This window comes from Parasteatoda tepidariorum, chromosome 1 (genome assembly GCF_982258835.1).
Source record: "Parasteatoda tepidariorum strain Cologne lab strain chromosome 1, Ptep-v5.0, whole genome shotgun sequence".
Taxonomy (NCBI): Eukaryota; Metazoa; Arthropoda; class Arachnida; order Araneae; family Theridiidae; genus Parasteatoda; species Parasteatoda tepidariorum.
The window spans coordinates 16,664,534-17,703,729 of NC_141755.1; the positions used below are offsets into that span (position 1 = coordinate 16,664,534).

Below are 1,039,196 nucleotides of genomic sequence, written 5' to 3' on the forward strand. Positions count from 1 at the left end.
TATAATACAATCCAGAGCAGGAATCATTAATTTAGGATGCATGTATACAATATTTCACAAAATAAAATTAGTTTGTCAATCAAACATGCCCGCTGTACAGACAAAAATATTAATACGATTTTCAACAAAACCAAAGCTAGCTGAAGTTAAATAATATAAAATGATTTTATACAATTGACAGATTTCTGTAAATCTAACTAAAACATACATGAATTTTATAACAGTTTATATGAGTAGTTTGCCACATCAATCTGACCTGAAGATTGAAATTACTTAAGGAAATAAACCACCGCAATCAATATTTTTTTTAATCAATCAGCAAAGATAATTGAAACTTAATTGGTATTAAATAGGCTATAACCTGTTTGTCAATTAAATCTGGCAAGGAGAGCTCATATTTCACCAGTATTCTTCATCCAAACAAATTGCCATCTTAGTCACTATGTTGTCACTATCTTGAAATTGCACAATAAAATTCGCGATTAAACTTCCAATAAATGTCCAAAAGCATTCTTTATACGCTTAAAACACTCCCTAGTTGAATTCCATGCCAACTGAAACCAGTAGTAGAATTCCAAGAGTAACAGAGGGGAAATCACACAGGTATTTTATACTAAAAAATGTATTAAATATGTGCGAAAACAAAAAAAAATGTGCAATAATATGCTACTTTAAGGTGCAATGTTTAATTAAATGGCATGATATTTCCCTGTAACTATTTGTCAAATTTGCAAAATGTCCCCTCTGTTACATTGCATTTTTTGAAGTTAATAAAAATGTGTAAGCAATTTAAAAAGTCTTATAATAATTTACTTTACCTTGAAATGTGATAATTAAAGAAAAATTACAAATAATGTTTAGGATGTTCCAAATCACAGAATATGGCGGAAATAACAGTGCGTGTCAAAAATGTGGGATTTTTTTTTGTCCCCTCTGTTACTGACGCTTTTAATTACCTGGCAATTAAATTATGAGCCTTTTTTATTATTTTATGCAATTAAATTAAAAATTGCACCTTAAAGTAGCATATTATTGCACAATTTTTTGTTTTCACATATATTTAATACATTTTTTAGGATAAATACCTGTGTGATTTCCCCTCTGTTACACTTAGAATTCTACTCTACCATCATTTCACACAAGAGTTTAGTTAAAATTTTTTTAAATATGCACTAGTTATTCTCAAACCTTTCGGAGCTCCGAAAACCACCACCTTCTTCAGTACTGAACTGCAAATTGGTGTAAGCTTTATTATTAGTGCTATTACTTAACTACACCCTTTGAAGTGTGTAATTTTAAAAAAAGGAATCATTCACACAATTTTGAGAGTTTTTCAGCACCAAATTCAGATAAGTTTTTACAATTTGATATTTTAGATCAACGAATTATTGAAGCATTTTAGAAGAAAAATGAAGTGGGAGCTGAACTTTAAACAGCAGCCTCTCAATGAGGGAGATTTATCACAAATGTTACAAAAAAAAAATTAAAAATACTGTCATTTGAGATAGCTTTATCCATTTTGCTCTCCAGAGAAAAAAATTCTTGTAAAATTACCGTACTGTATGATAATGACATTTCTGGTAAGAAAATGACAACATAATTCAGGTTAATAAAACCAAAATATTCATTATTTATATTATACATTTGGTAATTTATCTATTCATATAATAACGACAAAGTGGAAATTCTGGTCTTAAAATTATAGTTCTTATTACCACACTTTTAGTAAAACAATACAAAACGAATACAAAACGTATGTATTGTTTTCGTTTCGCTGTAACGTTGTTGTATAAATGGTTTTCATACTTGTTCTAAGGTATCATGATAAAATTACCAAATTTTATCCCATATTATAAAACTATGATAAAATTGCCAAATTTTACTAAGTTTTATGACTTGTCAGAAAACCCATTTTATCATTAAAATACCGAACTTTTTGGTGCTTCCCTAGAGTCAGAAACACTAGAAGTTTTAACATAGTCTGATAATTTTGACTATACTTTTTTCTCAGAGACTTGTTAAAAGGGAAAAAAATTGTTAGGGAATCCTTAAAAGGGAATTGTTAAAATTATTTTTGTGTATGTGTTTTACCAGTTTTAATTAGAACAGCTTTCAGCCACATAATGATTAGATACGATTTTAAACCATTCGAATACTTGAAGGTCTCCAAGATAATTTTAAAAAATTCTGTTAAAAAAATACTGTGTATTCAAATGTGTTTGTGTATTGATTTTAAACAGGCAATGGTTACAAATGTTCCAGCAAAAAAATTACTATGAATTACTATGTATACATCACGAAATGTATAGATATTTCTCATTATCATTCATAAAAATAATCACTATTATAAGAAAAAGATGAAACACAACAAGAAAATATATGTAATGCATAAACATACATTTAAAAACATTTAAAAAGAAGCATGAAAAACCCGAGAAAAAAAGATACAACAAAGATAAAAAACTACGCAAAAACGTTTTTACCGAAAAACTAAATTGACTGCCAAGTTTAAACTGGCGATTCTGTGAATGAGAGATACATGGGTTTTTCCATTGCGTCTCTGTGTATCACGATAGATGAAACCATGTTAACCATGCTCTCTAAGCCATGTTATTTTATTTTATAACCGGCGTTGAAGAGCAGGCTCATTTTCTGGTTTCGGCTATCAATGCTTAACTCCTTAGTCCTGTAGTTTTGATCTCAACCCAGAAGAGAAGGAAACTCCTGGTTCAAGCATTAAGATAAACTGACCTTAACGGAGAACTTTTTGAAGGAGTTGACTCACATTTGAGTAATGTGTACTGGAAAAGCTAGTCTCATGGTTAACCCGACGACGCGTGGTCCATTTACTAACGGATCAAGCGTTCACTTACTACTTTTTTGTACATTTTATTATTATTATTAAGGGTCCGGGCATATACTTGCCCGGTACTTACTACACTGAAATTTATCCTAATTTACCCTGCGTGATAAAGTACTACTACTTTCTCATCAACTACTACTTTTAGCGGCATCTGAACTAAGTTAAGCTTAGTTTCAATTTCTTACTTAAAAATTTATTTACAGCTTTCTGCTGTCATAGATTTTTTACTGTTTCCATCGTATATCAGTTATAAGCCCCAGCAGCAAAGAAGCAAACTGACTTGACATACACTGAAGAATAATGTTTAGTTAAATCGATATACTTTGAGAAGATATACACTGTGAATATTGTTGTGTAATACGTATCTGAATTTGGTGATGGAAAGCTCCGAAAACTGGGAAAATGATTACTTTATTTCAAGTTAATATCGAATACAGTGTTTATACCCACTTTAAAGGGTGAAGTTAAACCTAAATGACAATTATAGAATAGCTTACATCTAGCTCAGATCATCAGACTCCATTCATAAATTGTTTTTGATAATTTTAGCGCATGTTTGGAAACCTTCAGACTACAACGCCACATTGTTTGCAAATTGAGCACGAGAAGATGAAATTTTTTCTCGCATTCCACAGAAACAGAAGTAAGCTATTATAAGAGGTATTTATGTTTTAGTTACATAATAAAGATAATCACGTTCTCTTAAGAAGATTAGTATGGATTCGTCACTTGTATTAATAATTTTTAATGTTTAATTTCTATCCTTTTCGGTTTTGTTTCAGTTTCAATTCACATTGTTTTTCTCTTTGCGCTGTCGGTATGTTTGATTAATAAAGCAATTTTATTTAGAAAACTTTTGCAAATATGCAGCCTAAATTAATGAATCTTACTTCAATAACTTCATTGACTCATATGCGTATCAATAAATAACAAAAATGGTGGCGGCTACCTAACACCAAATAATGTAAAGGAATATTATTGGTGTTTTACTACATTACTTTTGTGTAAAGTAGTTCTCACAATTTTTGGTGTTGAGATAAGCTTACATTTTTTACATTGTTTAAATCTAAATAATATTTTACAAATATTCAGGTGTTTTAGCTTTTTCAGTCTTAAAAGAGAATTACTATTATTATTATTTTTTAAACTGATTTCAATTAGGATAAAATAATGCATAAACTTAGTATGATCATTAAAGGTTAAATAATTTAAATGTGCGGACACCATTCTTGCTAATTTTGTTAAAAAATGCCTCTTGATGTTCTTGTTGTTAAAAAAATATAATTATATTCGAAAAATTGAATAGAAAAATAGAATGCTTTCTGAAATGTATGCAATAAATCAAGCAGTTTTGAAATAGCATTCTAATTTTCAGTTTATAGGATTTATTCTTGAATTAAATAATACAATAAAAATATACTGTTTAGCATACAAATTATCTATAGCTTATAATTTGGAAAGGGAGGTCTGGAAACTGATTTTCAGAATAAATAGATTGCTTTTTTATAAAATTCAAGTTTATCAAACTGATACAATTATAATAAAAAAGAATAATAATTAATGATACATATTTTGGCAGTGGCATTGTTTCAAACAATTCATTATTGTGCATTGTTGCATTCTGAAAAGTTAGCTTAAACAAAAAGACTGACTGAGCTGTCATAAAATTATTTGATGATATTCTCCAAGAAACCAACGAACTCTAAAATGTTACAGAAAACACCCATTCCGTGTAATAATCGACAAGCATTGTCTGATTTGTCTTCCCTCATTTGTTAAAACTCTGATTCTAATTAACTCGAACCGTACTCGTTGGTTTCATTTAAATTATCCTCTCGTCTGCGAGTGACGTCATATCTTACCTATTCCATCACTTCGTCATTAAAGTACCACCTAACAGGCGGTTTTGATCTCTGCGCAAACGCGAGATGGGGGATCAGCAGCTTTTTCCCCTGAGGCTCCGAGTCAAAGAATCGTACTTGTGCTGCCCCCTGCTGGAGATCGAACGCGATGATCCCGGCTTTTATAAACGAAGTGGTGTTCGTTGTCGCTTGACGCACGTTCGTTACTACAAAGACTGTTGGGGTGATATTTAAACGGGGGTGTATAAAACAAACAAGCCCTCAGGGTTTGACGGCGTCTCAATCTTTAGTGTGCTCATTAGGAATTTAGTAGAGCGTGGATTATATAATTTTGATAACGGTAAGATTTTTTTTACATTCTTATTTGTTATATCTTGGAGGTTATTTGATGAGACTGAAAATTAGTCGATAATTTTTCCTTCAGGCATAGTGGTCTTCGTTTTAAACTCATCTTTCAGTGCAGTTATATTTAAAAAATGCTTAAAAAAGGCATAAAAATTAAGTTTGATTAAAGAAACATTTTCTATTAAAATGGTAAGAATATAGAATAAATATTTAAGTCGTTTCTCAACGTTTAAAATTCTTTGTTATCATAAGATAAAAGATATGTAAATTTTCAATTTTACTTTTTTTTACGACTTGAGAATTTAATTTTTCACAAAGGTATTATTTTCAGATATTTTTCAAAGAGAATTTCATTCGAATGTTGTTTGTTTTCATTATAATTGTTTGTTTTTGTATAAAAAAATGGTAAGTTATTAATTAAATTTTAATGCTTGCCTTAGGTTGCAGGAAATAATCATGTTTATCAGTTTTAGAAAAAAAATATTGCCTTCCGTTTTCAGTTTCAAATAGAAGAAATCGTTGCAAAAAGTTTTGTTAATAATTCAAACGATTTGTTTTTCAACTCAAACGATTACTTTTTCTTATCCATGTAAACGATTTTTTTTTTGGTTTTTAAGAACTAAAATGAATTTAAATTAATTTACTGAAATTGATCCGAAACTTGTTACGACGTTTCAATAAATAAACAAATATTTTTTTCATTCTTATTCTTATATGTTTTGTTATTTTATATCTTCAAAAAGCAATGTTTTCTTAAAGTTCATTATCGATCACAGAAACAGTGAAATAAGGTTTCTCCTCTTTTGTTCCTCTTTCATTGCATTTGTATTTAAAATGTTTCCTTTTCCGTTCTATTCGAATTGTTGCTGGAAAAAAACTAGTTATAAACACTTTTTTAACAACAAATTTTAAAAAAATGTGGTGTACTAATTTTCAAGTTAATTTTTATGGAAGTTTTTTGCGTGCTATATTTGTTATGATAAAAAGTAAAGTTAATGGCTTTTCATATAAAATTTTATGAAGCTTCTTTCTTTCCGTTCACTTTGATTTGTAAATGTTTCTTTTCTGCCATATTCGGAGTAGTGCTGGAAAGAAAAGTTTTGCACATGACGTGGCGTAACAGTGTAAATATACTCAAAATGTAGGAAATATACGTATATTTAAATTAATTTTTGATCGCACTAATATGGGAGAGCTTTATATAAATTTGTTAATCAACATATGTATGTTTCATTGTAAAGGCTTTATTGCTTTGCTCATTGCAACTCATTGCTTTTTATAGTAATAAATGATATAAACAATGAAATAGGATTCGTTTTTTTCCTACTCCTTTCAATTGCATTTAAACTGTAAATGTTTATTCTCCTTTATTGTACTTAAAATAACTGAAATGTGATTATATCTAGCTGTAAGATTGTAAACATACATTAACTTGTAATTTTGAGGCATTTTTGAACTTGTTTTGTACAGATATATTTATATTATTTTCCTATCGAAAAGGACGTTTGTTATGTACATATTTAAATATGTTTATAATTTTTTGTTCTTTGATTCTGCTTCACGTGCTTCACAAATAAGATTAATGAGACTTTAATAGTTTTTTATCACACTTTGCTATCATTCTTATTTTTGTATAAAAACTAATTTGTTTCGTTTATAAGTTTTTATCCTTTTATTTTTTACAAAGTAGATGTAGAAAACTTAAATGTATAGAAATAGAACTTATAAGATTTTGTCTTAAGCGTTATTAATAAACGTTTCTTCACCTTTACGTTATTAATTTTGTTGAATGAAGTTAATAAATAGTACGTTTGATTTCAATATAGATTTCAAACAAATTTTTAATGTATTCATAATCAACAAAAAATTCCTTATTTACGATTGTTAAAAGTAGGAAATTAAAAACAAAAATTAAAGAAAGGACTTAAAAGCGGTGATAAATGATAAAATATTCGTAATATATTAATAATAATTTAAATAGTTGTTAGAATAAATTTTTTAAGTTCTTAAAAAATGTACGTAGTTTCGCGCTACACTGTAAAAAATTCCTGGAATAAATTACGGTAAAAAGTACTGGCACCCTGAGTGCAGCAACCGTAAAATCCATTTTGACGCAGAATTTTATTCCTTAATTTTTACAGTAATATTTTTTTATTTAAATGATTTAGTAACTTTACAGCAAAAATTACTGTAAAAATTAAGATATCTCAAATTTTTTTGCGTAATATTTTACAGTAAAAAGTAATAGCACTCAGAGTGCCAGTTTTTTTTACCTTAATTTTACCCGAAATTTTTTACAGTGTGTAAAGTACAATATTCGTTCAATTAATTTAGATGAATATGAGATCAATTGAGAGGATGATTTTACTAACATTATTTATGAAATTCCATTTACTGATGATTTAATTGCTCAAAATTATGTACAATTATATGTATTTGTGGTATATAGTTTAATACTTATTTCGAATAGTTATTATTTTTACTTACTTAATATTCTATACTATATATGTGTTTACTTTTACTAGATTTTTGTTGTTCTATTTGTGTCATATAATTAATTCAGCATAGTCTTTAAATTTCTGCATATGCATACCTTTATATTTTTAGAGTGTTATGATTTATTATTTGTTTTAAATAATTAGTACTTATGATTCTCTAGAATTGTGTATTATGTATTCTTTTGTGTATGTATTCTTCCTAGAATATGTATGTGCTTAGTTTTAGTATAGTTTTGTACTTGTTTAGCCCAATCAGTTTATTTATTTGCATAATTATTTTTTGTAGTCTGTATTAAATTTTCAAAAATCAATTCAGTAGTAAAGTTTTGAAAGTGACAAAAGTCAGTGAAAAAAGTAGCGACTTATTGCAAAAACAACCACTGTAAATGTTCGATCACTAAATATAGAGCTGTACTAGTATCGTAAAATATTTTTCTAAGGAGTGTTTTTTTAAACATACATGGAAGATGTATGCAGGTTGCCATCAATGGGACACTTAAACAAAATGATACCGAATTCGGTGTTTTGTTTTATTTGGCATGTTCACGTAAGTATTAATTTTCATACTACGCACGTCTTTTCATTCTACGCATGCGATATGTTATGTAGATAAGTATTGTGCCACTTTAGTACAATAAAGAAAACCAATCGCGTTCCTTGATGCACGGACTTCGTATGGATGAGCTTGCGATTGTTTTACTTTACTTTTTAACAGTATCGTATTTTTCAATAGTACCTTAAAAAGTAGTTATCGGGATATGGCGAAATACGCATAAAGTAAAATTACAGTAAAATTAAAATTACGATCTGTGGATGAACGAATGGATGTATGAATGGGGTCGCCCTATAAACGGGTGCACGTATGGTGTGGCAGAAGTTGAATTCTTGGACATAGATGGCGCCACTGAAAAACGAAAAGCGCACAGTCTGCCTTAAATTTGCTCGGTTTTCACCAAGGAGGCTTGCCCGTGTGGCAAGTCGCATTAGAAACAACAACAAAATTAAGGGACCTAAACTTTCAAACGCTCTCCTATCCGAACAATTGGGACCATGTTTCTCAGATTGCCATAAGGATAAGAAATCCAAATCTGTTAAAATAAAGTCGTATTCAGAGAAAGTACGTGTTTGTGCTGGATTGGGTTACTTAAAATGTCGTCTCTACTAATTAATCAGTATATTGAATGTTAGGGACCGTAACCATTGAGATTGAATCTTAGTGCGTGAAAATCCGATCATTACATCAAAAGTTATTCGAAGTGTTCACTTTTTCTCCTTCACAGTATATACTTTGTTAAAATTCTCCGATCTTCTGTACAAATTTGTTCTGTCAAAGTCAAGTTGTTTAACTTACATGCATTTTTTTTTTTTTTTTTTTTTTTTTTAGAGAGACTTAGCGAGGAAAAACGTGTGTGTTACCGTTAAGCAAAACATAATTTTAAAAAATTAAAGGTTTAAAAGAGCGCTTAAAGGTTACGTTTTAAAAAGACCTTTGTAAAATTTTTACGATAATTGTTTAAACATTACACAAATGGGGTGCTAATGAAGTGAAACATATACTTAAAGGCAAAAGTAAAACCACGTTTCAATAGTACGCATCTGAAAAAATGTATAACTTTTTGAATTAGGTTTTTTATTTGTAAGACTTCCGAAGTTTTTACTAAAAAAATCTGCTAAAATTTCACAAGATAAAAAATTTCTTGTAGATTTTGTCGAATGATAATTTTTTTTTTTTGACATGGACACTTGCTATGAGCAGTAGTTTACTAAACCGAATGTACTGGATGTACTAAAAATGTACAACAATTAGAAAACTCAAGAGGGAGATAGAAATGCATGTTTTGCTGCTTTTTGAATAGGAAACCAGTTTTTTTTTCTAATTTGTTTTGATCAAATTTTAGAGTTAGTTATAAAGTTTTCACCAGGAAATATTTGAGTAGGTATCTATTAATTTTATCCTCGTTTCCCCTCATTGTTTCTGCAGATGGTGGTTTTGCTAAAAGCATTATTTTTTTGTAGTTTTTTCAGCTTGCTGCGTCATCTATTATACTACGAACTTCGGATTCAATTTTAAAACTTGGGGTGAAAAAAATCCTTTTGCTCCCGACGCAAAACCGCAGCAAGCCGTTATTTTCTATATTCGATCATTCTTCTTTAATTGCTTCTTCAAACTTTTCAGAGCCGGCGGATATAGAAAGCACTTTCCCTGGTCCAAGCGTTCCGAGAGTAAACGTACTAAAAAGTACGCATATGTACTCAAAATACGTACACAAACTAATATGAGATGAGGATACTAAATACCTAGGTTCTGCACTAATTAATTAGTATTATTTGAGATCACCCTGTTAAACCATTAAAATTGAGTCCTAGTGTGTGAAAATCCGATCATTAGATCAAAAGTTATTCAAGGTGATTTGTTTTTCTTTGTGCACTGTAAACACAAACTAAGTAAATTCTGGTTATTATAATCGTTTTTGTTATGATAGATACGTTTCTAATATTTAAAATGAAATTGAAAATTAAGTTGTTATGAACATTAATCTAATTTTTATTTTATTTTACCACAGAGCGTTTTGAGAAGAAAAACTAAGGATAGAAGAAAAAAGTTATAATAAATTGTTAAATCTACTTAATTGAATATTTAAATAATGAAAAAGTATTTAATGGCCATTAGTTGCTGATAGTTTAAAAGAATAACTTTTAATGCGTGATAACCTTTGAAAAGATTATTTGTAATAGAAATCTCTTATCTCCTTTTTCAAATATATCTCGCAACCCCAGATGAAGATAATTAAAAAAATATTCCTGAACGATTTCTTTAAACGTGACCATTTTTCTTGAAAGTATTAAAAGCATAAATTCCTTCTTTTCAATTTCATCATTTTTTTTTTATAAGTAATTAGTAAAATTTAGCATTTTTTGCAAGATGAAGATATTAGTTTTAGAAATGTTTTACTTACTTATCAAGAATTACGTTTTCATTGCAGAAATATAATTAATTGAGAGTTGAATTTCAATATTTCGAGAAAAAAAAAACATCAAAAAGGTCAAAGTTGTAAATCCGGGGAGTTTTTTATATGTATATGTATTCACTTATTCTTTTCTATTTGCATTGGAAAAAAGAATTTTAATCATATTCTGCATTTTGCTTACATAGCAAATATGAATGGAAAAGTTCCGAGCTGAACTTTTGACATTAGGGACGATGCTGTCTCATAATGTTAGAGTTTAATAAAATTCTCCTTTCTATGAGAAATGTGATAAAAAGAACTTAAAAGAGTCGGAAAAAATTCTTTACACTTGTAAATGTATTGACCTTTAAGAATTTTATGTTGGTTAAGACAATCTTAATAACTTGTAGTTGTATTGATTTTATCTAATGTTTTTTTTTTTGGCAAAAAGAAATCTTTACTCTTTATAGTAGTTCTCCTGACCTGATAAGTTATTGGTTTACCTTTAAGAAAGTATTTCAACTTATAATTATAGTTTTATTGACAAAAGTTATTCGTCAGTAAAAAAAAATTTTTTTTTACACTTTATACTTGTAGTTTTAATGACCTTGACAAATTTGTTTAATCGTTGAAAAAATCTTTTCACTTTATAACTGTTCTTTTAGACTTGATAATTGCAGTTTTCTTGACTCAATTGCATCACAGGTAAACAAAAGTATATTCACATTATAATTATAATTTTATTGACAAGAGTTATTAGTCAATTAAAAAAAAAACACACACACACACACGCATTTACACTTTATACCTGTAGGTTTACTAACCTTGTTTTTTCTCTGGTATTTTTGTTCAAATTATATTTGTAGTTTTTTTTGATCTGACAAATAATTACTGATAAAAAATCTTTTCATTTAATATTTAGAGTTTTATTGACAAGAATTATTTGACAGTAAGAAAAAATTTTACTTAATTTGTTGATTATTATTAAAATTATTAATTAGATTTTAATTAAATTATTAATTAAACATTAATTGAAATAAATTATTAATTAAATATTAATTAAAATAAATTATTAATTAAATATTAATTAAAATAAATTATTTATTATATTAATTATTATACTTTTTTTAAATTTTGTGTCTAATATTTAAGCCGGAAATTGGTCGAAATTTTTATTTATGATAATCCCTTTATGGATAATGTAGCCATTCCATTTGTATCCCATTTGTATCCTATGAATTCTATTTGTATTGATCAGAAAAAAATTATTCAAACCATTCCGGTATTTTCATACCGGCAAAGACTTTTAATTAAAATTCAAACATTCTGCGTAGTCTGATCGTAATCAAAGGTATTATTCGCGTTAAATTCTCGTTTGTGATTATGCCACGAGAAGTTTCATTTGTGTAGGCTAGTACTAGCACAGAGCTATTGTTAAAATTTGTGTGCTAGTCTTAAAGTGTATGAAATTCTGAATAACTACAAATTCGAACAAGCGATACATCTACGATAAATTCTGTTTGTGTCGGTCAGGAAACGTTTGAAGCATTCATTGTTAACTGTAACTTTGGAAATCCAATATTTAAGGGCTCCAAATTATGATTGCAAGACTCCGTTGATACAAACACAAAAGCGAATTGAAAATGATAAGATAAGGAAATTGTATTTTTTCTTTGCATCTAATCTAGGTTAAAAGAGGGATTCGAGATAAATGTGAGGTGTCTTAACAAAATTTTGTATTTATATTTTTATTTTTGTAACCGTCGTTGAACAGCTGACCCAATTTTGAGTTCGCTAATTATGTTCAACTCTGTAGTTTTGTAATTTTGAACCATGTCCAGAAGAAAAGAAAATTCTTGGATGAAGTATCGGGATAGGTTTGTCCCCGTGGAGGACCTTTTGATGGAACTAACCCGCTTTTACGATACCTGGAGGGAAAAACAACGAAAAACCTCCCATGGTTAGCCTGACGGCAAGAAAACTCTAACCCATGTTCTGTCTATCACTAAGGATATTTTACGTCAGCACTGTGATCGGTGCAGACCAGATGCGGAATTCGTACCGACCATCCATCGCTGTGATTAGAATCCGGGTCGCCCTATTGGGAGGTGAGCGCTCTATTTCCTGCTTCATTTGATACGTTTTTGTTTTCTTTCTGAGTCACCACGGTTTATAGCTCTATTTTATTTTGTTATATTAAATTATAACTTTTTTCGCCTTATGTTTGGTACAGATTAACCGTATTCGGCTCTTGTACCATTGAACTCTACATTCCCTATTAATTTCGTAATTCTTAGGAAATGTAAAATATAAAAATAACTTAAAAAGTCCACTTCACTCAATGTTTAATTAAGAATTTCGAAAACTTACAGTTTCGAAAAAGAATTTATTATGACAAGTAAAAAAATAAATGAAGAGAAATGAAAATTTATTCACGTACACTGAAGAGAAATCTTTGTGATCACGAAAAGAAGGTAATACTAATCAGTACAGATGGAAAAAAAAAAAGAAGGGAAAGGAATAGAAAATCTTACTTAGCGCCAGGAAATAAATAAAACATACAAAATTCTTTTCACCTAAGTGTCCAATCGATTTGCAGAGAGGCTGGTAAAACGAGAACAGAAGGAAACACGCAATTCGATTTGCCATATAACAGTTTCAACTTGATCAAAAGCGTCGTTCTCTTTTACGGCAATAAGAAAATACTCGACAACTACACCAGAAAGGTGTTTTCTTTGAACTCCTTTAATTCCTACATCTAAAGGTATGGAAAATGAGATGACTATTTCTTTTTTTTTTTTTTTACTACTGGAATGGTTAGACTTTTTTTTTCGGACCTTAGTATTGGCAATCTTTTGGTATCTTGCACATTAATTGGATTATTTTTTGTACATTATTAATAAAAAAATGTTTAAGAAATACGTTTTACAAATGTGAGGAAAATGACAAAATATTTATATTTTTGTCAAACGTATAACGAAAAAAAGTTGAGCGCATGACTTCCGAAAAACGCTAGAACGCTAGACTGGCACTTGTTTGGTATTTTGCTTAGTCACTAAATTATTTTTTTTTGTGTTCTGGTAAAAGATCTTTTTTTTTTTTTTTTTTTTTTTTAAAAAAACAAGTATTATCACTGGAATGAAAGAAAAAAAAATTATATTTTTGTCAAACGTATAACGAAAAAAAGTTGAGCTTATGACTTCCGAAAAACGCTAGGACTTTTGGACTGGCACTTGTTTGGTATTTTGCTCAGTCACTAAATTATTTTTTTCGTGTTCTGGTAAAAGGTCTTTTTTTTTAAAAAAAAAAAAACAAGTACTATAACTGGAATGAAAATAAATTTTTTTTTAATTCTTTTCAAGCATATAACGAAGAAAAGTTGAGCGTATGATTTCCGAAAAACGCTAGAACCTTTGAACTGGCACTTGTTTGGTATTTTGCTTAGTCACTAAATTATTTTTTTCGTGTTCTGGTAAAAGATCTTTTTTTTTAAAAAGAAAAACAAGTATTATAACTGGAATGAAAGAAAAAAAAATTTCATTTTTGTCAAACGTATAACGAAAAAAAGTAGAGTGTATGACTTCCGAAAAACGTTAGAACCTTTGAACTGGCACTTGTTTGGCATTTTGCTTAGTCACTAAATTATTATTTTTTTTTTGGTGTTCTAGTAAAAGGTCTTTTTTTAAAAAAAAAACAGAACAAATATTATAATTGGAATGAAAAGAAAAAAAAATTATACTTTTGTCAAACGTATAACGAAAAAAAGTTGAGCATATGACTTCCGAAAAACGCTAGAACCTTTGGACTGGCACTTGTTTGGTATTTTGCTTAGTCACTACATTATTATTTTTTTGTGTTCTAATAAAAAGTCTTTTTTTAAAAAAAAAAAAAACAAGACAAATATTATAACTGGCATGAAAAGAAAAAAAAATTATATTTTTGTCAAATGTATTACGAAAAAAAGTTGAGCGTATGACTTCCGAAAAACGCTAGAACTGGCATTTGTTTGGTATTTTGCTTAGTCACTAAATTATTATTTTTTGTGTTCTAATAAAAGGTCTTTTTTTTTTTAAAAAGAAAAAACAAGTATTATAACTGAAATGAAAAGAAGAAAAAAAATTATATTTTTTTCAAATGTATAACGAAAAAAAGTTGAGCGTATGACTTCCGAAAAACACTAGAACCTTTAGATTGGCAATTGTTTAGCATTTTACTTAGTCATTGAATTATTTGTTTTTGTGTTCTAGTAAAAGATTTTTTTTAAAAAGAAGTATTATAACTGGAATGAATAGAAAAAAGTATTTACATTTTTGTCAAATCTATAAGGAAAAAAGGTTATGCGACTACACTAGAACCATTGGATAGCACCTGTTTGGTATCTTGCTTAGTCAATGAACTTTTTTTGTGTCCTAGTAGAAGGTTTTGTCTTTAAAACAAGTATTATTAATGGAATGAATAAAAAAAAATTTCTTCATATTTTTGTCAAACGTATAACGGAAAAAGTTGAGCGTATCCCTTCCGAAAAACACAAGAACCAATTGATTGGCACTTGTTCGGTATCTTGCTTAGCCATTGAATTATTTTATTTTGTGTCCTAGTTTTTTTTTTAAAAAAAGAACAAGTATTATAACTGGAATAAATAGGAAAAAAAATTAAATTTTTGTCCAACGTATAACGAAAAAAAGTTGATCGTATCACACCCAAAACACTTTAGAACCTTTGGATTGGCTCTCTTTTGGTATCTTGTCAAGTCATAGGATTAGTTTTTTTTTTTTTGTCTTAGTTTTATTTTTAAGAAAAAAAGTATTTAATTTGGAATGAAAAAATAAGATATTTATATCTTTGTCACACCTATAACGAGAAAACTGAAGTGACCACTTCAAGAAAACGTAAAGGGTTACTTAAGGGGATGACAAACTATCTTATTACATCAAACTCTAAATTGAATATTTTTAAAAAATCGATAAAATTTCTTTTTTGTATTGGAAACAGAGAACTTAAATATTAAATGAGAAGTCATGAAGATGAAGGCAAAAATACACATGTTTGCAAATTTTTAAATGAAAATTCTTACCACGCATGGGCAATGAAGTACTTAAAGAATCTTAGCTGCAAGCTTTCAGAAATGGAAGCTTAGTGAACAGTTCATTTTAACAGCTAGAAATAGTTTAAAATGCTCATAAATCAAATCACAATGTACACTGTAAAAAAATTTGAATAAAGTTACGGTATTAAGTATTAACTCTTTGGGTGCATCATCCGTAAAATCCATTTTACTGTAATATCCGTTTTACTGCTAAATTTTTTTTAGTGTAAAATATTATACCGTAATATTTATAGTAATATATATTTAATTAGAATGATTCAGTGATTACGTTGAAATTGTTTTCAGTGGTTACGATAATTATTACCGTAAAAATTACGGTACATCAAATTTTTTACTATGTAACATTCCGGTAAATATGGAGTTTACGGTAAACAGTAGCAGCACCCTGAGTGGCATTACTTTTTACCGCAATTTGATCAGAATTTTTTTTAAATCTATAAAACTGAATAAAATATGCATAAATCAAAACTTTTACGAGATTTGTTCTCTATTCTTCTATTTAATATATGTTCTCTATTTAGTATATGTTCTCATATTTAGTATATGTTCTCTATTCTAATAACTTCATTTTAAAAAGAGAGCTCAACGATTAGAAAGAGTTAAAAAGGTCTCACGTAATATAGTATATGTTCTCTATTCGCAGGACTTCATTTTAAAAATATTTCAACTGTCCATTTTAAGCTTGAATAAAATAGATAAGTATCCAATGAGTGACCGAGGCGAGCAAGCTAAAATTGCTAAGCAATCCGAAAAGAACAGCAAGATTAGTTTGGGGGACTGGCGAGCGTATCTAGCAGGGTGTGGAGCCCTTTAGTGTAATATAAATCACTTATGCGTACATTGTTACAAACCTGATTAAATTCTTTTTTCCCCTTAGAGAAGAAAAACTGAAAGAGTTATGATATGGGCTTAAATAGAAGACAATTGCACACTTCTTATAAATAAACAAACCATTCCATTTTTTTTTTGGAATATGCTAATTAATTGTCGAGGGTATCGTAACTATATCTGAGTTTAGTTTAATTTTTTTCTATCATCAAATCACTTGTATGTGAAAATTTACCTCAACGCGCAGTGTTTTAGCGAGTACATCAGCGGCAATCGTTTTGTGAAGCTGAAAGAAACATTTTCAAAACAAAAACATCTTTACTTTCATTTATTTTGTCTTTCCTTTTTGAAAATTTTATGGTATATATTTGCTATAAATTTTCCATTAGTCTCCGTGACGATCAGAAATAACTTGTACCTAGTGGGCTGCGCCCCCTGCTCTCTAACGCTCGCCAACCCCCGAAAATTGCTACGCAATCTTATATGGTTTGCTTCACAAACCAAGCTCGCTTCGCTCGCTACTAACTTAGGTACATTGCAAATGCACAAAATTCTAAGAATTCAAAACAATCATTCAAATCCATATAACAACTTTTTTTTTTAAAAAAAATTACATCTTTTTAGTAAATACTAAGTCATTAAAATAAATTTGAATTCAAATAAATGACATGTAATTCGTTGAACCTATTAGAAATGTGCTATAGTGTAAAATCTTAAGATAAAATTTCTGAAACTGATATCTCTTTAAAAAGGTTAAAATTTTGGCTATAATTAAGTCTATTAAAAATTGAAATAAGTGAATTGCAATGGAGAAACCTGCATAAACAAATAAATTCTAGTAAAACAAATAAATTTGTGATATAAATCAAAAATCGTCAAATAAATTCGTAATATATAAATTCGTGAAAAAAAGCGCTTTCGACAAAATACTAAAATAGAGATCTACAAAGACTACTCATTTCTGCCTAGCTTATTCTCTCTCTGGTTATTTCAGTTTCCGTTTTTAAAAGCGCTATATGTTGAGCCATCTCAGTTAGATTTGGCATGTGACATTTTCAGCGGCAATCATTGGTCGATTTTCTAGCGTTGCCATTCGGGGAGTTGTAATGAGGCTTTTTTTTGTCGCCGTGTAAGAGAAATATATATATAGATTTTTCTGAGAAGATTTATTTCCAACAATTGGATATATTACTTAACCTAAATGTATTGGGAAATATCTTTTTAAACTTTAAAGCACATCTTCCAACGGATATTTTCAGCTGCAGCTGACATAAAATTCATATTTATAATTATTTTTTTACAGTATAATGAATATTTCATTGTTAATAAATACATCACGATTATCAAAAATGAGAAGTATCGAATATGACAATATCGCTAGGTTTATTGATAACGATAACTATCGATGATGATAACACTAGGGGACGAATATTTTGCTGCATTTATGAAAATACTTGATATTGCTTAATTTGGGTGTGAGGATTTCAAATCTAATTTTGCTCCTAAAGCTACAGATTTTTTAAATAACATTTTTAGTTTATTTTTTGTCGAATTGCATAAGTTTAAAAATTTTATATATATAATTTTATTAACAAGAAGTTGCGACTAACTTCTGTATATCATCAGGATTAAAATTGCATCGTAACCTACACCCGCAAATGTTGTCTGACATGGCTAGGAACGTTTTCCTTTTTTCCTGTTATCACTTGCTCAGAAACACATGAAGAAACAGTTCATAATAGGTGAGCTCTCCTAACGGCGTATGAAGACATTTCCGGGCATGAGTTCCTATGCAATTTTAATCCTGATGATGTACCCTAACTTGCCTACACTTTTGCGGCAGCATTTATGAGATTCTAAGTTATAACGTTTTTAAACTTGTCAATTCAATAAAATATAGATCAAAATTATTAAATATTTTTTTATAATTATTAAATATTTTTTTATGATTATTAAATATTTTCTTATAATTAATAAATATTTTTTTATAATTATTAAATATTTTTTTATAATTATTAAATATTTTTTTATATAAATTTTTTTTGTCATTAAAAAAAAAAAAAAACTGCTGCGTGGAGAGAGAAGCCGATTGCTGGTTTTAAATCAGCGAAACAAAAGTATAAGAAATCTTATGCGACAGGAAAAAAAATGTTCCCCGGTGTAATTATCGAACAAAATAATTATCGGGATTACTGGTAAATTTGATTCGGATAACAAAAATATTGATAAATTAAAAATAATATAAATCGCGAAAATCGATATTCCTTTACGATATATCATGATATCGAAATTCCGATACCAGCCAGCAATTCCATTTACGCATTGCGTCTCTGTGGTAACCCCTACACGCAAGATTTAAAATTTGACCTCGTCAAAATTGCCAGGCGAAACTCTCATACCAAAAAAATACCTTTTCTGAGCGATCAATGGCTGAAACACCTGCCTCGCATAAATCGCGAGAAACCTTATTTATATTTAATCTAAAAACTAATACAACTTACACGCGATAATGTTTATAAGCAAATTAACTCCAACTTTCTGATATTTTTTTTACCGCTTAAGATTTATATCATCATTAGAGAATTTACATTTTTAATTAAGTGCGCTATATACTTTAAAATGTATGGAGATGAGCGTGACTCGTGTTATAAAGTAATTGATCAGTCAGTATTTTTTTTTCCTATCAAGTCATTCATGCAACGCAGGTGGTACACAGGTCGCTTAGGCGGTCGACCTCACCAAGGCCATCGCAATTGGACCACACGCAAAGCTACTATGTCTCTCATAAATAAGTGATTCAATAGTAAGTTTATCTCTTACTAGAAACAAAGATGCTTTTTTATACTGTGTATAGTCATTTATTTAGAAGGGAATTCAAAAGGTTATAGACATAACAATTACCGAATTAGGGCGTTCAATGTAAACGCATTGTCATTGTTATTGAAAAATAATTTTTTTGAACGCTTATTGTAGTAAGAATGGTTAATAATTTTCGCTCAGAATGTTGTTTTGAATTTTGACTTTTGTAATGTAATTAAATTTTTTTAAATGTAAATAAGTTTTCATTAATATAAGTGATGTTATATTCAGTTAGTGTAATTAAAACGTAAAGTAACACACTAGTTTGAACATTTATTCTAAATAAATAAGGTGATTATGGAGGAAAAAAATGGAATCCCTTTGAAATAGGGTTAAGCACAATTTAATTTTTCTTTTTCATTTATTTCTGGGAAATTTTAAAAAAAATGATCGCTGAAAATTTCTGAAATGTACTTCACATAATTAATCTCACTTATTCACTGAGCAATCGAAATTATTATAAAAAAACATTTCGAAGAAAAAATGGAAATTATTTTTATCAAAATATTATTGGGAAATAAATATTTTACTTGAGGTCCTCCTCTGGCTCGATATCGCTCGCCTACCAACAGAGAATTGCTTTCACAATACTTTCTGATAGTTTCTATTATCATTAAAAATTACCCCCAACGTCTTTCAAAAGTGATACTTCTTAAATTTTTTTTTACTTAAGAAATATTTTTAAAAAAAATATTTTTTTGAAGTTTAAAGTGACACCTATGTAATTAAATTACATAGGTGTCACTTCAATCCTTTAAATCCTTAGAATCCTTTAAATTCTAAATTTAAAGGATTCTGCACTAAATTTTTATTGTTATCAAAAAAAAAAGTAAAAAAACATTTTTGCTAGTAAAAGAGTGAACTAAAAAGAAAAATACTTATGCCCAGAGCCCCAAATCGGAACCCCGTGTCAATTATCCCTCTTGAATACGGCCCTAACTATATCACACGTAAATTGCTCGCATAATTTTCTTAAATTGTCATATAGAATAGAAATGTCTGCTACGTTTTCACTGAAACTAAATTTCCCGTAGAGTTAACATGTGTACTCAGTTCTATCCCACTAGTGGGCTAAAACCTGTTAGTTTGACTTTTTCTAGAAAAAAATTATTTATAGGAAAAGTAGCACATCTATGACTTTTTGAGAATGACATATTGTGTACAACTAGAGAATGAACATTTTTGTTAAATCAATTTTTAGGTCGAACTATCTAGCTAAGCTCCAAGTGGCCTTCAAATCTTAGCTACCCGATATTACTTACTCTACCGTTCCCTATTTGTTATAAATGGGTATCTCAAGGTAGGAGAGAGGTATTTCTCGAAGCACTTATTATATTTTTCCCTTAAGAGGATTCCTGTTATGACAACAATGGCAGCAGATGGGTTTCTCACATAAGAGAGATTGACTGTTGAATGCCTCATAAAAACGCTTAATAACTGTAATGCTTAATATGTGTAACCGCTAAATACCGGATTCCAAAATAACTGCAACTGCTAAATACCGGATGTTAAAATAACGGTGACCGCTTAATATCGGGGCGCTTAAATTGTGAGTTGATAACGCACAGCTAGAAAATATTTAACTTGGATCATTCGATTAATTTATTTTCAGACGAATTTTGGAAAACTTAATGTACAAAAAAGTAAATCTTACTGTTTTATTTACGATTTAAAATATATTTCGGTTTCTGTTGTTTGTTGTTCAAATGTTTTTCTTTTTAAATAAATTATTTTTTTGTCAAGAGTACAGTAACATAGTGAATAGTACTATCAAAAATCAATAGTCAATAGTACTGTCAAAATAGTCAATAGTACTGTAAAATTTAAAAATCAAAAACAAGCTCAATTGGTATATTTTTTCAAAATTTTTTTAAAACTTTTCTTAGATATTTTCAAGTGTTGTATTTTACACTTCTTTAGGAATCATTAAAAAATACTCCATTGCAAGTTAAGAAAAGACCATTACGGTATAGGATTTACTGCATATAGTTCCGTTTTATTTCGATATAAAATTATACAAATATGCTTTTAAAACAATATAAAAGCTTTTAAAAGTAAACTCGTCGGACAGAAATTAATTCCTACTTGTTTTTGCTAACATAACAAGCTGTCTAACATAACAAGCTAAAAATGTAACGTAATTGAAGATTAATGTTTAATGCAATTATTTTCGTGAGAAAAAAATCTTTTTTTTAAATATTTGTAAAACAAGTTTAACTTGTTAAAAAAATTCATGAAAAGTTTCAATAGTTATGAATACAGGCAATTTTAGGATTATATGGTATAGGTAAGGCCCCAAATTACACCAGCAGGCCTCATCATACCTTAATCCTCCTACCCTAATCACTTTCCCGTTGGCTAAATGTGCCCCTTTCCAATTTGTGAACAAGTTTCTGATAATGTGGATACGTAAAAATTATTGAAGAATTAAAAAATACTTCATAAATAATTATTTGATTTCATTTTTCATCCAGGTCACTCTCAATTATCCGACATTACACTTTAAAAAACTTTTACGTATCTTAACACCAAAAGTGGTCGTACAAGAAAGTTTTATTACACTACTTTGTATAAAGTATCCATCACCAGTTTTTCTCTTCTAGTAACACTAAAATTTATAATTATAATAAAATATGATACACATAAGAGTAAGTAAATGTATTATTATGATACATTATAAAGTAAGAATCATTAATTAAAAACATATATAGGTCATTTTCAAAATAAAATTGACTTGTAAATCAAACATACGAGTAGAACAGAGCAAGCATAAAGACACACTCAAAGAAGGCTTAACAGAAAGAAAACTGTTAAAAACTATGCATGTTAAAATTCAATACAATCATGCATTCAATACAGTTCAAAAATGGTTAAAAAGTATTATATCATCATCTTTAATACTCAATTAAAAACATACATATCTACTTTTAACTACTTTTAACGAATAATTCAATCAAATCGCAACAAATCACTAACAACAAAGTTCCGTAGTCTAATAGTCGATTAAAAAGAAGAAAAAAAAGTGCCGACAGATTGGTGTATTTTGAAGGGAAAATAATTCTCGTTTTGGGTAAATGAGTTAAAATTTGGTGTTAGCTAATTCTTAAATAAGTGCTTAAATTTAAATTGAACTCTTTAAACTGTACCCGGTGATTTAGTGTCAACCCGGCTCGATTTGGTGTTAAGCCAGAATAAAGTGTTCCTTCATTCAATTCTTTGGATTGTTCAACATCATGTTCGGCGAGATATTACACCACAGTTTTTGCATTGTAGAATTTCCGATATATTGAGTTATGCGTCAACCTCCCAAACGGCGGAAATTTACAACTGGGAAGAATATATTTGGTTGACATTGATAGTAATCTGAAAGGTGGCAGACTACTATTCAATTCGGGAAAGTACGATTGAATTAAAATTTTAAATTTTTGAATTTACCCTGCAAATATGGATTTCTATTTTTATTTTCATCGCAAAATATTTGAAATTTGCTGAGATTGTTCTAAGCATGAGTAACAATGGAAAAAAACCAAACTAGTCTTAGTTTGTCTAGTCTTAGAAGACTAGTTCTTAGATATTTAATTAAAAATATACTTTTAGGACGAACAAGCATTACAATATAATTTAATAATTGGTGTTACATACATCAATTATGAATAAAGTAATATTACGAGTGACAAATACAGTTTTGCTTAAAATAAAGATATGAACGTTACAAAGATATTTTACTGTGCAATTTTAATCGATTGCGTAGTGTACTAGTTTAAAGATTTTCAGTCTAGAAAATTTTCAGAATTGGTCTTGTCCTCAATGCTTTCAGGTTTCCAACTCTATTTTTATTTTGATAATAATTTAAATAGTGTAGGTTTTATATTTTTTGTTTTGGCGGATACTTGACAAAAATTTGTAATTATCAAAAGTCTTGTCTCAAAATATAATATTGCTAATGGTGTGTTAATGACAATCATTGAGTATTTTTTGGTTAGGATAAAGTTCCGTGTATATTTGACAATACATCGTCAACATGTAATCTTTAAGAGTCAGCAAATAATCTTATATTTTAAGGGCAAAAAATAAAACGCTAGAAGATCGAACGCTATGACGCGAATAATAAATATAAGTTAATAATTAGGGATTTATTACTTTCCACTATTGGAAGCATACACTCAAGATATAAAGGCAATGCATGGTTTATATCACATTAAAAGAGCATAAAATCAAGATCTAATAAGCTAATTTATTCAATTTCATCAAATTGTCTGTTCGAGCTTTCATTGAATCAATTTGTTCCTCAATTTTTTTTTTGCTGTTCAAGATTTGTCTTCTTTTAAAAAAAATAAAATTATGACAGTTTTTTCCGAGAAACAAATAGAAACGTGAATGGTACTCTGCGAAAAGAAAATAGAGACAAAACTACCAAAATATAGTAAATTTTACCGTGTAGCACCATTAGAAACACCACTGTTACCATAAGTCATAAAAATTATCAAAAGAATGGTCTAAATATCGTGTGTTTTAGCTTTTGAATTATTATTATTATTATTATTTGAAACCAGATATGTCGTTTCCGTACAGTAAGGTATACTACATTTTGTCCCTTCCTGTAGAATAGGTTTTAGCTAATAATTAAGCTATTAGTTTTCTTTCTTATGAAATTTTTTATCGTAAACTAAATGTAACATTCCTTGGAAACTATGAAAGTTATGATTCTATATAATGCAACAACTATATTTTATGAAAAAATATTCAACAGTTGAACCAGCTGCATGCAAGAAAATTTTATTCCCACTAAAAATATAAAGAGAAAATTAATACTATATATATTTACTAAAATCATATGCCATTTGAAAATTGCTTCTATTCATGTAGTTTGAATCAATACTTATTAGAATACAGCCAGTATAATGATGAAGATTTTGTATCAGCATAGTCTCATAAATCATTATTTTCTGATCTATGCTTAACGAAAATTGGATATTAATGGTGAAATTTTGAACAACTTACGTTAAAATATAAAATAATATTATTTAGAACTATAAAAGATTATGTGTAGGGCGGTAGCAAGGATATGGAATATAGTGTTTCGAGCAATTCATTTTTGAGCTTGATTATTTGTTAGATCAATTGTTTTCAGTAAAAATGATATTAATAAAATTAATACAGAAAATTTTCCGTGCAAAAGTTTTTAAAAATATTTTTGAATTAATTTGCAGAATATTATATTTTATAAATTAAGTAGGCACACTAAAAATATTATGGATCTAATTATGATATAAAGTACTGGCACATTACCTGCATCATTCGTAAACACCATTTCGACCGTAAAATATTATACCATATTTCTTACTGTAATATTTACTTAATTAGAATGATTCAGTGATTTTACGGTAAATATTATTGCAAAAACTACTGTGTATCAGATTTCTTGTTAAGTAACACGTTCCAGTAAAAATTGATGTTACGACAAAGAGTATTGACGCCCAGAGTGCCGGTAATTTTTATCGTATTTTGATCTGGAAATTTTAACATTGAACGCTCATTACTCCAAATTTTCGACATTTCCAGAGTTATATTACTGTGATTATACTTAATAATTGATTCCTCAGGTTTCAATGATAATCAATCCAAGTTATTTTATTAAATATTTATAACTACGACAAAATTATGCACATTAAATATTAGAAAAAAAAATAGGAAGTTTCCTCTTGTAAAAAACGTGAACAAACAAAATTTTGGCAGAAGATGAAAATACAAATTGAACTGATCATGTAGGAGAAGAGATCGCGTCTGCGAAATGATCAGTCGGCGAAATGACCAGTCGGCGAAATGACCTGTCAGCGATATGAACTATTGGTGAAGTGATCGTGTTTGTGAACTGGTGTCTACTATATGAACAAAACCTAAAAAATTGAATAAACTCTCCATGTTTTATAAGCTTTTTTAAATGCAATCTAATAACTTAACCCTTATAAAAATTATTAAATCCTTTAATTGCATTTTTTAGACGAATTACTATTATAATTTGCTTTTCATATAATTAATAACTAATGCTACTCATAAAATTAAGTTACTAGCATTTCTCTGAATAAAATTCGTAGAGATCTGTCTAGATATTAAATACTTTTTATGTAAAATTATTAGTTTATATCTCAATATTTGCGTTACATGATGCTTAAAGTAAAATACCATTCTATTCTTTAAATTATCATTTATGTTTATTTCACATTTAAAATGAAATACTGCTTCGTTAATTTTGGCATTCAAAGTTTAAACAACATTTTACGGTTAAATGTCAAATGTTAGAAATGCCGATGTTTTATTTTAAAGGTTAAACAGTAAATAAAGTTGTATTTTAACCAAAAGGTCATAAGTAACACACGTTTATTTTAAATTAGTTCTCAAAAATCATTTTAAAAAATTTCCTTCGAAATTTTTGTTACGTTAAAAAAAAAAGGTAAATTTATTTTGAAGAAGGAAATTGAGATCGGGATAATTATTGTAGAGTAATTTTCAGAAAAAAATTTGGAATTTCGGTAACTTAATATTTAGAATAAGACTAATGAATAGAAATAGGTTATAAACCTTAATAAAAACTTGTAGAATAAGCTGTAATTGTCATATTGTACTGGTTGATAATTCTTTGGAAATGTGTTTAAAGACTCTCCAAGGAAGTTATAACTAAAAATTTAATGAATATAAATCGAGTTAATTTTATGTAGTACATTTGGTACTAAGATACCAAGAAGCTCGGTAGCTGAGAGGTAGTGCTTAGCGCTCTCATGCCACAGGTCCAGTGTTCCCTCCTTGGACCGGGCAAGGCTAACTCAGCTTTTCATCCCTTTTAGTGCGTCAATAACTGCCAAACATACTTGGGGACTGAATACTGAGGCTTCGCGTTCCACCCAGCCGGAACATCTGCTCCTGCACCCCAGAGCCCAAAAGCCGAGAAAACTGCGATGGACGCAGGAGGCCTTGGCCTTCCATGGGCTGTCGCGCCGTTGAGTTTTGTTTACCAAAACACCAAATGCAATAATTAATTCCATGCGGGACAAAAAAAAACTCTGTACAATAAACAAAAAAACTGCATTATAAATTTCAATTGCTCTCAAGCTTAAATTAAAAGCCTCAACCCTGAGTTAAAGATCATGTCTGTTGACAGTAGTTTAAGTACCAATACGTTCTTCCAAATAGCAGCAAGTAATAAGTTTAATAATTAAGTCTTTTATTATATTTACTTTTCAGCTGTAGGAGATTTTTTGTTGTGCGTAGAGATCAAGAAAAGTTGTGAATGAAAATGCAAGATTTCTTTCTTTCTTGACCTATATAAAGTAAATTTTAACTCAATGTTAGAGACAAATCGAATTTATCGTTAATTTAATTTTCGACCTTTTTCAGATTTTCTAGAGTAATGAGAGACACTAGAACAGTGATTCTCAACCATTGTGCCGCGGCACTTTTGTGTGCCGCCGAATTCTTAAAGTGTGCCGCCAAATTTCAGAAATGTATATAGTAAAATTCATAATGCTTTTTTTATTATCAGTAGAGTTCCAAAAGATTTTAATAAAATTATTCATAAAATTGTTAATGACCATTTGACAACAAAAGAGGAGAGAATTATTAATTGTTTTACAAATTTAGATATAAAAAAATTTGATTGGGTTCGTAATCCATTTGTAATAACGAATACTTCTGTATTTGAATTAACTTTGAATGTAGAGGAAGAAATTTCGCTTTCTAACAATCGAGATTTAATTTTAAAATATTCGGTAGAATCAATTAATTCATTTTGGATTAACATTGGATGCGATTATTCCATGATAGCCAAAAAAGCTTTAAAACTATTATTACAATTTTCTACATCTTATTTGCATGAATTTGGATATTCAGTATTAATTATTAACCAACATAAAAACGAAGAAAAAGATAGACTGTTGAATGTAGAAGACGATATGAGAGTTGCGTTATCATTTTTACGACCAAATATAAATGAAATTATGAAAAAACATCAAGCTCAAATTTCTCATTAAAAGTGTTCTTATTATTCATTTGTAATTAATCCCTTAATAAACGTTGTTTTTGTAGTACATATTATATTATTTTACATTCAAAATTATTATCATAAACTATTTTACACAGTGGTAGTACAATAGGTGAGTAAACAACTTTTAAACTTCTCTTTTTCTTTGTGTGCTGCCGAATTTTGAAATCGTTAAAAGTGTGCCGCGAGAAAAAAAAGGTTGAGAATCACTGCACTAGAACCTCAAATGAAACTCTGTTAATGGAGATAACGAATTTCAATTGTCTCCCGACCCGTTCGAGCAGAATTTATTTCTATATAGAATTAATTATCAATCACTTGTGAACAGTTTCTGAGTTTCTATGGGATTTAAATTTCTACTACAGTTTTTTTTCCTAGTTACAATACGAAATACAGTTTTTTTCTAAACGTTTGCAAAATTTAGCTTTGCTTTATCACCAATCGAAACTAACAAATACAATTTTTTTTTTAAAAAGAAAACATTAGATAAATTTAAAGTTTAAAACAAATCGTTTTTCAAGTGGCCTAAAAATTGGAAAATAACTATATTTTCTTCATTTTAGTCACACCTGAAAACAAAGCGCATAAATTTTGTTATAGATTTTTATCACCACCAAACATTTTCATATCGTTTTACAATAGTGATGGGTTTTACGTTTTTTATTATTATTTTAGGTGTAATTAAAATAGATTTATTTTCAGTTTTTCTGTTGAATAACGTAGATTTTAAAATTATTATTTTCTTTTATTATTCTTTACTTTTTTTTCTAAAAATTCCACTGTAATTTTCTCTAAGGATTATTTGGACGACAAGCAATAATTTTTTTTTCGATCACGCATCTGGAAAACTCTATGTTTCCTGCCGACGAACATCATTGATTTAATATTTAGAAACTAAAAGGGTTTGTATTTAGAATCTAAACTACTTTAACAGTTCCATTACTTAGGTTCAAATTTCCTTTTGTAAATAAGTAATAACTGAATTGACGAATTTTTTTAAAAAAAGAAAAAAAATATTCGTTGCGAAATTCCTGTTTTTCTGAGAATTATACGAAAATAACTAACTTTTATAAAACAATAATTTAATACTTTCATAATACAATCAAGGAATACTTTTATAGTTAAGACTTTTATAATACAATAAAGAAAAAGTAAAACATAATAACCTTTATTAATGTCATGCTGATGTCAGCTGAATGTATCTTGAAAGTCTTTGCTTGTTGAGGATCCTGTCATGTGACCTGCTTTCTCGTTAAAGTTACTAAGTATTCTAATTCATTTTGGTCTCAAATTGGTTTCAAAAAGACTGAAATAATCAGATTTAATGACAAAACACAATGGGTTAATTAAAAGATTATTTTTTATTAAAACTATTAAAAATTTAAAATAGATAAAATATTTTATAATTTGTTTGTGTTAAAATTAGTAAATTTTTTCTTTCATTTTAGAGCATCTAAACTGTTGCATAGAAACATTTTTTCTATTTAATTAGTAAATCTTTTAAATTTATTGCTATTAATTTTTAGTTTGCATTCCTAAATGCATATTCATAAATTTACTCGTAGACTTAATGTACCAAAACGTTTCTTTCTTTTTTCCCTTATTGTTTTAATGCGTTAGAATGATCTATTCCGTCAAATAAATTATCTATAATTAAAAAAACTTGGTTTTAATTGTTAACGTTGTTGCATTTAGAAAGCTCGAGTTTAAAAATAACAAATAATTTTAACGTTAAAAATCTTTTGAGTTTGATTTAGGTAAATAATCTCACAACTGATTTTTAAACGCATCACTTATCTTTGCTCTTGTTTCATGATGTTAGAAAAGCTTTATTAAAGCTTCAAGAAGCATTTAACGATGAAAGAAATGAGTGAATGATGTGTCAAATATAATTTCAAACAAAACTGGTTTCAAAGAATTATTATCTCAAATATCCACTAAAAGAGATTTTTACTGAAGATACAAAAGCCTTGAATCATATGAATTGGTTATAAGCTTTATTGGACTTCTTTATGAGGCCACAGAAAAATACTTTTGCTTTAATAACTAGAAATTCATTTTGAATTCATTAAAAATGCTTTAATTGGAAAGCAGATTTGTTACTCTTAAGTATATATTTTTCTTGAAGTTCTCTTTTCTGAAGTTTCTATTCTGCTTGCTAAGAATTCGTTCGTAATTAAAGCATATGCATACTTGCAATTAAATGTTTAGTGATTTTAAAGTTGGTTTCATTCAACAAGGTCTTGATGCACTTGTCTTGTAGCTATTAACGTTTTAGTAACTGTTGAAGTTTTTTCGCTAAGCAAAATTAAAAACGTCAGTTTGAATAGCTTGAAACTGAAGTAAAGCTTTTAACTGAATGTACTATTTTGCTGAAATAATGTCTGTGGTTTCAGGTATCCGATTGGTTACCTTACGACATACTTTTTTTAAAAAAAAAAACGATTCAATTAAAACTTAAATATTAGTAGGCGTCCTAAAATTATAAATTTGAATTAAGGTCTGAAATTATAAAATATTTTTCATAATAATAAGGAAAAAAATTGAGCTTGAAAACTACAAATTTTTCCTTTCACGCCAACAGCTCTATAACAAATTATAATACTTAAATTTCAAGATAATTTCTTATATGGATCAATAATGTAATTACATGTGTTTTAAATTTAAATCTTAGTACAATTTCTAAAAAGACAACAACACTGAAAGCAGCTAAATACATTGTTTAATATCGATTTCTTAAATAAAAAATCGAAACATTCTTATTTAAAGCATGATAAAAATAACAAATTAGCAGTTAGATTTAAGCTTTTAATTCAAAACATCATTAACATTGTACAAAATTTCAAAAAAATCTATAATAAACACATTTTATGTAATATATATATGAGCGTGACGAAATTTTCTCAAAACCAAAGGTCTTTTGAAAATGCATTTAGAAAATTCTGAAATATGTGAACATTTTGACGACGAAAAAATTAATGATTTGAAAATTAATTTCTGAAAATGCATTTTATTTGTTTAAAAAATATAATTTATTAAAAGAGATATAATTTATTTAAATATTAAAATACTGAAAGGAAAACCAAAATCTTTTAATTTTGTTTTCCTTTGTTTTAATTCAAAGAGATAAAATTTATTTAAATGTTAAAATACTCAAAGGAAAACCGAAATCTTTTAATTTTGTTTTCCTTTGTTTTAATTCTGAAAGATATAATTTATTTAAATGTTAAAATACTCAAAGGAAAACCAAAATCTTTTAATTTTGTTTTCTTTTTGTTTTAATTCTAAAAGATATAATTTATTTAAATATTAAAATACTCAAAGGAAAACCGAAATCTTTTAATTTTGTCTTCCTTTGTTTTTATTCAAAAAGATATAATTTATTTAAATATTAAAATACTCAAAGGAAAACCAAAATCTTTTAATTTCGTTTTCCTTTGTTTTAATTCTAAAAGATATAATTTATTTAAATATTAAAATACTCAAAGGAAAACCGAAATCTTTTAATTTTGTCTTCCTTTGTTTTTATTCAAAAAGATATAATTTATTTAAATATTAAAATACTCAAAGGAAAACCAAAATCTTTTAATTTCGTTTTCCTTTGTTTTAATTCTAAAAGATATAATTTATTTAAATATTAAAATACTCAAAGGAAAACCGAAATCTTTTAATTTTGTCTTCCTTTGTTTTTATTCAAAAAGATATAATTTATTTAAATATTAAAATACTCAAAGGAAAACCAAAATCTTTTAATTTCGTTTTCCTTTGTTTTAATTCTAAAAGATATAATTTATTTAAATATTAAAATACTCAAAGGAAAACCAAAATCTTGTAATTTTGTTTTCCTTTGTTTTTATTCAAAAAGATATAATTTATTTAAATATTAAAATACTCAAAGGAAAACCAAAATCTTTTAATTTTCTTTTCCTTTGTTTTTATTCTAAAAGATATAATTTATTTAAATATTAAAATACTCAAAGGAAAACCAAAATCTTTTAATTTTGTTTTCCTTTGTTTTAATTCTAAAAGATATAATTTATTTAAATATTAAAATACTCAAAGGAAAACCAAAATCTTTTAATTTCGTTTCCGGGAGTAATTCTCGGTTTCGGTTTTGTCTTCACAACATACGAAAAAACTGTAACTTAATTTCTAAAAATCGGAGACCAAAATTTTAAAGGCTTTTGAGAAGTTAATGAACTAAAGTTTAAAAATGACAAAATGAAAAAAAAATAAAAATAAAAAATGAGATTTTCGTCGAAAAAAGTCGGATATGTAATTAAAAACATTACTAAACTTTAAAAAAAAAATCGCAAATTTGGGGCGATTTTTTTTTTCTATCCAGATTAAGGCACATAAAAATCAATCTCGAAAATTTTGAATTTTTCGAGGAATTTAATCCTTTTAGAGGTGATGGTATAAAAATTGCTCAACTTATTTTTGAGAATAACATTGTAAGTTTCTAAAATTGTAAAATAACATTCTAAAATTGTAAGAATTTTTATCCCTTAAACTACACGTTTTTTTTTTATACATCACTTGAGTAACGTGATGATAAAGAAATTGCTTAATTACGGAAGTAAATACAATGACAACAGTTCTTACGACTTTTCTTAACTAAATTTTTTGTTTAAAATGTTCTGGTTCGCAGAGGGTTAATGAGCTCAGATTTTAAAATTATTAATTAAAATTATTAATATTAACTAATTTCGTGATTTAGCCGTTATCGTCGTAACCAGATTTAAAAGTTCTCTTTTGCCTCCCGTAAATATTTTGAAAATGATCGATATGTTTTGTGAACATAATATTGTGAATTATGTGTTAAAAAAACAAAAGATTGATGAATCTTTTTCTGTTAAACATCACCTGATTTATACAAATATAAATAAACATAAACGCAATAAGAATTGCATACGAAAGTGTTTTTTCAGTCCCAAATTATACAAACGTATAGAAATTATTATTTCAATTTCAATTTAATTAGCATTCATTAATTGGCATTAATTAATTAAATTAAATTATTTATTTAATTCAATTAATTTTAATTCAATTAATTAATTTTAATTCAAATAATTAGCATTTAATTAATTAGCATTGAATTTAATTAGCTTTATTAGCTAGTTTACTGATTGTGCCGATATCATGGTAACTTAAATGGGTATCATGGTAACTTTATATTGAAATGAATTCGAGAATTCAGAGGATAACTAATTAGAAACAATCAACCGGTAAATTGATGTAAAATTTCTGAGTTCAAAATTTCTGCAAAGAGCTTTTTGAAATAAGCTTCATCTTATCATTATACTTTTTGAAACATCGGGTTGAATTGTAATCATCATAATTATTATTTACGCAAGAAATATATTTTAAAATAAAAAATACTTTTTAAAAAGATCGCGTATTGCTGCTATGTAACTAGTATTTTCGTTTCCTTTTGTGTAGCTTAAGGTAAATTTTTTTTTCATGTAAATAAGTTTTATTTCACATCGCTAAATCAATTAAGTGTATAGATTTTTAATTTTGTTGTTTTCGCTAGAGCAATTTCGTTTTCTTTTGTGTGGTTTTAAATTGTAAAAATTTTGTATAGAGAAATATTTTTTTCAATGTTATAATTCAGTATATTGTTCGGTTTTTCAATTTTGCTTTTTTGCTAAGTATTTTGCTTTTATTCTATTTTTAAAAATATAGTGTTTAGATTGTGTTTGTTAATTTTAAGACATCGTGTTTGCTTATTTTTTTTAAAAAAAATAATGTTTGATTAGTATTTAGTATTTTTATTCCTTCTTGTGTAGATTTTGGTTGTAATTTTTTACAGAACAGTGTTATTTTAATACTCGTGTTTGCTTATTTTTTTTTAAAAAAATAATGTTTGATTAGTATTTAGTATTTTTATTCCTTCTTGTGTAGATTTTGGTTGTAATTTTTTACAGAACAGTGTTATTTTAATACTTTAATTTGCTTAGTGTTTGATTTTTCAATTCTGTAATTGTTGCTTAGCATCCTTTTCTAATTTTTTTAAATAGTTTTTATTTGTATTTTAAAAAGAATCTGAAAAATTGTTTTGCAACTAGAATTTTTGTTTACTTTAGTATGGTTTTAAGTTATAAGTTTTTTTTCTTCTAGGAAATAAATATTCCATTGTTGCAATTGGCTTTAGTGTTCGGTTTCTCTATTCTTTAATTAATTGCTTCTCAATTTGGCCTGCTTTTATTTAAAAATTGCTATATTCTCCACTGAACACATGTTGTAATCGATATTTTTGTTACTCATTATCTTGTACATCACCTTATCATTATTTTTTTTTCTATTTCAGGGACTAAATCGAATTTAGAATGAACATACAAATGAATCAAATATATATTCTGTGTTTACTAATATGCTTAATACTAGGAACATGCAAGGTAAGTTATTTTGATACTTCATTTCTTTTTTTGAAAAATAACATTTTTCTTCTATTGTTCCGAAATTCTGAATCAAAAAGCATTATCGGAAAACTAAATCGCCGATGTATTTTGAGTATGCAAATCGCGAATTAATTATTGCGCTGAATAATGCATTATTCTTACGAGTGGGTGTTGCTAAGATATGAATAGATATTTTGTAAACAATGCATGACTTATAATTACACATAGATCAATATAATTATTATCTTATTAGATATCGAATTTGAACATCAGAATTCAACATAGTAAAATTCTGCACTATTGCACAATTCCTGCAAAATAATTTGGAATGATGTTGAAATAACGTGAACAATCTAAAAATGTTATTTGATGTCTTTTTTTAAATAAATATTTTGGGCAATTTTTTTATATTATATTTTTTATCTTTGTTCGCCCAATAATTATAATCAAAAATCATGACTTCAAACAAACAAATGAGTGTCTTTTATAACATTACATCGACGCAATTAATTTTCAATGCACACGGCGAAAAACTCTTTTGTTAAAATTACCGCATTGCACGGTAATGGCATTGCGGGGGCGAAAAAACCCATAATTCTGGTTAATAAAACCGAAAAATACCGTATTTAAACTACTCATTAGGTAATTTTTCTGTTCATATGACAACGGTTTAACGGAAATAATCGGATAAATAGTTTTATGCCATGCTCTAAAGTATCATAATAAAATTACCAAATTTCACCACAGTTACCAAATTCTATCTCATATTTTAAAACCATAATTTATTGTTAATTTACTAAAATCATTACTAAAGAGTTTCGGGGAAAAATACCGAGTTTTTTGATGTTCTCATAGAGCCTGAAACGCAATAAATTTTAATACATTCTTTTAGTTTTGATCCTATTTTTTTCTCGGTGTATTTTTAAACAATAATTTAATAGAGCAGAAAATAAAATTGTGTTTCTAATCACTAAATTATTAAATAAGACACAAAATACTTTTATTAATGGCATAGGCGATTGTATCAGAAAAAAAACATTCTCTTTTTAAAAAAAAGAACTTTTTAATGACCATGTTGAAACAAGTTTTTCGTAAGAGTTTCTAAAGAAGAAGGTACAAAGTGAAGTAGGGGGAAGGAAGGGTAAAAAAAAAAAACTCTTTATTGCTTGGCGAAATAACTGACTTGTGACTCACCTGCAAACTCGCTCTCCCCTTAAACTCACATAAAGCAGTTTCGTTTTCTAACCCAATTAAAGCGGGAACAAAGTCAAAAATCCTCCTTCTACGATGGGATAAAAGAATATACAGAAAAATGCTGAAGACGACAGATAGAAAAAAATCATCGCCCAAAAAGTCAACAAAATTTCAACGAAACTGCAGACGTGGAATGACTTTTGCAGTTGGGGGTGTAGCAGTCAGGGGAAAAAAATGCACTTTGCAGCAAGTACTATTAGCCGCAAAATATAATGACTTTTCTTTTACCCCGCAAATGTCTAATTGTCTTTCCTATCTTTGTTCTCGGCTGCACTTAAGGAAAACTTGGATGAAAGAATTTTTTTTCTTCAAAACTCAACAAAAGAATATCCCCGGCTTGATGAAACGATGACAAGTTGGGAAGTACCTGCTTTTAATAGACTGTCTGACGTCTTGCTGTTAATATAGAAAGCGGTGGAAGTATGGTGTTGTGGAGAAGTTTTGCAGCTAACTTTTGTTTTTGTGTGTGTGCCCTTTATGATGGATAAAACCATATTGGGGAATAAAGCTTTAACTGCGCCATTTGCTTTCCACACTTGTGCGAAGTTGTGTAATGAGGTCTGTAAAACTGATAAGACATTGAATTTTATTAGACGCTATATTGAAAGAATCGTTTTCATAGTTTTCTGCGAAAACGATAAAACTTTGATAAATAAAAAAGAATGGCACTAACTTTTTTCTACGCACTAATAAATTTATTATCGGTTTTCTTAACTTTATTTTTTTAATTAGGTCATTAATTTGTACTCCATTTCTGCAATATAAACTAAAAGCACTATAAAAATAATTACGACATTTGTTGGACTTACAGCGATATAGTGATAAGGCATTAGGTCTTTTTTTTTAACATCAAATCAAAACTATCCTTAGTATAGTTTCCCTGTAGGTAATTTGCAAGTTTCTTAAAGTTCCACTTTATAACAGCACAGCACACCGAAATATCTTAATGTCTATCGTAAAATTGTGGCGTTTTTCACCAAAAATATTCACTTGAACTATTTGAAATTGATCCTTATCATTATATTGTTCCATACCCTTCAATTTATTATGTTTTGTTATAAAGATTATTGTTATAAATTTTTTAAAAAAAATTGAAGATCTCGTTCACTTTAGTCTAACCAACTAAGAGTGGGTTCTGGTATATAAAACGATTCGATGAATAAATTTCGATTGAAATTGATGGATTCTTGGATATAACTGTTTTACTTACTTGAGGCAAGATTTTTTTTAAACATCTACGCTTTAATATATATTTGTACCATAATTTTCATTTCTACGAATTGCGACATAGTCTTTCAAGAAAATATTATAGAATTGGAACAATTAAGATACATAAAAATATAAAAGAAGCATATTTTTATAATAAATTAAGTAGTTTTTAACATTTTTGTTTCTTACTAACATTAAATTATAACAATGATTTATTAATATTGAAAAAACATTTTATATTTTTACTGCGTGAAATAGTCTATTTTTTATAAACTATTAATATGAACTAATACTATGTATTGTTATTTTATTTATAAGGCTTCAAGTCAAATATATAACTATTTATTTGTAATTTTATAAGCATAAGTAAAGGAGAATGCTTTTTGAACCCACAAAAAATACTATTTCAAAGTCTTTAAACATAAAATTCGTGACAAAGACTTTTCCAAACTTTGATTTCCTTTACGTTCGATCGATTTGTTGTGGGCAAAAATTCTTATGGGCAATATTTTTTCCATCAAAAATATGAATGGACTTCCTCTTCCTTCCCATCTTAAATCTTAGACTTGATAATATGAAATATGAAAAATAGGTTGAAGGGAGCGCAATTTTTCATCCCGTTTATTTAAAAATACAATTCAAAAACAGAAAACTCTTTTTTTCTCGTTCTGTAGTAGCTGCTGAAATTGTACATCATAAGATACAATGCATCTCGAAACAAGTTTTTTTTTGCCAAAACTTGTTGATAGGGACCGTTCCTTATTTTAAGAATAATAACGTTCTATTTTTATTCAATTTGGCAGTGGTTTAACAATTCTTTATACACTCTAAAGAGTTTACCCAAAATTCGGAGATCTGATACTCTGAGAAAAAAAATATGACCAAAGCTACCAGAATATGGTAACATTTACCGTGTTTCTGGTCCTATGGAAATACCGAATAGCATGGTAATTTTTACCGCAGTGCTTTGGTAATGAATTTGTTAAAATTAACAGTAAAATTGAGTTTTATTACCATGATGTTTGGTAGCAAATGTGGTAAAATTTGGTATTTTAATAATAATACATTAAAGTATGGCATAAAAACCATTTATTTGGCTAATTTTTTTTTCCAGTTTTGCATTTTAACAAAACGTGTGCTCATAAGAACTATAATTTTTAAAACCAGAACTACCATTTCCGGTAAACCGTTACCCTAAGAGCAGAAAAATGACTGAATGAATGATTTAAATACCCCATATTTTGGTTTTATTTTAAGAATTATGTTTTATTTTCACCATAAATGTCATTACCACAAGTACGGTAATTATACCAGGATTTCTTTCTTCGTGTACGGCCAGTTTTCTTCTTGGGCAAAATCGTCTTCATACTATAACGAACTTCAGAAAAACTAATAGAATTAACTATTTTTTTTATACAGTCAGCTCTTTTCTTTGAGGAAAAAAAACCTTGTAAAGTAAAGCTTCCTATCTCGGTTGAACTCCATTTCCCATAATGATTACAGCGCATGGTTACAAAATCCTAGGTTCGATTCACGCCGGGGCTAAAGAACGCCACTCTCGCACTCCCTCCACAATATTATGACCATGTGAAACGAACTCACAATTCTCTCACTCCTCGACAGATGGCAGCTCCAAACTATTACGACTCGTCCGAGGGTTCGAAGTGATTCGACAAACAAATAGTTTGAGTCTTAAAGAATGCGAAAGCTCAAAATGAAGACTTACGAGTATAATGGCAATTTACGGTCCACAGCCATAAATTAAAAAAAAAAATTAACGGATGGATCTGTATTTTTGTGATCAGGTTAGCTTTATGGGTAGCCAATTTACTTTCGGCTGTAGCTGGTTGTAACTAGAATGCAAAGAATAATTTCGTTAAAATTTTCACCTGAACTAAAAAAAAAATAATTCAAAAAGCATGTCTCTCTTTATTTAAAAAAGTTTCGAACAAGAGAGTGGACCGTTAAAAGTCACTGGATCGGAAAATCGCATAGAGGTATAATTTGATTTTTACAGTCATTGACTGGAACACTTTTTGCAGGTTACTGACCGTAAGCTAGCTGTTTTCGAAAAACTTTTAGACCAATTCTTTCAATAAGAAATATTAGTTTTGAGTTGCATCAAAGTATTAAATGATATTACTTGCTTCGTTAAGAATTTCATGTGTGATGATCGAACTGTGTATTGGTTTGGGAGCTTACTTCACATCAGAGAGGTTCTGGGTTCGAATCCCGGATCAGGCATGGATATTTTTTAATTCTCTGTACTATCTGTCCTTACTGTGGGAGCAACGTTGGCTCACCTAATAGGGTGCCCTTGAAGGAATGGCTAACAAATCTGCCCTTCAGATGACTGTATGACGAGTGTCAACCGGGTGAGCATTGGGAAAGGAAAAAAAGGAGTTAATTCAAAGATGTTATTCTGACGTCACATATTAAAATTGTAAATCTCATTAGGTTAGAGAATTAACTTTGCAGTCTTTCCAAAAGATTTTTATTCATTGGTTTTATGCAAATCTGGAAAAAGTTCATCTGAAAAGAAGATTAAAAAATAATGAAGTCTATATGAGAAAATTTAAAAAAATGACTTAATATGCAAAATAAGGTACAAAAAAAAAATAATGAAGGTCTTCCGGCAGAAAAGCAAAACATGTTTTTATATATTTTAATTTTTTATAACTAACGTTCATATATAATTTATAGGCGAAACAACGCTCGTTAATTTTCTTCGTGTGTAATTTTTAGCATAAATAATAAATCTTTAATTCGGAGTAAAATTTGAATTTTTAAAACGGAGAGATATTTTTTTCTTTTTTGTAATATGCGAACTATGATATAAAATACTCCCCCCCCCCCCAAAAAAAAAGAAGAAAAAAAAACTTTTCTCCAAACTCTTGATTTCCCAAATGTCCGATCGATTTACTGGTATAATATTCCTATGTGCAATATTTTTTCCATCAAAAATATAAACGGAACTCCTTTTCTTGGTCGTTTAGAATCTCGGACTTAAAAAAAAAAAGAAGAATTCTGAAAAATGTGTCGGAAAAAGATATCGTTGAAAGTTCTTTTTTTGAAAATAAATAATTTAGATGTTAAATATTTTGTGACATTCAAATTATAAGAAAGGTTTATTTCAGCCTATGAGAAAAATTATAAAACTATGTGAACAGTGTATTTTTAAGTCATGTAAAAAAGTCATATTACCGTTTCAATTACTTTAAAAACAAGAATAAAAAACCTTTTTGACCAGCAGCAATCTGTCTATCCAATTAACAGTAAAGATTACTGTTAGGAAAATTTTTACCTTTACGGTTTTGAAACAGTTTACATCGTATATGGTTTAAAAACTATAAATACAAAACAATACAGTTTTGTAACCATTTACTATTAACAAGGTTTCAAAACAGTAAAAAAGAAATTTTACTGAACATTGGAGTTAGGTTATGTTAGGCTTTTTCGTTAGGTATTGGACATTACGGTTGAGCTGTGTTTTGTCAAATGAACTGTGTAGAGTGGTATAATTATAATATATCTAGTAGTTCCATCTATCGTGAGAGAGGAGAAATACTAGATGTTTATGAGTTAGGCAGCTCTGTGGTGCTGTCATCTATGTGTGAATGAGAGTTCTGTTTTCTATTTAGAGAAATGGAGTAAATATTGTGAGGCCAACGCGGGATTCGAATCACGATTTGGTTAGCCGTGACACTAAAGTACACTCTAGACCAGGGGTGGCCAAGCTCTTTGATAGTCGAGCCATTTTTCAAAATTTGAAATATTTCGCGAGCCGTCATTAAATACGTATTTAAAAGGTATGCAAAAAAGGTATTAATTTTTTTTTTACAAAAATTACATTTATTGAATGTATATAAATAAAAGTATATAAATAAAAGTACAAAATGTGTGCATTGAATTTAAATATTAAAAATTAAACACATTTATTTTACTTCTCTTGACAATTCTTTAAAATTTGGTGAATGATTGGTGACAGCACTTCTCAGTAATTCTTTGAGATGCTGGTTAGTGTTTAGATTTCACGAATCTTAAAGTGGAATAAAATGATTCACATAAGTACGTTGTTCCGAATATTGAAATAATTAGACAAACAGCCTTTTTTAATTCATGATACTTCTATTCTTGTACAAATTTCCAAAATTCAGTAATCGACCTCGACTTATATTTTAATTGTAGAGCTTGATCGTCTTGCATCTCTATTAATTCTAACTCTTCAGATGCTTTTTGGGTCATAATTATATTGGAAATGGAAAACTCACCTTGAATTATGTTAATTTCAAATGGGTTCAGAAAAATATTAAAATATAATAGCACAAAAATGAAAAGGGAACTCGGGTACATTTATCGAGAGCCACAAATAATCCTTCAAAGAGCCGCAGGTTGGCCACCCCTGCTCTAGACTAAAGTATGTATGTATGTATGTACTTAGAAGTCTTCACAAGGTGTTATGAATTAGTGGATAAAATTCTAGTTGTTTAATCGTATTAAGTGAAAACAGTCAATAAACGAATTTTCTCGCTTGTTAACATATTGAATAACTTCTTTTTTTATGGCTATTTAACTGTTTTGGTTGAATAACATAAAATAGCAATTAAAAAAAATTATAAATTAAAAATTTTTTCCTCAAAATTTCTAATAGTGCATGGATAATTGAATTTAATATTTATATAATATATATTATTATTCAGTTCACATTCTATAAGCATAAATTTAAAATTTTTTTTTATATACACTATCATTTAGGGCACCAAATACCGAATTTACATGCATGTTTATACAAAGTAGTAAGTTAATGTCATTTCCTTAAATGGAATACGAAGGAATGTGCACATCACTTTGTTTTATTAAGTTAATACTGATACCAATAAATCTAAAAAGATTTACAATTTTTCAATCTCTTAGAACTTTTTTCAAAGTTAAGATGTTGCATCAAAGTTTATTCAATTTAAAAATCAGTTTTGAAAAGCAGTTGTAATTTAATTTTCACTCTTTCCTTAAAATATTTTTCACGATCTATTTTCTTTACTGAAATTGTCTTTAAAGTGTTCATTTACATTGTTAAAGGTAACGTATAATGCAAACTTTAAATGTATTGATTAAAGGCATATGGTGAAGTAAACGTTTTAGAAGTTTAAAACGATGCAAAATTACGGTATGTGAAATGAATAAATTTTCTACCAACTCCTTTCTTAAGTTAAATTCTTTCTTGAGGTGAAAATGCTGCAGCAAATATTTTGTTAAAAAATATATCCCCTTTTTCTTAACATTTTAAATTTAAAAATTGCATCCAAGTTAAATTTGTGCACATTAATTTGAAAAATACAAACATACAATAGTTTTCTATATAAAACAACCTTTGATTACTAATTATGTTTAAAATAAAATATTCTGCCATATTGCTTTTATGATATTATTAGTAATTTATACAGTTATATAACGGTAATAAAAAATTTTAAATTTTATTAAGTGTAATTAGCATAATAATTTTTTACAAAAAAAAGCTTTGCTTTAAAAATGGAATTTGAATCCAAAGATGAATTAGCGTGTTAATAGCAGACATATAATTTTTTTACTATATCCATCTTTTATTGGAAAGGTCTCCAAATAAGGTCTCTTTGTTCTGAGTAATGTTATTAATAGTTCCCGCAGTAGAAATTCAAATCTCACTAAGAAGAAAAATATAGCCGAAATCGCCCGAATATGGTGAAATTTACCGTGTTTCTGGCTCCTTGGGAAAACCAAAAATCTTGGTAATTTTTACTGAAGCATTTTGGAAGTAATTTTGGTTGAATTAACGATAAAATATAATCTATGTTATATGAGATAAAATTTGGTAAATGTGGTAAAATTTGATAATTTTATCATGATACCTTAGAGTTTGGTATAATATTCGGTTAAATAACATAATGTTTTACTAGATGTATGGTAATAAGAATTATAATTTGAACCCTAAAATTTCCGGTAAATCGTTACCATATGAAGGGAAAAATTACTAAACGAATGGTTTAAATATTTTACTTTTTAAAACCAGAATTATGTTTTTTAAGCAGCAATGCCGTTACTAGTACGGTAATTTTACCAAAATACTTTCTCTGTATATTTTACGATGGACTGTCTGTGAGAAAGAATATATTTTTTAAATTAACAAACTTTATCTTTTCTCGTGTAGTATAAAACATGACTTCCATCTAATTAAGATTATTGCTTTTATTCTTAACAGAATTCATATTAAATTTCGAATCCAAGAAATAAAGGGAATCCCATCATTTCTGCGAACGTTCAAGCTTCCAAATATTTTTCGATTATTAAGCATAATCAAACATTATCTGTTATAATTTATAAGCATGTTTGCTTATGTTCTTTTGCAAAGACAATTATTTTTGTTAGAAATGCTTATCATAAATTTTTAAAGTTCGTTTGTTGTTTTTAATGCCACTTGCAAATACCAGCAAACCGGCTTGGTGAAATCAAGCGAATTTCAGGCAGATTCTTGTTTTTCAGTGGCGCCATCTATGGCCAAGAATACGATTTCAGCCACACACACGTTAAGCCCAATTTAGAGGGTGGACCCATTCATACTTCCATTTATTTATCCGTTAATTTTAACCATCTTCCATTAATTTTAACCTGAAACAGAGAATGATAAATCTCCAATTCAGTACCTCCAGAGTTATTGATCTGTTACGGGATTTGAAGGACTTTGTGACCCAGCAGATTTAATGTGCACCAGTCACAATTTACTGGTGGTGACTTTACAATTGGTGACTAATTGGTGGTTAATTGGTGACTTCATTCATAAACTTGTTTTTTAAAGAAACATTGGACATTCAGAATGAGAAGGGTTTTATTTCTTGGTTTACAGATGATTACGACAAAAATCGAATAAAACTACCATCTATTTAAACAATTTAAAAATGGCTTAGATTAGCTAGCGGCATTTAATTTTTTATTAGTTTTTAACTGCACACTTAAACTTGAATGTATTGTTTGCAGAAAATATTAATAACTGAGGAATCAGGAAAAAACCTTTATTGTGCTGATTCTTTGTTTTTCAGAATGTTTTTTAGGTCTTCTTTTCTTTTTGTACAAATATGTTCTGTATAGAATTTACTCAAATTTCTTTCCTGAAAAGAATAATTCTTTACCAGAATTACTCGTTTCTATTCAAACAACTTATTTAAAAAAAAAGCATTACAAAACATTAAAAAAATATAATCCAAAAAGAAAATAATTTAAATTTTTTTATTCCCCATTTTCTTCTCTGTAATCACCATCGTTTTTTTTCTCTCACTATTTTATTGAGTCTCTATGTAATTGGGAAGCCATGCTTTGCTATATTCTTTTTTTACGTTTTTCCTGCTATGTATGGATCCTAAAAACGAAAAAAAAAAAAAATCTCGCGTACACGACATTTCTCGCGGAAGGACGAGACAGTTAATTTACGACTGAAACCTTTTCCGTTTGGTAATTAGAAGGAAAGCAAAGGAAACTGCATCAGATCCTAGCTTTTCATTTAGTTGCAAACGTAGAATTCCAGTCGCAATTTATTAATTCCATTCTTTCATTTTTCGCTTATTCTTCAGCTACGCGTGACTAATATTAAACTTATGGATTACTTTCAAATGATTTAATCAAAACTTAATATTAAATCTTAAAAGAGAATTATGCTGGAAAGTTTCGGTAAAATTTATTTCATTTTATTTTAATTTAATTTTTTGCATTTTTGAGTTGATATTTGTTATAATTTTTAAAAAAAAACTTTTCAAATTTTGACAGTAATGCACCTTTTAATAAAGTATGCGCACTGACCTTAAAATTTAAGCTATATTATATTAGACTAATATATATTTCTGGCATCTTTGTCAAAAAAATGAAGGTAAAACACACACATAAAATACTTCAAATATTATTATTTAGGAGAGGTAAAAGAATAAGCTTTTTTATCTGAATCTAACGAATCATTAACGAGTAAGACGAGATTTAAAAAATACAAACAGGTTGTCCGTTGAATTAACCTGAGAGGATGTAAAACGTGATTATATGATGTGACATCTTCACGTTTCGTTAGACAACCAAACTGGTTTTCCTGTTTTTGATGACATCTTTGTTAAAAGTGATTCGTCAGGTTTTGATAGAGTTTTTTTTTCTCACTTAAATATTAATATGCTATCCCAAACTCTCATTTTTAAAATCAAATCACTTCAATCTCACTTCATAATTAGGATTCTAAAAATGTCCATTAAGGGTGTTGATGTTGATAATAGCTATATATATATATATATATATATATATATATATATATATATATATATATATATATATATATATATATATATATATATATATAAACTCATGTTTGTGAAAATTGCAACACCATAAAGGAATCGTCATAATTAAATGAAATTTAATACACAGCTGTGTAGTAGAAGTACAAATAAATGATTAAATTTCAAAAGCAAACAAACAATAACAAGAGATCAAAATCAGTATTTTGTGTAACCACCCCGCGCCGCAATAAGTGGCATGGAGTCAAACAAATTTTGAATGTCTGCCTGAGGAAGAGCATTCCATATTGCTTGTATGCGTACCCAAAGTTCGTCTGTAGAAGCAACAGGACACATGTTCAATCCCACACATGTTCAATCGGCGACATATCTGGGGAATACGCAGGCCAAGAAAGAAGCTGTACCTGCCCCGATGCAAGGAAGGATTAAACAGTCCTAGCAATATGAGGGTGGGCATTGTCCTGTTGAAATACAGCGCCTGGCAAGGCTTGGAGGAAGGGAACAGCTTGGAGCTGTAGAACTTCACTGATGTACCGGTTGCTGTTCAGATTACCCACAATTCGTAGCAATTGAGATCGTCCATGATATGCTATGGCACCCCAGACCATAACTCCGGCTGTTCGTCCACTGTGGCTTTCGATAACGCACTCCGGAAGGTGGCGTTCACCGGCATAGCGTCTGACACGAATGCGGCCATCATGGTACCACAAATTAAAGCGGACTTCGTCAGAAAACACGACACGCTGCCAATCAGCTCCCCAGTCCCTATGCTGGTTGGCCCATTGCAGCCACAGGCGGTGATGGTTTAGCGTGAGGGGGATCCTGTATAAAGGAGTCCCTTGCGCACAGTCCACGCTGCAGTAGACGTCTATGAATTGATGAAGCACACAATGAAACACCTGTAGCTATTGGCCACTGTGCTGCCAGTTGTCTACAGGGAGCTGTACGGTCAGTCATCACCATGCGGACCAGGTGTCTATCGTTGCGAGCTGACGTGACGTTTCGGGGTCCACTCCTGGATTTCCGAGTTGTCTGACACTCGTTCGTCCACTGCGTCCAAACACGCATAACTGTGCTGCTGTTACGCTGCACACGAGCGGCATCTGCACGATAAGATAATCCAGCTTCCCGAAGGCCGATGATTCTCCCCCGTTCAAACTCCGTAAGTTGTTGAAAACTCTCTCTCTTTCGTCGAAGAGACATAAGTAACGACTAAGCTAACCTTACCACAAGCAGATTACCACCGATAACCATACACGCCTCGCTACAGCCGTCTATTTATTCGGATCCACCCGCCGTTCAGAGGGCGCTACTCAGCATGCGCATGCCCTACGGGTCTCAAATTCAAATCATTTGCTTATCATGCTCTACTTTGCTTTTCCTGAAAATTTCAGCTCACTCGCATAAGTCTTTCATGGTGTTGCAATTTTCACAAACATGAGTTAATATATATATATATATATATATATATATATATATATATATATATATATATATATATATATATATATATATATATATATATATATATATATATATATATATATATATATATATATATATATATATATATATATATATATATGTTACCGTTAAAGTATGAAATCCGTTATTTTATAGAATACCTAGTTATTCCATGAAATAACTGATCGTGTCCTTTAAAGTGTAAAACTCTCTTGTATTTCATGGTTTAACTAGTTATTTCATAGAATAACGATCTGCAGCCCGTTAAAGTGTAAAATAATCTATATGCTAGAGCTCAAAGTTTAGGTACTGGTCAGGGATTTAAATAATGTTTGTGTAAAACCCAGTTTGTCAACAAAAAATGTTTTTGTTTTAGAAATAATGTTCTTTGTAATTCCAAGTTTCATTTTAGTAATCCTTGTTGTAACAAATGATTTTATGGTATGTTTCCATAAATACTTTTTATACGCTGCATAAATTAGATAAATTGCTTCGTTTTCATTTTAATTGTCTATCATTAGTTTATTTATAGAATGCCTAGCTATTTCGTTTCAGATAAATTGCTTATTTTACACTTTAACTGTCACTCATTAGTTAATTTATAGAATACCTAGTTATTTCATGGAATAACTAGTTAAAGTGTCAAATTAATAGCATATTACACACTTTAACGGACACGATCAGTTATTTCATGGAATAATTAGGTATTCTATGAAATAACTGCATTATATACTTTGACGGTAACATATATATATATATATATATATATATATATATATATATATATATAGTTAAAAATATCGAGAAAACTTGCAAAATAATATAATAAAGATTAATGAAAAGAGAAGAAGAAAAATTATTAAAATAAAGTATTTTTAAAAATACTTTATTCTAATAATTTCTTCTTCTATTTTCATTAATCTTTATTATATTATTTTCCATGTTTTCTCCATAGTTTTAACTATTTTATCAGTACTATATACTTTCAGCTTGTGCGCAGTAAATAAAACTTATTAATTTTCTTCATTTTCTACATTTTCTCTCTTTTTTTAATACTTTTTGTCTTTACTGTGCTATACAGTATATGTTTTATAACTAATACAGCCCATGTAGATCACAGATTGCGCTGAACTGAATTATTCAGTGTTTGAAGGTGAATTGGGAAAATATGTTTCAGGCACCATATTTAGAAGTTAAGGTTAATGTTAAAATTTGAAAAAGTTATGTTGTAAAATAGGGAAAATATAATAAAAATTGTAAATTACAATTTAAAAGTATTTCAAAACAATGTTTTTAATGATAGGGATGGTTTAATATGAATAATAAGCATTGAAAAAAATTATGTATCTAGGTAGATTGTGCAAATTTAACATGGGGAATCAGACTAATTAAAAGCTAACTGGATCATGCGCTCTTTAAAAATCAATTCCGAATTTAGTATAGAGTAGTTACAGATCTATAACTGATTTTAGATATTAGTTATTGAACCTGCTTCTTACCTTACTTCTTAATATTAGTGCCATTATTTCATTTAAGAACAAGATTTTGAAATTCTTTAAGTATAGAAAATTAATATTAAATTTAATAAGCATTTTATAATAATAATCAAAGACCTTACTTTAAATTGTATATTTAATATTTTGCAAATAAAGTTAATCAAATGGCGAATTCAGATAAACAGATGAATTTTGTTTGGGACTTTTTAATTTCCTACAGAGAAGTATTATTATCATTATTAAATTTATCAATCTTTTATTAGCTAATTATCAAAATTTATTTATTACAAGTTGTTGTTTTTTTAAATTTGTGTAAATAAGATGTGGCAAATAAGGTCGATTGTTTGTCACATATTTTTTTTTTTTAAAGAACGCAGCATGTTTTGTTTTTTATTGGTCGCAAAAGACATATGGACGAGTTGAAAAGAAAGACTTTCCTAATATTGCAAATGTGTATTATAATCCAGATATTTTGTTTTGAAGTAAATTCTTTGTACTTATTTTCATAAAAAAGTATACACAGTTCACGACAGTGTTAAATTAATGCGCCGTGAATTGTGTGAAAAAATGCTTGCCGATAATAAAAAGATGAAATTAATTTAATATTTAATTCATTATTATTTTTCTACTTCGTTGAACTTAAATTAGGGAAGTTTACTTTAAAAAAGAAGTTTTATTTTTTTTAATTTGCAGGAAAGGCTTTGCCTGCATAGGGAGTACTTGTTGGAAAAATCAAAAGCAGTTAATTTAAGACTAAAAAACTTTTGACCTAGGTAATTAGAAAGGAAACAATGCAAGGGAAGATTTCACTTTTTTTTCTAATTTTCTAAAAGAAAAACTTCTTTTTTTTCTCTTTTAAGATTCGAAGTTTTATTCATTAGTATTTATTTGAATGATAATGAAAGTGCTTTAAGTAAGTCTATCGAAACAAGTTAAGTCTGCTTTCATCTGAAAGCACAGTTGAATTGTTTTATTACTGGGTTTTTTTTTATAGTCTAAATCATTAGCCTTATTTTAATTTGCTTAAATCAAAGCATAAAAACATTCACTTTTTGTACTCGCTTGGAAATGGAAGAATTTTGTTTCATTTTTCACTCATTATGATACTAAATATCAAAGGTGGTTTGGTCTTGATTATAAATACTAGATTTGGTATAAAAGTATTCTTCTATCTATAAACTCAATTTGGCACTAAATAATACTTTTAGTGCAAAGCTATTAATGCAGATTTCTGTAGTAAATGAATATGGTACAAGACATAGAGGTAGTTTGATTTTGGTACTAAATACTAAATTTGGTGCAAAACTATTCTTGCATCGATAAAGTCAACATAGTTCTAAATAATACTTGTAACGCATAGCTATTTTTGTAGCTTTGAGTTATGAATACTAATGGTACAAAATACAACGGTAGTTTGGTTTTGGCATTAAATACTTTACTAGATTTGGTATAAAGCTATTCTTATACTTTATGGTACTGAATATCAAAGATGCAAGGATACTTGGTTTTGGTAGTAAATATAATTTTTTCCCACTTTTTTTTTCTGTATTAAATTTATTGATACGAATAAAGCTATTTTGGTTTTGGTACTAAATACTACTTTTGGTACAAAAATATTTTTGTCCTTTTTTTGTATTCTTGTACTTTTCGTATCCTCAATTCTTGTTACATTTCAGTATCAAGAATAGTGTATATCTTTGTTTTGAATTCTGAAACTGCAAAAAAAAAACTTCATTGATTTACGTGCCGTATACTTATTCAAAAATTTGGAACTTTATAAATGTCACCTGCCCTTTGTAATATGCCATTTTAAAGCTCTAATCTACCAGATATTGTCTAGACTTATAACAATCGGCCTATACGCTTAAGATGATTAGGAAAAGTGCAAGAATGATTCAACCAAGCTTAACTTGCTTAGGCTTACTTCAATAAACCATTAATAAGGCAATTTACAATAAACTCAGACACCACTGGTATTATTTCATGAATTTAAAATTCAATATATTTATAACTAAATATTAACTGGCTCAAAAGCTTTCATCGCTTTAAAAAATGCAAAAAATGGGAACCAGAGTAATTAAATTACATTAAGTGAATCTCCTTATTTTAAAATTTGTGAAAAGCACTTCTTTTTCTGGAAAGAAGATATGTAAATGCACAACAATAAAATTTCATATTTCATCTTGCTGAAAAAACATTAATACGCATTATATTATTAAGATTATTGCATGGTGCAAAGAATTACTTAAGAGGATGAGGAATTTAATTTTTCTTAAAATTAAAATTAATATGAAATTTTAAAATTAAAATAAAACAAAAAATATTAAAGTAAATTGTAAGATTCAGAGTGGAATTAAAATTGGAAGTGGCAAAATACAAGTTAGTTGTAAGTGTAAAAAGTTACATATATTAGTGCAATAGTTAATAGGAAAGGAGAAACAGATGCAAATACAAGAGTAAGAAGTTTAAAAGCACAATATTGCTTCAAAAAGTTACCGAAAAACCCGACCATTTAAACCCGGTAGTGATCTGTAAGAAGTACTCAATCTAATTTTGACTTAACCTAATAAATATTTATTTTAAATAAAAAAAATTTCAAAATAATTTTTACAATTTATTTTTTATAAAAATAAAATTGCTCTGATCTTATTTATTTAAAACATTTAGGTTTATAACTTAAAGTGTTTTCTTACACGATAGTGATCTACAAGAAGCACTGAAAATAATTTTTGATTCCACCTAATAAATTATTTTCTTTTTTTAAAAAAAAAACATTGAGGAAATTGTTATTTAATTTAATTTTGTAAAATTACTATTGGTAATAGCTACATTTAATCTCATGAAAATAATTCCTTTCATTATTCTTAAAAAGTTACTGCTGATAGTAGCAACGAAAAAACTGCCTATTGCCATCTACAATTAAATTTAAACTCCTTTAAAAAATATAAAAGAAAGAAAATAAGATATAATACGAAATTATACAGTAGAAGTGTGCTCTTTTTCAGTTTCAAAATAGTACCATATATCGTGAACTTTAATTTTCAAATTCGAGAATCGAACGATTACTAAAGACAGAAATACGGTCTCCTAAACTACCGTCAAGATCTTATTATACACCAAACGTTTTTCTCTAGATACCATAAATCGTATAAAATTGGACGTGAATTAGATATCAGGTCCTTGAAAAAGTTCCAGAGACGTTATTATCAGTTTTGTTGAGCATATAAAAATTTATTTAGTGCTGAAAGTAATTTGAAAAGCATCAACAAAAGAAGTAAAAAAAAATTTAAATGCATGCATGAAAAAAAATGTTCGCTTTCATTTTTAACGATGTATAATAAGAGGGACACCATAATAAACAACGCGGCTCTCGGATTGAAAGAAAAACTGGTAAGGGAAATTCTTAAGGAAATTTAGAAAATGTCACATGTTTTCCCTTTTTTTCCTCTATCTTTCCTTCTTCTTTGTTTTTTGTTTTATGATTCGACGCGTGTGAATATGCAATTGTTGTATTACGAAAACATTGAAAGATTCTAACTTAAAACCTATGAGTTTATTTAACCTTTCAGCTGGAGCTCGTGTAAGTGAAATACATTTTGTGTTTTTACTCCGGCTGGTGCTGAGAAAATTTGTCGCTGGTCTTTGGCTATTCCTCCGCCTCCTTTTGATCTACTTTCAGTTAAGTCTGTAGTTCACTTTAAGCAATATTGTCTGATGTACTTTATACTCATTTTGCACTCTAAAAATTGCGCTTTTTGCATCTTTGTAAAAAAAATAATGAAACTAATTTCTTCCTTGCTTCACATAATTTTTAATTATATATTTTTTTACACTCATGTCAATAAATCAAGGATAAGGGCAGCTCCGGCAAATAAAGGTTCGGAAACAATACAAGCAGGACTTATTCATAAATCTCATTTATTAAACAAAAGATTAAGAAGAAAAAAGATGGTGTAATGTATGATACCATTCATAAAAACTACGATGTTTGCTACTTTTAGCAATTATAAAGAGTATCTCCTTTACAAAAACTTAATATTACATGGTTGTTATAATGTTTAAGACTTTGTACGTCTCCCATGTGATGAAATATAGTGCGTAGAGTGCCTAGGTATGCTGAGTAACATATTATTGATCTAATCTAGGGTTGGATTACTCCACTCGGCAAGCAATGCTCCCTGAAGCTCTGGTATATATGTAGCAGGTGGTTGACGGGTTTAAACTCATCGACCAAGCATGTCCCACACATGCTATATCCCATTCAAGTCAGTTGAGAAGGTTGGCCATTCCATATGGGTGATATCCTCTGACTGAAGGCATTCGTTAACAATGTATATATTGTTCCAGAATGATGTCCCGATAAAATTGACCAGTCATGGTTCCATTTTGAACATGCAGATCTGTTCTGGAACCCAGTAAAATTCCACCCCAGTACTGCATCACCGTAACGGTGCCATTCAATGATGTTGTCTTGGTGATAATGGGTGCCTGGCGTTCTTCATATGAAATGAAAGTCCAAACTGAATCAGACTGCAATCTAAACCAAGACTCGTTGGAAAACATCAGACATGTCGTGTCATGTTCATGTCACTGTAACGATTTCCTTGTTGCATATTCTCTCTACTCCAGCCTAATACAGGCGACAGTAAGCTTTTAGAGTTCATATTCTGTGTGAATCTGAATTATCCTGAACTTAAAGACATGAGTGTACTTTTATCCTTTATTGAATTTTTAAATTAAATGTGTCTTCATATGGTAAAAGGAAGCTTATAGGTTTCATATGGAAAATTATAGCTGTTGGGCAAGAAACGTGGAAGCAAATATGGATGTTTTTTTACGCCTGAAAGGCGCATGAGTCCGTGATATCTGCCCTTCATTCTCTCCTGTCCAGTGCGATCTCTCTGTCAGCATTCCAACTATTCCAATTGAATTAATTTCTCTCATTAGTCACCATATTTCATCATGTTGTTCACAATCTACTTCTCCTTCACTTTCCAGCTGGTGGCCAAGTCAATGCGATTCTCTAGTTCTCTTTGTCATGTTTTCTTAATATGTGACCAATCAAATTCCATATACCTTTCATGTTTATTTTTAATTGCTTGGTACTGGTTTTACAGTATAAATCCACGCTGTTCATTTTGTTCAGCCAGTAGATTCTCAAAATTTTTCGTAAGCATTTTGTTTGAATGACATCGATTTCGTTTTTTGTTGCTTCGTTAATTTCCGAGTTTCTCTGCAATATGGCAGAACAGAATTTACTGTTGCATTGAATATTTGTATCCTTAATTTCATATTCAAACATTGTGATTTTGTAAAGAATTCCAAGTGTGTTCAGTACCCAATCGTGCTCTTAATGTCCTCGTCAGTACCATCATGATAACTAACAATTGCTCTATGGTGCGGAAAAATATTTGCCTTCTCAATTTCCTTTGAATTAATCAATAATTTGCCATTCGTTTTACTGTTAAATTTCATCACTATTTACCTTTTTTCTCATTTATTTTTAGGCTGATTTTCTTAGTTGTTTGAAGGTCTGTAGTTTTCATTGAATTTCCTCAAATCTTGACGACATTACAACGATGTTTTGAGATAACTCCAAGCGCTCAAGGTCACTATTGAAGTCCCATATTATCCCTCTGTTTCCGGCTTTCATTGTGTTCCTCGAAACTCAGAAAGCAAACATTATGAGTAAAATTTATTGAAACTAAGAAAATTAACAACTCAACTCTTCTCTTCGTTTCAACTCTCTCTTATATTTTCTACATTGCGTAATATAGATATGCTTAAGATATGCCTAATATATGCTTATTGCGTAATATGCTTAAATCATTCAAATCAGTGAGACAAAAAGCATTATGGAATAATGCAAAACTCATAATGGATAAGTCATTAATAGATGATTGTTTAAATTTTTTTATTAATATTGGTGATTTTAAGATACAGTGTTACCTAACTAAAAGCCTACCTCCAAAGTCCAGTTAAATTTCTTTTTTACTGTTTTAAATCATTTAGTTTTGTATACATGATTTTTTACCCTTACAAGTCGTAAAGGGTTTCGGTAAAAAAGGTTTTTTTTCTCCATAAACTTTACTTTAAATCAGATGGACAGACTGCTGTCGGTTATTTTACCGTGATATTGGTAGAGAATTTATTATTTTTGCGCATTCCGTCATCAAACAAACATTTTAAAACCAGTGTGTATGCCATTCACACGGGAAATATTATACCTCTAGTCCAACTCTAAACCTGGAAAAAAATTGCATATTCTCGTTTATCCATTTGTTCTCTTTGAAATATAAGGAAAAAAAAAGCATCTAATTGCAACTTAAAATCCTGAACTACCTCAATGATTATAAAACAGATGCCAAATGGGCAGGATTACTTAGACAGTACAGTTTGCCAAATAAAAAACAGACTATCCTGAATAACTTGTGATTGGATCCTCACGTTCTAGGACTTAATCTTAATGGTTCTAGGACTTAAATCTAATGGGTGACCTCAAATGTGCAATTTAATTAGTACAGACAATAAATTGAGCTACGAAATCAGACACAAAAACGTACTTTCTCTGAATTGAAATCGAATGAGCATGAAATACGAATAAAAAATCGAATTTCAAAAATGTCGTACTTTAAAAATTTTGATTTTTCAGGTACTGTTTGACCGATTTCACTCAATTTTTGAAATGTATGTAAAATCCCATTCTGTAAAACTATCTAAAAACTGTATGCCTTACAGTTCAAATTGTTTTTTAAGAATATAAAATATAATAATCAAAATTGTTAAATATTTATTAAAAGTTGTTTTTTGGCATTGAATTATTTTTAGATAAATAAATTTTATGATTGTGTGTAAAATGTTTTTAATTCGCTTAAAAATTTCTCGAGATATGGCGATATACGAAAAAAGTAAAATCAGCAATAAGGAGTCCAAACTTTGGACAGCTCTCCTGACCAAACTATTGGGACCATATTTTCCAGAGTACAGCCATCGCCCTATATTTTGGGGGTCAGAAATCCAAATCCATCGAAAAAAGGTATGTTTATTTACGTTTTTGTATCTGATTTCGTATTTTAAAATATCGTATGCACTAATTATTTAGCAAATTTGAGAATGAGTGCTGAAAAGTGATGATCTGATAATTGGATCAAAAGTTGTAAAGGGTGATCCATTTTTTTTATGCACTGTACACCAAGAAAAAAAATAAATAAACTGCTGTAAGTTTACTTGTTAAGTCAAAGAAATCTTCAAGAAATAGAATTGATCAATTTTATACCTATTAGATGTTACTTCTCACAAAAGTAGGAAAGATAGTGTTAAGCCATCCTATATTAGTTATTTACCCGTTGCCGATACAAATAAAAGTTCGGATAATCTTAAAACGATGAAAGTTATATCATCTAAACATATTACGAGTAAATTCATATATGTAGAGCCTGAAATTCAGATAGTTTTTGAGAATAAGAACAGCTTCGCAAAATTTCAAGAGCAAATAATTTAATTGTTAAGGAAAGATAATCAGAAACTTTTATATATTTCTCAATGCACAAAACAATTTTGTAAAATAATTCTGTAATTGATTGGAAACAAATTTCGTGATGAATATTAGATATTCAATGAAAAATTAATTCTTTACTGTCTGCTGGAACAAATGTTTTATGTTTATCATTTATCATTCTTAGCGAAGGTTATATCATCTAAACATATTACGAGTAGATTCATATATGTAGAGCCTGAAATTTAGATAGTTATTGAGAATAAGAACAGCTTCACAAAACTTCAAAGTAAATAATTTAGTTGTAAGTGTAAGATAATCAAAACATTTTATATATCTCTCAATACACAATACAAATTTGTAAAGTATTTCTGTAATTGGATGGAAACAAAATTCGCGAAAAGTATCAGATTTATATTAGAGCAAATCTTTGTTCTTAACCCCCTGCTGAAACAAATGTTCTAAGTATACCTTTTGGCATTCATTGATGAAAGCTATATCGTCCAAACAAATTACAAGAATATTCATATTTTTAGATCCTCAAATTTTAGATAGTTTTTTAAAAATAAGAACAGTTTCGCAAGACTTCAAGAGCAAATAATTTAATTGTAAAGGAAAGATAATCAAAATCTCTTATATCTCTCTCAATACATAAAACAATATTTAAATTATTTCCGTAATTGACTGGAAACAAATTTCGCGAATTAGATTTATATTCAACGAAGTATTTGCTTTTTATCATCTGCTGGAATAAATGCTTAAGTTTACCTTTTGGCATTCAAATTTATAGATTATTTTTCAAACATGTAAAACTCTCTTAACTCAATAAAAGAGAAATGTTTTTTTCCAATTTTAACCAGTTACATATTTTTCGTAACATGCAGCCACATTGTTTCTAAGTTAAAATAAACGGAAAAGAGCGTCGTAGATTTTATTTTTCTGACTCAAGATTTTTCGGGAGGATGTCCTAGGGCTGTTGTTGGTCATCGGGTGAAACAAAAATCCAGACTCTTAACTCGATTGGATAGGGTAGGAAATTCAATCAGCGATTTCTGCTTCCGTGAACGCCTTTTTCTTTCGGAAGCAGACGATAAGAAAAAAAAAGGTGCAAGATTCGAATTCGAACTTCGCAAGCTGTGCGATGAGATTTATTTCTGCGCTTTTGTTACGTGACAATGGAGGCTAGTTTTCTTCTTTTTTTATATATACACTATGGGGTTTGTTGTTTCCTCTTCTCATTCCATTTTTGTTTCTTTTCCGTTTATATTCTTTCCATCCGACAACGGAATGAAAGTAATATCAAAAGCTGTTACAAGAAAGTAGTATGCGCCAATTTTTCCCTATCCGAGTGCCTTGGAGGGACATTTATACTGGGAATTTATTTCATTTTCGAACTGGAGATTACATGGGCATGAAGCCTCCTTTTTATCGAGGAGGTAGTTAGAGTTGATACTTTTCCACTCAGCCGGTCATAATTCTTCGTTCAGAGTCTAAATTTTACAAAGAGACGTCTTTTTTGCTTGGCTGCATTGTGTTGTTCAATATCGAAACTATCAGTGTTGCGTACTTTATTGAATGCTTTTTCTCCCCCTGCAATCATAGAATATTAGGATTTTTTTTGTTGATGTTTTCAAAATTTTTTTCTAAAGACTTCTTTTACAGTTTTTCAATTTAATAAATAAAAAAAAAATTTTTAAATCTTCATTTTTTTTAAAAATTTATTTTACATCATAGATAATCTACAAACCACGATTTTATTTATCTGTTTTCGTCTATGAGTAAGTGAAATTTTGCCATTGAAACACCGATCATTTTCTGACAAACTAGTGCAATCGAAAATCTCTACTATTGATCAGGGCCAATATACTATTGATTGCCAATGATGTCATCAGATCGTTAATGATTTCCTGGAACTTTTAAAAATTTCCTGGCCACTACTAATAGAAATTTTGATCAGGTTGACGCTTAATCGAAATTTATCGTTAATTAAAATTTCCGACCAACAGGAGAGCTCAAAAATTCAAATGTAGTTCTGTGATGGATACAAGTTTCATTCATAATGTATGTATAATGTATCAATCACAGAACTGCAATGTATTCATAATGTATCTATACCACTAAAAATTAAAAATGCAATTGAAAATGAGTTTGAGACGAAAGAAAAAAAAACAGAAAACAAACTTACCGATATGGAGTAAAAATTAAAAATGCCTTAAAAAAATAGATATATTAATCTAATTGTCAACAAAAATTTGACGAGAAGAAATTTTTTTTTTTAAATATTTAATTAGTCGTTGCAGAAATATATTTTAAGAATATTTTTCATATCATAAAATTAAAGTAGAAATTTGAATCCATGAAATACTAAGCAACAATATATGTAAAAACATTTTGATCCTGAATCCGACTTAGCAAGCTAAAAAATAAGAAGTAGTTCAATAAATTAAATTAATTTAATAACATATTTCTGATTACAAAAGCACCTGATAATTTTTATTTGTTATTCAGACAAGACTATTCAGTTATTCTTTTCTAACTATTAAATGCCCAACTTAAAAATGAAAATGCTTTTCACTTATTTCTATTGACACATTTTTCTGCAACCCAACAATCTCGTCCTCTTTATAAAAACATGTCGAAAAACATTTAAGCGACAGAACTATTTCTTATCGAACCCTAGAGTCCTCGAATATCCTAAATATTATCCCCTCCAACCGGACATAGCTTAGAATCTAAACGAAGTATCCCTAAATCGGCCAAATGGACCGATATTTTCCCAAAAAGCTGTGAGAAATATTTTATATTATGTGCCTTGCCAAACATCAAGCCTAAATTCCCCTTTTCCTCTTGAGGCATCATCTCTCATCCATATTTATAGGCCAGGTTCCCACACACGAGATTTTCTCTACATTGCCCCACCCCCCTTCAATCTTTTTTTCCCTGCACACCATCCCTCTATAAATGCACGTTGTCGGTCGGGTGATCTTACTGAATGGAGTAACCGAATCCTTTTGGGTTCGCGCTTCTGCCCAAAATTGAATCAGCGCTCGAACAGCCCTCCTCTCTTCTGGGGTGCTCTGATATTCCTCTGCTCCCCCCCTCCCTTTTTTTTCTTCCTTCGCTGACGTAAGGGGGTGCTGCAGTGAGGAAAGTGCTGAGTTGGCAGACACAAAAGCTCCCAACAATTTCTGTTATTATATTTGTGGATATGGATTGTTTTGTAGGGGCCCGCCCTCTTCCATCCTACGTGGGATATGAAAAGTGGCTTATGTGGATTGCAATGTTTCCTCTTCGTAAAATGAAATTGTTGAAATTGTTTGATAAGCGATTTAATTTACGCACTGTAATGCCTCCATTTTGTAAACAGCGCCAGCAACCTGAATAACTTTTGATCCATTGATCGGATTCTACTTTTTAAGACTCAAGCTTAATGGTTCGAGGGCTCAACTTAATTCATTAGCACAGACGATAATTTAATTTGCGAAATCAGACAGAATAATGTTTTTTTCCTCTCAATAAATATACCTTCTTTCGATGAATGAATTGTGATCCTTAAAATAGGAGAGTTAGCCATAATCTGGAAAATTTGGTTAATTTAGACAGGTTTAAACAGGAGAGATGTCTAATGTTTAGACTCTTAAATATTAATTTTACTTTAGGCGTATTTCGCTATGTCGCAAGAATTTTTGAAGCGAATCGAAAATTTTTTTCACACAAATATAAAATTCGTTTATCGAAAGGTATTTTACACGTAGAAATAATTTTTAATCACTTTTTATTACTTTATTTATGAATGGTCAAAAACATTTCACGTTTTTAGGTGTAGAAATTTTTGCATAGTTTTAAAGTACATTATATGGAATTTTAAATAACAAAGTGTGGGCAATTTTAAATAACAAAGCTCAAAATTTTAACGAAATCGGTCGAATAATTCTAAAGAACTAGTGGGCTGCGCCCCCTGATGCTCTCTGATTATTTCAGTTTCCGTTTTTAAAAGCGCTATATGTTGAGCCACCTCAGCTAGATTTGGCATGTGACTTTTTAGCTGCAATCATTGGTCGATTTTCTAGCGTTGCCATTCGAGGAGTTCTAATGAGGCTTTTTTTTGTCGCCGTGTAAGAGAAATAGTAACGTAAACAAAACAAAGCAAACGTTGCCATCGCCGGAAAAGCCAAAATTTGGGAGCCACGTAAGAGAATTATCTATATTAGATTCTAAATTGAAAATATACGATCTAAGAAATCAAAATTTAAATTTGGATAACTCAGAAACTGTTCGATTGATTTGTTTAAGTTTTGCATTTTATTAATTCAAAATTACATACTTTAAAATTAAGTGAAAATCGCTTGATCAAAAGTTATTCAGATTGTTCTTTTTTGCGTATTGGCATTTTTTTTCTCTCCATAAACTGACAAGAGAATATTTCGGAAATCATTTTTTCTCTTCATATGTTAACTAACAATGCTTAGGAGAAAAAAACGAATATAACAACGTTTGACTTGAGGTGTGCATTATTAAGAGTATTTAATAAATCTGTCAATTTCTGATAAAGAATTACATAATTGCAAATTACAAGAATCGATTAATATTACATACATTCATTTCAATACTTTTATATGGAATATCAGTCCTATTTCTATTTCTTATAAAATAAATTTCATCATTTATTCGCCAAACATTCGTTTATTATAGTTATCTTCTTTAATCACAAATTTAGCAGAATTTTGCTTTACCGAATTTAAGCATAAATTTAGCTTGATTCAATGGATCAAAACAATTATGCATTGATCATCTGTTAGCAAACTCTATATCTAACAGTAGAAAATAATTATCCTAAAAACCTGGTTTGTCTTATATATATATAAGCACATACGTACTTTTAACATCAATCTGAACGCAACCATAATATTAAAAACAAAAGCATAAAATATTACTTTTAATTTATGACATTTGCTTATTTTTAAAATCTGAAATTAGCCATGAAATTAAAAAAAATCAGGCCAGAAAAGAAAAAAAAACGCATTTCGTTTTATGAAAATATATTAAAGATTAATTATTGTCTTTTTCACTGTTTCAGAGTTTTTTCGAACCCCGACTTCGAATTCTTTTCGGTTTCTCCTACCTTGAAACTAAATCTTTTGAGCTTGTGGTTTCTTGATATTATTTATGCATTTATCTACTTCGATATTTCTTTTCAACTAAGGCAAAATTAAAGAAACGGACAAATTCTTTTCTTTATTCTTTTTTAATAAAGTGATGAAAATATGTTTCAACATTTATACTATTATAATATAATAAAATTTTATATATATAATAGTAAAGTGTCAAAAATATATTTCAACATTTATACTCAATACAAATTGGCCTACACATTTATAAAATTTCAGCTTTTATATATTTTCGTAAAAAAGGATTGAGGCAATGTTCTCCTCAAAGCTAATATGTTTACCATCAATTTCAAGAAAAGTTCAAATAAATTTGTTCGACAAGACCTTTTTCCATCCATTCTTATGATTTGTTTTGTTGTCCGACTCTTCCAATGTATGTTAGAAAATAATAAATTCGTTTCGAATGATCTCCGCCAAAGGCAATTTAATGAGCCATACCGTCACTTGGCACATAATTTATAGAATTTGATATCACCCGTTGTGCCTATGCATTGCTTTTCTAGAAATTGGATTCCACTCCCCCCCCCCTCTACTGTTCCCTTATCAGACACTTACGTCACTTATGTCTGCGTAGTTCTCAATTGGATAACTAGGGTCCTGGGTGGAAGGGGGGGGGGTTGCATGAAAGTTTTTTTCTGTCATTTTTTTTCGCTTCCATTATAACGTCACATCATATAAATGACAGGGGCTCCCGAAATATAATTGCGCTGGTCACGTGATTGAGCGTGTTTTGTCCCGTAATTGGTAAGGCCTCCTGAAAGAGCTGAATCAGCCTATTGTGGTTTTTTTTTTCTTTGTATTTATTTTTATACTTTTGCTCTCTTTTGATATTTTTTTATTAACCGCCAAATACATATACTTAAAGCTAAAGAATATAATCATGGATGTTTGTTTTACTATTAATTTTTGGATTCAAAGTGACGTGGAATAATTCGCCTAAAAAAATAAAAAAATTAAAAAAACAATAAAAAAAAACTTGAACTGAAGCGTTTTGTACTTCTTGAACAACCAGTCTCATAACTAAAGAAAGGGTTCATAAAGTTTGGTTCAGAATGTTTTTTTCTAAACTTAATTTAATCAATAGCTTTTTAAAGTTTAAAGTTATTTATGAACCCTGTACACTCTAAATTCCTGAACCCTGTATGTAAATCACGTCAGTTTTGAGAAACTAATTTGATTCCATATAGTTTATATAAATATGTATGGATAAAGAATAATTAAAAATGAAAGAAAAGAGAAAATTTCAAAGAAAAATATAGAAAATTTATTCAGTTTTCCGTGCATAAGCTGCAAATACATAAAACGCATACTATGAGATAAAAATAAAAGAAAACGTGGAAAGAAATGTAAGAGGAAAAGAAATTATTTAAAAAGGAAAAGGATATCTGAGAAAAGTAAAAAAAATATTATATATATTATATATATATATATATATATTATATATATATATATATATATATTATATATATATATATATATTATATATATATTATATATAATATTATATATATATATATATATATATATATATATATATATATATATATATATATATATATATATATATATATATATATATATATATACACTCTGTAACAAAAAAATTGATGCACCAAGAAGGAAATGTCCGATTGAAACGAAAATTGGTGGATAGGAAGACAATGTACAGAATAGTAAATGATTAAAATTTCAGAACAATTGAATAATTTATTGCAGAGTTACAGTAACAAGTTCAATAAGGTGTTGACCCACCTCTAGCCTGGATACAAGCTGCCACACGGCGTGGCATAGAACGATAAAGCTCCCGGATGGTCTCTTGCGGTATTTCCTGCCAAATTCGATCCAATTGTCGAACGATGTCATCAACATTCCGCGCCAGATGCAATCGCCTTCCCATCATATCCCAGACATGCTCGATGGGAGAGAGATCTGGTGATCTGGCAGGCCAAGGAAGAGTTTGACAAGCTTGCAGACAGTTCATAGCAACACGTGCCGTATGTGGTCTGGCATTGACCTGCTGAAAAACCAGCCCAGGGCGCTGCAAAAGGAACGGTAGCAAAACAGGTCTTAGGATGTCGTCGACGTACCGCTGTGCAGTAAGTGTACCTCTAATGACGACCAAAGGGGTCCGGTTGTCGAAGGAAGTGGCACCCCAGACCATAATGCCTTGTTGAGGGCCGGTGTGGCGCGCAATAGTGAAGGCAGGATCCCCCCTCTGCCCTGTGCGTCTCCAAACACGTCTTCGATGATCGTCAGGACACAGTTGGAAGCGGGATTCGTCGCTTAAGACTAAACGTTCCCAGTCGGCATCATTCCAGCCTGATCTGTTCAAAATATTCATGCATACGAAATTTCAAAGCAATCGGATGATTGCTTTCATGGTGCGTCGATTTTTTTGTTACAGAGTATATATATATATATATATATCATATAATCCGAGGATTATGTATTTATATTAGAAAAATAAAAACGAAAAGATGTTATTTCGATAGGAGCTCACACAATTACGTCCGCAAAAGTAGTGCTTTCTAATACTGCATTTATATAGCAGCCAAAGCGAAATATACCAATACAATAGTTTGAGGAGTACCAAAGGAAAAAAAGTAAATGGAAGAAACTATAGTATTGATTTATTTTGCTATTTTGCCTATATGAATGCAATATTAGAAAGCACTACTTTTTCGGATATAATCGTGAGAGCTGATGACGAGATTATATAATTATTCTGTTATTATTCTAATTTAACTTATATATATATATATATATATATATATATATATATATATATATATATATATATATATATATATATATATATATATATATATATATATATATATATATATATATATATATATATCTATATCTATCTATATATCTATATCTATCTATCTATCTATCTATCTATCTATATATATATATATATATATATATATAGATAGATAGATAAGATATACATTTTTTAATAATAAAGGTTTTTTTCCCCCAAAAGAAATAAAATTTAACCAATACATTTACGAATCGACGATTCAACAGCCTGAAATTGTTTCTGATATAGACGAAACTTATAAAAATAAATAACACCAACCATCCAACATTTTTAAAGGTGTTTCGCGAAGCGATTTATTCCAATTAAGGACTTAAGATAGTATGTCAATATTTATTTTACTTCGTTTAAGAGTCGAAAATTAATTGCTTTGATTTATTGAAGTTCACTCAAAGGTATTATTGCTGAAAGACGAAATCTTTTATTAGATTCAAGATGAGAACTTAAATGTATTGCATGGCAAATAACTTCATTCATCAAACCTTTTTTTAAAACGTTATAATGAGTAAATTTTGATTTGAAGCTGAAAGTTAAGTAATTAGTTCAATCCCTTTAATCTTTGCTACAAAATAAATAATATTGTATATGGATAAAATCTAATGAAAAGCTTAATGCCTTTTTCAAATCATGAAAGAAATACTATAGAATAGAAATGTGTTCTTAGAATTAAGGGAAGAACAAATACGTTATTATTTTTATGTAAATTTATAGTAGTGACTATTGTCTTACAATCAGTGCATAGGTCCAAGTCCCGCATTGCTTCACCGAGAGACTTGAACCTAAGTACTGATTATAAGATACAATTTCCAGTAAAACACCGAAGTCAAGCATCACTGACTGCGGTTAGTGTGCGGGTGGGTAATCACTTTGATCAGGCAACGAAGGAACCGAGGATGTGTGGTATCGGTCCTCATTAAACTGTCCTCATTAAAGGTTCATTTAAACTGTTCTAACGCGTCTTCGGATCATCCTCAGGTGTGTTTTCCAGACAGTCGCCAATAGCCCATTGTGCAAAATAAACAACTACAACTACAAGTCTGGTGACACAATCGGTTAGAGCATTAATCGGTTAGAGCGTTGGGAAGCTGGGCTATTAGTTCGATCATAACAACTGACAAACAACATGTAAAAGTTGTAAGATGCATGTTGTATCTGATGTTGCTGAAAGTCTTCTCTCTAGTTGTAGTTTGGGGACTCCATCTCAGGCGCTATCCATGTCATCTTCCGAGATCAAAATTAAGTAGTATTCCTAATATGTCTGTTAAAAAAAAAAGACTAGAAAAACGGAATTAGATGCTTGACCATTGTTAGGTAATGTGATTATTGCACGATATGTTGATATCTGAAATCTATATTTTATGCATAAACCATGGTTTATGTAGCGTGATCTAAATAGAAAAAACTCTATTATTATTTACCTTTTTATTAGGCTTTTAATATCTTGCTTTATTGTTGATAATGATGGAATCTGGCAATAACAATTTCGGTTTCTTTCCGACTAACTTAAGCGCTCAAATCTGCTAGAGCTTTTTGCCTAATATAACACGGCTGGTTTATACAAGTAAAATTTATTGTGGCATTACCGTTATAGGTAAATTATCTTCTACCAAACGTTTGACTACATACAAACTAGATAACACATGATGGAAGTGGAGCTTTTGTGCTGGATGTCAATATAGGTTTCAATCGTTTCCTGACCGCTATGTTACAAGCAAAATATATTGATACTTTATTCGCATATAGATATAGATATAGTATCGTTAATCCAACTTTTACCACATTCGGACAAATTAGAAAACTCAAAATTGAAGTGAAGATTTGTTCTTGGTGACAATTAACGTTTCAATTATTTCCTGACAGTTACAAGTAAAATTTATTGACATTTCATGGCAAATATTCAATTAATATTTTGATCACTTCACAAGTAGCGTAAGTGCTCAAAAGAAATAAATAATAATAGAATTTTGTGTTTGTCAATATAGGTAATAATTGTTTCCTGATCACTGAAATCTAACTTTATTATCATTCTATTGCCAGATAGCATATCAATCGAAATTTCGACCAAATTCCGATTAGCTAGAGTGATCATATTTCAATTAGAGTTCTGTGCCTGCTGGCTACAAAATTCTCATCCGCTTCCTTACCTATAAAAGCAGACTTAATGTTTAAATAGAATTTATTTTCAATCAAAATTTCGACCAGTTTCTGGCAAGTTATAGTACTCACGTTTCAACTTGAGCTCTGTTTAAGAAAATTTAATTTAAAATTCTTTTCTAAATATTGAAAGGAAAATTTAACTTAATTTTATCGCCAACCTAAATTAAGGCCACTTTCCAATATAAACAAACTAATAGATGCAAAACTAGAAAGAAAAAGATTAAATAAAAGTTAAAAAAGCTAAAAGGTAGTAATTCTGTTTTTATATAAAAATAGTTTTTAATCAGCTTAGGTTGTCCAAAAATATTGTAGGTTTCATGCCCTTAATATCACCTAAACATACTTTAGGTTACATACACAACACTTTCTTAACAAATTCCTATTCTCACCGAAACACTCTCGACTTTCGAAACTGTTGCACCCCCACTTTTCTCGTTTTAGATCTTTATATTTTAATAAATAAAAAATAAAAAGTTATCAAACAGCAGCGGTCACCATAGCAACGCATGTAATGACGACGCATGCGCACGGTTTACTATTAGTCTTGTACACAGATAAAAAGTGTGATAACGTCCAAAAAAGGTGCTCACTCCATCAAACCCAAAACAGCACCCATTTTGCAAATGGGTGATAGTGTTTTAAATTTTTTTTTTCAAAAACATATTGTTTCTTCCATTTTAATTTACTTGAAAAACACAGATTTTAATATTTTTACTTCATCTGAAAAACGCAGTTTTTGAAATTTTAATTTTATTTTATTGTTCCGTATTTTTTTTCTTCATTAAACTGTTTCTTTCACACGATCAGATATATTTTTAGGAAATCATTTGCACATATTATCTAGAAACATCACAATACTTACGACAAAATCGCCAGAATATTTCATCCTTTGCATAAATATTCAATCATACAGCACTCAGAGATTCCATGGAGGAACCTTGGGGATACAAATCTCTCTTCTAACTCTCTCTCTTCTGAATTTTGCATGCAAATAAGCTTCAATGTGTCCTATATTATGCCTGCTTGTCGCTACGTTACTAATACTGTCATCGCCAAATAGATTAACTTATTAGTTTATTGTATGCTACTTTGAACTTGGCGTGTTTGAAGAGTATGATTGAGAATGGCTATTTTATGGAATATTTAATAAGCCGGTAAAACTTGAAAGTAAATTGTAAACAATATAAATCTTTGTCTATTATTTAGAGTTCTGTCAATGATAATTGACGAATATATATTATGGCATCAAATATAATTATTCAGGCTTATGTTCGTTGAGATATTATCTCTGATGTTTGTAAAATATTTAAAATGGCTAATGAAAGATAACATTTGCCATTCATAAAACTAGGATATAGAATATTAAAAATGGCTAATGAAAGATAACATTTACTATTCATAAAACTAGGATACAGAATATTAAAAATGGCTAATGATAGATAACATTTACCATTCATAAAACTAGGATACAGGATATTAAAAAAGGTAATTTTTAGAAAATGACCATTAAGTTTTTTTTTCTTTGAAAATGATGTAGAGCTGTATTATTTGGGAATTTTTCTTTTCTGAATAATAATGAAATGTGCAAATAGACATTGGGCATAGCTATATTCTTGGCTATTTATTTACTTTTATTATTAGTTAATTGATTGTTTTTTTGTGATTTGGCTTTTAAGATTATTTCCAGAAAAGAGTGAATTTAACGAAACGAATTTTAATCCCTTCTCATTTGAAGCAAGTAATATAAATTAAAAAACAAGAACTTACAAAATTATGTCCAACATAGTTTCTCTTGTCTGGGCTAAAATGCTGTAGTTAATTTTTTTTAATGTTTTTCGCATTCTAACTTGTCAAATTCTAAATAATAAAAAAAAAGAGAAATATATCGTTAGTAAACAAATTGAAGTAAGTTAATCATTCGTAGCAAAGAAACGATTATTTCATCTTTGTTAAAAATAATAATTAATTAAACTAGTTAATATTAAAAATATAAAGACAAGCTGTTTTAGCTCAAGGTAAATGCTTACTGGAACATAAAATGTATTTAAAATCGCAACACAAAAAAAAAAAAAAAAAAAAAATGCATTTTGCAACACAAATTTTTACTTTTCGCATTTTTAAATCATTAAATTCCAGTTAATAAACAGTGAATTAAATGAACAAATTCTATAAAATTCTGACTTACTAAATGTTTTATCTTTCTACCATTTAAAAAAATATTTTCTTAATACACTGTTGCTCAGTGTTAATAGAATTTTCAGAAGTGGACGATTTTCTTAAAACTTACGTGTTCGATTTTAATGAATTTTGTATGAACATTTGGATGGTATAATGCAACTTAAATAACCCTTAAACAGTTATAATACACGCGCATAGTCACACGTAGCACATATTGGCGTCGAAAGGTAGGAATGAGTAGTCACGGAAATGCTGATAGGATCAGGAAATGTCTGGACAGACTACTGTTTTTGTGATTTGCCACAAAATCCCCAAAAGAGGGTCATGTTTTTACGAATTCATAAGACAATGAGCATATTTACCGAAATTGCATATTTACCGAAAACGAGCCCAATTAATGAAAACAAGAGTCTGGAACACGCGTTTCTATCTATTTAATGCAATCAAGAACAATTGCATCCGTAAAAAGAGCAAACGCATGGATCAAAAACTACATGCTCACACCTCTTTTCAGGCACAGTGCCCATTTCAAAATCATGGAGTGGTTTGTACCAATCCAACATAATGTTTGCCTATATTATAAAAATAGTCATAACAGTCAATTTCTCAGGCAATGCAGTGGATCTTTGGTAAATATGGTTAATACTTTCAGATGGAGTTAAACATGAACCAGAAACTTACGTGTGAAACTTAATATGCAATTCAATGTCGAAGAAACTGACAATTATGACAACGGAGATTTAATGGTTCGGGAAGACATCAAGTTGAGTTTTTGTTCCGGATAAATGTCAGTTTCTCAGTAAATCCCTGTTAAATGACTGTATTTCGATTGGATTTGTCGACAGGAGCCTGCATTAGTAGAGGATAGCCTTCTGGGGTAACTTAATGGTTAGTATTTAACTATGGTAGTGCTAGCATTGAACGTCAGGGACAGTTCCTGGTGCTTGTTTGCGCCTCTAATCGTGTTAATAGATCTTTATTATTTCCTTAAATTTCAATTATTTAAAAAAATTCTACTTGAGTAAATTGTCTAAATTTCACTTCCCAAACTTGTGACTATCTTCAGAGTTGATTTTATAACTACACTTATTTACTTTTCAAATTTGCAACTAATGGCTGCGTTCTGAGAGATAATGGGTTTTCTTTCAGTTGAGTACGTTCAGTTTTCCTTCAAATGCGTTCCTTTTGTTAACTTTTTTAACGGTGTTAACAGAGCTTACATTATTTACCTTCTGATTTGGCATTTAAGCTGACATCTAAATTGCTTCTCTAATTTTTAATTAATTTTTCATTTATGGTATTGGGGCAGTAGGGAATTTATGATAGATCTTCGCAAATATGCTTTCCAAAAAACAGAAATAGTTTCGATTGCATGGCATGGCTCCCCGTAATAGCTGTCACTGCGTTCGGATTAATTTTTCATTTATGCTTTTGGGGCAGTAGGGAATTTATGATGGATCTTTACAAAGATGCTTTCCAAATGACAGAAATAGCCACGATTGCATGGCATAATCCCCTGTAATTGCTGTCACTGCATTCTGTGTCTTATTATTTTGTGTTTCCTTTGTCCTCAGTGGACCTTTATTATAATGTTTACCAGGATGATTGGCAAATTGGAACTAAATTACCAATTTTAAATTTGTTGGATGTTCTCTTAAGCCACTTGTTTCTAAATATTAACACCTAATTTTATTTAATCTTTGAATTAAATAAATCTTGCTTGCATCGCACTGTTAAATATTTTTTTCTCCCTTTTGCCTATTATGCTATCACTTATTCTCTGCTCTCTCTCTATCTAAGCAGGTTCCTTTTTTTATCTTCTTAAAGATACCTGCATAGCATTGAACACATATTTTGTGAATCTTCCTAAACTAAAAATAAAGAACGTGTTTTTTATTTTCGAAACTACTCTCTAAAAGCAGATTTCAGTGAAATACAGCTTTTAATTTAGGTGTGCCTCCAAACGTATGTTAGTCGAACATTTTTTTCTTCTCTTTTAGTAAAGAATTCCTCCTTTCCTTATATACCTTTTCTTTTGTTTTATGGGCTTCTCAGTTCAGAGACCTTAAGATAAATTTCGTGCCCTCTTTCCAAAGCATTCACCGTCTTGGCCAAACTCAGACCGTTATGAGCATATAACGGGTACCCTTATTTCACCGTGAATTATGGAGACCCGTTATGTCTGACAACTCACCTATATGACGATGTTACGGAACACATCATAGGCTTAAGCGAAGGGGATGGCACTTTATTTCAAAGTTTTAGTGTTTTTTACTTTTTTTTCTTCTTCCCGCAATGAGGATATATCACCACGATATTTGTGCTGTAAAAAGTGTTAGTGTCGGAGTCAGAAAACTTTAGTTTTCTGTTTATTGAAAGCTCGGAGTTAATTTTCCGAATTATTTTTCCTTAAAAGAATTCTTCTTTGCTTACATCTTCTTTTTCAAAACTTTGACTAGATTTTTTTTTGTATTACTAAAGCGTTTTTGGATATAAAAAAATATTCAATTGTTAAAAATTAAGCGAATATCTGTTGGATGTTGCTTAATTGAAGTAGGTTGCGACGTTCTGTGACCAATCAAAGTATCAATTTTAACCGAAATAAAAACGAAATTTTTATTTTTCTCAAATCAATAACTTCACCTAGAAAGTAAAGTAAATTTCCAATTTCACATAAATAATAAAATACATTCATAAAAATAAACGTATCCTAATTAAATGCGACGCTTAAGAAGAATACCAGGTGTATCAAAAGGAATTTTCGATTTTAAAAATCAATTAAAATATATACAAAAACGCACGATTTGTAACGTACTGCTTTAGGCACCAGATTTCTTTTCGCACAAGTTTTCAAAATTAGCTAGAAATTTTGTCAACAGATGGTGCTATCAATTAGTAAAAGTTAAATTATTTTAAGAACCGCCATTTGCAGCTCAAGATGACTCATTCTGAAGACAAAATTTACATACGCTATATTTTCAGTTGGCATGGCTTGTCATGTAGTAGAAAACATTGTTTTGCAGTTTTTGATAGTCAGCAACGCCATCTAATGAAAAACTTTTTAACGAGTTTTGAAACGTGTGGAATTGAAATTCTTTTATTATGCAGAATGTAGTAAAACATTTATGCTCTCTTTCTTAAACATAATTTTTCAAATCAATGGTTATTTTTGGTAAATTCCGTATAATAAGACACACAAGAATATTCCCAAACAAAAGTATACGCTTTTTTACAATTAGTGAAATTTAATATGTTAAGAATCCAGCAACATATTTAAAAATATAATTTATAAAATGTTGCTGGATAATTAATGGATATAATTAATCTCAAGTAGTTCGAGTAATTTTTATTTTGTGAAAGTTGATGTAAATCGGGAACGATTACAGCAAGTAATATTTAAATGTAATTTTTTTTTCTATTCAGTTTGTTTCAACTCTATTCCCGAATTCTGAAATTTCTGCACAATTCTAGATTGAATTTGACTTTTTATAGTAGTTTCAAACTACTGAAATATTTTGCAATTCCTAATACCCGCTTTTAGGAAAACTCGAGCCCTTAAATTGAAAATTCCGCGGATTTGCAGCGAAAAAAACCTTTTTTGCGTCTTCGAAAAAAGATGCGTGTTTTTATGTAAAATATCACTATACGAAGTTGAATATTTTTTATTTTTTCGGTTCAGAATTTTGATCCTTTTAAAGTATCCTTTTGGTCCTGGTTTTGAGTCTAGAAATGCCGACACGTACGAAGCGCAATAAATTTTTTTGCATGAAGGGTACTTATTTTAAGAAAAGAGAAACTTGGTCGGATTTTATCTAGGTTTCAAGGAGAATAACACTTTTTTATGCTATTTTATGGCATGCGATGTATATCAGTTGAATCTGACAGATTTCATTTTCTGACAGCTTTTCGTTTTAAATTGTCATGTAAAAATGTACCATTTGAAGTTACAAATGCATGCTTTTAGGTATTTTCAAAACAAATTCAGTGAATGGAATATAAGGAGAACAATTCCCCTGCGAGTATAGCGATTATTTTACTCTTCGCGCATTTTTTCTTCTTAACGTGTTCGATATCCAGGGTTGGAACCACACTCACCGTGTGTTTTATACCGCCTTGGAAAAAACCTGTATTTTTCCCCATAAGTGTCTTACTGTTTCGGAACAAAACATGTTTTCCTCATGATTCCTTTTTCCTGAAAGGTTCGAATATCGAATCACGGTCAGAACATAGGGTGCGTAACGTTTTTAAAAAGTGCTTATTTTCGATGTTCGTTTTTTAAAAGCCCTTAAATGTGCTTTTTTCATTGTGTGTTTTTAAAAAGTGCTTAATTTACCTTTTTCGAAATGAGATTTTTCCTTTACTATGCTGATTTTCCCTTCGAATTATGCAAAAAGACGCAATTCACATTGTTCTATTCAACGTTTTCACAATTAATTCAACCCCAATCTATTTCGGCGCATTGTCAGAACGTAGCGTATGAAAACGCCATTCATTTTACATGATTCAAAATTTCATGATTTTTGACATTTCTCAAAAACAGTGCCAAAAGCTTTTTTTTGACATGACGGTTAAAACAAGATAAAACTGCCAATTGTCAAAAACTTTCCAGCCCTGCCTAATTATGATATTTTTCTAAAGTGCTTAAAAATATTTTTTGAGTGCTTAAAAGGTGCTTATTTTTTGTTGAATAATTTGGCTACGCACCCTGGAACATCTAAAAAGATTATTTTTGTTTTGTTATTCTGCGTAGTTAAATTTGACAATAATTAACCCAGACTTATGCAATTTTTTTATTTTTAGATTCGCTTTCGTATATGGGGATTTTGAGATTTTTTGTATCATTTTGTGTCATTTTTTGAAAAAAATTTGAGCATTTATTTATTTAATTTATTCATTTTAGTTTCACTGCATTTTAAGACATTTTTCGAACATTAACGAATAATTTTAAGAAGTATGGTGAGTGACAGTTACGAATTCGAAATAGATGGAATATAACACATTCTTTACTAAAAGGCACTTTATTTGGTGTAAGTAGCGAATTCGTATTTAATTCAAAGTATCTCTGAATCGTTGGCTTGGTTAGTTTTGCCTCAAAATTATTCGTTGTTTCAAATCGTTCTTTTTTTAAATTTATTTTTATGACTAATTATGAGCAAAAAATAACATTTATGAATTATTTTCCTTAAAAAGATAAATGCAATTTTACACCTTTTAACATTTTATCCTTTTAATCTTAAATTTCAATGAAATAATTTTTTCTTACTTTCTTTTATTTTCGTAAAAACAAAACCTTAAATATTACACTTACAGTATTTTAATTTGCCCCAACATTATAAAACTCCCATTAGTTTTTGCATATTACATCAGAAATTCGCATTCACAGCAAAATTCTAGATAAACATTGTAGATTTTCGGTTTAACGTCATTTCCATGACTGCTGTTTTTAAAAATGCATAAGTTATTCTATTATTTGAAAAAGTTTTCTTTGAATAATTAAAACAGAAAACAATTTTCAAATTCACCTATTGCACAAAGATAATTAATCGGATAAAAATCACATCATCTTTATTAAAAACCTATTTAATTTATTCAATCTCTTAATTACAAAAGTAGATTACCAACCAGGAAAAAAAATTAGCAGTGCCCAAAAAATAGTACTTTGGGTGTAGCTATGAGAGCAGAAAATTACTTCTACGCTTATTTATATATCTCGTCGTAATTTTTGGAATTAGTTCGGGTAATGTGGCATTACGACCTGTGTTAACAAGATTTCTCGGATCTATTCGATTCTTTGTGGAAGGTATTCAAGAAAGGGATTAATAGAATTACTGGTAGTTAATCTTGATTTGTGAGCACACTTGTCTGGTTTGCGAACTCATTCGAAAGAGATCGAATTTTTATAGCATATTAAAGTAAAGATATTGGTTTAAATAGTTAGAACGAAAACAACTAATTTCAAGATAGTTCTTCGATTTTAGTTTTGATAATTTTATTCAGGCTAGTGTTATTCTTTAATTTCTTGCAGTCTGTGTTTATTTTTTATGATTCACATTGCGGTAATTTTTTGCTGTTTATTGAAAAACGGTAAAAACTTAACATTTGGTCTAGGTTTTTCAGAAACTAAAAATTCATTTTTCTTTAAACTTTGAACCCAGTTAGTTAAACTGCAAAAAAGTTAAAAATCATTGCTAAACCAAACCAAAAATACGGAGGCATTTTTCGCATGGTAAAGTGTTACAATGTCAGACTTCATCAATAATCAATTTTAACTTTAAAGTAGATTTTTAACCATACCTTTCTAATAATAGAAGCGATTACAGCATGAACTATATTACTTAACTGGGGGGCTAAGCCCCCTGTTAACTGCCGCTCACCTATCCCGATGATTGCTTCTCAATAATTTTTTTTTGTCGTATGCCTGTTTAGGCAGTGGGGGTGCAATTGTTCCTGTTTTTCAGTGGCGCCATCTATGGCCAGGAATTCGACTTCTGCCACGCCATTCACACAACCACAACCCGTTTATAGGGCGGGTCACATTCACACACAAAGGAGAAAGGACATAGAACACACACAGAGAGAAAGAAACATCCATGCCTTGCCCGGGATTCGAACCCAGGACCTTTCTGATGCAAGAACAGTTCCCTGCCTCATACACAGGCCGGTCGGCAATAATTGTTGTTTCTTGGTAGAAAACAGTTTTTCTACTACAGATGAAATTATTCACTTAACATATATGTACTAAAAAGAATTCTGTTTGCTTATGCTTGCACCTCCACTTTCCACCTCAAAATATTATAATCTTATTAGTATAATAAATATTTAGATCTATTGGTGAGAAGTAATATTTCTAAGTAATCATTTTTTTAAATAACTTTTATATTCTTATAATATTATATAACATATTGCTCCAACAAATTCAATGAGTTCATATCATAATTTAACATTTTCTCTTACCAGATGGGCGGATATATTAAATTCAATTTTTATTTGTATCTCATCATACAAGAAAATGATCGTTAAGTTCTGAATCCTTTAACAGATCTCTTTAACTGTAATTTAAAACAGTATATTAAAGTTATTTGCACGAAAATAAGAATTGCAAAATGGTTGCAGCGTCCTTTTACGGTAATAAGCTAAATTACTCGTTTTGACGGCGAATTTATCTTTATTTTAATATCTTAAATTGTAAATTAACTGTTACTAAAAGTTATTAAATTTCTTAGATTTTTATTACTTTCAAATGCCTAATTTTGCCGTGATAGTCTGGTTGGTAGGGCACTGGGCTCATGTCCAAGAGTTCGTGGGTTCGATCCCTGCCGGCCGAAGACTCCCCGCGTAGTAAATGGTGACTGATGCGCGGTAAATCTGTCGAGTCGCAAAGTCCTCCATGTTCCCATAACAAATCAATACCTCTGGGGGTATTGATCCAGGAGTTCCCTTGTCTTCTGGATTGGGTTCAAAATTGCAAGGCTACGGAGTTGAACATTAGTAGTCGTAAACCCAAAATTAGGTCGGCTGTTCATTTTATAATAATTATTTATTTTTCAAGACGCATTTCTTAATTGCTAGATATTAGATAGCATTTCTGTAAACAAGAAGAAAAACAACTTAAGTTCAAGGGTTTTGTGGCATATAGAAATTTTATCGGAGGTATGCCAATCGATGAGATCTTTGATCGATGTCCTCGGTGCACTGAAATTTCAAAAAGCAATAAAACTGACTTAGACTTTAGCAACTTCGACTCCATAGAACTTCACTAGTCTTTGCGAACTAAATACCTTCCCCAAGAACAAAGAGATCTGTGGAATTAATAAAACGCCAAAACTCTCGAAGAGCTTTGCTTTTCTAATGGGATACGGGGATGCCTTCCTTCACAATTCCTTGCTAAGGAACAAAACGAAAAATCTAATAAACGAGATATTTGATAATTTTTTTTTTCTTTTTGTCCTATCTTCATTTTAATTCCCCCTCAAGAACAAGAAAAGAACTCCGGATTGCATATCTCTGAGAACAAATTAAAACAGGAAGAAAAAAAAAACGAACTGAAAAGCTTTTGTGTAAAGATCCAGCCAAAATGTTTTCCAACTATTTTTCCGCGGGAAATTCATATCCTTGTCTCTTGTGGAATTCTCTTTGAATTTTATTTCTTATTGATTTATTTGTTACGTCTTGCATAAACATTAGTTTTTATCACAAAGTTGTTAGAAAATTTTCAGAAACATAGTGGAAGAATCATTCTTTATTCTCTGAAATAATTTCGAAAATTATTTTAGTGAAATGGCAGTAAATAATTTTAGTATGTTAATAATCCATCAATGTTATAGCAACATGAATGATCATTAAGTTAAAAAAATTCTTTTGTTTTATCAAGATTGAATTGGATTGTTACCTTTTGTATGCAGGATTGGTCATTAATTAAATTTAATATGACGGAGCATTTCAATTCTGTTACCCTGAGGACCGTACTAACCTAACCGAAAATCTAACTAATCGCCTACGTTGCATAACATATTAAATTTAGATATTAAGAAACGTGTTCTAGTTGCCTTTACAAGAAAAGAATAATAGAAATAATATTTAGGAACTTAACTTAATTGATATTTTAATGTTGCACAGAGTGTTGTTTTAACTATATGTTTAGGAAGTTTTCATGTGGAAAAAAAGATTATTGAGGAAAGACTATTGCTAAATAAAGACTATTGCTAAGTAATCCTTTAGGCGAAAAATATTTAACGAGTTTTCCTTTTATTACAACCAAAAACAAAATATGATCTTAAAAAGTTAATTTATGAATGAAGTTGCAGTGATAACTGAGAAAAATGGCTTGTTTTAAACTTTTTCCTAATATTGTTTAAAATTAAATTTATAATACCAAATCTACGCGAATTTAATAAAATCTTTTAGAATACTTTAAATGAGTATTTTTTAATTTTGATGCAGCTGTCAGTTTGCAGTCGATAAACAAAATATTCGAGTAGAAATCGGGGGTAGGGGTTGGTGAGTGAAGCGAGTAGGGGTGGAGTCCCCTAGAGGGCCAGGTGAATATGATATTTTAAACAATAAATATTCCAAATTAAAATTTATAAGGCATTAAAAGTAATTTCTGCCGAATAATATAAACAATTTTGACAAAGACTGAGACCAGCTTTTCGACGTCCAAACAAAAGTCATCAACTCCGTTCAATGGGATGGGAAAATAAAGATATAGTCTGCTGTCCACCAGTAACATTCGTTACCTGGCAAAATATTGCTCATCACCTTCTTCTGCCCATCAGCGTTGACCTCATCCTGGCAATTACCATTCTGATAGACAGAACCACTCGACTGAACTACATCACCATATATCACGAGAGGGTGAATGGGATGAGAGGGGGGGGGAGACCTCTCCGGACCTTAATGAGAGCGAGAATCAAATCCGTAGCATTAGAACAGCAGAGTGTCGGCAATTAATTTCCCCACCTGCAGCAGCCGTTCTGCTCCTCAACTCTGCTGTACACTGTTCTTGGATCGTCTGCCATTTGTTGGAAGCTCAGTCAAGATAAACAGACGATGCAAGGGGTATGCAGCTAATTAGGCGGTTATTATCGTACCAGATGGAGTAAACACTCCTTAGGGAAGCATCAAAACGCTCAACAAAAGGGTATTTTGTTACCCATTTTCACGGGATAATTCTCTGATACCAAAACCGTCAGAATCAACCACTAGGAATCAGTTTCCATTCTATCAAACGAGAAAAGGTAAACCGGATAATACAGGAAGAGAAATATTCGTGGATTTAGTGTGAAATAATTTTCTGTTTTCTGCATTGATTTTTTAAACAAAACTCCAAAAATGATTTCAGTACATCTTAAAATAGCTTATAATTTAATAATTTCGATATTAATTCAAGAAAAATTCACAAATAAATGAACATTAAATATTTACTTAAAAGTTATACATTTTATAACTTAAATTGTTATTTTGGAGATTTATTCAGCTGGTGACAGTTTTGCATTTATTGCTAAAACGTATTATAATAAATTGCAGTGTACACTTTTTATAGTTGCATTTCACGATAAGATATCCCATGTTAAATTCCATGCTATAGCTGGTCGATATAAATTCCGCACCCGACTCGCACCGAGCACTGTGCTGACGTAAAATATCCCCACTGGTTGATAGATCATGGGGTAGAGTCCTCTTGAGGTAGGGCTAACCGTTGGAGGTTTGATGAATTTGCTCATCATGTAACGCAAATGAAGGTTAGTTTCATCAAAAAGTTCACAATGAAAGCTAATTTCTCCCACTACGTGATCCAGGGGTTTCCTCGTCTTTTGAGTTGGGTTTAAAATTACACGGCTACGGAGTGGAATATACAGAGTTGAATTGATAGTCGTAAACTCAGAACTGTGTTACTGTTCATCGTCGATTAAAAAATAAAATTAAATTTGAATTTAATGAAATGAATTGAATAAAGTTAAAATGGAATTGCAATGTTTCTTTTCATGACTGAGTTAATATCCAACTATTACTAGGGATGAAAATAACTTACAGTTCTCTAACAACAAGAGATTCGAAAACAAAATTTAATTTATTACCAAAAGTTTACACTGTGAGAGTATAGTGATCTTTACCAGCAACTAAGAACAAAACAAACAACCTACGTCAAAGAATAAGAATGTACCAGTCACATAGCATTGACTATATAATGTTATAGGAAAGGAAAATCAACATTTAGGTGCACAGCAACTGAGAATGAGAGATCTTGAACACACTATCAACAATAGTTCACATCAATAACATAGACCGTTACGGTAGAACATAAGCACAAAAGAAGCACTCCCACTGTCCCAAAACAACTTACTAAGTAACTATGACTTTCTACAGATGAATAGCCACAGCCCCATGTAGCGCATGCACAAAATCTGAATTTATTGTTGCTTTTCCTATAAGCTGTTTTTCTGGCATGGCATCCAGGTCTTCAGTATTTTGCAGGAAAGCCTGACTTTTATCATGAGTATTTTTCTCTGAGTCACTTGAATGAATGTGAGAGAAATATTCTTGAACAAGTCAATGAGCACTTACCATGATTTTACAATAACACACATAAATGATTTATATTTCATTATACAAGCTGATCGAAAAGAATGAATAAAGTCAAATATCTTGAGAAATATACATCGGGCCGTAAAAATGAAAATAGAAGCATTCATTATTTTTTTTTAAAAGCTATTCAAAGATATCAAACTCGATCTTTAACTCCTACTACCCTAAATTCAGGGAGGAGGGCAACTTTGAAATCTTATAAACGGATTCCTATTTCTTATTGCTGATTTGGATTCGCCTAAAGAAGAGCAACAGAATTCGATTTATAGCAGGGTGCGTAGTGTTTTTAAAAAGTGCCTAAAGTGCTTATTTTCGATTTTCGTTTTTTAAAAGCTCTTAAAGGCGCTTTTTTCATTGGGTGTTTTTAAAAAGTGCTTACATTTTTCTTTTTCAATATGAGATTTTCCCTTTACCTTGTTGATTTTTGCTTCGAATTATTCAAAAAGACACAGTTCACATTGTTCCACTCAACGTTTTCACATTTAATTCAACCCTAATCTATTTCGGCATATTGTCAGTCCGAAGCGTATGAAAGCGCTATTCGTTTTATATGATTCAAAATTTCAAAACAATGCCAAATCAAAACAATGCGAAATTTTTTTTTTTTTTTTGACATGACGGTTAAAACAAGATAAAATCGTCAATTGTCAAAAACTTTCTAACCCAGCCTAATTATGATATTTTTTTAAAGTGCTTGAAAATATTTTTTGAGTGCTTGAAAAGTGCTTAAAAGGTGCTTATTTTTTGTTGAATAATTTGACTACGCACCCTGTATAGGTTTATGAGTTTTGTCTCACCGATTGGCGGTAGCCAGCAAAAATTAATATGGGGTACAAACTATGTAAAATGGCGATATCTTGAGATCCATTAGATTCAGAACATACAAACAAACATGTGTCAAGTTTCTTTTATTGTTGTTTCTCGAAAAAATGCTGAAGCATTTTTTCAAATTATTTTTTTCTCAATCCGTGGGATCTCAACTTATTGTCCTTTTACACAACTTGTAGCCCGTTTTAATTTTTGTTGGTTGGAAACATCGCAGAAGCGAAATTCCAGAAATCTACTAGTTGAATTGGGTTGCTTTTTCCTGGGCAACGTACATTAAAAAGTAAAAGTTCATATTTAAGATTTTAAAGTTGCTCCTACCGCCAAGGTCTGAGGGTGGTAGTATATCATTGAGTCATTGATATTGGTATCATTGAATAGCTTTTAGATATAATAATACCTATTTTTATATTTCGTTCCGATGTATATCTCTCAAGATATTTGACCGTGTCCATTTTTTACACACTGTATTATGAAATTTAACAGTTGCACCATTTTGCTGAAAGAAATCCTTTTTTTAATGAGAGGCATTGTTTACCAAGTAAACTCGGATATTAAAAAAAAAAAAACTATTATATAAACGTTTATGTTAACATCCATACTTTAGTACGAAACCTGGAAGATAGGAAAAAGTGTTTATCTCTATCTTAAACTAAACTAATGACTAACGTGAATTAATTCTCTAACTTATGTAACTCAATTCTATAATATCGTAGTTGTACAGTGCACGAAAAAAAAAGAACCGCTCTGCATAATTATTGGATCTGATGATCGAATTTTCATAAACTATGACCGAAACTCGATGGTTCGACGGGGTGACCTTAAATATGTTAATTAGTTAATGCAGATGATATTTTAAGATGGGAATTCAGATACAAAAACGCGCTGTCTCTGAATAAACATACCTCTTTTTCGACGGATTTGGATTTTTGACCTTTAAAATATAGAGCTTAACCTCAATCTGAAAAATATGGACCCAATAGCAGAGCGATCGAAAGTTTCCACCTCTTAAAATCACTTTTTACGTATTTTACCATATCTCGGGAATTTTTTTAAAGCAAATCGAAAAAGCTTAGCACACAATAATTCGTTTATACAAGGATAATTCCATCTAAAATATTTTTTTAATAATTGTTCATTATTTTATATAATTAAAGTAAAAAAATTAAGGTATAAAAATTTTTACATCATTTCAAAGAACATAATTCTATAAGACAAACTGCAAAATTTAAATGAAATTAGTCGAATAGCTGCTGAGGAATCAATTTTTTTACTAAACACAACTTCGTTTAAATTCAATTTCTCTTCTTAGGTCATTGTACCAAATTGTATTATTATTTTTTAATTAACTTTTTTGCGTATTGTACGTTTGACGTAGTATTATCGATTCTATTTCTTGTATATAGTTTCTGTATATAGAGAATATAGTTACCTGTATATAGGGAAATATAGTATCTTCTTAATTCTTCATTTATTCGATATTAATTCTTCAGAAAAGAATATCAAAAAGGCTGTAGAAATAAAAATAAATCATAATTGAGGAAAGCGAGAATGAGAACATCATATCCTATTTCAATACCAGACGAAACGTGAAAGTTTTTCTAAGAAGCAATTTTCAATTCTCTCCTGTTTCTTTAACCAAAGAGATTTTCAAGCTTTCAGTCTCAACTTCGTAACATGATTAGCTTATTTTTGGTAGCATTTTCTTTTTTTTTCTATTAAATATAAATTTGCGTCCCCTAATAAGAATACATTTTTAGTTTTAGTTTTGACAAGGATGCTAAAAATATACATTAAAGGTGTTGTTACCGAACACTTTCTGTATTTTAGTGAATTTATTGTATTACTGCAGTCTAAGAAGTACTCACATTTTTATCCAATATACAAATCAAAATATTTGAATTGAACTTTCCTACTGATTGAAATATTTTTCGAAAGGCAATGATATATAAGAAAGGAAATGATAAATAATTAAAAATGTTTGATTAAAAATATTAGAACAGAATGCTTAAATTTAGTATCTCATGTAATTACATTACACGATTGTTTTAAGTTTACGGTTTTTTGCAAATTCTCTTGGTTTTGGTGTAGTTTATAAACCTCGTATACAAACTTTATAATCGTTATTTAAACTTTCTCAAAGACAGCTTTTATCATGTCAAAAACATTTCAAACAAAAGACTTCTATAAAAGGAAATAAACATCTAAAAGAATAAGATAGAAAAAAAAACATTATTTGCGTTCCAAACTTTGAGAAAAGGTAAAGCCCAAACGTTTACTTCTGTTCTAATTAAATTTAAGATGCGGGTAGTAAAAAGAGAGATTGAACGCGAAGAGCTCTGTGCAAAATTATATTCCGCTGAAAAATTTCCTGGCACATTCCTTTATGTTTTCTATTTTTCCCCGGAAAAGAATCGTATAAAGGGATTCCGACGCAAAATAAAGTAATTTCAGAAGAAACTTTTTCGGTTGATTCGGAAAAAGGTTTTGCGCAAGAATCTTCCAGACTTATTAGAATAATTTGAAGTTAAGAAAAAATGCGTTTAATGCTTTTATGAAGTCAAAAGGTAGTTTCCTATTTTCATATACTAAAATAATTAGAATGGATTTCTCTTGTTAATTATATTTTGAGTTTATATATTATTCTGGGTTATTTTTTTTATGTTGGGATCTACTTTATATTTTATGGGCTTTGTATTCTGAATAGTATTCTCAATTTGCATAATTTTATTCTTAGAGCTCCGTGCTAGAATTCAAACAAAATAGTTTTTATGAAAGGTAGTAGTAAATATCAAATACGTCGGTAAGAATTTATAATCCTAAAATGAACTACAGCACAAAAATAATCTCTGTGCACAGATTTTATCCATTTTTAAAAATAGTTAAATAATTAAAATATAAGGGGAATTGTTATTTTCGGCAAAATTTATTTTTTCACATATAGCTATATTTTTTCTCACGATTTCACTTTTCAGCTGTATTTTATTTAAATATTTTCACATTTATTTAGCTGATAAACACTATTGTAGCATGATATCAAAAATTAAATTTTGTTTTCTGAGTATCGGCTAATTTTAAACCCCTAGAAAAATATTTTTTTGACTCTTGCGATTTTTTTAATTTGTGCAATCGGTTAATATAAGTACAAAAAATATTATACAATACAGGAAATGTTAAATGCAGAAAACAAATACAATAATGTTAAATATTTCGTATCCTTAGATACAAAATATTTTTGAAAATTAGCGGGCTCCGCCCCCTGTTCGCTAAAGCTCCTTAACCTCCAAAGATTACAATGCAATATTTTATGGTTTGCTTTGCAAGAAATGAATAAAATACACAACAACAATGAATATAATTATTATTGCATCTGCATAAGAATAATTAAATCATTCTATAAAACATTTTGTTCATATGAATTATTCGCTTTTAAATGTTCAATTCTTCCCTGCTTATAGCTCAGTTTGTTTTATTTCTTCGCAGTTCACGCGAGGCAAGAGTTTTCTTTCAGAATTTCACCCCTTCATGCTTATGACAGATCGCACGCTTGATATTTCAATTTTGTGTTGCTAGAGTGAAAAATGAATGAGAACTTTCTTTATAGGAAATATAAATAAATAAATATATATAAATAAATATATATATATATATATGAAGATTTTAACGAAATAAAGTAAATTTAAAATCTTTTTTTTTTAAAGAAAAAAAAACATCTATCCTATGACTCAGCAGGAAAACGTACTAAACAAAATATTGCATGTAACTTATAAGGATTGAGTTGGTAATGCTTCAGTTAATTTTTCAGAGTTAATTAAAGTTTATCTTAATGTGTTGCAATAATTTCTTATAAATTTTTTTAAATTCTTGGTCTTTTTGTAGTAGTATCGTTACTCAAAAATCACCTTCTTGTTATCTGCTTTCTTTAAAAAGTTTAACTAGAAATTCTTGCAATCAACTTAATCACAGTCGTGGCGGCGCAAGGGATAGAGCTTGCGCTTTCCAATGAGGTGAACTGGGTTCGAAACCCAGCTAGGGCCGGTTGATACGAATGCCCCTCCCGGCACGCACCAACCACAGTGCTGACATAAAACATCCTCAGTGCTAGGTGGATCACGGGTTAGAGTCCCCTTGCCGTCGGGCTGACCGTGGTAGCTATTCGTGGTTTTTATCTCTATGTAACGCAAGTGCGGGTTAGTTCCGTCAAAAATTCCTCCACGAAAGCAAATTTCTGCCAATTTTTAATCCAGGAGTTAACTTGTCTTCTGGATTGGGTTCAAAATTACAAGGTTACGGAGTTAAACATTAGTAGTTCGTAAATTTAAAATTGTGTTGGCTGTTTAATTTTGGTTATAAAATTAACTTAGTCATCTCGATTCTTTTAAGTTTCACACAATATTTTGTGTCTTACGTTTTCGTGAAGAACTATAGAAAATTTATTGCTTTTAAAATTTTTAAAATTTATTTTATCTTTTCTTAGGACTCGTTAAATCTTTATTTCTTAGTCTCTCACCTTTGTAAATTTGGTACTGATACTAAACCTCGACTTAAGTTCAAATGCATTTGTTTTGTGTTTAACTAGAAAGAAAAAGTCTTATAAATTTAATCATCTACCCTATTATTAATAAAGTAGATAGAGCAGATAATTAAATATAGAGGTGTTTTTAGTGTTAAAAGAAATTAAATTATGTATTAAATTAAAACATTAATTAAGTAATGTCACCAAAAATGAGGATAAAAGATGATATCGTAGCAATTAATACTTTTTTGGGATTCATTTGAAATTTTAGTTTAGGATAAGTCAGAGTCAAAATTGGTGTCAAGCGCTCAGGAAGGTCTGTGGAGTAATCACAGAAATGTCAACTGCCGACTCCAACATTCTGATCAACGTTATGAAATCATGCACAAAACTGAAAGACATAAACTGACAAAATTAACAAAGCAGAAATATTTTAATGTTTTTTTATTTATTGCCCATCCTGATGACTTGACGTTATTAGATTAAACAAAACTTTTTTTTTGAAGTTCAACACATAAAGTTTTCCACAATCAAACAATTTTATTGGTCACTCATTCTTGACGGTGCTCAATCAAGAAAAAATTACCAGCTGCGATACAGTAGCCCCTATATTTCTATATTTGGTGTCTATTAAAACAACACACCAATTACCGTAATACCAATAGTATATGTGTTAGGGTTAAAGTAATAAATCCGGTTATTATTAATACTAACCGGTCAATATCAATAACGACCTCTTCTTTTAGTCAAAGTGAGAAAGAAATATCGCAAATTATTCACTTTAGCCTGTTATTATTAATAATAACCAATGAAGATTAATGATGTGATTAAACAGTTTGTATAGCATTGGGACATGGGTGTAACTCTTTGTATATGTATTACGGTTAAAGTAATAAATCCAGTTATTATTAATATTAACTGGTCAATATTAATAATAACTACTTCTTTCGGTCTAACAAGGGAGCCTAGGGAAGTGTGGCTCGCCAATTTTGAAATAAACTAGTGGGATGTATGCCTTATGAGGAATGATTTTAGGGGGCAGCATTCGTTTCGGCCCATAGAAGGTCCTATGAGAGATAAAAAATAATTCAATATATAGAAAAATCGGTATTTATTACTTCAATGCAGACTATTAGTTATTGTAATTGTCTCATACTCCAATTAATTTTGTGGTACTTTCACGTACTATATGATGCATGTTTATTGTCAAAATTGATTTCGAAAATTTTATATATCTGTAGTTTTTCAGAAAATCCTGTTAGGTTAATTTAAAAAAAAAATTGACATCAAATTTTTCAAATTTTTTTTTTCAAGAAATTTTCCAAATTAGTTGGAGTATGTAATTGCAAATTAATAAATTAATTAACACTTAATTAATAATTAATTAATTTGCTAATTAATTAATTAGCAAATTAATTAATTAACCAATTACTTGCAAATTAATTGGAGAATGAGATAATTACAATAACTGATAGTCTGCATTAAAGTAATAAAATACCGATTTTTCTATATATTAAATTATTTTTTGTCTCTCATAGGACCTTCTATGGGCTGAAACTAATGTTGCCCCCTAAAATTATTCGTCATAAGGCATACATCCCACTAGTTTATTTCAAAATTGGTGAGTGACACTTCCCTAGTCTCCCTTGTAAGCAAGAAATAAAAAGGAGAGATTTCCTCATCGCGATCTGTGACAAAATAATCGCCAGGCCTTGACAACTTCTGGGCAGCGGTCCGCGAGAAACTAAAAAAAAAAAAAACATTACAGAAACATTACAGAACTCAAAGGGTATAGCTCGTAGCACCCCCCCCCCCCACCATGAGAAAATATCTAAATTTTCTTTAAAGTTTTCCAGTTTAAAATCAATTTGACGCCTTGGTGATCGTAGTTGGTATGGCAGATCACGTAACCATGCTATACGTTGATAATTGAGCTTGTAAAAATATTGAAACATTCAAAAACGTGAAATAAACTCCTAAACAGAATCGTCTACCATTTAATTTATAAAAATGGCCATCTCTAAATCAATACGAAAAATTCATTGTTTAAAATCTCTCTCAATTAATTAAAATTTTTAAGCGATTTTTAGAATCGAGTGAAGTTGCTCCTTGCAGTCGATGTCCAGATTTCATGACCCTACCTCAAATGATTCAGGAATTATAAGAGATTCAAGACAGCGTTCCGATACAAATATTGACAAAAATACTGAATAGACACAAAATAAAAGTTGAAAAAAAAGCGAAAAACAAAACTGTCTTCAGACAGTTCAGTTTACTGATACAGTCTAAGTTCATTAATCAGTTTCGGAGTTTATGAAAATTAGGAGATTTACGTGACGTTCGCGTATCTGTTTGCCTCTGTTTTTGAATTTAAAATTTATTTGCGTTAGAAACCTAAAAGAAAATAAAAAGGACAATTCTAGCCAAAAATTTAAAGAATTGCTTAAAACTTTTCTTCTATCTGTTCGCTAGGGATTTGTGAAAAAAGAATTTTTTTTCCTAATATATGCAATACTCTTTTTCACAATTTAAATTACAGGCATGTCTTTTTTTAAAAATTTATTTAAAAGATAATAACCTATATTTGCTATTTTAAAGCATTATTTAATTGAAAACGAGTTTAAATAGGTATTTATTGTTCGTTTTATAATAGTTGTTTACCTAAAATTTTCTCTGTTAAAACCAAGAGCAGGAAAAACCAGATTGGATAACATTATGTTGGCAACGTCACAGAATGAGTATTTTGAAAACTACCGGAAATCACGTGTTTATCGCGCTTAAAGCTCCGCTTATGAAGTTTTTTTCAATCAACCTAAATTATGTTTGGTCAGGGGGAATTATTTAAATAAAAAAAGTAAGATTGAAATCGCACCAATTCATTTCTTATTTTATTGTTGCACACACATATGTGAGCTTGTGTGTTGTGTGCTCATTAAATAGAGTGGTTTACTAGCGTTATTGAGTTGATTGCAAAAGTTATGCACAAGCACTGATTGCACAAGTTATGGAACATCGCAGAAATACACTCAGAGTTATGGCGGGGAATCGAATATGACACCTTTGCTCTATAGAGCATTGGGAGGAAGGGCAGAGCCGCTCGGCCTGGAAGCAATTCATCAAGACTATTGCTTGATTAAGGTAAAACTGGACTGGCACAAATTGATTATGTCTAAAAACTTGGCCGCGCTCAACCTCTTCAATTTCTGTGTCAAATACGCTAAAATTTTGTGTTAATTTCTTAAAATAGTTTGGACATAGTTAATCTTTGCTTTGATAAGATGAACTTTTTTTTTACAAATTGTTTTGATTTTCAATGTAAAAGCAAAGAATTATAAAAAAAGGTAATTTTTTAAATTGCTTAAGTAATTTCCTTTGTAAAAAATATGAAAACAGAGATGCGTAAAGTCTTATGAAATATAACATGAGTAATTTATTAATTTTCATGCAGTCATAATAAGTAAAAAAATGTAAGAAATACTATCATTAATTTTAACAACACGAAAAAGTTATTTTTTGTACACGTTATTTATTAGCAACTGTCACATTAAGAAAAATTTATTTGAATTTTTTTAAGCTTATATGAAAATGTTTTCGTTGACTTTAAAATTTGGTTTTAAATGCTTCATTAAAATACATAATATTTATATTTAAAACCTACAAATTCAACGAACAATATTCTAACAAGAATAAGCAAAGATTTAGAACGCGCAACAGGTGATATGAGTGTTTTTAAGTTATTTATCTTTCTTTGAGGAAAAAAAATAAAAATAGAATTAAAATTCTTCACTAGTCTTTCCGTTTGTTCAAATATTCAGTTTATTTTCGAGAATGTTAAGTTAAAATATGATAAAGAAAAAAAAAAGAGACATTCGTTTCAATCGTCAGAAAGAATCAAATGTGAAAAAGAAAGAGAGAAAAAAAATTTCCCTTTTTAAAAAAAAATTCTATGGTGCATAACCGAGATTCTATTTTAGGAGAAACCTCATCTGGAGTATTGATCGCATCGGACGTGCTTGAATAGTAAGAAGAAAAAAAATGAAAGGGGAATAGGATTTTTGGAGGCGAAACAATGCGAATATTATGCAACAGCTGCCGCGTCGTGATCGAATTTTCGCCCCAACAACTCCACTCCGCTCGACCGTCCCGCCAGCAGAACTTCAACTCGACTCAGCTCGTCAAAATGGCGTCGCACACTGCGAATAAAAAGCAGAGAAAAAAAATAGAAGAAAATAAAACGAAAGGAGATGGAAATTTTGGGGATTTTCTAGATTGACACAATGAAATTTCGATTCGTAGATATCTCTAGGGGCGATTTCGGCGCCAAATGTCAGTGCCTTACTTATCAGATGTATCTATTTCCTATAAATTGGTAGCGATTGCACGAAAAAGGTAGGGAAAAAAAATCTGAATCTCATAAAAATGTGCCGAGAACAATCAGTTTGAAAGGATTTTCGAAGAATTTTCTTTTGTGTTTGCACTTTACTACGCACTTGGGATTGTGAAAAAAAATCCCTAGAACAGTACCATCGGAATTGGTATTATCAGAACCAATAAAATGATAGCAGATTCAATCTTCTTTCAAAATATGCTTCGAACAGTTAAACGTGTCTCGGGGATTCTGTTTCAGGTGGAATTGAAATGAATTTGAGAACAGAAAACGAGATAAAATGAAATCAGGTTGAAAAATATGAAAATCTCATCATCAAAAAATAAAAAAAAATTATTTTTAATATTGACTTGGAGAAAACAAAAAAAGGGTATAAAATATTCTCTAGATACTGTTCTTCTCTAATACATTTTAACTGGATTTTGTTGGGTATAATGCATTAGTATTTTCGCTTTAGAGAATTATTCTAAATTCAAAATGTATGCTACTTCTTTTTTCCTACATTTTCATCATTGGTTTGCATTTTTATTATATATTATATATGCAATTGTACTTTCCTATAATTTGATTCAAATTTATTTTTTTTAGTTGGGTTAAATTATAATTTATTCTATCATTTTTTTGTTCGTCTGTTTTAAGTGACTTTAACTGAGTCATTTTCTATGCATGCACGAGTTCATTTCTATGTATGAGTTTCTATGAGTCATTTTCTGTGTATGCATGAGCATGATTCTATGTGTGATTGATAAGAACATCAGTGAGCTGCCATCTGTTTGCAATGTCTTAAGTTCTTACTTACACTTTTCTATTTGGTACCTATAGAATCAATCAGTAACATTTTAACACACTAACACACTGGAGTTCTGATAAACAATGTAATTTTTAATATAGTCAATAGAACGATATTTAATAGTCAATATGCATATTCAATAGGACATTATCTATAGGATTTTTTATGGCTTGGAATTTAAACAATATATTACCGGAACTTCGTATCGTTCGTTTTTTCGTTAATGTTCTAGTTTTCGTTAATGTTCTAGTTCAGTTTCTCAAACTGGCAAGTCAGTTTACAAAACATTTGCCTTTAATCCTGTTCAGCTTGCGTGTGAAAATTATTTCAAAGTAAATCAATAATATTATAGTCTATGAGTAATAACATGAAATGTCCTATTTGATTCCTGTGCAATAACATTTAATATTCCCAACAATCAATTAGTATTATTGTTGTTGTTGACGTATGCCTGTTTAAGCAGAGGGAGTGCGATTGTTTGTGTTTTCCAGTGGCGCCATCTATGGCCAAGAATTAGTATTATTATAGTGCATGAGTTATATCAAGCAATGTCCTATTTGATCCCCATGCTATGGCATTTAGTCATCTCAATAATCAATCAGTAATATTTTTAGATCATATGGATTATAGCATATGGTGCTCATTTGATTCACTCGCGAAGAAGATTAAGATTCACGTTTGTGATATTTGACGTTGAAGTGAAAAGACACGAGAGAGATTTAACAATGCAGTTTCACATACCCTCATGTTCACGTACGGATGTTCTGAAATAAATAAACGGGTTTCACACAGATTTTTAAAACTGAACTTTCTTAATTACTTCAGAACATATGTTCGTGAACGTAAGAGGTTGTAAGACAAGAGAGGTTTTGCCCTTTCAAGTAACAGAATACACGTTTGCGTATGTGAACTTTGCGCAAGTTCCTTAGAGTACGAAATTGTTCTCCAAAAATTGCGTAGAATATACATGTGAGAACTTAAGTGAAGCTACGAGAAAATGCAATCCCCTTTAATATGCAGCTGCTTATACACTACTCGCAATTTCTCAGACAAAATGGTTAAATAACTATTAAGTTGATTGTTTTTTAAAGCAGTCAAACGAAACAGTCAAATCACCATAAGTATGATGCTATTCAAACTAATAACTGGGTGAAAAGTCGTTTATTAACTGCTTTAACTTAGTACGGTTAAGCAATCTCATCAACTAGGCCCACCTAATAAAGCCGCTTAGATCCTTGCAACTAGGTATATATTATATCCGAGAGAGCTAATCTGTCAATCTCGTGATCGGCGGAACGGGGGTTCGAGTCTCAGTGTTGACACCACAGTATTTCCTCCAGTCCCTTCATAGGAAGAGTTTCCAGTGCCTTGCACTCCCCAATTTGTGAGCCTGGACTATTTAAATACGATATTTTCATTCAGACATTGATGACAGCACCATAATCCTGCGTAACGCAAAAAAGTATTCTAATTACCCTCTCTTACGATAGGTTATGCAACCAGATAAACTAATTAAAGCACATTCCTAGGTTAATTTGATGAAACCTATTTCAATCACAACCTGACTCCAATACCCATACCGTAACTAAAAGCTTAGCCCTATTGGCCAGGTGAAACTTCTTTACTGTTTAAGAACCGTGCAAGTAGTAAATGGTTAAAAAACTGTATTGTAAAAAAATTGTTTTCTATTCACGGTTTTTTAACCGCACTAATTGTAAACGGTTTTAAAACCGTAAAGAGGAAAAAAGTGTTTATTAGACTAAACTTTGCGGTTAATTGGATACACAGACTGTTGCCGGTTTTTTGACCGTAATTTTAGAATGAAAATTCTAACAGTGTACATATTTAGGATGCACCGAAAAAATGGACGATAATGGGAAATTTTGACCCAAAATGAAAAGCATAAAAGAGAAAGATATAAATCTATTTATGATGTCGATTTGCTGCATTTCATGAATAAAAATCTTTTATGTCCGATAATGAAAATTTAGTTTATTTATGCATCCAACTACAGATAAAGAGAAATTTATTTCAGCATCTTCCATAAAATTTTAAATTAAACTGAGATAAATAAATTGATTATGAAATGTGTTTTAAAGCTTGTTAAGAAGAAGTAATTCATATTTTCGATTAATGCACATTATAAACCATCGCTTGATAATGACTTATGACAAGTTCTGTTCTAGATAAAATTCCCCAGAAAGCAGCGCGTTTCTTTTAGCGCTCTCTTTTAATTAACAAGCATCTGCAGGGAAATTAGGGAAAAAAGTACTTTGTCGCCATAAAAACAAATATTGTAAAGGAAAATTTCATTAACGTACTTGTTTGGCAGCTAAAACTTCAGTCGAATATCTATAATTTAATTCGAAAATTTAAAATTTATAATTATTTATAAAGACGCCTTAAAAATATTTTTGTTATTTGCAAATTCATAGATAGTAATTAAAATATTTCCAAAGCTCAGTAACAACCATTTTTTAATTGACTATTATGCTTCTAATTAATTCTAGCTATAAAATACTCATTAAAATGTAATTGTTTTAACAAATCATTCATTTTGGAATATAATTTGAGTTTTGAATGGATATATTAATTAGTTTCAATTTAAGTATTCTTCAACTACAAAGTTAGTTAAAATAGCAAAGAATTTTTTTTTCCTTCATTTTCCTTAAAATTGGAGGAATATTATTTGATTCATTTTTTTTTCTGTTTCATTAAACTCTGATTTCGTAACTTTTGGTTTAAAACTACTGTCTTTTATTAAATGATGCGTTATATCTTCTTCTATAATTAATTTAATTTAAAAAATGATTACATACGTACTAATACTTGAGTCCTTCACTGATAGAATTTCCCTTCAAAATTACTGTAAAGTAACCAGCAGCAGTCTCTCCATACAATTATTCGCAAAATTTACAGCAAAGAACATTTTTTACCATTACGGTTTTGAAACCGTTTATAACTAGTATGGTTAAGAAACTATAAAGACAAAACTAACGATTTTGTAATCATTTATAATTAGCATGGTTTTTTTTTAAAATCGTAAAAAGAAATTTTACTCGACATCAGAGCTAGGCTGTGGTTGAGTTGTGTGGTGAGTTGTTTTATTAATATAACCGTGGAATGTGATTTAAATAGTTTATCTGGTTCTTTCACCCATTGTAAGAGTAGGGAAGTACTAGAATGTTTTATGTTAAGCAGCCTTATGGTGCTGCCATCTCTGCTGGAAGGAGAGTATCGTATTCTGATAACCCAGGGTCACACATTTAGGAGTTCAGAAAGCTGGAAACTGTTAATGTATTGATAGGAAAGGAGAAAATATTGTGGTGTCAATGCTAGGATTTGAACCCCAGTACTTTCGGTCCTGAGATTGACAGATTAGCTCTCTCGGTTGCAATACCCAGTACCTAGCTCGAAGTGACTTCATTAGGTGGATTTAATTCGGTGCAATTAAATTTTGGCTGCTTAACTGTGATAGATGAAAACAATTAATAAAGTTTTTTTCTCTTCACAGTTAACAGTTTGAAAACCATTTTATTTATGGTTACTTGACTGTTTTGTTTGAATATGGTAAAATAATCATTAAATAAATTGTTATTTAACCATTTTCCCCCCAGAAATTTCTAACTGTGATGATTAATTTTCGCACCTACTACTTTTCAAGATTTAGTACGAGAGCCGATTAAAATTCTTAGTTACTGGCACAGTGAAACCCGTATAAATTGACCACTTTCGGTGTCTTATACCATATTATCTTTATATTTAATGTAGCAAATACATCATATATTTTAAAAAAGTAGATTTTTTTAGGGAACGAATGTACAATTTTTTGCATAAATTTATTATGAAATTGATTAGTTAAAAATATATGTTGATAAAAATATATAAATAAATGTTTCTCTGATAACTATTCTTAACGTTTATAAGAGTTTTTTTCGAAAATCATAATACTGCTTGTTTTATTCTTTTTCAACTTATGTATGCACCAAAAACGTATTCAGAACTAGATTAGGTACCACACCAGGGCTGCAAATTCAAATCTCTGATATAGAACCTATTATTTTACGAGTTTTATTGATAAAATGATTATAGAAAAAAAATTTCAGTCTTCATATTTTATAACAGCCGTCCCAATTTTTTTTGGATTTGCGACTACCAATGTTCAACTGTAGCCTTGTAATTTTGAACCCAATCCAGAAAACAAGGGAACTCCTGGATCAAGTATAGGCAGAAATTTGCCTAAGACTTTTTGATGGAATTAACCCGCATTTGCGTTACATGGAGAAGAACACCTCCCATGGGTAGCCTGACGACAACCCATGATCTGTCTACCACTGAAAATATTTTACGTCAGTACTGTAGTTGGAGCGAGGCGGGTGAGAAATTCGTATAGTCCAGCCATAGCTGGGATTCGAACCCGGTTCACCCAATTGAAAGCGAACGCTTTATCCCCTGAGCTCTTATTCTTTACATTATTATCAAAATAATTGGTAGTCTTTCCTTGGTTAAGGTTCTTACGGCTGCTAATGAATTTTATTTATGTGCTCCTCCTAAAGATGCTAAATCATTAAGGGTTCCGTAGCTGTAAATAATTGAGATCCGCTGCACTGGAGCGCATGGAATTAGAAAACTTAACAGTATGTTTATTTCGCCTTTTTAAATTCAATTTCGTTATACTTAATCAGTGGCGTAAATAACACCCCCGCAACCCCGTGCGGTCTGAGGGAGCATGATCCTGAAATAACACATTACATGTAAGAGTGCACAACTCGCAGCTCGCCCATGTGCGGATGGCTGCAGCATCTGATCATAGTAATAATAAATAAAATAAAAATATTAGAATTTTTTTTTTGAAAAAAAATCAAAACTTTTAAATTACGTTTTGGAAGCGCCAAATCAAAACCAATGTAGTTTTTCGATCCTTTTTTTTCGGTGGTTATCACTGCGTATTTCCATAATTTTTTTAAATTCCAATATTTTTAAAACGACAAAATTATGATGCGTGAATCACTTTTGAAGCTTTTTATTAGTGTCCATTTAATAGTTAGTCCAAGTGACTTTTCGATCGTGTTTTATTAGTGGCAATTTTTTCGTAAATTCGAGATATTCTTCTTCAATATTTTTAATAAGACAATATCATGATGCGTGAATCACTTTTGAAGCTCTTTATATGTGTCCATTTCATAGTTAATCCAAGTGACTTTTCGATCGTGTTTTATTGGTGTCAATTTTATCGTAAATTCGCGATATTTTCCTTCAATATTTTTAAAAAGACAATATTATGATGCGTGAATCACTTTTGAGGCTCTTTATTTGTGTCCATTTCATACTTAGTCCAAGTGACTTTTCGATCGTTTTTTATTTGTGTCAATTTTATCGTAAATTCGAGATATTTTTCTTCAATATTTTTAATGAGACAAAATTATGATGCGTGAATTACTTTTGAAGCTTTTTATTAGTGTCCATTTCATACTTAGTCCAAGTGATTTTTCGATCGTGTTTTATTGGTGGCAATTTTATCGTAAATTCGAGATATTTTTCTTCAATATTTTCAATGAGACAAAATTATGATGCGTGAATCACTTTTGAAGCTCTTTATTTGTGTCCATTTCATACTTAGTCCAAGTGACTTTTCGATCATGTTTTATTGGTGGCAATTTTATCGTAAATCCAAGCTATTTTTCTTCAATATTTTCAATAAGACAAAATTATGATGCGTGAATCACTTTTGAAGCTGTTTATTTGTGTCCATTTCATACTTAGTCCAAGTGACTTTTCGATCGTGTTTTATTGGTGGCAATTTTATCGTAAATTCAAGATATTTTGCAATAGCTTTTTTCGGCAAAACGTATTTCCACATGGTTTTAAAAATCACGATATTTTTGATAAGTGTGTACAACATTCCAATTGAATATTTCAATGTGTGTTTTATTTGCGCTGATTTCATCACAAATTAAGAGATTTATCACAAAATATAAGATTTTCTTTTTCTCTTGATTATTTTTATTCGGTGCTGTAGTGACTTGCGAGCAGGCATTTTAATTATCACCTTTGTACCGATTTCATCCTCAATCATGTAATTTTTCAATCTGCGTTAAATACTTAGCATATTTGAGGCCCTCGAGCCATTAAGATTGAGTCCTTGAGCGAGAAGATTTGATCATTAGATCAAAAGTTATTCAGGAGAGTTCGCTTATTTTTTGCGCACTGTACATGGGGTTTTCAAATTCGACTACGTTTTGAAGCCATTTTAACAAATTTTTGCTTAATTTTGAGAAACTCTTTCTTTACAATGTAACAGTTACAAAACTTTACAGATATAAAACCTGGTACCAAGAACAAAAAGTAAAAAATAAAAATATGAAATAAAAATTCTGACAGATAAATTTTTGAAAAATATTCGAAAAAGAAAATTATCATTTTCAGTCTTAAAGCGAAAAACGCATTGCACTTTACTTTTGTGATCTACTATTGCTATCAAAATTTTTTAGAGAGCCCAAGTTTTTTACTTTAGATTTGACAAAATTTGAATTATCTTTTCCTTTTTCATCAACTTAAAAAAGTATTTTTATTATAATATATATAAATATATATATAATTTTATCTGATAAGTTAAGTAATTGCATAAAATTTTAGAAACGCACCAATAATTTTGAACTCCATAAATTACTACTCAAACTTTGATAATAATCTTCATTAAAAAAATAGCATTATTTATAGAGATTTCAAAAAACGTAGCCATTCATCAAAATATTTAGTGTATAAACTTTAAGAATGAAAAGAAATATAAAAACTTAGTTTATTTTGTTATTCGATGCTATAAGTCAACAGATATACTTTCAGGATGACAAATTTCATCTTCAGTTTGAACTCGAACTGAATTATGTCCATTGGAATAATGTTCATATATATGTGCCATCGTCTTTCCTAAAATATCCCATTGTAAGTTATATTTTCAAATCGTTGCTTTGGTAGATGTAGTTTTTGGATGATATTCAATGGTCCAGAAATTGTGGTCTCCCATGGCAACCAGACGTCTCGTCTGAAACAATGTCGCCAATACATATTTGAATTTTATTCCTTTTATGCTACGATAAAAACGGAAAAAAACAACAAAAAATTGAGTATATTTTAAGAGCGTTATTCAACGACAAAAGAGAATCCAGAGGGAAAAAAAAGCATTTTCGAACATTTTTTTTCTCTATCGCTCTTTTCCTTTGCAATTGAATGGCTTTACAAATGGTAGCTTTTGGCTGTCAATTAAGATTCCGTTGGCGGCTGAAAATCGGTTATGAAGAGATTCAACTGAATTAATATAGCGGAACGAATGTTTTGGGGTTTTGAAAGGGATTTTCATTCAACAGTTTTGGCAGTCCTGCGACAGTGTTGTGAAATAAAATTTACTACGCTTAAATTTTTTCATCTATTTTTCAAAATAAAATTGTCTATATCACTTTATAAGAGACTTTGTTCAAACCTTAGTATGAAAATGTCTATTTCGAAAGAAAGAATTCTGTTTAGTATTCCCTTAGTATTAGGTAGATTCTAAAAAGAAATTAAAATTTTTATTTTGAAATATAAATTATGCTTTAAACTGCATTGTTCAGTTTCAAAAATGGAAATCTCTTCAAATTTCAGAGATGCATTTTTTAAAAAAGTTATAAATAATTCAGCTACAGGGAACATTAATTTTTCCATCAACAGAAGAAAGGCAAGGCAAGAAAACACGACAAGTGCGATAAGCACCTCCTAGAAAAGAGAAGGCCTCCGCACGAGTGACCATAAACGAGAAATCCGATTCGAGGGTAGTGACATATTTCTCATTCCCCCCACTGCACAGTTTGTGATTGTTACGTTCGAATACTAAATTTATTCGTGTAGAGGCCTTCCTTCTTCTAAGAGGTGTTGGTTCGATCCAATCCTTTCTTTTTATACACGTTAAAATTTTTTGTTTTGCTGCAAAACTGGTCAAATCCTAACTCCATAACCCCCTAGCTTACAACGTGCTGTTTTGGTAATGTTTTACTTACTTTCTACATCTTACAACCGTCCTGTCAGAAAGAATATTTAGAAAAAATTTAATTTTTCGAAAATTATTTAATTATATAATCTTCCTAAACGTAACAAAGAAAGATTTTGTATTACATGTTTGTAATTATTTGTGCTGTTTGGAAAATTATATGAGAAGCATATTACCATATTTGACAAAATAATACTACCATTATGTTAGATAGATGGTTACGGTTTTGTGATAAGGTAAACCATAGAGTGTTAAATCATTGCTTACGTAAATCATTGAAACATATTCTATAAAGTATTTCTAATGTCTTGTGTTGATGGAAATTCTCAATAATAAAAATTGCTTTTATTTTAGGTAAGTGCTCCTACATCATGTGATTTCAAGTTTTATTTGTATGGTAGCTAAATGAGATGAAACAAAAACCATATTTTCTACTAAGTAAGTGATATGAAAAAACTTTTTTTTTTGTTGAAAAAAGCTCTGTTTTATAAATATTTTGCTTGCAAGCATAAATTTATTACTTATGTTGATAAATATTAATTTGACTTTTTCAATAATATTGGACTCAATCTTTTCAATTTATTCAAATTTATAATCATAAATTTATTTTTTATGTTGATAATCAATCATAAATTTATTTGTTATGTTGATAAATATTATTTTCACTTTTTCAATAATAAAGGATTTTATACAGCACACTCTGGTAAAAAAAAAATAATTTCACATTTCATCGAAAATGAAGCTCTCTTATATTTTGGGAGGGTTTCATCGATATAATCTCAGTTTTGCTCAGAATTAGCTTTTGCACGTTAGGACGAATTCAGAATTACTAGAAGCATGCAACAAAATTATTTATGAAAAAAAAAATTTCATAAATTTCGGTCGACCATTTTCGCCGAAACCAAGAAACGGAAACATCTTTTCAAATATAAAAAGATTTTGCAAATATATTGTGCCACAAAATTTTTATACTATACTCTAAAAATTTATTTCACCAATCTATTTTTAAAAAAAATAACTTTTTCTAAAATTCCCATTAGATATGCACTGGCTACAATATGAAAAAATTTAGGGTCAGTTTTACTAAACTAGCTGGCCAATTTTGCTAAAGTGGCTGGTCAATTTAGCGCAACATCTTCACTGGCCGGTGAGATTTTACATAAGTACTCAAAATAATCAAGAATTTTTTCAACATCAGTAGAATATTTTAAACTAACAAATCATTAGTTTTAACGCCAGCTGAAAATTTTTAACAAAGCAATTAATAACAACATTTCATACAAAGTATGAATAAACAAATTAAAAAAAATCCCTTTTATACTTTCATCTAAAGACTATTTTTAAAATTCTTTTGTGAGATTTTTTATTTTGTTCTTACTGCCCACAAAAATAGGACTTACAAGACCGAAAGGTACTAAAGAATGATGACTATTTCCTGAGATATCTTTTTCTGAGGGTAACTCGGAATGCAAGAAGGATCGATCGGGGAAAAAAAAAAAGAGGGGGCTATTTTCCAAGGAAGACTTATGGGTCCCCTAAAGCTGTCAGGGCAGTCGTCGATAAAGAACTCTTCTGGAGTTATCGGACGTTCTGAGATAAAAGGGAAAAATAAGAGATTAAATGGAACTAACTTTTTCCCTTTTTGTCGCTCTCAGATAGGAAAAACTTTCGATAACGTTCTGTTATAACTTCCATTCATTGGCATTGTTTAGATCTAGAAAAAGGCAAGACAAAACTAGTATTGTACTAAAAAATTAATATTTGATTAATTTTTAAAAAAAAATTATATCAGTTATTTTATTCCCCGATATGTATCATTTTAACGATGATCTGTAATTAATCATAGTGTGGTCAAAGTCACATGTGCGATTCTTTTAACAGATAGCGATCGTTTATTTTTAGAAATTTTGTAACAGATAGCGAGTGTTTAGCTTTTGAAATTTTGTAACAGATAGCGAGTGTTTAGTTTTAGAAATTTTGTAACAAATAACGAGTGTTTATTTTTAGAAATTTTGTAACAGATAGATAGTGTTTAATTTTAAAAATTTTGTAACAGATAGCGAGTGTTTATTTTTAGAAATTTTGTAACAGATAGCGAGTGCTTATTTTTGGAAATTTTGCAAGCGATATCATTTAGTTTTAAAAATTGCGTAACGGATAGAGATTTATTTGTTATTTTTGTCTTTAATTCGCCTTTATGTTATCGCTATGTTATTTAAGAGTTGATACTTAAAATAAGTCATTCCTTATCGGAAATGTTTACTTTTCACTTAACAATAAAAAGGTGTATTATTACGTGGATACTTAAAACCACATACAATTCGCACCCGTTTAAACTGTTAGAGCTTGAATGGGACGAATTACCACACCAACCATATTCATTTGACGTTGTTCCATTATGTTTCTCTACTTCTTGTACGATAATACGGTCAACTAAAATGAGGCTTAAAATCAGCATCTTTAGTCTTTCACCGATAAAATGTTGCTCTTAAGAGTGGGAAATTTCGCTATCCCTGAATATGACAATATATCATCGGTTGATCTTCCCTCTCAGAAATTTTTAGTTAATTTTGGGAATCATTTCGTCACGAAATCACGTGATTTGTGACGAAACGGCAACTCTCAAATGCATAGCGAAAATGTTTCCTCAACTCGAGCTTGTAACTACTTACCGTATCTACCCTGGTTCCAACTATTTTTTTATGACGCCTTTTTTTGTTGTTTGTTTTGTTTTTCTGTTTTTCGATTGACTGTCTGATTTTTTTTTCGTAATTACTTCGTACTGCTGTGCGTACGTAATCCCCTTTGCTACAATAAATGTTTTAAGTTAAAATTTCAAATAGAATAGCGAAATTTCATGGAAAAAAATCTTATATGTCGGAATTTTTACAGTAATATTTACTAAAAAATCACTGAACCACTATAATTAAATAAATATTACTTTAAAAAATTTACGATAAAAATTGATTTTACAGTAAAATAGATTTTACTGACGTTGCATCCAGAATACTTTTTAACGTAGTGATTATTTCGTTATCCGGAATTTTTTTACAGCGTATTTAAAGTGCAAGTTTTAAAAAATCCTTTTGTAATGTTTTTTCTCCATCAACGAAAATTACAATTTTAACGAAATAAAAAAGTATATAATATAATGTATATATTATTTTAAAGCAAAAGGTGTGTTCAAATAATTTGAAAGAAGGCTTTAATAATTTCCTTCTGATTAAAAGAAACTTTTTTAGATAATAAATATTTCTACTGTAAAGTAATTGCATTTTTATTGCTAGAAACTCTTGATTTTGTGTTAGTTATTAATTAAAATCTAAAAGAAATTTTTCAATAACCTTACTTTTTTTTAAAACGATTTGAATACAGAATTATTTTCATATTCCCGCTTGTTAAAGAGATTTAAAAGACATTATTAGTTATTTCTTACCTATACCCATTATATAGTAATTCAACGATCTCAAACAATATTTTTTTTCCATTTATTCAAGGTATTTTAACATAAATATAGAAAGTATTTTTTAGTTTCCTTTATTTCAAATGATGCTTTTATTCAAATCTCAAAAGAAATAAAAAGAAAAATTTCCGTACAAAATAAAATTTCTGAGAAAACTGCAAAGATTAAAGTTTACTAAGTCTTGAGATTTTTTTTTCTCGTAGTTTTTATAAACGACCATTTTCTTCACTTCAAGTGCATAACGATTCTTTCTTTATTCTTTCATTTTCTTCCAGAATTTATTCTACAGAGTATTATTTTACTTTTTTGTTATTGCTTTTAGGCGCCAGTTTTAGTCTTTTTGTACAGGGCTTTTTTGTTTATTCAGAATTTAGGACCATTTATTTGATTCTTGCTTTTCTTTTTTCTTCTTCATGTCACCAAAGCGAGATTGATATTCCCTGAAGACAAGAAATGTACCCAATGGAAATGTACTGTTTTCTTTGTGTACACTTTTGTGCTTTACTCACTGAAAAAAAGAATACCATTAGTTCTTTCTCTTTTTTTAAAGCATAAACAGAACAAGAATAGTTGAATAATTTATAAACTTCCAGTATCAAATGTCGCTCAAAAAGAAAGGGCATAAGCTTAAATATCTAACATATACTTTCGTCGTTCGTTGAGTATTTGTTTTAAAGCAAAAATTTAGACTTTACAATGCATTCCGATTGCTGTATCAGAAATATTTTTGTGAATAAAATATGTCTAGCAAGTTTTTATTTCAAATCTAGAGAGCTTGTTTGGTATGTTTTATGCATAGTTAGAAAGCAGTCATTTTAAAATTCGAATTGATAAAAGAAAATTTGACGTTAAGCTTTAAAAAATAGTTTGGATTTTTAATAATTCTAACTTTATTTAGTAGTTTACTATACATTTTTAACTAATCGATTTAATGATTTTTATTAGTATTCCAATGTTCAATTCTTTTATAAATGTTCTTTTCTGTTTCTCTTTATATTTCATTGCAGTAATTCTTAATAGTTTTTCCTTAGTCAAAATCTAGAACAAAAATTCCATTTTAAAATTTGCAGTAAGAACAAAATGTGTATCATTTTTAAATAAACAAATTGAGGATTATCGTGGAGGGATTATTTCAAATTATTCGAAATCTGCTGAAAAAAATTACAATGTAAAATTAGGTAGTAAATAAAACGATTTCAAACTTAATATTTTTATACTTTAGATACTTCTAAACATATGTATTTAACCAAATAACTTGAAATATATTTATATACAATATATTTAAAATATATTTCGATACTTTAAATTATATTAACATTTCACGAATTTGTAATTATAACTAATTTTATTTTATCTTATAGATCAGCACAAAAATAATTTCAATAAAAGAACAATTTATGAAGCTTTGTAAAGCCTAGACTGTGATAACTGCCGTGCATTTAAGGATATGCATAATAAACAAAAACATTTAGAAAATTTTAATTTTTTTATTTCGACATATTTTACCAGGTTCAAAAGCATATTTTCCATTTAAATAGATCTACTATTCTCAGGTGAATTTTAATATTTTTCAGAACCGTTGTAGATATAATAGGTTAATATGAAATTCATAAATCATTTATTTATGATAATGTCTAGGGACTGTTCATAGTTCGTATTATCATTACCGATACTTTGAGATTTCACAGTTAGATTGAGTAAACTGTTTGCCTTAACTTTTAAAACTTAACAGAAACATTTTAAAAATATTTTCTGTATATTTTAACCACTTTTTTAATCATGTACTACAGCAAGACTATTTTGTGAAGTAAAAATTATACTCATATAAATATTTCATAGTTCCTTAATACTTTTTTTTTTCAAATTATGTATCCGTATTTGCTGTACATTTTAGAATGGTAATTTCCCTACATGATAAAAAACATAATTGTAAATAAACTGTTTTCCATTGTTGTTGGCCATAAAATAACATGGTATTCCAATTTTCTCATGTAAGAATACAGATTTCTGCGATTGTTTTCAGTACAAGATTAATTCAAATTTTAAAAGGTACACATTGTTTACTTACAAAATATTTCTTTCACTATATTTTGAAGGTATTTTCCTGTAATATTAAATCGTTTAACAATTATTAAACAGCAAATAAGTCTTATTTATTTTTATTATGCACTTAATGCAAAACTGTATCCAGTCAATATATGTAATTGGGATTGAAATTTCCATAAACTGCGAGACACTTTTTTTTATATCTGAGATAAAATAATTTTCAAAACGTCTAATGAGCACTTACTCATTAAATCCAAGGTATGCTCATGACAACAAAATATGCGTAAACTTTTTAACAATAAATCAACTTTTTAGTAATACTTTCTCGTTAAACACTGGATTTCGGTAAATTAGGCTTTCAATAAATGAGTTATACCGAAAAAGCTTCCACTTTTTATTTATTTCTTAATCAACTTTGTGAGCAATAAACGAATATTGGGTTTCGTTTCAATTTATTGGTTCAAATTTACATATTCAGGTTTAGTTTCAATTATTTATTTAAGAATTTTTTTTTTTTTACTCTAGCATAACGAATAATATCAATAGCGTTGTAAATACGATTTAGAAATAGCTTCAATTTAAGTTCATTTTATTTTACTCGATGTGCAACAATTAATATTAGCAATTTATATTAATTTCTTAAAGAATGTATTTGTTTTTCAATCAGCTCGATGCGATATTGGATCGTCTTATTTTCCGCTATCTTGCAACAAAATACGTTTCCTCAGAGAAAGGGCAATTTACTAGAATATCAAGGATTATGATTTGTCTTCCACATCAAGCTCGAGGAAAAAAAAACATCGCGACTCTCTCATTACCTGAGACATATCAAAGGAAGATTTGTGGTGAAGCCTTATCCCCTTGTTAGAATTAGTTGCCGTCTTATCTTTCACAGGCAGGAATAGATATCGAAGAGGCTCTTAGTTCGAAATTAATTGGACTGATCGACTTATGCCCGATGCCACGGTTGATATCAGCCCACTACTTCATACGTAGAATCGCACCAAATTGATCGCCAAAGAACTCGATGTCTCTTCTGTGTTCTATCAGCTTGAGTACATGGATGAACTAATGCAGTCTTCCCTCCCCAAAACTCTCTTAAATTCGCCTTTCTGGATTCAGTTCAATCGATTTCCGATGACTTGTCATTAGAGTTTCGTTAGACTGGAAAAGAGAAGCTTCCCAGATACGCAAAAGCCCCTGAAGCAACAAATTTTCCCGTTGCCTCGCTTAAAAATTAATTTGTTTTTTTTCTTCTTCTTCTTTTCCCTCTTCTCTTTGCTGATTTAATTCTCTGAAGTGAAAAGTAACATCCTTATTGCTGCTGCACTAAATGTATCCTGATCGATTTCAATGTGTTGTTTTTTACCCTTCCTTCATATAGTTTTCAGTGACGGGTGAATGAACACCCAATGGATTGTCAAATGTGTTGGTATTAGTTTGGGTCACTAACTCTTTTAAGAAAAATATAAATGAAAAAAAAAGTGCTTATGTTTTAGATCATTTAATGGTCCTAACAGTATTTACATTTATAGAACTTTTTTTAAGAGATTAGAGGCTTTTTGTCTGATAATACTTGTAAGAAGTAAAGCTTTTGGCGATTAAAAACTTGTACTAAATTTAGAACAAGATATAAAATAATTAAGAATATGATAAGTATTATTTTGAACTTCATTTTTAGAACAAGATAAGTGTTAATTTGAACTCAACAAGAAGAATACTATTTTAAGCTTATGTTCGCCAGAATTCAATGTTCTTATAGTGAGAGTCGAATATTCATATTGCATATTCATATTTTGAGAACATATTTTCTAGAATTTGAGCAAATTTGTTTTATAATTTTTACAGTTAGGTGAAATATTCTTTTACTTTTAGTTTGCATTGGTGTTATTAGTTTCTTTTTGCGATATTTAGAACAAGATTTAAGATAATTAAGAATAAAATAAGTATTATTTTGAACTTCATTTTTAGAACAAGATAAGTGTTAATTTGATCTCAACAAGAAGAATACCATTTTAAGCTTATGTTCTCCAGGATTCAATGTTCTTATAGTGAGAGTCGAATATTCATATTGCATATTCATATTTTGAGAACATATTTTCTTGATTTTGAGCAAATTTGTTTTATAATTTTTACATTTAGGTGAAATATTCTTTTACTTTTAGTTTGCATTGGTGTTATTAGTTTTTTTTGTTGCGATATTTAGAACAAGATTTAAGATAATTAAGAATAAAATAAGTATTATTTTGAACTTCATTTTTAGAACAAGATAAGTGTTAATTTGATCTCAACAAGAAGAATACCATTTTAAGCTTATGTTCTCCAGGATTCAATGTTCTTATAGTGACAGTAGAATATCCATATTCCCGATTCCTATTTTGAGAACATATTTTCTTGATTTTGAGCAAATTTGTTTTATAATTTTTACATTTAAGTGAAATATTCTTTTGCTTTTAGTTTACATTGGTGTTATTAGCTTTTTTGTGCGATATTTTATGCTGAATGAAAATTATTTTTAGTTTTTTTTTTATCAATTTGAATAAATTTTTTTCAGAACATATTTCTCATTAGTACACGTAAGACAAAGATAGATAAAAAAGTTAAACAAACCATTTTGAAAATAAATATTTTTACTAGATTTAATCAGTTTGACTTAACTTCTTACAGATTTCATAATTTCATTTGTATTTATTTATTTAAAAAAATTCAAATCTTTGAAAAAAAAAACAGCAAAATTATTCAGTTTTAAACTATTGATAAATTTGGAAAAGAATAGAAAACATGGCCTTATTGCCAGTAAACTTGCTGAAATCTTGAATGTTTCAACGTTTTTCATGCAATTTAATACATCCTATATCTATCTAATGAAACTAATGTATAAGTAGGCATCAATTGTTAAGAAGCACTCTATTGAAGAATTTTCCTTATACACACGATGCATTCTTAACTCGATCTGCAAACAAAGAATGCGTGACAAGACTACGGCTTTATGCATAAAAATGTAGAACTAGTTGCTTTACATTGGCATCACGAAAAGTAATACTTCTGGTCATTTGAACCTTCTGGTCATCTGTTTAATGAAAGGAACTCTACTAATGTCAGAAAATGAAAAATTAGATTAGTCTCTTGTGTAAACTTAGTTTGATAGGAATGTTGTGTTTTGGACAAAACATAACATTCATTCAAAATCAAGTTCTAGAAATAGTAGTAGTTATAAAAAAAACAATTAATTTAAAAAAAAAATATTTTTATGTTAAATTTTACGTATTTTGTATTATTTAAAACAAATGCTTATGAATAAAACCTGCTAAATTGATTGCTAAGTTATTGTTTATTTTTCTAAAATTATGAGGTTTTATTTATTTATTTTTTTTTTTTGGAAAATGGAAAGTCACCGAATCACTCTAATTAAATACATATTAATGTACTATGGCATAATATTTTACGATAAAAATAAATTTTACGGTAAAATGGATTTTACGGATGATGCACTAATAAGTGCCGGTGGTTTAAATCGTAATTTGATCCGTAATTTTTCGTAGTTTATTTATTCTTATTTTTAAATTGCTGTATTTATTCTATTATTTTTTTCTTAGAAAAACTGAAAAAAATGATAGGATAAATGTAATAATTTAAAAAAAAATAGTTTTGCAATTATAGAATCAAGCTTCCGAACTTTCTCTAATACAATGACATACAAATTCGTTGACTTAACAGTATAACCGCAAAGACTGGAAAGTTTTCTTGCCAAATATTTGTTGGAAAGAATGCTTAATTGTTTCAAGTGTTTTTGACACGCTTTACAAAAGCTGAAGAAGACGGCATAGAATACTTTGGAATCCTCTCAACTCCTTTTTGAAACTTTCAATCGAAATAGTTATAAGACGAAGTTATGAAAACAAGTCTTGTCACTTTATTGGAGAAACGCTCCAACAAAATGACTTGAAATAATGTTTTCCATTTTAAAATTCTGTCACAAGCCTTTGGTGGTTAAGACTTGTCACGGAAGTAAAATATCGTCTATGCAAAATATTTTCTTTATTTATTTTGAAAACATCTATTAACTTCATAGTGATTTAAAATAAACCTTAATGGATTTATCAATTTATTCCTTAACAATTATAGATAGAAATACTAAAACTCGATTTGCATTCTGAAGTGGAAATAAGAAAATTACTTAAAAATAGTTTGGTCAAAGCTACCAGAATATGGTAAAATTTGGCCGTATTTATGGCTCTACAGGAACATAAAAAAGATCGGTAAATTTTACCGAAGTGCTTTGGTAATGATTTTGGTAAAATTTACAATAAATATGGTTCTATAAAATTTGGTAAATGTGGTGAAATTCATGAATTTTCCGTTCATATGGTTCACAGCTTACTAGAACGGTTCATATGGAATAGACCATGTAACTTCCGTTCATATGGTCTGGTTTTCAAAAATATTGTTCTTATTGCCTGACATTAAGTAAAATTTACGAAACTGAAAAGTAAATTTTACCGAATAAATGAGTTTTATGCCATGCTCTGAGGTAGCGTAGTAAAAATACCGAATTTTATCACATATTATTGTAAGAACATATTTTATTGTCAGTTATACCAAAATCTTTGACAAAGCGCTTAGGTAAAATAGCTGAGTAACTAATTATGCAAAACTGAGAAACTAAGTAAATTTTACCATATTCTGGTAGTTTTGACTTTTTTTCTCAGTGTAACTTACTCATAATTACACTTTCCTCGGATTTAAGGAAAAAATCTGGCTTTAGTCGAATCATTTCAACCACCGACTTAAGAGCTCTGTTTATGATACTGATTTCTTTACCTTCAGTATGTAACATTGTACGCAATATTGTATATGGAGTATTCTATTATTGTTATGTCAGAGCAATGGATGGTTGGCCATGTGAAGCTAAGCACAGTTGTCGATAGAAGTTAAAATTCCTCGCAAGACTTTCGGGTTACTATTTCCGACGGATTTTTAAGCCTGAGCTTGAAAAAAAGCGTAATCCAATATTGTTATACTTGTAGTGTTTTCAATATAACTCTTTCTTTCAATCTAACTTCGAACGAAACAAACAACAAATAAATTCAAGAGACTTCGCAAGCTTACACTGATGCTACCGAAAAATAACAAACGGCGCTTATTTTACACAAATATAACAAAATTATAACTCAATTATAAATCTGTCGAGTCGCAAAAATCCTCCATGTTCCCATTACAAATCAATACCTCTGAGGGTACTGGATTGGAGATCGATCGTTCTCTGATTCAGGTCAAAATTACGATCTGTGGATGAATGAATGGATGTGTGAATGGGTCCGCCCCATAAAACGGGCTGTGACGTGTGTGGATGAAGAGGAATTCTTGGCTATAGGATGGCGCCACTGAAAAAGCAAGAAACGCACACTCTCCTTAAATTTGTTCAGTTTCATCAAGCAGGCTTGCCCGTTTGGCAAGTGGCATTAGAAACAACAGCAGCAACAACATGTTTTTTGAGTTTTTCGTCAAATCGAAATGACAAGATTTTTTTTTCACTTAATAATTTTCGAATCTTAAAATTTGTAATTTTTTAAATTTCATTCTTGAATAGAATTTTAAAATGTATATTGAAGAGCTGATTACGGATTAGCCTCTATATTTCGAGTGTAGCTATTGTATTGTTCGAAATTTTGGAACGTATCGAACTATAACATCGTTCAAATTTCTGCAATTTTAATATTGTGCTAAATTGTTTCATAATATTTTTAAATTTCATCTCATGATACCGATATACAACTTCAATGGAAGCATAATTCAATTTAACACTTAATTATTGTTTCACTTTTCAAGATATAGATATTATGGCTCAACGTTAAACCTATTCTTTTTAGTCTACCATAAACGTTAAACGTTTTTAAATATATTTCGGGCTAAATTATATTTCTAAAACTTTTTGGATGAAAAGAAATGTATTATATTTCATTAAAAATTCTAATATTTTATTAAAGCCAGAATTAAGAAAGTCCTGAAAATATATACATATATTGTGTAATACGTTATTTATAAGAGTACTCATATCATAAAATTTTAGATGATGGGTATGTCAAAAAACGAGGAATTCCTAGTAAATAATCTTTAAGGAAAAATAGTGTGGCAAACAATCTGGTAGCTCAATCAATTTCTGCAGCCATGATGTTTCAGACCTTGATGGATTACATGCCTTTCCCATTTTGTGATGCTAACACAGGGAGTTTAATGTAACCTTCTCTTCCACGAATAAACGAAAAAATATTGACTATATTTAAATTTGATGTTTAAAAGCTTCTTTTGGCGAACCTAAGTTCGCCAAAAGAATAAAAATAATTGTGTCTCTCTCTTTAGTAACTTTTATTTATTTCAAAATTAGGTTTTATTAGTCACCAATCGTATCACTAAATTGTCCTAAAGCAGCAGTAGCTAATGTTTGAATACCATGAGTTCATTTTTCGATAATATAGTTCTAAAGCGCCAATCACTCAATTATAGAGCAAAATTAACGGTCGCCACCCACCTCAAAGAGATTTAACAAATGGCGATTAATAATTGTCTACCAGTAGCCATTTAACTCGTTAAAAGTATGCATTTTATTATTACAGAAATATAATAAAACTCATGGTAATAAATGTATGCAATAAATATAGAATTATTATAAATATTTTATGATAATTATCTGAAAATTATTTTATTCCACGCTTGTTTCTCAAAAGTTTTCTTTTTTTTTTAGAAATGAACCTTGTAATGTGTAGTATATTTTAAGAAGTGCTTCAATAGATATGACCTACATTATTAATGTTAACAGTTCTTTGAATAGTTTAAAATGTTCTATTATAAAAACAGCGATTTGTTTTAAAAGGTAGCCAATTTTAAAACTGGTACAATTAGCCATTGGAGGACAAAAAAGTTCTAATTTACTTCACTATACTAGATTACTTACTATTAAAAATTAATTATAAAAATTAACTAAATCCAAAATTTTAATTTATGCGTTTTTTGTTTGTAACTCTTTACGCAAATTACATTTTCACTCTGTGACTTTCTATAATATCAGAACTGGCTGAAGCGCTAATTGTAATTATCTAAAATTCGTTGTGGTGTGGTTACTCGTATGTTCTAGTTTTTCTAAAAAAAATATGAGAAATTAATTTAAAAAAGTGTTTTAAAATGAAAAGAAATAAATTAAATCAATTTGCTTTTAAGAAAATAATTACAACTTTTATTTTGGAACTAAATTATGATTTCTCCTTTAGGTTTTTTTCTTCTTTTGGTCAATAAAAGTCAGTTTCGATGGAATTTAAACACTTCATTTACTTTTCGATATTAATTTCTTTTTGAATTTCAAAAAAAAAGAAAGAATCAAAAACAAATGATAACTTATAGGAATTTACAGGTAAAAAATTACGACTTATTGGAATTAATCTTTTTACGATTAAGCTTTTTTCTTTATACTATGTCATCTATTAAAATCTTTAACTGATTATTCTGTTGAATTGATGTTCTGTAATTCCGGAAATAAGTTATATAATCGGCGGTAAGTAAGTCAAATATGTATTTACCATCATTATACAAACATTAAGGCTGAAGTGACTATGATTGAATTTATCACCCGATGGAGCGTGTTGGTTCAATGGCTGATTCTAAATTATTCACTATCCGTTAACATGGCTTACACTATAGAAATGCTCATCATGCATATAGCAGGGATACTGCGATTAGATCTTTGTAATAATGGCTGTAATGAAATTAAAACAAATGAGTCAGTCTGATGCTTAGATACTTTGTCGCTATTTGCAAACAATTTAGAGATGCTGGTTCACCATAGCCTGTTATGTTTCACACACTATATTGTTATTAACAAAAACAAAATTTAGTTTAAACTATACTTTTTCTTTTTACATAGCAATAAATAATTGTAGTTGCAAAGTTAGCAGTCACTCGTAAATATTTTAGAAATGATTGTGTTTTTGATTGACAGAATAGCTTGAGTTTACTGTGTCTTTAATTATACCACAATTTTAGGTACTATTCTGTTTCGGGGGGTGGCGTAAAAACTCGGTGAACTATTATTGGCGATGGTGATTCTTAATTGTGCTAATCGATAGCATCTATGCATTGGAAATATGAATTTTATGCCCCTAAAGAGTTTAAAGTCTAATTTGCTAACCTAAGGCTTTAAACTCAAAAACTTTGAACTTTGAAAACAATGATACTTAAAATAAAATGGTTTCTTGTAACTAAGAAGATATTTCAAGTATTTTCTATTAAGTTTTTTTTAAAATTTTTTATGTTGATTTCTATTCATTACTAATAATATGCTAAAGTGAACTGGCTGTTGTGAGTTTAAGATATTTGCATTTTGCTTCGTTTCGGTCAGTGATAAGTTTGTACCCTGTTGCATATCTAATCCTTATAAAGCTCTTCACAGAATAAATACGATATAGTACCATAACTCCGCACTCCTATACTAACCTTTTCTCAATCTTTATAAGCTTGAGTTCGTTATTTTTGACGATCCACATAATTTATTGCACCGTTTGTTTTTGTTACTACGAGTATACGTAACATCGCATGTTTTTACTTCGAGATTACTTTAGCCGCATCCAGTTCTTGTAATATTAAACTATATATTTATTCAAGTATGACGATAGATTTACTAAATGAAAACAAAATATTTTGCAATATAAAGCAACCACAAGCTTATTTACCAGGATTGTGCATCATTGATCACAATGGAATACCTGCAAGTGGCGTAGTGTGGGTATCTCGATCCTGATTGGTTACTGCAACGCGGCATTTTTTTACGTTAGTAACTGTTCTTCCCATTCAACTTCGAGTAAGTCAAGCCCACAAGTATCAATTCTCAGTGACATAATATATATACTTTCACAAATATTTCAATTCTTTCACCATATATTTAACACAAAGACAGGCACAAAGCCATGCAGAACATAAACTAATTATGCATCGCAGCACACAAAACAAAATTATATCACGGTTACAATAAAAAACAGAAATAATAAATCCAAGTTAAGTTAAAGAAGCAGAGGAGAAAAAATTATATTTCAATACATTTGATGTGCGATACTGCACTGTATTTAATTAATTTCACATTAATTAATATTCTAACTTATGTAGAGAGATTTAGCTTAACTTTAACACGCCATTTTTCTTATGACTATCCACTGGCGCTGACGTCATAGGTCACGTGTGTGGGTATGCGAGATCTTCTTCTTCTTGAAGTGCAAGTGCTTAATTGCAGGATCTGAAGACAAGATTACTACTTTCAGTGCTTCCATAAATATTTCGAAAATCTTGAATTTTACAGTTTTCATATCTAAACATGCATTTTAAATGCTAATTAATTTCCCTTAAATCACTGTTTTGATATAATAATATATATAGTTACGTTCTTATAAATTAAGTACTTTAATTACTTAGTACGTTTAAAATATACTATTTTTCAAAATATGAAGGTTTTATATATATGTAATTTAGTTATTAAAAATAAAACATTTGAACGTATTACTGCTGGTTTATTAACTTAAAATTAAAAATTCTGAAATGAGAAACATGTATAAGCGCGTGTAATCACAGAATTGGATATCTGCAAGTGATATCCATCGTAGGTAAATCGTAGCATTTGTCGATTCAGAAGCTTATCAGGTTTGGCACGCAAGCGTGACGTCACTTACAGGTATCCAATTAAATCTGATTTAGAAACCATGGTTAGGCCTAATCACTTATTTTCTTCTCCACTTGCAAGCACGCAAATGCTTAAAAAAAAGAGGGATTACGGTTTTTTTTTGTAAGTTTCTTTTAACCTTTTTTTTTGTAAAAAGAGAACCTATTTATTTAATTCTCCGAATCTACCGCAATATTTTTTTCTTCTTATTGATCCTATTTAGAACAAAGACTAAAGAGCCGTTTTGAGTAGAATTCCAGCCCAAACCATGAAGCATCCACCATTTCTTCTAAGTCATCTCTTTTTCGTTTGATACGGAAGTTTTCAAAAGATCTCTGCCCAATATAAAACTCCGCCCCAGCTAAAAAATGTAATAATGGGTATAAAATAAAATTGAGAAATACTTCATCTCGTTAGAGGAGGAAGAGAAGTGAAAAGAAGAGAAAGAAAGACTTTTAATAACAGGCGATGACAAAATATCTGAAGTCTGACGCTCGCCTTTACCCATTCTTCTCTTTAAATTTCATTCAACCAACGGGAAATAATTTTTGCCCAAGATCTTTCAATAAATCTTTCTGGTGAAGTTTTTGTCGACATGCCACTACCGTTTCTCGAACCTTTCCTTCTACTAAGCGTTATTTTCCAGTTATTTTTCCTGATTTTTTTTCTTCTTCTTCATTGTGGCAGTGAAGGAGGGTATAAAGCTGGCGCTCTGCTTTTGACTAGTTTTTCCAGTTTTCTGAGTTTTTCTCCTATTCCCACGCGTTTCTCCCACTGGGAATTTTCAAGTTTTTAGACTGAAACAAAGAAATATATTTTATTGAAAAGTGTAACTGCTGCAGATATTGATCGAAGTGAAGATAATTTTTCTGTTTATAGATATTGTTTGTTTTTCTTTGTATGATATAAAAGCAACTTTAGAAGGGGTGCTCGAAACTTTTTTGAAAGCATATATATATATATATATATATATATATATATATATATATATATATATATATATATATATATATATATATATATATATATATATATATATATATATATATATATATATATATATATATATATATATATATATATATATATATATATATATATATATACTATATATACTATATATATATATATAGGTTCAAATACTTATCTGGAAACTCTAAACAAAATTTACAAAATGATTTTCTTGATAAGCATTCAAACAACAATTAAACTAATCTCAAAGACGTGACAGCCCAAGGTGGGCCACTGCCCACTCTGAGCATCCCAGCTGTCCTGACTTTGGGTTCTACGATGTAAGAGCAGATGTTTCAGTAAGGGGTCAGGTAAACGCGGAACCCTAAGTGTTTAATCCCCAAACATCCTTGGTGCTCATTTTGTCGACCCATTGAAGAGAAAAACGAAATATGAGTCAACCTTACTTGGGTCCGAGAATAGAACGTTGAAGCTTTTGCACGGGAGTGCTAAGCGGACCAATAAGTCACCGCGCGTCTTCAACAACTGTTAAGAATGCTAAATAGAACGGTTCAATATTTAGTTTTTTCTTGTTACTCTGAGAAAAAGCATATTTTTGGGATTTAAACTTCAAATCCCAGCAATGGCTGGTCGATACGGATTCTGCATCCAGCTTGCACCGACCACAGTGCTGACGTTAAATGTCCTCAGTGGTAGACGGATCATGGGTAAGAGTCCCCTTGCCGTCAGGTTAAACGTGGTAGGGTTTTTTCTCTCTCGATGTGACGCAAATGCGGGTTAGTTCCATCAAAAAAGTTCTCCACGAAGGCAAATTTCGCTCAATACTTTATACAGGAGTTTCCTTGTTTTCTGGATAACTAGCAACTTAAGTTAACTTAAATTCGAAAAGATTTTCCATTTTTGAAAAATTATCTGTTCCTATAAAGGCTTACGGTTCGTAAAATTTACAGTCCTAAGAGTTAGGAAATCAAGATTTCTTTTATAAGGAAAATCGTTTAAAAACCGAAAGAAAGGGATGAAAACATATAAAAATATATTTCTGATAAAAAAAAGTTTTAAATACTTTTCCGTTAAAGAAATCCCAACTTTTGTGGGAATTCTGCGAAATTTATCAAAATAACGAATTTTTTTATTCCGAACAGTACAAAAAACTCTAAAAGTTATTTTTAAATAAAGATTCATGGCTTGAAAAAGTAGCATGAAGTTTTTTTTCCTGAAATTTAAATGTGTTTTTGTAGTTCTAAATGAACGAATTGTTAAGTATTTAAAGCTTTCTGTCTGTAGTTTATATCATACATATTCTATTTTACACACTGGTTTCACAATCAATTCAGGTTTTTTTAAAACTAAAGTCGCTTAACAATCATTTCAATTAACTTGAAAGTAAAACGAATCAAGTTAATTTTTTTAACAAACAAAATTAATAATAATTATTCATATGTATGCTTATAAACATAATAAAATACCTGATTTCAAATGATTTAATAGTATTTTTTCTCTCCTAAAATATTTTTTCCTTATCCTAAAGCTTATTTTCCTAGATAAAACAAAATTGTTATAGCTCTGAGGCAAAGGCTTTGCCCAAAAGTTCAAGAATTTATTAAGTTAGAACTTCCAATGCTATTCATATTATTTGGTCAATTCCTCTCCCTGTTCACTACCGAAGGTGATCTCATTTCTTTTTCGATATTTCACTGTAGAAGTCGCTTATTTTGGGGGTGGCATTCGATATCAGACGACTCCTTATGCAAATGGAAAACGGTAGAGTATCAGGCATGCCTACAGGGCTCCCGAGAGGTATATAATCGAAAGAAAGGACAGTTTTTGACAAAGATTGATCTTTACTTCTGTTTCCCTTCCCCTGTCTATTTGAATTTTGAGAACATTCAATATAGATTCACTATCTGTCGTTTAGTGTATTCTTTATTGTACTGCTACTAGAGTGATCTAGAAACTGTTTTAAGTTTTGTTCTGTTCTGTAGCTTTCTTGTTTTACTAGATTTTGTTATCTATAAAATGTTTTTTTTTAAACTATAAGGGGAAAAAATGAAGGTTGAATAACATTTTTTAAAAATTGTTAGTGCCTTTGCTGGATAAATTCAGGGGTCTGTTTAGAAGAAATTTTGGTCCATTAACGGACCCTTCACAAAATATCTTTTCATAAAAACGGACCACCCTTGTTGCTCACGAAATGCTTATATGTAATTTTATAAAAGAAACAACCGTTGTAATGTACTAGCGAAAAATAGAGATTGGTTAAAAGTGCTTTAAAAATATTATTTCTTATTGCTTGTATGCTGTCTGGAAAAAAAAGTCATTTAACCCTCTGAGAGTTAGTCCCTAATTTTTTCTCAACTTTTAGCTTCTTCACCACAACAAAAAACCAGTTTTCCTAACGTAATTCAATGGAAGATTGGTGCGTAGCAAGAATTTTACTACGCAATTTCACTCTGGGCTCAACACTTAGAGGGTTAATATATCTCAAACCGTGGTGTATGCAGGAAGCATGCATTGTTTCATGATTGCAAGTCGCGCTTCAATAAGTTTTGATATCACGGGGTTCCACTGTCTCTCTATAATTTTTATTAACAAAGCTTAAAAGCTTAAATAGGTAAAGTTATAGTAATTGACTAGAAGAACCAAGTTATTCTAGTTAGTCTAGTTATTCTATTATTCTAGGAGTTTATTCTAATTAAAGATGAACGCATGACCCCAATAGATAAAGTTAAAGTAATTAACTAGAAAGAACTACAGCTATTCCAGTTAATTTGTATAACTTTTTCTACTGAGGTCACGCGTTCATTTTTTACCAAAATAAACTCTTACTCGAATGAGTGGTTGACCTTCCACAACCGTTCAAGTTTTGTATTTGTTCCTGGATTTTGAATTCCAAAAAGTACCTGACTCCAGGAACATTAAAGACATCATTAACTTTATGTTGTTTTGTGTGATTTTATGCAGTACAGTGTGAAAAAAAGGGATCACCCTGAATAACTTTTGATCTAATGATCGGATTTCCACGTTCTAGGACTCAATTTTAATCGCTCAAGGGAATGACCTCAAATATGCTAATTAATAAGTGCAGACGATATTTTAAGTGACGAAATCAGGCACAAAAATGTACTTTCTCTAAATAAACATGCAGTGTTTTTCAACGGATTCGGAAATATTTTTCCTATTTTTTGGCCTGGAGAGCGATCCAAAGTTTGATCCCCTTAATGTTAATTTTACTTTTTGCGTATTTCACTATATCTCGGAAACGTTTTAAGCGAATTTAAAATTTTTTGCTCACAATTATAAAATTTGTTTATCCAAATTTAATTCTATGCAAAAAATAACTTTTAGTAATTATTTATTATTTTTTGTTATTTTATTTAAGAATGGTCGAAAAAATTTTGAATTATAAGGCATATAATTTTTTGCATCATTTTCAAAAATGTAAATTTACATGGCAAAAATTTACATTTTAAAAGATTATGTCCTTGCCTATATTTACATACCACGAATCTAAACATATGACGGTGTCAAAAATGCTAAAAACTTAAGAGAAAGTATGACTGAAATAAATAAAATTTCTAAATGTAATTGAAATTACTTACTCTCTTCGAAACTTATAAAGAGTGCAAAATTTCATAAGCGTTTGCACAATTTTATTTCTATTCATATTTATTAGTTATAGTTTAATCGTATTACTATTAATTTCATAGAGCTCATGCACAAATTCTTATTTAACTTTTTACAAGTTTTTATTTGGCACTAATTCAGTTTGCTGCCATATTTTTCAATGTTACATAAACATTAAATCCAAAATACTCAAGATAATTAGTTTTGAGATCTCTACGAATTTTAAAAACAATGTTTAACTAATTTTCTTTTTATTCTAGAAGAATATTAGAATATATTAAAGTGTTGAATTATAGGAGATATTTATATTTTAAAGCATGAGATGCATGACATTTTAGTTGTCATGTCAGTGTACAGTGCAGCAGTTTTTTTAATATTTTGTTTTTAATAAAATTTTTTGAGAATCTGATCGTCGAAAAATTGTTTGTAAATCTACCGTACTGTGTGGTAATGATGATTCCTGAAGGAAACTATAGTTCTGGTTATTAAAAGCAAAATGTATGATATTTAAAACATTTACGCGGTAATTTTCCCGTTCATATTAGGAACGGCTTACCGGGAAATCTGATTTTGAAATTGTAGTTCTTATTAGCGCATATTTAAAAAATGATCTTTAAATGACAAAACTGTAAGCTAAATTTTATCAAATAAATGGTTTTAATGCCATGCTCTAAGATATCATGATAAAATAACCATATTTTACTTCATTTTCCAAAATTTATAACTTATTATAAAACCATACATTTTTGTTATTTTACCGAAATCATTACCAAAGCGCTTCGGAAAAAATTATCGATCTTTAAGTTCTTTATCGATAAAATTATCGTTAAGACCAGAAACACGGTAAATTTTACCGTATTGTGGCCGTTTTAAGTATATTTTTTTTCCCAGTGTGTTTTGTAACAATTCTATTGAACTGTAAACTTCGATCTCTAGTTTGTTTACACTTTAATATTAGAGTACACGAATTTAAAAAATAAACAAAAATCTAATTCGATAAAAAAAAAGTCTAGTTGATTTTTGAAATTGGAAAAAAACAAACCACGTCAAACCATCGTAAAAATTCCTAAGCACAAAAAAATGCTTCCATGGACGATAACAGCACTAAAATGATGGTAGGGAACGCGGCAATTGTGGCGTAGTGTTCGCAATACTTTACCCCAGGGAAAAACCACGACCGATTGTAAACATTCACACACGGAGAAACCAACAACTCTCATAAATTCTAGTTAAAGGCAAATCCACAGTAACCCTTCTTCAGAATTCTTTGCTTCTTTTGGCGAAGCAAAAGAAAAAAAAGCACCAGAGAGGCCAAAAAAAATTTTTTTTTTGTGAAAAGTTTGTAGGACAATTTTTCCCACTTCAACTATCAAACGACGAAATAAATAAAAGAAGGAAATACATATATATATATAAAAGATTCGAATCGTCCTTCGAAATGGAAGTAAATTGGGATAAAATAGGGCCACATTGAAGAATTTTTCGCTTGCTTCGAAAGAATATTTTCAGTTTTTTGGTTTTCCCATAGTGTGTTTCTTTGTTTCTTTGCAATTCTAATCGAACGAGAAATATCCATGCTTGCAAAGAATGCAGTGCTTTGGTTAAAAACGAAGCATACTTTTTTTATACGAATCAAACGGTTTTACGGTATAAAATATTTTCGAATACTGAATTTTAGTTCAAAATTAGAGCATAAATGCAATTAAAATATATAACGCAAGCATATGCTATGAAGGAGAAAAATCTATTGTTGTCTGTTTATTGAAAGAGGTCGTAAAACTATTTGTATCAGAAATTGAATTCAAATTATAAATGGAATAATTATAAATAGAAGCAAATTTACTTTATGAAATTACATTGGAAGTAACAAAATAATTAAAAGTGTAGTTAAATAGTCGTTGAAATGTTTTTAGGTATTATTTATTCAAAAAAATTTATTTGTGTAATCTGATTCTGAAAAATTTACAAAATTATTTAAAAATTAATCAATGTTTTTACTCAAACTCATTTTCATATTTCATTCCCGTTAATCATGACTGGAAATAAATTTATTTGCGAAGTCTTGTATGAAAAATTTACAAACTAAATTAGAAATGAATGTTTGTTTTCAAAAAAAAAAGTTATTTATTTATGCCCATAATATTAATTTATACCCATAAATCATAATTAGTAATAAATTTATTTGTGAAATATGATAGTGAAAAATTTACAAACTTTTTTTTAAAATCACTGTTTATATTAAAAAAAACTCGTGTTCTTTTTTTATGCTCAATAATCATGACTGGAAATATATTTATTTGTGAAATCTGATACTAAAAAAATTACAAGCTTCTTTATGAATCAATGTTATTATTAAAAGGAGCTCTTGTTAATATTTATTGATGCCCATTAAAAGACTGGAAATAAATTTATTTGTGAAATCCGATACTGAAAAATTTACAAACTTGTTTCGAAATCAATGTTTTTACTAAAAGGAGCTCATGTTAATATTTCATTCCCATTAATCATAACTGGAAATAAATTTGCGAAATCTGATACTGAAAAATTTACAAACTTACATAGAATATTTTTATTAAAAGGAAATCATATATATTTTATGTCCATTAATCATGACTGGAAAAAAAAATTATTTGTGAAATCTGATACAGAAAAATTTACAAACGTTTGCAGAAATCAGTGTTTTTATTTAAAGCAGCTCGTGTAAATATTCCATGTCCATTAATCATGATTATAAATAAATTTATTAATAAATTAATCAAATATCATGGTCTTGATTGATAGCGTTCGCAAACTACCTTCTATCAATTTTAATCAATAAGTGTATGATGTGAAAAAACTTTTAATATTTTTTTACACTCAGTTTCATCAAAAATACATCTGATCATGAAATTAAAATATAACACACCACAGATTTTATGACGAATTTATTTGATCACGATTGAGAATGACTTGAGATTTATGAAGAAGGTAGAAACGGATAAATTTAATTGAGTATGGCGGAAAATGAAATCCATAAAAATATTTAATTTCCACTCTATGCTTCACACTTTAACAAACTGTAAATGGATTATTTGATGCAAAAATTTAAAAACAATATTATTGGAGTCATCTTGACTCTCTGTAATTTAAATTGAATCCAATTGGTTTTGATATATTTCTATCACCTTTATATGAAATATCTAATGACGTGTATTTTAGTTAAATTTTTTCATTGGTTATTCTAAGGGCTCTTGAGTTAATGTTTTTTTCTCTTTGAAAAAGGAAGAAAAAAAAAGAAAATTAAAAATATACTATTGTAAAGAACTGACGTATGAGCGAAACACACGAAGGATTGACAGAAAAATCTGAGTCATAATGTAAAATAGTTTATTACGTGTACTTGCAATATTATAAATTCAAAAGTTAAATGTTTTGAACGATTATGTCATTAAAATATTATGTGAACTTTTAACTAGCGCTTGAACTAAAAGGTATAAAAACAAATATTTATTTTTAACTAATAATAAAACATTTTTTATTCATCTTTATATAAGTATTGTAAATCTGAACAGTATTAAAGGATTATGGGATATAAAAAATTTGCTCGCAAAAAACATATGCTTATCAAGAAGTCCATAATTTTTAACGCATTGCAGAAGATCGGGAAAGAAGTAATTATTGAAAAGAAATAATCGTAAAAAAATAAAAACTACATTCAACTGAAACAATTCCTGCTGGTAAGGAAATCTCTATAACAATTATAAACTTATTATTTTTTTTTTTTATAAAAATCTTAGTTTTTAAAGCATGTGCGTTATTATGTTATAGTCTATGCGGCATTCTGTTTCTTCAAGTAGATGAAGTGTTTAATTTTTAGGAAAAAAAATAATTTTGGTGATACTTTTTTTCCCCATTATATCAAAAATTCGAAATTTCTTACCAACCAAATTTTATTTCTTATTTTTATTTTCACGCCAACTACAATTCAAACATTTTAAATTATTAATTCTTTTAATTAATTATTTTTTTAAAAGTATGATATAGAAATAATCGCCGAAGTCTTATCTCCATAGCTTCATGATAAAAGTTTTCTTACTCCATGTATTTACTTTTCAACGAAATATTTTTCTGAATAAAGCAAGCATTTTTGTATTTTTTTTTACAAAAACATTTTCTTTGCCTCTTTACTTGACTTACTAAAAAGAAGACATTTTGGATTCCAATTTTTAGCAAAGCGTTTCAGTGTTAGCGATTCCTTACCATTCGTGTTAGGGAATATCTAAAATAGGGATTCGGGGGATAGGGATAAAAAGGGACGAAGGGGAATAAAGTAAAATAAATCCTTCCTTAAAGAAGGCAAAGGCGTGCATTGTAGACTCAAGAATTGCTCTCTAAGTAAACAGAAGATTTTTTTTAGAGAGCCAGATGTCGCTGCAAAAATTCTTTTGTATATCGTTTGGGTTCACATAAGCCTGAAACTGTCGCTGCAGGGGCAGCTTTCTAAAACTGTTATTTTTCCCCGTTCTTTTTTTTATTTTTTTTATCTTATTCCTCCTTGGCTTTATAAAATTTTCAATTCTGTCTAGATAGACGAATGTCAGCGAAATAGAAGCGTGGCCTTCCATATATTCTGGCTTTCATCCAGTTCTGTGCTGACCGTAACTTTACATAAAAAGGATTATTTTCTTAAGGAATGCTGGCAACAAGCCGGACATTTTTAGCAAAGAAATCCTCACTTAATACCAAAAGATTTTTGAAAAACTTACATGTTATATAATTTTTCTTTTACCGCTTTTAGTAATTTTGATTTAGGTCTACGGCTGGGGTTGAATCAAAAATAAGCAACTAGATAATTAATGACTATGTCAAGATAGCAAAAAGAAAAGAAAAAAAAACCTTTCTGCAAAATAAGTGATTATGGATTTAAGAACTCAAAACATTCTAAACCAGCTGTTCCCAAATGGTGCTTCGTAGAACACTATTTTTCCGAAAAAGGATCACAAGGACGATTTTTGAAATCTGTCATTAAATTTATTTTTATCTATTTATCCATTATTTATTTTATATTTCCGTTATTTGTACGAAAATATTTAATTAAAATATTTGGGAAGAAGGAAAATTAAAATTAAAAAATGTATTTTCCATAAAAGTGTATTGAATGAATAATAGAAAGGATTTGCGATTATGAAAAATTGCATCAGTATTTCATATCAAATAAAAATAACAAAAAGGTATGCTTATCTGATTATAATTCACTGTATTTATTTTTGTCATTTTTCGTTTTTATTTCAACGAAAACCATATCTTAACTCATTTATTTTCACTTTTTTCAAGGTCTAAAATTAAATTACGAACTAGATGAGATGCCGCTTCAGACCTATGAATTCAACTTTTAGACATAAAAGCCAACTTAAATACTATATGATAAAAAAAATTCATGCTTAACACATTCAATAAATATTTTCAAATTAATAAAATTTAAATCATTAAATACTTTTAAAGTAATTAGTAGTCCTATTTTGATTAACATATTCACAATTGCTAAGAAAATTTATTAAGTCTCGGGTTTCAGGATTTCATAGCCGAGAAAAATTGGGAACCGCTGTTCTAAATTGCATTTTTGTTTGCAGTTGTGAATATGTAAAGATTAAAAAGCTACGCCACATAGAGTTGATAATTGAGTAGGTGTTTTACTGTGTTTTATTATTATGTGCTTGCTTGACAATTTTGAATTGAGTCGTGCTTGTATACTTTGTTGCACAAAACTTGGAATCATGCAAGAATATCCAAGTTCGGATTTATGCGCAAAGTCAAATACATATTTTCTATTTATGTAATGGAATGAATGAATACTTGAACCTATCTAACATAAAGCTTATTTTGGGTCTGAAAAACTTTGATTTTTCACTCATATTTAGAAAAGAAACTACTGCTATTATGATTTATTTTAATTATCCCAGTAACAACTTAAGGCCTGGTTTCTTAGGACAGGACGCCGTCAGCTGGCAATCAGCGCTAACCTCTGATTGGTCCGTTTGTGAGTTTGATAGTATACGTCATCGAACGCTCATCTTGAAATACAATTGCCGTCCAAGTCAACTGCAGTTGAATTACAACGTGACGTTAACCACAGAAGCAATGGCGGACAACATCCAACAGCACATTGAAATCAGCCAAGATTTTGATTTTGACATTAAAACATAGCTTCTTCATTAAACATAGCACTCTTCATTTAGCTGAGCTATAATGTGTTTCTTCTTGGACAAAGTCATTATTTGTTCTCCAAAACACTGGTCGACAATAACAAAATCAATACAAATTCAAAATAAATATTTGTTTACGTTATTAACGCATGCGCAATGAGAGATAATGTCTGCGTTGGACCGACTGCTCACGCTGAGCTAACAAAAAAGTATTTTTTTGGCGTCAGATCTACGTCAACTTTCCGCTGACGCCCAGATAAGGCGCTTGTCCTAAGAAACCAGACCTTTACCCAACTCCATGAAATAATTCATTTCCCTTTTTATGCATATAGATAATTTTACCCTTCCTCTATGAAAGCATAGAATGGCAAGAGGGAGAAAAATTATTTTTTTAAACCAAAACATGGATAATAATTCAATTTGTTTTCGAAACTTGCACAAACATGGCTATTTTCCTACGTAATTGTCATGAAGATCCGGGTATGCAGTCGGAAGATCTTCATTATCGATGTTGGTCTTCATTGCAATGAAGATTCAAGGTACTTAGCATGTAGTTAAGGAATCTTCTTCTACTTACGTTGCTGTTGATATGAAATGATTACGAACGAACCGGATCGATTAATAAAATGCTTCCTACATTATCACGAAGCTTCGACATAAAGAAATGCAGAACAATGTTTAGATTCACCCATTATTACAATGGACACTGTGCTGTTGCCAATTCTCTACGGTCTACGCCATCTAGAGATCTAATCCGTGAGTCTTTAAGCCCCGACGGAATCAAGCCACTAGCTGAACCTTCTTGTCCTTGTTGCTGGTTGGGAAGACTTTTCTGCTAGATTATGAAGCCTTATATTACTGTGAAAGTTAAATCATTAAAACGTGTTAAAATGTACCGACCATTATTCAAATCATATTACATCATCAAGTTGCTAGCTATTTTGAGAGCTCGTACCTAGGGGGGGGGGAGCACGCCCAGTGCTAAACGTAGCACTGAGTGAAATTTTCCATTAAAAGATGTGACTTGAATGCCACTCTTAACGACATTGAAGTACCATTATGATACCCTCCTTACTCTTGAATTATCATTATTCATTTTAAAAATTAACTCCTTACTGTGGACTTATCATTGTTCATTTTAAAAATTGGGTATAATATAGCCTACGTCACAGGTTGTGTTGTTCCTACTAAATTTAACCCATGAACGGCATTTTCTGCGAGCCTAACTTCAAGCCACAAATGAACAAACGAAGTGTTCGATCGTTTAAATAGCTGCTCGCCAGATTTTATTGCATTATAAAGAAAAGTTATTGAAACTAAATACAACTAAATAAAAAACAACAACTAAAACAAATAGCAACAACTACTAATAACAATAACTAAATAAACAACAACTAAATTCCATTCGTTTAGCATTGCGTCATATGTTGTTCCTACTAAATCGAAGTAGTTGTGTTTTTTTCATATTATACCCAATTAACTCCTTACTGTGGAATTACCGTTGTTCATTTTAAAAATTATCTCCTTACTGTGGAATTATCATTGTTCATTTTAAAAATTAACTCCTTACTGTGGAATTATCATTGTTCATTTTATAATTTTTTACAGCAAATGCAATCTTCAGAAAGGAAGTATTTTTTATGATGGAATATATACTGTTTTTTTTGTTGCTAGTATCTAGAAATCACAGAGAAATGATTGAATAAAATGGCGAAAATGAAAGTGGCTGTTTCAGTAACATAAAACTCTTTATCATGAATAAAAAGCTTTATCTTGAATCCTATGATCACTCAAATCATCTAGAAAAGAAAGCAAAAGGGGGGTAATATAATTCAGCGAAAATCACTTCGCAGGCAATGTATCTCAATTTAAATTAACAGAAGCACATATATATATATTTTTTTTTTCCAATCTTAAAAGTAGTGTTAGTGTTCAATAAATAATGTAATTACTTTTAATTATTTTTTACAGTAATTAAAGTTTCAAAATAAATATCTTTTAAAATAGTTTATTTGAAGAAAGGAAATATAATTTGTCATCACAAAACTTAATCAATTTGAATTCGTCATATATCTAACTGTATACTTTGAAATAGTTTCACTTTATATCAATAAATAATACCGGTGTAATATTTAATTCCTGTTTAGGAGATACAGCTCAGATTTAGGCAAATGAAATCGTTTTGAACATCATATTATATTTGAAGCAAATAAAATTTATAGAAAATGACGTAAATCTACAAGTAAACAAAAAACTCTCTTTGGGTGGAACGTTTTATAAGAGCACCACCTTTTCTCCACAGGGGCGCTGTTAAGTCACAGAGCCTGTGTTGCCAAAGCAATCAATCAAATTTTGCACTACGCTCACCGATGGAGGAATAGCAATAAATCAACCACATGCGACAGCAGATGCATTCTTTGTTTATGTGTTTGTTTTTCTTTTTCACCTAATTCTTTTTTCTAACATTTTCTTTCCCTCGCAGCTTTGTGTAAAAATAATTTTTTTCAGCGAATGTGCATTAAATTTTCTGGTGTAGGCTAGTTTTTTGAGAGAAAAAAATAACTTTTGTATTTCTTAATGTTAAATAATGAAGGATAATAATTTTCCATTTGATTTGTTACGATTGAACAATGCTGTATATTTTCAAATGATGTCCCGCAGTGGACTGATCGTTAAGACACGGTTTCCAGCAGACTGGCTACGGTCAGTGTGCAGGTGGGTGACCACTTGGATCAGTGTGCGTAGGGACCGAGGGTGTGCGGTATTGGTCCTCGTTAAACTGTACTACCGTAAAGTGCTCGACTTCGCGCGCAGGTCGTCGGACTACCGAAACGGGGGTGCCATCCCCTCCGCAGAGGATCAAAATTGTGATGGCATGTCTTCGGATCATACTCCGGGATGTTTCCCAGACCGTCGCCAATAGCCCATTGTGCAGCTCTAGTGCGACGTAAATTAGCAACAACATTTTCAAATGATAATTTTTTCCCCTAACTTCTGTAATATATTTTGTAATATACCTTATTTATCGGTGTATAAGTCACTTTTTTCGGCGTATAAGTTAATTATTTACCTTATTAACGTGGCTCCAGCTATTGGTTGTCTCTTCCTAGTGACTTTAGTTGAGTGCGCACACCATTTGGTGTCTACTTAATCGTTAAATTTTCTCCTCAGTTAGTTAACTGATCTCTTTAAAATGCGTTAGCATGTCTTTATACTTAGGTGCCTTGTGTTAGCTTTTAGCTTTTTATTTATTCAACTTCTCTTATATATTTTCACTTGATTTGGTCACGTAAAGGCACTAATAAAAAAGGTCATGATAAAAGGGCGCCAGTGAGTTTACAAAGCGAGCAATTTTTTACTGTAAAGAATGTGGATGCAAATTAAGAAAGTGAATTTTAAAAAATATTTTTGTCTCTTAGTCAACTGAAATAAAATAATAGCAACGAAAAAATATGTTACAAAGCTTAAAATCTTCTTTTTTTTATGCTAATGTTGAAAAGTTAAAGAAATCGTTGAATTATTTTTATTAATTGAAAATTTAAGCTTGCTTAATTTTATTAAAACTACTTTTTTTTCAACTTTTCTTCTGTGTTCACTCAGTGTTTTGTCCGTCTTTATCACGGAACGCTATTTTGGTTCGCTTATAACTTCAGGAAAAATGACTCTAGGATTCTGAAATTTGTATATCAACTACGACAAGCAATTGTGGCCCTTGATCCGAAAACAATGTTTTAAACTTTTAATTATTCAGTTAGGGAGAAATGCTTATTATTATTATTTTTTTTTTGCATTAGTTCAACAATAGCCGTTTTTACAAATAAAATTTTAAACGATTCCGCTTAAAACTTCTTTGAACGTTTTTTTACTATTTAATTATGTTTTACAGGATCATTCATCAACATGAATGGTATATGGATTGGTGCTACGTCACCGAATGAGCATTTCTATTTCTAAAAATATCTGAAACCACGTGTTTATTTTATTCATAGTTGTGCTTTTAAAACGCGTTTCTGTGATAAAGTTAGGTGAATTTTTTTTAAAAGGCTTCACGAATCCTAAGGCAAAAAGTATTAAATAAAATATATTAAAAATTTAAAAAAAAAACAACAACAATTTTTCAAAAGGTCTGCTTGAAAAATTAACAAATAAATTGCACGTAACTTATAAAAGTAAAGTTTCTCAGCTAATTTTCCAGGCGTTATATTCATTCCATATAAAACTTAATTTAAAATGTGTTGCAAGAATTTCTTATAAAATTTTTTAAAGAAAGCAGATAAAAAAGTTAGTGGCTTTCGAAAAACAATAATAAAATATTTCATTCGTCATATTTCGACTTTTTGCAAAAGAAAAATGAAGTGTTGTCATATTTTTAAAAAAAAGATCCTAGTTTATGCATGTGCTTAGGACTTAAAATGTTTCATTGGAAATTTGAAACTAAAACTTTAATCAAAAGTGTGAAGTTGTAAATAGTATCAATTTTTAAGCCTCTTTGACTCTCTTCATCACTAAACCATCACCACCTACAGTCATCATTCAACCGCTAAATCTTAATTAGCTTAGATATGAAGAGTGAATAATCTATCCTAAAATTTACTAGATGTCATACCCAAAATCACATTTGCATAATCTTTAATTATCGAACACTATCACACGCCGCACCAATGAGTGGGATGTTGAATAATTCATTAAAATACTTTATTAAAGGTTGCATTAAAAGACCTGTAGCGCATAAAATTACTTTATAGAATTTATTTCACCGCTGGATGAATGGTATATTAAAAAAATGCATTAGTTAAAAAAATAGACATTATACATGCATATCCTGATAAATAATTAAAATACTATTCCTTATCTATAAATTCATATCGGCCAGAAAATGTTTTCGAATATTTTTAGCGTTAATCAGTCAAATGTAAACTTTCATACCATGGAATGTAAGAGGCACCTTTGTGATATTCTTCGAATGTTTTTTGTGTTAATCTGTCAAATTTAATTTTATTTTACAACCGTCGTTGAACAACCGACCCAATTTAGGGTTTACGGCTACTGATGTTCAACTCCGTAACCTTGTAATTTTGAACCCGATCCAGATGACAAGGAAACTTCTGGATCAAGTATTGGGAGAAATTTGCCATCGTGGAGGACTTTTTGATGGAACTAATCTGCATTTGCGTTACATAGAGAGGAAGACCACTAGAACCTCCCACGGTTAGCCTGACGGCAAGGGGACTCTAACCCATGATTCGTCTACCACTGAGGATATTTCACGTCAGTATTGCAATGGGTGCAAGCCGGATGCGGTGTTCGTATCGACCAGCCATCGCCGGAATCGAACCCGGTTCACCTCATTGAAAGGCGAACGCTCTATCCCCTGAGCCTTCGCGGCTCGTCAAATTTAATTTTGATTCCATTTACCTCTTCGAGACGGGCGAGTCATACATGCAATCTCAGGTTGGCGACAATCTAGATAAAGAAGATAAAACTGGTAGCCAAACTATTTTTATAGCAGTTTATTTGTGGGCAGGGTTATAATAGTTTTCTTTTTTTTATATCACTAAGACTTAGTTAAAATTAAAAATTATATGGTTGCACTTTTAACAAACATAGATTGGATGTATTAGATTTAAAGTGAAAACAAACACAAGGTTGTCAAATTAGCCATGCCCAAACTTTTTTCCCATTCTGTTTCTGATTCCATATGAATATATTTATGATAGCTCACCCTTCCCGAAAAGGTTTAAAAAAAATTAGATGCGACTTTGATTTCAGGTTGCTCAGTTTTTTATTTTTATTTTTTGATATTTTTTTTATTGATAATCTGTCAAATTTAACCTTTATCCCATGGAACATGAAATGAATCTCTGCTATTTTTTCCCTATTGTTTTCAACATTAATTTTTCAGGTGTAAATCTTCATCTCATTGGAATGTAAGAAGCATCTTAGTTAATTTTTCTGATGTTTTCAAAGTTAATTTGTGAAATATAACTTTCATCTCATGAAACATAAGATGCAACACAGTTTTTTTCTAATGTTTTTATCGTTAAGCGTAACCATCATCCCGTGGAATGTGAGATTAATCACATTTATCTTTTTCTAATATTTTCAGTGTTTATCCTCTGAGCTTTTTCCGAAGTTTTAGTTCAAGCTTCTCTGCATCAAAAACCGTTCCCCACCCCTGTTACTCAATCAGAGAGAGCGTACAATTTTACCCAATGACTCAAAGCTTGGATGGTCTGTCAAATGCACACAGCACAAAATGTAACAACAAAACATAGCACAAAATTCTTAATCCAATCATGCACTGTCAGAATTTTTTTCTCCAAAAATTACTGTCAATTAACCGATAACTGTCCATCCAATTAAAAGTGAAGTTAATGGTTAGGTATATTTCAATAGTTTTACAGGTTTAAAATTGTTTACAACTGGTATGGTTAAAAAACCATGAATACAAAACTTAACGGTTTTGTAACCATTTACAATTAGCATGGTTTTGAAACCATAAAAATGAAATTTAACGAAACATTAGATTTTAAAAAAAATGTTGCATTAATTCGTGTTTTTTAACATATTTTATTGTAGTCTGCATCAATCTATAGTATATCTTTATGTATATTATTTCATACAGTTCTTTTATTTCTAATGTAACGAATATCTTTCAATGAATTAAAAAATCAATTAAACTCGTTATTTCGTATAGCTTTTTTTTAAAAATTTAATGTGTTTTGAAAGCATATAATTTGTCTTATACGAGGAAAGCAATGTATTTTAAATAATTTGAGAACTTTCATTTATAAAAACTTTTTAATTATTTGTTTGCAAAAATTTGTTAGGTGAAAAAAAAAGTACAAATCTAATTCAAATACAAAAAAATACGATACAACTTAAAAAAGACAATCTTTTCAATAATATAAGTATTTTTCCTGGTGATGAGAAATCTCAGTTTTCATAAGGATACATTCAAATAAGATAAATAATTGCATTTTTTAAATCTATTTACCCATATCAATCTCGGTGGGAAATATGCTTTTCACCAACTTATGGATTTTTAAACGTTACTTTGTAGCCTTCTCACTTATGTTTTTTGCGTCCATCTGCTGATAATTTCTCACAAAAAACTATGAAAGGCTTTATACATACATGTGGGTAGAAGTAAAGATTAGTATAAGGTCAAGATGATAGGCCAACATTGGGGAGTTATTTTCTCTTGTGCGTTATGTGTTAGTTCGTTTGATCATCTCTTATCAAGGAGTTTATTTCTAGATGTAAACGCAGAACTTATGAATTTGGTTATTTATTAACACAGAAGTTCAATTTTATGGCCAAATCTTTATAAAAAAGGGTGAAATTTTGAAAATCTTACTTGCTTTTGCATGAAACGAAAATAGTATTTAAAATTAAATAAATTATATGTTATAAGCTAAATGAATTTTTTCTAAATAAATCAATCTCAAAAAATATTTTAGGAAAATATTACTTGAATAAAATAACATTTACCTCCAGACAATTATTGTAGAAATATTAAATTTCGGATTAAAGATAACTTCATTTAAATACCTTTAAGAGCATTTTTGATAGACAATTTAAAAAAAAATAATCTGAAAAGGAGCGCCAAAGTTTTGAGCTGCCGTGACGGGAAACTTTTCTGTCTTAACTCTTTTCCCCGGATCAGGAAACTTGCCATAACTACCCCAAAATTCATTACATTCCTTTCTCAAAATACCCGCTTCTCTCTTCTTGAGCGTTACGCCCGTCTTTTGTGTAGGTACATATATATATAGCTATTTTTTTCCTACCCATAAACCCCTCATCTTGCTTAGATCAAAGAGAAAACTTCTCGAACCTTGAAAACAAAGGGGTCTCCCCCCCATCCTTAATCCCCCCTTTACTTCACAAGGCTCTACTTTGATCAAAAAGCCAAGTCACCATCGATTCCAGCCAAAGAGAGAAAAGACTGCGTCATCAGTCTACAATCGATAGGTGTACTCCCCCCCCATACCCTTCCTCACTTTTAGGGTCCATCGATTCATTTCGTCCCTTGTCTGTCGTGTGCGTGCGTGAATTTGTGCGTGCGTGCGTACCGCTGTGCACGAGTTCTTGGTTTCATCACCGGGTGAGCGAGGGACCGCCTGAGGAATCCTTCACATCAGGGATCCTGGATTGGATGTTTGTGGTGCTTGTTAATGCTGGGATTTTGGTACTAGTAGGATCTTTTTATCTGTTTCAGCTGGATGTGAATTATGAGGGATGTACCAGGGCGCTTTACAAGTTTGGGAAACTTTTGAAAGAAGTGCTGTGTTAGGATGAGACTTAAGCTTATAGAGGTGGCCTCCATATCTTTCTTTCACCAGTTATTTCCGTTAAGTCAGTGACGTGAAGGTTTTCGATGATGAGATGTATCTTTGCGAACGTTTGGTTAACAGATTTTTTTGTTTGTTTACGTTCTAAAATATTAAAAGAAAAGTTAGCATATTTGATTATATAAATGAGTCTAAAGTGCCAAAAAATAGAACAACAACTTAATAACTTTTCATCAAATGAACAGATTTTTCCTGTTAATGGTTCATGGGGGCTAATTTTAAATACAAAAATTAATTTGTTTCAACGATATTTGAGATTATGAAACCTCAAAAAGTTACTTTCTCTGAATAAACATTCCTCTTTTTACGAACGGATTTGGATTATTGGCTCTCTATATAAAGGAGTAGGTGGAGAATCTGGGAAATATATTCACAAGAGTTTAGTCCGGATTGCAGTGCAAAGTTTGGGCGACATAATGTTAATTTCATTATTTAGATATTCCCTGCTGTCTCTGATACTAAGTAAGTAAATCCGAAAAAAAATGCAACTTACATCGACATCGTTATCAATAATACTTGTTTATCAAAAACTAAGTCCATGCTAAAATGAAATCTTTACAATTTTTAATTATCAGTTTTAATAATGGTCGAAAAACTGTTTAATTGTATAGTATATTAATTTCATGCATGTGCCACATGATTCTTTATTTCCTCTCAGAACTCCCTCTTTTACCTTATACTGAACGTCCTCACTTACTTGAGATACAGATCCGTGATCTAGAGCCTTATTTTATATTGTCTCCAGTTCCTTTTTAGAAATGACATTGTGTCATCATTCCGCATTGAACTAGTCGAGCAATACTTTGAAGACGAAAGTGCTCAGAAGATGAAGTGGCCAGTCCATTCTGTAGACCAGAATCTCATAGGAGAAATGTGTGATACTATTGGTACAACAACTGCAGTCTGTTCCAATGAAAACCTTTAGGACTAAGAACTGCCTTAACGGAAGAATAGCATTTATCATTTCTGGTATTGCCCATTGCTGGGGTTCGAACCCGGTTCACCTTGTTGGAAAGCGAATGCTCTATCCCCTGAGCCATCGTGGCTCTCTTGAAAGCATTTTTCAATCATGCAAGCAGCTGGACAGTTCGTTTTGAGAGATGCATTGCCTTCAGAGAGTGTACATTGCCTCTATAAACCCTTCACAAGTGCCGATTTGCTAGTTTTTTGTGTAACTATCTTGTCGTTGTGATACCAATTAATTTAGAGTCTTGAGTGTGTTCCATTGCATTTTTGTTATTAGGGTTTTTTTTATGCTTTGTAATTTCATATAAAATTACCCTTAATCTGATTCGACATTTATTCAGTAGTATATGTTTTGGTTTATATATTTGTTCCTTAACATTACATGAGTGTATCTTACACTATTTTATTTATCATACTTTAATATTTTATTCCATATTGTCCAAAATGGCTTGTGTTCTTTAAATAAACATAAATTCCACAACCTCCAAGGATTTAGAAAATTATTTGATGAGTTGAATTAGAATTCGTAATTTTATTTATAATATCGACTCCTGCGTCATTGATATTTACATTTCACTTTCCAACTAAATTTTAAATATTTAAAACAAGAATAATGAACTGAAAAAAAAATTATACTATACTCCTTTGCAAGTTAAGAAGAAAAGACCATTGCGGTATTGGATTTAAGTAATCGTCCGCAACTGCCTATTGTTCCGTTTTATTTCGTTATCAAATTTAACAAATATGTTTTCAAAACAATCTAAAACTTTTAGAAGTCAAACATGTCAGACAGAAATTCAATTCCTGCTATCTTATACGATATATATCATAGAATTATAAAAAAAATGATTTATAGTTTCTTCTGGACTCCTAGACTTGGTGACATTCTTCGATGAATAAAGAGAACATTCGTTCTTGAAAAAGAAACAACTATATGACGTTGCAAAAGCATAGGATTTGATTGGAGCACTAAAAATGGCACGTCTTATTCTAACATTCGCTTAACAAATCAAATGCACGATAAAGAATTTTTACTCTTGTTTCGCTGGAGAAGAAAATAGTCTGCGAGAAGCAATATTTATTGCTCTTTTATCAGTTTCTTTAAATGCGAACAGAAAGGCTTACATTTGTTACGATTTTCAGATTCATTTTTATTAATTTTTGTTACTTGTTAATTAGCTATTCTCGCTAATAAGTAAGCAAGCAAAAAGATGACCGTGCTACGTTGATTCAAGGGTTGGCGATGTTGATATACGTTCGCACTGGGAGCTTGGCATTCATTTGGCGTGAACTTAGATGCAAGCAGGTTCTCTCCGTAGAGATAATGGTTTTTCTTAACTTGCAACAAAGTATAAACCTAATTAAAAACTAAGACAAACATATTATAAAGGAAACGCTTTCTGTTTGAATTAAATTCGACTATTAAATTTATTTATTAAATTTTTTTCCCGATGAAAGAATGGCAATAATAATATTTAAGTTATATTAATTAATAAATATCGCTAGTTGTAATATTTTTTGCTCTGTGCGCATTTGTATAGTATTTTACTACTAACAGTAGACTTATAACAGACCTATACCGAGTTCGAAACTAAGATTATAATATAATTTTTGTTCAAGAAAGATTGGTTTTCAACTCTATTTCAACTCTATTCTTCTCTCTTCACGAGTTTTAAAATATAGAATAAAAATTATTGGTATAAAAATGCTTAAGCTTTTGTAAAATAATAAAGAATATTTTTCAAAAACCAATAATAGTTTATAGAATAACATTTTTTTCCTACACATTTCAAACTTTTCGAATATTTTTTTAAACTTACAATTCAAACATATATTTTCAGAGATATATTTTCACAGACGTATTTTTAGAACATCTATTTTCCATTTATAATGCATCATGAAGTGTTTTTATAAGATTTTCCGAATAAGTAATTTATTTTAAAAACTTAAAAAAAACTAAGTGAACAGTAGTTAATTTTTTTATTTCAAAAAGTTTAAAAAGTTTTAGTATTTTAAAACACAATGAATGTAAAATGTTAAAATCAGTACTATTAACCGCTTTAGTTTAAACATCTCAAAAAACTACTTTTAAATAAACGTTTGTTACTCACTGCATCGTCATAATTTAAAAACAAATCAATAATTAAAATTGTTTTTATCTAAAAATTTGTTCGCAGCAGATTCAAAACCTATCCTGAAAAACATAAAATGTTAGAAACAGTTGCGTTTCAGCTTCCTTCAGATTAAAATTCTATAAAAAAGTTTAATATAAGTTTTTTTAAAAAAAACTATGACTGAAAAATGTTTTAAAAACTAATTAGCCATGTTTTACTGATGAAAATTAATTGTACTCCAAGTTATTTAAAATCGAATTAAAAGGGATTGTAATTTTGTTATTTGTATTCGAACTATTTCTGAAACAATGTTTAAAATGAAACAAATGCTTTTTTATTTTTTAATTTTGCATTACTATAGTATAAATCAACATGGAATTTTTGGTAAACATCCTGAGTTTTTAATAATAAAAGATTTTAGAGCTTGTACAACAAAAGTTTTATCTGATATATGTTTCGTGTAAAGCGTAGAAAGCTTTACTGCTTTCATAAAAACCTAGGAAGCTTTTCTGCAAGTAGTGTGACGTTGCCGAGAAACCAGTTTTACGTGGTTCATTTTCTTCATTCCGTTGAGCATACATGTCTGCAGGCATGTAATTTTACTCCATTGGAGAGTTAAAATCATCCGAAGTTGATTCACATTTTAAACCCATTGTGTATTAATTATCACATAGTAGCAAAATAATTAACTAGATACTTCTAAAAGTTTCTCCGAATTGTCAAACTATACGTAAGATTAGATTTTATTCTTTTACAAAGTTGTCTCTTATCCAAATAATTATATCACAAGTATTACTCCCATTCGGGAGGCCGTAAAAACACTTATTTTATTTTATACTTTATAACCAGCGTTGAGCAGTTAAAACAATTCTGAGTTTACGACTATCAATGTTCAATGTTGTAATTTTGAACACAACACAGAAGACCAGGGAACTCTTGTGTCTTGCCTTAGGACAAAACAAGTACTTTTGGATGGAACTAACTTGCATTTGCGTTACATGGAGAGAGAAACCACGAAAACCTTCCTCGGTTAGTCCGACGTCAAGGAGACTGTTTGTTTGTTAAACGAAAAAACCTGCAATGGAAATTTTGATCTCTTTTCGAGTTAAAAAAATAGCTGACAAGAAATTATTATGAAGGAAATAATAGAGCAAGGAAGAGATTTTAAAAACTATGTTTTTCAAGTAGATTAAAATAAGAAATATTTTTATCAGACACCTCCACTTAAGGAAACGCAATAAATATCTATCTTCATTTAAGATTTCTAAACTTTTTTTGTAAAATTAGAGACTTTACGAATATTAGTTTGAGCTGCGATGGCTCAGTAGTTAAGGTATTGAATTGTCATTGTGAAGAACTAGGGTTCGTTCCCAAGTGGCGGTTTGAAGAACACCCTGCTTCATTACGATGGGTACCCACTTTCATGGGAATAAAAAGGGCGTGTGCACAATACTGACCACACTTCCACAATAATATTGTTAGTCTCGAAATTGTACGTACAATTGTACAAACCTTAACATACAAGATTGCCCTGGCCTATAACAAACTGTTGCAAGATTTTAAAATTTTTTTTCAAGTATTAGTTTAGATGCAATTTTTCTTCTTCTCTTTTTAGAAAAATGTGACTTCTAAAATCTTTCTGCATTTTATTATTCATTCATTTAAGAACATAAGTAGGCGTTAATTAATTGGTGTAACTATAAATTTATTGAACTCAATATTACTGCATCTCTTTAGAGTCTTTAACAATACGTATTTTGAAATTAAACTATCATATTTGAGAATTATAAGTAAGCTAAAACAACATTTTTAAATATTCCGTACATGCTTATGTTGCGTGATTGAAATGATTCGTTTACATCCTTTGAAATAAAACGAAAATTACTTCAATGTAACACTAATGGACCGGTTGCACTTCTTGTTGAAAATTCAATCCACGGAGTTTTCTTTGTTCCAAATTCTTAGTGGAACAGAACAGCCATTAAAATTTAATTTACTTTCTAGAATGTATGTCAAACAAGACGTTTTAGAAATAAAGCAATTAAATATTAAAAAACTTTCTTCGAAAACATGAATGAAAAAGAAAAGAAAAACATATAAAAAACAGTACCAGCTGAACGTAAGTGGCCTGTAAAAAGGTACTTAGACCTCCCACAATACCCGGTAAATTAGATTTTATTAAAGGCCTGTGCCTAGGGATAATAAAAGATCCAAAACTCTTTTCACGGTGCTCTTGGCTTCATTAAAGTCATACCAACAAAAGGAGTTAATGCTAATAACTGAGAGCTTTAATGTCATTAGAGTCTCTTTCCTTATGAAGTATAACGACACTCACCAACGAGCCAATTACAATGAATGTCCCCGCCCCTCTTTGTTATTGTCTGGCGAGTGTATTGGTGCAAAATTGAGTTTGGAGCTTGAATTTGTCGCCAAAAGTACTGATCGTCTAAAGTCGTTAGAATTTTGCGGAGTGTTTTCATGGAGTTCGCTTAATCATGATTAATGTCACGAAATGGATAAATTCTGCAACGAGAAATACTGGATGATACGTTGCCTATGAAAACTGTTTCGATACGTTTAATATACACTTAACTCGGAGGGAGCAATTTCATTTGTGTTATTGAATTTTGAGAAAAATCCAAACTTATAACTAAATACTGGTCACGTATCACTACGATTTTTCATTATTAAAAAGATGTCGGTTAATTTAGACAAGCTATTTAATTTTTTCTTGACTTTTGAATAAGGTGAATTTAAATAAATGATTAATGTCTAATTATTCAGGAAATGGATAAATTTTTTGCATCTGCGACTTTTAATGGAATAATGGAACTCTTTAAGGAAATATTCGATTAAAAGAATGTTTATTCATTTTTAGTAAGGGAACATTTGTATATCTGTACCTGCATATATATATATATATATATATATATATATATATATATATATATATATATATATATATATATATATATATATATATATATATATATATATATATATATATATATATATATATATATATATATATATATATAATAGCAGGGCTACATCCTTGTTATAATTGTTGTATTCAGCTTTAATAATGCAGTCATAAGCCATAATACGTTCCAGAAAGGTTTATTTAAAGGTAGGCTGGTGGTTATAACAGTTCACATCCCCACTCCACAAGGAAGGGGGTGTGGACAAAACTCCGGATGGTTCCGGAGTTAACGTATCCGGTTTTATGGAACACGTTAATCAGCAAGAGACATGCTAAAACCATCGGTCCCGCATTAAATACTAACAGAGAATGATGTAAACCGGTTCCTGTCGTACGTACCTTATAACTCTTCGCATTATGGAAAATCATTTAATGCTTCCTAATATGGAAGTGAAAGAGGAACAAGATTCTAAAAATAACTCCTCCTTTGAAATATAAATCTAATTATTTTTCAATGGTATGTTTTCAGCCTTGATTTCCCAAAATAGAATTTCTACACCTATTCTTTACCAAAGACTGCTGCATTGTGGCATATCCTTAGACCACGATTGAGCAGCCAATCAGGTTCGACCCTCATGCATGATGTAACTTGCAGATGCCCAACTAAATCCGATCCGAAAATTAATTCAGCGTGATAATAAACTAAACCTTATCATGTGGTCACCTCGTGGATCCCACAGGAAACTTAGCGATTATTTTGACGTAGATACAGATTCGAAGGTACCTTCCCTTTCATTATTTTTTCAATTAGTAGGAAACTCAACCTCCTGTTCGTTTCTCTCACCAACACCTGGGGTTACTTCTCATTCCTCATTGAAGATCAAATGGGAAGAATGGCTTATGTCAATTTTTTTTAAATAAAAATTAAGTTTGGATTGCCATTTGTTGCATTTTGAGGATTACTGAAGTTTTTGCAAATCAATCACACCGAAAATCGGTATCGGTTCAAAAGTTATAACTCAATAAAGATGAGACGTGCTGTAAAAAAACAGTTCCTGTCCGTATGAATTATTTTTTCTTTCTCCTTTTCAGAATCAGCTTTAATGAACATAAACCTTTTTCAATCTTAATTTTCTTAAAAGTCGAGAAAAAATATAAATTTGTTCAGAAAATATATAATTATCGTCATATTATGTAAGCTCATTATATAAATGTCCTAATCATAAACGATATTAAAGGATAACAGGATTTAAAAAAAAATCAAATGCACTTAAAAAATAAAATGTAGAAACACAGAAAATGAGACGCAATAACCAGTAATAAAGGAAAAATATTTTCACTTGTTTACAATATATAACGTTATGTCATATAACAGTTCGATCTTTAAACGGTTTTTAGATTTTAATAAAATTTCAATATAAATGTTAAGATTTATAACTGCCTACATTTAACCTCTCTCTTATTATTTATTTATTCATTTCTTTTTTTGTTACTTCTGGCATCAAGTCAAGCGCGAGTTCAAAAAATAAAAATGGAATACATGCAAGTGACGTAGTGTGGGGTAGTATCTCGATCCTGATTGGTTGTTGAAACGCACATTTGTTTACGCTATAAGCTGTTATTTTTATTCTATTTCGAGTAAGTCAAGCCTGTCAAGTATCCGATTATCTTAAATGACACATTCTATATTCTTTCGCAAAGATTCTTTCACAAAGATTGCAATTCTTTCACTATATATTTCTTACTTAACCCAAAGACAGGCACAAAGCCACGTAGCACATAAATAAAGTAATTATGCATCGAAGTTGCCAGATACACAAAACAAAAATATATCATGGTTGTAATAAAATACATAAATAAATAATGAATCTAAGTTAAGACTTAGACGAGAAAGAATTATATTTCAATGAATTCGATGTGCGATACGGCGCTGCATTTAATTAACTTCACGTTAAATAACATTCTAATTTATGTGGAGAAACTTTGCTTAGCTTTAACACTGCATTTTGTTCATAAACTATCAGCTGGCGCTGACGTCATATGTCACATGTGTTGATATCCGTGATCTTCTTCTTCTTGATGTGTAAGTACCCAAATGCGAGAGAGGAAAATCTTTCTACAACAATGGATGAATAATCATTATTTAAAGAAAAAAAGGCAAAGAAATAGTAATAAATTGCAATAATATTCGAAGAAATAGGTTATAGATGAAAATAGTACTATCAGCACGATACATTTAAACTCTACAATTACATTTCAGCAGACAGTAGATCAACCAATGTTTTTGACTACAAATTTAACAGATATTATGAAATAATAATAATTTCGACTTTAGCTGAATTTATTTCCTTGTATTTTTAAAACAATTAAAATAATTTTTGCCATTTTTTATTAAACAATTTAAAAAGATGTTTTCACAAAATTAATTTTTAAATCTCTTACAGCAAGAAAAATAAACAGAATCTGTATCAAATTTTTGACCAGTAAATATGTATAACTCTATAAGAAAAAAAATTAAATTATCTAAAAAACTATATTTTTTTTAGTTATATATATATATATATATATATATATATATATATATATATATATCAAACAATGAAATTTTGCCAGGATTTAAAGATTTATTACATTTAATAAATATTTATAGAATGAAGTCGATGTTGCATACTCTAATGGTTATGAAAATAAACTACTTTTATTGTAAAAAACAATCATTATATAAAATAGATAGTCAAATCCAAAGCCTTGTACTTGAATCTTACAGATTCTTCATCTCCTGAATGTATCCTATAATATAAAATTTTTATTCCCTTTAAACTAATGAAAGCATTTTTAGGATTTAAAGCTCTTTTTGCGATTTAAAAATTACTATAAAACTATTCATTCCACTCTTGAAAGTTACAAGGAAAAACATTTTTATTCTTTTATTACTTCTAAAGCTCTAAGTGCTTTCGTAAAACATCTCCCTTGTTGTAACATTGGAGGTTTATGGCATGGAAACACTACGGAGAAAAGCCCTACTTTAGAGGTTAGCCTTAACCCGGGAAAAAGGGACAAATGGCATCTATCCTTACCCACCCCCAATGTGATCCCTCTTGGAGCATAGATCACGCAAGGGTTCCCTTTAATTAGGCGGACGACTTTTCTGGTCCTGTTACCATGGTGACGAGAATAAAAAAAAAAATTCAGCATTCGTATATTATCTCCCTACTTTTCCCTTGTCTGAGTAAACTTGAAAATCCTTTGTTAGTGGATGGAAAACCTTGCCCTTAAAGGTTTTGGGCTGATTTAAAGATTTAGGGAATTTGTTGTTTGGAATGTAACCTTGTTCTATTAGGTTTCAGTGTTTTATTATTATTATTTTTTTAATATTAAGTTCTTAAAAAAAACATTTTAATGACTTTTGTATATTTAGTTGATTTATTGTTCGCGAGAATGAAGAGAATTTGTTTTTAATACAGAGTTGTTTTTATAAGCATAATTTTTTTTTTACTTAGAGTTTAATAGCAGTGAGTATGAAATGTATTAATAACTACAAAGTATATTTATAGATTACTTAGGACTGCTTTAAATTGTATAAAACTGCTTTAAAGTATCATTTATTTTTAAATCCTATGCATCAATTTCAATTAATAAATGTCGATACATTTTGGCTATATTTATGCTGTTATTAAGAGACATTTTGATTGGAGAATCATCTTCATATCTGCTGTCAGCTTTAAAGTTTTTTTGTTCGTAGATTTATTATCAAAACATATGTTTAATAGATTTTTTTTTCGTTTTAGAAAAGTTACGAATAGATCAAAATATGAGTTAAATAAATGTGAATGTTATATAAAATTATGCAAATGAATAAAATGATAAAGATACGTTATTTTACTGAAAAACTTAGAAAAACTTATAGCATCCAGTGAATTTTAGAACTCAAACTTGAAACCTTTAATTCTGTTAAATAAAATAGCATTTTCTTCACACTACACACTATTGTAATTCTATATAGAGAGTCTATTAATACTCTCTACATTGATAGGGTGTGACCAATCATATAAATACATTTAATGGACTAGTGGGCAACGATATAATTGGTAATTTATAAAATTAAGCAAAAAATATTTTAAATTATAAATTTTTGATTAAGAGTAAAAAAAAGAAGCAAAAACGACGTGAATGCAGCACAATAAATGCACGTATATAATATAGCACTTATAGCAATAAATGCACGAAAATAAAATTATTGCGGTATCCGAAATGTTTACCGATTCTTAAAGTTTAAAATCGTGGTATTTACAGCCGTCTTCCATGCGTATTAAACGGAGTTTTTAGCTGATCAACAGTTCAACTGTTGTCGAATTCATATCATATAAGTTTATTAATATTTTCTTAAAAAAGTTCTATTTTTATTTCGAAATGATGGTCTAAAAAACCAGAAGAAAGCGAGTTTCAGACATAATCAATATTTACAGACGACTTAAAAACGATTACATTCAACAATCTCAGAGACTCGATTTAATATGCCTGCCTCATACACAGCTCTTAACCACTAGATTTGTAAATATTGTTTAAGTATACATTTTCAACCGAGTCAATAACAGCTGCAGTTTAACGAATTTCGACTAATGCTTATTAAAACCTTAATCGCATTGTTTCTTTAAAAAGACTATTTTTTAAGACTTTCGATATTTTATTTGACATGATATATTTTTAAAAGATATGAAACTTATTCAATGTTTCTTTTCTTTTTCAGGTGAGTGTTTATATCCACAATTATTTTCTGATTATTACTTTTTTGCCAAATTGAACACGTAAGTAAAGTAATAAATACCATTCAATCAAATTGATTGATAAGAAAACACAACTGTTACAATTTTCATTTTAAAATTACGGTTAAATAACCGTTAGCAGTCTTGTCATCCGATTAATCATAAAGTTTATGGTAAAAACCTATCTTTACGAGTTTGAAACAAACCGCTTACAACTAGTATGGTTAAAATACCATGAATACGAAACTGTGAGGTTTTTTAATCATTTGCAACTAGCATGGTTTTAAAACCGTAAGAAAGAAATTTAACTGGAGATTGGTGTTGGGCATTGAAGTTACGTAGTCATTGAGTTGTGTTTTATCAAATGAAAAGTGCAATGTTGCTTAATTAGTTTATCTGATTATTTCACCTATCTTAAGAGATTGGAAATACTAAACTTTCTTTATATTAGTCAGGTTTATGGTGTTTTAATTTATGGTTAAATGAGAATATTATATTATAATAGTCCAGAGTCACAATTTGTGGACTGCAGGACACTCTTCATGTGTTGAAGTAATGGAGGAAATATTTTAGTGTCAGCGCTGGGACTCGAACTTCAGTTCTGTCGGTCATGTAATCGACAGAGTAGCCCTCACTGCTTTAATACAACTGCAATAAACTAAGCGGTTTCATTAGGTGAGCCTAATTGGTTCTGGTTTTTTAACCGTATTAGGCGATAGCAGTTAATAAACGGTTTTTCTCACAGTTAACAGTTTAAATACCATTTTATTTGTGGTTATTTGACTGTTTTATTCGAATTTTGTAAAATGAGAATTAAATAAATTGTTATTAAACCTTTTTTTCCGAAAAATTTCTAACAGTGTATAAAAGGAATATCTACAATAAATATACTACGTAAAATAAGCCTAAAACTTGTTTCATACTTTTATGACTAGCTGATTAATAATTTTTTCCAGCCTAGCCTTTTAAATTTGTTTATGTAAAATTTATTTATTTATATATTTTTTTTGGTCTTTTTTCTGTAGTATACCTTGCCATCAATGTTTAAAATGCATATTCGTTGTATTGAATATTTATCGTTTTGGGGCAAAGTATGAGATATTATAGAATTATTTTACAATAGTTATGGAATTATAGAAATTATAGAATTATTTTATACTTTGTCTATCGCCAGTGTAATAAATGCTTGTAGATATATTATTAGCCATTTGTAATAGGTAATGTTTGAAATATGAATCATTTCATACGTTGCTGGGCAGCTTCTAGTATTCCAATTTTACGAAATGCGGTATTTAATTCATTTATAACAGCACGTATAATGCTTTATACACAATAACAAAGCATCATAAAACAGATGAAAATTGTCATTTCTGTCACCAAGAATTAAATTTATTTACTTGTGCATATTTTTGACAAAAACACTTCCTGTATAACTTTATTGATTAAAAGCGAATTCAAATTTTTAAAGAAAACTGTAAATAATGTCATGCCTATCCCAAGTTTGCCTTGTCTTTTACAAGATAGGGTGACGCACTTGGCCAGCAACAAACATAACATTTTTAGAACAAAAATTCAAGAAGCTTAATAATTCTAAAAAAATTAATCATGTATAAATTTTAAATGATTTGACGAAAACACTAAATTTTCCAGTTGAATAAAGAAATAAAAACTTTTCTAAGCAACTAGTTATGTTAACAGACATGAAACATTGTAAATTACAGCTAAAAGGTTTTGAATCGTTAACGAAACATTTATAACATTCCTAATCGCAGCTTCTATTAAATTTTAAACAGTGTTCTCTGGTAAACAAGTTTTGCTATTCATGAATTCCAAATTTGGTGTTTAAAAATTGGAAATGTTTGGTAACAGAGCTAATATCGGTTTTTGGACCGAGATGTTTAGTTGTTCAAAAACTTATATTTTAATTAACTACTTTTATAACCTTTTGAAAGTGCAGTGAAGAATTTTTAAAGCAATTATGAAATAGGAAAAAGTAAAGTTCTTTGTTTCTGAAAATTAATTCTGAGAAAAACATTTCGTTTTATTTTTGACAGCTATATTTAAATTTTTCTTTCAACTAATTTTTTCAAAATATTTTATTTTTCAATACTAAGTTAAAATTTTATTTTATTTTATAACCGTCGTTGAACAGCCGACCCAATTTCGGGTTTACGACTACTAATGTTCAACTCCGTAGCCTTGTAATTTTGAACCCAATTCAGAAGACAAGGGAACTCCTGGATCAAGTAATAGGAGAAATATGCCTTCGTGGAGGACTTTTCGATGGAACTAACCCGCATTTGCGTTACATGGAGAGGAAGACCACGAGAACCTCCCACAGTTAGCCTCACGGCAAGGGGATTCTAACCCATAATCCATCTACCACTGAGGATATTCCACGTCTCTATCCCTGAGCCATCGCGGCTCAAGTTAAAAGTTTGGTATTATCCAAATATGTGATCGACATGTATAATAGATATATATTTTTTAAGTTTTGCTCTTTTAGTGCGCCTGCCCGGTGTACTTTGTACCGATGTCGTTTTAAGGTTAAATGCCACTGCCTGGTATATATTTGCCCAGTATACACTACTCTGATGCTTATTAAGGTTAAGTGCCACTACCTGGTACTTCATACACTGATTTTTCTAAGGTTAAGTTTCACTGCCCGGTATATAATTGGCCGGTATACCCTACACTGATATTTTTTAAGGCTGAGTGCCGTTGCCCGGCATGCTATACTATTAGAACCAAACATGAATCTCGAACGTAATTTCACAGGTTGATTGCATAATGAGAAATCCTCTTTGACTTGGAAATTATCTATTAAAGATAATAAATATCATCAAATTATGAAAATGACCCATATTTATTCATGAAACTTACAAGACAAGAAAACTGAATTAAAAGTATAATTTATGGGGGAAAAGGTTTAAAAGATCGAAAGAGAAGCATCCTTCATTTATCTGAGAAAAAAAAAGAAAGAAAAAAGGGTGAACTCTGAAATCCCGCCCTCTAATTCATCATCCCTGCATCCAGCTAGAAAACTTACGACTCTTCTAGCATCTTCGCGTTTTTGATTTATTGGAAGATTTTTCTAACCTGTGTGGAGATTAAGGTAAACTTAGAACAAAGCAATTTATTATTTCACAAAATAGCCATTATAAAGCAGTTGTAAATTTACACGGTGACGCAAGAAAAATGAACGTAAATTTTAAAGAAAAGTCTCTAAAAAAGCAAAATTGGGATTTGGAACACTAATGAAGTTATTTATGATAAATTTTTAAGAATTTTTTTAAGAAGGAAATTTGATAAAAATGGTGGTTTGCCTCATACGGAAAAATAAGAATCATGTCATGAAATGGAAAAAAGCACCATAGAAAGGATCTGCAATTATGTTTTTTCTTTTTTTGAAACACGCAAAATACAAGGTGAGCGCTGAATCAGAATTAGAGATGTATAGCAGGTAATTTTGAAATTTTTTGTTGTAAAATTAGGCTAAAACAAGTTGGCAATTAGAAACATACCTTCGTTTTCTTTTAGTTAAAAAAAAAAAAAAACACTTTATTTTACGTAATTTTCATTAAAAAACTTTTACAGCTTTATCCGAAACAAATTTTGATTGCTTAAACAATGTCTAAAAGTCTGAGGCTAACTAACAGTATTGAATAATTTACTTAATTTTTTTTTACATATATTTACCAAAAGTTATCAAGCGCTATTTTCTTCTATCGAACAAAGCGATGCCTTATAGTGTGTTTTTGTTATTTCTTCATCTGAATATTATTTTATAATTGCAAATGGATTACATTTTTTTATTTTCCTTCCCGAAAAAGATTCTAAAAATATACATTAATGATATTCATTATTGTATGAAAAAGGAAATAAAACGGTAAAGTCTTCGTCCACTCCACTCGGGAGAGCCAGGGGTTGCGAGTTCGATACTGGAAGCTAACTAAACAACCACTGTGTATACGCAGAAAGGTGAACGTTAAGTCTGTCTAGCTGAAAATTTTCTCTTCTGTTGTGATATGGAAGTTTGGAACGAGGGGTACCAGCTCAGGAGCTGTCCACATCGCTGAACTAGATGCTGAATGGTGAACTAGATGCTGAAAAGCTGAACTAGATCCTAGGACATCGTTAGATGATGTGTGTGGTAAAGGAAATCTGTAGGCTGTAAGCGTGCTAAAAGTTAACAATATACATGCTAAAAGTTAACGATAACTTGATGCAAATTACAAACTTGTTTAAAGCTGTAAATAACTTATAATGCAATACACAACAATTTAATATCTATTAAAATATGTATTATATAAAATGTAGAATTCGTAGGCCTTAAATAAAATTTTTTTAAAGAATTATGCATTAATAAAGCTTTACTTTTAAGAAAATAATTAACCCAGTTTTAAAAATACATATCTGGTTAACTATATACATATTTTTATCACGTTTCTCCATGGCAAAAGGAATAAAAATCAGAGAAATGTTAATGCAGTTTTCATTCGCACACGAAGTTTTTAAATTAAATGAAACATTGTATTCTAGAAACGCCATCTAAATCAATTCCGAAAACTCTCTCCGATAGAAACGCACGATTTGCTAATTTTAGTACTTTCTAATACTAATTTAAGCAAAATATTAAATAAGTTCCGATGCAATTGTCTAAATTATTCCTCGATTTCATTTTTAAATTACCTCTCACTGTAACCGAAATCATTGCTGGCGCACAGCACCGCCTATATTATCTTTGCACAGGTGAATAAATTTCCCTAAATCGTCACATTAGCATCATTGACGGATTATAAATTATTCATGGTTATGAACATCCGCCGGTAGATGGCGCGTCCGTTTGCGTGACAAAGAGAGGACGACGCACATGCGCCTACAACGCTTCAGGGAGAATCGAACTGTGGCGAAATACGTCTCTCGCTAACGATCCCTTGCACGCTATGTAATTAAGAAACTAGAGCCATACCGAACTTCACGACTTCGAAAAATATTTGCTCGAATTTACAATGTCATAAAAGAGACAACCCAGTAGCTTAACGTGCTTAGGATACTGAACTGTTTCAGATGATAAAATGTTCTTTCTCCTAAACTTTTCGTTCCAAGTAGAAGTCGTATATCAAAAGCTTCAACATCACGTTATATAGATTTAACTACCCCTTATACTAAGCTAACGATGTTTGTAGTGTACAAAAGTTTAAAGGAATTATGGGACATTCTTTGCCGTAAGGAAATGAGGCGTTTTACATCCAATAAAACATAAACGGAATGGCTGGTTTTTCCACCAAAGTTAAATACTACACAGCGATAAAAAATATTCCTAGTTCGATAATTGCAAATATTAATTACAATTTTTATTTTTTAATACGAAGCGTGTATTTTAGAAGTTTAAAGTATTTTATGATCATAGTTTAACAGTTTAACGAAAGAATTCTTTGGAGACCTAAATGGTATGGAGTAACTAAATGGTATTAATAATTAAAATTCTACGCAATAATATAATTTAATTGTATTACATATTGCAACGACATTTTGGTCTTAATAAATAAAATGCTAGTTTTCCTTACTATAAATAAAAAGGAAAGCAAATTTAACAGAACAAATTTAATAGAACAAATTAAATTCCGGATAGAAATTTGTTTTTATTAATTATGTTGAAATTAACGTGCTTTTTCTTTATAAATATTTTACTCATTGCTTTTAATCTATTTGTACCGTCTATAACTTAAACAGTTTTAGCTGATGGAAAAATATATTTGGCTTAGTTCAAACATTGGATATTAAATATTATAATTCACTTAACAGAAAATAAATTATGTTTGAAAAATATGAAGTTAATACATACTACAACAGTTATAATTCAATGAACATATTTTTTAGTTTCGTTATTTTTTTTTCTTGCAGTGGAGGGGATTTTTCACTTTTTCTAAACGGGGCATTTATGTATCCAAATGTTGGTTAGCAATATCTCTAGATTTCTGTTAGATCACACATACAACCATACCAATAGCTCAAAACACAAGAAAAGAAAACTTATTGCGTATTTAGTAATCATATAATCTTCCCAAGAACCGCTCTCATGTAGTATTAGCATGTAGTACTGCTAATACCCTTCTTTTATAAGCCGAAATTGTAATGAAATAAAATTATTGGATACTACAGTTATTTTTTAATTCTCATCACTTCATGCTCGAACAACAGAAATCTTCGAAGTATTTTTAAATAACTCCGTAGTTTTGTTTATAACTCCGTACTTTAACCACAGAGAAAAAAGTATGGTGAAAACTACTGGAATATGGTTAAATCTACCGCGTTTCTAGCTCCATGTGAACAATAAAAAACTTGGTTATTTTTATCGAAGCTATTTTATAATGATTTTGGTAAACTATACAATAAAATAAGAAGTTTGTAATATGAGATAAAATTTGGTAATTTTATCGTACTACCTTAAAACATGGCATAAAAATCATTTATTCGGTAAAATGTACTGTTCAGTTTTGCATTTTTTCTAAATGAGTTCTAATAAAATCTAAAATTTTGAAAATCAAAATTTCTAGTAAACCGTTACCATATGAAGGAAAAAATTACCAAATAAATGGTTCAAATACCGCATATTTTGATTTTATTAAACAGGTTGTCGAGATTGATTTACCGGAAATGTCATTAATATACAGTATGGTAATTTTAGCAGATTTTTTTTTCCGTGAATACGTCCCGGTATCAAGCATTAGTAGCATTAGGATAAAGAAAAGTAAGTCTATGGAATTATGGCATTGTTATAACTCTGGTGTTAGCCTTCGCATAAATTCATTAGACGGGTGAATCGTTGTATAGGCCAACTCTTCCAATTGAGTGTAAAAGATATTTTTTCTACACTTTTAGAAAGAAAATTATATAAGAAATTAGGCGATTTGTGTATAAGAGTATTTAAACTGCTTGAAAACATAACAGATAAAAAAAATTAAATTTCTTATGTCTAGAATCGAAAAAAATACTCACTTTTTACGGTAGTAGGGAAAAAGGTAGACCTCATAGTTAAAAAATGGGAAAGAGAACTAATATAATTCACAATAAATACTTAATTGTTTTAAAAAACTGTAGTCACTTTTTGATTTTGTTTAAATATTGATTAAACCGTAAGCTATTCAGAATTTCATTAACATATCCAGCTAAAAGCCGCTTTAATCAATTTTCTTACATTCAGACAAGAGATTATTTTCGAATTCTAGATTGAAGAGTAAATACAATTTTTCTTTAAATTTTCTTAGATAAAATCAATTTAAAGTCGTTTCTTCATCTATTTTTTAGTTTAAGTAGGGAGCTTGCATTAAGCCTTTATCCATTATTTTTATCTAAACATTCCTCCGTTCAATTTTATTTAAAAAAAAATGCAAATTAATTCAAATATACTTAATTATTAATTGAACTACATAAAATATCTCTATATAATAGAGAAATATAATGGTCTTACACAGTCTTTCATTGTTGTCGTTGCGTTTGTATTGGCCGGAAAATTATATGGTAAGATCCAGTTTTCCGACATTGATACCCTTAATGTTTTGGTTACCATCAGCATAAAATTAATGAACTCATGAAGATACAATGAAAGACTGTGTTTTCTTATAAATAGTTTTGTAACTCTAATTTAAATGAACCTGTACTGCTATTATCGCCTTTTTGATTTTGATTACTTCCTAAATTAAGAGTTTAAAACTTAGAGAATTATTGTTCTTTTATTATTATTATAACGTATTTTTACATTACATTTTAAGATTAAATTATTTAAATAGATGTCTGATCTTATTAACTATTTTGCACGCATTATTTTTTGTGCTAATTACATTAACGTACTATAATAAATTCCACTTAAAGAGATTTGTTAAATGATTTAGAATTTAAAGATCAGCTTCATGCACAATGTGATGCATTCAAAAATTGTATCAAATATATCCGTTTGTTTGGTAAGTTATTAAATTGTCGTTATTAATTTAAATTATGGTTATTAAATTATGATTGTGAACTCACCAAATTTCTAATAGCAATATCATTTAATTTTAAATATGATTTTCAAAACTAATTACTTAACTTTACTTAACTAATTACTTTTAAAAACTAATTGGTAATTTTATTAGTTGATCACAATTTAATTAATCATCAAAATTTTGTTTAACAAAATCTAAACGACAAGTTTAATAACTACAGAATTGTATTCGGTGCCTTAAATTGCGAAGCAAAATAAATTTCAATATGTCGTTTATCGTTTTCATTCTTTTTTACAGTATGAATCAATAAATTTTGACAAAAATGAAAAACCCAATTCTCGCAACAGCAAAATAAACGAAAAGGATCTTCACAAAATACGCCACGGGGGAGAAAAAGGTAGAGTGAAAAATAATTCATTGTCTGAAACTATGAAAATCGATTATAAAAACCTCATTCCATCTCAAAGAAATTGCATTTTTCCATCATAGTTTTAATACTCTTTACATATATTCAGACATAAAAAAAATCATCTCATTTCTCTAAAAACAATATTTTTTCCCTCCTTCCTTCGACCAGCGCATTTTCGAAATTCACCATTCTAATCCCATCAAAGGAAGGCCTCAAGAAGCTAAAATCTCTAGACCACCACACCCTCTCCAGAAACCTAAGTAGCCATCAACAAACAATACCGCGTCTTTTTCAATCCAGTAACTAGAATTGGAAGAGATACAACAAAAACATGATTAATTCATCACCTCGCTGGGGTTTCAATAACAAGGAGGACCCTAAGAAAAGAGAAATAATAAAAGGGGAACTCATACGCGGGGGGAGGGGATAAGGAACCGCCCCTTCATCTTTGTTGACTCTCATTGAAGATTTCGAGGTACAAAAGTAGCTTATGTGATGCACGTCGAATCTAAGTGATGAGAATAGGGGATTGGGGAGGAGTTAAGGAGGCTTGGATTCAAAAATGGAATTTTTTTTTCTTTTTATCTCTCTCAATTTTTGGCTGGAATAAAATGATCAAAAACGTTTTTCTTCATAGTTGTGTTATTTTAATTCGTATCTGTAGGACATTATTTTTCTGAGTAAAAATATAAATATTTAAACTTTATTTGAGTTTAATCAGTAATGAAGCACCTTATTGTAAATGAATTTCATACAGTTATGAGACCAATTACTTATAAAAGATTTTATTAATCAAAACTTAAGCAGTTAATGAGTTTAATCTCTTATGAAATATCTTTACATTAATAAATAATTATTAATTGCCCAGATAGCATTGCAAAGTTGATTTTGATGAGGCAGCAACCTTTATCACAAAACTCCAACAAGGTTTATAAATGATTAGCAACTAGTTTCTAGTTTCTTTACTAGCTTTCATGTAGTCTAAAAAAACAAACTGAAATGTCGATTATTCATAAATGCTATTACGAATGATAATAACTTTTTTTTCTGGAATATCAGGACATAAGGTTATCTTCAATAAGTTTATGGAGAAAACTACTGTTACCTACATTTCATACGTAAAAAAATAATTTTTTACTGACATACATGCATCCAAACACTAAATTGTACTTTCTAAACCTCGTTCACACAGTAATTTTGTGTATCTATTACTGCCAGTTGTTAAATACAGGGTGTTTATAAAGTCCCTGATCCATTTTGATGATTAATAACTCATAAAATAATAAAGATAGATTAAAATTGATAACATAAATAGTTAGATAGACTCAAAAAGTTTCATGACCCTTGTCAATGAACTTCCACGTGTGCCCCTTCATCGCACGAAGAATATCAAGTCGATAGTCAATTTCACGCTAGGTAGCGGCTAGCATGTCGGCATCCACAGAGGTTATTGCGGTTGTAATTCTGGCTTTTAGGTCATCAATGTTCGACACGATCCTCTTGTAAACATTGTCCTTTATAAATCCCAAAAGAAAAAAGTCCAGCCGCGTTATATCAGGTGATCTGGGTGGTCAAGGAATTGGACCTCCTCGCCCAATCCATCTTCCTGGAAAATGATCATTCAAAGAACTACGAACGATGATACCCCAATGAGGTGGTGCACCATCTTGTTGCAAAAAGACATGTGGCTGAAGCTCTTCTAGTTGTGGAAATACGAAGTATTCGAACATGTCTAAGTATACGACTGATGAGACCGTCTTTTCTGCAAAAAAGAAAGGCCCAATGACTCGGCCGTGCATTAGTCCACACCACACATTAACCTTTGGGGAATCCCATTGTGTCTCACGGTTATTCATAGGGGTTTTCAGATCCCCATATGCGCTCATTATGGTGATTAACAATGCCAGAAACATGAACGGATGCTTCGTCGTAGAACATTATGCGCTTCAGAAAATCAGCATCATCTTCTATCCTTCTTACCATATCTGTTGTAAACCTCTAAAAAAGAAGGGGACACACGTGGAAGTTCATTGACAAGGGTCATGAAACTTTTTGAGTCTATCTAACCTTTTATGTTACTAATTTTAATCTATCTTTATTATTTTATGAGTTATTAATCATCAAAATGGGTCCGGGACTTTATAAACACCTTGTATATTATGAGGTTACCTTTCTGTTTAAACTTTATATTCTTATTTTTTTCTAAACATCTAGACACTATTCAAAAAGAGTTCTTATTTTGTCACGTTTGTTACATTGTGAATGTCCAGAATATGTATTTTTGGTTAAAAAAGCATTTTTTCGGTGTTAATCGAAATTTGTTTCCAATAAATTATGCTAATTCTTGTTATCTTAGACAAAATTATATATCTACTCTAAAATTTTTACTGTTAATTAAATATAAACTAATTGTTGTTATAGCTTTACATTTAAATCTGCGTTAAGCTCATACCTTTTGAGAACTACCATAAAAGGAAGTTAAGAAAGACTTTTTTTGGGTAATTTCTCGAGAATTTACTAAAAAATATTTTGTTCTCATATTTTTATCATCCTATTTCATTCCGTTCATTTTTTTCCATTCAAATTTTTCCATTCAATTCATTCAAAATAAAATTCATAATATTTTATAAAATAAAAACATGGACACAGCTCCTAAATTCATTAATATTTGAAGTTTTAACTACAAAGGGAGAGGAAGTCTTTTGAGTATCATAAACCTCCATTAAATTAAGAGACCAATAAATTTTAGAATAATTAAATCTTTTTAAAACATTGGGTACTTAATTGAATTGCCCAAAGTAATTTTCGAAAATTCTCACGCTTCATCGGCCTCTTTTTTTGTAGGTCGTAAAAGTCACCATATTTCATAACTCTGATCATTAAAAACGAACAGCAGTTTGCTTTTCGTTTTCCCTCTGATGACGTCACATTTTTCAGCCCAATGAAGTCCGAGAGTCCTACATTGAGTATTCTCTACTTCACTCTTCTTTTTTTTTTTCATCCACTCTGAAATCACGGAAATGGATCGGAATCTCGCGGGAGACCTATGACGTAATATCATACTTAAATTTTATGATCGTCAGCCAATGCGGTGCCGCCGCCTGAGTTTTACTTAACGACTTGTAGCGACAGGAATAAATATCGTCTGCTTTGTTAGAATTGCTCATAAAAGGGTATCCCTCAAATTAGTGATCTAACCTTAATTTGTATGCATTGGAAATCTTGTGTTGCTATATTCTGGCCATTTACGATTAAACCACATGCGATTTCACGCCGAAAAAAAAAAACGAAATTAAATACCGGTGCTAAAATCGTCGATTTCTTCAGAACTTTTTTAATGATTTAGGTTGGGTTAACTGTGTGAGATGTAATTTACTTGCAAATCAAAACATAAAACCTGAATATGCATTAATGAAAGTATCGATTCGATTAAAAATGTGAATAGTTCCATCATAAAAGCTAATTGATCGAATTATTTTTTTTTCTCGTTTTATTTTACTATTGCAGTTGATGAGTCATCTGGGGTGGTGCGCTTAGTGTTTTAACAGATAGTGACTTATAAAAGGTCTCTAAAAACCGAAATACTTCATATCGTTACTTTTATTTTCATTTATTGCAATAAAGAGATCATTTATGTAAGCTAAGTTCCAAATTTAATTTTTATCACCTGAAATGTCCCAGGCTTAAATTCTTTAAAAAATATATACTAAGATAGAGTTTGATATTGATTTTACAAACTAGAATGGATTTTGAAAATTGTTATGACAGTTTCAGTATTAGTAAAATAAAGTTATGTATTAATGAAACTATGTGATTGTTTTATTATGACTGTGCACTTACCATTTAAGAGTTAATTACTATTTTTAATTTCGGAGAGGAAATGTAAATAATGTTCTTCTTAAATGAGTTTCTTAGTGGGCATATTTTAATGGAATTTTTGTAGTTTAATTTTATTTTCATTATGCATAAATTAGTGAAACAATGGAATATCATTAAATGCTAATATTAAATAGTGTTATTACTTACTGTTAAATACTTTATTGTGCTAAATCAAAAAATATTACATATCTTCGAATAGCAAAATGGAGGATGTCAGTAATTCCAAGTACTTCTATAAATTCAAATAGTATTACCACTTAATATTAAAAAAAAATTGCTTTAGTTGCAAATAATTCTATTCTAAGAGTTGTCCCATTCATCTCCCATTTATTTTTATACCTTTTTCCGTAAACATTATTAATGAAATTATTTTAATTTTTGGTTTTAAAAATAGTACAAACGTTTCTACTAATTGAAAATAAATATTGAACTATAAATTTTTTATAATTCTGTGATTTTTATTTTAGCAATAAAAAGTAACAATTCAAATTGGACTTAAGGAAAGAAAACAAGAAGTAATAATAATAGCAATAGCACTATTTAGTAAAGTTAACTGAAATAACGAATATTTTTTTTTAGTATAGTTATAATAATAATAAAATCTTTTCGGTTAGTCTGGCGAAAGCAAAAAGTCTCCAAAAGATAGATTAGAGCTCTGACAAAATAGAATTAATATATTAAGAATTTAGGATTTATTAAGTTTTATTAACAGCGCGTAAGCACGCAGATATATTAAGTTGAACATATTGGAATGTTTCGTGCATAAATAACAGAATTTATAGATTTATGGTATTAGAATCTATTCAAGAATATTTAGCATTATGAATAATTATTACCGTCATTAAAATAACTTTAGCGTCATGTTTAATTCAGAGAAACATCCATTGAATAAAATTAAATTTATTTAGAATGTTATGAAAATTAATTCAATTAAGTTGAATATTTGACTGTTTTAACAATCAGCAAAAAAAAAAAAAAAAAAAAAAAAAACGCTAACACGTCTTTGAGCATGAAATTAGTATATGCCAAAATATTTCTTCACGCCTAATTAATAATATGCCTTAAACTCTGTGATTTATATATTCATGGATGATGGGTCTCATTTTCCGCCAAGGCGTCCATTATATTTGGCGTCGAAAGTCTCTCATACTAGTCAAGATATTATAAGGAAATGTTCTTATCTCATCCGAGAGACAGTGTGAAAATGAGCATACTTAGCTTTTCTTTCAGATATATTATTCTAAAGAGTCATTACGATGAATGGAAAATTATTATTGAGTTTTTAAAGCTCTTTTGAAAATGGAGGCTCTTTATTTTGCATAGAGCTCTCACTGAATACACGATTAAGCTGTCATCATGTAATGTTTCATAACTTTTTATTTTATTTGTAGTTATAGTAGTTATGAAAAATGATTGAAAATGTGTAATAAGATTAGTTTCTACGCAAATTTGTTTTTTTTTAAAACATAAATTATAGTGTTCTGAAGAATAATACTTTTAATGCAATAATATTTGCATTTAAGATTTTTCAAAAAAGTTTCTTGTTGTGGTTATAATTAATTAATACGATTAAGCTGTCATCGTATAATGTTTTATAACTTTTTTTTAATTTGTAGTTATAGTAGTTATGAAAAATGATTAAAAATGTGTAATAAGATTAGTTTCCATGATTTTTTTTAAACATAAATTATAGTTTTTTGAAGAATAATGCTTTTAATGCAATAATATTTACATTTAAGATTTTTCAAAAGAGTATCTTGCTGTAGTTATAATCGCCAATTAACTTCGTCTAAACTTTTCTTAATTTAATGAGTTAAACACATTTTCTTTAATTTAGAATAATTTCAGTAGAACGTAATTGACTAATGGAAAGTTTGGCATAAATAATACGAAATTCGAGTTCATGTTAAAGAATTTCATTTGCAAAACAGGATGAATATTGTTTGATTTTAAAATATGACTACATATTTCATACTATTTATTAAATTTATATCTCGTATTAAGAAGAAAAAATATTTTTCTTTGAAGGCAGAAAGAATTTTAATGTGCAATACAAATATAGAAATAACAAAACGTGATTGTTGAGTAATTTTGAAATACTAGTTGTTGATGGGCTTTGCTCGCATAGAATTGCTCAATTTCAATATTACTATTTACAAGATATGTTCATGATATTGTTAAACTTACCTATGTATTGAATTTCAGTAATGAAATTTAAAATCTGTTCAGCAGTCATTCAATCACACAAGCCTCTATAAGTATGAAGTTCGAACATTTCAGAACATTAGACAAAAGAAAAATTTAAATTATTTCCATCTTTGTCGTAAAATAAAACTTAAAACATTATTCTAATTCTCCATTTCGTACTTTACAATTTTTCCACACCTCTCGAACAAAAACTTGAGTACCATATAATATGTGTAGACTATTTCTCGAAAAAGGAAAGTCAATTATTTGTGTTTAAAACTTTTGCGCAGTTATAGAAAGGATAAAAAAAATAAACTTTGTAACTAAGATTTTTTCTATAACAATATAAAGTTTTTATAAATAAATGCTTAACCTATAACTAATTATTTAACACTACCTTAAATTATTAACACTACCTTAAGACTACCAAACAAAATAAATAAAATCATATATTTAACTTATGTTTATGAATACTTGAATCATTACTTAAGACAACCTAAAAATGAATCTAAATAAATGCCTAACGCATAACTACCTAAATTATTATAAACAATCTAACAAAATAAAATATTATAGATGATTAAAGTGTTGCCAATTTATTTAGATAGAGAAATACCCGTATTTTCGGTGACACGTAAGATAAATAAATGCATAGATATGTGGATAAATTCACGAAAAAATGAAAGAATTATGCTATAGGGACCCCAAACACAACTAAACTTGACTAATCAGCCTTGGAAGTTTTCTAATCAAAGTGCCCTAACTAATAGAAAAATCTATTTTTTTATTATCAGTTTTTGTGCTCGTTTATTTTAATTTTTGTATTCACTTCTTTTTCTTTTCGTTTTTTGTTGCTATTTGCTATTTTGTCTCCGTTTTTCTTTCTACCTAGTCTTTCAACTATAACCATTATCTGATAAACACCTCTTTAGAAGCATAGGCGCGGGGTTAAACGCTTTTGTGTGTGGATGTGAACTAATATTAGGCGAGTTGCTTGAAATTCCATCTCAAATTTTCTATCTATGTCATGTTTTTTTTATTAATTCAAGCAAATAAATCACCTCTTATGTATAAAAGATTACAATTACTCTTCATTAACTTCTTTATTAGCGCAAAACAGGATAAAAATTTATTTAAATTAAATAAAAATTATATTTTTTCTTTTTAAAAATTTACACTTAGCAACTTGTATAGAAAATATAATAATGTAACTTCATAGGTCACTTCTTTTTAAGAAAATACTTCAAATATTTTTTTTAATAACAAAACTTATGAAATGTAAATAAAGGGCTATTGTTAGGTGAAGTGAGTGGCAAATATTAAACCTTATCTTTATTGGCTTATCTTTAACTTCATTTAAAAGTAATATTACTGGACCACAGGGATTACAAAAGTAATAATGCTGGACTGTAGTCGTTACGACCACAAGGAAAGACAACAACTTATGTACACAGAATATCTAGCTTAAGTCGAAATACCAATTAAAAGTTCATTTTAATCATTCGAAGAAAATAATTAACAATCTCAGAAGTCTGAACATGGATTTCTTAAGGGAAAAAAAAAAGTTAAATGTAGGTATTATTGCTCTTTGACAGAAAGTGTAGGCTTAAGCTTGTAGGCGAAATGGATCTGTAAATCTGTTTCACTGCAGTAAGAGTGAGTTGGCAGAAAAACTGAGTTTATTCGTATATGTTGAAATACAATTATTAGTATGTGATTGTAAACACAGCTATCGTAGAAATATTCTTATTTGTTGTGAATAGTAACTTGCTATCTGAGTGATTAAGTTCAAACCTTATTAAAAGAATACATATTTAATAAGGCGTTATTAAAAAGGAACATTCGTTTTCTTTAATTAAAATAAATAGTACTATCAAAAAGTCTATTCAATGCAAATTTTTGAGGGATTAATTATCTAGAATGTATTTTGAGAATGTCGATGAAAAAGTTTTTCAATACACACTTAATTCGAAGTATAAAGTGGACTTTTTGATATTTAAACGAAATGTGTTGTTGAAAATATTTTTGGCAAAATAGATCTGTAAATGTGTTTTTCTGCAATAGGAGTCCCTCTGCGGAGAAACTGAGTTTATTTTTATTTGTTCGAGTGTACTACTAGTATATTTAAGCTGTAAGCTGCGAGGTATTTAATTCTTTATTCAAATATTAACTTAATATGATTTTATTTTCATTTAATGTATGGTTTATTTTAATTTTATTTTAGGTTTTTAACTGAAAGAAAGCAAATTTTTATCAAAACCTTATTTAAAGTGTATAAAATATTTTGTTACTCGTTTAAGTATACCTCTAAACTTGAAGAAATCAAACTGCAATACTTAAAATTTCGTTTATAAAGATTATTCTTATAATTATATTTGTAAAGAAATTTTTAAAATTTATAATCTTAAAATAATAGAAAAAATATTTTCACAATTTTATTAATATTTTTTAATTCTTATTATTTTATGAAATATATATTTCTTAAATTGATTCTGAAACTTTAAATAAATTTTTTTTAAAATAAGGAATAAGAAAAATAATAATTTTTTCCAGACTAAAATTATAAACTTAGCGCATATTTCTTAAAATTCGTATACAAATATGCAATAGTATGGCTTGAATTTTTTGAAGTATTTTAGGGGGTGATTACTATTAATAAAATTGATAGTTTTTATATTCTTGACAATAGATAAATTGAAAGATAACTATTTAACTGCGCCAATTACCAAGAAATTCGGAATTCTCGATAAATTTTTTAAAAGTTGATTGCCTAAAGAATACAAGGCATGCTGATTAATAATTGTTTTTAAACCCCCAAATAATAAAACATAAAGTCTTGAATCCCAAGAAAAAGATTTTATGAGTTATCACTAAATGTGTAGTAAAACATTTTTATGTCTTTATTGCAATTCGATTATTTATTTCTCCTTAATTCAAAGAACTAATTGATATTTAAGTTAAGGCTTGAAACTTTAAAAGCTTAAATAAGCAATAATAAATTAGTTTTTTCCCTCTTATTTTTTTATTCTTATTTATCTTTACGAAAGATAAAATTAGAATCAAAGGAAATATTTAATTGATTAAAGTTTGAGATGGGATAAACTTTTTTACCGTATAATTTTATTAATTAGAAAATAAATTTATTTTTCTCTTTACTTTGAAGAATAACTCCGTCTCTCGTAAATACAATCTTAAACCAAAGGTAATTTTAAATTAAAACTAAATAAAATTTCAATATTCAAAAATATGAATTCATTACATTTTTTTTCTCTTTTAAACTTTTATTTTAATATCTATTTAAAAGCAAAATAGCTTGTTAGAATAATTTATGAAAATAATTCATTAATGAAAATTAAAAACTCGACTCTTTATGTATCAGAAAATTAAATACGCTCTATCAAAACACTAAAAAGATAAAACCGGTATTTAGAAAATATTTATTAATTAAGCCAACAAAAACACGAATTTAAACAATATTCATTCAAATTTTTCTAATAGATTCATTTTTATTTTTAATTTTTAAAATTATGATTATTCTAAAACTAAAGTAATATGCAAACATTTTCCCTTGTGTTTTAAAAACAAGCGGAAATTTCATTTAAGAGGTAAACACACTGAAATTTAATTTATAATTTAATAAAGCTTTCATTCTTTTTAATTAGCAAATAAAAGCTATTCTTATCTACGTTATTTGTGTTATAAATACACAAAAATGTGCACTGTTGGCGCATCTTTAGGGCAACTATTAAATGAAGGAGATTTAGTTTTTTTATTTAATTGTGCGACATAGTCTCCTGGTATATGGTATCTTAGTTTGTTTAAGCCTAGGGGGATAAGCAACAACAACAACAAAGTTGCTTTATTTTAATAAATATTTTAAATGCTTGGAAATCAAATAAAACTTACAAACCCCCTTGACCACTTCCAACTAAATTTAAATCTGTGTCTTGGACGAGAAGAAACATGGATACTTCTACTGCTGTTTTTACTGAAGTTAGCTATAGAAACAATGGGCACCCTTTGCCCTGAACCTCACTGAGAGTTTTTACCGATGGATTCTGTTTCCCTGACCAGCTTGATGTCGGTGCTGGGGTGTTTTGCAATCTTTTCACCTTTTATATCCCTGTGAGAACTTACTGAAAGAACAGCCTACGGCGGCGAAGTTATTGCGATCAGTGTTGCCGTGGAGCAACTGGTATGCTTTCTTGACAAAAGCTTCACAAATGTTATCAATCTTCCAAACTCGTGTTAGCGACCCTTTAGACAGTAAAGTCTGTGGGCAGACCCAGTTCTGGTCATAAATAAAAATGTCAAATTACGTTTAATAAATTGCAACAATTTAGGGAAATCTTTCGCTCTGCAATGAATCCCTTCTCACTGCGGAGTTAAGAGCAATGGAATGGTTGATGATTTGGCCAAAAGAGGCAGCTCCATACAAAAGGTAACCCGACCTCTTCTTCAACCTTTAAGTCCTAACCCAAAAGAAAAATCTTCATTAATTTCCACAAGAAAGTATTGGAAAGAAATTCTATTACAAAGTGGAAGGATCTCGAGCTTAATAGCATTCCCGACTGGCTACCCCACGAGACCGTGGTTCAGTCCCGGCTTTTTATAGGGTATGACTGTCTTGCCGCTTACTTATACAGAGTTAAGCTGGCTTCTGATCCATATTGCTCTATATGTCGAGGCTAATTTGTAATGGTTGGCCACCATTTTCTCCTCTGCAGTGCTTTCCGCAGCGCTGACTGATACTGGGAAGCAAGGGTGTCGAATGAGGAAATGACGGTTTTTAATTTTTATATCCTTATTCTCTTGAGTTGTGTTGTTTTTATCCTGTGTCAGTCCCCTCTGCCATTAGAAATAAAAAGAAATTGAATGCACTTTCTGTAGGAAAAAATATTAATGTACTAATTTATAGAATAAATTAAATTGTAAAGCACGTTTTTAAACACTTTAATTGGGCAATGAACTAATTTTATTAATTTATTTCGTGCATGATCATCAATAATTATACTCAACATTACATAAACTAATTAAATCTCCAAGTGTTTCTCGAACATTTATAGTGTTCAAGAAGTAAATATTTATACGCGTTAAAAAAATTATTGTTGTTTAAAAATTTATCCCTTTTTTTAATCAAATTATTTAAATTCGTTCAAATATATTATCAAAATCGGTTCTCTGAGAATTTGATCTAGAACATATCTTGCAATGAGACATTTCCCTATTAAATGTAAACTTTTACTATACGAAATACTTTTCTTATATTCAGTAACTTTGTAGATAATCGAAAATTATATAATCCTGTAGAAAATTAGAAAATTATTGTATATATTTCCAAAAAGAAATTTTGTCTTTATAAATTTAAATGATTTTTGTACCATTTACTACTCTGTTACTGTTTTTAGAGCCTGTTATAAAACTTAATGTGTGCAGAAAACTTTAGATATTCTTTAAAAATATATTCCCATAGTAAATTGATAGTTTGTCTATTTTACATAACTTTCTTATATGTGTCTTTTAATTTTTGAACACTGCCTAATTTTTTAATTGAATGTTACGATCATCTTTAAATTCACAAAAGTTTCAACTTTAACTAACCAAAGAATATAAATCGATTTTTATTTACTTCTAATGCACATTACATGAATCATAAGAATTTGCCAACTGACTAATGCTATATAAGAATTACACATATTGAGCGAAATCCTATCGATTCTAGTCTTATGACTCATTGGAAAAGAGAGCCATCAAGTAAAAATGGTTCTCAAGGATTGAGTATGGTGTCTAAATTCGTAGTCATAATCAGATGTCCTTTGAGAAGAGGTTAAACAATGTACCTTTCTCTCATTTCATTATGAAAGGAATTTTGCCCCAAATTTATTTTTAGAGTAATAGCTACAGTAAAATCACTTTAATTAAAATGTGGTAAAATGAATTTTACGGATGTCTGTACTTTATACCAAATACTTTATACTTTGTATCAAAGTGTCTGTACTTTATACCGTAATTTTATCCAGAATTTTTTTACATAGTAAAATTACATATGCATATTACAATACATATTGGCATAGCAAAATTTGAGTCGATGTTTTAACACATAGATAAAATGTTATAAATAAATAATAAAAATTTTCAGTAAATAATAAAATACTAAAAAAATTTATTTTAGTTTCAATGATTTAATTTCTTCCATTAGATATTAATTGATATAGTATGGAGTTGGTTAAAGTAACACATAGTTCTGTATAGGTACCATTTATATAAATCTTACATTGTATTCATTTTTGGTTGTAAATGAAAACACGGAAGCAGTGATGTAATTTTATACCATTCTACAATATTGTGCGGATTATTAGATAATCGTGTTTATAATACATATTTAAATGTATAATAGAGTAGCATGATTGAACTTCCCTTTTTTCTCCAGCAATGAAATAAATGAAACTTAATATTCAATAGTGTATCAATAAAGTACAAAAATCGATTCAATACTTGACTAGCTTTATAACTAATCAAACTTTACCTAAGTTACATGGTTTTTATTTGCTACCTTACAGTCAATAAATACATCAATAGTGTATCAATACATACTTATGAATTACATATTAAATTGGTAATGATATTCCCTACTTCTCGGTACTTGAAAATACAAAACATCATCTTCAATCGTAAGAGCAGTTTAAAGTTGAGTAGTTTTATATTTTGACTAATTTGAATAAAATGATTTGATTACAAGTATATTGATCTAGTATTAGTTCAGCAGCTTTGAATAAAAACAGATATTTATAACATTCGTTATTATTTGGCTATAATCACTAAGTAGACTTTCAAAAATCAATAGAATGAATTTAAGTTAAAAAAATGTAGCCAATAGCTGGTTTGATGGTTGAAATCTCTAATTGTTTTAATTAGTTGAAAATTTGCTGAAATATCCTATTAAAAGAATCCGTTTATATGTACAATTCGTGAAATTTTTTTGTGAAAATCGTTATCACAATTGGTTGTAAAACATATTTGTTTCATTTAAGATCCATCAAAAATGGATCTCTAATGAAAAAAATAAAATTTTTCAACCAAATAAGATACAACTAGTTTCAATTAGTTGATAAATTGATTGAACCATGTTGATAAATTGAAAAAACTATTTTTGAAATTCATTATTAATTAATATTGAATCATTAAACAAAAAATAAAATTTTTAATGTTTTTTGTTTAAATAGTTTTATCTACCGTAAAAAAGTCTCATAATAAAGTACAATAAACATTTGATTAGGAGAAACCTTCATCAAGTAATCAAGATCAAGCTGTCTAGGAGACAACCAAATCAAAACTTTTCAGCTCCACAAAATTTTGCATTTAAAAAAAGAAATTCCATAGTTACTGTTGCCAAAGAGAAAAAAGCAACTTTTTATTTTTCAGCAAAAATGGCAAGTCAAGAGCAGCGGTACATTTAACACTGCCAACATTAATTTTGCTTCTTGGTGACTTTGGCTGGAACTTTCAACTGTCAGATTTTCCTGACGCTAAGTGGATTTTCAGAATACTCTTCTAAGGAACGCCGATATTAGGAGTAGGGGTGGACAGGGTGATGGGTATGACGTCATAGTTGATGGGTGCTTGGATATTAAAAGTATTCCCTTACAAAAGTAACTAGTATTATTGCCGAAAGTTATTCTTTAATTGCGTTAAGGAAAGGGGAATTCATCTCATATTTCTGATTTTTTTTTCTACTTTTTTTCCTTTTCCCATCTTTTCCTAAATTATCTTTGGCGCTTAAAAAAAGTTATTTTTGATGCACTTTTTTATTGGAACAAAGTAATGTGGTATCTTTTTTTATTTTATTTTAAAGTTCTTTGTTGACAGCGAGAAGAAAAGTATGTGTTTTTTCTCCCTTTTTGACTTAATTAAATGAAGTTCTCAAATAATTTCACACATTTTAGGTCTTATGTGTGTAATATGTTTAAAGTGTATTTGTCTTAAAAGTCGTATAAAAGTTTTTGACGTGCTTTATTATTTAATTTAGTGCTTGATAGTTTTATTTGTTATGCTTTCTAAAATAAATAACATAGTTTTTTTTTAAAAAAAGAGAAAAAAAAACTAAACATTACCGGGCTTTAAAATTAAAATAAATCTTTATACTGTTAAGTGTTATTATTCTCGTCTGATCACAGAGTTTTTGCTTTAACTTATAGAATAAAATGTTAGAATGTTAGAGCATTATTAATTTCATTGTTTTATTTAGTGAATGCATATGTAAAGTTTTTGAAATGTTTTGTACAAGATTAACATTTTCAAAGTATGTTTAAAGTAATGGGGAACATTTTTTTTTTAAAATTTTCATCCATGTTTCAAGCATAGGATTTTTTTGCACTATTTTATAATCAAGCATTTATACAATATAAAGAAAACTAGTAATTATTAATGATAAAGTAAGTTTATTTTTGCAAAATATTTTGAACGTGGAATTTTTATGAATAAAATTTTTAAAAAAGTATTTAGTCAAATGACTTTGGACAAGCTGTTAAGTTTTTATTTTCATATCATATTTTAACTTTCAATAGTCAAACACATTTTAGCTTCTCCTATTATTTTCTAACAGTTATTGCTTATCGTCTTAAATAAATCGAAGAAAATCGTATTTAATGCCACTTTTATGTTATGTATCCAATTATTATAACTAGTAAATGTAAATTATTATTTGTGATCAGGTCATTTTACAAGTGCCATAAGTAATATGCATAATACCATTCACCGGTCACTCTTAATTATTGCTAATATAATTTGATAATTATTAGTGAACATCTTTTGAAAAAGTGAATAAATAATGTACAGTGCGCAAAATGAAATATGGACCATCCAGAATGACTTTTGACCTGATTATCGGATCTTCACTTTCTAGAACTCAATCTTAAAGACTTGATGAGGTGACCTCAAATATGCAAATTAATTAGTACATACAATATTTTAAGTTACGAAATCAGACACAGAAACGTACTTTTTCTGATTCCTGACCCCCAAAATATAGGGGGCAGTTCACAATCTGGATCTGGCCAGGTTAGGTCAGGAAAACAATAGTTTCGTCAAGGAATTGGTTCAAATATTGGATCCCTTAGTGCTAATTTAATTTTACGCGTATTTCACCATGTTTCGTGAACTTTTTAGTTGAATTGAAAAATTTTAGCACACAATTATACAATTTTTGCTTATAATTCCATGCAACAGATAAATTTTAGTAAATATTTATTATTATTTTATTTAATAGTAGTTAAAAAAAAATTGAAATTTAATAATATAACTTTTTGCATCATTTTTAAAGAATGTGGCAAAGAAATTTGTAAAGTATCAATGAAAAAGTTTTTAAGAAATTTTTAAAGAAAATTGCATGGTAAAATTCAAACATTGAGCGAAATCGGTCGAACAGTCCCTGAGAAATCAAATTTTCAAATTTTAGTCCTAGATCGTGGAGATCCGATCATTAGAACAAAAGTTATGTATGGTGGTCTTTTTTGCTCACTGTGCATTAATCACATTTATTAGTTATCGTTATTAAATATTATTGTAATTTGCCAATTATTAAAGATAACTACGCTTTTCAATATACTGGATAATTAATGCTAGTAAACATGTTAACCCTTTTAACAAGCCATTTTAAATAGATAATAGTATTCTCAATCTAATTTGATAGTAATTAACATTTAACGATAATTAACAACATCCTCAGATAAATAGAAAACATCATGCACATTAATTTCATAAACCTATCACTTTTAATAATCATGAATATAGTTTGAAAATCATTATTTAGAATACAATAAATTTTTGCTGTACTGTTGTCTTTTCGTTTATACATAAATATTTTCGTCAGCAAAAACTTTTAATTATTGATAAAAATTAATTATTAGTCGAATTTTAGAAATCTTATTCTAAATACTGATATGAAATTATATCCAACTCCAGACGTATAATAAAAATTAAATATTTATCTTGTCTCCAAAAGTTTTCTTCTTTCAGTAGCAATCGCTGTTGCCAGTTTTTTATTCTTCATCAACGTTGCTTGAATTTACGATAAAAATTCAACAAAGCACGTATAAAAACACCCCACCCTGCTCACAAAACATTCCCAAATATATGATTTCTCCTCCCCTAATGATATCCCCCGAACAAACAGCGGATTAAAAATTCTCGCCGCATTTTTTATTCGTTTTTACGAAAATGGAATTTTTGTGATGAGGCATCCAATCCTCATTTTCACAAAATCGATGGAACACTGCGCGGTTAACCCATAAATAGTTGTACTGCGCATGTTTAGGGATTTTTTTTCCCTAATTTTCATCCTTTATTCCCCTTTCTCCCTCAGAAGCAATTTCTGTTTCTCTAATTAAATTTATGACCAATTTAAAGACCCATTCCTCTACGTATTAGTCCTTAATTTTTCTGGAGACCTAATGTTATTAGTGCCTCTCCTTATTTCTTATAACTTCTTCTGGTCTTGATTAAGCGATTCGGTTAGATATTGTTTAAGGAACGAAATTATTTCTCTCTCTCTCTAATCTCGCTTTCAACAAGTATTTCGGGGTCCGTTAGGGCGCTTAGTTAATGATTTAATTAATCGGTATTTAATTGTTCCTTCCCCTACTTTTGGATTTGACATTTTATTGACATTTTTCTTCCACAACTAGATTTGCTGCCATGTTTCTGTTATCTTACCTCTCAAATTTTTTCTCCTGATTTTCCTCTTTTTTTTCTCTGAAGTTTGCAAATTGCTCTTGCTCTGAATTTATCTGATTAAGTTTAAATGACAGTGACGGCGGACATACTTCACTAAAATGCTTGCTAATTTCTTTCCCTAGAGGAAGAGAAGTAAAAAGCAAATTTGTGTTTCGTTAGTATGTCGGAAATATTTAACGCTAGCGAACATTTTGTTGAATTAAATCATTTTGAATTCGCGTTTAAATAAAGATATATTCAGAGCTCGTGTCCCTTAAGGTAACTAATAGATGTTTGTAAGTTTACAGAAATCTTACTTTAAACTTAATATCCCCCGACTGTGCGCTAAGTTTTCTTTTTCGTAAGTGTTGCAATGAATAAATTAGTGAGCCCCCCCCCCCCAATAAAAACAGCGTCGAAAGTAGACAAGAACAAAACTTAATGAACTGAGACACTACGAATAAACTGAGACTGACAATGCAAGGCAATTAATTTTTGACCATATTAATTAATTCAATTATATTATTCTTTATCTTGAAGTATTGCGAAAATATCAGAGATTAATTTTTTTCTATCCTTGTTTTGTGCAGGGTCCCTCTAATATTTACCCTCAACTTATATCTTTAGAAAGCTAATGGGTGTCTGGGTGTCAAGTACACCCAGGAAAAAGTATGGTTAAAGTTACCATAATATGGTAATATTTACCGTATTTTTGGCTCTATCGGTACATAAAAAAACTCGGTAATTTTTTCCGAAGCTCTTTGGTAGTCATTTCGGTGAATGATAGAATATGGTTTTGATAAAATATAGTTTTATGAAATGAAATAAAACTTGGTAATTGTGATAAAATTTGCTAATTTTGGTGAATGATGGAATATGGTTTTGATAAAATATTGTTCTATGAAATAAAACTTGGTAAATGTGGTAAAGTTAGCTAATTTTATTAGTATTCCTTAAACAATGGCATAAAACCATTTATGTGGTTAAATTTACTTTTCAGTTTCGTAATTTTTAGTTTTGTAACTTTTCAGTTTTCTAATTTTGTGGTAATACTTTTTACTAGTACTTTTATTTAGAACCTTTTACTAATTTTGTTACTCTTATTGTTAATTTGACGAATAATTTTTGAAGAATAATTTTTTGATTTGCCTTTTTAAAGGAATCCTTAAATTATATAGAAAGGGTGGTGAATGTGAAATATCTTGCGTATTAACAAAAATATTTTTGAGTTAGTAGTCAATGGAATTTTTAAAATTTATGAAAGTTTTTAAAATTAAATTCGATGTACTTTATAAAATTTCCTTGAAGAATGAATTTTTATGCATTAAATGATAAAAAGAAATGATGAGTTTTAATAATATTTGTAGCAAATAATTTTTGATGTTATGTCCTGCAATTTTATTAACTGGCGTAAAAAAAGAAGTATTGGGGTAAACATTACATTTAATGAAAATTAATTTATGTTAAATTATGTAAGTTGGTTTTGAGCAAAACAAAGCAAATGCTAAAAAAAATTGACTTAGATTATATGAATGAGTTGCTTTAATTACTCTGGATTATGAAATTTATTATTTCAATCACACTTCCCCTGAATAATCCTTTCATTTTTAAATAACGCTTGAGTGAGCGTAAAATGAAGGCTACATCAGCTGAAACGAAATTTCAAGTGTTTCAAATAACGTAAAGACACCGTTGCCATAGGTAACCATTAATTTCGAAAAAGACAATAATGCCAACCAGGAAGCAGCATTATGGTAATAATTTTGATAAACCCTAATGCGGTTTTTTTTTCTATTTTTACCTTCTTTGTTATGGCTTATAAGTTGATATTTTTTCTGAGATAAGATTTTGTCTCTTCGCCGTTTCCTCCTTTTTGTAGCTGTTGTTTTTATGATGTCAATATTTCTAAGCCTTTCCCAACAAGCAAGAAAGTAAAGGTTTTATCTTATCCCAGCAGCTTGTAAAAGGGAACTTGGGAGAAAATAAATATGCCAAAAGCACTAGTTTGCTGACGTGGCTTTTTCTTCGCCACAATAAGCCAAGAGCTCTCGAAACAAGAAGGATTATAATCCAGGATACCAGCAAGCCACGTGCCAAAGGAAGACGCGTCAATTTCCTTTCGTTACTTTGGATGAAAGTTGTTGTTTTGGCAATTTTCTTCCGGTTTTGAATTTTATATTTATAACCGTTGGATACAGATTAAGTCGAGTATTTTCCTAGGAAAGCTTTTTCATTTAAATTTTTTTGCATGTCACGTAAAAATATTTTTAGTTTTAATCTCATCTTTCTGCGTTATTTCTATAAGCTCAGAAGCTACTTTGTAGTTAATTAAGTATTGTGCTGCTACATGAAGAGAAGTATGTTTGTTAGTAAAAGAATGCATGGTTTACAATGAAGTTTAAAATGGAAGGGCCAGTGTTATGATGTTGAAGTACGCCTTATTTATAGGCAAAAATATCTCTGGAAATAATCCGTGTTGTAATTCCGTACTTGTCTAAGCAAAAATAGCTTTTTTAAAACTGAAAATGCAATTCATTATTCAAATATCTTAGATAAAGTATTTAGAATGTCGTGTGATGAGACAAGTAATTTAAGATGACAGAATTTTAAGTAAAATGAAGGACAACTCATAAATGTAAATTACATGTTTTGGTTTTGCAAATTTATTTAATTTTTAATGCAAAAATCTAATGTATATTTCTTTTACACGGCGACAAAAAAAAGCCTCATTACAACTCCCCGTATGGCAGCGCTAGAAAATCGACCAATGATTCTCGCTAAAAATGTCACATGCCAAATCTAGCTGAGGTGGCTCAACACATAGCACTTTTAAAAACGGAAACTGAAATAACCAGAGAGAGCACTCTTCCGAAATTCACTCTATCAGCTGCGGCAATCTCATACTATTAAGCTAGGCAGAAGTGAGTAGTCTTTGTCCATAGATCTCTATTTTAGAATTTTGTCGAGTGTTTAGTTTCTGCAAGTATTTCTTTTGTATGTCAAAGTTCTAAGACTTATGCTTATGTTTTTAACAAAGTTATGAATCGTTCATGGTTATTATTTTTTAAAAACATAATGTTTTGTTATGCATTACTTATTTTAATTTTTAATAGACTAAATTATAGCCAAAATTGTAATCTTTTTAATAAGATATCGGTTTTAGAATAATCAGTTTTTGAAATTTTATCTTAAGATTTATTAATTTTATCTTATACTATAGCACATTTCTAACAGGTTTAACGAATTACTTGTCATTTATTTGAATTCAAATTTACTTTAATGATTTAGTATTTACTAAAAAGATGTAATTTAAAAAAAAAAAAAAAAAAAGTTGTTACATGGATTTGAATGATTGTTTTGAATTCTTAGAATTTTGTACATTTGCAATGTACCTAAGTTAATAGCATGCAAAGCGAGCTTGGTTTGCGAAGCAAACCATATAAGATTGCTTAGCAATTTTCGGGGGTTGGCGAGCGTTAGCGAGCAGGGGACGCAGCCCACTAGTATGATCTATTATGTTATCGTACAGAAACTATTAGATTGACGTATGTTGTTGAAAATAATTAAAATTGAAATTAAAATTGAATTTTAAATAAAATGAGTGACAACTCATAAATAAGTATTGTACTTTAAGATTTTGTAAATTTATTAAATTTTTAATTCAAAAATACAATGTATTATTTAAATATGTTAGAGAAATTATTACAATGATGCGTGAGAGAAAAATAACTGACAATTAATACTGAGCTTTAAATATTATGGGAGCCACTCAGAAATGTAAATTACAATTTACGATTTTGAAACTTTATTTAGTATTTGATATGAATATACAATTTATTATTTAAATATCTCAGAGAGAAGGTATTAGAAGGTCGTGTATTGATGAAAATAATTGACAATGATCTAATTTTAAATAAAATAAGGGACAATTCTACAAATGTAAGTTATAATTTATAATTTGGATACTTTATTTATTTGTAATGCACTGAATACAATACATTATTTAAATATCTCAGTGGAAATATTAGAATGTAGTGTGATGATGAATATTAATGATAATGGCTGAATTTAAAACAAACTGAGGGACAATACATAAATGTAAATTAAAATTTATGATTTTGTAACTTTGTTTAATTTTTAATGCGAATCTGCAATTTATTATTTAAATAGTTTAGCGGAAATATTAAAAGGACGTGTGATGATTCAACCAATTGCAGAATTTTAAATAAAATGAATGTAATGTGTGTCCTGGATACAAATTACGATTTATCATTTTGTTTTGAATGTAAAGATACATTTGAAAAATAAGGTTTCTTACAATTTAATAATCGTTGAACTGTGAGGTTACTCTGATTGAAAATGATGATTCTAAATAATTCTATTCCGGTATTGAAATACGGTTTGTTCTCTCTTCTATCATTCATGAGCGTACTAAAAATTCTTCTCTGGTATTTTCCCTTTTTTTATCTCCTCCATTCTTCACCCACGAAAGAGCCACTTTAAGTGAAGAAAAAAATACTATTTGAAACCTGGATATGCAAGAACCCCTACTTCGAAATGCACTCGCATCGCATCATTTATCTGCGTAACAGGTCCGAATTTTTGAACGAATCTCTAAAGAGGAATCCAGACATCTGGAGTCGAAGGTTCATCTCTGGTGATGATCCATTTTTCTGCACTCCCTCCCCCTCCGATGTCTTTTGCATAGAAGTTTATGCCACCAAATGTGGAAAGGCTTTCCAATTAGAAGTGTAGGCTCGTCTTGGAACCTGGTTGCTTGGCAACTGGCAGTTTGTGTCGAGATAGAGTACTCGACCACAACGCAGACTATTAAGTAGAGCTTGCTGGGAAATCGATGGTTTCGTGCTTTCGTGTCTTGCAGAGAGGAATACTCTTGATGCACGTGTGTAAGACTGGGATTTTGAGGCTGATGAAGTCGGATTGGCTTGTCGATTGGGTCCTAAATGGTTGTCTCGATCGTGCCCCTGCTGGAAACCGGAATGGTAGTTTAAACTACCAGATGTCTTTAGTGATTTCTAATCTACGCGATACACATTTCAGTCTGCAGGAAGGAGTTAGGGTTAATGTTGATTAAATTCAGCATAGAAAGTGACTTTTCTTTCCCTGCACGAAATTCTAGGTTGTGAATACGCTGATTCCGGATCGATAATTTATTTTTCAGAAATAATCGTGAAAATTTGTCCACTTAAGAAAGGTTTGAGTTTTTAAAACAATGTTTCTGGTGAATCGTGACCCCAAGAATCCGAAATGATAAAGGAAATCTATCTACTTAAGAAAAGTTTGATTTTGTAAAACAATGTTTCTGGTGAGTCAAGACCCCAAGAATCCGAAATAATAAAGAAATTCTATCCTTTTAAGAAAAGTTTGATTTTTTAAAACAATGCTTCTGGTGAGTCAAGACCCAAGGAATCCGAATTAATGAAAAAAATCTATCCATTTAAGAATGGTTTGATTTTTTAAAACATTGTTTCTGATGAGTCGTGACCAGAAGAATCCCAAATAATAAAGAAAATTTATCCATTACAAAAGGTTTCATTTTTTAAAACAATGTGAGTCGTGACCCCAAAAATCTAAAATAATAAAGAAAATCGATCCATTTACGAAAGGTTTGATTTTTTAAAACAATGTTTCTGGTGAGTCAAGACCCCAAGAATACGAAATAATAAAGAAATTCTATCCATTTAAGAAAAGTTTGATTTTTTAAAAGAATGTTTCTGGTGAATCGTGACTCCAAGAATCCGAATTAATAAAGATAATCTATCCATTTAGGAATGGTTTGATTTTTTTAAAACATTGCTTCTGATGAGTCGCGACCAGAAGAATCCCAAATAATAAAGAAAATTTATCCATTTACGAAAGGTTTGATTTTTTAAAACAATGTTTCTGGTGAGTCAAGACCCCAAGAATCCGAAATAATAAAGAAATTCTATCCATTTAAGAAAAGTTTGATTTTTTAAAATATTGTTTCTGGCTAATCGTAATTCCAGGAATCCTTAGTAATCTTAAAAATTTGTCCATTTCAGAAAGATTTCAGTTTTTAAGACAAAGTTTCTGGGCAAAATTTTACTAAATAACCTATATTATGATTCCCGATAACTTATTATTATAACATATCTTTATATTCTCTATCTTAATGCTTATGTCAGTGGCTTAAGATGCCAATCAGCTTGATACCACGTAAAACTATTTTGTATAAACGGATCCCAGATTGGGAAAAAAAATTGCGTTGCAAGTCTTTAATTTTTTATTTGAAACTTGCACAATATTTGAGTGCAGAAAGGTATGCTATGCAATCTGTCAGACTATGAATTTCAATGAACAAGGTTCGAGTAACAGTCAGAGATCACGAGTTCGGAAAACCTCTGAAAGAGGGAGTTCGAACATTTAAAAATAATTTAACGACAGAATTCGCATAGTATTAATTTTGAGTGTTTAAGTACCCTCATTATGCAACTGTTATTTTGTATATATATAACAAATCAAGATTGGATTCGGAGTTTTGTTTCTTTTGATTTTCGTGACTGTATGTATTGAATTCGCTACCTCATGTTATGGAGAAGATTGTTTTTCTTTTATGATGTTTAAGTTCAGTTATGATTTTTCCTGCTTAATAAAAGTTCTGATTAGTTCAAAGATGACTTTTTCATTATGCTTGCTAAGCATTTTCCACAACGCAATGAACTCTGCCAGCACAATCGTACACACAATTGTATATTGCACAATCTTATTTTATAGATGTGTACCCAATTAATGTTTTAAATGCAATATGTTAAAATCGATAACCTAAAAAGTATTGTCATACTAGCTAACTTTTCGAGAGAAAAAATTTATAGAAAATTAAGAAAAATACTAGTTGCAAGAAAAAAATAAAGATATTTTGAAGAAAGAAAAAATTTTCTAACTCTATTATTTTCATTAAAGAGATTAGAGGTATGGTAAGTAGCGTAGTATGTTTATATTAAATATATTTTACAAGCGCTGTAAAATGTACTTAAGCCTGCTGCAGACATTACTATTTTTTTTCTCTTGTAAAAAATAATTTCATATATTTAATTTTTAATTGCTTGAATCAAATAGGGAAGAAATTAATACTGATGATTAAAGTATACGTTTTATATGATCGACTCTTACGATAAAAGGAAGCATACTTTGAATGCTGTCATACATTAAAATATGTAGTTTGACATTATTTTTCAAAAATTAATATGATGATACTAAGACAAATATAATCCATTTTTTAAATTGAACACGAAGAACAAGACCTATTTACCTTAATAAATAAAGTAAGCAAGTTTTTTTAAGAATTGTTTCTATAATAATAATAAGGAGCATATTATTATTATAAGTAGTATAATATAAGATTGATTAGTAACCGACTATGGTAATATTCGAAACCAATTTCTAAACATTTTTATGAAATCATAAGTAGCCTTAATCAGTTAAAGAGCACCAAGGCTCGAAAAAACTTTATAATACCTCAAATTTGAACTACTTTTTAATTAAAACTGTTCGAAAAAAATTTCTTATATTTCATCCATAACCTAATATGTAACTCAATTTATTACAGTCGGACCTCTATTTAACAAAGCCGCTTAATGCCGATAATAAGTTTGTTATATGGAAAGTTCGTTAAAAAGAAAATCACATTTTAAAATACTTAAACAACACAAAACAGGTTTTAAATTCTTAAGCACTAGACATAATTAAAATAACAATCGATACACCTTTCTCTTGTAAACTAGTATCTACTATTTATTTTATAAACCCTTACCATAGAAAGCAAGAATAGAGCTAAACATTATCCAGTGTTGCACTACCTTGCTACATACAGTTTCATTTAAAAAATGCTAAATTCATGCATAAAATTATAGATAAAGTAATTTTAAACATACATTACAACATGCGTTCTTAAGTTTAATTGCTTCTGATAAATTCCGTTAATTTTGTCGGAGTTTTTCGTTTGAAATGCAAACAAAAAGGGAAAAGGATTTTACTGCTTGCTCTAAAACTTAAGTGGATTCGAAAATCAATTCGAGATCATTTCCCCCATAAAATGCGTTAAATTTGAAATGTTCTAAAATATTTTGGGAAATGGGGAAAGCGGATCTCAAAGAAAATTTCGTTAAGTAGAAAATTCACTTCGCTATTTGGAAGTTATTTTACGAAGACATTTCCAAATTGTTCTTGGTTCCTCGAAAAAATTTGCAAGATAGAGAAGTTCGCAAAATAGAAGTTCGCTAAATAAAAGTTCGACTACATACCTTTCGATTGATATGAAGAAGTTCAGAAAATTTATTTTATATTTATGTTTTGCATTATACTCTATCATTCCCAGATTTTTTTTATCCTTGCATTAATTAATACTTATTTTTAATTTTTTCACATATTTGTAAGTATTAATAAATTTTTAAATATACAATCTGCATAGTTTTAATATAATTAATCAAATAAAAATCAAGTTTTATTTATTTGCAATGTCAATTTGAGTAAGTTACTTTTCGATCAGCTGAGCGCAAGCGAAAAGTCAGCAAACAATGTAGACCTCCACCAACTTTTTTTTTGAAAATTCATTTTATTTTTTTAAACACATCAATATTAAATAAAATTTTAAAAAAACTTAAAAAATAAGAAGTGAAAACATTAAATTTCCTTGCGTCTGGCTAACCAAAAAATACCGAATAATTGCTCCTTTGAATGAAATATTATAATCAAGTTACCATTTTCCTGATATGATTGAAAAAAAAATTTATAATTAAAACCATTTTCTGACAACAGCTTAAATAAAATAAAACAGATGATAATTACCAAAGTTAACATTTATGCATATCATGGAGACAAATGCTACACTGTTCCAATTTTTAATATTTTTAAATTGTTCTTAGTTGAAGAGTAAGAGCAGTTTAATCAACATTATTTTAAGAAAGTTTCAAAATTCGCATCTTAAATCATGCGCTCCAGTTTTCTTGAATGAAAAGTAATAAAACACTCTCGAAGAAGGGAGGGTATAATTAAATGCGAAACGGAAGTCGCCAAACGGGGAAATGGAAGTAACAGGTTGTGATGAAAACGAATTCAACTGTTCGTGGAATATGAAGAATACGAGACATTTGTCTTGCTCTTAAATGCCCTCTGATGTCGCCTTTTAGTCAACAAACATAATTCTTTTAACTGAGAGGAGAATAATGAATAATTCAGTAACTCCTGAATTTGAATGACATTTCTTACTTTGATAAATGTTTATTAACTAGTAGGAGACAGCTTCATAAATTTTAACTTAATTAGATTACGGATTTGTTTATTTTTGAGTATTTTTTTTTGTTCAACATTATTTTGAGTACCTGATGAAATATTTTTTAAATTGGTTAAGGTAATTATGTTTCGGGTTACATTTAACCATTTGCGTCTAGGATTTAATAAGTTTAACGTTAAAATTATTACCAAGATGTTTTTATAGCAAGTGTTTAAGATGATTACACAATAATTAAATTCGCTAAATAGGTGAATAAATAGCTTGGAGGCTATATTATGCATAAATATTGAACTAGATTTTATTTTTTAAAATTGTTTGTTTTTATGTCACTTTTAATTATTTGCGTTTTGAATTTAATAAAATTAACGTTAAAATTTTTACCACGATGTTTTCATAGCACGTTAATACTGCTTAAGAATATTACACAGTAATTAAATTTTCTGAATGGGTGAATGAATAGCTTAGAAACTATATTATGCGTGAATATAACTAAAGTTTCTTTTTTAAATTTATTTATTTTCAGGTTACTTTTAACCATTTGCGTATAGGCTCTAATGAACTTAACGTTAAAATTATTACCAAGATGCTTTCATAGCACGTTAATAATGTTTAAGAACATTGCACAATAATTAAATTTTCTAAATGGGTCAGCTTGGAGACTATATTCTGCACAAATATTGAATTGGATTTTATTTTTTAAGTTAATTTATTTTTGGGTAACTTTTAACCATTTATGTCTAGACTTTAATGAGCTTAATGTTAAAATTATTAAAGATATTTTCATAGCACGTTATTATTGTTTAAAAAGATGACACAATAATTTAAACTAAATTTGCCAATTGCACTTGGGGACTATATTCAGTATCAATATTAAACTAGATTTTATTTTTTAAGTTTTACTTTTAAATATTATTTTAAAAAATTCCCTTTTATTTATTTCTTTTTTTTCATTTTTATAATTCTTATTTAGTTTTCGATTTTTTTTTTCAGATATCATTTTCTTAAAAAGGCTTAACATTAAAAATATTATTATCAAAGCGTCCTAAACGAACGATGATGTTCGTTTTAAAGAATTTTAAATAGAATGTCACCTAAAAGCAAATTGTCGCCAAGTATACCCCAATTATTATTCCGTATCAATTATCTTAAAAAAACAAAAAAGGAGAAAAATTACAAATTTAATTACCTAAACTAAATGCGAAATTAATAACCTAATAAATTAGCGATTGCTTCTGTTAATTTTTTATAATAACAGACATTATTACTTGCATTAACATGGAAAAAAGTCAGAATTTGAAACAAAAAAATATATTTAAATTAATATCACTTATTTGAATACGACTCAAAGATATTTAATAATGCTTTTGTTATTGTTTAAGCCAGTGTTAATTTTTAAACAGTAAAAAACATTAGATTTAAAATGCGTTAAAAAGTAGATATTTTTTTAAAAAAAATTATTAAAGTTAATACAAAAATTTTGCTTTGCGTTAGTGCAGTACAAAATAATAGAAGCAATAATTGATACGAAAATATTCACTTCAATTACCTAGGCATATCATATTATTCAAAAACTGAAGTTTTAAAAGTAAGAAGTAAAAAAAAACGATTTTGGAAATCCATGATTGGTTAACCGCCATTTCTTCAAACCATATTCATATTTTTCGAACTTAGAAATATTAGTTTTATTTAAATAAGGCACATCAAAACACCTTTTTAAATAAAAATATTATTTTGTAAGAATGTTCTGCAAAATTCAAAAGCTAACTTTATATATTTCAATGTATAAATTGCAAAATTGTATCTAGACAATACAGAAATTGTATAAACAAGACAACCGCCATCTTGATTTGGTATTTTCTTCAATTCTTCCATTTTTTATTCCCCTCAAATGCAAGGCTATACTCAAAAGTACGGTAGCAATTTTATTTTCATTTTTGTTTTTATTTATTTGCTTTCATTTTTTTTGCGATTGTATAGGGGGGATTGCCTTTTGGAAAGTGTCGGATAAAGCAATCTCGACGGTCGAGAAAAAAGCTTTCCTTATCTTTTTCTTTTTGCAATTTTTACTTTATTTTATTTTATTATTTTCTTTTTTTTAAAAAAAAAAGTTTTCATTCATCTCTTTATTTTTATTTTATTTCGGTGAAATTGATTGCATTCATTCGGACTTTTAAAATGGTGATCGTTGTTATGGAATACAACAGGTGTATCGCAGATACGTTTCTTTCTTTAGTATGGACAATCATTTGAAATTTTCATTTTTATTCTTTTCATTACAATTAAGGATATTTTTGTGTTGGCTTGCAGTTGGCTTCAAAGCCAACTTGCATTCTTTTTTTTGTTTTCTAGATATAGCTAGATTAAATATCTTGATGAAAATAGAAAAACAACAGTAACATCATAAAACCGAATTTTTTTTTCAATAATATGATTAAAATTGCACAATTGATTACGAAATTAATTAAGGTATGTTAAAATATTTAATGTATAATTAATTCTCAAAGTTAATTATTTATAATTAAAAGTATACTTAAACGCTTTTTTGAGATCATTTAGTTAAAGTTCAAGAATGCTTTGTATTAGTTTTTTTAAAATTCTTTTTGAGAGAGTAGTTTTCAAATTAATGAAATTGATTTAGATACTTATTTATGTGAGGCTTTTAATAACGAATTTTTTTTTTAAATTTGTAATTTTGTTTTATAACTAAAAATATAAGTATTTAATATCAAGAGCAAAATTTGAAGTAATATTTATTTTATTAGTTATCTGTAATAAGCTATTATTTAAAAAACTAATTTATTCTGTTGTACTTTAAAATAAGATCTTTTTTTAAATAGTTTGTTTTTTTATTATGTTTTTGAACAAGTTTTTAAGGATACAGGTTTTCGAAAATCCATTTAAAGCGTTGATTAGCGTGCTCTAATATTGTTTTCTTCAACTGTAAACTATCATTTTGTATAATTTTGAAAATATCTGTTTTAAATAAATGCTTACATATATTTAATGATAAATAAAGTGTTTGAATTAAAATTATGTCTTAAGAATTTTAGCCCCAGGAATGCCTTTTGAATTTGGCACTTAAGTTTTTTTTTAAAAAAAAAAAGCGTATAACGATATATTTGAAAATAAATAATGTGGAAGATTTTAATAGTAATTAAAATGGAATTTCCTAGCTATGGTGCGTTAGATAAAATTTTTCTATTCTAAAATTATTCTAACATTTCTGTACTATTTTTAAGTCTTTTTTTTGTGTTTACATGTCCTTAAATATCCGTAGATCACTAAGTTTAATATCTTACCATTTCTTCTCTATAAAGTTAAACTAAAATTCTTTAGTTGAAATTTAACATTACGTTATATAATAGAAAATCGTATCCAATAAATAGTAGCATTTTTATACGAACTAGTTCACCAAGTTGATTATCAATTTCGTAATTTGCTTATTTAGCCAAGTTAAATCACGATGAAACATCCACATTTGATCTTATTTAAATGGAATTTCTGGGAACAATCTTTAGGAAACATAAAAATAAGGTAGTTTAGATAAATAAAATTATCGACACTAGTACGCACGGACAGCCAGTCTATAACATTAAAACATCCCTCGCAACGCATTTCCGATCATGACTCGCTATACCATTTTCATTCCTTATTGTGTGCCCTATCTGCCATCCAAGATTTGAAAATTAATTTTGTTACACCCAATATGGCCAGGAATGAGTTTTTGAAATTTAATAGATAATATAGTGATATAAGGCAGTTAAGATGAAATATAAATATATTTGTCATTTAGCATAAATATTGAGGGAGAAAAATTATTTCTGTTCGAAAATATGCATCAAAAGAACTTTTCATGCATGACATAATTTTCTAAATGTAGATTAAGACTTATCAGAATTTGACAACATTCATTTCCAGCGAATCATTTGGCTCAAAATATGTTCTGTATCTCACATTCCATGTTTGATGTTTGAAACTCCCTTTCTTGACTTACCTCCCATAAATCAAGCTAATTCATTCCCGGGAACCACAATTCCTGGAATCAGGAGAATACAGCATCGTACCCGTACACTTCCTTCCCGCAGGGCTGTTCCTTCTGCGATTTAAGAGAACAGCTCATTAGTCCGCTTTAATGAGAGAAGCCGAAATACTCTGCTTAATTAACCTATGCCCTCTCTCATTGTCTTTACGAATTCTTCCTTTAAATCATCCCCTGAACGGATTTCTTGATCTCTGACCATGACTTGATTTGTTCAAGAAGAGAATGTTGTTCATAGAATTGAGATTTCAATAGTTCTAACTAGTTTTATAAGCGTCAAAGCGCCCCCCTCTTGTTTATCAACTATTTATCGCTAAATAGTTCAAAGGGATCTACACAGACTGGAATATCAATTTGAATGTTACAATATGTTTCAGCGTTTTGCTGTATTTGTTGGTGCTTAAAATGGAATGCAATGATTTAATAAACAAGGTAATAAATAGTCTTTAAAGGTGAAAGCTGTAAATAATATTTTTTTAAAAATTGAGTTTTATAAATAGGCAAAAATATGTAATGCTGACTAGATTCAGTATGTCCGTGCAGCAATACGTTCTGCTACTGTGCAAAAGGTGATCCCCCAGCCTGGAAAGGTGTGATTGCTTTACGAAGCAAAATGAAGTTAGAATATGCTTTGAATGAATGAAGCAAACTACGAATGAATGAAGCAAAAGAAGCTTAAATAAAACACAAATGAAAGCACAAAAATGGGCATACTACAGCTTCGGATTTATGAATAAGATCATTCTTGAGCGTCGAAACACAAAAGTGATTGGAGAAAGTAATGATGCAAAAGCGTAACAAAGTGGTTTAACTTAGAGACATGATCAAAGTAGTAAAGATAATAGTTAAGAAACAGGTGTAAAAGGGGTAGGAAAGAACACTAGGATGCAAGAAGTAAGAATAGAAAAAAATTGATAAATTAAATTGAGTAAAATAATAAATAAGATGAAGTAAAATTAGAATAGATTTCCAAACATAAGGATGGGATATCAGGAAGATCGTTAGTTAAATTATTAAAATTTTCTTAAATGTGGAATGATTTCCAGAAGCCAAAATCGGTAGATGAAGAGAAGTGCTGAAAAATATTTTCTTCTGAAAAAATAGCAAACCTATGATGAGAATTCCAACTATGAAGGCGATGAGGGGACATATCTTTCATGTTCTATTAGTAAGTTTACGTGTTCATTCAGTTTTCCAGAGCAGTACACAAGACCACCAAGTGCAGTACACAAGACCACCTTGACAAGAAGTTTAAAATAACCCAGCTATTAATATCAGCTAAAGGGTTTTTAAGTTTGGTGGCATTCAGTTTTTTCAATGGGAAAAAAAAAGACTTGAATATTTATTGCTTTTTAAACTCATTACAACTCGTAACATTTACCTTCAAAAAAGCTATATAAGTAAAAAAAAGGCAGAAAAATATTTAAAAAATTGTTTTAAGCATATTTTGTTGCAGAAGTCTAAGTTACTTATAATATTTCTGCACCAATTTGTGCCTTACGTGTTAAAAAGTATTATCTTCAAAATTACAAACTATTACCAATTGTTCATTACAAACTATTTGTTTATATTTAGTATTTTAAGTTGTCTTTATTCTCTATAGAATCTAATAGTTTCTCTTAAAAAATCTTGTATAATCCTTTAAATTCTTGTATTTAAAACTAAAATATGTTTTTAATTATGCTTTACTTTTTTTCAGGTATGTAACCATGTTCATATATTTATTGAAATGTGATTTGCCCTTCGGACGTGAGTTTATTTTGTCGTAGTTATTGTTGTTATTGTTATTTTGTTTATTTTGTTATGCTATATACTATTGACTATTTTAAATTTATTTATTTCTCTTTTTTACTCGTAATTTTTTACCATTATTTACCATGTAACGAATTTATAAATGTAGGATATTCTCTGTATTTATTACACCCTCCGGATTTCAATATTTACTAACAGAAATAGATCAAATGTGCACCGTAAAAGCACGATAGATTTTAAAGATTAAAGAAGGTGTTTTATATTTGTCAGATATGCGCGCATTTTAATTTTTTTTATGGTGCATAAATCTGACCTTGAGAATTCTAGTATCTTTATGAAAAAAATATTTAATTAGATTCATTAAATTTTATGAATCAAGGCATAATTATAAAATTTAGGTTTGAAGATTTGCAACAAAGGAATTATTTTGTTTTAAGGCATTATATTAATAAGAATTATTTTGTTTCTAAAGCCGTTTTTAGGATCATATCTACAAAGACTAAAATGTCGATAAGTTCATCCTCTCTATCAGATAATGTTTAAAAATAAATCTGTTTTTATCTCTAAATATATTTTTAGCATCGCATGAAAAAAAACTAAGATTGTCTGTAAGTGCATGATCTCTGTCAGAAAATGTTTGAAAATTGCTTCCTCTCTATATTTCATGTAAGACAATCTGAATATAATAATTTAATGTTCGGATTTAGTTTTAGGGTTTAGGGGTTCCATTTTTCAAATTGTTCAGAGAGACTTAGGTCATACTCATTGCTTACAGTTTCCATGTTTGCAATAAAAGATTCTTGTGTACTTGTGCTTCCATATAGTAAAGTCCCTCAGTGGATTGACCGTTAAGAAATTGTTCCCAGCAGATTACCGAAGTCAAGCATCACTGGCTGACCACTTGGATCAGTCTGCGTAGGGTCCGAGGGTGTGCGGTATGGGTCCTCATTAAACTGTGCAACCGTAAAGTGCTCGATTAACGCGTGCAGGTCGTCGGGCTACCGAAGCGGGGGTGCCATCCCTTCTACTGAGGATCAAAATTGTGATGGCATGTCTTCGGATCATCCTCAGGGATGTTTCCCAGACCTTCGCCAATAGCCCATTGTGCATCTCTAGTGTGACGTAAAAGAACTATAACTACAACAAATTCGTGGCGTAAAAATTTAAACAAATTTTAAACTTTTATCGTGAGATAATACAAAGGAACAACTTGATGTAAAAACATCACCTTTAGAAAAAAGAGGTTTATCACAACATTTACATACCATTCAGTTAGAGAGTTAGATTTTTTTTTATCTCATGTCTCTGTATAGAGGTAAAAAGCACTATATCATTCACTTGTTTTTAAAAATTAAGATTTTGTTGCAAATTAAAGAATTATTCGACTGGTTAATCAGATGTCTATTTTCGAGCAAAGAAGCGGAAAAGAAATCAGTTCTTGGAAAAGTCTAGTGGTGGTTTAAAAAAAATCCCTTATTTTTAATAAATACAAAAATATTTTTGCAAACAAAAATGGTCGAAAGTTGGACAAAACTATAAACGTTAATAAAAAGTATACTCCTTTAATCTAGAATTTTTCCCATTTAGCATTAACGAAAAATTATTAAATACATAACACCCACCACCCCAGAAGCACAATCTATGGAATCAATCTGCTACACAATCTTCATATATTCAAACTAATCTGCAACCCAAGACAGTCATACAGAGACTATTATTGTAAACATGTTTTCAGAAAAATTAGTACATATGAAAAGTATACATCGAAAAGAGTTGTTAAAAATTTATTGTTTTAAATAAAATTAACGAAAATGAATTGATACATGAGTCCCATCACCCAAGTAGCTGATTTTATAGAGTTTATCTGCAACTTTTGAAAAAAATTTACGATGAAAAATGACCTGCAGCTGCTTTGAAAATCTGCAACGCCCGCTGCTGTGCTAGATGATTTCTGCAACCGGAACCCCCCCTCCAACATCTATTGAAATAAGCTGTCCCGAGAAAGTTGAGAATTTTAAGAATTCATCAATTTTTTTGTTATAAAAAATTTAAACATCTTAAAAAAACAAATGAACCGAAACAAAAAAAATATATTTTAATCCATCTCAAAAAGACGAAGGACAATTTAAAATTCGTTGCTGTTATTTGATATTTTTGTTATTAAAAATGGGTAAAACGCAAATTATTTTGGGTTTTAATTTATTAATTGTTCTTAAATGAAACAAGATTTTCCAAAAATGATTTTTGAAATTCAGAATTAAATATTATTATTTTTTTTAAATGGTGCGGGGTGACACCTGGATATTCATACCGCATTACTCAGATTATGCTTGTGATAATCGCAAAACAAAGTTATTTAAAAAAGAAAATTTGTAGCTATCAGATAATAGTTCGGTTGGTTCAGGTTATGGTGCACTAGCTTCCCTATGAGGCAATCCATATTCAAATCCCATAGATGACTGCTTCATTTGTTTACAAATCCTAGCCTGCATTGACCACTGTGATGAGGAAAAATTTCCCCATTGATAGATGCATTATGGGTTGAGTCCACTATTCATCAAACTAATCATCTGCTGTTCATAAAGAAAACATCGAAACATGACCCTATTGTTCAAATAAGAGTTAGTTTCCCCCTAAAACGATGGTGAATTCGATTAAATGCATGAGTCAGAAATTCCCTTGTTTGCTGGGTTGGATCCAAAACTACAAAGCTACAGGGTTTAAAAATGATATATCCAGAATTCTCATATGAATCGGCTGCCCAACACTTTTAATGAAATATTAAAATGATATTATCATAACACAGTATTTTATTTGCTTTTTTTCTGAAAAGAATACCTTATTTATGCGGAAATAACCTCAAAAAAAATATTTAAACTCTACAAAAATATGGCTATTTCGTACTTTTGCTAACATTGTTAAGTTTCTTTATTTTATTCGCCCTTTCTAATTCTTTTGGAGTTTTCTTTAGTTGAGAATCTTTTTTCTTTCATCACTTATTCTATTATCTCCTGTATGAGCCAAAAGAACAAAATTGGAATTATACCAGGAGTTTCTAAAGTTTTAATCCGGGTTACCAACAAATTTCCAATCGGAAACATTCCCAACTTGTGTTCGAAAATGGGCTGGGTCAAATCAGCTGTTTATTTCCCACAGCTTTGTTCTTTGTCCCTATCTCGATTTCTTTTCTCCTTTTTCTAGTGGCTTCCGGACAGGACGAAATTAGTTTCTTGGAGAATGGCAACAGCGCATGTCTCCCTTTATTTGTTTTATATTTCTTTCTTTCATCTCTAGTACTCTCTACTTTGTCTTTTTATTTGGATGTATCGATTCTTTGCGGTGTATTGGGCAGTCCCGCAAAGGGACCCGTGTCCCAATTTGGGAGCCTCGATGACGTCATGGGACCTCGTGACAAAGGAAGTTTTTCTTTCTTTACCGATTGGAATCCAGAGGGGTTCGAGTGATTGAAAGACAATCAAATAAAAAAAATCATCATTGCTCAATGATTCTTTTTCGATTACTCAAACTGAAAAAAAAATACAGAACTTTTTTATAGCCAAATTCAGTATTAAAATCGAAAATAACTTAAGCTTGATTCGAAAGTCAATGGAGCCTTAGAACTTGCTCCAGAAGCAAATTTCTAATGTCTCGATTGGCAACAGTTTCGTTCTAAGTGCTAGTGATGCCACTGTTAGAAAAGAAATAAAAGAAAAAGTGGGAAGTAAAAGTTCTTTTTGTTTCTATCTCTCCTCTCTTCAAGTTAAGTGCCATTTCGTGTACTGTTTGCATTCCCTGTTGGCAAATGTCACGTGACCAGACCCATCAAGGCGGAAGTCTAAGAATTATGCAAAAATCATGCAAATCCATTGTCTTCGCTTCGTTGGCTTCCAGGGGGAGTTGGAGAAAAATGAACAAACAGAAAAATTCTTTATCTTCCTTTTCGTCGGTGGAAAAGAATTTTTAACACGCTGGATTGAACTTGTGATTGGTTACCGGAGTGTTCTCTCTCGAACGTTGTTAAGAATGCTTGCCACTCTACCAAAAAATTTCAAATTATGAATTTTTCAGAATTTCAAAATGGCATGCGTAATCAACCCGCTTGATATTTTTAAAGGCCATCCGGGCATTTTCTCGAAAAAAACTCTTAATCTTTGTCGTTTACCTTAGGTTAACTGGTGGCAACTTTGAAATACTCTTAGTCGGATTAAACTGTAATTCTCTTAACATTTTTCAAAATGTTAATAACTTTAAATTGTAAATTAGTTTTTTTTGTCTGACTCCATTTATGCGTATATATATATATATATATATATATATATATATATATATATATATATATATATATATATATATATATATATATATATATATATATATATATATATATATATATATATATATATATATATATATATATTATAATTATATATATATATATATATATATATATATATATATATATATATATATATATATATATATATATATATATATATATATATATATATATATATATATATATATAAAAGAAGAAAAAAAACTGCAAACGATTTCAAAAATTTAAAAAATAATAATAATTAGAAGAATTTAACAGTAAAACGATATAATCTCGTCATCAGCTCGCATGATTATATCAGCAAAAATAATACTTTCTAATATTGTATGCAATTACAATCGTCATAATACTTTAGTTAGCAACACAACAGTTATTTTATTATAGTATTATATATATTCTTTAACTTTTTAAAAAATAATTTAAATCTCAAATAATATTTTTCTTTTTCATTAGTTAAAATCTTTTTTTTTTGTTGCTGTTGTTTCTTTCTTGTTTTCATCTCAATTTATGGGTCTTATGTTTTTTCGGCTTAAGCGCAGTTAGTAAAATTTAATTAATTATAAATTCTTAAATTTCTTTTGAAATTATCTCTTCCCTCCGTTTTAGATAAAAATCATTTACTGAATCATTTAAAAAAGAAAGTATTTAAAAAAGCGTTAAAGTATTTCATAATACATTCGTACATAAATAGATAGATTATTAGTTTGTTAAAAAATATTTAAAACTTTTATTAAATTGTGTAAATCGAATCACAGTAAATGGAAATTAATAACGGTTTTTCGAACAAATGCTTAAAAGTCGAAAGTAATTTATTCTTGTACGGTCCCTCTTAAATCAAACCACACCTTTCGTGTGGATAACAACTTTGAAATATGGGTTTGGTAATTATAGTTATGAAAGTATGAATTTATGATGAAATTATCAAGCAAATGCAAAAGCTTATAACTTACACTTAAAACACAAAAACCTTATTTACATATAGCATACAAAACTGCCTTAAAACATGCTTGAAAGTTAACAATCAAACTCAAAACAGAATTACTAAAACCAGTTTTCCAACAACAAAATGATTTCATTAATGGAATAAAAATTCCGAATGACGGTACAAAACTTTTTTGCAATAAATTCACAATTTCCCTCTAATTGCAATAAAAAAAACTATTATTATGTGATATAAATATATTGTGTGTGGTTGAAATGTTAATTTTTTTATTAGTGGCAAAAATGACGAGATATGATATTTCTGAAATAAAATTTTTTTCCATTATTAATTGCAACAGAAGAAAAGAAAACAATACTGTGTGATATTTATGCTAGAAATTTCCGTTTTCCGATTAGTTGCAAAAAAAAAAACTTTGTTTACACTATGTAAGTAAATATTACTTGTATTGGAAATTTTAATTTTCTATTAGTGAAAAAAAAATTTGTTTACGCTATGTAAATAAATATTACTTTTGTTGGAAATTTTCATTTTTCTATTAGTTGCAAAAATATACTTTGTTTACACTATGTAAGTAAATATTACTTGTATTGGAAATTTTCCTTTTTCCATTAATTAAAAAACTAATACTCATGCTCCAAAAAAAGTCATTCTTCCATCAGTTGCCGGAAATAATATTCTGCAAAATTTCAGCTATAAGTTTTCATTTTTTTCATTAATTTTTTTCATTAATTGAAAAATAATAAAAAAATAAAATATAATAATTAAATAAAATTAAATAAAAAATAATGTGCTAGAAAGTCTTATCATTTAAAACTTTAGTAAAGCAGAAAAAAGTATTCCCCCAAAAATGTATTTATGAAATTTAAAAAAAAAATGCTTTTTCTACGTTAGAGAGAGAGAGAGCAAAGAGTTTCCAATCATATTATAATTACTCATTTTCTTATCTTATTGAAAGGATTGAGACATTAATCTCAACGACGTGGTCACGTTTTCAAATTTAAACCATCGTATTCCGTTCAAGTTTTTCAGAGACTAATTACCCCGTCACTCAAACTGACGGTATAAAAATTCCGATCAATAGTTTTATAATTCGTTCATCGGAAAATTTTACCGCATCACGAAAAAGAAAAGCTGAGAAGATTATGAGAAAAAAAAGGTGAAGACAAAAAGAAAAATGTACAAATCTCTGAAAAGAAAAAAAAAAAGAAGAAAAGTCTTGATAATCCTCTAAAATAAATTCTCTCATTGTCTATACTGCACTGTGCTATAACGTAGTAACAGCCTTTTTTCCACGATCTACACCTCCAATGTTACATTCAAAGTTATTTTTCAACTTTTTTTTTTCTTTCCTCCTCATTTCTTTCTGTCATTTCGGGCCGCGATGATCGATGGAAAATATCGATAAAATGTAAGTTTGATATCGATTCGTTTTAAAATTCTTCACGGTCGCAGTCGGTTATGGACTTGGGAATCTTTTATTGCTTTTTCATCATCAATTTTTAGATGATTCCTAATTTTTTTTCCTGCTACACTTTCATGTCTCGTAATTTCTTTCTTTCTTTTCTTTTTTTTATTTCCGAGAATGAGATATTATCTTTTCTTTAATATGAAATTTTCCTCGTTCGGAAAGTTGAAATAAAATCACGTACAACTGCTGTAAAATCGAATAAAGCACGTCGTTTGAAATAATCTTCATGAATGAATTGCCTTATTATATCTGCATTTATTTTAAAAGCGGAACAAAAAAAGAAAAAATCGTTTGAAATTTGAATATGAAACGAAAACGATTTGGTGTTTTAAACGAAGTTATGCATACTTAGCATGCTAATTTTGTTGGCGAAATTTTATTTTTCTGTTGGATTATTTAAATCTAAAACGTGTATTTTATTATAATTTTGCTAATTATTAACATTTTGCAAGCGTTAGTGAGCAGGGAGCGCAGCCCACTAGTAATGTTTAAAGCCTTTAGTTATCTGCTCATTTTTCTGGCTTTTATACTAAAAATTCATAAACTTTCTAACTTTGTTGTTCTCAGAATTATTAAAATAATATTTTTTTAATTAGGGTTTAGAGTATAACTAATGCATTTTGTTGCGGAACAACCGTCTTCATGGTTGATTTAAGCAAACAAATAAAAACAAACAAAATATACTATATTCCGTTTCAAGTTAAGAAATCACCATTGTGGTGTATGATTTAAGTAATCATCTGCGACTGCACATAGTTCTATTTTATTTCGCTATCAAATTATACAAATATGCCTTCAAAGCAATCTAAAAGCTTTTAAAAGTTAAACACGTCAGACAGAAATTTAATTCATTTCTATCATTCACGATATATATCATAGTATTATTAAAAAAAGATTACAGTTACACAGTCTTAGGGTAATCCTAAACTTGTCAGCATATTCCTATAACTAAGGAGAACATTCGTTCTTGAAAAAGAAACAACTGTAAGACGTTGCAAGAACATCGGATTTGATTGGTCCAATAGGTATTGCGCGTCCCATTCTGACATGCTCTTAACAAATCAAATGCGAGATAAAGAATTTTAACTTTTATTTCGCTGTAGAAGAAAATCGTTTTTAGGAACAATATTTATTATTCTTTCATCAGTTTCTTTAAATGCGAACAGAAAGACGTATATTTTTTTACAATTTTCAGATATAATTTTTATTAATTCTTAATACTTGTTAATTGATTATTGTGGTTAATAAGAGAGCTAGTAAAAAAGTGTTTGTGTAACGTTGTTTCAAGAGTTGACGATGTTAATATATGTTCGTGCTTGGGAGCTTGGCATACACTTAAATGCAAATAAGCTCTCTCCCTAGGGATAATGGTTTTTTCTTAACTTGCAACAGAGTATAATTCGATAAAATTACAAAATATACTTTTGCAGTAAATTTTAAAAAAATAATTTTAGCATGCATTCTAAACGCAAAAAATAAATAAATTGATAAATATGAATATTTAGCAGGTATCATATTAAGCCACTGTTAATATTCTAAGAATTTATTGGAGTCAAACAAAATTTTATTAGGAGCATATAATTAATGCTAAGTACTCCAAGAGTTTTAAATTGGAATTATAGATTATTTGCATGCAAAAGCCCGGTAACAATAGTTTCCGAAACAATCTACAGCACCATTTTTATAAATCAAAATTTATCTGCGATCTAAATGCTACGAATTGGATTTATTCTAAACTTATAGCAAAATTTACCAATAGTAGATAAATAATTCAAGACAAAAAATGTATACTTAGATTTGCTTTGAAACTAATATAACAAAGCGTAAAAGAAAAGTGGGATAAAAATTAGATCAAACTTGTAAATAACGAAGGAGAAAAAAAATTGACATCAAGTTCAAGATTTATAAAATAATTGTCTCTAAGATTCATCACTCATGATCGATGCAGCAATCTTTGAGCTACATTTCGTTAATTCTGAAAATTATTTCGTCACGAAATCGCGTGATTTGTGACAAAATGGAAACTCACAAATATATGAAGAAAATGTTTTCTGAACTCGCCACCTCATCGTTGTGCATGATGGGAGATTTTTAACTCAAATGACGTAATTAGGAGGAAATTAAATTATCAAAAATAAAGACACGAAGTAAGCCGAAGTAAGGTTTGTAATGTAGTCAAAGAGTTGGCCTCATGCCAGGAAGATGATGGGTTCGAACCCCGCTTCCGGCATAGGTATAAATTATCTCTCTCTACTATTTGTCTTTCTTGTGTAATTCAGGTGACAATGATAAAGATTAGACAAATTTGATACTCTAGTACCAACGAGTTTTTTCTATTTTATTTTTTCTTTGGAAAAAAATAGAATATTGAAATATTTCTTTACTTATTGATGAAATTTGTCTCCTCGAAGAAATAACGATAGTTTTTCCGTCACTTTGGTAAACTGTCCTCTCGGAGTATATACCAGGAAACGATTTCGTCAAAATCGAAAAAAAAAATGTGAAATTTGAATATCCATTTTTTTTGTCTGTGTCAGGTTTCAAAAAGGGGAAGAATTGATTCCTTATCGCTCATCATTGATGAACGAACCCTCATTGAGGGTAGAAAAGACGTCTTTTTTTTCTTCTTTTTTCTTTTTTTCTTATTTAGCAATTTAATTTACGTAAAGAAACAGACTTTGTTTCGCTAGTTGTTAATTATTATTATTATTTTTAAATTTGAGACAAAAAATAATCTGCTGTGTCAGATACCGTTCTGGTGGGATTATGCTACCGGGTGCATAAGCATATTTATAAGACGTGAGTGTCCCAAGAGTTTTTTATTAGAATTACAGATGCTCAGTAAGAAAAAGCATGTAGATAACTCGGAGTATTCCAAAAGTTAAATATTGAAAATATGGATCTTTTATAATCAGAATCAAAACTATAACACTGAGAACTTCCAGAGTTAGTTATTACAATTATAGAACTTTCGTATGCAGAGGCATTAATTCAATGATGAATACTGTCACAGATAATTATGGGAATAACATCATTAGTATGTAAAAGTATAAACTTAATACTGAATGCTTCAATTGTTAAATATTGGAATTATAGATCTGTTACATCCTGAATCGAAAAGATAACACGGAGTACTTTCAGAGACAGTTATTGGAGTTATAAACAGACCAGTTGTGTGTAAAGGCATTAAGATAAGACTGTATACTACAATAGTTAATATTTGGAATTATATCTTAAATATGCAGAAATATAAATTTAATACTGAATGCTCTGTTGTTAAATATTGGAATTATTGATCTCTTATAAGTTTATCTTTTTTTTTCTAGCAGAATCACTATGATAAATGCATTTATCATAATTTAGAAACTCGAACTCGATTTTCTGTATCCAATAAGCAGCGTTGAAGTTTCGAAATAAAAATTCTTTCGTCTGCTCTAACGTCTGTTGAATTGTAAATGGTTCTAAGCATATTTCTCCCGAGATCTCTTTTTTAATCCAAGAATGCCCAGTCGTGTAATTTGTAGCCAAGTTTTTCGAGCGAAAAGTTTTTTTCCCCTCTTTTAATCTTCTGCCACTTTTTCGGAAGAAAAATTAATTTTCCGAAAAACGTGACAAAACACATTATTTATCTACTTTCAACACTCGGCTTTTTTTTTCCCTTTCGGTAAAATCTTTTGGCTATCACCCAATGGGGTGGGATGTTATATCAGCTTGGCAACATTAAATGTCTAAAAGCTTTTATATTTCCTTAAAAAGGTTGCTTTTTTTGTTTATATTGAATAAAGATACATCATATGAGCCGTTAGAAATTTCTCAGGAATAATGATTGAATAACAATCTATTCAATTGTTAATTTACCATATTCAACTAAAACAACGAAATAACCATAAAAAGATGTCATTCAACCTGTTAACTGAGAGAAAATTTAATTATTGTGTGTTTTCACCTAATACGATTAAACACCGAGAGTTTTGTCCTCTTCAACTAGGTTCAAAGCCTATATTAATCGAGCTCCAATTCTTTGAAAGCTGGAAGCTAATACTTGCGATAAGGATTACGGATTTATATTCCTATTTTTAATTATCGCATACTTAACACAACAACGGATGCTACTAATAGTTTAGTAATCAGTGCGTAATAAACACCTTATTAAACCACTTAGATTCTGGCAGCTGGGAACATGCTTTAGCAGAGAGGGTTAATCTGTCATTCTCATCAGCGGGTGAACGGGGATTCGAATCCCAGCGCTGACTTTACAATATTTTCTCTATTCCTTCATTACATGAAAAATCCTCAACTGGGGATCACTCCTCAATTGGTGATCCTGGACTATTGGAATACGAGACACTCATTCACATATTGAAGGCAGCAACACAGATCTCCATTTAACACCAACAAATCTGATATTTTGCATCTCGCACATTCGATTGTAGCACTAGATAAAATAATTAAGCCACATTCCACGGTTCATTTGACCAAACACAATTTAACCACAATTTAAATCTAATGTCCATAACCTTGCGAAAACTTTACCTACAGTGTCTAATTATATTTGCATTTTTTACGGTTTTGAAAGCATGCTAATTACAAATGGTTACTAAACCGTATAGTTTTATATTCACGGTTTTTTAACCTAAGCTGTCGTAAAACTGTTTCAAATGTTCCTAACCATAAACTTTACTGTCAATTGACTGCATAGACTACTGCCGATACTTTTAGGGAAAATTCTTTCATCGTATTATTTTAAAATATGCAAAAAGTTCTTTCAATTTACATTGTTGAAATGGGTTCAATAAACTGAAAAAATTAAATGTTCTTCACACGTCAAAAAATGCGTCTTTAACATTACACGAAATCTTATTTATTGTTCATGATAATATTAGATCTATTTGCAAATAATTTGAAAAGTAACGAATGCTTATATAAATAAAAATTATTTTGTAAGAAATGAAAAGTTTGTATCGGCATCTGTTTTATTTTCTTACAAACCAATATTTTCATCATTTATTTTCAAACAATTTTTCGCAATGAATCATATTATATGTTTTGGAAAATCCTGGTGGTCTAAACAGCACAAAAAAGTATTATACAAATCGTCAATTTTCTTAAATTATCATACAAACACATTCCCTTTTTATTTTCTACACAATAGATGAAAAATTATTATTCAACGCAATACAATTGTCATAATCGTAAATTGTTGAGAGATATCAATTCTCTCACTTCTATTTCTTCAGCCTCTAACCATTATCTTCTATTGAATGTAAAATATTGGTTCACAATAACGCATTTCATTTGGCGCAATTTCCCAATATTCCATCAACTTTGGAATAACACATTCTATTTCAGTCGGAGCTTTTAATACTCCACTTTCGATGTAGGATTTCGGGTTGTATTCCAATCCATTTCTAAGAGTATGCAACGTTTATTCAGTTCTTGTGCATAAAAGATTAATATTCGTCTTTAAAACAAACACGCGCGGTAGTTGTAAATTACCGAAAGATGTGCTTGGTAAATAAAGTATTTTGGAGAATATTTGTTCCAAACCAAATGAAATCGATTTAGATTTTCAGATTTCAATATTTCACTTTTCCAATCCCCGAGGACAATTCATTTCTTAAGTGATTTTATAGCATTTGATAAAACATTTTATGTCTTTTAAAATTAATCTATACTTCATTTTTGAAGTTAGAGTAAGTAAAATTACGTCTAGGAACTTTTTTTAATATTTATCTGGAATGGTTAAAATTGTTTATTATAGGAGAAAGTTATTGATGATATATTAAAATCTTGAAATCTTTTTTAATAAATTTAGAAGTTCAGATAACTATTTACTCTTCCCCCCCCCAAAAAAAAAACTACGTTTAAATTTAAAATATTACGTCATGTTCATCATATCTAGAGTTCCTATGCCTAAACGTTATTTAAAACAGTGGTTCTCAAATGATGCTTCTCTGAACCCTAGGGGTTCGTAGAAGTGTGAAAGAGGTTCCAAGAGTTAAGACTTTTGTTTTTTTTACGGCAAAGACATTTTTAACTGAAACTCTTAATTCTATTTAAATCTAATCAATCAATTAATCTCAATTCGTTAAATTATTTGGAAGCCATTATGAAATTATTAAAACTGAAATCACGATTAAAAAAAAGAAATAAAACTTTTTTTTAAAAAAAGAAATAAAATTTTTTTTATAGCAATTGATTAAATAAATTATGAAAAAGTATATACTCGTATTTCCCGCAGAATTTTTCAAACCAAACTAAATTTGCTAGAAATGAAATATGTTTCCCTAATATCCATTTACAACGTTTTATGTTTCCCTAATATCCATTTGCAATGTTTCCCTAATATCCATTTGCAACTTCTTTTTAATTAATCTTGGAATGAAATACTATATTATTGTTGAATACTTTCAGAATTATCTTTATATACTTTTTCTTAGAAAGTTGGGGTTATTATTGTTGAATACGTTCAGAATTATCTTTATATGCTTTTTCTTATAAAGTTTGGGTTATTATTGTTGTATACGTTCAGAATTATCTTTATATACTTTTTCTTGTAGAGTTGGGGTTATTATTGTTGAATACGTTCGGAATTATCTTTATATACTTTTTTCTTATAAAGTTGGCTTTATTATTGTTGAATACGTTCAGAATTATATTTACATACCTTTTCTTATAAAGTTGGGGTTATGCCGAAAGAATTTTGATCATTTAGGGTTCCACTGCCGAAAAACAAATTGAAACCGATTGGTCGAATGTCTTTGATTGCCTGAGATCCTAAATTTATGAAAATGAATAACTTATTTTCTATTATTATTATATTAATATGCAGTGCATAAACGACATATCTTTTAACACCTCAATTTAAAATTCATAAGAATGATTTTTTTTAATCTAAAATTCATCATAAATATTCAAACTATTTATCAAGTGCAAAATTTAAGGTAACTATTTAGAAATATTCTAAAATAGTTGGTTAATAAAAACATTAAATTACTGTACTTGGCTAGTGAATTATATTATTTAATATCAAATAAGCAGTTAATTTCTTACACAAATTAGTTAGATATTAAATTATGCTTAAAGGTCTTAATCAGTTAATTAATAATTTACGCATTTTTGAATCAGTTAAGGTAAACTATCTATTTATTATTTGACTTCTTTATAAAAATGTTAATATGTATAAATAATTTTTCAAGAGTTAGGTATTAATATTTACATTGAAATAAAATCGATATTTATAGAAATCATTATTATAATCATTTATTATCATTCATAATTAGACCGCTTATTCATAATTAGATCTCCTTTATGAAACCGGTGAAAAAGAGTTCACTTTTTTTTTCTTTTACTGCGTCAAACAAATATTTTTGTGTGTGGGGAAATTTTGCCACTATTTTTTTGCAATGAAGCATTATCTTGAAATCATGCACCAAACCTTTCAAATATGTATTTCTTCATTTAGATATTATAGATTACTTTATATTTGTCGCACATTGTAAATGGTTATTAATTAGTTATTAATTGAGATTAAATACTCAAGTGTATAGTACTCCGAATGATTCCTAAATATTCCCTTTTGTATCTTTTTTTATCTTACATCTTTCAATTGCTCAGAGGTTTATTATCTTTTGATCTTAGATCTTTCGATTACTTAGTTTATTTTTTTCCATGTTATAACTTACAATTGTTTAGAGGTTTATATTTTTTTAATTGTTAAGAAGTTTAGTTTTTTTTCATGGTATTTCTTTTGATTGTTTACAGGTTATCTTTTTGCCAGAAATCTTTCCATCGTTTCGATGCTTATATTTTTTATCTTTTATCGTTCAATTATTTATAGGTTTATATCTTTTCGTCACATGTATAATTAATTTTATGTATATTATTAATTTTATGCGTATTATTAATTTTGTATGTGTTTCTAATTTTATATATAATAAGTTTTTAATTCCCTTAAGTTTTAGATACTTTTAATTTATGAATGTTTAGATATTTATATTTTTTTATGTATCTATATTTCGAGAGTTTTCCTGCTTCTGGCTTTAAAATTTTGTTTATACCCTCGAACTTAGATCCACTCTCCCCACATTTTCCGTTTTTCGTATATCAATACATGGAGAGAAACGTTTTGTTTTATCGGTGCCATTCACATATGCTATGTTAATAAATTTAATGTTAATAAAACCCGTTTAGATTGTTTTTAAAACTAGAAAATTCCCGCTTCTGCCGTTCAAAATGTTGAAATTTTTCGTTCCTAAAAAAGAAATAGTAATTCCTAATGATAATGATGAATAAAATATGAATATTTGTTACAGTTTTGAGAAAATGTTGAAACTCGTGGTGTTGTCGTTTTCAAGAAAAGGTTCCAAAAGCTCAAAAAATTTATAATCAGTGATACCCATGAAGAAGTTGGAACAGAACCACAACGACTGCCAACATTTACAGAAGGAACAAATAGCAACATTATGTATTAATGCGAAAGTGTGCATTACAAATTCAAAAAATTTTATTTTTGTGTTGAGAAAAATAGATCGTATTCGCACCAAAATGTTTACAAATATGTTTATTCTTTTGCATCGTAAGTAATTCTGTTTTATAGTTTTATTTACATACTATTGTAAACTTATTAATTTTCAAGTCCATTACTTCTTTATTAATATTCATACATTTTCAAGTCATTATTAAATATTTTATGCTGACCCCCATTCATTATTTTTCGGTATATATCGTTTGCAGTGTATGGTCCCATGAGAAACGATCGATTGAGGTTCTACTGCGAAACATCAGTTCGGAATATTATTTGCGTGGTAGATCTTCCTTGTATGTTGTGCTTAGAAATTATTATTAATATAAGTCATTCTTATAGCATGAAAAATCTGCATATATGTATATTTTGGGGATGTTTTTCAGCGATGCAAATAAAATAAATGAAATTTTATAAATAAAAAAAATTAAATAAAATTTCAAAAAAAGGGTTCATTATTACTCAACAAAATTTCCAAAACGATTCGAAACAAAATAGCGGGTCTTAGTTTTATTCAGTTAAGTTTAGTTTTATTTAGTTATTAGAATTATAAATGGCTGCCAACATTACGGCATTTACCAGTAGACTACTGGATTTCACAAGTTTCTCCCAGTCTATCTAAAGTATACAAAAATCAGGAGAGCATTTATTAAACCATTAATCTTTAAAATTGAGTAAGTTTCCTAAAGAATCCTTATTGAAAAAGAATTTTTACCCAATTCAATGCTTGCTTGAATATTTAACTAAATATTACTAACACATAATGAAGAGAGCCTTAATTATAGTAAGCAGTTAAAAGCTTTTCTTTTCTTTTTTTTTTCTTGTTTTGAAATTTTCAGTTATTTTTTATTCAGAACTAAAATAAATTTCCAATGAATTTTCTTGCCTATTAATATTCAAAATTATGAGTTGATACAATAAAAAAGATTTCAAGTTCATATATTGGCAATCGAAAATGGAAAATATTACAGATCATTATTGTTGTTAGTGTAATAAAGCTTTTGTATTTTGATAACAATAAAAACTCCTAAAATTCCCTATATGTAAAATATTTAGTATTATATGCAACAGGTATGAAATTTATGTTTAGAAATAAATTCGAAGATAGCTACAAAAGTACGTAAGATCGCTCTATTTTACGAATTTTTGAAAGAAAATCAAAATTGTTTCTCTAAAAGTTCAAAACTGCAAAAGATTTGCTTAAAATTTGTTGACAACAAGAAACAGTTTGAAAAAAATGAAACAATCTTCTTATTTCCACACGTTATATTACTGAGAATAATAGTATGGTCGAAATTACCAGAATATGTTAAAAATTTTCATTCTCCTTGCTCTGCAGAAATATCAAAAAACTCAGTAATTTTTACCAAAGTGCTTAGGCAATGATTTTGGTAACATTAAACATAAAATTTGGTTTCATAATGTATAATAAAATTTGGGGAATGTGGTGAAATTTGATAATTTTGTCATAATATTTTAGAGAATGGCATAAAAAATATATATTTGGTTATACTTACTTTTCAATTTCAATTTTTTTACTAAATATGTGGTAATAAGAACTATGATTTTAAAAACCAGTATTTCCAATAAACCATTACCATATGAATGGAAGCAATTCTAAAATTAATACCATAGTTGAATTAGCAAGAGCTGAATCAACTATGGAAAGGCTAAATCTTCGGTTAGCAGCAAGTTCTATAGTTGATTCAGTTCTTGCTAAGCTTACTAGACCCAAACGCCCCTCTTCTTCGAATCCTTACAGAGAACGTTTTTTCTTTCTCTTGTTATAAAATTGCTAATATCCTCTAGCATTTTGGCTTTAAAGTCACTTTCAGGCTTATTAACAAAATTAAATTTAAGTCTCTTAAGTATTACATTAGTTTTGATGATCGCTGGGGCATTTACCCCATTTCTTGTCAATGCGACTTTGGCTATATCGGGCAAACTAAACGAGCTTTATAATTCAAACTTAAGGAACAGGATAGATATGTCTGTTAACAAGAATACAAATGACCATCAATGGCTGCACAGTGTAGAAATCATTGGCATAAATTCAATTTCGACTATGCCAAAACTACCACCCAAGTCACATCAGCTCATCTCGATGAACTGGAATCTTGTTTCATTCATATAAATGCAGATTCTGTTGTTAACAGCATTAGTTACATCACTACCTCTCCATAGCGAGTGGGTATGCATTTTCCCTGATTCACCTTTCTCGGAAACTGTGGTCTTTTTTAGTTCTTTTTTTATCGGCTACTGTAGCTCTTCTAGTCTTGACAATGTTACGAACTTTTTCTTTTTAAATTTCAAATTGCTTTAGTTTTTTTTTCATTCACGCCTGGCTAGTCTGCAAAATGAGCACTTCAAATATGCCAAGTGTATTTTCCAGTTTGTATATTTTGTAATGTATGAAGTTTCTAATCAATTAATATTTCAAATCTTCAGTTTCTTGGTAATTATTTAGGTATACTAAATTTAATATCAACATACCTTTTTTTATAGAAGACTAATCTAAAGCATGATATAAAAAAACAATTAAAAAAGTGATGTTTATGAATTAGAATAAAGTTTTTATTTTGAAGCAAAAGATCATTAAAAATGAAAAAATTTTATTTTGTAAATTTAACATCGCTAAATTTGTGTAAATAAAAATTACAAACATATGGAGAAAAATTACCACACTGTATGGTAATGACATTTCTGGTAAAAAAAATATAATTATGGTTAAGAAAATCAAAATATGCAGTATTTAAACCATTTATTTGATAATTTATAGTTCATATGGCAACGTTCTACCAGAAATTCTGGTTCTAATAGTTCTAATTATACCATATTTTTAATTACACTATAATTTTTATTATCCCACATTTTGTAAAAAAAAGATAAAACTGAAAATTAACTTTAAGCAAATAGATGAATTTTACGCCATGCTTTATGGTATCGTGATAAAATTACTAAAATTTTACCATATTTACCAAATTTAAATTCATATTATAAAACAATAACTTATTATCAATTTTACTGAAATAATTACCTAAAGGCTTTGGCAAAAATAACAAAGCTTTTTTTTCTGTTCACAGAGAGCCAGAAGTAGGGCAAATTTTATTATATTCTGTTACTTTTGATCTAACTTTTTTTTCTTAGTCCATAAATAAAAACAATCATGATGATCAATTTACAAATGCATTCAAATTTAAGCAATTACTTTTTTACGTAAACTGAAGTTGGGTATTGTCATTTAGTTTTCTAATTTATTGCAGAAATGGGCATTTATTGTCTTAGCTTTTATGTTTAACTTATCACGATTTACATAATTTGGTAGTTTTCCAGAAATTTAGAACATAAAATAAATTGGTGTTCAAACTGAAAACTGCTCCAATTGTGTGGAGTACCTTTAAATAATACTTTTTATGCAAGATTTTTGTTGTTGTCATTACCGTTATTTCATCTATGGCATCTAGTGTGTTTACATATAACAAATTGTTTCAAATATTGGAACAGATTCACTAAACAAGCAAATCTTGCCATGTTTGAAAATGAGGATATTAGGCAATGTAAATACAATAGCTTTTTTAGAGTAAAATATATTCTGAAAGATAGTATAAAATAAAGATCAGTTACATGTAGTTTCTGTCATGTATTAGGCTGGAATGTCACGAGCTAATAATTCGAAAGTTTTAAGCTTTTCTTTTTTCTTAACTTCCATTCTAAATTCTAATTCTTTGACTTTACGAGAAAGGCATTTTTGGAAATAAAAACCTTTTGTAATGTTTATGGGGTGTTTATGTCAGTGATAATTTAAAAGATAACCAGTTTTATCAGCCTTTAACTTCATCATAAAAATTTAAAAAACTATTATATTTTCACTAAATTTAAAATATTATTTAAAAAAATTATTGATAATACGAAACACTTAGGCTCAAATGAAAAAACCTACAATTACAGATTTTAATTGCGAATTTCTGGAGTGAAGTTTCCTAATCAGCTATGGTTCTCCTTATTTTTTTCGACTATTTTAATGTACTTTTTTTTCTTTATAAAATGTTGAGAATAGGAGGTAACATTAATTTTTTAAAAATGAAATAAGCTTTGAGTAAACGAATTTTGCAGATCACTGGAAAGTATTTTTTATAGAATCTGCTCGAATGCTCGAAAACAAAATAAAAATAATGTTAGTTTCAGCGCAATAATGTTAATGTCAGTGCTTCTTTGAATATTGTGTAGCATTTTGGTTCTTTTATACATAGAGCCATAAACACGGCAAAGTTTCCCTTATTCTGATAGTTATATTACGTAATAGGAGATTATTATTATATGACTTAATAGAAACACAGATTTCAATTATTTTCCCATCATTTTTGGTTATGCCATTTGAGAATTTTTTAGGAAGATCCGCTTCATTGAAACTATGAAATGTCTCATCTATTTCTAACTTGGCGATACCGAAAACAAAACAAAAACATAAGAGCATAAGAAATCACGACACATTCCAACTAAGTTTAAAAAAATTTCGATAATTTTAATATAATTTATTTCTAAAAACAAAAATACAGATAAATTTTATTTTTTATTTAATACTTTTCACTGAAAGATCAAATAACAGTATAATTTGTGAAAGTGAAGATAAGGTAAATTTTGTACTACGTATGAAATAAGCAAAACATCTATGTTTCGCTTTATTCATACGCAGCACAAAATTTACCTTATATTTATTTTAATACTTCGCCCTGAAACATCAAATACACAGCTCATTTTGTAAAAATGAAGATAAGGCAAATTGTGTGATAGGTGTGAATAGAGCAAAACATCTATGTTTTGCGTTATTCATGCATAGCACAGAAGTTACCTTGCATATATTTTATGACTTTATATTGAAATTTCAAATAAACATCACATTTTGTAAAAATGAAGATAAGCTGAATTTTCTACTACTTCTGAAAAAGTCAAAACATCTACGTTTTGCTTTATTCATAAATAGCACAAAGTTACCTTATTTTAATGTTATGCCATGAAAGTTCAAATAAACAGTAAAAAAGATGTTGAGGTAAATTGTGAGCTATATGTGAAGAAATCAAAACATCTGTGTTTTGCATTATTCATACATCATTCATCATCATGCGCATTATTCATGTCAAAATTTATCTTAAATTTATTTTAATATTTACAAGTTTAAATAAACAGCACATTTTGTAAGAATAAAGGTAATGCAAATTTTCTGCAACGTGTGAATAAACAAAAACATCTATGATTTGCTTTATTCATACATAGCACAAAATTTACGCTATATTTATTTGAAACCATGCTAGTTGTAAATGGTTAGAAACCGCATAGTTTTGTATTGATGTTTTTTTTAAACTATACTAGTTGTAAACGGTTTCAAAACCGTAAAGGTTTAAAAATGCTCTTTATCGTAAACTTTACGACCGATGAACTAACTGATGCTAACTATTTCACAATAATTTTAGAATGAAAATTCTAACAGAGGAAACGAGTGGAAAAATTACCAAATGAATGATTTAAATATTGTATATTTTGTTTTCATTAACCAGGAATACGCTTTTTTATTACCAGAAATGTCTTTACCGTAAAGTGTGTTTTTCTTACCAAAATGTTTCTCTCCGTGTACGTTGTTTTCAAGCAATAAAAACATTTAACTAACGTATCTGAACATCATTTATTTAAATTATATCTCTTTTAAATACAATTCCAAAAAAATGCTGAGTTGTTACTATTTAGCTATTTTTGCCAACCAAAATAATAGAAGTATTTAAAAGTAAATATTTAAAATCTTTTACCTAATTGCAGCTATAAGTGTTCAAAAATGCAATGTAAACTTCGCATTATGAAATTAAGAATTAATGAATTGTAAATAATTCATTTAAGCCTGCTTTTACACGAAAAAATTGAACTGAAATTATTGCATATTTAAAAGCATCTTTTTATGCTTTATTGATAACACGAAGGAAATTTAGTGAGTTTATTTCGATCGTCGTTACACGTTCGTAAAAGGCTTGTCTTAATCACACATGCATAAGATACTAAATTTTTTTTCTTCCCTCCCTCATTAAGAAAGGAAAACTCTCACGGGGAACAAGAAATTTTCCCGAAAGTCATTATTATTGTTATGACCAAGAATATTTTCCGGGAGAATAACTGGAATAATGATGGTAAAAAAAAATTTGCTGAGAAAATTAAGAAGAAAAAAAAGAAGAATATTTTTGTTAAGAGTGAAGTACCTAAAGATTTGGATTTTGCATTTTCTTCGCAATGAAACAATTAGTGAATAGGAAACTTCTTGAAAATGATGTTCCAATCGATGGAGCCAAATTTTTGAAAGTATTACTGTATTTTTATTATTTTGCTTCTTAATAATGTTGCAGATTGTGTTTTCAATTACGGGATTTCAGATTCTTTTATATCTGATGTAAGTAAAGTATGACAGGAATGTACAGTACTTATTAAAAGTTATCAAATAAAAAAAAAAATGTTTGATAAGCAGTGAAAATGTATAGGTTTTGTAAGCCTTCTTTCAATTTTATCAGAGAAAGAAAAAGAGTTTAATTATTTTAGTAAATTTTGAATCATCGTTAAGGATATTTGGTGAAAGAAAAAAAGAATAAAGAATTACATTTTAAATGTAAATTAAAAACCTGGAGCTTAGACCACAATTTATGAACCATATGAAAGGGGAAAATTATCAAATTAGTGAATTAAATGCCACATATTTTGGTTTTATTAATCGAAAATATTGTTTTTTTTTTTTTTTTACCAAAAATGCCGTTACTACAAAGTACGATAATTTTACCAAAACTTCTTTTTTTATCTGAATAAATAAAAAAAATTCAAACGAATGAATAGATTTTAATAAATAAAAAATGAATAGATGAAATACAGTAGGAAAAATAAAAAAAAACAACAAACGAACATTTATTATAATTCCGGCGTTTGTAATATGAAAAAGATATGAATGTATATTTTTCCTTATACTGTGTTGGGGTCAGGGGGGGCTACTGTAACATATTTAATATAATTTTTAATTCAGAAAGTTTTTTAACAATAATTTGAATAATTACCTGCATTCTAGTTTATATCTGGAATTAAATAATATTATAATATTTTTTTAAAAAAAAGTTCAATATCAATATTTTTTTTTAAAAAAAAAGGCTGTTTTTGGTGCACACTAGCCCTTTATCACGAGGGGGAGGGGAGGTTGTAGATGTGGACACGCTATTGGTCTATTGTGGACAAACTTGGTACTTAAGTAGCAATTTATTTTCAACTCAGAAAAGTACATCAAAAGCAAAAAGGAAATCAATTTGAATCTAGGCTATATTGGAGAATAAAGATTGACGTATATTAAATAAAATACAAATTAGTAATAGAGCATTTCACAATACTCAGAAAAAATTCTGAACTTATATCATTAGACTTATACATTATTATTCAATTTGATTTATTTGATAGCTTAGTTCCAATTTTAAGTTGAATTAATTTAGTAACTATAGTTTTAACAAGAGAATGAAATTATTCGAATGGATAACACACGTAGAGCGTGATATTTACTTCACAGTAGCAATGGAAATTACTCGCAAAAGAGAAGACGGTACCGTTAGCCGACATTAGGTTTTAGTTCCAATGCATGGCAAAAATTTATTTATCTATTTTAAATTCACTGGAGTAATGGAAGCGACTCGCAAAAAAGAAGACGGTACCGTTCGCTGACATTCGGTTTTAGTTCAATGTATGGAAAAAATAATTTATGTATTTTGAATCATATTCTTTTAACAATCTTTATTAAATATCTATATTATATTTTCTTTAAAACTTAAAAAGGGTGAATGAATATGAAGGTTTTTTTGAAATATTTTAATATATATATATATATATATATATATATATATATATATATATGAATATATATATATATATATATATATATATATATATATATATATATATATATATATATATATATATATGAATATATATATATATATATATATATATATATATATATATATATATATATATATATATATATATATATATATATATATATATATATATATATATATATATATATAATGTTCAACTCCGTAGTCTTGCAATTTTGAACCAATCCAGAAGACTAGGAAACTTCTGGATCAGTACCCCCAAACGTATTAATTTGTTATGGGAACATGAAGGACTTTACGACTCGACAGATTTAACGTGCATCAGTCACCATTTACAACACGGAGAGTCTTCGGCCGGCAGAGATCGAACCCACGACCTCGTGGACATGGGCCCAGTGCCCTACCAACCAGGTTCTCCCGGCCCAATGTATTATATTTGTAGCAAATTCATATTTCTTAAGTTGGAAGTTGAATAGGGTCAATGTAAATACGTTCACACTAGTCGCACTAAGTGTTTGCTATGCTGGTGAATTAAAAGCATGCAAAGCAAAAATTAATATCAAAATAGGTAAAAAAAAATTTATAATTTATAACATATTATTACCTTTTGTTCAAATTCTGAATAAATAATATGTTAATAGAAGAATAAGGCAAAAATTTGAAAGCTACTTTTGCTCCTTAAAAATCTTCTTTTACGAATTTCTACTTAATTATTCACAGTCTGAATTTGCAAACGCACATGGAAGTAGTGTACATACATGGTGCCAATCTTCTATATTTTCTCGATGAAAATTTGACCAGTAAATAAAAAAGTTTTCCAAGATGTCCCCTCTAGCCCTACAAGGAAAAGTGAAGTCGCAGTGATGAATTAATCCCTCTCCATCCAGCTAACGAGGTTGAAGAGAGAGGCTGCCTTCTCCTCTTAGTCAACGAGACAGAATGATTTGGCAATACTAAATCAACAAAGATGCCCGTCCAAAATCCAAATAGCAGCTCCAGTAAAAGGGTGAGGCAGGGGCGCAATAGAGGACCGTAAATCACGGGGCGTCGGACGCTGCAGGTGTCCATGATAGGGTCTTGGATAACGCCCTGCTGAAATTCTGGCGCCCCACGGTATTGATCGCACGAGCAGAGGTCAGTCCGCAATCTTTATCAGGAGCGAACACACGCCCTTCCTGATAGATATCACCAGTCTTTGTGGACAATTTTTGTTTCTTTCTGAGTAAATAAACTTGTGGTCAGATAGTGTCATAAAGGAGCGAGACCGCCAATAAATCATGCAATAATTATGTACTTATTCATCATTACTGCACGGAGAAAAAACATTCTGGTGAAATTATCTTACTGCATCGTAGTGACATTTCTGAAATAAAAATCTGGTTATTAAAACTAAAAACATACGGTTTTTTTAGACCATTTATTTGGTAATTTTTCCGTTTATATAGTAAAGGTTTTATGAAAGTTCTAGTTTTCAAAATTATTGTTCGTATTTTACCATACATTTATTACTAAATACAAAACTGAAAAATACATTTAATCGAATAAATGGTTTTTTTGTGCCATTCTCTGAAGTTTAATGATAAAATTACCAAATGTTAGCTTGAATTTCACCACATATTATAAGACTATAGCTCATTATTAAGTTTACCGAAATCATTAAAAATGCTCTCTGGTAATAATTACCGATCTTTTGGATGTCCCCATAGACCCAGAAACACTGTAAATTTAACCTTGTACTTGTACTTTAAACCATACTTTTTTTTTCAGTGTATGAAACTTTATAACGCGTAAAAAATATCCCAAATAAGTCAAAACACGAAACATATATGAAACCATTTTATTAGAAATTTATGCGCAATGGTATTTATCGTTATTATAAGGAAATATGAATTTGTGTAGCATATTAAAGCAGAAAAGTTGTAAAATTTAAAAACAGACATTTCTTGAAAACAGATTTTAAATAAACAAGTATAACCCTTTGACAGAGGCTTTGTATTAAACATATGTTCCATACTTTTTTCATTATTTTGTTTTAATTTAGGTCAAGATAAGTGAAAAATATTATATTTAGCATTTTAATAATGTATGTTTCTGAAATACAACATGAAACACTGGTGTCTTTTTCTACGTTAAAGGTAAAATCTTCCCAACACGGCTCACTTCGAAAGAGAAATTTTTCAAATTTGCATTTATTTGCAGATTCTTAGGCCTATGTGAAGCAGTTATTCAACACTGAATTTTTGTATGTTTAAAATCAGTTATTGATAAATTTTTGAATAATGGACTTGAATTTAAACTCTTTTTCATAGTCTGCTCTTTTTAGTACAATAATTCCGATAATAAAACGGATTTCCATAGTAACTATGACATTGTTTTTTATAACTAAACAGTACCAAAATATATTTAGTTGTGATTCGAGAATTAGAAAAAAATATATAAAAGTGACATCGGTGACCTATCTGCGTCAAAGGAGTAGTTTAAAATAAATCCAGGTTTAAAAATTATTCAAATAAAGTGCTATAATTTAAATAAACATGTGTAGCTTAATAATATAGTTTAAGGAAAGTTTTTAACTTTTATGTAAGTAAAAAGTGTATAAAGCATTTATTACTTGAAACAAGAAAAGCTAAAAAAAGATTTAAATAAAAGCTGTATTTTAAAAGCAATTTAAATAAACATATATAATATGTTAACATGGTATAAAAGTGATTCATATAAACATATATATCATAAAAAATCTATAACTTAAAAGTGACGTCACAGAACCAGGCTGCCTGACAAAGTTTCTTTATTTAAAACAAACCACTCATTAAATAACCGAGCTCAAATATATGGAAAATCAAAGACAACGAGAAAATGGAATAATGCTATGTTATGAATTTTGTCACAGCACAGTAACTACGATATAGAATGCATTAATTATAATGCAGTTATAATAACTACATTAAATATAATTTTTAATGCGTTTTTTTAAAGTTTACAATGTAAGTATAAATTATCTGTACAAAAAATTATAATAGGTAAAAACTGTTAAAAAATAAAACTCCCATTTACAAACTATAATTAAATTCTCCTTTACTTATTTTTAAAACAAAAATTACAGTTGAACATTTTCATTTTAAATTTATTTTGAAATCTAAAAATTAGTAAAAAAAAAACAATGGTTAAATAAACGTATACAGCTTTGCTTTAAACAAGAAAAAAAGAGTTTTACAACAACATACAAATTAGAATTAAAAAAAATTTTTTTTCATTTTTTTAAATATTCGAACCAGTTTAATTAAGTTGTTAATCCTCGAAAGAAATAAAATTATTTTTTTTTAAAACTAAATGCATAAATTAAATTACAACCATTTCATTACAAAAAATGCTCCATCCAACAGACGAAAAAAAATCTATTAATTTTTAATCAAATAATAGAACATATTTGTTTAAAAATGTTCAACTTTCTTAAAAAAGCAATTATAAGTATTTCAAATTTTTTTCTACATTCATCTTTTCCTTATGGCACGTCAAGTTGCAAGAAATCATTTTTTTTTTTTGAAATGGGAGCTTTTTAATGTCAAAATGGGAAAGATAATTATGATTTATTTTTGATATCAAAATTAAACTTAATCAAATGAGTTTTCATTTCACATAAGAGAAATATTCAAATTACTTTGAATTTAATTTTTTTTTTTTAAAATTGAGGAATTTAAATTTTTATATAAATTATTGCTCTAAATAGCTGTGAATTCTTAATTCAAAAGAGTTATTAATTAATTTGCTCTAAAGTTTCTTTACTAAACATCATTTATAAACATTAAAATTAAAACTTTAATAAAACTATTCGATTTTTTGAGTATTTTGAAAATATTTCTTCGGTTAAGTTCTGTAACAAAATATTGTGGAAAATCTAAAATTTCCAATTTTTGACCTAAGAAATGAATTAATTTTGTTTAAAATTACACTAATATGTCAGAGTTTTTTTTAAACTTTTAAAGAGAAATTTGAGGTTTAAGTTTCCGCTTTTGTCATTTCAAGTTTGATAAAACAAAATAAAATTTAAGAAAAATTCAAAGAAACAAAAAAGTAATATACTTCCGCAACAGATTATTTGTCGGCCAGTGGGAATTCTAGTGCTTAAGGCTCCACAGTTTCAACTGCAACGAAAATCAACGCCATGATGTCAGCATGGACCTCATTGCACGCAGGCTGCCGTAACCAAAACAAATTTGTACTTATTGATTTGAGTTTCGTTCCGATAAAATATGGTCTTTCCCAATAATAGTTTAGTTTCATAAAGATTTAGCTACACTGTAAAAAAATCTGGCTCAATTTACAGTAAAAAAGGCTCTTACCCAGGGGGCATCATTCGTACAGTAAAATCCATTTTTACTGCAAAACTTCCATAATTTTTACAGTAATATTTGTTTAATAACAGTTACTCAAAGATTGTTTTGTAAATAATACTGTAAAAATTACAGTATATCAGATTCTTTGTTAGATAACATTTTACCTTAATTTGATCCAGAATTTCTTTTAGAGTATATTCCATTATATTTTTTAAAGCTTTTCAACTTCGACTTTTTCCTTTCAATATCATCATCCCAAAATTGTTATTTTTCTTAGTAAAATTAAAGCCTGAGTTAATCAACAAAGCTAAATTCTGGGTAAAACTTCCAGAAGTTTGAAATAGCATGCACTTCAATTAAGAAGGATTCTGGTGCAATAAAATCAGTACGCATTGCAGTATCTCCCTACAAGAATCTCTCTTCATCTTTTTAAATACTGATTAAGTTCAATGGAAGCAAAGAGTTCAATTTTTCAAATATTTTTTGAGTTCAGTAGAAGCATTTATGTTCAATGGAAGTAAGGAGTTCAACTTTCAAAATGGTGTTGAATGAAAGTAAAGAGTTCAACTTTCAAAATAGTGTTCAATGGAAGTAAAGAGTTCAACTTTCAAAATACTGATTGCGTTCAATAGAAGCAAAGAGTTCAACTTTTCAGATACTTATTGAGTTCAGTAGAAGCACTTGAGTTTAATCGAAGCAAAAGAGGTTTCACCTTTCATAGGGACACTTTACTAGTAATGTTACATTAAAATAATTTTTGGATTGTAATTGATTTATAAAAAGAAATTTATTTAGTTTATTATCTTTGAAGACCATTTCTAGGATGGTGGGTGTGATAATAAAATGTTTATCTACTGTAAAGAGTGGGCTATAAACTTGAGCTTTTGTGTTTTAAATGAATTTATAAAATCTGGGTTTATAACTGTAAATAAACTCCATGATGAAGAAGAATCAAATGAACAAAGCACAAGAGAAAATGTTTCCCAGTGTTATCCTCACTTCTTAACCTCAAGCTAACCTACAACTGTTACACACATTTATGTAAACAAAACCATTCACTTTTTTTTCAGCAGTTGGACGCATAGATCATTACTCGGAGAATAGCTTCCCATCGGCATTTATGAATTATTGAAATTGGCCAGAAGTATACCTCACAATGGGTTAAAATTATCTAGAATATACTTTTCTGAGGATGAAGCTTTTAACAGTTCAGAACAGAATTTTTATTAAATGTATTTTTTCATGCTTTTTTCACTTTTTTATATTAATTTGGGTCAAAATAAGTGAAAAATATTACATTTAGCATTTAGTTTATGGTTAAGAAGTACAGCATGAAACACCGTTATCTTATTCTACGTTAAAGGTAAAAACTTTCCAACACTTCCAAACCATAATTTTCCGATTGTGCACTTATTTGCAGTTACCTAGATCTAAGAGAAGCAGTTATCCATCATTGAAATTTCTTTAGTTTACAAAATCAATCATTGATAAGTTTTTACGAATTAAAAAAAAAACATTTTTCAAACTATTTTTTTGTGTATTACTCTTTAGTACAAATTTAATTCCTATAAATTTGTAGTAACTATTAGACAGTTTTTCAAAGTTAAAAAATACCACAATCTATATTTGCTTGTAATTAGAGTGTCAGGAAAAAATATATATATTGAGGGACACTGGTGTCTCTTCTGCGTCAAAGGAATAAACAGTTCCTGGTGAAAGGTGAAGACACTCAAGTCTTGCTCGACAAAAAAACTTACGCAGAGTGACAAGAAATAATATAAACATAGTTTAAAACAAAAAAAATACCGCAAACAGGAACCTTCCTCAGTGTCTAAACACCAAATAACAATAAAAAAATAACGAGTAGTAAGTTAGCAATATAGAAAGTTAGAAACACAATTCAAGATAAAAAAAATAAATTCGAAAGATATGTTTGTTAGCAAAAACAGCACTTCATCAGGGGACACACTGTCTGCTAACACACAGGAGCCTTTCTGTGGTTAGTGGTAATACCAAAAACTGACTGTGCCCGAGTAAGTTAGTTATTTCGTTACGCTTCTGTTGTAGTTTCGGTTCTCTAAACAATAACTTTCCTCAGTGTCTAAACATTAAATGACAATGGAAAAATAACTAGTATGTAGTTATTGAGTTACTTTTTTTTTATTGTAATTTCATCTCTAGAAGCAAGAACCTACCCCCCTTACTGTCGAAACACCAAATGATAGTAGAAAATTAACTCGAAGAAAGTTAGTTTCTTCTCTACTGTAATTTCGGCTCTGTAAGCAAGAAAACTTCCTCAGTGTCTCAGCTCCAAATGACAGTTAAAAAATAACTAGTTGTAAATTAGTTATTTAGTTACTTTTCTGCTGGAGTTTCGTTTCCGAAAACAAGAGCATTCCTCTATATCTAAAAATCAAGTAACAGAAGAAAAATATCTAGTTGAAAGTTGGTTACTTTTCTACTGTCATTGGTGCTTTAAGCACCAAAGAAGTTTCTTGTTTATAGAAACGAAACTACAGTATATCCATTTCTGTACCTGTATTTGTGCTTTATTCACACTGTTTTGTTTTATTGTAAGTAACATTTAGTGTGCCCTTTCCTCTTGTGGATATAATTAAAGAGCCGAAATAATTTAATCTCCAAATTGGCTTGGGAAAATACATGTTTCTAAATTATTTTTCCAATTGCAATAGATAATTTACCAGAAAACACCACACAAGTCAGGAAAATTGGAAAGTTGAAAATATCTCGGAAAATTGGTTTTGGAATTTAATTGCAAAATCCACTCTAAATAATACTTTTATTAAGATAGCTTATTTAATATTAACATTTGTTATCATTACGTGTAATGATAAACAAAAAAATTTCAAACAATAATGCACGCATCGTTTAAATTGAGCTGTTAAAACCGTTACACTAAACAGCCATATCACTCAGAGTCCCTTCGACTTATGTACGTAATGTTTAACAATAATTGATAGCATATTTATTAAAATTATATGCAAAGTAGCATACCTCGTTTTCTGATAACTAGTGATTATATATAATGCATTTCTGTGAAAGATTCCACTTTCAATTTATAATAAATGCACGCATTTGTTCACGAAGATGAATAAATATTATTCTAAGGATGTTTTCCTTTTTTTTTTCATCTTTTCTGCTTCTTTTTCGTTTATTAGATTTTGATTCCTTTCTGGAGGAAAAATATTTTCTTTTTTAGTTTTGATTGTTATTATTATCCTGAGCCATGCTGGCGTAGGAAAAAGTGTTCGAGAACGATTTTGTGGATGCAAAGCATGACTGAAAAGAATAAAGAACGACTAAAGAATAAATTCTATTCGCCTTTTTCACGATTTCTATGAACATTTATTAAAATACCTTTTTTACGTTTGATTCTTGTACTTTTTTTCAGACAAAAGAATTGCTCTTAAACCACGTTACAAGTTGCCGTAACTTTTTTTGGTTAACATATTCTATTTATTCGAGTTTGTCTGGTAGAAGTTATTAAACCCTTTTTTTTTTTAGTAGTTTCATTCTTTATCTGTTCTGAACGTTGGAACAAAATATATATATATTTTCGTAAATATTTTAAATTGAATAGCATTTTTTAGCTGCATAAAAGGGTTTTATGCTTTAAAAATTTATAAATAACAATATGAAAACGTATTTTTTACGAATAGTTATATCAAAATAGTAAACTATAATCGCGAAAAATAGCTAGTTTATTATTATCCCCATTATTCTTTTCGTTATCCTATTTTTTTAATTAAATTATTTTTTCATTATAGCTTGTATATTCTCCCAACAGTTTATACTTTAAATTTTTTCGGGTGTTAAGAATTCCAAAATAGAAGAAATTAGCTTTAGCATTTTTTTTTATAAAGTTAAAGTTTTATGTTTCATTAGTCAAAAATATTTGTCTGATACCTATTTGATTTAGTTTTTGCTTTTTGCAAATTAATTTTATATTTTATAGGCGCATGAAAAATATAAGTTGGAGTGAAAAAAAGAGATTTGGGATTTGTAAAAAAATACAAAAAGTTAATACGAACTATGAAAATAAAAAGTGGTAGAGAACTTTAAGGCTAAAAAGAAATGAGGAATTTTGAAAAAAAAAATTTCATTTTTTCTGTACTACCGAGTACTATTTCTGTACTACTCTTTATGTACTTTCTGTAATTTGATACCTGTAATTCGATGTGCTTTTGAAATTTGATGTGCTAAAAGGGCAGTTTTTGTTTAAGAATTTACTGGAAAAAAAATTTTTTCTTCAATTTTCTCGAAAGTTACTGTATTTTTAAGCATTCTTTACATTTTTCTCTTAGTTTTTGGTTTAAATAATAATATATATTTATCTATTATTGACGAAAAATTTCATTATCATTCTCGAGATTTTTATTTTATAAGCTCGTGCTTAAGTTGATGTGTTGAAAGTAACAAAATAGTGTGAGAGAAGGGGAGAAATGAGATGTTGCCAGATATACAATTTAACATTTATGTTGAAAATTCTAAAAATGAAAAGAAAAAAAATTAACACAAGATAGATAAAAGCATTTTCCAAAAAGTAATTATTACTTTATAACTATAGAGTGTGTCTTTCGCAGGTTAAATTATTTTCTTAATCGAAGTTGATTATTTTTCAAATCCAGGTTATCACTCTTTTTGTTTAGATTATCAAAATTTTTTACGATTAAAAAACTTACTTACAAAACAATGCATTTCGATAATTGTAGTTGTATATTAACTAAATGCTTTTTATCGATTTTTAAGGAGAAGAAATAATAATTAATGAGAAACACTGGAACAAGCTAGCAAGCTTTTGTTGAGCAAGCTAGCGAAGAGTGAAGCTCCAAGTTTAGAAAAAAAAATCTTTATTCGAGAAATATTATCAATACTATTCAATCAAACCACGGTGGCTCAAGGAATAAGGAGTTTGCCTCCCATTGAGGTAACCCAAGTTCGAATCCCAGCGATGACAGATTGATAGAAATTCTGCTCCCGACTCGTTCCGATTACAGTGTTGACATAAAATATCCTCAGCGGTAGACGGGTAAGGATTAGAATTCTTTGCAATCGGGAAAAACGTGGGTGATTTTCGCATTTTTCACTTCCTTGGAAAGCAAATGCGGGTTAGTTTCATCAAAAAGTCCTCCAAGAAGGCTAGTTTGTTACAAGGCTTGAACCAAGAGTTTCTTTGTCTTCTGTATTTGGTTCTAAAATTATGACGCTACGATGTTGTACGTTGAAAATCGCATGTTCGATACCTGTCCCAAAATAAATAAAAATAATTTTCAATTGGCTAGTTCAGTATTGCGAGAGTTCATGATTTAACTTTATCCTACACTTTTACCATTCATTCTTGCAAACTTAAAGGCACCTGCAGCTATTTATTTTACAAAAAAATATGTTTCTAAAAAAATTATCTAAAGGTAATCAAAAAGGAAAAGGAAACATATTTTTCCCCGTTTTCAGATTTCTCAACAAAGAAAAACATTTCTTTGGCAATTTTTTTTCTTTTTTTGTTTTTATTTTCCCAAATTAAACTTGTTTTTAGGCTCTGTGGAAGAAAAAAAATTAAAAAAAAATGTATGGTGAAATTATGATTAGAAAAAAATAAAACAGATTTCATTTGGGATAAAAATTCGAGATTTTTTGTCTCATGACTGCTTTTATTCAAATTAAATTTCTTACACTTTCTTAGCGCAATGAAGCTGCGTATCTAGATTAAAAAAAAGAGTATGTAAATGTGGTTACGTTTAAATAAAAAGAGTTTCAAAATGTAGAAAAATTAAGTTTGAAAAAAGAGAAGAGTTGTTCCTCATTTGTCGATTGCTATCTCTGTAAAACGTTCATAGTTTTAGTACAATTATAAAAAAGTTTTTTTTTTATTTTTAATTCTTTAACTTAATTATTAAAGAGTTATATGTTAAATGACGTATAAAATAAATATTTTTTTAAATTAATGCGCTTCAACACTTCTTTTTACGTGAAACAAAAAATTCCAAAAAGGGGAAAATACCATTCTTTTGCATCATAATTAATACAGAAGAATGAACGATATCTTTAGAGCACCCCAAACACAATGCTCTTGGTCAGGAAGACGGGTGAAAAAAAGAAGGAAAGCGGTCAGTTGTTGCCTATAAAAACGGAAGGGGGGAATTATTGTTGGATTAAAGAGAAAACGTCGTAGCAGATGCTACGGTAATGATAAAAATCAATAATTACAACAAGCATAATAATGTTAGTAATAATTCTTCAGAGATTTAAACTTAGTTTAATTGCAATATTGAACAATTTACTTCAAAGTATAAAAATACGAAAATAATCGATAAAGAATTATTTTATGTTATTTAAAAAAGTAGATCTCGTAATTAAATCTTATGTTATTTAATTGTCCAAGAAAGAAAAATCGCATTGATTTTCATATTAGTTCTAAACATTTGAATTTATGTAAAAAGGGCAATTTTCTACCAAAACCAAGGTAACGAATTATCTTTTCTCAAACTATAACAAAGTGCTTTATTTTGTTTTACCTATCAGAGTTTATCTAACCCGATTCTGATTTTCGTTCTATCAGTGTTCAGTTCTATAGCTTTAAAATTTAAAACCCGATTCAAAAGACAAGGGAATTTCTGGATCGATCATTGGGACAAACTGACTTTCGTGGAGGACTTTTTGATGAAACTGACCCTCATTTGGGTTCTAGGGAAATGAAAGTCACGAAAACCTTCAATGGTTAGCTCGACGGCAAGAGAATTCTAAACCATGATCCGTCTACCACTGAAGATATGTTTTGTCAGCACAGTGGTTGATGAGAGCTAGAAGCAGAATTCGTATCGACCAGCCAACAATGGGATTCGAACCTTGGTTACCTCATTGTTAGGCGAGCGCTCTATTCTCTGAGCCACCGTGGCTCGTAACAAAGTGTTTGAGAGATTTTCTCCGAGTTTCAAAAGTGACGGACTAAGATGAAATCTTTTATCTTTCTACTTCAACTATTTATCTTTTTCATTTTACTTTTGATCAGGAGTCAGAACAAAACACAGTAATGGTAAAAAAAATAGGCACATCTGCAAGTTAATTTTAAAAATACTGTATCATTATTCGAATTATATCCTTAAACTAATTTGTAGTCTTATTCTTGCAAAAACTAAATAAAAAGTAGATTTCAAACAAAACAAAATTATTCTGTTTTTTTTTTTTCCAGTAAATTTTAATTTCTGAAAATTGCTCAAATATTGTAATTAGCCACTAAAAGTATTGTTAAAATTTAAGTATTATTCATTAGCTATTTCAGAAACATAAAGCATTGGAAGTTTCAGAGGCATACCACTGTAAAAAATGGTTACTCAAATTTCACGAAACTTTCTTCGTTTTTGACATAACCTTTTCCTCTGAGCGAACGTATCATCATTTCTTCGAGGAAACTAATTTCGTTACTAGTAAACAAATATTTCGTCTTTCTATTTTTTTTCAAAAAGAAAAAAAAACTTGTAGTGCCTAAGTATCTAACTTACCTAATAATCACTATATCGTGGTTACCATGTAGTTGTGCCGACGTTATCTAAATAACAGATGAAAGACAAATTGAAGAAAGAGATAAATTATTTATTTCCGATCATGGCAATTTTCATCCTAATTTCGTCATTCTAGTTAACAATCTCCCACAATGCACTTCGATGAGGAAACAGTTTCGTCATATATTTGAGAGTTCCCGTTTTCTGACAAATTGCGTGATTTCGTGACGAAATGATTCCCAAAATTAACGAAATATAGCTCTCAAGGAATGCTTAATCGAGTGAGTTTTATTTCTGAGAGTGTACTCTGAGAGAATTGGGGGAAAGAATTTAAGTACGCTTACTACAGTTCAGTAACAGTACAACACATCATTACTTCACAACGCAGTGGCTACTGAGATGAGCAAACTGATTGTTTCTAATGTAAAAGGAGAAATTCCTTGAGTTTCTACAAAATAACAGTCATATAAAACGTTTTAAAATTAAATGACTGCACACAAGCTCCTGGTTAATGGGGTGCACACCAACGGTTTTATCTGAAAGCAGACTTGTATGAATAAAAGGCCTTGCAATCACTACTCGACCAAAATGGGTGAGATTGCGTTTCTACTATTGAGAAAAGGCGTTTTGCTTAATATAAAGTATACATAGATTTGTATAAGATCAAGACGTTTTGTTATATGTATAAGAGATGAAAGTGTTCAGCTTATTTAAAAAAGAGAATGACAAAAATATGGCAGCTATTTATGAATAATCAGTCCATTTCATCAGAAATTACTTTATTCTTTTCAGGCTCTTTAATTTTTTTATAATCAAAATTCTTTCATTCTTCTTACAATTCTACAATTTTTTTTTCTGAATCTTTAAGCAATATATTGAAATATTCACTCTATTTAATATTTTTTCTCAAGGTACTTATTACAATGTAAATATCTCTAGCAATTTATTTGCAGTTATTAAATATAACCACATATGTTCACGTGCACAGTCACATTAACCTTGTAAGGAAAAAGATTGATTTTATAACAGCTATTGCATTAAATTAAAACAACAAAATAACTAACAAAATAGCGAAGAAAGGGTTTTAAAATCAAATGTAATTTTTATTATTCGTGGATAGTGTATCATGAAACAAGTATTTAGATTTGTCTAACTGTGCGGTGCTAAAAAAATGTCCATTTAGTTTTTATACATTGAAATATTTTACTCGTATATAATATATTATCATGCATATTATCTTATAGTGATTATACCTTTTTTCATTCTGTTTCAGGTAAGTTGCCGACTGTGTGAATAATTTGTATGCACTTCTAATCATATATAAAAGATTACTTAAAGTACAATTAAAAATGACTGCGCATAATATGTAAGTAAATCATGTATTTTTAGTATGGAGCTACAGGTATGTACTACAATTCAATCATTTATGAAGATAGTAGGTAAATACTGAGACTATATATACTACGAAAAATTAATCCGAACTATTTGTTATCGTTCCCTATGAAAAAATGCTAAGCAAATCTTTTAAAAAAAGAATATTAAGGATAATTTATTGTACCCTACAGTTCAACTCACAGTAAAGTATAGAGAAATCAGAAACAAGTATAAAAACCCGAATGAAATGTCTTTTTTTTCAGCATTGTTTACACAATCTGGTTAATGGTACTTACCATAAATACGTGTTCACGACCCAATAGGTACGATATAACAGGTTCTGGTACGGTTACACGGGGCAATAGCATTTTGATACATAATATTTGAAATATTGGAAAATTCCATACATGAATTGCTCATGGATGTATGACACTGAAATTGTAGCTGAAATTCTATATTAAGCTATGGTACTACTACCTTGTCAATAAATGTTTCGTATTCTTCAACAAATCGGCATGCAATGAGGTGTAACTTAACCGTGGCGCATTAGATTATTGCTTTTGGCACTTCAGTCAGTTCTGGTAGCTAAAACGTTGCTTTATTTTTTACAAACTCTATTTTATCACTTCTTAACCATAATTTTACGTATCACAGACGTATGGCAAAAATGCAGTTTGTTTAAAAAAGGTTGCCCATCCATGCAAATGCCTAATTTTATTTTCTCATAAGTCACGTGACTGGCGCTACCAAAACATGACACTACATTCATAACAAAATGTGTTATTTAACTTTACATGAATTCTCTCATAATTCCACACCGTGTGCCTATGAGGCCGTCCTTGTATTACAGCATGAAATGGAATTATATGACGAACACTGAGTTATGTTTCACATTATTCACGCACATGAAAGCAACACACAAAGATATGCACAGTTTCTTGTGTGCGTGTGTGATTTACTTTATTTTATATTATTTTATGAGTTGAGTTTACTTTCAATTGTTTAACTTCTTAGTTTCCATATCTCTTTTTTGGTTTATCCCTTTAAAATTTCAACTGTTAATGTGTCTGAAATATAACTTTGTACTGTGTACAAGAAGTATAACTTTTCATTTCTTTGAAGTGTCTTTGAATTCAAAAGTTGCTTACATATTCAATCTGACTCTATTGTAAAGGGAAAGCTCCAAAAATGATCTATGTATGATTGACCGATATATATATATTTAAACTGTAAATGTGCTCTACCGTACTCAACCAAGCCTGAAACTTTTCTTTCACAGCCAGTAGCTGAGGTAAGCGGGGTTCCAGTTTTTGCTATCTTATAAAATGGTGTGTTGAATCGTCACATGATTTTATATTGGTTTTTCGGTCTATTTTCTTACAGCGTCCATTTGCTGAAATATTGAATAATAAATATATTTATGATTGTGTTCCACAAACTGTGCATATATTTAGCAAAAAAAAAAGATTTTAGCAAGGCTGGGATAGCGTGGTAACGTTGGTGAGAGAGGGAGATCCAGCCGCTCGAAGACTCCCCGTGAAGTAAATGGTGAATGACGCGCTTTAAATCTGTAGGGTCACAAAGTTCTCCATGTTCCCATAGCAAATTGTACCTCGGGGTACTGAATTGGAGATTGATTGAAATAACAATCTGTGTATGAATTGGTCTGCCCTATAAACGGATGTGATGTATGGGTGTGCCAGAAGTCGAATTCTTTGCCATAGATGGAGCCACTGGAAAACAAGAATAATCACACTCCTTGCCTTAATGAGAACAACAACAATAGAGTTTAGCTTATATACCAGCACTTCACTTCACCCAACCATGGTCTAACTTTTAATCTAGTTTTCCACGGCTTTATCAATTAAATAGTTATGAGTTATTAAAGAATACTTCGTAATTCTGACCCTAGGCAGATGACGTTGACGGCACCTGAGATTGTACCCATCTCCCCATAACTACCCCACCACAACCAACGAAAGGACTTTCAGCCACAACCTATTTAACGTCCACCTTGCTGCACACATATACCAGTTCTTTTGTCGGTTGCCCGGATGGAACAAACGAGCCATGGTTCACCAGTATTTTGACCCATGTCTTAAAAAACTGCTCCATCAGAGCTCTTTTATATCAGCATAAACGTATTGATTTTGGAAATCAGTTTTAGTTTAAACGCCCAAAAAATAAATTGTAAGTCGGTTTTGATCTTTGGTTTTGATGTTTTGATTTTTGCTTGGCTCCTCTAATAATAAACTCTTGGATGCACAAATTATTTCTGCTAAAATTCTTTGAATTTATTTCGCAATAAATTTCTCAATTTCAATTTAACTTACTGAAGTACATTAACACTGTTTATGTATTTGTTTGCATAATAATCTCTTTGTTGAGAAAAAAAGTATGGTCAAAACTTCCAGAGCATGGTAAATTTATCGTGTTTTTGGCTCTATGGGAACACCAAAAATCTCGGTATTTTTATTGAAATGCTTTGGTAAGTTTTTTTGGTAAAATTGATAATAAAATATGGTTTTATAATGTGTGATAAAATTCAATGAATGAGGTAAAATTTGGTAATTTGGTCATGATACCTCACAGCAAGGCATAAAAACTATTTGACTAAATTTACGTTATGGTTTTGTATTTTATTAAATACGTGATAATAAGAACTATAATTTTGTAAAAAAAAATTTCCGGTTTACCGTTGCAATATGAATAGAAAAATTACCAAATGAATGGTTTAAATATTGTACATTTTGGTTTTTATTACCAGATAGATATTTTTTTCCCACCAGAAATATCTTTACCACACATAACGGTAATTTCACCAGAATTCTTTTTCTCATTGTCTAAATTAATTTCCTTATAATGAAACCTTTTTTTTCGAACAAAAAAAAATTCTTTGTAAAATTGTTCAACCATTGGATGCAGAAATGTATAAAGAAAAATGAAACGTAAAGAACCTGATGTCTATTCCGAACAAAACCATCGAAACAAAAGCTACCTACTTTCTTTTCCCTTTTCCTCTCAGAGGTTCTAAGCCGGGCGAGACAGAACTCCGATCCATTCCTGTCTTCCTTAATCCCTGCATCCTTCTGGAGCATGGTAGGGAAGTGGTCATGAGAGGGGGATAGGGGGAGAGAATGACCTTTCCCCGACCGGGAGATTCAAAAAGATGGGGCGAAAGAGATCATCCTCTTCCAAACCGTCATCATCACTTCCACAAGACTGAAGTGTCTTATTCTCTGAAAGTTGATTGGAAAGCAGGCGAAAGAATTTTCGATTTGTTCGAAAATAGCTTTCCTGTTGGGTGGAACAAATAGTTCTGAGAAGTTCACTTGTTACAATGTCGGTAGAGGCTTACCTAAATCCCAATCAGAATCTATTCCAAAACATGCCTCTGTGGCATTTTAGCACTTTTGATAAAGTTAATTATGCTTTATTACCGCAGTCAATTTTATGTATTACAACATGGAACTATATCTCCCCTTAATATCGACCCATAATATTCCAATTGGACCACGCATTATATTACCGGGTAATAGTGTACCCCACCAGAGAAAATAAAAAAAAAGGTTTATTAGGGGATACACAATGTGGCCCTATATGTTACAGTGTAAGTATATACATTCTATAACAAAAAAATCGACGTACCAAAGAAGAGTTGTCCGATTGAAACGAAAATTGGTGGATAGGAAGACAATGTACAGAATAGTAAATGATTAAAATTTCAGAACAATTGAATAATTTATTGCAGAGTTACAGTGACAAGTTCAATAAGGTGTTGACCCGCCTCTAGCCTGGATACAAGCTGCCACACGGCGTGGCATAGACCGATAAAGCTCCCGGTTGGTCTCTTGCGGTATTTCCTGTCAAATTCGATCCAATTGTCGAACGAGGTCATCAACATTCCTTGCTAGATGCAATCGCCTTCCCATCATATCCCAGACATGCTCGATGGGAGCGAGATCTGGTGATCTGGCAGGCCAAGGAAGAGTTTGACAAGCTTGCAGACAGTTCATAGCAACACGTGCCGTATGTGGTCTGGCATTGTCCTGCTGAAAAACCAGCCCAGGGAGCTGCAAAAGGAACGGTAGCAAAACAGGTCTTAGGATGTCGTCGACGTACCGCTGTGCAGTAAGTGTACTTCTAATGATGACCAAAGGGGTCCGACTGTCATGGGAAATGGCACCCCAGACCATAATGCCTCGTTAAGGGCCGGTATGGCGTGCAATAGTGAAGTCCCCTCTGCCCTGTGCGTCTCCAAACACATCTTCGATGATCGTCAGGATACAGTTGGAAGCGGGATTCGTCGCTAAAGACTATACGTCCCCAGTCGGCATCATTCCAGCCATATCTGTTCAAAACATTCATGCATGCGAAATTTCAAAGCAATCGGATGATTGCTTCTTGGTGCGTCGATTTTTTTGTTATAAAGTGTATATATAATAGTGTGTTGAATAGCGTTAAAATGAGGAAATTCGAAGTCAATATTCTGTATTACAATATGTTCCTATATCTCCCCTTAATATTGACCCATAATATTCAAATTGCACCACGTATTATATTACCGGGTAATAGTGTACTCCACCAGAGAAAATAAAGATAGGTTTATTAGGGGTACACAATGTGGTCCTATAGTAAGTATATATATAATAGTGTGTTGAATAGCGTTAAAATGAGGAAATTCGAAGTCAGTATTCTGTATTACAATATGTTCCTATATCTCCCCTTAATATTGACCCATAATATTCAAATTGCACCACGTATTATATTACCGGGTAATAGTGTACTCCACCAGAGGAAATAAAAATAGGTTTATTAGGGGTACACAATGTGGTCCTATAGTAAGTATATATATAATAGTGTGTTGAATAGCGTTAAAATGAGGAAATTCGAAGTTAATATTCTGTATTACAATATGTTCCTATATCTTCCCTTAATATTGACCCATAATATCCAAATTGGACCACGTATTATATTACCAGGTACTAGTGTACCCCACCAAAGGAAATAATTATAGGCTTATAAGGGGGTACATAATGTGGTCCTATATTTGAAATATTTGCCATCCTGTAAAATAACGTTTTAGCAAATAATATGCTATTGTCATAACTATTGTGTGAAAGTTAGCCATGACTGTTAAGTCTTGTCTATCTTTGCGTCCTCTATGCAAATTATTAAAAACGCTCTAAATGTCACTGGGAAGAAAAGCAACAGCTTTCTGAAAATAAAAATTGCTTTTAATATAATTTGTTTAAAAATATTTGATAGGTAATTTCTAACACTGCTTTGTTTAGGCTTGTAATTTCCAGAAATTGTAAATTTTTAGCGTATTTTAATAAATTATCTAGGAGTTAGATAATTGTTGATAATTGGAACTAGGAGTTGAGGCGTGATAAGTAGAAAATTCTCGCCAACTTGCGATTAAAAGTGAAATTTTTTTAATGCTTTATCTATTTGTCCCTTTTAAATCACAGGCAACTCTTTCCGCAATATGTCATGTTTGTAGTTTAAAATTACTGCTTTGCTTCAAGTAGGAGGCACTTTAACTGCCTTTTGTTTATTTTCCGTCGTGAAAAAGCTTCGAAAAATACCCTTATGTTAAATAAAACTATTTAAAGTGTAGTTTTATAGATATGAGTTGTTTATTATGATTTTAGTTTTATTACGTTGTTAGAACAAAACAAGTAATTCCTGCACTCAACATATTAAATTTCTGCAGCACATTACAGTGGTTTAAAAAGTCAGAATAACACAAGGCGTGCTTTTATAATTTCTTAATCTTTTCACTATGTTAATTAAGTTTAATTCCATTCGCTAACTATTTAAATTGCCTTTTTATTTTTTAGAGTACTTTAGTTGTGTTATTAGTTTTATTTCATTATGTTAGTAGTTTTACGTATTTAGATAACAAAAAATTCCTTTTCTGTGTAAATCATTTATAAAAATAATGGTTCACCATATAATGACCGAAATTATCTGAAACATATTACTAAAGTCTTCAGCTATTTAATTATATTAATTTAGTCTTATGTTAAATAAAGTTATTTAATTTCTATTCCTCAGCAATTTTATTTTTTTAAATCAATTTATTTATAGTTATTCTGTAAGAAATTTATCCCATTGGAAATTTTCCTATAGGATTCAGTTGCTCTTAAATATATTAATATAAATTCGATAAATTTAATAAAGATTAATATTAAAGTAATTAGAAAAAACTAAGTGAAAATTTTTAAAATTGTTAGTATTCAACAAAATCAATAAATTTACGAAGTATTTGAATTTTGAAATATTCATTTATTATAATTCAACAGTAACAAAGTTTTGTTAAATTTCAAAAAAATTTCTTATTTATATATTTCTTTTAAAAAAAGAGCTTCATTTTAATTTTATATGAAATCAGCAATAAATTTAATGGATAACTATTTATGTCTGTATGCATACATTAGATTTCATAAACAAATTCCGTCATAAAATTTATTAAAAAATGCAAAAAAAAATTACATGTATTTTTATTACTCTACTTTTATTTCATGAAACTTTAAGCCGTTTCCTGAAAATGCATATGAGTCCTAGACATTCAGAAAATAAATAAATAAAATTTAAAATTTTTCTCATTAGTATCTTCTTAAACAAAAATATTGAACTTATAAAATTTAAAAAAATAGGACGCTATTCCTAATTCTGCAGAAATGTTTTGTTAAGATATTTTATAGAAATAGAAATATTTTCTTATGAATATATTTATTGAATAATTTATTCCAATGTTATATGAAGCAAGCAATAAAATTAATGGGGGTGGATACTTTTTAGATCTGTAAACATACGGGTTTTAAAACTAATTTCTGACAGAAAAGTAATAAAAAAATATTTATGCCCATAAATTATGTAAACTTATTCCATAATGTGTACCGAACCAAATTAGAAAACTAGAATCACCATGATTTCCAATTCTTTTCTAATAATGGCTTTCTCTATGCGCTACATTTCCATAAACCCCATATATTACGCTAGATTTCTTTTTACAACAATGTTTACAAGGATCCTATGCTTGACTTTTCTTTTTTTTCTTTTTTATTTCCATCTGTTTTACCTTGTGCAGCAATATTTCTTTTTATTTCCCTTCTCGTCCATTTTTCCATTTCCTTCATTATTCTTTTGTTCCATATGACGTTCGCATTTTGTATGCGCCATTTTGTTCTCGTTTTGCTCGTTTTTTCCGTTTTTATTTCCCTTTCGCCTAGATAAATGCTTTTTTTGTTTTTATGAAACCACATTTTGAATCTAAAGAAATGGAAATGGCTTCTATATCAGTTGAACAGTTTCCTTTCAAGAATAAATTTTGGTTTTTAATATGCGTTCGTAATGTTTTCTTCCGTAATGTTTGTAAGTATTTTACAGTTGGAAACATCGAGAAAATCAATTCATAATCCCAACAAATACTTTACGTGAAATAAGGCATAATTTTTTCAAAACATGAAACTGTATTATTGCTTTTTAGAGTGAAATTCGCTTATAAAATTTGTTTTGTTCTGAAATGAAATGATAAAATTAATTTATATTGTTACTATGTGATTAATAAATAATTTTAAAGTAATAACATGAACAAGAACAACATAAACACTTACAAACTTGTTGAGTTTATTTAATATCCTGTACTAAAAACTCACATGGAGCTTAAGTTTATCAAAATTTTATTAATTGCGAACAAAATATTAATAATTTTAATCGACATCTATTCTTGAAATATTGAATTCAAAACATATTTTACAAATGTATTTCCATTGAAAATATTATGAAGAAACATTTTTCAAAGAAATCCAGCTAATATCTCTGTGATGAATTTGTTATAAAATATTCATTTCAGTATTTTTAAAGTTTTAATTAGAACATTTTTCTTCAACAAACTTGCTACTCAGGTAAGTAATTGCATCTTTTTTTTGCCGTTTTTTAATCTTGTTAGATTGAATAATGTTTGTGTTTGACGCGGTGCAGCCGTTTCTGGCTCTTGTAACATTGACTTCAATTATATCCCGTAAACATTTTGAGTGTTTTTCTACAACAATAATAATGGCAACTACTTTACGTCAAAAATAATGTTGTGAAGTGCCAGAGATAGTTCTTGGTAAACAGGAACAGTTGGCTTGGTTCAAGAACAGTTCTTGGCGCAGTAAAACTCTAAAAATGTTCTTTCACACTACAATTAGTTTTTAGTTCACAGTACATTTGAAATAGTTGTCATTATTTTTGGCTCTCAGTAAAATTAAAATTTATAACAAACAATAAGATATGATATATATAAGAACCAATAAAGTTAATTTTGCTGTAAAATTTAAAGTAAGAACAGTTAGTTTAGGACAGGGGTTGCCAAACTTTTTTGATCGTCGACCCCTACATAATTTTTCGAAATCTCCATCGACCCCCATAAAAGTAATTTTCTGTTAATTAAAATAAAACTCTATTAGATACTGTGTTTGTACATTTATTTTATGATTTTGAACATTTATTAAAATAATAGTACATAGTGTAACAAAAGCCTTATGAAAAATATATTAATGTTGAAATTTAATACCTTAATATTTATAAAAAAATAAGTAATTAGAAGTAAGTAGAAATAATAAGTAAAGTAACTATGGATTTATTGCTTCTTAATCAATGATGACGTGGGTGTGTCTGGTGTTTTTTTTTTTTTTTTTTTTTTTTTTTTGCAAGGTTCGTTATATGGGGTTCAAAATTGGTCAATTTTAATCTTAAATCCCCTCGAAACTCCACATTTAATTTATTTCTGTTCTTAGTTAGGATTGAATTTACGTGACTGAAACCGGCTTCAACCATATAAGAACTTGGAAATGCTATCATAAATGGCTGAGCTATTTCGTAAAGTTGTACATATTTTTGCATTATATTTATATTTGTCCAAAATTTGCTCATTGTTAAATTTTTAAATAGCGTCCTTGCTTCAAATCCCCAAAATAATTCAGCAAGCTCATCTTGCAGGTTGATGCCCACGTTTCAATTGAGCAGAAAATGGCACAATAATCCAATCAGGGATGTCAATGTTTTCCAAATCAACAAAACGCAGTTTAAAATCGTCGCCCAATTTTTGAAGATTACCTGTATATATATATTTCCAAGTCTTCTTCTTTTATTTCTAATTGTCACATATCTGAAAAATACTGATAATCCTTCGACCAATCGACCCTTCCGGTTTGGATCGACCCCCATTAGACCCCCTGGCTCAGATCGACCCCCGCTTATGTTAAATAGACCCCTGGGGGTCTATATAGACCACTTTGGCGACCTCTGGTTTAGGATTAATACTTAAAATGAAATTTATGTTTTAAAATATTTCCGTACCACTCCGCAAAATTTTTAGTTTTATTCTTAAGTTGCAAAGCAATAAAACTGTTTTGCAAGAAGATTTTATGCGAAAAAAGGATATTTTTATTATTATAAGGTCGTGTTTAAAATATTAGAGAATTCCGTTCCTGAAGAATGTGTCAAATAATTTTTAATGATTGATTACAAACTAAACAAAATTTAAGTTTATCATTCTCTAATTAAGCCATTTTCAGTTATAAATCCATAAATTTATCTCAAAACTAATAAGTTTCTAATTCCGTTTTCATAAAAATGTAGGCAACTAACAATCTATCATTCTGACGCTTAGGTGACTTTTATTATTTTCGAAAACAGTTCTGTTCTGATTTATTTTATGATAAGTTTATTTATTTTCAAAGAATGTAACTTATTTTTTAAAACTTCGTTTTTGTTTATCACTCAAGAGCTCAAAGCGAATTCTTTTTTCGTTCCTCTAGAATTTATTTTGTATTCTAAAATGAATTATAATGAAAATTACAATTTAAATGTTTTAGAGTCATTAGCAGTTTTATATAATAAGAAGTCTCTCTAGGATTAAAAAAGGGCAAAGTGCTTTCGTACAGAAAAGGGCACTTTGAATTTTTAAAGGGAGCTCACTTAACACCGCAAAATTTTATCAAATTGTGCAATATGATGTTGGTCCGTTATTTATGTTATTAAGTGAACTAGATCCTCAACAATTTTAAATTACCATCTTATAGTATTTTATTTATATATTTCAAAAAGTAATTCTCACACATTATCAAAACAAAAGAAAAATTTGTAGTTTATAAAAAATTAATTAAAGGCATGCAGGCTAAAAGACAATCTCTGAGTATAAATTTTTTTCAAGAAAAAGTAAACTAAAAAAATGATTAATTGATAAATAATTTGAAAGCTTTTTTCTATAATTTCCTTTAAAAATTATAACAAAATGAAAATTTCAAGGTGTATTTTTTTAATTAAAAATAGTTTTGAAATTTAAATCGACTTAAAAATTAATTAATAGACCTCCACCTCTGAAAAAAGGAAAAACTAATGAAAATTTAAACAGTTCCTAATAATTCTAACAAAGTAAATATTTGTAACAATATACAGAATTAAACCTATAAACACAGATATTTTTTCCTGAATGTAATTATTATTCAAACAGTGAGCTATTTTTTTTAATGTAATGTGAGTACTTGTAAAAAGGCTGTGTTTTTAAGAGATGACGACTTATTTTTACAAAAAGGGCGCATTTATAGGGATTAAAGGGCTGATAGGGCGGCTGCCCTTTTAAAAACGCTTAGGGATAACCACGTTACATTACCACATTACATTGCATTGTATTGCATCGTATTAGTCGCCTTTTGTTACCGGCTTGGTCACCCCTGTAAAATAACCTCTACTTTCAATTGGGAAAAAAAACTGTTTCATGCTTATTCGAATCTATTTAATATTTTAGAACTGACCTTTAATAATTTTAACAAAACTAAATCTATTTTCGGAAATCTGACATTGCTTTGGTGTTGTTAATACTTTTATAATTTAGAGACACCACCATTTTTTTAAATTTTTTGCAGATTTGACTTACGGAATGTTTATGGCAAGAGGTAGGCTAACAATAAATTAAATAGTAGAAAAAAACATGTTATGTACAGTAGTAAACTCGATTAATAAAAATCGGAAGTATTTTGAATATAACTAAAGGCTCCTCCCCCTGTTCGCCATTTATATCATTGTTTCTCTTTCTTAAGCAATGTTATTTTCTACAAAAACAAAGAATATTTTGCTTTTGAAATATTTAAGTATTGTAGCTTTATTTAAAAACATTTTGTTAACGTGTTAATCATAACGAAATAGGCCATTACTTGGATTTGAAAGAAATAATCATATGAACTTGAAAAAATTTTTAGGCTGAAGATTAAGAAAATGTAGCTCAATACGAAGAAGTAATGGGAAGTAATTCTTAACTCTTTGACGAAACTTGTTGTAGTTGTTTCTAATGGCACTTGCCACACTAGCAAGCTTGCTTGGTGAAACCGAGCAAATTTAAGGCCGAGGGTGCGCTTCTTGCTTTTCAGTGGCGCCATCTACGACCAAGAATTCGTCTTCAGCCACACACACGTCACACCCGTTTATAGGGCGGACCCATTCTTACAGCCATTCATTCATCCACTGATCGTAATTTTTGATCTGGATCAGAGAGCGATCGATCTCTAATCCAGTACCCAAAGAGGTATTGATTTGTTACAGGAACATGGAGGACTTTGTGACTGCTACAGGTTATGTTACATGTTACATGTTTTATTTTTCATGTAACCCTTACTGTTTTATGTTTCATGATTTATTTTTTGTTAAAGAAACCAAAAACTGACACTTGATGTTTTAACGAAATAACATGATGTTAACTGTATTTTTTATCAATCCCTTTTTCTAATGTTTTGCAACTTTTAACTTTTACTATTCTTCGTTTTTTAGAAACTAAAAACCTGATGATTTTTGAAATAGTAATAGCAATAGTAATAGCAATAATTTTAGCTGCAATTTTAATCTATTTTTTTCAATGTTTTGCTACTTTTACACGATTTCCGAAATATCAATGATTTTAACCGTATTTTTTATCCATCCCTTTTTTCCAATGTTTTGTTACTTTAAACTTTTACTATTCTTCTTTTCTCCCGATCGCTATTTTATTAAGAAGAAGTAAATATTATGGTAGAGAATATATATTCGACTCTTTTTGACAAAAAGCGAGAGAGAGCTTTCATGGACGTATCTGGGGTGTTTGTCATAAGAAATTCAATATTACTGCAACTTCTCAAACCAAGAGAAGACAAGCGTTAAAGTAAACTACAATAGACTTTTAGAAACACGGAGTAGAGAAAAATATAAATATAAATAAAACAGCTTTAGATATGAAGAAAAAAAAATCCCGCCATCGCAACGAAATTTGACGTTTCCGTCAGTAAACAAACAGTAAACACACTTGGAGAAAATGTAACGCCAAATGTAAAGAAAAAAAAAATTGAATATCGCCAAAAAGAGAAGCTTTCCAAGTAATATTTTTTTTGAGAAAAAAAGAGAGATCTATTTTGTTATTCGAAAAAAAGAAGGGTCTATCTTAGGGTCTGTCCAGGAAGTCGTATTTGCTTTCCAAATGAGGTACGGAAGCTAATCTGGAATATCAGACGATTGGCCACTTCCGCCCAGTGGGTATCTCCTACGTTTCTTTTTTTCTTGTCTTGCTTACGCTTCCGGATACGTTGGGAGGAATATCGTTCTGGAAAAGATAAACTTCTCCCGATCCTGGGCTCGATGAAGTTCCATAAATTACCGGATCAGTTGCTTTCACGACAGCTATTTTATTTTTATGAATTTTGTTTTGGCAACGACTATACTCCACCCTTCCGATTCTGTTTTTGTCGTTACATACGTTTTCTATGGTTATCCTATTATTTTTGCAAGAACAGAGGAAAGAATTTCGGCTTTTGAAAGCGAAGTGAACGGAAACAGTTCTGGATATGTGATTGTCAGTATTACATACGCACAAAGGAACGCGGTTTTCTATTTTTTTTTTTTTTTTTTTTTTTTTTTTTGTAGATTGAATTGTATAAGGATTTTCCTTTATGTTATGTTAAACACCGAAATTTACTAAAAACATTTTTAATTAAAACATGGACGCCGATGGGGCACCTGTGTGTGTTCTTTTTATACATATTTTTCCTAGCGCTATAATTGCGTTCAAAAATATATGTTGATATTTTTTAATTGTAAAAAACAGTCTAATAGTTAAAAAAATTTTTTTACATTATCGGTATTATAGTTGTACCAAAATATAAAATCAAAAAAATGTAGTTTTGAAAAAATAATTGTTTTTCTCATTTATATTGAAAACCTTATGAATAATTGACTTTGCAAATTAAAGAAATTTCAATGAATAATTGAATCTTTTTTTCTCTTACACCTAAATACCTGAAAATTTGAAAAATTATTATTCGGAAGGGAGCCTTGTTTGGAAGATTTCACCTTTAACACAGTAAAAAAAATCGGTGCTTCATGCTATATTTCAAAACCATAAATTATTAAAATGCTAAATACAATAATTTTCAATTATTTTGACCTTAGTTAGTACAAAATAATGAAGATAGTGCAAAAAATATGCTTAATAAAAAATTTGCGTCGAAGAGTTGACTGGGGAGTCAAAGTTAGAAGAGGTCAGAGGAGTCACAAAGCTGAGAAATGGCAGGAAATTTAAGTAAAACACCCAAAAGTCAATAAAAAAAGACTTAATTTGAATTTGAGGAACCAAGAAGTCAAAAATTTTTTTCCAAAACGAAACTGGTCTTGTATTTATTTCTATCAAAGAAATGTTTTTATTTTCAATTATAATACTAAGTGTAAGAGCTTTGTATTATTTTATTTTACATAAGAATAAGTCATAACTGAAAAACATTTTAAAATTCATACTATCGGTAACAAAAATCAGGGAAATTTTACTTAATTTCATAACTGATGTTGAACAGCCAACCCAATTCTAAGTTTACGACTATCAATGCGCAACTCCGTAGTCTTGTAATTTTGAACTCAACCCGGAAGACCAGGGAACTCCAGGATTAATCAATGGGGCAAACTAACGTTCGTGGAGGACTAAACTAAAAAGCATTCGATTTACATAGGGAGGAAAACAACGGTTCCCACGGTTAGCCTGGCGGCAAAAGGATTCTGACCCATGATCTGTCTACTACTGAGGATATTTTAAGGCAACACTGTAGTTGGTGAGAGCCGGGTGCAGAATTCATATCAACCAATAATAGCTCATTAGAAGGCGAACCCTTTATCCATGGAGCCATCGCGAATCAATCAGGGAAATTCGATAAAATGAATCTTTAAAAATAAGGGAAAAGGGAAGGAATTTTATAAATTTTTTTCTTCGTATGTTTGCATTCATCCTATTTCAGTTCCTTGCCACCATACCACCATTTTGGCGTGACATATATGATAACTGACATAACAATTTACCAAGTTTAATTTTTCAATAAAGTAAAAGCTTTAAAATGGCCAAATAAAAAGGGAGTGTTGATATTTTAAGAAGTAGATTACAATAACTATTTTTTGCCCTTTTACTCCATGTCGTATCATAATTGAGAGAAAAAATCATAGAGCGTTTGCGCACTTTATTAAGTAAGTTAAGTTCTAACATTGGCGAATAGTAAAAGGAGGAAATGGCACATCAATATCACCTGGATGTTCAATGCTCGAAAAGAACAGAACCCTTTAATAACTTTCGATTTTATGATCGGATTATCCTTTTCCTAAGTTGCCATCGTTATAATAAGAGAACCTATCCTTAAATAGTTAGCGCAGAAAATATTATAAATTATGAAATCAGATAAAAAAATGTACTTTCTTTGAATAAACATGGTTTTTTCTGTGATAGATTAGGAGCTTTGTGCCTCAAAATATAAGGGGATCCTTAATATGTAAAATGTGGTCACAATTTAGCAATGGTCGAAAGCTATTGGTGTATTTCAGTTCGTGTACTATCCCTTAAACGAACTGATTCGAAATAGCCTGATGATTCATGTTCATTGTACCTTTAATCGTGAATTGAACTTTTACCTGTGCACTAACTTTTTTTTGTAGTGCCACTTGCTGATTTTGTCACACAAACAATACATTATCCAAGATCAAAATTGGAATTACTTAAACAAGCTGATTCGAACCACCTTGATTATTTGTTTTACTAAACTCTACTTAAAAGGATCACCTGCTAAGTATATTTTTATAGCATGATCTTACAGATTTTATTAAAAAAAAACATTAAGTTAATAAAGAACAAAACTTAATCAGGATTGAAGCTGTAATTACTAAAATGAGCTGATTCAAATCACCCAGATAATTCATTTTTCAAAACTCTACTGCAAAATATTATTTGTGAAGTAAATTTTATCGCACCAACTTGCAGATTTTATGACGAAAACAATAATTTAAAAGCAAAACTTAATCAAGAAAGAACGTGAAATTGCTAAAACAAACCGATTCGAGTCACTTTGATGATCCGTTTTACCGAACTGTACTCTGAATCATCATTTGTGAAGTAAGCCTTTATCGCACTATCTTACAGATTTTATCTTAAAAACTTATTCAAGATCAAAGATGGAATCACTTAAATGAACTAATTCAAATCACCTTGATTTTTTTTTTTTACCAAACTCTACTCTAAACCATTACCTCCAAAGTAAACTTATATAACACAACCTTACTGTTTGTACCATACAAACAATAACTAATAACTTATTCAAGACCAAAGGTGGAAACGATTCAAAAGAATAATCTTTCAGCAACAAAAAAACAATAAATAAAAATAGTGGATGGCTTTTTCGCAGAAAATATTTAGGAAAAGCTCACTTTGCTTAGCAGCCGTCATCTAATGACAAACTACTTCAATCATCTCCCGCCGCAGATCTCGTGTTCTATAACATCAAAAGAAGAAAAGAATGGGAAGATAGAAAAAGTGAGATAAAACAGAAGAAAAAAAAAAGGATCTGCCATAATGGATGGATGGGGGTTGCCATCGAACCTACATCGAGGGCTAGAAGGGGAAAAGCCCTTGGCCATCAGTCAAGCCCGGATGATGGACGACATGCTTAGCTGACACCTCATCGTTGGAAACCGGACGTGACGCAGTTCTGTCCGGCCATGTCGTTGGTGGCCGGATGTTCTGGACAGAGGGTCCACAGCGAACTGGAGATCTCCCTCGAAATCATTATTTATGTCACCCCTGACGAAGTTTGGTTTCGTCGTAGTGATTACGACATTATCTTTTCGACGACGAAATAAACAGTATTGGGATTTGAGATCGAAAAGTTGTCAAAACAATGTTGAGGAGGAAGAACTGGCTGATATGATAGATTGGTGGTTGCTGCAACCTTGAATTATGTTTTCAGCTGCAGACATTTGAGCTTATAGCTTTCTCTGAGGATGAAAAATGGCTATTGGCAGAATAATGAAAATGTTCTTGAAAGTTATACACTGAAGAGTATTTTATAGTCTGCTTGATTCAGTCAAACATTTTAAGATATAGTTATTCCGCTATCAAACAGTTTTTATCATCGTGTAGTTTTTTTTTATATATGTTCCAACTTGGACTGAAATTTTATAGCTGTAGATCTCATAATATGATTGTTGTTTTTCAATTGAAAACAATTATTAACAGAAACAGTTATGTCTGTTTTTAGAAATTTAGTCATAGGAGAGAAAATAACAAGCTTTACGCCAATTTTTGAAGCATGTTGTAAACTAAATACAATAGTGGCCAGAATTAGAGAAATATTTAAGTGCAGCTTTGGGTTTTGACGGTTCATGAAAGCATTATGTTTTAGAGTAATGTCATAGAACTATAAATCATTGGAAAAAAGCTTAGTAAGATATATAATGCAATAAATTTCAAACAACAATCACTGTTTCATCAAATTTTTGTGGAAAATTTGAAAATTCCGATATTTTATTACTATAGTTAAAGCAAAGAGTGGACAATATCAATGCTTAACGACAGCAAAAAAAAAAAAGAAAAAAAGGTCAGTAGAACGGGGAAGCTTGCCTGTAAGTGGGGAGAGCGAGGGTAGGTTTTACAGTAAGAGCAGACATTTTGGAAATGGACATATATGGGCAATAACGAGAAATAGAGTGAGTAATTTCTGTTTTCGTAAGACGCTGTGAATAGTGAATCTTGAATTCACTTCCTTCTTAATGGACAGATATAAATCATCGAAAAGCAATTAACCTCTTTCAGCAGTAACTTTAAGTCGTGACATCCAATCGTGACGTCACCTGCTGACCAAATCTCTCAAAAAATGATTCAATGTGAGCAATCTAATTCAAGTGCTAACAGTCAACTAAAACTTATGCTTAGCCAGTATATCAGGTATTATCTGAATCTAGTGAACAAACGATCAGCTCACAGTGCAATTTAGCCATGCAAACATGGTTTTGAAGCTAATATAAAACTACTTATCTGCTATTTTTTGTTTATTAAGACGTAAATAAATGGCACGAAGAGTAAGTTGGTATTCTAAAAGACATTGTTAAGTATTATTATTTGGAATATATATGGTGTGTATATATAGTATTATGGTGTGTAGGTACAAACCTTATATGTAATATAATATTTAATAGAAAGTGTATTTAGCTTGTAATATGAGCCGATTAATGTAAATTATTGAATTTCTCTGCGTGAGATGACAAATATAGTTCCCATTTGAACGGTTGTTCTCCTCTACCAGTAGTTGTACCAAAGCTTCTCTCTGCCTGAAAACACTCTTCGCGAACATTAGTTTAAATCATGCTTCACAGTTTAACTAATTCGCATAGGAAAACAACTATGTATTAAATCACATGTTGTCATGTCCCTGCATTAGGTGTGATTAATTTGGTCCAGCAAATTCGCTTATACTAATATTTTTGACTAATATTCAAATACATAACAGAATGCTATGAAAAACTTCATTAAATACTTTATGAGACAATTTATGAAAGCTGTAGAATAACATTAAATAACTAAACGCTTGATTAACTTGACCGGTTTTACAGTTATAACATTTGTTTAGGAATTAGTTAGCGAACAATTTTCCCTTAGACATAAGTTAAAATCTGATGAGTTAATTGTCAGTTCCTGGATTCAGTTGTCTCAATAATGTTGCGTAACGTCAACGAAGGAAAATAATGCCAATAGAAAATATTCATGGAAAATAAGAGATATTAAATAGAAATAATATCATTCAAGAACAAAAAAAAAATCTTCTTCGCAAGCATTTGGCAGTTCAACTTCTAATTTTTCACTTTTAAAATTTTTCGTTTAGAAACTTGATGTAAAATAAAAGAAATTTAAAAGTTCTAGAATTAAAAAGCACGCTGAAAAAAGTTGAAATAAAATGTTCCAGAAAACGTTGTGATACATTAACTGAGAGAACTGACGTGAAAACACAAATAGTCGAGCATTAAAATTCTAAGAGTAAACAGACCAATAAAACTTTCCTTTGAAATTAAAAAAGGAAATAAAAAAGGGACTTTCAAAAAAGTTATACCGTGGTAGTTAACTTTGCAAATTATACATAATTAAACTATTTAACATACATTCAAACTAAAGTACTTTCGCAAGAAAATTGAGACTATTTCTAAATTGATGTGCTGTTATTATAGAATAATTTTTAAAGAAACCTACTGCCGCGATAAATTGTTTTAAAAAAAAAAAAGAGTGGAAAATCTCAGAACAGTATCTAAAATGGCAGAAAATAAATTGCACATAAAGAAAATTATTCATCAATAAGTAGAACTGATCCTTCTAGAACAATTTCAGTTCTGTTCGCAAGCATCTCGTAAAGAAACTTCCAACACCCTCGCCATTTTTCTTGACAGTCACTTAAGAGAAAGTTCTTAGAGGAACGCATTAAATCGAATGAAAAATTTTAACTCGTCTTTCTCTGCCTTTTTAAAAATCAAAGTTTAAACTCTTTCTCTCTTTGGAGTTGTTGGAAAGTAAATGAAAAACTACCAAAATGGAAATGACCTATGTAACTTCACATTTGGCTTCCACTGAAATCCCTGGAAGAAGACGAAGGACTTTTAAGTTGGCTCTTTAGTGGAAAAAGCCAATTTGCATGGCATAAAAAAAAGAAAGGAAAACCCTTTGGCTCCGGGCTATGGAAATGTTCTTCGATGGTAAGTAAGTCCTTATTTACATAAGTTCTGTTTCTTACCATTATTATCTAGAAAGAGACTTTAGGGAAGTAGATGCCATTGTCCCTCATGTCATTTCGGTAAAATGTATTTTTGAGGTTTGCGTTTTCCCGCCCTTGTCAATTTTATGGAAGAGGTTTTTGCCAAATATGAAGAAAGAGTGAAATATAAAGTTCTTGTATCTGAAATTGCAAGAAAGATAATAATTTGCACTTGCCATTTTCAACTTCTTTTGTGCCCCGCAACGGTTCGTGAAAAGCAAATTTTTTTTTGTTTGAACAACTTTTTTTATATCTCGTATCAACTAGTTGCTTCAGGGAGTTACATTTTTACAAGAAAGTTTTATTTCTTCCCAATTCTTTTTAAATTTTATCACAGCTGAAACGAAGTAAAAGAAGTAAATGGAAGTCCTTTTCTATAAATTTTGACTTTTCTTGTTCGTCACACAGATAAGTAGTGCAAAAATTAAATAATAAAAGACCATAGAACTATGCAAACTTATTTTTAAAAAAACTGATAAGTATTTGACGAGACTCAGGAATACAATAACAAGTCTACTTTGAAAACAACAATTAGAATATATCACTAAAAACTAGTATATATATATATATATATATATATATATATATATATATATATATATATATATAATATAAGAAGAGAGTGAAATATAACACATAGCCAATCACAAAACACTTGCGGTTAGTAACGCACAATACAGCTAATTAAAATTGAGAACGCATGTGTGTTAAAAAGTAATGCTTTTTAATAATGCTGCTCGCTAAAATGTTACAACTAAACTTTCCATCTAAAGCAGAGAAGCGATTTTTTGTATCCTTTTAGTTTAAAGTTATTTTCCAGTACTGCTGTTATTAGCGATAATTTTAAATTATGGTTGTAAGCTCATCAAATTTGTTTGAACAATGTAATGTTATAAGAATATAAATGTTATTTTGAAAAGTGATTACTTCGAAAAATCACTTCTGTTCACCAAGAGATCTAAATGTTTATAATATTAATAGATAGTAATATTTGGACGTGGGAAGTAGAGACGCAAGCGTAAGCAAACAGAATTCCTTTTAGAACATATATTAAGCGAATAATTTTAACTTAAGTAGAAAAACTGCTTTCTGCCAAGAAAAAGCAATTATTGCGAAGCAATCATCGGGGTTGGTGAGCGGTAGCGAACAGTGGGCTTAGCTCCCTAGCATATATATATATATATATATAAATATAAAAATAAATTTTCTTTTGAATATTTTTTAAAACCTAAACAACATGATTTGCTGTCTGACTGCAATCCTTTGACAGTTGCTGCTTAAAATGAATGCCTTTAAAAAAATAAAGCCAAGCCGAATGAAAACGAAAAATAATTAATTAAAATTATAGCTTAAATAGTATGATATAAAAGACGCTGTAATGAAACTCTCATGAGGAAACATTAATTTAAAAGAAAATGAAAGCGATATATATGAAATGAGCAACTGCAAAGACGACGCGCTCTTTTTAATTTATTATAATAAGTTATTATGATATTTAATTTTAATAATTGGACTTTTTACGAAGAAAATACCTCTTTGCCAGACTAACATCAATCGTTTTGTTTGATCATGCAGATTTTCAGCATGGACAAGGGCTTATTATGTAACAATAACAAACCTTATGAAAAAAAGCGTTTGTGTCTTAAAGATTAGAAGGGAAAAAAAATATTTCATGCATATTGTGGAAAGCTTCCATAATTTGCAACGCCATTTTTAAAATTAAGATTCAAACATAACAATTATTATGATATCAATTAATATTAAATTTAATTTGCATGCGATCGGTATAAAATATTCGGGATCGAACAAGCTTGCAAAACTTAAAAAACATCACAAAACTGTCTAAAAAGTTAAAAATGTTAGCAAACCTGCAAAATCTAGAAAAGATGTCCTTATATGAAACAATAACAAGTTAGCCCTAAAACTTACGTGAGGCCTGGTTTTTTTAAAATTGGACCCTGATTATTTATTGACTATTTTGCGAGAAAAAAGATTATATAAAATATAATGAATTATTTACTCGCTCGTAACTAAAATTATACAATTTAATGGAGATTTAAAAAAAGATTGGTTTTTCAAGCACTATCCATCGCATCGCAGCCAATAGAAGGTTCCTGTTTTCTCACGTGTGTTCTTTGTGACTATCATCTCCGGTTATAGAGTTTTCGCATATCAGAACTATCACATATTAGCTGTATTATTACCCAGAAAAAAAATATGATCAAAACTACCAGAATATGATAAAATTTACCTTGTTTGTGGCTCTATGATAACACCAAAAAGCTTAGATAATTTTTACCGAATCTCTTTGGTCATGATTTTGATAACATTAGCAATAACATATGGTTTTATAATAAGTAGTTAAATTCGAAAAAGTGTGCTAAAATTTGGAAACTTTATTATGATACCCAAGAAAACTGCACAAAAACCAGAGTTATGAATTGTAAATTGAACTTTATTTAGTTAAATTTGCTATTCAGTTATTTATTTTTTACTAAATGTGTGATAATAAGAACTATAATTTTGAAAACCTGAATTTCCGGTAAACCGTTACCATATAAGAAGAAAAATTACCAAATAATCGGTTTAAATACCGCATATTTTGGTTTTATTTAATAGAATTATATTTTTTTTACCAGAAAGGTCGTTGCCATACAGTATGGTAATTTTGCCAGAATATTCTTTCCTTTAGGTAGCTTAAAAATTTAAATTTGTTTACTTTATTAATGTTTTGGTATATTTAGTTAGCAAAAATAAAAATATATCTTTAATAAAAAATATATTTGAAAAAAACGAAACTTTAAGAACATCGAATATTTTTATTTGTTAATTTTTTTAAATGTGGTGCTCGTTGCATTTTTGCATTCAAATAAATAACCAAAATTGAGAATCTCTAATTTATCGTGTGGAGGAGATAAACAGTTTTACTTATCTTGGAAATATAAGTAACAGCAAAGGAGGAACTGATGAATACTTAACAAATTCAACAAAAATTAGAATTTTCAATACTAATGTTAAATCTGTCCTTTTATATAGATCTGAAACATGGCACAGCAATAAAAATAACATGAAAAAAAGCTTCAAGTATTAAATATCTGCTTAAGAAGAATCTTGCGTATCAAGTGCTTCCAGAAAAATTTGTATTTCAGAAATCCTTAGAAAAGCAAAACAGAAACCGATTGATCTGGAGATTGATAAAAACGTAAATGGAAATGGATTAGTCATGTTCTACGTATACCTGAAAAATTTAAAGTAAAACAAGCTTTTGCTTAGAACCTTCAGAGTAATAGAAACAGAGGAAGACCTAAAAATATTTGGCGCCGGACTATTGTACATGAATTAAAAACAGTAGGATGAACATGAAGAGAGGCACAATATTTGGCCACAAATAAAGTAAGATGAAAGCTGTGATAGAAGCCCTATACTCCAAATCGGAATAAAGAGAAATATGCAGTATGCGTATGTGTAATTTATCATCTTTTCTTACCTTCTTGTATACAAAGCACAAAACATCAAGAACTATCGAAAAATGATCACGATATTGCGTCGTCCTTTCAAACAGCTCATAAGTATTTAGAAGATTAAGGTATTTATGTTCAGATTAAAAAAAAAAAGGGCTTGACAACAGTGACATTTTTTATATTATTAACTATCTCAAATGCCAAACATTTACAAAAAGCATTAAAATTGGCACCCAGTATACTCTTATACTTAACAAAGAAGTGAAATATCGTGTCAGCATTTGGAAGCAAAAACGAATTAAAAATATAAAAAAACAGTTGCCCCCCCCCCCTTACACTACGCTAAAAAGGCCCGGGTGGGAAAAAAGCAATTATTTGTTCTTGCCTTAATCTTTTAATTCAACTCAGCCGAGCGTCTGTGTTATCTTAAACTGTTTGGTCAGGTCACACACTAGAAGCTTCCCGAAACAAAAACAAACGTAAATTAAATTTGCCTTCTTTTTTTTCCTTCTCCCTCCTTTTTTGCCAGTTTGCCTATCTTTTTGTCTAGGCCTCATATCGCTTTAGTTTTGTTTTGCCAGTAGAAGGAAATGGAGAAAAAGGAAAGAAAAAAAGATGAAATTACTCACACTCGAGAAAAATATAACTTCGCTCCTATTTCCCTTTTTCCCACTTTTTCGTCTGGGGATTTTGGCTTATGGAGGGAATCAATTTCCGGGCTTGCACCATTTTTACTGGACATGTGACTTTATTTGACTCACTTGTCCAACAATGAAATAGGAAAATTGAAGTATGATTTATGTGGGAAAAAAACATGAGTAACGATGCCTTTTTTTTATTTTTAAGATTGCAATGTTAAACTATGAGTAAACTGCTGCCCGAAATATCATATTCATTGTATGATTCCTGGAAAGGATGATTAATCAATATATTACGCATGATTTCATCCAAGGTTGAAGTCATTACAGATCACTTTACTTTTAATTGTTCAATTTCATTTACAACGTTTTAAAAATAATTGAATGTAATTATGTGAAAAGTTGCCAGCATGCATTGGATGAAATTGAAAATTGGTTTATTAGTATTTATTTGTTGAAATAATCCAGATTAATTAGATTAGCTACTGAGAAGACGAGTACCCGAAGTGTCAGCAGCAAATCACGTTAAATTTGCAGTTAGTTTTTCGGTTATGAAATAATATATATAAAATGTTTTGTATGTTTGGCATTGGTTGCAGAAGTATTAAATATTAAAAATGTAAGTTTTGGTAAAGAAAAATTCAAAGTACGACAGAAATTTCGCTAATAGCGAAACAGTTGAAAATTCGTGTTGAAGATACTCATAAAAAATTAACTGCAAACAATTTCTCGCTAGAGTTCTAATTTAGCTAGTAAATTGTTATTTTAAAAGATTCTCTTAAAATGCAGAATTGGACAGGAGCTTCGAAATATATACTAATATTTTTATACAATATATACTAATATATAACAAAACACTAAGATTTTTTTTCTAACATTTTAATTTAATATTTTAAAACGCAAATATTAAAGTTTCCATTTAAGGAGAAAAGTCTTAAAGCAACTTTTACAGCCTACAATGCTTAGGCTTATTAATTAGTACAAAGAATTAGTATTGCAGTTTTACTTAAGAAATACAGTATAACATAATGAAAACAAAGGGATAAAAATAATTAATAACATTATAAATCGAAAATATGGTAAGAAGGTTTGTTGACAAAGGATAGTGTCATTATAAAATTATATCAGTACATGAGTCAAAAGTCCCTTTCAAAAGTGTCTCGATCGTGTTTTAAAAAATTCGTCTCAATAATTAGTCATAAAAAGACAAAACTCTCAAATTAATTATGCTCATTTGAAATTAAAATAAATTAGAATTAGGGTAACAATTAAATGTTGTAAAACATTAACTGCAATATATCAATAGAATAAAAATTCTAACAAAACGCTTAAATTACTATAACTTATTCATATAATTTTATTTCGTGTTGTCTCATTAGTATTCCATAAATATGTTAAACTTTAAACCCTAAATTCTGTCTTGCGTTAAAATTATAAGCACTAAATTCTTTTAATGAATAATATTTATTAAAAGAACAAAAATATTATTCATTAATGACATAAAAGTCGTTACGCTACTGCGAGATGAAGTTAAAATTTATAATCATTGTCTTTATAATCATTATTTTTTCTCCTTATTTTTAAAAATTCTCTGTATGTATTAATGTTTGACTACGTTCATAAACGAGTTAAAATAATAATTTAATAAAAATAAATATTTGAAATGGAACAGCCATTTTAAAATGCATAATATTTTTCATTAAATTCATTTGTTTTTAGAGCAGTTTTAATCAAAAAAACATCTCGTAAGGAAACAGATGAATGGAACAATTGTTTCTCCCAAATATTCCACCAGTCCAGAAAACGCCTATCCCAGCAACGCGCAATTAATTAATTAATGTGAAGGGCTTGGATGATATATCAAACATATGAGGCAAGCTTAAGCTGATCGGGATAATGTATCATAATTAATTAAGGATATTGGCAGTTTAATAACAAAAATCTATCACTTCGCACATTTTATTATAACTTTGGTACCTTTCTGAATAGAATGGAATATCTTTTATTGATTGGCTACATTGAAAATAGAATAAACTACAAGGATATGAAAGGTAGAGAGAAGAAGCATTTCGATTCAGTTGGCTCTCTTTTTACTTATTCAGATGTATCGGAAGAATTTTGTATCTGGCAACAGAAGTTATTGGATTCGAGGTAAAACAAGAAGAAAACAGCATCGATTTTTGTTGCCATTTTCTACTTTTTATTTCCATCTTTACTGTCCAACAATTGTAATCCGATGTTTTCTAGAATCGCTGAATAATTTTATGAAATAAATGAATTGGTTGATATTATTGGATATAAAATAGTAAATAGGGACGAAAAATCTGAATCGCACTTGCAAAATGAAATTGAATTATTTGTCGAAGAAGGAATGTATTATTTTCTATCAATCTCTATGTTATAATACAATAGTTTTATTCAAATTGCATATGCTCTGATTGAATTTCTCTTGTTTATTCGCTCCGAAGTTGCAATTGCAAAAAAAAGCAAGATATCGGCATTTTCTCGGAAATATTATTATTGATAATGCTATAAATAAATTGCTGAATTTAAAAAAGTGAACTGAAAAAGTTTTTAACAATATTCTACTTTTATTTTTATACAATATCGTGGAGTTCTAAAATATCATGTTAAGCAATTTTAAACAAATCGTATTACACGAATTAACTTAAAATTAGATTTTGTTTCCAAATTCAATTAGTTTTAAAGCAATATTTTTTGGTTCAAATATTTTGTTTGATGAATGAAATCGTGGGGGTTCGGTTAATATTTTATTTTTTACGATGAAGAATATTGCATTAACTTGAGACGATAATAGATTAGCATATCTTTAAGTTTCAGTTTATAAATATATATTTTTAAATATTTATTTTTACGTTGAAGTTGGTTTGGTTTTTATACTACAATATTGTAGTTGTTTAAAGCTTTAAGTAAACTTATTATATGAATTAAAATAAAATTATCTAACAGAGTGCCTTCCAGACAAATAAAATCAGATCCGTCTTGAGAACGTTTTGTTTTATAATGCAGCTCATTTTATTAAACGGAGCATCTACATTCAGAAAAAAAATGCTTCAAAGTAAAATTTCACAAATACAATAAAAATTAAATCAATTGCTACATTTATATTCCATTCTTACTGAATCTAAAAATGTTTGCAATTTTCAATATTCCCTTTTCCTTTCTTTTAAGTTAATTATTAAATATCAAGCACTTTCCTGACGTATATGGAAGGCATATTTATTTAATTAAATGACATTTAATGATGATTGGCATTCCACAACGTTTTTTAATTCATAAATTTTTTTTTTTTTTATACTACCTGTTACATAATTTATTTCAACTCGCATTCTTAAATTTCCGCATGAAATGTAATCCCCACCTGTAATTCTGTTCTTTTTAGTAGCGGAGAGGAGTGTGAAAGGAAATTTGTTGTTCATGTGTTTTCAGAACTTGAGAAAAAAATTTTTTAACTATTCGCGAAAGAAAAAGTAGAGTTTTAAATTTTTTTGACAAAAATTTAACTTTAAGAAACGATAATAATGATTTTATAAAATAATGATTTTAGCATGTTTTGATTCTGTTCTTGCAGTTGGGGATTTTAACCTTCTGTACAATGTCAATTTATGACGAATACCAACGATGATCAAATACTAATCATGACGAACAACGAAAAGGTTATGAACAAATAACAGCTTATATAATAAATAATAGAAAACAAAACATATTATATCCTGAGTGGATGTGTCAACAATCACATGGTTCCGATGAATGTAAACTTCACCATAGAAGTATATTTTTACCAAAAGATGAAATTAATGGTAATCAAATATTATATTAGAATGATTCACGATAGGATCCAACCACGAACTTAAATGAGTGGGTGAAAGGGTTGGCGTTAATAGCGTTACTTATACTCCCCAAGGCTCCAACACTGTCATCAGAAATTTAAATAAAATATTATCTATCCGACTAGTTTCAAAAAAGTTAAACGAATTTCCAAACTTTCTTGGTTTATGTATTTCCTGCTCTTCTTTTTGATCAGTCGATGAAGATAGAAAAAAACGATAAGAAGTCAACACCATATAAAATAGAAAACTTTGCCCTAAAGATACTCGGTCCATAGATATAAGTTATGTTTCCTTCCACCATTAAGTAAAAACCGACAAGACCGGAAATACGTGACAACATAACGCCGTAATGGAAAGTTCCTATCTCCCACTTCCTCCACGTGACAGCTGGACCTTCAGGACACAAAGACCATAGCCCATCCAATATCATCCAACGAGAAAAGAAAAAAAAAAGAAGAGAAAAAAAATGGCTAGAGACAAACAAACAGGGCCAGAAGAGCTTCGACCACTATATCACCACCAAATCCCCCCTTTCGGAAATCATCTCCAGCTCACGTGACAGCGTTAAGGTCCAATAAACATTTCTTCTCTCAGGGAGGTGGTCTGGTCGCTACTGGCTGACCACTCGGACATCGCCCCTAGGGATTCCACACCTAATACCCGTTGGAGATGGTAAGGATGAAGTTGCTTGTGTGTGTTCCCGCACTTGATTGCAATCAATGAGATGTTTTCTGCAAGGTTATATTCTTCTTCCCCCGAATCGTTCCAGAATAGGAAGATTATGCAACAGCTCTTCTTTTCTCACTATTGGGATCAACTGGAATGCAATTTACGGAAGGATATATATCTATGAAGAGGAGCTGCTCTTAAATGCTTAGATTATCTTATTTGTCCAGCAATGCTTTGCTCTATTAAAGAGTGACTTAATATCATTTTAGCCAATGGAATTACATAAAGAATTAGACTTATACTTTTTTCTATATAAGAATTTTAATGTTCAAAATATTTTTTATCTGGTTAGGGCTTTGAGAATAAAATTGTCGATGCAAAATAAGCTAGCTAAGGTACAAAACTATCGAGATTAATCTCATTAAATTTTATTAGAGTATTTAGAGAGTTTTTACAATATCTAAATTGGACATTTCGAATGTGTCAACAAAATAAGATAGCTTATATACCATGATGTCCGTCAGTTCTTATTTAATGTTTTTGAAAATTGAGCAATTTCTTTATGTCTTGTAAAAATGTTGATAGTTAGAACACGTTATAAATACCATAGCTGAAGTATAAGGGGGTCAGTTTTTGATTTTTATTTTGTATATAAATAATTTGATATTGATGTTCCAAAGCTCAATTAATATCTATATCGTACTGCTGTTTAAAATAGATTTTATAAGAGCTGGTAAAACTAAAAACATCTCTTTCTGCCTGTAATTTGAATAAATTGTCAAGTATATCGTTTATCTATTCATTTTGTTCCTAACAAAATCTTAGAAGAAATGCTCAGACAAATAAATTTAATCTTACTGTACCGGCTTAGATAAAATAATTCATCCACTTTCAAAGATTTGTTTATTTATAAGTATATTATGTATGAAGAAAAGTGGCATATGGAAAGATTCATACACTCACCAAGATTTTGGCACGTACTACAAAGGTTCAATGTTGATCAGCCAGCACACATTCCAATGGTCTCAAAAGCCCATTGTTCAGTAGCATGCTTTTTCAATGTACGCCACAGCAGCTTAGTAGTGGTGCGTTCCAGACATGTTGATTGCATTGAAATTATATAAGCTTTGTACTTCAAGTTGGCACTAGGTGTATATTATGTTAGGGGTACTTATAGATGAAAATTTTTTCTGCAAAAAATTCTCATTGAGAATTGGGAGATGCGATTGAGAACCTGATTGGGAAGATATATTTAACTGCGAAAAACTAGACAATTTGGATTCTCATTCGCATTTGCGATCTTTTCATTTGTCGCGAAAATGGCCCTATAAATTTATGTACTCAACAATGCCGTCTACACTGCAGAAACTCATTATGGCAGCGATTCTCAACCTGTGGGGCGCGCCCCCTAGGGGGGCGTGAACACACTTGAGGGGTGGCGCGAGAGTACCCCAGAGAAAATATCTTTAAAAAAATTTATTAACTGTATAGAAGGAAACCGCATATGCGCAAAGAAAACAAAATACATTTTGCCATATTTAATAACTTATTAAAGTAAAGCAACTTATTAAATCAAAACTTAAGGAGGCGAGCCAAAGGTGGCTTTGCTTTGAGGATTTTTCCTTATTTTCTGCTTAAGTCTGTGTGACTGAAATTTTTCTGTATCATCTGACACCTATCTCTAATATATACCACTCATACTTTTAATTGCAAAATAAAATTTCATTTATTTTATAGTACAATATCAAAATTGTATCTCCTGCGCTTCCCCCTGGTTCCAAAGGTGAGCCCTAAATTGAAATCACTTACTCAAATTATCCTTAGAAAGACACTTGAACTGGCAAAAGTCAAAAAGTTACCTTAAGTGTCTTGCTGGTACAATACAATACAAGTTTGCGAGTTCAATACAAGTTTTCCGGATTTTAAAAAAAGGTATTTGATTTTAGAGTGTATAATTTGTTTATAAATATTTTACAGTGATATAGTTCTTGTGTGAAGTCCCTAGTGATTATTTTGATCAAGAATTACTGATTTCATTCTGTCAAAAGGGTTAACAAACCATAACTAATATGTAAGAGTTAAATAACCATACTAGAGTTAACTAACCTAACCCATAACTAGTATAAAAGATACCCAAATTTACAAGAAAATACCAGAGTCTACCACAAAAACACACATAACTACCACAAAAATACTTTAAATATCACTTTAAAATGCAAACAAAACAAAAAACTTGAAGCAAAATATCGCAAACTCTACTAAAGTGCAGAACGTCAAAATATTATGAAAATTTAAAAAATACCGAAGTTCCACATTTGCTTAAAATTAACTAATCAATTGGTATTTAATTAAATCATTCCTTTTTGATAAACAATATGCTACGTTATGATTTGTAATTAACTCTTTTATAGATTTCACGTTTGTTTCCGAAAGTGGACCACGCGTCCCCAAGGCGGCACCGTTGTCAGGCCACCTTGGGAACATGCATATGGTCACCATTTGTACAACTTAAAACTATTAATCTGATAGATTAATTTGAATTAAAGTAATGTGGTTAAATAAAAAGAAATAAACTTTCAAAAAACATATTATAATTCAAAGTTCTAAGAATTTAAACACATATAAATTACAATATCTTCTCAGATACCCGAAAATTAGAACGACAACTGCAAAAAATAAAATCACTTCATACAATGGAGGCCATTCAAGGAAATATCTTCCAATTCAGCCATGTGCACGTCAGATACATGATTTGCAATGCAGCAAGGCCATCTTGTAATTCAAAATAAATTTAATTTTTCTTTTGGGGGGTGGGCTACGATAGAAGCACTAACCATTTTTGGTTCACCCACCTTACTTAATAAAAACATACTAAATTAAAAACAAATTTGATAATTATTAGTGACTTCGTTGGGCCTGCCTTGCAAAGCAAAGTTTTTCGAGGTAAGACTTCATATTAGAAATAGTCACTCTCAGTTCTGTTTCTATATTTAGCCGAGATCTATATTTTGTCTTCAAAGAAGCCACAGTAGAAAATCCTATTTCACAAAGGTAGGATGTTAAAACTGGTAATAGAATGCGAAATGCCCTTGTTTTTAGTGCAGAAAATCATACTCTACTCTTGCCCAAAATTCAAATAGTGATTAATTACTAAAATTGTATTTTGGTTTCGCCACTTGTAGTGAAGTCTGGGAAATTTTTCTTCTTCATTAATTGAGAGTCCTTCGGAAGACTTATGAAATGGATCCCTAACCCACTCGTAACTTGCTATCAGTTTGTTGTCAGCGAGAAAATAATTTTTCAAATTCTTTGCCAGCATGGCTAAATGATTTTCAATGGTTACAAAAACAACATTTTTATGTTCTTCAGCTTTATAAGTTTTAGTACAATTATCCACATTTGAAAACATTGTTAGATTTTTTGCGTTAAATTTCTGTCACACAATTCCAATTTTCTACAAAAAGCATTAACTTTATCACTCGTATCCAACATATGTGTATTTGCTTTTTGGAGTTGAAGATTCAAGTTATTTAATTTCTTGAATAAGACAACCAAGTAGCTCAATTTCATCACAAATAAACAATCACGAAAATTCTCGGCTTCCGGTCTGCTATCTTCTAGGAAAATGGTGATTTCTTCTCTTAATTCATAAACACGCTGCAAAAATTTCTCACGTGATAAACATCTTTCCTCGCAATTAAATAGTAACGCTGAATGTACTGAGCCCATGCCTTTACGAAGCGAATTCTCGATCTCATGGGTCTCATTCTTATATAATTTACTATGGTTACAACCGTAGTTAACACAATATTCAAACCAAGACTCATTTCTTTCGAAGCCAAAGCTTCTCTGTGGATCATGCAATGTGTCCAGACGCATTGAGGCGATTTTTGTTTCACAAGTGCTTGTATACTTTTGAATCTTCCGGACATTGTACGAGCACCATCGGTGCATGTTCCGACGCAATTTTTGATTTCTATGTTTTTCTCATTCATAAAATCATTTAAAATAGCAAATAATGCGAGCGCTGTTGTCTTGAGTTCGATTGATTTGCAGAAAAGTAGTTCTACTACTGACATATTATCACAAAATCGACTGAATCGAATTGAATCTCGGCAATTAAAAGAGCATCTATATTAATATCTGTTGCATAATTAAGCTGTATTGAAAACAATTTGACACGCAATTTTGAGAAAAGCTGTCATTTTACATCTTCAGCTAGATCACCAATTCGACATGCAACAGTATCATTTGAAAGAGATGTGGACTGTAATTGTTTAGAAAAATTATCTCCGAACATAGTTTTTACAATCTCAATTGCTGCTGGCTTTTACTTTACTTTTGTTTTGGCAGTTAAAAATAATTTAAAGACAGAATTCAAAATACTCAATATACATTATTGTTGTATACATTTTACTGTAAGTGGGGGGCGCGATGAAAATTCTGATTAGAAACTGGCCGCGAATACTGAAAGGTTGAGAAACGCTGCATTATGGTATAATCAATAGATGCTCCATCCCCTAATATAGGGTATATAAATGTCTAAGCTGAAGTCATTTCACTTACCTATCTACTGGCAATCCGTCAATATACAAATCGTTGAACGGGAATAGCGCTAACAACTAGTTACCATGTTTATATTAATCGCAAAGCTCTGAACCTCGTTAACTTGCCTTGAAAGGTGCTGAAAGTATTACTCACCAGGTCACCAGGTGGGCACCTGTGAACTGAGGAAAGCAACAGTACCCACTCCACACGGTCTAAGATACCCGTTCATAGGTTGGGTCACATTAACACATCACAACAGAGGACAACACAGAGAGAAACATGCCCAGAACGGGATTCGAACCGCAACCATTGGCTTCGCAGTTGCGCATGCTAACCACTCGGCTACTTGGCCAACACATTCACAAATATATGATGGTTGATTTATTCCACTCAATGATCAAGTTCAGCCTTTTACTTGCACACTATACAGGTTAGAGTATTAAATCAAAAGAATATATAAAACAAAACATCAGGATAGCAACGGTGATACATAAATACAGGTTTAAAGATCATACCGAAAATTAAATGTTAAAAATCACGATGTGGCATTAAAATTAAGTAAAGTTCAATTAAACAATCTCAATTGCCTTTCTCACTGCATGTAAAAGAAGTCGTGGTCATGAATTCAGCAGTGTGAACGAGAACCTGACTGGCGAGTTTTTCGCAGATAAATTTATTTCATCAATCAAGCTCACGCTCGCATCTCCGAATTAGCAATTGCGAATTTTTCGCAGTAAAAATGGTTTCTTTGTACGATTGATAGTTGATTGGAGAATCTTCAGCACAACCCCATCGCCATGTCAAAATAAACTATTGCAAGTCAAACGTCTTTTTACGGTAAACGGCGACATTTATTTTGAGATGCTTATTTCTAAGGTTACTACAAGCATTAAATGTAATTGTAAATTTCGTTTCCACTTAAAGATATATACTAATTATATTGTTTGAAGTAAGCTTGGTTTTTAATGTCTATATGCTTTTAAAATTCATTACTACTTTGGATATAAACTGTGTATACTTTTCATTTATTATATTATCTAATTATTTAATTATCACGACACTTAAAAGCTTAAATAACAAACTGATGACCCAGACTTGATACTATAGATTATTCTCTTTTGATGGTTGTCTCTTCCTATACAGAAGATTGGATTTCCTTTGTGATATACTAATTAGAAACTATGCTAAGTTAGGAAGCTTCTGTAGGAATTTGTACGAGTTAAGCATTATTTAAAAATAAAAAGAATCCTGTGGATTATAAGATATTGAGTCAATATCACAATTTGAAGCAGGTTCGTTTTTTATAAAGTACTAATTTATAAAACAGAAGAAAAAAAATTTCTTTGAAAATTGTATAAATCTAAATTAAATTACTAATTAATGATTATTTTTTTATTTGTCAATTAAATCAAACTTCGTAGCGATTTTCAAACAACTGAAGCGTGTGACTTTCGATCTTAATGCGAAGTAAAACAACATGCTTCAAAAATTCCCTTTTTTCTTCCCTCGCTTTTATTCTTGGTGACCCAATCACAAAATCCTCCAACCGGAAAACAGCTCTTGGAGCTCATTTCTGTGAATGGAGAAGATTATTCATTTTAAACTATGTGAGAGGGTCGCAGGGAGTCGCCAAGTCCTGTTACTTTTTAAGAAGAAAAATTCCTTCATAGAAAGAAGGGAAAAATGGGGAAAAAGAAAGCCAACAACTAGTCTTTTATGCTTCATTGATCTACCTGAGGAGAAAAGGGCAGGTAATTTAATGGTGACTGTTCTTCTTCTAAGAAAAGGAGACATAGATTTTGCTATAGATCGTATTCCTCATCGCGCCAGCCTATTCATAATCTTTTCTTTTCCTATTCTTTTCCTCTTTAAATTTGGGTCTTATTTTTTTCTTCTTCTCATTCCTCTTTTTATATTTCATTTTTAGTGAAAGTTCGAAAAGTCCGTATCTTTCAAAGAAGTGATTTGGCACAGAAGTGGTGTAAGTTACTTCTCTGAAAGAAGATTATCTTTCCTAATAGTATCATATTTGAAAATATAAATTAGAGGAAATTTAATAAACCAGGTAATTTTTAGGTAATTAAGCACTAGTTTGTCGTCATTAGTACTTGAGTAAATGGAACATTTATTACAATAATTCTTGTTACCGATCCGATGAAGGGAACTTCCAAGTTCTATAATTGCTTCTAAAGCTTCGAAGTTTAAATATGAACTTATAACAGCAACAAAATTAAAAATTGCACTTTCTTCATGGGTTTAATCTTTTTTTTAGTTGAGTGGCACTCTAGTTATCGCTTATCATTTTTATTATGTTTCTTTTCTTTTTTTTCATTCTTGTTCTTTCCGTCATATATAGTTTACAACCCCGTTTTATTTTAGAAATTTGAGCGCGTAATATTCTTTAAGTTTGGCGCAGCTGTTTCCGGTGTGTGAAAGGTTTGAGAAATCGGACGTTAAGTTCAATTTCTCATCATCATAATCAGTGGCAGGACATCCCAGGCACGGATGGCCTATCTGTCCATGTCGTTCTTTTCGTTGCCAGGCCTCGCAAGTTCACTACCCTGATTGTTTTAGATTCCTTATTAATGGACTCCGACCATTGAAGTCTTAGAGTGGCATCTGATTACTTATCACATTTATACTATGACAGCGCTTAATATAATATTTAAAATATGCTTCAGTATTACTATACTTTTATGTAATAAATAGTTTTATTTCCTGTAAAAAATGTTTATATAATTGCAAACCAGTTTCAATGCTTCGCAAGGCGATAAAACCTGCTGGTTTCGAATTTTTATTGGAAGGAAAATGAACACCAATAATCGTTTTTTAGAAGCAAATGAACCTTGTCTGAGAATTATTTTTACCTTTCTGACGTACAAAAAAAAAGAGCACTGATGTACCTAATCCAAATATATAGATTTTTCGTGTCACAGAAGCAGGCGAAGTTTAATATTTACATGAAACTAACATCAGACTGCTATCAAGTAACAAAAGTTAAAAACAAAATAAATGAAAAATAAGAGGGAAGAATGGTTTAACATCTAACTAAGCTGATTATAAGAAAAAACGCATTTAAAGGTTGACAGGGATGGATATTTACCAGCGAGGACCCTCTTCATTGTGCAATAAGTCTCGACGACTCAAAGAAACGACTTTTTACTTTATTGAATTCGCAAAACTTAGTAATCCTCAAAATGCAACAGATGGCAGTCCAGTCGTCAGTTTTATTACAAATGAACATGAACCCTCGAGATCTTCAATTATAACTGCATAACTTAATTGCAAGGTTTGTTTTTTTCCTGATTTCATTTATAAAATAATCCTTATTTAGCTCATGAGTGTCATCTGATATATTGGGAGTTTTCTGAATAAAATTATTTATTTCTGCCGCATTGGATATTGTTTAAGCAAAAACACAGGGGTTGGACAAACATGCGGAAACGCTCCTCCATATGCGAACAATTTTTTTAGCGGCAAATAGTTGCGTAGATTTTACATGACACAACTAGAAAGATAAAGCTTTTAGAAAGGAGGTCCTTTTTACACATTTAAAGCTTCCTTTGCTAATAATAAGAGCATGAAAATAAAAATTTTCAATACCACTAGAATTTTAAAAGCATTCTAATGTTAATATTGCAACCCTAAAGAATTGATTCAAAATTGCTGGCATTAAAGCTATAAAAAAGTAATTATTTCTTCAGCTCTTTTTGGTCGATCTAAATTTTGCATGGGTGAAAATGGTCTAATTTCTAATAGTTTCAATCGTGATCTTTCAAAATGCTCCAATAGTTTTGCAATATGAAATCTTCCAAAGCATTTGCAACGATAAGAAAGCTTGTTTACATAGAGTTAGTATAAGTTTTTATACTATTGTCTAAATCTCGTACTATAATGTCAAGTTTATCCAATTCACTAAAAAAGTCTTAATTAAAAATTAATATCTATATTAATGTATATAAATATTTAATACTCATCTCAATATTAATTAGTTAATAACGGCATATATGGGATTCATAAATATATTAATTATATACTCATATCACCGTGATATTGACATCATTTTCTTAATTAATACAGAGTTTATCGTAACGAATAAATTATGTGGGTAGATGAGATTTCTAATACGTTTTTGGTGATTAAATTAACTAAGGCAAACATGCGTTTCTATGGCAAGTTTTAATGTTTATGAATGAAAGTAAATCTAAATTTTCTAAAGGAAAATTTTTTGCGTTTCTATTTAACATAGCATTAAAGTTCAAAACTTAAGATAAATTATATCTGTGTGCTATTAAAATATTGCAAAGCTATTTCATTTAAGAAAAAATAGAGAATTTTTTTTTAAAAATAGAGAAAGATATATTATATAAATGATACAAATGTTACGCCATTTTTCTTCTCGCCGTCATTCTTTTTTCTGCTGATGCCACTTCTCGAGGCTCCTAACGTTCGATTTCTCGCATGTGCCTTATTGGTTAAAGAGAAGGAAAATAAAGGGTTTTCCATTTCCCCAGCCCTTTATTTCATCCTCTTCTTTTCTAGCTTCAAGCTCCCTTATCCCGAAGAACTATACTTCATGGCGGAGATAAACGTGCAGTTTGGATTCTCTTTTCTAAATCGCATCTAAGGGGTTGAACTTGGAGGAAGAGAAAAAAATAAACGAAATGCTAGAGAACGTTCAGTTAAAAACAAAAGAAATAAAAAAAAAAAGGCAAAATACGGCTTAGGCTGGTCAGTGATGTATAGCAAACCGACTTAAGTTGATACTGACATCGCATATATCCTGCATGATAAACCGCTCGGCTTAGCTCCAGGAAAATTCCCTATGGAAATATTTCCAAATGGGAAAGCGAATCTTCTCAAAAACGAGTAGGGAAAAACATGAAAGTAAAGAGGAAAATGTGGTAGCGGCGTTATTATGATCTGCTACAACATAAATTGAATTGAAAAAGGATACTGAAAATGTATGTTTTCCAGAAAAAAAACATTCCAGTAACCTGGCTACTTTGCATTGGAAAATGTATCGTAAAATATACCGCGCCAATCCGAGTAAGTTAGGCGGGTTTTTTTCCCATATTTTTGGCTACTTTTATAGCTTAGTATTGAACTACAGAAGAGCATGCTTTTCATTATTTACATATAGTTTATTTTTTTCGCTTCATTCATATTTTGAAAAGTCGAAGAAAATTGGAAAGCTACTTCTCTAAATTTTTAAACATGGTTTGATATAACGTCTCACTGAATATTTTGAATACAAACTCTTATAAAAAGAAAAGTAAAACGTATTTGGATGGGCAGTTCAAACGTAATAATAGCAATATTATCTTGTATTTACTTAAGATTTTTTTTTCTTTTTCTATTTTATGAAATGGATGATCTGAGACCATGTGCTTTTTTTCAGTTTCATTAAGATTTTTCATCTTTAAAAGAATCAAAAAGAAAATTAATAACATTATTTGTTTTTAAATAAACCTAAATGAATTGTATTTTCAGTAATCGTAAAATTGGGAAGATATTTTTATTTTATTTTTCGTAAGTATTTCTTCATTTTAAAGTTGTTTTAAAATTTATGCATACATTTTTAAATGTGGTGTAATATTGCTGAATATTTTGAACATAAAATTCAATTAAAAAATAAGTGTAATGTTTAGAAGAATATTTATAATATTCAAAGATTTAAATTCTGAGTTTAAAGTTTCGATTTGGAGGTGAGGCACTCGGGGCAGGACAGAGAGGTACAGTGCGCAAGAATAACTTTTGATCTAATAGTCGAATTTATGCGAACTAGCTCTCAATCTTAATTGCTCAAAGGGATGACCTGAAAAATGTTAATTAGTTAGTGCAGACAATAATTTAAGACCCGAAATCACACACAGAAACGTTATTTCGCTAAATGAAATTTTTTTCGTTCAATTTGGATTTCTGATCAACCCTCAAAATATGAGGGTAGCTGCAAACTTGGAAATATGGTCTCATTTAGTGTTTGCACACAATTATAAAAATCATTCATCGCAAGATAACTTCATGAAAAAAATAATAATTTCTCAAAAATTGCACATTATTTTTAATTATTTCATTTGATAACTGTCAAAGAATTTTTGAAATTAAGGTATACAATTCTTTACATAACTTCAAAGAGTTAAATTTTATAAAGCAAAAATACAAAACTGGAGGAATAGTGAGGAATCGAATTTTAAATATGCGACTTCCTTAAAGTTTGATTTCTCAGAAACTATTCGTCCGCTGTCCTGACCAAACTATTGGGACCGTATTTTCCAGATTACGACTATCTCCCCAGCCGCGATGGCTCATGGGATAGAGCGTTCACCTTCCAATGAGGCGAACCGAATCCATACGAATTCCGCATCCGGCTTGCACCGACCACAGTGCTGACGTGAAATATCCTCAGTGGTAGACGGATCATGGGTTAGAGTTCCCTTGCCGTCAGGCTAACCGTGGGAGGTTCTAGTGGTCTTCCTCTCTATGTAACGCAAATGCGGGTTAACTCCATCAAAAAAGTCCTCCACGAAAAACAAATTTCACCCAATACTTGATCCAGGAGTTTCCTTGTCTTCTGGATTGGGTTCAAAATGACAAGGCTACGGGGTTGAACATTAGTAGTCGTAAAGCCATAAAATTGGGTCGGCTGTTCAACGACGGTTATATATCCCCCCCTTAAAATATCGCCTGTACAAATTAATTAGCATATTTGCGGTCACCCTAGTGAACCATTAAGTTTGAATCCTACTACTTAAAAATCCGATCTTTAAATTAAAAGTTAAATAGGGTGATTTTTTTTTTGTTGTGAAAATCTCGAATAACAATATGTGGGACGTTAATGTGAGTGATAATATGTGCCTATGTTATGAACAGCATACAAGGTGGCCGCAGAAGTCTTTATTCACCCTATTAACTATCGAACAAATTACGGCTATACTCATATAAGAAATGTCTAGGAATAGTAAAAAAATTTGGCGTTGCAAGATAAGACTGCTTAAAGCGACACCTGGTGCAAAATTTTATAGTTATTGCACTCCCATCTTGAAAACTGTTCAAAGGGGAAAACAAGGTGAATTTTTAAGCTGTTTTACGTTATCTGTTTTGTAAGAATAGTTATCGTTTAAGAATTGACGAACTAATTTATTTTATTTATCTATTTATTTTTATTATTGTTGGTTTTGATTTCTGTTTCAAACCTTGACTTCAGAAGGTAGGCACCCTGCATTCTCGTAATGCATGCATAAAAAATGTTAAATTATAGAGACAGATATGTAGAACACTGGCCTGCTTCAAAGTTCATACAAGGTGACTTACCGCCATAAAAACCGAAGTTTGTTTTTTTACTTTGTATTGTAGAAAATCGCGAGCAAACAAATGAGCGTTTTAAGCATATCCCCGGAAGCATTAAAATTAACAAGATGCCTATTCAATAAGCTGAACACTTTTACAGTACACCTCCTCCCCCCACACACTTGTTTCGTACTGTTTTGAAATGAAGACGATAAATTCACAGTTTTCCGTTAGGTAGCGCTACAATCGGTTGCACCTAGCAACATATAGCCACTTCATTATACCTTACTAAACGCCGATTTTAGAACTAAACAGCCGTTCAATTTTTAAGAAGATCGAAACAGACTTGGATGAGTATCTTATAAATATAATTTAATTTTAAGAATGTTATTTATTTAATAACAATCGAAAATGTGTGTGCTTGTAATATCAGGCTAATATTAACTTGTTTTGATGCAAATTTGAACTGTAAAAAAACTGCCATAACAATTTTTAGAGACTGAAAAGCTCTTTTTGAATTTTAACTTATTGAAATAAATTATAACGATTTTTTCCTTAAGGAAATTCGGCGTTAAAAAATCATTGTACATTAGCAATAACGAATAGTTTTGATTCTCAGTTATATAAAACATTTTTCTTTTCCTTAATTTTTAAAATTACGATTTCCGGTAGCACATCAGCCGAACGTGATTAATTCAACCCTGAAATCTCATTTTGGTTGTTCCGGTGAAAAGGATGGCATGTTAACCGGAGTTAAATTACGAACCAAGAAGGCCGAGTTTAATTTAGAAATGAGTAATACACCTGTCACTCCAACCACGTTGCAAGCATCACTCAACTCCTCCGCTTAAGTTACTCGCATTATGTAGCAAAAGGAGCACTTTCTGAGGGTTGAACTTAAGATGATAACTAAGCAATGAATACTAACGTCAAAACATAAGACAGAATTGTGGATTTTTTGAACCAGGAAATTCGAATGAATTACGTTTGTATGTTTTGCATGGGAATTTTATTTTTCTTCTTCGACATTAGTTTAATCAATCATGCGTATTCCTTATTAACATAAAACATAAGGCCAAAAACACTCCTTTTGAAATAATCTGTTGGTTGTAAGTTTTAACAAAAATTATCTATCACGTGATAATTTTCTAAAATTGTCTATCGAATGTAAATTTTAAAAGTTATCTACCGAATGAATTCAGATAGTTTCTTTTGCGTAAGTACTTTCTGTCCTCATCTTATGGTCCAAATTTATACGCATTTTTAAAAATCCATGAAATGAATTGAAATGAATTCAATTTTGAAATAAATTCAATCTGTTCCTATTGCATAAATATTTTTTTCTATATTTTCGTCAAAAATAATATTATGGACCATATATCACTTTTACTATTTTCTTGAAATATACAGCTGAAAATTTAACAGAGCCCAAGCCCACATCGGGCTCGGGCTAAACCCATCTAATCTCTAATGCGTTAAATTTAAATTTTATGAATATTTTGTATTTAAATATTCAGTACTTTGTGCTTCAAAAATCAGTTTCCCATCTTTAACCATGACGGCAATAGTGGTTAAAAGAACTCAGCCACCATTGGTAAAGGCCTAGAGTTGAATTCTCTTTGGTGGTTTGATGTCCACCCAGATTCAAATCGATGGTTTCTAGCATATCTGAGAAATAAAGGCGCAATAAATTGACACAGTCATACAGTTGATCACGAAATGGTTCAGCCTTAAACCACATGACCCCCTGGCCTACTACGGGCTGTTTAGGGAACGTTTTAGTAACTAAATAAATTGAATGATTTTTCAACCTGAAAATATGTATTTCTTCTCACCAAATTTAAAAATTAATTACTGAGTTTGTCATCAAGTGACTCTGCTGACTGAAAAATTCGTGATAACAAAGTTTCCTGCGGCATGTCAAACTATTTGAATTAATTGCACTGCAGTCTTTTAATTTGACTTCGGACTACATCACATTGTTTTTACGAATGGTGAATCTATTGGTTGTTTCATTTAGCTGAGCCATCTGTTGCCAAACGCAGCAAATTATTTTGAAGCTTGTGAAATGAGATATCTATAATATACTTAGCGGAACATAGCAATTATCACGTTTTCTTCCGCATTTCTCCACTATTTACACTGTTTTCAAAATTTATAATTATTTTTTCTTTGTAATTCTTATTCCAAATATTGAAAGTTCCGATAACATTTTTATTTATCTTGCTCTTTTTCTTCCTACATTACTTGTTATACGGAAACAAAGACACGAAAGGAAAGTTCATTTTTCTATTGAGCATGAATGTGTTTATAAAAGATGCACAATTATTTTTAAGCTAAATTTACGCTTAAATTTATAAGCTAATTAATATAATGCATGCGTACTAATTGATATTTATAATAAATAAAATTCACAATAATTAAAGTATATAATAATTAAAATATATAACAATTGAATTACATAATACCAAATAAATATAAAAGAAATGTAAATTTTAATTGTAATTCTATAAAAAAATATCCATCAAATCACTACGGGACATCCTTGCGTTGTTAATTATTAATTAAACAACTTATTTATATTTACACAGTAAATAAAAAATGGATACTCAAATTTCACGAAATATTTTTTTCGTTTTTGGCGAAACCGTTTCCTTGCCTCAAAAGTATAGAAATATTTCATAATTCTAGTTTCTATCATCTGTTCTTAATTCTAGTTTCGTCATTCTAGTTAACTATCTTCCACAATGCACTGTGATGTAGTCCCGAGTTTAGGAAACATTTTCGTCATATATCTTTGAGTTCCGTTTGGTCACAAATCACGTGATTTTGGACGAAATGATTCTCAAAGCTAACGAAAGACGGGTCAAGGATTGCTGAATCTTCAAAAAAAAAAAATGATTTTAATTTCTGAGAGTGTAAAAAAGCAGTTTAAAGAGAAGTCCAATAATAAGCATGAGTTTTACTTAAAATAATGGCTCTTACTTGCGAAATTTAATAAAAAAAATGTCAAAATAGTTGCATTTTAATCGGCATTTATCGCAGTTTTTTACACATGTTCATTTGTAAAAATAGAATCTTTTATTCTTTCCCGGTTAATATGACACAAAATAAACGAACGGGATAAATCCGGTAGAAATCTCTTCTCATCAATTTGTCCGTCCAAGGAAATAACTTCGACTTAACTCTCTTTTTTTTTCTTCGTTTCTTTCTTTTTTGCTTAATTCCTCATGCCACGGGACAGCTTTGTTCAGAAGTGTTCCATACATTTTTCTTTTCTTCCTCTTTCTGTTCCATTGAGTGGTTACATTACTTTTTATACAGAGACTAAGATGGAAACATAGAGGAAATATTTTTTTCCTGTTAAGCACCATAGTGCTTATAAAATGAGCATAGTCAGTTTTTAATTTTCAGAATGAAACTAATAAACAGCAACTTTTAAAGTAGTTGTCAAAATACTGTATAAGAGTAAAGCTAGTTTGACATAAAAAAAAAACTTCAATTCTACTTAATGAAAAGAATGAAAATAAAAAACTAGAAGTTATTACAATAATTTTTTTTTATTTTTCATAAGTATCCATTTGTAATTTATAAGAAAATATAAGTATGGAAATGTATCTTAGAAATGTGCAAGGCATAGTAAAATAAACACTATTTAGCATTTATTAGTATAAGAAAAAATTTAGTTTTTATCAGAGCTGTGGTACTTAAAATGTTTAACTAGAACTGCGGACTTTTTAGAGAGCTGGAATCCGACTTATTAATGCTTAAAAATGTATTTCACAATTTAAGAAGAAAAAAAAATTGTGTAAAAATTTAACTGTTTCAAAACTACTACAACAAAAAACTGCATGGAGAAAAATGTATGGTCAAAGCTACCAGAGTATGGTTAATTTTACCGTCTTTCTGGCTCAACGGGAAAGAGTTGTAATTTATTACCTAACCGTTTTTGTAAAGAGTTTAGCAAAATTAGCAATTTACAAATGGATTTTTAATATCCGATAAAATTTGGTAAATGTGGTGAAGTTTGGTAATTTTATCATGATGCCTTAGAGCATTTTATAAAAACCATTCATTCGTTAAAATTTATTTTCCTGTCACTTAGTTATAGATATTTGTCGAAGGAACTTTCTTAGGAACCTCTTTTCTTCTTTTAATCTAAAAACCTCAAATTTTTAACCGGACTCATAGTTGAATAAATATTTTCGACACCGACACTTTTACTCCAATTCCATAGTTTTTTACTTGATTTAGTCATTGTAAAGAGTAATAAATATTTCACACAATAACATTCGAGTAATATTTTTCGTTCACATAATTATATACAGATATTTGAGGAAGTAATTTTCTTAAAGTAGATTCTAGTGCATATTATATTATAAAAACATGTGTATACAACTTGATGTAAGTTTCAATTTGCAATATTTTTTTTTCCTTCTCAGAACAATTGATTTGTTATATTTTAGATATAATGCGTCACAAATCAACAATCTTTTTCTAACGTGTTAAGATTCTTCTTTTCCCTCCAAATTTTATGTAAAGAAAATATAATATGAAGGCGGAAACGGGTACAGATTCTAGAAAATACCCCCTCTAGGGAATGTCTTCGTAAAATGTAGTTATCATATATGAAACGTAAGCATAGTTCCAATTTGCCATTTTAATATTCTTTTTCCTTCAAAAACCCATTGACCAGTTAAATTTTAAACAGCCCATATTCCACTTTGCAATCGACAAACTTTTTTTCTAACTTGTTTTTAAGAATCTTCGTTTCCTTCCCAATTTTATGAATAAGAACATAAGATGAAAGAGAAAATGCAACTGATTCTAGAAAACACCAACCTTCGACAATTTTTTCGTAAAAACACAGTTTGAAAACCTTTTGCCTGTATAATATGTGCAGTGTGACATAATTCTAAATGGCCATTTTTAGCATGTATTTTTCCTTCAAAAAATCATTGATCTGCAAAATTTTAGCCACTCCATATATATCGCATCGCAATCGAACTTTTTTTCTTACATGATGTTTAGAATCTTCCTTTTTCCTCCTATTCTAAACAAAGCAGACATAAGATGGAGTGAAAAAAATAAAGTAAAAGAAATACGTCTGCAAGAATCTCTGTTTCCGAATGCCCCAGAGATTCTTGTAGAATTATCAGGCCTTACAACAGCATTCACTGATCACCTGCAAATTTGTAAAGAGAATCGCCTTTTTGCTCGACCGACTGACGCACCAAGATAACGGGTGAAGAAGGGCCAATCATTGCTATTTGGCGTTTCCTTTTCTCCTTAATGACCAATCTGGAGCTTTTTTTTTCTACTACTTCTTCTTGCCATCCTTTTCTTCTACACTCTATCGCACACAAACAAAAAGCCAAAACTTCCATCATAGCCTTTGCCCATTGTCAATCCTATTACCGTCTGTAAGTAGTAATGGCAGCTGGCTATTTGTTCGCCAACGCTTTCCTTTTGAAGAACTTTAAGAACTGCGCTTATGGGGAAGAAGAGTGTGCTATAAAGTAAAGAAAAGAAGCAACAAAAAAAATAATGAGGGATATAAAGAAAAAGCAGGCAGAAAAACTTGGAAAAGGATTTTCGGGCCAAAAGAACACTTAATCGTCAGATAAAGCTTCCAACGATCGGCGAGGTACAAAGAGAGATTAAATTTAGAGCCTGGTAGTATCCTTCTGTAGTATCTTTGAGTTGCAGGCGTACTGCTGCAAGGTGAAGACAAAAGGGAGATAGATCCTTTCTCTCTATTTTTTTTTCTTTATTTTACTCATCTTTTTTTCTCGCTTAATCATTGGGAAACAGAGCTAAGAGAGGAAAGTAACAGAGGAAAGAAGGTGAGATACCTTCTTTTTTTTTCGTTTTGCTTCTTCTGAAACTTTTGAAATTGGAGCGCGGACCTGATCGAAATTGGTTTAATTTATAATTCTAAAAGAGCACTATCACGATCGCTAGGGAAACTAGCTTTCTCCTGAAAAACTCTTCTGAAAACCTGGTTAAATTAAATCGGGAAATTTGTTGGACAAGGAAGGAAGTTTCACTTTTCAGGAAAACAAGTAATGAGCTTAAAGTTTAAAATAGAAAGCTTTTTTTTTTTTGCGGATATTTTTTAAGTGTGTAACCAATGGCATTTAACTGAAATAATAAATAATGAATGTTACATTTACTGGTTACAAAATTTTTTAATAAAAGTTTAATGTTCAATAAAATAATAACTTTGATTTTTATTTACAAAGCAATGTTTGTAAGAAATTTATTTCATTTAAATCAAACGATTTATTAAAAATTACTATGTATCCACTTGACTGTTTGGGTTTTTTTGTGGGCATCGTCAGTGGTTAGAGCCATATTAATGTTGTATACCTGAATGTTATATACCAGAAATATACCTGATTGAAATTGGTTAAATTTATAATTCTAAAAGAGCACTATCGCGATTGCTAGGGAAACTAGTTTTCTCCTAAAAACTCCTTTTAAAACCTGGTTAAATTAAATAGGGAAATTTGTTGGACAAAGGAGGAAGTCTAACTTTTCAAGAAAACAAGTAACGAGCTTTAGATTTAAAATAAAAAGCTTTTTTTCACGGATATTTTTTTTAACTCTGTATGCAATGAAATTTAACTAAAATTATAAATAATGTATCTTACTTCTTGATTAATAATTGAAAATATATTCTTAAGATATAATATAATAGCTTCATTATAGTGTAAGATAATATTTCTATTGCATTCTTAAATGCAGTTGTAGTTTCGAGCAACTTCTTCATGTTTTTACTTACATATTCGTTAATAAAAATTTAATAAATAGATAATACACAGTGGATAATAAAAAATAGTAGTGAACTTGACCATTTAATCAGACGAAACTTGAACTTGACCATTTAATCACTTTTTAATGTTTTTACTTACATATTCGTTCATAAAAATGTGATAAATAAAATATAAGGTAATAAATAAATAAATAACACACAGTGGATAATAAGAAACAATAGTGAACTTGACCATTTAAGTAGACGAAAAAACACGATTCGATTTATTAAATCAAGATGTTTGGCATATCTGGGGCACATTGAAAGATTAAATAGCAATAGAAAACGTTTAAATTGAAAACCTTTGAACTCGATACTCAGAGGAAGACCAAAAAAGAGATGGTTGAGCGATACCACTAAAGATGAATCCATATTAAAGATGAAAAACTGGAAGTCGAAAGCCAAAAATAGGAAAGTCTTGAATGATGTTATTCGGCAAGCAAAGACTCACAGCGTACTGTAGTGATAAGTAAAGTATTCATTTAACGGCTCAGAAATTTTTCGGAACATTAATGAAAAACGTCCTAGAATAGTGTCCTTTTTCAAAATTTTCAGCAAAGCCTACTTCTCACACATTAGTATCAGGCTACTTAAGGTAATATTTTGACTCTAATTTTTATCACATTTGGATTCCTCCGCAATAAAAAAAAATTTGAAGTAATTTATTCTGCTAAAAAAAAGGTTTACAGAAAATTCAGTGTTGCCAATGGCAATTTTTTTTAAATTATACAAAACAATTAAAATACCCTTATGTTTTCTTTTGTTTGTACTGTACAAAAATTAAAAGCTTTTATTTTGTCTTGAACCATAATAACCAGGCAAAGACTGAAGATAAAATAACAGAAAATTGACAGTAAGTGCACTCGAGCATCTAAGAAAGAAACCACTAAATCTAATCATACAAAAGACAAACAACATTAACAAATCATACAGAATTTATTTAATTAAAAATTATTTGCTAAAACTTCCGAAATGTTCAACTTTTCATGGAGGATATCACCTCGTTATTTTTTTTTCCTTTTTAGCTAAGTCCTTGCTCAAAATAAGATGAAATCTATCGCCGTTTGTGAATAAAAAAAATTCGCGTAATATATGTGAAAAAGATATGTGATATGTGATTTAAAATAATTTATTTTAGAATCTACATTTTCAACTCTAACGCAGGGCTTGACTCCTCCACAAACTAAAAATTTAGTGTCACGAAAAAAATTAATAATAAACAATTAATTACATATTTTAAAATCATGGACATTGTTAATAAAATTTAGCGTCACGGAAAAACAAATAATAAACAATTAATTATATGTTTTAAAATCATAGTCATTGCTAATAAAATTTAATGTCACGAAAAAATAAATAATAAACAATTAATTATATGCTTTAAAATCATAGACATTGCTAATAAAATTCAGTGTCACGAAAAAATAAATAATAAACAATTAATTATATGCTTTAAAATCATAGACATTGCTAATAAAATTCAGTGTCACGAAAAAATAAATAATAAACAATTAATTATATGCTTTAAAATCATAGACATTGCTAATAAAATTCAGTGTCACGAAAAAATAAATAATAAACAATTAATTATATGCTTTAAAATCATAGACATTGCTAATAAAATTCAGTGTCACGAAAAAATAAATAATAAACAATTAATTATATGCTTTAAAATCATAGACATTGCTAATAAAATTCAGTGTCACGAAAAAATAAATAATAAACAATTAATTATATGCTTTAAAATCATAGACATTGCTAATAAAATTCAGTGTCACGAAAAAATAAATAATAAACAATTAATTATATGCTTTAAAATCATAGACATTGCTAATAAAATTCAGTGTCACGAAAAAATAAATAATAAACAATTAATTATATGCTTTAAAATCATAGACATTGCTAATAAAATTCAGTGTCACGAAAAAATAAATAATAAACAATTAATTATATGCTTTAAAATCATAGACATTGCTAATAAAATTCAGTGTCACGAAAAAATAAATAATAAACAATTAATTATATGCTTTAAAATCATAGACATTGCTAATAAAATTCAGTGTCACGAAAAAATAAATAATAAACAATTAATTATATGCTTTAAAATCATAGACATTGCTAATAAAATTCAGTGTCACGAAAAAATAAATAATAAACAATTAATTATATGCTTTAAAATCATAGACATTGCTAATAAAATTCAGTGTCACGAAAAAATAAATAATAAACAATTAATTATATGCTTTAAAATCATAGACATTGCTAATAAAATTCAGTGTCACGAAAAAATAAATAATAAACAATTAATTATATGCTTTAAAATCATAGACATTGCTAATAAAATTCAGTGTCACGAAAAAATAAATAATAAACAATTAATTATATGCTTTAAAATCATAGACATTGCTAATAAAATTCAGTGTCACGAAAAAATAAATAATAAACAATTAATTATATGCTTTAAAATCATAGACATTGCTAATAAAATTCAGTGTCACGAAAAAATAAATAATAAACAATTAATTATATGCTTTAAAATCATAGACATTGCTAATAAAATTCAGTGTCACGAAAAAATAAATAATAAACAATTAATTATATGCTTTAAAATCATAGACATTGCTAATAAAATTCAGTGTCACGAAAAAATAAATAATAAACAATTAATTATATGCTTTAAAATCATAGACATTGCTAATAAAATTCAGTGTCACGAAAAAATAAATAATAAACAATTAATTATATGCTTTAAAATCATAGACATTGCTAATAAAATTCAGTGTCACGAAAAAATAAATAATAAACAATTAATTATATGCTTTAAAATCATAGACATTGCTAATAAAATTCAGTGTCACGAAAAAATAAATAATAAACAATTAATTATATGCTTTAAAATCATAGACATTGCTAATAAAATTCAGTGTCACGAAAAAATAAATAATAAACAATTAATTATATGCTTTAAAATCATAGACATTGCTAATAAAATTCAGTGTCACGAAAAAATAAATAATAAACAATTAATTATATGCTTTAAAATCATAGACATTGCTAATAAAATTCAGTGTCACGAAAAAATAAATAATAAACAATTAATTATATGCTTTAAAATCATAGACATTGCTAATAAAATTCAGTGTCACGAAAAAATAAATAATAAACAATTAATTATATGCTTTAAAATCATAGACATTGCTAATAAAATTCAGTGTCACGAAAAAATAAATAATAAACAATTAATTATATGCTTTAAAATCATAGACATTGCTAATAAAATTCAGTGTCACGAAAAAATAAATAATAAACAATTAATTATATGCTTTAAAATCATAGACATTGCTAATAAAATTTAGTGTCACGAAGAAATAAATAATAAACAATTAATTATACGTTTGTCGTTTGATTAAAATCATAGACATTGCTAATAAAATTCAGTGTCACGAAAAAATAAATAATAAACAATTAATTATATGCTTTAAAATCATAGACATTGCTAATAAAATTTAGTGTCACGAAGAAATAAATAATAAACAATTAATTATACGTTTGTCGTTTGATTAAAATCATAGACATTGCTAATAAAATTCAGTGTCACGAAAAAACAAATAATAAACAATTAATTATATGCTTTAAAATCATAGACATTGCTAATAATAAAGGTAATATAGAAGCTCAAATTATCATCAAACACTCAATACCAGAAAACAGAATGCATACATTTTACAAGAGAATGTGAATAGTGTTTGTTGGCAAGAAATTTTCTCTAAAGGGTTGAAGGGGGGATCCCACCCCCCACAAAAAGTGATTAAGATATCCCCTTATTGGGAGATAAAAGGGCATTAAAAGCCATACCCTTCATCTGACTCGCTTTCTGTTAAAAGGAATAGTAGTGGTTCGGTCTCCCCTCTCCCATCACTCCTTTGTTGTCTTTTGTTTGTGGGATGAGTTATTTATCCTCCCTCCCCTCACTCGAATGGGTGTGTGCTTAAACTATAGCCCTAATGGTTTTCCTATTGTAAAAGCGTAATTAAAAAGAGCGTAATTTGTATTTTTGTTTCTTTGCCTTTAAATCTTCAATCTCTGTTTTAAAAAAAAGGACCTGAAGAAAAAGCTCTGTTTTTTTTTTTTTTTTAGTCATAATTGTCGTTAATTTCTTTCTTTTTTTTTAAATCTTTATTTACTCAACAGATGTGTTTGCGGGAAAAGAATTATGTTAATTAGAACTTTAGTTTACAGCAGGAACTGCTATTGTTGGTTAAAGAAATTCAAATGCAAGGAGGGTGCTTTGTTTTGAACTTTGTGATGGGTATTAAATTTTTGATACATCTTTAAAATGTTTCTCTGGTAAATAAAAAAAGAGGCGCAGCTGAGTTTGTTTTCATTTGAGAACATAAAGTTTCCACCCATCATTTTATCAATATATAATACATACCTGAACAATTTTATTTTATTTTATAGCCGTCGTTAAACAGTCGACACAATTATTTGGATTTATACTACTAATGTTCAACTCCGTAGCCTTGTAATTTTGAACCCAATCCAGAAGACAATGGAACTCCTGGATCAAGTATTGGAGAAATTTTCCTTCGCGGAGGACTTTTTGAAGGAAATACGGTACATGGAGAGGAAAACAACGATGACCTCTCACGGTTAGCCTAACGCCAAGGGGACTCTAACCCATGATCCGACTACCACTAAGGATATTTTTACGTCAGCACTGTGGTCGGTGAGAGCCGGGTGCGGAATTCGTATCGACCAGTCATCGCTGGGATTCGAACCCGGTTCACCTCATTGGAAGGAGAACGCTCTATCACCTGAGGCACCACGGCTCGCCTGAATAATTGATCTTTTATTTGTGTCGTTTTAAACAAAATATGTTCATTTCTAAGTTAAGTAAGAATAATAAGGCAAATATTTATTTACTAGTCGCCTTTGACGATCAACTTGGTCACCTTTCATGATTATCTTATACAACATATCAACTTTAATGGTGAGCGAGACAAATGCAGCACAACTGTACTTAAATATTCTAATTCTTCAACCTCTCCTCTCTAATCTTAACACCTTAATTAGTTTCGAACAATATACTAATCAATTTTTTTTCACTGTCTAGCTGATAACCACGACTTTGCGCAGGCGGAAGTAATTTTTCAATTTTAGCAATTCTCAAGTGATACCCGCGATAATGTTAAAGTTTTCTGATGGGGGTAACTTTATCAAAGTTCTTTATCGCGAAATTTTGTAATAATTTAAAATCTGCCCGACAATCATTAAATCTCACAAACCGCCGTAAGTCTTATCTTGTTTGAGGCTATTCAGCATAGTAGAAAGCAGAAATATGAAAAATTTTTCCAATTATAAGATACCCATTCTAATTATAAGATTATAACACGTCCCACTGCTCTATATTACGCACTGTTCTACTTTCTCACGCACCTGTCAACTTGAGTATCGTATAAAAAGTATATCTGCAATTGCTCAAGGAAAGGCAAGCTGTATCACCAATAATTGGTATCACAGTATACGGCACCATATAACCGTTTATGTTTAAAATTTGTACAGACATTTTAGAGAGGATCAAAGATAAAGCTAAACAATTACTTAGAAACTAAGTTTTTTTCTATGCACTCTAAAAGTAGTTGCTCTATCACCTTTTTATCTGAAAATGTATCATTTTCTTTACTGCAAAGTATAAAATCAATTTATACACTAAGAAATCGCCGTAAACTTTGTATAGTTGACCTAATGTATAGTTCTTTGAAAAAAAATGCCCTCTGCTCGTAAAGTTGAAAATTTTCAGCAAAACTAGTTAATTTAAACTACCAGTTCTCCTTAAGAAGACCCCGTTCCCTTAAATGCTAGGAACTTCAATAAAACTAGTACAGTTGATCTTTAATTTAATCTCTCTCCTTTGAAAAAGAAGAACCCTTCAAAATAAAGCTTCTTAACTTGCCTTGGTCAGCTTGTTTACCATTTTATGATAATTATAGCATCCGCCTGCAGAGACGAAAGTCTCAATTTGATCCCGGCTAATGCCAAAGAACGTCGCTTTCGCAAATCATCCATAGACAACAAACACTTAAATCTCTGACTTCTTGACAAGTTGCAACATTGTACTACTTTGCATAGTTCCACAAAACCTCTGGAATTTGCAACAAAAAAATTTGTTTTTTTTTTTTGAGTCCCAAACAACGTCCAGACGTGAATTAAAGATAGCATTTATGATGCTAATTTATGGTCAGTGGCAGTACATTTTACGAGAAGACCTGTATTTTTGCTTATTTCTACATTTATTGACTGAAAACTCTGTTTACCAGCGATTAACCGTAGCAAAGCAGTGAATTTTACTTAGTGTGAGGAGCAAGCATATATTTTCTATCAAGAAGACATTGTGGATAATTTTTTTAAATCATTGTTATATTAAGCTGGAAAAAACAAACTTCTTGCTAGTCATTCATAATCATGAGTAATTGAACTCTATTTTTTATTTCATTTATAAGTGTTGAGGGGTATATATATATATATATATATATATATATATATATATATATATATATATATATAATTCACCGAAGAGTAAGGTTTTCATGGGGCACATTAGGACCCATAATCCTTATAGAACAATCCCTGTCGTCTGTAAGCTACTGGAACATAGTTGCAGACCAGGTTCACCCATTCAGGGCAACAGTTTTTCCTGCGGGGGTTGGTGTTTACCAACAGGTGTTATGGTGTTATGACAGGATAATGCTCCATGTCATAAGGGTCGAATCGTCATGGATCGGTTCGAGTAACATTCCAGTGACTTTCAGGTCATGCCTGGGTTCCCAAATTCACCTGACCTTAATCCAATAGAGCATTTGTGGTCCTACTTGGAAAACCAAATTCATGCTGCCACGCTACCCCCTCGCAATGTCAGGGAATTGCAGGACCAGTTGGTGAGCGCTTGGTACCAGATGCCTCAGACTACCTATCAGCACCTTGTGGAATCAATGTCACGGTGGGTGCTAGCAGTTTTGAGGTCTAAAGGTGGTCCTGTCGTAATGTAATGGCTCTTCGGTGCATATATATAATCGTTAAATTATTTAATATGGAGTAAAACTTTATACTTTACAGAGACCTTTTTTTTGTTTCTTTCCTAGCAAAATTCAAGGGCTTGGAGGATTATAGTGATAAGCCAATTTTTTTTTTTTCAAAGACCATATATTTACAAGCACGTTGTTTCTAAACAGTGTTTCCTTATAGGTACTTTACAAGTTTTCAGAATTTCCAATAGATGACAGCTCAATACGCAGAAACACCTTATTAGCTATCCTGATGTTTTCACCAAATATTGTGACTTATCATTATATTGCATCTAAATGCTGTCATCGTATTAACGTCATTAAATCTAAATGCAATGATTTTCACAACTCAATTTCATTTCAAAGTAAATAGCCGTTAGAAAATGCCTGAATTAGAAAAAATTTCAAATGACGATAAAAATTAACGTAAAACGTATCTGAAGGTTAAAATTAAGTTTAAATATTGAGAAATCATGGAAAATAAATGAAAAGAGAAGAAGAAAAATTATTTAAATAATATTATTTTTTAAAAAAAACATTTAAACATTTATTTTACATGTTTTCTTAATATTTAAACTTATTTTATGAGTTCTATATACTTGCAGCTTATGCACAGTTTATGAAACTTATTAATATTCTTCGTTATTCTCTCATTTTTTTCCTCTTCTTTTTTTTTATCCTTTCTGTATTTACTGAGCTATATATATATATATATATATATATATATATATATATATATATATATATATATATATATATATATATATATATATATATATATATATATATATATATATATATATGGGTCATTCTCACGAAAACTGTGATTTTTCAGTTCATAAAATCCCAAAAAAGTATAAGCAACAAAGCAACATATAATTATCCACTTTCTCGATGAAGTTGTATTTTATTTTACTCCAAAAAATGACATGAGGGAATGACGCGAAACACTGGGGACAAAGTTTAAAATAGTGCTATGTTAATATTTTTATCAGAAATTAAATTTAAAATTGATTTTCTGAATTCTATATTTCAGTATTCTGAAATAAAAAACAGGAATTTGTAAAAAAAAAAATTTTTTTCAGAAACAATTTTTTTTCTTTTTTTAAATCAGCAGTGGGGACTAGTGAGGGAATGGCATATTGGTATATTTTAATTACCTAAAATAAATAAAAAATAAAAATTGATAATTTTATTTTTATTCTTTTGTTAGCTTGCATTCTGAAGGACACTTTCCCTGAATTTTTTTCTTTCGTAAGCTGTAAAACAAACATAAAATATACTGGGGACATGAAAATGACTGTTTTTGTGAGAATGACCCATATATATATATATATATATATATATATATATATATATATATATATATATATATATATATATATATATATATATATATATATATATATATATATATATATATATAACATCAAATATTCTGGATTTATATCGCTGCTTTATTTTCAAAGATCTTTTCGTTTGGAATTAAATTTGCTCAAATATGACAGTCAACAGTAATAAATTCGGTGTTATTAATCGACTCCATATAACCGAAGAATGAGCTTCCAACAAAAAGTTATTTTCAAGAAAGAATGAGATTGAAAACATTAATAAGAAAAATCTTTTTTTTTCTCCTAAAGATAAAATCCGACGTAGCAAGAAAATAATATAATTTATCCAACCGTATTTTTCTGTAATATGTATCGATTTGTCATTTTCAATTACATGAAAGTTAATAGTTTACTTGAAAAATATATTTCCATTATATGAGATAAAATAAATAAATGAAAAAAAATTTTTGAAATATTACTTGAAATTAAATTTTAATTATTTTTTTTCTTCATCTTTCAAAAAAATATTCTTGCTAACAAATTTGTTTTACTTTTCAAAAATAAATGAGCTTTAGTAATCTGATAAAGGATATATTTTTAAGGGAATATAATTGAATATTTTATCTTGTTAGAAAATTCTCCAACATAATAAAGAAAATTTATTTTTAATGTATATTTCGTTTTTAAACATTTATTAAAGAAAAAAAATGTTTAAAAAAAACCTATTGCTATTAGTTAGATTTTGTTGTTGTTAGAATTGAGCAAACAACAAAACTCATTATTTTTCAAGTTCCTATCTAGAAATACAAAAATTTATTAAATTTAATTTCGTGTTAACTGGCTCATAGTTTACAGCAAAACGGAAAATGTAATATGTTTTGAAACCACAATTAGGATCACACCGTTTAATTTTGGAGTCGCAAGAATCCTAAATTGCTTGTTTATCAATGAGGTGACTCAGCTTCAAATCCTAGCTATTCTTACTATAAATCCTAGCTATAATTTACCAGGATCAACTCTAGGATTGCTGATCGATGCAGTGTTTGCTCCAGGCTCATCCCGACCACAGTGCTTAGGCAAAATATCCTCGCGTGATTATGAGTTGGAACCAGCTTGCCGTCTGGCAAATCGTGGCAAGGTTTCGTGGTTTTCCTCTCCATGTAAAGCAAATGGGGGTTAGTTGCATCAAAAGCTAGTATATGTCAATGCTTGATCCAGGAGTTTTCTTGTCTACTGGGTTGAGTTCAAATTACAAGGTTACGGAGTTGAGCATTGATAGTCGTAAACTCAGAATTCGGTCCGCCTTTCAACGCTGGTTATAAACGAAAATAAAATAAAATCGCACGTAATATCACATAATTTACATATTTATAATAGTAGAAATCAAGACATTATTTCTAAACATCAAATGTGTTAAATATTGTTTTTAAAAATCTAGTATTTACTATCCAATACTTTATCGAAAAAAAAATGTACTTGTATTCCCTAAATGTCACTAAACCATATCATTATCTTTACCAGTCTGTACTAGATTTACTAAGTAAACAAAAGAATCTCTGAGCCAGATTAAGGTATGGAACTAAGTCCCCATAGGGAGCATTAGAATCGAGAAAACAAAACTAATTAAAACCGAGAAATGGTGAAAAGTTTATGTACTCAAGAGTTTAAAAAGGATCGTAGTTGTTAGTTTTAGAAAACGAAGCTCTTTTCTGTTTGCATACGAAGGCACGATACAGTTTTAGTGAAAAACAAGAGAGAACTAGATCTCTTAGCTGTGTTTGTTAAGGGCTCAGAATGGATGGAGTTTTATAACTGTGGTTACATTTGGAAAATTCGAATGAGTTGGTGCACTTCAACAATGGGATTTGGAAGTAATTACATAAAGTAAAGAATAGGCGAGGGGTTCTTTAATATTTTAATTGCAGAAAGTAATGATGGTGTTTTAACCTCTCGAAATGACAGCTGTCGTTGGAATTTTAAGTAATTTACTCGTGAATAAGTAAACTACACCATTTAGTATTTATTCCAACCTATATTACTGTAAAACTCTTGAGATTTTTCTGACAGTAACCGATTTTTCCTCTATTGTTTTTTAGTGATAGAAATATGCAATAAATAAAAGCATTAGAAATGTTTTCATTTATTAATTATTTTAATTGAATTCGTGAACGGAAATTTATAAAACTTAATTTATAAACGTATACTTTTTATTTCTTCAAAGTTGTGTTGAACGCTTGTTTTGACATGATTTTTAGATCTTTTTGGATTTTTCTTCTTTAGATAAAATGCATTACAAGACCTAAAACACAACAGAAATGTTTGGCTAACCTTTAACCGCAATTTTGATGCTTTTTGCAAGAAAGTTAAGGAAATTCTCTGTAAAACGGTTTTTTTTTTTGTATTAAAGTATGCACTTTATTTTTAAAAACAATGAATAAAATAATTCTTACTACCGACCAAACCAAATTAATGATCATAAAATTATTAAAAAGTGATACATATAGGGAGCGCGTGAAATTGTGAGCACTATGCAAAAACAAGGAGTTCTATTTGAATTTAAGAAGTTATTTTACATAGTATTCATCAAAAATAGTGCAAAGCTTGGATTTTTTAGAGCAGTGTTAGCAGTAAATATACATGTTTTAAGAAAAAAGTTAAAAAAAAATTATAAAATAATTTTAAGAAATCTAAAAACTACACATCAGTATTTTTGAAGGAATTTCACCACTTAATATATGCAGCATTTTTTGTCATTACTTTTAAATTAAGTGTTCAGAAAAATCGAAATAGTAACTAAAAATCCTCCTTGTTTCTTTTGCCCATTTTCGAACTCAGTGAAAAAAAATATGGTCAAAATTATCAGCATGTGGTAAAATTTACCTTGTTCTGGATCTATGGGAACACCAAAAACTCGGAGCACCAACGCTCTTGCGGTTTTGCGAAAATTAAGAATAAGATATGGTTTAATAATCTCTGATAAATCTTCTTAATTTTATCATGATACCTTAGAGTATGGCATAAAAACCATTTATTAGGTTAAATTTACTTTTCAGCTCTATAATTTTTACTAAATGCGTGGTAATAAGAACTTTAATTTTGAATACCAGAATTTCTGGTAAATTGCTTCTATATAAACGGAAAAAAATAGTAAATTAATGGTTTAAATACCATATATTTTAGTTTTATTAACCACAATTATGGTTTTTATTTTACCAAAAATGTCGTTACCATACAGTTCGGTAATTTTACCAGACTTTCTGTTCTCAGGACTGGATGGTTCGGACTAAGAAGACAGTCATTATTGCAAAATATTGTCTCAAATTTACTCAAAATTTTCCTCAGAATTAACTACAAATGGCTCCTTTCTTTAAAGAAAAAAATCCATTTTTTTCATCATGCAATAAAAGAATATTAATATTCCAGCAGCCCAATTATTTATTAGACTTTTATTACTTCTCATTTATTTCTAATTTAAAACTTTATATTGCTAGTCACCATCATCCCTTAAGACTTTAAGTAATAATATGAAATTCAAATACCACTCAAAAAGATAAAAATAAAAAGAAACACTGTTAATGAAACTTAATTTAGAACTTCAGAAGAAAATAATCACCCTCGAACCCGGGCTTAATTTTCTCATTTCTCAAAAATAAAAGCGAGGACATTTTTCCAATGAGTAGAAAAGTTTTCTTTATTTGTTCGATTTTTAGGAATTTAACCACTAAAACGGGGAGAGACGAAAAACAGAAATTGTTCTGGAAAGTAAGTAAGAAAAAAGGTTAATTAGGGCGTAATTAATGACGAAGCTAATGAAGCTTTATTAAGCGACCCTCTCTACGTACAGTCTTAAATTAGATACCGTTTCACTCCCTACCCCCACTCAAATTATTTTTAAAAAAAATTCAAGAATCTAAATTTATATTCTAAACCCTGAACGTATACTTATACCTATTGTTCTCTGTCATTATAAGTATTTAAAAGAGCTTTTATGAGTAAAATACTTGAAAATGAGAAAAAATTGTTAGGTATAGTGCTAAAATTTTAATGAGAGTTTAAATGCTTTAATGTAGAGCTCTTTTATGGTATTTATGAAATGTAGTTAAGTTTTCATGCAAGAGTTTAAAACACATTTACATATTTATTAAATTCATACAAGTTTCGAAGTTCCTTTACTTAATAATTAATTAACATGTTTCTAACACGCTTTTGCAATAATTATCATTATATTAATCAATTTATAATTTATGTAATTGACTATTAATTACTTAAACCTTATGTTTTCAACAGAATAATAATGTGATTAAAATTTGTATCTTAAAGTGTTTTATAATTAAAGTGTGTATCTTCGCCAAGTAAAGGTTTTAATCAACAATAAAATAAAAACATGTTTCTGCATCAATATATTTTAAATAATTTTTATTGGATATTTTTCTTTTCTTTTGCTATTTCCTTTTTTATATTCTAATTTTTTCTCTCGTTTATTATGAAATTAACATAAACTCAACATTGATTAGTATTTTGCAAAAGTACTTATTAACATTTTATAATGATGAAAATTAATGGTAATAAAACAAACATATGTTGTTACGTCAGAAATTTTTTGCTATTTTTTTTCCTTCCATTTCTTATGAAATTGTCTTACTAAATTTTTTACTCAATCTTAACTTAACCTACTAGCATTTTGTAAAAGTAGGGATTAGTGTGCTGTTGTAACTATGTCTTAATTCTTCTTGTCACTCTAATTTTTATGGTACAATCTAAATTTTTTTCTAACCCTTATTATGAAAGTAACCTAACTTAACATTGTTTAGCATTTTGAAAATCTAAGTTCCTATATTTCTCAATTTTCTGTTATTTTTAAGCGTATTAAGTTGTTCTAAATTAAAGAAATTTCAAGAAAATGCAGTTTTAATTTTTTTACATCGGAAATTCGATACAAGGCAAAAGTGTAAACACTTTTTAAAGTGTCTGAGTAAACAATTTATATATACCTTTAAAGGTATTGTCATAATATTTGTATATAGATATATATAATATAATATAATATAGTATAGTATAGTATAATATAATATAATATAATATAATATAATATAATATAATATAATATAATTTAATATAATATAATATAATATAGTATAGTATAGTATAGTATAGTATAGTATAGTATAATATAATATAATATAATATAATATAATATAATATAATATAATATAATATAATATAATATAATATAATATAATATAATATAATATAATATAATATAATATAATATAATATAATATAATATAATATAATACAATATAATATAATATAACATAATAAAATATAATATAAAGAATTGAGTGGTTAAAAGCAAACAATTCATTCAACAAACAAAGTATTCTATATTATGTTTTAATTATACTCATACAGATTCAATAAAATTAATTTTAATTCTTAAGATTTTAAGCTAGAACACATTTCAAATGGGTTTTTTTAGTAGCGAGTGATGCGAGCATGATTTGCTAAGAAACCATATGAAATAACATTGCAATCTCCAGAGGCAATCTAAAAATCTCCGCCATCTAACTGGAGATTGTGTCAACTAATTGTTAAATAAATTGCATAAAAATAGTACCCATTTTTGATACACGAATTGTATTTAAATAAAATTTATAAAAAATTCTAATCGTAAATTTTTTTTTAAAATTTTTACTTTCTATCTTTGGAAAAGTAACTTAACTCATCATTCATTTCTATGGCATTATTATTTTGTAAAACATAATCACAAAATTTTTTAAATCATTTTTTGTGTTTTTTTTCTTCAAGAATTTTAAGTTTTTTTTTTTAAAAAAGAAGAACCGCAAGCAGATGCGATTAAAATGTTACTATAACAGAAACTTGCTAGTAGACAAAAATACAGTTACTGTTAAAAAAAAAGCATAGTCAGCAAATGCAAGAAAGAATATAAGTAACTATAAGGCTTCGCCACCTGTTCTCTGGCGCTTATGCTTTAAAAAATAGCGTGACTAATGATAATTTTTCAATAATAACGATAAATAAAATTACCGTTATTGAACTTGCATAAGTATAATTAAAACATAATATAGAACGCTTCCGTTTGCTGATATGAACTATTCGCTCTTCTCAACTATTAGCTCAGTTTGTTTCAGATTTTTTACGGTTTTGAATAATGTTTTCATTCGGAAATTTTTAAACATGCACATATACGTTTTTTTGCTTGTGACAGCTCACACGCTTGATACTTCAATTTTATGGAATGAGTACTTTCTTTGTCACTGCCTAAGATAAATTTATCTATAAATTTTGAAAGTGTGTATTTTCTCAATTCCGAAACAACATTTCTACAGATGTTGGGAAAGTTTTAGATACAGCAGAACCGTTTACCAATCGCTTTAATAAGTTGCATAAAATACAGCATACCTCTTCAGAGAGATATCTCATATAGAAATATAATACAAGATCTGCAATTATCCAATTTGTTTTGTTTGCTTTCGATTTAGTAGCTGTTAGGAAAGGCTTTCCAGTTTATTAGATTACTTTCCTAAGATAATAGTTGGAATAATATTTAAATAGAAATAAGAATGATATTTTGTCAACTGCTTTCACTTCTAATTATCGTCGTTAAATATTCATGAGATAATATTCTACTTCACCAAACAATAAGTAAGAAGTCGATTTTACGTAAACCAGGGCAAACTGTTTCTTTCTGTAGTAAATAATTTATTACGTTTACCTAACAAAAGAGAAGACATTTAATTACGCATTCGTAATCAGTTGAGTTTCAGAAACTTCCATTCTCGCGAAATTTCTCATTGTTTAACTTATCACACGGTCGACCGACTTTCTAGTATGAAAACTAGGAAAGAATGGACTAAAGTCTCATTTAAATGGAATCTTCATTCCGTTTTCCGAAAAAAAAGGGAAAAAAAAAGAGGAGTGACAGACGGAATGAAGTTTCAACCCATCTGCTGTTTGAATCCTCGAAATCAGCGCAATTTTCACTCCAGATCCGTTTTCTTACCCCTTCTACTCCCCGACTGCTGGGGCTTGTGCCCCCACCGATAGCAGTGTATCGCCGATAATTAAATCGGTCATGGCTCGCTCCAGCGGTTATCATTCCAAAGTTTGGTGGACCTCCCTCTCTCCTGGTATCTCTTTTCCTTTTCCTACTTACCATTCTCTCTCTGGATTTGGGAAAAGCGATGGCGGAATTCTCTCTTTTCAGTGATTGCGCAAATGAATGCGAATTTATTAAAGTGGAAGAGGGGATTCGTGGATTAAATCCAATTGAACGGCACTCTCGTCGAAGCTCTTAGCAAATTATTCTACCTCTCCCTTCGATTGGCGACTTCGGCCGAATTCCAAATGCATTTTGGCGAGGCATTGCTTTCTTTCTTTTTTTTCCTCCCCCCCCCCACTTTTGTGAAAATTTTTGAGGAAATGAAGCATGTTTGGGCGTGAAAGAATATGCTGATAGACGCCGTTCGCAATGTACTCCCAGGGCTTTATTGATGGAAAGTTTTCGATCCTTTTATCTGTACAAGAGGGAAGAAATACTTCAGAAGTTATTTTGGGGTACAGAAAAGTATCTCTCTTACGAGTGGGATTCCCCAGGCGATAACTTCTCTTCTCCGTCTTGTGGTGTATGATGGATTGAAGGCTGGACTATCATATAGATTCGTTCTAATCAAGAATTCCTGACATAGTCTTCTATATTTTAAGACTAGTTGGTTGAGTTCGTCAGAAAGCTACTTCTTTCTTTGGATGTGCTGGTAGCCTTAAAACTAAATAACTTCGTTGAAAATATCTTTGCTTGTGTCTCGTATTTGTTAAACTTGTATGTTTAATTTTAATTGAGTATTTATCCCCAAACTGAATTTAGTAAATTGCGTTCTTCCTACGGAACGAATCATGATATTAAATTTTAAGAAATTTTGGAAATGTTGGTTATTAATCGCTATAAGGAAAACGTAAGATTGAAAGTACTTTTTCTGGTTTATTAATATTATTTTTTTAATTTAAGGAAAATTGAAGTGGAAATTTGAAAATAGAATTGGGTAATTTATGAAAAAATAAAATAGAATAGAATTAAAAAAAAATCGAAAAAAATATAGATATTTTTTTACTTTTATTTTTCCTGCCCAAACAAAACAAAGAAACTGAAAAAGCATTTTTTCATTCAAATTTGTCTAGGAAAGTGTTAAGCTTATGAATTTACCGAAATAACTTGGCTCGGACGAAGGCCAGGTGGCATAATTTATTGTTTCAAATGTGTGCGCAAAAATCTTAGTTATTTCATTCAAGTAGGCTCAAGTAGCTCCTCTCGGGAATTAATAAATCTCAAGAAGCCGGGTTTTTTCCTAATAATTAAAGTACTCTAAAGCCACAAAATTACCCCGAAAGTCAAAGTAAATGTTTAATGCAGTTTAAAGTTTATTAATATCGTTGTGTTTAAAAAGCCGAACTGAAATGTAAAAATACCATTTAAGTGATGTTAGTGTAAGACATTAAAAAAAAATTTCTTTTAAAAAGCGCAAAGAGTGAAATTTACATTATGCGGTTCATGGTTGGGCTGCTACCATCATATTTTGAGGGTCTACAACCCAAATCCGTCGACAAAATATATGCCTTTTCAAGTACGTTTTTAAGCTTATGTTTGATATTCAATATATTGCCTGCACTAATTAACTAACATAGTTAAGGTTAGAACCCTGAGAACCATTAAGATTGATTAAATTCCAGTACGTGATCTGATCATTAGATTAAAAGTTATTCAGGGTGTTTGCTCCTTTTTTGTACACTATAATACAACAATCGATTTAAATGCATAATTTAGATTAACAAAACTAAATTTGTAATTTCTATTGCTTTAAACTTAGTGAATATATTTTAGGCTCAGAAATCGCTTTACTTATATTTTTCAGCATTTCTCAATATAGTTGATAACTACAAAATACTCTATGCAATATAATAAAAAACCATCTACAAAACTCCATATAAACTTTAACACATTCTAAAATCTTAATTATTGCTTCGTTTATATTTTATTTAGTAGCGCTTTCAACCCAAAAGTCTTGGGTTCTATTCTCTGATAGGACAAGGTTGACTCAGCCTTTCATCCCTTCAGTGCGTCGATAAAATGAGTACTATAAGTATGCTTGAGGACTAAACGATGGGGGTTCTGTATTCAATTGACCAACCAACCGGAACACCAGACCGGCTCCTGCACTCCAGAACCCAAGATAAAAAAAAACTGGGATGGGCACAGTAGGCCTTTTCCTTTCATGGGCTATAGCACTACTTAATTTAGTTTTTATATTTTATTTAATTAGACTTAAAAAGCCTCTCGTTAACTCATAAAAAATGCTTTTTACGTATGGGCTAGTTAGTAGTTAAAATTAATGTGCATTATTCGATTATATTTACAGGACATAATACTATTTATTCACGTTTTGCGCAAGTTTCGTCAAATAAAATTTTATTTATTGTTAGAACTTTTATTTTTCCTTTCACAATGCTCTTCAAAGAATTTCGTCTCTTTAATCAGTTTTCAGCAAACGGCTTAGATTTTTCAGTTTATGAGTGCAAAGTTTTCATTAAAAGCAATTAATCATGTTTATGTCAGATTCTCGGAGAATTAGATAGGTTTATTTGGTAGAATTCTTTAAAACATTGTGAATGTAAGAAAATTAGAACAAAGGATTCTTATGATGTTCCAAATATGTAATTAATATCTGTCAAAACCAAGGTATTTAGTGCATTTGTTTTACTTCGCGTTATTTCGAGAAGTTTGTATTCTTTTAAACGCATTTAAGGTGTTTAAAACTTCCTGCCTTGTCTCGAAGCGAAGAAAATTAATGGCATGTTTAGAAATTTATTTGAGTTTTAATTCTCGAACTTTTCACATTTAATGATTTTTCCAAGAAGATAGTGTTAGACAGAATTTTTATTGTTTTCGGAAACATTTCAAACAGTTTTAATAGGCGCCTTTTCATTTCAAATATTTCGTGAAGCTTGTTAAATTTCATTCGCCGGTATTATTTACGATATTATTTATCTCCATCTTGTATTTGAGAAACTTTAGTTCTATTTAAAGAATACGTTATTTTAGTATAAAACTGCGTAAAAATCATGTTATTGTCGAAAACTTTTATGGTCCTTTATGCTATTTTTTAAAGTAATTGAAACAGCTTTTTTTATACTGCAATGTGTTGTTTTTCATGACACTTGGACAAGCCATATACGCCAGCTATTGGCATTTACGAATTAAGCAGGCAGGTGCACCTTTCTTTTGACACGAGAGCACCGCAAGGGTGAAAGTGCATCTTAGCTCAGAACCTTCTATATAGATGGCATCACTACTCATATTTGAGGTCACTTCCAAACTTTTGACATAGATTTGAACTGAAAGGAAATTCTCTACAGATTCTGTACCTATGGTTCAGCTTCACCCTGCCACCAAATTTTTGATTCCACAGATTTTACGAACACGTATATCGCATGTTCTCCGTGGATCCTTACGGAGTAGAGAATCGAACTCCTGCCCTTCCGGACGTGTGCCCAATTCGTTAACAACTATGGCCCGAATATAATGTATACCAAGTTTCATTCACCAGTTGAGCTGAAACTTTTTAAATAGACTAGAACAAAGATGGCAAACATATAGCAGTTGCATCACTTGTTGGACATGAAATGTATTTTGCTGGCACACAAGTGGTACATATTGAATTACTTTTCAATTAAATTCACTCATATTTTCCATGATTTAAAGGAACCTAGTGCCCCCTCCATTGCGGAAGTCCATATTGTACAGGAAATTGATTTTTCCTTGGATAGTACGCTACTGTGATGAGTTTTGAAAAATGAAGGCTGAACGAAGTAACAAATTACGAAAAAAATTACAATAATAGTTTTGCATAATGTTATGAGCAGATTATGACACCAATAAATTCCATATTCTAGATTCATATTTTAGATTTATCTAGATATTATTTATCTAGAATTATATGTTCTAAATTATTTCATATTCTAGATTACATGGCGGCACAGGGGATAGAGCGTTCGAATCCAAAAGAGGTGAATCGGGTTCAAATCCCAGCCATGGCTGGTCGATAGGAATTCCACACCCAGCTTGCACCAATCACGGTACTGACGTAAAATATCCTCAGTGGTAGATTGATCATGAGTTAGAGTCCCCTTTCTGTCAAGCTAATCGCGGAAGGCTTTCGTGGTTTTCTTCTCGATGTAACACAAATGCGAGTTAGTTCCATCAAAAAGTCCTCCACGCAGTCAAATTTTTCCAAATAAGCGACTCCCCGTGTAGTAAATGGTGACTGATGCACGTTAAATCTGTCGAGTTGCAAAGTCCTCCATGTTCCCTTAACAAATCAATACCTCTGGGGGTACTGATCCAGGAGTTTCCTTGTCTTCTGGATTGGTTCAAAATTACAAGGCTACGGAGTTGAACAGTAGTAGTCGTAAAACCAAAATTGGTTCAGCTGTTCAACGAAGGATATGAAATATGAAATAAAATAAAATAAGCGATCAAGGAGTTCTCGTCTTCTGGATTACGTTCAAAATTACAAGGCTACGGATTTGAACATTGGATCTCGTAAACTTAAAATCGGATCGGTTGTTCAACGACGGTTATGAAATAAAATAACTGATTGCAAGAAAGCGTTTTGTTTCTGATTTATTGCAAACTAATACCTAAACAGAAAATATACAATGTAGAAACTTTTCGTGTATCTTAACTCCAAAAGTAGTGACCTCTAATTTACTCCCAAAGTAGTGCTCCACTAAATATTCCACTACACATATAGAGTTCTTTTACGCTCCTTGGTGTACCACTACTATTCTTTTTTTTTGTATCGGAAGCACTATAATTTATTATAACAATAAGACACGATGCACGTAGGCGTCAATAAAATTATTTTTGCGATTCAATATAAAGTCAGAATCATTAATTTAGAATTCATACGTACACTAATACTTAAAATAAAATTATTTTGCAAATTAATCAAATACATTGCACAAAGAGAATAAAGACGCATTCGAAATATGCTTAGCAGAACGAAAGCAGATAGAAATTATACATGACAAAATCACTTAGTATATTTCATAGAGATTTAAAAATAAAATATAATCATCCTTATTACACAACTAAAAGCATGCATATCATTCTATGTTTTAATTGGTGCATAGCAGCGTAGAAGATTTCTGCTAATTCAAGCTAGATTGTATTCGAATGAAAACCATCTCCAGACGATGCTATCGGTTGTTGTTGTTGATTTACGTCGCACTAGAGCTGCACAATGGGCTATTGGCGACGGTCTGGGAAACATCCCTGAGGATGATCCGAAGACATGCCATCACAATTTTGATCCTCTGCAGAGGGGATGGCACCCCCGCTTCGGTAGCCCAACGACCTGCGCGCGAAGTCGAGCACTTTACGGTAGCACAGTTTAGCGAGGACCAATACCGCACACCCTCGGTCCCTACGCAGACTGATCCAAGTGGGTCACCCACCCGCACACTGACCGTAACCAGTGATGCTTGACTTCGGTGATCTGATGAGAACCGTGTCTTAACGATCAGTCCACTGCGGGACCGATGCTATCGGAAATGAAAATAATTCTAGTTTCGTGTGAATAGGCGTGAGTTTGGTGTAAGCTCATTCCATTATAAGTGTTTGTATGTAAATATAAACCTTTAAATTGTATATGAAAAACTGATTTCGTGTTAACCTGAAACAAAATGTTTCTTCACATAATTTTCAATATGGCCATCATAGTTATATTTAGAGAGATATTACACCACAGTTTTTACAGTGTAGTTACGTAATTTTATTTTATGGTTATATGGTTGTTTTTTAAATTATGGTTTAAAATCAAACCGATTACAGACTGTAAGAAATTTTTCGTAAAAGTGGTTAAATAACAATTAATTTAATTGTTTGTTTACCATGTTCAAATGAAACAGTCAAATAACCATAAATTCGATGGTGTTCAAACCTGTGAACTTTGATGAAAACCTTTTATTAATTCCTTTCATCTAATACGGTTACACAATCAGTTTATCGCATCAACTGGGCCCACCTAAGGAAGTCACATAGTTCCTTTGCAGCTTGGTTTATATTATAGCCGAGAGGGCTAATCTATTAATGTCATGACAGACAGAACTGAAGTTCGAATCTCAGCGGGGACGCCACAAAATTTCTTCCGAATGAATTAGGAAGAAATGAATTCCGATGAAGAAATGAAATCAAAATGAATTCCGAGTCAACATTCCCCAATTTGTGGCCTTGGACTATTAGAATATTATACTCTCATTTACGCATGACAGCACTATAAAGCTGCTAAACTATGTTCAGGTAAATTTATTTGTAACGCTTTTGAAACCATTCCAGCTGTAAATGGCTAAAAAAAACATATAGTTTTGCATTCATTATTTTTGTTTTACCAAACTAATTGTGAACGGTTTCAAAACCGTCAAGGTAAAAATTTTTCTTTACCGTGAACCTTACGGATGATTGGACAGACAGACTTCTGCCAGCTACTTTACCATAATTTTAAAATGAAAATTCTTACAGTGTATTTTAAACCTGCAAATGATAAACCGTAATTTAACTGGCACGCTGATAGAAAAAGATTCGTTAACCTTGGACTAGGAATATTTATGAGCATTTTCTCTTTTGTCTTTTATGAACAAGTTATATAGTCATAAGTTGATTAAAATCTCAATTTCCTCCTGAATAAAACGGCAATTTTTAATCGCAAACGAAGAACAATATTTTCAGTGAATGATATCTTTCATTTAAGTATTTTCATTTATGTCACGATATTTAGAAATATGTTTGAAAATCTTGCACAACTAAATTTTTTTAAAAATTATTTACAAAAAGTTTTTACCACAAAATGCTCATAAAATACTGTTAAAATCAAAACGAATAAATAATTGCTCAGACTTCGAAGCAAGAAAACTAAACATTTTTAACAAACACTATTCGGGCGCATTTTCGTAATGATTTTTAAACACTATGATGGAATTTTAAAAAAATGGTTTTGAATAAACTATTAGCAATAGTGTTTAATAAACAAATTTTATTCAGGGTATTATTTACTTGAAAATTTTCCATTCTGATTTTTAAAAAAAATATCTATGATAGTCTCTTGTTTCATCTGTTAAAAAAATAATTTTCCAGTTTTTATTACGAGTTTTTGAAATTAGTAAAAATTATTTCTATTTGTAATGTTTTGCGTTACAAAATACCCTGATTATAATTTAGTATGATTATATTTTATGAGCGTGATTATAATTTAGCAATTTTTAGATCTTTTTTATAGTTTTTATCTATTTCATATATATTAATTTTCTATGTAGTTCTAGTTTAGAATTTAGAAACGTAACAAAAATTTCGTATTTGTAATAAATATTTGTCTATTACTTCTTTAAAGAAATTATGCTAAAAGTTTTCAATGGACTTTTATTGCTCGTTCAATGAAGACTCAATTCAAACTTTTTTGTAAAATTTTATATTTCTGAAATTTATACTTCCTTAAACAAAGAGAAATAGATAAGATTTTTTGTCAAATAAAATTATTTTAATGATTTTTAAATTTTTTTATTTTATTTAATAGTTATCTCAAAATTGTAAATTGTTGGGTATAACAATTTTTCCATAATGTAAACCTACCGAGAAGTTCTAATAAATTGATAGTTTCAAATAATTTCTAATAATTTTAGTTTTCTAATAATTTTAATAATTAAATTTTTTTTACGTGAAAGTTTTAAATCTGAAATCCTAAGCGTGAACTATATCATTTAAACAGCTATTAAAAAGAAAGCTATTTTCAATTTTTCATTCCTCAAAAACTATTTTGTTGGTCTCATTCAAATTTCTTAGGGGAGCATTTCTACTTAATTAATTTCGTACAAGGTAAAAATTATTAAAGGTCCCGATTCAAATCCTTTTTGCTAAATAATAAATAAAAAGATAATAGATAAGTATTGATAATTTTTATCTTTGTGAAAAGTGCGTAAAAGTTCACAAAAATTTTGTCCAGAGATATAATTAGAAAATTTAAAAAAAAATAGTAAAAAATTTTATAATTTTAGGCTGTTTTTCTCTCTATTGGAACCAGATCTCATAACTTACGACTACTTCCCCATATTTTAATGTCCAAAAATCGAAATTCTGGTATAATTGCTCATAAAAAAGTGTGGTGTTGAATCTAATTTAATAACTTCAATGACACTAATTAATTAGCGTATTCATGTTGTGCTAATTCAACCTCGAAGATTGTATCTGAACAGGTGATGGTCCAGTGTATAGTAATACGAATACAACAATTCAATATTTAGTAATCCGAATTTGATAATCCGAAATGTGATAATCCAAATGCAATAATCTAATATATAATCAACCAAACTCCATAATCTTATGCATAAAATGATACAAATGCGTGGTACGTAATAATCCAAATGACAACTATAAACACAATGGATAAACAATGTTGTGGTTATAATTTTTTATTCCTTTTTTTAAAAATATTATACACAGTAATTTCAATATTTATACTAGAGCCACGGTTGCTCAGGGGATAGAGCACTGGCATTGAGGTGACTCGGATTCACATCGCAAAGGTGGCTGGTCGATACGAATCCCGGCTTGTCCCGATCACAGTGCGTACGTGAAATATCCTCAGTGGTAGACGGATCATGGGTCAAAGTCAGGCTAACCATGGGATGTTTCCGTGGTTTTCTCTCCATGTAACACAAATGCATGATAATTCCATCTAAAAATTCATTCCATCAAATGTGTCCTAATACTTAATTCAGGAGTTCCCTTGTCTTCCGGATTGGATTCAACAAGGTTACGGAGTTGAACATTGGTAGAAGTAAACTCAAAATAGGGTCAGCTGTTATAAAATAAAAATAAAATATTTATGCTAGCTAACATTTTTTTTCCGGTCTATACACATCTTCTGTTCCAGTTCATTTATTTTCTCATCTCTAAATTTTCGGTCACAGGGTTAACTTTTAGAATCTATCTATCTATATTATATAAAACGCTAATACGTACGTATGTATGTATGTATCAATAAAACCGATGATATTTCTTTTCTCGCGCTGGCAAAAGTTTTCATTTTTAATTGATTGGATTCGGTGCGCAAGAGCACGTAGTGAGCAAAATTAAGGTTTAGAATTGCTTCGGAGAAATTTGAATTGTTAACAATGACTTAAACAAAAAGTTTTATTTTAACTGATAAATACTATATTATAATTTTAACTTTTTCTATGACTATACTCATTTTCTTACTCTTTGTTTTTTATACATTTTATATTTTTGTGATAAAATAAAGAACTTATAGTTGTTCTGCTTCTGAACACTGATGAAAACGCAAAATGATGGGCTTCATCAACAATCAAAAATATATACATTTATTTTACAAATTCCATATTAGGGTGGCGCCATTCAGAGAATTAAAAATACAAAATTATCTTTAGCGAAGCCGATGCTTTACATCCGGCGTTCAGTGGCAGACTACTATTTTATTTTGTTTTACAACACATGGCTTTAGCCCTCTGGTGGGAAAGACTTTAAAACAAAACTTACAACAGTTACTTTTCTCAACAACTGAAATTTAGAATAGTGTGATTAAGAAAAATATGTGAACTGTTTGTAATTTCAAATTAATATTGAAATGTACAGGTTTAGAATTTCCTACAGTGAAAAGTTTTCGGAACTTCAGTGTTCAAAAAAGTATACAAAAGCTAGACGTTAAGAACGTATCCAATGAGCGAGTAAAGCGAGCATCGGATTGCGAAGCAATCCGAAATGAACTGCGAAAGCAGTTCCGGGGGTTGGCGAGCACTAGCGAGCAGGGGGCGAAGCCTCCTAGTTTATATGTATTTGCCCTATGAAGATTTATTTTATAATTAAACTTTGAATTAAAAATAATAATTTTCAGCTTTATTACGCTATAACTTTAATGAATTCATTATCTTTTATTTTGTAGGGCCGTCGGATAGAAGATGAAAGTCGTTTTGTAGAAGATGATGAAGATCATTTCTTAGATGTTGATAGTGATGATGGACACGATGATGAAGAACCATTGCCACCTCTGGCACTGCCACTTCAAAACGGTACTGTTTCTTTGCACGCTTAAAATTATTAAATTCTATGCTATAAGTGAATAATACTCTTCCGAAAATGTTTTAAAATAAAATAATTTAAGGAGACAAAGGACTTTCAAATTTTTTTAAAAAAATTATCAAGGGATTTGTCTGAAATTCTCAGTATACATTTATATTGCCAAAAACAACTTATATACAATATTTAAAAAAGAATAGTTTAAAATTTAAGAGCTTAAAAAAATTGAAATTTCGAATTTTTATTGTTTTTTTATATTATTCCTCACCTCTGAAACTTTGTTAAAATGACAAAATTCTTTTAAAATATTATATATAAGATAACATAAAAAAATTGTTGGGGGAGTTTTTTTTTAGTTTTTTATTATTGAAAGAAATAAAAGTAAAACAGCAGTAAAAAACCAGCATTTCTGGAAAAAAATCATCATACCGCTATAAAATATGATGTATAAAAATTATACTATTTACTTAATTCAAGAAACTTTCCCAACAAAATGTTAATAATATTCATGAATATATAGCATCAAATTTTCAGGACAATAGAATGAAAGTTCATTTCTCTGAAACAATTTGTAAATTTGTCAAAAAGAATTTGTAAATTTGTCATTTTGAGAAAGATGACTTTTACAACTTTTTCATTGCAGGGCGTCAAAGGGGCGTGGTCAAAACAGAAATGGCCATAACTTCGTCAATTTGCTCTAATTCAAGATTTTTTTTTTTAATGTTCACTTTAATGCTTAGATTTCAAAAATATAAAAAGTTTAAAAATAATCAAAAATCGATTTATTAATCGATTTTTTTTGACAAATTTTTTGCCTATTTGATAGTCCCTTGTCACCTTAAGCAAAAAATATAATAGCATAACAAAATTTTTAAAACAAATTATAAAACTCCTATCATTCTCACATGACTCAGTTCCGAATTAAAAATAGAAACTGACTTCTTACTAAACTAAATGAATATTTTAAATTACAACCGTTGTTAAACAGTCTACCAGCATAACGGACGCGAGACATTATACTATACTTCTATATTAATTTTCGGAAAATTATGATATCTATAGAATTTACATAGAGTTGTTGGAACAAGCATTAGTGTGCTTACGATAGGATACTTGCAAGCGACCTCATGCGGGATTCTGCTAATCAGGTTTGAAACGTGACGTCACTTTAAGGCACCCAATTACATCAGATCCGAAAGCTCATTCAGCTTAATAATAAATACAAGCTTTTAAGTTAAAACTTCAAAGCGCCACGCGCAACCACGTGATTAGAAGCAACCATGTGGTTAATTGCGAGTACATAGCATTTCTATCAACATCTTGTGGCAGTTCTTGGTTTTGTGTAACAACTAAAATTAAATTTCTAAAATAAAATTATTATGTTAGGACCCTATTTCAGACAATTACTTGCAATATTTCCATTGTAATAAAATGTTTTCAATATGAAATTTTTAAAAAAAAAGACATTTTTTGGAGAAGAGATGAGGAGACTTTAGAAGATGACAATTCAGGAAAAATACACTTGACAAAACAAGATTTCAATGACAAAAGCTGTGAATAAGCTTTTAGTGAATTTAATCATAACCATTTAAGGTATGTATTCCAATTATTAAACCAATAAACAAAACAAAGCGAAAGAATAATAAATATTTTGAGGATCATTAAAAGTCTTCCATAAGCTTCTGAATTCAAAAAACTTTATAATATTTTTTATAAACTAACAACAAAATATAAGCTGCTCGGGCTTTGTTTCATCCATTTTGTATATCTTCCTCAGTTCCTCCTTCGTTGTTAGTTATACTGTACTGTCTATGGCTATATACCAAGTTTATAGTCAAAACATAAAGATACTACTGTTATAGATGAAACTAAAACTTTTAAATATCGGAGTCTCCCAAATGTAATTAATTGCAATTAATGCTTAGATGTAGTACCAGAAGGGGAAAAGGGGACACTCTGATTAACTTTTCTTCAAATAAACGGATTTTTATACACTAGGACTCAATCTTAGTGAATCCATTGCTATTAGTTAGTGCAAACGAAGTTTTAAGTTACGAAATAGCACACAAAAACGCACTTCCTTTGAATAATTATTTATTGTTTTCCCCGGGTTTGGATTCCTGCCCCTTAAAATATTGTGCGTAGCTGAAATCTGGAAATTATGGTAAAAGTTCGTCTTCACTAATTAATTAGCATATTTAAGCATAGGCCTTTAGGCCATTAAGATTCAGCTCTAGGAAATGAAATTTGAAAATTAAATCAAAAGTTAGTTAAGGTGTTTGCTTTTTTATATATTACGTGCTGTACATACGGTGAATTAAAAACATTGGAACCTTAACAAAAATGAACTCTTATAAGATAAACAATTACCATTTTTAACTTCTGCTCTTTCTGAAGTGTTTGTATTATATGAGAAATTCACTTTAAAATTTCAAAAATAAAAACATTTAAGTACAAATTTAAGAAGGAAACAATTCATCATTTTATGCTTCCTAGATAAGAAAATAAAAAAAGAAATACATCTTTGTTGGAAGAAAGCTTCTTAGTAAAATAAGTAGAAAAATTATCCAGTCGTTCAGATCCTACCTCATTTATTAAGATTTAATAACCGCCATTTTTATTCACTCCGAAAAAATTTTTTATAATTCATTTAAAGAAATCAAACATTAATCAAAATCCAAATGTAATAGCTTTGTAATCTAAATTAATTTAAAAGACAAGATTAAAGGAAATAGCAGGAAAAAAAAACTTGCTCAGACATTCATACACTATAAAAATAAATACAAATCCTTTCTTCTCGAACGAAAAAAAAAAGAAAAAAATGAAAATTTAAAACGTAAACTTTTCTACCGGTATTATTTCCGGCGAATGAACAAAGGGTTCTAGTGCTAATTAATATTCATAAGACTGTGTTTTGGAAAAATACTTCAAAAGTGATTTTTTTTTCTTGCTAAAACCATTTATAAAAATTTCGATTGGCACTATACTCTTTACATGCTCATTAGCAAAACCTCTTCAGAATCTTGAAAAGGGGTCGAAAAAATATTCTTTTCTTAAGAATCTTAAAACAAAAGGCTGGCTCATTAGCGCTATGTAGTTAATAGATCGTTTAAAATCAAATAATATAGCTGTATATTCGGGACACGTTTAAGGATACCACTTCTTTTAATGGACGCACTTACACTGGATGGGTTTGAGAGAGTATACTTTCTTCTTTTTTTTAATTCGAAGATTTTTTTTTTCATTCTACACCATCAACACATCACTTTGTTTTGAAATAATCATTTGATTTAGAACTTTAAAAAAAAAAGAGAGATTAAAAGACCTAAGAGAATGCTATCACCAAAATGTCTAAAGATTAGATGTTCTTTTTGTTGCTCCATTTTTTTTATGAATAAAGAATCTTTTGCTATGCGGAATTAAATGTTGCAAACTGTCTCACGGGATATTGTTTTTAATGTGTTTTTTAAGGAGTTATTCTAATCATTAAAAAGTAAGTACATTTAATTTGCTTTTTATATAAAAATTAAAATGACGTTTTTTTTTTATAAAAAGAAACGGCTTCGTGTATTCTGCCAAACGAAAAAAAAATAAGCAGTAAAAAATTAACCCGTGGGCTTAAAAAGAAACTTCAGCATTTTCAAAAAAAAAAAAATGTATCGTCGAATTAAAAACGCACTTAAAATAAATAGCTCTAAGGCATAATCTGTTATGGTTATCTTAAATTCTGATGACTTAGTAGAAATGATAATAAGTTCAAGTTAACAACCAATAAATTTCTTCCGAAAAATACTTTGAAGAAAAATATTACTTTAATTGAAAGGCATTAAGAAAAAAGTAAGTTTTGTTTTTTATTTATTATCTTCTACAGGCAGTTTTTAAGTTGATAGTTTTTACGCTTGCATGTAGAATGTATTCAGTGTGCTAGGTAAAAAATAAGCTTATTTTAAAGATTTTTTTTCAATGCTTTAAGGAATACATTAGCAGGATGGAGTATTTTTACTCGCTGTGTTACAACATTTCGGTAAATGTTGGGTGACGATTAAAGCTTTTTATAGAGATTGCATACAGAATTAATGCTGGACGACAAAAAAGAACTTGTAAGTTTACAATATCAGTTTTAATGGTTTAAAATACGAAATAAAGTGCTAAACTTTCAAATAATTATATTAACATTACCGAATTGTAAGCTTATAATGAAATTTTCTGTTGTGGGTCGTGAAAGAGTCATAAAACAACAGGCTAGCATAAGTAATAATATTATTTTTATAAGAATAATTCGCGATCGCAACGCTCGAGTACGCCGTCTAGCGGGAGCCTGTAAATATCGGACATTAATTTATCACGTTTTCATTTAGTTCCATCAAAGTCATTGACTGAATCAGACGCCATTTTTTAGCAGCAAATAAGAAACAAAATTTCCCTAAGGAAAAGGCCGAAGAACTTGAAAAAAATCTCCAGAATATTAGTAAATCTTTCAGGAACAGAACACGCCAAACATTTGAAGAAAAATTCCTCAGTAATTTTTAATTTCTATTATCAACAAACTTGCAACTGATGACTTCCGATTTCGGATACTGTTACAGATGTGTGTATTAAGGTAAAATGCATTTCTTCTGTCTTCAATTCATTACGAATTAAAGTGAAGTCAACATTGCTTTCGTCATTCCAGTGAATAAATATGAATTCAGAACATACAGAATTGTAATAGTTATAGCATATTCTTCTTCGTTATAGAATAGTATATATTTCTGTATCCATATAATTCGGAAAACAACAATAAAAAATTATCCAAGTTACTTGAAATAGTGCCATTTGTGCTGATTCTTAATTAATTTAAATCGTTTTCTTGGTAAGTTTTTTTTAATTTTGAAAGAATAAGTTCAACTAGAATTCAGCTATTCTGTTTTTAGCTACATATTCAAATTCATATCAATTATAAAATTTTGCTGTGTAGTATGTTATCTAAAAGTAATGAAGGTATAAACTATGTATCTATTATTTGAGAATAAAGTTTTCAAACAAGGAACTTATCATTTTGGAATTCTCCGGGAATCATAAATCAGGTAAGTGCAATGATTTTTACAATAAAAAATTTGCTTGTAAATATTTTTTTTTTCATTTGATGATGGTTCTCTACAGAATAGTTTTTTACGTCTGATTAAGAACTATAAGAATAATAAAAAAAGAAACAATATGAAAGTTTTTATGTCAATGTTAAGAATTCTTAAAATGGTTTTTTTTATCCTAAGAATTCTTTATTTTCCGTTTTTTAGTTTATAATTTTTTGATAAAAATTGTTCTCAAAATACTTTTGAAAAATTAAATGGTATAACATTATGTGTTTATGTATACTTCTTGTATATTCCAATGTTTGAAATAATATGATTCAGAAAAGTATGGAATAAAAATTCGGTACTCACGTATTAACATCACCGCCGCTACAGATTTGGCGGTTTTTAAGTGCCGCCAATCTACACTTAAAATTTTTGCGACAATTCATAAAATAAAACACTTTATTTAAAATCAAAATAGTTAATCGGATTTCGGTGGAAAATGAGCCGATATAGAGTTTAGCATAGATTCAAAACAATCATATCGCCATATGAACTCTGATGAATAAGATTCCAAATGAAATAACATTTCCAAAACGTACGTTTACCAAGATAAAGTTTTATGTTGTGGGAATTGGTACATTTTCGTTTTTTCGGTAAAATATTTCCCTCCTGAAAAAATAAAATTGCATCTTGTTTTGTTTTTGGCTAATCCCAAAGACGAATTTTCGTAGCACTAAAAATGGCGACAAAAAAGAATTGTTTTTTTTTTTGTTTTTGTTTCGTCAGCATTCTTTATTTTACGTTTCTTAGTTTCTAAATAATGATTTTTATTGAAACTTGAAATTTTTTGATAAAAATTGTTGTCAAAAAACTTCGTTTACAAATATAAATTTCATAAAATTCTGAGGCTTATGTATACTTTTTGTTCATTTTAATTTTTGAAGTAATATGATTCTTAAAACTATAGAATGTAAAGTTTAAATGGGCCTTTCATGTTATATCATTAAATTTAGTAATACTATTTCTCGGGCATTAGGTTTTAACTCTTATAAGAATATACATATTTTTTTCTGTTAATGTACAAATATTTTTCCGATGTGTTTTGGATGTTCCTTCTCTAATAAAAAGAGATACCATTTTGTTTTCGGTTGTACAAGAAAGAAGATCAAGCATTTTTCTTTTTTAAATTTAATAAGCCACATTAAAGAAGGAACGTTGCAATGCTACACGCTACATTAACGACGTCTCCAGAGTAACTGAATGACGGTTCATATAGAAATCGCAGGTATGCGTCTCATACAACAACGCCCCCTATAGTTCGTTGCGATCGCGAATAGTAGAAGTAATAATAAAATTGCAGTTCAGAGAGATCGTAATGGAATACCTGTAAGAGGCATCTCGATCCTGATTGTATCTCGATACTGATTGGTTGTTGAAATGTGGCATTTGTTTACATTAGCAACTGTTCTTTTCATTCTATTTCGAGTAAGCCAAGCCCGTCAAGTATCAATTCTCTTCAGTGACGCATTCTATGAAGATTCTTTTACAAGCATTTCAATTCTTTCACTATATATTTCTTACTTAACACAGAGACAGACATAAAGCCATGCGGAACATAAACAAACTAGTTAGGTATCGAAGTTGCCAGGTGCACAAAACAAAAAATATATCACGGTTACAATAAAATAGATAAACAAATAATAAATATTAATTACGATTAAGATGTAGACGAGAAATAATTATATTTCAACAAATTAGATGTGCGATACGGCGCTGCATGTAATTATCTTCACGTTAATTAACATACTAGCTTACGGAGAAACTTAGCTCAACTTTGATACGCCATTTTGCTTATAAGCGATCAGCTGGAGCTGACGTCACAGGTCACATGAGTGGGTATCTGTGATCTTCTTCTTTTTGAAGTGCTGTTGTTGTAGTTCATTTACGTCGCACTAGAGCTGCCCAATGGGCTATTGGCGACGGTCTGGGAAACCTCCCTGAGGATGATCCGAAGACATGCCATCACAATTTTGATCCTCTGCAGAGGGGATGGCACCCCCGCTTCGGTAGCCCAACGACCTGCACGCGAAGTCGAGCGCTTTACGGTAGCACAGTTTAACGAGGACCAATACCTCACACCCTCGGTCCCTACGCAGACTGATCCAAGTGGGTCACCCACCCGCACACTGACCGCAGCCAATGAGGCTTGACTTCGGTGATCTGCTGGGAACCGTGTCGTAACGATCAGTCCACTGCGGGACCTTTTTGAAGAGCAAGTACCCTATTAAAAAAACCAGACGACATTATTAGTACTGTTTGGATTGATTCAGAGCGTTCGCGTGAACAGAATGTGCTTTAAACTCGGAACCTAAAAATTTAAAACATAATTTTTGTTATAGGATTATCCTTGGATTATCCCTTAAAAAAGCTGAACCATTATTGTGATTTTATTTGAATTTATTTAGTAATTTTAAACTTATGTAAGCCTTATTTTATAATGTGGAATCTGAACAATGCGCATGAGCAAATTTTTCTTTCGACCAATCAGTGACATTCAAGAACTTGGACAGTGTCGACGATTCATCCAATTTCTCGGACAGAGAAATCCCTCCAATTTCTCATATTCAAGAACTTGAACCATGTAAACAGGCCTTTACTGTAGTGATGAATTTGTTTTGTTACACTGTTTTTCTATTGAAATATTGAAGTTTTCATCAAATCACCATAACATTTAACTACATACTAACCATAACATTAACTGTAGTAAACAACTTGTTGTTATATATTATAGGAATATAAGTTTATGATGTTATATATTCCAAAGGAATTCAGAGCATATCTTGTTAGGCCTCGCACAGAATCTGCTGAAGTTACAGCAAAAAGATTACATTATATTACTAATAACTTTCAAAATATAAAAGTAATATATTGAAAAATGATTTCATGTGATTATTAGTTAATAAAAGAGTGGCGATGCTTATTAATCTGTCATTATTATTATTATTCTGATAAGTCGGTTTTTGGATTATTTTTCCCATTATTTATTTGTAAAAAAAATACGAAGAAAAGTTTTTCAATTTTTTTTTCATTATTTACAAATTTATCTGTATATTTTTGCACAAAATAGCTTTAGCTTCGATGCTTGTAAGAACATATTAACTTTGGTCCTAGGGTTCAGCTTTAGTGCCCAGAAACTAAATGGTATCTCAACCATGGTAAACTTTCCTCTACTTTTTTCAATATGTAAATGAAACTAATGCCTTAGTTGGAGATAAAAACAAATCGCAATAGCATAGTAAAATAATCTCCGTTTTTTAAAAATATTAAAATAATTCCATTTGTTTTTTCAAATGCTGGAATAATTTCAATGTTTTTTTTCCTAAACGTCTCTGAGAACCATCCTTCACCACGCTCGTCAACCATGAACTCTGAAACAGCTATAAAATAATCAGAAATACTCTTTTCTTGCTCCCTGACTTTTTCATTGATCATAAAGCGTTGGAAAAAAATTGAAATATTATCAATGCTAAACGATCATATTCAAATTACTTTTTCGTTGGCGAACTTTAAGTATCGTTAGCAGCAATGAAATTACTCGCCAAGAACATATAGGGAGTGGTTCGTCTAGGGCACAATCTTACAAAAATTTTATGGCAGTGAAGGCCCGTTTAAGGCTAAGAGGTCTTCTGCCATCAATTATGCATGTTAACTCAACTCCGGAGACTTCTTCCATTAATTAGGAAGGAAAGGGGTTGCGTGGTATTTGAGGGGAGGGAGAGAGCTTAAAGGAGGGAAAGAAATTATTTCTGGCGTCATGGCCGCATTAACGAGAATTGATGAGGGTGCCGGAAATTGAAAAGTGGAACTTCTTTTACCTCAAGGGAAGGAAAAGAACTGGGAGATTTATGCTTTCTATTTCTGGTGGAAAATCTTCGCATAGAATGCTGGAGGGTGGAGGAATGTGTGAATGGAACTTTAGAATCTGTCGCAAAAATGTTGACTTTTTTTTTCTATATAAGTTGCGTTGCCTACGGATAAGTGCTCATATAAATGAAAATTATTGGTGATTATGGAGGAATGTATGAATAATTTAAACTGCCATCTTTTTTATTTTATAATTTTAATTTTTATCGGTCTAAAATATCCTCTGCAGTCTTTTGTAATTTTGCTGCGACTTTAAAGAATAGATTTAACATGATATAAAAGCAGAAGCTTTTTGAAGAAAAAATAAAATGCTCTTGAATTCGATTTTATTTTATTGCTGGTGCAAGAGTTATAGAATGGCTATAAAAGGTTAAAATATAGGTTATTGTACAGTGCGCAAAATAAAAAAAATGGACCACCCTGAATAACTTTTGATATAATGATCGGATCTTCACACCTAGCACAAAATCTTAATGGTTCGAGGGTGACCTCAAATAAGATTTTTTTTTCTTCAAAATTTAATTTCTCAATAATTATTTGATAAATTTCACTCTAATTTTGTATTTTGCAATTTAAATTATAACATTCATTCATCATTACATTCTTTAAAATGACGCAGGGCTCGAAAAAACTCAAAACTTTTACCCGTCCCCGAGGACGGCTTGTCCAACAATGTACCCGTCCTCCTTTGGAACTAACCCGTCGCTTCTAAATAAATAAAAATATAATTTTCTCTTATTTCTTACAAACATTTATATAAATTGCACAATGAATTAGTAGTTACTAGGATTACAAATACTAGGATTGCATTATACAGTAATTAAAGGAATACTAGGTTACTAATAGGAAACCAGTATTTCTTTTAAAAAATAATTTATTTCTTTTATGAAATATTTTATTTCTTTTATGAAATTATTTAAATGTCAAATGTCAAGTTATCTGGAATGTCAATTTATCCGAGGGTACTGCGCTTTTTAAATGAATCAAATATGACGTTTGCCAGTTCCACAATCAAGCTAATAATTTACAGAGGTTTCTGCACAGAAATCTGAAATGGGTTTTCCATTTAGGTAGATGTTCATAATTGCGTTTAACGCTTCTTGTTTAAGACCAGTACGTAATGTTTTTTTTTTTTTTTTTTTTTTTTTTTTTTTTTTTTTTTTTTGTAAGTTCATTGTTGGAAAGTCCCTTTCAACCGCTGCAGTACGAGAGAGAGAAAACATCAATTCCACCAATCGCAGTCTGTTGCTGTGTTTCTAGATTAGAGGGTCATTTTAGAAGTGAGGCGCTAGACTCTTGTAAGATAATAAAAATTGAAAATGTATCACCAACATTAAAGGGAAAATGGCCGTCCGCGCGGACGTCGGATTCGAGAAATTCGTTGTCCGCGGCGAATTTTTGACGGCCGAGGACGGGCGGTTTTTCGAGCCCTGAAATGACGTAAAAAATTACATACCTTACAATTACAAAATTTTTTAACTATTTTTTAATAAAATAATAAAAAATAATAAATATTTAGTAAAGTTATTTTTTGCGTTTAATTATCTTTGTATAAACAAAGTTTATAATTGCGTGAAAAAAATTTTTCAACTCACTTAAAAAGTTCTCGAGGTATGGTGAACTACGCAAAAAAGTAAAATTAACATTAAGGGTTCTATACTTTGGATCGTTCTCCTGACCAAAATATTGGAACCATATTTCATAAATCGCTTCTATTCCCCATAGTTTGGGGGTCAAAAATCCGAATCCACCGGGAAAAAAGGCGTTTTTACTCAAAGAAAGTGCATTTTTGTGTCTGATTTCGTTTCTTAAAATATCGTCAGCACTAAGTAATAAGCATATTTGCGGTCGCCCCCTTGAACCATTAAGGGATCAAAAGTAATTCAGGGTGGTCTGTTCATTTTAGGTCAGTAATATTTAAGATGTTATCTCGGAAATTTAAATTTACTCTTTAATTTAAATTAACTTATAGTAGTGACAAACTAAGTTGAGCATTCATACTTTCGTGGTTTTGCCAGATTTTCATAGCTACTCTCTGTGTTTAAAAATCTCGTTTTCGAGCTATTATCAGCCAGCAGTTTGGAAAGAATACCCTATTTAAAATTCCGCACGTTTCTTATAATTACTTTAAGTGCAAACTCTATAGCAGAGAGCTACCGTAGCAAAGCAGAAGGTGCCATAGATTTATTTTGATCTTGCTGAAAAAATATACCGAATTTCTCTTTTATGCAAGTGTTTTCAAAGTTAAACTAAAAAGAAAACAGTCTCTTGTGTACTATCCCCGTTTTTTTCCATCTCGCAATGTTCGCGTTAACGGCAATAGCGAAATTTCGTAAGAAAACTTGCAAAAGTGAAACGCTTCTTATAAAGCTTAAGCCTTCAAAGCTTCTTTGTTTAAAGTTTGTTAAACTATTCATATTTTTGAGTTAGTTTGTTTTAGCCTTTCGATATTGCACTAAGAAAAAAGTATGGTCAACGCTACCATTATATGGCAAAATTTACCGTGTTTCTGGCTGCATGGAAACAAAGGGTTCGATGATTTCTACTGAAGCGCTATGGTAAATGTAGTAAAATTTAGTAATTTTATCATACTTAGGAGAATGGTATAAAAATCCTTTATTCGGTTAAATTTTACTTTTCAGTTTTGTATTTTATACAAAATGTGTGATAAGATGGACTATAATTTTAAAAACCAGAAATTCCGGTAAGCCTTTACCATATGAACGGGAAAAAATACCAAATAAATTATTTAAATACTTATATTTTGGTTTTATTAACCAGAATTATGTTGTTTTTTTTACCGCAAATATCACAACCATACAGTACGGTAATTTTATCAGAGAATTTTTGTCCACAGTTTATATATATACAATATATATTATCTATATATATAATATATATTACAATATCACAGTTTTTCCATTAATAATATCGCTTCTAATTATTAATGAAAGCAAATCATTAGATGGAAATTATAATTTTTATTAATTAAATTTTGAAACTATGTAATCATGATTATTAAAAGGCACTATTCGTATATAAGTGATTTAAGAATGTTGTAATAATTATACAGAAATTTTTTAAAAAAATGAATAAAATGCATGTCAAATCTCTTAATAAAAACTGTAAACTAACAAACCAAAAAATATTAACAAACCCCCCAAATAATCCTGAAGGCAACCATGGCCAACCATGGTAGCTCGACCAATAAACCATGAAACCAGCCAATAAACCAGCACAAAAACTCTGAAATATTATTATACACCTCTGAAACATCCCTGTAGATGCTCTGTAAGAAACCGTAAACTACCAAACCTAAAAGCATTTACAAACACCCAAATAGAAGTCTAAATAAACCATAAAAAACAGTGCTATTTCACTGAACCATTGAATATTATTCTAAACCACTGAAACACCGCTACGGATACTCGATAAAAAAAACACACCTTACTTAATTAAAATAAAAATAAAAACTTGAAAATTTTTGAAAAAGCAAGTAGGTTGGGTTTTTTATAATAGGGGAAAAGAACCATTTTTAAAACTTAGTGTAGAGGTTTTCATGTCTACACTCTATTCTTAAACAATGATCCATTACTTAGAATGATACGATCCTGTTTCGCTAAACACGAATCCTGCATTTGCTTGATTAGGAAAAATCTCCCATCGGTTAGAAAGGCCGAAAATGTTGCTATAGGAAAAAAAAGAAATTTATTCTGCTATTGTCCTACAGATATTCTATCGTAAAAGGAATGCTTGGGCAATTGAAAGTGATTGCCTGTATTGTCAGAATACTAATAAAACTCATCATCTGTATAGTTATTCTATTTTTTTGCAACAAAAGAGGTTTTTTCGCCATTGCCTCATAAGTTAAATCTTTTGCGGTGATTAATACTAAGATTATTGGTTGCCAACTAAATTTTTTGTAGCGGATTGTTGTTATTAAAGTAATCGATTCTTGGATATGGATACCATTTTTCCGAAAAAAAAGTTCTGGATTTTGTTCTGAAAGATTTGAGTTTTAAGCTCAAACTGCAGAAATGGCATGTTTCTTTTCTTTGATTTATAAACAATTGTTTGTTGTTGAAGGTGTTTCTTCTGTTTATAAGCAATGTTTTGTTGTTGAGGCTGTTTTTCTTTGGTTTATAAACAATGTTTTGTTGATGATGCTGTTTTTCTTTTAATGATAAAAAATTTATGTGTGTGGTGCTGTTTTTCTTTACTCATAAACAATGTTTTGTTTTTGCTTTTTTCTTTGATTTATAAACTATGTTTTGTTGTTGATGCTGTTTTTCTTTGGTTTATAAACAATGTTTTGTTGATGATGCTGTTTTTCTTTTATTGATAAAAAATCTATGTTTTTGATGCTGTTTTTTTATTTATAAACATTGTTTTATTTTTGCTTTTTTTCTTTGATTTATGAACTATGTTTTGTTGTTGATGCTGTTTTTCGTTGATTTATAAACAATTTAAATGCATTGTTTTGAAATTATATCTTGTGTTTTTTAGAAGCGTCGTAGAATAGCGATTCGGTTCATATAAATAAAAATTGTAAGATAATCGTAAAAGAAATCTAGTTTGGTGAGACTCGTTGCACAGGCGTATTAGATTTGTTGCTAATAATTTTCTAATAACAAATTTAAATTCACTTCGACTTTGAGAAAAAAAAGTATGGTCCAAGTTACTAGAAAATGGTAAAATGGTTAACTGTGCTTCTGGCTCTATGGGAACACAGAAAAATTCGGAAAATTTTACCGAAGTGCTTTGGTAATGATTGTGGTAAAATTAACTATAAAGTATAGTTTTATAATGAGTGATAAAATTTGGTAAATATGGTAAAATTTGATAATTTTATCATATTATACCTTAGAGAATAGCATAAAACCATCTTTTCGGTTAAAATTAGTTTTTAGTTTTGTATATTGTTTGCTAAATGTGCAGTAATAAGACCTATATTTTTGAAAAGCATCAGAATTATAATTTTGAATTAATATATTTGAAATTTGATTATCATTAGTCAAGTGTTTTTTTAGAAATGACGATTTTAAACTTTAAAATCTTAAATTATATAAAACAATATTATAACTAAAATACAAGGGAGATTTTACAATGAATGTACTATACTATGCGCAATTAACATGCTTACGAAGTCCTACAATTATTTCAAGATGTTAAATATTTTAAGTATTCAATTAGTATTCAAGAAATTTAAATCTTTGGAGTAATTCAAAGAGTTAATCAGTAATAGTTTTCTTAATTTAGTATTTTACTGTAATTCTTATTCACCTGTTCATACAAAATTAGCCTTAAAATGTATATGTAAAAAAAGCTTGAAAGGCTATTTAATTGTTTTAAAAACATTAAAATTGTGCATTTTTAAAACTGTTCCTGTTTGACTAGTTATTTTTCTAACTTTTTAGCTTGATTTTTCGACGTCTATTTTTTTAAAGTCATAAAAGTTATTTTTTATTAAGGGATTTTCGCTATTGTTGCTTATTACAAAATTATTTAGTAGAGTTAATAATATTATTTCGCAAACAAATATGACTAAAAATAAAAGTCTGTTAAACATGTCATTATTATTGCCTGCTGTTATTTCTAATGTATTCATTTTATTTCAATTAAAAAACTTCGAAATAGAATTTTTTTTGAGTTTTAAAAAGATATTTAAAATAAACAAGAAATTTGAAGTTTGTGTTTTCTTTTATTATAATTATAAAAATTTTATATTTATATATAAAAATATTACAAAATATAAAATTGAACAAAATATTATCATCACATTAACTATAATGTTATAAGTACTGAAATATTATAAATATAAAAATATCATAGCATAAAAATATCATAAACTTACATTTTTCTTATAAGACATTTAGTTTCTGTCTAAATTTTCTTTCATTTACTGTATGTAAAATTAAAATTTTCATAGCATAATAATATTATAGCCTTACATTTTTCTTATAAGACATTTAGTTTCAGTCTAAATTTCTTTCATTTACTGTATGTAAAATTAAAATTTTCATAGCATAATAATATTATAGCCTTACATTTTTCTTATAAGACATTTAGTTTCTGTCTAAAGTTTCGTTCATTTACTCTATGTAAAATTAAAATTTTCATAGCATAATAATATTATAGCCTTACATTTTTCTTCTAAGACATTTAGTTTCTGTCTAAATTTTCTTTCATTTACTGTACGTAAAATTAAAATTCTCATAGCATAAAAATATTATAAACTTACGTTTTTCTTCTAAGACATTTAGTTTCTGTCTAAATTATCTTTCATTTACTGTATGTAAAATTAAAATTTTCATTGCGGCAATGACACGCTTTAGACCCATCCTCTACACTTGCCCCGCAGCACAAAAAATTGGGAAGAAAATGCTAATTTCTTTCAGTCTTGTTTATTTTACTTTAAAAAATACTAATCAATTGCAATCAATAACCATATTCACTAATACAACAATAGAGCACATTGAATATTCCTGGAAGACGAGTTATCTTGTCCGATGAAAGAATTAAGCAAAAACTCACGAAAAGAATTATATTTACTTTATCACATTTTTAATTAAAATACTTTGATATTACTTTTCCTTTTATTGATGATATGCAACATTTCCGTGTACTGAAGAAAAATAAAGTGTATTTTTCTGCAACATACTAATATGCATATTACTCCATTTAAAGTATTCAGACACATTAAGGTGTTCAGAGCATTCATAATTCTTTGATTGAGTCCCAAAGCATAACCTAAAGTAGGTTTTTCCGCAGTGTATTTATCCTTCGAGAAAATGTGTTATTTTATCCTACATAAATGGATTTTGCGGACTCATTTTTCAGCGGAAATTCGTCGACATAATGAGAATAAATTTCACTCCTCATGCTCATAATACGACATTAAATTTAATTAGACTCCACCGAGAAATATCTTTAAAACCGTTTCATATGATAATTATGCAGATTATGAAAGTAAGAAAAGAAAGTAGATCAGAATTCAATTTTTCTATTCTTCCATAAATTTCAATTTTCTTGTTTGAAAAGAATAAATTAAGTTTATTTTCCACTTGAAGTAATATTGTATTTTTTTTTAAAGTTATAATGAATAATAAATAAGCCATCGTGTCTGAATTCTTCATCAATCCTGTTCCGTAAAAATAAATTTCGAACTATAACTTTTATGAAAGTTTTCAATTAAATATCCCTATAGGCACTATCGTGAAATTTGACTTAGTTTAGCATTTTATGCATATTACAGTGAACAGTCCCGCAGTGGACTGATCGTTAAGACACGGTTCCCAGCAGATCACCGAAGTCAAGCATCATTGGCTGCGGTCAGTGTGCGGGTGGGTGACCACTTGGATCAGTCTGCGTAGGGACCGAGGGTGTGCGGTATTGGTCCTCGTTAAACTGTGCTACCGTAAAGTGCTCTACTTCGCGCGAAGGTCGTCGGGCTACCGAAGCGGAGGTGCCATCCCCTCCGCAGAGGATCAAAATTGTGATGGCATGTCTTCGGATCATCCTCCGGGATGTTTCCCAGACCGTCGCCAATAGCCCATTGTGCAGCTCTAGTGCGACGTAAATTAACAACAACAACAACAATTACAGTGAACAACCGAAATGGGTGACTGTTGACTATCACATAGTCGCTTGGTAAATGTCCAAAATGTATACAAGGTCTAGTTAAGGGTCAGTGGCCGGTATATATTTGCCCGGTGTCAGGGTCACGTGATGTAATAACACGCATTTTCTGATGTTGCGAGCTAAAAGCTTGATATTATAGATATGATTTTTTTTTTTTTGTTTTGGTTTTTTTGAACAATGGATGAAAAAGAATAATAAAATGGTGAATTAGTTTTTGTAGAATTTTGCGTTATTTCTTTTGTAAAAGGTTACGACTGACAAATGTGCGGGGAAACCCCAATGGATTTCGAAATAAAAGATTGGTAGTTGTTTGTTCTATGAATTTCAAGTTGTTTGATGGAAGATAGTGAGTTATTTAGATTGTCTTGAAATTGGTTTAGGAAGTGGCATTTTTTTTTGTAAGAAGGTGCAGTTTAGAAAGTAGTAGGTGAAAAATGGCATTTTTAGGAAGAGCTTTAAAAGTAGATTTGAAGTGTTTGGCGGAAGAGTTAGGAGAAACGGCAACGGAAGACATGAGAGTTACCGAATTAAAGAAGATTATATTGGCAAGTACGGAGTACGAAGAGGAGTTTGTGAAGGAATTATTAAAAAGAATAGTTAGTGGAAGAGAAGAAATAAAGCGCCAACAAAAAGAAGATGAAATTAGGCGACAAGAATATGAAATTAAGCAACATGAAAGGGAAGACGAATTAAAGCGGCGAGAACAGGAAAGGGAAGATGAATTAAAGAGGCGAGAACAGGAAAGGGAAGGTGAATTAAAGCGGCGAGAACAGGAAAGGGAAGATGAATTAAAGCGGCAAGAAAAGGAATATGAATTGGAGAGGTTGAAGATAGAAGCTTCATTGGTACATACTGGTACTATAGGAGAGACGAGCAGCTCTCGAAATGAAGAAACAAGAGAACATGTACCTGGTGGATTGCAAAAATTAATGCGTACTTTTGATCCAAAAGAAGGTGATATAAGTTTTTATCTAATATTGTTTGAAAGACAAGCACGAAGAGTCCATATAAAAGAAGAAGATTGGGTAACGCATCTTGTTGGATTATTGCCTCTAGAAATGGCGAATTTAATTGCAAGGGAGCCTGAAGAAAAAGCAAATGATTATAAACATGTAAAATGTATGTTATTGAAAAGGTTTAAATTGAGCCCAGAAGCATTTAAAATAAAGTTTAAGAGACATTGTAAAGCGGCTGAGAGCACTTGGCGAGATTTTGGATTTGAATTGGCGAACTATTTTAACGAATGGGTTTCGGGACTAAAAATTAATGATTTCGACAGCCTGAAACAACTTGTCATTGTCGAACAGATAAAAGAACGAGTACCTGGAGACATACAAAATCATTTTATTGATGAGTGGAGTAGAATTTGCTCAGTTGACACACTTGCTGAGAAGTTAGATGAGTACGAGAATGCAAGGAAATATAACCAAACTACTAAATTCATTGCTTCTCAACCATATAGGAACTTATACCGGGAAAAACCAAACATGGTTAGTAGAAGATATCATACATTGGGAGAAGGATATAAACATGAGCATAACAACCATGGCAGAATTGATAAGCGGAGTTCTTCCCAAAATCCAGTCACATGTTTTAATTGTGGACGAGTAGGACACTTGGCACGATTTTGTCGAGATAATAAAGAGAGGAGAAGAAACATTGAAGGCAAAGTGGCCGAGGTTCAAGTATCGGAAGGGCAAGTATCCGAAGTTAAGGTACTCAGAAATGGAAATATCGAAAGCAAAGTAGTCACTGCAAGATTTAACGGTGAAGTCATGATAGGAAACAAAAAATGTAAAGGCGTTCAACCAAAAATAGCTGCCCTTAAGAAAGTTAGAATTTCATATAATGGAAATGAATACGAAGCTGTAGTAGATTCTGGTGCACAAATAAGTGTATTTAAAAACGATATAGTGGGTAAGGAAGTGGATTACAAAGGACATATAATACTACAACCTGCGTTTGGCGAAAGTCTAAAAGCTGAATTAAAAGAAGTGGAAATCGCTTTGGTAACGGAAGGATATATTACGCCTATAATTAAAACGATGATAGCAGCCGTCAATGGGTTAAATGCTGACATTTTGTTGGATGCTGAAACTTATGAGGCATTATTAGAACAAAAAAGAGTATACAATCCCAGTTTTACTGCTGCTATGAAGCTAAGATCAGATTCCCGAAAGGAGCAGTTATATATGAGTGCAAGTGACGGAGAAGAGCAGCAGGAGCCAACAGTAGGTGAATGCGGTGATAAAAAGAATGGAAATGAAACCGAACGATTCAAGATACAACAACAAAGTTGCGATACTCTCCAAGAAGCATGGAAATTGGGGAAGCAAAATAAAGGAGGGTATGTGATACAAAATAATATACTATGCCATGAAGAGCTGTTGGACGGGAATAGAATACAACAATTAGTAATTCCCGAAATTAGAAAAGGTAAAATACTAGAAATTGCCCACGAGTCAGTATTCGGAGCACATCTAGGAGCTCGTAAAACAATTCAAAGAATTAAATTTTCCTTTTATTGGCCAGGGATGGTCAAGGAAATTAAAGCTTATTGTAGCTCATGTCATGGGTGCCAAGGTAGAAGAGTTGTTCGTTCAGTAGACAAAATTCCGATAACACCAGTGTCACGTCCTGAACTTCCATTCCAAGTGGTGAACGTAGATCTAATTGGTCCTCTAGATCCAGTATCAGCACAAGGACATAAATATATCCTTTGTTTGATGGACCAACATTCAAGATGGCCTGAAGCAGTCCCGCTCAAATCGTTAACGGCAAGGAATACATGTGAAGCACTGCTCGAAATATTCTGTAGGACAGGAATTCCAGAAGTAATCGTGGTGGATAATGCGACAAATTTTACGGCAAGTTTAACGCAAGAGTTTTTGAAGGTTTTAGGAGCTTGTCCGCGATTTTCAACGCCATACCATCCGGAAGGGAACGGAGTGATTGAAAGATGGAACCAAACTTTCAAAAATATGCTACATCACATTATTAGAGAAGTAGGAAGAAATTGGCATCGACATATACCATTTGTACTATGGGCTTATCGAGAAGTTCCAAATGCAACTACAGGAGTACCACCTTTTCTGCTAATGTACGGGAGAGAACCGAAAGGCCCGTTATCTATCTTGAAGTCAATTTGGGCCGGAGATATGTTTTTACCTTTGAATATGAAAGGATCAGCGGAGGAATATTTAAAAGAGTTAAAAGGAAAATTAGAAATAGCAACCGAAAAGGCAAGGTTAACAAGTGATGTGCAACAAAGTAATTATGCCAAATATTACAATAGAAGGAAAAAATACCGGGAATTTGCGCCAGGAGATCAAGTACTTGTGCTAATGCATGATTCATCCAATTCATTATATGCCAGATGGATAGGTCCAGTAAAGGTAATTAGAAGAGTGAAACCGAATTCGTATTATTTGCAAATGCCTGAAGGAAATTTAAGATTATTGCATGTTAACAAAATGAGAGAATACAAAGCGAGAATTCAAACAGTTGGAGTTGTCTATGATATTGATGATGAATTTGGTGAAATATACGAAACACCAACTCTTCCTACAGATGTGGAAAGCTATGAAGCATTGAAAGGATTAAATTTGGATTACTTACCCAAAATGCAACAAAATCAATTGAAAGATCTTTTACATAGACGCAAAACGTTGTTTTCGGGGAAGATAAGGATAGCTAAAGTTGGGAAACATGCGATAAAGCTGAAAGCTGAGGAGGATACGATGAAACCAAAAACGTATAAGATACCAGAAAACTTAAAGGGGAAAGTGGATGCACAGATCAATGAATTGCTAGCGTTAGGACTGATTGAACCGGTGGTAAGTGAGATAGCACACCCGGTAGTATGTGTTCAAAAGAAAGACGGAACAATCAGGTTATGCATTGATTTCAGAAGTTTGAATGCTCTTACCGTTCCGGATGCATATCCAATGCAAAATATGATGGAGTTGAATTTCTTAGTAGGAAAGAAGAAATTCATTACTGTGCTAGATATGTTGAAGGGATATTGGGCTATACCGATGGAGAACGGCAGCAAACACCTCACAGCATTCCGAACTCACCGAGGCCAGTACCAATGGAATGTATTACCCTTTGGATTAAGAAATGCTGCTGCAACCTACCAAAGAGCTATGTCTAAAGTGGTTCAGTCCATGTCTGATTTCACTTGTGCTTATATCGATGATTTAGCAGTATTTTCTGATACGTGGGAGGAACATTTGATTCATCTTGAAGAAGTTTTTAAGAGATTGGAATATTTTAATTTCTCCGTGAACTTGAGAAAGTGCGAATTTGCTAGACAAAAGGTTAAATACTTAGGACATATTATTGGTTCAGGTAAACATGCTCCTGACAAAGAACGAATAAGAGTAATACAGAAATTAGAGGCACCCAAAACCAAAAAACAACTGAGAAGTGCTTTGGGATTATGCAACTTTTACAGGCAGTATATTCCAAACTTCGCAAAGATTGCTCTTCCACTAACAGAGCTTACTAAAAAGAAAGTTCCTAATGAGATTCCTTGGAGCGAAGAAGCTGAGAAGGCATTCAAGGAATTGAAGACGTCGCTATGTAAGATCGCAGAGTTACAAGTCCCAGACATAGAGAAACCATACTACTTGCATACGGATGCATCTCAAAATGCGGTCGGATGTTGTTTAGGTCAGTTAGATGAAGAAGGAAATATTCGTCCCATAGCTTTCGGTAGCCAGAAGCTGAATTCAACTCAACAGAAATGGTCTACAATTGAAAGGGAAGCTTATGCTATTATTTGGGCTTTGCAGAGATTTGAAACCTTACTCTGTGGTGCTAAGATTATTTTATTAACTGATCATAATCCCCTAGTATTTCTGACGAGTGCGACACCCCAAAGCCCGAGGTTGCAGAGATGGGCGTTAGCCATTCAACGCCATGATATTGAGGCAAGTCACATCAAAGGATCGAAACTTAGTAATGCAGATGCATTGTCCAGACTGTAAATATAAACTAAAATAAGACTCTGAACATTTTTTCCTATTATTATTATTAGGTGATTAAAGTAAATACCTAGTGTTAAGTTAAACCTAAGATTCAGTGAATATTTGGGTGAATGTGAAACATAGTTTGTTTATGTGTAAAGTGTGACCCTTAAATTATTTGCCATATTCGATCTTTGGATCTAATATGACTCTGGGGGGAAGGTGTCAGGGTCACGTGATGTAATAACACGCATTTTCTGATGTTGCGAGCTAAAAGCTTGATATTATAGATATGATTTTTTTTTTTTTGTTTTGGTTTTTTTGAACAATGGATGAAAAAGAATAATAAAATGGTGAATTAGTTTTTGTAGAATTTTGCGTTATTTCTTTTGTAAAAGGTTACGACTGACACCCGGTATGCCCTACTTCATTGTTTGTTTAAGATTCAGTGCCACTGCCCGGTATACATTTGTCCGGTATGCCGTATATCAATTTTTTTTAAGGTCAAGTGCCACTGCGCAGTATGTTTTTACCCAGTACTCCGAACACTAATGTTTCTCCTCATTAATCCTCAGCGGAAATATAATAATATTATCGAATAAACTAATGTCGAATCGGATGTAACAAATATTTCGGGCATTAACGAAAGTGGCTATGTGATTGTTGACATTCACTTTTGAAAGTCGACATTCTCTTGATTTCTGTCTTTCACCGTAACATATACCTGATTTTAGTAAACATAATTTGTAGACTAAAAATTTTTTTTATCTTTCAAGAAACTTCATTCGCTTCAAAAATATATAAATAGCAAATAACAGTCGACAGGTTTTAAGCGCTTTAAAAATTTACTCCCGTTTTCAAAACTTTTCAGACGTGAATGAGAATAAACAAAAATGTTTTGAAATAAAAAAATACGTAAAGTTGCCAGCGAAAAATGGAAAAATAAAGGTGACTTAAAAAACTAGAAAAACTACAGTAACCGAAAGAGAGAAAAAAGATGTAAAACAGAAAAAGAGAAACCACAGTGGCCAAGGGTGGCAATTCAGGTTAAACTGATATGCCCTCATTCACATCTGGTATGTCTTGAAAATGGGCGCCTATTTTTGAAGTGCTTGAAGCATGTCAACAGTTAACTGCTATTTATATATTTTTGTAGCGAATGAATTTTTTAAACGGTAATATCTTACGGCTTCAATTTTTTTTAAATTTAAAAAATTTATTGCTGAAATCTAACGTATTGGTTTACAATATTTTTTTTTTCTTTTGTGATATTTTCTAATTGGATTGCATTTTAAGATGTTTAAAAATATTTCATTTAATTTTGATTTAGCTTCATAAATTTTTAATATACTGTTCAAGCAATTCCAGACCAATTTTTTTGTTAGATCCAATTTATTAGCTTTTTCGGCCATTTTCTAAGCAGTTGGATTTGGAGATAAAGCGGGAGTGGTGTTAAAATTTGCGGTTCAAGTTCAATATGCATGTCTGAAATCTTAAGACATTGACTGCGAGGTTGAAAAAAAAAGACTAATATTGCTACCTAGTCATGAAACTTGGGATTTCTTATGATTTGAATACACACTTAAATGAAGTCAACATAACGCTGATCAAGGTCAAGTTGACAAAGATAATAGTTTAATTTAACAAACGGGTTTTTTGTATGAAACGTATAACTTTTAACTAGTATATTTTTGAATTAATTCCTGAGTTGCTCTATTGACTTTTGATATTCACTATTTTTAAATTCTACATTTAGCAACATTCACTGTAAAAAAGTGTACTGGCTCTCTGAGCATCCGCAAAATCCATTTTTACCGTGAAGTGTTATGCAGTATTTGCTTTTAGTAATATTTATTTAATTACAGTGAAAATTATTGTGCTGTATAGTAATGACATTTCTGATCAACAAAACCTATAATTTTGGTAATAAAACCTAAAATATACGGTATTTAAACCGTTCATTTGTTAGTTTTTCTATTCATATGGTAACGACTTACCGGAAATTCTGGTTTTTAAAATTCTAGTTCTTATCAGTACAAAAGTGAAAAGTAAATTTAACCGATTAAATAGTGTATATACCATGCTCTAAGGTACCATGATATCGTTACCAAATTTTACCACACTTTACCAAATTTTACCACTTATTGTAAAACCATATTTTATTGTTATTTTTAAGTAAATGATTACCAAAGCGCTTCGGTAAAAGTTACCGAGCTCTTTGGTACCATAGAGCCATATTTACCATAATTAGATAATGATCATACCTCTTTTCTCAGTGTGTTTGAAAACTGCAAGCATATCTTTACACAATAAGGCGTGACATATGATATGGATAGTTGTGGCTATGGTAAAGTGTAACACTTTGGACAAAAGAGAGGAGGGGGTCGAAAAAAAATTTCAAACAAATCTAATTTCATTTAGGGATGTAACCTTAATTTCCAGATAAACTCATAACAAGAAATATTAATAAGCAAAATATTTTTTTGAAAAACAATTGCTTGGACATTTATTTGTTAAATATATGCATGTTGTGTAAAAAGGTTTATATCATGAGTAAATGAATTACAATATGGTGTTTCACATCTTCTAAAGGGAATAAACAATTCTAAGCCTTTTGTGTTAAACAAAATTAATACTTATCTCATTTTATCTTTACATTATTATTTATGATACTGGGAAATTTTATCACCTTCTACAATCTAGAATATCCGTTAAGTAATTTAGCCGCCAACATAATTTCGTAACTAAGTAAATAACGACAAAGAATAACCAATTATTCATGACCAGAATCCCTAACAATTCTATTTGTTTTCTCCCCGGCAATATCGTTTCATAAAAAAAAAAACGCCACAGAGAAAAACAAAATTCTCGCCAATCTTCCTAATTATCAGCTGTCAGGAGTTGGAAAAGTATCTTTATTACTTCGTGGCCTGTCTTCTGGCTGCTGTTTTACAGCTTTTTCACGACAAAATCGGCGAGTCGGCACATTTTGTAGAATCTTCTGCCTTGAAAAATGTGAGGATGGTGCGAATTTTTTCGTCACTTTCTTTACTCTTTGTTTACAAGCAATTTGTTTCCATTAGTTATGAAAGAAAATTCAAAGAAATTAACTAATATTCTTGATATCTATTTTACTGATAAATAAATAAGAGATCCTGAAATTATATTCTTGTATATTTTTGCTTTCTTAACATTGAAAACTCTATCCATTTTAATTTCCGATTTTTTTTCTTCAAATACCATACCTTGTTTAGATGCAATTCAAACCATGTATTGATTTCAAACCAAATTTTATCCATATCTTATTTTATTGCGAATTTTTCTAAATGACACAACTTCTTAAATGTGATTCAAACAATTTATTGATTTCAAACCTAATTCTATCCATATTTAATTTGATTACGATTTTTCTAAATTTCATTCATTTCTTGCAATTTTATTTAAACCATTTTTTGATTTCAAATCAAACTCTATCCGTTTTTATTTAAATATGATTTTACAAATGCCATCTCTTATTTTCAATGTGATTCAAGTAATTTATTGATTTCAAACGAAACTCTATCTAGTGTTATCTTTAAAATATTTGATTTAAAAAAAACACTCATGTGCAATTTAATTTTAATCAATGGCGAGTTCTCTACCAAAAAGAAAATTCAAATTCATTTTACGTTTACCCCGCTCGAACAACCCGTTGTAGAATGTTGTAATGGAGACAGTAACCTTCACCGTGATGTGAGCCCAAATTCTATTGTTCTCGATCAGATGGTTTAGAAGTCTGTAAAGGACAGGTTAACAGACAGACAAATGCATTTTTATAAACCGATAGATATATTTTATTGCAACCTGGACATAGCCCCAGAAAACCGATTTAGCACAATAGGAACATACATGGAAATACAAATTATTTTAATGATATCAATAGATTAAAATCATTAATCACTCAAAGAATAATCTTACTATTCTTTGGTAGAACTAATATACAGTGCGCAGTAAAAATAAACAGACAACCCTAAATAACTTTTTATTTAATAATCGGATCTTCATGTTCTAGGACTCAATTTTAATGGTTCAAGAGGGTGACCTCGAATAAGCTAAGTAATTTGGACAGAGAATATTAGATATAAAGATATAGACGATATAAGTTACGAAATAAGACAAAAGCGTACTTTCTATGAAAATAACTTTTTTTCGACAGATTCAGATTTCTGACCCCCAAAATATAGGGGGTAGTCCTGATTTGGCAAATAGGGTCCCAATAATTTCGTCAAGAGAACGTTTCAAAGCCTGGACCCTTTGTCAATTTTACTTTTTGCGTGTATTTCGCCATATCTGCAAAACCTCTCAAGCAAATTGAAAAACTTTTGCTCATAATTATAAAATTCGTTAATCCAAAGATAATTCCATGAAGAAAAAAAATTACTTTTAGTAAATATTTATTATTTATTATTTTTTATTTTATTTAATAATAGGAAAATGTTTTAAGCTGTATGGTATACAATTTTTTATATTAATTTCAAAAATGTAGTTTTACTTGGAAAAATACTGAGTTTAAGTGAAAACGGCAAAATATTTCCTGAGAAATTGAATTTAAAAAAAGGCATTTTTTTACATCGATTTTTCAGAAACTCTTTGACCGATGTCGCTCAAACTTTGTATTTTTCTTTATAAAATTAATTTCTTTAAAATTATGAAAAAAATTGTAAACCATAGAATTCAAAAAAAAAATTTCGAGTAACATTAAATAAAATAATACAAAAAATAAATATGTACAAAAAGTTTTTTTTTTTTTGTGTAGAATTATCTTTAGATAAAAGAATTTCCTGATTGTGCGAAAATTTTTTTCAATTCTCTTGAGAAGTTCTCAAGATATGGTGAACTACGTAAAAATTAAAATTAACACTAGATTGCCCAAGGAAGTAATTTTGACTGCTTTTTTAATTCAATTAGAAAAACAATGATGTAACTAATGACAGAATTTCTTAGAATTTTATGACTTTCATAATTATTTTTATTGTTGATATTTACTAATAACTTGTTATATAACTGAAAATAATATCAAAAATATTAAAAATTAATTTTAAATAAATTTTTTTATACATTAGTTATTCATTCACAATGCAGTCATTTTGACTGCTTTTGGGTAATATAGGTATTTCAGTCTTTCTTGTGTTAAAAATAAGGGATCCAAACTTTGGACCTCTCTCCTGAACCCTCTGAAACCGTTAAGATTGAGTCCAACGTGAAGATCCGATCATTAGATCAAAAGTTATTCAGGTGATCCGTTTATTTTTTGTGCACTGTACATTCATTTCTTGAACTTGAAATCATAAGAACAACTTTGCATCCCTTGTTACTTCATTTTAGCATTACTTTTAATGACAACAACGTAAACAATGGAAAAAACTCATTTTAATAAGTGTTATAAATTATTAGCCATAAAAAGGAAAATATCCCCCAATTACTTGAATGATAATGTCTAGTTACTATAAGATAAATTTGATGCACGTAATTGTTTGATCTGATAATACTTCAAAAATAAATTAAATTGTATTCATTTTAAAAACCAGATTTAAAACGTAACTGCTAAAATAAACATGGAGTAGCAGTAAAAAGAGCCTGCTAATAACAATGTTTGATTGACATTATACACGGGAATCGATCGTTTGCGGCGAAGGCGGCGTCACCTGGGGGCTGAACAGGTGCACAGAGCCATCAATTATTTATTGCATCGAACGAAGAAGACGAATGATGCAGACGATTTCTTATTTCGGACTGATTTTCTGATTGGATTGCTCTGGAATACATTGGTCAACTCTTTTTTTCCTTTTTCCCGTTTCTGAAGAAAGATTTTCTCCGAAGGAAATGGTACATTGATTTGTTGTTCGAACCATCTATTGAAGCTCTAAGCTCGTTCTCTTTTTTGTCAAAGGAATTTATATAAATTTTTTTTTATTTCTGTTAGATTGAATATTTTATATACTTTTACTAAGACTTTCGCTAAGATTATTCTATTTCTTTGAACTAACCAATACATTTATTTATTTATTTTTTAAGTGTTAGAAAACATACACAAGCTTGCATCATGTGTTCGCTTACATGAAACGGATAAATGATTCCAAAATGGAGTAAGAACATTTTATAGAATATCTCTCGTAAGATGATTTAAAAAAATGCTAAAGATCTAGAATTTTGAGCTCTAGTTTTAAAAATGAATTGTTAACATGCTTGGCGTGCATGTTGAACACTGTAATAATATGCATAGCGCAGCTTACATTATATTTATGAGCTCGCCTTCTTATGAAGCGATCCAGGTTCCAGTTCTGGAAATAGCTGATGGTCAATTCATAAACTGGTTCGAAAATAGCGCTGACGAAAAATATATGAGGATGATTATGGGTTAGAATCAACTTGCCTTGAGGTTAAACGCAAGAAGGTTTCTTAGTCCCATATAAATTTTTCTTCAAAGAATTTCATTCTTCCCAGCAATAAAAACCGGCATGTATACTAAACAAAGTTAGGAGAAGAGGTACCAGCTCAAGTCTTGTTCACGTCGTCTCACCGAAGTCAAAATTACGTGACTTTCCAACCATAGCATTTCAAAGATAGAATCCTAAAAATATGGCTGGATGCTTGCCCAAGGTTATGTGATGTATTTCAAACATTACGAGCAGAAATTTACTATAGTAAAAAAAATGAAGAACATATTAATTCTGTCTTGTTTTAGATTGCCTCGTAACTTTTAACAATTTGCGATCTATATAGTTTTCATTTTCACACATATTTCATAATTATGATTCTTTATTTTAATTTTTTTTAATATGACTGTAAAAATTTTCATTAAAAGAAACATTGCACAGGCGGAGATTTACCTTCATTAAGTGGTTAACTGTATTAAAATATACCGCACTCCTCATAAGAAGTGATTTATTTCGTTTCCAAAACATTTTTTGGCGCCCACTCTACAATTCTTTGCAACTATGCATCATTTTGATTATAGCTCCACAAAACTCACTCAAGCATTAAAATCTCATCAAGAACCAAATATATCGCCTGCGTATCCTACTCTGCATTTATTTGATACGTCTTCTCTTCCCTTCTTCTCTTTTAATGCTAAGCATTTTTGAAAACCTACTATCAGGGCTCGTCCGGTAGCACAGCAGTTCTCATTTCTTATTCAAGATGGCGCAGCCTGAAGGTAAAGGTCGTTAGGTTAGCAACACGCGATCCAGCTCTTTGCATGTCATCAAGAGTTTTCTGTTTACGCATACTCGAAACTCGCTGACTTAATTAGAGAGGAATCTTTAGCGCAGAGCGAGGAATTTCCCTTTTAGTTATAAATTTTTAGGCGTCCTAAAGGAACGAAAATTGTAAGGACAAAAGAATTCACTGCTCCAAGATCGTAAATTCCTGCTTTAAGATCGGAATATAATTAACTCATTGATTTGAAAAGCTTTGTGAGCTGTTTCTGATATTAAAATCTATTAAATTACTTATAAAGGAATTTGCCATCACATAAATAGTTTTAATCTTGCTTTATTGTTAGGTTCGAATTAATAAAATATTTTCAACTGTACAAATTTATCCTTTATTTAGATCTTAAAACATTTTGCATGTATCTAAAGATATTGTTTAATGAAAACGTTGCTTCATAAGTTATAATTTCATATTTAAAAACGAGATTTGATTTTACCGCTGGCTTTGAGCTACAGATGCATATTCATATTGAATTGGTGGTTAACAATGTACTATACTGCCTTTTAGTTTTGAATCCAACCCAGAAGGCAAAAGAATTTCTGGAAGCACTTTTCCTTAGCACGGTGGTCAGTGCGAGATAAAGGCATTATATGAATTGACCAAACATCGCCGAAATACAAACCTAGATCACCTCAATCTTGAAGCTCTATCTTCTTTGAAACTTCATAACAATAGAATTAGACATCTAAAAATTCACCTTCAAATTATTAATTCGATTAATTATTGAACCTATATAATAATTGCAACGTTGAATTTTACTCAATTCTTTTGAATCAAAATCATTTCCAACGGTGACTCAATCAACTTTTTGTTTTCTAAGATTTCTAGAATCATCTTAACCTAGTGATCCATATTTTTTACATCTTTACTGGAATTTTTTAATGTTCTAATAGTCTTTTCATTTTATTTTTAAATAACCTTTTTGCTCAGTTTTGTGTTCTAATTCAAAACTAAATATGTTCAGCTACATATCAATCAAAATATAGTATTTTCTAATTTTGTTTTTATCTTTTTCTTATATTTTTTACCTACAGTCGGTAAAGTAAAAATTCGTATAAAATTATTTAAAATCATTCATTTCAAAATAGCGAAATCTAATTTTTTACTATATCATTTTTGACAGATTGAATACTTGTGATGCTTGAAAACGTCTTTTGATCTGCTGTTTTTTTCTAAACCTATTTAAGCATTTTGAAACCTATTGAACCTACCAAAAGTGTTGCAACAAGGACAAATTTTTATTTATTTGCTAAAATGAAAGGCTTTCAATCAGTTTATTCAAATACTATAATACGTGGACAAACACTTAACATGCATTTGAAAAGAGAAATATTCCCTCCTTCTAGTGCTTCACTCAATTCTAAAGAACATGCTTAACTTAATGTGCAGTTTGTATTAACAACTATGTGTGGGATAAATGATGAATTGCATGTTTAGAAAATAGAATATCAAAGCATTAGTATAACACATTTTGCACTTCTTAAAAACCATATATGTAAGAAAGGTGTTTCTAGAAAAAAATTGTTGAAAAGCTTATTATTTTGCTTTTAGAAAAACATCTTATAAAATCCGTCTAGGTAATAAAACATCTAATTTGTTTGATGTGTAATATAATATGGCTGACACTGCTGTTCATGTATGGCTAAAAGTATTATTAGAATTTGAGATACAATAACGATGACTATTTTCAATTTAAAATTTATTTTAATATATTTTTATACAAAAGTATAAAATAATCGAAACTAATAAACTTATTGTTTCATAAAATATCGTATTTGTCTAAAAATTTATATTTTTTTTTACAAAAATTACAAAAAATCAAGTATGTATTAATTTGATACTTGAAATTCATTTTTAATAAATCAGTTTAACCTTTCAGAATGCCTTGATTTTTGACGTATAACCTGATAGACGTGTTAGCTTTTAAAAATGCATGCATTTCTGAAACTATTTTCCTTATTGTGTTACAACTCAACTCAACTCGACTCTTTTGAGCTGCAGGCGTTGCACAGCCCCCCCTTCCCGTTTCAAATTACGGAAGAAAAAAAAATTGTACTCCGTTAACAGCTAAGTATCAAGGCTAAATTACGTTAGAAACTCCAACCTAGCAAAGTATATATATTTATATATGAAGTGAAAAACGTGACGGCAGTTAAAGATTGTAAGCAGAAAAAATCGAGAGGTCTCAACTTTACCCCGGGGAGTCATTTTTTAATCGACTTATAGTGTTCCCGCCTAGATGGCGCTCGAGTAACGAGGAAATATGAGTTCAAGAAGAAAAGCCTTCATAGTTCTTTTTGAAGCTACAAGGTATGTCCATTAAACGTCCTTTGAACAGCCTTGTCACTTTGATGGAACAGCCAAATAGCACTTTTTTCTCCTTTTTCCTTCACAGCGTTACAGATTTTTCTTTCTTTTTATATATCTATTCTTCTATTATTGACCTTCTTTTTAAAGTAAAAGAGATTTTTTTAAAAAATGTGCTTTTATGTAAATATATTCCTCTGCAGTGAAATGAGCAGAAAGTTAAGGCAAGAATAATGTATAAATTTTAAAGGAAAAGAAAACTTAAACTATTTGAGAAAAAGAAAGTGGAATTTTTATAGAGTTTATTTTCTCACTTTAGAAGATGAATAATAACTAGCAAAGTTTTGAGAAAGTTGGGGAAAGAATATGTTTTTCTCATTGTCTCATAATAAAGCTTTCTTGTACCTGCCACTATTTCTTGTACCTGCCACTATAGTAATGTTAGATAATTCATTATCAAAATTCATTGCAAAAATGTTTTGCTATAAACTTAATGAGTAATAACCATTTTACATAATTTCTCAACTAAAGTTTTTAACCGTAATAGTAATATTTTTGTTTTTCTTGGGTCATTTTTACGAACTGTCGCCATTTTTTTTCTTTTGTCAAAATAAATATTTAGAATCATTCTAAAACGTATCATTGAACAGGACAATAAAGCTCTTTTAGCTATTTTCTTTTTTCGATATTTTATTTTTTATTTTACCATCTTATTATTAAAATTTATTTTTAATGCAATTTTTTTTGTTCATGTTTCAACCATTTAATATGAAAAACATTTCATTGATTTTTGTAGACAATCAATAGCTACTTAGGTCCCAAGCGTAAGATTTAGAATACGGTGAGCCAGGCTAGCACTGCCCATACGCCATAAGTTAAATGCTTTGTCGCACAAAGCAGTCCCATCCAGCGCGAGCATCAAACAAAACGAACTCTCAGGTACAAGGCCCCGAGTACAGCTCGATATAGTGAGCACCACAATCACACTGACAGGCAGAGGAAACCTGTGAGCCGTCAAGCCTCAAATCCAGATTCAGAGGGCGGCAGTACCAAACCGACTGCAGATGAAAAATCCAAAAAACCGTCAATATAAATAATTTAATTATTCACTAATTAATTCAAAGTTATAGCACAATCTAACGTCTTGCTCATTTTCATACGATTACGAACGATTACTCAGGATAACCTAGTCGGTAGGGCGCTGGGCCCATGTCTGATAGTTCGTGGGTTCGAACCCCGCCGGCCAAAGACTCCCCGTGTAGTAAAGTGACTGATGCACGTTAAATCTGTCAGGGTCGCAAAAGTCCTCTATGTTTCCATAACAAATCAACACCTCTGGGGATACTGGATTGAAGATCGATCGTTCTCTGATTCAGGTCAAAATTACAATCTGTGGATAAATGAATGGGTCCGCCCTATAAACGGGTGCGACGTATGGTGTGGCAGAAGTCGAATTCTTGGCCATAGATGGCGCAACTGAAAAACAAGAAACGCACACTCTGCCTTAAATTTGCTCGGTTTCTCCAAGCAGACTTGCCCGTGTGGCAAGTGACATTAGAAACAAGAACAACTCAGCTGAAGAAAATATAGTTCACTTGCTAATAGTTTTCACTAGACTGTATTACGCGGAAAAAAAAGCTTCCAACTACACATAAAATAACTCAAAAACCTATGACCGAATCAATAACTTTTTATAGTTGAATGTTCTTCAAACTTTTCTCTAGAAGTGTGCAAATTTCTTTTTAATTTACTATAATAGTTATTTTTTAAATTGAATAATGAAAGTGAGTGAAACTTTCCAGAAATAGAGACTGAACTTTTCATTATATAGAGAAATTGAGTTTTGAAACGAACAATCGCACCCCCTCTGCCTTAATGGCCGACGCCAACAATAACAACATTGAGTTTTGCAATGTGAAATAGAAATCTCCTGCATTTATCATTTCGCTAATCAGAAAAGAATTGTAGATTTCATTACAAAATAAAATTTAGTAGACTTAAGTACAAATTAAATTTTCACTTAAAAAAAATTTGCGTTAAACAATAAATTGATTTAATTATTTTTCGTTTCTTAAAATTTATTTTTTTTACTTTTGGTAAGCTGATCTGAAATAATTATAAATAAGAAGTAATACTTTTAAATTTTTAATGAAATTAAATTTGCACTAAAGAAGTATTAAGAAAAGAAATACAATTATATACAATCAAAATAAAATTTTCCACTGTTTGACACAAATAAGTATTATCAATGATAATACCTCGAATCATTCTCAAAAATTATAATAAAACAACGTTTCAAATTTGTATTTAAATTAAAATTTCATTGAATAAATAGTGGGTGAATAACTCATTACATTTATTCAAAATTAAATTTCCTGCAATTTAACAAATTTAATATAAATGTATTCATCTGAACTAATTCTGCAACACTATACAAAATAAGCTAATTTATTTTTTTCTGTCAATTTTCAATTTTATTTCGAATTATTTCAAAAAATGTAGTATTTACTATATTACATATTAATTTTAGAAGATCCTTAGATTGAAGATGTTTATTTATAATTATAAATGTATATTGCTAATTTATATTTTGAAGGTTTAAAGTCTTGAGTTTAGTAAAAATTTGAATATTTAGTTTAATTTTTTTTTTCATTTCATTTTCTTCTTTTTATGCCCTATGGACAAGAGTTGTCTTTACTTTTATACTAAGCTTTCAACAATATTAAATTTTTAATGTATAAACATAATTGAAATACTCATTTTCTATTCGAAAATTTTATATTTTATCAATAACCTAGCCACCTCCCCTTCCTAAAAATAAAAATAAAAAACTTAAGTTTACTGAGAGCTTTATCTCAAATATTTATTTCCATTATCGCAAATTGAAAATAAAATCACTTCTTTAAAAATGCGATGATGAAACAGCTTAAAAACATTCTAAATGAGAAATCTGATACTATATTTTTCATTTCTCTGGGGGATTCCATACGGCATTTATTTCAAATTACTTATATCTTCACTTTTGCAATTCTTTTTCGATAACAAAAAAAAAAAACTTTTTTTTTCAAAGATTTGTTCATTTCTAACCAATTTTTTAAAATATTTCAGTTTCGAATATTTATCTTCCTCGTCAAATTGATATTCACATTTGTTTCATTAAAAATTTAAAAAAAAAAGATTATTTTCCTTTTAAATATCCTAATGTTAAGCCTAATGGTTAAAATCCTTATGTCACAGTTAACTATGAAACGAATATCAAAATACTTTGTAAATATAAGTTAGAATTTTTAAATAGTCGAGAAAAAAGAAATAATATTTGTAGAAGTATCTTCATTATTTGAGCATGTCGAGTAGTATTAAAATCAGGAAAACGTTTTTTCTACAAATAATTTGTTTTGTGTCATATTTACAATTTATATCATGTTCATAATTTAATTTTCATCCTTAATACCATAATTTAGCACACTTATATCACAACTACTGTTGATTACGCTGTAAAACAATTTTTCGTTACATTTATGCGAATTCTTGATCTTGCCTAATTCGAGCATGAAGATTTCTAATTTGAAAGTAGTTTTGCTCCCAAAGCTTCAGATTTCTTTTTAAAAGGACATTTTTCGTCTATTTTTTATGAAATGCACAATAACAGGGGATCATATAAATGTTGCAACAAACTTCTAAGGGGGTTAAGCTGCATCATCGGGATTAAAATTGCATAGATGCCTGGAAATATCAGCGCACGCGGCTAGAAAAACTTCAGCAATATGATCTGCTTAAAAGCACATGAGGAAGCAGTTCGTAAGAAGAAAGCGCCCTAAGTGGCGTATGGTGACATTTCCGGACATGAATCCCTATGCAATTTTAATCCCGGTGATATGCCCTAACTCCCCTAGAAGTTTATTGCAATATTTATGCGACCCCCTGTTATTGTACAGGGGCTCAAAGAAAAACGTACCTCTCTGAATAACTTTTCATCTAATGATCGGATCTTCGCGTTCAAGGACTCAATCTTAATAGCTCGAGGGGGTGACTTCCAATATGCTAACTAATTAGCAGACAATATTTTAAATTATGAAATCAGACACAAAAAATACTCTATGAATAAACAACCGTTATTTTGACGATTTCGGATTTTTGACCCCAAAATAGGGGGGTGGGGTAACCTTAATCTGGGATATATGATCCCAATATTTTGGTCAGAAGAGTTCTTCAAAATTTTGACCCTTTAAGGTTAATTTTACTTTTTGTGTGTTTCGCTATATCTCGAGAATTTTTTTAGCGAATTGAAAGATTTTTGCGCATAATAATAAAATTTGTTTACCCAAAGATAATTCCGTGCAAAAAAAATATTTGTTATTTTATTTAATAATTGTCGAAAAATAATAATAAGGGTCCGTTTGCAGATTTGAAATCAGCGATGCGAAAGTATCTAAGATCTTCTTAAAGCTCATGCAGCAGAGGGAAAAAAAACAATAGTTTATATTTAGAGTGGTGATTACGAAACATCCTATACAATGAAAAAAGGTCTGGTTTTTTATAGGAAAATGTAATATTATTTATAAAGAAATTCAAAGCCAAATACTTTACAGATAGCTTGAATAAAATCGATATTATGAAGAATAATTTTGAAAAAAATAATAAAAGGGAATTCTGGCGCGAGTAAAAGAAAACCTATTATTGCAAAGACGTTTGCACTAATCGGATTGTAGAGCCAAGGATTAGATCCGCCAAAAGCAGGGAAGGAGTTCTCAACAAAAACAGATTTCATTCCCAGTTTGTCTACAACTTTTAAAATTTTTGGTTTTTGTTAGCTTTTAAGATTGGAGAAAGGGAGCTGGAAGCAGGAGTTCCTCATGATGGACAAGTTGATCTCTTTTTCTAAGCTGAAAAGTAATGTTAAGATGAAGTCTTAGAAAAAGAAACCTCTACCTGAAGCTTTCTTTTTTGTGAAAGGAAAAAGAAAGTCTCCTCAGTCCAGGTTATTAGCTACAAAGATAATTATAAAAGAGAAGAAAATAATTGTAAATAAAAAAAGTGGGCTAGATATTGAGAAAATTTGAAAATAAATGAGAAGTATATTTAAAGAGGGAAATTTTTAAGATTTAAGTTCTTTTTTTTGTGTGGATAACATTAAAAAATAATTCACAAAATTCGATTGCATTTGTGATAAAATGTTTGAAATATCTCTATAAAATTTAAAAACAAAATGGTCTAACACCTGCTTTTTTTTATAACCCTGAAAATCCAAATCCTGAAAGAAAAAAAAAATTCTGCTTATAATATTTGACCAGTACATTCTTAAATTCAATCTGATGATGACGTCTTTTAATAGATCTTCAGTTAAAGGTTTTGAACTCAAAAAGATCTCTTCAGGATTAGAACTTGTCCTAAATACTTAAATACATGTTTGAAGAACACACAGACATAAAATCTGCTTTTAGCTTGTATAATTCTAAGTGAATTGTAGTTATATGCAGCACTTCCAAACACTTTATTTAATTTTACTAAGTTTTAGCCTCATAATGACAGTTCTCTCTAGATAATTTCATTAAAGCCAAACGCCATTACGTTACTTTTCACGCCATAGAATGCTGGCTCTTAAAAATTTATTCCAGCTCCTAGAAACTTTAAGACCCCGTAGGCTCTGCACGGAGAAAAAAATTCTGGTAAAATTGCCATACTGTATAGCAAGGACACTTCTGGTTTAAAAAAATAATTCTGGTCATAAAGCCAAAATAAATTATATGTGTTATTATGATTTAAATCAGACAAGTCAATACAATAAAATTTATAAAACTGCAAACGCATGCATTCGCAAAATGCCCACAACATCGAGAAAAAAAATTCTAGTAAAATTACCTTACTGTAAAGACATTTCTGATATAAAAAAAAAACATAATTCTGATGTTAAAAACCAATATATATGGTACATAAACCATTCATTTGGCCATTTATGTCTTGCCTTCTTAATAAAAATATCAAATTCGCGACATTTACCATATTTTATAACATATTGCAACACTATGTTTTAATTTTATCAAATCATTACCGAAGCGCTTCGATAAAAACCATACTGAGCTCTCTGGTGTTCCCATACATACAGAAACGTGGTAAATTTTACCATAATCTGGTAGTATTGACCATACTTTTTTCTCAGTATTTATTTAAACATTTTTAAACAAAACGAAATGAAACGAAAATAAGTTATTTAGTAACATGGAAAAAAAAAACAATAATTAAGTCCCACAATTAGGCTGTACTTTTTCCTCGGCCAAAAATAATCTATTTCTCACAGAACAAGAGTCATAGTAGAACCAAAACCGAAACAGCTTTTCAATAAAAGCTCATTTGTACCGGTCTAATTTTCGTATCTATTTTTTTTCCTCCTGTCTAGTCCATTTCTACTAATTTCCATTGCGGAATGGGGACCGAAACAATAAAACCCATTTCCTGATCTTTGCTATCTCATTTTCTTGACTTTTAATAGTTCTTCGGACCTTCATTAAGATCCGGGATCCCAGTCACAAGGAAAAGAATTTCCCTCTCAATTAGGATCTCCCTGGAACTGCTGCTCTGTCCAGCTTCCAGCTTGATGATCGTTTTTCTTCCTCGTCCCTTCCCTTAATATAACGTTTAATAGAGTGTCCCCACTGCTAATAGAATACACTTTTGCCCAGACGTTGGGTGCTTTCATTGAAATAGTTGGGTAGACGACTTTGTTTTGATTTCGTTGTCTTCGTGTATCATGTTTGTTTAGAAAGTTAGTTTAGGAAGTCCTTTTCTTTTTGTCTTTACTTCGGATATTTGTTTGGTAAAGACAGCGAACAAAATAAACCAAATGAGTAGAGTAATTTGCAAGTTGGATGGGTTAGATTAAATAATTGTTCTTCCAACGGAAATATTAATGAAATACTTAATGTAAAAAAAGTAGATATTGGCTGTAAAACAATTATTGGCATCGCATATTTCCTGGATTTTTAATTTAGCTCATTTCTTAAATCCATATTTAATTATTAGTTTCTTTCTCAATAAATATAATAACTTATTTTTACTTCCTGCATCAAATATCAGATATCAAGTCCTATTTTTCGATATATTTGTTGAAATTGCTTACATATTGGTTTAATCCGTTAATCAATTTTCTTGGATTCATATTCATTTTTAATTATTAATTCTCTTCTCAATGAGAATAACAGCTAATTTTTGTCCAAAGATGGAACCGGTGTCCATTCTACATACCTTTTGAATCTCCAAATACAAGAAAAATATATTTTGGTATTTTTTAATTATAAAAAACCTTGTATGAGTTACTAAAAATAGAGATTAGATTATCGGAATTATATTTGTTCTAAAAAGTAAAATCAAAGTACTTTTGGAATCTATTTCATCATTCATGTTAAAAAACTTATCAATAATTGATTTTGTTAATTAAAGAAATTTTAATGACGTATAACTGCGTCTTTTAAATCTAAATAACTGCATTTATATTTACAAAATTATCGCTTGGAAGTTAGCGGAGTTGGAAAGATTTTACTTTTAACGCAGAAAAAGACACCGGTGTATCATGCTATGTTTCTTAACCATAAATTATTAAAATGCTGAATATAATATTCTTCACTTATTTTTACCTAAATTAATACAAAATAAAGAAAAAGACATGAAGAATATGTTTAATGAAGGATTACAGTTGTAATATCTACTAAGTCCTACTTTTTGATTCATTTTCTTAAACATACATGTAGGCTTAATCCGTTGCATATTTACTATAATTTTTTAATATATAATGGGGTTTTCTTCTTTCTCCGAATTAATTTAGAATTATCGACAGGTAAAGTTTGTTGGCTCATTTGGCTTGACTTTTGGCTAAGCTCTCTTTAGCTTAATCATCAATAATTAATCTCTTCCTGTATTCTTAAGCATTTATTAATTTTAAACTTTTGATTTGATTTTTTGATTTTTCAGCTAGGAATTGGGGACTGAGATTCTTTCCTTACTTTCAGTTTCTCGAGTTGAAATACTAAGTTACTGGAATCTTAAAATTTGTTTGTAGATTATAACAGCAATCCATGCATAAGGTATCCATAAAATTATGTAAAGAAAGGTAATCCGTGCACGAAATCAAAAACTAATGAAATTTGCATTTTCTGGTTCTTACTTCTTCTTTAAAACTAATGTTTGCTTTTATTATAATAACTAGCCGCCAAAGGCGCCCAGCTGTCCGCCCAGCTAAAGGTTTTCACAAATAAAATTTTTTAAAACATAGCCGGAAATCTGAAGATTAGTGGACAATTAAAGTGTTCCTGTCCAGCAATTTTGTCTTCATATCCAGTTCTGCTGCAGATGTGTTATAGCTCTTGAAGATGTTTGAAATTATATAGCTACAACGCTTAAGAAAAAAAAAACTAAAATGCTAAATACATGAAAAGAACACGAAAACGAATAAATTTTTTATGGTATCAATTTCTATTTCTATATAATTTTTTATGGTATCAAATTCTATTTCTATATCTGTTACGTCAAGCACTCAGGTATTATAATTTGATCTAGTTGTGTTTGTATAATTTTGATTTAGTTGCGCTTTCTACGTCATTTTGTTAACATCGTTTGGTTTGTTATTTAACATCGTTTGATTTGTTTTTTCTAAGTTAACTTTCAAAAAATTGGCTGGCATCAGCATTTTTATTCTTTAAGTTGTTTATTTTTTCTTTTGGAATTCGTTCCTTTTTAGCGAAATGTTTTTCAACCTAATCGAATTCTTTGCCGACTGTTCTCTGTATATATAAAGAAAATAAAGTAAATATTTTTAAAGTGTTGTGAAAAGAATTTTTAGTTGTACAAAGTACTACAATATCGCTATAAAAATTATCGTCTTCGCTTAAGAAAAAAAAAATAGAGCGTGAAAAGAAGAAGAAAAACTTATTATAACAATTATGAACAGCGACAAATATATCAAAGCGAAGCGTTCTATTTACGTATCGAATATGTTGCCACATTTTTAATACAGAAGTTAAACTTTTCTCCACTTTAAATGTAAACTAATGCGAACTTTACAATTAAATTATTAATTCCTTCGTATATTATTGGTTTAAGTTGTCGAAAATTAATATTTCAATTGTGAGGTTCGCATTAGCATACATTTATAAGAGTGGGGAAAAGTATATGCATTTTTTAATAGTTTTTTGAATATGGCTCTTTGAAGACGAAAAAGCAGACGAAAAGCATAGGCTTACAAAATGACTGATAACTAAATAACTAATCAAAATTTTTGAAAAAGAAAAAAAATACTTCTTCATTATGTCAAAACACAATTATGGGCCGAGTTTCGTGCCTTGGCGAGGCTTCTGGGGCGATATATTGTGATTACAGACAGACAGACACACACACAGCCGCTTTTATTATTATGTATAGATGTATAGATGTATAGATGTATAGATTACGGGGAACTACACATATTTTATAGCAACTGCGCAATATAATTTTTAGTTATGCATTTCACAGCATAATGTTTCTCATTTTTTTTCCAAAATGAGAAAAAAATAATAAGATTTTGGGGAAAAGATAATATTTATGACGTCTATAATTATGCATTATTCAAGCCATTAAATATGGTTGCCAATCACGAATATATTCTGCTCCTATTCACAGCCGCTCCAGCAACTCGATGATTACTTCACAATTCCTGTTGCTTCTTTGCATAAAACTGTGTTTTTTGTTTGTTTTTTTCTTACTAAAGTTGAAATTATTCACATAAAATACAGGTATTATGTACAATGAATTCCGTTTGCCTACGCTTGTGCCACAATTCCCACGTCCAACATTCATTTCGTTAATTTAAACTCTTATTTTGAGTTAAATTTGATTGGTAAATAATGTATGAAAGATCTCGTATGATTCTATTAAGATCTATTAGAGAGCATAAATAACTTCGCTTAGTAATCATTTCTTTTTAAATATAACACTTAAAGTTAAAGATATATTATTATATGAAATTCAGTTTTGAGAATTTTAAAACTTAATTAAAAAACAATAAGTAAAAATATTGAAGAAATTGTTTTCTACTTGCAGTTTTCTAAATTTAGTTTTCTCTAAATTAAAAACGAAGAAAACAAGTCAACTTAGAATAAGTTATTAAATACTCAATAATATAAATAAGTAGAAAGATTAGATGTAGAAGTGAAATTTTTTCCATTATTCAAACTACGTCAATCTTTGCATATTGAATATATATTAGATTTACATTCAAAATAACACAGGAAAACTAAGAATTCGTTAGTTTGTGATTTTATGCTTTGTCAAATTAAAATATCGTGTGCTAAATCATTAGGTAATTTAATGCTCGTATTCATTTTTCATTTTCAGAATGTAATCTAACAGGTAATTATAGTTATTTAATTTCCATTCTCAATTTGCTTTCTGCGAAATTTATTCTATTTTTGTATTTTCCGTTTTTGGAAGGTAGCTCATTTCCGTTTTTAAAAGTTCTGACTGAGCTTCCACAAAACATTCGTTTTAATAACCGTGATGCTCCATTCTAAGTTTTTAATTGCTCTTTCCGAAGCAGTATAAATGCTTTTATCGCGGAATGCTTCGCTGATGTTTATAAAACTTTCGACCAAAACTTTTTCCGTGGAATGAAGCTTAGTCCTTTATCGCTGTCCATCGAGTTGGAAATTTTTCTTTCCAATGGTATGTTCTTAATCTCCGAAGAAAGCTAAGACCGTCATTAATTGCGAAACCAAGGAATCTCATTTATTTCTACAGATTAGCAACGATTAGGAGTCCGATAATCGCTCCGAATCGTTTTTTTATCCCCCCGCCCCTGCCCTCAAGTAAGAAACCCCGTGCACTGTCTCATCAAGGAAAGAGATGGGGTGAATTTTACCTCTTTACTTAGCCGCTATTATGCAAAACACTCGATTTGGCGACGTCGTTAGTTGATTACTGAATATATATTCGTCCATCAAAAGCAATAATGATCGCGGATACATTAATGGGAAAAGTTTTTTACCCCGATTTTATTTTCTATTCTTATTTGATTCCTTCACTCAAAGGAGTTTAGTTTCAAAACTTCCCATTGGCGAGAAAGGTCTTTAAGACCGCCGGTGTTGCCAAATTTGTAAATGGAATTTAATGAGTTCATTGTAAATAGGGCTGTTTGCAAGGTGATTATACTAAACTGTTCTTGTAACTTGGCGCTGATTTAAAGAGGTTCCGTTGAATTTACACGAATTGAAAGGAGTTACGTGAATATTTGGAGATTAGCGAGCAAAGCCTCTTTTCGCGTTTCTAGAAACATTTTACAAGAATTTGCGTCGCACAATTACTTGACTTAAAATGCTGCATCTTCGTTATAAGTAGCATTACTATCCATTGTTGCAATTTGTTTAGCTAAAAATGTATTATCATGAAAATTATAGCATGAATCGATAAATATTTCTCCATAAATAATTATATTCCAAATCAGTTTAGTTCTACAACTACTTACAAAAGTATGTCCTATTTGAAACATTTAGACATAGACTTAATAATTTAAATATAATTATAATTTAATTTAAATCAATGAAATAAAGGATAGCTTGTACTTTAACTTTATTGCATATTGTTAGTAAACAGGCAATTGTTTAGTCAAGGGATAACAATTAATATTACAAATGGCATTGCATAAAAAGTAGATTTGTTTTATTGCCAAGAACTGTGTACAAGCAAACATATAAGTTTCTGGCAAATTTAAAAATCCGACATTGTATAAAATGCCAATAATTAACTGTCAAAATACTAAATGTCAAAACATTTCTAACAGTGCCAAATAGCATACTAGCAAATACAGAAATATGATTATTAATTAGATACTCATTGAAGCAAATGTTTTTATTAATGACTATTACTAACTTTCTTGGCCGGGAAAATAACAACATAGAGATGTTTAACCAATTGCCTGGTATTCCCTACGCTGATGTCCTTTTCATTGGCTGACGGCCGTTTTTAGTACGTCCATTATTGTCTAAACGGATTTTTTTTGAAGGAAGGACACTTATCCGATATGCAGCTGCTCGAAATACAGTTGTCCAGCATTCTATAAAAGAATAGTTTTTTTTTAAACATCTATCCGGTATGTACTTGCCCGATATTCCCTACACTGATATTTTTTATGTTGCCAGCCATTACTTATGTTTATTAATAACCAAATAAGCCAATTAAATTAAATATTGTTTTCCTCAAGGAAAGTAAACCATTGAAAAAGAAATGTTATTTTTAATCGGTCATGTATTATATATATATATATATATTGAAAAAAAAGTGAGGCAAAATAAAGTGCTTATCTTTTTCCATGATTCTTTTATTTTTATGGCATTCGCCTATAGAGCATTTGTAATTGTATGCAACGACGAGTTATTTACTATACATGCATGTATATACGATAAATATGAAATAGTTATAGCGAAATTTAAGGCAATGATTAAAACAAAACGAAACAGATTAAAAATGAATTCAGTTTTTATAGTAAAAATAAAGTGATTGAAGTTGCATTGGAAACCGAGCAAAATGATTAGGTTTAAATATTATCCCAATTGGTTCAATTCTGTATCAATTCAATCAGATGATTTCTGGGCTTGATTAATTGATGAGTTTTCAGTATTCAGCATTAAAGTTGTTGCCCAAGGCCAAACTCATGATAGTCAAAATTTATTTTTCACTGTCTAACAATTTTCTCCTGCACTTATTCTTTTTGAGGGACCATAGGAACCTATTATGGTACCTATTGCACACATGTATCTGTATTACTTTATGTCTAATGATGCCTAACATTCAGTTTTGGTCTAACAATCTGTTTATGTCTAACATTCAGTTTTGGTCTAACAATCCGTTCATGCCTAACATTCAGTTTTGGTCTAACAATCTGTTTATGCCTAACATTCAGTTTTGGTCTAACAATCTGTGTATGCCTAACATTCAGTTTTGGTCTAACAATCTGTTTATGCCTAACATTCAGTTTTGGTCTAACAATCTGTTTATGCCTAACATTCAGTTTTGGTCTAACAATCTGTTTATGCATAACATTCAGTTTTGGTCTAACAATCTGTTTATGCCTAACATTCAGTTTTGGTCTAACAATCTGTTTATTGTCAAGAAACAAAACTGATTGTGAAGCAACCATGGTGAGTGAAGCGAGCAGGGGGCAGAGCACACTTCGGCAGTTACATAAAATATAAACATTTATCTTAACTACCCGATATTTCCATTCTCAATTCTACATTTCATGTGTTTCACTCTCATTTCTATTATCTTTCCATATTGATAATTACAATTTTATTAGACCCATTTTTTAAAGTGAGGAGGAATCGCGAAAAATGATCGTTACAATCCCTAGTTTTTATGAATAATTTACATATTTTATCACAACCCTCCTTTCTGAAATTTATCAACCATATCCCAAATGAATTCGAATAACCCCCTCTCCCGTTCTATAATCGATACTGCAACGCGCTAGACAACCATAAAATTTGAAAAGCTTATCGCTATCGAACATTCTGTGAAGAGGATTTCATTTGAAGGCAGAATTTTGCCTTTAAATTAATAATTGCAAAAAAAAAAAAAAAAGAGATGAAGATAAAGAACTGAGCATGCTGAAGGTTTTGAATGGCTGTTTATTCGCTAGAGCAGGTAGCTCATTAGCCGTGGCTTTATGAAGATTCATTATCGACAAGCGAAATTTTTAATTAATTATTCTTTCAGATAGATTATAAGACGCCTTCCACCCCTACCTCAATCCCCCATTCTTTTGCCATTTTTCATGTCTTCCAGCTATAAAAGACGAGCGATTGAAAGCTGACCCTTTATCTTTAAAATGGAATAAGTCGTCTTTTCGGTTATCAGTTCGAAATAACTCATTACCCAAATAGCTCATTCTTTCTGGAAATAAGAGAACGAAATTAATTATTACAGTTTTTTTAAAGTTTGAACAGATTTGAGAGATAAAACTAAACGAGACTTTAAATACGAGAAAATATCGAGCTTAAAACTTTATCGAAGAAAACAATAGAAATAATTTCCCGATTAATTCATTAATGCTAAGTTAAAATAATTTTTCTCAAATAGCATATTAAAAAAATAAAAGTTTGATATAATATGATATAGTTAATAATTAAGTTAAAAATGTGAAAGTTCAAGAAAATATGAGCTTGTATTTTGTAAAAAAAAAAATTTTTTTTAATGTCCAATAATTTAATCTTTTGTCAAACATTGGTATTGGTTGTTTTTACTTTTACATTAGTCTTTAGAATTGGTCTACCAATAAAAGTATGTAATTAAAGTATGACTTGGGATTGAAATAACTAAGGTGATAAGAAGGTGACTGAAAAAGTGATATTTTTCTTCTTGAAGATTCTTGGTGATATTTTCTTTTTCTTAAGAAGGTCATGCAACATACATTCTTCGTTTTTGGTCTGGAAAAAGTGCATTTTTTTCTTCTCTGTTTTAGTCTACTTGCAAAAGATTCTTGGTGATATTTTCTTTTTCTTAAGAAGGTCTTGCAACGTACATTCTTCGTTTTTGGTCCGGAAAAAGTGCATTTTTTTCTTCTCTGTTTTAGTCTACTTGCAAAAGATTCTTGGTGATATTTTCTTTTTCTTAAGAAGGTCATGCAACGTACATTCTTTGTTTTTGGTCCGGAAAAAGTGCATTTTTTTCTTCTCTGTTTTAGTCTACTTGCAAAAGATTCTTGGTGATATTTTCTTTTTCTTAAGAAGGTCATGCAACGTACATTCTTCGTTTTTGGTCCGGAAAAAAGTGCATTTTTTTCTTCTCTGTTTTAGTCTACTTGCAAAAGATTCTTGGTGATATTTTCTTTTTCTTAAGAAGGTCATGCAACGTACATTCTTCGTTTTTGGTCCGGAAAAGTGCATTTTTTTCTTCTCTGTTTTAGTCTACTTGCAAACGTAAATTAAAAAGTTTACTTTACTTCTGTTATTATTATCCTCGTTTCATCTTGGGTCTTTAAATCTGTTTATGTTGAAGAATAATCATAATTTTTATTGGTAATGAAAGGGATTTGCTTACAACATTTAAGTAACAATATTTGCAACAAGCATTGCTTAGACACAGAGCTCTAGTTGAAATTTAAACTTTCACACTTGTGGGAAAGTGGTTGCAGTTTTAGTTAACGATTAATTCCCGTTGTCTATAATATAGCTTTATATTTTGCATCCAGTAACCGGTAGAACGATTAAAACTTCACCGGACACAAAGCTCTAGAAGAATTTTGAACATATTAGTTAGTCGGAATGGAGTAGAAATTTCAATAGTTAAGTTTCAATCTCAGGGAGACGAAAGCTAGTTAAATAAAATCGTAGAGAAATTATTAGTCTTGGTAAAATTCAAAATACAGCTTGGGACGAACTCCTATCAGTTCAAAATACTAGTATTGTGTCAAACATTTTATTTTGGAGATTTTTAGTGAACCAGCATAAAATGTACTGATTTCACTTTCACTCTAAAAACTGTGTTCTGAGTCTCTATATTCTTCATGGATACCAATCTTTTGTACCAAACTTATAACTAATAGCTTACAAAAAGAAACAACAATAAAACCTTTTTTTGAGAAAAACCTAGCCCTCCCCAAGCGATTTTATTGTCTTAATACATCCCACGGTATTTTTTAAAGTAATCTTCTCCAATCGATGATGGCCAACCAAAGGCCAACACTTAATTAGTCGTTTACAGCCAAACTATCTTCTGCGACGAAAACTTTTGGATCTGTCGCTATCGATTATTTTAAGTCCTGCGCATTATATCGATTCTCTTTTAATGTGGCCAGTGGATGAATGATCTTTGTGGGAAGATAAATATTCGAGCCAGGAACGAATTTCAGTCAAGGTTTGTTGGAGTGCCGTCCATTGATTTATTCCACCCGGTCCGGCAACAATCCTTGGCAAAGTGTACAACAGATATCTCGCGAAGTTGACGTCCCCAGTCTGTCGCCAATAGATAATCAATAAATAGCATTTGTTTCCGATTTTAAGATTTGACCTCATAGTTATTCAATATTTCAAAGTTATTTCCGATTTTTAATAGAGTCAGCTTGGATAAATTAATTAAGTTTCAGATTGAACTATGAATCGGAGACAATAAAGCTTATGGAGGAGCATCTACAAGAAAGTCATCTTGCAGGATTTATAAAATGCTGATGGCGTACATTATAATGTGCGCGATTTTATATTTTGTCAGTTTATTTAACTAACTATTGAATTTACAAAAAGAAACAAAAAACGATTAACTCATCAAAAATGCTACCAAATAAACTTCTTTAACGCTGTTTTGCGAAGCTCTGTCGCCAAGGTACATCAAAAGCCATATTTTAAGTTCCTTACACTTGAAGCAACGTGATGATTTTAAACTATATATATAATCTAGCCGTGAAGAATCATCTGGGCTTTAGAACAAACAAAAAGCTTAAATATTTTCAGTTGCCAATCATCTAAAAATCGCCAATTTGGCGACATTTTTTCCACCTAGATGAAAATTACTAAAACCACTGCTCAATTTTTTCCGAAATTTTATGAGACTAGGTAATGCAGCATTGGTGTAAGTTTTTAAATATTAAAAAATTAGGCCACAAACCGTTTTTAGTTTCACAAAGTGGCTTTTCTCCACATTGACGTTTTGCGCCATTTTCAAAATAAGCGTAGACAGCACTGGCTTTGGATAGGCTGAACTTGACCTAACAAGCATGACTAACAGTTGCAAACTCACAGCAGTTATAAAAAAAGCATATTATTCTCAAAAAAGCAGCATTTCATATTTCGATGGAGCGATCGATAAAAACAGCCTTTCATATTATTTTAAATATTTCAAAATTAAAAAAAAATCCTGTTTAACCCTTTGATGCAAATGGACCCCGGTGTTCCTTTCTTTATATTTTCTTCTGTTGCTTTAATTACAAGTAAAAATATATTTCGGTATTTCTTAATTATTAAAAAAACGGTTAAACAGTTAAAAAAAATCTGTTAGATTATCGGAATCATATTTGTACTGAAATATAAAATCCAAAAAAGTTGTTTGAAAGCTTTTCTTCTCATTCATATTCATAAATTCATCAATAATTATTTCTGCAAATTAAAGAAATTCCATTGATGAATAAATGTTTCTCTTAGATTTTCGTTTGGAAGTGAGCTGTGTTTGGAAGATTTTATCTTTAACGCAGAAAAAGAGACCGGTGTTTCATGCTGTTTTTCATAACCATACGTTATTAAAATGCTAAATATAATATTTTTCACATTTTTTGACCTAAATTAAAGCAAAATTTAAAAAAAAAAGTATGAAAAATATGATGAATAAAAATTCTACGTCAAAGGGTAAAGCAATTCATTTATAGATCTTTTGGGAGAATTAGAAGCAATTTTTCATTCTACCTGCCATTTTACTCTTAAAAAATAGTGGGAAAAATACCATTGTAATAAAATAAAAAAACCAAAAGAGGAAATTCAGATACAAAGGATGAGAAGGTGTAAATAATCTTGCCGATACATAGTCAATGTCATGAAAGAGATAAATAAATAAAAAAAACTGTTACAACATTAAGGGTATTTTTTCCGTTACTTTTACTTTTTAGTGCATACGTGATTTTTTGCGCTTCATTTAACTTTTAATTATTTTTTTTTTTTTTAGTTTTATGAAAATACGTATTAAAAGTTCAATTATAAACAAAATAAACAGGTAGTTTCTGATTATTTTAGAAATACTAATTCAGTGGCGTAACTCTCATATACTAATTAAGTTGATCGTTAATACGCTTACCTGATATAACCAAGAAAACATTTTAAATGTTAAAGAACGTGCCTAGTTTGATGAAGAATTCCTATTTCGATTTGATAGCAAACATAAATAATGTTAACTTATAAATATTTGCAAATACAGAATCTCCTAAAGCTTCATAACAATTTGTAACAAATCCTAATACCAAACCTATGAGAAAAATTTATTTTTCTTAAGTTCCTAACGAACGAACTAATTCAAATTTTGAGCAAATTTTAGCATCGGGAACTAAAATTGTCCCTTTCACCCACTGTTCAAATTTCCGGAGGCTAGCACAAACTGTTCTAAAATTATAAGAGAGGCCCACAGTCAGGCAAACACTTCATTTTATTATTATAAATACATATTTATGGGCATATTAATAAAAGTGCTGCACTTGGAAAATTTCCGGATCAAATTTCGACAATAAGTACCAGCACTCTGAGTACTGATATTTGTTACGTAAGATCCCATTTTTACCAGAACATGCTACGGATCAAAAATAATTATTTTCTGTAACTTTTACATTGATCATTAATCATTTACATTTTTATCATTTATCCATTTTTACCATTATTAACCATTTACATTATTAATCATTTACATTATTAACCATTTTCACTGTTAAATCATTGAATCACTCTAATTGAATAAATATTACTATAAAAATTACGATATAATATTTTACAGTAAAAATGGATTTCACGGTATAATGGATTTTACGTACCTTATAAGGAACCGATACTTTATACCGCGATTTGATCCGGAAATTTTTACAGTGCGCCGACTATAAGCCTTAGTTTAAAGTAACTTTATGCGTGATAAGATTATCGTATATTTTCTCATCAAGTTATGCATAGGAATATATTGCTCTAAAGATACAACAAATCTCCAAACATTAATTGAAAATGCTATAAAATTAGCATTCCAACTCTTGGAAATGACAATACTTTAATATGCAGTAATTGAATATCTCTCCAGAGAGCTTTCACATTCCAAATATTCAACAGTCCAACCTTTAAAGATCATTAACTATTAACATTATTAACTAATAATGTGAATGTAAGATTTACTAATTATGCGAATACGAACAAACTATCTAAATTATGACTAAGGGCCTGATTTAATCCACGTATATGACCAAACTCTTTTATGTTTAATAACTTTCTTGAAAGTAATTTACATAAATTCTTGAATCGATTTCGGTTATGAGCAGATTCGGCGTTTAAGTTTGCAAATTATTCACAACTTTAAACGAGCCTCTAACTCATTTCCTCGCTTTATTGGCTGTCCTTTAAATCTTAATGATTTCTGTTAACCGTCATTTATTACTTCACTATAAGTAGGTTTTCATTTTATGTATAAAAGAATTATATATTTTCTTCTTCAATTAAATGTCTTTTTTTTTTCTTTCATTGCACGTAGGCATTGATTTTATGTGCGACCGATTAATATATTTTGTTCAAAATTTAAATGGCATTTTTTTAATGCATGTAGGAGTTTTTATGTGACAGATTAATATATTTTGTTCAAAAATTAAATGTCGCCTTTTTTTTCCTTTTAATCTATGATGGATTTAAATTTATGTGTGACAGATCAATAAATACATAGCTTGGAAATTAAATGTTTTTTTTTCCTTTTACAATTCATATTAATCAATTTTATGCGTGACACGTTAATATATTTTGTTCAGAAATCAATTGTTTATTTTCTTTTATTGTTTACTTAGGATTTGATTTCATATGTGACAAATTATTATATCTTGTTCAGAACTTAAATGTATTTTGTTTTCTTTCACTGTAGGTGGGATTTGATTTTATGAGTGACGGTTTAATATATATTGTTCAGAAATTAAATGCTTTTTTTTTCTTTTAGTGTATGTAGGCTTTGATTTTATGTGCGACAGATTTATATATTTTGTTTCGAAATTAAATTCTTTTTTTTTAGTAGGTTGCTTTGGTAGGTTTATTTTTTATAATCCGAAGTACACTGGAAAATTACACATTAATCCAATTGCACAGATTTATACAAATATTTAGTCTTGTTTCATTTGGATGTAAAGATTTCAAATCTGAAATTAGTTTTGCTCTTGAAGCAATGGTTTTTTTAGATGATATTTTTAGTTGACAGTTGCTTGAAAGACCTTAGAATAAATCTATCAAGAAAAAGAAATAATTTTATTTTTTTTAAAAATAGCTCATATTAATAAAAGTATATTGTGAATAATATACTTTTATTAATAAGAAAACACTCTAATAAGATCCGCAATACTAAGAATACTAAAATAAGTATATTAGAAAGCTCAAATAGAATCTGGATAAGATCGCCTCTTAGAATATTAATGAGCATGCACCAATATAAATACTCTAAGAGCGCAATAGAGTGCATCGATATAAATAGCCTAAGAATATATTGGAAAGCATCAATAAAATATTAAGAAAACACGAATTTATAAGCATGCACCAATGTAAATACTCTAAGAGCACAATAGAAAGCATCGATATAAATAGTCTAAGAATATATTAGAAACCATCAATAAAAGATTAAGAACGCACTAGTAAAGTATTAATAAGAATATATTTATGAAAATTATTTAGAGAGCACATATAAAATATTAATCAACAAGCAACAATAAAAATACTTTAAAAGAGACTATAGAATGCTGGAATAATTTAAATAAAAGAATAAAAGTTTTCAGAACACACTTATGAAATTTGAATCAGAACGCGCTAATAAAAATGCATTAAGAATATAATTCTGCTAAAACAAGACAATAAAAATAAGTAGAATACATTTTATTTATTTATTTATTTATTGTGGGAAAACTTAACATATTTATACTATAAAAAATAGAAATAAAAAGAACAAATCCCATTAAAACAGAAGCTTTAGTACACACGTCTCTTACGAATTACCCATTTCAATCCCAACTCTCTCTCGAATGAAATTTTAACTCTGAAATATTATGTCTATGCGTATGTGATGGTAAGAAATTTATTTTTTTAAAAAAATATATTATTTTCATAAATAAACCAATAACAGGCATTAAAAGTGAGTTTTGGAAGTCGTAACAGCTTTCTATGCAGGCAAAATTATCAATAGGAAGTATTTTTAAAAGTTATAGTAATTTCTAACTTTTAGCCTTTTAAAATGATGCATATTTTAAATCACCGGTACGCACATGAGGAAACTAAGAGCAATCTTTTTCCATCCCAGCTACTATAAGGTGAAATCTCACCATTTCAACACGCTTCGAATTATAAATATTCTCGAAACTTCATTAAGAAGAAATTTCACATTTAAACAGTCGTTTGGAAGCAGAAACCATTACGCCCTTAGAAGTAAACTGCCCGCTCGGGAAATGGGACTAGTTTCCTTGCGAAAGGGGGGGGGGTCCTATAAGAGATTAAACGATGGTGCGAAAATCCAGGATAGAGCGAAAAGAGAAATGGCTTTTAACTCGAAAGAGTGAAAGAAGAGAGCCGATCATCTATAAAAGTCCAGGCGAAAACACTGAAGGGACTTAGAAGGAAATTAACGGACCAAAAATGATCGAGTACAGGGAGGTGTTGGGCGATAATGCCTCAGCCATGATAAAAATAATACCTTCCCCCTTTTTTTTCGAGGATTTTTTTTTCAATATTTTTTTTTTCTTTCTTTATATTTTTCTTCTAATGAAAGGCGATTAGGACGATGTCCTTAAACCTAAGGGTTTCCTTAAAGCTCTTTCTTATGCTTCCTATGTTTTTCTTAATGTTCTTCAGTTAAAATGTGTAGTATGTGATTATGAAAAAGAAAGAAAAAAATTGGATGCTAAGTTCCGCAACGTTTACATAATGTGTTTTAATCATGTAAAAGTGTTTTTTGGGTTGAGAAATCTGGTAAGGACATTTTTGAGTTGATATGATAATGTTCGCTTTATTGAAATATTAGTGATAAATATGATTTTGTATTTAAACTTGGAAGCTTGTGCATGATGCTTTTTTTTATTATTTAAGTTGACCATTTTGACTAAGTCTGGAAACTTGATGTTTTTGAAAAATAAGAAATTGAAGTCTTCGTTAGTAACACTTAGTTCAAAAATATACCATTCTGTTGTAATTTTGAATGAAATGTTTTACTCTTTCTTGTATGATGAGAATTTTTAGAGAAATGAATAAAAGATATTTGAATCAGGTCTTTGAAACTCTAGAATCTATTTTCTAAAATGATTCAAACTATTTACAAACCTATAATGATAATATATTCTAGTGGTATTTAATTCCAAGATAAACAACAAGATGGTTTAAACATATTTCTACTTAATATTTTTTTAAGTGTACTGTATAACAGGTAACTATATTTTAGGTAAGTTGTTTTATTTAATCGCTAGCCAAACTTATTTCAGATTCGATTACTTGAAAAAAGACTAATAAAAAAGTACAAGTAGCTTCTTATCAAGACAGTGACTGTGATTCAAATCAAATTAATTCAATAATTTTATAAAGGATCTCGTAAAATATTTTATAATGTTAACATTGATAGCAATTTATTTCAAAAGTAACGAAACACGTAGTCTGACTATTAAGGAATGCAACTCATCTTTAATATTCGTTCAAAAATAACTTAATGTGAATGTAGCATTCTTTCTATGAATATTTTATAGTTGAAAGCAGTGAAGGAAGTGATCAAGTGATACCTTATTTATAAACTTGATCACTCCATGCCAGTATCAAGTGATAATAATGGATATCCCAGCGTTCTCAATAGGAATCTTCAATGATTGAAAACAGAGAAGTCATCAAGTGATACCCTATACAATCAATTTCACAACTTCTTTCCTTCATAGATATAGGGATAATGGTGTATACCTCAGCGTTCTTCATAGGAATCTTCGGTTGTTTGGCAGCGAAGGATGTCATCAAGTGATATCCTATATATAAACTTCGTCACTGTCTGCTTTCATGAATCAAGGGATAATACCGGGTACCCCAGCGTTTTTGATATTAATCTACTACTGCTTCCTTCATGAATCAAGTGATAATGGCAAGTACTCTAGCATTTTTCATAGGAATCTTCTGTTGTTGATAATAGGAAGGATTAAAGAAGTCGTCAAGTGATACCTTATTTATAAACTTCACCGTTCCTTTCCTTCATAGATTAAATGATAGCTGCGGGTAACTGATGGTACCTAGTATTTACCATAGAAATCTTCTATTGTTGGAAGTAGTGAACAAAAGCATCAAGTGATGCCCTATTTATAAACTTCGTCACTCCTTCCCTTCATGCATCAAGTGATAATGGCAAATACGTAAGTGTTCTCAATGTGATGCAACTGTAATCAGTGAAGGAAGTCATCAAGTGATATCCTACTTGTAAATTTTGTCACTCTCTTCTTTCATGAATCAAGTGATAATAGAGGGTACTTCTGCATCCTCAATAGGAGCTTTCTGTTGTTGAAAGCATAGAAGGACGTCATAAAGTGATATTTATGAACTTCGCCACTTCTTGCTTTCATGGATCATTTTTCGAATACTTAAACATAGTATTGCTGATTTAAACTAGCAAAAACATGACCGACAAAGCTTGAAACTTCAAAAGTATTATCATGATGAAATATCCTAATTTATTGAAATCCTTGAATATTTTTTGTAGGATCCATGAATTGTCTTATTGGAAGTCTTAATTCAATGATTTGTTCATCGGGATTCCGTAAATTTATTTTGTTCCATTAGTTGGCTCTAATGTATATTGGGATTCCCATGATTGTTTAATTCCATGAGTTGATATTTTCCATGGATATATTGATGAACCCACCTGGATTCCATTAATTAAAATCTTTTTTTTTTCGTGAGGGGAGAGCAGAGCTTTACAAATGGGGCATTTAAGAAAAAGTTTTTTCCCTATATGCAGTTGCGCTAATACATAGTAAACGACATAAGCGAAAAAAATAAGATCAAACCACCGCGACTTTCTACTGAAGTTAACGTCAAAGGGTTATATTAAACAAATTTCACTTAATATTATTTATAACTTAATGAGGCATGTGCGATAAAATTCACATCTCCTCTTCAGGATTTGCATTAGTACCGAAAAACTGGTTTCTTCACATTCGTTGTGCTTAAATAATTTTAAGAGGACGAATCTTTTAGTATAGAAGTATCGCTCACAAAATGAAAATAATGTTTCTTTTAATCACTTGACATATCAACAAGAAACTATCGATTAACAATATTGCAAAAATGTGTAGCATATGCTAGCCCATTGTTGAAATTTAGGCAATCTAACTCTACCTCCGATAATCCATTGATTCGTAAAATCTTCCAGGAGTGCTGCAAACGTTGTTTTTACAATGTCTAAATGATACACACTGAATATTTTAACAAAAGCTCTTTGTCGAAAAACAGAAAAAAATGTTTTCTCAAATGTAATTTAGTTTTTGCTACCCAGGGCTAAATTTTGGCATTAGAGAGTAGAGTTGTCCCCACATTCGAAGAACTCTTCTTGAGTGCTTTACCACACACAACGATGTGTTAAAAAAATGGGTAAGCAATTTTCCTCAGTGGAGAGTATTTTTAAAATACCCCTTCCAAACCTTTTGTATTCCACCACCCCAACCACTTTCCCATCACCCCCCCCAACCCTTTTGTGTTCGCTTCGAACTCAATTTTTCCATCCCTGTTGAGTTTGCCACCGGTGCCCCTTGCGGCAGATGCTGAGAAGCAATCTCACGGTTCACGGGTAATAGGGGTTTCAACCAGAGAGATTGTTCCCCTACTTTGTACCCAGGGGGCGCTAATACCGTTTTCTTTTTTAACAAAACACTTTTTAAGGTTGATACTACATTTTTTTAATGGTATAATCAATACTGTGTCAAAAGAGAATGAAAAAAAGCTAATTAATGGCAGTTAGATAGTGGTGAGTAAGTTGGCGATTAAAAAAAAAAGCTATTGATTAGAAATTTTTAACTTTTCTACCACGATTTACTGTTGGATTAATGTGAATTATCGAAAGGATTTTGCCCAACCTAAATGAGAAAATTTCCGCACCAGAGAACACGGATGAGAGTTTTAAAGTAAATTGCTATCAGTTTTTAAAATTCAGAGCCAAGCGAAAAGTGGGAAGATTCTTTTTCGATCTTAAATGAGTTTCTTAAAAGCTTTTTTCATTCATCAAATTTGATTAATTGTCCAATCTTTTCTTACGCTTTCAGAAAGCAAATAATTTGATTTCTTTTAAACGAAAGTATGTACACTCATTTTTGAATATGAGCAAATATTGATGTTGAAATAAGCAAATACACGATATTCTTTTAAATTTTCTTCCAGTTTTTTTACACAGATATTTTTTTTATTCCCTTTCATATTGAACAATAAATTTCATTTATCAATGGAAAAAAAAACCATTGTAATTTAGCTTAGAAAACCGAATTCTTTTTTTTACATACGAAGTTTTGTGTTTTTCTGTTTATGGTATGTAAATATAATCAGCAAACATACCAAATATAGCAATAGCTCAATTTTGTAAAAATTGTTTGTTAAATCATTTTATTTCTTCAAATGAGCCACAGAAACGTGTATCTGAATAAAAGTATAAAATACCTAAAACGTTTGTTAAAATTTAAAATTCTGAAATCTTATTTGAAAAAAGCATGGTGGCGATGTATGTGAATGTAAACAAAACATTCAGCTCCTAGAACAATACAAGGACAGTGTAATTTTAAGTTCTCAGAACTTAGTTTATGAACAATCTAAATTTGTATGTATTGACATGTATAAATTAATGACTATCAAACATAATTGTCATTATCTACATCATTTGCAGCACAAAATAATTGTAACGGAATACATGAAAAAAACTATTGCATTATCTTGAAATTATATATATTCTTACTATGTTGGTCTATAGCCCAGTAACCATGAATTTTTTAATTTCAATTGTTTATATATATATTGGGTTGTTTGGAAAGTAATCTCGTTTTTTCGGAACAGAGGACTTACATTTTTCACAGCCAACTTCACGCTTAAGACACATAATCATTATATATTTCGACAGCTGATATAGCAAAGGCATGCTTGTGAAAAATTTAGATTGATTCTATGCAGTAATTTTAAGAAAAAATGTCGAAAAGGTAAAAATTCTGTTTAAGTAAGAAAAATATTTTTCGATGCGTACGGAGAAGACGTAATGGCAGTACGCCAGTGCTAAAACTAGTTTGCAAAATTTTGAGAACTAGTTTTAATTAATTGATTGAAATTACATTTTGAAATTTTGATTAAGATGCATGACGATGCATAACGCCAGTTTAAGCTAATAAAGACGCAATAAAGGGATTATATTATGCAAGCCGGCAAATAAACTACTCATAAGATCTATGAAATTTGTCGAATTCGACTGTTCATGATCAGTTGAAAAGCTTATGTTTACTTTAAATTCGACGCGTGGTTTCTTCCTGTTCCTCATGTAAGCACGGAAAGAAGTTTGTGTTTTCACGTTGACGTTTGAAAACTGCATCTCCAGTATCAAGAAAATTATTATCAATATCAAGCCATATTTGAAAATCATCATCACTGGCGACGATCTATCTACAACAATGTTTCAGACTCTATAAATTTAAGCCGGTATAACCTTTACTTCCAATAAAGAGGTCGAAAATCACCTGGTTAAATTTTTTGCCAGCAAAGAACTAAAATTTCGTGAGCGAGGAATCACGCTATTTCTCAGAAATGATGAAAGTTATTGGAGCAGAATAGACAATATATGATTCAATAAAATATTCATCCACTATAAGAAAATCGCCTTTTAAATTCATAAAAATAAAAAACCACACAACCGAATAGTTTTTAATAGTTATCGATTGTTCGTTGTTACAATCAATAAAGATGGACCTTCCCCGGTCAGTGAATCACTATTGTCGAAACAAGAACTAAATTAAACAAGGATAAATTTCGCAAAGAAAACCTTTAACGGAAATTAGTTAAACAGATTCTGAAGGGAATTTAAAACACGCAAACTGTGTTGAAAGATATCAGATGAAAATATTGGATAAGGTAACGGATAAGATAATGATCTTATTTCCTTTTCCTACATTTAAATGATGCTCAAAATATGTATGTATTACACTTACATAATGCTTGATATTTGTATATATTACACTTACATAATGCTTAATAGGTATACAGTAAGCTTATTTAGTGCTCAATTCTATCAAGAATATTACTCTCCTGTTAAAACCTTTTTTTTTTAGTCTTAGACATTAAATATTAGATAATAAGGTACAAAAACGTCATATCCGATCAAAAGTTGTAAACTGTACATCTTCTACCCAACAAAAAAAATTCTCTCTCTCTTCTCTTATTAAAGTTATATGTTTGTCAAATATTCTGCAATACAATGCATAATATAGACACAACTTTAAAAGTTAGATACAACATTTTTTATTAATTTATGAAATAAAAATTCACCCATTCGACTCTCAGGTATCAGTTAGGCAGTTTTGTTGGCCACTCTAGATGAACCAACATTTCTCCCACAGTAAGCACAGATAGTTCAAAGAATGAAAGAACACCCATGCCTTGTCCGGGATACACACCCAGGGCCTTGCTGATGCAAGGTCAGCTCCCTAACCATTACACAGTCCGGTCGGCACTCTAACTGAAAATACAATTCAAGTTCCCACAACAAATCAGTACTTCTAAGGGTATTGAAATGAAGATTGATCGTTCTCTGGTTCAGGTCAAAATTGCGATTTGTGGATAAATGAATGGGTTTGCCCGGTAAAAAGGGCTGTGACGTGTGTGTATAGCTGAAATCGTATTCTTGGCCATAGATGACACCGCTTAAAAACAAGAAATGCACCCTCTGCCTTAAATTTGCTTGGTTTTCAAGCAGGCTTGTTGGCATTGGCAAGTGGCACTAGAAATGAACAGCCAACAAACTTTACTCTACGAAGGCATAACAGTTTGATTTGCCTAACATTTGAACAATTTTTGAACTCCTACATATTATGAGTTAGGCGTGATGTTAGTCAAAACTAGAGTTCCTGTAACTAACTACAGAGAGTTTCGACATACTGGTAACAGTTTACAATTGGCTGAGAGCCAAAATCGACTGAAAATAAACGAAATAAATATTTTCTCATATCGGTAACCTGGACAACGCATACCTTGCTTCGACAGAATTATGATTATGTATTTTTCTTGGTTTTAAAGTTAATATTCACTATTCAAAGTACCTAGTATGTGCTAAACTAGTGCTATATAAACATTTAGTTGGATAAAATAATTAACTTTAAAAAATCCATTTCTAAATTTTTATAAACCTATATTTGTGCATTTAATCAAGTTATTTATGTTATTATGTGCCAAAAATAACTGTTATTTTTTTTATAAAACCTTGCTTTTCTTTCAAAGAAGTAAATTCTTGTAGAAAATTTTGCAAAAAAAAAGAGAAACGAAGAAAAAAAAGTTGAGATTTGAGGGAAACCTCGCCAAATGTGGTAAATGATTCCACTGTCATTTTCTTTCCCAACCCGAATCTGATTAATTTTGAAACATCTTGTCTTAACTCTTTTCAGATACGTCATAAATTGACAGAAAACGCCGGCTGAGTACTTCTATTTAACTTGTCTTGGCTTACTAATTGAAAAACTCTGAAATTGTACAGTTTCATATCTATAAATTTATTAAATTATTTTTCCGGAATAATAAATTTTAACATAAATGACATTTCGGGTAATAATAAAGTAGTACAAATAAAATGTAGACTATTTCTCTCACTTCTACAATCATATTCAAATGTTTTCAAATGGATCAAAAGAATTTTAAACATATTTCAAGCATAGAAAATTTTTTTCATTCTTATAATTTTCCGAATCTGAACAGTGGTACAAAAATGGAGTATTTTATTGTTAGAAGTGTCGTCTTTCTCCAAAACTTTTATCCTAGGAACAAAATAAAATCCTGCCAGTCCCAAACGTGTACCAACTATATTGACAAAAACAAATCCCTTTGGACATAAAAGAATATATTAGCACCCCAATAAAAATGTAATATTCGGAACTTAAAGCTATGTGTTTTCAACTATGTGAACGGAATAGCATATTCCTTTTCATTTCGATCCCAACGACTCTATCTGTCATTTATTTCGAAGGTACGAAGAGATTCGACTATTTTTACTGCGATTTCGATTCATTTAGAGAGCCTTTTCGATATTCTGACGTCGTTTTTTTTTCCCGCCACTATGTGATATTATCGTCTGCGATTTTTACGAGTCGATCAAAGATGGCCATAAAAATTCGGATTCAATCTCTTTTTTTTTTCTTCTTTCTCATTTCTGGTGAAGAAAATAAAAGTAAAAAGGGAAAAAAGATTTCATGTTATATTTATGATTGACCTTTTATATCTCTAATACCGTTTTTTTTTTCTGAACTTACAAAGGTGTAAGAAAGGCTACTCGAGCTGAATTCGATGGCTCGGCGGATAGTTCTAAACGTTATAAAACTCTGTGTTATGCATTTTGCGCAAGGAATAGAAAATGAATATTTTTTCGCAAAAGATTTTCTTGAGTGCTTGTCAGAAAGAAAAATAAAACGAATAAAAGTTTTCCTTTAACTTCGAAAATGACGTCGGATTGTTATCGCAAAAGACGCGAACTTTCTCCTGTTAGTTTATCATAATGATGAAAATACTTAGACTGTGAGCTTCACTGTTGGCTTCACCTAAATATATTCTATGAAATTTTATGCGGCTTATGCAGCTTGAATATTTTTGAATACTTGAATAAATTTTTTGGAAATTCGTCGCAACTGTGGAATATTTGTGTTGTTTTTTCTTTTGGGTAAAGCTAATTCATGATCTACAATGTCCTCGTAATAGAAGTAATATTAGATATTAAGGACTAAGAAATAAATATAAAGGCATAAAATTGCATTTAACAAAGTTTATATTAAGCAAATAATTTTATATGTTTATACATTATAACGCATAGTAAAAACTGAATCACTTCAAATTTTATTTCACATTTATTTCAAGAATATATTTAAAAATCTTGAAAATTCTGATTTTATTTAATTTGAAAATTATCCTAAATAAGGATATTAATGCTGTTTTTCAAAGGCTTCGTCTTCTTATGAAATTATGCTTTTTTGCCAATAATATACTATTTTCATAACTGCTGTGAGTGTGCAACATTTACTCATCTTATGTCTAGTGTAGCCAGCGCTGAAAATGGTGCAAAACGTTAATATTCGCAGACGTCAATAACGCAGTTCTGTGTAAATAGAAAAACGTTTGTTGTCTAATTTTTTAATATTTAATATCTTACTCCAATGCTGCAATATCTGGGTCATAAAAATTTGCAGAAATTGAAAGCAAGGCAGTGATTTTGATAGTTTTCATCTAGGTGAAAAGATTTCGCCAATTAGACGATTTTTATAAAGTTTAATAACTTTTAAAATATTGAAATTATTCATTTGTTCTAAAGCCCAGCTAATTCTTCACGGCAAGATGGTAGATATAGTTTAAAATTATAGCTTTTCTTAAAGTGTAAGGCCATATTAAACCGTAGTTTTTTTTTCAGGTCAAACGAGTTTCAAAAAATCATATTAAACAAATACTCAAACCAAGCTAAATTTCAGTTGTTACTTAAATAATGTCAGAAATAATTTTGAAACTTGTTTTTGAAGTTAGTTGATGATTGTTTGAGTTATTGACCATCTCGTTTTGAAAAAAAAAAAGTTATTTTAAAAATAAACGTGAACAAAATTTAAATTGCAATGCTTCTTTAAATTAAATTCCATCATTTTTTTTAATTGAATCTTATGCTTTTTTAATACAATACAAAACCTACTTTAAATATATGCAATGTTTAATTTCCTGCAATATACTTTTTAATTTAATTTGACCCACCCGTCTCTAAACTTCATCCTTAGTGGAGCTGAAGCCGGAGCAGCATCGAAAATTTTTCCGCTCCGAGTCTCTGTTTTACACAATATATTTCTGAAGACTATGTAAGTGGTGTAAAAATTTTGATTTAATAGTTTTTGATAATTATTGAACCTTTTTTGTAGTTCTATCTGCAGGAAAATATTTAATTACTTAATTTCTGTCTTAAAGATTTATCAGAAACTGAGGAAGGTATCAAGCAAGCAAAAGTTATAGTTATCTGACGCTCAAAAATAATTTTTTAATAAAAACATCCGAATCTGTCCTTTACTTTTATGTTAAACATTTGTTTAAATAGAACAAGGTTGCATAAAAAAGTTTATTGGAAAAAGTTTAAATAAAGATCTTACTTTTTATACTTTATTGAAAAACTTTAAAAAAAAATTCCTAACTTAATAGGGAAAAAAATGTTTTTAATTTCAAAATATATTTGTTATTATTTCTCAGATATTTGTAGATAATTAAAATATTTCTGCAAAATAAAGATTAATGAAGTTCAACCGCTTTGTGCCGGAAAAAAAGCGAAATGATTTAAGAAAAATATTGTTAATAAGCTGCTTAAGTTAACCGGAGTGAAGAAAACAGGATTATCTATAGAAACAACAGACGATAAAAAAAAAAATGTTTTTTTTACAGTTTTAAAATCTGGCAACATTTGATCGATGCCAGATGCTACATACCACGCTTTTGTAATAAGAATACGTAATGGCAACTAAAAAGAGTAAGGAAAAAAAATAAAGTGTGCAACTGTCGGTGAAGTACAAGTTTAAAATTTCAGATTTTAGATGGCAACTGAAGCCAAAAATCGTTAGCAAACAGCTGCCTGAGACAAGAAGCCCGCTTAAAGCACCGCAATAGCTCTAATAGCAACTTTTTGTCCTGTTCTAAATTCTCCTTTCATGCGGCCATTTAGAATTTTTTCCCGTTTACCTTTCTCTTTTATTTATGTTTGAAACTTTTAAAATGTATATATCGCATTGATTTAGAGATTTTGAAGAAAAAATCTTGATGCTTGGTGTTTTTTTTTTTTTAATATTCTTTTTGTCTGATCCATATTCTGAGTTTTGATTTCAGTTCTTTTTATAATTGGAGATTTTAAAGATGAGGAGCTTGTTATGCTAGTTTTAGAAAATCGGATTAAATTACCTTTTTTTCCAGAATGTTTGTTACATTATTGTATAGTAATTCTTAATAAATATGTATAACGTTCATGGTTTATTTAGTTACAATTTTCTTCGTGGTCTTCTAGACTTTTTTATTGCCCGAATGCTACTTTTCCATAAAGTTTTTTCAACCACCGTTAGTTGAGTTTCTACATAAGAGATTGATATATATATATATAGATAGAATTTATTCATATTGTTCTATAAATTGCATTCTAATAAGTACATTGCTAGAACCTACTAAGCGATAGTATCCTTAAAGTTTTCGGAAATTTTAATATGGTGCTAAGTTTAAACCGCACAATCATATTTCCTTATGTTAATTACATGATATTATGGCTCACCATGATCCGTAACACGGTTTGAATGATCACCTCATTAAGTTCGCAGCAAATTTGTACCATATTAAGATTCAACATTGATCTCCTTTTTCTGAAAGTGCAGATGATTTATTATGGGAGAATTAATCAATTCAAATATTTAATAAGTTAAAACTTAATGGCAGGACGCGATTTCGTGGCCTAGCAAGAAGCAAATTGCTAGTTAAAAAACAAAAACAAGTGCTATGTACAAAAAAACGCAGTGGAAAAAATTGCTATCTAATAGTCTGGATTTTCAATTATTTTTTACTATATTTTTCATGATATTTTTAATACCATGTTATATACGACACGCGAATTTCGAATCAGAGTTATCAGTTCTTGACGCTCTCGATTAACAACGATTCTATCGTTAAACCTCGTCTTTTTCCGAAAGTTTTTTTTATTGTTATTTATCAGTTTTTCGGCGATCTCCATGTGATTTTTCAATTTTAGTATTTTTTTAATATGATAATAATGTGACCCCCGAAGTTAAAATTTGAGTGATCACTTTTTGATGCGCGTGATTCACGACTATTTCGTTGCGATTCACGGTTAAGTCACGTCGTTCTCTGATCCTTTTCTCGACTGTTATTTTAGTTGTTTCTGCTTCTTAAAGCATGTTTACATAAACATCAAATTCCAATATTATATATATATATATATATATATATATATATATATATATATATATATATATATATATATATATATATATATATATATATATATATATATATATATATATATATATAGCCATCGTTGAGCAGCCGACCCACTTTTCTTGGGTTTACGACAGCTAATTTTCAACTCCGTAGCCTTGTAATTTTGAACCCAATCCAGAAAAGGGAGCTTCTGGATCAAGTATTGAGAGAAATTTGCCTTCATGGAGGACTTGGAACTAACCCGCAGAGGAATACCACGAGAACCTCCCACGCTCAGCCTGACGGCAAAGGGACTCTAACCATTGATCCGTCAGCCAGTGAGGATATTTCATGTGGATGGTGCAAGTCAGATGCTGATTCGTATTAGCCCGCCCTCGCTGGGATTCGGATCCGGTTCTCCTCAATGGAAGGCGAACGCTCCATCTCCTGACGCATCACAGGTCATTTTGACTAACGTCTGACTTGTTCACCAAGTCCTCTGGTTTAAGAATTGTACCATTGGACTTAATTTAAAAAATTACATGAGCCGCAATGGAGATAAATTTGCAAGATTGCAGATCGTGGATGCAAAATAATCACAAATCCGTTGTTAATACTAGTTTTTGCTGATCATAATTACGCAGCTCTAAAGAAATCTTAAACTTTGATGTAAAATAATTTGTAAACTAATAACTGCATCAATAACATTTTAACACTGCTATATTATTTGCACATTTCTGTGAAAACGGAAAAATTTCATAATTTTAAAATCCAATTCTTTTGGCGATATGAAGACAAGAAACGCATGCGGAAGATACTTTCTGAAATAGGAGTGGCGCTGACGACAGCAGTAACTTTTCTTTTTCATACAGAGAGTTCTTTTTAATGATTTTAATGATTACTTTTATGCTTAAAATGTGAGTATCATTAAAATATTAACATATGCAAAACACTTCATTAAAAGCTAATCTATTCTTAAGAAACTTAAACAGTTTTTTCCATCATCCCATACTTCCGACTTTAAAAACGCAAACAGCTTCAACGAAAGTAATTAACGTGCCATAATAGAAAATGTGTAATTTATTCCACTTGTTAAGTGTAATTCTCGTAGAAAGCTATCTTAACAATAAGTAAGCAAATATTTGCCAAATCTCTCTTCTTACAATGTTTTGAGACGCTACGAGCTGTTGAAGACTGTTTCCTTTGTTTTCCAATAACAAACCTCTCTCTCGACTTCGTACAGAGAACAAAAGAGAAAAATAAGCCCCTTTTAAGACCCTTTTTCGTTACTTTTCTCTAATTGAAAGATTCAGAGACAGATGGTAAGAAAAGCGGGACGCCTCCATAACTCCATTAGGATAAGTGTACCAAGAAGCATTTCTTCATAAATATTACTACACCTTCGCAGCATTTTCTTTGATTTACTATAATTAGGACGCTCCCAGCAAAATCGCTGGTTGCGTCAACGGAATTTCTAAACTAATAAATTCTTAATAGCTGGTTAAGAAAATGTTGCCGAAGCTTAAATTAATTATAGTCCTCAAAATCTTAAACACTTGTGAGCGATAAGGTGGAAGAGTTTTATGACCTGGTGTTAAGAAAGAAAAGAATAGAAATATCAAAATTATTTTTGCTTTCTATGAATATTCAATTGCTGTCTAATCTTTAAAAATAACGTGAAATTGTTTAAGATATTAATTAGGGTATATAACTAATAGGAGTTAAATAGTTTACAATGATGTTTGCAAATGATTTTTAAATTGATATTTACACACTTTTAGTGGAAAAATTTTTTTTGCTTCTGTAGAAGAATTCAGGTTTTAGGTAAATACTAAGTGGGCTTCTCTAACCAACACCCACTATTGCTACGCAATCATTATTTTTTATCACTTAACGATAAATTGATAAAATTTAAGGGAAAAACAATTCAATTAAAAGACCCCCAAATTTGTTTTCTTGAAACAGCACAGGACTTGGTTTCGAAGATTAATCCTATTATTTTAGTGAGATAAAATTTAATCCTACAAGGAGAAAAAAATTCTAGCTTTCGACGAATTACTGGTTTTTGGACCATGCTCTAAAGTATCATGATAAAATTACCAAACTTTATCACATTTACCAAATTTTATCACATGTTATTAAACCATATTTTATAGTTAATTTTACCAAAATTATTACCAAAGATCATCATAAAAAATTATCGAGCTTTTTGGTGTTCTCATAGAGCCAGAAACACGGTAACTTATAACACATTCTTGGTTGTTTTGACCATACTTTTTTAGCTGTGTAACAAATTTGTTCAGTTATCATTGCAACTAAGTCTCCCTTTTTTTAATTTTTTATCAATTTTTAGTAATAATAAAAAATTCTTAATTTGTTTTTTCTTTTGTTTTTTTTCCCTAGGAGATTATTTAGAGAAAATATCAATTTTTGTTCAATTTTCAATTCAAATATCAATTTTTGTATTCATTATTTCTATGTAAGAACTAAAAGAATTTTTAAAGTTAGAAATAACTCAACTAATGACTAGAGTTACAAATTTAATGCTATATTTTGTTGAATAGACTGTTGAAAAACACTATTTTCCGTTTGAAATTTATTGTCAGTCCCTCAAACCTTTAAACTTCATTGATATGTATGAGAAATCGCATGATCTAAACACTTCTGAAGTTAAAAAATGATTCTTTAAGTATTTCTCGAGAAATATGAAAAAATGTATTAGTATAGAAGTGTTTCCATTATTAAAGTAATGATGATGGAAACCAAAGAAATCTGGAACTTTTTTATTAATTATCCTATCACATGATTTCTCTGTTCAATAAAAATACACTGAGAAAAGTTTCAAAACATCATTTTTTTATGTTATAATATGAAAAAAGTTAACGTTTGTGTTTAGAGCTAGTGCAGCCGTATCCAGCTCTTCTGAGCTATTCCAGCTTTGCATTCAACTAGCCAATGTTCTTCGCTATCATTTTTTAATTCGATTTAAATCTATAAAACTCATTTGGTTTATTTATTTATTATTTACATGTTTTTTTATTACAGGTAGTGTAAAACATAATGTACTTTGTAAAAGAACATGCTAGATTTAAAAGAAATATCATATTTCTAATATTTATCGGTATATTTAGCTCTTCAATGGGGAAAGAAATGTTTTTTTTTGTACTTATAAAAACATTTTTTTTTTAAAAATTTTACTAAAATATACTTGTTTTATTCTTCCTAAAGTTTTACAATTATTTTCATTTTTAAAAGTCTTATTTGCTATCGTTATAATACCACATTATTTGAAATTATAATATTACATTAATTATTTAAATTATATTTTTGTACACGATACCAACCAATGTTTAACATTTATGTCAAAATTCTGACATATTTATTTTAAGAAATTCTAACGACTTGAAAGCCGAATGAGTGGTAATTCTGAAGAAAAAAAATTAAAGATTAAAAGCTTAGAAAGTTTGCAAAAATAATTTTCCTTTGAAATTGTACTTCTTTAATTTTTTTTTTTTCATTTCATCATTACCGTTCTAATATTGCAAAAATAAAAGGTTAAGTTAATTCATTTTTAAGAAAATTTAATTTTTTCCCCTTCTATTCTAATCCTAATGCTTAATACGAGTATATTGGAAAAAATCGAAACTGATTATTTCTTTTATTTCTTGTAGTATCAAATTAAAATCTCCAACTGTATTTTTTTTTATTTAAAATAAAAAAACGGAGATTTAATTTCTTAATTATATATAAAGAACATTAAATTTTGAAAACTTTTTAGCTATAAAAATATTTATAATAAAGTTAGTACATTTTTTGGTCTAATCCATCTTTATTTGCATTTGAAATTGCTTTATTTTTATCATAATATAACTAAAAACAAAGTATTTTTAATCCTGATTTATACTTTAATACTCTCTGAACAAACTTATTATTCTTCGAAATGTTTGTTGAAATTCTTTTGTAACATGCAAAATATATTTTTGATAATTAATGTCAAAGAGTACTACAAAATTTAGTACTATTGCTAGATATATTCAAAAACGTTATTATTGAGTTAATTTTTTAATTTTTTTTCATAGGAAATAAATTTTTATTTCCACAATTTTTTTAAATCGTTCAAAGCAAACATTACAATAAAAAAAATTTCAAAGTTTTTTTAAGTATTTTATAGTATTTATTTTGTAAAGGAAAAAAAAGAAAATTTACTTATTCGGTGAGAAATTTTTATGCATATGATTGCGATTAATTTTTTATTCTAACTAAAAGAATTGTTCTCATATATGATATCATTTTACATTGAATATTAAGTAAATTTCCAACTTAAATCAAATTATAATTCAGCTTATCAAACTAAATAAACATTTTCGTTGAGGCAGAAAATTAGTTTTTTTTGTTAGAATTATAAAGTTTATTATTTTTGGTAAAGGAAAGATTTTATCGAATTATTTTTGGTCGTAGTTGACTCTTTTTAATACTTCAATAAGTGGACAAAAATGAAACAATTTGCTTCAGACAAAACTAGAAAAAAAATCCGTACAAATAAAGCAGTATGCTCATATGTACGTATGTATATACCTTATATAAATCCACAAATCAGAACCTATCAGCACAAATTAGGTGTTTGAAGACTCGACAAACTCAACGGTTTATATTAAAACTCTCTCCAACGCTGGTTCACGTACTACAGACTATAGAAAGGGTTTTCCATAGGATTTGATAAATAATTTATAATATGAGTGATTTGCAAACTTTCAACTATAATCAATCAAAAATAAATTTTATTGCATGTTTCGATGAATCATTTATCTTTGGCCACCTATGTTAGGGTATCAATAATAAATTAAAATTCATAATTTCGCAATGTATTTTGATAGCGTCACCGGATTTGTATATTTAAAAGGTACGTGAAGCCATGCGTATCTTATGCATGTCGAAATTTGAGAACTAAGGGAATACATTTTTTACTTATTCATGGTAAACGTGTGATCAATTCTGAATATCTTATATTAAATTAAATTATTAATATAGTAAATTATTATTTTGGTGTGTCGAACTTTAAACTCAGACTATTGTAAATCTAATAATATGAATCTGCACCTCAATATACAGCATACAAAATAAAATAAATAAAGGTTAGATATTAGGTGCCATGAATATGCATTATGGTGATATTAGGGTACTTAACTGTTTCGAAGGGTGGTAAAAAATCTATGACCACAATACCTATATTATGCACATATGTGGGGACAGTAGGTTCTCATTACCAGAGTATTTGTAACGGCAATACCAGTGATATTTAATGACAGATTCAATTGGGCATCGCTGATAACTTCAATAATAGTTTGGCGATTTCTCACGGCTTTCGAAATAAGCACCGATATTAGTTCGTTCGCCAAAAATGATCATCAAAATCTTAGTGTTGTTACTAATTATTTTCGAGAATTACAATTAATTAATTTTGGTAATAGGAATAAATTGACATAAGAAATAGTTAACATTAAAGATCTAAATTGATAGAGTAAATGTACTTATTCGTATATGAGAACCGTAAGAATTGTGATTAATGGCGACGATACGTAATTAAATTTGGAAATGGTATAAATTGAAATAGAAAATAAATTTTACTCTTTAAAGCTAAATTAATGGATAAAAGGTACTTATTCATTTAGAAAAACTATAAAAAATTTCTTTATTATTATTGACTCCAATGATAGGGGAGAGTGGGGTCAATTGTAACATTTTTTACTTAACTATTTTTAACTAACAAAAAATCCAATATATTATTAGTATTAATTGACAGACGAATAAAGTAGACCATCCTCTACTAGAAAATAAATATATACCTTATTTTAAATGTTATTATATTAGTTATTAACAATTTTTGACAGTCGTGCAGTTGTTACAATTGTCCCCACTTTCGGGGTCAATTGTAACAGTTCATAAATTCAACTAAAACATAGTCAATTATACATATTATCATAGTTGTGATATATTTTTTTATTGATCAAAATAGTAGTGATATTTTAGGAGGAAAAATAGTAAAAATAATTATGAGCAGAGACCTAAAGGGTTAAACTTTTAACTTTAAGGGATTAAAAATTTTAATTTATGCTGTGAAAGGGAACAAATAAAATAATGCACATGCAACATAATATGAATGATATAGGAAACTATTGGTGGTTCTTAAAGAGTTAAGTAATGGTTTGTAAACATAAGATTATTTATTTTCAGCTGTTACAATCGCCCCTTTACTTAATGTTACAAACGTCCCCATGACGCCATTTCAGCTTCATTTGTTAAAAACAATGCTAGTTAATTAACAAAACTAAATTTTTTTATTGAAATGTTAATTAAGGTGTTCACTTACATATTCGGGTAATAATTTTCATTTGTTTAAATAAAATTACTTTGTTACGATATAATATTCTAATACCAAAAAAAGTACTTACGTAGCGTGAAAATATCTTTTGTGATGTAACTCTTTCAAAAGTACATAAAAATGGTTGCCAGCAGGTGTGTACATGTAGATTTATTAAATACACCTTGTGCGCCACCTAGGAATCAAATCTAGAACCCGACACTCGAAATTTTTGCTCTGTTACAATCGTACCCTGTTACAATTGACCCCACTCTCCCATACTGAATGTGATACCTGCAAGTGACATAGTGTGATTTTCTCGATCTTAAATGGTTGTTGAAACGTTTGTTTAAGTTAGTGACTGTTCTTTCTATTCTATTTCGAATAAGCCTAGCCCGTCAAGTATCAATTCTCCTAATTGGCGCATTCTGTTATCTTTCACAAAGATTCATCAGCAGAGATTTCAATTTTTTCACTAAATATTTCTTACAAAATACGAAGCCAGGTACGAAGCCATGTAGAACATAAACAAACTAATTATGCATCGAAGTTGCAAGGCACACGAAACAAAAATATATGCCGGTTACAATAAAATAGATAAACAAATAATAAATCTAGGTTAAGTAAAAGACGCAGACGAGAAAGAATTACATTTTAACTAATTTGATGTGAGATAAAGTGCTGCATTTAATTAACTCCAAGTTAATTAACATTCTAACTTATGTGGAGAGACTTAGCTCAACTTTAACACGCCATTTTGCGTATAAACGATCAGCTGGCACGGCACTGACGTCATAGGCACTGACGTCTTCTTCTTATAGTGCAAGTAACTAAATGGCCCAGTAAATATAGTACAACTCGACAAATTATTAAGTTTGTTGTAAATTTGCTTGATATTTTAATTCAACTTGCACCAAAGTTTCCAACAAATTAGCGATCAAATAAGTAAATTTATTTAAACTGAAATAATGTTTTTTTACGTTACTTTTACAAATGATTTTGGTTCATTTATTTTTTGTGAGTTTAAAGTAGCCGGAGCCACCATGTTTGTTCTTCTGTAACACTAAAATTTGTAATTACAAAATGATATGATACACATAAGACGCTAAATTCAAATATTTAAAAGTTTGTGGGTCGTCAAAAAATGTTTAGTTTCGTGACGAAATGTTTGACAAAAATAACGAGATGTAGCTCAAAGATTGTTGAACCATCGGAATTGATCAGAATAAAGATTTGTCTCACGTGTGTTAAAAAAATGAAAATCTCAATCATAAAACATGTAAAATTAAAAACTGAAACATTTCTGCTTTAAGAAAATATCATGGTCAACTGCAATCATCGAGCATAACTTTATAATAAACTCATGTTCTTTGTCACTGGCATTATAAAAAAGTCCATCAGGGGAGGGGGGGTAATTACATGATTTGGCGTAAAATAATGTAGCGAATGCCACCAAATAATGGTTTCACGAAACCTAGCTACGCTAATGAAACAGCTTACTTCTTCAAACGTCTTTTTTATGAAATAAAAAAAAAAACTAGAATCTCTTCAATGTGCATCCTCAACCTGTCATATCTTCTTTCCTTCGAAGACATTAAGCAAATACCTCGTCCAATATATTAGTTCTCAATTACAGAATTTCTCACCTGCTGCCCTGAATTAAGCTCTTAACAGCTCAATCGGTAACAGAAGATAAACTCACGAAACAAGCTAGATAATTGCTTCTTCTTTTTGTCTGTGAAAAAAACTCCTTCTCGTGTCTTAAGAAGTAAAACTACAGAATGTATATGTATTTTTCATGTATTCTTTTTGAAACGGGGGAGGGGGTCTAATTGCAGTCGGCAGGGATCGTTTTATACTGCTGTCCTTAATGGAGTTTTAAATGGAACGGAGAGCCGCATAAAAAACTCATTCGAGCCCACCTCATGCATTCATGGTTTATGGATGAGGTTACATGAATGCTTTTGCTTCCCTGGAAAAGAAATTTGGGCGCCAATATTTCGCCAAAATTAAAGCACGTTAAATTTGAATTAAAGCATTGGTGAGAATTTTGATATTAGTTAGAATAAGATACCATTGATAATAGTGAGTCGAATACATTTTTTATAGTTTTTATCAGATTTTGTTTTGTGGGATGTATACCTGCATAGTACCAAGACACATAGGAGGGGCACATTTTTTTGTTTTTAGGAAACTGTTCGTTTATTTTAAGTTTTATGAATATGTGCGCATTAATTTTTTCTTTGTATGTCTATTTATATATAAATTAGGAGGCTCCGCCCCCTGCTCGCTAACGCTCGCCAACCCCCGAGAATTGCTACGCAATCCTATGTGATTCACGCCGTGAACCATGGCTCGCTGCGCTCGCTCGCCAATGAACACAATGTTCTAGCACAAAGACATAATATATTATCATCAAAGACATAGTATTTTATCATCAAAGACATAGTATTGTACTTATGTAGAAGAATTCTACCAATGTTCTTATTGGCTTTTAAAAAAGTATATTAGCTATTTAGATTGTACATGGTGAAAAAATCAAAACATTAGCTAAATAAGAAACATATTAGCAAAATAAATTATCAAATATTGCTTCACTAATATTCTGCATTTTAAAGCGTGAAAATTCAATGCATAAATAAACGCGAAATATTAAAAAATTCAATGCATTCAATACAAACACTTAAACGTTTTTCAGACGTTTTGGTAGCTCCCAGTTGAAAAATATCAATTCAGCAGCGGCCTTTTAAAGCATTCTCACTTCAATTAATGAATTAATTCCTAATTGAGTTTAAATTAAATATTGTCATGTTTTTAGTGCATGAATCTGAATTGAACAACCTGATAATGCTCACTCTGGTTATTGTTATCTGGTTGCTCACTACGTGCTCTTGCGCGCCGAATCCAGTCAATTAAAAATTAAAACTGTTGCCAGCGCGAGGAAAGAAATATCATCGGTTTTATTGATACATACATTCATACGTACGTATTAGCGTTTTATATAATATAGAAGATGTGTGTATAAAACTTAAAAAAACCGAAAAGTTTTCTAAAAACAAAAAGTGTGCCCTCCTCAGGTCATGCCTATGCAAACCTACTTTCGAGATTAGAAAAGACCTACACGGTTAGTTATTTTTGACCCTGTTGAACCAGAATACTCTCAAATTTGTTGTAATCTAAATATGGTTTCAAAGTTGAACCATTTCATTTTACTTCTTAAATTGTGGTTAAACTTGAACAGAAATATTGTTCGATGAAACACCTTTAAATGCTACAGTTAATTTGTAAAAAATTACGATTCAAAGCATCAATATTATGGTATAAAGTGTATTATTTTTAGTGTTTTGAGCGGGTGTCTTGAAACTTTTTAGGATGAGTATTTTCCACTTAGTCCAGAAGTCTAACATTTAATCAGCAAATACGTTATTTCGGGATTGTACATGGAGAAAAAAATTCTGATGAAATTACCCTTCTGTATAGTAATAACATTTTTAACTACAAACAAAAGACCTAAATGATAAAAAACATAATTTTAGTTAATAAAACTAAAATAATCAGTATTTAAACCAATCATTTGGTAATTTTTTCGTTCATACGTTAACGATTTACAGGAAATTCTGGCTCTCAAAATTATAGTTCTAACTACTACACATTAAGTAAAAAATACAAAACTGAGAAGTAAATTTAACCGAATAAATTAGTTTTATGCTATGCTCCAAAGTATCATGATAGAATTATCAAATTTTACCAAATTTACCAAATTTTATCCCTCATTAAAAAGCCATATTTTATCATTAATTTACCATAACCATTACCAAAGCTTTTCGGTAAAAATTACCGAGCTTTTGGGTGTTCCCATAGAGCCAGAAAATATTGTAAATTTTACCACATTCTTGTAGTTTCAACCATACTTTTTTCTCAGTATATAATTTCATATGCATCAATTATTGCCTTTCTTCTGATTATTATCTTATAAGATTTAATTTTGTAAATTTCATAACATAGTCGAAACAAACTGATGTTAGGTAGATACCTGGCATGTATATTCTGCTTCCCCGAAATGTAAACATGAAAATTAATATGGATAATTGATATTTGAGATGAATTGAAATGGTTACGCAAGCAGACTATAGCAGAGGGGGCCAACTTGCGGCTCGAGAGCCACATGTGGATCTTTGAAGGATTATTTGTGGCTTCAATATTAAACAAGAAAAACTCAACAGACTATAGCATATTGACTTATAAAAATACTTATAGATGTATTTCAATTTTAAATATTAAGATTTGCAAATAATTCCTTAAATTATACCAAGAAACTGAGAAATTTTTTTCTTTTTTACTTTTTAAAGCATTTAAGATATATTTATACACTTATAATGTGCTTCTCATGCATTAAACACAATAAAAAAGTTCAAAACTTTCTTTTGTATTAATAATGTTAAACTGAAAGTTTAATCCAAACATTAAAAAACTGCAAATACGCCTTTTTTAAGATAATTCTTTTTTAATTCAATAAATTCCCTAATTCCAAATAAAAATATTCAATCAATGGAAGAATGTGAGAATATTTTAAACACATAAAGCGATATCACGCCAGATCAAGTAGCCAAATGTCTACTTTTCGCTTACCATCTGTCACACTTCGCTCTAGGGCTAACGACGCCATTTTTCTGTCGCCGTTCCTGATTTTATCCTCCAAAAAGAAACCTTTACGCAGAGTACCAAAATTTTAAAAATAAGATTAGAAAAAAATGTTCAGTTTTCCTCACCGTCACACAGAATGGACGTGACATATTTAATTTATGAGGAAGAGCTCCTCTTTTTTTCCTTTTTGTTTCATAAATTTGGGATTTTCCCCGGAAGGTTGTAAAAAAAGAATTCACCAGGTGTCTGTTGATAGTTCCGAAATTAGAACTCACTGTGTTTCGCACTGTTTATTCGTAATTTCATTAGAAAAAGTTTTAAATTGCTTTGCATCCCTCAACACTATTAATGTTAAACAGTTTCTCTTTAAAATTACTTTTTATGTAAATTGTTTCAACTGATACTATATTTTTTTCATTTGTAATCATAAGCGCTATTTATCTTTTTAAAAAGTTAGTTTATGTTTTAGTTTTGAAAAAAAATGTTTAAAATATATTAATAAATGCTGATGTAAATTAAATTGTAGTTGTTTTTGGCATGATCCTAACGGCACTCACTAAAAAAAGTTTTTTAATTAAGTAAATTTCGAGTTAAATGATTCATAAAGTAAGTTAATTAAAATAAATTTTCTAAGTGAAATTTCTGAAAATATATTTTGTTGTTACAAAGCATATTTGCTTGCTAAAAAAACTTCTTTTATACATATTATTATTATTACCTGTTAATAATAAAATTTAGGTGACTAAAGGAAAAAAAAAAGTCATAATTATAAACATTATCAAAAAACTTTCCTGTTAAAATAGACCATATAAAGATAAAATACCATTACAAAAAATTACATTTTGAGATATTTGTTCATTTAGAAGAAATAACATTAATTCATATCAGCTATGAGTTATTTAAAAATAATATATTTCTCTTTATTGGGTTTTCCCTATTTGTTTTTTAAATATTTTTTGCGTTTTCAAATAATATAATTGCTATTAAATATTTATGTTCATTACTTTAAAGAGTATCAAAATAATGCAGTTATTTTTACTGGGCATTGATGTTGTACAGTAAAAAATTCCAGATTAAGTTACGGTATTAAGTATCGTCACTTTGGATGCGTATTCCATGAAATCCATTTTTACCGTAAAATATTATATCGTAATTTTTATAATAATATTTATTTAATTAGAGTGATTCAATGATTTTACGGTAATTATTATTGTGAAAATTACAATATGTCAGGTTTTTTTTCCCCTAACATGTTCCAGTAAAAATGAATTTTATCGTATTTAAGTACCGGCAACTGTAATTTTTTACGGTGTATCATTATAACTTGGGTAATTAATTATTCATGCTAACTGTTTTGAAAAAAAAATTCTAATTTATGTATAAATACATATTTTATGAAAATCTGTTGAGTAGCATTAAATTGTAAGACAAATTAATGTGTGTTCATGACAATTAAATTATCTGTAGCATGTTATGCTTAGACAATATGTTTGAGAGAGGTGAGGTTTTAATATCCTTGGACAAATTCCTTAAAAATTGTAAATAATCTTTTCCACCCAGTAAAAGGATGAAATACTCTCATATTTTAACTAGATATGCATTTAGATGAGGTTTTAATGTCCTTGGGCAAATTCCTTAAAAATTGTAAATAATCTTTTCCACCCAGTAAAAGGATGAAATACGCTCATATTTTAACTAGATATGCATTTAGATGAGGTTTTAATATCCTTGGGCAAATTCCTCAAAAATTGTAAATAATCTTTTCCACCCAGTAAAAGGATGAAATACGCTCATATTTTAACTAGATATGCATTTAGATGAGGTTTTAATATCCTTGGGCAAATTCCTCAAAAATTGTAAATAATCTTTTCCACCCAGTAAAAGGATGAAATACGCTCATATTTTAACTAGATATGCATTTAGATGAGGTTTTAATATCCTTGGGCAAATTCCTCAAAAATTGTAAATAATCTTTTCCACCCAGTAAAGGGATGAAATACGCTCATATTTTAACTAGCATTTAGACGAGGTTTTAATATCCTTGGGCAAATTCCTTAAAAATTGTAAATAATCTTTTCCACCCAGTAAAAGGATGAAATACGCTCATATTTTAACGAGATATGCATTTAATTTTTGAAATCTATTATAAACATGCTTAGTTTGTATTTTTCACGTACGCCGTAAAAAAATCCAAATTAAATTACCGTTAAAAGTACCGCCACATTTTACCGTCAAATTCATTTTTACCATGTTATGGAACAAAAAAAAACTTATATACCGTAATTTTTACAGTAACAATTACCCTAAAATCTATGTATTTTTCTAATTAATATTACTATAAAAATTAAATATTACTATAAAAATTTTGGTGTAATATATTACGGTAGAAATCTGATTTTGCGGTAAAATTGATTATACAGATGATGCACATAAAGTGATGATACTTTATACCGTAATTCGATCCGGAATTTTTTACAGAGTACAGATTTCAAACAAATGCATTATCTTAAAAAAATAACCATAATTTCAAAGTTTTTATTTATTTCCCTCAATTAAATGAACATAAATTTTTCTTTAAATAAACTAACGTTTAACGGTAGTAACAATAACGATTTTACGAATTGATAAATAAGAATAAGATTTAATTTTAATTAGTTAATTATTTTGTGTAGCTTCAACTAACTCGAAAACATTTGTTTCTGCGTTATTCTCTATACGTATATTAATTTCAATCTTTATATCATAACTTATTTTTCGTAAATTAATTTAATTAAATGGAATTTTCTTGCTTTGTGTGCATTGAATGTTTTTTTTTTCTTCTTACCCGTATAAATAAAGCCATTAATCCACTGCAGAAACAAGTGTGCACTAAACTAAAAAAAATAATATATTTCATTCTTTAGTTTTGGCTCATTATTCGTACAAAATATTTTGGTCAGGGATAATTTTTTACAGTAATCAAGTAATTAATAGGGATGTGTTTTACTATAACTAAATCGCAAAATAAAAGAATTTAGAACAATCTTATGTAACTTAATCATTCAAGTACAGAATCGTGCAATGTTGCTTCTCTGCAAAGATTGCTTTAAGGCGGGAAAACATATTTCACTTAAAATGGCAAACGATTCTCTTCTCAAAATTTATTTCTTTTTTGGCAACACGCCAGATGATTGATTTTTTTATGAATAATTATCTTCTCTTGAATATTTTCCTATCTAATTTAAGCTGTCTTCCTTTTGTACTTGAAGATTAAATAATGCAAAAACATATCTTGTTAGTAGATTAGTTTTCGATGAAGGGGAAAAAAACTTTTGCTTTACAAAATCATTAATAAATTGCTCTATTTCAGCCTTTGGCTTCTTTAAACTAGATTTTTTTTTCCTATAACTTTTTTGGCGTTATTTGTTGTGTGCTAAGAAAATTTAATCAGTTTTTCGTTTTATTTATTTTCTTTTTAAAATGCAAATTGAATTGAATATTAGTACTTTGGTTTTTATAAGTAAACGAAGATTGTTTTTTTAATCAATTGATGATAATATGAGTGGTTTGTTTTTAAAAAGTTTTTTGTAGAGTTGTTGACAGTTCTCATTAACATTGTTTGACATTAAGTTTTTTAAAAAATATGCTTAACACTTATATAATTTTATTAAATGTATTATTCTAACTTTAGATTTGTATATTCTAGTGTAAAAGGGGTTACTGTTAATTTTAACACTTTTAATATTTTTTTTAATTCAAGTGATTATGCATGATTGCATGTGAACCTTTACTCCTGTCATCTTTTAAGCCGAGTGCGTGTAAGTGCATTACATCAGATGAGGGATATATTTGGAAATACATTAAATAGAAAAACAATACTCATTTCTCAAATTATGTTTAAACGTTTCATTGTTGCAAAGACGTTCTTTTTCCTCTCTCGTTGCATGCAAGATTGTAACTGGATTTTTTTTCTTCTTTTTTTGCAGTGTGTGTTTTGTCTTTCAAATTAAACAAAATAAAATTTCATAAAAATAATATTTTCAGGAGTATTTGATGAAAAATATTTTATTTAATGTTGATTTCAGTTCCAATTTAGAAATGAAAAAAGGATAACGATTGATAAAACCTACTCCGATATTTTTAATTTATATAATTATATATATATATATATATATATATGCGGGATTCTGTTTTACTTTGAAAAAGTGTGCCAAAGAATATCTGCTATTTTCAATTTTCATAAAAGTATCTGCTCAGAAGGTTGGGTACCATTTTAGAATTCAAGTCATAAAAAAATATTCTGAGGTATTTTTAGAGTTATAGACTAATCTGTGGAAATTAGGATACTTTTCTCCATTTTAAAATGTAAATTTACTTTTAAAAAAAAGAAAGGTATACCGCAATACTTATTGAGTTAGAAACCAATCTAATGAAAATTGAATGCTTGTCTAGGTTTTAGAATGTAATTTTTTTATTTAAGAAAAAAGTATTTCGATCTGCTTATAGAGTTGGAGATTAATTGCATAAAATTGGGCACTTTTTCTCAATTTTAGAATCTAAGTTTTTGAAAAAAAGCTACTCCGAAGTACTTCCGAAATTTTAAAATTAGAAACTAATTTACGGTGATATTTTTAACAATTGCGGATAGTAGCATTAATTTGCCATATAGCCCATTGACAACTTTTTAAAGCATTTCAAACACCTTTGCTATTTCTCTTATTTTTGGAGCATGTAAAGAATGGGGCAATATAATAATAATGAGTCACATTTTCAAAATCATTCAAGAAACTCTTTTGGAGGGAAAAACTGTTTATATGAAATATAAAAGCGTAATTTTCCTAACACAAGATCCTGACAAGTTGCACTTTTCGAGGTATATTAACGCATTATCTGATAAATCCCCTGTTTGGACACTTATTTTAAGACATCGCATAAGATGTATATGAAAGTTTTGAGGCAATACAATTACAATCCACATTTTCAATTCGTTCAGAGAAGTGTTTTTGAAAAAATACGATAATAATAAGACGTTTATACATATTGAGCTGTTATCTTCTGGAAATTCCGAAAATTCTTAACGTACATATGTGGCTGCAATGCTGAACAATAGTTTGATACAAGATGTCCCCTGAAGAAAAAATTTGTCTCATCACTAGGTTGCTCTAAACTCTTAATATGTTTTAATTGCTGAAATAAAAAACTGTATTTATAACTGCAGGCGACCTCATGGTAGGTATATCGTGGCATTTGTCGATTCAGCAACCAACAGGGTCGACGCACACACGTGACGTCACTCACAAGTATCCAATTAAACCAAATTTAATTCACATGGTTAGGCTTAAACTCTTGACTTCTTCGCTAGTTGCAAGTACACCATTATTTTAAAAAAAATAATAATATAAATATTCATATTCATCATATATTCGACAATTTTTCTATATTAATTATTAAGCTGTTCAAAAAGTTTATTCAATAGGGTGTAGATATTATTGCATCGGTTTCAGCATTAAATATAAGTTTACATTAAGATAAATTTCGTCATATTTAAATACCCATTATAATTTTCTCAATATTTAGTTTCTGGTAAAAAAATCATTTAAAGTCTAAAAAACTTTAGATTGCAGTAACCAATCTAAAAATATTTAAAGGCATTAATTACATACACTCATCGCAATTTAAACTAAAATTAATAACCATTTCATTGGTTTTTATCTTTGTATTGTATTTCCTTTTGGCTAGTTTCCCAAACTGTTATCACGCTTGTCTTATACATATATTCGTTGGTTGGGTGCCAAGAACAAACAGATAACATAACGTTTCTCTGCGCCAAATTTGGCGCAATTAGAAATGGGAATGATGTTTCCCCTAACTGCCAAATGATGATAACTCTTCCTTCTTAATAATCACAAATGAAGATTGAGATACAGCGCAGCAACTAAACTGGGCAATCACCCATTCACAAAATATAACCTTTTGTTATTCACCGTGTCACCTTTTCAGATTTTTTTCCCTTCTTTTCTGGAATTGGCATCGATTTTGTGATTAAAAGAACATTAGGCGGAATTTGAATTTGGAATTCTTTTGTTCTTACTGAAGTGCTTTAATTTCCTTTTCCTTGCGACTTCATTTTCATCTCGCTGTGAGAAAGATATTTTGTATGAGATATTTGGCCATTCCAAGTCGTTGTGGGGGAATCTTTGTAACTATTTTGGGTGCTGTATTTAATGATTTTGGTAACACAAGCTCCGCGCATTATTTAATTCGGGTGATAAATCTCTTGCTGATTAACTTCACTTCATTATCGCCATTTCGGTGAATCAACTTTATGTAAAGCACCGGTGATTTCTGCCAGAAAATGGTTATTTGATGTTTGAATAAATTAATTCCTTTGGGTTCTTTATTTGTCGTTATTTTTGTAATAGTCATTAATTTTTCATCAGGAACTAAAGTTTTGACACTCAACTGATGATTTAAATGATTAAATATATTCATTGATTTGTATCATTCAAATTGCTCATTGATTAGAATTATTAAAACTATTTATTATGAACTGAAGTTTTGGCACACAGTTGAGGATTCAAATACTCATAATTACTTTTTGTTTCAAATCAATCAAATTGTTCACTGTTTCAAATCAATCAAATTGTTCACTTTTTCAAATCAATAAAATTCTACATTGATTTCAATTATAATTATCAATTATTTATTGATTCAAATCATTAAAATTATTAGTTGTTACGAAAAAATAAAAGTACTTGTTAGTTTAAATCATTGAAGTTATTAAATGATTTAAATCATTGAAATTATTAATTGATTTTAAACATTCATTTATTTTAAGCATTCATCGACTTTAATCATATTCATTATCATTATTAATTGATTCGAATCATTAAATTATTTAGTATGGATTAGACTGACACTCAATGGATGCAAATCATTAAATTATTCGATGATTCAAAACATTAAAACGATTCATTGAGCCGAATCATAAATAATTCTTTTCGTCGAATCAAGGAAACTATTCACTGATTAAAATAAAGGGTCGTTAAAAATTTTAGCTTAAGGACGAAATTTAGCTTGAGTAAGTTAAAGATTGGGATTCGGGTTGAGATTTTTTGCACATTCCACTCAAAGGCACCAATTGAAATTTGTAAACTATTTTTTAAATCGGAAGCTAAAATGACTTTTTGTATCCGCTGTCTCTTTGCTTTCTATATGCGAGAGCACAAACGGTACTGGAGTTATTAAAGAGACACACAAATGCACAGATACAAAAACTTTTCCATTTAATATTAAAGATTTATATAATCGATATTAAAGGTATTTAAGATTTATTTGTAAAAAATGTTAGTGCAATTTCAAATTATTCGAATTATTATTTTTAGTTTTCTACAATTATAGTAAATATTGCTATTTATTTCTGTTAAAAAAATTTCTTTTACGTCTCTGAAAATGTTTTTTTTGCTATTTATTAATTTTTATACACTGAGAAAAAATGTATGGTCAAAACTACCAAAATATGGCAAAATTTACTGTTTCTGGCTCTATGGCAGGGCTCGAAGAAAGTCAAAAATTTTACCCGTCCCCGAGGACGGCTTGTCCAACAATGTACCCGTCCTCCTTTGAAACTAGCCCGTAACTTCTAAATAAATAAAAATATAATTTTCTCTTACTTATTACAAACATTTATATAGATTGCACAATGAATTAGTAGTTACTAGGATTGCAAATAATAGTAAAACCTAGTATTTCTTTTATGAAATAATTAATTTCTTTTATGAAATAATTTAAATGACAAAGGTCAAGTTATCTGGAATGTCAATTTATCCGAGGGTGCTTCGTTTTTTAAATGAAACAAATATGACGTTAGACAGTTCCACAATCAAGTCAATGATTTACAGAGGTTTCTGCACAGAAATATGAAAGGGGTTTTCCATTTAGGTGGATGTTCATAATTGCGTTTAACGCTTCTTGTTTAAGACCAGAACGTAATGTGTTTTTTTGTAAGCTCATTGCTGAAAAGCCTCTTTCAATCACTGCAGTACTCCAAGACAGAGTAAACATCAATTCCAAAGAGCGCAGTATGTTGCTGTATTTCTAGATTAGAGGGTCATTTTAGAAGTGAGGCGCTAGACTCTTGTAAGATTACAAAAATTGAAAATGTATCACGAATATTAACGGGAAAATGGCCGTCCGCGCGGACGTCGGATTCGAGAAATTTGCTGTCCGCAAGGAATTTTTGACGGCCGAGGACGGGTGGTTTTTCGAGCCCTGCTCTATGGCTATATCAAAATGCTCGGTAATTTTTACCAAAGCGTGTTGATAATAATGATTTTAGTAAAATTCTCAACTAAATATGGTTTTATATTATGTGTTGCAATTTGGTAAAATTGGGAAATTCATTATGATACCTTAAACCATGGCATAAAAACCATTTATTAGGTTAAATTTACTATTTAATTTACATTTTTTATAAATGTTTGATAATAAAAATTTTAATAGCCAGAATTTACCATAAACCGTTACAACATGAACGGAACGAATAGTTTAAATACCGTATATTTCGCTTTTAATAATTAGAATTATGGTTTTATTAATTAAAACAATTGTTTTATCAAAAACGTCATTATTATAAGGTACGGTAGTTTTACCAGAATTTTTCTTTTCTCCATGTATTTCTTTTCAAAATTTTATTTTCGAAATTCTAATAATTGTCAACTTTCTATCGCAGATGTTTTGTCTAAAGAGGACAAGTGCAGCCGGTCAACGTGTGGACGCTGGCGGGAGTGTGAAGTTAACAGCGAGGGAGATGCCATTTGCACCTGCCACAAATATTGTAAAAAGAGAAAGAAGCCCGTTTGCGGAACAGATGGACGATATTACGTAAACCACTGTGAGCTACATAGAGAAGCCTGTCTCACGGATAGTCCAATTGCCATTGACCACAAGAGGTTGTGCCTGAAAAAGAAAGGTAAAAACACTTTCACGATGGAAAAATATCACTATGAAAACAAAATCTCAAAACAAAACAGAAAAATTTAATTATAAATGTAAGACTTTAGAAACACTGAATTTTTTATTTGATTAGCGCTTTTGTAATTTATCATTTATTTATTTTTTGCTCACACTACGAGAAGCTTCGTAATCTCTCGGAGTATTTGGTACTCTCTTAGAAAAATCTGTTCAACATTGAAACATGATATCAGTACATAAAACCTTAATATCGAGAGAATTCGATGCAACATTAATTTGGCTTTAAAACGTTTGTAATTAATTTGGTGTCATTAATTTGGTGTTTGGCGTAAAATTCACGTTTCCATAAGAATTAAACCGTAATATCGTGTAATTGAATCTATTAAGTACGATGATCTGTCCAAGTTCCACCTTGGAGTTGCAGCATATTGAATATTATATAATGTTTTAGCACGCAACAAAATTTAAAACTCTTTAGCCTATGAATGCCCAGGACACAATTTCTATTAGTTTTTAATACATTAAAATTAGATGCGTATCGACTAGAACAGTTTTAAAAGATAATCTTGTCTGAAATTTCTTAAACTGTATTTGTAAAAAGGTCGAAATATTTTAAACACAATGCAAAATGACAAGAATTGGTCATATTTAAAGAATAATTTCGACAATCAATCGTCATCAATCATCATCATCAAGCACCAATCGTCGAATACAAATGAATTAATTATTAATTCAATAAACTAACTGGTACCACTATAGCACTATTATTCGATTCAAACACCACAACACCCCTTATCGTTCTATTTAAACGTTAAATTAATTCTAAAATTATTCTTTAAAGTAGACACTCAAAAGCAGGTTTCTTGTAAAAGGTTGTCTTAAAAAAAATTTCAAATCGCCACTGGAGATCGAACCCTAGACCTTCAGAATGATAGCTATCAGAGGCAATAACCACTGAGGAGTCGTGATTCAAATAGAGCATTAGACTTTAACTTCATAGAAGCTTATCATGTAAAATATATTTAGTATATATTATAAATGTTGATATATAATCTATACTAAATATATAGTATATATAATATACATTGTATATAATATAAGTGCATAATTATAATAAAAGCTTGAAATAATTTAAGGCTGTTTTTTTAACTAAAATGTTGCACCGATGATCTGTTGGCATATTGCAAGATATTGGTTATTGCTAATTGGTTATTGGCTAATTGGTTATTGCAAGTTGGTATATTTGCTAATTTGGAATGCTTTTGTCACTCCAGTTTCTTAAAGAAAATATAAATTTTCAAATAATTGTTTAATTAATCCCAATTTTTAGAGATTAAAAAAATTTGCTTTTGGAACGGAAAAGTCTTCACAATTACTTCCTCCTTCATTGCTAAAGCTTAACAACATACATAAACGATGGTATTTTAATAGTAATTGAGTGATTCTCACGAAACATGACAGTTCGGACCAAAAAATTTCTTCAAATTTAAAGTCTTCAAAACAATCTAAATTTTTTTGTATACTTTTTAGCTACACTTATTAATATCTTATAGACAGCAGTGTAGTTTATTGGCATTTGCTCGAGAAAAAAAATAAAATAGAAATTCACCAAATCTTGAATGCCAGGAAAATGATATATTACCATAGAAGTTTTAAAAACAGTCATTTTAAGTTAATAGTAAGTAACTCAACTTAAGCCTTTATGTTAGATGGACCATAAATAGCTTAAATTAATTCTTTTTATCCACTGAAGAAAGAAACAAAAAAATTTTTGTTTCTTTCCCAAGCTTATTACAATCATACATAAACTTGGTATTAGGTTAATATTTGCTTTCCCCCTTTACAGTATTAGCAGTTAAAAAGAATTTCTGGTAACACTTCAATGTCCTAGCATTCATAAGCCAGGAAAATAACACCCAGGACAATGACAAATTCGCCATTTTGTAGCATATAAACTAAACTAAACTCAGTGGCGCGACAGCCCATAGAGGGCCAAGGCCTACTGTGTCTATCTCAGTTTTCTTGACCTTGGGCTCTGGGGTGCAGGAGCAGATGTTCCGGCAGATGTTCCGGTCAGGTGGTCAGCCGAACGCGGAACCCCCAGTGTTTAGTTCCCAAGCATGCTTGGTACTCATTTATCGACCCACTGAAGGGATGAAAGGCTGAGTGAACCTTGCCCGGCCCGAGGATCGAACCAGGGACCTGTGGCACGACAGCGCGAAGCGCTACCGCTCAGCCACCGGGCGTCAGCATATAACTTTACTTTAATTTAATATTTTGGCCGAAGACGTTTATATTCTGCAGAAAACAACAGTATTTCTTAAAATAACTCAGATGAATCTATGTAGTTTTTGTTATTAATGATTTCCAGAAGCCAGGAAAATGACAGCATAAAAACCTACTCAGCTTGTAAAATTTTTTGAAATAGATTTTGAACCAGAAAATTGGTTCTTTATTCATACAACAAGACATGTTCATATAGGAGGGTATCTAATCAATCTATTAACATAAGATATTGATTCCTGGCGCTATCTATTTTGGTTATAAATCACTAAATAAAAGTAGTCAGGAAAATGACAGATTTTCATGGGACAAACAAATTATTGACAGAAAAAATTTTTTTAAACGAAGTTTTAGTAAACAATACCCTCTGCGTATATTCTAGAAATGCTTACATAGGATAAGATAAAAAAAATTAGATTTCGAAAAATGTATGGGAAGTTTTGAAGCTAGTTATTATTGGAAATATTGTTTGGGACATGCCAGGAAAATGACATTTTGATATTCAATTAAATTTTTTAAGTATACAAAACAGTCGATGCTAGTGCAAAGTCATTTTAAAATGCTAACAGCAATGCTATTTATTAATTTTTTTAGAAAAAATGTTCTTTTAGTAGTATAGTATTAGATCTTGGAGCAAGGGACAGTGAATGTCATGTTTCGTGAGAATCACCCAATTGGGTATAATATAGCCTACGTCACAGGTTGTGTTGTTCCTACTAAATTTAACCCATGAACGGCATTTTCTGCGAGCCTAACTTCAAGCCACAAATAAACAAACGAAGTGTTCGATCGTTTAAATAGCTTCTCGCCAGATTTTATTGCATTATAAAGAAAAGTTATTGAAACTAAATACAACTAAATAAACAACAACAACTAAAACAAATAACAACAACTACTAATAACAATAACTAAATAAACAACAACTAAATTCCATTCGTATAGCATTGCGTCATATGTTGTTCCTACTAAATCGAAGTAGTTGTGTTTTTTTCATATTATACCCAATTGTGAGTACGTGCGTTTAAAAAAAATTACTTATTTTCTTTGCAATCGCCGACTATCTGACATTAACACGGGTACAGTTACATTAGACTAAACCACGGCTGTTGTGAAATTACTTCAAACTTAAATGATTGTCTTTTTAATTAAACGGTTTGAAGTGGAGGTCTTTGCAATGTTTTGATGAAATTTTTATTTACTATATATAAAAGAGTATAAGTAACTAATATGCAATCTTTTGGCGCATTTTACTGTTCATACAGTATTCACAGCTTCGAAAGAAATCAAATTTTTGTGAAATTATATACCAAAGGGATAGGTAAATATGTAAGTTTAACTAATTCTTTAGCTTTTCTTTCAGTTTTTCCTGTAGAACTTGTATTTTTTTTCCTGAAAAATGACTTTTTCTCGTTAAACCGAGATTTTTATAAATAGTTTTTTTAAAATGCTTAATTCTGATCTTTCAACTACCCTTGATAATTTCATCACACCTAACGTTTAAATCACACCTAACATTCCTCGGCCTTTATTGTAAAGGAGAGTGCTATTTACATCAAATTAAGGTAATGAAATTCTCTTCATGTTACATGCCTGTGCAGTTCTGAATAGGAACTTAGCAGATAGAAATAATATTTCGAGTTTTGGATCACCACATGTTTACCTCCAAAATATCCTAAAACTCTCAGCAAACTATTTTCACCTGCTCACTCACTCATTAAAGTATGCAATTATGGTTCAAGTTAAACTTCAAGCGGAACAACCACCAAAACTTTGTCAACTAATATTTCAAAACCATAGAAATATAGCCTTATATTGTTAAGAGAAATTAGCATTATATTAAAAGGAGAGTTTAACTAGTGCCAGCAAAGTTAATTTCCATCGTTGATGAAATTCAGTAGTTTTAAAATGTCTTTCAGCAGACATTAGTGATATAATCCCAGAAACGAGAATGCAATATATAAATTCCAATGTATTATTTTATTTTGTTAAATTTATCTTGCCATTTAGGCTCAGAAATACTTTTTTTTCTACAAAAATGTTTTTCTTTTTTGAAAAAAGATTAAGAAATATGGCTAAAAAAATTATTAATTAAAAGACACGATACATTAGCTGTTTATAATATAAAACATTCAATATTATTTAAAGCTATGTAATTTGAATAAAGCTTGTCTAGCTCTTTTAATTAAAATATAATGTTATTTTCAGTTTTTACAGAAGAAAATTATATACAATGAAATGTATTTTTTAATATTCTTATTTATATTAATTAATTTTGAATTATATTTTTACCATGGCATCCATTTTTACCGTAAATTATTATACCTTAATTACTACAGTAGCATTTATTTAACTAGAGTGATTCAGAAGTTTTACGGTAAGTATTACTGTGAAAATTATATCAGATTTTTGTACCGGTAAAAATGGATGTTTTGGTGAAAAGTATCGGCCTCCCTAAGTGCCAGTACTTTTTACCGTATTTTGATCCGGAATCTTTTACAGTGTACTGTTCAACATGAGAAACAAATTTAATAAACTAATTTTAGACCATATTAACACCACTTGTGTTTTTATGGGTTTCAAAGTTAATTGATCAGAATTAACGACCGTTTCTGTAATTTATCGTTGAAATATTAATTTGCAACCTCTTTTTAACATAGCTTAAATGTACGAGGACGAATTAAGTGAAAATGAGCCAATGTGGAAGTATGACAAGTGGAGAACTTTTATTTAAAAGTTCCATTCAGCTTTTAGACATTTATCCCATTGACTAACGAATCGCGCATTACCCTTCTCACGAAATTTTTTAGAGGTTACAGCTTGGAAATGCCTGTAACTGGCTCCTTCACGTCATCACCTGACGTGAATTTGGGTTCCCTCGAGCTATACTTTCAATTCCCCGAAAATGTGGAAATTGCAAGTTGACAGGTCAGGCGTGTATGGTGGGTGTTGCAACGTATCTTACTCCCTTGCCTTTCTTGTTTAATCAACTCATTAAACTGTGCAATTGTATTGGGTTGATTGCACGGTGGCTATGATCATCTTTTTCGAACAGATTTTCCAACCTTTTTTTAAATCGTTTGCTCCAACGCTTTAAAATGGCCAATGGAATGCTATTTTCACCATACACGGCAGCCATACGGCTACTAATAACGTATTGGGTAACATATTCATCTTTTGGAGAGTCCGTTGTGTCACGCAACAATGCTTAATCTAATATATGAGACCATTAAAGAACTTTTATTCTTATAGCTATGTGCCAATTCAGTAATTGTGAGATGGTTGTGAGCTACGTGCATGCGTCGCAAATAATGGAACGAACTACTCGTCTCACTTTTATTGGACTCGCCCTTGTATTTAAATTTATTATATAAAATGATTATCAGTGTGCTTATGCTAATTATAGAATTCTATTAAAATGTATGAAAATCGACATCAAAAAGATTAGTATCAGTCGTATTAAAATGTTACTGTCTTCGCCAGTTTCTAGTTTTCGGTATTGTGTTATACACCTACGCTGCTGATTAACTATTGTGTTTAAAAAATAAAAAATTATAAGATTTAATTTTTTTAATAGTTTAGAAAGCAGTATAATTGAGCATTATACGAGTATACGACTTAAAATCACGCTGTTAATTATTCAAGTCAAGTTATTCTTGTCATTATGATTGCAAAATATTTATTAAAAACTTTCCGCTAAAAAAGAAAAACTGTCAACTTTTTTTGCGAAAATATTTAAGAGTTTAAGAACTGAAATTTACTAAATACCATTTATGGAAAACTGTTTTTATTCATTTAAAAAAATTTAAATTTTTCATCAATACACTAAAAAATTTCAAAAACGATTTTTTTAATCTTCATGTTTTTTCAATGCTTAAAATTTTAATTAACCTAAAATGTTTAAAAGTTTTTATTTATAAAAAACACGTTTCTTTTCCAAATTTCCAATTAAGTGTTAGAAAAATTAAAAAAAGAACTTATAAGCAATTTTTCTTGTTTTCCAACAAAGTCAAGATAAAAATATATTGAAATAAAAGCCTTCACGTAAACTTAAGAAGGGGATTAATTTTTTTCGTAATAAATCACAACCTTAAAAAAAATATGTTATTTATTATTCATGATACAAATTTTTACCCTTTTCGTATTTTTTCATATTTTAAGTTCTTCTCCATGTTTAACAACCTTTAATAAGTTAAATATTTTCTTTTTATCAATTATTCAACCTAAAACAATAAAAATGGTGAAGATTTTCCATCAACATAATTACGTTTTTTCAAACTTTCTAGGAAAATGTAATAGTGTCGTACAAGTATAAATTAAGACTTTAACCTTCTGAAAGAAAATCAGATCTTTGTTTTGGTAGGATATTCATTTCAATCTTCGTTTACTGTCTTTTTTAATGAACATTTTATTATTGATGATGAAAACTTTTTTTAATCTCATTAAAAAAATCAAGCTAAGTAACGGTTCTAATATTTCTTCCAATTTACTCTAATTTAAGCATTAATTTCTTCCTAACTATATCTTTAATTATGGTTGAAACTTATGTTATTTAGTTTTTAGAGACTTTTTGCTGAAAATTAGTTTTACGTCAAATTAATATATTAATTTTTTTTGATGTAATAAAATCTCAACAAGTATTTAGGTGCGATTAGTGTGCCGCTGTCGAAAATTCTAGATCAAATTATGGTATTTTTACCATAAAATCCATTTTTATCGTTCAATTTTCCGGAACAAAGAATTTGATATACTGTAATTTTACAGTAATATTTACTTTAAAATTCACTGTAATTAAATTTTTCTGTGAAAATTACGGTACAAAAGTTTGAAATAGAAATGAATATTATGGTAAAATGGATTTTAAGAATGCTGTATTCAGGGTGCCAGTACTTTTTACAGTAATTTGTTCGAATTTTTTTAAAAATATAATTTGTTTAAAATTCAAAGTATAATATTAAGAATACATTTCATGCATTCTATTTAAATTTTGTTTCATTTGCTTACATTCGTATTTAACAAAAAAAAGATCTTTCCATATTAAATAAAACTAGAATTTTTCCCTAACTATCTTAAAAAAAATTATTGCTTAAAGCTTTTGAACACTTGTTAACAAACCCCAAAAATAATGGAATTTATTGAAGTAAAAATAAGTTTAGAATATTATTAACATACTAGTACGCTCGCTACTAACTTAATCACATTGCAAATGCGCAAAATTCTAAGAATTCAAAACAATCATTCAAATCCATATAATTTTTTTTTTAAAAAAATTACATCTTTTTAATAAGTACTAAGTCATTAAAATAAATTTGAATTCAAATAAATGACATGCAATTCGTTAAACCTATTAGAAATGTGCTATAGTATAATTCGTGATCTAAATCAAAAATCGTCAAATAAATTCGTAATATATAAATTCGTGAAAAAAAAGCGCTTTCGACAAAATACTAAAATAGAGATCTATCGACAAAGACTACTCACTTCTGCTTAGCTATGAGATTGCCGCAGCTGATGCTCTCTGGTTATTTCAGTTTCCAATTTTAAAAGCGCTATATGTTGAGCCACCTCAGTTAGATTTGGCATGTGACATTTTTAGCGGCAATCATGGGTCGATTCGCCGTGTAAGAGAAATAGTAACGTAAACAAAACAAAGCAAACGTTGCCACCGGCGGAAAAAAAATACAGCCAAAATTTGGGAGCCTCGTAAGAGAATTATATATATATGCATAGTTTCATCCATAAATATATTCATAGTTTCATCATAGCTGGACTCATATTTTCATCTATAGATTCATCCATCGTTTCATTCATAATTTCATTTATACAAATGTATTCACAGCTTCATCTATCCATAGCCGTGATCTATCCATAGTTTGATTAATCGATATACCTTTAGTTTTAACTATAGATATCATTATTTTTAAAGAGATAAAAAATATAAAATATAAGTAGGTTGCCACTTATATCTAATTTCGTCTTATGTAAGTATTGGCCGCAGAAAAACATCCAATACTTCTCAGTCGTTAGTAAAGTATAAATGATAATGACGATAAATCAATAAAATGCAAAGCTTGAAAAGAGAACTATTTCTAAAACTATTTATATTATGCAGGACATTGAAACCGAAATACTTAACCAGACAAAAAAAAGCTATAAATAAGAACTTTTCTCGTATAAAACACTTACAAGAAAATTCTATTTGTCTGAGTTTTTTGCTAAGTAAATTCTTCTTCAGTTAGTTACAGCTGGTAGATTGTCTGTAAGCACGAAATTCTATACCTAGATCGCAGTTCGTGACTGGCTGAATAGATTTTCATGACGTCATATCGAACTATAGCAAAAAAAGAACATTTTTTCTCAAAGTGAACGATGGATTTACCCTAAAGATACATAAAATAAATACTCCATCGATAAAGTATTGTCTTTTTTATTATCAAAAATTTCGGTAACCAATTCGCATACAGAGCAGAATATATTCCACATTTATCGAATATTTATGTAAATGTTAAGCATTTTTCAAGATTTATGCCAGAAAAAACTCTTACGATTACTACTCATGATTTAAGTTTATTGATTTTTGTTAGAAGTAATAATAAAGTTTTATTTATTAATGGAAGTTGTAGTTAAGGTTCTTTAAATTGAGAAAATATATTTGTCTGTGTTTTTCTCTTAAATCCAAAACTTATTAAGCCTTAAATTTGGACTGCGTCTTTAGTCTCAAATCCAGAAAACCGTTAAAAACCTTTTAATTAGCTCGTTCGGGAGAAATATGTAAAAACGAATATTTTGCATGGATTAGAATTAAGTACTGCTACAATTCAAACTGCAGACGAAAAAATTTTATCAATAATTTAAATTATAACATTAGTCATTTTTGGTAGCTTACAGCTCTATTAAGTCAAAAATTAAATTTATCGGTAGTTCTTTAATTATCTGTTTCTTTTACGCAAAGTAAGCAAAAATAAAATGTTCGTGATGGAAATTTGAAACAGACGCCCAATGAGAATGCGCGAAATAATGTTAAAAAATGATAAAATTAAATGCCGAATAGGCAATCTTTTGGTAAAGTTTTGGAATACTTTTATGCTTTAGCATTTCTGGAGATAAAAACAGAAATTGGGTACTTGCACTTCCAGAAGATCACAGATACCCACACATATGACCTATGTGGTCAGTGACAGCTGATCGCCTATAAACAAAATGGCTAATTTTCTTCGCATAAGTTAAAATATTAATTAACGTGAAGTTAATTAAATACAGCTCCGCATCAGACATCAAATTTGTTGAAATATAATTCTTTCTCGTCTCTGTCTTTTATTTAACTTAGATTTATTATTTATTTATGTGTTTTATTATAATCGTGCTATATTTTTATTTTGTGTGCCTGGCAACTTCGATCCATAATTAGTTTGTTTATGTTCTACACGTCTTCGTGCCAGTCTTTGTGTTAAGTAAGAAATATGTAGTGAAAGAATTGAAATCTTTGTAAAAGAATATAAAATGTGTCACTTAAGAGAATTGATACTTGGCGAGTTTGGCTTACTCGAAATGGAATGGAAAGAACAGTTGCGAACGTAAACATATGCCACGCTTCAACAACCAGTCAGGAATGAGATACCCTCACTACGTCACTTGCAGGTTTCTCATTGGATATGTGTGATTTTAAAAACTCAAAACTTCTGTCTTCACTTTCTGATTTAAAAACAGTGGTAGAGCACAATGATACAGCTGTACCTATCTCCTCGCATTTCACGATAGACTCTGGTTGCATCTATCGTATTCCGGAATCGAGCCGAAAATCTCTGAAATGTCTGCCGATTGAAATGAACAAACTTAAAATTGTATTTTTTTTTTCTTCAAAAAGTTTTGGTTCCTTTACTCCTTTGGTTTCCTCGCTATTTTCTGCGCTGATGGCGAGGAAACTATCACGTTACTAGAAGGCCGATGAAGTTAGTAGTACACTGTTTTATTTGTTGATCAGTACCGCAATGCTTAAATTTACGATGCTAATCAAGTATTTTATCTAGTTTTAGAATAATCAACAGCAAAACCTTTTCCCTTCGTGATTTTTTTCTCCATTTTTGATTAAATAATGATAAAACCTAATTAATATTCTAGATTTGCGCAGTTTGATGTAAATAAGGACCGGCATCTAATAGCCAAATAAATGTAAGGCTTCTTATCCATTTTACTAGATTTATGACTCTTTGAAATCTCAGTGCTGTTCAGCAATTTTATGAAGAAAAAAAATTCAATCATTTAATCAGGATTTTAATAAAATCAAAATTTAGTGATCCTTCACCTTGTTTAATACTTTAAGCATATGTAGTAACAAATCTCATATGACTCAAACTTGTTACTTTAAAAAGTTTAATGATGTCATTTTCGCAAAAAACGATTCATATTAAGATTTCAGTAATTCAGAGTTATCGAAATGGTGATTTATCATATGAAGGCCATGTGCTAATTTACTTTCGTAAAAAAATTTCAAGCTACTCGCAAGTTGTATTTTTTTCTCGAAATTCTTAAAATTCCTTATAATTATTATAATTATCATTTTATTAAAAAATATTGAACCCAATTACCAAATTTTAATGAAATATTGAATAAGTTTAAATAAAATGTGGAATTTTCATAATAGAGAGACATTTTTTAAGTTTTTTTCCTTTTTGTTATAAAAATTTCCTGACTTTTAAATTTTTACGTATTTAAATCTATATGATGATTGTTTTGAATTAACAGTTCAATAAGTAAAAAATATCTGACAGGGGATAATTCACAAATTTAAATACATAATCGGATTTTATGTTAAGGTAATATAGAAGGTGTTAAGGTAATATAGAAAATAGAGATTTTTAATATTAAAGAAGAATCAACAGTTATAATTGATTTTTTTTCAGTTACTTTCCTTCGTTTTTTCTTTCATTTCTATCACATTATTTTATTATTTGATTATCTTTTACTTATTGCCTCATATAACGGCTATAACCGTCCAATTTTAGGTGATCTGGGGGCAAGAGATGGCTATCACTGTATATTTGAATTAATAAAAAAAGGAATCTCAGTAGTACAAAATTAACTTGTGCATTCATTTGTTAGCAATTTATTTCAATACAACAAGTGATTTTTTAGAAACTTTATAGTGATAAAACTTCGATATAACGATAAATTTCTTCGCCATATATTTGTAATTAAACTATATGTTAAGCTGTTTGCCAGTTGCATATTATTTACGTGTTGAACTGTAAAAAAAGAATCATGTATTTGAAAAAAAAGAATATCTGATTAAAAAAGATTTAAAAATAAAGAATAGTCGAAACAACCTGAAAATTTTAAAATTTACCATGTTTCTGGCTTCACCAAAAAGCTCGGTAATTTTTACCGAAGCATTTTGTATTGTGATATTTTATTATTTTTTTTACTAAATGTGTGATAATGAAAACTAAAATTTTGAAAACCAGAATTTCCTGCGAAATATCACCATATGAATGATTTAAATATTGTATATTTTGGTTTTATTAACCTAGATTATTTTTTTTAACAGAAACGTCATTAGCATAAAGTACGGCAATTTTATCAGGAATTTTTCCACATTTAATTTGAAGATTGTTCTCTGCCTCATTATTAAAAGTGTGCAGGTTTATTAAGTTTTCAAACATTGATTTCTTATTATTTAATTTTTTTATTTGTTCTTAATTTTTCAACAAATATGCTTTTACTTTCATTGAAGTTCATAAGCAAATAATTTCCAAATAAAAGATGATTTTTTAGAATTAATGGGCAATCATTCTTTAAAATATTAATCATAAACAAAGTTCCCTTTAGGAAATATGACGCCACGTAGCAGACCTATCAAGATATTTGAATTTTCTCTTTTTCTTACTTTCAGTTGGAAAAGTAACCATTCCAACCAACCTTGCTACCAATTCCCTATGAAAGACTCGATATAAAACTACAAGACAAGCAAAAGTTTGTAGCTTTTGCTGATGCTACTTATTGAATAACTGTTGCCAATTTCCAATCCCTCCTAAAGGCAAACTTCATTTATGTTTCCAATAAATGTTTGTAATGAATAATTAAAGCTTGAGCCGGTCTTCTCAAAATGACTGTTTTAACACAATGAGGCCGAAAAACTTTAGATATATTATCTCCAAAAATGCCATTACCAGTTTTATCGAGCTCACAGAAAATACTTCTAAATGAGGTTTCAGTATTTGTTACATTTTTATTTAGATTAATATATAAAACCCTTTATTTAAGATAACAAACTTGGATGATCATAATAGTGTAAGAATGACTTCAGCCATTTACTTTCCTTTTATAAAAGTTATGTGCCTTAGAATGTGAGTTTTATTCATATGTTTATATTCTTTTCTTTAGCGTTGGATACAACGACAACGACAGTCGAAATGGCTGCCGAAGAATTTTCTACCAGCACACCGCTAACTACCATGCCATCAATAACAGACTTCAAAAAAGATGACGCCATGGTATGGACCAATCCACCACAGCTTGAACCTCGGACAGTGAACTCCATTCTGCCCCTAACCACAATGTCACCCATAACCACCATGATAAACCATGGGGAAACAGACTCAGAAGTCCCTCCACAGAGAGAATGCAGTCAACAGGAATATGATTTCATGAAAGAAAATCTACTGTTGTTCAATAACAATAGGTTAACAGATTCTAAAAAGCCTGGTATGTTGAAAGCATAAGGATAATTTGTTGTTTTTTGTGTTACTAATTGGAATTTTAAAGACATAAATAATTCTTATAATATCTTAGCCAATATTTCTCATAATCAAAGCTCTAACAATAAAGCATTGTTCAAATTCGATAAATATTATTCATTTCAGTCGTAAAACTATTTGTTATTTTTCTGTAGCAAATAGTGATAAATTTAAAAGAAATTTTGATACCGTTTCAAAGTAATATTACATTATTCTTATGTATATATTATAAGGAGAATGTATCACAAATTATTATAGAAGTATTAGTATTACGGAACTTTAGTTTTATAAAACGCATTGTGTCTGCTTATATCAAATACTTATAGCGAAATTGTGCTAAAATTGTGTTACTAAAATTATACCGAGTTTTTAGGAAGACTATAGTCAAAATGAAACTAAGACAAATATAGAAAAAACGAACATTGCAGGAAATATAAGAACAATTTTTTAACAGCTGTTGTTTACTCTGATCTCTCGCCGCACTAGTCTAGTTCCTGCCAGACAGTATTCTGCAAGGTACAATCAACTGTATTGACAGCACGCATGATCCTTTCAAGCAACGCTTTAGTAGAAAAAGTCGCGGATATAAAGTGCTGTCAATATCATGATACCGTATTGAAAGGAGTCTCGTAACAACTGAACTATCATATCATATCATACTATACTATCATATATATTATTATACCACATGACTGACCAACATAAAGCACCTATAAGGTCGGTAAGGGGCTCATACATAAAACACCTATTATTGTTATAAGAGTTCACACAAAAAACTTCTGTAAGGACTCTAAATGTATGGACTGTATTTCAATACTTAGTGCAAGGTTTATTTTTTGCTATATTTTTCTTAGTTTTTTACTATATCTCTGAAACTGCAGAGGGCATTATGAACAACTCAGGGCTGTTAGCACAAATAGGCGGAAATATGGCAATAAATGGTCCTGCTGGATTTAATAAACATTTATAATTACATTTCTAAGTATTTTTGCTGGATTGATGCTTCTATTAAGTTAACTAAAAATTAATGATTTTGATTTTATTAAAAGTTAAATTTAAGTATCAAAAGGTTCATAATAATGGATATTCGATGAACGAGAGTTGGTATTGTGCATTTTGAGTTTTTTGAGAGAAGTCAAACCATTGGTTTCGAAGTATATTCACCACAGCGTCAGAAACAGCCGACATTAAGCAACAAGAAAGAAGTGATTTTCAAGACAATACCTGGCCTTATATGTCGAAAAGAGCCACGAAAGAAGTTAATACACTTGACTGGGAAGTTCTCTCTCATCCTCTTTACTCCTGAACATCTCACTATATCTGATTATCATTTGTTTTTGGCAACAGATAAAATTTGGGTGAACAACGGTTTTAATGTTGAAGAGTTTATTTACTTTTATCTCGTTTGGAAAATGGAATTGAAGCTGGTGGAGTTTGTTCTACTGAATAAAATACCATGTCTTTGAAAGCAAAGGGTCTTCGTATAGGAACTAATTACAAGTGAAGTTTTACTAACTAATTAAGTTATGGAAAAGCAACTTTATAATGCTCAAAGGAATTGTTGCAAATTGCACGTAAAAGCTGTTCGCAATACATTTGTCATCAAAAACCGAATTCACAGAAAACTTGGTAAATTGATACCATATGCCTACTGATGATGGTCTCGGATTTCTATTCTTAATTCAAAAAATCAGTCTTAACACTAGGTTTACGGACGTTTCTTATATACCTATCTCTACGAACAAGCGTCAATTTGACGCATGAACGAATACATATAACAGCACTTTAAGTGCTGTTATATGTATTCGTTCTAAGCGACATCAAAAGCAATCTAACTATATGCTATAAGAAAAAAAAATTAAAATATAAGATATATATTCATGAAATATTCTAGTATTTTATTTTCCAATACTCGAACTAAGCAACTGAAACCTTCAAAATCTGACACTCTAACATCAATTGACATTCTGCGCTTGTTCTTTCTATCATTGCTTATCGGCAACAATTGTTTATCGAATGTTTCATTTGCGATAATAATATCGGATAACGGATCGCAGTATTGTCAGTACATTCCTATTTATTATTGATGTGATATTTGCATGTTTACTCAAAATTTTGTCTAAATTACGATCGCGTCAAATCGACGCATATCCGTAGAGATAGGTATACCACAAAGAGAATTTCAATATTTCAACGCTTTTGAAGAAAATAGACTTCAATATATATTTACTTCGATCAATGGATGAAAGTCATTACAAGAGATTAAAAACAATTTAAACGGGTTTTGTAATTTTCCTTGTAAAATTCGAAATGCGTCAAAATGACGCATCCCGTAAACCTAGCGTTAAATTCAAAAAAATTAGCAAATTCAAAAGTTCGCTTATACACTTTATTTTGCTAAACTCTGTCGCACTGCTGTGTCGCGACAAATTAAAATCTCAAAATTTGTGTCTTCACAACTCATTAACTGTTTACATTATTTAATTGCAAATTTAATATTTGAAATATTTCAAACATTCTAAATAACCTCTTATACGTAATTCCTGAATTTCATTAATCAATTTTAGGCAATGAATACCTAGTCAGTATAATGTTCTCTCACTACGACCAAAATAACAATGGTCAATTGGAGGCGGAGGAGCTGTGGCAGGCGGCTGAGAGAGACCATCTTGGTCAGCTGTCCTCCTCCTGTATCCTTGCGGACATGCTGTTATTTGATGACACTGACCGAGACGGCAGCATGTCCATCAACGAGTTCTATCTGGCATTTAGTAAGTTGGACAGTAAGTGTAACCTTCCTCCCCTCTCTTTTCCCTATTTTCTCTTTATTAGATGGATTCCTTTTAGAAACACCATAGATTGTAGCATGAGAACTTTACCAAAAAATTTTCCCTTATTCTTGTGTCAGTTATTTAATTATAAATATTATTATTAGATATTTTTATTTTAACTGCTGTTGGTAATTATAGATGCTAAGTAGTGTTGGTGTATAACAAACCTTTTATTATTGACACTAGGTAATACAAATTAATTTTGGTGTGTACTGTGCAGTCCTTATTATTATGTATTATTAGTATAAGGTTTTTTTTATTTTATTTTATAACCGCCGTTAAACAGCCGACCAAATTTTGGGTTCACGACTATTAATTTTCAACTCCGTAGCCTTGTAATTTTGAACCCAATACAGAAAACAAGGGAACTCTTGGATCAAGTATAAGAAGAAATTTTGCCTTAGTGGAAGAATTTTTGATGGAACTAACCCGTATTTGCGTTGCACGAGGAAACATTAGCATTGCATGAAGAAAACGACGAAAACCTCCTACGGTTAGCCTGACGACAAGGGGACTCTAGCCCATGATCCGTCTACCACTGAGGATATTTTACTCCAGCATTGTGGTTGTGCGAGTCGAGGGCAGTCATCGTCCAACCATCGCTGGGATTCGAACCCGGTACACCTCATTCGAAAGTGAATGCTCTGTCCCCTGAGCCATCACGGCTCCAGTATAAGGTTATTGAATTTTTCAAGCTTAAAAAATTTTATCACTTTTTATGCTATTATATTTTTCTGAAACTACAAAGTAAATAAATCCATGTCATAGCTTTAGATCTGTTACAGTTTATCTCTTATATTAGCCGCCTTTGGGGATCAGCTTGGACACGTTTCAAAATCATTTTGTACAACTTATAAACTTTAATGATATGCAAGCCGAATGCTCAGCAGAACTGTATTTAAATATTCTAATTCTTCAACTCCTGCTCCGATCTTAACAACTTAATTAGTTTTAAACAATATATTAATCAATTGTTATCATCGTCTATCAGTTGCCAGCAGCTTTGCTCGAGTGGAAATAATTAGATTTGAATTTTAACTATTTCTAAGAGATGTTTACGACACTATCAAAGTTATATATTAAATTTTAGTAATAGTTTTCAATCTGTCCGGCAACCATTTAATTCACACAAACCACCATCAGTCTGAGTTCCGGACGTTTCAGCATAGAAGACACTATAAATATTGATTTCCATTTCTGTCGTGTGTTAAAGTAGAAAACTCATCCCAATGATCCATTACTTGCGATATCACTGTTAAAAGTACTAGATTTTATTTATATGCTATTTGAGTATATGTGAGTTGTAAGCTAAATTTTCATTTATTTGTTATTTGAGTATATGTAAGCTGTAAGTTAGAGTACGTATCATCGGTTGCTGTGGTGATATTATGGAACAAATTTTTGAGTTAAAATAAAAGTCTTATGTTTCTTGTTGTTGTTTTTTTGAAAATGGAGTCAGAATATTTTTATTTTAACACAAAATTTGCTCTATAATATCACGATAGCAACCGATGATACAAATTGTAACTTACAGTTTACATATACTCAAATGACAAATAAATTAAAATCTAGCTTACACCTCATATATACTCAAATAGCGAATAAGTAAATTCTACCCCTTCTTCATGCACCTCTTAAGCCATAACTTGAGTATCATATAATATAGATGTGCTATTGTTTGAAAAAGGCAAGCATTCGTATGACAGTGACGTTGCTTACCTTTTTTAACAATAGGCGGTACCATAGCACTGTCTATGTTTAAAATTTCTACAACTATTTCAGAGAGGATCAAAAATAAATCTAAATAATTACTTCATTTTTTTCCCTATAAAAACATCAAATTACTCTAAGTAAATGCTTAAGATATGACTGACTAACAACACTAATCAAATTATTACTTAAGACAACTTAACACAAAAAATCTAACCAAATACTCAACATACATCTTATTTTTTTAAAACCACTGTTTTTAAGACAATCTAACAAAATTAACAAAAACTAAAGCGTTGCCAATCGATAGCGAAATACTCGAGTTTATGATGCCACGTAATGGTATATATAAATAAAATATCCCTCTTTTTGAATACGAAAAAAAGTCGGAATCAATAGTTTTTATAGTAAACTAATTTTCATATTAAATTTGTACTGTCTTAAGTTAAAATAATTTAATTTATGTTTTCTTACGTAGCATTATTGACATTTTCTTAGAATTATTTTTATTTTTATTTAATATCCTTCAGTGTAATGTAATTTTCGAACTGTTTGCTGACACAATATTTGCGCTTCAAATTATATCTAATCAGAAAGGTAAATAGCTAAAATTTAAAATCAGATACACAGCAAAAATTTTAAAAATATTTAAACATCGAAGATTTTTAAATTAAGGTAAACAGCTAAAATTTTTAAACATTTCAAAAAAGCCATTCTGACAACTTTTTTTTTCCTCATTTTACTGGTTCACTGTTATTGATCATTGATTCTGAGCTACCATGTTTCTTACTTCTGAGGTATTCACTGTGCGAAATTAAAAGAACAAATTTGATATCATTTGTAGCGTAGAAACATTAGAACCAAACGCATTATTAATATTTCACATGATCTGAAATGATATATTTCAACGTAAGAACTCATACTTAATAATGGGGTGAGATTTCAGCTGTTCAATTTTCAGAAAATTAATTTTAAGAGAAGGTTTTCATATTTTTGGAACTTACGTTATTTTAAAACAGTCAGGCTGTATAATTTTCGAGTAAAACAAAAAATAAATAGTTCAGTAAATATTTAGCTAATATAATACAATATTTGTTGAAAGATATATAAAAGAAAAGCAAACGCGTAGTGAAATTATGGATTCGGGTGCATGTGCCCTTTCCACAATAATTTTCCAAAACTAAGGAATATTTTAATTCCAATTCTTTTTAATAAAACTAAAAGAGCCGTGGTAGCTCAGAGGATAGAGCGTTTGCCTTCCAATGAGGTGAACCGGGTTTGAATCCCAATGAAAGTTGGTCGATACGAACTTCGCTCTCGGCTCGCACTGACAGTAGTGCTGACATGAAATATCCTCAGTGTTAGACGTATCATGGGGTAGAGTCCCCTTGCGCTCAGGCTAACCGTGGGAGGTTTTCGTGGTTTTCCTCTCCATGTAACGCAAATGTGGGTTAGTTCCACCAAAAAGTGCTCCTGGAAGACAAAATTTCACCCGATACTTGATCCAGGAATTCCCTTGTCTTCTGGATGGGTTCAAAATTATAAGGCTACAGAGTTGAACATTAGTAGTTGTAAACCCAAAAAGTGGGTCGGTCATTAAATAAAATAAAACCAAAAGAGTAATTTTTTATTAATTAAAAATCAAAAAGTTTGGAAAATGTATTAACATGATTATTTCACAAAATATATAATAACAAACTAAGCAAATTACAAAATTTAACACAATTATGTAATAAATTAAATACTACTAGGAGGCTTCGCCCCCTGCTCGCTGGCGCTCGCCAACCCCCGAAACTGCTTTCGCAGTTCATTTTGGATTGCTTCGCAATCCGATGCTCGCTTTGCTCGCTCATTGGATACGTTCTTAACGTCTAGCTTTTGTATACTTTTTTGAACACTGAAGTTCCGAAAATTTTTAACTGTAGAAAATTCTAAACCTGTACATTTCAATATTAATTTGAAATTGCAAACCGTTCGCATATTTTTCTTAATTGTACTGAACGCTGGATGTAAAGCATCGGCTTCGATGAAGATAATTTTGTGAGAATTTTTTTGATAATTCGGTGAGAATTCACCCGATTAGCCATATGATGCTCACTACGTGCTCTTGCGCGCCGAAGCCTATCAATTAAAACGTATTAGCGTTTTATATAATATAGATTAGCTATATGATGCTCACTACGTGCTCTTGCGCGCCGAATTCTATCAATTAAAAATGAAAACTGTTGCTAGCGCGAGAAAAGAAATATCATCGGTTTTATTGGTGTATACGTACGTATTAGCGTTTTATATAATAAGATAGATTACAAATCCAAGAGCAGACATTTCAATGTTACTGAATTTAATTATACTTTTTTGTCAGCAGTGTTTTAACATGATACTATAGTTAGTTTTTGTTTCATAATGTTCACATTATATCTACTAACTGTTTTGATTTTAAAATGTATTTTATGATACTTTTAATAGTCAATTTATTTTCAATCAGTTATTACAATAAATTCCCCTTAAATGTAATAATGTATTTTTTTCGTATACATCTTATAATATCTCTCTCTCTCTCTGTGTCTATATATATATATATATATATATATATATATATATATATATATATATATATATATATATATATATATATATATATATATACGTAGTTTATATAGTTTTTGGATCTAACTTAAAGCAAGAAAAATTTAGGACTTAGCTCTTTAAAAAGTAAAATAAATTTTGTGATCCCCTAAACTTCCTTCCATTATTTGCGTTTGTAAAAAATTCCGTATCAAATTACGGTAAGAGGTACCGACATTCAAGGTGTCGGTACTTTTTACAGTAAATCCATTTTTACTGAGACATGTAACAGAACAAAAAATCTGATATACCGTAATTTTTATACTCATAATTACCGTAAATTCACTGCACTCTAGTGAAATAAATGTTACTGTATAATATTTTACTGTGAAAATGGATTTTACTGTAAAGATGGATTTTGGGATCATGCATCCAAAGGGCCGGTACTTTATACCGTAATTTAAATCCGGAATTTTTTACAGTGTGCACAGAATCAGCTAAAAAATTGACTTAAACGTCATGTATTGTTTATTTATTATTTTGCATATTTTTAAACATAATTTGTTATTTGTAGGATTTTCTTGACCAACACTAAAAACCTTAGTTATTACTATAACGAAAATATTTTTGATACTAAAATTATCTTTGACAAGTGAATCCTAAAATATTAAATGTAAGCAAATCGTAATCCCTTTGAAATAATGCATACAGAAGACAGAACTATTCCTCTTAAAGTAATACTTGAAAAAAAAAAGGATTCTAAATTCTGGAAGTAAGAAATATATCCAGAAATTTCAAATCTCCCCGAAATCTCGCAATACACATAATAGGTCTTGTAGTAGCAGAATAAACATCCGTAGGGAAAAAGGAAAATAGAATACGAAAAGAAAATGGAACACGAGTTCTGTAAAGAAAAGAGAAAATGGCGAAACGTTACAGAAAAACGTGAAAGTAGCCGAGGTAATAAATTCCAGAGAGAAGAGAGGGAGCAAAGATATTTTTTTCTTCTTCTGCTGCTGCTTAAACACTGTAAGTCGCGAAATATCTCGTGACGCGTTGTAAGTTTACATTAAAGTTCGAATTTATTGTTTCTTTAGTCTACAGAATTTATACACTCTATTTCATATGTTTTCAGCTACTTTTGTAAAGGGCGCTGCTCTGAACTTGATCTTAACGGTAAATAAATAAAATAATACGGTAGGCTTTGTTTATTTCGTATGTCACTTGGAGAAGTCTTTGAAATTTAATATGTGTCAAGTTATTGTTCCGTTCTGTTCCTTTTTTTCAGTCATGTGACCTTTCTAAGGAAGCCCTACGATTTCACCCACAAAAGATTACAATTACACTACTCAACAAATATAACTTTTTGTCTCTTTTAGAAGTTTTTTTTTGACGAATTTTTTGGCAAACTTCGCGCTCCAGTCTTTCAGCAATTGGTTTATAAAAACCTAATTAAATTAAATTGAATCTACGCAAACTTTTTATGAAAAAAATTTTGGGGGTATTATTTTTATAGCATGTAACACCCATAGAATTTTCACACTCGTATTATTTTTGTTAAAAATAATATTTTTTTTCTAAGAAATCTCAAAAAATAAAATGTTTTGAAATCTTTTCCTTTTTTTAGTTATGATTTTAAAGTTACTATTAATAAATACGTCAGTTTTTTTCTTCTGCATATAGAAATAAGAAATATATCCAGAAAGATTTTTCAGTTAGATTTTTTTTTTCATATAAGAAAGCACGTACATTTAATTTCAAACTGTCTTCATGGTCTGTAACACGTCATGTATTGTGTCGAACCCAGTCGAATAGCTTAAGTTGCGAAATCTAGCCCAAGACGTACTTTCTCTGAATAAACAAGCCTTTTTCATTTATTTTGGAATAGTGAAACTGAAATTGTGAGGTAGAGAAAAATATTCTGAAAAGAAGAATGAAGAAAAATATTCTGAAAAAATTACCGATCTGTATGTTCTACACTTTTCTACACTGTAAAAACTGGATACTCGAATTTTACGAAACTTTCTTCGTTTTTGACGAAACTGTTTCCTGGTATATGTTCCGAGCAAAGATTTCATCAAACTTATGAATTAACTGTCGTCACTTCTTCGAGGAAACAAATTTCGTCAGAATTAAAAATATATTTTGTCATTTTATTTTTTTCAAGAAAATGAAATAATAAATAAATAAATAAATAAATAATAAATAAATAAGTAATAAATAAATAAATAATAAATAAATAAATAATAAATAAATAAATAATAAATAAATAATAAATAAATAATAAATAAATAATAAATAAATAATAAATAAATAAATTATAAATAAATAAATTATAAATAAATAATGCATAAATAAATAATAAATAAATAATGCATAAATAAATAATAAATAAATAAGCAATAAATAAATAAATAATTTGCCGCAAATAATGTATCTAACTTTTAAGATGACCGCTTTATCGTGGGCACCATGTAGGTGGATCAATGTCACTTAAACAATTTAAAGATAGAACAGAGAGATAAATTAAACCCACCCCCGATTTGATCCCGTTAAGTTACTGGTTCCAGACCAACCCCTTTACCCCCATACCGACCGGTCGGCTTGTTCCGTTACTTTATTTTCGCTCGTTTAGTCTTCATTCTAATTTCGTCATTCTAGTTAACAATCTTCAACCATGCACTACGATGAGAAACATTTTCTTCATACATTTGAGAGTTCGCGTTTCGTCACAAATCACGTGATTTCGGGGCAAAATAATTCTCCAATGTTAACAAAATATAGTTCAAAGATAGTTAAATCGTCAAAAGTGAGAATTTTATTTTTGAGAGTGTGATAATAACGCAAACCATATTTCTGAATATAAAAACTGAAATATACTGCGTATTATTTAATCATATGGAACATTTTTCATTCATATATGATTACAGTTAACCAGAAATTCTGGTTTTCAAAATTATAGTTCTGTAACCACACATTTAATAAAAAAATGCACTACTGAAATGTAAATTGAACTAAATAAAAGGTTTTCATGTCATGCACTAAGTTATAATGATAAAATTACCATATTTTATCACATATTATAAAATCATATTTCATTGTTAATTTTTACCAGAATCCTTACTGAAGCACCTCAGCAGAAATTATCGAGCTTTATTTTCGGTGTTCCCATAGAGCCAAAAACACGGTAATTTTTACCAACTTATGGTATTTTTGTTCATACTTTTGCTCAAATAGTTTCGGCAGAAGAACGAAACTTTGAGCCTCTTTTCCCTGGAACTAATGAAGAGTATCAAAAAACTTTTACACGTACTTATAAGACTTCTTTATTCAAAGATAATTTCATATATCCAAACATAATTTCCAGAACATTCCATACAAATTGCATAAGGATAATTCCATACCTTATTTTTTTTATTTATTTATCCTCTATTTTAGAATCAAAACGTTTTTGAATTGTAAATTATGCAAATTTCACACGAGTTTAATCAATGAACTATGAATGGAAAAATCCAAAATTTGAATGGAATTGATCTAATAATTTTCGAGAAAATGGAAATTTAAAAACGAAGCTTCTTGATAATGTTGAACAACGCGAAAAGTAGTTATATATAATTTGTCACATTCATTACATACTCTTATGATTTGCTCATTTTATTATTTATTCAGCTTAATCGCGTTCAAGCTATACACTATAATTTAAACTTTCGATTATTTAATTAATTATATTTTGAATTGAAATCCGATTACAATAATATAAAGTTGATGCTTTCTCGGTATTTATATTAAAGTACATCTTGATAATATTGCATAACAATAAATTTTATATTTTTCTATAAAACGATATTTATGAATTTTTAAAAATGTTCATTTATATATTTTATATTTTTAAATTTAACTTTTTTATCGCCTTATCAAATGAAAAAAAATAGTTTTATCAATACTATGTTTTTGGTGCCGCCTACAACAAGGCTCAAATTTTCGTGTATCGAGTCAAGAAAAAAAAATAATAAAATAAGTTTTAGCTTTTCTCTTCTTTCTTTCTATAATCAAATTTTAAAATAAAAAAAGCTACATTTTTTCCCATTTCTGTAAGAGTGAAACTTTTTATTACCGTTAATTTCCTTTCTATATATTTATTTAAAAATGCAGGATTTTTCAAAAATATCTCGATACTATTCCAATTTTAAAGAAAATAAAGTTTATTGTCTTAATGCACTTTGTGTTGAGCGGTTTTTTTTTAGATACTCCAAATTAAATCAAAGTTTTTAATTCAACTTGCTCCGCATAAAAATAAAAAATACATTTTTAGAATATGCTTAAAATTTTTGAAAACCAAAAAAGAAAACCCTAAAAATGAATTTCAACGTAACGGGTCAAAACTATTAGATCTGCCAAGTTTTTCTTGACTTTTGCATTTTGTAAAAGAATACATGAGTAGTTTATTTAAAAAAAAACTGAAAAGAGAAGTGAAAAGAAACTCTGCTCTTCGAAGCCTATGTAGATTTTTAATATTTTTATTGAACGTTAAAATAACTTGAAAATAATGCGTGCAAATAAATCAAGTAGCCGCAATAATTTTTTTTCCTCACAAATATTCATAATTGCATGAGCATTGTAACCTCACAATAGCAGAAAGTTTAAAATTAATTATTTTTATAATTCTTCTTATTTGATTTTTGTTATAAAATTTTTAAAAAATGAGGAAATCAGAAAAAAAAATTTTAAGCATTTTTCCTCATCAGTTTCAATATTTTATAAAAGACAAATGTAGGAAAATCTGATATTTATTAAACAATTTTGAAAAAAATTTTTGTTTAGTTTATTTTTTATACTATTTAATAAACTTCAAACCTTTATTTTTTATTATTTTTTTTAATGTAATAAGAAATGAAATAAAATCACACAATGACATATTCTTACAACTTTATGGAAGAAAAATGAATAAAAATCGGCATTTATATTTTTTGAAGAAAATTTCAAAAGTATTTGTTTATTTAATCTATTTATTTATTTAATATATTTATTTGCCTTGATTTTAACTATTCGCTAAACATCAAAATGTTCCTTTTATTTAAAAATAACTTATTAGCATTTATAAAACATATTTATTTAAAAAACCTATAACAATTAGATATAGTAAAGTACTAGATTCATGACGCTTCTATTAAACAAAAACATATTTGGTGAAACATGTTAGTTAATAGTAAATATGAGCAATATACAAGAATATAAATCATGCAAAAGAAATGGAACTCTTGTATGCAATTTTATCTCCGTTTCTTTTAAATAAACTTGAACCTTTTTTTAAAAAAAAAATTCAGCAAATTAAACTAAAAATCAAATATTACCTTTTGTAGTTAGTCAATATCAATAGTAGTTAGTCAATGAATCAATAATTAAACACTTTCACTCTCAAAAAGCTCATAACGAACAATGAACTGAAATAATAAGTTAAACCTGATTTCTCTTTTATGCTACTTGCAAAGAAGAAAAAAATTAAACAAAACAACTTTAATTAAAACTCGCTTCAAAAACTAACCAAACAAACAAAACATGAAATTTAATCATTAAAACAGTCTTCACAATAAACTTACACAAAATAACTTTCCTGTTTCTAGAATTGAGAGAGCGAAAAAAAAATCATTAAAGCACAATTTAATACATGTTTTATTCTTTGAAGATTTCGTTGAATGTTGTTTTCGAATTTTCATTTAAGAGTTGAATTTTTGCAGATATATTTATTCCGGCATTAATTAAGAGTAGTCTCTTAACGTCTGTTGCTTCCGGCACTAAAAGTTGTTCTCCCTAATTAAAAGAAGAGTTCTGAATTATTGCCTATAACCGTCAGCTTTCGTTTTACTTTTAATAAAAAAAAAAGAAGTTGCACTTTCGATTATGATTTATTCTTTCGATAATGGTTCATTCCTGAATTGGAATTAATATTTTCTCGCAGGTTTGTTCTGTGCTTCAATAAAGAGAAGAACAACAACATTTTAGCATAGTTTAGTTTACTTGGCGTTAAAATGATTCCTTAATTTCTTAGTTTAATTTATATGCTAATGGCTTTTAATTTTATGCATGTAGTCATCAAGGATAATTTCATGTATCTTCTGAAAAATTAACATCTTACATTAGGAGTCTAAATTCGAAATTTATGAAAACATATTGTTTAAACTTTTTAAACTGAGTTAAAATATATAATTATAATTCTTAGCCATTATTTTAGGAACTGCCATTTAAAAGTAAGCATGGCAGTGCTTTCACTTTCGTTACTTGTAACGAAAGTAAAAAGTGGGTACTTGTACTTCGTTACTTTTTAAATTTAGCAATTTTACTTGTTTTTCCGTTACTTTTTTTGGCGAAAAGTACTGGTATTTGTAACAGAAAACTCGGAAGAAATCGTTACTTTTTTCTGAACTTTTTTTTAAAAAGTTCTTTAAAAAATTTTTTTTCGAAATGTTTGAAAAGTATTTTCTAATTTATAAATGTAATGTATTATATATTCTTTTTCTCTAAGGAAAACAGCTTTTCTTATTTTTTTTTCTTACATTTGACCGCAATGGAGTTGCAAAAAGGGTCCAGCATAACCGCGTTCAAACTTTTAGAAACTAACAACCACCCTACCGGCTAGATCAATTTTGTTTCTATCTGAAACAAAATGTACAGTTTTTGTTGAAAGGATGCAACACGGAATATCTATCACAAACTAAAAAATCTTCATTATTTAAAATTCTAAAATTGTTTTCTTTTAACTTTTATAGAAGCGAAGTATAATTTTTAATTAAATGCAATTCAAAAGGTTACCGATATATGATTAAATTTTTTTATTTTTACTTATTTCTTTTAACAAAAAATATAATATTTATTGAATTTTTTCAACAAATTAATTTTTTGCTACAAATTCTGAAAGTAAAAACAAAATTTCTGAAGATTTGGTAGTTTTAAAATTAATAAAATTCCTTTGAAATAAAAACACTGAATTTTGATTCCTGGATATTTCAACGTTCACTATATCAATGAATTTTGTAACATTTTCATGTATTTTAAAATTCTATGCTTTTCAATTAAAATTTAATGCTTTTTTAATTAAAACTATTTTTTTGTTACATTTTTGTAATGAAATTTAAGGTTATTTATAATTTTTGATTTGGTTGAAATGTACTTCAAAATCGTTACTATTTTATGTTTTGTGCTCGTGCTTTTACTTGTATATTTTACTCGTTGCTTTTTAAAATTAAAACTTTATGCTTCTTACTCAACACGTTTGCTTAAAGTGCTCATACTCTTTTACTCGTTACTTTAAAAAGTAACTTTCCCGTGTATGTTTAAAATAAATGCGTGCTACCCATTTTGCTTTGTTCTCTTTTGCAAAATTTTTATTTAAAGAAATACAGAATTCATTCTTAGATACCTCAATAAATTATTAATGTAATTTAAGAGCGTCTCTCATATAATAGAATTTAAAAAATTTATTAAGTTTTCTTTATAAAGTATTCCTCAAAATAAGTGAAATAACTTAAAAACAATTATAGTTTCATAAAAGTAATTTTTATTATAAAAATTATCTTTTTCAAGATTAGCACAAATGCGACCCCTCTTAAAGCTATTTTCTATTATTTAAATTTATAACTAGGCAAACTTTCTATTAATATTTTCTTATTGAAATTAGCTTAAAAATTTTGTTTGAAATACTGCATGCTGTTCTACGACAATTTCAAACCCAAAGAATATTTCGGTATTTCAAATTAATAAAGTAAATAATATTAAATAAAGAAAACATTCATAATTTCGTGTGTTTTTTGGACTTCTATCTGATGATTTCTATTAACTTCGTTTAAAAAGAAGTGCCGAAAGATTAAAAATATAATACAAGTCGCTTATAACGAACACGCAGGGATCTAGACCAGGGCTGTCCAACTGGAGGCCCGCGGGCCGCATGCGGCCCGCCAACTTTTTATTCAGGTTGATCGGCCTTAGTTTTCCCATTAAAATGTAAGCAAATTGTTTCATAATCCTTCTGTTCCATTGTTTTATAATTAATAATTCAACTATTAACTGCTATTGTATGAGAGGTAAGAGGTTATTGTTCAACTTTTTCAAACTGCGGCCCGCCAGGTGATCAATGACCGGAATTCTGGCCCGTGGGCTCTTTACAGTTGGACAGCCCTGATCTAGACGATTCGCTCCTTAAATTGGATACTCATTAAACTTGAGTCGGTCGAAATTCTCAAAAATAAAAGCTTTAAAATACAAAAATAAAATAGAAAAAATCAAAACTGACTTATTTCTTTAGATATACTATCTATCTATCTTTTCTATTATCTACCATGATTGAGATACTTTTTATTGTACATTAACAGTTGTACAACACAAAAGTCAAAAAATTCATTAACACCTACTGATAACAAAACTTTTTACAATTTTCCAGTAAACACCAAGCTTTTTTAAGTGAATGATTGTGATTTAATTACTTCTGCGCCATTATTTTACTTACAGTCGGTTAAGAACATGTTCGCAGGCAAATTAAAATCAATGTCTTAGAATCAATTCAATAGTTTGCACTACAACATCTTCTCTTAGTTGTTCCAGTTGTGTGATTTTTATCGAGACATAAGAGGAACTTATCATAGTTTTTTTTATTGTTTATCGGAGTACATTTTTTAACAAACTGTACTAAAGGGATGTCTTTTAATTTATCCAAATCGAATGAAATCCGTACAAATAATCGAATACTTTTTTCCGATAGCTTCCATAAAATTATATTTATTGGATTTTTGCTATTGTGGACTAAAGTTTAATGGTGATTTCTCTCAATCTGAAATCGATTGAATTGATAGGAATGTGGTGTTCCTACATGGAATATAAATTTTAAATACATTCAGATACTCTTCGTTAAATCCGATTTATGCTCGTCATAACAGGATTTTATATATTTTTTTCTTTTTTACAAGTCAACCATTCTTTGTTATATAACTTCTTTGTTGAATACGGAATTTCGTTAAATAAGGGCTCGTGATAAATGATTTCGATTGTATATATTATATCTTTTAAAGAAAAAAAAACTAAAAATGCATTTATTCCTAATTCAAACAATACATTTGTATGCAGAATTCATTAAATTAAAATACTACGATTTATTCAGAAGTGAAATAGATTTATCGAATAAAGTGACACAAAAGCATTCGAATAATATATTCTACATCGAATCACATTCTCTTTCGATTCAATCAATAGTTTGAAGCGGATCGGGAGAAATCGCCAACAGGTAACTATCCGCCTTTAGCGCCATAACGGCAGAAATTCAATCAACTCTTTTACATCTAGCGTTTCACTGCACGCAAACGATACTGCGGTATAACCCTTGGGAAATATTTCCAACGCATAAACGCACACAGTGAGGGAACATATATCCGTGACCATAATCTGAAGGAGGGAGATAAATCGAAAAAAACCCATGAATAGTAAAATTTTCAACCGGATCCCCGATAAAAAAAAATTGAAAACGTTTCGAGTTGAAATGATTCGGAACTTATCCCTTGGAGACACATGTGTTCACATTTTTGTTCCACCAATCGAATAACTTTTCGTGTTGGAAAAGATCGTCTGCGGATAAGAGAATTCTAAGTATTCTCCTGAAAATACCACATGTTCATGACATATTTCTTTCTTCAAAGAAAAATCGCATCCTTTGTGAAAATAAGCCTTCACATCACGTGCGATGAATTTTAACATTCCTGTTTGCGCATAGTTAGTGAAAATATAACTGAATAAAACAGTTATTTTATGGGGAAATCGAAGAAATTATTGTTTTGTTAACCATCACCGAGTGTTTTCCAAAGTTTTTTGGGTACATGAGTAACAACAGTCACCATGAATGTTGTTATATACATAAATTTCTTATAAATAAGAGAAATTTATCTGCATAAAAACATTTAGTATATCTCTTCAAAGAGCTTTTATTCAAATATCTCTTAGAGAATGAAAGTTTTAAATTTTCTTTCCCCCTCTGGACTTAAATTGTAAAAAAAAATTGCGCAATATCAAGTACTTCTATCATGGACATCGTTGGTGAGGTGACGGTAGATGTATATCCCCCTAAATATCAAGAAATCTGCATATGTCCCCATCAATATCTCAAACAAATAAGGAAAATTTTTACGACTCATCATTGATGTTAATTCCTCGAAGTTAAAAATCAGAAAAAGGCTAACAATAATCACACTTTTTACAAATATTTAGTAGACGTTCGTTATGTGTGAAATTTAGAGAGCTATTGTGACTGTGTATTTAATTTCGTCTGCCTCAAAAGTTGGACTCATGCAACGCCTACGACTTGTACTGTACAATTCATATGGAATAAAATGATCTCTAAGTGCACAATTACAATACAACTTTGAATAATAAAATACTTCATTAAAATACACAAAAATGCAATTTTGAATAACAATGAACGCTCTAATACTAATAAATAACAAATAACATTTGTTTTGTTGAAAACGCTAAAAATAAAAAAGTTATTTTAACGCCATAATTAGGATGCTTTACACTTCATGCTTTACACTTTAATACACATTTATTCAGATTCTTTGGTAATAATCTTGCTTAATATACTTGTATAAAATTTATCGTTACTGTCAAAAATTAAATATAAACGTAATCGATACCTCAAAAAACTGAAAACCAAGTTAAATTATTACCTTCCAAATTGTTTCAGTTTTCTCTGACCCTGAGTTTCGTCAAAAACTTTACTTAATAAGTAAGCAAACAAGTATATAAAGATAATATCATATTCATCATTGAGAAGATAAGTTTTGCAGATGTGGAACTTTTAATTGGGTACTAGCTTTTAATCACATGGTGGTGTTTAACCAAGTAAATGTGCTTGGCGTGTCGAAGTTACAGCCTTAAAACTTAGGCTTATTATCAGGCTGAATCAATTTTCAGATCAGATTTAATTGAAAATTTGTAAGAGGCGTCACATGCGTGTGTTGAACCTGATTGGCTGACCCACGCGCGACGTCGCTTGCAGGTATCCAACTAACAAAACTTCCTAGCTTTTCTCTATCGTATTGGAAACTGTGAACTTGAGAAGATTTTCGTATCTGTACCAGCGCCAACTAAGTCTCCAAGTTTGGCGACTTTCGATGAAAGAATTTTTTAAAGCAAGAAACTTAAATAAACTTGAAAAATGCAAAAAAATGAACCAATTCGAAGGATATAACTCGTAATCAACCCCAAGAAGCCTATATATGCACATAGTTTTTTGATTTTTTGCACTATTTTTATTTATTTATTTATTTAATTTTTGCAAGTTCAAATACCCTTTGCGCCTGTCAATATAGTTGGTGCAAACAGGTACCGATACGGAAATATCACCTAGAACTTATCATTTTCTAAAATATTTTATCTTTTTTTTAACTCATATACTTACTTTTAGCTCATAACTTTTATTATCTTATAATGAAATGTGTAATTTAAATACATTACTATTAAACTTTAAAATAATATATATTATGGATAATTTTAAATTGCCTGTGGGGCACATTTATTGATTTTATATTATATTTTGATATTTATATTATAATTCTATAATAACAATTATTTTTTATACTATTCAAGGGGATTTCCCTTTATGGCATGCATTTACATATATCCATATAAACATATAGCTACCATAGAAACTCATTTCCTACAATCCTTTTTCTTCCCTTGAAGCCCCACTTATTTTTAACTAGTCAATGAAAAAAATCAGATCGAAAAAAAATAATAATATTTCGTTTGCATTGTAATGTTTTAAATGTTGGCAAAAATCTTCAAGTTCTACTCTCTAAAAACGTAATGTATATTTTAAATTTATTTTTTGTAGGTGTGTCCGTTGTGTCCCTAGATAAGGCTCTGGAAATCAATCACGTGACAGCCAGAGTAGGGGATAATGTAGAAATCAAGTGTGACGTTACTGGAACACCGCCGCCTCCTATCGTTTGGAGGAGGAACGACATGGATTTAGCCTCCCTTAATGAAGAAGAAATAAAGGTACTGTTTTTGCTGAACATAGGATACTTTTGTAAATCATGAATTACTTATGCATATGAATATAAAAGCAATAAATAGAAATAGCTTTCTAATCATTATATACACTAGAACCTCGGTTGTCCGAAGAAGTTGGGTCCTAACTTACTTCGGAACATTTACAGCATAAGGTTTATAAGTTTAAATCATCCATTTGCATTAATAAATTCCAAAAATCAGGAAAACTTCGAGAAAACCACATAATGTTCAGATGGATCAGACTTAACTATACTCCCATCAAAACATAATACTGCAGTACGGAGCAAATGATTTGAAACCTTAAAAAAATGCTTCATTAAAATTAATAAAAATAGGTAAGTAGATACTTTATTTACGCCGCACTAGAGTTTCACAATGGGTCATTGGCGGCGGTCTGGGAAACATCCCTAATGATGATTCGAAGACATGCCATCTCAATTTTGATCCTATACAGAGGGGATCTTATTCGTGAGGCCAGTTCCTCAATTTAGACATGGATCCGAAAGGGAAGGAAATTTTGTCCAGATCCATGGTATGATCCCTGTATGATGGTATTGATTAGCGATCGACCATTAGAGGTTGTTAGCGGAGTCTAGGATTTAATATCGGTTCCTCCGGACCGGAGTTCGTTTCTCTATCCCATGGGCTATCACGGCCCATATAAAAATAGAAATCAGAAATTAAAATAGAGTTCAAGATGCCGAGAACTTTACGGTAGTTCAACTGTTCTACCGTAAAGCTCGCGGCTTCGTACGCAGGTTGTCCGTTAATCAAAGCGAGGAAACAATCCCCTCAGCTGAGGATCAAAATTGTAATAACGTGTCTTCGCAAAATTGTAATGGCAAATCGCTTATTATTCAATTTTACCTAAGTTTAGAAGACAATTTTTATATTGAATACACGATCCACAATATACATGCAAAACAAAATGGTTTCTTATTGTTTTATTTGCATATGAAAATTTGTGTGCTCTTTACAAAATATCCTTTATAAGCCCTATTAGAGTTTTAGAAAAGATTGCTCAAATAAGAGAAAAATATTACTTTCATAATATTAAAGTTCGAATCTCAGCGTCTCCCATTTTGTGTCTGCTGTCTTTTTCTATCTTGTGCTATCTGTTTTTTTGACTTGACAAGGACACTTTAGTCGAGCTTTGTAATGAGCATACAAGCTTGCCTATGTGCGCGTAACAATAAATGAAATAAATATAAATAAATATATACATCCGGAGTTACAGATGGATTTGAATCCGCTGCCTCAACACTTACATTTTAGGATGATGGGACAGACCTGATGTAGTAATTTTATTATCCCTGATGTAATATTTATGTAGCATCGGTTAAGCTTCGAAAAATACTTTTTTCTTTTACTGATTGTATTTTAACTGTCGTTTGCTAATTATTTTCTGCAACCTAATGGAGAATTTCTAATAAAACACAAAATATTCTTAGGGATCTGATGAAGAAACTAAATAATTAACTCGTTTAATTTCCCTCCGAAAAATATTTAATTACTTTTTTAATTAACTATACTTGTGATAAAATTTTATAAATAAAAGGAAATACAGAGTTAATAAGAATTTATGTACGTAAAGTTAGAGAGGAAAGAATTATTACCTACTACAGTGGGCGAAGAAATAAAAAACAAAAGGTAACATCAAGCTTCACCGAACTTGAAGTTGAATTAACGTGACGATGAAAAATAAAAACAGTTTTATTATCGATTACGATTACAAACACAGAACTATGAAAAAATATTAATAAAAAGTTCATAGTATTGCATTTTTTAAAAACTATTTTTTTATCAGTAATAATACAGTTAATGGCATTACTTGCACTTAAACCATCGTAAAATCAATATTTGGTTTCTAACATTTTTCTTTACTTCCCATGCTATGTATTCAATGGGAAATTTCCAAAAGACATTAATACAAATCTTTTTGTTTTTTTTCTTTCTGGTATACTTCTGATTCTGAAATGAAAACGATATCGAACAACTATTTAGAATTCTAAATAGAAATCTAGTAAGATTACTTAACCCTGACATCAGAGAGTTTATCTAATTCCAATTATTTAGAGAAAGTCTCAAGATAAAAAGAAATAAAGGGGAAGAACTGAAATCCAATGAATAAATAAAATGGAAATCAAACGATGCAAGCGGCAAATAACGATTTAATAAACAACGCTTTGTCCTCAACTTCTTTTTTTTTCTTTATCTTGTGAAAGATTCATTTCACGCTTAATATACTTTTTGCGAATATTGGACGATGTCTTCTTTTCTTTTAATACGGGTCTGATAATGACGGGAATTTGTTACTTTTTCTTCATATTAATTAATAATTTAATTAAAATTGAAATTGGTTTGTTTGTTTCTATGTTTGCATCATTTGTTGCGTAAAAAAGCTCTCTAAAAATAAATAAAAGGCGGATGTTTTATTTGACAGTTTCTCTTTTGTTTGTGAGTTGGTAAAAGAAATTACTTGGGCGGATGTGCTTGATTTGTTTGACAAATTAGGTACTTTGGTGCATTTTAATTATTTCCAATACTTGGTTCAAGAATACCCGAATAGAGAAAATGTTTTTTTACACGCCGTTAAGCAAATATATATTATCACCTTCCGGACAATGCAGTCAAATCAAATAAATCATTTAAATATTCAAAATATTTAACGTAACTAAAATTTCGGTTAGTAAAAATAATTTAATGATTTTAATCAGTTTAAAGTCTTAATTAAATATATTTTTTAACTACTTTGCTGCTTTGCAAAATATTTAACTTACATGCAGATAAGATTTGTTGAGAATAGATGGAATAAAAAAGGTATAATTTAAATAATATAAATGAATTTAATATTTTATCTAACGTTTTCATTCACTGACAAATGCCTTAGTCAATTATTAGCCTTGAATTATTCATCATTTCTTTTTGGTTTTGCCCCTTGCCGAGATTTTAGCTGGTTATAAATGAAATGTATCTCATTTACTTTAGTTTTCGAATAATCATCTAGGCATTATAAAATTAAAGCTCGCTTTGCATATTAAACAGATTTAAATGAATAACATTCTTAGTAATTTGTAATGAAGTAGGAGACGATCGATGGGTAAGGTGGCTCTTTGCATCTTGATTCACAATCTGATCCTATTAATTTTCAATCAGTTTTCTAAAGGCTTGTGCTTTCTGCCTCGCCTTCTAATGACATTTCTATCAGAAGCCTATTGCGCAGTGACCTGACTTTGGTGGTCATTCTTGATTATGGAACACGGCTGGCTCTTCAAGTTGACGTTATGAATGCTATTCGAGAGATTGTGGGGCTCTACAATAGCATGTTTTGGTCGCAGTATTATAATCACAGCATCGCTCGGAATTTCAATTCAATAAGGAATATTTCACTGAATGTCGAGGATTTCAATCATTTATCAGATGCTGTACTAGATGCAATGTCTATTAGTAACAGTGAATTATTAATCTGGAATGTTAGATGTTTGAATCTAGTGTAATCTGTAAAGCAAATATCATTAGATGCATTTATTAGAGTCATTTTGTTGAAAATTCATGCAAGTTTGTTCAAGACGATCAATAAGTTAATTGCTTAAAATAAACTGTGTTTGTTGGCTGCTGTGATATACATATATATATATTTTAAATTTTGGTCTTTATCTGATGCACCTGTTTACTAATGTGTCGATATCCCGATTCATTCATTTGCTAATACGCCCATTTACTAATTCTCTGATTTCACAATATTTTAATTCACTGAGTCGTTTTTTTTTTTTTTTTTCATTTCATTTCTTCCATAGTCTTTCGTTTCCTTTCATTTAAAGACCACATTTACGATTTATTCATAATATCTATAGCTATTCACTCATACTTCTCTCAAAGTATCATATATTTACTAATCAATTGTTACATTACCATTGGATTAAAAATTAGGCAAAATATAATTAATTAATATTTAAGCTAGAGAAAAGTGCTACAAAAATGATAAACTAATGAGGAAGGAAGTTGGAAAACATAAGAAACCTATTTCTGGTGAAACTAAGAGCCATTTCTAACAATCGCATTTCAAATTTTCTCTGTTTCCTCAGGCAATCAAACTGATTTTGATGCCTTCATTAGCTTTTGATAGAATTTTTGTTTCCTTCTATAAATATTAATTTATGACTCATCATGTGTAAACTTTTAACAAGGATTCTAAAATTGCATATTAATGGTTAGACATCTAGAATGGAGAACGAAGTTTTAAACTTAAATAAACATTTTTACATGCAAAATAAAACCAAAAGTTTAAGTCGTTCATAGAGCTTCATAAGTCTTAGGAATAATTTTATACTCCAACTATAGGTTCAAGAAATATAAATTATGCATTATGAGTGTATTTGTTGTTTGAAACATAAATATTTTAATTAAAAATTACATATTTGTTTTCGAATTTCATTTTATGCACTTTTTTCAGGTATTTGTCGATGGATCTTTATATTTAACGAATGTCCAATTGATCCATGGTGGAAATTATACATGCCATGCACAGCATAATCGAGATGTTGTACAAACACACGTATTACATGTACACAGTAAGTCTTTATAAAGTTGCATAATTGTTTACTATATATATATATACTATGTCATTAAAGCGAATATTGTCAATAAACCGAAGGAATATTTTTTTTCTCTTGTATTGGTAACGGAAAGCTGAAGCAAATTGAGATATATGTTGGCAAGAAATGAAAGGCTTAATTGAACAGTTCATGTGAAGAACCAAGCTATTTAATATCTTTTGTTTAAATTACACTTAATTTTTGCACAAATGTTAGAAATATTTCGTTAAAAGTGGTCAAATAACAATTTATATAACTGTTATTTAACCGTATTCAAGCAAAACAGTCAATAGCCATAAAAATGATAATATTCATACTATTAAGTGTGAGAAAAAGAAAGTTTATTAATTGTTTTTTTTTATATATATATTCGGTTTGACAATTAAAATTCTATCCACAAACCTAGGCACCATTTAATTTCGTGCAGTTGGGTACATACTGTAGACGAGAGGGCTGATCGGTCAATTTCATGAACGGCTGAACAGGAGTTCGAATTCCAGCGTTGATACCACAATATTTCTTCCGTTCCTTCGATACATGAAAAGTTTCCAGTGTCCTACGGTTCAATCGGTATGTCCAATGTAATCGGTATGAACAATATCCAATCGATGGCCCTGGTCTATTAGAATACTAAACTATCTGTCAAGCGTAAATGGTACAGCACACACAGAGCTCCAATGTTCGTTTTAATTTTATGGCTTAGAAACTATGCCAGTTGTAAATGTTTAGAAAACTGTATTGCTTTGTATTCGTGGTTTTGTAACCGTATCAGTTGTAAATGGTTTCTTTACTGTAAAGGTTAAAAAGGGTTCCAAATCCATAAACTTTATGATTAATCAGATGGACAGACTGTTGACGGTTATTTTAATGTAATTTTAGAATGAAACTTCTGACAGTGCTCAACCTATTATAGAAATTTAAGAAATGCGTTCACATTAAGTGAATGGGAAATTCAACTTTTTCAGCACTTGTCAATCAACATGCACTGCAAAGTAGTAAGATACTAAACACAGAAATTGTCTATTTTGGCCTGATTTTATCAATCCCGTATTTCATTCTTTCTGTTTTCGATTCAAAAAATTCATCTTGAGAGAGATATCAAAACCGTACTGGAGGCATTTTTTTAACTGAAAAGAAAAGTAATATCTATGCAAAAACGGAATTCAGAAATGCCTACAGTTATATGTAATATGAAAATGTAAAACAGTTATTGAGAAAAATTTGCAATATTTCATTTAGTGGTAAATAGGGCGTGAAGTTTTGCTATCACCTGATATTTGATACTTATCGAAGAAAATATAAATTGACTTTGTAAAAAGTATATTATTTTCTTCAAAAACCAAACTCTTTTGAATTGCAGAAAAGATACATCTGTTGCTCCTCGGACTTAGTAGCTCAGAGTTCCAGGAAATATTTTAGTGGAATTGACAATTACTGAATTGTCATTTCTAATACCGTCGTGCTTGAATAATCAAGAATTTTTTTATTTTATTTTATAACCGTTGTGAAATAGCCGTCGAAGTCCTTATCTTACGACAACCAAGGTTCAACTCCGCAGCCTTATAATTTTGAACTCGTTCCATGAGACAAGGGAACTCCTGGATCAAATATTGGAAGAAATTTGCTTTTGATGGGACTAACACGCCCTTGCTTACATGGAGAAGAAAACCACGAAAGCCCCACACGACTAGCTTGAAAGCAAGGAGACTCTAACCCATGATCTGTCTTCCATTTAGGATATTTTACGTCAGCGGTGTGATCAGGGTGGGGAATTCGTATCAACTAGCTATCACTGAGATTTGAACCCGGTTAAACTCATTGGAAGGCTAGTGCTCTATCCCCTGAGCCACCACGGCTCAGAATAAAGTTTTTTTGATTTTATTTTATAACTGTCGTTGAACAGCTGACCCAATTTTTGGGTTTGCGACTACTAATACTCAACTTCGTAGCCTTGTAATTTTGAACCTAATCCAAAAGAGAACGGAACTTCTGGATCAAGTATTGGGTGAAATTTGCCACCATGGAGGACTTTTTGTGGGAAGTAACCCGCATTTGAGTTACATGGAGAGGAAGACCATTTGAACCTCCCACGGTTAGCCTGACGGCAATGAACTCTAACCCATGATCCGCCTACTACTGAGAATTGGCAGGTTATCCCCTGAGCCGCCAAGCCTAATTTGTTCCTCAGAGTTATTTTTATAAAATATTTCTTTACTAGGCACTCTGCTGGCTACTTTACTGCTATTAATAAAAAATTAATAAAACATTTTTAAAAAAAATTATAATGTGACTGACGATATTTGAAAATTACTTAAAAAATTCCGTATCATCGTTTACTTGGAGATGGAATTTTAAAAACAACGTCCATCATCCACTTTTTCAGAAAAAGTAAACGCTTCACAAACTCCTTTTTTAATTTGGTTCTCAGATAAAAAAAAAAAAGTTTATAAATTATCAGCATAAATGTGTAAAAGAAATATTTCCCAGAAATATTTTCAAAACTTTTTTCTTTGAAATTTTGAAAGCATTTCCTCAATTATGACGATTTTTTCCCTCCATTTTCATCAGAATTGGTTGTGTGGTAAATAAGAATATTAGCTTCAAACATATATCCTCGTTGATCGAATTACTATCTCGTATCGGTCATTTTGGCATTTCGTGACATTTAGTGAATGATGGCTAATTACAGTGAGCGAAATAAAAACAACAGACCACCCTGAATAGCTTTTGATCTAAAGATCCGATCTTCACGTTCTAAGACTCAAACTTAATGGTTCGAGGGGGTGACCTCAAATATGCTAATTAATTAGTGCTGACGATATTTTAAGGTTCGAAATCTGACACTTAAACGTACTTCCTCTAAATAAACATACCTTTTTATTGACGAATTTGGATTTCTGACCCCCAAAATATAGGGGGTAGCCACAATCTGGTACCAATAGTTTGGTCACGGGAGTGATCCAAAGCTTCAACACCTTAACGTTAATTTTACTTTTTGTGTAATTTGCCATATCTTGAAAACGTTTTAAACAAATTAAACATTTCTTGCACAGAATTATAAAATTCGTTTATCCAAAGATAGACAATTCCATGCAAAAAATAACTTTTTGTAAATATTTATTATTTTTTATTATTTTATTTAAGAACGGTCAAAAAAATTTTGAGTTGCAATATTTGAAGCATTTTAAAGAATGTAATTTTTAGTAGCAAAATGCAAAATTTGAGCCAAATCAATCGAATACTTCCCGAGAAATTTTATTTCAGAAAAGTCAAATACTTAAAATTCGATTTCTGCACTACGATATTCTATTCGAATTCGATTCGATACATACGCTAGACAGGTAGAAATAAGATGAAAAGATTACCTTTGAACACTATGGGCTTCACGGATTAGAGTTTTTGAGAAATTCAAGTATCTTGATCACGGCCACTTAAAATAATAAATTTTATACTCGCGCTATCATTAAAAAAGACAACTTTAGTCTCACTCTAGCGAACATTACAACTAAAAGTCTCGGTTAGTTGCACTGTTTATTAAGAGGACGCCATACTACGGGAGAAACTTTTCGTCGCGAATTCTCTTTCACCACCATTACTAATTTAAATTTTAAAGGGAAGAAAAAGTGAGTTCAGACGAACCTAGAGATAAGTTTCAATTTCAACAAGTTTCAATCGCTGAAAAAAATAATTTCAAAATATCAAAACGCAAACAAATTATTGGAAGAGAACCTTGCATAATCCTGAGTACTCTTCTCTTCTCATAATTTATTTTCATTTTTATATTTCGAAAATTCCGTTTCAACTTCATAGCTTACTCTAGATTTGCCTGAATTCACTTTGTCTAAATAGCCGACCGGCCTGTGTAGAGGGCAGGGAACTGTCCTTGCATCAGAAAGGTTCTGGGTTCGAATCCCGGGCAAGGCATGGATGTTCTTTCCTTCTCTGTACTATCTGTCCTCACAGTGGGAGCGACGTTGGCCCACCTAATATGGTGCCCCTGAAACAGAGGCCAACAAATGCCTGAATTGACGGATGTTAACACAGGTGGGCATTGGAAAAAAAAACTTTTTCAAAATATTAAATTTAAATTAGTTATTTAAATTACTTTAAATTCCGGACATTGTTTAGAGGAAAGTGAGTTTTGAGAAACCTAGGAGGAAACCATGAAATTTAAAGTGCAAAAAAAGAAATGCTCTCAAAATTTTAAAAATGCAAGCAAAATTGTGGCAGGATTATTTAAGACTAGGGGAGAGTGGGGTCAATTGTAACATTTTTTACTTAACTATTTTTAACTAACAAAAAATCCAATATAATATTAGTATTAATTGACAGACGAGTAAAGTAGACTATCCTCTACTAGAAATGTTATTATATTAGTTATTAACAATTTTTGACAGTCGTGCACTTGTTACAAATATCCCCACTTACAGGGTGAATTGTAACAGTTCATAAATTCAACTAAAACATAGTTAATTATACATATTATCATAGTTGTGATATATTTTTTTATTGATCAAAATAGTAGTGATATTTTAGGAGTAAAAATAATAATGAGCAGAGACCTAAAGGGTTAAAAATTTTAATTTATGCTGTGAAAGGTGACACATAAAATAATGCAAATATAAATGATATAGGAAACTATAGGTATTTCTTAAAGAGTTAAGTAATGGTTTGTAAACATAAGATTATTTATTTTCAGCTGTTACAATCGTCCCTTTACTTATTGTTACAATCGTCCCCAAGACGTCATTTCAGCTTCATTTGTTAAAAACAATGCTAGTTAATTAACAAAACTAATCTTTTTTTGTTGAAATGTTCATTAAGGTGTCCACTTACATATTCGGTTAATAATTTCTATTTGTTTAAACAAAATTACTTTGTTACAATATAATATTCTAATACCAAAAAAAGTACTTACGTAGCGTGAAAATATCTTTTGTGATGTAACTCTTTCAAAAGTACATAAAAATGGTTGCCATCAGGGGTGTACATGTAGATTTATTAAATACACCTTGTGCGCCACCTAGGAACCAAATCTAGAACCCGACACTCGAAATTTTTGCTCTGTTACAATCGTACCCTGTTACAATTGACCCCACTCTCCCCTACGCAGTGGGGAAATTCGTCCTGTCATAATTTGTTTGCATTTTAAAATTTTGAAAACCTTTTGTTACTCAAAATGTGTCTTAACGAAATTTAGTCTTTTACCTCCTTAGCCATAAAAATATTAATCTTTTTATTGCAAGACTTACAAGCTTGATTCACGTTTGGCATCTTTTTTAAGTACATCGTCATTTATTTAATATGAATAGCACGGTCTTGTATGTGTCACACATGATTTATTCATACCTTGCCTTAGATATTTAGTATGATGAATCATTCTTAAATTACATTTATCTACAATACACAAACTGAGGCGATTTTTCTTCACTTGTATATGTATCATCTCTTTTGTGCAGCTATTCCAGAAGTGCATGTCATACCAAAGTTGCAGTCCAGGGCCCCGGGAGAGTTGGCCGAGATGGAGTGTCACGTGATCGGTGTGCCGACACCTGCCGTCTCTTGGCTGAAGAATGATGAAGAACTGAAGTTAATGACAGATAAATATACAATTGTTGGTATGTTGATCTATTTCCTTCCTCTTCAATAATTCATGCCATAAATTTGCAAAATATATATTACTGAGAAGATGTAAAGTCCTTTCAGATTTAGATTATGAAAAATAGATGCACTATTTTGTAAATGATAGAGATGCTTTAAATGAAAACAATTTTTTGGAATTTTTAATGCATTATATAACTATAAAATATATATAATTATTGTATAGTTAATAATGATAGGATTTTACATTTAAATACAAATTTAAATTTAATTTTACCATAAAATTAAATTTACAATGAATTTTACAATTACATTTATTTCACGTAAAATTAAATTTTACATTAAAATCTGTTGAAATCTATAGTTAATACTCGCTTTTTATTATTCTTTTTTAAGTTCTATTCATTTTTTAATCTTATGCGTTTTTGTTTAATTGATATTTACATTTAAAGAAAACGAAGCAATGTTTGAAAACTTGTTTAAATATATTAGGTACTAATTGAAAAAGCACTGGTTTAAATATTTGTTATACTATATTTAATACTTATCATATACCTTAGCATATATGAAAATCTTAAGTCACTGTAATATTGTTATATCTATTAGGTGTTGAATATGCATATTTTACTACAAAACATCATATAGTTATCATCATTGTCAGCAATTAAGTCTGTAACCAAGTGCGATCAAGCTACTTCACAATTAGCAGAAACCTTATACCATAGAATAAAATTTTTATGGCATTCTTATGACAAAATTACTAAGTTGAAAATTAATGCTCTTATACAGCCAGTAGCACTGTGAATTTTATTATATTATGGAAATTTATACAGTACTTTTTTCTCAGTGTATGGGAAAGTAATCATGAGTGTTCATAAATTTAATTGGAAGCCTATTTTTTCCTCATTCTTGTTATTTTTATGATTTATCGTAAATCAAAAAAACTCACCCTTGTATGTCCTGGTACAGTAACAACGGCTATTGCAGAAATTGTTAGTAGGGCGTTTTTTTTTGTTTTTTTTTTTTAATGGTAACAAAAGAATTAAAGTTTTTCGAATGGTTTAAGTACTCAATCATCAGGTTCAATTACAGTTTTAGTGCTGATAGCTTCACAATAAATATTATTATTGAAATCCCAATTATCTTCATGCAGAAATTATTTTAACCAGATGATTGAGATTGTTTTATTATATGTAAAGTGAGATTTTCATTTTATATTTATGAATAATATGCCTGCTCAGTCATTCTAATAAAACATAATTAATGTATTGTATAATTATTGTGCAGAGGTGAGTGATAATAAGTATTTATTCATTTCTTTAGGTAATGGTACTGCACTTCTAGTAGGAAAAATAACTTACAGTGACACAGGAGCATATATGTGTGTTGCAAGTAATCCAGCTGGAATGACCAGAGATATCACATCACTTATTGTGCAAGATCAACCAACTCCAAGTAGGTGCACTTATTAACAATTATTATTTGTTTAATTTAAACCATATCACCATGCATTAAAAGCGGATGTTGCATGGTAATGTTGCTCAACTAAACACCTTGCTAAAGCTGTGCCCAGTGGCGGAATGAATGCAGTACGGCAGCGGGCAACTCATATTTAATTTTGCCTGACAGACAAAATTTCGTTAACACAATTATTTAGTCACGGGCTTGGAAGATAAATCTTAAAAAGTTACCATGATGTTGCAGGTAATTACAAAAAGGCCGGGATAAGCCGCGATGGCTCAGGGGATATAGTGTTCGCCTTCCAATGAGGTTGACCGGATTCGAATCCCAGCGATGGCTGGTCGATATGAATTCCGCCCTCGGCTTGCACCGACCACAGTGCTAACGTAAAACATCCTCAGTAGTAGATGGATCTAGGGTTAGAATCCCTCTGCCGTCAGGCTAACCGTGGGAGGTTTTTGTAGTTTTCTTCGCCGTGTACAGCAAATGTAGGATAGTTCCATCAAAAAATCCTCCACGAATCCTTCTTTATTTCCTTATACAGAGAGGAGTTTTCGAAAATAAATAATAAATTAAACGATCCTCGAAGGCTTAAGTCGTTGAGCGTTCGCCTTCCAATGAGCTGACCCACGTTCGAATCCTTGAGGTAGCTGGTTGGTACGAATTTTGCTCCAGGTTCACATCAACCACAGCTCTTACGTCAAGTATCATGAATTGGATCATGATACTTGAATTGGATCATGATTAATTCATGAATATGGATCATGAATTAGAATCCCCTTGCCGTTGGGCTACCGTGGTGGTTTTCGTGATTTTCATCTCCATTTAACTCAAATTCTGGTTAGTTACATCAAAAAAAATTCCTCGAAAAGCCCTCTCAAAATTGGACTGAGTGTTTAACTTCGGTTATAAAATAAAGCTAAAAAGTAAAATAGACCAATTTAGTGCTCGCTGGCCAATTTCTTTTCCGGCAAATAATGAATTCTATTATTTTTTCGATATTAAAGTTCAAAGTGAACCACAGTTTTTAATAATGTGGTTTCTTGTTAAAATTTAAATCTTTTTTTTCCAGCCGCTCCGTCAGAGGAGCGCCGCTTCTTTGTGTTCCATGATTGGGGAGTATCTGTCTTCGATCCCGACAACTGTCGGCTCTACCACCAAATTCAGAGTACTGATGTCATACCAGGCACCCAGGAATACGTGTGTGGAGATCGAGGCACCAACTGCTCCTGGGGTCACGCCATCAATGTTGCCGACAGATATGTCTACGTAACGCAACCAACTAAAGACAGAGTCCTTATTATATCTCGTGTTCAAATGGTGGTGGTGGATGTAAGTGTTGGTTCATTTTCATAATTTCTTTTGTAGAAAACCTGCATAGAGATATTATCTCTTCCTTCATAGCCCTGAAGGGCGCTGAGACCATGTCCGAGAGTTCGTGGGCTCGAACCCCGCCGGCCGAAGACTCTCCGTGTAGTAAAATGGTGACTGATGCACGTTAAATCTGTCGTGTCGCAAAGTCCTCCATGTTCCCATTACAAATCAAAACCTCTGGGGGTACTGGATTGGAGATCGATCGTTCTCTGATTCAGGTCAAAATTACGATCTGTGGATGAATAAATGGATGTATGAATGGGTCCACCCTATGAAACGGGTGTGGCAGAAGTCGAATTCTTGGCCATAGATGGCGCCACTGGAAAACAAGAACAATCGCATCCATCTGCCTAAATAGGCATACGAAACCAACCAACCACCAGCAATTTTACCTTGGCCCCAGTTGGTTTCAAACTTTGCTCACTATGCCCTATAAGAGCATCCAATATTGTGACATCTAGATTTTTTTAATATTGGTCCTAGAATGGCCTATATAGAATCTATATTGGCCAATATAGAACCAACATTAACTAAATAATGGATATAAAATAACGGGTGAATCTGACAATTCTATATAGTACCGATATTGGTTATAAAGTAGCTGTAAAATATAAGGGGAATCGGAAAATTCTATATAGTACCGATATTGGTTATAAAGTGGCTGTAAAATATCTGGGGAATCGGACAGTTCTATATAGTACCGATATTGGTTATAAAGTGGCTGTAAAATATCTGGGGAATCGGAAAATTCTATATAGGGCCAATATCGGAAAAATATTGGCCCTTCGTGCCTTTATTGAGCCAATATTCATGAATATTAGACCAATAATGGCTCAAGTTATTTTCCTGCTGGGGAAGTTATGTTTAATTTGGTTTATGTCCACAGTTGATTTCTTTCGACTTGCTGAAAAAAAACAAAATTATGAAAGAACGCATAATTTTTCTTTATAAAGTAAAATCATTTTACGCATGTTATATCTAATTAAATAGAAGATTCAATTCATTTTCAAAACAAGCATGTTTAAATACGGCGTCCAATCGATAATAGGATTCGTATAGTTCTTAAGTGCTTAGTTTTCATTTTTGGTTCTTAAATTTTGGTGACAGAATTTCCAGTTTCTAAAGTGTTTAAATCTTAATTCTCATATTTCTTTTTTATAGACTTTTGAGTTTTAAAAAGTTTTATTAATTTGGTTTTATTAGTCAATTAAGTTTCAGTCTTTTAAGTTCTTAATTTATCCATTTTTGCTTCTCGTTGCCTAATTATATTTTTTCATTTAAAATTATCGATAACTCTAAAAGTTAAAAGTTCTTAAAGAAAATTTCGAAAAGTTCTTTTCTTTCTTTGTTCGAGTACAAATTCTGGATACCCACAAAAACAATTTTACAAGTTTCGTATATTTTAAAGCAAAACTTTCATTTTTTAAACAATAATGTCCTATAATATTTCGAGAAAAAAATGTTACTAATTAAATGTCAAATTAGTTTATGAACATAATGTTCAGTTACTAGAGCTACATGCAAACAAATCTAAGAATATACTTTCTTAGTTCATCAAAAGAACAATAAATAAATAAATAACAACACGCAAATTACAAACCACTTAATAAACTCAAAAGATACAGTAAAGATCTCAAGAAAATGAAGAGTTTTAATTTCATGCATTTTGATACTTAATACCTTATCAAAATAAAGAAATTTTTGTTTGTTCGTGTTATATTTTATAAAATAAAAATTTTATCACTGGTTACATAAAGTGGAGTTTCCTAGACTGCATTCAATTCTAGTAAAACTTCCAGTTTCTTGTACTCACACGCAATTTCTTATTGACTCAACATGACTCAAGAATTGCGTGCAGTCCACAGTCTTTGCGTGGCCATAACTTTTATGTTCCATCTTGTAGATGCAGGCATATCTTTCGTTTAGTGGTTTTCATTCCATTTTCGCAATTCTTCTATATTTGAATTAATTTTATTATTTATTGTGAAAATGCTCTTTTTCCTGTTTACATTATTGGTAACTCAAAAAAATACTCCATGATGCCAAGCAAACACGGCGACAATTCTTTATTTGATCTTACTTATAGTTCTGTATTGTTCTGTTTATTTTGTGATTTTTACTAAACTATTTTCACTAACTTTCCAATGCATTCACGCGAAACAAATTTATTTTGAATTAAGAGTTTGGATTGAGTTTTTAAAACTGCATATATGTTATTTAAAATTAAATTTTATTGTTGAACATATATTTAGTTAATTAAAAAGGAAAGTGCGAAATGTTTCGAAATAAAATTTTTCCTTCTTGACTTCTTCCGAAATTGATAGTTTCTTCGTTTATTTTTTAAAGCATATCGTTGGATCTTTATATTATATGCATAGAATAAAATTACTAAAACATTACTCAATGTAAAATTAACCGAAATTCAATTAGTCAGATTTCTTTATCTTTTTATTTAAACAGTTTTGACTTGGAACTCAAAACTTCACAGTGAAAAGACAATGGTTCCTTTTTAATTCCTTTTTTTCTTCAGTTTTTGAATAAATTTGCCTTTAAAAATCTCTGATAGGATTGGTCTTCTTTTCGAAAATTGGAAAAATTTTTTTAATGTTTAGCTGTAATTCTGGAACAAATTTTTGTGTGCAAGCCACATGTTTCATTGAGAACAATTATTTAAAATCGTATGTTCATACGATCTTAAATAATGTTTCTGAATGAAACATGTGATATTCTGTTTTCTCTTTATCTCCTGGGATGGAGTGATACTGGGATAGTCCCAAAAGTCGACTGAGTCTATTTAAAAAACATGTATGGATTGGATCAGTACAATACTTTAAAAAGTTTAACAATAAACTCCTTTTGTACCGAATGTATTGTTTTCAGCGAAATTTCCAATCATGGAAAGAGTCATTGTAGGGCGTTTTCAGAGTGTATTTGAGAGCCTTGATGATATCCTCTTTGACTTGTCAATTGTCCCAAAAAGATATTTACCATGCATGTTTTCAAGGATGGAAATGAAAAAAAAAAGTGTTGGAAAGGCACGTCAGTTGTGTAAAGCGACTGGGTCATCAACTATTGTCATTTTTGAATTGACCAGGAAGCGGGACACCAAAAAAGTAAATTGTTAAAGTGAAAATTCATGAAGTTTTCAACCATCCGCCAAGTCAAATCGCGACTATTAGGAATATTTAATGTCTGGAACATTTTTAAAGAACACTCAAATGCCAGTCTGTGTTCAAGAGTACTGTCATAGTTTTGACAATAGAGATAGTTGTTGGCCTTCCAACAGGTGCTGTATCGTTGATGTCCTTATGATCTTAAAAGAATAATGTGCAAGTAGATAGACTTGGTATTCCGATAAACAATTATCTCTAAATATAGTCTTAATCACGGTAAAGTTTCCATTGTAGAATAGTCGCTATTAAAACAAAATTTGGTGGCAATCCATCGAGTGCTGCATGGCATCGTCTTTTCTCACTTGGAGGGAGGCTATTTCGAGTCCATACGTGAATAAGTTGACTGCTCTCATCACCAGTTTTAACTAGAAAGTGTGTACGCAGCTAAGTACATTTGCTTCACAGTAAAGTCGGTGACTTTACTTTTCGGATACACCATGTAAAGTTTTTAGTGCATCGTAGGAGATATTTTAACGAGTGAGATGATCCAATTCAATGATCTAGGTTCAAATTCCAGCAATACCCATTCAACTTCTCTTATATCCTTTTCCGTTAAGAGCATTTGCAACAATCAAAATGGTGATGCCAAAGATCTCCACTATACTGATCATAAATCAAAGGCCTTTTACCCTCGAACTAACACTAATAGGTTCCTGTTCTTCTGTGTAACTTGAATAATGCCACTTGGTTTTACTCTCACAAATCTTCCACAAAATCGAAATCATTTCATTGCTTGACCATCGAGTGCCTTGAATTATAAAATTAAATCCAACTCACACGGTTGCGATGTTGAAATTTTAACACCGCTTACTCGCTGCTATAAAAAGCTATATAGTAACAAAATAATTGTATCATTTTGTATATCATATGATTTTGCACAATGTCATTTTATTTTTGACGAGTTGTTAAAAGATATTTTGTCTGTGACTCTTTTCTACAATACCCTTGAATGAAAGTCCCAAGGAATTTCTGAATATATGTAATGCTCAAAACCACTAACCACTCCGAAAATTTTTTAAACCTAATATTGAAATTTCGGGACTATATTTCCCACAATCTGGAAAATATAGTCCCAATCTTCACTACTCAATCTTAATAGTTCGGGGGTGGGATAGACCTCATTGCTGATTAATTAGCGCAGACGATATTTTAAGTTACGAAATCAGACACAAAAATGTACTTTCTTTGAATACATATACCTTTTTTGATGGATTATGATTTCTGATCTGAGGTAGCCACAATCTGGGAAATATAGTCCCAATAACTCAGGAGAGCTATGCAAAGTATGTATCCCTTAATGTTAATTTTATTTTTTGCGTAATTTGTCAATATGTCGCATCAGTTTTTTGAGCTGTGAGGAATGCAATTTTCTACATCATTTTAAAGGATGTACTTTTACAAGCAAAATACAAAATTCTGTGCTAAATCGGTTGAATAGTTTCAGAGAAATCGACTTCGAGATTGTCCAAACTTTGGACCGCACTCTTAACCAAACTATTGTGACCTTATTTCTCAGATTGCGGCTACCTCTACGTTTTGGAGATCAAACATGTGAATAAGACATCCTTCTGATTCCATGAGTTATCAGATAAAGAAATGTCACCAAACATTTTATAAAAAGTGTTCCTTAAAGGCCACCTTTAATATATCTTTTTAAAGTTTTTGCCAAAAATGTGCTCATTAGAGGTCGCTAAATATTCAATCGATATACTTTATAAAGAAATGACACCAAAAATTTTATGATAAGTGTTCCTTAAAGGCAACCTTTAATATATCTTTTTAAAGGTTTTGCCAAAAGTGTGCTCATTAGTGGTCGCTAAATATTCAATCGAGGGGAGAAAAAAAAAAAAACGCTGACGCGCAGGAAGGCTGGACTGAAATCCACAAAACCCGCTTGATTGTCAGGGAAAATAGAAACAAATTTAAAAAGCGATTATTTGTTACATCATCAAGCCATCAAACAGGTTTCAAAGGTTTTCCTCTCATCTTTTCAGTAGAGATCGAAGTATTTCATTGGCGTTTTGATTTCATCCTCGCGTAATTATTTATATGCTGTTCCAAATCTGCATACTTTTTGGCAATTATTCTAATAACACATATTAAGTTCGTTCATCACAAAACACCCTATATAAAAGTTACAAAAATATATTAAAGTAACGCATGTAAACTACCCGTTGAAGCAAAACGCAATATCTATATCACCATTTTTTCATACATCAATAAATTTAATTTTTATAATTCGATAATGTACCGCATGAAAAAAATACATTATTTACTTTTTCATGTTTCAATTAGTTAACCTGATAAACGTATAGAGTCTTTCTGGAAATAAAAATTTAACATTAAATATCTAGAAAGAAAAAACACTTGTTCACCAAAGACATAAAAAAAAATCTTCTGTTAATCGAAAAAGAAACCCTTAATTTATAAAATTCTCGCAGCAAACATTCATTAAATCTTCCAAAGTCTTATTTTTAAGTTTGTTTTTTTATCACCAACTGCGATTTTGTAATTGGAAAATTTGATATTTTTACTACTTTTAAATTAATGTACAAGACTTGCGAGACTAAAATAATTTGGAAATTCAATTTTCGAAATTATTATTTAATAAATAATTGCAATAGAAGGAAAATTTTATAACATTTTGATATGAAAAAATAATTGGTTTTTGAAAGAAAAAAATTAATGGATTTTTTTGGATTATTTGGATTTAGATATGTTATTCTTTTTTAAGAAATTTCTATTAAGAAACGCCGCACATATCATAAGTCAATTTAAATATATTCTCTTTGAGAAAAAATAAGGTTTAAAAGTTTTAATGCTATTCATTGATTAAAATAGCATTTAAAGGTTTAAAACCATTTAAATGCTATTTTAATCAATGTATAACTAAAAAATTAAAACAATATGTTGAATGCATTATAGAGGGAATAAACGAAATTACATAATTTCCTCTAATCTTCAAAATAAAGAATATATTATGAATGCTTAAATGAAGTATTGAAAAATCACGCATTTTTTAATTGCAACTAAATAAACATTTAAAATTTATTTCTAGAGTTTTGAAGAAAAAAAAACTGTTTTAACTTTAATTGATTTAGATGTTTTGCAAGGTTTTTTTTTGAGCTTTCATATTGCATTTATAAGAATTACTAATTTCATTCATAATAACAGATTTTTACTGTTTCTTTTTGTCCGAAATCATACTTAAAAACTTTTCGTTCTTAGAAGAACATCACCGTGAAAGTTTCAGAAATTTTTTTTTATTTCTCTTTATTTTCTAATAATGCACGTGAGAGCATTGTCCTATCCATCGCAGGATGCAGGATAGCTTAACTGGTGATTTAGCAGGATAGCTTAAATCACCACCTAAAAAATATCTTTTTAGAATCGAAAATGATAAAAAAAAAAAGTGGGCACTGTAGTGGTCTCAAATGAAATACTTTAGCGAGGAAAAAATACACCATCTAAATCAAATGAACTGCTACTGAGATGAAAGGATGTATTAAAAACACCAAAAACTGTTTGATTGCCAAATGGGACTAGGAGGTGGTTCCAATAATTATTATTCAGCTCAAACAGAATTTGATGTTTTCGATCCCACCTCTCTCAGTAGTGAATCCCTATGTTTCAACTTTTTTTTTACTTTATTATTTTGCGACTCCTAATGTCTATATTTACAAGAATTCTGAAAATACATATGAAATGTGGTGATTATAGTTTGTCTACAGTAAGAACTCCTCCCGCCACAAGGTCTGAGGCCGTCTGCTGCTATGGAAAAAAGAAAAGCGCATTTCATAGCTTCTCTTCACTTTAGGACTAACACGACAGACCGAAAAAAAGATACCCTTTTTCTCGCCGACCAGAGCCAAAACCTATCCTAAGCACTGACCCCACACCCCTACTTGAAATGGTTATATCTCGTTACCATAGTCACTGCCACTGGTCCAGACAAATGGCTAGGGGAGTTCGTACTTTAGAAAACTATATGTTATACTATGTACATAAAAGCATGTTTTTTAAAATAAATTTCATGCATTTTTTATAGTGAATTACTAGAATTTACTCATTTACATTATAATGTCCATATTTTTTTTAGGTCGTCGTAACTGACAAAGTGCCTGTGGATATTCACTATGTTCCCCATCTCGACCAAGTATGGATATTGTGTTGGAGGGGCAGAGAAGACAGGGGTACAAAGACTATACAAATCATCAGAGATGCCAGTCAAAAGAAAAAACATCACACTGTACACCCAGAGCCTGTGGACGGCCATTTTGACCTGGTAATTTCTTTTTTTTATCATATATCATCACAGTTTATATTTACATTAAATGTTGTTGTAGTTCATTTTCGTCGAACTGGAGCTGCACAATGGGCTATTGGCGACGGTCTGAGAAACATCCCTGAGGATGATCCGAAGACATGCGTCACCACTTCCCCGCATGCGGGGAAGTGGTGATGATGGTGAGGCGGGGAAGTTGTGACGCTGGAATCATGGCGGCAGAAGAAGGGATGAAAGGGAGTTCTTTTCCTCATCCTGCACTAATTTTGTGGTGTTTTGGAGAGGAACGACAGTTTTTTTTCGATGATGGAAACATTTAATAACAAAATGAATTATTTATGATAAGATATGAATAGTTTATGAAAAAAGTATTAAATTTCATAAACATGAGCCCTCAGCCCCGTTCACTCAAGCATAAGCCCCGTCTGGGCTATGCAGTTCAGAAAATAAGAGCCGTGTGCCCTGTTATCACTACCATAAGCCCCGTCTGAGCTAATGCAGTTGATTGTTCAGCAACAAAACGAAGAGTGAGTCTCTGGGTTTACAAAAAAGGAGAGGCGGTGGTGCGCCTAAGAATTTAAGTTCTAAAGAATATTCTTTTTATCGAACTGAAACTATAGAATGTCCATTTCTGCATTTTTATTTGTGCTTTGTTCCCGTTTTTTTTTTATTTATTATTATTATCTGCAGCACAAAGTATACCCTATCCTTATGTGTTGACATTGATTGTTCATCATGGGTTGCTGGGTTATTCTCTATCATTACGTGCTCGGCGTCCCTAGAAGTTTGTTCAGGGCCGGGATAGCCTGGTTGGTAGGACGTTGGACTCATGTTTGTGAGAACGAAAGTTCGAAATCCGCCGGCCGAAGAATAGTGACTGATACACGTTAAATCTGTCAGCGTCATTTCCCCCCATAGTTCCCATAACAAATTCTACCTCTGGGGGTACTAAATTGGAGATTAATCGTTCTCTGGTTCAAGTCAAAATTACATAAGTGGATAAATGGAAGGATGTTTGAATGGGTCCATCCTGTTAAACGGGATAGGACGTATGTGTGAGGGGCTGAAATCGTATTCTTGACCATAGATGGTGCCACCAAAAAACAAGAGATGCACTATCTGCCTTAAATTTGCTTGGTTTCCCAAACAGGCTTACTGCCATGACAAGTAAGCAATAGAACACATCAGAAGTTTGTTCGACTTGTTTTGAATCACCCTGTACTGATGTTGTATCAAAAGGATGTCACACATTGTCTCCAGGTCACACCAATTCATTGTATCATATCGTTGAAATGTTTATTACTTGGTCAGATAACAGGACTGTTAGATGTATTCTCGAACATTTGAACAGTTTTTGATATTTTGTAACTGTATCTCTAATTGCAGGGAAATCAAAGAGAAAAAGTGAGAGTAATAAATAAAAATTTGATTCTTTTTAAAAATTATTTTCTAAACATAAAATATTGCCAATTCAGCATAGTAATGTATGCCACCAAACTTTGTATCTTGATGTGATAATAATTCGTAACTTTTTCCCCTAGGTCAGTGGTCTCTTAATTCCACCCACTCAAGATCTCGGCCACGGATGGAAATATGGTTATGTTGTCCACACTAATCAAAGAGGAATGTATAAATTGGACCTCCAAGCCATGAAATATATCAAAACTGTAGATTTAACACCTTACAACTGCGCCCCTAAATCAGCTGACTTTTCTACATTGGGTAAAACATTTAATCTATTTAACAACATTTTCATTAATAGCTATAAATTATTATTGCAAGAACACCTCTGAAATCACGTGGTTGTGTCTAACCACGTAGTTGTGCATAGTGTTATCATTACAGCTATTTACTTTGTTTTATTACCAAGCTGTATCAGATCGTATTTAATTGGATACCTTCAAGGATATCACGCGAGTGTGTTGAACCTGATTGGATACTGAATCGTAGCTTAAACAAACGTCATGATTTACCCACGCGTGACGTCGTTTGCAGGAATCTAATTCAAAGAGTCACTGCATTCCAACATGCGCTTTATCTTCGCTTTATTTAGTCTTCAGATAAACCAAGATTCAGTTCAGCTTTAATTATTGTGGCCATCAACGAGTTAAAATAGTTCGCAAAAGTAATAAAATTCTTGCATGAATTTAGTTTTATTTTCAATTTGGAAGGTACTTTATTTGCGTCACACTAGAGCTGCACAATGGGCTATTGGCGATGGTCTGGGAAACATCCCTCAGGATTATCCGAAGGCATGCCATCACAATTTTGATCCTCTGTAGAGGGGATAGCTTCCCCGATTTAGTAGCCCGACGACCTGAACGCGATGCCAAGCACTTTTCGGTAGAATAGTTTAAAGAGGACCAATACCACACACCCTGGGTTCCTAAGCAGGCTAATCAAAATAGTCACCCACCAGCTTACTGATCGCTCAGTCAGTGATGCTTGACTTCGGGAATCGTCCACTGCAGTTCTATTTTAAGGAATATCATTATGCAACGACTTTTCACGCCGAAGTGTTAATTTTATTTTATATTATATGACATCGCTTTCAAACTATATTTTTTTCATATATTAACTTACAATTTTGTTTACTTCCGAATTCTTTTTGTAATCAAGTTACAGTTCAATCTCATGAAGTAAAACAATAAATTAAATGCATCGATTTTTTTATGTATTCTATTTAAAGAATAACTGGTACCTTTATCGTTAGAAAAATTATTAAATATCGCATTAGAAACAATTTTCTCTAAGATTAATGTCTTACAAAGCAATACTTGAAAACATGGCCTGCCGTTCTTTTTTTAATATCATGCCGGCGCATTATCAATACAATCCGTTGACAGATTTTCCAATATTCAGCACCCAACGCCGCGATTTTAGTTCAGCTTCATAAAATAATTCTTCATTCTTAAGCAATGTATTTAAAAATTCGCTTGAAACTGCGGCAAATAAATCATCCCTCATCTCGCCATTTTATGGTAATTGCCTGAGTCTTAATGAAACACAGGGGCAGCAGCTATTTGATTTATGATGAGTTGATTAATGAGTGAAGGATTTTGAATAATAAAGCAAGGATTTTAAAAAGAGGAGGAAAAATAAGCTCGAAATTGTGACCTTAAGTGCGAATTCGTTGATGAATTGAACCTCTATTGTGCCTCCATGCAAAAAAAAAATAGTTATTCAATTTATTGGACGGAGATTTAAAGTTTTTCTAAGCCGTTAATTTGTAAAGTATCAATTTATGTTAGAGTCTAAGTAATTAAATAAATGTAGTGCTACTTAGTTAATGGATTTCATCGTTCTTTTCATATGAAGGTTGTTTTTTTTTACCCTTGTCCTTTAATTGAATTAAGTTAATTAATTATGCGAGGAAAACATAATAATTTTTTGTAATCATTAAGGCGGCTTAAATATATTTAAAAATATTTCTGCGAACGTCATCATTTTATTCATTTTTAATGAGCGGAATAGAAAATATTCTTTTCCATGAAACCGCAAATATGTTTACAATGTGATTTGGGTGAAACTGTGGTATTTAATAGAAATGAGGTGAAAATTTTTTTTCAAGTGAACGGGAAATTAAAGTTCAAAAACAAGATATAGCTCTTGTGGCTCTAACAGTAATCTGTATTTGTTTCTATCAGACAGTCAGATCAAAAGTAAATCTGAGAGTAAATTTTATAAATGCCAACACTCCCCTCAAAGGATTTGATCCTTTCAGGTAAATACAGACTCCATCACCTTTAGCGAGTTACTGTATAGTGCGGCTTTGAGGAGAACTCCTCCAGACTAAAAGTCTAAGTCTGTCTGCGACCATGGTAACATGCAAGAGCACATTTCTAATGGGGGTGAAATGACGGAGGGAAGATGTCGACTGGTTTACTCACGGTGACAAAACAAAACTATTCACCTCACACCCCTAATCGAAGTATCTTTTCCTCGTAACCATAGTACCCGCTAAGACGCGAGACAGGTGTCTGGAGGAGTTCTCTTGAAAGCCGCACTATACTTAACCTTCTACGTTTTGCTTATAAGCTCATATAGTTTACATCACTCATTAGTTTTACCTTGAGTTCATAATATTGAATATTTTTCTTTGTGTTTGGCACTGTCTAACCGCTGGCAAAAATTGTGCCATTCCCGTTCACCCGCTTCATTATGTTTACACTCTTAGGTCTATCATGGTGAACATCATTTCAATATTTCGTCTTATGATTTAAACCTGAATGTTTATGAAGCAAACATATGTAGGCGACCTCTGGCTAAGTTTCATTTCTGCTTAAGAAAATTCTTTTGTTGGGTTTGGAAATCCTGCAGCACATTTTAAAAGAATACACTTTTTTCGATCATAATTAATCTTGCAGTCCGTTTCCCTTCTTGATACTGTTCTTGTTGTGAAGATTAATATTTTTCTAACTACAGCCCTTTTTTAATTTACTTGAAATGTTTTTTATTTTATGTTTTGTTTATCCCCAGCATTTAATAAACTATCCATATCAGATCTTCATCTACCTTTGTTTAACTTCGTAACCATATAATTTTAAAATCAATCCAAAAGACAAGGGAACTTCCAGATTAAAAAAAAACCGCAATTGCATTACAAGACAACGAAATTCACGAAATCACGAAATTCTACGACTGCCACTGGGGATATTTAACATTACTATTTAGAACATAAAGAACACTGAAATAAATATTTTATTTTATAACCTAAACAGCCTGGATCAAGTATCGGGTGAAATGTTGCCTTGATGGAGGACATTTTGGTGAAACTAACCCGCATTTACGTTACATGGAAAGGAAAACCACGAAAACGTCCCACTGTTAACCTGACGGCAAGGGGGCTCTAACCCATGATCCGTCAACCACTGAGAATATTCTACGTCAGCTCTGTGGTCGGTAGGATCCGGGAGTGGAATTCGAATCGACCAGTCATCGCTGGGATTCGAGACCGGTTCACCTCATTGGAAAGAGAAAGCTCTATCCCCTGAGCCACCACGGCTCTTGAAATAAATATTAAAAAAGAATCAAATGTTCAATAATCGTAGATACAGTTTTAATCTATACCAATCAATTTTATTAAAAATCGTCGCTTTTATAAATGCCTATGTAATTCAGATGAATGCATTTGATAAGAAAAAAAAAATATTAAATTCTTAATAATAATATTAAACAAAATAAAATCTGTATCGATTGCAGCAAAAAAATTAATTTTCGACTTATTTTACAGGTGGTTTTGCCATCTTAGAATGCCGAGAACCCATTACAGACCGACCTACTGGTCAAGTGGTGCTAGATTATTTGACTGATACAGTATTGTCACATAAAACGGGACTTTTTGGACGACCCCATGTGTCACCAGATTCCAGGCATGTTGTCACTCTAGAGAAAAATAATAACAGTGTTGTCATCGTAGCCCAACAGATAACAGAAAATGGTAAGTAAACAAATCTTGTTTTTTTAAGAGTATTGAAATATCTGTTTACAAAGTCAAGTCGATATATGTCGAATTCATAGAACATTGTTGTTGCTGTAGTTCATTTACTACACACTAGAGCTACACAATAGGCTATTGTCGACGATCTGGGAAACATCCCTGAGGATGATCCGAAGACATCCCATCACAATTTTGAATCTCTGCAGAGGGGATGGCACGCCCGCTTCGGTAGCTCGACGACCTGCACGCGAAGTCGAGCACTTCACTGTAGAACAGTTTACGAGGACCGATAACGCACACCCTCGGTCCCTACGCAGGCTGATCCAAGTGGTCACCCATCCGCACACTGACCGTAACCAGTGATTCTTGACTTCGGACAATGCATACTATTGTATAACATGTAAATTAATATATTTCTTTAAACGCGATTGAAAAAATAAAAAGAAATGATCGACTATTTAAAAAATCAATTTTTAAAAAAAAGATGATCAAAATATTGGGGTTAGCAAGAAAGTAATTTCGGTTTTTCAGTGAGAAATAAAACTCAATTTTTTTTTTCTATTCAAATAATCAACTTTAATGAGTAAAATATTTTCCATTCTGTTCGATGAGCTATTTCTAGTAACTTCATAACCTCGGATTCATAGAACTTCTGATACTTGGCAAAAAAAAAAAAAACTCAATCAAGTGCAATTTAAGGTCATCATTATTACCGAAATTTTTACCGTTTAAAATGTTTTCTAAGCTTCGAAATAAATGATAATCCGATGGTGCAAGATTAAAGCTACATGAGGGAGCGATGCTACTTTATTTTCAAACCGAGCTCTGAAAATTTCGTACCTGTTGCTAAAAGGTGTGCGATGTGCATTGTCGTGGTTGAACATGATTGATTTGCGATTACGTTAGTAAAAATTTCGGTAATAACAATCACCTCAAATTGCTTTTGGTTGAGTTTTTTTTTTCTTTGTTGATAAAGATCAGAAGTTACTAGAAAGACATCAGAGGTCATCCAACAGAAAAGATTATTTTTCTGTTCATACCAAAAAAACGAAATTACTTTTGCCAACCGGTTTGATGGGCTCCATTTAGGAAACTATTTATTTCTCATCCTATTTTGGTCAGCAAATGACGGCAATGCCGACAAAAAAAACTGTAAAAACAATGTTTTCTGATGCAAATGGGACCATTCCAACTGTCAATTTTGTCCTCAGATTGCACCAAGTTGTTGCTGCTTGAAAACATTGCTTAATAGTTTTTCTAAGCTCCATCTGTTGACAAACCTTGTAACTTATTTTGAAACTTGACAAGCTGTATATTTTTCGGTCACTAAACCCGTATATTTCTATCTCGTTCTATTTTTTTTTCAATTTAAAAAGAGTTCGGGACATCTGGTAGTCTTAAAATTTCAATTCTCATATATAATTTTTAAATGGCGACTTTAGTAAGTAACTAAAAAAAAATTCATGTTAATTCATCATTGATTGTGAATGCTCCTATTAGAATTAATTATGTAACATTTAGTAAGTGTTATTAATTTTCAATATTTCCCTCTCCTTCTAGGGCTCCGATTTCTATTTGACGTGAAAACCACTTTGCAAATTGGGGACATCACCTTTTTCCCATCCAGGACCACACACAATTACGACCTGTACGCAAGTTCCTCCACCAAGGAAGACATCCTGTTCGTCAATTTAGCAGATGGCAAGGTAGAGATGATCACGGGGATCGGCAGATCCATGGATCCAGGAATTGCAGAATGGGGCAACACCAATCGCCCCATCTCCAGTGCAGGAGTATTTGGCACCTACATGGTGACCACTGCCAATGAGGCCATCTTTGTAGTGAACGGCAAGACCAGAACCGTGAACTGTGAAATAGGAAGCACGGTCCATCCAAGAATGGTGGTTTGGGCAAAGGCTCCTTGAAGGCCGGAGAAATTATCTGTTTCTCACCTCAAGGTAACAGGCCCCCCTCTTGTACAATGACCACGCAGACTGTCTTCGGGGGGTAGCCATTCCTCCCAGACAACACCTTAGCCTTGCAGTAATGGCTTTAATGCGCACGGATGAATTGACAATTTCTAGAAGAATGCCTTGATATATTATCTCTTTCACGAAAACTAGTTATTATTCTATTTGGATGTACCTTTCGTATTTTGTGAGGAAATTTTTTTTTCTCTACTTTTTTCCTTTGCTATATCAGCCCGAACTGCTGACCGGGAAAAAAATGTGTCTGGTGTGCACATGAAATTATTTTGTTGTTCCCACATTTTGTATTATTCAGTGAATATGCAACTACTTTTGCTCTGAGAGACAGTTCGATTCAAACGTTTATGGAAAAAAAAAGTTTCCAAATGATTTATGTCACACACATTTTTTTCTCTGATCACAAGCAAAAATCAAAGCACTTCTGCACTTCGGCTCTTGCTTTGCAGTATGAAGTCAGTTTGCTATGGTTACAGTTTAATTCAATACTAATGAACGCTTTTTGTTTCTGTTAGAACTGACTTTTTACAGGCAATTTTAATGAGCCGAAACTACTTTTGCTACAATGGATGTTGCACTAAAGCTTCTGCCATAACTGGAAATCTCCCGCTAAAAAAAGCTACATTCATACACTTTTAATTTTTTACATGAATTAAGTTTCCAAAATTTCTTTTGACCTTAAATATGATGAGTTTCGACGCATTTATGAAGTTTTTTAGTTTTATCTCCTAAAAAAAGTCGTGTGGATGTAGCTTTTGAGATTTCAGAACTACTGCACACGATACTTGTATGAATGTAAAGATGTCCAGTGTATACATGTATTTTTAATTTACATAAAAATGTGTACATTATATTTGCTTCTATTTTTAGTAGGCTAGCTATAGATTTATTTAAAGAGATATATTTAAATTTTAATAAAATGAAATCAATTTATTCTGGCATACGAATTAAAGATTATTTCTAGGACATTGTAATTTTAAAAATTATATGCCTTTCATATGCTTTCTGTATGCTTTAATTTGAACAAAAATCAAAGTCAAATTATAATCAAAACGATTTCTTTATATTAATTTAATGCTTTTATTTCTGCAGCGAATTAATGAAAGCATATCAATCGGGTAATATTTTTAGAAAATTTATAAAAATGGATAAATTTCATAAAATACTGATTTCAATTTAACTCATTAATGCCTAGTTTTCTTTTTTACGGATGATTTAAAAACTGCATAGAGTTAAAAATTTATCGCAAGTACTTATTTTGTTTGCATAAATTAAGTTGTCAATAAGTGTTTGGTAGATTTTTATTTTTGGTACATTTATTCTCACGACTCTTTAGAAGGGCACCAGGACCATAGGTCAATATGACCACATTTTACTAGGACATTTTCACCAATTCGAAAATATTGTCCAACTTTAGGCAAATTTAAAAAATTTTCTTTGCCAATGCGTTGCAATATATGACCTGAATTTTCTTTATAATAAAAGACAACAACAACAACAAAAAAAACACAAGCTTAAACGGAATCCGAATATATTAAATTGTAACAAAATTTCTCTTTTAGTAAATGAACTGGTAATTCACAAAAACTGTTACTTCCATTGCTGCCAAACACGAGCGTTTTTTTTTAGCAAATTTAAAATAAAAATATTTTTTTGATGAAATTTTAGCGATGAAAAGTAAAACAATTTAATGCTAATTGCCGACAAAAATATACCATAGCAATTCCATTCATCACAATAAAAATTTTCCATCCTAAAAATATAAGCTCGTGACTGGCGATCTTGCAATTTGGCAAACTAGCTGTTGAGAAATGGGCATTAATACGTTAAATTGAAAATGAACAGAATAGCCATTCTGGAGAATTGAAATAATCTAACAACTTTAAAATAAAAATTAACCCTACTACTTAAAACAGCCTGAAACTACAAAGGAATATGGATAAAAAAAAATTAGAGACATTCAAAATTATTATTAATGATTTCGATGTAATTTATTAGATGTAAAACCCATTCATACGTTTTTGTTATTTTGTGTTCTGAGAGATTGGATAAGAGTGCACATTTATTATATGAAAGTCATGTTATTCCTCATTTTATAAATACACATTCGAATGGCAATAATAATGATTATTTGAATTAGTATTTTGAATTATATATATATTTAATAATTGCAATAGTTCTATATGAAATGAACTATTACTAAAATAAATACCTTCTTTCATGATGTTTTAAATAATTTGCTGATGATGAAAATAATTAGAATGTGCACTACAATCCTCAGAACTTTGATAATCATTTGCTTTGTATGTCTATTTTCTGTCTAGTCTCTGAATTCACTTGTATAGCAACATGTACAGTTGACACATCACATCTAAATAAAATGAATTTCTGACAAAAAATTTTATTCAATTCTTTGTTTTATGTCATTAAATTTCAAATAAATAACTCGAAAAATACAACCAGTTTGATATATGTTGTTTAAATAAAGTATGTTCATACTCAGAGATTTTAGATGTTAACAATATACTTGTGCTAAAGCTTACATTTTAGCCTTTTAAAATAAATAAAAATTCTACTTTATAAAAGTGTAAACACTAATTGAATTTTAATCTATAAAATTAGTTTCATAGAGTACTCCTGGCTATCTGAGGAATTATATGGTACAGGAATTTAGGTTCAAAAGAATTCCAAGGCTAAGCCAAAAAATGACCAATAAAACTAACTAAACTGACTCAAAAAGAAAATAACTCAAAAAATTTCTTGAGTAACTTTTCTTCTCAAGTGATTTATTTTACTTTTTTTCCCAAAAAAACCAGTTTACATTTATTTAATTTTTTAAATTTTAAAGCACCTTTTCTGAGTCTTGAATGTAGTTCATTTATTCTAACATTTGGTGCACAGCGATGCACTGATTATTTTGTATGTGAATCTCAAATCACCCCTTTGCAAAGTAGCCTGAGGAAATAGAACTATACTAAAGGGAGTCTAAATATATTTCACTAAATTTGATTTACTATAACATTGAAAAAAATAGTATGCTTCTCAATAACTTCAACTAAAACATTCTTTCTCAAAATTTGTTTGTATTTCCTATGCATACCTTTACTTATGTACTGAAAGCTTACAAAAAAAAAGACAATTGAAAAAAGAATGGTTTAGAAGGGAATAGTTTTGTTGCATTTTGCTTCAGGAACCAGAATTTATTTTCAAATTGGTGATGAAGTTCGTTTACAAGGCTGATTGAGTAAAACTATAAAATAATGTTTCTTTCATTTAAAAAAACAATAATAAAAAAATTTATGCAGTCTAAAAACATTAACAGATGCCATATCCAAGCAAACATATTAGATGAAATTATCCAATATGCTAAAGAGAACATTTTATTGTTTCGCAAAACAGTACATCTCTATATTCCTTTCCAATTTTTTTAAAATTGACTTTCCAAATCATTGGTAATATCTAGATCAGGTTTCCAATTTGCATGAGGCTGGGGGCCGCAATTAAAAACACCAGTCAAATGGCGGGCCGCAACTTTCTCAAAAATTTATAAAGGACTCTTTTATGTTTGAAGGAACATTAAATATTACTGTCAGACTTTTATCAAGTCGTAGAAAACAAAAGTATTGAATTATAAATAAAAATAAGAAGTAGAATTTTTCCTGAGAAAAATTTTTTTTTGCACCGTTGGGTTGGTATGTTAAATTTCACAAAAGCGAAGAAATTAGGTTTTTTTTTTTAACGAAAAAAAAGTATTTTAAACCCATATAGATTTTTTTACGAAAATTGTAAACAATAAAATGACAACTAGTGTATTTTAGTTCGCGGGCCACAAAAAAGGTCAGATGTGGCTCACGGGCTGCCAGTTGGTAACAATTGATGTAGATCAACTAGCAGCCAAGTTTAATAGTAGATTTCATTGAGAAAATTTAATCAGTTATAAATTTTTCCTTTCATACTTTCCTTTAATAAATTAATGTTATCTATAACAAAAAGAGAGAAAAAGGAAAACAATGGCATATAATATGAAGTTTACTGTAGTACAAAAGAAACCTCCAGGAAAAAGCACCTGCATGTAGCGAGCACCTCCATTTACGACCACTTTTGTGAAGCGCAGAATTTTTTTCCATAGACTTTGTGTTGAAGAAAACCTTTTAGAGTCAAAATCTCTCACAGTCATCTCTTCTTTTTGACGATACAACCTCATGGTGCAATCAGATTGCACTAAGAACGAAGCTATCGATGATTTACTATTAGAGTAGAAAGTTAAACTACAAAAAAAAAAGTTATTTTAGAAAAAAACAAGCATCTCAAACAAACAAACCCTCTGCTCCTCATTTAACGAACTCATTTTTATGATATAAAATTAAATGCAAACTTAAACAAAAACATAACTCTTTCATTTATTTAAAATATCCCTATCATTCATAAATGGTAAATTTGTTTTTCTACATAATTATATCATTTGTATAGACTTAAAATTTCATTCATCGATCCATCTTTTCATGATGCCAACAGAAGTGGCATTTCTGCACCAAGAAAATGGCACTGACTAAAATTAAAATCGTTTGCGAAAAATCATGAAACTTCAATAACAATGTTGTCTCTGACAGTAACTTCTTAATACAGTACAGAACCCGTTATCCGGAAATCAGAAAACCGGAAAACCAAAAAACCGGAACGAAATTCGATAAATTTTCCCGCTACTTCTAAAAAAAAATTTTTTTTTCCTCATAAGATTTTAGGATTTTTCGTTCTTTTTTGAAAGATGTTTACTTTACCATCATTTTGGTAATAATCATTAGTGTATTACTTCATCGTTTTTTCTTCTTTTTAAGATTATTTCCAATTTTTCTTTTGTTTAGTTGGTTTTAACAATAACTAAAACGGCTTTTTTTAGCGATTCAGAAAACCGGAAAAATCAGTTATCCGGAATATCGATGGTCCCGATCGTTCCGGATAATCGGTTCCCTACAGTACAATCAACTTTCCTCAACGACCATTTTACTCTGGAAGGGAGAGTGGTCGCTCCCAAGAGTTTTCACTGCATATGAGCCCTATCAATGATATTTTAAAAGTTCTCTTTATCAAAAGATTAAAGAAACAGTGAATTAAAGATTAAGGGTGTTAAAAAAAAAACTTAAGATTTTTTTTCTTTCGAAATCATATTTATTTTCACAGATAAAAAACAAGCTTCAGGATATATATATATACAAAGGAATTTTGCTGTTTTTTTTTTTATACAGTTCACATACATTTAACGTTTATCACGCTTCTTTTTAGTGCACAACTGGTAAAAAGGTAAAAGAATATATCAATATTGCAGCAGATGGGTTATATGCTTCACAATATGACTTTGCAATATACAAGCCACTACAAACTTCTAAAAATTTTAGTTTATAATTTAATTTCAAAGTATACAAAAATGATAAAAAGAAAAGCAAGATCCAGTAAACAAACGGCATCACAGACTAAAGTTTTTGTGGTACAAATATTCAAATATGAAGAGCATTATTATTTTTTTTTAAATTATTGTACTACTAACAGACCAATTATGATTACAATATTGAAATATATACTTCATTTTAGTTTAATATTTATGGTAATTGACATGAATATATATATATATATATATATTGAAAATAAGCTGGAATATTACAATCTTTCTCTTAGCATAACTATTTCTGAAGAAAAAAACAAATAGCTAAGATTTATCACTTTGATATGAGTAATATATGTTCAAAACAAATTTCAGTTTATTTTTTAAAACCCGACAAAATTTAATTTCAATAAAAATATTTTCCAAAACAAAAAGTTATGCCCTATAACACAAGTAACTTCATAATTTATAAAATATTATTAATGATATGCAATGAGAACTGTTAATATCATATTACATTATTAATATAAAAAGTCGCATAAATTGTATGTTTTTTAGCAGAGTAGACTTGCTTTCCTGTGTTATTATGAAGGAAAATTGTGTAAAGGAGTTAAGCATTTGTGAAATCTTGAAAGGACTAAAAGCTTATGACTATTAAGCCGAAAATGATAGGTTAAAAATGCAAAAATATTGCAATAATAAGAGGTATTCAAATATAGTTCATGATGTCAAAAATCAATTCATATATTTCAATTATCAATTGGTTAATGAGTTTTAGCTCTTCATATCGATTTATGAATCAATTGATATGTCTATGCATATCAAATAAGAGGTAGGAAGATGAGATTCGTCACACACAAAACAAATGCACAACAATACATAATATTATTACATACAAATAAATATCGACTCAACATCGAATTATCAATACTGATTCATTTTGAGCTTTCAAATGTCTTGGCACCACATACAATCAATTTTAATGTTCAATTTTATATGAAACACTCAATCACGTCAAAAAAGCTCCAAGAATTAAAGCTTCTCACTTTCAATTTTGTGCTAAACACACACACATTGTGCTGCAAATCATGGGAGTTTGATCTACCTATTCAAGCACATAGGGAAAAGGGCAAAAACATTAATAATTTTTAAAAACAATTCTTTCTTCCAAGATGGATTTACTTGCAGGGCCAACGATGTATATTTTTGCCCAAAATTTATTTGTACCATTATCTCTTACATTAACACGCAATAACAACAAACAAAATAAACTGCAAAATGCATACATTTCATTCCAAATAATAATTTTCAAATCAAAATTAAAAAATAAAGAATAGTTAATTCTCTTAAAATTGATTTCCTGAATGTAAAAATCACAGATTGTGTGGTACAGAGTTACATGTTTTATTTATTTTTTTAAATTTATAATTTCAACACATCAGCTGTCTATAAATATATATATATTTAAATATAAAACACGGAGGGTTATCTGGAAAGTTTATGCTGACTTTTAAAAGTTAATTAACACATGACAGTAAAATTCTGATATCCTTAATCATAATTCATACATTAAAATAAGGTTCATTTAATTTCGAAAACCTATTTCCATAATTTTAAAAATCTGCCTTTCCAGAGCATCTCAAGTTTTTCATATAGGATATCACTTTGCAAAGATTGAAATAAATGAAAATCTGAGGGCTTGCAGTCTAGAGTATGGGGTAAAATGCCCCTAGCTACAAATTACGAGTTCCGAGTAATCAAAGAAACATAAGCCTGTGCATGTTTCTGAATGTTTTTGTTCAGTTGCTGTCTTTAATTTGTCTGAGTAGCAAGTTCTCATCACAATTCTCTAAATTTTGTCTTGCGTTCAATATTTCAGATATAGCATGTATACAAAATTGTCGTAAACTTACCAGACAACGCAATATTCAAGCAACTTAAAGCATATTTTTGTAAAAAAAATTGGGTGGTATAATAACTTAACTTATAACTTTTTTTTTTAAATATATTTCTTAAATATTTTACATTCAAATGAACAACTAACACTGATAAGTGAAAATTTGTTACAGAAATTATGCTTACTAACTATCATAAAACATGGAAGAATCTTACTTTTCAGTAAAAGTTTTACAAACCAATTCAATATATTAAGTTAAATATAAAATAACTTATTGACAAAAGATGAAGTGACAGAAAATTCATTCACACAATCTTTTAAATGATCATAATACTATGATAAACATAAAATTTACTCTTAATTTAACAGTCCATATTGTAATAAAAGTGCAATAAATCCTTTTTAAATAAATTTGCATATTTACAAATTCTAATGAGTTAGCAAGATCTATCTGTATTTATGAGCATTTTATATAATTCCATTATGCATAAGAAAATTCAACCAAGATATTTTCTAGTGACAAACACAAAAACAACGTTTTACGAAATAATAGTTGCAGAATTATTTTTCTGGAGATTAACTTAAACATATAAACCATATTCCATACAATTTATTATATTTATTAGTTATATTTATTCTCCCAAATTTGCTTATTTGTGTGAAACTTGGAGAGTTCATAGTATTTATAAGTACTTTATATAATTCCATTACATGTAAAAAATTCAACTAAGATATTTTCCAATGATAAATATGAAAACTTCTATGATGTTTTACCAAATAATAGTTGTAGAATTATTTTTCTAGACATAAACCTAAACATTTAAACCACATTCCATATTATATATTTATTCTCATAATTTTTTTTTATTTGTGTGACTCCTGGAAGGTTTATTGTAAAATGATTAAAAATTAGAATTCAGAAAAACATTTAAATAACTACTTTGAATTTAAGGGCCAGGTTTTCAGAAATGTGATGGTACAAAAAATTAGGGACAACATGAAAAAAAATTAAGGGTTTTGCTAACAAATTAATCAGAAAAATTTATCTAGACAGAAAAACTATTGATTTAGACAAAGTAAATATAAGATAACATCAAACTGCATACACCCAAATCCAACACTCATTCAAATGATAAATTAAACAAAAAGGCATGGTTTATACTACAATCAACTTTTATTTATTTATTTACTTTTTTACCTTCCAACCTATCAAGTGTTTATCTTAAACAGAAATAAAACTACAAAAAATCATTAGTCGTTAAATGTTTGGAAAAACATTTAGTCATTTTAATTTCTTCGTTAATCAGAAAAGCAATAATTAGCCCAACATTCAGAAATGTAATCTCGCATCTATGCAAAAAAGAGCAACCAAAACCTCAATATAACTAGTATGTGGATTAATAGCTCTATAATGAAAAGTAATTAATGTTTAAAGTAATTAGTTAATATTACATTGCACAGTTATACACTACACAATTCCATCTACCTTTTTTTCAATTTGAATACAATTGATGGTATTTAAATTGATGGAATTAAAATTCAAAAACAAAAGGATATTTAAATTATTCGAATAATTTAAGTAAAATTATTTCATTTAAATATTTATTCCAGACTGCTGAATAAAACTAAAAGTTTCAGAATTGCAAAATAAAAATAAATTGATATATTCAGTATTTTTAAATTCATTTGTAAATTTCATTAATGAATCAATTAATCTGTTTTGTTCGAAAACCCTATGTTAGAAATCATTCTCCAAAATGCCTTACCTTGACTGCATTCTTAAAACTAAAAGAATAAATTTTTTTATAAAGATTCTGTCAATTGCCAAAGTGGCAGATCTGCACTTTTGGCTGTTGTTGGTGATCAATTTGCGAATTTTGCAAATCACTAAGATGTTCATTATTCACTTGAATCGTTAGGATCTTAGATTTTTTTACTTTCATTTTAAAAAACGAAAAAAAAACATTTATATGAATCAATAAAAGTTAAAACTTCAAAAGGAAATTATAGTATTTTAAATTACTTCATACTTACATAATAACAAAAAGATCTTACTAACACATCAAAAAAAAAAAAAAATTCACTTTACTATAACGTAAAGCCAAATATAAAACAAAACAAAGAACTAGATTAAAAAAAGGTGAACGATATGCAATTTTCCTTTTCAATAATTTGAGATAGAAAATCAGTTCACAAATAAAATTATCATACAATTAATATGATAAATTATTCAAGAAAGCAACATACTTTTCATTAAAAATTAAAACATAACCATTTACAAATGTTAATTTACTTGTAAAACTAGTTTTGTGCAAAAAAATAATATAAAAAAAAATACAAATAGTAGTGCAAAAATACTTTTTCAAAACTTCATTAAAGCTAATGAATATCACTTTCTTTAAAAAACAGCACTTTTCATTTAAAAAAAAAAAATGCAGTATGCATAATGCTTCTCAATTCACACCACTTTAGGTATCCAATTCACATGTGTATACATATAAGATATTTAACATTAAAAATAAAAATCTGATCTCTATTCGAGTATATTTTTAATAATCATTCAAAATATGCTAAAAAGGTAATTATTTACATAACTATACGTATGATACAAAAACATATTAGAAACAGGAATAGGGATAACGATTCAATCTTAAAATAGAATATAAATTTTAATTATATCAATTTCACTCTTTGGTAAATGTATATGTACAAATAATTTGTAAACTCACTTTTAGGTGAGCTTTACAAACTTATAAAAAATTAGATCAAAATTATAAAAAATAAGATGACTATATTCATAATTTTCCTAATAATAATGCCTGTAAGTCTCATTCCATAACAGTCTAAGCTCAAGTTTTATACGTACAGTCAGTCTCCGTTTATTTATTATTGAAAACATAAAAAACTGAAAATAAATACAAAACAAAAATCGTCTATTAACATTTTTTTTAAATTTTCACATAATGCTAGCTTATTGAAAAAATTCCAGAATTTAACCTATGAAACAGGACTTAATAAATTTAACAACTAATATACATGCAAATCAAAATAGTATAACTAATATTTTAGAATAGTAATAGTTTACTGCTTAATATTTTACAATGTTTGTTACAGAAAGATTATATAAAAAAGCAATAAATATTATAAAATTTGGATGATGATTCATGTTATTAGTAAGTAGTTTATCATTTATTACTTTATAATCTCTTAAGTTAGTCTGAGATTTTTTTCCAACAATGAATTCAAACAATTCTGGATTTCTTACAATGAACTAGTGTAGACAAATCATAGTACATTTAAAAATGCATTCTTGAAATTCAAAATTAATTTTTTTTTGCTTCACTTTTATCTTAATTTTTCTAAAAATAACATGAAAAATTACGACTCAAAAATCCCTTATATATTACAAACAATTCTAAATATTAATACATTTAACACTTTTTCGCAAATAAAAAAAACTCAGCTCTTCATTAGGATTAGATTGCTAGTAAAAAATATGACATTGCTCCTCTCACAATTATAATCTAAGATGATCTATTATGGCGCATTAATCACGATATATCCGTAGGCGTTAATCTATTTTCATTCTAAAACATTTGTTTTTAAGTATGGCTGTATATTAAAATTTCTAGAAGAATAATTTCCAAAGTTTACCACTCAAGCATTTATATAACTTCTTTCCATTAACATAATATATTTAATATAGTAAAAAAAAAAATTTAACCAATAAATGAATAAAAAAAAATTTTTTTAATTATTAATTCAATTTTCTAACCATCATGGTATTAGGAACAGGATTGCATGATTTTTATTATTAAGTTAATAACATCTTCAAAAAATGCAAAATATGAAGGTAAATTTTACTAAGCAAATTTTCTACATTGCACCAGTGAAAATGTTTATAAAGAAGAAATCATGACAATTCTAAAAATATATATAAATCTGAAAAGACACACATCACAGAGTAAATTATCAAATTTTTCAATTTTTCTTTTGTATTCCCTAACAAAAACACTTCATAACTCTGTACAGTCATATAAAAATGAAAAAATTCAAAATTCAATACCGTCGTTCGATTTGGAACACATCACGATAGTGCAGCTGTACACATTTTGATTGATTTATGTTACAAATAACTTACCAAACAAACATTTAAATCACAATTTTAGTGCTACAGACAGTATCTTTGGTGACAACACAAAATTCGTATGTCTATAAGGAGGACAACACTTCCAGATATCTAATTGGGTGAATAGCGTCTTGCAGAGATTATTGCACCCTTGTACACTTGGGCGACTAGATGAACCGCCTGAGACAGTCCATGGGACATCTAAAAATGAGATTCTAACTACTTAACAGTCACCTGAAATAAATAATATTTATATATCATAAAACTATAGACAATATCAATTTGCTATTTGCAGGGCTGCCACAAAAAAATGAACAAAATAGTTGCTTTTAGTAGCCAAAAACTCAGAAAATAGTTGCCTAAATAAGAACAAAAATTCATCAAAAATATGACTAAAATTTTGTTAATGGCTTAATTGTCATATACCATGATCCCTTCAGTCAAGTTGGTGGCAAATATGATAATTTTTATATAAACGTAAATATATATATATATATATACATATATATATATGTAGACACATATAAAGTCTATATATGTAGACACATATATAGACACATATAAAGAATAATTTTTATCTTAGGATAATTATTCTTTATTCAGATATATATATATATATATATATATATATATATATATATATACACATGACAAGTGATTACTCAAATTCTAAATTAACGCATTGTAATATGGTATTAAAATTTTTTTTTTTAATCACGCGGAATTTCGTAGCTATAATCATTGAAAAGGCGATCGAGAAATGAAATAGACTCACAATGGAGTCTGTGGAGATTGAATGAATTAAAAAGTGAGGACTATAATTTGCAATTAAAAATTTTCAACATTTTTTATTTTTTAAGAAAACAAAAGTTAACTGTGTTCAAAAGCTATCTTGTGGGGTGCAGATTATCCACCCAATTTATGCTTTAAAATATATATATATATATATATCGCTAGGAGTACAGAAAAGTCTCCCAATAGTTTCCTTTTCCTGAAAATAGTTGCATTTTAGTTGCCCGTGGCAACCCTGTATTTGTGAAGAATTCAAGTATTAAATAATTTTAAAAATCCATTTAAATATTACATAAGAGATTAAATTCAATATATTTTTTATAACTTATAGCACTCTATAATTACAGAGTAACAAACAGATTTCCTTTATCTTTCCTTTATTTTCTCCTTCTTAGATCTCACTTTTATTTTTCCTCCTCGGCAACTTAAGTTATAACATTATAAATCACTTTTGTTTCTTCTCATTCAACTCTGACAAGTCTTAAAAATGGACGCCATATCGACTGTTATTTCCGATTTGTATATTTTTGAACAATGAAATTTTTAATCGAGTAATATCTTACCGCTTCAATATTGATGGAATTGTTGATGTAACAGGGTGCGTAGCCAAATCTTTCAACAAGAAAATAAGCACCTTTTAAATGTTTTTTAAGCACTCAAAAAATATTTTTAAGCACTATATACATTAACAAAATGCAAAATAATTTTCAAAGACTTTTCATGATCATGATAAAATAACTGGTTTCTGACAAAGAACTCTTTTTTCTTGATTAGATTAGCCTTTAAAAAATGATCAAGAGATTTTTCGTTTTGAAATCAGAGGGTGGAAAATGAAGCCTAAAATTGAGAATATCTTGCAAAATGCAGAGATGCACATGAGAGTGCAATAATATCACCGAACCCAGCTCAGTATATATGCACACACGAATTCGCAAGTATCTCATCAAACACGCAAAATAATTGAAGCTTTGATACGCTATGGACCGACGGTATGCTGAAATAGATTGTGGTTGAATGAATTGTGAAAAAGTTTAATAGAACCATTTGAAAAGCAAGTATTAGAACAAAATCTCATTTTCGAAAAGAGAAAATGAAGCACTTTTAAAAACACCCAATGAAAAAGCACCTTTAAGCACTTTTTAACAATGCTATGCACCATGTTGAACAATGACATTTTTAATCAAATAATATCTTACTGCTTCAGTTTCTTGGGATTGTTTACTTAATATTGATGTAATTGTTGATTTAATTTAAGTAAAAGATAAAGTAATTTAAGTAAAACAAGATCAGATCATTCATTTCACATGAAAAAAACTATCCTTATTATTATTTGAAAAACAGATTATTATTTTCCTCAAAAATAAAATCTGTGGCACAATACCAAGCCTGTATTCATTAGAGTAGACTACACGAGTCTCTTCACATTAATGAATTCAGACCAAAATTTTGAAAACTGAACACTACTTACATTGATCCACAGTACAACATGGAATGATAACACTTATTCTGAGAATTTTTTCATGCTGTGAGACCCACTTGGACCTGAGAAGTTAAAAAAGAAAAAACATTGAAATCATAATGAACTAGTTAAGACTAACTGGCATGTGGCATAAAAGATTAAAACATCAACATACCAGATGCATGCCTCTTTAGGTGTGGTGGCGAGTTAGTTGAACCAGTAGAGCTGTTGCTACGGCTGTCGAAACTTGCAGAACAAATTCCTGAATCGGTATCGGCATGTTGCAAGTGATAACTATCAGATGAGGTAACAGAACCTAAAAAATATTCAATATCACAATAAAGAATTAAATAAAATCAGTTATTTAAATACAATTAAAAACTATTGAATATTGCATAAATATTCCAGACACAGATTGTAACAAAATTTAAAGATTATACATTTAACATGCATGCAAAGAAGGCATTCATAATGCCCAAATCAACAACCAACGAAGAGTATAATTTTTTTTGATATAAATATTCAAACTACATTTTTATTAATAATCAAATTTAAAATTTATTAATTAATATGATAATTTAAGAAAACATACAATAAATAAATTTCCACACAAAAATTTGAAAACAAATGTTATATCAAGATTATCACAGTTCTAAATGATATAACTTCAAATGAAGCATCATTTAATAGGTTTTAAAAAAACTTATCAAACATTTTTACAATGTAAACAAAAGGAAAATTAATTAAAAAAATTTGCACTTCCTGTTAAGTTTTTCATAAAATTTTCATAACAGTAGAAAATCTATTTAACACAATTCTAAAAACCACAATTCTTCATTAACCACATTAGCTTTACAATTCCTAACCATGCCAAACCAAACTTGATAAAGTTGTTGGATTTTATTTCTAACGCCTTTAATGATTTCATTTTCTTTTTGCAAAGAATAAATAATTAAGTGTATATTTTTATGTTTTAACATATTTTTTACTTAAAAATTATTTTAAAGCCTTTATTGATTCGTCTAGATATATATATTGCCAGGTTTAGTAGTTAAGTTTAATATGAAAAGATCTACAGATGACAAGATTCTAATTAATGCAAAACCTCACGTGAAAGGTTTGCAAAGATCTTCTACTGTATATGAATCAATTATATTTAAAACAAGTTTGTGATGGTTAAGTCTATTTCAACATTTCGATGGTTATTATTTACCATATTGATGGTTAAGTCTATTTCAACATTTATTGACAAATTGTCAATAATGGCAAGAAACGTGCACAGAAAAAAAAACAAATTTTTCTCGATAAGGAATTTTTAGTGCTAAATGTTGTATATTGTTGTAACACCACATTTGTCTGCTGTAGAATAAATGTTTTTTTTAATTTTTCTTTTAAAAAAAATTTTAAAAAAATATCCCACTTCTGGGAAAACAAAGCAACAATAAAGTAAACAAACAACTTTAGGATCTCTAAGTCAGTATTAATGAATAAATGTAAATAAACCACAAACAAAAAAAGTACACTATATTTTTGATTCAATAAACAAGAATATTTCACACATTGAAACACAAAATCATCATTTTCATTTTGTGTTCCGACACTAAGGAAGGTTCATGTTACAGAACTGACACTCATATTATTTATAATATGAAACACATATTATTCAATATGAGTTTCATATTTATAAACTCATATTTATTTGTGGAAGAAAAATATTTCAGTGATATGAAATGATATAATTAATTATTATTATATTATTAAATTATGTAATAATAAATTAACAAGAAAGAGAGAAGTGTTAGAAAACCCAGAAAATGATGGCTTAAGAAAGTTGAGAGAGACCTAAAAAGAAAGATGAGGAATGATAAGTTATGAGATGTGTGGTGAGGGAGGCCTAGATCACTTATGGGCTGTAGTGCCAAGCAATGAGAGAGTAATAGTAAAAAATTATAGATGATAAAAAAATTAAAACAAAATATTTATTATAGTTAAATTATAATGGTATTTCGGCAATTACCTGATGTTTGGGATTTCTTAATAGAGGCAGCTGCAAAACTAGTCACACTAGAACTTTCTGCATAGAGATCTACAGGTACAGCTATGCTCCCCATTTCAGCAGCAAAGCTGGGACGAGGATCATGGAAACGACGACCAGTCACCGGCGACAAGGACGGGGACTCTGACACAGGAGGACGCAATGGCTGGTGTGGTCTTACTTTGTTCTGGTCTGATAAAGCAAGAAGCTTCCTTACAGCCTGCGGGGAATCAGCTCCTACAAAAAAGCATTAGTCAAAAAATTAGCACTATATAAAATGACCGATACCATACATGATTATCATTACTTGCCAGTAAATATATCAATATCAAATGCATAGTTTTAATGATAGTTGATAGTTTTACAGAAATTTATTGTATGGAAGATGAATTTAATGTAGGCAAAAGTAGCTTTGCTTTGGAAATAAGTCACAAAAACAAAAGTATAAAAATATAATTTATGCACGTACCAAATTTGGAACTATTGCTACCCTTTTTGATATCGGAAGAACTGCTGTTACTGCTTGCTGCAGATAAGGTTGGAGATGGTTGACGTTTTCTCACTTGTAATGTGCCAATCCCTAAGCAAAATGCCACAAATATATAAATTGCATGTTATAGTTAAACACAATGTATAACTGCACAAATAATGCAGTTGAAGTTATTTGTGCATTTATAAAGTTTTTCGCTATTTATAACATAGCAGGATAAGATAATGTCCATATTTTGGATTTATAAATTATGCTAAATATTTTCAACTCAGAATATTAAAAATTTAAACATTTCAGTTTCAAATAATTTAATAAATACCTTAACAGCATTTTGTCTGTTTATACATTTCACTACTGTATAATTTTGTTAACACGTTGAATGCCATGGGGGTCACGTCACCGCTGACCGGTACTGAGTTTGTTCGTAGTGCCACGGGGTCACCAGTGACTGGCGAAGCCAAGATTATTAGAAACACAAAATTCGAGTAAATTTTTAAAGCTTTTAATTTTTTCACATTATTATCGTTACTAAAATGGTTTGAAGAAATTAATGCAATACATACTGAGAAAATCCTTTCGGTCAGACGGGCAAGCCATGTGGCATTCAACATGTTAATTAGTACAAAAAATATATATAAACATTTTTTTTTCTTTTTTTAATAGGATTATTTTAATGTAGTTTAGTTTAAAAGGAACATAAAGCAGGAACAGATTAAGATTTATTATTTTTCATTTAACATTTTTGAAGAGATAGTAAATCAGCTTTTTCTCATTGCTGTAATTAAATATCCTAATTCATTATATGGGAAAAACAAGTGTGAGAAAACTTTTATTGAACTAATTTAAAAAGCATACAATTATCCAATGCTCTTTTATTTTTATTGTCGTTTATTTATTTATTTGCTTCATACAGTGATTATAATGAACCTAATGAACAAATTCTGCCTATAATTTTGCAATTTTTTTCTTTTTTAATTTTAAGGTTGTGTTTAGCTTATTAATTATACATCAACTTTCATATTTTTTTTAACAATGTTAAAAAAGATGTTTCAGATCAGATTAACACAAGGAAAAAGAACCAAACATAATATATTTAATATTTTGTAAATATTTTACATAGAATTTTACAAAAGACGATTGTAAAAAATAATTCAAACTCAAAGATTTTTAATGTTAGGAGGCACATTTTCTTAGACTGTGAAGGAAATCTAACCTGCTGTAATCAGAGCTTCACATTCATTTGACATTGCATGAAGTTGATCCTCATCAGTAACAACTTTCAAATTAGACAAATATGCCTTAACTCTACGAACCATTTGCGCCTGGAAAAAAAATAAAAATCATAAAATAAGCAACACATTATTTTCATAATGAATGACAGAAAATAAAAATAGACATACTTCCTCAAACATCTTTTTGGGGTTTGGTTGAGCAGTACTCTTTTTCCGTCTCTTGACAGTTGCAGCATTTGTAGTTGTAGCAAAGCTATTAAGGGATGCCATGGCAGCAGTTGGATGCGCACCACCACTTTCAAGCATGTTAAACAAATCCTTCAAAACATAAAGTTTATTTTAGAAAATCTTGAAATATTTTTCTCTTTTGTATAGATTTAATATGTTCACAAACGTTGAAAACAACAAATGATTAATTTTACGAAAACAGTTTATGACAAAAATTTGGTTATGTTATCGTGAATGACAGAAATCAAGAGAGTGTCCACTTTCATCAGTGAATGTCAACTATCACACAGTCGCTTTGGCGAATGTCCAAAATATTTGTTACATTCAATTTAATATTAATTTATTCGTTGATAAACTTAAACTAAACTTATAACTAGAGCCCAGATTTCGATGACCTAAAAAATCTCAACTAATGCCCTTAAAAAGTGCAAAAAATGCCCTTAAAAACTGCAAAAAATGCTCTTAAAAATGCAAAAATTGAGCAAAAAATGCCTTAAACAAAGTAAAAATATTGAATTAAAAAAATGTTTTGCTCTTTAAAATTATTATGAGTAATTTAAAAAATATAAAGCAATGCAATACTTGTTCTACGTTCATTAAAGTTTGAAAAATATGTTTTATATCCTAAAATAACAAAAAAAGGAAAATATTTTTATTTTGTGTAGAAACTTTAATGGATATAACAACTTTCATCTCATAATATTACTAAAAATCAGAATTACATTGGATTATTAAATGTTTTTTGATAATTTGAAATGTAAACGAGCGCCTCTTGTTGAAAGTAAATTTTCATTCCTGCAGAAGCTTCTTTCAACGTCTACTGATGTTATAGGTGTGTACTTGAAAAAGACGGTCTCACTTACTGACAATTCTTCTTCAATTTGAAAAGAATTTGCTTCACCTGTTAATATCCTATAGATTTTCTTCATTGTTTGGAAGCCAGTGTAATAATGAAAATTGATAAAAAATAATAATAATTGGAAAAAATTAACAGAAAACTTTAAAAAATGTATTAAAATGCAAAATACGCCCCTAAATTTAAAGAAAAATGCCCTATAAATCTAAAAAAATGCTCTAAAAGACAAAAAATGCCCAAAAATGCAAATGTCATCAAAATCCGGGCCTTACTTATAATTATTATAAACTTATAACTATTATATATTATAATAATCATATTAAACTTATAACTATTACTTATTATTAAACTTAAACTTATTCAATATTATAATATCTGCTCAGGATAAATTAGGAGAAACATCAATGTTCGGAGTATCGGTCAAATGCATACTGGGCAGTGGCACTTGACCTTAAAAAAACATTGATGTAGGGCAGGGGTGGCGAACCTTTATTCACCAACGTGCCATTTTTTCTAAAAAATTGTTTAATGAAATCACAGACGTGCCGTCAAATAATTTTGACTTCATGATTATTGGGAAAATAATAATACTAAATACTATCAACACAAAACTCTTTATTTACATTGAAAAGAAAATACATTTTTCAATGTCTCAGTTATATGCGTAATTCAACTTAAAGTAGCATCAGTGGGACTAATGTTATTGCAGATTAAATGACAAATAACTTATATTAGGTTGTAAGATATTAGTTTAAGCAGGACTGTTGATTTTTTTGCTAGTTATTTATTGTTAGCTTGTTTTTTATGGTTATTAATTGTTCTTTTAGCATTAATTGTTAATTTTTTCATTAATTTTTTTCTGTTCATTATTTTGTTTGCTTTTATTAATTTTTTTATTAATTTTTTTCTGTTCATTATTTTGTTTGCTTTTTGTGAATTTTAATTTAATTGTTACATATGCTTCATAGTGTGTCACATTTGTGTAATAACAATTCATAGTGCAATAACAATTATGATCGGTGGCGTGGCCAAAATATTCTGTCGCGTGCCATAAATGGCACGCGTGCCATTGGTTCGCCATCCCTGATGTAGGGTATATCGGGCAGTGGCACTGAACCTTAAAAAAAAATTTTAACCATACCGGGCAATGTATACCAGGCTGTGGTACTTAACTAAAAGTAGTATATATTTCGAACATTTAACGAAGCGACTATGGTTGTCAACATTCACCAGTAAAAGTCAACAACCAGCAATTTCGGTCATTCAGAGTAACAGTTATATAAAATTTGGCCAATCTAAAAATATTACTATAAAAATAAAAAAGAATTTATTGTCTAAATGTTGTATTCAATAAGAAAAAAAAAAACTAGAGAATTGAACAAATTTTTCAATAACCCATTGAAGTAGCACTATAAAAATATTAGTTAAGTTAAAGACATCAGTAGGAAAGATAAAAATTCTTTAACAGAATTAATATGCTATTTTTTTGAAAAAAAATCATTAAGAAATGGAATTGAAATAATATTCACAGAAACTTTTTAAACTTTAAGTCTCAAATTCTGAACAATTTATTTATAGATAGCTGTTTCATGTATTGCTGCAGTACAACTAAAATAACTCCTGAAATGCTTTTAATTTTTAGTGTTTTATAATTCATGAATGATTTTCATAATAATGATAGCCTTAATTGATTTTCATAATAAATACCATTCAGGAAACTAAAAGTTGGAATGCATTTTCTGGAGGAAATAAACTAATAACATGACGAGTAGAATTATGAAATATTAATTTTTTGAAGAAAAAAAATATTACAAAAAAAGTGTAGGTAAGAAATCTGCATCAAAATTTTGAAACACAACAGAACTATTCCCTGCCTGTCACATTCAGATAATAATCATATTAAAAAAATCTACTCATCAGAAATCCTATTTTTATTTTTCATCTTATTTAATTATTAATTTTAATTTTTTAATTTTTTTTATCTTTAAGATTAGAAATTAAAAATATTACTTTCGATTCATTTGTATGGCTAATCCAATTTAGTTTATTTCATAGCCTGTTACCAAATCACAAGCTAAAAATTGCTACTTTAAAGCATATTTTTAAAATGAAAATAAAATTAAAATCTGCAACAACCTAAACATAGAATGTTATATTGCTGGAACATTCTTGTGAGTAAGTTTCGGTTTTCATAATTAAAAATTAGCTTTATATAGTTTGAAAAGTCCAAGAGTAAAGATAGGGAATATTCATGAAATTTAATACATTAAAAAACAGCATTTTATACCTAATATGATTTTTGATGATGATTACAACAATACAAACAATTGAAAAGTCAAAAACAAAACTTACATATGGTGCAGAACACATGCTTGCAACAGTTCTGATTTCTTTAGCAACCATTCTAAGCTTTTCAAAATTCACCTAAAATAAATTTTACATAAATTATAATAATAATAAATAAAGACTTTTTATATTCTGTAATATCACAGGAAAAGATTTTGAAATTTAAAAATGATTATTCTATTATACATCATTTCAATGAGAAGAGGAAAAAAAGTTTTACCTTTTTTTTAATAAATTTAATTACTTTTTTAATCTGATTTATGTGTAAGGAAGAAAGCATAGAGATACCCAGTTGAAAATTACTTGCAATGTTAAGGCAAGACCAGAGAATACAAATTAAATCAGACACATTTAAGATGCCTGTTCTGTTAACAGTTAAAACAACTAATAATAAGGCAGATTCCTTTTTTTTTTATTGATGGTCTCGTAATTTCGAAAAGCATTAAAATTCTACCTTAAAATTTTATTTATGACAATTAAATTTGGAAGTTAAACTTCGAATTTAAATTTTTTATTTAAATTTTTAATTAACTAATTAATTTTCAATTTTCAATTATTTTTTAATTTAAATTTTTTACTAAAAATTAAAAGCATTTCGATTTTAAATTCTACTTTTGTTAGACAGAAGGTTTTTTATTATTTCTTATTATAATAATAAGGCTATTTTTTTTTCTCTTTTTAATAAGGCTATTGAAAGAGAGAGAAAAACAGGAAGCAAGAAAAAAGATGCAATCTTATTATGTTGAAAAACATATGAATTCTATTCGAAAATTTTTTTAAACACGAAGAAGAGATTTTAAGGAGATACCGACTGAAATTCAGAAAATTATCAATATTTTTAGTTTAAAAGTATTTTAAAGTTATTAAAAACAGAAGGGAAAAAAATTTCTATTAAGTTTTAAAATAACTATAACAAACTTTATGAGAATAATTTGCTTCCCTTAAAGACGATTATAATTATTTAAAAACTTGACAGAAAAATAGTTTACTTCTTTATATTATAACATATTGTGTCTAAATGTTTCATATTGTAATATTTAAAGGTCATTAAAAAATCCTTTAGTAACTTCTTCCACTAACATCAAGGAAAAAATTCTAAAATAAAAGAGTTATCTGTAAAACAGTTAAGAAACTGTTAAATGCGGCAAAAAATTCTTTTAGAAAATTTATTGTCAATAAATTTTTTATCATCAAATCCCGAAAAATATTATTATTGTGTAAAAATTAAACACCTTTTCGGTCAGAAGCTTTAAGAAACTTTAGACTTTCTAGAAATCAACACATTCATGAAGATTAATTAAATTTATAAAAAATACTAACCAAGCTGTCAATGATGGAATCATTACCCAAATGAATAAAAGTGAGATCTTTTTTTAATACTGGATAAAATGGAATCTAAAATAAAAATTGAAATAAATCTTCAGAAATATTTTTTTTTTTTTTGAAAAATAATAAGGAACAAGAAATTACAAAAATTATTAAATCTTACCATAGGAGGTTGTATGTGGTCTGAGTTTAGAAGGTTTCTGTATTTATACATATTGCGAGAAGGATCCATGAAATCTTGCAAATCCTGCAAACATTTAAAAAAAAAAACATCAGTTGACAAATTAAATAAAGAATGGAATACTCTTATTCACATCATGCTTTTTTTAACTTTTATTGTTTATTCATTTATCAATTTTACAATGTCTAAAAAAGTGACAGACCTAAATTATTATGATTACTGATTTAATGAAATATCTGGCTTAATGAGGAAATTTTTACAAAATTGTTTCTTTTGATATTAACAAACTTACATAAAACTATCATAATTAACATAACTTGGATTTAGTGAGAGGTATTTCACAAAATTTTTAAAATTATTTCATTAATTAAACTATTTGTAGAATAATTATTTAAAAAATATTTCATTTAATTTTTAAAAGCCTGTATAAACCGTACAACTTGAATTTAATGAGAAAGTTTTCATGAAGTTCCAATAATTCTTTTTTTAGCACCTACAAAGAAAAATGAATAAAATAATAGTACTTGACTATCCATAAAATTTCATTTTATTTAAAAAGATTTAAAACATCCTATTACTCAAAGGTGTGTGTAAACATCAAACAATTGTCGACAAAAAGTGACATAGCAAAATCACAAACAAAACTAAATTGTTTACATCTCAATGATTGATATCCCAAGAATTGCAGAGGATACTAAAAAAAAAGTAGCCATGACACTCACCCTGGGATACAAGTCTCTTGCACAGAGAAAAAAATAACAAGCCATGAGATTTAAAAAGGTAAAATTATAACCTAACTTTAAACATTAGTATAAAAAAAATTCTTTTCCTTTGTTATTAATCGATGATGGAGAAAATTAGTATATTTTTTAGTATTAAATGAAAGATTTGAGATTTCTTGATGCAGGTGTTTGATCAGTCTAACATAAAAAAAAAGTGATATTTCAAATGTAACTCTACTTGATTTGAAATTCTTTGTCTTGTAAATCAATAGATAAATATCATGAATATGAATGATATATGGTAATATTATACAGTCAAACCCCACTATAGTGAACCTTCAAGGGACTGAAATTTCTGTTCACTATAACCGGGAGTTCACTATATCCGTTACGCAGGCAATTTAACTAATGGTTCCCAAACTCCTCCCTTTTACAGGGATGAGAGTAGTCAGAGAGTAAAAAAGAGGAAATCCAAGAATATATATAGATATAGATGTATAAAAATCGCACTTTTTTTGTCAAATTTTTGTTTAAACTTGTAATACATGTGATTATAAATCCCGAATGAGGCTTTTAAATCACGTGAATATGAAACTCTACATCGAACTTAAAAAATGCGAAAATACAAATCATGATGCGTAATTTTTAGATCAAGATGCATAATTTTAAAATCGCGCGATATTACAACCGCAAAAACGAATCACGACATTGGATTTTAAGCTCGCGTAGCTACATTGGGTTTTAAAAGCTCGTAAATACAAATCGCGATATTGGTTTTTTAAATCTCGTAAATTAGAATCGCAATGTACAATATTTAAATGGTCTGAATAAGAATCGCAACGTTCAACTTTTAAATCAGGTAAATACGAAAATCGATGCTTGATAATAAAATCGCGATTTTAAAAATGCAAAAATACAAAACACGATATTAGATTTTTAAATCTCGTAAATACGAGTCATAATGTGCGATATTTAAAAAGCGTAAATAAGAATTGCAATGCACAACTTTTAAATCAGGTAAATATGAAAATCGATGATTGATATTAAAATCGCGTGAATAAAAATCGAGATATTTGCAGAGTCTGGACTTGGGATTTCTAAAAGGCTTGTTTTAATTGTTTTTTGTTTACACAATAAATAAAAATTTACAAGATTAATTGAATGAGCAAATAAATATTTTCACCACAAATCCACCTCTATTTTTTTTCCCGCTTTTTTTGTTTGCTTTCTCTCCAGAATACAAGAAGAAGCGACGTCTAAATTACGAAAATACGAGCTATCCCGCCGACGGATAAAAAATACGGAGAATCTTATTTTCTCTGCGTGAAATCGGAGAAAATAGCTAATATAAGTAAACATGCGGAAGGATTAGCAGCTAGGACGTAGTTTGAATTTTCTGTTTTTCTTTGAAAATCGTAAATAAATATAATAATTTGACTTCAACGACTGAATTTTTTTTAAAAAAAGGGGATATTTATAAATAAATAAAAAATAAAAAAACGAAACTTTTAAAGAATCTGAGTTTTTGATAAAAAGGCTGAAATTCGAGAGACAAAAGCGAAAAAAATTTCATCCCTGTATAAAGATCAACCAGTTTTATCCCAAGGAAATGATTTTTGGAGAAACTTCAGAGGGAGGAATGAGGACTTCAATAATTTCGCTCCGCGGAAAATTTAATTCCTCATAAAATATTTTAACTTGAACAAAAAAAAAATTTCAGCGGAAATTAGCGGGGAAAATGGAAAAATCTGAGAAAAAGCGGAAATCCGCGAATCCGCGGAAGAATCTCATCCCTGCTCTTATTACACATTATTCAAATAAATTACTGAAAAATATTACGTAGTAGCAAAAAATTTGTTATTTTTCATTACTATTTGTCTTGAGAACAAAAAAAAAATTAGTAATCTTTAGCTGATCAGCAATCCTTAATATCAGATATGGAAAAACTTCCCGACTCTCAGATAATTTTTCCTGAATTTCCGTTATTCCGCTTTTTAAACCTGTCTAACCTGCCATTCGAGCACATAAAAGTAGTCTCATAAAATCGTAGCACTTCAGTAATGCTTCTTCAACATCCTTGTGATCTGCTTTTCTCAACTTTTTTCTGCCATCAAAATTTTTTTCATGAGCAGAATTTATTAATTGCCTATTTCTCCATATGTTACAAACTGTAGATTTGGATAGTTTATATTCCCTGCAAATATCAGCTTGATTGCATCCATTTTCAATTTTTCTGATTATGCCCATTTTATCATCAATGGAGAACGTTTTACGTTTACTGCTCGCCATAGTTAAATTTGAGATGCTTGTTTGCAGGATTTTTTAAACTGAACTGAGAGCAAAAAGGAGTTGAAATGAGGGCCTTATCAACACATATCAGTTTCCAACACTTTGACCAATAATGAATAATTGCTCATTCCCTCTGACAGAAAATGCATATTGATCCCACTGACACCATCGTCTGCCTGGGTTGGAAACATCTGCTTGGTTTGTTTAGGGATGGAAAAGTGAGATAAAAGAAGCAAACAAGAAAAAATGCTTATCGCTACATTCTCCTCTGTAGATGGTTTTGAAAATCGGTATATGCATTTTTTTTTTTTTTTGAAGTAGAAATTTCAAAATTATTACAAAAAAAGTAAGTTGAAGACTGAAAAAAGTTCATTATATCCAACTTCCTCACTTTTTTGGTTCACTATATCCACAAAAAATAGCATTATCCATGCATAGCAAGGCGCGGGACCAAACATTTCGTTCACTATATCCGGGAGTTCACTATAAACCGTGTTCACTATAGCGGGGTTTGACTGTATTAAGAATGGTAATATAATGTATGGTAATATTATATTGATTAATATTATGAATATGAATGATTGCAGAGGGATAAAGAGATTGAGAATAAGAATACAATAAATATTTTAAATAGGAGGTAATTTTTTAGTAAAAAGGAATACATAAATATAGAAATCCCGGATCCTAAGTACTTTTAATATCCTAAGTCTAGAGAAATCACTGTCTCTTTTAGTAAATATTGAAACAGCAAAAGGTAATGCTTTATTAAACATTATCAAAACCATCATGGCTTTTGATAATTACGTTTGACTTCATGTTTTACAGATAGCCTTGATTCAACAAATGAATTACCTCAATCTCGAAGTTCTTCTTACAAATGAATTCAGTTTTATAAATATTTCCTACTGTGGAAATATACAAAATAAAAAAATAAGACAATTTTATCCAAATAAATAAAATAAAAAGCAGAAATAGTTTAGAATTTTTATAGAATGAAGCTTTAGATTTTTGCCTTTGCTAACATAAATTAATGAAGTAAGTTTTTTTAATCTCATCATATGTTATCTTATCATCATGCATAGAATCATGTATCTAAATAGTATAAATACAGAATAGTTTGTTCTAACTTCATAATATTTAATGATTCAAAGACTGATACAAAAAATTCTCATTAATTAAAGCTTCATTAGTATGCATTTTTTGTTTTATTATTTAAAATACTTTCAATGTATCAAAAGATCTAATGAATATCTATGAATATAATGAATATCATCCATTAGAATTTAAACACGCAGTAAGTATGAAAAATATTTCAAAGACCAATAAAAAATATTTTTACATAAAATAGTATAAATATATATGTTGTAATAATCTACATAAATGTTTCTTTTTAAGAACATGTTTTTTTAAGATAATGCTTCTTTTTACTTAAAGAACAAATTAAAACTATTATAAGAAAGTAAGTATAACACAATTTAGATGTGCATTATAACAACATAAAAGTCAAACAGCAACGAAAAAACTTTGAATATTGGAATAAATAATATAATCAATATTTTTAATAAAAAAATTTTGTAAGCATATTAATACTGTTAAAACAGAATATTAATTATAAAATTACCTCAAATAGTTTTGAGTATTTTGATGGTAGTTTCTCCCATGTTAGCCTTAATCTTGACACAGCACCATGCCCCAAGCCACTGATAATTGCAAACATAGAATTGAAATTTTTACACTCTTTGCACTGCCCTAAACACAAATAAGATTTATTATTACTAAATAAAAAATTTAATAACACAATATATCAACTAAAATATTATTATTGGTATGAAAAAACTAATAAATTATAGATTTAAGAGCTTGTTACAACACTACAAAAACTGAATTGTATCATTCGAAGTTTATAGATCATTATAGTAGTACTCCTAAAATACAGCCAATATCTAATGTCTTCATTTTAAGTTCATTTATAATATTTTCATATAAAATTTAATAATTACATTTTAATTTAGTATTGAAAATAATTTTAATTGTTTTAAAAAAGAAAGGCAAAATTTGTAAAAATATTTAACATAAAAATATTGATATTTTTAGAACACTAATTCAAGAACATAGTTTATTTACATAAACTTACTTGCTACTTTTATGAATTGTTTGATGATTCTCATCCTACGCAACAGGTTATGTTCAAAACATACTTCAGTAACTACCCAAAACATCTCACGATTCACTAACTATGAATAAATATAAAACAGATATGAGCTGATATACTAACCGAAATATAATAAACAGCAAAATTTTAAATATCAGACATTCATTAATTAAAATATATATATAAACAAGCAACAGCTTTGTGACAAAAACATGCAGGTAAAAGGAATGCATCCTGATGAGAACCTTTACATTTTCGCATAAAATTTCTTATTTTCTAATTCTATTATTTATATATACTATATATATATATATATAAGTTCAAAATGTAGAAAAATAAAACTTATTGTTTTTCTTAATTTTCTTCATATTTTTCCCTTTTTGTTCTTTTTGCATTTATCTATTATGATATATATATATATATATATATATATATATATATATATATATATATATATATATATATATATATATATATATATATATATATATATATATATATATATAGATAGATAGATATAATATTTACATAATGCAAAACATATCAGCACTTTCCAATACTTTCATTTTCAGCATCAACCATCATTTGTAAAACTTTTAAGCCGTTTATGTCCATTTTTAAAATGGCTAGCTTTAATCTTTCATCAGCCTCACCTAACAAACAATGGGCACAATTTTTTCTCTAAATAAATTTTTTCAACTTTAGTTAGCTCAGCTAATTTTGCTTTTATTTCATCCTTTTTAAATTACGAGAAGAAAAATCCCAAAATACTCAACAGAAACAGTAGATTTGGGATGTATGAAGTTATTGGGGGAGGGAAGAGAAAAAGGAGCTTTTTATCTTTTACTCTTATATAGAGTGATTTAATAGTACCAAACAGGCACAAGTGATGTCAACTTTGGAAGTCGACTATTACCATACTTGGTGCACTATGAAGACTAGGGATTGTGTTTTGTTCTTTCACTTGTTTCAAAGTATAAAATGAAATTAATATTTTTTTCTAAATTTAAAATTTCCTGTTTTTTTTTTTTTTTTTTTTTTTTTTTTTTTTAAATGTAATTATTTACTTAATTCCATCAACTTCAACAAAAATTTTAGAAAATCATAAATATTTAATGAAATTTATTTTTCTAGGAATTTATTGAAAGCTTAAAGAGTCCTGCGAATTCTAAACTTATTCAAAAATAGCATCTACTCACCTCAACAAATTTAGATAGCATGGGCATTCCATATCTGGAGTTTACCTCAAAGAGCTCATCCACGTACTCTGTAGGTTCAATTTGGCGAAAAATGCTGAAATCTTCAATAGTTAATTGTGTTGCTAATTCCACACTATTTAAATGCAATAAATGTACTTGACTCTCCCTTAAAAGTTCCTAAAATGCAATGAAGAATAATTAAGAAATTGAAAAGAAAGAAAAAAACAATTGAAAAACTTAATGATCAAATCTTTAAATGGGAAGGTTTTTAATGGGAAAATTCAATTTGTAAACAGCTTTTTTGTTGTTCAGTTTTTAAAGCCGTTACCAAATTAAAAATTTCTTCCACTAAGATCAATTATCAATGATAAAAAATACTCTATTTAAATCTAAAATGTAAATTCTAAAAAGTAACGCAATGATCTCATAACCCTCAATTTTTATAAATTAATTTAGACCTTTTTTTCGGCCTTAATTTATTAGTTTATTTATTTACTTTGAAATTAAATTTCGAAATATCAATCACATATTTAATACTGTATAACGCTTCAGCCATGTTATCCCATTCCTGCATTTGTGTTAATATTCATTCTCTGCTTAGAATTCTAGCAATCTAAAAGACATTATTTCAATTATTTTCTTTAAAAAACATGTAATAAACAAACTTGGGTAATTTCATCGTCAATCAAGGATCTCATCAAGCCAAATTTACAAAAAACATCACAAATATAAGTTATAAGTCTCAAATAAGAATTTTTTTCAAAATTGCATTCGTGAAAATTTTTCTCCTTTAAAAATAATATAAGTCCTAACAAAAAACCATAAATTCATTTGTAAAATAAAGTAAATTCTATAACGAATTACCTAAAAAGATATTTGAAAAGCTTTATTTATTTTCGCATTTTACATTTTTCCAAAATCTTATTTACCTAAGTGTTATTAACCACTAAATACCAAGTGCCCTACAATAAAAATGACATACAACATAAAAAAGTTCATTAAAAAAAAACAGAAGGAGATAGGAATGGGAAATTTTCTGCATCTTGCTGGAAATCACAACTTTTCTCTCATCAAATTTAAAAACTAATATTAAAGTTCAGTGGTAACCAACTGGTGGCCCGCAGGCCACATCCGGCCCACACAGCCTTTTTTTTATGGCCCGCAAACTGCAATATATTATTTTTCATTTTTTGCGGACAATTTTTGTATAAAACTCTGTATGAGTTTAAAATGCTTTTTCGTCGAAAAAAAATTTTTCTTCAAAAAAATAACTAATTTCTTCGCTTTTGTGAAATTTGTGAACCAACGGTGAAAAACAATTTATTTCTCAGGTTTTGCATCTGATAAATTATTTATTCAAATACAAAAATAATCGTGTATGCTCAATACCTCCTAGAATAAGGAAGGCCTCAGCACGGGTTAACATAAATGAAAAATCCGATCCGTTGGTAGTCCAACGAAGTAGACCTGAATGGCTGCCACATTCTTCCATTAGCATTGGCGTCATTCATAGCTTTGATTTTGGCGAAATGGAATTCCGGTGACCATAACAGTCATTCCCTTTGGCGCCGGTTCTTCCCCTTCCACGTGTTTTGTTATTTTTAATTCGTTTTTGTGAAGTTTTAAGTTATGATAGCTACTGTTGGATTACATATTTGCAATATATATTAATGTGTCATGCCTTACCATTGCTGTGCAGTAAACTGCAAAGGAAATTATGCTAACGGTCCAAAAGTTGCCGTATTTAATTTTCCCAAAGTTGAAGCTCAACAAAGACGTTGGCTACAAGCACTCTCACAGAAGGATTTTATCATCACTAAGAATTCTCGAGTAAGTTTTCTTACTTATTGTTTATTTCTGTTGAAATCGGGGTTCGTTGATTTAAATCAACACTTTCTTTTTTAAAATAATCATTCAGGTAGTTAAATCAAATTATATTCATTTTTTTATTTTGGAGAAAAATATATATTAAATTTAGAAGGCATTTTAAATGAGATAGTACAAATTTTTCATGATTTTCATAGTTTTAAAATTTGTTTTAATTGCATTTTTGTGTGAGAAAGTTTGACAAAATGTGAAAACATAATGCAGGCTATAAAATTCAAACAATATGAAACCGAAAATTTAAATCATTCAAAAAAAAAAAAATCACAAACCTCTATTACAACAGTTCTATAAGTATTTTAATATTGTTTTTCCTAGAGTGATAATTTAAAATTTTACCAGAAATTAAAAGTTTTACTTAAATTTTAATTTGCGTCTCTTATTTCATTGGGTATTGTGCATTAGAAGTCTTGGTTTTGTGAAGAAAAAATAGAAATTGTAATTGAAAATTTAATTTGAATCTCATATTTCATTGAGTAAAATATGACTTTCAACAAATATTTTGATTTTTCTGAAATTTTTTTTTCGTTGAGTTTAAAAATATGAGAACATTTTAAGAGTGAGAACTAAATGTAAGAACATAATTTTTTTTTTACATCAAATATGTAAAAAAGCTTATGACATCAAAACTATAAAGTATTTAGTATAATATTTTTTGAAGAAATAGTTAAAAATAAAAACAAAATACTTAAAATGTATACTTGTTTTTAGGTGTGTGAGAAGCATTTTTCGTCGGATGTCATAGTTAAAGAAACGGTGAAAACTGACCCAAAGACTGGTGAAATAAAACAAATATTGTTCATTTTGTGAGAAATCTATCGCATTAACGGATATCGAAGAGAAATTTAATGTGATAGATGATGTTGAAAACTCTTACATTCAAACATTAGACAGAGGTTGTTTGGTTTACCCTAAGCAAGAAATTGTTGACATAATCTTGCACGCATATGTGGTAGTTCAAAAATTAGCTTCTGAAGAGTTTGAAAGCTCATTTCTACAAATGCATAATCATAAAGTTTTGGCTATTGAAACTACTATTAATGTTTTGGAAAGAAAGGAAATATTCTTAAATGACAATCAATGCTCTGCTCATGATTCCAGTTTCATTGTTAAATTTTTGGTAACTCGAGCCATTAACACTTTTTTAAGCAATTATTGTAAAAAGCTAAATGATTCAATTTTAACTGAACGATTTAATAAAAAGAAAGCTAACTTAAACTTAAAAGTAACTCAATCTAAAATTGAACCAGAAACTAAGAAAAGAAAACTACAAACATTAAAATAAAGGAGCGGTTTGTTTTTTTCAACATTAAAATATAGAATCAATTTTTGATACAGCTTCTGTTTTTTATTTGTAACTTTTAAGACAAGTAGCATTATAATACTTTTTGAGTTTATTTGAAAAATATTTTGTATGACTAGACTAATAAATTAATGTTTAAGTGGTCATATTTTTAATAAGCTGAAGAGATTTAAAATGAAATCTTACATTGTTTCTATATTTGTATTTGAAATAAACAGTTTTGTTACTTGTTTCATCACTTTTCATTTTTGAAAGCTGTGAAAAGCTAGTAACTTGTAAATAATTTTACTATACTACACTAATTTAAAATTGTGTTCAAATTTCAATAAAGTTAAGGATATAACTTTATATCAGCTGTCTTAAAAATGAAAATTTGTTTTCATAAAAAATTTTACTCAATGATAAAATTATTTATTATATATAGCTTGTTTTATGTATATATTTAAATGAAAGAATAATAATAAATGCTTACATAGATAAATTGTCAAATAATATTGTCTCATTCCTTTAAATAAATTACAAAAGGTATATCAGAGTGCAATTTTTTTTTTTAATATCTTTATTTCAATTGATAATGCAATTAAAATAATTTTTCTCAGAATGTTAGTATATGTTCGATAAATTTCATTCTTTTCAGTAGAGACGAAAAGTGCTTAAAAAATTTTATTTTCAGAAAGGTAAGTTTCTAATTAAAAACAAACTCATATAAAGTATCCGATCGAAGCTTTTCTGAAAAGACGCGGTAAGGATTCTCGTTGGACTACTAAGGATTGAGAGGGGTGTGTCGTGCTGAGGCCTTCATTCTAGGAGGTGTTGGTATGCTGCTCTTTTTATTTCGTTACTTTTTTTTAAACTTTTTTTTTTGTATTTTGTGAATGTAATTTAGCACGTGCGTTTCATAAATTTTCTCGAAGAAATTCTACGATTTAACTTTTTGAAACCACTCATTTTGGACGAAATTATTTACATTTGTAAATTTTGTGGTCAGAATTTTTTAATATGCAATAAAATGTTTTCAAAAATCTACTTCGTATTTTAATATGTAATTCAATACCTTTGTTTTGTACAAATTGATAAAAATCTGACAGTAATAATTTAATGTTCATTCAAACATAAGAGAGTCCTATATAAAATGTTGATAACTTTGCGGCCCGCCATTTGACTGGTGTTTTTAATTGCGGGCCCCGGCCTCATATGAGTTAGAAACCCCTGTTAAAGTTCAGCAACAGATGGCACAACTGACAGTTGACTGGAAAAGCTATAAAACAATGTTAGCTAATTTCAACTGAAATATTTCTACAAGAATCTTTCAATTTTGTCCTCAAACCATGCCATATTGTTGTTTGCATTGTAACAGAATTTCTCTCAGTTAGCACAGTCCCATCTGTTGCTGAACCTGGTAACTAATTTTGAAACTTGAAATGGATAAATTCTGATTTCCAAACCAGAATTCAAGAAAGCATACAATAAATTTGATGATAGTAGCACTCAGTAAATGATGAAAGAACTAAATGTAGATTACTTACAACAGCAAGCTCGTCAGGCACTAATGACTCACTAGACATATTGTTTTTTAAATAATATCGACTACTGAGTGATATTCTCTCTGCTAAGTTCTGTTGTGAATCGGGTAAGCGCCGCTGTTTCACTACACCACCCTCACCAACTGAGACTTCACAAAGACAATATTTACTGCAAAAAGAAAAAAATGCATTGAAGATATAAATCATTATTAGTTTCCTTTTTTTAATTACAATTAATAGAACATCTACTCACCTGCTTGACTCCGTAATACCGAATTCCCTTAAGGAAAGCATGACTACTTCTCTAGCAGTAGTTTCCTATTTGTAAAATAAGACAGAAATAAAATACCAATTTATGATAATATAGAAATGTATTATAAATATAATACAAATTAATATAAGATAGAAATATATTATAAAATAGAAATGTATAATATATAAAAAATTTAATTTAATAAGTAAGAGTAGTTTCTTATTTATAATTGTAAGATAGAAATGTATTATAAATAGCTTTAAAAAAATATATATATTTCTTAGATGGTCAGAAAAATAATAGACTCAAGCTTAAGATGCCATTTTTTTAATATTCCCCTGAAAAATTATTTTAGTCTACCTTCAATACCATTAATCTGTTCAGGAATAATATAAATTGTGTGAACTTAAATGTTTTGGGGAATGATATAAATTTAGTTCTTTGTCCCTTGCTCTTCACATAAAGATTAGTTTTCCAAAGTTTAACGTAACAGAGTTTATTCAAATAAAAAGAAACCAGATTGAAAGTTTTAAAAAAGTAGTCAGATGTAAAGATGCCTAAGTATTTATATGTCTAATCATGTATTCAAAATGTTAAAAATAGTTAATTTTAAAAGATTAAGAATTATTATCTTTTAAAAAAGGGTAAAGCAAAGCATTCCAGCAACAGCCCATTTTTGGCCAGGGGGTAATAGAGGTTAAGGCTTCACAATTTCATGACCAACAGCTTGACTGAGGTAATTTGGTCAGCATTGTGCATAGGCCGCATTTACTTCCCAGACAAGTTAGTACCAATCTAACTAAAGCTGGGTGAGCTTCAAGCCACCACTGGGGATCGAATCCCAGTACACAATACCAGTGATAACTCAGTGCCTTAACCAATGAGCCATCTTGGCTCTGTCGAAATGCAGGATACAATTGTTTCTTCACGGAAAATATGTTTTTGTGTCTGATTTCATAACTTAAAATATAGTTTTCACTAATTAATTATACTGAGTTTCCTCTGAATTTTAGGAAGAAAATTCCCTGACTTGTCCAGTAAAATTTCAACACTATCCAAGAACATATTTTTGCTATGCACAGAAATATTTCATCAAAAATATCATATTTATTTAACATGTCAGTTTTATCACACTTAATCACAAAAATTATAAATAAAAGCAATATTTTGCACAAACGCTAGAAAATTTTAATCTCAATGGAACATAGTTAATTTATTACATTAAAACTCACTCAACTAAATAAATATTTAAATCGTAATTAATACATTTATAAATTTTTAACTCATTAAGGTAATTCGATGCCTTGATTCACATCATTAATTAAAAAAAAAAAAAATCTTATTTATTTACTACTAAGGGTTCTGGTGCTACAAACTATGAAAATAGTAAAACTATTGCCTTGAGTTGTTTTAATAATGTAGTTAAAATATTGAAAAATATCAAAATAAGACATAAGCTTACTTTGTGAACCAGTAGGTATTTACAAGTCTGATCAGACCTATAAATTTTAAGCACATGCTCTGGAAACTCCAATCGCAGTTCATCAGAGGGAGTAAGTGAGGTTAAGTCTGGGTTGCTATGACTATGATAAAGGGTACCACTACCACCTACACTACCTCCACTGCAAGGTTGGGGTGACGAGCCTCTGCCACTGTAATTTCCAGATCCACCGCTACTACTACTATTTATGGAGTACAAGCTATCATCCGAACTGTTCAAATGTGATTCACTGCAAAATTTTAAAAAGAGAAAGCGTTCAAATGTGCCAAATCCAGAATTCAATTTAGAGTAGATAGAAAGTCATACTATGTAGGATAAACAAAAATATTTTTTTCTGACATTTTATTTGTATCTAAGACAGAAGCGCCTGATACAAACACAATTTTATGCATTTAGACATTTTAGTGCTTTTAGACACAAAACTATACCTTGCAATTTTGTAAAGACAAAAATCAGGAGAATATGCCATCCAATGTTGTAATGGGTAGAATTACTAGTCACTTAAATATTTTACACACAAAAGCATAAAATTCGTATTTACTTAACATGATTTAACCATTAACAAAGCTTAGCTTTAATAAAACTTAGATTGATGAACAGGACTTCACTATTTAATTATTTATTGTATTATAATTACTATTTTTTACTTATTGCATTACTATTACAATTACTATTTTTTACTTATTACATTACTATTACAATTACTAGATGAATTTGGTTTACTCTGTATTATAAAAGGCATATACTTACGTATTAAGAGTTCTTGGAATTATATTCATTTTCGCTAGGACTCTAATAAACTTTGCTCGATGGCCTAGCGTTGAATAGCCTTTCTTTTCATTCTCTTTCTTTCCTTCACTGGTTGATCGAAAATTGGAGCCACTCATTTTTGATGTTGGGGAGCCAGGTGTGCCGACTGTTTCGTGCCATTCTGGCTGGGACGATAACCTAGAGCGAGGGTCATGCTGAAGTAAGGAGATTTCCGAAGCCTTGCGACAACGCCGGGTAGTGTTTTCAGGGGCACTCAGCATTTCCTTAAAAGCTAAAACACAAGAAAAAATATCTAATTATGTGCACTGTCTTTAAAACACACGCCTAATAAGAAATGAAATGGAGAATACTCACCAAGAAAATTTGATTTCACGGTAATGCATAGATGAGTGGTCCCCCTCAACAACTCCAAAGCCCTGACGTGGCTCATGACTTCGAAACTCTGGCCATTTACTTCCAATATCTATAAAGCAAAAACATTGATATCATTGAGAATAAAAAGACGGACATCTTTAGTTGTCAGTGGTTTATACATTTTAGAAACGTCTACTTATATTTGATAGCTAATCACCAACAGAAAGTACTCACTCATAAATAGCACAAACAAAGTGCAACAAAGCAACTGCAAAGGGTGCCTATAATTATAAGCCCCATGATGGTATATTTTCCTTTGAGTTCCATTTTTCCAGGATGGAAGGTTAACTGAGTGTAAACAGCATCAAGCTTCAAAAACTGGAACTAACTTGAATGATTCATGAAGCTTAATATAATTACAATTACAGTCAGACCTCTATTTAACGAAGTTGCTAAATACCGATAATAAGTTCGTTATATGGAAAATTCGTTAAATAGAAAATCACCTTTTGAAATACTTTACAGACACAAAACAGGTTTTAAATTCATAAACACTATTCAAATAGCAATTGATACGCCTTTATCTTGTGAACTAGTATCTACTATTTATTTTACAAATCTCAACCATAAAAGAAATCTGCATGGACAGATAGACTAGAGCGAAACATTATCCAGTGTTACACTATCATGCTACATACATTTTAAACTAGAAAAAGCTAAATTTATGTATAAAATTATAGCTGAATTTATTATAGAAGTAATTTTAAACATACATTACCACATGCGTTCATAAGTTTAATTGCTACTGATAAAATCCGTTAATTTTGTCTGAGTTTTTCGTTTAAAATGCAAACAAAAAGGGAAAGGGATTTCACTGCTTTCTCTGAAAGTTAAGTGGCTTCAAAAATCAATTCAAGGTCATATCCTCCATAAAATGCGTTAACAAGTTTAAAATGTTCTGAAATATTTTGGGAAATAGGGAAAGCGGATCTCAAAGAAAAGTTCGTTCAATAGAAAATTCACTTTGTTATTTGGAAGTTATTTTACGGCGAAATTTCCAAAATGTTCTTGGTTCCTCGAGAAAAAAAATTCGCAAAATAGAGAAATTCGCTAAATGGGAGTTCATTAAATAGAAGTCCGACTGTACTTGAATGTTGAGTTTAATACCACAACAGCAGAAAGTGGTTAGACTTCATCGGACACAACATGTCACATACTAAACTCAATAAAAACAGCTGGCTTCAAAGTAAAAGGAGAAAAGGAAGAAATGTCATTGAGGAAAAAAATGTAACTAAATATTATTATAATATTTCTTAATTTTCAATCTTGATTACTGATCGGTCATTGATTTTGAAATAATTTAATATCAAGACTACCAAAATATTCCATGCACACAAACCATCAATGATAACAATTTTAAAAAATATCACCTGAAATATTTAAGGGGAGAAAGTTTGCAACTGCAGCCAGGTCAATATTTATTTAAATAGTGACAATGTTATTCTCCTATTATATAGCATATGAAATAATGTGTGAGTTTGAAAAGTTTAACAAAAAACTAATCCAAAAGACGGAAATCATAATTTTTTTAAAAAAGGTATGGTAACTTTTAAACCATAACAAACTAGTCATTAGGAATTTTTAAAAAAATTAGAAGATTGTAACGTACCTGATCACCTCTTTTAAGACCAACTTCTTCAGCTTTTGAGCCTTTATCTACTTTGGAGATAAAAGTAGCAAAACCAGTTTCATATCCTCCCAGAATTGAGAAATGTAACACTTCCTCACGTGTTGACCTGGCTAATGTTATAACTCGAACACGAGCTTTTGTAGAACAAGCTATATTTAATAGCCTTTGTTGCCCCAGCATTTTCTAGTAAAAGAAAACTCTAATATGTTACACATCTTTTATCACAACAACTAACAAACAATAAATAGAACAAATCTTATTTTATTATAAACATGATACAATGTGAACTTAGGAAGGCCACAAAACAATTTCAGCAAATTGAACAAATTCTACAATAAACCATATATTGATTATACTGTATAAACTAAATGTTAGTTCAAAAAATATTTACTTAAAAAAACTGACAATTCATAAGACGATATATTAGCTTTTCAACTGAAATAACAGAAATTCTGAAATGATCTTTTATTGTAATTTTAATGCAGGAAATTTGATAAAGCTAGTTTTCTGTCTTTGCACATCTTTAAACTACCACTGTAAATAATTGGTAACCCAAACAACGTCATAGAATGGCTCATATAACTGAAAAATAATGTGTTAAAGTTGAAAAATGAAAAATACTCTTTTTTATCATTAAATATTATTTATTTTCCCAATATTAAACGTTTGCACTTGAATAAAACTTGATCTGAGAAGGCCTTTTCATAGATAAAAACTGTTGTAAAAGAATGATTTGAAAGTTTCATAAAATGCATAAATTTATTATATATTTCTTATAAAAAGTGAAAATGTAGAGTTTGCAGATTCATAATGTGTAAAAAAAAAATGAAGAAAAAGAAAGAAAAAAACAAGGTAAAGAGAAATGTGCAATGATAGCAAGAGGAAGAAACATAAATACTTCTGAATTTTCATAAATTCAAGAATCAAGAATTTTCCTTTTATAAATTATTTCCATAGGTTTATGAAATATTCTTTGTTAAATCCGAGTTATGTTTCTAACAACAGGGCTTTTATTTAGTTTCTTGTAACATTTATTTAAAATACCAATTATTTATTTAAAATATCATGGAAAAGTCCAGGATATCACTATATCAGGGCTTGCTTATAAAAAATTACTGTTTTTAAAAATTAGAGCTTAACATAAGAGTTCCATGTTTAAATAGTAAAAAATTCAAATTTTACAAAACTAACTGCATTTTAAATTCAGATTTATTATCTTCCATTGATGTAATCAAACTGTTCAAATTTTTTTAAACAAAAACAACAACAACAAAAAATTCTATTACTCTCTGTTGGAAATGAAATGTCCCCGTTTTATTCTTAAAACATAAAATCTACAAAAAGTGAAAGAAAAAGGAGTATAAAAAAGTAAATTCCCATTAATTCAAGTGTAAAAAGAGTAAATTCTCATGTTCATAAACAAATTATTGAATTATGTGCATCATATAAATTGCAAAAAATAATAAAAATAATACAAAGAACAAGCTTTGAAGCATAAGAAATTTCAAGGTTTGGAAAATTTTAAATTATTTAATCAATAAAATGCATTTTCTAAGAAATTCTAAAAATACTAACTTCTCTTTCCAACTTTACTTCGAATTGTTCTAAAAATTCCATCATTCTAACATCAGTTTCAAAATCTGTAAAATGATTGTGGACCCACAAAAGTACAACTCTAGTAACCTAAAAAGAAGATATAATCTTGGTAATGTATTAATTAAAAAGTTCACAGTAAATAAAGTAGGAAGTCAATTTTTCGATAATCTTCAATTGAAGTAAGAAATCATAAATACATCACAAAAATAAAATGAATAGTTATTTAAACTGTAAGCACTTATAGAGAATGCAATTTTAAAATGGTACATACACAACATTACATTTAAAATTCAAATCAGTAATATTTTCAACAAATCTTAAATATCAGTAAAATTTTAAAAATAATTTCTTTCAATTCCGAAATTAGATTTATAAAGAAAATTTATTTTAGAAATAATTTCTAATCCCTTCTTTAATACTCATATTAATGAAGAAATTAGAAATTATTTTTCTGAATACATCAAGTAAAAATTATTTCCAAAGAGCGAAATATTTATTTACAATGAAATAACAAAAACTACATTTAAATGAAATGAATAAAACATTTAAATGAAATGAATAAAACATTTAAATGAAATGAATAAAACTTTTAAATGAAATGTAAAACAGTCATTAAAATAAATTAGTACACAATTATAACTCAACAGTCATTTTATAACCTTTTTAGAAAATCATATTCAAAAAGAATTAAATTTGGCAGTTATTGTGCTATTTTGCTTCATTGAGTTATAAATATAAAACGTTTTCATATCAACTAACAAACCAGAATTTAAGGGACTTACTTTATCCCTATATTTTGGATCATCAAACCAAATAAGAAGATTATCAGCAACAGTTTTACAATCATCGATGAATGTCCGATATGTAAGCAGAAAATCTTCAACGTAGGTAACATCCATTGAATTATCTTCAACTAGTTGAGATAAAAGCCTCTCGGGAGTTCCCTAAAAGATACAAATATAAATTAAGATATTCTGTTCATTTTCAATCATTTTTTTTTTCAAAAAATTAAAAAAATATTCAAATAATATTCACCAAGTTTTCAAACAATATTCACTAAGTCAACAGTATTTGAACATAAGTGTTAATATAAAAAGATCACATAAATCGGATAGATCCTAATCATTTTTAACATCCTGAGTGTTAATTCTGATTTTTTCAGCATTATTAGGGAAGTATCAGTGTAATTTTGATCAGGTGTTTAATGCTTGAAGGGTTAATTTAAAATGTATAAATTCTTTTTAAACATGCCATACATTAAGTAAAATTATTAAACTTATAAAAAAATATAAAATCAATATTTATTTCATGAATAACAGAGCAGCAATGTAAAATATTTTAAACCTGTTAAGAACAGAAATAAAATTAACAGGAGAAAGACTTTTTTAACTCAAAAACTCATTAAATTTGTCAATATATAAAATTGAAAGTTAAACCAAGTAAATAGGGAAATATATTTTCGGATTATTAAAAGTAACTTGATCTATTCAATCAATTAATCATTTATTCAATTTTTATTTAATTTAGAAATATATCTAAAAAATAGGAAGAAATAAAAACGATAAAACATGTTCATTTTAAAGTTGTCCATTTAAGAGATTATTAAAGTAAATTTCATTAAGTATAAAATGTGCTTCCAACTTACTCTGATTATAACATGAGCCTTATTACGAGTAGCATCAACTGTCCGTAGTTCCGTGATATATTCTAATTTCCCATTTACTGCATGCCTTTTTATGTTTTCTTCACCTAAATGCAAGATTCGATAATAATCACTTTGTGCAACACACACAAATTGGCAATCTTCAGTTTTTGTTCTCATAACACCTTGTTGATACATTTTTTCCATTGTTGGAGTGATACCAAAGCTAGAAAAGAATGGACATTATTAAAAGATATTTGGATTGAATAACTCTATTTACAGCAACAACGGAACAGTCTCAATAATAAGCAGGATATACATGCAGTTATCTGATAATAATATTGTACGGATCTAAACATAAAGGAATGGGACTTAGGAAAGACTAAGCTTTTATGTGAATTTTCCCAATTAAATGTTAAGAATCTTTTTCCAATCCAGTTCTCAAAATTAAAGTACAATATTTGGTATAAATTGTCTTAGTTGGGTACTTGCAGTTCAAGAAGATCACGGATACCCACACGTGACCTATGTCGCCAGTGCCAGCTGATCATTTATGAACAAGGTGGTGTGTTAGTTAGAATGTTAATCAACATGAAGTTACTACAACAGAAGAAAATACAGCAATGTATCACCCATCGAATTTGTTAAAATATAATTCTTCTTCGTCTACATCTTTTAGTTAACTTAGATTTATTATTTTTGTATTTTATTGCAACCAGGGGTCTGGTTTGTTTAGGTTTTTATGAAAGGTACCAATTTTGTGAAAATTTAGACATAATTTGTGAAAATTAAAAATTACATTAAATAATCAACACAAAAATATAGTAAATTTTATATATATTTTTCCCCATATGTTCAAAAATAATTTTGCTTTTGTAAAATTTTGGGCTTAAAATTGTATCCAAATTTAAAAATCCATAAAAATTATTGTCCATTGTTAAATTTCAACTTGAATTTTAAAAAAAAAACAACATGCATTTAACAGTACTTCCACTAAAGGTTATTTTCATTATGAGAACCTTTCCCACAAGGTCATATTGAAAAAAGTTTCTTAAAAAAATAATGGTCTGAACGAATTTAGAACAATGTTCGAATGTTTAGAATAATGATCGAATTTCAACTTCCTGTAAAGTTTACAGAGGGGGTGCCTCTGCGTCTAATTTTTATAAAAAAGCTCGTTATGATATGGCGTCAGCGACCGGTTAGGCTTACCGGTCGCTACAGCACTATCTGACCAAGCATGCGCTACCTATTCGTACATGCGGAATTAACCAAGGATTTATCGTTTCTTACGGGGATAAAAAAACAAAATTTTAAGAGGAGGGGAGGGGAAGCTTTGAACTTGCTTTTTCAAAAGTATTTTGTGAAACTACCATTTTTCATAAAGTTGAATTTGTGAAGGTACCGCTAAAAGGTAGTAAATTTGCCCTGGACAAACCCCTGGTATTTTTGTATTCTGTACCTGGCAACTTCAATGCATAATTAATTTGTTTATGTTCTACATGGCTACACGGCCTGTCTTGGTTGTTAAGTTAGAAACATAAAGTGAAAGAATTTATATTTTTGTGAAAGAATATAGAATGGAAAGCACAGTTGCTAATGTAAAAAAATTTCACATTTCAACAACCAATCAGAATCGAGATACTCACACTACAACACTTGAAGGCATCCAATTATTAAAAATTAATAAAAAATCTAACTTAACAAACTAGAAGCTCAGAAAGGAGCCCGATAGTAAAAAGACAAAATCAAGTGATCTTTTAAATTAAGAATTTTTCCGTCTGTCAGCATCGAAACATATATTACATCTGTCAGGGAAGTCTAAGGGATGATTCGGTAGCAGGAAAATGTTAAAGCTCTCTTGAAATCGAGACATTTTTTTAGAATGCAGAAAAAAAGCATCTATCATTTTTTTTTTATTGTAAATTTAATCACACAAAAAATAATTTCTGAAAAAATTCTAACCTTAGAAGGGGCTGTGGTCCTTCATTTATAAAATGTGAGGGGTCAAAAGCCATTTTATGTACTCCCAGTTCTAGGATTTTATTAGAATTCACAACTAATGATAAGGAAATGAAGAATGGAAGTAAAAATATATTTACCTATCACCAATTTGTAATTCTTTAAGTTCGCCATTGGAAGACTCGATTTCTACGACTCCATTGACAATTACTGACCAAGAATCTAATTCCTCACCATCATTCATTACCACCACTCCTGGCTTTTCCACCACAGCAAACACCATAACAGCACACAGCGCTTTTCTCACAGTAAGTGTCATGTTAGCAAATGCCTGAAAATATTGATACACATTATTAAATATATGTACTAATTCTAGAGAGAGAGGAGGAACATAAAAATTAAGAGATGTTTTGGCATGACTGTTTATGGGTAGAAAATGGAGGGAGGTTTTTAATTTGTACGACCATTTGTTCAATTCGGTGCAAACCTAGTATGGTTCAGTGCAGTTTTTAAAAAAATACTTGTTCACAGTAAAGTGCTTTTAATGAAGAGCAGAATATGATTAAAAAAATGGTACAGAAAGAGCGAAGTTAGAATTTCAGGAAATGATTTTATTTTATTTTGTAACCAGCATTGAAAAGCCGACCCAATTCAGAGTTTAAGACTATTAATATTCAATTCTGTAGCTTTGGAATGATGAACCCAACCCAGAAGACAAGAGAGCTGCTAGATCAAGCATTGGGGCAGTAAGGGGATTCGAACATGTGAATTGCCTATCTTTGAGAATATTTTACATCTGCATTGTGGATGGAGCGAGTCGGGAGCGAGAATTTATATCAACCAACCATTGTTGGGATTCGTACATGGGTTACCGTATTAGGAAGCGAACTCTCTACCCTTTGAGCCAACATGGCTCTTAGGTTAGGATAGATAAGATCTGTGGCCTGTTTTTTTTTTTTTTTTTATAAATACCTCGAATAATATTGAAGTGCCTAGAATAATATTGAAACCTGGAATAATATTGAAGTGCAATTGGGAAGCCTCACAATTGTTAAACTTGTGAACTCAAAATAAAAATAGTTGATATTAAAAATTTAAACAAGAGAAAAATATATGATGCAGCATTGGCCAGGTCTGTGTTTACTCTAAAGAACATAAATATTAAGTTTGTATTAATTGTACGTTTAAACTTATGAAAGAAGATAAATTTAAACATTTTTGGTGCGTTCGTGATCTTATTTATTCAGTGTTTCTAATTTGAAAGAAGTTATTAAAACAACAATTTATGTTCATAGAAAGAAACTCTCTTCCATTTAAAAGAATATACAGTAGAGTCCTAACTATCCGAGCCCAGATTATCCAAGTTTCTGCCTTAATCGAGCTATCAAATATTTCAAGGACTTTTTTTTTTGTTCTAATTAATTTTCTATTTTTAAAACTAACGCCGAAAAAAAAATCTGAATTTTATCGTCCAAACAGTCAGGAAAACAAAATACAACAGCTTGATCTGATAAAATTATCCATAATATCGTCAGTAATGAAATGAACGATGAAAATCAACATATAAAAATCTCTCATATAGGTGGACTAAAAGCTATCGAAAGTGCTATTGAATATATAGAGCAACAAGAAGCGATACCAACCTTCTTGTTAATCATAAAAAATGGCAAAACATTACTGCAAAAAAGTATCTAAATAATGTAAAACAAAAAAACCATTAAGGACTTTTTTTAAGTAAAAACTCTTTAATTTTTGTAAAGTATGCTCTTTAGCTGTCTTTAAGTAAGCTTTTTAATTATAATATGAATTCTATGTGGTAATTTATCACATAAATTTTGTGTTTGCTAAATACATTACATTTATACCTACTCTTTTTCAATCCTTTTTTATACTCTCCGCTTGCCGAGTTTATCGGTAATCCGAGTTAGTCACGTTAAGTATTAACTCAGATAATCGGGAATCTACTATATTTACATTATACTTGAAAATGATAAAAAAAGTTAGGCTAGTAACACATTTACTAATTACAGCTCAATCAAAATACTTAACTTAATGACAATATTGAAAAAAAAATCACAATCAAGGAATTTAAAAAAAATCAAAATTTGAAAAATAAATACAAAATTTAAGCATTCTAGTTGAATTAAAAGAGTTCCGGATAGTTTAAGGCAGCTATAATTCTCATGAAACAATAAAAAATAATACTAACAGGCAAGTGCTGCATATACTCAAGGATTATGCCAACATCTTCATCAGTGCGAAGAGCAGGGTCTTTCTCAAGACATTCTCTCACAGTGTCCCTCACGGTCAAACTCTAGTAAAATAAAATTACTTCTATTAAATTTACACATAATTTATGATTTAAAATAAAAATACTTATTCATAAGTTAAATCCAATAGATATACAGATATATATTTTATTTGTGTATGATATGATAGCATGATTAAAATGTTTGTTTCAAAACAGCAAAAGAATAAAATAACAAATATTCTCTTAATCTTTAATTAATATCAACGTTAGAAAAAATTATCAATAACCACTTTTAATATTTTTCATAAACTCATTACTATCCTTCTTATTAAAATAATATTTCTTAACATAAATTCTTAAATAAGAGTAAAATTTAACAGCAAGGTGTGCGCTTTTTAAAATTCTTACTAACTCACAAGTTTCTATTCTAAATAAAAAGTACACTCTTTAAAATTTGATTTTAATAAGAAAGGAAAGATATTGAAGAATAAAAACTGGCATGAAATGCATGATTTTTCATTAAAACTTCTTTATAGCTCCATACACAAAACTAGGAACCTACGCATTTAAGGAAAAACGAACATAAAAAGGGGAAACTTGTCCTCTCTGAAATAAAAATAATTACAATTTTTTTTAAGTCTATTTTTATCTGTTATTAAATGATGCTTATAGAGATTAAGTGATGATTTTAGAGAAAAATCTTTTTATACTTCAGTCTCTGGTTTTATAAATAACAATAATAACAAAACTGATTCATTACTGATTCATTCATGAAAACTGATTGATTAGAATGCTCTTCCTCAGGCAACTACTCTAGGATATCCTTGATTTAGAAAATCATACATGATGAAACATGTATGATTTTCATTACATTATATGTCACTTATATAAATTGTTCTAAATGTTACAAGTTTCACTGTGTTAATTATTTATCTCTAACTCATTATAACTCCAAACTTTCTATTAACAATGATAAATTTTGAATGATGTGATGATAGAACTTTCAAGATTCAACTTAAATTTCTTACTTTAAGGTGATACATCAAACTGGAATAAAGAAAATTAAATCAACTACTGAATATTAAGATAGTAAAAAATATACCTCCATGGATTCTGTGAGTTCCTCCTCCTCATCTGAATCAACAATGCTCTCAACCAAGCCACTGAGATCCACATCTTGATCATCCAAGGATACTGATTGTACTGACTGCATGGTATCAGATCCAGAATAAGCAGATGATGTATCACTTCCATGAGAGCTTCGATTAGATTTACTCAAGACACTCCCTCTTTGGAGCAAAGGATGAGTAAAATCCATTGAGTACTGAAAATACAAGAAAATTTTAGTCAGTGGTAATTACAAAATACTTTCAAAATACAGTCACTACTTCTAGAAAACGAGCTTTGCTAGAGAACTTTAAAGTTGTAATTACAAACCAGGGTTCGTGATTTTTTTGATTTTTTTTAAAAAAATCAAAAGAATCAGATTTTTTTGATTTAAATCGGATTTTTTTGATTTAAATCAGATTTTTTTTATTTTTATTCAAATACACTGTAAGAACTTTAATTTATGATTAAAAAAATTATAAATGTTTAATCAAATTAACTTAATATTAAAACTATATTGTGACAATATTTTAGAAGCTCTAACTAAAATAATTTTTCATTATAATACATGGCTTTGAATGCATAGCAACCATTTTGAAACATATGCATGAATAAAACTTAAAGACTAGATGAAATAGAGAATTTAAAGAATACTTTAGGGGTCTGTCTGGGTTTTTCTGAGAGGTACCTATTTTGTGAAAATAAAAAATTATATTAAAAGATCAACACAAATATAGTAAAAATATGGATTTATCGTTTCTTATGAGACGCAAATATAAAATTTTAAGAAAAAGTATTTTGTGTGATTATTCTATTATTTTTCCTAAAATTGAATTTGTAAAGGTACCGTTAAAGGGTAGTAAATTTGGCTTGGACAGACCCCTGTATTTTAACTATTAAAAATTGTGATATTTTTTTTCTCTTGATTTTTAAAATGAAAAAATAAATGTAGCAGACTGTGTTTATAAATGTAGTCATTCATCAAAAAATAAATAAATATTTAATCTATATATCTTTATATTAAAATATTCATTTTTAATTCTATATCAAAATAGATAAGTTAAGCTAAAAAAATTAGAAAATCTATGTACTCATTGGAATTTTTTTTCACAAAATTTCTTTATAGAAAATCAGATAATATCAAAGATACTGCAAACATATTATGAGAAAAAAATACCAGTTAATAACCCTACTACATCAAATAGACTTTGAAAGAGTTTGAAAGGGAAGAATGACACTATATTAGGAAAAAAACATCTGAATTCATCCGCCCTTCTTTTTTCAGCTTCAGAAATATACATTTTCCACCAATAAAATATGATGTAGATTTTAATTCACGCTTTTTCATTCAAAAGGTGGAATTTTAATTAACATTATTTGTATTATTTTTTGAAAAAAATTCATGTTTATTAATTACTTTCTACAGCTATGTAAGTCTATATTAAGACAACATTAAATGTTTACTTTAATCTGTACTTTCAATCTCAAGAATCAAAACATTTTTAAAAATGTAATTTCAAATGTGTTGGAATTTAACACACACCAAGAAAGTAATTTCGTTAACTAAAATTAATTAATGCAGCAATTTATTTAAATAAAATTTTAATACTAAGAAAAGAAAATAATAAAAGTGTCAAAAATTTAAAACACTGTTTTTTGACTTTTAAAATCAATATATATGGCTAAAAAAAATTTGTTGATTTAAATCAATGATTTTTTTAAAAAAATCATTTGATTTAAATCATGATTTAAATCGTGATTTAAATCAAGCTGATTTAAACCAACGAACCCTGTTACAAACTACTTTCAAAATACAGTCACTACTTTAAAAAAATGAACTTTGATTGAACTTAATGTTAAAAATTGTTTTGAATAAAAAAAATTGCCTTATTTAAACATCGAGGAATTATTAAGAAATATTTATTCGTGTTTGTATGAGTCAGTTTGTTATTCCAAACAATTTTTTACAAATTCATTCTTTTAATCTTCAAATTTCTATGGCTTTCTTGACAAATATTTTATTTAAGAAATGCTAGAAAATTTTCAGATGTTGGCAATTTTGTTAAGTGCTTAATTCTCCTTTATTCCCATTAAGATATAAAGTACATCAAAAATTACAGATTAAAATATATTACATACCATTTAAATGACATAAATGTATTCTTTTACCTTTATATGAGTGTATGCTTATGGATGAAGGTACGACTTAAGTGATGAAGTAGCAATTATTCATAATTTCATAATGACTATGTTTTTTTTAAATTTACTATCAGCGGTAGCATATCTTTAAAAATATTTACCTTTCGCTCGAATAATTTTGCTGTTAGCCTGTGTAATTATTAATAACAGAAATTTCTCATTATTTAAAAGAATATAAAATGTGTTATTCCTTTTTACACTTTTATTTTTACTAATCATTAATCATTTTATTAGTGTTTTTTAACTATTTATACGTTTACCATAAAATATTAATCTGTATATATTATATTATCTGTAATATTAATAAATATTTACCATAAAATATTAATCTGTTTTGAATAGGTAATGTTACTATTGTAAGTAAAATTAAATAGACTGGACACTGTAGGAAAAGAACAGTATTATTGAGGTCTCTCTAAACAAAGAAGGAAAAATAGCTTTACAAATATTTTATATTTGTAAAACAACTCAGTATTTTTAATTTATTTATTTTTTTGAAATATAATCCCAATCTTGCATACAATAATTTATAAAATTAAACACAAATTTATATATCAATAACTTTTTAAATTACGTTATTCCAAACACTAACTTTCTAAACCAATATCAAAGAAATTATATGTATTAAAAAAAATAATATATAAAATATAATTCTTCATATCTTTGATTTACCATAAAATATTAATCAGTTAGTAATAATAGTTTCAAAAGAAAAATGTGTTAGTCTTTAAAAACAATTTTAATTATAATTTTGCTATTAACTAACAAAAAATGAAATAAAAAATTACAAAATAATATAATGAAAGGAAACAAAATAATTTAAATCAAACGTTTGTATTTTAGTCAACTTAAAGGAAAATGCACGAAAATCCCTTCAAAAGAAAGCGTTGGACAAACCTATTTTGTTATGCTATTGATGATGATAAAAAAAAAAGAATAATTATGAAATGTAATTAATCTAAAAGTAGTTTTACTTGAAGTGAATGTTTCATAGCTTAGCTGGCCTAAATTATTAAATTTATTATATAAATTATAATAGTTAAATTTATTTGCATATGAAAATAAATGTTTACATGTATGTAAAGAATAAATATTTAAAAAAAATAATTTAAATGTACCTACATCTTCATTAGAGCTCAAAATTAACAGCAGTCTGTTGGTCCGAGATTACAAATTTTCACTCTATATATCATAAAATAAAATAGCAGAAGTCCCTCGAACCAACATTAGATGAGAAAGTGGTGCCATAATATTTAGTATTCATAATTTCGAGTTTACTGTTTTCCACTGTGTTTTGCCTCAAAATAGCATATGGCACCATAATTGCGATATTACACATTCTGTGTATTGTAATTTATTACTTGAATTCACATTAACTTTTAAAAAAAAATCTAACAGAGACAGGTAAACAAACCAGTGAAAATGTGTGCAAATGAGTAATACATTACTGATCCCGTTGGAATAAATTTTCTTAATTTCTACCTCTGTACATATATAAGGAAAAATACAGTTTTACATTTAAGTTATTTATTTGCTTAGATAGGTAGTGAAGACATATGTTTCGGTGATAGGTTAAAAATTAAATTTAATATGCAATCATTTTATATAAAATTATGCAAAGCGTTAAGTAAATTTTGATTAAAAGACTTAATTCTATAAGAAAGATGATCAGAGTGACTGTGACTAATACTTACTAGTGTTGTCCTTTGTCCATTGTGATTGTGCATGAGATCATCAGAAGAAAGCAGATCTGGACTCATAGGGGAGCCTTCTTCCTGATCCAGAGACAGCATCTTCTCCAGACTTATAGCCGGACAGGAGGGTCTCATGAAAACGCTGTTTTCGGATCGGAAATCCGACTGAAAGGGAAAGGAAAAAAACATTTAGAATGAAGTTTTTCATAACACATTGAAGGGTAAAGGTCATAGGTTCAAAATCATGTTAATTAAATTTTTGTATTATACACTAAATGTTTAATTGAATTTGAATACAGCATCCAAACGTGATGAAAAATCTATAAAATGTAACAACTTACAAAATACTTAAATAATATTGATTTATTATTTCTACAAATGACAAAACAAAAGAAAAAAAAACTGTAGGAATTAAATATTTTTATGAAAAAAATTCCAGTTTAGAAACAAATCTCGTTTTATCTATTTCAGCCATCAATTTCTATAAATACAAATGTTAAAATGTATTTTTAAAAAAAGTCAATGAAGCTTATATTACAGTGTAAAACTATTGATTATAATTTTTATTTATATTTCAACTTTTCATTTTTTAACTTATTTTAACTTTTCTTAATTATTTTAAGAATAGAATGTGATAGGAACAACAAATTTAATTAACTCAATTCAAAACACTTTATATAATACTTATGCCATACTGTATTATATAAAATAAGAAAGAAAATTTTTAATAGCCTAAAGTATCACCACAATTAAAAAGCTCCGTAAGTAACAAAAATCTAAAATATATATACTAAAAAAAATTAAGAATGACTTATAGTTTTATCAGAAAAACTACAAATTATATGTTTCATTTAAAAATACCAAACTTCATAAAATTTTTAAAAAAAAGCTAATAATTTATTAAAAGCTTATAACAAAGACATTTCATTTTAAACCGTAAGCCATTTCATAACTTATTCATCTCTGAAATTAAAGGCAAGTTAATAACAATAAAAATATATCAAAAAAGATTTTTAAAAAATTGACAAACCATTATTCTTGAAATTCACATTCTTCAAAACCATTAAAAAATCAACATATAAATAAACAACTTTTTTTTCTATTGATTCCAGTTTAAACTAATAATCAATAGACTATTTTCATAATCCCATTTTTTGTTTCGTAATTTGAATGAAAATAATGAGCTCAAACTATGAAAGAATAATTACAGTAATGTATCAGGCACCAATCACACCTCGAGCTTTCAGTAACTAAGGAAATCATAGCAAAACGTAGGAGCCCCATCAAAGGAAACAAAAAGGAAGTGAGTCAGTTAGCGTCATAAAATAAGGTTAATTTCCTCACTCTAATTTTAGATTTATGACAAAAATTACAATTTTTTCCGAATTTCTTAGAAGAAATTCCCTTTATAGTTATTTCATTGAATTAGATGGCAGAAGTTGAATGAAAATGTCAACAGGTGTAAATTTTTTTTCGTTTTTCAAATCTATCACTTATAATCAGAAGCAGATCTATGGTATTAAATAAATAATCCCAAAAAACTCAAGCGGTAATATATAGCCTGATTAAAAACTTTATACACTTCAAAAGTATAGAGATGTTAAAAGCGTTTCAAAAATAGAGGCACATTATCAAGACTTGACGTGAATAAAATTTCATATCACTTTTGCTTTTTCACATTCACGTCTGACAAGTCTTGAAAATGAGCGCCTAAAATTTTTTCCTACAATATTTAGTATATTAAAAAAAGAATGAATTATTAAAGTTAAAATAAATGAAATTTTAATTATAAAAATATTCCCGATGTACCATTCACTACAGCTGGGAAGGAACCACTTATTCATATGAATATATTTGAGGTACCATCAAAGGAACTATTCCGCCCATATACATAGAAGCATGCTGGACAATTACACAAATTTCGCTCAAGTCATTAATTGACCATCGAAAAACTTTAGCTATAAATTAATTATACAGTTAATAAAGCATACATAGCATAGTTAATGGATTTTCCCATCATGACTGCCAATTTCCGAGATTAATTCGAAACAACATTATTTAAGATCAGCGAAGGAACTAATTATAATGGGCGATTCATATGAATATATTTGAAGTACCATCAAAGGAACTATTTCGCCCATATAACAGTTGGGCTGAAAAGTTCGTAGGCTAACATAGAAAAAAAAATTTTTTTGATAAAATTCCATTTTATTATTCAATATAGTTTCCCTTAAGGGCGATACAACGATTATAGCGGTCATATAATTTTTCGATACCATTTTTATAGTACGATTTGTCTTTAGCCTCAAAATAGGCCTTTGTTTCGGTGATCACTTCTTCATCGGCGCCAAATTTCTTTCCAGCAAGCATTCTCTTGAGGTCTGAGAACAGGAAAGAGTTGCTGGGGACCAGATCTGGAGAATACGGTGGATGCGGAAGCAATTCGAAGATCAATTCATATAATTTTGCAATCGTTTTCATTGACTTGTGACACGGTGCATTGTCTTGATGAAACAGCACTTTCTTCTTTTTCAAATGGGGCCGTTTTTCTGCGATTTCGTAGTTCAAACGCTTCAATAACGCTATGTAATAGTCGCTGTTGATGGTTTTTCCCTTTTCAAGATAGTCAATGAATATTATACCATGAGTATCCCAAAATACTGATGCCATAACTTTGCCAGCTGACTGTTGCGCCTTTTCACGCTTTGGAGTTGGTTCGTCTCGTGCAGTTCACTCGGCTGACGGTCGGTTGGACTCCGGTGTGAAATTATGGAGCCATGTTTCACCCATTGTCCCATATTGACGCATAAATTCGGGTTTATTACGATTAAACACAGCTCAGAATCATCAATTCGTTGTTGTTTTTGTCCAATTGTTGTTTTTGTCCAATTCCAAACAAAATTATTTAAGATAAGCGAAGGGACTAATTACAATGGGCGATTCATATGAATATATTTGAAGTACCATCAAAGGAACTATTTCGCCCAGAAGCATGTCGAACAATTACACAAATATATTCGCTGAAAAAATTAATTGACCATCGAAGAACTTTAGCTACAAATTAATTATACAGTTAATAAAGCACACATAGCATAGTTAATGGATTTTCCCAATTTTCTCATCATGACTATCAATTTCTGAGATCAATTCGAAACAAAATTATTTAAAATAAGCGAAGTACTTAATTATAATAGGCGATTCATATGAATATATTTGAAGTACCATCAAAGGAACTATTCCGCCCAGAAGCATGTCGAACAATTACACAAATATATTTGCTGAAGTCATTAATTGACCATCGAAGAACTTTAGCTATGAATTAATTATACAGTTAATAAAGCATACATAGCATAGTTAATGGATTTTCCTGATTTTCTCATCATGACTGTCAATTTTTGAGATTAACTCGAAGCAAAATTGGACAGATAAGATGACATCTATTATATTTCTACAAGATCAAGACAAATTGTGTTTTCGTAAATAAACCTATAAATAGAAGCAGTTCACAAAAAAAAGAAGCAGTGAGATGATTGACATCTTGCAATAAAAGTAATTTCCAGCAATCTTAGAACAGCCAAGAAATCGATCGATATAACAAGACGGGGAAAAAATGCCACCAGCTTTAATTTTCGCCGCCACTGTATTAGCAATAGATGAGGGAAATATTTTGTCATCGAAACTTTCCCTACGAATTGAACAAGAGTTCCTAATATTGTTCTCACTTCTCAGGGGCTCATGGAACAATAATTTTCCATCTTTTAACTTTTTACATTAACTTAACATCTAAAATTTAGAAGATGTTAAGTTAACTGGTTGTTCTAAGCAATTTTATCACTTAATAAAATCTCAAGATTCTTTTCTGCTAACACGCCTTAACAAATGCAATTAATTAACTATGCATACAGTAAGATTTGCCGGGTTTTTAATTACAATTAAAAATTATAAAGAAAGGTAAGAAATTCGATTAAAGTAATCTTTTGGACCAAAATGGAATTGAAATTTGAATTTAATTGAAATTAGAATTGGTCATGAGCAAAATGCGGTGATACACCACACAAATACCCAACAATGTACGAAAAATGCTAAAAATTCAAACTAATTATTTTTTGTAATAACTACAATAACTAAAAAAAGTTTATTAAGTTTAATTTACTAAATTTTTTTTAAAAATATTTTAAAGCATATTTGAGTTAACTTTCTAATAAGTAATATATTTTTAAGAAGCAATTGCATTTTATACTATTAAATTAAGCTTGATCTCAGGTGATTATACAATTCTCAACTTTTCTCTTTTACTCAAATAACTAACGTAATATAAATTCTACAAGGTCCAATTTTTTGTACAAGGTCCAATTTTGGCAATTGAGTGGCTCAGTTGTTAACACACTTCTCAGCTTGGCTCAGTTATTAACGCACTGAGCTTTCCTGTGGAAGACTGAGCAACCATTCACATTCGGCAGCTTGAAGCCTATCCAATTTCAGATCGATGGATAATTTTTTGCTAGGGAATAGAGGTGGCCACTGAGCAATGTTGACCACATTGCCATTGGTGACAAAATTGTTAAATTTCAATCTCCATTTTTTTTTTTTTTACGAAATCATAATTGATATTACGGTAGAAAAACCGACTTAATGTAGTGTTGGATCTAACCTTATTATTTCCAACATAGGAAACAAAGCTGTGGTTTTGGTTTTGAGAAAATAACTGCACCCATCTCATTAAATGAACGTTGATAAAAAACATAATTAGATTAATTTTAAATTTTTCTAAAATAATTCTTAGAATTATGTTTATTAAACATGTTTATTCTATAAACGTCCATCACTATAAAAATGCTGAAAATCATTCAGATTTATTAAAATAACTAACAATACATTTTTACAAATATTTATTTTAGTGAAGCACCTAAGATATTATTGAGCTAGAAATTAATGCTTAGAGAAGAATGGAGTTCAAAAGACAAAGATAGTATCCAAAAGAGGTCCAAGAACCATATAACTTTAAAGGCCTGTCTAGACGATCCAAGTTCTTGGACGAAGATTGATTGATATTGATGGAAACTTGTTTTGCTTCGAGCTTAGATTGTGTAAACCATCATCCAAGTACTTGGTCCGAGTCCATGGACGATAGTAAATCATGTTCTACTTGCCATCCAAATTTTTACTCCCTTAACCAATCAGCGTTTTAGGTTTTGTGACGTCACCAAGCAGGCATCAGATTATGTCATTTTGTTGTCTGTTTTCATATATTTCAGTACAAATAAATTGATCTGTTACGGTTTGTGTTATTATGATTTCATTTGAATTTATTTAGTAATTTTAAACATATGTAAGTATAATTTTATAATGTTGAATATGAACAATGCGCATGCGCAAGTTTTTCTTCCAACCAATCAGTGACATTCAAGAACTTGGATAGTGTTGACGAATCATCCAATTTCTAGGACAGAGAAATTCCTCCAATTTCTCGGCTTCAAAAACTTGGACCGTAAGAGCCTCTACCAAGTAGATGAAAAATTGATTGATTGAAAGCAGTCTTTTGTTATGGGAGCCGGATGCGGTTTAACAGCTCCAAGCATAAGGCAAATATTTATAATAATTCGCATTAAAAGCGGTAAAATCAAATAGTAGGTAAGTATTTAAAATTATGCTTTGCACGAAAACAGGAAGGAAAAAAATATACGGAACAAAACATTAAAAACACAACATGAAAGTCTCTAGGGCATCTTAGTGAAACCAGTGCTTATCTACAGTGGATAAAAACTCCTGATGTGTTAATATGAGGTATAAAAAACAGGTTATATTATTATCTGACACATTTCATTAAATGAAAACACAAGCAAAATGCATTTATCAGCGTACTTAATACAGTTTTAAAATTTTATTTATATTATCAACAACATGATTTAGTCCTTAACTATAAACTACAATAATTTAGCATTAACATTATGACTGTTCCAATTCTTATGGCCATTGATATTAAATTTTGATATCTCAACGTGTCTTCCTATCATGTTCTATAAAAAAGAGAAAGAGAGGGAAGTATATATCGTGATTGGCGGAATAGGCTTCCGCGTCACAATTCAAACTATTTTATAGAGTTTCCGCCACCATGGAAGTACCGTTCTACCAATTTAGTTCCTCTGAACCTGTCCAGCATGATTTCCTGTGTTATTTATTCTTTTTGGGAGCTATGAACCTATTCTTTCTCATTTTTAATGTACACATAATTAAGTAATTTATACTTTTTTTAAATGATTATAAATCAAAATGCTTATTGAATTAGAAAGCTCATTATTAACATAGATAAAATCATTTGTTTTAATTAAAGTGAATCAGATTGGTTAAGTGATGATAGGTGCCGGTTATTCGCAGAAAGCTTCCGAAACTAAACGAAAATTTCGTGATCCAAAATGATCTCTGATTAGAATAATTAAGATAGTTAAATCATCTGTGAATAGTGTCATTTTAAAAAAAACGACGATCCCTTTCTGAATAACTTTTGATCTGAATCTGAAGATTCAGCGAAATCAGTCGAATAGTTGCTGAAATCTTGAATTTTAAAAAAAGTCGTATATTTAAAATTCCATCTCCGAGGAACCGACCGATTTAGCTGAAATTTTGTATTTTGCCATGCAAAATTACTTTCTTCAAAACAATGTAAAAAAAGTGTACACCTTATAATTCACCATTTTTCTGAGTATTATTTAAGAAATATTTACTAAAAAGTATTTTTTGTATTGAATGATCTTTGGATAAACAAATTTTATAAATATATGGAAAAAAATTTCAATTCGATTAAAAGTCTCGAGATAGGGCAAAATAAGCAATAAGTAAAATTAACATTAAGGTGTCCGAACTTTCGATCCCTCTCCTAAGCAAACTATGGAGACCATATTTCCCAGATCTTTGTTTTGGGGGTTCGAATTCCAAATCTATCGAGGAAAAAAAGTATATTCATTCAGAGAAAAGTACGCTTTGGTCTCTGATATCGTAACTTAAAATATCGTCTGCACTAATTGATTAGCATATTTGAGGTCATCCCCTCGAACCATTAAAATTGAGTTCTAGATTGTGAAGATCCGATCATTAGATCAGAAGTCATTCAGGGATGTTTTTTTTATTTTTTATTGCGCACTATTCTACCATTTTTTTGTCACTTAGGTGCCTTTCATCTTTTTATTAGGTGATATATTGTTGCACATAGCGATTATAGAGATTTTAAATTAATAATAACAATAAATAAAAAAAAATGAAAATTTTAAAATTGTAAGAGTCAGGAATTTTCAGGCTGGATACTAAATGTCAGTATTATAGTTCTTGTAAGCTCAAAATGATTATTATAACCTTGAGAATGACCTTTAAAATTCAGACAGTCGGCAATTACGTAATTAGCATTATAGCTTACCCACACAAGAAAAATGCTAAAAAAACTGGCCAGTGGCCAGCATGACGCAGCAAAACTAAAGGTGCAAGAGGGAATATTGCTATCCAGTCACTTAATGATGATGAATGAAAACTAGAACCAAGGTTCTGAAAAACTATATGAATCCAGAAATTAATAATGAAAAATTAATTATATGAATAGCTATATTTTAAACGCTTCTAAATATTACGGAGCAGAAGAATTAAAACACAGATTTGAATTTTCATTATGATTCACGTTCAACAATGTAAAGGGAAAATGTCAAACCACCTCAGGAGTGTCTTAATGACCTTTACCGAAAATCACGAAATTAGTGAACAAGTCGCGCACGCCAAAAGCATTTAAAACATCCATCACGTGATAACAAAAGGTTTTTTCCGTTCTTAGAAGAAACTCATCGTGCACAGGAAATTATTATTTTGGTTATGAGTAAGAGAAATATAACAAGGTGAGATGAAAAATTCGGCACGCGTCGACTCCGAATCATTATGGGGCACTCGGCACTGTTACAGCATTTTTGTTTAACAGTAATTTTTAACTTATCATAACTGAATTAACTTTTAACATATTTGATTAGGGGTTTTAATTGATAAAACTGTTAAAACAAAAAACGAGGTTTATTTTGGGTGAAACAAATACTATCATTTAAAAAAAATGCGATTTTAAAATGCTGTGCAACCCAATTATAGACCAATGTACTGGTTTAATGGTAGTGAAATGTTGTTAAAAAACATACATTATTAATCGTGTAATTAAAAAAAGCTTTAAATTCTATGATAAAAATATCCTATATATTAATGATGAAATTGTAAAATAAAGATGGCTCGGCCTCAGCCCTCATACCAATAACATACCACATACTATTAAAAACATACCTAATAACTAATCCTACACGTGGGCACCAGACGAAAATGAAATACCAATATGGCTGAGGTGCATAAAGAAAAATCCTAGCAATGCAATTGACGGGATGGAAGGAGGACGTTTTGCTTGGAGCTTGGATCGTGTAAACAATCATCCAAGTTCTTGGCCCAAGCACTTGCGTGATAATAGAGCATGTTCTATTTTCCATTCAAGTTTTTCCTCCCTTCTAAAGTTTCTAAAATCAGCTTTTAAACACCTTCTCCACTATCTAACAATACGTATTTGGACACGTGTGATTGAAACGAAAAAGAAACTTTATACATAATCAATAGTTGGTAGAGCCTCCACGAGAGGCAATTACAGCTTGAACCCTCCGGGTCATACTTTCCACAAGTCCATGTGTGACGGCTAGTGGTATTATCTTCCACTCGGCTTGGAGAAGACATGTAAGTTCCTTCACCAATTTTGGACAGGTAGTACCAACACTTCCTAGATAAGAGCAGGCCTCAGCACGGGTTACCATAAATATCCTTTAGTAGTCCAAACGTAATGGCATATTTCGTATTTTCAACCACTGCGCAGCTTAGTACCCCGAACGTAATGACATCTTTCTTATTTTTCATCTACTGCGCAGTTAACTTCGTTAGATCGGACTACTAAATTGATCCGTGCTGAGACCTTCCTTCTTCTAGGAGGTGTTGGTAGTACACCCTTTAATTCGGCGATCCAACTCGTCTCAGAGGTTCTCGATAGGGTTCAAGTTTAGGCTCTGGGCAGGCCAGTCCATTCAATTAACCCCATTGGCACCATACCAAGCCTTGGTGACCCTCGCAACATGACAACTGGCATTGTCGTCCTGGAAGTAACAGGGGTTCACCCTGTTAAACTGCCAGAACGAAGGAAGCACAGTGTCATCCAAAATAGTGCAGTAGGCAACGGCGTTGAGCGTACCATGAATGGGGACCAAGGGTCCCAATCCATACCACGAGGGCGTGACGTACCTCAGGACCGCAGATATAGTCATTTGCATAGGTGTCCAAATACTTATTGGTAGATAGTGTAAAATCAGCTTCTAAAGTTTTGTGACGACAACAAGCAGGCACATGATTATGTCATTTTGTTGTCAGTTTGCATATATTTTAATCCAAATAAATTATAATAGAGTCTATTTGTGTTATTATAATTTTATTTGAATTTGATTTGTAATTTTGAATTCACTTAAGTATGATTTTATAATGTTGAATATGAACAATGCGCATCGCAGGTTATTCATCCGACAGGGACATTTAAGAACTTGCTTAGTTTCGACTAATCATACAATTTCTTGGAAAGAGAAATTTCTGTAAGTTCTCGTATTCAAGAACTTAGACGTCTAAACGGGCCTTAAGGAATGCTTATAGAAAAAGACTTGAGGTTTTATTACGGCGGTGCGACACAAACAGAATAGTGCTCTTCGGCTTTCACGATAACTCCTGTTGACTGGACTCGCGTGCTGCTGTGGTTACGAGAATAATAGAATAAGTCACTTCTAATAAACTAGCAACAATATCACTTTGGCCCCATTTGGGTTCAAAATTGGCTCAATATGGGTCCTATAAGAACATCCAATATTGGGATGTCTAGATTTTTTTAATATGGGTTCTAGAATGGCCTATATAGGGCCTACATTGGCCAATATCGAACCGATATTGGCTAAATAATGGATATAAAATATCGGGTAAATCTGACAATTCTACGAAGGACCGATATTGGTTGTAAAGTGGCTATAAAATATCGGCTGGATGGAACAATGCAAGATAGGGCCAATATCGGAAAATAACGGCCCTTTGAACCCTTATTGAGCAAAGATTCGTGAATATCGGCCCAATGAGAGCCGGAGTTATTTTGCTGCTAGGGTAGAGACGTGGAGTTTGCTGTTTCGATTTGGTATATGTGCCACGTCATTTCTTCTATTCTCCCCCTTAGAAGTGGTTTTAACTCTTGTTTCTATAGCAACAAACAACCTCAGAATTTCAGTCAGATGATAAAATCAGGCTTTTTAAAACTCTCAGTATACCATAATTGAATATCTGCACACCATTATTGATACACGAAGTATTAATTGGTGATAAACTTAACAATAATGGTATTGATAAACTACATCTACAATTTCAGATTTTACTACGAAAATAATACACAAAAAAATTTATGTTTAAATAAATAACCTTTCTTTGTATCTATAAAAAAAAAAAAAAATATGTGTATCTAATACTGATTGCTCGGGGTTCGTTTCAATAAGTAGTTAATTATGGTTACTGTTTTTAAAAATCTTTGGTAAACTAATTTTTTGCATCGAAAAAAGAAACGAAAAGCAGACAAGTACAGTGAACAAAAAATAAATAAACGGATCACCCTGGATAACTTTTTATCTAATGATCTGATGATCTTCCCGTTCTAGGACTCAATCTTAATGGTTAAAGGGGGTAAACCTCAAATATACTCATTTATTAGAGCAGACGATATCTTAAGTCATGAAATCAGACACAAACAATACTTTCTCTGAACAATCAAACCTTTTTTTGTACATATTCGGATTTCTGACCCTCAAAATATAGCCGAAATTTAGGAAATAAGGTCACAATAGTTTGGTCAGGGAAACTGTCCAGTCCAGAGTTTTGACCCCTTAATGTTAATTTTATTTTCTGCTTTATTCACCATATATCAAAAACTTTTTAAAGGGAATTGAAAAAATTTTGCACACAATTATAAAATTCGTTTATTTAAAAATAATTCCATGCAAAATTTAATTTAGCTAATATTTATTATTTTTTTATTATTTTATTTAATAATAATCGGCAAAAAAATTATATTGTAAGAGGGTATGCCATTTCTTGCATCATTTTAAAGAATGCAATTTTAAATGGGAAAAACAGAATTTGGGCGAAATCGATTTAATAGTTCCTGAGAAATCGAAATTTTAATATGCCTTTTTTTTTTTCTCAGGAACTATCAAACAGATTTCGCTCCACATTTGTATTTTGCATTTCTAATTGCAGTCTTTCAAATAATGTTCAAAAAAAATTCTACTTTTCGACTATTATTAAATAAAATAATAAATATTTACTGAAAGTTATATTTTGGTTGGAATTCTCTTTGGATAAATGAATTTTACAATTGTGTGCAAAAATTTTTCAATTCGCATAAAAAGTTCGCGAGATATGCTGAAATATACAAAAAGTAAAATTAACATTGAGGGGTCGAAACTTTTGAATCGCTGCTCTCCGGATCGATGGTGTTTTCGATATAAATGTAAACAACGAGCTCAATACCTGCTCTAGTTCCGGTTAGAAAGTTTGCAACTGCTTACTACAGCTTATTCTGCGAGGCGATATTTTCAAACGGATAATTTTTTTTTTCAATAAAAGAAGTAAATTACGATAATTTCTGGGCTCAAATCTGCTGTATTTCATAAGATATTAATGTTATTAAGTAATTCTGGTGAGTTCGAAGTGAAAATTTGTTTTAGTTATTTATAGATATATTGTTAAAAAAGGTGACATGTTTGCTAGATTTTGAATAACTCGCTTTTTTTGGCAGTCCTGATTTGGCCTCTTTCATTTTGTTTATTACTGTTTGTTCTTGTTGCAAGCTGTGCACCATCTTACGTTAGTGTTTGCACCATTAGCATAGTAAACACAAGTAATAAGTAATCAAAAACCACGTTTGCAAGAATCTCAAAACACAATGATCACGTTGTGAGCCAAATGGCTTTAAAATACATCGGAAACAGTAACCCGGAAGTATAGGCGAAATGGAGCTTGCAGCGTTCCCTAGTGTAGAAAACACCATCCATTGGGGCAATTTTCGAGATTGCTGCCACCCCCCTACATTTGAGGGTCAAAAATCAAAAAAAAAAGGTATCTTTATTCAAGTACGTCTTTGTGTCTAATTTCGTAACTTAAAATATCTTTATAATTGATAATTATCATAATTGAAGCCACTCCCTGGAACCTTTAAGATTAAGTTCTAGAACGTGAAGATTCGATCATTAGACAAAAATTATTCAGACAGGTCTGTTTTTTATTTTGCGCATCTGTACACTTTTTCGTAGAATATATATATATATATATATATATATATATATATATATATATATATATACCACATCATTTAAATTAATTTCACACAGGAAACAAAGTGATTTCCGAAGTTAAAGATGTTTTTGCTGATAATATCAAATAGCATTATTTTATTTCATAATACGAGAATTGCGAGGAACAAGTGCGTAAAAGACTGATGAAAACAATGGGAATAATATGTACAAATGGAATGTGGAGCATGTGAACTGAAGATTCTCCACCATAACCATTCTAAGAAAAGAAGAAATACCTAATTCTTTATGCTTCGTAAGAGAAACGACCGAGAGGATTTCGTAGAAATAAGGATGTAGTAATATGTAAGAATTATTATTTATTTTTTTCACGGTGTTAAGAATCGCAGTAGGATAATACTGAATCTAATAACTGTTTGTTTTAAATGCGATAAATAAAAAGTAGGGAAAAATACGTACGCTTTTTTTTTCAAATGGTCAAATTTTTGTTCTCGAACGTCGAATTAATTGTTTCAGAACTGAGCAGATTAAGTAATTGTTTAACTTTTTTCAAAAAGAAAAAAAAAGAGAAACATTTAAAAGGTTAAAAAAAAAAAAAATTAAATAAAAAAAATAAAAAATAAAAAAAAAAAAAAAAAAACACTGTGACAATGCGAACATCCAGAACACTAACAGTATGTTAATTTCATTTTTCTATATCGAAACTTTAATTTTTATTTATTTTCTTCGTAATTTAATTTATTTTTAAAAAAACTTTAAATAGAATTTTATAAAATTATTTTTGAAAAAATAATAATAAAAAAAACAAATGTGCTTTAAAGTTGCGTTTTTTTTTTAAATAAAAAAATAGGTAGTTAAGAACAAAGAACTCACAAATGTTTTTATTGCGCTAATTAAAGTCCATTTACATCAATTTAGGATGGAAAGAATAATTCATAAATAGTAAAGAATATTAATAAATAACACTAAATACTAATATAAAAAGAATAATAATAAATATAAATTAAATTAAAGAACAACAGACAAGAAAATAAAACAAAAATTTAAATTTTTACTCTATACCTAGTTTTTCTCTTTTTCAATTTAAACGTAGCATTGAATGTAATATAAATAATTTCCGTTACAATAAATTAATATCAACGAAAAAAGATTTTTAAAATTTAAAGCAATGCTTTATATAGGATGTAAAGAGGCAATTTGAAATCAACTCAATCCAAGATAGGAATATAATCGCAAATATTTTCGATAAGAATAAATCCAATAGTATAAATTATCAACATTCACCTGATTCAGTACGATTTACAAAAATGTCAACTATGCAGGTAAAAAAGCATCATTTTCACTGAATAATACATACATATATCAACTTAACCTTGCAAAAGTTTTTAAGAAATTAATTCGCAAAACTGAATAGAAAAAGAAAATTGAAAATGGTAAAAAGGAGGGAGGGTAGAAAGAATCCGTAACCCCCTTTTTTTCAAGGCCGGCAACTCATTAATGAGGTTTGTAGATCTGGTATTTACGAGTAGTTGCCATTTCTCGAAAAAAAAGAACATTAACATGTGATTTAAAGTTCCTGTCCTGAATAGTTTTTTTCCCAGACAAGCTGCGCGTCCTATAAACACAAACAAGCTTCCGTAACATTCCTCTCTCTCAATCTACATATACTACCTTTTCATTCGAACGAAATAAAAAGAAAAATATGTGTTACATGGGAGGACAGAAATTATTTATCATTCCAGGTATTAAACAGAAAGTAAAAAGCGGAAGATAAAAAATAGTTCATTCTCACAGAATTTCAACCAAGATATACAACGCAAACGCAATCAGATACACTGCTAGAATTTTCATTCTAAAACTACAGTAAAATAAAAGGCAGCTATCCGTCCATCCAATTAACCATTAAGTTTACGGAAAAGAAAAATTAATTTTACGGTTTTCAAACCGTTAAATTAATTTTTAACAATTAGTACGGTTAAAAAACCATGAATACAAAACTATACGAATTTTTTGTCATTTACAACTCAAAACCGTAAAAAAGAAATTTAACTGAACGATAGAGCTAGGCTTTTCGTTTGGTTATGGAATTGGAGTTAAGGTTCAAATGTACCATGGAATGGGGTTCAATTAGTTTATATGGTTGTTTCACCTATTGTAAGAGATAGGAAATACTAATCTTTGTTTGAGTTAAGCAGCTTTATGGTGCTGCCATCCATAAGATACTAATAGTCATGGGTCATAAATTGGAAACACTGAAAACACTTCATGTGTTGAAGGAAATGGAGGAAATATTGTGGTGTCAACGTTGGGACTCGAACCCCGGTTCTGTCGGTCATGAGTTGAGAAATTAGCCTTCTTGGCTATAATATGTACCCATCTGCAAGGAACTAATGGCCTTATTATAGATGGACCTAGTTGGTGCGATAAAATTCTTGTTTTATAACCGCATAGGTGAACACAGTCAATAAACTGTTTTTCTCACACATAACAGTTTGAATTGTTATTTATGGTTATTTGACTGTTTTGCTTCAATATGGTAAAATAACAATTAAATAAATTGTTACTTAACCATTTTTTTCCAAGAAATTTCTAACGGTTTACTATTAATATCAAATTTGACTATAAAAATATGCTTTACTAGTAGGTTCCGCCCTCTGCTTGCATCACGTAACCCCCACGATTTGTTTGCAATTATTTTCTTGACTGTTACAACAAAATTTAAACTTTTTCAACTGTAAAATCCCTTTCTTTTCTTTTTTTCTTTTTTTTCTGGTATTAATCTTAATGTAGTCTCTAATTCCATTGAGATAAATTTAAACCTCATCAGTTAGCTTGATTAACATTGCAACCTCAGCCACAAATTTATTAATTAGGTTTAAAATTATTATTAAACCTTATTTAATTTTTAGTTATTATGAGAATTCATTAATTGTTTTTTGCCGAGCAATTCAATAGTGCGAAAAATAAATTGGTAATATCGCAAAAGGTTTTTAAATTATTACTTTGTATTTATTATTTGACATTTCATTATTTGACTAAACAAGGTTTTACACAAATTAAATTATAAACGTTAAACGAAACATATTCTCATTTAAACAACTGTAAAACGAAACCATATACCTTAATAATACATTACTGTACAGTGTATAATAAGGCAATATAATGTGATTAATCAATAATATAAGGAAGCAAAACTTTTAGCTTAAAGTCTTTAACACTGAACTATAACCAAGTTAAGAAAAAGTAAGTTAGACAGAGAACAATATTAAGAAGGGATAGCAACTAAATATTACGGATAAATGCCGTTAAATTAATGATAAATAAGTAATTTAAAGATAATCAACGGTATTTTATTAATTTTATACTGATGACTGCAAAGGGTGTCTGATCATCTTAGTTTATTATTGATTATTTCTGCCCAATGAAAGTACACAAGAAGGTAAGACACTGTATTTATCTTAAGAACAGTAAAGAAAAAAAATCGTTAAAGCGGCAGAGATTAATTTTTAAAAATAAACAAACACCGCAAGGAATCTCAAAAATTACTCAACATTCACAAATTACCTAATAAAAAAACTTCCCACACCCTACTTTAATGGCGTAAACGTTAAATGATAATCCTGAGTTTATGGTCGAAATTCTCTTGATCTAAATTCGTTACCCTAAATGAGCAATCCGATTTGGGTTAATTTCATTAAAAAAGGGATGAATATTTTATTTAAATTGAATTCTCAGTTTTGCTACGTATTTTAATATCATTGATAACAATCTTTGTATCAGTTGTTTAGAATTGAGTAGCTTTCTGGAATTCTAAAATCAGCTATTATTATTTCATCCAAAAGAAATAAAAATTGATAACAAAATATTAAACGCAACGGAGTTTTTAGACCACAAACTTCACATTGTTTTATCATTAAGAGCAAAACTTCGTACGGGATAGTTACTCTTCACGCATGAGCACTTATATCATCAATAATCGATCCAAATGCATTATAAATAAAAATGAGCAATTAATTAGAATATTAATGATAAAGAAATAAAAACAATATTTTATGTGTTTTAAGAAAACACGGATGACATAATTGAATAAGTCTTACACGCCTCAAGGCAGGGCTACATTATTCTTTTATTTATCGAAAGTTTCTATTATTAATGTCTTAGCCTAAACTACAATGGTAATGTAAACAATGCTATAGTACAGTGCACAAAATGAATAAATAAATAATGGTAGTGCGGGGGAAAAAAGGACCACCCTGAATAACTGTTGATCTAATGATCGGATCTTCGCCTTCTGGGACTCAATCGTAATAGTTTGAGGCGGTGACAGAATTCCAAATTCCCAAAATTTGGATTTTTCTAGATTTTGAATTTTCTAGATCTAAATAATATGTTTTACTTATTTATTATAGATTTTGGGGTCAGAATTCCAAATTTCCAGAATAGAATACCAATTTCGCTCACATTTTTTTGTATTTTGCCTTTTAAAATTGCATTCTTTAAAAAAATTTTATACCTTAAAACTCAAAATTTTTAAACTATTATTTAAAAAAATAATAAATAGTTACTAGAAATTATATTTTGCATAAAATTATCTTTGGATATACGAATTTTATAATCAAGTGCAAAAAACTTTCAATTCTCTTAAAAAAATTCTCGAGATATGGCGTAATACATAAAAAGTAAAATAAACATTAAGAGGTTTAAACTTTGGATTACTCTCCTGACAAAACTAAGGAGACAATTTCCCAGATTGCAGCTACCCCCCACATTTTGGAGATCAGAAACCCGAATTCGTCGAAAAAAAGCTATACTATTTATTCAGAGAAAGTACATTCTGGTGTCTGCTTTCGTAATTTAAAATATCGTTTAAAATTAAACCAAAGTAGTCTCCATTTTTTTTTTTTAGTGCACTGTACATCAAAATAAGGCAGGTAATTTCTACAGTAATTTCAACAATAACAGAAAGTTCGCGAAAATCCGTAGACCACGTGAATACTCCTAAGCCTGGAACAATTTCCGCAAAACTCCATAAGATTGAGTTTGGACGCAATTCAATTTTTATCCGGGCAGCAATTCGGTAATCGTATTTGCTTCAAATCAATAGCAGAAAGCTTAGTTTTTGGCTTGGCCTTTGCAATCATATTTCTCCTATCTAAATCAGTAAATTATTGGATAACTCGCAAGAAATCAGCTTTATTCGTAAACAATACGGTAAAGTGCCGCTTTTGTCTTAATCCTAAAAATATTCTCCTCACTAACTCTTACTTCCTTTTACGGGGAAAACAGAATAATACACCAAAAGCGATTCGGAACACGAAATGACCTTCAACTGGGATACAAGCTCAGATTAAGAAAATAACATTAGTAAAGACGAGATAAAAAAAAAAGTTCCGAAAAACACACCTAACGTACAAAAACGCTTATTTTCATGTAGGGTGGGGTGGAGAGGTATTTTTTTTCCAGTAGATTGGCGCAGTAAAATGATGCGCTTAGTATTCAGAGAGCATCAACTCATAACAACATAGTATATTGAAAGATAAAAAAAAAATGTACACAGATTTTTTTATCAAAATGCAATTGTACGCCCAGGTGACCTTATAAAGGAATCTGCGAATAAATAAATTTGTAGCAAATCTTCGGTTTCAAAGATTGAAACTACAAGAAGTATTTGACGAAAATTCTTCCATTATGAAACAGCAATTTTTCTCACTCGTAAAACTTAAAAAAAAAAAAAAAAAAAAAAAAAAAAAAAAAAATTCCTTTACATACAGCAAAGACAATACAAACACAAAATATAAAAAGAAAAGAATAAGTACTCATTCATTGTGTTTGAATCACTATTTATCAAAAAACGAAAGGAAAAAAAACGGAAAAAAATGTCATTAATTCTTTTTTTGTTACTTTAAAATAATATATATAATTAAACATAACGTGCATTACTTAATTTTAGATTTATTAGAAATTATAGTGCACATCATAAACCTTTAAACTAAGAAAAAAAGATATTCTGAAGACAATAGATGACTCTATTCATACTATTTTAATCATTCAAAGTATTTTTTCTAACATTTCTACTATTTCAACACAATGAAACTTAGAATTCGGCAAAGAACAGAAAAAATTTAGTTTTTTTTCTTTGTTTTTTTTTATAAAAAAAATAAATCAAATTTTAATATTTAACAGGATAATCTTTCACACATTTAAATTTTTAACGTAAATATCAATCACGTTTTCTACTGTAAAAAAATTATAAAATTCAAGTTTTTTCTAACTTTCTAGAAAAGCAATCAAAGCAATTAATAAACACAGTTCTTTTTCCTTTCTTTTTCCTCGTCGATGCAAGTATTAATTAATAAAGTATATTTGCTTTCGAAAGGAAAAATATGAGAAATTGATTTTAAAAAAAAAAATCTAAGTAAATTTAAAAATAATTTGTAATCCCAGGATTTTTTCTTAGAAAAAATTTATAACATTCATTACATAAATTTTAACGGATATTTATGACGAATAGCATAAAAATAAATATCTTCATTCATGTCATAAGTTTTTCCATTTAGTTTTTGGGATAATTTGAAATTTTAATGCGCAGATTTATTCGTAAACTATTTGAAACGGGTTACATTAAATTTGTTCTAAAAATTTTATAAAGCAGTCAGGGCAGCTCTCACTTTTTTAAATTTCATTCTAAAAGAAATTGTAAAATCAGGCACACTTTAATCTCGATATAACAGGATTGGAAAAGTATAAAACATATAGTGTTTTTCTTATGACGTAAAAGTTGCGGAACTTCATAACCAAAATTTCGGAACACTATAATGTTCTGAAATCTGTAACGGAAAACTTATTCTATTTGTCTCTTGGTCTTTTATTACTAACATAAGAAAGGTTCTTTTTATTTTTTGTTGACAACTTTTCACGTCCACCAATTTTCCTTTCCATGTTTCATTTCGCGTCTATTTACGCTTACTCGAAAGCGAGGTAGTACCTCTTTTTCCTGGAAAAGCGAATACAGCATCTTTCTCACTGCTCACTAAATTAAAAATCGTCAACCTTTTTTATATATAAATGATTAAATTGGGAAAAAAATTACCATATCACGCGGTTTGAATGCGAACCCTAAATGGAACCGTCTGAACGCTGGTTTTTTTACATGATTTGGCGGTTTTTCGCGGTCACCGTGAAAATCAAGTCATATCGAATTTGTATTAGTAATTATGCTACTCTGCACAAAATGCAAAAATCGGTTGCAAGTTAAAGAACACTCTGCATACGTAACATCTCAATTTCACGGAAATATTACGTCCCTTTCACTTATAGCGTTCCGGGCGGTCAATGCTCGATTACGAGCGGACTAATTAACGATTTAAGTATTTTTTTTAAACTCCTTTTAAAAAGCGATTAAATGCAGAGCAAATAAATAATCATAATTCGAAAATGCTGCAACGTCCGGTGCTCTTTGCTCACCCAATCGAGCCCTAAGACCTCAACTAAATGCAAAGATTTTCGGCATCCAGACCATATGGACCGTGGCAAAGCTAGATGCACGAACCCTTCCCGTATCCGGTCATGCAAGGATGATTCTAGGTTACGTCTGGCTGATCAAACCCCGGACGCCTTGATGAAAGCCGGCTAATATTGAAGCTGCGAATGTACATAAACACCCCTGGACACGGAATTTCGAAATTAAACAGGGCCAAGAAATAGGATGGAAAAATTCACGCGGCGAAAAGTGGTTATAACCCGTTTACTTAAATTGGTCTTTTATAGATCGTTATCGTTTCTAGTGATCCTGGAATTTAAAATCTGAACTCGAAAGCTATTTAGGTCTTTTTAATCAGAGTAAAACTGAAACATTAAAGAGAGAATCGATTGAGCGAAACAACAATAAGTGAAAATAATAGCATTTAAAAGATTAAATAAAATTCCAATGACATTAAAATGTAGGTAGCCAAACCCAGTTAAAATGAACAAGCGCGGCATCAATTCTTAGAAACAATTTAAGTTACATCAAATGGCAAAAGCAATTACAATGTTAAAAGAATTCCCAGAAAAAGTTAACGCGAATACATTTTGCGTTTGTTTCCTTGAAGATCAGGCTTATTTTATGTTTCGCTACTAGTCTTATGTTTGAGAGAATAAGAATAATGTAAGAATAGAAGAATGAACACCTATTCCTCTTGTCCTTAAGGTCTAATAAAACTAATGAATGCCTTGTTGCATTCCTGGATATTTTTTAAAACACAATTTAAACGTTTTAGATTTCGATAAAACGTTTTGCGATTATAAACGTGAAAAAAATTCTTTGAAAAATAAAAATTGTTTATGGGTAAGATTAAACAAATGTAAATAATACGAAAGTAATGTAATGTAAATAATGTAACTAAATGTAAATATTACAAAAAATAATAAAATATAACGCGTTAAAATAGATTATATTTTCTATTCGCCATCAATACAAATGCACTGTTACAAAACAAAATATAATTTTGATTGGCCAAAAGCAACATTTTTTCTCAGAAACTATACTAATGCGGCAAATCATATTGAAACAAAAATCATATGGAAAAATAACTTAAGATTTACACCTTTTATGAAGTCATCTCAACTCTACAAAATCATTTTAAAATTCTATAATTAATTCTAAACATCCGGCCATTTTCTCCGTGGACAACCTTTACTTATTTGTAATTTCTTAACTGATGATCATAGTTGACTTATCCAAAAAAAAAAAAAAAAAAAAAAAAATTAGAAGAAGAAAAAGTTGTGTTTTGCTAGTATTAGCTTATATGAAAGCTACCACCTTACTAAATTTTTGTAAAAACACGAGATATGAGGTTTGAACTTATGGTTATTTGACTTTTAAAAATTCTTGGACAAAACAGATTTCTCTAAAAAAAGGAGGTTCGTTAGACTTAGGCACAAGAGAGAAAAGAGGCAGTTAGCGATTTGGTGACTAAGGGTTAACTCTAAATTCCGTTTATTAGAAAAAAGCCTACGTAAATTTAAAAAATTATTAATTTTGGAAACAATTCCATTAAAAAAAAATAAAAGCATAGGAGGATTGCATTACAATTTTCTTATTTTTGAGGGAAAAGGGGAAGAAAAAAAAAGGTATGAAATTATCTGAACAAAAAATATGGTAATGAAATTGAAAAGCAGAGAAAAATACCCAACGCGTACTCTTGGATGGTAATAAATAAATCCAAATGAATGAAATGTATCTAAATTAGAATCTGTCTTGATATACATACTGAACATTATTTTTCTGACCCAAGTATAATCGAATAACCTTGCTGGTGTCTAACTCAAATTCTTCAACAATAAAAAAAAGCACCTCTTGCAAGGACAAACATACTAATGCAATGAGCAACGAAGCGAACAATCTCAAAACATAAGAGCAACAGCCTCCATTGTACGTGATTGTTGGACAAAACAAATCGCTCTGGTTGCTTACCGATCTAAATCGACACCTCCTTTATCGTACAAGTGGAAAAAATTCCTTTTTTTTTGTTAAATTTGCATTAATAAGGCAGCTAAAGAGCACTGTTACCTTTTCATTGCGGAATCAATTTTCTAAATTGTTTGCACGGATGAAAATCTTATTAGAAATTTGAAATTCAAAAAATAAAAGCGGTAAAATTATACGATGTCCAAATACAACAGCTGCATCAGGAAAATCGCAACTAACTTTTTGAACCAAATTCGGTACCGAAAACAAGTGAAGGGGTCTGTCAAAACATTTTGTGAAAGGTCCGTTTTTGTAAAATTGTGAAAAAAATACTCGTAATTTGTGAATAGAAAATAAACGCTAAGTCACATTCTTTCAACCAGGGTCCTACTTTTGTGAATTTGTGCAAATAGGGTCCGTTATTGAAAAAAAAAACTTTTTCAAGGAGTTTTTAAATTGTAAAGACATACAAGATTATGCTCAACACAGTAAAATTATAATTAAAAAAATTAAATTTTAAAAAATAAACAGCAACTGCAGCTACTAAATTAGCGATGCAACATACAAATATTTGGTATTTAGCCTATACTGCTGAACACAGAATATTCATTTCGGATGAATAAAGGAAGAAGCGTCTGCCGAAGACAAAATTTAGTTTGTTTACATCTTTCTCTCCTCCACCTTCCTGGGAAGGGATTATTCGATTAACAAAACAATAATGAAGATAAAAAAATTTTTGAAGGGTCCGTTTTTATGAAAGGATATTTTGTGAGGGGTCCGTTAACGGACCCAAATTTCTTCTAAACAGTCCCCTGAAGTGTGAAAAATTAATCAAAATTCTTAATATTAATCAGGGGTCATTTTAGAAAAAAATTATATCCGTTAAAGCACACTTTATAAATTATTTTACTTTTAAAACGAACCCTTCAGAAAATATTTTATCGTAAAAACGGAATCATTTTTTATTTCAAAAACGGGCCCCATTCACAAAATTCTAAACACCTGTTAACTTGTTAATGTCGGAAAATAGTAGACATTTCGATTGAGAATAAAATTTGCAGACGCCATTAAAACAGTTATAACTTGAAAGAGTCACGTTATATCTCGAAGTTATAGACATTAAGCACAGATCTACACACTTTCCACTTAAAACTTGCGCACACAAGGTAGTCGGCAAGGAGTAAAATTTTGATTGACTATAATTTTACTTGGCAATTATTTTCTGCTCGCAGGAATCAAGAAACTCTTGAAAATTTGCATCGTCATCGGCGAAGCTCCAATTGAGATTTAAGAGCTCCAGTTAATCGGAAAACGGTTGAATTTTCGATAGCAAGATTTTACCCTCATACATATACAAGTAAATTTTTAAAAAATAAGAATATGCCACTTTTAAACAATTTAGGGTCACAACTCGAAAAATAAACAAATAATTTGTAGTAAATAGTTAGAAACAGGCATATAATCGTTTTTCTAGAGAATGACCCAAATATATCATCCTAACCTTGTATTATTCATATTTTGATAAAGAAGCAACACGCGTGGACCGGCAGATATATGCGAGGAGTCCGCGTTATTCCAATGATCTATAAACACAACACTTCTGTGCAAATACAGATTTTTCACTGATTACGATGTCATAACAATATCGTCGTAGGACTGTTAAAAAAATTGTCTACCTGTTATTTAAAATGAGACTATTTTTAGCGTATGAAGATTGTTTTGAAGATTTCTTGTTTATTATTGTTACTTACTATGATTTTTTGTTTATCCAATTCTATATTATATTAATCTAATATGATTTTAATAATTGCACTCACTATACCCATGGCCAGAATTAATAAGAGATTGTAAACATTTTGTATCAAAACAAAGATGGATCGTTTCAACAAAAACGAGAAAAAAAATTATGCGAATACACATCTTCCATTTTTTTCCTACCTATTATTTTAACGGTGCAGTACAGCCTGCAGCAAGGTTTGAAATAACCTGGGTCAAAAAGTCTAACCCACCGGAGTTAATCATCAAAAACCCGGGTTTTAATGAAAAACCTGGGTTTTATCAGGGTTTTGATGAAAAACCTGGGTTTTATCAAGGTTTTGATTTAAAAAAACCTGGGTCTTATCAGGGGTTTGATTAAAAAAAACGTTTTTTCAGATTTTTTTCAGAAATATTTAAAATTTTTATTCTAGAATCTTTAATGTGAGAACATGAATCGCCTCGATTGCCTGATTCGCTCCTGATTTAAATATTTGGTAACTGTTTATATCTTTTTTGTTGCAATATTATAATTTTTTGGGTGATTTTAAATTTCTAACGATATTACTTTCATCTCTCATTAAAAAACACACAGCTACAGAAAAAATTAAAATTACTCAATTAAAAGATCCCAAAATTGTCTATTACATTTATATAGATTTAGTTTCAGAGTCGACTTGAATAAAATAAGAAATTAAGTTAATCTTTCTTCAAATGATTGTAATTCTTAATTTACAATTTATTATTTATACTATCTTACTTTTGAGGTAAAACCTATAGCTCTGGCACAATGAATTTTGAAAAAAAAAAAAATCCAGCTTGGAAAAAAGTGAGTTTTTTTCAAGTAGGTCCACCCCCCAAAAAAACCGGGTGATTTTTCAGGCATGGATCCACCTGACCTGCAGCCCTTGAATGAATCATATGTTGCCTCCTGTATTCCAAAAAAAATTTAATTTTAAAATTACATGATAAACATAAGAAAATCTATTTCTGTTTTAATCTGAACTTAATTAATTTTTTTTTTTAAAAAAATCACCTTCGAAAATTCTTTTTAAAATAAGTTTTAAAAAAAATAATTCCAAGATTTAAAAAAAAAAAAAAATACGAACGTAAATTTAGCATAATTGAGATATAGTGAAATAAATATAAATGTACAGAGACAGATAACATTAACCTTATATTTCATTTCATAATTATCAGACATTCAATTTACATTGTTTCAGAACTTCAATTGAAATAAGCAAAGCCTTTTGACAGATGTAATATGCGTAAGATATGCCATGATCGAATAAAATTTAAAGCAGCACTGAAAGAAAACATTGGTTCCCTCATTTTTCCCCAAAATTGGAAACGTAGAGATGGAAATAGATATAAAAGCTTTAGTACACAACGTTTTATTAAATTTCTCACAAAATCTAACAGCTGTAAAAACAATAAACGAGATAACGCATTTACAGTAAACTCTTTGCTTTCCAACCGGGATGAGTAACATAAATTTATGTCAGACAAAGGTACACAAACATAAATATAAAAGCGAATCATACAGTAGACTAATTCTTTAAATGACTATCAGATGTAGACTGCTAAATAAGAGATATAATTTTCACTGAAATGTTGTTATAACAAGATTTGGTTAGATTCGCTGAAATAACAGTTAAAATCTTTAAAAAAATACATATTGCAAATTATAACAAACATCCATAAGCTGATTGTGTAATTTAAATTTTCACAAGCAATATTACTAAAGTTTTAAAAATATATATAAATAATAATAATAATAATGAAACATGTAGTACAATTCCTCAGTGGCGTACCAAAGACTTACGTCAGTGTTTCCCAAAGTGTGGTACGCGTACCCCCAGGGGTACGGGAACACGCTCGGGGTACGAGCTCTTATACGAAATATCTTCCAACAAACGAAAATTTCACAAAATTTTATTTAAAAACAAAGCTAGCCATAAAAATTTACGATTACGTATTTTTCTACTGGCTATTTCTTGCAGAGTTAACAGTTAATAATTAGTGGTGTCAACAGCCAGTTGCGATTTTTATCTTTTGTGAAATTTTTTATAGTAAAAAACACATGCATTTTTTTTATTAGGGGTACACAGCGGTACGAAAAATTTAGAAAGGGTACACAAAAGTAATAAGTGTGGGAAGCACTGACTTACGTGAATTACTCACTAAAATTAGATAAAATTGTCATAAAATCATTTTAACTTTTAAAAAAAATTTTACCGAAAGAGATTCTCAACTTTCGACTTCCAGAGACATTTGTGACAGAAAAGATAGCCCTTAAAGATAGCTTAAGGTCAACAAACGCACCCCCTTAAACAATATTTTAATATGAACGCAAGACATGTGCTATTAGATAGCAATATCACAGACTGGCCTTAATTTTCACATTACATATGTTACAAGCAGAACTCGCCAAAGAGTCAAACAACTCGTCCATTGTTGCAGATTATTTTCTCACAAGACGTGCTCTGGCTCCCCCTGCATCATTCAATCTAAAAATAATGAATGCTGAGGCATAATTAATTTGGCCAGGAAACAAGAGATCCATTTATCTTTATTCGAAAAACACAAGACATTGAATGTAATACGCCTGTAAAATAAGATAACGATCCCATTTAATAACTGTGATTCTTATTATTCAATGCAGCATAGAAAGAAACGAGATATTAATAGTACACTGACATATTTCATAATTTAATGTTAATAAACATTATCAATGAAAACTTGTCATCAATGCTGTTCCATGTATAAGCGAAACCTATTAATGAAAGTAGGATTACACTTTTTTTGATTGATATATTGATTGCGGAGTATTTATTTATAAGATTGATTTAGAAGTATTTTTTATAAGTGTTTATTTATAACACTATATAAAAAAATTCTCTGCAAATATTTTGAAATAGACACAACAAAACTTTTATAAATCCTATAAGAAAGACAATTACGTATAAATAAAGGACAACTTAAACTTGAAAATAAATTCAAATTCAATAAAAGATACAAATCATTATGACTTAAACTCGAAACAATAATTAATCATCCGGATAAACATAGGTTAAATATCTCAACCTCAAAATATTTAATAATAATAATAATTTAATAATAATAATAATTTAATAATAATTTCCAAAAGTTAACATTCATTTATATTTTTTTTATTATTATTTTGTGAACATTTACGAGGATCCTCTGAAAATATACTCAAATTGAATATAACATACAATTTTTTATTAATTATTTTATCCAATTGTTACTTACCATCTTTAAGACGTTAATTAAACCTTCAGAAAACAACTACTAGTAAACACCTTAACCTCAGAATATTTAATAATAGTAACATTAATAATAGTATGCAAATATCAAAAGTTAACTTTCATTTACATTTTTTATAAGTATTTGGTAAACAAGCAATATCTATTTTCTGTAGTAAATAAGTAAAAATTAGTAGCTAAAGCTTGAATTATCCTTATTATAACTACATTTCACATAAAATAGTAGTTGCTAATTTTAACGCAAACGCCACTTTTTGATTATTGTTACAATTTCGCATTTATAATTTTTTTTTTAATAATAATAAAAAATAATAATAAAAATTATTAGAATGTTTTGTTTTAATAGATATTTTATTAAAAATTATTACAAGTTACTTTTGTACTTTTTTTTAATACAAAAATGTACATAAAAAAAATGCAAATATAAAGAGTATAGAATAATGTAAAGCAGCAGGAGCTTTTATGACGTTGAAGACAAACAAGATCATCAGTGTCGAAACAATACTTTAGAGACGTAGAATTTTCATCAATTATATTTCCAAACTTTTTTTCATTATTTGTATTAATTTAGGTCAAAATAAATGAAAAAGTAATATATATAATATTATAATAACTTTTGGTTATGAAAGTTTTTTTAGAAACTATTACTGTTTTTTACAATTAAATAATACCAAAAATATGCTTTTATTTGTAATTTAGAGTGTCACAAAAATATATATACAAAAGGGTCTGCGTAAAGGGTAAAAAAAATAATATATACATACTCAGATACTATACACAATTTCAAAGAATAATTTTAAGAATTTTATATTGTTGGACGTCTCTATTTTCACACTGTAGGCATATGCTTCAAAAATAAAATGAAGAAGCCTTTCAAGATCCTGCTTTGCGATTACAAAGGTAGTTATTTCGTGAAGCAGAGGAGCTTAAAAAGCGATTTAGGGAGTAAAATTCAGTAGATAACTTATTAAAATTCACTTGACATTTACTCAAAAACAAATATCATAACCAGGGATATGTCCAGACATTTTGTGAAAGGTCCGGTTTTTGTGAAATTGTGAAAAAATTACTCACATTCTTTCAACCAGGCTCCTGCTTTTATGAATTTGTGCAAATAGGAACCGGTTATTGCAAAAAACTTATTCAGGGAGTTTTTAAATTGTAAATAGATACAAAATTATGCTCAGCACTGTAAAATTTTAATTAAAAAAAATTACATTTTCAAAAATAAACAGTAATTGCTGCTTCTAAATTAGAGATGCATCATACAAATATTTGGTATTTAGACCAGACTGCTGAACGCAGAATATTCATTTCGGACGGATAATGGAAGAATCTTCTGCCGAAGACAAAACTTAATTCGTTTACATCCATCTTTCTTGTTTGCTGCCCTCCGTGGGAAGGGTTTATTCAATTAATAAAACAAGAATGAAGATAAACAAATTTGTAAAGGGTCCGATTAAAAGAAAAATCATTTTGTGAAGGGTCCGTTTTTAAGTTAAAATATTTTGAGAAGGGTCCGTTTTTATTATTTCTTCTAAACTGATCCCTGATAACTATACTGAATCAAACTCATCTTTCTTAAGCAACTTCTGTGATAAAAGCATAAGTCCTCTCAAAAATTAGTACACTGAACTTCGCAGTGATGTCAAATTAATAATAGTATCCGGTGAGAGCAACAAAAATAGAGGAAAATACATAAATAACATAACAGTAAATTCTTTCAATTGTTTTTTTGATGCTATGAAAAGCATTATAATAGAAATTTTTTTTGTCGGATAGATGTCCGACATTTTCTAAATTAGTCTTGCTTAAGCGAGCGTGAAACGGATATAACACAAGTATGCGACAACAGATCATGTATCCAAACAAATAATTGTTGCAAAAACAAATACACGAAGATCAAAAGAGAAAAACGTTTTATTAAAAAAAAGTAAGAGAAACTAGGTTACTATCTCTTAACTAAAGGAGATTAAACAAATCAAATTAAAATAAATTTATACGGTAGCACAAGTAATTACTATTGTATTTTTATTTGACAATAATAGTTATTTTTTCTCAAAGTAATAAATATGATTTTAATATTCAAAATTAAAATAATCAGCTAAAAATACGCTCATATAAATAAAATATAAATAATATAATATAAATTGTTTTTCACACGGCAATGGCAGGTTCGAATCCCCAGTGTGACAATAAAATAAAGATCTTGATTTCGGTCTGTTATGATTAAAAATTAATGTTCAAGTACCTGAGGTACCTTAATCATCAAATGTTATATTAAGATATATTGGACGGCCTCTTTGTCAGCAAAAATACGAAAATGCAAACACCCTTCAAATGCTTACGCAATCTTCTTAATAAAATTTTTCTCCTACATTTAATATTATTTTTTTAAAATTTGCAATAGATTTTGTCACTTTAAAAAAATGCAAGTAGGCATTGCTCATAAGCCACCTTCTCTTATAAATAAAAATAAGTCACCGCGCAGGGGGCTATCATTCCATTTCAACACTTCCTATATCCCAGAAAAAACCGTTTATGTCTTTTAACCAGGGTTGGAGTTTTTGCCGGCAAAAAGGGGTTTTTGCCAGGACAGTGGCAAAAACCTGGTAAAAACCGGCAAAAACTGGTAAAAGCCGGCAGAAACCAAATTATCTAAATTGCTGATTAAATATTATTACAAAATACTTGAAACAAATTTAAATCAGTCATAAGGAATAATAATTTTGATACATTACATGAAAAAATTATTAATAATTAATATACCTAAGGGTAATAATTTTTAAAAGATTGAAAGTTTTTGATCTCTTTTCATTTTAGAATCCTAAAATAAATGTTTTTTTACAAATAAATATTATTATTTGTATAATACTATTATTTATTATAAAAAATTATTATTTGTACAATAATTAACTACACATGTTGATAGATATTTTATGCTTTAAATTATATTTGTATTAATTTAAAAATAAGTTCATTTCACTGGAAAAAAGAGAATAATCACAAATTTTCCAATCAATAATGTTTTAAACTACTAAAATGATACATAATCATTTAATTATGGAATAATAGTTTTGTTAATTTTTTTGTAATTATTTATATTCATAGTATATATTTCAATTTTAGGAATAATTTTGTATCAAAAATGTGTTTTTGTCCTCTCATCTTGGAAAATATAGGTTTTTGCCACTTTGCTTGGCAAAAACCTGTTTTTGCCAGGACGGTTTTTACCGGTATTTACCATGGTTTTTTCCACCTGCGGCAAAATCTTGCCAACCCTGCTTTTAACTGTATAAGTAATTTAAAATTTAAAGTGTAGACAAAATCAAATTCAAGTAAATAATAAATAAACCATGCTGAAAAATTTCAAAATATTAAATTGCAAACAAATTAGGGCGGAATAACTTAACCTGCAATAATTTATTTACATTTTTATAATTTGAAAGCAAAATGAAAAGAATTTTTCGAAGAAAGTTTCTTCTGCCATATAGCGTCTTTTCTTAACGACGGAATAACCATATTTTTTTCATATAGTTTTGTAAACCTACACTAAAAAAACCCTTTTTAAATTGAAGTTAAACATCTCTGGTTAATATCATTCATAAGCTAATATGCTAAACAATTTTAAAATTAGTTTGAAGAGACCAATACTCACGAAAAATGTAAACAAATTTCAACTCATGGAATAAACTATATTAATGGCAGAGTCCAAGTAGAAATCTGATCACCGTGAGAACACAAATGTAATTAAAATCTTTCATTCATTCAACATTATTACATGCCATGGTAGTTACATTAACACTAACAGTGATAAATGTTAAAACTCAATGCCTAAAAATTTTAGAAAATTTTTAAATTTGAAAAACCAGAACAGCTCCTTCTTTGGCCAATATTAAATAATGTTTTTTATTATCAGTTAAATCACTAATTAGTTCCATAAAAATTACTATTTCACATGAAAATTTGAAATAATTAATAAAATTAAGAATTTAGAAATTATTAATAAAAAAAACAAAAATATATATTATAACTATAGTTAAAACAATTTTAAAAAACAATAACAAATTAATTGTGAAAATTGTGCACACTGGCCAATGAATTAGAAACTTGGGAGAGTTTCTTTCGCCTTGTTTGCACTGTACAAAGGTCAGCTGAGAGTATCATATGTAAGATATGTTCTGCTGGTAAGGAAAAGAGTTTCTCAGGAGTAAACAAAAAGCGATGCAACACCTGGAGACATTGGCACTTCAATTTTATCCTAGAATGTTACAGTCTTGCACTGAAGGGGACGGATACTTCATGAACGATAATGCAACTACACATCGTTCCAGAAGCATACTAAATTGGTTCAATGAACTTCAATCTGACTTCCAACACTTTCCTTGGTCACAGCAAAATCCGTACCTTAACCTAATAAAAATGTTAGAGGAATATCGGATATCTCTACTCTCTGATCTAAATTTCAGGATTTTAAAGTCTGTATAGTCAATACACAGTATTTCTCCGGACATAAATGAATTCCAGAAATTTCTGGAATCAATGCCCTAACAAATACGGAATGTAATCCGTGTAAAAAAAATATATTAATTTAAGATTCCTAATACATTGGCCAGTGTATGTCTCGCTATAAAAAAAATTTACGAACTTAAATCCCAAAATCATTTCTTCTTCAGGGTCAATTAAAGTGGAACGAATCAGTTTGAGCGTCTTTTATTTTTTTTTAAACGATTTAAACTTATTACTTTCATTTGATAATAGTATAGAGATTTACTTATTTTATTATTGAGGCATGAACTTTCAGCAAAACAAGTCAGTGAAAGGAGGGACAGTTACCAGCTTGTTTTTATGTTGTCTAAACTCATAGATTAGTCATGCTAAAGATTTAAGAGTAATGGCGTTGTACTCTACCACAACATTTCGGGGACAAACCGCACTTCTCCTTGACATTTTCCCTACTATTCACGCCTTGAACTTGGAATCTTCGCCAATTTTCTACTTTTTTTACTTATTTGTTTACACCAAACACATTGCGGTTCAGGACTTAGTATTTAAATTTATTACTCAATGGGGAGAGAAAAACTATAATGTGTATAACAATGTTTTTATTTACTTCCTGCTGGAAAAATAAAAATAGCTTAAATAAATTTTACTTTTTCTTTAATTAATATTGAAAATATTTTTTCCTAATAATTCTATGCACCATATCTTTTTTTAATAGTTAAATTTTTTGAGATTTCATAACTTATTTAACTTGCTTTAAACCAGACACTCCTGCTTGTTACCCTTTAAGCTTTGAATTTATATTTGTATTTTCTTACTTTTGTATTTCCAGTCATGTGTGAGCTCTATTTATTTATTTATTTTTTATTATTTATCATAATATTTAAACTCTTTTCTGTAGTCATTGACAAAGACCAAAAAATCCAAAAGTAACTCATTAAATTTATTTGCTCTATGTATGTTTTTTTTTTTTTTTTTTTTTGCATTGTTTAAAAAATAAGTTTCATTCATATAAAAAATGCAAAGGATATATAATAATTTTACCTTTTATATATCAGGGGTCAGGTTTTTCTGAGAAGTACCTATTTTGTGAAAATTTAGACATAATTTGTGAAAATTAAAAATTATATTAAAATTTCAACACAAAAATATGGTACAAATATCGTTTATCGTCAAATATCGTTTATCATTTATCGTTTCTTACGGGATACAAAAATAAAATTTTAAGAAAAAGTATTTTGTGAAACTACCGTTTTTCCTGAAGTTGAATTTGTGAAGGTACCGCAAAACGGTAGTAAATTTGGCCGGTACGGTAGTAAAAAAAAATAGAGAGAGAGAGAAAGAGGGAGGGAGAGAAAATTTATAATGCATGAAATTAATAAAAAAAAAATTCTTTGCAAATGTCTACATAATAAAAAATATAATAACAGACAAACATTATGAATGATCTGAAAACATTTTTCAGAAATATTATGTTGCGTAAATAAAATAAAAATTTATGAACGAAAGCGGTTTCCGGATATAAAACACCGCAAATCCGATGTGCAACAAACTTCAAAGTGTATGTAAATATAAAACACATAAGGATCCAAGAATGTTAGATAAGATAAAACTGCTTCTCCAGACAAAACAATGGCTTATCTACATCGAAATTATCCAGTTGCTAAATACAAATGTATTTACTTCAACCCTTTAAATCTTGAAACTTTCTGGGAAAGAAACTATTTCATGAGCAATTTTATCCGTTGGCCAAAAACTGAGAGATTTAAAAAAAATATCTTAAGAGATCGAAGAGGTCGTTTAACTATTTTAATGATGTCAAAAACATTAGGAAAGCGATTTCGTCACAATAAAATAAATCATAAAGTTGATTATATGATATTAGCATTAAAACAATAGAGTTATATATTTCTGTATGAAAAAGAAATGCAAATAATATATTTTAGACATTGAAATATTAGATACAATTGCAACGCGCGAATAATAAGTTGATGTCAAATTAGCTTCTGAGCATACTGTACCGGAAAAATAAATAGGTCGGGAACAGTACAAAGGGTTATGAAAACTTAAAACTACTTAAGAAAAAGAGTAACACATAGATGTATAGAATAAAAAAATATAATAGCTCTACCTTCTCATTCAGGTGTTTAGCTTAACCAAGCAGATAAGAAAAATTTGTTAAAAATAATAGCTGTTCATATTTAAAAAACTTTTTATGCATAGAAATAAATGCGGGTAAATATTGTACATGGCGTCTTTCTACACTTTTCCACCTAATATTGGAATTGTTTTGAATTAAATATAAAATAATTAATTATAAAAATGTATAATAAAATACGATAATTTTTCAGGCGTATTCAAAAGATTACAAAATTATGTAATAAAAGCAAAAACTAAATGCCCTCCGTGGAAAATTGATGATAAAAGAACTAAGCTCCCTGAATAGCCAATGACCCCAAATTAATCTAGGTAAATATTTTTTTTTTTTTGCTCGAGCGCTATACTTACATTCAAAAATGTTTGAATGAATTTTAACTTTAACTTTATGTCTTTAGTGATGGAAAAACTGAAATCGAATATCATTAAGACAAGAGACTAATTCTGGCATAAAAACGAAGTATACCAAAATTAATAATGGATTGAATTTTTAGAGTTCAAAACAATACTTAGCCAAACTCAAAATACAACGTAGATGCTTGAGATTTAAAAAGAAAAAAAAAATCGAAGAAATAATGATAGTTTGACTCTAAAATAACACTTAACAAAAAAAAAAAAAAAAACTTTTGTTTCTAGATTAAGGTACATCTTACCTGAATATTTCCCGAATAATATCTAAATTAAGAAAACCTTTTTAAAAAGATCATTCTTCCAAGAAAAAAAAAGAAAATCACACTACAAAAAATGTTAACAAGTTAACTGAATTTAGGGAAAATGACAAAAAATCTTCCCAGGAATTCTGAAGTGTCGAATTCTTTAGTTGCGCAAAATTCATGATACTCTGGAATCATCAAAATACGACAGCTACATTTCCGGAATTTTCAGAAACTGCAGTTATTTTTCTCATACCTAGTACTATCATACCAGGGGTCTGTCCAGACATTTTGTGAAAGGTCCGTTTTTCGTGAAATTGTGAAAAAATTACGCACATTCTTTCAACCAGGGTCCGCTTTTATGAATTTGTGCAAATAGGGTCCGTTATTGCAAAAAAAAAAACTTTTTCAAGGAGTTTTTAAATTGTAAAGACATACAAGATTATGCTCAACACTGTAAAGTTATAATTAAAAAAATTAAATTTTAAAAAATAAACAACAATTGCTGTTTCTAAATTAGAGATGCAACATACAAATATTTGGTAATTAGCCTATACTGCTGAACGCAGAATATTAATTTCGGACGAATAATGGAAGAATCGTCTGCCGAAAACAAAACTTAATTCGTTTACATCCATTTTTCTTGTTTTCTGCTCTGGAAAGGGTTTATTCGATAAACAAATTTGTGAAGGGTCCGATTAAAAGAAAAATCATTTTGTGAAGGGTCCGTTTTTAAGTCAAAATATTTTGTGAAGGGTCCGTTTTTAAGTTAAAATATTTTGTGAAGGGTCCGTTTTTAAGTTAAAATATTTTGTGAAGGGTCCGTTAACGGACCCAAATTTCTTCTAAACAGACCTCTGCATACCATATGTAAAACTTAAAATAAAGTAAATTCTTTTTCCCCTTAAGAACTATGGATGTTGCTTTTCTACAAATATATGCAAAGAATTTACTTATAAAGAAACACTTGTTTTGTTTTTCCTATACACTCGATGCAAATTTTATATTACAACTAACTTGAGCCACTTTCCAACAAAATAAAAAAAAGACTTCCGAAAACAATGAAAAAAGAATATGTTTAAAACGATTTTAAAGAATGTTTTTCGACCATCAATATTGCATAAAAATGCTGTTGAATTTTTCCGCAGACAAAAGACAGCAATAAGAAAGATCGTTACTACTAAGTTATGGTTTTCAAAATTCTAACATGGAATTCGGAAAAAAGGAAGCATTCTAATATCTATCCTTTAAGAGTTTAAAGGATAATGGCATACCTGAGTGGTTATAGGATGCGCATGGACGGAAAAGAAGATGGTTAAGTTGTTATTTCGCGTAGAAATGGTTTGGTAGTAAAAATGCATGTAATGAGCAAATTGCGTGTTTAACTTCATGAAAGAAATCATTCCGTTTTAAGAAAATTCTCATAATTTAAAATCCATTTTTTTGTGTATACGTTCGGAAAGTTGAAATTACCTTAGTCTTAGAGTAATGACTTGATATTTAATGATGTAAGGATATTAACGTTAATAATTTGATAAAATTCATACGAAGGTAAAATCGATGCAATAAAAAAATCGATGCTGGCGTTTTTGTATTAAGTAGAAAAAGGCAGATTTTGGTCAAATGGGATAAATAGATTGGAAATGAAACACGATTTATGTATTAAAAAAAAATTATAAATGAATAAAAATTTCCCTGTTAAAACTGCGTTTCATCACGAAAGGTAAATTCACATTTCTCCAACCCTGTTTAATTTTTTATTTCCATTCCATTTCCACTTCCAGGATACGTTACAAAACGCAATTTTTTGACGTTACGATATCAACAGAAAAATTAAAAACAATATTAAAATAAAAAAATTTTTTAAAAAAACTGGCCTGAGTATTCTGCATTATTTGAAAAAATCGTAATATTTTGGGATGCAATATGATAGCTAGATAGATAAAACAGATCTCATCCCCACTTTAGAATAGGGTATATAAAGGGGATCAAAAACAAAGAAAATTTTTATTAGATTAACTTCAAAGTTCTTCATGTCATCGTATATACTAGAGAAACTTGTTAATTAACAGTGCTGTGGATGATGCTGTCAAGTATTTTTCATAAACAGGTACAATTCATAGCTCTGTTAAATATGATAATACCTCTTCACACCCCCCCCCTCCTCAGAATGTTAATACCTTCTTCATCCACTTATTCTTCCAAGTACATTGTTCTAATCAGAACAGGTGTCTGTCCAGATATTTTGTGAAAGGTCTGTTTTTGTAAAATTGTGAAAAAATTACTCGTAATTTGTGAATATAAAATAAACGTTAAGTCACATTCTTTCATCCAGGGTCCGGCTTTTGTGAATTTGTGCAAATAGGGTTCAGTTATTGAAAAAAACTTTTTCAAGGAGTTTTTAAATTGTACAAGATTATGCTGTAAAATTATAATTTAAAACAATTACATTTTAAAAAATTAACAGCAATTGCTACTAAATTAGAGATGCAACATACAAATATTTGGTATTTAGCCTATACTGCTGTAGCAGAATACTTGTTTCGGATGAATAAAGAAAGAAGCGTCTGCCGAAGACAAAACTTAGTTCGTTTACATCTGTCTTTCTCCCCCTTCCTGGGAAGAATTTATTCGATTAACAAAACAATAATGAAGATAAACAAATTTGTGAAGGGTCCGATTAAAAGATAATTTATTTTGTGAAGGGTCCTGTTTTAAGTTAAAATATTATGGGAAGGGTCCGTTTTTATGAAAAGCTATTTTGTGAAGGGTTCGTTAACGGACCCAAATTTCTTCTAAACAGACCTCTGCTATTTGTTTACATTCAATTTTTTAGCTCTCCCCAGGTAAGAAGATAAGAAATCAGCTCTTTTTTTTTCACTCACTCCACAACAAATAAACGTGGAAGCAACAAATAAAATTTTGTATACAAAAGTGTCCCCAGAGAGAGAAAAAAAAAATCGGGGCCAGGGCCTTTAACTCCTAAGATGTAAGCAGGAAACGTCTACAATTACCCATACACTTCCCTTCGCCATATTGTTTCCTGCTCGCGATAGCGCGCATAAGGATCCCAATTAACCCATTCATTCATTCATCCGCCGACGCAAACAAACCTGTTGGAAGTAAATTAAAAAATAAAAAAAGTCTTTCAAAGGAAGAAATTAATGAAAACAAAATGAAGCAAGTAGTGAAAAAGAACGTAATTTGAGATACAATTAATGGAAACCTGATAAACAATTTCGCGCGCACATTGAGAAACTCACGGGGGTTTTCCTTTCTTAAACTGAGCACATAAAGAGATTTTTTCTACAGATAACCAATAATCGTCGAATGCTTGAGGTGTGGCATAGATCACGATGCAGAACAATTGCGAGAGCAACTCTAATGACATTCAAAGAATGAACTCTTTCAGATGCTTTTTATTCCTTACAAAGAATGTTTAAAATGGCACAAACAAACACATAGTAGAAGAGATAGTGCTGGTAAAAGAACACTTAAGAAAATTATCTTCAATAGGCACGATTATCGTGAAGAATGTCCAACATGCTTACTTTTCGTAGATAAGACACATTGTGATAAATATATAACTTATTTCACGAAAAACAAATTTTGACCATTTTAAAACGGTACAACCTGCAATCAACGAATTCATCACACATCTCGATATTCAAATCAAATGAGAGTAAAATAATTAAGCTTCTAAAGTAAAGAAATAGACTAAGCTTTGCACAGAATGGTTTTATTCTTTCGAATAAAGCAAAGATTTCTATAACGGAACGCGATTTTCATAATTTCAATCAGGATCTGATTATCCTGTGAACAAACAAAGCATATTTCCTTCACTCTGTTCCGAAACAATATTTTCTAAAATTGTAACTATTAAACTTTTTGTTATTACGAATAAAAAGAAGTGCAAAATCTAATACAATCGGTATTATCGCAAAATATATTCATAATAATTAAAAACAATTAATACGACATTGTCAGAATCTCGATAAATCTGTTAAACAAATTAAGTTTGGAGTTTCATAGTAAATTTTCAAAAACTGCTACAGACAGGCTGAAATTTTTTTTCAAATAGTTTTCATTTGCTTTTCAACAAAATAATTTATGGAATCATGATGAAGTCATGATATTAATGGATAGGATTATAGATGGATATATTAATTAATATGTCAAGTGGAATCGGATCAAGAAATCAAAACGGAAAAATCAATTTAGGAAATCAGAACCATCATCTCCTAAATTCGAACCACGAAAAACATACAATTATGATTAATTTATAGATTTTATAGAGTCATCAAGACAAAGTAAGTATCATTAGAATTACCCATCAATTCTAATAAATTAAAGTTTTTCATCAGAAGTCAAGCACAATCCTTTTACATAAGTCCTTCCTGATTCCATGTGACATCAAAAGTTAGAGTGGCTGTTATGGCCCACTTAACCAAGTCCTAACGAACATAGCCTATTTATCAAAATTAAGTTTGGATAAAAGAAACTAAGATTTGATTTTGTTGATGCTATAAAGGCAAAAGTGATGCAAATGAAAATTTTAAAACTTGTTAAAATTTTGCTGCTGATTCAACGGAATATTCATATCAAGAGATATTAAGAGGATGATAGAAGACAGCAAATCATATAGATAACTGGGTAAAATTTTTTAAAGCCCGTCTTATACTAGATCTTGCAATTAAATTTGAAACGAAGTGGTCAGTTATAATTGTTTATACCTATAATTTATTTTTAAAACCTTTGCTTACAAAATAATGCAAATTTACAAAAGCAATTTTTTTTAAAAATCTGCAATTTAGTTTAGGTTATCACTCTTTATCCTATCACAAACACACACTTTCCAAGTCGAACTCCTCCATAGCAAACTTCTATAGAGGAAAGAATACAATAATTAATTTTAAGTTCTAGAAAAAATTACTTACCCAAAATCGTACCATATTTCTGACACCAATAACGATACCGAGAGTTTTTTTTTTTATATATATACAGTCAAACCCCGCTATAGTGAACCTTCAACGGACCGAAATTTCGGTTCACTATAACCGGGAGTTCACTATATCCGTTGCGCAGGCAATTTCACTAATGGTTCCCAAACTCCTCCCTTTTATTACATTATATTCATATAAATGACTGAAAAATATTATGTGGTAGCAAAAAATGCGTTATTTTTCATCACTCATCGTCTTGCGTACAAATAAAAATTAGTAATCTTTAGCTGATGAGCAATCCTCAACATCAGATATGGAAACACTTCCCGACTGTCAGATAATTTTTCCTGAATTTCTGTTATTCCGCTTTTTAAACCTGTCATTCGAGCACGTAAAAGTAGTTTCTATAGATGGTTTTAAAACTCGGTATATGTATTTATTTTGAAGTACAAATTTCAAAATTATTACAAAGAAAATGGGGGGGGGGGGAAATCAGTCGAAGACAGAAAAAAGTTCACTATATCCAACTTCCTCACTTTTTTGGTTCACTATATCCCAGGGTTCGTCAAGTGGGCCCACTTTGAAAAAACCCGCCCGGGTTTTATTGGGTGGGCCCACCTTGAAAAAACCCACTTGGAACGATAAGTGGGTTTTTTCAACAAAAAAAAAACTTTTTTTTTTACTAAAACTTATTGTTTCTCATTTATTTTTATATAATTTATTGTGCAGCATAAATTTGTCAAATAGAGTTGCATGATTTATCTGATTAAGTTTTTAATATTAGTAAAGTAAAAGAAACTCAAATATTCATATAATTTTTATAGTAGGTGCTATTGAAAACTTCAAGTGGGTTTTTTCAAAAAAGTAATATTTTAATGATATTAAATCAAATAAAAATTTAAATAATAGTCTGAAAAGATGAATTTTTCAAATATAGTTGCATGCTTTATATATTAATAAACAGGTAATATAATACATACAGGTAATATAATATATTAAAAAAAATTGAAAGGAAACAATTTTTTTCTTTTTTTACTAAGTGATACATTAACAAATTTAAACAGTTTTATTTTCCAGCTTTAAAAAAAAAAAAAAGCTAATTTTTTTTAAAATTATTTATCTAAAAATGAAATCCTTTTCCTAGGGTTAATCATTTGAAAACAAATGGGACAAGTAACTGATACTCTTTATAATTATACATAGTTTTAATTTCACTTTCTATTAATCTTATTATAGAAACATGTAAGACCATTAAATATTTATTTCAGTTTTTTATTTGACTCAAGTCAGAAGAAATTTTAGTTTTTACTGATTATAAATATTTACAGATTATAATTTTATAATAGGTAATATCCATGTGTTTAATAAATATAGTAAATAAATGTGTGTGAAAACAAAAAGATTAATAAACTTGTACCTTTTATATTACTGCATTTATATTTTATAATTCTTGAGTTAAAAAATTATGAAACGTAATGTACTTAAAAATAAAGAAGATTCAAATATGTATTAGTGATAATGCGTTATTTAAACTTAATATAAAATACATATAACCAGGGTTCCCCAAGTGGGCCCACTTTGAAAAAACCCACTTGGTGGTTTTTTTCACAAATTGTTTTTTTTTTAAATTTGGTTCAAAAAGAAGTTCTCCTAATACTATCATTGGACATATCGTTGAAGTTAACAAATATTTTAGAAATGTGCATCAAGCACATGGATGGGCAAATGAAAAAAACTGCTTGATGACCAAATGATACTAGGTGGAATTCATATTGTGAGCGCGCAAAAACTTTTGCCAATAATTACCATAAATATGAAGAGATTGTTCTTGAACAATTTTATATGTCAAAAAAATTAAATAATGTTGGGCTTTACCAATAAACTATCAATTGGGAAAAACAGATATCAATTGTTTCTGAAGCTTTAAAAAAGCTTCAACCAGAAAACATTTCAATTTCAGAACCTGTTGAAATATGAATTAACTTACTATCGTGTGATGAATTAGAATCCCATAAACATTTTGTTAAAAGATCAGGCTGTTCAGCCACATCATTTATTAGCATATGCATCCTGGATCCCGAAACAAGGAGACAATTTTTAAATGATGAACAAGACCAATTAGCAGAAAGCTGTCTTTCTAAGCATCATCCAGAATTTCTGCCACGTGTTATGGCATCCAAAATTTCCTATCCTGAATACTTTCCAAAATCAATGATGCTTGACACTGTTATTGAACAGTTTTCATCAAAAAATAGTGGAAAATTATGGCAAAAAAAAAAAAAAATAAGTAAATAAATAAAATTCCTAGCTTCCACAAAATTTCTGTCAATTCTTTTTTCTTTGCACTCAGCACCAGCATCCTCTGTCTCTATCGAAAGACACTTTTCAACTTTCGGTTTGGTGCAGAGTAAACTTCGAAATAGATTAGGAATAGATAAAGCTACAAAACTCGTAAAAGTGTATTGCCATCTAAGAGAGAAATGTAGACACTTTGAATCTGTTGTATGATAATAATAATAAAGGAAAAAATTGACTTTTTTTTTAAGTTAACTCTTAACATCTGCTGACAATTTTTAACTATTTGGAGAAAGTTTATCACAATTAAAAATTAAAATATATTACTTTTAAGATTTTTCAAATATAATTTTCAAGATTTTATTTGAATACAATTTATTTTGTTTCTTTTAATCATGTTTAAAAATATTGAAAGCAAACAAAAAAAAATTTATTAAGTGATACATTAAACAACAATAAACAAATTTAAAGTTTTATTATCTGATTTTAAAAAAATAAGCTATAACTTTTTATATATGCTTTTTTATAATTTTAAGATTAAATTGTTTTTTGAAACTATAAAGTTAAAATGCATATATTTATCTAAATATTTGAAAAAAGGGACAAGTAACTGATACTCTTTATAATTATACATAATTTTAATTTCACTTTCTATTAATCGTATTATAAAAACATGGAAGACCATTAAATATTTATTCCAGTTTAATTTTATTACAGGTAAAAGTCAGATGAAATTTTAGTGTTTACTTATACAACACTATTTAATAAATAAAAATATTTTCACAGTAAAATTTATGAGCACTAAATCAAAAAACCCAATTTTCCCCGGGTTTTTTCAAATAAAACCCAATTTTCCCTGGGTTTTTTCAATAAAACCCAGGCGGGTTAGGTTTTTTCAAAAATCCCCGGGTTTTTTCAAACCCTGCTATATCCACTAAACATAATACGAGTATAGCAAGGCACGGGACCGAGCATTTCGTTCATTATATCCGGGAGTTCACTATAGCGGCGTTTGACTGTATGTATATAATGTTGTTTTCAATTAATGTTAGTGAATAAGAATAATTTAATATGTATTTCTCATGTATCACCTAAATACCTGTCCTGTGTCACCTTTTGGCTCGCATGCTAATAAATGTTTTCAGTGAATGTTAGGGAATAAGAATAATTTAAAATGTATTTCTAGTGTGCCACCGAAGTACCTGTCCTGTGTCACCTTTTGGCACACATGCTGTAAGTGTGTCATGTATGCTCAATTTCAATTCGTTTAAGATAATTACAAGAAATCGAAGAAAAAAATGCTTAAAAAGACAGTTTTTTTAATTCAATAAATAGAAAAAAGTTCCTGTGGGAAACAGAACTTACAACAACACTAACAACAATACATTTTTAATCTGAATAAAAATTAAAAAAGTTAAGAAATTTGTGAACTTGAGAATAACTTTTTTTGAAAAATATGATTTAAAATTAGAAAAAACTTATTCCATCAATAACTGGAATTTACATCATATTTTGTAATGATTGATTTTTAACTATACTATACTTAAGTCGATGCTCGATACGATGACCCCTGTTGCAGTAAACAGACAAAAAGTAAGGGTGCTACATCATTAATGCCCAAAACTTTTGCTCATAAAAAGAATTATGGCATTAACGTTGACAAAATCCATGACAGAATGGAATTGGAACAATACGGCATTGCTTTTCATATTAATACTAAGTAGTAAAGTAGTAAGTACCATTCAAAATAATACATAAGAAAATTAACTAATAGTTAAAATTAGTCATTTTCACATAAAAACATATATCTTGAGAACTGCTTAGTCAAAGAAAAGAAAATCAAGAATCTTGAGAAGATCTAATGTTTAAACTCAATAATTAACCACCCAAGGAGATTAAAATTCACCAAAAAAAGCGATTGATTGATTAGATTGTTGTATTCTTTGACAGAAATTGGAAATATATCCATATAGAATAAACGAACAATCAAGGAACATTATTACAATTTTTCATTCAGTACTTAACTTTGTAAATAAAGATTTCCATGTCATTAGCATAGTAACATAAAAAAAATTAAGTATCAGCACACACAATCCAAAAGTATCTGCAGGCTCAGAATATTTTTCGACTACAGGAGGAATGGCAAAAAACATTAACTAATTAACATATTTATTTATTCCTGACAAAAAAAAAACAATATATACATGCACATTAACATCAAGAACATTTGAGAAAGATTAATATAAAGTTATAAACAAAAATGAAATTATTAAACATAATTGATATTAACACTAAACACACCATAACCAGTCAAAAGCTCGGTTATCATAGGTTGTACTATAAAGTGTTGGCACGTTTAGCGTTAAGTAATTATTATCAGATTAAGAATTAAGTAATATTAATTATTTGCTCCCGTAATTTCTTACAAAATCCATTTTTAACTTTGCTTGTCAAACTTGGGCTACTATGTCTCATGTACTATCACCGTAATTGTTTATTTTAGTAGTAAAGTGATAGTAGAGCCCAGTTATTTGCTCGTCCGCTAACGATGCGATCACTAATTTTTGGGCTAAATGAGCAGTTTTTTCTTATCTGTAGCAGCATGCAAAAAACTAAACAACCTTCTTCTACCTTGCATAAATTATGAATAGGTTGTCCACTGTTTAATTGATTCTTTTTTCTGACAACTTTTTTTTTCATGGATGCTTTTTTTTAATATTACAAAAAATATAAAAAAAGTATTTACAAAATTGGAGAATGTCTGCCAATGTATCTGTGCACAGTGTGCAATCAATAATACCTAACTATGATCACTAGCAGAATCAGAATGGCAGCAAAATTTCGGTGGCAAGCCTAGATAATTACACTAGGCACTATAGATATTTTAAATTATAAAGTCAATACTAATTATTGCAAGCGTACAAAAATCAGATACTTAATTTACTACCCCTCCGTGATCAAAGTTCATGCAAATAGTTACTGACATGGAAATATCCTCCGTTGTATAAACTTTTTAACCTAAAAAATTAGGACGTCTGAGAAAAGAAAAAATTTCAATCGTATTCTGATAGAACGGCCAAAATTGAAAATAAAATTTTCTGTTATCTTTCAGAAAATATTCTAAAAAAATTTTCAATGGAAACAATTCTATCAAATTTGGCTGAACATCAAGAAAAAGAACTTTTTTTTTCCTTTAAAAAAAATCATATGTTTAGTTAGAAGGCAACTGAGTATAGATATATGTAATAGCAAGGTTGTAGAAAATGACATGTATCGGAATTAGCTTGGCAAAAATCCCCTAAATTTTCCTTCTACTCCACAACCATAGCAAATGAACGAAGATTTAGTACTCACGTACGAATGAATGCAACAACAAGAAATTTATCGACAGATATAAGTGAAAATTCACATCTTACTTGTTTGTATTAAAATGAAACAATCAAAGTTTGCTGAGTTTCAAAGAGATGTGATACCAATATCAAATCAAATTTCATAAATTTTAAGTATTCTTGTTTTAGAGAAAAATAAATCAAAAACATCTGTTCAGTTAAATGAAATCTACAAGAATCACAGTTCAAAGAAAAATCTTGAACTAAAAACTATCATTTATCTATTATATAATGAGTATGCCTAAATATAATTTGTTAAGAGTTAGAGAATAATAAATGAACTACGTTTTATATTAAAGTAAGAATTATATATTTTGTTGTTTTTTTTAAAAATTATTCTGTCAAGAAGGAATAAGAATGTTCTTGATTACTTCCTTAATTTCAGCCTCACAAGAATATTCTCAGTATATTTTTATTTTTAAAGAATAACATCTTGATGATATTTCTCGCCTTAGATGTTGTGTAAGATTTAAAGTAATATTACTTTTATAAGATAACAAACAGAGATATATGATAACAAACAGATAAGAAAACGGAAATTAATGAAATGTTTGTTGTAATGGAAATGAATCTATAAGCACAATTTAATGCGTTGAAAGTTTTGCTGTAGAAAGGAAATGTGTTAAATCTAAAATGTACTCTCATAAAAGATATGGTTACAGCTAAATATAAATGAAAATTATAGGTATAATTAATTTCACATACAAAAGTTTTATACTTCTAGGAAACTGGTTTAGAATTTATCAATTCTCTAATTTCTAAATATTAATTTTTATTGATGTAAATATAAAAATCTTTAAAAAAAATCTAATGCATTGGACTATAACAAAACTTTGCACATATTAGTATTTTGTTAAAGTGTAAGTATTTTTACAAAAAAAATTAAAATTTCAAATCTTAATGCGCTGCACAAAATAAAACCTGTTTAGGTTAACCTATGATAAGGATAACACACTTTACTTATTTTGCATAACTTTTAAAAAAGAAATACAAAGCTATATGAAATTGTAAATAAACACTTAAATACAATGCAAAAATAGTCTTCTAACAACAAAATATAAACTCCGACATAACTAATTAACAAAAACCCAAGACAATAGCTGTTGATTAAAAAGAAATAGTCAGGCAGATCCAGATTGGTTAGTTAATTTAACACATACTAGGAATATCAAAAGTGAAATAACAGGACACAAGTTAAGTGAAATTTTAAACATACTGATTTGTTGCAATTTCTTCCAATATAAGTGAGGGTATTCAGCATATATACAATGAAAAAGATCTATTTATATGTATAAAATTTAAGAAAAGGAGCATATTAAGAATCGATTATAGATTTTAAGTAAAGAATCTTTATAATGAAATAACCTTTCAAATCATAGCAAACATAGTATAAACATCACCTCACATTAAAGAATATGAAAAAATTCATCTTAACACTATGCTAATATTGATATTCGGTAAATAAAATTAAAGAGGAAAATATAATTCTTCAGTTAACTTTATTTTTAAAAAATATCTGATTTAGTTAACTGACTTCTATAAACAGCAATATTTTTAACTAAGGTAAAATTATTAATCATAGATATACAATGCATCATTACACATTGCAAGAAAACATAACAAAAAAAAAACACTAAATGATCACGAAACTGAAAAGCTTTAATTAAATTAAAAATTTTCCGAGACTAAGATTCTTACAATGATTATTTTACAATCGATTATATGAAAAATATTTCTGAGTGAGCGTTATAAAACAATTAAAAGTTATAAATACTCACAAAACTCTCATTTTGATGTTAGCAGAACTCGAATGCAGAAGTAATCCTTTTAAGTTAACATAATTAAACACCAAATAATTTCACAACTTTTCTTTTCTTATAACAATTCACATTTCTTCTTATTTAATTAGTAGTTTAATCAATCATATCAAACTTTAATCCAAGAAACTGCTGAACAAGAATCGATGTATTCTTTAGAATCAAATATCATAAATACTATCGAGAAAATACGAATTATTATCTAATTTTTTAGTTAATAGCAAACAATATTCACACTTTGCAGAAAAATAAAACAGAGAAAAGCAAATTCCCTTCAAATTAACAAAGAAAACGCTAAAATACTGTTTACTACTTCGCTCTTGTCTCCATTATTGACAACTGAAGAAACAGTTTGCCATGCTACAATAGTTTGTTGTTAAAAGAAATGATGCCAAAAAACATCGCCAACTGCTGTTTATTACAGAATAAAAAAATAAATCAAAAGTGAAATATCGCCAAATATAGATTAGAGAAGTGGAAGAGAGTTGAGTTGTCAGTGCTTGCTCCAAAAAGAAATCATACTTTGTCCCCAATTTTTAACTTTGTCCTCAAATTTGAAAAAATGTTTTCACATTAACATCGACATTTAAGTTCATTTTTATGAAAAGAAACGATGAAATGTAATCTTTTTTTATAAATAATGAATTGATTATTCGAGTATATTTTATTTAAGTAGAAAAAAAAAGGAAACTTAATTTTTGATATTTTCTGGCAATATGCCAAGAATTAAATTTGAATTATTAATTAATGTAACGCTTCTAGATTTCAGTCTAAAAACAAGAAAATACAAAATTTAAACCCAAACTCTTCACAACAGGGGACAGGCTAGAATATTTAAACATGCTCAAATGTCCTCATTTGTCCCCAAACTTGAGATGGCATCTTGTCTTTACAAGGGCCTATTTTAGAAAAACTGTTGAACAAGAGTTCAATTAATGGATTAGCAATCGAAATGGGCTGCAGGTGGCGTGGAGCAGAACTCTTTTCCTATGGCAACACTTCACATGCTTTCCCCATCATAGTACATTCCTATACAACTGAAAAGAGGAGGAGAGGGAAGGGAGAAGGGCTAAAGGCATGAAACCGGTCTCTCCCCAAATGGCGTATTCGAGTGTTGCGATTGCCAATGGTGTTTTCTACACTAGGGAACGCTGCAAGCTCGGTACCGCCTAAATTTCCTGGTTACTGTTTCCGTTGTATTTTAAAGCCATTTGGCATCATTGTGTTTTGAGATTCTTGCTGTTGTTGAAGTTATTTACGTCGCACCAGAGCTGCACAATGGGCTATTGGTGACGGTCTGGGAAACATCCCTGAGGATGATCCGAAGACATGCCATCACAATTTTGATCCTCTGCAGAGGGGATGGAACCCCTGCTTCGGTAGCCCGACGACCTGCACGTGAAGTCGAGCACTTTACGGTAGAACAGTTTAACGAGGACCAATACCGCACACCCTCAGTCCCTACGCAGACTGATCCAAGTGGACACCCACCCGCACACTGGCCGCAGCCAGTGATGCTTGACTTCGGTGATCTGCTGGGAACCGTGTCTTAATGATTAGTCCACTGCGGTACTTGAGATTCTTGCAAACAATGTATTTGATTACTTATTACTTGTGTTTACAATGCTAACAATACTGGTGTTTACAATGATAAAAGTGTTAACACTAACGTAAGATGGTGCACAGCTTGCAACAAGAACAAACAGTAATAAACTTATGGAAAGAGGCCTTATCAAGACTGCCAAAAAAGCGAGTTATTCAAAATCTAGCAACCATGTCACCTTTTTTAACAATATATCTCTAAAAAACTAAAAAAAATTTCACTTTAAACTCACCAGAATTACATATTAACATTAATATCTTATGAAATATGGCAGATTTGAGCTCAAAAATTATCTAATTTATTTCTTTTATTGAAAACAAAATTATCCGTTTGAAAACATCGCCTATCAGAATAACATGTAGTAAGCAACTGTAAACCTTTTAACCGGAACTAGAGTAGGTGCCGAGCTCGAGATTGTTATTGTTTACATTTCTATTGAAAACACCATCCATACGAAACCAGTTAAAATAGTTCGAGGGAAAAATAAGTAGAGATGAAAATAGTTAGAGAGTAGTCGAGGCAGCGCCTTGGTGGCGGAGTTCATCAGCAAGTGGGCCACTCTCACTAAAAGCTTTTAATGCACTTCTGATAGCCACAAAGAAAAATGGAAAGCTTGATTAGTGCGTTTTTTAAAATATTTTTCACCAATCAGGTTCTAATTTTCCCTTGAAGGGGTGATCAGAAATGCATGAGCAACATTCAGTGAGAGTGGCCCTTAAAATTTCATAACAAGCTTAAATTTGTAATTTGAAATCAAAACAAAGTGAAAGGTTTATTATTTTTTTTTCTGGTTCAAGATTAAATATTCTAATTCGAAGATTTAATCCTTTGACGTAGATAGAACACTGGTATCCCATTTTATGCATTTTTTTTCCGCCGTTCCAATTACAAATAAAAATATACTTTATTGTTTTTTAGTTATAAAAAAAGGTTTAAGCGTTACAAAAAAAACTTATTATCGGAATTATACTTATACTAAAAATATAAAATAAAAAAGGAGTTTTAATATTTATTTTTTTCATTCATATTCAAAAATTTATCAATAATTTATTTTGGAAAATACGAAATTTGAATGATGAATAACTGTTTCTCACAGATCTAATTAAGTGCAAGTTTGAAAGATTATTGTTTGAAAGTGAGCCGTGTTGCAAAAATTTAACCTTTAACCAAAAAAAAAAGTTTTACGTTATTTTTATAACTATAAATTATGAAATTGTTAAATATAATATTTTTTCACCTAATTTGACCAAAATTAATACAGAATTTTGAAAAATGTGTTTAAAAATTCTATGTTAATTTCTACAATGGACTTTAACAACAAATTGCTTTTGATCTCCACAATTTTACGAAATATTCACACGTTTTCAAGAGGTGTGATGAGAGTAACTTCAAACGAATGATATTATATAATTTAACACATTTAAGAAATATTATTTCGGCTACATTTCTTAGACTGTTTTACTTACACTCATAAGCCTAAAATTGATAGCTAATTTTGGTGGTCATGCTGCCTTCGGCAAGATTGTGGAATATTATTACCTAATACGATTCACGCCAAACATTTGCACGCGTTTGTAAGAGCTCTCTTTCCCTGATTTCTTAGAACTTACGTGTGGAAACTTTAAATTGACGGAAGAGAGGAGATTGAATCGCGATCAAAATCTCGCCCACTCCAACAATAGCAATATAACTCAGTCTGTCGTTCGATCACATTATCAACCAATATTTTGCCTCGATAGAACATGAGTATACTATATAATAACAAATATATATTAGTGGATTCATTTTTGAGCCCTAATTGTGTCAAGTTAAAATTCAGGTTAAAATTCATAACAGGGAATCCGTAACTCCCATCCACAGCATTATACTTAACATGCTACGGAGGCTCAAAATACTTGAAATAGGTCGTTGCACTCAAAATTTTAAATTTATTAAAAATTAGTGCTGAAATAAATATTAAATAAATATCAAAATTAGTGCTCGCCTTACTAAAAATTTGAAAAATTAAAAACTTCACGATAAAAAGTTTTAGTTAAAGATTTAAAAAAACTGCCTCTGAAAGGGCACGCATAGTTCACACAGCTTCAACTTCGTAGCTATACGTGATCTCGTCTGTATTACTGTAGTTGCGCCATACACGCATACATAAATTGTTTATTTTATTAATTGTCATAAATATTTTATTACACGTATATGCAACATGCACTTTAATAATTGCCTCTGTGTTTGCTTGAAATTAAAAAAATTAGCTTTAGCCCCCTTAGTAATTTCATGAGATTTTTGAGGGGGGGGGGAAATCTTAATTATACAAAATAAGCTTTTGTAAACTGAACATGCCATATACAATTAAGAAATGACTTTGTAGGGCATATGTGAAAAACAAGGAATAGTGCTAAACAAATTTAGATAATGTTATCAGAAATTTGTTTGAAAGAATTTAATGATCCATAAGCTACTGAAGGAAAAAGAAACGGGTGATATTAGTCGCATAATATATTAGAGATATATGAAATAAATATTAACTAATCCAAATATCTTAGGTATTTAATATAGATATAATTATATAGATATCTGATATGTTTACATCTATGCAAATATAAACGGACTGTTTTGAAACGTTTCTTTTCAGTTTAGTTCAGTGTGGATTCCAAAGAAAACATAGATAAGAACATATGAGAAAGATAAGATTATTTTGTTTATTTTTTCTACTTATTTTGATTAAGACCTCTGTAATTTAAACTCGAAATGAAGAATAAAACACCTCTAAAAAAAGATTGTATAAAATTTGATACTGAATTTTTTTTTTGTTCTTAAAACTAAAAATCTTGAATTACTAATGAAATTTCTAGAAAAATAATAGTATTTGTAATTAAGTCTTAAAAATATTTCTAAATTTAAACTACGTAAAATAAAATATACCAGAACACATAAATTACGCTTACTAGCAAGTCAAATTCCTATATCAAAACATCATGGAGGCATCTCACTTTCAGCATTATACGGTGTAAAATGAATGATCGGAATTAAAAAGATTTATAATTCTCAAAACTACTACATATACTACAATAAGTAGTTTACGAAATTAAAGAAGAAAAAAATACTGTTTTTCTTTCGCAGTTACGAATATTTTATATGTTTTGTTGCATGACAAACGTCTATTCTGATATCAAGTTCGTTCAAAATATTTTTTAGTTTCTAAATGGTATCTAATGCTACAAAAGTGAGTTCTTTTCCAGTATTTTCGTCACCAGTGGTTCATAAAAAGTGTGTTTGGCGAGCAAGTGGAGACACAGAGATTTATTCTTAAGGAGCATTCTCAACGCTGCCGCAACTCCGATTGCCATCGAGGAACAAAATTGGTTAGTTTTTCGCTGGAAAATATATTTCGCCAATCTGGTTTTCATATTTCCTCAACGGTGATCGGAGGTGCAGCAACTGCGTTCAGTGAGAATGCTGCCTTACTCGTATGACCATCATGATTTCGGTACTTCAACGCCATCTGATTCTTTTTATAGGGTTTTTATAGTGCACATTGTTTATGAACAATCAATGCCAGAGACTTTGTACGAACTTAACGAACACATATCACACCATTGAGAGCCACTGACAGTGGGAAACTATAAGTTCTAAGGTACCAGCTGAGATTTATCGCGTAGAAAACGGGTCAGTTATCGAACATATGTAAAAGGAAGAATAAACTTATTGGCACATTATATGGAAGTACTTTTTTTTAATGTCGTGCATTATTTATTGCAATATGTAAAATAGCTTCGAGAATATAAATTTTTAAAACACAGTCAGTCATTTTTGCTGACCCTGTATATCATATTTAGTTTATTGTTAATAATCGAATTCATAAACTAATGAAGAAAAAAAGTATAGAAAATAAAAAGATATCTTGAAATATTTGATGGTACTCACGTCCACTAGAGGTGATATGATTGGTTCATCGTAATTTCTTCGCCCAACGCTAAGGGAACGCCGTCCGAAGCTGAAAATATGTAATGAGAACAATATTAGCTGGTCAATGTCATTAATAGTCACAGACAATGTGCAAAATAATTTAAAAATCAGAACAAATTAGTATCATTAAAGTAGTTTGCTAAAGCATAATTAGTATTGCTAAATTAAATCAATTCCCGCGTAAAATAAATTCCTTATAGATTAATTAAAAAAATTTAACTTTTAAAGTGTTTGAATGTGTAAAACGGAAACGAAGATTCAAATTATCAAGTTTATATTAATTCAAACGGAGCTAGAAAAATATGGAGAAGGAATACTTTGCTGCAGACATATAATATGTAACGTTTATACATAGTGCTACAAAAAGGATGACCTGGAGTTAGAATCTGTTTCATATGATATCCTAAGGACAATTATATGGATCTCATTTCCTGCTTAATAAGTCATTGATTAATATTTTGGAATATTTTTTGCCAATTTCATTCACTAAAATGTGTTTTACGGAACTTAATTACAAATATTTAGTTTCTGACACTCTATGTATTGTTAATTCTAAAATAAAGAGAAAGCTGGAAGATGTTGGAGTTTGGGCCCAATAAAGATAACTAAAATTATTCCCCTTCGAGGCCGAGCTTCATAAAAAAGTGTAAGAGAAAAATTATGATTTATTTTATATTTGAAAATCTCACAACTTCTAAACTATTAATCAAATAGAATTGTTATTTCTCGTTTTCGATTTAGCGTTAAACAATCTGCTTGACTATTTTCTTTGTCCATAATAGTAATACCAGACGCGTACTTCAGTAAGAACACGCCCTTAAAGTCACCTCACTATCCTCAATTTGCGCTCTTATTTTCATATTTTGTAACATGGCAAACTTATTACAAAAATATTTTTAAAGATGCCGGTAGGTGGAAGCATATTTGAATTCGATACTCGCTTTAGATGCTTCATTTTGAATTTTTCTTGAATATTCATTTTATATTTTTTGCTTGATTTGTTTTATTTTGTAGTTTGTAGTATTAGGAAGCACTCTTTTTTGAGGATATAATCATGTGAGCTGACGACAAGATTATATCTTTTCCGTATTTCGCTTTGTGGCATTTTTATTATTTTTTGACATTTTTTTTTATGTATTTTTCAAAAATATTTCATTTGCTTATAATTTGTCTTTTTCTCTTTTCTGACATATGACCCTCTGAAGGCAAGCAGCCGCTTGAGGGAGCGAAATAAAATTTTGTACATTATTCTTTACAATCTGTGCGCTCAAGAATGATGTTAAAAAAGATTGCGCTGCTCATACGGCTACAGTTACAGTAACGAAATTTCAAACGGAAACACAAACTTTTTTTTTATTTATCAAAACGTAATTCTTGTTCTGAAAAACCTAAAATGGAATGGAAATGATGTTTTTAAAGAAATTATTATAAAAAAAATACGACCCAATGTTTTTGCCAAGCGTTGCCATTTTTAGTGACTACAATCGAGAGGAGAAAATGATGAAAACTTTTCAAAACAGAGAAAAAATTATGGACATTACAGACATGCGAGGACGAACATATCAAAAAATTTTAAATTATAAGATGCTTCCTTTGCAATTCTTTCTATTTTTATCAGACACTTTCTTCACGTTAGTGGTGATTGAACAAACGGTATGAACGGTAACAAAATTAGAGTTTTCTTATCTAGTAAATAAAAGCAGCGAGAAAATAATAAATAAGGAAAAGTATTGATAAATGCTTGTGAAATAGCTATAATTAGAAAGTAAAATAAAGTAAATAAAAAGTTCAGCAGCATTAATTGTTGTTAACCTATTTTCTTTTCCGCGCTTGATTAACTCTATCTGAAGCAAAAATTAGCTTATTTTGTAGGAATATTAAAAAAAGTATTTTGAATTAACATTATCACCGTGAGAAAAAAAATTCATTTCAGAGAAATTTTTTTTTACCAATTATCATTTAATAGAGGCTTATTGTAGAAGTATTATCTAACATAAATGAGAAGTTATATTTTTCAATTACATTTTTTATGCATGCAGTTATTCATTTTCTCTTAAAGAATAAGACATTTTGATGAAAAAATTCTTGCTTTTTCATGGCTAAATCAAATTGTCACGACTTTTAATAGTTCGATTATCAAATACAGTGGACATACTTTTCACAATGTTTCAGTTTACGCCCCAAAAATACCATTATAAAATAATAATAAAAAATATGACGCAAAACCATCTGGAGCCCGAAAAAGAGTAAGACCAAGGATCCGGTGGATCGACTGGCAAGAAACAGATTTAATAATTCTTAAAAGTTATAAACTGGAAGAATCTATCCAAGAAGAGAGCAGCTTGAAACTTTTGAGGAAGGTTATGGCCCAGCCTGGGCTGACGCCTCATTGAAGAAGAGGAAAAATCTGTAAAAGCCTGTTTATCTTTTATTTTCGTGGTTATTCATGTAAATATTTACGATGTCAATATAAATGCTCTTACACATGGTGTACATATATATATATATATATATATATATATATATATATATATATATATATATATATATATATATATATATATATATATATATATATATATATATATATATATATATATATATATATATATATATATATATATATATATATATATATATATATATATATATATATATATATATAGCAAAATAAATAAATGCAAAAAAACACGAGGAAAACTAAGACAAACGCACTTTAAAACAAAACTCCTCTAGTTACTCTCAATTTGCTCTTTTGTTTTCATATTTTGCAATCTGGCAATCTTGTTTCCAAAATATTTTAAATCATTCTTGAAAAGTTTTCAGTTCATGTAAGTTCATTTGAATTCGCTTTATAGATTATGTTTTATGTTCTATTCTGTTTTTTCTTTATATTTTATTTTCTGTATTTACGTGTTATTTTTACTTATTGTGTTCAATTTTTTTATTTTTTGTAAAAAGTTTTTTGAGTGCTCCTCACATAGTGCTCCTTGGCTATATTGATACAATATTAGAAAGCACTCTTTTTTGCGGATATAATCGTGTGGAAGGATGAAAAGATTATATCTTTCATTTTCCGGATTTTTAAAAAAAAATTTTTTCCTTTTTTTTCCGGATTATTATATCTCCCCCCAGTTGCTTGCTATTCTTTTATTATTATTTTTCTTTTCCCCCCTTTTTTCATATGTCTGTAATCTTCCTTTGTTTTATCTTCATTCTGAACTTTATATATATATATATATATATATATATATATATATATATATATATATATATATATATATATATATATATATATATATATATATATATATATATATATATATATATATATATATATATATATATATATATATACTGAGAATATTTAGATTATTACCTTAATTTAAATGAAATTCACAGTAACTTTTTTAGATTTTTTTGAAAGAAAATTGAAATTTTTATTTTTATTTCAGAAATTTTTCAAGCATAAATAACAATAATTAAAATTAAAACGCTTTTATTATAAAACCAATATTTTAAATTAAGTATAGTAATTTTAGTTACATTAAAAACTCATTTAACATTTTTTAAAACCAATTCTACCTTTCTTAAAACGAGTTAAGTATATTTGAAACTATTTTTTGCTAAGTTTCACATTTTTGCACCGGGCTAAAATTTAATATAAATATGTTGTGTATCAAAAATAGTTTTGTACTTCTTACTGCCAATTGCGCGATTTCTTCAAAACAATAATTTTCAAATTCGGTTTTTAGATGCTATATACCATTAAAAATAATTGAAATAATTGTCATTGTTGAAGCTGGATTAAATTTTTATTTCATGAGCAGAGAAAGTAAAATGAAAATTGTTGAGATAGCTAAAGAATGAAGAATGACAGGAATGATTAATGTGCGAGACATGATAAATTCTCTTTTCAATTTTTCCTTCCTATTTAAAGAAATACTTCAGACAAGTTAACTACATTTTCAAAAGAACGCATTTCAGTATTATAGTTCCAAAGTAAAGAGAAAATTGATAATGAATGAAAGACATCTTCAATATAAGCGCTTTCCTCGTTAAAGTTTCCGACGAAAGAATTGTACTTCTTACGAATGAACTATACGGAAATATGAATTGTCTAAGACTGATTTCAGAAATCTTGTATTTGAAGTATAATAGTAAAATAATTCTTTGGGGACTTCTTAGAAATATTCCCAACAACATTAGAATTTTAAAATTGGGAAAGGGGAGATTTAAAAGAAAGGAAAACGATATGAAAGAAGATCCAGAATTTTACATTCATGAAGTATTTTGGCGAAAGAAACATATAATTTATAAATGGGCACAAAGCTTTAAAAATATTTAGTAGAACTATCAATCAATTTATTTTTATTACAAGCTACTATTTAATATTGGGCTTTGTATAGTTTTTATTTATTATTTCTCTATATATTTTTCTAGTGTGGCACCAATTAATTGAAGAATTTCTCTATCTATTGGCAAGACAATTATTATTATTCATTTAAATATGTAATCCAAAGAAATTGAAGTGGTAAGTTATTACCTGATTAATGTATAAATAAGAAATAACAGTCTACATATTTCAAACTCTCAAAAGTAGGTGGCCATTTTCAAGACTTGCTAGATGTGAATGGGAAGTAACAAAAGAGATTTAAATATAAAAAGCAGAGCTGCCCACGAAAAATGGAAAAATGAAAGTAAGAAACAAAACTAGAAAGACCACAGTAGTCGAGAGGGGCAAATCAGGGGAAAATGCATTTCCACGTGCTGTCGAGAGGTGGCGAGGAACTAACGTCGTTAACAAGGGAATTACCATTCATATGAATAAAAAAAAATTTCAGGACATCAAGATCAGCAGTCATATATAAAATAATCAAGTAATACTATTCCTTTTGTTAGATTATCTTAAGTAATAATTTGATTTGTGTTAAAAAATTAATACATTAAATATTAATTTGGATTCATTTTATTAGGTTGTTTTTACTAATAATTTGAGAGGTTTTGAATAGTTAGTTATGAGTTAATTATTTATTTGGAACAGTTTTGCATTTTTGTAGAAATAAAAACTTAGTTACGAAGTAATTGATTTGTTTTTGATCATTTTTAAAATGGCTGTGGAAATTTTAAACGATTCGTGTTGCATGCTGTCTTTGGTGACGGAGTTTTGCCTTTTTCGAGCAATAGTATATAAATCATACGATACTCAAGTTATGGCTCGAGAGGTGCGTGAGGAAAGTGTATAGTGGAGTATTGCAATGAGTTTTCTATCTTATCTCACGAAAGAAACGGAAATTATTTTCATACTTCTGCTGCCTATACTATGCTGAAATGCCACGAACTTATACTTACAGTTGTTTGTGTGATTTTACGGCTGCCGGACAGATTTTAAATTCTTACTGAAATTCAACGCATAAAGAATTTCAACAATATAGCGGACAACTCTTGAAAATAGTTAGAATTAAAATCAAACTATTTCTGCGCTGGCCAAGCTGCAAGTTTGAAGGTAAAAAAAAATTATAAATATATTGCTTTGAACCGCGATGGCTCAGGGAATAGAGCGTTCGCCTTCCAATGAAACGAACCGGGTTCGAATCCCAGTCGATACGAATTCCGCATCGGGTTTGCATCGACCACAGTGCTGACGTGAAATATCCTCAGTGGTAGACGGATCATGGGTTAGAGTCCCCTTGCCGTGAGGCTAGTCGTGGGAGGTTCTCGTGGTCTTCCTCTCCATGTAACGCAAATGCGGGTGAGCTCCATCAAAAAGTCCTCCACCAAGGCAAATTTCTCCCAATACTCGATCCAGGAGTTCCCTTGTCTTCTGGATTGGGTTCAAAATTACAAGACTACGGAGTTGAACATTAGTAGTCGTAAACCCATAAAATTAGGTCGGCTGTTCAACGACGATTATAAAATAAAATAAAAATATATCGCTTTAAACTAATTAAGTTGCAAGAATCGGAGGAGGGGTCGAAGAATTAGAAATTAAATGCAGTTGTGCTGTGCATTATCTATTTTTATGTTGTACAAGATAATTTTAAAAAAAGTGACTAAACAGGTCGCCTAGGACGGCTAGTTTGTTCTAATTATTTATCTATATTGAATTCTAGCGTAACGAAGCATATTATTAATATATTTTCCCAAGAAATGTTTTAGAATCATTTGCCAAACTTGCTAAATAGAGTATATAAAAAATATTGAGGATTGGCATAAAATCAGATAATCAAAAGATATAATCACACAAATTGAAATCACATAATCAAATAGCATTGATCATGGGATTAATTTTAAATGTTGATCAAAAAATGTGAATCCGCAACTCATAGGAAAACCAAATTTGAAAAATTTTACGTAAAATATGCTAACAGCGATATTTATAACATTTTAACGTATTTAATGATATGGCATAATTTTGGTCAGTGATGCAGAATTTTCATAAAACATATTTTTTATACTTTTTCCATTATTTTGTATTTATTTAGGTCAAAATAAGTGAAAAATATTATATTTAGCACTTCACATTTTAATAATTTATGGTTACGAAATGCAGCATGAAGCACCGACAGATCACTTCCAAACAATAGTTTTTCAAATTTGCATTTATTTGCAATTGTTCAGATTTAAGGGAAATAGTTATCATTAAGGCCCGGATTTCGATGACATTTGCATTTTTTTGCATTTTTGGAAATTTTTTGTCTTTTAGAGCATTTTTTTAGATTTATAGGGCATTTTTCTTTAAATTTTGGGGCGTATTTTGCATTTTAATGCATTTTTTAAAGTTTTTTGTTAATTTTTTCCAATTTTTACAATTTTTTATCAATTTTCATTATTACACTGGCTTCCAAACAATGAAGAAAATCTATAGGATATTAACAGGTGAAGCAAAATCTTTTCAAACTGAAGAAGAATTGTAAGTAAGAGAGACCGTCTTTTTCAAGTACGCACCTATAACATCAGTAGACGTTGAAAGAAGCTTCTCCAGGTATAAAAATTTACTTTCAGACAAGAGACGCTCGTTTACATTTCAAATTATCAAAAAAAATTTAATAATCCACTGTAATTCTGATATTTAGTAATATTATGAGATGGAAGTTGTTATATCCATTAAAGCTTCTATACAAAATAAAAATATTTTGGTGTCAATATATTTTCCTTCTTTTGTTATTTTAGGATATAAAACATATTTTTCAAACTTTAATGAACGTAGAACAAGTATTGCATTGCTTTATATTTTTTGAAACGGCTCATAATAATTTTAAAGAGTAAAACATTGTTTTAGTTCAATATTTTTACTTCTATTTAAGTCATGTCATAAGGCATTTTTAGCGCAATTTTCGCATTTTAAGGGCATTTTTTGCAGTTTGTAAGGGCATTTTTTGCACTTTTTAAGGGCATTAATTGAGATTTTTTAGGTTATCAAAATTCGGGCTCTAGTTATCATCATTGAAATATCTTTAATTTACAAAATCAATTATTGATACATCTTTGAATATGAATGGAAAAAAAATTATTTTAAAATTACTTTTTGGGGGGATTTTATATTTTAGTGCCAATAATTAAACAGAATTTTTTTTTAGTAACTAGCAGACTGTTTTTTATAATTAAGAAATACCAGAATATATTTTTATTTGTAATTGGAGAGACAGAAAAAATAGATAAAAAGAACACCTGACTCATATTTGTGTCAAAGGGTAAAAAAAATTGCTTTTTAGGTTAGTTAAATTAGTGTTGGAAAAAAAATGAAAATAAGATCTTTGACACTTTTTTTTTCAAAAATAATTAAAAAAATTTTATGCATAAATTTTTTCCTAAGTTGGCGTTATTTGATAGCTTATAATATTTATCATCTGTTTGCATTGTTATTTTTTAATAAAATTTAAAACTAACCATTAATGATTTTTCAAGAGTGTAAAAACTCGTCCTACTCCAGTTAAATCTCTCTACCTGAGTAGTTTAAGCCTTTCTCAAAAAATTTTAATCAACTGTAATTTTAAAAAAAAATATTGAAATTTATACATCAATAATTAATAGCAGAGATGCCAACTTGCTCCGGACAGCAAATAAATATTTTCAAGTGGTAGCGTTTGAATGCAAGATTCTTGATTTAATAAATTCGATTTAGAGGTTTTTTCCAACTTTCCAACTTGGAGGCCACCATTTCTAAATAATTCCAAGACTTATATACAACATGATTATAGTACAGTAAAGCATTGTTGAGTCGTTTAAAAAGTTGCCAAAATTAATCGAAAATCTTCAAATTTTAGTTTGCAATTCTCTATCGTTTTTTACAATATTTTCTCGAAACCGGAGCAGTTGGCATCTCTGTAATAGGTTATAGAAATGTTTAAGGCAATAATAGTGTCCATGGAAATATCAAATAACTATTAACTGATGAAAAATAATAAATTTGAACTTAAGTTGCTAAATTAATTCTGTTTATTAAATCTGATGGCATGTCAATTATTCATTCACATTTTTGTTTGTTTCTTGGTTTTAATATTTTATTTTATGCCTCTTCGCTATTGTTTTTAAGAAGGTTATGCGTCAAAATGTTTGATTTGGTAAGATAGGTAGAACTTTCTAAAACACTCATTTTATAATAAAAAAAACCCTTTTAAAATAGATAATAAAAGTAAACGACGATTATACTGGTTCTAAGTATATTAATCAAAGAACTCAATGAATTTAACTTTTTTTCATACCAATGCATTGAATTTTTTTATCATTATTATTATCGATAAACTTTCAACCTACATATAATGATCAGTAACGAATATCTTTATATGATTCTGAACCCAACTAAAAACCAAGCAACATTGAAAAATCCTTCTTTTCAAAAATCAAGATTATCTACACGAAGAAAAGATCTCACAAATCTTCCACATTATGTAATTAATTATAACTCATGATTTCTTAAAGTCTTATGAAACATTTTTATAGGCGTAAAATACCGAGAATAACCGGTTTCGAGGCTTCAGAAAGTTTCAAAAATGCACAAGCAGCACATAAATTAACTTCATATGATTTTATTTTTATTTTTACAATTTATAATTTAAGCTTATTTGTAAGAAAAACTTAATTAATAATTTTGTCACAATACTTAATTTGTAACATTTTAATACATAATTTGACACATTTTAATACATAATGTGATCGTTTTTGAACCCTTGCTTGATTGAACTATTGAAAAAAAAAAGAAGAAAATCATTGACATCATTTAAAAATTGATATTAATAGATAAATCATCAACATGTTTCTCTTAATTCCTAAATTTAAAAACCAAATTTATTTAGATAAGTTTAAAATTTAATTAAAAAAGTAGGCAAATGAAATTAACGTCATGACTTGAAATCATTTCCTAGATCATGAATTCCTACTAAAGAATCGTCTTGTAATAAGATTTCTATATCTTCTCTTGTCTGCGTGTGATGTATTTACATCTAGCTTTTTTTCCTTTTTTAATAATAGTGTATAAATATTTCGTACAAATAGATTTTTTAAAATTTATTTCATCAACAGTTATGTTATTAAGTAATTTTAAATAGATGCCTTTAACTTTTAATCGAATACAAAAAATAGAATTATGTCATTCGAAATTAACATTTACTCATTAATGATAGTAACACTTTTCCTCGGATTCGGGAAAAATGTTAATAAAATTAAACTTGAAGTCGGAGTTGAGATATTGAAAAAGTTAGAAGTCGGATATTTCAAATAGAGGCTCGCTGATATAAACAAAAAGAAAAGTGTTCACAGCTTAAACATAATTTTCGATATTGAAAAATTTATGAAGGGGGAGATCCCCTCATTAATAATTAGTGAAAAGTTATCACTTACTTCAAAAATAAATTGTTCGATTTTAATTCCAAAAGAACATCGTCCATCTCTCCTTTTGGGGGGCGCATCATTGTTCACAAAGAAAATAATAACTTCAATAAATCACAAAAATAAAATCCATGATGATATTTTCACTCCACAAAACTCTCACTTTTGCCTTACATTATGGAGGATGCCATGCGATCTGTAACAAAGGCATGCTCTCTCTCCATCCCTTTACAAAACAATCGTTCTGTTATTCTCAATTGGTTCAATGTTCTCAGACGATAATAGATAATATTCCGTTTAACTGATGAGTGGCGCTGCCATATTGCTTCCGAAATATTTTATCTTTATCAGTCTACTGACGGAAAGGAATTTTGAAAGATTCTTCTATAATAGCGGCATTTATCTATTTTATATGAGTCATATATGATAAGGCAGAAATAAAAAATGAAGTTTTCTCAAAGCCTAAAATGGTTATACTTACAATATCTAAGTTTATTTTATCAATGGATATTGCTTTTTTAATTAATGAAAGAAAAAATGTTTAAACGTTCAGTTATCGTCAAAGAATTTATGAAATATGATATTACAATTTTCTTTTTCTTTTTTTGCACTTTTACAAATTCGATAACAATATATTAAAATAACTCTTTAAGTGCCAGCAGAATATTAAAATTGATTTCGCGCATAACAATATAATCTTGTTAGTTTGATTAAACAGAATTTAATTCAAATCTTGTCCACAATGTAACTGTTCACAAATGCTAAAACTTTTTTTTAAATCAATTATGTCGATAAGGTAAACCGTAGAATCATATCTTTAAGCCATAATCGAATAAATTATTTCTCACAATTTAATCCAAGGAAAGAATACGTATATTTTAATCCAAATATACTCATCCAATAAAAGTGCTCCTGATTTGACTGAATCAAATAATTTGTCAAACTATTTGTCACCAAAACTGTTCCATTATCAGCCCATAATTATCTAATATATTCATACTTCCCCTCAATTCATAAATCAATGACTCTTCACATATCTTTCTTTCAAAATAATTGAATTGATCAAACTCAATCACCGAAGAAAATCTTGCTATAATTTTTGCCAATGCTTCCTCTGAAAAAAGTTCGATTTGAACACTTAGTAATCCAAAGAAACAAATCAAAATCCACTGTAATCAATGATAAACAATCAAAATCGAATCAAAATAAAGGTAAAATAGCATCAATTTTTTGAGAAAAGTGAAGATTGAGGATTGAAAGCATGATTAAACTAAAATGATTCGAACACTTATTCCAATATTGATATAATTTCCCTTTCGAACGTTTTATCCTCACTAAAGACATCCGCTCATCTGAAGAGGGAATATTTTTGTAGAATTCGTCTTTTCCTCCATCCTTGGTAAATTTCGCCCCCACATAACTTTCTCGTCTTGGTGGGAGTCAACAATTATTCTTTCCTTTTTGCTGTCTTATTTGAGAAACAAACACGTCACAGACGACGCCAGATGTTAAAAGGTCGAGCACAGAGTCACTACTTTTGCTACTTTCTAGTTGAAGTACGAAATGTGTAACGCTGTCTCTGTAAACTACGAGAAAACTATGTTAATATTACAAAGGTGATATTGTTACATAACTTTTTCCCATAAAAGTTATGTATTCGGAATTAAATTAATTTAAAACAAATACCCTACCCTACCACTAATTAATATTATTTTAAGCGTTTTCTACCTGAGTTAGGATTACCAAGAGAGAGTTGTGGTTGTAAAAATATTGAATGTTGTCACTACTTTTTCTCGTGCTTTATTTTACTCATTAATCTTTCATGCGACTTTTTTTTTCTTCAAAAAAATAAATAAATGTAGATAAAATTTAACATTACTGGGAAAAAACACTTATTCATTGATACACCTTTTCTAGATTTTTAGTTTTTCACAAACTCGATTACAATATAAGAATCGCTACTCTCTCTTGTGTTCAATTAGAAAAAATGTCAATCGTAGAGCAATAGATTACTAAATGCTTTTTCTCACAGTAAACAGTTTGAATACCATCTTATTTATGGTTATTTGACTGTATTGTTTCAATATGGTAAAATGACAATAAAATAAATAATTGCTTAACCATTTTATATGTGAGTGCGAAGTGTTTCACATATCATATACACCAAGAGGAAAATTACAATTCGCTATATAATTATTCTAAAACACAATTTATATTGTAAAATAAAATGCGCAAAATTTTTTTTATGACGACCATATTTTAAATAAAACATTTTTTTTAATGTTTTAGGACATTAGTTATTCTAAATTTTCCTCGATAATTTAACCAAATGGAAAAATAAAAACTTAAAATGCAGAAAAAAATTATTAATAAATTAAATACTTAAAAAATTTATTTAGTAAGCAAATACTCTTAAAATTGATCTATAATTAATTTACCCATAATATTGCTTATTATTGACATACCCACAATAGTTCCACAACTATGAGCACACCCTAGTCAGATTAAATAATTTGTTTATTTAAGCACAATACCGGTTTAAGAAAAAGGCAAATAAAAAATGACTTTTAAAATATGCAATAGACTTATTTATTACATGATATACTCTATTATTAAAAGCAACAAATTAAAATAGTCTTAAGTAGTAATTAAAAATGAAATTAACATATTTTCCCACCATATAAGTGTGTTGTCATGTAACTCCATATGAAAACGTACCATAGTTTTGCTAGTCTGTTAAAATTTCCAGATAAATCGTCCGTGGTGAATTAAAAAAATATTTCTACTGTTTACAGTCTACCCTTTTCAATTATATCTGCGAAACACGCGTTTATTACCTGTGTGGAAGTGGTTATATGAAGTACAGATGTATAGGATACAGCAAGTAATCATTGGCATCTTGTTTATGAAAGATTTATGTTAAAATATTACTTAACTTGTTACGTTAGAACAAAGCGATATTTTTCTTGCTGATTTTTAAAAAAAAAAAAAGTTTTTATTCATACATTTTGTAGTACAAATTTTATTTCACTGCATTATGATTAATTGCATTTTTTCCTTACTTTGAACTATAAGAAAATAAGTATAAGAAGCGTAAAAAGGAAAACGTGACTACAGACGTAGTTTTACTATAAACATCGTTCATAAATGTATTTTTGACGTAAGCACCTGATGTAATTTTGCCTTATGTTAGCTAACTCCAAACATTGAATCGGGAATAATATTATATATATATATATATATATATTCGTTCTAGAAAAAAAATTCTAGTAAAATTACCTTACTGTAAGGTAATGACACTTGTGATAAAAAACAACAACACGATTTTGGTTAATTAAACAAAAATATACGGTATTTAAATCATTCATTTGGTAATTCTTTTTATTCATATGGTTAACAGTTTACCGGAAATTTAAGCTTTCAAAATCATTGTTTTTTTTTACCACACATTTAGTAAAAAATACGAAAATTAAAACTAAATTTAACCGAATAAATGGTTTTTATGCCATGCTCCATAGTAAGATAAAATAACCAAATTTTACCACATTTACTAAATTTTATTAGCTCTCATGAAAATTTCCAAGCCTTTTATTGTTCCCGTAAGGCCAGAAATATGGTAAATTTTAACATATTTTAGTAATTTTGAACATTCTTTTTTCTCAGTGTATATGCTTCTATCACGATTTTATTAAAAGCTGATTTCAGCATGCTTTTTGATATTGTAATAATTCCGTTCTTATAGATTTAGTTTAAAAAAAAAAAAAAAAAACAGCTTATTTTATAATTGCCCGTGATTTTATGAGTGGTGACTAGTGATTTTATGAGTGTATAATTAACTTAAAATTCTCATAAATAAAAAATAATTTAATTTTTACAAATGTAGATCTTTCTACTTATTAACATTTTTTGTTCTACTTAAATTCGGTTACATTTTTTCTGTTGGTGATCATTAACTGCCTTTAAAATATATTTTGACAGATCTTGTTATAGTATTTGATCATTATAGGTTACTATTCTACTATATTTTTAAATTAAACTCGATGCCATGATATTTTTTTTATCCCTCGAAGCTTTTTCAGATTTTCAATTTCAACTCAAAAGCCGCAGGGAAAACAAATAAGTCAACCGGCCCGACTTTCTTTTGTTGTGATTTTCGTCTATTGCCTACTTTCTATTTTTATACGCCAACTACTTCATATGATAAAGGAAAATATAAATACGTTTGTGCCGCAACCTTGGGGGAAAAACGAATATTTTTATCTTTCTGTATTTGTATCAATGTCATAAACGTGTTGGAGAAAAATGTGAAACAAAAACTTAAAGATCAGATAAGAGTAAATATGAAAAATATATGTGTCTCAATCGCGGTTGTTATTTGCATTTTTACTAAACAAAGCAGTATTGATACCGTGTTAGTATCAGATAAGAGAGAAATTATTAATTTTTCAGAATACAAAAGGTGGTTACGGAAAGCTAAATATTTTTTTTTGGATTCTTAAATATATGTATCAGGCAAAGCAAAAGTAGAAGTGCACAATTTTTTTATCCGCTTTTTTAAATTGTATTTTTATGTAATAAATAAATAAACATTATTTATACAAATTTTCAGCTCTTAAAATATATTTTTTAATGCTTTTTTTTTGGTCTTCCCACTCTATTTTTATAATTTCGAGATCTTATTAAAAAAAATCACCCTTTCAGAATCTGAACATGAAAATATTTTAAAATCTTATTATGAATGCCTTTTATTTGCTTTTCAAAATTAATTTACTTTTATAAGGCGAAATTTTATGTTTAAAAAAAAAACTTTTAGAATATGAAATGAAAAATTTTTTTAAAAACTCATTGTGTCTTTTTAATTTTTCGTTCAAATTACTTTATTTTTTATAAAGACAAAAAGTATTATTTTTTTTCTTCAAAAAATATTCTTTTCGTAATCAGAAACGTAAGAATTTGTTTTAAATGTTTATTATTTTAAATTTAAACAAAATATATAATGTTAGATGCTGCGAAGCATTATTTCGATCATACATAAGTTTATTTGGAAAGCTCATAAAAAGTATAAAAACAATTTCAACATTATACTGAGAAAAAAATCTTCAAAACTACTAGAATACAGTAAAAGTTATCGTATTTCTGGCTCTATCGGAACCCCAAAAAGCACTGTAATTTTTGCCAAAGCAAATTGGTAATAATATAAGGCTAACAATAAAATAAGGTTAGCTATAAAATATGGTTTCAAAATATGTGATAAAATTTAGTAAATGTGGTAAAACTTAGTAATTTTATTATGATACCTTAGAGCAGGGATGGGCAAACTTTTTGGGTCGTGGGCCAAAAATCTAGAAAAAAAAAGTTTGGTGGGCCGAGTAAAAACTTCTGAAATAAAATAAAGTCAATTCATCATTGAGTGCACGTCACTCCACATCAACTTTGCGTTTTTTAGTTGCCATTTTGGGATAAAAAATGCTTACAAATAACTCAAAAAGGCAGTAGCCATTTTATACATTTAATAATTTCATTATTTACAATGACATTGTATGTGTGCAACTTTTCCATATGCAGTAAATTATGTTAGAACTCGTGCCGGCAGAAAAATCCGTTCGTTGGAACTTAAAACTCGTAGTCAGCCTCATGTGAAGTACAATTCACTTATATTAGATTCCATATGTCTGCTCCTCGAGAAAGACAAATACTAGTTGGAGCTAATCTACAGCTATTCTATAAAGAACTTTTGCTGTCAGCATTTTACCAGTTAAAGCTGTTTGTGCTAACTATTTTAATTAATTTATGTTTTGTAGAACAAAAATAGAGAAAGTGAAAAGGTCATCAGTACTTCGTTAAAAAAGAAATCAACAAAAATAGTTTTAAACAAAGTAGATATATTCGCAACTGATCGGCTCGTTAAAATTTTGTCCGCGTGCCGGATAAAATCTTCCGGCGGGCCACAGTTGGCCCGCGGGCCGTAGTTTCCCCATCCCTGCCTTAGAGCATGACATAAAAACCATTTATTTGGTTAAATGTACGTTTCAGTTTTGTATCTTTTACTAAATGCCTTGTAATGAGAACTACAATATTGAAAACAAGAATTTTCGTTACACCCCATATGAACGGAGAATATTGGCCATACCATACAATTTGTTTAAATACCGTATATTTGGTTTCTATTACCAGAATTATCGCTTATTTTACACGAAATGTCATTACCATGCAGTGCGGTAACTTTATCACAATTTTTTTCACCGCTTATTAACTATTATGTAACGAAATAATATGACAAATATTTTATTTTAAGTAATTAAATAAGTTAGGAAAAAAGTTTTTTAAAACAGGATGAATCTTCATCAAGTAGCGAAAATGTCAAATTTAAACTATAAAACATATGTTATCTGCCAAATTAAATTATAGAGTGATTTTTCTCGTTTCAATACATAGTAATATTTTTAAAAATCTATTTATTGTACTACTTATTTCAATAATTATGTAAGTTAGGAAAAACGTTTTTTAAAACATAATGAATCCTCATCCCGATCAAGTTGTGTAAATATCGAATTTAAACTATAAAACGCTTATTATTTGTCAAATAAAACTACTAAGTAATTTTATTCATCTCAATTGATAGGAATATTTAAAAAAAGAAATGTTTTAAAATTTAATAACCAAGTATAATTGACTTTTACCTAACTTAATAATATATATATATATATATATATATATATATATATATATATATATATATATATATATATATATATATATATATATATATATATATATATATATATATATATATATATATATATATATATATATATATATATATATATATATATATATATATATATATATATATATATATATATATATACATATATATATTAAAAAGGTTTGCGATCTTTGAAAAATTAGAGTAGCAAAAACTGGAATAACTATCTTCAAAAAACGAAGCCTTTAAAAGTTTCGAAAAATCGACTGTTTTCCCCCAAACTAGAAGCTGATAAGCAAGTTTTTGACAAAATTATACTATATGTGAATTATATATTTACTTGAAATCTCGTAGGCTGTAATAAGTTCAGAATAAGTGTGTAGGTCTAATGAAGCTGAAGTAATACACAGGTGCGTTGACTACATGCGTTTCAGATAAATTTTTATCTGAGTCATTTCCTCAGCTATTATCATCGCAATCAAAGTTCCTTGACTTACACAATTAGTTCCTCGTTCTTATGAGCATTCCGTATTATTTCAATAACTTAATATCGATTTAAGCATTGTTTCAAAATAACAGAACTTCTACACTTATTTGCAGATTATATTAGGAAATATTACCCACTGAATGTAGTTAGGGTGACTTTTGAACTAGGTAAATAAAGGTTAATGACAACTGTAAATAACAGAACTTCTACACTTATTCACAGATTATATTAGGAAATATTACCCACTGAATGTAGTTAGGGTGACTTTTGAACTACGCAAATAAAGGTTAATGACAACTGTAAATAACAGAACCTCTACACTTGCTCACAGATTATATTAGGAAATATTACCCACTGAATGTAGTTAGGGTGACTTTTGAACTAGGTAAATAAAGGTTAATGACAACTGTAAATAACAGAACCTCTACACTTGCTCACAGATTATATTAGGAAATATTACCCACTGAATGTAGTTAGGGTGACTTTTGAACTAGGTAAATAAAGGTTAATGACAACTGTAAATAACAGAACCTCTACACTTGCTCACAGATTATATTAGGAAATATTACCCACTGAATGTAGTTAGGGTGACTTTTGAACTAGGTAAATAAAGGTTAATGACAACTGTAAATAACAGAACCTCTACACTTATTCACAGATTATATTAGGAAATATTACCCACTGAATGTAGTTAGGGTGACTTTTGAACTAGGTAAATAAAGGTTAATGACAACTGTAAATAACAGAACCTCTACACTTGCTCACAGATTATATTAGGAAATATTACCCACTGAATGTAGTTAGGGTGACTTTTGAACTAGGTAAATAAAGGTTAATGACAACTGTAAATAACAGAACCTCTACACTTATTCACAGATTATATTAGGAAATATTACCCACTGAATGTAGTTAGGGTGACTTTTGAACTAGGTAAATAAAGGTTAATGAAAACTGCGTGTTGAAATGTTTAACAATACATGTTTAAAGTAAAAATTCATTCTACTTAAGAACATATGAAGCAACTCTATGTAGATTTCATTAATTACTTTTTCTTTAAAAAATAGCGGATCAAATTCTACATTTTATATTTGTGAAAAAATAATAGTGGTAACAAAAATTTGGTGAACCTAATGGTTTGTATAGATCTGATTTTAATTTTTTTTCTGTCGATGTTTTTTTTTTAAAAAAAGTGCCTACAATGTAAAAAATTCCGGTGAAAAGTAACGGCTCTTAGCGTGCTGGTATTTTTTACCGTAGAATCTATTTTAACCGGAACATGTTACAGAACAAGAAATTTGATATACCGTATTTTTTACATTAAAGATTACAGAATTTCTGAATCCCTCTAATTAATTAAATATTACCGTAGAAATTGTGGTATAATATTTTACTGTAAAAATAATTTCACGGTAAAAAAAATTGCTAAGGTAAAGTGGACTTCACAGATAATACACTCGCAGTACCCATACTTTATACTTTAATTTGATCCGGAATTTTTTACACTTTATTTGAATTAGTTAATACCAAATTTTATATGTGCTTAGTTTCAAAAATTTATCAAACTTTAACAATGCTAAGTAAACCACGAGACAGTATGAAAGAGAACTGTAACTGTATTAGTGCGGTTTACCGTTATGAGAATTACTTTTCTCACATCATCATTTTATGTCCTCATATTATTTGCTTTATGAAATTAATGTTATTGTAATATTTATATTCTAGTAGAATATTATTAAAAATTAAAATTGTTCCAATATATAAAAACATTATATATTCGCCTTTTACATTATTTCCGATTTAGAATAATGTTCTTTAATATTTAATGTTATTTTCAGTACACAAATATTATTCATTGTTTAAAATTATACTCAGTATCAAATAATATGTTCAATTTTTAAACTATTCGTTAAGTAATATAAAATGATTGAGCATTATGGTGCTGGTTAAAAATATTTTGAGCTGCTTAATACATTTACAGGTGTTCAGTTTTTTATTTCTTGTTTGCCGGTTCTGTTGCATAAATTGAAATGTATTACGAGTAGTTATCACGCGAAATAAATATTGGTACTACAAACTGAAAATTAAAAAAAACGAGAAAAAAAACAAACAAACTACAAACTAAGAAAACTAGAGTTTTCCAAAAATTGTTAATATGGTATTTATATTTCTAATATTCAATAGGACAGTGGACCAATAAAACACATTTTACAAATATAATTTTTGGTGTACCAGCTATGCATATGCAAACTGCCTTAAGTACTAAGTTCTATAAAAATTTATGAAGATGTATGCTTAAACATTTTTTTAGCTACTCGTATTTACAAATGATATTGGGCCGGGATATCCTGGTAAGTAGGGCACTTTGGGCCTATGTACCAGAAGTCTTGAGTTCATTTCCCGACGCCCGAAGATGGTGTAGTAAATGGTGACTGTTGAACGTTAATTCTGTTGGGTCACAAAGTCCTCAAAGTTCGCATAACAATTCAATACCTCTGGAAATATTGAATTGGAGATTGATCCTTCTCTGGTTCAGATCAAAATTACGATCTTCGGATGAATGAATGGATGTATGAATGGATCGGCTCATCAAAACGGGCGGTGACGCGTGTGTTTGGCTAAAGACGCATTTTTGGTCATAGATGGTGCCACTGAAAAACAAGAAACGCACCTCTTGCCTTAAATTCGCTTGTTTTCACCGACTGGCTTGCTGGTTAATTGGCTAAAGCAGCGATTCTCAACCTGTGGGGCGCGCCCCCCTAGGGGGGCGCGAGCACACCAGAGGGGTGGCGCGAGAATATTCAAGAGAAAATATTATTTAACAAAATTGATTAACTGGATGAAAGGAAAGCGCACATATACATGGAAAACAAAATACATTTTGACATATTTAATAACTTATTAAAGTGAAACAACTTATTAAATCAAAATTTAAGGTGGGGAGCCAAGGTGGCTTGGCCTTAAGGATTTTTTTATAATTTTCTGATTAAGTCTGTGTATCTGAATTTTTTCTGTAACATCTTACACCTATCTCTAATATATATCACGCATACTTTTAATTGTAAAATAAAATTTCATTTATTTTATAGTACAATTTTAAAATTTTAGCTTCTGCACCTAAGGTTTAACACAGGTTACAAAGGTGAGCCATGTTTTGAAATCACCTTTTCACTTACTCAAATTATCTTTAGAAAAAACACTTGGACTGGCAAACTTCTTTTAAAAAGGCACTTTAAGTGTCTTGCTGGTAGGAACAAGTTTCCCGACTTTAAAAAAGATATTTGTTTTCAGAATGTATAATTTGTTTATTGATTTTACTTTGATAGTTCTTGTGTGAAGTCACTAGCGATTCTTTTGAGTTCACTCATTAGAATTAATCAAGAATTATTGAGTTAATTCTTTCAGAAGGATTAGCCAACAAGTAAGAGTTAAATAACCATACTAGAGTTAACTAACTAAACCCATAACTAATATAAAATACCCAAATTTGCAAGAAAATACCAGAATCGACCACAAAAACACTCATAACTACCACAAAAATAAAAAAATACCTGAAAAATGACTTTAAAATGCAAACAAAACAAAAAACTTGAAACAAAATATCGCAAAGTCTTCTAAAGTGCAGAGAACGTCAAAATATTATAAAAATTTAAAAAATACCAAAGTTCCACATTTGCTTAAAATGTAATAAATCAATTGGCATTTAATTCAAGCATTCCATTTTGAGAAATAATATGCTACGTAATGATTTATAATTAACTCTTTTATAGATTTCACGTTTGCTTCCGAAGGTGGCCCGAGTGTCGCATCACTTGGGAACATACATAAGGTCTCTCTTACCATTTGCACGACATAAAACTATTAATCTGATAGATTAATTCGAATTAAAGTAATGTGGTTAAAGAAAAAGAAATAAACTTTCAGAAAACATATTATAACTCAAAGTTCTAAGAATTTAAACACATTATCTTCTCACCTGGAAATTAGAACGACAACTGCAAATAATTAAATCAATTCATACAGTGGAGGCCATTCAAGGAAATATCTTCCAATTCAGCCTCGTGCACCTCAGATACAAGATTTATAATGCAGAAGAGACATCTTATGATTCAAAATAAATTTAATTTTACTTTGGGGGGGGGGGCTACGCTAGGAGGACTGGCCACCTTTGGCTTACCCTTCTTACTTAATCAAACAAACTAAATTTTAAAAAAAAAAATAATAATTTTTAGTGACTTTCCTTGGGTCTGTTCTGCAGAGCAAAGTTTTTTGAGGTGAGGCTTAATATTAGAAATAGGCACTCTCAGTCCTGTTTCTATATTTAGCCGTGATCTATATTTTGTCTTCAAAGAAGCCACAGCAGAAAATCCAGTTTCACAAAGGTAGGATATTCAAAACGGTAATAGAATGCGAAATGCTCTTTGTTTCAGAGCAGAAAAATCCTCCTCCTGCCAAAATTCAAATAGTGATTTACTACTAAATTGCATTTCAGTTTCGCCACTTGTCGTGAAGTCTATGAATTTTTCTTCCTCATCAATTGAGAGTCCTTCGGGAGTCTTATGAAATGGATTCCTAACCCACTCGTAACTTGCTAGCAGTTTGTCATGAGCAGGAAAATACTTTTTAAAATTCTTTGCAGCGTGGCTAAATGATTTTCAATGGTTACAAAAGTAACTTTCATATATTCTTCTTCAGCCTTATAAGTTTTAGTACAATTATCCACATTTGCAAACATTGTTAGGTTTTTTTGCTTTAAATTTCTGCCCCACAATTCTAATTTTCTACAAAAAGCATTAACTTCATCACTCGTATCCAACATATGTGTATTTGCTCCTTGGAGTTTAAGATTCAAGTTATTTAATTTCTCGAATATGACGACCAAATATCTCAATTTCATCACAAATAAACAATAGTGTAAATTCCCGGTTTCCGGTCTGTTATCTTCTAAGAAAATGACAATTTCTTCTCTTAATTCATGAGCACGGTGCAAAAATTTCTCACGTGATAAACATCTTGCCTCACATTTAAATAGTAACTCTGAATGTACTGAACCCATGTCATTGCAAAGAGCAGAAAAGATTCTCGATCTCAGGGTTCTCATTTTTATATAATTTGAAATGGTTACAACCGCAGTTAATACAATATTTAAACCAGGACGTATTTCTTTCGAACCCAAAGCTTCTTTGTGGATCATGCAATGTGTCCAGACGCATTGAGGCGACTTTTGTTTTACTAGTGCTTGTATACTTTCGAACCTTCCGGATATTGAACAAGCATATTTCAATGCATATTCCGATGCAATTTTTGCATTCTGTATTAGCAGAAAAGTAGTTCTACTACTGACATATTATCACAAAATCAAACATAGGCAATGAAATGAGCATCTTTATTAATATCTCTTGCTTCAAAGTTTATTGAAAACATTTTGTCACTCAACATCGAGAAAAGCTGACACTACATTTTCAGCTGTATCACCAATTCGACGAGCAACAGTATCATTTGAAAGAGGTATGGACTGTAAATGTTTTGAAAAATTAACTCCAAACATAGTTTCTATAATCTCAATTGCTGCTGATTTTTACTTTACTTTTGTTTTGGTAGTTAGTTAAAAATAATTTAAAGACAGAATTAAAAATACTCACTATACATTATTGTTGCATACATTTTACTGCAAGTGGGGGGCGCGATGAAAATTATGATTGAAAACTGGGCCGCGAATACTGAAAGGTTGAGAAACGCTGCGCTAAAGGCATTAGGGACAGAACGGGAGTTAGAGTTACATCGTTGACACCACAATATTTCCTCCTTTTCCCTTCAACGCACGAAGAGTTTTCAGTGTGTTGCACTCCCAAATTTGTCTCTTGGACTCCCAGTTAAAAGTTAAATTCGTTTTTACGGTTTCGAAACCATGATAGTTGTAAATGGTTAAAAAACCATATAGTTTTGTATTCATAGTTTTATAACCATACTAGTTGTAAACGGTTTCATAACCATAATGATAAGACATGTTCCATACTGTAAACTTTATGGTTAATCGGATAAACAGACTGCTGCCAACTGTTTTACAATAATTTTAGAATGAAATTCTAACTGTGTAAAGTAGACTAAAAATGAGACTCTTAATTTAAGTTTCGTCTGATCTAAGGAGAAAAGCATTGCTCGCATCATTATGGAAAGAATCGGGGAGAGTTTTTTTTTTAATGTTATTGTAAGTCCGCAAAATTAAGAGAGGTTAATGTTATAGAAGTTAATGCAATGGTAATTTTTAAAACTATTTTCTGTCCTTTAGTGTGATGTTTTACTTTGTTCATACAAAACAATAATCGAAGAGACAGTTGATAACAAAACAGCGATAGTTTTGTTTGCGTCAATTAAGAAACAATTGTAACTTGTATAGGCATCAGACACTGAATTCGAATAGAAGTTTAAGCACCCTGGCTGTTCGAAAATTCATCAAAATTTTAATTAGCAATAAATTCTAGTCGGCAATAAAAAACGCGATATAAACTCTGCTTGTAACAGTCTGAAATGATATTATCACCATGAGGCACACATTTCCTGGAGCTCAGAGTTCAGTTCTTGAACATTCTAAGTAAACAGAAAGTGATTTGAAGTTTTGACTGATGATGAGACCCCTTTGTCGATAATGGGACAATAAATTATGCTATCCATAGTCAGAAAATGATTGAAACTTGTGTTGTCATTATTAAACTAGTTTCAGTGAAAACTTGAGCGCTCTTTCCTCTCTACTCAGAAAGTGGTAGAAAATTTTATTGCAAGATTCCGCCCTTTCAGAAAGCAGTCACGAAAGCGAATTAAAACGTGATAGAAATTGACAGCATATGCGTTATCAGGATTTATTTTTGCTGTGAGTTGAACTCATTACAAAAGTTATCAGTCATGGGGAGAATATTAATAAAATTTATCGGAAGCATTTCAAAACACTTTACAAGTATTTATTCAAAATAAGAAAAAAATATAAGGAGAGGGGAAAATATTTACATATTTTCCAAAAAATTTACAAATCTTCATCTACACTGAGAAGAAAAATTGGGTCACAAGTGGAAATGTGGAACTAGAATGTGTCTACCAGAATGTGGAAAAATTTACCAAGTTTCTGGCACTATGGGAACACCAAAAACACTGAACAATGAAATAGGGTGTTATAATGCTTGGTATCTGAAGTTAAATTTGATAAGTTAACCCACTTTTGCATAGCATGAAGAGGAAAATCACGAAAATCTTCCATGTTTAGCTTGATTCCAAAAGGAATCTAGCCTGTGATCCTCAGTGGTCGGTGCATGCCGGATGCGGAATTCGTATCACACAGCCAACAGTGGGATTCGAACCCGGTTGACATCAATGGAAGGCAAACGCTTTATTCCTTGAGCCATCACGGTTCATGGTCCACTTATTTTATTTTTTATTTTATATCTGTTGTTGAACAGCCGACCCAATTTTAGGTTTACGACTACTAATGTATAACTCCGTAGCCTTGTAATTTTGAACTAATCCAGAAGACAAGGAAACTCCTGGATCAGTACCCCCAGAGGTATGATTTGTTATGGGAACATTGAGGACTTTGTGACTCGACAGATTTAATGTGCATCAGTCACCATTTACTACACGGGTCTTTGGCCGGCGGGGATCGAACTCACGAACTCTCGGACATGGGCCCAGTTCACTACCAACCAGGCTATCCCGACCAGGGTCCACTTATTTTATATCCGTCGTTGAACACACACACACACAACACACGAATGTGTTGTTATGAAATTGTATATGAAAGCGTAAGCAAGGTTTTGCCAATCAGCCAAAACATACGGAGAAATTTTAAGTGATAAATAATAAAAATATTTCAGCTGTCTGTATTAGTCCTATGTCTATAACAGCACCCTTTTCCCTTACTCTTATCAGTTTAATTGTAGAAAATGATATAAAGATTTAAGTTATCGAAACATTAAACAAAACAAAATTTACATCTGAATTTATTATTTTCTTTCAAAGATAACACTCAATCGAAACATAAAAAATAAAAAAAAACATTTGAATGATGAAATTGGATTTTAAAAAGGTAAAATCTAATACAATTAAAAAAATAATCGGACAAAAAAAATCAGTACAAAACAATTCAGAATAAAAATGCAACAGTTAAGTTTCAACTTTAATTAAAATGAAATATCTGTGTTATTCGTTAAAATTCTAAACTATTTTCATAAGCTGATTCTGAATACTTATTTGCATAAATTTAATTAAAGGATGCCTATTTGAAAACAATTTTTAAAATAACTTATGCCCAAAATATAATTAAATTCATCGTCTGCAGTATCTTAATCTTATTTTGTTTGTCATTTTGCGGTGTTAATGCTTTCAGGGAAATTTTAAGCTCTAAGAGGATTACTCTCTACCGGTACTTTACTGCCATCTGTTGGAGCTTTTTTTTATATTTATACAATGCTAAATTCGCTTAAATTAATCATAAGCTGCAGAAATATTTTAATTATTTTTTCTCCCAATTAAAGTTTGAGCGTGAAGTTTTATTATTAAATAAATAATAAGTTAGACTGAAATATTCTGATGAATCATAATCAGTTTAAGCACGCATTTATGATTTATTGTTTGTATTTCTATATTTTAAACAGTCTTGATTCAAAAATTAACTTAGGAATGATAAGTTCAAATAAACGACTTGGGAAAATATTGGAAAAGGTGACGATCACAATATTATTGAAAAGTTGAATATAAACAACAATTGTACTAGAATTGGATCTGACCAATAGTGCGATAAACCACACTTTTCAATAAATGTTAATTTTAAACTTCAAACTTTTCCTTAGTATTGTCTTCAGATCGGTATTATAACTTTGCCGTGCAAATGAAAAAAAAAAAAAACAACGTAAGTTCTTCCCGATAAATTTCGAGAAACGTGACTTGACAACTATTTTTTTACTGCTATGAACTCTAAAATAGAATTTCAGAAAACAGATAAAGCAAAATTTATTTTTGGAAAAATATTTTTTTGCAATATGTAGCTTATAATACATAGACATCAAATATTAAAAAAAATCTCAATTTTGAATTTTTAGTCATGGTTTTTCTGTTGCACGGCAGAACTAATACTGTTTAAAAGTTTGTATTCATCGTGAAAGGAAAAGATAAAGTTTGTATTCATCGTGAAAGGAAAAGACTAGTTTATATGAAGGACTTAGAGGCAGTATAGAGATGAGCCACATTTTTTTTCCAATTGTGATATCTTTGTGACAAGCTGTTTCTTAGAATTGTTTTCAGATGCATACTTTACAAATTTTCAGAATTTCCAAAGAGCAAAATAAATAAAAAAAATCTATTTTCTTTATAGAAATTGAATTGTTTTTCATCACGTTCTCCTGAATGATTTTAACGGGCTAAGTTTTAAATATGCTTTAAATTATACATATTTATATCTTTATTTTTTTTTCAAATTGTTGATGGACCATTATTCTACTTATTAATATCTTAAGAATTATTAAGTAAACTCCGGCTCCAAACTGTCCATTCACGTCACTGTAAAATTTACGCTTAGAAGCGTTTCTTTACCGTTACGGATTTGAAACCGTTTACAACTGGCATGGTTAAGAAGTCTTGAATGCTAAACTATATGTTTTTGAAACCATTTACAGCTAACAGGATTTCAAAGCCATGAAAAAATTTAACTGGTAATGTTAGTCTGGTTATATTAGACTTTTCCGTAAATAATGGAGGTAGGTTGCGGTTAAGTTTTATTTTGTCAAGCGAACCGTGAAATGTAGCTTAATTAGGTTATCTAGTGGTGCTATCTATCCTGCCAGAAGGGAAAAACTAGACTTTTGGTGTTTATCAGCTCTGTGGTGCTGCTATCTAGGCATGAATAAGAGTTTCATATTTTAAAAGACCAGGGTCATCAATTAAGAAGTGCGAAAAAACTTGAATCTCCTCTGGTGGTGAAGGAATGGAGGAAAGATTGTGGTTTTAAGACTAGGACTCAAACACCGGTTCTGAAGCTCATGAGAGTGACCGGTTAGCCCTCTCGGATAAAATATATACCCAGCTGCAAGGAGCTAAGTGCTTCCATAAGGTATTCAACACAAACTTATTACTACAAGATAATTATGCATCCGCAGTTGTGTTTAACATCTGATGGTAGAAAACAAAAATATGAATTCCTAATACTTAAAACATGGTTAAGTTTCCAGCTTTCAAAGAACGTGCCTTTGATTCTCATTGGCTATGGGTCTAGTTGGCTCGGATTGTTAAATAGAATTGGGTGAAAACGCTCAATAAACGAATTTATTTTCTCACAGTTAAAAGTCAGTTAAAAAGCCATCTTTTTTATGGTTAATATTTCACTGTTTTTTTTTAAAGTGGTAACATAACAATTGAATAAATAGTTATTTAACCATATTTTCTAGTAAATTTCTTCCACTGTTGCTATCACGTAAAGTGCAATAAAAAATAGGTGCTATTTTAGAATTTTAAGGATTTTTTATGAAAAGATTACGTCAATTCAAGACTCTCACAAAAGTAATTCAGTATTATATCAAACCAGTTCTTTCAAGTTAAAACAAAAATACAACCAAATTTTGAAAAATATCGAAACAAACCCAGATTAGTATTAAACTGCATATCTAAAAACTACTAACTGCGTAATTTTATTGCTTAAAAGTTTTGCGAAATAATTCGTAGATGTTCTAAAAATTGTCATGCATCAGCTATTTTCCTGCAACTACCTTGATTTCCTATCTTTTTAAAAAGCATTTTGATGTTGCAATATAATAAAATGTGACAGTATTCAAACAATAATTTTATAACAAATGTCGATAATTACAAAATAAATAATTTGGAGCCCGTCTGAGCGTCTTTCTTATAAACTGGTGACAATTTTAGCCTGTGCTACATTGAATAAGTCTTCTTTTAATTATAAACTATGAAATCCGATTTTTGATGAATTTTGTGGTATTGATACATCGCCATCAATTTTTCTTAATTATAAAGTTCACTAATTTTTCCTCTATACAAAGCTCTTCCTGGAAAGAATTTTTCAGGTTTTATCAAAATGATTTGCGAAGTTTACCTCTTCGAGACTTTTTGCACTCAAAATTTTTAAATGACAACGTCCAAGAATCTATTATGAATATGAACTTGAAATTCAGGATACCAAAAAAAGATATTAAGCAATTATTAAACTTAGTAAAAAATAAGCATAAGTGTTCAATAATTGCGAATGGTAACTAAATATCTTTAATACAATTTTTTAACTTAGTAAAAATACAAATAATACAATAAAAATAGAAAATAATACCATATACAAATAATACAATATAAATAATACAATTATCAAACTTAGCAAAAAATAAACATATCTATTTAATAATTGTGAATGGTTACTAAATATCTTTGCTGCATAAGGACTTATCATGCGATTACTTTTTATAATAAACTATACCAGTAAGTCCACTTCCTGTTCGCTGGCGCTACCCAACCCCGAAGATTGCTCTGCAATCTTATATCTTCAAGCAAACCATGTTTATTTCACTCGTTGCTATGATAAATACATTTGAAATGTGTTCTACTTTAAAATCAAAAGAATTGGTATCAATTATTGAATTTTTAAAACTAATTCCTCTCTTAAAAATTAAAATTTTTAATCGCTAATAAGTTATCGAAATTAAAATTTTTAATTGAAATAAACGACATGTAATCGAAAAACTTGCAGAAAAAAACTATTATGCTTTTAAAAAACAACATACGCATTCTTTCAATGTCACGTTTTTTCATGACTGTCATCAACGCTTTGTTGCACGCTCTTTTTTAGTATATTAAAAACCATTTTACAATTGATAACAATAAATAAAATTATTATCAAGTCATGTGCATAAGTATAATTAAAACATAATATATTTTGTTGATATGAGCTATTTGTTTTTTTATCTTCAATTCTTCCCTACTTATAGCTTAGTTTGTTTCAGTTTTTCATTATGCTAGCGGGAATAGAAATTTCCTACAGAAATTTGTAAACTTGCACGTTTGCACTTTTATGCTTGTAACAGCTCACACGCTTGATATTTCAGTTCTTTGTTGCCAACACGAACTAGAACTCCGTGTAAGAGAAACATATATTTATTTATTACTTTTAAATGTGAAGGAACAACACTTTTAGTTCTAAAACTAATTTTGAAACATAATCAGAATCAAAAAAGATTGTAATAAGAGAGAGTAATATTAAAAAAGAATGACAAATAAATATTACAGATAAATACCGTTGAAAAATGATAAATAAATAGCTAACAAGTACTTATTGTTTTAACTTCTTTTATTTTTATAAGGTTGAAACCAAGATATCTGAATATCCTTTGTTTACTTAGAACATATCATGTGATCTATCTGTACAATTTGATTGTAAGAAATGAATGTACAATGTATTTGAATGACAAGGCGACAATTTTATAATATATAGAGATACAATTTTTCTCTACTCATTTCTAAGAATCGATATTTATCTAGTTTTTTAAAAGCCAACAAAATATGATATTGTAATATTTGTCACTATATACACTTGAAACAGTTCTTTTAAAGTGTTCACCAATTAACAAAAAAATTGAACGATGAAAATAATTGAAAAAAATTATTTTAAATCAGTAAACTCAAGTTAAAGCAATTATTAAATCTGAATTAGTTATTATTATAGGCAACTTTCTTTGTTTCGAAAGATAGCAAAAAAACTAACCTTAAAAAATGTATAATATAGCAAAAAAACTAACCTTAAAAAATGTATAATATCTATTAAAGCTACGCGGTTGTCCGTGTCTTTAATAAAGTTTTTATAGCAGTGAAACAAACATAAAGACCATAAAATAGCACTAAAATCAACGTAAAAACCTTTATGCCACTGCGCTATAATTTAGTTATGACTCATTACAAAGGTATTAGCTTACAAACGATGTAAAATATAAAGTCAACTAAAATATTTCACAACATCGATTGTATGTCTAATCTTTAATCTCGATTATTTGTTTTATTTACCTTTTTTTACTTTATTGTTTTCTTTAAAGAATGAAGAAGTTTTCTTTTTCTACAATTCCATGAAATTTGAAAGCCTTGTCGTTTAAAATGCTTAGCATATTAAACTTTTACTTGCTGATAAAAAAGAAGTGCCTCCTATTTCGTAAATACGTTTTTAATTTAATTTTTACTAGCATAAAGAATTTCCTATAAATAATACTTAAATTCAAGGTCATTTTAGAGCAGAAAGTGGAAAATCCATATTACAATATAAAGGAATTTTTTAAATTTTATTTTGATCTTTCAATCCTTTAAGAAAAGCATTTTTATAACCATAAGACAAAGAGATATTAATAATTTTTATTACTATTTCTTTGTTTTAAACCAAAGATATATATGAACAAGCCTTATGTTCTTAGAGTTGTTTTAAATCAAATCATTCACCGTATAAAAGGATATTTCAAAATTGTGCAAGCGTGCGTCAAATAGCTCCGAAACAAATAATAAACGAATTAGAAAACTGTATGTATTCAAAATTGAAATAGTACATACCATTTTTGAGCAAAATGCAGAGTCTCAAACGAGATGTAAAGGGCGAAGGATGTGACAAAGAATTTTTTAGCTGCCGGCAGGATTTGAACCTTAAACCTTCTGAGATCGTACATTCCATTCGAATTCATACATTCCATTCGCTTAAACGTTAGTAAAATATAGTGAAATAAGTAAAAAGTGAAACGAAAATTGCGATCTTTAGACTAAGATATTGGAACCATATTTTCCCTAATTCTCCCCTTTGCACAGTGGGCCAGCATCCAAGGCTTCGTGGCCAAAATTAGTATTTCGATAAAATTTGTTTCAAAATTTCGGGGTTTTTATTTAGGGGTTTTTATGTGCAGATAAATTGAATTCATAGTTGAAATTTTAAAATATACTAAAAATAAATACCCCCCCCCCCAAAAAAAAAAAACAAATTGGAGAGAAAAAATAAAAAACAAAAAATATAGTACGTTTAAATAATTAAATATAGCAATGAAAATATAATAATTTTCGCAATTTTATATTAAAAATGAAAAGCAAATTATATTTCCGAAGTAATATTACAAAATAACGCGAATTAATTACAAAATGATGGGAAAACTTGAAAAAAAACTCTTTTGGTATATTTAGTCCACCTTTGCAATACAAGCAAAATGGGGCAGGGTTTTTCGAAAGAAGAAACATCAAAGAAGACAACAAAAAAAAGTGTAGCTAATTACCTCGTGGAACTTTTTGGAACTAAGTTTCAAAAGTCATTCAAACATTGTAAAATGTCAAATGATAAGATATAAACTATAAGTTTGTCAAGAGTATTAACTAAGTCAAGAAATTGAAAAATTGTACTATAATTTCAGACTAATTACTGTGATAAAAATATAACAGTGAGGTGAAATTCCTATATATATTTCTGAAATAAAAATTTAAAAGTTACATTTAAAGAAAATTTTTTAAACATATCTTTCATTACATTGTACTCTCGTCGGTCCAAAAAGTAAATTATATTGTTTGGAATGATTACGAATACTTAATTTGGGCTATATTAAAACTGCCTACACATATTTTAGTTGAAAATTTAATTTTTAACTTTTGGCCAAGGATCATGGCCTTCTGGCTCACAGTGCTTTGTGCTATTGAAATTGGAAATCAGTAAGTCATGGTGTGCCATTGCGGCGACCACTATATAAATCTTTCTGACTCTCCTTAGCCTGAAATGTACAACTATAGTGGTTAAAATTACTACGAAACTCGAGGGTCTTCGGTTCAAATCCAGCCGTCAGTCAATGAGCATCTTTCTCACTCGTTTCTTCCTCCACATAACTTCAGAGACTTCATTTTGCTAAAACATGAATACATGTTTCAATTTTTAAAACATGAAGTTTTCAAATTTGATTATTATTTCTTTCGGAGCTATTTTGACTCAATTTTGTACAAATTTGAGGAGCCCTTTTATTTACAGAGTACTGGGAGGTTAATATTGCTGAGAGGAGCAAATCAGAGTAAAATGCATTTCTACGTGGTGAGGATCAAATGTCGTTAACAATTGTAGAAACTAATGTTGTTTACGATATTAGTTTTCAACTTTCAACAACATTTCAAATCACTTCTCTTTCTTCTCATTTACGTCCGGCAAGTCTTGAAAAGGGGCTCATATTTTTGAGATCTTGAATGTCGACTGTTTTATTTTCAATCTGTACATTTTTTTATAGTGAACTAAGTTTTTTAATCAAGTGATATTCTTCGGAAAGCAAAATATATAATAATAAAACAAAGGTTTTATGCTATAAATCTCTTTTAAGATCAATTTTAACAATTGCCTGTGAAACCTGGACCCTATCTTGTACGGATGAGGCTATGTTAGATACCTTTGAGAGAAAGGTCTTGAGAAGTATTTTTGGAGGAATTAAAAAAAAATAATGGTGTGTGGCTTGCTTAGAAGATCAAATCTAGAGCTTTATTACTCATATAATGAACCTGACATTATTAACTTTATTAAACGACAAAGAATTAAATGGGCAGGCCACGTTATCAGAATGGATGAAGACCGTACCACAAAAAGAGTTTTCAATGCCAGACCAGTTGGCACAAGAAAAAGAGGCAGGCCAAATTTGAGATGGATAGATGGCTTAGAGAAGGACCTTTTAGTCTTGAAAACTAAAAATTGGAAAACACTGGCAAAAAAAGAAGGTAAGTCTGGAAAAAACGTCTTGAGAAGGCCAAGGCCCACCCTGGGCTGTCGGGCCATTGATGGTGATGATAATATTCTTCGGAACATTATCTACTTGACAAATTCCTATTTTAGTAGAAAGTGAAGAGAATTTTTTGTTCCATTAAAAAAAATAGCTTCGCCTAAAGTTTTTTTTTCTTCGTATTTTCCAGAACCTAATGAAGTTATATTACGCGTTTGACGAAAGTCGATCATTCTTCTCAATTTTTTCGTCATCACTTAGAGACTTTTAAATTTAATATTAATAAAAACCACAGAAAAATAGACATATTTTTTTATCACATCTTAACTCTTAACCTTCAAGTCATTTTGTATATAGAAATTAACTCAAGTTGCAAGCGACGCTAGTGTAGTTTTCCTTGGTAGTTATTTTATCATCTTCATAATTTAAAAATATTGCTTTTATTCAAAATGTCGTTTGGTATATTTGTGTGATTTTTGGAATTGTTAGAACATAGATTATTGAAATGGGTGTTGTAAATTTCTCTATACTCAAAAGAAAAAGCACTTATTACGTCGCACTATGTTTTCAAGGAAGGTTTTTGATTGTTTATGTGCATTTGAAAAAAAAATATTACTTAATAAAATTTTTTATTAATGTAAGATGCAATGACTTACGTGAAAAACATACTTATAACTGCAGCATATTTTGTTTTCTTTAATGGAATAGATATTTTTCACGACCATAAAATTCTTTCTTTTATCTCCTTTTCAACAGTGAAATTTTAGTTATATTTACATAAGTTAGTTATTTTTTTAGAAGTATTTTTAAATTTAAAAGTAATTTATGTTTTTTAATATTTGATGAATATGTGTTAGACTATGTGAAAATCCCAGCTCTTTGCAAACTGCTAAAACAAAGATGTTATTTCACATAAGTTAAGAACACGGGGAAAAAAATCTCTATATTTAGAATCACCTTGCCGTTAGGCTAACAGTGGAATGTTTTCGCGGTTTTCCTCTCCATGCGGGTTCGTTCTATCAAAGAGGCCTCCACGAAAGGTAGTTTTTCGCAAAGCTTGATTTAGAAGTTCCCTTGTCTTCTAGCTCGGATTCAAAACAACAAGGATATGGAGTTGAATATTGATAGTAGTGAACTCAGAATTAGGTTGACTGTTAAATGGCGGTTATTTAATAAAATAAAATATCTTTATATTGAAAAATTGTAAGAGTCGTAGATATTTTGGGTGTTCAACTTTATGTCACATAGAATTTTGCTTAGCAAAGCGTATGAGACTTATAATCTTTACATTATGGTGTAAAGAAAAAAAATGTACAGGGAATTCAATCGATGGAATACCGTTGATGGAATAAAGAATCTTAAAATTTGATAATTAATTTACATATTTATCTCTCTCGAGATCTTTACCTTATAAACTAGTGAATGAATAGTGTCCAAAATAATAACGGAAAGATTAAATATTACCAGTTATAAATTTTAACATTTATACTGAATTTTTTTTTTTAAAAAAAGTGTATTAAAAAACTTAATTCAATGAAGTATCGTTGCCTATTTGATCTGTTATAATTCTAAGACGTAAAATTACTTAGCATAAAATTATAAAAGTAAAATTAATTTCCTTCTATTGTGTCACGCATTTTGTATTCATAAGTTAAATTTTTTTTTCAAATGCAGTTGATAATTTTTCTAATTCAGGTAATAGTTCATTTTGTTAGATTTAACATATTAACAAAATGTTCTTCACGCAATTATAGCAATTATGTAATTTTTTAACAAAATGATCGTTATTTTTCTAGAAAATATCGACTTTTAAGAGAGAAGGAATGATAAATGCGAAGCAATCACTTGGTGTTGGTGATCGGAGCGAAAAGGGGGTGAAAACTCTTATTTATATCAGAAATATTGCCTAACAAAAAAAAAAAAAAAAAGAGAAAAAAAAAAAGAAAACATACGCAGTTATTTATTATAATTATGTTATCGCTTTGATTACAGTTTTATCTTTAAATCAGAAAATCTCATGCCATGCGAATACTTCAGAAAATATTTTTCTAAAATATTTTATTCTTAAGAGTTAAGAGTCTTAAGAGATAAAAAAATTTTAATCTCCTTTTAACCAGACTTTCATCTCGAAGCATAGAAAACAAAATCTGGAATTAGAGTTGTACAGGACTATAGTATTACTTAATTTTTTTAAAAATTATTTGAATTGACTAGCATCGAGAATTCATTAAAATGCCCGAATAATTCTTACGTATGCTTTTAAGGTGTGTGCCTTTATTTTATTTTTATTTTTCAGTATTCCTAAAGTAAAAGTTTCTGAGTGCATTCATTTTAAAAGCTGTGACTTAGTTTAATAATAAAGTATCAGAATCTAATTATTTTTCTAACCATAAGGTCTCCAGGGCATTTTGCTTTCGAAACAGTGAAAGGTGATAAAACAATAAAAAACCGTTAGTAACTACAAAATAAGTCAACTATATTATTTACCTTGTTTTTGAAAAGCGAATAACAGGTAGACAGACAAACTTAAGTTAACTAGTATATAATGTATAACAACAATAACTAAAAAAAATTGCTTCCGTTTCAATAAATATTAGGAATCTTTTGTAGAATGGAAAAATCGAACAAAAATCGGGCTCAATTCCAACACAATTGATTTTTTTAATATGAAGTAAATACGGGAAAAAACATATTTCTTAAAAGTTATAATAAAACAATAAAACTGCTCCTTTAATTTCTTTGGATGTTATAATTTTTATTTTTTATTCTGTGAAATGTATACACCGCAAGAGAATTTGATGTATAGTTGTTGCCATTTAAGTTTTTGGGATAATCTAATTGCAATTTTAAACATCAAACTGTAGTTATATCGTGCAAGAAATATCAAAAAATTGACAAAATAAAAAAATTTCGAAAAATTTAATGGGAATATTTTGCTAAAAATTTGCTTGTTTTTAAAGCGAAATGTTTTTTTTGCCTTAAATTGATTCGAATGCGCAAAAACAAATGCGCTCTCAGTAAATAAACAAACAAAAAATGAATAAATAAATAAATTTGTAACAGAGAAAAAGTAAATAAAAGTGTGACTACGTGCACTGTAAAAAAATTAAGGCTGACTTCAACACTAATAGTAGCGACAACTATACACCAAAATTTTATTACAATGCATAAACGTAGGCAGGCATCAAAAGGAAATTCACGAGTTTTTTTTTTAAATAAAAAGGTAATGAATGAGTAAAGTACCTGTGATTCCATCAAAAATTGAATGCCAGTAAATTACGAATACCTCCCCTCAATACTTCTAGAAAAATCATTACAATATTGATCCAAAATATCGGCATTTCGTTCGATAACGCGGTGAAAAGTAGTTAAAATAATAAGGTGTTAAGCTGAAACATATTTCCATTCAAGTGGAACCACAGTCAATTTCGCCATCAATTTCGGAAGTAAAATTATACAGTTCAACTTTGCACCATATATAGCTTGTAGATTTTTTAAATAATTGTGGTCCAACATGCTATAAAATTTCGACCAGTATATTCTATTTGTGAACACTCTTATAAAATTGAACAGTGTAATATAAAAATAAAAGATTTTCTGTTATACTTGTTTTAAATGTATTTGGTTTAATCATAGTAACTAAGTAATGACTGCTGATGTTGAAACTATTCAAAAAGTTAAGAAAAAGACTAGAATTTTTTAAGAAATAGTTAAACATTTTGAAAAAATAGCATTCGCGTCTGAAGTATGAAACTGCATTTTTAGTTCAAGTCATACTGTAGCTGTGTTTAAAATAATTTATTCAGCTTTATTTATTCCTTAAACTATCTTCATTTTTAAAATTCTAGTAAAATTACCGCAATATATTGCAATGACATTTCTGGTTAAAAAAACATAATTCTGCTTAATAAAACTGAACTATACGGTATTTAAACCATTTATTTGTTAATGTTTCCGTTCATATTTTTACAGTTTACCAGAAATTCTGATTTTCAAAATTATAGTTCCTATTTCCAGACATTTAATGAAAATTACAAAAAAGTAAATTGAATCGAAAAAACGATTTTTATGCCATGCTCTAAGGTATCATGATAAACTTTTATCTCACATTAGAAAGCCATATTTTATTGTTAGTTTTATCAAAATCATTACCAAAGCTGCTTCGATAAAAACTACAAGGATTTTTGATGTTCCTATTGAGCCAGAAAAAGGTAAATTTTTCAATATTCTGACAGTTTTGGCCAAACTTTTTTCTAGGCGTAGAATTAATCTTTGAAATCGTTCTTATTTTTATGAACTGGATAAAAAAGAGCATGTATTTTTTTTAACTTATATCAAATAGTATAAAGGTATGATTCTTTTCTCAATTAAACAATTTATTTTGTAAGCTATCGAAGATAAAAACACGGGATGGTAAAAATGCGGTTATTTCTTAATAGTTTTAACTCTATCTTTAAAACGAACTACAGCTTTTATCAATAAAAAGTTAGATAAATATTTGAACTGAAACCGTATTTGTTCTGAAAATTAGATAGAACTGATGAGAAGGTTCCTTCACAAATGCTATAAATTCCTTGACCATTACAAGAAATTTTTAAAATAAACCTGATTTTGTGGCAACATTAAGTTCAAAAAGACAAGAAATAAAAATAATCATATACATAAATAATTTCCAAAATAATATTAATTATCTGAATACTACAGCAATCAAAAAACTATCATTGTAATTTGCTATTTGCCCTTTTTGTAGAGCTTCGACTGTTCTCAAAAATCAACTAACAAAATTTTTATTGTCTATTTAATAAATTTTATACTACTGGGTATTATTTATATTACCGGGTAAATTACAGTAAAAAATACAAGCACTCAGGGTGCCGATACTTTTTACCGTAAAATCCATTTTTACCAGAACATGTTACGGAACAAAAAAAAGTCTGTTATACCGTAATTTTCTTTCAATAATAACTACTGTAAAATCACTGAATGACTCTAATTAACTGAATATTACTGTCAAAATTACGATGTAATACTTCACGGTAAAAATGGATTTTACGGTCAAATGGATTTTACATATGATGCCCTCGAAGTGCATTATCTGGAAATGCGAAATTTTTTACTGTGTAGTAAAAATACTTATTAACTTATGTGTATTATTGTAGATAATTTCACGAGTTATGTACTATACAAGCTATAAGTGTATCAACCTTAAAAGATATTTAACGCAAATCGTAACTTACTTGTATTCTTTCTTATGTGGTTTTAAGCAAACGAAAATCACATCCCAAGGAAAAATATACATCATTTTCAAGCTGCTTTACCTGAAACGACTATTCTAAAAATTTATATGTGCCTGTTCCAAACTCTACCAATCAACGCGTTAATTACCTTCAAATGTGGTTAGTTGCAAAAACCGTGTTCGATATTTGAGAGACCTTTATGAAAAGAGAATAAAACAATACACAGGACTTCGATTTGTGCACTCTCAAGTTTTTCACAACTACTGCATTTCATTTTATGACTCTATTTGACGTTATTTGCTCACATTTTTCCACAAATCCAGAAGATCATTTGACGCCTATATTTAGATACTTTTGGATTGATTTACCCTTACAGTGCGGGGAGAAAACTGAACAATTTAATATCTTTCGGTCTGGTGATTGGATTTTTACGTACTAAGATGAAATCTTAACCCTTTGACGCAGATGGAACACCGGCGTCTATATATATAGCATAATGAATAAATACAAAAAACACGATGAAAATTAAGAAAAACAGTAAGTTTTATTTATTGCGCATAAGCTGCAAGTAAAAAAAAACTCATAAATAAGTTCAGAATGAAGAGAAAACAAGGGAAAAATTACAGAACTATGAAAGAAGAGGGAAAAAAAAGAAAAATAATAATAAAAATAAAAACAACAAGAAACAGGAAAAAAACAATCCAAAAAAAGGACAAAAATTTCAAAAAAATCCGGAAAATAAAAGATATGATCTTTTCATCAGCTCACGCGATTATATCCACAAAAAAGAGCGCTTTCTAATATTGTATCAATATAGCCAAAGCTGTTTTCCCTACATTTTTTTTCCTTATTAAACAACATATTTTAAGTAAAAACATATTTTTGTATTTTTTAATTACAAAAGGCAGACTAATAGTTACTGAAACAATTGTACTCGATTACTGGAATTATAATTGTACTAAAATATAAAATCCGAAAAAAAGTATTATTTTGAATTTTTTTTCATTCACATTCAAAGATTTATCAATAATTGATTTCGCAAATTAAAAAAAATTTCAATGATGAATAACTGTTTCTCTTAATTCTAACTAACGGCAAATAAGTGCAATTTTGAAAAATTATGGTTTGGAAAATTTTACCTTTAAAGCCGAAAGAGACACCGGTATCCGACGCTATATTTCATAAACGAAAAATTATTAAATCGCTATATATCATGTTTGTCTCTCCTGTTTGTTTCGCCTAAGTTAATACAAAATAATGAATAAAGTATGAAAAATATGCTTAATAAAAATTCTTCGAGAAAGAGCTTAACTTTAAATACAGGGCAAAAAAAAAAAAAAAAAAACAGACAAACTATTTTTAATATAACTCTATTAAAAATAACTCTATTAATTAAAAGTAAGCATATTAAAAATATACCAAATCATAACAACAATATACTTTTATTAACAAATCAATTTAATTGGTTTCTAAATTGCCGTCTTTTACAGCGGAGCAAACGCTTACCTAAATTTTCCCCAATGGGCCGCATGTCAGTGCTGGAAGAGATTTCTTTTCACTAATTAAAAGCGCTTTACCGCGTCCAACAAGCTCTTAACTCTTAGAACGATAGGATTCTGCGGAATTTGGACTTGCGGCATAACACCTCAGGTTTTTGAAGATGAGGACGTCGAAATCAGTGGGCCATCAGTGGATCGTCAGTGGGCCAAAAGCACTTCAGAAACGTAAATAGAACGCTCGCAGGAAAGCGCATTTTCCAGAGACGATATCATGATAATGGCCACCCTACTCGCCAGATTTCAATGCTATGAATTACAGTACATGGTCCATTTCGGAGTCAAGGGTGACCACACCCCGACCACAGTTACAGCTTGAATGCGATTGATTGAAGAAAGAAGACTTGTGGCCTATTTCTGATAACTTCAAGAAACGTTTGCGCCTCTGCATCTCTGCAAAAGGCGGCTACGTTGAAACCAATTACATTTATTTATTAGTAAAAGTCTACTGTTATCATTATTTGTTATATTTTGTTAATTTATTTATTTTTAATAAAGTTATACTAAACATTGTTTGCCCGAGTTTTTTTTCCCTTGCCGGGTCTTTAAGTTACAAAACCAGACCGCAAAACGCATCTTTCTGAATAAACATGCCTTTTTTCGGTGAAATTTTGATTTTTTGAATTTCAATATTAGAGGTACTGTTGTCCTTCTTATATTGAAATTCAAGAAATCCAAATCTCTGTAATATAGGAACATCTGGAAAATAGAAACCCACGTACTCTGGAAAATAGGAACCCAAAAGATTTGTTAAAAAAAGTGGTTAATAGTTCGCCTTTCATAATATTTTTATTTTATTTATTTATTATTTTGTATTTCGTCATATTTCTGGAATTATTTGATCCAATCAAAACATTTTACAGGCAATTATAAAACTCGTTTATCTAAAGATAATTTGTTACAAAATATAAAATTGTATTTAGTATTCCTAATAAATTTATTACGTTCTAAGCATTTTTAATATATCATTAAACTTTTACATAATTTAAGAGTATGTCATTTTAAATAACAAAACTACAATTTGAGGGAATTCGGTCAAATTGTTCAAACTTCGTAGCTCGTCTTTAAGAGCTAAATTAGTATGTCAAAAGAGCTGTCATTAATAGCTAAAATATAATTAAAATTAGTGTGCTTTCCTTAAAAAAATTGCCTAAAATTTACTGAATAAATGTGCAACAATTATTTTGTTGTTGTTGTTGTATCTTATGTCACTTGCCAAAAGCAGCAGCATCTTTTAAAGATATGACGAAACACGCAAAAAGGGAAATTGATTTTCAAAGGTCTAAATTTTCAACCAATCTCCAGACGAAACTATTGGAAACATTTACTCCAGATTCAGATTAGCCCTCACCCATATTTCATATTTTGAGAAACAAAAATTCATATTCGTAACAGTGACAAAAAAGGAACGTTATAAGTGCAAGTTCTTTTCTGTCGATTTTGTAATCTAAATTATTGCCTGCACAGCACAAAATTAGTTAGCATGCTTCAGATTAGGACCCATGAATTAACAGTAAATTAAAAATATCAACAATATTTCATTATTTTTTTGATAATTATAAATAAAATAAATAAGTAATATAAACTGTAATGAAAAGTGCCGGTTTGAAAAGTTGTATGAGTTAATGATAAGCATTATAGATAAAAATAGGGTCAAATTTATTTAAAATTTTTATTTCCTGTTTAAATTATTATTTAAGAAATTTCACCAATGACTTGTTTTATACTGTAACTCGTAATTTTTCAACTTATGCGAAGGCATTAGAATTATAATATTCTCAGAGCTTTGCTAGAAAGGCTTTGCTAAAACAGTTTGAGCGGAATATTTATTATTTATAATATTATTTCTTTTATAATACTTTTGTTGTAAGGAACTGTAAATTCGTAATTAAAACTAATGAGTATTTAAATAACTTTTTGATGATCAAATATTTTAGTTTTTCTCTCTTTAATTTTTTTTAAAAACTTATTCTGATGCCTAGTTCATTTATATTATACTAGTCCTGATACACTAATAAAAATTTAGTTATAAAAAAACAGCGTGATATTTATCGATTAAAAGTTTTTTAGAAAAATTTTAATATTTGAAATGAATTTCTGAAATAAACAAATTGTCTAACACAACCATTTATATGAATTTTCAAAATGTTACCATTTTCTTTAAATTTTAAAAACTGAAATAGAATTGTTTAGCAATAATGACTTTGCAGGAAAAATAAATTTTTTTGAAAATGAAAATATTGATTAAATTTATATCATCTTTAATTCCTATATTTCTGAGTTTATTTATAGCAATATGTAAGGATTCTTATAATTCATTTTTCAATTGTATAACTAAAATTAAATAAATTAAATCTTAATTATTAATAAATTAAAATATTTATTAATTAATATATGGTGTAATAAAAGAATAGTTTTAAAATTTAACAAGGTAAGAACAACTAACAATAAAAAAAAAAAATTATATATATATATATATATATATATATATATATATATATATATATATATATATATATATATATATATATATATATATATATATATATATATTGATTTAGCAGTAAAAGTAAACAATATTTTAAAATGTAAGAAATTCTTTTTAGTTAATTGTGTAGATGGCAGCACAACTGAATGAAACAACAAATCTCAAGCTGATTTCTTTTCCCTCTCTTGATTCCTCATCCTCACAAATAATCTGTCTTGACATATTTCCGATGGAACAAGAAATTTTTTTTAAAATTGCATTATCTTGCTTATGTGAGGCCTTCTAAGGGGCTAAAAAGGAACCACTTTCAACTTCTTGAAATCCAATCAACTAAAAATTTTATTTCGCTTTCTATGTTATTATAATCTTTTATTTTGAATAATTACACACACACATACAAATAATGCTCCTCGTGTGCCATACGGAATCTTTTTCGATTCCTAATCTATACGCGAAAGATGCACTTTTAAATTCAAGGCGATTTTTTTCCTTAAATAAACACGGTGCAAATAAATAAATAAATAAAAATAAAATACTTTGATTTGAAAAAATTAAAAATATTATCGAACATAAGAATTGCTTTTTACTCTCTTTTATGCTCCTACTATGTTAATTTTCAAGAATTGAAATAAAACGAGATTTTTATTAATTTCTTGTTCAAAATTTAAATGAAAATTTTGCATGAGTGACTGAAATTAAAGTTTTGATATTAAAATTGCGTGTATACTAGAGAAACGAGAATGAGATGCGAAGAAATATTAATGATGGTGTTGAAACAACAACAACAACAGTAATAATAATAATAACACTAATAAGAAAATTTCCGTACAATGTTAAATTTTCATTATAAAACTGAAAAAAATTTTGGAGCTGGAATTGTTAATATTTGGACTACAGCTAAAGTGTTAGGCAAATCTGGATTAATTAAAAAAATTAATTAATGAAGAAACACAATGCTGTTATTAGCTATTCATTTCTTTCTTCATAAGAAGAATGAGAATATTTTATTCATTCACAAAAAACTTTGATATTTTTTGTAATTTATGAATATGAATAAACAATAAGTTATCGAAAATTCAATTCTAAAATATCAACAATTAATCTAGTCAGAAAATTTGGTATGCTAGAAAAAATTGGATATTCATATTTAATTATAAATTTAAAAAGATTCCATCCACGTATCACGTACGTGGAGTTGAATAGATACATTAAAGTTTGATGAATAATTTATGTTTAAGCTCAAAATGTGTTTCAAATGCAACTATTACAGTTGAAAAAAAAAGAGAATCTAATTTTGAAATGTATATATCATTTTAAATAGTAAAAAACAAATTATATTTTTCAATTTCAATTTCAAACAAGTAAGGAAATTAAGATTAAAATATTGTTTTCTTTAATAAATTTTTATATTTTTGGAAAAAAAATTTGCCTGATCAAGTTCAGCGCTTCACAGCCGATTTTTATTTGATGGTCTTCCGTTTTATTTAATCAAAATTACATATTAATATTTTCATTCCTATTTAATGGGGAACTTCGTTGTATCATTTTCGAGCAATTGTTTAATTTTTATGTAATTCGATTGTATTAACATATTTAAAAATCATAAAACATATAATCTTTTAATTTCACATTGATATGCAATAAAAATATAATATACATTCAGTAATATTAAATGGAGTTTTCGCTAAAACAACGCTTTTCATTCGCAGATTAACGTGATAACTTTCGCAAGCAATTTTTATCTTATGTGCTTAACAGCGGGTACATAATTTTTTAATGTAATTTCATTTCTGAATATAATATTTGAATACCATTATATTTTTTGAAAACTTAATGTTAACCTTTCCTTTTAAAACATTTTTTATTCGAAATTTTCTCACAACAAATTAAAAATATAACTGTGAGAACAACACGAAAGAATGGTGTATCAGGTTCATTTTGAATGCAAATTTTGTCCAGTTTAACACCTTCATAAGTAGATTGCAGCAAATCTGCTCGTTATTATGATTCATGATTGTATAGTTCTTCCTTCAAACGAGTTTTTAAGAGTGTTCAAAACATTTATAAGGCCAAACTATATTTAAAATTTTTTATTTTTTTTATTTCCAATGAGCTGCACAATCGGTCTTGCCTATGAGCAGACCTAGTGCGTTCTCCAGAGGTGGTATCCACTCTTTCAGGACCACCACAATGGGTGAGATACCATTGGTCATGTTAATTTGGACGTCTAGTTTCTGCCACACTAGATGGCAGCACCGAGACTCTATTTGGATGCTAAAGTGCACTAGGAATTTAATTTTGCCGGAAATGCCAAGAGCCAATAAGGCACTCCAGGGATCTTTTACATGCCGCATAATCATACGACATGGCCGCTGAGGATTTTCTGCATCCCAAAAATCCGGTGTCTGGGCCGGGGATCGAACCCGCAGACTTGGGCTCAGAAGGCTGACGCCAAACCAACTGCGCCACCCAGCCACATATTTTAAAACTAAATTTATGATATTTCATTTAGAATATACAAAGAAAATACTTGTCTTATTAACAACCCAGATAGCAAAATAAGGTTTATTTTCACTCAGCCAAAACTTTTCAATGTTAACCTAAAAATGTTTGCAATGTGGTTCATGCGTAAACCTTCTAACCTTAAAACAAGATCTGTGACAATCTGCTCTATTCTACGCACTTTACCCTAATCAAAAACCTTGGAAAACAACCTTCTATATAAAAACCTTTAATCGAGATTGACTCAGGGTTTTTCTGTGTGAAAAAATCCTTTAATAAAGCTAGTCTCAAGGTGAAAATAATCTTAAATCTAGGTAATTATAAGGTTTCTTTTCGCAATATCTTGTATGCTCAACTAAAATCCACCTTGTCATGAAATTTTAATGGACGATGCAATTTGATCCTATCGCTAGTGTGACGTCAGCCAAAACGTCATTAAGGATCTAAGTGACAATACTAGGACTGAGCTATAAATCGATATATCGCGACATATCGATTTAACGCCTATAGGCAGGTCGATACAGCGACTTTCGTTTCGGGCGATGCATCAGAAATCTGATTTAAGCCGTCGAGTAAGGAAGACAAACACAAAACGATATACCGATACAGCGTCTTTCGTTCCAGGCGATGCATCAGAAATCTGATTTAAGCCGTCGAGTAAAGAAGACGAACACAAAACGATATACCGATACAGCGTCTTTCGTTCCAGGCGATGCATCAGAAATCTGATTTAAGCCGTCGAGTAAAGAAGACGAACACAAAACGATATAACGATACAAGACACGCAAGGATCTTCTCTTACGTTCTGATGCCAACTCGGGCTGTGGAAGACGATGTTCGTTTCGTTATGTTGAAATGGCCCTGATTGATGAGTGGTAGAATCAGAACCATAGTTTTGAGAATATATATCGTGATCTCGCATGTTCGTTTTCGCGCCTCATAGTTTTTTTCTTCTTTGTCGCGACTTGATATCGTTTCTTGTAGAATTATTTTCAATGGGACTGACTTGGTGATCGCCGTTGTTACCTTGTACTGAACGCAAACTATTTTTGAAAAGAATATATAAAGAAGTGTTTCTTAATTAATTAGTTAAATTTTTTTAAAACAAAACTTTTTTTATTATTTTTAAATGTGAAAATTAATTTTGATATTATATGTTTAAGTAATTTTTTACATTATTGAATTTATTACAATCTGAAATCTAATTTAAGATGCCCATTAAGAATTAAATTACAAAGTAATTAAATTTGTTAGGCAATTTTTTACTTTATTTTAATTTATTAAAAACTTTTTGGATAAAACTTCTAATAATTTAACGGGGTTTTATAACTGATTTTACAATTATAAATCTTCAGTTGCTTCTATTTTTATAAATAAAATTATAACAAAACTTATTTTTTCTCTTTTGAATTTGGACATATATCAATCAACTTTGTTTATTCAAAAAAATTAATAAGGTTTGCGACTTCTTTTTTTTAATTTTTTTTTTTTTAGTCATTTACCGCTTCGTTTTATTAAAGAGTAAAATCGTGTTTTTTAATTTTCTTTCACTATTGTCAGTTAAATATATCATCGAATATCATAATTAATTTGTTTTTATTTTTAAGAAATTAAACTTTACTTTGCTTTTTCGTTCAGAATTCGATAATAATTCAATTTAACTTATTTATGTGAAATAATAATAATAAAAAATAGTGTTTCAAAAGCTTTTTTTTTTTTTTCAAATTTATTTAGCAGTTTGTTTTCAGCATACAAATAACATTAATTATCGTTAAAAATTAATAATAATATTAATTTTTAACGAGCTTATTTTTTAAATTTGCTTTCTATATTGTTAGGTGAATATATAGATAAAATTCAATTTTATTTATTTTTTTATTATTTATTTTTAAACTAAGCTTACTTATTTTTAAACTAAGCTTACTTTTACTTATTTTTTAAACTAAACTTATTTTTAATCTTTCTTTATTTGCTCGATCATTTTTAGAAAATATAACATTAATATTTTTATTAAGCAAAACATATATATCTTCAAATTCCTAAATTGATTTAAATCAATCTGAGTATGAAGTTTTGATAGAAATTCGACTTTCTGTGCCTTACGAGTAAATGAAATTCAAAAATACTATATCGCGATACATCGCTATATCGCGATGCAAAACTGACGATGCATCACGATATAAAATCTCTTATATCGCCCAGTTCTAGACAATACTTAAGGCTCCTAACAATACTTTTTAAAAAGCTTTAAAATATAATTTTTAATCCTTTTAGGATGAAAGGTTTGAAACTGCAATATTTTTGTTTCACTGAGAAAAGGTTTTAAGTACAAACATTTTCGTGTTAATAAAAAGTAAATTGAGACAAAAGGTTGCCGTAAGGTTACAATGCTTTCTGGGCAAGTACCGGTTTATACATCGTTCAATATTGCTGCAACCTTAATGTAAATGGTAAGTTGAGCCATTTAACCATATTTCTTAAACTTGATTAAATGATATTATATTTTAATTTGAACGGAAACCAGGTTTAATTTAACATCTTTTTTTAAAAAGTTTTCTGCAAATTTGAATATTATTATGAATCAAGATAGTGGTTAAGTGTCTCATCGATTTTGTTGAGAGTGCTCGGGGAAAAAATAATGGTAAAACTACCGTACTGTATAGTAATAACTAGAGCCCGGATTTTGATGACCTAAAAAATCTCAACTAATGCCCTTAAAAAGTGCAAAAAATGCCCTTAAAAAGTGCAAAAATTGAGCAAAAAATGCCTCAAAATATTGAATTAAAAAAATGTTTTGCTCTTTAAAATTATTATGAGTCATTTAAAAGATATAAAGCAATGCAATACTTGTTCTACGCTCATTAAAGGTTGAAAAATATGTTTTATATCCTAAAATAACAAAAAAAAAAGGAAAATATATTGACTCCAAAATATTTTTATTTTGTATAGAAACTTTAATGGATATAACAACTTCCATCTCATAATATTACTAATTATCAGAATTACATTGGATTATTAAATGTTTTTTGATAATTTGAAATGTAACCGAGCGTCTCTTGTCTGAAAGTAAATTTTCATTCCTGCAAAAGCTTCTTTCAACGTCTACTGATGTTATAGGTGCGTACTTGAAAAAGACGGTCTTACTTACTGACAATTCTTCTTCAATTTGAAAAGATGTTGCTTCACCTGTTAATATCCTATAGATTTTCTTTATTGTTTGGAAGCCAGTGTAATAATGAAAATTGATAAAAAATAATAAAAATTGTAAAAAATTAACAGAAAACTTTAAAAAATGCATTAAAATGCAAAATACGCCCCAAAATTTCAAGAAAAATGCCCTATAAATCTAAAAAAATGCTCTAAAAGACAAAAAATGTCCAAAAATGCAAAAAATGCAAAAAAATGCAAATGTCATCAAAATCCAGGCCTTAGTAATAACATTTCTCGTGAAAAGAAAATATAATTCCGGTTAGTAAAACCAAAATATATAATATTCAAACTATTCATTTGGCAATTTTTCCGTTCAAATGGTAAATTTTTTCCGGAAATCGTAGTTTTCAAAATTACATTTCTTATTACAACATATTTAATAAAAAATACAAAACTGGAAGTACATTTAACCGTTTAAATGATTTTATACCATGTTCTAATGCATCATGATAAAATTACCGAATTTCACCATATTTAACAAATTTTATCGCACATTTTAAACTATATTTTATTGTTAATTTTACTAAAATCATTAAAAAAGCGCTTCGGTATCAAATCCGTGCTGGTATTCTGCAAAGCCAGAAACACGGTAAATTTCACCATATTTTGGTAATTTAGATGATACTTTTTTTTTCTCATTGTATGAACAAAACATTAAACACAAATGCTATTAGTATGGCATATAACTTTAGAAAGCAGAATGGTATTTTTCTGTTTCCTAAAATAATTTTTATGTTTTTTTTTCTTCCACATATCTGGTTTTATAGATAGGGATAGATGGTGAGTTATTGTTAAACGATAACTTATTATTGTTATATGTTATTGTTAATTGTTAAATGATTGTAGTATTTTCGGATATTGCGGCCATGTAGGTTTTTTTTTAAAATTTAAACTCAGAAAGCAATGGGATGCAAAGGAAATGATCAGTAACTATGAGGGCACGTGCTTATATCATTCTGGGGAGTCTATCAATACAAAATGTAATGCTTCTACGTGTATAACTGAAATTGATTGAGTTAATTTATACGTATATTAAAAGGATTAATATTAATTTATATTATCAAATTCGAAAGCTTGGAATGGAAATTAAAATTTGAATTAAAATTATCTTACTATTTACTTTTTGAATCTGTGATAATCTAGAATTTTAAGTCATTTTTCAAACTTTAACACGCAATAACACCAGATATAAACAAAGGAGATGTTACTTGCTCAACTATTAAGGCTATTTTTCTATTAAAAAATAATATTTGTTTTTTTCCCCTGTTGTTTCATATTTGCATTGAAGATTTATGATTTTTCCGTGATTTTGGCACGAACCTTAGAACCTCTGTCTCTTTCTGTAGGAGTCTGGTGATGCCAAAAATCAGTTAAACTTACAAAATATATGTATAAGTACTGGAATAAAAATATGTATGAAAATGGTTTTTTTTTTTTTTTTTTCAGTTTTTGACTTTTAAAGAATTTTGCGCAGTTATTGCATAATAATTTTCTGTAAAATTCTTGCCAATTTTAAGAATGGAAAAAAAAATTATTTTAGCCGATATTTCATTGGCTGCAAACACATTAATTAATAAAGACATACTAATAAAACGCACACTGACACTTTTTACACTTTCTGCTAATTTCATCATCTTAAAACTAAGATTTATTTTTTATTATAATGGATAGTAAAGTCTGGTATGAGAATCAAATATAAAATTAAAGAAATGAAAGCGTATCGTATCCCACTTTTTTTTTCAAATGGCCAAAATCGTGGTCATAACGGAAGGGATTATTTATTATTTTCGAAATAAATTTTGATTTATTTTAGGCATAAATTGCAGTTTATAAAATTCAAGTAAATTTTTAAACCGACTTATTTTTTACTTTTTCACAAATCGAAAAAAATCCCATATTTGACTACTAATGTCTCTTTTAAACATTTTCTAGTATTTTGTTGAAGTGGAGACTTTAGATCTACTTTATTGTGGTTGTGGCAATAAAGGAAATAATTCATAAGAAATAATTCATTTACCAATCAAAAAATTTAATTTCATTTTACAAAAAAATTTATCTATATTAACAAATTTCATGAATTGTTTTCAGAAGATATCCTAGCAAACGTTTTAAAATTCAATATGTTCAGGATATCATTCAAAATCAGCACGTCATATTTGTCCTAATTATGAATGTCCTTATTTCTGGTTCACAATCAGATAGAAGGCAACCTTACTGAAAACGTTGTATTTTCATTTTCACTTGGTTGGCATAGAAAGATTGAGTAGCTAATCCTTTTTTAAACATGCCAAGCTTGCTTTCTTAAAGGTTGAATAAAGGGAATCAAAAAACTTTCCAAAATAATATTATTTCCTAACTTTTACTGCAAACTTGCTTTTTCCTTTCTTTTTTTTAAATTTTTGCTTTCGCCTGACTCTCAAATGCAGCATTTTGTTGGTCTTGAGAACTTAATGATCAGGCAAACACTCAGCACTCACTTTTAAAATGTTAAAGAATATATATATAAAAGCCAGCGTAAATAAATCTTGATTCAGAGATAGTCATAAAATCTAAAGTAAACTTTGAGAAGGTGAATTTATCCTCAGTTTGAAAACGCTTTCTACTCTTGATTTGCGGATGATTATTCATTCTCGATTTCAAAAGGTTTTTCTAGCATTGTTTTGTAAAGGCAGACTCAACCTCGATATTAAAGGTTAGTTTATGCAAGCTTAATGCGAACCTCATAGCGCGGTAACTAACATAGTTAAATTTAACATTGTTTCAAGCTTCCCTGATTTATTTGTTAATCATTTTTAAACCTTGTTAGGCCTTGTGATAAAGGTTATTGCTGACTTTAAAATCAATCTTACACTGTTAACTGGCTATGGCGTGCCTTCTGAAGTATAATTTTATTTAAAAAATCTAAGCTGGTTATTTGTTCTGTTTTGTTTCTCCTTGTTTGAAGCGGATACGTTGTGATTTCAATGTCGACGTTATTTTTTAATCAACAGGAAATAATATTGACAGAACTAACAGTAATTTTCTAAAACATGTTGTAATAATGACCCAAAATTAATACTTTTTTCTAATTGTTTTCAGTTTCCATAAATAATTTAATTTAATAGTTTGGGATTTTAATCTTAGAATTTCAATCACTAGATAAAATAGAGAAATTAAATATTTAATTTTAAAGTTCAAATGGAAATGCATTCTTTTAAAAAATTATTTTCGTTCGCAATGATAATCCGTTGACGAGTGAGAAGTTCTGAACGGCAGTCTATTAATGTTCATGAATAAACACGCTCTTGGCAATGAAAAATGAGCGATATATTGAATGAAAAATGAACCAACGAGTTTTCTTGTCATGAGGCCGTCCGATTTATGTCTTATTTTGAAAATTTTTGTCAGTCAGTTAAAAGGATAAGTTATATAATGGATTTCCTTGTTTCATTTCGTCACCTATTCAGTTACATTTTATCTTTTTTTTTTAGGACCGTCTTTGAGCAGTCGATCCAATTTTGGGTTAACTACCACTAATTTTCAACTCCGTAGCTTTGTAATTTTGAACTCAATTGAGAAGAATCCCAATCCTGGTATTTGCGTTACATGTTGAGGAAAACCACGGAAACCTCCCACGGTTAGCCTAGTGGCAAGGGGACTCTTGCCCGTGATTGTATACCACTGAGGATACTTAACGCGAGCACTGTGGTCGGTGCGAACCGGGTGTAGAATTTGTATCGACCAGCTACCGCTGGGATTCGAACCCGTTTCACCGCATTTGTTAGGGGGACGCTATATCCCCTGAGCCACCACGACTCTTTCAGAATTTTTTTCTAGCTCGAAGTAAATTAAAATTTAATTAAATAAAATAAATTAAAATTTAAAAATGACGGTGATGGCAGTGCACGCTGAGCACTGATAAGTGGACGTTGCTCGATCTCCATAACGTATAATCTGAAACGGGACAAAAAACTAACGGTTATATATGAGTATAGCCATGGTTAGAACCAAAAAAAAAAAAATCTGAAAAATGTCTTAAAAGTGGTGTCCATTTGAAAAAAGATAACAAAAGTCGACTTTTTTGGCATTTAATTGTACATAAAATTTAAATTTTGGAAAAGGTACAATTTTCGTTGGCTCCAACAATAATGACATTAATTCTCTACGAATTTCTAGAGCGCAATCAAAGTCTATTGAGTAGTTTTTTTGCAATCCGCAATTATCACACAAAAAAAGCATTTTTTCGAAATCACGTTAAAAAAATTTTATAAGGCATTTTCGGTTTTTTTGGGACTTATTTATTTTTTATTTTTTTTGGTAAAAATGCTGATAACCGATTATTAATTTAATTCTGTACAGAAAACATAACATAATGTACTTCAAGTGGTATTTCTTGAAGACAGATAAAATCTTTAAAAATTTTGAAATTTCTAAAGGACTGCCTGGGAAAGATTTATTATTCAAATACTATTTTAGATACGTTAAATTTTATTGAAGAAAAAAAACTTTCTCAATTTAAGAATTATCAAATTACAAGCATAATGAGTTGTGAAAACTTTCAAAATAATTCAGATATATTTTAAAATTACAGAAAAGCAGGTTTAAATTAATCATTCTATCACGCTGTTTAATATAAATAGAACTCTCATTGATATGCATTTTGTAATAGGCAAATTACACACCCCCACACACACACATACATGCATATATATATATATAGTAAGGAAGTAATTTATTAGGCTTAAAGCACACACAAAATGTTTGTAACACACTTCATCGAAATATATTCTTCATTTATAATAATATACTTTCGATCAAAAACCATTTGTATTCCAGCTGTATGGAATACCTCTGATTTATAGTCAGAAAATTAAAAATATTTTTTTAAAAGACTCTTGTCTGGCATAAGGTTTATTCTCTAAAAGCGTCTCAGAGCCTTGATAAAAAGAAGAAAAAATAAATTTAAAATATTTTTTGTGGAAGACTCATGTTTGACAAAACGTTTATTTCTCTAAACAGCTTAGAGCCTTGATAAAAGAAAGTAAAAAACTGTTTCATCAGTTTCTTGAAATTAATTCTTCAAAAATGCTTCAATAACCATAAATTAAAAAGAATTCTCGCCTCCAGTCTCGTGTTTGACAGAGAATTCATTTTCCAAAAATAAAATAGAGGCAATACATTTTTAAAAAAAACTAATTTGAAAAACTCTAATAGTTTATTTTTTTAAAAAAGACTCAGTGCCAATAAATTAGAAAAAAAAATTGTTTTGACAGCCTTTTCTTTGATAAAGCGTTAAATTTCTAAAATAAAAAAAATTAAATATTTAGGGATGGGATATTCAGTATGGAACAAGCTTGAAAAATATGATGGATGAGGCAGAAACTGGTGTTTCAACTCATCAAATCAGGTTAGGGTGACTTATGAAAAGTGAGACTTCGTATTACTACGAAGTAAAAACTTTTTTTTTATTTGCCAACCCTGGATTTAACGATAACAACTTAAGATGAGCTATTTTGAATGGTTATCAGTTATCTTTCCCATTACTTATTTAGAATCTACCATTACAAAATACATAATTTGAAGTTCATTCACTTTTTGACCAGTGACCGAAATAACTGCAGAATTTTTATAATTTACAACAACTACTTTATTACAAATATGAAATAAAAATACCTACTGCTGAAGCAACTTTTCTTAAAATTTAGTAACTATAAACTACTTTCAAATATAGTAACTACTTCCTTACTTTAAAGAGACGCGTAATTTGGTAGAGAACTTAATTTACACTTATGTTCAAAATGTTTTTGAGTAAAAAATTGGCTTATATTAAACCTGAGGAATTATTAAGAGATATTTCTCTCGTTTACATGAACCAGATTGTTTTTCTAAAACACTTTTGTTTCAAAAATGATCATTTAACCTTCAGCTTCTTATACCCTTTTCGAGAGCGACTTTTAATTTAGAAATGATAGAAAATATTAAAAAAATTTAATTTTTTTAAGTGTTTAAATGCTTTTTTGTTTCCTCAAAGAAATTAAATAACATCGAAAATGGGTTCCCTTCCTTTGAAATAGCATCAATGCTTCACGAATGAACATTTGCATCTGAAAGAATTACCAAAGTGATAAATTATCTTTTCTTCATAATAGCTAATTTAAATGTTAGTTTTACTTAATTCTACGTAAATAATTCTAAATAAGTGATTCTAAATAAGTTATTCATATTAACGCTCAGTCGCAGCTGTAGAGAGCATGTTCATCGCACCCATGACGAGCTCGCGAAGATTTGTACGCATGAAATTCTAAAAAATTGCTGCTTTAGAACCTTTTTTTTTTCTGTATTAAACTGACGTTAAAAGTAGTAGCCAGGAATAGCTACAAACTACTGTTTTTTCATATTGCACTACACACTACACTACTTTTTTTTTTAAAAAAAAAGTAGCTCACTGCGCTACAAACTACGAAAGAAAATAGTGACTATAATAGAGTAGAGAATAGCTTCACTACTTGTAGCGCGCTACATCAGACCACGATTTTTGACCAATTGAAAACTCGTAGAAAAAAGATAATAAATAAAAAGATACTGATGTACACTTACCATACAGAAAATCTTCTAACTGGTTGGCCAGGTGATCTGTGGGTTTCTTTAAAAGAATGGTGGCGCTTTCTGTAGGAATCCATTATCACACTGTTATCTCTGAAGATGATTATGTATAATTTTTACAACTATTAGTAAATGATTATGTTAGTATTAGTTTAATTGTGCTAGTTGTAAAATTGGAATTATTTGTAATTATTCAAGTATAATAAATAGCTGTATTTCTTTTCGATTGAGTATGAATTTTTAACTAAAATAAAATAAAAAATCTATTCTTTGCCAGTGACAATCAATAAAAAAATTTCGCAACTTTGATGATATTGATTTGTTTTCAAAGGAAGTTCATGACGTTGCTTAAGAATAATTGAAATATCTTTGCGGTAAACAAAAGTTATTTTGTAGAATGATTAATAGATTTTCTGAAAACAAATCTTATGTAAACAAGCAATTGACGTTTTTTACAAAACAAATTTGTTCCACGAAATCTTTTAAGAAATCGCTTGCACTTCAAACGAACCTATTCTTGAAAAATGATTCATTGACTTATATCTCCTTCCTAAATATTACACAATGAAATTGGAGCTAATTAAGACTATATAATATATTGATATGGCGTAGATTAATTCGATACCTTACAAATTTGAAACAATTTATGAAAAACTTGATAGGTATAACAACAAAATACTCTGTTTCTTCAATCGTTTTTAAAAAGTGCTGAAATAAGTTATAAGAGACCATTGAAATATCTTTTCATTAAGACGGCTAAAATAGCTTTCATATCATTCTAGTTTACGAACTGTCCAAAATACTTATCAATTGTGAACTAAAATAGAACAAATTTTCTCAATGAAAGGAAAGTTCAACGTTCCAAACCAATGTTCGAGGACTCACATAACTCTAATCCTAGGTGGTTTCTAGGCAACATCTTCGATGGGGTCGTTGAGAACGCATGGATACCAGTCCAGCTGTCATCCTTCTAAAATTAACAATCATTCGATATCAAAATAACTCAGATGTCTACCTGTGACCGACTCGTACCCTCTCTCGCACTTGAAGATGTCATAACAAAGCAGACGATATTTACAAAAATGCGCGGGAAATCGTTAAGGTACTTTCTCATTTCTGATAAATCTAGCTGTGGATTTTAGAAAACAAATTTATTTTTGAGGTTCCGGTAAAACTGAGAAGTATCTAAAATGCTTATTGCGTCTGCGTGAATTTGAACGGGGATGCAGCAGCAAGGTAAGGTTCTCCCCGGTAACCATAGAAACTTCCACTTCCGTCGTGGGACTTCCGGGTAGCCAGGTCTTACTTCCCATCTTAAATATTCTTTTCTTGTATGATCTAGTCAAATTTACTTGAAGTAATTACAGGGAAAGCTTCAGACGCGTTTGATGAAAAATGTTATAATTGTTGACATAATTTTCTTTCACTACGTTATTTAACTGATACTCTCTTAAACAGCGCAGCGCTATATGTTTCCCAATTAGCTAAATAAGGAAGTTTTGTTTCATTGATTAGAAGCTGCTTTTTTTCTTCTTATTGCTTCAAATGTTACGATGATCTGTGTATAAATTAGTTAATTATAGGTCTTCAATCGAAAGTTTTACATCGAGATTTCATTTTCTTTTCAGTCTATTCTTTCGATTTTTCAAAATAGCATTTTAATTATTATTTAGCGCAAGAGGAAAAACCTTCGCAAAAAAATTCTGATGAATAAACAATAAAAACTGTATTTAAATATGAAAATTAAAGTGTGGAGAAATAATTAAAAAATGTTAAATAAACGAAAGATTTTTTTTTTAAATGCATTTTGAAAACACCGAACGCATCATACAAAAATCTTCTTTGTTAACTACAATATTTGTACCTCCATGGATTGTCTTGATTACCCCAAGGAGATAAAAGAATATAATTTTTAATTCATTAAAATGAATTTTGTATAAATCTTCAGAAAGAAATGCGTAACCATATTTTTATGGCATAAGTTATTTATAGATAAATATAAAAAATTATAGTTTTTAACAAAGTATTTTCAATAAATTTAAAATTTATTGTTTTCTATGTAAATTAAGGTAGTAAGCAATATATATAATGTGGAAAATAGAGGGATTTTTAAAAGTTGAGGGAAAATCAAGCATTTTTAATTTTTAAATAGTTCATTAACAAATTATGCGGGATATATAAGACGTACTAAATGCTATTTTTAAAATGTTTTCAAGCTATTTTTAAATTGTTCGTTTAGAAAAACTTTTGATAAAATATTCAATTTTTAATTGAAATATTTAACATTTTGTTTAATTTGTAATAAAAGGATTTGAGTGAATGTAACGAAGGAATTTTTCGACAGAAAATTTATTTAAAAAAAATTATTTGATTGTTTGGAATGGATTTGATAATTTTAAATCGCAACATCATACAATCAAGTAGAGAAGACTAAGAAACTCAGATTCGTATATGCACAAGTTAGAGATTAAACAAAACGTGCATATAAGAATGATGAATGGAAAAAATAAAATTTAGAAGCTTTTACTTTTTAAAACGAAAAAAAACTGTCCAAAAACCCGGCAGTGCCTCCAGCTAATTCCCATAAGGCTAGAAATGAATTTACTTCATTTAGGGCATTTGAAATAAGAATAATGTGAGTTTGCTACGTTTTTTAATGTGAACTAAACTTATAAGAGCCAAAAAATTGTGGAAAAATTTTTTTTTTCGTAAAAATAATATTAAAAAAAAAATAACACCCGTCTATAGTGCGACTTTCAGGAGAACTTCTCCTGACATCAGTCTCGCGTCGTGGCGGTTACTATAGTTACGAGGAAAAATCACTTCAAATAGGGGTGTGTGGTGAATAGTTTTATCTTAATTTTGGCATAGATCGGTGAGAGTATTCCAATCGACACCTTTGTTCCTCTATTGCACCCCCTATTAGAAATGTGCTCTCGCTTGTTACTATAGCAGCAGACAGCCTCAGACTTTTAGTCTGAGGAAGTTCTCCTCAAAGCAAGTTGTAGTTCTACACAAATAGTTCAACAATAGTAATAGTTCGACATTAAAATGTCAAGCATACATCCCTGCATAAATAAAAAAGTGGTTCTTATAGTGATTTTATTGTGTTCATTATTGGATCAGCAATATTTGAAGACAAAATTTTAGGTTAATGAATGTCATGCTAAACGTGGTGAGGGTAACATAATAAAACACAGACCCAGTCTCTCAAACGTTTTTTCTTTGGGTGATTTATACTCTTTCTGAAAAATCAACAATGATACCGATAACAACAGCACCCGATACAAACAACCGATATTATGGTTCAATGTTGAGTCTTAATATCGGTATTACGAGGAATAATATTCTTAAGTATTTGCTTCAATTTTAATTTTGTGTTATATTCCCGTCCAATTTAAGCCATAATATCGGGAAATCAAATCTAGAATGGTTCAGTGGGATGCCTGCAAATGACGTAGTGTGGATATCTCGATCCTGATTGGTTGTTGAGAAGTGGCATTTGTTTACGTTAGCAACTGTTCTTTTCATTCTATTTCGAGTAAGCCAAACCTAACAAGTATCAGTTTTCTTAAGTGACACTTTCTGTATTCTTATGCAAAGATTCTTTTACAAAGATTTAAATTATTTCACTATATATTTCTTACTTAACACAAAGACAGGCATGAACCGGTGTGGAACATAAACTGATTATGCAGAGAAGTGGCCAGGTACATAAAACAAAAATCTATAACTGTTACAATAAACTACATAAAGAAATAATAAATCTAAGGGGAGCAAAATACGTACACGAGAAAGAATTATATTTCACTAAATTCGATGGGTTATAAGGCACTGCAGTGGCGTACGCAAGGGAGGGGTTTAGGGGTTTAAACACCCCCCTTGAGCTCAGACAAAATGGCAAAAATAAAAATTTTAGTAGAAATTGTGCGAACTATTATTTTTTAAGACTATATATTTTTATTTGCCTTATGCCTACTTTTTTTTTCTCATGGTATTTCTCAGAATACTGAAAAAAACAACAACATTTACTATAATAGGGTTGTACTTTTGAAACCAAATTCACGTGATACTGTTACGGACTGGTTCCTTTCTGTTCTGCCAGTATAGTTTTCGAGACTGGCTGTCATTCGCGAGGTCTTTACGCGATGATTCTGGAATCCTAAACGTTCTGTCGTCTTTGAGACAATTCGAAAATTTTGGAGATGCGGTGAAAAATTATATAAAAGGGGAAGCGGAGTACAGTGGAGTTAGTTAGTCAGACTAAGAGTTATCTCTGTCGCTTGTCTTTCGGAGCTTGTCGCTAAATCTGTTTTGATTTATCTCAACAAAAAGTTCATTCAATCGCCGAACCCGTCGTCGCCACTATTTCGACAAGTAAAGAAATCAGTAACAATACCATTGGAGATACAGCGCTCGTTGAAGTTATTCATTCCAGCTCGAAACTTTGAGATCGTAGCATAGCGGATATTTCTGTGCCAATATATATATATTTGCTGTTCTTGGATCTTTAGGATGTCAAAACGCAAGAATTTAACAATTTTTTATTATTTTGAGAAAAAATCACGACCTGAAATTAGTGAGGTGACAGCATCTAGTACCAATGTAAGTTTTTCTGTTGTACTGAAATGTGATACTTCCGTTGAAGAAAACGTTTCTAACATAACAAAATCTGATGAATGTGAAAGTGGCCCTCAAAGTGTTACTTCCCACCCATATGACATTGGACTTTTTTTAGAAGATATTACATTATGTTCTTAAACTTAAAAAATCAAATCAAAATTTAACTAACCAATGTTGTCTAAATAAAAAGTCAAAATTGTCTAGCTGCCTAAATTAGTGAAATAATAGTGCTTTATTACAGACTCGAATTTCTTTCAGTAGTTTCAGAAAATTATGAACACCTCCCTTGAAAAAATTCTGCGTACGCCACTGAGGCACTGTATTGAATTAACTTCACGTTAATTAACATCCTCACTTATGTGAAGAAACTTAGCTGAACTTTAACACTCCATTTTGCTCATAAATGATGATCAGCTGGCACTGACGTTATAGGTCAAATGTGTGGGTATTCGTGATCTTCTTCCTCAGTGCAGTTACCCAATTGCCACAGTGAATACAGCACAACTCGACAAATTATTAAGATTGCAGCAAATTTGCATGTTATTTTTACTTAACTCAAACCAAAGTACAACAACAACAGTTCTGACAAATTAGCGACCAAATAAATAAATCCATTTAAACTGAAATAATGAATTTTTTTTTTACGTAACTAAAATATTATTTAAATGATTTGTTAGTGGGAAAAGATTTTTTTCGCATTCATATCGACCACATCAATAGTTTGAATCTGAATTCGAGGCTGAGTCACGCCTGCAACGAAACAAACTAAAGCTGCATAATAATAATTCATTCATTTTATGCGTCATTTTTGGGCACATTACTTGATTTACAGACACCATTTACTTTTCAAACATCTCGAACTTCCATTGTATTATCAAATTGTGCAAGCCAAATCTTATTTTGCACTTTGGACAGCTCGAGAACGGTGAATTCTTTTCTTTGCTATGTAAGAGTTTTATCGCCAAAGACTGAGTAACTTATGATGTAGGGAACAATACTTTCATATTACCATTACAAACGGTTTTTATTAACGTTTCAAAAATTCCGAAAACAACCTTGGCGTTATTTGAGCTGTTGGCGCGATTTGAAGTTAAGGTTTTTTGAGAAGGAAAAAAAAAATTATAATTTTTTCATGCTCATGAGATGCACGATGATGAGGCTTCATTTCGCCATATTTTATTATTTATTAGGTACTCAATGCATATTTTACATTAAGAAGAATGAAATGCTTTGTTGTATAACAGCGTGATAGTTACGATACAATCTTTTCTATTAAATATTTACTATTTTGTTTTAAATTTTCACCGTTGAACAAATGATGTAAAACAAACATCGCATTATTTATGTATGTTTGGCTCGATTGTATTTTAAACAACAAATTCTCAAAACAATTCTTACCAAAAAAATATTTGTTCTTGCTTGAATTTTCTTTTTTTTTTGTTGTCCATCATGATTTAAACAAAATTATTTTACATTAATAGCTTCTGGCGAGTAGTTAGTATGCCTTTAAAAAAAAAAAAACAAAAAAAAAAAACAGACTACCTGACGAATTTAGTCAGGTAGATTTAAAAAAAAAAAAAAAGAAAGAAAAATATAGTTTGAAAGATTTTGTCACTGAAATCTATATATTTTGAAATTTTAATGCAAAAATCTAATATTTTGAGAAGTTCAAGGTCAAAAATTGGTCAATTGTGGCAACGGTATTTTAAAAAGACAAAGGGAATAGTGATACAAATGAGATTTAATTCCATAATTGTTCCACAATTACTTTCTTACCTGTCGAAAAGCAGAATTATTATTTAAAACTAAAAAATATTCAATAAAAAAGCATCCGAAATGGTTTTATTCTATTTATTAACACTGATTATTTCAACAGATTTAGTTCACGGTTCTTTTGGGGTTAAAGTTTAGCATTATCATTTTGCATGGTTATCGGCTCGGTTAAATAAGATATAAAAAATATTATGTATGTAAATGTATTGATTGTACATAAATTGTTACATCTTTCAATAATTCAATGTTAATTACAGCCAAAGATTTCTGGTAGTTCTTTGTTAATTAAGAATACCAGCGTATGATTTTTCGATCAAATAAGGTTGCACTACCAAAAAAGTGAAACGATGTCATCTTTTTACACAGGAAAACAAACAAAATTTTCTTTACTGAATTTAAAATTTATTCATACTTAAAACTCATTTTTGCTTTGCTATGAGTTTTAGATTAAAAGATTCTTTCACTTAAACTCAACGAATTTTTCTATGACCTATCACTCTCTATAAAATTGCACCACTAGTTTACTGTTAATGATCGGCCAAAAGATGTTTCAACTAACTAATGACTGTTAAAAAAAATTTTATACCCGTAAAACTATCATAACCAAATAAAACATACGTCTGCCGTAAATTTCCCCCAGTGAAATCTACGGCCCTTGTCTGTAAATTATGCTCATAAAAGTTAGCTTCAATTAGGTCCTTAAGAGGGCGCCATACTACGGGGGAAACTTTTCATGGCTAACTATTTTTCACCTCCATAAGTAATTTGAAGTATAGAAAAATTGAGTTCAGACAAACCTAGAGTAAGTAATAAAGTTTCAAGTATTGAAAAGAATGTTTCAAAACATCAAAACGAAAATAAATTATTAAAATAATCTTAAGATTATGGAATGGAGAAGTTCTCTTCGAATAATTTGTTCGCCTTTTGATATTTTGAACATTTATTTTCGGTAAATAAAACTTCATGGCTTACTCTAGGTTTGTCTGAACTCAATTTTTTTATACCTTAAATTTTAAATCAGTTATGGAGATGAAAGAGCATTCACCATGAAAAGTTTCTCCCTTGGTATGGCGTCCTCTTAGCGTTGTTACCCAGTTTCTACAATCAAGTTTACGCTTTCTTAATGAACTCTTAAACCGATTTTTCGAACTTCTCAAACTGCTAGTTTAAAAAAGGATTTGTTCGTCAAATAAAGATGGACCTTGGAGCGTGGTGTCATTTGTTTAGAAGCAGTGATGTCATTTGTATAGAAGTGAAAGAGGATAGTCTTAATTTTCCGGGATCACCAATGTTGAGTGAAGTGTTGTGACAGACGTTCTTTGCCACTGCCTGGAAATGTACCCAAGATCTTCGTGTAAGTAACGCGATCCTGTAACCAGCATGAGAAAAGATGAATTGAGTTAACAAGCTTTATATAGTGACTACGGCAGTATTGAGTTGTTTACGACTCAATAAAAGTTCTACTTTCGTTGGACAAAATGTTTTACAAGAAATTGTCAAAATTTTCAATTTTGCAATGAAATTGGTTTAGTGTTACTGGAATGTTTTTATATAAAATAATTAAAAAACATCAGTTTATCAATTAAAATTTCATTCTTATGTTTTTTTAAATCCTAATTTTGTGGAGAAGTAATTTTTATTAAAGCAAAAAGGACAAAAAAAAGCAATTAATAAAAATATATTTAACTACATTGAGCTTTTTCTCGAAGAAGGGAGCTGACCGTATAAATTTACAGTCACCTTTATTAATTTTGCTAACATTCACTACAGTTACGGTTACTAGGGTACTTTTTTCAAATAATGGAGCTTACCGTATAAGTTTAATGGGCAACTTTGAGTTCCCCATTAAAATACATCTTATATCTTATACAAAAAATACATCTTATATCTATATAAACACACGAATAAAAATATTCAACAAAGCTCTAATACACGTTTTCCATAATAACATTTCATAAGCTTAGGCATAGGTTTTCCTTTTTAATTTCATGCATTTTTCCAAAATGAGTAGTTTATTATCCATAAACTTCACACATCGTGTTTTTTTAAGACTTTCCTGTTTGGAATAATAAAAACGCAATGAAAATGGACGCTTCTGTTCTCGACTTATTAGAGAATAAGCAGGCTGAATTCTCATTTTATTTATATAGAGAAGAAAGGACTTGAACATTATATTAAGCAAACAAACAAATAAATAAATTCCAAAACAATGATATTAAAACCAAAAAAAAAAAATCTCTTACGAAAAAAATAAAATTTCGGGATTGCATTAATTTAATTTTATATTTAAAAGTAAGAATTTTAGTAACAGCTGCAATGTTTAAAATTTAAATTTGTTCAAATTATGCAAAATATGACATAACATATAAACTATTTAAATTCTTTTAATTTAACATCCTTCATTTATGCTGGTATAATATTCCAAAATTGTAAAACTTTCTTTAAAACTGAATAGCAAACAGGCCTATTAGATATTGCTTTACTAAAATCAATTTTGAGTAAAATTGAACACAATTCTGTGACATGGATTTCAAGTCGGTATGTCATTTGGTACTTGACTCATCGTTTACTAATTTTCTCCAATCAACTGCTCAATAACGACCACCTTTAGTCAACATAAAGGATTAGAGTGTAAAGCACGGTACTTAGAGAATGGAATGCATTGAATTGCGAATAGCGAAAGGAGTTTATTGCTGCAGATACAATAATTTCAGTAAAATCCTTCATAGACTAAATAAATGTTGCAATAGAAGTTTTAATATTAAAAATTCATCGCTTTGTTCTTACTTCTGAATTGGATCGCTTTGGTTTCTACAGCAGCTAATAGATCATCGTAGACAAGGCTCCAGGAATTTCAAAAATGTCGATAGCCGGCATCCAGCAAATATTTATGGTAGGCAGTAAAAATATCAGCAACTCACTTCATTTTCTTCATAACCATAACTTCCATTTATAAATATCAAATACTTATAGTAGCATAATAATTGAGTCACAAATTCAAAATTTTTTTTGGGAATATACATTTTTCAGCAATTGTACCTATGGATTTCTAAATAGTTTTAAAAATCTTGATATGCATAAAGCGAAATTATTGCGGCTTATGAATCGCGCTAAACTCGGAATCAGAAATTTGACGAATGCAAATTCGACAGTGCAAAGATATGGAAATATCGCATCTTTTTCTCTGGTGATTGTTGAGAACACGAACGAGAACGGGAAGAGCGATATAATTTGTGCTCAATTCTCCGACCATTTTTTTTAAATATAAAAACCTCTCAGATTCTACTTAAAATGCTAAAAAATATAGTCGCCACTCAATGTTTATGGGTCTCCAATAGCAATCATGCGACAGTATTTCATGAACCCTAATCATACATATATCATAATATAGAGTGTATGAATAGGTAATGAATCATCATAGACGCGTTGAATTTTCTCTGAAAATTAAATAAGTATGATGATCCATTACCTATAGATATGCATAGATTACCGCTAAAGTGTGGATATCAGTTATTCTGCAGATTATCTAGTTAATGTGTAAGATTAACTAAGGTAATACGTTAAAGTGCCAAAAATAATTGTTTCATTTCTCAAATTACTTAGGTACTCTCCAAACTACCAAGATGATCTGCACTTTACCAGCTAAGCTCTCATCAAAGTGAGAATGTGACTTTTGCTGGCACAACGGCAACGTTGCTATTAACATCAACGTTATTTTTTTTTCGCTGTCTGAAAAATCAAGTTACTACAATTAAACAATGAACAAATTAGTTCATAGAGAGAGAGAGAAGCAAACTTGTGAGCTTTCACTGACCTTTTTAAATTGTATAAAAACGGTGAGAGAATTTTTTTTATTTTTTGCCGCACCTAAAACGAGAAACCCATAATTGATAGCCCAGATAGCAAGTAATCAACGGCAAAAGGTTGTATTCGCAGTTTCCTTTGGTTGACTCTAAAAGGTTGACTGAGTGTAATCGTTATTCGTGTTGTTATTTTGTTGTTTCTAATGCCACCTGCCAATACCAGTATGCCTACTCGGTGAAACCAAGCGGATTTAAGGTAGAGTGTGCGTTTCTTGTTTTTCATGCGACTTCAGCCGCACACACGTCACAGCCCATTTATAGGGAAGACCCATTCCTACATCCATTCAATAATCCACAGATAGTAATTTTGACCTGAATCAGAGAACGATCAATCTCCAATTCAGTACACTCAGAGGTATGTGTTGTGGGAGTATGGAGGACTTTGTTATTCGATAAATTTAACGTGCATCAGTCACCATTTACTACACAGGATGTCTTCGGCAGTCGGGAATCGAACTCACGACCTGTTTTGGAGATAGGCCCAACACCATACCAACCAGGCAATCCCGGCATCATTATTCTTGCAAAGGAGAAATGTCGCTAAGCTAGCCGTGGTGGCTCATGGGATAGAGTGTTCGCCTTCCAATGAGGTGAACCGGGTTCGAATCCCAGTGATGGATGGTCAATGCGAATTCCGCCCCCTTTTCGCTCCAACCACCGTACTGACGTAAAATATCCTCAGTGGTGGACAAATCACGAGTTTTCGTGGTTCTCCCCATATAACGCAAATGCGGGTTTGTTCCATCAAAAATTATTCCACAAAATCAAATTTAACCCAATACTTAATCCTGGAGGCCATTTGTTTTCAGGATTAGGTTCAAAATCACAAGGCTACGGAGTTGAACATAAGTTGCCGTAAACCCAAAACTGGATGAGATATTCAATGATGGTTATAAAATGTTGCTAAGCCAGTATTCTTTTTCTAAAAACTGAGTAAAGGTACGCATAAACCTTTACAGAAAATATAATTTCTTAGCTTTTATTGCAAATGTTGTTTTTGAATTTTTCTTTCTTCCTGTGTATGTTATGATTCTCAAATGCAACATCTTTTTAATAATGAGAGTTCACCACTAATCGGGCCAATCTTTGACTTTAAAAAGGCTAAAAAGATAATATGCATAAAATTTTGCAAAAAAAAAAAAAAACTAGATAGAAGGTGTAGTGCATCTACCACTACAAAAATATAATTTCAAATCACTTGTATATAAGGAGCTAGATTCTATAACTAGATATAACTAGATTCTATGATGGGGTACCTTTTCATAGATGAAGGTTGACATTGTCGATATTTACCCACCCCACATTGGTGACCTTCGGACGTGATGTGAACACGCCTACCTTGACAGTAACGTCCACTTTGATCTGAACACATCTACTTGGATGGATGGTCCACATTGAACAGTTGGCTTGCTACTTGTGACTGCGACATTATCCACCTCCTCGCGCTGTTGCTACTCAGTCTCAATCAAACACAACGTCGGCCTGCATACACACGACTGCTAATAGCAACACAGGAGCAACCACGACCGTGATCTTAATACAGCCCTCACTATTACCTAAAGTACGGTGATCATAATACAGATCTCCCGGTTTCTCACAAAACGGCAATGAATCAACTAGTGGAATTCGTTCATCGAATTCTATAACAGATATAATTCTGGTGGGGGAGTACTGTAGTGTATCTACCACTACAAAAATATAATTCCAATTCACTGGAATATATAAGACTTGTTAACTAGATTCTATGATGGGGTACCTTTTCATATATGAAGGTTGGCATTGTCGATATCTACTCACCCCACAGCAGGATGATCATAAAATCTGAGATAAACCTTTTTTTTAAATTATTCGTGTTTACCATTGCATGGTTGAGGTGAGAACCCTATTTTTATGAAACAAAATAATGAAAATGTCAAGCCTCGATTTTAGAAGGTTTTCTAGTCTTGTTTTGGCAAGGTATATTCAATCTTGATATAAAAGATGTTTATGAAAGCTCAATGGGAACCTTATTGCGTGTAAACTATTATCAGAGTTAACATTGTTTCAAGCTCGCATGGTTTATTTGCCAATCATTTATTAACGTTATTATAGTTTTGTGATAAAGGTAGCTGCTGACATTAGAATCAACTTTACACTGTTATCTGGTATCGTAATAAACCTCGATCACCTGAGAAAATCAACTCTTATGTCTTTCAGAAATTTCGAGCCGTACGTTTCTCATCTTAGTCATACAAAAAAAATAGAATTATTTTCCTTTTTTTTCTTTTAGTAGATTTGAAAAATAATGTTTTTGAAATTTGAATTCAATTGTTTTTAATAATTTACACTAATAAAACATCGTAAACATTATTTTATCTCAATTAGTGTATTTCAAAAAACGTAACTATATTTTGGTTATGTTTTCGGAAAAAAAAGAATTTCGCCAATAAAAAGGTTAGAAAGCGCGATTTAGTAGATATTCCATAGGTAATAGTTTCGACCCTGAATTTTATAGAAATATTAGTCGTTTCTGATTTGTTTATTGCAACGTAACTTTTTTTTCTCGCGAATATTCGAATCACCATGTATATCTCCATTTAGCCATATATCAATACATTGTACATTACATAAATATTTTTTTAAACAAAAGTACATTTTTCAAATTTGATTTATGGACATTTCTTCCTGTAAATGTTGACAAAACTGACGAAAGCAATCTGACCATTATCCACCCGATGCATGTGCTTACGTAGGTAAAAAAGTAACATGGACAATAAAATGGTAAATCAAAATCGAAACAATGAACAAAATCCCATACATAACGTGTCAACTGTGCATCGAAAAAGAGAATTTCACGGCTTCAAAATTCAGAAAAAATCACGCTTTACGATATAGAGTTAGATATTTATTGCTCGGTTATTGCCACGCTTCAGCGTCATACACTGTCCCCATTGACCAGCAAAATTTGTGAAATGCGTAATGGCAACAGGATAAAGAGTTGTCGTTGCCAAACAAAGGAAACGTAAATGCTATACTACATCGATATAAGAGAATATTTATATGCAATTGAAAGTCTTTTATTTCCATAGAAAATTGCTGAGAAAAAAAAATTTCAATTTTATACATAAAATGGTAAGATTATGGAATCATGATATAGGGTGTTGGTGGCAAAAAATATTCTAATGAATTAATTAGTTTTAAAAAAAAACACTAGTCACCAAACATTAAACCAACGCCTCTGGTTTAGGAGAAATTAACTAGATTGTGATTTTCTAAAATAAAAATGAGAATTAAATGAATAAAAACTTTCTTTAAGTTGATAAATACTTACAGCTAGAATCATAATGTCGTTCAAATTTGCTACTAACTTAGTACCGTTTCTAAGTTGAATCATATTATAGTAGAGCTTCGACTTGAGTGCACATTGTTAGGATTGTTGATCTATATTATGGTTTAAAGTACCAGATAAAATATTCAAAAAAGGTTAGAGAACACTGTATATTTATTTTTAAACTACGGTAAAAAGGGATGTTTTGCTAAAAAGTACTAGTACTCTGAGTGCAGGTATTTTTTCTCTTAGTTTTTCAGGAATTTTTTCAAAGCGAGAAGGTTGTAGCAATTTTGATCTATACTATGATTTAAAGCATGTGGTAAAATATTCAACCAATTTTCTGAAAGTGAGTTAGAGTGACTATATTCATTTTTAAACTATTCCATTTTTATCGTAAAATTTTAAGAAAAAAAATTTTATGCCGTACTTTTTATAGTAATATGTATTTACTAAATCCCAGTAATTCTGGAAAAATTACTGTAAAAATTACGGAGCAAAATTCCAAGGTAAAAATGGGTTTTATGGTAAAAAATATGACTACACTGAGAACCGGTATTTCTTACAGTAGTTTTTCCCGAATTTTTTCGAAAGCATAACGAATCGAAAATAATAGAATATTTAATAACGTGCAACCTCCTATTTTGTTTAAATAGCAGACAATAATGCAACGTGCAAGAAATTCTTGATTTGTAAACTAACAGACAGCACTGATGTTGCAATAACATAATATTTGCAATAATCTGTTATTACGAAACATTTGTAATAGCATAATAGTTTATATTTTACTTTAAAAAATGGCTAACGCTAAGCCAATGTGAAAAGTTTATTTTTCAAATTCTCCTGAACGGACAAAGTGAAAAAAAAAATTTAAAACGATTTATTGGATATGGGGCTAAAATTACCACTTGTACCTACTTTTTGAATTTCAGGACACTAGCATAAACGGTTCTGGAGTACTTACAAGACACACACACACAAACTCTTAATTTTTTTGTTATAAATACAATGTAAATACTGTTGTGTACTATTTCCCCGAATTTGATTGTATACAAATTGGATGACGGAACACTTTCTTTCAAGTTAATTCAAAATAGAGTTAAGTTCCAAATCTAGCCTTTATATATACAATTTAAAGAAAGTACACTACCGGTCAAAAGTTTGCGAAAATTTTGAAATCTACGAAAAAATGGTCTAAATTTAAATTTTCATAGAACTGCGAAAAATCATTCAAACTGCATGAAAATTTGATATGTTCTAAAGTGAACCCTCTACATTTAGTTACATATGATCAAATTGCAATACTTTATTTTTTGCGAACTTCATCCAGCTTTTCATCATGGGTTGTTTCTATGGTGAAAAAAAGTTGTTAAGTTTGAACACCTGCCAAACTTGCAAAAAATATTTTTTATACGTTCTGTTAATAGAAAATAGTTATTTCAACCGTTCTATGTAAGCCCTAAAAATTTCAGATCGATTTGATTTTTTTTTGACAAAGTTATAGATTTTTGAAAAGCATGTGTACTTTTCTCGATTTTTGAGCATTCCACATATAAGGTCTTTTGGTCTATACATCTGCAAAGAACTATTTAATTTTAATGTTTTCTATATTTTCAACTTATTAATATTGATTATAAAACAAATATTCTTACTCTTTATTGTAATTACAAAGAATTTATTATGAATATAATTAAAACAATATCTCATAAATATCACATTTCATCGAAAATTTGTTTGTTCTTCCAAACGATGCTCTGATATTTCGAATCGAAATCAGTTATGGGACATTTTACAACAGGAATGGAACTCTATATCACTTGAAGTGATTAATGGTTTGTTAGATCGAATGCCACGCATATGTAAGGCTATAATAAAAGCAAAAGGTGGATGGTTCGAGGAATCTAAGATTTAAATGTTAATTTATTTACTTACAAAATACGAATAAGAATATGTTAAATATTTGACCTGTTGTAAATAAAATAGTTTAGTAAAAATGCAAATTTTTTATACTATTGATATTATTTTTTTAGAATTATTTATGTAATTATTGTTATAACTTTTTATTTTAATTTAATGTAAAGTAAAAATATCACAACAAAACTAATACATATAAGCAATAAATATAAACAATAAATATAAACAATAATAGTTACATTAATGAATAAGATTATTTGTTTTATAATAAATATTAATTATTTGAAAATATAGAAATCATTAAAATTAAAAAGCTCTTTGGTAGAAGAGATATAGACCAAAAGTCGAGAAAAGTACACATGTTTTTCAAAATTCTATAACTTCGTCAAAACAAATAGAAACGATTTGAAATTTTGAGGGCTTACACAAAACGGTTCAAATAACTATTTTCCATTAACAGAAAGTACAAAAAATTTTTTTTTGCAAGTTTGGCAAGTGTTCGAACTTAGCAACTTTTTTCACCATAGAAACAACCCATGATGAAAAGCTGGATTCAGATCGCAAAAAACAAAGTATTGCAATTTGATCATATGTAACTAAATGTAGAGGATTCACTTTAGAACATATCAAATTTTCATGCAATTTGACTGATTTTTCGCAGTTCTATGAACATTTGAATTTAGACCATTTTTTCGTAGATTTCAAAATTTTCGCAAACTTTTGACCGGTAGTGTAGTTGAATATAAAACACTTGTTATGGAAAATATTTACAGCAAGTTATGCGCATGCGCACCATGCGTTAAATGTTTTTGCTTATGAAAACACCAATATTGGCTAACTTTTTATATCGTCAGTAGAATGCATCGTCTATATATCTGCAGAAAAAAAAAATTCGTCTTTACAAAATGTATGCATGTCTTTAGTTGTGTAATAATGATATTTATACTTTTATTTTTTAGTTCGTAAACTGCATTAAATTATTTTATAATGTATAATTTCTATCTGCTTCTGCTCTGTTAAACCTAGTTCGAATTCGTCTTTATAATCTCTTTCTGTACTACGCGTACGTTTGATGTACGAAAAAATTTCATTTTAAGAATTAGTGCATAGATGCATCCAAAATTAATGATTCTTATTTTATATTGCCTCTTAAAAAACTTTACTAGCTCTAATGCGAATCTTAACTTACTCACTCTTATTGTAAATATTAGTCGCGATCGCAACGCTCGAGTACGCCGTCTAGCGGGAGCCTGTAAATATCGGACATTAATTTATCACGTTTTCATTTAGTTCCATCAAAATCATTGACTGAATAAGACGCCATTTTTTAGCAGCAAATAAGAAACAAAATTTCCCTAAGGAAAAGGCCGAAGAACTTGAAAAAAATCTCCAGAATATTAGTAAATCTTTCAGGAACATAACACGCCAAACATTTGAAGAAAAATTCCTCAATAATTTTTTATTTCTATTATCAACAAACTTGCAACTGATGACTTCCGATTTCGGATACTGTTACAGATGTTTGTATTAAGGTAAAATGCATTTCTTCTGTCTTCAATTCATTACGAATTAAAGTGAAGTCAACATTGCTTTCGTCATTCCAGTGAATAAATATGAATTCAGAACATACAGAATTGTAATAGTTATAGCATATTCTTCTTCGTTATAGAATAGTATATATTTCTGTATCCATATAATTCGGAAAACAACAATAAAACATTATCCAAGTTACTTGAAATAGTGCCATTTGTGCTGATTCTTAATTAATTTGTATCGTTTTCTTGGTAAGTATTTTTTAGTTTTGAAAGAATAAGTTCAACTAGAATTCAGCTATTCTGTTTTTAGCTACATATTCAAATTCATATCAATTATAAAATATTGCTGTGTAGTATGTTATCTAAAAGTAATGAAGGGATAAACTATGTATCTATTATTTGAGAATAAAGTTTTCAAACAAGGAACTTATCATTTTGGTATTCTCCGGGAATTATAAATCAGGTAAGTGCAATGATTTTTACAATAAAAAATTTGCTTGTAAATATTTTTTTTTCATTTGATGATGGTTCTCTACAGAATGGTTTTTTACGTCTGATTAAGAACTATTAGAATAATAAAAAAAGAAACAATATGAAAGTTTTTATTTCAATGTAAAGAATTCTTAAAATCGTTTTTTTATCCTAAGAATTCTTTATTTTCCGTTTTTTAGTTTATAATTTTTTGATAAAAATTGTTCTCAAAATACTTTTTTTGAAAAATTAAATGGTATAACATTATGTGTTTATGTATACTTCTTGTATATTCCAATGTTTGAAGTAATATGATTCAGAAAAGTATGGAATAAAAATTCGGTACTTATGTATTAACGCCACAGCCGCTACGAATTTGGCGGTTTTTAAGTGCCGCCAATCTACACTTAAAATTTTTGCGACAATTCCTTAAAATAAAACACTTTATTTAAAATCAAAATAGTCAATCGGATTTCGGTGGAAAATGAGCCGATATAGAGTTTAGCATAGATTCAAAACAATCATATCGCCATATGAACTCTGATAAATAAGATTCCAAATGAAATAACATTTCCAAAACGTACGTTTACCAAGATAAAGTTTCATGTTGTGGGAATTGGTACATTTTCGTTTTTTCGGTAAAATATTTCCCTCCTGAAAAAATAAAATTGCATCTTGTTTTGTTTTTGGCAAATCCCAAAGACGAATTTTCGTAGCACTAAAAATGGCGACAAAAAATAATTGTTTTTTTGTTTTTGTTTCGTCAGCATTCTTTATTTTACGTTTCTTAGTTTCTAAATAATGATTTTTATTGAAACTTGAAATTTTTTGATAAAAATTGTTGTCAAAAAACTTTGTTTACAAAATTAAATTTCATAAAATTATGAGGCTTATGTATACTTTTTGTTCATTTCAATTTTTGAAGTAATATGATTCTTAAAACTATAGAATGTAAAGTTTAAATGGGCCTTTCATGTTATATCATTAAATTTAGTAAAACTATTTCTCGGGCATTAGGTTTTAACTCTTATAAGAATATACATATTTTTTTCTGTTAATGTACAAATATTTTTATATCATTAAATTTAGTAAAATAATAAAATTTAGTAAAATAATAAAATTTAATGATACAAATATTTATATCATTAAATTTAGTAAAACTATTTCTCGGGCATTAGGTTTTAACTCTTATAAGAATATACATATTTTTTTCTGTTAATGTACAAATATTTTTCCGATGTGTTTTGGATATTCCTTCTCTAATAGAAAGAGATACCATTTTGTTTTCGTTTGCATAATAAAGAATATCAAGCATTTTTCTTTTTTAAATTTAATTAGCCACAATAAAGAAGGAACGTTGCAATGCTACGTGCTACATTAACGACGTCTCTAGAGTAACTGAATGACTGTTCATATAGAAATCGCAGGTATTAGTCTCATACAACAACGCCCCCTATAGTTCGTTGCGATCGCGAATAAAGCATTACTAGTGTTTCAGAACAGCACTGTTCGTTGCAAGTAGTTGTGGATACCATTTTACACAAAATTTATTTTGAAACTAAACACAAGCAAGTGTAAGTATAAGAAGTAGACATAATTTAATCACATCTTAAATACATTTGTTTATGAGAAAATTGCAAATATTTTACTACCTTATGTACTAAATGTACTTATCTCATTGTAAATTTAGTTTTTTAAAAAAAAAACAAGCACGAAAAAGTAAATAAAATTAATGATTGTTAAATAAAAATGGAATTTTATGAAAATTACATATTAAATATGGTTATTATTTTTAAAGAATAATACATGAACAAAACAAGAAAATAACGTCTTTTACACTCTAAGAGTATTTTTTTTTCTAATTTAACTTAACATTATTTTTATTATCTAATATATATAATTCTCTTACTTGGCTCCTAAATTTTGGCTGTATTTCTTTTCCGATGGTGGCAACAGTTTTCATTTTTAAAGAAGTACTTTGTACAAATAAATAAGATTCTTTTCACAACTCTTAAATATTTACTTTATTTTCTTCATTTATAGAGAAAACAGTCGGCAAAGAATACTATTAGGTTAAAAAACATTTCGCTAAAAAAAGAACGAATTCTAAAATAAATAAAAATAAACAACTTAAAAAATAAAAATGCTGTTGCCAGCCATCTATTTTTTGAAAGTTAACTTAGCAACAAAAATCAAAATGACATAGAAGCGCAACTAGTTCAAAATTATGATACCTGAGCGCTTGACGTAACAAATCCTTCAATTCTATAAGTGTTGTATCGCCAAATGCCCAGATTAACAATTGTGTTTTTAAAGAAATTCTATAAAAAGTTTTAAATAAAAAAATTTCTATCCAGCTACTTCTACAACTGCTTCTTGAAGAACTTGGCTCATTGATTAAAAATATTGTTTTAATTTTACAGTACTAACTTTACTTCTACTTACATTATTGCTATGACCCTCTTTCATTACATTTTACAACTTCATGCTAAATTTGAGGATTTTAAGTTGTTTTGTGGTTGAATACTGACATTTAGAAATGCGTACGTGAAAAAAAATAATATTTAGAGGCTAAGAGTTGCCTCAGAAAAATTTTAATTGTTGACACTGAATTTAATGATGGAAACAATCGTTTTTGTGAAAAATTGAATTGTATTGCTGATATCAAAACTAAAAATATTGTGTTTCAACTTAACAATACTACCTTAATTTTACTGACATTTTGAACAAAATTAAGGTTTAGAATTGCCTCGGAGAAATTTGAATTGTTAACAATGACTTAAACAAAAAGTTTCATTTTAACTGACAAATACTATATTATAATTTTAACTTTTTCTATGACTATACTAATTTTTTTACTCTTTTGTTTTTTAAACATTTTATATTTTTGTGATAAAATAAAAAACTTATAATTGTTCTGCTTCTGAACACTGATGAAAACACAAAATGATGGGCTTCATCAACAATCAAAAATATATAAATTTTTTTTACAAATTCCATATTATTAAGGTGGCGCCCTTCAGAGAATTAAAAATACAAAATTATCTTCATCGAAGCCGATGCTTTACATCCAGCGTTCAGTGGCAGACTACTATTTCATATTGTTTTACAACACATGGCTTTAGCCCCCTAGTGGGAAAGACTTTAAAACAAAACTTACAACAGTTTCTTTTCTCAACAACTGAAATTTAGAGTAGTGTGATTAAACAAAATATGTGAACTGTTTGCAATTTCAAATTAATATTGAAATGTACAGGTTTAGAATTCTCTACAGTGAAAAGTTTTCGGAACTTCAATATTCAAAAAAGTATACAAAAGCTAGACGTTAAGAACGTATCCAATGAGCGAGCAAAGCGAGAATTGGATTGCGAAGCAATCCGAAATGAACTGCGAAAGCAGTTCCGGGGGATGGCGAGCGCCAGCGAGCAGGGGGCGAAGCCTCCTAGTTTGTAATAATAGGATAAAAAAGAAATTAAAAATATACTCACCGTTTTTAATAAGTCGAAATAATATTAATGTTAAATAAATCTGAAAATACATTTGTTATTGGAATTACATTTGAATTAAATAAAATATTTGAGACTTTTACTTCAAAGTTCAAAGGAAATTAATCTTTTGAAAGTGTTTTGAATTTTCAGTGTAACTTCATTACAGTATTGGCGCTGTGAATGTATGGAATCTATTTTTAGACATCAGAAATCGGATAACAAGTAACCTCTTTTTAGAAAGAGCTTTTAAACTTAACTTTTGAGATGTAAATTTTGAAAGGAGATGAGATTTGTGATCTAATTCTTAAAAAATAAAACTCTCGTTGGGGATTGAATGTTGAATTGACTTTCATTGTATGTAAATACTTTTATATTAGTTTAACTGCGCAGGCAGACGTTTATACAGTTTATACAGTACAGTAATATTGCTAGAATTAAGTTATGTATCCATTAAATTTATATATATATAAATAGAAAATATATGAAACCCCATTGGTTTAAAATCTATATATTTATACAGTCAATGTGGTTAAAGTTATTGACCACGCAATGATAACTTTTAAATAATTTAAATTTTACAATTTTAAGAATATCTTCTGGACAATGGGATACTCTCATCTCGAGAAGAAGAAGAAGGCCACTGACACACAACCACCAGACCTATGACCTCAGCACCAACTGGTTGCTTATAAAAAAGATCGCTTGTTAATATTCTGGATATTGCTAGCCGAAGCCAAGCTAAGTTTCTACACATAAGTTAGAAAGTTAGAATTAACGCGAAGTTTATTATATGCAATGTCGTATCGCTCATCGAATTAGAAAAAGTATAATCATTTCTTGCATACCTATATTATTTAACATAAATTTATTATTTGTTAATGTATCTTATTCTAACCGCGATTACTTTTGTTTTGTCTATCTTGTAACTTTGTTGCATAATTAGTTTGTTTATGTTCTACATGGCTTCGCTCATGTCTTTGTATTAAACATGATATAAAATAAATCTTTTTCTTTTGAGAAAGAATATAAAATGTGTCACTTAAGTGAATTCATATTTGACGGGCTTGGCCTACTCGAAATAGAATGGTGAGAGCAGTTGCTATTATAAACAAATGCCACGTTTCAACAGCCAATCAGATTACATCACGATGACATCGCTTGCAGGTATCCGATTGTAGGTAAATGTATCATTTAATTTCTCTGCGAAGTGCTTAAATAAAGTGTTTCTAATTGAAAAAGCTCTTTAATAAGCAGCTTTATGACAATCAATTGACAAAGAATTTTTTTAACCTTCCAAAAGGGGCTCTCATATGTGAGAGGTGAACTTCGTTTTGTTTTTATAATCTTTACAAAACGCGGGCCTTGGCAATTACTCCTCCTCCCTTTGATCTTCTCTAAGTTGTAGACTGAAATCCATTCTTCAGCTAAAAGGCATATGATATTGTTTAAAATTTATATATTTGCCCTCTAAACACATTTACTTTAATTATAAATCTTCAAAGAAATAACTATGACGATTCTAATGTCACACTAGCTGTATTAAATTTTCAATTATAATTCATGGAAAAAAATTCGGGTAAAATAATTGTACTCTATAGTAAAAACATTTCGAGTTTTTTTTTTAAAAAAACAACAACATGATCTTGGTAATAAAATCAAAATATAAGATAATCATTCATTTGGTAGTGGTTTCCGTTCATACGGTAAGAGTATATCTGAAATTGAGGCTTTAAATAACTAACTCGCAATTGGGCGCTACATTGAGAGAGAAACCACGAAAACCTCCTACGATTAGCTTGACGGCGAGGGGCCTCTAACCCATGATCTGTCTACCACTGAGGATATTTTGCGTCAGCACTGTGGTCGATATGAGCAGTGAGCAGAGTTCGTATCGACCAGTCATCGCTGGGATCCGAACCTGGATCATCTCATTGGGAGACGAGAGCTCGATTACTTGAGCCCCCACCGGCTTCATTTCAAATTTATCACTTAAAAAAAAAAAGATTTTTAAAAAAAGGAAAAAGATTTCAATTTAGGTCAAAAATTAAATAATAACTCATGGATTGGATGGATGGATTTGGATAGGAAAGAATTTGTGTAAAACTACAAATCGCATTATCGCTTACTTTTTCTTATTTAAAGTAATTCAATGTTTTTCCCTTTTGCTTTCTGTTGTTTGTTTGTTGTCTTGTTGTTTGAAGGGATTCAATATATAATTTGGACGCCACAAAACTATAAGAATTTCGGGTTCCATTTTTTTTTCGTACCCTGGTCTTTTAAAATTAACCCACTGACAGCACAATACCACCTACGTGATAGCACAACTTATAATATTTTTGCCATGTTTGTGAAACTGTATAAGCAAAATGAACAGCATGAATGGCTCTAGTAAATAAGTAAAAAAAAGGAGGTATTTTAAATTTTATTTTCAATTTTCGTAACCACCACTCAAAATTGTTAATTAATAATTTGAAAATATCAATTGATAACTTCAACAATTAAGTAAGTGGAATTAAAATGAAACAAGACTACTGAGTACACAAAAAAATCTGAAACTTCAATATACTGATTTCAAGCTTAAATAATCGAAATATTGGCTGGAAAATTGCTAAAAACGGAAACAAATATCTGTTTTTCTGTAGTCAAATTATTATTTTTTTCACAAATTCTCTAATTATATTTGGAAAAATTATATTCCGTCTTTCTTGGCGCACTGTTCACAAAGTTTGATGAGAATCAGTTGAAAACTGCAGATTTCTTTAAAATACAAAAATTATGTTTCATAAGTATCGATAAGGTCTTGATAAGTTTTATGTTTTAAGAAACTCTCCCTTGTTTAAACGAGAAACGGTACAATGTTTAATCGGTATTTATAAAAGGCTATATGCTTTTAAAACTAAATCATACGATATTAACTTTTAAAAAAATAGTAATTTAATTTTATTTAATTTTTAAACGTGTAACACATGCAATGATAAACTATATCTAAATACCTTATTTAAATCTAATTTTCATATGGATGAAAAAGTTTTTGTTTGTTTATTTATACTTATTAAAGAAGAGATTTGAAACCAAATATGGCAACCCTAACTAAAGAAAGGTAAGAAAAAAGGTAGAAAAGAAAAGTGGAGTTCACGGTTGCCTGATTCAGAGAGTTATGATTTAAAGATGGTCAAATTGCAGGCAGCATAAAAAGTTAGAAGGCGAGTTGACAGGCGGCACACTTACGTTTTTCAGCTTTGGATTAACATGGGTGACAAAGTGCTTCTCTTACTCGTGAGTGCCATACTCTCTTTCTTACAATTGTTACTAATATTTATTTCCAACTTTTAAAAATAAATAAAGTACTTTTTATTCATTTTAAATTGTGTTAATATTGCTATAAAGTATTTTTAATTGTACCATTATGTAGTTGAAAAGTAAATAAATAATAAACAATTGCTATTATAAAATTTTTGATGAATTATAATTGCAATTAAATATAAATCTATAAACTTTAATATATTTTATCCAGCTGAACATTTTTTTTATTTTTAAAAAAGAAATAAACATTTTTCATTAATTTTAAGTTATTCAAATTTAAAATATTATTGTGTTATTATGTAGTTAAAAATAGATAAAACCTAATAAAACACGATGGCATCATAAAAGTATTTTTTATAAATTATAACTGTTAGAATTATAATCATATAAATTTAATATGGTATTTTTGCCTTATTGCTTGGAGATTTTAGCTTCAAAAGAAACTAAATAATTTAAATTAATTTTAAGTAATTTAAAATTGTGTTATAATGAAGTTGAGAATATATATAAAATAATAAAAACAATGTTATCCTTAAAATATATTTTCGTTAATTATAAATTAAATTAATTATAAATTAAATTGATTATAAATATATAAACTTTAATATGATTTCACCTAGCTCAATATTTATTTCAACTTTCCTAAAGAATAAATTACTTTTCATTAATTTTAAATAATTTAAAATATTGTCATAACATTATAAAGTTTATAGTAAACAATATAGAGAAAAGTATATAAACAACAAAATTTAATGTGATTGCAATAATTTCTTTTATGTGATTTTTTTAATAAATGCTTAAGCTTATAAAAAGTTTATTTTTTCTTGTTGAATTTTGTGTTAATTTTGGTTAAGGTAAAAGAAAAATTATATTTTATGGCACAGAGTAAATACTGTTTTAAGGCTTCTTTTCACGTTTTATCAAAAATTTATTTGGTTTGTTGATTTTAACAGCGGATTGTAAAAAATGTTTAGCTACAACGCAATAATTTGAAAATAATATTTTTTAAATTAATTTTTTGAGTGTCAAGAGACTTTTACAAATTGATTTCATAAATTTATTCTTTCGTAACAAATTTATATTAAAAAAATCTCTTAAAATTAAATTTTTTCGTAAAAAAAACAGTGTTTATTATTAATATATTATTATTATTATTTTACACTTATTGAATTTCATTTTAAGTTCACTGCAAAGTAATGTTTTATATATAAGTATTATTTTCTCGGAATTTTTCCTTTTTAGAATTGTGTAATTTATAAAAAGCAGAGATCATGTAGTATGTTTTTATTTAAAACTTGTGATTATTGTTCGTGTTACAGAGGAATTGAAAACTTAACTTTCATTTTCCCTCAAAATCAATTGTGCTGCTATACTTTTTATTATGTATTCATTTTACATTAAAATCCAGTTTATTTAAAAAAAAAACATTTATCAGTTATTTTTAAAAAATATATATAAATTATAAAATTATAGTAAATTATTCCAAAATCTATTTTACTAAATTAGCGAAATTGTTATTAGAATAAAATATAATGGAGTACTTTTAAAAAGACTTATTTCCATACTATGAAAAAAGAATTGTAAAGATTCACACATGTTTGTAGACTATTAGGAATTTTAGAGCGGTTTGGATCACATCATCTTTCAAATATGCCGGAACGTTAAAAAAGCCAAATCGAATCATAATATTGTACAATTTAGAACATCTTAAACTTGATCATTCAACACAATAATCATACAACACAAAGTTCAACCAAAATATACTGCAACTTTACGCCATATTGAGTTTATAACAAATTTGTTGATATTATGATTCAAACTACCAATATTATTAGTTTCACGTTCACTGCTAGAATTTTCATTCCAAAATTATGGTAAAATAACAGGCAGCAGTCTGCCCATCCAATTAACCGTAAAGTTTATGGTAAAGAACACTTTTTACCTTTACGGTTTCTTAACCATTTACAGCTAGCATGGTTTCAAAACCTTAAAAAGTAATTTTACTGCATATTAGAAGTAATTCAGAAGCTTTATGGTGCTGCCATCTATGCATGAAAGAGAGTAGAGTATTGTATTCTAATAGCCCAGGGTCACAAATTGGGGATTGCTTGACACTGGAAACTCTTCATGTGTTGAGGGAATATTGCGATATCAATGCCAGGACTCGAACTCCTGTTGATTGACAGATTAGCTCTCTCGATTATAATATGTACCCATCTGCATGGAACAAAGTGGCTTCATTAAGTGGGCCTAGTTGCTGCGATGAATTTGGTAGTTTAACCGTAATAGGTGAAAGCAGTTAATAAACGGTTTTCTTAAACGTTAACGCTTTGAATACCATCTTATTTACGGTTATTTGACTGTTTTAATTGAATATGGTGAAATAACAATTAAATAAATTGTCATTTAACCATTTTTTCCAAACTTTTTTTAACACTGTTTAGCAGAGTTTTTTGAAAGTGTAATTATTATAAATTTAAAGTTTATATCGAAAAAATTTCCGGCCATATTTAATTACAATTAAACGATACTATGGTTCAATTCGAACGAAAACTCGATTCAATTTAACACCTGAAATTAGCAATGTAGCACCCAGTTATGGTTCAATATTGAAACGAATTTTTGAGAATGTTCCGAAATCTCGTAAACATCGTCTTCTTAACTACTTCAAGATGGTAATATCTGAAATTTAAGATAATTTTTGAATAATTATTTAGCATAGTTTAATGATAAATAATGCTACTAACATTTACAGGTTGGAAGCGACTTGCATTACAAGTAGATTAACGGATAATTATTTAACACACTTTCATAATTCAAGTTCCTACTAATATTTACAAGTTAGAAGCATCTGAAATTATAAGACGATTTACGAATAATTACTTAACATAGTTTGATAGTAAATATTGTAATTAATATTTACAAAGTGAAAGCATCTTGAATTATAAGATGATTTACGAATGAAACTGAACATAATTTCAGAATCAATATTATTGCTTAATATTTACAACTTGAAAGCATTTGAAGTTGTAAGGAGATTTGCGAATATATATTTAACATAGTTTCATGATAAATATTATTAGTTAACGTTTCAATATAAAACTAGTATAATTATAAAACTGTAATTTTACCAAAAGCAAAATGCTCACTACATTAAAAATATCATGTAGTACCAAAGGTAAATATGGCACATTAAGTCTTTGACACGGTATTGTTGTCTATGGCATTATTGACTTTAAATGCTTCCTTTAATATGACAAACAAGTAAATGTTTACAAATGAGTTTAAAAAACATCAATGTATATAGATTTTTTTAATTTATTTGTTCGTTTAATATTTTAAAATAATTTAAATAAATATTTCACATGCAACTTTTATGACTGTTTGTGTTTATCAAGTTTCCCCAAATCTTAGTAATAATTAGTTTTTTTCTTTTGACGAAGGATTTAGGCAACAGGAGAGAAACATTGAGATGACAGGCTATAACATCCTTTTTACCTACACACTTTCATACCTAGTGATTAATTTCGTGCCTAAACTTATCACCTTCGTAAATCATAACAGTACAATATTTTAATTCTTTACTCCTTCATCCACCTGTCTTTTCAATTACTCAGCGATTAGTCAAATTATGTAAGTTATTAACATTTTGATTAAGACTGACATGTTGAAATGCTAGCGAGAAATTTCTTCTCATTTTTTTTTTTTTTTTTTTTTGACGTGTTGAAGTTTTAAACGTTACCTATAAAAATAGAGCATCTTCCGGGCATAAATTTAAAAAAAAGAATGGATAATTGCTTTCGACTTCAATCAGGAGATACAATTTCCTGTCGCCCTTGTTTTTTTAAATCATTTGCCTTTGTTTTTTCAGAAAAAAAAGTATAATCTTCGTATAACGTTATTTATTTATTTTTTTTTAATTTTGCAGTTTTTTTTTCATTTGAAAACTCGTATTACAATTTTTTTTCTGTACTTCATCTATACGTTTTTTTTCCAAACATTATTGACCATAAAATTGAATGTCTTTAACAATTTGTTTGTGCACATTCTGTTTTAAAGTATACTCCAAACCCTGGAAATCTTAAAGTGAAAATAAATTAATCGCACTAAAGAGGAATTCTAGTAAAATTACCTTATAGTATGGTAATCACATATCTGTTAAAAAAAATGCAAAATTCTAGTCGATAGAACCAAATTATGCGATGTTTAAACCATTATTGTCCTAATTTTTCCGTTTATATGGTAACGGTTTACCGGAAATTCCAGTTTTTAAAACTTAAAAGTAAATTTAACCGAATAGATGGCTTATATACCATGCTCTAATGTATCATGATAAAATTCCCCAATTTTACCAAATTTTATCACATATTATTAAGCCATATTTTATGGTTAATTTTACAAAAATCCCTATCAAAGCACTACGGTAAAAATTATCGAGCTTTTTGGTGTTCCTTTAGAGCAAGAAACACGATAAATTTAACCATATCTTGAGAGTTTGGGGATTACTTTATTTTCTACTTTATTCATCATTTAATTATTTTTCAAAATGTAGGATATGAATTTTTTGTTAAAAATTTACATTCATGAAGAAAAATATAGTGAATTAAATTGATTTTCACCAAATTTACTAAATTTTATCACACATTATAAGCCATATTTCGTTGCTAATTTTACCCAAATTAACTACCGAAGCGCTTCGGTAAAAATTATTGAGCTTTTTGTTGTTCCCGAAAAGCAAGAAACAGGATAAATTTTACCTTATCTTGGGAGTTTTGACCATGCTTTATTTTCTCAGTGTGGATTACTCATTATTTAATTAATTTTCAAACTGTAGGACATGAATTTTATGTTTAAAATTTACATTGATAAAAAATAGCGTCGTGAATCAAACTGATTTTCTTTGAAATTCATGATTACGCATTATTTAATTATTTATCAAAATGTAGGATATGAATTTTTTGTTAAAAATTTACATTCATGAAGAAATATATAGTGAATTAAATTGATTTTCACCAAATTTACTAAATTTTATCACATATTATTAAGCCATATTTCAATACTAATTTTACCCAAATTAACTACCGAAGCGCTTCGGTAAAAATTATCGAGCTTCTTGTTGTTCCCAAAAGGCAAGATACAGGATAAATTTTACCTTATCTTGGGAGTTTTGACCATGCTTTATTTTCGCAGAGCGGATTACTCATTATTTAATTAATTTTCAAACTGTAGGACAAGAATTTTTTGTTTAAAATTTACATTGATAAAAAATAGCGTCGTGAATCAGACTGATTTCCTTTGAAATTCATGATTACTCATTATTTAATTATTTTTCAAACTGTAGGACATGAATTTTTTGTTTAAAATTTATATTCATAAAAAATAACGACATGAATCAAACTGATTTTCTTTATTTCATGAAGCATGCATAAAATATTAATACAACCTTATTTTCTACTTAAAATACTTCCAATATTTATTACTTTTTTCAAAACAAAACAATCTTTTGTCTTACGAAAAGCGCATGAAAATAGGCTTACACAGAAAGTGAAACTAATTTCTCTTATTTATTTTCATTGAGAAACTTAGTTTTTTAAATTTTATTTTAATTTTAATTATTGGGGTAGCTTTGTATGAACATATTTTTTAGCACCCATTCTGATCTACAATCGGTACCGTGGAAGTTATTGAACTAAATTAAAATTATTGTTTACTAAAAAATCTGTTTATCATGTGAAATGAGTTTTAGCTATCGTCTGTCTAAGTTGTCTTTCTTTAGTTAAGGTCTATCTAAAACGTCCTTCGAAAAAAACTTTCTTTCTAAAAGGCGTTCATTAAAATGAAACAACTGGCGTCGTCAACAATCGTTAGAATTTAATTCTCATATTGGACAAAGAAATAAAAAACAGCAATATCAATTTCAAGTTTCATTTTTCTTTCACAATGATTGTAAAGTACATTTTATAAAATAAAAGTAATAGCTCCTCATAAGAAATTTCTTTTCTTCTTCTAAGAAGGTATACAGCGTTCTTTTAGGGAGTAGTAAGGTTAAATCCCTCCCTACGGGGTGTAGTAACAATAGTGTAGAGCGTCTTCTGAAAGAAAATTGGAATGGCGAAAGTCATTATCAGATGCCATCTTTTATTTAACCCTTGTAAACGCTCGCCAATTTCATTCTATTTTTCTTCTTCAGATGCTTCCTTTCCCTTTTCTATTGTGTAATCTTGCTTTTATTTTTTTACACTTAGAAACTAATTTTCAGTTTCGTTTTCAATTTGAGAAACGAAATACTGTTTAATGAGATCGTTTTGCTTTTTCAGACAACTTGGAAAATAAATTGAAAAATAGAAATTGAAAGATAATTTTGAGTAATTCGTTTTAAATAAAGATTTATTTTTTTCCAATACTATTTCACATTTATAAAAAAATATGAGGGTTGTACTACCGCAAATTTACTCCGAGAAAAAAAGTACGGTCAAAATTACCAGAATATAGTAAATTTTACTGAATTACCGGCTCTATGGAAATACCAAAATAGTCTGTAATTTTTACCGAAGCGTTTTGGTAATGATTTCAGTAATATTAACAATAAAATATGGTTTGATAATATGTGATAAAATTTGGTATTTTTATCATGAAACTTAAAAGAGTGGTATAAAAGCCGACCACTTTTCAGTTTTGTGTTTTTATTAAATGTTTGAAATCAGAAAATCAGAAGACTCCTGAAAGTCAATCTCTTAAGATACAAAATATTTATAATTTCGCATTCTACATTGCCGGAATAAAAACGAACCACCCTAAATAACTTTTGATATAATGATCGGATATTCACGTTCTAGGACTCAATCTTAATGGATTGTGGGGGTGACGCCAAATATGCTAATTAATTAGAGCTGACAATGTTTTGAGTTATGAAATCAGACACAAAAACTGCCTTTCTCTGATAAAAAAAAACGCCTTTTTTCGGATTTCTGATCTCCAAAATATAGCGAATAGCTGCAATCTGGGAAATATGGTTCCCATAATTTAGTCAAGAGAGTGATCTAAAATTTGGACCCCTTGATGTTAATTTTATGCTTTTTGTATTTCGCTATATCTCGAGAATTTTTTATGCGAATTTAAACATTTTTGCGTACATGCAAAATAATTAGATGCGAAAAATAACCTTTAATAAAAATTTATTATTCTTATTATTTTATTTAATAATGGTCGAAAGCATACAATTTTTCAATATATTCAATATCATATGCAGTTTTTCAACTATTGTAAAATAATAGTCAAACTCTGTTTTTATTAGTCGTATACAATTTTTTACATCATTTTAAAGATGACAAAATGCAAAATTTAAGCAAAATTGATCGAATAGTTGTGCATTGAATTTTAAGGAAGTCGTATTTTAATTAATTTTATTATTATTTATTTTCATTATTATTTCTTTGCACACTGTACAGTGACAAATAATAAAAGAAACAAAAAGGAATTGGAGCGTTACAAGCTACTTCATAGGTGGGTATCGTTGTAATATAAAGAGGGGTAAAATGCAACATAATTAAAATAAAAGAGAGGAATTTATTAAAACATTTTTAGAATAAAGGTTGAAGAATAAAGTAAATGTTGTCACTCATATATGAACGATCTTAATTTCTTTTTTAATGGCGATGGAGTAGCGTCCCCCACGTCATACAACTACAAACCCATTTATAGGGTGAGTCACATTCAGACAAAAGAAAGGACAGAGTCGCGATGGCTCAGAGGATAGAGTGTTCGCCTTCCAATGAGGCGAACCGGGTTCGAATCCCAGTCGATACGAATTCCGCATCCGGCTTGCACCGACCACAGTACTAACGTGAAATATCCTCAATGGTAAACGGATCATGGGTCACAGTCCCCTTGCCGTCAGGCTAACCATGGGAGGTTCTCGTGATCTTCCTCTCCATGTAACGCAAATGCGGGTTAGCTCCATCAAAAAGTCCTTGACGATGGCAAATTTCTCATAAGAATTGATCTAGGAGTTCCCTTATCTTCTGGATTGGGTACAAAATTACAAGGCTACACAGTTGAACATTAGTAGTCGTAAACCCATAAAATTGGATCGGCTGTTCAACGATGGTTATAAAATTGCAAAATAAAGGAAAGGATATAGAACACAAGCAGAGAGAAAGTTACATTCATGCCCACGGTGAGACTCGAACCTACAACCACAGGCCCCGTTGTCCAGTGCAGTAACCACTAGACCGATGTTCGGCTTTTAAATTGAATATTAGTCACTGACTTCCCTTTTACAGTTCAAGCCATATAATTTGCTTTGGGATCCACCTGACATACTTCTTACTCCTCTTCTTTTGCAATTTTTCGCTACAACCAATATTCTATGGGTTCATTGTAATTGTAGCATGTAACGAATTCATTCATTTTCATCCAAGGAATTGGTAACCTTTGGAAACACTTATGTTTTCTTGCAGTTGCAAAACTTCCAACCTGTCTCACTTTTGTTTCCCCTAACGTTACAGGCTGTTACAATTATCCCAAAGCTCGCCATTTCCCTCCTTGTTCTATAGGCAGCCCTAAATAAATGAATTGAAATTCGCAGTGAAGACTGTTATGAAACACTATTTCATACTGGCTATGAATATGACAAAATTCTATTAAGTACTTAATGATGTATGTTGACCGGACTGTGCAGTGGTTAGGGAGCTCTGACCTCACATCAGAAAAGGCCTGGGTTTGAATCCCCGACAAGGCATGGATTTTCCTTAATTCTAACCTTCATCCATTCGTGAAATTTTCTGTTCTTTCTTACCCTTACTGTGGGAGCAATATTGACCCACCTAATAGAGTGCCCCTGAAGGAGTGGCTAACAAATCTGCCCTACTGATACCTGAATGACAAAAGTCAGTCGGGTGGGCATTGAAAAAAAAATAACTGAATGATAAACTCATTCAAGTAGAATTTCAAACCCAAAAAAGGGTTTTTTATTTCTTTTTTCTTCTCGTTTTGAGTAAATCCTGTGCCCTCAATACCTTCGCTATCGATGAGGGATAAAAATTGCTACCTAGTTATGGTAGTTTCTAATAAAACAAGAAATTCAAGAAATTTTAAATTCTTCAAACAGCCTTTTTCCAAATCTTTAAGCTTTCAAAGTAAAATAAACGTATTTTTTATATTTAAGCAATATATGGCATGCTAATTGGAGAAGCATGTAACTATTTACAATTATTTTAGAATATTAGAAATACAAAATCGAAAAACCTTAATAATAAATAATACTAAATAAAAGTAAATATTTAAGATCCAAATGAATTTAAAATTAAAATATAGATTATCAGTGACCATAGCGTGCCGTTAAATCTAATAAAGAGGCAAGAGATTAATGATATTCCTCCGTTTTAAGGTTAAACAAAATATTTTGATATTTTTGATTTTCAAAACTGACGATGTGTCATTATCAAAATAGAATAAGTGCCGAAATGTAAAAATCCTGTTATTTTTTAACATAAAAATGTTACCATGTTTGCTTACTAGTGTTGCATAAATATGTTTTACCCGAAACTATTAATTAAAAATGAATATAGAATTCATTTTTAATTGGTAGAACTCATAACTCATGACTCATTCATTTAAAACTCATCATCAGACATATATGTCTGATCATGAGTTTTGTAATACACGCTATTACAAAACTCATCATCAGACATACTTTTCAAACAACGTACATCTTCCCCAAAATACATTTTGTTGATTTGAGAAAAATATCAAAGATATCAAAGCAATTACGCCAAGAGATAACAGAGAAGCTTTCAAATTTTAATGAAATATTTTTTCACGTTTCACTAGGACGAAACTGAAGCAAAAAAAAAAAAATGAAAGTTCGAAACTAGCCTTGAATGGTTGCATTTATTCTATTTTTTAAAGAACTTTTTTGAGTATCTAATTTTAGAACAACATGTTATTTTTACTCTAAAAAGTGACACTTTCTGATCGAAGTTTCGAAATTTTTAACCTTCACACCATCTTTTTTAATTTATAAATTAAATCGCTTCATTAAGCAAAATCAATAACTCCTTTTTTAATTTTTGGGCTAATTAGATTAGTTTCACCATTATATTTTAAAGGAGGAAAAAAAAAGACTCTTTGACTTTGTTACAGTATATTAATTGTTAGCGATCTGATTTATCGAAATCTATTGAAAAAAAGTTTCATGGCTGTCATGACAAAATAGAAATGTCTCTTTGAAACCTAAAATAGAATAAACTTTTTTTTGATTTTTAGTCAGCATTAAAGAAACCATTAATAGTAAATAATGTTTTGATGACTATATATTTGTTTTGAAAATAGTTAATTTATTTTTTGCTCTAATACGGTCTAAAACATATCTTAAATTAGGTCTAAAGTATAATCTAAAAGCATTATCTTATATTACAAACATTTAAACTTCCAAAAAAAAGTAATTTTTGGGGTTTTTTTTCTTCAAATTAAAGCGCGGATAAATTCAAAAAGTCTTTTCCTGGTCCTAATCTTTGTTCTGAGTGTAAAAATCGGTTTGTTAAGAAACAGGTAATCACAGGTGACCATTGATTTTCAGTTTTCACTGAAGCAAATACATTTTGAGTTGGCAAATGACTAGTGCTTAGTGATATCGTATTTTTTTACTATCACGATATAATGTTATAAAATATTGATATTTCCCCATATAACATGATATTTTTTTCAAAATAAGTACTGGGCATTTTTTTTAATTGAACAATGTTTGCAATACCCAGATAATGAAAAAAATTCAGTTTGTTAGGTTGTTATAAGTGATAATTTGTATTTCGAATGTTTTAATGTTTTTAATTTTTTTTTATTTTTTGGTATTCCTTATGGGACTGTGCGGAGTGTTTTTACACTCCAGCGAATAATATATATCTACTGCTGCTGCTAACTACAAAAAAAAATTTAAGTCGCGTTAAAAAATTAGTTATACGTTAAGTATTGGTTTAAATTTAGTTTGTAAGTCTTAAATGATAATCTAAGCAGTTCTGCATATTTAATTACTAGCCGCCTAAAGGTCTGGTTTCTTAGGACATGCGCCTTATCTGGGCGTCAGCGGGACGTCAACGTCACGCTGACGCCAACAAAATACTGGTTTGTTAGCTCAAGGCCTGGTTTCTTAGAACTAGCGCCTTATCTGGGCGTCAGCGGAAAGTTGACGTAGAACTGACGCCAAAAAAATACTTTTTTGTTAGCTCAGCGTGAGCAGTCGGTCCAATGCAGACATTATCTCTCATTGCGCATGCGTTAATAACGTAAACAAATATTTATTTTGAATTTGTATTGATTTCGTTATTGTCGACCAGTGTTTTAGAGAACAAATAATGACTTTGTTCAAGAAAAAACAGATTATAGCTGAGCGAAATGAAGAGTGTTATGTTTAATGAAGAAGCTATGTTTAATGTCAGAATCAAAATCTTGGCTGATTTCAGTGTGCTGTTGGATGTTGTCCGCCATTGCTTCTGTGGCTAACGTCACGTTGTAATCCAACTGCAGTTGAGTTGGACGGCAATTGTAGTTCAAGATGAGCGTTCAATGACGTATACTATCAAACTCACAAGTGGACCAATCAGAGGTTAGCGCTGATTTCCAGCTGACGGCGTCCTGTCCTAAGAAACCAGACCTTTAGGCGGCCAGCTGTCTGCCACGCTAAAAGCTTTCACAAATAAAGTTTTTTAAAACATAGCAGGAAATCTGAAGATTAGTGGACAATTGGGTATAATATGAAAAAAGCACAACTACTTCCACTCCGAAAATTTTACTAGGAATAATATTTACCTTTTAGTTTAATTAATAAGCTGAGTTTTAAATATGTTTACTAAATTCATAAACTTAGATAACGCAACAAAATAAATTATTTCAAAAGGAACTTCCAACCTGACGAGTAGCGACTCATAACAACACATTTCGTTTAATGTTTACTTGTCGCTAGAAATCCGGTTCGCAGTAACTGCTGTTTACTAGTTAAATTTAGTAGGAATAAGGCTCCTATACTATCAGAGCTGACTTATCAAGCAATTCGCGATCGCAACGAACTATAGGGGGCGTTGTTGTATGAGACGCTTACCTGCGATTTCCATATGAACCGTCATTCAGTTACTCTGGAGACGTCGTTAATGTAGCGTGTAGCATTGCAACGTTCCTTCTTTAATGTGGCTTATTAAATTTAAAAAAGAAAAATGCTTGTCATTCTTTCTATTGCAAACGAAAACAAAATGGTATCTCTTTTTATTAGAGAAGGAATATCCAAAACACATCGGAAAAATATTTGTACATTAACAGAAAAAAATATGTATATTCTTATAAGAGTTAAAACCTAATGCCCGAGAAATAGTATTACTAAATTTAATGATATAACATGAAAGGCCCATTTAAACTTTACATTCTATAGTTTTAAGAATCATATTAGTTCAAAAATTAAAATGAACAAAAAGTATACATAAGCCTCATAATTTTATGAAATTTAATTTTGTAAACAACGTTTTTTGACAACAATTTTTATCAAAAAATTTCAAGTTTCAATAAAAATCATTATTTAGAAACTAAGAAACGTAAAATAAAGAATGCTGACGAAACAAAAACAAATGAACAATTCTTTTTTGTCGCCATTTTTAGTGCTACGAATATTCGTCTTTGGGATTTGCCAAAAACAAAACACGATGCAATTTTATTTTTTCAGGAGGGAAATATTTTACCGAAAAAACGAAAATGTACCAATTCCCACAACATAAAACTTTATCTTGGCAAACGTTCATTTTGGAAATGTTATTTCATTTGGAATCTTATTCATCAGAGTTCATATGGCGATATGATTGTTTTGAATCTATGCTAAACTCTATATCGGCTCATTTTCCACCGAAATCCAATTAACTATTTTGATTTCAAATAAAGTGTTTTATTTTATGAACTGTCGTAAAAATTTTAAGTGTAGATTGGCGGCACTTAAAAACCGCCAAATCTGTAGCGGCGGTGGCGTTAATACGTCATAAGTACCGAATTTTTATTCCATACTTTTCTGAATCATATTATTTCAAACATTTGGAATATACAAGAAGTATACATAAACACATAATGTTATACCATTTAATTTTTCAAAAGTATTTTGAGAACAATTTTTATCAAAAAATTATAAACTAAAAAACGGAAAATAAAGAATTCTTAGGATAAAAAAAAACGATTTTAAGAATTATTAACATTGAAATAAAAACTTTCATATTGTTTCTTTTTTTATTATTCTTATAGTTCTTAATCAGACGTAAAAAACCATTCTGTAGAGAACCATCATCAAATGAAAAAAAAATATTTACAAGCAAATTTTTTATTGTAAAAATCATTGCATTTACCTGATTTATGATTCCCGGAGAATTCCAAAATGATAAGTTCCTTGTTTGAAAACTTTATTCTCAAATAATAGATACATAGTTTATACCTTCATTACTTTTAGATAACATACTACACAGCAAAATTTTATAATTGATATGAATTTGAATATGTAGCTAAAAACAGAATAGCTGAATTCTAGTTGAACTTATTCTTTCAAAATTAAAAAAAAACTTACCAAGAAAACGATTTAAATTAATTAAGAATCAGCACAAATGGCACTATTTCAAGTAACTTGGATAATTTTTTATTGTTGTTTTCCGAATTATATGGATACAGAAATATATACTATTCTATAACGAAGAAGAATATGCTATAACTATTACAATTCTGTATGTTCTGAATTCATATTTATTCACTGGAATGACGAAAGCAATGTTGACTTCACTTTAATTCGTAATGAATTGAAGACAGAAGAAATGCATTTTACCTTAATACACACATCTGTAACAGTATCCGAAATCGGAAGTCATCAGTTGCAAGTTTGTTGATAATAGAAATTAAAAATTATTGACGAATTTTTCTTCAAATGTTTGGCGTGTTCTGTTCCTGAAAGATTTACTAATATTCTGGAGATTTTTTTCAAGTTCTTCGGCCTTTTCCTTAGGGAAATTTTGTTTCTTATTTGCTGCTAAAAATGGCGTCTGATTCAGTCAATGACTTTGATGGAACTAAATGAAAACGTGATAAATTAATGTCCGATATTTACAGGCTCCCGCTAGACGGCGTACTCGAGCGTTGCGATCGCGAATATTGGAGCAAAAAAGTTCACAAGTTAACGTTATGTTAGTATTGTGCTTATGTTAGCTCTTTGGAGCAAAAATAGATGATGAGTCGGCCTGTCTAATTCAGGGGCTCTAAATAGGAATAACACGACCTGTGACGTAGGCTATAGTATACCCAATTAAAGTGTTCCTGTCCTGCAATTTTGTCTTCATATCCAGTTCTGCTGGAGACAAAAGTTAAACTTTTCTCCACTCTTATAAATGTAAACTAATGCAAACCTTACAATTAAATTATTAATTCCTTCGTATATTATTGGTTTAAGTTGTCGAAAATTAATATTCCAATTGTAAGGTTCGCATTAGCATACATTTATAAGAGTGGAGAAAAGTATATGCATTTTTTAATAGTTTTTTGAATATGGCTCTTTGAAGACGAAAAAGCATTGATTTTCTTACAAAATGACTGATAACTAAAAAACTAATCCAAATTTTTGAAAAAGAATAGAAATACTTCTTCATTATGTCAAAACACAATTACGTGCCGAGTTTCGTGCCTGGGCGAGGCTTCTGGGGCGATATACTGTGATTACAGACAGACAGACAAACAGACACACACACAGCCGCGTTTATTATTATGTATAGATACGTTAAGTATTTATTTAGAATAATTTCGTATTTTTAAGGAAATAAAAACTCAGTTAAGGAGTAATTATTTAGATTTATTTTTTTTTAAAATTTCTATGGAAATTTTAAACATAAACGGTGATATGGTGCCGCATTCCGCAGCACCAATTACTGGTAACGAAGCTCATTTTTTTCGAGCAATAGCATAGCCTGTTATACAATACTCAAATGCTGGGTTGAGAGGTGCGTGAGGAAGAAGAACGGTTCGTAAAGGAGCCTTAGCATGAGTTTACTATTTAAATATCACGATAGAGACAGTGCTGGATATGTTGGAATGTCCAAAAATCATACTTACGGTGATTTGTGTGACTAAATGGCTGGCAGACACATTTTAAACTAATACTAAAATTCAATACGTAGAGAGCTTTGACAATATCGCGAGCATTTCTGGAAAATAGTTAAAATTATAATCAAAGTACTTCAGCGTAGGCAAAAGCTAGATGATGATAAATTTGTTTAATATATTGTTTGAAATTAATGAAGATATTAGGATTGGAAGAGGGGTAGAAGAATTTGAATATTTGAATACAGTAGTACGGTGCATGACGCCCGGTGGCTGAGATGTAAACGCTTCGCGTTGTCGTGCCGCAGGTCCCTGGTTCGATCCTTGGGCCGGGCAAGGTTGACTCAGCCTTTCATCCCTTCAGTGGGTCAATAAAATGAGTACCAAGTATGATTGGGAGCTAACCACTGGGGGTTCCGCGTTGGGCTGACCACCCAACCAGAACTGCTATTGCCCCTCAGAGCCCAAAGGTCAAGAAAACTGAGATGGGCACAGAAGGCCATGGCCCTCTATGGGCTGTCGCACCACTGAGTTTAGTTGTTCGGTGCATACTATTTAATTTTTTTTATTTAATGTTTGTAGCTGCTAATCTATTTTACATTAGTATGAGGTAACTATAACCGAAATTTGTATTTATAAATAGCATAAATTAAGTTGGACGTTAGACCTTATATGTATTTTAAGCATGTATAGTAGATTTTAGCAGTATTCTAATTGCGTTTCTAAATTATCATTCTTTCTAAAATTAAAACGCTACTTTTATAACTGATTGCTCCCTAATTATGAACATTAACTAAAAAAAATAATGATTAATACAATATTCTAATACAAATACTCCAAAAAAATGATGACTTAAATTAGCTTATTTGTCATCGATAATGAAATATAATGATGTGACTCCATTTTTCAAAAATAAAACTATCAACATTCATTATTAAATCATTTTTTAAGTTCCTAATTTTCAAAATTCTGTTTTGGAACTGATATATCCGATAATTCAAGACTTTTTATTATATTGCCAACTCCTAACTAATTGGTGCTAAGCAAATCAGAGCTGAGCACTTATACCTTAGGGCTGTGAAAAGAGAAGAAAAGAGTTTTAAAAGGAAAGATTTTCTTCCGTACTTAATACAAATACTTAACACAAATTTACAGCACAGTTACCCTAGGAAAATATTAATCAAATTAAATTAGCTTTTTTGTAATCGATGAAGAAAACTAATAATGGGACTCCATTTTTCAAAAATAAAACTATAGACTTTTTTTATTAAATAATTTTTTGAATTCCTCAATTGAATGTAAATAATATTTTTTTTAAAAATATCTAGGTGTGTATGAAAATATTTTTTTTAATAAAATAATCGACATCTTAAAGCGAAAATTTCAAAACATTTGACTTTTTTAAAATTCGATTTCTTATAAACTATTCAATCAATATCTTCAAATCATGTATTTTGGCGTTTAAAAATGTAATTCCTTAAAATTATGTAAAAATTTGTGCACTTTACAATTTAAAAGTGTTTCGAATATTTTTAAATAAAAATAATGTAAATTATTAAATAATTAGTAAAAATCATTTTTTGAACGCAATTTATCTTTGGATAAATAAATTTTATAATTGTGAGTAAGAAATTTCAATTTAACTAAAAAATTCTCGACTTATGGCAAATACGTAAAAAGTTAAATTAAAACTACAGGAATGGAACTTGTGGCCTCTTTCCTGATCAAACTATTGAGACCATATTTCCTAGATTGTGGCTACCACCGATATCTCGGGGATCAGAAATTCTTATCCATGGAAAAAAAATTTCTTTATCTAAAAAAAGCATGCTTTTGTGTCTGATTTCGTAACTTAAAATATTTTCCTCAGTAACTAATTAGCATATTTGAAGTCACCTCTTCGAATCATTGAGATTGAATCTTAGCACGTGAAAATCCGATCGTTAGGATGAAAAGTTATTCATAGTGTTTCATTTATTATTTTCTTTTTCTGTGCACTGTACATTGCCACGCAAAATAGTGCTTAGGTGTCTGCTTTGATACCATAGATCCTTTGATAACACAAATTTGAAACCATAGGTCCTAGCCAGCATAAGAGAAACATCTCAAACAACGAAAAAGACTTAGATTGTTCGGGAAAAAATAGTTTTTTCCCCAACAGAGGACTTAATTACAATTTTACACAACCCAATTCATACTTAAAACCGCATAATCATTATATATTTTGACAACTGATATCGCAAATCTTGAAAAAGTTCGACTGATTCAACGCAGTTGTTTTTGGTTAGTGCTTTTTCAAATATCGAAAGAGATAAGAGGAATATTTGGGATCTTTAACTTTTTTGCTATCGAAATCATAAAAATACTGAAGTGAGAGAAAAAATTATCCAATGAGTATGAAGAAGATGTATTTCGAATACCAAAAATGACTTGCAAAATTCCTGTCCGGCAAAAATTTTCGATTACGATGGTCGATGATGCAGCACGCCAGTTTAAGCTATTGATGACGCAATAAAAGCATTAATCTATGCAAACTGGTGAATTGTTATTCACCAGTTGGGACTCGCGTGATCGCTGAGGCATTACATTTACCAAATTCAACCGTTCATGATCATTTAAAAAGCCTAAGGTTTAATCTTAAAGTTCGACATATGGATTTATCATGTTCTTCCAAAAGAATTTTTTGTCATCGTTGACTTCTATAATTTGCTCCCCATACGCCAAGAGAATTATTAATTTTTAAAGCATATCATCACTGGCGACAAGAAATGGATTGTCGACAACAATGTTGCTGCCCAGGGGTCCCCATCAGTGGGAAGGTGGGCGCATGATGCACCCACTTAAAGCTTGGGGGGGGGGAATTTTTACACTAAATAAAACGAATAGTTTGGGGGGGATTTTAGAATTTGCCCAAGAATGCGCCCAAGAGCTTGGGGGGGATGGCACTGTTGCTGTCTCTGCAAAATATTTTAGACTGTAAAACATTTACTTTATATAAGAATGTCAAAAAATCTCCTGGATCAGTTTTTTGCAAGCAAAAAACAAACATTTCATGCACGTGGAATCATGCTAGTACCAGAAAGATGGCAATGATATTATGGACCAAAATGAAAGAACAAACATTTTATGCACGTAGAATCATGCTAGTGCCAGAAAGATGGCAATGATATTATAAACCAGAATGGACAGTATATGATTCAACACAATATTTATTCCCTATTAAAAAAAATCACCTTTTATTTTCATAAAAGATAAAGCAAAAACTGAATTATATTCCGATCAACTTAATATTCAACTTATTTCAATATACATGAATATCCAAATGTTTTTTTTAAAGAGTGTCATACGAATCAGCTAACAGTGCAACAAGCATTTCAGTTTAGCAACTTCAGATTAACTGGGAAACATAAAACGCTTTTGGACATTAATCAGTATTTTAACTGAGATATAGAACCTTTTTCTCATAAATTTTTTTTTAAATTTCAAATACTTTTCTTGAGCTATTGAACAAAAAACAGGCAAGCGAGACACAGAAATTCAAAAAACTACAGCACTTTTTATTTATGACATAAGGACACATCTGTTTCATCAATATTAAAACTCAGACCAGAAAAGGTTCTAGGCTTTTATTACGAATGCATTCCTATTGGAGAAAATACCAAGAAAAATTACAATTTCCTTCTTTATCCATTGATAGAAATACAATAGACTATAAAAAACAACTAGAGACGGCTTATTTATTGACAAACGATGAGAGACTACATTTATTTGCAACCATCCTGCGTCTACTGCATACAGGAGAGTGAGTTATAGCTTCTTGAATACATTAATAAACTGTGGATTTTCTATTTTCGCTGAAGGTTGGGTGAAGGTAAAATACATATAAATGAACTATTTATATGCATATTTAAAACAAAGAATAAACTATATTTGTATCTGAAATACTTGGAATTACTTTACCCAGATTTCGAATGCCTTTTAAAATTAATATTAAAATATTTTTTCGTTCTTTTTTAACGGCAGGCTTATCGTTCTTCGCCTTGGAAGGTGCCGGATGTGCTCCTCATTTTGCGTTGCCTGGTGAGCATACCTTGTAAACATAATCACGGAGGCGAGCAACATTACCCACGCCACACTGCTACAGATACCCGTTCATAGGGTGAGCCACATTCGCACACCACAGAGTACAACACATATAACGAAACATTCATTCCCTGCGCTGCACTGTGGGTCAGAAGACCATGATCTTTGACCAAAAATCAAAAATGAAATTTTCAACTTAAATATGTGTAGGCAGTTTTAATATGGCCCAAATTATGTATTCATAATCACTCCAAACATTATAATTTACTTTTTGGACCGACAAGAGTACAATGTCATGAAAAATATGTTCAAAAAAAATTTTTTTTAAATGCAACTTTTACATTTTTGTTTCAGAAATATGTATAGGAATTTCACCTTACTGTTACATTTTTATCAGAGTAATTAGTCTGAAATTATAGTACAATTTTTCAATTTGTTGGATTAGTTAATACTATTGACAAACTTTTAGTTTATATTTTATCGTTTGACATTTCACAATGTTTGAATGACTTTCGGAACTTAGTTCCAAAAAGTTCCACGAGGTAATTAACTACACTTTTTTGTTGCTGTCTTCTTTGGTGTTTCTTCTTTCGAAAAAACCTGCCCCATTTTGCCCGTATTGAAAAGGTGGACTAAATATACCGAAAAACAAAAATTATGTTTTTTTTTCATGTTTTCGCGTTATTTTGTAATATTACTTCGGAAATATAATTTGCTTTTCGGTTTTAATATAAAATTACGAAAATTATTATATTTTTATGGCTATATTTAATTATTTAAATCTACTATATTATTATTTTTATTTTTACTCCCCATATTTCAGCCGCCATTTTGTTTTTTGGGGTATTTTTAGTGTATTTCAAAATTTCAACTATGAATTCAATTTACCAGTACATAAAAACCCCTAAATAAAAAACCCCAAATTTTGAAGCGAATTTTATCGAAATACTAATTTTGGCCACGAAACCTTGGATGCTGGCCCACTGTGCACTGAGTGAGATTTGAATGACTTCGCAATCAGGCACCAAAACATGCTTCTCTCGATACCCAGTTATTTTTTTATTATTTTTTTTTAATCTGTGCAGTTACGGGTACTCTTCAAACCGAAAAAGGATTTTATTTTCTCCAGGCAAACTTACAGAAAATTATCGGGTTGTTCGAAATTTTCGTTTTAACCCAGTAGGAGGATTTAAATATATTTTTTTCACAGTCAACTCCATTTAAGCAGTACATTTTGTTTTATAACCGTCGTTGAACAGCAGACCCAATTTTGGGTTTAAGACTATCAATGTTCAACTCCGTAGCCTTGTAATTTTGAACCCAATCCAGAAGACAAAGGAACTCCTGGATCAAAAGTCTTACGAGAAATTTGTCGTCGTCGAGGACTTTTTGATTTTTTGAACAACCCCATATATGTCCAGAATTTCGAATTTCATTCAGTAACTAATTAATATTTTTGAATATTTTTTGTTTTGTTTTATTAATTAAAAATGTGGTTTACTGAACTTGATTGCAAAAGTTTGAATATTTAGGTTGTAAGTGTTATCAGAACTTTTTCAAAGCTTTAATGTTTTCAAAGTTCAAGTTTTAAAAGTGATTCTTAAAATCTAAAATTTGGTAACTAAGTTCACGTTTAAAGAAATAAAATGAAACAAAAGTATACAAAAATGTCAATTTACTGAATAATGAAAGAAAATTTCGCACACATAAATTCTAACGGAGGAATTAAAATCCATTTTCTGTCTGAAAAAGATCCGCGAGCTTTCTTAAATAATCTAATAATGTCAAATTATACATAAAAATAATTATTTTAGAGTTTATGTAGCCCTTAGGTTGAATTACTTAAGCCCATATTCTATTTCCTAACAATAACGCATAGTAATTTTCCAATTGGAAAAATATACTAAAAATTAGTATTGTTTAACACTATTACAAAAGGCTATTGAGAAAATTGCCTATTAAACGCTATTTTTATTTCCACGAAATTGCACACCATGTTCATTTTATTATTATAATTTTTCCAAAAAAAAATATGGAATTATTCTAAATATTTTGCAAAATTCAAAAAATTTACTTTAATTCCCGCTTGTAGTATAGTATCACGATCTAAGAATCTATCCTAATCTGTGTCCGAACTATTAGAGTTGTGTGGACTCGTATGTGCATTTTTATTATTGTTATTATATCATTTTAAATGTAAACAATAATTTAAATAATATAAACGAGGTTTTTTTTTGTGCGTTTGTATCCTTAAAATTTTATTTACGTAAGTAAAGCATTTCTTAACCAACTTAGTTACATTCCGAAGTTTCATCCTCTTTTGCATGAATCAAAAACATTTTTGCATGAATCAATTCATTTTTTGCAAGTCATGCATATTTTTAATCACATAATCGAGTACTTGCATTTAATAACTCGCAACTTTGGTACTTGCAAATATGTGATTAGGCAGGCATTATTAAATGTCTACGTCTAATCACATGATTGTGCGTGGCTTTTTAACGTTATATATTTTAAGTTTGTATTTATTATCAAATTGAATGAATTTTTGAATCAGATTTAGTTGGATGCCTGCAAGCGACGTCACGTGTATTTGGCGTACAGCGTACATCATTGGCTAACCCACGCGTGATGTCGATTGCAAGTACCCAATTGCAAAAAAAGCATATTTACTATATATTCTCACGAACAATCGGTTCAACGCTAAGCTACGTATGAAAACTTACTGCAACCTTAGTTAGATGTTAAATTAACCCACTTTGCGGTTCAAATTTAATAATGTTTTAATAATAAGGTTTCATAGTAATAAGTTTTATTAGGTTTAAGAAACACACTCACATGATCCACGCCATACAAAATTTCTGAAAAGTTATATCTTTTACTCGTGTTATTAAAGCTTTTGTTTCCTTAACAAATGAAAAAAATCATGTTTATAATGGTAATCCTTTAATAATGCGAATGAAAAAGAAAATTATTAAAGGATACTATCATAAAAATAATACTTTCATTTAAAAAAAAATTATCTTTAAATTAGTTTTCTCTTAAAAGACAATTATAAAATCTTTTTTATAACATTACGACTTTATATTTTCGAAAGAAACATTTCATATAAATACTACTGAAACTTGAAGGGAGAAAAAATCCAGTTTGATGGCGTCAGGGCGTAGAAAGGGTCACATGAAATTATTGCGAGTTGAATAAAAAAAAAACAATGCGCTATTACGTTTTGATAACGTTGAATAATTTGCATGATATCCGTACTTATTTATTTGTTTACAGTCTTATTGTATTGTGAGAATGGTTTTTTAATTTGTGATTATAATTCCAGAAATGTTTTATTTCATCGTATTATGCTAGAAAAGTGAAAGAGTTATGGAAAAGGCCTCACTTTTCAATGAAAATCATTTTTATTACTTGCTGAAATCTTCTTTAATATTCTTTAATATTCTTATTAATTATTGGAGAAAAATGATTTCTAAATGAAGGTAGAATGTACTTTGTGTAACATGTATGTAAAGCCAATCGACTTGAATACAAAATAAATAATGGCTCGAAAATGGACAAATTACAGTTTTGTTTCAGAAGCAAAAACCTTCCATAGCCATCTACCAAAACTATCCATATAAAAGCATTAAAAAAATTGTAAATAAATACTATTATAAACATTTAAGTAGTTTAATTTAGTCTAACGCGTGACTTTTCAAAAAATAACTATAAAAAATTTATTTATTGCAAAAAAATAATTGAAATAACTAAATTAGAAATGAAAGAAAGAATTTATTTATTAAAACAAATACTTCATGCAATTATTATAGTTTTTAATTTTGATATTCTTTAAAACTGAACAACAATTTATTTAATGGTTTTTCTTAAAATAAGTTTTTGTTAAATTAATTTCACAGAAATTTCATTAAATTAATTATAATACGCTACAGTTTTTAAATCAGACATTTTGTTTTAAAATATTTTGTAATGACTACAATTATTGGATACAACAATTACAGGGTAACAAGAAAATATAGGGATCATTTTTGAATGTTTTTATTTCCAAAATTTATTACATAAATTCAGCGATGCTTCTCAATATGTCGACCTCCGGCGTAATAGATTTGTCTACAACGCTTCGGCCATGATTTTAAAGCCCGCAAAATGATTTCTTGGAGGATTTTCTTCACCTCTTCTCTAATAGCTCTTTGAAGGCCTCTCAATGTAGAAATTCCTCGCTTATTCAGTTTGTTTTTCAGATGTCCCCATAGGAAATAGTCGCATGGTGCAGCATCAGGACTGTTTGGAATCCATTGTTCTGGTCTCAGGAACTGTAGTTGCTGATCTGGTAGGAATTTCTGGGTGACCTTAGATGCATGCGATGGGGCAGAGTCCTGATGGAACACAGTATCACCATTAGGGTACAATCTGCAGTAATCATCCTTAAGAAAGGGCTTTAATATCTTCTGTTTGTAATACTCAGAATTTATTTTGGCCCCAGGTTTCATAAACCGAGGTTTGGTCACACCATGGGCGTATATGCCCATCCAAACCATTACGCCTTTGGGATGAGGCACCGTGGTTGATGGTGTCAAGTCTCGCCTGTTCTGCTCACGGCTAAGATATTGAACTTTAGATTTACCATTGGTATCAGATAGATAGATCCAAGCTTCATCAGTTGTAATCAACTTTACCCATCTGTCCTTACGGAGAAGCTTGTAGAGGGGCCATGAACGTTGCCTCCTAATCTGCACCGATCTCTCACTTAAATGATGACATTTAGGTTTTTTATGGCATTTTTTCTTCAACTTTTGTTTTAGTTGATAGCTTACAACTTGCTGACTCACGTTAAGAGCTTTAGCCATGCTTGCCTGTGTTGGTGGATCCGGTTTTGATGTCATTTTATCAAGCTTCTGCAAATCTGATTTATTCAATTTGCTTGGCAGTCCACTTCTTTTTGGTTTTGCATTATTTTGCATCGATCCGAGTTTTGAATTCTTGATGCGACTGATATGGTTGAGTGAAATCACAATACATTTCTTTTTAAAATGGGTTTGTATAATCCTGTGGCTCCATCGAAGTTCTAAAAATGCTTGTACTTGACCAATTAGCTTTTCGTCAAATTTCTTCAAAGGCATTTTTGTGATTTTATGAAATAGTATTGCAATTGAAAGTCTAATAGCAGAGCTTTAGATCAGTATGCTATATATGTAAAAAGGTTTTAAACCTTTAGTGGTAGATAACCACAAAAGTGATCCCTATACTTTTTTGTTACCCTGTAAACTAAGTTGCGAAAATATTTTTGTTAAAACAAAATTTTTTTCGTAAGAAAGAATATGAAATGTTAAAAGTCAATGAAAAAAATAATATCTTTAAAAATTAATTTACAATAAAAAGTTTTTTTTTTTTTTTTTTTTTTTGAAATTACCAAACCGTCAGTGATTTACCAATTTGTTGCAATTACCGTCATTCTTTTTCTGCAATATTTTAGAATTCAAATGCCATATGCTGATAGCTTATCAGTGATTTCAAAAATCCTTATATAAAAACTGATTTTGAATTTAAAAAAATATGTTATTAAATTAGTATAACCATTCATATAGTTCGCATTGATATCAAGTTTTAAGTTTTTATTAATTATTTTAAAAGGTATTTTGGAAATTCAATTATACCAGGGTATTCAGTTAAAGAAAAACAGTAACCCGTGGAGGGGAAACTTTTATAAGTTGTACATTTTGTGTAGTATGTTACAAAATACTTTGTGAATCTCAGCCACCTCCTCAAATATCGACTATATAATATTGACTACGTAATGTCATGATATATTCCTGTATAAAAAATTGCACTGTTAGAAACTAGTCAGGGACCGGTAAAAAAGTATTTCAGTCACTGACAGTAAAAATATTATACCCGTAAAGATATTACGTTTATTACGTAATTATGTTAGATTACCTTAAAAATAGAGGCTTTTTTGGCCTAAAATATATGGCCACTGACCGTAAATTAACATTATGTAAGCGAAAGTTACCTTTTACTAATATAGTTTGGGTTTTGACGTCGGTCTATAATTTAATATCTAGTCTATAGTTTGGGTATTGACATTGCTTGAGACTCATGCGATTTGTTAGTCGAATCAAAGTGATCCATGGGACGAGTCGATAACGTGTAGAGCTGCTTTCTGTACTAAAAGAGTTGTTTATTTTTTGCCCATAGCCAGTAATGTAGAGAAAATGCAAATGGTTTGCCGTCGGATGGGATAGAACCTGGGACTTTTACCTCCTGCGGCCAAATGCTGTTACCACCATAGGGAATTGTACACACGTTCCGATTTCACATGGCATTTTTCTCAAATAAGGGAAATGGTAGTATAAATTAACAATCAACTATTTTGCAGAAATTCATTACATTTACGGGCACTGGGCTGTTTTCTTCAGGAAAGAAGCTGGGCTTACAAATCAACGGCTAACTCACCGAATTTTGCGGAAATTTCTTAGAGTGTAATTACACCTATTAATCCCAACTTCATAGTTCACTTTTTGTGGATATATAAAATAATTATTTGACGCATAAGATCAATTAGAGTCAAAATATATTTAAATTTTCTTAAACCAGGTATGAAACAAGTGCGTGTTTGTTTTTTGAAGGAAAACAATTAATTTTTTATTTCCTCTGTTGTCAAAGACGCTGTAGTTTTATGACTTCTTTTTCATCGGAGGAAGTGAGGGCAATGTAGGTCAACAAGCACTCGTGTTCGGTAATTTTGATTTTAGACAATGCTGCTTGTGCTCATAGGATTATGAAATATAAATATCTTTGGCACTTTCTGCATCTTATTTTATTTGCATTTTATTATTTTTTTATATTACAATGCAAGATTTCTTGAGCATTGCTTTGAAAATAACTCGATGGCAAACATATTCCTGATATTGCTATCAGCTTGTCGGTTTTAAACATATTGAAAATAATTTTATTTTCTGAAAATGACTTCAAAATAAAATGTACATTCTTTTGTACTGACAATGATCAAATAATGGAAGCATTTAAGATATTGATAAACATACATAATATTTAATTACAAGTTTAATATACGGGATGAATACCCGTTCTCGACACAGCTCAAAATGTGTGTTTATGAAAATGGACATATTTCAAAATGCGTGGTTAAGAAGCGGACATAGCTCAAAAAAACGCGTTTAAGAAAATTAGCACAGCTTAAAATACGTGTTTAAGAAATGGAAGCAGCTCTAAATGCGAATTTAAGAAATGGGCGCAGCTCTAAATACGAATTTAAGAAAATGGACGCAGCTCTAAATGCGAATTTAAGAAAATAGACGCAGCTAAAAATGCGTGTTTAAGAAAATGCACACAATTCAAAATGAGTATTTAAAAAAAATGGATATTGCATTTGATTCCATTTTTTGAACTTCTTTTACGATTGTTCGGTTGAGGAATAAAATAATGGATCCATACAAATTCGTCACGTGATACCATCCATTTAGCTAAATTACTTACTCCACTGTTTTAAATTTTTTTTTCAAAACGCCTTAAAAGATAACAGTTGTTTTGCAAGGTTTTCTCGGGTCTGATTAATTAATAATAGTTGTACTAATTTTACGCTGTTCAAATTTAGATTTTTTGAAAACACGTTATCATTTATTGTTCTGGACACGAAGAAATGGCCTGAAAAGTTAGATCCATAATTTTTCCATCCATCTCAACCCCAAGCCGTGAGACTTATCCAGTAATAATTATACTTAGTGTGAGCTGTGTCCTTTTTCTTAAACACGCATTTGCCATTACTATTGACTGCAGATATCCCAATGAATACAAATATCTCCATCCAACAAATAATATTAGTACATCAATTTATATTATTTTTGCCCTACCCATTAATCAACGTCCAGTTTCTTAAATACGCTTCCAGAGCAATGTCTAGATTAGAGCAGTGATGGCTCAGGGGATAGAGCGTTCACCTTCCAGTGAGGTGAACCGAGTTCGACTCCCAGCGATGGCTGGTCGACTCGAATTCCGCATCCGGCTGGCACCGACCACAGTGCTGACGTAAAATATCCTCAGTGGTAGGCGGATCAAGGGTTAGAGTCCCGTTGCCGTAGGGCTAACCGGGGGAGGGAGTTTTCGTGGTTTTCCTCTCCATGTAACGCAAATACAGGTTAGTTCCATTAAAAAGTCCTCCATGGAAGCAAATTTCTCCCAATGCTTGATGCAAGAGTTCCCTTGTCTTCTGGATTGGGTTCAAGATTACAAGGCTACGACATTGAACATTAGTAGTCGCAAATACGAAAAATGGGTCGGCTGTTCAACGACGGTTATAAAATAAAGTGTCTAGATTAAAATGATCACAGGCAACAAAGAAATCAATCAATCATTTTTAATCTACACTGCGCAATCGTAAATAAAACTGACAGGCATATACCACACAATTAAAAAAGTTTAAATAATTTCATTTTCTTTTTTAATATTATTTGTTGCCCATCCGATTGACTTTACATTATTAAATTTAGCAAAACATTTTTTATAGAAGTTCAGCTCATCAAAATATAGCTTAACGATTCTTAGTATCATGATTTTATTGATCACATGCAACTCAAGATAGCCGGACTTTACAACCAAGCATTTTTCTCAATAAGCTATTATTTTGGTACGCTATAAAATTTTTCGTTTTTCAATTAACGTTGTTTTTTACTTTAAAAAAATTTTGAAAAGCATTACATTTCCCCCTAACTCTAATGCTAACGCTATTTGAGCTTCACAGCGCACAAAAATTTCTCTACAAATTTCAAAGTCGCTAGGAGTCGAGAATAAAGTTACGGTTAACGTAAGACAAATATAAGGGAGATTTTGCACTTTTACGTTAGCTTCAAGAAATGAACATATCATGAGTTAGAGCAGCTTCTTACCATTGAGAAGTTTTCGCGGTTTTTAACTCCATATAACTCTTATGCTGGTTTGTTCCATCAAAAAGTCCTCCATGAAGGCTATTTTGTTCGAACGTTTGATGCAGGAGTTTCCTTGTCTTCCGTGTTGGGTTCAATATGATATGGTTACGGAGATGAACACTGATAGTCATATAACCAAAGTTGGGTCGACTGCACAACACTGGTTACAAACAGAATAAAAATAATTAAAATTAATAAACATGAAATTGCCAAATTTAATAATTTTAATTTTTTTTTTTTTTTTTTTTTATAATCTGCTGAAACTTGAGTTTTATATTATTAAGAAGATGTGACTTTAACTTAGAAATATACAGCTTAAAAAAAGTAAATGACTTGACGATAATTAATTAAACTTAACTACTATTTTTAATTTCTTTAATTAATACATATAAAATAATAAATTTTAATTTTCAGCATATTTTACATACCTCTTACAGTGTATTTTTTCGCATTTCGGTATTGCAAATAAATCCACTTGACTCACATACTGAGATATTTATTCCCTCTATTTGCAGTTCTAATCTAATCAAATTTCTTACTTTTTTTATACATATTTTTTCACTGTAATTAAACTTTCTGACCTACAAGAGTAAAACCAACTATATTTTAACGTAGACGAGTGATTTGTATTGGCATAAATACAGAAAAAATAATCATAAAATATTATTTTTTAAGAGATAAATTAAACCATAATGTAGAATGTATTGGATATTATATATTGGATTATTGGACTGGATATTATTGGTTAGATATTGGATAATATATGCAATATTGGATAATATATTGTATTGGATATATATTCATTGTATTTATTTACCTTAAAACAGTCCAAAAGTAATCCAATGTAATAAAATTTCTTACTTTTTTATAAATATTTTTTCATTGTAGTTAAAGGTTCTGACTAACAAGATTAAAACCAATTGTATTTTTAATTAGACGATAGTTTTGTATTGACATACATGCAGAAAAAAATAATCATAAGACATTATTTTGTTAAGAGATAAATTAAGACTTAATGTCAAATATATTGGACGCTTGTTTTCAGAAGTTAAAAAGAGTGCTACGCCTCGATCAAATTCTCTGTTACCTACACAAGTATCTTGTATGTGTGTGTGTATATATATATATATATATATATATATATATATATATATATATAGAAGAAAAAATATAGACTCTCTTTATATATAGATATATATATAAGAAAAAAAGAACGAAGAAAATTATGAAAAATTACTGCGCATAAGCTGCAAGTAAATAGGACTCATAAAATAAGTTCAAAATGTAGAGAAAACGTGGAAAAAATTACGGAACAATGAAAAAAAAATACTAATAATAAAATTAATAAATCAAAAAATATCCAAAAAAAAGGGTGTAACTTATTAAAAATCCGGAAAATAAAAGTTATAATCTTTTCATCAGCTCACACGATCATATCCGTAAGAAGAAGTGCTTACTGATATTGTATCAATATAGCCAAAGTAAAATATGTCAAGAGAATAGTGTAAGGAGCACTCAAAAAAAATTTTTACAAGAAATTTACAATAATTAAATTGAACACATTAAGTAAAAATATCACGTTAAAACAGAAAATAAAATGAAAAGAAAAGACAGAATAAAACATAAAACGAAATCTATGAAACGAGTAGCTAATTCAAATGAACTTAAATGAACGGAAAATTCTTCAAGAACAATTTAAAATATTTTCGTAACAAGATTGCCAGATTACAAAATATGAAAACAGAAGCGAAAATTGAGGTAAAAGCGTAAATAGAGGAGTTTTGTTTTATGGTGCGTTCATACTGCAGTATTGAAGTGCGTTTGATTTGTTAGTTACCAAAGATGGGTCCAAAGATGGATGTGCGCTAGGTAATATTATCCCGGACAATTTTAAAAAGTTGACAAATAATAATTTTGAAGAACTAACTTTTATTTAAGAAAAAAATAAAAGAAAAAAAGAGAGAGAGAGAGAAAGAAACATGAATTGCTTGTTTTGACATAATTTTGTCCATGGATTCGCCCGAAATCGATTTGCATATGGTAAAAATTATATAAATAAACAAACAAGGTTTTTATTAAATTTATTTACAATAACGTACAATTAAGAACTAAACCCTCCTCAGATGTTTTAACTAGATTTTCCTTTAGAAATGAAAGGATTTGAATGTTAAACTTAAAAACTAAAAGAAAAGAACCTTTATCCTTCCGTCATATGAAACAAAAATTTATTAAGTGCTTTTTCCCAAAAAATTAATATGAATAAAGAAAAAAAACTAAACTTTTACATTTATGACTTTTTAATAAATTCATTAACCGTTTCGTGGAAATTGAAAACACCTTTTGAATTTGATTCCACGCTCTTGACGAGAGGTGATTGTCTCACAATGGTATAAATAGGCAATAAAAAAAAAGACTACGAAAAATTTAAAATACAGTGTTGCTCATGCGGTTAATTCGGGTCAGGTATTTTTAATCAAAGAATTTTTTATATCAACATTTTGAATGTCACGCAGTACGCCCGCGTATATCAGCATCTCGCATGTCTTGTATCATTACCCAACAATATGCATGCAACCAAAACTTGGACACTTGACCATTGCAAATAAAGCTAAACCATACACATGAGAAATTTTCATTAGACGCGTTCGCTTTCAAACCCGGTAGACCATGTCAATAAAAATCAATTAGAGACAAAGATATGGAAATTTAAACTTTCCGCAGTTTTATTCATAGTCTGTAAATAAAGGTTACTGGCCTCATTTTAAATCCTTTTTTCTTGAAAAAAAAAACCTCTAAATTCTGGCACCTTGAAACGAGGGAGAGCTTTCGAAAAACTTATAAACATGCAATGTAAAACTAATTATGTAATAGTTGCATAATCGTTAAGTTTATTTTGAAATTTTGTATTATTATGACTGTAATATTCACCAGTTAAAAACAATTAAAACTGCTTAACCTTTCGCTTACGGGTGATATAACAAGCTGACCAAATGAATGACAAGCATCATCATGGTAAGCACCGTAAGTAAAGATAAGCATGCTTGAGTACTTAGGTTACAAAAGTAGGGACATATAAAAATAGTTCAGAAATCGCCTCTTTGCACTGCCATGGTACCTTAATTAGTCCCAAATGTATGTATTTTAAAAAGTACCAATCTTTTTAGCACAATGTTACACCTTTAGTAGTCCACTGAGAAAAAAAGTATGGTCAAAATTACCAGAATATGTTAAACATTTACCTAGTTTTCTAGTTCTACGGCAACACCAAAAAGTACTGTAATTTTTGCTGAAGACTTTTGGAAATGACTTTTGGTAAACTTAAGAATAAAATATGATTTTATAATATTTGATAAAATTTTTTAAGTGTGGTAAAATTTGATAATTGATAATTTAGATAATTTAATTGATAATTTTAATATAATTTTATCATAGTGTTGATAATTTTATCATAGCATTTAAAAAACATAAAAATCATTTATTGGGTTAAATCTTTTTTCAATTCAGAATTTTTGCAGTAAATGTATGGAAATAAGAGCTATAATTTGAAAACTATTTGTATCCGGTTGATTTATTGATATATTATCTTTAGTATACGAAGGGAAAGAGTACCAAATTATTGGATTAAATACAGTTATTTTTTGATTTTAATAACTAGAATTATGTTTCTTTTTTAAGAAATGTTATTATCATACAGTACGATAACTTTTCCAGATTTTTTTTAAGTCTTTAAATCGAATAAAGAATCACATCCTTAATCATCAAATCACACATTATCAAATAGCATTTATTTGATACAAGTGGAAAAAATATATATATACATTTCTTTTTCATTTAGTTTTTAAAAGTAAAAAGAGATGATTTTGAATAATTCTATACTGAGAAAAAAAAATATACTTTCCACTCTGACCAAAACTACAAGAATATGGAAAAAAATTTCTGTGTTTCTGGCTATATGGGAACACTAAAAAGATTAGTTATTTTTACCGAAGCCCTCTGGTAAAATTAACAATAAAATGTGGTTTTATAATATGTGAGGAAATTTAACAAATAAGATTAAATTTGATAATTTTATCATGGTTTCGCTTGCATAAATATGATATTGCGCTTTTTAAATACTACCCCTTCTTTTAATTAAGTCTAGGCAAGGATTCTAAAAATATATAATGAGAGTGGTGATCACTGAACACCCTGTATAAAAGCTTATTGACTCTGTACAAAACATGTATATAAATTTATTTACAAAAAAATCAAAGAGTAAAGACAAAACAAAATGTGTAACAAATCAATTATACTGTGCATTTTCTTCATGAGTTTGTAAGTTCAAATAAACGAAATTTTCGGTAAACTTATTAAACTTTTGTAAAAAAAATTACAAAAAAAAATCAAGTGATGAAAGCTTTTAAACATTTAAGACAAAGGAAAAAGATGCAATGCAAAATAAATTAACGTAAAGTTGGCCTTCCACCACACAACGGTTGGAATATTCCTGTTCGAAAACAAGTACGACAAAGTTTCAAGACCGCACTTGATGGTCGATGCTACTATCTTCTTTCAAGATAGGACTTTCTAATAATGAGAACAGAAAACTTATTTCTAAACTTTAACAACAAAGGAAAAAGTACAACCTCGAAACATTCTAATGAGCTCCTTTCACGCCTTGGAATAAAAAGAAAATATTTTTTAGAATACACGTTACAAGAAATTTCCACACCCAGCGTCCAAACAAAATAGGATACCTATTCATTCTCGTAATAGAACTCCCTAAATTGTGAAACAAGGTCCACCCCGCTATCTCCCCAACAATTCATTTGAATTCGCAAGCAACTGCGTGACAACTCATTTCTTCCTCAATCGGAAAATGATAGGTTACAGTCACAGTTAAACGAAGACCTAAAGATTAACTTGAGCGTGAACATGCAAAACTTTCTTTTCTGAAAACAAACTAGTGCAAAACACTCTTACAAAACCTAGCACGCTACTTTCGGTTAAGAGAAAGTATTATTAACAGTTCGGCAATAAGAACTCTTTGTCCCGTTGAAAAAAAGTATAAATGGAAACTTTTTACTCTATAGATACAACTATTTCTGTTTAGAAACTATAGTTCTTTAAATTTATAGTAACATTTAAAGAAATTGCCACCAAAAAATTTTTTCTTAGATACTTATTTTAAGCTTTCGAATACAAATGTATGTAATTTTATTTCAATAATGTTAATTTAAATTTATTAATGTACGAAAATTTAACCTCAAATTATATATGTATGGGTATATGAACTATCATATATGTATATGTATATGAACTTGATATTTCAATAAAGCATATCATTTACAAGAAATAAGTAAATCTCAACAATTAAGGAATTTTTATTTTTAACATTTTTAAGCGGATTTTTAAGCAACGTCTTTAATATCACAAAATGCCGTGCTTCTGTGATATTAAAAAAAAAATAATAATAAACAATAGTACAAAATTTGAAACGAAAATTGTAGAAATTTAGTTGTTTGTTTTCAGGATAACATTCGAAGGAAAAACGGGCCTGGTTAAGTCTAACTACGTTTCTGTTTTTTTTTTTTTTTTTTTTTTTTTTTTTTTTTTTTAAATGTCAAAACTATTGGCACATTTTGAAATGATAGGATTAAAAATTGCAAAAAAAGGGGGGAATCATACATTGTTTATGCTATCTTTATGGGACAGCACTTCCTGATTCATTATTTAAATACATCAAATTTTAAAGATTATGATAGTTTAAAAGACTTTATTTTATAAGGTTTCGATCTAAATTTTAAGAAATTACGGCTTTGAAAACCCGCATATAGCACATCGCTTATAATCCAATGGCTTATAATCCAACAGTTTGAAATGAAATATATTTGGTATAATCTTCATCAAAATTTTAGGAAAAATTCTGTTTAAAATCCATTTATGTTTCGATTTATGCGGGGAAACACTTTGTTGTTTAATTTTTAAAATACCTTTTGTTTTAAAACTTATGATCATTCAAAAAGAAATACATTATAAAAAGTTATATATAAGTTAGTAGAAATGTATCCAAACAAAGTCTATACATAAAACAATATTTCAATTTTTTTGTAATGGAGGCAACACTGGGGCAATGTTTTCTTTCAAACATTCCACACTAGTATCCATGCATACAATGCAACATTCGCACTAGTATCCATGCAACACTTCATACTAGTATCCATGCATTCAATATCCTTTTTCAAGAACTAAGATAAACAGATAAATTGCATGATAGTAACAATATTTCATCAGTATATCACAATTCTTAGAAATTTATGCATTTTTGAACTTAAACTCATCTTTCGAGGTTATAATCGATATTTTCTGAAAAGTGCTATTTGTATCCTACAAAGTTTCTTTCAGTTACAATAAGCAGATGATATTAAAACTTAATTCTTAAAAAAAAGGCAGCAGTTTTATAAATTTACTTTTCACTTTACTTTAAAAAAATTTTTAATTGCTAGCTTACGTTGAAATCGAATATAGTTACACTTAAAAAAATATAAATGGTGATTTTTGTTTTAAAAAAAATTATGAAAATTCAGGTCATGAAATAGATTCTTTAAATACGATGTTAATTCACAAAGAAACTTCTTCAACTTTATTCAAAAGAAAAATAATTCTGTTTATGAACAGCACAATTTCTTAGTGAAAGATTAAAAATGTGTAATCAATTTTCAATTATAAATTTCTGTTTATTACAGCTCGTGTTACTGTTAACTATTGTGAAAGGTCAGTCACAGACAATTACCGAGAATGAAAACGTGGCACCTGCTAGCTCTTCAGATGACTTACAACCTTCGGACTCGACGATTAAGTTCTTAGTCATGGATCCAGAAGAGGAAAAAAATGGTAATCCTGAAAATGGAATGACATCTACTGATGATGACGATGATGACGACGATCCGGAGGGGTTAAGTAAGGCATTTTAAGTAACGGGTTGACTATTTCACCTTCACCTGTGAAAAACTGCATAATTTTTTAGATTGTTTAAAATACCTCAAAAAATACTTTTCTTTCTAGAAATGCTAAAATCGTTACTTGATGGTACTGGTTTGTTTGATGATTTCGTCGGTGAAAACAATACTGAACAGGGAGACTCTGCTAGCGTCAAACTTGCATCTGCTGTAACCGAAGAACCATTGCTTGCATCAAACTCAGATGATGTAGAAACTAGAAGTGAAGCACCAGAATTAAGTCAACCAAACTTCCAAAGAAACAGCTTTGATGAATCCAAAGAAGAGAGAGAGACTGAACGGCCATCTCCTTTTATGCCAGAAAACAACCGCTTAAGGAACGAACCCACTACTGAAAATTCACCTGTATTTCAACTCACTCAAGGAGGATACCAGAGACCTTTCCAGTCAGTTAATGACTTCCGAGATCAGAGGCAGAGTTTTAGATCAGAAAGTGCCCCACAACAAGCCGAAGCAGTTCGAACTCCTAATAGTAATGAAAATTCTGATCGTACTCGAGGTCGTCAACAATCATATAACTCTATATTTCAGCCACCTTTTGCTTTCCAACCAGGACCCGTTTTTAGACACCCATTTGCTCAACAACCGATTAATTTTGCAAACGCAAATGGAAGAATACCCAGTGACATTCAAAACTCATTTTACAATACTCAGCCAGACTTTTCACAAGGTCAGTATCCACAGCTTGAGAACGCAGGTAACTTTCCAACAGTATTTTCACTACAAACTGATCAAAGAAATCCTTTTGCAAGTTCAGAATATCTATTTCAAGCACCCTTCCAAGTTCCTGTTTCTCAATCTGTGCCTACACATATGCCAGGACAAATGCCACAGTTCTTCCAGCAAGAATCCTCTCCAGGTTATTCCAATTATGACAACTCCATGAATCAAGCCGGATCTGGGTTTCCGGCATTATTTGGTAATCCTCAAGCAAATACCCAATATCAACGCAGCCCTAATCTTTTTAACGGCAATCCAAATTTAAGAGGAAATATTTTTGCTAATCCAGCTCTGAGCATCCTATCAAATTACCCCAACTCTGAAGAGAGATCGCAAATTCCTCCACGATTCATAAATCCTCAGCAACGTGCCCGAGTTCCTGTTCAAAACAATGTTCGTCCAGGACAAATGTTAAGTTCTACACCAGCTGAAAGTGAAGAAAAACAAACTGAGCTGTTAACCGAAACTCCTAACAAAGAAAATCCCATATCCGTTCCATTTGGAGCAAGAATACAAAGGCCAAATAATGTTGAAGAGCAAAACAATTTCGAGAGACAAGATAATGTATATATGAGATACCCTTTGACAGAAGCTGGATACGCGACTGAAGAAACTCTTCCGACTAAAAATGTTACAGAAAAGGAATCGAAAGAAAATGTTGCACCATTAAGACAGCCTTTCCCTTTTTTTACAGTCCCTAGAAGTTACAACGTTTATAACAGTCCTGATCCTTACAGAGCTGCTTTGGAAACTGTTCAACGAGGTTTTCCCAATGTAAGAATTGAAGATAACGACAACCAAAATGAAACCGAAGGCAGTACGCCTGAGCAATTCTCTCAAGGATTACCCGGCATGCCTAATCAAGAAAGACCTGAGGCTCCTCCGCAACTATTTAGAACATATCCAGAAAGAAACCCCGGTTTATCGATACCAGATGCTTCCTTTTACCCGATTCAAGGTGTAAGTCCTAACAGAAATCCTTTTGAACCTATTGCAATCTTTCCCGAAAATCATTTTCAATTCGCACCAAGACCAGTAGAAACAAAAGAACAAACACAAACTCCAGCTTGTGCGAAAGCTACCAATGATACAATATGCTTTGAAGATCCAGCTTATCCAAGGTAAAAGTTTAAAGTAGTTTATTTTTTCTGTTTCTTTCTTTTCCATAATTATATCATTTGTATTGGGGTAAAATGCATTTAGGGGAGATTGGTGTAAAACCGGGTACCACGATTTTAGTGAAGTAGGATCTGTTTTCTAACGGGTAAACTCCGAATTACACTTTACTAATCAAGAAGAAAGGCCTACCATATTGATGTGTTGATGTTGATTAATCCCCGACGTCTGTGTAGATAAGTTTGTTTTACTATGTCAACTCTCTAACATTCTCTTGTTTTTAAACTATCCTTATTACATTACAGTTCAAAAAATTATTCTTAGTCCCGCTTATTACAAGTTTACTAAGTATTCATGAAACAAACAATAAGGATTTAGCCAGATAAATAACACTGTCCTGTTTGGTTTCGATTACCACTGCTTGCGAATTAAACCCGAGTACTACCCGGTCCAGTTTCTCCCTAACCCCCATTGATGTTGTGTCTATACTGGGCTCTGAAAAACTGTAATGCAGCACAAGAAAAAGATAACTAAATCCAGGATTAAACTAAGGTTTTACGGGTCCCAGGACAAATTTATTGCGTTCCCATCCTCAAAGCACAAAAAGCCTTATTTTCCTATTTTGTAGAATTTTTGAAGACCTTTTATACAAAAGTGTAGTTTTTATAAAAGAAATTCTCTGCTATATTCTTTTGAAAAAAAATTTATGAACACTAAATTTTTTGCAAACAATTTTGGTCGGGTCCTTAACCGTTCCAGGCCCTGGGACAGTTGTCTCTCTCTTTCTCCGTCCCCTGAGTACAACCTTGACTACATCACATAAATTTCATGCATAATTTTTTTTTAAAATTGTGTTAAAAAATGGTTATGTCTGCTACTAAATGCTATTAAAATGGAAATGTCTGCTACTTTTTCCCTGAAATTCTAGTATTTCTAAATTTCCCACAGAGTTAATATGTGTACCCGGTTTTATCCCATTAGTGGGGTAACTTGACTAGACAGTTTTATTTTTTCTAGAAAGAAAAATCATTCGTAAAAAAAGTATTACAGCTATAACTTTTCGAGAATGATATATTGTGTACAACTAAAGTAACGAATATATTGATTAGTCATGCAGTTTCTATATAGAACAGTTTAACTCTAACAGGCTTTCGAATCTTAGCAACCCGGTGTTATTCCATCTTCTCAATAATTTATTATTAAGCGAAGTAATTTGTTTAAAGTTAAAATAAATACTCTGCTAAAAGTTCAAAGAATATTAAACCATAATATCTTTTTTTTTTCTTTCAAATTTTACTGCAACCTTAATATGATACTAAGTTGAACTATACACATTCGAACTTCTTAAACTTGATTTCATGATAATATGATTCAACTTGAACGGAACAATAGTTCAATTTAATATTTTATCAAGATTGTAACAGATTTGCCCCGTATTATAGATTAAAGTACCAATGTTTTTGAACGAATTTTTTGAAATCTGTAATGAAAAAAATTCAACAGTTGATTTACTTAAAATGCAAGGTACTTTTTATTTTATTTTATAACCATCGTTGAACAGCCGACCCATATTTGGGTTTACAACTATTAATGTTCACCTCCGTGGCCTTGAACGGGTCTAGATTGGGTTCAAAATTAGGCCTCCGTCTCCTAATTTTGAACCCAATCTAGATGACAAGGGAATTCCTGGATCAAATATTGGCAGAAATTTGCCTTCGTGGAAGACTTTTTGATGGAACCAACCCGCATTTGCGTTACATGGAGAGGAAGACCACAAGAACCTTCCACGGTTAGCCTGACGTCAAGGGGACTTTAACCCATGATCCATCAACAACTGAGGATGTTTCACGTCATCACAGTGGTCAGTGCAAGCTGGGTGCGGAATTCATATCAACCAGCCATCGCTGAGATTCAAACCCGGTTCATCTCATTGGCTGTCCCTTGAACCATCTCGGCTCAAATGCAATGTATTAGACATTTTTCAGGAATAAAATTTATATACTGTTCCTAGGAATATAAAACGTTGATATTGGAACATGGAATTTTTACTCCGTTATGAAATAGTACAAAATTCGATATACAAAATATGTCAGTTAAATAACTGACGCATTATGCATGTAATGAAGACAATTTTTTTCCCTCTAATTTCCAATTACTATTTTTACATTTTCTCAAAATAGTTATTTCCTTAAATTAAAAATCGCATTTTTCCTTCCAAGTAGTATAATTTTAGTTGATGTAAGCGCAACGTTAACAACAAATATTCTTTTTCAAAGATTATTCTCACAGAAAAATATTTAAAAAAAAATACGATGAAGAACAAGTTCACGGTAAATAGTTATTTCTAAACCATGAAGTTTCAACATTAAAATAACGCAAATTATACTTGAAGTAAAAGCTAATAAACTATTTTTGGTTGAGTGGTTTATAATATTGGATGGAAACGTCATAAAAAGATGTTTCTATCAAATATGATTAAATACATATTCAATCATACTTGACAGAGATAAACGAAAATATTCATCGGCGATAAAAAAATCTTCAATTTCCTTATGTTTCAAATCAAGTTTAACACTTCTACGCGCTTAACTATAATTGAATAAGGATTAAATATTTGTGATTAAATTTATTTAGCAATAGAAAGAAAATAGTTGCCAAATAAATTTTTCCTGAAACCTATCGTAAAACACTTCCGTTTTTTACTATTTTTTTATTTTAATATTTATTTTCTTAAGATTTTTTTAGATTTATTTTTAAGGATTGGTTTTATAAAAACATAGTCATAGGTTTCAAAAATCACAATTGGTTAAAGAAAATCCCATCTCACGGAATTCCAGTGAACTTTCCACGGAATCGTAGGGTTCCGTGGAACACCATTTCGGAACTGCTGGTCTATGAAATACACTTTCGAAGCTAAATAAAACACCTTAAATTATAACCATTTTCAATTATACTTACTTCAGTTTTAATAATTATAAATTAAAATGTAATGATTTAATTTGTTTTAATGCAGGGGAGAAATTCTATATGCCTTAAACTCAGACTCCTTCCTGACACAACGATTGGTGACGCCTGATCAGCAATTGGAAAAAATCCCCCTCATAGAACAAAATGCGACAACAGAAGGCAATGAAGAGAATTACATTTGCAAATCTGACATCAAGTATGGACTTCCGTTAAGAGCTCAGAACACAAAAGGAAATTGGAAGGTCATCATCAACATGGATAGAACTATTGGAAGAGGACACTTTAAACAACCTGTTAGGCTAGAAACATGCAGGTAAATTCATATAGTTCATGCAGTTAATGTCATAAAGTAGTATTTATTCTATCTCTAAATTTAAAAAAAAATTTCCCGCAGTGGACTGATCGTTAAGACACGGCTCCCAGCAGATCACCGAAGTCAAGCATCACTGGCTGCGGTCAGAGTGCGGGTGGGTGATCACTTGGATCAGTCTGCGTAGAGACCAAGGGTGTGCGTTATTGGTCCTCGTTAAACTGTTCTACTGTAAAGTACTCGACTTCGCGTGCAGGTCGTTGGGCTACCGAAGCGGGGGTGCCATCCCCTCTGCGGAGGATCAAAATTGTGATGGCATGTCTTCGGATCATCCTCAGGGATGTTTCCCAGACCGTCGTCAATAGCCCATTGTGCAGCTCTAGTGCGACGTAGATGAACAACAACAACAAATTAAAAATCTATCCGGCCAAACCCGTGGCAGTGTGGCGTAGGTAATGTTGCTCGCCTCCGTGACTTTGGTTCACAGGTGCCCACTGGGTAACGTGAAATGAGTAACAATTCCGGCATCTTCTAAGGCGAAGAATGATGTTCAGTGCCTGCCATTTGAAAAAAGAAAAAAAATAATTAAAAATCTATCGAAAGGTCTTGGTTGTTCAACTTAATATAACATTTTGTTTTGCTAAAAATCATCACATTGCTTCAAGTATAAGGCACTTAAACTATGGCTTTTTTCTCTCTCTCTCTGACCAGTCCAGTGCCTCTCTGGACCGGAGTCCAATTCTCTAGCCACTAAGATACCACAGCCCATAGCACTAAATTATAAAAGTGTGCTATGTCAAATGATTAAATTTTTCAAGCAAGAAAGTTGCATGTAGTTATTTTAGGACTTGAAAAGAAGTTGTGTCACTGTTATTCACCGAGTGCGCTGCGAGCTCACGTTGTATTTGTAAGTGATTTATTACTGGCCGCTCTTAATATATTTTTAGAATTCTTGTCAAAGTAAAAGTCAATGTTTGGGGCTACAAATTAATATTAAGGCTATTGAGTAGCCACAGACTGAAAAAATTCGAAAAGTGGTGCCAATTTTTTCTTGAGGTTCTTGTAGACTTTAAAGTCTTTAATTTTATGTCCATTTCAGGAATATAGTTAATCAGTTGTAGCATAGACATTTAATTTACAAATAATTTTGGTCCAAGCTAATTAATTAAAATATATTGTTCCTTCGACCTTTTTCTACCAGTCTTAAAATTATTCTACAAATTGGCTACCTAGTAGAAACTTTATTGAAATCTATAAAAGCACTAGAAAGAGAGGCGACATGAAAAACATCAAAACCAGTTGTGATATCCTTATAAGACTATAATTATCTCATGTTTCTAATAATCGCCTTTAAACTACTCTCTGCTTCCTCAATTGGTCAAGCAGGTTCTGACGCTTTTAGTTGCGCCTTTTTCAGTTGCCTTGAACGAGCTCCTAATGTGCTTATTTGTTTTTTTTTTTTTTTTTAATCTTAATCATGACAAAGATTTTATACGTATGTATACGTGGTCTGATTTTTAAGTAAGGGCTGTTTTGTTGTCTAAGCTAATAGGTGAAGCGTGTATCACAACGAGTGCTTGCGTCGTGTCCTGGCATTCCTTGAGAACAACTGTGCTCAGTTACAGCTGTGTCGGTAACGGTCAGTTCTGTGTCTTTAAAATGTTCAAATTTATCAAATCACCCGCCGAGTATGAGGTACGGTGAGTAATGCGTTTCTAATCGGCAAAAAAACATGTTTGCTGCAAACATTCACCGACAGATTTATGAAGTTTACGAAGCTTCCTACTGGCATACTGACAGGACATTTTGCTACTCCCATCACATTGACTCTCTCCACAGCTCAGTCCCGAACTTCATTGGACTCCTTTAACTGGAAAGTTTTAGATCACCCTCTATACACCCCAGACCTTTCACTAAGTGACTACGATGTTTCAAACATCATTTCAGTGGAAACCAGTACAACGATGACGAAGACATGAAAACGATCGTATGGTTTTAGGAGCAGGCGGCAAGTAACTATAAAAAAGGTATTCTAAATCTAATTGCAAAGTATGATACGTGTTTAAGAAAATTGGCATTTTTTTGTATATATGACCATCCTTGAACAGCCGACCCGATTTTGGGTTGACGACTACTTATGTTCAACTCCGTAGCCTTGTAATTTTGAGCCCAATCCAGAAGACAAGGGAACTCCTGGATCAGTTCCTCCAGAGGTATTAATTTGTTATGGGAACATGGAGGAATTTGAGGCACAACAGATTTAATCCCTTCCTTTTCGCTCCCGTGAAAATGACGGAGTGAGGTTTCGCCCTTTATTTCTCGCTCCCGCGATATTTCCGGGCTGGAGTGTTCAGTAGTAACGCGATAATAAGAATAAAACTAATTAATTTCCTTTCCCTGAAAGCATTTTATTTCACATTTTGCACACCAGATGGCAGTACCAGGATATTTTTAAGGTAATTGTAGACAGTTAGTTTATTTTAAATTAGATGTCAGCACTAATCAAATACGTGTATTTGCGATATGGGATAAAAGAAATAGGCACTTTTATGACCGTTTTCTTGAAAATTAACAGATCGTTATGGGTTTAACGTGCACCACTTAAAATATAGATTTGCTTTATTAAAAGTTTCTTTCGTTTGGTTTTTATTTTTAAACAGCCCTTACTTAAAAAAAGCCCTTGTGTATATATAATACCAAGAATGACGATACATCTTAAAGTAAATATAATGTAATATTTATACGAAAATATTGTTAAAATGCATCTAACTGTGAACTGTAACTATTTGCAGAGGAATGGGTGATCCGTGCACATCAGTGGCTGATATAAAGACAGCATGCGTTCAAAAGTACAGTCTGCAACGCCTCCTATCGTGGAGTGTTGAAAAAGGTGTTCACGACGATGTTTACAGGCTGCCCATAGCTTGTTCATGTCAAATACTTGAACAAAAGGAATGAACTATTTAGCATGAAGAAACCACGGACAAACAATGGGATTAGTAAAATCCATCCTGAATTCATCATTTAGAAATCCATGTAAAAATTACGCAAGAAAGTTGTTGTTTCTTCTTTAAATCATAAAAGCATTTGTATTCATTGTTGAACTTAGTAATTGTTATGATTATATGCGTCTTAAATGTGACAAAAAATTCAAGTTACATATTTAACAAAAATATTTTAGTTATGAGGTTTATTAAAATTAGTCAAATAGTTAAAAACATGAGGTGCAAATTATTTCATATATATATATATATATATATATATATATATATATATATATATATATATATATATATATATATATATATATATATATATATATATTTTAATTAAAAAAAATGTTTTAGTATTTTTTAATTTAAAATTTTTTAAGAAAAGACTCATAGAAGATTTAAAAGAATTTTTGTGTATCATTTCGTAAACTAAACATTTCTGTGGTACAACAGTATAAAAATAAATTCAAATTAATAAATGCATTTTTGAATAAGTCCCAAGAGTAAATTAATCAAAATTAATAATAAATTAAATTAGTAATTTAATCAAAATTTTTACTCTCAATTTCTCAATAGTTTAAGTTGTATTGCGACTATAAGCTTTCAGTAAATTTAGCACTGTTCAGAAAGTTAAAATTTAAAGAATAGTGAAAAGTTTGCTTCGAATTTGTTAATTTTAAAAATCCAAAGCTTAGCTTTTCTTTTAAATTTTCATAAATACGTAATTATATTTTACGGAATTAAGTGCTGACAAAATATACGAAGGATATTTTTAAATTCAGTGTGTTGGGTTCTTCACTGGTACTGCTCTATGAGGAAAGGATTAAAGGAAAAAATATGATTTTATACTTTTTACTTTCACGTTTTAATCAATTTAACTTTTTTCACCGCCTAAACGTAGCTATGTTCGATGTCTAATTTGTTATAAGATACAAACACCTTCTTCAATACAATTGAAACTTTGTATTTGTTAAAGCTATTTAAAAATAGTTCAAGTTAATAAAACTGAAACTTTTGTAATTGCTTTCGAAAAACTTTTGAAACACGTCGAAAAGAGAAAGCATAGACTATTAACAAAGAATTTATAATAATCAAGATAGGTAATTAAAATAATTGGTTTTAAAATGGGCATAGATATAACTATTCATTTAAATGAAATTAAACAGGTCGATTTTATATAACTGGGAAAAAAAGAAAATACTATTCTAGATGTATTAATATTTAAAATTTAATCAATGCAAAATGCTATTATATTATACTATATTATATATAATAATATAGTATAATATCATATGCTATATTATCATCATAGCTTAACGTACTACTTGTATTATACTATACTTTGATTAAAGTAATCAATCCTTAAGACGTTAAAAATTATGTATTTAACTTAGCTGATATTTCATTCTAATATCAACCTAAGTAATATTTTCTACCACTTTTGAACTACATTTGATTTATTTTCTACCACATTTGATATTGAAATGCAGAATTTCAAATTTTGATACATCATGTTAACAAAAAACGCCTTGTATTCCATCAAATTGTATTCCATCTTCTATTCTATCAATTGATGTTACTAATACTTTATTTCTTAATCCAATATACACATTTTTTTTCTTATAAGATAATAAGCACTCAAGTGAGATAAAGAAACTTCAAAAAAATATTCAAGGAGCACAATGAATTTCGGAAGTTGTGAAATCTAGTCTTTAAGAGGCAATGGCAATCATTTAACCCTGATAACATTATACTTTTACTCTATCATTAGCGTTGCACTTTTTTTTTCTTTGTTCATATAATGCGAATAAAAACATTTATGATCTTTCTTTGAAGTGTTACTCATTTTGTCGGTTTTATTTTTTAGAATTTCGTTAAAATAATGCTGTATTTACCTGGTTTGAACATTTTTCGTTGCCCTGGGCCATTGGATATATTAAAACTGAAAAATTAATACTATGGATGATTGACTGAGTGTAAACAATAACAAGCGTCCTATAGTTTGTCTACGGTAAGAACTCGCCCCGCTGCAAAGTCTGAGGCCGACTACTGCTATAGATAGGGTAGCGCATTTTAGGGGGGATAGCTTCTCTTCACGTCTAACAGATTAAACCGAAGAAGAAGATTCCCTTTCTCTCGCCGACCTGAGCCAAAACCGGTCCCAAGCAATGACCCCACACCCTTTCTTGAAATAGCAATACCGCGTTGCCATAGTCACCGCCACGGGTTCAGACGAATGGCTAGGGGAGTTCTTATTTCAGACAAATCATGAAACCGGAGGAAATTTCGAAGACTTTCGTTGTATCCCTTCGCTTATGCTATGCTTATGAGGCGATGTGTGGAACAGGCTATAGTCTAGGAATGAGTAAATATTCTAGGAAGTTTTATTATTGTGATTTGTGTTTAAATTTACGCGCAATTTTTACCATTCCTAATAATTTTCTGTAGTTTACAAAATCTAACAGGTCGTAAACCTAGAATAAATTTAACAAAATTAATATCACAGTATAAATAAATTGTAAGGTTCGCTATGCTTTGAGGGTTATCCCTCAGCTGGCTATATTAGTAAAAAATAGCACCATTTGTTATTTTTGGGTAGCATCATAGCAAGCTTGCAGTCTTCCGAATTCATTTGTTGTTTGCTTCGTTGAAAGAACGTGTTATATTGTAAACACTACAAGTATAATAATATTGGATGGTGCTTTTTTTCAATCTTAGGGGTAAAAATCAGTCGGAAGTTGTAACCCGGAAGTCTTACGACGAATTTTAACCCCCAGCGCCATCTGATGCGCTTAGCTTTACATGGTCAACCATGCATAATATATTACACTTAACCCATTAATGCACAGCCACAGTATTACAGGGAAGAAAAATGCCGATGGATAGTGTTTTATACACTAGGGAGAGCTGCAGCATTTCCACCGCTCTTATATCCGGGTTACTGTGATCGGTGTATTTTGTGGCCATTTGGCTTAACGTGTTCAATATGTAAACAGTGAACACAGAATGAGAAAACAGTGGCTAGTTAAGACGGTATATGTAGTTATATAATAATAATAAACATAAATGGTGAAAAGAAAGTAAAAAAGTGGTTTGAGAAGTATTAAAAACTTAAAAATAATATTATAGTTAAAATCGTTCAAAACACTCATTCAATAAAAAATAAGCACCTTTTAAGCACTTTTCAGGTAGTCAAAAATATTTTTAAGCACTTTAAAAATATATAATTAGGCAGGGTTGGAAAGCTTTTGACAATTGATGGTTTTAACCGTCATGTCAAAAAAAAAAAAAACTTTTGGCATTGTTTTAGACAAATTGTCAAAAATCATGAAATTTAGAATCATGTAAACGAATGGCGTTTTCATACGCTAGGGACTGACAATACGCCGAAATAGATTGAGGTTAAATAAATTGTGAAAACGTTGAATAGAACAATGCGAACTGTGTCTTTTTGCCTATCTTTTTTTTTTTGTGTGTGTGTGTGTCTCTTAGCGAAAATTAACATGGTATGGGAAAAATCTCATTTTGAAAAAGGGAAAATTAAGCACTTTTTAAAAACACCCAATGAAAAAAGCACCTTTAAGGGCTTTTAAAAAACAAAAATAAGCACCTTTAAGCACTTTTTAAAAACGCTACGCACCCTGACACTTAAGTTACCTTGCCAACAATATACTGATTTAGAAATTTAAAAGATAATTTTCAAAATAAACTTTTTCTCTCAATAGCATATTTATCTAAAAACTAACACTAACTTTAGCTCGGTGCATTGCTTACAATAAGAATAAGCAGTAATAAATAAGTTTTAAAAAAAAGCCAATTTAGGACTGCCAAAAAAAAAAAAAAAAAAAAAAAAAACGAGTTCTTCTTAAATATAGCAAACATGTCGCATTTTTCAACAATATATCCATTAAGAACTGAAACAAATTTTTCAGTTCAAACTCATCAGAGTTCTTAATATCTTATGATATGCAGCAGATTTGAGCTCATATATTATATTATTTATTTCCTTTATTGGAAACAAAATTAAAAATATTATCTCGCACAATAAGCTGTAGTGAACAGCTGTAAACTGTCTAACCGTGAGGATAAGGAGCTCGAAATTTGTGTCTGTTTACGTTTCTTTAACCCCTTCCTTCTCGCTCCCGTGAAAATGACGGGGTGAGATTTCGCCTGCTATTTCTCGCTCCCGTGATATTGACGGGCTGGAGTGTTCAGTAGTAACGCGCCAATAAGAATAAAACTAATTAATTTCTTTTGCCCGGAAAACATTTTATTTCTCATTTTACACACCTGATGGCAGTACCACGATATTTTTAAGGTAATTGTAGATAGTTCATTTTAAACTAGTTGCAGCACTAATCAAATACGTAATACAAATACAAAAGCCAAAAAAATAGGTCCTTTTATGACCGTTTTCTTGAAAATTAACCGATCGTTAAGGGGTTAAAAACATCATCCATTTGAAATAAATACGTTTTTCTTTTTTATCTCAAGCGTACAGAGAAAAAAAAAATTCTGTTTGAATTACCGTACTGTGTGATAATGACATTTCTGATAAAAAAAAAAATAATAACTTAAATGCTTGTTGTTGTTGTCGTAGGCCATTAAGGCAAGTGGTGCGATTGTTCTTGTTTTCCAGTGGCCAAGAATTGGACTTCTGGCACACCCGTTTATAGGGCAGACACATACATACATCAGTTCATTCATAAACAAACGGTAATTTTGACTTGAACCAGAGAACGATCACTCTCCAATTCAGTACCCCCGTAAATATAATTTGTTATGGGAACACGGAGGACTTTGTGACCCGACAAACTTAACTTGCACCAGTCACCATTTACTACAAGGGGAGTCTTCGACCTGTGCGTATTTTGTTGCCTGTAGCTATATACAAGATTTACTGGCTGCTACCATCAGAATTCGATAGTCAACCAAACAGTTTAACGCTAAACTGAATTCATCATCAAATAAAATTTAGGCTTTATTCGGCCTATAGCTAGAATTCTCTAATTTCAACTGGAACTCTGTACCAGAGGAAAATACAAATTACAATTGTTTCCGAAATGCTAAAGCCAAATATTATTTACATTCAATCGCCAACCTAAATTTCGAACACTTTATATTAACAAACTTAAGACAGAAAATTAAAAAGAAAACAATAAAATGATAACACATTTTTCAAGTGCACTAAAAAGAAGAGAATAATTCTATTTTTTGTCAGACCTAAAACGAAAAACATCTTCACTTTTTATTAAACTTTTATCATCTGGGCTTCATTCCACGTTCCTAAAATGAATTTTACAAGTCATGTTCCCTAAATTTTTCACATTAGGTGAATTTCGATTTTTTTTTTAAAAATTTTATTCTATAAAACAGAACAGAAAATAAGAGATTTTTTAATCTGTTCTTATAGCTGAACTTATGGAGAACTTCGAAGACGTGAATTTAATACTCAATCTAGGAAATATGGTCCCTATAGTTTAGTCAGGAGGGATGTCCAAAGTTAGGTTAATTATACTTTTTGTGTATCTCGTGAACTTTTAAAGTAAATGGAAATTTTTTGCACGAAATTCTAATTTTGAATCATTTATAGAAAATTCCATGCAAAAAATAACACTGGGGAATATTTTTTTTTCCTATTGTAAGAGATCGCATACTGTCGTACCGCTCATTTCAACTCAGCCATCGGTTTCTTTCTCCAAGCTCCCAAAAATCATTTTTATTAAGGGATATGGAGTTTTTTCAGAGTACCATCGTGGAATATGTCTATTTAAATTCTCATGAATAAAAGCGCAATGATGGAAAACAAAGCCTATGTAAACATGAGGTTAGATTAACATTGTTTTTCGAGATCCAAGGAAAATAAAAAAGCTACAGTTTAAGTTCTTTACACTTAATTCTATACTTATAATTTTGAAGTGAAGAATTATCTAGGCTTTAGAACTGACAAATAACTTAAATAATTTAAAAGTTATTAAACTTTTTTTTTTTTCCATCTAAATGAAAATTACCAAAATCACTGCCTTATACTCAGTTTTTGCAAATTTTTTATGAGCCCATATAATGCAGCATTGGGGTAAGTTTTTAAATATTAAAAATTAGACCACAAACATTTTTCATTTTCCAAAAACTATGGCTTTACTCCATATTGACGTTTTCCGCCATTTTCATAATAAGTATAGTAATCGATGGCTTTAAAAAGTAAACATACACTTTCATATAAAACCTTTGTTTTGAAAATCATTTAAAAGGTTACAACTTTTAAACGAAATTCAAAGAAAAATAAATTGATAAAGAATGTTCTTCAGAGGTCATTACTTTAAAATAAACAAACTGCCTAAATATTATTATAACTTATAATAGCAGAAAATTTTCACACTATGAAATATTTTTTAATATTATTTGCCTTTTTTATGAACCCAAACCTGGAGATCTGAAAATTACCACTAGTCTGGTGGAGATTTAAATAAACAACGGACCCTTTTTCCTACCATTTTCTTTTTTTGAAATTAGTTAATGGTGAAGTCAAGTCAGTATGTTTAACAAAACCTAGTCACATATTTAAGCTATTTTTATTGTTAAACTAATTTTTTAATCAGATATTTTAAAAGTGTTACACTAATTTTGATTGAAACTAATATAAAATTAAAACTTGTGTTCAATACCTTATGGCACCAATTAAAAAAACAGATTTTATTAGATTTGGTTTACAATGATTTTAAACTGTACAAACAATTCAATTTTAACTTATGAAACAAATAATCCTTCATAAGATGCCACTAAGTTTTTTTTTTTAAAAATATATATCATTCAAGTCTTAATATACACAAAATAATTATTAATAAAAATAATTGATTCAATCACTTTTGTATCATTTGCAGGTCTCAAAGTTTAACATATTAAATTATTGTAATTAAATAGCTCTCTCTTAGGGTTTTCAAGCCAAAAAAGCTGTATGCCCACCTAATAAACAATTCCCCCAGGCTTTGAAGTTTTTTTATTAATTTCCTACTGTCACTTTTGTCATTGAAAAAATTCCATTCTAAAAAAATGCTCCCCTAAAAAAAGCCATCCAAGACAACGTATATCAGGGGAAAACATTCTTCAGTATTTCTGGAAAATGACCACAGAAGTTCTATAACAGTGTCGGGCGAAGCTCTGAGTGAATATTATGGATTTTTCCAGACTTCTGTACTTTAATTTTTATAATAATTTTCTTAAATTAACTAGTGAGTAAAACATTATAAATCAACAAAAAAAGCTTACTTCAAATTTATGAGGTATAAAATGAACCACATAAATTTTAACCAAATTATATAAGTATATTTCTTAGGAAATACTATTTTTCATACATTCACTAAAAAGTGCCACGAGCTCGAAGACTAAAGCTGTTGGCAATAATCCCACGTTTTTTCGCTCTTAATAGGGACCAGAACCTTCCGTGAAAGCTGAAAAACTGCGAAGTAGTAGGAATTTTCATGTATGTGGGTACACGAATGTTTTAAATATATAAACAGTATTAACACTTTATACATTTAAGATAAAAATTACAACAATATACATATTTACTTAAACGTGTCAGTGCTAATTATTAAGAATTACGAAACCTTATACAGTAATAAAGGTTAATCAACCAATCATGCACCTTCATGAGAGACTGTGGTATATGTACTCTGAGTCAACTCATCTCTTAGTTTGACATGCAGGGATCCTTCTCTATTACGCATCAACATGAAACAATGCTCATTTCCGCAATGTGGCAGCAGACATGGTTTAACTTTTTGATGAATATTTTGGAAAAACCCGCGAAGCACTGAAGCCGCAAAACATGAAGAGCGAAGTGACGAGGGAACACTGTATTATCTTTTCTTTTTAAAAACTTGTAAGCTAAGTTTGACACACTGTAATACTCAAGTTAACAAATTTTAAATAGTTTCTGACTCCTTGAACCTAATCTTCAAAAGAAAAACAAGCAATTTTGATAAGTACATTTATTTAGTATGGAGAATAGTTACTAATCTTATGTAAAGATAGTTATGTTTAACATTCAGATGAATTTGAACAAAATAAAATTTTTAAAAAGAAATACAGAAGCGACATTTACAAAACTAAATTATAAATAAATAACACAGAAAATATATTATATAGAAGAATATTCATTAAAACTGTACAATTTAGGCAGGCAAAACCTATCCATTTTGTCACCTCAGATTTTCTTTCACCAAGAGACAAACCAAAGCTTTCACTAAAAAAGGAATAATTTTAACATAAATACACTACGAAATATTTTCCTATTACAATTAAATGGTAACACAAAATTCCATGTTTTCATATGGTTAGAAAATTATTGATAATATTCCGTGAAGACAAAATTTTCAGTTAAAATTAGTGCCATCTTGTGCGGGGTGAAAAAGGGGGAAATACATTTTTAATCTTTTGGAAAATATGTTAAAAAGGTTTAAATTTATTCAGTTTTTAGTGAAATTATATTTATCACTTGGGAAATCCAAAATTGCAAGCTATTATTTGCGTACAAACTCAAACAAGAAATGTCATTATAACAAAGAGCAAAAATGATTATATACAATAAGATAATGAAGTGATGATCAGAAATATGTTTTCCATTAGCATTTATGCAGATTGTTTCACAGAATGTACAGATTTTAAAAAAAAATAAGCAAAATGTAACAGAATCAAAACTTAGTGAAAGCAATCACAACACTTGAAAAACTTAAAAGTAAGCACAAATATTTTATATAAAATAGGACAGAAAGACCGATTAAAAATCAAGTTTTTAAAATAAAAAAAAATGACAAAATACAAATGCGCGAAAAAAAAAAGGAGGAGGATTCTAAGTCCTTTCCCATGAAATCTTTATCACACTTAAAACATGCTCAAGAACAATTTATTTCCTTTGACATGTTTTAAAACATTGCACCATTTCTCACTGCAACTGAAGCTATTTTTTACACTTAGAAGTTAAAAAAAAAATAAACTTAACAAAAAGGATTAAATATTATCTAAAACTGAAGCAATTCGAAACGATTATGAAAAAATTTAAGAGGAACATCTCACCAAAATTCACAACAGTAATGTGCAAGTTACAAAATCTTGTAACAATTAAAAATGGGGAAAGATAATGCAATAGTCATTTCACACAGAAGTGCAAGGTAATCGGCTTATAAGAGAAAATTTGAAAATTCAATAAGCACAAGCCTAATTTAAAATTCAAAAAGGGCAAACTTCAGCCGAATGCAATACTTTTATGTTAAAGCTGTCCGGTCTGTACTTGGAAAACATTATAATGTAACCCTAAATTTGAAATAAGAAGCATTTCAGAGGTCATTTAAAAAAAAAAAAAAATGCTTTGTCAGGAAAAAAATATCAATTTTTAAAATACAAGCGATTAGTTTTATCAATTCTGAAATTTGTTTATATTTAGCAAATAGAAGTTTCAAATTTTTTCTTACATTTTTGCATCCTTAGTAAAACTGCCATATCTGATAAATCTTTAAAAATAAACTTTTGGTCCCAATTTTTAACATGAATTTGAGTTTTATACAAATTCCTTACATTAAAAAAAAAAAGTGTGGAAATTAAAGGAAAAATAAGCATAAATATTAAACAGAAATCTTGTTTGGCACAATATAATAATAAATATCCAAAATTAGTATTTTACTTTGAATTGCAGGTATTTACTAATTAAATAAAAATAATAAAAAAAATCATTAAAAAGCACAAGTTACACGCTATAGCTCAATTTAATATGTGCAGAAATGATACATTAATATTTGCATACATTAAAGAGCAAACGTTTGAGTTTATGTACAAATGTGCAAAAAATAAAACCTATTATTGAATAATTACAGATTGAAAAGCCATACAATACGTCACACAGCTTTCTATTATACACAAAAAGAAACCTTTTTCATAACTCTGTTTTCCTTCTGCAAAATGATTTAAGAGTCCAATATCACAAATTCTTTTCCTTTTTTCAACTTTCTTAACACAAACACAAGTTTTCAATATAAAACATCACAAAAAGTATTTTTCTTTCTTTCTTTTTATTTTGAATAAATAATTTCTTTTTTGATGAACCAGTTTTTTAATTAGATACTTCAATTTTTAAGAAAAATAAAAACTTAAATTTAAAAATTAAACAGTTGTAAAAATTAACTGCACAGATAACATGCTATGGAGATGAAAATGTAGAAATATTATGTACAACTTGCAGGCATTATTATTTTTAGATTTAGGATTAAGGATAGCATGATTGTCCTCTATACATTTTTGCAATAAATACAGCAATCAATTCAATAACACCTGGACGAAATTCCCAATCACTTTCCTTATATTTTATGAATTGCAATTAATAAGATTTTTAATAACAAACTAGCATAGCAATAGTAATGCAACAAATCCAACATCTTTTTTTATACTTTAAAAATATTTTTTTCTTTTTAAAAATTTGATGCACGTGGACAGGTTTATTAATGATAGCATTGAAATGCAAGGATACTTTTAAAAACATTTTTTTTATCCATTACTAATACTTTTAAAATGAATAGAAAGGTTAACAGTACTGGTCTACTTTTACATAAATCAGTGAAAATCATTACAATAAAACTGCAGTTATATTTTACAACTAATATTGAAATAAGTATTTTCTATGTTTTGGGACTATCACTAGGATGTCCAGAGTCTGTATTTTCACTGACAACAGGTGATTGGATATGAACGTCATCCAGAGGTGTAAACTGATTTTGACGCATTACTTCTTCAGTGGGAAGATTTTCAGAAGTTGTAGGTCTTGAGGGAGAATCGCTATCTGATGAATAATCGGTGGATGTGCTACAACAATCGTCATCTTCGTCTTGATAAACTTCGGCACCTTCAAATATGTAACGACTTGGAGGAAAGTACAAGAAACTCTTATCTAAGTAAAGAAAGGAAACAAAGATAAAGAATTTAAACTAAAACTGGTCTATAAAATTTAAGAAAAGCATTATCATCCCTAAAAGATAAACTTGAACTAAAATTTTTAAGCAGATGTAAACACATTTGCAACTTTCGATTAATGAGAACTAGAAGCGCAGAAAATCTTAATATTTAAGAGGGAATTTTTATTTTTAGAAAAATTAATTTTAAAAAATCAGGTTCTGAGATGAAACAAGTCTGTTTGATAACAAATTTTTCAAAGTACAGTCGGACTACTGTTTAACGAATTTCCATTTAGCAAATTTCGAGGAACCAAGAAAATTTTGTAAATTTCTCTGTAAAATAACTTCCAAATAACAAAGCAAATTTTCTACTTAATGAATTCTTTGAGATTCACTTTCCCTAATTCCCAAAATATTTCAGAACAATTCAAACTTGTTAACGTATTTCATGGGGGAAATGACCTTTTATTGATTTTAGCAGTTACTTAACTATTAGGGAAAGCAGTAAAATGCCTTTCCCTTTTGTTTGCATTTCATGCATGAATCCATGCCAAAAATCAATTTATAAGAAAGCGTAACAGCATCAAACTATGATGTTACAGATCATACTATTCATAAAAGTTTTGCTAAAGCTGGATTCTTGGTCAGAGCAGAGAATTTGAAAAGTGCGAAGGACGAGGATGATATTATATTAAAAGAACTTAAAAAATGTGGGTACAGCTAAATGCCTGGTTTCTTAAGACAAGAGCCTTATCTTAGCGTCAGTGAGAAGTAGACGTACCGCTAATACCAACAAAATACTGTTTGTTAAGCTCAGCGTGAGCAGTCTGTCCAAACCGGACTATCTCAAATCGCGCATGCGTTAATAACTTAAACAAATATTTATTTTGAATTTGTATTGATTTGGTTACTGTCGACCAGTGCTTTAGAGAACATATAATGACTTTGTTCAAGAAAAAAACCCTTTATAGCTTAGCTAAATGAAGAAGCTACGTTTAATGTTAAAATTAAAATCTTGGCGCATTTCAATGCTCTGTTGGATGTTGTCTGCCATTGCTTCTGTAGCCAACGATACAGTGTAATTCGAATGCAGTTGATTCGGACATTAGTAGCCGTTCAAGCTGAGCGTTCGATGATGTATGCTGTCTAACTCACAAATTGATCAATCAGGAGTTAGTGCTCGCTTCAAGCTGACATTTTGTAATGCCGACCTGTCCTAAGATACCAGGCCTTCAGAGAGAACCACAAAATTGACAATGATGTACTGATAAATTATTTTCTTTTTGATTCTGAAGCGGCAGTCACAGAAACATTAACTGAATCAGATAATTTAGGACAGAGCGAAGAATAAAAACAATTTAGCAATAAATTCTAAGGAAGATGAAGAGGATGAAGACAGAAATGAAGAAATCATTAAACCTTCACATGAAATGTTAAAATCATTTGAAACAATTCAATAGCAGGTAATAATTTACAACATAAAGGTGTATCAATGGCTATTTTAATTATGTCTAGTCTTTATGAATTTAAAATCTGCTTTGTGTTAAGTATTTCAAATGATGATTTTCTATTTAACGAATTTTCCATATAAGGAGCTTTTTATAGGGTCTTAGCGACTTCGTTAGATACAGCTCCAACTGAATAAGTATTAAAAACTTTACTACCTGGGGATAATAGCTTTATTTTCTAACATACAAGTTAAATAAAAGATTATTTTTTCAGACTTGAAACCAAGTGAAAAGTAAAAATTTATTATAAAAAAAAAGCACAGAACTAAGCCAACTCTTTTATTGTTTATCATTCCTGAACTTAAAAACTTATAAGGTGAGAACATTTTAACCAGCTTACAACTGCATAAAAACCTGATGAGAACAATATACAAATAGATATGTGTAAAAACTTGATGAAATAGACAAACACACAATGTAGGGTCAAACAAAATTAGTAAGTTCTTGTTGAACAATTTGCTTTCTAGAAAATTTCACTAAAAAAATTGAGATTTTTAAATTTTTTTTAATAAACTTTACTAAATATTTAAATTTAGACAGAGCAATAAATTTAAAACTATTTAACTTAGTCTTATAATCAGGGTGTAAATGATTTTAATCAAATGATTAAAATCATGATTTAAATCAAATGATATTTTTAAAAAATCACTGATTTCAATCAAAAAAAAACTATTTTGTGTATAGTCTTGAACATTTTTTGTTTATTTTTCTAAGTTTCAAACATAAACAAGTAAGTAGACTGTTCTATATATTTCTCAGATTTCACTCATATAATTCAACATTTCTACTTTCAATGTGACGTACGTATGTATGTATGTCAACGGTATGTATGTCAGTGGATGGTTGGTCTAATATACACAATCAACCATTACTTTGTGCATGTGTTACTACTATGGAAGGTAATACTTATTTAGTAGACACAATCGACACATCCTTAACATCACATACTAGCCAAAATTTAGCTGCTGCAGTTACACAAACAATAATAAATGTAGAAAAAAAAATTTAAATGCCGTGTACGTAGCTTTGTTACTGATAATGCTTCAAATATGGCAAAAATGAGGGACGAATTAAATGCAAAATTTGATATAATATCATATGGCTGTTCAGCTCATTTGCTCAATCTTTTGGCAAAAGATTTGCAAGATTCCATGCCTAATGTAACAGAACATGTTTTACAAGTTATAACATATTTCCGAAATCATCAAATAATTAGAGCTAAATACAATGAGCTTAAAGGTACTGGATTAATTCGGCCAACTGAAGTGCGCTGGAATTCTATGTGTGATTCATTAGAAAGCTACATCAAGAATTGGTCAACTTTCACGCAAGTTTGTGAGGATAATAGGGATGATATCGACACCAATATCAGGTCAAAAGTCATGAATATGGCAATTAAAAGAAATGCAGAAGATATGCTTTTAATGTTAAAACCCATTTCTGTAGCATTATATAAAATGCAAAAAGATAATTGCAGTTTATCAAACGTTGTCAACATCTGGAAAAATTTAAAGGAAACTGAAAGATTCTAATAATAATTGCTGCAAAATTTTTTTTACTAAACGATATGAACAAGCGTTAACACCAGCTCATTTCCTAGCTTACCTCTTGGATCCTAATTCTGAAGTACAGTGTTTTCACTACAGCGCGAGAATCTCGCATATTTTTTTATTTTCTCGCATTAAAAAATTATTACCGCGAGAAATTCGCACAGTCTATAAACCAATTTCAAAATTCGCGAATTTCTCGCATTTTGAAAAAAAATTCTCATTTGCGCCATTTAGAATAAAATCCGTTTCACTCTTCTTCCTGGATCTTTTATTATTTTCAACATCTGCCCCATTATCTAGCTTCCCTATTTACCAGTATTGTTCAGAACCTTTAAGAACAACAGAACACCATCCTTCCGAACCACGGAACCTCTTTCAGAACGCATTTCTCTGCAACCACGTGTTTACCGTAGGTAAGGTTTCTTCATGTAAGACGTTCAAATTTTTTGCTCGTTAATGTAAGATGGACAAATACCTTGTAAAGCCAATATCTTCTACTCCGAAACGGACAAATGAAAATGAAACAAATGTGGGTAGAAACGATCAAAACGAAACAAATACGCATTTGAGCAACCTAATGAGAATAGCTGATGAAAAAGTAGATGTAGAACATTTTCCATATGATGATACAGCAAAAATATTCAATGCATTAAAAATTAGAAGATGTTAAAAATGCATTATAATGAAAGAAATTTTTTTTTTTCAAATCTCTTAGTGTTTTTTTTTTTCAATTTTTGAAATCTCACTTAACTTTTTAAAATCTAACCCTGTTTTTGAGAAAGGGTGAGAAATTCTCACCCATTTTTTTTCTGAAATGAAAACACTGGAAGTACAATGTTTAACACTAAATGAAAAAGATCAAACTGTAAACTTTGTTAAAGAAAAGTATGGAGAAACCTCCTTATTAAGTATTTTGCTAAAATTCATTGTATGCTCTCCTCCGTTTAATGGAACTTTGTTTGATAAAGAATCTTAAACATCTTGGAATGGTGGAAATCAATTGCGCTTCTAAAGAACTGTGTAGGTCAAAAAGAGTTTGATGCAATACAGCTGTTATGTACTGCAAAAGGAACAACTGCAGGGATAGAGAGGATGTTTTCCACTTTTGGACTTGTACATACTAAACTACGGAATCAATTGGGTGTAGAAAAGGCAGCTAAATTAGTCCTTATGTTTAAATCTTTAAATAAAACTAATTAAATGATTGTTTAAATAATTTGATATTGTAGATGTAGAATTAATAATTATCACATATTGTTTGATAAACAATTTCTTTCTTGATTTGTAGTTTGAAATCACTTTGTTATTGTTTATTTCTTATTTCACCTTTTGCTTTTAAATTATTAAGAAATATTTTGTTGATAATGGTTAGTAATGTTTATTTCCAATGTATACCATAAGTAACGATAGTAATACAATACAACTTTAAATCTATGGTACACAAAATTGATTATTTTCCATAGAATTGAAATTATAAAAAAATCATGATTAAAATCAAAAAAATCCGATTAAAATAAAAAAAAATCCGATTTTTTTGGTATTTTAAAAAAAAATCATGACTGCTTATAATTAAAAATATAGTTAATATTTATTAAGTTAATATTCATTGTTAATTACACCATTAAAAATCTATTCATGGGCAGGATATGAAGCAGTTTAAGGTAATTCCGTATCAAATGAAGAAATTAAAAAAAAAATTTTTTTTTTAGGTCAACTATCCAGATACTTACAGGAATACAATTGTAACCTAGAGGACGTAAATCTACAGGAATACAATTGTAAAATTTGAACAAACTCACTGCTAAAAAAAAAATTTAATATTTTTTCCCCAGAAAAACTGAATTTTAAAATTATTTGAAAAATTTAATTTAAATTAACAAATAGATTACATATTCAATAAAATGCTATTAAAAACTGAACAAAATTAAACAAAATGTAGCTCTCTGGGTCATTTAGCATTCAAAGTAGACTGAGTTTTTTTATTTATTTTTTTTTATATCTATTTTATTGTTTCTTGCGCTTGGTTGATTGGGTACACTACCAATTATTTGCTTATTCTGAATAGTCAGTGCTACGTTCTTTGTTATTCATTTTGTTAAAAAATAACAAAAACTTTTAGGATTATAACTTGAGACAATCGTTTCGGGCCATACTGCTTAATGATATGGGTAATATATATTATTTAATGCTCCTACACTTTTCAGTTATAGGAAGACTACTGTATTTATTATTATAGGACCATACATTCTGCAAAAATGTGAAACTGTCAAAAGTTAAAAAATATATGTACCAGGCAATCTTTTTGATAAACTTTCCCTACTACTGAGTGGCCAGAAACTGGAATATGCATTTCCTAACTCAGGTAATTCTTGATTAGTAGAACAAGGATCAGTGAGGGGTTTCTCTTGATTGGAGCCGTCTTCACTATCATCTAGTTTAATGGCTGACAGACCTTTGTATTCGCAGCTGTTGCTTTCATCGTTTTGTGGTAAGTTACGTGATTCACCGGTGGTAATTGAGTGGTTGTTATTTACTTCAGCTGCACTTTGACAATCTGCAGAAGTGTCCTCATTATGAGGCGGAAGATCAGATGGAGGTGGAAGGGCATTAATTTCTTTTAAATGTTGACGAGGTATGGTATCATCAATTTTCCATTCATCTTCCAACCTGAAAGAATAAATTAGAAATATGTAGAGACAATCAAATAAGTCAGAGGTAGCAGCACAATTTTTTAAAATTTTAGGATTATAGAGAGGTTTTGGTTAGGATTAAAACAGGTTACATTGTAGTTTATTACATAACAGAAAATTATTCCTATTCATATATATTCCACACACACACACATATATATTCCTATCCATATACAGATATCTCAGAAGTGATGAGTAAAAAAAAAAAATTCCTAAATATATCAAGTCAAAAATGAAATCTTTGAAGTGTAAAAATGAACAGTTTCAATTTTACATATTACCTATCTAAAACTAAGTGCATAATCCTCAAACAGCAGTACCACCACTATTTTTATTTAGCATCCAATAGGGTTGGTTGGCCATTTCTTTTAAACCTCTCAAACTTTTGAAGAAATGTTTTCCTTTATGAGATCGAACAAAACATCTCCCGATATCCCCAAAACTTCAAAACATAAATCAAACTTTGTGGAATATACATCACCAGCAACTGATTCTAACCATTCTTTTAGAAAAATACAGTTTAGTTCTTTTTCAAACCAATCATTCAAGAATTTGATCTGCCATCTTCTAATGGTATCAATTGAAACAGCAGGAAATGTATCGAAAACATTTATGCTACTAAATAAACAAAGGAAAATGTAAATAACAGCCGGCAAACACACATTGTTTTACACCAAAGAGAGATTCCAGATCAATCGGAACAAATTAACTGTACCGAGGTCTGAGAACAATAAAGGCTTCTGAAAGCAATATTTTGACATCACTAGCCAAAGAGTTCTGGAACTATATCTTTTCATTACAAAGTAGTATTTCATCAGAAAAGCGTGAATTGTTTCATTTTTAATGTCAAATATTAAATTAAGTGAGAAAAAAAATATGATTAAAAAAGGAAAACATTTAAAAAAATATCAATCGAAATGTGGAATTTTTCAAAAAAATAATCATAACAGATGTTAGAATTAACTAGAATCTTAGCAACTGATCATCTATTCTAAGCTTGGTTATAGTCAAAATCAGAGTCCCTGACATTTCCAGGTTTTTCCAGACTAGTTGGAGCTCTGTCAAATACAGCTGAAATTGTTAACATCGATGCAGCAGCACTCGCATTACTATTAATGTAATAAAATATGAATCATTATTAATTATAATCAAAAACGTTAAATTGACCTCTTGCTTTGTTAATACATATTAGTGAAGGTTAGAAGACTTTTCAAGTAATGGGTTTTTGTCAATGCATACATAATTTGACTAACTAGCAGCAGGAAGCTATGCACTGAAGGTTAGAATCTTCTCAAACTGTGGAAGCAATTTAATATATTGGTGAATGTTATGTCTAAAATAAATTCTTGAAGAGATGGAGTGACCAAGGGAGTATTATGCCCAGATCCTTTTTCTGTGTCATCTTTTTGACGGAAACTTCACTTTACTTTGTAGTAGTGATGCTTGCCCAACATAACCACACATTACATGTTAACTTTTTGATTCCAAGACTGCACTACCAGGCATAAGATTCAAGCTGTTGTAACTTAATCGAAAACAGACCATCAAGAGAACTACAATTGTTACAAAGAATCACGAGGAGCATGTGTAATGAACAAAGGTACACAAAGAGTGGACAAAAAGTAGTGAGTGAGTAGCTCCCGTAAAATTCCTATTTATTTATCAGTCCATTTTTCAACAGATATTTTGTAAAACTGTGTCTTATAATCTCTCATATATATATATATATATATTTGAAATGAATATAATTACAATAAGGCACAAATAAATTATTAATTATCAACAACAAATGGTTCTTTGGGATAACCCTAATATTTAATTTCTTCTGAAAAAGATCGCGTTTAAATACCCACAATATTAGTGCAATAATTAGTAAATCCCTGCAATATTTTGGAAAGTATTTTAAAATAATTTACGTTATGAAACATCCAATTGATAATTAAACTTACACCATTCCTTTACAGCATATACTTAGAGTATACATAGGACGGCGAACATCATTTGAAATAATCATATACAAAAATGAGTAATGCAAAAGATAATTTTGCAACATTTAAAACTAGAAGAGAAACAAAATCAAGCCTTACCTTCGACACAATTCACCTATAATGACATCACAATCTCCAAGTAATTCTATATCAAAATTTAGCTGTTTTAAAGGTTCTCTATTAATTAAAATCTGTGGAACATTAGTTGGTATAGAACCTAAGGAATAAAAATAAAATTAAGAATTTACCATAAAAAGCAAAGAATTAAAAGTTTCACTAGATGAATACTAAGCAACATTCCAACAAAGCTTAAGAACTGATATAGGAATAGGACACTAATTCATTCGACATTATTTTAATGAGGTAGATTAAAGCTTTTTGCCACTCTTCAACATTCTAATATAGATTTTTATTTTATTTTATAACCATTTATTTTATATCAGCAAACCAAATTTATGGATTTACTACTTATGTCTAACTACGTAGCTTTGTAATTTTGAACCCAATCTTGACGGAACTAACCCGCATTTGCATTACATGGAGAGGAAGATCACCAGAACATGCCATGTTTAGCCTGGCAGACTAACTCATGATCAGTCGACCACTGACCGGATGCAAAATTCGTAATGACCAGCCATCGCTGGGATTCGAACCAGGTTCAATTCATTGGGAGGTGAACGCTTTATCACCTGAGTCATTGCAGCTTTTTTTTTTTTTTTTTTTTTTAAATAAAACAGTCTTTGAGCAATTTTCAATTCAAACAGTCAATTTTGGGTTTACGACTACAAATGTTCAACTTCGTAGCCTTTTAATTTTGAACCAATGCAGAAGATAAAGCAACTCCTGGATCAGTACCCCCAGAGGTATATGTGATAGGAATACGGAAGATTTGCAATCAGACAAATTTAACATGCATCTCTCCCCATTTACAACACGGGGAGCCTTCGGCTGGCGGGGATCAAATCCACAACATCTTGGACACGGAACCAGTTCCCTATCAATCGGGCTATTCCAGACCTCGAAGTAAGTTGTCGGATTTACTTATATCTCTCTTAGTGTACTAGTCTTCCACAAGATTCGCAATTATATTTTATAGAAAATTACACTGAAAAATTATGCCAATCTACTTGAGCACTTTAACCATTCTTAAACAACAAAGACAATTTAAGGCAGGGGAAAAACTCCCATAACACATTCTAATGATGACACTAGTTAACCTTTTTATTCTCCACTTGAATTATAAAGTATCAAGCATATTAAATGATATAAAATTAATAAATGCTAATATTTAAGGCAGCATTCTCCTTGCTCATTTAAATTTAGGCACCAAAAGTCAAAAAGTGCTTTTTTTTTCAGACTCATTTTCATACTTTACAAGAAATTTAACTGCAAAAATTCTAAATAGGTGCAACATATAATTAAGACTTATTTTCACACAAATCCACGACTATAAAAGGCTTTAAAAAAAATTTCGTAATTGTATGTTTCAGGGAGAAGAGAGGCTAAAATAGGAATTAAATGAAAGTTGATTTTACATATTATGAATAAGATGTTAGTTGAGTGTTTTTTAAAATTATTAAGCTGATTGTTTTTGTATCTTTATTTTCAACATTTTTATTTGCAATTATTTAACACTTTCTACACCAAAAATTTGGATTTTTCACAGAAGTGGAGAAAACAGAGAAATATCAAAATAGTAATTCAATAAGAACAAATTAATTCATTATTTTCAATTTAATATGCAAGTTTACTTATACAGGGGTGATTGTGAGCCCAAGTCAAAATTCCAGAAAATTTCTTGGGGGGGGGGGGGGGGAAACAGTTTACATTGAAAAATTAGAAAAAATTTAAAGGTCTTTTTTTTCCCTTTCTCTCAACATTTCTCAGTTTACTTAATATATTTAAAATTTTGCATACACCTATACCATTTACATATACCTACCTGGAGAAGAAATTAAAATTTACAAATATGTCTTTCTTTTATGAGTTTATGATCATAACAACTATTTACTGATAAAAAATGAAAATTAATCATGAATATAAGCTTATAAAGTATCTCTCTGGCTCTCCCTTACAAACAAATAAAATAGTGTTTTTAAATTTCACCTATGAAAATTTGATTTCCGGCAACTTCTGTGATCAATGATTTTTTGAAACTTCTGGACCTTCGATCTCCAGAAACTTCCGGATCACTGTTAGGGAAAAAATCTGGAAATCTGTATTTTTTCCAGAGCACAATCTCCCCTGCTTATAAATACTTAATTTATAATAGCTAACAATTATCCTTGCACCTAAATTGAATCTTTGGTGAAAAAGGGTTTTTGACATGGTTAAAACCATGGTTAGAATCAGATAAAAAATGCCATCCTCATCATTAAAATCGGATGATGTGATATAGTTTAAGATCTTTTCCATAAAATGTCTGAATTCCATATGAGATATAAACAATGAATCCTGATGTGTTCAAATTATACAGAAAAATCGGGATTATCTCAGAACTACGAATTCTGATTAATGTGTCAAAATTAAACGATAATAAATTTTAATGCATAAAATTTACTTACTAGGAATCATTGCAACTGGCCGTACTTTCAAAGAAGAACCCATGACAATTAGAAGATCACAAGTTTCTTTATCGTGAGCCAAAGCATCATGAAATTCATCAGACAATCCTTCGCCAAAGAAAACTATATCAGGTTTCATAATACCTCTGGTACCAGCTTCTGCTGGACAAATAGGGCAATATGGAATCCTCTGAAATATAAGAAATAACATTAAGTATTACATTAAAAAACAGTAAGGAACATCTGAGGTTAACCTTCTTTAACAAAACAGAAATAGTTTTACAGTAATGCAACAGTAAAACTATAAAAAACTGTAACTGTAAAAAACACTATACACTAAACTGTAAAAACTGATAATCAATAAATAGTAGAGTTTTGGAACAATTCGGCACAATTTGGGAGAAAGAACTACAGTTAGCAGTAAGGTGAACTTTATGCAACCATTCTAACCCTGGAATTTGGTTCGCAAAATTAAAGGTAACAAAACAAAGAGAAAAAGATCCCTTATAAACTTAAATTCCATTAAGTTCAAAACAAAATTAGAAATTCAAGAAGGATAAAACAATAAGTTAATAAAAATATGGCCTCTACTAGCAAACCAAATTTTAACTCCACAGCTCTCTGGTCTTAAATTATAGTCTGCACTAATTAATTAGCATATGTTAGGACACCCCCGCTAACTATTAAGATGGAAAGTGAAGATCCAATCATTAGATCAAAAGTTATGGAAGGTGGTAAGATTTATTATTATTTTTTTTGTGCACACTGTACATTTCTATTCTTGGTATATCTTTTACAACTGTACTTACACAATACAAAGGATGTATGTCATAGATGTTAAGTCGTACACCTAAAACACAGATGCGGCTTTTACAATTTTAAAATACGGGTAAATCAAATTATAAAAAAATAACTTGTCTTTTATTAATAGCACATGCAAATTTAATAAAATTTAAAATACAAATATTCAGAAACATAAGTTGGAATAGGTAAAATGAGTTTATTATAGTGTGCCCAGAAACATTGGTTATTTAAGAAGTAAAAGAGACCATTCCATAGCAGCCCAGAACCAAGCAAGATCAGAAATGTCATTGCATGCCACTAGAGACGCTTATTATGAACTCTCTGTTGCACCTGTTTAAAGTCACACAAGCAAGATCCTAATACATAAGATTCTAGCCTTAGATTTGTCATGCAATTACCAATTCTTATATGCCCATGTAAGGAAGAAAAAATTTTAAAAAATGTTAGTCTTTCAGAAACTTAAAATGAATAATGCTAGTAATTTATTTTGTGTCATTTTTTTTTATTTTATTTGTTAAATGAACACTTAGATATAAAATACCTAATAATTTATATCATTACATTATATAATAATTTATAAATATAAAATTTTTTTATTTTTCTTTATTTGAGAGTAACTGTGGTGATCCTTTTTGACATCACACTTCCTAATTGTGGTTTCTAAAGTGACATCCAAACTAGGAAAAGTTTAGCCAGAAACATATTTTTGAAATGTAAACTTTTATTCAGGTTCTATGCAATCCATTTTAGAAAGTTTCTCATACAAAACTGCTCCTGCATATGAATAACACATTCCTTATTTAACTTATATTTGATTGTGATGTAGCAATATCATTCTGAATGTATATAATATATTCTGAATACATAAAATTGAGTGAATATTAGTTTTAAAATTAATTTAAATTTAGTTTTTATAGAACTAAAGGGTTAAAAAAATAGAGCTTCAAATTAGCATGGTTCTCTAAGTTTTATAAAATATATGACAGCTTAATGTTTCAATATTTTCATATATTAAGTTTAAATAGGATTTGGAAACTTCTATACTTATGGAAAAAAGTAGTCTGCAAAAAAAAAAAAAAAAATCTAAACAAGGTTTTAAATATTTCATCAATTATGCTAAACATTATTATCAATATAATATTTCATTCTATCCCTTTATACCAAGTTTTTGAAAAAACTGAAAATAAATTCTTCAAGGAAGGAAAAAATTATTAATTTAATTTTTCAGTTAATTAAATGCATATCATTTATGGAGGTTTAACAGGGAAAAAATGCAAAAATATTTCAACATTCTCTTTTTTTATTTAATAAAACTTGTTTTAGTCAAAATTTTAACATAATTCACATCTCAACATTTAAACATCTTATAATATTCTTTTTAAAACTGAGTTTTTTAAAGTTGAAAAAAACAAAAACTTTTTGGTAATGCTAACGATAACTGTTCTAATAAAAAGGAATAAAAAAATTAATCCAAATTTTATTTATACTGAAAGTTTAAAATGTATTGTTGTCAATAGAAAAAATCCTCATAGATAACTTTTTTTGCTTATTATCAGGGTTCATACAGAGATTAGAAGAAATCCAAGGAGTCCAAAATTTTAAGGACTTATCAAAAATTTAAAAACTTTGTTTTATGTTAACTAGACAGCTTTTTTTTAAAAATTAAATAGCAGTTATTATAGGGAACTGCAAAAATTTACATTTTGCACATTTTTTCTAGCCCTTTTGAAATAAATTTTGACTTTATTTTTCTTGATGAAGTTTGACAAAGTTATCACTTACACATAAATACATTTTCCAGTTTCAAATATTTTAATAAATCTTGTTAAAGATTAACATAAAAGCCTACCATTCTTATATTTTTTAACTTGAATACATAAGAAAATCTAATAAATTTCAATAAAAAAAACAGTAAATTATTAATTAAGTTTGCTTGTAACATGTAAAATTAATTGCTTTTTTCTTCTAACTCTTGCTTGCAATTAAATTTTTTATCTTTTAAGTTTTTCTTAAACTATTAGATTTTGACAGGTAAGGCGCATCATTTAGTTCCCCTATTTGAACAACAAATTCATCAGCAGACTTAGTAAGTTCATCTATGCAACACAATAATCGAAAGAGTTTCCAAGGACTAATTTGTAAATCTAAGTAGTTCCAAGTACTCCTTGGAGACTTTTTTGTACGCACCCTGCTTATTATGGAACCACTTATTTAGATTGAACACTTATAAAAGTATTAAAACCAAGTAGTTAGCTTAAAAATTAGTTTAAAAATAGGAAATAATTTTTTTTTTTTGTAAAACTGCTTTTTTTTAAAAAAAATCTATTTCCAACATGTTTTTCCTTGTTATTCACTTAATCACTTCACTTTTAAGGATTTGTGTAGAATGTCATCTCTTCCGTGTTCTACAGGTGCACCCATTTTCCCTTTAAACTTATACCAATATTTATTCCATGCTCTATATACACATAGTAAAACAACTGCATTTTAATTTTTACTACTTTCCAGATTCTCACTCTGAAATATCTGACAGCATAAAATTTCTTATACGTGATGTATTAGGAGCACCAACTTAATATACTCCTAGCACTGGTGCAATTTTGTTAGCTAAAACTTATTAAATCACCAAAATATTTGAAAAATTTTAAATCTAAGACATTAAAAGAAAAGAAATTTAAAACTCAGCATCAAATTTGTCAATTTTGTACAGGGTATCTGCTGCATTTTAGATTTTCAAATTCATGACTAATTCCAAGGATTTTTCGTGACTTTACGAAGTTACTATTTTTTCCGAGAAAAACACAATAGTAAATTTAAAAAAGCATCATAATAACATTAATTGAAATTATAGGTGTAACCAAAACTGTTATACTCTACATCAGTGGTGGGGAAACTTTTTTTAAGACGGGCCATTTGTAATAACTAGACAATCGCAGCGGGCCAAAGAATAATGCTTAATCGTTAAAAAATTTATGTGTTCTATAAACATATACATATATTATTACATACACTTATTATTTTAATAGTAAAAAAGTAAAAGGTAAGAAAATTATAAGCACAAAATATAAAATGAATTTAGTGTAGCTCTTGATGTGAAGTATTATCACTTTATTTTCTGGTGTCATTACTGGTTGATGGTGCATGAGAAAAATGAAATGCAAGGATTGTTCGGGAATTGGATTTTTCCGGTTCTTTCGAGAAAACAGAACAATGAATCGAAAATGCGAGAGTGTCTGGAAGTTTCGAGCGAAGATGAGTCATCTGTTTAGGTCGGATGGATTTGTCCAGAATACTATTGTGTTTTGAATATCGCCGCAGGTAGTTTTTATGCGGGTCGTCACATTACGAAGTAAGAACGCGTTCAAACATTCTCACGACGGCACTCTTAAACGGGCCGGATTAAACCTTTCCGCGGGCCGGACTTGGCTCGCGGGCCGTAGTTTGTCCATCACTGCTCTACATCTTCATATTTATAGATTTTTAATTTAAAAAACAGAGAAAATAAAGATTTGAAGCAATAAAATAGCTCAAAAGTAATTTTTTTCTCTTTTTTCCGCAGAATTATATTCTTAAGATACTTTTCTTGTACAAGGGAAAGGAAAGAAATGCTTCGGATTTTTCTGTTCTCATTTCGGAATAAAAATAATTCGCCAATCACTGGCTTGCTTCAGCTAGAATTTTAAATTTATAAAATAAAAAAATAAATAATAAAAATTCTGAAATCACAGAAATTTAGAAGATAATTTGCTGTAGAAATGGCGTGTTTTTCTTTTTTCTCTCTCATTTTTTGAAAGAACACAATTTTTAAAGAACATGATTAAAACATTTTATATTTTAATAAAATATGACTGTGAGTGGGGAGTTTGTTACAAATTCAGATATTCGGAATACCAAGAAATTCGAGGAGGGGTAACTTCCAGTTTAATAATTAGATTTTTTGGCGACCTAAATTCATGATTTAACTTTTCAAATTACAAAAAAAGTTAAGAATTTCCATAAAATAGAAAGAGTTGACACTTTTGAATACTTCATACTCATAATTGCATTTTCAAGTTTAATTTATTTATTTTGAAGAAAGGAAGCTTTCCCAAGTATCTGAAACGTTCTCTCTCAAATACTCGAAAACTTTTCCTTACATAGCACTTGCACAAAGCTAAAAAATTCTTCATAAAATCAAATGCAGGCGAGCCTGTGAACAGTCACTAAATTTACAGCAAGGAAGCAAAAAAAAGTAAATCAATATCACTTAAGAATATTTAACATCAAATGTGTACAGTGAAAAATCAAAAGGTACTTGGCCATTAAGACAAAAGATATAGCCAAAAACAAAAGTTAACCTTACCTGATTAAAAATATCTTCTTTAATAACAGATGAATCTACTTTATAACTACATACAGTACAAGTTGCTGTAGCAAATGAACCTAAAAAGTTTAAATATTTAAATTAAGAGCTTTTAGAAATTCCGAAAGCAACAAAATTTTGTTAGATTTACTGTCAGTGTTCTCTCAATTCCAAGTGGGGAATAAATAAAAAAAATTCCAAGCAAAAACAGTTAGTAAATTTTAAAAAAAAAAAACGTAATTTATAATGAACAATTTGAATTTGAATCTTGAAATGATGAAATGTTTTAGTATTGATTGAAGAAACTTAATTCCACGGGACATTTTGATATTGGAAAAAATTTATATAATTGTCATTAAAATACAGCACAGGACAATTTTATTAATAGAAAACTAAATTATCAGTTAACAATTCTTTTTTCAATTTTATCTGACTATGCATTTTAGATAAATTAGGTCTTGCATACATGATTGACATTATTTAAGATTCTATTAGAACATGGGAGTCACCTAAAATATTTTATGACTAACTTACCTTTTTGATCAATTAACACAATCTAGTGTTGTTTATATGAATTTTCAGAAATCTATAGCTCACAAACTTCAAAACGTATCTGTCTATGATAAGGACTCATATATTAAATCAATTATCGTTATTTTTTCTTCATTCTATGAATTTATTTTTTACAGCAAACAAGATAAAATTAACAGCTAAGCTTGAATATTTCATTACATCAATTACTGAATAATTAATCACCAATCTTTACATTCTTTTCAATACATATCTCTACTTATTTTTCACTTCATTATATATTTTTTGTCCTATCTCTATTTTTTTTGTAAAAAAAGAATAATCTCAATTTACCTTTGGAAAGCACTTTAAAAACCTTGGGGATAAAATAATTAAAAAAAAAAAACAAAACAAAAAAAAAACAATTTAGATACAACACTTGTACAAATTGTGTTTAAGCAAGCAGGCATTGAAGTTCTATCTCATTTTCATTACTGAGCTACATCATTACTTGATCATTTTGTAATAATTATGATATTTAACAATTTTAACATTAAAACATAATTTTTATTTAACAGAAAATATTTGTTACATTTTTAAGGAAAAACAAAAATTTTATTAAATCATGAAACTTAATGTACTGATTTCTTCTCAAGACTGAAGAGTGGCCCCCATGATCGTAATTAGGATCATTTGATATTTATGCATTTTTTTTTTCTTCAAATAAAGTATAAAAGGTATATGCAACACTTAAAATGTTAGTTTAAAAAAACCTATGGAGGTCACAAAACATTCCAGGTAATTTAACAATTAATGCACATTCATTGATCAAATTCTATTCTAAATTTATACTGAAAATTTTAAATAATTAACATTCAAAAAACTTATGCCTCTTAATTGAGATTTTGCATTAATTCATACATACCATGACAAGTAATAACATTCTGTATTCCTGCTGCATGTTCTAAAGTATCTATATTTTGAGTATAATTTCTAAGTAATTTGTTTTGCTTTTCAAGAACTTTAATAAATCTATGACTAGGAGATGGTTCAAACTGTCCAGGATAGATTTCCTAAAAATAAAGATAATCACTTTAATTTAATAGGTGGCAAAAATAAATGTAACTTGTTCAGTTATGAGCTAAATGGTAATTATGACTGCATACCTAACAGAGCAAATATTAAGCACTTTTAAGAACTTTTTTTGAAGAAATTAAGGACTTTTTTTTTTGAAAAATTAAGGATTTTAAAAAATAATGTGATTGTTTATCATTGAATATACATATGCCACCAGTGACGGTGCAAATTATTTACCTTCCAAAAAATCAATAAATAAAGAAGAACAAAAACAATTTTATTATAATGTAAGCACTGATATAATTGCATTAATCAACAGGCTCGCCAAAGAATTACCAGGCAAATCTGCTTATCATTAAGAAATAAAAATAATAATGTAACTATCTTAAACTTCAAAAAAAAAAAAATTTACATTGCAACAAATCAAATTATAAATAGTTACCAAACAATTAACTTTCTTGTTAAAAGCAAATCATGCTTTCTTATTTAGCACCCAGGAAAAAAAATTTAGTATTTTTGAAAAAATACTTGGTTTTTACCAATAAACCCCAGGTTCTTGAAAAAGTTCTTGAATTTTTCAAACCCTGTTTCTTACAAATCTGGTTAATTTTTAGTAAAACCATGAATTTTAAAAAATGTTATGCTTTCTGTAAATTTACAGCTACTTAATACACATTGAAATATCATATAAATTTATTCAATTAGAGATTTTAGGAAATAGTTACTGTTACAGATTCTAGTTCAATCTTTTTGTCTCTGTTACTTCTTTTCTTAGCATTTTACTTAATCCCTATAAGCAGATGCATTACCAGTAGAACTTAATTTCTCGAATTCTGTTAATTTTGAAAGTTAATGCGGGTCTTCTAATTAGGTACCTTAAAAAACTGCCCCGTTAAAAAAAAAAAAAGTTCTATTCTCTTCCATGTGCAGTATTCCCCTTGACCACACTATTCTTTTCTTTTAGAATGCTTCACCTCATAAAGTATCATTCTAGGCAAAGAGCAGAATATATTAATGAAAGAACCAATATATAAATGAAAGGGTATGTTTTCTTCTCCTTGCCTGTAGTCCCCCCCCCCATTTACACACATGAATTTTTGTCTCTAAAATGCTTTACCCTCGATGCATGGTCTAATTCTAAGTGATAAAAGAACTCCATTTTGCTTTAAAAAATTGTTTCTATCAACCATAGTGATGCTAAAAAATTAAGGACTTTTAAAAACCTTGAATTAAAATTAAGTACTTTTAAGGGTCCTTATTTTCCAAAACAAAAATTAAGCAGTTTTTAAGGACTTTTAAGGACCTTAGGAAGCCTGTAAATATTAATCACTTAGAAGAGGGTGTCAAATAATTCCAGATTATTACAGTTTCTTGCAAAACATTTATTTTATAACCAGTAATGAACTTCCTAACCTGTAATATCGTGTTTCTTTTTTATTTCGATTTTATCTTAAAATAAATTTTGATCCTTTTTTTTCGTACTCACTCCATTTAAGAATCCACACAACCTTAAACAGCCTTTTCCATAGTTTATGTTAATGATTTTCATATCTTAATGCCCTCCTTCCAGCAAAAAAATTTAAGTTTTAGTAGCCTTTTAAAAATTTTAGTTACTTTAATTGAAGGGAAGAAATTTTTTTTTACAAAAAAAAAGTTTTGCAAAAGTTTTTCCATTTCAACTTTAGCAACAGTACTAACACACAGCATTCATAGATCTAATAAAAGCCCTTAAACTAATAACCATTTCTAAAGTCAAACTATCAATTTCAAAACAATCTGAACAAAGATACTATCCAGCTTATTGCCTTAACATTTGAAGTTAGGTCAAAATAAAACGTAACACAATGTAAACTGACAAAATATACTGAGAGTCCATTTTTAAAAAATACATACCGTATATTCCGGCGCATAACGCGCCCCGGCGCATAACGCGCCCCGGCGTATAACGAGCACTCGTAATTTCTACTAACTTTTTTTAAATTTTAAGATATACTCTTCGTATAAGGCGCACGAAAATTTGGATTGTACATGTGCAATATCTCGTCTAGTATCAATAGAAAACAAGAAAGCCTTTTAGTGTGGGATATGTTTAGGTCCCACCTTACAGATAATACAAAAAAATTGTTGAAAGAATGTAACACCAATATGGCAGTTATTCCGGGCGGATTGACACCATTAGTTCAGCCATTGGACGTCTGCTTAAACAAACCATTTAAAGCCAATTTTTAAAAAAAAGCAGTGGAACACTTGGATGTTGGAGGGCTAGAAAACCTTTACGAAAGGAGGACATATTATGCGTCATGCAAGTTTGGAAACAGTGTGCGAATGGATATTAAAAGTATGGGATGAAATTAAGCCTGAGATGATTAGAAAATCATTCAAAAAATGCAGCATTTCAAATAATCTGGACGGACCAGAAGATGACTGTTTATTTATGGATGAGGGTAACACAGATGATGAAGACTAAACAGATTATGATGATGCGCCTGAAGAAATAACGGAAGACGAATATAATGAACTATTTATGTAATAACGAAAATCAATAAAGTATATAGGTAAAGGTATGTTATTTCTTGAAAATAAAAGTATTTTTCAATATTGAAATTTTTTGATCTATAATTTTTATATTTGGCGTATACCACGCACCCGTAAATTCCAATGTTATTTTTTATATTAAAAGTGGGCATTATAAGCCAGAATATACAGTATAATATTCTTTTATACATTTATTACAACAGTAATTTCAAATTTCCATTATCTTTTTCAAAGATAATTTTGGAAGACATATATAAAAAAGAAGTTAATTTAATAGAAATGAGAAAAAAAAATTTCTCCTCATTTCTAATAATTTGGTAATTACAAAATTAATAGAAATGAGTCATTTATTAAGTATTATGTGAACAAATGGTACGAAACTTATCGTTCGCAATTGACAATTAAGTATTTACAATTCAATTGGTAGGAGAAAGAAAAATAGCAAAATAAGACTTTTAGAATATTGATTTAAATGTTAATTTGCCAAACAAATCTGAAAAATGTATCTTTTTATTTCCTTATTAATAAATTCCTTATACAAAAAAAAAAAAAAAATGATTGAGAATAGAATTTGAGGCTAGCAAACAGAGAAAGCTAGCAATACACATCACAGATAATGTAAAATCCCGAAATAGCCACTAGCAGTTTTGAGACATTAAATTTTGAAATATGTTTTTTTCTTCAAAACTGCGAATTCTGAAAACAAGTTCTTTATTTTAAAAATATCGAGAAGACTTATACAGTTAGCAAGAAAAGTGCATGTGACATTATAAGAACCACCATTAAACTTAGACAATACAGTGCATACAGTTGATTATTCTATACCAATATCAATAACATAAAAGTATCATAGTTTATTAATCAATAAGAAAAACTATTGATTAAATATTGAAATTATATGTGTTTATTACCTTAGCAAATTTGAAAAAAGGCCTAGGATCTCGTCGAAAATAATTAATATCAAACATAGCTTGAGGATCTGGTAGATCTGGATAATCTTTACTTAAGCGTGCATATACACCATTTTTAGAACGAAAATCTGGGATGCCACAAGACACAGACACCTAGAAAAAAATGAATAATTCTAGAAAATTTATATTATTATGTATTAAATCTTCCTTATCCTCAAAAAATCTATTTAAATATTTATTATCTTTTTATAAGACAAAATTAAATTATAGTTAGCAAATAAAAAATACTTTTTTTAATGCTAAAAATATTCTACAAACAGACTTTAACATTGCTTGCAAAAAAGTAAACATAAAAGAAAAAATTAAAGAAATTACAAATTTTTTATAGCTTAATTTAGAAAAAGTTATTATAAAAATGCACTTTTATACTCTTCCTTTAACTTTTTAAGAAGGACAAATGGATATCAGTGAGAGTTAATAGTAAATGGTTTTGCTGTCACCAAGAGAAATAAATAAAAATTCTAAATGGTAAAATCTTATGGCCAACATTAATGATAAATTCTAATGTTCCTGTTTCCTTAATGCTTTTATCTTAGACAAATTTATTGTAATTACATTAGTTAATAAAGAACAAATTTTGCAGTGCTCATGATGTTTATAATACAATATTTAATCAACTACAAAATGTGACACAATTCTGCATAATTGAAGAAATAGATACAATAAAAAATTGAGATTACAACAAGATATTGAAGCTATAAAAATAGTGCAAAATAAATACCTACCCCAGCACCAGTTAAAACAATTACGTTTCTGCATGTTTTCAAAAGTTGAACAGAGTCATCTAATGTGTTAACATTAGTCAGCTTGGAACGTTTGGGTTCGTTTAGCATATTGACAATAAATCTCCACAGAAGACCATCATTTACATTTTGTGGAACGAATGTACCTTTTGGGAGCAATTCATTTAGTATCAATCTAGGATCCATACCACTAACCATTTGCCGCTGAACCCAATTCATTGAACCTAAAAAAAAATTTCAATACATTGGAAAAATTTCTCAACATGTTACATTGGAAAAATGTAACACTTCAATAATGCTCTTTATAAAAATGCTTCACTGAAGAGCGTTGAATATAATTTATATCTCTTCAAGAGCTGCTGTTTTGCACAAAATGTAAACCAATTATGCAAATTAAGTTAACTGATCAAATGACACTATAAACTAAGTATAACAAAAAAATACAAAAAAAAAAAAGGAATAAGGATCAAGAAGCTCCTAAGGATTTAGGATCAGTATTTACCTGAACTTAATTTCGTTTTAAAATTATCAGTTTCACATTATGGTCATGTATATAGGTCTTGTGGATCAAGATTTGGAGCATTATATAAAGTGTGAATCTTCTTAAGAATAAATATTCAAAATTTACCAACCATACAAAATATGGTTTTAACCAAATTTAAAAAGACTGGTTAAACTCCAAAAAGTTTGGGTACATTAAAAATGAAATATAATTCCTGCTGAAAGTGCAACCAAATTCCATAATTTCAGATGTCGATTTTTTCAAAAAATAATTTTTATAAATAACTGTAAAGTTTACAACATTAAAGTTTGACATTCAATGCACCAAACAAAAGAACAATACAAAGAAGTTCTTTAAACTACATAAGAATTTTCTAGTATATATAAATAAAAAAATCAAGTATTCATGTTTAAAGTTTATCCAAATTTCAAACCACATTTTATAATTTAAAAATTTATTGCTCTCTTCTAACCAACTTGACCTTAAACTTTACACAGCAAAGTTTAAAAAAAATAGGGTAAAGGGGGGAGGAGAACAATAATCTAATTATCAAAGTGTTCATATAAATCAGAGATTTTTTCTGACTCTTGACAAATGATCGATTGCGAAAACTACATAGGGCCTGGCGCCTATTGCCACATTTTTTTTCTACTATGGGAGGTTTACATTAATGGAGATATTGCTATGTTTCATATTAAGAGATAGAGAGATCAGTGTTTTCACTACAGCGCGAGAACGCGAGAATCTCGCATATTTTTTTTCTTTTCTCGCATTAAAAAATGATTACCGCGAGAAATTCGCGCATTCTATAAATCAATTTGAAAATTCGCGAATTTCTTGCATTTTGGAAAAAGCTTCGAATTACGCCATTTAGAAAAAAATCCGTTTCACTTTTCTTCCTAGATCTTTCATTATTTTCATCATCTGCCCCATTATCTAGCTTCCCTATTTACCAGCATTGTTTAGAACCTTTTCGAACAACAGAACACATCCACGGAACCCCTTTCAGAGCACATTTCTCTACAATCACATGTTCACCGTAGGTAAGGTTTCTTCATGTAAGACATTCAAATTTTTTATGCACTTATGTAAGATGGACAAATGCCTTGTAAAGGCAAAATCTTCTATTATGATGCACCAAAAATATTCAATGCTTTAAAAAATAGAAGACGTTAAAAATTTATTATAATTAAAAAAATAATTTTTTTAAAGAGTTTTTGTGTTTTTTTAGTTTTTAGAAATCTCACTTAACTTTTTGAAATCTCACCCTGCTTTTGAGAAAGGGTGAGAAATTCTCACCCATTTTTTTTCTATGATGAAAACTCTGGAGATGTTTGTAAGTGTAAACCTATTGACTGAAATTCAAGTAAGACCAAAAGCATATGTTTGGTATCATATTACCGTGTGGAAATAGAAAAACATTTCACATTCTCTCTAGCTATGCCTGAAATTATTTTCTAAAAGCATGGACTTCAAACAAAATTTACAAAAGATCCTCATTTTTGAACAAATTTCTCGCGCCATACGGCACATCTTTCCTTTCATTTGGATAAATACAAAACAAAGGCTTGTATATATGAATATAAAAATCACATGTATGTATATATTCTTATAGTGTACTTTTTTTTAATTATGTGTATATAAATATTAACGTAAAAAGTTATTATAGATTAATTATTATTGGAATTATGAAAACAAAATATGGTCTAAGCGTTTGCTATAAGTGTATCCTTCCCATAAACGAACTTTTTTGGTCCAAGAGTGTCTGCTTAGTTGAGATTTCACTCAAGATACATTTTTAACCATTGAACTTTCCAACAATCGAAATTCACAGACTTCAGAAAGAAAAAAAACTTCACCATAATTTGGCATCTTCTTGATACAGAAAAAAAAAATAAAGAATCCAAGAGAATAATGAACTAACATATCTTGCGTAACATATCAAAATTAAGGAAATATGTATAAGACAAAATCAGCGCAATGCATAGTTAGTTAAAAACTTATTTATTCACTATATTATATATAGAATTCATTTCAGCATATTTTCCATTTGGAAGACTAAAAAATGCTTTCACTACATACACCATACATCCTATTGATAGGTATTCAGTTTTAAAATTTGGAAAATTACCCGAAGATGCATTCCAGTCTTCGCTAAAATTTGATAAATCACTTAAGCCAGATAACTCACTAATAGAAGAATCTTGATCTTCAATTTCATTTTCATCCAGTGATATTTCTGAGTTGGAAGCAGCAGCCATCCCATTTAAAACTTCGTGGTCATTACTGTTATCCGTCATGAAATCTGTAAGAGAGAAAATAAATTACTGTTAACCACTTACAATAAGAAAAAAAAGACATTTGTGCAAGGGGGACTATTATTCCTGCCTACATACCCAAAAGTTTTGAAATAACCTTCACCTAATGTAACAACGGCTGTTGTTTTAAGTTTCAGAAGTTACTTTTCAAAAACTATTTTTAAATATTTAATTCCGATTTTACTAATCTTTTGACTTTGACATTTTTTAACTTTAAGAATATAGTAAATAATTATTCTTCCAATAACCAAATATTTCGAAATGAACAAGGGTCAAGGATGGGTCATTCAGAGGGGGTCAACAAGGGTCATTCAGAAAACCTACAAACAAAACCAGCAAACATTTTGAACGAGTCCTTAAGTTGAAGCGGGGGGGGGGGGACACGATTAAAGCACAAATGAGAGTATATTACTTCGTACTTAATACATTTGCTTGTTTTAATCTACACAGCACAAAGGAAACCTTATCCTTTTGTAAGATTTAAAAAAAATAGACATCCAAATAAATAAGTATATCATTGGAGAAAGTTAATTCAAAAGTCATTAAATCAATATTTATATTTAATCGGTAATCAATTACGTAATATTTTCAGACGCTATTAAATCAGTTCAAAAAACAAATAGCAGTACCTTGCAATAGATTAAAAAACGAAAGGTTGAACATAAATCAATTTATCAGTACTATCAAAACTCACATTTACAGACGTACCATTAGCAATGATAAAAAGTTTTGTAAAATAAATCTATATTTTTAGTATCTCTATACACATTTTAAAGAATCTCTATACACATTTTAAAGATTAAATATACTAGCACTATGACCTCACTACTATCAAATCCAATTGAACACATGTAGTTTGTAAATAAAAAAAATGCCCTCTTCTTTGGCTGACCAGAGTCAAAGTCAGATTTAAATATTCACCTAACATACTGATTTGAATTTTTATTTTATTCAGAAATACTTATATTTTTGCAATCCACAGTTACACAAACAAAATGCATAAATATCATAAAAGTAAAAATGAACTTAGTGAGTCTTACATGCAAATAACAAAGGAGTATCCTTTTCCGAAATACTTGTTTATATCTTAGTTTAGGGCTTACTAGAACACTGATAATCACATCAATGCACTGTCATGGTTCAAGAATTTATATTTAACTTAAAAATGCAGTAATATAAAAACAATACAAACAAACCATTTTGAATGCAATGTTCGAAAGCTGCAGTTTCAGAAATACAAGCACTCGATGAAGAATGAACACCATTAGTTTCTGCTGTTAAACCTTGGTTGAGTGGTGGAACACTTTCATGATGGTCGAAATGGCAATCACTAGAAGATGTTACCTCTACAATTAATACAAATAAATGATATTAACAAAATATCCAAGGAAATCTTCAAAATCAACAGATAAATACACTGGCATTAAGCATAAAAAAGAATATAGTAAGAGAGTCGAAACATGGAGAGAATTGACCATGAGATACATCATAAAAAATCATTAAAGCTATAAATTAATCCTCTTTCATTAATAGCTGATCACAGCGACATTGTTGCAGAAAGTAACAGAGCTCTTGCAGAAAGAATTTGAATTGCTTTTGAGAAGTAAAAAAATTTTGGTTTAGTGAATCCATAGTGTTACAGTTGTATTTAAAACAGTTATTCATATTGATTTTCCCGTGGTTTTTAAAATCCGATATCCTCTATATGATGCTTATTACGAAAACCAAATCTCGAAACAAAACGAGCATTTGAGTAACCCCTTGTCAAAGAATCCGATTCGTGTGATTTCGCCGCCGATCTTTTTTCGGTAGATACTGCAACAGATTTCTCAATTTTTAATTTGTTTTTTCTTCTTCTATGTTATGATGTTTTACAAAATGTGAAATATGAAATAATCGGTGCATTTTTCTCCTACATAGAAGATCATCCATAGTGTTAAAATAAAACAAATATTGCAGAATCTATTAAAAAAATTTTAATTGCTATTTATTTTATCAAAATAGAGTTTTTTTTTAGTAAACACAACGTTTTTGCCACTTTAAATCAGTAACATATATATTTGTTATTATTGAAAGTACCTTGCAGAAAGATATTAGTGCTAGAGAAGAGAAGTTTGTCACAGAAAGCTTGAAAAAATTCTATCACAGGGTACAAATATTTCTTTTATGAAAATAAGCAGACTAAGAACATTTCATTAAAAAGTAAAGTAACAATGGTACAAAGAACATTTTAATAACTAAAAATCATACACATAACAAACTATTTTGCCAAACTCATTAACCTTCACCATAAATAAAAAGCAATTTATTATTTAATTCCATCAAAACAAAAAGTTTTTAAAAGAGCTTTTGATAATATAAACCCTAAGAAATAGAAACTATTTGCTTATTTAGTTCCATCAAAACAAACTGATAATTTGATAAGTTTTTATTGTGGTAGTCATTTTTAAACCTTTACTGCGGTAGTGAAATAAAAACTTACCCCATAACAGATTTACTTTATCATGATATAACATATAAGTTTATAATGACACAATCTGATCCAGGAAAGAGTATAGTTTATATTAGAACTACTTTAATAATGAAGACCATAATTTGAAAAAATAGTATAGCGCTCTGAGAGTTTTAACTGAAAATTTAAAAACATTTCTTTTAAGTTTGTCTATGTACCTCCTCAGCTCTTAAAATATACAATTAGAAAGTCTTACAAATTTATTTCCTATAAAAGTATGAAATCCTATCTCAGTCAATATTTGTAACACAAAATTTATGCAGAGTATTTCAACAAAATGCACTCCACACATACAAAATGCATAACTATGGATATAAATTACAAGCTATATATTAATACATAAGATTTGATTGTTAAATTACGAACATTTCCAAAATGGAAATATAGGAGTAAGCACTTCAACATTTATGTTTACCAAAGACTAACATAAACATATATTTAAAAGGAATCTGACTAAAAAATTTAGTTTAAATCTAAATAAAAGATATACAGAATTGTTTATAAGAGTAATCCTGTTTCAGCTGATCAATTTCACCAATTCTGAGAAACAATAAAATGAATGCTTGTAACTGAAATATTCAAACGAAAAGTATGCATAAAATAGCAACGTAAAACGAGAGCTTAATCAATATGCTCGTGAAATGTGTGAACGTAATGGCAAACTCAAAATAAACTGTAAAATAACGAGTTTCAAAAAATATAAAAAATTTATATTTTGAATAAAAATTACAAAATCGTTTCCAATACAGTAAATATTATTCGACTGAAATAAAACTTATCAAAACCAAAGAAAAGCGAAAAGAGATGGCTTGCGGTAAGCTCGTTTGACAAATGACAGTTCACCTCAAATGTAAACAAACAAGGATTTTCAAGTTCATAATTTATTAAATTAAAAATATCAAACGTTTAACAGCAAATTTTGTCAAAATTTAAATATCTAAAATCCAATATCGCCTTTGAAATTAAATTCGAACCTCATCATTTTAAAAATCAAGGATCAATGTTCTCTCCCGACCTCGTGTGAACGAAACATCAACAAACCTCGAACACACCGAACCATTGACGTCGCCTGATCTGCTAGATGCGAAAAGAGAAACGAATTCCTTTGTTAAACACAGGGAAGTAGGCCTAAGGTGGATGGGAGCAAGATTTAGCTGCGAACCCAGATATGATTCTGGTTTGAAGAAGGACCTTGATCCCCATGAAATGGCAGAAATGGAATGAACAGAAACCGCCATTAAAAACATCGAAACAACTTACCATAGGAGTCTTCTTGAAGCCCAGAATCAACACTAAACCTTTCCTCAGATGATACAGATTCGAATGATATTAAAGTATCACTTTCACAAGGTGAATAATCTAGTCTTGGACGTTTGAAAACAGGAGCCGCACAGGAGGCTTGCATCGCGTCAGCCATCTTGAAAGTTTCAGAATGAAAAAGCAACCAACAACGCAGTCGCGAGAAGATTATGACGTCATTTTACATCCGGGATCTTAAATAATATACCTTTGTATGATTTTGAAAGGTTTTGTCAATAGATGGCACCAGTGAAGATAAAAACTTTAAAAAGTCGGCGTTGCATTTATTATTATACATTATATTTTTCAATCATTTTCAGAAAAAGATCAATTATTACTTGCACATAAAGTGAAGTTGGAAATTTATAAAATTGCAATGCCATCTTTATTGTTTTTTGAATAGCAACACGGATATATTACATATTTTTTCAATAAAATTAGCACGTGCAATTTAAAATCAAAGGCTAACAAAATTCTCAAATCAGATAGTATAGGAGAAAATTATCAAAAAAAATAAAAATACAAATGTAAAAAGTGCAAATTAATTGAAATCTGTATTTATGCAATATTTAATCAAAAAACCCAAATTAAAATTAACGGATAACACTATTGTGAATTATTTTTTACCCTGATAACTCAGATTTCTTAATCAACCAGAATTCTAAGAAAAAAACGTGATTACCGACACATTATTTCCATAAATTGAAGGAATTAAATTGATTTAGTTCTGATGTCCAGCTTAATTAAATTATTATTTTAATTGAGAAGCAATAAAAAACGCACACAATCAAGACTAACTTTTATCAACAGCCAGAAAGCAGAAAGAATGAAATTTTCAACAATGACAAATATTTTTAAGAGGTATTTGCGTTACAAATGCAAAAATTTCAAATACACATATGGTATAAATGTTTACCATTTATAATTAAAAGAAATTCAATTTCAGTATCAAAATGTATTAATTTATACTCACGTTTAAATGTAGATTCTCAAAACAAACGTGCAAATAACTTCCTTAAGCAAAACTCAAATTATCCATATCAGAAACATGAAGTACGTGCTTGCTAACTAACAACAGACATCAGAGAAGGAAGAGAACATGTCATGTTTACACAAGTACGAGATATGTGAAAGTCCCATGATTCAACGCGCACAGGGAAGGAAAAAAAAAGATTGCTTTTTCCAAATTTAATAGATGACTTGTGCTGCCATCTATTAAATTAAAACTATAACTAATTTTCTTGTACAATTAAAAACCAAAAGTTTAAAAACTAAATACAGTACTTTTGCTTCTCGTAAAGCTTAAATTAATACTTACGAAGAAATAACTGAATACTTCTAGAATTTCTTCTCAACAAACTAGCAATATTTCTCTTGAGAAAATGCAAATGTAGTAGAGAGGTCATGTTGAAACAAACGTACTATTAAAATGTTAAATTTAAAGGATTTTATAATAGAGAATAAATTACTTGCCAAAAACTTAAAAATAACATAATTGGAATTAATTTTATGTAAGAATATATTATTTTAATAGAGAAATTATTAATGCGTCATAATAACCTAATTATACAGTCACGTTTGAAGTTACGAGCTGACAGCTGACACACTTAAATTTTGTATCTGATTTCATCTACCAAATATAAGTTTGCTAAATAACGAAAAAAAACATGATTTAATTTTTAAAAAATAGAACAATTTTTATTACTGCTTTGAGCGAACTTTTTGAGGGCTTATTCGCTGTTTGAAGTACAGAAACCGCACCTGCGTAACATTTTCATTTGACTAAATTTGTAATAACCTATAGTGTTTTAGCTTAGTATCTAAAAAAAAATTATTTTTTATTGATTTAATCTGAATTCAGCAATTTTTTTTCCAACTACCTAAGTACGGCAAAGATTATCTGTGATTGAATTTCGTAGGCTACATTCTTGTTATATGATCTACTGCTTTATCACGCTGTTCGAAAATTTTCAGTTTCACGGTTGCGTCGTTTTTTGAAATATTAATTTTTTTTTTTTAATTTTGTTGTTGTTGTTGTTGTTCATTTACGTCGCACTAGAGCTGCACAATGGGATATGGCGACGGTCTGGGAAACATCCCTGAGGATGATCCGAGGATATGCCATCACAATTTTGATCCTCTGCAGAGGGGATGGCACCCCCGCTTCGGTAGCCCGACGACCGGCACGCGAAGTCGAGCACTTTATGGTAGAACAGTTTAACGAGGACCAATACCGCACACCATCGGTCCCTACGCAGGCTAATCCAAGTGGTCACCCACCCGCACACTGACCGTAGTCAGTGATGCTTGACTTCGATGATCTGCTGGGAACCGCGTCTTAACGATCAGTCCACTGCGGGACTTTTTTTTTTTTTAATGTTTCCTAAATATTGAATTTTGTTATGCATTTTTAATTTAAAATTAATTTTGAGATCCTCCTTCTTGTAATAATATTGGTAAGATAATGTAATATACAATGATGTAACTAATATAATTATTATTAAAAAATCAGGCTTCAGAATTATGTAAGCTCACCTGCCAAATCTAATGACTTCATACAACAAATATAAATACTAATCGGAGTAAATAAGTAAATAATCTGAAATAAGTTACAATTCAATATTAGCTGAATATCCGTTCTCTGCAAGAGGTGAAAAAAAGTAATTAATCAAGAAATTATTACTAATCATCTGCACAAAACTGAAATACGTGTACTGACATGAATAATAAAGTTAAAACAATTCTATTTTAATTTATTATTAATTTGTTGACTTAACGTCATTAGATCAACCAACACCAATCTTTCAATGCATCAAAATAAAATTTAGCTTACTAAAATTGAAATATATCAATTCATTTGGAACTGAAAATGAGGCTATTGATCCCGGCCGCCATCACATGATAATCAAAATTTACCAGAATCAAGCAGTTTTCTTCATTAATTTGCTCTTAAGTACATAACTTCTTTTGTAGTTCACTGAACTTTAAATTTTAAAGCTGAAATTTAATTGAATTACTAGTGTGATGTCTTGGTTTAAGTTTAAACTTTATAAAAGAAAAAAAGAAAGAAGAAAAAAAAGGATTTTTCTTCCCTCTATGAATATTTTGAGACATTGAATATTTAGGCACTTTGAATATTTAAAGACTTGACTGAGCAAACCAGGGCCGTCTTAATAGCATGCAGGTCCCGCGGGTTCAAAAATGTTTTAGACCCCTTTAACATGCCATAATGCTTAAAAACGAACTAAAAAAACTTCACATTAGTGAAATAAATTATTTTTAAGATATGATGCAAGAATTTTAACAAATGTAAGCACATTTCGATTGCCCCCAAAACTCAAATAAAGCATTTTTTAACCATGCATAATTAAAAAAAAAAAAAAACATTTGAGATGCTAACCAGTTGTAATCCGAAAATAATTTTCAAAACCATGAATGGAAGTTAATAAAAATAATTCAATTAAATAAAGGCATAACAAATTTAAAAAATTCAAAGGGTATGGATTATTTTTTTCCACTAAACAGTTATTAAAACATCTTTCAATGCCCAAGTACCTAAAATTTTCATTGAAACGTAGAAAAATAGATTTCGGCTCCTTTTTTGAGTTTTTTTGGCTGATAAACTATTTAAATTATTGACGTTTGCATGACAATCAATCACTATAAGTAGAAAAAAAATGCACACTTTTTACAATAGAATATATTTATTTTAAAACATATACAAGGCAATGTTGTTTATTCTTAGCTTTTTTAATACAATTTGTAAAAAGTTATTTTTTCAAGGGTATTTAAGAGCATATTACTGACGCAAGAATATGCCATAGTTGGTCGATAGAAAGAATTCCTTTTTGCCACCCGTCTGCTGCTATGGAAACACGAAATCGCACATTTTAAAGAGAGGAGCTTCTTTCTCCCCTGATTCCCTTTCTCTCACCGACCCAAGCCAAAACCTGTCTTAAATAATGACCCAACACCCCTACCAGAAATAGTGAAACCCCGTAACCATAGTCACAGTCACTATTCTAGATGAAAAGCAAGGGGAGTTCTTTACATAGAGAAACTACGGAACAACGATTCCCACTTTTTTTTTCTTATGGAAATCCTAAATAATCGAGCTTTTTTTTAATAAACTCCGACTTTATAAATAACATTCATTAGTAATAATAAATTGAATTAATAAATAGAATAAAATAAATTTTCGGAAAGGAACTATTAGGAATTGTGAAAACGAACATCAGAGAAACATAATTCTTTATTCTTGAATTTATCTTGAAAAGTTTCATGAGAAATATGCTGTTGTTGCTAATCGTCTGATGTATGTAATTGTGGTCAACGCCATTCGAATACATTATGTTTCAGACGAGCTGTCGCTGAGAAAAGAAAGCATCTGGCGTCAGAAAATCAAATCGCTGACTCAGCATTCGAAGGATCAGAAATAAAAAATGAAAACAAAAGTTCCACTGCGGAAATGAATTCTCTTCATAATGCGGTTTTAAGTAATACTTCTAATGAAAATAAAAAGAATGTTTTATTATCTACTGGAAATATTCTCTCGTAAAAAAGGGATAGGTCATTAATTAAATATAGACTTATTTTCGATTCAGCATCAAATGTTAATATATTGAGTAAGAAATCTCAGAAAAAATGGAAACAATTTGTCGCTAATCGTGTTCGAGAAATCACTAAGCTGACTGATCCTAATACTTGGTTTCACTGCGCCGGAAAGAAAAATCCCTCAGACTTGTTTGACAAGAGGTCTCAGTGCAGAGTCGCTTCTACACAGCAAAAAGTGGTGGCATGGTCCTTCATTTTTGTTGTCCTATGAACTTGTGAGTGAATTTGACTGATCCAGTGCCAAATGAAGAAGAATATTTACCTGAACTAAAATCCAAAAACTCAGTAGAAACTATAGTCTTGACTTTAAATCATGACAAAACTTTTTTTGATAATCTGTTTAATCGTAGCAATAGATTTTTAACTAGATTTTTAGAGTTTCCTAGATTAGGTTATTTAGATTTTTTAAGAGTTTCCTAGAGAATTAGCAGCTCTTAAGTCGGGAGGTAGCGTTTCCAATAAAAGTAAGATCTTTAATCTATCACCTATTCTAGATGAAGAAGGGTTATTGAGAGTGGGTGGCAGACTAGAAAATTCTCAATTATCGTACTCGAGTAAACATCCCATTTTATTGCCTTCTAAATGTAAGTTAACTGAAATAATCGTTAAATACTATTAAGTTAAGTATCTACATGTTGGTGCGCAACATCGATCGAGAGGAATCATTATTTGCATTTTTTGGCGAGGAAAAAATTGAATGGAGCTTTATTCCCCCCAGGAGGTCAAATTGGGGAGGGCTTTGTGAATCGAACATTAAATCATTTAAATTTCATTTTAGGCGTGTAGCAGGTAATTCTGAATTTAATTACGAATAATTTTTAACACTCGTAACTCAAATAGCAGCAATATTGAACTCTCGACCTCTTATTCCTCTTAGTTCTGAAATTGTAGAAGTGCTAACACCGGCACATTTCTTAATTGGGAGGCCGATAACGGCCATAGCTGAACCATCCCTAACTGATATCGAGCCTAGTCGTTTAAACTCTTGGCAGAGAATTACCAAGTCAGTACAAACAATCTGGAAATAATGGAGCCTTTCTTACCTGAACAGCTAACAGCAAAGAAAAAAAAATGGGTAAAAATCAGAAAAATTTAAAAATAGGTTTTGATAATGGTTTATGGGATACGATTTTGATAAAAGAAGAAAACCTTTTCCCATGCAAATGGGTCTTGGGTCGGATAGTAAAACTGTATCCTGGGCAAGATAATAAAATAAGGGTACTTGACGTAAAAACTTGTAAGGGAGTATATAAAAGGTCTGTTTCCAGATTGAGTGTACTGCCGATAGAAAATTAAATAGTTGTATATTCATCTGAATATTTGTATATAATTTTATGTAACACTTGTATTTTTAGTTGAATTTCATGTGAAAAATTTTGAAATTTATCTTAAAGATTCTGATTGAGTATTAGTTATGTTGAAGTTATGGTTTTCCTAGCGTAACGAGAAAAAGAGGGAAAATTATTATTCTCCTGTGAGACTCGATAAACATTGGATGCGGATAAATACCTCTTAAACCCTTTCGAAATCCACAATATCCCCAGCTGTTGTTGTTGTTTATACCTAATGTTGTTGTTATTAATAAAAAACAAAAAGTGCAGCTAGTGGTCCGTCGTTATTTACTAAAATATCAAGCGTGTTGGTTTTAGGCCGACACGTGGGCATTCCAAATAACTTAATAGTTTAAAATGTTAAATTTATTACACATAAAAATTTATTTATTTACTTATTTTTTTTATAAAAGAGAGAGCTGTATTTTCAAAATAATGAAGAAAATTTAGTAAAAAAAGGCAAATTATCTTTTTCATACAATTTTTATTAACTTTTCTTTAATCAACTTCCACCTTCCACAATCCCTTTAGTAGTATTCCTGGCTAAGGTTTTGCATACAGCAAAAACAGAAGTGAGTATGTTTATGTAAAATAAAAGTCAATTTGCAAAATTAAATTTCCGATTTTGGTTCGAGCATTATCATTGGATAAGCAAATCATATGATATGATCCTGTAAAAGCAAATATTATGTTAGGCTTAGATATCTTAAGCATGAAATTGTCCATGTTCACGCATAAATTGTTCAACAATTTATGCGTTTCGTACTATTAAAATAAAAACTGTTGCCAATATGAAAATGGAGATTTTGCCATTAGAGTAATGCCATTAAAATATTTGATACACATTTTTTTTTTAACATAAAAACAGTTCCACAAAGATTCCAGCGATGCAATAGAGTTGAAAAATGTATTTAAACAATCACATGGTTGATTTATGTCCTGAAAAATGATTAAGTTTCCAACTGAAAAGAAAAATGAGCGAGAATTTTTGAATTTCTTATTTTGACTCATTTAGATAAAATATTGTGTCCTCAAAATGTTTTTAGTCAAATCTTTAAGACTAAATAAAAATCTGGCACTGCCAAAATTTTTTTTTTATATAAATTTGAATGAGACGTACCTTGTTCTCAAAGGGACAATGATTCTCCAGAAGTTTCTTTTCTCAAAGTAATACGATTTCAAAGTAATGGGATTTTTTACTCTCTAATTTTGACTCAGTTTTCTGAACAATAAATTCATTCGAAGGCTTGATTCTCACTACGTCAGATATAAGTATTTCTATAAAAACGCAAAGGATTTTAAAAGTTTAAAGTAAATTCCATTTACCTATTACTTAATTATGCTATAAGCTAGAATTGGTCTCGTTTTATTTGACAAAAAAAAGTGGTTTTCAGGTTGCTTAGGCGATATGATGGAACAAATTGTGTAAGTAAAAGTGCCATGTTTTCTTTTATAAAATGGCATCGGAATCTCTATTTTAATGAATTAAAAGTAGAGAACTACAGAATATTGAACTTTCTGATACAGTCCAACGATAAAGAAAATGCAAAGGAATTAAGTTCCCGACGTTTTTCATTTGATAATTATTTAAATTTGATTTTTTTCCTCCAATTTTAACATTCTGTATCTGCTATTACATAAATACTTTTAGCATTGTTAGGTATCAAAAATATACGCACCCCACTCCACTTTGCATCTCTGTCAAAGAAGCAAGCATTCTTTCACTCAAGAACCAGTGTTGCCAGAACTTAAGATTAAAAAGTAGCGAATGGGAGCTCCAAAAGTAGCGGATTCGAACATTTTGTAGCCCAAATATATATATATATATATATATATATATATATATATATATATATATATATATATATATATATATATATATATATATATATATATATATATATATATATATATATATATATATATATATATATATATATATATATATATATATACAGTGAATTCGCGATAACTCGAATCTGATAGGACTGACGAAAAATTTCGACATATCGGAAGTTCGACTTACCGTTAGTTTCGGTTTTAGACTTTCAAAATATTGTCGGATTATTTAATTAATGCTTATTTATTAATTACAAATCTTCTAAATGCTTACAATATTTAAGATCATTTTTCTGACAAGCCATTTACGATAAGACTGTTTGAAGCACTTTATGATACCCTGGTCCATCGGCTGCAACTTTGCCGTTGTGTTTGTTGGCGGGAGAAACTGCAAGTTTACTGCTTTCAAATTAGGTAGATCACTATGCGCTGTGCATTTATCCATAAAGAGTATCACTTTTCTTTTTTTAGCGAAGAATTTCCGATCCAATTTTCTTACATAGTCTTCAAATAAAACTGATGTCATCCAAAACTTTTTGTTACACTTGCAATCGAAAGGATACGTTTTTACATTCTTGAAACATCGGAGATTTCGGTATTTTCCGATAACAACTAAGGGCAATTTCTCTGTCCCCGACGCATTTCCTCCAACTAGGACAGTCAAACGTTCCTTGCTCATTTTACCCCCTGAGCAGTTTTCATCCTTAAACATCCTAGTCTTATTTGGAAGACATTTAAAAAATAAACCCATTTCATCAATATTGAAAACATTATTTTTAATTGTATCCTTTAAGTAAATTTGGTAACGTTTCATTTAACCATTGTTCACATACTTCAAGAGGGACAGCTTTAGCTTCTCCATGAAGAGTGCGAAAGACATTGTGTGTGTGTTGCAAAGGAAGGGGCAAGATATCAGCTCCTAGGTTGTTGTTTTTTTCTGCTTTAAAAGATCAAAAAAAAATCGAGTTAAAGGGAGTTAAATTCGAGTAATCGAGAATAATTAACATGAAATTGAAGATAAAAGGGTCGGGACCTCATAAAAAAATCGAGTTATAGTAATATTCGAGTTATCGTACTTCGAGTTATAGCGAATTGACTGTATATATATATATATATATATATATATATATATATATATATATATATATATATATATATATATATATATATATATATATATATATATATATATATATATATATATATATATATATATATATATATATATATATATATATATATATATATATATATATATATCACAGCATAAATAAAGTGTAAAGTTTGCCATGTTTTGAGTGCTCTAATTTATTTGGCTATATTTCTGTAAAACAACGCCGTTTGCCAGAAAACACTAAAATTATAATAACATTGGATAGCTCATTTTTTTCAAGCTTTTTTATGTGTAAAAATCAGTCGGAACTGTCTTCGATATTTTAATGTTGGTGCGGTCTTTGAGCTGCATAAGAATACTAAGAGGTTTCGATCTCAGCTCGCTTCGTTCCCCAACCTCAAGAACCTTAATTACTCGCACATAAAAATGTTCTCACTAGCTAATTTTTTTTAAATAAAAATTATCTCGCTTTTCGAGGAAATTAAAAATAAGACCTAACTAGGACCCACCCTTATGAAAAAATCGAGGTATAAATGAGGTATAAACGAGGTATATTTTAAAGGTATAAAGGAGGTTGTAGTTTAAATACGTCGTAAAGGTTGAAAAGGGTGCAAATAAATACCTCAAAATCAACCTCAAATATATCTTAAATATACCTCCAGAGGTATATATGTTTCAGCCTGAAGTATATTTTTTTACACTTGTGGAAGTATTTATTCAGCAACCTAAGGTGTGTCATTTTACACTTCAGGTTATTATAAATCAACCACAGGTGTATTTTGTTCGACTTCAGGTAATTATTTTTCAACCTCAGGTATATAATTTTATGCTTGTAGAGGTATATATTTATCAACCTGTGGTGTGTCGTTTTACACTTCTGGTTGTTATAAATCAACCTCAAATGTATTTTGTTCTACCTCAGGTAATTATTCTTCAACCTCAGGTATATAATTTTATGCTTGTAGAGGTATATATTTTTCAACCTAAGGTGGGCCATTTTACACTTCTGGTTGTTATAAATCAACCTGAAGTATATTTTCAACAATTGGAAAGGTTATTTTTAATTAGCGCCATGTGTTCCATGTTCTACCTTAAGTTATTATTTCGTAACCTCAAGTATATATTTTTGTATTTTTAGAAGCATTAATTTATCAACCAAAGATGTTTTTTTTAGCACTTACGAAGGTGAGGTGTTATACGGACCACCTAGTTTATTAATTTTTAGACTCACTATATAAAAAATATAATATATATATAAAGATATTATATATATTATATGAAGAATAATGTACATTACATTTTTTTCACCAGTAGAGATCATTTATCAACCTGAAATTTTTAATATTAAACCTTCGGCAGTAATTGCTTCTTTTGTTAAGCTATAAAAGAAAGTTTCAAATGCATAATTCTTCTATAATTTTAATAGATTGATTTAAATCATCTTAAAATAACACTTATCCAAATTCTACAGTCAGTAAAAATTATTTATGGGAACTCATACTCGTATTTTTAGAAGATAGTTGTCTAAGGTGCTAGAATTTTTAAAGCTATAAAACTACAAATTTAAATTATTAGTCAGCTGAAATTCAAAGTACTTTTATTTAAAACTAAAATTTCACTTTTTTTACAAACCAACAAAATTATTTTAAATACTGTTTCCGTCTACATGTTGAAACTTGTAATTATTGGAACCTAAAAGGAAAAAAAATATAAATTAGTAAAAAAGTCATATTTACGATAATAGTGGCAGGTCCTAAAATATTAGAAAGTATTTTTTTTATCATTTAAATTAACTGGATGAAATTAATTTTCCTTTTCAGATAAATATCTTCTGCCATTTCTATTCAATCTCCGTAGCTAAAGAGCATGACATGTATCACAGCCACAAAATAAAATGCACTGAAGACAGTATTACCATTAACAACATTTACAGAAATTCAAATATACAGGGTGTTTATAAAGTCTCGGACCCATTTTGATGTTTAATAACTCATAAAATAATAAAGATAGATTAAAATTAATAACATAAATGGTTAGATAGACTCAAAAACTTTCATGAACCTTGTCAATGAACTTCCACGTGTGTCCCCTTCGTCGCACGGAGAATATCAAGTCGATAGTCAATAGCGGCAAGCATGTCGGCATCCACAGAGGCTATTGCGGTTGTAATTCTGGCTTTGAGGCCATCAATGTTCGACATGATCCTCCTGTAAACATTGTCCTTTATAAATCCCCAAAGAAAAAAGTCCAGCGGCGTTATATCAGGTGATCTGGGTGGCCAAGGAATTGGACCTCCTCGCCCAATCCATCTTCCTGTAAAATGGTCATTCAAAGAACTACGAACGATGATACCCCAATGAGGTGGTGCACCATCTTGTTGCAAAAAGACATGTGGCTGAAGCTCTTCTAGTTGTGGAAATACGAAGTTTTCCAACATGTCTAAGTATACGACTGATGAGATTGTCTTTTCTGTAAAAAAGAAAGCTACCTCTCGTGAAATTGACTATCGACTTGATATTCTCCGAGCGACGAAGGGGGCACACGTGGAAGTTCATTGACAAGGGTCATGAAACTTTTTGAGTCTATCTAACCATTAATGTTATTAATTTTAATCTATCTTTATTATTTTATGAGTTATTAAACATCAAAATGGGTCCGGGACTTTATAAACACCCTGTATAATTCCAATCTTATTATGCAATTTTAACACTTTTTATTTTTCTATACATCTGTAACATTATGGTACTTGTAAGTTTAATAATTAGATTTCCTTCCCTTTCCTTTTTAAAAATCTTTAAACTCAATAAACCTAGTCTATATTTTTCAACTTTTTGTCAGACTTCATAAAACTAGCAGCTTTTTTTTAAATTTTTGACACTGATTCTGAAAAGGACTTATGTTATTGTCAATCACATCAGAGTTTCTTAAAAAATAGTTATTTTAATAATTTTTAATCAATGTAATCAAGAATATACAATCGTTTAATAAATTAAAATTTTAAAGTTATGTACCAATTTTTATTATTTTTTTACCCTCAATCGAATAGAACAAATTACAAGCTGATAAGGAGCATTTATTTTAAAGTTGTGAGTAATTTTATGTGAGGAAAATGTCTAAGAGAGAATGATTTGAAATAATACTTTTAAAATAAGTTGAGTATAATATCTCCTATTTAACTTATAATACCGAGCAGAATAAAACTAATAGTTAGTTGTTACAAACACTTGTTTAAATATAAATACACATCCTATAGGATGAAACTCAAAATAATGCATATTACTTTTAACAATAAATGTTTTTATTTGCAATTGATTTTATTCAATTCAGGATTAAAATTGCATACTATACTGACTTATTTCTAAAATATTTAAGATTTCTGAAATTCGCACATTTTTGAAGTAGTGAACCATAAACAGCTGCATGAAAAAGCTCATAACCTTGAAACAAATTGTCATATAAACTTGAAATCGGATTTAATTTCATTCTGCCCAATATTCTACTAAGTAATAATAATCTGCTTAGTAAATAATTAACGTGGGTAAAATGCGAGAAAATAACATGTAGTGAAAATAGCAATTTTGTGATCAAACATGAAGAAGTGAGCTAGTACAGTTACTAGTTTTCAATTATCAAATATCTAGCAAACTATTGTTATCAACAATTACATAAATTCTGTAGTTTATTAGGGAGATTACTTTTTCTTTCAGGTATAAATTCAGAACTATATCCTAGGGGAAGGCTGAGCAGTAGCTTGCTTGTCTCTTCTTCTTCGCCGCAGCGCATGTGCTATTTACAGCCTAGGCCATCTCAGTAATATCAGGGAACTGTGGATAAGCTCTGTAAATATATATATATATATATATATATATATATATATATATATATATATATATATATATATATATAAACTTTGCTTCGCAACAAATATCCAAACGATAAGCATACAGCTATAGTAGAATTTCAAAGCAAAATTGCTATTTTAAAAGTCTTTCAATTTTCAATGATTTATTTATAAGAGAAATTGTGAACATTTTTCTCAATTAATCAGCGTGCATACTGCTACGTTAAAACATATACATTTAAGCAAAATAAAAAGTTCTATTTGACTGAATTACAAACAATAAAATATACTGTGCATAACCTGCTGTAACGATTCACCAGTAATGTTACCCAAAACAGTGACGAGAAATATTTCGGTTATTCTCTCTTATTGCTAAGCCTACAACGATAGCCTCTAAGAATATCCTCCAACTTAAATTATTTAAGATCAGGACACGTCGTTAAAACAAAAATAATAAAATTTAAGTTTCAAAATTGAAGCATATTTGATTAAAAGTGATAAAACTAAATTAATAAATGTCAAGCACACTTACCGAATTTCGAATAGACTTTCGATTGTCAACACACACGCCATTTGCCGGCTCGCATGGAACTCTGGGAAGTGAGTTAGTTAATATGAAGTGTACTTTAAGCAACCTTAAAACAAGCTTAGGTATAAATAAAATGACTTCAACACCTCAATAAATACCTCACTCTCTTTAGTTGAAATAAGGTATATTTTTTTATACCTCATAAATACCTCAATATCGTTAGTAGAAAAAAGGTATATTTTTTATGCTTCGTAATTACCTCACTCTCGTTAGTTGAAATAAGGTTGATTTTTTTATACCTCATAGATACCTCTTTTGTTACAAGTGTAAGAGAAACAACCTCGTATACCTTAAAAATCATCTTATCAGTCTGGATGATTTGAAGTGAATTTAAAACAACCTCAAAATAAGCTTATGTATAAATAAAATGACTTCATATACCTCAATAAATACCTTTTTATCGTTAGTTGAAATAAGGTAAAAATTTTTATACCTCAAAAATACCTCTTTTGTTACAAGTGTAAGAAAATAAACCTGGTATACCTTAAAAATCTCCTTATCAGTCTGGTTGATTTGAAGTGAATTTTAAACAACCTCAAAACAAGCTGAAGTATATATAAATCAATCTCGTACATCTTAATTACAACCTTTACGAGGTATAATTTTTATTGCTGTTTTCTCTGCAACCTTAAATATACCTCAAAACAACCTTAATACCTCAAAAATACCTCAAATCAACCTTAAATATACCTTAAATTTTCATAAGGGCAAACTCCAACAAGAAATTCAGAAAAGTTCAACTTCATGGGCCTACATCTTCGTGTATTTAAAAATAAAGGGCAAAAAATCTTTTTTTGATAAGCAAAATAATTTATTTGATCATTTCTGCTCTGAAGTTCGAAACAATACAAAGTACAAACATTCAGCTCGCAGATGAGAAATATGACTTTGCTTTTCTTTGTAACAGCATCAATAATTGTTTCAAACTCGATTGAGAATAGTTTTGATAGTAATTTAGTGAACAAATGAATATTTTGATTTGGGCCTCGTATGAAACAGTATTTTAAAGCGTCTACGAAGCAACAAATATTTTTAACTAATTTTTTTTTTCATTTATAGTAGCCGTAACATCTGTTGCAAAGTTTAAAAAAAAACAATGATAAAAAGATAGATTTGCACTAAATGCTCGTAAATATTTTCTTTTCTCGCAGCTCACTTAGTTGCTGTGCTTACTTTACTTGCACAGTGAAACATGTTAAGTTGACCATCTCTATAAGTTAATCACCCATCTAAGATTTTGATAATCAAGTGCAAAGCAGGTAAAAACAATTTATTATCATTTTTATAAGATGACTTCTCTTATAAAACCATCAAATTGTAGTTCCACTTCTGATCAGTTTACGCTAGTTTCACTGTAGTAGCTTTAATAATTTTCTAAACTCCTTTTATAACACACAGCATATACATTACCGTGTTTATCATTTAAAGTAATTATCTTTCCTAGTTATTTTGCAATTACTATAAATGTTTCGAAAGGTTTAAAATGTTGACATTTTCGAATTAAAAAAATTGTGGTTATTCAATTTTCCTGATCCCTAAGTGCATTATGTTTCAATTAACTTAGTTATTTTTATTCATAATTTCATTGTTATAGTTAATTGTTTGTTATAATTATAAGTTTGTTATATTTGTTATAGTTATAATTTTATTTATAATTTGAAATTTCATAGTATATATTTTTGTTTTAAAAACAAAATCCATCTTTTGCGTTTCATCGTCATCATTGGGTGGGCCTTGGCCTTCTATGAAATATTTCTTCATGTCGTTCTCCCTGATGCCAATTCTGATTATCATTTGCGTTTGGTAATACGAATTTTATTTTAATATGATAACTATCCAAAACTTCCTTTTTATTTGTTTCATTTATTTATTGCATATTTGGCAAAATGAGGTGAAAAATAATAACTGTAACCATAGCAATACATATTATAGCTTATTTTTTAAAAAAATAATTTCATCATTTACAACGGGCAAATCTAAGCTCTAGAAAGATATAAAAATTTTCCTATTTTTCGTGCAACTGTGAATAGATGGTGATTTACAAAAGTGAAATGAATTCACAAAAAAGCATTTAACAGTACGATATTTTTTGGAAACTCATTGTCATTCACAACAACTATTTTCATTCATCAGGTTTAATGACTTTGGATTTAATTTTTCTGAGTTTCAAAGCGAGTAACGTGATTTTTTTTCTCCAGAAGATAAACGATTAATAATAGTTGGAGTTAAAAAACATTTTCCCCATCATACTCTCCGTGCATTTTTCCATATATATCTTTGCGATTTCCCGAGTCTACGATTTGAAACATAAACATGGAAAGATCATAGACTCCATCAGTAAAACATATCAATAAGAATCCAAAACTGAAGCGAGAACGTTTTCAACAGCAACAAAAATGTCCTGTTTAAAAATGGTAAAGAAGCTGCAAACTTTCAGAATCATTTTATAATGGGAAGGAAAAAAATTTAAAAATATATATATATTTCAGTAAGGGAAAAAAGTAGCGCATATTTAAGATTTGTAGCGTTCGAAAAATAATAAGTAGCCCAAAAAGTAGCAAGTAGCGAAAATTCAATTTTCAGTAGCGGGAACTTTTAAAAGTAGCCCAATCCGCTACTTGTAGCCCAATCTGGCAACACTGTCAAGAACTTCGAACAAGGAAGTTTCTTTCATGAGCTACTTTTCATTGTTTACTGCTATTGCAGCAGTCATAATAATTTTCTTCGTGTATATAGTTCATTTGTTTTATTAAGTTTTGTTTAATAAATGTTTAATCAAATCAATACAGTCCGCTTCATATTATATACAACGCACAAGCATTATGTTTAAATCATTCGAAGTAAGCAGTTTTGTTCTACCGAAATCTATGTTTTGTTTCTTATGTCTTTCTTTTGTTTATACTTTGAGCATTTTGTTTTTAATTTCGAGTTAGTCTATGTATATCGTTGGGATGATATGCAAGGTGGAAAAAAGTGAAAAATTTTTACACCCGTTTTAATTTTGCTTTTGATCTAGGCTTTGAAGCTACAAAAGCTGCTCACGATATTTGTGTGGTGTTGTGTGGAGAGGGAACCACAGTTGAAGAAACCATTAGGGATTGACAGGCAAAATTTAAAAATGCAAATTTTATCTTCAAAGACCCACCTCGTTTTGACCGTCCAATTAAATCAGATTAAGAAAACGAACTATATATTGTTTTAACTGTTAAACGAACTGAAAATACAAGTCAAACGGCAGCGAAACCTGCAGAGAAAATAAAATATTCCCACACTTTAAACTTTTCTTAAAATAAAAAAAGGCAATGATTTAGTTGTGAATTCAATGTTAAAAACTATTTTGAAAATTATTCTGTGGTGTTTTTTTAGAAACATTAAAACTTTTATAAACCAAAGGTGTTTTTTATAAGTATTAAAATTATTGCTTCCGGCATAAAAGTTTGTACTAATAAGTAACATAATGAACCTAAATACCTGTATATTTTCTAATATAAATTTCATTTAAAGTACATTTTTTTGACTAATTCTAAACAAATGAAGAATTTAAACATTTTGGAAAAGAAACAAAAATATGAGATATATTGTGTTTATATAGCATCAAAACACTCAGGTTAAAAAAAAAAATCTATGTTAAAATAAAGGTATTAAATAATGGATATTTGGTTGTGTGTGATGATAGCACAAAATTTTGTCTCACATCTGTGAAATAACTCGAAATAAAAAATTAAAAAAAAGCAATTATTTAAAAGGAATAATAGAAACTACAAGAATCCAAAGTTTAAGTAGAAAAAATAGTTTTAATAGCAGTGTATATTTTTTTAAAAAAAGTTTATAATTTTTTCAATTTGATAGAATATTTTAATAATATAACCATAGAATTAACCTGGGTTAGATGGCTATAGAGAATAGATGACCAGTTTAAATATCCCCGATATTTGTCAATATTTCGCAGGCAGATGCAGTTTGACAAGAAGCAGTTTGCTTATCAATTTGGACAAAGCGTTGTTTTTCGTGATAGCAAAAAGTTTGAAAAATTTTAATGTTTATTTTATTTAGAGCAGGGGTTTCCAACTTACATGAGGCCGGGAGTCACAATAAAAAACACAAATCAAATGGCGGGCCGCAACTTTATCAAAATTTTATGTCAGACTCTTACATGTTTGAAGGAACATTGAATATTACTGTCAGATTTTTACCAAGTTGTACAGAACAAAAGTATTGAATTACAAATTAAAACAAGAAGTAGATTTATAAAAATATTTAATTGCATATTAAAAATTCGGACTACAATAACTTTAATGTGCACCTATATATTAAACAATTAATATGCAACAGATATCTAATTGTTAAGATAGAAAACTTTAAAAATGTTGGTATTAAAACTTACATAGTAGAGCACACAAAATGTTCAATGAGAAAATTGAGGTTTGTCTGCTGCAAACACCAGAGAATAGATATTTACATTTTAAATTTAAAATTTACAAATGTTTGTGTAAATATTTTCGTCCAAAATGAGTGGTTTCAAAAAGTTAAATCGGAGAATTTCTTCGAGAAAATTTTTGATAAACACATGCTAAATTATATTCACAAAATACAAAAAAAAATTAAATAAAAAAGAGCAAGTTACACGATTATTTTGTATTTAAATAAATATTTTCTTTGAGAAATAAATTTTTTTACACAGTTGGTATATTAAATTTTACAGAAACGAAGAAATCAGGTTTTTATTAACGAGAAAAGTATTTTAAACATACATAGATTTTTTACGAAAAAATTGTACGCAAAAAAATGACAACTAATATATTTTAGTTCGCGGGTCACAAAAAAAGGCTTCGCCGGCCGGATGCAGCCCCCGGACAACCAGTTGGAAACCACTGATTTAGGGGATAAATATTTTTCGTCAATTAAGCATTTTGTTGCTTTTCTATTTGTATTTTCAAATCGCTGGATCTTTAAGGAACATATATAGTCCTATTTTTGTTTCTGAATAAAAAACAAAGAAATATTATGGTGGGTGGTAATTCGGTAGCCATTACATCTTAAACTTTAAAAGAGATGGCCACCTTTCAATAATATCGATGTGTAGGGGAGAGTCGGGTAGCCCCGCCCACTTAAAGAGTATTGCTTATATTTCTGTATAATATTGAGTAATAATTAATATTTTTGTATGTTTCTATTGTTTTATCATCTAATTAAGTAATGCAAGAAGAATAAACAAAACAAAAAAAGAATAGTTTAACTTAAAAAAATAGAAATTTAAAAAAACATGTTTTTCAGCTCTTTTTAGAATGTGTCGGGTAACCCCGCCCAGTTACAAAAATTATGTTTTTTAACTGTTTTTTTCGGGTGTAAATGAAAATGACTAATGTATTGACAATAGATAAACCTCATTTATCATTTTTATCACAAAATTATTTTATTTATTACATATTTATATACTTTTAGTGAATTCTATAATTTAATAACAATCATTTAATAACAACAATATTTGTTGTTAAAAATGCATATAGCAATCAAATTTGAAGCAATGAAATAATAATCTTTGCAACCGTACATTTGTCGACGAAATATAATTGGGCGGTGATACTCGACATTCATGTGAGCGGGGCTACCCGAAATCCAATTTTTTTGTAAATTTGTAATTACTCGAACAATTTTTCACATATAAACTTCCTTCTTTGTGCAAATTAAACTTAAGACTGCATACTTTAATGCTGAATGTATAGAAAAAATAATTTTTTTAGTATTAAAATGAAGTTTAATCGAAACATTCAACCACTTTTTCTTAATTTCATGACTACTGTATTCAACATATTTTCAAAACTATTGTTTACCATGTTATCAGCTGCATAAATACTTGAAACTTTGAAAATAATCTTTTTCTAATATAACAATTAATGTCCGATGGCCCATTAACTTGAAAAAATATTCTATACATATGAAATTGACTGTGGACGGGGGTGCCCGACACTCCCCTATATGTCGACAACATAGGTACAGAGCTAGTATCGTATGGTATTTAAAGTATTTTAAGAGTAAAAGTATAAAATGTACTTATGCAAATCACCAGCACGCTAATATTATGAAATAAATACAATATCTAGTCAGTCTTTGGTTTCGTTAATGGTTTTTATTCTGTAAAGAAAGCTAATAAAAAGAAATCTTTAGCTTTTTTATTACAATATTGAAACCACTTTTTAAATTTTTTAAGGACCATACGAACTCTGCAATTCTGATTCTATACTGTAAAAATTTCCGAATAAAATTGCGGTATATAGTAAGTACCAGCAATTTGGGTGCAATCCGTAAAATCCATTTTTACCATAAAATATTAAATAAATACTTGATATTTATTTAATTAGAGTGATTCAGTGAATTTACTGTAATTATTATTGTAAAAATTTCGGAATATAAGATTTTTTGTTTGTAACATCTTCAAGTAAAAATGGATTTTACAATAAAAAGTACCGTCACTCTGAATGCCGGTACTTTAAACCGTAGTTTGATTTGGAATTTTTTACAGCTTGCAGACTTGACATATTATCCGATAGAACCCTATAACTTCTCGTTAAAACTGCACATATTATTCGATTCTATGATGAATCCGATGACTTCTGATGACAATCTTAACTATCTATTCTTGATGACTATCTGAGTATTAGAGAAGAACACAGCACCACAACTAAAAACAATGACTGGATAAGATGAGTAAAGTTGCAGCAATGGCTCCATGAAAACCTTTGCCTAAAATGGGGTGAATTTTTTTTCTTCCTCTTTTCATAAAATTTATTTTTTAAATTTAGTTCATTGGATTCTTTTTTGCTTATTTTTCATGATAAAATTCATTTTTCACAACTTATTATAAGTGTTTCATAATTAAGAACCTGAATATTTCAAAAATTCGAAAAAAAATTTATTGCATTTTTCGAATCTTTGTACCCTTCCAAATGTTCTCGGTACCTAACTTCGTTTGGAAGTTATACCGGAAAACAGAGTCGTCGCTAAGCTGGTAGAAAGGCCCGTTCGGCCGGATTAGGAGGGGCGACATTCTTTTTGTGTCTCATCCATTCTGCTGACTGCATATAGAAACTTATTGTAGGCATTTCATTTATGGACCATTATATATATGAAATTAAACGTTTTCCCCTACCAAAAGTCAAAACTTTAAAAGCGTTTTTCTCAAAACGCTGTTTTTTGACCTGGCCTAACGTTTTTCTCATGATCTATACAACGAAATAAGCTGTTCTTTATTTAAAATTACGTAAAAATATATTCTTTAGAAAGTAGCATAGGATTTTTTTGATATTTTTATATTTCGATTTTATACTAGTATTTTAATGAATATTTTTTTAATGAAAAACTTAACTTTTTTTAAAGTTGCCGCCATTTTGGTAATTTTGCAAATATCAAAAAACCGCTATGCTACTTCTTAGATAATGTCTTTATGTTTCAGAAAATCTAAACAACATCGTTTTCTATGTTTCAGGACTTCTAAATACATGAGGTCAGTGAGGTGCTACTTTTTGATGACCAGCCACACGTGAAGCTGCCACCAACTTATTTTTTATTATTTTGTAAAAGAATTTTTTTAAAAATATACTTAAATTGCAGCTAAATAACATAAAAAAACAAGGAGTCTCTGCATTGTCTCTATTACTTAAAAAAAATTCAAGAAAAACTTTAATATTTTACCAACTCAGGGTGGGGTCCCCCCTTAACTGTATGAAATGCGTTTTTTTCATACTTTAACTTCACTTTTTCTTGACTATAAGGATGGCCAACTCAACGTTAGGGAGAAATGGCCACTAGTAAGTTTATTTTCAAACAATCTTTTTCCCTATTTTTTTTCTCAATATTTCATTAGATTTTGCTCAAAACATGTTGAGTACATGTATGAGAATTTAAAATAAGCATAAAAATTTCTTTTATCTCAATTCTTAGTACTCCGATTTAAAAACTACGGCCATCCATCCTAGGTTTACCTTAAGTCTCTCATTATGGCTACAAGTAAGAAAGACAAATAAACACCGTCACAAGAGTGTTATATTACGACTTTATTGTGCCTAGCTGCTAATATACCTTGCATAATATATATCTACCATAATTTTTATTACGAGCTGCAGTAGCAGAACAATGTGTAACAAACTAGCATTATATATATATATATTTGTGTAACAAAAACATTGCACATTTATATGCTCAGCACATACAAAGACAAGCTACTGTAAAATGAACAATATTGTAATATATTTCAACATGCTACCCGCTCTCAGAGGAGCGGTTATAAAATATTAGTAGCTTGTTTTGAAGTTAATACAATGATATCCATACAAAATCATCACCGATATGTTTTGTAGACAGTCTCACAAAATCTCCCACTGCATGTTGAGACTAAAATTATAAAATGAAAAGCTACATAGTTTGAATATTACCATTCATACTTTTTTTTTCTCCATCTAACAAACGACTAAGAGAACACTAATTACACTAAATATGGACAAGTTTACTGTTAACTCTAGCAACAGAAAGCTCCGGAATGTTGGGCCAGCCCAACAATCAGATTGGCGCTCAAGATTGTTTGTAAAGCTCAATGAACGAGAGGTAGACGAATGTCGTCTGTAAATATAGTGGTTCAAATTTCGTTACATGTATTAAACAAACTTATATATGTTTATGGTGCCGGTGAAAAATCTTGACACTTGTAGTTGTTTTTCATTTTGTAATAGGCGTTAGTCCCTTGACGCAGAATGTTTATTAAACACATTTTTCTCTCTTTTTTCATTATTTTGTGTCAATTTAGGTCAAAATAAGTGATGGTCATGAAAAAAAAAGCATAGTGTTTAGGGTTATGAAATACAGTATGAAACACCTGTGTCTTTTCTGTGTTTAAAGGTAAAATCTTGAAAAAAAATATGGCTAATTTCCGAATAATAATTTTTTTAAAATTTGCACTTATTTGGATCTAAAAGAAACAGTTATACATCATTGAAATTTCTTTTATTTATAAAATGAATTTGAATAGGAATTTTTTTAAAAAAAAATTCACACTATTTTTTTTTTTTTTTTGGATTTTATATTTTAGCATGAATATAATTCTGGTAATCAAGCAAATTGTTTTTAGCAAATTATTAGACTTGTTTTTTATAATTTAAAAATAACGAAATTTATTTTTACTTGTAGTCAGAAAAAAATATAGATACCCCGATGTCCCATCTACGTCAAAGGGCTAAACAGCAGGCCCATTTTTTGGTTTAATGTTCAACACGATGGCCTTTTCATTTTGAGCCCAACCCAGAAGACAAGGGAAACCCTGGGTCAAGCATTTGGACATCGATCACATAGCCTTCGTGGAAGGCGTTTTGATGGAACTAACCTGCATTTACATTACATAGAGGAAAAACACGATTAAAATTCTTTGTGCTAGCAAACATATTCATTACACTTAGCGCTTGTATTGACCTTAGCAGAGAGTTTTTTCTTGTACAAATAACTTTTAGACTTCAAGAAACTGCAGCAGTAAGATATTACTTTATTAAAAAACTTCATTGACTTCAAATGTATACAGATTGGGAAAAAAAACATCGATCTAATTGGATTGACTGTTCTTTCCGATCTGCATATTTTTGCAGTTTTTTTTTAATCAAGTAACCTTTACCCTAGTAAATGTCAAGTTTGTTGAGTTATCAAAAGAGTTTTTACACTTTTCACTTGCAGGTAGTGTTGATCCTGCCATTTATTTTATTTATTTATTTTTTCCAGTACTATAGATCCCTCCCCCCCAATCAGTCCAAAGATCTATTTAAAAAATCCTTCAGGTGAACTGTCATATTTCTGCGATACCGTAAAAACGAGGCTAAGACACTAGCACGATTACAGTTAACAGTTTTAAAACTACAAAAAACATTATTACTAACCCTTTTGGCTAGTATTATATAATTTGATGAGAAAAAAAATTACTTTTTTGTAAGATATTAAATTTTATTGTTTTCATTAAGTTCTTGTATAAGTATCCCGAAAATATAAACAGAACATTCGTTACCTCTCTTGCCTGCACTTCTCATAATTGAGTCGCTATCATTTGCCTAAGAAATTCTAGGTCAATGAAGTTATAAAAATAGAGAGAATGTATAACGATTTGACTTCAAAACGGGGCGTGACAGTTAAAACACGGTTTCAGGAAACTATATTATTAAACTAAATGTAACTGACTATATTACTAAACCGAATAAAACCACTAATTTAAATACTAATAATTCTTTTTACTGAAACATGGTATGTTAACCAGTGAAATCAAAAAGACCAATCTTGGTATTCTTAAAGTTTTAAGATATGGTGAGAAAATGAATCATTGCCAATCAATGAGAAGGCATAAAAGAATAATTGACTAAATGATAAATTTATGGAAAACTTATATGTACAGCTTCAGTTTTAACCTCCTCTTAACCTTCCTTTTTTTTTTTAAAGTGATTTCATAAAATTTCAAAGTTCGACAAGTACTATCATTCCTAATATTTTTATTTTGTGAAATAATAAATAATTAAATAAACAATTTACTATGATACATATTTAATGTTTTTCTTTAAAAACTTCCGACATTTTAACTTCTACAACAATGTTTCGTTAATTTAAAAAAAACTTAATTAGTTCGACTTAATTCTCAGTTTTGGCATAAAATAGCTACAATACGTATAACATATGAATTTTTGTCTAAAATGTTTTTTAGATATTTTTTTTTATTCTTTGCAAGAATAAAGAAAATAAATATCAAAGTATTCGAATAAAATTAAAGACAGTATCTACTTCTAGTAATAAATAACTCTCAATTTTGATTCCTAAATTGCGAACTAATCATTTTTATCTTTGTATTCCAAGCAAAGACCGTAATAGTTACTTGGATTGTTCAGTAAAGACCGTTAAACACTAAATAAGACTTTAAAAAAAGGCGAATGCTTGCAATTAGACTACTGTTTTTAATGTATCAATAAACTTTCAGTTTTTTTTTTTTTTAAATTTCTCAAAAGGCAACAAACATCATAAGACTGTACAAGCCCACTGAGTTCTAGATAAGAAAGAAAATTTCTTTCTTAATCTTGTCGCAGAGTAGAAAAAAAAATGTGACACATATCAAATACTCTAAATAACTTCCACCACTGCACAAATATGCAATACAAGATAAATATATGAGTAACAATTAATTGAACAACGGGAAATATATCGGACTACAACAATTACGTACATTAAATAATTTTTTTAATTTTAAATTAAAAATTTTCACGAACAACATTACGTTAGACTGCTGCGAGGATCATTTATATCCTATTTACATAATTTATCTGGAAGCAATCAAATTTTTCGCAGTTGTTTTGGTTTCAAAATAATACCATAATTATTCAAGTTTAAATATTTGTTATAAAAATTGAACTTCATTGCTCTTATTGGTTTTATTTAAATCTCAGTTTCGGTTTCATTATAGCTTGCAAAAAGTTCGATAAATTCTGGTTACATCTAATGAAAATGTCTCACACTGAAACTAGATCCGCGTAAATTTGATACATTGATAAATAAATATTTTTGATAATTTTAAATAATATTTGTAGAATAAAATAAAAATAATTAAAAAATCATTAACACTAGTGGATTAAGTACAACGGTACTGAATTATTAATCATTAAGTGATTATTGCTTATTAAATAGAGATTTTTAATTCTAATCAATCATAAATTGCTGGAATTATTACAACAGGTTTCAATTACATTACGATTCTTGTAAAAAATATTCAAATAAATGCAGCATAACGTACATTATAATCTTTCATCACATCAATCTTTCATCAAAAAACAAAATTGAGAAATCTATAAAGATGCTATATTTCAGTTTAACGAGTTTATTCATATGATCGAAGGCATGAATGAATATGATTTCCGTGAAATATCAAAAGAGTTATTTACGATTCATTTTAAATAGAGAATTAGATTTTTTTACAATAAATATAAATACACTTAAGAATACGTTTAGGTATTTAAAGAACTTTCGAATCAATAAAATTTAAATCTTACCTAATAGTTAAAGAGATGGAGAAAATATAATAATTGACCATACACTTTTTGAAATTGACATTTTATCATTACGTTATTCCTGCGTATTGTTTCCAGATAGTTACTTTTACAAGTTTTCCGAATTTCCACAAGATGAGAGCATACACAGAAGCATTTTATAGCCGATATAAAAATTAAGAAAATCTTCATTAAAACCAATCTCTTGAACAATTTGAAAGTGTGGCTTATCATTTTATTGCTCCTAATCCTTCAATGAAACTTATGGTTTGACATAAAGTTGTTTTGAGTTGTTAAAGCTTTTTGCATTATATTTTAATAACATTTTCGAATTCTAAATGGTTCAAATATAGTTCAAAAGTCTAATTGGAAAGTCAAATTTATCAAAGTTAATGAATCTATAAAAGGTCAATTTGATTGTCAATTTATTATAAAAAAACTTTCAAACGTTAAAATTCTAATGCTATAAATTTTTTTTGTGTTCTAATATGTTAATAGTTTAGGAACATTTAAGTTTTAAAAGTTTAATTTTAAAAAATATTAACAATTACGCTGCATTTTTTATATAAATATTTTTACTTAAAAGGTATTTATGATTATCATTGGTGCTCAAGAAAAAAATACGATTGTAATTCTTACATAATTGTCTGAAACTCCCCTATAGAATTTATAGAACTAAAAAGCTAGCTTAACAATTATTATAAAAAAATTTTAAAATAAATTTTTTTTTTATTTAAAAATTTATCATTTTTTGAAAAAATAGCAATAAACTGCTAATTGGGTACCTGCAAGCGACGTTATGCCTGGGTAAATCATAAATTTTTTTTTGCTCCGACTCAGCTACCAATGAGATTCGACACACATGCCTGACGTCACTTGGCGGTATCCAATTAAATCTAATGCAAAAATTGATCCATCGTGTTAATAAACGAAGCCTAATTGAGATGCTCAAGCCAGAGGCTGAACTATATCACTGAGTGGAATAAATGAACCAATTGTCATTTGCACCATTCCTATTGAATGTTCTGGATTCACATCCTAATGAAATGTATTCATATTGGTTGCAATCTGTAACTGACTGATCATTGATGAATTACCAGTGAACAGGTAAGGGGTGTGACATCAGATAAGGCATCTCTATAGCTGAAATGTTAACAAGCCTTGCACAACCACGTGATTTCAAAGCTTTTATTCTTTTATAGTTATTGTCACCCAGTTATAATTTCAAATAATTTTAAAGCTTTGATTCAAAATGACTAAAACCAGAAGCAAATTTCAGAGAAACCATAAATCATTTATAAAATCGCTACTGTCATTCGTTAACTAAAGTCTAAAAGTAATGTATGATTTTTTTTTTTATCGATTCTTTGTATTCCTCCTGCAAAGCACAATATATGTTGCTTTTCCAACATTATTTTCATTACAGAAACCTAAATGTGATACAAATGTGATATTCCAATTGAAGATCACTTTCAACTGATCTCAATTATTATAAAAACAAGCATATTTGTTTTTGGAATTATAAGAACTAGAAAATTGCTGATCAAGTTTTCTTGTCTGACAGTGGTTATTTATCTCAACAATGGCATCATCAATAAAACAACATTTGTAAAACTAGATCACTAATGTAGCCTTCAACATGCAGTAGAAATTATTACATATAGCAATAAATATCTGGTGATTTATTATAGAACTAACAAAGCTCAGATATACAGTTTACCGAATCCATCACATAGGTAGTACACAAATGTGTGTCAGAATATAGCGCCATTTTTCATTTTCTTCTCTTTTTCAGAGAAAGTTCACACATATTTTGAAAATCAAATAACGTTTTAAAACACAAAATGATGGACAAAAAATGTTGATATTATATCCAAACTATTTATTTGCATTTCCCTCAAAAAAATATGCTAAAAAATTTGAACAATGGAGCATTGCGTAAAGTAGAAATCGTATTATGAAACTAAAAGCACAGGTATAGGGGTTAAAAATAGAAATCATTTTTAATCAGAGACTAGGGTCTAAAATTTAAAATTATAAAGCTTAGCGTTGATAATCAGTTATTAAAAAAGCTTTTTAAATTTTGTAAAAAAATGATTCATTGTTTAGAGCATTTTTAAAATATGAAAATTTGAATAAATAGAATTAATTATTCTATATATTAACATAATGGCGTATGAAATGAATTCGAAATTTTACTTTACAAAACTATCATAAAACGCCTTTTTTTTTAAGATAGAATTTATATTTTGAGGTAAACAATTCAAAAAGTATTGATAAAAACCAATTTAAATGTTCTAAAATATATTTTGTTCAGTGTTAACAACAAAATGATTTTTATTGAAACTAATTCTGAATAGTTTCTAAAATGTATCACAATTTTTCTTAAATCAGGCATCAAAATTTTTATTCTCAAATATTAAATGTTTGCTAATATTAAATATTTATTTCTCAACCAGAAAATGCTAGATAATTTAGACAATCTAACATTCACACTTTATTCCTTGACTGTTTAGTATTTTTTATTTTTATTTATTTACTTATTTATTTTTTTTTTAGTTATTCAAAGAATAATAAAGAAATTTAAGTGAGAAAAAAGAGAAATAAATTTTTTAAGTAGTATCATTAAGAATTCACAATTCAATTATTTTACTTTAACAACTAATATTTTTGATAAACCTAAATAAACGGAATTATAATTTATTAATTACTATGTTTATTTTACTTTTAGGTTTTGTTAATATTCGGTACATAGTTTTCCACTATTTGCGAAAAATCATGTTGTATATTGCCATGTTTTGGTTCTGCCATGTTTCTGTTTGGTTGACGGCTTATTGCAGAAATACCGATTTTCTTAAAGTGGGTAATAATCACAAGTTAAATAGTTAACTCAAATGGGACAAACGTATTGGTAACGATTGAGAATTTTATAAAAAAATTATCTAAATAAAGACACATTTTCGATTGGTTTACTTTAACATATATTTTTTTGGAAAATGCAATTGTAAACTATTCCAGCTTTTTAACGTTCAGTAATATTAGTCAGAGATTAACAATAATTTATAAGTTTCCGAAATTAAAAATATACATTACTCGTTTTTAGTTTTTGTTTTATTTTATCGAATTGCACTGAAAACAAATAGCTAACTTATTTCTGAAAAGAAAATTTATGTAAAGTTGAAATTTCCTTTTTTCCTTATTTTCATAAAACAGGATTTTCCATCTGCTTATGTGATATTTTTAATATTGTTTACATATTGCTCTGAAAATTTTAATACACAATTTTTTGACTAATATCTAACCTATGAGTAAACATTTTATGAAAATAGCATCTACTTGTTATTTGATTAATGAGCAATATGCTATTTTTTTCTTCATAAATTAAGTAAGGTATGAACATTTCATTGAATTGATTTAAAACGAAATATTTATTTTCATATTTTGCGTTTGTTATTTTTATTATAATGAAAAACTGCAATTATTTTGTAATGTAATTGTAAAAATAGGAAGAAAAAAACAAAAATTATCGTAATTTGTAGTATGATCTCAGACACAGTTAATATTTAAATAGTTTTAATTTGATTCTAATATGATTTTAAGATAAATGATAATACGAAATTTTAATTAAAAATTTAGCCAAATTTATTTCGATTTTTGTTATTTTTATACAGGCGTAAATAATACAGTTAGAGAATTGTGAGTAGTAACAATTTATATCCATTCAGTAAATGAGGTATTTAAATGAGATATCGATATTTTATTTTCATAACTACTTCAGTAAAGAGCGCATTTAAGTTTTGAAAATCAGAAGAAATTTTAAACCTTACTTCAATATTTTATTTAAATCAATTCTTTACTAAATAACACATTTTTATTCTGAAAATCAGATAAAGCGTTAAACCTTATTTTAACATTTTGTTTGGGTAAATACTTCAGTAAATAGAGTATTTAAATTCTAAAAATCAAATAGAATTTTAAACCTTACTTTTTATTGAAACATTTCACACTGTGTGATTCAAATAAATTCAAATTATTGAAAAAAAAAAGCTATTTAGTTTGCGATTTCAATTAAATATTAGAAATTTAACTTTAAAATATAGAAGAGATACGTCTTTTAACTCATAATATGCTTTTTAGAAAAAAATGGAGGTAACTGACAATTTTTTCGAAATTGAATTATGATAAAATTTGATACTCTCCCAGCATGTATTTTAAAGTAACAAATCAAGGTTATTTACTGTAGTTATACTAGAACAACGGGATTCCATGGGAACTTTGAATTCCTTGAGAATTTCCCGGGATTTCGTTAAAAGTTATCAATTCTTTAGTTCACAAGTATTTTTCAATAAAAATAAAATCCAATAAACTCTACAGTGTTTTCTTTTTCAATTTTCTAACCAACTTCATAATAAATACAATTTTTAAAGCTTTTAACAACAGGTTTGAATTTACTGATTGTTTTTTGTTTCAGTACAAAATACTATTCAGAAAAATATAATATTATGTCTGATTTCTTCCATTTCAACTTATTGGTAATTTTATTTTTTGTAAAATGCAATGCATAAATTACACTTGTTTAGTTGCATTTTGTGATAAGCAAACTATAAACAAAGAACTTTTTTTTAAAAATAAACAATAATCTTAAAGATGCAAAGGAAATAACTTTTACATTTAACAACCAAATGAAATTGCAAACAAACTTGAAAACTGTCAGCTACGATTTTTTTCTTCTAAAATACCATAGATGCTATAGATATATCTATATTCAGAATGCATATTACATGACACATCCTTGTATTTTTCAACGGTTACAATTAACATATTTTAAAAAATTTTCAGATTGATTTAAGAAGTTAATTTAAAACAATGTACTCGTATTAATGAATTACCCACAATGCACAAAGACGTATATACTTCATTAAAACCTGAGCCAAACTCACTAAAATAATACAAATGTCATAAAATACTTGAAATTAACTCCTTAAATTGAACAAGCATATTGGGATTAAAAATTACAATATTTAATACAAATAAATATATTATGATTAGTTAAGGAAAAATGATCAAATATACACTTCTGACACCTTTCCTTACGGCGCAACTCTTTGACACCACATATACATTTAACAAAAATAAAAATAAAAATATTTAACAACATATTTCTTAACCATCAGATTTGGACCTTTTGTCTGAATTCCGTCTGAAAGAAACCTTTTTCTCTGAATTCGTCATCGATCCTTTTAAGAAAGTTTCGATGGCATCCCCGATAATGACCGCATCGACGACGTCACTCTCATCCCATTTCACTGTGGATAAACTACTTTCCAGAGAACTCAGCAGACATCCGGATGACTGATCAACAACTATTTCCGTATTCATGTTGATATTCTGTGCGTTCAAGCTATCTACACTTTGTATCGAGGAGTTATCTACATCAGAATTATTTTCGTTCGCTGGTTGTGGTGTCGTTTCATTATTCTCGAATGACGAATTGCTTTTGGTTCTGGACTCTTCGCTTCCAGCTCTTCGTACTGGCTCTTTTCTTGACTGCCTTTCGTCTGCTGGATCGAATGAGGCCGATTTGGTTTGTCTCAAGGGAGCCTGCCCTTTGCGTCGCTTGGATGGTGAAGCCAGAGGGAACTTTTTGCTTGCTGTGCAGAGAATCGCTTTGAGATCCTCCTTCCTGCAAACTATACCCAAACTTCCGGTTTTGGAGGTGGATCCTGGTTCAGATACAGACATGACCTTGCTAAATAGGAAAAGAAACTACATTAGTTTAAATTTAGTTTTAATGCAAATATATTATAATAAATTTGCTTCACTTATTTGTATTGTGTGCGCTGTACCGATATTTTAGTTATTGCATGTTAGTCTGAAACAGTTATCTTTCAAGAACAGCCTAATTAGGAACAATATCGTTCACCTACAAACCATTATTGATCATTCGGCTGAAACTGTTTTCGTTCAAGAGCAGTCCAGGAGCAATAACGTTCACCTTCAAAAACATTATTGCTTATCAGGTAGAAACTTTTATCTTTCAAGAACAGTCAATCTCTGTATGAGCAATATCGTTTACCTGCAAAGCCTTATTGCTCATTAGGCTGAAACTGTGCAGTATATCTCTATAGCAGCAATAACGTTCATCTACAAAGCCCTGTAATTTTTATTTATTTTTAGGTGATAACGAAACGTATGCAAGGCAAGTATAGAGATATCTTATGATGCAAAAATCTTTTACGGTTAGCACAACAGTAGTTGGATTATGAACTGTGACTTGTCTACCTCTGGAGATATTTAATATGGTTAGCTCCAGTCGTAAGCATAATGAGAATCAACCAGAGATCTATTGAACAGAGAGCACCTCTATAAATTTTACTTTTCGGCAACTCTTGAATACCTATAAACTTGGTGCTCAAGAACAGTAGTTTCTTCTTGGTTCCCAAGAGCAGTGGTTCCCTAATGATGCTCTGAGGAAGTCTAGGGCTCCGTCGGAGGATCACGAGGGGTCCGAGAGTACGTAATCCATTAATTATTTAAAACTTTGTATATATGCAAAGAAAAAAGAATTATTAGTGCTCCTAATTTACAAGTTCCACCATCAGACCTAAAGCCGAATTGAAGGACTATTATTGATAAAGTGTTTTTTTTATTCTTTACACAAAATGCTTTCAAAACATAATTTAGTAGTTTTACTTTGGCAACTTTACTTAAAAACTTTATTCTTTCCATCATAGATAAATATTAAATATTTCTATTGACTAGAAAGTACTAACCTGAGAGGTCGAAAACTTCCAGGACTACGGGGACTGCGTACTTTAGAGTCTTCATCAATCATGATGACGTCATCATTTCCACAAGATGAGCGTTTCTTCAACTGGCCAGATTTCGATTTTCTGGGTTTTATCTGTTCCGGTTCTCCAGGATCAGAAGTGGAACCAGATGAGGTTAGAGACAATTTTTTGAGGCTGCGTAGGATTTCTCCAGAAGTCATAGATTTGCTGAAGAATTTTGAGGTTTTCCAGCCGCATTTGTTTGACTTCGAAGATTTGCTTGAAGTAGGGTTGCTTATTTGCTGTGGGCGTTGGCTTTCATCTGAGTCATGAGCTGAAAAAAATTTGCATGAAATCTAAGCCTATTATTGACTTATATTATTATAATTAAAATACCATCACTTGTTTTCAATAGTTGTTAAAGGTTTCTAATCAAAGCTGCAGGATTTTCCTTAAAAAACCTACTCTTAACGTAGTTTTTCGAAGTTCTGCCTTCAAGGAAAATTAAAAAAAACCACAGTTTAAGTGCCTTGCGCTTGAAGAAATACGATGATTTCAAACTATATTTACAATCGTGCCCTTGAAGAACCATCTGGGCTTTAGAACAAGCAAATAACTTTATATGAAAGTTATTAAACACCGCCATTTTGATGACATTTTTCCATCTAGAGGAAAATTACAGCTTATTCTCAGTTTTTTCTAATTTTTATGAGCCCAGGTAATGCAGCATTGGAGTAAGTTTTTTAATATTAAAAAATTGGACCACAAGCGCTTTTCATTTTCGGAAACTGTGGCTTTTCTCAATATCGAAGTTTTGCGCCATTTTCAAAATAAGCGTAGACAGGTCTAGCTTTAGATAAGCTAAACTTGGCCAAACAGTCATGAATAACTGTTGCAAACTCATAGCAGTTATAAGAATAGAACGTTATTGGCGAAAAAGTACTATTTCATATTACAACACAGCCTTCGAAAAACAGTCTTAATGGACAACTAGTCAACTTTTCATTTTGTGATGTTGCTAAGTTAATTGTTAACCGAGGTTATAGCCAAAAACAAATCCGCTTCTGAAGATTGCGGTGACGTTTCTCACTTTCTTCAAAAAACTCAAAGCAGAACTAGTTATGTTGTAGAACCGGTTGAACCTTTTTCCTGGCTTTTGGCGATCTTCTCAATATGAGGCAAATGTTTACATTGGAAACAAAACAGTTAAGGCCTGTTTACACGGTCCAATTTCTTGAATCCGAGAAGTTGGACGGATTTCTCTGTCCAAGAAATTGGATGATTCGTTGACACTATCCAAGTTCTTGAATGTCGCTGATTCGTTGAAAGAAAAACTTGTGCATGCGCATTGCTCATATTCAACATTATAAAATAATACTTACATAAGTTTAAAATTACTAAATAAATTCAAATAAAATCTTAATAACACAAATAAACCTCAACAGATCAATTTATTTGGACTAAAATCTATGAAAACCCACAACAAAATGACATAATTTGCTGCCAGCTTGACGTCACAAAACCTAAGACGCTGATTGGTTAAGGGAGAAAAAACTTGGATGGAAAGTAGAACATGCTCTACTATCGTCCAAGAAGTTGGACCAAGTTCTTGGATGTTTGTTTACACGATCCAAGCTCAAAGCAAAACAAGTTTCCATCAATATCAATCAATCTCTGTCCAAGAAATTGGATCGTCTAAACAGGCCTCTAAGAGTCACCGCCCCATTTTAGTTGCGTATACCCTTTAACCTATAATACTTCGATCCAAAATTTTATCCCATCTTCTTGAATAGTATGCTCGCCAGGCGAACATTTCTTGGATAAAATATTTTATAATCACCAAGGATCATGTATAGAAGAAACGGCTGTAATGTTTTGCATTTTTTTTTTTTAATTTTCAATTAACAGCATGTAAATTCTGTTATAAGTGTTTATTTCTTACTTCCTACATAAATTTGTTTAGTCCAAATGATTGATAGAATTACATAACATGTTCAATCTATATATATATTTCTCTTACACGGCACCAAAAAAAAGCCTCATTGCAACTCCCCGAATGGCAACGTTAGAAAATCGACCAATGATTGATGCTAAAAATGTCACATGGCAAATCTATATGAGGTGGCTCAACATATAGCGCTTTTAAAAACGGAAACAATAACCAGAGTGAGCATTATCAGGTTGTTCAATTCAGATTAATGCCCTAAAAACATGATAATATTTCATTTAAACTCAATTAGGAATTAATTAATCAATTGAAGTGAGAATGCTTTAAAAAACCGCTGTTGAATTGATATTTTTCTACTGGGAGCTGTCTAATCGTCTAAAAAACGTCTAAGTGTTTGTATTGAATGCATTGAATTTTTTGACTTATGAATGAATTTATTATACACATTTAGTTGAATTTAGGTGAGTAACTGCAATATTTGATAATTATAATTTGCTAATATGTTTCTCATTTAGCTAATGTTTTGATTTTTTCACCATGTACAATCTAAATAGTTAATATACTTTTTTAAAAGCCAATAAGAACATTGATAGAATTCTTCTACATAAGTACAATACTATGTCTTTGATGATAAAATACTATGCCTTTGATGATAAAATACTATGTCTTTGATGATAATATACTATGTCTTTGTACTAGAACATTGTGTTCATTGGCGAGCGAGCGCAGCGAGCCATGGTTCACGGCGTGAACCACATAGGATTGCGTAGCAATTCTCGGGGGTTGGCGAGCGTTAGCGAGCAGGGGGCGGAGCCTCCTAGTATTATAAATTATTTAATTAAATTTTAAAATTAATGAATAAATATTGTAATCCCAAATTAAACTTTATTTGCTTGTTTTGTTACCGAAATCTCGTGATGCATTTTTTAGCAACAGCTTTATCATTATTTTCAAACGTAATAAACATTTAAAATAACATTTCTAAGCTTTTCACTGTTAAAACGAGCATAAGATACATTTATGAAAAAAAAAGAAGAAATTTTTTTTAATCAAGTGGTCAATTTTTATCTATACGCTATCAACTAAAAAATACTGGATTATAATTCTTAAAAAGCTTTTCGCCCTCTAAATCGGGCATTGTTCATATAAACCAAGAGCCCCAGATCATTTTAACAAAATAAACTTAAAATTTTTTTCTGTCCCAAACCAATGTTTAAAATGTTTAACATGCGAATTCAAAATATTTACAGACTTTAAAGTTCGGAAGTTGAAATTTTTCTAAAATTTTTTTTTCCCGTTTAAAATAAGAAAAAAAAATTCAGGATTCAAACATTAAACTCTCACAAAAATACAAACTTATACCACAAGTATAAATTTTAAAAGCAAATGTTTTTGAGAACAATTGTTTTGATTAAAAGACGAGAAATAAAAATTTTTCTAAGTAAAACGTTTTTAAAAGTTCTAGAAATGAAAAAAAAGAACCTCAGCTCACACAAAACACAAAAGCTCAGAAGCTATGTTTTTTTAAAAAATTTATTATTCTTAAAATAACACTAATCATCATTTTTAGCTCTTTATTGAAGAGGGTTGTATGGTTTGATAAAGAAATGCTCAATAAAGCTTATTTAAATTTAAAAAATATTTTTTGTGTAAAATGAAAATGGAACACATTCTAAAAATAAACCTTTTTTTACAGAATGAAAAAAAAAAAATGGTTGACCTGGTTGATCATATGCACCATATAAACAACCATCAAATGCACCAAAGAAAATATTGAAGTCACTATTTCTCAGGCTTAAAGATTATTTACAAAATTACATCTCCAGACTTATGAATGGGAAAATCAATAGTTTGGAAAAAAATATTATATGCGTAAAATAGTCTCAGACTTCTCATTTTGAGTTGAATTCTATGACGTAACATTTAAACCATTAAGATGGTAAAAAAAAGTCCAGAACTAATGATTTTATTCGTTTCTAGCTTCATTAATGTGAATAATTTTAAAATAATCGGTTATACAGTTTATATAAGTGCAGAACAATGTCTTAAATGTTTAATAATTATAAGTCTCAATTCTTAAACTCATAAGACAAACAAAAAAAAAATTGATACGCAAAAAATAATGTAAAGTAAAATGTATCTTTCAAGTAAATTAGAAATATTAATTTTTATAATAATATAAAATAATTTAATTTTTATCATCCCTAAATAAAAACGTAGGGCTCATCATTTCTGATGGACAAGGGAGGAATTTTCGGTGGTCTTAAAAATTTATTACGAAAATGATGCGCCCTATATTTTGTGTTACTTTTAGTTTTAAGTCTTTAATTCATTCAAAACTAAAGGCTTAAAACTAAAAATAATTTGAAATTAAATTTAACACAAAAGTTATACTGTGGAACTAATTTCTTACGAAAAACTTCATGATAAATATATTTAGTTAGCGGTTCACAATTATTGAAAGATAAAAAATTATATACACTTTTGCAACAAATTTTATGCAAAAAAGTGTCCATTCAGCATATGCAATAAAAATAAAGAATATAAAATAAATATTTAAACTTGTAAAGCAATCTTTGGAATTAATTTTTTGCACTAATGCAAAATAATCTTTCAGGCGAAAACATTCAACAAGTTTTTATAGTAGCGAAAATTAATTGGAGTTCAAAAAATAAATATGTTGATGAAGTTGTTATGGTAACCGAAAAAAAATAATGAGATTTAAATTTTATTTTAATACAATCGGGAATTAAATCTAACCAACCAAATCTGTGCTAATACAATAAAAAGTTTGAGATTCTTTTAATTGAAACCTGGACCATATCTTGTTCGGATGAGGTTATGTTGGGCACCTTTGAGAGAAAGGTCTTGAGAATTTTTTTTCTCTTTTTTTTTTTGAGGAATTTTAAAAAAATGGTGTGTGGCTTGCAAGAACAAACTTAGAGCTTTATCCCTCATATAATGAATCTGGCATTATTAACTTCATTAAACGACGAAGAATAAAATGGGCAGGCCACGTTATTAGAATGGATGAAGACCGTTCCACTAAAAGAGTATTCAATGCCAGACCAGTTGGCACTCGAAAAAGAGGCAGGCCGAAATTGAGAGGGATAGTTGTCCTAGAAAAAAACTTTTTGGTCTTAAAAACTAAAAACTGGAAAATGCCATCAGGAAAAAGGTTAGCATAGAAAAAACTTCCACCCTGGGCTGTCGAGCCATTGATAAATTAAAGAATTTTTTTAAGTGTCGGTTAATTATTTCCCCTAATGACATGCTTGAACACTTAAAATTCGATTATTCCTTTTTTACAATTTTAGTTTCCTTTATGTACCCCCCATCGAACAATATCATATCTATAGTGTACAACTTGTAACAGCTTTTTATTTTTAACGCTAATAAAGTTGCCTGTACAAACTTACCCGCTAAACATCTCAAGAATCCATAATATTAAGAAAGATTCATTAGAAGGTACGAAAGATTTTTCAAAGATACTTACATCGAGTTATTGCTGGTAGTATTCCTGGACAGCAACGACTCTGATTTCCCATGGTACTGGAATTCGAATCCGTTTGTTGGAGACACTCTTTATTGAAATAGGCGGACGTGTTTTCCACTTCAGAAGAAATAGTCGACACGGTCTGAGGTTCTTGGATACACGATGGCCCGCTCAGGACGCACGTTGGAGAGTTCGAGCACATAATTGCTTTTGGGGACAGTCTCTCTCTTGTTAAAAAGGATACAGCTTATGAAAATATATCTTTGTTTTTATCTTCATTTTTAGATTCCAATGCTAAAAAACAGAACAGAACGTGAGTCATTGGAGTCAAATTATCACTAACAGACTAATCAGAAACGTTAAGTATTTCATACCAATACTTTCTGAGAAAAGTTATAAATTGTCGATTATAGCTTAAAATTGTCGATTATAACTTTTCTCAGAACTTATCTCGCTTGGCTGTACTTATATCAATACTTTTTTAAACTTACCTTTTTTGCTTTGTAGGGGAAAAAACAAAAACTATTCAGCAATTGTATAAGTCACATTAAATATTTCTGTGGATCCGTGGGGGATATAGGGATAGAGAACTCGACTTCCAGTAAGGTTATCTAGGTTTTAATCGCAGCGATGACTGGTCGATACATATTCTGTCCACGGCTCGCGCCGACCACAGTGCTGACATAAAATATCCTCAGTGGTAGGCGTATCATGGTTTAAAATCCATTGACCATCGACCTAACCGTGAAACTATCGCTAAGGTTTCGTGTTTCTCCTCGCCATGTAATGCAAGTACGGCTGAGTTCCATCAAAATGTTCTCTATGAAGGCTAATTTGTCCCAATGCTAGATCCAGAAGTTACTCGTCTTCTGGGGCGTTTTCAAATTTACAAGGCTACAGAGTTGAGCACTGACAGTCGTAAACCCAAGAATAGGTCGGCTACTCAATACCGGTTAAAAAATAATTCCATATATTCAAGAATGAAATTTCCAATTATACATCTTTCAGTTGATGAAATTTTGTACAGCGAGAATGCTTTGTTTTGCATATTTTTAAGAAATATAGGTATAAAGTAGTCTTTTTGGAACAAAATTAAACAGCAAATTTCCTTTTTAAGATTGATTATTATCGTTGCCTTTATCGAAGACTATTTTTTTTTCAGTGTGAAGAAGTTTTGTAAACTCGTTGAAATAAAGCATAAAATTTAGTTTTTGTTAAGAAAACTGAACAACCCGTTGCGAAAGAAAAACGTCAAGAAGAATTGAATAATATCATCGACCAAACAATTTCTAATATTTGTTTCTGATATATGATACATATTTTTAATATGGACGAATTTGTATGAAATCATTTAACGGATGGAAGGAATTAGAATCGATGTTTTGTTGAAAATCTTTCTTGATTATGTAAATATATGTCTTTTTTATAAAAACTTTTTTAAAAAAACTGACTTTTCAGTCATGACATTTGGCACAGCATTCTCTCCTTTTGCAAAACAAGCATTTTGCATGAATTTTCTTCAAATAAGATTACATGGAATATTCTGTAAGCCAATTAAACCAACATATAATCATCCCTTTTTCTATTTAGCAATTTAAAACATTTTCAGTCTAATTAGGCATCGTTAGAAAATTTTAGATATCTCAATTATTTATTTATTTATTTGTTTATTCATTTGTATATTATGTATTAACACCTTTTCTTTGACCTATATTATACTAATCTGACCACGCAGCTATGAAGATTAAAGCTTTGAAACTCTATTTTCCAAAAGTAATAAACCAATTGAAAAATTATAATTAATTAATTATTATTATTCAATATACTCAAACTTAATTAAGTTCTCCGAAAACTTATGAGACAGCATCCGAGTGTTGGCAAACGTAGCTTTTAATAAATTATTATTTATTTAGTATCATTTACACTGAATTCGCCACACATTAAAACTATTTTAAATTTTTGTCCCGCAGTGAACTGATCGTTAAGACACGGTTCCCAGCAGATCACCGCAGTCAAGCATCACTGGATGCGGCCAGTGTGTGGGTGGGTGACCACTTGGATCAGCCTGCGTAGGGACCGAGGGTGTGCGGTATTGGTCCTCGTTAAACTGTTCTACCGCAAAGTGCTCGACTTCGCGAGCAGGTCGTCGGGCTACCGAAGCGGGGGTGCCATCCCCTCCGCAGAGGATCAAAATTGCTATGGCATGTCTTAGGATCATCTTCAGGGATGTTTCCCAGACCATCGCCAATAGCCCATTGTGCTGCTCTAGTGTGATGTAAATGAACAACAACAACAATTTTAAATTTTTCGTGCTTTAATTTTAAAATTCAACGCAATCTCTCAATTTTCTTTTTCAAGACAATATGAATATAATTCACTTTAGCTTATCTTTTATATTACAAGAAAAAGAAGAAACAAATACACACATTTATATGTATCGAGCGTTTTCTGTTGTATTTTAACGAACGGTTATGGTTTAATTTTATATAGTTATACATACATTTATATCGACAATATATAAAGAAACAAAATTACTTATTTTAATGTGTCCAACCTCTCTGACTGTTATGACATGCACATGTTATAACAAAGACTTGCATTATGTTTCATAAGTTACATGTGTTATGTTTCATACTTGAATTATGTTTCATATACCGTGGCATTTTTTTAAAAAAAAACTTATGTTAACAAGTTCCAAGCTATGTTCAAAAGAAGTTCCTTATCAGTGTTGTAAATTCATAACATAAACTAAATCACTTCCAGAATCAAAGATAATAAAGATTCGGGGAGAAAGTAATAAAAACGTAAAAACAAAACCGTTTATTTTTATACGTTTTCTAGGAATTTTCTTAAATTCTTTCTTCTTCATAAAGATGCGCAGTAAAAAAAAGAGAGAGATTTTTTACCAGCAGGTTATTCTGTTATCTAGATAAAGTTTTACAAGTTCCTACTCTGAATTTTCTTATTCAAGCTTTCTTAAACCGTTTTTTTTTTGTAAACTGTCAGGGATCTTTGTAATGATTAAAAATAAAAGGTTTTTTTTTACTACTTTTTTAAAAGGAAACTATACTCCCATTTATTTATTGACTAATGAAAGAATCCCATTTCTTTCCTGACTTATGAAAGCGTTTTACAAATCTTTTCAAAAACAAGACATCATGCACTTAAAAAAATTCTGGAATAAAGTACGGTAAAAAGTACCAGCACTCAAAGTGCCGGGAATTTTCACCGTAAAAATCATTTAAATAAAATATGAAACCGAAAATATAACATACCGTAATTTTTACAGTAATAATAACCGTAAAATCACTGAATAACTGTAATTAAAAAAATATTATTGTGAAAGATACGGTATAATACTTTGGATAAACACATGTATTTTACGGAAAAAATAGATTTTACGGATGACGCATCCAAAGTGCCGGTACTTTATACCGTAATTGGATCCTAAATTTTTTACAGTATGGCATACTTGGTTTACAAGTTCCCTGTTTTTTTTTTCAGATTTTTTAATTTTTGTTAACCTTATTAGCAAATTTAATGGCTAAATAATGGAATTTATTGAGAAATTTGTAAAAAGAAAACTACCGTAAACCGGGGCGAGTCTACCCATCCAGGGGCGAGTCTACCCATTTTAGTTTTATTTAATTTTCACTATTTTAAATTGCAAATAAAAAAAATTTTACCGACGGAGGACTTAGTTCAGACTCTATGGAAGATGGCGCTGTAGTAGTTTGATCCGTTTTTATTTATTTGGTGTCTTTTTAACCGACCTGTTCAAACGTCTTTTGAGAGATTTGTATTGAAAATCAGCAAACTTTTAGTTGGTGCTCCGTAAATATAGTATTATTATTACTATTTTCACTTTGGTTAAGTGATAAACTTATCTAAGACTAAGATTACATTAATTTTTTATGAAAAAAAGCAAAAAGAATGTAAGTTTTGCTGTTGTAAAGAAAAAGCCAGAATTCGCGGGGCGAGTCTACCCATTCGTATTTAGTTTTAATAAAGCATAATAATATAATTTAGAACTTTGTTTATAGTAAAATTAAGTCATTTTAAATGAATTTGAGTATATTATTTTAATTCTGCATTGATAAATTTATCATTAATAAGAAAATTTATAGGTTAAATATAAATGTAAATATAAAATATGTTTATTTTACCTATTTTTTCAATTTTTATATTACAAAATTAACTTTTTTTTATTTAATGCAAGTTAAATAAATTATTATTTATAAATTATTATTACCTCCCAAAAGAATGGGAAAAGAATTTTTCATGATTCCCAATGTTTGAAATTCGATTTTGTTAATAATCTTTAATTATTATTATTTATTAATTATTTAATTGTAAATTTATATTAATTTTTATTTATTTTTATCAACAATGATCAGAAAAAAATGTTATTTTATAATGTTAAAGATTATAAAAACAAAAATGTGATCAAAATGTGATAATCGATCAAATACTCAATTTGTGTTATTTTAAGAATAAAAAAAATGGAATATATAATAAAGTTATGAATTTTACTTCATAAATATCCTATATAGTAACTAAAATAACAATTTAATAGTAAAATTTGATTATTTACAATGTTAACATTCATTTTAGTAGAATGGGTAGACTCGCCCCATACGAGAGATTTGTCAGCAGTTCTATAAAAATATACAGTAACAGCGTAACTGTTAATATTTTCTAAAATCGATTTCACAGCTTTAAAGAGGGATAAATAGCGATTCCGAAACACCTATTAAAAGCCTTTTTCCTTTAATATTTACAAAAGTTTGACCACTTGAAAATTGACAAACTGAAAAAATGGGTAGACTCGCCCCGGTTTACGGTAAAATAACAATTAAATAGATTGTTATTTTACCATATTTATACAAAAAATTCAAATAACCATAAATAAGATGGTAATGAAACTATTAACAGTGAGAAAAATCGTTTATTAACTTTTTTTTATTTTTTATTACCTAAAACAGTTAGTGCCGGTTGATAACTGCTCCTCTCCTTCGCGGCGACGAGTGCATACACTACATTTCCCGCATACCCACATTTGGGGGGGTCGGGATAAATTCTACCTTACCTAAAACGGTTAAATAACAGGAATTTTATTGCACCAACTAAGCCCACCTAATGAATCAACTTAGTTCCTTGCAACTGCGTACACATTGAAAGCTAATATGTCAATGATCTGTTCGAATCCCAGCGATGACACCTCCATTCCCTTTAACACACGTGAAGAATTTCCAGTGTCCTGCACTCTCCAATGCCCATTATCTAACGAGAAGCCTAACTCCTATGTCCAGTTAAATTTCTTTTTAACGGTTTTGAAACCATGGTAGCTGTAAATGGTTAAAAAACAATATAGTTTTGTATTCATGATTTAATAACCATACTAGTTGTAAACGGTTTCAAAACCGTAAAGGTGAAAAATATTCCTTACCGTAAACTTTACGGTTAATCGGATGAACAGACTGCTGCTGGTTATTTTACCATTATTTTAGAATGAAAATTCTAACAGTGTACTAAAATGAAAATACAGAGAGTATTCTAAGCTGTAAATTTTTCCAATGTAAATGTAAATTTTTCCACTGTTGTATATAAAAGTGATGATAAAATATTGAAATGTCTCTAGAAAATACCAAGTTTTGTTATGATTAAAATTGAGAGTAGATATTTAAAGAAGAAAAAAATCATAATTAACTAGATGTAATTCCGAAATAATAAGTGCAACCATCAAAATTTCATTTTGTACTTCTTCATAAATTGTTAAGAAATATTTCAAATGATAAATCATTTATTTATTTATAAGGAGTTAGTTATGAATATTCAGTAGCTAATGCTTTTTTAAAGTTTGAATTTAGTTTTATTTACTATCTCAATACATAGGATATCAATGATGATAACAAAGAGGCAAAAACAAAAAGAAAATAAACAAAACAATTTGAGAAATAATGCGGTAGAGAATATTAAGTAGCTTTTTTTTCTTAATTATATCTTCCAAATGTTATTACAGTATTATATTTTATACAAATATAATAAATAATGGTATTATAACGGTAAATACATAAATAATGTTTCTAAATACGAAAATATGGTAAATACTTAAATAATGTTTCTGAAAGACTTCTTCAAAATAAGGAAATAAAGTTTTAGCTTCACAACTAAAAATAAAACGTTTGAAAAAGCATCTATCATAATTTTAAGCAACTATGGTAGGATTTTTTACTGAAAGTCTGCTTCTTCAAAATTAATGAACAAAAAATAAAAAAAATGAAAATAAAGAAGTAAAATACAGGCTTTACTACAGGAAAATAATTTTTTGCATAAAATAATTAATATAATCTTTGACAAATATACTTATTTTTGCTGGAAGATTTCTTTAAAACAATGAAATAAAATATAGGCTTTACTACTAAAAAGTAAGTTGTTGCAAAAGCATCCGATATATATATATTTTTCAAAAAATCAATTCAGCCATTACAAATTATAAAAATTGCCCGCAAATATAACGAAACAAGTTGTTGTTAATATGGGCTAGTTTGGATGTATTGTTCTAATTTTTTCCAATCTTGACAATTTAAATGTGATTCAATTATTGTACGAAGAAAACTTTAGAAACTTATGATTCAAATGTGCAAAGTTTTGCTGCTAATATAACAAAAAAGATTTAGAGAACCATAACTCTCAACAGAGATTTTTTAAAGTGCATTTCATGAAAGATAATGGTGGACGGTCAAAATACCTTAACAAGATAAAAATAAAATAAATTCCCTCTCTTGTTTAACAATTGCAACAATAAGTTCATTAAATGCAAACCGTTTTTGACTTAAATAATACCATTTCGTTGGAGCATTGCATTAGAATATTGCATTTGTAATAAAACATTTGTGCTGTCATAACAGTTTGTAAACATGAAACCATATATTATTACTCAGTACCTAATACCAAATAGAAACGAAAATATTTCCAAATACCTCAATGAATCTTTTCTTATATACTCAAAAAAATTAATATACAGTAAATACAGCCACTTTTTAAGGATTAATGTACTTATAAATTTAACTAATACTAGCTTATGCATTGAACGGATCATATGGTAAATGTTGTCAAAACATATTTATATAGTGTGTTTACATAGTTTCCATATACTATATGCCAATAAATGCAGTTACCTTAAACATATTAATAATTTTAAAAAAATAAAACTTACTGATTAATTAACCCCAATAAGGAATGCAGGTTATTCAGGAAAACAAACAATCAGGTAGCTACAAGTAGCTCTGTCTTCCACTTAAACTGTCACTAACGTTCTACGCCAATGAATGAACACGAATTACAGCTGGCCCTGCAGATAATAAACAACCGTATTAAAATTTCTTCACGAATTGCGTATTCCGATTCTTCCCTTCAAACAGAAATAAAAATAAATAAATAAATAAATAACACATTAAAGCTAAATAAGGAATCTTCCATTTCGAGAAATACAGAGGACGGATGTATTCATACCTTACCTTCTTCCTCTGAAAGTTTATTTTCCTTTCTTAAAATGGAATTAATCCAAAATAATAAAACTCAGACGATATTTAGTTATCGTTTTCTGATTTAGAATTGGCAACTCTAAGTGCCGCAATCTAATATTTTGACGAGGAACAATTGTCAATATCGAGATCGCTTGGAGAAAAGGGATTTGTTCTCTATATTTTTAGCATCCACTGCACAACACCTCTTTCACCCACCGCTATAGATGAGAACAGACGAACCATAAACTCGTCCGTTTTCAGGGTTACCGCATCCCGAAAATTCCTCATCTTCGCCAAAAAGGAAGGGGTGGTGGATACTATGTGACGTCACCGACTGTTTACAGGTTGTTCTTCAAAAACACCCAGAAGTTTTCAAAAATGCAGTAATTTTTCGCAGATCTTAGCAAGAGTATTTATTGAAAAATTCATTAAAGAATTAGGTGCAATTAACTAAATCTAGGTAAGTGATAATTATTTGAGATAGTCAAATTATTGCTTTGAATAAATGTTATAGCATTATTGTTTAATTTTTTTTTAAAAAATCAAATTTTATACTGAAAGAGGATGCCGACAAAATTTTTTTTTCATTGAGGACAATTTAAAAAATAATGAGCATGGGATTAAAAACATAAATAATTTTTACTTTTACATAAAAATAAGAAAGGAAGTTTAATTTTAATAAAGTTTCGGCTAAATATTATTTATTAGATTTGTAGTTTTAATTTATCAACTTTACTTTAGTACTAGTTGCTAGAATTAAAATTATTAGAAATTTTTCATAAATAATTTTATTTGTAAAGCTATCGATATGAATAATAATAATAAAACAGTACAAATTAAAATATTATACAGAAATCAAATATCTTATCATATAATTCACATACTTTAAATAATATCAATGGGTATTTATTGGTTAAATAAACTAGCTATTAAGATAAATTTCTAAACTTAATTTAACTCATAAAACTTAAAATTTTTAAACTCGAAATTATAAGGCGATTTTAAATTAAAACTAAATTCGAGATAAAATTGTTAATACTAATAATAATAATAGCCTAGAGAACAAATTAGAGCTTGTTTGTTTTAAAAGTTTCTCATCAAAAGTTAGTATTTTTATGTTATTGGAAGAAAAATATAACAATTTGTCTTCAATTTAGATTAACCATATAATCAACAAATAAGGAAAATTTCCCCACTTAAATTTATCTTTTGTTCAACTATTATTACTTATTACCATTGTTTGTTATACAATAATTTCAGAAAAATTGAACTATATTTTAAACATTTTTTCATATTGATATATCATATTGATATGTTGGGTTATATTGAAATTCATCATAATTAAGTTATTAATTATCATAATTAATTATTTTTTTGTTAGTTATTCGAGTTCTTACGACATATAGTTTTTATTATGAAATAATACAATGCATAATATTAGAATCCAGGCTCGTAGTTCTGTTTTTCATATATGTTTTTGCTAATACTAACTTATTTTACCTATATCTCACTTTGATATACTGATTTTTAACAAACAACTACAAACGTTTATTTAAAAAAAAATTACATTTCAACAAATAAATTAACATAAATTATAGTTAATTATTATTATTGTTGTGTATGTTAATGCATTAATATAAAATACATTTCAACAAATAAAACATAATATTAGAATGCATGTTCGTAGTTTTTCGTTTATATTTTTGCTAACACTAACTTTTTATAACTATAGCTCAAATTAATATATTGATTTTAAACAAACAATTATAGACATTTACTTTAAAAAACTACATTTCAACAAATAAATTACTAAAAACAGAATAAAAAATGCTACGTGACCGCTCTAGCTTACTGAAGTTATGATGCTTAAGTAACTAAATGTCATACAATAAAGTTGAGTTTGTTAACTAGAACTAATCAGATTCATGCAATTAAATGTCTATTTTCAATTTCTCATGAATTTAAGAGTATATAAATTTTTCGTATAAAGTTATAATTCGTAAAATTATAATTGATCTAAAAAAGCTATAAAAGTTATATTTAAGGTCAATTTGATACTGACTCTCTCAGTATATTAGATGAGTTTCTTTAATCATTACAGAAATCACTAGAAATTTTTTTTGAAAATTTATATATTGAAAACGACTTAATTTGTTTTTAAATTTTTAGACATTTCATCTTTATTCATATAAATTTGTGTTTTAATTATGTATTTTATTGTGTTTTATTTTGAAGAGGTGTTCAAGACAGCGCTTCAAAACAGGATGCACTTTAAGTATTCTATATACGTATAGATTGGTGATTTATTCTCCTTATTCTAGAGAACCTAAATAAGACTTCATTCTTTTTCAAAACTCTTTGATCTTATTTTTATTTCAATATTCCTTAAACAACTAGTACTTTTTAAAAATTAAATCAATTTTATTTTTCAATTTATATAAACTGGTGATTTTATCATTGAGCGAAAAAGTATGGTGTAAACTATCAGAATATAGTACAAATTTACCGCGTTCATGATTCTATTGAAACGAAAAAAATCTCGGTAATTTAAAGCTTTGCGTTTGGTAAAATTAAGAATAAAATATGCTTTTATAATCTGAGATAAAATTTGGTAATTGTGGCAATTTTATCATAATACCTTAAAGTATACCCTCTAATTTTGGGCTTTAATTTAACAACTACTGACCTGTAAAACGTAATTTAACCCTTTGACTGTCAGGGAAATGAGCAGTTTTCGTTTCATTAATTCGCACAGTATTACGTGCAAACAGTAGTCGAAAGTGGCATCTGTTTTCCACCTCCGTTCTTCCGAAAATGTCACTCTTCTCTGGCGATGCCAACTGCTCCGTCTTCTGGAATTGTTATAATAAAGTGGTAGCAAATTATGTAGTAAATTTCGTTGGAGAAGGACAGTTATACGCCTACTTTTTAATAGAGTAACCAGTAGATTGTTGCTTTAACGGTGCATTTTATATGTTACTTATAGTTTTTGATATTTAGTGGTGAAAAAATTACTTAAAAGGAGAAATGCTAAACTGAAAGTAACTTGACTTTCGCCAACACTAGGAAATACTATTTTACAAAGCGGGGCAAGTTGGCATCTCTGGATGCGGTAGATAGCTCGCCTCGCGTGTTTTAAAAATTTCTTAAAGTATTCGTAGTACATATGAATAACAGTTTTCACCTACTTTTCGTTTTTAACATAGTCAATGCAGAATAATAATGGCGAACGAGCTCAGTTCGTCAGCGCGCATTGGGGAAAAATTTCACTACGCGAGTTGTGCTCGTTACTAACCATTACGGTCAAAATCTTGCTCCCGGGCGGAACTCGCTTGCGCGCATTATGAGGCACGATTCGATTGCGAGCTGAACTTGTTCATAAGCGTCAAAGGGTTAAATTTCTCTGCGTCAATTTCATAAGCGTCGAAGGGTCTGTGAAACAATATACCCGTTTTAATCAAATTCATGCTTCTAGATTCTAGAAGTTTAAGCTTCATTGAGACAGGTAATTAATACCTATGTTATAAAAGGATTCATGTACATTATAAAATAATTAATTAATGTTTTAAAATTACTTTTTAATAATAGTATTTTAAGATGATTTGTTGATATTCTGTAATGAAAATGAATTCATTTCTATTTTCTATTATATTTTTAAAATGTCATAAACCTTTAAAAATACACTGTTTATTCTCCCCCCATTTTATTCGCATATTACAATGCTGATTTGTTAATGCAATAAACTAATTATTTTTTCCCTCTTTCTTTTACAAAAAAATTATAAAGCATATTTAAAAGAAAGTAAGATACAAAAAAGTTTGAAGATTTTAATTTGAAGATATTGTCTAAACTCTAGTTCAAATGTAATTAATGTTGATCTCATAGAGTTTGCTAATTCAAATAAATAAATGAAATGAAAAGTCATATTTTTTTTAAAAATTACACATTAAACAAAAAGTTCGTTATTATAAAATCCAATTAAATTGCAGCAACTTTTCATCAAATACAAATGTTTTAAAAATCAATTTATTTCATTTAAAAGGAAAGGGCGGTTTAGAGTTCTTATTTTAAGAATTCTCCATAATATTTTTCTTGTCTCTTATAGAAAGACTGTAGGCTGATCTAATATGCCAAATAAAAGGTTCTTGCCTCACACCAGAAAGAGGTTTGATCTATTATTTTACGGCATTTTCCCGACTTCTTTTTAAGTTCGTTTCCCAAGGCACTTTTCTCCCAGATTTTATCGATAAAAAGTTCCTCAATATTTTGACTTATAAATAACAAAATTCTTCGAAGAAAAAAAAAACTTTTCAAGCCTTTTTGCACATTAATTTTTTTTCTCTTTTTCTTTAAGCCCCCACAGCACAAATGATTCAAGAAATAAAGAAAAATAATAAATTTGCAACTTTTGCAATGTACAAAAAAATTTCAAAAGTTCTTAGAAACATTTTCATCAATTTCTTAAAATGCTTCTACTTTTCCTTAACTATTATTTAAATATTTCTGAAATATCTAAAACACATCGCACTGTCCATTAGCAAACAAAAACTATATAAAAAATTCATTTCTGTGTGAAAATATTTTGCTCAAACATTAATTAATAATCTTAAAAGTAATAATAATTTAATCATAATTTTCAAAAATATTAACGTGTTATTTTAGAGTAATCTTAAATAAGCAATTTCCAACCAAAATAAAATATTTCGAAAAGAAGCTCCCCAAAACAAGTACAAATTATATTGAATGTTACAGTAGTTATGGATATCATCAATGGTGTATAATCATGATAACACCATAGAAATAGTTTTGAGTGATCATAAAATTTATTACATGTTTTTAGAAAATTGAAAATGTTTCGTAAACATAAGCGGAACTTTTCTTGCTGAGACTTTTTTTTCTCTTTGCTAATTATAAATATTTGTCTAATTAATATTCATGAAAACAAAAACTTCGTTTCTTATTTTAATCTATAGGGCCTAACATTCAACCAACCAGAATCGGAGTCAAGCAAACCTTTGCGACTCCTTCAAAATTTTCTTCGGTTCCAACTCATTGACTCTGACTCCAAATCTAAATAACAACCTTGATGGTAAATAGAATCTGAAGAATTACTGAGAGAATAACATGAGAGTAAGTTACGAAGCAATATATTATGTTTTTTTCTGTTATTACATTGCCTTATTTAAATTAATCAATCCAAGAAACTGAAGTGGTAAAGTATTATTTGTTTAAAAATTTAATTCACGTCAAACATACACAAATTGGAAATAACAGTCGGCATGTTTCAAGTGCTCACAGAAAAAGCGCTTTTTAATGCCATTTTTTGGCTTGTTCTCAAAATTAAATTTAAGTTTCTTGAAGATCTTATTAGTTTTGATAATCACTGGGGCATTTACCACAATCCTTTTCAGTGCGACCTTAGCTACATCGGACAAACTAGATGTGCTCTAAGATTTAGACTTAAGGAACACGATATATAAGTCCGTTAGCAAGAATGCGAGAAATCATCAATTGATGCACATTGTTGGAATCTTGGACATAATTTCAATTTCGACAATGCCAAAATTATTTCCACCCCAGTCTCATCAGCTCATCTTGATACTCTGGAATCTAGTTTCATTTTATTGAATACTGATACCCGTGTTAACGACACCACCTCTCCATAGCGCTTGGTAATGCATCTAACCCTGATTTACCCCTTTCGACCAATGAGGTTTTTCTCTTTCTTTTTTTCTCTTTTTGGTTACTGTGCTTTTTTTCCAATTTTGTTTCCTCACTTCCATTTTTCTTTGGCAAATTTACGTTTTTATTTCAAATCACTTTTTTTCCCTTCTCATTAACGTCTAGCAAGTCTTGAAAATGTGAGCCTATTTTTGATCACTTGAAACATGTCGACTGTTATTTCAAATTGGTATGTGTTTAAAGCGAATGAAGTTTTTAATCAAGTAATTTTTCCTTATTGTGTATGCGATCGTTTGTGCTAAAAATTTTCCCCGTCTCTCGCATAAGCTAATCGAGTGAATATGAATGCTACCGCTAAAATGTAGAAATCATTTATTCTACTGATTATCTAGCTAATGTGAGGATGAACTAGAATGACCCATTAAAGTGCAGAAAACTGAGTTCAAAATTATTTTATTAGACTATCTGCACATTACTCTACTGACCCCTCGGTAAAGCGAAAAGATATTTGCTGCAACAACAGTAACACGGCTCTGCACACTTAAATTTAAATTGTTATTAATTTATTTTTTGCATTCTAAAAAACGAAGTTACTACTGTCAAACAATAGGCACATTAGTTGATAGAATCAAACATCAGTCAATTCAAAAAATATAATACAAAGAATCAAATGGCTTAAAATGATATAATAATAACGCTGAGCAAAAAAAGTATGGTCAAAACTACCAGAATAGGGTAAATTTTACCATGTTTCTGGCTCTATGTAAACACCAAAAAGCTGGATAAATTTTACTGAAGCGCTTTGGTAATGATTTTAGGAAAATAAAATATAATATATGATTTTATAACAAGTGTTAAAATGTGGTAAATGTGGTAAAATTAGGTAATTTTATCATAATACCACGGAGTATGGCCTCAAAACAATTTATTCGATTCAATTTACTCTTAAGTTTTGTATTTTTACCAAATGTGTTGTAATAAGAACAATAAATTTGAGAATTAACAGTAAACCGCTATTATATAAACGGAAAAATTACCAAATGAATGGTTTAAATACCGTGTATTTTGGTTTTATTAATCAGAATTATCACTTTGTAAGCCGAATTGTTATTATCATAACAGTACGGTAATGTTAGCAGAATTTTTTTCTCCTTATGAGAAATATCTGAATCCAATATCTAAAGAATCGAATCAATCAATACAATCATGCACTCAACAAATTAGTTTAAAGAATGAATAGCAGAAACAAACTTTTAAACTTACAGAAACCGTTATAACTATTACGGTTACGGAGACCGTTAATATGCACATTAGTTAGATAAAATGCGGAAAAAAAACTTGATTCTGCACTGTAACGGATTATTCTACATAATCAGCAGATAAGCTAGGTAATAAGTATAAACTGCTTTGAGTTTAAGTGATAACATGGACACCGATTCCTTTTTCGTCGAGATACCAATTGATGTTTTATAAAAAAAAAAAATTTATTTCATTGATTAAAATATATTTTATGAAACTTAACTAATAAACTTTTATTTATAAATTTAAGGTACTATAGTAGCTATAAACTATTTTAGTACCTGTAAGCTATAATTGTAGATAAAAACTATTATAATAGCTAATTAAGTCATTATAGTAGCTAATTAAGCTATTATAGTATCTATGTAAGCTAATATAGTAGCTATTAATTGCTACTATGTTAGATATAGTACATTTTGACTAAGGTTTAAAAAATTCTGCTTAATAAAATAAAACTAAATATTACAACTTAATAAAGAATCCATGAAAAAAGAACACGACGCACAGCTTATGATGTGTTGAGACTTGTTTTTAAAAATCTCATGAATTATATTTTATGAAACTTAACTAATAAATTTTTATTTGTAAATTTAAGGTACTATAGTAGCTATAAGCTACTATAGTACCTGTAAGCTATAATAGTAGATAAAAGCTATTATAGTAGCTAATTAAGTCATTACAGTAGCTAATTAAGCTATTGTAGTAGCTAATTAAGCTATTATAGTAGCTAATTAAGCTCTATTATAGCAGCTAATCAAGCTATTATAATAGCTAATTAAGCTAATATAGTAGCTATTAATTGCTATTCTGTTAAATATTGTACATTTTGAGTAAGTTTTAAAAAATGCTACTTAATAAAATGAAACTAAATATTTCAACTTAATAAAAAAATCTATGAAAAAAGAGCACGACGCACAGCTTAGGATGTGTTGCAACTTGTTTTTAAAAATCTCATGAAAAGTAAGCTTTTCATTTTAGATATATACGAATAAAAAAAAGTTGTTATTTACAATTTCTGTCGCAGTTTATAACGTTTACAAAATTTATTTTATAAATAAAAAGAAATAACCATCATTTAGTTTCTACTTAGTCCGCCCACAATGAATAGGGGTAAACATACTTTTATATTACCCAATGAATTTCTTTTCTTAACTGAATATTAATCCTAAAAATGTTTTAATATATTTAAATACTAAAATAAATGGCCCGATAAAGTATTAGCGAAAAGTATTGAACTGAATTTTCAGTGAAATTTAAAAATTAATAAAGCATTCCCTCAACAGCCCATCGTAGGCCTGGTGGCAATTGAGGATAAGACTCCACAATTTTGTTATTAACGGCATGATTGGGGCAATGTGATCTTTTATGTCACGAACAATCTGCTAGTCGACGATCTGACGCTGGATGGCCTTCCAGTCGTCAATGAGGTTTGAACCCTAGTCCTCAATGACAGTTCAGTTCACTTTTAACACTGAGTCATAACGGCTCCAGTGAAACTAATACCGATATTTTTGTGGTTTTCAGAAGATTTCGTTTGATATTTTTCCGTTTTTTTTTTTACAATTTCAAATCTAGAGAAAAAATATAAAATAACTCTATTTATAATTTTCCACTGCAAGTACTATGTGTTAAATTTTAGAATTTTTTTTATAATTCGAAATTTCTGGGTTTTCGTTTTCTTCTTTGTATTTTTGAGACTTTCTTTCTTAAATAGAAAGAAAATCATTTGTTGAACTAACTTACAATGTCGTACCGTACATATACAAGTATACAAGGATATATAAGTTCATATTAAAATCACTATAAAAAAAATTTTAGTGCATAAATGCCACCATTTTTGGTGTTGAGTTTAACTATTAACTCACGTTTTCACTACAACACCATTTTTCATACTCCTTTAACTTCATTTTTTATTTCCTTTTTTTAACTGTTATAGTTTTTTTTTTCAATGGCAGGCACTGAATTTGAATCTTTGCCTATACTACGCCAGAATTGTTGCTCATTTCGCGTTACCCAGTGGGCACCTGTGAACCAAAGTCACGGAGGCGAGCAACATTGCCCACGCCACACTGCCACAACCCGTTTATAGGGGGGGGGGGGGCACATTCACACATCATACACACACACAACAGAGGACAGCACAGAGAGAGATAGAAACATCCATGCCCAGAGCGGGATTCCCATTATCAAGTTTCTATTATGCATGCTTTCTTACTATTTTCAAACTAGAGTCCCTTTATCTAACGTAGTTGGAGAGTTACGATGTACGCGTAGCAGTTTGTGATTGGCTGATAGCCGAAATTTACCGAAATGAAAGGAAAGAAAAATTAACTCGTAGATCTGATATTTCCTGGAAAGGTTGACAACGTATCTTTAGTCTATCTAAAAATATAAATATATATATCTAGGTATCTAAAAGTTATAAATATATATGCATCAGGTTTCTTTTTCTCATAACTATTCAAAGAAAGGAAAAACGGCGTTAAATAACGATGTAATTTGTGAAAGAATTAGCTTTAAAAAGCTAGCATAGCAACACTTGGCATTGTTATCAAGTTATTTATGAATAAACAGTTGATCTTTGATAAATTGTTAGTTTTGAGAAAAGGATTTTTTCTACGAAAAGTTTTACAAACTAACTCTGAAATACTTTTTTTTATATTTAAAGGGTTGAATCAGTTCATCAGTAATTTGACGTTAATTACTTTGGCGTAGTTCTGAAAGTATTTTGGCTGTTAAAATTTGAAATGAACAGTTAACTTATTTTCACGAGAAGTATGAAATCAAGGTACTAGACAAATTTGACATTAATTTGGTTATTGATCCCACGGTTTATCTCTTTTGACCAATTCGCTTTATGTAATTTCTCTGACAACATTAGATAAAGGGACTCTATTCCAAATTGTGAGAATAGTAATTTCTAATAATACTTTTATATTTTCGTTTTATTTCATATCTTTTCAAATTTTTACCCTTATCTATTATAATAAATTTCGCACAAGAAAAAAAATTCGGGAAAAAAATTTCCCATCGGTCTCAGCCTCGAATTTAAAGTTCTAGGTTTGGGTTCGAAAAATATAATTTCGAAAACATCTGAGTATTATTTTTGTCTTAAAATTAAGACTGACAGATATTATACTAATTAAAATAACAATTTGTAATTTTATTCTAAAAAAAAAAACAGGCGTTTTTTGGAGTGATCATTTATCAAGTAATTGGTTTGGCGTTAATCATTACGCTACAATGAATCTACATCTTAGCGTAATGACATGAGAGTCATTAAGTCAGGGAAAGTCCATTATTTATTTATTTTTACCTTACTAATGAGAGTTGGATGAACGGCAGCAAAGAAATCTCTTTATCGCGTAAAAAAGGAAAACGTGTATTGTCTATTGCTTACGTTAAACCTTCGGGAGTAAATACGAAACGCTAACACAAATATTTAAGACAATTATGAAAATATTACAGCCTGGGGAGATTTTGTTGTATTCGATAGCTCTTGCTATTTCTTTTTTGCAATGTGCTTTTAAGTTATTCTTACACTGCCAGAAATTTTGCAGATGAAATGGTAAAATAACGATTTATTTAGTTGTTATTTTACCATACTCTAACAAAACAGCCAAATAACTATTCATAAGATGGTAATCAAACTGTTAACTGTGGGAGAAACTGTTTATTAACTGTTTTCATCTAATACGGTTAAACAACCAGAATTTTATCTCACTAACTAGGCCCACCTAATGAAACCACTTTGTTCAGTGTAACGAGATACATATTATAGCCGAGTGGGCTAATCTGTCAATCTCGTGACCGAAAGAACGGGGGTTCGTGTCTCAGAGTTGACACCATGATATTTCCTCCATTCCCTTCAATACATGAAGAGTTTCTAGTGCCCTGCACTCCCAATTTGAGACACTGGACTCTTATAATACGACACTCTCATTCACGAATTGATGTCAGCACCATAAAGTTGCTTAGCATAAAAAGTCTTCTATTTTTATGCTAGTTGTAAATAGTTATAAAACCGTATGGTTTATTATTCATGTTTTTTTTAGCCATACTAGTTGTAAATGGTTTCGAAACTGTAATGATAAGAAAATGTTCTTTACCGTAAACTTTACGGTTAATTGGATGGACAGACTGCTGCTGGTTATTTTATCGTAATTTTAGAATAAAAATTCTAACAGTGCATTAGATACAGATATTTGAAGGAGAAGAGAAAGAAACGTATAAAATACAAAGAACCACACTGAAATTACTTTACAAGCTATTAATTAATTTACGCTATCGTTTTGTCATTTTCCGTTAGATTTTTTTGCTGTTGTTTAATGGCATGCTTAATGTTTTTTGTTGTACATTTAACAATGTAGTAAATATATCATTTTTTTGTACTTTTGAGTTTTGAATAACGAAATAAATACTAGTTGACTAGAAAAACTGTAAATACATTGTTAACCTTTTTTTGACAAAATGATTTAAAAGTATTTAGCAAAACAACTTTAATATGAGTCTGCAAGAAAAAGTAATCTATAAAATATATTCTAATATAATACTTTTACATTCTATATTGTTATACAAATATAACTTATAAAAATGGAGTTATATAGTCTCGACTAATTTTCCAGGTATTATGTTCATTTAAGTTTATCTTAAAATGTGTTGCAAGAATTTCGTATAAAATTTGTAAGGAAAGCAGAGAAATAGTCGGTTGTTTATTTGGATTTGTCAGTATTATTAAAAAAACCACTGAATTTCATCTGCTTTCTTTAAAATTTTTATAAAAATAAGTCTTATAAACTCGATATATTTTAAATTATTTTATTTCAAACTTTCTTGTATTAGAATTCATTGAGAGTTTGAAAAAAAAAATTTCTCCTCCCCCCCCCAAAAAGAAAAACACGTTTTAAAAGTACAACTATAAATAAAATAAACACGTAGCTCCAAACAACTTTAGAAATACTGATTCTGTGACGTAGCACCAATCCGCATGAAATTCACGTTGCTGACTGAACTTGTGAAGAATAGTAAAACATTATAGAGCAGGCGATAAAATCTTAAACGAAATCGTTCACAGTTTTATTCACAACAATGACTAACGTTAAACTAATGCGAAAAAATACCTTAACATTTCTCTCGAAAGGAATAATTAAAAAATTTTAAACGATTTTTCGTACCGGGGCTAGAATTTGCTCCTCGTAGTCGATGTCCAAATTTCCGAACCCTAGCTCCAACGGTTCTGGAATTCTAACAGATTTAAAATAACGTTCCGCGAGAGTCAAAATACTGTGTAAACAAAACCGAAGAGTTGGTAAAAATACTAATAACGGGTTCGCATATAATATTTAATAAGCAATCTAAAACAGTACTATACAGAACGCATAAGAATTATCTGTTTAACTTCAACACTCATTTACACCAAAAATATATGACACATAGATAAATTTCTCCGTCTGTACAATTCGCAATACAAAACACAGTTTACCTGAAAATTTTTCAATTAGTAATTACATTTCCGTATACTAAGATAAAATCTTCATGGCTTAAGTGCCAATAAATATACTCCTAATTTGCTAATTAATCTATGCATACAATATTTTAAATTATAAAATAATACGAAATTGTGCTTTTTCTAAATGCATTTTTTTCAATTATTAATTATTAAATATTTTCAATTATTAATTATTAAATATTTTCAATTATTAATTATTAAATATTTTCAATTATTAATTATTAAATATTTTCAATTATTAAATATTTTCAATTATTAAGAATTTTCAATTATTAATTATTACATATTTTCAATTATTAATTATTAAATATTTTCAATTATTAATTATTAAATATTTTCAATTATTAATTATTAAATATTTTCAATTATTAAATATTTTCAATTATTAATCATTAAATATTTTCAATTATAAAGAATTTTCAATTATTAATTATTAAATATTTTCAATCATTAATTATTAAATATTTTCAATTATTAAATATTAATTATTTAGTTATTAATTATTTAGTTATTAATTATTTTTTTCAACAGATTAGGTTCTTTGGCTCTCAAAATAAACCAGATAGTCGTTATCAGGAAAATATAATTCCAATATTTTGGCAAGAAAGCTGTCGAAAGTTTGGGCTCTTTAATGGTAATTTGCTTTAATTTAATTTAATTTAATTCATGCCAATTTGTTTTAATTAATGTTTTAATTTTTGTGTATTTGACTGACTACATCTTTAAAATTTTTTAGGCGAATCAAAGAATTTTGGAACACAATAAGAATAAGGGAACTCTTTCGTGAGAGTTGTATAGTTTATAAAAATAAAAATTAAGAAATTCGAATTGGTTTTTTTTTTTTTCTTGAATTTTTATTGCTTAGAAACAATTTACCGACTTCATTTAAATTTCGTATCATCTCCATTTAGAAATTCGCAGTTAAAAATAGTTTCAAAATTTGTATTCCCTATGATTACAAATATTTCCCTCCATTATTAATTTGAACACAAAAATACTCACTGTTTACATGGTGATATGATCGAATAAAAATATTTTATAATTGTGTGCAAGTTTTTTTTTAATTCACTTAAATGATTTCAGAGGTATGGTGCAATATGTGAAAAGTTCAGTTAGTTTAATGGGGATCCAACCACTATCAGATCTCCTGACTAAACTATTAATCAAGAATCCGAACTCCGCGGGGGAAAAGGGTATTTAGAGAAAATAAAACATTGAATCTGATTTCGTAAAAATTGTCTGCATTAATCGATTAGCATATTCAAGGTTCGCCTCTTAAATCTTTTAGATTACATTTTAATACGAGAAAATCTGATTTTTAAATCAAAAGTAATTAAAGTTTTTAGTTTTTCATGATACACACTGTACATATGTACAAGCTTGCTTATTGAAAAAGCATTTGTATTCGTTGAAGCACTTAATAGAAAATTAAAAGAGTTTTTAAAACTGTTCAAAAATAATTCTTCTCAAGGAATCAATTTAAAAAGTTTTTAGTGGAACGGGGCAAAAAAATACTTTGTTTTAATAGGCTTACACTTTTAATTTGCGTATTTAATTTATTAATTGTCACTAAAAATTAATATCATTGTGTAAAGGTTAGAATAACTATTTAGAGAGAAAAAGAAGTAAAATTCTTCTTAATTAACGCTAATCAAAATTAGTCAGTTCTTTAAAAATTAAGAAATTTATAAGCAGTCTTTTCAATGTCAGCTGACTTTCACTAAACAGTATGACATTTTTTAGTTTTAAAAATTACAGCTATTATGCTTCAGTGTTTTATATTTGTTGATTAAAGATAGAATTATTATTTATATTTACGCAGTTTTACATTGCTCTTGATTGAATACATGAAGAAAATCTTTTCTTCGATTCAATTTTACTCTTACAAATTCTTTCTATAACTTAAGTTGAGTGTATTTTATAATTTTTATAATTAAAGGTTTAAATAGTACAAGGAGAAAAAAATTTTGGTAAAATTACCGCACTGTATAGCAATAACATTTCTAGAAAGAAAAAAAAGAACCTTAGCTTTGGTAATAAAAATCATAACGGTAATTAAAACATTTATTTGCCGATTTTTCCGGTCAGATGGTTTACCAGAAATTCTAATTTTCACAATTATAGTTATTATGACACATTTGGTAAAAAAGTACAAAACTGAAAGGTAAATTTAACAGAATAAATTGTTTTTCTGACAAGTTCCAAGATATTGCGTAAAAATTGCCATATTTATCAAATTTTATCCCAAATTATGAAACCGTATTTTATTACTAGTTTTATCTTAATCATTATCAAAGTACTTCGGTAAAAATTATCGAGCTATTTAGCTTTCCCATAGAGTCAAAAACACGCTAAATCTTACCGTATTTTGATAGTTGTGGCCATACTTTTTTTTCTTAGTGTATAAGTAACATATTGTCTATAACACTTTTTTAACAATTATAAGAAGGAATAAATTGTAAGTAAAAAAATCGTGAAACAAAAAAGAAACTTTTTCGAAAAAAACCAATTAATTTTATTTAAATATATTAGTGCCAATACTAAGAAAGGTAACAAATAGCACTTAATAAATTTTTAAACTATTATGATCTATCGTATTTTGTTAGAGCACACAATTGATGGAAAATTAATTTGGGAGATATTTTATAAAAATTACTTATTGACGTACATTAGAAAATGCACGTTAATAATTTAAAAAATATGCAAGTCGTACTCAATGATTTTTAATAAAGGTAAATGCAAAAAAAATTTATTTTATTAGCAAAAATATATTAAAAAAATATTTTATATAAATAATTATTTGCAAGTTCAACATACGTATAGGTCATGTAGCTCAGAGTTATTTATTTAATTAATAAATATTTATCTGAACTCAATACAAGGAAAGCAACTTACTTTTCTTAATTCTTAATGCGAGGAAGAATTATTAAAATTACTATATTAATGATTAATATTTATTGCTCAGTTAATATTATAAGTAAACTTCATATAAGATAAGAAATTGCTTTTTAAAGACACAAATTTTTATGAATTTCATATCCTCAAATTATTAGAATTGTGATAACTTCAGTAAAAAGCAAAAGATTAGTGGTGCTTTGGATAATCTAACGTAAATTTGAAAGTCACTGTAAGAGTTACATTTTAAAAAAAATTAAAACATACAACCAAATATCTCTAAATACCATTTTATTCTGTAAACGCTTCATAAGTTTATACACTTTATGTATTAGAGTTATTTTTGAACATGTGTTTTAAATTTAATTACTACAAGAAATTAGATATGACAGAAACGCGGGGTATTATGAGGAATTTCTTGAAAAATGTTTATATACTTTGTCCGCATCTTTTATTTGCACGGGTAAAAAGACATTCCCACAACAGTCAGTTGCCAACAAGGCGGTCATGAAGGTCAAAGTTCCACAATTTCGGGATCAAAGACATGATAGGGTTAATGTGGTTGGCATCGCGCACAGGTCACCTTTATATCTGAGACAAACTGGTATCTATAGACCTGAAAGAGGGTAAATAGTCGCTTCCTGGAATAAAACCTCAATCTTACGCAAACAAATATCTCAGTGCCTTCAATATTATGCAATTGCCATTCATTTGCGAAAGCGATAATTATATAATACATATTATAATACATAATATAGAACATAATATAACACATAATATGAAACACAATATAAAACATAATATTTTACATAATATATAACATAATATAATGCATAATATAATACACAATATAAAACTTAATATGTAACATAATATACTACATAATATAATACATAATATCAAACATAATATAATACATAATAAAGTACATAAAATACTAAGATAATAGAGTAATAATATACTCGATTTGCGTAAGTAATAATGATACTATTAAATAGGACATTTATATAAAAAATATTAAACTTTTTCTGCATAATTCTTTACTATAATTCTTCATATGTAAGCATTATTATTATTTTTTTTGTTAGAAAAATAATTATTTTACATTAAATACTCGTAAAGGATGCCAACGCTAATGCTTGTGGTGCTCAATTTAATTTTACATATCGTTTATGCCTATAAGCCTGTAAGACTTAGAAACTTGAAATCACGAGGGTGTGTAGAAAAACATACAAGGAGTACAATAGAATAAAATAATTTAACATTTATTAATTAATTCAAGAATTATTAACTATTAAACTTGTAGAAAAAAATACCACAAGGGCCGCTGTACAAGCTGCAGAATTGCAAACTACAGAGTTAAAATTTGGCAAACAAAAAGGAGACACGTTTGCTTATAAACTTAACACAGTTTTTTTTTTTTTAAATTTTATTTTGTCTGAAAATTATTGCTCTTTTATGTGCTTTTTTGCGAATTATTTCCCACTTTCTTTTTTGCTTTATGTAACATTTTGCTTTATTGCACAAAATCTATAACACTTAGAAACTTTAAAATTATGAAAGCATGTATACTGAAAAAGTGCAACGAGCACGACGGAAAAAAAATTAAAATTCTACAATTAGTTCGAGAATCATTTACTGTTAAACTTTAAGAAAAATACCATGTTTGGGCGATCTATTGCTCACCGAAATGCAAAATTTGAAATGTTTGAAGTGCCATTTTTATTTCTGTACTTAACGCGAATTCCAATTCGTTAGAAAGTTATTGTAAATTTAAGCATTTTTTCGAGATTTTTTGCACTGAATATTGACTATTTCTCCATTGTTGTTGAAACTTTATTTTTCTTTAACGAGATCTCTAATTCTTTATTTTATAAACTCGTACTCTAGTAATGGCAATCAAGAGTAGAAAAGAAAGATTGATTACATGTTGCCAAATATAGATCGTAACATTCAAAAGGAAATTTTTAAAAGTAAAGAAACTTAATAAATAGCGATAAAAAAACCATTCTATATTTGAATTGTTATAAGTTTCATCAATGAATAAAATTAATTTTCATTTTATTCAATTGTTAAATAAAATAAGACTAGACAATCGAAATTAAAGTACCTAAACAAGCCGACCGGCGTGAATGCTGGTCAAGGTGTTATCCTTGTCGCAAGAAGATCTGGGATACGAATCCAGCTTTATGCATGGTTGCAATTTATCCCCCTATTCCATCTGCTCTTTTTTGTGTTGTTTGGGATGCGTTGATCAACCTATATGGTGCAAAAAATAAAGTAAGTATTAGAAAAATTAGATACATTAGGCACTGCGACGTTTTTTTTAAAATTATTTATCTATTTATTTATTTATTTATTTCTTAATTTTTTGTAAAAAATAGAATGAGAAAATATTTCCTTAATTTTGTCGAAATATGTTACCCCAAAGAAGTGACGAGAGCTATTTCTTCACTTCGACAAAATCTTCATTCGTTACCCTTTGAATATCCTTTTTTACAATAAGTAGAATGCTGAAACCTTAAAGACTCTTTTTTTTCTTTTTTCATCGTCAATTTTGCATGTTTTTTTTCCAACTCTAGAACCATATATCTCAAAACCTATTATATATCGCTGCATCGAATTTGGAAATTATGTATTCTTTAGTCATTTTAATTGAACTTGTTCTCAGGAAATACGCAAAACTGTTTGAATTTTGTTTTATAAGTTTTTTTAAAAGTAATAAAGTGAAAAAATATGAAATTTTAGTGCGAGAAGTTTTTTAAACACAAATATCTAAAACTGATAAGGAACTAATTTAGTTTAAGATAATCCCAAAACTTTAATACTAAGCAAAACATTTTCAGTTATATCAAAAATTAGAAACAACATTCAAAAAAATAGTCTTAATATTTTATAATTTATTTGATAACTAATCATTAATGTTCCACTCAATTTATTGCTACGGGTTTAACAGCTTAAATATTGAGTTTACTTCACCTTCTGAAGTCATATCTCTCTAATATATTACCTTCCATGCTTGAACATTTTAGCTGTCATTTGAAGTTAAAACACGGCATCAAAAATGAGCCAAAACAAATGTGTTTCGCCGCCAAATCGCCGATAATGTCATCGGAACTAGCAGACTTCTCCTACTTCTCCCGGGACGACGGAGCTCCACCTGGCGGTGAGCCTAAAAGAAGAGCGAGATGAAGTGTTGAATAAAAGAATCGATAGCGGTTGAATTTCTCTCTCCCTCTCTCCTCTTCAAAGCTTTTCATTTCCATTTCTCATTGTTTTGATGTAAAGAGCTTCTCACTTCATTATGAATGAATATCAGAATCTGAATAATTAGAGTAATTTATTTTTTTCTCAGCAAAGGAAAAGGATTTCTGAAGGTTGAATAAAAATAATTATAATTATTTAAAGAAATTAAAATATTTTTCGAATGACCTAAAATCTTTAAAGTGTTATGTTAAATGAATAAACAATAGCTGTTTTCACTAATTACGTAGCACTATATAGCCATAATTTCGGGATTAAATCTTAGAGCTTTTTAGTTTCTGATCAAAGCATTAGCTAGTTTAATAAATAAATCAATACAATTAAAAAAAAAAAAATTGCGTGACATTTGTCGAGATTTTAAATTATGAAAGAAAATCTTGAATCCCTTAGAAATCAGAAGTGAAATCAAAACCCTAGTAACATATAATAATATATCAAATCAACCTAACTGTGAATTTACAAATTTGCACGAATCGTTAATTGTAAAGAGTAATTTTAACAATAAATTACTTTTAATATTTGTCAAACATTCTTGATAATAAAGTAAAAATTTTAACTGACTCAGCGTCGACGATTTTAAATTTTTTATCCATATTTTACCAGAAAATTTGGAAAAATGGCATTGTATACAACGCCGAAATTTTATAAAACGATTTAACGTTATACGCATTGCTTAGACAATACCACATCACAACGCAATAAATTAAGTGCCGAACAAGCAAATACCGGGCATTAGCCCGCACATCCCTGTTAGGTTAATTTCATTACTAAAAATTTATATATTTCTTATTAAAGAAAAAAAATATGAATCTACTTGTCTCGACAAGAAATTATTTTCAACTAATACTAATAGCTCATGATCATACAAAATGAAAGTATAAAATAATCATATTTTATACATTTTTATTTCGTCATTTGTCATTGTATGCACTTCCTACACAGTAAAAAAATTTCGGATTAAATTACGGTAAAAATATGGGCACTCAGCATGCCGGTACTTTTACCGTAAAATCCATTTTTGCCGGAGCATCTTACGGAATAAAGAACGTGATGTAATGTAAGATTTAAAGTAATAATTACCGTAAAATCACTGAATCACTGTAATTAAATAAATAATACTTTAAAATTTATCGTATAAGATTTTACGGTAAAAATGGATTTTCCAATAAACTAGATTTTACAGATGATGTACCTAAAGTGTTTGTACTTTATGCCGTAATTTGATCCGGAAGTTTTTTCAGTGTTGGCAATATGAGAACTGTGTATAATAATTTCGTTTTTATGCTGGACAATGTTGAGATATAAGATTAACTTGAGATTAGATTCGTTTTTATGCTGGACAATGTTGAGATATAAGATTAACTTGAGATTAGATTCGTTTTTATGCTGGACAATGTTGAGATATAAGATTAACTTGAGATTAGATTCGTTTTTATGCTGGACAATGTTGAGATATAAGATTAACTTGAGATTAGATTCGTTTTTATGCTGGACAATGTTGAGATATAAGATTAACTTGAGATTAGATTCGTTTTTATGCTGGACAATGTTGAGATACAAGATTAACTTATGATTAGATTCGTTTTTATGCAGGACAATATAAGATTAACTACTGTGTCGGGTAACATATGCAATGCCTAGGCGCTGTCTATCTTAACTAGATAAAGTTTATAAGAATTCCTTATGTTATTCTTTGCGTAAAACTCTAGGCATCGCTGATAATATATACAAACAGTGATGGGTATACTAAACACAGTATGAAAATTATAAGAAGCAGCAAAAGTATAGCAACTCATATACATATGCATCCCAGCATATACTGGGTATTTCAGTATATACGAGGGTGTAAATTTATAGCTCTTTTAAAATGTCTTTGCAAAAAAATATAAAATAAGCTGACACAGAACACTTAAGCGAGGGAAAAAAATGATCTCAAAATCAGACAAATCACAATTGAGGAAGGCTCGTTCTAGAACCTCGATTTCCCTTATTTGATTGCTGGATGAAACTTACAGGTGTTTCATCCGATTTTTAATTCTTTTTTTTTTCCTTCCTCTGCCAATCAAATAATTTTGATGTGCTTTTATTCCGCCTAAATCGATAGCAATTCATCATATTTCGATAGTGTTTTTGATTTTTTCTCGCATGAATATTAATTTATGACTTCCATTAGGCATAGTTTTTCGACTTCATTTTTGACAAGTATTCTAAAACATATATATTAAGGGTAGTAATTATGGAACACCCTGGATGCATTTTTTTTTAAAGGCAAATCTTTCACAGGTAATGACCACAAATGTTATTAGTAAAAAACTTTGAAAAGATATTCATGCAGTTTTGAAGGGATTCGCCTCGTTAGTTAAATAAAATCTCTAACGTTTCAACTTTTCTACCAGATATTAAATTGTTACAATATTATTGTGACAATTAATACACAGTTTGGTCTATGAAAATCCCATTACACTATAATTCGATGAGGCAAAAAATACTGCATTTTTTACTTTCAGTATTCATTAATACACATTACAGATACATTCTATAAATTCAGCAATTAGTTGTATATTTTGTTCTTTTTAATGAAGAAGTTTAATAAAGTTTCAATTGCGAGAAAAGTATGTACAGAAATTTATTTTCTCGAGAACGATTGAAAGATTAGGCACCTTTTCTTTTGTTTTCTTATTTTGTAAAGGACAAAACTAACGGGCGCCACCGGACAATTTGTGAAAATGGAGATTTAAAATTTGTTTGTTAACCCGATCGTCACATTTTTCAGCAAAAATTCACCATGCTCCAAACAACACTATCAAAAATGCTCGTTCTTTTTACAAACTTTCTCCATGTATTTGACGTTTTAAAGCTGTTTTCTTGACAAAACGGTTTTTCATCCTAATCATTAGCGGATTAAAACTGTCACTTCAAATTCTTGTTTCTGCCATTCAGTTTTGCTTGCCGTACAATAACTCAACCATCTTCAAATCATTTTACGATTATTGTGTATATTTGCTCTTATATTTCAGCAAATATTTTATAGTTTTAAACATGATATAAATAAAATTTTGATTCGAGTTTGTTGTCAAATTTATACACCACCTAAATGGTATATTTTTTTAGATATAACTTTTCGGTAAGTTAAGTTACCAGACATATTTATGGGGGTGGGCTACTACAATTTTAAACATTTTTACTATTAAATATTTTTCCATAGGTATAAATTTTAAGATAAAAGCAGTTTATTATATTCCATTATACTGAGACTTTATAGAGCTGCGGTAGCTAAGAGAACTCGCCTGCCAATGTAGTGACCAGGTTCGAATAGCAGCGTCGACTTCTTTTGGCTCGCACCTGGAGAAGTCGACATAGTTGAAGAATTTTTGTTAAAATAACAGAGCTCGTTAAAATAAGAGAGACAGTAAATTGTCATATTTCGTGAGAATCACTCACAAACCTGATTAAAAAATGAGGAAATTTTTTTCCGACTTATTTATTTATTAATGAACCCTATACTGTTAACAATATTTTGAGAAATGGTTCAAAAGAAATGCTTTACGTTGATTATTTACAAATGTGATCACATGTTCTTAAAAGTAAATACTATTAAAAGTATTAATAACTAGCCACTGGTAACAAAACTTCTTAACTTTGCCCTAAACTATTTAGGTCTTTTGAAATATTTTTAAAACTATAAGTGAATCAAACAATTTTTGTGCATAGTTATACGATATATTTTCTCGGTGATACTTACTCGGTGTTCACTCGGAGGGCATTCAACATATCAGCCTAAACTTCCTAAATATGCAGAGAATATATTTTCCAGATTGTGGTTACTCTCTTTGTTTTAAGGATCCAGAATATCTATCAGCCGCAAAAATAGTATGTTTATTCAGAGGAAGATTTTTTGTTCGATTTTAAAAATTTAAATATTGACTATTCAAACTAATTAGAATATTTAAGGTTAAGTCCTCGGACCAATAAGATTGTAGCTCAGTTCATGATAATCCGATCTTTATATCAAAAGTTATGAACACTTTTTAATTAAATGTTGCACTATGTCTTAAGATTTATTTCGTTCTCCATTAGTAACGTTTACTTTTATGTATTTTCCTTGAGAAGGGCACAGCGAAATGTCTTAGAGTTTACTCAGTGTTTTGTGTTAATTCTAAGACAAAAGAAAATAATGAGAGAGATAAAAAGGAAAGAAAACAGTCATCCGTAATCAAACATTGACAAAGAAATGTTTATTTCTTCCGTTAAAAGACACTCTGTGTAACATACGACTCATTTCCGGACTAAAGCTGGAGAAAGAGTGATTATCAGAACATTTATGGGAGCACAAATACTACTGAAATGTGACAAACCCTCTTCATGCACTAACTCTCCCTAAAATGATTTTAATACCTGTAATTCTATATCAATTAAATACCATTTGCTTCTCACACTAAGTAAATTTCTTAACTTTCAAAAACAAAAATCGTATAACAGTTATAAAAGGTTTGTTTCTGATATAGCATTTCTATAAAGACAGGAGCAGTAATACTTATAGCGACTAATTTTGAATTCTATTAATGTTTATGTTGTATACAGTTAACAAAAAATACCCATCCCCTGATTATGCACCACGGACCATCCTAAATAACTTTTGATCTGTATTGTCATTAAATAAAATAAATAATTATTCCAATAAAATATGCATTATTTTATAAGTAATATGCTTCAATATATGGGTACTAAAAAGCAATGCAATTTTTGTTTTTTGTTACATTGACCTATTTTCAAGCATATTTATTTAAGGAATTTTTATTAAATATAAGTACATACTACATATGTATGGTTTCTAAGGTAACACATTAGATCCGCTCATTTCCTTAAGATATTTTTAATAAAATACAGTCATTTTTTAATCTGTAATTTTTTGTAAGAATAAGCCCATAGTGATGAAATGCGATGTTTGCAATTTTGAAGATGTGTTTTAAAAAGTACACTCCTATATCCGCTCTTCTGCCTAAATTATTGAAACCATATTTTAAGAATTGTGGATATCATCCATATTTTAAGCATCAAAATCCAAATTCGTTGCAAAATTGTTTGTTTATTGTCAAAGAAAGAACGTTTTCGTGTCAGATTTTGTAACCTAAAATATCGTTTGTGTAGTGCTCTAAGAGGGGGAAAAAATGGATCCCCTTGAATAATTTTTGATGTAATGATCGAATCTTCTCGTTCTAGAACTCAATCGAAGTGGTTCGAGTGGATGATCTCAAATATGTTAATTAATAAATGTTGACGATATTTTAAGTTACATAAACAGACTCAAGAGCGTGCTTTCTCTGAATAAAAATATTTTTTTTATTTTTTGACGGATTCGGATTTCTAATCCCCAAAATATAGCGGACAGTCGCAATCAGGGGAACTATGGTCCCAATGGTATAATGAGGAGAAAGGTCCAAAGTTTTTACCGCTTAATGTAACTTTTATTTTTGCGTATTTTGACTTATCTCGAGAACTTTCTAAGTGAAATGTAAAATTTTCGTAAACAATTATAAAATTTGTTTATTCAAGTTAATACCATACAAATTGAATATTTACTAAAAATATGTATTCATATTTTTAGTAAATATTCATAACTTTTTAATATATTATTTAATAACAGTCGAAACAAAATTTGAATTGTTAGGTATACATTTTTCCGTCGTTTTAAAAAATTTAATTTTGCATGACAAAATACAAATCGGTCGAATAGTTCATGAGAAATCAGATTTTAAGAAAGTTTGCTTTTTGCGTACTACATTATAAATATTTATATATTATTTCAATAAAATTAACAGTAATAATTTTTTCGTCGAAATTTAGGACATCAGAATTTTTTAAACAATAATTTGCGGGAAAAACATTCAGAGTTTCATCCGTTTCATTTTTTTTTTTTTTGTCTATCCTAAATTTCAGAAGTAAGAAAATGGCATTTTGAAATATTTCATAAAAATTTCAGAAAATACTTAAATATTTAAATTCATAAATGATAAGAAAATAAGTTTAAAGTAATCTATTTCTAATTCGTTCTTTGTCAAAATAAGAACGTGGTTTCGGTAAGTTACTTCTTTGGATATGCATCATAACACTAAATTGCTTTTTCCAAAAATTCTCTCACTTAGTAACCTAACTTATCTATTGTTGACATTTGTTAAGGATAACCATCCTATGTAAACTTTATGTTCCTATTTTGCTCAATTTTTTATTTGTAAACATTCAGCCACTAAATTAATTTTTTTATTTGTTAAATTGGCTCAGTTATCATCATGTATGTCGAAAAATGGTTCTTTTGTTGTAAAAGAATATTTAAGTATTTATTGAAAGCTTATGCAATAATTAAAAACTAGATTTATTTAATAATTAATGAAACTAAAGCGATAAGATATTACTTGATTAAAAAACTTCATTTGCCTCAAAAATATAAGCAGTCAACATGTTTCAAGTGATCAAAAGCAGGTGCCCATTTCAAGACTTGTCAGATGTTAATGAAAAGAAACAAAAGTGATTTGAAATATAAAACGCAAAGTTGCCAACGAAAAATGGAAAAATAAAAGTTAGAAACAAAACTAAGAAAACCGCAGTAACCGAGAGAGAAAGAAAGATGAAAAACAGAACAGGAAAAACCACAGTGACCAAGGGAGGCAAATCAGGGTAAAATGCACTTCCACGCTCTATGGAGAGGTAGTGAGGAACTAATGTCGTTAGCAAGGGAATCAGGATTCATGTGAATAAAAAAAGATTCCGGCGTATTAAGATGAGCTGATGTGACTGAAGTGGAAATAATTTTCGCATTTTTGAAATTGAATTTATGCCCGAGATTCCAGCAATGTGCATCAATTGATGAATTCTCGAATTCTTGATAACTGGCGTATCCATCGTATTTCTTAAATCTAAATTTTAAAGCGCATCTAATTTGCCCAATGTAGTCAAGGTCGCCCTGAGAATCAACGTGGTAAATACCCCAGCGATTGTTAAAACTAATAGGATCTTCAAGAGTTTGAACTTTAAATAAAAGGACTTTAAGAAAATTTACTTTTATAAAAGGAATAAAAATTACTTTAAAACTGAAACGGGAGAGGGCATTAGCAATTTTGTTACAAAAGGAATTTTAAAAAATTCTACCTGCTTTTTAACAATAAACATACGCATTAGTATTTTATGCAATGTAAAGGTAGATTCAGTACACTTAAAAGTGCTGAAACGACATTTTGAGAAAAAAAATTTTTAAGCCTAAAATACATCTATATTCGCAAGCAGCTTTTTACTTACTCTTTATTCGTGATATTCACCTGAATTAGTATTGAAAACGATCCAGTTTGAACTGTAGGTTAAAATTTCTGATTCTTAAATCAAACAATAAAAACAAAAATATAATACAAATGGTAAATTTCTCTTTTATTCACAACTCAAGAAATATTTTTGGGATCTCTCTGATCCCATATCTCAAAAATTAATTCACCAATCAATGCATAACAAAATTAAAATTGAAAAAAAAAAGAAGAAAATTTAGAAGAATTATCAAACAGCAGCTGTCACTATAGCAACGCATGCAATGACGACGCATGCACACTGTTTATTATCTGTATTACTCTTAAACACAGTTGAAAAGTATGATGACGTCCAAATAAGGTGCGCACGCCATCAAACTCAAAACAACACCCATTTTGCCAATGGGTTTTAAAAAAAAATCTTTTTTGAAAGGCATTTAAAGAAGTAAAAAGTTCTCTGTAAGAATTAGAAGCAAAGGGACGCTTGGCTCTAATAAGTTTAACAAGAGCTGAATCAACTATATTCAAGGTTGGCAGCAAACGAGTGGAGGAACTGAAGTTTTTCGCAAAGGAAGGAGTCGCAAAGGTTTTTTTTCCTCTGCTAATGGCAAAAGAAAAGGAACAAATATCTAAAAAAAAGAGTCGTGGTGGCTCAGGGGACAGAACATTCGTCTTGTGAACCATGTTCGAACCCCAGCGATGGCTAGTCGATACGAATTTCGCACCCGTCTTGCACCGACTATAATCTTGACGTAAAATATCCTCAGAAGTTGCCGTTAAGCTGACCGTGGGAGGTTTTCTTCTCGCTGTAACACAAATGTTGATTAGTTTCATCAAAAAGTCCTCCACGAAGGCAAATTTCTACCAATACTTGATCCTGTAGTTTCCTTGTCTTCTGAATTGGATTCAAAATTACAATACAAGTCTACGGAGTTGAAAATTTGTTGAAGTAAACCCAAAATTTGGTCCGCTGTTCAACGATGTTTATAAAATAAAATGAAATATCTAAAAAGGATAAAGATACAAAAGTATAAATATGTACATGAGATTGCAAAACAAGGCCGAAGTCATTACCCTAAAAGTTCTCTTGCTTGTTTCTTGCAAGTGTAGGATCAACAAAAAGAGGCCAGCCCAAGGAAACTATTTTCTTCTGTGCGTTAAGCGTTTGTACATTTCTCACCAATTTTATTTGTAGTTATAAGCGTAGAATTTACAAGCTCGGTTATTTATAAGCACATAAGTTCAAGTTTATTGCCAATTTTTTAGAAACCCAATACATTTAAATTCCTAAAAATCTTCTTAAAAAATAATTTTGAAAATCAATTCAGCTTTTTGATAATAAGTTAAATGAATTTTTTCATATGTATCAATTTGAATCCCAAAATACTTTAACAAAACACTGCTAGAAAAAAATGGGCCAATAAAGGATTAAGATACCAAGCTAAACACTCAAGCTGTTTTATTTTGAAAAAAAAAAAATATATATATGTTTTTAAATTTTTATCACTTGAAAAAAAATTAACTAAGTCATTAGGGTAATTAAAAAGTTTGACTGTTTCAAATGTCACCGCCATTTTGCATCCTTCTCAGCTAATTAAAAATGTCTCCAGCATTTTCTAATCACCCCGATATTTTCAGGCTTGTTATAATCAGCTCATAAGCCATTACGATAAAATAAAATGTCTGAAGAATTATTCTATGAGTTAAAATGTTCTTTGGCCTTTTGCAATGAGCCTTGCATTATGTCAGTGTTTGAATAAAGAAGTAGAATGAATCTGACTATCAATACTGATTTTAATAAGTCTAAAAGCATTTTAATGGAATCCCAGCAAACTCCCTAGAAGAAATAAGACAAATTGAGCAATTAATAATATATTTTCTTATTAGCCTCAACTATCTGTGATCATTACAATGAACAGTCTAAGGCTGATTAGAAATCACTGAGGACTTTTTTTGCAAGCAGTTTCCAAAAAGTCTGATTTTCCTATTAGCCTACAATATAAACCTTTTTCATGGCTTTCAGTCACAATATCGTGCAAATTTGCTGCAACCTTTAATATAGTATCAAGTGGAACTCTATTATAAAATAAATGGAACAGTCTTAAGCCTAATTATGCGATACTCTGGTTCAAATTTTGGACACTATAGTTTAGTGGTAAAGTTCACTGAGCTGTCATTGTGAAGGACTGGAGTTCGATCCACAGTGGTAAATCACCCAGCGTTAAATCGAGCTCGTTGATGCAGAGTATCATGCAAATTTGTTGTATTCTGAATACTTTGCTAATTTGAACCGCGTTATCGTGTAAAAGACAAAATTAAGAAATTTTTCTACTGAACAGTGGCTAATTGTAGCATTTTTAACAGTAATATTGAAATTTTAAAACGATTAAAAAAACTATTTAAATAAATAATGTTAGACATTTCTTTTGAAGCATTTCTCAAAATATGATAAACTTTACAAGGTTCATTTCTAAAATGAAATTAAATGAAAAGCAAGAAATAAAGTAATTTTTGGAATATTATAAAATGTTCATAAAAGTTTCATATTTATTAAAGAAAATAATAATAAAATGTACATGGGTGCATTTTTGACGAAAAAGGTGGCGATTAACAGACAATTTTTTTTGTCACCTTAAATCCTGTGGCGATCTTTAATTTCCCGCTATATTATCGGGCAAATAAAACCATTTTAAATTTAATTATGTAATACTAAGGTTTGTCTAGAACGAAATTATGATTTAGTTTTGTCTTTTTTTAATTTAAAGCGAAGTTGCACAATATTATGTCTCAAAGGCGAAATGGCATTTGTTGAAATAGTTATGATTATGGTCCCATATTTATAACTCAACGTCTTAACTATTTTTTTGAGGTTGCTGTTTCGCGCTTTGGAAGGGCAGTCGGTTAAGCTGGTTTGAGACCTGGGGGTAATATATCCCAGCAGCCGATAAAATAATTGGTGTGTATACGCAACAAGGTGCACATTAAGTGCTTCGTAGCAGATAGTCCTCTCGTTGTTCGTGGTGAAGTTTGGAGAGTCCCTTACCAGCCTAAATCCTGTCCACATAATCTGTACAGGGTCAAAATCATGCTAACATTCCTACCATGGCCGTTAGTAGATAGAGCCCTAAAAATGTATTTAGGTGCTTAGCCATCGTTGGATGATGTGTATAGTTTTTATTTTTAAAAAAATTGATTATTAAACTATATTGCCATTAAAAATTACTTATTAGTACTTTTAAAAGAATTTTAATAGTAAAATCATATTAGGAAATTTCAAAGTTTATTACAGCTATAATAAGACCATTTTACTTTTTTGTATTATTATAATATCACTAACTCAAAATAATGTTCCAAAAAACGAGAAACGTCATTCCCAGAACTATTCTTCAAAAAACATCTTTATCACATCCATCACAACACACTTGAGCCACGTCATGTTTGTTTATAATGATTGGAAGTGAAAAGGGTTGATATTTTGTCCATAGACACTCATAAACAATACAAAATGAAGCCAAAAAGTTAAACAGTTGAGGCATCACACGTCGCCTTGCAGACAACATTTGGCGAATTCAGATGACACTTGGCACACTGCATATTGTTCTTGATTTACAACCGGAGCAACCCGCGTACCCAAACTTAGCTTTTTCTTCCGATCTCTTAGCATCTCATCTCCTCCTCCTTCTTCTCAGGAGCAAGTAGATCTTGAGTTGTTTTATCGAGTAAGAAATCTTTTCCTGGAATACTAAAAGCATATTTTCTTCAGCCGATTGCTTCCGGGTAAGAAATGCATTATGTAAATCTGCTCTTTGTTGCGTAATATGTAAAGCATATTCATGTGACAGCGTCTTTTATGTTTCGTAAGAAAGCATACGTTAGCGAGTGTTCAGAATTTTGACTTGAGTAAATTTACGAGAATAGAATGTTAAATGGTGTTTACGAGCCTGCTTTCAGCTAATAACTATTTACGTATGGATCATGATTATTATGTTACGTGAAGAAATCATTGCAATATTTCTCAATGCTTTCTTATTTATTTATTTATTTTAAATATTTAAAATTGTTTTTTAGAATGCATCTTTGAGAGTTATCATTAAAATATGTAAGAAATTTCTGAGATAATTCGCAAAAAGTATTAGAAAAATTTTAAGGCAAAACTTCACAAACTTGCTTTGTTTTGAACTTATTATACGATAGTAGAGTAAAGTAAAATGAACCACCTTAGATTTTTTTCGATTATTATAACACAGTGCTTAAAAAAATAACAACGGTGGAAACAACAACAAAAATAACAAAATAACAACGAAAATAACAACAGAAAAATATTAAAATACATATTTTTAAGCATAAATATAGCTCAATTTTTAGTGTCATTGTCATAAAAAATAGATAAAAATTATCCTTAGCTCTTAGTGCATTTAATTTTTTACTCACTTCAGTAATTAATAATATAAAATTATCTATCCCCTATAAACAGTGTATCAGTAATAGTACTAATTGGTATGTCACTAATAGATTTCAAAATCTGATTCGTCTTTAATTTGTTTAATATTTTTCAAATCTGTTGTTTTTCTGCTTGATTTCGATACGTTATGAGTTGAAAACTGCAAAATTTAAAAACATTTTTGTATGGTAGTCTGCTGCAAATCTTTAGAATTTGATTTGCTACCAGTTTGACTGTGTATTTTAAAACTTCAAAAGAAATATTTATAAAAATATGAAACTTTTATTTACTTTGAAAGATTTCTGAATAAGTAAGCAACGTGCAGAAGAAAGAAAATTCTGGTAAAATTACCGCATTTGAATGTTAATGACATTTCTGGCAAAAAAAAATTCTAGTTATAAAACGATAATATACGATGGCTCAGGGGATAGAGTAATTTAGTGTAACATAGTTGTTTTGTGTTCATTGTTTTAATTGTTGTATTATTTTAATACATCTTTAATAAAATATTCAAACATAATATTCAGGACAAACTTTCCGTTATAGTTCAAAATAATCTCTTTCGTAGAAAACATTTAATGAATTGTTATAGCAATTTAAAATTAAATGGGAATTTAAAAAAAGAAAAACAAATTTGAGAGGAAAGTTGCAATGATAAACTAATGAAATTACTAGGCTTAAATTTCTTACTCAACGGGAAAGTAAATCTGTGGAACGAAATATGAGTTATTACATATTTTAATTTTAAAAAAAAATAAATTTCGATGTAACCATCTTTTTTTCACCAAGAAGCAAAAATGATTGTGAAGCAGTTGTATTGGTTGGTGATAGATGCGAATAGGGGATAAGGCCTTCTATATTATAATATGAATTTTTTTATACTCTAACACGAAAGATAGCCTTTACTGTCTTGCAATTGAAAAACCAACGTTAAGGCTTCACGATAAATTCCGAGAAAAGTGCCTTGCCAATTATTTCCTTTCTATTACTAACGCTATGAAAGCTTAGATAGAACTTCAAAAAAAGATAATGAAACAAAACTTTAAAAAAAAAAAATTTTTTTTCTGTAATATGCCATTTAAAGATGCCAAATTTATAAAAATTTAAATTTTTAGGTTTTAGTGCATAGATTTTTAAATTGCACGGCAGTATATGCATTTTACACTCATAAAACATTAAAACACGCATACAATTATGCAAATTTGCTTCAAGATACCATGTTAAACAACATGTTAATCAATCACTTTTAAACCTATCTACAGAGTTAGATTTGGCCGATAACATTGTTTATCTTTTTATTACCATGATTTTACCGCAAAATTGAATGGCACTTTTGTTGTATTAACCCTTAAAGGTCGGTATGTACTTTAAGTTTACTTCCCACCAGGTAAAATTAAAATAATTAATGATAATATGAATCATAATTATATGATTAATTATAGTTAAATTAATTTAAATCTGAGAAAAGTAAGAGGGATTAAAATAAAAGGATTTTTTCCCGCGATATAAGCGCCATTTGCTTCAATAAGAATAGAACTGATCAGTTAAAGGTTAAAACCGACATTTTTTTTACTCATCTACTTCCAACAATTCATAATGGTAAAATGACGCCTGATTCAAGAAAAAGTACTTAAAAAGTATTTTAGAAGTTTATTAGTTGTAATTGTTTATTAGTCATTAAAGCGGTATGAAGAACAGTAATGTAGAAAAGTTACATATTGGCCCTTTTGTTACTTGCGGAGCAGTATATTTTTCTCCTGAAAGCTAGTTGTTTTTAGATCTGATTTGCCACCAATAATAGAAGAGAACAACGAAAAGTTTTACTGAAAAGAACAGTAAAAATATATTCTTTCCTTCCTTTCTTTCATTTTTTTACACGAGTTTATTTTTTAGAAACACGTATTCGATATTTAAGTACTATTTTAGTCTTCCTTTCAATTTGAGTTGAAATGAGTCAGTCTTGTTAAGAATTTGGCAGTTAACCTTAACTGCAACGTTTACAGTGAAAGAATGACTTTCTAAACGCTGAAGAGCGTCTTAACCCTTGACCCTGTTAAAAGAATATTTCAAACATGTTAGGAATTGTTTATTTGGAATATGCTTCCAATATATGGCACCTTGTAAACTTTTTAAGCATTTTTGTTTTTAGCTATGGTTCTTTCTTTTCTGAAAAAATATTTTAAGTTCAAAAATGTTTACCTACTTAAAGAACATGATTTTTACTGCTTTTTTATTCAATAATATGTGTCTTCATAATTTTTGTGAGTTCAAGAATTTACTTAAGCTCTTATTAACGTTTAGAAAACTTTTAATCTTTGTCTTCAATTTCTTATAAAATTCTCAACTTTTAATTTTTTCCTTTCAAAAATTATAAATATAAGTAATAAACTGTTTTTGAAATTATAAGAAATTTTAGGAAGAAATTTTTCAGAAACAGAAACAAGCATACGTTAACAACGCATATATGGCTAATTTTTTGTTACATAATTATTAATTTTTATTCAAAATATTTTTTAATATTTTTAAATAAAGCTATTAATTTAATTAAAAAATATTAATGACTTAGAATATTAACAGATACTAACTTTTTATTTTATTTTTTATTTTTTTTTAAACCTAAACACTTTATTGTATTATAAGGGATTAAAATATAGTTATGATTAATTAATTTTTCTAATAAATAAGAAAATAAAAAATTTCAAATAATATTAAAAAAATAATGTTTTAGCTTTATTCACAAATAAGATAGTAGGGCACGGATAAAAAATTGATGCAAAAATAGTTCACTATGGCAACTGGCAGACCGATGAAAATTTTTGCTGTGAAAAGAGTTCAAAATAATTGAAAATGACTACAACAAATGTATTTTAAATATATAGATGTATACCCCTTCAGAGTATTTAATAAATATATCCATTTAATTGACAAAACTCAACTCAACTAGCAATAACCTAATTCCAGTGTTCAGTTAAATTTAATTTTCATGGTTTTGAAACCATGCTAGTTGTAGTTTGTTACAAAAACGTACAGTTTTCTATCCATGGTTCTTGTTTCATAAAATCGAACAATCGAGTTTTTATATAATTTAGATAAATAATTTTCATGGTTAGTGATAAATTTAATTTAATTAATTTTATGCCATTTTTTTACAGTGTGAGATTATTTTATATACCAGGAATTTCGCGGAGCTGATGGTTTACAACTTTGTTAATTAAATTATTTTAGCTTTGACTCGCACTTATAGAAATTTCTCGAAAAAAATGCATAAAAAACAATTTTTTTAATTGTCCTTTTACCATATACTGGGCCCACAGTAAGCATTCGCCACCTCGCCAAATGAGCTGGCAAAAAGTATTGGCGAATGATTATTTTACTGGAAAAAAATATATATATTTAACTCGATCCTCAAAATTACGTCAAACTGAATTTTTCTAAACTAATCAGCATTTTTTGTTATCGATTACAGATTCGATTTTTGGCAGATGCGCTTCATAACCAATTAGAATTGGGTCAAAATAATATAAGCCTGAAAAAAACTACCGTAAAATAGTGTTTTATGAGAAAAAATTAATCATAAAAAATTGTTACGATTTGTATTTTCTACGAAGACTTTTGAAAATTGGCGAATATTTCTGATATTTGGCTAATTAACTGGCTAAAAATTTGAAATCTTTGCGCGGGCCCTGCATATACAACAAAAACAATCAAATAACCTTAAAAACGATATTCAAACTGTTAATTATGGGAAAAAACGTTTATTGCCTGTTTTCACTCAATACGTTAAACAACCGGAATTTTATTTACTCGAACTAGGCAAACAGCCAATGAGAATTGGGCGCATGTTCTGAAATCTAAACCAAGCAATAAAGATTACGAATTGATGTTTTCATTTATCGGATACCTAACTTACTACCGGACATAATAATCTTATCGAAATAAGCATGTGATGAACACATTGTGAAGCAACTTAGCTACTTAGCAGCTGGTTTCAAACTTAAACCAAAAAGTCTTATCTGTCCGACTCAACTGGGGATCAAAATACAGCGTTGGCAACACAATATTTCCTTCAACACATGAGAGGTTTTCAGTGTACTGCATTCTTTAATTGGTGACACTGGACTATTAGAAGACAAAACTCTTATTCACACATAACTGGCAGTACAAAAATGTCAAAACTGTCTGCCTAACATAAAAATGTCGCGTATTCTCCATCTCTCACGATAGACGGTATTACTAAATAAACTTATCAAGCACAACTAGCAAATTAATTACACACCAGATTCAATTGACAAAACACAAGTCAACTACTACCAAACTCCAGTTACATTACATTTAATTTTTAATATGCATTTAATTTGTCCAGTTACATTTTATTTTTACGATTATGAAACATGCTTTTTGTAAATGGTTAAAAAACCGTACAGTTTTGTAATCATGGCTTTTTAACAATACCACTTTTAAATGATTTCAAGACCACAAAGGTAAGGAAATGTTTCTAACAGTAAAATTTTCGGTTAATTAGATGGACAGACTGCTGCTGGCTATTTTACTGTAATTTTCGAATAGAAATTTCAACGATGCTTAATGAAGAAGAAAAAAAATTTAAAAAATACCTATGGCATTTTTTAAGATAATTTATAAATGAATCTCATAATGGTAAAGTAAAATGGTAAAAGTTAAAAGTTAGAAATCATTGAAAAAGTACCTTATTTTTAACTTCGGAATCACTATCAAAATAAATTGCGAGCTGGCCCTTCATCTCAACAATTCTTATTCGTGCAAATTTAAGTGTAAATTAATTCTTACATTTCGCTTAACAAAACTTTTTTTAATAATTATGAAGTTTTAAAATTAAGCATAAATATCAAATCTTTTCGCAATAAATTGGATTAACCAGATTTATTTTATAATTTAAAAAGTTTCAAAATGTATATTCTTCGTCAAAGTTCTTAACTCATTAAAATTTTTACTGAGTGTTTTTAATTATTTTCTTACATTAAATACTTTAAATTCCAAATCAAAACTATTTAAACTTAGTCCTAATGTTCAAGTAAGAAATAAAAAGTAATACATTTCTAAAGCCACATCGTGTTATATAAAAATTTTATAAAGTTTAACCCTTACGTTTTTACAAAAAAAACTATTATAGTAATAAATATAAATTATATTATAAGAAATTCGGTATAATTGAAAGTCAGCAATGTAAAACCCTCTTCAATATAAAATTATACGGAATCATACAAAAATTCATTTAAAAAAATACAGATTTTTTTACTATATAATATTGCATAGTTAAATTATGCAGAGTTGAAATTTTTCTTATTCTATAAAAACAGAAAAAACTAATTCATTATTCTTAAAATTTGCCTTTTAGCTAATGCATCATTTTTCATAAATTCAACAACTATTTCCTGTTTCTTCCCAATAACGTCGAAAATTTGACAAAGCAGCTTTTGACAAGTTCATGTCAAACTGCTTAACTAAATCATAAATATGAATGCAGAGAACTTCGCTCTGAATAAGTTGACAGTCAATAATGTTCTTCAGCAATTTATTTCTCCCACGCAATTTCAAAACCCATCAAATTTTAAGCATTATATACATAGAGAATAAGCATTATCTATCTAACTATATTTTGAATAGAAAAAAAAATTATTTGGTTTCTCTTTTATATATATATATATATATATATATATATATATATATATATATATATATATATATATATATATATATATATATATATATATATATATATATATATATATATATAATATATATATATATATATATATATATATATATATATATATATATATATATATATATATATATATATATATATATATATATATATATATATATATATATATATATATCAGAAGACGAGGGAATTGAGGGAGGGACTGGATCAAGTTGTGGGAGAAATTTGCCTTCGTTGAGGACTTTTTAAAAAAACTAACCGTATTTGCGTTACATGGAGAGGAAAACCACAAATCCTCCTACGGTTAGCCTAATTTCATGGGGGGTCTAACCCATGATCCGTCTACCACTGAGGATATTTCACGTCAGCAGTGTTGTCGGTGAGAGCCGAGGGCGCATTTCATATCGATCAGCCACCGCTGGGATTCGAACGTGGTACACCTCATTGGGAGGCAATTGGTCTATTTCCTGAGCCACCACGGCTTGATAGAAACCTATCATATGTTGAAAAAAATCTTTACTGGTTAGAAAAATGTTTTATTTCCCAGAACACGTTGACCTTTTCTCGGAACCCTATGGTTCCTCTAAACACTATTTAGGAGCGTTGGTTTAAAAATTGCAGATTACTTTCGGTAACTCATTTTAAGGTGGAAATTTTGTTTCTGTAAAAAAAATCTTATGAAGACAACAAGTCTGAATTTATTGTCTTAAATACGGTAGATAACAGCTATTAAATCAAACATAATGCTGATAAAGATCTTAAACTGGCTTTCATTACTGAAAGCGCCAAAAGCTTACCACAGCGGAATAAATCGGACTTCAAAACGCCGAATTGCAAGGATACCTGCCAAATTGTACCTGCACAGCTTGCATTAAAAAGTTGCTCTTTTTTTTCCTTTCCCTCTCTCTAGATGTATTTTACTTCCCGAACTTTTGCGACTCGCTTGCATTGACTTAAAACCAAAAACTTCAATACATCATTCGTTGAAAAGTTTTGAGATTCTGACAGGTGATTTCTATTTCGAGATCAAACATGGAAGGTGAATGACTTAACAGAGAGTAAAATAAAACTGCAATTTCAGCACTTCATGCAGTCGCTTCACCCTGCTGCAGTCCTTTTTTTTTATATCACTTTTCTGTAACTCACTCTTCTCTTTTAGCTCAAGTACGATTCGAAGAGAACGAAGAACTTTTTTTTTGTTGACGTGATTGTAAATATTTTGGCAACGGAATCCTTCCATCCGTAGCCCAGAATACTAGAGAATGGAAATAAAAAACCCTTCCGTTACTTTTTTTTTCTCTTTCAACTCGTCTACTACTTCTTTCAGAAACTATCAAGAACTATAAATCATATTTGGAAAAATTCCTTACACTGGAAAGAATTCTTGACGAAAATAATTGAGCATCGAATATGGCCTCATTCATGTAAAAACATGAAAAGCTACGGAGTCGCATAAATTACCCGACTCCAACTCCGGTTAGTTAAGCGTTAGAGCCTATTGATCAAATGGAGAAAAAATCTTTGGTCAATGATATCAAATATTTATAACTAGAAGTCATTACTTTTTGCTCGCTACCGTTCACCAACCCCTGGAACAACTTATGTAATTTATTTAGGATCGCTTCACGATCGGGATGACTTAGTTCGCTTAACAGATACGAAGATACACTGTAACAAATTTTAATGTATACTACCCTTCAATGATGGAGAAGGCACTTTTAGTTTTCGACATGCTTTTAAATTTCTCGCGAAATACTTAGAGGACTATTTCAATACAATAATGGAAGAAACATTTTCAGTTTTTGACATGTTTTTTAATTTCTTGAGAAATACTTAGAGGACTATTTCAATACAATAATGGAAGAGACACTTTCAGTTTTTGACATGTTTTTAAATTTCTCGAGAAATGCTTAGAGGACTATTTCAATACAATAATGGAAGAGACACTTTCAGTTTTTGACATGTTTTTAAATTTCTCGAGAAATACTTAAAGGACCATTTTGCTGCTTTGGAGGTGTTTAGTTCCTGCGATTTTTTATACTTAGCAATGAAAATTAAGGCTTTCAGAGGTTTGAGGTATCGACAATAAATTACGAAAGAAAACAAGCATTTTTGGACACCCTGTGCCAGAATATCAAGCAATAAGCTTGTAACATGTATCGATTACTTTAATTGTTTATTTGCAATGTAAATTTCGTAAACCTAGCTTAAATGTTTATGGAAATATGAACATTTTTATTAAAAAAAAACTTAATTTTTTTGTCTCACGCTTTTTTACTATAGACAGTGCTGTAGATATAGATAGTTCACTATAGATAGTATCAAGGCAGATTTGAACTAGGCTTAACAGAGCAGGTGTGAAATTATACATTATAAAATTATTTAATACAGTTTACAGTGACTTAAAGAGTAAAATACATATATTCTTATAACATAACTGAAATTTTATATGCATATTTTAACGGCTAACTTAAGGTTCTGTTAATGAAAACAGAATTGAAGACAGCAAAAACTCGCCAATCGATTGTAAACAATTAAAAATGATATTCAAAAGCGCTCCAACATTGGAGTTTTTGGAAACGAAAATTTTTAACGTACGGTGTGAAGACGTTAGATTTTGGAAATTTTGTATTTTAGGAGTTTAGAGCTATCATACATCCTTCAAATTATATATGAAAGCTCGTTTTGATGTTAGCTTGAAGAAAAAAAAGTGTTTCTTCACATTAAGGTTGTTCAACATTGAATTCGCTGAAATATTACGCCGCAGTTTTTTAAGTGAAGTAGTTTAGTACAGCGGTTCAAAAACTTTTTCAGCTATGAGACTCTAAATGATAGACTCTCTTAACTCAAACTTCAATTATAAACGACATGATGTTTTCCATTTATAACTAAAACATAGCTCGTATCAGGAATTAAAATTTAGCATAATATGGTCAAAAAATTTTTTAGTTGGATTTACCATAAATAAATCAGAATTAATGTTTTCACACTGTGATAGATAAAGTACTTAATACTTATTCTTGCGAACTTTTTTTTTCGTAGACGTTGCACGCTCAATTCGAAGAAAGTTTTACATTTCAAATAAGTAAGGGCAATAATCATCCTACATTTTTGGTTTATTTAATTGTAACCTTGTGACCTGATCCTTGAACTGAATTCATTGTTTCATTATTGTGTAATATACTATTAGTAATTTATGATGCTCTTAAATGTTCATTTTAATTACAATTGGGACATTGTTGTTACCAATGAGAATCAACAAATTTAACTTTTTTTTCAGGGTGTTAGATTTTTATATGTATATATAATGTAAATAAAAATATAACCCGAGTAAATATTATGACATTTCTTTAAACTATGATTTATCACAAAATTAATTTATTGTGTTTGCGGATTTTTAAACTTCTGTTTTGATTCAACGGAATCTGCATTTAATTTGTATCTGAAGATGTAATTATTTCTATAAAAAGTAAAAATACAAGTCAGAAATAAAGTTAAAGAAGCATTTTAAGATTAATAGCTTCTTACCGTTGACATACAATCAAACGTATTTAAAATGCAAAATCAATGCTGATTTTGAAAAATTGATATTCTCAGACACAAAACTACATTTCTAACAAATTATTTCATCATAATAATTTGGTAATACATCGATAAAAAAGGGGATATCTCAAAGTTGAACAAAAATGTGTTAAAATAACTCCGAAACTAACAACCAAATTTGAAACAGCATATACTCATTTTTTGAGCAAAGTCTCAAAATTAATGTGGTAGGAGAAATTTGTAAGAGAAATGTTCGATAGCTGGCGGCAGGATTCGAACCAAGGACCTTTGGATTCGCTGCAGGATGCTCGAATCACCATAGTTGAACACCTCGGTTAAGGAAGAATTACGAAGCTTTTTATTGTGACTACCGCAGGACACATAGTGACAAACATTCCGTGAATTTAAGAATTAAGATATAGCGAAATAGGCAAAAAAACTAATTAAAGTTACCTATCTATTGACTAATTTATTGGGACCGTGTTTAACAAATTTCATCCTTTTGTATCATAGAAATTGGAAATTAGTAGGTCATTCTGTGTAATTGAAGCAACTCACTATATGAAGCTTCCTTACTCTCCCTGGACTAAGGTGCATAGCAATGGTGGTTATAGCATTCTACGACAAAGTTGGAGGTCTTTGGTTCGAATCCTTTCCGGCAGCTAATAAACATCTCTCTCACACATTAAATGAGCATATGCGATTTCAATTTCGAACGTATGAAGTTTTCAAATTTGACTGTTATTTATTTCGGAACTATTTTGACATATATTTGCTCAATTTTGAAAATCCCTTTTTTACAGTGTACTATTACGACAATTATGATAAAGTGTACTATTACGAAACGCATTAGTTTCTCTGAAAATAATATACAATTATAAATTATAACATTTACATGTTTTTGTAAAAGCTTTGGTTCCTAAATTCTCAAACAAAATTTATTTTCATAGGTTGCAAAGCAATTAAAATGATAAAGCTAATGAATTTCAAACATTTAAAAGCAATCAAAATTAATAACCAAATATTTAAGCCTAATATTAAAAAATAAAAGCAAGTTACAAAAAATAAGTACCTAAGAAAATTTATCTGACATTTTGAAAACCTTATCAAAAGAATTTTATTTTTTATGAACTTTATATAATTCCCTTCCGCATTCCGATTCATTTTTTATTTTACATAAAATAAATTTTTCATAAAAAATTCGATTATTTTTCTTCTTATGATGTGAAATATTCATACCAGCACGCTTAAAAGGTTTTCTTAAAAGCTTTTCACAGACTTTTAAGCGAAAACATAAAATAAAATACAAATACATTGTCTTTTGAAATTTTAGAAAATTAAGTTTACTGTGCTAGCTTTTGATCGAAATATTTCGTAATTACTTTATCAGTCACGTTGCATAAAAACCGTAAATACGTAAATAAAAAATGCAAATTTGCAGAACAGTGCCGGGTAAAGTACAGAATGTATAAAGCATTTCTGCCTATACTAGTTAATAATATATTTAAACATTGTTTCGAAACAATTACAGCGGCGGATTTTTATGCTGAATTTTTATTATTTTGAAGAAAAGAGGCTTTAAATGTTGTCGAATGTAATAATTTTTTTATTACTTATTATACTTTTGATAATATTTCGTTTTTCGAAAATAAAGTATACATCGAAAATCTTTTTTTTTTTTTTTTGTTAAAAAGTAATAACGATATTTCTAAAGTAATGATGTAACGCAATGACATATGACTAAACTAAAGATATTTCTTATAATAATATATAGTAATTAGTAGTTCTCTCAAAACAGTTTTTTGAAGTCATTTACAAATTTTTGATTTTCTGTGTAAAATAGATTTTTTCTTTATAAGTATTTCTTTATAATTTTTAATGTTTTGTTCGGAAAGAATTTCAATTTGGAGAGCAATGTCAGATAAAATTTCTATATTCCATTGAATGATTCTGAATTTTTCATTACAATTTTTCCTTTTGGTAGTTATTTTACTCTTATTTAGAGTTAACACAATGATTAAAAACTCATCCTCAGCAAACTTTTTTTCGGTTAAACATGTATTTTTTCTCATGTATTTTTTCTACGTTTATATTAAAACAAGCCATGCTAACTCTGCGCTCTCAAAAGTACTTTGAAAAAGAAGTACTTCTAAAAAAAGTAGATCTTTGAGAAAAAAGTTGTAAGGAAATGGCGCTGTGGCAAAGTTGATAATTTCTCGAAGCATAATTTTTAATCAAAATGTAATTATTCATATTGAGTTTAAATTCCTCAAATTTAACAGGAAAAATCCAAGGTTAATAATTTCGTATAAAAATATATCCAATAAATAGTTTTTTATATGTTTAGACATTATTAAAATTATTGTTGCAAAAAAAATTCCAGTTAGTTAAAGCAATTAAATAATTGAATTTTTTGCACTTTCAAAAAAAGTCATATCTTGATACTCATGGAGGAACGAAGAACAAACATTTCAGTAAAAATAAGTGCAAAAATAAGTGCGTTTTAAAGAAAATATAAAAACTGGTAAATGTTTAAGGCAAAATAATAATATTTCAGAGAAAAGGTTTTTTTTTTTTTTTAAATTAAAAAATGTTCGCTCTTATGAAGAAATAAGATAAAAGCAGTATTAAGTGTGGAATTTATTAAAAAAAATTAATAAGGAAACAATTCGTCCGAAAATCATAAAAAAGCGTTTAGGAAATATTTTCACTGCTTGTTATTCATACAAAATTGCGAAATTGCACTTTTATAATCGGTTGAAATAGTAATGAGAAATAAGAAGAATTATGCAGAAAGAGCAAATGGGCATTAGAGTGTTATCCAAAAAATGAAATTGCACTTTCTCAGTAGTAGGAATGAGAAAGCAATTTTCTTTTAAAAAGCAAGTATCAGGCAGGGGAAAATATTTCCTAATTTTCTTTTCTCTTGAAGTGTCTCGAAATTTTTTTTCATCGTTAATTTCTTTAATAAACCTCCCATTTAATGCTGTTTTCATTTTTTTCATCTCTGTATGAAGAAAACAAAATTTTCGTTTTTAAATTTAAAAAAAATCTCTTCGCGATACTTTTATTTTGTTTCAGCATTTCACAGTTAATGAGTTAACTTTCTTTCATGTTTGTGACAATGGAATCTTGCAATAGAAATTTCAACCACTTTCCAACGAACTAGACTTCTTAAATCTATATTAGCTCTGTTCCTGATTTTTTTTTTAAATCAATCATTTTAAAAGGAATCATTTAAAGTTTCTGGAAAAGTATCACTAGTTTCGATTTTTTTTTAAATTAAATTTAATTTGTATAAGTAATGTCTCTTTCTTCACAGGATTGTCATGATTTAAAGCAAAAATGGGTGTACCGACAAATGAAGAAAAGGAGAGTAGTTTAAGTCCAAAGATATACCAACCTCCATCAGAAGATATGGAAGACATCATGGAGTCACCACGAAAAAGTAAACTCAGTTCAAAGTTTAATTTTTACTTTTCTTGCCTAAATCACTTTACATACTAACAATGCTCACAAATGTTGCTCACAAATGATCTCAAAAAACTGATACGACACTTTCGAAACAAATCGCACATCGAAATTAATTATATAATCCATCGGAATCAATTTGGGTTATCTTTTTGACACTTATATAATTTGATTAAACATCAAAATGAATCAATAATTATTTAAAGCGTAAAGCAAATATTTGATAAATAAACTACTTTTTAGCTCCTAATGAACTTACTCCATTTTGAAGAACCAGCAGCTCCTATCATATTGCCAAACATTTAGAAGATTTAAACTAATATATTCTACAGTAAAGGCCAAAACTACATAAGAAATCAAAATTAAATTTAGCCCCACATTTCCTTAGTTCATTATTAAAAATGTTTACATTACGCACTTGACATGTGCTTCCACCGAAATCTGAAATCCGGTTACAGGAAAATAACGACACTGTGAGAACCGCAAGACTGTAAAAGACTGTGCGATTGTTCTTGTTTTCCAGTGGCGCCATCTATGGCCAAGAATTTGACTTCTGCCACACCATACGTCACACCCGTTTATAGGGCGGACCCATTTATACATCCATTCATCCACAGATCGTAATTTTGACCTGAATCAGAGAACAATCGATCTCCAATCCAGTACCCCCAGAGGTTTTGATTTGTTATGGGAACATGGAAGACTTTTGCGACTCGACAGATTTAACGTGCATCTCTAACTCTCGGACATAGGCCCAGTGCCCTACCGACCAGGCCATCTCGGCCGTATGAAATTTTTAAATATTTATTATCATTTTTTAATCCACTATGATCACGCACTGTAGACTTACACAATCATAAAGTAAACTAGTCAATTGTATTTAAAATCTCACACTTAAATTTAAAATACCAAGTATTATGGCTTTTTTTGTTTAAATTTTATTGAGTTAACGTTTTAAAAAAATCTTTGAGTTTTTACCATACAATCTTCACCATTCCAAATCTGTATAAATATTTAAATTTTAAATGACAGCGATATTTATAAATCTAATGAACAAAATTACGCAAATAAAGCATCTAATGTTCCCTATAAAAACAATGTATTATGTTACTCAATGTTATGCTACGTAAACACCACTCACATATGTGTCACGCTGATTAGAGATTAATAGTAGTAGTTTAGTAGTTCAATTTCCTTATAACAAGCAAATTCTAATAATTTAAATTTAAAAGTAATCTCTTTATTTAAATAAAAAATTAACTTTATTGAATTTTATTTTATTTGATTAAATTAATATTCCTTTGAGTTTATAATTGTAAAAGAATATTTGAAATAACATATATTTATTAGTAGTTTTAGAATCTCCTAATCTGAAAAAAATAATAATATTGTTTTGAGTTTATAATTATAACTGAATATTTGAAACAATATCTATTTGTTAGTAGTTTTAAGATCTTCTAGTTTTAAAAAAATTAATATTCTTTTTAGTTTATAATTTGATGTTTATAACGAATATTTAAAATAATATATATTTATTAGTAGTTTTGAAATCTTCTTGAGATGGGTTTAATATTTAAGTCAACAAGCAGACTAAAAATTAAACATTTCAAATGATAATAAACGCATATATTAATGTAATATTTTCTAAAAACTCATTTCTTATTATCACGGTTACAGTATATAATATGCATTAATAATAGAATTGAATATGCAACCGTGATGTAAAAATAGTTCACAAATATGGGAGACACAATTGAAAAATATGTTTTCTTGTTGTTTTTAGTTGAACACCTTGTTAATGACATCCAAAAGTTTGAAGACCGCAAAATAAGTTTGAAAAATGATTTCTAGTTTGTGAACACGTGTATATACTTCGGGTCACTTTTTTTTTCGTTTTTCAAGAAGCAGCCAAGTTTTTAAAAGGCGACATTGAAATGCAGCCAAAAACCCTTTTGAAATGAAATTTAACACATCTTCGGTAGTTTTGTTTGAAAAAGAAAAAAAAATTCATAAGTTATAATTAGATCACGAGTAAGTTATACGGAAATGTAATTAATGAAGGTGACACTTGACTTTTCTATAATTATTACATAACCTAACTAGACTCTCTTTTATTTATTTATTATGAAAAGACAAAAAAAGGAATAATTTTTATAATTAATTAGGAGGCTGTTACTTTCACACTGCATAAAAAATGTCTTTCATGTTCCAAAGATATTACTTTGAAACAATTTTTTTAGCTTGTATCAGAACAATTTTTATTTATTTATTAAAACATCGAGAGTTCAATTTTGTATAACCATTATTATAATTTTGATCTAACATTTATTTTCCATAATTTTACAATTAAGTAAACACTCAACGCAGTTCAACATTCTATGAAACTTCTCAAAAATATTCAAAAAGTTATCAAGCACATATGAAATACAAATTTTATTTTGCCGTTTTTTTTTAACTTAAAAATCTCTCTAAAGCAGAGCAAAAATTTTTCATATCTATACATTTCCATTAAAGAATAATAATAGCAAAAAATGCTATCTTTTTTACAGATTTGCGTCGTGTGAAGTAGGCAATATTATAAAAATAACATGTTTATGTTATTTTTAGAATAGTGCCTACTTTACGCGACACAAATCTATAAAAAAGATAGCATTTATTGCTAAAATATTTTCTTATTCTCTATCAATATTTTATTTTAACTAACGATACTTAATTCGCTTTCTATTAGAAAAAGGAGCTTGATTTTAAAATGTTTAAAAATTATATTTACAACAGAAATAATATGTTTCAAAAATATCTCGAAACTTTACATTTACCGTGAAAAAGATTACTTTTCAGTAACATTTCAGAAAACAAATTGAAGTTCCATTATATTTTGAGGAAACTGAAACACTTTTTGAACAGAAATAATACTTTTTGTTCTATTATCATATGGTATGTCTGTTAGGTAGTTTCAGTTTTTCGTAGATTCTATGATTCTGTAGTAATTAACTCTTTTTTTTTCTAGAGCTTAAATTTACAAAGAAAGATAGATTTAGTTTCAATTCATTACTTCACGAAACTGCTTTTTAATCCAGCTCTATAAAGCAAATATTTTAACATATCATTTAAAAAAAATAATATTATTATTTTTGGAAATCAAAAATGTATCAATTAGGTTTTTTCTTGTATTTAAGGATACCCTTCTGACAGAAAAGGGATTTTACTTCCTCTTTGTTAACTTTCGGAGAATTATATGTCAGGAATTTCTTTATTTATTCTGTAACTAATTAATATTTTTGAATAACATTGGGAAACAATTTTTTTTTTGTTTCATTTATGCAAATACTCGATGCGGCCTAATTGGGTGTAAGTATTTTAAATCTGAAATTGATTTTGCTCCTAAAGCTATAGATTTTTTTTAAATGGCATTTTTAGCAAATTATTTGTTATATTGGAGTTAGGGGACATCATCAGGATTAAAAATACCTTGGAACCCATTCCTGGTAAATTCGCCATGTGTGGCTAGGGACGTTTCTTCTATAAAGACTTTTTATTTTTATTTTTATAATCGTCGTTGAACGGCCGATCCAATTTTTGGGTTCAACTCCGTAGCCTTGTACTTTTCAATCCAATCCAGAAGACAAGGGAACTCCTGTATCAGGTATCCTTCGTGGAGGACTGTTTGATGGAACTAACCCGCATTTGCGTTACATGGAGAGGAAGACCACGAGAATCTCCCACGATTAGCCTAACGGCGAAGAGACTCAAACCATGTTCAGTCTACCACTGATGATATTTACACGTCAGCACTGTGGTAGGTGCGAGCCGGGTGCGGAATTCGTCTCGATCAGCCATCGCTGGGATTCGAACCCGGTTCACCTCATTAGAAGGCGAACTGAGCCATCGAGGCACTCTATAATGACTTGTTCTGAAGCACACAGGGAAATAGTTCATTAAAGGGGAAGAGCTCCTACCGGCGTATGATGACATTTCTGGGAATGGGTTTCTATGCACTTTGAATCCTAATGATGTGCTCTAACTCACCTAAAAGTTTTTCGCTACCTTTGTTTATATATAACGTTTTTAAACTTGTACATTTCAACAAAAAATAGACTAAAAATGTCATTTAAAAAAACTATTTTGGGGAGAGAAACCGATTACAGATTTAAAATCAATAATATTAAAGTATATAAGACCAGTTTTAAAAATAACTCTCATGCAACAGAAAACAAGAACAAAAATTCCTCAGTATAATTTCTGCTTTAGATTATTCATTTAAATGTATAATTTTGACTAAGTTACCGAATTTCGACTTTAAAGTTGAACTTTCGTTGAATTCGAGTTTGAACTTTTAAAAATTTTAAAAATGCTTACAAACTTGCAAGTTAAAATTCGATAACTAAGTTTAACAAAGCATTATTTCAATGAACAAAATAAAGCAAATATTTAAAAATATTAATTAGTTACTCATTATAAATAAGGAAATTCCGAACATATAATTACCTTTAGCTTAACATGGGGGAGGTAGTATCTTTTATCTGTCTGAAAGGGACCCTTAGTGAATTTTTGTTGTCACTCAAAAAACGTTTTTGTAATGTGTAATTGTTTTATTATCAATCTTGTCATAGCTTTGTATTAGAAGAAAAATATAATTTAATGTACTTATTTTCAGAGAAAATGTTTTCGTCATCGAGCTTTTTCGAAGAACCGAACTCGATTTATCCAACTATCGAAGAACAGGTAGAATTATGCCGAAAAATTGCCGAATCTTTATCTGATGATTGTAATCAGAAATCAAAGGGTGCCAATATGTTTTTCAAGAGAGTGAAAAAAGCAGAAAAATGGATCGTAGCAGAATGTAAGTAGTAATTAAGATAACTAAATATACACTGAGAAGAAAAGTATGATAAAAAATACCAGAATATGATAAAATTTAACATGTTTCTGGCTCTATGAGAACATAAAATGGCCGGTAATTTTTATTGAAGCTCTTTTGTAATGTATTGTTAAAATTAATAATGAAATATAGTTTTATAAAATGTGATAAAATTTGGTAATTCTATCATGATGCCTTTAAATATGGCATAAAAACCATTTATTTGGCTAAATTTACTTTTCAGTGTTGTATATTTTTTAATGTGTGGTATAGGAATTATAATTTTACCAGAATACCAGAATATGATAAAAGTTACCGTGTTCCTAGCTCTATGGAACACCCAAAAATTCGGTAATTTTTAGGGAAGCGCTTTGGTAATGAATTTGTTAAAATTAATTATTAAACATAGTTTTATAATATGTGATAAAATTTGGTAAATCTATCATGATGCCTTTAGAGTATGTCATAAAAACCATTTATTCGGCTAAATTGACTTTTCTGTCTTGAATTTTTTTTTTTAATGTGAGGTATAGGAACTATAATTTTATCTGACCAGAAAAACTACAAAATGAATTTCTTAAATAGTGTATACTTGGTTTCTATAACCATAACTGTTTTTTCTTTTTTGCCAGAAATGTCATTGCCAGATAGTACGGGAGTTTTGACCGGAATTTTGTTTCTCCCTGCAAGTTGCACAAATAAAAAGAATAATAAATAAGCAGGGGATTACGTCATTTTTGTTCAAAATTTTTGGAATCCCTGTCAAAAATGAAGCAAAAAAGTATGCTCCTTAAGGGTCTAAATTAGCATTTAATTGAATAATTTAATAAAATCTCTTTATTGAACTCTAATGAAACACGGAACTGAAAGCATTAAAACTTGCTTGAATGCCGGATTAAGCAATAGGAGATCTTGAAATATAAAACGTAAAGTTGCCAACGAAAAAAGGAAAACAAAGGTGAGAAAAAAAAACTAGAAAACACCTTTATTTTCCATATGATCTTAATAGTAATATCTTCCTCAGTTTTGTCCAATCGTTTTTCTTCCCTCGTGAATGATTCGTCTGGCTTTAATCAAGTTTTTATTTTTTGCTTTCTCGTTTAAATATTAGTTTTTGGCAATTATTATTATTTTGAAACCCTATTAGAAGAATTTTATATATATGAGCGTCAGCTGCTGATCAATCTGCTGAAAATTACCATCTAAAACAACAACAACAAAAACTGATTACTTTTATGACTATAATATTTAGTTTTTATAGACTAAATTGAAATATTGCTGAATTTTGTATGGATGTTTTTGCGCTAAATTTTTATTTGCGCTATATAACGTTATGAATGCTTTGTAATATTGAGAATAGTAACATCTTAATCAGGAAACATCTTAAACTGTTAACATAGGCAAATCATCAGATGAGGTAGTTGCTTTACCCTCTGCTCACTTCATATATCACCTTTTTCCTCAGTATTGCTTAGAAATTAGTTTTTCAAAACAAAGCAAATTAAAAGAAAACGTTTTTCTTTGATTACTTCTAACATCATCATTTCAGCCAAAGTTTTACTTTGTGAAGTGTTCTATGAGAATACCTGTCTAATCCCAAATTTATTTTCTATTTAATTACTTCTGCAAAAATAATATTTCAAATCATTAAATTTGTATCATCATAACCAGATTATCAGTAGACTGATATTATAACTATCGTTGAACAGCCGATCCAAATTCATGGGTTCACGACAACTAATGTTCAACACCGTAACCTTCTAATTTTGAATCCAATCCAGAAGACAAGGGAACTCCTGGATTGAGTATTAGGAGAAATTTTTCCTTTGCGGAGGACTTTTTTGATGGAACTGGCCCGCATTTGCGTTACATGGAGAGGAAGACCACGAGAACCTCCCACGGTTAGCCTGACGGCAACGGGACTCTAACCGATGATCCGTCTACTACTGAGGATATTTCACGTCAGCACTGTGGTCGGTGCAAGCCGAATGCGGAATTCGTATCGACAGGGATTCGAACCCGGCTCGCCTCATTGGAAGGCGAACGCTTTATCCCCTGAGCCATCGCGGCTCGCAGTAGACTGATAGTAAAGACACAGTTCCCAATAGAACAACAAAGTCAAGCATCACTGGCTGAGGCCAATGAACGGGTGGGTTGACGACTTTGATCAGCCTGCGTAGAGACCAAGGGTTCACGGTATAAGCTTCTCGTTAAACTCTTCAACCGTAGAGTGCTCGACTTCGTGCGCGGGTCGTCGACCTACCGAAGTGGTGGAGCTATCCTCTCTGTTGAGGATCAAAATTGTGATGGCATATCTTCGGATCATCTTCAGGGATGTTTCCCAGACTGCCGCCAATACTCCATTGTGCAGATCAGGTGTGACGTAAATAAAAATACTACATAACCAGGGTTGTGGAGAAGGAGTTGAAGAAACTTTCTCAAGAGTGGGAATCGAAAAAAATACTTGACAAGTTGTAGTGTGAAACATTTGCCCGATTTCGACTTCGAAGGACCTAATTCGCTAGTTGTTAAGTCCTGTAGATTAAAAGAAGAAAAAAAAGTACTTTGATCTTATGAAAATTAGACAAATATTCATAATTATGTAAGCAGAAATATTAGTCTAACAAATATTAAAAAGACGATTTAAATTTTTACTTATCACATATATGCTTAATTAATCATATTTGAACGCTTTTGAGCCTATATTAACCAAATTATGACAGAAAAATCAAAGAAACTATTTAAAAATCAAGATTAATTAGTAGATTATTAGTAAGTAATCATTTAATTTATCAATTCCAAATTTAAAAAAATTTGCTAAGTTAGTAAATTACGTTTAAAAAAAAGTATTCGAATGAATATAATGTATCAGTTTTAACTGCGTCCTAATTCGTGAATATTCATTGTTGCAATAAAGGGTTTATGTATGTTTAATGAAGCCACTATGTTAAATGAAACACCATTTATTTAAATTGTACATGACAAAATGGAAATATATAATTTGAAATTAACAATTTCTTAGTAATAATAGAAATACTTTCCTGAGATTTGGTGGAAATTTTAATTAAGTTTGAGACTGAGTCGAGCTTTCAAAAAAGTCCAATGTCGGAGTAGAACATTTCACCTGACGACACCATCGCTCTAATCGTAACAAAAATGGAAAATTTGACTGAGTTTCCATAATTTTCTGTAGAAAATAGGCTAATCCTAAAGAAATGCAGTTCTCATCAATTATTGCGTTTATGTAGTTGAAGCTGTCCGTTAAGCTATTGCTCATTTTAAGTAAAAATTATTATTATCATCATTATTATTATTAGAATTGGTAGTAGTTCTAGTTGTAAAAAAAAAGTTTGACGTTTTCAATATCTTTAAAAATCATATTTTGCTTTTTATTAGAAAAACATTAATAGTAAAAAACAAATGATAAACACCATGTGATTATAATAAAGTATTAATCACAAGTAAACTGCCGCATTAATGCTAACTGTTATCATCATCCAAATAGAACTCCGTAAGGTAAATATATATTTGTTGGCAGATTTAATAATGTTTCTTCTTCCTGTTAGAAGCCAACTAAACTAAGAAAAACACACAAAAGAAGTCGCTCAAGTTTCGAGACTTCCTTGACTCACTACAAGAAATGCTAAGAAAAGATTTTGGAAATTGTGGAAACACATTGGTGTTAGAGCCTGAATAATGAAGGGGGAAAAGTATTGCTCAACTTTAAACAAATTGTGTAAAAAATATTCCAAGGTTAACTGTTTAAAAACATTTTAAAACTTCAGTTATAGGCAAACTTCAGTTTGATACTTCAATAAAATGAAGCCAATAAAACTACAACAGTTAGCATTGTGTAATAAATGACAGTTTATAAAATTTCTAATGAAAGAAAAGTGTTTAGTTGTTTAGGGCCTCTCTTTAGAGTTACACTGGTGATGTGGTCATATATAGTGATTATGGATGGCGGTTTGATCTTTAGCACTAATCCTAAGACAATCATATGCAAATCATTTAGATCATATGCAAATGATAATTCTAATCGATCCAACTCCGCACCACGTTCCCCAACCACAACTGGGACCGAATGTGGCTTTAAGAACACAGTGCATTTTATATTAGTCCTAACCATTAAGTTGATTTAGAAAGGAAAATAAGTTTTTTATAAGAATAATAAGTATTTAAGGAAAATATGCATTTAAAGATAATATGTATTTAAAAATAAAGTGGTTAATATGGTAAATTCGTTTTTAAACTATATTAAAAGAGAAAATAAAGTAATGAACAGTTTATAAAGCCTTCCTATATACCTGCTAATAAGAAATGATTTTTTTCTAAGACAGAAGCCCTTTAAATATTTAAGAAACTGGTGTATTGTTACTATAAAAGTAAGTACCATAGTACCCCAAAGTTAACTACTTGACTCCAATCCTATAATTGATGAAGTTCGTGATTTAAAGCAGATTTTTTCAAAAAAATGTCTCACGGAACCCTAGGGTTCCATAAAAAGGTCACAGAAATTCCGAGACTTTTAAGGGTTCACAATTGTAATAAATGGCTTGTGGGTTCATAATGTGCAATAAATAGCTTATCTCTGTGTTCATAATTGCAAAGGTTCAAAATTGTAATAAATGGTTATGTGTTCACATTTGCCGATCAGTTTTATTTATAAATTCGAGTTTCCAACAAAAGAAGGTCGTTCATTTATGGCAGTAGTTTCAAATACCCGGGCCGCAGTCACCGGTTCCTGATAGTGGATCAAATGGTACAGTTCCGCTCACGGAACAATAAATTGTTTTATAAGAGAGAAATACATCACAGTTAATATGGTTTTTAATAACCATATTTACAGTGGTGTATTTCTCTCGGGCTTGCATGCATTCTCATTAACGCGAGATTTAAGCCATAACCGCGCATGTAATTTTATTTTATAAACGTTGTTGTCGACCCAATTTTCAGATTTACGGCTACTAATATTCAACTCCATAGCCTTGTAATTTTAAACCCAATCCAGAAGACGAAGGAACTCCTAGTTCAAGTATTGGGAGAAATTTTCCTCCGTGGGGGACTTTTTGATGGAACTAACCCGCATTTGCGTTACATGGAGAGGAAAACCGCGAAAACCTCCCGCGGTTAGCCCGATGGCAAGGAGGGCTCTAACCCATGATCCGTCTACCACTGAGGTTATTTTACGTCAGCACTGTGCTCGGGTGTGGAATTCATATCGACCAGCCATCGCAGGGAGTCGAACCCGGTTCTCACTCCATGCATTTAATTGTATTTTATTTTAAATGCCCATTTAAATACAACTAAATTAGTATTATTAAATCTAAACAATCTAAAATGTAAACAATCAATGCTCCCCTCTCAGAGAGCCCCGATAAAATTATCAAACATTAACTGGTCCGCGGCGATAAGAAGTTAGGGGACATTGCCGAAAAAATTTGGTGGCAGCTGTTATAAAGAATCGTGATTTTCCGCTACTCTAAATGAAATTCAATTATAATAAAGCATTATGAACCAATTCAAACTATTTTTATTACTAGCTCACACTGATGCATCTCAATTTGTTTAAGTAACATACTTTTGAATTATTTTTTAACTAGGTAGCAAAGGCATTTTTGATTTTTTTTCTAGGTAATATATATATATTTTTTTATTTTCTTACTAGTTAACAAAGGTGTTTTTATATTTTTTTATTAGATAGTAACAAAAGTAATTTTCATTACATTTATTTGTTTTTTTTTTTACTAGCTAACAACAAAACATTTCTGACTTTTCTCTACTGGGTAACAAGGGCATTTTTAAACATACTTTAATACAGGAATGGGCAAACTTTTTTGGTCGAGGGCCAAAAATCAAGAAAAAAAATGTTTGGTGGGCCAAATAAGATCTTCAAAATTTAAGAAAGAAAAAAAGCGATGTACAAGTTTTAATTTAAATATTTAGTGGGATGAAGGAAATTGCGATTTCATTTCTAAAAGTTCCTTATATTAAGGTTCGAAGTGAGATGTGCTTATTTTAAGGAACAAGGCTAAATCTTTTTCTGTTAGTCTACTTCTGAAATAATTTTTTCTAAGGTTCATAATTGAAAACTCTTGTTTACGTATATTAGATTAAGCTAACATAGCACTGATTTTCTGGGCGTGAAATTTTAAATTTTGGAAACTAGCTTTTGGTAATGATTTGTCAAACTTAGGCATATTTAGAAACAACTGCTTCAAATGATTGTTAGATTGTCCGCTCTTTGGAGCGTAAAATGCGCAGTCTGCCAAATGTGAAGTACAATTTACCTATATTTGATTCCATTAGTCAGCTCCTCGAGAAGGACAAACGCTAGTTGGAGCCAATCTACGGCTATTCTATAAAGAACTTCTGCTTTCAACATTTTACCAATAGAAGCTGTCTGTGCTAACTATTTCCATCAATTTATGTTTTGTAGAACAAAAATAAAGAAAGTAAAAATGTCATCAGTACTTTGTTAAAAAAGGAAAAACAGAAATAATTTTAAACATAGTCGACAATAAAATGGATGTATATTGTTTATATTTGTCGCTGATCGGCAAATAAAAATTCTATCCGCGGGCCGGATAAAATCCTCCGGCGGGCCACAGTTGGCCCGCGGGCCGTAGTTTCCCCATCCCTGCTTTAATAGATAAAAAATTTATTTTTTTACTAGTTAACAAAAATATTTTTGAATTTTTTACTGTATAAAAAAGTGTTTTTAATTTTTTTTACTAGTTAACAACAAAACATCGTCGACTTCTTTTTACTGAGTGATAAAGGTATTTTTGAACTTTTTTTACTAGATAACAAAGGTATGTTTGCAATTTAAAAAAAAACACGCTTTATTAGATTTTTTTTAAAAAATCATGTAATGTTTGAGTTTTGTTACATTATTGCGCGTACCATATTAAATGTATACAATCCCTCGAATATTTTTTTTCATTATTTTCATAACTTTTTTTATCCAATGTTCTTTATCTACTTTATGTTCATGTCTTCAGCTTATCGCCTTGAACGCACAATTGATTTATTAGCTTCTATTTAAACTAGGTATTGCTCAAAAATAAAATTTTCTTCAAATATAATTTCTACGTATTATAAACTGCTTTTTTTGCGTATTATAATGCATGTGATTAATGCATTTTTAAAAAACACTACGCAATCGTATAAAACATTATAACACCCATAACCTACTTTCCTGTTGACATACAAAATAAAGATACTTAATGGGAGCAAAGCTAAATATTTTTCCCCTAACTTTCCAATGCTTTTAAGCAATAAACCATCGTCACACCTCTACCACAGTTGGACCCCTTCCAAAAGGCAAATTTAAGGTATTTCCGGCCTCAGCAGAAAAAAAAATAATAAAATAAACAAACAATTGTATTCAATTGTTAGGTGGAAACTAAAACGTAGTCTATCATTCTACCTCGGATTCCGAGCAAATTTAGAGACTATGGGATTTAATTGAGAACTAAGAGCTGGCAACGTGTCTGATATCAACGTTAAAGCTGATAATAAAAATGAACAACAAAATGATGTTCTATATTTCATAGTTTCCGTGGGTAGGTTGCAACGAATGAAAATATCAAATATAATTTTGTTTAAATCATAAAATTATTATTATTTAAACAAAACATTTTCACTAATATAAGTAGAAAATTTAATAATTAAATTAAAATGAATTTTTACTTGAGTTAGAGTAATTTTAAACAATATTTCATTCGAAAATCACGTCAAGAAATCCCAAAAATGGCAGACGATTTTAAAAATCATTTTTTAAAAAAATGGACGATTTGCTGTGTACATTCAATGCAAATTCAGTCAACTGGAATTTATTTGCAACAAATTTTGTATAATGCTCCAGGCATAAATAAAATTAACATGAATGAAATTGGTATTTGGGCTTATTGCAATCGGCTTAAAATAAATCATACTGTTGAAGCCATGAATGTTATTTTTCCTATTTGACTTTAAAGTATCCAGTAGATAACAATAGACCTGGTAAGTGTCAGACTGATTATAAAATTTTGGAGACTTTTACAATTAACCTAAGGCGTTGCAAAATGGCGTTGACTATTTGACTTCAAACCCTTAGGAAAATTTGCCATAGGTTAGCCATAAAAAAATGCCATAGGATATTCCTATGGGGTTTTGCCTATGGCAAAAATTTTGCCAAATACGTATGGCAGAATTTTGCAAAAGTGTATGGCAAAATTTTGCCATAGGCAAAACCCCATAGGAATATCCTATGGCATTTTTTTATATGGCAAATTTTTGCCATAAAACTAAGATGTGCTACAGTTTATGAAGAAATATTTTTCCATAGGTTATGGTACACCTTTGCCATACAGCTATGACAACATTTCTCGTTGATATTTTACCATACGTCAAAAAATAATTACTTACAAGAATCTTTCGCAATGGATATTAAAAATGCAAAACTTAATAATTGTAGAATAAGTATATATCCAGAAAGCTTTTTTTTTAAATTTCTTTGATAAACTTCTCCTGTTTTACTTGCAGAATCCTTTTTGTATGCGGTTCTTATTCAAATAAATTTCAAACAGTTAGTACAAAGCGCTGGAAAATGGGTCCGGTGGTCGGAGCGAGTGGGGAAAATATTGGTTATGTTGATTAGGAACAAAATATATTGAGTATAGGCAACTAATATTTGTTAAAGCTGTAAAAACAAGAAAATAGAAAGTGGGTCCGGAGGTCGGAGCGAGTATAAAAAACGTTAATTTGATTGATTGGTATCATAATTAGTTAGATAAGCGTCAGATATTAGAGGAACCTAAAAGAACGCGAAGCAAAATAACGGTCCGATGGTCGGAGCGAGTATGAAAATTCTTTAAATTTTGATATGTGATACTAAACTAAAAATTAAACAGACTACTAAAACAATAAAATACTATTAAAACTCAAAAGATAAAGAGTGGGGCCGGTGGTCGAAGCGAAATTAGTTTAAAATAGATCAAACGGGACAAAAACTGAATATGTAACGGTGCAACCACTGGTGGCATGTGAACAAAATTTTATCTATACAAAAGATGGTATTAGACTATGAAAAGCTAAGAATAGAAAACAGGCTAAATTAGTTGATCCCCTACTAGTGAGGGATAAAAAAACTCAGAAAATTTATGTTGAGTTGTGTTAAGCACATTTAGAAAAGAGAACACAATATAGAAACATTGGTAAATACAAAACATGTTTAAGACATGATTAAAATTGGTGAAATTAATAATTGTTATTGACAAATTTACACTTGGTCAGGGATAGTAAATAAAAATTAATTGGGTATAGGGAATCACTATGACGAAAAAGTTGTAAACTTAAGGAAAGATTAAATTGTTAAAAGCATTTTTGGTTACAGCAGCAGATGATATGGTCAGGGACTGTCAAGTTGATGATATTGAAGCAAAACAATTGTCAGCCAGTAATCCAGCAAATCTAGTTAAGTGATGACCAAAGCTATGTATAAACATGTAAGAGAACATTGTACAAATATATGTGGATACTTAAGAAATATTAGTTGTGAAATAGTAAAACACAGAGACATGATAAAAAAACAATTTAATGGCAAGCAAAAATTAAACACAAAATATAAATATAAAGCCCTAACATATGTAAGATAATGTAAAAAAGCATTGCAAGAACCTAAGTGGAATTAAAATAAAAAACTAATGAGAATGTAAACACTGATAAAAGTACCAGACAGCCGGAAATTAAAAAACTTAATAAATTCAGATAGATAATTGCATAGGCGTTTGGAATAAAATGTTTTTTACCAAGAATGAGATCGAAAAAATATTAAAATAAGTAGCCAAAGTTATCGAAAGATTCCACTTGTAATGGATGACACGTTAATATGGCGGTCTGATACTCTAAGCCTAAATCAATGGAACATCGGATTTTAAACACTCAAAAATGGAAAAATTGGCCACCCGGAGGCCGGAAAAGACTCACCAGGAATGCCTTGTGGGTTTACATGTTGAATTTAATTAACTTCGGGGTGAAATAATGGATATTTATTTCTATTAGAAGATGTTTTTGAGGACTCCATAGAAGTTGTTGTTTCGTTGGTGGAGATCTAGATCAGCTTTTCTCTATGGTATACTGCCATACAAATCTTTAAGGTTACCATTGGCCTATGGTATACTGCCATACAAAAAATTTATGGTAGCCATAGGCTTTTGGGGTTTTGCCATACAAATCTCTATGGTAACCATAGGCGTATGGTATCTTGCCATATAAATTTCTATGGTAGCCATAGGCTTAAGGGGTTGTTCCATACAAATCTCTATGGTAGCCATAGGCTTATGGTGTTGTACCATACAAATCTCTATGGTAACCATAGGCGTATGTTATCTTGCCATACAAATTTCTATGGTAGCCATAGGTTGCCATAGATTACCATAGGCTTCTCTATGGCAAATTTTCCTAAGGGAAGTATCTGCACTCATAGATAGCAATAGACCTAGTAAGCGTCAGACTAATTAGAAAATTTTTGAGACTAGTTCAATTAACCTAAGGCATTGCAAAATGGCGTTGACTATTTGACTTTAAAGTATCTGCACTCATAGATAGCAATAGACCTAGTAAGTGTCAGACTGATTAGAAAATTTTGGAGACTTTTCCAATTAACCTAAGACGTTTCAAAATGGTGTTGATGATTCGAAAAAAAAAACGGTTTTTCTATTACCTTATGACATAGACTGGTAAAAACGTTCCTTTTTAATCAGCACGCGCTAAAAAAAAAAAGTCGTCGGTTTACGGTTACCCAAAATTACATGAAAATTCCACGATATTGAAACTGCGCTTAAAATTTCTAACTGCTCTAATTCTTTCATAGATGATATTTTTTTTATTAGTTGCTATGTTAAACTTGCAATATAGTAATATTATTCATTTCTAATTTTGAAAAAAATCATATAAATATACCTTTAAGTAAATCTATTTATAACATTTGTTAAAAAACTCGCATTTTTATAACTTCATTCTTTTTAATTTATATTTATGTTCTTCTTTACTACACGAATACATGGAAATTCTATGAAATATCTTTTTCCTGTACACTAATCAAGTTTTTATTGAATCTGGTCATAAAACTGAAGCACAAATATAAGATGATTTCGCTGAGAGAAACAAGCTCTTCGATGCAATAAGAGAAGCGAAGCCAATAATGGTATAAAGTTTTCTTGGCTGACGCCAAGTATTCTTAGTTAATCTGGAGAAAACGAAATTCTTATTCAAGAATTCCGTTAAATTAATTTGTTTCAAAACAATATATAGTTCTATGACAGTTTTAAAAGCTTTACTAGAAAATGCATCTCCTATGGCTTTTAACAATCATAACTATTATAGTTTAAATCAAACATTTTATTTTTTTAAAAAAAAAGAATACAAAATGGTTTATCCACTCTACTTTCCGTAATAATTTTATGATGATTTTTAGCCTTAGAACGTTTCTTAAAAATTTAATTCAAGCGTTTATTTTGATCATTCATGTAATTTTGTGATAAAATTAGAATCAAATGAGCTTATTTTCATAAATATAAACTGCTGTTTGTAGAAAATGCAACACCATGAAAGAATCATCAGAATCAAATGAAATTTAATGCAGAAACGACTTGTACTGATACAAATAAATGATGAAATTTTCAAAACAAAAGAAACAAATTAAGCGTCCGAAATCAGTATTTGGTGCAGCCACCACGCGCTGCAATAAGTGCTGCTATACGACGTGGCATGGAGTCAAACAGATGTTGAATATCTGCTTGAGGAAGAGAAATCCATATCGCTTGTATGCGCAACCAAAGTTCGTCTTTGGAAACTGCAGGACGCGGATCACGAGTGAGACGCCGACCAACCTTATCCCACACGTGCTCAATAGGCGACATATCCGGCGAATAAGCAGGCCAAGGAAGAAGTTGCATGCGTTGTGCTGAACAGAAGTCTCTAACAGTCCGCGCAACATGTGGGCGTGCATTATCCTGCTGAAAGATAGCTCCAGGGATGCCTTGAAGGAAAGGAACGACTTCGGGCTGTAGCACTTCACGGACGTATCTGTTGCTATTGAGATTACCCTCAATTCGTATCAAATTGGATCGTCCATGATACGAAATCGCACCCCAGACCATAACTCCGGGTGTTCGACCACTATGTCGTTCAATAATACACTCAGGAAGGCAGCGTTGATCGGCATAACGTCTAACACGAACACGGCCATCATGGGTCCACAAATTGAAGCGTGATTCATCTGAAAAGACAACTTGGTGCCAATCAGCTCGCCAGTCTCTGTGCTCAAGAGCCCACTGCCGACGCAGCCGTCGATGATCCGCCATGAGGGGAATCCTGTATAATGGCACCCTTGCACGCAATCCACGGCGCAGCAGACGACGACGAATTGACGAAGCCGACAATTGTACACCTGTAGCAGTAGACCAATGTGCTGCCAGCTGCCTGGAGGAAGCTGTGCGATCATTCACCGCCATGCGGAGCAGGTGTCGATCATCGCGCTCTGACGTCACCTTCTGTCGTCCAGTGCCTGTTTTTCGAGTTGTTCGGTGCTCGTCGGTCCACTGCTTCCAAACTCGCATCACTGTGGAACTGTTCCGCTGCATACGAGCTGCTATTGCGCGATAGGAAAATCCTCCTTCTCGAAGGCCGATTATCCTCCCTCGTTCAAACTCCGTAAGTTGCTTGAATTTCTTATTCTTCCGTCGTGGAGGCATACTCAGGTCTCACTAAACGTTTGCCACTAACAAATAATCATAGACTATTTTCAACGTCCCGCTACAGCACTTTATTTATACGCTTTCAGCATCAATTCAGAGGGCGCTGCGCGCGCCACGCACGCGCGATGGCTCTGAAACTTTATTAATTTGCATAATATCCTATAATTGACATTTGCTGTGAATTTCATTTGATTCTGATGATTCCTTCATGGTGTTGCATTTTCTACAAACAGCAGTTTATATTATCAGGTGACGTGATCGAATCATAATTTGATAATCAATAATCAATTTTCTTTAGTCTATTTCAACAAAGAAACAATTGAATATGAACTTTTTAACGATCTTCTTAGTAAATATGTCACGGTTAAAGTAATTACCGTAACATATTATATTATTAATAATAACCATTACATACAACCTATTATTAATAATAGCCGGTAATAATTAATAATAACAGTTATAATTAATAATAATAAGTTTTTTAGTAAATGTGATAAATTATGCACGCACATTAATCAGATAACCTATTATTATTAATAGTTGCTAAGGAACTTTTGTCTGCATAACTAACAATGCATAATTGATTAAAACTTCAACTCTAACGTGATTTTTATGTACTGTTATCTGTCTGGGTGGTAGTAAATTTATTATATTGAACTTTATTTTGGTAATTTTACTTCATTTTGGAAATTTTTAATAATAACCATATATACTATACAACATATATACTAACTAACCATATATACTGACTTAAGGATCGGACAGCACATTAGAGACACCTCGAGAAATGCATTGCCGTAAGAAATAAATGTATGAAAGGATCATTCATATTTGAAAATGTTCAAAAATCCTTATAAATAATCTATATCTATAATAATAATATAAAAAGTTTATGCTTTTGCATAAATTCCAGTACCATTAATTATTTAAAAGGTAATGTGTACTGGCTTACAGCTTTATTTAATCAAAAACGAATTTTGCAGAAAGGTGATTGCCCAATTCTATAATAGTTATTTTCCTTCATTTTTATGACATGTAAGCTCAGGCAAAATCAAGCTACATCTCCGAATTAGTACTTTGAAAACTATCTGAAACAACGTGTTTATTTTCTTTACAGTTAGGCTTTTGGTTCTTTCTATGAGTCAAAAAAAAAAGTGGTCCGCGGTAGCTCAAGGCATTGAGCCCTCACCTCTCAGTGAGATGACCGAGGTTTGAATCCCAGAGTTGGAATAAGTAGTGGCGTAAAATAACCTCAGTGATCGTGGATTCGAATCCTCTTGCCGTCGGGCTGACAGTGAGAGGTTTTTTCAGTTGTAACTCTTCATGTTAGTTCCATCATTAATTCATCTTTCCAAAGACTAGTTTTGTCCTAATGGTTGATCCTGAAATTCACTTTTGTCACCTGGGTTGGGTTCAAAGTTGAAAGGATACAGAGTTGAACGTGATAGTCCAGTACCCAGAAATGGGTCGACTGCTCAACTCAGGGTGTAAAATAAAACCTAAATAATGTAAAATCGATGGTCTAAAAACGGTAAACCAACGGTATATATATTTAAAAAAAGTTATGTTCTAAAATATTAATTTTTTGGTAAAATTGTATTAAATTCTGACAATTATGAGTCAAACAAAATCACTAGCATCATTTTGGTAGCGAATAAAACTAAGTATAGTTAAACTTTTTTTTTGATGATTCGAACGTATAAAAACGTGTTTTGCTCAATTAATAACGTAAGTTCACCAGGAAAGGCAGCAAATAATTTAAAAAAAAAGGATTTTTTTTAAAAACTTTTTAATTGTGTCGGTATTGTGTGCATAACTGCGCAGTCTTAATTAATGCCGATTTACTGATAATTTATTTTTTATTCTCCCGAAATAAACGAGTACTTAGATATAATACGTTAATAAATATATAAATGAAAAATAATCGTTTAACTTTAAATACGCTTTTATCATAAAATAAGCCTCGAATCATATGCTTTGTTTATACACTTTTAACATCTTGCACAAGAACCATTTCTAACACCTCATGGAGCATCACAATATTTCAAGATCATCTTAAGAAAGAAAAAAAGGAAAGTGAGATTTCGCATTTTTATCCTTAAAAGTAGAAATGTATCTCTCAATCCCCATAGAAATAGCTAAAGAAAGCCTGTGAGGATTCCACTTGTAGAGTGTCATTACTCAATGATAAGAGCTTCCACTTCTTTTTTTCTTTACATACGATAAGGAACAAAGGAAAAGAATGAAGGGCTGTTCTTAGATTCTGTCAACAGCACTTGTTAGCTCGAGGACTTGTTAGCTCTTTTTCCAAATAAGAACGAAAAAGCCCCAGCAGTAGTCCTTCCTCTTTATGGGTAGAATTCTATAATCTTAACAGTTATGGTGACAATCGTCCGTAATAGAAGAATAAAACTAACATGCTTATGGAGAATAAAGATTTCTAATGTGTCTAATAAGTCCGAACAGAATAGCTCGAAAATGGACGTTAACTGAGAAAATAGGCGAAAGTTTTTATTTATCTATTTTTGCATACTTTATATTTTTTTGGGGTGCTAAAAACGAATCCGCATTTTGCGACCAAAGTTTCCTACATGAAAAACCTGGAAAAATCCAGTTTTTTTTACATGTAACCTTTTTTATGCAGTCTAAGAAACTTCTGGTAGCATATTTTTAAATAGGAAGAAGAAAAAAATTCTACAAATTCTATACCTACAATGTACCCGTAGGTAGTAAATCATTGACTTGTGATGATAAGAATAATTACTATAATATTAGAATAATGTCACTCTCAGAGCTTCAACGGAGAAAAAATAGAGAAAAATAATTTAAGTTAACCGTGGGAGGTTCTCGTGGTCTTCCTCTCCATGTAATGCAAATGCGGGCTGGTTCCATCAAGAAGACCTCCACGAAGGCAAATTTCTTCCAGTACTTGATCCAGGAGTTCCTTTGTCTTCTGGATAGGGTTAAAAAAATTACAAGGTTACGGAGTTGAACATTAGTAGTCGTAAACTCAAAATTTGGGTCGGCTGTTCAATGACGGTTATAATATAAAATATAAAAAAATAAACTCAGGCTTGCAAAATTATGAAAAGACAGTACTTGTTAGTAGTAATCCCTCCCCCCCCCCTTTTGAGGCAGAAAAAGAATTCCTTTATGTTAACCTATGGAAAACTGTACATCCGGAATTTCCTTATATTTAGTAAGTAACTAAATAAAATTTTCGAAAAATTTTTGTTTCATTTTATTCCTTCCATTGATGTTCTATTGATTATAATCAACGAAGTTTATAGTTGTAAATATTTTTAGAACTTTTTCAAAGTTTAATTTTAAAAATGCTTACAGCATTGAAATTTTAAATTTGTTAAGTTTGTGGCGCCAGGAATATATACTATAGTATACATTTCAATAGAATACATTTCAATAAATAAAATGAAACAAACGTTATTTAAAAATTTTAATTATTTACTGAATAAATAAGTTCCGGGTATTTAATTCTTCCTAGTTTAGCACAGAGGAAATAAAAACCTTTTTCTGTCGGTAGGTAACCCTTAAGAGAATTTCAAATGAGCGTTATGTAAATAATAATGAAAATGCTACTACAATTTGTAAATAAGTCTAACAATAAAGGCTATAAATAATAAAGGTTCAAATCTTCAAATTTTCTATTGGTTTAAATAACAATAAAAATAAAATATTAGAAAGAAAAATGTAATTTTACTTTTAATGTTCTTTTAAATATAGGTAACTTGTAAATAAGTCTAACAATAATGGCTGTAAATAATAAAGGTGCTAATCATCAAATTTTTTATTGATTTAAATAATAATAAAAATAAAATAATAAAAAGAAAATATTAAAAAGAAAATGTAATTTTACTTTTGATGTTCTGTTAAGTGTAGGCAACTTGTACATAAGTCTAACAATAATGGCTATAAATAATAAAGGTGTTAATCATCAAATTTTTTATTGATTTAAATAATAATAAAAATAAAATATTTAATAAGAAGAATGTAATTTTACTTTAAATGTTCTGTTTAGTATAGGTAACTTTTATTTATAGATATCTTAAGTTTAGGTATGAGTATATATTGACAAGTATAAGTCAATTGGCAAGAATAGATATCTTACTGGCAGATCAAACATAATGTATCATTCTCGTCCCCTATGAACTATTTGGAGCTAAAATAATTTACAGAAACTCAACAACAGTACGAATTCACTCATCACAGTTTTTTCTTTTCACTAATTTGACATGAAAATTTAAAAAATATTTCAAGCAATATATTAACTGTAATTTTTACAGAATTTGATTGCAGTTTTCCCTCTGATATTTAACCTTTGTTACCAATGAATTGGAAAATGATATTTACGTTTAACTCAAATTTTTTTCCAGCAAATGCAAAGAATGAAAAAGAATCCTTGGATTCCAGCAAGGATCCTTCCAAGATACCTTACGTGAGGCCAAGTAAAGGACTTCCCAAATTGAAACTTATTCTAGATCCTCGCCAAATTATAGACATGAAAAAACTGATCGAAGAAGGAGTCGATATTGTGCAGCACAATGCCGTGAGTCCCGATGTTTGCCACGATATTGTGAAAGATCTGAACTCACCAACAGGCAAAGGTGCACAGCTATTCGCCAAAAGAAAAAAGAAGAGCGTCGAATGGATCGTCGATGAAGACAAGGTAACGAAAATTTGATGACTTTATGTTGTTGTTATCGTTTCTAATGCCACTTGCCACACGGGCAAGCCTGCTTGGTGAAACCGAGCAAATTTAAGGCAGAGCGCGCGTTTTTTGTTTTTCAGTGGCGCCATCTATAGCCAAGAATTCGACTTCTGCCACACCATACGTCGCACCCGTTTATAGGGCGGACCCATTCATACATCCACAGATCGTAATTTTGACCTGAATCAGAGAACGATCGATCTCCAATCCAGTACCCCCAGAGGTTTGATTTGTTATGGGAACATGGAGGACTTTTGCGACTCGACAGATTTAGCGTGCATCAGTCACTTTACTACACGGAGGAGTCTTCGGATGATTTTATGCACACTGGTTTAACAAAAAAACTTTTCTTGTTGGAAATAAATTCACAAAGTAACTTTATAATTTTAATCAGATTTTTTTTCTCACGTTAACCAGTTTAAGATCAGATAAAATGCATTTATGAATTATAATTTTATTTGATAATATTACCGTCAAAATGTTAAATCCGTTATTTCATAGAACAACTAGGTATTTCACTAAAAAACTAGACAATTCAGTTAAAGTATGTAAAATTATTGAATTCTACGATTTAATTAAGTATTCTATAGAATACCAATTACTTGATCCTTAAAGCATGAAATACGGCACTCGAAAGTTCTTTGAACCAGTTTTAGCTCCTTTTAGTCAGCTTCGAACAGCTTATAGCTACACTGCGATGACGTGTGTGCGTACATACGCTTTATTCCGTTGCTTTCAGAAGTAGTTGCTAATATGAGCAATGATAAATTATATCCTTATTATTTATCAAATAATCATCCGCAATAGTGACAAAATATATTTTTCGCGAGATTTTAGCTATTTTTGATCAATTAATTTATAAAATAACTTCTAAATTGTTTATTTTTCACTTTAACGGTCTATCATTAGTTATTTCATAGAATAACTGGGTAATGTATGAAAATGTTCATCTATTATATACTTTAACTGACTTGTCTAGTTATTTCATGAAATACCTAGTTATTCTATGAAATAACTGAATTATACACTTTAACGGTAACAATCACACTGCTAAAATTATACTTAAGAGTACCCTTTAGAGTTAGACAGTAAAAAAAAAAAATATTTCCTCTAAGTTACGGATGTTCGAAATTTTCTCATTTAATTCACTAATTAATATTTTCGAAAAATTTTAGTTCGATTTTATTCATTGAAATGTAGTTTATTCAACTTAGTCACCAAATCTTAAGTTTTCAGGTTGTAAGTATTTTTAAAACTTGAGTTTTGAATAACTTAGAAACACTTTAAAATTTAGAAAAAAAGGTTTAAAATACTTACAGTCATAATATTTAAAATTCGGTTCACTAACTAATTAATATTTTTAAAAAATTTTTGTTTCATTTTATTCCTAGAAATGCGTTTTATTCAACTTATTTACCAAATTTTAAGGTCGCAAGTAGCTTAAAAACTTCAATTTTGAAAAAATTTTAACTTTGAAACACTTTAAGCTTTGAAAAAAGTTTTAAAAGCTTACAGCCATTTAGTTTAAAATTCGGTAACTAAATTCAATAAAACACAAGTCAATGAAAAAAGTAAAATGAAATTTAATCAAAACATTTTTCTGTTCGAAGGGCACCCTAAATATATGTCTAACTAAAATGATTAATTTTATCACGAAATTATTATAAACTAGTCACTAAATAAATGAAATTATAGTTATTTTCATTTAAGCTCAACATCTTTAGATACGGGCACTTAAAGAACATAATTATTTTATTTTACAACTGACGTTGATCACATGACATAATTTTTAGTCTACAATTATCAATGATTAAGTAGGCTACAGTCTTTTAATAATTTTCAGATTTTGTACATTGTAATTTTGTAATACACATTAAAATTATTTGCGTTTTTAACTTACGCAACAAAAATTAACATCGAAAAATAATTTTGATGCACCTTAAGGAATTAAATGTGATAATTTTTTTATAGTAACTTTTAGTCTAGACTTAAATGCCTAAAACATATTTAACACTTGTTCAAATTTATTTTCTTTATAAGAAAATGGTTTACCTTTTTTAATCTTTAACACAGCTTAATATAACTAATATGAAGAAATCTATTTTTAACCACAAGACAGGAAGTAAATTTATTTTTAAACTAAAAAATGTTTTGATAAATCTCTGAAATATTCTTAAGAACAGTTTTAATCAAATTTAACATCGATTAATTGACAGAAACTATTTTTCATTTCTAGATTTCTATAATTTTTTTGCAAAGAATGAATATAATTAAACAATTTTAATTAAATGAAATAATTAATTTTCATATTTTTATGAACAATATGAATAGAGAAAAATCTTTAATTCCTTCTTAAGGATAAGGCCTGAGGGTTAATTTTCGTAAAGAATTTTTTTTCTCTATGCCTGATATTTTGATTGAATAACATGCACAAAGCAGCCAATTAATGTTTTGTCAAATTTATTTTAAAAATAAACAGTATTTAATGTCTAATCAGAGCGGTTATTGCCATTTCCAATTTCAAAGCAGAAAATAAGTTTTCAGCTACTTATTTGTTTTTCTACAGTAAGTTTTATTTGCATAAAATACAAAAGATATTTTATCTAAGTTTAGCTTCTTTTTTTTTATTTAGAAAATGTTGATTAAAGACTATTTTCAGTGAAATACTGGAAATTTTTGTTTACAAATATCGCAATCATAGTTATTGTTTCATCAGTAGCAACAACAAGAGGCAATGTATAAAGCTAATAAACTTAAAAAATTTAATAAAATTTATTAAAATTTAATAAAATTTTAAAAAAATAATGAATAATTATTAAATATATACACATACTTTGTATGGACGAACATACAAACTCAGAAATCAAATGTTGGAATATTATTTGTACAGTGAACATGCGTACAGTGAACCGTATAAGATGTACAGTGAATCGAGGAGAAATATTACACCTCGAGTAACTGTTGTTCCAATGATCGGATTTTCCCCTACTAAAGAAAATTATAATCGATAAATGATTTAAGAAATGAACTCAAGTATGTTAGATAATTAGCGTCAACTATTAAATTACGAAATCAAACACAAAGACGTACATTTTCTGAATAAATATACTTTCTTCTTTATTAATTTATTTTTGGCTTATGAGTATTCAAATTTTTCAGATAATTATTATATAAAATTTAAAAAAATATTAAATAATTATTAAATATTAATTTTTACTTGAAAATATATTATAATAAAGGAACATATATTATGATAATTAAAATATGTTATAGTAATAAATTGAGAGAAATAAATTCCCATTGAAAGTTCCATGAAAGTGAAAAAGGACTTCCGATGAAAAGTTTCCGATTCACTAAAAAAAGGTCTCGCAAGGTGACAAAATACGCTATATTTCCGTCAAAAAAAATAATAATAAAAAAAAAAATAGCATATTGTCAATCAAATTTCTGACTTCTTTCCGCTACTAGTTTCAATCGTTTACAGAGAACTAAGAGCAGAACTAATCTCGAAATACAACTTATCATCATTCGAAATTTCGACAGATTTTTGACCAGCTAGAGTGCTCAATTTTCAACTGGAGCTCTATGTCTAAAGCCGATAGGTTACGATTATTTCCGAAATGTAGGAAGCAAAATTTATCTCCTTTTAATCGCCAATCGAAGTATCAACGATTTTCCGGCATAAACACAAAACTAAACTAAAAATTAAAAAAAAAAAATTCATTTTTGTCACAACTAAAACAAAACGGGTACATGACCTTCGTAGAAAACTCGTCGCAGATCAGACACGAATATTATTTACACAGCGATGGAATTTTGCCTTCAGTAACTGCTGTTCCCATGATCGGATTTTCACGTACGAACAAAAAATTTTAATCTATAAATGATTTAAGAGGTGAACTGAAGTATGTTAGATAATTAGTACTAATTAACACAATTCAAATTTTTCCGACTATTAAATCAAAACAATATATCATTTTTAAATATTTTTTACGTGGAAATATATTATAAAAACGAACTTAATAATTGAGTGCAAAACAAACATAGCACATTAAATTTCTGACTACTTTCCAAATAGCTAGAATACTCAAATTTTAATTTGTGTTCTGTGTTGGATAAAATTGCTAGTTTAAATCCTTTACTGACCACTGCAAACAGAAACGATCTCCAGAAACATCTTATCGTTATTTCGAATTTCGACTAGCTAGAGTACTCAATTTTCAACTGAAGCTCTGCGAATGATAATACAGGTTACAATTATTTCCAGAATGTTGCAGGCAAAATTTAATCTCCTTTTTATCGGCAATAGAAGTATCAACAATTTTCCGGCATAAAGACAGTAACAAACACAAAATTAAATAAAGAATGTAGTAAAATAAAATGTAAAAACTACGTTTTTCAAGCGAATTAAAAAGGAAAAAACAATTCCATTTTTGTCACACCTTTAACGAAAATCGAGTGCATCACCTTCATAGTAAACTTCACCACCGTCTCACACTTCTGTCTAAAATAATGCGCAGTGCGTTTTCTGTTTTAGGTTTGACGAAAATGTAATCATTTTGTTCATTTTTAATAGAGTTCCTGAATTAGAGTGCTGACTCGTCCGCCATTTTGGAGCAAAAAACTTTCACCCATGCGGATGGGCTACAAGATATGGCAACTTATCGCTATAAATGACGTTAACCTCAACTAGAATAATGCGTAAAGAAAAGCGTGTTTACGTGCATCGATTTGCATTGTTTTTCGGAAACTTTTCTTTTAATACTTGAACAAATTCATTACAAAATTTATTATTATTGCTATTTAAAACAAAAATATTATTCATTACTAGTTTGAAACAGTTTATACACATTTTTGGTTCTTTAATAATTTTAAAATTAGAAAAAACCAAGCAAATGGAGAAGAATCTGTAAATTTATATTTAGATCAGATTTAAGCTCATCTAGAATTGATCCTGGTTTTAGACAAGTTATCCATTTCAGTTTTTTGGGGAAAGTTTCAAGGGACTTGTAATAGCTTCATGCCCTAATTTTTTGTTAAAATATTTCCTATTTGTTTTAAATTGAGATTCTTGGCAATGTACCTGCAAGTAAATTTGAAATACTTTTTTCATATTTTCATACTTAAATTTAATCACAATCAATCATAGTTTAAAATTTTTTAAACATACTCCCATTAAACTTTCTGCAACAGAAACTAATTATTTCAACAATTTAATACTAGAGTTATAAGGGAAAAAAAACTCAACATTTATAGATCCAAAAACGTATGAAAGTTCGCATATTAAATAGATTTCTTATTATAAATGTAAAAAAACCGTTTGAGCTTTAACCTTTATGTTACCATAGCTTTTTAATCCTGGCTCATTTAATTTTTTCGTAGTTATTTACTAAGAAAAAATTAAATGAGCCAGGATTAAAAAGCTAACTATCTGACATATTGGTGAATCAAAATGATATACAATTGAAAACAGGCTTATATTTATTTTTCACAAAACAAAAGGAAATACTTAAAAGTGAATACAAAACTCGGCGATTCTGAGATAAGTTTGGCAAATGCTTATTCAGCCAATCTCTTGCCTTTATTTACTTGGTTTCATACCATACAAACACTCAAAATCGTTAAATAACTTATTAAAGAAATTATTAAATGCTGTTTAAAGGTCATATTTTAAATAAATATTTACGTAATAAATGCAATTTTCAATAAAAATTTTTATATTTGATAAATAGTTAAAACGGAACAATTCTTAGTAACCCCGAAAAGTTATTCGCCTACTTCTTTTTAAAGAAACAGGACAAAAACTAGCATCCAGAAACGAATTCTATCAACTTAAGGTCGTTTATACGCTGCATGCATAAGTAAATTAATTCAATAAATTATAAATAATGATTATTTACCTCACATAAGCGAGCTTCCCTTCCTAGCTGCTAGTCATATCTTCTGCAATTTATTACCCATTTCTTCTTTCCTTTGAGATCTGATGGAAATATTAACATTAAAAAGCCTTTTTTCTTAACTGTTTGTCCAATCCATAGCTGCCCAATTGCCCATATCAATAATTTTAAGAATCTAAATGGGCTTCAAACTTTCGAGCTAATGTTAGCACTACGTAACTAGAAAACTTTTTTGCTCCATAATGGCGGACAGTTCAGCTCTCATTATAGAGTAGCCTTACTTTTTAATTCACTTGAAAAACGTATTTCTTAAAAATTTTATTTATGTTTTTCTCCTTTCAACGGGTAAAACATCTGCGTAGTTTTTAAAATTATTTTTTTTTATTTATTTATTTTTTATTTCTAAACAGGAAGCATTTGAGTAGTTTTAAAATTCTATTTCCTTTTCTCTCCTTCAACAGGTTAAACATTTGCGTAGCTTTCAACAAAAAAAAATTTCTCTCAGCTAGAGAAAGAGTTCCGTAGTTTTTACTATTTTTATTTTATTTATTTATTTTCTGACTTAACAGTGCAAGTATTTGCGTCATTTTTAAAATTCGTATTTTATTTATTTTTCTCTCTCTCTCTCTTAATCTTTGAAACATTTGAGTATTTTTTAAAATTTCTATTTTATTTATATATTTTCTTTCTCAACGATTGAAACATTTACATAGTATTTAAAATTCTTATTTTATTTATTTATTTTTCTCCTTAAACAGGTGAAACATTTGCTTCAAGAACGATATCAAATCGACTACCCTTCACCGATAGATTATCCAGATTTAAATCAGGAACCATTGGTTCATCCTAGGGTTAGGGCTCTTTCAGAGGTCAATTCCCAAGTTGTGAAAGACACGATAATTCGAGCAGCAGAAGCTAAGGTGATGACCTATCCCAATGCCGTACCTCACCTTCCCGTCATCTCATCTTTGGACAGGATGAACGAAAACGATGCTCCCGTACTTCACACACCCCTACAATCATCATGTTTTTCAAGAACTTCTGTCTGGTCTACTGATGCTTATAAATACAGTTATCCTAAGGGATGGACAAGCACTACTTGTAAGTACTACTTCAAATCTCTCTTGTTTCTTCTCTTTCACGCATATTTTGAAAAATATTCGAATTCCTCAAAATGGGTGTTTAAAAATAACGTGTCTTAATTAGCATATTAAAGATCAACCCTTCGAACCATGAAGTTTTAACACCTACTTCAGAGGAGAACTATTTTATTTTATAACAGTCGTTGAACAATCGACCCAATTTTTGGGTTTACGACTACTAATGTTCAACTCCGTAGCCTTGTAATTTTGAACCCAATCCAGAAGATAAGGGAGCCACTGGATCAAGTATTGGGAGAAATTTGCCTTCGTGGAGGACTTTTTGATGGAACTAACTCGTATTTGCGTTACATGGAGAGGAAGACCACGAGAACCTCCCACGGTTAGCCGGATGGCAAGGGGACTCTAACACATGATCCGTCTACTACTGAGGACACTTCACGTAAGCACTGTGGTCGGGGCAAGCCGGGTGTGGAATTCGTATTGACCAGCCATCGCCGGGATCGAACCCATGTTCACCCCATTGGAAGGCGAACGCTCTATCCCCTGAGCTATCGCGGCTCAGAGGAGAACTATTTAACAAATTCAGAATATTCAACTTCTCGAACTTGGGTCAAGTTCATGAGACATTATCTCATTTTCTGAACATTACCATCTAAGTGCTCGGACTCTTGATAAAGCTTCCATATTATTTTAATTTAACTAACTTTCTTTCTAACGAAATATATATATACAAAAATCCGGTTGGCTTAGTTATTGCTTAAAAAATGCGAAAAATTGTGAAGTGTATAAAGTAAAGAAGTATTTTATGATTAATTTAGTAATCTCAATAGTATATTTTATTTGGCACTTCTCTTTCCAAGTTTCGGTTTTATATATTTACGAATTTCGTTCCTTATCTCTCACATTAAATTTTGAACTCTGATAGACTCGAGCAGACATTAAGTCATATGAATCTCTAGCTTGGGTAAGCTTGAATTTTAAGTCTGGGCTAAGACCTCAAGAAGTAAGCACCGTCTATGAAATTTAATACATCCATCTTAATAATATTGCTCCCTATATTCTTTTTCGTTTGTTATATTTTTTTTCCAATCAAAAATAGGGAAGGTTCCCGTATCGGTACCTGCGCCGAATTTTGGCAACAACCGGATAATTGCAAGCAAAAAAAAATAATAATAATAGATTAAATTTTAAAAAAATAGAAAAGGAGTAACTCGAAGGACCGGGCCTGGACAAACTACTAAGCTTTTTAATTTTTAAATATTTGAAAGTTGAAAAACTCTTTGGAGCCATTTGTGAAGGTAGTTGGTGTGAACAGGTGCCAATACAGAACTATCCCCCCCCCCAATGTTAAGAAACATCATTTTATAGTAAATATAATTAATTTTATCCTTTGTTGTGTTTTTAAATTTAGCCTCCCCATCAGCCAATCAGGCGTATTCATCTCCTGTACCGGATAAATCTCCGAAGACCTCTAATGTATCCGTTCCAGAGGCTTACGCTCTGGAGCATTCACCATCAAGGACTTTCAATTTCCAAAACTTCAATGCCTCTCCTAAGGCCTGGAGCTCTGAAATCAAAACAGAGTTTCAACCTGCAGTTATCAAACCTGTGAGGCCACCATCCGTCCTGCTGCAATAGAACATTCATTGGAATGAATTCAGACTGTCTACAGTTTTTGTACCTAAATATGATTATGTATTTTGAAGGCTAGTGTCACTTTCAGGTTCTTTGAATGGAACAAAGAACCTGAAAAGTTGTGCTGATTACTAAGTGGAGGATGGGAATTTTTTTTTTTAATGAAATGCCATAAAAACAATAATTTATCCACAATAATGAAAGTAAACGTTTCAGGACCCTTAGTTTTAATGTTCTTTATGAAAATCAGTTGCATCATTCCTGATGATTCTCATTTAAAATTAACCCCTGAATCCGAATATGACTCTTATTATTAACTCCAGTCTCTCATCTTTTGGGAGGAAGAAGCCCCTCTCCCTTATTTTATCACTTTTCGATAATTAATAATTGATATACTGAAAGGAGGATAACTTTAAGCATTAAATTTCTGCAGATACGCTGAAAGTTCTGCAACATGAACATTAAAAACAGGGACAGAAAAGAGGCGTGCAGATGGGTGAGGGTGACCGAGGTTAACTTCCTGAATAAATGCTCTTGAAATGAGGAGTATTAATCACTAGAATACTTTATCCCTATTGTATAAAAAGGAGAAAGAATATTCCGGGAGGCCCAAACACTCTGGAAAAAAAATTCACTGACTAACTTTTCCAGGCTGATTTTATCGAATTTCTCTGATTTTAGTAAACAATAGCATAAATTTTATTATTAATTTCTCTGTTATGCCTAAATCTCATGCATAAAATTCATATATTCATTACACTCTGTTGCAAGTTAAGAAGAAACCATTATTCTTATTAAGAGAGACCGTTTGCATCTAACTGCTCGCCAAATGTATACCAAACAGCAAAAAAGTAAAAGCATTTTATCTCGCATTTGATTTGTTAAGAGTATGCTAGCATAAGACGTGACATTTTTGGTGGTCCAATCAAATCCAATGATCTTGCAACTTCATATAGTTGTTTCTTTCCAAGAACGAATGTTCTTATTTATCGAAATATGTCGCCAAGTCAAGGATTCCAGAAAAACTACGAAACTAATACACTAACTTCTTTTTAAAAATAATTCTATGATATGTATCGTAAAAGATAGCACGAATTAGAATTATCTGTTGCGTGTATAACTTTTAAAAGCTTTTATAATGTTTTGAAAGTATATTTGCTTAGTTCCGTAATAAAATAAAACGGAACTATTTGCAGTCGCAGATGATTACTTAAATTCTAAGCCACAATGGTCTTTTCTTAACTTGCAAGAGTATAATAGCTATTAGAGTTGAATAAAAAATAATTTTTTAAAGAAAAATCATTACAAGACTTTTTTTTTTGAAGTAGAAAAAAAATTTACTTCTTTCGCATACTTCGAACTCAAATTCATTTTTCCAGACTTTCTGTGGGTATTTTATTAAATTTTCTGTCAAAAAATAAAATTTTCCTGATTTTTTTCTTCTTCAGATTGATCTAATTTCGGAGTTTTCACCATCCTGAGATTAAAAAATAAATAAATAGCTTAGTAAAATCTAAACCTGTATTTTAGTAAAGGTCAGCTCAAATCAATGCGCATGGTAAAAATTTATTTCTAGCAAAATAATAATCATAGTTTCCTCTTTCTTAAAAATAAAGAATATATAAATTTTATCAGTAGTATCACTATTTAACAATCCTAAAACTTCCTAATTAAGTTCGTTTAAAAATCACAATATATTCTCTGTAAAATATTTTCCTTCAGTCAAATATTTACCTGGTTATTTGATTTTATAGTCAAAATAATAGTGATAAATTTACAGTTTCGGTGTCCGTACTCATCAAATAGAGGTCCACCTTTTCCTGGATGCCTGGGGCCATTGCCCCCTTAGTACACCACTGAGCCTCCTTAAATAGTAAAAATAAATAAATAAAATTGTTTCGCTCTTAACTATTCTCCTCCCCCACATAATGAAAATATGTAATAGCAATTTCAACTAAGACATGTCAATATTTAAATGAGCTCGTTTAAAAGGCAAGAGGTTGCACTGAAAATTCAAAGATACAATACAAGACAGTTAATATGTAGTTTTCTATATAGTAGATTAAAGTTCAAAATCCACTCCTCCCCCCCCCCTCAAAAATAAATAAACCTCATGTTCATAAAATTATCAAAAAGTGATAAACATAAAAGGAATGGTTCGTCCTAAGGAAATAGTGGTTCATTTCTCCTAAAAAACGGTATCAAGCTCGAATCCCTTCCAACCATGCGCAGTAGAGTAACTACCGATTAGCCTTAATTGTCTATTTTACCTCCTCTTACAGTTGTTCCTAACAGTTTTTATCTTTTTTCGTAGTTTAAGATTTGGTACATAATTTTTTTTCAATTAAATATTTTATGAAAATATTTAAAAGAAAATAAATTAATACATGTTGTAACAGTTTAATCTAAATATGTTTCTCAAATATGTTGGAATTGAAAATTACATAAAATCTTTTGATTCAATTATGACTTTTCCAGCATGTGATGTTTCGAGTACGTTTAAGCGAAAATTCCCAGCTTTAGAAAGAAAAAAAAAATTAAGATGGACTACAATATACATATATCTGTGCAAATATTGTTGAAAATGACCGTGTTTATTTTTTACAATGGAATGTTAAAATTGTTTCCATTTCTTACATGATTTTTTTTCTTTGTAATAAAATCAAGTTTGTCTATTGTAATGTTTTTAATTATGTGTTCTTATTTGTTAAATATATAAAAAAAAACTTTTTTCTGTCAAATTTTGATGAATCATAGGTAATATTGACAGAAAATAAGAATTTTTTTTTTCAAAACATCATCATTGCTACTTTTTGATATTTTCTCTTCAAAACTTCAAGTATCATCAGTCATTTAGTAAACGACCAGGCGAATTCGCATATGGGGAAAAGTTACCATCAATATTAGAGGCATGCTCAAAAAGAATTGAAGCTCTTCATAGTCATGGTTTGAATTTCTTTTTTTCATAGAGAATATCAAGTATTTGTTTGCTAGATTTGATAAGAATACTGTTTTCAAACTTTTAGGTTGATTTGCAAGTTTCGGCATGGCAAACAATCGAAATTCATGACGAGGAAGCAAGAAACACATCTCTGGTCTGAGTACCAAAGCTTAACGACAAATGAGTTGCAATCCCTATCAGCCAATATTGTATCACTGCTAAAAATGTTTTTAAAGCGTAAATTGGTATTTAAAAAATCATACTTAACATTAAAAAAACAGTGTAGAGTAAGGCAGTTCCACTTAACCTTTAACAAACATCAGTGTAGATGTCACATAGCCTTAAAAAAACATCATTGTATGGAAAACCAGGTAATGGCACACTCATTTCTTAATTAATCTAATTGAAAATGATAAGCAGCGATTATTATAGACATGCCATCACAATTTCGATCCTCCGCAGTGGGGATGGCACCCCCGCTTCGGTAGCCCGACGACCTGCAAGCGAAGTCGAGCACTTTACTGTAGAACAGTTCAACGAGGACCAATACCGCACACCCTCGGTCCCTGCGCAGACTGATCCAAGTGGTCACCCATCCGCACACTGACCGCTGCCAGTGATGCTTGACTTCGGTGATCTGCTGGGAACCGTGCTAAGTTAATGGTATTTCAACTATTTGGCGAAGCATTTCCGTCTATAAAAAGTGGGTAGTATGGATCGTAAAATAATTTATTGGCTGATAGGGATTAAGAAAATTAGTAAATTATTCAAATTAGTAAAATTTTAAAAAAATCGAAGAAAAAATTTCCAGGTTTTCTTCAAAATTTCCTGATAATTCCAGGAGGGTGGCAACCCTGAAAAACCCAAAAGTTTTATGTAAAAAACAAATTCTTGATAATACTTCATATTTTAAGTAGTACTTCTTATGACTTCATGAAAACCAAGGATAGCAAGCTATTTTCAGAGTGGAAAAAACTGCATAAAAAGGATATATAATGGAAAGGACCATAATGACTCGTAACGCATGGATAAAATAAAAAATTGCGAAAATTTGTCAGAAATCAGCAATTTTAATAAGCATTAAGCTCCTTATATGATCTTTTTCTAATATCAATTTTAAACTTTTGTTATACTTTGGAAGAAAAAAACACTGTAAATGAGAAATATTAATTTAATACTAACAAGAAACGCTTAAATAATCACCTAATTACATTCACGTAAAAATAACTCGGTATTTTTTAAATAGAACCTATTGCGAAAACTGAATTTATCCTCAGGTACTAAAAACCTCCCTGTACATACATCGCCCATCTTAAATTTCTGTCTTGATTTTGCATTGTAATAATGGATCACTTCACTGCATCTAGATCACTAATATGAATATACAGAATTATTCGAATTCTACCCATTTTCTCTACAAATATAAAGCATTATGCAGACATATTGCATGAACCAACAAATACTCTCAAACCTACAAATGACACCTAATTTTATTAGGAGATCATAGTAAACAACAACACAGACAATTATTCACTCTGTATAGCCAAATCCTTCAACAAAAAATAAGCACCTTTTAAGTACTTTTGAAGCAATAACAAAATAATTTACAAAGACTTTACATGATCATGATAAAATAACTAGTTTCTGACAAAGAACTCTTTTCTTGTTTATATTAGCCATCATAAAAATATCGAGAGATTTTTCGATTCGACTTCAGAGGGTGGAAAATGAAGCCTGAAATAGAGAATATCTTGCAAAATGTTACACATGACAGTGCAAGAATCCACCGAATCCAGCTCCGTATGCACACAAGGACCTGCAAATATTTCATCAAACATGTAAAATGATTGGCGCTTTCGTACGCTAGAGACCGACGGTACGCCGAAATGCAGTGCGTTTGAATGAATTGTAAAGTTGTAGTGTATTTACGTCGCACTAGAGCTACACAATGGGCTATTGGCGACTGTCTGAATAACATCCCTGAGGATGATCCGAAGACATGCCATCACAATTTTGATCCTTTGCAGAGGAGACGGCACCCCCGCTTCGGTAGCCCGACGACCTAAGCGCGAAGTCGAGCACTTTACGGTAGAACAGTTTAACGAGGATCAATACCGCACACCCTCGGTCGCTTCGTAGACTTATCCAAGTGGTCACAAACCATAGCCACCGAGAGTGAAGGCCTCTCAGTAGATTTGTGACGTCATCCTCTGACGGGTTAGCGAAGCATAAGATAACGCGGTATTCAGGTTTGTATTAAGAGAAAACTATAATAAATAATTCAAACTTTTGAGCCACGTAATATATTTTTGCCTCAGCTAATTTAATAGCACTTAAATTTTTTTTCAAGTGGTGAATTTTTAGCTTTTTCAGTTATTTTTAAAGTTATAACTCAATAAAATGAACCTGTAGGACTTCTTGATGCTTTTCAATAGAAATGAATGAATAGAAATGAAGAAAGCAAATTTAATAAGAAATTTTTCACTTTTAATTTTTAAATCTTGATTCCTTATAACTATTTTTAATATCAAAAGAATAAACCTTATTTAAGTGTATAATTTATTATTTTCTAATATGTAATTAAACATTAGATTTAATCATATATTTGAAAATAAGAAATAATACATTTTAATAATGAAACGGTTACGAGACAAATAAAAATATGTTATATCATGGCAAAACAAATAAGAGACAAATAAAGAAATAATAGTTTTATTGGCACATTTATGAAGTTTTTATTTTACATATACTCTTCCAGACTTATAAAATAAGCATTAAATTTGGGATAAAATGAGAATAGTATATAAATATATATATATATATAACTTAGATCTCTGGAGCAAACTCAAAATTCATTTATCCTTAAGATTGCAAAAATCTAAATTCAAATTTTATTTATTTTTTCTTAAAGAAAAGGACATATACTCTTCCAGACTTATAAAATAAACATAAAAATGGGAATAAAATGAGAATAGTACATATAAGCTGAAGCAAACTCAAAATTTATTTATCCTTAAAATTGCAAAAATCTAAATTTAAATTTTATTTATTTTTTTAAAAAAAAATAGTGTTTCTTTTTTAGTTTTAGTATAGATCATTATATGGTAGTTCAAAAAATAATAAAGAAAATAATAACATAACAATTTAATAATATTTTTTGTTGCCAGATTTGTACAAAAATATATTACAAGGAGGAAATATTGATTGGATAATTATAGGGAAAAAAACATATTTTAAGAAAATAGAGAAGATTTTTTAATATGAACAAACTACTTTGAATATTAATTAAAAAGTTGTCTATTATATTCTAATATATATACACTAGCAAGTAACGGCAGAATTTTAGATTGGTTAGCTTCGTGGGGAAAATTACAATGTTCGGGCTATATATATCTATACATATTTTAAATATATATATATATATACATGCCTTTCACAAAATGAGGGAGAAAATGATACAGAACGAAACAGTTTCAGGTGCGAGTTTTAAAACGAATTCAACATAGTAAATAAAATATATTAGTTTACAGAACTGTCCTTAATTGGTATAAAATGTTAATTGTTAAAATAGTAAAAAAAAAATTTTTAAGGTATCAGCACAAAGACAACAAAAGATAACACAAATACGATTCATCTGTATTCGAAAGATTCATATCATATGAATCAAGAACAACAGTTTCATTAATATTCATTAAAATAATAACATACAAAACTTAAAATGGCTACTAATAATGAATCAAATTCTTTTTTTATTAATATAATCTAATGTACTACCGGAGTTTTTTTTTCAAGTATGAATATCTATGAAGTTTTACTCATATGATCGTAAGCTATCGTTAAGAATAAATAAGCTTCAAATGCCAATCAACATTGTTATTAATTTTTCTTTCTTTTAAAAGTATAAAACTAAAGATTCTTTACTAGTTTTTTTAAATAATATAAATGTTAACTCTTAATGACATCTTATATTTGTTTATATATACATTTAGACACGACAAATGATGTTTAAATTTGTTTTATTCCACGTCTAAGAGTTTTGCAAAAGCACGAATGTTTTGCTAGTTTCATATTCTAATGTTTGCTAACAATAAGCAATACCTAAAGCAATGTAATTCTTAAATACAATTTATTTCAATATTTAATTAAAAAGCTTATTATTAAGTCTGCAAAAACGAATATTAAAACATGAAAGATAAATAACACTTACTCGACTATTAACGGTTATTTGATAACTGTCTCGTTTGGTAGAATTAATCCATTTTTTTTTTTTTTTTTAAATTTCCTCATTTTTTGGAAACTTAAATACTGATACTTTAGGCACATTTTTGTAGTTCCCTTTACATCTTGGAACTACACACGATTATTTTAAATCGTTTAAAAGGACACATCCGACGGACAAACAACACTGCTATTCAATGAAGGACAAATATTTGAAATTGGCGGCTAATCACATATCCCCACAGAATGTGACGTCACTGAAAGACCTTGATGATCTCGCAGGCCTTATTTCTCGGTGGCTATGCACAAACCCGCACACTGACCGCGGAAGTGATGCATGACTTCGGTATTCAACTGGGAACCGTGTCTTAACGATTAGTTCACTGCGGGACGAATAAATTGTAAAAGCGTTGAATAGAACAATGTGAAAACCACGCTTTTGTATAATACGTGGCGAAAATCGACATGGTAAAGAATTAAACCCTTTTTAAAAACACTCCATAAAAAAAGCACCTTTAAGGGCTTTTTAAAAACGCTTTGAAAAGTCGGGCATTAGATCAAAATAAATCGTATTCTAGTTTTGAAAACTCTTAAGCCAGTTACTGCAATGGTAATGGCAAAAAGATTGTTCATGTAAGAAATTAATTTGAATTATATATCATATTGGAATTAAAACTTGTAATTAGATTTTAAAATTTATCTTTAAAGATAGAACTACCAGGGTGCGTGGCCAAATTTTTCAACAAAAAATAAGCACTTCTCAAGGACTCAAAAATCATTTTTAAGCACTTTAAAAAAATATCATAACTAGGCAGGGTGGGCAAGTTTTTGACAATTGATGGTGTTAACTGTGGTTTTAACCGTCACGTCAAGAAAAAAAAATTTTACATAGTTTTTCACAATTGCCAAAAACCCAAAATTTTAGCATAAGGATAATTATAAGCTATTTATAAAGAATTTCTAAATTAACATACATGTAAAATTACAAGTATTCCATCCATTATGTGTTCTTCAATTATTTTATCATAAAACTCCTTTTATTTTGAATATTACTGTCAAAATCGAAATTTTTTCAAACCCTTAATTTGCTTAATTATTGAAAATAAAGATACAAAAACAATTATATTATTAAAAAAAAAGACTTCACAATCATCTTATTCTTTATATGTAAAATCAGTTTTTATTTATTTCCATTTTTACTCCTCTTTTTTCCAAAGTAAGTGATTAAAAAGAGTTTTGAAGCCGTCTGTACTCCAAGATCATTTTTCAGTTTTGAACGGTACAGAAATTTGAAACTGTTCGTTCGATTGATGTTCAGCTGTACAGACAAGAATGTTGACCGACTAAACTGTTAACATAATAAAATAACATATAATTAGGAAATTTATTCTAATATCCGTACTAAATATTGAAGGTAATTTAATTAAACCCTTGGATTGATTTAAAAAAATTATTAACTCACTTAAACATTTGTATTTTTTTGTAAATTATAATTAGTTTACTTATCAGAGAATATATTATATTCATGATTCATTGGAAATACTCATGTACATATAAGAAAGAATGCTGAAAGTTCTCAGTCCCTAATATTTTCTCAGAATAAAGTTTTTTTTTTTTTTTTTTAATCAAAATCCCTCCTAAAAAAATAAATTTTACATTTTTCTTTTAGTACAAAAGCTTTTTTTAAACATTTTTGGAAAAAAAAGTCTATGTAAGAAAAAAAAATTTGAATCAACACAATAAAGGAACAAATGTTAAAAATGATTAGAAATCAAAATCATGCCTGCCAACACTGGAGAAATAAAATAATGGAGGTTTTACTAACCGACCCAATTTTGGATTTAAGACTCCTGATGTTCAACTCCGCAGCCTTGTGATTTTGAACCCAATCCAGAAGACACGGGAACTCCTGGATCAAGTATTGGGGGAAATTTGCTTCGTGGAGGACTTTTAATGGAACTAACCCGAACTTGATTTACGCGGAGGAAAACTTCCCACGATTAGCCTGACGACAAGTGGACTCTAACCAATGATTCATCTACCACTGAAGATATTTCACGTCAGCATTGTGGTTGGTGCAAGCCAGAATTCCTATCAATCGCCCAACGCTGAACCTGGGTTCACCTCATTCAAAGGCGAAAGCTCTCCCACCTGAGCCATCACGGCTCGACTTAAACTATTAACACTCAACATACTGCAGTACTGGCACTAGCACCATCTGTTGAAAATAAGAGAAGTATTTTTGCCGTCAGTGGATATTTTATTACCATTTTTTTTTAATTCCTTGGTGAATATACAGGTAAACAAGAGATAGTCGTAAAATACAAGAGTCTTCATTAAAAAACAGGAGAATTGGCAGGCATGCAAAATATATTGAAATAGTAATAATTCATTAAACTAAAGGTCCCACTCATAAACCAAAGGAATTCAAACTAATAAATACACAAGTTGACATGTTTTTTAACAATAAATAATTTTGTAGGCATTTTTTCAGACCGAAAATTAGCCTCTCTGGAGGCCCACATGAAAATATGTAATTAGTTGATAATCCCTAAGTCAAGTTCAAAGATTATGGTACTGATCTATACCTGGCTATTTTAGCTTCTCAGTGACGAAGACGATGGCGCGTCATCAACAGTGAAAATAACAAGACTTTTCTATCATTATTAGGGAGAAAAAAATTTGACAGTTTAGTTGGTCCCAGTAATCGGCAAAAATTTAGAGATTTTTCGATTCGACTTCAGAGGGATGCCTGAAATTGGGAATCTCTTGCAATATGCAGCAGAGTTACACATCAGAGGGCGAAAATCCTTCTCACTGAATGTAGCTCAGTATACGCACATGCAGACCTGCAAGTATTTCACAAATCATGTAAAATGAATGGAGTTTTCATACCATACCGAACCAGTGGTAGGCCGAAATATATCGAGGTTGAATTAATTGTGAAAACGCTGAATCAAACGATGTGCGCAATGTATTCCTGCATAATTCGTGGCGAAAATAAACATGGTAAAAAAAAATATCATTTTGGGAAAGAGAAAATTAAGCACTTTTTAAAAACATCAAGTGAAAAAATCACAAAGCAAAAGCTTTCAGAAAACAAAAACAAACACCTTGAAGAGCTTTTAAAAAACAAAAAGCACCTTTAAGCAATTTTTAAAAACGCTACGCACCCAGACTACATCATAAACTGACTGTTTTAATAAAATTTAAAATGTATACAGAGCTCATTCTAGGCAGGGTTAATACTGCGCAGCACCGTGTTGCCTTTTAGTCAAAAGGATCCACCCTGTTGCCCCCTGAAGTAAATTAGTGCACTGAAGTAATAGACTCCATACCCTTTTTTCATTTTTTCCCCAAACTCTACAATAGATTTCTTAAGCTTTTGTTATTTTCAACTCTTTTTATTTAGTTTGTCATTGCTGTCAATACATAGATTTATATGGGAAAGGAAAAATAGCCATCACGCCCCTTGATGCAATTGTCTTTGAAAGATTGCAGTTACTTCCACTATCTTCCAGAGCAGAAAAGTTCAATACAGGCCTCTCAGTTGTCCAGCAGGAATTTATTAGTGGGGAGAGGGATAAAGATGCTTTTCTCCAATTCTTGGTATACTCTTGACTCTTAAATTTTTTTTTCTCAAGCAATGTTCTATCCTAAGGGTCCATTGTAAGGGTGGCCAGCAGGTGTGGAAGATCATCCTTTTGGTAACCAGAACTGCCTTTTAGAAAACTCTTAGCTTTAGCAAGCAATCAAAATTCTTATGACTGTATTTAAACTACCATAAATTCAGGAACACCACTTACAATTCAACTAAACTGAACTTCACACAACAAAATATCACTATAAAATATGTTCATTTGAGCAGATAGTAGGTTCAGGCTTATCTAAAAAATGTTGGAAATGAAATAGATCATTTTTTTAAATTAGTTTAATGTAATTATTGAAGGAGAACTTTTTATTTTATTTTAACAATATACTTACTGTAATCAAAAGCATAAATGGTAGTAAGATGCTTTATTGAATTTTGTATGTTATTTTTCAGTTAATCTTAAAAAATTTTTTAAATTTTGTATGGTATTGAAAACAGTTTTTTTATGAAAATATTTTTAATAATTTAAACTCTTATTTCTGTTACTGGCATAAATAGTTTTCAATTTAATATAATCAAAAAAATATAAAATTTTCAATTTCTTTTTTAATTTTGAACTTCTACTGTATCTACTGATCACTATAAAATATGTTCATTTAAGCAGATTTTAGGTTCAGGCTTATCTAAAAAAAGGTGGAAATAAAAATAGACCATCATTAAATCCATGTTTTGATAGTTTCTTAAATTGGTTCAATATAATATTGAAGGAAAACTGAGTAAGATACTTCATGGAATTTTGTATGCTATTTTTTAATTAATCTTTAGAATTTTTTTTTTATTTGTATGATATTAAAAACATAAGTTTTAAATTATTTTTAATGTATATTATTTTCAATGTACATTACTTAATTTAATGCTGCAGTTTTAATTACACTGGTGTGCAAAACTTAAGCAACAAGTGATTTTTCGGCCACAGCTTCGGTTATGACAAAAAACTCACTTGTTGCTTAAGTTTCGCACACCAGTGTATATTGTTATACTATTTAAAGCGCCTGCAATAAAATTAATAACTAAAAAGTTATTTATTAAATCATAATTATTAATAATCATTTTAATTATTAAATCATAACTACAGACACTTAAAAACATACACTTATTATTTTATTAATATATGCATGCATTTTAAATATATTACTAAGCTAATTAGCTCATTAACTTGATTTATATGTTAATTTATTAATAAAAATTAGTAATTAATATGATTGCTTTGCTACTTTTTGCAAAGCAAAAATTTTTTTTATCTTTTTCTTACTAATTGACATTTTTTTAATAGAATGTGTAAAGCCCATAGAAAGAAATTATAGCCTTTTTAGAATAATAAGGCCCTTTTTTTAAATTTTTGTACACTGCCCTTTTTTCTGCCCAGAATGAGCTCTGAATATTTATATATTAATAGTGATTTGGCTAGATACAACAACAAGTTTTACCTTCCAATTTCACCTTATTTTATGATTTTCTCTTTTAGTTTATCACATGCCACTGCCACATTCACCAAAATTTAACAACCATTTTAGTTTAGATACCATTATGAAAACATTATCTAAAGAATGCATAGTGAAAGGTACACTAGTAGGATAAATCGCATTTCCATATTAAACAGTCATTTCTAAAATACTCAAGGAAAAAAAAATATTGTAGGCAAAAATCAGTATTTCCGACAACAATACCTAATTTTAATCATTAAATTTATCAATAATTAATGATTCTACTACTTGATTTCCCCCGCAACTGCTACTAAAACAATGCCAAGCTAGAATTATTGGCATTTAGTTTGTGGCTTCTATATCTCTGTGATTGCTTTCAATATTAAATAAAAAGGCTTGTCTTTCTCATAGGATTTTTGTCACATGAATATTGAAAGATACAGGGGTGATTGTGAGCCTATGTCAAAATTCAGGAAAACTTCTTGAGTAAAAAAAAAAAAGAGTTTAAATCGAAAAATTAGAAAAAAGTTTAAACAAGGTTTTTGTTTTTTCTCAACATTTCTTAGTTTACTTAAAATATATTTAAAATTTTACACATAGCTATACCATTTACAAGTACCTATGTCGACCAGGAGAAGTAATTGAAATTTACAAATATGTTTTTCTTTCTTGATTTTATGATCATAATAACTATTTAGTGATAAAAAATAAATATTAATCTTGAATATAAGCTTATAAAGTATCTGGCACAACTTAAAGAAACTGTTTTTTTAAGTTCCACCTTTGAAAATTTGATTTCCGGAAACTTTTGTGATCAATGATTTTTTGAAGCTTGTGAACCTTCTATCTCCGGAAACTTCCGGATCACGGTAAGCAAAAAATCCTGAAATCAGGATTTTTTCCGGAACACAATCAGCCCTGAAGATAAGACTCTAGACGGTGACAAGCCATGTCTATTTGTATATTACACTTCCACAAACTTTCCCTTGTATAATTTCACTTTGTGTCCATTCACATACATTCGATATAGAGGTAGTACCTCTTTTTCTAGGAAAAACAAAAGGTATCTTCCTCACTCTTCAGTAAATTAAAAATTGCAAAAAAAATATTTAAACTGGAAGAAAATAAATAAAGCATGCTGTTAAAGTGCGAAATATAAAACAAACCTAAAGTAAAAGCGTGAGTGGTTATTCTTGGTTTGGCTAATTTTACCTGGGCTTTTACTTTTACATGTTTTGGCAGTTTATCATGGTCACAGTGAAAATCAATTAGTATCAATTCATAAATCAGAATTAGTTTTAGGATCTTTTAAACAAGCCTTACAAATAATATTTTTTAAGCTTTACCCAGATTAAGGCAGGTTAAGAAATATATTAAGGAGCTACTAGGGGGCTCCGCCCCCTGCTCGCTACGCTCGCCAACCCCCAGAACTGCTTCGCAGTTCCATTGCAGATTGCTTCGCAATCTTATAAAAACATTTTAACAAATTTAAATTTTAAAATAAAAATGCCAGATATTGAAATCAATTACTTAATGAAATTTATACACTTCTCTGCCCCCTTCACAATTTGATTATCTTTTCTTCATGTAGCTGAGAAATTTGGAGCTGTAGCAGAGAATATATCTCAATAAGACCACCAAATGTACCATTGCCAATTTTATTTAGAAATTTAATACAATCCCACTTGGTAAAATGTGTCATGGATTTTAAAATGATACATTCCACCGGTTACACTTTCATCTAAGTGTGTCTCAGAACTTATCATGGCAAATGCAGAATTATAGGAGCGAATATTGTCCAAATAATTTTGGGATCGTTTCTTTGCAGTATGGTCTAAAGATGTTACACCAGTAATCAAATTCTCAAAATATTGTGAATGCGACAATAAAGGAAGATCAACCTTGCCTTTCTGACAGCAAATACCATATTCATTGCTACTTCCTGTCTTCTCTAACATAAAATGCTTAGCATGACAAAAGTTACAAATAAAAGTCATAGATACAATAAAAGGGGTCACAATCGTCATGAACAGTCTATGCAGATTTGTAAAAATCTCGAATTTGTAGAGGTGGCAATTCCCTTCGGCGAGAAATGCTTTCCCGTTTAGAATTCCGCCATTCATTTCTCTGACGTCTGCCAGAGATACTTCGACGCCTGATAGCAGGCATTTTATTTAGGCAGCAGGCACTAAATAAATAAAAATAGAACTAAATAACTAAGATATCGTTTTAAATCTCAAATCAAAATAATTGTTTGTAGAAAGTTTGTTTTGGTTTGAATATTCGCACGATGCCATTGCCATTCTATTGTAACGAAACAAAAAATTTATCATGAAACTAAAAATTTATCAAAGGAACTAAAGATACTGAATTCTTTTTTTAAGAAATTCAGTTCCGTTTTTTTTTATCCACTCTTATTTTTGTTTATCAATCTATTAAATCAGAAATGCTTTAAATCAAACGATGCTTACGGAAACAATGCTTATGCGAACCACCCGAAAAATGATTTGCTGAATTCTCATTGGTTGAAACTAAATTATTAATTTTATTAATTAATTAAAGGAAATTTTCATAATTTAAGACCTTATTGCACATCTACATAACAATACCTTTAAAACGACACCTTATTTGTTTAATTCTGTTGCGTAGTTTGGGAGTTTTTAGCGAGACAAAATATTGCTAGCCTATTAATATATAGATTTATTTTTTGCTAAATTCTAATATCGTGAATAATGCCCAAGGAAAAATTTTAATAAAACAAGAATGTCAAAAGATGACAATTGCATTGGATAATGATTCAGAAAAAAAAAAACATTTTAAAAATCATTACCTAAAAAAGTACATAAATATTCAAATTAGGACAAATTATTTCACCAAACAATAATTTTACACTATTAAACAACTCCAATTTCATGTTGGATATATTCCTTTTTTTTTAATCAGAAATCGAATTAAAATAAGACACAAAAATTAAAAATTTGCAATTTAATGGTTTCTGAGTATCACAGTGAGAAATGAAATAGTTAACAACGACCAGTAATTATACATTAGCTTTCTAGGATATATATCTTTAACTTGACTAAAAGAAAGTATTCTGATAATAGCAATTTAAAATATTTGACAAATCAACGCACGAAACGAACAGAAATAGGATCAAAAGCTTCAGAATCATAAGTTTCATTGCTCTTAAGATTCATCCACGCCTTCATGTCTCCATGCTCAGGATTATTAGGATCGGATAATATTTTCAAAAGTTTCTCATATGAATCGACCCCTCCACAATCATCAGGAGGACATGCTCTTTCTCCAGCAATACAAATAGGATAATATGGTCTGCTGTCATACGGCAATATCCTCTCCAAAATGATGCTGTGTTCCCAGCCATCATCTAAATCGTATACGTACAGGATTCTATCCTTAGGCATTTTAAAATGTTCAAAAAGTTTCACCTTAGTTTCATCAAGTTTCTCCTCTTCACATTGACCACTCATAAGCATGATTAATCTATTGATGTCCGAATTGTCATTTTTTTCATTGACGGGTGCTATTTCTTTATCACGGGCATGAAATGTATGCAAGTGTGTACCCAGCCATCCCATGGAACCAACAACAGCAGAATGGAACTCCGCGAACGTGGAATTGTTCAAAATTAGAATTCGGCGCCATATAGGAGGTTTAAGATACTTCAAAATGATTTTGAATTGATAAACTGCACTTCCAGAAGTAGCTTCATCTCCGTCGGATGAAACAGTTTCCCATCCATCTGCTTCAGCTTCTGCCATAGTCCTAAATGCTAACAATATGTACAATACTGAGCTTTGAAATAAATTAGAGCAGTATTTTTAAAATGAACCAAACAAATAAGTTAAAAGTTGACTTTAAAAATTGTATTAATTAGTAACTACTAAAAATGCTGCAGTTTCACAAAAAAATATAATAAACGAATGATTAAAATGGAAATGCGCGGGCATTTTAGGATGAAGCTATTTTTGGCTCTTTCAAAGTGTTTTTATTTTTGCTTATAGCTTGTATTACATTGTCTTCTCCATTTTATGGGCAACCGCGGGAATTCTAAACAAACAGCTTGTGACTTTCAAATTTTTATTATTACATTTGTTGGCATCAGTCTAATTAGCATGTTGATTATTATTTGTTTACTTTACAACTTTTTGCTTTTTTCTGGGTTTCGTTCTTGGAGAAAATGTGACTTCACTTATTTTTGGTTTAAATTGTCAGAGATAAACAATGTTTGACTTTTCTTGTAATGAAGAAGGTTATGATTTACCCGATTGGTTAGTTCCGCTTGCCTTTAGTTCTAAAAGGCATGCAGAATCAATAGAGGGCATAAATACAAATACACAAAAATGGAGAATGAAAGAAAGGGTAATAAAAATTTTTGATTTGACTATGTCACAAATCTACGGGCACATTTCTTTTACATTCATATTATCGTATTTAGGGACTTAACATATTAAAATGATAACGAGATGTTGCACAGTTGAAATTGTGAAGCTAACTGTATAATATATAATCGGTTTATGATAATTAGAATTCTTTCCTAAATTTTTTTGAGAACATTCAAGAAACATTTGTAAAGATCATCAGAATTTTATCTAATCCCTGGATGAGAATCTGATGAGTCAAGCAGTATCAATAATTGCTATGTTGTAATTCCTACAATAAGAAAGTTTCCGTACCAAGATGTTACAATATAATTACCAAGTTGTGACAACTTTCAAGTAGTCACAATAGTTTTGCAGGGAACCTGCGAGAAACTAAAAAAAAAATTACAGAAGGAAACCACCTGAAAGGGTATTAATGGGTAGCCACCTGAGAGGCAACATGTTTTCCTTTTTAAATTTGTAAATTTAGAATCCATTTGGTGATTATAATAGATGCGATTGATTACAATACAGAAATATTCTTCCTATAAGCTTTATTTTCTTGAAGTAAGATACCGGGTGCAACAAATTTGAACGTCTTGTTAAATATACAATGGAGACATCAGTCAACGAGTATCAGCTGTTTCAATTTCTATTATTTTTATCTTCGCAATGTAAGGTTCTTTCTGTAGCAAGCTTTAACATTTTTTTAATAACCAATGTTGAACAGCCAACTCGATTCTGAGCTAACGACTGTCACTGTTCAACTTTGTAGTCTTGTAACTTTGAATCTAATGCAGAAGACAGTGGAACTCCTGGATCAAACATTGGAAAAAATTACAATGAAACCTCTCGAGAGTAACCACTCTTTGTTTCACAGTAAAATTCTTGTTCCTAGGGGTTACCTTCGTTGTCTTTAATAGGATATCGAAAGTACATGAGTGTTCGCAGGCAATTTTAATTTTAGTCAGTGTTATTTTCTTGGTGCGGAAATGACACTTCGGTCTATTCGACGATGAGAACAATTAATAAAATTTAACGACATCACGATCAATTCATAAATATAACATTAACTGATATAATTATGCTTCAAAACAAATTTACTTCTTATGAATGATAGAACTATTTTGAATGAATAAACAATTATGTTTTTTATTTAAGTTTGCATTTAATTTTAGATCATAAAAATTAGTTAGCTTTAAAAAATGCAGAGAGGTTTGTTTGTTTAAAATGCTTAGTTTTTTCTATAAAAAAAATTTTTTTTTTCTAATTTAACTTTAAACTCAAAAAATAAACCATTTATAGCATCGTCTTTAGTGCACTCTGAGTTTTGTCAATCTCTTCCAGAGATCGTCAAAAAAAAAAAAAAAAAAAACTCACTAAATAAGAGCCACTTAAAAATATTTTAAATATATTTGAATCTACTTATTTATTTTGTTAAAAATTTTTGCTGATATTTTTTCGTGTTTCTGTCTTTGACCTTTTCCACATTTGGTGCAGAGGTTTGCACAGTCTCTTGAGGAGGTTTTAATCGTGTCTCCTAAAAGTTTTCTTCTACACAAATTAGATTGGAATAAATTCCAGCCTCCCAAAATTGGTCGCAACTAGAGTAGGTCGCTGCACAGAGGTGGTCTTTCCTGGATGTTTCACTGTAGGTTTTGGGGAAGACTTTTTGGTGTGATTAACTTAAATTTATCTAGTATCTAATCGAGCCAGGTGGAGACACTAGTTGGGATAGCTCTAGAGTATACTAGGCTGTCAAACTGATGGAAAAAGAACTTGAATTTGTATTTCAAGGAGAGGAAAACCTCCCACTGTAAGCTTAACAAACGGATTCTAACCCACGATATGTCTACCACTAAGGCTATTTTACATCAGCGATATGGTTGGTACAAAGCGGGAACAAAACTCACATCAACCAGCAGCTGCCTTTGGGATTCGAACCTGGGTCACCTCATTGCCCTATAATTTTTACTTTCGTGGAGTCTGATTCTTTATGTAACAAGCTTTAATGCCTCTATAAATATACTATGTGCTAAGCAGTTTTAAATTCTCATTTTATAGTGGAAATGGATAAAAATCTTTTGGCTTATATAAATCAAAATATTAAAAAGGGAGTAATGAAGTCATGTATGTTGTTAAGAAAAATTTTGCCCAAATCCTTTTGTAGTGAATTTTCACTGCCATGGAGATTTAAGAAACTGCATTTTGAAACCATTAAATAGAAATAATGTTAAATGAAGAAAATCTGAGTGTGTTGCTTCAGACCAATTTCACTGGTGCGAATAGGATAAGAGTATTCAGTTTCAGGAGACATTTCTATATCTTGGTTGTTTAACACTTTGAATAAATTTAAAAAATTTGATTGCCTGAGAATAGTTACAAGTTTGACCTAAGGAATGAACCGCATTTTGTAGTGTTTTTATTCTTTGTTTCTTTTTATTCTAAAGTTTGTCACATGCTAGGAATTTTTTCCGTATTGTAAACTGCACCAAAAAAATCTCCAAGTTTTAGTGAACTCGGAGCAGTGGCACGCAACAGAATTAAGAAAAGAACATCACAGAGAGTGACCAACTCAAAGGGTATATAACTCGTAACTGTTCCCTGGCAATCCTATGCCTATTTATTTATTTATTTTAATTTACCTTATAAAAATTAATTTATTGTAATGGTCATTGCAGTTGGCATGATACATTATGATGCAGAAATATTTCTGCATGTCATTGCCTGTAAGATGCCAGGATTTGATTGCTTTAATGCAGGCATCGTTAAGGAAATCTCTGGTCTTATTATTCTCAAGATGAAACTGTAATTTATTGATAAAGCCATTACCAATAAAAAAAAATTCTGGGTAGTTTAAAAATGTATTCTTTTTTTTTTTAATTACATTCTATTGATAAGTTCCCATGATGCTAGGTATTTTATAAAATATTAATTAAAATTTATGTGAAAAATTATAAATTTTAGTTTTGTGATAATTTTATTTTTTTGTTTATAGTCTATATCTGGAATTCATTAATATAATAAACAATAAATTTTGTTAAGATTTTATGTCAACTAGTGAAATGTGATTAATCTTATTTTTTTTATCCATCACCTAATTGTAACAATTTTCATAATTAGATGAAAACTGTGAGTGTAGCTCTAGTTTTGTGCCTAAATGTTGGAGTAGATCCACCAGATATAGTCAAAACTCAGCCTTGTTCCAGACTAGAATGTTGGATAGGTAAGTATTATTCTAAATATTTCTTTCTTGTTAATAGCCCGACTATTTGTTTTTAATTAAATAATGTTCCAAATATTTGTTATAAATAAGACAATAATATTAGTTTTAAAAGAAACTCTGAGTGAAAGCTTTTAAAATTTTAACGTAAAGATGCCTTATTTTTTACCATTTAATACCAAAAGAAAACACTGTGTTTAGAAGTATTATATAAAATATTTACTACGTTATTTCTAATCAACGATTCATAACTGTTTAGCTACAATTATCCAATACATCTACTCATTTGATCCCCAAGGGTCTGTGTAGGTTTTTCTGAGAGACCTATTTTGTCAAAATTTAGACATAATTTGTGGAAATTAAAATTATATTAAAAAATCAACACAAAATATGGATTTATCGTTTCTTACAGGATACAAAAATAAAATGTTTAAGTTGTTGTTGATCATTTACGTCGCACTAGAGCTGCACAATTGGCTATTGGCGACGGTCTGGGAAACATCTCTGAGAATGATCCAAAGACATGCCATTGCAATTTTGATCCTCTGCAGAGGGGATGGCACCCCCATAAAATTTTAAGAAAAAGTATTTTGTGAAACTACCATTTTTCCTAAAGTTGAATTTGTGAAGGTACGGCTAAACGGTAGTAAATTTCGCTTAGACAGACCCTTGATTTCCCACCATAATTTGCATTATTTTTTAACAATCTATAAAAAATCATCTACCTCCTGCTAATCAAAAAGTTGTTATCTCCTTTTTCTTTTAATAATTATAATAATAATAATTTTAGCTGTTTAAATAGATTTTGGAAGCAAACACACTTTTTTAAGGAATTGAAAATAAACATAATAATAAAAAAAATATATTGATAATTGCATAAACCTTATTCAAATTTTTCTAGGTAGTGATAGAACATTCTTTATATCTAATATAAATTCCGCAGATAGTAGGCAGATCGATCCTTAGATACTTGAAAGATCTTACATGACAAATTATAGTTTTATCAGTTAAAATTATAACTAGAGTTCGTCCTTATGAGAGCTGCATTGTAACCACTATAAAAGCTCTCTGTTGCAACAGTTGCTGCTGAGTGTAGTGTAGCCTTTCTACACCATCTGTTGCTCTGCTCAGAATACTGCCAAATTTCTTCTTATACATGCTTATACAACACCTTTATCTGAAAGAATAAAGCTGAGTTTGATTTTGATATTTTCTTTCTTCAATTTATTACCCAAAAATTTATTTATGTATAAATTATTGTGCTTATTTGTCTTTAAAACATTTCTTTTTAGATCCACTTTCCCTAGTGCCTCAGAAAGCTTTAGATTCAATAGCTGCTTCTTTACAAAAGCAGTATGAAAAATGGCAGCCAAGAGCTAGATATAAACACAGTCTTGATCCTACTGTAGATGAAGTCAAACGGCTATGCACATCTTTAAGACGTAGTGCAAAGGTAAGTGATGTACATATAAATTTTTACTGCTCGTTATATATTTAGTATTTCTTCTATTTTGAATTTGAAAAAAAAAAATTTATTACCTTTTTTCATATTTTTCATATTTAAACTAGTTTTCAGTTAGTTTAGAAATGTTACTTACTAACCCTACATAAGAAATTATATCTAAGTATAGCTTGCAACCAATTCTAAATTTAAAATTAGTTTTTGCTATAAAAACATGATTTAGCATTAAAATATAAATCAGCTTTGAATTTCTTATGCTGTTTTTATTATTATTTATTTTTTACCTATTTAACAATACTAATTAAAAATATATTATATGATACTATTCATAATTGCTTGTTTTGTATTAAATGTTGCTTGCATATTGCAAATAAGAAAATTTTTCATTCATTGATATCTTTTTATTGCAGGATGAACGAGTTTTATTTCATTATAATGGACATGGTGTGCCAAAGCCCACAGCAAATGGTGAAATATGGGTTTTTAATAAGGTGAAATTTAGTTTGTGTCATTCTTTTTTATTTAGAATATTATTGAAATTTTGTGCATGAATTTACGCTTGGCATGGTTTTTTATTACTCATTCGATTTTACCACCTTGAGAAAAAAATTGCTCATTTTTATATATTTCTTAAAAAAAATTTTGGAATTAAAATTAAATAGACATCTTGCTAATTTTTTTTACACAATAATATTTTTTATTTTAGTTTCATTATGTTAAATGTTAGGATGCAAATATTATTTTTTTTAATGAAAAAAACTTTTTGTTTTTGAGTGTTGTTCTTACGACGTTATTACCTATTTTTATTTTTTTAATGGTGGACACTTGGAACTATTGTCCATTGGCCACAGAAAGTGCCAGAACTGCTAACTCTCTTTTCGTTACCCAGTAGGCACCTGTGGCCACGGCGGTGGAGCAGCGTCGCCCACGTCACACTACCACAACCCGTTTATAGGGCGGATCACATTCACACACAAAGGAGAAAGGACATAAAACACAGATAGAGAGAATGCAACATCCATGCCTTGGAACCCTACCATGAGCTCCATGGAATGAAATTCCATCTGGGAATGACGTCATGTTCCAACGGGAATTATTTTTCCCCACCACGAACACCTTGGAAAGAGTTTCTTGGCTGGAATTGGTACCGGTTTCATTCCAACCAGTCTCCGGCACCTAGAATCTTCGTTCCAAGGAGGGAATGATGAATTTTTAAGGACTAAGTACGATATTTCGTCGATGAATGTCTTAATTTTTTTCTATTTCATAAGAGAAGATAGCAAAATTTCTAAAAGATAAACTTGCCCGAGCCATTTTCAAGACGATAATTAAAAGAGAAATGTTTCATTAGTATGTGTGAACGAAAAGATACTTTCAGAGTTAACTAAGAAATTACGGCAAACTAAAAATAATTATGCTCTCATATGATAATTGTTACTATTTCTATGTTATTATTACGGGATATATTACTTGGCCAATACCTTTTTTTGAAGTTCAAATCATTTCTTTTTTAATTTTCTTTCGATAAACTTTTAGTTCAACAATATTTAACTTCCTTTCGAACAATAGTTCTTTATATTATACACCAATGGCAGCACATTTAAAAGAATTTGTTACAGGCATGATGTATTATAAAGTAAACAATTTATTTATTATAAGAAATACAAAAAAGAATAAAAATGTTTCAAAAAATATTTATGAAATTTGTATTTATTTCTTCTTTTACTCATTTTAAAAATTTTTATTCTCATTCTTCCATTAAAATATATACTATAAAAGCTGCGGAAGTAGTTCCACAAACTATAATTTTTAAGTATTTCATACGTAAAACGATTTTACAAATCACGACAAAAATGTTTACGCAGTTCTATAAATTAATTTCTTGTGAACATATTTATTTAACTATTAGTAAAAACAGTCACTTTTATAATGTAACAAATAAACCAAAGTAATAAGCAAAGTAGTAACTTTAGTCATTCGTACTGTTACAAATTTAATTGAAAACTAATGAACTTTTCTGAAATTAAATTAATTTCAAAGAGATCAAGGTAAACATTAATTTTTTTGTCTGATAAAATTTGAATTCTTTCTGGCAATTAGTTTTGATTTAAAAACTAGTATAATTAGTAATCTATCCACATTAAAATATTATCATTATTTCAAGAATTGTACTTTTTAAAAAATATTTAAAATAAATAATGAAACGTATTAAGGGATATATCAGAAATATTTATTATGAAAAAATGATTTTATTTTATGAATTATACATGATAAATATGACAGTTTTTAATTAATAAAACTATATGTATAATAAATTAAAGAATATTTCAAAGTATTCGCAGTTCATGTATTTTTAGTCTAATGAAAACAAAAAAACATTATAAAAAGAAAACAATAAGTAGTCAAGAATATTATCTAAATAGCAGAAGCTTGTTTCGTTTTACTCATGGTAATGCTGCCAAACTCAAAAAGAAAATCTAAAGTAAATTGTGTGATTGGTTAAATTTTAGCAACGCCCTGAGAGCGAGTTATCGTGGAATGTCTGATTCCAAGGGAGTGTTCATGGTACGGTATTGAACATTCATGGAACCAAACTTTCCCAGTTTCTCTTTCCAGCCGGGAATCTTCATTCCATTCCCGGTAATTCATGGTAGGGCCCTTGCCCGGGATTTGAACCCAGAACCTTTCTGATGCAAGGACAGTTTCCTGCTCCGTACACAGGCTGGTCGGCAGACGTTATTACTATGATAACCTAAATAGTTATTATGTAATTTTCCTATTTTGAAGTTGTTTTTCAAAATACCCAATTCTGTGCATTGATACAAGAATTAATTTATTAAATAATTCTTGCTAATTAATTTATTAATGTTCCCTTTAAAATAATGGCTATTTTTTTATGTATACATTTTATTGCTTTCATTAAAAATACAAAGTGAATGTATAGATGAACTTTTTATTTCAGTATTAAATATAAAATTGGAATAAATTGTCTTTACTTATGAAAGATTCATATTTTCTATTTTATAACCTTAATTTCTTCAGAATTCTTGGTCAAGTATCTGATAAAAGAATCATACTAGTTGAATTGAACTAGATTTTTATACTGTAATAATTTCTGCCTACATTAAACTAGAATAAGCTTTTATTTTTCTATAAATGAAATGAATGATAAGCTGTTTTTTTTTTTTTTTCAATTGATTTTTTTAGTTCTTTCATGCATTAGTCTTTTTTGATTTTTTTTTTTTGTATGAGCTTATTTAAGAAAAATTTTGCTAATTTGTAAAACATACGTTGAATATAAAAATAAGAATTCTAGTATTTTAAAAGCTTGCTTGAGATAGTACAAAGGCTCTAGGTGTCTGAAAGTAACAAGGATTGAACCTACTTTGCATCTTTTGAGAGTAGCATCTTATTTGTCCAAATATGACCTAACCTAAATTACGACAACATATAGAAATTGATAAAATAAAAACAAATAAACGTGTATGTTTTTGTTTTTTAAAAAGAAATAAATTGATTTTTGTTAACTGAAATCACTAATGTAAAGATAAAAAGAGCTTCTGGTAATCGAGATTTCATTGTGTTTGTTCTTCATGTCGAATTCATTATGTGCTAGTTCATATTAAACGAATATTTCTTATCTGTTGTGAATCTATATTACTTTTTTATCTCATTGTTATCATTGCATTCATTGACTATTCAATCTATATTTTAGACATATACACAATATATACCACTTTCTATTTATGATCTTCAACAATGGATGGGTGCTCCCTCAATTTATGTATATGACTGCTCTTGCGCTGGACTTATTGTTGAATCTTTTAAACAATTTGCTACTCAACATGAAAGGGAATTTGAGGTACATTATATCACATCTTCCTAATGTTCCCTTGCTTTGTTTTATGCTATAATTCTTTCAAAATAATTTTTAGCTGATTGTGAATAATAGTAAGACTCCTTACGACGGGCCGCCCATGCCTTCGTATAGTTCCTGTATACAATTAGCTGCATGTGGAGCTACTCAAATACTACCAATGAACCCAGATTTACCTGCAGATCTTTTTACTGCCTGCCTCACGACTCCTGTAAAAGTGGCTTTAAAATGGTATGTTTTTCTATTTGTCAATGTTTCTAAGCATATTTTGTTGTAGTCTGTAATAAAATTGTTAACATTGATAAAAAAAATCTTCATTTTATTTTCTATAAAATTCTTTTCTCTTTTCGGCTTTTTTTATAAGTGTTTGGTTCTTACATGTCCAGCTCGAGAGAAATAAAAAGCAAAGCTCTATTAATTTAATAAATCTGTGTTATGTTGATTTCCCTCTATGTATAAATTTATGTTCATGTTATTCAAGTGATAAAAAATTTATTAGAACTTAAATTTTTCTCTGAAGAATAACGTTTTATTTCTTTATGTTATTATTTCTTTCATGTCATGTGATCCATAATATCCAGACTTCTTTGTTAGGGTTGAAACAGTAATAAGTAATCCTAATGCCGGATGAAGATGTATTAAAATCTCAAAATATTGATTAAATAAAATGTAAATTCGACATCAAGACGATATTTTAATGCACAGCATGGATTCATTTTAGGGATAAAGATTACATTTCTAGCTAATTAACAATAATATTTACGCAAAGTGCTTCTTTTATTATGTGAAAAAGATTATTTAAAATTATGTACTGTTGTTGATGATCTGTTAAAAGGGCTAATCGATGATTAAAATATAATTCTCTTTGGGTTTAGTTTTAAGATCCTTTAATTCTACTTAGCTATTATTTCAGATAATGCATAGATATCAAAGTTTTTTTCTGATAAGGTCTTTTAAATGTTTTAGGTTTGTATTGCAAAACAGTAAAAAACTGTTGCCAGAAATAACTATGGACATAATTGAACAGTAAGTACATTTTGTTTTACATTGTTTTCCTTTTTTTATGCAGTTCAATCCTGATTATTCCATTGTGCTCTGTAAGTAAAATCTTTTTCAGCATTTAGATTTCCAAATCTTCTGTCTGTTTTATGTTCATTCTCATACATCTTACAGAAAATGCTCTAGATGGTTTTTGTGATTAGCCAAACAAATGTGGATTTGAATTATTTGTATAGAAATTTACCTTTAATACTCAACCTTCTCATTGAATATTAAACAATTTTAAAAGAATATTTTTCGTAAAAAAAAAAAGAAATATTGGATGGATGGGCACCTTTGGGTGACAGATTCATTAAGGCATCACTATTGTATTAATTCTTGTATCTTATCTCTTGCCACCATAATCTATAATGGTGGCAAGAGAAAAGTGGAATTAAAACATTATCATAGGCTTTTTGTTTTTACTTATGAATTTCATTATTAATTTATTATTATTTATTAAAATTTGAATAAATTTAAATTATCTTTATTTATTAAAAATTCTTAATTTCAATTTTATAATTTTTTTATTTCTCCAGAATTCCTGGTCAAGTGTCAGATAGAAGAACCATGTTAGGTGAATTAAACTGGATATTTACAGCTATCACTGACACTATAGCATGGAATGTGCTACCAAAAGAAACCTTCCAGCGTTTGTTTCGCCAAGATCTTTTAGTTGCAAGTCTATTCCGAAATTTTCTCCTTGCAGAAAGAATAATGAGATTTTATAATTGTACTCCTGTGTCTAATCCACCTTTGCCATCTACTTATCATCATCATATGTGGTAAGAAAAACTTGCTGTTACTTTGGTTTATTTTTACTTCAAAATGAGAATAGGAACCGGAAGTGCAATCTATCCTTTGTAAAATTGTAAAGTATGATAAAAAATTTTAAAAAAATGTTAGCAAAATGTTTTAGTTTAATGTAAAAAAAAATTTTTATATATATAAATATCAAGGAATTTCCATTTCCTTCAATAAATTTACTTTTAATAAAAATTATTTCAAATCATTTATAAAATACTTTTTTTTTCTATTATTCTTTTGTTTTTGTAAATTTAAATACATTGGAATTTTCAGTAAAATTTGTTGAATTTATGAACTTTATGTCAGAAAAGAAACTAAAATGCTCTTGAAAGACATTTTGTCTTGTTTTTTTTATATCTGTTTTGAGGAAAAATTGATGTCTGCAACACTTTTTAAAAATTAATATTTTTAAAAAAAAATTATATATGATTGTGTTAAGTTTATTTTAAATTCCATTAATTCATTATTAACTATCAAGATTTATATTAATTTCTATATGTGCACAAACTCGCTTGTTAAAAAGTCTATAAATATATTAAATTATTTAAAACTTAGGTTGAAAATCAAATCTTAAAAATTTTTTTTTTCCCTTTAATTCAAGCACAGTTAACAACATTAGTTCAGTACAGTGGTTAACTAAAAAGAATATGATATGGAATAAAGAAACCAGAGTTGTAGCTGGGATTTTTTATTTTTCTTCATGGAGTAAAAATATTTTTGGTGGAGTGAAATTCGTTTTGATGATTTGAATTTGAAAATAATGAAAGCATATTTCACATTTTAGATTACAGAGACTATTTTCATAAAAAAAAGGAGGAAAAGAACTTTCTGGGGTATAATAACAAATTGCAAAGCTATGTTTAATATTTTGATTTTTTACACATTTCTAAGGAAAAAAAGGAAATATGAATTACTCATTATACAAGAAAAATTAGAAATTTGAATAAAATGTATAATCTTCATTAAAATTTTGATAATGTCTTTCTTTATTTTACAATTTCCATAATTTAATGACATTACCAAATGATGCCTAGCTGATATTCAAATTACAGTTTTTAACAGTTCCGCTTTTTTATCTCTTTTATTAATTTTTTTCCTGTTTAGGATTGAAAATCCTCTTTCATTTACAACTATTGACAAGAGTACTGCGCTCAAAGTTTTTTATTGAAGTTTTTTTTTTTTTTTTTTTTTTTCATCATACTGAACTAGATGTTGAATGTTATAAAATTCAAGAAATTTTTAAGTTGAGTTGTGTTGTTACTTAATGTAGGGGGTGATAAGAGAAAAGAATTACAATAAATAATAATATTTTACCTAGCAAGCTTGTTTTTATAATATAAATATAATTCTGAAATATTTAAATTGCTTTTAGGGAGGCATGGGATTTAGCGGTGGATACATGCTTAGCTCAACTACCTGCCATACTTAAAGACCCTCTTCATGTTAATTATTCTTACAGTCCCTTTTTCTCTGAGCAACTTACAGCATTCCATGTTTGGTTATCGATGACACAGAATGTTGATAGTGTACCTGAGCAACTACCTATTGTGTTACAGGTAAGGTGAAAATTTTATTTGTGTAATCTGAGATTTTAAAAGTTGTTTATTAATCTCAACTTTTCAGTAATTTTTGTATCATTCGCTAAGTAAAAATCTCTTTTAAAGGTACTCCTGAGTCAAGTTCATAGGTTAAGAGCTTTAGAATTGCTTGGAAGATTTTTAGATTTAGGACCATGGGCAGTAAATTTGGTAAGCTATTCTCATTTCCAAATTCGTGGTTTTTATTATTTATTTATTTTTACTATTAATGAAAATTTCTACTTGATATTAATTAGCAAGTTATAATTACTTATTTATATTATATATTTTGTGTTTTGCCATTTTCAATAACAAACGAGGATTGTATATTTTATTTTATAACCGGCGCTGAATAGCCGACCCAATTCTGAGTTTCTATCAAGTTTCAACTCTGAAGCATAGTAGTTTTGAGCCATATACAGAAAACAAGGGAACTCCTGGATCGAGCATTGGATCAAACTAACCTTCGTGGAGAACTTTTTGATGCAACTGACCCGCATTTACATTACATGGAGAGGAAAACTATGAAAGCCTCTCACGTTTAGCCTGATGGCAAATGCAGTCACTGGATGAATGTACAGCAAAACGAATTTTTATGACTTGACCATCTAGGAATCAACCAAGGGGAAAGACCCAAACTCGGATGGTCTGATTCTGTAGAAAAGGACTTCCTCATACTGAACTGTAAAACTGGGAAAACCATTGCTGAGAATGGGTCGAGATGGAAGGGAATTCTTGAGAAGGCCAGGTCCCACCCTGGGCAGTTGCGCCAATGATGATGATGTTCTGAATGAGTTTTGAGCTGGAGGAAATGTTTATCTTTAAAGATATCTAAGCAAAAAGATAAAAACTCATAATTTACACGATAAATTTATCTTATTAATGATATAGATATAGAGCAGAAAAATATAGCATTGAAGTAGGAAATTCTTCTAAATCATATCATAAAAAGAAATATTCTTAAACTACTTTTATTCATTAAACTTATATCAAGAAGGCAATGGTTAATATTTTAAAGTTGGGAACCAAAACTAACAGGAAAAACAGGCTGGTCTTTTCAGGTTATCCCAATTTGCAAATTGACTGTGTTTAAAATTATACGTTTTTATTTGATTTTTGATCTGTTTAATGTCATGCAATTGAAGAAACAACCTAAGTGCTTCACGATTAATTCCGAGTAAAGTGGCTTGACGACTGTTTTCCTTTTATTGCTAATGCTATGAACACTAAAATAAAAAGTCAAAAAACTGATAAAAACAAACTTTTTTTCCAAAAAAAAATTTTTTTTTTGCAATATGTAGTTTACCATACAAAGATACCAAATACATAAAAACCTCAATTTGAAATTTTTTGTCGCTTACGTTTATTTTTCAATTGCACTGCAGTATAGTTTTAGATTTAAATAAAGTATACTCTCGATATCTCAAAGGTGAAGAGACGCTAAAAAGGTATCAAGATAGCGAGTTTTCGAGATAATAAGCTCAGAACTAAGTATGTTCTTAAAAGTTGAAAAATATATTCTGAAATAGTACTTAATCTAAAAAGTTAAGTGTAAAATTATGCATACAAGAGTATAAAATTATACCTTCTCTTAACAGTTGACTATAAGTCTAAATACAGCCACGATAATTTTTAAAGTAAAACAAAAATAATTATGCATTACATAGAAAAGAATTGGTTTGCAATAAACTTGCATTATGATTTTTCTGAAAAATTTAATTTTCTATTTCGTAAAATTTTTGATACAACAAGGTTTTGTGACGAAACTCTTCTACATAGGAATTAAAATTAACATTAGGTGGATATATAATGCCAAGGTGAAAAATATTTTTTTGATTTAACAAGGTTTTCGAGATATAGAAGTTTGAGATATTGAGAGTATACTGTATTGTCATTTCATTTATCAATTTAGTGTTGGTTATTATTTCTAAATATTATGAGCATTTTATACATTTATTGATGGTTATTTATGATACCAAATTAATAATTTAGTAATTAGTGTTTCTGTCATTCCAGGCACTGTCAGTTGGCATTTTTCCTTATGTATTGAAGTTACTTCAAAGCTCAGCAAGAGAACTGCGACCCTTGTTAGTTTTCATTTGGGCAAAAGTTTTAGCGGTTGATAGTGTTAGTATCTTTTGTAATGATATCTTATTTTAATATTTATACTACTTATTATAATATTCTAATGCTAATGCTTATTTTAATATTCCTATATCATTTTGTTTTAAAACTTTTTTTCTCCACTTTAGACATGCCAGAGTGATCTTGTACGCGACGGAAGTTTTAAATATTTCTTAGCCATTTTAGGTGATGCTTACATGCCAGTGAGTGCAATCAGCCTTTATTTTTATTTCACAAACTGAAAATAATAATTTAAATAATTAATCTGCAATCCTTTGTATCCTTTTTTATGTATATACATTCGAATTTTTTTAGGCTGACCATAGGACAATGGCAGCTTTCTGTGTCTCTTGTATTGTTAGCAACTATAGACCTGGCCAGGTAATGTAATTATTGATTTCCTAATTTTGTTTTTAAGAAATTATTCGTGATTTTATCTTCGTGCAAAGCATTTTTTTATTATTTTTTATTTACAAAAAATATTTAAAGTTAGAATATATGAAAGAAATAAGTATTAGGCAAAATCAATATATAAAAAGACAAAGGAAATTAAATCTAAAATAAAAAAAATACTCTAGAAATATTTGAGACATTCCTGAAATGTAGTTTCTGGTGTGATAGAAAGGGTTTGCTTTCTTTTCCCTTAGTTTGTGACAATACTTGTCATAGATACTACGATAAAAAGGTGTTAACGGAGTTTCAATACATAAATTGGATGAAAAGCCTCTGTATTCTCTGTACCTGTCTTTTGAAATAGTCTCTGTCCTATTTATAGATTGATTTTTCCCCTGGCTTTTTGTTGTTTATTACTAGGTTAGGTGTCATAAAATTATATATAAAGAAAAAGAACAAAAACTCCTTTTGCTCCATTTTAATACTGAAAAGGATTATGTCTGTATGATTAAACTAAACATATGAAAAAAAAATTTTTTTTTTTGCATTTTTTAGCTATAAAATTCCAGAATTATTAATTTTTTTGAAACTTTTTAGAAAAATAAGAAATGCTAAATAGCAATTTTTAACTTAGTTTTCCTTTCAATTTTTATGGTTCCTTTGTAATTGTACAATGTAAGAAAATTTAACAATTCAAATTTATTCTTTATAATTTTAAAAACAATTTTTAGAATCAATGTGGAATTTTTTTCTCCCTGTTGTACTTAACATCCAAACTGTGTTTGTCTTGTTGTTTACAGGTAGCAGCTATGCAAAGTAGTGTAGTGTCTACATGTCTTGAACAATTATCAGACCCGTGCCCTAAATTGAGACTCTGGGTTGTGATTTGCTTAGGACGCATGTGGGAAAACTATGAACCTGCTCGTTGGTGTGGAGTTAGAGATAGTGCTCATGAAAAACTCGAGACTCTGCTAACGGATCCAGATCCTGAAGTAAATTATATTTTTTTAGGAAAAAGAACTTGCATATTTTTATTTTATCTATTTTGTATTATTTTTCTCTAATTTTATTTCATTTGTATTTATTAATTTTTTTTGTTTTATTTATATTTAATTTTTTAAATATTTTGCTTTGATAAATAGTAAAATAAATACATTATTTCTAACAGTACAGTCATAAATAACATTAAATGTAGTGAAATTATAAATGTTTTTTAAGTTATTGAAAAGGATTTTTAACTATACTTGTAATAACGTTTCTTGACACGTATGAGTTTCATTATGTTAAATTTTAATAAGATTCAAATAATCTTTTTTTTTTTACCATAAATAAGAATGATTATCTGAAGTAAATTAGTGTCAATTACTTTGGATAATCAAGGTTTTATTATGAAGGAAAGCTAAAAACATGTGCCATCAAATTAGTTTTTCGTTTTCATAAATTTATATATAAAATTAAGATTTTTTCATTATAATTACTATTTTTAAAAACTATATTTATTAAACAACATTATATTTGAAAAAGAAGGTAGGGTATACTTTAGTACTATAGTTCTGGTTCTATAAACAAGAGCCTTCCTCAGTGTCTAAACACTGAATAATAATAGAAACGTTTTTTTTTTTTAACACTTCTGTCGTTTGGTATTCAGACACTGAGGAAAGTTCTTACTCATAGAACCAAAACTATTGTATGTCCTTACTTCGTTCATGCTTTAGTAGTAATACTATATTTATTTCTTGAGATAAAATGTTCAAATTTTTCTTAAAGTTGATTGCTCCTGTACATCATTTTAGGTTAGAGCTGCTGCTGTTTATGCTTTTGGAACATTTTTAAACAGTACCACTGAGAGAACTGACCATGCAAATGCCATCGACCATAATATTGGTATGATGCTTATTAACAAAGTTTCCAATGATGGAAGCTCATTGGTCAGGAAGGTATAATATCGCATTTAATCTTTATTAATTATCCATTCATATATGAAGCTATTTACTTTTAAATAAATTAAAAATATTCTTAAAATTATCAATGAAGAATTATCAAATCTACATTAAGGTTTCTTTTCCTTGTATATTGTTTTGATATTGAAAAATAAAATAGAAATTGTTTTGTTAGACAAGTAAAAATTAACATTAAAAGGAATTTTAAATTCTATAGAGGGATTCTCCTTTTTTTTTTTTTGTGGGAGCCATTATCAAATTTCTACTATCAAGTTCCTATATCACCCTACCATAGCCAAGTTCTTATCCTCATTTTTAGAGCTCTATCCTTAAATGGCCATGGTCAAAATGCCACTTAATTTTTACCCTGGTCAGACAATGTGAACAGTGCCTGCTCTCCACTAGCGATGTAAAGAACCTTTTAACCAACCAATAAGCATGTCACTAAATCATAAGTTGATGTTTTTAGATTTGTTTTAAATATTAGACGTGAAACTTAAATGTACCATAATTTTTTTAATCGAAGGAAAAAGAAACATATTCTATGTAAAATGAGGTACAATTTTATTTTAAGTTTAAAATTTATTTTGTCTACAATGTTGGTACAATGTAAGCATTTTACTGCAAAAATTTAGATTTTATTTAAAAATTTAGACTATAGAAAATTAGCCGACTAACTTAGCAATAAATAAGTTTCTTGAAGTATGTCCATGATGTTGATTACTTGAAGACTGAAAGCATAAATGTTGTGTGAATGTGTGCCAATGAGAAAGATTTCCTACGTCATGAAAAAAGACAATACAAAATAAATTTTCAGAAATTAAATAATAAAATTTTTTTTAGAATTGTAATATGATAAATGAAATAGAGTGTTCAGAAAATAGCTTAATGTAGGCAAAAAAAACTTCTTTTTAAACAGAAATTTAACTGTTATTATTGTGTTATTTTACACAAAATAATGTCCTATATTTATTAGATTGACCCTATAAAATGTAAGGAATTTTTTCAGTGTTAATTTTTAATTCCCAGTCATTTTATAATTCAAACAAGTCAGCCCGTTCCATTTTCTTTCTTTTTTTTTCAAATGAATTTATTGTTGCGAAAAATTGATTCACAATGCATTTTATTGAAAACTATTTATCATAATCACATGACGTCGATAACATGTAGAACAATCACTGAGCATCATGGTGCCCATGGACCTAAGTTTGAGTTGAGACCCCTGACCTATTAACATTTCGTAAATCAAAGTATTACAGGGTTCACCTCTAAAAAGAATAAAAAACAACATGGCTCAACACTTTTGCTATTGTACCTGGTTCTAAAGATTGCAATAAAATAAATTGATTTTGGTATTGGAAATCTAGTGATATTTAAGATTAAAGTGATAAGTGTAATGTTTTTTAAACTTTTTTATAAAGTTTATAACAAATGCTTGATTTTATTTTAGGAAGTAGTTGTTGCTTTGCAGTGGTTCCTAATCAATTTTGAAAATCAATTTGTTGCCGTCGGCTGCCAATATCTTGAAGAAGAGAAAGCAAAAGAGTCATCCTCAAATTTATTGCCTATAGGTTTGATATACATATACTTTTTATGCATCCCATCTTTCATTGCATTTATTAACAATCATTAGGATCAATTTCTAAAAGCATGCCTGTGATAATACTTAAGCAGTTCTCTATTTATATCCTAATATTATTCCTGTTTATTATTCCTATTTATATTATATCCTATTTATATTATATCCTATTTATATTATATCCTATTTATATTATATTATATTTATATTATATACTATTTATTTTATATTCCATTTATATCAGCATGATTAATTTATATTCATATTTTATATCTGAATAGATTTTATTAATATATTTCTCACAACTTCTACCAAATCCTACAAAGTTATGTATTTTTGAAAGAGGAATAAAAGTCAACTAATAACAAAGAAGGAAAAGAGGGTTAATCAAAACAAGGGGTAAAATAAAATAAAGAAATAAAATTAAAAAAAATTGGTAAGTGAGACGAAGATACAAGAAAAAAGAATTAAAAATATTAATCATTTAAAAAAATTTTTTTTCATTTCTTATATTATTATAAATTTTATTAATCTCAATATTTTTTAATTTCCTTTTTATACTGACATCAAAGTTTCAATTTTTTTTGTTGTTATAAGTACTGAAAAAATTGTTTGAGGTTAGATGATATTGACATCTCTTTGCAAAATATCAAATCAAACCACTTGCAACATAAAAATCAATAATTTAATTATCACTAACTTTCTTATTATTGTTCGTATTTATCACCAATGTTAATGAAGACATCTTGAAATTCCTAATTATCACATTAATCAGTTTTATTACCCTATATTAAAAACATGTACTAGAGTATTAACCTATTAAAATCCTTGTATTTTAATTTCAAACAGAATTTCACCTCAATGCAATTTTGGAGATCTATTTCATGTTTCTGATAAGACTATGAATTTTTGTATGATTATTTTTATTGTGATTCAGTAAATGATAACAATTTATTGCTATATTATAAATTCTGAATTTTAAGAGAAGCTGCATTACTAATAAAAATGGATTTAGGATAAAAGTTATATAAGTATTCTTATTGGTGATGATAAAAAATGAATAAAATATGCTGTGAAGAAATTTAAATATAGCATTATTATATTTAAATATAGCATTGGACTAAAAAAAATTTCTTTTAAAACATTAATAAGTTTTCCTTCGACTATTCTTGGGCGAAATTGTGCATTCATTTCCCTGCTGAAAATTGGGTTTCCATAAAGTAGCATGGAGAAATAAAACCAGTGTTATTATGCAAAAATGAACCCAGGTCCGATACCAAACCATCTCAAGGTTGAAAAATAATTAAACTAGAGAATGGAGTTAATTGTCCTCATATTGTTTTCAAAAATGGTACATGGAGGTACTTTATTTTTAGTTTTCATACAGATATGATTAAGTAAATTTATCATGTTCAATTAAAGCTTCTATATTTTCTTATAAAAAGAAATAAAAGCCCATAGCTGAATTAAAATATGCTTAATTAGTTGTTGGTACAAGTGTGATACATTTTTATTTTTTTCCTTTGTTAAACTTTTATGCACTTATTGCTTAATCTAATAAATATTTTTTTATTACTTTTGGGATATGCTTTTGTCTAATGCTGTTTTTTGTATTTTCTTTAACTTGTAAACTGCTTCCTACATGCATGAAATCTACTCCATTGATTTGAATTCACTCTAAGTTGTTATAAAAGTTAGCGATTTTAAAAGTTTCATTGCAACAATTTAATAAATAAAGTTAAATCATTAAAAATCTGGCACTACAACTTCTTTTTCTACAGCTTACAACTACGAATTGCTGTGACAATAAATTTTCCTAATATTTAAGCGTGCAATGTGTCGATTAACCTTGTGGAGCAAGGTTCAATAATTTAAAGATATTTGTGTTTAATCAATTATCGCTGGTGCTGAACTAAAACAATTGCATTTGTCTATAGTTTTTCACTGTTCCTCTTCCTAGAGGTACCTCCATCTGTTGCAATGAACATAGGAATGAGAAAAGTATCTTCCCGTGATCGTTTGAAAATGAGTCTCTCTGGTTCCCCTGGATCCAGTGAGTATTTCTAAAAATTACATCTCCATAAAACTTGACAGAACATCAGAAAATATTTTTGAATTTATTAATTATATTTTTTTTAATTTGATTGATATTTTTAGGATTTAGGTATGCTAATCTTTTAAGTTTTAAAGTTGTATTTTACTGATTATGTAAAAAATTAATATTTTCTGACTTTGAACAATATATTAAAAATAGCTCTCTTGAAATGTCTTGTTTTGACAAGAAAATTTAAGACAGCTTTATTTGTTATGATCCAGGACCTTTCTGATTAAGTTTTAAAATGAATTATGTTTTCAATTTAGTTATTATTTTTAATTTAATTAGACATAAATATTAAAATCATTACAACAGTTCTCTATTTTGTCTACAAAAATAGAAAAAGCTAAAATATATTGTCTCAAATCTTAAATAACTTAATTTACTGACAGGCATTGAAAAAGCCAACAATAGTTATAGTTTTGCCTTAATAGATTTTGAGGCGAAAAACAATTTCTTTCACTTTTATACTATATATCTATTTTAATTTTTGTGCTCTGGTGGAATTAAACCATTACAAATATTTTTATGTTGAATATTTCAAGTAAACAGTGTTTTGAAATCTTCTTAATTGTCACATAAAGCATAAGATAAAGTTATAGGAAGATTTCTGCTAAATTAATATAAAATAAAAGGAATTAAAATAAGGAAGGAAAATACGCACAAAAAGTTAATGCAGAAATATACCTGTAATAACTTATGGAACGTCAAACTGATCATGCTCACTTTTTCAAAAAATTTATACACTACGTGATAAAGATTGCACATTTTCACTGAATTTAGCCTTATAAAATGATTAAGGGTTTTTTTTTTCATTTATTTTGTAAAAGCTAAGGTGTTGGGATCTATATTTTAACAAGCACTGCTTTTATTCTATTACTTTGCTGCTTTGATAAATAATATTTCACTAACTTACATTTATTTTACTTCTATTTCCACTAATTTCAACTAATTCCCTTTTTTGTATGCACTTTGTACTTTGATTTTCGATGTTTAAAAAATGATTACAGGTAATGTATTGATGAAATATATCATATTTTCAATCATGTAGATGCAGCATTTGATGTCAACCATGTTGATGGTCTAAATCTTACTCTTGACCGTCTGAGAAGGGTCAGTTCAAGTACCTCCATCAGCAGCATGTCTTCAAACATTCACAATACCTATACAGCCGCTTCTTCTTTGGGATATGCTTCAGTGTTTGGTAATATTTGGAAAACCTTAATTAATCTCTCTAATGATCCTTTCCCTGAAGTTGCAAAACTTGCAGAAGAGCTAATAAATTTCATTAAGCAAAAGGTTAAAGGGAACATTATAAAACAAAAGGTTAGGAAATAAAATATTTTTACAAATAATCTGTTAAACAACTGTTTTTATTATGGCTATGTTGTTTGTTACAGGTTAGTGAAATGCATCGTCCAGATGGTGCAAAGAATGGCAAAATGCCTTGCATGTCCGAACCATCGTCCCCTTCTGGAAGACCTAGTTTTTTGGCGTAAGTTTAATTTTATGAAAATTAACAAACCGCTGCCACTGTTAATAGTTTTTAAAAGTTGAGAAGTATTCTAAAAATAATTGTTTTTAACTTCTCTAACAGCTAAAAGCTTTGGCTCTCACAAGAACTTCTCCAGACTTTTGTGTTTAGGATTACTGTGGTTATAAGAAGATATCATTTCAGGGGTGTGGGGTTAACCATTTGACATTGGTAGCATCCTTTCAGATAAAGCAAAAGCTCCATCCAATACCTAGCCAGTCGCCATTGCATAACATGTGGAATTAACATTATTAAAATGCTGAAACGCCTGTCCTTATCCCATCATATCCATCTTCAGTGGATTCTCTCACATATTCACATCAAAGGTAATGAGGTTGCAGACTCCCTTGCCAAAGGGGATGCATCAGGGATCTGTCCAGGCTGAATTTACTACCGTTTAGCGGTACCTTCACAAATTCAACTTTAGGAAAAACGGTAGTTTCACAACATACTTTTTCTTAAAATTTTATTTTTGTATCCCTTAAGCAACGATAAATCCATATTTTTACCATATTTTTGTGTTGATTTATAAATATAATTTTTAATTTTTCACAAATCATGCCTAAATTTTCACAAAATAGGTACCTCTCAGAAAAACCTAGACAGACCCCTGTGCATGTAATTCCCCAATGATCTCTGATCCTCTAACTTTCATGGAGCTTTTCTCCGAAACAAAACAAAGTTATCTCCGGAGAGTTTCTTTGAGCCTTAAATGAAACAGATTAGGACTGATCATCATTACCCCTCTCATCAATAACTACATAAGATCTATATATTGCCTAAAGATTAAGTGATTTGAAACTTGCTGTAAATGCTCTGTCTCACAAGCATCACCTGAGCACATTCTTGACTACTTACCCTCATTGGAAAAGGTTACACTCTTGTTTCCATGGTGTATAAGCTATTATTAGGAAATTTTGTTTCTGGCCAGTTGTAGCTATTTTAATTGTGGCTGCTTCAAAAATTGAAATTTTTAAACAGTTAAATAAATTGTTGTGATGCAAGGTTTTCTTTTGAAGTATTTCTCAAAATATTGTGAATATTACGAAGTTCATTTCTAAAGGAAGAAAAATCTTAAGAAACAAGAATAAAATTAGTTATTTTCAGAATATTGTGACATATTTATTTTTAAAATAATACTAATAATAAAATGAGCATGGAGTGCATTTTCGACAACAACAAAATGGCAACCGGGTTGTGACTGGCCAACAGTTTTTAATCATTTTTGTATTTAGTCACCCTGTGACCATCAAATTTGTTCTATAGCATAGCAGTAAACAACCTCCGACTTTTAGTCATAAAAAAAAATCTTCTGAAAGCTAGACTGTAGAACATTGATTTCTCTTACATCTCACACTACGCTCAGTTCGGAAAATTATAGTTCAACAAATAATTTCCATTGGTAACGCTCAGATGCATTTTATTTAATAAAGATCATTATGTTTTTGTATTTACACATATGTGTTTAGGTTTTCTTGTTGTGTTTTATGATTACAATGAAAAGTGAATAAGTTTAGACATGTGACCATGAATAACCTTTTTTATATTTGTATTAAACTTAAATGCATTTTAATTGTACTAAAAAAATACATTTTCACTTGAAATTCTATAGTATCTTATTCATCTAAGAAGAAATTTTTAATGTAATCTTGGTTTTTTCTGAGAAATATTTCATATATTTTTATTGTATACATTTAAAACCAAGTAGAATTAGAATTATTTATGAAAATTTTTTCTTTTCTAAAAATGAATTGTTTTAGTGAAATTAATGGTGTTTATAAATCGTCAAACATAAAGCCAGATGTTTTAACCCACCTTTAAAATCAGTTTATTTATATTTTGCATGTGCATATTGGATAAGTACCAAAGCAAGATTTTTTTTACTTTAATTATATCCCTATAAACACTTTTGTGTATATAATACAAATTTTTTTTAAAAAATTTTTGTTTTTATTTTAAAAAATCTCTAAGCAATATTTTTTGTGAAAATTGTGTTTTATTTGAGGCATAAATTACCTCCTTAATTTTCATTTTGTGATGTTGCATGCTAATAAATAAGAATGTAAGCAACAAACTTTATTGCTATTTTATATTTTTACTGTGCAGAAACAGTTTTGGCTTCCATTATTGTTTTAAAGTGTACTTTCTGCATGCCATGATTTGATTTTTTGTTCATCATTTACAATTTTTAATTTCAGGGGTGAATCGCCACCCACTCGCACTAATGGATCTCACCAAACCCCTGAACATTCAAAACCCAGACAGAGGTGGAGTGATGTCAATAATCCATATCAGCAATATCAATTTTTTTCACAATTTAACCGCATACGAAAAACCTTTGACAAAGGACCTGAGGTATGTGTTTAATACCTTAAAGTTTACATTTTTGCTTTGAAAGTGTATTCTTTTTTCACATATTGTCTATTTTCGACATCAATTTCTGCTATCTTGAATAGACCTCTTAATATCTACTTCAGATACTAATACTACACTAATTCCTATTAATATTTAATGATTTGTTAATGAAATCAGAAATTTCATCATATTTCTTTTGATAAAGCTCTTTCATGGAAAGAAAGATATTATCATAACTTTGTAATAAAAAAAATTTTAAAAAATGAGAGAAAGGGAGAGAGAGAAAACATTTGAGCTATTTAAATACTATTTTTTGGCTTTTATTATATATATATTATTCATTTTCCTTTCAATATTGTGTCTCTGATAAAAAATAAAGAAAATTAACTTATTTTATACTAAATCAGAATATTTTAATTTATGTTAAGTATATGGATATTTATTTAAAATAAGCATGCTTTTATTTAAAATAATTATACTTTCATTAAATATGCCCCATTTACTCCTGTATTCACTCCTGATGGCCCTGACTCAAAGTAAAACACGTAGTCCTGAGGAAATAGATTGTAGTGTTGATCATCTGTCAGTGGTTATAATTGATATTATAACCACTGATGCAATGATGACTATATATTGATTGATAATAATTTTTTTTAATTGATATTTACTTTAATAAATTTAAAAAAGAATCATTACTGGATTGTGGTTCTGTGGGAAAAAATTCTATCTTCAAGAGTTCCCTGGCACAAAAAGTTTGGGTACCATTGATGTAAAAATGCACGCATATGTTTTTTTTTTTTTAATTAAAGAAAAAGTTCTATTGCTGTTTTTTTAATGAATTAAACTTAATTTAACTAAACTTAAATAAAAAATAATCTACAGAGGTTATAATAATTTGTAGCACCTGCTGCCATGCTAGAGGATTCTGCTCCCAGGTATATCATGAATTTTTTTTCTTTTCATAAATTGTCTTAGATCTTCAGGATATTAAGGTCATACTGTGATTGAATTGAAATGTTTATCTTTCTCATATACTCACATATTTGCATAAATAATTTGCGCAGATTAGGGAGGGTGGTGAAGAATCTGAAGATACTCAAGAACCAAAACATCCTTTAATTGAAACACACTTTATAGCCTGGAGCTCAAAATATTTTAGTCAACCCCTTCTCAAAGTAAGTCAAATTTTATTTTTATTATATAATATTACAACAGTCATGTTTTACACTTTTTGCAAAAGATTTACTGAATTTTCTTATTTTTAAATTTCGATTTGATACAATTATTTCTCTTTTAGCGTTATTATTTTAATTGATGATCTAACTTTTAGGGTAGTAGATTAATATTTAGAGAAAATTTTTCTACCTATGAAAATTTTTAAAAGTTTTTTTTTTTCTTTTTTGTTATCTTTGATAAATTTTTGTGTTTTAACAGTTCATTTTTAAATAAATTTTTTAAAAATTTAAACAATGAGTTAACTAAATATAAGCTAATTAAATATAATTTAAAATAGATTTTAAAAAAATATTTATTTAGAAACTTCTTATTTTTATGTGTCAAAAACTCATTCTTTAATCTTCATTGTAATGAGAAAAAAAACATTTTCTTATTAATTTTATTTTGTATTTATAGACTGATGAGAGTGATATGGATAGCTCTACATATTTAGAAAAAGAATGGATGTATCTTCGCAATGATACAATTCGTAAAAGTATTCTTGAAGAACGAAAAAAATTAGGTTAGTAATAGTTTTGTCTTAGCTCATAAAATCTTATTTATTTGATTACATAATATGAGTTTTAATTACTGTGTTACTAGTGTGTCCGCCAGTCGAAATCTCTGTAATGATCTACAACAAAATAGTAAAATTTTTAAAGCATATATGTACATTTTAAAAGGCAAGAATGTCTAATGCTACAATCCATGATGAAATAACTGCTCTACTAAAAAAAGTATCTTTGATTTTTTTAATTGAAACAATCTTAGTTTGAATTTTATTAATTGAAAAATTAAAAATTCTGTAACAGTAAAATTTCAATTATGTAAAATTTAAATTACCAATTGGCATTAAAAATAGAATTTTAAAAACTTGACTAAAAACTTAATGTTCTTAATAATAAAGTTTAAAATATTGTGAGAAGTTAAAAGTTTTACAAAGTAAAAAATGTCAGTTAACTTAAAAGTGTCAAACTATGTTTTAAAAAATGAAAACAAAATGTTGGGAAAACGAGAAAAAAATGTTTTGTATGTATGTAAAAAAAATGTATTATCAGGATTGAAAATTGTAGTACTTGTTAGCAAACACAGTTACTTGCCTAATTTTAAAACTCTAATGAAAATCTATCTCCTTTTCTATCAATTGAAGACAAGCAAATAACTTTAAGCAAAGTAGAGGGATTTTAGCATTGATTTCTTTGGCACTAAAGCCTAAGGAAGGCCATGGCTGTTTCAGTTATCGTCAGCATTGTACCTTAGCCAATAGCCAGGCATATCCACTCCCCCATCAGGACTTGCCAAATGTCAGATATTTACTGGGTTCCAATCTCTGTAAGTGGCCAAGCTATCTCTAACAACAAACTTTTAGAGCTGTGATGGCTCAGGAGATAAGAGTGTTTGCCTCCCAGGTGACCTTTTTTTATTTCCAGCTGTGTATGATTGATACTAATTCCGCTCCCGGCTTGCACCGACCACAGTGCTGCCGTAAAATATCCTTAGTGGTAGATAGATCATAGGTTAGAATCACTTGCCATCAGGCTAATGTGAGGGGCTTTCATAGTTTTCCTCTCCATGTAATGTAAATTCAGGTTAGTTCCATTGAAAAGTCCTTCACAAGGGCTGATTAGCCCCATTGCTGGATCCAAGAGTTCCCTTGTCTTCTGAGTTGGGTTCAAAATTGCACGGCTAATGAGTTGAACACTGATAGTCGTTAATTCAGAATTGGTTGATTTGTTCAATGCCAGTTATAAAATAAAATGACAAACTTAAATTCTGTAACTGATGCTGGGCTCTAAATTTTTTGTACTGTTCATGATTGTAGAGTATTTGCCGTATATTTTTTTCCATTGTAATCGTATAAATATTTCTTAAAACTCTCCATTCAAATACCAGAAATTTATATTCTACTCCTTTGGTAAGTAACCAACACCCACAGCCATACATAATTATCCTAAGAATCAGGGTTTAATAAATATTAATTTTTGTTTATTTGAGAAGTATTAAGTATTTTTTCCCTTTATAAGCTACTGTTTGCCATTATAAAGTGACTGTTGGTTTGCAGTGTTTAAATACCTTTTAATCATCTTCTTTTTCAGTAGCAATATAGTATGTCAAATTTGCCCATACAACTGTACAACTTTAGATAAGATTTTCTAAATCATCCTGAGTTATTTATTTGTAATTCATATGTAGTTACTTCACAACAGATAGATTGCATTATTGTATCGCTCATAATAGTTCAGAACTGATTGTATTTTTATTTAATTATTTCATTCTCATTTTATACAGAATGCATTTTTCAGAAATTAGTGACAGATTTAGTAATCAGGTCATTCATAAAAATGTTTAGTAGGTACATAAACCAATAAAATTCTTTTCTGAACCATCTTCTCATGTGAAAGTTTTTAGTTGTTTTCTAGTAACTTTATTTTATACTTTATAAAAACTATTTTATACACTTTCTCATTTATATCCTAAGTAAATGAATAAGTCTTTCTAATTCATATCTAGTTATTTATGTCTCCTATATAGATTCTAGAACTTATAAATTACATTTTATATATTATTTTTCAGTTATCTTGAACTACTTGTATACTTTTGTTGTTTATTATTTTACTGTTTTTATTTTATCATTTAATGCATCATGTCACTTTTTTTAGAAAATGGTGGCAGATTTGATGAACAGATTTTCATTAATAAAAATACCAATCTTCCTACCTCAGTTAAGTTTCATCCTTATGAATCTCATATGGTTGTCACGGATAAAGATTGCTACAGGTATGAAATTTATTTAAATTATTATGGAACCCTGATAATACCTAATAAAAATAAAAAAAATCTTTGTAATCAAATTTAAACAATATCTTCTTAAAGTTTTATTTTATCTTTGAATGTAACATATAACTATTTTTGTTCAAAATTATCCTTTTTTACTTCACACAGGCTAGTTTCTTTGGATTCACCATCTATTCAAAATTCTTTTGTCTTAAAACAAAATAACAAAAATTATGAAAAAGAAAATTGCTGAATTGATTGAATTGTTATTCTATATTATATAGGGGAATTGGGTATTTTTTAAGACAAATATATGCTCTTTTTTAAAGATACATAGTTGAATTTTTATTAGTTTAATGTTGCGAAACATTTTATAATTATTGATTGTCATTTCTTTTCTTGCAGTATTTGGGACTGGGAAAAAGGATATCTATTACGATCTGAGAGTTGCAATAATCGACCAAATGTCAGAATAACAGCTTTAGATTTTCTGAATGAACATGATAATACATTGATGATGATTGGTTCAGGTAATTCTTCATATTTTTATTCATGCTAACTTCTCATATGGGTTTTACATTGATATTTTGAGGAAAAAGAACTCTAGTTCATGTAATTTAGGCTAAACAATTGGTAACATTTGATTTATCACAATTTATATGATTCTGGCAATTGACTTGACAACTTCTGGTATATTTTATGTTCACAATTTATAGAAAAAGAAACACTTTCAAAAAAAAATCTAAAGATCCTTTCATTTTATGAGCTAATTTCAATTTATGACTACTGTGTTTTGGTTTAAGTTGGTTTCAGTTTTATTGATATTTAAAAGTAAGAAATCTTTATTCCAGAAACAATATTTCGAATCATTTACTATTTATATAAAAAAAAATTTTAACGAAATGAAGTTATTGATTAAAAGTATTTTTAAATAAACTATAATTGACATAAATTTTTATACAACATCATTTTGTTATTAGTTAAATTAAATAATTAACTAGAGAATATTTAGTATAATATCGCCAATAAAATATTTTAAAAAAAATTGAAAAAGTAAATGAATAAAACTTTTTCCTTCATAAATAAAAACACATTTTTTTGATATAAAGAATCAACAGTGCAGATATTCAGATTTTTAAAAAAGCATCGGAAAAACAAGTTTCAAATTGGAAAGAAAAATATATCCTATTTAATAAAGGAAAACTATATTACTAAATAATTACCGTCTGCAAGTGTTTCTTTCAAATATTATTAATATTCAACTTAAATCTTATTCATAATTGATTATTCTAACTGAAGTTCATTTTTCTTTAACAGTATAAAGTTATGATATGCTAAAAAAAAAATATGGATTTTTTATAGATACATTTCTTTCTTGACGTTATGCAAGAAAAGGCATTTGAGTTTGTTGCCTTATCCTATTTCAACCAAATTTTACCGCACTGTCCTAATGGACACATCCTGCATTGATGGTTGCGGTTATTTCACACAATGTTTCTTGTCTGTTAATGCTGACATCGGTCATTGAGTGCAGGTGGTTGGTCACTATGTTGTCCATGGGGAAAGTTATGCCTGAAATTAGGTTTTTTTGACACATTCTTGACACTGTGGATCTGGGAATGTTGAATTCCTTCACAATTTCCAAAATGGAATGTTCCAGCCATCTACCACCAACTACCATTCTAGGTTCAAAGTCTGTTAGTTCTCCTCTTGCGGTCATAATTACATGAGGAACATTTTCTGATAACATATATATTATATACATATAAAGGAAAAGACATTTGTTTATTTTGGTTAGGGTCTAAAAAATCGATAGTTTTATAAAACAAACGACCAAATATTGCATTTTATATATATTATGTACACATGTATATAGATTTATACGCTATCTATATAGATTTTTTATATTTATCATGTTTGTTTAATATCAATTTATTTAGAGAACATGCAATTTTCAAGATAATCACTCTTTTGATGTTCCCTCCTTAACCTGGGGAAACGTGTGGTTTCATTTTATGATCCCATACCTTCTATATAAGTTCTTATTGCTAGAAAACTAGTCATTAATGGCTGACTTTTTCATCCTTGCCTTATGAATATTTTAAAGATATTCCGGGATTTTCCTTCCCATATAGACGTTTTATCAGTTACTGGGGCCGTAGAATGATGCTGCGCATCTTTCTGTTCTTTCTACAAAGCATTTTATTTCTTTTGGCTGATGAGTTCAATATATTATCTTTTGTTTCCAGTTAAAGTGATATCTACTTGCTTACAATATCCGTGAGAGATTTGCCACAATGAGTACAAGAACTGCTTTGCTATCTAACAAAAATCAACTAACTGTGTATAAAACCTGACAACTTTACTTAATTGGCTATAAAAATCAAAGACCTTGCAATTTCACTAATTTTTTTTTCAATGCCAGTAAACTGGTGGTTAATCCAAGTTTGAATCATGAACTAAAGTTCAAATATTAACCAACTGTTACCTGGATTCACAGAACTATAAACTTCTTAATTATAAAGTTAATAACTTCTTCAAAAGGAAATTTTGTTAGAGACATTGAAAACTGTTGTAACAAGCAATTTGTAGAAGAAAAAAAAATTTTGCAAGAGGCATATAATTTCTGTCTGTAATTATTGTCTCCAAGAAAACAAAATATTAATAAAAATTATAAATACATTCCTGTTAGCATTAAAACAAAGACACATTCAACCATGTTAAAAATGTTTTTGAGATATCAAAATTTTTTATTTATTTATTTTAACACTTGTGTCACAAATATCACACAGGATGTTATTCAACATTGAGCAAACAACCTTCTGGTGACTAGTATTAAAAACATTTATTTACCAGTGTTAGAAAATATTAAATTGTTTATTATTTTAATAAATTATAATGAAACATTTTCAGATGATGGAACTGTGAAAATTTGGAAAAATTATACTGACTGTGATTCTCAACTCATCTCTGCCTTTCAGATCATACAAGAGCTCTTGCCCTCAACTCGAGGTAAAAATAGTTCATACTTTGTGAGAATAAAATGTTCATAATTAAGCTAATTTATTTTAAACTTTTGTCTCTTAAAATTATTGAGAAAAAAAATTTTTTGTTTCTGAACCATATCTAAATAAATTCTTCTATATATATGAAATCTTATAATTAAAATTTTATAACACAATTTGATTTGCACTGAAATATATTTTTTAACTCTATTTGATGTCTGGGGAATTTAAAATTTCAAAAACCATATACCAACATACATTTTATGCAATCGATGTTATTTACACGTCGATGAGCTTTACTATAGTAAATTGTATTTTCTTTAATGTATTTTTACAGTGAGAAAATTTGCCAAATTTCTTAGTTACAGGGGTGTTTATAAATGATGTCACATTTTTAACCCCCTTCTCTCTTTTGTCACTACATGTCACATTTCACCTTTCCTCTTTTGTCACGTGTTTTGCTATTTTACATAAAGTTTTACTGACAGTTCATAAACAAGACATTTGTAATAGACCAAATGACATTTATCTACATAACTAAAATAATGATTACTTGTGTACTTATTTTTATGAAAATAATATTAAAGTATTTAATACGCTGATACTAAGTGTTTTTACAAAATGTGCATTGTCACACTTCTTTTTACCTTATCCCTCACCCTTGTCACTAACTGTCACAGTGTCATCAACCCCTTCCCTCTCCTCCAAACATGACATTAAATATTTTTATTTTAACCAAAATGTTCGTTGTGACACATCTTGTTATATTAACATTTTTGGTTAAAATAAAAATATTTAATGTCATGTAATTTTGGTTAAACGCCAATAAATTGGTGACCATTGGTTAAACACATCTTGTTTAACCAAAATGTGCATTGTTGTACTTCTTGTTACCTTATCCCTCACCCTTGTCATAAACTGTCACGGTGTCAGCAACCCTCTCCTTATTCTCCAAGTATGACATTAAATATTTTTATTTTGACCAAAATGTGCATTGTCACACTTCTTGTTAACCCATCCCTCACAATTGTCACAACTTCTCTTCTTCAAGCGTGATGTCAGTTATGGCCAGCCCCTATTCATATTCTTAATTTTTCTGTAGTATAACTGATTCAAGCTCCTTTCTTATTAAACTGAAGCTCTTCAATTAATCAACTCCCATATGGGTAGGCTAACTGTAAATGATGTTCCTCTTCCTTTTAAGTAAATAGAGGTTAGATTTACTTAAAGTAATGCACATACCACCTTGCCATAATGCACCTAGCCAAGTTTTTCAGGACTCTATCTTTTAACAACCATGATAGGAGTGCCACATAATTTTGACATTAGTCAGGTGACATGAACAAAACCTGTGCCGAGGACTTGAAGCCACAACAGATTTCACACGCACTTTGCTGCACACACATGTTGGTTGTTTTGTTGACAGCCAGGATCTAATTCACGCCCTCCACCAGCTCTTCCCCAGTGGTGTGAGCGATGCTTTAACCAACTGTGACACTGGAGTTCTCAAAAAGTTATCTATGAAAACTAGCTTGTTTCAATGCTTGATCCTTGATCTTCTGTCTTCTGACTTATTTTAAAAATTACAAGGCTACAGAACTGAACACTGGCTACTGCAAATACAATAGGGTGGCTCAACCCAGTTTTAAGTTTTTTTTCCTTGTAATACAGGTACTAAGTTTAATAAATTAAACAAAAAATATTTAACAGAATAAAAAAAAACAGCTTTTGTTGTTTAATTTTAAAAAATGGTTCTAACTGGGCCAGGAATGGGATACTTTCTGCGTTCAAAAGAATATCTAAATTTTACTTGCATGTTCAAAGAGTGTTTTAGAATTTTTTTTCTTAGCTTTCTTGAAATTTTCTATTTGAAACTATGGCTTCTTAAAAAGCTATTTAAATTTGACTGTCAACTAAAACATAAATTGTGTAAAATTTAGATTGTATTTTTAAAATGGTAATTTCTAATTACGATGTGTTTTCTTCATTATATTCATACCTAGCAGAATATGGTATTTATAAGGTCATTTTGCACATTATTTTTAATATTTTTGTTCAATTTCTTTTAAATTGAAAATTAATAGCTAATAATGTTATTTTATTTTTATTAAATCATTTTTTTAAGGATCTGGTTTGATACTACAATGGGAACAACAATCTCAAAAATTGTTGGCCTCTGGTGATGTAAGACATATTAGAATTTGGGATGCAGAGAAAGAAACTAAAATTCAGGTATTCAACTTTGGTTAAAATTAATTCAATGTCACTTGTTTACATTCACAAAAGAGTTTGTTTTACCTGTAAAAAACTTCTTAAAACTCTTTCAATTAAATTAAAGATAGTAAATATATTAATAAAAAAAATTTGCAATGAAAAAAACTGAAAATGACAAGTTATATTTCATACTTCTTTCATGACTCTAGCATGTACACTATCGCAGCAATTCTCAAAAAATGTGCTCCATATAACCCTAGGATTTCATGATAGGGCTACAGGGATCCCAAAAGTTAGGACTTTTTTTAACCTGTAATGATTTTTGAATCTTGTAATTATATGTATATTGAACCGATATTATTGCTTACTTACTTTTTAATATTCTGATTACTTTTTAATATTCTGATAAATATTCTGATTAATTCTATAAATTTAAAATTGCATTTGTATTTACCACCTAACTGTTCAATCCGAAATAAAATGGCTAACTTCAACTATGAAAAAATATGCTATCTTGATAACCATTCTCAACATCTATAAAAGTTCTTTTTTATTTTCCTTTCAACAAAATTCAGAGTTAAGATTATTTATTCTTAATCAGCTTATGACTGCTCCAAAAATAAACTAGACTAGATGTTGTTGCAGACTTCGAATTCAACTGTCTGACATGAAAGCTAATTTTAAGATGATTATTAATAAAACAATGAAAAAATTTCATTCTTCGCTTTAAATCTTTTCAAAATAATTGGCAACCTTTCTTTGGTCAATAAGTTCACATCTGCTTATAAACTATTGGATTCAACCATAGAAAGGCCATGGCAAAAAAAAAAAAAAAAAAAAAAAAAAAAAAAAATAGAGAACTACCTGTTGATGGTTCATCAAGTTTCCATAGCAAAATTTTCAATGTTTTAAAATTAGCTGACTTATATCTCCTTTATTCAAAACAGTATACTTTTTCATTTAAAAAAAATATCAGTTATCTTTTTTTTAAATATTAATGATATGATGAATTTTCCAGAATCCTAACTCGAGATGAAATTGTCTAAAATAAACAAATTATGATTTTAAAAAAACTACTTATGAACAGTGAGAATGGTTATCAGAGATATATAATTCTTTATTCTTGAGTTTTATTATTTTATTTTGAATTGAGAAACACTGATGCAATTATTTATAAATTCATATGCCTTTTTTAATATCTTTTAATTAAGAAATGTATTTTTTCAAATTTTTCTATTGCTTTTATCATAAAATAATTTAATAAAAATAAATTAAATATTTAACAAATTATAGATTATGGATTGAATGCAAACTGCAAACATAGTCATAGGTTTCAAAAATCATTACAGGTTTTAAAAAAATAAAGAGCTCTAACTTTAGGAACCCGGCTATCAATTCCATGGAACCCTAGGGTTTCACAGAATACCTTTTGGGAACTGCCAGTTTAAGGCACTAGTTGAGTACATTATTTTTCAAACAGATAAGTAAAATTTACTTTTTTATTTTTTGCAGGACATTCCTACAGGAGCTGACAGTTGCTTAACCTGTTTAACATCCACACCTGAACACCCCAGTTTAATTGCAGCTGGTTGTGGAGATGGCACAGTGCGAGTTTTTGACAGGAGGATGCCTCAAAATGAATGGTACGCCTTACATATTTTAAAAATTACTATGATTGATTGAGTTCTGTATCTAATATACTTTAACTTTGTTAGTGAGAAATAAACTTTGAACTAATAAACTTTGCTAATAAACTTTGTTAGTGAGAAAATGTGCTGATCTACTTTTAGATTTTTATTTCAATGTGCGCTGATCTGCTTTTAGATTTTTATTTCGACTCTCCTTCAGTAGTTGCCTGATATAAAACACATTAAATTAAGTACAACCCTCATTATAATAACCCTTCTATTATAACGCTCGATACATAAAGCCCCGTTTGCTACTCTAACGATGCAATGTTATTTTAATGCTTATTAATACATAAGCACTTTATTCTAATATAGCAATCGAAATTTAGTCATTTAATTTTTTAAAAAAGTTTCTAAGCAATTATTTAAACCATTATTTTCTTTGATGTTTCTACAGAATAAATGCAAAACACCTTGAATCCCATTAAAATTAAGGAAGAGACATGACCCCCTAAATTCTTATCTTAAGTCCTACTTGTCCTAGGTGGTTGTAATTTATGATCATAATCTGCGTAACTTTATTTATTGAGGATACATTAAATTTCTAAATCTGTATTTTTCTTGTTTGAAAATTGTATTCACTTTTTTAGTCTCCTTGTATCTTTTATTTTCAAGTTAAAACATATAGTCTGTTGTTATTTTGATTTATGTAATTTATCAAAAACAGAGGCACCAAGCCAGCATATTATTTTTTGAAGTATTTTTCACCTATTTTAGGTATGTAATGATATAGAAAACTGCATTATTTCCAATTTTTCTGTTAGTAATCAAATTTTTATCAGGCATGTGATACCGCTAATTTGTGGAATTCTGCGAATCTCAAGACATTTGATTCGTGATCTTCCGCAAATAAATAATTTATATTCGGACAAAATTTTCTCGGAGTTCGGCTTATCTAAAATTTGATTATGCAAAATCTCATCAGCGAGGCATTTATTCCACTCTTACCTGCACAATCTTTTTGTTTTCCTTCCTAAGTTCTCATCAAGACACAGTAAAAACTTTTTTAGGCAGATTTGATAGAAGAAAGGACAACTTCAAATGAACGAGAATTCGAGAAAAAATTACATACCAATTTTGGCTGGAACTAATTAACTACTGAGTCAAACACCAAAGTATTAAATTGGTAATCTTAAAAGTAATTCCAAAATGGAAAACATTTAAAAGATTCTTCTTTTTAAAAAATAGTGTTTTTTCTTATTTTTTTAAACTTATATTTTAATGAATAGCAAATTCCAATTTGTAACTAGCAAATTCCAATTTGTAACAGAAGAGCTATTCAATCAATGCGATATATTTCCCTCTTTTTTTATTAGGTTACACTTAGATTGAATTAACTTTGAATATATTACAACATTAAAATATCAAATCACGCATTTCAGTTATCGCTTTCCACCGCATTCGATACCATCCGTGTCTAGATCTTTTTCTTTTTTTTCAGTTGCAGTTCATGCAATTTAGTTTCTCCCGTATTATTATGACATGCAAAATTTGAATTGTGCTTTTGAGTAATCACTTTTTGATGCACTCAATTTGCTTCAATACCATCGTAAATCCATGCGAATTTTTTATTGTTTCATCGGCTATTATAACTATTAATTTGCTCAATGTTTTGAATTCCTATATTTTTTATACATTATTATTACAACAAGCAAAATTGAACTTTTGTATTTATTAGTTACTTCTTGATGTGGCGATATCACTGTTTCTACCATAAACGTTTTCAGTTATTGCTACTGATATCTACATAGTTTTTAAATACCGATATTTTCATATGATATTATTAAGAAACGAGAAAATCTAATCACAAATTTAAGTAATTTTTACACACTTGATTTGTGCTATATGCATGCACTGATTCTGTCGGGGGGGGGGGTCTCGGCAGTTTTTTCTATTGATTTTCACATAATTGTTTAAAATTCTGATATTATTATGATACAGGAAATTCAAATTGCGCACCTGAGAATTCATTATAAGACATGATAATTCTGTCCTTTTCTTCAATCAATTTTTTGGCAGGTATCACTACTTAGTTTTGCCTTTTTTTTAAAATCTCAAAACGTACATTTAATTAACTCCTTTTTGACTACCTTTTTTTGTGTGGTTTCATTATAAATGCAAATCATTTATTTTTTTCCAGTTAGTATTACCATAATTTTCATGGTTTTTAGATATTTATTTTTCTACTTTTTTTTTAATGTGATGACTTGCAAAGCACAAAAAAAAAATAATGTTTTACAATCTATATTCTTTTAAAAGAAAAAACTTTTTTGGTTGCAAAATTTTTTTCTTTCTCCCTTTAAATTTTGTAAAAGTTACTTTTGCGCATAAAAATGACAGTCTTTTAAATTTACAAAAAGTACCAAAATAAATACAAAAAAAAAGTAAATACATTAAAATATAATTTCTGGTAATATCTTCCAACAATCACATGTAAAGTAAAGCATTGTTTTGTTAAAATTGGCCAAGTATTTTTTTTTAGCCTTGAGTTAATATTTACGGTATATTTGTGCACTCATGTTACAACGTCCTTTTTTCCATGGACAACAGAAGTGTCGTTTTATTGAGCATCAACGTATACAACATGATATAATTCTATATTTGTTATAATAAAACATACTGTTCCTTATTAACGATATAATAAATCATAGAGTTGGTTGTGAAAAGCATTTAATTAATTATTTTAATTTGTATATTATTTTAATTTGTATATTGGTCTGGCTATTAATTTCCAGGATTCATGGAATAACTCAGAAGAAAAAAAAGTTAAACACATAGCCATTTATTATTATTCAAAGTAATCCCCATCAGCCGTAATGCACGTCTGTGCTCGGCTGTACAAATTTCGGAAAGAAGTTTTAAAGTCCTCTTTTGGAATGCTCTTTATTAGTGACGTTACAGTTTTCGTGAAGGCTTCGACATCCTGAAATCTTGTTCCCTTCAGTGAATTTTTCTGCTTAAGAAACAGGAAAAAGTGTGTGCTAGATCTGGCGGGTATGGTGGATGCTGCGACTCAACGACACCATGCTGAGCTGAGAATCGCCTCACAGCAAACGCAATGTGTGGACGCGAACTTTTTCAATTGCTTCCGGATTGCGTACGAACTGTGTGCGGATCATCCTCCACGCTTTCGGGTTCGAAAGCGTTTAAAACATTCAAAGTTCTTGAGCAAGATAATACTTCCCTGTCGTAAACTTGTTTTAACAATTTGTAGGTTTCTGCAGCTGTCTTGCACAATTTGAAGCAAAATTTAATGTTAATTCTTTGCTCCATTTCACTTCGACAACAGGAATTTAAGAGCTCCGTTTTAATGCGCCTTTCCACGAGAACCACTCACTTCAGAATGGCGCCGATTGCACTGCACATGCGCAAGAAAACACTCTTCAATATGCAATCATTAGCGCCATCTTCCAGCCTTTCTTTCTCCTACAGTTGCGTCAGTCCTGGAAATTAATAGCCGGACCTTGTATATTAATTGCTTATGAACTTAATGTTTTAGTTGTTGTAAAAAGAAAGAAAAATGATTTCTTCATAGCTACCAACTCTACTGGTTTTTGGTAGTTTTTCTTAGTCTCCTGCTTTTATCTAAAATTTTCCTGTTATTACAAATTTTAGAAAATTCCTTAAAATTTGGAGAGAAAAATGTCCTACAAAAATAGATATTTTTTTTGTTTATTTCTTGTGTGAGTTTTTTAAATACAAAAGTTACTGGTAAATAAGCCTTGTGTCAATTTAAAGCTTTGTTCTTCTAAATTCTCTGGGGGAAAAAATTGAGCTATTTTTTTTAGGAAAAATAAATGAATAAAATTATAAAATATCGTAATTATCTAAAATGAATGAAATATCTCTTACTGTTCAATATTATGAAATCAAAAACATAAGAAAAAATTTTATTTTCAAATTAATTTAAATCTATAGTTACTAGTGTTTGTTTTCTATTGACTTAAGAATTTCTATTTTCTATTGAAGTTTTTGTGTTCTATTGACTTAAAAAAATCCTGTCTTAAATACTTCAATAGTTACCATAAAATTTATACCATTTCGTAAAATCTATTCTGGTGTTTTTCCTTTTCATGTTGGCCACTATGTTTCTTCATATCCAGTAACATTTATTTATATTTTTATAGCTGTCTACATGTATATCAAGAGCATTCAGGATGGGTTGTTAATGTGAAACTTCAAAATAAGCAAAATTTTGGTCAGATAATCAGCGGAAGGTGAGTTATAATTAATTCTTTCATATCCACACTTAATCTTTTTTAAAGTTTTATTACTATCATTAACACAATAAATTAAATCAAAATAAATTTGTTTATACTTTTTTTGTGTACATTTTAGTGTCGCTGGAGATGTAAAATTCTGGGATTTGAGGCATTCCAATAGTATCAGAAGCATACCTCCTGCTCATGGCATGACTGCAATGTCTGTTCATCAATCCCTCGATTTAATTGCTTGGTTAGTTTATTTTTTATTAATACAAAATACTGTTCTAGCAATACCAGGTAGTACATTTAATTAACCTTAGCTGATCTAGTAACTCTTGAAAATATCATCTGAATAACATACCCATTTTATGTATTTTGCAATAAAAATTTCATAAACAAGTTCTCTTTTAGAATGCTCTTCAATTTTGACATTGGATTTATCATGATGACTTCATCGTTAAACATTGTTCCTTTTATAGAGTGGTTCCTAAAATTCTCCCACGTTGTTTTTTTTTTTTTTTTTTTCTGCTAATTTTTAATTTTACACCTGACTAAAAATTTAAAATTTCTAAAGTTTTAGTCCATGTAAATTTTAGTTTTTACACACTTTTTTTATCATATTACTTAATACATTTTGATCCTTTATTTTTTTAAGAAAAACTCGTGAAATGTGAAAATTTTAGTTTCAAAAAATTTCTGCATTAAAATATGTAAAAAAATATATAGAGAGAAGAAGCAATTAAAAAGTTTAACATATTTCTTAAAACAATTAAATACGTCAGATGTGATAAATGGTCATCAATATGTCAAATTTAATGTTGTCTTATTACAACTGTCTGAACCCTTTTATTTTTAACACAAAAAGAATTAAACATATAAATAGTTTATCACATTTTCTTTTAGTGGTGCTGCAAGTGGAGGTGCTACTGTCTTTAATCAGAGTGGTGACACGATTAGCATGATAAAATACCATGATGGTTTTATGGGAAACAAAATAGGACCTATAAGCTGTTTAGTCTTTCATCCTTATAAGGTAGGATTTCACTAAGTGTTATTTTGAAAATATGTATAGCGCGCATTTAAATCATTACATAAATTTCTATGATTAAATAAATTGTCTACTGTTTAAATTGATTACAATGTGATGTGAGAATGACTGTCTGTTCGATTAAATTATTGATAATTTCTCCAGTTATGCTTGGTAATTATAGAAGTTTTTTTTTAATCTAATTTATTAGGTTTTACAAAAACTGGAAAACTAAAGCGGTATAAAGTACATTACTTTAAAGATAATTAGGCTAACATGAAAATGTCACTATCAAGTGTAACATAAAATCTTGATATCCCTCAAAGCTTTTTTATGGATTTTTGAAAGCACAGAATTTACGATGATAGATTCTAGTAAAAGATTGATTCAGGCTACCATTTTCTGTCTCAAATACGGTATCTTATAGGCATTCAATCTTAAGGAATATTCTCTAAGTTAAATTTTTAACACAACCCTTTATATCTGAAACAGAGGAGGCAAACACATATCTTCATTATTTTGAAAAAAAATAACAATAACTTTGATTATCTAGTTTTCTTGTGGATGTAAATGGTTAAAATTCCTAGAATTTTTTCCTCACTAAATAAATATGGTCTAGAGCAGCGGTTCCCAATTTTTTTTCCACTACCTAACCCTGAGTGATCAAACTTATTTTGGGGTAACTCTAGCCGTTAAAAAAAGTTTATTAGTAGGCGTGAATATAATTTTAAAAAAACATTAAATTGATATAGAAACATTTGATGCAAAGAGTGATTTCTTTCGTTGTTTCATAAATAACAGTCTTAAAATTAGCTTTTATATTAAGCAGTTCAATTTGTAAGTCTGCCACAGCTTTTAGTCCATTAGTTTTTGTCGTATGCAGAGATCAAATTGAATAAAATAAGTTGAATTATGGTTTTTGATGAAGAACTGTTGTAAATAAAAATAAATAATAATAGAAAAATAATTCGTAATTCTAGAATTTGGTATTTTATTTTGATTTTTTAAATTCGATGAGAAATACTGATGCAATCATTTGTAAATGCATATTATCTTAGTAATTTATGCAAAATATTGTAGTTGGGGAAAAAAATTTAAATATATATTTTAGTGTCTGCTATTTCTTTTTATTGGCATTTTACTTAAATAATTTCTTATTAATAACCTAATAATTAAAAAAATAATGAATTATTGGTTGAAGGCAAACCTGTTACAGATTTCAAAAATCATTACCAGAAAAATCCAAATAGTAATAATATATAGTAGTAATAATATAACTCATGGAACCCCTGTGACATTTCCATGGAGCCCTGGAGAAAACAATATGGGAACCACAGATTTAGAGCCCCTATCTCTGATTCGTCTTGGAAATAAACCTGCTCTGACTCATTCTATACCGTAAAGTAAATTTCTTCTAGAAAAAGTAAGCTTTAGGTTCTTTTTTGGTGAAAACTCTTATCTTTATATTTGCAACTTGACCAAAAAAGAGATCTACTCAATTATTAATTAAAATTAATAATTGAGTTCAAGATTTCTTTAATCAAATAATTTTAGCTGTTTATTGGAATTGATCAATTTTAAAATCAGATGAAAGATGAATCAATTATAGTAAAACTCTGAAAATTCACCTTACATAATTCGTGAGAGCATTTGCATAAATTATAAATAAGCATGGGACCCCCGAATTCATCATCATAAAAATTTGTTAATATAAAATTGTTTCTTTTTCATAGAATGACTGAATTCCCAAATAAATTTAAACTATGAATCCTGCAGTTAAAGCTATATGCCTGAACGATATATATAACTAGTCTTATACTACACTGGTGTGCAAAACTTAAGCAACAAGTGCGTTTTTTGTCATAACTCTACAAGAAATCATCCGATTGACATGAAATTTTAATATGATGTACATTATTTTGTACTGAAACGATGGTAAAAGAATAATGGCGCAGAAATAAATATAAAGCTTAAAGTAGGGTATGGAACAAAAAAAGGCTGTATTTGACATATAGTGGCGTTACACATGATTGCCTGAAGAAGCGTAAGTACAACTGGCAGATGTTCCCTAGTATGGGATATTCCATCCCCTTACTGTAATTGTTGCTTGGCATCGTCTCTCTATGCTAAGCACCAGATTATCCAGGAGTTCTTGGGGTAAACGTCTCCATTCCTCCTTTAACGCATCTTTCAGCTGATGGGTGCGCAAGACGTCTCCCTAATGCACCCCACACGTGCTCTATGGGATTTACATCTGGAGAGTAAGCTGGCCAATCCATTCGTGTGATATCTTCACTTTCCAGTAGCTCTTAAACATTAGCAGTGCAGTTGCTTGGCATCGTCTCTCTATGCTAAGCACCAAATTATCCAGGAGTTCTTGGGGTAAACGTCTCCATTCCTCCTTTAACGCATCTTTCAGCTGATGGGTGCGCAAGACGTCTCCCTAATGCACCCCACACGTGCTCTATGGGATTTACATCTGGAGAGTAAGCTGGCCAATCCATTCGTGTGATATCTTCACTTTCCAGTAGCTCTTAAACATTAGCAGTGCAGTTGCTTGGCATCGTCTCTCTATGCTAAGCACCAAATTATCCAGGAGTTCTTGGGGTAAACGTCTCCATTCCTCCTTTAACGCATCTTTCAGCTGATGGGTGCGCAAGACGTCTCCCTAATGCACCCCACACGTGCTCTATGGGATTTACATCTGGAGAGTAAGCTGGCCAATCCATTCGTGTGATATCTTCACTTTCCAGTAGCTCTTAAACATTAGCAGTGCAGTTGCTTGGCATCGTCTCTCTATGCTAAGCACCAAATTATCCAGGAGTTCTTGGGGTAAACGTCTTCATTCCTCCTTTAACGCATCTTTCAGCTGATGGGTGCGCAAGACGTCTCCCTAATGCACCCCACACGTGCTCTATGGGATTTACATCTGGAGAGTAAGCTGGCCAATCCATTCGTGTGATATCTTCACTTTCCAGTAGCTCTTAAACATTAGCAGTGCAGTTGCTTGGCATCGTCTCTCTATGCTAAGCACCAAATTATCCAGGAGTTCTTGGGATAAACGTCTCCATTCCTCCTTTAACGCATCTTTCAGCTGATGGGTGCGCAAGACGTCTCCCTAATGCACCCCACACGTGCTCTATGGGATTTACATCTGGAGAGTAAGCTGGCCAATCCATTCGTGTGATATCTTCACTTTCCAGTAGCTCTTAAACATTAGCAGTGCAGTTGCTTGGCATCGTCTCTCTATGCTAAGCACCAAATTATCCAGGAGTTCTTGGGGTAAACGTCTCCATTCCTCCTTTAACGCATCTTTCAGCTGATGGGTGCGCAAGACGTCTCCCTAATGCAACCCACATGTGCTCTATGGGATTTACATCTGGAGAGTAAGCTGGCCAATCCATTCGTGTGATATCTTCACTTTCCAGTAGCTCTTGAACATTAGCAGTACGGTGTGGCCGGGCATTGTCATCCATAAAAATGAAGTCCGGCCCAATGGCCCCTCGGAACAGACGCACGTGGGGTAGGATTACCTCATTGCAGCAGCGGTCTCCAGTTACAGAACCTCGGTCAAAGATCTGAAGCTCAGTCCGTCCATTCAACATAATGCCACCCCAGACGACAACTCCAGGACCACCTTAACGATCTCTTTCCGCGATGTTATTGGGATGAAATCGAGCTCCAACCTCTCTCCAGATCAACTGACGTTGAGAATCGCTTGTAGCACTAAAACGACTCTCATCTGTGAAGAGGACTCGACTCCATTGATGAAGTGTCCAGGTTTCGTGTTCTCTGCACCACTCTAAACGGTGCCGCCAATGGCTAACTTTTAAAGGTATGCAGCGTTCAGGACGTCTAGCAAATAAGCCACCTTTGTGGAGGCGCCTGGCCACTGTAAATCTTGATACTTGTCGTCCTGTGGCTGTGCACAGTTGCTGAGATATGGCGCTCGCTGACTGAAAACGGTTTCTTTTCGCCTAGAGGACAATGTAACGGTCATCTCTTGGTGTTGTTTTCCTTGGACGGCCACCACCAACCATCCAAACAGCTGTACCAGTAGTTTTAAAAGCATTCCAAGCACGAGAAAAAACACTTTTGTTGATCTCGAACTCTTCGGCGACACTGGTCACACTACGCCCCTCCTCAAGCTTCCTAATCATTCTTCCTCGAGTAAAATCGTCTAAATGATTTCTTGAAGACATGTTTCACAAAAAAAGTCGCTTGCACTTGCAGCAAATGTCTTTAACTATGGTGCTCTTCATCCTTTTATCACAGCTTTGACCTGTGAGAGCTGACCCACAAGGTTTACGTACACTTACATCACCTACGACGTTTTATTTCTAAAATTCGCATACAAATAATCTTTCTACTGAATTACGTGCATATTATACTGCAATTTCATGGCTATCTTATACATTGTTGGGGAGCTGCGGCCGAAAAACCACTTGTTGCTTAAGTTTTGCACACCAGTGTATATAACTATGTCCCTGCAAAAATTGAAACTATAGAATTTCGCTATTTCTATTATAATTTATGAAAATAAAAAAGATGTCCGATCAAAAATCTATACTTTTCAATTCTTAAAATCTTTTTTTTTTTTTTTAAATCCACGTTTGCATTCTTAGAAAAGTGGATGTTCTGAACTCACAAAAATCTAAAAATTTGAACAAATAAAAAAAAAAAATTAGGAATACCAGGACTGCTGAACAACTTCGAACCCTGTATAATGAAGTTCTACTGTGTATTATTTCTTTTTATAATTGATGTTTGAAAGATAATAAGAAATCATTTTGTACATATTTTATGTTTTTACTAACAAAATTCTTTTTCAGGCTAGCCTAGCAGCTGGAAGCACTGATTTCCTAATATCTGTATATTCTGTAAATAGGAAGCATTAGAGAAATCAATCAAGACAATCTTTTTTTTCCCTTCCTTATTGCATAAGCTAGTCAAGATTCTAGTTATGCTTGTGCAATTTGTGGAATTCTGCCAATGTGTCTTATTGTTATATATTTGTACAGACTGTTCATTTTGTGATCATACGACATTCGTCACGTGCCATTTATAAGCACCATGAAAATTATTTAAGAAAATGTATATTTTTATAAATATGTTCCTTTTCCTAAATTCTGTTACCAATATGTATATGAAAGACTTATTTTATCTTTAATGATTATATAAGCATAAAATAAATCTATAAACTAAAATGAACCATATGGTTGTCTCTCTTAATATCATCCACTGTGCTTTCTTCATTGTACAACACTTTCAATAAAGTGGAATAATCTCCACAAATTAATGAAAATATGGAATGATAGAGAAAACTTCAGCAATGGTACAAAAATGTTCAATATTTAATTTAACCTATCATGTTACAAAAATTTTAATTGTGTTATTTATATTTATTGTTATTTATTTATTATTATTGTATAGTTAATAATCTGTCAGTGGAAGAAAATAAATTTATGTGAAATTTTATTACTCAAAAACTATTTAACAGATTTTATTTATAGTGTTATTTAAAAGTTTGCTCAGAATTCATTTTTTTTTTTTTAATTATTTTTTACATGGAATAATTTTTATGATAGGTAGGTAGGTACTTTATTTACGTCGCCAGGGGTCTGTTTAGAAGAAATTTAAGTCCGTTATTGGACCCTTCACAAAATATCTTTTCATAAAAACGAACCCTTCACAAAATAATTTATCTTTTAATCGGACCCTTCTCAGGAGGGGGGGGGGAGAAAGACAGATGTAAACGAACTAAATTTTGTCTGTGGCAGACGCTTCTTCCTTTATTCGTCCGAAATGGATATTCTGTGTTCAGCAGAATAGGCTAAATACCAAATATTTGTATCTTGCATCTCTAATTTAGTATCAGCAATTGCTGTTTATTTTTTAAATTTTTTTTAATTATAATATTACAGTGTTGAGCATGATCTTGTTTGTCTCTACAATTTAAAAACTCCTTGAAAAAGTTTTTTGCAATAACAGGACCCTGTTTGCACAAATTTACAAAAGCAGGACTGTGGTTGAAAGAATGTGATTTAACGTTTATTTAATATTCACAAATTATGAGCAATTTTTTCACAACTTTACAAAAACGGACCTTTCACAAAATGTCTGGACATACCCCTGGTCGCACTAGAGCTCCACAATGGGCTATTGGCGACGGTCTAGGAAACATCCCAGAGGATGATCTGAAGACACGCCATCACAATTTTGATTCTCTGCAGAAGGGATGGCTCTCCTGCTTTGGGAACTCGATGACCTGCGCGGAAAGTCTACCACTTTACGTTAGAACAGTTTAATGAGGACCGATACCACACACCCTCGGTCCCTACGCAGGCTGATCAAAGTGGTCACCCAATCGCTTACTGACCGCAGCCAGTGATGCTTGACTTGGGTGTTCTGCTGAAAACCGTGTCTATACGATCAGTCCACTGAGGGACTTTTATATGATAGAGATTTCAAATTTTGATGGGCTTAAATAATTCGAGGAATATGGCAAAATATGCAAAAAAGTGAACTTGCTATTCAGGGGAAACTACTGAGTAATCCCTTGCGTTATGATTGAAAAACAAAGTTGAATAAAGGCAAAGTTAAAATCACAAATTTATTTTAAACCTAGACCAGTTTTGATACAGCAAGGATTACCATTAGTAGGAAAATTGAGGTAAGCAAAAACAGGGGAGAGACAGGAGTTTCTCTTAGTTACCTATTTTCTATTAAGATATACAAACCTAAATATAAATAACTCAAATGATCTTTGTCTAAAATATGGATAGATTAATTTTAATAAGTTGTTCTTCTTTAAGAACAGTCGCCAAATCTTAAAAATTTTATTAAAAACAAATTCGAAACTAATTTTTTCTACTACCAACGGAAATGTGTTTTCAATTATAAATCAACCCATTACTTATAATTGAGTATCTATAAATGTGAACTAACATACATGGGAGAAACAAAACATTCTCTTAAATTTTGTTTAAAAGTACACCAAGAACTCCAATTCATTGCACAACACTATCTGAAAAGAATGCAATTACTAGTTTAATTCTTCCTCACTTTTTAAGAGTTTCATACGAAAATACATTATGATTTCTGAGGGGCCTTTAAAATATATAAAAGCAAAAGCTCATTGTTTTCCACACTAGTATAATATTTAGAAATTACTTATTTTGTAACTTGATGTTTTCTGACTGTAGCCTGTGGATTGCGACCTTTGCTTTTGCCTGTGTCATTCATTCTGCATCTACTTTATTTTAAACAGTCTAGAAAGTTTTAAAATGATTTTCATTTTTTAACATTAAGGGAAATTTTCACTCTGTTTAGACCATAATTTTCCAGATTGAGCATGATGATTCTAAGTAAGAATCCATTCAAAAGGTATATATTATTTGGAGAAAAAAAGAAGCATATATAATTTTAGATCTTAAAGTTTGAGCCTAGTAAATGAAAATCAGAACATTGAATTAAAAGTGTTTTTTCATTTTATTTTGCTCATTGCATATAATTTGAACCACTTTTGAAAAATATTATAAATCTCTTTAAAAAAAATTTTTTTTTTTTTAATTCTTTACTCAGTGTAATTATTGTTTGGCTTTCACAAGAACTCTTCCAGACACAAGACCCACATACAGGTGGCGCTAGAAGTTATGAAGAGAAGTCACTTCGAATAGGGGTGTGGGGATCACCCGTCCCAGGGCTCGAAAAAACTCAGAAATTTTACCCGCCCCCGAGGACGGCATATCCAACAATGTACCCGTCCTCATTTGAAACTAACCCGTCGCTTCGAAATAAATATACACATAATTTTCTCTTATTTATTACAGACATTTATATAAATTGCACAATGAATTAGTAGTAACTAGGATTACATTATACAGTAATAAGAGAAATACTAGAATACTAATAGTAACCTAGTATTTATTATATGAAATAATTTAAATGACAAAGGTCAAGTTATCTGGAATGTCGATTTATCCGAAGGTAATGCGTTTTTTTAAATGAATCAAATATGACGTTTGCCAGTTTCACAATCAATCCAATGATTTACAGAGGTTTTTGCACAGAAATCTGAAAGGGGATTTGCGTTTAAGTAGATGTTCATAATTGCGTTTAACGCTTCTTATTTAAGACCAGTACGTAATGGGATTTTTTGTAAGTTCATTGCTGAAAAGCCCCTTTCAACCACTGCAGTACTCCCAGACAGAGAAAACATCAATTCCACCAAGCGCAGTATGTTGCTGTATTTCTGGATTAGAGAGTCATTTTAGAATTGAGGTGCTAGGCTCTTGTAAGATAACAAAAATTGAAAATGTATCACGAACATTAACGGGAAAATGGCCGTCCGTGCGGACGTCGGATTCGAGAAATTCGTTGTCCGCGGTGAATTTTTGACCGCCGAGGACGGGTGGACGGGCAGTTTTTCGAGCCCTGACCCGTCCGCATTGATTTAGGTTTGGAAATTTTTTTCTCCCATTAGAAATGGTTTTACTCTTGCTTCCATAACAGATCAGACTTTCTTTGGGAGTTTTTGTGATAGCTGGACATTAACTAACAAAAATTTTTAAATATCAAAAACTTGCAATTATATAAGTGACATTTCTAGAAGCCAGATTATTAAAAAAAAAAAAGCTTCTACAAATACACCATTTACTATCACGTTGAATTTCGTCTCAGGAAAATAAAATTTTGTTCTCAAAATACTCTGGATATAGACACTGATCTTATTTTATTATAGTACAAGTATTTGCAATAATCAGAGTCAAAAAATGTGACAAAAACCAACATTTTCTGAGTAACTTTTTTTTCTCCCTTTCTAGGGCGCACCCTTAGATCAACAGTTGGTCGGTGAGTTTTTATATCTGGACATAGCTCAAAATGTGTGTTTACAATGGACAACAAAAAGCATACAACAAACAAACTTAACTAAGCATGAAATTACATGCTTACTTATTTAAACACGAAGCATAATCAATATGGAGCTTTTCTGACTTCAGGATTGGGGTCGTCAGGTGATGTCTTCATATTCAGTGTTTTAAACTAGTTTTAAAACTCTCAATTTCCTACACTCTAAATTTATTATCACTATAAATTTATAGCAACCTTGTAAAAATAATAGTAAACTTTTAGTCTTTAAGAAACAACTAATTTAATAAAATTTACTAACTGATTTGTGCGAATTGACGATGTCACATCACAAGTTTGAATTCATTAGTTCATTCTATATTTTAAAAAAAAAGAATAATATTCATAAAAGAAGAACAGATTCAAATGCAATGTACATTTTCCTAAACACGCATTTAGAGCTATGCCCAAATTTAAAAATTCTCTTTTTTTGAGTTTTTACAAACATTAAGTGTATTTTTAAAAAAAATTTACGAAAATGCAATGAAATTTGCAAAGATACGAGTATTTGTAGAAAGTTTAACAAATCTGCAAAAAATTGAATTAAAATAAATTATAAAAACTGAATAAGTCCAGAGACATATCCTTAGCGCAGGGCTCGAAGAAAGTCAGAAATTTTAATCGTCCCCGAGGACGGCTTGTCCAACAATGTACCTGTCCTCCTTTGAAACTAACCCGCAGCTTCTAAATAAATAAAAAATATAATTTTCTCTTATTTATTACAAACATTTATATAGATTCCACAATGAATCAGTAGTTACTAGGATTACAAATACTAGGTTACTAATAGAAAAACCTAGTATTTCTTTCATGAAATAATTAATTTCTTTTATGAAATAATTTAAATGACAAAGGTCAAGTTATCTGGAATGTCAATTTATCCGAGGGTACTTCATTTTTTAAATGAAACAAATATGACGTTAGACAGTTCCACAATCAAGTCAATGATTTACAGAGGTTTCTGCACAGAAATATGAAAGGGGTTTTCCATTTAGGTGGATGTTCATAATTGCATTTAACGCTTCTTGTTTAAGACCAGTACGTCATGTGTTTTGTAAGCTTATTGCTGAAAAGCCTCTTTCAACCACTGCAGTACTCCCAGACAGAGAAAACATCAATTCCACCAAGCGCAGTATGTTGCTGTATTTCTAGATTAGAGGGTCATTTTGAAAGTGAGGCGCAAGACTCTTGTAAGATAACAAAAATTGAAAATGTATCACGAATATTAACGGGAAAATGGCCGTCAGCGCGGACGTCGGATTCGAGAAATTTGTTGTCCGCAGAGAGTTTTTGACCGCCGAGGACGGGTGGTTTTTCGAGCCCTGCCTTAGTGCGCATTAAAAAATTGATATGCATTTATGAAATATCTATGAATACTTTAGTTTTATATTTAATTTAAAAAATACAAAAAAAATTCGTAACTATCATTTTGATTTATATAATTTACACTTGTATTTTTAATTTCTTTCAGCGGTAATTTACTAATTTAATTAAGATTAAAATAGTTTTTCAATTATAATACATCAAGAGTTAAAGTAATGAATGGAACTTTAACATCTGGAGCTATAACTTTTTTCTTTTCAATCTGAAATAGCAACAATATACACACAGGGTATCCGCACACCTGCAAAGTAATGAAAAATCATGAATTTTGGTATTGAACAAAATTTGTCATGAAATGTCATAATTTTAACTATGACATTTCATCATGGAAAGTCATGGATTTTTGTCGCCGAAAAATTTTATGTTTAAAACGGAATTACCCCCTCCAGTTTTTTGATGTTCCGAATATCTGAATTTGTAACAAAATCCTCACTCACAGTCATATTTTATTACAATATAAAATGTTTTTATCATGTTCTTTCAAAAAATGAAAGAAAAACCTTTCTAGAGCAAATTATCTTTTAAACTTCTGTGACTTTAGAATTATTATAATTATTTTTTTATTTTATCAATTTAAAATTCTAGCTTAAGCAAGCCAGTCATTGGCGAATTTTTTTTTATTCGGAAATAAGAACAGAAAAATCGGGAGTATTTCTTTTCTTTCCGATGAACAAAAAAAGTATCTTTAGAATATAATTCTGCAGAATAAATAATTACTTGCTTTTGCAGGGGTGATTGTAAGCCCAAGTCAAAATTCCGGAAAGTTTCTCAAGGAAAAAAAAAAATTAAATCGAAAAAAAATTTAAACAAGGTTTTTTCCTTTTTCTCAATACTTCTTAGTTTACTTAAAATATATTTAAAATTTTACACATACCCATACCATTTACACATACCAATGATGACCTGGAGAAGTAATTGAAATTCGCAAATATGTCTTTCTTTCTTGAGTTTTATGATTATAATAACTATTTACTGATAAAAAATGAACATTAATCTCGAATATAAGCTTATAAAGCATCTGGCTGTCCCTTACAAGCAAATAAAATAAACTGTGTTTTTAAGTTCCACCTCTGAAAATTTGATTTCCGGAAACTTTTGTGATCAATGATTTTTTGAAACGTCTGAACCTTCGATCTCCGGATAACGGTTAGCGAAAAATCCGGAAATTCGAAATTTTTTCGGAGCACAATCAGCCCTGCTTTTGTATTTTTTTCAGCTATTTTATTGCTTCAACTCCTTCTTTACTCTATATTTTTTAAATTTAAAATCTATAAACATGAAGATGCAGAGTAACAGTTTTTGTTTATACCTATCATTTGAATTAATGTCATTATAATGCTTTTTTAAATTTATTGTTGTGTTTTTGTTGGAGAAAATAGTAACTTCGTAAAGTCATAAAAAATTCTTGGAATTAGTCAAGAATTTGAAAATCTAAAATGTAGCAGATACCCTGCACTTTTTTTTAACCAGAGACTGAAATTTTTGAATAACGTAAACTAAGTCCAGTAAAAGAAGAATATGTAATATTCTTGAAAAGCTTTTGTTTCTGGATGAAACATCTAATTTTAGCAAATCTTATTTAACTATACATTTATTTTGAAAAAAAAAATTTCGAAAAGAGGACACTAAGAGGCAATCTTTGAGTGGAAGGAGATTACCAATATAATTTGGTAACTAACAGTTTAAAATGCTAAGAAGGCAAAGCTTTTGACTTTTGCAACTTGACGGAAAGTCAGGGATTTATAAACTTTGTCAATTTGAATTTTGCAAACAAAAATTAAAGGCAAGGCCTAAACTTAAAATATTATTTATTCAAAACCAATAAATCACACTTTAAACTTTCACCTATTCAGGTCTTCATTTGCAATAGTATCTTTGATAAAGGTCAACTTTATCAGGAGTTGTAGATTTAGAAAAATTTAGTTCTATCATGAGCCCACAATTAAGAGTTTAAACTTCTTCTAAATAATGTAATAATTCTTATTTTTCATTTAAAGTTCAAAAGAATATATTTATTTTCTGTGAAGTTTTCATAACTGTTTTGGATATTTGAATGAGAGAAATAGGGAGAGAGAAGAAAAAAAACGAACACATAGTTGCAATGCTTGTTTTCTTTTTTAATGAACATATATCTGTAACAATATAAATAGGCTGCAAAACCACACTTCACAAATCGTGGCTTCTGCAGTGGAATGTCCAGCTTTACAGTATGAACATGTTATTGGGATTTATTTTAACCAAATCTGGTGCATTTGATTTCATGTACTCAGAAATTGTAAACAAACCGGGATGGGCAATTATGATAAATAGTTACAGCAAGTTTAGCAACAAATATAAATAAAATTTTTAGATCACTTTTTGAGCCACGCTTGATTTATCCGAAATGTACAATAAAAACATAAATAAACAGAAAAAAATGAATTTTTTTTTTAAATATTTTCTATAACTTAATATGTTCATATTCATAAATCTATATATAATATTAACAATGTGTGTATTTAAATTACACGAATGTCATACATTCTAGACATGATAATCACATCAACACAAACAATTTGTGAGAAATTCATATGATCATAAGCTCCTTTTATCAGAGGAATGCAAAATAATTTCTGCTTATGCTACACCGGAACTATTATAATAAAATACAAGGCAGTGTCCACCCACACACTTACATGAACAGGGAAGGGAGAAAATATGTATGTAAATTACCCAAAAGATAAGATCAAATTTCATCTATTATTAAATAAGGGAAAAAAATATGTATGTAGATTACCCAAAAGATTAAATTTAATCTATTATTTAATATGGGAAAGAAAAAGAAAATATGTATGTAGATTACCCAAAAGTAAGATTAATTTTCACCTGGTATTTAACATGGGAAAGAATAAGAAATTATAAATGTAGATATCAAGTAAATAAATTTCAGCTAGGACAGGAAAGAGGAAAACAGAAATAATTTCTCAGAATAATAACAGAAATGATAATTACCCAAATGAAAAAAAAAAAGATAAAATTTCACATCAAGCAGGCTAAATAAGATTGAGCTTAAATTAAACAATACACTAATTTTATGCCCTGAAAATATAATCAGATTTTGTTTAAAAGATAGTCATGTAAAAAAAATTAATTACATTTTTAATAAACCAAATGTCAGAATCAAAATTCACAAGCTTCTAAAAACATTTAAAAACTTCTATAAAACTTAAAGGTTTCATTTCAGAAAATTAAAACAAAATAGATTAGATTACTAAAACTAGAGTTGCCCATTTTCAAGATCAGACAAAACTTCTCCAATTTAATAATTTTTTTAAAAAAATAATTACATTTTAAACTAAGCAAACAACAAAAATTTACTTAGTATTACTTACTTAGCATTAAAATATTGAAATTATTCAAGTACTCAATACAACACTACTAAAATGTGTTGACACATTATAATAAAATATAATAGTTATAACCATTATTTATCTTTAACCAAAAATGTTTTACTTGCTCAAATTTTGGAAATGATTTGTAACTCAAACAGTATATACTGGTCAAAAAATAAAACAGTTTATAAAATGAAATTTACTTAGCATGTTCCGTAAAAATTAAGAACTAATTTATAAAAATGAATTTTTTTTCTTCAGAAAAAAAAATTAAGATAGTTTAACTAAAACAATTGTAATCAGAATAAGTAAATAATAGTTAGTCTAATAAAATTCTTGTCTTTTCCAAGTGCAAAATGTTAAATTTAATAACTTGCTTAAATATTAAAAACCAAAAAGTATTAAATAATAAGTAACTCAAGACTTCTATATTACATTAAAAAAATTTAACATATACTCATGTGGAAGAAAACTGTCAGAAGAAAATATTAAACAAAAAAAGCAATTCAATTGATAAGCAATATATTTTTTAAGTAATAATTTGAGTTCAATATATTTATATAACTTTTTTCTTTGTAAAAATACATTCGGAATCTTGCTTAACATTAGATACACAAATCAAACAGCATGTCAAATTTTGAAGGTAAACAGCATGGGATAAAATTGCACTAGATAAATAAAACATATATTCACACAATGATTCTACATTAAAATAGAAAAAAACACAACAAGAGAGAAAATAAAAAATTTTGATCACCAGGTATTTAAATGTAGATATAATTTACGGAAAGTTCTGTTAAAATTTTAATGTTTTATTTGTTAATTTCATAACTTAAAAAAAAAACACACACACACAATTTATTACCCTTTCGATTATAGCAAAAGATGGCATTTGACAATTGAATAAAAACACTTCAACTAGCCCTTATTAAACAATAAAAATTTAAATGTTTCTGACCCTTTCTCAAAAACAGAAATTGCTAGGCACATAAATTAATTGCCAGACAAATGTGTCAGTTTGTAGGACTAGAAGAAAAATTTGAAAAATATGTCGAATTTTTTAAAACTGAAACACTTTTTCTACAGAAACATATTCAATTCAAACATAAATTGAGAAAACAAACCTTAGTCAACTGTTTAAGGAAAAAATGAATAAAGCAGGAAATATTCCTAAGTCAAACATGTTTAACTAATGCCTTGCTCAGATTTTTAATTCTTACAATATAACGCTTAGAGAAAACAGTAAAACTATACCTGCCCAACTTTAAAAGATAAAGAATCAGAAAGATAAACAAGTTGAATGTTAGGAAGGCGAAATAAGGCAAAACGAGGAAGATTTCCCTTAGAGTGACTATTTTTCAATAAAATTACATTCCTATCATTATTAAAATATTGCTAATTATTTCAACAGTATTTCAAAAAAAAATATTTTTATGCGTCACGTGTTTGGTTAATCTCCTTACTGTCACTAATAAATTTGCAACATTTTGAAAAACAAGCTATTCATCATGCAAAATATCAAAAGCAGTTCTTTTACTGATCTCTTAGCTTAATGGGAAATTTAATATATATACTAGTAAACTAACTTTTAAGGTATAGTGAATTATGTATATACTACTAAGTTCACTAACAGTATTTTACTGAAGCTTACATTTCGCTATTTAATCCTCAAAATATGACAATTTTAAATCTTTAATATTGTAACAGTAGAGTATTAACTTCTAAATTCAGAGAATTTATTCCTTTGTTAGCTACCCCCTTTAGCATAATAATTATCGCAATTGTGATTTGAAATTCAAATACATTTTATTAATAACTGATATCTTTCAGGAATATTTCTAGATAATTTCTAATGGTAAAACAATTTTGTACCAATTTTACCTTTTGAACATATTCATAACTGTTAAAGAGAGAGAGAGAAAAGTAAGTAATTAAACTGAAAATCGGTCAGAACTTCTTTTCAAGACAGTCAGATTGGGCAGGTATGTAAAACTAGAAAAACCATTTAGTATTTTGGGGCCATTGTAATGGCAATTAAAATTTCAGGATAACCTTCAGTTTTACTTTGGACAGCTTGGTCAGAGTAAGTTTTACTATTCAATGCCTAGTGTAAATAAAATTGTTTATTGTGATCTTTTTTTTTTTTGCAATTTTTCAAGATGTTTTGAGATGCATAAAAAATTCAAATTTTCATTAATTTCAGTATAGAAAATCTTAAAAAATTGCTTAATACACAATATTACTTCGGAATAACTTTAAATCTGGTATTTTATCTGGTAGCTAAGCATAGTCAATTTTGTGACAGCATATTAAAATATACCAAACTAATTAACCATTCATCGATAAAGTATTAGATATTAAAGTAATTTAATATGCTTAAAAATAATACTGAAAATAGTGATTGGAAAAAAAGCAAAGTCAAATTAATTTTTAATAGCATTGTGTTATGTGCTTTTATGCATCGTAACTCAAAATTACTCATGCCAAAACACTGAAATTTCCAGAAGTCATTGCTAAATATTGCTACAAGGGACATAAATTTTACCATAAGCAGAATGAAAACCAACTATCTTGCAATTTTAAGTCACTATGTCTTTAAGTTAATGTTACTTTCCAAATAGAAAAAATAATTAGATTATAATTAAAACTTATGAATGTCATAACAAAAAACAAGAGTTAAAATAAATTAAAATAAGCAAAGCACAAGTCACAATTACAGGAAATATGAGGGGAGAACAAATGCAGGAAATTTTTTTTGATAATAGTGAAAACACATTTTACTAATAATTGTAAATAATCACAACCAATTGCACACAGTTCTTTTCTTCAAAATTGTTTTCATAAGTAATTAAATTAAAAGCAAATAGAAGAAAAAAAATTCAACTGAAAAGAATGCTGTTACACATTTAGGAAAAAAAAGTTCGGTAAATAAAAAAATCCTTTGGAATGCAATAAATTTTAGTTATTGATTTGTGACAACAAAAAATCAATATTAAGTTCCAATTTTTTTTTCTCATACACTATGCTAAATTTCAATTTAAAATGATAGAATATAAATTGAAAAAAAAATTTAAACAATACTGACATGGAGTTTATTTATAAATTTAAAATAATTTTTTATTAAATTTGTTACTTTCTTTAAAAATACATCCAAACCTGAACGAATTTTTGTAATAAAATACTAACTTTCATCAAATACAAGATTATACTAGTCTGCATGCGATTTTTTTCTTCTTTTTGATACAATAGGAAATGAAAATTTCAAATTAAATCATAAAACTGACATTAAAAAACAATTGTAATTGATTAAAAGGTCTAGTAAAATCCATGAACAGCATTTGACGAATAGAAAACTCCTAAAATTTGTAACAAATTTATATTCATATGAAAATTTATGCATAACAACCAAATTTCAGAAGGACATAAAATTAACTGACAATAACTATATGTATACAGTAAAAGAACTTTAGTGAGTTGCAGATTCTGGGATCCCCACACTACAAAGCACAACATACCATTTAAATAAATAGCAAGGTGGACTTCCTCATTGTCCAGGCAACACTTCACTTGAAAAAGGATTTTTTTTTTCTTTGCTTCTTAAACAAGTGTATCTGATAAGCAGTTTTGCATACATCTTTATTTATAAAAAAAGAATATTTTTTTTTATAAGCTAGAATTCAACTATCCATTTATAGTCAAAAAATCACAGCACTAGAGCCAAGAAAGGCATATACTGATAATTTCAACCCAAAGACAGCAATATATTTTTTTTTCCTTCGAAAAAGTATTTAGAAATAATGTCATGAGGGTTTTTTTTTGTTGAATATGATTAGCCAAGCAAGTTTCCTGGAACACATTCACCAATGGCAGGTTTTGAGTATCTTCATTCAAGTTACCCAACATGTGTCACATCTCTATTTGGACCCAGATGCAATATCTTTCCTGATCAGTGTGGCTTAGAAGGAACTGTATCTTCACTGCATTTATAGTATACTACCCTCTTGTTGCTTTTACCATCTGAGAAAGCTGGAGAAGAACAAAATTATTTACATATAAACTCCATAAGTTATGTCTATTATTTCTTACTAAATCAAAGTGCGTAGCCAAATTATTCAACAAAAATTAAGCACCTTTTAAGCACTTTTAAAAAATATCATAATTAGGCATGGTTGGAAAGTTTTTGACAACGGTTTTATCTTGTTTTAACAGTCATGTCAAAAAAAAAAACTTTTGGCATTGTTTTTGACAATTGTCAAAAATCATGAAACATGTCAAACGAATGGCGTTTTCATAAGCTACAGGCTGACAATACGCCAAAATAGATTGGAGTAGAATTGTCAAAACATTGAATAGAACTATGTGAACTGTAACTTTTTGCATAATTCGTAGCGAAAATCAACATGGTAAAGGAAAAATCTCATTTTGAAAAAGGGAAAATTAAGAACTTTTTAAAAACACCCAATGAAAAAAGCACCTTTAAGGGCTTTTAAAAAACAAAAATCGAAAATAAGCACCTTTAAGCACTTTTTAAAAACGCTACACAGATGCATCACAGATAAACTAGCAAAACGGATCAATTACTTTTGTAAATTGCAATATTAAATTGGACATAGGGGTTGATTAATTATTACACAAATATGTTTTAGGCATTTTTAGACTCCCAATTTCTCTTTTTCTCAGCAAACAAAAGTAAATTACAATATTCCTCATATATATTTATGTTACCGGCAAAGTTTAAAATCCGGCATTCTATAGAATGGCAAGGCATTGTATATAATGCCTTAAACTAGCTGGCCATGTATGAAACGATTTATATTTCACACATTTCCTATGCATTCTATAGAATGCCAAATGAGAAACCGGCAAAGTATAAATTACATCTCAGATTCGTTTCATTATGTATTGAAATGTAATTCAAAATGTCATTAAAGCCTGTCGTGTTGCAACAAGTAGGTCAATTTCTTATTTTTTATATGAAACTTTTGTTTCCTTTAATAAGAAAGGCATAAATTATCATTGTCATTTTTTATCTTTAATTTTTCTTTACACATTTTGAATAAAATTTTTTTTTAAATGCACATCATTTACAGAATCTCACCAGGACGTTTTTTCATACTTTGCCTAAATAGCATTTGTAATTATATAGAATGCCTAGGTATTATATACAATGCCTAGGGAAAGTATGTAATACTTCTCATATTTCATACCTTGCCTAAAAACATTCAGCATTCTATAGAATGCCGGCCTTTCATTCTTTGCAGGTAATATGCATACATATAATAGCTTCAGCTAATCTTTTTATGTTATTCCTTTTCTGAAAATCTTTTGTCTTAATTTATTATTCAAAACGAAACGCTCTTTCACACATTTTAAAATTCACATTGTGTCTTTTAATCTATTTTTAGTTCAAGAATGCATTTATTAACAATTAGACATTTTTCCCTGCAACTAAGTATGAAAATGCTAAATTTCCCTAGACCTACTTAATAGACCAATTATAATTATTAATGCTTCCCTTTTTCTCTGAGACCTAATAAGATAGAGGAAAAAACTTATCCTACTTTCCCTAGGATAAAAACTAAAGCACACAGATTGCTTGAAATGATTTAAATAGTAGAAGTTAAGCTCTGCCATCTCTTTAAAATGACTTAAATAAATATTATTTTCCTTCCAACTGTTTGCGTGTCTACCTGAACATTCGACCACTGCTGCTATCATTATATATATATAAACAATGTGGAATTGGTAGTGTTTTATGTAAGCATTGCATCCTCTCGTCAGTAAAAATTAGCATATCACAAACCGTTGCTTTTTCATTAAGTGCTTATATAACAGCCCTTAACTTATAACCAAAAAATTACAAATCAATTAAAGAAAAACAGTTAAGGCCTGGTTTCTTAAGACAAGCACCTTACTTGGACGTCAGCGGGAAGTTGACATATCACTGACGCCAACAAAATACTGTTTTGTTAGCTCAGCGTCAGCAGTCGGCCCAACGCGGACATTATCTCACATTGCGCATTCATAAATAACGTAAAAAAATATTTATTTTGAATTTGTATTGATTTTGTTATTGTCACCAAGTGCTTTAGAAAACAAATAATGACTTTGTCCAAGAAAAAAAGACATTATATCTCAGCTAAATGAAGAGGAAGAAGAAGCTATGTTTAATGTTAAAATCAAAATCTTGGCTGATTTCAATGCTCTGTTGGATGTTGTCCGCCATTGCTTCTGTCGTTAACGTTACATTGTAATCCAACTGCAGTTAATTCGGACGTCAGTCGTCATTCAAGCTCAGCGTTCGATGACGTATGCTGTCTAACTCACAAATTGACCCATTACGCTCACTTCAAGCTGACGTTTCGTAACACTGACCTGTCCTAAGAAACCAGGCCTTTAGAGGAAGAGATGTTCAGCTTGGAGAACTTGATAATTCATTCTCACCAAGATTCAAAATAAGTAACAAAATTTTTAAACAGATAACCCTACTGAATATAATAACTTGGAAATAAAGCACATTTGACCATTCTAACTGAAACGTTTACATGGGTGTCTTAATTTTGTTCTTAGCCTGCGATATGTTGTAGTTCCAAATGGTAGTTATTTTAAAGTTTCACAGTTAAAATCAAAACCCCATCAAATCAAATTTAGTAAATAATTTCTACACTTACAAGGCATCTCGAAAATTCCTATTAACCCTTTGCACTCGAAGTCCTTTCAACAGTTAAAAAAAATGGACACAACCACTTAACATTTTGAAAGACTTCTTACAAACTTACTTCATAATACCTGGAGATCACTGAATGAAGTGGTAACTAAACATTAGGATGAAAAAATTTCACAATAAGAGTGGTGGGTAATTTACAGGGAACAGTGGTGACTAACAATCACCTTTTGAGTGGAAAGGGTTAAAACAAAGTAGTTTCAATTGAAGAGCATTTTTGAAAACCTCTGATAAGATACAAATTAGATACCAGATGTGAGTTTCAGTTCATTTACTTTTTACCTACCCAACAAAAACTTCTCAGCTCTGAATTCGTGATATGACAGTTAGACTGTCCACTGTCTCTACCAGAGAGATTCAGCGTTTGAATCCCAGCAGGGACGGTTAAATTTTGTCTTTAATTTTCCTTGCTAGAAAACAGACATTGATAACTATTTAATATGTTTTATTAAATTAATAAATTAGTTCTCATTTTAAATTAATTTTTTTTTAAAACTTAATATGAATACAGATTCTACTATGACAAAAGATACGACAAAATTGAATACCAATTACAGTAGAACTCCAACTATCCGAATCAATTGGGACCGGACCCCATTTGGATAATTGGATTTTTTTTTTAAAAATGCTTATTTTAAATAATTACTGTATGTACAGTAGAAATGAGGGAAAAGAACTGTTTTTAAGGAAAGAGATCTTTTTATGAATTATGTTTACATACCTTGCAGTAAATGAAAGTTATTACATGCTAAACATCTCAGTTAAAGTAAGCTGTTTAACTGTCTTCATCCGTTTTCGGGCAGCTAAGTCGCGCATCCGTTTGACAGTGAGAAGTTGCATATGGTCACACTCGGGTTGGTGCTCCATCCACTTCAATGCAGTTTCAAGGCCAGCAAATGCTTCACTTGCTGACGGCCCAGTGTCTTCTTCAATTTCAGCATTAGGGTCATCTTCTTCATCAACGCTTTCCTCCATCACACTTTCAATTAGTTCATCATCATTTAAAATTTGAAATCCACAGTCTGATGAATCACACATCATCAACTCTCCTATATCTTCAGCACTGACATCTGAACATCCGGGAATTTTCAAAAGTATGTTTCTGAATTCCTCAAGAGATACGGCATCCTCATCTTCTGTCTCTTCCCGTTTTTTTTTTTTTTAACTTCTTTTACCCTTTTCTCTTTTTCCTTCTCTTCTTTAGTTGATACGCCTTTTAACTTGTTCCATGCATGTCTTAATGAGACATCTTTAACCAAATTCCAAGCTTCCGCAACCATGTACAAGCAATCTTTCAAATTTATCTTTTTGTGGTTATCCAACACACCTTCATCCTTTCCCTCTACTAAAAGCTTCCTTAAAAGTTGTCTTCGGTAAAGCGCCTGACAAGCGCCAATTGGCACAAGCAAGCTGACCAGGGGGTCTAGCGTTCACATTTCTTTGTCAACAAACATTCCATAACTAACATCCTTATTCATACGGTCTCCCATGTGCTCTTTTGTCACTGGATTCCCCCTCCTTTGTTATTCTTTTTATTTATCTTTGACCAATCCTGTAAACTTTCTCTGCATAAATCTTTCCTTGGCTTTACTAACATTTTATTTTATTCATATAAAAAAAAGAGAAACTTATCTATTTACTACATTTCCATAGGAATTCTGAAAGTGATTTGGATAATCGGCAATTCGGATAGTTGGAGTTCGTCTAATTGGAGTTCTACTGTATTTTAAATAAAATGAGAAAATTATAATTCATATCTTACATTTCAAGTTTTTTTTAATAACTTTATTAAAACATGTTTATATTTCGAAATTTTAAAAAAACTACAAAATTTTAATTTAAATTTTAAATTACAAAAATTATAATTATCCACTTTAATTATAAAATAAAAATTATTAAATATATATATATTTTCCTTTGCTTATAAAAATGTAAACATTAAAATTAACATTTAACATTTAAAATTAAAAATTAATTATTTATAAATTGAATAAAACATTAAATAGTTATCAACTTTTTCTAGTAAAGAAAATTAGAGATAAAATTCAATCGTCCCAGCTGGAATTCGAGCTCCGAACACAATACACAACAAATAGTGTTTTACATATCAGCTAAAAAAAATTTGTTAGAATAAAAGTAAATAAACTGAAACTTTATTGGGACGTATTTTACCCTATGGATAGATCAGGCGACTAATATGTACCCTAGCCAAGGTTTTCAAATATGATCTTTAATTTAAGTTTTACTTAGTTTCAAATGGAATTTTCGAAAAGCTTACTTTCGTTGTTAGTTAGGCTGAGATCATCAGCAGCAAATAATTTTCTACTTTTTTCAATTTTTCTTTAATTGATTTTTCATACTATCTTTGGCATCCACTATTAAAGTCATGAGGAGAGAATATTTTTAAAGGAGAATAAGAAAGAATCAATGTAACCAGCGAGAGTGAAAATGGTTAGTGCCAAGGGAGGTGAAGGAACTGCAAAGCCTGGAGTTATTGAGGCCAGACTAACTAGCTCTAGCAGGTGGTTCACAATGATGCAGAACGTGTCTGATCGCGCGAGTGATGGTGGGGTGAAATTTATAGTCAAATTAGAAAATAAAACTTTATTACAAAAAATTTGTGTATCAAAATTTTGCCTTGTAAAAAATTTCAAAAATAGTAAATAAGGCAAAATAAGTACAAATAAAGCTTAAGAAGGATGAAAAAGTGTGTCATTTAAATACTAAAATATACAATTATAAAGTTTATTTTCACATTTTGTTAAATTCTTCATGCCACATCAACTCACTGTCTAAAAAAGAATATTTTCTGTTATGTTAAATAAAACAAATAACTTAACATGCCAATTTATTTATTTATTAATATGAATTCCTTCTTAAATTTAAGAGTGCGACATTAAATTTAATTTTATAAATGACTATTTCAATATATTTTGATTTCCAAATTTTTTTAACACATATACTAGTTTATTGGAGAATTCTGTAAAATCGAATGAATTTTTTTTTCTTCTTTGTTAAGGAAAAAAACTTATCAAAAAATTTTAATGATAAACAAACTTACATTTCTAAAAATATTTTGAAAAAAAGTTATTTGAACAAAAAGCAACATGTACTAAAATTTGGGAGGAATTTCAAAACAAAAAACTGTGTTTCAGAGGAAATATTAGGCTTTAGGATTTTTATTTATATTTATTTATTTATTTTTTCACCCCAGGTATCTACCACATACTCTTTTATATGTACAAATTAAAGGAACAAATTGGAGTAAGTGTGTTTTTCGTATAGACATCAAACCAGCATCTTCCCCGACACAAGAAGCTACCATCTAAACCATCAACATTTTTGAACTTAAGATTTATTAGATTCTTCCAAATGTAGAAAATTCTTAAAATTTGTGCCTCATTCAGACTACCTTTACTATATTTTATCCATGATAGTTCATCTTCAACACACTCATGCTATAGAATGATTTCACCATTAACAAGTGTCGTATTTGCAGACTTTGTAAGCTTATAACTCAGTTTTTAAAAAAAATCTAAGCAGTTCTAATCATTTTTGTGAAAATAAGTCTAGATATCATTTACATCCACTCTAATATTTAGAAATTTGAAAAAAAAGATTTAAATTAAAAACTAGTTCTTAAGGATATAACATAACATTTTGAGTATGCAGATAACATATTGTGGATTTATGTGCAGACCCGTATAATATACATTAACGCCATTCGCCAAAAAGAAAAAAATAATCCACCTCTTCAAAGTAACTCTGCCTTTTAGGAATTCCCGAGAAAAAAATAAGATTTGTTCAAACACTTTTTCTACAAATGCGATTTAAGATCGCGAATCGTATTTTTACGATTTTATATCAAATATTGAGTTTCATATTCAAGCTATTTTAAAGCTACGTACATTAGTGATTCGTGTTCAAGTGACTTAAAAATTATACATTGGAATTCGTATTCACACGCTTCTAAAATCAAACTTGGAGATTCGTATATAACATAATTTCAAAATTGAATATTGAGATTCGTATTAACGAGATTTTAAAATTAAATATCTAAAATTGCATATGCGGGGTTTAAAACTCCGGGAAAAAAATTTATATTCACACTGTTTACATAAATAAAATCTAACATGGATATTTTTATTAAAACGTTGATTACATTCCTTGCTCATTGATTACATTCAGATAAATATTTCCTACATACAATTTTTCTTGCTTAAATTTCAGGTATTTTTTCAATTATATAAAAAAAAGGGTTTTGCACATAATTATTTTGTATTTTTATTTTCAGCTTTTTTTTTACCTAACTCTTCCCTGTGGTATGAATCAATAGACTTGAATCGAAATTAAATATTTTTTTTAAATATCCATGATTTTGAAGAGAATTTTGCCAAAATGAGGTGGTGTTGAAAGGGTGGAAACAAGTTACAAGTGTTAATATATGTGTGCAGAAAGTTTGAGATTTTGAGTTTGTAGAGTTTTTCATTTTATCTAAGTCTGTATATATGTGTTTGGGTGGAATACGAACGTGACATATTTTAAATAAAAAACTGTTAAGGACGCAACACAATATGTTATGCACACTGATAACTGTATATATATGTGTGTGGAATACGGACACAACGTAGTGTTATGTCCATAAAACAGTTATTAATTTTTTTTAAATTTTTAACTAATGAAAGTTATTCAAAATTGGAGTAACAGTAAATGGGTTATTTGAATACTTGCTATAAGTCTACAAATATAGCAATAATAAACGGAGAAATTGTGCCTAAAACTTACTCCCCCTCCCTTTCTCTTTTTTTACTTATTTATTTTTTCTTTTTTTTTTAAGTTCTGTTATATTTTTAGCAGATCATAAACCACCAAGTATCATTGGTTATTTGGATGAGAATAAAATTGGAAAATATTTTAAAATACTAATTTCTAACTTAAACTTACGTTAAGCAATAAGTGTAACAAAATTTAAAAAATGATAAAAAAAAAATTACCTTTTAGCTCTTCTTTTACAGCCTGATACTCTATAAAAGAAAAAATTGGAATCAGAAATAAACTGGCAATGATTTAAATATATATTAACTACGTAGCTTCAAAATATATTTAAATATATTAGTAAGTAACTATTCTAAGAGAGAAAAGTGTTAACAGAATTTACAATTTCGAGGAAATAATTACTCTAGGAGTGAAAAATGTTAAAACAGAATTTAGAATTAGAATAAATATATAATTTAATTCATGCGATATTAACCACCAACAAATAAATACAAATGCCACTATTACAGCATAAAATATTTCAATATGCAAAACAAAAAATATAGCCTACAACTTCTTAATTTTGTTGTTTAAAAAGTTTCTGAAAATAGAGGATATCTAAGGCTTTAGAAGATTAAAAATTAAATAAAAATTAATGTAAAAAAAATCAAAGAAACAAGTTTTAGATTTTTAACGATTTCAGAACTCTACTATTCATCCAAATGTAATTTAAATTCATAAAATTTACTCAATACAAGCACAAAGCAGAAAAGAATGGAACTTAAAATATATCAATTTGTTTGTTTTTTTTTTCAACTTAAAAACAAAATTTTAATAAAATTTATTTGTTGCTATTTTTTATAATGTTGATTGTAATTTTGGGCTTTATAACATTGAATGTATTTCAACATTATCAAAAAAATCAGTATTAGCTTTTCTGATTTTTTTATTAGGAGAATGAATTGAAATGTTTACTAAGATCGCAAAATTTTAAAAAGGACTCTTACTGTTAAGTTGAAAACAATTTCCTGCATTAAATTCAAGTACAAGTTGGAATAAATAAAATAAAAAAATAATAACTTTAATTTTTTACATTTTTAAAATATAAAACTATTCTATAAGAAAAAAATAATTCAACATTTCTTTCACTTAAAACTGGAATTTTAAGACACAAAATGAAATCAAAAAAAAATCTAAAATATTCTTTAAAATTAAAATGGTTAAATTAAAAAAAAATTAAATTACAGTACAGAACCCGTTATCCGGAAATCAGAAAACCGGAAAACCAAAAAACCGGAACGAAATTCGATAAATTTTCCCGCCATTATTAATTTATTTTTTTTTCCTCACAAGATTTTAGGATTTTTCTCTCTTTTTTGAAAGATGTTCACCTTACCATCATTTTGGAAATAATCATTAGTGTATTGCTTCATCGTTTTTTCCTCTTTTTAAGATTATTTCCAAAAAAAAAATTTTTTTTAGTTGGATTTAACAATAAAAAAACGGCTTTTAGTAGCGATTCAAAAAACCGGAAAAATCAGTTATCCGGAATAGCGATGGTCCCGATCGTTCCGGATAATCGGTTCCCTACTGTATTTTGTATTAATAAACAAACATATGAATAGGTAATATCAGGTATAACTCACTCTTGCATCTTTTTTACAGAACTACAAATATTCAGAGCTATAAAAGATCAACTACTACTAATAGCATATAATTCATCAACTATTAATAAAATTTCAGTAAGTACCATTAAAATTTAATGATATCAGAAACGCTTTTAAAAATGCAGTGCTATCATAACATCCATAGTATAAAGATCATATACAAAAGCAAAACATAAAAAATAAAAATTGATCTTAATTTTTGAAAGAAATTTTTAAAGCTAAGCATCTCCGTTTTTCTATCACCCCATTTAATAAAGTCTAGTAGAAACCCCCTTAATTGTTTTGTCATAATAAAAATTTTATAAAAACAAAAGTTTTTAAAAAATAAAAAGCTAGATAGAAACCGAAATAAAAATCATTCTTAATATTTAAACAAAAAATTTGAACATTTAAAACCTCAATTCGGCTTTTTCACGATGCCATATTTTTAGAAAAAAGTTACCATTAAAGAATAATGCTCATTAGGAAAACTGTTTAAAAAATACTGTGTTGAAAATTAATGCTGAAAAGTTTAAAAAAAAAAGTTTTCTTAGTTTCGAAATTTCAACTTTAACATTAAGTTTAACACTTAACGTTAACAGTTCAACATTAACAATTTTCTTTAAAAAAAATTTTAAAAAGTGTTGAAAAAATGAAGAAATTGACTTGCTTGAATATAATTTTTAAAAAATCAGCAGTACAAAACTTATGGTTATAAAGTAATCCAGTTTCAATTCTCCAACTTTTACTTTTCCATTTGTCTTTCAGAACATAAATTAACAAGTTTTAGAATTTAAAACACTCAATATTCAGTAAAAGTGCTGAATATTCGTTTCTACTCTCCTATAATACTTTATGCACCTATTTAAAAACAATTCTTTCTGATTATCAAAATAAGAGAAAAATCTCTTATTTTGATAATTATTTTGACAATCTCTGTGCATACAGTTTATATTTTTTTCAATAAAGTAAACTAAGAAAAAATTAATTAATAAACAACTTACAGCTTGAAGGCTTTTTTCTATAATTTAAATTGAAAACATTCAAATGGTGCACTTATTTTTTTAAAAAAAAGGTATTTATTTAAAAAAACTTTAAAATTTAAAATCATTAAAACATTTATTAATATTCCCCCTAATCTGGAAAAGGAATTCTTATAAAAATTTAACCAGTTTAGAATAATCCTAACAAAGAAAATATTTCTAATATTAATCAGAATTAAACTTTTAAACACAGATAATTTTTCCAGAGCATAATTATTTAAACAGTGAATTATTATTTTTTTTTTTTTCAAAATGGAATGTCAATAAAAAGGCAGTGTTTTTAAATGGCTGGCAGCTTATTTTTATAAAAAGATCAAAGCATTCATAGATCAAACAGCAGGCATAGGGGGGCGCATTTCTCAAAACACTAAGGGAGAACACTGGTATAATTAAAAAAAAATTCTGACACATTTATTTACAAGCAAAAACAGTTATATTTTGTTCCGAAAATTCAAACGAAAACTAGAACGTAACGATTTTCAATGTACAGCGATTGAAAACAGGCATCAAATAGGCACTGGTGACGTCAGTTTGTAAATAATCGTGTGACTTCCAGTTTCAGATGAAGACGAAAGTAGGTGTTTTTTTTATTGAAAATTACTTGATAATTAGCTCTCATAAGGGAATAATAAAATATTTTGTGACGGTTTTGAGTAATTCTGAATGCACAGATTTTTTTTAAAAAATTACTGTAATTGTCCAATTAATTTCACCATGCACGTAACTACGTGCCACTTTGACCCAGAATTAACTAACTTTAACCTAAAGACAATTTTAGTTAGAGTAACCGCGGATGCACAGTATGAAAATTTTTATTTATATTTCTGTTTCCAAAACTTTTGATGTTCAGTTCTGTTTTAGAACCCTTAATGTTAATTTTTGCATAATTTCCCATATTCTGTGACTTCTTTCAGATGGTTTTATACCAATGGATGCATTACACCTGATGGTGAAGATTTTTTAGTCTTGTCTTTCACTAGAATATATACTAAACTTGAACTGAAAATAATTTTAATTGTTTTTGTCTAGAAAGCAGGGTTCCTGATTTTTTTTTTATTGAAATCAGATTTTTTTGATTGAAATCGGATTTTTAAAAAAAATTTTTTGTCCAACTTGAGTTTAACTAATTGTTTCATTCATGTTTTCATTATAAACCAGGGTTCGTGATTTTTTTTTTTGATTTTTCAAAAAAAAAAATAATAAATCAAATAAATCAGATTTTTTTTTATTTAAATCGGATTTTTTTTATTTAAATCAAATTTCTTTTATTTAAATCAATTTTTTCTTATTTTTATTCAAATACACTGCAAAAACTTTGATTTTGTTAAAAAAACTTTATAAATGTTTAATCAAAATTAAATATTAAAACTATATTATAAAAATATTTTAGAAGCTCTAACTACCTAAAACAATTTTTCATTATAATACATAGCCTTGACTGCATAGCAACTATTTTGAAACAAATCAGGGATGAGAGTAGTCAGAAAGTAAAAAAGAGGAAATCCAAGAATATATATATATATATATATATATATATATATATATATATATATATATATATATATATATATATATATATAAACCACACTTTTTTTGTCTAATTTTTGTTTAAACTTGTAATCCATGTGATTATAAATCCCGATATGAGGCTTTTAAATCACGTGCATATAAAACTCTACATCGAATTTAAAAAATGCGATAATACAAATCATGATGCGTAATTTTTAGATCAAGTTGCACAATTTTAAAATCGCGCGATATTACAACCGCAAAAACGAATCACGACATTGGATTTCAAGCTCGGGTAGCTACATAGGGTTTTAAAAGCTCGTAAATACAAATCGCGAAATTGGTCTCTTGAATATCGTAAATAAGAATCGCAATGTTCAATATTTAAATGGCCTGAATAAGAATCGCAACGTTCAACTTTTAAATCAGGTAAATACGAAAATCGATGTTTGATAATAAAATCGATATTTTAAAAATGCAAAAATACAAAACACGATATTAGATTTTTAAATCTCGTAAATACGAGTCATAATGTACGATATTTAAAAAGCGTAAATAAGAATTGCAATGCGCAACTTTTAAATCAGGTAAATACGAAAATCGATGATTGATATTAAAATCGCGTGAATAAAAATCGAGATATTTGCAGAGTCGGGACTTGGGATTTCTAAAAGGATTGTTTGAATTGTTTTTTGTTTACACAATAAATAAAAATTTACAAGATTAATTGAATGAGCAAATAAATATTTTCACCACAAATCCACCCCTATTTTTTTTCGCTTTTTTTGTTTCCAGAATACAAGAAGCAGCGACGTCTAAATTACGAAAATACGAGCTATCCGGCCGACGGATAAAAAATACGAAAAATCTTATTTTCTGTGCGTGAAATCGGAGAAAATAGCTAATATAAGTAAACATGCGGAAGGATTAGCAGCTAGGACGTAGTTTGAATTTTCTGTTTTTCTTTGAAAATCGTAAATAAATAAAATAATTTGACTTCAACAACTGAATTTTTTTTAAAAAACAGGATATTTATAAATAAATAAATAAAAAAAACGAAACTTTTAGAGAATCTGAGTTTTTGATAAAAAGGCTGAAATTCGAGAGAAAATACCGAAAAAAATCTCATCCCTGTATAAAGGTCAACCAGTTTTATGCCAAGGAAATGATTTTTAGAGAAACTTCAGAGGGAGGAATGAGGACTTCAATAATTTCGCTCCGTGGAAAATTAAATTCCTCATAAAATATTTTAACATGTGCAAAAAAAATTTCGGCGGAAATTAGCGGGAAAAATGGAAAAATCAGAGAAAAAGCGGAAATCCGCGAATCCGCGGAAGAATCTCATCCCTGAACAAATGCATGATTGAAATTTAAAGACTAGATGAAATAGAAAATTTAAAGAATACTTTAAATATTAAAACAAAGTTTCAATTACCAAATCATAATTTTAATTTAAAATGGTGATTTCTTTTCTTTTTTTCTCCTGATTTTTAAAATGACAAAATAAATGTTACAGATTGTATTTATAAATGTAGTCATTCATCAATAAATAAATATTTAATCTATATATTTTTATACATATTAAAATATTCATTTTTAATCCTATATCAAAATCGATATGTTAAGCTAAATAAAATTTTTACAAAAATCTCTGTACTCATGGAAATTTTTTTTCACAAAATTTCTTTATCGAAAATCTGATAATGTCAAAGATACTATAAACATATGTGAAAAAAGTACTTAAATGTTTACTTTAATCTGTACTTTCAATCTCAAGAATCAAAAGATTCTTAAAAATGTAATTTCAAAAGTGTTGGAATTTAACACATACCAAGAAAGAAAGTAATTTCATTAGCTAAAATTAATTAATACAACAATACATTTTAAATTTACAAGTTGTGTTGTGCTTTGCATTCATGTACTGACAGTGTAATTGTTCATCATAAAACATAATTTTTTGCTGTTTTAGAATTTACAATTTTTAGATAATTTTCAAAATAATATTTTGTTAGTTTCTGCTTTCTTTGTTATTCTACAAGAAAATAAAAAATAAAAAATTTAATTTTGAAATTTTTTTTACCTACAACTTAAAATAATTTAAATATTTCAAAATATAAACTGTGTTTTATTTCTACATCATAAATAATTATATAAATATATATTCACACAGGTATTTAATTTAGTCTGATGTTTATTTTTGATGTAAATATGAAAAGCCGCATAACGTAATATAACCATATAGGTATATTAGTTTTATAACATTGAGTCAGCAACTGCTAGTAAACGGAGCCCTTCTTTACCATAATAAAAACCTGACCTTTTCCTTAAATAAAAACTTTACATTATTCTTCATTAAAAATATTTAAATTTACATTAAAAATAGTATAATTTTTCACTTCAGACATATTCAGATAAATGAAATATAAATATTTGGAAGAACATCCAGTAGAAGAGCCAAATATTCATTACAAGCAATAAAAATAGAGTTAAATACTTTCAACTTACCACTTTCCATGAAATTTGAGAATTGTGAAGAATTAAATTTCTCTGAATTAATTTCAGTCTCACAATAAACTAAACTTTTTCCAGAAGAACCATAAGTGACTTTTTTTCGCTGACTAGATTTTTCCTTAGGGAGATCTTGACTTAGAATAGTTTGTGTTGCATCTGGAGTTAATGAGCATTTAGAATAAGAGTCACTACTAGCATTTGAAACTTCATTTAAAGCTATAGATTTATCTACAGTCTCAGTATTTTTAAAATCACACTTATCAACATAATCTTCATTAATGATTTTCTTAGGGCAAGGCAAACTTTCTGAAGGTGTCATTCGAAGGACTTCATCGATGCCAAATCCGAATGTAAAATTACAGGAATTAGTTTCTGGAGGCATGTTATCCATGATAACCGGAGGAATGTCAGCACTTTTTGTTTTCCGTCGAACACTAGATGGCTGTTTCAAACAAGAACATTCACTTTGTGGCAAAAGGCAATTACTACAGACATGGCCTGTGTCAGTTTTTTTAACATGTGAACTAGCGGTGTCTGAACCCTGTGGCTCGGTTTGAGTGTTTATTTCTCTAGTTGATTTAACATGAGTTTGTATTGTACTTTCAGGCCCGCTTCGCTTGTCCTCCCCAGCTGCGCAAGATAATTCCTTGTTAAGTGACTTGGAAGATTCATGGGATTCTGAAACTTTACGACTTGTATGAGGAACGGTAGTTGAATCTATCTTTTCCATATCACCACCTTGCTGCTTGTTTTGTCCACTATAAGAAATCATGCATGGTACAGGTGAATTGAGCTTTGTGATAGGCATTCTAGCTATATCTGCATACGACGCCTGAGGTGTGGATGACGATGACGATGGAGTCGTATGAGGAAGAGTCCCTGTCTGAGTCGGAAGGTTCGAACTAACAACGGGAAGAGAGTGAACACTATCTGCATCAGAATTATCGTTAGAGGTATGCTCAGAATGGGGCACGCTACTCGTAGACTTGCGACGCGAATCCTGCTTCCCGCATTTACTATCCGCAAGAGGTATCATCATTCCATTTTTATGTTGTATCTGACCATTCCTCCACCTATAACTATCAGACCGTTTACTTTGTTTCCGTTTGTGTCTTTTCTTCACTACGTGGAAACCAGACTCTTCATTCGTCTGAGAAGAAACATTAGCAGTAGAGTAGAAGTCAGCAGCAAAACTTGAAACTTCTGGAAAGGTGTAATTCAAATTTTGAGTACATATTTCTTCAGTACTGCTAGCGTTATTACTTTTTTCATTTAAATAAGATAAACGTTTTTCTACATTACTGTTGATATCTAACTGTTTAGCAACAGTGGCATCTTTCGGTGGAGATTCCATTCGAGTATCACCCGCTTCGTATGAATAGGTCAATGGCTTATCTTTTTCAGTGTGTGGGATACTTTCTAAAGAATTACATCGGGTTAATTTCTTCTTTTCAGAATTTATTAAGTTTTTCTGACAATTTTTAAAATCTTTGATTGATTTTTTCTTGTCATGATCATGAAACATGCTATTTTTGTTTGATAACAATTGATTTTGTGGGCTTTTGACTGTAGATTTTTTATTTTTGTCTGATGAATTTATGTACTCCAATAAAGAATCTATATCTTCTTTACCTCTATAGCCGGCTATGTCTTCAGATCGGACTGAGTTGTCCACAGCATTTTTAGCACGTTTATTTTTTCGATTTTTAGGTTCTGAGATCAAACTAGAATTATTGTAGTCCAGTAGAGTAGTTGACACAAAGGATGCAAGGCTAGACGGTCTAGAAGGTCGAGTAAAAGGATTTCCATTTATGTCTTGAAGTTGCTTCTCATCTGGAAAATAAAAACTTTATGTATCCAAAAAATATAAATTAATACTTTCATTTTTATCAAATTGTTTTGCAGGGAAAATTTAACTTAATTCGTAGATTTACGACAGCATCATTGCGAACTGAGAGAAACAAATGTGATTAATTAAGTTCGGAATACAAGCTTGTCGTTATGATATTGTATAAAGAATATCAGATTTAGAAGGAAAAAAATCGGGAAAAAGAGATGGGTTTAAGGAGGAATCGAACGTGTCAAAAAGTGACAAATCAAATTCAATCCCATGTCATAATAACGTAGTAAAAAACATGTAAAAAGAGTCAAAAAATTATAACAGCTGAAAAATGATGCATTCAAGGATATGAAGTTATAAAAGAAACATCATGAATTGAACGTCAAAAGGGGATAACTCAAATACAAAATTCTCATGTAAAATATTCCAAAATACTGGAATTTAAAAAAACTATCCCAAAGAGGCTGGAAAATGGTAAATAACTTGTGAAAGAACAATTGCCACACGTGAGATTACGATGGAATCGTTATGAGTTAAACACAAGACAAAAAGTGATAACTCAAAATTAGAAATTCATACATTGTAATAACATAGTATTTAAAATGTCACAATTTGGAAAACTATGTGTAAAGAGGAAAAAAATATATAAGTAACTGCCAAATATCTATCACAATGTGAAATTATGATATAACCGTCAAGTATCGAAAGCGTCAAAAAATAACTACTTGAATTCAAAATTCGCACATCTTAAAAACATTGTGTAAAAAATATCGGAAAATGAAAAACCACGGATAAGGGGCTGAAAATTTCCGAAAATAATTTAAGAATAAACATCAGAAAGACATGAAATTACGATGGAATCTTTACGAAAACGTTTAAAAAAAGTAGCTCGAATTCGAAATTTGCGTGTCATAATAAAGTATTAAATATATCGGAATTTGAAAAACCATAGGAAAACGATGAATTACAGATGAAAAAAAGATTGGAAACTTCAGGCCTAAGAAATGTAGGAGAAAACTTCTTTAGTGAAGCGTCCTCACTGATTGTACCATTCAGTAATCGCCTGTTGTTTTAAAACTTAGAGAAATTCTCTGAATCAGTAAAATTGTCTGATAATTCCCATTTTTTCCTATTGCAGGACACCCTGAAATTATGATTTTTTTTTATTCTGCAAAGACAATTTATTTATTTTTTGAATTATATGCTATCTTAATTTTGTCCCCCAAAATTTCCCAAAACAAATAATCTGGTATGTAAATACTTAACAAAAGGATAGAAAGGTTAATGCAAGTAAAAACATTGCGATAGGGCTGCAATAAGTTTTAATTTTGAGTGTATTTTCTTACTGTATTTAAATTACAAAAGATTTAGTAGTATCAGTAATAACTTCAATCAGTAAAAAAATTAATCTTATTTTATTTATAACATATACATAACATACTTCTAGAACTAAATGAATCACCCTCCATAGGCAATGAACTGAAAAAAGACTGTACTTGTACAGGTTTGGGCCATGGAACCATAGGAAACACTTGTCTTTTGAATTGATCAGTTAGACCTTCAGTTTGTTCATCAACGCTTGAAATAAGCTATAAATAAGGATCAAATTTTTAATAATTGAAAGATTTTTTTTACACACTAGATTTTACATTCGTCAAACTAATTTAAAAGATGAAAAATTTTAACGGTAAGTTCGTAAAATCGTGGCAGATATTCCACATTTGTTTTCCCAAATAAAGAGAACACTCAGTCTTTGAATGCTAAATGGTTTTAGAAAGGCTATTGATAAAAATTAAACATACATATTCCACATTTTTTACTCGCATTCATTTTCTGAATTGTAGGCAATATATCAATTTTTAAATAGTACTATATCTACTAGATGGATCTAAACATTTAGCCAATAAAATGTGTAAGATTTAACAATAAAGCTTACTCTAACTTTGAACTTGCAGAGGGCTAATGAAATATCTATATTATCTATAATGCAAATTAAGAATAGAAAAAGAGGTTTTAGAATGTATCATTGGGATAAAATATTATCGTATGATCATTAAATTTACTAGCTATAATTAATAGTTCATTTGACATGAAAAGTGTAAATAAATAAGTATTGCATCAATTTGAAGGAATTTCGATGAGAGAAAGCATTGTATTACAACTTCTTGGAAATGAACCACCGAGTGACCATTCTGAATCTGATACCTTTGGACACTGACTATATTTCAAGCCTAATACAATCATTTTAGTAAAAATTGGCTAAAATCTAGAATCTTGATAGTTACAATATATGTTTGGTTCTCCCTATTCAATGTCTCAGACTTTTACAAGAAAATATCAACATAATTTCAGACCTCATTTTTAGATATACAAAAGATTACATCAGATCATCAGAGATACTTATTTTTCATTCAACAAACAAAATTTTGTTTATAATAAAATAAGTCAAATATTACATTATTTAAAAAATAGAATTTCTTTAATCAAAAGGTAAAATATGTAGAGTTTATACACAAAAAAAGGCTATATTTTGCACATTAGCTACAACAAATTACAGAGCATTAGCTATTGGCCTGTGACCAATTAAAGTTTTAACAGTGATTTAAAAAAAAAAAAAAAAAAAAACATGGCCACTTCTTTTAACATATGACCAATCTTAAAAAATTAAAAATTTTAAACAATAAAAATAATGTAGGAAAATTCTTTTCAGCCATTTTCAAAATATGATAAATATTACAAGATTCATTTATAAATTTCAAAAAAAATTGAGAAACAACCGTCAAATAAAGTAATTTTTAGAATATCATAAAATATTTATTTATAATTCATGTAATTAAGAAAAATGTTCATATAAATAATGAAAGAAAATTCTTTTCAACCATTTTCAAAACATGGTAAATATGACAAGATTCATATTATGGTCACTACAATTCATATATATTAAAAAAATATAAAACATAAAAAAAATATAAAAAATATAAACATTTTTGAGAAAAAAAGTGATGATTGACCATTAACTGACTGACCCTTTAATTACAATTGGTAATATTTAGTTGCATTATGTTACTGTTTAATTTAATCTTGTTAACTGTTCATTTTGCCCTATACATAATGCCAGCATACATCTTACTTGTATTTTAAGATTAAAAATATAATTTATATTGAAGCTTAATTTAAAAATAAAAATACCTACTAAATAGTATCATTATACAGCAAGTATGTTTACAATAACACAAAATATAAAACACGCAATTGTTAAAGAAAATAAATTTTGAACCAATTGAAAATTCCAATTTTAATAACTCTAAGAAACTTTCACCATGTTGTAGTGGAATTTTTATAAGAAATGAAATAATTATTACCGGCCATTCATTTAATTAAAGATTGGTTATTTTCAAGTGAATTTTTTTCAGCTTTTCACAACAAAATTGCTGAATTACTCTTTTTCAATTTCTTTTAAAAGTAAAAGCTTTTATCAATTTCAGTTTTTTCTGAGTCTGATCCAAATTCAGTAAGAAGGAATGAAGCCCTATGAATGAACAAAGAAAACTAATTGCCAGTTTTATCCTCCTAGAGAAAATTTAATGAAACTTAAATGATTTTACACTACTTTCTGGTATGTTAGAGAAATAAATTCCAACTATTTAACTTTATTTTCCTATTTATTTTTGAACACTAAACAAAATAGCATCATCCAACAAATTAATAAAATTAAAATAAAATAACAAAAAATTGGAGAATTCAAATGCGTCCAACTAACCGAAAAGAACTATTTTCCTTCAGAAACTGAAAAAAATTTTTAATTAGATTTTTAAATATAAATAAACGTTAAATAGCTAAATAAATAAGAAAATATTCGACTAAATATGAATAATAAAATTTCAATATTCTGATCGAATAGAAATGGTAGGGTGAAAATTGTTATAATTATCTAATATTTCGAATTATTCCTAGCTACGTACTCAAAGGAAAGAAAAAATACATTGCCATAAGTGAGCATTTTAAATTCCCTAACTTTTAAGCATCCTTCTTTAAATTTTAAATGAAATTTACTCTTTCTAATTTAATGGCATAGGTATTTAGAAAAATATTAATACTGATTAAAATCACATTAAAAAATAAATTTTTAGATGGATAACAAAATAATTTTTAGGAATTGCTGGTGTCCATACGGATGTGTCACAACTACTAAACTAAACTCAGTAGTGCGACAGCCCATAAAGGGCCAAGGCCTACTGTGCCACAGCCTTGCAGATGTTCCGGTTAGATGGTCAGCCGAACGCGAAACCCCCAGTGTTTAGTTCCCAAGCATGCTTGGTACTCATTTTTCGACCCACTGAAGGGATGAAAGGCTGAGTCAACCTTGCCCGGTCCGAGGAGAGAACCCAGGACCCGTGGCGCGGGCTGCCACTCAGCCACCGGCCGTCTGTGTCACGAATATTCCAGTGTTTTCACTACACCGCGAGAACGTGAGAATCTCGCATAATTTTTTCATTTTTCGCATTAAATAATTATTACCGCGAGAAATTCGAGCATTCTATAAATTAATTTCAGAATTCACTAATCTCCCGCATTTAGGAAAAAGCTTCGAATTACGCCATTTAGAATAAAATCCGTTTCACTTTTCATACTGGATCTTTCATTATTTTCAACATCTGCCCCATTATCTAGCTTCCCTATTTACCAGTATTGTTCAGAACCTTTTCGAGCAACAGAACACAACCATGGAACCCCTTTCAGAACACATTTCTCTGCAACCACGCGTTTACCGTAGATAAGGTTTCTTCATGTAAGACGTTCAAATTTTTTATGCACTTATGCAAGATGGACAAATACCTTGTAAAGGCGAAATCTTCTATGATGATGCATCAAAAATATTCAATGCTTTAAAAAGTAGAAGACGTTAAAAATGTATTATAATTAAAGAAATGATTTTTTTTTCAAGAGTTTTTGTGTTTTTTTTTAGAAATCTCACCCTGTGTTTAAGAAAGGGTGAGAAATTCTCACCCATTTTTTTTTCTATGATGAAAACACTGTATTCATATGAAAAATTTGACTTTCCTGTAAGCAGGAATTCTACAGAGGCACCATTTAAAGATATTTGTTTAATGGTATCAAATCTCGTAAAGACTTATAACTATTTATAAAAGAGACATTATGTCTGCCAAAGATAAATTTTTCATACACTTCTACTTCTCTGTTTTACTTTGACACTAATGTTAACAATAGCTAGAGGAATTTTAAAACAAAAGTTATGCTTCCTAAATTTATTACTGAAATAAAATAGGAATTCCAGTAACAATTTTACTTTTTTTATAGTTCCTTAATCATTCTGGCAACTAGAGAGGGATATTTCCATGTCAATATCTGTGCAAAATACAATGGCCAAGGTGGCAAAAAGATTTTAAACTTTCAAGAATTTTAAAAAATGTGCTGAAGTTGTCCCAGGAATGGCTACAAATTATACACTTTTGAGATTGTCTTATAAGATTTTTTTTTCACAGTTTCTTGCAGATCACTACCCAGAAGTAGCTGAAACTTGTTAATTTAGGCATAGAAATCCTCCCAACTATAGGAATATTCTAATGAATGGACACAACTTCAGGGCTGAAAATCTATCTTTCAAGTTAACATTCTAATGGCAATCGGACACAAATTTTTCAAGTTTCAAACAATAGGACAGTCTTCAGGTAAGAAATACAATCTCAAATTCATAAACTCAAGTTCGTAAAAAAATTCATATAAATAAAAATACTTAATATATTGGGTGAGAGCGAAAGTTTTACCAGTTTTTTGTATATGCAAATTTGCAATGAAATTGACGTCATATATGACATTGTAATGAAGGAACTTGTCGGTCAATCAAACTCGTGTGAATGCCTCACATATAAATGCATAGTTTCTCACAAAATTAATCATCTAAAAAACAATCTCAGAAAGGTGTAATTTGAAAAGCAGGGAGTATATAAGACATTGTTTGTATAAAAGTTAGATAAAAAGAGTACAGCAGCTGCAGCATGTCGCAATGTAAGTAAATTTAAGGAAGGAGACAGAAGCTGACAAGATCAGGCTAGGAGAGGACGGTCATCACATGTAGAAGACTATACTGACCAAGCCAAAAAGAACAACCTGAACCCAACCAGGCAAAAATTAGTGGAGACCAACGCACACCAGACAATGGTATAGAGACGTCTGATTAAGTTGGATTTTATGAGAAAGTTGGATCATAACATAACCTGACAGCTAATCAAGGGGGTGACAAAAAAGCCACTTGCTTACTTGCATTCCCGGAGCAAAAACGACCTATTCTTGACACGAATTGTGACAGGAGATCAGAAGTGGGTTATGTATCGTAACGTAAGTGTAGTATTACTGTCGTCTTTCTGATCCGTCTGCATCGACTTCGCAAGCTGAACTTCATGCCTAGGTGTTATTGAGTCTGTGGTGGGATGTGCAGGGTCTTCAGTTAGACATCCTGCATTCAAATTTGGTAGCAAAGCGGGCAGGTCTCATTAAGCATCTCTATGTTATACTTCATCACAACGCTAAGCCACATGCTGCTGTCATCACTCGCCGAAAGTTACTGGCCTTTGGTTGGAAATCTTTATCTCACCCTCCCTATTCTCCTGAATTGGCACCAGCTGATTGATTATTTTATGCATTGAACAATTCCTTCAGTCAGAAAATCTTCGATCTTAATCCTGTGAAAACAGCCATCGAAGACTTTTTGGACTAGAAAGTGCTGACATTTTATTGCAGTGGGATTCATCTCCTACCAGAAAGATGGCAAGAGGTCATGAATAGCAATGGGGATTATGCACAATAGGTAATGTTCATTTTGCATTTATTTGCTCTTCATGAGTAATAAAAACGGGTAGAACTTTTGCACTCACCCAATAATAAAAAACATCATTTTATCAACTGTAGTGCACATCTAAAAAATGCCACAATAAAAAAAATTTTATAAATAAAAGCAAAAAATATACCTTATTTGACAAAAAAAATTTAAATGCTTATTTGTCTGAACTAAACAAAAGGTTAGGGTCCACTCTAAATGATACTTGATGAAATCCTGCATAAAGTCATTATGGTACTTAATAACCATAAAAAATTATTATAATCAATTGAAGGGATATTTCAATATTGGTACCTGTTCGTAACAACTACAAACGCCAAAAAGACTTTCAACTTTCACAAATTTTTAAAAAATCATGCAGAGGTTTGCTTGGGAATAACTAAAAGTTTTATCTTTGAAGTGTCTGTTATATTTAGTTTCTGGTATACCACTGCTTGATTATTTTGATGCAGGTACCTGTACTGAAATATTCCCCCTATTATATTTCTAAGTTAGATTATTTAAATCAATGTTTTTAAAAAAAAAAAAAAATGGACCTGGTTTCAACCATTGGCATACTCTTAGAAATACAAGAAAAATTATTAAAACTGTACAAACCTTTAGTGGAAATGCGACAGTTGCATCTACATCATTAGTATAATCAACATAAAATTTACTGTTGCTCTGCTGAGGACCATTTTTTGTTTTTAACTCTTTATTACTAGACAATGCTTTGTCATTTTTAGTATCTTTATCTGATTTGATTTCTTCCATTTCAATCTCCACAGGACAGTCTATTGCACTTTTCTCACTACTTGAATTCTTTCTACTGGATGGTAATGAAATGGCAGTTTCATTGACTAACAACTGATAAGGCAAACTTTCACAATTACTTGAATGAGGTCCTTTGCTATTAACATCATCTATTTCTAATGTAATCAAAGATTCAGAACTTGGAGGCACTTTGGATGGGCCTCTATTTGTTTTGTTCAGTTCACTCTTGGAACTATTAGATTGCTTGGATTTTTTTGAAGGTTTTGAGGTGAAAGAGTCTGAAATAAGTGCAATAGCTTCTTCAGATGACAGAGAGAGCGTCCTTTGAGATTTGTGAGATTTTTGTTTTGATTTAACGGAATCAGAACTTAAGTCTTTTAGTGACTGAGAACGATTAGGATTTTTTTCTAATGCGTTTAAATTTAAACTAGGTTTAGAATTACTTTTATTATGCTTTTGTTTTCTAGTTCTTTGGGAAGTAGGACAGGTATAATTGCTTTCATAAGAAATGTCTGGAAGGTCACAATTGTCAGTGTTAGATTTGGGTACAAATCTCGAAGAGCTGTTGGCAACATATGTCACATTGCTGCTGGTTTCTGGAATTGCTGACACTTCTTTCCTCAACTGTTTCAACAGTACACTTTCTGGTTGAGATGGCTGATTAAAAGTAGTAGCTTCTTTCAGCAAATGAAGAAATTCTGCATCAGTTAATGTTTTCAAATCCCCTGTTCTTGAACCTTCAGTTAACTGAAAAGAAATACCATAATTAGAATTATCAAAAAATGACCTTAACAAAATATTAGAATATTTGAAATATGCTAAAATCTAAGCAAAAATATTAAACTACATAAAAAAAAAACATTTAATAATTTAAAATCTTTATATAAAAATATCTAAAACATAATTAAACTTTTTTGCCAATAACAATTCCCATGTGAGCCTTAAGAGTTCATTACCTTACACAACCAGAATGTTATAGGTTTTAAAATGAAAATCAAACCTTACGAGTGCATAAGAACAATAGAGTTTAAAAATTAAATTAATAATCCCAAGAAACTGAAGCAGAAAGAAATGCTTGATGATTTAAAAACTTTATTTACTTATGAAGATGGTAATAAAAGTTGATATGTTTCGAGTGCTCAAAAATAGGCACCTATTCTTAAGACTTACCAGACCTGCATGAGGAAACAAAAGTGATTTAAAACAGAAAACTTAAACTTGCTGACAAAAAAAATAGAAAATAAAAGAATTTTAAGAAAATAAAATTATATTTTCGTTAGTAACTTCATTCAGTCGGGCCTGGTGAGTCTTGAGAATAGGCATCTATTTTCGAGCACTCGAGACATGTAAACTTTTATTACCATCTCCAATATTTGAAAGTAAATGAAGTTTTTAAATTATCAGGTAATACAGTTTATAGTTTTCATGTGATAATCCTTTATATGTATATTTCAAATAAGTCCATAAGACTAACTAAACCAATAAAATCTTAAATAATTAATTTCGTAATTTTCAACAACTTAGGAGACATTCCTGGATCTATTTTGACTCCGTGTGTCAGAAATCATCCACTGATATGAAAACAAAAAAAAAAACCCTTTGTTGAAATCGCTCTACTTTTTGAAGACACTATTCAATAGATCAGATTCTCCCAAACTTTTTAGTTCAAAGGATCACCAATTTCGCAAAAAAAAAACTGAGGAGAACTAATTACTAAACATATACAAGTAAACAATGTTATGATAAATAGACATTAATTATACTATTGGGTTGTTCGGAAAGTAATTTCGTTTTTTGGGGGGTAAACAAAAGAAAATTTTTGTACAATGAATAAATATTTTATTAAATTATATATTGGCCATTCTGATCCAACACCTTTTGCCATCTTTCTGGTAGTAGCATGATTCCACGCTCATAAAATTTTTGGTCTTCGCTGGCAAAATACTGATCCAGGTGATTTTTGACCTCTTCATTTGAAGTAAGGGTTTTACAGTCCAAAAAATTTTGCAGTGACTGGCACAAATAATAATCCGACTGTGCCAGATCTGGAGAATATGGTGGGTGTGGTAGAATATCCCATTCAAGCTGTAAAAGCTTTTGGCGAGTGACCAAACTTGTATGAGGTCTCGCATTATCTTGATGGAACACTATACCTTTTCTGTTGATTAATTCTGGCCTTTTCTGTTGAAATGCCTCATTCAGTTTGTCCAGCTGCAACAGTAGACTTCCGAATTAATTGTTGTGTTATCCGGTAAAAGCTAAAAAAAAAAACTATTCCTTTAAAATCCCACCAAACAGACAGCATCACCTTTTTTTGATGGATATTGGCTTTTGAAACACTTTGAGCCGGTTCATCTTTTTTGCTCCATGATCTCTTGCATTTAACATTGTTATAAACAACCCATTTTTCGGCCCCAGTAATGATGCGCTTCAAAAATGGATAATTTTCGTGACGTTTGAGAAGCGAATCACAGACGCCAATGCGACGACACAAATTTTTCTCCTGGAGAACATGGGGAACCCATATATCGAGCTTCGAGGTTAAACCCAGGCCTTTCAAGTGGCCATAAACAGTTGAATTTGATAAGTTTAACCTCTCACCAATCTCGTGTGTTGTTATTCGCCGATTTGCATCAACTAATGCCTTTATCATGTCTTTATAAGCTTCAACCGGCCTTCCATAACGTGGTGCATCTTCGACATCAAAATTGCTAAATCGGAATTTTGCAAACCAATTCTGGCACTGGCCTACTGTCAACACATCTTCATCATACACATCGGTGAATTTCTTTCTGGCATGAACAGCATTTTTACCTTTTCTATAGTAAAAAAGTAAATTATGACGAAAATGCTGCTTGTTGCTCTCCATATTTAAAAGGGCACCAACCAAAAACTACTGCATAGAATTATTTGAACTTCTTCACACACAAGCCTTGCTATGTCAGCTCTCAAAACATATAATGATAATGCGGCTTAAGTGTGAAATTAGGATTGAAAAAAATACAATTAAATCCTCAATCGGAAAAACGAAATTACTTTCCGAACAACCCAATACATATGTATGACCACATGTCAGTAAATAGTAAATTATGCTGTACAAAACGAGTTAAATATTTTTTTTTTATAAAATAAATTACTTTATTGTATACACTTAGCTATCTACTGTAATAAGACTTAGAAACCTTAGTCAAAGTTAAAAAGCCTTAAAAAAGAATTTTTACACTGGTTATCCCTCAGGAAATGGTAAATATCTGAATTGAAACTACATAATTTTAGCCTAAAGCGTCCACTGTCCAGTACCACTCAGCCTGCGGCCCAAGAGTTGGGGACCACAGCAATAGATACTAAAAAAATTACTCAATAGGCCTTGAAGCATTTTATCTATAGAAGACCAGAAAATACACCAGGTATAAAAATCATTTTGCACATATTTACACAATTGGCACATATTTTGAGATGCAGAGATGTATTTTAAAGACAAAAAGTTTAAATTTGTATAAAGTTAAAAACTTCTACTTGTTATCGTTAAATCACTTCACTCATATTTCTAAATACTATTCTTATTTCCTTCTACTTTATTATAAACCTAGATGATATAAAAGTGGTTGGACTATTTTAATGTAACTTAATGTTTATGCAATATTACACCAGATACCACGCATAATTGACATGAATATGAGAATGCTGTTTGCAGAAACTTTATCACCATGAAAGAAAAAAAAAAATTTTTTTTTTTAAAAATTCATAATTCTCATATTCTATCCTACTGTTAATTTTGGAGAATTAGGATACATCAGAAAATTTCGTAAGACAAACTGCTAAATTTAAAGAAATATATACCAATATGTGTAACAGGGTGCGTAGCCAAATTATTCAACAAAAATAAGCACTTTTCAAGCACTCAAAAAATATTTTCAAGCACTTTAAAAAAATATAACTAGGCAGGGTTGGAAAGTTTTCGACAATTGACAGTCTTATCTTGTTTTAACAGTCATGTCAAAAATAATTGCATTGTTTATGACAATTGTCAAAAATTGTGAAATTTTGAATCATGTAAAACGAATGGCATTTTCATACGCTACGGACTGACAATACGCAGATGTAGATTGGGGTTGAATTAATTGTGAAAACGTTGAATAGAACAATGTGAACTGTGTCTTCTTGCATAATTCGTAACTAAAATCCACATGGTATGGGAAAAATCACATTTTGAAAAAGGAAAAATTAAGCACTTTTTAAAATAATCCAAGGAAAAAAACGCCTTTAAGGGCTTTTAAAAAACAAAAATCGAAAACAAGCACCTTTAAGCACTTTTTAAAAACGCTACGCAGCCTGGAGTTTTATAAAATTAAAGCAGTTCAAAAAAAAAATTAGCGATTTTCAAACAATTTCATCAGAATGGAAAGGATTGAAACTATACATAAAAAACAAGGTTAATAAATTTCTTGTAGATTTTTTTTAAAATTAAAATTACCTGTTTGCAGAAAGTTTAATTTATCTAAGTCTGTATTACAATAACATGCTTTAAATTTATCATTAACAAAAATTTATAAGAAAAAGTCATTTTTGTAAATTTTTTATTTTACTTTTACACATAAAAGCATTTATTATTGGCAATTTTGTCCAATTCAGGTTTAACTGTTTCATTCATGTTTTCATTATAAACTAGTTCAAATAGTGTTAGGGGCATAAAATATTTGTGATTTATCACATCATGAAGAAATTGCTAGTGTGCAAAAAACCAATTAAAGAAATATTTTTAATTGCATTTTTTTATTTTCAATATATTATTTTAAAGAGTTAAAAATCAAATATGCAATTGGAAAATTGAATAAAAATATAAAAAGTTTAAAAATATGAAGAAAAAAATATTGAATAATACTGCATTGAGCAGAACAAAAAAAAATTTTAAAAAGCAGTTAAAAACCAGTCAAAATGACTTCCTTTAGGCAACCTAGAGATAAAAAATCGCCAGAAATTATTTTCTATTTACATAATATTCAATTAATTTTATAAATAAGTATAAATTCATCAATTATTTATTTACAATAAAAATTATAATTTAATATTAATAAGAAAACGCACACGATGTTTGTAAAAGTTGAAATATTTTCTTAGCATACTACATTTGGAATTTAAACTTAGGGAAACTTAGACTGTCTCGAACAGTCTTTCTCCCCCCTCCCCCCCGGAAGGGTTTATTTGATTAACAAAACAATAATGAAACAATGATAAACAAATTTGCGAAGGGTCCGATTAAAAGATAAATTATTTTGTGAAGGGTTCGTTTTTATGAAAAGATATTTTGTGAAGGGTCCGTTAACAGACCCAAATTTCTTCTAAACAGACCCCTGATGAGTAAAAATTACTTAAAGAAACACACACATGAAATAATAGTATAAGAGGATAATTTAGTAATTGAGAATCAAATTCAGTCATTACATATTTTGATAAATTTTAACGGTGATAAGTGAGTGCCTTTTTCTATGAGGAAGCAATCTGTCTTTTTTAATTCCAAGTGAGAACTCTGAATTCTTATTAAATAATTAGATCAAACTCATACATATTTTTAGAGAACATTTATAAATTACAAAGATTCCAGCTTTGTTCCACATGAATTAAAAATTCTCATAAAACATGAGAAAATTTTAATAAAATATAAAGTAGTAAAAAGGCTTGTATATTCTTCACAATGCTTTTTACTCACAAGGGTCTATCCAGACATTTTGTGAAAGGTCCGTTTTTCGTGAAATTGTGAAAAATTTACTCACATTCTTTCAACCAGGGTCCGCTTTTATGAATTCGTGCAAATAGGGTCCGTTATTGCAAAAAAAAACTTTTTCAAGGAGTTTTTAAATTGTAAAGACATACAAGATTATGCTCAACACTGTAAAATTATAATTAAAAAAATTAAATTTTAAAAAATAAACAACAATTGCTGCTTCCAAATTAGAGATGCAACATACAGATATTTGGTATTTAGCCTATACTGCTGAACGCAGAATATTAATTTCGGACGAATAATGGAAGAATCGTCTGCCGAAGACAAAACTTAATTCGTTTACATCCATCTTTCTTGTTTTCTGCCCTGGAAAGGGTTTATTCAAATAACAAAATAATAATGAAGATAAACAAATTTGTGAAGGGTCCGATTAAAAGAAAAATCATTTTGTGAAGGGTCCGTTTTTAAGTTAAAATATTTTGTGAAGGGTCCGTTTTTATGAAAAGATATTTTGTGAAGGGTCCATTAACGGACCCAAATTTCTTCTAAACAGACCCCTGACTCAAATAAAATAACTATATCGTTTTAAATGTTTGTCGAATTGAACCTATTAAAAAGCAATTTTACCATTTTTGAAGTATGAATAATATTTGCAGACTTTAAATACAAAAAACTCAGTTAAAATTAAAAAATCAAACAGTTGGGATAATTTTTGTTATAATTGTCACTTGGAACCACTTACACTTTTTGCAATTTTTAAAAACTATTTCATAAATTTAAAACTGGCTGTTTGACGTAATATAAAATTGTAACATACAGTTGTAACATCCCATTTTTAATTTTTTAAAATTTATCAAATTTAAGAAAATTTCAAAAAATTAGAATAAGTGTTAATGGAACTAAGAATTACTTTAACAAAAATAATTAGAACTGGCTGATATTTTTCAACTGAAATATTAAAGTCAGCAAACATGGTGTTCATTAATGTAGGCATTGCCCTAAAATGAGATATCCACAATACTATATTTCACATTCAGATGTATACAAAAGAAAAAAATTTAGTTAATTAAAAATAAAAAACTGTTCATAAAATAGAAACAATCTGAAGAAGTCTCTTTCACAAAAAATTCAATGTTTTTTACTTTTTTAATTGATAACAATTTTATTTATATCTGAAAATAAAGCTATTTCATTGAGCAATCAGAAACTAAATGAAAATATGAAATTTAACTAAGCAATTCAAAACTTTAATCTCCTTCAACCAAAAATTTATTGTAAGGACTTGAAATAACTCATTCAGCAGTGCTTTTTAATATGTTAAACAAAAATAGAAACCCTTGACCCCAGCTTTATAATCAAAATTTGATAAAATTGTGTTACACAAAAATGTTAATGTAAACCCTTTTCTTATATTATACAACCTTACATTGTGCACAGTGAAAACTACATTTTTTTGTGTAAAGAAAAAATATTTAAAGAACATATTATATGTACCATAAAAATAGATTATAATCCAAAATTGATTATAGATTGCCTTCTTACAATTTTAAATTCATTCAGAAATAAACTAAATACACAAATAAATCTTAAAACTACTTTCAAAATGAAAATTTTAAAAAATAAACTTTAAAACAATAATTGGAAAAAAATTCAACAAATTGAAAACAATAACAAACTAGTCAGATAAACATTTGAAAAATTTGATAGTGTTTGAATTTTGTAAAGTTTGCCACAAAATTATTTTTAGAAAACTAATCCTTACAAATACATTTATTGACCTAAAAAGTTTTTGTGTTTAGTTTCAGGTAAAAGGAAAGTTACTCGTTACGCAATTGATTCGAGATTTAAATTAAAAATGAACGAATGTAAGAAAATACATTATAAAAAATAATAAATGGAATACAGTAAATAATGCATCCCTTAATTAATACCAACAATCTCAATTTAAATTAAGAGTAGGGAGAAGAAAGTTTATTAAGGGTAATTGATTAGCAGATTAATAAAAACGTATGTGTAATCGCCTATAGTAGTCGAGATTTTTACAGGAAATCGTGAAATGATAAAAATATTTAAATATCAATAAATTTTTAAAGTTTCTCATTACTTTGAACAATTTAATAATACATTTAAGTCTTATAAATATGGTAGGCGTAAATAAATGTGCAATAACTAAAGTATAGCATAAACATACGAGCCCGAAATTTACGTCAAAATATAGTACCACACGTATTTACAATCCACATGGGGTTGTCCACCAAAAACAAATTATACTTCAGTTCTTGGAAACTTCACAACTTAATTGACAATGGGCAACTATAGCAGCAATAAAGTGCAAATGAGTCACAAGACTTAAGAGTTATTACAGAGACATGAATGAAGAATGAGTAATACTGCAGCAACAAATCTCGGGAGTGATTCAGCATAAATATTATATAAAAAAAGGGTTGAAAACTAAATAAATGCATATTATTAAACTTCCAACAATTTTTGTAATTTTACTTTGAAAAGTTCAAAAACTTCTGTGTTGAATTTATGAACATTATAACTATGTTTAGTGGGGTGGATTGAAGAAATTCATTGGCCTAAGCCTATGAAGTAATATTAAACTTAAAAATCTACCTCGATTGAGGATTCGTGGTTCTTGCTATTTAAATCATTATAGCAATTTTTCCGCATTTCATGACTACCAGCATTCTCCACGTATATTTTGAGAGATACAGGTTCATCAAGGGAAGAGGGCTTCTCCTCCCGTTCCGAACATTCTGCCATCTTGAAAAGCACTGTGAACTGATTCTTACAAAGTAAGTGATTGGTTAAGCGGAACTGAATATAGGTTGACAATCAGTGATTGGATACTCAGAAAGGATTGTTTTATTTGTTTACTAAAACAATGAAATCCGTGTAATTAACCCTTTTAGTGATAAAATTTTGATCAAAACTCTTAATTAAATTAACGACAGCTCAAGTCGACAATTCTTAACGTAGAATTTATTTAAGAAAACAGTTTTAATGATCCATGTGACCATAATTCAAATGATCGCAGGTTCGTATCGTGCGACGATTGAAGACGTAATTATTCAGATTACATTACTAAAAAATAGCATATTAAAAAGAAGATGAGTTAATAAGAAATATGAAAAGAAATTTAGAAAATAGTCATATCAAACACGTTCAAAACAGTAGCAGTTGTGAAGGGCTCGAGGTGCGGAGCTGTCAATCCACCTTTCAGACCCAAAATATTCGGTAGAAAATGATGTGGAGTAGGTCTAGTGCAGTACAAATTAATTCAAATAGCTGTGAAATTACAATGATGTTTATTTATGTTATTAATACTTCAGCTTAGCGCAATTAAGTAATGAAATAAACAATTACTTTTAGTTCTGATCAGTGATCTCTAGGTATAACAAAAGATCTCAGACGCTCGATTCAATGGAAGCACTGCATAGGACCTACTAAATTAAGTGGGAAAAGTAGAGCAATATATGAATATATAAGGCTCACCAGTCCCCCTGCGAACTGATAATAAAGACACGGATCCCAGAAGAACACCGAAGTCAAGCATCAGTGACTGCGGTCACTAAGCAGGTGGGTGACCACTTTGATCGGCCTACGTAGGGACCAAGTGTGTGCGGTATGTGTTCTCATCAAATTGTTCTACTGTAAAGTTCTCGACTTCACGCGCAGATCCTTTGGATACCAAAGTGGAGTCATTATGCTTTGTAAACGTCTGAGTGTTTCAAATTTCGACGAATATGCGTTGAAATGCGTTCGAGTTCCAAAGAATGCTGTTCCGCAGTGGACTGATCGCTAAGACACAGCTCCCAGCGATCACCGAAGTTAAGCATCACTGGCTATAGTCAGTGTGCGGGTGGGTGATCGCTTGGATCAGTCTGCGTAGGGAACCGAGGGTGTGTGGTATTGGTCCTCGTTAAACTGTTCTACCGTAAAGTGCTCGACTTCACGTGCAGGTCGTCGGGCTACCGAAGCAGGGGTGCCATTCCCTCTGCAGAGGATCAAAATTGTGATGGCATGTTTTCAGATCATCCTCAGGGATGTTTCCCAGACCATCACCAATAGCCCATTGTGCAGCTCTAGTGCGACGTAAATGAATTACAACAACAACAACAACAAAGATTGTGCTGCCTTTTATAATTGTTGCCGTCTTCCGCACGAAGGACTACAATTGTCCTTCAATTCGTGATTTCTTAATAAGATATTCCTCTTCAGAATGCTTTTTTTATTCTTTTTTCTAAATATGTTCATTGAAATTTGGATCCCAAAAATAATAACTTTAACTCCTGCTAAATTATTTTATTATTAATAATAATCACTTTCAGGAAATGTCTGAAAGTTTCCAAGACATGACGATAATTTTGCTTCAGATCACGACACAAAAATCTTAAAAAATTGGAGGAAACAAAATTATAATTTGGCCGAAATGTGGTGCGACGTCATTCGAACTCCAAAAGTCATCTTCTGAGCCAATGAGAGCTCACTCTGATGCTTGAACTTCGCACAATCGCAAGTCTAAAAATTTAATTTTTGACCTAATATAATTGAATTTATATTTCCTTTTAAGCCGACCGGCCTGTGTAGGGATTAGGGAACTACCCTTGCATCGAAAGGTTCTGGGGTCATATCCCGGCCAAGGCATGGATGTCCTTTCCTTCTCTGCACTGTGGGAGCAACATTGGCCCACCTAATATGGTGTCCTTGAAAGAGTGGCCAACAAATCTGCCCTTCAGGTGCCTGACCTATATATGACCTATGTCAATTTTTCCAGGTGGGCATTGGAAGAAAAAAAAATTTCCTTTTACTTATTTCTAAGAATGTTTTTATGCTATTTTTTACTCAATTTTTGATCGCATTTTTTTAAATTAAAAATAACGATTTTAACTTTTTTTTAGCTTAAAATATTAGCAAATTTTAATAATAATTATTTATTCAGTTTAATTTAAATACCTATAAAAGAAAAAGGATAAATTAGGAAAAATAGAGAAATTAAGCTAAAGAAGTATGAAAATTGTGTTACTATTGTTATTATACTCTATACTATTTGCATCAAATTTTTATTTATTTTATGTTATTATCAATACTTACGTATATTTGAATATATTTAAGTTTTATAACTATACAGTATTTTCTTATTTTTAATTATCATTATTTCAACGGGATTTTTAAAATGGCAGTTTATCTTCATAATTAAAATAATTCAGCAACTTAAAATATGACGGAATTGTATTTAGCAAATCTCGTAGTCTCAATAATAAGTTATTTGGTTCTATAATTTCGTTCTAAATGCATATATTTATTTATTCTTTTAGTTCATCAGTACTAAAACAACCATTATTACAATAATTGCTCTACGTTTTTTTTAGAAAAAAAGAGGGGAAAGAAAAAATAATTAAATAAGATAAATTTCAGAATTTTTGCAATACCATTGTATCTGAAACTGTTAACATAATTTAATTAAAACAATTATTTAATTAAAACATTTATTTAATTAAAAAAATATCTGTAGCATACTATGAAAATCAAAATCTTTTTTTTTCAAGCCATTTAGGCTATTTTTGATTAACATTTAGTTTTTCCATTTTAATTCTAAAAATACCATTTAAACTAATAAAGCAAAATTTTATCGACTCTTTATACTTTAAATTTTAAGTTTTATTAAATGCTTTCTAAATACATTAAATACCTAAAATAATGATTTCTTTAAAAAAATAATTTAATTCATACTGTTAAAATGTTTATCTGTTTAATCTATAGATTATCGTTGTGCGTTCGGGGAAGTATTAGTTTTTCAAATGTATATTTCACCGTAGTAAATCAATTATATTTAAAATTTTAGAAAAAATCAATTGAATTTTCTTTTTTAAGAAAATAGATGTTTATAATAAAAAGCAGCATCTGAAACAATTCTTGTGGAGTAAATGTTAATAAATAAATTCTTAGTTCGTAACATTTGTGAAATGATAAATTTTCTTTTTCAAATTTCAAAGTTTCTCAAAGTTGATTTTTGGTTTATATTTCAACTGAAACTGAAAGCAACGAATTTTAACTATTAATCAATTTCGTTAAAGTGACGCATCTAGCTGTTCTGGGGGAAGTTCATAGAGCTATAAAAGCTCTGGGGGAAGTTCATAGAGCTAATACCGACCCGAGGATCGAGCTCAGGACCTGTGGCACGGGAATGCGAAGCGCTACCACTCAGCCACCGGGTATCACTGAGCAGCTCTAGTGCGAAGTTGTTGCTGTAGCTCATTTACGTCACACTAGAGCTGCACAATCGGCTATTGGCGACGGTCTGAGAAACATCCCCGAGGATGATCCGAAGACATGCCATCACAATTTTGATCCTCTGCAGAGGGAATGGCACCCCCGCTCCGGTAGTTCGACGACTTGCACGCGAAGTCGAGCAATTTATGGTAGAATAGTTTAACGAGGACCAATACCACACACCCTCGGTTCCTACGCAGACTAATCCAAGTGGTCACCCACTCGCACACTGACCGCAGCCAGTGATGCTTGATTTCGATCTGCTGGGAACCGTGTCTTAACGATCAGTTCACTACGGGACTCTAGTGCGAAGTAAAAAAAGGAACCTACCTACCAGGGCACCAATTAAAATTTGAGTGCTCTATCTAGTCAGAAAGTCTAGTCAAATTTTAACTGATCATAAATTCTCCTTGGTGATATCACATGAACTTTTTTTTTATTCTAATGAATAATCAATTGCAAGTGTTCCTGTATTGTTCTTCCGCATAAAGCTTCAATTAAAATTTAAGAATTGTATCTAATAGGAAAGTAGTGGGAAGTTAGATTGACGATAAATTTTCTTTTGCGATAATATCGCGAACATTTCTAATGGAAAGGATTAAAACTTACATTGTCATCAGGCAGGAAGATTGAATTGAGGAGTGAGTGTTCTAATTGGTTTGGAAGTGGGTGAAATTTCGATTGGATTCCATTCGATTATCATATCATTCGATTAACCGTGAGGAGTTATCGTAGATTCTTGTCTACGTAGCGCTTATAACGACGCGATAATATTTGTACAAAAAGGGACTTTCCGATGCTTTCTCCATAATTTTTTTTTACTTCCATTTCAAGTTTAGAAAAGAGAGCGGGTAATATTTTTTTGAAGTTAATTTATAACAGATCTTTTAGTCAAATATTTGTCGCACTCTTATTCAATATCGAAGGTCACGGTTCCCAGCAGATCACCGAAGTCAAGCATCACTGGCTGCGGTCAGTGTGCGGGTGGGCGACCACTTGGATCAGCCTGCGTAGGGACCGAGGGTGTGCGGTATTGGTCCTCGTTAAACTGTTCTACCGTAAAGTGCCCGACTTCGCGTGCAGGTCGTCGGGCTACCGAAGCGGGTGTGCCATCCCCTCTGCAGAGGATCAAAATTGCGATGGCATGTCTTCGGATCATCCTCAGGGATGTTTCCCAGACCGTTGCCAATAGCCCATTGTGCAGCTCTAGTGCGACGTAAATTAACAACAACAACAATCAATATCTTCCTGACTCAGAAACAAGCGGAACTCGTTTGCGCAACCGGTTGAAAGATTCATACATATGTTTACATGAAGAAAAAAAAAGAAAAAGAGAAGTGTAGAGTCATTGTAACTGAATGCGGTTCATGTACTTCCTAACGTCTTCAGTGGAGAATGGGAACCTAATTTGATTGGAAAAAAATATTTTCCTGCAAAAAACTCACAAATCAGGCTTTCCATTGTTATGAACGGCAATCGGAAGTGCGAGAACCGCATTCAGACGCTTTTAAGAACATTTTACCCTCCTTTGTTTGCATGAGGGTGTGATGGGACAAAATATCAAATCAAAGTTAATTTCTTTTAATGTGCAATCACCGCCATTAATGCATATTTTTAGATTCCTTCTCGATGTATGCACGTTGAACGGTAGCTTTCAAATATATTGGAGGCCGGAGGGGGGAAAAGTTATCAGCAGTGCCTGATTTATCATAAGGCTTAAGGCCCCCTCATTTCTGGAGGCCTCTGCGTCACAAACAATTTCTTTTTGTGTTTTTCCTTTAGAATTGTCTATTGGCGATCGAAATGGGTTACAGGTGGCGTAGAGCAGAACTATTTACCTATGGCAACACTTCACATGCTTTCACCATTAGCGTGTGGAGAGACATAGAAGAAGGAAGTACGTCTGTTTCTGTCTTGAATTTCAAATAGAGTAAAATCTTTTAAGTTAGGAAACTGTATGGAACTGAAAGCACGTTAAAATATTGTTCTACAAAAAGCGTCATGGAAATGTTAAAAAATGTTTTTAACGATTAAATACGATAAATATTAAGAAAAGGAGAAATATCGCAGTACATTCCAATACAACTGAAAAGAGGAGGAGAGGGAAGGGAGAAGGGTAAAAAACATGGAACTAGTCTACTCCTCAGGTGCGCCGTTATAATCGCCTATATTAGGATTCAGTGGCGTAGCTACCTACGGCCTAGGCGGGGCAGTGCCCCGGGGCCCTCAAGCTCAGGGGGCCTTCGAATCCTTACCAGAAATCTCGATCGAACTGAACTTCTGGAAATTTCTCCCATTTTCAAAATAAATATGACAGGTTGCAACCCCACTTTAATCATGACATCTCAGTTGAGAGAAATTCAAAAGTTATGCCTAGGGAATTCCTCTAAATTCTTTCTGTAGGTTGGCAGTGTTGTCAATTTGACGGATAGTGATATGTGCGTTTTATTATTCATCGATGTGCGTTCCAAACGCTCTGTTAAGCGTGGAGGTAGCGGGTTCGAATCCCGCCGTAACCCTGGATGTATTCTTTGTGATGTCTTTCTCTGAATTGTTCTATCTGTATTTTCTACTTGACAATGACTTATAAGCCTTTATTGAGCACACAAGTCAGCAAATGTATGTAATTTCAATAAAAATAAAATAAATCGATGTGCGTTTTATTGTGAATTCGAGTTAAGATTTTTTTTTCGAGAACGGTTAAAAAATTAATGCTGTATCAGGATCCTGTTTATTGACTTAACGAACATCAATATGAGTGGTAAAGTCAAATAAAATTGAACCACTATATTGACCTTAGCTTACTTACTCGAGTAAGTAAGCTAAGGTCAATATAGTGGTTCAATTTTATTTGACTTTACCACTCATATTGATGTCCGTTAAGTCAATAAATCGTGTCAAATCTATAGATTTCGGCTACAGCTCATTGTATAATGGGAAATATCGTGAAAAAATGCGAGTCACCTGCAGTAGGTACATTAATTCAGGTCCGCGGGCAGGAGATCGTTCATGATCTCTGTAATGCCTTTCCTTTCCAATAAATAAGCAGACCAGATTTTTAAAACAATAAAACTTAACTTTATTTAAAAACAAAAGAAATAGGCATTGTTTTCAAGTAAGAGCTTCCAGTGCACAAATAAGAGCTTAAGTAGCTACTTAGCATTTTAAAAGTATTTGCATATTTAATATTTTTATTTGATAAAACCTAATCAGTTTACATAGCAGTGGGGCCCCATTTTTTAATTTGCCCCAGGGCCCTTGGTTACCTAGCTACGCCACTGTTAGGATTACGAGTTAAACAAAGATTTAAATAGATATAAGCTCAAAATTTACTAATACATCGTAATTTATATAAATTATGTAATAATATTTAGGTTGCAAAAAATTTAAAAGCACTCCAGGCGATCGCAACGCTCAAATACGCCATCTGGGGAAAAGACCGGTTCCATGGCTTGGCCTTCCTTTTCCTCAGATGAATTGGACGTACTACGATATTTTCCCCTCTCTTAATATTTTTTGAATTTAATAGTCACAAATATTTTTGTAAAATTTTCACGACGCTTTCTTTTGGAATTATGTTCAATATAGTTTCCTAACTTAAGTTTTTAATCTACAATAACTAATAATCGAAATAACTTATGTACTTCCTTCTCCCATGAATCTCCATACGCTAATGATGAAAGCATGCGAATTGTTGCTAAAGGTAGAGAATTCTGCCCTACGCCACCTGTAGCCCATTTCGATAGCCTATTGTGCTGCCCAGGTCAAATTTTTTGATAGAACATCAAAATCTTATTGGTAATTAATCGTCAGGTGGTTCCATGTTATATTTTTAATGGTAACCGTTATTAAATAGGAATTCGAATATTCATGATGGTCCTGCATGATAATAGAATATCTTGTTTCGATGATTTGTTCAAGTTGGGCCAACAAGGATTTTTCTATCATTGCATCTTAGAAATTAATCTCTGGGACCTCATCATGAATTACCATCAAACCAGTGTGGGAAATTGGACTACTTTATGATGGTACAATATAAGAGCAACTTCTTTTGATGGTCTTTTTATGTTGGACAATCCAGAATTTCCATCAAAGTATCTTGGAAATTTAGTGTCAGAGCCATCATGAATAACAAGCATTCCACTATTGAAAATTAGATGAGTTTTAGATGGTCCAGACAATACTGAAGCCTAGAGGTGTTGTTTTCGGATTACCTTTAAGGACGTAACCGATAGCTCATTTGTGTAGCTTTAGTGTGACATTAACATTAAGCGTCACACAAATTAAAATAGTCTTTGCTTCTTAATCTATTTGTAGAACGTAGGTTTCAAATTATTTTATTTAATAATTTTTTACTTTTTTGTTTCATCACTGTTAGTGTAAGTCAGAAAATGGTAGAAATTTCGATTGGAGATATCTATTCTAAATACACAAGTGGGTGACCTTTGTGCTAAAATACAAACTAAGTTAGACAACGTTAAAGAGCACAAAAATATTATTAGAAGCAGACAGCTGTTTCGGATGCTCAAAGGGCAACCTTCAAGGTTGAATCTGTTTCGGATGCTGAAGGTTGCCCTTTGAGCATCCGAAACAGCTGTCTGCTTCTAATAATATTTTTGTGCTCTTTAACGTTGTCTAACTTAGTTTGATATCTATTCTGTTATTAGCTGTCAAGAAATAATTGAAACTTGTATTGTCATCTAGCATAAAGTTCCAGTGGAGATTTGATAACTCTAGTTAGACGGAAAGTAGTCAAAATTTTGATTGCAAGAATCCACCTTCACAGACACAAAGGGAAGAAAGAAAATAGACAATTCACCCTTAGAAATCTTGAAGACGAAAACAGCCAATCATCATGATCAAAAGAACGTGCGTTATACTAAAGTTTAAAAGAAAAGAAAAAATCTCTTTTTTTTGTAGAGTATGTACAGTTTTTTTTTTCAATGTATACCAGAAATACATTAAAAAAAAATGCTAAAGACAAAAAATATGAATTTTTTTCTGTACTTTATATGCCAATATAATCTTATAAGTAATTATATTTTTAATTCAAATTTTAAAGTATAGTACATAAAAAATTGCACTCATATTTATTCCATTAAATTTATCTAACGAAGCTCGAAAACACACCAAAAACATTAATCGATTATGAGCAGCAGAAGATTTATCGTGTATTTATTACCTTTCACGCTTTGGGAGGAAGAAAAAATCAGGACACCATTTTTCAAAAAAAGTTCGAACACAATTAGGCAAAATATACATATAGACTACTTTAAAAACTGCAAAATAAAAAAAAAAGGTATCTACTAAGGTATAAAGGTAAATTTTACCTACATAATTAAAAAAAAAAAAGAATAATAAAATATACTATTTTAATTTCAAAGTTATTTTGTTTAGAAAAGGCATCTTTAGTGGTTTCTAGCAAGATTTTATTACTTTATGATTTTATTATGAGCACTGAATAATTCCTAATAGTTAATAATTCCTAATACAATTTAAAATTTTTTTTTATAGTGCTCTTGCATCAGGGGTAATTGTGAGCCCAACTCAAAAAACTTGAAAATTTCATAAGCAAAATCATTAATGATGTCAAGAGAAAATAATTTTCATCAGAAAAATTAGGACAACTACAACCCCTGCATTTTTCTTACAAGATGTCAATGATGTCAAGAGAAAATAATTTTTATGAGGAAAATTAGGACAACTACAACCCCTGCATTTTTCTTACGAAAACCTGCTTCCACACGCACTACAAAAATGATAAAAATAAATAAAACTGAAATCTTAAAATTTTTTAATTTATTTTGAATCTAATATACATACTTATTATGTACAATCTAAAATAAACAAAATAAAAATTATATCAATACAAACAATAGCAATGATACAATAAAAATTGCATCAATTTATAAGGTATGTAGAGGGTGGGTTATAAAGAAGTGCAATCTTAAGAAGGCTTGCATAAGGGTGGTGCACAAGTGGTGGAAGTTACGTTTTGTAATGAATAAACAATGTAATTTTTCTTTAACAATAAACTACGGGAAATTGCTTTTTTTAACAAAAAAAATTTAAAGCACAGATAAATTTTTTTTATGGATGGCATCGTCACATGGCAATAATATAAATCTATGTTATAGTGAAAACGTGGTATAGGAACAGGACAGAAAGTTTAAGGTTCTACATTTCATACTAACCAATGCAGCTGCTCAAAGCCAGTACGAATGAAAATATTTCAGAAATTTTTTCAGGTTCAGGCAGAATTTTTTTTTTTATAATGATTTCTTTTAGTCTGCCTTTCTTTATGACCCACTTCATACGTTCAAAAAAACATTGTAAAACATATGGATATAAATATGAAATAAAATCATATATTATTTATTCAGTTTTACGCACAACTGAGATTATATATAAATGCTTCATGAAAAAAATTTTCTGTGAAATACACAACTGATATAAAATACTCAACTTATTAAAAAAAAGATAAATATTTAGAAATATTTTTTTGGAAGAAATAAAGAGTATTGCGTTCAATAAACTACAAGTAAAAATGAATCCTGCTAACTATATTTTGATTTAATGATAAGATTTTATCACGTACAAATAAGTTCAAGGGTACACCTTAAATGTACTAATTATTCAAAGCGAACCTGATAATTATAATTTGAGTTAAAAAATTCGCCAGAAAAGCATACTTATGCTTAAAATAAAATAAGAATTTTTTTTTAAATAATTTTTAAAGTATTGATAGCAGCAATTAGGAAATTGTAGACCCAACTGTTCAATTCAGTGGTGCAGTTTTTAAACTTATGTTATTTGATCTCTTAAATGTTACTTAGCGTGTCTTAGCTATATTTTTGGAACTGATTGCCTAATTCAAATAATTAATGTAATATTGAAAGCGTAAAAATAGTTTTTAAAAACCTTTAATTCTTAAAAAAATTTAAACATATTTTCACCATAAAGGGCAAAAATGTTTTCATTGATTATAAAAAGCAGTTTTATAATGACGTTAATGGATTTTTAATCCATGTTATTAACTCAAGCTATTTGGCAAAAACGTAAATATCAAAGAACTGTTACTTTCAATTGCTTTCTTGACCAAATTACTGAGACCACAATTTACAGTGAGTGCACATATTTTGAGGGTTAAGAATAAGATTCATAATTCACTGAAAAGTAGGTATGTTTATTCAGAAAGAAATATATTTTTATATCAGTTTTCACAATTTAATTATCAATTAGCATGCATTTGTGAGCATTAAAATTGCATTTTAGTATGCGAACATCTTATGACTAGACCAAAAGTTATTTGCTTATTTCTATATTCGAAAAGTAAATAAAATATGTTTACACTTTAACACATAATAAATTATGTTTTTCAAATAAATTATGTAGCACAATTAAGTTATTGAAATAAATAGTTTAGTTTTAATAGTAGTTATGTATTATTATGTTCTTTCATAATTTAAAGTCCTTTAAAAAAAAGAAAAAACAAAATTCAGAATTAAACACGAAATTAGAAAAAATATGTGTTTCAATAACTAAAAATAATAATTTGAATGAATAATTTTCTCAAGGTAGAAATTTTTGTAACTCATCAAATAGTTTTTAATTCTCTCAATAAATTGTTATTAATTTTTGTATCACAGATAAATGTTACTACTGACGGATAAGTTAACAACCATAATAGAAGTTTCACAAATATATATACATAGACAGATCCAAAACATTTAATATATACAAAGATAGAGGGGAAAAATAGTCATTGATAAATTTAAAAACAACTTAAAATTTTAGGCACTTTTAATTTAGATATGCATAAAAGCATTCAATTAAATTATACAAATTAAGACAAAATGATTTAACTACATTATAGGACCAAAGTATGTAGACACCCCTATAAAAATGATGAACTACCAGGTCTTATATATTTTATATAGTGCCAGTAAAAGAGTGACACTCATTTGCAACTAAATTAAATTTGCCAGATTCAGACGTGACATGAAATTGAATACTAGAATCATAAAGACATGTAACAGTAACACAATCCATATTGGCAGCAGAACTAGAGCGGCACACAGATTTAATTCGAGTTTGCAGACAAAAATAAACCAAACATTACAAAATTTGCAAACAAAATTAAGTTAAATTTAAAAAAAAAAAAAAATATGGTCGTCCCTGCATTAACTTTATCTTTTTTTTTTTAATTATCTTTGTCAGTTAAGTTTTCTTCTCCTCTAATTAAGTATTAATTTCAAGTTGAAGCAGTTAATTACAGTTTGTTCACCAGGAGTTGGCAATTGGCTCCACCTCCTCGGACGCAGAGTTCATTTCAGCGAGGGTAAAGGAGAAACATATTCACGCTTGAAATTGAGACACCCCTTAATATGCACCAAACGCAAACAGTGAATTCTTTTTCAGTCACTTACTTCGATTTATTATTCGTTATTAAACATTTTGTTACTCTAATTAATTACATTTTAAATTTAAAAACTGCTGCTGTCCCAGCAAAATGTCTCACAAAGGACACACTACTCACTCAAAAGAGAGAAATATTATTCAATATATGAAACTTTAATGTTAAAAAAATGCACATAAAGATTACAAAATAAATATTTTCGTCATAGGATCGCCAAATAGCAACCTTGATTAGGATTGTTCACATCCTTCTCCCAAAAATAACGAAATAGCATCATCAGATATCAAGTGATGAAGGTGGAGCCAAGTGCCAACTCCTGGTGAACGAACTATAGTTCCTCTAATTGTCTTTTTTTTTTAAAACTTGTAAATCTACCAAGCACAAATATTTTACTGCACATGGCACAGATAAATTTGATCATGATGCAGATGAAAAAGAGAGGTTTCCGATACTGGGCAATTAAATGCAAGCAAAGTAAATACAAGCATTAGAACTTAATGAAAATTAACAAGAATGTAGTAAATGCTTTCTCAGGGTTGAAAGCCAATGTCTTGTATTGAACATTAGATTTTAATCATAGAATAAATTGGTAGCTGTTTAAAAAAACACACTTTAATTGTGTCCCATATTTTAGAATATAGAGTGCTAGATACTAAGGGTCATATAGTGTTATCATATCAATTACTCATAAAAACAGTTTCAAGGTGTTCCACAGCAACTTAAAATTAATTTTTTCATCACACCATATAATTAGATTATTGACTGATGAGACATGCAACCTAAAATGCAATTAAAAGTTTTCAGTTTCCCAAATTTTAAAACTGTTTCATAATAAATAATAAAAAAATTGCATTAAAACAGAAGTTCATATTTTTAAAGAACATATCTAAACTAAAACAAAATTATTGTATTTTCATTTGAATACAAATTTTGAACAATATGTTTTTTCATATTTCAAGTTGCTATAGTTAACCTCTACATTTGTTTATCTCATCAGAAAATGAATCTAATTTATAAATACAGCAAAAGACAAAAAGATAAATTAACAATTAAAACATTAAATCAAAATGGAAAAGCACCTAAAACCAAATTTGCTTTATTTAAATTTATTTATTCAAAAAAAAAAAAACAATTAAAGCAGGAAAAAGCAACTACATTTGTTGTATGAATTAAATATGTATAGATTACAGAAATTTTTTTTAAAAGTTACATTTATAACTTTGACTTTTGTGAAACACCCCGATTGAAAATATTAAGTCCATGAAAATACTAATTGAATACACACATTTAGTTTTAAAAAATTAAATGCATAAACAAATTAATAAAATTGAAATTTAAAATCTAAGTTCAGAACTCATACTTGTTTAAATAAAAAATTTTTTTTTTTCTTACCATGTCCGATTTTTTTCTCTAAACATTAAAAGATAAGACCAAAATAATATGACAATATAATCCAAAAATAATATTTTTTAATATGTCTGTAGTAAATAAAAATGCTGGATAAATAAATAAATTAAAATACCTATAACTTAATTATTTGATCAATAAAGAATTCAACTATGTTTTCTAATTGTGAAATATATAGACAAAATAACTGTCAGGAGAATTACAGCAGCAACAGCATACAGTATTATCTTTTGTTGTTTCATCCTGTAAAGTGGAGAGCACAATTATAACTAATAATAACAAAAAAAAGAAACAAAACAAAAGATTTATTCAAATTACTTCTCTTAGTTTTAGGTTAATTAAATACACAAAAAAGCAAGAAAATTGGAAGCATAAAATAATATTTCTAGAATTCAAAATTTGTTAGAGCATATAGCAGCTGGTATTTTATTTTAGCGAGGGTTCAAATAGAATTTGTATGCAAAATTCTGGTAAGCAAAAATGTAATCCATATTTGGGTCTTAATTAAAATACATATTAGTAACAAACACTTCTTAAAGCTATAAATAGTTTGCTTTGCATGAACACCAGCTTTCGCATTCTTAAACATGGAATAAATTTTTTTTTCCTTCCAATTTTAATAAATTTATTGTTAATTTTTGTATTGTTTTCTAGCTTTCATTTCACACTAAATACATAATTTAAGGAAAGTCCTTTTTGCTAATTATGTGCAGTTAAACGCATAAAAAATTTCTTTTTAAATGTCCTCAATCCAAATTTTATCATTTCGTATTTTCAAAAATATGTTTTATTCAGTAAATTAAAGGAAAAAATTTATTTCATTAGAAAATTTTAAAGTTTTTGCTTATGCTTTTCTGAATAGAATACAGACAAAGAAAGTAAATCAATTTAATAATCTAGTCAGTTTTTTTAAAAACAAGTTAACAAGAAATCAAGACCATAACCAAAAATATTTAAATTATTTTGGCTTGATTTTTGGAAAATAAATTGGGTCATTTTAAAGAAGGTAAATAATTAAAATGATTATTCCTTATGAGGTTTAAATGACTCAGAACTAAATTTTTAACAAATCAAAACTTGTTTGTTAAAATGTTTAATAGTAAGATTTTTTTGCTACATCATAATCCAAAATTAACACCAGTAATGTTAAATTGAGTCTAGTATTATAAGTAAGATTGGTATGGCTTAATTGAGAATTATCAAGCATAAGTTACAATAAAAAAATTTAAAACTAGTTTTTTTAAAAAATAAACTTATAAGTGTTTGCTTGCTACTAATGAACTCGCATGCGGATGTAGAATTGTATGTTGTAATGCAATTTTTGAATGGTTTTCCGATATTTTTCCTAAGCAGTGTTTGATTGCTATACATCCATAGAGATGATCAGATACAAACAATAGTGTCTTATCTTTAAAAAAAAAAAAAAAAAACATTGAAAATTAGATTGAACAACATTTAATTTTTTCTTTCTATCTTTTAAAGATATTGGTGAGTTATTTATTGATTTGTGGAAACTGAATTTAGCCATATTTTTTCTTTATATCTTACCTGGAACTATTGAAAATTATACTAAACAACATTTAATTTTAAAGACATTGGTGAGTAACTGATTTGTGGAAACATAATTTAGACATATATTTTTTCATTTATATCTTAACTGAATTCAGTAAACACTAAAAAGATATAAAGTTATATATAATACAAAATAGTTAACATTGTTTTTTTCTTAAATTAACTATGAAAAGCACACAACTGAAAATAAGCCTATTTATCATTAATTTAAAAAAAAAATATTTATCCATATTTCTCACCCTCTAATCATTCCATTAACAATTCTTGAGCTTCTGCTCAAATCATAGTTTGTTTCTTGCATCTAAAAATGGAAATAATAATTAAATAACATAATAAAATGGAAATAATAATTAAATCTAATAAGACAAGAGTGTTGAAGAAAAAAAATAGGAAAAAAAGGGGGAAATTTCCTGGGACAGTATAGGACTGCTCCTGACAATTTTAAATTAGGCATTTTTCAATTATTTATTATTTTTTTTTGTAGAATTTTTTTTAAAAAAATTGGTTGCATAAAATATCCTAAATGGATTTTAAAAATAGATCCATAGTCAAACTTTTATCACATATTTTTTCCATATAATTTAATGCGAATGAATTTTTTTAGACGTCCGGTGGCTGAGTGGTAGAGCTTCGCGCTCCTGTGCCACAGGTCTTGAGTTCGATCCTCGGGCCGGGCAAGGTTGACTCAGCCTTTCATCCCTTCAGTGGGTCGATAAACGAGTACCAAGCATTCTAGGGAACTAAACAATGGGGGTTCCGCGTTCGGCTGACCACCTGACAGGAACATCCGCTCATGCACCCCAGAGCCCAAGGTCAAGAAAACTGCGATGGGCACAGTAGGCCTTGACCCTCTATGGGCTGTCGCGCCGCTGAGTTTAGTTCAGTTTAGTATATTTTTTAACCGTTTTAAATCATTAATTAATCTGTCTTGTGTGCCTCATTATAATTTTAGAAAATCTTCATAATCATTTCAGTTTAGTCATAAAGGGAAAATATTGTAAGTTTCTTTTTTTAAATTTTGTTATAATATTTATTTGAATATTACTCTGGGATAATTGTCTTAGAGTATAATTTTATAGCATAATTTTCACTGGGTCTAAGTTTTGTTCAAATGTTCAACATCAATTTTGCTAAATTTATATAAAGTAAAACATTCTTGCAGTTGCAAGTTATAGGGCAAAGGTGGTCAAGGCTTCGCCAGCGGCATTATGGTTGCAAGTGCACTAATTGACTGCATTTCTCAAGCAAGTTGCTGCCACAGTCAAAGTTTCGGTTTTACATAGTGACAACTCAGTATCTTAACTATTTCGCACTGTTAGATTACATGATAGATTTGTATAAACTAAATTTAGACGGTAAAAAATTCGTTTCATTTAAAGTAACAATAATATTTGATATAGTTACTTCGTATGACTAAAATATAACTTTAAAAGCAACAAAGATGGTCACTTTTCAAACTAAGGTAGTTAAAAATTTTCTTGTATAAAAATTTTCTTTTTTAAAGAAAAAAGTTTACAAATTTTCTAAACTTGCAAAAGAATTTAAAGAAAAAAGTTTTAAAATTCTTTTACACGCAATTTTTATTAAAAAAAAAAAAGATTTTACAAAATAATAATAAAAAAAATTTTTTAGTCCGACAGACCTTTGATAATGAGAATCGTTAACAATCCTTTATTATGATAAGTTCTTTGGCTACTTTCGTTTTCTATCACATCTAACTTAAAACTGTTAGTTACAAACTCATTCCAAATTTAATTTAGTCTCATTCTTAAAATTTCTACAAAACAAGTAATCCATTTCTAGATGCTCAAGATTTTTTAAATTTTTTGATAATTATGTGGAGACAACTGATGGAATAAGACCGGGATAGCCAGGTCGGTATGGTGCTGGGCCCATGTCCGAGAGTTCGAACCCCGTCGGCTGAAGACTCCCCGTGTAGTAAAGTGACTGATGCACGTAAAATACGTCGAGTCGTAAAAGTCCACCATGTTCCCATAACAAATCAATACCTCTGGGGGTACTGGATTGGAGATCGATCGTTCTCTGATTCAGGTCAAAATTATGATCTGTGTATGAATGGGTCCGCCCTATAAGCGGGTGTGATGTATGGTGTGGCAGAAGTCCAATTCTTAGCCATAGATGGCACCACTGGAAAACAAGAACAATTGCACGCCCTCTGCCTAAACAGGCATATGTCAACAACAACAACTGATGGAATGTCAGTCACAACCTGAATTATATAAAACAAATACAAAATAAAATGCTGAAACACCATCCCAAGAAATGATCTCATAAAATTAAACACTAAAACTATAACAAGCATTTTTGATCTCTTATTCAGGCTACTAAAAAGCGGATCTTAGAAACGCACACTATCAATAACAAAATACATAAATGCGAGAATCCAACATGAATTTTACCCCTTTTAAATTGGGGCAATACCTCAAAGAACTGATACTTTTGTAGATAGCAATTGATATAAAGGTGCCAACCTTCCAAACTATCAGATTTACAATAACACAGTTGGAATTTACGAAATTAACATTTGTGCTATTTTAGGGGTACATACTGCTTAATTTTTGTATGTAATATTAATAAAATAAGGCATGAATTTACTATTAAATAAGAAAAACTATTTGACACTTAGATAAAGGTACTAAATTAAAAAATAATACGACACTGATATTTTATATTTCATAATAAAATGTAAAAATTAAATTGGTTTCTTGGATTTTATGTTCTAGTTATTTGGTTAAATTAGAACTAACTCTTATTGCTTTTTAAACAATCTGCATTCAAATTGAACTACTAAAAATTTTTTTAGATTTGAGTTTATGTTCTTTGCATTTCCATACAGAGAGAAGATGAGATTTCTTAGCTTTTTTTTTTTTAATTTCATGTTTCTATAAAATTGTTTTTTGCTTTTAGAATTGTTTAAGTAAAAGAAAAAAAAAATTATTGTTGAAGGTTAGTTGCAAATAACAAAATTTCCTAATTCTTTTTATAACTTTAAGCAGATTTAAAAAAAAATTTCTTAAAAACCATAACTTTCATCACTCAGCCGAATCTGAACTATCAAATCATAATAATGAAGTATAAATTGTAATAGTTGGCATCTCTATTGACAATATACAAATATATAAAAAGCAAAAAACAAAAAGAACACAAATAACTTACTCTTGACTTGGATTTACTTATAGTTTCCCTTTGAGAGCTTAAATCAGTCAGGATCTGAGCTCCCATTTGTTCTATAAAAGATATGTAAAATTAAATGAAAGTTTCAAGACTTAACAGTGAAAAAAACTGTTTTTAATAAAAGCATAAAATACTTATTATACTACTAAATTTTAAATAAACTAAAAGACATCCCAGGAATTACATATTTAAGGAAATTTCTAATTCTTTCCTTTCTAATTAGTATATTTTTTAAAAAATTTCAAGATCATTTTTTGAAGAAAAAAAAATGCATTTATTGATTTAAAAATATGTATTTATGCATATAACCAGAATGAAAGAATGTAGAATTCTTATTTGAATACTTAAATCATACACACACACACACACAAAAAGAAGATAATTATGAATTGCTGTCTAAAAAGAAAAATAAAGGTTATTTTTTAGAGTTAACACATCTATACTGAAGTATTATACATTACCTGCTTCTATAGCTAATTTGTAACCACCCTCTAGTTGTCGTGAAGAACGTTCTAGCCTTTCTGTATTATCAAGAAGACATTGCTTCTAATAAAAAAAATTTTTACTATGATTTAATACACTATAGCAACAGTTAATATAAGTAAGTAAAACATAACAAAAAAGTGCATAATTTTTTTCAAAAGAAGGCCGAAAGAAAAAAAAACTTTCAGGAGCTGCTAATAATTTAAATTTAGTACAACTGACAGTAACTTGATTATTCCTTAGTGGAGGATAAGAACAATATTACTTTGCCTTTGAATGAAAAGACAAAATATACATAATATTTACAAAGTATATTCTGAAATTGAAAAGCATTGCTCTCTTCTTCATTGCTCTCTGTGGCGGAGTGCAAGAAAGATGTTTGTTAGCCCCTGGTTTGGACCATACCACAGACCTTTGGGTCAGCAGCCTGATACACAAACTATTATGGAAAATGGTATATACAATCTCAATCAGGGTGAGCTAAGAAGCTTTATATAGTTATAGCCTAACATTGCTTTCTTTAGAACAATTAAGTAATAGCTGATTTTTTATCTTTCCCAGTGAAAAACTGAACTTAAGTTCTGAATTTCCAAATCTGTTCCAAAACTTTGAAATAAATTTGTTTTGAGCATGTTTTAATCAAATAAAATTCCCTTTAAAAAAAAAAACATCAGCATTGAAATCTAAGAAGATTTAAATCTTCTGACAACTTGAATTAATATCTCTACATTTTAGAATTTTAATTTTTGTGTACTTTCAAAGTTTATTATCAGTTTTGAAGTCATGAAATTTATTATCGTAATTTACAAATGTTCCTGATTAATTTGTAGCTGCAAGGTGAGAGACTGTACAGGCCTCATTTGGCCTCTGAGCCACAGGTTATGCACTTATATTATGCAATAAGTTTCTGAACTCAACATAGTTAATCATTTTCAAAATGGAAAGATTTTATGACAAATCCAAAGAAATTAAAGAAAAATACTTGATGTAAAACAAAAGTATCAAGGTCACTTCTCAAAATGAAAGTAGTTATTTTACAAATCACAATAACAAGTAAAGTCAAAACATAAACAAGTATTATCATCCTAGCAAAAAATATAATCAGCTTAGTAATTAATGATTCTTGTAATTTAAAAATTACTCTATTGTATGTACAGAGTATACTTTTATTAACAAATAAACTCTAATAAAGTGTTCACAGACACCTGCGTAGTTATTTGAACAAAATCAATAAATAAATTTTAGTAAAGACTGTTTACAAATAAAACCAATAGTTCAACATCAATTGTCATTACGAATTTTTAACAAAATAATAAGATAAGCTTGGAACGATTTTGAACTTTCTCAAAACATAGATTTGTAAATAAATTAAAAAATTATTAAATGAAATTTATTTATAAGAGGATATAACTATTTAACGATTATAAGCACAATTTACAAAGATTATTTTAATCATTATAGTGAAAGACTAGATAATCACGGTAACTTAAAGATAAAGTAGTGTTCAGTAAATAATAAAATGAGCAAAATTAATAAATAAATAAATTCTTTTTTTAAAATTTTATTCAGATTATTTATTTATCTACTCAGTTCATCATCATATATATATATGTGCACACACATAGATTATGTAAATGAAACTAATGAACTAAAATTACCTGGTCATCCCTCACATAGTCTCCTTCAAATAACTCATCTCTTACAGCATTTTCATCTCTTGGATTAAGGCGAGCTTTCTGCTGACATAAATATGCAATTGGGATTAATATAATAAATCACAAATATAAATAAAAAAAAAAATGCTAAAATCACTTATTTTTTCTGTGAAAAACAATTTCCAATGAGCTATTATAAAATTTTTAGTCATAGCAGAATAATTGTATTATTAGCTTCATACCTAAATAATCATGTGTACAATACTAAGAGGGCATGAAATTTACAAATTAGTTTTAAATCTTTTACTTTAGATTTTATTTCGATTAAATATAAAAAGTGTTTCAGTCATACTTTTATTTAGTGTTGTTTATTTCCTTTTGTCATATAACAAATTCTTCTATGAACAGAGAAAATGGAGGAAAAAAAATGACAATAATAATGCGTTTTAGAATTAATTCTTTAGTTTAAAAGGAATAATTGTGTGTTTCATTCATGGATTTTTTTATACATAGAAATCAATTTAATAATAAGAAAAATGGTGATAACTAAGAATAAAGTAAATCGTAATTTACTTGCCAAAATATACTTTCATTTTATACATAAAAAAAAACCCAAACAATTACGAAGAACTTCATAAATTCAATAAAAAAATAATAAAAGAGAATAATAAACTCCTCAATTTAATTAGCAGTCAAGTTTTTTGCTGTAGTATTGCTAAAAACATTATGGACAAAGTTTTGTTATTCTGTCAATAAAAAAAACCTATTGACATCTTATCGGTTCTAGTATAAGAGTGGAAACTCTTAAGATAATTCTCTGTGGTTTAAATTAGGGCGACCTCACTGTAATAATACAACTTTTAAATTGTGGTCAATGACAAATTTTGGGTGGAATTATTGTTTGCTCACCCACAACCGATAACTCAATGGAAATTGAGAACCAATATTTAAAATGATCTATATTCAAGTAGAGAAAAGTTCACTGTACATAATACATTTGTATGTATTCCTGCAATTATGAATTACAAGATAACAATAATCATAGCAACAAAAAAAGTTTTTATTCACAAGTATAATAATAATTACTTAAATGACAAGATTAATCTTCATTGAAGTTACTATGAACTCAATAACTATTGTTTGATTTCATCACACATTTTGCATTTAAACAAAATATAGAAAAACTAGTTACTTAGTGTGGGGATGAGCTTTCGAAGGCCAAACCTCATCTATCAAAAGGTACCTCAAGATAGAATCGAGTTAACAGGACTTATATACCAGTGAATTGATGTTTAATAATCATAGTGGTAGTTACCCCACCATCAGAAGTTTATCAGGGATAGATTTCAATGAATGGAAACCACTAGTTGCTGTATGTGCGTAAGACTGGGAGAGCTGCATTAAGTTCACCGGATTTTGAGCGCTTGTGGTGAATGCTGTATTAACAGAGATGCCAACTGCTCCGGACGAGCAAAAATAATTAAAAATACGGTAAATGACAACAAAGTAAATTTTGCAAATATTTGACTATTTTGGCTTGCTTTTTAAAAGGTATAGCATGACATGAATACTTTTAAGTGGTGAATTGTACAAGCTAACGAATTATTTAGAAATAGTGGTGGATAAAAATCTACTTAATTGAATTTTTTAAACCAAGAATCACAATTGATAATCTACCTCTTTAAAATATATATTTGCTGTCCGGAGCAAGTTGGCATCTCTGTATTAAGTGCACCTAGTTTTAAGGGCTTGTCTTGAGAACTATATTAAGTTTATGGTTGTGTGTATTCTTCTGAGTTATTAGCAGTTGAGCGTGTGCAGGAATCCATTATGCGTAAATGAGACTGAGAAGCAACAGTGCTAGAAGGACTATGAAACAGTCTCTAATAACAAGCCGACAATTCAATGTGGATAATCAATCAAAGTAGGCGTACCTAAGCGAAGAAGTGAGCGTTACTTTCAATGTAGGTCATATCACATCTGCAGATCATCAATGAAGCATACGAGCTTTCAGCAATGTCAACCCTCATCTATCAAAAGGTACCTCAAGATAAAATCGAGTTAACATGGCTTATATACTAGTGAATTAATGTTAAATAATCATAGTGGTAGTTACGCCACACTTTGCAAAAAAAAAAAAAAATCTTTTGCTGTTGAGTGAGTTAACATCATAAAAGGGGGTTTGCATTTCAATTTATGCTAAAACTATTTTGCTGCAAAGTATTATGATGATGGTCAGCTATTTATAAACATCTCTGCAGATTATTAGTAAATTTTAAAGATAAAAGCAGGATAGTAGTGTGCGTCAGGGGACTTTAAGTGCAGTTTTACCCAGGGGAACAGTGCTTGCAGAGTTTAAACTGAGATGTAAAGAAATTATTAAGGAAACATCAATTCAGGAAGTATCATTTTGAAACAAAACACAATTTTTAGTTTTCAGAATATCATTGACTAAATTTGCAAAAATGAAAAAGTAGTAACACTAGTATTTTACAAGTTTCTAGAGTTTTTCAGAAATCTATACATATAGGAAAATAGCAAGATATTATAGATTTATTCGTTTTAGTGTATTTCCTACAATCAAATTTTCTTGATACATGATTATTATGAGCTTTTATCAGCACATCTTAATAATCGTAATTAATAAATGCAGGGGTGATTGTGAGCCCGTCAAAATTCCGGAAAATTTCTTGAGTTAAAAAAAAAAAAAAAAACAGTTTAAATTGAAAAATCAGAACAAAATTTAAACAAGATTTTTTTTCTTTTTCTCAATATTTCTTAGTTTACTTAAAATATATTAAAAATTTTACACATACCTATACCATTTACACATACCTATGATGATCTGGAGAAGTAATTAAAATTTACAAATATGTCTTTCTTTCTTGAGTTTATGATTATAATAACTACTTACTGATAAAAAATTAATATTAATCATGAATATAAGCTTATAAAGTATCTGGCTCTCCCTTACAAACAAATAAAATGAACTGTGTTTTTAAGTTCCACCTTTGAAAATTTGATTTCCGGAAACTTCTGTGATCAATGATTTTTTTTAAATGTCTGGACCTTCGATTTCCAGAAACTTCCGGATCACTATTAGCGGAAAATCCAGATTTCTTCCTGAGCACGTAAATGGTGCAAGTTAAAATGAGGAAAATTCTTCAAAAATGTTAAAAATAATAAAAATGATGTATTGCTTAAAATTATGTTTTGTGCTTAATTTATATTTGTTATTAAACATTAGTAAATTTTTGATATAATGATATTGATATCATGGGAAAAAACTTAAACTCTTAGTCATACCTTTAATTTTGATTACAAAAAAAGTATTTTTAAGACACACAGATAAATAAAATTTATTATAAGGTTACTTGCCCTGCATAAAAGCTTGACAATTATTGCTTTAACAAAAAGCTATATATAAATAAAAATGATTTGGTTAAAAATTTGAGGAAACATATTTTTCTTTTGTTATTTATAAATTATGAAAAAAAAATATTATAAAGATTTTACCAATTCTTTATCTAACAGTGAGAGTTCAGCAACATAACTCTTTAATCGAATTTCATACTTTTGGCGAGAAGGTGGTGGCATACCTTTTACTTCTAAATCCATTTGTTCAAGCTACATAAATATAAAAATTTAATTAGTTTATGCATCAGTATTTTTAAAAAGCATATTGATTTTTAACATATCAGATACATATTTTTTTTTGAAATTTTAATTGCAATATTGATAACTATGAGAAGTAGTTCTCACGAAGTAAATTTTTTTTCTATGTTTCCAGATTAGATACTTCAAAAATACAGTACTATATCACACAACATTGTATAAAAATATTTTGATTCACAATAACAATTTTTCCTAGTCAAAGGAAAATGATTACATTCAAAATTGCGGATATTGACTATAGCACAACTACTATACTACTAGAGGCAAAAACTGGGAATCGAAAATTTTTTGATCCTCCAGCAATTAAACTGTACATGCAAGCTTTAAGGTTTTAGATTTTAACTATAAAAAAGTTCAAAAAAAAAAAATAATAGCATAATCATTAGCTCACACAGAAAATGCAAATATAATTCACAGTTAAGTTATTTGCTCAATCTTAAGAAAAGAATTGAATCTATTAAATCCTCTTCATTTTTGGTCTTATATCATAACAAATGCATTTTTATGTTGATAATAATCTTTCTACAGCAAGTAGGGCTAATGAGCAATGTAGCTACAATGTAGCAGGCCTCTGATAAAACTGCTGGTGCCTTGGAACATGGGAAGTTCCAATATCAGCCAAAGCTCTGGCTCCCTGGAGGCAACTAACTCCTTAATGAATTCATGTAAATTTAATTTTATATGTGTATAGATTTAGATACACACACATAACAATGGAATATATACACACACATAAACAATGGAAAAAAGTAATATGTCTTATATGATAAGTAATTCAATTTTAAAATAAATTTTAGCAATAAAAAAATTAAATAATTTCTTGTTTAAAATAAATACAAGTTCAGTACTTTAATTAACACAAAAAAGTTTCAGATGTTTAATGAAGGATATACTTTCATTTTAAAGCATTTGTATAGAATGATTTACAAAAGATGTGACAAATATTAAATATTATTTTTTGAAAAAAAAAAAAGCACTTTCTAAGCTCAAAAATTGAGTAACAGAATTACAAACAATAAACAGTTAAAAATGCATGTATTCCTCCACTTTTTGAATAATGCTAGTCACAATGATCCCCCCTATAGCAATAATGTATTAAAATATAAATATTTTAAACATGAAGGGGAAATTCATTGTGCTAACTGTCGAAAAAGGATCGTAAAAAAAAAGGATTTACAAAGAAATGAAGAGTGTAAAGAGCAATCTTTTAAATGCTCAATTCAAAACTCTTGTGTGTAAAGATTGTATTATAAATATCAGGATTTTCAAAACCATATAAAAAAAAGTAACAACAACTGCTAGAAAAATAATAAAATCAATTGTATTTATGGTGAAAACAACATAAATAAAGTGTACTAATAAGAAATAACTCAAATGCACAATTCAAGTATCGTAATAATATATTAAAAATATCAATTTTTGAAACCATGAGGTTGCAATGAGAGCATAAAATTGATTATAAAGTCACTAGCATTTACGATAAAATCAACACAAATAAAGCAAGTAAAAATTTATTATTTAAATGCGTGATTCTAAATTTGAATGTTGTAATAACAGTCTATAAAAAATATCAAGACTTTCAAAATTATTTGAAAATGCATAGAAATTAATCTATAGAAATAACCATCGGAAAAAGCGATAGCAGGATGACTTGGATTTATGATTTAATGATTGAAACAAATTAGAGAAGTAAAAAAAAGATTTTACAACCGTATAATTAAAATATTTTGGATTATTTTTTGCATTTTTCTAAAAATAGTAAAAATGCATGTTTTAAATATGTTCAGGAACATTGCAAACATAGACAGCTGACAGGCTGCAGGTTTTTATTCAAAGTATATATTTGTATTGTAAATGATAAGTATAAATACACAGAGAAATTTTTTATAAAACACTGTGACTAGACTTATTTATACCAGTTCATGTGCTTCTTCCATCTGTCGAACTACTTGACTGATAAGCATTTTCTTTTCAACTGAAAGGGAAATAATACAAAATTAAAAAACTGTTAAATGAAATTACCACAACAAACATTCTTAAAAAAATCATAGTAAAATGTGATCAAACAGTCAGCTGAATTGTTAGGTGACCAGCTGCTTAATTAAAAAAAACAAACAGGTGAAGCGTTATGAATGATAGATTTTTTACTCTTTCAAAAAAGATAAACTAACAAACAGAAAGAAGTAGGAGTTCGCTATTGCGTCATTAAATGTAAGAAACGTGTGCGATCAATAGCAAACTGCCACATGTTTTTTTTAATTTATTGAATGTAATATGGAAAAAATTTATCTGATTCCATGTTTTTTTCATCAGCTGTTTTTTGTACAATATTGTAATCGCAGAATGCTATTTTTATTTAATTATATTTAATAAATGAAGTTAATTTTTTTGATTTGCCTTCATTATTATGCCTGGTGACATCAATGTCTGTTATCCATCCTTGATTATTATGCCTAGAGTTATTAAAGCATTGAAGCCCTGGCAACTGCATGCTTCAATAAAGGTTAAGGGTCCTTTTGTTTCACTCTGGTGGTACAATCAGTTAAGGCGTCACTCACACCACTAGCTGGAGGACTGAGGTAGTGAATTCGAACTCAGCAGACGACAAAACAACTGCCGTGTACACGCAGCAAAAAGTGCACATTAAATCTGTCGTGGTTGAAAGTCCTCTCATTGGTTGTGACGTGGAGTGGAACCAGCTCAGGCGCTGTTTGCGCCATCTGACCGGGGTCAAAATTACGTTACATTCCTAAAATGAAGATCAAAAGTTAGAGCAACTAAAAAGGTGCCTGGTCATAGTTGGGTGATGTGAGCCTTTTTGTTTCAGAAGAAAGAATGCTGACCTAAGTCACAAAATTCGAACCTGCTTGACTTGAAAAGAAAATACTTTAGAGGGACTGACAGAGTTCCCAAAACTTAATGCTTTTAATTACGCATCATGGACGGTAAAGTTGTCTTGCTAGATCCCGTGTGTTAGGGTTTTGGTGCTGGTCCAGAAAAGGAGTTACCCACCGATGCAAAAGACGAGGCAGAAAGAAGCTATACACAATGATATATTTGTCTGTGGAAAGACATTCATTCTTCTCATTTAAAATACAACATATAGTCAAGAGGCTTGGATAATATTAAAAAATAATTTTGAACCAAGTGGCTGCAGCTCTAAAGGGTAAGGCTAGAAAATTTACTTGACAGCCACTTTTTTTTTTAATTATTTCCACTGGCTACTTTTTGCATTAAAATATCTTAATGATTTTTGCTTCTGAATAGTTATAAAAAAGATTTATTTATAACTTAAAAATTTTATTAATATCATAAGATATTATCATAAAATATACTATGCATGTTATTATTATATAGCATATCATGTTTTAAGGGAAAAAATAATTAAAAAGAAAAAGGTAAAAGAATATATAATAGGTTCAATTTCAGACTTGTTTTTCTCTTAATTTTAAACTTCTGTATCAGAATGAAATAAAACTAATTCTGGATAATTAAGCCTCTTGATTAGACATAAAATATTAAGGTTAGAATTTCTGCAGCTGCAGCTTTATTCATCTCTGTATTCTTTCAGTGTTCATTCTTCATTATTCTTTTTTTTTACCTTTTGCATTTGATGTGCCCTTTTCATTTTCTATATTTTCAGATAAATATCCTTCAAACATTGCCAATTTTTAAATTTTTTTTTTATTGTTAAACTTTTTCTGAGTGAATGATTTTAGACAATTTTTGTCACTTCCCTTCTTGCTACATTGTCTATTAGTACAGGTGCACCGAAAACGAAATACTACACCTGCCTTTTTGTACCAGTTCCATCTTTCGGCAAAGAAACAAAATCAAACATCAGCCTACTCTTTGAAGAGTTTCTTAATGTAAATAATTAATTCTACTTTATGGCGTCAATACTAATATCTAAATAAAAATTTGCATTTACTACAAAAAAAAATAAACAATCCATTTATTATTACAGAGAGATTCAGATTTCAATATCTGTTGCATCAAGCACAATCGCCACGGCGTCAAACGGATCTTTTAAACTAGTTATTTAAAAAAAAAACAAAAAAACATGTAGAGGCTAGTACTGCGGGGATATTTCTGTATCATATCTGTCGCATAAACTGCAATTGCCAAGGTGCTAAACAGATTTTAAACTTGCAATTTTGGTTAAAAAAAATCATGTAGATGCTTGCCCGGGGGTCGCTACGAGTTATACCTTTCAAGTTGGTCCCTTTGTGCGATGTTTTTTTAAAAAGTTCCTCGCAGGTTGCTGTCCCGAAGCTGCCAAGACTTGGCAATTATTCTGCCACAGATCACAGTACGGAAATTTCCCCAGTACAGCAGTGAATACAAGGGAGAGAATAATCGCCAAGTCTAGGTAACTGCCGTACAGAGGCCTGCAAGAAACGAAAAAATACATCACATACATACATCTCAAAAGGTATAACTCGTAGGCACCCCGTAAGACATCAATATTTTTTTTTTTAAAAAATGCGCAAATTTAAAATCTATTTGGTACCTTGGGGATTGTAGGTGGCGTGACAAACAGGGTGACAGATCACCCTTCGAATTCTTCCCCTTCTGTGAATTTTTTCTGATTTTTGTTTATTAATTTTTTATTTTCTTGCAAGCCGCAGCAAGGAAATCGCTAAGACTTGGCGATTATTCTGCCGTAGATCATGATACGGTAATCTTTCCATTAATACGATAGCACATCGGACGCATAATATATGATTATTGATAAATATTTAACTAAATTAAGTAGAACCAAAAAATATAAGGCATACTAATAAAATACAGAAGGATGTACATCAAACTATCTAAGACAGATGAACGACTCTCTACACTTCTCTGATTGTTAAATTCACTTATAAAAATTAGTAAGTTGTTAAATAACACAATGTTTATTCTTTTTATGTTCAATAATATAGACACGAGAGGAGCTAAAAACTAAAACATTTAAAAACTTTAACAGTCAACTAAAACAGCCATACGCATAAAATTACTACTACAATTCTTACCCCCAATTACACTGGGAATGCGACTTGTTTTGGACGTAATTTCAGCAGATAAAGACGCATATTGTTGCTCAAATGAATCCATTAAAGACGCCATTTTAAGGCTGGAAAACGAAACTCGTATGGGTTTTGTTTATTTTGATGCCATTAAAGGTAAAAATTTCAAATCAAATTAAATAAAATATGTGACCAAAGTAGCCGAGCGGCAGCAGACTTATTTGTGTAAAGTAAGGGGGGCTATTCCAGCTGCTATATTTTTGATTGCTGATGGGAGAACTTGATTGGTGAGTTCGTCGCGCAAAGTTCTCTTTTTTCCTTGATGGTGATCAGTGAATAAATTGAATACAGTGAGAATGGCCTTAAAATATACAATAATAGGAGCATTTCCTTTGGATGTGATTTTCTCGCTTGCTAATGAGAAATGAATTGGTGAGAAATATTTACCTCTGAAAAACTCAACTGACCAATCAGGCTCCTGTCCATATGCGATATTTTCGCCTGCGAAAAAAAAAAATCGCATGGCATGAAGAGCGTATGGATGGTGTTTTCTACACTAGGGAACGCTGCAAGCTCGGGACTGCTAAATTTCCGGGTCACTGTTTAAGTTGCAATTTAAAGCCATTTGGCATCATTGTGTTTTGAGATTCTTGCAAACAATGTATTTGATTACTTATTACTTATGCTTACAATGCTAACAATACTTGTGTTTACAATACTAAAAGTGTTAACACTAACGTAAGATGGTTCACAGCTTGCAACACGAACAAACAGTAATAAACAAATGGAAAGAGGCCAAATCAAGACTGCAAAAAAAGCGAGTTATTCAAAATCTAGCAACCATGTCACCTTTTTTAATAATAAATAACAAAATAACTAAAACACATTTTCACTCCAAACTCCCCAGAATTACATAATAACATTAATATCTTATGAAAGACGGCAGATTTGAGCTCAGAAATTATCTAATTTATTTCTTTTATTGAAAACAAAATTATCCGTTTGAAAACATCGCCTATCAGAATAACATGTAGTAAGCAGCTGCAAACTTTTTAACCGGAACTAGAGTAGGTCCCGAGCTCGAGATTGTTATTGTTTACATTTCTATTGAAAACACCATCCATTATAAAAGTCTGTAGGTGGGTATTATTGACGATGGTCTGGGAAGCATCCCTCAGGATGAACCGCAGACCTGCCATCACACTTTTGATTTTCTGCAGTTACGGTGGCTCACACTATTTGCTAGACGCTATTTTTTAAATTAATTATTAAGTAATAAAAAACTATATTTCATACGAAATAGAATTTCTTGGTGATATTAAATATAGCTCGTCTATCAAATCTTATCTAAAAATTTATCCTTGAAGCAAATCAGTATATAAATTTCGTGTTCAAAACATACTGTAAATTGTTTGTTGCTATGAAGTAAAAATAAATTAAACCGATACTAAAACTTTTAAAATTAACGAAAAGTGTCTTTAAAAATAATTATATTAAGTTGATAAAAAAATATTGAACTAAAAGAAAATATATGTGCTGCATAAAAATAAAAATTAAAGAACTTCTAATTCGAATAATAAACTCACTATAATACGTAAATTTTGTGTCATTGAAATATATAAGTTCGAATTCTAACAATTAATTTTAAATGGTTTTTAAGACGCCTCTTACACAAAAGTGGTAAAAAAAATTATCTTGTTAAATTACATCTCACTAATAAGTACAGGAAGTATGACGGACAAAATTAACTTTTATTAATTTAAAAAAAAAAAAAAAAAAAAAATCACACACATGCAGTTTTGGAGCACAGAAAAACATAGCTGCAGAGGTGAAATGATCACACTGGAAAAATCTTTATTGATGAGCTTAATATTTAATTGCAATTTTACGTGTTTTTTCGTGCATTTTTCTCACTTTCTATTTTAAACGACAGCTATTCAATTTTAAGTAGAAAGACTTGCTTTATGATCGAGATATTAATTTTATAAGCTCAACTTTCTTTCTTAAAATTTCAACCAAAGAAAAGGCAAGAAAAAAGATTCCCATTATATCGCAAAGGATTGTCATATTTTTTATTTTTCTACTTATTTAGGTTAATATATAAAGACATTTCATTTGATAATTATTATACAAACCATATTACCAAAAACAAATAAAGGAAATGTTTAAAAAACAAAAGTATAGAGAGTAGAAATTCAAAAAAATTATCACATATCTTTTTTAAAAAAAAATGTTAAAAACCTTATTTTAAGTTAGAAATGTTAAAAAAATTTATCTTTTTATAATCATTTACTGGATAACATTGATGCTCTTGAAAAATTTATCATGGTATCAAAATCAGATGGATGAATTTTTAGGTTTTATAGATTTATAAATTATTCATAGCACATTCTTCACGTTTAACATAAATTTATTAACAATAGTTTTACAGGTAATAAAATGATGAAAAGTCATTTAGCAATTTTTTAATTATTTTTCTCGCTAAGACGAAAGCAATTTAGTTCAAAAATTCTATGGCTATACTTATTGTTGTACTGTTACTTTTTGCATACTTACATACGATGGTGAAATTCTAAAAGTATTTTTGATGCTTTTTAATGAAATCAGCTCTCACATTCTTCTATTTTTTAGTCAACAATGGAAACAATAACAGGGTCTACTATCAAAACTAGCTATTTTGCCTACGTGGAAGTACTTTGATTTCAATTTTAATCAAGAGATATTATGACAAAGTCAAAGTTCACTATGCATTTAATTTTATAATAATTTAAAATCAATCAGGCAGCCACTAAATCCCACAAAACACCATAAGTAGAAGTTTGGGACATTTTTGCAAAGAAAGCATCAGGAATATTAAAATTATTTCTATTTCTGTCATGAGATAAGATAAAAAAAACTCAGCCCAATGCTTCATTACGTGTTGTACTACTTCCTCACGCACCACTCGAGCCATTACTTGAGTATCGTATAAAATGTATGATATTGTTTGAAAAAGTAAAGCTCATTCTCCAATAATTGGTCAGACAATATGCGGTACCGTGGCACCATTTATGTTTAAAATTTCTACAGCTATTTGAGAAAGGATAAAAATTAATCTAAAAAATACTTCGTAACTGAGTTTTCATTTCAATAAAAAAAATCAAAATTAAATAAATACTTATCGTCAGTGATGGGATTCAATTAATTTAAGAACCGGTATTCTTAGAATATTTTTCGGAGGATTATTATTCGGAGATTACTAGAGGAAGAAAAGAAAAGTAGTAATTATGGAACATACTAGGAACATGAAATAGTAGGTAAAAAAAGCATTTATTTAAACTTTAAATTGATTATTTTATAAATTTTTTTAAATGACTTGCTGGTTTTTGTTTACTTAATCCACTTTTTGATTTTTTACTCTAGCAACATCAGCATTGTGATCACGTCGTAATCATTTCCTTTTTTTTTTTTTTTTTTTTTTTTTTTAAATTTTTTAAAGACTCTACTTAACAATTTTTCCATTCTTTAGAAACATGAATGCCTTTGGCTTTTGTCTTATTCTTTTCCAAACAAAAATTTACCTATAACGATAATTGATCCCCTCATATTTTTAAGAAAAATATTAAAACTGTTCTTGTGTCAAAAATTCAGGAAAATTAGTTTTGTTTTCCTGGTTAATACTTAATGTTTCTTCTGCGTAGACGTGGTATCCCGTTTCTTGTTACGTTGTCCCTTCAAACAATTCGGAATCTGTTTTAGAATTTTCTGAAAAATAGACCACTAAAGTTTGTTGTCGTTTCACTTATAATTAAATCAATAATAATTACTAGAAAAATTTTTGCAATATATTATTAAATGCTCCAAAACAGTAAAAATGCACAATACACTTATTTTTGCAAACTACGAATTAAACTCCAGACGAAATTTAGTGTTTTAATACAATAGCAACGCAAATTTTTAGGAATTGGAGCTCGGTACATTAGAAATTTTAAGAACAGATACATGCGTATCAGTGCGTACCGGCTAAATCTCATTACTGCTTTGCGTATGACTACCTATTCCCCATTGCTTAAATTATATTTTAAGACAATCTAAAAAAAAATGAATCGAAGCAAATACTTAATGTATAACTAATCATTTAACACTGCTTAAATTGTTACTTAAGGCAATCTAACAAAATTAATTAATATCATGTTTATAGTGCAGCCATTTTAGATCGAAAAATACTCGCGCTTTGATGTTCGCAAAAGAAATGAATATATAAATAAAATTATTATAAAAATATAGATTAAACATGAGTGTCAGCGAAGAAGAAAATTCTAAATATGCTTTTAATCCTATTTATTCAATTTTCGCAATTAAACTGATGGTGGATATTTACTCTATTTGTCAGTTTTGTTCTAAACAAGTAAAGTACGAGGCCGTCACTCTATCGGAATTTGAGATATAAAACTCGTGGTATTTAAAATCATATATTTATTTCCTCTAACAAAATTATACCAATACAATATTGCAATCAGAAGTTTTGGAAAGGTGGTTAAACAGTATAGAGTTGCCTGCTTTTGTATTTTAGATTTAAATATCATTCTTTTTGTAAAATTATCATTAAATTTTTTTTAGCATCATCCAGATCGGTTTTCACTTTTAGTTTTAACTGTATTATTAGTTATTTATTTATTTTATAAGTTTAAACTGTAGTAAAATTAAATTAAAAAAAAATTTAAAACCTGAAAAATGTGCAGTTTTAAATTACTGACTCAATACCACAAATCACATAACTTAATTGCTTTAAAGTTTAGACGAAAAATGCATAGAATTTTTGAAAATTATCAAGCGCTATTTCTGTACCAACAAAAGTTCGTTAAATACATAAAAATATCAAGTAACTTAACGTAAATCCGATCCGAGATCTGGAAGGTTGAGGCGGCCTCGTAATCTTTTGATTAGAATTATATATATATATATATATATATATATATATATATATATATATATATATATATATATATATATATATATATATATATATATATATATATATATATATATATATATATATATATATATATATATATATATATATATATATATATATATATATATATATATATATATATATATATATATATATATATTTCAAACAGTAGCAAAATCAAAATGAATGTCTTTGATCGAAACAGTATTTAAGATACGATTAAACCGATAATTGTTTTGAAATCAATGGAACTAACAAAGAAATTCCAAGATAAATAAAGATAATTTCGCGAGCATACCACTAACTGCTACCACAACTAATGCTTCAAGGTGAAACTAAAAAAATATGTGTAAAAATAATTTATTAGCCGCTTTTAAATTTCATATGAGAAGAAAAATAATTTTAAACATTAAATTATGAAATGTTAACATGTGTAATATGTAAATGTTAATATGTTACATCATGTATCAATTGTGTTAACACGTGGTTCATTTCCCCTTTAATACTTTACCTGATTAGAACCTCTCCTTTTTTGTGAATGTAAAATAATACAAAAGAAAAGGCTGTTCTCTTTATCTTGAGAATTACCTTTTCTTGTTATCAGGTCCTGATAAGAATAATAGTAAAATGCTTCCAAAAAACGATTACAATGGGAGTCGATAATAGTTCAATGTTCAATGGTGATTCCGGGCATGTGTATTTGTTTGCACAGATAGTCATGACTTTAGTGTTGTAGAACATGCATGAAAACTTCCCAAATTAGTTTTTCAGGCAAACAATTCATTTTTAACTGAAACTGTTTTTCTTCTTCATAGCCTTATACCTCGACTAGTAAGTATATATTTTTGACCTGTTGCAATGCAAGAATATTCAGTATTTTCAGTACTTTTTGAATAATTTATTAATTTTTTAAAATTATAAATTTTTGAATAACTTACATGATTCTTTAATCTTTTATTACTTAACGCGTATTTTAAAAATTATTTAAGTTTAAAGGATTTTTAAATTTGCTTTCTTATACAAAATATGCTGGGTAAGATAAATGTTAGTATTAGGTCGTGCAATTGAAGAAACAACATAAGTGCAGCATAAGATTCCGAGAAAAGTAGCTTGACAACTTTTTTTTTTCCATTACTAATAAACGTTGAAATGAAATTTCAGAAAACTGATAAAACAAAATTAATTTTGAAAAAAAAAATGTTCTTACACCATGTAGTTTATCATGTATTTTGGATGTCAAATATGGAAAAATCTCAATTTGGAATTTTTTATCGCTTTCGTTAATTTTCCTTTCGTACGGCAGTATTCTTGTATAGGTAAAGTGAAAAAAAGAGGTTTTTAAAATGCTCGCTTTTTCTTTCTATTGCTTGTTCTTAACCAAAGCTAGTCAATTAAATGTGAATTTTTTTTTTCTGTTTGTCATAATTACATGAAATGTAATTTTTTCTTACGCTTCTTGCTTATTTACATTAAAAAATTACTGACAATTTTGACAGTTAAACTTTTGGGCATGATTCATGAAATATCTTGATTGATTTGTTTTGCATTTGTATTTAAAAATAATGAATATTATTTAAATAATAATGTCGAAGGGATTAATTCAACTCATAAAAATAGCACCGATTTGAAATTTTACAGCCAAAACTTGAACATGTAATAACATGTATCGAATCTATTTTCTAAAAGGCATTCTTCATTAGTAAATATAATTTTTCTAAAGGACTATAGATGTAACCCCACATCTATGTTAAGCATAGAAGTGGGTAAATCCGTTGCATTTGTATTTAAAAATAATGAATGTTATTTAAATAATAATGTCGAAGAGATTAACTCAACTCATAAAAATAACATATTTATTTATCATTGATAATGATATTATTCTAAGAGGTGGTCTACGAGTGTGGACTATATAGTTTACTAGCCATCATGGGCGACTAATGGATTCACTTTTCAAAATTATCTTGTACAACACATAAACTTTAACAGTAACCAAGACAAATGCACAATTGTATTTAAATAATCGAATTCTTTAACCCCTCCTCCAAACTAAACACCTCAATCAGTTTTAAGCAATATAACGACCAATTTTTTTTCCACCATCTAACTGTTGGCCGCGAGAAAGTACTTTGATTTCAATTTTAATTATTTTCACGAAATGTCCGGGATATTGTCGAAGTTCTTAATGTTTTAATAATTATTTTAAATCTGTCCGGTAGTCATCAAATCTCTCAAACCAGTAAGTATATGAGTTCGGTACATTTCAGCGTTATAGGCAACAGAACTATTATGATCTTTCCATCTCTGTCATGAGATATGACAGATAACTCCATCGCGTACTGTAATACTTCCTCGCGCACCCCTCGAACTATAACTTGAGTATCGAATAATATATATTTGTTATATTTTATAACCGTCGTTGAATAGCCGACCCAAATGTTTTGGGTTTACGACTACTAATGCTCAACTCCTTAGGAATTTGGTGGAAATTTGCTTTCGTGGAGGACTTTTTGATGGAACTAATTTGCTTTTGCGTTACATGGTGAGGAAAACCACGAAAACCTCACACATTTAGCCTAGACGGCAAGGGGGTTCTAACCCATGATCCGTATACCACTGAGGATATTTTACGTCATTGTGGTCTATGCAAGCCGGATGGGGAATTCGTATCGACCAGCCATCGCCGGGATTCGAGCCCGGTTTACCTCATTGGAAGGCGTACGCTTTATCCCCTGAGCCATCATGTCTCATATATATATATATATATATATATATATATATATATATATATATATATATATATATATATATATATATATATATATATATATATATATATATATATATATATATATATATATATATATATATATATATATATATATATATATATATATATATATATATATATATATATATATATATATATATATATATATATATATATATATATATATATATATATATATATATATATATATATATATATATATATATATATATATATATGCCCGGGGTGGCTAAAATGCCGCTAGCGAGCCACATGCAGCTCTTTGAAGGACTATTTGTGGCTCTTGATAAATGTACCCGAGTTCCCTTTTCATTTTTGTGCTATTATATTTTAAAAAATTATTATCGTTCCGTATGTGTTTCAAAATGTCTTTTAAATTACTGAGAACAAATATGAAAGACTAAGTGCAACGTTGTTCAATTCAAGGTGAATTTTCCATTTCCAATATAATAATGACACAAAAAGCATCTGTAGAATTAGAATTAATAGAGATGCAAGAAGATCAAGCTCTACAACTAAAATATAAGTCGACGTCGATTACTGAATTTTGGAAATTTGTACCAGAATCGAAGTATCCTGAATTAAAAAAGGTTGCTTGTCGAATTTATTCGGAACAACGTACTTATGTGAATCATTTTATTCAACTTTAAAATTCATGAAATCCAAACACCAGTCAGTATTAACTAACCAGCATCTCAAAGAATTACTGAGAAGTGCTGTCATCAATTATTCACCAAATTTTAAAGAATTATCAAGAGAAGTGAAATAAATGTGTTTAATTTTTAATATTTAAATTCAATACTTTTACTTATATGTTCCCAATAAATACAATTTATGTAAAAAAATATTTTTAATACCTTTTGTGTACCTACTATTTTACTACTATTTTAAATACCTACTATTTTAAATACGTATTTAATTGCGGCTCTCGAAAAATTTCCAATTTTGAAAAATGGCTCGACTGTCAAGGAGCTTGGTCACCCCTGATATATGCTATTGATAAAAAAATGACAAGCTCCGATATCAATAGTTGATATGACAGTATGCGGCACAAAAGTAACGTTTAGGTTTAAAATTTCTACAGCCATTTTATAAAGGATAAAAATTAAGTAAAAATTACTACTTTCGTAACTAAGTTTTTATTTCCATAAAAACATAAAATTATTCAGAATAAATACTAAGCGTATAACTAACTACACAATATTAAACTATCACTTTAGGCAGCCAACCAAAACTAATCTAAATAAATATTTATCGTATAATTAATTATTTAACAATACTTAAATTATTACTTAAGACAACCTAACCAAATGTATAAGAACTAATGTTGCTAATGGATCGAGAAATACCCGAGTTTATGGTGCCGCATGATATAAATAGGGGTTGGGCAAAATATTGGAAACCCTTTCATACTAACTTATTCTTTTTATATTTTTCTAAAAAGGCTTAAAGAATTATTTTAAAACTTCAGAAGTGTTTAAGACATGCGATTTCTCATACATGTTAATACAGTTGAAAGTTTTTTTGAAGTTTGAGGGGACCGTCAATAAATTACGAACGAAGAAGAATATTTTTGAACACTTTATGCCAAAAAATACTGAGATAAGCTTGTAACTCATATGAATTACGTTGATTATCATATGAAATAACTGCACAAAACTTTGTAAAAATAGCTTAAATATTCATGGAGATATGGAAATTTTTTTACAAAGCTAATTTTTTTTAAACTTACGTTTCCTTAATATAACTGAAGAAGTTGTTAATAAAATCAAAAAAAATTTTTTCGAGTAATTTTTAATTTATAACAAAAATATCATTTTAAAATTCGAAAAAAAAATGATTAAAAATTGCTCATGATATGATTATTAAAATAATATTTACATATTGCGTATGCATGGAAAACATTAGAAGAAGTGCACCCCCTTTGCCCTAGTGCATATGACAACAACAACGGAAAACATTAAATTTTTTTCTTCATAATTTTGTTTCGAATTGTATTTGGATAACATATGAAAAAAGTCCAATTTGGTTATCTTGAAAGTTTAAAGTTTCTAGCAACTTTCTTAGTAGTTTTTATTAATTAAAAAAATTTTTTAAACGGAAAGGGGTTTTCCATAATTTTAGTTTTGTACTATTAAACAAAATTTATTAAAAATGACATCGACATTATATAGAACCACGCCCTATAAAATTATATTTTATTTCATAGTACCATGACATTTTGTTGTCCGAACAATCATTATTATTTGATATGAAATTTTGTTTTATGATACAAAATGAAATGTGCGGAAAACCCTTTATCATTTGAGCTTTTAATAAAAAAGTACAGAAGCTATTTAGAAATTTGCTGAAAACTTTTTACTTTTTCAAGATATTTAAATCGGATTTTTTTACCAAAACTAAATACGATTTTAATTAAAATTCTGAAATTTTTTTAAAAATGTTTTTTCGCGGATACGTAGTATGAAAGCATTATTTTAAATACTGATATCTTGCACAATTTTTAACAATTTTTTATTGTGGAATATTATATAATATAATATTTTCGTTACTAATTAAATATTACTCTGAAAATTCTGTTTAATTTCACTGATTATTTTTGCAGTTATAGTAAGGAAATGTAAACTCAAAAAATCAGTTTTTTTATTTTATAAAAATGTCCATTTTACCTTGAGTATTTAAGCTAGATTAACGAAATTTTATCCAGTTATGTCATGTGATAATCAACGTAATTGTCGAGAGTTATTACCTCATCCGAGAATTAAAAGCATCAACACAACAGAAGGCATCCAGAATCATTAACACTAAATGACAAACTGAATAAAGCACTACTAGAAAAAGCAACCTAACTAACAAAAGGGAAAAATATTAAAAACAAATTAAAGTGGATGCACCGACATATATGGCAGCATCGTCAGGGGGGTGGGGCAACAACACGCAGCCAGTGGGGGAGCAGTTTCAGCGATTGGCGGTATATTACAGTAAACAACCACACTGCCCAAATAAAATTTAAAAAAAAAAAAAAAAAATATATATATATATATATATATATATATATATAGTTTTTAGTTTTTAGTGTTTTCTTTTCATTCGGCTTGCTTGTGAAATCGATGTTTGACCTGTGACTAAGTGAGTTTTTATTTTTCTGATGATTTTGTTTGAGTTTCTTCTCTAAATTTGTTATTTGTATTTCATGTTTTTTCCTGGACTTCTATACAAAACCATCGGGGTACTGAGGGAGTTAATTTAGGCATTTGCTTCTCCCTCAATTAGAAATGGTTTTGTTTTTATGGCTACGGAGGCCTGTACCCCCTGAAGACGTCGGCTTCGGTGGTCGTATTTTTATTTTTATTTCCTTCGTTTCCTTTATTGATATTTTTTTCTGAAATTTCTGCTGCTTTTTAGCGCGTTTTTTGAACAAAGGCACAAATAACAATGATTCAGAGAATCGTTTAAGGCATTTTCATGTTATAGAACAGGGATGGCGAACCAATGGCACGCGTGCCATTTATGGCACGTGACACAATATTTTGGGCACCCCACCGATCGCAATTGTTCTTGCACTATGAATTGTTATTACACAAATGTTATTAAATTATGAAGCATATGTAACAATTAAATGAAAAATCACAAAAACAAACAAAATAATAAACAACTATTATTAAAAAAATTAACAATTAATGCTAAAAAAAACAATTAACAACCATAAAAAGCAAGTTAACAATAAGTAACTAGCAAAAAAAATTAACAGTCTTGCTTAAACTAACATCTTACAACATAATATAAGTTATTTGTCATCTAATCTGCAGCAACAGAAGTCACACTGATGTTACTTTAAGTTGAATTACGCCTATAACTGAGACATTGCAAAATGTATTTTTTTTCCAATGTTAATAGTCTTGAGTTGATAGTATTTAGTATTATTATCTTCCCAATAATCACGAAGTCAAAATTACTTGACGGCACATCTATGACATCATTAAACAGTTTTTTTGAAAAAATGGCACGTTGGTGTATAAAGGTTCGCCACCCCTGTTATAGAACATGGTTTAATTATACAATTTTGTAAGAGGATTTGGTTACATTTCTTTCTAATCATCCATTCGCGCGAAACATGATTTTATTATTTACTTTAAATATCAAATGCTTTCACGTGGTCATCAAATGCCAGTTGGCATGTTATTTTACTTAAAAGACTACATGAGGAAAACACGTGACTCTTAAAAGCCGATGAATCAGCATCGAAAAACTGATAGTTACCTATTATTCATAAGACCAATAGTTAGCTATCTTTTGTAAATATATGATTAGTAGTTTAATAGTGGTGGGTGAAATATCTAATGGTACTACAACAGTATTTACTTTAATATTTTATGGCATTTTTTAATTGCTTATTTTTAAAATTAATTGTTTAGATGGCTCTATCAAAATGTATATAACTAATGATAACTTATTATCAGCGAAGAAGCATTGCATTATGAGTTGAAGTGAGCATTATGTTATCAGTTGAAAGTAAATAGTTTCACGGATTTTTAGAAAAATACAGATGTTCAGTTATAAAAATGAATAAACATTGAAATAATGAAATAGGGAAAGTAATATAAAAATTATAAAATGGAATTGTTTCGTCTGCATTTTCACAGAATTATTATTCGTAAAAAAAAAAAAAAAAAAATCAATAATAGTTAGCAAAATTAAGATGTACTCGGAAAAAAAAATTCTAATAAAATTACCGTAATGGCGTTTCTGGTAGAAAAAAGGTTAATAAAACCAAAATATACGGTATTTAAACCATTAATTTGTTATTTTTCCGTTCATATGGTAACAGTTTATAGAAAAGTCTGGTTTTCATAATTACAGTTCTCATTACCACAAATTTCGTAAAAAATACAAAACTGAAAAGTAAATTTTACCGAATAAATGGTTTTTATGCCATAATCCAAGGAATCATGATAAAAATATTAACTTTACTAACTTTTATCACATATTGTAAATTTTATCAAAATCATTACCAAAGCGTTTCTTTAAAAACTACCGAGCTTTCTTGATATTCCCATAGAGCCAGAAATACGGTAAATTTTACTATATTCTTGTAGTTTTGACCATACTTTTTTTTGGCGAATCAATTTGCTTAAATGTTCTTTAAATTTATCTTCTATACTATTTTTTGTTTGAAAAAAAAATTATTAAGAACAAAAATAAATAAGTAAATAAACAAATAAATTAATAAAATAAATAACGATATTAAAAAAAGTAAACAACAATAAACTAACATATCTTACTCGTCTAAATTTTTTTGTTCGTTAAATTCATCCTATTCGTTCAAATGTATTAGATGCGCCTTACTTTACTTTCAACATTTTTTTGGCGTGATGAAAAACAATTTGTCTTTATAAAACCCTGTATTTGTTCGTTATCTTGTTATATTAAGACGCATCGTTGAGTTGCAAAACCAGTTATTATTATTTATTTTGGATTTGGACGTTTTTGCGACAAATCAGAAACGTATGTTTCTCGAAATTTAATTTAAATACCGTGTTTTTAAGAATTGCAAATAGGAAAAAAATACTTAGGTCGAAAAACTTGCATTAAACAAAAATTAAAACCATAGTTTAAAGGACTATATTTGAAACTACACCACATTTTAAAATTGACTTGGAAATTACAAGACTCGTAATATTGACTGATAATTAAAAAGAATAATAATAATCAGGCTGCTGAGTCGAGTTTGATTTAGTAAAATGTACTTAACTATCAACAGTAAGTGGATAAATATTATTAAACGTCCATACAATGTTCGTTGAAAACTGCTGTAAATTTTGTTTAGAAATTTGCAGCCATTTTTAGATATTTCTTGATTTATTAGGAGACGTTGCCTCTTCAAACTTCTTCATCTTAATAATAATAATAAGAATAAAATTCGATATTCAATAAGAAATTGCGTATTTGTAGATAATAATGCTAAAAAACTTAGTGTAACTAAACTCTTGATCAAAAGTGACATTTGGCAAATATGGAGATGCCTGTTTTGTAAATTATCGCCTGCAGGTTTTGGCCGGTTTTGCAGTATAACGTGATTTTCAAATGCATGTAACACGTCGATTTGATCGAATTTGCCATGGTTTTTTGTAATCATTTGAAGAAAAAATTTATTTAAAAACATTTCCAAAATTTGTGGTGACGACTGGTTTTGCAGCTAAACGAAATTATTAAAATAAAAGATTTTTTTTTCTTCCTAGAATAATACGAAGATTAGATTTAATAACATGAAATAATCCATTTGTCTTTTAAAATAACGCTGAAGAGCTATCATTAAAAGAATCAAAGCAAGATAATTAATGATATATTTATACAACTCCCCTTTCTATTTTTCTCTAGCGAAATGATAAAAAACATCACACCATATTTTTCTAATCTGCTGTCTTAGTAACCTTTGGATTTGACACTAGGTTCTAAAATCATCTCTTTGAGTGTCGGTTTCGAACGACGAAAACAGAGAAATGTGGATAGGAAAAAAAAAGAAGATGTTTTTCATTGATTACGGTGGCTTCAAAGTTCGTTTTCATTGCTGAAGTAGTTCTAAAAATAGATCATTCGAATATATTTGGCATTGTTTTTTGAATTAAATTTTGTAACTGTTGTATTCGTAAGAAGACGCATTTGTTTATTTATTTGAATTCTTAGCAACACGCGTTATCAATAAGAAAAGATGCTTAAAATTAGTCAGAAATTGAGCATCAAAAGCTATATTTGTTTCTCAGATCATTGCACTTTGAACTGCTTAATCCTTGTTGGACTTTGATAAAATTGTTTGCTATAGTTACGATGTAGAGAAATGAATGCGATAAATTAATAAAATAATTGAAATGTGTTTTTTTGATATTGCGTAGTTGGAACGCTTTTTAAAAGTAAAATTGTACCTTTTTTAAGACAATGTTTCAAAGTTTAAGATAAGTTAGGACTTAGAGGTGAAAGTACATAGGAATCCTTGATTTAAAAAAGAAATGTACTGATACAATACTTAATATGTTAAGAATTGAAAAAAATTAATACAATGCTTAAAAATTTGCGATACGTTAGGACTTTTATCTTTAAAAGCTAAATATACATAAAAATCTTAGTTTCAAAAAAGTGCACTCATATAATGCTTGAGATGTTGTGAATTGAAATTAATATAATGTTCAATGTTTAAAGTTGTAAGATAAGTTAGGAGTTTTGCAGAAAAAGTTAAGTACATAATAATCTTCGATTTTTTAAAAAAGTGCATGATCCTAATGCAATCTGAAATTTTGAGACTTAAAGTTTATACAATATTCAATGTTTAAAGTTTTAAGATAAGTTAAAGTTCTTACAGAAAAGGTAAAGTGCATAATAATCTTTGACTTTTTTTTATTAAAGTGCAGGATCCTAATACAATCTTAAAAATTTTGAGACTTACAGTTAATATAATGTTTAAAATGTAAAGTTTTAGGATATGTTAGGTTTTTTACAAAAAATGTTAAGTGCATAATAATCTTGAATTTTTTTAAAGAAAAGTGCATGATCCTAACACAATCTTTTGATTTTGAGAACTAAATTTAATGCTAAGTTCCCCGTTTAAAGGTACATAATTAGGATTTTACTGATAAACAGTAAAATCACGTAAGAATATCTGCCTAGAAAGCATTAAATTGATTTTATTATTAATTTACTGAACATATAAAAGGAAGTTCAATAATTCTATTGTTTAGAGTTTTTTTTTTTTAAATTCTCTTTTGAATTGGTTTCTGCTTACATGACAAATATGAGATACGATAGTAAGAAAACGTTATATTTAAAGGAAGGATCTTTATTTGCTCATTAAGGTTTTTGCTAACTATAACATGAACTGCACCATGCAAAATTTTTAAGGAATTCCTTCGAAGTTTCAGTTATCCTGAAACGATTTTAAAGCGACCTCTTCAGGCAGAGATGCGATACAGAGATCAGATGTTCTCCATATTAATCCTACGGAGAATCATGAACGCAATTTTTTTACTAATTAAATAACTAAATAAAATTTTTGATTTTTTTAAACTTTTATACATTGAAATGTGTTCTATTGAACCTAGTCACCAAATTTAAAATTTTAAGGTTCTGATTAAAAACTTGATATATTGGGTATATAAATTAAGGTATTAGGGTATTAAGGTATTGGGTATATATATTAAGGTAAGGTATTATAAGTTTTAAAACTTGAACATTTTAAAATGCTAAGGTAAGTATTTTTGAAACCTTTCTAAATTAGTATAATAAATAGTTCGTAAAAGAGTTATTAAGTTATTTAAAATTATTAAGTTATACGAAATTTAAACAGTTATAAAATTTTTTTTTCAACTTTCAAGTTCAAAATTTGGTAAATAAATTCAATAAATCACATTTAACTAACTAAAATATAAGTTTATTAAACTATTTACTTATTAAAATAGGAAAATCAACATAGGGAATTAAATTGCTTTTTCGTCAAAGAGAAAACCTAAATGCTAAACGTAATCAGTTTAGTTAAGAGAAATTGGATTTGCTCGTCTTACAGGCAAAAAGTTATTTTTTTAATAGTGTTGTTAATAAAGACTTAATTAATTTATTGAATAATCCATAGTTTAATTAATCAATTAAATCAATTGAATCATCCATGGCTCTGAAAGTTTTTACTGTAACTGAGAATTAAATGGACAAACTGAAGTAGAAGTTCATGTTCGTCTGTGTTGGTAGTGACACAGAATAAACAATAAATGGCTTAAATTATTTAATTGTTTTTTTATTTTTATAAAGGATATAATTAAAGCTCTTTCTTTGTATAATACTAAAGCATAATTAATTTAATGACGAGCACGTAACAAGCACTAAAACATTAACGAGCTATAATGAAGACCCTCAAGTTTTTAGAACTATCGATATCATTTACAGCTGACTAAACCGTATTCTTCAATGATGCGTAAGTTGCAAACGTAAATAGATGAAGAGGTTTTAAACTCAATAAACGAAGCTCGGATAAGTTTTTGTGTTTTAAATAATTTCTGGAAAAACAGAAATATTTGACCCAAATATTCCAAAAAATTTTAAAACTGGTGCTTTTATTGAGGAGCAGAAACCTATCATAATAACAATACTAACATGAAAAAACTTAAAATTTTTAGAAACAGAATGTGTTAGGAAGATGTAAAGCTTGTTTTTCGAAGGTTCCGTCGTATTATGAAATGATACTTTTTTTTCTCTCGAATAATATGATATTTTTATAACTTCTGTGAATTTGCAACTGTTACTCATGATGACTGTTAGGTCTAGTTTAGCCTAGCGTTGTTTACGTTAATTTTGAAAATGGCCCAAAACATCAATATGGAGAAAAGCCACAGTTTTGCCAAAATAAAAAGCGTTTGTGGTCCAATTTTTTAATATTTAAAAACTTACTCCAAAGCTGCATTACCTGGGCTCATAATAATTTGCAAAAACTGAGAACGAGGCAGTGATTTTGATAATTTTCGTCTAGGTGGGAAAAGGTCGCCAAATCGCCGATTTTTTTTAAAAAAGTTTAATTTCTTTTAAAACAGTTAAGTTATTTGTTTGTTTTAAAGTCCAGATAATTCTACGCGGCAAGATTATATATATAGTTTAAAATCATCGCATTGCTTCTTGTGTAAGGCGCTTAAACTATGTTTTTTTTAAATTTCCTAGGCGACAGAGCTTCGAAATACAGTGTTAAGAGTGAAATGGCTCGATGATGTCATGAATTAAGTGTCGTTGAGTAAGAGAGATAGTGAAAAACATGTTGTGCATGTTAAGTAGCATTTTGGAGAAACTCAAATTTTAAAGTTCAGCAATATACAGTTGATAAAAATTCTCTTTTAAATGCTTCAATCATTTGCAAATATAATTCATTAATTTGTTTTACCAAGTTTCTAAGGAGATTTTAAATGGAAAAAAAAAGCTTTGTGGGCAGTCTTCTGATATTCTTATTTATACATTCGGAAACTGCCTCACGAAGAAAAAATTCTGGTAAATATTACCGTACTGTATGGTAATGGAATTTCTAGAAAACAACTTAATTCTGGTAATAAAAACCAAATTACACAGTATTTAAACTGAAGCGTAATGAATGGTTTGAAGAATAAAAACATTAAATAATTATAATTTACATTTATTTACAATTTATACATGACTAGTTTAGTTTAAATGCGACATCAAATATTTAAGATGCAAATAAGCAAAGATATAATAATAGAACAACATTAAAATGCCATTCTAAAAAGTAGGAATTAAAGTTGTAGTTAAAGCAAACTTAAAGTTAATAAATAATTATTAAAACTATTAATGCAGAATATGATGAGTGATGTCACGTCGCTTCAAAACTATTTATTTGGCAATTTTTCCGTTTATATGATAAAGAATTACCAAACACTCTGGTTTTCAAAATTATCGTTCTTATTACCATGTATTTAGTTAAAAAATAATAATAATAATAAATAAATAAAAAGTAAATTTAACCGAATATATGGTTTTTTATGCCCCGCGCTAAAGTATCATGATAAAATTATAAAACTTTAAGACACTTACAAAATTGTATCACATATTACAGAACCATATTTTATTGCTAATTTTACCAGAATCATTAGAACAGCGAACCGGCAAGAAGTTATCGAGCTTTTTGGTGTTCTTATTGAGTCAGAGACACGGTCAATTTTTCCATATTCTGGAAGTTTTGACCATACTTTTTTTTCTCCAATTATTCCAATGTACCACTAAGCTTTTAGCTTGCATATTATTTCATTCTATAATTATTTCTTTCTCTCACTGAAATAGAGGAAATATACAAAGAGGTAATTTCTAGTCGTCAATCAATTCAAAGATGGAACAGTATTTGCAATATCTGGGCGGCGTTATGGGAGGTGTTATGATGTCTGGAGCTGCAGCAGTCGCAACATCTCTTTATATGTCTACATTACCACCACCAATGACACCAACAGTGAACTTAGATAAGCAGTCCAAGGAGTTACCGGTAAGAACCCATTTATTATTGAATTTGTTGATGAATGGAAGCTCCCAACTTATAATCTCCTCACTAAACAACTCACTACTTCATATATAAATGCTCTTATATGTACCCCTATATTGCAGAAACTTGATTTAAAATTTCTCAAAGACTAATTACTTTTTACACAATACTAAAATAGGCATCAAAAGATACAAATGTTAGCCCTTGGTGTTGGAGGTAATAAATCAGAAAAACAATTTGAAAATTACATTTTGAAAAGTTATATCGCGCAGCTGTTTCAATGCTTTGGGCAAGCTACACTACCAGCGTTAAAACTAAAAATTAAGGAAACCAGTGGAAAATACATCAGTGGAATCAAGACCAATCGGGAAAAAAACAAAACAAAATTCAGTTCTCAGGAACTAACTCTAGAAAGATAGTAGGGCTCAAAAATCCAAGACAGGAAAATAGAGGCTTGTGTAGCAGTGTGATGACAAGATTGTCCTTCGATAAGGATTTCGCGTTTAACCATCCCGGTACTTTCAGTGATTTTCTTCAGAAGTTTTTATAAAAACTTGACTTCTTGCACCCTAAATCCATTTTGCGTGGTCGCATAAGACTTTAGAAGTCATTTAATTGTTTTACTATAATAATAAATTAAACATTTATAATAAACCGTGACAAAAAGATAAGGGGCACTTATCTATCTACCCTTTATATTCCTTAACTTTCATTTTTGTGTGACTAAATTTTCATCTCGACTAATTTCTTTGGCAGGTTATGTATGCATTCAGTACATAATGTGCCTGCAAGAGCACAAACGAATACGATATTACAGAAGTAAATACAAAGTGTACACTGTACAATTATGGATCAAATAACGGTATAAGGTGCATCATCCGTGAAATCCATTTTCGTCTTTTAATAATATACAGTAAATTTTACAATAATATAACTAGAAAGATTCAGTGATTTTATGGTATTTATTACTGTAAAAATTACAGTTTGTCAGGTTTTTTGTTTCGTAACATGTTCCGGTGAAAATGGATTTTACAGTGAAAAGTACCGGCATCCTGAGTGCCGGTACTTTATACTTTATACCGGTAATTTGATCCGGAATTTTTTAAAGTGTACAAAATTTATTATTTTTCATACAAATACATTTTACTCGACGTGATTTAAAAAAAAAATTAATTTTATTTGTTGTCTTTGCTCAAAATGCGAATAAAGATGTGATTCTCAAATGAATACTTAGAGGTTTTAGTGTATAAGTTTGGAATTCACGTGAAACAAAGAAGAGTAGTTATTAATATGGGTGTATGTGAATTAATAATACTGTATATTACACCAGAAACTATTTTGGAAATTCTTTGGTGGTAGAACCCCGATCATATGACACTTCGGTTATTCGACACCTTTTCAGAAGCCCATAAAAGCACTGAGGTACGAATCACGTTATTTATACAGTTGGTGTTACCCAATTACTGCTGCTTTTATGGGCCTTGCGTAATTGGACACTAAACTCAATACTCAATTTAATCCAAATGGGTACTTGCACTTCAAGAAGAAGATCACGAATACCTAAACATGTGACCTATGACGTCAGCGTCAGCTGATCGCTTATAAGCAAAATAACGAGTTAAAGTTGAGCTAAGTTTCTCCACATAAGTTAGAATGTTAATTATTGTGAAGTTAATTAAATACAGCAATCAAGAATTGAAATCTTTATTAAAGAATTTTTGTGTAAGAATATAGTATATGTGTCACTTAAAAGAATTGATACTTGACGGGCTTGGCTTACTCGGAATAGAATAAAAAGAACAGTTAATAACGTGAATAAATGCCACTTTTCAACGACCAGTCAGAATCGAGATATTCACATTACGTCACTTGCAAGTATCCCATTGCTGTAGTGGCAATGGATCCGGATTTTGGTAGCTAAAATCCAACAGCAAAGCAGAAATCAAAAATACATAAAAATGATATTGAATCGTTATTTATTGTATTAAAAACACAAGTATATTTTTTTAAAAAAATTTATGGTCGTGAATTATTCTGAGTAATTTTATTTATAATTTGATCTTGATGTTTACATACTTAAATCAACTATAAACATCCTCCGATTTCGATTTCCTGACTTACACTTGCCACCGTGGGTGTCGGATAATCAGACACTGTTTTAATATAGAGTTAAGTAAATATTTTCTAAAAACTTTTCCCACTCAAGTGTTATCACTTTTCCCACTGCAGTGTCAGTGTATAACGAAATCGATTTGTTCTAGTGGAACTTTCCAGGGTACTTTGAGGGAAAGTTGTTAGAGATTTTTGCTGTTAACTTTTGAGGGAAAGAGATTAGAAACATTTGCAGTTATTTAAGTAAATGAAATAAAATAATTTAGTCCTGGTGATAAGTTCAGAGTATGTAATAATGATTTTTAACTAAAAATGAATCAATATATACAATATATAACGAAATCGATGGGTTTCAGTGGAAAAGAGACTGTGTGGAGAAAAAAGATTTTTGCTCTTATTTAAGTAAATGTTATAAAACTTTTAGTACTTTTGATAAGTTCAAAAGTTTGTAATTATGACTTTTCAATAAAAATGAACTAAAGCACATTATAAATTCAATAAAATCATCAATTTTTATTAAGTAAATAAAATGATCAAGTGAGAAGACAATTCATGAATTTAAAGAATATGTTCTGGTATGTAATATATGCTTATTTTACTTAAAAAAATTCAATGATTATACATAACTTTGCATTTAGTGACGTTCTAATTACATTTTCTTGTTTTAAGGATGAGCTAAAAATAGAGTAGGGATCATTTCCTTTTTTTTGTCACATACAGACCTTCTTTCATGGCTACGACAGATTTTATTTTTTTAGACAGATTTTAGTTCAGTATCGCCGCTTCATTTTTGGAATTACTTTTTTATTTCATTTTATAAACCGTCGTTGAACAGCCGACCCAATTTTGAGTTTACGACTGTCAATGTTCAACTCCGTAATCTTGTAATTTTGAAACCGATGCAGAAGACACGAGAACTCCTGTATCAAGTATTGGGAGAAATTTGCCTTCATGGAGGACTTCTTTGAAGGTGATAACCTGCATTTACCTTACATGGCGAGGAAAACCACGAAAACTTCCGACGATTAGCCTGGTGGAAAGGGGACTCTAACCCATGACCCGTCTACCACTGAGGATATTTTACGCTAGCACTGTGGTCGGTATTCAAATTCCTGCGATGCCTTGGATTCAAATCCGATTAATCTCTCACCCCTGAGCCACCAGGACTCGTTTCAAATTATTGTCTCTTTCCGGCATTTATCGTAGCCTATTACAATTTTCAAAATTTCTTCATTTGTAGAATATGAATGCAACTAAATTTTTTTTACTCTCACCTTTCAAAAATTTGAAGAGAGTTACATCGTCTGTTATTCTTCAATTCTTTTCTAATATTTCAACTGATTCATCAACTTTCTGAAAAAATGACGAAAATCGAAAAGATGAATGTTTAAAAATTTCGTTATAGGGAAACAACCACTTCTATATATGGAGAATATATTTAATGTTATTTAGTGTTGCAATTAAAAATTTCTTTACGCAGTAAAATTCGCCCCAAGACTTCGTTGTAAGGAGACTCTACTATATTTTCTTTCTTTGGAATGAGAGAACTCAGAGTCTGAGATTAAAAGCTCACGTAGTCAATTATAACAGTATTTTGAAAAGTGTATTCATTTTATAGAACTTATTATTATTTCAGAAATCAACAAAACTGGCACTCGAAGTCATTTATTTAAGAAATGATTTCTAATTATTATACGTGTGACGCGGTCAGAATTAAAACCAGGTCACGTGCTGTTATTTTCAGTAAGTTGTTTTGAAAAAGCTCCAAGGTATTTCTGGAATAAAAATCATATGATTTACAGTTGAAAGTGACAAGGAAAAATAAAAATAAAATTTTGGGGTTTTCATTGATGTTTTTTTTGCTTTAAAAGAAAAGTAAGTTTGATTGGAAGGCAGGAATTCCTTGTTTCATTATTTCTCACGTCATAACACTGATCAATTATACGTCATATTTACGTTATGAATATTATAACGATGATAACAACATGCATCAGTTGGTCAATTTCAAAACACATTTTTTCATTTCGTAAAAATATTCTGAAACAGTTTCTTTCCGAGTAACTAAAATATTAATTTGGTATTGACATAAAAAAAAATACTTCGAAACTAAGTAGTTATATGAGGGTCAGTTATTGAGAAACGAACTATTGTTTTTGTTCGAACTTAAGTTCTATTGACAACATGATAAATAATGATTACGAATATTTTTATTGTATGTTTACCGGGTTGAAATTTTTTTTATTTTTGAAAGCGCCAAAAAGTAATGATCTTTAAAAAAGTTGTCTAAAGTTTTGTCGATTGATTGCTATACAGGTTGTACTACTGGAACAACGGGTTAGTTGTTGGCAATCAAAACAAGATATTCTTTGCAGTAGATAAATGCATATGTGTATTAATATATAATTATAAATGAAGGGGTCGCAAAATGAAAGGCCGGTAGCTAATGTTTAAATCAAAGATAAACGACCAAAATTAAGTTTTTATGGAATATATTATGTAATTTTTTTAACCAACTGAAAACAAATAAATAATATAATTAAACATACAATGTAAAATGAAATTACTATAGAAATAACACGATAAATTATAATTAAAAAATCGAACATATATTCTTTAATCCTGATGTTAGATTAAGCAAGATTGCATTCGAGATCTTTTTCAAAACAAATTAATGTTTTATTTATTTAGAGAAAAAAAAGAACTACGATTCTAGAACTTTTTTTCTCCATAATATAAGAAAATGTACAATTAATTTCGACTACTTTGTATCATTTTTGAAATGAATTATTATGTGGACAATTATAAACCTAAAGAAAGCACGTGTAAGACGATTGAACATAAAAAGAAGAAGAAAAAAAAAAACCTTTAAACATTAAGGGTATAAGGGCCAAAGCATCTTTAATTTTATCATTTGTTATCAGCGCTTACTGTCTCAAGGCCATTCATTTGCGTTATGAGTTGAATGGCTTGATTTTCTTTTTTTCTTTTCACCATAGTATGATATTCTACGAGAAACCAAATTTTCAGTTAAACTGGTTTTATAGTTGAGGCAAACTGGCGTCTTTTTATCCATTAAACCTTAGAATATTTTCGTAGGAATGAATCTAATTTTAAAGTAGCTCCATTGAAGTTTTTCTTTGGTAACTTAATTGAGCTACAGTTAGTGAACTTACAAACATAATGAGTACAAAAAAAAAAAAAAAAGAGAGAGCTGTGATCAATGACCAATAATAAAAATTGATGGATATGTGGAATTGCTATTTAATTTTTTAAAACGAAAATAGATACTTTTTTATTTATTAGAACACGACTCTCAATCAGAAGGTAAAAAAAATCTGTCCTCGAAAAAAAAAGGTAATACAATCAGGAAAATAAAATACATATTTCAAGCTGCAGCAGGTTGGGTACATTAAAAACGATATAATTTTAGATACTATTAAAAAAAAAAAAACAACCCATAGGATTATATTAGTAATTACGACCTGACTAAAATCAACCAAGATGAGATTTTTTCTTGTGATTATCTCTTGATAGTAGACAGGCGGAGTTTGTCAAAACACAGCTACGAACAAACAACTTATGCCAACTAGTGTACGAAGGAATTATTTCCATTAGAGAACAATCAAGTTGTGCTGAACTTTGCAAATAATAATACAACAAATAAAGTATAATAATGATAGTAAAAAATTTTTTTTAATAGTAAAACTTTAAAGCGTTCTTTGTAATTTAGAAGGGAAATATATATTTTTATAATTTATAAGTTACGAAAGGATATCAAAAAACTAGCATAAAAATAGTCCCTGACGAATAGTGCGTCAAATTTAATGAAGATTTTGTTTAGAAGCAAGTTTAATATATTATCTCTTAACTGTCGAAATAGACATCTAATTTGCCGACACTCATTTACATAAGTGTTATATGCTTGTAAGTATAGAGTACTACAGATAATATGCGAGGTTTTACTAAAATATTTTTCTATTTTCGTCTAAAAAAAATAATGAAAGCTCCAAGATAACATTATTTTTCTAACTTAAAACGCTTGTCATCTGTTTCAGTTGTAGTTTTTTTTTACTAAAATTATTAGAATATTCACTGTGTTAAGGATTTTGCAAAAGTGTACGAACTGATAGTGAAAACAAATCTCCCTACTTGAGAGAGATTTGATCAACAGGAATTGTAGGACTTATTTAGAACAAAACAGCAATAACACTGGGGAATAAATATTTTGTTGTATTTATACAAATACTTGATCTTGCCTGATTTGTGTGTGGGGATTTCAAATCTGATATTAGTTTTGCTCCTAGAACTACAGATGTTTTTTAAAAATGAAATTTTTAGACCAATTTTTTGTGGAATTGTGCAAGTGGCGTGTAAATGTTGCCACAAACTTTTAGGGGAGTCAGGGCACATCATCAGGATTAAAATCGCATTGAAACCCATGTCCAGAAATACAGTCGTAGGCGGCTAGAGAAGCTTTCCTGACATAACGTTGTTCAGAAGCAAGTGTAAAAGCAAAATTGGGAAGAGCCCCCAGTGGCGTTTGACGAAATTTCAGGGCAAGGGTTTCTATGCAATTTTAATCCTCATGATGTGCCCTAACTCCCCTAAAAGTTTGTGGCAACATTTATGCGATTCCCTGTTATGCCAGACATTTTTAACCAATTTTCTATTCGTGCCGCTTCTCATACGTTCGACGATTTTGTGCCCATATGGTCGGCGTCGCATGACATGCAACAATTAGAAAAAATGCATTATCATTGAAATTGAATTCGTTGTTTCTTACACGCCTCTTTAGTTCCCGTGATTGGTTTTGTATTTCTAAAAATTGCTAAGAGATGGCGCAACTAGTCCCACTTCCTTCACAATTTTCGCAGTGAGATTTTCCGCCTAGAATTAAAATCAAAATAATTTTGTACTTTCTGTAATGTCGCTTTCATTAGTGTTGAAATTATTCATCAGTATTAAAATTATTTCATTTCATTAGTATTAAAATTAATTATGAAAATTAATTATCATTAAAATTAATTATCATTCATTAATTATTAGTATTAACGAATAATTGTTAATTTTGTATTAGCATTACAATTATTTTTCACAAAAACTTTTACCTAATTTTAATAATTTTTTATGCAGATATTGATCTTAGAAATAGATTTTATAAATATGTTATCATAGTGTATTTTTTAAAGATAAAACTTGGGTGCATTGCAAGGGAAACTGGAGATCAGTGGACGGGACATCACATGTTTCAGCATCTGTAGGTCAAGTAAAAAACTGCTTGCTGACAAAAATAGTTTGAATTTTCGAATTTAATTTAGAACATAAATTAATTTTCAGTAATAAAAAAAAAATGTTTTACTGAAGTCGGAAATTCGGAGAAAAATCAGACAGAAAAGGAGTTTAATTTATACATTCCGATAAAAATTTAACTAAAAATGTCATTTAAAAAAGAAACTAACTTGGAGAGAGAAATTGATTACAGATTTGTAATCAGTGACATGAAAATATCCACGATCCGTTAAAAAAATCTCATGCAACAGAAAAAAAAATGTTCCTCAATGTAATTAAATGTGTAAAACCTGTTGAAACAATGATTGTGTTTAAGGATATATACAATATTCTTTGACTTATGAGAAATAACAAATCTAAATTAAAATTGCTAACCATTTTCGCTTGAATTTTGTTTGGTTTTAAACAGTTTTATTTTAACCAGTCAACTGAAATACTGTCTGAACTTCAGTTTTAATAATTTTTTTAACATCTTTAGTCTGAATCAGTACTGCTGTTCACTTTTTTCCTTGCTTCTTGGTCTTATTTTTAATATTTCGTGAAGCTTTCTTTATTACTCGGAGTCCTTCAATTTCCTCGTTGGCAGGTGTATTTGCCAAAATCCTTGATTCGATAAGATATGTCAAACATCCCTATACTATGTATACAAAAAACTTAATTTTTTTCTTTTTCTTTTAACCCTAGAGTAAAAGAACTGGAACTTGCAACAGAAAGTAACTTTTTTGCTGCTAGATAATATCACATGTAATCTATCTATCTATATTATATAAAGCGCTAATACGTATGTATCAATAAAACCGATGATATTTCTTTTCTCACGATGGCAACAGTTTTCATTTTTAATTGATAGGCTTCGGCGCGCAAGAGCACGTAGTGAGCATCATATGGCTAATCTATATTAGATAAAACGTTAATATGTTTTAATTGATAGGCTTCGGCGCGCAAGAGCACGTAGTGAGCATATCATATGTCTAATCGGGTGAATTCTCATCGAATTATCAAAAAAATTCTCACAAAATTATCTTCATTGAAGCCGATGCCTTACATCCGGCGTTCAGTACTATTTCATATTGTTTTACATCACATGGTTTTAGCCTTCGGGTGGGAGAGACTTTAAAACAAAACTTACAAAAGTTACTTTTCTCAACAACTGAAATTTAGAATAGTGTGATTAAGAAAAATATGTGAACTGTTTGCAATTTCAAATTAATATTGAAATGCACAGGTTTAGAATTTTCTACAGTTAAAGTTTTCGGAACTTCAGTGTTCAAAAAAGTATACAAAAGCTAGACGTTAAGAATGTATCCAATGAGCGAGCAAAGCGAGCATCGGATTGCGAAGCAATCCGAAATGAACTGCGAAAGCAGTTCCGGGGGTTGGCGAGCGCCAGCGGGCCGGGGGCGAAGCCTCTTAGTTAATCATTAATTTTCATTCAAATGAGTGATGATAACAAACAGCAGATGAATTTGCTTGATGCCAAGCTGCAATTTTATGCTCATCAGACCAGTGATTTTTTTCGGTTCTGGAACCCTAAATAATAGACCTTGCTTCTCCGAAATCCCGACTTAATATATAAAAAGATAATCATGCACTCATTGACCAATAAGATTACGAGTTTTTTTAAAAATATGTGAGGAACACAATGTTTTCGTCATTTTATATTTAACAATTTCAAATTAGGTTTCACGTCCAGTACTTAGAGTTATATCTAGTCAAGTTTTGATTTTGGGTTATGCATAAGTTGAAAATGGATAAAATAAGCTATTTTACGGTTTTTGTTAAAATGAAGAAGAAAAAAAATGCTCCTCACGTTGAAAATAGATATCAGGAAAATATATTTCTTCATTGAAGATTCATTTATTTCATTTTAATTGGAAAAGCCTAATAAGAAATACTAATGTAATTTTTTTTATAAGAGTTTCACAAACTATTAAGGTTATTTATTGAATCTAACTATAATTACAGGTTTTAAAACTCATTGCTGAATCGCGGTGGCTAAAGGAAAAGAGCGTTAGCCTATCAATGAGGTGAACTAGGTTCAAATTCGAGCGGTGGCTGGTAAATACGAACGCTGCTCGAGGCTCGTAGTGACCACAACGCTGACGTAAAAATATCTTCAATGTTAGACGGACCATGGATCAGAATTCCCTTTACATCGGGCTAACCGTGAGAGGTTTTCGGGGTGGCCCCAAATATTGTATGTAAACTAAATCATCTGCAATTTCTTCTTCATTTCATTTGTAAATGACTGCCTGATAGACGGAAATAGCTTGATACCATGCTGAAATCCAGTGCTCATCAACTAAACAAATGCATGAATAGGGAATATGAATAAAATATTCCCTGCGATTAAATCTCAAATGTTTCTTCTGCTTTAAATTCATTTATTTCACTTATTTAATTTCCACAGGGACCAGATCGTGCGAGGTCTTCAATGTATTACCCTGATGGGAAATTACTTGAATACTGCTTTGAAGATGCCAGGACACTTTATCAGATCATTCCAAGAGGAAACAGGCAGTCAGGTGATTGAAGCATTTTATATTATTATTAATGAGTGAAAAAATGGATTGATTAAAGCCGTTATCTAAAAGCTGTTATCTAGTTAATCAAATAATAAAACAAATAATAATTTTCATGGAATCAATTTAAATTGAACTATTATCATTTGTTCAGATTTAATACCTTTTGTGTGCACTATTTAGTGTTACATAAATTTTGTAGTTAACACTGAGAAAAGAAAGTATGGTCGAAACTACCAGAAAATGGTATAATTTGCAGTGCTCTGTCTCTATGGGAACACAAAAAAGCTCGATAATTTTCACCGAAATGCATTGGAAAAATTAACAATAAAATATAGATTTATTACCATGCTGTTTGGTAGTAAAATGTTATCCTGACACCTTTAGAGTATGGCTGTTGTTGTTGTTAATTTACGTCGCACTAGAGCTGCACAATGGGCTATTGGCGACGGTCTGGGAAACATCCCGGAGGATGATCCGAAGACATGCCATCACAATTTTGATCCTCTGCGGAGGGGATGGCACCCACGCTTCGGAACTCCGACGACCTGCGCGCGAAGTCGAGCACTTTACGGTAGCACAGTTTAACGAGGACCAATACCGCACACCCTCGGTCCCTACGCAGACTGATCCGAGTGGTCACCCACCCGCACATCGACCGTAGCCAGTGATGCTTGACTTCGGTGATCTGCTGGGAACCGTGTCTTAACGATCAGTCCACTGCGGGACCTTTAGAGTGTGACATCAAAACTATTATATATATATATATATATATATATATATATATATATATATATATATATATATATAACTAAACTACTTTGGGACTGTATTTTCCATATTATGGTCAAGGGTCCATATTTTTAAAGTTGAAAAAAGTATATGTTATTTTGCGAACGTGGGTTTTTGTGTTTAATTTTTTCATTAATGTACACTCTCAGAAATAAAACTATCACCTCTGATAATTCAGCAATCTTTGAGTTGTATTTCGATTCACGACGAAATCACATGATATGTGACAAAACGCGAGCTGTCACATATACGACGAAAATTTTTCCTCAACTCGGAACCTCATCACAGTGCATTGTGGGAGATTGTTATCTTTAATGAAGACTGGAAAATTGAAAATAAAGTGACTGAGCAAGCCGAACAGACTATGTGGTGGTCAGGGGGTTGGCCACAAAGCCGGAAGATTCTACGTTCGAATCCAGCTTTGTTATTTGTTCTATTCGTCCTTCTTGTGTTGTTTGGGTGACATTCATATGGTGCCTACAATGAATTGAATACGAGGAAAGTTAGATATATTATGCCCTGCGATGGTTTTTTTCTGAAAAAAAAAAAAATAGAATGATAAAATATTTATTTAATTTTGACGAAATTCTCTAGAAAATGTGATAGTTACGTCACTACTTGGACGAAATTTTTGCTGGGAGTATACATCAGGAAATAGTTTCTTCAAAAACGAAGAAAGTTTGGTGAAGTTTGAGCATTCATTTTTTACCGTGTACTTAGAAAAAAAAAGTATGGCTAAAACAGCCCGAATATTGCAAAAACTAACGTGTTTCTTGTTCTAAGGAATTACGAAAAGCTCGGTAGTTTTTGGTAAAGTAAATAAAATCGTTCTTTTTTTTTATCATGAGATAAAATTTAATAATATTATCACGATAGCTTAGCGAATGACATAAAAATCATTTATTGGGCTTAATTTACTTTTCAGTTTCGTGTTTTTAACTAAATGATTATTAGAATTATATATTTTGAAAATCGGAATTTCTGGTGAACCATTACCTTATGAACAGAAAAATTATATTTTAAATACCGTATATTTTGGTTTCATTATCCGGAATTTTTTTTAATTTTTTTTTAACCAAAACTGTCACTACTATACAGTCCTGTAATTTTACCAGAATTGTTTCTCCGAATGACTAGGCAATACTAACTTTTAGCGTATTTATGTTCTACTCTTCGAACAATGAGGTAGCATCTTAATATACATTAAATCAAAAGTTATTGATATTGATACCTCTTCTTTTCATTCTCTGCATCAACAACATAATTTTTTTTAATTTTAAATTTATTGAAAATCAATTTTTTTCATGTAGTTCCTAATCACCTTTCAGATTCAAAATTTTTAATTCACGAAAATGAATTATGTTTTTTATTGTTCTTTTGACTCAGGTAATGGTCCTTGCTTGGGGTGGAGACCCAGTAAAGATTCCTGCTACGTATTCCTTACCTATGACGAGGTAAATTGTTACATACATACAAGTAGCTCAGTTATGTAATTTTTAATGTCAAGCATAAAATGTTTTCTTTATATATCGTTGTAGGTATTAGAAAAAATACAGAATGTCGCATCGGGACTTGTGCACTTAGGAATGAAGCCTGGCCAAGAGACATACATCGGAATATACGCACAAAATTGCCTTGAAGTTAGTCAATAAACATTTTCTTTTATACCTTAAGCAGAAGAAATCCTGTTTTTAAGAATTATTACTAGATACTACCCATACTTTGAGGGTTTACTCATACTTTTAGCGTCGGATTGTTTTGTTGCATGCGTAATTTGATGTTTTTACAAAAGAGGTTAGGAAAGATCCGAAACAAAATTTTATTTCAGCTATTTATTGCAATTTTAGATTAGAGTTCGCCTTTACTTAGTATGAAGCAAAGAAATCAAATTAAACAAGTCAAATAGTGGATCAGTAAAGCAAAACTCAATAGATCAACGCGTGACTATTGCATATTGCAATCAACCAATTGCCTAGAGTTACGGTATCTTGCAAACGCTAGTTAAGCTCACTGTTTAGCTTCTTGCACAGCACATGCTCAAAAACTTCCCAACAAAGCGCAGTATCACCCAGGGGTGAAAATAGGATCAACATTGCGGCTAATGTAAAATAAACGGTGTGAAAAATCTTATTAATGAGAGTATATTATTTTATTTCATAACCGACGTTGAACAGCCGACCCAATTCTTGGGTTAGCGACTACTAATGTCCAATTACGTAACGTTGTAATTTTGAACCCAATCCAGAAGACAGGGGAACGCTTGGATCAAGTATTGGAAGATATCTGCCCTCGTGGAGGACTTTTTGATCAAACTAACTCACATTTGCGTTATATGGAGAGGAAGACAACGAGAAACTCCCACGGTTAGTCTGACGGCAGGGGGACTCTAACCCATGATTGTCTACCCCTGGGGATATTTCACGTCAGCACTGTGGTCGGTGCAAGACTGATGCGGAATTCGTATCGACCAGCCATCGCTGGGTTCCGAACCCGGTTCACCTCATGGGAAGGCGAACGCTCTATCCCCTGAGCGGATCTATGAATGAGAGTATTGATAGATCAATTGATTAGACAATCTGAAATTGAGTGAATCTACAGATCAGTGAATGAATAAATGAGCATATTTACAAACGAATGTTATAAGAGATAAAATCAATTTATGAATCAGTGAATGGGTGAATCACTAAATCAATTAACCGAATTAGTGGAAGAATGAATTAGTAAAACAGCAAATTAATGAATCAGTAGATTAGAAGATGGGCTTACAATTGAAACGGAAAATTAATGAATCAGTGATTCGCCAATCTGCTGAACCGTTCATTTATTAATTCGATGCTTCGTTTTTTCATTGATTTACTGATTTGTTAATTAATTGTTAAATTTTAACAAGGCTTCATGTTTTTTAGATTAAATTTTATTTGCATCGTATTTATTTAAGTACTTTTTTATTTAAAATATTAAATTTAAATTTGATATTTTGATTTCATTGTTAACGTCTTCCTGAAGTTACGCAAACGGGATATGGCAATGACTTGTGATATGAACCGAAAACAATACTAGTGCATGCGTTTACTTCACTACCATATTTTATCAGCGAAAGCAAATATCTGATCTCCGCACCACACTCCTTAACAACATAACCATGTGTGAACTTTTCTGGCATTAACGATAAAAATCTGAATCCATTGTATATTAGTATCTAACTTAAGAAGTCATAAAGTAATTAAAAACGTAAGTATATATACTATACTGATGATAATCCTGATAAAAAAGGTAATTTTTGTAAATAATTTGTGTATGTATAATTTGTGTTGTGTATGTATTTGTGTATGTATTATTAAACAAATGCCAGCCATTGACTATTAGGTCATTAGGCTTCTAGCTCTCCAGTACTTCTTAACAATGCAGTCAAAGTCTTTTAGTGCAGAGCTTTTGTCCAAATGCGCAGCAGTCTTGGCTTGTCCGGAGTTACATAAAAGACAATCTGATGAAGTAGTCAGCTTGAGGCGAAATAAATGAGAACCTGGACAATCATGTCCGATCAAAAGTTTAAACATGGCTACCGCAGTAGCACGGGGAGAACCCGGAACACGGTGAGTTCTACAGAGCACATTCCAGTACTTATCTGCAGCAGCGTGAGATGCCAAACAATGAAATGATTGTTTGAAGATTCTTTTTGTTTAGCGGAATGGATGGACAGATCTCTACACGACCTCTGAAGAATGTGAGTTCCCTTTTTGGCCAAAAAGTTAGCCATTTCGTTTCCTCGAAAACCACAATGGGATGGGACCCATTGAAATGCAATACTTCCCTCAATCCTCTTCAGGAGTTCTCTGCAGCTCAAAACAATGGAATTACTATTTTCTGGGTTGCTTGACAAAGCCTGAAGGGCAGAGGTAGAATCTGAAGCAATCACAGCTTACTCAGGGCGGGTAAGACGAACAGCAAGTTGTTGGAGAGCAACTGCTTGTATAGAAACATGATTTTTATGCATGTAAATATTTGTGTATGTATAGAAATATTACTTTTACAGTTTAAATGATTTATGCTTGATTTTATTGCATGTCTTTATGATGAACTATATATTTTTCTCCTGATTTTACAGTGGGTTATCACAGAACATGCTTGTTACCATCAATCTGCTGTTGTAGTTCCTCTCTATGATACATTAGGTCCAAATGCATGCTCATATATCATTAATCAAGGTAGAGTGTAGCTTTCTTGTGATTTTAATGATTAAGTTTAAATAATATTGTTTAGGTTATTATGTTTTCTATGCTTTAGAAAACGTTTGAATATCCATAAGAGGAACTTATAGGTGATGTTCATATTAAGCGACACTTTCATAAATTTACATTGAAAAAATATGGTCAAAACTACCAGAATATGGTAAAATTTACAGTGTTTTTGGCTTTAGGGGAACACAAAAAAACATGGGTAGATTTTACCGGAAAGCTTTGGTAATGATTTTGGTAAATTTAACTATAAAATGTGATTTTATAGTATGTGATAAAATTTGGTAATTGTATCATGTTACCTTAGAGCATGGAATAAAAGTCATTTATTCGGGAAAATTTACTTTTCAGTTTTGTATTTTTCCGTAAATGCATGGTAATAGGAGCTGTAGTTTTTAAAAACTAAAATTTCCGTTCAGCTGTTGTCATATGAACGGAAAAATTACTAAATGAATGGTTTAAAAATCGCATATTTTGGTTTTATTTACAAGAGTTATGTTTTTTTTTACCACACGGTAAAGGTAATTTTGCCGAAATATACTCAGTGTAATACAAAGAACAGGATTTCCCAGTTTGTGAAAGTTGTTGTCATGTGAAAGGACAGTCAATGTAGAATCACGATGAGAAGGAGAAAAAAAAATGTTTATAAAATTGAAATCTTTTATGACTATTTAACTGATTAGAAACTTTCAGAAACGGTAGTTAGTCTAAACGGAATATTATTTATTGATATTGGGGCAAAAAAGCTAACAGCTTTAGAAAAATAGAGAGAATAAGTGCTTTTGAAATGTGTATCCATCACATTTTTAATTTATTAAACTAGGGAATTTAAAAAAACGATATTAGCGACTTGGACTTATCAATTTGCTGCGCCTCATTTGAAACTAATGATGAAATTAAATGAACCAGTATTGATTTTAAATACTGTTAATGAAGGTGGCATTAATAACTGTCTAAAAGCACTCTTAGGAACAAAACTGTTCTGCATACTTTGAGATGCATTTTGAGATTTTAAACATTTATTTCGTCATGAAATCTCTTTGATTCAACAAAACGTGAATTCTTAAGTACTTGACGAAACTGCTTCCTCACTGTCACCCAATATTTTCTAGGCGTTTTTCAGCATTTTTCAATCTTATTTCAAAGCGGTTTTCTGTGTATGACGGGATGGTACAGGGCTTAGTTTTCTCTCCTGCCAAGCAGAGTTCACAGGTTCAAATCTTGCTGATGACTGAGATTGCATTCGTTCATACTGTTTTTATTATATGTTGTATTTCCCAATCATTTTTGTTAATCGTTTCCCCCAAAAAGTTGTAATTTCCTCGATTTAACGAAGTGTTCGAGGGGAGAATTTTTTAAAAATGGTTTTACAAACGTCGAAAAAACATCGTGAGTTTTGAGAGTTTACTTTTTTACCGTGGAGGAATATAAATTATATGTCTGATAAAAAAATTGAGTCAAGTTTTTTGTAAACATTTAACACATTACTACTTTAATGTAACAAGGGTATTATTTAACAAAATGGCGTGCACGACATGTGTAATACACGCTCGCTGTTTAATTACCTGACGGATAAGAATTAACGAATAACTGAGTAAAATTGGTAATAGTTGCATTGTTAGAAATTTCTCATAAAAATGGTTAAGAAGCTATTAATTTAATTGTTATTTTACTAGATTCGCATAAAACAGTCACAAAACCATAAATAAGATGGTATTCAAACTGTTAAGTGTGAGAAAAACCGCTTATTAAACAACCAGAATTTTATCGCATCAGGAAAGCACACCTATTGAAGAAACTCATTTCTTGTAGATGCTTACATATTATATCCGAGAGGGCTAATTTTTCAGTCTCATCAACGTTGGTGCCACAATATATCCTCAATTCCTTTCATCAGGAGTTTCTGTATTCTCCTATGCCCATTACCTAACAAAAAGCCAAGTTTCAATGTCCAGTTAAATGTCCTTTTTTTATGGTTTTGAAACCATTCTAGTTGTAAATGGTTAAAAAACCCGTATAGTTTAGTATTCATGGTTTTATAACCTTACTAGTTGTAAACGGTTGCAAAAATCCATAAAGGTAAAAATTTTTCTTTACCGTAAACCTTACGGTTAATGTGATGGACAGACCGCTGCCTTTTATTTCACCATGATTTTAGAATGAAAATTCTATCAGTGTGGATTTACAAAATAAGTGAAAATGTTATGAACTCTGAGTTTATGCAAATTTTATTGACGCTGCGAGTTTGCCGATAAAATATGCTTAATTCCGATAGCTGCTTAAATTAATAAAATTGTGCCGGGCAACTAAAAAACACTATACATCTAAACGAAATGTTAAGCCTAATAATTTTAATGTTTACTTTTTTCGGATTCCTTTACTAAATATTTTTTGTTACACTTTCAGCTGATATTAAAACAGTAATGTGTGATACTGAAATCAAGGCAAAGAATCTTTTGAACGAAGCCAAGAACACACCACATTTGCGACGAATTATACTAATAAAGAAAGCTTCAGATGAACTGAAACTTTTAGCACAAACTGCAAAAGTGCAATTAATAGCATTTAGTGAATTAGACGTAAGTATTTTTTTAAAGAAATTCTGAATATTTGCATGGATTTTAAACATAGTAATAGATATATTTTGCGTATTTAAGCATATATTTGTTTTCATATTTAAACATTTAACACAATTAATATATATATATATATATATATATATATATATATATATATATATATATATATATATATATATATATATATATATATATATATATATATATATATATATATATATATATATATATATATATATATATATATATATATATATGTATATATATATATATATATTAATTATTTTTAATAAAACAAAGATGGTTACAAAAAGATAATTGTTCGATTAGTTTATATAAGTTATTGATGTATTAAATTATAGTTAATTATCAAGATTAGCTGGGTGTGTTTCTGGACTTAAATAATTTATAATTTAAAAATATTTTCCACAATTTTATAAAATTGGAGCGTTTTAATTTTCATCATTATCTATTAATAAAAAGTTTGAATCTTATATTTATGAAATTTATTTAAATTAAAATTTTTTATTTAAATTTAGTCTGAAAAACAATGGTAACTCCATACAAGGTGTTATTGTAATATTAATTCTATTAATATTAATTCTAGTCTACTAATTCCTCATGTGCTCCTCTCGCATACAATTTTTTTCATATTTTAATTGTTATTAAAAGTTGGGATCAAAACATTTGGATAAATACTAGAAAGCGTTCAATAAATTATAATTTTTTAAATAAAAACTTTCCTTCACAAATTTCTTACAGTCAGGATAATAATGCTTTTTTAATAAATTATTTATTGATTTAGATGTATGTTTTCATGTGATAAATTTCAAAAACACAAAAATTATCTCTTTTTTTCAGGAACTTGGAAAACAACATCCTTGTCAACCACTGGTAATTGTTAAAATTTAATTTTTTAGTGATAATTTGCAAGCACTAAAATTTAATTTTAATGCTTAGATTTACGTGTTCTGTTAGAAATTTATTAAAATTGGCTTTTTGAATTTTCTCATTTACAGACTTCTTAAAGTTATATTATTTCACAGAGTATTAAGTTTTCATAAAATTTTTTTTCAAAACAAAAAAAATAATAATCGTGTAAATTCTGATTTTTTTCTAATCATCAATCTCAAACTTGTGTTTAAGAATAATATGGAGACTAATTGGGAATTTAGGTTCAGGAATAATTAAGAATACGAAGAAACATCTTATAAGAATTTTTTTTTCTGGTAAATTAATGACTTTTTAAGCATGGCATAAAATTTGAAAGCTAACTTTAATTTGAATTGTCTAGCATGAATTTATTCTTCAGTAAATCTATAACGAAGCTGAAGAAATACGAGCCAATTGGAAAACTTTTTTGCAATTTATGTTATGCAATCAAATTTTAAAATACTCGTATCATATTAGCATAGTAACTTTTATTGTTCCAAGCATTTTTTTCTCTATAAAGACAAAAAGTTTGGAAGAGTCGAAATTGATTTACTTAAATAGATATGTTTGAATATTTTAAACTTAGATTAGAGGCAAAAGTGAGAAATTCTAAAAATTGACAAGCTGGAACAATTCCTTTTTTTACGCAAATAAAATTTTGCAGATTTCGTTTTTGACAAAGAAAATTTTTTATGACACCGGAAAACTTCTTTGGAAACAAAAATTTCAAAGTTGATTTCGGGAAGTGATGGTGATTTTCTGACAATTTATGGTGATGAGCTGTTGCTCTTTTAAACTAATAATTTAAAAAAAAAATTATTAACAAAAACGACACAATTTTGCACAAGTAGCCTGATTTCATACAGATGCAATCAGACTAAATAATAATAATAATAATAATGAAACCCAGAGGCTTATTCCGATGTGATCAAAAAACAAGTTATACTTTTAGCGGTTAAGTGGTCAGTTTTTTAGTCGCTAAAATTTACTTCAATTAAAAAAGTTTGTTTTCAGAGAAACTGAAAAATATTTGTAGAAAAATTTATAGTTACATGCATTAGAATTCCTATATTTAAGAAAGAGTACAAACTTCAGAAAAGTTACTTTTTGGGATCATTTAAGCTTTTTTTTTACTGTTTAACTCTTTTTTAATTATTGTTACTAGTAATATTTATGCTAAAAATATACATTGAAGTCCTCGTATTCTATTTATCTTCACAATCACTTCCACTTAATTTATAGAAGTTATAAGTCTAACTAAAGCCCAAAAATACTTTTTGGTTTTAAATAATACCCCAGAACAAAAATTTCAAACTGATTTATAATGATTCTTATAATTGTATAAAAAAATATCATACAATCTTTGAATATTTAAATGAAAACCTGCAGTGAAGTTTGGTTAAACAAATGAAACTGCTTATTTTAAAATATAATAAAAAAATGCATTATTTTTTTGATTATTATTGATTGAAATTTATTGTAAATATTTACTCCCTAACTGCACCAAAAGTTAGATTTCTCTTGAAACTGGCTTCACAAATCCCATTTTAACAGCACCAATAAAAATAGCATACTTTGCATAATGGAATTATTAAACAATCGCATATAATAAGACACAAATTATGAAATCGCAAGGATCTTAACTTAATGGAGAATTATATCATATTCCAATAAGCTATTAATTTTTGACATTTGAAATTCACAAAGAGATAGATTTTTCCAATTCGCTTACAAAATGTATAAACGAAGAATATTTTTGTGATATAACAAAAATAGTTCCATTGGAAAGTAATGATGCCGTGATAATTTTAGTTATTCTATGATTGCAAGTGTAACACTAATATCAGAACAAATTTTTTCCCCTTTATTTCTTGACAGTCCAGTGGAAAGTTCTTTGAACTTTCTTTTACAGAATTTACAGGTTACTCGAACATTTTTTTTAAAGAAGTGTCTTGTACAGAAAGGAAATCTCAAATATCATGTTATTATTCAAACAAGATTCACTCATGTCCTTGATAATAAATGTTTTTGTTTGGTTCATACGCTAATTATGAATATGGAAATTTCGCAACGAATAGTTCTCCTGCGGATCACAGTGATCACACTGATTAACAAATTTTAAAAAGTTAGGGATATTTTAATAACCAATACATTTTCATAGGCAGTAAAAATATTCTGATTCAAAGTATGCCAGCCATTTATCTCAGTCACTAAGCGTTGTTCAGATATACTGTTTGTCTAAGATAGGTACTCTGACCGCCACTAAGTCTGCGGTAGTCTGGTGCTATGGAAACAAGAAGAGGGCATTTTAGGGAGGGTGACTTCGATGAAGAGATCTCCTTTTCTTTTGCCGAAACCAGTCCTAAAGAGGGACCCCGCATCCCTACTTGAAATAATCATACCTCGTTACCGTAGTCACCGCCACAGCTCCAGACGAATGTCTGGCAGATTACCTATCGTAGACAAACAGTACTTCTTCAGCCATTTATATTTCACTGGAGTCATTTACTGTTACATTGAGAACTCATGAACATATTATTACCTTAGACTAACAAAACAGTCATGTTAAGTCATGTTGTTGTTGTCGTCCGTCATTAAGGCAGAGGGGGTGTGATTGTTCTTGTTTTCCAGTGGCGCCATCTATGGCTAAGAATTCGACTCCTGCCACACCCGTTTATAGGGTGGATCCATTCATTCGTCCACAATCGTGATTTTGACCTGAACCAGAAAACGATCAATCTCCCATTCAGTACCTCCAGAGGTTTGATTTGTTATGGGAACATGGAGGACTTTGTGACTCGACAAATTTAACGTGCATGGGTCAACTTTTACTACACGGGGAGTCTTCGGCTGACTGGATTCGAACTCCCGTTCTCACAAACGTGGTCCAGCGCAATGCCCGATTAAGTCATATCACATGCATACTGCATAGCATCTATTCAAAGTCAACTCGCATAAAATTAATACACACTAAAAATGCATCCTTAGCCTAAGGTATACAGTGTTGTTCACATCTTGTACGCCCACACTGAAGCAAAACTGAAAAAAGCACTAGATAAAAAGCACTGGAAAGAATCTGAAAAAAAAAAAAGATTTTGAAAAATAAATTGTATTTAATTAAATTAAATTCATGTGATTGCTAAAGTAGTGCTTTTTTTCCCGATGCTTTTCTCCAGTACTCATTTTCCTTGCATTTTCTTCTAGAACTTTTTACCACAGCATTTTTTTTTGTGGCTCTAGTATAAAGTGTCACTCATTGCAAGGATATTCACTAACTATTTGTGTCTGTGGTGAAAATGTGTAGTTGACCTAATGTTAACAAATTTCATCAAAATTAATAAATTTTAACTAATATTTAATTACTGAAATTAAAATGAATTAAAATTAATAATCAAAATGAATAAAAACTAATAATTAATAATTAAAAAAAATTACAAATAATTAAAATTGATAATTAAAGCAAATTAAAATTAATAATTAAAATGAATTAAAATTAATAATTTTGAATTATAATTAAAATTAAAAAAAATTTAATAAATAAATGTAAACATTATTTTATTAAAATTAATAAAATTTAAATAGTATTCAATTTAAATTAATAAAATTTAAACAGTTTTCTATGAAAATTAAACGGTGTTCCATGAAAATTGATTTTTGGTCAATATCTTAAATACTTAACGCAATGGAGCAAGACATTTTCAGATTTGAAATCAGCATAACAAACTGCAACCGAAAAAGCAAACACTATGCCAGTCTATATATAGTCATAGACTATCAGTGTCATCAGAAATTCTTGTTACATGAAAAATCGTACCAATAAAGTCTTTAATAGGGTTCTAGATTAGTTTGTTGCGGGTACAGTTTTATGTGAAGGTATAATTTTCGCAGCTTAATTATTAGAAAACACAGCACACGGAGAAAAAAATTCTGGTAAAATTACCATATTGTATGGTAATGATATTTCTAGTATTTAATATAACTATAATTTTGGTTAATAAAACCTTACTGTATAGTATTTAAACCATTCGTAACGGTTTTTCCGCGAATTCTGGTTCTCAAAACTATAACATCTAGTAAACATGTAATCCCACATCTAGTAAAAATACAAAACTGAAAAATAAATTTACCGAATAAATAGTTTTTATTCCATGCTCTACGGTATTATGATATAATTGATAATTTTAAAACAATATTTTACAACACATATCCTAAAATAATATTTCAATGTTAATTTTATAAAAATCATTACTAAAACGTTCCGGTAAAAACTACCATTAAGCCAGAAGCACTGTAAAGTTCGGAATATTATAGTAGTTTCAACAATACTTAATTTCTTAGAGTATGTTATTTAGATTCACAATACTTATTTAAATTAGAATCCACAAAGATTAATTAAAATAGCAGGAAAAAATGAAAAAAAAAATTCCTTGGCAAAGCAAATTATTAATTTATATACACCACCGAAGAATATTCTTGAATATGCTTTTTCAAAGAATGTTCGTTATAAAAAATAGGAAATTTGTTTGCTGTGGGTCATACATCACTTAAAAAAAGTTCGTGAACATGCTTTTCAAGCAACTGTCATTAGATCAGCAATTAGTTTGTGTCTGCTAAAAGAACATACTCTACCGATCGAAAGTTTATGAACAAGCTCTTCAAACAGCCATGAAACTTTTCAACTTTTATTCAGACATTTTCAAAGGTAATATAATAATTTTCAAAAGGAGACACAACCTTAAAATCTAAATATTCTTGCATCCATAAAATGTATAAAATAAATTTGTTAAATTCAATTTTACGAACTTCAATGAATAAAATGAACTAAAAATGATTCTAAAATATCATTTAATAAGTAAGGGTTTTAAGTTAACTTAATGAGTTAAATTCATATAATTCGCCTAAGCCTAACATGGAAGACGTAGAATATGTTTTCTATCTGAACAAGATCGAATATGATGCTCATAATTAATGTTACATAGTTTTCCAGTTTGAGTCAAAACTTATTTGTTTTATGAATGTTTGTAAAAAGCCAATTTTCTTAATATAAAAGTTTTATCGCAAAAAAAAAAAAAAAAAGACAAATGTATGTTTTGCTATTTTAGCCCCCAACTCCATCAATGGTTGCAACAGTTTGCTACACTAGTGGAACAACGGGAGACCCGAAAGGTGTTGTTCTTACTCATGGTAATATGATCGCCTGTGCTAGTGCAATTATTTTAGTAATGGTAAGACTTTATTTTCTGTATAAATCTCAATCATTTCACGTCAACTAAAGATTATAATTATCTTTATATAGAATTTTGCTAAGTAAGTCAGAAATTATTGTACGGAGCGTAAAATAAAAAATGGAACTCCTAGATAAGTTTTAATCTAATGATCAGAGCTTTCAAGTTCGTGGATCTAACCTTATATACGCTAAATAATTTCTACAAGCGATGTTTTATGTTATTGTTACTTTTTTAAAACCAACGTGGAACAATCGACCCACTTTTGGGTTTACGACTACTAATGTTCAACTCCATAGCCTTGTAATTTTTAACCCAATACAAAAGACAAGAGAACTTCTGGGTCAAATATTGGGAGAAATATGTCTTCGTAGAGGATTCTTTGATAGAACTAACCCACATTTTGCGTTGCATGGGGAGAAAAACCCAGAAAACCTCCCATGGTTAGCCAAATGGCAAGGGGATTCTAAACCATGATTCGTTTACCACTAATGATAGTTTACGCCAGCACTGTGGTCGGTACGAGTCAGCCGGATGCGTAATTCGTATTGACCAGCCACATCCGGAATTCGAACCCGGTTCCTTGGAAGGCTTACGCTCTATCCCCTGAGCCATTGCGGCTCAGTTGTTGTTACTTATGCCAATACCAGCAAGCGTGCTTGAAAAAAAGTGAATTTTTAAGGCCAAATGTGCGTTTCTTGTTTACTCAATAGTGCCATCTTTGGCGAAGATTTTTACTTCAGCCACGCACACGTCACAGCGTTTTTCAGTGAGGATTCAATCATATTTCATATCATTCACCCCCAGATCGTAATTTTGACCTGAACCAGAGAACGATCAATCTCCAATTCAGTACACTTAGAGGCATTGATTTGTTATCAACTTCGAGGACTTTGTGAGCCTGACAGATTTAACGTGCACCAATCACCATTTAATTTACGGGTATTCTTCGATTATTTGGGATTCGAACTCCCGTTCTAACGAACACGAACCCAAGGTCCTACCAACCAAGCTATCCCGGCCTGCGATGTTAAGTAGCAAAATCAAACACAAAACGTACTTTATTTGAATAAACATATATTTTATTTCGCCAAAGGATTCGGATTCCTGACTCTCAAAATATAGGGGTAGCCGTAATATGGAAAATAGTTCCGGTAGTTAAGATAGAAAAGCTGTCGAAAGCGTTAGCCCATTAATATTAAATTATTTTGCGCATATTTTTAACTTATCAATGCCGTTATTTAAATGTATCAAGAATTTTTTTTTCTAATTTGTTATACTCACCTGCAAAACTGTTTTATCAAAAGAGAGTTTTATGCAAAGTTATAATTATTCATTACTTTTTATTGTTTAATTTTATCATAGCTGAAAACTTTTTGATTTGTAGTGCAAGTTTTTACCTAATTTCAAACGATAAATTACCTAATTTCACACGATAATAAAAAAATAAAATTTGAAGAAATCGAAGTTTAAAAAATCGAATTATTCATGATTCGCAAATTGAATATTTTATGCGTACAGAGAGAAATAAAGTTTTTTAGATGCTTCGAAAAATTTTCTTTCAAATTTTTATTCGGAAAAATTTATCATTAAAGTTAGTAAAAAAGGAGTATAAAAATATTTTTCTACTCATAAAAAATATTATAATGAATATTAACATTAAATTTAAATGGAATAATACTAAATCCCAAAGAAAGGTGAGTTCGGCAGCTTTTTTTTTAAATGTAAAAAATGAATATTTTTAAAAAAATGTTTTTTATAAAATATTTATAAAATAATAGAATATTAATAGAGAAATCTTTTCTTTTTTAACAACAAAATAGTGATTTGATAAAAAAAAAATCAGTAGGAAAACAAATGTTTAACAATATGTATGTATGATTTATTTTTGTCACATAAAACTGCTCATGGAATAGAACTTTTTTTTATAATTTTTAGCAATAATTTGTTTTGATTTTTACACTCTTATTATTGTTTCAGGGTGTCAACGCGCCTACTTCATCAGACGTCTTAATTTCATATTTACCACTTGCTCACATGTTTGAAAGAATAACTCAGGTTCATCATTTTGATTATTTAATATTCTTTTATCTTCTATTTTGTTTGAAATATCTACTTATTCAATATGCCTTTATACATCTCCAACACAATTTCCGATCTTCGAGAAATTTTTAAAAAATGTACCATACTATTATTTTTTAAATGAAAAATTTGGAGATTAAAACGAGTAACATATGGAGAGATTAAATGCTTAGTATGTATTTTGTAAAACTTCTCCACCTAGAGTTATTCCAACATTTTATAATCCATTTAAGACATAATCACGACTTAAAACGAATGGAATAAATATTTATTTCGATAATTTTTTTTTATTGAATTTTGCCATGAAAACGTCAGTGTAAAACAGAAGTAATGAGGTTGAACCAATATTTCTGACATTTAGGAAAGGGACTAAGTTAATTTCGATATTCCCCATAGAAAATACGAAATCTTTGCAAGTTTTGACTACCACATTATAGTCATCTTCGTGTACGTCACAATTTTTCTTTTTCTGGGTAGGTACTTTATTTACGTCACACTAGGGCTGCACAATGGGCTATTGGCGGCGGTCTGGGAAACATCCCTGAGGATGATCCGAAAACATGCCAACGCAATTTTGATCCTCTGCAGGGGGGATGCCCCCCCCCCCTGCTTTGGTAGCCCGTCGACCTGCACGCGAAGTCGAGCACAGTTTAAAGCATCCTCGGTCCCTACGCAGGCTGATCATAGTGGTCACCTACCAGCTTACTGACCGCAGTCAGTGATGCTTGAATTCGGTGTTCTGTTGGGAACCGTGTCTTAACAATCAGTCTACTACGTTACATTTTTTTTAAATATCATTTCTTTTCAGATAGAAAAATACCGATAATTGCTGATGCGATTGAGAAATATCGATATTTAACTAAACTCTTATTCAATATTAGCTACAACCGCATGCTGGATATTGACTTCTGATGTAAATGAGAAATAATAATAATAAAGGACAAAAATCAAATTACCGTTAGTGTGGGCTGAATGTCAACATTTGCCACTGTAAGCGAAAAATAATGATGTTTAGAGAGTGTTTCTGACATTCAGTTCAAGTGAGTTTCGATATTTCCCCTTGAAAGTCCGAAAACTTGCAAATAATACTTTTATATAATAAATATATAATATACTTGAGAAATAATATTTTTTTACGAATTTTTTTCCCGATATTCTGAATTGTCATAATTTGCAAAGAAAGTGAGAAATAATGACAATTAATGATTTCTAACAAATGATTTCTAATTTTGGTCTTTTTTTTTTTAAACATGTGCAACATTTATACTATGCATACAACTTATTAACATTTACGACATGTTAACATTTGGGTTTAATTTTGGTCTTTCACAGTAACATCGATATTCACCGGAAATTATTGACAATCCCCAATATCGGTCTTTTTCAGTAACATCGATGTCCTCTTAAATATATTGGCACTTTATTAATTTTGCTCTTCAACTGTAAATTCCATATCCACTGGAAAATGTTAACATTTACTAATTTAAGTGTTTACTCTAACACCGATATTCATTGGAAAGTGTTGACATTCACTAATTGTTGACCTTTATTCTAACATCGATATCCACTGAAAAATGTTGACATTCACTAATTTAATTTATTTCTTCTGAACACCGATATCCACGGGTAAATGTATGCATTCACTAATTTCGGTCTTTTACCCTAACATCGATATCCACTGGAAAACATTGACATTCACAAATTTTGTTTTTTTTACTCTAACACAGATGTCCACTGAACCATTTTGACATTCACTAATTTTAGTCTTCCCCACGTATAAAAATATACTATACATTCACTAATACATTCACTAATTTTAATAAAATACACATTCACTAATTTTAGTCTTCCATTCGTATAAAAATATGTCATTGAATATCGATTAAAAAAAAGCATCATTGAAAAAATTGGCGATTATTTTTTAATATTAAATTTTTTGTTTTAAATCGATGTTAGATATCAAATATATGCATAGAAAATTTATTTAATTATATAACTTTTTATGTTAAATTTAATTAAATTATTTTATGTTTCAGATTCTGTCATATATTAGTGGGGGGAGTGTTGGCTTTTCTCAAGGAAATATAAAACTTTTAACAGACGATATAAAAACACTCCAACCAACTTTCCTCCCCGTTGTGCCAAGGTTGCTGAACAGGATTTATGACCAGGTAGATGAATGACCTTCTCTATCGCCTCGCATAACAATGATCGTTACTTATGAAATTACAAAAGAAATTCAAATCACCGAGCTGTTATCGTTTACTTATTAATCCTAAATTACTTAACATTAATCATTAATTATTTTATTTTATTTTATAACCGTCGTTGAACAGCCGACCCAATTTTTGGGTTTACGACTACTAATGTTCAACGCCGCAGCCTTGTTATTTTGAACCCAATTTAGAATTGTAATCTTGAACCTTGTATTTTTGAAATAATACTGGGAGAAATTCACCCTCGTGAGGACTTTTAGATGGAACTAACCCGTATTTGCATAACATGGAGAGGAAAACCACGAAAACCTCTTGCGTTGAGCCAGATGGTGAGGGGGCTCTAACCCATGATTCACCTACCACTGAGAATATTTCATATCAGCACTGTGGTGGGTACGATCAGGGTGCGGAATTCAAATCAAGCAGCCATTTCCGGGATTCGAACCCGGTTCACTTTATTGCAAGACGAGCGCTCTATCCCTTAAGCCACCGACTCTAATCATTAATTAGTGTTAAACTCAGTAACTAGCGATTCGACTCGGCACACAGGCCACGACTTATAAAGCGTGCTTAATTTTAGTTCTCTATAGCTAGCATAACTTTATAACTATAGCATACCTGAAATGCAGTACTTTTAAATATTTATTCACACACACATATATATAGGTGATTCTACACTAATGTTACCATTTTTGTTACCCTAATTTTTATACAAATAGAAATATCCGAGCTAGGTGGTCGTCAGATTTTCACATGAAAATTCATTTTGAACTACAAATTTTATTTCCTTTCGTTTAAATTGTGGCAGCAGCTAAGTTTTCCACAAGTTATATGTTTAAGCATTGTCAATAAATAAAATAAATAATTATTCCAATAAAATATGCATTATTTTATAAGTAATTTGCTTCAATATATAGGTACTAATAAGCAAAGCAATTTTTGTTTGTTACATTGATCTATTTTTAAGCATATTTATTTAAGGAATTTTTATTAAATATAAGTACATATGTATGGTTTCTAAGGTAACACATTAGATCCGCTCATTTTCTTAATATATTTTTAATAAAATACAATCATTTTTTAATCTGTAATTTTTTGTAGGAATAGGCCCGTAGTGGTGCAGTGCAATTTTGAAGATGCGTTTTAAAAAGTACACTCCTATATCCTCTCTCCTGTCCTATTATTGAAACCATATTTTAAGAATTGTGGATATCATCTATATTTTAAGCATAAAAATGCAAATTCGTTGCAAATTTGTTTGTTTATTGTCAAAGAAAGAGCGTTTTCGTGTCAGATTTTGTAACTTAAGGAATCGTATGTATTACAGTGCTCAAAGAGAGAGAGAGAGAGAAAAAAAAACGGTTCATCTTGAATAACTTTTGATGTAATGATCGGATTTTCACGTTCTAGGATTCAATCTTAATGGCTCAAGGGGGTAACTTCAAATATGCGAATAGATAAGTGCAGACGATATTTTAAGTTGCGGAGTCACTACCAAAGACATACTTTCAATGAATAAATATACCTTTTTTTTTTTTTTTTTTTTGACGAATTCGGATTTTGAACTCCTAAAATATAGGAGGTATTTTGGGAAATATGATCCGAATAGTTTTCTTAGGAGGGCACTGAAAAGTTTGGATCTCTTAATGTTAACTTTATTTTCTGCGTACACATTCTAACATTAGGTCTAAACATTAGCGCGCTCTTCTGATCAAAACTGGTCCAAATCATTGGAACCATATTTTCCAGATTGCGACTATCCCTTAGGGGGCAGAAATCCGAATTCGTCGGAAAAAAAGGTATGTTTATAGGAAAGGTATATTATGGTTATGGAGTTAAAGTTAACACGGAAATTCATCTTAAACTAAAAACTTTATTTTTTTAAAATTTGAGTTGCAGAATCAGTTAAGTTCAAAACTACCAAATCACAGTTGGTTGTTTTGCTTCATGCACAAAATACTTTTAGTACATGAAGATCGATATGCCTCGGAATCCGTTTAAAAGAGTTAGAAAACAATTAAAAGTAATGTTTTTCTTGTTTTTGATAAAATTGGTGAGATTATCCCTTCCTCCTTAAAGAACAGATATTCATATTAAATGAATAATCCCAAGAAATTGAAGTGGAAAGATGTACTTGATGAAATTAAATCTTTATTTGATTCAATAACATGAATATAGTAATAAAAGTCAACATGTTTTGAGCTTTCAGTTCCTCTACATCTTCCATAGCGCGTGGAATTGCATTTTGCCCTGATTTGCTTCCTCCGGCTTCCGTAGTTTTTTCAGCTTTGCTTTTTTCTTCACATTTTTTTCTTCGTTTTCTGTTTCATTCTCGACTATCGCAGTTTTTCTACATTTGTTTTTCCCTTTTATTTTACACTTTTCGTTGGCAACTTTACGTTTTAATTTTCAAATCACGTTTGCTTTTCTCCTTCACGCCTGGTAAATCTTGAAAAAGGGAGCCTATTTTTGAGCACTCAAAGACTGAAGTTCTAGGCATTCCTATTTCACGCAATGAGACGGCATTGTATAAAAATGCCATCATTCCATACGTTGATGGCAATGTATACTAACATAACCGGTAAAGGAAAGGTTTTTATTTTTCAAACTTTGTTTCACATTCAGAACTAATTTCAAAATGCTAATTAAACTTATAAATGAATGGTGATAATGCTGTAATTAATCAATAAAATTTATTCAATTATATATTTTGATAAGAAGTTATTTGCACTTATTTCAATATAAAACCGCAGTGCTAAACAGTCAAGCTTTTAGTTTTAATTAGGAAACGAACTTAAGGGGACTAATATATGAAAAAATTCGTGTAAACGAATGTCTATGTAAAATAAAGTATTACGAAAGTTTATCATATGCACTCTTAGAAATTTCTCGCAAATAAACGGTTATAAAGCAATTTATTTAATTTTTATTTTACCATAATCACCCAAAACAGTCATGTAACCATAAAAAGATGATATTAAAAATGTTAACCGTGCGAAAAATCGTTTATTGACTGTTTTCATCTTTACGATTGAAAAAATCAGAATTTTATCCACGCCAACCAGGCCCATAACCAAAGAGAATCGAGCGCATGTTCTTTGAAAGCTGGAAGCGGATTACGAATTCATGCTTTTATTTTCCATCATCCGATATCTATCACAACAGCGGATGCCTAATAATCATCCCAGCGTCGACTTCACAATATTTTCGCTTTTCTTGCAACAATTGAGAAGTTTCGTGCTTCTTGTACACCTCAATTGATGACCCGGGTCTATTGGAATACAAAACTGTTATTGGTGCATAGATGGCGCCACTACAGAACTGATTAACACCAAAAGTCCAGTATTTCTTACCTTTCACCACAGATGGCACCACTAGATGAACGAATTAATCCACATTTCACCGTTCACTTGGCAAAACAAAACTTTACCACAACCTAACTCATACGCTCATTGCCTATCGAAAAGCCTAACATAACCTAACTACCATGCAACGCCAATGCCCAGTTAAATTTCATTTTATGCGGTTTTGAAACTTTGGTAGGTGAAAATGGTTACAAAAACGCATGGTTTTGTAATCACGTTTTTTCTAACCATACCAGTTGTAAACGGTTTCAAACCCGTAGAAGTAAAGAACTGTTCTCATCCTTAAACTTTACAGAGAATCGGAAGCGCAAACTTCTGCCGGTTAATTCACCGCAATTTCAGAAATTAAATTTAAATAGATTACGAACATTAACACGACGGAATTTTAATTTAAAATATCACAACGTAAGATAACGTGTTATTTGTTAAGTGTAAACAAAATATTGGCTAATATTTAGCAATCATTAAACGAAACAGGTTGTTTATACTTCCTTGTAAGTTAATACAATATACTTCTTCTAGAATGAAAGAGATACTCCTCGAGGATAATCGTATAATTATCCTTAATTATCCCGAATAATAATCTTGCTTTTTTCTTATTTCACGAGTGAAAATTATAGTAATGACGTAGTTTCCTTGCTTGAAATATGAAAGTCATATTTTCCAAATTATTTTGACACAGATTTCGTAATCAAACAGTGGATATTCACTACTCGTTAAAATATTTATACCAGTTTAAGTTTTTTTTCCAGTTATTTTAGTTCTGATCAATTGTAGTAAAATAGCACCATTTAGTTTTTTTTGATTTCCTTTGAATAATCAATAACCAATAGTTATTAACCACATTGTAAAATTTTATCATCTTAAAATGTTGGCTATTTACTGCAAAAATAGTATTAAAATAAAAATATTAGTTTGGTTATTGTAAAGAAAAAAAATATTTTTCAAAATTTTATTATATGGACAAGTTTGTTTTTGGTAGAAAAAAAAAGGAAACTTTCAACATTTAGCAATTGAAAAACCAAAACTAGCATTTTACCTTGTTTTTTAAATTAAAAAAATAATTTGGACAAACAATTTGTGCTTCAAATTTTCTGTGAATATAATTTCTTAACTCAATTTAAAAAACTTCTTCATGCACGCGAATTTTTTTTAGAGAGTTGAATGTGATTTTTAAGCGTAGCATTAAAATTTGTTTTAATTTTAACTTTGCTTGGAATATAAGTTTTTGCTAGGTATAGAAGTTTTCGCTTGGTATATAAGTTTTTGCTAGATATAGAAGTTTTTGCTTGGTATATAAGTTTTTGCTCAAGTATAGAAGTTCTTGCTTGGAGGTTAGTTCGGATAAACATTTTAATCAATACATATCAAATTATTAAAAATTTTGGAACATTTGTTACTTTATTGTTCAAATTTGTTAATATAAAGTATAGTGAACTAACGTTAATATAAAACATCGCTTAACTTACGTGTTAACTTCGCTTTACTAACTTACGTGCTAACTTCGCTTTACTAACTTACGTGTTAACTTCAATTATCATGCAAATTATTTTTCCTGAGCTTGATTACATGATGCTCTGCTTCTATTTGAAGAGAAACACATTTCCTTCAACAAATTATCAAGGTTGAGAGCACTGTATCACGGTTCAAGGTTAATCACATTGAACCAAATTTTTGAAGAGGGGTCTAGCTAATAATTTAACGCATATGTCTGTTATGGAAGCTTTAATATTTAAATTAGATATAACTGCCACCGCAAAACTTTATTTTGTATCTCGATGTTTTATTTTATTTTATAACCAGCGTCAAGCAATGAACCCATTTTTGGGTTTACGATTATCATCATTCAACCCCACTGCCGTATAAGTTAGAGCCCTACTCCGAAGACAAGGAAACTCCTGGATCAAGCATTGGTAGAAACTAGCCCTCTTGGAGACCTCTTAAGATGATGTTATAATTGTTTTTATTCCGTTTATGTACGTTATCTCTGGCGATGGTATTCCGCTCATTTCTAGCAAGCTGCATTAGAAATAAAAAATAAAGGATTCATTTGCACGACAAGATGGTTCAATTTGACATCATATTTAGGTTGCAGCAATTATTTCACTAAACGCTATCCAAAATTTCTTATTGTGAACAATTAAAGATTAATAAAACTTTTTTTTCCCTTTGTAATTGTTAAGTATCTGTTAAAGGTCGAGCACTCGAATTTATTAATACTTTTTTTGTAATGAAATATTTTTATTATGTCAAAAGCATTCTGCATGGTATGTACAGTGTATAAACTGCCATCCAATAGAAAAATCAACGTCAGCGATTAAAAGAAAAATTTAAAATAAAATTTTTGTATGTTTGGTAGTTTGTAATACCTGAATTATTAAATTTTGCATTACCAGATTTTGAAATTCAATTTTCGCGTTCATAGCATTGTCAACAGAAGGAAAATAGTTCTCAAACCACACTTCTCGAAATATATCATAAATGTAGCACTTACGTTGTTTTTGAAGTGAAACTTCTAATGCGACTTCTAATAAGGTTGCGTTAAACGTTTAACGCTACCATGGCAACGAGCTCCTGTGATCCTTGCGGGAGATTTTAATGTGAATTTCTCGTTACCTGAAGCTGAAACATTATTAACCTTCCTTGAAGACAAATTTGGATTGGAAATGATAGATGGTAGGAATGATCCAACAGGGGGAACTACCATTGATGCAGTTTTTGCAAGAAATATTGAAAAAATAGAACTCAAACATTTCGTATCTTACTTCAGTTATTATAATCCCATTATCCCATTGTAAATGTTATAGATTTGGATAATTCTCCACTCGAAAATGATAACTAAAAGATGCGATCAATTGTGAATTGTAAGCAATGTTAATAAAGTTTGTCTTAAAGAAACAATACGATTTCACTAAAAATCAATTTCTATCCCTTCCTATTTTCATTTCCACATTACGAAGTTTCACTTCACGAAGGGACACCACGCACTATTTTTTTTCTTAAATTAAAATTAATATAAATTAAAATTATATTTCGAAATTATATCACGAATTTAATGAAATGTGAAATTTTATTTTCTATAAAAAAGTTTTAATATTTGCGATAAATTTTGATTTCATGGCCATTGAAGTTTTCGAACGAGAATTTGATATTTTCTGAAATGGACGAAATTTTTATTAATTTAAACTTTTTATGTAACTTTTAATATTTCATTTACTAAATTTGACCTCATACTTTTAGATCCAAAATAGCGTACAAGGCAGCAGACTGAAAAAATGGATCATGGATATGGCTTTATCAAGTAAACAATCAGAATTAGAAAGGTCAGTATGTTTACATAATAATAATAATGAAGTAAAGCATTTCCACATTAGTCCGTTGTGGGCTTCCAGGGAGGGGGGGGGGTTATTGAGGTAAAGGCTCCACTATTTCGTGACCAACGGCATGACTGTGGCAATAAGATTAGCACTGCGTAACGACCTCATTTATTTCCGAGACAAGCTGATACCCATCGATATGAAGCTAGGTGGGCTTCATGCAGCCGCCACTGGGGATCGAACCCCAGTTCTCCACATTGATAGTACTATGCTTTACCTACTGAGACATTGCGGTTCAATAATAATAATAATAATAATAATAATGATAATAATAATAATAATAATAATAATAATAATAATAATAATAATAATAATCATAATAATCATAATAATAATAATAATCATAATAATAATAATAATAATCATAATCATAATCATAATAATAATAATAATAATAATAATAATAATAATAATAATAATAATAATAATAATAATCATAATAATAATAATAATCATAATAATAATAATAATAATAATAATAATAATGATAATAATAATAATAATGATAATAATAATAATAATAATAATAATAATAATAATAATCATAATCATAATCATAATCATAATAATAATGATAATAATAATAATAATAATAATAATAATAATAATAATAATAATAATAATAATAATAATAATAATCATAATCATAATAATAATAATAATAATAATAATAATAATAATAATAGAGTTTCATATGATAGTTCATATAATATTTTTCAGAAATTGAAAAAAATAATATCAATTAACCCTGCATTGTAATATGAATTATTAATATTTTCATAATATGAGCTTAATTAGTTTTTCTGGAACTACAGAAAGTTTTTAAATTTTCTGAATTCAATATAAAACATTTGAAAATAGCATAAAACATATCAAACTTTTTATCATTTGATTTCATATACCAAGTCTTAAGAAATTACGGAAGCAACTGAAAGGGAAATCCTTATTTTTAATGCTAAAATGGTTCTCTTTGGAAATGAAAAGATTATTCCTTGCTTTCAATTGCGGATGATCTAAACAATCATTTTAAGATAATTCGAAAATAAAATAATTACTCTCTTTCTGCTTTTTTATTTTCAATCAATTTCTTGCCCGTGGAGAAGTCTAGTGGAGAAGTTTATTATAGAGGATTAACTTCATCATCTTTTATCAGTTGTGATTAAAATCGAATTTAAATTGATCAGAAATCTAATAAAATATTTTTCAAGTTACATAGGAAAGTTTTATCTAACTAGTTTATTTTCCTTGATTCAATTAAACTTCATTCGTTTCAAAAATATTTATATTGGATATAACAGTCAGCATGCTTCAAGCGCTTAAAAATAGTCACCCATTTTCATGACTTTCAAACTTAAAGAGAAAACAAAAGTGGTTTGAAATGTAAAGCGCAGTTTTTTCAACGTAAAATGGAAATTAACGGTAAACCCAACTAGAAAATATCAGTAGCAGAGAATAAAAGTTTTTCTAGTTTTGTTTTTGTACTCACGTTTGTTTTTCCATTTTTTTGTTGTTGACAACTTTGCGTTTTATATTTCAAATCACTTTTGTTTGGCAAATCTTGAAATCGGGATCCTAATTCTGAGCTCTTGCTAAAACTTCTTATTTTCTTGATTTTCCTCGTTTTTTTCTATTTTCTTTTTATCCTCTTTAACTTTATTGTGCTATATATATGACCTGGGGCTTAACGTTCGGAGGTCTGAAATGAGTCGTTTATATACAATGGTGGACAAAACTAAGAGATGGAAAGCATTTTCGCACATTCATTCGCACATGCAAGATACCCGCACACCGCTCCATGTGTTTGACAATGGTTCCGTGAATGCCCAGAGGTACAGGCAGGAGGTCCTAGAGCGCTATGTGCGTCTTTTCAGGGGCGCTGTTGGCCCTGAGTTCATTTTTATGGACGACAATGCGCGACAAAAGCGAGGATATTCAACGAATGGATTGACTAGCTAAATCCCCTGACCTGAATCCTATTGAGCATGCTCGGGATGCTCTTGGGAGAGCTATTGCGATGCGCCAACCTCCCCCCCCAGAACCATTCTAGAGTAAAAAATAGCTCTGGTGGAAGAATGGGAGGGTCTTCCACAAGTCCTCCTTAACTCCCTTATTAACAGCATGCATGCTCGTTGTGCATGCTGTCTGTCTGTCAGGGGTGACCATACACCATACTAGAGGCAACACACACTGTACAAGCCTCACTTTTATTGTCATTTTTTATCCTTAAGTTCAGACTACATTGGATTTATTGGCAATAGGTCTTGCCAGTAAATGGTACTTTCAATTTTTGTTTTGCATACTTTATTATCATGGAATAAGCTATATCCATACCAAATTTCATTTATTTATATTCAGTATTTGAGATATTTGGGAAAATGTCTTCTATCTCTTAATTTTGTCCACCAGTGTATGTCTACGGTATCCGTCTCTTTGACATGTTGTGACAAACAAAAATTTATAAGATATTTACATAAATTTATGTTTTCAGACATATTGTGACAAATAAAAGTGTATGGGATCGATTTGTTTTAAAACCTGTTCAAGAAAATCTAGGAGGGCGAGTGAGAGTTATGATCACAGGTTCAGCACCAATTGGTCCAAATGTCCTCACTTTCCTCCGATGTGCTTTGGGCTGCATGGTAAGCTATACTTATTGTAAGCTATATTAATTTTTAAAGTGTTTGCATATCACTTTAAAAATCCCAATCTAATCAATTTAATTGTCCATCTTTATATGGATTTAATTGTGAAAGAAATAACTATTGATATCGCCACTTAATGATTTTATTATTTAACGCCACTTAATATTGCATTATTTTATTTTATATTACATTATTTTATGTTACATTATTTTATTTTATATCTGTTGTTAAATAACCTACCTATTTTTGGATTCACAAATATCAATGTTTAACTCCGTAATCTTGCCATCGCTGAGTTTCGCACCCAGGCCACCTCATTATAGGATGCCCTGAGCTACCACAGCTCTATTAAGGATTATGCTAATGATCACTCATTATTTATTAAATAAATAAACCTAAAAAACTGAAACGGTAACATATTACCTGTTAAAAAACTTCATTCGCTTCAAAAATATACAAATAGAAAACATGTTTCAAGAGCTTCAGAAATAGACACCCATTTTCATGACTTGCCAGACGTGAATGAGAAGAATCACTTTTGTTTCTTCTGATTTACGTTTGGCAAGTCATGAAAATGGGTGTCTATTTTTGAGTACTTGAAACATGTTGACTGTTATTTCCGATTTGTATATTTTTGAAGCGAATGACGTTTTTATTTAGGTAATACCCATAAGATCAAGACATTCAAGAAATCTTATCAAAATAGAAGTAAAAAAGTTTACACATTAAAGGTCAGGTTAGCATTTAATTAAAAAAAAAATAGCTATTGAGTCAAAATAACAAGAAACCTGTTTATTTGCTGAGCGAGGCAAAGGAGAGTTAAAATAAATTATTTGATTCAACTTTTCCTTCAGAAATCAAACAGGTTTCAGTGTTTTCAATTCTATCTTACAAGAGCCGTGGTGGCTCAAGGGATAGAGCGTTCGCCTTCTAATGAGGTGAATCTTGTTCGAATCCCAGCTATGGCTCGTCGATACGAATTCCGCATCCGGCTTGTACCGATCACAGTGCTGACGAAAAATATCGTCAGTGGATCATGGGTTAGAGTCCCCTTGCCACCATGCTAACCGTGGGAGGTTTTCGTGGTTTTCTTCTCCACGTAACGCAAATCAGGATCAGTTCCATCAAAAAGTCCTCCACGAAGTCAGATATCTTCCAATACTTGATCCAGGAGATCCCTTGTCTTCTGTATTGGGTTCAAAACTACAAGGATACGGAGTTGAAACATTAGTAGTGGTAAACCCTAAATTGGATCGGTTGTTCCACGACAGTTATAAAATAAAATGAATTTCATCTCATTCTGTAGTGATTCGTTAGATTTCAATAATTTTTTGAATTTTTTTTTTCTTTCAGATTTTAGAAGGCTATGGTCAAACTGAGTGTGTGGCACCTGCCACAATGACATTAATTGGCGATAATAGTGTTGGTATGTATTACTGTTTTTTTTTTTTAATTTTATTTTTAAATTCGAAAATGAGATTCCAAAATATAATTTATGGATAATTGAAATGCTTAAGAAAATAATGAGATGTCTGAATCGTTCTTGAATTTCGGTAGAAAGCAATGGATTAACTGAGTAATATTATGATAGTAATAAATTATCTTTTATTCGGTAGAAATAAGATAATACATATAAACAATAAAATTATTTTGAGACGCTGCTGTTGTCAGGTAATTCCTTATCCGCGACAAGTATATTGATTTTTTAGGCGTGCAGTTTCTAATTTTTATGGTAAAGCTAGGACGGTAAAATTATCTGTTGTTTTCAGGCGTTGTTATATTAATATTATTATTAAAAAGGTGTAGATTTAAGATAAAGCAGTAAAATTTGTTTATAGTTTGGTAAAATTTTAAACATCTTTTTTTTTAAATTATTAATTTGTAGGACGAAACTAATTTAAATTATAATGGATAATAATTATTGATTTGTTTCTTTTAATGAAACTTGAATTCTAATGAATTAGCACTTTTATATCCTATTAACTGGATTATTCCACGTCCACTTTTCTCAGTTATTAATATCAATATCCCACCATCATTTTGTGATTTAAAATTTTATTACAATGTGATACAAAGATACTCAGACTCATCAAACTATACTTAATAAAGCTATAGATCAATAAACTCAAATGTTTGGAGTTAGAAAGTCTAAAAAGATACTATTTTGTTCTTACACAATTCATGATCATAGAAAATTAAACTTAAATTTTTGGTTACCTTACTTTGTGACAAATTTTTGTCGTTCTATAAAAATGGTAAATTCTTTGAAGAAATATTTGTAAAGTTACTATAACTTAAATAAATGCATCTAAACAAAACTTTAACTTATTTTCAAAATTTCATGTCTTCTTAATGTTTACATCAATTTTCATATTTTAAAAAGTGTTCAAGTCTACAAATTGTAATATGTTAAGAAACAAATTTTTAAAAGGACTACTTTAAAAGGCTATTGAACTATTTAAACCTTTTTCAATATGTTAAAAGTTTTATAACATCTTTGAAGCAAAAGTTTCGTTATAGATCTTGATTTAAGTCAGAATAACTCCAAAACTATTTAAAGAAAAATCTGAAATTTTCCCAAAACATCGTATTTGCGAACTTGGTACAATAATCTCTCGGCCCGCGATATTCTTCTTTATAATGATCCTCACCTCTTGCAAGCTGGGGTCGACTATAGTAAACTTACGTCCAGAGCCTTAACTTTGGTTTAGTGCTACCTTTGTAAATGGGCCGTTTTTAAAATCAAGAATCTCAATTAAAAAAGTCGCATATTTTAAAAAAATTCCAAAATGTCACAAAACTTCTCTAAGTTTTAAAATTTAACTCTTTCTACAATAAAGAAATTATGAATCTGCATGGAACAGCAGTAATTTTTGAAAATATGTTAGAACTTCAAATTCTAATTACATTCATATAAATCTATTATAAGCATCGAAACAGAAAGATTTTTTTTCATTAAAAAATTAATAATAAATCAATCTAATAATATGTTACAAAGAGTAAAAGTATAAATATCACATATTGATCAGTCGGAGGAGAAAGTTTAAAAAATATTTTTATTAATAAGTATTACATTATTAATAACCATATACAGTATTTAAATTATGCATTTGATAATTTTTTTCGTTCATATGGAAAAGGTTTATCGGAAATTCTTGTTTTCAAAGTTCTAGTTCTAATTACCACACATTTAGAAAGAATCACAAAATTAAAAAGTAAATTTTACCGAATGAATGATTATTATGCCATGCTCTAAGGTATCATGATAAAAATTACAATAAAATTGCATTACCATTAAAATTACAAAATTTTACTACATTTGCCAAATTTTATTTTATTTTATAAAATCATATTTCATTGTTAGTTTTACCAAAATTATTACCAAAGGACTTCGTTAAAAATTTCCGTACTTTTTTGTGTTCCCATAGAGCCGGAAACATGGTACATTTTACCCTATTCTGGTAGTGTGGAACACGCTTTTCCTCTGAGTGTAATAATAAGCGTTTAGTGCCTCTTCAGGTACTGTGCCCAGGATCCTAGGTCTGTGCTATAATAAGGTCCCTGCTTATAAGAATTAGTGCTTAAAATTCGGAAACACTTCGCATAAAATAATTGACAAATACTTGGTATTTGACTTCTCATAAACACTATTTTCATGTTGGTATTTTAAATAATGCTTGAAAAATAATTAATACACATTATATAATTTACAAAAGAATCTTTTAGGCACAGCTTACTTCTTTATTTCACGAATGAATTTTATTTTAAAATTGATTGATATATTTACATTATTATCTTCGTAAAATCGTGATATACCAGCTTAAAATCTAATGATGGGAAGAATACAAGAAATTATTCAGAATATTTCTCTTTGAATTATTTAATGCACGGAATACATTTGTTTAGTTTCATGTTTTATTTCCCGTTCAAATTTCCCTATTGCGCTTAATTTACTTAAATTAAGAATCTATAAATTTTTTAGAACGAATCACAGGTGAAACACGAATACGATTTCCATTTCTTTCATGCCTGAACAACAATGAACAATAACGACTTCCTTATAATTTTTGTTAAATGAGATATCGTTAAAAAAAGACATATTAATATGGTATTTAAGAAATATAAATAAAAAACAGTAAAAGAAATAATAGGCATTAATTTTAAAATGGAATGTAATTTATCATCATCTGATAATCATTTATTGGAATTCAGGAGCTGTAGTAAAATTACTCAAAAATATGTGCAAGCATGTTGAAAGTTCGGAACCACTGGGCAAAGTTAAAAAATGTAACGAGAGAGATTTCTCACTTTCACGTAACATTAGGTACACTTAGGTAGGTAAAACCTGCGCAGCTTACTTACCACATAACTACTTCGATTCTCTGATTTCGCGTAGAGCTTACATACGAGATACAATGCGAGAGTGTGAAATCTTGCGTAATATACACTCTACATAAGAACTGTGCAGCGTAGTTACCACAGAACTACTTCGATTCTCTGATTTCGCGTAGATATCACATACGAGATACAATGCGAGAGTGTGAAATCTTGCTTAATATACACTCTACATAAGAACTGTGCAGCGTAGTTACCACAGAACTACTTCGATTCTCTGATTTCGCGTAGATCTTACATACGAGATACAATGCGAGAGTGTGAAATCTTGCTTAATATACACTCTACATAAGAACTGCGCAGCGTAGTTACCGCAGAACTACTTCGATTCTCTGATTTCGCTTAGAGCTTACATACGAGATACAATGCGAGAGTGTGAAATCTTGCGTAATATACACTCTACATAAGAACTGTGCAGCGTAGTTACCACAGAACTACTTCGATTCTCTGATTTCGCGTAGATATCACATACGAGATACAATGCGAGAGTGTGAAATCTTGCTTAATATACACTCTACATAAGAACTGTGCAGCGTAGTTACCACAGAACTACTTCGATTCTCTGATTTCGCGTAGATCTTACATACGAGATACAATGCGAGAGTGTGAAATCTTGCTTAATATACACTCTACATAAGAACTGCGCAGCGTAGTTACCGCAGAACTACTTCGATTCTCTGATTTCGCTTAGAGCTTACATACGAGATACAATGCGAGAGTGTGAAATCTTGCGTAATATACACTCTACATAGGAACTGCGCAGCGTAGTTACCACAGAACTACTTCGATTCTCTGATTTCGCGCAGATCCTACTTATTGGACATTACGCAAGAGTGTGAAATCTTATGTAACATGCACTCACGTACGTAAGAACTGCGCAGCGTATTCGACAGAGAAATACTTCGATTCTCCAAGTTCGCGTAAATTTTACTTGCGGGATACTATAATAATAAAAATAAAGATGATGATGATAAAGGAATTTATATAATTAATGAGCTTAGTAAAAGAAGGTTCAACTGGTTTAGTAAATCATTTAAAAAAATTTATGTTTTATAATATCTTGCAGATCGCAGTGCATTTTGGGGTGGAAGAATGCTCAAAATGCATCACAAACAGTAAACGATTAACTATTGATAGCCTCTCCTTTAACAGCAAATTAAAATGTGTTGGACATTGTGTTGGGAATTTATAGATTTCGCTAATTGGAAGCTAAAGACTAAGAATAATCTTAATTTTTTACCGTCCATTGTCAGTATACATAGTAAGATATATTTTTCCTCAAATTTATTAGCATCACCTAGAACCCTGAGCGAATGCCTGAATGGCTATGTTAAAAAGGTGTGAATATATGACATATAGGAGTGGTTATTCTAATATTTTTATTTATTTATTTCAGGACATGTGGGACCACCGTTACCATGTAACCACATAAAACTCGTTGATGTTTCTGAAATGGAATACTATGCTATCAATGGACAAGGTGAAGTAAGTATAATATTCTGACTTATTACGTAGTTTTTGTTTGGACTGATCTAACGAGAGAGCTGTCCATCTATTAAAAATTTAAAGGCGATAAGTGTAAAAAAGAAAAGTGCGCAAAAGAAAAATTAGACCACCCCCTGAAAGATCGAATCATCTCATGAAAACGTACTTTCTCTGAATAAACATGCCTTTTTTTTTCGACGGATTCAGGTTTCTGAACCCTAAAATATAGGGGGTAGTCACCATCTAGAAAATACGGTCATATATGTTTGGTCAGGAAGGCTGTCCAAAGTTTGGACCCTTTAATGTTAGTTTTACTTTTTGCGAATTTCATCGTATCTGGAGAATTTTTTTTTTCTTAACAAATTTAGAAATTTTTGAAAACGATTGTAAAATTTATTTATTTAAATGTAATTCCATAAAAAATAGCTTTTAGTACATATTTATCATTATTTTATTTAATAATAGTCGGAAAAATTTTGAATTGTAAGGTACAAAATTTTTTACATCATTTTAAAGAATGCAATTTTATATGAAAAAATATAATTTTGAGCATAATCGGTCGAATAGTTCCTGAGGAATTGAATTTTAAAAAAGTCAAATTTTGAAATTCGATTTCTCAGGAACTATTCGACCGATTATGCTCATTCATTATTCAGGGTGGTCCGTGTTTTGTTTCACGCACTGCGCGGTAACATTATATGGAAATTTAAAGGGAAATCTTCTACTGGAATAATAAATAAACAAAAAGAAATGTTTTAAGTTAAACATGAATTGAACTGTAAATATGACCTACTTAGAAAACTTTTATATGAAAAGTTAATTTGAGGTACTTAGTAACTTTTCATTCGAAAAGTCATTCCGTGCTACCTTGTAATTTAGCTTTTAAATTGTGATTTTTTTCTTTGGAAAGTTAATTTATGTCAATTTGTAAATTTGTCTTAGAAAGCTCAGTTTGCGCTATTTTGTACATTTCCCCCCTTAAAAATTGAATCTGTGCTATTTTGCAACATTTTCTTTAAAAAGTTACGATGTAAATTTTTTCTTTTACAAGTCTACTTGTTCTTTTTTGGAAATTTATTTCATTAAAAGAGGCAACTTGTGTGTTTCTATTATTAATACTTAAAAAGACATTTCTCAATAAAGAGAAATAGTATCAATAAAAGCATTTCTCAATTGAGATTATTCAATAAAAAGAAATATGGCACTATTTTTTTAAGAAAAAAATGCAAAAAGTTTGGCCTGCCACTTTTTTTAATAGTTTCAATGTTATACTTAATATAAAGGCTGTTAAGTAAAAATTTCGACTAAACACAAATAATGATCTTTTTCTTTAAGAATCATTAGTATTCATTTATTTAAAAATGAACTTTCCTCGAATTAAAAAAGAAAATTACGAATATACACTCGATGCCAAATCAAATCCTCATAGTCATTTAATTTTTTACCTCAGTTTCCTTAATTTTTCCCCTCAACCTTTTAACAAGACTGATACGAAAAATACAAATACAGGGTTATTCATAATTCGAAGCGTTAAAGTGAAAAAACGAAGACGAATATGGCAAAAAGAACATATGAAATTATTCCGAAAGTATTCAAGTTTTAATTTAAGCAGTTGCCGGTAGATGGCAGTAACATGTACCACTGAAGCCACTTGTAGTAAGGAAAAAGGGCGTTTACAGGCTGAGAGAATTATGAATAACCCTGTATATATGTGATATTAACCATGCTTATTACTTTTTCAAATGTTTAGGTGTGCATCAGAGGACTGAATGTATTTCAGGGATATTTGAAAGATACCGTAAAAACAGCTGATACAATCGACAAAGATGGATGGTTACACACAGGGGACATCGGGATGTGGATGGAAGTAAGTACAGAACAAACTAGTATATGCCAAGACTGATTAAATTACTCCAGGACATACTATGTGAATTATACGTGTCCACTTAATATGTCTCGAAGTACGAAATGTCCATCAGCAAACAAACTTGAAATTAAAAATTCTAGAAAGAAAGAGGATGGAGGAATGAAACAAATGGCTATGTTTAATGTACAAACTGTTGTTGTTGCTAATTCCCATCTGGTCTGACGGGGTCAGACCAGATCAATAAATCCGTTAACATTAAGAAAATCCGAAACCAGAATGGGAGAGGAATGAATGTCGTTCCAGTCCAGCCCTAAACAGTTCAAGATGTGCTCAGGAGATGCCTGGTTTTGTTGGCATTTAGGGCAAAGAGGAAAGATCTTTTGATTAGCAGAAAATGTGAGGTTTTTCAGGTGTCCACTCGCCTGTCGGGATAAGCAAGTGTTGTACAAACTGTAAAAATTTAAAGTGGAAATTCAGAAATTTAATTGCAAAAGTTACCAACAGATGGCGCTATAAGCGGTGCAGATTTCTTGAGACGTATACAAATGCTATAGAACTTTAATCTAACCTGTGTTGTTCCCTAGTACCCCCTTTCTAGCATGCAATTTTCAAATCCGGCGGCCCTTAACGTTCCGCTCTCCTGCGTAGCATTTAAAAATAAATAAATAATAAAACATGATTTTTTAGTTCGTTCATGGTTGATTCGTTCAGGTATTTTCGACCTCCGATGTCCGGACCAACCTTTGGATCTAGATCTTCCACATTGCGGTCACCCCCCCCCCCATATTTTTTTGTTCATGAATCCGAATCCGTCGAGCAAAGGTATGCTTTTTCATGATAAGTTTTTTTTAATTCTTTTTTCATTTTTAAATTTCCAAAGGCAGAAATTGACAAACTCTTAACAAGAAGAATGAACATAGATAAGAGAAAAAAGTCAAGGACTCATTAGCAGATGCCTAGCACTCCAATATCTGTTCACTTCGGAGTCTCCATGTACAGCCGAACATCCCATCAAGGGCTTTCTATCCATTACTTTGAATTTCCTACAGAGTGGGCAATTCGGACTCGTAAAAATAACAATGCGGTGGAGGTGGTGCACAAGACAGTCATGACCCACCGCAAGTCTAAATTCTGCCACAGTCTTTTTTGAACACTAAGCTTACACGGAGTACTACACGAGTGATCACGATTATTTTCATGATTAGCACGTTTTGTGTTGATGTTGATATATTTTTTCTGACTTCTTTTTTGTAGGGTTTTCTATTAGGTTTTGTCCTGATTCCGTTTGCATTAATTAATTAACATATTTTAAGATAGGCCCTCAAACTATTAAGTGGTGAAAATCCGATTTTTAAAATAAAAGTAATTCAGAATGCTCCTTTACTCCTTTTTTTTTTACTCACAACACTCCTGTTGAGAACGAGCATTTTAAAAGTTTCTGTAACTTCTGAAGTTATCGTTTGGATCGCTCTTTATTTCTAATGTTGGGGTTTTTTCTTAATGATTTCCGACTTCCTTGTTCCTTTAGCAAATAATTGGGTTTTGGAGATGGCAACAAGTTGGTTACTTCGAAAAAAATATTAAATGGGTATGTAATTGATATAATATTTTTCGGGAGATTTTGGATCAATGCTAGAAATTAATAGCAGCACTTTGTAGCTCATGATTCACAGATTGTTTAAAGAAGGAAAAAAAAAATTTTTCAATTCAAAAAGGAGAAGGAGACCTTAAATCAATGATTCAATATTTTAACTTTCTTATTCAATAGTTTTTAAATATCTATAGTTTCTTTAAGAAAACTCAGTTATTGAAAAGATATATCAGCGTATAAAACAAAACAAATTTTTTTTTCTTTGATTAGAGCTCTTCATTTGGAATTCGAATTTGTCGCAGTGTTAATAAAGTAAGAAGTTGAATAACAATTTCGTACTTCCTAATCTTCATTACTCGATGTAACATTGGATGTAACATTGTAAAAAGTAACCGTAAAAAATAAGTCATTTTTTTACAAAAAGAAAAGAAAAAAGAAAAGAACAAAAACTGCTTGAATGTAAACACAGATTTTTTTGTTTTTAATCATTACTCAAGCGCTACAGAAAATTTTTGTTTTCTTTTTTTCTTTTTTTTCTTTTACAGACTTTCTTCGTATATTAAAGCTTTAAAGCTGTTTTTTACCTAATAGTTTTTTTCCTGTTTTTCACTCCAATCATAAACGAATTAAAACGGGAAAATCAAATTCTAGTTTTTGTCATGTTTTTTTTTTACCGCAAGATGACTTTATATTTTTTTTTCAAATCAATTTTCTATATAATTGTTCGAATCTTTAAGAAATTACTTTATAATTTTGAACACCGTATAAATAAAGTTGAGATTCAACTTCATTGTTGAATCGATATTCTACCTGATAATTATTTGTCTTTAGACACAATTTTTCAGTAAGTAAAATTGCCAGACATTTTTTTAAAGGGTGGGATAATAGGGTCTTAAACATTTTAACACTTTGTGATTTCAAGAAGTAAGACTTTTAAGATAAAGAAAGTTGAAGATTTTTTTTCTTCATAACCAAACGCAGGAGCTGCCGTGGCTCAAAGGACGTTTCCCTTTGATGACACCCGGGTTCGAATTCCGGCGTTGACTGTTCGAATAAATTTTGCTCTCGTCTCGCACCAACTACAAGGCTGATATGGCTATTTAATACAGATTATTTGTTAAAATAACAAAGTTTTTTTTTGTTAACCCCTTAACAATCGGTTAATTTTCAAGAAAACGGTCATAAAAGTGACTATCTTTTTGGCTTTCGTATTTGTATTACGTATTTGATTAGTACTGACATCTAGTTTAAAATAAACTAACGATCTACAATTACCTTAAAAATATCCTGGTACTGCCATCTGGTGTGTGTAAAGAGAAATAAAATGTTTTCCGGACAGAAGAAATGAATTAGTTTTATTCTTATTGGCGCGTTACTATTGAACACTCCAGCCCGTCAATATCACGGGAGCGAGAAATAGAGGGCGAAACCTCCCCCCGTCATTTTCACGGGAGCGAGAAGGAAGAGGTTAAAAGCAGAGTTTATCTGTTATTTTAATAAAAATTTGTTAGTTTATCGTAATTATATTTGCACTAAAATATAAAACACAATTGGAATCCGAAGACATTTTAATGATGAATCCACAATATCTTAGATTAAAAAACTGCAAACAAGGGCAAATTTTAAAATTTTTTTTGTTTGGAAGTGAGCCGTGTTCGGAAGATTTTACCTTTAACGCAGAAAAAGATCCGGGTGTTTCATACTGTATTTCATAACCGTAAATTATTAAAACGCTATATATAATATTTTTTCATTTATTTTGTCCTAAATTAATACAAAATAATGAAAAAATGTGAAAAATATGTTTATTACAAATTCTCTGTCAAAGAGTTAAAATAATCCCCCCCCCCTCCTAATTTGTCAATTCCTTGACAATGTCATACGATGTATCGTTCAATAAAATTAGTGTAAGGATAAGGTAAGTAATTAGTTTTTGCTTTAATATTAACTATTTTTGCCTTAATTGCACAAGAAGATGTAAATAACCTTGAATAACGATAGCGGGAAGCAATTTACAGTGACAATAATAACCATATTATTATTAGTGTTAATAGGAAAACTAATGGCCTAATAATGAATCTAAAGAAATAATTCAAATTTGCTTCCTGTTAAAATAGGATACATTTTGCAGATATTTAATTAAGAATAAGAATAAAATGCGAAGTAAATTATTGCAGGAGCATTTATTTTTATGAAATTATCCCACCGTTAAGCGTATACTTTTAATAGGGTAGTAGGAAAAAAAATCGAAATATCCTCAATATTTTAGATGTACAGTGCAAAAAAAGAAAAAAAACGGACTACCCTTGAATAATATTGATTTTTAATGATCTGATTTTCACGTTCTAGGACTCAATCTTAATGGCTTGAAGGGGTGACCTCAAATATGCTTATTAATTTGTACAGACGATAATTTAAGTTACAAAATAAGACACAAAAACTTACTTTCTCTGAATAAACATACCTTTTTTTCCACGGATTTGGATTTCTGACCCCCAAAATATAGGGTTGCCGCAATCTGGGAAACATGGTTCCGATAGTTGGTCATCAGAGCGTTCCAAAGCTTAGACCCCTTAATGTTAATTTTACTTTTTGTGTATTTCACTATAGCTCGAGAATTCTTTTAACGAATTAAAAAACTTTTTCACTCAATTTTAAAATTTGTATATCCTAAGATAATTTTGTGCAAAAAATAACTTTAAGTAACTATTTATTATTTTAATTAAGAACGGTCGGAACATTTTCGAATTGTAAGGTATGCAATTTTTTGAATCATTTTACAGAATGTAACAAAACACGAAAATTGAGCGAAATCGATCTAACAGTTCCTGAGAAATCAAATTTTAAATATATATGACTCTTTTAAGATTCTTTTTTTCATGGTTCATTTCTAAGCAGAAGAAACAATTTTTAAAAAAAGCAGCATTTAAGTAATTTTTAGAATATTATAAAATATTTATAATGATTCCATATTTGTTAAAAGAAATAAAAATAGACAGCACAGAGTGTGTATTTTTGACGAAAAAAATGGCGATCAGGTGAGGATTGACAAACAAATTTTCGATAACAATTAGTCCTAACATATTCTTTTCTTGTTTTAGAATGGAGCATTGAAAATTATAGACAGAAAGAAACACATATTCAAATTGGCTCAAGGAGAATATATTGCCCCTGAAAAAATAGAAAATGTATATTTAACAAGTCAATATGTTGCTCAACTATATGTTCATGGTGAAAGTTTAAAAGTAAGTTCAAAATAATATTTTCCTAAACAAAAATTCAGAACTGGTATTCACTATATTTCAAATTTTTTTTGTAGCAATTGTATGAAACCATTAAATGTAACCTCTCGCACTTAAGAGTGGGTTCTAATTATCGCGACTGTGATCGATTCTCCCAAAAAAATTTTTGGTTGAAGGGGGATTTTTGTTTGCTTAAACTGACATGATAACGCTGCTTTTATTTTAACTGTGAAAATTAGATTCTAAATGGAGAGATTTTACAGCTTAACGCATCATTCCATACACTTCTTTACGTTAGTTTTAACGCAACTGCGCATGCGCACCTAAACTTAGTAGTACGCTTTTGTAGTATTAGTTCTTTTGTGGTAGTACGCTTTAATAGCAGCAGTTTTATAGTAGTAGTAGTACTTTAGTAGTAGTACTTTAGTAGTAGTAGTAGTAGAACTTTAGCAGTAGTAGAACTTTAGTAGTAGTAGTTCTTTAGTAGTAGAAGTATGCTTTAGTAGCAGAAGTTTTTACTAGTAGAATTTTTTTAGTAGTAGTAGTTATTTAGTAGAAGTAGTTCTTTAGTAGTTATACTTCTTAAGTAGCAGTACTTCTTTAGTAGTAGTAGTACGCTTTAGTAGTAGTACCCTAGCTCTTTAGTAGTAGTAGTTCTTTAGCAGTAGTAGTACACTTTAGTAGCAGTAGTTCTTTAGTAAAAGTAGTTCTTTAGTAGTAGTAGTTCTTTAGTAGTAGTAGTTCTTTAGTAGTAGTAGCTCTTTAGTAGAAGTCATTCGTTAGTATTAGTAGTTTTTTAGTGGTAGTAGTACGCTTTAGTAGTAGTACTGTAGTGCTTTACTAAGAAGTAGTGGCGCTTTAGTGTGGTAGTATGGTAACACTTTATTAAATAGTTGCAGACAACTAAATTGAAGATTGCTATCATGATAAGGACCACTATCAATGTGCGCAATAGTAATATTAAAAAAGCAATAAAACAGTTAATGAGCATGCGCAGTTATTTTATAATTACGTACGATAGCGTAAGGATTGATCTGTAAAACTACAATATTTCACTAATGTCTGAGTTTTACATGAAACTGCCTATTTTGAAATGCTCCAAGTAAACATTTTGTTAAAAGCAACCTATCGGTTGAGACGATTGAGAGGGAAATCTAACATAAAATTTAGAGAATATGAGAACCTCTAAACATGATTCAGATAACTCCAAATAAACCCTTTCCATCTTCAAATGAAATCCTTTCCATTTCAGAAATCATCAAATTTATATAGAAATAACTTTTTTCAGTTTTGTTTCATTAGATAATGAAAAAAAAATTTTGATTTCGTCATTATTATAAAATTATTGCGAAAAATTTATTATCATAAAATTATTATTATTCATTATGTGTTTATTTGTGAAAAAAATGGGATAGAGAGTGAAACTGAATAGAATAAAATTGAAATGATAAGCCCAACATTTATTATTGTTTTCATTTTGATTTTTACCAAAATACATTAAAAGCTCTAAAAAGTCTAACGTAAAAACGTGTACGTTAAAGGGTTAGATTAGTGAATTAAAAAAAATTAGTGAATATATTAGTTTCAAAGGACGAAAATGTTAAAATCTTATTGTTCTTTTGCAGGCATGTTTAGTAGGTATTGTAGTACCAGAGCAAAAGGTGATAATGAATTGGTGCAAACTAAACGGAATTGAAGGAAGTTGGAAAGAAATCTGCGAAAACAAAGTATGTATGAAATAAACTGCTAATGACAATAGACAATATATTCTGGCACAACACAGAAATTTTTTTTCATGTTTCATAAACATTTTTAATCCCCCAAAATCATAATTTTTATATGGTTTCAAAAGTACTTCCGTTATGTTATCTTGATAATATGACTATAATTTCAGTATGTTAACTTGAAACAATTTTATAATTTTGCTTTAACTGACCAATAAATATCAAACTTCTTATAATAAGTTAACAATCTTGATTGAGTTTAAATACTGTTTACTATAATCTATAATGATTTTTTATATTTTATTTTGCAACCGGCGTTGCGCAGCTAACCCAATTCTGAATTTACGACTACCAATGTTCAACTCTGCAGCCTTATAACATTTAACCCAACCCGGAAGACAACTCCTGAATCAAGCATTGGGGTAAACTGGGATTTTGAAATGGAACTAACCTGCATTTCAGTTGAATGCACAGGAAAGCCACGAAAACCCCCCACGGTTAGCCTGACGGCGAGAGGATTCTAACCCATAATCTGTCTACCATTGAAGATATTTTACGTCAGCACTATGGTCGGTGTAAGCCGGGTGCAGAATTCGCATCGACAAGCCATCCCTGGGATTTGAACCTGAGTCACTTCATTGGGAGGCGTATGCTCTATCACTTGATCTAGCACGAATAATCCACAACGATTATCGATAATTAAAAAAAAACAGGATATGATATGTCTTATAGTAAAGATCCGTGGAGAAGGCAGTTGAAATGTTCGACTCCAATTCCAGCTTCGACTCTAGACTTTTTTGTGAGCTGGACTTCGATTCCAACAGCGACTTACTTATATTTGACACAAATATTTACCAAATCCCATTAAAGTTTTATTATAAATAGTAAGTAAATATTGGATATAAATGACATATTTTTATTTTTCATATGTACGATTAAAGTCACAGATATTTTAATTAAACTCGCACTTCATATTTCAACATAATAATTGATAAAATAAGTTTAAAATAATCTATTTCTACAGAACATTAAAATTCTGCAAAACCATTATAAGAAAAAGATAGACATCAAAATGTCACACTTTTGCTCATATAAGCATTTTGTTACAAGAAGATTCTTTAATGAATGGAACGGTTGTAAATTGTTGTAATTGCTGTAATGCATTATATTCATTATCATATATTTTTAACCGGTAGAACTATTGTATCGAAATCAGAATTTTTCTAGGAGAATTAAAAGACATTTACACACTATAATGTATGTGTGATTTAAAAAAAATTAAAGAGAAATAAAATTATAATAGCAATAGAAAATATTCAATTAGTTTGAACGCGTACACCATATCACTTTTTTCTTGAAGCTGCTTTTAGTATTGCTTTAATATAAAATAAAAAAAAACTGCATGAAACGGGTTAATTAACTTTTCAACTTAGTTAAATAAGCTTAGTTTTAGAATTTATGAATCTAAAATTAACTTATAAATTATTAACTTACTAATATCAATTTTTCCGAAAATTACAAATTTTTCAACTATTTCTTTTCAATAACTCAGTAAAACATAGACGCACAAGCGTTCAAATGGAGTAAATTAAGTTAGTGATAAGTTTTAATTTAAATAATTGCCGTTCTTTTGAGTTAGCTGTATTCGCTACATCATGCATCATTCGCAATGTTTCATGCTTACGTAATTGCACAAATCGAGCAGGACACTAAAATATGGCAGACTAAGTTGTTGTTAGATATGCCAAATCTTTTAACACCGCTGCGAAATCTTATAAAATCTTTTTTTTAAAAAGTGATTGAGAACTTGGGTTAAGTAATAATATAAACTTTCAATTAGAATTTTTAACTTTGAATTGCAGCAAAACAAGACCTATAAAGGATTTTGCAGACAATCATTTTCCGCTTATCATGCGAAAAAATAGTAAAGTTTCTTAAAACGTGCTATTTATCAAACATTTAATTCTAATTAGTGCTCTGCTGTAAGTTTAAATTAAAACGAGGCAAAATAAATTAAATTTCTGATAACGGATATTGAATTATTTTATATGACAAAGATAATAAAAAATGTATGTTTCTTTATTCAAGAAACTATAATTTTTCAAGACGATGTTATAACGGAGATAATGGTTTTGTTAAAAGCGAAAAGAACACAAGCCTTGTAGGCATCGTGTTAAAATTCCACAAATAAATAAATAAATAAAAAATGATAATGTGGTTCCATTTTTCTTTGTGAAGCACTTTAAATCAAATTGATTTATAATTTTTTTTCTTTCCTTTTTTCCAGTCAATAAAGAAACTAATTTTAGAGGACATTATAGATATGGGTAAAAAAGCTGGCTTAAAATCATTTGAACAGGTAAGAAAGTGCTTTGCTTATTCGAAAGAATCATCATTTGAATTTAAAATTATACTAAAAATAATTTTTGGGACAAAAAAAGACTGAAAATTCGTGTACATTTCTCACACTTATAGGTAAAGGCTACCGATAATGTCAACAGTCATTTATCTGAAAGTACCTTAAGATGGAATCGAGCTGACACGTTTTATGTACTAGTGAATTCGAATTTAATAAATAGTTGCAGTGGTAGTTACACTACAATACTCCCTCACCAGAATTTTATCTGTGATGGAATTCGATTAATGTATGCCCCTAGTTGATTCATCACTGTTTTGTGAGAGGACGGGAGAGCTTTATTACGATCACGATTGTGGGATGTTTGTTCTTGCGTTGCTATTAGCAGTGGAGTGTGTACTGGCCCCCATTGTGTGTGATATGAGTAGTGCATGAGTAGTAACAACGTGAGGAGGACAATGTTCGCAAATAGCAAGTCATCTGTTCACTGTCAACCATTCATGGAACTAGATGTGTTTAAATCGAAATGGGTGTTTCCGCCGAGGTAGGCGAGTTCAGATCGCGACCGCGAGTCACAATTGGGGGGGGGGGGCTAGGCTGCCTTCAACGTCCACCGTCATCTATCAAAAGGTACGTCGAGATAGAATCGAGTTAAAATGTCTTATATACTAGTGAATTGGAATTTAATAGTTGTTGGTGTTGCTACATTACACACTGTTGGATGTGGCTAGGTATTGTTGATAACGTCACACAAGATCTGCAATAACTGGCTCTTGCCGTTGGTTTATGATTCAACTTTAATGATAATTCGAAGACAATAATGGTGCAAGCGTACAGTACGCTATCTCAATTTAGATGGGTGGATAGATGATTTTAGTTATCATTTTATTTTCGCACCACTCTCCTCAACCGCCCAATTATGCACGCTTTTTCCTCCTCTGAAACCACGGAAGATCTTATATTGGAGTGAGATCAGATCCTACTAAATCTTTGATTGGAGAAACTATTGTTTGATCATAAACTTAGTCTTTAGCACGAAGACCACGGTGCAAGCAGTTCTAGGCGAGGTACAGGGCAGCGTAAATAAAAGTCACCCGAAGAACGGAGTTCCAGGTACAAAGTAATAAGGCAAGGGAAGAAAATAGTTCACTAGCCTGTTTATAGAATGTTTTGAAAATGACCGCCATTTATCTCTTGGCACTTTTGGGCCCTGATCATGAAATTGAGGCAGTCAGATCTAAGCTGTGATTATGGAATTGCTACTAACTCATCAGAAATGTACTGCTGCAGTTCTTTAAGATTATGAGGGTCGCTGCAATACATCTTAGACTTGAGAGCTCTCCAGAAAAAGAAATCACTCTCTGAGAGATCAAATAGTGACCAGCCAGGACCGACACTAGACTGACCTCTGCTAACAAATCCGTCGGAAGTGAAGCTTGTGCAAATGTGATCCATGGTTCGCCGGACTGTATAGGCAGTTGCTCTATCCTGTAGGAAGAAACTATAGTCCTTTTCCTCCCCAGTTAAAGCATTTTAAAACTAAACTAAACTCAGCTGCGCGACAGCCCATAAAGGGCCAAGGCCTACTGTGCCCATCTCAGTTTTCTTGACCTTGGGCTCTGGGGTGCAGGAGCAGATGTTCCGGTCAGGTGGTCAGCCGAACGCGTAACCCCCAGTGTTTAGTTCCCAAGCATGCATGGTACTCATTTATCGACCCACTGAAGGGATGAAAGGCTGAGTCAACCTTGCCCGGCCCAAGGATCGAACCAGGGACCTGTGACACGACAACGCGAAGCGCTACCACTCAGCCACCGGGTATTACCAGTATTTTTAATCCATTTTAACATGGATTAAAAATACTGGAATTCTAAGGCTCCAAATTAGCCGTCTGATGAAGAAAATAGGGTCAATAATGCGACGCAAAGACGTTGCACACCAAACTTTTGATCAAGCAATGATGCTGCTGAATGTAATGCGGACTCTCCGTTACCCAGAACCTGTCATTCTGCTAGTGTGGTTTGGTTACATGCATATATTCGTATCTACTGTTCCAGGCCACTTTCATTTAACGCCGCTCAGTATAAACTCACCTCACACACTGGTTGATGGCCTCACAATCCAAGCTATAGCATTTAGTTTCGAATTCTGATTCATACCTATGTTGACCCCAATGCTGTTATAAAATAATGGGCTCACAGCATTGAAATCATCAGTTACTATGTGTATTAGTTAAACTGAAAATTTCTACAAGAAGTGCAAATTCGTTTCCTTAAACTCAAGATCACATTCTCTCTTTAAGTATGTTAAAAAACACAACATTTTATACCATCTTTGTGAATTGCCTACTTATGATGACCAAATTATGAAATATGATCTTTGAAACATTTTTATTGATTTTACTAGGAAACCAGGGAAAAGAGTCCCCTGTTTGTTGTCGATCACCAACCCCTTGATTGCATCGCAATAATTTTTGCTCCGTAGTATACAGAAGTTTCCCCTTCAAATTCTTAAATCATTCATTTAAACTGTATTTATTAAAAATAGTGCTAATTTTTTTCGCTCGTGTTAGCAAAGCCCAAAAATCATTAAGATCAATTAGTGAACATAACTCATTTTACTTAGCAATAATTTGATAAAAAATAGTATTTAAAATTAAAGCTTTATTATCATAGCAGATTTGGTGAGTTGACAACCGCACTGAGAAAAAAAATATGGTCAAAACTACCAGAATATGGTAAAATTTACTGTATATCTGACTCTATGGAAACACCAAAAAGCTTGATAACTTTTACCGAAGCGCTTTGGAAATAATTTATGATAAAATCAACGATAAAATATGGTTTCATAATTCTGTGATCAAATTTGGTAAATGTATAATTTTATAATTAAAAAGCATTTTTTCGGTTAAATGCAATTTTTAATTTTGTATTGTATAAGAACTATAGTTTTTAAAACCAGAATTACCGATAAATCGTTACCAGGAATTCCGGTAAGGGTTTACCGATTCAGAAATTCTGTAAGGGTAATAACGAACAAAAACATTGCTTTTACAGTCGTCAAAGAAATTTCAAAACTATTCAAGCAAAGTTATTCCATAATCATTCGAATTAACGTTTTCACTTGAGCTGGAGAAATATCGAAATTTTTTCAATATTACAATACCAGTATTTTAAAATGTATTTTCACTACATATATTGAATACCATGTCTTAGAAATATCAAATATACGATAATTTTCCACAACGATACTCACATTATATGATGATTTTACGAGTGCTATCGACAACTATATCTAATACAACAATATCAAACATTATCGTTAATCATAATTATCAGTCGATAGAGGTATTTATCAACAACGATAAATATCATTACGAAAACAACTCGAGGATTATAGATGATAATAATTATTTTATGTGATATTATCGTAAGATTCAATTTTCATTTCAATTGGATAACGGGATTATTAACCTTTGCAAAAATAATGTATAGTTCGTTCACCAGGAGTTGATACTTGGCACCCCCTTCATCACGTGGTATCCGACGAAACTATTTCGCTACTTTTAGGAGAAAAATGTGAACAATCATGAACAAGGTTACCATTTGGAGATCGTATGACAAAAATATTTATTTCGCAATCTTCCCGCTCATTTTATTATCATTAAATATTTCAAAAATTTTACGATATTTCTCTTTTTTAAATGAATAGTTTGTCCTTTTTGAGACATTTTGCTGTAATATATTTAATTAGCTAGGGTAACGAAAGGTATAATGGCAGATGATACAGCGAAGTAAGTGACTGAAAAAGAATTCACTGTTTACGTTTGACGCGCATTAAGGGTTGTCTCAATTTCAAGCGTGGAGACGTTTCTCCTTTTACTCCCGAGCTGAAATAAACTCTTCGTTCGAGGAGGTGGAGCCAAGTGCCAACTCAGGTGAACGAACTATAAATTAGTTAACCTCGGATAATATCTTGAGATATTTCCAAACAGCGATATTTTCTGACAATATAACGCGATACTGATATTACAATACTTCTCTGCACTTGTTTCCATACCTTAAAATTAAATATAGTATTTTTTTCAGGTCAAAGAAATTTACTTGCATCCAGAGCTATTTAGCATAGAAAATAATTTGTTGACGCCCACAATGAAGACTAAAAGACCTGTTTGCTCAAAGGTTTTCAAGCCTCAAATCACTGCAATGTATAAAAATTTGGATTAATGTCGCCTAACATTATTGGACGATATCTTAACATCTATTTTTACACTATTTGCTGGAAATTCTTTAAAAAGTCATGACATGTAAATATAAATATCAAAAGAATCCGGAAAGCTTTAATTACATTTTTGGTAAAAGAATATCCTTTGTTTGGATAAAATAAATACTTAAACTAGAAGCAACATTTTTCACAAGCATTTCTTTTGGATGTATTGTGAATAAAATGCGATATTTTTGTTATGTTTATTAATAAAAAGTTTTATTTTCGTGTGGTATTATCTTTTTATACAAGAAATTAATACTTATTTTTCTCACAATTACTTATTTTCAATCTTAAATTGTGTGGTGATGTTCAGTTCATCACCACACACATTAAGATAAGAATAAAAATGAATAACAATTAAAAATAATATACTCTTAAGTAAGAGAACAAGATCATTAGAATGATCACTAATAGCAAGGAGTTAAAACTATTTATTTAATATAGATCATTTAAGATATTTAGAGTTACAAATTTTGTTCCAGGAAGGCATTCACTCCAATTAATAATAGGTACATAAAAATTTAACATGAAATTATACATTATGAAGCTGCACAGCTAATTAATAAATAAATAAAAAATAATTATGGGGTGATAGAAAATTTTATAATCTAACTTAGCTGTTGAGGATCCTCATATTTTTGTATCTTAACCTCAGCTCTCCAAAACCATGTGTGTCCTTGCCTTTTCTCTCACCTCTTCTAACCAAGCCCCCAAAGCATACTCAACTCTTATTGGCTGTTTCCACCATCACAAAATAAGTAGGGCTATACTTGCTATTTCTTTTTTATTTTTATTTTTGGCTAAATTATTTAAGGGCAGAAAAGGGCAGGTGAAAACTTATGAAAGAGAAACTAAAACTTTAAAATAATTATAGCAGTGCAGCAAAGATAAAAGTAACAAAACATCATAAAAGCAATACCACATATATCTTTCCCCCTGGGGAAAAAAAATTTAATAAATTAAATTTTTTTCTTGAAAGAAGTCACTGACTAGTAGTATCTTTTGGAAGGAGTCACTGATGAGTTATTCTTGCATAAGGATGGTTACCGTTACATCACAAACTATGGAGTCTGACGTTGAAGAGAAGTGAGGTGGGAGAACTGAGTGATCAGGATGAGCAGTGTGTCTGTTAGGAAAGTTCAATTCAATAAATTAACATGAAGGTGTTATGTTTTATGGATGAGGTTGCTGAAGGGATCAATGATGCATATAGGTATCATGAAATATTATTTTTTTAAGACAATGGCTACCACCCAGCTGAGCATTTACCAATGAAAAGCGAAACAATCAAGAGATATTTGTGGCCTTATGATGCCTCAGGAGTGCCTATCTTTCACACGCCATTGAAGAGCTCAGAAGTTAGAGGGGCCGGCACGATTTTCTGGCGAGGATTCAGCAAACACTTTCACTTTGAGACAGATCCACTCACAGGCAACAACTCAGAAGTCACTTCCATAGGACTGATCCACTCAGACTCCTAACCAGACTAATTCTGAAAGAGTTCCCCTTAAACGTCCTTAAAGTTCACATTAAATTGCTTTTAGTTCAGTAACATGAAGAGATTTAGTCACGAAGCTTTCTTGATTATCATGATAAGCACTTTACACATACACAACATAAAGAATTATAATATATATACAATGACAAAAACATAGTATAAAATAGCACATTAAATACACATTATTACAGAGTAGTTACACCCTTTTATTTTTTTACAAATCCCTGAGGATCTCTAGGTCTGAGATTACATCTCGGTTCTACCACATCTGACGAATCAGATTCTGATAAAGAATCATTTAAAAATGAAATGGGTGAAATAGATGTATCACGAAAGAAATCATATGAAGAATTACTTTCTTCACTTTGAACATCTGTTTGTACATCACGATTTAATTGAGCCCTACAGGGTTGTGATACAAAATAACCAAAACTTAGTAATTCTTTCTCATTAATCATTAAGGCAGGATATAATTTTTTATCCTCAGCAGGGCGTCTAATCTCACACCCTTTAAGGTTATCATCACTAATTACAGAATTTTCTTCCTCAAATATGGAAGACGATGGAAATATTTCTCGCTCTGGAATTTTTATTATACGATTGACATGAGATGTAGTAGTTTTTAATGGGTTAGCTACTCAAGTTAATTCAAAAAGGAAAGGAGAACATTTTTTTGACACCCTATAAGGACCATGGTTTAATTTTGGGAGTTTTTTCGAGGTGTGAACTTTAATTTTAGATGTATGAAGATAAACCAAATCACATAATTTTATATCTTTGATATGTCTAGTTGTGGCAGTAGAAGCAACCTGGTTATCAGCAGCTTTCTCTAAATTTTCTTTTACAATGGCAAACGCCTGTTGCAATCTAGGAATCAATTCTTGAACATAGGTAGGATTATCATTGTATGTCCTAAACTTTGACGAGAATATTAAGTCATATGGCATCACAAGATCACGACCATATACTATATATATGCTGGGGTTTGCTTTATTGTACGATGGAATGCTGTGCGAAAAGCCATTAGAGCCAAGGGAACACGTTCACACCAATCTATTTGGTTTATACTAACAAGATGGCTGAGGAAATTAATGAGTGTTTTGTTTAATCTTTCTACTACACCGTTTCCTTGCGGATTATAACTTACAGTATGCTGCTTTTGAATGCCAAGTGTATCATATACTTTTTGCATTGTTTCAGAAATGAAATTCGTTCCTCGGTCTGAGTAAAAAGTTTCCATGAGTCCATGACGTGAAATGAAATCAATCAAAACTTTAGCAACAGTAGAGCTTTGGATGTCAGGTACAGGATATGCCTCAGGATACCGTGAAAAATAGTCTGTTATAACAAGTAACCATTTATTTCCATTTTTTGAAGTCACTAGGGGTCCAACTGCATCAATGCTACATTTTTGAAAGGGACCACTGGCAGTTGGAATCTTATGTAAAGGTGCCTTGTTTGAGGCTTTAAATCCTTTACGTTCAATACAAGAGGGACAAGAAGCAATATAATTTTTAACATTTTTGTACATATTATACCAAAAAAAATTTTCTTTGACTCTATGAAGGGTTCTAGACAAACCTGGGTGGGCAACACTGTTATTATCATGACATTGTACTAATACAAGCTGAATTAAAGTTTTGGGAACAACTAGTTTAGGATTTAAAGAACTAACCCTAAAGCACAGTAAGACACCATTCTTTCGAAAAAATTTTGGAGAAGACGGGGAAAATTTTACATGAACACTTAATTTTCTCACAATTTTCTGGCAATGGGGATCATTTTTCTGTTCATCTATTAATTGGTTTTGTGATAGGTTAACTAAATGAAAGACTTTTAAATTGTTTTGTTGGGACTGTACACAATTTACGGTATCATTTGTTTTTAACCGCGATAGGTAGTCTGCAATAAGATTCAATTTTCCTGCCTTATGTATTACTTTGTATGAATAAGATTGCAAGGTCATTATCCAACGTGCAATCCTTGAATTATGATCTTTTAGATTTAGTACGTAAGATAAGCTCTTTTGATCGCAATAAATGGTGAATTCTTTTCCGATTAAATATTGTTTGAAGTGTTGAACACCAAAAATAATTGCCAATGCTTCCTTTTCAAAAACAGAATAATTTATTTCACTATCCTTTAATTTCCTAGAGACAAAACTGATAGGATGCTGAAAACCAGTCTCATCTTCTTGAATTAATACAGCACCCAACGAATGTTTACTCGCATCAGTACTCGGAACCATAACTATAATTTTAATATCCAGTTATGGTTATCCAGTTATGGTTAAATTTTAATATTTGCGATTATTATATTCAATGTTATCGTTAATTTGATATTGACAATTTTCAAAGAATATCATTAATAAGTTCCAGATGTGTATTTTAATATTTTATAATTTATCTAAAATTTGAATAATTACGATTTTTAAAATAAATTTTCTAATTCCATTATTAACAGAATATTTTTACAGGGCATCAATCGTAAAACACTAATTAAGATCTAGCTCACTAATTAAGGTCAATTTTGAAACTGACCTGTATTTTAGCGTGAGGCGACACTGTAAATAACTTTAGTGTATCGCATCACCAAAAATGGCGACAACTACTGCATATCAAAATGGTGTAGTGATACACCATACACAACTCTTTCTTTTTCGTGCTTCAATACACCAAGAATTGAAGCTAGTTCCCGTTGTAGTGAAACACCAAGAATGATGCACTACTTGGTGGAAATGGTCAATGGTGGCTGCTACCACTTTTTGTACACAGTAACACTAAAATTTATAATTACAGTTCATCATCATCTTCATAGTTGGCCAGACAGCCCATTGTGAGTCAATGCCTTCCTCTGAAGATTTCTCCATGACGACTTCTGATTTATAATTACAGTTAGTTATGATTAACATAAAAGTCAATAAAGTAATTTTTACTATACAATATAAAGAAAAAATCAGTAATTTAGGGAGCATATTGGTACTCTAATTTTTAAAATAAAATTAGTTTATTAGTAGTACATACACAAAACACAGGGATAATATTAATATGATATGATTAACATGACTTAACAAAGCGTTATCAAAAATAAAAATTAAATGTTATAAAATTATTTAATACAATTGTCAGATTTATGCTAATCTTCTTATGAGAACATAATTATCTTGATTATACAACTCAACACATACATGCCCCTTTTATAACAGTTTACTTCTGTTTCTGTGTAATAGGTTCTGCAGCGATGAGAAGAAAAAATTAACTTTTACCTTCTCGAATTCGATTGTAAACGATTTAAGGTTGTCATCTGATGCTTCCTAATGCACGCCAAAATTGGAAAAAATAATTCGTAAATGCATCTGATATTGGTATAAGATTCCTCATTTATTAGTGTTTAGATTAAACACCCTTTAAAGTACTGAGAAGATTCGGTACTAACTTAAAATAAGTTCAGTATTAACCTGATTCGGTTTTAACTTAGAAGTAGGGGGTTGTTGTTAATTTACGTCGCACTAGAGCTGCACAATGGGCTATTGGCGACGGTCTGGGAAACATCTCGGAGGATGATCCGAAGACAAGCCATCACAATTTTGATCCTCTGCGGAGGGGATGGCATCCCCGCTTCGGTAGTCCGACGACCTGCGCGCGAAGTCGAGCACTTTACGGTAGCACAGCTTAACGAGGACCACACTCTCGGTTCCTACGCAGACTGATCCAAGTGGTCACCCACCCGCACACTGACCGTAGCCAGTGATGCTAGACTTCGGTGACCTGCTGGGAACCGTGTCTTAACGATCAGTCCACTGCGGGACTTAGAAGTAGGGGGAGCTCAATCTTTGTTACATTAAGCTATTGAAGAACGGATCTGTAACGATGTCTTCTATAAATCGTAACGCAAATGCGGGCTAGTTCCATCAAGAAGTCCTTCACGAAGGCAAATTTCTCCCAATACTTGATCCAGGCGAGTTCCCTTGTCGTCTGGATTGGGTTCAAAATTACAAGGACACGAGTTGAACATTGGTAGCCGGAAACTGAAAATTCGATAAGCTGTTCCATGACGGTTTTAATATAAAATGAAAATTTGTTTTACATTTCTAGTGGTTTGTAAAATTTGCTGATCTAGTTTTGTCAGACTGGCTACATTGTACCGGAAAGGGTTAAAGTGTATCACCTAACCTTCTTAGACGTTTCTCAGATATCTTTTTTTTTTTTTTTTTTTTTTGATAGTAGGAAGGTATAAATTTCCATTTCCACAGACTATTTAATTACTGATGGTGATGATTGTGGAGATAGCTCTAACCCGGATTTATCGATTGCCTACTTATTTATTATTTGACTCATGGGAAGAACTATCTCTTCATTTTAACCTCAAATTCTTTTTATATTTAGTTATTCAATAGTTCATCATTCTATTTATTGATTAGAATAAAAATAAAGCATTTCCGTAACAGCCTGCAGTGAATCAAGGGTTTCATGGATGTTAAGCTTCCACAATTTCGAGACCTACGACCTGGTGGCGATAAATGTGGTTAAGGTTGAGCCAAGTCACCCTTATTTCCCTGATAAGTTAATACCCATCAATCTGAAGCTGGGTTGAGCTTCAAGCAGCCACTGGAGATTGAACCCCAGTTCTTCAGAATGACAGTTCAGTGCCTTAACCGATTAGCCCTCACGGCTCAATGACTAGTATAATTAATTAAGTATACATTTGTTAAATCAATAATATATTAGTGGGAAAATTAACATATTGTAAAAATATTAGCAACAAAGTAATTTAATTTTTTTATTGAAGTAAATAAATTTCATACTTATTTATGATTCGGTCAAATTAGAAATTTCATTGTAAATGTCAAAATGGGAATTTCTCCCCTCTCAAAAATATAAGTTCATGGCACTACTGGGTAAAGTTACCCTTAATAATTTCGGTTTTTAAAATGGTAAATATTTATCGACCTATTTACTCTCTTCTTCTGCATATGTTGCACGCGTATTTTATGTATAGTCTGAATCATGTCGGATTTCAATAATGTTTGTCAACTAGAGCCCTTAAAATGTCGCCAAACATAGCAAACTGTAGACGTGGTGGCTCAGGGGATTGAGCGTTCTCCTCCCAATGAGGTTACCATAGTTTGAATCCCAGAGGTGACTGGTTGATACAAATTCTATTATCTTATCGCACTGACCACAATGCTGTAAAATATCCTGAGTCATAGATAGACCATAGATTGAAATCCCCTTGCTGTCGGGCTAACTGTGGTATATCTTCGTGGTTTTCCTCTCTATGCAACACAAATGTTGGTTAGTTCCATCGAAAGGTCCTCCAAGAAGGCTATAGTTTGTCTTAATGCATAATCAAGGAATTCCTTTGTTCATGCGTTAAGGGTTGGGTTCAAAATTACAAGGCTAGGGGAGTTGAGCATTGAAGTTTGTAAACTCAAAAAATTGTGGCGGTTATATACAAATACATAAAAATAGAGAGAGAGAGAGTATATAATAATAAAAAAAGATCTTTCTCTTTTTTTATTGTAATATATTATTTGATCATATCTGAATTTCGAGGAAAATTTCAGCTTTGTTTTTCCTAAAACCACAGAAATAAAGGGTTTGTCATATAAAAAATTACAAAGCAATTGCAAAGTTATAAAAAATTATAAAGCAAAGTTATATTTGATTTAATGTTGGTTACAAAGTTGAACAATTTTCAAAGCTCTGCTACTTCTCTTTCCTTTTAATACTTCTCAATAACTTTAATAGTAAAAGTAAAAGAAAATTTTTTCTATCATTAGAATGCGGAAACTTCTAGAAAAATGAAAGTATGTAAAGTCAGCTCAACATGTGTTAAAAACAAACATGGATGTTTCTGCGGTTTTATTGAATTCAAGGAACTAACAATAAGCTATTGCAAAAGATTAGGCAATAAGACACGGGACAATAAGAAACTTTATCATAGAGGGCGGTGTTCTAATACAAAAGTAAGTATTAAAACATTATTTACCCAATGAATGAAGATAACTGAAATGACTACTTGTATCTCAAATTGCAAAAAGATATTTAAAAACCAAATTCGTTTAAACTTTGTTATGCAGTAAAAAGGACGGGAAAAGATTACAGATGGCATACTTAATAGCAAAAAAGAGGCTGTTTCTACTTAAAAATTAATATGAGAAAATAATACCAAAGATATGTTTTTTTCCATAGAAAGCTTTGTTATGTGATTATAAACAAGACTTGATTCCTAATCTTACCTGCACGCTTCCCTCTTTTTTAAAGTAAATAAGGGGGACTTGAGCTGGAGAATTGAATCTCTTCGAGACAAGGGAGGAATATTATTGGATGTATTTTCTTCCGCGGAATGGAATAAAATCAACCTCGAGACGATCGGACTAATAGTTTAGAAATTATAAGGGTTTCATGCGTAAAAAGTTAAAATTTGTACTTGTGCCTATTTATGCATCTCATAATGTTATCTAAACAAGTTAGACATTACTTTCTATGTATTTTTCACGCTAAATCAAATGAGATTCTACACAAGTCTATCGATCAAAAGAGAGAACAAAGGAACGAACAACGAGTTGCAATAGTTTTCAAGTATGAAAAGCACTTTTTTTTTGTTACGTACTCATGCATACACTTTAAATTGCATGCCAGAAAATAAAAAAAACTTGTAAAGTATAGTTGATGGAATTTTCAGATAAAATTAGATTGAGACCAATCCCCAAGTGATCGGACGAATAGTTATGAAGTTACAAGGGTTTTCTACATGATAAGTACGATTAAAAATAGTTAACATGAAAAGTATATTTGAAGGAATTTTCAGATGAAACTTGATTGAGACCAATCCCCAAGTGATCTGACGAATAGTTATGAAGTTACAAGGGGTTTCTGCATAATAAGTACAATTTAAAAATAGTTAACTCAAAAAATTTTATACAAAAGAACTGCAAACCCAATTTAACTTTTGAAATATTAGCCCTTTTGATTCATGTTTAATCTCATTCAATTAAACGAGAAAAAATACACGAGAAACAATACCTCACTTGTTTGCATAGAAATGTAAGATGCGTAAATAAGGGCAAGTACAAAATTGTACTTTTTGCACACTTATATAACGCCTATAACTTCTAAACTATTAGTCCAATCTTCTCGCAACTACTTTCATTCAATTTGGTGCAAAATGTCGCCTTATTTTGGTAAATTTGCCTTATATGTTTTCTGGATAGTAATGTGAAGTACATACATAAGTACGGATCAAAAAAGTACTTTTTATAGATAAAAACTGTTGCAACTTAGGACTGCTGTTGAAGGATTAGTAATATTTAGGACCACTATCAACAATTGTCTTGTGTATGGTCTCATTTGATTCAGCGTAAAAACTACAATGGCGACAATGTTTCACGTGTTTCTATAGCATTATCAGATGTGTAAGTGATGAATGGGAATTTTTTGTTCATAAAACCCTTATAACATCTAAACTATTAGCCTGATCGTCACGAGATTGATTTAATTCGATTCAGAATGAAAACATATGTTGGAAAATATGCCTCTCTTGCTTGTCTGAAAAAAAAAAGCTTAAAAAAAGTGTACAGAGAAATAAGGGAGTTTTTTTTTTTTTAAATTTAAGTTGTATTAAAGTTAACTAGATCTCGAAGAGTAAAACATTGTCCGTTTCTTTTATTAATAACATATCTCAGTTAACTATAAGAGCAACAAAATCTCAAGGTGAAAAACATTGTCCTTTTTTTTTCTATTAATGGCGTATCGAAGTTAACTATAAGAGTAACTGGACCTCGAGGTTGGAAATATTGTCGTTTTTTTTCTACTAATAACGTAGCGAAGTTAACTGTAAGAGTAACTAAATCTCAAGGTGTAAATCATGGTCCGCTTTTTTCTTTTCTTTTAAAGACGTATTGAAGTTGTTAACTATAGGAATAACTGGATCTCAAGGTCAAAATATTGTCAATTTTTTTTTCTTCAAGTAATGACGTATCGATGTTAACTATAAGAGTAACTCGATCTCT

General features: G+C 29.6%; 12 protein-coding genes and 1 long non-coding RNA gene across 29 annotated transcripts; 6 read left to right on the forward strand and 7 right to left on the reverse strand.

The window, feature by feature from the left end:
* Nucleotides 1-4,838: 4,838 nt before the first annotated feature.
* LOC107441591 (follistatin-related protein 5) lies at nucleotides 4,839-437,067 on the forward strand. 2 transcript variants are annotated; one of them, XM_021147212.4, is made up of 15 exons: nucleotides 4,839-5,065; nucleotides 33,659-33,746; nucleotides 290,462-290,588; nucleotides 374,343-374,582; nucleotides 387,245-387,565; nucleotides 390,165-390,380; nucleotides 406,573-406,739; nucleotides 411,208-411,325; nucleotides 416,809-416,967; nucleotides 418,274-418,405; nucleotides 419,484-419,743; nucleotides 427,058-427,243; nucleotides 428,785-428,965; nucleotides 432,477-432,683; nucleotides 434,244-437,067. In XM_021147212.4, the coding sequence occupies exons 2-15, from the start codon at nucleotides 33,678-33,680 to the stop codon at nucleotides 434,606-434,608; spliced, it is 2,748 nt and encodes a 915-aa protein (XP_021002871.1). In that variant the 5' UTR covers nucleotides 4,839-5,065; nucleotides 33,659-33,677; the 3' UTR covers nucleotides 434,609-437,067. The 2 variants fall into 2 exon arrangements, with proteins under 2 accessions (XP_021002871.1, XP_021002873.1); XM_021147214.4 differs by having other exon boundaries at nucleotides 4,857-5,065; nucleotides 390,165-390,368.
* An 8,860-nt stretch (nucleotides 437,068-445,927) lies between these two features.
* LOC107441590 (rap guanine nucleotide exchange factor 2) lies at nucleotides 445,928-592,867 on the reverse strand. Of its 4 annotated transcripts, none has more exons than XM_087159763.1 (28): nucleotides 591,632-592,867; nucleotides 537,263-537,332; nucleotides 485,109-485,273; nucleotides 481,211-481,432; nucleotides 480,067-480,171; nucleotides 477,998-478,188; nucleotides 475,899-476,121; nucleotides 475,036-475,197; nucleotides 474,233-474,340; nucleotides 472,637-472,840; nucleotides 470,968-471,076; nucleotides 470,593-470,884; nucleotides 469,804-470,071; nucleotides 468,342-468,406; nucleotides 468,092-468,257; nucleotides 463,379-463,555; nucleotides 462,162-462,261; nucleotides 461,649-461,776; nucleotides 456,999-457,082; nucleotides 456,830-456,904; nucleotides 455,516-455,587; nucleotides 452,248-452,397; nucleotides 452,061-452,169; nucleotides 450,827-450,937; nucleotides 450,340-450,594; nucleotides 448,498-448,638; nucleotides 448,332-448,405; nucleotides 445,928-446,305 (listed from the first exon to the last, which is right to left on the reverse strand). In XM_087159763.1, the coding sequence occupies exons 1-27, from the start codon at nucleotides 591,712-591,714 to the stop codon at nucleotides 448,365-448,367; spliced, it is 3,876 nt and encodes a 1,291-aa protein (XP_087015889.1). In that variant the 5' UTR covers nucleotides 591,715-592,867; the 3' UTR covers nucleotides 445,928-446,305; nucleotides 448,332-448,364. The 4 variants fall into 4 exon arrangements, with proteins under 4 accessions (XP_087015889.1, XP_087015893.1, XP_087015890.1 ...); XM_087159767.1 differs by lacking the exon at nucleotides 591,632-592,867 and adding an exon at nucleotides 575,300-575,540; XM_087159764.1 differs by lacking the exon at nucleotides 591,632-592,867 and adding an exon at nucleotides 547,145-548,565.
* LOC147816291 (THAP domain-containing protein 1-like) lies at nucleotides 464,995-467,012 on the forward strand. Its single transcript, XM_087163877.1, has 2 exons — nucleotides 464,995-465,208; nucleotides 465,974-467,012. Exons 1-2 carry the CDS (start codon nucleotides 465,056-465,058, stop codon nucleotides 466,070-466,072), a joined length of 252 nt encoding a protein of 83 aa, XP_087020003.1. The 5' UTR covers nucleotides 464,995-465,055; the 3' UTR covers nucleotides 466,073-467,012.
* Nucleotides 592,868-615,741: 22,874 nt separating the features above from the next.
* Nucleotides 615,742-659,245, forward strand: LOC107438693 (uncharacterized). The gene is made up of 5 exons (XM_087159777.1): nucleotides 615,742-615,887; nucleotides 650,764-650,977; nucleotides 651,083-652,877; nucleotides 655,886-656,152; nucleotides 658,942-659,245. The coding sequence occupies exons 1-5, from the start codon at nucleotides 615,861-615,863 to the stop codon at nucleotides 659,105-659,107; spliced, it is 2,469 nt and encodes an 822-aa protein (XP_087015903.1). The 5' UTR covers nucleotides 615,742-615,860; the 3' UTR covers nucleotides 659,108-659,245.
* Nucleotides 659,246-667,118: 7,873 nt separating this feature from the next.
* LOC107438690 (NAD-dependent protein deacetylase sirtuin-1) lies at nucleotides 667,119-699,575 on the reverse strand. 8 transcript variants are annotated; one of them, XM_087159794.1, is made up of 11 exons: nucleotides 699,314-699,575; nucleotides 695,381-695,530; nucleotides 694,058-694,171; nucleotides 691,347-691,588; nucleotides 690,562-690,714; nucleotides 686,964-687,111; nucleotides 685,529-685,608; nucleotides 680,383-680,572; nucleotides 677,918-678,035; nucleotides 675,431-675,807; nucleotides 667,119-670,078 (listed from the first exon to the last, which is right to left on the reverse strand). In XM_087159794.1, the coding sequence occupies exons 1-11, from the start codon at nucleotides 699,399-699,401 to the stop codon at nucleotides 669,810-669,812; spliced, it is 1,929 nt and encodes a 642-aa protein (XP_087015920.1). In that variant the 5' UTR covers nucleotides 699,402-699,575; the 3' UTR covers nucleotides 667,119-669,809. The 8 variants fall into 8 exon arrangements, with proteins under 8 accessions (XP_087015920.1, XP_087015912.1, XP_087015933.1 ...); XM_087159786.1 differs by having other exon boundaries at nucleotides 693,998-694,171; XM_087159807.1 differs by lacking the exon at nucleotides 699,314-699,575 and adding an exon at nucleotides 698,969-699,207.
* Nucleotides 699,576-707,965: 8,390 nt separating this feature from the next.
* LOC147816292 (uncharacterized) lies at nucleotides 707,966-712,500 on the reverse strand. The gene is made up of 3 exons (XR_015432656.1): nucleotides 711,267-712,500; nucleotides 710,589-710,730; nucleotides 707,966-708,585 (listed from the first exon to the last, which is right to left on the reverse strand). It is a non-coding gene; the product is annotated as an uncharacterized LOC147816292 (long non-coding RNA).
* Nucleotides 712,501-725,916: 13,416 nt separating this feature from the next.
* LOC107450378 (uncharacterized) lies at nucleotides 725,917-743,365 on the reverse strand. Of its 2 annotated transcripts, none has more exons than XM_016066150.5 (5): nucleotides 743,108-743,365; nucleotides 742,807-742,941; nucleotides 735,588-735,881; nucleotides 730,147-730,477; nucleotides 725,917-729,122 (listed from the first exon to the last, which is right to left on the reverse strand). In XM_016066150.5, exons 3-5 carry the CDS (start codon nucleotides 735,787-735,789, stop codon nucleotides 728,537-728,539), a joined length of 1,119 nt encoding a protein of 372 aa, XP_015921636.1. In that variant the 5' UTR covers nucleotides 735,790-735,881; nucleotides 742,807-742,941; nucleotides 743,108-743,365; the 3' UTR covers nucleotides 725,917-728,536. The 2 variants fall into 2 exon arrangements, with proteins under 2 accessions (XP_015921636.1, XP_015921637.1); XM_016066151.5 differs by having other exon boundaries at nucleotides 743,103-743,352.
* A 4,856-nt stretch (nucleotides 743,366-748,221) lies between these two features.
* On the forward strand, nucleotides 748,222-819,856 carry LOC107450391 (uncharacterized). 3 transcript variants are annotated; one of them, XM_087159815.1, is made up of 6 exons: nucleotides 748,222-748,246; nucleotides 786,065-786,190; nucleotides 790,868-791,053; nucleotides 808,206-808,498; nucleotides 815,196-815,538; nucleotides 816,952-819,856. In XM_087159815.1, the coding sequence occupies exons 2-6, from the start codon at nucleotides 786,088-786,090 to the stop codon at nucleotides 817,176-817,178; spliced, it is 1,152 nt and encodes a 383-aa protein (XP_087015941.1). In that variant the 5' UTR covers nucleotides 748,222-748,246; nucleotides 786,065-786,087; the 3' UTR covers nucleotides 817,179-819,856. The 3 variants fall into 3 exon arrangements, with proteins under 3 accessions (XP_087015941.1, XP_087015939.1, XP_087015940.1); XM_087159813.1 differs by lacking the exon at nucleotides 748,222-748,246 and adding an exon at nucleotides 772,557-772,831; XM_087159814.1 differs by lacking the exon at nucleotides 748,222-748,246 and adding an exon at nucleotides 772,653-772,773.
* Nucleotides 819,857-832,535: 12,679 nt separating this feature from the next.
* On the reverse strand, nucleotides 832,536-833,192 carry LOC107450380 (uncharacterized). The gene has a single exon (XM_016066155.5). The coding sequence runs from the start codon at nucleotides 833,190-833,192 to the stop codon at nucleotides 832,536-832,538; it is 657 nt and encodes a 218-aa protein (XP_015921641.3).
* Nucleotides 833,193-833,525: 333 nt separating this feature from the next.
* Nucleotides 833,526-879,136, forward strand: raptor (regulatory associated protein of MTOR complex 1). Of its 2 annotated transcripts, XM_043040023.3 has the most exons (31): nucleotides 833,526-833,793; nucleotides 836,916-837,018; nucleotides 838,308-838,468; nucleotides 838,888-838,968; nucleotides 842,193-842,339; nucleotides 842,413-842,585; nucleotides 843,321-843,380; nucleotides 843,932-844,177; nucleotides 845,572-845,755; nucleotides 845,864-845,947; nucleotides 847,793-847,903; nucleotides 848,029-848,103; nucleotides 848,216-848,281; nucleotides 849,094-849,285; nucleotides 850,087-850,230; nucleotides 851,684-851,804; nucleotides 853,773-853,865; nucleotides 854,959-855,233; nucleotides 855,308-855,402; nucleotides 857,640-857,796; nucleotides 858,861-858,971; nucleotides 859,429-859,534; nucleotides 861,672-861,789; nucleotides 862,192-862,316; nucleotides 864,700-864,798; nucleotides 866,917-867,023; nucleotides 868,518-868,648; nucleotides 872,821-872,910; nucleotides 873,032-873,148; nucleotides 873,802-873,931; nucleotides 878,758-879,136. In XM_043040023.3, exons 1-31 carry the CDS (start codon nucleotides 833,656-833,658, stop codon nucleotides 878,821-878,823), a joined length of 3,906 nt encoding a protein of 1,301 aa, XP_042895957.1. In that variant the 5' UTR covers nucleotides 833,526-833,655; the 3' UTR covers nucleotides 878,824-879,136. The 2 variants fall into 2 exon arrangements, with proteins under 2 accessions (XP_042895957.1, XP_042895958.1); XM_043040024.3 differs by lacking the exon at nucleotides 853,773-853,865.
* An 11,202-nt stretch (nucleotides 879,137-890,338) lies between these two features.
* LOC107450381 (uncharacterized) lies at nucleotides 890,339-923,942 on the reverse strand. Its single transcript, XM_087159829.1, has 6 exons — nucleotides 923,568-923,942; nucleotides 915,071-915,973; nucleotides 909,059-909,206; nucleotides 905,772-907,610; nucleotides 899,308-899,337; nucleotides 890,339-891,615 (listed from the first exon to the last, which is right to left on the reverse strand). The coding sequence occupies exons 1-6, from the start codon at nucleotides 923,715-923,717 to the stop codon at nucleotides 891,536-891,538; spliced, it is 3,150 nt and encodes a 1,049-aa protein (XP_087015955.1). The 5' UTR covers nucleotides 923,718-923,942; the 3' UTR covers nucleotides 890,339-891,535.
* A 12,296-nt stretch (nucleotides 923,943-936,238) lies between these two features.
* Nucleotides 936,239-952,806, reverse strand: Vti1a (Vesicle transport through interaction with t-SNAREs 1a). 2 transcript variants are annotated; one of them, XM_087159835.1, is made up of 8 exons: nucleotides 952,649-952,806; nucleotides 949,550-949,608; nucleotides 947,475-947,585; nucleotides 943,962-944,039; nucleotides 942,282-942,366; nucleotides 941,803-941,873; nucleotides 938,865-938,926; nucleotides 936,239-937,296 (listed from the first exon to the last, which is right to left on the reverse strand). In XM_087159835.1, exons 1-8 carry the CDS (start codon nucleotides 952,740-952,742, stop codon nucleotides 937,200-937,202), a joined length of 657 nt encoding a protein of 218 aa, XP_087015961.1. In that variant the 5' UTR covers nucleotides 952,743-952,806; the 3' UTR covers nucleotides 936,239-937,199. The 2 variants fall into 2 exon arrangements, with proteins under 2 accessions (XP_087015961.1, XP_087015958.1); XM_087159832.1 differs by having other exon boundaries at nucleotides 943,962-944,042.
* Nucleotides 952,807-957,878: 5,072 nt separating this feature from the next.
* Nucleotides 957,879-1,029,907, forward strand: LOC107450385 (long-chain-fatty-acid--CoA ligase 6). The gene is made up of 20 exons (XM_087159837.1): nucleotides 957,879-958,427; nucleotides 971,200-971,395; nucleotides 981,204-981,318; nucleotides 983,494-983,561; nucleotides 983,646-983,747; nucleotides 986,213-986,312; nucleotides 988,749-988,921; nucleotides 989,783-989,815; nucleotides 994,957-995,079; nucleotides 997,060-997,137; nucleotides 999,198-999,332; nucleotides 1,005,983-1,006,065; nucleotides 1,008,608-1,008,758; nucleotides 1,010,115-1,010,187; nucleotides 1,014,553-1,014,641; nucleotides 1,016,392-1,016,508; nucleotides 1,021,201-1,021,344; nucleotides 1,022,967-1,023,068; nucleotides 1,025,353-1,025,424; nucleotides 1,029,507-1,029,907. Exons 2-20 carry the CDS (start codon nucleotides 971,246-971,248, stop codon nucleotides 1,029,642-1,029,644), a joined length of 2,046 nt encoding a protein of 681 aa, XP_087015963.1. The 5' UTR covers nucleotides 957,879-958,427; nucleotides 971,200-971,245; the 3' UTR covers nucleotides 1,029,645-1,029,907.
* Nucleotides 1,029,908-1,039,196: the final 9,289 nt, after the last annotated feature.

What these genes read in the sequence shown, in the direction of transcription:
- LOC107450380 (XM_016066155.5), bottom strand. Translation starts at nt 833,192, where the DNA reads ATGGCAGAAGCTGAAGCAGATGGATGGGAAACTGTTTCATCCGACGGA.
- LOC107441590 (XM_087159763.1), bottom strand. Translation starts at nt 591,714, where the DNA reads ATGGATTCCTACAGAAAGCGCCACCATTCTTTTAAAGAAACCCACAGA. An exon ending in GAATTACAAATTGGTGATAG is followed by an intron (nt 476,122 to 477,997) that starts GTAAATATATTT and finishes ATTCTTTTCTAG; the next exon opens with CTTTGGTATCACTCCAACAA. An exon ending in GCATGTGTTCTGCACCATAT is followed by an intron (nt 452,398 to 455,515) that starts GTAAGTTTTGTT and finishes TATGTTTTGAAG; the next exon opens with GATTTGTTTAACATGCTTGA.
- LOC147816291 (XM_087163877.1), top strand. Translation starts at nt 465,056, where the DNA reads ATGCCTTACCATTGCTGTGCAGTAAACTGCAAAGGAAATTATGCTAAC. An exon ending in TCATCACTAAGAATTCTCGA is followed by an intron (nt 465,209 to 465,973) that starts GTAAGTTTTCTT and finishes ACTTGTTTTTAG; the next exon opens with GTGTGTGAGAAGCATTTTTC.
- raptor (XM_043040023.3), top strand. Translation starts at nt 833,656, where the DNA reads ATGTTTGACTTTTCTTGTAATGAAGAAGGTTATGATTTACCCGATTGG. An exon ending in CTTTAAGACGTAGTGCAAAG is followed by an intron (nt 838,469 to 838,887) that starts GTAAGTGATGTA and finishes TTTTTATTGCAG; the next exon opens with GATGAACGAGTTTTATTTCA. An exon ending in GCTCTTGCCCTCAACTCGAG is followed by an intron (nt 864,799 to 866,916) that starts GTAAAAATAGTT and finishes CATTTTTTTAAG; the next exon opens with GATCTGGTTTGATACTACAA.
- LOC107441591 (XM_021147212.4), top strand. Translation starts at nt 33,678, where the DNA reads ATGAACATACAAATGAATCAAATATATATTCTGTGTTTACTAATATGC. An exon ending in GTTGTGCCTGAAAAAGAAAG is followed by an intron (nt 374,583 to 387,244) that starts GTAAAAACACTT and finishes TCTTTTCTTTAG; the next exon opens with CGTTGGATACAACGACAACG. An exon ending in GCAAGATCAACCAACTCCAA is followed by an intron (nt 418,406 to 419,483) that starts GTAGGTGCACTT and finishes TTTTTTTTCCAG; the next exon opens with CCGCTCCGTCAGAGGAGCGC.
- LOC107450391 (XM_087159815.1), top strand. Translation starts at nt 786,088, where the DNA reads ATGGGTGTACCGACAAATGAAGAAAAGGAGAGTAGTTTAAGTCCAAAG. An exon ending in GGATCGTCGATGAAGACAAG is followed by an intron (nt 808,499 to 815,195) that starts GTAACGAAAATT and finishes CTCCTTAAACAG; the next exon opens with GTGAAACATTTGCTTCAAGA. An exon ending in GGGATGGACAAGCACTACTT is followed by an intron (nt 815,539 to 816,951) that starts GTAAGTACTACT and finishes TTTTAAATTTAG; the next exon opens with CCTCCCCATCAGCCAATCAG.
- LOC107450381 (XM_087159829.1), bottom strand. Translation starts at nt 923,717, where the DNA reads ATGGCAGAATGTTCGGAACGGGAGGAGAAGCCCTCTTCCCTTGATGAA. An exon ending in CTGTCGCATTTCCACTAAAG is followed by an intron (nt 909,207 to 915,070) that starts GTTTGTACAGTT and finishes CCTTATTTATAG; the next exon opens with CTTATTTCAAGCGTTGATGA. An exon ending in TGTAAAAGAAGAGCTAAAAG is followed by an intron (nt 891,616 to 899,307) that starts GTAATTTTTTTT and finishes GTTCTTCTCCAG; the next exon opens with CTTTCTCAGATGGTAAAAGC.
- LOC107450378 (XM_016066150.5), bottom strand. Translation starts at nt 735,789, where the DNA reads ATGTGCTCGAACTCTCCAACGTGCGTCCTGAGCGGGCCATCGTGTATC. An exon ending in ACTACCAGCAATAACTCGAT is followed by an intron (nt 730,478 to 735,587) that starts GTAAGTATCTTT and finishes AATTTTTTTCAG; the next exon opens with CTCATGACTCAGATGAAAGC. An exon ending in GGAAGTTTTCGACCTCTCAG is followed by an intron (nt 729,123 to 730,146) that starts GTTAGTACTTTC and finishes TTTCCTATTTAG; the next exon opens with CAAGGTCATGTCTGTATCTG.
- LOC107438693 (XM_087159777.1), top strand. Translation starts at nt 615,861, where the DNA reads ATGGGTGACAAAGTGCTTCTCTTACTC. An exon ending in ACAAAGTGCTTCTCTTACTC is followed by an intron (nt 615,888 to 650,763) that starts GTGAGTGCCATA and finishes TGTTTATTACAG; the next exon opens with CTCGTGTTACTGTTAACTAT. An exon ending in CGACGATCCGGAGGGGTTAA is followed by an intron (nt 650,978 to 651,082) that starts GTAAGGCATTTT and finishes TTTTCTTTCTAG; the next exon opens with AAATGCTAAAATCGTTACTT.
- Vti1a (XM_087159832.1), bottom strand. Translation starts at nt 952,742, where the DNA reads ATGGCGTCTTTAATGGATTCATTTGAGCAACAATATGCGTCTTTATCT. An exon ending in CACTGTTAGATAAAGAATTG is followed by an intron (nt 944,043 to 947,474) that starts GTAAAATCTTTA and finishes TATTTATGTCAG; the next exon opens with CAGAAAGCTCGCCTTAATCC. An exon ending in GTTAATGGAATGATTAGAGG is followed by an intron (nt 937,297 to 938,864) that starts GTGAGAAATATG and finishes TCCACTTTACAG; the next exon opens with GATGAAACAACAAAAGATAA.
- LOC107438690 (XM_043040016.3), bottom strand. Translation starts at nt 698,113, where the DNA reads ATGGCTGACGCGATGCAAGCCTCCTGTGCGGCTCCTGTTTTCAAACGT. An exon ending in TTGTTTTAACTGGTGCTGGG is followed by an intron (nt 690,715 to 691,346) that starts GTAGGTATTTAT and finishes ATTTTTTTCTAG; the next exon opens with GTGTCTGTGTCTTGTGGCAT. An exon ending in AAGAAGATATTTTTAATCAG is followed by an intron (nt 680,573 to 685,528) that starts GTAAGGTTAACT and finishes CTTATATTTCAG; the next exon opens with AGGATTCCATATTGCCCTAT.
- LOC107450385 (XM_087159837.1), top strand. Translation starts at nt 971,246, where the DNA reads ATGGAACAGTATTTGCAATATCTGGGCGGCGTTATGGGAGGTGTTATG. An exon ending in TATTCCTTACCTATGACGAG is followed by an intron (nt 983,562 to 983,645) that starts GTAAATTGTTAC and finishes ATATCGTTGTAG; the next exon opens with GTATTAGAAAAAATACAGAA. An exon ending in TAGCATTTAGTGAATTAGAC is followed by an intron (nt 988,922 to 989,782) that starts GTAAGTATTTTT and finishes TCTTTTTTTCAG; the next exon opens with GAACTTGGAAAACAACATCC.